The sequence below is a fragment of the Canis lupus genome, chromosome X, assembly GCF_048164855.1.
Source record: "Canis lupus baileyi chromosome X, mCanLup2.hap1, whole genome shotgun sequence".
Taxonomy (NCBI): Eukaryota; Metazoa; Chordata; class Mammalia; order Carnivora; family Canidae; genus Canis; species Canis lupus.
In genome coordinates this window covers 54980968-56134400 of record NC_132876.1, presented here as the reverse complement: position 1 = coordinate 56134400, position 1153433 = coordinate 54980968, and the positions used below count along the sequence as shown (strand labels likewise).

At 37.2% G+C, this 1153433-nt stretch overlaps 5 protein-coding genes, 3 long non-coding RNA genes, 1 other non-coding gene and 1 pseudogene across 16 annotated transcripts; 5 read left to right on the top strand and 5 right to left on the bottom strand.

Annotated features, from left to right (window-relative positions):
- Positions 1–24925: 24925 nt before the first annotated feature.
- On the bottom strand, positions 24926–95037 carry LOC140627495 (uncharacterized). The gene is made up of 5 exons (XR_012026209.1): positions 94906–95037; positions 94620–94798; positions 50825–50943; positions 26634–26767; positions 24926–25376 (listed from the first exon to the last, which is right to left on the bottom strand). It is a non-coding gene; the product is annotated as an uncharacterized lncRNA (long non-coding RNA).
- Positions 95038–95512: 475 nt separating this feature from the next.
- Positions 95513–96846, top strand: TGIF2LX (TGFB induced factor homeobox 2 like X-linked). Its single transcript, XM_072815855.1, has one exon. The coding sequence runs from the start codon at positions 95679–95681 to the stop codon at positions 96390–96392; it is 714 nt and encodes a 237-aa protein (XP_072671956.1). The 5' UTR covers positions 95513–95678; the 3' UTR covers positions 96393–96846.
- Positions 96847–201364: 104518 nt separating this feature from the next.
- Positions 201365–201467, top strand: LOC140628904 (U6 spliceosomal RNA). Its single transcript, XR_012026830.1, has one exon. It is a non-coding gene; the product is annotated as a U6 spliceosomal RNA (small nuclear RNA).
- A 63962-nt stretch (positions 201468–265429) lies between these two features.
- PABPC5 (poly(A) binding protein cytoplasmic 5) lies at positions 265430–285687 on the top strand. 3 transcript variants are annotated; one of them, XR_012026671.1, is made up of 3 exons: positions 265430–265657; positions 282954–283111; positions 285552–285687. XR_012026671.1 is itself a non-coding variant. In XM_072818014.1 (2 exons), the coding sequence occupies exon 2, from the start codon at positions 266299–266301 to the stop codon at positions 267445–267447; it is 1149 nt and encodes a 382-aa protein (XP_072674115.1). In that variant the 5' UTR covers positions 265442–265657; positions 266273–266298; the 3' UTR covers positions 267448–275076. The 3 variants fall into 3 exon arrangements, 2 of the variants coding, with proteins under 2 accessions (XP_072674115.1, XP_072674114.1); XM_072818014.1 differs by lacking the exons at positions 282954–283111; positions 285552–285687 and adding an exon at positions 266273–275076 and having other exon boundaries at positions 265442–265657; XM_072818013.1 differs by lacking the exons at positions 282954–283111; positions 285552–285687 and adding an exon at positions 266188–271113 and having other exon boundaries at positions 265443–265657.
- Positions 268851–415826, bottom strand: LOC140628640 (uncharacterized). 2 transcript variants are annotated; one of them, XR_012026673.1, is made up of 4 exons: positions 414331–415826; positions 407914–408052; positions 345323–350103; positions 342645–344535 (listed from the first exon to the last, which is right to left on the bottom strand). It is a non-coding gene; the product is annotated as an uncharacterized lncRNA (long non-coding RNA). The 2 variants fall into 2 exon arrangements; XR_012026672.1 differs by lacking the exons at positions 342645–344535; positions 345323–350103 and adding an exon at positions 268851–270399 and having other exon boundaries at positions 414331–414709.
- PCDH11X (protocadherin 11 X-linked) lies at positions 414313–916198 on the top strand. 4 transcript variants are annotated; one of them, XM_072818012.1, is made up of 7 exons: positions 414313–414658; positions 473656–474239; positions 544408–546924; positions 555871–555951; positions 609307–609336; positions 729072–729267; positions 916068–916198. In XM_072818012.1, the coding sequence occupies exons 2-7, from the start codon at positions 473700–473702 to the stop codon at positions 916094–916096; spliced, it is 3393 nt and encodes a 1130-aa protein (XP_072674113.1). In that variant the 5' UTR covers positions 414313–414658; positions 473656–473699; the 3' UTR covers positions 916097–916198. The 4 variants fall into 4 exon arrangements, with proteins under 4 accessions (XP_072674113.1, XP_072674109.1, XP_072674112.1 ...); XM_072818008.1 differs by lacking the exon at positions 916068–916198 and adding an exon at positions 885624–886199; XM_072818011.1 differs by lacking the exon at positions 916068–916198 and adding an exon at positions 797689–797802.
- On the bottom strand, positions 672105–726104 carry LOC140627807 (importin subunit alpha-1 pseudogene; annotated as a pseudogene).
- Positions 916199–931257: 15059 nt separating the features above from the next.
- Positions 931258–1032332, bottom strand: LOC140628714 (uncharacterized). Its single transcript, XR_012026721.1, has 4 exons — positions 1030470–1032332; positions 957109–957160; positions 932755–932832; positions 931258–932355 (listed from the first exon to the last, which is right to left on the bottom strand). It is a non-coding gene; the product is annotated as an uncharacterized lncRNA (long non-coding RNA).
- Positions 1032333–1033594: 1262 nt separating this feature from the next.
- On the bottom strand, positions 1033595–1035472 carry NAP1L3 (nucleosome assembly protein 1 like 3). The gene has a single exon (XM_072818173.1). It carries the CDS (start codon positions 1035103–1035105, stop codon positions 1033684–1033686), a length of 1422 nt encoding a protein of 473 aa, XP_072674274.1. The 5' UTR covers positions 1035106–1035472; the 3' UTR covers positions 1033595–1033683.
- A 71-nt stretch (positions 1035473–1035543) lies between these two features.
- Positions 1035544–1125877, top strand: FAM133A (family with sequence similarity 133 member A). 2 transcript variants are annotated; one of them, XM_072818174.1, is made up of 3 exons: positions 1035544–1035673; positions 1036455–1036523; positions 1122922–1125877. In XM_072818174.1, exon 3 carries the CDS (start codon positions 1123022–1123024, stop codon positions 1123772–1123774), a length of 753 nt encoding a protein of 250 aa, XP_072674275.1. In that variant the 5' UTR covers positions 1035544–1035673; positions 1036455–1036523; positions 1122922–1123021; the 3' UTR covers positions 1123775–1125877. The 2 variants fall into 2 exon arrangements, with proteins under 2 accessions (XP_072674275.1, XP_072674276.1); XM_072818175.1 differs by lacking the exons at positions 1035544–1035673; positions 1036455–1036523 and adding an exon at positions 1085676–1085810.
- The last annotated feature ends 27556 nt before the right edge of the window (positions 1125878–1153433 follow it).

Here is a 1153433-nt window from a genome sequence, read left to right as displayed (position 1 = left end):
ACTCCTGGTTTTCTTGATCTGTTCTACAGTTCTTCTGGTCTCTATTTCGTTGAGTTCTGCTCAAATCTTTATTAATTCTCTTCTTCTGCTGGGTGTAGGATCTATTTGCTGTTTTATTCTCCAGCTCCTTTAGGTGTAAGCTTAGCTTTGTATTTGAGTTCTTTCCAGTTTTTTGGATCGACGCTTCTATTGCAATGTATTTCCCCCTCAGGACTGCTTTTGCTGTATCCCAAAGATTTTGAACGGTTGTATCTTTATTCTCCTTAGTTTCCATGAATCTTTTTAATTCTTCTCCAATTTCCTGGTTGACCCTTTCATCTTTTAGCAGGATGGTCCTTAACCTCCATGTGTTTTAAATCCTTCCAAACTTCCTCTTGTGGTTTAGTTCTAGTTTCAAAGCATTATGGTCTGAAAATATGTAGGTGACAATCTCAATCTTTTGGTATGGTTAAGACCTGATTTCTGACCCACTACGTGTTCTATTCTGGAGAAAGTCCATATGCACTTGAGAAGAAGGTGTATTCAGTTACGTTTGGATGTAAAATTCTGTAAATATCTGTGAAATCCATCTGGTCCAGTGTATCAATTAAAGCTCTTGTTTCAGGTAGCCTGGGTGGCTCAGCAGTTTAGCACTGCCTTCAGTCCAGGGCATGATCCTGGAGACCCGGGATTGAGTCCCACGTCGGACTCCCTGCGTGGAGCCTGCTCCCCTTCCACCTGTGTCTCTGCCTCTCTCTCTCTCTCTTTCTCTCTCTGTGTGTGTCTCTCATGAATAAATAAAATATTTAAAAAATAATAAAGCTCTTGTTTCTTTGGAGATGTTGTACTTAACAGACCTATTGATATTAGAAAGCACTACATTCAAGTGACCAAGTATAAGTGTATTATTTTCTAAGCTTGTCTTAACTGGTTATTAATTGATTGATATACTTGGCAGCTCCAACATTCGGCGCATAAATATTGATGATTGTTAAGTCCTCTTGTTGGATAGATCCTTTAAGAATGTTAGAGTGTCTCTGTTCATCCCTCACCACAGTCTTTGGGATAAACTTTAGTTTATCTGATATAAGAATGGCTACCCCTGCTTTCTTTTGAGGACCATTTGGATGGTAAATGGTTCTCCAACCTTTTATTTTCAGGCTGTAGGTGTCCTTCTGTCTAAAATGAGTCTCTTGTAGACAGCAAATAGATGGGTCCTGCTTTTTTATCCAGTCTGAAACCCTGCGCCTTTTGATGGGGTCATTAAGCTCATTCACGTTCAGAGGTACTATTGAAAGATATGAATTCAGTGTCATCATGATACCTATTCAGTTCCTGTTTTTGTGGATTGTTCCCTTGGACTTCCTCTATTACAGATTCCCCCTTAGTATTTCTTGCAGAGCTGGCTTCGTGGTCACATATTCTTTCAGTTTCTGCTTGTCTTGGAAGCTCTTTATCTCTCCTTCTATTCTGAATGAGAGCCTTGCTGGATAAAGTATTCTTGGATGCATGTTCTTCTCATTTACCACCCTGAATATATCCTGCCAGCCCTTTCTGGCCTACCAGGTCTCTTTGGAAAGGTTTGCGGTTAATCTCATATTTTTCCCCATAAAATTTAGAGATTTCTTGTCTCTTGCTGCTTTAAGGATCTTCTCTTTATCTTTGGAATTTGCAAGCTTCACTATTCAATGTCGAGGTGTTGAGCGGTTTTTATTGATTTTAGGGGGGGGGTCTCTATTTCCTGGATCTGAATGCCTGTTTCCTTTCCCAGATTAGGAAAGTTTTCAGCTATGATTTGTTCAAATACATATTCTGGACCTCTGTCCATTTTGGCATCCTCGGGAACCCCAATTAAACATAGATTTTTCTTTCTGAGGCTTTCATTTATTTCCCTAAATCTATCCTCATGCTCTTTTAATTGTTTTTCTTTTTTCCTCAGTTTCCTTCTTTGCTATCAACTTGTCTTCTATGTCACCCACTCGTTCTTCTACCTAGTTAACCTTCGTCGTTAGCACCTCTAGTTTGGATTGCATCTCATTTAATTGATTTTTAACTTCAGCCTCATTAGATCTAAATTCTGCAGTCATGAAGTCTCTTGAGTCTTTTATGCTTTTTTCTAGAGCCATCAGTTGTTTTATAACTGTGCTTCTGAATTGGCTTTCTAACATTGAATTGTAATCCAAATTTTGTAACTCTGTGGGAGAGAGGACTGTTTCTGATTCTTTCTTTTGTTTTTTTTTTTTAACTATTTATTTATTTATTTTTATTTTTATTTATTTACTTATGATAGTCACAGAGAGAGAGAGAGGCAGAGACACAGGCAGAGGGAGAAGCAGGCTCCATGCACCGGGAGCCCGACGTGGGATTCGATCCTGGGTCTCCAGGATCACGCCCTGGGCCAAAGGCAGGCGCTAAACCGCTGCGCCACCCAGGGATCCCTGATTCTTTCTTTTGAAGTGAGTTTCCTTCTAGGCATTTTGCTCAGTGCAGAGTGGCCAAAAACAAGTTGTTCTGAGAAAAGGAGAAAAAGAGAGAAGAGAAAAAAGAAAAGAAAAAGAAAAAAAAGAGAAAAGAATTAAAGAAGGAAAAAGGGGGGGAAGCAAACAGAAAACAAAAAACTAGAGGGAGTAATCTCTGATTCTATATATTGTAAATCCCTCGACTTCCCCTGGCACTTTCCACTGCTGCTTGGTCAATAACTTGCTTTTCCCCAGTCAGTCTAGCTGGTCTTCTGGGGGAAGGGCCTTCTGTGCTAATTCTCAGGTGTGAGCACCTGGGGGAGCTGCTCAGCCCCCTGCCTGGTGCCCGGCTCAGTTGGAGTTGTTTTTCCTGTTTATCCTGTGAGGCCTCTGTGAGGCTCAGTGGGGGTTGTTTATCCTGTGAGGCCCCAGGAGGAACAACAGCAGTGGGGTGGGCAGCTCTCCAGCTCTAGAGTCAGCTCCCGCAGTTACTACCGCAGCTCCTAATCTGCAGGGGCCTCCATGCTCCCGGGGCAGGGGCCATCAATCCGCACAGGGCAGGAGTGTCCTTGCTGTCCTGTGCCCTCTCAACCTCTGCCTGTCCTGGGGTAGCCCCGAATCCTGGGCTGTGTCCCCCGGTGCCCTGGGCTCTGGGGCCTATGCTGCTGGAATTGAGCTCCTGGTGCTGCGCAGCCCCCTCCCCACAGAGCTGCCTCCGAGTTGCTCCCTGCCCTACTGGCGCCGCTGCAGCCCTTTAGGGAGCTCGGCTGTGGGGTGTGGAGCGCTCTCCCCCGGGGTGCAGGTCCTCTATTAGTGACCCTGGGAGCCTGAAGCCATCCCCGCCCTTCCTGGAATCCTGGTCCAATTCCCTGCGAGTGCCTTTGGGTCTGGGAAGATTGGTGAAGCTCCCGCTTCTCCGGGACAGGACTTTCCTGTCCTGGGGCCACTCATCCCGGCCTTAGCCCGGCTCCTCACGGGCCCCTCCCCCTTTTATTTCTTTATTTTTTTCCCCGTCTTCCTACCTTGATAGAAGCGTGAACTCTTCTCACTGTAGCATTCCAGCAGTTCTCTCTTTAAATCTCAAGCCACATTCCTAGGTTTTCAGGATGATTTGAAAGTTATCTAGGTAATTTGGTAGGGACAGGTGACTTGGGGACCCTACTCTTCCGCCACCTTGCCCCCTCTTCCTGGAGTTCCACACACACATTTAAAAAATATTTCAAATTTTTACATACGAGGTATAAGAAAATTTGCAGAATGAATATTAATGAACTGGGAAAAAATAAAAGAAACTTCTGTTTCTTTATTCACGCTAATGCTTATGTTTTGAATTATAATTAACATACAGTAGAGGAGAGGGAGGCAAGATGGCAGGATAGAGGACTTCGTTTCCTCTGGTCCTCTAAACTTAGCTAGATAACTATCAAATCATTCTGAACACCTATGAATTCAATCTGAGATGCAAGAAAAGAATTGCTGTAATTCTACAAAGAGAAAAGCTATGACTTTTTGCAAGGTAGGAGTGCAGAAAAGTTAAACTGAGGGGATATATCAGAAGATAAACAATAAGGGGAAAGGAGCTTCTAAAAGCTAGCTACTGGAGGGGTATTCCTGGGTGGCTCAATGTTTTAGCGCCTGCCTTTGGGCCAGGACATGGTCCTGGGGTCTCAGGATCAAGTCCTACATTGGGCTCCCTGCATAGAGCCTGCTTCTCCCTCTGCCTGTGTCTCTGCCTCTTTCTCTCTCTGTGTCTCTCATGAATAAATAAATAAAATCTTTACAAATAATAATAAAAACTAGCTACTGGAAAGTGATATAACATCACAGTGTAAAATTGGAATCTTTAGGGAAGCCTGGGTGGCTCAGAAATTTAGCACCTGCCTTTGGCTCAGGGCGTGATTTCGGAGTCTCACATCGGGCTCCCTGCATGGAGCCTGCTTCTCTCTCTGCCTGTGTCTCTGCCTCTCTCTCTCTCTCTCTGTATGTGTCTCTCATGAATAAATAAATAAAATCTTAAAACAGGAACTTTTAAAAACTGCTCCAAGGAGAGATGTCCCTGCCTGAAAGGTCCCCAGTCGTGGAGGGGAGCAGAATCCTAAGTGGGACAGTGTGGTCTCAAGATCCCCAGAATAACAGAAAGAACAGAGGTGCCTGAGCCAGCAGAGTTCTCAAGCATTGGATCAGGGAAACAGGTTATGACCAGTAGGCCCAGAAGTGGGTTCTCAGCTTGGGTTGTCATAAACTGAGAACTGCATCATGATTGAGTAACAACTGTTTGGGGGGGCCGCAAAGGGCAATATTGTGACAACTCTCTGCATTCCCCCTGGAGAGGTGGAGCAGGTGTGCACACAACTAGACAACAGTTCTCAGTGCCAGGGCCCTGAGAAGGACAGGAACATTGTTACCCTCCATCTTCCCCAAGGATGGTCGGAACAATGTGCACAATTCGGTGACAGTTCTCAGTGCTGGGGCCCTGTAAAGAATTGAAAAGGGGAAATCCTCTCCATTTCTCCAGAAGGGGTGGGGCAGATGCATGCATTATCGAGCTAACACTCTTTTTGCCCAGGTTCTGCAAAATGCAGAAATGCACTGACCTTCTGCCTTCTGCCAGAAGGATCAGTGGGTGCACACTGCAGGAGTCTGCTATGTTTGCCACACATCTCAAACTTTCAGCTCTGGGCTGAGATTCTGCATTGCCATTTTTATTTTCACCCTCTAAAAAGGCACAGGAATCCTTGGGAACAAAAGCCACACAGAGTAACCAGCTTACACTGAGTCTGGCCTGTTTGCAAGAGGCAGTGCAACTACACCCAGACAAAGACACCTGAGAATAAGCACAGCAGGTACCTCCCCCAGAAGACCAGCTGGAAGAACAGGTGAACATCAAGTTTACTGACCAAACAGGAGTGCAAGACTTCAGTGCCAGTGGAAAAGAGTATACAGAATACAAGGATTTATATCATGATTCATGCATCTTTCGTTTTATTTATTTTTTTTTACTTTATGATAGTCAGAGAGAGAGAGAGAGGCAGAGACACAGGCAGAGGGAGAAGCAGGCTCCATGCACTGGGAGCCCGATGTGGGATTCGATCTCGGGTCTCCAGAATTGCGCCCTGGGCCAAAGGCAGGCGCCAAACGGCTGCGCAACCCAGGGATCCCCGTATCTTTCATTTTAAAATGTTCAATTTCCCCCTTTAGAACCAGTATCTTATTTTATCAACGCTTCATTTTTAAGCCGTTTTTAACTTAAAATTTTTATGTGTTTGCATTTTTTAGATGTATTCTTCATTTTTGGCTTCTTTTCACTCTATTCAATTTTATTTTTGTATGTATATACGTTTTGCTTTCTTTACAATTAAGGGATTTAGTGCCTTCTAACACATGGACCAAAATACACACATGATGAAGTGGATCAGTCTGTCTTGTCCATCCTGGGAGCTTATATTATCCCTCCCCCGCCCATTTTTTGGTTATTGTTCTTTTCTCTTTTGGTTTCTGAACTCTTTTCATTTCTCTAGTGTGTATTCCACTTGGGCCATGGTTGACATTTTTTATTTTGTTCTTTGTTCATCCATTATTCTCTGGGAAAAATGACTAGAAGGAGAAATTCACAACAAAAGAAAGAATCAAAGGCAATACTCTCTGCTACAGATCTAAACCATATGTATATAAGTAAAATGTCAGAGCTGGAATTCAGGATAACAATTATAAAGTTACCTTACCAGCTGGACTGAAAAAATAAAGAAGAAGACATTGGAAAATCACTTAGTGCAGAAATGAAATCCAATCAGTCTGAAATGAAAAATTCTTTAACTTAGATGTAGTCAAAATTGGATGCTCTAACAAGTAGAATAAATAAGGTGGGAGAGAGACATAGGAGGCAAGTTGATGGGAAGGAAGGAAGCTGAAGAAAAGAGGAAAGAAATTAAGGGACCAAGAGAGGAGGCTTCAAGAAATCAGTGATGACACAAAATAAAACAATACTAGAATTATTGGGATCACTGAGAGAGAAGAAAGAGAGAGAGGCAGAATAGATTTTTGAGAATATCATAGCTAAGAAAATCTCTAATCTGGGGAGGGAAAAAGCCATCAAAGTCAAGAGATAGAGAGGACCCCTCCCCAAAGCAGTGAAAATATATCAATACCTCAACATGTAATAATGAATCTTGCAAATTTCAGAGATAAAGACAAAATCCTGAGAGAAGCTGAAGCAAAAAAGCCCTTAGTATAATGGGGTAGGAATATTAGACTGGCAGAATGTCTATCCACAGAGACCTGGCAGGACAGAAAGGGATGGCATGATATACTCAGGGTATTAAGTGAGAAAAACATACAGACAAGAACTTTATCCAGGAAGGCTGTCATTCCAAATGGAAGAAGAGATAAAGAGCTTCCAGGACAAACAGAAAATTAATGAATTTGTAACCACTACACCAGCCCCACAATGAATATTGAGGGGGACCCTGTAAGCAAAGAGAGAGCCCGAAGTAACATAGACCAGAGAGAAACAGACAATCCACAATAACAAGCACTTTACAAGTAATAAAATGGCACTAAATTCATATCTTTCAATACTTACTCTGCTATTTTGAAATGAGCAAAATGCTCTAAGAAAAAGACACAAGATATCAGATTGGCTAGAAAAGCAAGATTCATCCGTATGCTGTCTACAAGACTCATTTTATTCCTAAAGGCTACTACAGATTAAAAGTTATGGGGTGGAGGGGCACCCGAATGGCTCAGTGGTTGAGCATCAGCCATTAGCTCAGGTCATGATCCTGAAGTTCTGTGATCAAGTCCCTCATCAAGCTCCCCATGGGGAGCCTGCTTCTCCCTCTGCCTATGTCTTTTCCTCTCCCTCTGTGTCTCTCATGAATTAATAAATAAAATCTTTAAAAAAAATTAAAAGTGATGAGGTGGAGAACTATTTATCATGCTAATGTACCTCAAAAGAAAGCTGGGGTAGCAACCTCATATAAGACAAATTAGATTTTAAACCAAAGACTGTAGTATGGGATGAAGAGCGACACTATATCCTACTAAAAGGGTCTATCAAACAAGAATTTCTAACAATTACAAACATTTATGCTCCTAACTTGAAGCAGCCAATTATACCAACAATTAACCAAATTTAAGAAACACACAGATGATAATACAATAATAGTAGGGGACCTCAACACCCCACTCATAGCAATGGATATATCATCTATGCAAAAGATCAACAAGGAAACAAGGGCTTTGAATGCACACTGGACCAGGTGGAATTCACAGATATATTCAGAGCATTCCACTTTAAAACAACAGAATAATCATTCTTCTCAAGCACACATGGATTATTCTCCAGAATAGAAAACATACTAGGTCACAAATCAATACCAGAAGATTAGGAATATTCCCTACATATTTTCAGACCACAGTGCTTTGAATCTTGGACCCAATCACAAGATTTGGAAGGAACTCAAACACTTGTTGGTTAAAGAGCATCCTGCTAAAGAATGAAGAGGTCAACCCAGAAATTAAAAAAAAAAAAAACTTTTTAAAATCATGAAAACTAGTGAATATGAAAACATAAATGTTCAAAGTCTTTTGGATAAAGCAAAAGTGGTCCTAAGAGGGAAGTAAATTTTAATACAAGACTTTCTCAAAAAATTAGAAAAGTCTCAAAGACATAAGCTAACTTTACACCTAAAAAACTGGAGAAAGAACAGCAAATAAAGCCTCAACCAAGCAGGAGAAGAGAAATAAAGTTTAGAGCATAAATCAATGAAATAGAACCCAGAAGTACTTGAGAGAAGAACAATGAAAGTAGAAGCTGGTTAGCTGAAAGAATTAATAAGATCTACAAATCCCTAGCCAGAGTATTCATGAAGAAAAGAGAAAGGACCCAGATAAATAACATCATGAATGAAAAAGGAGAAATCATGACCAACACCAAAGAAATATAAATGATTTTATTTATTTATTCGTGAGACACACACACACACACACAGAGAGAGAGGCAGAGACACAGGTAGAGGGAGAAGCAGGCTCCATGCAGGGAGCCTGATGCGGGACTCAATCCCAGGTCTCTGGGATCACGCCCTGGACTGAAGGTGGCGCTAAACCACTGAGCCACCCGGGCTGCCCAAAAATGATTTTAGAACATATTATAAACAATGATATGCCAAAATTAGGCAACCTGGAAGAAACGGATGCATTCCTGGAAACTTATAAACTACCACAACTGAAACAGGAAGAAATAGCAAGCCTGAACACCCCATAACCAACAAGGAGATAAAATTAATAATAAAAAATCTCCCAATGAATAAGAGTCCAGGGCTGGATAGCTTCCCAGCATAACTGTACCAATATTTAAAGAAGAAATAGTACTTTTCTTCTGAAGCTCTTTCAAAAAATAGAAATGGAAGAAAATCTACCAAACTCATTCTATGAGGCTAAAATTACCTTGACCCCAAAACCAAAGACCCCATCAAAAAGGGCAATCACAGATCAGTATTCCTGATGAACATGGATGCCAAAATTCTCACCAAGATACTAGCCAGTAGGATCCAACAGTACATTAAAAGGATTATTTACCATGACCAACTAGGTTTACTCCTGCAGTACAGGGGTGGTTTAATATGCACAAATTAATCAATGTGATACATACATCAATGAAAGAAAGGACAATAGCTATATATGATCTTCTCAATTGATGCAGAAAAAGCCTTTGACAAAATATAGTATTCTTTCTTGATTAAAAGTCTCCACAGTATAGGGATAGAGGGAACATATCTCAACATCAAAAAAGCCATCTACCAAAAGCCCAGAGTGAATATGATCATCAATCAGGAAAACTTGAGATCTTTTCTAAAATGTTAGGAATACAACAGGGATACCCACCCTCACCACTGTTGTTCAACATAGTACTAGAAGTCCTAGCATCAGCAATCAGACAACAAAAAAGAAATAAAAGACGTTCAAATTAACAAAGGAGTATTCTAGCTATACATATGTATATAGTATATATATATATCATATATATCAATACATATTAGAATATTACTCAGCCATCAGAAAGGACTAATACCACTTACATCAATATGGATGGAACTGGAAGGTATTATGCTGAGTGAAATCAATTGGAGAAAGACAATTATCATATGATTTCACTTATATGTGGAATATAGGAAACAGCACAGAGGATAATAGAGTAAGGGAGGAAAAACTGAATGGGAATGTATCAGAGAGAAAAACCATGAGAAACTCTTAGCTATAGGAAACAAACTGAGGGTTGCTGGAGGGGAGGTGGTTGGGAGGAGGAGTTAATTGAATGATTGGCATTAATAGGGCACATGATGTGATGAGCACTTGGTGTCTTAGGCAACTGATGAATTATTGAACACTACATCTGAAAATAAATATGTAATATATGTTGGCTAATTCATTTTAAATAAAATAAATAAATAAAATACCACCTATATTGCTGAAATAATATTTTTAAATAAAATGTAAGTCACAATTTCCCTGCAAATTTTAACTTACAAATAAAAACATTAAAACTTGTGCTTTGCATAATACAAATGTATAAAAATTATTTTAAAATAACTTTTAAGTATTATGTCTGAACCATGGAATATCTCTATATAGAAGTTCTTATTTATGCCTGAGGCTGAACTATGTGGATATTTGTTGATTCTGATAACAGTTGACTTCCCATTACTTTAACTTTTCTTATAACGTCTAAAGATCTTTAAGTTTCAAGCACTTAATTATATTCCATAGCTAAGGAAGTCCTTGATAATATAACATAATTACAGGTCATAGTTATATTAACATCTTAATAAGACAATGATTTGCTTAATGAGAGGAAAAATATTGTAATCAAAATCAGTCTTATCTCTAGGAGGGGCAGAATATATTGTAAATTTTGAAGCATACTAGGATACCTGTCTGATGAAATAGATTTTACAACTACATTGACCATGACATTTAGTTGGTGGTCATAAAATTTACTTAGGTTAGTAAATATCCCTGTTAAAATTCATTGTTATCAGGAATAGTTGAAACTTTGAAATAAGACTGTTGTATAACCACTTATTGTCAGTTAATTTCTACATTATCTTTATTCATCCAAGTTGAATGATATTGTAGTTATTCTTGTGTTCTTATATACAGAAATAATGACTCAAGTGTAGGGAGGGTGGAACTATTGTTGCTTGAAATGTTGGCAATATAGGTTCAAAAATTTCCATAGTTGAGGGGCCCCTGGGTGTCTCATTAATTCTCCAACTCTTGGTTTAAGCTCAGCTCATGATCTCAGGGTTGTGAGACAAGCCATGCATTGGGCTCCATGCTCAGAGTGGAGTCTGCTTGAGATTCTTTTCTGACTTTCTCCTTTTTTCTCTGCTCCTCACTCTGCTTTCACGTTCTCTCATTCTCTAAAATAAATACATAAAAACATAAATAAAACTTTAATTTATTAAAGGGGAACACTCTTCCAGAGTTGTTGGGAATGCAAACTTGTACAGCCACTCTGGAAACAGGTTGGAGGTTCCTTAAAAATTAAAAAAAAATAGAACTACTCTATGACCCAGTAATTGAACAAGTATATATTTACCCAAAGGATTCAAAACTACAGATCTGGGGGAGTCCACCCACCCCACCATTTATAGCAGTACAATCAATAATAGCCAAACTATGGAGAGAGCCCAAATGTCCATTGACTGATGAATAGATAAAGAAGAGTTATATATACCACACACAATGGAATATTAGTTAGGCATCAAAAGGAATGAAATCTGTACATTTGCAACATTGTAAATGGAGCTAGAGTGTATTATTCTAACTGAAACAAGTCAGTCAGAGAAAGACAAATATCATATGATCTCACTCATATGTGGAATTTAAGAAAGAAAATAGGTGGCCATATGGGAAGGGGGAAAAGAAAAATTGGAAGGTAAATAAGGCAAAAGAGACTCTTAAATGTAGAGAATAAAGTGAGTTTTGTTGGAGGAAGGTGGGGGGATAGGCTAGATGGGGGATGGGCATTAAAGAGGACACTTGGTGTTTTTTTTTTTTTAATTTTTTATTTATTTATGATAGTCACAGAGAGAGAGAGAGAGAGAGAGAGAGAGAGGCAGAGACACAGGCAGAGGGAGAAGCAGGCTCCATGCACTGGGAGCCTGATGTGGGATTCGATCCTGGGTCTCCAGGATCGCTCCCTGGGCCAAAGGCAGGCGCTAAACCGCTGCGCCACCCAGGGATCCCACACTTGGTGTTTTTATGTAAGTGATGGATCATTGAATTCTACTGTATTTTAACTAACTCTAAATTTAAAAATTAAATTTAAAAAAGTAAGCAAAAAAAAAGAGAAGAGGTTAGAGTAGTGGGAAGGAGTTAGATTGTGAGGGCTTTTGTTGGTCATATTATAGTAGCATTGTTTACCTTTGTCATAAGACCTAGATTGTTATTTTTTCTAAAGATTGGTGGCTTGAGGAATAGCATGACACATGATCCAATATGTTTTTAAAGATTTATTTATTTATTTACTCATGAGACACACACAGAGAGAGGCAGAGACATAGTTGGAGAAGCAGGCCCCTCACAGGGAGCCTGATGTGGGACTCAATTCCCCCACCCAGGATCAAGCCCTGAGCGGAAGGCAGACACTCAACCCCTGAGCCACCCAGGCATCCCATGGTCCAGGATTCTTAATAATTAAATAATAGCATATTATGAATAAAATTTTTAAAAAATAGCTTATACGCTTAAAAAATGATAATATGAAATTTTCATTGGAAAGTGTAAGAGTTCAGATACTGTACTTGTTTAATCCATCTTTGTAATTGTAGTCTACCATGGAGTCTGGTAGCATAGAGGGCCTCCAAAAACATTCATTGCATGTATGCATGGGTTGATGTAGAATTTTTTTATGTTCATAATGAATATTTTGCGTGCTGTCTTCTACACACATTCTGCACCTAATAAACATTTTTGAATGATGATCTTTCTGCCTACTTTACTCATCTTTCACAGTCCAATAACTTTCATTAGAATATTAAGCTACTAAAACTAAAAATCTCATCTCTATAATGACCATGCATAAAATAAAATTCCACACTGGACTTGATTTTCTATATTTTTCTGTTTTCAAATCCTGTGACTCAAAATATATTTTATTTTTTTAAAGATTTTAATTAATTAATTTATTTATTTATTTGAGAGGGAGAGTGTGTACATGAGTGGAGGAGGGGCAGGAGGAGAGGGAGAAGCAGATTTGTTACTGAGCAGTTGAACACAGTTTGGGCCTGAATCACACATATTGGGCCTGAATCCCAGGACCCTGAGATCATGACCTGAGCTGAAAGAAGGCAGATGCTTAACCAATTGAGCCACACAGGAACCCCTCAAAATTGATTTTTATACATATATAATAAGACTGAGGGGATCCCTGGGTGGCGCAGCAGTTTAGCGCCTGCCTTTGGCCCAGGGCGCGATCCTGGAGACCCGGGATCGAATCCCACGTCGTGCTCCCGGTGCATGGAGCCTGCTTCTCCCTCTGCCTATGCCTCTGCCTCTCTCTCTCTCTGTGTGTGTGTGACTATCATAAATAAATAAAAATTTAAAAAAAAGACTGAGGTTAAGTTTTTGGCTTCTCTCATATTTTTAAAATAGTGAAGGAAAATGTGTTCTTACTAGAGTTATTATGTGACTCCAAAAATGAATTTTCATTGTTTGGTGTCTGTTAAAATTCTCAATCTATTTCTGAAATATTATGTTGTCCCCCTTTATAGAGATATATTGAAACAATTATCCAGAGGCTACTCTTAAATGTGACATGTGTCCCACACTCCAATCCATAGTATAAAGTGCTCATTTGCTCTTCCGGTCCAAATTGCTGAAACATTCAATGAATTCAACCATCTTTTTCTGTGCATAAAGCAGGAAGTAGCCATTATGGAAAGATTTGAAGAAATACCAAATATCTACTAACCAATAAATTCTTTCCCTTTTCAAATTATGTGTTTTGTACAAAATTCAAACCAATAAAACTAGTTTTGGTTAGTGTCAGAAAGTAATGCTACTTGAATAACTATTATGTGTTACAAACTTCCAAGTATTTTAAAAATTATCTTTATTGAGATATATACATTTTATTGTATTTAACTATGTTTTAAGCATGCAGTTTGATGAGTTTTGACAAATGGGTACACATATGTGACCATGATACCAAACAAGATACAGAAAACTTCTATCACTCTAATAACTTCATTCCTGCTTCTGTTTAATCTCTACATTCCCACTACACATAAACACTCATGTGATTTCCATGTCTATAGATTAGTTTTTCTTCTTCTAAAACTTCATATAAACGGAATGTGTGTTGGTAAATTGTTTGTATTTATTTATTTATTTATTTATTTATTTACTTACTTTGCTGAGTGGCATTACTTTGAAGATACCATTAATTTCTCACCTATTTGCTTATTAATGGACATATCAATTTTTTAGTTGTGGCTTTTTTTCTTTTTTCTTTCTTATTTTACAATTGCTATTATAATTTTTGCCCAGGTGACAAGTGTTTCTATGGACACATTTTCAATTCTTTTGATTAAATACCAAACAGTTGATTTCCTGGCTTTAGAGCAAATTATCATTAGCTTTATAATAAAATGCCGATTTTCCCCAGATTTGTTATAATATTACTATACACTCACCACTATATAGGAATGAATCGTTTACTACATTTATTCATGTTAATATTTGATATTGTCAGTCTTTCTATTCTGATGGTCTGTGAAGTAATATAAGATTCACATTGTGATTTAAATTACATTTTCTCTAATGTTAGTAATATTGAGTACCTACTCATGGGTCCAATGTTGTTGAGTATATCTCTTGAGTTTATTAAAATCTTTCAAATTTTTTTCAAGTACTTTTATAACTGCTTTATTGAGATATAATTTTCCCTAGGAATCTTCCAATCTACTTTCTGTCTGTACATATGATTTCCTTATTTTTAATATTTCATATAAATGGAATTATAGAATTTTTAAATATTTTCTGACTGACTTCTTAGACATAGAAAAACATTTTAGGTGTTTTTTCACATGTTAGCATATCTTAGTGCTCCATTTTTTATGGCTGACTTGCATTATATATATATATATATATATATATATATATATATACCACATCTTCCTTATACATTTCTCACTTAATGAAAATTTGAATTGTTTTCATTTCTTAGCTACTATGAATAACATGCTATGAACATTTGCGTACAGATTTTTTTTAATATATGCTTTAATTCCCTAGATTATATATTTGGGAGTAGAACTTCTGGGTTGTATGGTAGCTTCATATTTGAATTTTGAAGAAATGCCAAATATTTCTAAATGCATTACACAATTTTACACTGTAACCAATAGTGTACAAGGTTAAAATATATTCACTTTGTTGTCAAAAATTATTATTATTTGTATTTTTATCTTACCCATTTCAGTGGGTATGAAGGGTTACCTCACTATGGTTTTGATCTGCATTTTTCAGATAGCTAACAATATAGGATATTTTTAACTGTCTTATTGGCAGTTTGTATGTATAGCTTAGATGATTGTTTAATCATTTTTAATTGGGATATATATCTTTTTCTTATTGAGATATAACTATTTATGTATTTTAGAAATAAATTCTTTTTCAGGTGTATGATTTTCAAATATTTATTTTATTCTGTGAGTTGTATTTTTACTAATTTGATGTTATATTTTGTACCAATAAAACTTCTTTATGAAGTTCAATTACTGATATGTTGCAAAAATTCAATGTTGTTGGAGCAATAATTTATATAAAATAAGATACATATATTTTTTCTTCCAAAGTTTTCATATAAATCCCAGTTAGTTAAAATACAGTGTAATATTAGTTTCAGGTATAGGATCTAGTGACTTATCACTTACATAAAACATCCATTGATCATCACAAGTGCTTCCTTAATACTCATTACTCATTTTACCCATCCCCTCATTCACCTCCCACCAGCAACCCTGAATTTGTTCCTATTGTTAAGAGGCTGCTTTACGTTTGGCCTTTCTCTCTTCCTCCACAATGTTCATCTGTTTTGTTTCTTAAATTTCACATATGAATGAAATAATATGGTATTTGTCTTTTCCTGACTTATTTTTCTTATTGTTATATTATCTAGTTCCATCCATGTCATTGGAAATAGCAAGATTTCATTCCTTTTTATGGCTACGATTCCATTATGTATACTACAACTTCTTTATCCATTCATCAGCCAGCGGATGATTGGGCTTTTCCATGATTTGACTATTGATAATTCTGCTATAAATATAAGGGTACATCGACCACTACAAATAAGTATTTTTGTATCATTTGGATAAATACCCAGTATTGTGGTTATTGGATCGTAGACAAGTCTTATTTTTAACTTTTTGAGAAGCCTCCATAGTGTTTTCCAGAGTGGCTCTGCTATTTTGCATTCCCATCAACATTTTTAGAGGGTTCTTCTTTCTCCACATCTTCACCAACATCTGTTGGTATTGTTAATTTTACACATTCTAACAGGTGTGAGGTGATATCTCATTGTAGTTTTTATTTGTATTTCTCTGATAATAAGTGACGTTGAACATCTTTTCATGTGTCTGATAGCCATTTGAATGTCTTCTTTAGAAAAATGTGCATTTATGACATCTTCCTATTTTTTAAGTGGATTATTTGTTTTTTGGATATTGAGTTTACAACCTTTTATATAATTTGGATACTAACCCTTTATCAGATATGTCATTTGTAAATATCTTCTCCCATTCTGAAGGTTACCTTTTAGTTTTGTTGATTGCTTCTTTCACCATGCAGAAGATTTTTTATCTTGATTAAGTCTTAATAGTTTATTTTTTTCTTTTTTTTCTTTTGCCTCAGGAGACATTTTTAGCAAGAATATGCTATAGCTGAGGTCAAAGAGGTTGCTACATGTGTTGTCCTCTAGAATTTTGATGGTTTATTGTCTCACACTTAGTTATTTCACCTTTGAATTTATTTTTGTGTATGTTGATACAGGTTCATTATTTTTCATGTTGCTGTCCAGTTTTCCCAGTACCATTTGAAGATACTGTCTTTTCCATTGGATAGTTCTTCCTGATTTGTTAAAAATTAGTTGACCGTATAGGTGTTGGTCCATTTCTGGATTTTATCTTCTGTTCCATTGATCTACATCTGCTTTTATGTCAGCATTATATAATAGCTTTGTAATATAGCTTGAAGTCTGGAATTGTGATGCACCTAGCTTTGCTTTGCTTTTTCAAGATTGTTTTGACTTTTGGGATTCCATATAAATTTTAATATTGTTAGTTCTAGCTCTGTGAAAAATGCTGGTGGTATTTTGATAGGGATTACATTAAATGTATAGATAACATTGGGTATTAGAGATATTTTATTTTTTAAGATTTAAAAAAATATTTGATAGGGAGTGAGAGAGCACAAGCAAGGGGAGCTGCAGAGGGAGAGGGAGAATCAGGCCCTCCACTGGAAAGAAAGCCCAATGTGGGGCTCAATCCCAGGAATCTGGGATCATGACCTGAGCCAGATAGACACTTAACAAGTGGAGCCACACAGGCTCCCTATTATAGACATTTTAACACTATTTATTCTTGCAATCCATGAGCATGGAGTGTTTTTCCATTTAATTTTGTCATCTCCAATTTCTTTCATTGGTGTTTTATAGTTTTCAGAATAGAGATCTTTTACCTCTTTAACCCAATTAAAGTTGGGTTATTCCTAGGTTTCTTATGGTTTGGACCCAATTGTAAATGGGATCGGTTCCTTGATTTCCATTTTTGCTTCTTCATTATTGGTGGTATACAAATGCAACAGATTTCTGTATGTTGATTTTATATTCTGCAACTTTGCTGAATTTGTGTATCACATCTAGCATTTTTTGTGGAGTCTTTCAGAATATCATGTCTTCCACAAATAGTGAAAGTTTGACTTCTTTCTTGCTGATTTGATGATTTTTGTTTATCTTTTTTTCTGATTCCTGAGGCTAGGACTTCCAGTACCATGTTAAATAACAGTGGTGCAAGTATACATGCCTGTCTTGTTCCTAACTATAGAAGAAAAGGTCTCTGTTTTTCCTCATTGAGAATAATATTAGCTGTGGGTTGTTCTATATGTCCTTTATGATGTTGAGGTATGTTCCCTCTGTCCCTGCTCTGTCCCTTTTTATCAAGAAAAGATGCTGTACTTTGCTAAATGCTTTTATCTGCATCTATTGAGAGGATCATATAGCTCTTAACCTTTATTTTATTAATGTGATGTATCACACTGATTGATTTGTGAATAGTGAACCATTCTTGCAGCCCTGAAATAAGTTGCTCTTGATTGTGGTGAATGATTCTTTTAAGGTACTATTGGATTAGATTTGCTAGCACTTTCTTAGTATTTTTGCATCCATGTTCATAGGGATATTGGTCTGTAGTTTCATCTTATAGTGGAATCTTTGGTTTCAAATCAGAGTAAAGCCAGCTTGGTAGAATGAGTTTAGAGATCTTTGTTCCATTTCTTTTTTTTTTTTTGGAATATTTTGAGAATAGGTTTTAACTCTTCCTTATGTATTTAATAACATTCACCTGTGAAGCCATCTGGCCATGGACTTATGTTTCTTGGCAGATTATTGATTACTGATTCAGTTTCTTTGCTTCTTTTTGGTCTGTACAAGTTTTTTATTTCTTTCTATTTATTTTGGAGTCTATATGTTTCTAAGAATGCATCCATTTCTTCTAGATTGCCCAATTTATTGGCACATATTTTTCATAATATTCTCTTATTGTTTTTCTGTGGTGTTGGTTGTGATATCTCTCAGTCATGATTTTATTTATTTGGTTCTTATCTGTTTTCTTTTTGATAAATCTGACTAGGGGTTTGTCATTTTTATTAATTCTTTCAGAGAAGTAGCACCTGGTTTTATTGATCTGTTCTACTGTTTGTTTGTTTCTATTTTGTTCTGGTTCCATTCTAGTCATTTAATTCTGTTCTAATTTTTGCTGTTTCCCTTCTTTGCTGCCCTTAGGCTTAATTTGTTGTTCTTTTTCTAGCTTTTTTAGGTGTAAATTAATGTATTTGTAATTTTTCTTGCTTCTTGAGGTAGGCTTGTATATAATTCCCTCTTATCACTGCTATTGCTGCATCCCAAAGTTTTAGACCCGTTCACTGCCATTTATTTATTTATTTATTTATTTATTTATTTATTTATTTATTTCTATCTTATTTAATTTCCTGGTTGACCCATTCATTACTTAGTCCCACTTTGTTGCTTCTTTTGTCATTGTTTTTGGAGATTTTCTCTGTTTCTTTGTAGTCTTTTTCACTATTGGTCTTTCCCACTCAAAGTACCCCCTTTACTATTTCTTGCAGGGCTGGTTTAGTGGTCACAAACTCCTTTAATTTTTGTTTATCTGGGAATCTCTTTATCTCTCCTTCTATTCTGAATGGTAGCCTTGCTGAGTAGAGTATCCTTGGCTGCAGATTTTTTTTTCCATTTAACACATCAAATATATCATACCACTCTCTTCTGGCCTGCAGGTTTCTGTGGGTAGTTCTTCTGCTAATCTTATTTGTCTGCCTTTGGAAGTTAGGGACTTCTTTTGTCTTTCTGCTTTTAGTATTTTTTCATCTATGTATTTTTAAAATTTGTGTATAATATATCTTGGTGTTGGTCTGCTCTTGTTGATTTTGATGGGAGTCTCTGTGCTTCCTAGTTTTGAAAGTTCATTTCAAGTTCTTAACTTCCTTAAGTTTTCAGCTATAATTTCCTCAAATAAACCTTATGCCCCTTTTTCTTTCTCTTCTTCTTCTATGATATAAATACTATTATGTCTCATGGAATCACTCAGTTCTCTAAGTATACTTTCATGGTCCAAGTTTTTCTTTCCCTCTTTTGTTCAGCTATATTATCTTCCATAATTCTATGTTCTCTATCACTTATTTATATTCCTCTGTTTCTTACATACTTGTCATTTCATCCACTTGGTTTTGAATCTTGATAATTGCATTTTTCATTTAAGCCTATTTGGTTTCAACTCTTTTATCTCTGCACTAAGCATATCCCTGATATTTTCTATGCTTTTCTCAAGTTCAGCTACTACCCTTACGATTGTTTCTTTAAATTCTGGATCAAGCATATTACTTTAACTGGTTTTGATTAGATCCCTGGCCATGACTTTTGTTGTTCTTTTTTGGGGGATGGATTCTTCACTCTTGGCATTTTGTCTAGGTCTCTGTCTTTTCTGTGTTAGGAAAACCTTTTATGTTTCCTGCTCTTGAGAGTAATTGCTTTCTGAAGAAGAGGTCATATAATGCCCATGGCCTGGTGTCAGCTACATGCATTCTGGTGCTGTTTTATGGCTGTTCTTTCCCTCAGCTCAGTATTCTGCAGATTTTTTTCCTTCCCTGCAGTGGGGATTCTTTTTTTAAAGATTTTATTTATTCATGAGCGACACAGAGAAAGAGAGGCAGAGACACAGGCAGAGGGAAAAGCAGGCTCCATGCAGGGAGCCCAATATAGGACTCAATCCCAGGACTCCAGGATCATCAGGATCATGCCCTGAGCTGAAGGCAGATGCTCAACCACTGAGCCACCCAGGTGTCCCTGCAGTGGGATTAGAACTTGATCAGAGTGTGGTGAGTTTTTACTAAGTGTGCTCTGGTTTGCTTGTTAAGGAACCTGATGCTATTTCCAGGAGAGCTGAAGCTTTGTAGAACTCTATAGTCAGTAGATGTGGTAAGTATGGGGTTTGTTCTGTCTTCTGGGGGAGGGGCCTGCTATGTTATTTCTCAGACACACTTGCCTGAGAAAAGCAGTACCAGTAAAGATCATAGGGGCAGGGCTTGGTGTAAACAGTTTAGGCAGCCACTGTTGGTGCTGTACTGTTTACTGAAGTTAGTTTATGCTGACAGATGAGGAACGTAAATGGTACTAGTCAGCTTCTTTGCCCTGGAGAGGAATTTATGCTTGCTGCTGTCAGGGAAGCCCTCTCAGAAAAACCTAGCCCAAATGAATATTAGGTATTTTTCAGATCACTGTTTTCACACTGTGTCCAGGTTGCTTGCCTGCCTGGAGAAGTGCAGTGCACTTTGGGCTCCCTACCCCATCTAGGTTGGCTCACTTAAAACTCCCAACTTTAAGGACCTGATTTGGCCTGAGCCTTCACTAGTCTTCTGGGGCAGTGTCTCGCCACACTGGGATTGATTCAAGTTAGATGCAGAAGGGCAGTTACACTAGAGTACAATAACATGGGGTTTGGAACAAAGCATACTAAAGAGCCAGTGTCCAGGTTGGCCACCTTTGGGAGGTGTCTCTGTACCTATGCTGAAAGGTGGAGGGGAAGAAAAGGTGTCCACACACTCTTTTGTCCCAGAATAGGAAATGGCACCCCTCTCCGATGTGCTTCAAGAAGAAGGAGCCATCTCTTCCAGTGTGTCTTAGGTGAGCCTCAGATATTTCCATCTGTCTGAGGTTACCTGCTTGCCTTCTCTACTAGAACACTGAAATGCTTTCTGGGGTCTATACCAGCCAAGACATAGACGTCTAAAACTCCAGCCTTTGAGCCTTACTGGTGGCAAAATCTCATGAAAATCATCCCCTCTCATTTCCTCAATGTCTTTGGGAAAGTGTTTTCCTTGTGTGATCCCCCTGTGTGCTCCTCTCTCCCTAATCGGTGCTCCTTCCCCTCTGTAGCACCCTTGACCCATTTCTTCCCCACACCATTTCTCTGCACCTCCTACCTTCCATGATGTGGTCTCTTCTCTCCCTTTAGTTGTGTAGTTTGTTATGTCAATCCTCAGAATGATTTCCTGTGTATTCAGAATATTTTGATATTTATCTAGTTGTGCTCAAGGGATGATAAACGCCTACGATCCTCCTACTAATCCATAATTGTAGCTACTCTCCCTAAGTTACATATATTTTAAATATATATTAAAATGAGTTTGGGGGGCATGTTGGTGGATCAGTCAGTTAAGCATCTATCTCTAGCTCAGGTTGTGATCCCAGGGTCCTGGGATCAAACCCAGAATTGGGCTCTCCGTTCAGCGGGAAGCCTGTTTATCCTTCTCTTCCTCACTCATACACTCTCTCTCTCAAATAAAGAAACAAAATCTTTAAATAAAAATAACATGAGTTTTGGCACTTATATTTATTTCCTACATACCTAATGCAGTTAACCACTAATGAGGTTTCTATCAATATAAATCATTTTGTCACTTCTAGATCTTTATGTAAATGGAATAATGCAAAATGGAGTAATGCAAAAGGCATTGCTTTTTAACTGGTTTCTTTAAACATGTTGTTTCTGAGATTTATTCATGTTGTTATATGTATCAGTGTTTATTCATTTTTATTGCAATGTAGTTATGGCTATACTAGTGTCTTTATCCAGTCATCATTTGATAGAAATTTAGTTTCTAGTTTTTTGTTATTATGAGTAAATTAGCTGCAAACATTTGTTCATAAGTCCTTTGTGTTTACCCATTTTTTATTGAGGGAAGTATAAAAGTTTTTGTTCCATATACAAGACTTTTGTCATATATATTTTTTTATATGTATTCACTTTCATGAAGCAATTGTAACCTTGGAAAACATTAACAAACTGGTCTTGTTGAGGGTAAGAGCTAGTGTAACAGATATTTATACCAAAGAAAACCACAAGGCAACATGACATTTTCTACATAATGAAAGTGGAAGCTTTGCTCAAGGTTGCAGGAAAAGGGGACTGGAGGGAATAAAGAAGTCATAATAAGGTAGATAATGAACTAAAAAAAGAAAAAAAACAAATTCTCACTATTTTACCATATTGCCTGTGTTTTTTATTCCACCAAAATAAATTAATACTCATTTATCTGAATAAAACTTCTATTTATTTCATGTTTTATACTGTCCCTTCCTTTTTTTTTAATTTTTATTTATTTATGATAGTCACAGAGAGAGAGAGAGAGAGAGAGAGAGAGAGAGGGAGAGACACAGGCAGAGGGAGAAGCAGGCTCCATGCACCGGGAGCCCGACGTGGGATTCAACCCCGGGTCTCCAGGATCGGGCCCTGGGCCAAAGGCAGGCGCCAAACCACTGCGCCACCCAGGGATCCCTATACTGTCCTTTCCTTTTGACTCCTTTTACAGAAGGAACAAAATGGTAGGTGCTTCTCCTACCACAAATATATATTTATGGCATAACTTTTGCCAGTGAGAAAGGATGACAATACATTGTAGAGTCAAAGACACAGACTTTACACTCAGAAATATTGCAATTTTAATTATATTTCTGCTATCTTAGATGTGTGACTTTGTATAAGATACTCAGTATCTCTAAGCATCTAGGATTTCATATGTTTTATGATACATATAATGATTACATATAAAGCAGGGTAGTTTCAGGATTTAAAAATGTGTATTTATAATTTGCTTAGCTATTATGATACATGATGATTATTTGTCAGTTCCTTAATTATGGGGGTTATTTCATAATAAATAATATAGCTTTACATGCTCATAATTAAAAAGGTTTAGGATAGGCCAGATATTGCCTCTGATGCTATACTTCTGGCAAGGCCTCTAATATATCATCATCTTCAATTTAGAAACTGAAAGAGTTACATGATCTATAGAATTTATTCCTTTTAGTCTACTATTCACTTATTGTCAGGTTTCTTACAGTTTGAAGCTCCTTGAGGAATAGGATTTATCTTCACAGCAATATCATTGATTAATCAGCAGCAGAAGTAAGAAATATGGCCATTTTACTCATTATTTGTTCTTTAATAATGAGACTCAATAGATATCTTTCCCTAGTTTTATTTAATTCTTATTATTTTGATATTTGCTTTTTTATTTGTTTATTTTCCATCTTTTACCACTGGAATATAAGCTCCATACTGCCAAGATAATTTCTGTTGTATTCACTTTTGTTTATCCAGAATAAACAGTGTCTGATGCATAGTATCAGCATAGTACATATTTTTGATAAGAATAAATGATTTAATGCCATCTTCTAGAGTTTATAATAGAAAAGTCTATTAGGTAGTTTTTACAATGCCTTATGAAGTTTATGAATAAGAAAATAATCCAGTGAAGTAGAAACATCAGTTTATTTTGCATAAATAATGTGCTACTTTAAAATTCTCCTTTTAAAACTTGCTTCTGAGGGCAATCTGAAAAAGTACACCAAGAAAGATAGCTAATGATTTTTTAAAATTTGTATTTATTTGAGGAGAGAGAGTGAGCAAGAGAGAAAGAGAGCATGAATGGGAGGAGAGGAAGAAGCAGACTCCCTGCTGAGCAGGAAGCCCAGTGCTGGGCTTGATCCTGGCCCTCCAGGATCATGATCTGAACCAAATGCATTTTAAAGTAATCACACTCAACAAAGGGCTGAAACTCACAGCCCTGTAATCAAGAGTTGCTCACTAAACCAACTGAGCCAGCCAGGTGCCCCACCCCCTAAGAAGGGTAACTTCAGAATATTTCCACTTTGTCTTCAATAAATATTTAATGCCAAGGGAATAATTTTATTATTTCCTATTGAGTTTTTTCCAGTGAAATTAATACTGAATTGTTTCTTTCCTCAGAAAGAAAAGGTAGCAACAATAAAAATATAGATTTATATCCCTTTCCAGTAAAAATCGTCTAAAGTTCCAAAGTGTTGGAAGAGAAGCTGGGAGTGGTGGTGTTGACTAAAATGTTCAGTGAGTACAAGAACTGTGAAACAATATCAAACTCCACTTAACCTGTGTTCTAAAGAAAAGACTTCTGGATATGCAGTTTGAAAATCAGCTGTAGTATTGTCTGTGTGACCAAACCTTGAGTCACTTACTTAATTTTCCTAATTCACAATTATTTGTATTACAGACTCTTAAAATGAGTGAGAAAACTCATGGCTCTCTGTCTCTTTTAATTTAGTTAAGGAATGTTTATTTCATATACAATGTTCTTTTTAAGGAATATGACAAGCTCAGGCACCTGTGTGGCACAGTCAGTTAAGCATCTGACTCTTGGTCGTGGCTCAGGTCATGATCTCAGTGTCATGAGATACAGCCCCATGTCAGGCTACATGTTTAGCATGGATTCTGCTTCAGATTCTCTTCTTCTGCACTTCCCTGCTGTTCTCTCTCTCTCTCTCATAAATAAATAAATAAATAAATAAATAAATAAATACATAAATACATAAATAAATAAATATTTAAAAATATGATGAGCATAATACAAAGTATTATCTATCATTTAAAGTATTGATTTTGCTCATTAAAAACTCTTACTAAATCTTCCAACTCTGAATTGAGCTTCCTGTTTAATTCCTTAACTATGTCAAACCTTACTGCTTGTGAGCAGCTAGCAGCTTTTATACCTCACTCTTCAAATAGCATTTCATTATTGTTGCCCTATGAGTTAATCAGTGACACCAATAAAGATATGTCATTATCAATACATTTTATTCTCTACAGGTGATATGTACATAGCATAGTTGAAGCTGACAAGTGATGGCTCTGTTAAGAGGGTGTGAGGAAAGAAAAGTAGTATAAATTACTAAAATTCCCTTGGTTTCAAGGATAAGTAGAGTGTCATAGAGTGAACATTTGCATCATTAAATATACTGAAAGTACTTATCAGTGATTTTGAAGATGAAGGATTTTTTTAGCTTTTCATCTGTTTCAAACATAAGGATAAGAATATCAAATACTTTTCTGAAAACTTGCAAAATTCCTAAATTCCCTTTTTAAAATCTTTAAGCCATGTTCATCTTCTGTTTTTTTAATGTTATTTAAGAGGACATGTTCATTTGAAAAATAACCCTGCTATTTGGTTAATTTTATATTTCCTTGATTCTTCACTCATCTTCAGTCATTTTTCATCTCTAAACTCTCTTCATTCCTTTCTACCATCAAATATATAGTGGGCCTATGAAAACAAACAAACAAACAACAACGACCAAAACAAAGCAAAACAGAAAACATTGCTGTCATCATTCTTAATACCTAAATTTACATTTTTAAATCTATCTTCTTCCTTTTATCAACAAACATATGAAAAGAATAAGTTATGCATTTATTTTACTTTAAGATAAGATTTCCATCTATGTGATTTTGAATTCTGCCTTTATCACACTTACAGAAATTGTTGTCTCAGAAGTCAGCTAGAAAACCCTAAATAAAAATTCAAAAGCCTATTCTCAGTACTTCACATAATCTAAATCTGGAATATACCACTCTAATGACAAGCCACTTTTTGAAAATTTCTTTCTCTTTACTTTCATTGACTGTGCACTCTTCTATTTCTTATTCCACCTCTAACTTGTTTTTCATTCTTCACTGACTCTTCTTTGTTCATTTTCCCCTTATGTCAAAGTTGTCTTAAAACTACTCCCACAAGGTCTTTTCTTGGCCTCTGGCCCCTGCCCAACCTAAGCAAATTAAACCACTCTTAAAATTTCAATTGTCACATTTCTATGAATACGAATCCACATTTCTAATTCTGTTGTAAGATTTTGTCATGTATTTTCAATTGCCTTGAATACTGCCATATTGATATTTAGATATCAGCATGTCCAAATCCAAATATATATCATTATTCTCCCACATGTATAATTTTTATTATGTGTGTTTGTAGAACCATTTTTTTATTTTTAAAAAATATTTAATTTTTGTCTGTAACCTGTATACCCAATGTGGTGTCAAATTTACAACTCCAAGATCAAGAGTCACATGTTTTATCAAATTAGTCAGCCAGGTGCCCCAGATCAGAAATTTTCAAAGTTACAACAATATATTAATTATCTACTATTGCATCAATGGTATTTCATCTTTCCTCATAAGTTTATGAGGCAGATAATACTCTCCTTTTATATATAGGGATGTGAATAGTATTTTATCACTTGTTTATATTCATATGACATTAGGTGTTAGATTCAGAATTTGAATGAATTTGTCTCAAGTACATTGCATTATGACATGTTAACTCCCAGTCATATTCAAAAATGTGGAGTTGGTTTTAGTTTTTTATTTCTTTTCTCTGTTAGCCTCAATCCCTTAACTACACACTTAAGAGACCCCAGGAAATTTTAATCTGAAATGTTTCATGTCTATACCTCTTTTCAATTTTTTAAAAATTTTCCTTGTCACTGCTAATGCCCTAATACAGGCCTTCATCATTTCTTACCTTGATTGCAGAAATTATGATAACTGCTGTCCCTTTTTCAGTCTAATTACATACTCAATTATATTCTATATGGTCATGGAGATGATCCTTAAAAAATACTTCGCTGTTTGTGTCAATACATTGTTACAAGTTGCCTGAAAAGGAAAATCAGAAGAGAACATCATATTCAAGGTAATCCAAAACCTTATATCAATCTAACAATCCAATTACTATACTTTTATTTGTGTTTCCACTAAACCCATATCAGGTTATTTTTACTATTCCAAAAGGGTGGGACTTTACTTTTATCCCCCTATACCTTTGCTCATACATTTTCCTATATATTTAATGCATTTCTCTTTGTTAAAAAATGATGCAAATCAAGAAACAGATTTACATATAAATAGGCAGTTCATTTAAAACAAAAGTTCAAAGCAAATTGATGAAGAATCAATAGTCTTTTCATTAATGGTGCTGGAAGAATTGGATATCTCTATCCAAAATAAATAAAATAACATAACATAAGGTAAACTTGATTGAAAACTAATATTATATACACACACACTGTCTCAAAATGTTTCAGCAACCAACAATCATAAAACTAATAGAAGAAAGCAAAGAGAAAATTATGTGGCTGGATTAGGAAAATATTTATAAATATTTAACAAAATTATATTCACAGGAGAATAAAAATAAATAATGGACATTATAAAAAAAAAAAACTTTTCTCCAAAAGACATTGCCAAGGTAATGAAAAGACAAGCTACAGGTACGCCTGGGTGGCTCAGCAGTTGAGTGTCTGCCTTCAGCTTCACGTGATCCTGGAGTTCTGGGATCAAGTCCCACATCAGGATCCCTACATGGAGCCTGCTTCTCTATTTGCTTATGTTTCTGCCTCTCTCTCATAAATAAATAAATAAATAAATAAATAAATAAATAAATAAATTCTTTTAATAAAAAAGAAAAGACATGATACATATTAGGAGAAAATATTTACAAAACATATGTCTGATAAAGGACTCATAACCAAAATATAAAAAGAACATTCAGATATCAATAACATACAAACAATAAACTTACAAACAGGAGGAAATATATTAATAAACACTTAACAAAATATATGGATGGCAAATGAGCACACAAAATAATCATTTTCAGTTTTCATGGAAAAGCAGGTGAGAAACACAATGAGATATCTCTATACACCTAAATGGTTTAAATAATTTTTAATGATATACTAAGGGCTTATGAATTTATGGAACCAATCGGAGCTCTTATACACTGCATATAAAAATGCAAAATAATACAGTCACTTGAGAAAAAAAAATGGTTGTTTCTTAAAAACTTGAACATGTACTTACCATGCGATCTGGTAATCCCATTGACATGTATTTTCCCATGTAGAATAAATATTCTACTTCACACAAAAACCAATACAATGATGTTTATAGCTAATTTATTCATAATTATGAGACACCAGGAACAACACAAATACCTCTGGAAACCCATGAATAAATGAGTAAACACAGTGTAGTACATGCAGAGTTGAATATGACTCAGAAATTTAAAAAGAATAAACTATGAAAAAACTAAAAAGAAAAGACTATGAATCCATTCAATAACATTGTCAAAACGCTACATTCTAGGGAGGGGCAAGATGGTGAAGTAGCTGTCTCAACTCATCTGGCCCCACAAACTTACCTAGATAACTTTCAAAATATTCCGAACACTTACTTATGAATTCGACCTGAGATTTCTTTCTCTGTTTTTTTAATATTTTATTTATTTATTCATGAGAGATGCAGAGAGAGACAGAGACACAAGCAGAGGGAGTAGCAGGCTCCACGCAGGGAGCCCGATGTGGGACTCAATCCCAGGTCCTCAGTATCACACCCTGGCCAAAGGCAGCACTAAACCGCTGAGCCACCGACTGCTCGTTGACCTGAGATTTTAAGAGAGAACAGCTGGAGTGCTACAGAGAGAAAATTTTTCGCTTCTAACAAGGTAGGAAGGTGAAAAAAAAAAATGAAAAAGAATAAATTGTGGGGGAGGGGAACCGTGAGTAGCCCTGCTAAAGCAGATCAGGAAAGCCTCCAGGGCAGGAAAGTCCATCCCTGGAGAAGGGAGAACTTTAAAAATCCATGCCAGAGTTTTCCCTGATGGAAAAGTGCTAAGCAGGGAAATCGGGCAGAATTGCAGGAGGGACAGTGAAGCCCGAAGATTCCCGAAGTCACTATAAGGGGAGGGTAGACCAGGGGAAATCTCAACGCAAACCTTGGTCAGATATAGGTAAAGGGTTGGAGCGCTGCAGCCCTCTGGGGCATTTGGGAGAAGCCAGTCAGTTAGGCGAGGCTGCTCTGTTTGGAGGTGGCTGTGCCCCATTCCCTTTCGGAGAGGCGGTCCCCTGGAGCACAGTCCAATGGCACAAGAAGCCCAAACACACAAAGCCCATGATGCATTCCCCCTGGGACAGGCAGAAGCGAGGAGGGCACAGGACAGTGAGAACTCTCCTGTCGCTGGGTGCCCTGTGAGCTGTGCCAATCAGTGCACTGGAATCGGCCCCGGGAGCATCTAGGCCAGTGCGGACTGGGAGACTGCAATTACCCGCAGAGAGCTGGACTCCAGAGCTGGAAATCTGTTTGTCGCCATTGTTGTTTTCCCCCTTTGATTCACCTTGTGCCTGGAAGAGGCAGGGCCTCTAGGGAACAAAGGCCTCACAGGATAAACAGCTCATACTGAGTCCAGCACCTGGCAAGGGGTGGGGCATCTCTGCCTAGGCACAGAAACTTGAGAATTAGCACAGCATAACTTTCCCCCAGAAGACTAGCTGGAAGAACAAGGGAAGACCAATTTATTGACCAAGCAGCACTGGAAAACTCCAGAACTGAGGGAAAATACTATATAAAACTAGAGGGTCCTTTTTTTTTTTTTCTTAGTTTTTTTTTTCTTCTTCCATTATGACTTTTTTTTTTTTTTATGATAGTCACACACAGAGAGAGCGAGAGAGGCAGAGACACAGGCAGAGGGAGAAGCAGGCTCCATACACCGGGAGCCTGACGTGGGACTCGATCCCAGGTCTCCAGGATCGCACCCTGGGCCAAAGGCAGGCGCTAAACCGCTGCGCCACCCAGGAATCCCCATTATGACTCATTTTTATAGCAAACTAGAAATTGCCAATTTCACTTCAACTATAATATTTTACCAGCTCTTCATTTTTAAGGTTTTTTTTTTCCTTTTTGACTTTCACATTTCTACAATTACATATCTTAGATATATTTTTCACTTCTGGATTCTGTTCAATGTATTCAATTTAATTTTGGGAGATATATGACATATGAGTATTTGCTTTGTTTTTTTGCTTTTTCTGCCTCATTTTGTTTCACAATAGTGGAAATTAGTATCTCCTAAAACATGACCAACATACACCCAGAACCAAGTGGTTCTGTTTTGGTTCATTATGTGAAATTATATTATCTCCCATTCTGCCCCCCCCTTTTTATCTTGTTTATGTTTTGGTGGTCAGTGTTGGGTCTTTATATAAGTATGGCTGGTTTATATAAATTTTGGATTGAGCATCTTCTAACATAAGGAACAAAACACTCAGAACCAATAGGATCACCCTCTAGAACCCCCTCAGGGAGTCTAGATTTTCTCTCCGCTACCACTTACTCACCACCACCATCCTCCCTTTTTCTATTTCTCTTTTTCCTCTTTTCTTTACTTTTTTTTCTTTTTCTTTTTTCTTCTTCTTTCTTTTTGGTTTTTAGCTTTTTATTTTTACTACTATGATTTGAAAATTGGTTTTCACTTTAGTGGTCATTTTGTTTTTCTTTGTTCTGTTCTTTTTATTCTTTTATGTTCCAGTCTGACCTCTTTGGAGTCATCTAGGGTGTATTTTACTTAGGTTGTGGTTGATAATTTTGACTCAGACCACTCATACAGTCACTCTCTAATAGACAAAAAGACTAGAAGGAAGATTTCACCACAAAATAAAGTACGGGAAACAGTATTCTCTGCCACAGAGTTTCAGAATTTGGATTTCAATATGATGTTAGTAATTCAATTCAGAAGTATGATTATAAAGCTACTGGTGGCTCTGGGAAAAAAAAAGCATAAAGGACTCTAGAGACTTCCTTACTGCAGAATTAGGATCTAATCAGGGCGAAATTAAAAATAAATTGAATGAGGGCAGGGCAAGAGGGCAGAGGAGTTGGGTCCCCAAGTCAACTGTCTCCACCACCTTACCTAGATAAGGTTCAAATCATCCTGAAAACCTACGAATTCGGCCTGAGATTGAAAGAGAGAATAGCTGGAATGCCACAGTGAGAAGAGTTCATGCATCCATCAAGGTAGGGAGATAGAAAATAAATAAATAAAAAAACATCCAGTAGGGGAGGGGCCCCCGGGAGGAGACCAGCTAAGGTCGGGCAGCGAGAGCCTCCAGGACAGGAAAGCCAGACCCGGAGAAGCATGAACTTTACAAATCTTCCCAGACAGAAAGGCGCTCCCAGGGAACTCAGGCAGGACCACAGGAGGGGCAGTGGAGCCCCCAGTTTCCCAGGGTCACTAACAGAGGAAGTGCGCCCCGCGGGAGAGCGAGCCACCCACCACCCGCCGAGCTCCCTAAAGGGCTGGAACACGTGCCGGGTGAGGCCTCGGGAGTGGCTCAGGTGAGGGCTCAGGCGGGGGCTCCGCATGGAAGGGGATGAGTGGCCCCATGAGTACGATTCCAGCCGCCCAGGCCCCGGAGCCCCGGCCGCAGGGGGACAGAGTCCAGGATCCTGCACTCTCCCCCGGGATACGGGGAGGCCTGGAGGGCACAGGACAGTGAGGACACTCCTGCTACCACCAGCCCTGAGCTGTAAAGATCAGAGACCCCGCCCCTGGAGCATCCAGGCCAGTATGGACTGGGAGACTGCAGTAGCTACTGCCGGAGGTGAATCCAGGGCTGGAGATCTGGCCGCCACAGCTGTGGTTGTTCCTCCCTGTGTGACCTTGTGCATGGGATGGAGCAGAGCTTCCAGGGAACAGGGGCCTCACAGGATAAACAGCTCCCACTGAGCCGTGCACCTGGCAGGGAGCAGGGCAGCTCCCCCAGGTGCACACACCTGAGAATCAGCACAGCAGGCCCCACCCCAGAAGACCAGCTGGAAGGACAGGGGAAGAGCAAGTTCTTGGCTGAGCAGTGCTGGAAAGGTCCAGGGGAAGTCGAGGGACTTGTAGTATATAGAATCAGAGGATAACCCTTCTTGTTTTTCCTTTTTCTTTATCTTTCTTGTATTGTTTTGTGTTTTTGTTTTTGTTCTTTGTTTCCCCCCTGTTTTTCTCTTTTTTTCCCTTCCTTTTCCTAATACAACTTGTTTTTAGCCACTCTGAATTGAGCAAAATGACTAGAAATAAGAACTCACCACAAAAGAAAGAATCAGAAATAGTACTCTCTCCCACAGAGTTAAAGAATTTGGATTACAATTCGAAGTCAGAAAGCTAATTCAGAAGCACAATTATGAAGTTACTGGTGGCTCTGTAAAATGCAAAAAGAACTCAAGAGACTTCATGACTGCAGAATTTAGACTTAATCAGGCCAAAATTCAAAATCAATTAAAGGAGATGCAATCCAAACTGGAGGTCCTAAAGACGAGGGTTAATGAGGAACAAGAATGAGTGAATGACATAGAAGGCAAGTTTATGGCAAGGAAGGAAGCTGAGGAAAAAAGAGAAAAGCAATTAAAAGATCATGAGGATGGGTTAAGGGAAATAAATGACAGCCTCAGAAGGAAAAATCTACATGTAATTGGGGTTCCAGTGGGCGCCAAAAGGCACAGAGGTCCAGAATGTGTATTTGAAAAAATCATAGTTGAGAACTTCCCTAAATTGGGAAGGGAAACAGGCATTCAGATCCAGGAGATAGAGAGATCCCGCCTAAAATTAATAAAAACCTCTCAACACGTCAACATTTAATAGTGAAACTTGCAAATTCCAAAGATAAAGAGAAAATCCTTAAAGCAGCAAGAGAAAAGAAATCCCTAACTTTTATGGGGAGAAGCATTAGGATAACAGCAGACCTCTCCACAGAGACCTGGCCGGCCAGAAAGGGAAGGCAACATATATTCAGGGTCATAAAGGAGAAGAACCTGCAGCCAAGAATACTTTATCCAGCAAGGCTCTCATTCAAAATAGAAGGAGAGATAAAGAGCTTCCAAGATAGACAGAAACTGAAACAATATGTGACCACCAAACTGGCTCTGCAAGAAATATTAAGGGGGACTCTGTAAAAGAATGAGGAAGTCCAAGGAAACAATCCACAACAACAGGGACTGAACAGGTATCATGATGACACTGAATTCATATCTTTCAATAGTACCTCTGAACGTGAATGGGCTTAATGACCCCATCAAAGGTGCAGGGTCTTAGACTGGATAAAAAAGCAAGATTCATCTATTTGCTGTCTACAAGAAACTCATTTGAGACCTAAAGACACCTCCAGCCTGAAAATGAAAGGTTGGAGAACCATATAACTTTCAAATCGTCCTCAAAAGAAAGCAGGGGTAGCCATCGTTATATAAGATAAATTAAAGTTTATCCCGAAGACTGTAGTAACAGATGAAGAGGGACACTATATCATACTTAAAGGATCTCGCCAACAATAAGACCTAACAATCATGTATTTTTATGCCCCGAATGTGGGAGCTGCCAAGTATATCGATCAATTAATAACCAAAGTTAAGACATACTTAGATAATAATACACTTATACTTGGTGACTTGAATGCAGCACTTTCTACAATCGACAGATTTCTAAGCACAACATCTCCAAAGAAACGAGAGCTTTAAATGATACACTGGACCAGAGGATTTCACAGATATTTTCAGAACTTTACATCCAAATGCAACTGAATACACATTCTTCTCAAGTGCACATGGAACTTTCTCCAGAATAGACCACATAGTGGGTCACAAAACAGGGCTTAACCAATACCAAAAGATTGGGATTGTTCCATGCATATTTCCAGATCATAATACTTTATACATAGAACTAAATCGCAAGAAGAAGTTTGGAAGGATTTCAAACACGTGGAGGTTAAGGACCATCCTGCTAAAAGATGAAAGGGTCAACCAGGCAATTAGGAAAGAATTAAAAAGATTCATGGAAACTAATGAGAACGAAGATACAACTGTTCAAAATCTTTTGGGATACAGCAAAAGCAGTCTTGAGGGGGAAATACATCGCAATACAAGCATCCCGCAAAAAACTGGAAAAAACTCAAATACACCAGGCAACCTTGCACCTAATGGAACTGGAGTAAGAATAGCAAATAAAACCTATACCCAGCAGAGAAGAGAGTCAATGAAGACTGGAGCATAACTCAATGAAATAGAGACCAGAAGAACTGTGGAACAGATCAAAAAAACCAGGAGTTGGTTCTTTGAAAGAATTAATAAGATAGATAAGTCATTAGCCGGCATTATGAAAAACAAAAGAGAAAAAATTTTAATTAATCAAATCATGAATGAGAAAGGAGAGATCACCACCAATACCAAGGAAATACAAATGATTTTAAAAACATATAATGAGCAACTGTATGCCAATAAATTAGGTAATCTAAAGAAATAGACGCATTTTTGGAAAGCCACAAACTACCAAAACTGGAACAGGAAGAAATAGAAAAAGGGAACAGATGAATAACCAGGGAGGAATTTGAAGCAGTCATCAAAAACCTCGCAAAACACAAAAGTCCAGGGTCAAATGGCTTCCCAGGGGAATTCTATAAAACATTTAAAGAAGAAACCATACCTATTCTACTAAAGCTGTTCTGAAAGATAGAAAGAGATGGAATACTTACAAACTCGTTTTATGTGGCCAGTATCATCTTAATTCCAAAACCAGACAAAGACCTCAGCAAAAAGGAGAATTAGATACCAATATCCCTGATGAACACAGATGCAAAAATTCTCAACAAGATACCAGCCAATAGGATCCAACAGTACATTAAGAAGATTCTTCACCATTACCAAGTGGGATTTATCCCCGTGATGCAAGGCTAGTTCAACACTGGTAAAGCAATCAATGTGATAGATCATATCAGCAAGAGAAAAAACAAGAACCATATGATCCTCTCCATAAAAGCAAAGAAAGCATTTGACAACACACATAATCCATTCCTGATCAAAACTCTTCAGAGTGTAGGGATAGAGGGAACATTCCTCAGCATCTTAAAAGCCATCTACCAAAAGCCCACGGCAAATATCATTCTCAATGGGGAAACACTGGGAGCCTTTCCCCTAAGATAAAGAACAAGACAGGGATGTCCACTCTCACCCCTGCTATTCAACATAGTACTAGAAGTCCTAGCCTCAGCAATCAGGCCCCCCAAAAAACTAAAAGGCATTCAAATTGGCAAAGAAGAAGTTAAACTCTCTCTCTTTGCAGATGACATGATACTGTATGTAGGAAACCCGAAAGACTTCCCCATAAAATTTCTAAGACTCATACAGCAATTCAGCAGTATGGCAGGATACAAAATCAATGCTCAGGAGTCAATGGCATTTCTACACACTAACAATGAGACTGAGGAAAGAGAAATTTATGAGTCAATCCCATTTACAATTGCACCCAAAAGCATAAGATCCCTGGGAATAAACCTAACGAAAGAGGTAAAGTATCTATAACCTAAAAACTACAGAACATTTCTGAAAGAACTTAGGAAGACACAAAGAGATGGAAAAATATTCCATGCTCATGGATTGAAAGAATTAATATTGTGAAAATGTCAGTGTTACCCAGGGCAGTGTACACATTTAATGCAATTCTTATCAGAATACCATGGAATTCCTTCACAGAGTTGGAACAAAATCATCTTAAGATTTGTGTGGAATCAGAAAAGACCCTTAATAGCCAGGGGTACATTGAAAAAGACAACCGGAGTTAGGGGCATCACAATGCCACATTTCAGGTTGTACTACAAATCTGTGATCATCAAGGCAGTGTGGTAATGCCACAGAAACAAACACATAGATCAGTGAAAAAGAATAGAGCATCCAGAAATGCCCCCTCAACTTTATGGTCAACTAACATTCAACAAAGCAGGAAAGACTATCCAGTGGAAAAAAGAGTCTCTTCAATAAATGGTGCTGGGAAAATTGGACAGCCACATGCAGAAGACTGAAACTAGACCATTCTCTTACACCATACACAAAGATAAACTCAAAATGGATGAAAGATGTAAATGCAAGACAAGCATCCATTAAATTCCTAGAGGAGAACACAGGCAACACCATTTTTGAACTTGGGCACAGCAATTTCTTGCAAGATACATCCATGAAGTCAAGGGAAACAAAAGCAAAAATGAATTATTGGGACTTCATCAAGATAAGAAGCTTCTGCACAGCAAAAGAAACAGTCAACAAAACTAAAAGACAACCTACAGAATGAGACAAGATATTGGCAAAAGACGTATAAGAGAAAGGCTAGTATCCAAGATATATAAAGTATTTATTAAACTCAACAGCAAGGAAACAAAGAATCCAATCATGAAATGGGCAAAGACATGAACAGAAATTTCACAGAGGTAGACATAGACATGGCCAATATGCACATGAGAAAATGCTCCGCATCACTGGCCATCAGGGAAATACAAATCAAAACCACAATGAGATACCACCTCACACCAGTGAGAATGGGGATAATTAACAAGGCAGGAAACAACAAATGTTGGAGAGGATGTGGAGAAAGGGGAACCTTCTTGCACTGTTGGGATTGTGAACCGGTACAGCTTTCTGAAAAACTGTGTGGAAGTTCCTCAAAGAGATAAAAATAGAACTTCCCTATAATCCAGTAATTACAGTGCTGGTGATTTGCCCCAAAGATACAGTTGCAGTGAAACGTTGGCACTCCTGCTCCCTAATGCTTATAGCAGCAATGTCCACAATATCCAAACTGTGGAGGAAACCTCTGTGCCCATCCTAAGATACATGGATAAAGAAGATGTGGTAGATATATATATAATGGAATATTACTCAGCCATTAGAAACGACAAATACCTACCATTTTCTTCGACATGGATGTAACTGGAGGGTATTATGCTAATTGAAGTAAGTCATTCGGAGAAGGACAAACATTATATGGTCTCATTCATTTCGGGAATATAAAAAATAGTGAAAGGGAATAAAGGGGAAAATAGAGAAAATGAGTGAAAATATCAGTGATAGTGACAGAACATGGGAGATTCCTCCCTCTGGATAATGAACAAGGGGTAGTGGAAAGGGAGGTATGTGAGGGATTGGGTTACTGTGTGATGGGAACTGGTGATATGCTATATATTGGCAAATTGAACTCCAATAAAAAATAAATTTAAAAAAATTAAATGAGATAAAATCCAAACTGGATATTCTGTTAGGGTTAATGAGGTGGAAGAAACAGTAAGTAGCACAGAAGCTGATGATAGGAAGGTAGCTGAGGATAAAAGGAATAAAAAACAATTAAAAGCCCTTGAGCAAAGGCTTAGGGAAATTAATTATTGCTTGAGAAGGAAGAATATACATATACTGGGGATTCCAGAAGAGGTTAAGAGAGAGAGAGAGAGGACCACAAATACTTGAGCAAATCATAGCTTAGAACTTTCCAAATCTGTGGAAGGAATTAGGCATTCAGACCCAAGAGATAGGGAGGACACCCCCACAAAATCAATAAAAACCGTTCAGCACCTTAGCATTTAATAGTGAAACTTGCAAATTTTAAAGATAAAGAAAAGTTTCTTAAAGCAGTGTGAGTCAAGAGATTCTTAAATTATATGGGGAGAAATATCAGATTAACATAAGACCACTCCACACAGACCTGGCAGGCCAGAAGGGCCTGGCATGATATATAAAGGGTACTAAATGAGAAGAACATGCACCCAAAGATACATGATCCAGCAAGGCTGTCATTCAGAATAGAAGGAGAGATAAAGAGCTTCCAGGATAGACATAACTGAAAGAATATGTGAGGACCAACCTGGCTCTGCAAGAAATATTAAGGGGGACCCTATAAAAGAAAGAGGAAGCCCAAAGAAATAATCCACAAAACAGGGACTGAATAGGTATTACAATGCACTAAATTCATATCTTTCAATACTTACTCTGAACATGAATTGGTTAAATGATTCTATCAAAAAATGCAGGGTATTGGACTGGATAAAAAAAGCAAGACCCATCTATATGCTGTCTATAAGAGACTCAATGTAGACCTAAGGACAGTTCCAGCCTGAAAATGAAGGGGTGGAGAACCATTTACCTTTCAAATGGTCCTCACAATAAAGCTGGGGTATGATCCTCATATCAGATAACTTAAAGTTTACATCAAAGATTATAGTAAGAGATGAAGAGGGACACTATATCATACTTAAAGGGCCTACCCAACAAGAAGACCTAATAATCATGAATATTTATGCTCCTAATGTGGCAGATGCCAAATCAATCAATCAATTAATAACCCAAAATAAAGAGATATTTAGAAAATAATATACTAATAGTAGAAGATTCAACATGGCCATTCTGCAAATGACAGATCTTCTAAGTAGAACATCACCAAAGAAACAAGGCCTGGAATGATACAGTGGATGAAACAGATTTCACAAATATATACAGAACATTACTTCCTAATGCAAATGAATGCACATTCTTCTCATGTGCACAAGGAACTTTCTCCAGAATGGACCACATACTGGTCACAAAGTAGGTGTCAACCAATACCAAAAGATTGGGATTGTCCCCTGCATATTTTCAGACCATAAAGCTTTGAAACTTGAATTCAATTACAAGAAGAAATTTGGAAGAAATTCAAACACGTGGAGGTTAAAGATCATCCTACCAAAAGATGAGTGGGTCAACCAGGTAATTAGAGAAGAATTCAAAAGACTCATGGAAGCTAAGAAAAATGAAGATAAAACCAAAATATTTGGGATGCAGTAAAAGCAGTCATAAAAGGGAAACACCTGTCAATACAAGCCTCCCTCAAAAACTGGGAAAAAACTCAAATACACAAGCTAACCTTGTACATAAAGAACTGGAGAAAGAACACCAAGTAAAACTTACAGCAAACAGAAAAAGAGAAATAATAAATATTTGAGCAGAACTCAATGAAATAGAGACAAGAACTGTAGAACCATTCAACAAAACCAGGAGTTGGTTTTTAAAAGAATTAATAAGATAGATAAACCATTAGCCAGCCTTATTAACAAAAGAGGACTCAAATTTATAAAATCACAAATGAAAGAGGAAAGATCGCAACCATTACCAAAGAAATACAAACAATTTTAATAATGTGTTATGAGCAGCTATATGCCAACAAATTAGGCAATCTAGAAGAAATGGATGCATTTCTGGAAAACCACAAACTACAAAAACAGGAACAGGAAGAAACAGAAAACATGAACATGCCAATAACCAGGAAGGAAATTGAAGCAGTCATCAAAAAACCTCCCAAGACACAAAAATCCAGGGCCAGATGGCTTCCCAGGGGAATTCTACCAAACTTTTAAAGAAGAATACCCATTCTACTAAAGCTGTTTCAAAGGATAGAAAGGAACAGAATACTTCCAAACTTGTTTTATGAGGCCAGCTTTACCTTGATTTCAAAACCAGACAAAGATGTCACCAAAAGGAGAATTCGAGATCAATATCCCTGATGAACACATATGCAAATATTCTTAAAAACATATTAACCAATAGGATCCAACAGTACATTAAGAAGATTATTCACCATGACCAAATGGGATTTATCCCTGGGATTGAAGAGTGGTTCAGTATTAGTAAAACAATCAACATGATAGGTCACATCAATAAGAGAAAAAACAAGAACAATATGACCCTCTCATTAGATGCAGAGAAAGCATTTGACAAAATACAGCATGCATTCCTGATTAAAATTTTTCAAAGTGTAGGGATAGAGGGGCATTCCTCAATATCTTAAAAGCCATTTATGAAAAGCCCACAGTGAATATCATTCTCAAAGTGGAAAAGCTGAGGGCCTTTCCCTTAAGATCAGGAACATGACAGGGATGTCCACTCTCACCACTACTGTTCAACATAGTACTTGATGTCCTAGCCTCAGCAATCAGGCAATAAAAAGAAATAAAAGGCATTCAAATTGGCAAAGAAGAAGTCAAACTCTCCCTCTTTGCAAAGGGCATGATACTGTATATGGAGAACCCAAAAGACTCCATCCCAAAATTGCTAGAACTCATATAGCAATTCAACAATGTGGCAGGATACAAAATGAGTGCGCAGAAATCAGTGGTATTTCTATACAGGAACAATGAGACCAAAGAAAGAAATTAAGGAATAAATCTCATGTATAATTACACCCCAAATCATAAGATACCTAGGAATAAACCTAACCAAAGAGGTAAAGGACTTATACCCTAAAAACTACAGAACACTTCTGAAAGTAATTGAGGAAGACAAAAATAGATGGAAAAACATTCCATGCTCATGGATTGGAAGAATTAATATTGTGAAAATGTCTATGCTACCCAGAGCAATTTAGATGTTCAATGCAATCCTTATCATAATTTCTTGGACTTTCTTCACAGCGTTAGAACAAAGGACCTTAAGATTTAGACCCTGAAGAGTCAGACAAATATTGAAAAAGAAAAAGAATGCTGAAGCATCACATTGCCTGATTTCATGCTGTAGTACAAAGCTGTGATCATCAAGACAGCATGGTACTGGCACAAAAACAGACACCTAGATCAACAGAACAGAATAGAGAACCCAGAAATGGGCCCTTAACTCTATGGTTAATTAATTTTCAACAAAGCAGGAAAGAATATCCCCTGGAAAAAATACAATCTATTAAATAAATGGTGTTGGAAAAATAGGACAGCCATGTGCAAAATAATGAAACTAGACTATTCCCTTACACCACACACAACGATAAACTCAAAATGGATGAAATATCTAAATGTGAGACAAGAATCCATCAATATCCTAGGGGAGAACCCAGGCAACAACCTTTTTGAACTTAACCACAGTAACTTCTTTCAAGATATATCTATAAAGGCAAAGGAAACAAAAACAAAAATGAACTATGACTTAATCAGGATAAAAATCTTGTGCACAGCAAAAGAAACATACAGCAACACTAAAATACAACCTACAGAATGGGAGAAGATATTTGCAAGTGACATTTCAGATAAAGGGCTAGTATCCAATATCTATAGAGAACTAATGAAACACCCAAGAAACAAACAATCCAATCATGAACTGGGCAGATGACCTGAACAGAAATTTCACCAAAGAAGATAAAGACATGGCCAACAAGCACATGAGAAAATGCTCTGCATCACTTGCCATCAAGGAACTACAAATCATAACTACAATGAGATACCACCTCACAACAGTGAGAATGGCTAAAATTAACACAGGAAACAACAAATGTAGGAGAGGATGTGGAGAAGGGGGAACCTTCTTGCACTGTTGGCAGGAATGGAAACTGGTGCAGCCCCTCTGGAAAACAGTTTGTAGGTTCCTCAAAAAGTTAAAAATAGAGCTACCCTATGACTCAGCAATTGGACTAGTGGGGATTTAGCCCAAAGATACAAATGTAGTGAAACGTTGGTCCACCTGCACCCCAACATTCATAGCAGCAATGTTCACAATAGCCAAACTGTGGAAGGAGTCCTGATGTCATTCGACTGTTGAATGGATAAAGAAGATGTGGTATATGTATACACTCCAATATTACTCAACCATCAGAAAGGACTAATACCCACCATTTGCTTTGATGTGGATGGAACTGGAGGGTATTACGCTGAGTGAAGTAAGTCAATCAGAGAAGGATAATCATTATATACACTCACTCATACAGGGAATATAAAAAATAGTGAAAGGGATTATTAGGGGATGGGGAACATTAGAGAGGGACACAAATCATGAGAGTCTCTTAACTCTGGGAAACAAACAACGGGCTGCAGAAGGGGAGGTGCATGGGGTGTTGGGGTAACTGGGTGATGGGCATTAAGGAGAACATTTGATGGGATGAGCACTGGTTGTTATAGTATATGTTGACAAATCAAACTTCAGTAAATAAAATTTTAAAAAAACCCTAAAGGCTACATTCTCTATAATTCTACTAATATGATATTCTTAAATAAACCAAACAATAGGAGAGGAGGCTAGAAAGATGTCAGAGTGAAGTAAGTATCCTAAGCTTGCCTTGTCTTATGGATGAAACTAGATACATACATAGCAGGGTAAATAACTAGAAAAATGTCTGGAACACCAGTAGAACAAATTCCACTACTGAAGTAGAGAACATGCCACATACAAAAAAGGTAGGGAAGGTGAGAATGTGGTTTCAGAGCAAAAGGGAACATGGCTGTTCATTGTTGGAAGGGAGCCGGGGTTACAGAGAAAAGAAAAATACAGATTATCTTAGCAAGGAGGCTGTGCAAAGAAGGCAAATCCCCATAACATGTGGCTTTAAAAGTGAGAGGGATTGAATTTTGTTATTTATTGCAACCAGTTGGTCTTAGAGCTTGAAATTTTAAGAATCAGTGGGCTCTTCTCTGACATACTACAGAGGAGGGCATTAGGAAGCTGAGTTCTTGCCCTTAAAGAGACAGCATGACAAACAGCTAGTAGAGATACAGCCTGGAAGCAGCAGTTTGAAAAATGCAGGGAGCAGATGAAAGGGAGAGTTATTTACACATTTTAATGTGTCCAAGAGAAGCAGGGGTCACTGAGACTTTCTCTAGGAATAACGAAGCTACCACATATTATTTCCCTCTACAGCTCCTAAGCATAAACTCATGGTCACCTGTTGAAACTAGCATGGTGCCAACACTCACTATCTAACTTGCTTACACCAAGCCATATCACCATGCACTTTGGCAGATCCACACGTTCCAGCCATATTTGCCTCACTTCTGGCACTGAGAAGTCCCTCCCACAGAAGACCTGTGCAAATCTCCCCAGCACCATTTTTCCCAACTACTGCCTTTTACAGGGCTTCAATTCCAGCAGCAGTGGTGGCAGGTGGCAGTTTGAAATCAGACTAGTTTATAACTTGTTAAAATGTGACTCCCCTAGCTGGTGACCAAACAATGCCTGCAACAGGCAAAGAGAGTCTCTGTAGACAACTTGACTCAAGGAGAAAGAAGCCAGAACTGAACAACAGGACACATGAAATACACATAGGAGACTCCCACTGAGGCACCAGATCCTGAAGGACAGGAGACGCTGCATTGCAGGACACTACAGGACCTTTTCTTCATAAGACCATTACCTTCAAGAGCAGGAGACATAGGTAACATTCCTAATACAGAAAAAAAGATACAGAGATTTAGAGAAAATGAAGAAACATAGGAATATGCCCTAAATGAAAAAGCAGGGCAAAATCACAGCAATAGACCTAAGTGAAATGGATATAAATAATATGGCAGAAAGACTATTTAAAGTAACAATCATAAAGATACTCAATGGACTTGAGAAAAGAGTGGAGGACATCATGAGATCCTTAACAGAGAGATACAATGATCAGAGATGAAGAACTCAATACCCAAATTTTAAAATATACTTGATGGAATAAATAAAAGACTAGAGGAAGCAGAGGAACAAAGTCATGATGTGAAAGACAGATTAATGGAAAGCAATCAAGCTGAGCAAATGAGAGGTACAACAAAATATGCAAATTGAGAATAGTCTTAGGAAACTCAGGGATTACATCAAGCATAACATTCCCCTTATAAGGATCCCACAAAAACAGAAAGAAAAAGCACAGAAAAATTATTTGAAGAAACAATAACTGAAAACATCCTTATTCTGAATAGAGAAACCAATATCCAGATTCAGCAGTCACAGAGATCGCCCACCCCAAAATCAACTCAAGGATGCCTGCATTAAGACACATAATTAAAATGGCAACAAGTAGGGATAAAGAAAAAAATAAAAACAGCAAGAGAAAACAAGACAAATGCATACAAGGGAATATGCATAAGGCTCTCAACAGATTTTTCAGCAGAATTTCTGCAAGCAAGAAGATAGGGGTATTATATACTCAAAGTACCGAAAGGGAAAAATCTCTAGCCAAGAATACTTTATCCAGTAAGGCTATCATTCAGAATAGAAGAAGAAATAAAAAGTATCTCAGATAAGGAAAACTGAAGGAGTTTATGACGATTAACCCAGCCACACAAGGAATATTAAAAGTAATATTGTGCATGGAAAGGAAAGACAATAAGTGAAATAATGAAAAGTAAAAAAAAAAAAAAGTAAAAAAAAATCACAAAAGCAGTAAAAATAAATATTTTTGTAAAAATCAGTCAAGAAACTCACAAAATAAAATTATGTAAAATATGACACCATATACATAAAATATGTATGTTGGGAGTAAAAATGGTTTCAAATTTAAGCAAAAAACTCCAATATAATAAAAACTACTATTTACATAAGAAGTTATATACAAGCCTAATGGTAACCACAATTCAAAAGAAAGTAACAGATCTCGAAGAATAAAAAGAATGTAATACAAGTTTTATCACAAAAGAAAGACAATAAACCATGAGAGTAAGAGAAGAAAAGAACAGAGAAAAACTGCAAAAATGCAGAGAACAAGTAACAAAATGGCAAGAAAATACATATCCATCAATAAATATTTTGAATGTGAATGGACTGATTCCATCAAATAAAGAAGTGAGGTGACAGAGTGGATAAAAAACCAAGACCCATCTATATGCTGCCTAAAAGAGATTCATTTTAGACTTAAAGACATTTGGAGATGAAAGTGAGAGGATGAGAAACATTTATCATGCAAATTAATGTCCAAAAGTGCCAGAGTAGCAATATTTATATAGGACAAAACAAAATTTAAAATACAGACTATAATAACAGACAAAAAAAGGGCACTATATAATTATAAAGGGGATAATTGAACAAGAAGATATAACAATTGTAAATACTTATGCAACCAAGGGAAGCACCTAGATACATAACACAGTAAATAACAAACATAAAGGAGCCAGTCAATAGCAATAAAACAATAGTAGGGGACTTTAAGAATGCACTTAAATTGATGGACACATCATCCAAACAGAAAAGAAACAAAGAATGTTATTCAGCAACACACTCAAATGTTGGGGGGGGGGAGTGGGAGACATCACAATTCTAGACTCAAGCTGTAATACACAGCTGTAATCATCAAGATAGTGTGGTACTGGCATAGAAACAGACAGATAGATCAATGGAACACCATACAGAAACCATAAATTGACGCTCAACTTTATGGTCAAATACTCTTTTGCAAAGCAGGAAGGAATATCCAATGGAAAAGACAGTCTCTTCAATAAATGGTGCTGGGAAAATTGGATAGCCACATGCAGAAGAATGAACCTGGAGCACTTTCCTAAACCATACAAAAAAAATCAACCCAAAATTGATGGAAGACCTAAATGTGAGACGGAAATCCATTAAAATCCTAGAGAAGAACACAGCAGCAACCTCTTTGACTTCAGCTGCAGAAACTTCTTGCCTTACACGTCTTCAAATCAAAGGGCAACAAGAGCAAAAATGAACTATTGGGATAGCATCAAAATTAAAAGCTTTTGCACAGAAAAGGAAACTGTCAACAATGGAATAGGAGAAGATATTTATAAATGTCTTATCATATAAAGGGCTAGTATCCAAAATCTATAAATACTTATCAAACTCAACACCTACAAAATAAAAAGTCCAGTCAAGAAATGAGCAGAAGACATGAACAGACATATCTCCAAAGAAGACATACAAATAGCCAACAAATACATGAAAAAATGCCCCAGATCACTTAGACATTGGGGAAATACAAATGAAAACTACAATGAGATTAATACCTCACACCAGTTAAATTTTGTGAGTTCTTGTGACCACCATGGCTTAAAGTTTGGAGTTTTAAAACTCAGCAGTCTTGGCACAAGGAGAGTCCAAAAGACAATGTGCTGCTCTTAGAAAAGAAGGTGGGGTAAACAACCCGCAGCTGTACCGTGTGGGAGCACTGGAACACAGTGGAGAAGTTGTTTGTTCATCTTGGAGTGTATCCCAGAAAAGTAGCATTCATGGAGAGATCCTTCTAGGAACAAAAGAACTGGCAGATGCTATTCCTTTCACCCACCCCTCAACATAAGCACATGGCCACCTGTGTAAAATAGTGCAACCTGGACCTAACTTGCTTACACCAAGCCCCTCCCCCCCCCGGCTCTGGTGAATATACCTTTCCCTGTCATATGTGCCTCAGTCCCAGTGTGGGGGATATCCCCAAAAGACTTGCCCAAAGTGCTGCCTATACAGGAGTATTACAGTCTCAGTTCCAGTGGTGGTAGTAACAGATCTCATTTCTCAAAAAAATCAGAGCACACATTTAAAATTCAACACATTCAGACCAGAGAATAAACACCATGCACAACATGCAAAGAGGGCCTCTGCAGGTGACTGGCCTGAAGGATAAAGTGGCTAGGACACAAACAGCAAAGTGCAAATAATGCACATGGAGACACTCTTGAATTTTCAGGCCTTGGGGAACAGGAAACTCTATACTGCAAGACCCCATTTCTTCTTAAGGCTACTACCTTCAAGAACAAAAGATATATCTGACTTTTCTAACACAGAGAAGCAGGAACAGAGATGTTTAGTTTACAAAATGAGGAAACAGATGAAATTGGCCCAAATGAAAGAAAAAGACAAGGCTGGAGATCTTAGTGTAGCAGATATAAGTAAGATGACTGATAGAAAATTTAAAATAATGATCATAAATATACTTGCTGGACTTGAGAAAAGAGTGAAAGGCATCAGTAAGATCATTAACACAGACATAGGAATAACATAGCATACATATACAGGTCTCAATGAATGAATTCAGAAGCATATTTGATAGAATGACTAGCAGCCTGGAAGAATCAGAGCAATGAATCAATGATCTCAGAGACAAAATAGTAGAAATTAATCAAGCTGAACAAAAGACAGAAAAATAATTATGCAAAAGAATAATAGGCTTATTGCACTGAAAGACTCCATCAAATATAATAATATTCATATTATAGGAGACCCAGAAGAAGAGAGAAAAGGAGGCAGAAAATTTATTTGAAGAAATCATAATTGAAAACTTCCCTCATCTGGGAAACAGATATCCAGATCCAAGAGGCATAGAGAATCCCCAACAAAATCAACAAAAGTCGATTCACACCAAGACATATTGCAAGAGAAATGACAAAATATATTGATAAAGAAAAATCTTAAAAGCTGAAAGGGGTGCCTGAGTGGCTTAGTTGATTAAGCATTCAACTCTTGGTTTCAGCTCAGGGTTGTGAGATTGAGCCTTGCTTGCATCAGGCTCTGTGCTGGCATGGATCCTGCTTAAGATTCTCTCTCTTTCTCTTTCTCTCTCTCTCTCATTCTGCCCTGCCTCTTCTCTGAAAGAAAGAAAGAAAGAAAGAAAGAAAGAAAGAAAGAAAGAAAGAAAGAATTAAAAATTAAAAAAAAACAGCAAGAGAAAAGTAAACAGTTACATACAAAGGAAACTGCATAATGCTATCAGAAGATTTTTCAGTAGAATTTATCCTAGCCACAAGGGAGTGAGAGGATATATTTGAATTGCCAAAAGGAAAAAAAGAAAAAAAAACCTACAACCAAGAATATTCCAACCAACAAAGTTATTACTCAGAATAGAAGGAGAGATAGTTTCCCAGACAAACAAAAATTAAGCAGTTCATGATGACAAAGTAGCCCTGCAGGTGGGGATTTTGTGAGTGGGAAGGAAAGACCAAAAGTGAGAGTTTGAAGGTAGGAAAAAACAGAAACACAAAAGCAGTAAAAAGTGAATTTTTCTATAAAAAATCAGCAAAGGAACTCATAAAATAAAAGGATGTAAAATTCGACATGTCTAAAATGGCGAGGAGAGGAGTAAAGAATATGTTCAAACACAAATGAGCATTGATTTAACATAGACTGCTAAATGCAGAAGGTGTTATATAGAAACCAAATGGTACTTACCAATTAATAACCAGTAATAAATATGCAAAGTATAAAGAGAAAGAAATCCAAATATATCACTTAAGAAAACCAGTAAATCATGAAACAGAGGAAGACAAGAAAAGATCAGAGAAAAATCTTCAGAAATATCCACAAAACAAGAAATAAAATGGTAATAAATATATACCTATTAATAAATACTTTGAATATAAGTGGATTAAATGCTTCAATTAAAAGACATAAGGTATTAGAACAGATTAAAAAAACAAGACACATCTATATGCTGCCTATGAGACTCATTTTATATTTAAAGACATCTGCAGTTTGAAAGTTAGGAGATAAAAAAATATTGATCCTGTAAATGAATGTCAAAAGAAAGCCAAAGTAGCAATATTTATATCAAACAAAATAGGTTTTAAAACAAAGACTGCAACAAGAGATAAAGAGGGACACTATATAATAATAAAGGGGACAGTCCAATAAGAAGATATAATTGTGAATATTTACGCACCCAACATAAGAGCACCAAAATACGTTAAATAGTTAATAACAAATGTAAAGGAACTAATTGGTAATAATGCAAGGGACTTTAACACTTCACTTATATTGCTGGACAGATCATCTAAACAGAAAATCAACAAGGAAACAATGGCTTTGAATGACACGTTGGATCAGATGGTTTTAATACAAAAAGAAATAAAAGGCATTCAAATTGGCAAAGAAGCAGTCAAACTCTCCCTCTTTGCAGATGACATGAGACTGTACCTAGAAAACCCAAAAGACTCCACCCCAAGACACATAGATTAATGGAACAGAATAGAGAATTCAGAAGTGGATCTTCAGCTTTATGGTCAACTAATATCGACAAAGGAGGAAAGAGTATCCACTGGAAAAAAAGACAGTCTCTTCAATAAATGGTGCTGGGAAAATTGTACATCCACATGCAGAAGAATGATACTAGACCACTCTCTTATACCATACACAAAGATAAACTCAAAATTGATGAAAGATCTAAAAGTGAGATAAGATTCCATCAAAATCCTAGAGGATAACACAGGCAACACCCTTTGTGAACTTGGCCACAGCAACTTCTTGCAAGATACATCCAAGAAGGCAGGAGAAACAAAAGCAAAAAATGAATTATTGGGACTTCATCATGATAAGAAGCTTCTGCACAGCAAAAGAAACAGTCAACAAAACTAAAAGACAACCTACAGAATGGGAGAAGATAGTTGAAAATGATGTATCAGATCAAGGGCTAGTATCCAAGATCTATAAAGAACTTATGAAACTCAACAGCAAAGAAACAAACAATACAACCATGAAATGGGCAAAAGACATGAAGAGAAATCTCACAGAGGAAGACATAGACATGGTCAACAAGCACATGAGAAATGGTCTGCATCACTAGCCATCAGGGAAATACAAATCAAAACCACAATGAGATACCACCTCACACCAGTGAGGATGGGGAAAATTAACAAGGCAGGAAACAGCAAATATTGGAGAGGATGTAGAGAAAGGGGAACCCTCTTGCACTGTTTGTGGGAAAGTGAAGTGGTGCAGCCACTCTGGAAAACTGTGGAGGTTACTCAAAGAGTTAAAAATAGATCTGCCCTGCGAGCCAGCAATGGCACTGCTGGGGATTTACCCCAAAGATACAGATGCGGTGAAACGCTGGGACACCTGCACCCCGATGTTTATAGCAGCAATATCCACAATAGCCAAACTGTGGAAGGAGCCTCAGTGTCCATAGAAAGATGAATGGATAAAGAAGATGTGGTTTATGTATACAATGGAATATTACTCAGCCATTAGAAACAACAAATACCCCCTATTTGCTTCGACGTGGAGGGACCAGGAGGATATTTTGCTGAGTGAAATAAGTCAATCGGAGAAGGACAAACATTATATGTTCTCATTCATTTGGGGAATATAAATAATAGTGAAAGGGAATAAAGGGAAATGAGTGAAAATATCAGTGAGGGTGACAAAACATGAGAGACACTTAACTCTGGGAAATGAATAGGGGCTAGTGGACCGGGAAATGTGCAGGGGGTTGGCTGACTGGGTGATGGGCCCTGAGGGGGGCCCTTGGTGGGATGAGCACTGGGTGTTATGCTATATGTTGGCAAATTGAACTCCAATAAAAAAAGAGAGAAGGAAAAAAAACCCATTCTGATTATTTAATTAATTAATGTATTTATTTATTTTTCTTTGCTAACAGGGGACTTTGTGCTAATGTATCCTAGTCTGCTGTGAGGAAATAAACTGAAAAGGGTTCATTTCATAGAGCCCATCTGCATTACTTTGGAATTCCATAACATAATACCATTGACTGGGTGACTTAAAGCAGTATAAATTTATTTTCTTACAGTTTTGAAACCTGGAGGTCCAATATCAGAGTGCCAGCATGGTCAGTTTATGGTGAAGGCTTTCTTCCTGGCTTGCAGAATTCGAACTCAATGACTCCCACTTGCTCATTTTATTAAAGATTATTTATTTATTCCTGAGAGACACGGAGAGAAGCAGAGACATAGAGAGAGAAGCAGGCTCCTCACAGGGAGCCCGATGTGGGACTCAATCCCCAGACTGGGATCACGCCCTGAGCCAAAGGCAGACACTCAACCACTGAGCCACCCAGGCGTCCTGTAATGCAAAATTATTTTTCTGAACTTTTAGAAACATTTCTTCAGGATGGTCCTTTGAAGTTTATGGTTTTAAATAGTTCAAAGTTATTTAGTTGTTTTCTGAGATTCCTCTGCCTCTTTTCTCTTGTTCTATCTAGATTTTCTTCTCTCTTTTGCCTTTGTTTCCTAGTATTTCTGTTCGAAATTTATTTCCAAGAATTTCTTCTAAGTGTAAGCCTTTGTTATATGTGAGAGTTTTGGACCTGGAAAAGGGTGGCTTAACAAGAGAAAATATTTCTGGGGTGACTGAGGGGCTCAATTGGTTAAGTGTCTGCCCCAGCTAAGTCATGATCACAGGTTACTGGGATTGAGTCGCAAGTTGGGTTTTCTGCTCAGTGGGGAGTTTGCTTCTCCCTCTGCTCCTTCCCATTGTTTGTGCTCTGTCTCTCTCTTAAATAAATAAATAAATAAATAAATAAATAAATAATCTTTTTTTTAAGAGAAAATATTCCTATCAATCTCCACCCTACTTCAGGAAAATACCAAATAAAATAATTTCCCTTGTGATTTCAGAGGGGCTAAGCCAGAGGAAAATATCCCAACCTACCCTCACACCACTCAAGAAAGCTTCAGTAGTTCCAATGGTATTGCTGTGCAGAACAGGGAGTAAATCTTCTGCCTGCCCATTTATATCGTGGGATGATCAGGGAGTTGATGGTATATCCCCTGTCCAGAAAAATGAAAAAATATTTGTTTATAGGAGACTCAGAGAAGGCAGAACATAGGCAGAGGGAGAAGCAAGATCCCCACAGGAAGCCCAGTGCAGGACTTGATCCCTGGACCCTGGGATCATGCCCTGAGCCAAAGGCTGATGCTCAACCGCTGAGCCACCCAGAGGCATCCTGTGTTTTTGTATTCTTTAGGTAAATATCCAGTAGTGGAATTAGAGCATCATATGGTAATTCTATTTTTATTTTTTTTAAGAATGTCCATACAGTTTTCCACAGTGGTTGCACCAGTTTGCATTTCACCAAAATTGTAGGATGGTTGCCTTTTCTCCACATCCTTGCCAACACTTATTGTTTCATATATATATATAATCATATATAAATATCATATATAATATTATATATAAAATATAAAATTATTATTTATATAATTATATTATTTATATTATTATATAAAATTATATAATATTTTATATATAATATTTATATATAATTTTAGCCACACTGATAGATGTGAGGTATCTTAATGCAGTTTTGATTTACATATTCCTAATAATGAGGGATTTTGAGCATCTTTTCACATGTTTATTTGCCATCTGTGTCTTTTTTCAAAAAATATCTGTAGCTTCTCTCCATTTTAATTGGATTGTTTTACCTATTTTTAAAGTTGAGTTCTATAAGTGCTTTATAATATTATGAATATTAACACTTTATCAAATATATCTTCTGCAAATATCTTCTCTCATTCATTGAATGCCTGTTTGCTTTGTTGGTTGTTTCCTTTGTTGTGCAGAAGATTTTTATTTTGATGCAGTCCCAATAGTTTATTTTTGCTTTTGTTTCTCTTGCCTGAGGAAACATATCTCAAAATGTTACACTGACTATGTCAGAGAAATTACTGTCTGTGCTCTCTTCCAGCATTTTTACGGTTTCACATCTCACATTTAGGTCTTTAATACATTTTGAATTTATTTTTGTGTATGGTATGAGACAATGTTCTGTTTCATTTCTGCATGTAGCTGTCCAGCTTTTCCAATGGGATTTGTGGGAGACATTGTCTTTTTCTCATTGCATATTCTTTCCTATATTGTCAAAGATTAATTGGCCATATAATTCTGGGTTTATTTCTGAGGTCTCTATTCTGTTATACTCATCTATTAGTCTCTTTTTGTGCCAGTACCATACAGTTTTGTCTGCTACAGTTTTTATTATATTTTGATATCTAGGATTGTGATACCTCTGGTTCTGTGCACCTTTTACAAGATTGTTTCAGCTATTTGGGGTCTTTTTTATTACTTTATACAAATTTTAAGATTATTTCCTCAGTTCTATAAAAATTCTGTTGGTATTATGGTAAGGATTGCAATAAATCTGTAGATAGCTTTGGGTAGTATAGACATTTTAACAATAATTGGTCTTCAAAACCATGGACATGGAATATAATTTGATTTATTTTCATCATCTTCCATTTCTTTCATCAATATTTATAGTTTTCAGAGCATAGGTTATCTCTTGGGCTAAGTTTATACCTAGGTGTGTATACATATAAATTTTTTTGTGCATCTGAAGTATTTTTCATTTAAAAAGATCCAATTTTATTCAATGATGCATAATTAAATCATGAATTAATGTACTTTGACAAGTGCTTTTTCTACATCTGTTGAAATGATCATGTGGTTTTCAGTCATTTTCTTGTTGATATGATGTATCATGTAGATTGATTTGTGACTATTGAAACATTCTTCCATCATAGGAATAAATCTCACTTGATCGTGGTGAAAGATTTTTTAATGTGTTGTTGGATTTTGTTTGCAAATATTTCATTGATGATTTTCCATCTGTGTTTATCAGAGATATGGGCCTGTTGTCCTCTTTTTTCCTACTGTCTTTATCTGGATTTATTTTTAGGGTAATGCCAGCCTTATAGAATAAAATTGGGGATTTATTATCAGGGGAATGCTGGCCTCCTAAAATAAATTTGGAGGCTTTCCTTCTTTTTCTACTTTTTTGGAATAGTTTGAGAATAATATGTATTAACTGTTCTTTAAATATTTGGTAATATTCACCTAATCAGCTCTCTGGTACTGGATTTTTGCTTTTGGGAGTTTTTTTTATTACAGATTGAATCAATGCTGGTAATTGGTCTGTTTAAATATTATATTTTTTTTTCCTGATTCAGTTTTGGGAGTCTATGTTTCCAGGAATTTATTAATGTTATCTAGATTGTCTAATTTTTGCATATAATTTTTCATAATACCTCATTACCCTATGTATTTCTGTGATTTCAGTTGTTATTTCTCTTCCTTCTTTTCTGAATTTGTATATTTGAATCTTCTCTGTCTGTCTGTTTCTCTCTTTCTGATGATTCTGGCTAAAAGTTTCCCAATTTTATTGATCTTTTCAAAGAACCAGCTCATAATATCATTAATCTGTTATGGTTTGTTTTTTTTACTTTCTATTTTTTAGTTACTACTGTAATTGTTATTATTTCCTTACTTCTATTGGTTTTTGGTTTAATTTATTCCTTTTCTAACTTCTTTAAGTGAAAGATTAGGTTGTTTATTTGAAATTTTTCTTGGTTTTTGAGGTAGGCCTATTTTGCTATAAACTTACATTATAGACTGGTTTGATCCCAAAGATTTTGGACTACTATGTTTCATTTTTTCCTCTAATTTTTAGGTTGACTCGTTTATTTTCTACTAGCATGTTATATAATGTCAATATATTTGTGTCTTTTCCAAATTTATTAATTGTAGTTGATTTCTTGTTTCATAGAGTTGTTGTTGAAGAAAATGCACAGTATGACTTCACTCCTTTTTAATTTGTTGAGATTCATTTTGTGGCCTAATATGTGATCTGTTCTAGAAAATATTTCATTTACCTCTGAGGAGAATGTATATTCTGTTGTTTTATGATGGAATATTTAGAATATATCTGTTAGATTAATTTGGTCCCATGTGTCATTCAAAGCCACCTTTTCTCTGTTGATTTTCTGTTTGGATGGTTTACCTATTAATGTAAGTGGGCTATTAAAGTTTCCTACCATTATTATTACTACATATTTATGTTTCTTATTTTTCTTATATGTTTCCTTTATGTTTTTTATTAACTTCCTTTATGTATCTTATTAAATATTTCATATATTTGGAAGAATCCATGTTGGCTGCATAAATATTTATAGTGCTATGTCTCCTTGTTGTGTTGTTCCCTTTATAATTATATAGTGCCCTTATTTATCTCCTATCATAGTCTTCATTTTAAAGTCCATTTTGTCTATGTATTTATTGCTAGCCCTACATTCTTTTCACTCCATTCCCCTGATAAATACTTTTCTGACTCTCCACATTCAATCTGCACCTGTCTTAAGGTCTAAAATGAGACTCTTGTAGGCAGCATATAGAAGGGCCTTACACTTTTGCTCTTTGCCCTGTCTTTTGATTGGAGAATTGAGTTCATTTACATTCAAAGTGATTACTGATAGATATGTACTTATTGCCATTTTGTTACTTGCTTTATGGTGGTTATTTACTTCGCTGTTAATTTTTTTCTCTTAAGCTTCTCTCTAATGGTTTCCTGGCTTTCTTTAGTGATGCACTTCATTCCTTTCTCATTATTATTATTTTTTTGCTTCTATCACTGGTTTTTCATCTCTGGTTATGATTAAGTTTGCACATAACATCTTATGTGTTTATTAGTCTATATTACATTGATGGTCACTTATATTTGAACCCATTATTTACTCCCTTTTCCCCTCAACATTTTAGGTATATAGATATATTTCTTTTTATTTTGTGAATCCTTTTACTAATTTTTATATTTAATTTTACTGCTTTTCTGTTTGTACTTTTCTTATCCATATTTATGGTCTTTCTTTTCCCCTTTAACATTTCTTGTAAGGCTGGTATATGGGTTATGAATTCTTTAAACTTTTCTTTGGGGAACTCAATGTCTCTCTCTCTCTCTTTAAATTTTGAATAATAGCCTGCTGGATAGAGTACTCTTGGCTGCAGTTTTTTTCTAACAGTGTCTTTTACATATTATACCACTCCCTTCTGTCTTGCATTGTTTATGCTAAAAATTCAGTTGATCTCATTATGGGTTTCCCTTGTATATAACTCTTCTTTTGCTGATTTTAAAATTATATTTATCACTACTTTTTGCCATTTTAATGACTACATATCTTAGTGTGGATCTCCATAGTTTGACTTTCTTGGGGGAATCTTTGTACTTCTTGAATTGGGATTTCTGTTTTCTTCCACACTTTCAGGAAGTTTTTAGTATTATTCTTGAAATAAATTTCTGCATCTTTTTCTCTGTCCTGGGATTCCTCAAAAGCAAATAGTATTACACTTGAAGGTGTGACTGGGTTCCCTAAATATACTTTCATTTATTGTTATTTTTTCTCTTTCCTATTAATCTTGGTTGTTTTCCATTTCTCTCTTCTTCATGTTGGCAATTCATCCTGCTTCTTCTAGTCTACCATTTATTCCATATAATGCATTTTTAATTTTGATTATTGAATTCTTCCTCAATAATTGATTCTTTTTATTTTTTAATCTCTTTGTTAAGGGTTTCATGTAGTTTCATGTTTTTTTTCTTAAGGCAAGTGTTTTTAAGACCGTTATATTAAACGCTATCAGGCTTATTACTTATTTCTATTTCAATTAGCTGTCTTGCTATTATTTTGTCCTGTTATTTCTTTTTTTACAGTAAACAATTTATTTTTTAAAGAGTTTATTTATTTAATGCATGAGAGACACACAGAGAGAGGCAGAGACACAGGAAGAGGGAGAAGCAGGCTCCGTGTAGGAAGCCTGATGTGGGACCCAATTCCAAGATTCAGGGATCATGCGCTGAACCAGAGGCAGATGCTCAACCGCTGAGCCACTCAGGTGTCGCTATGGTGAAAAAATTTATATTTAGATTTATAGCCAGCTGAACTCAGTTTAGATGATCCCAACTTTGTTGGCAACATCCAAAGCATCATAGTCAGGAGCCAGTTGAACATATGCTTTCTTCTCTCTATCAAGCCTTATCAAGGTGTTGACCTTGGCCACACCAATATCATAGAGCTTCTTCACAGCCTGTTTGATCTGGTGCTTATTGGTCTTGACATCCACAATGAACACAAGTGTGCCGTTGTTTTCTATTTTCTTCATGGCTGACTCAGTAGTCAGGGGGAACTTGTTGATGGCATAGTGATCAAGTTTGTTTCTCTTGGGGATACTCTTTTGAGGATATTTGGGCTGCCTTTGGAGATGCAAGGTCTTGGGTCATTGGAATGTAGGTGATGTGCGGATCTTCTTTTTTTTTTCTGACTGTGCATGCCTTTCAGCACCGTTTTTTTATTTTTTTATTTTTATTATTATTATTATTATTATTAGCTTTCAAAGCTTTTGCTTTGGCTTCAGCTTTGGGAGGGGCAGGGCTTTCTTCTTTGCCTTCAGCACCATCTTCGTAAAAGGCTGTCCTATTCTTTCATTTGGCTAGTAGAGCTCTGTATCTTCATATTTTCTGCCTGTCTGTGTACTTTACTATGTGAGTCAACTACCTTTACAGCTTTTGAAAGCAGTGACAACTGACCTGAGATTTGGAGCAGCCAAAACACAACAGCAGAGTGCAGGCAGACACACAAAAAACAACTCCTGAAGCACCAGGCCCTGGAGATTCTGAGACCTCTTCTTCACAAAGCCAATACTCTCAGAATCAGGAAACATGACAGGCTTCTTACACAGAGAAGATGGAAATTTAGAAAAAAATGAAAAGACAGAGGAACACATCCCAAATGAAGCAACAAAATAAGGTCACAGCCAGAGATCTAAGGAAAACAGATATACATTACATGCCGAATGGATAAACTAAAGCTACCATCATAATGATACTCACTGGGTTTGAGAAAAGAATGAAAGACTTTAGAGAGGTCTTTGCCACAAAGTAAGAGTTAAAAAACTGTCACAAGGAAAAGTGCAATAACCGATATTTGAAATAAGCTTGATGCAATGAACACAAAGGCTTGAAGAAGCAAAGGAAATAATAAGTGGTATATAAGTTAAAATAATGGAAAATAATTTAGTTGAACATAGAGAGAAATAATTATTGAACATGAGAATAGATGTTGAGAACTCATTGACTCCATCAAACACCTAACATTCATATTATAGGACTCCCATAAGAAGAAGAGAATGAAAAGGGGACAGAAAATTTATTTGAGTAAATAATAACAGAAAACTTCCCTCATCTAGGGAAATAAACAGACATCCATTTCCAGGGGATACAGTGAACTCCTATCAAAGTAAAAAAAAAAAAAAGGCAGGCCAACATAAAGACACATTGTAATTAAATTTGCAAAATATAAGAAGATATGGTATATGTATACAATGGAATATTACTCAGCCATCGGAAATGACAAATACCCACCATTTGCTTCGAGGTGGATGGAACTGGAGGGTATTATGCTGAGTGAAGTAAGTCAATCGGAGAAAGACAAACATTATATGGTCTCATTCATTTGGGGAATATAAAAAAAGTGAAAGGGCATAAAGGGGAAAGGAGACAAAATTAGTGGGAAATATCAGTGAAGGTGACAGAACATGAGAGACACCTAACTCTGGGAAATGAACAAGGGGTGGTGGAAAGGGAGGTGGGTGGGGGGTTGGGGTGATAGGGTAACAGGCACTGAGGGGGGCACTTGATGGGATGAGCACTGGATATTATGATATATGTTGGCAAATTGAACTCCAATAAAAAAATAGAGAGGCAAAGAAAAAAATCTTAAAAGAAGCAAGACATAACAAGCCTCTAACCTAGAAAGGAAGACCCATAAAGCTAGTTGTAGATCCCTCAGAAATTTTACAAGCCAGAAGAGAGTAGCATGATTTATTCAATGTGATGAATGGGAAAAATTTGCAGCAAAGAATACTCTTTCCAGTAAGACTACCATTCAGAATAGAAGGAGGGATAAATAGTTTCCCAGACAAACAGAATCTAAAAAAAGTTCATGACCACTAATTAAAACCTAGAAGAAATATTAAAAGGGACTTTTTGAGTGGAAAGGACAGAATAAAAGTGACAAAGACAAGAAAAACAAAATCTTCAGTAACAACAGCAAAAAAAGTACTAAAATGGAACTAAATGCATATCTGTCAATGAATCCTCTGAATGAAAATGGACTAGATGCCTTAATCAAAAGACATGGGGCTTAAGAATGGATAAAAAAGAATATAAAGGTACTCATTCAAGACCTATATACACTTGCAGATTGAGTGAGGGGATGGAGATTTATCTTACAAGTGGATGTAAAAAAAAAAAGCTAGAGTAGCAATACATATATCAGATAAACTAGACATTAAATCCAAGACAATATCAAGAGATGAAAAGGGCACTCTATCCTAATAAAAGGGACAATCCAAAAGAAGAGTTAACAATTGTAACTATTTAAGTCCCCAAGAAAATCCAAATATATTAAACAATTAATAAGAAACTTAAAGAAACAAATTGATAATGATAAAATTATGGTAGGGGATTTCAACACCCCACTTACAGTAGTAGACAGATCATCAAAGCATAAACTCAACAAGCAAATACTGGCTTTGAATGACACACTGGACCAAATGGACTTAACAAATATATTCAGAAAATGCCATTCTAAAGTGGCAGAAAACACATGATTTTCAAGTGTACACATAACATCCTCCAGAATAGATCACATACTAGGTCATAGATCAGGCTTCAAAAATACAAAAATATTGAGATCATACCCTGCATTGCTTCTCAGCACAATATAAAACTTGAAGTAAATCACTAGAAAACATTTGGAAGTCCACAAATACATAGAGGTTAAAACATATCCTAGTAAAGAAATTACAAACGAAGGAAAATTGCATGGAAATAAATGAAAAGAAAACAAGACAGAAAAAAAACTTTGGGATTCAGCAAAAGCAATCATAAGAGGGAAATATATAGCAATATAGACCTACTTTAAGAAGAAAGAAAAACCTCAATCTACTTTGAAAATAAAGAAGGTAGAAAATGAATAATAAATGAAGCCTAAAGACATCAGAAGACTGGAAGTAATAAGGACTAGAGAAGAAATAAATGATATGGAGACTAAAAATAACAATAGAAATGATCAATGAATCCACGAGCTGGTTCTTTGAAAAAATAGTAAAATTGATAACCCCCTAGCCAGGCTAATGACAAAGAAAAGAGAAAGAAATCAAATAAATAAAATAAAAAATGACAGAGGAGATAAAAACCAATACCACACAAATACAAACAACTATAAGAGAGCATTATGGAGGAGGGGCAAGATGGCGGAAGAGTAGGGTCTCCAAATCACCTGTCCCCACCAAATTACCTAGAAAACCTTCAAATTATCCTGAAAATCTATGAAATCGGCCTGAGAATTAAAGAGAGAACACCTGGAATGCTACAGTGAGAAGAATTCGCGCTTCTATCAAGGTAGGAAGACGGGGAAAAAGAAATAAAGAAACAAAAGGCATCCAATGGGGAGGGGCCACGGGAGGAGCCGGGCTGAGGCCGGGGCGAGTGTCCCCAGGACAGGAGAGCCCCGTCCCAGAGAAGCAGGAGCTGCACCGACCTTCCCGGGCGGAAAGGGGCTCGCAGGGAGTTGGAGCAGGACCCAGGAGGGCGGGGATGTCCTCGGGTTCCCTGGGACACTAACAGGTACCTGCACCCCGGGGAGAGTGCGGCGAGCTCCCTAAAGGGCTGCAGTGCATGCAGGGCTGGACTGGGGAGCAGCTCTGAGGGGGTCGGGCGGAGGCTCTGCGGAAGGGGCTGCGTGCCCAGGGAGCAGCTCGGAGGAGGCTCCGGCAGAGGAAGCTCCGGCAGAGGAAGAGGCTCCGTGCGGAGGGGGCTGCGCGGCCGGGAGCAGCTGGGAGGGGCTCGGGTGGCGGCTCCACAGAGAGGCGGCTGCGCTACCCCGAGCGCGAATCCAACAGTGCAGGCGCGGGATCACTGGGCGCCTGGGACAAGCCCAGGATCCGGCCTCCCCCCGGGAAAGGCAGAGGCCAGGAGGGCCCAGGACAGCAAGGACGCTCCTGCCCCAAGCTAAGCAGATCAGCGGCCCCGCCCCGGAGCCTCCAGGCCCTGCAGACCGAGAGCTCCGTAGTTCCTGCGGGAGCTGAATCCAGGGAGCCAGAGCTGGCCGCCGCCACTGTGGTTGTTCCTCCTGGGGCCTCAAGGGGTAAACCACCCCCACTGAGCCCCGCACCAGGCAGGGGGCAGAGCAGCTCCCCCAAGTGCTAACACCTGAAAATCAGCACAGCAGGGCCCTCCCCCAGAAGACCAGCTAGATAGACAAGTTCCAGGGGAAGTCAAGGGACTTAAAGTATACAGATTCAGAAGACACTCCCCGATGGTTTGTTTTTGTTTTTTTTCTTTTTTCTTTATTTCTGTTTGATTCCCCCACCCTTTTTTTCCCTTTCTTTCTTTTTCTTCCTCTTTTTCTTTTTTCTTCCTTTTCCCTTTTCTCCTTTTCTCTTTTCTTTACTTCTTTCTCTCCTCTCTTTTTCTCCTTTTACCAATACAACTTGCTTTTGTCCACTCTGCACTGAGCAAAATGACTAGAAGGAAAACCTCACCTCAAAAGAAAGAATCAGAAACAGTCCTCTCTCCCACAGAGTTACAAAATCTGCATTACAATTCAATGTCAGAAAGCCAATTCAGAAGCACTATTATAGAGCTACTGATGGCTCTAGAAAAAAGCATAAAGGACTCAAGAGACTTCGAGACTACAGAATTTAGAGCTAATCAGGCAGAAATTAAAAATCAATTGAATGAGATGCAATCGAAACTAGAACTCCTAATGACGAGGGTTAACGAGGTGGAAGAACAGGTGAGGGACATAGAAGACAAGTGGATAGCAAAGAGGAAAACTGAGGAAAAAAGAGACAAACAATTAAAAGACCATGAAGATAGATTAAGGGAAATAAACGACAGCCTGACGAAGAAAAACTTACGTTTAATTGGAGTTCCCGAGGGTGCCGAAAGGGCCAGAGGGCCAGAATATGTATTTGAACAAATTCTAGCTGAAAACTTTCCTAATCTGGGAAGGGAAACAGGCATTCAGATCCAGGAAATAGAGAGATACCCCCCTAAAATCAATAAAACTGTTCAACACCTCGACATTTAATAGTGAAGCTTGCAAATTCCAAAGAGAACATCCTTAAAGCAGCAAGAGACAAGAAATCCCTGACTTTTATGGGGAGGAGTATTAGGGTAACAGCAGACCTGTCCACAGAGACCTGGCAGGCCAGAAAGGGCTGGCAGGATATATTCAGGGTCCTAAATGAGAAGAACATGCAACCAAGAATACTTTAGACAGCAAGGCTCTCATTCAAAATGGAAACAGAGATAAAGAGCTTCCAAGACAGGCAGCAACTGAAAGAATATGTGACCTCCAAACCAGCTCTGCAAGAAATTTTAAAGGGGGACTCTTAAAATTCCCCTTTAAGAAGAAGTCCAGTGGAACAATTCACAAAAACAAGGACTGAATAGATATCACGATGACACTAAACTCATATCTCTCAATAGTAACTCTGAATGTGAACGGGCTTAATGACCCCATCAAAAGGCGCAGGGTTTCAGAATGGACAAAAAAGCAGGACCCATCTATTTGCTGTCTACAAGAGACTCATTTTAGACAGAAGGACACCTAAAGCCTGAAAATAAAAGGTTGGAGAACCATTTACCATTCGAATGGTCCTCAAAAGAAAGAAGGGGTAGCCATCCTTATATCAGATAAACTAAAATTTACCCCGAAGACTGTAGTGAGAGATGAAGAGGGACACTATCTCATACTGAAAGGATCTATTCAACAAGAGGACTTAGCAATCCTCAATATATTGCACCGAATGTGGGAGCTGCCAAATATATAAATCAATTATTAACCAAAGTGAAGAAATACTTAGATAACAATACACTTATACTTGGTGACTTCAATCTAGCTCTTTCTACACTCGATAGGTCTTCTAAGCACAACATCTCCAAAGAAACGAGAGCTTTAAATGATACACTGGACCAGATGGATTTCACAGATATCTACAGAACTTTACATCCAAACTCAACTGAATACACATTCTTCTCAAGTGCACATGGTACTTTCTCCAGAATAGACCACATATTGGGTCACAAATCGGGTCTGAATTGATACCAAAAGATTGGGATCGTCCCCTGCAATTTCTCAGACCATAATGCCTTGAAATTAGAACTAAGTCACAACAAGAAGTTTGGAAGGACCTCAAACGCGTGGAGGTTAAGGACCATCGTGCTAAAAGATGAAAGGGTCAACCATGAAATTAAGGAAGAATTAAAAAGATTCATGGAAACTAATGAGAATGAAGATACAACCGTTCAAAATCATTGGGATGCAGCAAAAGAAGTCCTAAGGGGGAAATATATCGCAATACAAGCATCTATTCAAAAACTGGAAAGAACTCAAATACAAAAGCTAATCTTACACATAAAGGAGCTAGAGAAAAAACAGCAAATAGATCCTACACCCAGGAGAAGAAGGGAGTTAATAAAGATTTGAGCAGAACTCAAGGAAATCGAGTCCAGAAGTACTGTGGAACAGATCAACAGAACCAGGAGTTGGTTCTTTGAAAGAATTAATAAAATAGATAAATTAGCCAGCCTTATTAAAAAGAAGAGACAGAAGACTCAAATTAATAAAATCATGAATGAGAAAGAAGAGATCACTACCAACACCAAGGAAATACAAATGATTTAAAAAAAAATATTATGAACATCTATATGCCAAAAAATTAGGCAATCTAGAAGAAATGGACACATTTCTGGAAAGCCACAAAGAACCAAAACTAAAACAGGAAGAAATAGAAAACCTGAACAGGCCAAAAACCAGGGAGGAAATTGAAGCAGTCATCCAAAACCTCCCAAGACACAAGATTCCAGGGCCAGATGGCTTCCCAGGGGAATTCTATCAAACTTTTAAAGTAGAAATCATACCTATTCTCCTAAAGCTGTTTGGAAAGATAGAAAGAGATGGAGTACTTCCAAATTCGTTCTATGAGGCCAGCATCACCTTAATTCCAAAACCAGACAAAGACCCCACCAAAAAGGAGAATTACAGACCAATATCCCTGATGAACATGGATGCAAAAATTCTCAACAAGATACTGGCCAATAGGATCCAACAGTACATTAAGAAAATTATTCACCATGACCAAGTAGGATTTATCCCTGGGACACAAGGCTGGTTCAACACCCGTAAAACAATCAATGTGATTCATCATATCAGCAAGAAAAAAACCAAGAACTATATGATCCTCTCATTAGATGCAGAGAAAATATTTGACAAAATACAGCATCCATTTCTGATCAAAACTCTTCAGAGTGTAGGGATAGAGGGAACATTCCTCGACATCTTAAAAGCCATCTACGAAAAGCCCACAGCAAATAATCATTATCAATGGGGAAGCACTGGGAGCCTTTCCCCTAAGATCAGGAACAACACAGGGATGTCCACTCTCACCACTGCTATTCAACATAGTACTGGAAGTCCTAGCCTCAGCAATCAGACAACAAAAAGACATTAAAGGCATTCAAATTGGCAAAGAAGAAGTCAAACTCTCCCTCTTCGCCGATGACATGATACTCTACATAGAAAACCCAAAAGTCTCCACCCCAAGATTGCTAGAACTCATACAGCAATTCGGTAGCGTGGCAGGATACAAAATCAATGCCCAGAAGTCAGTGGCATTTCTATACACTAACAATGAGACTGAAGAAAGAGAAATTAAGGAGTCCATCCCATTTACAATTGCACCCAAAAGCATAAGATACCTAGGAATAAACCTCACCAAAGATGTAAAGGATCTATACCCTCAAAACTATAGAACACTTCTGAAAGAAATTGAGGAAGACACAAAGAGATGGAAAAATATTCCATGCTCATGGATTGGCAGAATTAATATTGTGAAAATGTCAATGTTACCCAGGGCAATATACACGTTTAATGCAATCCCTATCAAAATACCATGGACTTTCTTCAGAGAGTTAGAACAAATTATTTTAAGATTTGTGTGGAATCAGAAAAGACCCCGAATAGCCAGGGGAATTTTAAAAAAGAAAACCATATCTGGGGGCATCACAATGCCAGATTTCAGGTTGTACTACAAAGCTGTTGTCATCAAGACAGTGTGGTACTGGCACAAAAACAGACACATAGATCAGTGGAACAGAATAGAGAATCCAGAAGTGGACCCTGAACTTTATGGGCAACTAATATTCGATAAAGGAGGAAAGACTATCCATTGGAAGAAAGACAGTCTCTTCAATAAATGGTGCTGGGAAAATTGGACATCCACATGCAGAAGAATGAAACTAGACCACTCTCTTTCACCATACACAAAGCTAAACTCAAAATGGATGAAAGATCTAAATGTGAGACAAGATTCCATCAAAATCCTAGAGAAGAACACAGGCAACACCCTTTTTGAACTCGGCCATAGTAACTTCTTGCAAGATACATCCACAAAGGCAAAAGAAACAAAAGCAAAAATGAACTATTGGGACTTCATCAAGATAAGAAGCTTTTGCACAGCAAAGGATACAGTCAACAAAACTCAAAGACAACCTACAGAATGGGAGAAGATATTTGCAAATGACGTATCAGATAAAGGGCTAGTTTCCAAGATCTATAAAGAACTTATTAAACTCAACACCAAAGAAACAAATAATCCAATCATGAAATGGGCAAAAGACATGAACAGAAATCTCACAGAGGAAGACATAGACATGGCCAACATGCATATGAGAAAATGCTCTGCATCACTTGCCATCAGGGAAATACAAATCAAAACTACAATGAGATACCACCTCACACCAGTGAGAATGGGGAAAATTAACAAGGCAGGAAACAACAAATGTTGGAGAGGATGCGGAGAAAAGGGAACCCTCTTACACTGTTGGTGGGAATGTGAACTGGTGCAGCCACTCTGGAAAACTGTGTGGAGGTTCCTCAAACAGTTAAAAATATACCTGCCCTACGACCCAGCAATTGCACTGTTGGGGATTTACCCCAAAGATACAAATGCAATGAAACGCCGGGACACCTGCACCCCGATGTTTCTAGCAGCAATGGCCACTATAGCCAAACTGTGGAAGGAGCCTCGGTGTCCAACGAAAGATGAATGGATAAAGAAGATGTGGTTTATGTATACAATGGAATATTACTCAGCTATTAGAAATGACAAATACCCACCATTTGCTTCAACGTGGATGGAACTGGAGGGTATTATTCTGAGTGAAGTAAGTCAGTCGGAGAAGGACAAACATTATATGTTCTCATTCATTTGGGGAATATAAATAATAGTGAAAGGGAAAATAAGGGAAGGGAGAAGAAATGTATGGGAAATATCAGAAAGGGAGACAGAACGTAAAGACTGCTAACTCTGGGAAACAAACTAGGGGTGGTAGAAGGGGAGGAGGGTGGGGGGTGGGAGTGAATGAGTGACGGGCACTGGGTGTTATTCTGTATGTTAGTAAATTGAACACCAATAAAAAAAAATAAATGTGAAAAAATAAAAATAAAAATAAATAAATAAATAAATAAACCTAACCAAAGAGGTAAAGGATCTATACCCTAAAAACTATAGAACACTTCTGAAAGAAATTGAGGAAGACACAAAGAGATGAAAAAATATTCCATGCTCATGGATTGGCAGAATTAATATTGTGAAAATGTCAATGTTACCCAGGGCAATTTACACGTTTAATGCAATCCCTATCAAAATACCATGGACTTTCTTCAGAGAGTTAGAACAAATTATTTTAAGATTTGTGTGGAATCAGAAAAGACCCCGAATAGCCAGGGGAATTTTAAAAAAGAAAACCATATCTGGGGGCATCACAATGCCAGATTTCAGGTTGTACTACAAAGCTGTGGTCATCAAGACAGTGTGGTACTGGCACAAAAACAGACACATAGATCAATGGAACAGAATAGAGAACCTAGAAGTGGACCCTCAACTTTATGGTCAACTAATATTCAATAAAGGAGGAAAGACTATCCATTGGAAGAAAGACAGTCTCTTCAATAAATGGTGCTGGGAAAACTGGACATCCACATGCAGAAGAATGAAACTAGACCACTCTCTTTCACCATACACAAAGATAAACTCAAAATGGATGAAAGATCTAAATTTGATACAAGATTCCATCGAAATCCTAGAGAAGAATAGTGGCAACACCCTTTTTGAACTCGGCCACAGTAACTTCTTGCAAGATACATCCACGAAGGCAAAAGAAACAAAAGCAAAAATGAACTATTGGGACTTCATCAAGATAAGAAGCTTTTGCACAGCAAAGGATACAGTCAACAAAACTCAAAGACAACCTACAGAATGGGAGAAGATATTGCAAATGACATATCAGATAAAGGGCTCATTTCCAAGATCTATAAAGAACTTATTAAACTCAACACCAAAGAAACAAACAATCCAATCATGAAATGGGCAAAAGACATGAAGAGAAATCTCACAGAGGAAGACACACATGGCCAACATGCACATGAGAAAATGCTCTGCATCACTTGCCATCAGGGAAATACAAATGAAAACCACAATGAGATACCACCTCACACCAATGAGAATGGGGAAAATTAACAAGGCAGGAAACAACAAATGTTGGAGAGGATGCGGAGAAAAGGGAACCCTCTTACACTGTTGGTGGAACTGGTTCAGCCACTCGGGAAAACTGTGTGGAGGTTCCTCAAAGAGTTAAAAATAGACCTGTCTTACGATCCAGCAATTGCACTGTTGGGGATTTACCCCAAAGGTACAGATGCAATGATATGCCGGGACACCTGCTCCCCGATGTTTATAGCAGCAATGTCCACAATAGTCAAACTGTGGAAGTAGCCTCGGTGTCCATCGAAAGATGAGTGGATAAAGAACATGTGGTTTATGTATACAATGGAATATTACTCAGCTATTAGAAATGATAAATTCCCACCATTTGCTTCAATATGGATGGAACTGGCGGGTATTATGCTGAGTGAAGTAAGTCAATCGGAGAAGGACAAACATATGTTCTCATTTATTTGGGGAATATAAATAATAGTGAAAGGTAATATAAGGGAAGGGAGAAGAAATGTGTGGGAAATATCAGAAAGGGAGACAGAACGTAAAGACTGCTAACTCTGGGAAACGAACTAGGGGTGGTGGAAGGGGAGGAGGGCGGGGGGTGGGAGTGAATGAGTGATGGGCACTGTGGGTTATTCTGTATGTTAGTAAATTGAACACCAATAAAAAATAAATTAAAAAATAATAATAAAAAATAAAAAATAAATTAATAAAATAAAGGTAAAAAAAAGATAACATTATGAAAAACTGTATGCCAACAAATTGGATAACTTGAAGAAATGGATAAATTTCTAGAAATACATAAATTAAGATTACTAAAAAAGAAGACATAGAAAACTTAGACAAAAATTCTTTCAACAATCTAAAGGGCCAGATGTCTTCAAAGGGGAATTCTAGGGGGATCCCTGGGTGGCTCAGCATTTTTGCTCCTGCCTTCGGCCCTAGGCATGATCCTGGAGTCCCGGGATCGAGTCCTACGTGGGGCTCCTTGCATGGAGCCTGCCTCTCCTTATGCTTGTGTCTCTGCCTCTCTCTCTCTCTCTCTCTCTGTGTGTCTCTCATGAATAAGTAAATAAAATCTTTAAAAAAGGGGGGGGAATTCTACCAAGCATTTATTTTTATTTTATTCTATTTTATTTTTTTATTTATGATAGTCACAGAGAGAGAGAGAGAGAGAGAGAGAGAGAGGCAGAGACATAGGCAGAGGGAGAAGCAGGCTCCATGCACTGGGAGCCCGATGTGGGATTCGATCCCGGTTCTCCAGGATCGTGCCCTGGGCCAAAGGCAGTCGCCAAACTGCTGCGCCACCCAGGGATCCCTCTACCAAGCATTTAAAGAAAAGTTAATACCTATACTTCTCAAACAATTCCAGAAAAAATAAAAATGGAAGTAAAATTTCCAAATATGTTGTATGAGGCCAGCATTACTCTGGTAAATAAATAAATAAATAAATAAATAAATAAATAAATAAAATAACTACTAAGAGCTACAGGTCAATATATCCAATGAATATTAATGCAAAACTTCTCAATAAAACAATGACATATCCAATATACATTAAACATATTATTCAAAAAAATAAAGATTAAGAAAAAAAACATTACTCACCCCAATCATGTGGGATTTACTCCTGAGTTGCAAGGGTGTTTCAGTATTCACAAGTCAAACAAGGTGATACACTACATTAATAAAAGTAAGTATCAAGGGGGATCCCTGGGTGGCGCAGTGGTTTAGCGCCTGCCTTTGGCCTGGGGCACAATCCTGGAGACCCGGGATCGAATCCCACGTCGGGCTCCCGGTGCATGGAGCCTGTTTCTCCCTCTGCCTGTGTCTCTGCCTCTCTCTCTCTCTCTCTCTCTCTCTCTGACTATCATAAATAAATAAAAAAATTAAAAAAAAGTTAAAAAAAATTAAAAAAAAATAAAAGTAAGTATCAAAATGATACAGTACTAGTTTTATACAAGAAAAATAAAAGTGAATTAAAGCTTAAAAAAATGATACAGTACTTTCAATAAATAAGGAAGAAGCATTTGACAAAGTACAACATCCATTCATGAAAAAATCCCTCAGTAAAGTAGGTTTAGAAGGAATCTGCCTCAACATCATGAAGCCATAAATGAAAATCCAACAGCTAGAGGTCAGGGCAAGCTGGCAGAGTAGGGGTCCTCAACTCACATGGAGCCACCAACTTATCTAGATAACTTTCAAACCATCCTGGAAGCCTAGGAATATGACTTGAGAATTAAATAGAGAACAGCAGGAACACTACAGAGAGAAGAGTTTTCACTTCTAACAAGGTAGGAAGGTGGAAAAAAATAAAAAAGAGTCAAGAAGGGGAAGGACACCACAAGGAGCCAGGCTAAAGCCCAATGATGAAAGCCTCCAAGACAGGAAAGCCCAACCCCAGAGAAGCAGGAACTTTAAAAAATCTGCACCAGATTATTCCTGCATAGAAAGGTACTTACCAGGGAAATCGAACAGAATTGCAGGAGGGGCAGTAAAGCCTCCAGTTTCCCAGTCACTAATAGAGGAAGTGTGCCTGGGGGGAAGCACACTGCGCACTGCAGGCCAATAGCGGCAAAGGGCTATTGATATACCCAGCGGGGCATGGGGAGAAGCCAGTCGGTCAGGAGGGAAGTTCCAGACAGAGGGGTTTGTGCCCTGCTGCCTTCAGGAGAGGCGCCCTGGAAACTTCATTCCAGTAGCAAAGGGCCCCAGATCCCAGGGTTCCAAGCAGACACAGGCCAGGATCCTGCATTCCCCCTGGGACAGGCAGGATCAGGGAAGGCATAGGACATTGAGTACTCTTCTGCCACTGGATGCCCTACAAGCCATGCAGGTCAGCACACCCATGCAGCCCGAGGAGCATCTAGGCCAGTGGGGACTGGGACATTGTGATAGTTACTACAAGAGCTGACTCCAGGGCTGGAGACCGCCACCAGTGTAGTTGTTCCTCCTAGTTTCACACTGTACTTGGGAGAGGCAGGGATGCCAGGGAACACAGGCCTCATTGGGTAAACAGCTCCCACTGAGCCCAGCACCTGGCAGGGGGAAGGGAAGCTCCCCCAGGTGCACATACCTGAGAATCAGCACAGCAGCCCCTCCCCCAGAAGACCACATTTTCCCACATTTCCCACATTTCCCACTTTTCCCACATTAACTACAATATTTTACCACATCTTCATTTTTGACATTCTTCCTTTTTGACTTTTGACTTTAGAATTTCTACAATTACAGGTCCTAGATATATTTTCCACTTCTAGATTGCCTTCAACATACTCAACTTAATTTTGGGAGATATACATGATATTTTTTTTTGCTTTGTTTTGTGTTTTTTGTTTGCCTCATTTTTTCTTCAATGGCAGAAGGTAATACCTTCTAAAACATGACCAGCATGCACCCAGAACCAAGTGGTATACCATGCAGGTTCATTCTTTGAGATTCCTCATTCCCATTCTGCCCTCTTCTTTTATCTCATTTATGTTTTGGTGGTCAGTGTTGGGGCTTTCTACAATTATTTCTGGTTTATATAAATTGTGGACTGGGCATCTTCTATCATACAGAACTTAATCTACTCAGAACCAAGAAGATCAACCTCTAGAACCCATCAGGTAGAATGCATTCTCCCTCTACTACAACTTCATCACCGCCACCATCTCCCAGTCCCCCCGTTTTTTTTTCTTCTCCTTTTATTTTTCTTTTTTTCTCTTCTTCTTGGGATTCTTGGCCCTTTATTTTTTACTACTTTGTTTTAAAATTTGTTTTTCACTTTAGTGGCCTTTTACTTAATTTCTGATATTTATTTTCAATTTCTGGTCTCTGACTTCATCAGAATCATCTAGGGTGAAATTTACTTATATCATGGTTGATATTCTTGACTCAGCATGTGCATGCATCTATTCTGCACTGAGAAAAATGACTAGAAAGAACTCACCACAAAAAAAAGGAGTCAGAAACAGTACACTCTGCCACAGAGTTACAGAAATTGTATTACAATTTGATGTCAAGAAGCCAATTCAGAAATACAATTATAAAGCTACTGGTGGTACTGGAAAAAAGCATAAAGGGTTCAAAAGACTTCATGACTGCAGAATTTAGATCTAATCAGGATGAAATTAAAAATCAATTAAATGAGATGCAATACAAGCTGGAGGTCCTAAGGACAAGGGTTAATGAGGTGAAAGAGAGTGAGTGACATAGAAGACAGATTGACAGCAAGGAAGGAAGCTGAGGACAAAAGAAAAAAAACATTAAAAGACTTGGGGAAAGGTTAAGGGAAATAAGTGATAGCCTCAGAAGGAAAGATCTACGTATGATTGGGTTTCCAGAGAGCACTGAGAGGGACAGAGGGACAGAAGCATATTTGAACAAATAATAGCTGAGAACTTCCTTAATTGGGAGAGGGAAACAGGGATTCAGATCCAGGAGATACAGGGGTACCCCCAAAATCAATAAAAACCATTCAACACCTCGAAAATAAATAGTGAAACTTGCAAATTCCAATTATAAAGAGAAAATTCTTAAAGCAGTGAGAGACAAGAGATCCCTAACCTTAATGGGGAGAAGTATTAGGTTAACAGCAGACCTCTCCACAGAGACCTGGCAGGCCAGAAGGGGCTGGCAGGATATATTCAGGTCCCAAATGAGATGAACATGCAGCCAAGAATACTTTATCCAGCAAGGCTCTCATTCAGAATAGAAGGAGGGATAAAGAGCTTCCAAGACAGGCAGAAACTGAAAGAATATGTGTCCACCAAACCAGTTTTGCAAGAATATTAAGGGGGGCATGTAAAAGAAAGAGGAAGCACAAAGACATAATCCACAGAAACAGCGAGTTAATAAATATTATGATGACACTAAATTCATATCTTTCGATGCAAACTGTGAACATGAATGGGCTAAATGATCCCATCAAACTACGCAGGGTTTCAGATGAGATAAAAAACAATCCTCATATCAGATAAATTAAAGTCCATCCCAAAGACTGTGTAAGTGATGAAGAGGAACACTCTATCATAATTAAATGGTCTAGCCAAAAACAAGACCTAAGCATCATGAATGTTTATGCCCCTAATGTGGGAGCTCCCAAGTATATCAATCAATTAATAACCAAAGTTAAGATATACTTAGATAATAATAAAACACGAAAACTGGGAGACTCCAATATGGCACTTTCTGCAAATGACAGATCTTCTAAGCACAACATCTCCAAAGAAACAAGAGCTTTAAATGATAAACTGGAGCAGACGGATTTCACAGATATATACACAACTTTGCATCCAAACGCAACTAAATACCCATTCTTCTCAAGTGCAGATGAAACTTTCTCCAAAATAGACGACATACTGGGTCACAAATCAGATCTCAACTGATACCAAAAGATTGGGATTGTCACCTGCACATTTTCAGACCATAATGCTTTAAAACTAGAACTCAATCACAAGAAGAAATTTCAAAGAAACTCAAAACGTGGAGGTTAAAGAGCATCCTGCTAAAAGATCAAAGAGCATCCTGCCAAAAGGGTCAACCAGGAAATTAGAGAAGAATTAAAAAGTTTCATGGAAACTAATGAAAATTAAGATACAACTGTTCAAAATCTTTAGGATACAGCAAAATCAGTCCTGAGAGGGAAATACATTGCAATACAAGCATCCTCAAAATTGGAAAAAAAGTCAAATACACAAGCTAACCTTGCACCTAAAGGAACTGGAGAAAGAACAGCAAATAAAACCTACACCTCGCAGAAGAGAGTTAAAAAAGATTTGAGCAGAACTCAATGAAATAGAGACCAGAACTGTAGAACAGATCAACAAAACCAGGAGTCTGTTCTTTGAAAGAATTAATAAGATAATAAAGCTTTAGCCAGCCTTATTAAAAGCAAAAGAGAAAAGACTCAAATTAAAAAATCACAAATGAAAAAATAGATAAAAAACAAAACCAAGAAAATTCAAATGATTTTAAAAGAGTATTATGAGCAGCTGTATGCCAATAAATTAGCCAATCTATAATAAATGGATGCATTTCTGAAAAAAAAACTCAAATTACCTAAACTGGAACAGGAAGAAATAGAAAAACTGAACAGGCCAATATCCAGGGAAGAGTTTGAATCAGTCATCAAAAACCTCCCAAGACACAAAAGTCGAGGGCCAGATGGCTTCCCAGGGAAATACTATCAAACTTTTAAAGAAGAAATGATACCTATTCCACTAAAGCTGTTCGGAAAGATAGAAAGGGATGGAATACTTCCAAACTCATATTATGAGGCCAGCATCACCTTAATTCCAAAACCAGACAAAGACCCCACCAAAAAGGAGAATTAGAGACCACTATCCTTGATGAACACAGATGCAAAAATGCTCAAAAAGATACTCGCCAATAGGATCCAACAGTACATTAAGAAGATTATTCACCAGGACCAAGTGGGATTTATCCCCGGGATGCAAGTTTGGTTCAACACTCCTAAAGCAATCAATGTGATATATCATATCAAGAAGAGAAAAAACAAGAACCATATGATCCTCTCAATAGATGCAGAGAAAGCATTTGACAAAATACAGCATCCATTCCTGATCAAAACTCTTCAGAGTGTAGGGATAGAGGGAACATTCCTAAGCATCTTAAAAGCCATATATGAAAAGCCCACAGCAAATATCATTCTCAATGGGGAGACACTGGGAGCCTTTCTCCTAAGATCAGGAACACGACAGGGATGTCCACTCTCAAGACAGCCATTCAACATACTACTAAAAGTGCTCGTCTTAGCAATCAGGACACAAAAAGAAATAAAAGGTATTCAAATCATCAATGAAGAAGTCAAACTCTCCCTCTTTGTAGATGACATGATACTCTACATAGAAAACCCAAAAGTCTCCACGCCAAGTTTGCTAGAACTCATACAGCAATTTGGCAGTGTGGCAGGATACAAAATCAATGCCCAGAAGTCAATGGCATTTCTATACACTAACGATGAGACTGAAGAAAGAGAAATTAAGGAGTCAATCCCATTGACAATTGCACCCAAAAGCATAAGATACCTAGGAATAAACTAACAAAAGAGTCAAAGGATCTCGACCCTAAAAACTACAGAATACCTCTGAAAGAATTTGAGGAAGATACAAAGAGTTGGAAAAATATTCCATGCTCATGGATTGGAGGAATTAATACTGTGAAAATGTCAATGCTACCCAGGGCAATGTACACATTTAATGCAATCCGTATCAAAATACCATGGACTTTCTTCAGAGAGTTGGAACAAGTCATCTTAAGATTTGTGTGGAATCAGAAAAGATCTCGAATAGCCAGGGGAATATTGATAAAGAAAATCAGAGCTGGCGGCAACACAATGCCAGATTTCAATTGTACTACAAAACTGTGATCATCAAGACACTGTTGTACTGGCACAGAAACAGTTACATAGATCAATGGAACAGAATACAGAACCCAGAAATGGGTCCTCAACTTTATGGTCAACTTTGACAAAGCAGGAAAGACTGCCCACTGGAAACAGCACAGTCTCTTCAATAAATGGTGCTGGGAAAATTGGACAGCCATGTGCAGAAGAATGAACCTAGACCTTCTCTTTCACCATACACAAAGATAAAGTCAAAGTTGATGAAAGATCTAAATGTGAGATAAGAAGCCATCAAAATCCTAGAGGAGAACACAGGCAAGACCCTTTTTGAACTCGGCCACAGCAACTTCTTGGAAGATACATCTATGAAGTTAAGGGAAACAAAAGCAAAAAAAAAATGAACTATTGGGACTTAATCAAGATAAAAAGCTTCTTCACAGCAAAAGAAACAGTCAACAAAAGTAAAAGACAACCTAGAGAATGGGAGAAGATTTTTGCAAATGACAGATAAAGGGCTAGTATCTAAAATCTATAAAGAACTTGTTAAACCCACAGCAAAGAAACAAAGAATCCAGTCATCAAATGGGCAAAAGACATGAATAGAAATTTCACCAAAGAAGACATACTTCATGGCTAACAAGCGCATGATAAAATGCTCTGCATCAATTACCATCAGGGAACTACTAATCAAATTCACAATGAGATACCACCTCACACCAGGAGAAAGGTGGAAAATAACAAGAGAAAAAACAACAAATGTTGGAGGGGATGTGGAGAAGGGGCAACCTTCTCGCATTCTTGGTGGGAATCTGAACTGAGACAACCACTCTGGAAAACTATGTGGAGGTTCCTCAAAGATTTAAAAATAGGGCTACCCTATGACCCAGCAATTGCACTACTAGGCATTTACCCCAAAGATACAAATGCAGTGAAATGGAAGGACACCTGCACCCCAATGTTTATAGCAGCAATGTCCACAATAGCCAAACTGTGGAAGGAGCCTCAGTGTCCATCGAAAGAAAAATGGATAAAGAAGATGTGGTTTATGTATACAATGGAATATTACTCAGCCATTAGAAATGACGAATTCCCACCATTAGCTTCAAGGTGGATAGAACAGGAGGTCATTATGCTGAGTAAAGTAAGTCAATCGAAGAAAGAAGCTTTATATGGTTTCAATCCTTTGGGGAATATATAAAATAGTGAAAGGGATTAAAGGGGAAAGAGAGACAATAAGTTGGAAATATCAGAGTGGGTGACAGAACATGACAGACTCCTAATTCTGGGAAACAAACAAGGGGTAGTGGATGGGAAGGTGGGAAGGGGAATAGGTTACTGGGTGATGGGCACTGAAGGGAGCACATGACAGGATGAGCACTTGGTGTTATACTATATGTTGCCACATTGAACTCCAATAAAAATATACAAATAAAATAAAATAAAATATATAATATAAGTAAGCCACAAGAATTTTAAAAATACAGCTTAGATAATAGAGTGAGTACTCTTGTAATAATTTTGTATGGGGAAAGGTGGTGATTACACTTCTCGTGGGGAAAGCTGAGTAATGTACAGAATTGTTGAATCACTAAGTTGTAGCCCTGAAATAATGTAACATTTTGTGTTGACTATACTTGAATAAATATTAAAAAAGTAAATCCCACAGCTAATATCATCCTCAATGGGGAAATATTGAGATGTTTCCCTCAATGGCAGGGAACAGGACAGTGATGTTCACTCTCAACAGTGTTATTTAACAATACTTGAAGTCCTAGCCATAGCAATCAGACAACACAAAGAAAGAAAAGGCATACATATCAATGAGATAGAAGTAAAACTGTCACTATTTGAAGATGACAGGATGCTATATATAGAACTCCCTGAAAGACTCCATCAAAGTACTGGAAACTTGATACATGGATTCAGTGAAGTTGCAGGATAGAAAATCAACTTGCAGAAATCAGTTGCATTTCTATATACCTATAATGAAGCAGCAGAGAGAAATCAAGGACTCAATCTCATTTACAATTGAACAAAAACTTAAAGATACCTGAGAAAAACCTAATCAAAGAGGTGAAATATTGGTACTCAGAAAATATGAAACATTGATGAAAGAAATTGAATAAGACACAAAGAAATGGAAAAATATTCCATGCTCATCGATTAGATCGAATATTGTTAAAATGTATACTCTACCCAAAGCTATCTCCACATTTAATTCCATTCTTTTCAAAATAACAACAGCATTTTTTGCACTTCTAAAACAAAGAATCCTAAAATCGTATAGAACCACAAAAGAACCTGGATAGCTAATGTAACTTTGAAAAAGGAAAGCAAAGCTGGAGGGATCAAAATTACAGACTTAAAGCTATTTTACACAGGTGGAGTGATCAAGACTGTATCTATGGTACTGGCACAAAAGTGAAGTGGACAGATAGGTTAATGGAACATAGTCTGAACAGTGCAGGAGACAATTAAAAAAGAAAACTAAAAGGCAACCTATGAAATGGAAGAAGAGATTTGCAAATGACATATCTGATAGGGGATTCATATCCAAAATATCTAAAGATCTTCTAAAACTCAAGACACAAAAAACAATAATCCATTCAAAGCATGACAGAAAACATGAATATACATTTTTCCAGAGAAGATTTCCAGATGGCCAACAGACAACTGAAAATATGCTCAACATCACTCAAGATCAGATAAATACAAATTAGAACCACAATGAGATGTCACCTTATACCTGTCAGAATTGCTAAAATTAGCAGGATTGCAAACAGGTGTAACCTGTTATATAACCTGCAACCAAAGTGCTTCCATACTTGAATGAATAAAGAAAATATGATATATATAATATCACATCATATCATAATATATATAACTAGTATTAACATTATAATATTAAGAAAATATTAGCTATAAAAAGAATGAGAGCTTGGATGGACCTAGAGGGTATAATGCTAAGTGAAGTAAACCAATCTGAGAAAGACAAATGCTATAAGATTTCAATCAAGTGTAGAATTTTAGAAACAAAACAAATAAAAGAATAAAGAGATACAAAAACCTGGCTCTTAAATACAGAGAAAAAACTTGTGGTTATCAAAGGGCAGATGGGTAGGTGGATGGATGAAATAATGGGATTGAGTATAATTATCTTGGTTACCACTTAGTAATTTACAGAATTGTTGAATAATTATGTTGTACACCTGAAACTAATATAAGTGTATATTAATCATATTTCAATTAATATAATATAATGTAATTAATAACATTTTAATAATATAATAATTATATCAACAAATGTAGAAAACAACATTTGAAAGAAATGGAATAACTATTCATGATAAAATCTCTCAGAAAAATAGTAATATTAGGGAATGTTATCAACTTCATAAAGAAGATGTACAAAAATCATATAGGTTACATTATTCTTAATTTTGAAAAACTTGGAGCTTTTACGATAAAGTCAAGAACAAGGAAATAATATTTATTCTCATCATTCTTTTTCAACATTATATTAGTAGTTAGCTAATGCAATTACAAGAAAATTTAAAAATATATACTAATTGGGAAGATAGACATAAAAATGGATTTGCTCACAGATAGCATGTTTGTATATATTCAAAAATGTGAAAGAATTGACAAAAAAGCTGCTGAAACTGATAAATAATTATAGCTATGTTGCCAGATACAAGTTTATTATACAAGTCAAATTCTTTCTATATGCCAGCAATGAACAATTGGAAATAAAAATTAAGAACAATAGCATTTGCATCAGTACACCCCAAAATAAAATACTTAGATATAAATCTAACAAAAATATGTACAAGATCTGTATTTAAAAAGCCTACAAGACTATGATGAAAGAAGTCACATAAAAACTAAATAAGTGGAGAGATGTTCCATGTTCATAGTTTCGATATTTTGAAACTATTAATTCTTCCTAGCTTGATTTGCAGATAAAATTCAATCTCAATCAAAATGCCCATTTTTTGGATATTAACAAACTGATTCTAATTTTAAATGGGGGATCAAAAGAACTAGAATAGACAACACAACAATTAAGACGAATAAAGTCAGAAGACTGACAGTACTCAATTTCAAGTCTTCCTATAAAGCTATAAAGATTTTAAGATAGTGTGCTGTTGGTGAAAGGAAAGGGGAATAGATTGGTGGAACAGAATAGAAGTCTGAGGTGTCAACCTATAAAATTATTGTCACCTTATCCTTGACAAAGTAGCTAAAGCTATTCAATGAAAAAAAAATAGTCTTTTCAACAAATAGTGCTGAAATAACTATATACCCACAAGCAAGCAAGGAAATCAATCAATAAATAAATATCTAGATAAATTCCTTACAATTTCACAAAAATTACCTGAAAATAGATCACAGACATAAATGTAAAATGAAAAACTTCAAAATTCTTAGAAAATAATATAGGAGAAGATCTAGATTACCCTAAATTTGGCAAATACATTTTAGATACATCATAGGTTAAATACGTGAAGGAAAGAATTGACCAGCTAGATTTGGATAATACATTTGAAAAAATCTAATATACATATTATATTTTTATATACTATATATGCATATATAATTTATATTACAGAGAGAGTTTGTGTGAACTTGGAGAATGGCTGGGGGGAGGTGGAGAGGGAGAAAGAAACTGAAGCAGACCCTGGGCTCAGTGCAGTTTGACATGGGCCTGGAACCTATGACCAGGAGATCATGACCTGAGCGGAAAACAAAAGTCAGACTCTTAACCGAATGAAACACCCATGTCCCCCCAAATCATATATCTGATCAAGGACTGATTCTTAAAGTTACAAACAACTTTTAAAATTTAACAATAAGGAAACAAATGACTTGATCAAAACTTAGGCAAAATATCTGAATAGACACTTCACCATAGATATATATGACATAATACAATTTTATGTAAATACAACGTAAAAATGGGTACTGAGTCAAATATTTTCAAAAACTATATTTATGAACATTGGGGTACAGGTGTCCCAGCATTTCACTACATCAATGAAGGGGAGGTGGGTGGGGGGGATGAGGTAACTGGATGATGGGCAATAAGGAGGGTACTTGATGGGATGAGCACTGAGTGTTATACTGTATGTTGGCAAATTGAATTCAAATAAAAATAAACAGGGCAATATGGCAGAAGAATAGGGTTCCCCAAATCACCTGTCCCCACCAAAATACCTAGATAACCTTTTTGCATCCTGAAAATCAACGAATTTGGCCTGAGATTTAAAGAGAGAACAGCTGGAATGCTACAGTGAGAAGAGTTCGTGCTTCTATCCAGGTAGGAAGACGGGGGGTGGGGGGGTGGGGAGAAATAAAGAAACAAAAGGCATCCAAGGGGGAGGGGCCCCGCGAGGAGCCAGGCTATGGTCACAGGGTGAGTGCCCCCAGGACAGGAAAGCTCCGTCCCAGAGAAACAGGAGCTTCACCAATCTTCCCGGGCGGAAAGGCGCCCACAGGGAGTTAGAGCAGGACCCCAGGAGGGTGGGGATGCCCTCAGGCTCCCTAGGACACTAACAGACACCAGCACCCCGGGGAGAGTGCTCTGAGCTCCCTAAAGGGCTGCAGCGCGAACACGCATTGACGCAGGAGCAGCTCGGAGGGGCTCAGGCAGCGGCTCTGCAGAGATGGGGCTAGGCGGCTGGGATCCCGAATCCAACAGCGCAGGCCCGGGAGCACAGGGACCCTGGGACACAGCTCAGGATCCGGCCTCCCCCCGCGACAGGCAGAGGCCGGGAGGTCCCAGGACAGCAAGGACGCTCCTGTCCCGAGCTGAGCAGATCAGCGGCCCCGCCCCCAGAGCCTCCAGGCCCTGCAGACCGAGAGCTCTGTAGTTACTGCGGGAGCTGAATCCAGGGCTCCAGAGCTGGCTGCCGCCACTGTTGTTGTTCCTCCTGGGGCCACACTGGGTAAAAAACCCCCACTGAGCCCTGCACCAGGCAGGGGGCAGAGAAGCTCCCCCAAGTGCTAACACCTGAAAATCAACACAATAGGCACCTCCCCCAGAAGACCAACTAGACGGACAACTTCCAGGGGAACTCAAGGGACGTAAAGTACACAGAATACAGAAGATACTCCCTCGTGTTGTTTTTGTTTTTTGGTTTGTTTGTTTGTTTGTTTTGCTTTTTGATTTCTGTTTGCTTCCCCCACCCTTTTTTTCCTTCCTTTCTTTCTTTTTCTTTCCTTTTTCTTCTCTTCTTTTTTCTTCCTTTTTTTTCTTTTTCTCTTTTCTTTCCTTCTTTTTCTCCTCTTTTTTTCTCCTTTTCCCAATACAACTTGCTTTTGGCCACTCTGCACTGAGCAAAATGACTAGAAGGAAAACCCACCTCAAAAGAAAGAATCAGAAACAGTCCTCTCTCCCACAGAGTTACAAAATCTGGATTACAATTCAATGTCAGAAAGCCAATTCAGAAGCACTATTATAAAGCTACTGGTGGCTCTAGAAAAAAAGCATAAAAGACTCAAGAGACTTCATAACTGCAGAATTTAGATCTACTCAGGCAGAAATTAAAAATCAATTGAATGAGATGCAATCCAAACTAGAAGTCCTAACGACGAGGGTTAACGAGGTGGAAGAACGAGTGAGTGACATAGAAGACAAGTTGATAGCAAAGAGGGAAACTGAGGAAAAAAGAGACAAACAATTAAACGACCATGAAGATAGATTAAGAGAAATAAACAACAGCCTGAGGAAGAAAAACCTACATTTAATTGGGGTTCCCGAGGGCGCCGAAAGGGACAGAGGGCCAGAATATGTATTTGAACAAATCATAGCTGAAAACTTTCCTAATCTGAGAAGGGAAACAGCCATTCATATCCAGGAAATAGAGAGATCCCCCCCTAAAATCAATAAAAACCGTTCAACACCTTGACATTTAATAGTTAAGCTTGGAAATTCCAAAGATAAAGAGAAGATCCTTAAAGCAGCAAGAGAGAAGAAATCCCTGACTTTTATGGGGAGGAGTATTAGGGTAACAGCAGACCTGTCCACAGAGACATGGCAGGCCAGAAAGGGCTGGCAGGATATATTCAGGGTCCTAAATGAGAAGAACATGCAACCAAGAATACTTTATCCAGCAAGGCTCTCATTCAAAATGGAAGGAGAGATAAAGAGCTTCCAAGACAGGCAGGAACTGAAAGAATATGTGACCTCAAACCAGCTCCGCAAGAAATTTTAAGGGGGACTCTTAAAATTCCGCTTTAAGAAGAAGTCCAGTGGAACAATCCACAAAAACAAGGGCTGAATAGATATTATGATGACACTAAACTCATATCTGTCAATAGTAACTCTGAACGTGAACGGGCTAAATGACCTCATCAAAAGGCTCAGGGTTTCAGACTGGATAAAAAAGCAGGACCCATCTATTTGCTGTCTACAAGAGACTCATTTTAGACAGAAGGACACCTACAGCCTGAAAAGAAAAGGTTGGAGAACCATTTACCATTCAAATAGTCCTCAAAAGAAAGCAGGGGTAGCCATCCTTATATCAGATAAACTAAAATTTACCCCTAAGACTGTAGTGAGAGATGAAGAGGGACACTATATCATACTTAAAGGATCTATCCAACAAGAGGACTTAACAATCCTCAATATATATGCCCTGAATGTGGGAGCTGCCAAATATATAAATCAATTAATAACCAAAGTGAAGAAATACTTACATAATAATACACTTATACCTGGTGACTTCAATATAGTCCTTTCTATACTCGATAGGTCTTCTAAGCACAACATCTCCAAAGAAACGAGAGCTTTAAATGATACCCTGAACCGATGGATTTCACAGATATCTACAGAACTTTACATCCAAACACAACTGAATACACATTCTTCTCAAGTGCACATGGAACTTTCTCCAGAATAAACCACATACTGGGTCACAAATCGGGTCTGAACTGATACCAAAAGATTGGGATTGGCCCCTGCATATTCTCAGACCATAATGCCTTGAAATTAGAACTAAATTACAAGAAGAAGTTTGGAAGGACCTCAAACACTTGGTGGTTAAGGCCCATCCTGCTAAAAGATGAAAGGGTCGGGATCCCTGGGTGGCGCAGCGGTTTGGCGCCTGCCTTTGGCCCAGGGCATGATCCTGGAGACCCGGGATCGAATCCCACATCGGGCTCCCGGTGCATGGAGCCTGCTTCTCCCTCTGCCTGTGTCTCTGCCTCTCTCTCTCTCTCTGTGACTATCATAAAAAAAATAAATAAATAAATATTAAAAAAAAAAGATGAAAGGGTCAACCAGGAAATTAAGGAAGAATTAAAAAGATTCATGGAAACTAATGAAAATGAAGATGCAACCATTCAAAATCTTTGGGATGCAGCAAAAGCAGTCCTGAGGGGGAAATACATTACAATACAAACATCCATTCAAAAACTGGGAAGAACTCAAATACAAAAGCTAACATTACACCTAAAGGATCTAGAGACAAAACAGCAAATAGATCCTACACCCAGCAGAAGACGAGAGTTCATTAAAATTCGAGCAGAACTCAAGGAAATCGAGTCCAGAAGAAATGTGGAACAGATCAACAGAACCAGGAGTTGGTTCTTTGAAAGAATTAATAAGATAGATAAACCATTAGCCAGCCTTATTATAAAGAAGAGAGAGAAGACTCAAATTAATAAAATCATGAATGAGAAAGTTGAGATCACTACCAACATCAAGGAAATACAAACGATTTTAAAAACATATTGTGAACAGCTATACGCCAATAAATTTGGCAATCTAGAAGAAATGGACGCATTTCTGGAAAGCCACAAACTACCAAAACTGGAACAGGAAGAAATAAAAAACCTGAACAGGCCAATAACTAGGGAGGAAATTGAAGCAGTCATCAAAAACCTCCCAGGACACAAAAGTCCAGGACCAGATGGCTTCCCAGGGAAATTCTATCAGACATTTAAAGAAGAAAACATACCTATTCTACTAAAGCTGTTTGATAAGATAGAAAGAGATGGAGTACTTCCAAATTCGTTCTATGAGGCCAGCATCCCCTTAATTCCAAAACCAGACAAAGACCCCACCAAAAAGGAGAACTACAGACCAATATCCCTGATGAACATGGATGCAAAAATTCTCAACAAGATACTGGCCAATAGGATCCAACAATACATTAAGAAAATTATTCACCATGACCAAGTAGGATTTATCCCCTCGACACAAGGCTGGTTCAACACTTGTAAAACAGTCAATGTGATTCATCATATCAGCAAGAGAAAAACAAGAAACATATTATCCTCTTAATAGATGCAGCGAAAGCCTTTGACAAAATACAGCATCCATTCCTGATCAAAACTCTTCAGAGGGTAGAGATAGAGGGACCATTCCTCGACATCTGAAAAGTCATCTACGAAAAGCCCACAGCAAATATCATTCTCAATGGGGAAACACTGGGACCTTTCCCCTAAGATCAGTAACAAGACAGGGATGTCCACTCTCACCACCGCTATTCAAAATAATACTGGAAGTCCTAGCCTCAGCAATCAGACAACAAAAAGACATTAAAGGCATTCAAATTGGCAAAGAAGTCAAACTCTCCCTCTTTGTAGATGACATGATACTCTACATAGAAAACCCAAAAGCCTCCACCCCAAGATTGCTAGAACTCATACAGCAATTTGGTAGCATGGCAGGATAAAAATAAATGCCCAGAAATCAGTGGCATTTCTATACACTAACACTGACCATGAGGAAAGAGAAATTAAGAAGTCGATCCCATTGACAATTGCACCGAAAAGCATAAGATACCTAGGAATAAACCTAACCAAAGAGGTAAAGGATCTATACCCTAAAAACTAGAGGACACTTCTGAAGAAATTGAGGAAGACACAAAGAGATGGAAAAATATTCCATGCTCATGGATTGGCAGAATTAATATTGTGAAAATGTCAATGTTACCCAGGGCAATTTACACGTTTAATGTTATCCCTATTAAAATACCATGGACTTTCTTCAGAGAGTTATAACAAATTATTTTAAGATTTGTGTCGAATCAGAAAAGACCTGGAATAGCCAAGTGAATTTTAAAAAAGAAAACCATACCTGGGGGCATCACAATGCCAGATTTCAGGTTGTACTACAAAGCTGTGGTCATCGAGACAGTGTGGTACTGGCACAAAAACAGACACATAGATCAATGGAACAGAATAAAGAACCCAGAAGTGGATCCTGAATTTTATGGCCAACTAATATTCGATAATGGAGGAAAGACTATCCATTGGAAGAAAGACAGTCTCTTCAATAAATGGTGCTGGGAAAATTGGACATCCACATGCAGAAGAATGAAACTAGACCACTCTCTTGCACCATACACAAAGATAAACTCAAAAGGGATGAAATATCTAAATGTGAGACAAGATTCCATCAAAATCCTAGAGGAGAACACAGGCAACACCCTTTTTGAACTCAGCCACAGCAACTTCTTGCAAGATACATCCACGAAGGCAAAAGAAACAAAAGCAAAAATGAACTATTGGGACTTCATCAAGATAAGAAGCTTTTGCACAGCAAAGGATACAGTCAACAAAACTCAAAGACAATCTAGAATGGGAGAAGATATTTGCAAATGACATATCAGATAAAGGGCTAATTTCAAAGATCTATAAAGAAATTATTAAACTCAACACCAAAGAAACAAACAACCCAATCTTGAAATGGGCAAAAGACATGAACAGAAATCTCACAGAGGAAGACAGACATGGCCAGCAAGCACATGAGAAAATGCTCTGCATCACTTGCCATCAGGGAAATACAAATCAATACCACAATGAGATCCCACCTCACACCAGTCAGAATGGGGAAAATTAACACGGCAGGAAACCACAAATTTTGGAGAGGATGTGGAGAAAAGGGAACCCTCTTACACTGTTGGTGGGAATGTGAACTGGTGCAGCCACTCTGGAAAACTGTGTGGAGGTTCCTCAAAGTGTTAAAAATAGACCTGCCCCGGGATCCTTGGGTGGCGCAGTGGTTTAGCGCCTGCCTTTCGCCCAGGGCGCGATCCTGGAGACCCGGGATCGAATCCCACGTCGGGCTCCCGGTGCATGGAGCCTGCTTCTCCCTCTGCCTGTGTCTCTGCCTCTCTCTCTCTCTGTGACTATCATAAATAAATAAAAATTAAAAAAAAAATTAAAAAAAAAAATAGACCTGCCCTACGACCCAGCTATTGCACTGTTGGGGATTTACCCCAAAGATACAGATGCAATGAAACGCCAGGACACCTGCACCCCGATGTTTATAGCAGCAATGGCCACAATAGCCAAACTGTGGAAGGAGCCTCGGTGTCTGTCGAAATGTGAATGGATAAAGAAGATGTGGTTTATGTATACAATGGAATATTACTCAGCCATTAGAATCGACAAATACCCACCATTTGCTTCAACGTGGATGGAACTGGAGGGTATTATGCTGAGTGAAATAAGTCAATCGGTGAAGGACAAACATATGGTCTCAGTCATTTGGGGAATATAAATAATAGTGAAAGGGAATATAAGGGAAGGGAGAAGAAATGTGTGGGAAATATGAGAAAGGGAGACAGCACATAAAAACTCCTAACTCTGGGAAACGAACTAGGGGTGGTGGAAGGGGAGGAGGGTGGGGGATGGGGTGAATGGGTGACAGGCACTGAGGGGGGCACTTGATGGGATGTGCACTGGGTTTTATTCTGTTATGTTGGTAAATTGAACACCAATAAAAATAAATTTATTATAAAAAATAAAAAATCCAAAAATTAAATATAAATATTTAACAAATGATTTGCAAATCAGATATCTACTAAGCTACTTGCATTTCAATTAAATAAAAATACTTTATAACTCAATAGTAATACAGACATAATTTCTTTTAGTATATGAAACTTGTACAAAACATTAAAAAATGTATAGATGATAGCCAAGGACAAGAAACAATGCTTTATTTCTAAGGACAGCAAACTATGGCTTTTTTAACCAAATAAAGCTTATTTTTACAAATAAGGTTATATTGTACATAGCATTGCTCAATTTTTTACTATTCATGATGGCTGTTTTGCAGTACAATTACAGAATCGAGTAGTGCCTAAGAGGCTTTATGACTTTCAATGCCAAAAATATCTACTATTTGGGTATTTAAAGAAAATATTTGGCAACCCTTGTTTACATCATTACTCAGAAAATAAATACATATTTTTTAAAAAGTTAGATATACTTCATACCCCATCAAATAATGAAAGTTAAAGAAACTGTCAATTGCATGTGATGGCAAGTATATAGATCAAATGGAGCTATCAAAAACTGCTGATGGAAATGTAAAGTGGTACAATTATTTTGGAAAACAGCCCACTTTTCCTTTTTTTAAAATTATTTATGGCTTAAATTTGAAAAATTGTACAGAGTTCCTGTGTGCTTTTAAGTCAGTTTACCATAATAATACCTTTAAAATAATAGCACTTTATCAAAATGACTTTGACTTTTGTATAATGCTAGTAACTGAAGTACAGATTTTATTCATATTTTAACATTTTATTGTAGTTGCTTGTGAATACAGAGATAGATGGCATAAGAAAATTAATTTCAAAACTTCAAAGGCATTAATAACAGTAAGAGTGTGTTGAATATTTGAGAGAGGTAGTTTTCTTAGTGTTTTCTCTTTACCCTGATGACTGGAGCAGAATCCTAGGACAGAAGTATTAGCCACCTTTCACTAGCCAACTTTTGAACAATATTGAAAAATAGGCAATTTTACTCCACATGTGCAGGTTCTTATTGAGGCACTTGAAGATTCCTGAATAAGTCAAGAGTCACAGTAACTTCCCAAGTGCCTTTTCCACCTTTGTTGATAGTAGTAAAATGTTTCAGATTCCCACTGTGCAGACCTCTCTTCCTACTGCTAAGTGTTGGGAGACTAAGGGATTTCAGGCTCTTAGGCTCTGTAATTCTTCATTCTTCATACCTATTTGTGAATATAACATTTAATTCTGAGGAGTCTTTCCTGACCCCCGATCATATATATAAGGATTTCCCAAAAATGTTAATTTTATATAAAATGTGTGGTCTTCTTAACTCTCAATATAATGAGGATTTATTTTTTATGTATATCTTTTTTTATTGGAGTTTGATTTGCCAACATATAGTATGACACCCAGTGGTCATCCTATCAAGTGCCCTTCTCAGGGCCCATTGCCCAGTCACCCCATCCCCCCACCCGCCTCCCCTTCCACTACCCCTTGTTCATTTCCCAGAGTTAGGAGTTTCTCATGGTTTGTCACCCTCTCTCATTTTTCCCACTCATTTTCTCTCCTTTCCCCTATAACCCCTTTCGCTATTTTTATATTCCCCATATGAATGAAACCATATAATGTCTGTCCCTCTCTGATTGACTTACTTCACTCAGCATAATACCTTCCCATTCCATCCACGTTTGAAGCAAATGTTGGGTATTCATAATTTCTAAAGGCTGAGTAATATTCATATATATATATATATATATATATATAATTATAGATATCTTTCAATGGACACAGAATTTCCTTCTACAGTTTGGCTATTATGGACATTGTTGCTATAAACATTGGGGTGCAGGTGTCCCGGTGTTTCATTGCATCTGTATCTTTAGGGTAAATCCCTAGTTGTTCAATTGCTGGGTCATAGGGTAGCTCTATTTTTAACTCTTTGAGGAACGTTCACACAGTTTTCCAGAGCGGCTGTCCCAGTTCACATTCCCAGCAACAATGCAAGAGGGTTCCCCTTTCTCCACATCCTCTCCAACATTCGTTTCCTTCTTGTTAATTTTCCCCATTCTCATTGGTGTGAGGTGGTATCTCATTGTGGTTTTGATTTGGATTTCCCTGATGGCAAGTGATGCGGAGCATTTTCTAATATGCTTGTTGGCCATGTCTATGTCTCCTTTGGTGAAATTTCTGAGGATTTAATTTTGTATTTTTTTTTTGTATCCACAAGAACACACAGACACAGACAAAAGCACACTGCATGTTTATATGTATATATGTACTTTGTTTTCTTTATCTTTCCTTTTTCCTAAACAATGATAATTTGCATGCCATTTTTAATTGTTCTTTTCATATTCCACACTCACCCACCTTGATGTATGTCTATGCCATCAAAATTAATTGCTAGCTTCTCATCAATTGTAAAGAAGTATCTCTTTATTTAACCAATCCCATTATGCTGGAAATCTGTTTTTAATTTTTACAAGTATATTTAATTCTTTAAAAACGGTTTTGTATATTTAATCTCTATAATATTATCAAATATTTTCCTTGTGTTCAATTTCTTGAATAATCCTGGGTTAAACAGGGACGCCTGGGTGGCTCAGTGGTTGGGCACCCCCACTTGGGGGTGCCCAGAGGGAGCAAGCTTCTCTCTCTGCCTGTGTCTCTGTCTCTCAGTGTGTCTCTCATGAATGAACAAATAAAATCTTTAAAAAAACAGCTCTAAAAAGGCTGCCCTTTTGTACTACTACCAGAAGTATATCAATATATTTATTACAACATATAGCTCTCAAAAATATGTTCTTTAGAATCTACTTGGTCTTTGGTAATTTGATAGGAGAAAACCATACCAAATGTTTTATATGCTTCTTTTGATTACTATGAAAGCTAATCAAATTTTAATTTATTTATTGTCCATTTGTATTTATTCTTTGTTAAATTGCCCATATTTTTTGTTCACTTTTCCTATTTGAGTGACCTACTCTGTATTGATTTGTAGGGGACATGAAAATGATAAATAGACTAAAAACTTGCCTGCCATATACATTGTCAATATATATATTTTACCATTTGTCATTTTTAAAAATGTATGCTTTTAAAAGTTTTTGTTTGGCTACAGGTTGGGATCTTTCATACAACAGTTTCTAATTAATATTTATATATTCACATTTAACAATCTTTACACTTGTGATGCCTTTATCTCAATTGTGCATGAAAATGTGTGTGTGTGTATGCACATGCACAATAGATAAAATTCCTAATACCCAACTTCATACTTAATGATAAAGCAAAATTATTCCTTTTTTCACAGGCCAGTCACTTATCCCAACTTTTCCTTTCTTCTACGGTCTGCTCACTCTCACCTTAATTCCTCATAATTAAAGGGATTTGCCAGGATTCTTCATACTTTCTACCTATACCACTCTATCAATATAATGACTTTAAAGATGGCTTCCTGGGTGGTTCTTCAATTTATTTAAAACTAAAGTATCTGGCAGAAAGTATCCAAAGTTTGTGGTACATTTTTGGCAACACCCATTATTTTCAGTATGAATAGGCATCTTCATCAATAATATGAAAAGCCATACCAATTATATACACAGTACCATTAAGTCCTTGAGCCTATTGCCATATTCTGTTTGTTTCATTGATCTGTTTATGCCTGTATATCACACTGTTTTAATTACTTTCTATTTTAAAATATAGTATACTGTCTAGTTGGAGAAATGTTTCCACATTATTTCATTCTTTCTCAAAAAATGCCACAATATATCACACATTTATCCCACCATATTAATTTTAGAATTATTTTTCCACAAGTATAAGGTAAGTGGTTAAAGGAGGTTGACAGTACTTGTATTTTGATTGAAAAAAGACACAAAGAAATATTTAAAGAAAATTGACATAATTACAATATTGAGATTTCCTACCCAAGAAATAAATGATTTTGCAATTTATTAACATCTCATTTTATGTTCTTAAATAGAATTTAAATTTTGTTTCAGTACGATCCCTGAATAATACTTTCTAATTTTATTCCTAGACATTTTATATCTTTATTCTTGTTATGATTATGAAGTAGATAATTTCCCCAATATATTTTCTAAATGATAATTATTGGTGTATGTTAAAGTTTATAGTGTGTTTTTTTGTAACTGGCTACATCACCTAACTCTTATTATTTGTAATAGTTTCTCAATCGATTTTTAAATATTTCCTAAATGGCTCATCATACCATCAACTAATCATTCTATTTTATTTCCTTTTCTTACATATATTACAAATTTTTTATTAATTCCATTGGCTTCAATGTCTAAACAATGATACAGTCGTGAAAATAGATACTTTTTCCTTGCTCATGAAATAAAAAGAATAATTTTTACTACTAAGTATGAATTGGGGTATTGGTGATTTTATCTCCTTACAAATCTGAGTTAGGCTAAGAAAGTGTTAGTTGAATTTACCAGAACGTTCTACATTTTCTCTTCCTAACTTGTCAACACTCCTTCAATTTGGGGAGGTTTTTTTTTAAGATTCTTGTTATTATTCAGTAGAGAGAGAGAGAGAGAGAGATGCAGAGACACAGGCAGAGGTAGAAGTAGGCTCCATGCAGGTAGCCTGACGTGGGACTCGATCCAGGGTCTCCAGGATCACGCCCTGGGCTGAAGGTGGAGCTAAACCACTAAGCCACCAGAGCTGCCCTATTTGGGAAGTTTTTTGATGGCTTCCTGAATATTCCTTCAATCCATTTCAAAGTGTAAAGTATCTGGCAGAAATTATCCAGATACTTTACAGTATGATAAAGTCTATGCACTTAACATACTCTATTTTCAGACTTGGCAAAGTCCCATTACCACAGCATCAATTTTTGCTTCTTTTATATCACTGTGTTTTGTTTGAGGAAATGTTTTTTTTTGTTTGTTTGTTTTAGGTTTAGTTTTTGGCTTTTTGTTGCTTTTCTCAATTTTCCTTTGCATTATTTCATTTCCTGGAAGTAAAAATTTAAGCTATTCTTTTTTTAACTCTACAGATAGACTAACGTAATTTAGAAAGTAGAACACTCAAACTGATATTGAATTATAAGTAGATTACCAGAAATGATAAGCAGCAAGGTATAAAAGACTTCAGTCTTGCCGTGCTTTACATAATTTGAAAATTAAGCTGCATATTACAGCATAATACCATGTTCACTTATTATACAATCATGAGAAGACACTTTTTCAGAGTTATATGCAAATAAATCATTGCTTATAGATATACAACATTATTTTCAATAAGATCCCATGATATTCTATGTTGGAGGAACCAATGAAGGAAGAAAAAATCTCATAGAAATCATTTAAATAATTTGAGCTCCTTAGAGATTTTAAAGAATTGGATGAAAAGAATACCTCACTGTCTTAAATATCTTTTTAATTCATATTTTGCATCCTCAAAAACTTAAAGAAAGGCAACCAGATTCTATACAGTGTTTCTATGGTTACATCATGAAACAAAATCATGTTTTTTTAGATTGTTATTAAAGGGTTTCTTACTAATTTTTATCACCTTACTTTCCAGATTTTTCTATATACCTATAGGTAGTTTTAAAGGAAAAAAATCTCCCAATTGCTAGGGGATAATTTTGAACCACCATGATATTCCTTTTCAAGGAGATTAATAAAGGAGTCATTAAAAATCAGGAATGTAGGATTCGCGCTCCCGGGCCGCGCAACCCCCTCCGCGCAGCTGCCGCCCGAGCCCCTCCGAGCTGCTCCTGGAACCGCGCAGCCCCCTCTGCACGGAGCCTCTTCCTCTGCCCGAGCCCCTCCGAGCTGCTCCCGGGGCCGCGCAGCCCCCTCCGCGGAGCCGCCGCCCGAGCCCCTCCGAGCTGCTCCGTGTCCCGCCGGGTCCCGCCGTGCGCTGCAGCCCTTAGGGAGCTCGGCGCACTCTCCTGGGCTCGCAGTTGCTCCAAAAAGGAGAATTACAGACCAATATCCCTGATGAACATGGATGCAAAAATTCTCAACAAGATACTGGCCAATAGGATCCAACAGTACATTAAGAAAATTATTCACCATGACCAAGTAGGATTTATCCCTGGGACACAAGGCTGGTTCAACACCCGTAAAACAATCAATGTGATTCATCATATCAGCAAGAGAAAAACCAAGAACCATATGATCCTCTCATTGGATGCAGAGAAAGCATTTGACAAAATACAGCATCCATTCCTGATCAAAACTCTTCAGAGTGTAGGGATAGAGGGAACATTCCTCGACATCTTAAAAGCCATCTATGAAAAGCCCACAGCAAATATCATTCTCAATGGGGAAGCACTGGGAGCCTTTCCCCTAAGATCAGGAACAAAACAGGGATGTCCACTCTCACCACTGCTGTTCAACATAGTACTGGAAGTCCTAGCCTCAGCAATCAGACAACAAAAAGACATTAAAGGCATTCACATTGGCAAAGAAGAAGTCAAACTCTCCCTCTTCGCCGATGACATGATACTCTACATAGAAAACCCAAAAGTCGCCACCCCAAGATTGCTAGAACTCATACAGCAATTTGGTAGCGTGGCAGGATACAAAATCAATGCCCAGAAGTCAGTGGCATTTCTATACACTAACAATGAGACTGAAGAAAGAGAAATTAAGGAGTCAATCCCATTTACAATTGCACCCAAAAGCATAAGATACCTAGGAATAAACCTAACCAAAGATGTAAAGGATCTATACCCTCAAAACTATAGAACACTTCTGAAAGAAATTGAGGAAGACACAAAGAGATGGAAAAATATTCCATGCTCATGGATTGGCAGAATTAATATTGTGAAAATGTCAATGTTACCCAGGGCAATATACACGTTTAATGCAATCCCTATCAAAATATCATGGACTTTCTTCAGAGAGTTAGAACAAATTATTTTAAGATTTGTGTGGAATCAGAAAAGACCCCAAATAGCCAGGGGAATTTTAAAAAAGAAAACCATATCTGGGGGCATCACAATGCCAGATTTCAGGTTGTACTACAAAGCTGTGGTCATCAAGACAGTGTGGTACTGGCACAAAAACAGACACATAGATCAGTGGAACAGAATAGAGAATCCAGAAGTGGACCCTGAACTTTATGGGCAACTAATATTCGATAAAGGAGGAAAGACTATCCATTGGAAGAAAGACAGTCTCTTCAATAAATGGTGCTGGGAAAATTGGACATCCACATGCAGAAGAATGAAACTAGACCACTCTCTTTCACCATACACAAAGATAAACTCAAAATGGATGAAAGATCTAAATGTGAGACAAGATTCCATCAAAATCCTAGAGAAGAACACAGGCAACACCCTTTTTGAACTCGGCCATAGTAACTTCTTGCAAGATACATCCACGAAGGCAAAAGAAACAAAAGCAAAAATGAACTATTGGGACTTCATCAAGATAAGAAGCTTTTGCACAGCAAAGGATACAGTCAACAAAACTCAAAGACAACCTACAGAATGGGAGAAGATATTTGCAAATGACATATCAGATAAAGGGCTAGTTTCCAAGATCTATAAAGAACTTATGAAACTCAACAGGAAAGAAACAAACAATCCAATCATGAAATGGGCAAAAGACATGAACAGAAATCTCACAGAGGAAGACATAGACATGGCCAACATGCATATGAGAAAATGCTCTGCATCACTTGCCATCAGGGAAATACAAATCAAAACCACAATGAGATACCACCTCACACCGGTGAGAATGGGGCAAATTTACAAGGCAGGAAACAACAAATGTTGGAGGGGATGCGGAGAAAAGGGAACCCTCTTACACTGTTGGTGGGAATGTGAACTGGTGCAGCCACTCTGGAAAACTGTGTGGAGGTTCCTCAAACAGTTAAAAATATACCTGCCCTACGACCCAGCAATTGCACTGTTGGGGATTTACCCCAAGATACAAATGCAATGAAACGCCGGGACACCTGCACCCCGATGTTTATAGCAGCAATGGCCACGATAGCCAAACTGTGGAAGGAGCCTCGGTGTCCAACGAAAGATGAATGGATAAAGAAGATGTGGTTTATGTATACAATGGAATATTACTCAGCTATTAGAAATGACAAATACCCACCATTTGCTTCAGCGTGGATGGAACTTGAGGGTATTATGCTGAGTGAAGTAAGTCAGTCGGAGAAGGGCAAACATTATATGTTCTCATTTATTTGGGGAATATAAATAATAGTGAAAGGGAATATAAGGGAAGGGAGAAGAAATGTGTGGGGAATATCAGAAAGGGAGACAGAACGTAAAGACTGCTAACTCTGGGAAACGAACTAGGGGTGGTGGAAGGGGAGGAGGGCGGGGGGTGGGAGTGAATGGGTGACGGGCACTGGGGGTTATTCTGTATGTTAGTAAATTGAACACCAATAAAAAATAAATTAAATAAAAATCAGGAATGTAGATCTTGTCATTTAGAATAAATCAGTGATTTTAAATATGTGCAATTCTGTCAATCCTTCAGCAGACACCTGAATCACAGAAATACAAAAATATTATACAAGCAACAAGTGATGGAGGATATGTTACTAGAAATCATAATGGCAGACAAGAGTAGTTTCAGAGAGCATGGGCTGGGCATGTATTGGTAGGAAATAACTATAGGAAATTAGTTTTCATTCTGAATAGAAAACATTCTATTAACCCAAAAGACCAATGGAAATAGTAGCACTCACAGAGTATTGCAACGAAGACCTCCAATTTAGCCAACATATGCATTCTCTGTTTGTTGGGAGCTTTGCTAAAATGACTATTAGATTTGATTGTGTATTTCAATTGGTTCCCCTTTCAATAAGTTTTAAACAATGAAAGTGCACTGGTAAGATTACTAACAGCCAAAGGATTAGTAGATAATATTCTGATGCCCAGCCCAGTGACACCAAATAAGAACTCTTAAGGGTGAAATGATATTGTCCTTACCAAATAGAAACTGTAGATTATATGTAATTCTTAAGTTGATGACCTGGAGTTTTCTTTTGAGAAACCTCTGAAATTAGCAATCAGTAATACCATAGAATATCCTTAAGAAGTCAGAGATTATGATTGTCTTCTAAGTGAATCATAGTGTTCTGAAAGAACCAGCACTTGTCTTCAGCTCTCTGAAATTAAAATGTATGATTTATAAACTATTTTCATCTGCTTCAGAGGTAATTTCTATATATTTAAACTATCAATAGAGATTTAAATAATCTAAATCTGTAATCACCATTATTTCTTGAGTCCTATCTTGCTCCATGTTTTTAAGAACTTCTGACTGAAGCTTCAAAGAGAATTATCAAACTGGATGTCATAGCCCAAAGTATAGACATAAAGATCCTGATGGCATAGTGAAGTCATATCAAAGCTGAACATTTCAAGGCCATAAAGAAAAATTGAAGGGACAGGGTGTCAAATATATATATCTAGGTAAAATTACTCTTAAATCAGCTTTAAATATGGAAGGAAGGGGTCAGAATATACCACTTAAACTCTCCTTTTATTGTGGTTAATTTTTAATAGATAAGTTACTTTTGATATATGTATATGAGCCAATACGCAAGTATAAGGAAAAAGAAGGAAGAACAATAATCAAAGTAAAGTCAAAAAGGAATGAGGAACCTATGTATCTATGTATAAGCTAGATTTAACCAATAGAATTAGAACTCATTAATTAGCAGAAACTAGTGATAACAGCAGAGAAAAATCTGGAGAGCTTTAAATTGATGAGATAAGAATAAATACATTTGAATCTATGAAAAAAGAACAGGTAAAAGAAGAACTAGGAAATGGGGGGGGAGGGGCAGCATACAGGGCACAAAGGATATGACATCACAAAGCCCACTAGCTCAAAGCAGTTACTAGCACTGTTTATCTGCTTGGGAAGCAGAAGGTGAGACTTCCCCTTAGAGAACGGCCCATGTCTTCCTCACTGGTTCTTCCAGATCCACGTTAGTCCTAACTCAGCCATTCCTAATTCCCAAAATAGTGAAGACCAGCCTCATGAGTATGGAAGACACTGAAGAAACCCCAGCAGGTAACCAAAGCCTGACTGAAGGCACCTCAGTCACATTGAATAGGGACACTGGTCCAGATAAAGTTCTTGCTTCACTAGAGGGCAAGAGGAAGAGAAAAGGGTACTTGCCAACTGAGTCAGTGAAGATCCTCCGAGACTGGCTGTATGAACACCGGTTTAAGGCCTACCCTTCAGAAGCAGAGAAGCGAATGCTGTCTGAGCAGACTAATTTGTCTTTCCTGCAGATCTCTAACTGGTTTATCAATGCCCGCAGACGTGTTCTTCCAGAAATGCTTCAACAGGATGGAAATGACCTCAACCAGACCATCATATACCACCAAAAAGGCAAGGCTGCTGATGTGACCCATGAGCAGAGCACAGATTTATCTCCACAGTCCAGGTCAGGGCCTCGAGGTCCAGACAAGATGCAGTGCCTGCCCTTGAGCCTCCTTCCAGTGGGCCAGAAGACAGAGGAGAAGCTGCTAGATTCAGAGTTGTCTCCAGGCCAGAAGCTGACCCCAAAGGCCCAGCCAAATAAAATGGTCAAGTTTTCCACTAGTGAATCCTTGCTTATGACATCTCCCAAGCCTGAGTTAACAGAGGAGTACAAGGACTTCAGTAGCTTCCAGCTGCTGGTTGATGCAGCTGTGCAAAAAGCTGCAGAACTGGAGCTACAGAAGAAACAAGAGCCCAATCCATGATGTCCAATGTCCCTGAAAAGCTCAAGTTGCCAGTCCCTTGTCTACAGTGGTAGATCCATTTATGTTCCCCCAGCTAACTCATAGTTTTACCTTTTATAGAGACATTATTCTTCCTAGGAATTTTATGAGAGCCATCACTGGCTATTAGGACTCAATTCTCTAGCTATTTCAGCGTTTCCAAATGGACTTGTCATGATTGACACTAAAGTAAAGATATCTTCTCTACTTCTACTTCTTCCTACGTTTAAAGGCTTCAGACAATCACACACCTGAGACTAGACACGGTGCTAATGAATCTTCAGAACCCTTGCTTTGTTTTTTCTAGCCAGACTTTATTGTCCTAGGACTGCTGCAGATACTGAATCACCAATCTTTCTCCCTCTCTCTAACTTTCCTTGTCAATTAGCATGAATAATGGAAAAGAAAGGCTCTATAAAAGATGACTATAACAGCACTGGCATAATTTTAATGTTGAGCTTTTTGTGAAAATATCAACTTTATGTTTTCTTTTGTAAGTTTATTGACAATCTTAAAGAGTAGCTAAATTTATGCAAGAAGTAAGCATGAGCATCAAAATACAGTGAATTCATAAACATGTTACAGATAAGGATGCACTCTTATTTGGTGTACTAGAGAAAAGTATGCAGTAAATATAGGAGAATTCTATGTGGTAATCTCCTGCTGTTGCAGTATAGTGTTAGAGAATACTTCTTTGTTTCTTTTCATTTTGTTTTGTTTTGTTTTTTGAAGGGCTTAAACAACAAATTTATTTTCCACAGTTCTGGGGCCTGGAAGTCCAACCTCAAGATGCCAACTTGATCACATTATTATGAGGGCTCATCTCTTGGTTCGTACCCAGCATCTTGTATCTTGTATGATGAAAGAAACTGGCTCTCCCGGGAGCATCTTTTATAAAGGCATTCACCCCATTCATGAAAGGTCTACCATTATGACCTAAGCCCCTCCCAAAGCCTTAGCTCAAATATAATCATTTTTGGGATGTTTTCAACACATGAATTTTAACATATGAATTGGGGGGGACACAAACATAACAGGAAATAGTAGTAATGTGTACGTGCTAAATATAAAAATATATTACCATTTAAATATGTTAAGTGTTAAATATCTATATATGTATTTAACATTTCAGTTGCTGCTTATTGTCCTTAGGATAAAATATAATTTATTTTTAAACACTTTTTTAAAATTTGAATGCAATTGACACACAATGTTGCATTACTTTCAGGGTAAGCACAATACAGTGCTTCAATTTCTCTTTATGTTATGTTCACCACAAGCATGGTTACCAACTATCACAATGCAATACTATTACAACATAATTGATTACATTCCCTATATGGTGCATTTTATTTCATGACTTATTTATTTCATAACCGGAATTCTGTACTTCCACCTTCCCTCATTCCTTTTGCCCACTGCCCCTTCTACGTCTGGTAGCCATCATTTTGTTTTCTGTATTTATAGGCTTGATTCTGCTTTTTGTTTATTCATTTGTTTTGTTTTTTAGAGTCCATATATGACTGAATCATGTGGTACCTATCTTTCTCAGTTTTACTTTACTTAACACAATACCATCTATGTTCATCAATGTTACAAGTCACAAGATCTTATTCTTTTTTACAGTGTCAATTTGCCTATTGAAGGACACTTAGGTTGCTGCCATATCTTGGCTATTATAAATAATGCTGAAATAAACATAGATGCACACAGATCTTTTTGAATTAGTGTTCTCATGTTGGGTACATAAACAGTAGTGAAATACTGGATTGCATGGTATTTGTATTCATAATTTTTTGAGGAAACTCCATAATGTTTTTTACAGTGGTTGTACTCATTTACACTCCCACCAATAGTGCAAGAGGATTCCTTTTTCTTTATATCCTCACCAACACTTGTTATTTGTTTTTTGCTTTTTCTTTTTTGCCATTCTGACAGATGTAATGTGATGTTTCATGTAGTTTTCATCTGCATTTCCATGATAATTAGCAATATTGAGCATCTTTTCATGTTTTTGTTAGCCATCTATTGGTATTCTTTAGAAAAATGTCTATTCAGGTCCTCTGCCCATCTTTTAATCAGGTAGTTTGTTTTTGAGTTGTGTATGTTCTTGATATATTTTGGATAGTAATTCTTTACTAAATATATCATTCACAAATATCTTCTCTCAGTAGATTGCTTTTTTGTTTTGTTGATGGTTTCCTCCACAGTACAGAATACTTTTATTTTTATGTAGTCTCTATACTTTATTTTTGCTTTTGCTTCTCTTGCCTTAGGAGACACACCTAAAAAAAAGAAAAAAAATGTTGCTATGGCTAATGTCAAATTAAATCACTACTTGTGTTCTTTTCTAGGATTTTCATGGTTTAAGGTCCCAAATTTAGGTCTTTATTCCATTTGGAGAGTCTATGGTGTTACAATGTGTTCCAGTTTCATTATTTTGCATGTAGCACTCCAATCTCCCCAGCACCATTTGTTGAAGAGAGTATCTTTTCCATATTGTTTGATCTTATGTCTTTTATCATAGATTAATTAAACATATATGTGTGGGTTTATTTATGGACTCTCTATTCTGTTATATTGATCTTTCTATTTTTGTGCCAGTACCATACTGTTTTGATTACTACAGTTTTGTGGTATATCTTGAAAGCTGGAACTATGATACCTTCAGCTTTGTCCTACTTCTCCACAATTATTCCGGTGATTTAAGGTCTTTTGTGTTCCCATACAAATTTTAGTATTACTTGAGCTAGTTCTGTGAAAACTGCTCTTGGTATTTAATAGGGATCACTTAGAATCTGTAGATTTCTTTAAGTAGTGTATGGACATTTTAACATTATTCTTCCAATCCATAAGCACTGAATATCTTTCATTTGGTTGTGCTGTCTTCAGTTCCTTTCATTAATGTTTTATAGTTTTAAGAATACAAGTCTTTCACCTTCCTGATAAAGTTTATTCCTAGGTATTCTATTTCTTTTGGTGCAATTGTAAAAAAAATGTTTTCTTAAATTCATTTTCTTCTTCTTTATTATTAATGTATAGAAACACTACCAATATATTCCCTATCTCTTTATTGAATATCTCACTGAATTCCTGTCTTTTCTCCAGCCTGGTGGGCATAATTACAATCATTAATTCAAATTCTTTACCAGGCATATTGTTTATCTCTATTTCATTTAGGTTTTATGGAGGTTTTGTCCCTTTTTTGGTATGTATTCTTTTGTCTCTCCATTTTACTTGACTTTCTGTGTTTGTTTCTATGGATTAGGTGGAACAGCTACTTCACCTAAGCTTGAATGAATGATTTTCTGTATGGTCATCCCCTAGGATGTGTGCTTGATAAATTTTGCTGGCTTGCTGGAGCTGTGGCTGGCATGAGCTGGTTATCCTGTGGCTAATCCACACAGTGGGTACCCTGGAAATAGTGCTAAAACTTAAATGATCATGGGTTGATGTAGTCCCTGGGCTCTTCACACATTAGGTGGCCTGATGGGACATTTAAAGCTGAAGTGGGTATAAGCTGGGTTATCCAGAGGCTATAATTAGATTGCCCTGGCAGAGCAGCCAGAGCTGAGGCAGCAAGTAGGTTGGGAAGTCTCAGTGTTTTCCATGCAGAAGGCATTCTGACAAGACATTTAAAGTGGGTGAAGTCTAGAAGGTCCTGTGGTTCTTCATTCTGAGGGTACCCTGACAGGATAGCTGAATCTGAACTTAGTGAAAACTGGGGGATCTTTGGGATACTCCCTGATAGGGATGTTCTAGCAGAGTAGTTGAAGCTAAGATGGTCTGCAGATTGGGAGGTTCTGGGGCTCTCCACGTAGAATGCACCCTAGCAGGACAGCTGAAGCTAACATGGATATAAGTGGGAGGATCCTGTGGCTTTTAGCAAACTGAACATCGTGGTAGGACAGCTAAAGCTGAAGTGGATGCAGGCTTGGGTGTCCTGGGCTTCTATGTGCTGAGGCCACCCTGACAGGACAGCTGAAGCTGAGGTAGGTACAAGGCAGGGGACTCCAGAACATTCTATGGAGGGATGCTCCCTGTAGGGTAGCTGGAACTGAGCTAGTGCATCAGCCAGGAGGTCCCTGGGCACTCTAAGCAGAGAGTGCCCTAGCAGGATAACTGAAACTGAAATGAGTGTAAGCTGAAGTGTCCCAGAGGTCTACACACAGAAGGCATCTGAGCAGAATAGCTGGAACTGAAGTGGGTATAAACTGGGGTGTTTGAAGAGTCTCCACACAGAAGATACTCTAAAGGAATGGCTATAGCCAAGGTGGGGTCTAGACCAGGAGGTGATGAGGCACTCTGTGCTAGGGGCATCCTGGCAAGACATCTAAATATAAAGTGGGCATGGGCCACTGTGATCTCTGGGCTCTCTGTGCAAATGTGTCTTGGCAAGACAGCTGAAGCTGAACTGGGTTCAAACCAGGGTCTCCCAGGGTGTTCAGTTTTGTGGGTGCCCTGGCTGGGTAACTGAAGCTATTGTTCTGTGATTTTGGGGTGTTCTACATAGAGAGAACCCTGGTGGGGTAGTTGGATCTGAAGCAAACATCAACTTGGAATGTACAAGGCCATTTAGTACTAGGATACTCTAGTAACCTGCCTGAAGCCAAAGGGGTACAGGCAAGGAATGTTTTGTGGTACTTTTTACATGTGTCAGATATAAAGTTTGGAAATAAACTGAATGCTAACCAGGGGTGTCTGAGTGTGTACCACACTATGGCTACCCTGGTGAGATCATGGGGGCTGGTGTGGGCTAGAGGCCCAGGGGTCACTGAGGTGGTATGCCAGTTAGGGCACCAGGACTGTTCCCCAGTCTGTGCTTTTAAGTTAAAAGGAATTGGAATTTTTTTTTTTTATTCATGAGAGGCACAGACAGAGAGAGAGAGAGGCAGAGACACAGGCAGAGGGAGAAGCAGGCTCCATGCAGGGAGCCCGATGTGGGACTCGATCCCGCGTCTCCGGGATCACGCCCTGGACCGAAGGCAAGCGCTAAACCGCTGAGCCACCCAGGGATCCCGAATTGGAATTTTTTAAAAAGATTTTTATTTATTTATTCATGGGAGACACAGAATGAGAGAGAGAAGCAGAGGGAGAAACAGGCCCCATGCAGGAAGCCTCATGTGGGATTCAATCCTGGGACTCCAGGATCACTCCCTGGGCCGAAGGCAGGCACTAAACCACTGAGCCACCTGGGGATCCCATGGAATTGGAAATTTGAAGCTAATAAATCTATTTAATATGACTGGCTTTCTTTTTAGACATATACTTAGGTATAAAATAAAGTCTACACATACAAATCATAAGCTCAAATCTAGATTTGAATTTTCACATATTACGTGTATGAAAATATTTTAGAACAACAGAAAAAGAGGCTAGAAGGTGGCAGAGTAAGAGGATTATAAGATCACCTCATCACACAAATAAAACTAGATAGTACTAACATCAGTGTAAATAAACCAGAAAACGACCCAAATCATGGCAGAAGAAAATACACAACTAAAAGTGGAGAAAATGCCACATAGAAGGAAGGAAAGGGTAAAGAAGTTCTATAGATAGGGTTGGAGATGCTATTGGGAATTAAACAGACCATAGCCATCCACTGGAGGAAGGGAGCTTCTTTCTGGTGCTGGGAAGGGAGAGAATCAGACAAAAAGATAAGAGAGCCTGCACCGGGAAGACTAACCCTTGTAATATTTGGCTTTGAAAGCCAGAGAGGCCAATTTTATGAGTTCTTACAACCAGCAGGACTTTTAGTCTAGAATTTTAAAAATCAGCACGCTTGCTTCTGAGAGAACCTGAAGAATGATAGGAAGCTGAGTCCCCAACCTTAAAGAGACAGCACAGCAAATAGTTGGCAGAGAAACAACTTAGAAGAAGCAAATTGAAAAATTCCAGGGGGCACACTTCTTGTGGCTTTTGCCCTTCCTGCTCTATGGCCATGCTCCTGATCATCACTTTAGAAGAAATCACTGGATCCTAAACTCAGGGTTGGGTCCGACAGCCTCAGGTTCTCCCAGCCCAGCACGGATCATCTGGAAAAATGGACCATGACACAGATACAGAATGAATGAATGCACATGTTTGTTGCCTGAGAGCATTGGCCTTCAGCCAGCATTCAACTTTTTTCTTATTAAAGCACATTAATGAAGTAAATAGAGCAGGCAAGATGGCTGAAGAGTAGGGTCCTCAAGTCACCTGTCCCCACCAACTTACCGAGATAACTTTCAAATCATCCTGAAAACCTACAATTTAGGTCTGAGATTTATTTTTTAATGAATTTATTTTTTTATTGGTGTTCAATTTGTCAACATATAGAATATCACCCAGTGCTCATCCCGTCAAGTGCCCACCTCAGCGGCCATCACCCAGTCACCCCCACCCCCTGCCCACCTCCCCTTCGACCACCCCTAGTTCGTTTCCCAGAATTAGTAGTCTTTCATGTTCTGTCCCCCTTTCTGATAATTCCCACTCATTTTTTCTCCTTTCCCCGTTATTCTCTTTCAATATACTTTATATTCCCCAAATGAATGAGACTATATAATGTTTGTCCTTCTCCGATTGACTTATTTCAATCAGCATAATACCCTACATTTCCATCCACGTCAAAGTAAATGGTGGGTATTTGTCGTTTCTAATGGCAGAGTAATATTCCATTGTATACATAAACCACATCTTCTTTATCCATTCATCTTTCAATGGACATTGAGGCTCCCTCCACAGTTTGGCTATTGTGGACATTGCTGCTATAAACATCGGGGTGCAGGTGTCCCGGCATATCACTGCATCTGTATCTTTGGGGTAAATCCCCAGCAGTGCAAATGCTAGGCCGAAGGGCACATCTAATTTAACTCTTTGAGGAAACTCCACAGTTTTCCAGAGTGGCTGCACCAGTTCACATTCCCACCAACAGTGCAAGAGGGTTTCCCTTTCTCCACATCCTCTCCAAAATTTGTGGTTTCCTGCCTTGTTAATTTTCCCTATTCTCACTGGTGTGAGGTGGTATCTCATTGTGGTTTTGATTTGTATGTCCCTGATGGCTAGTGATGCGGAGCATTTTCTCATGTGCTTGCTGGCCATGTCTATGTCTTCCTCTGTGAGATTTCTGTTCATGTCTTTTGCCCATTTCAGGATTGGATTGTTTGTTTCTTTGCTGTTGAGTTTAATAAGTTTTTTATACATCTTGGAAAATAGCCCTTTATCTGATACCTCATTTGCAAATATCTTCTCCCATTCTGTAGGTTGTCTTTTAGTTTTGTTGACTGTATCCTTTGTTGTGCAAAGGCCTCTTATCTTGATGAAGTCCCAATAGTTCATTTTTTCTTTTGTTTCTTTTGCCTTCATGGATGTATCTTGCAAGAAGTTACTATGGCCGAGTTCAAAAAGGGTATTGCCTGTGTTGTCCTCTAGGATTTTGATGGAATCTTGTCTCACATTTAGATCTTTCATCCATTTTGAGTTTATCTTTGTGTATGGTGAAAGAGAGTAGTCTAGTTTCATTCTTCTGCATGTGGATGTCCAATTTTCCCAGCACCATTTATTGAAGAGACAGTCTTTTTTCCAGTGGATAGTCGTTCCTGCTTTGTCGAATATTAGTTGACCATAAAGTTGAGGGTCCACTTCTAGATTCTCTCTTCTGTTCCATTGATCTATGTGTCTGTTTTTGTGCCAGTACCACACTGTCTTGATGACCACAGCTTTGTAGTACAACCTGAAATCTGGCATTGTGATGCCCCCAGATATGGTTTTCTTTTTTAATATTCAACTGGCTATTTGGGTTCTCTTCTGATTCCACACAAATATTAAAATAATTTGTTCCAACTTTCTGAGGAAAGTCCATGGTATTTTGATAGGGATTGCATTAAACATGTAAATTGCCCTGGGTAACATTGAGATTTTCACAATATTAATTCTGCCAATCCATGAGCATGGAATATTTTTCCATCTCTTTGTGTCTTCTTCAATTTCTTTCAGAAGTTTTCTGTAGTTTTTAGGGTATAGATCCTTTACGTCTTTGGTTAGATTTATTCCTAGGTATCTTATGCTTTTGGGTGCAATTGTCAATGGGATTGACCCCTTAATTTCACTTTCTTCAGTCTCATTGTTAGTGTATAGATATGCCACTGATTTCTGGGCATTGATTTTGTATCCTACCACACTCCTGAATTGCTGTATGAGTTCTAGCAATCTTGGAATGGAGTCTTTTGGTATTCTACATACAGTATCATGTCATCTGCAAAGAGGGAGAGTTTGACTTCTTCTTTACACATTGAATGCCTTTTATTTCTTTTTTGTTACCTTATTGCTGAGGCTACGATTTCTAGTACTATGTTGAATAGCAGTGGTGAGAGTGGACATCCCTGTCGTGTTCCTGATCTTAGGGGAAAGGCTCCTAGTGTTTCCTTGTGAAGGATATTTGGTGTGAGCTTTTCGTAGATGGCTTTTTAGATGCTGAGGAATGGTCCCTCTATCCCTACACTCTCTGAAGAGTTTTGGTCAGGAATGAATGCTGTGTTTTATTTATTTCTGGGTTGCAAGGTTGGTTCAACACTTGTAAAACAATCATCGTGATGGATCATATCAACAAGAGAAAAACCAAGAACCATATGATCCTCTCATTAGATGCAGAGAAAGCATTTGACAAAATACAGCATCCATTCCTGATTAAAACTCTTCAGAGTGTAGGGATAGAGGGAACATTCCTCGACATCTTAAAAGCCATCTATGAAAAGCCCACACCAAATATCATTCTCAATGGGAAACACTGGGAGCCTTTCCCCCCCTAAGATGAGGAACGAGGCAGGAATATCCACTCTCACCACTGCTATTCAACATAGTACTAGGGGTCCTAGCCTCAGCAATCAGGCAACAAAAAGTAATAAAAGGCATTCAAAACGGCAAATAAGAAGTAAAACTCTCCCTCTTCGCAGATGACATGATACTATACATAGAAAACCCAAAAGACTCCACCCCAAGAATGCTAGACCTCATACAGCAATTCAGCAGAGTGGCAGGATACAAAATTAATGCCCCTAAGTCAGTGGCATTTCTATACACTAACAATGTGACTGAAGAAAGAGAAATTAAGGAGTCAATCCCATTTACAATTGCACCCAAAAGCATAAGATACCTAGGAATAAAACTAAGCAAAGTGGTAAAGGATCTATACCCTAAAAACTAGAGAACACTTCTAAAATAAATTGAGGAAGACACAAAGAGATGGAAAAATATTCCATGCTCATGGATTAGAAGAATTAATATTGTGAAAATGTCAATGCTACCCAGGGTAATTTACACATTTAATGCAATTACTATCTAAATATCCTGGACTTTCTTCAGAGAGTTGGAACAAATCATCTTAAGATTTGTGTGGAATCAGAAAACGCCCCGAATAGCCAGGAGAATATTAAAAAAGAAATCCATAGCTGGGGGTATCACAATGCCAGATTTCAAGTTGTACTACAAAGCTGTGGTCATCAAGACAGTGTTGTACTGGCACCAAAACAGACACATAGATCAATGGAACAGAATGGAGAATCCAGAAGTGGACCCTCAACTTTACGGTCAACTAATATTTGACAAAGGAGGACATACTATCCACCAGAAAAAAGACAGATAGAAAGAGATGGAGTCCTTCCGTAAATGGTGCTGGGAAAGTTGGACATCCACATGCAGAAAAATGAATCTGGACCATAATCTTACACCATACACAAAGATAAACTCAAAATGGATGAAAGATCTAAATGTGAGACAAGAGTCCATCAAAATCCTAGGGGAGAACACAGGCAACACCCTTTTTGAACTTGGCCACAGTAACTTCTTGCAAGATACATCCCTGAAGGCAAGAGAAACAAAAGCAAAAATGAACTATTGGAACTTCATCAAGATAAAAGCTTTTGCACAGCAAAAGTTTGTCAACAAAACTAAAAGACAACCTACAGAATGGGAGAAGACATTTGCAAATGACCTTTCAGACGAAGGGCTAGTATGCAAGATCTATAAAGAACTTATTAAACTCAACAGCAAAGAAAAACAAACAATTTAATCATGAAATGGGTGAAAGACATGAACAGAAATTTCACAGAGGAAGACAGACATGGCCAGCAAGCACATGAGAAAATGCTCTGCATCACTTTCCATCAGGGAAATACAAATCAAAACCACAATGAGATACCACCTCACACCAGTGAGAATGGGGAAAATTAACAAGGCAGGAAACAACAAATGTTGGAGAGGATGTGGAGAAAGGGGAACCCTCTTGCACTGTTGGTGGGAATGTGAACTGGTGCAGCCACTCTGGAAAACTGTGTGGAAGTTCCTCCAAAAGTTAAAAATAGACCTGCCCTACGACCCAGCAATTGCACTGCTGGGGATTTACACCAAAGATACAGATTCAATGAAACGCCAGGACACCTTCACCCCAATGATTATAGCAACAATGTCCACAATAGCTAAACCTTGGATGGAGCCTTGGTGTCCATCATAAGATGAATGGATAAAGAAGTTGTGATCTATGTATACCATGGAATATTACTCAGCCATTAGAGATGACAAATACCCACCATTTGCTTCAACCTGGACGGAATTGGAGGTTTATATGCTGAGTGAAATAAGTCAATCAGAGGGGAAATATTATTGGTCTCATTCATTGGGGGAATATAAAATATAGTGAAAGGGAATAAAGGGGAAAGGAGAGAAAATGAGTGGGAAATATCAGAGAGGGTGACAGAACATGTGAGACTCCTGTCTCTGGGAAATAAACAAGGCGTGGTGGAAAAGAAGGAGGTCTGGGGTGGGGTGACTGGGTGACAGGCACTGAGGGGGGAACTTGATGGGATGAGCACTGGGTGTGATGCTATATGTTGGTAAGTTGAACTCCAATAGTATGAAATTTTAAAAAAATAAATTAAAATAAAAATTTAAAAAATGCCAGGGGCAGTTATTTACTCATCTCAAAGCATATCCTGGATGGGCAGGATTCCCAGTACATCCCCTTTAGGAACAATGAGCTAGAAAATTCTTTTTCCCTTTCACATCCTTCAGCTAAACAGTCATTGGTGGGAACCAGCACAGTGTTCATATTAACTATCTACTTAGCTTACACCAAGCACTACCCCCAGCTTTGGTGAATCAGCTCTTTCAAGTCATGCTTACCTCACTCCTGGCCCTGTGATTCCCCTCCCATGGAAAACCAATGCAAACATTGCCAATGCATCATCCTCTTACTCCTGTGTTTTGTGGGGCCTTGCATGTGGGTGTGGTGGCTGCAGTGGTCCCTGCGAAATTCCAGTCGGCAGGTGGTTAAAATTGTACATTCCATCTGCATGCTTTGTGAATCCTCTTAGGCCAGCCCAGTCCCAACAGCAATAATAGCATGTCTCATTTCACAAGGAGATCCCTTTGCACCTTGGTAAAACTGTGTACCACAGCACAGCTAGGGACCTAATACTGCCTATTACAGGCAGACTAAGATACTTAAGATGAATAAACTGAAGGAAATAGTGGTCAGAATAAAACATCAGTGTGCACACAACGAACATAGGAGACACACTTCAAGTGCCAGATTTTGATGAACAGGGACTCAGCAGTGTAGGGCAATAGGATCTCTTCTTTATAAGGTCATCAACTTCAAGAACAGGATATATAGCTGACATTTTTAACACAGAGAAACAGACCCAGAGAATTAGCCAGAATAAGAAAACAGAAGAATATGTCCTAAATGAAGGAACAGAACAAAAAAAAAATAGACCTGAATGAAACAGATATAATATGCCTAATAGAGAAATTAAATTAATGATCATAAAGATGCTCACCTGACATAGAAAAGAGTGGAGGGCATCAGTGAGATCCTTAACAAGAAGATAAGAAAGAATAAATCACAGATGAGGAACATATACCTGAAATTAAAACTACACTAGATGGAATAAGTAACCCGCAAAGGAAGCAGAGGAACAAATTATTGACCTGAAAAATGAGTATTAGAAAATCAAGTTTAGAATGTGAGAGAAAAATAATAATCGAAAATGAGGTTAGATTTAGGGAACTTAGCAAGTCTATCAAGCTTAATAATATTTGCATAATATGTATCCCAGAAAAAGAAGAGAGTGAAAAGTGGGCAGAAAATTTATTTCAAGAAACAATTGCTTAAAATTTCCCTGATTGGGATGCCTGGGTGGCTTAGCAGTTGACTGTCTGCCTTTGGCTCAGAGTGTGATCCCAGGGTCCTGGAATTGAGTTCTGCATCAGGCTTCCTGCATGGGACCTGCTTCTCCCTCTGCCTATGTCTCTGCCTCTCTCTGTCTTTCATGAATAAATAAATAAAATCTCAAAAAAATAAAAATAAAATTTCCCTGATCTAAATAAGGAAACAAATATCCAGGTCCAGGAAGCATAGAGATCCCCCAACAAAATCAACTAAAGGAGGTCACACAAAGACACATTGTAATTAAAATGACGCAAACTAGTGATAAAGAGAGAATGTTAAAATTACCAAGAGAAAAGAAGACAGTTACATACAAGGAGAGCCCCATAAGGCTTTCAGCAGATGTTTCAACAGAAACTCTGCAAGCTGGAAATGAGTGATATGATATATTAATAGTGCTTAAAAGAATAAAAAAAGTATTGTAGCCAATAATATATCCAGGAAGGCTATCTTCACAATACAAGGAGAGATATTTTCCCAAACAAAAGCTAAACAAGTTCATAACTATAAAATAAGCCCTATAAGAAATGTTAAAGGAGGAATTTCTGAGTGGAAAAGAAAGATCATAATTAACAATAAAAAAGAAGAAAGCACAAAAGCTGAAAAATATGTATATTTCTAGAATCAGTAAAGAGACATTAAAAAAGGATGTAAAATATGACATCATGTCCTTAAAACAGGGGTGGATGGTGGGGGATGGGGAAGAGGATTAAAGAATGTGTTAAAATGTAAGCAACCATCAACTATATGTGGGATGCTATATGAAGAATATATTATATACAAACTTAATGGTTACCATAAATCACAAATGCAAAAAAAAGAGACATAAATCTAAGCATATCACTAAAGAAAGCCAGCAAACCATGAGAGAAGACTAAAAGAGAATAAAGGATCAGATAGGAACTACAAAAACAAACACCAAACAAGTAACAAAATGGCAATAAGTATACATCTATCAACAATTATTTTGAATGTAAATGTACTACACACTCAAATAAAAAGACATAGGATGACTAATTGGATAAAAAAATACAAAACAAAACCAAGAATCATCTATAAGCTGCTTAGAAGAGATTCATTTCATAATTAAAGACACCTGCAGGTTGAAAGTGAAGGGATGGAGAGATATTTATCATACCAATGGATGTCAAAAGAAAGAGACATATATCAGGCAAAATAAACTTTAAAACAGACATTATATGGTCTCATTCATTTGGGGAATATAAATAATAGTGAAAGGGAATAGAAGGGAAGGGAGAAGAAATGGGTAGGAAATATCAGAAAGGGAGACAGAACATGAAGACTCCTAACTCTGGGAAACGAACTAGGGGTGGTGGAAGGGGAGGAGGAGGAGGGCGGGGGGTGGGGGTGAATGGGTGACGGGCACTGAGGGGGGCACTTGACAGGATGAGCACTGGGTGTTATTCTGTATGTTGGCAAATTGAACACCAATAAAAAATAAATTTATTATTAAAAAAATAAAAAGTTAAAAAAAAATAAAACAGACATTATGCCAAGAGAGAAAGAGGGAAATCATATAAAGGAGACACTATAAACAGGAAGATATAACAATTATAAATATTTATGCATCCAGCATAGTAAACCCCAAATACATAAAGCAACTCTTAAGACATTAAAGAAATTGATAGTAATACAGTGATAGTAGGGGAATTTAATACCCTGCTTATATGAATGGAGAGATTAAACAGAAAGTCTACAAGGAAACAAAAGTTTTGAAGGACAAACTGGAGCAGAGGAATTTAACAAATATATTCAGAATACTCCACCCCATCCTAAAAGAGCAGAATACATATTCTTTTCAAGTACATATGGATCAATTTACAAATAGATCACATATTAGGCCACAAAATAAATCTCAATGAATTAAAAAAAGATTGAATACCATGTATCTTTTCTGACCACAATGTTATAAAATAGAAATCAACCACAAGAAAAAAATCTGGGAAGAGCACAAATACATGGGAGTTAAATGACATGCTAATAAAAAATGAATCCTCAACCAAGGAATCAAAGAAGAAATAAAAAGTACACAGAGAAAAATGAAAATTAATGCATAATGTCCCAATATCTATGTTATACAGCAAAAGTGGTGCATAGAGAGAAGTTTGTAGCAATGTGGATCTAATTCAAGAAGCAAGAGAAACCTCAAATAAACAACTTAACCTTATATCTAAAGAGCTAGAAAAAAACACCAACAACCAAAGCACAAAGAATAGCAGAAGGAACTAAAAAATACAAATTATATCAGAAATAAATGATATGGAAACTAATACAACAGTACAACAGATCAATTAAATTATGAGCTGGTTCTTTGAAAAGATCAATAAAATTGATAAACCAATATCCAGACTCATCAAGGAAAACAAAAAGAGAGACAGGACTCAAATAAATGAAATCACAAATGAAAGAGGATAAAGAACTGAAACCACAGAGAGGAGGCAAGATGGTGGAAGAGTAGGGGTCTTCGTTTAATCTGGTCCCCTTCATTTTATATAGATAACTATCAAACCATCCTGAACATGTATGAATTCAACCTGAGATGTAAGGAAAGAATGGCTAGAACCCTACTAATAGAAAAGTGACCACTTTTTGCAAGACAGGAGTTCAGAAATGAGGATTGGAAGGGATAAGTCAGAAAATGAGTAGCAAGGGGATGTAGTCTTTGTAAACTGGATACAGGAAAGTGAAATGGCCTTGGACCTCGAAATCGGGACCTTTAGAAATCTGTTTTTGCAACAGAGTTCCCTGCCTGAAGGGTGCTCAGTGGCCAAACAGGGCAGAATCACAAGTGGGACAGTGGAATCTCAATATTCCTGGAGGACAGAAAGAACATGAATGCCTGAGCTGACAGAGTTCCCAAGCACTGGAGCAGGGTAATGGGTTTAGGTTAGTGAGCCTGGGAGGAGGCTCAGCTTGTTGTGCCATAAACTACAAACTGTGGCTGTAACTGCAGCTGGATCAGGTGACTGTACACCATGTTGGGTCCCTTCAAAGGACTGGAACACAATAACTATCTGCCTTCCTCTGGGAGAGGAGGAGGGGGTGTAAACTCCACCTGGTGAACACTCTCTGTGCCAGGGCCCTGCAAAAGACAGAAACAGGGCAACCCTCAGCTTCCTCCGAGAAGGGCAAAGGGAGTGCATGCATGAACAGGCAAAAGCTCTCCCTGCTAAATCCCTAAAAATTGCACAAATGAGTGACCCGCTGCCTGCTCCCAGGGAAGATTAGAGTTGGCAGGCACCATGGAAGTCTGCAGAGTTTGGCAGATGCTGGGGTTTCTCAGATCCAGGGTTGGAGATTAGGGCATGGCCATTTTTATTTTCACCCTCTAAAGAGGCACCTAATGTTTCAGGCAAAAATGCATCACACAGAAAAAGCTTAAACTGAGCCCAGCCCCCTGGCTAGAGGCAGTGAAACTCTGCCCAGACACAACAGCTGAGAATCAGCACAAGATGACCCTCCCCAAGAAGACTAGCTGGAAGAACAGGTGAACAACAAGTTTACTGGCCAAACAGAACTGGAACACTTCAGACCTAGGAGAAAATAGTGTATAGAACTCAAGGTTTTTTCTTATGATTCATTTGTTTTTTAGTTAAAAATTTTCCAATTATTTTTATCTTTCTAACCTTTTAAACTAGTTTCTAATTTTACCATTTGTTTTTAGGTCTTTAATGTTTTAACTTTCATATTTTACAATTAGATGTTATAGATGTATTTTTCATTTTTGCTTTCATTTCACTGCATTCAATTTTATTTTATCTATATATGAATGTTTTTCTTTCATTATAATTTTGGAATTTAGTATCTTCAAACACACAAACCAAAATATACTCAGGACCCAGTGGATCATTCTGTTTTGTCCAGTCTGTGAGATTATGTTCTCTCCCCTTCCCCCATCCACTCTTTTTCCTTCTCTCTCTCTCCCTTTTTCGTTTTTGCCTTTCTTTTTTGTTGTCTTTTTTCTTTTCTTTTTTGTTTCTTGAGCTCTTTGGAATTGTCTAGTGTGTATTTTGTTTAGGTCATGGTTGATATTTTTGACTCTGCTCATTCAAACAACCATTCTTCACTGAACAAAATGACTAGAATGAACAATTAACAACAAAAGAAAGAACTAGAGGTAATACTCTCTGCCATTTATATGGATGTAAGTAAAATATCAGAGATGGAATTCAGGAAAACAATTATAAATTTACTATTTGGGCTTGAAAAATGCATAAAAGACTAGAGAATCCCTTAGTGCAGAATGAGATATAATCAGGCCGAAGCTAAAAATACTCTAACTGAGATACACTAAAAACTGGATACTCTAAGAGCTAGGGTAAATGAGGCAGAAGAGGGAATAAGTGACATAGAAAATGAGCTGATGGCAAGGAAAGAAACAGAGGAAAAGAAGGAAAAACAGCTAAGAGCCTATGAAGAGTGGCTTCATGAGTTAAGTGATAATTGAAAAAAAAATATAACATCTATATTATTGGAATTCCTGAGGGGCGGGGGTGGGGGGAGAAGGTATATTTGAGCAAATCATAGCTGAGAACTTCCCTAATCTGGGGAAGGAAACAGGCATTCATATCCAAGGAGTAGAGAGAACCCCTCCCAAAGTCAATAAAAATACACCAACAACCTGATATATAATAGTGAAGCTTGCAAATTTCAGAAATAAAGACAAAATGCAGAAAAGAGCTTGAGACAAGAGATTCCTAACATGTAGAGAGAGAAATATTAGATTAACAGCAGACATTCACGGAGACCTGGCAGGCCAGAAAGAGCTGGCATGAAATATTCAGGTTACTAAATAAAAATAATTTAAAAAAAAAGCATGCGGTCAAGGTTATTTTATTAAAAAATGCTGTCATTCAGAATGGCAGGAGAGATAAAGAGGTTTTAGGACAGACAGAAACTGAAAGAATATGTTAATATCTTTAATATACCTGCAAGAAATATTAAAGGGTATCCTATAAGCAAAAAGGGAACCCAAAGAAACAAAGACAATCTGCAGAAACAGTAACGGTACAAGTAATATAATGGCACTAGATACATATCTATCAATAGTTACTGTGAACATGAATAGGATAAATGCCCCAGTCAAAAGACAAAGGGTATCATGTTGGATTAAAAAAAAAAAGACCCATCCATATGCTGTCTACAAGACACTCAGTTTTTTTTTTTTTTGACACTCAGTTGAGACCTAAAAATACTTCAGACTGAAAATGAGGGGGTACAGAAATATTTACCACCAAATTGAGCTCAAGGAAAGAAGAGGTAGCAATATTTGTATCAGGCAAATTATTTTTTAAACCAAATACAGTAGTAAGAGATGAAGAGGAACACTATATCATAATTAAGGGTCTATCCAACAAGAAGATATAACTATTACACAACTTGGTAGCATTCAATTATATCAACCAATTAATAACCAAAGTAAAGAAAAATGTAGATAATAATAAGTTAATAGTAGGAGACTTCAACACCCTACTCACAGCAATGGACAGATTATCTAAACAGAAGATCAACAAGTAACAAGGGCTTTGAATGACACACTGGCCCAGCTGGGCTTTCCATCCTAATGCAACAGAATACACATTATTATGAACTGCATATAGAACTTTCTCCAGAATAGACCATATACTGGGTCACAATTCAGGTCTCAACTGATATGAAAAGATGTAGATTATCCCCTGCATATTTTCAGACCACAGTGTTTTGAAACTGGAGCTCAATCACAAGAGGAAATTTGAAAGGAGCCCAAACACTAGGAAGATAATGAACATTTTATTAAAAAATTAATGGGTCAACCACAAAATTAGAGAATAATTTAAAAGTTTCTTGCAAACTAATGAAAATGAAATCACATCTGTTCAAAACTTTTGGGATACAGCAAAGGTGGTCCCAAAAAGGAAGTATATTTCAAAATAAGCTTCTAAAAATTAGGTAAATCTCAGATACACCATTGTAACCTTACATCTAAAGTATCTGGAGAAAGAACAGCAATTAAAACTTAAACTACTCAGGAGGAGAAAAATAATAAAGATTAGAGCAGAAATGAATGAAATAGAAAACAGAAGAACGGTAGAACAGATCAATGAATCTAAGACCTAGTTCTTTAAAATAATTAAAAAGATAGATAAAACCCTAGCCAGACTCAATTAAAATAAAAGGGAAAAGATCCAAATTAGTAAAATCACAGATGAAAGAGGAGTGATCACGACCAACACCAAGGAAATATCGGTTCTGAGTGTATTTTGGTCCATCTGTTAGAAGGTATGCAACTCCAAAATTATAAAACAAACTAAAACAAAACAAAACAAAAAACAACAAAAATCTGTCACAACTTATATAGCTACTAAAATTAAATTGAATATGTTTAAAGGAAGTAAAAAATAATGAATATATCTATGAGCTATAATTATAAAGATATGAAAGTCAAAAAGGAAAAAAAACTTAAAAATGATTAGTTGATAAAATATTGTAGTTAAGACAGGAAAAAAAAGAATATTGGAAATTTTCAACCTGAAAGATAAATGAATCATAAAGAAAACACCTCAGTTCTATATAATATTTTCTCTCAGTCCTCGAGTTTTCCAGTGCTGCTTGGTCAGTAAACTTGTTCTTCTGGGAGAGGGGCCTGCTGCTCTGATTCTCAGGTGTCTGTGCCTGGATGGGGATGTTCAGCCCCTCACCAGGTGGCTGTGCTCAATGTAAGATGTTTGCTCTGTGAGGCCTTTGTTCCCTGCAGGCTTTGCTTCTCCAGGGTGAAAGTAGAAAAAAAACAAAACAACAGAAAAATGGCAGCAATCAGATCTCCAGCCACGGAGCCAAGAGCTCCAAGTGTGTACTGAACTGCAGTCTCTTAGCGGGCACTGCCTCATATCCTCCAAGGTGCAGGAGCTAGGGCACTGACTCATATAATATGAAGAGTGCTGATTTGTGGGAGGGCTCACAGTCTTTTGAGCTCACCAGATTTGCCTCTCCTAGAGGGAGGGGAGGATAGCCCCCTTCTCTCTGCAGCCAGGTCCTGGGGCGTTCACCTGCTGGATGTGTTCACACCTGATCTGCCTCTCCCAGATGCTCACTGAAGGGTTGCTGCATTCCAGTCCTTTACTGGAACATAGGAAAGCAGTGGTCCCCTGATCCCACCTTGGCTTGCAGTTTATGGCAGAAGCTGAGCTCTCTCTCGGACACCCCTATTCTTTCTGTTTCTTCGGGAATACTGAGACTTCACTGCCCTTCTGTGATTTTGCCCTATTTCACCACTGAGTACTTTTCAGGCAGGGAAGACTGTCTCAGGAACAGATTTCTAAATGATCCAATTGTATCCCCTAGTGCTGTACTATTTTCCTGGTGCCAGCTTCCAAAGAATTCCTCCCCTTGCCTTTTATCTTCCAATATACCCCTTCCGTTTCTCTTCTCTGCACTCCTACCTTGTAAGAAGCAATCATTTTTCTCTCTAGTATTCTAGCTGTTCTCTCTTTACATCTCAGGTTTAATTCATAGATATTAAGGATGGTTTGAAAGTTATATAGCTAAATGGGGGACCAGATGAAATGAGGACCCCCTACTCTTCCATCATCTTGCTTCCTCCCTCAAGGCCATCATTTAAAAGAGCAACTAGTTTATAAAATAGCCAGCCTTAGAACTTTACCAAATGGTGGAAAAGCTGCTGGAACTCTCTCTGGGTCAGAGGGAATGGGAAGCCATATGATTTATACTTCCCTTCAACCTTGAAAGTGCAGACCAGAGAAAGGTCCAGTGTCATATCCACCTTGCCATTTCAGCAAGCCCCAGGTCTCCTAACCCACACAGGCCCAGACATGCTCCAGCACAGGATAAAAAGCCCCCATTTAAAAGAACAACTAGCATATAGAAGATCTAGTTTTAGAACTCCACAAAATGGCAAGGGAGCTATTGGAATGCTCTCTGGGAAGGAAGGAGTGAGGACATGATCTATGCTCCTCTTCCAACTAAAAATCGGCAAACAAAATTCTTCTTTAGTAATAATTCTTGAGATGATTATAAATGCAATTGAGGCAAATCGTCATAATCTCCACATACTCCTCTCAGCAAATCACAGAATAAGGACAACTATATTTGCTGGCAAATTAGTTGATTATTTAGAAAAAAGAAACTAGTTATTTTTGTTTGTTTCAATTTTAAGTAATTACCTTCTTTCAGTATTTTATTTTGTCTATATAGTGAACTAAATATTTTAGTTCAGGAAAAGATATTCCTATAGAAATAAAAGGCAAAAACAAAATTTCATTAGATTATTTTAGATCTGATAATTTCCTTAACCCCACACATGACCCAGTGTCATTATAATACAGAGATCTTATCCTGTTTGTTAATAATCATTTTCACCTGACATTGTTTCTACTCATTATTTACATAAAATTAATACAAGAGTATTTAAATGCAGATTGTAGAAACTACAACTGGTCAATTTAATACAATTCAAATATAAATGCTTTTTTAGAAAAAAGACTCAGTAGATATACATTAAAATATATGCATATTATTTTTAATTGAATAAACTTGGTTGACAATTTTAATCCTGTGACACTATATTGACTTAAGAATATTTCATGAAGGGCAGCCCAGGTGGCTCAGCGGTTTAGTGCCACCTTCAGCCCAGGGCCTGATCCTGGAGACCCAGGATTGAGTCCCAAGTCGGGCTCCCTGCACAGAGCCTGCCCTCTCCCTCTCCCTCTGTCTCTGCCTCTCTCTCTCTCTCTCAATCTGTGTGTGTGTGTCTCATGAATAAATAAATAAAATCTAAAAAAAGAATATTTCATCAAGATGAATTAAAATTATGTCATTTGTGACAATATGAGTGGACCTTAAGGGTATTATGCTAAATAAAATAAGTCAGACTGAGAATGACAAATACCATATAATTTCACTCATATGTAAAATCTTAAAAAAGAAAACAAAGCAAAACAAATAATAAGCAAACAAAAAGTGGAATCAGATCTATAAATACAGAGAACAAACAGTCCCCAGGAAGGAAATGGGTGGGAGGATGAGCAAAATAGGTGAAGAGGAGTGGAAGATACAAGTTTCCAATTTTGTAATGAATAAGTCACAGGAATAAAAGGCACAGAATAAGCAATATAGTCAATGATATTATAATATTATACATATATAATATTATAATAGCATTATATGATGACATATGGTAGTTATGGTGAGCATTGCATAAGCTATAGAGAACTTCAATCTCTATGTTGTACTCCTGAAATTAATGTAACATTGTGTGTGTATTTATTTATCTATTTATTTATTTATCTATTTATGAAATAATGTCTAATTTCTGCAGTTGAGTTATATTGTAATTATTTTTTCCTAATTTATGTGAAGCTTTATTTTCCTTTAATTTTTAATATTACTAACAGTTCACATTGATGCTTAGCCTTTTTAAAATCTATGCTCATTTTTTTTCCTTTTAGTTTTTTTTATTGGAGTTCAATTTGCCAACATAGAGCATAACACCCAGTGCTCATCCTGCCTACTACCCCCTCAGTGCCCATCACCCAGTCACTCCAGCTCCCTCCCACTTCCCCTTCCACTACTCCTTGTTCATTTCCCAGAGTTAGGTGTCTCTCATGTTTTGTCACCCTCACTGATGTTTTCGCTCATTTTCTCTCCTTTCCCTTTATTCCCTTTCACTAATTTTTATATTCCCCAAATGAATGAGACCATATAATGTTTGTCCTTTTCCTATTGACTTATTTTACTCAGCACAATACCCTCCAGGTCCCTCCACGTCGAAGCAAATGGTGAGTATTTGTTGTTTCTATGCTCATTTTTCAAAAGATTTTACTTATTTATTCATGAGAGATAGAGAGACAAGCAGAGACATAGGCAAAGGGAGAAGCAGGCTCCCTGTAGGGAGCCCAATGCGGGACTCAATCCTGGAACTCGGGGATCACCCCCCAGGTGGAAGGCAAATGCTCAACCACTGAGCCACCCAGGCATCCCCATGCTCATGTTTTTACTATGATTAATGCAAGTGAGTGGATCTCTCTCTCTATCCATAGTCCTGTTTTAAATGTGTTTATTTTATTCCCCTGTATATCCCTAACTATACTTCTTAAGCCTGCAAGGTAAAACTTTGAGATATACATATAATATATATCATATAGTTATATTATTGATACATATATATCATATATATACTTTGATACATATATATTTATATTATATTAATTTATTCATAAATATAGAAATATATAAATCAATATATATGTATTGATACATAAATGTATATAATAAATATAACATATAAATATAAATCAATAACTTTAGTAAATCATTAAATGTGTTTATTGTGTAAAGGTGTTTAATGATTTTTACCCCTCCATATCTGTATCTATACTTCTTAAGCCTGCATGGTAAAACTTTGAAATAAATAAATAAATAAATAAATAAATAAATAAATAAATAAGATATGACATATTTATTTCATTTATTCATAAATATTTGAAACATATATAGAAATAAATATATACAAATCAATAACCTTAGGAAATGTAATAGTGATACAGGTATATGCTGCTAAATTTTGACAACTTGGTAATGATTGAATTTTACAGTTGGTAAATTAGTTTTATTCTGATGTTTCATCAGCATTCATAACTGCAGCAATTTGGAAGTTTTATTTTTCTTTTACATATCCCAGCACATCTTTAGACTAGTCTTAATTATTACATTAACAGTTCTTGTTAAAATAAACCCACCAGCTTTATATGTTTTGGTTTTTGGTTTTTGCAGTGCTATGAATTGAAATAATAATAATGGTTGTAAAATAGTAATTGCTTAACATATGGATCTGGTTTAATCAAAAGATGGAAATAGTCTTGTGACTGCTTAGTAAACATTGTATGTTCTTCCTCTGAAAATTATATTTGTGTATGATACAGCTTTCAGAGATGAAATTCTCAGGTTAAACATGAGCCTTTGATATTGTCAAAAAAATGATTTTCTTCATTTCTCTAAAATGTCACAGAATGATAAAAAGATTTATCTTTTCTTATACTTTCTGTATATCACATAATTGCTCTTTTCTACCTTTTCAAATATTTGGTGGGTTTTTTTATTTGATTTCTTTCAATTTCAATGAAATCCACTTTTTTATAATATTACAAATTTGAACTCTTTATCTAATGTGCACATGAAAAATAAACCATTTTGTCCAGTGTTAAGTCTGGTCTACTCAGGTGGTAAAATGAATACATTAATTAAATTTTTAAAAGGATAGCTAAAAAAAAGGATAACTGTTTAGAAGTTGTGGACTTTATGATATGAATACTTGAATTCTAAAACCAGAAAACTTGTCTTTAGTTCTATTGAATAAGCATATATACAGCCCCCTCTTCTTTTGTTTCTAAGAGAGACTCATTTAGTTGCAAGAATGAGATATATTCAAGCTAGTTCAGATAAGGATAATCTCTCGAATAGCTTGAAGAACAAAAATATTGACAAAATATCATACATATGCAAGAATTCAAAAAAGACAATCTGGTTTTAAGGTTTTCTTAAGAGACTTCTATAAACAGCACTGTTGTTACAAATAAAGGTTCATGATCAAAACTGCTTAGAGCTAATTCTAAACTCTGTCAGGAGTTTGATTTTAGGCAAATTATTTAAAGCCTCAATTTTATTTTTTGTTTCGTTTTCAAAAATCCAAAAATGATAAGAACCAACTCATAGAGATAGTATGAAGATTAAATGAAATTATTTGTGCTGGTAAATTATTTTCATGATTGAGTTACTACTTGGTAAGTTCTTTATTACTGAAATTATGTATATTTGCTTCCTTCAGCTCTACTATAGAATACTAAAACTTCCTGTTCTTCTAGTTCTAATCCTAAGGGACTTATTTTTTTTTTATAAATATCATGTCTCTATAGCAGCAGCACCTTGTACAAGGTATGTCGTCACTTTCTGGTCAACCTATACGTGATCCAACCTTGAGTACTTTTAGCTGCTGCTGAAATAACAATTTCAAATGATAATGAAAATTGTTGTCTAGTCATCAGGGATTTGAGATGGTAAAATCTGTAAGATTAAGATATAGGTAAAATAGGCAATAAATGCTGTCATAACCTAATTAATCACTTTTTACAAATGATGGAAATTATCCAAATATACTTTTTCAACATCAAAAACAACAATTAAAAAAAAAACCGCTAACTTGAGAAAAGAGAGGTGAACAAAATATGTGACCATCTAGGGGATCTGTGAATAGATTAAAAAGTTGTATGAAACACAGAGATTTGCTATTGCTGTTCTCATAAAGGGATATAGTAGGGCCTGAGAATGTATTGCATATCACAAAACATTTTGCATGTCAAATAAAAATATCTGAAAAAAAGGCTGCCCATTAGTGATTCAGTTTAATTCTAAATGTTAATGAATAGTTTTCTCCATTTTTATAGTTGTTACTCATCAGTAAGTAAACGATTGATATTTAATTATATAATAGCCAACATTAACAAAGATTTTTTTGACAGAATAGCCAGTTAACTATTTCAATTCTTACTTCATTTCCATGGCATTATCAGATATTTTTACTCTATATTTGTATTTCATACACATTTCTGTAATTCAATATTCATGAACACACTAAATGCTGTACATGAGAAATCTGATATTCATTGGAAATGGAGTAAAACTAAATTGGTGGATATTTGAAGAAAATTGGCAAATAAATAAAAAACAGATAGAATTTAAAAAATAATAATATAATTTTCTATAGTTTTTACCTGGGAAATATAAGCAGTAGGTCATATTGTTTTATTTATTCTTTTAATAAATTAATTTAATAAATTAATTCTTTAATTGGTGTTCAATTTACCAACATACAGGATAAGACCCAGTGCACATCCCATCAAGTGCTCCCCTCAGTGCCCATCACCCAGTCACCCCCACCCTTTGCGCCTCTCCCCTTCCACCACCCCTAGTTCATTTCCCAGAGTTAGGAGTCTTTATGTTCTGTATCCCTTTATGATATTTCCCACACATTTCTTCTCCCTTCCCTTATATTCCCTTTCACTATTATTTATATTCCCCAAATGAATGAGAACATATAATGCTTGTCCTTCTCCGATTGACTTACTTCACTCACCATAATACCCTCCAGTTCCATCCACGTTGAAGCAAATGGTGGGTATTTGTCGTATCTAAGGCGGAGTAAAATTCCATTATATACATAAACCACATCTTCTTTATCCATTCATCTTTTGATGGACACCGAGGCTCCTTCCTCAGTTTGGCTATTGTGGACATTGCTGCTGTAAACATCGGGGTGCAGGTGTCCCGGCGTTTCATTGCATCTGAATCTTTGGGGTAAATCCCCAACAGTGCAATTGCTGGGTCGTAGGGCAGGTCTATTTTTAACTCTTTGAGGAACCTCCACATAGTTTTCCAGAGTGGCTGCACCAGTTTACATTCCCACCAACAGTGTAAAAGGCTTCCCTTTTCTCCACATCCTCTCCAATATGTGTGGTAATCTGCCTTGTTAATTTTCCCCATTCTCACTGGTGTGAGGTGGTATCTCATTGTGGTTTTGATTTGTATTTCCCTGATGGCAAGTGATGCAGAACATTTTCTCATGTGCATGGTGGCCATGTCTATGTCTTCCTCTGCGAGATTTCTGTTCATATCTTTTGCCCAATTCATGATTGGATTGTTTGTTTCTTTAGTGTTGAGTTTAAGAAGTTCTTTATAGATCTTGGAAACTAGCCCTTTATCTGATACGTCATTTGCAAATATCTTCTCCCATTCTGTAAGTTGTCTTTTAGTTTTGTTGACTGTATCCTTTGCTGTGCAAAAGCTTCTTATCTTGATGAAGTCCCAATAGTTCATTTTTGCTTTTGTTTCTTTTGCCTTCGTGGATGTATCTTGCAAGAAGTTACTGTGGCCAAGTTCAAAAAGGGAGTTGCCTGTGTTGCCCTCTAGGATTTTGATGGAATCTTGTCTCACATTTAGATCTTTCATCCATTTTGAGTTTATCTTTGTGTATGGTGAAAGAGAGTGGTCTAGTTTCATTCTTCTGCATGTGGATGTACAGTTTTCCTAGCACCATTTATTAAAGAGACTGTCTTTCTTTCAATGGATAGTCTTTCCTCCTTTATCGAATATTAGTTGACCAAAACGTTCAGAGTCCACTTCTGGGTTCTCTAGTCTGTTCCATTGATCTATGTGTCTGTTTTTGTGCCAGTACCACACTGTCTTGATGACCACAGCTTTGTAGTACAACCTGAAATCTGGCATTGTGATGCCCCCAACTATGGTTTTCTTTTTTAAAATACCCCTGGCTATTCGGGGTCTTTTCTGATTCCACACAAATCTTAAGATGATTGAATTTCCTCCCTGGTTATTGGCCTGTTCAGGTTTTCTATTTCTTCCTGTTCCAGTTTTGGTAGTTTGTGGCTTTCCAGGAATGCATCCATTTCTTCTAGATGGCCTAATTTATTGGCATATAGCTGTTCATAATATGTTTTTTAAATTGTTGGTATTTCCTTGGTGTTGGTGGTGATCTCTCCTTTCTCATTCATGATTTTATTAATTTGAGTCTTCTCTCTCTTCTTTTTAATAAGGTTAGCTAATGGTTTATCTATATTATTAATTCTTTCAAAGAACCATCTCCTGGTTCTGTTCATCTGTTCCACAGTTCTTCTGGTCTCGATTTCGTTGAGTTCTGCTCGAATCTTATTAACTCTCTTCTTCTGCTGAGTGTAGGATCTATCTGCTGTTTTTTCTCTAGCTCCTTTATGTGTAAGATTAGCTTTTGTATTGGAGTTCTTTCCAGTTTTTGAATGGATGCTTGTATTGCGATGTATTTCCCCCTTAGGACTGCTTTTGCTGCATCCCAAAGACTTTGAACGGTTGTATCTTCATTCTCATTAGTTTCCATGAATCTTTTTAATTCTTCCTTAATTTCCTGGTTGACTCTTTCATTTTTAGCAGGATGGTCCTTAACCTCCACGGGTTTGAAGTCCTTCCAAACTTCTTGTTGTGATTTAGTTCTAATTTCAAGGCATTATGGTCTGAGAATATGCAGGGGACGATCCCAATCTTTTGGTATGGTTCAGACCCGATTTGTGACCCAGTATGTGGTCTATTCTGGAGAAAGTTCCATGTGCACTTAAGAAGAATGTGTATTCAGTTGAGTTTGGATGTAAAGTTCTGTAGATATCTGTGAAATCCATCTGGTCCAGTGTATCATTTAAAGCTCTTGTTTCTTTGGAGATGTTGTGCTTAGAAGACCTATCGAGTATAGAAAGAGCTAGAATGAAGTCACAAAGCATAACTGTATTATTATCTAAGTATTTCTTCACTTTGGTTATTAATTGATTTAAATATTTGGCAGCTCCCACATTCAGGACATATATATTGAGGATTGTTAAGTCCTCTTGTTGGATAGATCATTTAAGTACGATATAGTGTCCCTCTTCACCTCTCACTATAGTCTTCGGGGTAAATTTTAGTTTATCTGATATACGGATGGCTACCCCTGCTTTCTTTTGAGGATCATTTGAATGGTAAATGGTTCTCCAACCTTTTATTTTCAGCCTGTAGGTGTCCTTCTGTCTAAAATCAGTCTCTTGTAGACAGCAAATAGATGGGTCCTGCTTTTTTATCCAGTCTGAAACCCTGTGCCTCTTGATGGGGTCATTAAGCCGTTCACGTTCAGAGTTACTATTGAAAGGTATGAGTTTAACATTATCACGATATCTATTCAGTCATTGTTTTTGTGGATTGTTCCACTGGACTTCTTCTTAAAGGGGTATTTTAAGAGTCCCCCTTAAAATCTCTTGCAGAGCTGGTTTGGAGGTCACATATTCTTTCAGTTCCTGCCTGTCTTGGAAGCTCTTTATCTCTCCTTCCATTTTGAATGAGAGCCTAGCTGGATAAAGTATTCTTGGTTGCATGTTCTTCTCATTTAGGACCCTGAATATATCCTGCCAGCCCTTTCTGGCCTGCCAGGTCTCTGTGGAGAGGTCTGATGTTACCCTAATACTCCTCCCCATAAGAGTCAGGGCTTTCTTGTCTCTTGCTGCTTTAAGGATCTTCTCTTTATCTTTGGAATTTGCAAGCTTCACTACTAAATGTCAAGGTGTTGAATGGTTTTTATTGATTTTAGGGGGGATCTCTCTATTTCCTGGATATGAATGGCTGTTTCCCTCCCAGATTAGGAAAGTTTTCAGGTATGATTTGTTCACATACATATTCTGGCCTCTGTCCCTTTTGGCGCCCTCGGGAACCCCAATTAAAAGCAGGTTTTTCTTCCTCAGGCTGTCGTTTATTTCCCTTAATCTATCTTCATGGTCTTTTAATTGTTTGTCTCTTTTTTCCTCTGTTTCCCTCTTTGCCATCAACTTCTCTTCTATGTCCCTCACTCGTTCTTCCACCTCGTTAACCCTGGTCGTTAGGACTTCTATTTTGGATTGCATCTCATTCAATTGTTTTTTAACTTCTGTCTGATTTGATGTAAATTCTGCAGTCATGAAGTCTCTTGAGTCCTTTATGGTTTTTTCGAGAGCCACCAGTAGCTTTATAATAGTGCTTTTGAATTGGCTTTCTGACATTGAATTGGTATCCAAATTTTGTAACTCTGTGAGAGAGAGGACCGTTTCTGATTATTTCTTTTGAGTTGAGGTTTTCCTTCTAGTCATTTTGCTCAGTGCAGAGTGGCCAAAAACAAGTTGTTTTGGGAAAAGGAGAAAAAGAGAGGAGAGAAAGAAGGAAAGAAAAGAGAAAAGGAACAAAGAAAAAAGAAGGAAAAAAGAAAAAAGAGAAGAAAAAGAGAAAGAGAAAGTAAGGAAAAAAAGGGGTGGGGGAAGCAAACAAATCAAAAAGCAAAAAAAAAAAAAAAAAAAAAACACGGGGGAGTATCTTCTGATTCTGTATACTTTAAGTCCCTTGACTTCCCCTGGAACTTGTCCGTCTAGTTGGTCTTCTTGGGGAAGAGCCTTTTGTGCTGATTTTCAGGCGTTAGCACTTGGGGGAGCTGCTCAGCCCCTGCCTGGTGCTGGGTTCAATGGGGGTTGTTTACCCCGTGCGGCCCCAGGAGGAACAACCACAGTGGAGGCGGCCAGCTCTGGAGCCCTGGATTCAGCCCCTGCAGTAACTACAGAGCTCTGGGTTTGCAGGGGCCTGTATGCTCCGGGGCGGGGCCGCTGATCTGCTCAGCTCAGGGCAGGAGCGTCCTTGTTTTCCTGGGCCCTCCTGGCCTCTGCCTGTCCCAGGGGGAGGCTGGATTCTGGGCTGTTTCCCGGTGCCCAGTGCTCCCGGGCCTGTGCTGTTGGATTCGCACTCCTGGCCGTGCAGCCCCCTCTCCGCAGAGCTGCAGCCCGAGCCCCTCCGAGCTGCTCCGGGGGCCAGCCACGCGGGCTGCAGCCCTTCATGGAGCTCGGCGCACTCTCCCCAGGGCGCAGTTGCTCTGTTACTGTCCCAGGGAGCCTGAGGGCATCCCCGCCCTCCTGGGGTCCTGCTCCAAATCCCTGCGAGCCCCTTTCCACCCGGGAAGATTGGTGAAGCTCCTGCTTCTCCTGGACGGAGCTCTCCTGTCCTGGGGCACTCGCCCCAGCCTCAGCCCTGCTCCTTGCGGGGCCCCTCCCCCTTGGATGCCTTTTGTTTCTTTATTTTTCCCGTCTTCCTACCTTGATGGAAGCGTGAACTCTTCTCACTGTAGCATTCCAGCTGCTCTCTCTTTAAATCTCAGGCTGAATTCGTAGATTTTCAGGATAATTTGAAGGTTATCTAGGTAATTTGGTGGGGACAGGTGATTTGGGGACCCTACTCTTCCGCCATCTTTCCCTTCCTCCCCCGGTCATATTGTTTTAGAAGAAATGGGAATTATTTTTGTTCTCACCAAAACATCTAAATCAGGAGATAACGGGAAACAACACTCTCCCTTTAATTTATCTATAGCTCAGAGAAGAAATACAGAAATCTTCCTTTCTGATTTACTCAGAATGTGAAAATTAAAGGATGCAAAATACACAGTACAAGATAGTACTTCTAGCATATTCCAGAGAGTATCTAATCTGTGATTTCAATTAAGTTTCTTCTTTATTTTTTTTCCTATGGGTAAAAAGTGATAGAAGAAGAAAAAATAGGGGATCCCCGGGTGGCTCAGCGGTTTAGCGCCTGCCTTTGGCCCAGGGCATGATCCTGGAGACCTGGGATTTAGTCCCACATCAGGTTCCCTGCATGGACCCTGCTTCTCCCTCTGCCTGTGTCTCTGCCACCTCTCTCTCTGTGTCTCTCATGAATAATTAGATGAAATCTTTTTTAAAAAAGAAGAAAAAAATAACATTTCCCAAATACATTGTGTTTAGATAAGGATGACTCTATCTGTATCTCTCTATATTAATCTATGTATTGCTTATTTATAAAGTCTACTGACAATCTTTAAAATATGGATAGTAAAGCATTGAGTACTTCTAAAACATTTTTATCTGTCACACACATGATACATAGATATTCATATCACCAGATTATGGAATCAAGGTCTGTACTCTATTTTTTATTTTAGTATTCTGTTGTTTTTCTCTGTATTATTAGTTAAATAATAGGGGGTCCCTGGGTGGCTAAGTGGCTTAGTGCCTGCCTTCGGCCCAGGGTGTGATCCTGGAGACCCAGGATCAAGTCCCGCGTCAGGCTCCCTGCATGGAGCTTGCTTCTCTCTCTGCCTCTCTCTCTCTCTCTCTGTCTCTCTCTCTCTCTCTCAGTGTGTGTGTGTGTGTGTCTCTCTCCTGAATACATAAAATATTTAAAAAATAATTTGGTCTCTTTACTTAGATCTATATAATAAATTTTGAAATACTTTGCACTTGCAAAATAATTCCATGTAAATTCAGGAGGAATAGACTTTTGCTTAAAGTAAAGTGTAAAGTTGAATCCCAGCAGGTTAAAATAATGAGTTATTTTCCCCTTTGAGCTATAGTGATTTATTATCACCACAATGATTATTAGGACATCAACACTCCATTAATTAGGATTTTAGTAACCTAAATTCTTGCCTAGTTGCTCTTATTTTTATCTCATTAAAACCACTTTTATAAAAATATATTTTCCTGTTGTAATCAAAAAGGTAATGGGATATCAAAAGCATTTCTGTTATTTTTATTAAATTAGGTTAACAAGGTGAATATTTCATAGTACAACAAAGACTTGTAATATATCATTTGTCAGTGTCATTCTTAATAATTTACTCTCTCATGTTTGTTTTATGAATTATGTTTGAACTATTTCTATAGTTTTATTTTTAATTGATATGGCTTCATTCAATCATTACTAGAAGTCTTCTCAATGTTGTTCACCTTTTACAATCATTTCATTATTTGAACAAGCTGATATTCAAAATTCTGCTCTCTAGTGCCCCTTTTTAACTAGTTTAGTCTACTCATACTATTCCCTTGCCTTGCTTCCATTGGCTTTTTGCTCTGACCTTGTACTCTGTCCTTTCATGTGAAAAACAGCCTGTATCAATTCACTTTTTTTTTACTTTGCAATTTCTACAATTTAAAAAGTGTCATTTTCTTTCTGAGAAAGAAAATAAAAACATGAGTCACTGAATAGTAGTAATTATAAGTGTATGTCTTTCCAATAAAAGATTTCTATGTATAAGGAAGGGGAGAAAGAAGGAGTATTCCCATATTGTACATTTTTAAAACAGCATATTTCTCAATAAATTAGAAATAAGAGTAGATCATCATGCTGTAAAAAATACTAGTAGGGTGATATCATAAAGTTTCCATGGAAATTTTGTATCATGATTAGCTATCAAATTAAATGATGAAGTCATAAGTAGGTTAAAAATGGACCCCCCAAAAATGCTGTCATATAACTTCAAGCAACAAAATGTTTATTTCGACCAGCAAATTTGTTGACAGTTAACTGCTTAACATAACCAGATTCATTACTTGAGCCAACCTACACATAATTGTTCTGAATATGTAAATGTACTCTGTCAAAGTCTTAATTAAGGCCTTTCATACAGATTTTTAAAGGATACAACATAGAGATTTCTGATCATCTTTTCATTGTTCAAGATATGTACAAGTATGCATATATACACAGAGCTTGTGACACAGTGTCAGAATTCCAATCAATTATATATCTTTATATATAAATAAATCTCTATATTAAAAGTGCAAAGTATGAAGCTGAAACTGTGACCTTTAGAGATTAAAAGGCAATATAAAATTTAGAGCAATAATTAAAGAAATTGAAAGACCTCTTTACTATATGATATTTTGGCTATTAATCCTTAACTGTGTGATACAACTCTTTTTATTGATAGAGAGATAAGGAGGAGAGGGAGAGGGACAAGCAGACTGTACTTAGCATAGAGCCTGATGCAGGGCTCAATCTCATGACCCTGAGATCATGAACTGAGCTGAAATCAAGAGTCAGACATTTAACTAACTGAGCCATCCAGACACCTCTGTGTGATAGAATTCTTATTTAGTCCAGTTGAAGTGTCAAAACTCATCATGATTTTTTTTAATTTTTCGAGTGCCTGGTTATAAGGAACCTAGAAACTTTTCTCAGTTAAAAATTCTGCATAGACATTAACAAAGAAGCTAAATAAAATGTTCCCTGTTAGTCATTTCCATGACCAGTTTGAAATCCTTCCATGGACAGAATATCTATGTGGGAGCTTGTGAATCCAGTTAAGAGTTTATTAAATTCGGAGATCCCTGAATGGCTCAGTGGTTTAGTGCCTGCCTTCAGCCCAGGGCATGATCATGGAGTCCCAGGATCGAGTCCCACATCGGGATCCCTGCATGGAGCATGCCTCTCTCCCTCTTCCTGTGTCTCTGCCTCTCTCTCTGTGTGTGTCTCTCCTGAATAAATAAATAAAATATTTTTTAAAAAGAGTTTATTAAATCTTGGAGCAGTCCAAGATTAAGCAAAGTTGATTAAGAAGGTAGTCTTACATCCAGGTACAGTGGTTATTCCTTCAGTATGTCTTCCTCTTATCAGTAGCACCACAGACCAAGGACGCAGAAAAATCATGTCCACCTGTGGCTTGAGTGATAAGCATCTATAGACCTAAATACTGGCTCTAGACCTTGATGTGGCCCACGAACTAGCTGTATTCCCTACACAGAGTGGGAGTCCTTGGAAGTCTGCCCAATAAATTTAATCAGGCTATGTATTCTGAAATTAGCCTAACTTGTATTTAGCCTAACACAGAAACAGACCATGGACAGTCCCAATGGCAAAGGGACCAGAAGTAGATACAATCATTTTTGCCACTGGAGATCCACAAGATTTCATTCTTTTTGATGGCTGAGTAATATTCTATTCTATATTAGACATGTTCCCAGAGGTAAGGGAAAAAAGAAAAAATGAACTATTGGGACTTCATCAAGATATAAAGCTCCTGAATAATGAAGGAAACAATCAATAAAACTAAATGACAGACTATTGAATGGGAGAAGATATTTGCAAATGAAATATCTAATAAAAGGTTAGTATCCAGTATAGATTTAGTATCCAAAATCTATAAATAGTTTATCAAACTCAACACCCCAAAAACAAATAATCCAGTTAAGAAATGGGCTGAAGACATGGATAGACACTTTTCCAAAGAAGACATCCAAATGGCTAACAGACAAATGAAAAGATGCTCCATATCACTCATCACCAGGGAAATATTAAATCCAAAGCATTATGAGATACCACATGATGCCTGTCAGAATAGATAAAATTAACAACTCAGAAACAGTAGGTATTAGTGAAGATGTAGTGAAAGGGGAGTCCTCTTCTATTATTGGTAGGAATGCAAACTTGTGTAGCCACTCTGGAGAAAAGTTTGGAGGTTCTTCATCAAGTTAAAAATAGAATTACCCTATGATCCTGCAATTGAACTATTAGGCATTTACCCAAAGGATACAAAAATATAGATTTGAAGGGGTACATGCAACCCAATGTTTATATAATATATATATATTAGATACATATATATGTATTCATATAATGGAATATTATTCAGCCATTAAAATGAATGAAATGTTGCCATTTGCAATGATGTGGATGGAGGTAGAGTGTATTATGCGAACTGAAATAAGTCACTCAGAGATAGACAAATACCATATGATCTCACTCATATGTGGAATTTAAGAAAGCAAACAGATGAACATACGGGATGGAGGAAAAGAAAAAAGAGAGAGACAGAAATAAGACATAAGTGACTCTTAATGATAGAAAATAAACTGGGAATTCATGGAGGGATAAAGGTGAAGGATGGGCTAAATTGGTGATATGTATTAAGGTGGGCACTTCTTGTGATGAGCACTGGGTGTTATATGTAAGTGATGAATCAATTAATTTTACTCCAGAAACCCATATTGCACTATATGTTATCTGAGAGAATACAAATTTAAAAAAAGTAAGTAAAATCAATGGATTTTGGGATTTATAACATGTGTGGAAGTAGCACATATGATAAATATAGGAAATGAGTGGAAATGGTAAATGGAATTGATAAACTTACTTGAAATTTTATATGGAAATCCAAGAGACAAAAATTATTGAACAATAATATAGTTGGAGTATTTATAGTACTGATTTTAATATTTACTATAAAGCTACAGTATTTTATTTGGCAACTGCAATGGGACAGAACACTGTCCAAATATAAATTCATAGATATTTGGTCTTTGATTTTTAATAGTGGTGCCTAGGTAATTAAATGGTCAATAAATGGTTTTAGAATAATTTCCTGGGGGAAAGAATATCTTTTTATAAATGTTTTGAAATATCTGGTTGTTGATATACAAAACTATGCACATGAAGATGAACTCATGCTATATAGAAAAGCTAATTTGAGATATATCATAACTGAAAGTGTAAAACTCCTAGAAAATTTTTAAAAATATTTTGCTAATTTCAAGTTATCAAAGAATAAACAAGAGGAAAAATGTTAACAATTAAATAAAAATATAATAACAAATTATGCTTCATTAAAATTAAAAAAGTATAACCTTCAAATAGCAAGTTACAGCAAAATTTACACTTTAATAAATATTTGTAATACAAAATCTGACAAAATACTTCTAAACTAGAATATATAATGAACTCATGAATCACACTAAAAATCAATTAGAGGTGGAGATATATGTATGTATGTATATATATATATGTATATATATATATATGACAAACAACTAGAATTCATAAGAGAGGATTCAAATAAATGTAATTATAAATGAAAGAACACATACTAATACCATAGATATACAATCATCATAAGAGAATACTATGAGCAATTATATGCTCAAAATGTACTATCTACAAGAAATGGATATATTCTTAGAAACATACAACATACCAGAGATGAATCATGAAGAAATAGAAAATATAAACAGATCAATTACTGCAAAAGGGATTGAATCAGTAGTTTAAAATCTATAAGCAAAGAAAAGCACAGGTCCAGATGACTTTACTAGTGAATTCTACCAAATATTTAAAGAATAACTAAAATTATTCCTTCTCAGAGTCTTAAAAAATAGATAAAAGAAATTTTCAAATTTATTTTACAGGTCCAGCATTATCTCAATATCAAATCAGAGAAAGAAAATACAATAAAAGAAAATTATAGGTCAATATTCCTAAAGAACACAGATGCAAAAATATCCACAACAAAAATATTTGCAAATCAAATTCAATAATAATTTAAAAGGATCATATACCATGATGAAGTAAGATTTATCCCAGGGATGAAAGGATGGGAAAAAATGGCTAAAACAATAAATGTAATAACTACATTAGAAGAATAAAGGGTAAAAAATCTTATTATCACAATAGATGTAGAAAGAGTATCTGAAAATTTCAACATTCTTTCTTTATTTTTTATTTTTTTTATTTTTATTATTATTATTTTTAATAAATTTATTTTGTATTGGTGTTCAATTTACCAACATACAGAATAACACCCAGTGCTCATCCCATCTAGTGCCCCCCCAGTGCCTGTCACCCATTCACCCCCACCCCCTGCCTTCTTCCCCTTCCACCACCCCTAGTTCGTTTCCCAGAGTTAGGATTCTCAACAAACTGGGTATAGAGGGAATGTATCTCAATATATTAAAGATAATATATAACAAGCCCACAGCTAACATGATTCAAAGTAGTGAAACACTGAAAGCTTTTTCTTTAAGATCAGGAGCAAGACAAGGATACCCAATCTCACCATTTTTATTCAACATATCACAAGAAGTCCTATTGAAAGGAAGTACAAATTGGAAAGGAAGAAGGAAAATTATCTCTATTTGAAGAAGACATGATATTATAAATAGAAAACCCTAAAGATTCCAGAAAAAAATCCTGTTAAAACTAACAATTTTAGTAAAGTCAACATCAAATCCCTATCAGCATTCCATTGACATTTTTCAAAGAAATAGAGAAAATAGTCCTAAAATTCATATACAACCACAAAATATCCCAAATTGCTAAAGAAATCTTGAGAAAGATCAAAGCTGGAAGCAACACATTTACTGATTTCAAACTATATTACAAAGCTATAGTAATCGAAACAGCATGGTATTAGAACAAAAACAGACATAGATGAATGGGACAAGATTGAAAGGTAGAAATAAACCCTAGCCAAGAATATCCACTAAAGTAATGCAGTATCTTTAATAAACGGTGGATAGCCACATGCAAAAGAATGAAAATAAACAAAAATCAATCCAAAATGAATCAAAGATTTAAGCATCAGACCTAAAACTATAAAACTCCTAGGAGAAAATATAGGGGTAATCTCTCCTCGACATTAGTTTTGGCAATATTTTTTTTAATATTTTTTAATTTATTCATTCAGAGAGAGAGAGAGAATTTTTTGGTTTTGATACCAAAAGTATAGACAGTAAAAGCAAAAATAAACAAGTGGGATTACATCAAAATAAAATGTTTCTAGACAATAAGGAAAGCCATTAATAAAATGAAAAAGGAACATATGGAATGGGAGAAAATATGTTCAAACCACAAATCCAATAGAGTAAATACCCAATATACAAGGACCTTATACAACTCAATACCATGAAAATGAATAACTCAATTTAAAATGGGCAAAAGACCTGAATTTACATTGTTCTGAAGAATCCATGTAATTGGCCAACAGGTGTATGAAAAGGTGTTCAATATCACTAATCATCATGGAAATAAAATCAAAAGCACAAAAGCTTTCACCTGATCCCTATTAGAATTTGTATTATCAAAAAGACAAAAGGTGATAAATGTTGGTGAAAATGTGAAGAGAATGAAACTATTATATGCTGTAGGTGGGAAAGTAAGCTATTACATCCACTAGGGAACAAAGTATAGAAGCCCCTCAAAAAATTTAAAATAGAACTACCATATGATCTATCAATCCCACTTCCAGGAATGTATCCAAAGGAAATTAAATCATTATCTTGAAAAGATAACTGTGCTATCATATTCATAACAGCATCATTCACAATAACCAAGGTAAGGAATCAACTCAACTCAAGTGTCCATCAATGGATGAATGGATAAAAATAATCACATACACACACACACACACACACACACACACACATTAAAATATTATCCAGCCTGGGGGCAGGGCAAGATTGCGAGGAGTAGGGTCCCCAAGTCACCTGGCCCCACCAACTTACCTAGATAATTTTCAAATCAACCTGAAAACCTAAGAATTTGACCTGAGATTTAAAGAAAGAACAGCTGGAACCCTACAGAGAGAAGGGTTTTCACGTCTAACAAGATAGGAAGGTGGAAAAAAAATAAAAAAGAATCAAGTCGGGGAGGAGCCCCACAAAGAGCCTGGCTAAGGATGGGCGGTGAAAGCCTCCAGGACAGGAAAGCCCAGCCCCAGAGAAGAGGAACTTTAAAAATCCGCACCAGATTCTTCCCAGATGGAAAGGCACTGAGCAAGGAAATTGGGCAGGATCCCAGGAAGGGCAGTGGAACCTCCAGTTTCCTGGAGTCACTAATAGAGGAAGAGTGCCTGGGGGAAAGTGCGCCACAGACTCCTGGCTGATCTTGGTAAAGGGATGGAGCACACGCGGCGATCACAGGAGAAACTCAGGCGGGGTCTCCGAGTGGAGGGGGCTATGCCATGATGCTCTCCAGAGCCCTAAGGAGGGAGCCCTGGGAGTATGATTCCAGGAGCACAAGGCCCAGATCCCAGGGCACCAAGCAGACACAGCCCCCAATCCTGCACTTCTGCCTAGACAAGCAGAGGGCACAGGACAGTGAGGACTCTCCACCGCCGGGCGCCCCCAAGCTGTGCAAGTCAGCATCCCCCACCACCCCAGGAGCATCCAGAACAGTGCAAACTGGGAGACTGTGGTAGTTACTGCAGGAACTGACTCCAGAGCTGAATAGCTGACTGCCACCAGTGTGGTTGTTCCTCCTGTTCCTCCTTGTATCCCTGTGTGCATGGGAGGGGAGGGGCCACCAGGGAACAGGGGCCTCATTGGGTAAACAGCTCCCACTGAGACCAGCACGCAGCTGGGGGTGGGGCAGCTCCCCTAATTGCACACACCTGAGAATCAGCACAGCAGGCCCCTCCCCCAGAAGACCAGCTGGAAGGGCAGGGGAAGAGCAAGTTCTTGACTGAGCAGCACCAGGGAAAGAAAGGGATTTGCAATATATAGAACCAGAGGGTACCCCTCCTTTGTCCTTTCTTCCTTTTTCCAATGCAACTCGTTTTTATATCAGACTATAAATTTCCATTTTTTTCTCTTATCCCACCTTAAATACAATATTTTAGCATCTCTTCATTTTTAAGTTTCTTCCTTTTTGACTTTCATATTTCTACAATTAGAGGCCCTAAATATATTTTCCACTTCTAGATTCCCTTCAATATACTCGAATTAATTTGAGGAGACACTATATATATATATATATATATATATATATATATATATATATATATTGTGTTTTGTGTTTTTTGTTTTTGCTGCCTCATTTTGTTCTACAATGGCAGAAATTAATACCTTCTAAAACATGACTAGCATGCACCCAGAACCAAGTGATATTCCGTGCTGGTTCATTCTGTGAGATTCCTCATTCCCATTCTGCCACCCTCTTTTATCTCATTCATGTTTTGGTGGTCAATGTTGGGGTCCTCCACAAGTATTTCTGGTTTATATAAATTTGGGACTGAGCATCTTCTAACATACAAAACTTAATACACACATAAACAAGAGGATCACCCTCTAGAACCCCTCAGGTAGACTACATACTCCCTTCACTACAACTTCTTCACCACCACCATCTCCCAGTACCCGCTTTCTTTTTCTTCCCCTTTTTGTCTTTTTTCTTAATTTTTCCTATTCTTTTTTTTTAATTTTTATTTTTATTTATGATAGGCACACAGTGAGAGAGAGAGAGGCAGAGACACAGGCAGAGGGAGAAGCAGGCTCCATGCACTGGGAGCCCGACATGGGATTCAATCCCGGGTCTCCAGGATTGCGCCCTGGGCCAAAGGCAGGCGCTAAACCACTGCACCACCCAGGGATCCCTAATTTTTCCTATTCTTCATCAGGTTTCTTGACCTTTTATTTTTTACTACTTTGTTTTAAAATTTGCTTTTCAATATACTGTTCCTTCTGTTTTCTTTCATTCTGATCTTTGATCTCAATTTCTGGTCTCTGACCTCAGCAGAATCATCTGGGGTGAAATTTACTTAGGACATAGTTGATATTCCTGATGCAGGCCACTCATACAGCCACTCTGCCCTGAGCAAAATGACTAGAAAGAAGAACTCACCAGAAAAGAAAGAATCAGAAACAGTACTCTCTGCCAGAGAGTTACAGAATTAGGATTACAATTTGATGTCAGAAAGCGAATTCAGAAGCACAATTATAAAGCTACTGGTGGCTCTGGAAAAAAAAGCATAATGGAATCAAGAGACTTCATGACTGCAGAATTTAGATCTACTCAGGCTGAAATTAAAAACGATTAAATGAGATGCAATCCAAACTGGAAGTCCTAATGACGAGGATTAATGATGTAGAAGAATGAGTGAGTGATTTAGAAGACAAGTAGATGGCAAGGAAGGAAAATGAGAAAAACGAAAAACAATTAAAAGACCATGAGGAAAGGTTAAGGAAAATAAATTACAGCCTCAGAAAGAAAAATCTATGTTTAATTGGGGTTCCAGAGGGCGCAGAGAGGGACAAAGGGCCAGAAAATATATTTGAACAAATCATAGCTGAGAACATCCCTAATTTGGGAAGTGAAATGGCATTCAGATAAAAGAGATGGAGAGGTCCCCCTCAAAATCAATAAAAAACATTCAACACTCCAGCATTTAATAGTAAACTTGCAAATTCAAAGATAAAGAGAAGATTTTTAAAGCAGTGAGAGACAAGAGAGCCCTAACTTATATGGGGAAAAATATTAGATTAACAGAAGACCTCTCCACAGAGACCTGGCAGGCCAGAAAAGGCTTGCAGGATATATTCAGGGTCACAAATGAGAAGAACTTGCAGCCAAGAATACTATATCCGGCAAGGATCATTAAGAATAGAAAGAGAAATAAAGACTTTCCAAGATAGGCAGAAACTGAAAGAATATGTGACCAACAAACGAGCTCTGCAAGAAATATTATGAGGGACCATATATAAGAAAGAGGAAGCCCAAATAAATAATCCACAAAAAGAGGGACTGACAGGTATTATGATGACACTAAATTCATATCTTTCAACAGTAACTCTGAAAGTGAATGGGCTTAATGATCCCATCAAAAGGCGCAGGGTTTCAGACTGGATAAAAAATCAAGAACCATCTATTTGCTGTCTGAAAGAGACTCATTTGAGACATAAGGACACCTCCAGCCTGAAAATGAAAGGTTGGAGAACCATTTACCATTCAAATGATCCTCAAAAGAAAACAGGGGTAGCAATCCTCATATCAGATAAATTAAAATGTATTCCAAAGACTGTAGTAAAAGATAAAGAGAGACACTAGATCACATTTAAATGGTTTATCCAACAAGAAGACGTAACCAACATGAATATTTATGCCCCTAATGTGGGAGCTGCCAAGTATATGAATAAATTAATAACCAAAGTAATGACATACTTAGGTAATAATACACTAATTCTAGACTTCAATATGGCACTTTCTACAAATGACAGAGTTTCTAAGCACAATATCACCAAAGAAACAAGAGCATTTAAAGCTCTTGGACCACAAGATACACCGGACCACATGGATTTCAAAGATATTTACAAAACTTTACACCCAAACGCAACTGAATACACATTCTTCTCAAGTGCACATGGAACTTTCTCCAGAATAGACCACATACTGAGTCACAAATCAGGTATTAACTAAGATCAAAAGACTTGGATTGTCCCTGACCATAATGCTTTGAAACTAGAAGTAAATCACAAGAAGAAATTTGGAAGAAACTCAAACACGTGGAGTTTAAAAAGCATCCTGCTAAAAGATAAAAGGGTCAACTAGGAAATTAAAGAAAAATTAAAAATATTCATTGAAACTAATGAATATGAAGATACAACTGTTCAAAATCTTTGGGATATAGCAAAAGCAAACAAGGAGGGAAATACATTGAATTACAAGACTCCCTCAAAAAAATAGAAAAAACTCAAGTACAGAAGCTAACCTTACACCTAAAGGAAGTGAAGAAAGAACAGCAAATAAAAACTACACCAAGCAGAGAAGAGTTAATAAAGATTCAAGCAGAACTCAATGAAAAAGGGACCAGAAGAACTGTAGAACAGATCAACAAATCCTGGATTTGGTTCTTTGAAAGAATTAATAAGATAGATAAACCATTAGCCAGCCTTATTAAAAACAAAAGAAAAAAGACTCAAATTAATAAAATCACAAATGGAAAAGGAGAGATCACAACCAATACCAAGAATATAAACATAGTTTTCAAAGTGTCTTATAAGCAGATATACGCCAACAAATTAAGCAATCTAGAAGAAATAGATGCATTTCTGGAAAACCACAAAACACCAAACTGGAACAGGAAGAAATAGAAAACCTGAATGGGCTGAAAACCAGAGAGAAAATTGAAGCAGTCATCAAAAACCTCCCAAGACACAGAAGTCCAGGGCCAGATGGCTTCCCAGGGGAATTTTACAAAGCGCTTAAAGAAGAAACAATATCTATTCTATTAAAGCTGCTCCAAAACGTAGAAAGGGATGAAATACTTCTGAACTCATTTAATGAGGCCAGCCTCACCTTAATTCCAAAACCAGACAAAGACCCCACCAAAAAGGAGAAGTCTAAACCAGTATCCCTGATGAACACAGATGCAAAAATTCTCAACAAGATACTAGCCAATGGGATCGAACAGAACATTAAGAAGATTATCCACCATGACCAAGTGGGATTAATCACCGGGATGCAAGGCTGGTTCAACACTCGTAAAGCAGTCAATGTGATAGATCATATAAACAAAAGAAAAAACAAGAACCCTATGATCCTCTCATTAAATGCAGAGAAAGCATTTGACAAAATACAGCATCCATTCCTGAACAAAACTCTTCAGAGTGTATGGATAGAGGGAACATTCTTCAGCATCTTAAAAGCCATCTATGAAAAGCCCACAGCAAATATCTTATTTTATTTTTAAAGATTTTATTTGGGATCCCTGGGTGGCGCAGTGGTTTGGTGCCTGCCTTTGGCCCAGGGCACGATCCTGGAGACACGGGATCAAATCCCACGTCGGGCTCCCGGTGCATGGAGCCTGCTTCTCCCTCTGCCTGCGTCTCTGCCTCTCTCTCTCTCCTCTCTGTGCATTCTCATGAATAAATAAATAAAATCTTAAAAAAAAAGATTTTATTTATCTATTCATAGAGACAGAGAGAGAGAGGCAGAGACACAGGCAGAGGAGAAGCAGGCATCATACAGAGAGAGCCTGATGTGGGACTTGATCCAGGGTCTCCAGGATCACGCCTTGGGCTGCAGGCAGCGCTAAACCGCTGTGCCACCAGGGCTGCCCACCCACAGCAAATATCATTCTCAATGGGAAAACACTGGAAGCCTTTACCCTAAGATGCGGAACACAACGGAGATATCCACTCTCACCTCTGCTATTCAACATAGTACTAGAAGTCCTAGCCTCAGCAATCAGGCAACAAAAAGAAATGAAAGGCATTCAAATTGGCAAAGAAGAAGTCAAACTCTCCCTTCACAGATGACATGATACTGTACATAGAAAACCCAAAAAACTCCTTCTCAAGATTGTGAGAACTCATACAGCAATTCGTGAATGTGGCAGGATACAAAATGAAGGCCCAGAAATCAGTGGTATTTCTATACACTAACAATGAGACTGAAGAAAGAGAAATTAAGGAGTCAATCCCATTTACAATTGCACCCAAAAGCATAAGATACCTAGGAATAAACCTAACCAGAGAGGTAAAGGATGTATACCCTTAAAACCACAAAACACTTCTGAAAGAAATTGAGGAAGACACAAAGAGATGGAAAAATATTCCATTCTCATGAATTGGAATAATTAATATTGTGAAAATGTCAATGCTACCCAGGGCAATATACACGTTTAATGCAATCCCTATCAAAATACCATGGAGTTTCTTCAGAGAGTTGGAACAAATCATCTTAAGATTTCTATAGAATCAGAAAATAACCTGAATAGCCAGGATAATTTTAAAAAAGAAAACCATAGCTGGGGGCATCACAATGCCAGATTTCAGGTTGTACTACAAAGCTGTGGTCATCAAGACAGTGTGGTACTGGCACAGAAACAGACACATAGATCAATGGAGCAGAATGGAGAATCCAGAAGTGGACCCTCAACTTTATGGTCAACTAATATTCGACAAAGGAGGAAACAATCCACTGGAAAAAAGACAGTCTCTTCAGTAAATGGTGATGGGAAAATTGGACATCCACCTGCAGAAGAATAAAACTAGACCACTCTCTTGCACCATACACAAAGATAAACTCAAAATGGATGAAAGATCTAAATGTGAAACAAGATTACATCAATATCCTAGTGGAGAACACAGGCAACTCCCTTTTTGAACTTGGCCACAGTAACTTCTTGCAAGATACATCCATGAAGGCAAGAGAAACAAAAGCAAAAATGAACTATTGGGACTTCATCAAGATAAGAAGTTTTGCACAGCAAAACAAACAGTCCACAAAACTAAAAGACAACCTACAGAATGGGAGAAGATATTTGCAAATGACATTTCAGATAAAGGGCTAGTATCCAAGATCTATAAAGAACTTATGAAACTCAACAGCAAAGAAACAAACAATCCAATCAGGAAATGGGCAAAAGACATGAACAGAAATCTCACAGAGGAAGACATCGACATAGCTAACAAGCACATGAGAAAATGTTCTGCATCACTTGCCATTAGGGAAATACAAATCAATACCACAATGAGATACCACCGCACACCAGTGAGAATGGGGAAAATTAAGAAGACAGGAAACAATACATGTTAAAGAAGATGTGGAGAAAGGGGAACCCTCTTGCACTGTTGGTGGGAATGTGAACTGCTGCAGCCACTCTGGAAAGCTGTGTGGAGGTTCCTCAAAGAGTTAAAAATAGACCTGCCCTATGACCCAGCAATTGCACTGCTGGGGATTTACCCCAAAGATATAGATGCTGTGAAACTCCGGGACACCTGCACCCCAATGTTTATAGCAGCCATGTCCACATAGCCACACTGTGGATGGAGCCTCAGTGTCTGTCGAAAGATGAATGGGTGACGAATATGTGGTCTATGTATACAATGGAATATTTTTCAGCCATTAGAAATGACAAATACGCACCATTTACTTCCACGTGGATTGAACTGGAGGGTATTCTGAGTGAAGTAAGTCAATCGGAGAAGGACAGACATTATATGGTGTCATTCATTTGGAGAATATAAAAAATAGTGAAAGGGAATAAAGGGGAAAGGAGAAAAAATGAGTGGGAAATATCAGAAAGGGAGACAGAACATGAGAGACTCCTAACTCTTGGAAACGAACTAGGGGTGGTAGAAAGGAGGTGGGCGGTGGGTGGGGGTGACTGGGTGATGGGCACTGAGGGGGGCACTTGATGGGATGAGCACTGGGTGTTATTCTATATGTTGGTAAATTGAACACCAATAAAAATAAATTTATAAAAAATAAATAAATCATTTTAATTTGTTAATTTTGACAACAGAGAATTATTTGTTTAGTCTCCTTTGAACTTAAGTATAAAGAAAATAAATTACTAAGTTATTATATAGGAAAAAAAGAAATAAATGAGAACAGTAATTTAAAAAGTGGTTTTGTTAGAAAAAATATAGATATTAAATGAGGTTTCACAAAATTTATTTAAATGTTCTCTTGATGGCTTTTACACCAAAAGTCTTTCTTTCTGATTTGTAATCAGCCAACTGGGGACCTATCAAACTTCAGACTGATTAAATACCTATTCTCCAAGTTTTATTTTATTTGTTTTAATCTATGCAATAATAGTTAACTACTGACACTTTGCTAGAGTGATGTAAGGATTAACTCAATTAAAATACAGCATGTAAGAAAGCTGATGGCAGAACCTACCAATAAACTCTACTGAAATAATTGTTCCTGGATTCTGCTACTGATTGTGTAATTATCAGAGAAAAATATTACATATTATTTACAGAGATTTTCAGCAGTAAGAGATAAGTTTAAAAATGACTGAAGCTTGTGTGTCACTTAACCAAAAACTTAATCAACCAGAGATTAGCTTTAATCATCTTTAAAAGTAACTGAGATTTTATTAACTCTTGAATTTTATTTTCACCTGGGTTTCCCAAGTAACTGTATAAAAGAATCATGCACTAATCAATGTTATTTTACTATACCGATTTTCCAAATAAGGGCAAAATTTAAAAACTTAACAATATTAAATAGATATAGTTTAAATAACTCAGGCAGATTATAACATCTATCAGATGATCCCGTTTTTATTTGAAATTTATTTAAATCAAAAACATCAGGGCAGCCCAGGTGGCTCAGTGGTTTAGCGCCTCCTTCAGTCCAGGGCATGATCCTGGAGACCCGGGATCGAGTCCCACGTCGGGCTCCCTGCATAGAGCCTGCTTCTCCCTCTGCCTGTGTCTCTGCCTCTCTCTCTGTCTCTCTCTGTCTCTCTCTCTGCGTGTGTGTCTCTCATGAATAAATGAATAAAATCTATTTTAAAAAATCAGAAAATATCAAAGAAAATCAACCAATTGCCCAAACCACTAACTCAATAGATGCACACAAAAAGTAATTTTATTATGTAGTACTGCACTTCTCTCTTCTCTACCTACCACAAATAATTACTACATAATTAATGGATATCAAATACAGTGTTGAACAAGGAGGGAAAAGATAAAAGACATTAAAACAATTGGGCAGAGAAATATACAATTATGTTTTCACAGAAATGGAATGCATTTTGATCTTTCATATTCTTGTGACCTTTTGGAATGGTAAGACATTGAGAAAATACTTTTATCATTTTCCTGTTTCAAAATTACACTATTAAATATTACACAAATTTGTCCAATGATAAAACTATAATGAAAAGTTATATTTTCTTTGTAGACATTCAATCAATAACTGGTAAACTAGGAGTATCCCTTTAAATATTTTTTTAGGACTTAAAGTTTCACATTTTTAGAGAAAATGTAGTACAAATTGGTTTTGTTTGGTTAGATGGCCTTCCAAATGACACAATGAGACTATTCTGTTTAGGAAAAGATCTCTCTTTCTCTCTTTCTCTCTGTATCTTTTTTTTTTCTTTGGATCTGATCATTTCCACCCTTGCCCCCTTTTTTTGCCTCTGGCTTTAAAACAAAAATAAACTGTAAAACAGTATTGGAAATATCAAATTACAGCATTTGGCATTCATCAGAATAGAAGAAATTGATACATTTTCCAGTAAAGTTTTTTTTAAAGATTTATTTATTTACTTATTCATGATAGACACACACAGAGAGAGAGGTGCAGAGACACAGGAGGAGGGAGAAGCAGGCTCCATGCCGGGAGCTGACACGGACCTCGATCCCAGGACTCCAGGATCATGCCCTGGGCCAAAGGCAGGCGCTAAACCACTGAGCCACCCAGGGATTCCCTTCCAGTAAAGTTTTAAATTAATGTCCTTGAGTTCATACAAGAAAACACTGCTTCCTTAAAATAAATGCCATAAAAAATCTGAATTTTGTACCAAAACAGGAGTTTATGAAAGAGAAAATTATTATATTTATTCACAATTGTTCTATAAAATAAAAATATGCTAGAGTAGTTTAGTGATGCTAACATATCAGAAACTTGACTAGAACTAAGCACTAAACACTGAAATGCCATAGTAATTTTGGTTAACCTAAAAGAAAATTTATTAATTTTTGTGTTGAAACAGTTGAAATCAAAGAAGAATCCCAGTGGATCAAATTTGTCTATAACTGACCCTAGTTTCCCTAAAACTATTAATCTAAGAAAGTAGCATGTTTAACAAAACTAAGGTGATATTCAATTATATTTCCAATTCCTAATACATTTCCTTATGTATACATACTGCAAATAAAGAATACACTTGGTGGATAACATACTGTTATGTGTCCCCCATGATATATGCTAAATGATGTTCAAGTCATAGTGTGATCCACTCTTCTTTAAGTGTGGGTAGGACCTGTGATTTCTTTCTAACCAAAAGGATATGGCAAAAGTGATGGGTTGTCACTTCTTAGACTACATTTTATACTCTATCTTGCTTGCACACTTGCTGGCTTATTGAATAAAATCGTCAAATTGGGAAAGCCCATCTGCCAAGGAATTGTGGGCAGCTTCTGGTTAATGACAAGGAGAATGCAGGGTCATCAGTCCTACAAAAGCAAGACAATAAATTCTGATAAGAATTTTTTTAAGATTTTATTTATATATTCACAAGAGACACAGGGAGAGGCAGAGACATATATATAGGGAGAAGCAGGCTCCTTTCAAGGACCCTGATGCAGGACTTGATCCCAGGACCCTGGGATCACACCCAGAGCCAAAGTCAGATGCTCAACCACTGAGCTACCCAGGTGTCCCTGACAAGAATCTGAATAAAATGGAAGTGGATATCTCTGTCTATTCAGGCCTCCAGATACAAACAAAACTGTACTTATACCTTGATTGTACCCTTGTGAGACCCTAAGAAGAGAGCCTACTAATCCGTGCTCAGATTTCTGATCTACAAGAAATTATGAGTTTAATAAATATGCATTGTTTTTTTGCTCCTAAATATGTGGTTATTTGTTCTGAAACAATATAAAACTAAAATAAGATAAATAAATAATTCAATAATGTTGGCTTTTGGAAAACTACTGAGCAGCTCCATGCTGCTATTTTATAAAGAGTTAAACATTTTCCTCATTTGCTAAAATAGCATCTATGGATTTAAGACCAATGTTGATTTACAAAAATATCTATATTACACCACCACAAGCAAAACAAAACAAAGCAAATGTTACATACTCATTCCTAACCAAGCACTTCTGTTACAATATACCTTTTATTTATCACTTAATTTAATTCGTGGGAGAAAAGATTGAAAGACCTTATAAAATCTTAAGCTGCATTAGAAAAACAGTATAAGCTGTGCTTTTAATATTATGGTATCTTTTTCTCCATTAACTTAGGCTTTAGCTGGTTATTTCTCAAATGCACTATGTAGTTTTGCTAACATCTTTAATTCTTATTAAAGAGAAGAATAAATCTTTATGATATCAATGCTTTAATTTTTAAAGACAGTGTTTAATAAAGATGTAGCTTTACAAGTAAAGATGTTTAAATTACTCTTGCATAATTCTTTCCTCTATGTCATTTGCTTATTGTAATGAGCATAAATGAAAATCCAGAAGTACTGCCAGATTTTCAGAATGTAACATATTGGATTGACTTTCTAAAATAATTCTTCCACTGGGGATATATTTTATGAAAATTGAACAATTTTTCCTTACTAAAAGTTCAAAGTTTTAAAAAGAAAAAAATTGACTGAAAACAGAAAAATCAGGGATGCCTGGGTGGCTCAGTGGTTGAGCATCTGCTTTCCGCTTAGGCCATAGTCCTTGAATCCTGGGATCAAGTCTCACACCGGGCTCCCTGCAGGTAGCCTGCTTCTCTCTCTGCCTATGTCTCTGCCTCTCTCTGTGTTCTCTCATGAATAAATAAATAAAATCCTTTAAAAAAAAAAGAAAACAGAAAAATCAGTTCTGCTAATAAAACTTTCTCAAAATATCAGAGACCTGTGAGACTGCTTGTTTTTTAAAATTTATTTTTTATTTAAATTCTAGTTAGTTAACATATTGTGTAATATTAATTTCAGGTTTAGAATTTGGTGATTCAAGACTTCTATACAACAGCCACTGCTCATCACAGTAAGTGCCCTCCTTTACCTATTTAGCCCATTTCCCAACCTCCTCTCCTCTGGTAACCATCAGTCTACTCTCTATAGTTAAGTCTGTTTCTAGGTTTGCCTCTATTTCTCCCATGTTTGTTTCTTTTATTTCTTAAATTCCATATTTGAGTAAAATTATATGGTATTCCTCTTTCTCCAACTGACTTATTACACATAACACAATACTTTCGAATTCCATCCTTATCATTGCAAATATCAAGATTTCATTCTTTTGGTCTGAGTATATATATTATATATATATATAATAAAATAACATCTATCTTCTGTATCCACTCATCAGCTGATGCACATTTGGGCTCTTCCTGTAATTTGGCTGATATTGATAATGCTGCGATAAATATTTATCTCTTTGAATTACGATTTTTCATTCATTGGGTAAATACCTAGCAGTGCAATTGCTGGCTTAAACGTCTATTTTTAACTATTTCAGTAATCTCCATAGTGTTAAGAAATGAATAAATCTTATTAGAACTTATTACATATGTATGGAATAAAATATCAATATATATTAATATTAAATATTTATATAAATATAAATATATATAATTTACTCCCAGAGTTGGAATGCTAATCATTATTTAAATATTCTCTGCACTTTTTCTTTTTTATTTTTTTGGTAATTATATTTTTATTAAAGGAATATTTAAATGAAGTTGTGAGTTTCTGTTATTTATTTATTTATTTATTTATTTATTTATTTATGTATTTATTTTTTATAGGAGTTCAATTTGCCAACAAATAGCATAACACCCAGTGCTCATACCATCAAGTGCCCCCCTCAGTGCCCATCACCCAGTCACCCCCACGCCTCGTCCACCTCCCTTTCTACCAGCCATTGTTCGTTTCCCAGAGTTAGGAGTCTCTCATGTTCTGTCTCCCTTTCTGATATTTCCCACTTTTTTTTTCTCCTTTCCCCTTTATTCCCTTTCACTGTTTTTTATATTCCCCAAATGAATGAGACTATATAATGTTTGTCCTTTTCTGATTGACTTATTTCACTCAGCATAATACCCTCCAGTTCCATCCACCTCGAAGCAAATGGTGGGTATTTGTCGCTTCTAATGGCTGAGTAATATTCCATTGTATACATAAACCACATCTTCTTTATCCATTCATCTTTTGACGGACACTGAGGCTCCTTCCACAGTGTGGTTATTGTGGACATTGCTGCTATAAACATCGGGGTGCAGGTGTCCTGGCATTTCACTGCATCTATATCTTTGGGGTAAATCCCCAGCAGTGCAATTGCTGGGTCATGGGGCAGATCTATTTGACTCTGAGGAACCTCCACACAGTTTTCCAGAGTGGCTGTAGCAGTTCACATTCCACCAACAGTGCAAGAGGGTTCCCCATTCTCCACATCCTCTCCAACATGCCCATTTCATGACTGGATTGTTTGTTTCTTTGCTGTTGAGTTTCATAAGTTCTTTATAGATCTTGGATACTAGCCCTTTATCTGAAATGTCATTTGCAAATATCTTCTCCCATTCTGTAGGTTGTCTTTGAGTTTTGTTGACTGTTTCCTTTGCTGTGCAGAAGCTTCTTATCTTGATGTAGTCCAAATAGTTCAATTTTGCTTTTGTTTCTCTTGCCTTCAAGATGTATCTTGCAAGAAGTTACTGTGGCCAAGTTCAAAAAGGGTGTTGCCCGTGTTCTCTAGAATATTGATGGAATCTTGTCTCACATTTAGTTATTTCATCAATTTTGAGTTTATCTTTGTGTATGCTGTAAGACAATGGTCCAGTTTCATTCTTCTGCACGTGGATGTCCAATTTTCCCATCACAAATTATGGAAGAGACTGTCTTTTTTTTCCAGTGGATAGTGTTTCCTACTTTGTTGAATATCAGTTGAACATAAAGTTGAGGGTACATTTCTGGAATCTCTATTCTGTTCCATTGATCTATGTGTCTGTTTTTGTGCCAGTACCACACTGTCTTGATGAGCACAGCTTTGTAGTACAACCTGAAATATGGCATTGTGATGCCCCCACCTATGGTTTCCTTTTTAAAATTCCCCTGGCTATTCGGGGTCTTTTCTGATTCCACACAAATCTTAAAATAATTTGTTCTAACTCTCTGAAGAAAGTCCATGGTATTTTGATAGGGATCGCATTAAACGTGTAAATTTCCCTGTGTACAATTGACATTTTTACAATATTAATTCTTCCAATCTATGAGCATGGAATATTTTTCCATCTCTTTGTGTCTTCCTCAATTTCTTTCAGAAGTGTTCTATAGTTTTTAGGGTATAGATCCTTTACCTCTTTGGTTAGGTTTATTCTTAGCTATCTTATGCTTTTGGGTGCAATTGTCAATGGGACTGACTCCTTAATTTCTCTTTCTTCAGTCTCATTGTTAGTGTATAAAAATGCCACTGATTTTGGGCATTGATTTTGTATCCTGCCACACTGCCAAATTGCTGTATGAGTTCTAGTCATCTTGGGGTGGAGGCTTTTGGGTTTTCTATGTAGAGTATCATGTCATCGGCGAAGAGGGAGAGTTTGACTTCTTCTTTGCCAATTTGAATGCCTTCAATGTCTTTTTGTTGCCTGATTGCTGAGGCTAGGACTTGTAGTCCTATGTTGAATAGCAGTGGTGAGAGTGGACATCCCTTTCTTGTTCCCGATCTTAGGGAAAAGGCTCCCAGTGTTTCCCCATTGAGAATGATATTTGCTGTGGGCTTTTCATCAATGGCTTTTAAGATGCTGAGGAATGGTCCCTCTAACCCTACACTCTGAGGACTTTTGATCAGGAATGGATGCTGTATTTTGTCAAATGCTTTCTCTGCATCTATTGAGAGGATCCTATGTTTCTTGTTTTTTCTCTTGCTGATGTGATGAACCACATTGATTGTTTTACGAGTGTTGAACCAGCTTTGCACCATGGTGATAAATCCCACTTGGTTATGGTGAATAATCTTCTTAATGTATTGCTGGATCCTATCGGCTAGTATCTTGTTGAGAATTTTTGCATCCATGTTCATCAGGGATATTGGTCTGTAGTTCTCCTTTTTGGTGGGTTCTTTGTCCGATTTTGGAATTAAGGTGATGCTGGCTTCATAGGACAAGTTTGTTTGGACTCCATCTCTTTCTATCTTTCCAAACAGCTTTAGTAGAATAGGTATGGTTTCTTCCTTAAACGTTTGATAGAATTCCCCTGGGAAGCCATATAGCTCTGGACTTTTGTGTCTTGGGAGGTTTTTGATGACTGCTTCAATTTCCTCCCTGGTTATCACCCTGTTCAGGTTTTCTATTTCTTCCTGTTCCATTTTTGGTAGTTTGTGGTTTTCAGATGTGTCTAATTCTTTTAGATTTCCTAATTTATTGGCATATAGTTGCTCATAAGAAGTTTTTAAAATCATTTGTATTTCCTTGGTATTGGTGGTGATCTCTCCTTTCTCATCATAATTTTATTCATTTGAGTGTTTTCAATCTACTTTTTAATAATGCTGGCTAATGATTTATCTATCATATTAATTCTTTCAAAGGACCAACTCTTGGTTTTGTTGATCTGTTCCACGGTTCTTCTGGTCTCTCTTTCATTGAGTTCTGCTTGAATGTTTAATAATTCTCTTCTTCTGCTGGGTGTAGGATGTATTCGCTGTTTTTTCTCCAGCTCCTTTAGGTGCAAGGTTAGCTTTTGTATTTTATTTTTTTTCAGCTTTTGGATGGAAGCTTGTTTTGCAATGTATTTCCCCCTTAGGACTGCTTTTGCTGTATCCCAAAGATTTTGAACAGTTGTATCTTCATTCTCATTAGTTTCCATGAATCTTTTTAATTCTTCTCTAATTTCCTGGTTGACACTTTCATCTTTTATCAGGACAGTTCTTAACCTCCACTTGGTTGAAATCCTTTCAACTTCTTCTTGTGATTTAGTTCTAATTTCAAAGCATTATGGTCTGAAAATATGCAGTGGAGGATCCCAATCTTTTCGTATCTGTTAAAACCTGATTTGTGACCCACTATTTAGTCTATTCTGGGGAAAGTTCCATGCGCACTTGAGAAGAATGTGTATTCAGTTGCATTTGCATGTAAAGTTCTGTAAATATCTGTGAAATCCATCTGGTCCGATGTATCATTTAAAGCTCTTGTTTCTTTGGAGATTTTGTGCTTAGAAGACCTGTCGATTATAGAATGCGCTGTGTTGAAGTCACCAAGTATAAGTGTATTGTTGTCTAAGTATGTCTTAACTTTGGTTATTAACTGATATACTTGGAGCTCCCACATTCGGGGCATATATACTGATGATTGTTAAGTCCTTTGGTTGGATAGATCCTTTAAGTATGATATAGTGTCCCTCTTCATTTCTTACTACAGTCTTTGGGTAAACTTTAATTTATCTGATATAAGGATGCCTACCCCTGCTTTCTTTTGAGGACCATTTGAATGGTAAATGGTTCTCCAACCTTTTATATTCAGGCTGTAGGTGTCCTAGGTGTCCTTGTGTCTCAAATGAGTATTTTGTAGACAGCAAATAGATGGGTCCTGCTTTTTTATCCAGTCTGAAATCCTGCACCTTTTTTGGGGGATCATTAAGTCCATTCACGTTCAGAGTTACTATCAAAAGATGAATTTTTGTCATCATGATACCTATTCAGTCCCTGTTTTTGTGGATTGTTTCCTTGGACTTCCTCTTTCTTTTAGAGAGTCCCATCAATATTTCTGGCAGAGCTGGTTTGGTGGACACATATTCTTTTAGCTTCTGCCTATCTTGGAAGCTCTTTATCTCTCCTGCTATTCTGAATGAGAGCCTTGCTGGATAAAGTATTCTTGGCTGCAGATTTTTCTCATTTAGGACCCTGACTATATCCTGCCAGCCCTTTCTGGCCTGCCAGGGGTCTGTGGAGAGGTCTGCTTTTACCCTAATACTTCTCTCCGTAAATGTTCGGGATCTCTTGTCTCTTGCTGCTTTAAGGATCTTCTCTTTATCTTTGGAATTTGCAAGTTTCACTATTAAGTGTCAAGGTGCTGAGCGGTTTTTATTGATTTTAGGGGGGTATCTGTCTATCTCCTGGATCTTAATGCTTGTTTCTCTTCTGAAGTTAGGAAAGTTCTCAGCTATGATTTGTTCAAACACATATTCTGCACCTCTGTCCTTTTCGGTGCCCTGGGTAATCCCAATTAAAGGTAGATTTTTCCCTCTGATGCTGTCATTTATTTCCCTGAACCTATCCTCATGATCATGTAATTGTTTTTCTCTTTTTTCCTCATCTTCCTTCCTTGCCATCAACTTGTCTTCTATGTCACTCAGTCGTTCTTTTACCTCGTTAACCCTCTTCCTTAGAACCTCCAGTTTGGATTGCATCTCATTTAATTTAATTTAATTTCAGCCTGATTAGATCTAAATTCTGCAGTCATAAACTCCCTTGAATCCTTTATGCTTTTTTCTAGAGCCACCAGTAGCTTTATAATTGTGCTTCTGAAATGGCTTTCTGACATTGAATTATAATCCGAATTTTGTAACTCTGTGGGAGAGAAGACTATTCCTGGTTCTTTCTTTTGTGGTGAGATTTTCCTTCTAGTCATATTGTTCAGTGCAGAGTCCAAAAACAAGTTGTACAGGAAAAAGGAGAAAAAGAGAGAAAAGAAAAAAGGGGGGGGGGACAAACAGAAAGCAAAAAACAAGGGAGAGTATCCTCTGATTCTATACACTGTAAATCCCTCTACTTCCCCTAGAACTCTCCAGCGCTGCTTGTCAATAACTTGCTTTTCCCCTGTCCTTCCAGCTGGTCTTCTGGGAGAGAGCCTGCTGTGCTGATTCTCAGGTTTGTGCACCTTGGTGAGCTGCCCAGCCCCCTGCCAGGTGCATGGCTCAGTGGGAGCTGTTTACCCTTTGAGGCCTCTGCTCAGTTCCAGGTACAAGGTGACACCAGGAGGAACACAACAGTGGTGGCGGTCAGCTCTCCAGCTCTGGAGTCAGCTGCCACTGTAACTACCACAGCTCCTAGTCAGCAGGGTCCTGAATGCTCTGGGGTCCGGGGCTCCAATCTGCACAGCTCGGGGCCACCTGGTGGCAGGAGCGTCCTTGCTGTCCCGGGCCCTCCCGGCCTCTGCCTGTCCCAGGGCGAAGGCCAGATCTTGGGTTGTGTCCCCCCGGCGCCCTTGGCTGTGGGGCCTGCACCCGCTGGAATGGAGCTCCTGGAGCCGAGCAGCCCCATCCACAGGGAGCCGCCACTGCCACTTGAGCTGCTCCAGGGGCCCTGGGGGGAGTGTGCTCCAGCCCTTTAGGGAGCTCAGCCTGCGGTGTGTGGCACACTCTCCCTCACGGCACTGTTCCTCTGTTAGCGCCCCTGGGAGCCTTAGGGCATCCTTGTGGCTCCTGGGATCCTGCCCGAGCTCCCTGCGAGCACCTTTCCATTTGGAAGATTGGTAAAGTTTCTGCTTCTCTGGGACTGGGCTTTCCTGTCCTGGGGGCAGTCGCCGCCTGGCCTTAGCCTGGCCCCTCCCCCTTGGATGCTTTTTTATTTATTTATTTGTTTCCATCTTCCTACCTTGATAGAAAGGCGAAATCTTCTCAGTGTATCATTCAAGCTGTTCTCTCTTTAAATCTCAGGCTGAGGGATCCCTGGGTGGTGCAGCGGTTTGGCACCTGCTTTTGGCCCAGAGCGCGATCCTGGAGACCTGGGATCGAATCCCATGTCGGGCTCCTGGTGCATTGAGCCTGCTTCTCCCTCTGCCTGTGTCTCTGCCTCTCTCTCTCTGTGTGACTATCATAAATAAATAAAAATTTTAAAAATAAATAAATAAATCTCAGGCTGAATTCATAGGTTTTCAGGATGATTTGAAAGTTATCTAGGTAAGTTGGTGGGGACAGGTGACTTGGGAATCCTACTCTTCCTCCATCTTGCCCCACCTCTCCCCTGTCTTGTTCCTGGCCATGGCAGAAAAATTATTTATGTGTGGCTTTTGTTATATTGATGTAGCTTCCCTCTAGCCATACTTGTTAAGATTTTTTTTTTATCATGAGTGGATGTTGTACTCTGTCATATTCTTTTTCTGCATCAGTTGAAATGACCATATTGTTCTTACCTTTTCTTTTATTAATGTGGTAATTGATTTGCAAATATTGAACTACCTTGCAAACCAGAAATAAATCCAATTGGGTCATAGTGAATGATGTTTTTAATGTATCATTAAATCAACTGTGTCAGTATTTTGTTTGACTCTGTATTCATCAGGGACATTGACCTGTAGTTCCTTTTTTTTTTTCTTCTGTAGTGTCTTTATCTGATTTTGGTATCAAGATAATGCTCTTCTGAAAGAATGAATTTGGAATTTTCCTTCCTTGTGTATTTTGCAATAATTTAAAACAATAGGTATCAACTTTTCTTTAAATATTTAGTAGAACTTGTCTCTGAAGCCATCTGCCTCTGGACTTTTGTTTGTTGGTTTTTTTGTTTTGTTTTGTTTTGTTTTGTTTGTTTTAGTTAATCATTTAATTTCCTTTCTGGTTATTGGTCTATTCAGATTTTCTATTACTTCCTGTTACAGTTTTGGTATTTTATATGTTCCTAGGAATTTATCTTCTTCCAGGTTGTCCAATTTGTTGGCATATAGTCTTTCATAATATTCTACTATAATTGTATTTTTATGGTGTTGGTTTTGATTTTTCCTGGCATTTTGTGGTTTCATTTATTTGTGTCCTTTTTCTTTTCTTTTTTATAAGTCTTGATAGAGGTTCATCAATTTTTTATTAATTTTTTCAAGAAATCAGTTCCTAGTTTTATGGATCTATTCTAATGTTTTTTATTTGTTTTATTTCTATATAATTTATTTATGCTCTAATGTTTATTATATGCTTTCTTCTGCTAGTTTTCAGTTTCATTTGTTGTTATTTTTCTAGCTCCTTTAGGTGTATGGTTAGGTTGTTTATTTGAGAATTTTCTTGCTTCTTAATGTAGGCATGTGTTGCTATATATTTCCCTCTTAAAACCAATTTGCTGCATCTCAAGGGTTATACACTAGTGTGCTTTCATCTTTTTGTTACTGTGTATGTTTTTATTTCTTTTGAATTTCCCCGTTGGCTCATTCATTATTTAGTTGCATGTCATTTAGCCTTCATGCATTTCTCATCTTTCCAAAGTCTTTCTAACAGTTGACTTCAAGTTTCATAGTGTTGTGGTCACAAAATATGCATGGTATGATCTCCAACTTTCTGTAGCTGTTGATGCTTGATTTGTGACTTAGTACATGATCAATTTTAGAGAACATGCTATGTGTACTGAAAACAATGTGTAATCTGCTACTTTGTGGTAGAATGTTCTGAATATATCTTCTAAGTCCATTTGATCCATTGTGTCATTCAAAGACATCGTTTCTTTTTTGGTTATCTACTTATATGATCTGACCGTTGATGTAAATGGGTTGTTAAAGTCCCTGACTATTAATGTATTATTATCAATGAGTTACTTTGTGTTTGTTATTAATTGTGTTATATATTTGGCCCATGTTTGGGGCATAAATATTTACAATTGTTCTATCTTTTTGTTGTATTGTCCCCTTCATTATGATATATTGACTTTCTTCATGTCTTGTTACAGACTTTGGTTCAAAATGTAGTGTCTAATATAAGTATTGCTACTCCAACTTTCTTTTGTCATCCTTTTGCATGATACCTAGACCTCCATCCTCTTAATTTCAATCTGCATGTGTCTTTAAATCTGAAATGAGTCTCTTGTAGGCAGCACATTGATGGGTCTTCTTTTATTATCTATTCTTACACCCTCTGTCTTTCATGGAGTATTTAGTCCATTTATATTCAGAGTGATTATTTAATGCTTTGTAATTTTTTTAGTTATTGGAGATAGAGGGAGGGAGAGAGAGAGAGAAGAGAGAATGAGTGCGAGGAAGGAGCAGAAAGAGAGGGAGAAGCAGAATCCCTGCTGAATAGGGAGCCTGATGTAGGGCTAAATCCCAGGACATTGAGATCATGACCTGAGCCAGAGGCAGATGCTTAACCAACTGAGCCACCAAGGCACCCCCAGACTGATTATTGATAGTTATGTATTTAGTTTCATTTGATTACTTGTTTTGTCATTGTTTCTGAGATTTTCTCTCTTCCTTTCTTGCCTTTGACACTTTTGGTTGGTCCTTTGCACTCAGAGTCCCCTTTCATATTTCTTGTAGGGCTGGTTTTGTGGTAAAAAATTCCTTTAGTTTTTGTCTGGGAAACTCCTTATTTCTTCCATTCTGAATGACAGCCTTGCTAGATTTCATAATCTTGACTGGAGATTCCCATTAATCACATGAAATATATCATAACACTAACTTCTGGCTAGCCACCTTTCTGTTGAGAGGTTATAGCTAGCCTTATGGGTCTTCTCTTGTAAGTTAGGAATTTATTTTGTCTTGCTCCTTTAAGATTTTTTTCTTTATAAGTATATTTTGCAAATTTAATTATAGTATGTCATGATGTTAGCCTGCTTTTGTTAATTTTTAATGGGCATTCTTTGTGCCACTGGGATATTGTTTCCTTCCCCAGTTTAAAGATGCATTCAGCTATTATTTCCTCAAAGAAAACTTCTCCTCCCTTTTCTTTCTTCATTTTCTTGGACTCCTATAATACAGATATGACATGTGATGGAGTCGGTGATTTTCCTGAGTCTATTTTCATGTTCGATAATTCTTTCCCTCTTTTGTTCAGTTTCATTATTTTACATTATTTTATCTTCTATATCATTATGTATTTCTCTGCTTCTTCCATTCTTGGGTTCATTGCATCAAGCCTCTTTAGAATCTCAGTTATTGGGATCCCTGGGTGGCGCAGCGGTTTGGCGCCTGCCTTTGGCCCAGGGCGCGATCCTGGAGACCCAGGATCGAATCCCACGTCAGGCTCCCGGTGCATGGAGCCTGCTTCTCCCTCTGCCTGTGTCTCTGCCTCTCTCTCTCTCTCACTGTGTGCCTATCATAAAAAAAAAAAAAGAATCTCAGTTATTGCATTTTTCATTTCTGATGAATTATTTTAAACAATTTTTATCTTTGTGATAAGGGTCTCCTTGAAGTCTTCCATTCTTTTCCCAAGCACAGTGGTTATCTTTATACTTGTTGCTTTAAATTTCCCATCAGGCATGTTACTTATATCTGCTTTGCCTAGAACTCTGGCCATGAACTTACCTTGTTCTTTCATTTGAGATGGATTTGTCCATTTTCACATGTTGTCTAAGTATCTGTCTTCTCTGTGTTATAAAAGCCCATTATATTTCCTGCTCCTGAGAAGAATGGCTTTATAAAGAGCAGATCATTTATGTAGTGTTCAGAGCCTGACACTTCAGAGAAAGCTTCTGGTTTGTGCTTTGTGTACACTGCCATTGTGTTTTGGCTGCTGTATTCTTCAGGTCAGTATTCTGCATAGACTTTACTTGCATACAATGGGCAAGGGCCTTCACTGGTCTTCTGGGGGAGGGTTTCCCCATGCTGGGACTGAGGAAGGACAGCACAGAGGTATAAGATTTAGTGTAAGCAAGTTAAACAACCAGTGTAGGGATTGAGCTGTTTATGCAGGTGGATATTTGTTTATACTGAGGGGCAGGGAGGCAAAAGGCACCAACCATTTGTCCTTTGTCCCAGGAGAGGTGTATCTGTGAATGTTACCTCTCAGGGGTGTCTTCCAAGAAGAGTAAGTAATCTCCCCTCTGTGTACCCGAGATACTTCAGATTGCTGTTTCCATGCTCTCTGTCCTTGAGTTGTTTGTTTGCCTTGTCTCCAGGAGTACAGCAGCACCCTCAGAGCTCTATCACAGCTAAACTTGTTGATTTTACAACTCTAGGCTTTAAGCCCCATGATTGCAAGAGCTCATGAAAATCAGCCCCTTTGATTTTTCCAGCCAATGCTTTTGGAGAAACGTTCTTCTTATCTATTCCAATATGTGCTCCTCTCTCTCTTACCTTTCTCTGCAACCATGGATCTCTCCCCTCCACAACACCCACAATCTGTTTCTCTACCAAATCACATCTCCACATTTTTACTTTCTTTCATGTAGATTATTCTCTCCCTCTAGTTGTGGAATTTTTCTGTTAATCTTCAGATGGATTTCTAGTATATTTATAATGATTTGAGGGACACTTGGGTGGTTCCTTCAGTTAAGTATGTGGCTCATGATTTCAGCTCAGGTTGTGATCTCAGGGTTGTGGGATTGAGCCTTGTGTGGGGCTCTGTGCTCAATGAGAATCTATTTGCCCATCTTGCCCTGCTCCTCACCTGACTTTCTCTATCTGAAATAAAAGAATAGAATATTTTTAATTAAAAATTTAAAATGTAATGATTTGATCAGTTATCTAATTTTGTTGGAAAGATATGTCAAACCTAAGTTCTTCATACTATGCTGCCATCTTCAAGAATGCATTTATAAAATCACCTTCCAAAACCAAATTTCCAGAATTAGTAGCTAAGTTTTTTTCCCATATTACATTATGAATTTTGTTTCCAAGATATCAAACATATTTTAATCTTCTCACTGTGCCCTCCTTCCTTTTTAAAAATTACCTTATTTATTATAAAACTGATCCATTTATTAGAATATTTGGGATAACAAAAGTATAAATCTGAATATTAGCCTACTACTTTATTTCACCATTTGATTATTTTCAGTATGATTGACCTATGATTTAGACACCACACCAAGATTTACTACCATACACAAATGGGCTTGTCTAACCAAGTAGTTGCACCCAAAAATATTTTTAAAAGTATAAAATATTATCCACTGTATCTTATGAACCCAGAAAGAATTATAAGAAAAAAACTTTATTTAAACTCAGATGGACACAGTTTTGAATCATGCCTCAAAATAATACTAATTGAGGAAATAATAGCTGAAAATGTCCCTAATCTGGGTAAGAAAAAAGATATCCAGGGCTAGAAGGCACAGAGATCCCAAAAAAACAAAAGGAGATCCACAACAAAACATAGTTATTAAAATGCCAAAAAGTAATGATAAGTGGGACTTTTGAAAGCAGCAAGAGAAAGAAGATAGTTGCATGCAAAGGAAACCCCTTATGAATATCAGCTGTTTTTTGAGCAGAAACTTTGCAGGCTAAAAGGGATTGTCATGATATATTCCAAGTACTGAAAGAAAAAAAGATTTGCATCATGAATACACTATCCAACAAGGATATAATTCAAAATGGAAGGAGAGATAAAGAGTTTACCAGAGAAACAAAAGTTAAAGGAATTCATGACCACTAAACCACCCCTACAAAAAATGTTAAAGGGAACTCTGAGTGGAAATAAAGGATCATAACTAGGATAAAAAAATGTAGAAAACAAAAGGAATAAAAAGTCTTTAAAATTAATCAAGGGTTTTAGAAAGAAAGAAAAAAAAAGGGATGGTACATATACCTAAAATGTGTGTCGGGGGAAAGGAGTAAAAATGGATCAAACTTACGTAACCATGAACTTTTTTTAAGATTTTACTTATTTGTTCATGAGAGACACAGAGAGAGACAGAAACACAGGCAGAGGGAGGAGAAGCAGGCTACATGCAGAAGCCTCATGCAGGACTCAATCCTGAAACTCCGGGATCACGTCCTGAACCGAAGGTAGATGCTCAACCACTGAGCGACCCCAGGAATCCTGATGATGAACTTAATATAGACCACTAAATGCATAAGAAGTTATATAGAAACCTAATTAGAATAACAATTAAAAAGCCAATAATTATATATATACAAAAAATAAAGAAAAATTAACCCAAGTATGTCACCAAAGAAAACCAACAAGCCATGAGAGAAGAGAATGAAAGAAGAGGGGAACAGAGAACTACAAAAACAACCATAATAAAGTAACAAAATGGTGATAAGCACATACCTATCAATAATTACTTTTAAAGCAATTGGTCTACATTCTCCAATCAAAAGACATAAGGTGACAGAATGGATAAAAAAGCAATACTCATCTCTGTGCTGCTTACAAGAGACTCAATTCAGACTTAAAGACAGATGCAGATTGAAAGTGAATGGATGGAAAAGCAATTATCTTGAAAAAGAAAGTGAAAATAAAGTCAGGGTAGTAATACCTATATTGGACAAAAGACATTTTAAAACAAAATCTGTAAAAAGAGACAAAGGACACTATATAATCATAAGCAGAACAATCTAACAAGACAATACAACAAACAAATACAACACTTGTAAATGTTTATGTACCCCAAATGGGGGCATCCAAATTCATAAATCAACTAATAACAAACATAAAGGAAGTAATCAGTAGTAATACAATAATAGTAAGGAAATTTAATACCTCACTTACAAGAATGGATAGGTCATACAAAGAAAAAATCAAAAAGGAAACAGTGGTACTGAATCATAAGTTGAACCTGATGGATCTAACAGATATATAAAGAATATTCCATTCTAAAATAGCAGAAAACACATTCTTTTCAAGTGCACATGGAACATTTTCAGAATATATCACATATTAGACCATAAAACCAGTCTCAACAAATCCAAAAATACTGAAGTCATACACACATCTCTTCTGACCACAATACTATGCCATGTAACTAGAAATCAGCCACAAAAATCTTGTATAAAAAATTCCATATACATGTGGAGGTTAAATAACATGCTACCAAGCACAGAATGGGTCAACCAAAAAATCAAAGAAGAACTTTAAAAAATCCATGGAGACAAATGAAAATGAAAACACAACCAAAAATCTTTGGAATGTAGCAAAAGCTGTTTTAAGAGGGATGTTTAAAATGATACAGGCCTATCTCAAGAAGCAAGAAAAATCTGAAATAAACAACATAGCCTTCAATTCAAGGAGATAGGAAAAGAACAAAAAACCCAAAACCAGTAAAAAAAGGAAACAACAAGGATTAGACCAGAAATAGGTGAAATAGTAACTAAGAAAAAAAGGTAAAACAGATCAATGAAACCAGGAATTGTTCCTTTAAAAAAATATTTTCTTTATTAATTCATGAGAGACACACACACACACACAGAGAAGAGAGAGAGAGAGAGAGAGAGAAGCAGAGACACAGGCAGAGGGAGAAGTGGGCTCCATGCAGGGAGCCCAACACGGGACTCGATCCTGGGTCTCCAGGATCAGGCCCTGGGCTGAAGGTGGCACTAAACCGTTGAGCCACTTGGGCTGCCCGTAATTGTTCCTTTTAAAAGATCAAATGAATGATAAAATTTTATACAGACGCATAAAAAAAGGAAAGAAATCAAATAAACAAAATCAGAATTAAAGAGGAGAATAATCAATAACACGGAAGTACAAAGGATGATAAGAGAATATTGTGGAAGATTATGTGCCAATAAACTGGACAACCTAGAAAAATTGGGTGAATTCTTAGAAACATATAACCTCACAAAACTGAATCAGGAAGAATTAGAAAATTTGAATAACCTAATTATCAGCAATGAAACTGAATCAACCAAAAAAAAACTCCCAGGAAACAAAAGTCCAAAACCAGATGGCTTCCTAGGTGAATTCTACCAATTAAAGAAAAGTTAATATTGGGGTGCCTAGGTGGCTCAGTTGGTTGAGCCAACCAAGAGGGTCCAACTCTTGATTTTGGCTCAGGTGTTGGTCTCAGGCTCAAGGGATTGGCCCCTGCATCACGCTCCACACTTAGTGGGAAGTCTGCTTCTCTCTCTCTCTCTCTCTTTCTGCCCTTCCCCTGCTTGTGCCTTCTCTCTTTCATTTAAATAAAGAAATCCTTTTTTTTTTTAATAAGGAAGAGTGACTACGTATTCTTATCAAACTACTTCCAAAAATAGAAGAGAAGGAAAAGCTTCCAAATTCATTCTATGAGGACAGCCAACAAAACCAAATGAAGACACTACAAAAAAAATTACAGGGATGCCTGGGTGGCTCAGTGGTTGAGTGCCTCCCTTCAGCCCAGGGCGTGGTCCTGGAGTCTCAGAATCTAGTCCCACATTGGGCTCCCTGAATGGAGCCTGCCTCTGTCTCTGCCTGTATCTCTGCCTCTCTCTCTCTCTCTCTCTCTCTCTCTGTTTGTGTCTCTCATTAATAATTTTTTTAAAAAGATAATTACAGGCCAATATTTCTGATGAACATAGATAGAAATGTTTTAAAAAATATTAGATAACTAAATCCAACAAAACATTTAAAACATACAAAACTAAAAGACAACCTACAGAATGGGAGAAGATATTTGCAAATGACATACCAGATAAAGGGCTAGTATCCAAGATCTATAAATAACTTGTTAAACTCAGCAGAAAAGAAACAAACAATCCAGTCATGAAATGGGCCAAAAACATGAACAGAAATTTCACTGAAGAAGACATACACATGGCCAACAAACACATGAGACAATGATCCACATCCCTTGCCATCAGGGAAACCCAAATCAAAGCCACAATGAGACACCACCTCACACCAGTGAGAATGATGAAAATTGACAAGACAGGAAACAACAAATGTTGGAGAGGATGTGGAGAAAGGAGAACCGTCTTGCACTGTTGGTGGGAATGTGAACTGGTATAGCCAATCTGGAAAACCGTGTGGAGGTTCCTCAAGGAGTTAAAAATAGATCTGCCTTATGACCCAGCAATAGCACTGCTGGGGATTTACTTCAAAGATACAGAAGCAGTGAAAGACCGAGACACCTGCACCCCAATGTTTATAGCAGCAATGTCCACAATAGCCAAACTGTGGAAGGAGCCTCGGTGTCCATCGAAAGATAAATGGATACAGAAGATGTGGTATATGTTTACAGCGGAATATTATTCAGCCATTAGAAATGACGAGTACCCACCATTTGCTTCAACATGGATGGAACTGAAAGGTATTATGCTGAGTGAAGTAAGTCAATCGGAGAGGGACAGACATTATGCGGTTTCATTCATATGGGGAATATAAAAAATAATGAAAGGGCTGAAAGGGGAAAGGATAGAAAATGAGTGGGAAATATCAGTGAATGTTACAGAACATGAGAGACACCTAACTCTGGGAAACGAACAAGGGGTGGTGGAAGGGGAGGTGGGCAATGAGACGGGGGGACTGGGTGACAGGCACTGAGGGGGCACTTGATAGGATGAGGACTGAGTGTTATACTATATGTTAGCAAATTGAACCCCAATTAAAATAAATAAATAAATAAAACCTTTTTTTAAGTGTACATTCCAGTGACTCAACAATTCCATACATCACCCAGTGTTCTTCCCAACCCAATGCATTCCCTAATTCCCATCATCTATTTCACCCATCCTCCTCATTTCCTCTATAGTAACCATCAGTTTGTTTTCTATAGTTAAGAGTCTGTTTTTTGGTTTGTATCTCCCTCTTTTTTCCTTTGCTTATGTGTGTTGTTGCTTAAATTCCACATGAGTGAAATCATATGTTATTTGTCTTTCTGTAACCAATTTATTTTGCTTAGCGTTGTACTCTCTAGTTCCATCATAATCCATTGCAAGTGACAATATTGTAATCTTTTTTATGGATAAATATATCCATATATTTATATCCATCAATCGATGGACACTTTGGCTGCTTCCATATTTCAAATACTATTATAAATAATGCTGCTCTAAATATAGGGGTGAATGTATCCTTTTGAATTAATGTTTTTGTATTCTTTGGTTAAATACCCAGTAGTACAATTGATGGATTGTAGGGTAGTTCTATTTTTAAATTTTGAGGAACCTCCATACTGTTTTCCATGGTGAATGCACCAGTTTACATTCCCACCAACAATGCATGAGAGTTCCTTCTTCTCCACATTCTTGAAAACACTTGATTCATTTTTTTATTTTAGTCAATCTGAGATATAAGTTGGTATTCATTATAGTTTTGGTTTGCATTTACCTGATGATGAGTGGTGTTGAGCATCTTTTAATGTGTCTGTTAGCCATCTGGATGTCTTCTTTGGATAAATGTTTATTCATGTTTTCTACCCATTTTTAATCACATTATTTATTTTTTGAATGTTGAGTTATAGAAGTTATTTATGTATTTTGTATAGTAACACTTTTTTGGGGGGAGATATTATTTGTAAAAGTCTCTCATTTGGTATGTTGCCTTTTAGTTTTGTTAATCATTTCTTTCTGGCAGTTAGACCTAAGGGGTTTAGTTTCCTAGTGAGTCCTTGCCCTTCCTACCATTTTTTATGTGGCTTCTCTACACTTAGTTGTGGAGTTTGTTGAATCAGTCTTTTGTTCCTTTTCTAGGTTGTTCTCTCTGGTGTGAGTGTTATCTAGTTGTATCTGGAGGAAGGAAGTGAGTCTAGGGTCCTACCACTCTGCCATCTTCCCTGGAGGCCCTACCATTAATTTTCAATTGATAAATGGATGAGACTGAGGCACACAGATTTTTTTGTTTAGTTTGATTGATTGACAAATGCAAAGCCTGATATTTGAATATTTTTCAATTCTCCAGGTAAATTTAGCCATGATAAAAATGATTTTTTGATTAACGATCTAATCTTCTCACAAACAGGGAAGAGAAAAATACAAATATTAATAAACATCAAGTACGTGCTAAACACTTATGTAAATGATATAACATAGGCTTGAAAACAAATTTATTGTGTGATATTTATTTCCTGTTTTTTTTATATACAGGGAATGGGAGGGGCACAGTGATTAAGTAGCATGACTATAATGGTACAAATGACTCCACAATCACTTTTCTTCATTACACATCTCATTGTCTCTCATGACCTAGATCACCATAGGCAGGACCACTATGACTTTTAAATGCTTCTTAATAAAGTTAAGCCTAGGTGTAATTTTCATTTGTTTTTATTAGATTTCTTAGAGAAAAAATAATCGGACACTACATCAGTCATATATTTTTGTGGTCCATGTATATTTTCCAGAAATTATTTACTTCTATCAAATTAGTCTTTTCTTTCTCTTGAATGTTTATATTTCCTTAAAGATATTAAGGTGTTTAATATATAGGATAATTAAACATGTTGAAACATTTAATATGTTGACAATCAAAAGGGACTCAAATTTTGTCATGTTTATCTTTATTATGATAAATTTCTACATATGAGGTTTCTTTTTTTAAAAGATTTTATTAGAGAGGGAGAGATAATTCCAAGCAGACTTCTCACTGAGCATGGAGCCTGATGAGAGGCTCAATCTCATGATCCTTATAGTGTAACCTAAGCCAAAATAAAAATTCGGATGCTTAACCAACTGTGATATTCAGGTGCTCATCCATATAAGGTTTCTAATGGGATTTTATATTTTCCGTTTTCCCAATGGCCCTAAATTTATCTAAATTAAACCTATCATATTTTAAATGTGTACTTCAGTGTGTAAAATAATATAATTTTGATAGGGTTGATACAATAATTTCAACACTATAAAACAATTTGACCAAAATATCCAGAATCCACATTATGTTCATTTGGCCATTATACCATCTTATTAAAAGAAAAATAGAGAAAGGATATGCATTACATAGTATTCCAAGATGCAGAAGCTTATTCAATATCAAAAAGGAATATAATACTAAATTTCGTAATCCTATACTTTGTGATCTAATTAAAACAATTAAAATTAAAATCTGTAAAAGTTCTTTATTTCATATTTTTGTGCAGGAGAAAGAGCACATGGAGGAGATAGCTCTTTAACAGAAGACCAAGTTCATATCAAAATAAAATTTGGAGATAAAATAAATTTTCCATAATTAGTCTGAAAATTTTTGAGCGCCAGAGCAAAATCCAGGTGCACTAGGACTAGGATGTTTTCATCTAATGTAGGCATCTTTCCCATATCCACTACTCACACAATGACAATAGACTTGAACCATGAACTATAACTGCTGCTACCAGCCATTACTGCCACAGGTTTCCACACTCATATCTTGGCTTGTTCCTTTAAAGCTTTGTTCTCCTATTCTATACTTGTCTGGGATAACAGAGTTCCTGCCCTGGTCCCGAACAGAAGTACTGTTCTCCTACTATCTCACTCTTTTGTAGGCCCTAATAGACTTTTTGTAGTCTTATTCTAAAACTATACCTCACATAAAGCATGCAATAGAATAAGCTATAGAACATTCATACCATTGGTAATCATAGCTACCGATTTTTTTAAATTCAGTATGCCAACATACAGTATAACATCCAGTGCTCATCACATCAAGTGCCTACCTTATTGCCCAACACTCAGTTACCCCACATCCCCTACAGCAACCCTCAGTTTGTTTCCCAGAGTTAAGAGCCTCCCATGGTTTGTCTTCCTCTCTGACTTTTCCCCATTCAGTTCCTCCTCCCTTCCCTTATGGTCCCTTGCACTATTTCTTATATTCCACATATGAATGAAACCATATGACAATTGTATTTCTTCAATTGACTTATTGCACTCAGCATAATACCCTCAAGTTCCATACACGTTGATGTAAATGGTATATATTCGTCCTTTCTGATGGCTGAGCAATATACCATTTTATAGATATATATAAAATCACATCTTCCTTATCCATTTATCTGTCAAAAGACATCTTGGCTTCTTCCACAGTTTGGCTATTGTTCACTTTGTTGTTATGAGCACTGGGGTGCAGGTACTCCCTTTGTTTCACTACATCTGTATCTTTGAGGTAAATACCCAGTATTGTTGACAGCTAGGTCATAAGGTAGCTTTATTTTTAACATCTTGAAGAATATCCAGTGTTTTCCAGAGTGGCTGTACCAGCTTGCATTTCCACCAACAGTGTAAGAGGGTTCCCCTTTCTCCACACCCTTGCCAACATATGTCATTTCCTGTCTTGTTAAATGTAACCACTCTGACAGTGTGAAGTGATATCTTGTTGTGGTTTTGATTTGTCTTTTCCTGAAGACAAATGATGTAGAGCATTTTTTCATGTATCTGATGGCCATTGGTCCATCTTCTTTGGAGAAATGTCTGCCCATGTCTTCTCTCCATTTCTTGACTGGATTTTGTGTGTGTGTATTTTGGGTGTTGAGTTTGATAAGTTTTTTTTATAGATCTTTGATACTAGTCCCTTATCTGATATGTCACTTGAAAATATCTTCGCCCATTCTGCAAGTTGACTTTTAGTTTTGTTGACTGTTTCTTTTGCAGTGCAGAAGCTTTTTATCTTGATGAAGTTCCAATAGTTCATTTTTGCTTTTGTTTCCCTTGCATTTTGAAGATGTGTCTAGCAAGAAATTGCTGCAGCATAGCTACCATTTTTAAATGTTTATTTTGTGTAAGGCTCTATTAAGTGCCTCATAAAAATACTGCATTCAATCCTGACAACAATTCCATGAGATATTATTTCCTTATTTTACAGATGAAAATCTAAGACTTGAAAATTTTAAGTAAATTCTCTAATATTAAATACCTAGTAGTGGTAGAACCTATATTTCAATCTGTGTCTTTTTACTGCAAGCTTCAGCTTTTAGTTATTTCACTACACTGCCTCCTTTCTAAGTTATTTCATTATAGAATAGGACACCCCATATTTATAACATGCTCACTGTTAAGTAAATCAAGTTTTCCAGAGCACTGGTTTTCAAAATATTTCCTTGAACTTAGTAAAAATTCTGGCATTAGTTGAGAAAAAAACAAGTTATTAACCAAAACATTATTGGAAGCTATATTGCATTTACTTGACAGAATCTTTTACATTGAATGCCAGGAATACCAATTTAAAGGAAAAGTATACAAATCAAAATTGCTCCTTTGGGGTGCCTGGCTGACTCAGTTGGTAGACCATGTAACCCTTGATCTTGGAATTGTAAGTTTCAACACGATGTTGTGTGTAGAGCATAATTTAAATATCAAATCTTTGAAGAAAAAAATAGCTCTTTTGGTATAGCAGTGCAATTTCAGCTGCCTTTCCTTTTAAAGATTTCAGCTGACCTATATATATCTATATCTATGTATATACATATAGATATAAAATATATGTACACTTGTACATATAGAGCACTCATTTTATTTATTTATTCATGAGAGACACAGAGAAAAGGCAGAGACATAGACAGAGGGAGAAGCAGACTCCCCGCAGGGAGCCTGATGTGGGACTTGATCCTGGAACTCTAGGATCATGCCCTGAGCCGAAGGCAGATGCTCAACAGCTGAGTTACCCAGGCATCCCATCTATTTTTAGTTCTTAAGGAGCTTCTGTACTGTTGTCCAGAGTGGCCATACCAGTCTGCATTCCCATCAATAGTGTAAGAGGGCTCCCCTTTCTTTACATCTTTACCAACATCTGTTGTTTCCTGAGTTAGTATTATCTATTATGACTGGTATGAGGTGGCATCTCATTGTGGCTTTGTATTTCAGTGACGTTGTGTGATGTTAAACATATTTTAAAAAATATTTTATTAATTTATTCATGAGAGACACACAGAGAGAACGAGAGAGTGGCAGAGACATAGGCAGAGGGAGACGCAGGCTCCATGCAGGGAGCCCAATGTGGGACTCGATCCCTGGACCCCAAGATCATGCCCTGGGCAGAAGTCATGCGCCAAACCTCTGAGCCACCCAGGAGGCCCAATGTTGAGCATTTTTTTTCATGTGTCTGTTGGCCATTTGTATGTCTTCTTTGGTGAAATGTCTGTTCATTTCTTCTGCCCATTGCTTGACTGGATTTTTTGTGTCTTGAGAGTTGAGTTTGATAAGTTCTTAATAGATTTTGGATGCTAGCCCTTTATCTGATAAAACATTTGCAAATAAGTTCTCCCATTCTGTTTCAGTTTTGTCAGCTGTTTCCTTTCCTTTGTTGTGCAAAAGTTTTTTATTTTGATGAAGTTTCAATAGTTTATTTTTTGCCTTTTTTCCCCTTGCCTTTGAAGATGTGTATAGAAAGAAGGTGCTATAGCTAAGGTCAAAGAGACTGCTGTCTGTGTTCTCCTCTAGGATTCTGATGGATTCCTATTTCACATTTAGGTCTTTCATCCATTTTGATTTTATTTTTGTGTATGGTTTAAGAAAGTGATCCAGTTTCATTCTTCTGCATGTGCCTGTCCAGTTTTCCCAGCACCATTTATTGAAGAGACTATCTTTATCCATTGGGTAATCTGTCCTACTTTGTTGAAGTTTAGTTGACCATAGATTTGAGGTCCATTCTATTTGTTTTTTATTAACCTTTTAATCTTGAAAATAATATGAAAATATGAAGCATCAAAAAAAAGAAAATATGAAGTGTCAATCCTTTAAATGACATCAATATTTCAATACTGGAATTAACATTAAAAATTCAATTATCTTTAACTATAAAAATTTTAAACACTGAAATCTTCATGATGGATATGCCCTATGACTTATACCTTTTATTCTACTACTTTTAAAGACTTTGTAAATTATTTGAAATTTGTGGTTTTCCACACAAGCATAATAATTGTTTCTCTAATTGTGCTCCATGTCTTGTGGGCAAGACCAAAACATATTACAAACAGATAGAAAACATTAATAGAAATACCAAAGAGGATCCCTAGCAGCATTGATCTTGAGGAACAAATCATTCAATAGTACTCTCCCTTAAAAGAAAAGAGAATGACACTTTTAAAACTACTTCCCCAACCCTAACAAAGCCAAGTATGAAACTGATGTGTACAGCATATGAATGAAACAAATTACGCAAATATTTCTTCAGATATGAGATTCCAATTTAGGGTGCACTATTATTTTTGAATGGTTGTTCCATTTATTTTTAAAATTCAAGACCATTAGAAGTTGTTTCTAAAAGGAGAAGAAAGCCATAGAGATTCAAATAATGGAAAGGGAGAAAACCTTTGCAATTTACAAAAATTTAAGAAAAAGAATATTTGAATTGATACAAAAAAAGAAAGAAAATCAGATTTGGAAGATATTGTGAGTGTAATATTCAAGATGTGTTCAACTTGTTGCATAGATCTCCTATAATTCATTGCCCTACACATTGTGAATTATGAGGGTGCAGGTCCTTCTACATTCTTCCTAAATGTCAGTCTATGAACATATCCATATGTATGTATGCTCTTTCCATTGTTTTGCTATTGTTTATAATGCTGTTATAAACATCAGGGTGCATGTACCCCTTCAAATCAGTATGTTTGTATCCTTTCAGAAAATACCTAGTAATGCACTTGCTAGATCCTAGTGTAGTTCTATTTCAAACTTTTTTTAGCAACATCCATATTGCTTTCCAGAGTGAGTTCACAGGTTTGCATTCCCACCAACAGAATAAGAAGGGTCTTCTTTCACCACAAACTCCTAACATCTGTGGTTTCCATTATTGTCAATTTTAGTCATTCTGATAAGTATGAGGAGGCATTTCATTGTGGTTTTGATTTATTTTTCCCTCATGATGAGTGATGTTGAGCATCTTTTCATGTGTCTATTCACCCTCTGAATGTGTTTCTTAGAAACATGTCTATCCATGTCTTCTGCCCATTTTTTTAACTGGATTATTTGTTTTGGGGTGTGGAGTTTATTAAGTTCTATGTAGATAATTCATATTAACCCTTTATCAGATATTGCATTTGCAAATATCTTTTTCCATTCCATAGGTTGCCTTTTAGTTCTGTTGATTGTTTCCATCTTTGTGCAGAAGGATTTTATCTTGATAAACTCCCAATAGTTCATTTTTGCTTTTGCTTCCCTTGCCTCCAGAGATGTATCTAGGAAGAAGCTGCTACAGCAGATGTCAAAGAGGTTGATGCTTGTGTTCTCATCTAAGATTTTAATGCATTACTATCTCATATTAGGTCTTTCATCCATTTTGAGTTTATCTTTGTGTATGGTGTAAGAGAGTTGTCCAGTTTCATTCTTCTGTATGTTGCTGTCCAGTTTTGCCAGCACCATTTGTTGAAGAGATGGTTCCCCCACACACCCTGGATATGCTTTCCTCCTTTGCCTTAGATTAGGATTAGGTGACCATACAGTTGTGGATCCATTTCTAGGTTCTCTACTTTGTTCCACTGGTCTATGCATCTTTTTTTGTGTGCCAATACTATACTGTTTTGCTTATAGCTTTGTAATTCACCCTGAAGTCCAGAAATGTGATCCCTCCAACTTTGCTTCTCTTTTGAAAATTGCTTTGGCTATTTGGGGTTTATCATGGTTCCATACAGATTTTAGGATTATTTGTTCCAGCTTTGTGAAAATACAGGTAGTGTTTTTATAGGAATTACATTAAATGTGTAGATTGGTTTGGGTAGGTTAGAGATTTTAACAACATTTCTTCTTCCAGTCCATGAGCATAGAATGTCTTTTCATTTGTCTTAATTACTTTCATAAATTTTTTATAGTTTTCAAAGTACAGATCTTTCACCTCTTTGGTTAGGTTTATTCCTTGGAATCTTATTATTTTTGGTACATTTGTAAATGGGATTGTTTTCTTAATTTCTCTTTCTGCTGTCTCACCACTGTTGGAGAGAAATGCATCAGATTTCTCTGCATTTATGTTGTATTCTGTGATTTTACTGAATCTGTTTATCAGTTCTAGCAATTTTTATTGGAGTCCTTAGGATTTTCTTTTCATTTTTAAGGGTTTTCTGTATATAGTATCATGTCATTTGAAAATAGTGGGATATTTTCTTCTTCCTATGGATTCAAACTCTTTTTTATTTATTTTTGTTGTTTGATTGCTGTGTCTTGGATTTACAGTATTAAGTTGAATAAAAGTGATGGGGGACTATCCTTGTACTATTCTCTTTTTTAAAGATTTTTTTAAATTTATTCATGAAAGACACACAGAGAGAGGCAGAGACATAGGCAGAGGGAGAAGCAGGATCCCTGTAGGGAGCCTGATGTGGGACTCGATCCCAGGACTCCAGGATCACGACCCGAGCCGAAGGCAGATACTCAACCACTGAGCCACCCAGGTGCCCCATCCTTGAACTATTCTTGACCTTGGCATAAAAATTGTTTTTCTCCATTCAGGATAATGTTAGCTGTGGGATTTCTATAGATGGTCTTTATTATATTTATTTTGTTGAGGTACGTTCCCTCTAAACTTATTTTGTAAAGGGCTTTTATCATAACTGGTGCAGCTTCTATGAAAATCAGTGTGGAGTTTCTGCAAAAAGTTAAAAATAAGACTACCTTAAGATCCAGAAACTGCACTACTGGTAGTTTAGCCAAAGAATACAAAAGCACTAATTCAAAGGGATACATGCAACTCTGTGTTTATAACATTATTTACAGTAGCCAAAATATTGAATCAACCCGTTTCCATCAGGTGGAGAAAGACAAATAACATGTTTTCACACATGTGTGGAATTTCATATCAAAACAAATAAGCAAAAAAAAAGAGATAGTGTATCAAAGCAAGAAACATTATTTAATAATAGAGACTAATCTGACAGTTACAAGAAGGGAGAGGTGTGGGGGAATGTGTTCAGTAGGTGATGGAAATGAAGGAGTTCACTTGTGATGAGCACAGGGTGACATATGGAAATATTGAATTCCTATATTGTGCACATAAAACTAATGTATCATTTTACATCAGTTTCAATTGGGGGAAAATGGAGATTATAAAAATGGTTCCCAAGTGTTAGGGATGGGCAAAAAAATGAGTGTGGCTATAAGGGGAGTACAAAGAAATCTTGTGGTTATGGCACAAGTATGTTTCTGGTGATTGCTTCATGAAGCTGCATATGTGTAATTTTAAACATATAAACACACAAATGGATTCAGGTATACATTGTTAAATCTAAATAAGTTCTATGAATTGTACCAATTTATGTTTCCAGCTTTTGTATTAAATTATAATTATGTAAGTTATTAACATTAGGACAGATTGTGTGATGGATGCACAGGAATTCTGTGTACTTGTTTTGAAACTTCCAATTAATCTACAATTATTTAAAATAGAGAAAAAGATATTTAGTGATGTGGACTGATTTCTAATATATATTTTTAAGCAGAAAAGCAAGGTGCTAAGGATATTTTAAATAGTGCTATCCTTGGTATAAAAACAATAGACGTATAAAAAAGAAAAACAAGTTTTCTTTCAGATTTGGAAAATCTATACAGAAAAGCTTAACTAGAAATCAGTGAGATTGGGAACAGAGTGGAGAGAATGGAGAATAGGAATAGATTTTAGGGATAAATAATAGTGACATTACTCTCTCTCATTTATCTCTTGGATTATTTAAATCATGGTCATGTTTTATGAAGTCTCCAAAAATTAATAACAGAAAAACAAATTTCAGGGAAGCAATAAAAAATGGAATGTACAATAGCAAATAAACCTAACTGTATTAAAACAAATAACATAACCACACTAGACAGGGTAGAGAAGAACTAATTTAAACAGTTTTTAAACTATATATTGTGATAGTAAAGGCAAGAAGAACTATATGCAATTATTGAATTCTACATAGTAAATGAGTTTATGAAAAATATATATTACCAATTAAAAGTTATGTTTATACTAAAATTGGATTTTGAATATATAAATGTATATATATACATATATACACACATATAATGAATGAGAGCCAAATTTCTCACTGTCACAAAAATAATTTACAAATAAGAACAGAGAGAAGCTAGAATAAACCCTATAGTATTAGACTGGCATCAGAAATATAAGGATTAATTCATGGTTTTTAATATAGATTTATATGCGCACATCAAAGTGATTATAATGCACTTTATGTTAGGATATGCAAGTGTTTTTACCAGCAATATGCTTATGTAGCCCAGAAGCAAATACACTCACATAGCAGTGAACACATATAGCACTCAGAACTTGATTTCTAAATACCATTATCCAATAAAAGAAACCAGTGTATGGGGCGGGGCAAGATGGCGGAGGAGTAGTGTCCCTAACTCATCTGGCCCCACCAACTTACCTAGATAACTTTCAAATCATCCTGAAAACCTATGAATTCGACCTGAGATTTAAAGAGAGAACACATGGAACACTACAGAGAAAAGGGTTTTTGCTTCTAACAAGGTAGGAAGATGGAAAAAAAAATAAAAAACAATCAAGTCGGGTAGGGGCCCCCGTGAGGAGCTGGGCTAAGGCCAGGCAGCGAAAGCCTCCCGGGACAGGAAAGCCCAGTCCTGGAGAAGCAGGAAATTTAAAAATCCGCACCTGATTCTTCCCCTCTTCCCAGATGGAAAGGCGCTCACAGGGAACTCAGACAGGATCCCAGGAGGAGCAGTGGAGCCTCCAGTCTCCCAGAGTCACTAACAGAGGAAGTGTGCCCTGGGGGAGAGCGTGCCACATACCGCCGGCCGAGTGCGGTAAAGGGCTCGAGCGCGCGCCCGGCGGGGCCTCGGAGCAGCTCAGGCAGCAGCTCCAGACAGAGAGGGCTTCGCCCCGCTGCCTTCGGGAGCTGCTGCCCCAGGAGCACGATTCCAGTAGCACAGGCCCCGATACCAGGAAGCTGGGTGACACAGCCCAGGATCCTGCATTCCCCCCAGGGACAGGCTGGAACAGGGAGAGCAAGGACAGCGAGGACTATCCTGATGTGAGGTGCCCCCAAGCTGTGCAGACCAGCCACCCCCCACCCCCGGAGCATCAAAGCCACTGTCACTGGGAGATGGTGGTAGTTACTACAGGGAGCTGACTCCAGAGTTGGAGAGCTGGCCACTGCCAGTGTTGTTGTTCCTCCTTGTGTCACCCTGTGCCTAGGATGGAACGGGTCTTCCAGGGAACAGAGGCCTCACAGGATAAACAGCTCCCGCTGAGCCCGGCACCCAGTGGGGTGCAGGGCAGCTCCCCCAGGTGCACACACCTGAGAATCAGCACAGCAGGCCCCTCCCCCAGAAGACCACCTGGAAGGACAGGGGAAGAGCAAGTTCTTGAGCAAGCAGCGCTAGAAAGCTCCAGGGGAAGTCAAGGGATTTACAGTATATAGAACCAGAGGATACCCCTCATTTTTTCTTCCTTTTTCTAGTACAAATCGTTTTCATATCAAACTGAAAATTTTCCTTTTTTTCTCTTTTCTCTCCTTAACTACAATATTTTACCACCTTTTCATTTTTAAGATTCTTCCTTTTTGACTTTCATATTTATATAATTACAAGTCCTAGATCTATTTTCCACTCTTAAATTCCCTTCAACATACTCAACTTAATTTTGGGAGATATACAAGATATTTTTGTTTGTTTGCTTTGTTTGGTTTGTGTTTTTTGTTTACTCTGCCTCATTTTTTTCTAAAATTGTGGAAGTTAATACCTTCTAAAACATTACCAGTATGCACCCAGAACCAAGTGGTATACCATGCTGGTTTATTCTTTGAGATTCTTTTTCCCATTCTGCACCCCTCTTTTATCTCATTTATGTTTTGGTGGTCAATGTTGGGGCTGTCTACAAGTATTTCTGATTTATATAATTTGGGACTGAGCATCTTCTAATATACAGAACTTAATATACTTAGAAACAAGAGGATCACCCTGTAGAACCCCTAAGATAGAATACATTCTCCCTCCACTACAACTTCTTCACCAACACCATCTCCCAGCCCCCCCTTTTTTCTTCTTTTAATTTCTTGTTCTTTTAGTTTCTGTTTTTTTTCTCTCTCTCTCTTCTTCTTTAGGACTCCTAGCGTTCTAATTTTTACTACTTTGTTTTAAAATTTGTTTTTAACATTAGTGGTCCTTTTTTTTCTTTTGTTCTGATCTTTGTTTTCAATTTCTGGTCTCTTACCTTGGCTGAATAATCTATGGTGAAATTTACGTAGGTTGCGGTTGATATTCCTGATGCAGACCACTCTTACAGCCACTTTGCACTGAGCAAAATAACTAGATGAAGAACTCACCACAAAGGAAAGAATGAGAAACTGTACTCTCTGCTGCAGAGTTACAGAATTTGGATTACAATTCAATGTCAGAAAGCTAATTCAGAAGCACAATTATAAAGCTACTGGTGGCTCTGAAAAAAAGCATAAAGGAATCAAAAGACTTCATGACTAAAGAATTTATATCAGACCAAATAAAAATCAATTCAATGAGATGCAATCCAAATTGGAGGCCGTAATTAGGTAGAAGAAAGAGTGAGTGACATAAAAGACAAGTTGATGGCAAGGAAGCAAGCTGAGAAAAAAATAGAAAAACAAAAGACCATGAAGAAAATATTAAGGGAAATAAATGACAGCCTCAGAAGGAAAAAAATCTACGTTTACCTGGGGTTCCAAAGGGCGCTGAAAGGGACAGAGGTCCAGAAAGTGTATTTGAACAAATCATAGGTGAGAACTTCCATAACTTGGAGAGGGAAACAGGCTTTCATATCCAGGAGATAGAGAGCTCACCCCCTTAAATCAATTAAAAGTGGTCAACACCCCGGCATTTAATAGTGAAACGTGTAAATTCCAAAGATAAAGAGAAGATACTTAAAGCAACAAGAGAAAATATATCCCTAAATTACATGTGGAGAAGTATAAGGTTAACAACAGACCTCTCCACAGAGACCTGGCAGGCCAGAAAGGGCTGGCTGGATATAGTCAGGGTCCTAAATGAGAAGAACTTGCAGCCAAGAATACTTTATCCAGCACGGCTCTCATTCAGAATAGAAGGAGAGATAAAGAGCTTCCAAGACAGGCAGGAACTGAAAGAATATGTGACCTCCAAACCAGCTCTGCAAGAAATTTTAAGGGGGACTCTCAAAATTCCCCTTTAAGGAGAAGTCCAGTGGAACAATCCACAAAAACAAGGACTGAATAGATATCATGATGACACTAAACTCATATCTTTCAATAGTAACTCTGAACGTGAACGGGCTTAATGACTGCATCAAAAGGCACAGGGTTTCAGACTGGGCAAAAAAGCAAGACCCAACTATTTGCTGTCTATAAGAGACTCATTTTAGATGTAAGGACACCAACAGCCTGAAAATGAAAGGTGAAAGGTAGAAGAACAATTTATCATTCAAAAGATCCTCAAAGAAAGCAAAAGTAGCAATCCTCATATCAGATAATTAAATTTTATCCCAAAGACTGTAGTAAGAGAAGAAGAGGGACACTATATCATACTTAAAGGATCTATCCAACAAGAGGGCTTAACAGTCATGAATATGTATTCCCCTAATGTGGGAGCTGCCAAGTATATCAATCAATTAATAACCAAAGTTAATACATATTTAGATAATAATACACTAATACTGGGAAACTTCAACAAGGCATTTTCTGCAAATGACAGAGTTTCTAAGCACAACATCACCAAAGAAAGAAGAGCTTCAAATGATACACTGAACCAGATGGATTTCCCAGATATTTACAGAACTTTACATCTAAACGCCACTGAATACACATCCGTTTCAAGTGTATATGGAACTTTCTCCAGAATAGACCATGTACGGTGTCCCAAATCAGGTCTCAACAGATACCAAAAGATTGGGATTGTCCCATGCATGTTTTCAGACCATAACCTGCACCTAAAGGAACTGGAGAAAGAACAGCAAATAAATCCCACACCAAGCAGACGAAGAGAGTTAATAAGGATTGCAGTAAAACTCAATGAAATAGAGACCAGTAGAACTGTAGAACAGATCAACAAAACCAGGAGTTGGTTCTTTGAAAGAATTAATAACATAGATAAACCATTAGCCAGCTTTATTCAAAAGAAAGGAGAAAAGACTCAATAAAATCAGGAATGAAAAAGGAGAGATCACAACCAATACCAAGGAAATACAAACGATTTTAAAAACATAATCTTAGAATCTATATGCCAATAAATTAGGCAATCTAGAAGAAATGGAGGCATTCCTGGAAAACCACAAACTTCCAAAATTGGAACGGAAAGAAATAGAAAACCTGAACAGGTCAATAATCAGGGAGGAAATTGAAACAGTCATAAATACCTCCCAAGACACAAAAGTCCAGGGCCAGATGGCTTCCCAGGGGAATTCTATCAAACCTTTAAAGAAGAAACAATACTATTCTTCTAAAGCTGTTCTGAATGATAGAAAGAGATGGAATACTTCTAAACTCATTTTATGAGGACAGCATCACCTTAATTCCAAAGCCAAAGACCCCACCAAAATAAAGAATTATAGACCAATATCCCTGATGAACGCAGATGCAAAAATTCTCAATAAGATAATAGCCAATAGAATCCAACAGTATGTTAAGATTTTTCACCATGACCAAGTGGGATTTATCCCCGGGATGCAAGACTGATTCAACACTCTTAAAGCAATCAACGCGATTGATCATATCAACAAGAGAAAAAACAGGAATCATATGATCCTCTCAAATGATGCAGAGAAAGCATCAAAATACAGCATTCATTCCCAATAAAAACTCTTCAGACTGTAGGGATAGAGGGGACATTCCTCAGCCTCTTAAAAGCCATCTATGAAAAGCCCACAGCAAATATTATTCTGAATAGGAAAACACTGGGAGACTTTCCTCTAAGATGAGGAACATGAAAGGGATGTCCACTCTCCCACTGCTATTCAACATAGTACTAGAAGACCTAGCCTCAGCAATAACACAACAAAAAGAAATAAAAGGCATTCAAATTGACAAAGAAGAAATCAAACACTTCCTCTTTGCAGAAGACAGGATACTGTACTTAGAAAACCCAAAAGACTCCACCCCAAGATTGCTAGAACTCATACAGCAATTCGGAAGTGTGGCAGTATATAAAATCAATGCCCAGAAATCAGTGGTATTTTGATACACTAACAATGAAACAGGAGAAAGATAAATTAAGGAGTCAATGCCATTTACGATTGCACCCAAAATCATAAGATACCTAGGAATAAGCCTAACCAAAGAGGTAAAGGATCTATACCCTAAAAACTACAGAACACTTCTGAAAGAAATTGAGGAAGACACAAATAGATGGAAAAATATTGCATGCTCATAGTTTGGAAGCATTAATATTGTGAAAATGCCAATGTTACCCAGGGCAATGTACACATTTAATGCAATCCCTATCAAAATACCATGGACTTTCTTCAGAGAGTTGGAACAAATCATCTTAAGATTTGTGTGGAATCAGAAAAGATCCCAAATATCCAGGGGAGTATTAAAAAGAAAACCATATCTGGGGGCATCACCATGCTGGATTTTAAGTTGTACTACAAAGCTGTGATCATCAAGACAGTATGGTATTGGCACAAAAACAGACACATAGATCAATGGAACAGAATACAAGACGCAGAAATTGGCTTGCAAATCTGTGGTCAACTAATATTTGACAAATCAGGAAAAGACTATCCACTGGAAAAAAGACAGTCTCTTCAGTAAATGGTGCTGGGAAAAGTAGACAGCCACATGCAGAAGATTGAAATTAGACCATTCTCTTACACCATACCCAAAGATAAACTCAAAATAGATGAAAGATCTAAATATGATACAAGGATGCATCAAAATCCTAGAGGAGAAGAGAGGCAGCACCCTTTTTGATCTTCGCCACAGTAACTTCTTGCAAGATACATCTATGAAGGAAAAGGATACAAATGCATAAGTGAATTATTGTGAGTTGATCAAGATAAAGAACTTCTACATAGCAAAAGAAACAGTCAACAAAACTAGAAGACAACCTACAGAATGGGAGATGATATTTGCAAATGACCTATCCGATAAAGGGCTAATATCCAAGATCTATAAAGATCTTATGAAACTCAACACCCAATAAACAATCTAATCATGAAATTGGCAAAAGACATGAACAGAAGTTTCACCAAAGAAGACAGAGACATGTCCAACAAGCACATGAGAAAATGCCCCGCATCACTTGCCATCAGGGAAATACAAATCAAAACCACACCAGTGAGAATGAGGAAAATTAACAAGGCAGGAAACAACAAATGTTGGAGATGATGTGGAGAAAGGGGAACCCTCTTGTACTGTTGGTGGGAATATGACCTGTTACAGTCTGGAAACCTGTGTGGAGGTTCCTCAAAGAGTTAAATATAAAACTACCCTATGACCCAGCAATTGCACTGCTGGGGATTTACCCCAAAGATACAGATGCAATGAAATGGCAGGATCCCTGCATCCCTATGTTAATAACAGCAATGTACACAACAGCCAAACTGTGGAAGGAGCCTCGGTGTCCATCGAAAGATGAATGGATAAAGAAGATGTAGTATATGTATATAATGGAATATTACTCAGCCATTAGAAATGACAATTACCCACCATTTGCTTCAACGTGGACAGAACAGGAGGGCATCATGCTGAGTGAAGTAAGTCAATTGGAGAAGGATAAACATTATATGGTCTCATTCATTTGGGGAAAATAAAAATTAGTGAAAGGGAATAAGGGGGAAAAGAGAGAAAATGAGTGGGAAATATCAACATGAGAGACTACTAACTCTGGGAAACAAACAAGGGTAGTGGAAAGGCAGGTGGATAGGGGAATGGGTGACAGGCACTGAGGGGGCCACTTGATGGGAGGAGCCCTGGATGTTATGCTATATGTTGTCAAATTGAACTTCAATAAAAATAGAAAACAAATAAATAAATAAACAAACAAATAAATAAATAAATAATAAATAATAAAAAATAAAAAATAAAAAAATAAAAGAAACCAGTGTATTTTATTGAACTATTTCATTCAAGAGCTGGGGATAAATATATATATATATATATATATATATATATATATATATATATAATAGTTTATAGTATTAAAATATATATTAATACATATTATTATAATATTATATATGTGTGTGTATATGTGTGTATGTGTGTGTGTGTGTATATATATATATATATATATATATATATATGTAAAATCTAGTGGTGCCAGAGAATATGGAAGAACTCAGAAAATGATGAAAGCTAATTGAAACAATATAAGAGTCAACAAAAAAAAATTTAAAAAAAATGCAAGAGTCAACCTGAAGGGCAGCCTTGGTGGCTCAGCAGTTTAGTACCGCCTTTAGTCCAGGGTGTGATCCTGGAGACCCAGGATCGAGTTCCACGTTGGGCTCCCTGCATGGAATGGAGCCTGCTTCTCCCTCTGCCTGTGTTTCTGCCTCTCTCTCTCTCTCTCTCTCTCTCTTTCTCTTTCTCTTTCTCTGTGTCTCTTATGAATAAATAATTAAAATCTTTAAAAAAAAGAAGAGTCAACCTGAAGAGTCCCCATGGCCAAAGCTGTAAAAATTCAAGTAACAAAATATATAATGATAGCCTTGAATTTCAATCTTTTGAATAGAATAGAAATTCATGAGTCCATACTGATATAAATAATAAATTAAATAATAATTAAATAGAGGAAATAGGCAACTTTCCTTTATAGTAGAATTCCAATAAATAAATATGGAATGACCAAGACTCACTTATATGCTATCTACAAGAGGGACATTTTTTACTTAAAGACACCTTCAGATTGAAAGTGAGGGAATGCAGAACATGCTAATGGACATCAAAAGAAAGCTTGAGTAGCCATACTTATATCAGACAAGCTAGATTTTAAACTAAAGATGAACAAGAGATGAAGAAGGGCACTGTATCATAATGAAGAGGTCTATCCAACAAGAAGATCCAACAATTGTAAATATTTATGCCCCCAGCTGTGGCAAACCAAATATATAAATCAATTAATAAAAAATATTAAAAGAACATTAAAAACAATGCAATAATAGGGTTCTTTAACACTTCACTCACAGCAATAGACATATCATATAAGCAAAACATCAACAGGTAAAAAAATGGCTTTGAATGACACATTTGACCATATACTTGTATATTCAGAAAATTTCATCCTAATGCAGCAGAATACACATTCTTTCCAATGCACAATGAACATTCTCCAGAATAGATCACACACTAGGTCACATACCAGGCCTCAACAAGTACAAAAAGACTGAGATTATGTAATGCATAAGTTCAGACCCAACACTGTGAAACTTGAATTCAACCACAAGAAATAATTTGGGAAAAAAAGAAAGAATTTGGAAGGACCACAAATACATGGAGCTTAAAGGACATGCTACTAAAGAATGAATGAGTTAACCAGAAAATTAGAGAAATAAACATACACATAGAAGCAAATGAAAATGAAAACCTGACGTTCAAAACCTTTGAGATACAGCAAAGGTGATTCTAAGACAGAATACATAAGCAATATGAGCCTACATGAAGAAGCAAGCAAAGTCACAAATACACAACCTAACCTTAAAACTAAAGGAGCTATAGGGATTCCAGGGTGGCTCAGTGGTTGAGCGTCTGCCTTTGGGTCAGGTCGTGATCCCGGGGTCCTGGGACCGAGTCCCACATTGGGCTCCCAGCACCTGCTTCTCCCTCTGCCTATGACTCTGCCTCTCACTTTGTGTCTCATGAATAAATAAATAAAATCTTAAAAAAAAACCTAGAGAAGCTATAAAAGGAACATTAAGTCAAGCCTAACACCAGCAGAAGAAGGGAAGTGATAAAGATTAGAGCAGAAATAAATGATAGAGAAACAAAATAAAATAGTAGAACAGGTCAATGAAACTAGGAGATGGTTCTTTGAAAGAATTAATAAAATTGATAAGCCTCTAGACAGATTTATTTTTAAAAAAGAGAGAGAGAAAGGGTCCAGATAAATAAAATCTAGAATGAAAGAGGACAGATAACAGACAAAACCACAGAAACACAAAAAATACTAAAAGCATATTATGAAAAATTATATGCCAAAAACTGAGCAATCTGGAAAAATGGATAAATTTCTAGAAACATCCAGACAAACAAAACTGAAACAAGAAGAATTAGAAAATTTGAACAGACCCATAACCAGCAAAAAAATCCAGTCAATAAATATCTGCCAGCAAAGAAAAGTTCATGGCCAGATGGCTTCTGAAGAGAGCTCTACCAGTCATTTAAAGAAGGGTTAATACTTATTCTTTTCAAACTGTTCCAAAAAATAGAAAGATAAGGACAAACTCAAAACTCATTGTACAAGGGCAGCATTACCTTGGTTCCAAAACCAGGCAGAGATCCCATTTAAAAAAAAGGAGGATTACAGGCTAATATCCCTAATGCATGTGGATTCAAAATTCTCAACAAGATACTAGCAAACCAAATTCAATTGTGTATTAAAAGAATAATTCACCATGATCAAGTGTGAGTTATTCCTGGGCTATGGGGATGGTTCCATATTAGTAAATCAATCAGCATGACATACCACATTAATAAAACAAAGGATAACCTTATGATCCTCTTAATACATGCAGAAAAATCATTTGATAAAGTATACCTTCCATTCTTGAAAAAACCCTCAACAAAGAAGGGATACAGGGAACATACCTCAACACCATAAAGGACATATATAAAAGACCCACACCTAATAACATTCTTAATGGGGAACACCTGAGAAATTTTCCTCTATGGTCAGGAATAACTCAGGGATGTCCACTCTCACTGTTGTTATTTAACATAGTTTTGGAAGTCTTAGCCTTAACAACCAGACAACAAAAAGAAATAAAAGGCATCCAAATCAGCAAGGAAGAAGTCAAGCTTTCACAAGTCACAGACATGATACCTTATGAAGAAAACCCAAAAGACTTCACCAAAGAATTGATACAACTGATACATAAATTCAGCAATTAATGTACAGATATCTGTGCATTTATATACACCAAAAAAAAAATGAAGCAGAAGAAAGAGAAATCAGGGAATCAATCTCATTTACAATTGCACCAAAAACCATAAAATACCTCGGACTGAACTTAATGAAAAAGGAAAAAAAAATCTATATTCTGAAAATTTTCAAAAACCAATGAAAGAAATTGAAGAGGACACAAACGACTGGAAAAATGTACCATGCTCACAGATTGAAAGAACAAATATTGTTAAAATCTTTATACTATGCAAACCAATCTAAACATTTAATGAAATCTCTATCAAATTACCACCTGCATTTTTCACAGAGCTAGAACAGATCCTAAAATCTGTATGGAATTAAAAAAGCCAAAACAAACTTGGAAAAGAAAAGCAATGCTGGAGGCATCACAATTCTAGACTTCGAACTGAATTACAAAGCTATAATCATGAAGACAAAAAGACACATAAATCAGTGGAACAGAATACAGTCTATTCTGGTAATAGAAATATATCCACAACCATATGATCCAGAAATAGATCCACAACCATATGATCAACTAATCTTTGACAAAGAAGGAAAGCATATTCAGTGGAAGAAAAAAATTCTCTTCAACAAATGGTATTGGGAAAACTGGACATTAATATGCAGAAGAATGAAACTGGACCACTTTCTTACACCATACACAAAGATGAACTCAAAATGGATGAAAGACCTAAATGTGAGACAGGAAACCATAAAAATCCTAGAGAAGAACATAAGCAGCAACCTCTTTGTCATCCGCTGTAGCAAATTCTTCCTAGACACATCTCTGGAGGCAAAAGAAACAAAAGCAAAAATGAACTATTGGGACTTTATCAAGATAAAATCCTTCTGCACAAATGGAAGAAGATATTTGCAAATGCAATATCTGATAAAGGGTTAATATGCATTATCTACATAGAACTTAATAAATTCCACACCCCAAAACAAATAATCCAGTTAAAAATGAGCAGAACACATGGATAGACATTTTCCCAAGGAACACATTCAGAGGGTGAATAGACACATGAAAAGATGCGCAACATCACTCATTATCATGGAAAAACAAGTCAAAACTACAATGAGATACTACTTCACATCTGTCAGAAAGGCTAAAATTAACACAGGAAACACTAGATGTTGGCAAGGATGCAGAGAAAGAAAGTCCCTCTTACAGTATTGGAGAGAATGAACGGTCGTACACCCACTCTGGAAAAGAGTATGAATGTTCCTCAAAATGTTTGAAATAGAACTACCCTATGATCCAGCAAATGCATTACTAGGTATTTACCCAAAGGATACAAAAATACTGATTTGAAGGGGAACGTGCACCTGGATGTTTCTGGTAATATTATCAACAATAGCTAAATTATGACCCCAAATGTCCACGGACTGATGAAGAGAACAGAAGATGTGAATTTTATATATGTGTGAATTTTACTCAGCCATCAAAAATAATGTTGCCATTTCAACAATGTGAATGGAATTAGAATATATTATGCTAAACAAAATAAATCATTGAGAGAAAGACAAATACTACATGATTTTACTCATGCAGACTTTAAGAAACAAAACATAGGAACATAGGGGAAGGGGAGAAAAAGAGAGGGAACAAACCATATGATATTCTTAACTATAGAGAACAAACTGAGGGATGCTGGAAGGAAGGGTGGGGTATGGGCTAAATGAGTGACATGTATTAAGGAGGGTACTTGCTGTGATGAGCACTGGGTGTTACAAGCAAATAATGAATAACTAAATTCTGTATCTGAAACCAATTTTACCAGATATACTAACTAGAATTTATATAAAAACTTGAAATAAAAATACAGAATAAAATTATATATACACATATATAAATTATATATGTATATACATTATGTATTATATATAATGTAATATATTATATTATTAATATATATTTATATTATTAATATATGTTAATATTATATTATTATATATTATATATATATTCACAGTAAAGTAAGAGAATTTTTGGGATGCAGACATGAGTGTACCAGAGTACATCATGCTTAGGTGCTGAAGCTGATGGTAAAGTTTTCAAAAACTTTATGAGACACTTGTTAAATACAGCCAAAATTTAAATTATACTTGCAAAATTTAAATTATACTTGCAAAAATTAAATATATACTTACAATTAACTAAACTATGATATTTAAAGCACAGTTACTCAAAACTCATCGCTTCATAATTATTTTGCTACATTTTATTATGATTCTCTGATCTCAATATTATTTATATGTATTGCATTTGACTGATAGAAATGGCAAATGTCAGTCTGCTAGTGGGACAAAGGAAGAAAGGGAAGGAAAACAAGAAAGCGAGAAAGCAAGCAAGCAAGAAAGAAAGAAAAGGAAATGGAAGAAAGAAAGGAAGGAAAGGAAGCAATAAAAGAGAAAAATAAAGAAAAAAGAAAAATAAAATTTCACCATTAGAACACCAAAGTCATAAATATTGCATGCAAGAATTATCAATAGATGCTGTAATTGGTGAAATTATGATAACAGCATATGTGCATACTCTCAAAGGTCTCTCCTTACGAAAGGATATCTGACATTTTCTTTACCAAATGATTAAAATCAATATGGATAGTAATAAGGCATATTAACATCAAGTATCCCCTGACCGGATTCACTAAGAAAGAAACATCACCTCTGTAGTGTTCTTGCAAAAACTAACGTTAGTCTAATCATGAGTGAATATTGAGGAAGCCTAAATTAAAGAAATGTATACAAAAATTTAAAGAAAACACCGGATCATAATTCTTCAAAAATGTCAAGATCATAAAAGTCAAGGAATGACTGAATAACTCTCATAAACCAGAGGAAATTAAGGAGACATGACAACTAAATACAATGTGGAATAATGGATTGGATCCTAGAACCATTACAACAAAAAGATATTTTTTGAAAGAAAATTCATGTGAAAAATAGTGGAATTTGAATAAGGTTCATAGATTTGTTAATAGTGTGTTTCAATATTAATTTTCTGGTTTCCTTATTGTATCATCATTATATAAGATGTTAACAGTAGCAGAAACTAGGTGAAGAGTGTATGAAAATTCTCTGTCCTATTTTGATAGCTTTTACATATCTAAAAATATTTTAAAATAAAAAGTTTCAAAAAGCCAAAAGTTAATTAGTTAATGGGAGTAATATTTCACAACATATGTAAAAGAATCAACTCTATATAGAGATCACTTACAACATATGAAGGAAAATATGTATTGCCTAAAGAAAAATGAGCAAAGCTTTACAAGGACAATTCAGAGTGGAGTAAATGCAAATGGCTAGTAAACATGACAAGGTCCTCAATCTCACTAGTTATTCAAGACTGCATATCAAAATGACATGATGACACTTTTCATTATTAGGAAGACCAAAAATTTATAAATAAAGAATAATCAGCATTACTGAGTATGTGAATAAAAGGGCACTTCCATGTACTTTTTATGGGAGCATTTAATTTGTCATCTTTGTTAGAGTGTCATTTAATAATGCAAATTGACATTTTAAATGTACATAACCTGACCTAGCAATCACAATTTTGACAATTAATTTTATACAATGTGCTCATTAGTGCACATTAGTTGGTTAAAGGTAAAAAAGGGTTCTACAGTTTATTTGTTCAAGTATATATTAATAAACAATAAATAACTTCCTGTCAAAAATGAAAAAAATCCATATATTTGAGTACAGAAATATACATGATATTGCTTGTAATAGAAAAGTTTAGTATTTAAAATATATAAAAAATATTTCTGTTAAATCATTGTGTGTATATGTATGTATTTGTAGAGAACAGGATTTGGAAGGATATATATTTAAAAATATTAAGTTTTCATCTCTGTGTAATAGGATAGAGATGAACGAGTTTCAATCATTAGATTTCTATATGTTTTGAAATGCTTGGATTTTCAACAAGAATCATACATTACTTTTTTAAAATTTAAATTTCCGTTAGTTAATATACACTGTAATATTAGTTTCAGGTATACAATTTAGCGATTCAACACACATACAACACTCAGTGCTCATCACAGCTGCAATTTGTAATCATCTATTTAACCCATCCCCCCACCCAACTCCCCTCTGTAACCATCAGTTTGTTGTCCATAGTTGAGTTGTTTATTACTTTTAAAATAACAATAAAAATGTATCCATCTTGTCTCTTTGAATCCTGATCTTTATAGCTCCTCAAACTGACACATCCATTGTGAAATCTGTAATATTGACTGATGTTAATGGGTCATTATATTTACCTATGCCAGGATAAGAGTCTGTGTTCTTTTACACACTGACTAGATTATAACATTGAGGGTTTCAGTATATATAGCAGGTTGTAATGGAAAATTTTTTTTGGAGTACGTAAAAGCTGATTATACAAGTAGACATTTACTCTGTATTTGTAGACTTCCTCTATACTATCTTAGAGTCATGTTTCTCACTTCCCATATATTTCTGCAACTCTTTCTCCCCATTTCCCCTTCCAATGCATTAACTATATTACCAAGAAAAACCTGGAGTCAAATAAAAAAAACACCAGCAAATTTTTATTTGCATTCTGGTTTATAAATTCTAATGGTGTGTGCAGTGAAGACCCAGAAGCTTACACTAACAGTAATTAAAGCCTTTGGCAAATAGATAATGAATAAGCTATAATTTTAATGAAGCTAAGTACCTATTTATAAACACTAAAACATTTGTAACTTGAACATTTGTTACATTTACGAAATTTTAAAATGTAATTTGGATTCTATTAATCATTAATTCCAAACAATAAGCTATAAACTCTAAACATTTAGATCTCCAGCAACTTTTGGTGTTCTGATTAACTATGCTATATCAATTCACACTGTTATTGGGACATTTTTATTAGTAATGCCATTACAATTTTTTAAAGTTATTCAAATGGTAAAACAACTTATTTTCAGTGCTACCATTATATCGGTGGTAACTGGAAGATGGTACATAGAGGATTTCCAGGGTTCTAGTAGTGTTCTACATTTTTTTAAGATTTATTAATTTTTTCATGAGAGAGATTGAGAGAGAGAGAGAGAGAGAGAGGCAGAAGAATAGCAGGCTCCCTGCAGGGAGCCTGATGTGGGACTCGATTCTGGATCCCAGGATCATGACTTGAGCCAAAGGCAGACACTCAACCACTGAGCCACCCAGGCATCCCATTGTTCTACATTTTGAAATGAGTACCTGATTGCAAAGGTATGTTAACTTCGTAAAAATTAATTGAATTTTATGCTCATGATTATTTTAACATTATAAGGATGGTTTTAATGAACTTATATGGAAATATGCCCATTATACTATTATGTGAAAAAGAAAGATGCAGAATAGTGTGCATAAGACACTATAATTTATGTACGAGTACAGAAAGCAACATAAAGAATTTAATAACAAAGAGGGAAACTGAGGAAAATAAAGAGACAAAAAATTAAAAGACCATGAAGATAGATTAAGGGAAACAAACGACAGCCTGAGGAAGAAAAACCTACATTTAATTGGGGTTCCCAAAAACACCGAAAGGGACAGAGGGCCAGAATATGTATTTGAACAAATCATAGCTGAAAACTTTCCTAATCTGGGAAGGGAAACAGGCACTCAGATCCAGGAAATAGAGAGATCCCGCCTAAAATTAAAAAAAAAAAACATTCAATACTTCGACATTTAATAGCTAAGCTTGCAAATTCCAAAGATAGAAGATCCTTAAAGCAGCGAGAGACAAGAAATCCCTGACTTTTATGGGGAGGAGTATTAGGGTAACAGCAGACCTCTCCACAGAGACCTGGCAGGCCAGAAAGGGCTGGCAGGATATATTCAGGGTCCTAAATGAGAAGAACATGCAACCAAGAATACTTTAGACAGCAAGGCTCTCATTCAAAATGGAAAGAGAGATAAAGAGCTTCCAAGACAGGCAGCAACTGAAAGAATATGTGACCTCCAAACCAGCTCTGCAAGAAATTTTAAATGGGACTCTTAAAATTCCCCTTTAAGAAGAAGTTCAGTGGAACAATCCACCAAAACAAGGACTGAATAGATATCATGATGACACTAAACTCATATCTTTCAATAGTAACTCTGACCGTGAAAGGGCTTAATGACCCCATCAAAAGGCTCAGGGTTTCAGACTGGATAAAAAAGCAGGACCCATCTATTTGCTGTCTACAAGAGACTCATTTTAGACAGAAGGACACCTACAGCCTGAAAATAAAAGGTTGGAGAACCATTTACCATTCAAATGGTCCTGAAAAGAAAGCAGGGGTAGCTACCCTTATATCAGATAAACTAAAATTTACCCTGAAGACTGTAGTGAGAGATGAAGAGGGACACTATCTCATACTTAAAGGATCTATCCGACAAGAGGACTTAACAATCCTCAATATATATGCCCTGAATGTGGGAGCTGCCAAATATATCAATCAATTAATAACCAAAGTGAAGAAATACTTAGACAATAATATACTTATACTTGGTGACTTCAATCTAGCTCTTTCTATACTCAATAGGTCTTCTAAGCACAACATCTCCAAATAAACGAGAGCTTTAAATGATACACTGAACCAGATGGATTTCACAGATATCTACAGAACTTTACATCCAAACTCAACTGAATACACATTCTTCTTAAGTGTACATGGAACTTTCTCCAGAATAGACCACATATTGGGTCACAAATTGGGTCTGAACCTACACCAAAAGATTGGGATTGTCCCCTGCATATTCTCAGACCATAATGCCTTGAAATTAGAACTAAATTACAACAAGAAGTTTGGAAGGACTTCAAACCCGTGGAGGTTAAGGACCATCGTGCTAAAGATGAAAGGGTCAACCAGGAAATTAAGGAAGAATTAAAAAGATTCATGGAAACTAATGAGAATGAAGATACAACCGTTAGATATCTTTAGGATGCAGCAAAAGCAGTCCTGAGGGGGAAATACATCGCAATACAAGCATCCATTCAAAAACTGGAAAGAACTCAAATACAAAAGCTAACCTTAAACTTAAAGGAGCTAGAGAAAAAACAGCAGATAGATCCTACACCCAGCAGAAGAAAAGAGTTAATAAAAATTCGAGCAGAACTCAACGAAATCGAGACCAGAAGAACTGTGGAACAGATCAACAAAACCAGGAGTTGGTTCTTTGAACGAATTAATAAGATACATAAACCATTAGCAGCCTTATTAAAAAGAAGAGGGAGAAAACTTAAATTAATAAAATAATGCATGAGAAAGGAGAGATCACTACCAACACCAAGGAAATACAAACGATTTTAAAAACATATTATGAACAGCTATACGACAGTAAATTAAGTGATCTACAAGAAATGGACTTATTTCTGGAAAGCCACAAACTACCAAAACTGGAACAGGAAGAAAGAGAAAACCCGAACAGGCCAATAACCAGGGAGGAAATTGAAGCAGTCATCAAAAAACTCCCAAGGCACAAGGGTCCAGGGCCAGATGGCTTCCCAGGGGAATTTTATCAAACGTTTAAAGAAGAAACCATACCTATTCTCCTAAAGCTGTTTGGAAAGATAGAAAGAAATGGAGTACTTCCAAACTCGTTCTATGAGGCCAGCAACACCTTAATTCCAAAACCAGACAAAGACCCCACCAAAAAGGAGAATTACAGACCAATATCCCTGATGAACATGGATGCAAAAATTCTCAACAAGATACTAGCCAATAGGATCCAACAGTACATTAAGAAAATTATTCACCATGACCAAGTAGGATTTATTCCCGGGACACAAGGCTGGTTCAACACTGGTAAAACAATCAATGTGATTCATCATGTCTGCAAGAGAAAAAACAAGAACCATATGATCCTCTCATTAGATGCAGATAAAGCATTTGACAAAATACAGCATCCATTCCTGATCAAAACTCTTCAGAGTGGAGGGATAGAGGGAACATTCCTCAACATCTTAAAAGCCATCTATGAAAAGCCCACAGCAACTATCATTCTCATTGGGGAAGCACTGGGAGCCTTTCCCCTAAGATCAGGAACAAGACAAGGATGTCTACTCTCACTACTGCTATTCAACATAGTACTGGAAGTCCTAGCCTCAGCAATCAGACAACAAAAAGACATTAAAGGCATTCAAAATGGCAAAGAAGAAGTCAAACTCTCCCTCTTCACCAATTACATGATACTCTACATAGAAAACCCAAAAGACTCCACCCCAAGATTGCTAGAACTTATACAGCAATTCAACAGTGTGGCGGGATACAAAATCAATGCCCAGAAGTCAGTGGCATTTCTATACACTAACAATGAGACTGAAGAAAGATAAATTAAGGAGTCCATCCCATTGACAATTGCACCCAGAAGCACAAGATACCTAGGAATAAACCTAACCAAAGAGGTAAAGGATCTATACCCTAAAAAACTATATAACACTTCTGAAAGAAATTGAGGAAGACACAAAGAGATGGAAAAATATTCCATGCTCATGGATTGGAAGAATTAATATTGTGAAAATGTCAATGTTACCCAGGGAAATTTCCACGTTTAATGCAATCCCTTTCAGAATACCATGGCCTTTTTCAGAGAGTTAGAACAAATTATTTTAAGACTTGTGTGGAATCAGAAAAGACCCCGAATAGCCAGAGGAATTTTAAAAAAGAAAACCATAGCTGGCAGCATCACAATGTGAGATTTCAGGTTGTACTACAAAGCTGTGGTCATCAAGACACTGTGGTACTGGCACAAAAACAGACACATAGATCAATGGAACAGAATAGAGGATCCAGAAGTGTACCCTCAACTTTATGCTCAACTAATATTCGATAAAGGAGGAAAGACTATCCACTGGAAGAAAGACAGTCTCCTCAATAAATGGTGCTGGAAAATTTGATATCCACATGCAGAAGAATGAAACTAGACCACTCTCTTGCACCATACACAAAGATAAACTCAAAATGGATGAAAGATCTAAATGTGAGACAAGATTCCATCAAAATCCTAGAGGAGAACACAGGCAACACCCTGTTTGAACTCGGCCACAGTAACTGCTTGCAAGATACATCCATGAAGACAAAAGAAACAAAAGCAAAAATGCACTATTGGGACTTCATCAAGATAAGAAGCTTTTGCACAGCAAAGGATACAGTCAACAAAACTAAAAGACAACTTACAGAATGGGAGAAGATATTTGCAAATGACATATCAGATACAGGGCTAGTTTCCAAGATCTATAAAGAACTTATTAAACTCAACAGCAAAGAAACAAACAATCCAATCATGAAATGGGCAAAAGACATAAACAGAAATCTCACAGAGGAAGACATAGAAATGGCCATCATGCACATGAGAAAATGCTCTGCATCACTTGCCATCAGAGAAATACAAATCAAAACCACAATGAGTTACCACCTCACACCAGTGAGAATGGGGAAAATTAACAAGGCAGGAAACCACAAATGTTGGAGAGGATGCGGAGAAAAGGGACCCCTCTTACACTGTTGGTGGGAATGTGAACTGGTGCAGTCACTCTGGAAAACTGTGTGGAGATCCCTAAAGAGTTAAAAATAGATCTGCCCTACGACCCAGCAATTGCAGTGTTGGGGATATACCCCAAAGATACAGATGCAGTGATATGCCGGGACACCTGCACCCCGATGTTTCTAGCAGCAATGTCCACAATAGCCAAACTGTGGAAGGAGCCTCGGTGTCCATGGAAAGATGAATGGATAAAGAAGATGTGGTTTATGCATACCATGGAATATTACTCAGCCATTAGAAATGACAAATACCCACCATTTGTTTCAACGTAGATGGAACTGGAGGGTATTATGGTGAGTGAAGTAAGTCAATTGGAGAAGGACAAACATTATATGTTCTCATTCATTTGGGGAAGATAAATAATGGTGAAAGGGAATAGAAGGGAAAGGCGAAGAATTGGGTAGGAAATAACAGAAATGGAGACAGAACCTAAAGACTCCTAACTCTGGGTAACGAACTAGGGGTGGTGGAAGTGGAGGAGGGCGAAGGGTGGGGGTGAATGGTTGATGGGCACTGAATGGGGCCCTTGATGGGATGAGCACTTGGTGTTATTCTGTGTGTTGTCAAATTGAACACCAATAAAAAATAAATTTATTATTAAAAAAAGATGAGTAATTTTTTGGAAAAATTGAATATTCAAGAAGCTTTGAGCATCTTGAAATATATTGTCTTTTTATTGATTTTCTGTTTTGATGATCTACTCATTGATACAAGTGGGTTGTTAAAGTCTCCTACTGTTATTGTATTATCATCCAATTCTCTATCCATGTCCATTAATATTTGCCTTATTTATTTAGGTGCTCCAATATTGAGTGCATATACAATTATAATTGGTATATTCTCATGTAAGATTGATCTCTATCATTATGAAATGTCTCCCCTGTCTCTTTTTATAGTCTTTGTTTTAACGTCTATTGTGTCTAAATATTGCTAACCTGTGTTTTGGTTTTGGTTTTGCATTTTTCTGCTTCCTTTTGAATGGTAAATATTTTTTCATCTTGTCACTTTCAGTCTGTTTGTGTCCTTAGAATTGAAGTGAATCTTTTGTTGGGAGCATATTTATTGGTCCTGTTTTGTCTTTTTTTCTCTTTTCCACCACTCTATGTTTTTTTATTAGAGCATTCAGGCCATTTATATTTAAAGAAATTATAGATAGGTATGGGGGTGTCTGGGTGGCTCACTTGGTTAAGCGTCTGACTTTGGCTCAGGTTTTCTTATGTCTAATTATGGCCATTTATTTTTCAGTTAAAAAAATCCCTTTAGCATTTCTTGTAAGGCCATTTAGTGGTGATGAACCCCTTTAAATTTTATTTCTCTGGGAAAATTTTTAACTCTCCTTCAAAGCTGAATGACAACTTTGTCAGATAGGTTATACTTCTTTTTTGTTTGTTTGTTTTGTTTTTGTTTTTGTTTTTCCTCTAGGCACATTAAATATATCATTCCTTTCTATTCTCACCTGCAAAGTGTCTACTGAAAAATTAGTTGATATCCTTATAGCTTTCCCTTATAGGTAAATTTTTACTTCTCTCTTGCTGCTTTTAAATTTTTCTTTTTTTTTCTTTAACTTTTGATCTATAAATAGTTATGTGCTATGGTGTGGATCTCCTTGGCTCATCTTTTTTGAAATTCTCTGTGATTATTGAACCTGGATGTCTATTTCCTTTCCTAGGTTAGGGAAGTTTTAGCTATTATTTCATCAAATAAATTTTCTACTCCTTTCTCTATCTCTTCTTCTTCTGGAACTCCTAAAATGTGAGTGTTTGTTCTCTTGATGTTGTCCAAGAAATCCCCTAATGTATTCTCACTTAAAAAGCACATTCTTTTCTTTTTGCTATTCAGCTTGGGTGGAGAATGAACTAAAAAGAGAAGATAAAGAGAAAAAAGAAAAAAAAGTTCATAAAACTATTTATTTATTCATTTAGAATGTATTTTGAACTTAAAAGACTATGAGATTAATATAAACTGCTACTTACTTAGGATGGTATGTATGAACATCTGGGTAACAATGAACCCAAAACCCTTGAGAGATACACAAAAAATAGAGAAACCATGCCAAAAATGTGTAAATGTTTTAACTACAAAGAAAGGGAACAAGAGGAGAAGAAATGAACAGAGACTATCTACAAAGCAACCAGAAAATAATTAACAAAAATGACAATAAGTACTTAGCTATTTATAATTATTTTAAATATAAATGCTCGAATTCCCCAATAAAAATATGATGGTAGAATAGATTAAAAGAGAAAAAAAAACACCTATATGCTCCTTATCCATCTGAATTCACCTCAACTCTAAAGAAACGTACAGATTGAAATGAAGGGATAGAAAAACATTCACCATGCAAATGAAGCAGAATATAATCCCAAAAGCTAGGTGAGAACCACATATATTGGACACAATCGACTGTAAAAGAAAGACAAGAGACATTGAAGGGCACTACATAATGATTTAGGAATCAATCCAACAAATGATGTAATAATCATAAATATCTATTCAACCAACACTGGAACACCTAAATACAAAAATCAAATATTAATGGACATAAATAGAGAAACTGATGGTAATATAATAATGATAGGGGACTTTAACATGCCATATGCATCAATAGATAGATAATCTAGACAGAAATTCAATAAGGGAACAATGTCTTTGAGTTACACATTGGACCAAAAGGACATAACAGATATACATAGAATATTCCATCATAGAAAACCCAATAGAATACACATTCTTTTCAAGTTCACATGGAGCATTCTCCAGAATAGATCACATATTAGGCCTTAAAACAAGTCTCAATAAGCTTAAGAAAACTGAAATCATACCATGCATCTTTTCCAACCAGAATGGTATTAAACTAGGTATAAATCACAAAAAAGATGGGAAAAATACAAACATGTAAAGACAAAACAACATGATACTAAACAACCAATGGGTCAATGAAGCAAAGAGGAATATTTTAAAAATGGAGAAAATATAATAACACAAAGGTTGAAAATCTATAGAAATAAGCAAAGGCAGTTTTAAGAGGAAAGCATATAGCTATACAGGCCTGACCCTTAAAATAAGAAAAAACTCAAATGAAAAATCTAACCTAATACCTAAAGGAACTAGAAAAAGGAGAAAAAAATCACAATAAAGATCAGAGTGGAAATAAATGATGCAGAGACTAAAAAAAAAAAAAAATGGGGTGGGGAGAATTAAACTTAGAGTTTTTTTCCTTGAAAAGACAAACAAAATTGACTAACCATCAGCTAGACTCATTAAGGAAAAAATAGAAAGGGCCCAAATATATAAAATCAGAAATGACAGGGAAGTAACAATTGATATCACAGAAATAAACACAAAGTATTATAAGTGAATAGATATGAGAAATTATATGCCAAAATTCTGAACAATTTAGAAAAGAAATGATAAATTCCAAGAAATATAAAATCTTACAAATCTGAACCAAAAAAAAGTAGAAAATCTGAACACACCAATTATAAGTAACAAAATTGAATAGGTAATCAAAAAATTACCAAAAAATAGAAGTCTAAGACCAGATGGATTCACAGATGAATTCTGCCAGATATTTAGAGAATTAAAACCTATTTTTTCAAACTATTCCAAAAAATAAAGGAAGAAGAGCTTCCAAATACTATGAAGCTAGAATTAACCTACTACCAGAAAGACACTACAGAAAAGAAAATTACAGGCTAATACCCCTGATGATCATAGATGCAAAAAATCCTTAACAAAAGATTAGCAAATGATATAAAACAATACGTTAAAAAGATCATTCACTATGATCAGGTGTGATTCATTGCCCACATGAAGGATGGTTCAATATCTGTGAATCAAGCAATATCATAAGCCACTCAAAAAATGAAAGATAAAAATCGTGATTACCTCAATAGAAGAAGAAAACACATTTGAAGAAATTAACCATCTATTCATGATAAAAACTCAACAAAACAGGTTGTGGTGGGACATACTTCACAATAATAAAGGTCATATGTGAAAAACATACACCTAACATCATACTAAGTGGTGAAAAATTTAAAACATTCCTTCTAAGGTCAAAAATAAGAGAAGGATGCCCACTCACTATTTTTGAAAAATTAGTTTCAGAGGTAGAATTTAGCGATTCATCAGTTGCATATAATACCCAGTACTCAGTACATCAAGTGCCCTCTTTAATGCACATCAGCCAATTATCAATTCTCCCCACTCACCTGACCTCTAGCAAACCTCAGTTTGTTTCTTAGAGTTCAGGGTCTCTTATGATTTGCCTCCCTCTCAATTGTCATCTTATTTTATTTTTTTTTCCTTCCCTTCTCCTATGTTCTCTGTTCTATTTCTTAAATTCCACATATGAGTGAAATAAAATAGTATTTGTGATTCTCTGACTGACTTATTTCACTCAGCATAATACATTCTAGATCCATCCATGTCATTGCAAATGGCAAGATTTCATTCTTTTTGATGGTTGAGTAATATTCAATTATATATATATATAATCTCACATCTTCTTTATCCATTCATCTGTCAATGGACATCTGAGCTCCTTCCATATTTTGGCTGTTGTGGATATTGCTGCTATAAACAATGGGGGTGCATGTGCCCTTTGAATCACTATGCTTGTATCCTTTGGATAAATACATGCAAGTGCAATAGCTGTGTCATAGGGTAGCTCTATTTTTAACTTTTTGAGGAACTTTCAGACAGTTTTCCAGTTGCTGCACCAATTTGCATTCCCACAAACAGTGTAAGAAGGTGCTCCTTTCTCTTCATCCTCACCAACAATTGTTGTTCTTTGAGTTGTTCATTTGAGCCATTCTGAGCTGTGTGAGGTAGTATCTCATTGTGCTTTTGATTTGTATTTCCTGATGCTGAGATGTTGAGAACTTCACCTTTTAATATGTCTGTTGGCCATTGATATGTCTACTTTGGAGATATGTTTGTTAATGTCTTGTGCCCATTTCTTGACTGGATTGCTTACTTTTTGGGTGTTGAGTTTGATAAGTTCTTTATAGATCTTGAATACTAGCCCTTTATCTGTTATGTCATATGCAAATATATTCTCCCATTCCATAGGTTGCCTTTTGGTTTTGTTGACTGTTTTCTTTACTGTGCAAAAGCTTTTTATCTGGAGGAAATCCCAATAGTTCACTTTTGCTTTTGTTTCCCCTGCCTTTAGAAATGTGTCTTACAAGCAGTTGCTGTAACTGAGATAAAAAAGGATACTGCCTGTGTTCTCCTCTAGGATTTTGATGGATTCCTGTTTCACATTTAGGTCTTTCATCTATTTTGAGTTTATTTTTGTGTATGGTGTAAGAAAACAGTCTAGCTTCATTCTTCAGCATTTGGCTCTCCAATTTTCCCAACAGCATCTATTGAAGAGACTATATTTTTTTCCAACGGATATGCTTTCCGGGTTTGTCAAAGATTAGTTGACCATAGAATTGAGAGTATATGTCTGGGTTCTCTATTCTGTTACACTGATCTATGTGTCTATTTTTGTGCCAGTACCATACTTTCTTGATGATTATAGCCTTGTAATACAGCTTGAAGTCTGGAATTGTGAAGCCTCCAGGCTCACTTTTATTTTTCAATACTACTTTAACTATTCCTGGTTTCCTGGTTCCACACACATTGTAGGATTGTTGTTCCAGCTCTATGAAAAATGGTGATGGTATTTTGATCAGGATGACATTGAATGTATAGATTGCTTCGGGTAGCAAAATGCAGCATCAACTCACCACTTTTATTCAACATAGCACTGGAAGTCTTAGTCACAGAAATGAGAGAAGAAAAAGAAATAAGAAGCATCCATGGGACACCTGGGTAACTCAGAGGTTGAGGGGCTGCCTTTGCTCAGGGTGTGATCCCAGGATCTGAGATCAAGTCCCGCATCAGGATCCCTGCGGGGAGCCCGCTTCTCCCTCTGCCTATGTCTCTGTGTCTCTCTCTATGTCTTTCATGAATAAATAAATAAATAAATAAATAAATAAATAAATAAATCTCTTTTTTTAAAAGAAGAATCCATATTGGTGAAGAAGAATTAAACTGTCACTATTTAGAGATTACGTACTATACACAGAAAATCCTGAAGACTCCAACAAAAAACTACTATAAATTTTTAAAAATGCAGTGATGTGACAGGATGCAAAATTATTTTTTTTTCTCTTTCCATACTTTTATTAACTCAGGATAGATTTACATATGTGGGGCTACAGAGTCAAGGGATTCCAATATTTTGTAATTCATACTAAGCCATCAAATACAGCTGTTTGTCTTTTTTATGTTACATGTGGTTTATCTCAACCCAGTGTTCCAGTTTTCCATGGCCTTTCTGAATTCTGATTCTGTCCCTAGATACTTTAGCTACCCCCTATCCCTCTGAGTTACACTCACCAATCTCTCACTGCAAGCCCTAGTATCAGATAAAGGGCTAGTATCCAAGATCTATAAAGAACTTATTAAACTCAACAGCAAAGAAACAATCCAATCATGAAATGGGCAAAAGACAGTAACAGAAATTTCACATAGGAAAACATAGATATGGCCAATAATCACATGAGAAAATGCTCCACATCACTGGTCATCAGGGAAACACAAATCAAAACCACAATGAGATACCACCTCACACCAGTGAGAATGGGGAAAATTAACAAGGCAGTAAAGAACAAATGTTGGAGAGGATGTCTAGAGAAAGAGGAACCCTCTTGCACTATTGGTGGGAGTGTGAACTGGTGCAGCCACTCTGGAAAACTGTGTGGAGGTTCCTCAAAGAGTTAAAAATAGATCTTCCCTATGACCCAGCAATTACACTGCTGGGGATTTACCCCAAAGATACAGATGCAGTGAAACACTGGGACACCTGCACCCCGATGTTTATAGCAGGATGCAAAATTAATACCCAGAAACTGGTAACATTTCTATACACATCGAAGTCACATAAAGAGAAATTTAAATTCAACAACATTTACAATGACAGCAAAAAGAATAAGATTCATAGAAATTAACCAAAGAAGTAGAAGATCTGTTCTCTGAACACTATAAAACACTGATTAAGGAAATTGAAGATGACAAAAAGAAATGGATAAGTTCCCCATGCTCATGAATTAGAAGAATTAACATTGTTAAAATATCCATATTACCTCAAAAAATCTTACTGAAATATCTGATTTTGTGGGATTTTTATGGTCTGCTTTAAAGTTGTTCTATACAAAGTTATGATAATTAAAATAGTATACTGGCATTAAAATAAACACAAAGAACAATAGAATAGAATTAATAATGCAGATATAAATTGTTGTATATATGGTGAGCCAATATTTCATAAAAAATTCAAAACTATTGAATTGAGAAATGATAGTCCCCTCAGTAAACAGTGCTGGGAAAAGTGGATAAACACAAGAAGAAAAAATAAAATCAGAACTCTATGTTAGTAACTTGAAGTTAATTAAAGACTTCAACATAAGTCCTTAAATTATAAAACCCCTAAAAAATATAGGGAAGAGCTCCTTGACATTGACTTTGGCAATATATTTTTTGATGTGACACTAAAAGTACAAACAAACAAACAAAATAAGTAACTTGGATTACATCAAACTAAAAAGCAAATCAAACCCACAGAGACATGAACACATTTTAGAATGACTAACATTATTAATTTTTAATTACATCTTTAAAATTTTGACTATAGTTGACAAAAATCCAGAAGACACAGAGAACATTTATCAAAATCTAAAAAAGCAGGCCAACACCACAGCATATCATAATAAATTTGCAAAACCCTAACCTACAAGGGAAGACAAAGTTAGCAGCAGATACATCCACAGAAACGTGATAGGCCAGAAGTAAGTGGCAAGATATGTTCAAAATGATGAATGGGAGTAAGATGCAGCCAAGAGGGATCCCTGGGTGGCGCAGCGGTTTGGCGCCTGCCTTTGGACCAGGGTGCGATCCTGGAGACCCGGGATCGAGTCCCACATTGGGCTCCCAGTGCATGGAGCCTGCTTCTCCCTCTGCCTGTGTCTCTGCCTCTCTCTCTCTCTCTCTCTGTGACTATCATAAAAAAAAGATGCAGCCAAGAATACTCTATCCATCAGGGATATATCATTCAAAATTGAAGGAGGATAAAGAGTTTCCCAGACAAATAAAAACAAAAAGAATGTGTGATCACTAAATGACCCTTGTAATAAATATTAAGGCGAACTCTTTGAGGAGGAAGAAAGACCAAAAGCAACAAAGAATAGAAAGAAACAGAGAAAATCTCCAGAAACACAGACTTTGTATGTAACAAAATGGCACTAAATTCATATCGATCAATAATCACTTTGAATGTCAAAGGATTAATGCCCAATCAAAGGACATGGAGTATCAGAATGGATTAAAAAAAACACTTTTATAGGCTACATACAAGTGACTCATGTTAGACCTAAAGACACATGCAGGTTGAAAAATGACGGAATAGAGAACCTTTTATCTTGCTACCTGATGTGAAAAGAAAGCCATACTTATATCAGACAAACTAGATTTTAAACCAAAGACTACATGTAACAAGAGTTGAAGAAAGACATGCTATCCTAATTAAGGGGTCTATCAAACAAGAAGTTCTGAAAATTTTAAATATTCAGTCCCCCAAATTGGGAGTACCCAAACATATAAATAATAACAAACATAAGAAAATTGATAACAGTATCAGTAGGGGATTTTAACATCCTGCTCATATCAATGGACAGACCATCTAAGCAGAAAATCAATAAGAAAATAATGACTTTGAATGAAACACTGGACCTGGCGGGTATTATGCTGACTGCAGTAAGTTAATTGAAGAAGGACAATCATTATATGGTTTCATTCATATGGGGAATATAAAAAATAGTGAAAGAGATTATAAGGAAAAGGAGAAAAAATGAGTGGGAAAAATCAGAGAGGGTGACAGAACATGAGAGACTCCTAACTCTGGGAAACAAGAGGTAGTGGAAGGGGAGGTGGGCAGGGGGATGGGGTGACTGGGTGACAGGCACTGAGGGGGGCACTTGATGGGATGAGCACTGGATGTTATACTATATGTTTGCAAATCGAACTCCAATAAAAAAATATACAAAAAAACACATTGGACCAGATGGACTTAGAAGATATATTCAGAACTTTCTCTCCTAAAGCAGCAAGAAAAAAAAAAAAATAAAGAAAGCAGCAAGAATACAAATTCTTTTCAGTTGGACATGAACATTCTCCAGATTAGATCACATATTGGGTCACAAATCAGACCTCACTAACTACTGAGGTAATATCATGCATATTTTTCTACCACAATGCTATGAAATGTAATGTCAACCACGAGAAAAAAAATGGAAAGACTACAAAAAACGGAGGTTAAAGAACATCCTGCTATGTGCTCACTTCAGCAGCACATAAACTAAAATTGGAATGAAGCAAAGAAGATTAGCATGGCACCTGCATAAGGATGGCATGCAAAGAACATCCTGCTAATAAATGAGTGGGCTAACCAGGAAATTAAAAAAAAAATACAAAAAATACATGGGGCAAAGAAAAATGTAAACACTACGGTTCAATCATTTTGGATGCAGCAAAAGTGGTCATAAGAAGGAAGCACAAAGCAAAACAGGCCTACCTCAAGAAGCAAAAAAAGTCTCAAATACACAACCTAACCTTACACCTAAAGGAGATAGAAAAGGAATAGCAAATAAAGCCTAAATCCAGCAGAAGGGAAATAATAAATATTAGAGAAAATAAATGATATAGAAACAAACAAGGAAGCAAAAACCAGTAGACGAGATCAATGAAACTAAGAGCTGGTTCTTTGAAAGAATTAACAAAATTGGCAAACCCCTAGCCAGACTTATCAAAAAGAAAAGAGAAGAATCAAAATAAATAAAATCACCAATTAAAGAGAAGCGTTAATAACCAATACTACAGGAATACAAATAATTTTAAGGGAATATTATGAAAAATTATATGCCAACAAATTGGGCAATTTGGAAGAAAAGATAAATTCCTGGAAACATATAAACTACAAAAACTGAAACAAGAAGAAATAGAAAGTTTAAACAGACCTTAGCCAGCAAAGAAATGGAATCAATAGTAAAATATATATATATATATATATATATATCCCAAGAAACAAAAGTCCAGGGCCAGATGGCTTCCCAGGGGATTCTACCAGATATTTAAGGAAAAGTTAATACATATTCTCAAAATTTTCCAAAAATTAAAATGGAAGGGAAACTCCCAAACTCATTCAATGAAGCCACCATTACCTTGATTCCAAAACCAGACAAAGACCCCACTAGAAAAGAGAATTACAGGCCAATACCCCTGATGAACATGGATGCAAAAATTCTCACAAAATACTAGCAAATTGAATCCAACAGTACATTGAAAAAATTCTTCACCACAATCAATTGGTATTTAATCCTGGGCTGCAAGGGCTGTTCCATATTTACAAATCAGTGTCACACACCACATTAATAAAAGAAAGGATAAGAACCATATGATTATCTCAATAGGTGCAGAAGAAGCATTTGACAAAGTACAGCATCTATTCTTAATTAAAACTCTCAAGAACATAGGTAGAGATGGAACATACCTCAATGTCATAAAGGCCATATATGAAAGACCCACAGCGAATATCATCCTCAATAGTGAACTGAGAGCTTTTCCTCTAAGGTCAGGACAAGACAGAGATGTTCACTCTCACCGTTATGATTTAAGATACTACTGGAATTCCTAGCCTCAGCAATTAGACAAACGGAAAGAAATAAAAGATATCTAAATCAGGAAGGAAGTAGTCCAATTTTCACTTGTCATAGAGGACATGATGTAGAAGAGCTGAAAGACTCTATCAAAAAATTACTAGAGCTGAACTGATACACAATTTCAGCAGTCACAGGATACAATATCAATGAACAGATATGTTATATTTCTATACACCAATAATGAAGCAGCAAAAAGAGAAGTCATGTAAACCATCCCATTTACAATTGTAACAAAAACCATAAGATACCTAGGAATCAGCATAACCAAAGAAGGATATGATCTATAATCTTAAAAGTATAGAACATTTATGAAGGAAATTGAAGATGACACAAAGATATGGAAAAATATCCCATGTTCATGGATTGGAAGAATAAATATTGTTAAAATGTTTATACTCTCAAAGCAATATATGCATTTAAATGTATTTAAATGATATTAAATCCCTATCAAAATACCACCAGCATTTTTCAGTGAGCTAGAATAAATGTTATATTAGCTTCAGATGTACAACATAGTGATTCAACTTCTGTATAACTCATGGTATGCTCATCTTGAGTGTAGCTACTATCTGTTAATCATGCAATGCTATTACAATATTATTCACTCTATTCCCTATGCTGTGCCTATTACTCTGATGACTTATTCTCCATAACTGGAAGCTTGCATCTCCCACTTCCCTTCACCCATTTTTTCCTTCTGCCAACCATCCTTTCCTCTGATAACCATCAATTTGTTCTCTGTATTTATAGATCTGACTCAGGTTTTCTTTATTATTATTATTTTTAGATTCCAAATATGAGCAAAATCTTATGATATTTGTCTTTTTCAGTCTTATTACACTGACTTATTTCACTTCGCATAATATCCCCTAGGTCCATCCATTAGATCAGAGTAAATATCCTTTTAATGAATGAATTATATATATATATATAATTATAATTCTATAATGAATGAATTATATATATAATTACAATTCTATAATGAATTGATGGACACAGGTTGTTTCCATATCTTGGCTATTGTAAATAATGGTGCAATAAATATAGGGTTCCATATACCTTTTAAGATTAGTGTTTTTTTTATTTGGGTAAATACTGAGAAGTGGAATTATTGAATCATATGGAATTGCCATTTTTAACTTTTTGAGGAACTTCTATACTGTTTTACACAGTGGCTGTACCAATATAAACTTTCACCAACAGTGCACAACTGTTTCTTTTCTCTACATCCTGAGGAACACTTGTTTCTTCCTGTCTTTTTTATTTTAGCCATAGCATGATTGCCTTTAAATATATACAAATATACATATTTTTAATATTTGTAAATACTATAAATAATTTTATAAGTTTATTTATATATAAATTTATATATACACATTTACTATAATTCATATAGTTATATAAACATTTTTTTTATGATAGTCACACAGCGAGAGAGAGAGAGAGGCAGAGACACAGGCAGAGGGAGAAGCAGGCTCCATGCACCGGGAGCCCGATGTGGGATTCGATCCCGGGTCTCCAAGATTGCGCCCTGGGCCAAAGGCAGGTGCTAAACCGCTGTGCACCCAGGGATCCTTCATATAGTTATATAATTATTCATTATAAGAAAGAAGGAATTTCTCTTATTTGCAACAACATAGACTTTGAAAGCATTATACAATGTGAAATAAGATAGAGAAGGAAAAATATTACTTATATATGAAATCTAAAAATGCTCAAGTCATGGTAACAGAGAGTACAATGGTAGTTGGCAGGGGCTTGAGAGTGGGGGAAATGTGGAGATGCTGGCCAAAGGGTAAAAATTTCCACTGACAAGATGTAAGCTCTGTGGATTTAATGTGTATTATGGTGATTAGATTTATCAGTACTGACTTACAAAGTTGAGAGTTCCTAAAAAAGTAGATCGTAAATGTTATCACCACAAAAAAAAAGAAATGGTAATTATGTGACATGACTGTGGTATTAACTACCACTACTGTGGTAATCATTTACAATATATAATTATAAAAATATTTTAAGCTCTTATTTAAATCCACTTAGGTAACATACAGTGTAATATTAATTTTAAGGTGTACAATCTAGTGATTCAACACTCCTATACATCACCCAGTATAAGTGCACTCATCACAAGTGCACTCTTTAATCCCCATCACCAATTTAACTCCATCCACCCCCCACCTTAACTCTGGTAACCATCATTTTGTTCTCTATAATTAAGAGTCTGTTTTTTAGTTTGCATCTCTCTTTTTTCCCCTTTGCTTGTTTTTTTATTTCTTAAATTCCACATATAATTGAAAGCATAAGGTATTTGTGTTTCCCTGACTGTATTATTTCACTTAGCATAATACCCTTTAGCTTCATTCAGGCTGTTGCAAATGGCAAGGTTTCATTCTTCTTTGCTGATATATATGTCTTTTATCCATTCATCAATCAATGGACACTTGGGCTCTTTTTTTTTTTTTTTGATATGGTGTAAGAAGATGTTCCAATTTCATCCTTTTTGTAGGTTGCTATCCAGTTTTCCCAACACTTTTCGTTGAAGACTGTCTTTTTGCCATTGGATATTCTTTTCTGCTTTGTCAAAGATTAATTGACCATATAATTTTGGGTTCATTTCTGGATTTTCTCTTCTTTTCCATTGATCTGTGTGTCCATTTTTGTGTCAATAGCAAAATATATCAGTATTTTATACACTTTAAGTTTACACAATGTTATATATCAATTATTTCTACAAAAAGCTGGGAAAATTGTTGTTTTATACTTTTTAAAAAAGATTTTATTTATTTATTCATGAGAGACACATACAGAGAGAGAGAGAGAGAGAGACAGGCAGAGGGAGAAGCAGGCTCCATGCAGGGAGCCCAACATGGGACTTGATCCCAGGAATCCAGGATCACGCCCTGGGCCGAAGGCGGCGCCAAACCGCTGAGCCACCCAGGGATCCCCCATTGTTTTATACTTTTTGAGACACAGTCTTATTCTATATTTATTGATTTCTACATTGATTCAAGTTTTATCCTTATTTTCAATACTATTAGTGAATTGGTGATGATTTACAGAATCTGTAGCTCAAGAAACACGACAGGATATGAAATAAGTGAGTAGACATGGCTTGTAGTAAACTTACTGTTATTTTTAGCTTTTATTATCCATCCATATCAGTCAATGTGTTAAGTAATATTTCTTTTTTTGTTGTTTTTTTTTGTTTTTTAAGTAATATTTCTATTCAAGTTTGCTTCATATAAAGATGACTTACTCAAGACTATGTCCAGATTTACATGCCAAATTGAACTGTTAAAATATTGCTTTCCCTTTTTCTCAATGTTTTCCAAGGTGGAATCATTTTTACTGTGGAAACATAAACTTTTAAACCATAATCCCATTTATATTGGCATAGGCTATTATAGTAAATATATGCTGTATTTTTTAAAACAAAAATCCCCAATGCAAAATTATCCTTTTGTCAAGTTTTATTGCACTCACCAATATTTGTTTTCTATTTTAATTATATATATAATTACATATTATATATATTACATATTATATACATATCATATATAATTACATATTATATATGTAAATACATATAATTACATATTATATATTTTGCATATTTTATGTACTATACATGAATATTACAGTGTATGTATATATATACACTGTAATCTCAAGCAGTCAGGTAAATGATACAAAAACAAAAATTACTTTTAGTGATTATTTTAGTTTTTCAACTAGAAGAAATAAACTGTTCTTTGTTTTCTAAGATTTAGTTAGTTTGAAATAGGTTTTACATTTGGGTAACTTGACTAGGTTATTAATTTTTCCAAAAAGTTGAGAAAAAACCCATTAGTTGTCATGATAAATATATAGGTTCTTTTTTGTTTGAATTTTGAACATTTTTCTACATCATATTGAGGCCTTCCTTTTTTTCTCTCTTTTAAACTACCTACTTTCTTTTTTCTGTTGGGAAGTAGCATGATGCACAAGGTGATTTAACTAGTGAAGGAAATTTTAATACAATGGAAACTAAAAGTAGCACCATTTAAAGTGAGGGGAACTCCATTCTTTTTTAAAGATTTTATTTATTTTTTCATGGGAGACACTTAGAGAGAGATGCAGAGACATAGGCAGAGGGAGAAAGAAGTAGGCTCCTCACAGGAAGCCCGAAGCAGGACTTGATCCTGGACCCCGGGATCACGCCCTGAGCTGAAGGTAGATGCTCAACCTCTGAGCCACTCAGGCTTCCCTAAGGAGAAACTCATTTCAGTTTTAAATATATTAATATTATGATTCACGTGGGGGCTAAATTTACTTTATTCTTTCAAGAAGTCATATCTCCTACAATTTCTGAAATATCTTTCTGATTTTTCTCCTAGCTTACTTTTTTTTTCTTGCTTTTCACATTACCTTGATATACTCAGAATTTCTTTATGTAGTTTACACTGTAGGTTGGCTTGGATAGTTATTCTGGCTCAGTCTTCTGGCCTTCAAACATTAGAATATGTACAAAATTGGTTACATATTTTGTGGGGTCCAGTACAAAATGGGAAATGTAGAGCTTATCTTCAAAACTTATTAAAAATTTGAGGATGGTAACAACAGAGCATTGAACCAAGTACAGGATTGCTCTTACCCTCCTGGATGTGATGCCCATCAAGCCAGTCCAGAACGTTTAAATGATAGTGAGTTTTCCCTTTATTAATTTAACAACTTGAGTTCTGCCTCATGTGTCCAGTATGAATCTTTCAATTTGTTGCACATCTTTAATAGCCCATTTATAAAGATGCCTTAATAACCTGTGGAGAGGGATGCCTGGGTGGCTCAGTGGTTGAGTGTCTGCCTACAGCTCAGGATGTGTGATTGCGGAGTTCCAGGATGGAGTCCTGCATTGGGTTCCCTGCATGGAGCCTGCTTCTCCCTCTGTCTATGTCTCTGCCTCTCTGTTTCTCTCATGAAAAAATAAATAAAATTTTAAAAAAAAGCTGTGGAGGGTTAAAGCAATTTGTGGTAGCACCATATTCTTCAGCATGTATTTACACAAATAACATTAATGTTTTATTTTTCTCATAAGTATTGCTATATGGATCTCAGTAAGTTACAACCAAAGCCTTCCTTTAAGTTTGAAGTAACATTGTATGGTTTCTTTCATACAGGGAATATAAAAAATAGTGAAAGGGGTTAAAGGGGAAAGGAGAGAAAATGAGTGGGAAATATCCGAGAGGGTGACAGAACATGAGAAACTCCTAACTCTGGGAAATGAACAAGGAGTAGTGGAAGGGGAGGTGGGTGGAGGGATGGGGTGACTTGGTGAGAGGCACTGAGGGGGGCACTTGACGGAATGAGCACTGAGTGTTATACTATATGTTGGCAAATCGAACTCCAATAAAAAATATACAAAAAAATAATAATTTTAAATGGTATTACTATAAATAGATCAATTTTAAACCTTAAACAAGCTTTCATAAATACTAATGATCATATAAAGAAAACCATCCCTGTATATAAAAGAAAATAGAAGAAACTCCAAGCTATAACAGAATTAATAAAAATATTTATATTTACCATAAATTAGCACAGTCTAATTAGCTTTTTTGAACCTGTTTCTTCAGATTAAAATGGGAAGACATTTATAATTAATGTGTGTATATATATATATATATATGTGTGTGTGTGTGTGTGTGTGTGCATGTGTATACACACACATATGTATAGCAACTAATTACATACATAAAGGAACTCATTGAAGTGTATATATATAGCAACTAATTATATACATAAAAGAACTCATTGAAAATAATATAATAAAACAAGGGTACTTTAACACTTCTCCTGCATAAATGGACAGTACATCTTAGCAAAATCTCAACAAGGAAACAATGGCTTTGTATGATGTAGTGGACCAGATGGAATAACAGGTATAATGAGAACATTTCATACTAAAGCAGCAAAATACACATTCTTTTCAAGTGTATATGGGACACTCTCCAGAATAAATCACATACTAGGTCACAGATCAGACCTGAAGAAGTACAAAAAAAATTGAGATCATGCCACGCATCTTTTTTTTTAATATTCTACAGAGAAGGGAAGGATAAGGGGAGAGGGAAAGGGAGTCTTAAGCAGACTCAGGATGGAGCCTGACAAGGGGCTCAATCTCACAACTCTGAGATCACCATTTGAGCTGAAACTAAGATTCAAATCTTTAACCAGCTGTGTTACCCAGGCATATTTTCTAATTACAATGCTTTGAAACTTGAAGTTAACCACAAGAGAAAAAAAATAGAAACCACAAATCCATGGAAGTTAAAGAACAGCCTACCAAAGAATGAATAGGAAATCAAGGAAGGTAAAAAAAAAAAAAAAAAAAAAAAAAAACACATGGAAAGAAACAGCCAACTAAAGAATGAATAGGAAATCAATGAAGGTTTAAAAAAAAACACATGGAAAAAAATGAAAACCAAAACGTGATGGTCAGAACTTTTGGGATGTAACAAAAGCTGTTATAAGAGGGAAGTATGTAACAATATAGGCCTACATCAAGAAACAAGAAAAATCTCAAATAAACAAGCTCACCCTACACCTAAAGAAATTATATAAAGAACAAAAAGTGAAACCTAAACACAGCAGAAGAAAGGGAATAATAAAGATGAGAGCAGAAATAAATTATAGAGAAACTAAAAACAAAACAATAACAAACACATATACACAAATACAAAAAAACAAACAAAAGAAAAAACGCCCCCCCCCCCCAAAAAAAAGAACACATCAATTAAACCAGGAGCTGGTTCTTTGGACAAGTTAACAAAATTGATAGACCCCTAGCCAGACTTATCAAAAGAAAAAGGACCAAATTAAAATCTCAAATGAAAGGAGGAATAATAAACACTACAGAAATACAAACAACTGTAACAGAATATTATGGGGGCACTTGGGTGGATCAGTCATTTACGTTTCTGACTCAGTGGTTGAGCCTTTAGCTCAGGTGGTGATCCTGGGGTCCTGGGATCAACTCCCACATCAGGCTCCCTGCAGGAAGCCTGCATCTCCCTCTGCCTATGTCTCTGACTCTCCCTCTGTGTCTCTCATGAATAAATGAATTTTAGAAAAGTGTCTGACTTCGTCTCAGGTCATGATCTCAGTGTCCTAGCATCAAGCCCCCATGTCAGGCTCCAGGCTTGTCAGGAAGTTTGCTTGTCCTCCTCTCTCTCACTCTGCCCCTTCACCTGCTGGTGCTCTCTCTCTTTCTCTAAAATAAATGAAATATGTTTTTAAAAAGAGAATATTATGAAAAACTATATGCCAAAAAAGGGGTGTCTTCAAAGAAATGGATAAATTCCTAGAAACATATAAACTACCAAAACTGAAAAAAGAAGAAATAGAAAACTTGAACAGACTGATAACCAGCTAAGACACTGAATTTGTTGTCAAAAATCAAGCAACAAACAAAAGTCCAGGACCAGATGTCTTCCCAGGGGAATTCTACCAAACATTGAAAGAAGACTCAATACATATTCTTCTCAAACTATTAAAAAAATGATCCTCAACAGGGTAAAAACTGAGAGATTTTCTTCTATAGTTGGGAACAAGACAGGGATGTCCAGTCTCTCTATTAATGTTTAACATGGTACTGAGAGTCATAGCCTCAGCAATAAGACAATAAAAAGAAATAAAAGGCATCCAATTGGCCAGGGAGAAGTCAAACATTCGCTGTTTGCAAATGACATGATACTTTCTATATATATAGAACACAAAAGATGCCACAAAAATTGCTAGAATTGATACGCGAATTTAGTAAAGTATCCAGATACAAAATCAATATACAGAAATCTATTCTGTACTCCATTTTTACATCAATATTGAAGCAGCAGAAATATGAATCAAGGAATCAATTCCATTCTCAATTGTACTAAAACACATAAGATACCTAAAAATACACCTAACCAAAGAGGTAAAAGATCTGTATCATGAAAACTATAAAGCACTTATGAAAGAAGTTGAAGAAGACATAAAGAAATGGACGAACATCCCATGCTCATGAATTGGAAGAATAAAAATTGTTATAATATCTATACAACTGGGATGCCTGGGTGGCTCAGAGGTTGAGCGTCTGCCTTCAGCTCAGGGCATGGTCCCAGAGTCCCAGGATCGAGTGCCACATTGGGCTCCCTGCATGGAGTCTGCTTCTCCCTCTGCCTGTGTTTCTGCCTCTCTCTCTGTATGTATCCCATGAATAAATAAATAAAATCATTAAAAAATATATCTATACAACCAAAAGCAACCTAGACATTTAATACAATCCCTATTAAAATACCAACAGCATTTTTCAGGAAGCTAGAACAAACAATCCCAAAATTTGTATGGAAACACAAAAGATCTTGAAAAGCCAAAGCAATCTTGAAAAAGAAAAGCAAAGTTGGCTTATTTCACTCAGCATAAGTCAATCGGAGAAGGACAAACATTATATGGTCTCATTCATTTGGGGAATATAAAAAATAGTGAAAGGGAATAAAGAGGAAAGGAGAAAAATGAGTGGGAAATATCAGAAAGGGATCCAGAACATGAGCGACTCCTAACTCTGGGAAACGAACAAGGGCTGGTAGAAAGGGAGGTGGGCGGGGGGTGGGGGTGACTGGGTGATGGACACTGAGGGGGGAACTTGATGGGATGAGCATTGGGCGTTATTCTATATGTTGGCAAATTGAACACCAATAAAAAATAAATTAAAAAAAAAGAAAAGAAAACTTGGGAGCAACACATTTCCAGACTTCAAATTATATTACAAAGTTGCAGTCATCAAGACAGTATGGTAGTGGCACAAAAACAAACACATAGATCAATGGAATATAATAGAAAACTCAGAAATAGACACACAACTATATGGTCAATTAATCTTCAATGAAAGCAGAAAAGAGTATCCAGTGGGGAGGGAGGGAGGGACAAGCTCTTCAACAAATGGTGTTGAGAAAACCAGCCAGCAACATGCAAAAGACTGAAACTGGACTATTTTCTTAAATTATACACACACAAAAATTAGAAATGAATGAAAGATCTAAATATGAGACAGGAAATCATCAAAATCCCGGGTTCCTGTGTGGCTCAGTTGGTTAAACTTCTCATGATCTGGCCATGATCCCGGGGTCCAGGAATCAAGCCCTGAATATGTCTCCCTGCTCAGTGGAGAGCCTGCTTCTCCTTCTCCCCATGCTACTCCCCCTGCTTGAGCTCTCTTTCTATCACATAAATAAATAAAATCTTAAAAAAGAAGTCATCAAAATCCTAGAAGGAGAGCACAAACAGTAATTTCTTGGGGACTTTGGCAGTAGCAGCTTTCAGTTAGATATGTCTCCTAGGGCAAGGGAAACAAAAGCAAAGATAAACTATTGAGACTTTATTAAAATCAAAAGCTTCTGTTCAGCAAAGAAAAAAAATCAACAAAACTAAAAGGCAACCTATGAAATGGGAGAACATATTTGCAAATGTCATATCTGATAAAGGGTTAGAATCCAAAATATATAAAAAGGGGCAACCCAGGTGGCTCAGCGGTTTAGCGCCTGCCTTCCTCCCAGGGCCTGATCCTGGAGACCCAGGATCGAGTCCCACATCAGGCTCCCTGCATGGATCCTGCTTCTCCCTCTGCCTGTGTCTCTGCCTCTCTCTGTCTGTGTGTGTCTTTCATGAATAAATAAATAAAATCCTTAAATATATATATATATATATATATATATATATATGAAGAACATGTTTTTTAAATTATTTTTATTTAAATTCAATTTGCCAACGTATAGTATAACATCCAGTGCTCATCCCATCAAGTGCCCTCCTTAGTGTCCATCACCCAGTTACCCCATTCCCCCACCCACTTCCCCTTCTGCAACTTTTTGTTTCCCAGAGTTAGGAGTCTCTCATGGTTTGTCTCTGTCTCTAATTTTTCCCACTCAGTTTCTCTCCTTGTAAAACTAAACACCTCAAAATCAAACAATCCATTAAACGAGGGTAGAAGACATGAATAGACGCTTTTTTTCTCAAGGAAGACCTACAGATGTCTAACAGACAAATGAAAAGATGCTCAACATCACTTATTATTAGGGAAATACAAATCAAAACTGCAATATCACCTCACATCTGTCAAAATGGCTACAATTAGCAACATAAGAAACAACAGGTGTTGGCAAGAATGTGGAGAAAGGAAAACCCTCTTACCCTCTTGGTGGGAATGCAAACTGGTTTATTCACTCTGGAAAACATTATAGAGATTCCTTAAAAATTGAAAAAAAAAAAGAACTACCCTATGACCCAGAAATTGCACTACTAGGTTTTAACCTAATGGATACAAAGATACTGATTTGAAGGGATACATGCACATCGATGTTTATAGCATCATTATCAACAATAGCCAAACTATGGAGAGAACCCAAATTTAGATCAACTGATGAATGGATAAAGAAGATGTATATATAAATGTGTGTATATATATATATATGTATATATATGATATATATCATATATATCATACCATATATCATATATATGATGGAATATGAGTCATAAAAATAAATGAGATCTTGTCATCTGTAGCAGCATGGATGGAGCTAGAGGTTATTATGTTAGGTGAAATAAATAAGTCAGAGGAAGTCAAACACTCATATGTAGGATTTAAGAAACAAAACAGATGAACACAGGGAGGGAAAGGAAAGGAAAACCAAGAAACAGACTCTTAACTATAGAGAACAAAATGATGTAGGCAAGGTGGGTGGGTAGGGGGATTGTAGCGACAAATTAAATAGGTGATGGGTATTGAGAAGGACACTTGTGATGAGCACAGTGTGTTGTATCTAAGTGATGAATCACTAAATCCTACAACTGAAACATACTGCACTGAAATTTAACTTGGTAGAACTTAAAAAAATGGAAAAGGAAAAACAGATAAATCCATTTCTCAATGGAGAAAAAATGTATAACTAAAATATATTTTCTAGGGCAGCCCCGGTGGCCCAGTGGTTTAGCGCTGCCCTCAGCCTGGAGTGTGATCCTGGAGACCAGGGATTGAGTCCCATGTCAGGCTCCCTACATGGAGCCTGCTTTTCTCTCTGCCTCTCTCTCTCTCTCTCTGTTATGAATAAATAAATAAAATCTTTAAAAAATAAAATAAAATATATTTTCTATTACTAAATATATATATATATATATTATTTATCAGATATTGTCCTAGTATGGAGTCTTTAAAATATTTTTTTACTGTGGTGCATATAATTGTTCTTTTTATTGACCCAAGTCAACCAACTTCCTTAACATCATCTCGATAATTTAACTTATTACATACAAATATATTGCTATATTTAGTTAAGAAGTTTGACTCTGTCTACAAAAACTTTCAAAATTAATTTAAAACGTAAGATAACGAACTGATTTTGTAAACTTTATGTTGTACCTCTAAATATACAGTTAAATTGTCTGCATGGCTGTATTAGCAACAAGGAAGAATAGTTGACCTATCATTTTAACATGGAAGGATTTTGGATACTTTGTTTCAGAAAATACAGTAGACAGAGCTAATGTGGACACTGATGCATGTTAGAAAAACTGTGTATAAATGTTACATTCAATATGAGAAAAATGTTTAAATAGGTATCTGTGCTAAAATGAAAGGCTATCAGAAGAGTTTCCAGAAAAATCTGTAAGCTAGACAGCCAATTAGTTTTACAATTAGTTTTCTAATTGTATTATATAATTGCCTGGCTTTGGTATTGGAATAATGCTGGCTTCATACAATGAGTTAAGAAGTGTTCCTCCTCTTCAACTTTTTGAGAGACTTTGAGAATAAAGTCTATCAGAAGTTTCCAGAAAAATCTGGTGGACTAGTGATACTTTACAGAAATTAGTTATAGACCTAGGTGATGAGAGGAAATATCCATATGGAGATGAAAAACCTGGTCTTGGATCAAGGTAAAGCAGAGAATTATATTCAAAATAGTATAAAATTGGGACCTTGGAAATACTGGCCCTTCAAGGAAAGGAAATTGGAAAAATTCTGCCCACTGGCTCAAGGAAGCTATAATGAATTGGTTCCTCTACCTAAAATTTCTAGGTGAAAAAAATCATCAATAAAAAGTGATTTTTAAGACTCCAAATGAGCATGTATATTCAATTTTACACTACTTATCTGGTATCTGAATCCTGAGGCCAATAAATGTACATGAAAGGCACACCCATCAGGAATGAAATGGTGAGAATGTGCATCCTGGTCTTTTTCCTGATCTTAGAGGAAAAACTTTCGTTTTTTCACCATTATAAAGTTATCTGTTTATGAAATATATAGCCTTTATTATATTGCAGTTTCATTCAGTTTTTTTTTTTCTGTTGGGTGTTTTTATCCTTAAAGGATTTTTTCAAATGTTTTTTCAGCATCAATTGAGATGATAACTTTTTTCCCTTCATTCTGTTAATATGGTATATTAAGTTGAATGATTTTTGGATATTCAACCATTATTGCATTCCAAAAGATAATTATATTTTGCCACGGTGCACAACCTGTTTAATATACTGTTGAATTCAGTTTACTGGTATTTTATTCAAGATTTTTGCATTGGGATGCTGGGTGGCTCAGCTGTTGAGTATCTGCCTGCAGCTCAGGGCATGATCCTGGGATCCAGGATCAAGTCCCATATTGGGTTCCTCGCAGGAAGCCTGCTTCTCCCTCTGCCTGTGTCTCTGCCTCTGTGTGTGTGTGTGTGTCATGTGTGGTATTTGGTATTAAAATAATGCTGGCATCATACAATGAGTTAAGAAGTGTTCCCTCCTCTTCAATTTTTTGAGAGACTTTGAGAATAATTTATTTTAATTCTTTAATGTTTGGTCAAAGTCATCAGTGAAGGTTCCTACCGGAGTGTTTTTGTGGGGGAGGTTTTTTATTCAAATTCCTTAAAAGTTATATAAATTTTTAAATTTTCATTTTTCATAATGATTCAGTCTTGGTAAGTTGTGTATTTCTAGGAATTTGTAAACTTCATGTACATTATCTATTTGATTGACATGTTTATTGATATTTTTCATTGAACTCTCATAATCGCTTTCATTTTTGTGACACTGAAGTAATGTTCTCTTTTCACTTCAGATTTTAGAAATTTGATTCTTCTTTTTCCCTAGTCAAAATAACTGATATAGCTAAAGCCTTATTAAATATGTTACCCTTTTAGAAGAACCATCTTTTGATTTTGCTGACTTTTATATTGATTTTTAAAATTTTTGTATTTTGTTTATCTCTGTTATAATCTTTATTTCCTTCCCTTGCTAGTTACTTAAGGTGTAAAGTTAAGTTGTTGAGTTGCATCTTATCCTTTCCTTTTTTTAAATATAAGTATTTACAAGGTATAAATATCCTTCATAGGATTATTTCTGCTGCATCCCATAAGTTTTGGTACTTTGTGCACTAATTTTCATTTATGCTTCATTTTATGCTTAGATAAATATCTAAGCATAAATCTCCTTTGTGATTCTTTTTTGACACATTGTTATTTAAGAGTGCTTTTTAATTTCCACATAATTGTGAATTTTCCAGGGTATTTCTGCTTTTGATTTAAAGTTTTATTCCATTATGATCAGAAAATATACTTTGTATGATTTCAATATCTTAAGTTCATAAATACTTGTTTTGTGATCTCATATATGGTCTATCCTTGGTTATGTTATTTGTGTGCTTGAGATGATCTATATGAGTCTTTCAGGTACAATTAGTCTGTACTGATGTATATGCCTTTTATTTCCTTATTGGTCATCTGTATGGTTGTTAGATCCACTGTTAAGAGCAGTATTGAAGTTTCCTATTATTAATGTAAAGCTATTAATTTCCCCCTTCATTTCTTTCAATGTCTGTTTTATATATATATATATATATATATATATATATATATATCTGATGTTTGGTGCATATGTTTATAATGGCTATTCTGGTGAATTGGTCTTATATATTGTCTTGCTTCTCATAACAGTTTTGGACAAAGCATATTTTGTCTGATATTGATATAGCCAGTTCTTTTGGTTTTTATTTGCATGGAATATCTTTTGATATAGATAGATAGATAGATAGATAGATAGATAGATAGATAGATGATAGATAGATTATAGATTTGATTCTCTATAGAGAAAGAGAGCTCTCCTTAGATCTATAGTGCCTCTTGTAGACAGAATATAGTTTGATCCTGTTTTTTATCCATTCTTTCAGTTTATGCATTTTGATTGGAGAGTTTGATTCATTCACATTTAAAATAGTGATAGGAAAACACTTATTCCATTTTGTTATTTGTTTTCTGTACATCTTATAGTTTTTTTTTCTTTTTACTTACTGTCTTCCATTCAGTTTAGCTGTTTTTTTCTGTTTTACTATATTTTGATATCTTTCTTGTTTCCTTTTGTGTGTATTCCTTTGGCATTTTCTTTGCAGTTTTCAGAGGGATTATATATAAAATCTTAATGTTATGAAAACCTATCTTTAATTTATAACAAATTAACCTCTATCACATAAAAATGTGTTCTTATATAGTTCCACCCCAAATCATATTTCTTATTTATACCAAAAATTATATCTTTACAAAATGTTTACCTAATAACATATATTTATTCTAAGTGTTTATGCTTTTATCTTTTAAATCAAATAGAAAATAAACAGTGGAGTTACAAATTAAAATGATAACAATAGTGATTTTATGTTTTTAATGTACCCATTTTTACCAGAGAGATCTAGGGTTTTGTATGGCTTTGTCTTATTGTCTAGCATCATTTTATTTCAACCTGAAGGACATCCTTTATCATGTCTTGTAGGGCAGATCTGGTATTAACTACCTCTCTTAGCTTCTGTGTAGAAATATCTTAATTTCACTCTCACTTTTGAAGAATAGTTTTGATGAATAATATGTTTTTGGTTGATAAGCTGTTTCTGTTGTTTTTCTAATTTTTCTTTCAGCATGTCAAAAATATCATCCTACTGCATCTGATCTGCAAGGGTTCTGCTGAGAAATCCAACGTTAATATTTTTTAGACTCCTTATATAAGATGAGTCACTATTTTTCTTGTTGCTTTCAAGATTCTGCATGTATTTGGCTTTTAATGGTTTAATTATAATGTGCCACTCTGTGGGTCTCTTTGGGATATAGTTAAATGAGCTTGTACTGTAGTGGACAGCTAAGATAGTGGCCTAGTATGAGAACCCTAGGCTTGTTTCATCCCTCAAACAGAGCTAGATAATTAAATCATTCTGAGTACTCAAGAAATAGACCTAGGGACTGACAGAACATACTGCACAACTGTTAGAGGAAGAGAAGAGGCCACAGTGAGGAAGGTAGGAAGTGCTGAGACATGGCCTAGGGGAGAAACATATTTCAGGTGCTGTGGAGGGGAGGGAGCCCTGGTCATGGAGAGAGAGAGAGAGAGAGAGAGAGAGAGAGAGAACTGAACAGGGGATTACACAAGAACATTTCCCCAAAAGACATTGACTGGGAAAATGAGATGGCTGATTTTCATGGGTTTTTGGAAGGGCAGGGCTCGAAGACTGGAGTTTTAGAGATCTTTGGCATGGCTGGGATAGAACTCTGAGGGCACTGCCCTACTGCTGGAAAGAAGGCTGGCAGGTAACCTGAGGGAGAAGGTGACATAATCTGAGGATCACCTAAAATGCATGGGAAGAAACTGTTCCCTCTTCTCAGAGTGCATCTGTGAGGGGTGGCATTGTCTCTCCGGGGATGAAAGAGCTAGAAAGAGCCTCTTCAATCATTTGCTCCCCAACATAGGTGCAGAGACATCTGATGAGAGCAGCTAACCTGGACACTGGCAGTTCAACCTGCTTTGCTCCAAATCCCAAGCCCCTGAATCTGATGTGACTGCCTTTCTGGGTCAAAGCTGCATAAGTCTTAGCATTGCTAGACCCTCCCACAGAAGACCAGTGTAGGTCCCTGAGACACCATGTCCTTAAAACTTAGAGTTTTAAAATCATCCAGCTTGTCTTGGATAGAGGCCAAATTGCACTGCACTTCTCCAGGCAGGCAAGCAACCTGGAGATAGTGTGATAACAACTAACTGAAAAAGGCCTAGAAAAGACTAAGCAAATTACTCAATCTTCTGGGAGGGTTTCTCATAGAACACCAGACAATGACTCCCATCTCCTGGGACAAAGGAGCTGGCTGGTACTATTTCCCTCCCCCACCTCTCAGCATAAATCAACTTCAGTAAACAGCAGAGTGCCAACACTGGCTGCCTGAACTATTTACACCAAGCTCTGCCCCCTGCACTCTGTTGGTGCTGCTCTCCTTGAGAAAGTGTGCCTAAGGCCTGGCACACCTGGCCCCAAACCAGATGACAAGCACAAACACCTGCACATATGACATCTACTGGCCATGGATTTCTGCAAAACTTCAGTTCTCGTGGAAATAGCACCAGGTCTCATTTAACAAGCAGACCAGAATGCACCTAGTTAAAATTTGCCACACACTGGTCAAGGTCCAATTCAGGCAAGAACCTCTATAGATGACTGACTTGAGGCATATAGCAGGCAAAAACACAGCAGCAGAGTGCATTGGACACTATATGACCTCTTCTTCATAAAGCCACTACTCTCAGGAACACGAAATATAATAGGATTCTTTATCACAGAGAACAAAACAGAGACCTAGAAAAAAAATGCCAAGACAGAGGAATTCATCTCAAAAGAAAGAACAAGAAAAAGTCACATCTAATTGAAACAGATGTAAATAATATGCCTGATGTAAAATTTAAAGCAACAGTCATAAGGATATTCAATATGCTTCAGAAAAGCATGAAAGGTATCAGGGAGACCCTTGACAACAGACATAGAAGAACTAAAAAACAATCAGACAGAAATGAAAAAAGCAGTATCTGAGACTTGAAACCAACTGGATGTAATGGCCACAAGGATGGAAAAAGCAGAAGAATGAATAAGTGATATAAAAAATAAAATTATTGAAAATAATGAAACTGAACAAAATAGAGAAAGAACAATTATGGATCATGAGGGTAGACATAGGGAACTCAATGAGGCCATCAAACATAATAGATTTCATATAATAGGAGTCCCAGAAGAAGAGAGAGGAAAAAGGGCAGATAATTTATTTCAGGAAATAATAGTGAAAACTCCTCTAATCTGGGGAAGGAAATAGATATCCAGATTCAGGAGTCACCTAGAACTTCCTTCAAAATCAACAAAAGGCCAACACCAAGCATATTGTAATTAAATGTGTAAAATAAAATGATATTTGAGTACTCATGGGACATTCTCCAGAACAGATCACATAGTAAGTCATGAGTCAAGTATATAGCAAAAGAAGCCTACCTTAAGAAGCAAGAAAAATCTCAAGCAATCGAACCTTACACTTAAGAGAGCTAGAAAAGGTAAAACAAAGAAAGCCTAAACACAGCAGAATAAGATAAATAATAAAGATTAGAGAAGAAATACATGCAATAGAAACTAGAAGATGGTAGAACAAGGCAATGAAATCTGGAGCTGGTTCTTTGCAAAATTAATGGAATTAATAACCCCCTAACCAAATTTATCTCACCTAATCTTTGCTAAATCAGGAAAGAGTATCCAATGGAAAAAAGACAGTCTTTTCAAAAAATGGTGTTGGAAAAACTGGACAGCGATCTGGAAAAGAATGAAACTGGGCCATTTTCTTACACCATGCACAAAAATGAATTCAAAATTGATGAAAGACCTAAATGTAAGACAGGAAACCATCAAACTCCTAGAGAACTACACATGCAGTAACCTCTTTGACATTGGTCATAGCACTTTTTACTAGATAGTTCACCTGAAGAAAGGGAAATAAAAAAGGAAAACTAAACATTTGGGAATTTATCATAATAAAAACCTTCTGCATAAGTGAAGGAAACAACAACAGTAAAAGGCAAACTTCAGATTCGGAGAAGGTATTTACAAATAACATATCTGATAAAGGGTTAGTACCCAAAAACTATAAAGCACTTATCAAACTCACCCAAAAAACAAAATAATCCAGTTATACAATAGGCAGAAAAAGTTGAATAGGCATTTTTCCAAAGAAGACATACAAATGTCTAACAGACACATGAAAAGATGCTCAACAACACTCTATCATCAGGGAAATACAAATAAAAACTACAATGAGATATCACCCATACAACTACTCTGGAAAACAGTATGGAGGTTCCTCAAGAAGTTAGGAAGGGAACTAACCTATGATCCAATAATTGCACTACTAGGTATTTACCCAAAGGATACAAAAATACTGATTTGAAGGGATATATGCACCTCAATGCTTATAGCAGCATTATCAACAATAGTCAAATTATAAAAAGAGCCCAAATTCCCACTGACTGATGAGTGGATAAAGAAGAGGTGAATATGAATATATATGAATATATATATAATGGAATATTACTCAGCCATAAAAATAAATGAAATCTTGCCATTTGTAACAGCATGGGTAGAGTTAGTATTATTAGGCTAAGCAAAATAAGTCATAGAAATACAAATAGCATATGATTTCACTTATATGGAATTTAAGAAACAAAACAATGTTCATAGAGGAAACAAAAAAGAGAGAGGCAAACCAAGAAACAGGCTCTTAACTACAGAGAACAAACTGAAGGTTGCTGGAGGGAGATGTGCAAGGGAATGGGTTAAATGGATGATGGGTATTAAGAAGGCACTTTTGATGAGCACTGAGTGTTGTGTGTAAAGGATAAGTTACAAAATTCTACACCTGAAACTAAAAATTATAAACACTTAAGAAGAGGGGTATTGTTTTTAAATCCATATCTTTACTCACTTTCTGGAAATATTCAGGTATTATTACTTCAATTACACTCTGAAACCTTTATACTCTCAATAAAGAGTGTATTTGTCCAATTGCTGCTTTTCTTTATCCCCTTAATCTATTAACTTTTCTTTATTCTCATTTTTCTTTATTGCTTTTCAGACTCTATCATTCAAATGACCTGTCTCCAAGTTTGTTGTTTCTCTTTTGTATCTGTTTGAGCTGGATGTTGAATGTTTCTAGTGAATTTTTCAATTCAGTTCTTATTTATTTCAGCACCAGAATTTTTGAGGTTTTTTTGGGGGGGTTCTGTGTTGATATTCTTTTGTTCATATGTTATTTTCCCAATATCCTTTATTTACTTTTCTGTATTTTCCTAATGTTCTTTGAGCATATGTTAGACAGCTTTTATGAAGTCTTTATCTATCAAATCTTAGAGTATATTTCTTCAGGAACAATTTCTGGAGATTTAATTTTTTCATCTTTTGAATTGGCCATGTTTTCCTCTTGTTTTTTGTATGCTTGTAAACTTTAATTGAAATTTTGGTATTTGAAGAAAGAGCCACTTCTTTCTGTTTTTTCAGATTGGTTCAGAAGATCTTTACAAATTAATGAACCCCATGATGTCACCATTAACAACACATTCTCAGCTCTGTTCGGGACATCCATTTTTAACTGGGCCTGTTTGTTTCCTTTGTTCCACATTTATATATATAAATGTATATGTATATGTATGCTTATGTATACCTGAGGAAAGGGAAATAAAAATATATATAATAAATATAAATTAATTAACAATTTAATTAATAATTAATTGAATTGAATTGGGTTGAATTAATTTAATTTTAATTTATTTAATTAATTAAAATTAATTAATTATATAAATTAATATATATTTAATTTCCCAAGTGGTCTCACCCCAATTTTTCTGGAGGACTTTATGTGTTGTGCTATATTTCTTTGCTGTTAATTCATTTTCTTTTAATGGTAGTAAGAACACAACATAATTTCTACCTTCTTAAATTCTAAGTGCACAATAGAGTATTTGATAACAGCAGGCACAATAATCTATTGCAGATTTCTAGAATTTGTCTTGTATAACTGAAACTTTATACTCATTGAACACCAATTTTCCATTTTCTCCTTTCCCCAGTTCGTAGAAACCACTATTTTCCTCTTATTTCTATGAGTTTAATTACTTGACTCATGCAGTATTTGTCTTCTGCGCTGATTTATTTCATGTAACATAATGTCCTCCAGGTCCATCCATCTTGTCACAAATGGAAGCATTCCTTTATTTTTTAAAAAGCTGAATAATTTTTCTTTGTGTATGTAACATCCTTATCCTTTCCTCCATTGTATTTCCTTGACTAACTGGTCAAAGATCAGTTGACCATATATATGTGGGTTTATTTTGAGGCTTTCTATTTTGTTTCATTTATCTATATTTCTCTCTTTATGCCAGTACCATAATCTTTTATTTACCATAACTTAGTAATATATTTTTATATCAGGAAGTATTATGGCTCCTGTTTTGTTCTTCTTTCTGAAGATTACTTTGGTTATTCAGGATTTTTTGTGGTTCCATATACATTTTAGAATTTTTTTCTATCTCTGTAAAATACTGTCATTGGAATTTTGATGATATAGAGAATGTGTAGATCACTTTGAGTAGTATGAACACTTTAACAATATTACATATTTCAATCCATAACATGGGATGTCCTTCCACTTATTTATGTCCTGTTTACTATCTTTCATCAATGTTTTGTAGTTGTCAGGGTACAAGTCTTTCATCTCCTTGGTTATTTTTATTCCTAAGTATTTTATTCCTTTTGATATTACTGTAAATAGCATTGTTCACTTAATTTACTTTTTGAGTAGTTTGTTATTCGTGTATAAAAACATAAATAATTTTTATATTCTGTTTTTTTATGTTGCAACTTCACTGATATTGCTTATTGGTCTAAGCAGTTCTTTTTGTGTAAAGACTTTAAGACTTTCCATATGTAGGGAAAGGAGAGCAGATGAGTGGGAAAAAATAGAGAGGGAGACAAACTATGGAGACTCCTAACTCTGGGAAATGAACAAAGGGTTGCAGAAGGGGAGATGGGCAAGGGGTTGGGGTAACTGGGTGATGGGAACTGAGGAGGGCACTTGATGGGTTGAGCACTGGGTGTTATACTATATATTGGCAAATCGAACTGCAATCAAAACAAAACAAACAAAACAAAACAAACAAAAAAGACTTTCCATATGCAAGATGATGTCATCTGCAAACAGATAATTTACTTCTTTCTTTCTGATTCAGATGCAAGTTCTTTCTTTCTTTCTTTCTTTCTTTCTTTCTTTCTTTCTTTCTTTCTTCTTCTTCTTTCTTTCTTTTTTTGTCAAATAACTCTAGCAAATTTCTAGTACTATCTTGAATAGAAGTGTCAACACTGGGCATTTTTGTATCTTTTTCCGATCTTAGAGGAAAATCTTTCAATTGTTCACAATTATGACATTATCTGTAGAATTTCATATATGGATTGACTGTATTATAAAAGGATGGGGAATTCTGTCAAATGCACTTTTTAAATCTGTTGAGATGATCATGTGATTTTCATCCTTTATTCTGTTTATTCATCTGTCACATTATTTGATTTGAATATATTGAAAGACCCTTGCTTCCCAGCGATGAATCATACTCAGTCATGTATAATGCTTTTAAGTGTTGTATTCTGTTAGTATTTTGTAAGGATTTTTCACATTTATGTTCTTCAGGGTATTGGCCTATTGCTTTCTTTTCTTGTGTCCTTTTCAGTCTTTGGTAGCAAGGTAATGCTTGTCTCATGAAATGAGTTTAGAAATATTACCTTTTCATTGTTTTTTAGGAGCATATGAGAAGGATGAGTGTTAATTCCTTTCTATGACTTTAGTAGAATTTACCAGTGAAACCCTCTGGTCCTGTGTATTCCTCTGTTTGGAGACTTTGACTACTGATTCAATCTCTATTCTAGTTATAGGTATAGCTGACAATAACTTAACTGTTTCTAAAAAAACTTATTCATTTAATTGAGAGAGAGAGAGAGAGAAGAGGAGAGACAAGCAGACTCTGGACTGAGTGCAGAGCTGGGCAAGACACTCAATCTCATGACCCTGAGATCATGCCCTGAGCCAAAAGCAAGAACTGGACACCCAACCAACTGAACCACCCAGGAATAACTTTAATCATAACTTTAATCACATTAAAAAATTCGACAATTATCTCCCTAACACATTTTTATGTTGTTTATGTCACAATTTATCAATTTTTTTATATTATGTTTTTATTAACAACTTACAGCTGTTATTCTTTATACTTATGTATTTTAAATTTTATACTAGAATTAAAAAGTGGGGGTGCCTGGGTGGCTCAGTCAGTTAAATATCTTCCTTAGGCTTAGGTCCTGATCTCAAGGTCCTGGGATCTAGCCCCGCATTGGGCTTCCTGCTGTTTTTCCCTCTCCCTCTGCCCCTTTCTCCTATTTATGTTCTCTCTCTCTGACTCTGCTCTCTCTCTCAAATAAATAAACAAAATCATTTTTTATTTTTATTTTTTATTTTAGATTTTATTTATTTATTCATGAGAGAGAGACAGGCAGAGGGAGAAGCAGGCTCCATGCAGGAAGCCCGATGTGGGACTCAATCCCGGGACTCCAGGATCACACCCTGGGTCGAAGGCAGGCGCCAAACCACTGAGCCACTCAGGGATCCCCCAAAATCATTTTTTAAAGTGATTTACACTTCACCATTACAGTATTACAGTATTATGTATTAGTCTATAATTTTACATTTACTAGTAGCATTATACTTTAATATGCTTGTCACATACTAACTGTTGTACCATGGGCCAGGATGTTGGAGATACCCTTCATTCAGGTTCCTCATTCTCTGTGGAGAAATCTTGAATTCTGTATCTTCTCTCAAACTCAGAGAGCTGTTCTGGCTGCAGCAGTCCCCTAGCCTTTTCTTTTCTTTTCTTTTTTTTTTCTCCTAACTGCCACTAGGTGTCTGAACTATGGTAGTTCCATCATTATTATGTGAGAGGAGACAGAAAGTAGCCCCTCAGGCAACACCCTGAAAGCTAGAGGAGCACTTCACCCATCTCCCTCCTTTCTGAAAGAGATGACTCAGATTCTCTGAATCATGCAGAGCTGTGCCAGTGGCAGTAAGCTGTTTACACCCTCTCTGTTTTCAACTGCCCCCAGGTATCTAAATATATTGTTTCTACTAGCATTCCTTGTAAGGTAAAACTGAAACTAACCCCCTCTGGAAGTGGACTGAAAGGCCAGGAATGAAGTCATGCTCCATTCTCTCTTTTACTTGAAAGAAAAGTAATGGTGAGGGGTGATATCTGTTGGTGCTCGGCTATGCCAGTTTGGAGGGAAGCATTGATGTGGGTAAAGTGAAATTATTCTTCCTTTCTCAATCCTTTATTCATCTGGAGTACTGCAAATTCCTAACTGGGTGCTGAACTTCTCATAAAGGTTATTTTGGTCTATCTATCATTGTTAAATTGGTGGTTCTGTGGGAGAATGAGAATTGGGACTTCCTATTCCTCTATCTTCATCAATGCTTTTCTTACCTGTTGTATTTTGCCCCAGAAATCTACAGGTTTGCAGTGCCCCTGCAGTTTTCATTCATCACAGAAACTGCCACTGCCTCTGAAGCTTCCATCCTGAGATCTAAAGTGTCTGGAAATTTATATCTGAGCTCCAACTCAAGCAAAACAGATACCAGTTAGCCTATTAATCCACACATATAGCAGAACATTGCAAACAATGTTGTGGTTGTTTTAATTTCTGGCCCAAGAAAGGGAACCAGAAACTGGATCACTTCCTCTAGATCTCTGCCATCTCACATTGAGGAGAGAGTGGAGTAAGAATGAATAAAAATGCCATGAAATCTCCTACCACTTTGAATGTGGCTTTTGTTTGACATTCATGTGGTTGCTGTAAATCTTTGGCTTCATTCTAGAGTTCCTATAAAGTTAGTCTATAGTTGTTTATTTGATGTTTCCATGGGGAAACAAGGTCCAGCAACTTTGTTGCTTGACATCCTATTGACATTACTTTCTAATCATTATTTACATTATTATTATTTTAATAATTATTTACATTATTTTTATTTTTCATTTTTATAAGATATATTTTGTACTTTACATTATTTTACATTATTTTTATTATTTATATTATTTATATTTTTCATTTTTATAGGATATATTTTGTACTTTTTCACATCTGTTATATCATTTTTATGGTTTCCATTTCTTTGTAAATATTTTCATGCTTGTCATAGATTTCCTAAGATTATAAATCCAGCTACTTAAAATTTGAATCTAATAATTTAAGTATATGAAATCTTTGTAGATCTATTTTTGCAGTCTGATTTCTCGATATTTCTCATAAATGGTAACCTGTTTTGCTTTTTATTTTCTGTGAATTTTATTTTGACTGCTTACTTCTTGGAAAAAAATAACTGCTGGGATTATTTAAGACATGGAATGAAGGTAAAATTCTCCAGATAAAGTTTGCGTTTCATCTACCAGATGCTTTGGGGCAGCAGTAACATGAGATTACTATGTTCTAATGGAAGGTTTGAATTTTAAAATGTTATCTGAATAGTATGGTTTTGGGGTGAAAAATACTATGAGAACTAGTTTGTATTGATGATTTTTAGGTATCCTTTATTTTAGTCCTGAAATGTCTGTTATTTCATCAAATTTCCCTGTAGTTTGTGGGGCCAAAGTGATAGAAAGACATGTATACAGTTTATTTCTATGTGAAATTTACCCTGATGGTATAGGTTTTGGGGGTCCCAGTATTGTGGGGAAGGTATCTCCTTCTTGACAACCCATCTTAGGGATACCCAGATTTCTGTTTGCAGTTCTTCAAACCGTTCAAGACTATCAAAATCTATTAAATTTTGCTAGACTGGAGGGGGGGGACTTAGGACTAATATAGTCAGTGTTTTCCTATCTTTGTTTCTTTATTCACTTGATAACTCTTTGCCATTTTGCCCATTCTTCCATTTTTTTAATTGAAGAGTAGTTAAGATAAAATATTAGTTTCAGGTGTAAAACTAAGTGATTTAATATTTATATACATTATGATATGGTCATCACAATAATTCTAGCTTACCATCTGTCACCATATAAAGTTGTTACTTACTATTAACTATATTCTCTATGCTGTACATTGTATCCCAGTGTCTTATCTTTTTATAACTGGAAGTTTCCCATCTTTTAATCCTTTGTCCTATTTTGCCCATGCCCCACCCCTTCTCCTTTGAGAGCCACCAGATTATTCTTATATCCATGATCCTGTTTCTGTTTTGTTTTGCTTATTCATTTGTTTTGTCTTGTTTTTAGATTCCACATATAAGTGAAATCATATGATATGTATCTTTCATTTGGATCTATTTAATTTAGAATAATACCCTCAAGGACCATCCATGATGTCACAAATGACAATATTTCATTACTTTTATGGCTAAACAATATTCCATTGTGTATATATGTAGACTGTTAGTAATTAAGTTTTTTGGGAGTCAAAGTTATACACAACTTATTGACTGGTGGGGGGTGATTCAATGTCCTTAACCCCTGCATTGTTCAAGGCTTAACTATAATTGTCCAGTTTCCTCAATACTATTTATTGAAGTTTTTTTTTTTCTCTTGTATGTCCTTTCATCCTTCAATTAAAATCAATTGACCATATTAGTATGGGTTTATTTCTGGGATTTCTATTCTGTTCCCTTGATCTATATGTCCATTTTTGTGCCAGTACCATAGTATTGTTATTATTTTGGCTTTATAATATAGTTTGAAATCAGGGAGCATGATACCTCCAGCTTTTCTCTGTTTCTCAAGATTGCTTTGGCTGAGGTCTTTTATGGCTGCATATAAATTTTAGTATTATTTGTTCTAGTTCTGTGAATGCCTTTGATATTTTGAAAAGGATCGCATTAAATCTGCAGATTGCATTGGTAATACAGACATTTTAAAAATACTAATTTCTCCAATATATGAGCAAAGTGAATCTTTCCATTTATTTCCATTTATTTCAATTCCTTTAATATCTCTAATTTTCAGAGTACAGTCATTCACCTCATTGATTAAATTTACTCCTCAGTATTTTATTCTTTTTGCTGCAATTGTACATAGGATTATTTTCTTAATTTGGTATGTGAAAAAACAAACATCTTTAAACTCTATAAAGAGCCTGTCAGGAAATCTGACAAGGAAAACCTCAAGGTATAGTTTTTCACCCTGCTAATAAATGGTTTCTGCTGTGTTGTCCATTCGTGTTCCTTCCACCTCAAAGTTTCTGTGACTGATATTGCACTATTTTATGAGGAAGGTTATCTTATAAACCAAATACTTTCTATATTTCAGAGTAGTTTACACTTCTCTTTCCTGTTGCTTAAAGCTAAATGACTATTATGGATCAAAACTCCTTATTTTACATGATAGTAGGTGATAGGAATATGCATGAGAGAAAATATTTTTTGAGTTGAAAGCAGATAATGAAAGATAGCTATAATCAAATTGATGTCTATGAATTTAGTTTACTGTTTCACAGATAATTAATAAGAATCTTAGTCCTACAACCATGAGGGACAGCTAGGTGGGTTTGGAAGATGATGACAAACTCCAGAAAGAAATACAGCTTAGCCAACACCTTGATGGCAGTCTTGAGAGACTCTAAGCCAAGAACCCAGCTAAGCCCTGTTCAGACTCCTGAACCATGGATGGAACCTGTGAGATAATAATAAAGTGATGTTTCTATCTTTGAAATTTATTTTCTAACTGTGGGAATGATAGAGTCAACCAGTCGTGTTTGCAGCAACAATTTTAAGACTGATGAAATCCATAGTTATAAAGCAATTTGGTAGTAAAGGTCTGTAAACTTTTTATGGAAATTTGTAAACAATTATTACACATTTATATTTCCCTGAGCCTAGATACCATTCATTATAACCATCAGTTTTATTTCTTCAGATCTAGTTCAAGTCAGCTTTAAAATCTAGGTTAACAATATAGCCACATTAATGTATGCATACCTACGTTTTTAGTGTTATTTATATTTTTATTCAAAGATATTGGTTATTTATTCATGACAGACATACAGAGAGAGAGGCAGACATAGGCAGAGGGAGAAGCAGGCTCCTCACAGAGAGGCCAAAGTGGATTGAGGTCAAACACCCTAGAAATTGTTATATATTTCATGGTAATGTTAATTACATTGAAAAATTGTCTTATAAAAATGCTTTAAAGTGAACACATAATATAAAAATTATCAGCCACATAAGTCATAAAAACTAGATTCCTGCGGTGCTTTAGAATAATTTTTTAATAAATTTATTTTTTATTGGTGTTCAATTTGTCAACATACAAAATAAACCCAGTGCTCATCCCGTCAAGTGCCATTTCAGTGCCCGCCACCCAGTCACCGCCATCCCCCACCCACTTACCCTTCCACCACCCCAGGTTCATTTCCCAGAGTTAGGAGTCTTCCATGTTCGGTCTCCCTTTCTGATATTTCCCACTTATGTTCTCCTTTCCCCTTTATTCCCTTTCACCTTTTTTTAATTTCCCCAAATGAATGAGACCATATAATGTTTGTCTTTCTCTGAGTGACTTATTTCACTCAGCATAATACCCTCCAGTTCCATCCACATCGAAGCAAATGGAGGGTATTTATCGTTTTTAATGGCTGAGTAATATTCCATTGTATACATAGACCACATCTTCTTTATTCATTCATCTTTTGATGGACACTGAGGCTCCATCCACAGTTCGACTATTGTGGACATTGCTGCTATAAACATCGGGGTGCAGGTGTCCCGGAGATTCACTGCATCTGTATCTTTGGGGTAAATCCCCAGCAGTGCAATTGCCAGGTCGTAGGGCAGATCTATTTTTAACTCTTTGAGGAACCTCCACACAGTTTTCCAGAGTGGCTGCACCAGTTCACATTCCCACCAACAGTGCAAGAGGGTACCCTTTTCTCCACATCCTCTCCAACACTTGTGATTTCCTGCCTTGTTACTTTTCCCCATTCTCACTGGTGTGAGGTGGTAACTCATTGTGGTTTTGATTTGGATTTCCCTGATGGCAAGTGATGCAGAGCATTTTCTCATGTGCTTGCTGTCCATGTCTATGTCTTCCTCTGTGAGATTTCTGTCCATGTCTTCGGCCCATTTCATGATTAGATTGTTTCTTTGCCATTGAGTTTAATAAGTTCTTTATAGATCTTGGTACTAGCCATTTATCTGATACATCATTTGCAAATATCTTCCCCCATTCTGTGGGTTGTCTTTTAGTTTTGGACTGTTTCTTTTGCTGTGCAGAAGCTTCTTATCTTGATGAAGTCCCAATAGTTCCTTTTTGCTTTTGTTTCTCTTGCCATTGTGGATGTATCTTGCAAGAAGTCACTGTGGCCAAGTTCAAAAAGGGTGTTGCCTGTGTTCTCCTCTAGGATTTTGATGGAGTCTTGTCTCACATTTAGATCATCCATTTTCAGTTTATTTTGTGGATGGTGCAAAACAGTAGTCTAGATTCAATCTTCTGTATGTGGATGGCCAATTCTCCCAGCACCATTGATTGAAGAGACTGTCTTTTTTCCAGTGGAAAGTCTTTCCTCCTTTGTTGAATATTAGTTCACCATAAAGTTGAGGGTCCACTTCTGGATTCTCTATTCTGTTCCATTGATCTATGGGTCTGTTTTTGTGCCAGTACCACACTGTCTTGATGACCACAGCTTTGTAGTACAACCTGAAATCTGGCATTGTGATACCCCCAGCTATGGATTTCTTTTTTAAAATTACCTTGTCTCTTCGGGGTCTTTTCCGATTCCACACAAATCTTAAAATAATTTGTTCAAACTCTCTGAAGAAAGTCCATGGCATTGTGATAGGGATTGCATTAAACGTGTAAATTGCCCTGGGTAACATTGACATTTTCACAATATTAATTCTTCCAATCCAAGAGCATGGAATATTTTTCCATCTCTTTGTGTCTTCCTCAATTTCACAATAAAAACTACAGAACAATTGTGTTCTGTAGTTTTTAGGGTATAGATCCTTCACCTCTTTGGTTAGGTTTATTCCTAGGTATCTTATGCTTTAGGGTGCAGTTGTAAATGGGATGGACTCATTAATTTCTCTTTCTTCAGTCTCATTGTTAGTGTATAGAAACGCCACTGACTTCTGGGCATAAATTTTGTATCCTGCCACACTGCCAAATTGCTATATGAGTTCTAGCAATCTTGGGGTGGAGTCTTTTGGGTTTTCTAAGTAGAGTATCATGTCATTGGCGAAGAGGGAGAGTTTGACTTCATTGCCAATTTGAATGCCTTTTATTTCTTTTTGTTGTCTGATTGCTGAGGCTAGGACTTCTAGTAGTATGTTGAATAGCAGTGGTGAACAATAGCCAAACTGTGAAAGGAGCATTGGTGTCCATCGAAAGATGAATGGATAAAGAAGATGTGGTTTATGTATACAATGGAATATTTCTCAGCCATTAGAAATGACAAATACCCACCATTTGCTTCAACGTGGATGGAACTGGAGGGTATTATGCTGAGTGAAATAAGTCAATCGGAGAAGGACAAACATTATATGTTCTCGTTCATTTGGGGAATATAAATAATAGTGAAAGGGAATAGAAGGGAAGGGAGAAGAAATGGGTAGGAAATATCAGAAAGGGAGACAGAACGTAAAGACTCCGAACTCGGGGAAACAAACTAGGGGTGGTGGAAAGGGAGGAGGGTGGAGGGTGGGGGTGAATGGGTGACGAGCACTGAAGGGGGCACTTGATGAGAAGAGCACTGGGTGTTATTCTGTATGTTGGCAAATTAACACCAATGAAAAATAAATTTATTATTTAAAAAAATGAATAGCAGTGGTGAGAGTGGACATCCCTGTCTTGTTCATGATCTTAGGGGAAAGGCTCCCAGTGCTTCTCCATTGAGAATTATATTTGCTGTGGGCTTTTCTTAGATGGCTTTTAACATGCTGAGGAATGTTCCCTCTATGCCTACATTCTGAAGAGTTTTGATCAGGAATGGATTCTGTATTTTGTTAAATGCTTTCTCGGCATCTATTGAGAGGATCCTATGGTACTTGTTTTTTCTCTTGCTGATATAATGAATCATATTGACTGTTTTATGAGTGTTGAACCAGCTTTGCACCACGGGGATAAATCCCACTTGGTCATGGTGAATAATCTTCTTAATGTATTGTTGTATCCTATTGGCTAGTATCTTGTTGAGAGTTTTTGCATCCATGTTCATCAGGGATATTGATCTGTAATTCTCCTTTTTGGAGGGGTCTTTGTCCGGTTTTGGAACTAAGGTGATGCTGGCCTCATAGAACGAATTTGGAAGTACTCCATCTCTTTCTATCTTTCCAAACAGCTTTCGTAGAATAGGTATGCTTTCTTCTTTAAAAGTTTGATAGGATTCCCCTGGGAAGCCATCTGGCCCTGGACTTTCGTGTCTTGGGAGGTTTCTGATGACTGCTTCAATTTCCTCCCTGGTTACTGGCCTGTTAAGATTTCTATTTCTTCCAGTACAAGTTTTGGTAGTTTGTGGTTTTCCATAAATGCATCCATTTCTTCTAGATTGCCTAATTTGCTGGCGTATAGCTGGTCATATGTTTTTAAAATCGTTTGTATTTCCTTGGTGTTGGTAGTGATCTCTCCTTTCTCATTCATGATTTTATTAATTTGAGTCCTCTCTCTCCTCTTTTTAATAAGGCTGGCTAATGGTTTATCTATCTTATTAATTCTTTCAAAGAACCAACTCCTGGTTTTCTTGATCTATTCCACTGTTCTTCTGGTCTTGATGTCATGGAGTTCTGCACGAATCTTTATTAACTCTCTTCTTCTGCTGGGTATAGGATCTATTTGCTGTTTTTTCTCTAGCTCCTTTAGATGTATGGTTAGCTTTTGTATTTGAGTTCTTTCCAGTTTTTGGATGGATGCTTGTATTGCGATGTATTTCCCCCCCAGGACTGCTTTTGCTGTATCCCAAAGGTTTTGAATGGTTGTATCTTCATTCTAATTAGTTTCCATGAATCTTTTTAATTCTTCTTTAATTTCCTGGTTGACCTTTTCATCTTTTAGCAGGATGGTCCTTAACCTCCATGTGTTTGAGGTCCTTCCAAACTTCTTCTTGTGATTTAGTTATAATTTCAAGGCATTATGGTCTGAGAATACACAAGGGATTATCCCAATCTTTTGGTATCAGTTCAGACCCGATCTGTGACCCAGTATGTGGTCATTTCTGGAGAAAGTTACATGTGCACTTGAGAAGAATGTGTATTCAGTTGCGTTTCGAAGTAAAGTTCTGTATATATCTGTGAAATCCATCTGGTCCAGTGTCTCATTTAAAGCTCTTGTTTCTTTGGAGATGTGCTTAGAAGACCTATCAAGTATAGAAAGTGCTAGATTGAAGTCACCAAGTATAAGTGTATTATTATCTAAGTATATCTTAACTTTGCTTATTAAATGATTGATATTTTTGGCAGTTCCCACATTCGGGGCATATATATTGAGGATTGTTAAGTCCTCTTGTTGGATAGATCCTTTAAGTATGATATAGTGTTCCTCTTCATCTCTCACTATAGTCTTCGGGATAAACTTTAGTTTATCTGATATAAGGATGGCAACCCCTGCTTTCTTTTGAGAACCATTTGAGTGGTAAATGGTCCTCCAAGCTTTTATTTTCAGGCTGCAGGGGTCCCTATGTCTAAAATGAGTCTCTTGTAAGCAGCAAATAGATGGGTCCTCCTTTTTTACCTAGTCTGAAACCCTGCGCCTTTTGATGGGGTCATTAAGCCCATTCACATTCAGAGTTACTATTGAAAGATATGACTTAGTAGTGTCATCATGACACCTATTCAGTCCCTGTTTTTTTGGATTGTTCCATTGGACTTCTTCTTAAAGAAGAATTTTAAGAGACCCCCTTAAAATTTTTTGCAGAGCTGGTTTGGAGGTCACATATTCTTTCAGTTCCTGCCTGTCTTGGAAGCTCTTTATCTCTCCTTCTATTCTAAATGAGAGCCTTGCTGGATAAAGTATTCTTGGCTGCATGTTCTTCTCATTTAGGACCCTGAATATATCCTGACAGCCCTTTCTGGCCTGCCAGGTCTCTGTGGAGAGGTCTGCTGTTAATCTGATATTTCTCCCCATATAAATTAGGGATCTCTTGTCTCTTGGTGCTTTAAGGATCTTCTATTTATCTTTGGAATTTGCAAGCTTCACTCTTAAATGTCGATGTGTTGAGTGGTTTTTATTGATTTTAGGGGGGTATCTCTATATTTCCTGGATCTTAATGCCTGTTTCCTTTCCCAGATTAGGAAAGTTTTCAGATATGATTTGTTGAAATACACATTCTGGCCCTCTGGCCCTTTCGGTGCCCTTGGAAACCCCAATTAAATGTAGATTTTTTCTTCCTCAGGCTGTCATTGAATTCCCTTAATGTATCCTCATGGTCTTTTAATTGTTTGTCTCTTTTTTTCTCAGTTTCCCTCTTTGCCATCAACTTGTCTTCTATGTCACTCACTGGTTCTTCCACTTCGTTAACCCTCATTGTTAGGGCCTCTAGTTTGGATTGCATCTCCTTTAATTGGTTTTTAATTTTTGCCTGATTGCATCTAAATTCTGCAGTCATGAAGTCTCGAGTCCTTTCTGCTTTTTTCTAGAGCCAACAGTAGCTTTATAATAGTGTTTCTGAATTGGCTTTCTGACATTGAATTGTAATCCAAATTTTGTAACCCTGTGGGAGAGAGGACTGTTTCTGATTCTTTCTTTTGAGGTGAGGTTTTCCTTCTAGTCATTTTGCTCAGTGCTGAGTGGCCAAAAACAAGTTGTATTGGGAAAAGAAGAAAAAGAGAGAAGAGAAAGAAGGAAAAAAAAGAAAAAAAAGAAGAAAACAAAGAAAAAAAGAGAAGAAAAGAAAAAAAACGGCGGGGAGGGGCGGAAGCAAACAGAAATCAAAAAACAAAAAAAAAAAACAAGGGCTGAATATCCTCTGATTCTGTATACTGTAAGTCCCTCGACTTCCCCTGGAACTTTCCAGTGCTGCTTGGTCAATAATTTGTTTTTCCCATGTCCGTCTAATGGTCTTCTGGGGGAGGGGCCTTCTGTGCTGATTTTCAGGTGTTAGCACTTGGGGACGCTGCTCAGCCCCCTGCCTGGTGCAGGGCTCAGTGAAAGATGTTTAAGCTGTTTATCCAGTGAGGCCACTGTAAGGCTCAGTGGGGGTTATTTATCCTGTGAGGCCCCAGGAGGAACAAGAACAGTGGCAACGGCCAGGTCTGGAGGCCTGGATTAAGCTCCTGCAGTAACTACCAGTAACTACGGGGCTCTTAGTCTGCAGGTGTTTGGATGCTCCGGGGCGGGGCCGCTGATCTGCTCAGCTCTGGGCAGGAGTGTCCTTGCTGTCCTGGGCCCTCCTGGCTTCCGCCTGTCCCGGGGGGAGCACCGGATCTTGGGCTGTGTCCCCGGCGCCTTGTCCTCCCGGGCCAGCACTGTTGGATTCTGCTCCCGGGTGCGCAGCCCCCTCCACGCAGAGCCTCTGTCAGAGCCGCCTCCAAGCTGCTCCCGGTTCCATCCGGGCGTCTACTTCAGCCCTTTAGGGAGCTCGGCTTCCGGGGTGTGGCACGCTCTCCCCAGGGCACAGGTGCTCTGTTAGAGTCCCTGAGAGCTGAGTGCATCCCCACCGCTCCTGGGATCATGCTCCATCACCCTGTGAGCGCCTTTCTATCCGGGAAGATTGGTGAATCTCTTGCTTCTCCGGGAGGGAGTTGCTTTCCTGTCCTGGGGACACTGGCCCCAGCCTTAGCCTGGCTCCTCGCAGAGCCCCTCCCGCTTGGATGCCTTTTGTTTCTTTATTTCTTTTTTCCCTGTCTTCCTACCTTGATAGAAGCGTGAACTCTTCCTACTCCAGCATTCCAGCTGTTCTCTCTTTAAATCTCAGGCCGAATTCGTAGATTTTCAGGATTTTTTGAAGGTTATCTAGGTAATTTCGTGGGGACAGGTGACTTGGGGAACCTACTCTTCCACAATCTTGCCCCGTCAGCGTCAGAATAAATTTTTACTAGCTATATTATAATTCAAAAATTCCAGCATGCAGAGGTTATTTGTATAATAAGTGGGCCATTAGGGAAATACAAATCAAAACCACAATAAGATACCACCTCACCAGTGAGAATGGGGAAAATTAACAAGGCAGGAAACCACAAATATCGGAGAGGATGTGGAGAAAAGGGAACCCTCCTGCACTGTTGGTGGCAATGTGAACTGGTGCAGCCACTCTGGAAAACTGTGTGGAGGTTCTTGAAAGAGTTAAAAATAGATCTGCCGTACCATCCAGCAATTGCACTGCTGGGGATTTACCCCAATAATACAGATGCAGTGAAACGCCGGGACACCTGCACCCCAATGTTTATAGCAGCAATGTCCACAATAGCCAAACTGTGGAAGGAGCCTCAGTGTCCACCGAAAGATGAATGGATAAAGAAGATGTGGTCCATGTATACAATGGAATATTACTCAGCCATAAGAAACGACAAATACCCACCATTTGCTTCGATATTTGGAACTGGAGGGTATTATGCTGAGTGAAATAAGTAAATCGGAGAAGGACAAACATTATATGGTCTCATTCATTTGGGGAATATAGATAATAGTGAAAGGGAATAGAAGGGAAGGGAGAAGAAATGGGTGGAAATATCACAAAGGGAGACAGAACATAAAGACTCCTAACGAGGAGGAAGGGGAGGAGGGCGGGGGGTGGGGGTGAATGGGTGACAGGCACTGAGGGAGCACTTGACGGTATGAGCACTGGGTGTTATTCTGTATGTTGGCAATTTGTTGGCAAATTAAACACCAATAAAAATATTTATTATTAAAAAAATAAAAAACAAATCTCTAGAGAAAATGATCCCTTCATAATATTATTACTGTTGGAGAAATCTGAAACTTTTCTCACTAACATTGTTATTATTTTTATAAATTTATTTTTTATTGGTGTGCAATTTGCCAACATATAGAATAACACCCAGTGCAGCATCCATTCCTGATCAAAACTCTTCAGAATGTAGGCATAGAGGGAACATTCCTCAACATCTTAAAAGCCATCTATGAAAAGCCCACAGCAACTATCATTCTCAACGGGGAAACACTGGGAGCCTTTCCCCTAAGATCAGGAACAAGATAGGGATGTCCACTCTCACCACTGCCAGTCAACATAGTACTGGAAGTCCTAGCCTTAGCATTCAGGCAACAAAAAGAAATAAAAGGCATTCAAATTGGCAAAGAAGAAGTCAAACTCTCCCTCTTCACCGATTACATGATACTCTACTTAGAAAACCCAATAGCCTCCACCCCAAGATTGCTAGAACTTATACAGCAATTTGGCAGTGTGGCAGGATATAAAATCAATACCCAGAAGTCAGTGGCATTTCTATACACTAACAATGAGACTGAAGAAAGAGAAATTAAGATGTCCATCCCATTTACAACTGCACCCAAAAGCATAAGATACCTAGGAATAAACCTAACCAAAGAAGTAAAGAATCTATACCCTAAAAACTACAGAACACTTCTGAAAGAAATTGAGGAATCTCCACAAAGAGATGGAAAAATATTCCATGCTCATGGATTGGAAGAATTAATATTGTGGAAATGTCAAAGTCACCCAGGGCAATTTACACGTTTAATGCAATCCCTATCACAATACCATGGACTTTCTTCAGAGAGTTGGAACAAATCATCTTAAGATTTGTGTGGAAGCAGAAAAGACCCTGAATAGCCAGGGGAATATTAAAAAAGAAAACCATAGCTGGGGGCATCACAATGCCAGATTTCAAGTTGTACTACAAAGCTGTGGTCATCAAGACAGTGTGGTACTGGCACAAAAACAGACCCATAGATCAATGGAACATAAAAGTGGATCCAGTAGTGGACCCTCAACTTTATGGTGAACTAATATTCAACAAAGGAGGAAAGACTATTCCCTGGAAAAAAGACAGTCTCTTCAAAAAATGGTGCTGGGAAAATTGGACATCCACATGCAGAAGAATGAAACTAGACTGCTCTCTTGCACCATACACAAAGATAAACTCAAAATGGATGAAAGATCTCAATGTGAGTCAAGATTCCATCAAAATCCTAGAGGAAAACACAGGCAACACCCTTTTTGAACTTGGCCACAGTAACTTCTTGCAAGATTCATCCATGAAGACATGAGAAACAAAAGCAAAAATGAACTATTGGGACTTCATCAAGATAAGTAGCTTTTGCAAAGCAAAAGATACCATCAACAAAACTCAAAGACAACCTACAGAATGGGAGAAGATATTTGCAAATGACCTATCAGATAAAGGGCTAGTTTCCAAGATCTATAAAGAACTCATTAAACTCAACAGCAAAGAAACAAACAATCCAATCATGAAATGAGCAAAAGACATGAACAGAAATCTCACAGAGGAAGACAGAGACATGGCCAACAATACATGAGGAAGTGCTCCGCATCACTTGCCATCAGGGAAATCCAAATCAAAACCACAATGAGATCCCACCTCACACCAGTGAGAATGGGGCAAATTAACAAGGCAGGAAACCACAAATTTTTGAGAGGATGTGGAGAAAGGGGAATCCTCTTGCACTCTTGTTGGCAATGTGAACTGGTGCAGCCACTCTTGAAAACCGTGTGGAGGTTCCTCAAAGAGTTAAACATCGATCTGCCCTAAGACCCAGCAATTGCACTGCTGGGGATTTTCCCCAAAGATACAGATGCAGTGAATCGCCGGGACACCTGCACCCTGATGTTTATAGCAGCAATGGCCACGATAGCCAAACTGTGGAAGGAGCCTCGGTGTCCAACGAAAGATGAATGGATAAAGAAGATGTGGTTTATGTATACAATGGAATATTACTCAGCCATTAGAAACGACAGATACCCACCCTTTGCTTCCACGTGGATGGAACTGGAGGGTAATTTGCTGAGTAAAATAAGTCAATCGGTGAAGGACTAACATTATATGGTCTCTATCATTTGGGGAATATAAAAAATAGTGAAAGGGAATAAAGGGGAAAGGAGAAAAATGAGTGGAAATATCAGAAATGGGGACAGAACATGAAAGACTCCTAACTCTGGGAAATGAACTAGGAGTGGTGGAAGGGGAGGTGGGCGGGTGGCGGGTGTGACTGTGTGTAGGGTACCAGTGTTATTTTACAAAGAGTAGAGTTAAATACAACTTCAGTGAGAGGAACAGTGCATGGGATTTCCATTAATTAAAATCTTAATTTTGAAATTTAAAAAAAAAGAATCATTCTAAATAGAAGAAAATCTAGAAACAGAAGAAAATCTAGAAACAGGAAATATAGAATAAATTAAGGCTATCTGTTAAGTGATGTCTAAAATCCATTTTATAGCATATTTCAACATTTTGAACATTAGTTTTTATTGCTACCTATTCACTTAGCAGCAAAATGTTCCTAAACTACAATGGAGAATCAACATGTGGTTTAAATTTTACCAGTAGACAGGGGATTCCTGGGTGCCTCAGTGGTTTAGCACCTGCCTTCAGCCCAGGGTGTGATCCTGGAGGCCTGGGATTGAGTCCCACATCAGGCTCCCTGCATGGAGCCTGCTTCTCCCTCTGCCTGTGTCTCTGCCTCTCTCTCTCTCTCTCTCTCTCTCTCTCTTTCTCTGTCTCTCATGAATAAATAAATAAAATCTTTAAAAAATTAAATAAGTTTTATCAGTAGACGTTTAATAAATATCTGTTGATTTGATATTAAAAATATTTCTTAAAAATTTGTATACTTCAAACTAAACAAATAAATAGGATCAGAATTAGAATTTATAAAAGATTGTCTTTTTCCTCTGTGATTTTTAATTATGTGTGTCAATTTGACTAGCCCACAGTACTTACAATTAGGTCAAATACCAGTCTAGGGGGCACCCCGGGGGCGCAGTGGTTTGGCGCCGCCTGCAGCCTGGGGTGTGATCCTGGAGACCGGGTATCGGGTCCCACATCGGGGTCCCTGCATGGAGCCTGCTTCTCCCTCTGCCTCTCTCTCTCTCTGTCTCTATGAATAAATAAATAAAATCTTAAAAAAAAAATACCAGTCTAGGTATCTTGAGGGCATTTCTAGATGAGGACCAATGTAGATATTGTGAGGGCATTTTCTAGATGAGATTAATATTTAAATCATAGAATTATATTAAGCAGATTTCCCTCCATAAAGTAGGTACACTTCATTTAATCAGTTAAGGCCTTATGGGGAAATAAATTGAATCTCCTAAGGAAAAGAGAATTCTCCCTCCACACTGTCTTTGGACTTGAGATGAAAAATCAACAACTCTTCTCTGGGTTTCCAGTCTGCCATCGCATCTTGTAGATTTCAGAATTTAAGCTTCCAGAATTGTATGAACCAAATCCTTAAATCTCTCTCTCTCCCTCTCTCTGTACACACACACACACACACACACACGCACGCACACACACACTCACAGACACATCCTATTTGTTCTGTTTCCTTAGAGAACACTGATTAATACAGATTTTGGTACCACGAGTGGTTCTGGAGGAACAGAATCTTAAGGATGAATCTTTTGAATTGATTCTTGGGTTTCTGGAAGTGGTTTTGTATGTGATTTGATTTAAAAGCACTAATGATTCTATTTCCAGTAGGAAAGAGAGCACTGATAATTTGGTGTGATATCGCAATAGAGATTCAATTGAATCTATATTGAGAGTCGAATATCTATTGAGAATTCAAAATACCATCTTAGATTATTCCTAATAAAATAACTATAAGACACAAGGTTCTAAGTGACCTCATATATGATACTTTTGGATATACATTTACAAAATAATTTGTATAATGAAATTTCTTGGTTGCTTCTAATAGAGATGGACCAAGTAGACAAAGAATAGGATGAGCTCAAGGATTATAAATTCCAACTCAAATTCTGCACAAATGATCTGGAAGTTTTAATGTCTGCCTGAAAGAAACCATACCCAGAATCCTCCTGTGTGTGGACAAATTATGATACAAATCAAATTCCCAAATTTCAGGGTATCTGCTGCTTTAAGGGTATTGATTAAAAAGAAATGAGATCTTGAAAATTAAAATGAGTATATATAGGAAGGTATTGATGATGCTGAGGATGTCGAACCTCTAAATTCTGATTAGTCTTTTTTGCCAGAACAAGCACTTTCTCTAACTCTATCTGAGCAGATTAACCTTGCTGTGACTGAGGATATGGTAATGACTTCCCCTGAGGTAGTTGCCTTGGAAGACACCACTGATTCTCCTCAGGACCTACCCTCAAATCCCCCTTCTTTGTTTCTAAACCTATAACTCACCCCAAGTCCAAGCACAGTCTCTAAACTTGAGATACAATATGTGACCCACGAAGAGGTGTACACAATTATTTTAGACATAAATACTATATGGAAAAATGTTTCTCATTAATAGTATGTCTTACATAGTAATATTATATTATGCAAATATATGAATTATAAAGAGTATATAGAGTAGCAGTTTTCAGTTTCAATCACCCTGAATAGATTGAGTTCCTACCATATTATAGGTATCCTTTCACAGATTTATCCTATTTATCTATAATCATTTCTAATAAATTTTATGCTCAGGTTCAAGAAATAAAGGAAGAATATTATAAACAATTGTATGCTAACAAATTAGTCAATCTGGAAGAAATAGATAAATTACTACAAACACATAAATTACCAAAATGGAAACAGGAAGAAATATAAAATCTGAACAGACCCATAACCAGCAATCAAACAGAATCTGTAATCAAAAATCTCCCAACAAACAAGAGTCCAGGGCCAAATGGCTTCCCAGTAGAATTCTACCAAACCCATTATATGAGGTCAGCATTAACCTGATCTGACAACCGAGCAAAGAACCCACTGAAAAGGACAATTACAGACCAACATCCCTGATGTAAATGGATGCAAAAATTCTTAACAAGATACTAGATAATTGAATCCAACAGTACATTACAAGGATTATTTACCACTACGAAGTGGGATTTATTCCTGGGCTGTAAGGGTGGTTCAATATCCACAAATCAATCAACATTATACACCACATTAATAAAAAGAAAGGATAAGAACTATATGATCCTTTCAATAGATGTAGAAAAATCATTTGACAAAATACAGCATGATTTCTTGGTAAAAACTCTGCATACTGTAGGGATAGATACCTCAATAACATAAACACCACATCTGAAAGACCCACAGCTAATAATACTATCCTCAAAACTATCAGTTTTTCCCCTAAGGTCAGGAATGTAATAGGGATGTCCACTCTCTTCACTGTTGTTCAACATAGTACTGGAAATCTTATCCTCAGCAATCAGACAACAAAAAGAAATAAAGGGTATCCAAATCATCAAAGAGGAAGTCAAACTTTTACTCTTCACAGAGGACATGATACTGTATGTAAAAAAAAAAAAACCCAAAAGACTCCATCAAAAAATTAAAACTTATACAGGAATTCAGCAAAGTAGCAGGATATAAAATCAATGCACAGATGTCTGTTGAATTTCTATATACTAACAATGAAGCAGCAGAAAGAGAAATCAAGAAATCAACCCCATTTACAATTATACCAAAAAGCATATGATACCTAGAAATGAACTTAACCAAAGACATAAAAGACCTGTATACTGAGAAATATAGAACAGTTATGAAAGAAATTATAGACAATACAAAGAAATAGAAACACTTCATGCTTATGGATTGGAAGAAAAATTTTGTTAAAAAATGTCTATAGTACCAAAAGCAATCTACACATTTAATGAAGTCCTTATCACAATACCACCATCGTTTTTCATGGAGTTAGAACAAAGTAGCCTAAAATTTGTATGGAAACACAATAGACCCTGAATAGCCAAACCAATTCTGAAAAAGAAAAGCAAAGCTGGAGGCATCACAATTCTGGACATTATGACATTATGACATTACAGTGCCATAGTCATCAAGATAGTATGGTACTGGCACAAAAACAGATATATGGATCAATTAGGGAGAATAGAAAAACCAGAAATGGTCAACTAATATTTGACAAAGCAGGAAAGAATATTCAATGGAAAAATGAGTCTCTTCAACAAATGGTGTTGGGGAAACTGGATAGAAACATGTAGAGGAATGAAACCAGAGCACTTTTTTACACCATACACAAAAATAAATTCAAAATAGATTAAAGACCTAAATATGAGACAGGAAACCATCAAAATCCTAGAGGATATCACATTGGCTGTAGTATCTTCTTACTAGAAATGTCTCCCAAGGTAAGGGAAACAAAAGCAAGAATGAATCATTGGGACTTCATCAAGATAAAAAGCTTCTGCACAGTGAAAAAAAAACTAAACTAAAAGGCAACCTATAGAATGGGAGAAAATATTTGCAAATAGCATATCTGATAAAAGGTTATTATACAACATCTATAAAGAACTTATCAATCTTAACACCCAAAAACCAAATAATCCAGTTAAATAATATCCAGAAGCCATGAATAGACATTTTTCCAACGAAGACATCTAAATGGCTAACAGACATATGAAAAGATGCTCAACTTCAGTCATCATCTGGGAAATACAAATCAAATATACCTTAAGATATTATCTCACCCCTGTCAGAGTGGCTAAAATTAACAACAAAGGAAACAATAGATATTGGTGAGGGTACAGAGAAAAGGGAAGCTTGCTACACCATTGGTGGGAACGCAAACTGGTACAGATTGTCTGGAGAACAAGCATAGATTTCCTCAAAAGGTTAAAAATAAAACTACCCTATGATGCATCAATTTTACTACTAGTTATATACACAAGGGATACAAAAATACTGATTCAATGGAACATATATACCCCAATGTTTATAGAAGCATTATGAACCATAGTCAAATTATTGAAAGAGCACACAAGACCATCAACTCATTAATAGGTAAAGAAGAGGTGGTAATTATATACAATGTAATATTACTCAGCCATAAAAAATGAAATCTTGCCATTTGTAATGATGTGGATGGAGCTAGAATGTATTATGTATGCTAAGTAAAAGAAGTCAGAGAATGATAAATATCATGATTTCACTCATGTGGAATTTAAGAAACAAAACAGATGAATATAAGGGAAGAGGGTAAAAATAGAGGGAGTCAAGCCATAAGAGGCTTTTAACTAGAAAGAACAAACAGTGCTGATAGATGGTTGGTGGGCAAGGGATAGTATAAATGTATGATAGGTATTAAGGAAGGCACTTATGATGAACACTGGGTATTATATGTAAGTGATCGATAACTAAATTCTACTCATGAAATCAATATTGCAGTATATATTAATCAACTAGAATTTAAAATAAAAATTAGGAAAAGAAAAAATTAAAAACTAAAAATAAATAAAAATAAAGGAGGAATCACACACACACACACACACACACACACACACAAAATCAATACTCTAATATGACCAACAAAGTGAGAGAGAGGGAAAGGAGAAGAGAAAGGAGAGAGGGGGGGGGGGCAGTGAGAGCAACAGGGGTCCTATACATAATATATAGAAAATATTTTACAAAAAGAGCATCTATAAATATAAGTAGACATGATAAAATTATTTTTAACATTTTTTCATATTTTTTTCAGCAATAATTCACAATATTTTCTCTATGACATTTTGAAGGACTCAGTTTGTGGAGAAGCCTAGTATAAATACTATTTTTAGGGTTTGACTTATATTTCCCAAGGCTGGTAAACTACACCAACATAAAAAATTCTGAACATGCTTTCAATATGACCATATTCTTTGTCACTCAACTGATATTCTGATAAGTGGAAATGACTTCTTTTCTGGGACATATAGATGTCAGTGTAATATTTTTATTATATCAATCAATATAAATTTCATTTAATCTTTTATAAGTTTGTAAAATATATGTCATTGGAAAATGTTTATAATTATCCATATTATTTTAAGATAGACCATTCTATCTGCACTATTAACTGCTATTAGATTGCCCAATTGGTTTCCTATGTGGATCTTGTCACAAATTAAGGTTTTTTTTTAAGTTTTTTATTCATTATATTTATTTATTTATGATATTTCCCCCCTTAGAATGTGAGAACAATTATGTATAGTAGGGGCCATGTCTGTCTTGTTTAACATTCTATCTCCAGTGCCAAGCAAAGTGCCTGATATGTAAGGGATTCTTGATAAATGCATCTTATGTAAGTAAATGGATGAACCACAAATAGACCTTAAAATATATCTTCAATACCATCATTTGTCAAATGTCACAAAAATTAAATAACTTCTTAAAACATGTGAAGAAAAATGAAAGTCGTAATGGGGAAAGAGTATAGTTGAAGCAAACATAAAGTGTCTAGCACTCAAAATGAAGCAGAGATATCACTTAAGTTGATAAATAATGTATCTAAGCATTCTGAAGCCCATTTCAATATAATGGAAGCCAGAAATAGATAAATTCACCAAGAGAAATGTCCCTTCATTATTAATTATTGTTTTTCAGTTTTAGTAGTAAATCAATTTCAAGAATGTTTCAGCAATACAAATATAAGTAGATTAATCATTTATAACACTAGCACAGGGGTCAAAACACAAACACATTCAAACCAATTATATTTTTAAAAACCAGTCAAGGCATTCACAAAATAAAACAATGTAAAATACGACATCATATATATAAATAAATACATAAATATGGTGGAAAGGTAAAAACTACTGCTTTTAGAATGTGTTCAAACTTAAGTGACCATTAACTCAATATAGACTGCTATATGTATGTTATATGTAAACCTAATGGTAACCACAAGTAAAACGTGTAATAGATACAGAAAAAAATATGGAGAAGGTAATCTGCACATATCACTAAAGAAAGCCAGCAAACCACAAGGAAAGAGAGCAAGAGAAGAAAAGAACAGAGAAAAATTAAAAACAAACAAACAAAAAACAAACAAAACCATAAAATAGGTAACAAAATGTCAATAAGCCCATGCCTATCAATAATTATTTCAAATAAAAATAGACTAAGTGATCTAATCAAAAGACATAGGGTGACTGAATGGATAAAACATGCAAGACACATCTACAGGCTACCTGCAGGAGATTCACTTCAGACCTAATTTTACATCCAGATTGAAAGTGAAGAGATGGAAAAATATTCACCATGCAAATGGAAGCAAAAAGAAAGCTGGAGTAACAGTACTTATATCAGACAAAATGGACTTTAAAATAAAGACTGAGATGGGATGCCTGGGTGGCTCAGCATTTGAGCGGCTGCCTAATGCTCATGATGTGATCCTGGAGTTCCAGGATGGAGTCCCAAATTGGGCTCCCTGCGAGGAACCTGCTTCTCCCTCTTCCTGTGTCTCTGCCTTCTCTCTGTGTCTCTCATGAATGAATAAAAACTTAAAAAAAAAAGACTGAGATAAGAGACAAAACAGCAACAACAAAAGCACTACATAATGATAAAGGGAAAAATCCAACAAGAGGATATAGCAATTGTAAATATTTATGCACCCAACATGAGACTCCTAAATATATAAAGCACCTATTAACAGATATAAGGGAAAAAGAAAATGACAGTGGTATAATAATAGTAGGGAACTTTAACACCCCATTTAAATCAATAGATAGATTACCCAGACAGAAAATCAACAAGGGAACAGTGCCTTTGAATGACACATTGGACCAGTTAGACCTAACAGATATATTAACAATGTTTCACCCAGGGACACCTGGGTGGTTCAGTGGTTGGGTGTCTACCTTGGACTCAGGGCGTGACCCTGGTATCAGGGATTGAGTACCACATGGGGTTCCCTGCAGGGAGCCTGCTTCTTCTTCTGCTTATATCTCTGCTTCTCTCGCTCTCTCTCATAAATAAATCCAAAAAAGAGTGTTTCATCCAAAATAAGCAGAATACACATTAGTTTCAATAACATATGAAACATTTTCCAAAAGAGGTCATGTCAGAAAACAAGCCTCAATAAATTAAAAAAAAAAAAAGACTGGTCATATCATGCATCTTTTCCCTACCACAAAAGTGTGAAACTAGAAATTAGTAATGAGAAAAGATCCAGAAAGGACACAAATACACGGAGGCTAAATAACATGCTTACTAAATAATTTGATCAACCAAGAAATAAAAAATAAATTAATTAAAAAATACATGGAGACAAATTAAAGTACAATGGTTCAAAGTTTTTGGGATACATCAAATGCTATTTTAAGAGGGGAGATTATAGCAATATAGACCTACCTCAAGAAACAAGAAAAATCTCAAACAGCTTAACCTTACACCTAAAGAACTTAGAAAAAAGAGAACAAAGTCTAAAGCCAGTAGAAAGGAGAAAATAATAAAGATTAAAGCAAAAATAAATAAAATAGAGACTAAAATACCAGAACAGATAAATGAAAACATAAGGCAGTTCTTTGAAAAGATATCAAAATTGATCAAAGTTTAGCCAGGGTCATGAAACAGAGAGAAAGAGGACTCAAATAAATGAAATCAGAAATTAAGGAGGGGAAAAAAACAACACCAGAGAAATATAAAGGATTATGAAAGAATATTATGAAAAGTTGTATCACAATAAATTGGATGACCTAGAAGAAATTGATACATTTCTAGAAACATATAGCCTTCAAAAACTGAATCAGAAAGAAATAGAAAATTTGAACAGACCAATTACTAGCAATGATATTGAATCAGTAATCAAAAAATTTTCAACAAATAAAATTGTAGCACCACATGTCATAACAGGTGAATTATACAAAATATTTAAAGAAAAGTTAATGTCTGTTTTACATAAAGTATTCCCCCAAAAAAATAGAAGAGGAAGAAAAGCTTCCAAATTTATTCTACCAGATGGGCATTACCGTATACCATACCAGATGACACAACATCATGATGATGATGCTCAACAACAAGAACAACAACAACAAAAAGAAAACTATGGCCAATATCTCTGATGAGCATACATGCAAAAATATTTATTTTTATTTATTTTTATTTATTTTTATTTTTTTATTTATTATTTATGATAGTCACACAGAGAGAGAGAGGCAGAGACACAGGCAGAGGGAGAAGCAGGCTCCATGCACCGGGAGCCCGATGTGGGATTCGATCAGGGGTCTCCAGGATTGCGCCCTGGGCCAAAGGCAGGTGCCAAACCGCTGCACCACCCAGGGATCCCCCATGCAAAAATCTTCAACAAAATTTTAACAAACCAACTCAACATTACATACAAGAAAAAATTATTTGCTACTATCAAATGAGGTTTAGTCCAGGAGTGAAAATATTTGCAAATCAGTAAACGTGATATATCATATAAACTAGAGAAAGGATACAAAACATGATCATCTCAATAGATGCAGAAAAAGGATTAGACAAAGTGCAAGTTCTATTTATTATAAAAACTCTTGACAAAGTAAATTTAGGGAAACTTACCTCAATATAATAAAGGCCTTGTAATAAGGCCTTGGAAAAATCCACAACAAACATACTCAATGGTGAAAATTTGAGAGCTTTTCCTCTAAGGTGAGGAACAAGAAGACAGGTATGTCCACTCTTACTTTTATTAAACATAATACTAATGTCTTAGTAACAGCAATTAGACAAGAAAAAATGAAATGAAAGCTATCTATATTGGTTTAAAAAAAGAAGTCAAACTGTCACTATTTGCAGATGACATAATACTTACATAGAAAAACCTAAAGAATCCACAAAAAACTACTATAATTGATAAGTGAAAGTTGGAGGATACAAAATTAATATACAGGAGCCTGTTCCATCTCTATACACTACTAATGAAGTAGGAGAAAGAGAAATTAAGAAAGCAACCTCAGGGATCCCTGGGTGGCACAGCGGTTTGGCGCCTGCCTTTGGCCTAGGGCGCGATCCTGGAGACCCAGGATCGATTCCCACATCGGGCTCCCGGTGCATGGAGCCTGCTTCTCCCTCTGCCTGTGTCTCTGCCTCTCCTTCTCTCTCTGTGACTATCATAAATAAATAAAAATTAAAAAATATATATATATTTAAAAAAAAGAAAGCAACCTCATTTACAATTTCCCCCCAAACAAGAAGATACCTAAGAATAAACTTAAGCAAGGAGGTAAAAGATCTGTACTTGAAAAACTCTAAAATACTGATGAAAGAAATTGAAGAAGCCACAAACAAATGTATATCCCATTCTCATGGATTTGAGGAACCAATATTGTTAAAATGCCTATGCTATCCAAAGTGCTCTATACATTTAATGTCATCCCTATCAAAATACCAACAATGTTTTTTAAAAGATTTTATTTATTTATTTATGAGACACAGAGAGAGAGAGAGATACAGAGAGAGAGGCAGAGACACAGACAGAGGGAGAAGCAGGCTCCATGCAGAGAGCCCGATGAGGGACTCGATCCCGGGTCTCCGGGGATCAGGCCCTGGGCCGAAGGCAGCGCTAAACCACTGAGCTTCCAGGCTGCCCCCCAACAACATTTTTTAAAGAACTAGAATAATACTAAAATTTGTATGGAGCCAAAAAAGACCCTGAATATTCAAGGCAATCTTGAAAAAGAAGAGTAAAGTTGGAGGTATCACCATCCCAGATTTCAAGATACAGTAAAAATCTGTAGTAATCCAAACAGTATGGCGCTGCCACAAAAATAGACTAGATCAAAAGAACAGAGTGGAAAAGAGAGAAATAAGTCCATATTTTCACAAGCTTTTAATCTTTAACAAAAGAGGCAAGAATATACAATCGGGGAAAGACATTCTATTTAACGGTGTTCAAAAACGGGGCAAATATGTACAAGAAGAATGAAACTGGACCACCTTATTATACCATATACAAAAATAAACCCAAACTGGATTAAATACTGAAATATGAAACATGAAACCATAAAATGCATAGAAAACATAGGCAGTGATTTCTGTGGCATCAAATGTAAAAACATTTTTTCTAGATATGTCTTTTCTGGCAAGGGAAACAAATGCAAAAATAAACTACTGGGACTACACCAAAATAAAAAGGTTTTGCAGAGTGAGTGAAACCATTATCAAAAATATGAAACCTTGATTACCACAGCTTTGTAGTACAACCTGAAATCTGGCATTGTGATGCCCCCAGATATGGTTTTCTTTTTTTAAAATTCCCCTGGCTATTCGGGGTCTTTTCTGATTCCACACAAATCTTAAAATAATTTGTTCTAACTCTCTGAAGAGAGCACGATGGTATTTTGATAGGGATTGCATTAAATGTGTATATTGCCCTGGGTAACATTGACATTTTCACAATATTAATTCTGCCAATCCATGAGCATGGAATATTTTGCCATCTCTTTGTGTCTTCCTCAATTTCTTTCAGAAGTGTTCTATAGTTTTGAGGGTATAAATCCTTTACCTCTTTGGTTAGGTTTATTCCTAGGTATCTTATGCTTTTGGGTGCAATTGTAAATGGGATTGACTCCTTAATTTCTCTTTCTTCAGTCTCATTGTTAGTGTATAGAAATGCCACTGACTTCTGGGCATTGATTTCGTATCCTGCCACGCTACCGAACAGCTGTATGAGTTCTAGCAATCTTGGGGTGGAGACTTTTGGGTTTTCTATGTAGGGTATCATGTCATTGGCGAAGAGGGAGAGTTTGATTCTTTTTTGCCAATTTGAATGCCTTTAATGTCTTTTTGTTGTCTGATTGCTGAGGCTAGGACTTCCAGTACTATGTTGAATAGCAGTGGTGAGAGTGGACATCCCTGTCTTGTTCCTGATCTTAGGGGAAAGGCTCCCAGTGCTTCCCTATTGAGAATGATATTTGCTGTGGGCTTTTCATAGATGGCTTTTAAGATGTTGAGGAATGTTCCCTCTATCCCTACACTCTGAAGAGTTTTGATCAGGAATGGATGCTGTATTTTGTCAAATGCTTTCTCTGCATCTAATGAGAGGATCATATGGTTCTTGGTTTTTCTCTTGTGGTACTGGCACAAAAACAGACACATAGATCAATGGAACAGAATAGAGAACCCAGAAGTGGACCCTGAACTTTATGGTCAACTAATATTCGATAAAGGAGGAAAGACTATCCATTGGAAGAAAGTCTCTTCAATAAATGGTGCTGGGAAATTTGGACATCCACATGCAGAAGAATGAAACTAGACCACTCTCTTTCACCATACACAAAGATAAACTCAAAATGGATGAAAGATCTAAATGTGAGACAAGATTCCATCAAAATCCTAGAGAAGAACACAGGCAACACCCTTTTTGAACTCGGCCACAGTAACTTCTTGCAAGATACATCCACGAAGGCAAAAGAAACAAAAGCAAAAATGAACTATTGGGACTTCATCAAGATAAGAAGCTTTTGCACCGCAAAGGACACAGTCAACAAAACTAAAAGACAACCTACAGAATGGGAGAAGATATTTGCAAATGACGTATCAGATAAAGGGCTAGTTTCCAAGATCTATAAAGAACTTATTAAACTCAACATCAAAGACACAAACAATCCAATCATGAAATGGGCAAAAGACATGAAGAGAAATCTCACAGAGGAAGACATAAACATGGCCAACATACATATGAGAAAATGCTCTGCATCACTTGCCATCAGGGAAATACAAATCAAAACCACAATGAGATACCACCTCACACCAGTGAGAATGGGGAACATTAACAAGGCAGGAAACCACAAATGTTGGAGAGGATGCAGAGAAAAGGGAACCCTCTTACACTGTTGGTGGGAATGTGAACTGGTGCAGCCACTCTGGAAAACTGTGTGGAGGTTCCTCAAAGAGTTAAAAATAGATCTGCCCTACGACCCAGCAATTGCACTGATGGGGATTTACCCCAAAGATACAAATGCAATGAAACGCCGGGACACCTGCACCCCGATGTTTATAGCAGCAATGGCCACGATAGCCAAACTGTGGAAGGAGCCTCGCTGTCCAACGAAAGATGAATGGATAAAGAAGATGTGGTTTATGTATACAATGGAATATTACTCAGCTATTAGAAATGACAAATGCCCACCATTTGCTTCAACGTGGATGGAACTGGAGGGTATTATGCTGAGTGAAGTAAGTCAGTCGGAGAAGGACAAACATTATATGTTCTCATTCATTTGGGGAATATAAATAATAGTGAAAGGGAATATAAGGGAAGGGAGAAGAAATGTGTGGGAAATATCAGAAAGGGAGACAGAACGTAAAGACTGCTAACTCTGGGAAACGAACTAGGGGTGGTAGAAGGGGAGGAGGGCGGGGGGTGGGAGTGAATGGGTGACGGGCACTGGGGGTTATTCTGTATGTTAGTAAATTGAACACCAATAAAAAAATAAATTTAAAAAAATAAATAAAGCCATAAAGAAAAAAAAATATGAAACCTATAGAATGGAGCAAGATATTTGGAAACGATATATATGATAAGAGGTTAACGTCTAAAATGTATAAAGAACTTACACAACTCAATAGGAAAAAATATCCAATTAAAAATGAGCAAAGGACCCAAATAGACATTTTTCCAAAGAAGACATACAGATAGTCAATAGACACATGAAAAGATGCTCAACATCCTTATAATCATAAGGAGAATCATTTTACATCTGTTAGAAAGGTTAAAATAAAATACAAGAAGTAACAAATGTTGGCAAGATTGTGGAGAAAAAGGAACTCTCATGCACTGTTGGTGGGAATGAAAATTAATGCATCCACTATGGAAAATAGTTGGAGGTTCCTTAAATAATTAAAACAATTACCATAGGATCCATCCATTCCACTACTGGGTATTTACCAAAAGAAAACAAAAACACTAATTCTGAAATGTTATGCACCTTATTTTTATTGCAGCATTATTTACAATAGCCAAATATGGAAACAACCCAAGTGTCCATTGATAGATGAATGGATAAAGAAGAGATATATATATTTTTGGAATATCACTTAACCATAAAAAGAATGAAGTCTTGCCATTTGCAACAACATGAATGGACATAGAGGGTATAATGCTAAGTTAAATAAGTTAGAGAAAAAAAAACACCATATAACTTCACTCATATGTGTAATTTATGAAGCAAAACAAATGAGCAAAAATTTAAAAAAAAAGATACAACCAGGAAAACAGACTCTTTAAATACAGTGAACAAACTGGTGGTTACCAGAGGGGAAGTTCTTGAGGCAATGGGTAAAATAGAGGGGATTAAGAGTACATTTATCTTGATATTTTAATGGGCACTGAAATGTGTAGAATTGCTAAATCATTACATTGTACACCTGACACTAATATGTCACTGTTAATTATACTTGAAGTAAACAAACAAAAAGAATGTTTCAGCAGTCAAAACCTAGTAGTAAATCTTAAATGTTATGAAAAAATAAGATTAAATACTTATGCACAAGCAGAATATATTAATTAATAGTAACAATCTCAGTACTCCTTATAGCTTTTGAAATCTTGTGGTAGATTTACCCCTTCTACCTATATTTATTTAAATATTTACAAGAGGACTGCATTTCTGGGGTTTTTAAAGATTTTATTTATTTATTCAAGAGAGACACAGAAAGAGGCAGAGACATGCGCAGAGGGAGAAGCAGGCTTCCTGTAGGGATGCTGATGTGAGACTGGATCCCAGGACCTCATGATCATGACCTGAGCAAAAGGCAGATCCTCAACCACTGAGCCACCCAGGCGCCTCAAGATGACTGCATTTCTAATGGAAATGTGCTAAAGCTTAGGTATTGCTTCAAGTCAATAAATAATTATTTTGATTATACTGTAAATCAAAAATAAGCATTACTGATGACTCTTTATTGAGGAACATCTAAGTAATCAGAATTTGTATCTCCTTTACAGATTAGATAAATTAGTTAACTTTAAACTTTTCAGTTTCTTCAAGTTTTTATGTTGTCAAAATCTTTTTTAAAAAGATTTTATTTATTGATGAGAGACATAGAGAGGCACAGGGAGAAGCAGGCTCCCTTTGGGGAGCCTGATGCAGGACTCAAACCCAGAATCCCAGATCACCACCTGAGCCAAAGGCAGATGCTCAACCACTAAGCCACCCAGTTGCCCTTCTGTTGTCAAAATCTAGTTTGCCATTTAGGGCTCTCTGATATAGCACAGAAACTAAATCTTTAAGTAATAAATTAAATTATAATTTTAACAAAATAATTGTAGAAGTTATCATAACTCTTTATATTTCTATTAATATTAATAAATATTAATACGGTATTAATATTTCTATTGTGCCAATCCACCCCAAAAAAGTATTTTATGGAAAAATACAGATAATCAAGATTTTTTTAAGTGTATTTAGAATCATGGCAAAGGAAAATTACTAAGGAATTCAGAAGCCAATAAAAAATGTAGGATTTTCACCCTGTGATCTAATGTCCACTTAATATAACTACTGCTGTATGTATGAAAGCATGAAGATAATTATTACAATATTATTTCAGAACAAAATGGGCATACAATTCCTGTCATCTGTTATGAGGATTAATATAGATGACCAAGGAGTATACAAAAAGAGTCCCGACAGCTTTCACAGGAATTTTCTGAGTACTTAGTGTTCTTATAGTCATGAGATATGGATGTCTTAATAGGAAGAATGATCCTCTCATTGATAAACAATAATGTATTGTGTTACACCTTAACTTTTGTGTCAGAAAAGACAAGCAGAGAATTTTTCTTAATCACATACTTATTTAAATGTTCAATTTTCCTTATCTTTGGAGAGCTGTTTCCCATGTTTTACATTCTGAACAGATAGTCCTGAAGGAAGGGGAAAAGTGTAAGATTTGATGGTCAATATGTGGAATGTTTTATTTTGTTTTGACATTTTAAACTAGAAGTCTTTAATTACCTTCCCATCACATATACCTGTCTAAATCCTTATTATGTAATGCAACCCTGCTCCAGCAATCTCCCTATTAACATATTCACGCATAATGCACAACCAAGTCAATATGCATCCAAGTTCTGTCAGTAAATATGCCTGACCATCAGTCTATAACTTTATTCTGGTTTGAAAAGAGGATCTGGGTTTACAATATACCATGTAATTGTACAATCTCCGCTTCTGAAAATCTAGCTAATAGAAATAGGAACAATAATATATTCCTATGTGAATATATTGTATGTGATGTGAATAAGGATGTTTATTAAAGCATTGTGTATCATAATAATAAAATAATTAAAAGCTTTAACAACCAATAAAGACATGGCTTAACATATGTTAGGTGTCATTTAAAGCATAGATTAATAGAGAATTTCAGTTCATCAAGATTAAAACTGTTCTGGAGATAGATCGTGGTGTTGGTAACACAACAATGTGAATATAGTTACTGCCACTGAATGTACACTTAAAATCATTAAGATGATTAAGATCATTAAGATGGTAAGCTTTGTGCATTTTAACCACAATTTAAAAATATAGCACAAAGTTTACATTTAAAATTATTTCTTACACCATACACAAAGATAAACTCAAAATGGATGAAAGATCTAAATGTGAGACAAGATTCCATCAAAATCCCAGAGGAGAACACAGGCAACACCCTTTTTGAACTTGGCCAGAGCAACTTGTTGCAAGATACATCCATGAAGGCAAGAGAAACAAAATCAAAAATGAACTATTGGGACTTCATCAAGATAAGAAGTTTTGCACAGCAAAATAAACAGTCAACAAAACTAAAAGACAACCTACAGAATGGGAGAAGATATTTGCAAATGACGTATCAGATAAAGGGCTAGTTTCCAAGATCTATAAAGAACGTATTAAACTCAACACCAAAGACACAAACAATCCAATCATGAAATGGGCAAAAGACATGAAGAGAAATCTCACAGAGGAAGACATAAACATGGCCAACATGAACATGAGAAAATGCTCTGCTTCACTGGCCATCAGGGAAATACAAATCAAAACCACAATAAGATACCACCTCACACCAGTGAGAATGGGGAAAATTAACAAGGCAGGAAACCACAAATGTTGGAGAGGATGCGGAGAAAAGGGAACCCTCTTACACTGTTGGTGGGAATGTGAACTGGTGCAGCCACTCTGGAAAACTGTGTGGAGGTTCCTCAAAGAGTTAAAAATAGATCTGCCCTACGACCCAGCAATTGCACTGTTGGGGATTTATCCCAAAGATTCAGATGCAATGAAACGCCGGGACACCTGCACCCCAATGTTTATAGCAGCAATGTCCACAATAGCCAAACTGTGGAAGGAGCCTCGGTGTCTATCGAAAGATGAATGGATAAAAAAGATGTGGTTTATGTATACAATGGAATATTACTCAGCCATTAGAAAAGACTAATACCCACCTTTTGCTTCAACGTGGATGGAACTGGAGGGTATTATGCTGAGTGAAGTAAGTCAATCAGAGAAGTACAAACATCAAACATTGTATGTTCTCATTCATTTGGGGAATATAAATAATAGTGAAAGGGAATATAAGGGAAGGGAGAAGAAATGTGTGGGAAATATCAGAAAGGGAGACAGAACATAAAGTCTCCTAACTCTGGGAAACGAACTAGGGGTGATGGAAGGGGAGGAGGTCGGGGGGTGGGGGTGAATGGGTGACGGGCACTGAGGGGGGCACTTGACGGGATGAGCACTGGGTGTTATTCTGTATGTTGGCAAATTGAACACCAATAAAAAATAAATTTAAAAATAAAAAATAAAAATAAAAAATAGAAATAAAATTATTTCGTGTTTTAAGTCAAGTAAAATAACTCAAGATTTTTAATCAGGGTATGTGGTGTGTGTGTGTGTGTGTGTGTGTGTGTGTGTGTGTTTTCCTGTATGAGACACATTTTTAGTAAACAGACCCTAGTGAGGAGAAAGATATTTGTTTGAGACTATGTGCCAACTGGGTGATACTCCTGCCCTATTTTAATGCATCATAACAGAAAATATTTTGATTCTTTTTTAAAAAGATTTTATTTATTTATTAATGAGAGAGAGGCAGAGACACAGGCAGAGAGAGAGAGAAGCAGGCTCCATGCAGGGAACCCAACGTGGGACTCGATCCCGGGTCTCCAGGATCACGTCCTGAGCCGAAAGCAGGCGCCAAACCGCTGAGCCACCCAGGTGTCCCAAATATTTTTATTCTACATCGTATACACTTTATAAGCTTTTAGACGGGCTAGATTGTTGACTACATAGCAATTGCATAAATTCATAAGCAGTATTCTATACATTTATCTAAAAATTAGAGGATCTAATTAAAAGAGCACCCGAAGGAGACACCTAATAAAACCTAAATATATATAAAGTTGTTACATTATGTTTTATTCTGTTTATTAATACTCAGATTTCTTCACAGTAGAATGCATGACTTTTTGCAGCAGTTTTTTGTCTTTTCAATTGAATTTTTATTATTTTACTTAAGTATAATACACATACTTTATATTAGTTTCAAGTGTACAATGTATTGATTAAACAATTCTATATATTATACAGTGCTCACCACAATAACTGTAGTCGCCATCTGTCAACAAATGCTATTATAAAAAATATTATTGACTATATTCCCTATGATATGCTTTTCACCTACATGGCTTGTTTATTTTATAACTGGAAGTTTGTACTTCTTAATCTCCCTTATCTATTTCACCCATACATCCACTCACCTCTCTTTTGTTCTCTGTATTGTAAAGTGTTTGCTTGTTTTGTTTTTTAGACTGTACATATAAGTGAAATCATATGGTATCTGCCTCTGTCTGATTTATTTCACTTATCAGTGTAACCTCTAAGTCCATTTATATTACTGCAAGTGGCAAGATCTCATTCACTTTTATGACTGAGAAATATTCCTTGGGTATAAATACCACAACTTCTTTATTCATTCTACTGATGGACATTTGGGTTCCTTCCATATCTCGGCTATTGTAAATCATGCTGCCAAAAAACAGGGCACATATGTCTTTTGGAATTAGTGTTTTTGTTTCCTTTGGGCAAATACTCAGGAGAAGAATTATTGGATCATATGCTATTTCTATTTTTAATTGTTTTTGAGGAACCCCCATACAGTATTCTACATTGGCTGCGCCAATTTACATTCCCATCAACAGTGTACAAGGGCTCCTTTTCCTCCATATTTTTGTCAACACTTGTTATTTCAATCCCATATTTCCAGATATAATGCAGAGCTATAGTAATCTAAACAGTATGGTACTGGTACAAAAATAGACACATAGATCAATGGAACAGAATAGAAGTCTCATAAATAAATCCACACTTATATGGTCAAAATAATCTTTAACAAAGATAATAATATACAGTAGGGAAAACAGTCTCCTCAATAAATATTTTTGGAAAAACTGGATAGCATGCAAAAGAAAGAAACTGGACACGTTCTTACACCAAACACAAAAATAAAGTCAAAATAGATTAAAAACGTAAATGTGACATGTAAACCATAAAAGTCTTAGAAGAAAACATGAGCAGTAATTTCTTTAATGTTGGCCTTAGCAACATTATTCTTTATATGTTTCTTCAGGCAAAGGAAACAAAAGCAAAAATAAACTAATGGGACTACACCAAAACAAAAAGCTTTTGCACTATAAAGGAAATCATCAACAAAATAAAAGGGCAACCTACTAAATAGGAGAAGATATTTGAAAATGATATATCTGCTAAGAGATTAATATTCAAAATACATAAAAAACACAACTCAATACTAAAAAATACAAATAATACAGTTAGAAATGGGTAGTTCCTTTTAGTTTTGTTGACTGTTCCTTTTGCTGTGCAGAAGCTTTTTATCTTGATGAAATCCCAATGGTTCATTTTTGCTTTTGTTTCCCTTGCCTTCATAGATGTATCTTGCAAGAAGTTGCTGTGGCCAAGTTCAAAAAGGGTGTTGCCTGTGTTCTCCTCTAGGATTTTGATGGATTCTTGTCTCACATGTAGATCTTTCATCCATTTTGAGTTGATTTACCCCAAAGATACAGATGCAGTGAAACGGCAGGACACCTGCACCCCAATGTTTATAGAAGCAATGTCCACAATAGCCAAACTGTGGAAGGAGCCTCGGTGTCCATCGAAAGATGAATGAATAAAGAAAATGTGGTATATATATATATATATATATATATATATATATATATATACAATAGGATATTACTCAGCTATTAGAAATGACAAATACCCACCATTTGCTTCAACATGGATGGAACTGGAGGGTATTATGTGGAGTGAAGTCAATTGGAGAAGGACAAACATTATATGGTCTCATTCATTTGGGGAAATATAAAAAATAGTGAAAGGGAATAAAGGGGAAAGAGAGAAAATGAGTGGGAAATATCAGTGAGGGTGACAGAAGATGACAGACTTCTAACTCTGGGAAATGAACAAGGGGTGGTGGAAAGGGAGGTGGGAGGGGGTTTGCGGTGACTGGGTGATGGGCACTGAGGGAGGCACTTGACAGGATGAGCACTGGGTGTTATGATATATGTTGGCAAATTGAACTCCAATAAAAATATACAAAAAAATGGGTAGCTCCCTGAATAGACATTTTTCCCAAGAATACTATAGATAGCCAACAGGCACATGCAAAAATGCTTAGCTTCACTGATCATTAGGAAAATGCAAAGCAAAAGCACAATGAGATATTATCTCACACTCTTCAAAATGTCTAGAATCACAGGGACATGACTGACTTTTTATTCAACAGAGATTTAATTCATGATAAAAAAGAAAATATATTAAACTAGCATATTTGCCTTAATTTTAAATAAATTCCCTAGGGTTATAAATGTATGAATTATAGTTACTGCCTTGAATATCTAAAATGCAGTTCTACAATTTAAAAATACTGAACTGTTGGTTCAATGTTGAAGAATAAGTTATTCTGATTTATTAAAAATTTAGCATTAATTCTTTTTTCCAGTACGTTGCATTTTTTATTAAATAAAATATTCAAGAAAACTTTCTATTCAGCACATACAAATATTTCTCATTCTTTTTTTTTGAATTTTTATTTAATTTCCAGTTAGTTAAGATACAGTGCAATATTGGTTTGAGGAGTAGAATTCAGTGATTCGTTACTTAAGTACAACCCCCAGTGCTCATCATAACAGGTGCCCTCCTTAATACCCATCATCCATCTAGTCCATTCTCCATCCACTTCCCTTCATCAACCCTGAATTTGTTCTCTATCTTTAAGAGTCTTTTACGGTTTGCTAAACTCTCTTTTTCCTCCCTCTCATATGTTCATCTGCTTTGATTCTTAAATTCCACATATGAGTGAAATCACATAGTATTTGTCTTTCTCTGACATATTTCAATTAACACAATATATTCTAGCTCCATCCACATCATTGCAAAGGCCAAAATTTCATTATTTTTGATGACTGCATAATTAATTCTGTTCCATTGTAAACTCTCTTGAAACATTTCTAGTTTGGGCCACTTTTTCACTTTAGTAAGTATATTCTAATAAACACAAATTAATAATTATTTAATAATTAATTCTATCAAGTTGCCTTCAAGATTATCATTCACAGCATAAGTACTCATGGTTCAGGATAAAATTTTTGGAAATAGAAAAAAAGAATCGTTACTGGTTCCAAAACCTAGTATAAAAATGTCTGTTTATACCGACATATATAAATACATATTTGTATGTGCTGAATAGAAAGTTTTCTTGAATATTTTATTTAATAAAAAATGCAACGTACTGGAAAAAGGAATTAATGCTAAATTTTTAATAAATCAGAATATCTTATTCTGTGTTATACCACATTCTCAACATCAAATTGTTTTTTTGCAACTTTCCTGTATCTAAAAAAAAAAAAAAAGATATGAGTTGGGTACTAGGTAATGGAGTTTTAACTTTATAATATTTTGTTTAGTTAACCCAGACTTCACTCAAGAAAGCAGAAAATTTAGTTTCATTGTGAAGTCTCAGCAATTTGTACTGCTGATACTTTTAATTGGAAACAGGATCAAGTGCCTAAGACAAAGCTGAAAAATAAATTCCCAACTCTTCCTCCTCTTCCACTCATGCTGATTCATTGCTATTAACTGTAAATAACAACATGTGATGGGATGCAAGTAGAATGCCAGTTGTTCATGACTGTTTCCTCATGCAAAACATTTCTCAAATTTAGAAAGACTCAGATGTGCTTCAACCAATTGCCTCAGGAATCTGGGTGGGGATTTTTAATGGATTTAATACATGAGTCATATTTACATTGGCTATAAACTTGCCTTTAATATGTAATAATGACAGAGAAATGTTCTAAATCTGATTTTTGTTCTATAGATTCCTCTCAATTCAAATTTTAAAAGGATTAAACAGATTATAGGTAAAAATGCTTTTTTCCCCATAAACTTCAGCATAGCAGAGTGAACTCTACTAAAATTCACTTATTTCAAAGACGTTCTAAATATCTGATTTTTGATCCGATCAAAAGTTCACTATAATTAGAATGTTCATACTTCAATGACCCCAAAATAGCAAATAAGTGTAGAAAGGAGTTGTTGAAATAATTGTTTTGAATAACACAGTAATAGCTATAATCTTAGAGAAAATATGCAAAATGAATTGGAATATGGAAAATATTTAGATAGCTACATAAAAAATAAAATATCCACTTGACTCAGTGATAATATTGTGGGAATTCTTCTCTTGGATTTGTGTTATTATAATATTTTCAGTAAAGTAATATTTTTAAATAAGAAAAATAAAAACAACCCAAAATTCTAGCTCATTGTTAATTAAAGTTATAAGGAAAGATGCTTAATTTTTTTCAAGATACAATAAGCTAAGTGGGTGTTCATGAGTGTTCTTACGTATTGGTCATTGTGTGTTATATTGTAACACTAGCTTTTATTAGTCTATCTCTATGATGTTTTTGTTATTATTTGCCTTTTCTCACATGGTCTCCATGTCCTAAGCAAGAATCCTATAAAGCAAACACAAGAGCACAATAAAGAAAATTACTAAATATTTGAGTAAATAATAAGGGTAAATTGTTATCTTTAGTCAACTATACAGCCTAATAGAAAATGTAAGATGTAAAAAGGTAAGCACCATGAGAACTGAGCCTGTTATTCTAATAAACTCTTCTTAACATCTTTTGGGATGATGTCCTTCACTTGAATTCTTTGTTATTGCTAGGATCTTTTCCAGCATAAAATTACTGATGTGTTTTGTTTGGATTTTCTTTTAGAGGGGAAGGGTTGTGGAAGGGACTGAAGCTGTGTGTTATAGAAATTGTTGATTTTCCAAAGAGATGGAGACACTCCTCTTCAAAACAGTTTCTCACAAATCTTAAGGAGAGAAATAATGGGAAACCTGAGTTGAATCTAAACTTATAACAGTTTTTTGCCATGGTTTAAAGTTGAAAACTCATGTTTAAATTCATAATTAAAGACATTCCATGCTCATGGATTTAAAGCACAAATATTGTTAAAATGTCTATACCAGCAAAAGCAATCTACATATTTAATGAAATCCTATCAATATACCATCAGCATTTTTCACAGTGCTAGAATAAGCAATCCCCAATTTTGTATGGAACCACAAAGACTCCAAATAGCCAAAGCAATCTTGCAAAAGAAAAGCAAGTCTGGAGGCATCACAATTCTGGACTTCTAGTCATGTTACAAAGCTATAGTGATCAAAACAGTATGGTACTGGCACAAAAAGAGGCACATAGATCAATGGAACAGAATAGAAAACCCAGAAATGAACTACAACTCTATAGTCAGTTAATCTTCAACAAAGCAGGAAAGAATAGCCAATAGAAAAAAGTCTATTCAACAAATGTCAGTGGGAAAACTGGACAGCAACACCCAAAAGAGTGAAACTGAAGCACTTTCTTATACCATACACAAAAATAAATTCAAATTGATTAAAGACTAAATGTGAGACATGAAATCATAAAAATCCTAAAGGAGAAAACAGGCAGTAACCTCTCTTTAGATATGTCTCTTAAGGAAAATAAAGCAAAATAAACTATTGGGACTTCATCAAGATAAAAAGATCCTGTACAGTGAAGGAAACAATCAACAAAACTAAAAGACAACCTTTAGAATAGGAGAAGATATTTGCAAATGACATATCTGATAAAGAGTCAGTATCAAAAATATGTAAAGACCTTATACTACTCAATACCCCAAAAATGAATAATCCAATTTAAAAATGAGCAGAATACATGAATAGAAATTTTTCCAAAGAAGACATACAGTCTTCTAGTAATTCAAATGGTTACATGCACCCCAATATGTATAGCAGCATTATCTACAACAGTCAAATTATGGAGAAGGTCCAAGTGTCCATTGATTGATGAATGGAAAAAGAAGAGGTGGTGTGTGTGTGTGTGTATATGTGTGTGTGTGTACATACACATATATATGTGTGTACATATACATATGCACACATATATATACAATAAGCTAAGCAGGTGTTCACAAATGTGAACTTGTGAACTTGCATATATATATACATATATGTGTATATATATGCAAAGACATGGATTGTGCTAGAGAATATTATGCTAAGGGAAATAAGTCAGAAAAAGACAAATACCATATGATTTCACTCATGTGGGATATAAGAAATAAAACAAATAAGCAAATGGGGAATAAAAAAAGTGTGGGAGGCAAACCAAGAAACAGATTCTTAACTATAGGGAGCAAACTGATGGTTACCAGAGGCAGAGTGGGGGATGGGTTGAATTGGTAACGGGAATTAAGGCATGCATTTGTGATGAGCACCAAGTGTTGTATGGAAGTATTGAATCACTATATTATACACCTGAAACTCATATTACACTGTGCTAACCAACTGGAATTTAAATAAAAACTTAAAGAATAAAATAAAATAATGAGTAATTAAAGCACAAAGTGCCTATATCTTTACATGTTTATTTCATCTGTGAATATTAATCATATATTTTGTATTGATTCTGCGGCTTTTATCACTTCCAGTAAGATTCTGTAATTTGTGATTATGGAGACAGCACATTTTCAATGTTTTGTGGCACAACGTATCACAAAAAGCCGTTTTATGACTCCCTGGTCATTAAAATCTTAATTATTACTGGAGCAATGAAAAGAATTCTGCCTACTACCTGGAGATAATGTGATCTTTATGTTGGAGTTTAATGGAGTAAGGATAGAGGCCAAACACAACATAGTCCTGCGTTTTATTCGACTCTGTGATCATTTAGTACTGTAATGGGAATCCAGTACAGCTGTCAATTCTCACTTTTTATAATTAACTCAGGAAAGTATGCAACCCTATATCTTATTTCCTAAGCAGAAATGGTATAGCGAATTATTTTTTATATTAAAAAAAGTATGAGAGTTCTTTCTGCCTTTCTGATTACCTCCTGCTTTGATTTTGGGATCAGCAGTCTAAAATTAATATTTTTTATAATAAATTTATTTTTTATTGGTGTTCAATTTGCCAACATACAGAATAACACCCAGTGCTCATCCCGTCAAGTGCCCCCCTCAGTGCCCGTCACCCAGTCACCCCCACCCCCCGCCCTCCTCCCCTCCCACCACCCCTAGTTCGTTTCCCAGAGTTAGGAGTCTTTATGTTCTGACTCCCTTTCTGATATTTCCCACACATTTCTTCTCCCTTCCCTTATATTCCCTTTCACTATTATTTATATTCCCCAAATGTATGAGAACATATAATGTTAAGATAATGAAACAAAATTTTAAAATAAAAATATGAAAAACATTTTTTTAAAAGAATCTTGGCACAGAGGGAGCGGGAAGTGGGAAGTTACTTATCAGGGTTCCGGGTTTCCTCACGCCCCGCCCGCCCAACCACAGGCTAAATGGTTTTCGTCCTTGGGTCGGTTTGTCCTGCGGAGAGCAATCCACGTCCACGGTCCCCGCTCTGCCCGCCCGCTGCGCATCTGCCCTTCTCCTCTGACTCCGCCCCGCATCTGTCCGGAACCGCCTCCCGCCGGAGCTGACCCAGTGCGTGTCTGCCAGTCAGTCCCTCCGGACCTGCCGCGAGTCTCAGACTGCCGAAATTACCGCGCGTCTCTCGGTCCGTACCCGGTGGGCATCTGGGGTATCTGGGCGGTCTCCCGTCCCCAGCGCGTGTGTCTGTCTGTCTGTTTCTCTGTCTGATCCGCCGTCTGCAGCCTGCCTTCCGGCCCCAGCGCACCAAGTGTTTAGTCTGCCCTTTCGCTGACGCTGAGTGTGTTTAGTGGCCTTAGTTAGCTGCGAGCCCGCCTGAGACCGGCCGAGCAGCCGGCGGAGGAATACACGGTTGGCCCCTGCCCATGTTAATAGAATTTTAAGCCAACAGGAGGTCGAGGCCTATGTTAATGCAGAAAACAGGTCTCCAGGCCTCTGTCGGCAATGCTGGATGTGGGGTGCCAGCCAGCTGCTTGATGATTTCCTACAATTAAATGGGGAACAGGAAATTGCTTTACTACTGGCTTTTGAAACAGATTTTAAATCTTAAATTAGAAGTTCCCTTAGGTAGAACAGATTTGTTATTGGGATGCATTTTTGTCTGATGTGTTTGTTCTGAGCCTGCTGACCAGCTGTTTCTGAACTTCATTTTCTCAGAGCTTCCTTCTCCTTGGCTTTCTTCTGTTTGTGAACAGCTGCTTGGCCCATAGCTTAGAGAAATCGGCCTTTTTTCTCTCCCAAGAGAGCCACCTCCCTGTACTCAGAAAGATGGGAAGTGGAGAGCCTAACCCTGCTGGCAAGAAAAAGAAGTACCTAAAGGCTGCCCTGTACGTGGGTGACTTGGACCCAGATGTCACGGAGGACATGCTATATAAAAAGTTCAGGCCTGCTGGCCCTCTGCGCTTCACCCGAATCTGCCGTGACCCAGTGACCCGCAGTCCCCTGGGCTATGGCTATGTTAACTTTCGCTTTCCTGCAGATGCTGAGTGGGCCCTGAATACCATGAATTTTGATTTGATTAATGGCAAACCTTTCCGCCTCATGTGGTCTCAGCCAGATGACCGCTTAAGAAAGTCTGGAGTTGGAAATATATTCATTAAAAACCTGGACAAATCCATAGACAATAGGGCCCTTTTTTATTTATTTTCTGCTTTTGGGAACATTCTCTCCTGCAAAGTCGTATGCGATGACAATGGCTCTAAGGGTTATGCCTATGTGCACTTTGACAGCCTGGCTGCTGCCAATAGAGCCATCTGGCACATGAATGGAGTGCGGCTTAACAACCGCCAGGTGTATGTTGGCAGATTCAAATTCCCAGAAGAGCGAGCAGCTGAAGTCAGAACCAGGGATAGAGCAACTTTCACCAATGTTTTTGTTAAAAACTTTGGAGATGACATGGATGATGAAAAACTGAAGGAAATATTTAGTGGATATGGGCCAACTGAGAGTGTTAAGGTAATAAGAGATGCCAGTGGGAAATCTAAGGGCTTTGGCTTTGTGAGGTATGAGACACACGAGGCTGCCCAAAAGGCTGTGTTAGACCTGCATGGAAAGTCCATCAATGGGAAAGTTCTATATGTAGGGCGAGCACAGAAGAAAATTGAACGATTGGCTGAGTTAAGACGAAGATTTGAACGGCTGAGATTAAAAGAAAAAAGTCGGCCTCCTGGGGTGCCTATTTATATTAAGAACCTGGATGAGACCATCGATGATGAAAAACTGAAGGAGGAATTTTCTTCCTTTGGATCAATTAGCCGGGCCAAAGTGATGGTGGAAGTAGGGCAAGGCAAAGGGTTTGGTGTTGTCTGCTTCTCCTCTTTTGAAGATGCTACAAAAGCAGTGGATGAGATGAATGGTCGCACAGTGGGCTCCAAGCCCCTGCACGTCACCCTGGGTCAGGCCAGGTGCAGGTGGTGAGAATAAGAATGCTCAATTTGTTTCATCCTTAAGCTGGTGCCTACTTAGTTTGGGCTATTTTGTGATAAGAGGTTATTTTATGCCAGGTTTTTTTTTTTTAAGTGAATAATTTCTTTTGAGAAAACAAACTAGAAAACTTTGTTCATTTTAGTGAAGAACATAATTTCTAATTGTGAAACTGTCATTTTGTACTATTTTTTGATAAAATATCCTTAGGAATATGTAGATTAAAATTCATCCCTCCACATACCCCCCCCCTTCAAATCAGTCCAGGTAAGGTAATTGAGTAGAGTTCCTTATTTCAATTATAATACTAAATGTAATTGCTTCAGTGAAAATATTCTCAAAATGGACCTGATTTCTGAATGTATCACGCAGAAAACTAATTTGCTTTGTGAGAAATCAATATAGCAGGGGAAAATGTATGCGATCCAATTAACATTTGTGCATAATTTTACTTTATTATTTAAAATGAATGTTATTTTAAGGAAATGTGAGTTTCTTTATTTATACATTTTTCCCCTTTACTAACATATTGTGGGCATACCACAGAGTTGACAGTGGCTTTGACTAAGTGTTGGAAGTTTTCTTAACTTCATGCCCAGAGAAATAAACATATTGGTGTTTTCTCAATCAGTACCTTAGGAAATTAACACTTTAAGCATTATTAAAAATATGAGTTTCATCTTAAAGATATTTCCTGAGAGATTTAATATATTAGGACAGTCCAAGGAGCATTCTTGCCACTCATTTTTCTAACTCCTTAGTAGTAGAGATGGGTCATGTTAAATTAATGAAAAAGATGAATAACTGCAGTGAATTGTCTTTACTTATAGATAATTTTAAAATCTTACCTCAGTCTCCATAAACTGTCAATATAAAGGATAAATCATCCATATAGTGATGTTGGAAAACTAATTTGAAGAATATCTTCTACTAAGCTTGTCATTATCTCTTGTAAATTTTTAATACATCCATGTGATAATATTCACATCTGTATCAAAATTAAGGAAAAGCTTGTCTCTCTTGATTAAATCACATGCTTCCATCTATTATATGAAAGCTATTAATTCAGTATGGTTCTCTTTATGTCTGGCTGCTTGGAAGTTGTGACAAAATGTTCTGTTCTATATTGCAGTTACATTATTTAGCCTGTAATTTCTAGATTACAGATTTTCCATATTTTACTTCTAGTCCCCTCTTTTCCCCACCATCTACCTTCCATCCGTACTATACTTAGTTTTGTTTTCTTTAGGTTGCCTCTCATTTAATATGTGTTTGTTCAAATCCTTTTTGGAAGTAGAGAAATAATTATTTAATTTATGTAAAATGTCAATAATTACTTTTTAAAATAGGATTTATTCATATCACAGATCCAACCATAGAAAATGTATTGTCTCTATTCTTAATTGGCTTTTATTATGTTATATAGAAATTTTAGATTACACACATAATTCAATATAAATAAATAATTTTGTTAATGCTTTTGTTAGCTATTTGCCCATAAAATAATGAGAAAAAGCTGTTTTGGTGTAATTGTGTACCTACAAATTACACTTATATTCATTATAAAATATTTTCAAATGGAAATCACTGTTTTTATTGATCATATACATAATACATGCTCATTGCTTTAAAAAAATGTACACAATGCAGACATTTATAAAAAAGCAAAATTCCCACAGTTCAGAGATCATCACTATTAATGTTTTCTGTGTGTACATATACTCCCATGCCTTTTCTCCTATGTATACACACACTATTTTACAAACAAATAAAACATTTATGTACTGTGTTTTGTTAAATTTTAAACTAAAACATAATAATGTTTTGTATTTATGTCAATAAATATCAATCTGTATCATTTTAGTGACTGCACAGTATTCTATTGTGTGGATGTACTATAGATTATATAAGTAATGCATTATTGAATAAGACTTATATGATTTACAATGTTTTCTACATCTGTAAACAATGCTGTGATGGCTTAAAACAGTATGAGTTATAGGAGCTTGAGAAAAAGTATCTACAGCATGTAAAAGCTTAAGTCTACTAGAAAAATTAAAATGCACATTATATTGATATATGTGTCAAAATTCTGAAAAAATCATTCAAGATATATCCTTTACTTAAACTCACAAAAGTAAAAGTAAAAACTATTTTTTCGTATTTTCTGATCTCACTTGTTTTATATCATTATCATTAAAATATATGAAAACAATGCAAACTGAAATCAATGTGAAATAGTTACTTTGGTAACTATTTACTATATGTACTTTCTATTCCTTTTTACACATTACCAGTTTTTATTTAAATTTATAAACTTGAAGTGTTAGTGTTAAACCATTTACAAATGTTTTGATTCAGTATAAATCATGAAAAATTACTAGAAGGTAAAATCTTCAAGTATAATCATTCAATATATTTTGGGAAATTATTTAAGTATTTAAATAATTACTATTTTCAAAAAGTTAGCCAGTATAAATAAGTAATTAAAATATGCCCAGGTACAGATAAAACATACATGTTAGGACACTGAAAAATAGTTTAAAAACTCTAAATTTAGTTGGTAAAAAGGAGAAAAAGATAAAGGAAAGATAATCTCTATTTGAACACAAACACTTAGGCAGTTTTCCAATCTCATTCTTTTTGTTTTTAACTACATTTAATAGACTAAATTAAAGCTTCCAAGGGTGAACAAGACAACTAAACAGCTTAAATTGGTGAAAAGGCATTAAAAATAGGATATTGCTCATTTCCTAGCACAAGATAATAATTTTTTTTAGATTTTATTTATTTATTCATGAGACACACAGAAAGAGAGAGGCAGACATAGGCAGAGAGAGAAGCAGGCTCCATGCAGGGAGCCCGATGTGGGACTCGATCTCGGGACTCCAGGATCACACCGTGGGCCAAAGGCAGGTGCTCTACTGCTGAGCTACCCAGGCGTCCCTAGAACAAAATAATTAGTAAAAATTAATAAAACAATACTATCAATGGTTATGGTAAACTTAAGAATGGACTGTTTAACACAAGTTTTGTTTGTTTTTCTTCCTTTTTTTTTCTAGCTTTTCAAAAAAAGTCACTGTACAAACTTCAAATATGCCCAGGGAGAAGAAAATTAAGGATATTGCTTTGTGGGTTGCCTGGGTGGAGCAGTAGGTTGAATATCCAACTCCTGGTTTTGGCTCAGGTCATGATCTCAGGATCCTGGGATAGAGCCCTGCCCTGGGCTCTGTGCTCAGGGCAGAGTCTGCTTAACTTTCTCTCTCCCTCTTCATTTCCCCCCTGCTCTCTCTCTTTCTTTCTCCTTTAAAATAAATACATCTTAAAAAAAAAGAATGTTTCTTTGCTATTGTAAACCATCATATTAAAGGTTGTTTTGGTGAGACTTTTCTGTACAGAAAACTTCATACATACTGATGCCTTTTGGGTTGTATCTGTGGTTAAGGGGGAAAGTAAAATGTTACATGTGCAAGATATTTTCAGAACAAGAGAAAAATAACTAATAATAACTATGTCTTTAAGGGAATATTCAAGAATGGTGTGAATACCATCCTACCTATAAAGAGATGGATGAACTTAAGGGAATATTTAGAAATGTATGAATAAATGACTGAGTATAGATGATACATGCATTCCCAGCACCTACAGTAATAACAAAAATACAATTGGCATCCCATGATTACCTGTTGAATTATCCTTCCATTTGTTTGGGTTTCAATTCTCTTCTCAGAATTTCACAAGAGAAATGAGTTATTATAGAATAAACTGTTTTTATTGAATTTCATCCCATGAAGAAACAATTGAGATCTGATTCGTTACATAGATTGGGACTTCTAATATAGTGTTACTGGTGACATAGACTAGTGTTTATACCATTAAGTTGTTATCAATACTTTTTTACTTATCATTTCTTTTTCATTATTGTCAACAATTGATTGATGAGTTTATCTTATAGCTTCCAGTAATCGGCATAACTCAAATGAAAATCTATTGGTAGAGAAACAGTTTTTGAATAAATTAATGGGATGTTGCTTCAAGACCAAAACTATTCCACAAAGCCTTGCTCCTATATTAAATCAATTGATCACAATAATCCCTGAAAGACTAATGCATATGTATGTGAAATTAATTCTTTCTTATATATTTTAGGATGTTACTTTCCATGAAGTATGACTTAACAAACGGTTCCTTGGAGCTTCAAGAGAGTTAATGTATTCCACTTGGCTCCAAAGGATCAGGGTCAGTAGTTAGAAACAATCTAGCTACCATTGGAAATCTGAGAAAGACCTAACTCAATGTACAAATGTTGAAAATATAATTACTATGAAACTTAAAAAAAAAAGCTAACCTCAAGTACTTTCACCCTCAAAAGTCAGTCTAATTTAAAAGATTTCCCATTTACCACGATAGCCAAACTGTGGAAGGAGCCTCGGTGTCCAACGAAAGATGAATGGATAAAGAAGATGTGGTATATGTATACAATGGAATATTACTCAGCTATTAGAAATGACAAATACCCACCATTTGCTTCAACATGGATGGAACTGGAGGGTATTATGCTGAGTGAAGTAAGTCAGTCGGAGAAGGACAAACATTATATGTTCTCATTCATTTGGGGAATATAAATAATAGTGAAAGGGAATATAAGGGAAGGGAGAAGAAATGTGTGGGAAATATCAGAAAGGGAGACAGAACGTAAAGACTGCTAACTCTGGGAAACGAACTAGGGGTGGTAGAAGGGGAGGAGGGCGGGGGGTGGGAGTGAATGGGTGACGGGCACTGGGGGTTATTCTGTATGTTAGTAAATTGAACACCAATAAAAAATAAATTTAAAAAAAAAGATTTCCCATTTGGCAATCAAAAATGATCAGTGCTCTCATTCAATTTTTCAACAAAAGTTTGCAGTCTTTTTATTTTATTTAATTTTAAAAAATAGTTCTTTAGAGAGACTTGCAAGAAAAGAGATGAGTGATGATATTATATGTCACGGCTGTCTCAGAGTAAATTAGTTTCTTTGTTTTAGAACCAGTAAGAGGAATATCAGATGCTGGCATCTTTTGCATAAAAATAAGCCTTCTATAATGTAAAATAAATAATTTTACAAGTTTTGAGATTGATTTAAAACGTCCAAAAGTGTAAATTACATTTTTGGAAAATCAAGAACTTTTTAAATCAATATTTAGGATCATTTAAAAATTAATTTTAAGCAAATTTAAACAAGATGGCAAATGACTCCTTTTTTAAGTAAAATTGACATACTAATTATATTAGTTTCAGGTGCACAACATTGATTCAACAATTTTGTACATTACTCAGTGCTCACCATGGTAAGTGCAGTCACCATCTGTCATGGAACAATGTTATTACAATATTATTGACTATATTCCCTATGCTGTAGTTTTCATCTCCAGGACTTACTTTATAACTGGCAGTTTGTAGCTCTTAATCCCCTTCATCTATTTACCCATATCCCCTCTAGCAACCACCAGTTAGTTCTCTGTATTTAATAGTGCACTTGTTTATTTATTTGTTTGGGTTTTTTTTTTTTATAGATTCCACAGATAAGTGAAATCATATGGTATTTGTCTGATTTACTTCACTTAGTGTAATACACTCTAGGTCCATGCCTTTTGTTGCAAAAGGCAAGGTCTCATTATTTTTATGACTAATATTCTGTTGTGTATATATACCACATCTTTATCCATTCATATATTGATGGACACCTGGGTTGCTTCCGTATCTTGGGTATTATAAATAATGCTGAAATAAATATAGAGTGCATTTATCTTTTGGAACTAGCATTTTCATTTTCTTTGGGTGCAAATAACTCTTATTTTTTTGTTTCAAGTTTTTATTTAAATTCCAGTTAGTTAACATATAGTGTAATTTTAGTTTCAGAGAGAATTTAGTTATTCATCACACACATATAATACCCAGTGCTCATCAAAACAAGTGCTCTCCTTAATACCCAACACCCATTTAACGCATCTCACTGCTCACCTCCCTTCCAGCTACCCGCAGTTTGTTCTCTATAGTTAAGAGTCTGTTGTGTGGTTTGCTTCTCTTTTTTCCCTTTATGTTCATCTGTTTTGTTTCTTAAGTTCCACATGTGAGTTAAATCATATGGTATTTGTCTTTCTCTGGCTTATTTCACTTAGCATAATACTTTCTAGCACCACCTACATCATTGAAAATGGCAAGACTTCATTGATTTTGATGGCTGAGTAATATTCCATTGTATGTATATATAACACTTCTTCTTTATCCATTCATTACTTGATGGACATTTGGGCTCTTTCCATAACTTGGTTATTGTTGATAATGCTGCTATAAACATTACACATTACGTACATGTATCCCTTCAAATCAGTATTTTTGTATCCTTGGGTAAATACCTACTAGTGCAATTGCTAGATCATAGAGTAGTTCCATTTTTAACTTTTTGAGGAAACTCCATACTGTTTTCTAGTGTCTGCACAAGTTTGCATTCCTACTAAAGTGTAAGAGGGTTCCCCTTCACATTCTTGCCAACATCTGTTATTTCCTTTGTTTTAAATCACCTTTCTGAGGATTTGGGGCAGACTACGTCCCTGAATAGGACAAACAGAATTTGCAAGCTTTCTTCTCCAGTGCTTTAGGAAATAGAAAATATATCCCTAATTGATTTTATTGCAGAGAAATATCATATGTTAGTTTCCCTAAATAAAGGAGTAAATAGATACTTTTTGTGATGAAGGAAAGATTTATTACATTATGGTAGGAATCATGACAAAGTAATGAAAGTCAAGATGATGAATACATTTCTCTATTCATTAAAGATTTTTTAATATATGAGGCTTGTAAATTTAACAAAGAACAATTTAAATAGGGACATACATAAATAAAGAGTAATTTAAATGTTATAAACATTTAAGAGTAAAGGTAGGAAATATCTGCCTAGCTTGATATCTATTTTAAGGTAAAGCATCATGAATAGTTTTCATTTAGTTTCTATGGTTCCTTTTTTTAAAGATTTGTTTATTTGTTTATTTTAGAGAGAGAGACAGAGAGAACACAATTGGGAAGGGCAGAAGGAGAGGAAGAGAATCTCAATCAGACTCTGAGCTGAGTATGGAGCCCCATGGGGACTCAGTCTCATGACCCTGAGATCATGACCTGAGTCAAAACCAAGAGTTAGATGCTTAATCAACAGTGCCACCCAAGTGTCCCTGTATGATTATTCTTAACATTGATTGACTACTAAAGTAATAATAACCCTTAGGAACCTTTCATTTGTAAGTGAATATCTTTAAAAAAAATCATCAGTGCTAATCGGCTTCTCTCTATTCTCTCACCTCCATCACCTACTCTTAACTTCATCCTTTACGGAACACAGAAGATTTTATAAGGCATTTTTAGTTTACATACTTTGTCTAAACATTACCTCAAAAATGTCTAATAGATGTGTGTGCATGTGATATTGTACCACTTGATTGAAACAAAATTTCAGGACTTGAATGTAAGCCACAGTAGATGGTAGGACATGTACTGTTTATATATGGATTAATGTATCTAGCTGAAGATATTCTTTTTTAAAGAAATGTAAATATCAAAATGATCCTAATTAAACCAACATCAAAGCTATGGGCTCTGTTTGGAATTGTCATTTCATAATGTATACATGCTCTAGATCATCTGAGTACCAAAGACTGGGTAATACAACTAGAACTATACATTGCTAATGTGGTAAAAATTTTGAGATGTGAAAGCAAAATTCCAAGCATAACAAGAAATAATGCTAAGGGACACAAACCAACTTTTCTGAAGTGGCAGTTTAGGAAATGAACATGAACTATATGAAGCCCTTAGTTGTTTTATGGAGACATATGACAATAACGTAAACTCTCAAAGAGCAAAAAGTATATAGGAAGATAAAGTTTTCTGAAACTTCTATTATATTTTAATATAAGTGAAATAAACTGTGATGATTGAAAAACAAGTATGGACTAACTATTTCTCCTACTTTAGTCTCAAAAAAAAAAAAAACACAGTTTTAGGGATCCCTGGGTGGCACAGCGGTTTGGCACCTGCCTTTGGCCCAGGGCGCGATCCTGGAGACCCGGCATCGAATCCCACGTCGGGTTCCCAGTGCATGGAGCCTGCTTCTCCTTCTGCCTATGTCTCTGCCTCTCTCTCTCTCTCTCTCTCTCTGTGTGACTATAATAAATAAATAAAATAAAAAATTCTTAAAAAAAACAGTTTTATTCAGACAAAATCATTTTCTTAGGCCATTGGCTCATTTGCACTATTTTTTTAATTTTTAGGATATGAGAGATGCATATTATGTAATCTATTTTAATGCTCAAGGATAAATATGTCTCCTAAAATATTCTGAGGTGAAATATAAACTGGAAAACAGTATCACAACTTTTCCTTAACAGCAAGTTTCATCATAGAAATCATTTAGGCTGCATTTTCCTATAAGTAATTGCGTGTTTCAAATTGTATCTCTAATCTGGGGCCAAGAATTTAGGGCTATAAGAATTGTGTTTTAATTCACTGGGATCATAATTTTTCTTTTCCTTTTTTAATTTTTTTTTAGATTTTTTCCCCCCAACTATGGGGCTTGAACTCACAACCTTGAGATCAAGAGTCTCACACTCCACCAACTGAGGCAGCCAGGCACCCCATGGGATCATACATTTTTAGAATATTATCTGGTAGAACTGTTTATCTTGCTTAATGTGTAAAGGCAATCTATCAGGTTTCTGAATGAAGTTGAAAATGTTAAGTACTTGGAACAATATAGAATTTGTCCTTAAAAAACAAATTTAAAGCTCATTGAATAACTAAGAACACTATATTAAATAATTTTAGTCAGTATTAGGAATTCGTGAATTAAAAGAGAATAATTTCAGATAAATTGAATACACATATTTTGATACACAAGCAATAAATTAATACTAATTAATACATTGTCTCCAGAGAGAGAATTTCGTAAAAAAATATGCAAAAATATTGGACTCAAAAAGGCAAAAAAGACATGAAAATCCTTCACATCTACTCAGAGAGATGAGTAGATGAGTAGATCATTTCTCTGATGCACCATTAGTATAAACAAGAAAAAGCAATGAAAATATTGAGAATGTAGAGAAAAGAGGAAAGGTTTGGTTCTTAGAAATGGGAACTTGAGGCAAACTGCATAAATGTCATTAAGAGGAGTCAAGGCTTAATGCTTAAATTTGTCTCAGAAGATAAATTATTTCTTCCTTTCTGATTTTCACATGTACTACCTAAAAGCTTCAGGACTTCTCAGAATTCGTATTAAGATATTCCAGCAATAAATTCTAACAATGACTCCGGAATGTTCTGTACTGTTTTGATTTTTTTAAAGATCTTTATATTTTGTTGTTTGTACTCAAATGTCACAACATTTGGTCTTTCCCAGGTGCATTGATAGATTTCTAAATTTACTATGAAACAAATTGTATGTCATTCTTTTTTTTTTTTTTGTATGTCATTCTTATCAAAAATTCAAGGTTTGCATGGTTTTGGGGTGGGAAGTGCCACTAATTCCAGCAAAATTAAAATCTTGTGTTTATTTTTAATTCTTTTTAAAATCTTGTGTTTATAGGAAAATTGGATGGATGGATTTATGAATACATACATACGTAAACAATAATAAAGAGGGAATAAAAAAGGAGATAATAACAGTTGTATGGAACCCAGGAATAATGACGCATCTATCTATCCCTATCATAGGGGTTCAAATTAAAAGTTACAGACCTCCTAGACCACAAACAATGTTTTGATTCCCTAGCAGTGCTGTATTCCAAGGAAAGATGACTGCACAAATGATGATAGGTGGAGAGAATTATAGGCAGATGTAGTTCCTGTGGCAAGCCATTCCAATGAGATCTTTACAATGGACTGATTTTTACCAGCATGACAGTGGTGAAGTATAGGCCGAAATGTAGCTCAAAGGCATATTGAAATTTGCTCAGTGCAAATTGGAATTCTGTGTTTTTAAAAATTTGTTTCAGAGTGTATAAGAATTACCTGGGATGTTTGTTAAAATTTAGATTCCTAGCACTCACCTTTGGCTTACTGAATTAAAATAGTTGTAGCAGTGTGGTGAAAGGTAGGGTGAAGATAGGGTGAAAAACAAAAATCTGCATTTTTCTCATAGCCTCTGGTTTATTCTTATGCACTCTTATTAAAAATCTAGAGCAGGAGCCAGCAAACATTTTTTTCTGTTAAGGCCAGATGGATAGTAATTATTCGAGCCTTTGGGGGACAAAAAGAAGTAACATCAAGGATATCATGTGCATACTTATATAAAAAGAAAAAAAACAAATTCCCACACATTTTAAAATGGACACAATTCAAAATATAATGACGAAAATATTCAAAGAGCATTTTTTTGGTAATATAATTCTAATGAAAAGAATTTAGGGGATTATATTGAGCCTAATTAAGGTTCAAAGTTGTGTTTTTCAATCATCAAATCAATTGTAAGTATGTTCATCTATTAAAAGCCTTTTTTAGCTTGCAGGCCATATAAAAAAAGGTAGCATCCCAGATTTGTCCTGTGAGTTATAGTTTTTCAATTCTTGAACTAGAAACACTCATCTAGATAATTTGGCTTAGAAAGTATTTCCCAAGGTTAGCTACTTGGAATAAGCAAGATATAGAAACTTATTAATTGATATAATTCAGTAAAATAAGTTACAAATTAACTTAAAGAAGTAAACAGTAATGACAATAGTCAAATCAAACAAGTGCTAGAACATAGAACAAGTGGCTCATCTTTTCCCCAAATGTCTGGATAGGAAAAAAAAAATCTAAACAAATGCTAGATGTTAAGTATCTGAAATGATCAGCCCATGAAAAGCATCCCATTTTAGTAAGAAAAATGTTATATACATAAACAATGTGTGAATGTATATATTGTATTTATATTTGTGTGTGTGTATGTGTGTGTGCGTGTGTGTGGGTGGGTAAAGACTATACAGTTACATCAAAACATTTTCTGGGACACCTGGGTTGCTCAGTGTTTGAGTGTCTGCCTTTGGCTCAGGGCGTGATCCCTGTGTCTTAGGGTCTAGTCCTGCATCAGGCTCCCTACAGGGAGCCTGCTTCTCCCTCTGCCTATGTCCTTGCCTCTCTTTCTGCTCCCCTCATGAATAAATAAATAAAATCTTAAAAAAAAAGAAAAGAAGCAATTTTCTTGGTTAATAAAATTAGAAGTGATTTTTGTGGAACTTTTCATTATTTATATTTTCTAAATAGTTTATAACTAAAGTAGAATATCTTTAGTAAAGGAAAACTATTTAAACTATTATTACAAAAATTTTATAATAACTAAACTCTTAATCTCCTTACCCTCTAACTCTGCTCCTCCTTGTATCTTCTTCATCTCAGTAAGTAGCAGCTCCTTCCTTGGTGTTTTTTGGCCAAATACCTTGGAGTAATTCTTAACTCTCTTCTTTTTCTCACATCCCACATTCAATATGTCAGGAAATTATGATGGCTAAGTCTTGAAAATATACTCAAAATCTTATGCCTTAACACTTTTTATTGCCAATGGCTTAGTCTGAATAACCATCATCTCTCACATAGATTATTTCATCAATCTCCTAACAGATCTTCCTGCTCTTATCCATTTCTTACTATATTCTCCACAAAACTGATTGAGTGAGGGATGCCTGGGTGGCTCAGTGATTGAGCATCTGCCTTTGGCTCAGGGCATGATTCTGGGGTCCTGGAATCGAGTCCCACATCGACCTCCCTGCATGGAGCCAGCTTCTCCCTCTGCCTGTGCCTCTGCCTCTCTCTCTGTATGTCTTTCATGAATAAATAAATAAAATATTAAAAAAAACTGATTGAGTGATTCCTTATAAATATAAGTTGGATTGTGTAACTTCCTTGCTCTCAATGTCCAATGGCCATCCCTCTTACACTCAGTGAAGTTCAAACTTCTTACCAAGACCTTACCTTGCTATTGAAATGTCTTATTCTTCTTCCCCTCTCTCACATCTCTACCACTCACCGTCACTTCAGTATTCTTAGAAATATCAAGCTCATTCCTATGTCAGTTCATTTGTTCTTGCTCTGTCCCTTCACCTGGAGCTCTCTATCCAGATATTTGCAAAGCTTATTCTATCAATTTATTCAAGTATCAATTAAAATAGCACAAATAAAAAGCACTATAAGAAAGGCCTTTTCTCACCCCTCTGTATATAATTGTGAAATCCACCTCCTTCCTTAAGTCTTTATTCCTCTTGCTTAACCTACTTTATTTTTTCTTCACAGCATGGAAAAATATGTAATATGTTTATTCCATTGTTGTTTCTCACCCTACTTCCACTAAAGCCATTACAATGCCTAAAAGAGTGACTGATATGTAATGACAGTAAACAAATATTTGTTTAATAAATGAACTGCATGACTTGATAGAATGCAACATGACAAGAAATAGTGATGATTATATCATAAAGAAGAATGCATTTTGCTAATAACCAAGCAACAGCAACATGAAAACCTTTCCCCAGAGTTCAAAAAAGTAATGGAAAGAAATTCAACAAAGTATTTATAGTACACTTGAGGCTATCTGAAAATTGGAACAATGTGGTCTTTTTTTAACTTTTTTATTTTTTTGGATATTACAAATTTTATTTAATGAGTAGATATGGTTCTATAGTGGATAAAATTGGTGAACTTTAAAAATTCTTTAAATATAATGGAATAAATAAAAAAGCTCAATAACTTTGTCTAGATTAATATTTTATTCTTATATTTCTTTTAACCAAGTGAAAATTGAAAAGCAACTAGAAATGGAAATATCCACACCAATTATGATAGATCAACGGTCATAATTTTTGATTCTGTGTAAGGAAATCACACAAATCAATACAAAAGCACGTGGGCAAAAGTAGTTTTGGAGAAAATATACAGATCATTTTAAAAGAAAAAGGCAACTAACAATTGTACAGCAAAGATGACAATATACAAGGTAACTATCAAGAAATGCAAATTTACCGAGATAACATTTTCACATATCAAATTAGTAACACTGAAAAAAATAAGTCAATGTTAGTGAGGTTACAGTTAAAGCAAGCATTCTCAATTATTGCTAATCAAGGTTCAATTTTATCAAGCTTTTTAAAAACTATTTTGGAAATTTGCTTTTGAGCAAGTGATTACCATTCTAAAACTCCTATATGTACAGTTCCCCCTTTAGGCTGGAAAATTTCATTTTCAATCCCTCATTAAAGATCTCTGGCGTAATTTCCATGTCTCATCATTCTCCTAGGGCAATGAGAACACCTCAATTTTATACCACAACAAAATTTCCAAGAAAAAAATTTCCTTTATGTTAGCAAGTTTAACTATTGTATGCTAGAAAAGCTCACTTTTCTTCGAATATGGCCTTCTCTTATTTGCTTTTCTCACATAGCTACATCTACTACAGAGGTGAGATCATAGAAGGTGTGCAGTACCTATTTGTTAACTGAGCTATTGAAAACACACATACTGTTTCTATTATTATTATTATTATTATTATTATTATTATTATTATTGTTAGAAATGGAGGGGGCAGCCCCTGTGGCCCAGCGGTTTAGTTTAGTGCCACCTTCAGCCCGGGGTGTGATCTTAGGGACCCGGGATCGAGTCCCACGTCGGGCTTCCTGCATGGAGCCTGCTTCTCTCTCTGCCTGTCTCTGCCTCTCTCTCTCTCTCTCTCTTTGTGTGTGTCTGTCATGAATAAATAAATAAAATCTAAAAAAAAAAGAATGGAGGATAATATCCAGAAAAGAGGGAGAGACTCAAATGAAATTATCATCCACCAACCTAGAATTCATAGCTTTACTTTGATCTTAAACTTTCTTCTATGTTGGCAACCAAATTATACCAAATATCTATTAGTTTATTTAGGCCAAATAATCATGTTTGTGCACACATGCAGTGGGTGTGTGTATGGCTGTGTGGGTGTGTGTATATTTATATGTGTTTGTGTTTGGGAAGAGGGAGGATTATCACAGTTGTCTAGTGAAAGTTAGTGCAACACTTGAACCAGTTATAGGAATAGGGATAATCACCAATATTTTCTGACTTCCTTATATAGCTTCAGCATTTACCAACTTATATCCACAAGTGAAAAGAAGTGAAAAATTAAAGGCTTTACCAAATTAAATGTATTTGGAACAGAATAGAAGTGTCACAGAAAAACCATTATTGAAAGAAATAGTTTGTTTTCACACAATATGAAAGGAAACATATTTTATATAATCTGTCTCAAAAGTCAAATAGCATAAAGACACTTGAGAATAATGCTAATGTAGATGTTAGTCTCAATAGGTATCTACAGTTACTTCTAAAATGAATTGTTTAACCAACAGAGCATCTACTCATAGTACAAGCATGTACTGAATCTATTTATAGGAATGGCAAAAACTGAGACAAAAGTTATATTTGCTTCAAATTAAGTGAAATACTTTGGCAATTACTTTTAATATATCTAAAGGAAAGTTTAGTAGTTAAGTAACAGGACACATCATTTTTCTTTTCTTTCATCTGTAGATGTCTATTTCTAAACTATATTCTACTCTCAAAATTTTTAAAGATTTTATTTATGTATTCCCTATTCTCAAATTTTTATTAGTGATAGGTAAAATCACTTCAGTAAATGTAAACTACTGGCAATCTTTTTCCCCTTTAATTTTGAAAAGCATTAGGATGCTTTCAGCTCAGGGCATGATCCCAGAGTCCTGGGATGGAGTCCCACATCGGGTTCCCTGCATAGAGCCTACTTCTCCTGCCTCTGTCTATGTCTCTGCCTCTCTCTCTCTGTATCTCTTGTGAATAAAGTCTTAATTTTTTTTTGAAAAGCACATCTCCAAGTTTCCTCTTATATTTAAAAAAATTTAAATATAATGCATTTTTTTATCACTAACCATGATAGCATGTATGTAGTCTTGCCCTGTAGATCATTCATTCTCTCTTGATAGTGTGTTTGACAACAAACACAGTGTATAATTAAATTCAGATTTTTTTGTTGAGTTGTAGCCTAGGGTAAATCAATCACAGTGCTTTTAGCTCCTTGAACCATTTAAAGCTACGATATAGTTTCTCTTATCTATTAGCAAAAACCTTGGGTCATTTAGAGGATGGAGATAATTATCCTTTAGCAACTGAGGAATAGTATTCACAAAAATGTGAGTATGACCAATAATGCATGTATATTTTTTTCTCAAGTTTAAACCTACACCAGTAAACTTGAATCTATGTATTTTTGTCTTTGGTACATGCCAAATCATCTTCACTGTCCCAATATTAAGTATGGGCTAGAAAGTCCCACTATAAAATTACTCTCATAGAAAGATAAGGAACTATCTAAATAATTTGCATATGTACTCAAATCAAATGCTAAGTCTATATGCCCTTCTCAAAATTGTCATACTTTCAGAAATTAAAACTTTATACAGTGAGGTTTTTCTTTTCTTTCCCCTATCTTACAGTATTAGTGTTGGACAGATGATCAGAACAGAAATGCACCTGTGACTACAATTTCAGCCTGAAGGAATTTCCAAGCCCTGCTCTTCTGAATACTTATATATATCCCTGCCTTCCTCCAGAACATTAAATCATTCTTGATGACTAAGGAAGCCTACCTAAGGTAGCCTGTTGTTACTATGTTGCTATATACCTATGTACATCCAAGAATATCTACATAGACCACATTAGTGTATTCTATGAAAATGCACCAATATAAAGGACAAACATTATATGGTCTCATTCGTTTGGGGAATATAAAAGACAGTGAAAGGGAATAAAGGGGAAAGGAGAAAAAATGAGTGGGAAATATCAGGGAGGGAGACAGAACATGAGAGACTCCTAACTCTGGGAAACGAACTAAGGGTGGTGGAAGGGGAGGTGGGCAGGGGGTGGGGGTGACTGGGTGACGGGCACTGAGGGGGGCACTTGATGGGATGAGCACTGGGTGTTATTCTATATGTTGGCAAATTGAACACCAATAAAAAATAAATTCATATAAAAAAAGAAGCCAAATTCTTTTTGAAAAGATTCAGTACTATATAAAATTAAGAAAATTTAACATACACAAGTAAAACTGAGGCTAATTCAAATCAGTAAAAATAAAGTTAGTAGTAAAAATACTTCAGAGTTAGTAAAGAGTCCATCAATAATGAAACAAGTCATGGGAACGTCTGGGTGGCTCAGTGGTTGAGCGTCTGGCTTTGGCTCAGGGTGTGATCCCTGGGTCCTGGGTTCCAGTCCCACATCGGGCTCCCCTCGAGGAGCTTGCTTCTGCCTTTGCCTATGTCTTTGCCCCTCTCTCTCTGTGTCTCTCATGAATAAATAAAATCTTTTCTTAAAAAAAGTAATGAAACAAGCCATGGACTTGATGCTATCACACAAACTATTTCCATAACCTAATTATTTTGGAACTCACTGTTTTCCCAGTTAATATTAATCTTTTTAAAGATGTCTTTAATTGTTTTTAGTTGTTTAGTTGTTGTTTTAGTTGTTTTTAGTTTTTTAATTCTAAGTCAATTTTCTCAGAAGTCAAGAATGCTATTATAACCATTTATATCTGACAGTGTACCATTTGTTTTAGATAGTTTAGTAAAGCATAAATCAATACATATATTATTATATATAATAAATAATAGCTAAAATGACTAGAAATAAATAAAACTACTATTATGTACAGAAGATATAATTTTGCGGACTCTAAATTCAAGTAAATCTTCAAATAAACTATTAAGATAAGGGTACCTGTGTGGCTCAGTCAGTTAAGTGCAGAATTCCTCATTTTGGCTCAGGTCATGATCTCAGGGTCTGAGATTGAGCCCCTCATGGGGCTTGCACTCATTGGGGAGACTGCTTGAGATTCTCTCTCCCTCTCCCACTGCCCCTCACTCCTGCTTATTCTCTCTTTCTCAAATAAATAAAATCTTAAAAAAAAACTTAGTAAGGGGCACCTGGGTGGTTCAGTTGGGTCCATATCTGCCTTCTCCTTGGGTCATGATCCCAGGTTCCTGGGATGAGTCCAACTTCTGGCTCCCTGATCAGTGGAGTGTCTGCTTCTCCTTCTCTTCCATCTCCCCCTACCCCTTCTTGTGCTTTTTCTCTCTCAAATAAATAAAATCTGAAAACTATTAGGATAAAAACTAGATTTCTGATATGTACTGGATACAAGTTTAATATAAAATTATTGTCTTTTCTATATGCAAACAAAAATATGAACTTAAAAGTGTATCATTTTATATAGTCCAAAAACATCTAAGTAGAAAACAACCAACAGAAAATTAGAAAAATTAGAATAATTCAACATGCATTATTAAAGAAGATATAAATAAATGAGAGATGTACAATATTCACAGATTAGAAGGCCTAATATTCAAAGAAATTATTTATACAAATTTGATTTATAGGTTAAATATGATCACAGTCAAATTCCCAATATATTTCTTTTAGATTTTGTTTCTTTACTCATGAGAGACACACAGAGAGAGGCAGAGACATAGGCACAGGGAGGAGAAGCAGGGTCTCCTGCAGGGAGCTGGGTGGGGACCTGATCCCATGGCCCTAGGATCAGGACCTGAGCCAGAGGCAGGCACTCAACCACTGAGCTACCCAGGTGACCTCCACAATTTTTTCTTAAGTAGAACTGGGTGTGAGAGGATTTTAAAATTTGTATGGGAAAAGTGGTCATGCAAGGGCTGCTGCACAGCTAGCAGAGCTGTGGTCCTGAAGGCAGCACAACATGCTCCGAGCTCTCTCCCTTACCTTGCCCATCAGTCTGAGGCCCCCAGCCCAGCCTGTGTCAGCCTCAGAAATAACACTGAGAGCAGCCTCAGTATCAGTGCCATGGCTGGTAGAAAGCCTACACGGCCAACCTTACAGCAGTCAGGACCTGTCAGAACATGGCCATTGTGAGCTATAAGAACTGGACCTCGATCTGGGCCATAGTCCCTGAGAAAACCTTCACCAACATCACACCAGCAGCGGTTGGTGTCCTGGTTGGCAAAGACCAGGCAAGTTTTTTAATGAATAGGCTAACACTTAGAGCCTAAAAGTGTTTTGTTATCCAGGTCTCACTACTACAGGATGGTGTATTTACCATAGATCTTCATATCAAGAGTACCGGTAGAGCTTCCACCATCAGCATCGCTGTCACCATGACTATCAAGATGCTAGTCCTGCTAATGGGCAAAGAAAGTGTCCCTGGTGGTATGTACAATGAGAAATGTTATGGAATGTCTTTCCACCTGCAACATTCCCAGTACTGACGTCATCACTTCCTTCCCCCCACCCCTCCCCACTGCTTTTGCACCCCTCTCCTTCCTATACACACACACACACACCATTTTTAGGGGGTCATTCCCCACACCCCTTATAAATGCCCAAACCACATGGACTAGGGGTTGGGACTGGCTGGCTGGACACATGCCCCTACCCATACCACTCATGTGTGTGGCTGGAAATTTTTTTTTGTTTTGGGGGTTCTTTCTTAGAATAATAATAAAAAAATTCTAACAAGAACAACAACAAAAATTTGTATAGAAATTCAAAGGGTCAAGGATAGTCATGATAAAGTTGAAAAAAGAATATGGTGGGAGAAATAGCTTTGTCAGATGCCAAAACATCATAAAGTGGAAATCAAGACTAAAATAAATTTGTAATAATTAAAAACACTGAGTTAATTCATGGAAACTAATGAGAATGAAGATACAACCATTCAAAATCTTTGGAATACAGCAAAAGCAGTCATGAGAGGGAAAGACATCATACTACAAGCAGCCATCCAAAAACTGGAAAGAACTCAAATACAAAAGCTAACCTTACACCTAAAGGAACTAGAGAAAAAACAGCAAATAAATCCTAACCCAGCAGAAGAAGAGAGTTAATAAAGATTCGAGCAGAACTCAATGAAATAGAGACCAGAAGAAATGTGGAATGGATCAACAAAACCAGGAGTTGGTTCTTTGAAAGAATTAATAACATAGATAAACCATTAGCCAGCCTTATTAAAAGAAGAGAGAGAAGACTCACATTAATAAAATTGTGAATGAGAAAGGAGAGATCACTACCAACACCAAGGAAATATAAACCATTTTAAAAACATATTATGAGCAGTTATATGCCAATAAATTAGGCAATCTAGAAGAAATGGACTCATTTCTGGAAAACCACAAACTACCAAAACTTGAACTGGAAGAAATATAAAACCTGAACAGGCCAATAACCAGGGAGGAAATTGAAGCAGTCATCAAAAACCTCCCAAGACACAAAAGTCCAGGGCCAGATGGCTTCCCTGGGGAGTTCTATCAAAAGTTTAAAGAAAAAACCATACCTATTCTACTAAAGCTGCTCGGAAAGACAAAAAGAGATGGAATACTTCCAAACTCGTTCTATGAGGCCAGCATCACCTTAATTCCAAAACCAGACAAAGACCCCACCAAAAAGAAGAATTACAGACCAATATCCCTGATGAACATGGATGCAAAAATTCTCAACAAGATACTAGCCAATAGGATACAACAGTACTTTAAGAAGATTATTCACCATGACCAAGTAGGATTTATTCCCGGGATGCAAGGCTGGTTCACCACTCGTAAAACAATCAATGTGATTGATCATATCAGCAAGAGAAAAAACAAGAAACATAGGATCCTTTCAATAGATGCAGAGAAAGCATTTGACAAAATACAGCATCCATTCCTGATCAAAACCCTTCAGAGTGTAGGGATAGAGGGAACATTCCTCAACATATTAAAAGCCATCTATGAAAAGCCCACAGCAAGTATCATTTTCAATGGGGAAGCACTGGGAGCCATTCATCTAAGTTCAGGAACAAGACAGGGATGTCCACACTCACCACTGCTATTCAACATAATACTGGAAGTCCTAGCCTCAGCAATCAGACAACAAAAAGAAATCAAAGGCATTCAAATTGGCAAAGAAGTCAAACTCTCCCTCTTCGCAGATTACATGATACTCTACATAGAAAACCCCAAAACTCCACCCCAAGATTGCTAGAACTCATACAGCAATTTGGCAGTGTGGCAGGATACAAAATCAATGCCCAGAAGTCAGTGGAATTTCTATACACTAACAATGAGACTGAAGAAAGAGAATTTAAGGAGTCAATCCCATTGACAATTGCAACCAGAAGCATAAGATACCTAGGAATAAACCTAACCAAAGAGGTAAAGGATCTATACCTAAAAACTATAGAACACTTCTGAAAGAAATTGAGGAAGACACAAAGAGATGGAAAAATAGTCTATGCTCATGGATTAGAAGAATTAATATTGTGAAAATGTCAATTGTACCCAGGGAAATTTACACGTTTAATGCAATCCCTATCAAAATACCATGGACTTTCTTCAGAGAGTTAGAACAAATTATCTGAAGATTTGTTTGGAATCATAAAAGACCCTGAATAGCCAGGTGAATTTTAAAAAAGAAAACCATATCTGGGGGCATCACAATGCCAGATTTCAGGTTGTCGTACAAAGCTGTGGTCATCAAGACAGCGTGGTACTGGCACAAAAACAGACACATAGATCAATGGAACAGAATAGAGAATCCAGAAGTGGACCCTCAACTTTATGGTCAACTAATATTCGATAAAGGAGGAAAGACTATCCACTGGAAAAAAGACAGTCTCTTCAATAAATGGTGCTGGGAAAATTGGACATCCACCTGCAGAAGAATGAAACTAGACCACTCTCTTGCACCATACACAAAGATAAACTCAAAATGTATGAAAGATCTAAGTGTGAGACAATATTCCATCAAAATCCTAGAGGAGATCACAGGCAACACCCTTTTTGAACTTGGCCACAGTAACTTCTTGCAAGATACATCCCTGAAAGCAAGAGAAACAAAAGCAAAAATGAACTATTGGGACTTCATCAAGATAAGCTTTAAGTTTTTGCACAGCAAAAGAAACAGTCAACAAAACTCAAAGACAACCTACAGAACGGGAGAAGATATTTGCAAATCACGTATCAGATAAAGGGCTAGTATCGAAGATCTATAAAGAACTCATTAAACTCAACAGCAAAGAAACAAACAATCCAATCCTGAAATGTGCAAAAGACATGAAGAAAAATTTCACAGAGGAAGACCTAGCAATGGCCAAGAAGCACATGAGAAAATGCTTCGTATCACTTGCAATCAGAGAAATACAAATCAACACCACAATGAGATACCACCTCACACCAGTGAGAATGGGGAAAATTAACAAGGCAGGAAACTACAAATGTTGGAGAGGATGTGGAGAAAGGGGAACCCTCCTGCACTGTTGGTGGGAATATGAACTGGTGCAGCCACTCTGGAAAACTGTGTGGAGGTTCCTCAGAATTAAAATAGATCTGCCCTACGACCCAGCAATTGCACAGCTGGGGATTTACCCCAAAGATACAGATGCAATGAAACACCGGGACACCGGTGTTTGTAGCAGCAATGTCCACAATAGCCAAACTGTGGAAGGAGCCTCAATGTCCATCGAAAGATGAATGGATAAAGAAGATGTGGTTTATGTATACAATGGAATATTACTCAGCCATTTGAAACGACAAATACCCACCATTTGCTTCGACGTGGATGGAACTGTAGGGTATTATGCTGAGTGAAATAAGTCAATCGGAGAAGGACAAACATTATATGGTCTCATTCATTTGAGGAAAATAAAAATAGTGAAAGGGAATAATGGGATAAGGAGAAAAATGAATGAGAAATGTCAGAAAGGGAAACAGAACATGAGAGACTCCTAACTCTGGTAAACGAACTAGGGGTGGTAGAAGGGGAAGTGGTCGGTGGGTGGGAGTGACTGGTTGACGGGCACTGAGGGGGGAACTTGATGGGATGAGCACTGGGTGTTATTCTGTATGTTGGCAAATTGAACACCAATAAAAAATAAATGTATAAAAAATACAGTGAGTTAAGTATTGAGCCTAATAGATTAATAGAACAGAAATTCAGACTATTACTTTCACATAGTTACAGAATGACACTTGATTTATGAACAGAGGTTGCACTGATGATAATATATAAGACCTCTTTTCTTATTTATCATTTATGTTTATTAAACAAGTGTTGCTGGAAAAGTATACATGTGAAAAAATAATTAGCCACCATACAGCATACCCAAACATCAATTCCACGTAAATGAAATACCTATTTGTAAGGCAAAACAGCAAGGCCTTTTATTTTTTAATTTATTTTTAAATATTTATTTAGTTGACAGAGAGAAAGAGAGAGCATACAAGCAGGAAGAGTGGGAGAAGAAGTAGGCTCCCTGCTGAGCAGGGGCTAGATTCTAGGACCTTGGAATCAAGACCTAACCTGAAGGTGGACACTTAACTAACTGAGCCACCCAGGCACCCCCAGAAAAGCCTTTTAAAAGAAAATATCAGGGGCTCCTGAGTGGCTCAGGCGGTTAAGAATCCCATTCTTGGTTTCTGCTCAGATCATGATCTCAGGTCATGATCTTAGGGTTGTGAGATTGAGCCCCATGTTGTGGTCTGTGCTGGGTGTGGAGCCTGCTTAAGATTTTCTTAACTCATCCTTCTTCCCCTCCCCCCATACTTGTGCTCTCTCTCTCATTCTCAAAAAAAAAAAAAGTCAGAGGATATCTTTATAGAATAAAGGAAAATCAGATGCCTAGCACTCAGAGAACATTGCTTCACTTTTTTTATTTCCTAATGAAGTAATCTGAATTTCCCATAGTAATATGGAAGCCAATAGTTTATATTTATGTTCAAATTAAAAGCAATTAGATAAGGGTAACATTAAAAAATTTGAATGTATGTAGCACATTTTAACCTCTATGCTTTAGCTTAAATTATTAGCATATATTTTCCTTAAACTCACACAGGCCTTGAATAACTGGCAATATATCTTTGTCTAGTCATCAGTTTTTATTTTTATTCATTTTTATTTTTTTATTGGTGTTCAATTTGCCAACATATAGAATAACACCCAGTGCTCATCCCATCAAGTGCCCCCCTCAGTGCCCATCACCCAGTTACCCCCACCCACCACCCACCTCCTCTTCCACCACCCCTTGTTCATTTCCCATAGTTAGGAGTCTCTCATGTTCTGTCTCCCTTTCTGGTATTTCCCACTCATTTTTCTCCTTTCCCCTTTATTCCCTTTCACTGTTTTTTATATTCCCCAAATGAATGAGACCATATAATGTTTGTCCTTCTCCGATTGTCTAGTCATCAGTTTTAAAAAACAGATGCTTATTGTTAGAAAGGTAGCATCAGTGTCAGAAAAAATCTATTCAGATTAAGGTTTTAAGATACCTTTGAAAAATTTACATGGCAGAATTCATGATATCTGGAACGGCACAGTGAATTTTCAATTTCTGCTAACGTCAACAGAGTGCCTAATTCACTTAAAAATAGATAAAAAAGGATCATATCTAGAATTCTGCAAAGTACACTGTACTGTTAAGGAGGCTGAGCATTTAGCTGTAATTTCTTATGCTCGTGATAGTAATCTTAATGTTACTATCAGATTAGATTTTTCCTCTATTGGACCTGAGTAAAATAAAGACAGGATATGTTTTTAATGTCATTTTATTATTTTTTAATAAATTTATTTTTTTGGTGTTCAATTTGTCAACATATAGAATAACACCCAGTGCTCATCCCGTCAAGTGCCCACCTCAGTGCCCGCCACCCAGTCACCACCACCCCCCGCCCACCTCCCCTTCCACCACCCTTAGTTCGTTTCCCAGAGTTAGGAGTCTTTCATGTTCTGTCTCCCTTTCTGATATTTCCCACTTATTTTTTCTTCTTTCTCCTTTATTCCCTTTCACTATTTTTTATATTCCCCAAATTAATGAGACCATATAATGTTTGTCCTTTTCCAATTGACTTATTTCACTCAGCATAATACCCTACAGTTCCATCCACGTCGAAGCAAATGGTGGGTATTTGTCATTTCTAATGGCTGAGTAATATTCCATTGTATACATAGACCACATCTTCTTTACCCATTCATCTTTCTTTTTTTTAATAAATTAATTTTTTATTGGTGTTCAATTTACCAACATACAAAAAAAATTTACCAACATACAGAATAACACCCAGTGCTCATCCCGTCAAGTGCCCCCCTCAATGCCCCTCACCCATTCACCCCCACCCCCCACCCTCCTCCCCTTCCACCACCCCTAGTTCATTTCCCAGAGTTAGGAGTCTTTATGTTTTGTCTCCCTTTCTGATATTTCCCACACATTTCTTCTCCCTTCCCTTATATTCCCTTTCACTATTATTTATATTCCCCAAATGAATGAGAACATACAATGTTTGTCCTTCTCCGATTGACTTACTTCACTCAGCATAATACCCTCCAGTTCCATCCACGTTGAAGCAAATGGTGGGTATTTGTCATTTCTAATGGCTGAGTAATATTCCATTGTATACATAGACCACATCTTCCCTATCCATTCACCTTTAGATGGACACCGAGGCTCCTTCCACAGTTTGGCTATTGTGGACATTGCTGCTACAAACATCGGGGTGCAGGTGTCCTGGTGTTTCATTGCATCTGTATCTTTGGGGTAAATCCCCAGCTGTGCAATTGCTGGGTCGTAGGGCAGATCTATTTTTAACTCTTTGAGGAACCTCCACACAGTTTTCCAGAGTGGCTGCACCAGTTCACATTCCCACCAACAGTGCAAGAGGGTTCCCCTTTTTCCACATCCTTTCCAACATTTGTAGTTTCCTGCCTTGTTAATTTTTCCCATTCTCAGTGGTGTGAGGTGGTATCTCATTGTGGTTTTGATTTGTATTTCCCTGATGGCAAGTGATACGAAGCATTTTCTCATGTGCTTGTTGGCCAAGTCTATGTCTTCCTCTGTGAGATTTATGTTCATGCCTTTTGCCCATTTCACGATTGGATTGTTTGTTTCTTTGCTGTTGAGTTTAATAAGTTCTTTATAGATCTTGGATACTAGGCCGTTATCTGAAAGGTCATTTGCATATATCTTCTCCCATTCTGTAGGTTGTCTTTGACAACAGTCTTTGACTGTTTCCTTTGCTGTGCAAAAGCTTCTTATCTTGATGAAGTCCTAATAGTTCATTTTTGCTTTTGTTTCTCTTGCCTTCATGGATGTATTTTGCAAGAAGTTACCATGGCCAAGTTCAAAAAAGGTGTTGCCTGTGTTCTCCTCTAGAATTTTGAAATATTCTTTTTTAATTTTTATTTATTTATGAAAGTCACAGAGAGAGAAAGAGAGGCAGAGACACAGGCAGAGAGAAGCAGGGTCCATGCACAGGGAGCCCGACGTGGGAATCGATCCTGGGTCTCCAGGATCGTGCCCTAGGCCAAAGGCAGGCGCCAAACCGCTGCGCCACCCAGGGATCCCTCCTCTAGAATTTTGATGGAATCTTGTCTCACATGTAGATCTTTCATCCATTTTGAGTTTATTTTTGTGTATGGTGCAAGAGAGCGGTCTAGTTTCATTCTTCTGTATGTGGATGTACAATATTCCCAGCACCATTTATTGAAGAGACTGTCTTTATTCCAGTGGATAGTCTTTCCTCCTTTGTCGAATGTTAGTTGACCATAAAGTTGAGGGTCCACTTCTGGGTTCTCTATTCTGTTCCATTGATCTATGTGTCTGTTTTTGTGCCAGTACCACACTGTCTTGATGACCACAGCTTTGTAGTACAACCTGAAATCTGGCATTGTGATGCCCCCAGATATGGTTTTCTTTTTTAAAATTCACCTGGCTATTCAAGATCTTTTCTGATTCCAAAAAAATCTTCAGATGATTTGTTCCAACTTTCTGAGGAAAGTCCATGGTATTGTGATAGGGATTGCATTAAACATGTAAATTGCCCTGGGTAACATTGACATTTTCACAATATTAATTCTGCCAACCCATGAGCATGGAATATTTTTCCGTCTCTTTGTGTCTTCCTCAATTTCTTTCAGAAGTGTTCTGTAGTTTTTATGGGATACATCATTTACCTCTTTGGTTAGGTTTATTCCTAGGTATCATATGCTTTTGGGTCCAAATATAAATGGGATTGACTCCTTCATTTCTATTTTTTTCAGGCTCATTGTTAGTGTATAGAAATGCCACTGATTTCTGGGCATTGATTTTGTGTCCTGCCACACTGCCGAATTGCTGTATGAGTTCTAGCAATCTTGGGGTGGAGTTTTGGGGTTTTCCATGTACAGTATCATGTCATCTGCAAAGAGGGAGAGTTTGACTTCTTCTTTGCCAATTTAAACGCCTTTTATTTCTTTTTGTTGTCTGATTGCTGAGGCTAGGACTTCCAGTATTATGTTGAATAGCAGTGGTGAGTGTGGACATCCCTGTCTTGTTCCTGAACTTAGAAGAATGGCTCCCAGTGCTTCCCCATTGAAAATGATACTTGCTGTGGGCTTTTTGTAGATGGCTTTTAAGATGTTGCGGAATGTTCCCTCTATCCCTACACTCTCAACAGTTTTGATCTGGGTTGTATGCTGTACTTTGTCAAATGCTTTCTCTGCATCTATTGAGAGGATCCTATGTTTCTTGTTTTTTCTCTTGCTGATATGATCAATCACATTGATTGTTTTACGAGTGGTGAACCAGCCTTGCATCCCGGGAATAAATCCTACTTGGTCATGGTGAATAATCTTCTTAAAGTACTGTTGTATCCTATTGGCTAGTATCTTGTTGAGAATTTTTGCATCCATGTTCATCAGGGATATTGGTCTGTAATTCTCCTTTTTGGTGGGGGTCTTTGTCTGGTTTTGGAATTAAGGTGATGCTGGCCTCATAGAACGAGTTTGGAAGTATTCCATCTCTTTTTGTCTTTCCGAGCAACTTTAGTAGAATAGGTATGGTTTTTTCTTTAAACTTTTGATAGAACTCCCCAGGGAAGCCATCTGGCCCTGGACTTTTGTGTCTTGGGAGGTTTTTGATGACTGCTTCAATTTCCTCCCTGGTTATTGGCCTGTTCAGGTTTTATATTTCTTCCAGTTCAAGTTTTGGTAGTTTGTGGTTTTCCAGAAATGAGTCCATTTCTTCTAGATTGCCTAATTTATTAGCATATAGCTGCTCATAATATGTTTTTAAAATGGTTTATATTTCCTTGATGTTGGTAGCAATCTCTCTTTTCTCATTCATGATTTTATTAATTTGAGTCTTCTCACTCTTCTTTTTATTAATGCTGGCTAATGGTTTATCTATGTTATTAATTCTTTCAAAGAACCAACTCCTGGTTTTGTTGATCCGTTCCACATTTCTTCTGGTCTCTATTTCACTGAGTTCTGCTTGAATCTTTATTGACTCTCTTCTTCTGCTGCGTGTAGGATCTATTTGCTGTTTTTTCTCTAGTTCCTTTAGGTGTAAGGTTAGCTTTTGTATTTGAGTTCTTTCCAGTGTTTCGATGGATGCTTGTATTAGGATGTATTTCCCCCTCAGGACTGCTTTGCTGTATCCCAAAAATTCTGAAAGGTTGAATCTTCATTCTTATTAGTTTCCATGAGTCTTTAATTCTTCTCTAATTTCCTTGTTGACCCTTTCACCTTTTAGCAGGATGTTCCTTAACCTGCATGTGTTTTAAGTCCTTCCAAACTTCTTGTTGTGATTTAGTTCTAATTTCAAAGCATTATGGTTGGAAAATATGCAGGGGATGATTCCAATCTTTGGTATCGGTTAAGACCTGATTTGTGACCAAGTATGTGGTCTATTCTGAAGAAAGTTCCATGTGCCCTTGAGAAGAATATGTATTGAGTTTAGCTTGGATGTAAAATTCTGTTGATGTCTGTGAAATCCATCTGGTCCAGTGTATCATTTAAAGGTCTTGTTTCTTTGGAGATGTTGTGCTTAAAAAACCTATCGATTGTAGAGAGTGCTAGAGTGAAGTCACCAAGTATAAGTATATTATTATCTAATTATGTCTTAACTTAGGTTATTAATAGTTATTAATTGATATGTTTGGCAGCTGCCACATTCGGTGCATATATATTGATGATTGTTAAGTCCTCTTGTTGGATAGATCCTTTAAGTATGATATAGTGTCCCTCTTCATCTCTCACTACAGTCCTTGGGATAAACCATAGTTTAACTGATATAAGGATGGCGACCCCTGCTTTCTTTTGAGGACCATTTGAATGGTATATGGTTCTCCAACCTTTCATTTTCAGGCTGGAGGTGTCCTTCTGTCTAAAATAAGTCTCCTGTAGACAGCAAATAGATGGGTCCTGCTTTTTTATCTTGTCTGAAGCCCTGCGCCTTTAATGGGGTCATGAAGCCCATTCACTTTCAGAATTAGTATTGAAAGATATGAGTTTTGTGTCATCTTGATACCTATTCAGTCCCTGTTTTTGTGGATTGTTCCATTGGACTTCCTCTTTCTTTTACATATTTCCCCTTAAAATTTCTTGCAGAGCTGGTTTGGTGGTCATATATTCTTTCAGTCCCTGTCTATCTTGGAAGCTCTTTATCTCTCCTTCTATTCTGAGTGAGAGCCTTGCTGGATAAAGTATTCTTGGCTGCAGTTTCTTCTCATTTAGGACCCGAGTATATCCTGCCAGCCCTTTCTGGCCTGCCAGGTCTCTGTGGAGAGGTCTGATGTTACTCTAATATTTCTCCCCATAAATTTAGAGATTTCTTGTCTCCTGCTGCTTTAAGTATATTCTCTTTGTCTTTTGAATTTGCAAGCTTCACTATTAAATGTCGATGTGTTGAGCGATTTTAGGGGGGATCTCTCTATTTCCTGGATCTGAATGCCTGTTTCCCTTCCCAGACTAGGAAGGTTTTCAGCTATGATTTGATCAAATACATATTCTGGACCTCTAGCCCTTTCGGCGCCCTCAGGAACCCCAATTAAACGTATGTTTTTCTTCCTCAGGCTGTCATTTATTTCCCTTAATGTATCCTCATGGTCTTTTAATTGTTTGTCTCTTTTTTCCTCAGTTTCCCTCTTTGCCATCAACTTGTCTTCTATGTCACTCACTCGTTCTTCCACCTCGTGAACCCTCGTCATTAGGACTTCTAGTTTGGATTGCATCTCATTCAATTGATTTTTAATTTCTGCCTGAGTAGATCTAAATTCTGCAGTCATGAAGTCTCTTGAGTCCTTTATGCTTTTTTCTAGAGCCACCAGTATCTTTATAATAGTGCTTCTGAATTGGCTTTCTGACATTGAATTGTAATCCAAATTTTGTAACTCTGTGGGAGAGAGGACTGTTTCTGATTCTGTCTGTTGGGATGAGTTTTTCCTTCTAGTCATTTTGCTCAGTGCAGAGTGGCCAAAAACAATTTGTATTGAGAAATGGAGAAAAAGAGAGAAGAGAAAGAAGAAAGGATAAAGAAAAAAAAGAAGGAAAAAAAAGAGAAGAGAAGGAAAGAAAAAAAAAGTGTGTGGGGGGGAAGCAAAAAGAAAACAAAAAACAAACAACCAGGGGGCGTATCCTCTGATTCTCTATACTGTAAATCCCTCAACTTCCCCTGGAACTTTCCAGTGCTGCTTGGTCAATAATTTGTTGTTCCCCTATCCGTCTAGCTGGTCTTCTGGGGAGGGTCCTGCTGTGCTGATTCTCAGGTGTTAGCACTTGGGGGAGCTGCTCAGTCCCCTGCCTGGTGCAGAGCTCAGTGAAAGTTGTTTAACCTGTTTATCCTGTGAGGCTACTGTGAATCTTGGTGGGGGTTATTTATCCTGTGAGGCCCCAGGAGGAACAACATCAGTAGCAGGGGCCAGCTCTCTAGCCCTGGAGTCATCTCCTGCAGTAACTATGGAGCTCTCAATCTGCAGGGGCCTGGAAGCTCAGTTGGCGGGACCGCTGATCTTCTCAGCTCAGGGCCATCTGGAGGCTGGAGCGTCCTTGTTGTCTTGTGCCCTCCTGTCTTCTGCCTGTCCCTGGAGGAGCGTCGGATCTTGGGCTGTGTCCCTGGTGCCCTTTGCTCCCAGGCTTGTGCTGTTGGAATCGCCCTCCCAGCTGCGCAGCTCCGTCTGCATGGAGCCTCTCCCTAAGCTGCCCCCGAGCTGCTCCGGGTCCGGCCGTGCGCCGTGCTGCAGTCCTTTAGCGAGCTCAGCTGCGGGGTGTGGTGCACTCTCCCTGGGGCGCAGGTGCTCTGTTAGTGTCCCAGGGAGCCTGAGGGCATCCCCGCCACTCCTGGGATCCTGCTCCAACTTCCTGTGAGCGCCTTTCCATCCGGGAAGATTGGTGCAGCTTCTGCTTCTCTGGGTCGGGGCTTTTCTGTCCTGGGGGCACTCGCTCTGGCCTTATTCTGGCTCCTCGTGGGGTCCCTCCCCCTTGGATGCCTTTTGTTTCTTTATTTCTCCCCCACTCCGTCTTCCTACCTTGATAGAATCGTGAACTCTTCTCACTGTAGCATTCCAGCTGTTCTCTTTTTAACTCTCAAGCCAAATTCATACGTTTTCAGGATGATTTGAAGGTTATTTAGGTAATTTGTTGTGGACAGGTGACTTGGGGACCCTACTCTTCCCCCATCTTGCCCTGCCTCCTTAACAGTTCATTTTCTGTATTTATGGGTGGGTCTGTTTCTGCTCTTTGGTTGTTTGTTCATTTATTCATGTTTTTTTTTTACATGAGCACTTATTTGAAAAGTCTTTATGTTATAAAATGCTTATCACAAGTATACTACACTCTGCCACTATACAATGCTATTACAATAACATTGACTATATTCCCTATACTGTACTTTTTATCCCCATGACTTCTTAATTCCATACCTGGAAGCCTGTATGTATCTCTCATTCTTCTCTACCCATCTTGCTCACGCTCCCTTTCCTTTGGGAGCCAACAGTTCAATTTCTGTATTTATGGGTGGGTCTGTTTCTGCTCTTTGGTTGTTTGTTCATCTTTTCATGTTTTTTTTACATTCCACATATAAGTGAAATCATATGGCATTTGTCATTCACTATCTGCTTTATTAGCATAATACACTCTAGGTTGATTCATGTTGTTGCAAGTGGCAACATCTCATTCTTTTATATAGCTTAGTAAAATCCCAGTGTGTGTGTGTGTGTGTGTGTGTGTGTGTGTGTGTGTGTGTATCATGTCTTCTTTATCCATTCATCTATTGATGGACACATGGGTTGTTTCCATATCTTGGCTATTCTAAAAAACGATGCAATAAACATAGGAGAATATATATCTTTTTTATTTTTATAAATTTATTTTTTATTGGTGGTCAATTTGCCAACATATAGAATAACACCCAGTGCTCATCCTGTCAAGTGCCCACCTCAGTGCCCATCACCCAGTCACAGAGAGTATATATGTTTTGAATTAGTGTTTTTGTTTTCTTTTTTTTACTTTGTATTTTTTTAATTGAAGTTCCATTTGCCAACATATAGTATAACACCCAGTGCTCATCCCATCAAGTGCCCTCCTTAGTGCCCATAACCCAGTTACCCCATACCCCTGCCCTCCTCCCCTTCCACTACCCTTTGTTCTTTTCCCAAAGTTAAAAGTTTGTGTTTTGTTACCTCCTCTAATTTTTTCCATAAACACCCAGTAGTGGAATTACTGGATCATAATATAATATATATATGTATATATATATATGTTATATATATATATTTATTATATATATTTTAGAAGCCTCAGAGCTGTTTTCTACAGTAACTTCACTGGTATACATTTCCACCAACAGTGCATGAATGTTCCCTTTTATCCACATCCTCTCTAACACTTAATATTTCCTGTCTTTTTTATTCTAGCCATTCTGACAGCTAGCTGTAAGGTAATGTATTTTTTTGTGGTTTTGATTTACATTTCCCTGATGATTACTGATGTTGATCATCTTCTTATGTGCCTGTTAACAATCTCTATATCTCTTTTAGAAAAAAATGTCTATTCAGGTTCTCTGCCATTTTTTAATCATCATCATAATAATTTTGGTGTTGAGTTTTATAAGTTCTTTATCTACTTTGAATATTAACCCCTTACCAGATATATCATCTGTGAATATCTTCTTCCATTCAGTAGGTTGACTCTTTGTTTTGTTGATGGTAAGTTTTGTTGTAGAATAGTTTATTTCTGCTTTGTTTTGCTGGATTAAGGAGACATCCAGAAAAATATTTGTAAGCCATTATAAAATAAAGTATTGCCTATGTTTTCTTCTAGGAGTTTTATGGTTTCAGGCCTCACATTTAGGTCTTTAATCCATTTTGGATCTATTTTTGTGTATGGTGTAAGAATGTGGTCTAGTTTCATTTATTTCCCTGTAAAATTCTAGTTTTCCCAGAATGATTTACTGAAGAGACTGTCTTTCCCCCATTGTATATCCTTGCCTGCTTTGCCATAGATTAATTGGCCATATAAGCATTGGTTTATTTCTGGGCTTTTCATTCTGTTCCATTAATCTATTTTTGTGACAATACTATCCTGTTTTCATTATTATAGCTTTGTAGTATATTTTGAAATCTGAGATTGTGCTACCTCCATCTTTTTAAAAATTAGTTTCAGAGATAGAATTTAGTGATTTATTAGTTGCATATAGCACTCAGTGTCCATTAGATACAATATCTGCCTTAATCCCCATCACCCAACTATCCCTCCCCCCACCTACCTCCCTTCCAGGAACCCTCAGTTTGTTTTCTAGAGTTCCGTGTCTCTCACGGTTTGCCTCCTTCTCAATTTTCATCTTATTTTATTTTCCTTCCCTTCCTCTATGTTCATCTGTTTTATTAAGTTCCACATATAAGTGAAATTGTATGGTATTTGTCTTCTCTTTCTGACTTACTGCACTTAGCATAATACCCTCTAGTTCTATCCGCATAGTCACAAATGGCAATATTTCATTCTTTTTGATGGCTGAATAATATTCCATTGCATATAAATACCACATCTTTATCCAATTATCTCTTGATGGACATCTGGGGTCTCTCCATATTTTGGCTAATGTTTTCATTGCTGCTATAAACATTGGGGTGTATGTGCCCCTTCAAATCACTATGTTTGTATCCTTTGGATAATTGTCTGGTAATGCAATTACTGTGCCTTAAGTTAGCTCTAGTTTTGACTTTTTGAAGAACCTCCACACTGGTTCAGAGTGGCTGCATCAGTTTGCATTCACACCAACAGTGTAAGAGGATTCCCCCTTCTCTGCATCCTCACCAACATCTGTTGTTTCCTGAGTTGTTAATTTTAGCCATTCTGAATGCTGTGAGGTGGTATCTCATTGTGGTTTGGATTTGTATTTCCCTGATACTCAGTGATTTTGAATACTTTTTCATGTGTCTGTTGGCCTTCTGTACCATTTGTATGTATTCTTTGGAGAAATTTCTGTTTATGTCTTCTGCCCATTTCTTGACTGGACTTTTTGCTTTTGGGGTTGAATTTGATAAATTCTTTAGAGGTTTTGGATATTAGACATTTATCTGATATAACTTTTATAAATATCTTCTCCCATTCCATAAGTTACCTTCTAGTTTTGTTGACTGTTTCCTTTGCCATAGAAAAACTTTTTATCTTGATCAGGTTCTAATAGTTGACTTGGCCTTTAGTTTCTCTTGCCTTTAGAGATGTGTCTAGCAAGCAGTTGCTGTGGCCAAGGTCAAAAAACGTGGTGTGTTCTCTAGGATTTTGATGTATTCCTATTTAGATCTTTCATCCATTTTGAGTTTATTTTTGTGTATGTTGTAAGAAGACTGTTCCCTTTCGTTCTTCTGCATGTGGCTGTCCCATTATCCCAACACCATTTGTTGAAGAGACTTTTTTTTTTTTTTTTGGATTGCTTATTCTTTCCAGGTTTGTCAAAGATTAGTTGGCCATAGAATTGAGAGCCCATTTCTGGGTTCTCTATTTTGTTCCATTGATCTATGTGTCTGTTTGTGTGCCAGTATCATGCTATCTTGATGATTAGAGCCTTGTAATACAGCTTGAAATCCAGAATTGTGATGCCACCATCTCTGGTTTTATTTTTCAGTGTTACTCTGGCTATTTGGGTTCCTTTCTGATTCCATAGAAATTTTAGGATTGCTTGTTCCAGCTCTATGGAAAGTGCTGATGGTGTTTTGTTAAGGATTCATTGAATGTGTAGATTGCTTTGGGTAACATAGACATTTTTACAATATTTGTTCTTCCAATCCATGAGCATGATTTTTTCCCATTTCTTTGTGTCTTCTTCAATTTATTTAATATATATTCTACAGTTTTTAGAGTACAGATCCTTTACATATTTGGTTAGATTTATTCCTAGGTATCTTATGATTTTGGGTGCAATTGCAAATGGCTTAGATTCCTTGATTTATCTTTCTTCTGCCTCATTGTTAGTGTATAAAATGCAAATTATTTCTGTGCATTGATTTTGTATCCTGCCACACTGGTGAATTGCTGTATGAATTCTAGCAATTTTAGGATGGAGTCCTTTAGGTTCTCTATATATAATATTATGCCATCTATAAAGATGGAGTTTGACTTCTTCTTTGCCAATATGATTGTTTATTTTTTTAATTTCTTTTTGCTGTATGATTGCTGAGGCTAGAGAAACAAAAGTGGTGAGAGTAAGCATCCCAGTCACATTCCTGATCTTTGGGGAAGGGCTCTCAGTTTTTCCCCATTGAGAATGGTATTTGATGTGGGTTTTTCATAGATGACTTTTATAATATTGAGATATGTTCCTGCTATCCCTACACTTTGAAGAGTTTTAATCAGGAATGGATGCTGTATTTTGTCAAATGCTTTCTCTGCATCTTTTCTTATTGCTCTGGTAGGACTTGCCATGCTATATTGAATAAAAGTGGCGAGAGTGGACATCCCTTTCTTATTCCTAACCATAGAAGAGAAGTTCTCAGTTTCTCATCACTATGTTCTTAGTTATGGGTTTTTCATATATATGGCCTTTATTATGTTTACCTGGCCTTTATTATTTTTAAAAAGTTTTATTTATTTATGAGAGACAGAGAGAGAAAACAAGCATGAATTTTGGAAAGGGGAGAGGGAAAGACTTTTCAAGCAGAATCCCCAATGTGTGCAGAGCCTGACATTGCATTGAGCTTGATTTCATGACCCAAGAGATCATGACCTGACCTGAAACCAAAAGTCAGATACTTAACTCATTGAGGCACCCAGGCCCCCGTGGTCCCTATTATGTTGAAGTATGTTCTCTCTAAACTCATTTTGTTAAGAGTTTTAATCATGAAAAGATGTTTAATTTTGTTTAATGCTTTTTCTGCATCTACTGAAATGATCATATTATCTTTATCCTTCATTTTATTCATTTAGAAACATGTATATGTCTTTATATTTAATTTTTTTTTTTGCAGCCAGTTTATAGTTAGGTCTTGCCTTATGATCCACTCTGACATCTTTGGTGCTTTAATTGATGTATTTAGATCTTTTATTATTGATATATTTAGACTAGTATCTACCATATGTGTCACTGTTTTCTACTTGATGCCCTTTTTCTTGTCCCTCTTTTTGTCATCCACACTTTTGTGGTTTTAATTGGGCATTTCCTATGATTTTGTTTTTTCTCCTTTCTTGGCTTTTGAGCCATACTAATTTTATTTTTTAGTAATTTCTCTTAAAATTTACAATGTATATTTACAACTAATCCATGTCCACTTTCAAATAACACTATAGCACTTTACAGGTAGTGCAAGTACTTTATAGCAGTAAAATATTCTTAATTCTTCTTTACTGTTCCTTTTACTGCTGTTATCATTTATATACTTGATATAATTGAATACATTGTTGCTGTCATTATTTTGGATAAACTGTTTCCTGTTAGATTAAGAAAAATATTGTATTTCAATTATTCACTGCCCAATGATTTTTCTGTTTTTTTTTAATCTAGATTCAAGTTTCTAACATATCATTTTACTTCTCTGAAGACCTTCTTTTAATTTTTCCTGCAATGCATGTATATCACAACATATTTTCTCAATTTTTATTTGTCTCATTATTTATTTCTTTATGTATTCATTCATTCATTCATTCATTCATTCAGCTCTTAAACCTGTTAATCATATATATTTTTAAAAATCCTGGTCTGACAATTCTTACATTTCTGTTATATTTGATTCTGGTTCTGGTGCTTTTTCAGTCACTTCAGTCTTTGTTTTTTATAATTCAATATACGTTGCTTTTTTCCCTTTTCTTAAAAAGATTTGATTTATTTATTCATGAGAGACATAGAGAGAGAGGCAGAGACACAGGCAGAGGGAGAAGCAGACTCCCCACAAGGAGCCTAATGTGGAACTTGGTCCTGGATCCCGGGATCACACCCTGAGCCAAAGGCAGACACTCAACCACAGAGCCAACCAGGTGTCCATTTTTTTTTTCTTTTAAAGGGAAACACGATGTATTGGATTAATAGCCTTCATTAATGTAGTGGAAAGGTTTTTATCTCTTAGGATCATCCACACTGAGCCTACAGCAATTTATCAATTTTAATTTAGGTCTTCTTATCTTGGTACTGGTTCCTGCAGGTATTTTTGCTTGTGGATCTCTGTTCAGATAAGTTGTGATTCCCTTTATTTACTTGTCTGTCTACAATTTGGGGGCAGTAGTTTGCCCTATAACTTCACTTTTCTGACAGACCTAAGAAAAGCTGTTGATTTTTCAGTTTGTTCAGGTTTTTACTTGTTAGGATACAGTGAATACTTTTCTTAAGATTTTATGTATTTATTCATGAGTGACACAGAGACAGAGGCAGAGACTGAGGCAGACGGAGAGTAGGCTCCATGAAGGGAGCCCGATGTGGGACTAGTTCCCGGGACTCCAGGATCACGCCCTGATCCAAAGGCAGATGCTCAACCGCTGAGCCACTCAGACATCCCCAGAGTAAATAGTTTTAAGATCCTTATAAAGAAAAAATGGAAACCAGTTTTACTTTCTCTGAATGCTATTTTTAGTTGATAGTAGTACTATTAATATTCTAAAAGTAATCCATAAGTATTATATTTAAGAAACTGGAGGAATACAAATGAATTCAACGTTAATTCTTATTTTTTTTCTGTTTTCTATAATTGAAGCTCTATGCTTAGCATTAAATACTGAAGTAATTAAACAGGAAATTTTTGTTAATATATTTCAATTTTTTACCATAACAGTAATAAGATATAAATTTATTAGCAACAAACAGTTTAAACATACAGAATACTTAGAGTTAAATATTTCTACACTGTGTTTTTATAATAGCATACAAATCATGCACTAAAATGACAATGACATTGTTTTCTAACACACTATACATGTACTTTCTATTCTCTAGATTTTATATGTCTAAATAGACAAATATATAGAAATATGAAGTCTGAAGTATAGATATTCATTTAGAAGATGGTGATTCAGAAAGCACAAAAGAGAGTGGAAAATGTGAGAGAGGGAAGAAAGAAAAATCAATTAATGGTGTGTTGATGTGAAGGATGCTAATGTGAGCAACTGTTGCTTAGTCCTGTTGGTAATTCTCAGACATTGTGCAGAATATCCTTCTGAAATATCCCGCTGAGGGACAGAAAAATGGGGGCATTTATTTACCTATTCCTATCCCTCATTGTTGAGGATTATTTTGTGAGAATTAAATTCCCTGCCCTTGGTTTTGCTCTCCCCTCCTGCTGAGCAAGCTTCTGACCTATAGGAGACAGCTCTCAGGCAGAGAAGCAGACAGAGTCTTGTATTTGAGGAAAAAAGAATTACCACCACCATTGCCAGTAAGCTTAGTGATGAATAGAGTGGATATCAGATGGGGCTAGAATTTTTACTATTTTATGTAAAAAATGTAAGATAATCTATCACATGATAGATATTACATAAATGTAGCTATTATTTGCTTTTATTGTTAATTAACTTAGAAAACTACTGAGAAGGTGTAATACATATAATAGCAAAGGTCATTTATGAATGAATGTTATGGAATCTTTTAAACAGTATTATTTTTCCTCTAAGCTCGATAAATTTATCTGCTGATTCCTTTGTAAAAGATAAGATGGGAGCTATACACGTAGGGAAAAGTAAAAAAAAAAAAAAAAAAAAAAGGAATTTTACTCCATTCTTGTGTAATCAGATTAGACTGTCCTGACTTTGCAAATATTGGCTCCCTTTTTTCATTTTACCAGCAATACTCACTGTACATTTTTGGTAGATTTAGAATTTAAAATGACATTAAACCCCAAAGATACGGATGCAATGAAAGGCCAGACACTTGCACCCAAGGGGGGAGGGGCGAGATGGCGGAAGAGTAGGGTCTCCAAATCACCTGTCTCCACCAAATTACCTAGAAAACCTTCAAATTATCCTGAAAATCTATGAATTCGGCCTGAGAATTAAAGAAAGAATACCTGGAATGCTACAGTGAGAAGAGTTTGCCGCTTCTATCAAGGTGGGGGGGGGGGGGAGAAGGCATCCAAGGGGGAGGGGCCCCACGAAGAGCCGGGCTGAGGCCGGGGCGAGCGTCCCCAGGACAGGAGAGCCCCGTCCCGGAGACGCAGGAGCTGCGCCAACCTTCCCGGGGGAAAGGGGCTCCCAGGGAGTTAGAGCAGGACCCTGGAGGGCGGGGATGCCCTCGGGCTCCCTGGGACAGTAACAGAGCAACTGCGCGCCCAGGAGAGTGCGCCGAGCTCCCTAAGGGCTGCAGCGCGCACGGCGGGACCCGGTGGGACCCAGAGCAGCTCCGAGGGGCTCGGGCGGCGGCTCCGCGGAGGGGGCTGCGCGGTTCCAGGAGCAGCTCGGGGTGGGGCTCGGGCGGTGGCTCTGCGGAGGGGGTTGCGCGGCCCGGGAGCGCGAATCCAACAGCGCAGGCCCCGGAGCACAGGGCGCCGGGACACAGCCCAGGATCCGCCCCCCCCCCCTGGGACAGGCAGAGGCCGGGAGGGCCCAGGACAGCAAGGACGCTCCTGCCCCGAGCTGAGCAGATCAGCGGCCCCGCCCCGGAGCCTCCAGGCCCTGCAGATGGAGAGCTCCGGAGTTCCTGCGGGGGCTGAATCCAGGGCTCCAGAGCTGGCCCCGCCACTAGGGCTGTTGCTCCTGGGGCCTCAAGGGGTAAACAACCCCCACTGAGCCCTGCACCAGGCAGGGGCACAGCAGCTCCCCCAACTGCTAACACCTGAAAATCAGCACAGCAGGCCCCTCCCCCAGAAGACCAGCTAGACTGACTGACAACTTCCAGGGGAAGCCAAGGGACTTAAAGTACACAGAATCAGAAGATACTCCCCCGTGGTTCTTTTTTTGTTTGTTTTGCTTTTTGATTTGTTTCCTTCCCCCACCCCCCTTTTTTCTCCTTTCTTTCTTTTTCTTTCTTTTTCTTCTTTTTTTTCGTTTTTTTTTCCCTTTTTTTCTTTCTCTTTTCTTTCCTTCTTTCTCCTCTCTTTTTCTCCTTTTCCCCATACAACTTGCTTTTAGCCACTCTGCACTGAGCAAAATGACTACAAGGAAAACCTCACCTCAAAAGAAAGAATCAGAAACAGTCCTCTCTCCCACAGAGTTACAAAATCTGGATTACAATTCAATGTCAGAAAGCCAATTCAGAAGCACTATTATACAGCTACTGGTGGCTCTAGAAAAAAGCATAAAGGACTCAAGAGACTTCATGACTGCAGAATTTAGATCTACTCAGGCAGAAATTAAAAATCAATTGAATGAGATGCAATCCAAACTAGAAGTCCTAACGACGAGGGTTAACGAGGTGGAAGAACGAGTGACATAGAAGACAAGTTGATAGCAAAGAGGGAAACTGAGGAAAAAAGAGACAAACAATTAAAAGACCATGAAGATAGATTAAGGGAAATAAATGACAGCCTGACGAAGAAAAACCTACGTTTAATTGGTTTTCCCGAGGGTGCCGAAAGGGCCAGAGGGCCAGAATATGTATTTGAACAAATTCTAGCTGAAAACTTTCCTAATCTGGAAAGGGAAACAGGCATTCAGATCCAGGAAATAGAGATCCCCCCCTAAAATCAATAAAAACCGTTCAACACCTCGACATTTAATAGTGAAGCTTGCAAATTCCAAAGATAAAGAGAAGATCCCTAAAGCAGCAAGAGACAAGAAATCCCTGACTTTTATGGGGAGGAGTATTAGGGTAACAGCAGACCTGTCCACAGAGACCTGGCAGGCCAGAAAGGGCTGGCAGGATATATTCAGGGTCCTAAATGAGAAGAACATGCAACCAAGAATACTTTATCCAGCAAGGCTCTCATTCAAAATGGAAGGAGAGATGAAAAGGTATATAGATTGGGAAGTAAGAAATCAAACTGGCCCTGTTTGCAGAAGGTTGTTTATATAGAAAATTTGAAAGAATTGATATATATATTTTTTTCAAATTTCAAATATAAGTAAGCATAGGAATAGATGTTAAATGTCATATATCATATATATATGAATAAACATATATATCATATATATGATAAAACAATTCTAACAAGGTTGCAGGATGCAAAATTAGAATACTAAAGTAAATTACTTTTCTATATGCTAGCAATTAACAAGCATTTTAAATCAAAATCACACTATCATTTATATTAGCACTACAAATATAAATTAGTTATATAGATATAAACCTAACAAAATATGAATCAGATCTATATGATAACTGCAAAACTCTGGTAAAAGAAATCAAAAAGTAAACGAATGGTGAGACATTTCATGGTCATGGATAGGAAGACTCAATATTATCAAGATGTAATTTCTTCACAATTTGACATAGATTAAATACAATTCCAATAAAAATAAAAATCTCAGCAAGATATTTTGTAGATTTTGACAAATTAATAATAAAATTTATAAGTGAAATTACGCAGAATAGCCAACTAGATATTGAAGGATAAGAACAAAGTTTGAGGACTGATACTACATGATTTCAATACTTCAATATGAAGTTATAATAATCAGGACAGTATGATACAGGTCAAAGAATAGATAGATCAATAGAACAGAATAGATAGCGTAGAAATAGCACCACATAAATACAGTCAACTGACCTTAAAGAACGAAGTAAAGGCAATACAAAGGAGCACAGATAGTCTTTTCAACAAATGTGCTAAAACAACTGGACATTCACAAGCAAAAAAATAAATCTAGACACAAGCTATACACACTTCACAAAAATTAAATCAAAGTGGATCATAGACCTAAATGTAAAACATGAAACTATAAAACTCCTAGAACATAACAGAAAATCTAGATGACCTTGGGTATGACGATGGTTTTAGTCTTCACTAAAATTAAAATTTTTCTACTCTGCAAAACAATACCAAGAGAATCAGAAGAAAAGTCAAAGACCAGAAGAAAATATTTGCAAAGGACATATCTGATAAAGGACTTGTGTCCAAAATATACAAAGAAATCTTAAAACTTAATAATAAGAAAATAAATATGATCAAAATGTGGGCAAAAAACTGAACAGTCACCTCACCAAAGAAGATATTCAGGAAGCAAGTGAACATATGAAAAGATGTTCAATGTCGTGTGTCAAAAGGGAATTGCAAATTGAAATAACAATGTGATACCAGGGATCCCTGGGTGGCGCGGCGGTTTAGCGTCTGCCTTTGGCCCAGGGCGCGATCCTGGAGACCCGGGATCGAATCCCACGTCGTGCTCCCGGTGCATGGAGCCTGCTTCTCCCTCTGCCTATGCCTCTGCCTCTCTCTCTCTCTGTGTGTGACTATCATAAATAAAAAAAAACAAATTAAAAAAAAAAACAAAAAACAATGTGATACCACTACATACTTATTATAATTGCAAAAATCCAAAACACTAACACCACCATTACTGGCCACAGAGGAAACAGATTTCCTCATCCATTCCTGGTAGGAATAAAAACAAGTAAAGCCACTTTTAGAAGACATTTTGGCAGTTTCTTATAAAACTAAGTACACCCTTACCAAATGATCAAGCAATTGCACTCTTCTGCATTTATTCAAATGAAGTGAAAACTAATGTCCAAAAAAGATATGGATGTTTATAGCAGTTGTATTCAAAAGTGCCAAAACATGGAGGTAAACAATATGTCCAGTAGATGAATAGACAAATTATACATTCAGATAATGGGATATTATTCAATGCTACAGAGAAATGAGCTGTCAAGATATGCAAAGACAAGGAGAAACCTTAAATTCATATTAGTAAGTGAAATAAGAGTGTGACAAAGCCCTATATTATATGATTCCAAATATATGACAATATAGAAAAAGCAAAAATATGGAGACAACAAGATCAGTAAAATAGGGAAGATACAGCGATGAATAGGTGAAACGCACAGAATTTTTAGGGCAGTAAAATTATTCTGTATGATACTCTTATAGTGGATAGCTGTCATTATACATTTGTAAAAATATATAGGCTGTATAAAGCCATGAGTGAACCCTGATGTACACTTTGGACCATTGGTGCTGATGTGTTAATGTAGTCTCATCAATTTAAATAAATGTACTACTGTGCTGTGAGATGTTGACAGTGGGGAGGTTTATTAGGGGAGGAGAAGTATATTGATACACTGTACATTCTGCTCAGTTTTCTTTTTTTTTAATTTATTTATGATAGTCACAGAGAGAGAGAGAGAGAGGCAGAGATATAGGCAGAGGGAGAAGCAGGCTCCATGCACCGGGAGCCTGATGTGGGATTCGATCCCGGGTCTCCAGGATCGCGCCCTGGGCCAAAGGCAGGCGCCAAAGCGCTGCGCCACCCAGGGATCCCTCTGCTCAGTTTTCCTGTGAACCTAGACATACTCTAAAAACAAAGTTTACTAATTAAAACATTACATATTTTAGGGCAGCCCTGGTGGCGCAGCGGTTTAGCGCCGCCTGCAGCCCGGGGTGTGATCCTGGAGACCCCGGATCAAGTCCCACATCAGGCTCCTTGCATGGTGCCTGCTTCTCCCTCTGCCTGTGTCTCTGCCTCTCTCTCTTTAGCTGTGTCTCTACGAATAAATAAATAAATAAATAAATAAATAAATAAATAAATCAAATCTTAAAAAGCATTACATATTTTAAAAGTATTTATATCAAATACTCTAAATACTCTTAAAAGAGTGCTTTGCCATTCTGAATGAATTTTACGTAGCTATAAGAAATGCTTTAGGAGTATGGGAGATGGTAAAACAAAGTGGTTAAGAACACAGATTCTGAAGCCTGATTCTGGCATAAATCCCAGTTCTATTATTTACTAGCTACATAGATTTGAACAAATTATTTATTCCTTTTATGTCACAGGTTTTTCATATATAAAATGTGAAAATAGCATCTTCATAAATTTGTTGGAAATATTGAATTAATGTATTTAAAGTCTTAAAACTAGAACCTTGCACACAGTGTAAGCATTCAAATAATATGACCGATTATTTTATATATATATATATATATATATATATATATATATATCCAAACACCGTATTGGATTTGTATAAAACAATTTAGCAAAATTAGAAAATTCTTATAAAAATTGTTGGAAATCTTTCTAATCTTTCATCCATTTTGAATTTATTTTTGTATATGGTATAAGGAATTGGTCCACTTTCATCCTCCCCCATGTTGCTGTCCAGTTTTCTCAAAACTATTTGTTGACAGGACTTTTTCTATTGGATATTCTTTCCTACGATGTTAAAGAATAATTGACCATATAGTTGTGTGCCCATTTATGGGACTTCCAATTTGTTTCACTGATCTATTTGTCTCTTTTTGTGCCAGCACCATACTATATTGATAGCTACACATTTGTAATATAGCCTGAAGAGTGGAATTGTGATGCCTCTAGACCTGCTTTTTTTTTCAAGATTCCTTTAGCTGTTTGGGGTATTTTGTAGTTGCATACATATTTTAGGATTGTTCCAGCTCTGTGAAAAATTCTGATGGTATTTTGATAGAGATCACATTACAAGTGTACACTACTTTGGGCAGTATAGACATTTTAACAATATTTTTTCTTCCAATCCGTGAGCATGGAATATTTTTCCATTTATTTGTGTCATTTTCAATTTCTTTCTTAAGTGTTCTATAGTTTCAGAGTACAGATCTTTTACTACTTTGGTTATGTTTATTCCTAGGTATTTTATGGATTTTGGTATAATTGTAAATGGGATCAATTCCTCTATTGCTCTTTCTGCTGCTTCATTATTGGTGTATAGAAACTCAAATGATTTTTATATGCTGATTTTCTATCCTATGACTTTACTGAATTCATGTATAAGTTATAGCAATAACTATAACTGAGTCTTTTGGATTTTCTACATAGAATATTATGCCATATGTGAATAAAATTTGACTTCTTCCTTGTCAATTTGGATATCCTTTACTTCTTTTTGCTGATTATTGAGGCTAGAACTTCAAGTACTATGTTAAATAACAATGGTGAGAGTGGTCACCCCTGTCTTGTTCCTCAGTTTTTCCCTATTTGAGATTATATTATCTCTGGGTCTTTTGTGTATGGCCTTTTATTTTTTTTATTTTTTTTAAATATTTTTTTATTTTTATTTATTTATGATAGTTACAGAGAGAGAGAGAGGCAGAGACACAGGCAGAGGGAGAAGCAGGCTCCATGCACCGGGAGCCCGATGTGGGATTCGATCCTGGGTCTCCGGGATCGCGCCCTGGGCCAAAGGCAGGCGCCAAACTGCTGTGCCACCCAGGGATCCCTGTGTATGGCCTTTTATGAGGTTGAGATATGTTTCCTCTATCACTACTTTGTTGAGGCTTGCTATCATGAATGGATACATAACTTTGTCAAATGCTTTTTTTTTGCATCTATTCAGAGGATCATATGTTTCTTATCCTTTCTTTTATTAAATGATTGATTTGCAAATATTGAAACATTATTGCAGCCCAGGAAAGTATCCTACTTGATTGTGTTAAATAATTATTTTAATATACTCTGGGATTCAATTTGCTAGTATTTTACTGAAAATTTCTGCATCCATCTTCTTCAGGGATATTGCCCTGTAATACTACATTTTGGTGGCGTCTTTGGTTTTGGAGTCAAGGTAATGCTGGCCTCACAGAATGACCTTAGGAGTTTTTCTTCCATTTCTATTTTTTTGGAACAGTTGGAGAAGAGTAGGTATTTACTCTTCTTTTTTAAAAAAAGATTTTATTTGTTTATTTGGCAGAGAGAGAGAGACAGAGAGAGAGAGAGAGCACAAGTAGGGAGAGGGAGAGGAAGAAACAGGCTCCCCACTAAACAAGAAGGCCGATGTGAGACTCCATCCCAGGACCCTGGGATCACGACTCAAGCTAACGGCAGTTGCTTAACCAACTGAGCCCCCAGGGACCCCATTTACTCTTCTTTAAATGTGTGGTAGAAATCCTATCAAGGAAAAGTCCTCAACCATATGGATTCACAGGCAAACTCTATGAAACATTTAAAGAAGAGTTAAGAGTAACACCTTGATACGAAAACCAGATATACACACCACGCACACACAGAAAAGAAAACAAAACAAAACAAAACAACGAGAAAAACAGAACTAGAGGCCAATATTTCTCATAAACATAGAGGTAACTCTCCTCAAAAAAGTATTGACAAACTGGGATTTTTTTATCACTGATTCAATTTTATTGCTGGTAATCAATCTACCCAATTCTATCCTTTTCTTCCTGATTCAATATTAATAGTTTATATCTTTGTAAGAATTTATCCATTTGTACTAAGTTGTCCAAATTGGTCGCATATAATTTTTATAATATTCTCTTATAATCCTTTGTATTTCTGTGGCATTGGTTTTTATTTATTTTTTAATTATTTTTTTAAAAATTTTTATTGGCATTCAATTTGCAAACATATAGCATAACACCAGTGCTCATCCCATCAAGTGCCCCCCTCAGGGCCCATTACGCACTCACGCCCACTCACCAGCCCACCTCCCCTTACACGACCCCTTCTTCATTTCCCAGAGTTAGGTGTCTCTCATGTTTTGTCACCCTCACTGATATTTTCACTCATTTTCTCTCCTTTCCCGTTATTTCCTTTCACTGATTTTTATATTCCCCAAATGAATGAGACCATATAATGTTTGTCCTATACCGATTGACTTACTTCATTCAGCATAATACCATCTAGTTCCATCCATGTCAAAGCAAATGGTGGGTATTTGTTGTCTCTAATGGCTGAGTAATATTCTTTTTTTTTTCTTTTCTTTTCTATTCTTTTCTTTTCTTTTTTTTATAAATTTATTTTTTATTTGTGTTCAATTTGCCAACATATAGAATAACACCCAGTGCTCATCCCATCAGTGCCCACCACAGTGCCCATCACACAGTGACCACCACCACCCACCCACCTCCCCTTCCACCAACCCTAGTTCGTTTCCCAGAGTTAGCAGTCTTTCATATTCTGTCTCCTTTTCTGATATTTCCCACTTTTTTTAAATCTCCTTTCCCCTTTATTCCCTTTCACTATTATTTATATTCCCCAAATGAATGAGACCATATGTTTGTCCTTCTCGGATTGACTTATTTCACTCAGCATAATACTCTCCAGTTCCAGCCACGTCGAAGCAAATGGTGGGTATTTGTCGTTTCTAATGGCTGAGTAATATTGCATTGTATACATAAACCACATCATTATCCATTCATCTTTCGATGGACACCAAGGCCCCTACCACAGTTTGGCTATTGTAGACATTGCTGCTATAAACATCAGGGTGCAGGTGTCCTGGCGTTTCACTGCATCTGTATCTTTGGGGTAAATCCCCAGAGGTGTAATTGCTGGGTCATAGGGCAGATCTATTTTTAACCCTTGGAGGAACTTACAGGTGGTTTTCCAGAGTAGCTGTACCAGTTCACATTACCACGAACAGCGCAAGAGGGTTCCCCTTTCTCCACATCCTCTCCAACATTTGTTGTTTCCTGTCTTGTTAATTTTCACCATTCTCATTGGTGTGAGGTGGTACCTCATTGTGGCTTTGATCTGTATTTCCCTGATGGACAGTGATGTGGAGGATTTTCTCATGTGCTGGGGCCATGTATATGTCTTCCTCTGTGAAATTTCTGTTCATGTCTTTTGCTCATCTCATGATTGGATTGTTTGTTTCATTGCTGTTGAGTTGAATAAGTTCTTTATAGGTCCTGGATACTAGCCCTTTATCTGATAGGTCGTGCAAATATCCTCTCTCATTCTGTAGATTGTCTTTTAGTTTTGTTGACTGTTTCTTTTGCTGTGCAAAGGCTTCTTATCTTAATGAAGTCCCAAATATTCATTTTTGCTATTCTTTCTCTTGCCTTCAAGGAAGTATTTCGCTAATAGTGAAAGGGAATATAAGGGAAGGGAGAAGAATTGTGTGGGAAATATCAGAAAGGGAGACAGAACATAAAGACTCCTAACTCTGGGAAACGAACTAGGGGTGGTGGAAGGGGAGGAGGGCGGGGGGTGGGGGTGAATGGGTGACGGGCACTGAGGGGGGCACTTGAAGGGATGAGCACTGGGTGTTATTCTGTATGTTGGCAAATTGAACACCAATAAAAAATTAATTTATTAAAAAAAGGATGTATTTCGCAAGAAGTTACTGTGGCCAAGTTCAAGTAGAGTGTTGCCTGTGTTCTCCTATAGGATTTTGATGGAATCTTGTCTAACATTAAGACTTTTCATTCATTTTGAGTTTACCTTTGTGTATGGTGCAAAAGAGTGGTCTAGTTTCATTCTTCTGCAGGTGGATGCATGTGGATGCATGTGGATGTCCAATTTTCCCACCACCATTTACTGAAGAGACTGCCTTTTTTCCAGTGGATAGTCTTTCCTCCTTTGTTGAATATTAGTTGACCATAAAGTTGAGGGTCCACTTCTGGATTCTCTATTCTGTTCCATTGATCTTTGTGTCTGTTTCTGAGCGAGTATCACACTGTCTTTCTTGATGACCACAGCTTTGTAGTACAACCTGAAATCTGGCATTGTGATGCCCCAGCTGTGGTTTTCTTTTTTAATATTCCCCTGGCTATTCGAGTCTTTTCTGATTCCACACAAATCTTAAAATAATTTGTTCTAACTCTCTGAAGAAAGTCCATGGTATTTTGATAGGCATTGCATTAAACATGTAAATTGCCCTGGGTAACATTGACATTTTCACAATATTAATTCTGCTGATCCATGTACATGGAATATTTTTCCATCTCTTTTTGTCCTCCTCAATTTCTGTCAGAGGTGTTCTGTAGTTTTTAGGGTATAGGTCATTTACCTCTTTGGTTAGGTTTATTCCTAGGTGTCTTATGCTTTTGGGTGCAATTGTAAATGGGATTGATTCCTTCATTTCTCTTTCTTCAGTCTCATTGTTAGCATATAGAAATGCCACTGACTACTGGGCATTGATTTTGCATCCTGCCACACTGCCGAATTGCTGTATGAGTTCTAGCAATCTTCAGGTGGAGTCTTTTGGGTTTTCTAAGTAGAGTATCATGTCATCTGCTAAGAGGGAGAGTTTGACTTCTTCTTTGCCAATTTGAATGTCTTTCATTTCTTTCTGTTGCCTAATTGCTGGGGCTAGCACTTCTAGTACTATGGTGAATAGCAGTGGTGAGAGTGGACATCCCTGTCTTGTTCCTGATCTTAGGGGAAAGGCTCCCAGTGCTTCCCCATTGAGAATGATATTTGCTGTGGGCTTTTTGTGGATGGCTTTTAAGATGTTGAGGAATGGTCCCTCTATCCCTACACTCTGAAGAGTTTTGATCAGGAATGGATGCTGTATTTTGTCAAATGCTTTCTCTGCATCTAATGAGAGGATCATATGGTTCTTGGTTTTTCTCTTGCTGATATGATGAATCACATTGATTGTTTTATGAGTGTTGAACCAGCCTTGCATCCCGGGGATAAATCCTACTTGGTCATGGTAAATAATCTTCTTAATGTATTGTTGGATCCTCTGGAGAGTATCTTGTTGAGAATTGTTCCATCCATGTTCATCAGGGATATTGGTGTTTAATTCTCCTTTTTGGTGGGGTCTTTGGCTTTGGAATTAAGGGGATGCAGGCCTCATAAAACGAGTTTGGAAGTATTCCATCTCTTTCTATCTTTCCAAACATCTTTAGTAGAATAAGTATGGTTTCTTCTTTAAACGTTTGATAGAAATTCACTGGCAAGCCATCTAGCCCTGGACTTTTGTGTCGTGGGAGGTTTTTGATGACTTCTTCAATTTCCTCCCTGGTTATCAGCCTGTTCAGGTTTTCTATTTCTTCCAGTTCCTGTTTTGGTAGTTTGTGGTTTTCCAGATGCGTCCATTTCTTCTAGATTGCCTAATTTATTGGCATATAGCTGTTCATAATATGTTTTTAAAATCGTTTGTATTTCCTTGGTGTTGGTAGTGATCTCTCCTTTCTCATTCATGATTTTATTAATTTGAGTTTTCTCTCTCTTCTTTTTAATAAGGCTGGTTAATGGTTTATCTATCTTATTAATTCTTTCAAAGAACCAAGTCCTGGTTTTGTTAATCTGTTCCACAGTTCTTCTGGTCTCTAGTTCATTGAGTTCTACTCGAATCTTTATTAACTCTCTTCTTCTGTTGGGTGTAGTATGTATTTGCTGTTTTTTTCTCCAGCTCCTTTAGGTGCAAGTTTGGCTTTTGTGTTTGAGTTCTTTCCAGTGTTTGGATGGATGCTTGTATTACGATGTATTTCCCCCTCAGCACTGCTTTTGCTGTATCCCAAAGATACTGAATGTTTGAGTCTTCATACTCATTAGTTTCTATGAATCTTTTTAATTCTTCTCTAATTTTTGGTTGACTATTTCATCTTTTAGCAGGACAGTACTTAACCTCCATGTGCTTTAAATCCTTCCAAAATTCTTCTTGTGATTTAGTTCTAATTTCATAGCATTATTGTCTGAAAATATGCAGGGGACGACCCCAATATTTTGGTATTGGTTAACACCTAATTTGTGACAGATTATGTGGTCTATTTTGGAGAAAGTTCCATGTGCACTTGAGAAGAATGTGTAGTCAGCTGCGTATGGATGTAAAGCTCTGTAAATATCTGTGAAATCCATCTAGTCCAGTGTCTCATTTAAAGCTCTTGTTTCTTTGGAGATGTTGTGCTTAGAAGAACTATCGATTGTAGAAAGCTCTATGTTCAAGTCACCAAGTATAAGTGTATTATTATCTAAGTATGTCTTAATTTTGGTTATTGATTGATATATTTGGCATCTCCCACATTGGGGGCATATATATTGATTATTATTAAGTCCTCTTCTTGGATACATCATTTAAGTATGATATAGTGTCCTTCTTCATCTCTCACTACAGTCTTCGGGATAAACTTTAGTTTATCTGATATAAGGATGGCTACCCCTGCTTTCTTTTGAGGACCATTTGAATGGTACATGGTTCTCCAACCTTTCATTTTCAGGCTAGAGGTGTCCTTATGTCTAAAATGAGTCTCTTGTAGACAGCAAATAGGTGTGGGTCCTGCTTTTTTATACAGGCTTAAACCCTGTGCCTTTTGATGGGATCGTTAAACCCATTCATGTTCAGAGTTACTATTTGAAAGATATGAGTTTAGTGTCATCATGATATCTATTCAGTCCCTGTTTTTGTGGATTGTTCCATTCGACTTCTTCTTTCTTTTACAGAGTCCCCCTTAAAATTTCTTGCAGAGCTGGTTTGGTGGTCACATATTTTCAGTTCCTGCCTATTTTGGAAGCTCTTTATCTCTCCTTCTATTCTGAATGAGAGTCTTTCTGGATAAAATATTCTTGGCTGCATTTTCTTCTGATTTAGCACCCTGAGTATATCCTGCCAGCCCTTTCTGGAGTGCCAGGTCTCTGTGGAGAGGTCTGCTGTTACCCTAATACTCCTCCCCATAAAAGATAGAGATCTCTTGTCTCTTGCTGCTTTAAGGATCCTCTGTTTATCTTTGGAATTTGCAAGCTTCACTAGTAAATGTCGAGTTGTTTAGCGGTTTTTATTGATTTTAGAGGGGGATCTCTCTATGTCCTGGATCTGAATGCCTGTTTCCCTTCCCAAGTTAGGAATGTTTTCAGCTATGATTTGTTCAAACACATATTCTGGACCTCTGTCCCTTTGGGAGCCCTCAGGAACCCCAATTAAACGTAGGTTTTTCTTCCTCAGGCTGTCGTTTATTTCCCTTAATCTATCTTCATGGTCTTTTAATTGTTTGTCTCTTTTTTCCTCAGTTTCCCTCTTTGCCATCAACTTGTCTTCTGTGTCACTCACTCGTTCTATCTCGTTAACCCTCGTCATTAGGACCTCTATTTTGGATTGTATCTTGATTGTATCAATTGATTCAATTGATTTTTCATTTCTGCCTGATTAGACCTAAATTCTGCAGTCATGAAGTCTCTTGAGTCCTTTATGCTTTTTTCTAGAGCCACCAGTAGCTGTATAATAGTGCTTCTGAATTGGCTTTCTGACATTGAATTATAATCCAAATTTTGTAACTGTGTGGGAGAGAGGATTGTTTCTGATTCTTTCTTTTGAGGTGACTTTTTCCTTCTAATCATTTTGCTCAGTGCAGAGTGGTCAAAATAAGTTGTACTGGTAAAAGGAGAAAAAGAGAAAAGAGAAAAAAAAGAAGAAAAAAATAAAGGGGGGGAGCAAATAGAAAACAAAAAACAATGGTGAGTATCCTCTAATTCTATATACTGTAAATCCTCGACTTCCCCTGGAACTTTCAGTGCAGCTTGCTCAATAAATTGCTTTTCCCCTGTGTTTCTAGCAGGTCTTCTGGGGGAGGGCCCAGCTGTGCTGATTCTCTGGTGTGTGTCCCTGGGGAAGCTGCTCAGCCCCCTGCCTGGTGCAGGGCTCAGTGGGAGTTGTTTATCCTGTTTATCCTCTGGGCACTGTGAGGCTCAGTCGGAGTTGTTTATCCTGTGAGGCCCCAGGAGGAACAACAACAGTGGCGGTGGCCAGCTCCCCATCCCTGGGTCAGCTCCCTAGTACCTACCACAGCTCCCAGTCCGCAGGAGCCTGGATGCTCCGGGGGCAGGGCTGCGGATCTGCACAGGTTGAGGCCGCCCTGCGGCAAGAGTGTCCTTGCTGTCCTGTGTCCTCCCGGCCTCTGCCTGTCCTGTGGGGAGCACCGGTTCTTGGGCTGTGTCTCCAGCGCTCTGGCCTCCAAGGCCTGCACCATTGTACTCCCCGGGCGCCCTTTGCCAGAGCCACTGCTGAGTCGCTGCTGGAGCTGCTCCCGGGCCCTTTAGGGAGTTTGGCTGGGGTGTGTGGTGTGCTCTCCCCTGGGGCGCAGGTCCTCTGTTAGTGCCCCTGGGAGAATGAGGGAATCCCTGCCCCTCCTGGGAGGATCTCCAACTCCCTGAGAGCACCTTTCTGTCTGGGAAGATTGGTGAAGCTCCTGCTTCTCGGGGCGGAGCTTTCCTGTCCTGGGGCACTCGCCCTGACCTTAGCCCAACTCCTCGTGGGGCCCCTCCCCCTTGGATGCCTTTTGTTTCTTTATTTCTTTTTCCCTGTCTTCCTACCTTGATAGAAGCGTGAACTCTTCTCACTGTAGCATTCCAGCTGTTCTCTCCTTAAATTTCAGGCCGAATTCGTAGATTTTCAGGATGATTTGAAGGTTATCTAGGTAATTTGGTGGGGACAGGTGACTTGAGGACCCTACTCTTCCACCATCTTGCCCCTCTTCCCCTATTTCAACCTTTTAAATTAGCAATTCCAACATTAATTATACTTGTACATTTCAATTTTTTGTTTCCATAACTATTACAATTTTTCATTTTTTAGTTGTAGAAAATGTAAATTAACAATCTTCCATTTGCAAATGAAGGATATATCTATAAAGGGGGGAAGCAAACAGAAAACAAAAAACAAAGGGGAGTATCCTCTGATTCTATATACTATAAATCACTCGACTTCCCCTGGAACTTTCCAGTGCTGCTTGGTCAATAATTTGTTTTTCCCCTGTCCCTCTAGCTGGTCTTCTGGGGGATGGGCCTGATTTGCTGATTTTCAGGTGTTAGCACTTGGGGGAGCTGCTCAGCCCCCTGCCTGGTGCAGGGCTCAGTGAAAGTTGTTAACCTGTTTATCTTATGAGGCCACTGTGAGCTCAGTGGGGGTTGTTTACCCTGTGAGGCCCCAGGAGGAACAACAACAGTAGCAGCGGCCAGCTCTCCAGCCCTGGATTCAGCTCCTGCAGTAACTACAGAGCTCTCAGTCTGCAGAGAGCTGGATAGCTCCCCGCAGCGGAGCTCCCTAAAGGGCTGCAGCGCGCACAGGACTGGACCCAGGAGCAGTTCGGTGGCGGATCCCGCGGAGGCTACGCAGAAGGGGCTGAATGGTCCGGAGCGCGATTCCAACAGCAAAGGCCCGAGAGCCCAGGGCGCCAGGGACACAGCCCAAGATCCCGCGCTCCCCTTGGGACAGGCAGAAGCCAGGAGGCCCCAGGACAGCAAGGACGATCCAGCCTACGGGTGGCCCCGAGCTGAGCAGATCAGCGGCCCCGCCCCCGGAGTATCCAGGCCTGGATCCAGCCTGGATCCAGAGCTGGATCCAGCCGAATTCGTAGGTTTTCAGGATGATTTGAAGATTATCTAGGTAATTTGGTGGGGACAGGTGACTTGGGGATCCTACTCTTCCGCCATCTTGCCCCGCCTCCCATTGCTGAATTTCTGTCTCATTTCTAGAAACTCTCAGCTGGAATCTTTTGGGTTTTCTACATAAAGTATCATGTTGTCTCCAAAGAGTGACATTTTAATTTTTTCTTTGCCAATTTGATTGCTTTTTATTTATTTTTGTTGTCTCATTGAGACTAGGTCTTCTAGTACTATGTTAAATAACAGTGGTGAGACTGGATGCCCCTGTTAAGTTCCTGACTTTAGGAGGAAAACTCTCAGTTTTTCCCTCTTGAGGATATTTGCCGTGGGGTTTTTGAGTACGGCTTTTATGATATTGATGTATGTTCCTTCTATCCTCATACTACAGAGTTTTTATCAAAAAAAGAATACTGTATCTTGGGGCACCTGGGTGGCTCAGTTGGTTTAGTGTCTGCCTTTGGCTCAGGTCATAATCCCAGAGTTCTGGGATCCAGTCCCACTTTGGGCTTCCTGCTCAGTTGGGAGCCTACTTCTCCCTCTCTCTTTGCCCTCTGCTCATGCTATCTCAAATACATATATAAAATATTTTTCTAACGTGGAAGGACCTAGAGGGTATTGTGCTGAGTGAAATAAGGCAATCAGAAAAGAACAAACATTATATAGTCTCATTCATTTGGGGAATATAAAAATTAGTGAAAGGGAATAAAGGGAAAGGAGAGAAAATTAGTGAAAATGTCAGTGAGGGTGACAAATCATGAGAGACACCTAACTCTGGGAAATGAACAGGGGGTGGTGGAAGGGGAGGTGGGCGGGGGGTTGGGGTGACTGGGTGACGGGTACTGAGGGGGGCATTTGATGGGATGAGCACTGGGTGTTATGCTATATGTTGGCAAATTGAACTCCAATAAAAAAATTTAAACAATTTTGGTTTATTACAAAAAAATATTTTTAAAAAATAAAGGAACCTGAATTTTATAAAATGCTTTTTCTATACCTATTGAGAGTGTCATATGGTGTCATATTTCCTATCTTTTATTAATATGGTGTATCACATTGATTGATTTGCAGATGTTGAACCACCCCTACAAACTAGGAAGAAATCTTAGTTGGTCATGTTGAGTAATCCTTTTAATATACTATTGGATATTATTAGGTAGTATCTTGGTGAGAATTTTTCATCCATATTCATTGGGGATATTAATCTATAATTTTCCTTTTTGGTGGGGTGTTTGGTTTTGATATCAAGGTACTGCTGGCCTCATACAATGAGTTTGGAATTTTTCCTTCCATTTCTATTTTTTAAAACTGTTTCAGAAGAATAGGTATTAATTCTTTTTTTTTTTTTTTTGGTATTAATTCTTTAAGTGCCCAATAGAATTCTGCTGAGAGGCCACCCAGCCCCGGACTCTTGTATTTTGGGAGGTTTCTGATTATTGCTTCAATTTCCTTGGTGACCATATGTCTGTTCAGGTTTTCTATTACTTCATCTTTCAGTTTTGGTAATTTATATATTTCTAAGAATGTATCTATTTCTTCCAGACTGCCTAATTTGTTGGCATATAATTGTTCATAGTATTCTCTTATAATTGTTTTTCTTCAGTGTTGCTTATGACCTCTCATCTTTCATTGAGGATTTTATTTATTTGAGTCTTTTTTTCCTGAAGTCTGGCTAGGGGTTTGTCAATCTTATTAATTATTTCAAACAACCAGTTCCTAGTTTCATCGGTCTGTTCTACCATTTTTTAAAAAATTTCTATGCCATCGATTTCTGCTCTAATCTTTATGATTTCTCTTCTCCTGCTTGATATATGCTTTATTTGCTGTTTTTTTCCAGGTCCTTTCAGTGAAATGTTTTACTATGCATATTTTCATATCACAGCACTTTAAAACTTGAATTTAATGGCAAGAAAAATTTTGGAATCACAACAAATACATGGAGATTAAAGGCATCCTACTAAAGAATGAATGGGTCAACCAGGAAATTAAGAAAAGAATTATAAAATATATGGAAGCAAATTAAAATGAAAACAGAAGAGTTCAAAACTTTTGGGATGAAGCAAAGATCGTCTTAAGAGGTAAATATATTGCAATACAGGCTTTTCTCAAGAAACAAAAGTCTCAAATATACATTTATTTTTCAATGACTTAAATGTGAAGCTATGTCCATTTGCTTCTACCACCACATTTACAAAAACTTATATTACAACAGAAGAATATGTTACTTGAAAGAAGGTTTATATACAGTCTAAGTTCAAAGAGTTAAGCACAGGACCAAACACATATGCTTCTACGCATTCCTGACAAACACTTCTCATTTTTTTTCCCAAGTTTTTGTTTAAATTCAGTTAGTTAAGACACAGTGTAATATTTGTTTTGGGTTTAGAGGTTAGTGATTCATCACTTAAATACAAGTGCTCATCACAACTGCATGCCTTAATACCCATCAACTATTTAACACATCCCCCAGCCCACTTCCCCTCCAGTTTGTTCTTTATTTAAGAGTGTGTTTACTGGTTTGCCTTTCTGTTTTCTTTTCCCCATGTTCATCTGCTTAATTTATTTAAATGTCACATATGAGTGAAATCATGTGAGATTTGTCTTTCTCTAACTTATTTCACTTAGCATAATGTTCTCTAGCTCCAACCATATCCTTGCAAATGACACATTTTCATTCCTTTTATGGCTGAGTAATATCCCATTGTAAATATATCATTTCTTTATCCATTCATCAGTTGATGGACATTGGGCTCTTTCCATAATTTGACTGTTGTTGATAATGGGGCTATAAACTTTGGGTTGCATGTATCACTTCAAATCACTAGTTTTTGTATCCTTTGATGAAAACCTAGTATTGCATGGCTGGATCATAGAGCAATTCCTATTTTTAACTCTTTGAAGAACCTCCATACTATTTTACAGAGTGGTTGCACCAGTTTGCATTCCCACCAACAATGTAAGATGCTTCCTCTGTCTCTGCATCCTTGCCAATATGTGTTGTTTCTTGTGTTCATTTTAACCATTCTGACTGGTATAAAGTGATATGTCATTGTAGTTTTGAATTTTATTTCCCTGATGAAGAGTCATGTTGAGCACGCTTTCATGTATTTGTTAGCCAGCTGTATGTCATCTTTGGAAAAATGACTATTTATGTCTTCTGCTTACATTCTATCTGGATTATTTCTTTTCAGGGGTGTTAGGTTTTATAAGATTTTTATATAATTATGATACTATTCTCTATTTTATATGTTATTTACAAATATTTTCCATTATTCCAAAGGTTACCTTTTAGTTTTGTTGATTGTTTCCTTCACTGTGCAGAATATTTTTATTTTGATAAAGTCCCAATAGTTTATTTTTGTTTTAGTTACCTTGCCTCCACAGATGTATGTAGTAAGATGTTGCTACAGGTGATGTCAAAGAGGTTACAGCCTGTGTTGTCCTTTCAGATTTTGATGGTTTCCTGTCTTACATTTAGAACTTTTATACATTTTGAATTTATTTTTTGTATGGAGTAAGAAAGTGGTCCAGTTTCATTCTTTTGCATGTTGTTGTTCAGTGTTCCCAGCACCATGTGTTGACAGACTTTCTTTTTTTGTTGGATATTCTTTCCTGTTTTGTCAAAGATTAATTGACCATATAGTTGTGCGTCCATTTCTAGATTTTCTGTTCTGTTTCATTGATCAATGTTTCTGTTTTTCTGCCAGCACAATACTGTATTGATCACTACAGCTTTGTAATATAACTTGAAGTGTAAATTGTGATGCCTCCAGCTTTGATTTGCTTTTTCATGACTGATTTGGCTATTTGAGGTCTTTTGTGCTTTCATATAAATTTTGGGACTGTTTGTTTTAGCTCTGTGAAAACTGCTGTGGGCATTATGTTTTGTGGTCTGAAATATGATATGATCTCAATCTCTATACTTGTTGAGACTTGATTTGTGGCCTACTATATGATCTATTTTGGAGAATGTCCAATGTGCAGTTGAGAATAAGTTGTATTCTTCTGCTTTAGGATGAAACATTCTGAATATATTTATTAAGTCCATCTAGTCTATTGTGTCATTGTTTCTCTGTTGATTTTATGTTTAGATGATCTTTCTATTGATATAGGTGGGGTGTTTTAAAGTCCCCTATTATTTTTGTATTATAATCAATGAATTCATTTATGTTTTTTATTAACTATGTTCCCATGTTGGAGGCATACATATTTACAATTGTTAGTATCTTCTTGTTCAATAATCCTCCTTATTATGATATTAGTACCCTTTTTTCATCTCTTGTTACAGTCTTTGGTTTAAAATCTAGTTTGATATAATTATGGCTACTCTGGCTTTCTTTTTATGTCCATTAGCATGATAGATGATTCTTCATCCCCTCACTTTCAATCTGGAGGTGTCTTCAAGTCTAAAATGATTTTCTTGTAGGTAGCATATAGATGAATCTTGTTTTATTATCCACTTTGACACTCTGTCTTCTGATTGAAGCATTTAGTCCATTTACATTCACAGTTGATAGATATGTTACTAGTGCCATTGCATTACTTGTTTTTGCCATGGTTTCTGGAGACTTTCTGTTCTTTTCTAGTCTTTGTCACTTTTGGTCAGTCCTTCTCACTCAAAGGGTCTTCTTTAATATTTCTTGCAGGACTGGTTCAGTGGTCATGAATTGCATTAGTTTTTGTTTGGGAAAATATTTATCTTTCCTTCTGTTTCGAATGATAGCCTTGGTGGGTAAAGTAATCTTGCTGCAGATTTTTCCCATGCAGCACATTGAATATATCATGCCACTATCTCCTGACTTGCCCACTTTCTGTGGAGAGATCTGCTGCTAACTTTATGGGTCTTTCATTGTAAATTGGTGACTACTTTTGTCTGGCTGCTTTTACCATTTTTTTCTTTATCACTGTATTTTGCAAATTTAACTAGAATAGGCCTTCAAATTGGCCTGCTTTTGTTGATATTGACGGGACTTCTCTATGCCTCCTAGATTTGGATTTCTGTTTCCTTCCTCAGATTAGGGAAGTTTTCAGCTATTATTTTCTCAAATAAACCTCCATTATTTTCTCTCTCTTCTTCTTATGGGACTCCTGTGATACAAACATTATTATGCTTGATGGAATCACTGATTATCCCTACATCTACTCTCATGATTCATCACTTTTCTTTCTCTCTTTTGTTCAGCTTCATTATTTTCCATAATTCTATCTTCTATATCACTTATTCTTCTAATTCTTGCATCATTGTGGTCATTAGATCCAGATGGTTTCTAATCTGTTACTGCATTTTAAAATTTCTGAATGTTTGGTTTTAAACTCTTTTATCTCTGCATTAAGGGTTCCTTGGTTCCTTGATGTCTCCCATGCTTTTTTCAAGCCCAGCTAGTATCATTAAATTGTTCACCAGGCATGTTACTTATATCTGTTTTGATTAGATCTCTGGTCATGACTTTTTCTTGTTCTATTTTGGGGGGATTGAATTCCTTTCTCTTGGCACTTTATCTATGTCTCTGCCTTCTACTCTGTGTTAGAAAAGCCAAAACTCCTGAAAGTAATGGCTTTGTGAAGAAGAGGTCAAATAGTATCCAGAGACTGTGGCTTCAGGGGATATCTCTAGTGTGTGCTGTGTGCACTCTGTTGCTGTGTTTTGGCTGCTCTATCCTTCAGATCAGTTGTCTGCAGAAGCTTTCATTACCTGAAGTGGGCAGTGTTTGGACTTTAGCCAGAGTATAGTGAATTTTAACTTGGTGCGCTCTTTACTGCTTTTTAAATGAGACCTGATGCTACTTCCACTAAAACTGATGCCTTGCTTAACTCTGGTTGGTGGATGTGATGCATATGGGCTTTCTGCTGGTCTTCTGGGGAAAGGGTCTGCTATCCTGGTCCTTAGGCACACTTACCCAAGTAAAGACCTAACAACAGAACACAAGGAGGTGAGAATTGATGTAAGTGGATTAGGCAGCCAGTATTGTGCTGGTTACTGAAGTTGGTTGTTGCTGAGGGATGGGGGAGGGAAATGGTGCCAGCCAACTCCTTTGTCCCAGGAGAGGGTTCTTCATTCTTGCTGTTCTCAGGGAAGCACTCCCAGAAGAATAAATAATTTCCCCTTTTGTGTCCCAGACAGTTTTCAGATCACTGTTTTCATGCTGTCTATCACTGGGTTGCTTGTCTGCCTGGAGCAGCACAGTGTACTTCATGCCCTATCTCAGCCAAGCCTGCTGATATTTAAAACTCCAAAGTTTAAGGCTATGCTGTGGCTGGGGTCTGCACTTTTCTAGGGAAGGGTGTTGCTGCACTGGAACAAATGCATGTTTGACAAGGAAGGGCAGTTTTGTCAGAGCATAAAGGCATGGAATTCACAGTAAAGCAGGCTAGGCAGCCAGTAGGTCCTGGTTAGCCACCCTTAGCAGGTTTCTCTGTGCCTATGCTGAAGGGCAGGAGAGGGAAATGGTGCCCACCATTTTTTTTTTTTTTTTGTCCCCTGAAAGGTGTTTCTGCAAATGTCACTTTTCACTGATGTGCTCCAAGAAGAGCAAACATTCTGACATTCTCTCCCTGTGCACCTTAGGCAATCCTCAAATCATTATCCCTGCCCTAGGGTTGCTTGCTGCCTTCTTTCTAGGAGTAGAGCAACACCCTTAGGGCTCTATCCCAGACAAGTCTGGCACCTTTAAAACCCCACACTTTGAGCCCCACTCATTGCAAAAACTCAGGAATTTCAGCCCCTCTCTTTTTCCTAGCCAATGACTTTGGGGAAGTGTTCTCCTTGCACATGTCCCTGTACAATCCACTCTCTTTTGCTCTTCTCTGCAACGAGGATTCCCTCCTCTCTGCAGCTTCTATGATCCATTTCTCCTCCAAATCATTTCTCGGCACTTCTTACCTTCCTTGATATGGCCTCTTCTCTCCTTCTATTTGTCCTGGTTGTTCTGTCAGTTCTCAGGTTGATTTCCTGGGAATTCAGAATGCTTTGATAGTTATCTCACTGTGTTTAAATAAATAAGGCAAACCTAGGGTCCTCTTACTACACTGCCATTTTAGGTCCCCTCAAATTTGACATTTTTAAGTGATAAAAAACAATTCTCCCAATGTAACAGATTCTGATATATGCTGACCAAACTCATTACCTTCTATCACACATCTCAACTAAATTTCTTAGCATTAATGGCTTTTGCTAAATGTTATCATATCTGATTTCTGTGTAGTAGAATAGGAGTAGGAGTGTTGAACACTAATTCCAACCCTATCGTATAAAAACCTTCTACTGTGATCACCCATGCTGTTTACTGCAGTGATTTCAGATGTTGTGTGTTGAAGGCAGAGAAACCACAAGATTCAAGGAACATTATGCCTGCATCAACACTTAGATGAAAGCTGTCAGCTCATCTAAAATATTTTTCACTTTATGTAGCTCTTAAGCCACATAGTTGATGGTTTATCTGTTACCACAGCTATCTTAGTCTTATTTAGCAAAAAATTATTTATTTGAAGTTGGGAACTGCCACAACAAATCCAAAACTACATTGTTTAAGAGTTAGACAGTGAGCAATAATGTAACTGATTTGAAGAATGAAAAGATGAAGAATACTGTTATGCAGTGAGATAAAATTTGCTGAATCTGTTGCCTGCTATAACTTGGAAAGCAAACCATCTGCCACTGAGTCTTTGTTCTAAAGAGTTTGAATCAGAATCATTGTATACCTTTTTAAAATTTTCTTCTTTAAAGAATTATTAAACGTGATAAGCTTAATAAAGAATTTTCCAATTTGCAAGCAAAAATAACTTCAAGATCTTCATAAGGCAGAACTCTCGGAGTTCTTTCCATACCATGAAGGTATACAAAGAAGACTTTGTCTCTGCATCAATCCAAAGAAGTAAAAAAAATAATAATCTTAAACTCTATTTTTTAAATCAAAATAATTAAAATCTAGAACCATGTATTATAGTGGATTCCAAAGAAACAGATGGCTTAGTCCTTAAGCTTAGGAAAGTTAAAATCCAGTATTAGAAAAAAAAATTGAGAGGAATTACAAATAAGTTTAGCTTAATCTAGATGATTATACATTTCATTGCGTGTGGGGTCTCCTAAATGATGGTTAGTGATGAGTAAATTTTTAGATTCTGTGGTCTTAAGGGTAGTATGAAACAAAAAAGAACAAATCAATAATCTTACAAATGATTTCTCTTTGATACTACAATATTGAGAAATGCAAGGTAAAGAACATCCAAAAGAAAAGATAAATTTATCCCAGAATGGGATCTTAAGCTAATGTTTAACAAGGTGATGTGCGGGATCCCTGGGTGGCGCAGCGGTTTGGCGCCTGCCTTTGGCCCAGGGCGCGATCCTGGGGACCCGGAATCGAATCCCACGTCGGGCTCCCGGTGCATGGAGCCTGCTTCTCCCTCGGCCTGTGTCTCTGCCTCTCTCTCTCTCTCTCTCTGTGACTATCATAAATAAATAAAAAAAAATTGAAAAAAAAATATTAAAAACAAAAACAAAAAAACAAGGTGATGTGCATGAATTGGTAGAAAAGAAAGATATGAAAGGAATATTTCATGTTTATATTTGTAAACAAGTTTAAAATATTTGACATCATAATGGAGTTAAGCAGGAACAGCAAATGAATTTACTTAATATTAGTCCATTGTCCTAGCGACAGTAATGGAAAAAAATATTTAACATTTGCAACCATACTGATATACTGGCATTGGTTGGCAGTAAGAGACAGCTGTAAAACAGGAATGTGAACAAGTACCTATCACTTGAAATTCTAGAATTCCTATCAAAAGATACGTTTAGGGCACTTGGGTGGTTCAATCAGTTAAGTATCTGCCTTTTCCTCAGGTTGTGATCCCAGAGTCCTGGGATTGAACCCTGTATCAGGCTCCCTGCTCAGTAGGTTGTCTGCTTTTCCCTCTCTTATGCCCCTGCTCCTGCTCTCTTTCTCTCGCTAATAAATAAAATCTTTTTTAACAAGATATTTTTGAATCACCTTAGGCCAGACTCTATCATGCAAAATAAATAAAAAATAGGTTAATGATAATCATAATTTAATTATATTTAATTTAATACTGATAATTTTCAGTTTTGTCTTCTTTTTAATCCAGCGCCTCTGCACTGATATGTATCTACTGAATACTGTCAACAGCATCCTAAACCAGTTTTACTGCCTTCCTATACATCCCTCCAACACTCACCTCCCCATGCATCTACCCTGCTCATTGCCAACAAAAAACTTTTTAAAATTCAGATGCTTATGTCAATTCTCTGTTTAAAATTATTCAACTTTGATAGATTCCTTTCTTCTTCTCTAGGATTTTGACTACTTAGTAATTAAACAAAATGAAATCTTGCCATTTGCAACAACATGGTTGGAACTAGAGGGTATTATGCTAAGTGAAATAAGTCAATCAGAGAAAGACATCATATGATCTCATTCACACGTGGAATTCAAGAAACAAAACAGAGGATCATAGGAGAAGAGAGGAAAAGGTAAAACAAGATGAAACCAGATGGGGAGATAAACCATAAGAGACTCTTAGTCAGGCAGCCCCAGTGGCTCAGCGGTTTAGTGCCGCCTTCGGGCCAGGGTGTGATCCTGGAGACCTGAGATAGAGTCCTACGTCGGGTTCCCTGCATGGAGCCTGCTTCTCCCTCTGCCTCTCTCTCTCTCTCTCTCTGTGTGTGTGTCTGTCATGAATAAATAAATAAAATCTTAAAAAAGAGAGAGAGACTCTTAATCATAGGAAACAAACGGAGTGTTGCTGGAGGGGAGAGAAAGTGCCAGGATGGGGTAACGGGGTGATGGACATTAAGGAGGGCATGCAATATAATGAACACTGGGTATTATATAAGACTGATGAATCATGACTTCTACCTCTGAAAGTAATATTACATTATATGTTAATTAATTGAATTTAAATTAAAAGAATATTGGTCATAGCTAGTACAATAAAAACAAAAACAAAAACAAGAATTTATATTACAAACTGAGGCTGGTGCTACAAATTAGATGAAAATCTACTACTGACCAGTATTTCTTCTTGTTTAAGGATGGTTACATTCAGAAACAGCTAGGCAATTTAGAGGACTATGGAATGAATCAATGTGCTGTGGCAAGTAGAACATAGTAGTTGCTATTTCCAAGTTTAGTTCATACTGATTAGATGCTGTCAACTCATCCACTTTGAGAAACAGTATGTTTTAACGGAGTATGGCATTTGGAAACGTCAGAATAAATGAAACAAAAACTTTAAAAAATAAATAAAATTATTCAACATATCGCCTATAGGATAAATAGTAAGAGTGGTATACAAAGTCACTTAGAAAAACAGACAAGACGCTGACTAATTTTTAATGTCCTTTTATACCACATCTCATGAATCCTGTACTGAAATGTTAGCTGTTGTCTGAAACCATATTTTATATCTCTGTGTGCTCATGTACACTATTATCCCTACCAAGAATGATTTTCCCTTTATTCTCATGACTACTAATTGTCCTTTATTTCAAGGCTTAAGCATTGACTTCTATATAGACGTTATCCAGGTACTGCTTTTACTCAAGTATATATACAGATTTTATCTTCTGTGCTATCTAAGCATTTTGTATATCAACTTTATTGCAATGTATTTCAATTTTTTTTATAAATTTATTTTTTATTGGTGTTCAATTTGCCAACATATACAATAACACCCAGTGTTCATCACATCAAGTACCCCCCTTAGTGCCAATCACCCCATCACCCCCACCCCCTGCCCACCTCCCCTTCCACCACCCCAAGTTCGTTTTCCAGAGTTAGGAGACTCACATTTTCTGTCTCCATCCCTAATATATTCCACTCATTTTTTCTCCTTTCCCCTTTATTCCCCTTACTATTTTTCTCTCTCCAAATGAATGAGACCATAGAATGTTTTTCCTTCTCCAATTGACTTATTTCACTCAGCATAATACCCTCCAGTTCCATCCACGTCGAAGCAAATGGAGCAAAAGCATTTGTCGTTTCTAATGGCTGAGTAATATTCCATTGTATACATAAACCACATCTTCTTTATCCATTCATCTTTCGATGGACACCAAGGCTCCTTCAACAGTTTGGCAATTGTGGACATTGCTGTTATGAACATTGGGGTGGAGGTGCCCGGGATTCATTGCATCTGTATCTTTGGGGTAAATCCTCAGCAGTGCAATTGCTGGGTCATAGGGCAGGTCTATTTTTAACTCTTTGAGGAACCTCCACACAGTTTTCCAGAGTGGCTGCACCAGTTCACATTCCCACCAACAGTGCAAGAGGGTTCCCCTTTTTCCACATCGTCTCCACATTTGTGGTTTCCTGCCTTGTTAATCTTCCCCATTCTCACTGGTGTGAGGTGGTATCTCATTGTGGTTTTGATTTGTATTTCCCTGATGGCAAGTGATGTGGAGCATTTTCTCATGTGCTTGTTGGCCATGTCTATGTCTTCCTCTGTGAGATTTCTCTTCATGTCTTTTGCCCATTTCATGATTGGATTGTTTGTTTCTTTGCTGTTGAGTTTCATAAAATCTTTATAGATCTTGGATACTAGCACTTTATCTGATATGTCATTTGCAAATATCTACTCCCATTCTGTAGGTTGTCTTTGAGTTTTTTTGACTGTATCCTTTGCTGTGCAAAAGCTTCTTATCTTGATGAAGTCCCAATAGTTCATTTTTGCTTTTGTTTCTTTTGCCTTTGTGGATCTATCTTGCAAGAAGTTACTGTGGCCGAGTTCAAAAAGGGTGTTGCCTGTGTTCTCCTCTAGGATTTTAATGGAATCTTGTCTCACATTTAGATCTTTCATCCATTTTGAGTTTATCTTTGTGTATGGTGCAAGAGAGTGGTCTAGTTTCATTCTTCTGCATGTGGATGTCCAATTTTCCCAGCACCATTTATTTTATTTTATTTTTTTATCTTCCTTATGATTTTTTATATTTTTTTAATAAAATAATTTTTTATTGGTTTTCAATTTACCAACATCCAGAATAACACCCAGTGCTCATCCCATCAAGTGCCCCCTTCAGTGGTGTCACCCACTAATGCCCACCCCCCGCCCTCCTCCCCGTCCACCACCCCTACTTTGTTTCCTAGAGTTCGTTCCCACACATTTCTTCTCCCTTCTCTTATATTCCCTTTCACTATTATTTATATTCCCCAAATGAATGAGTACATACACTGTTTGTCCTTCTCCGATTTACTTACTTTACTCAGCATAATACCCTCCAGTTCCATCCACGTTGAAGCAAATGGTGGGTATTTGTCGTTTCTAATGGCTGAGTAATATTCTATTGTATACATAAACCACATCTTCTTTATCCATTCATCTTTCGATGGACACCGAGGCTCCTTCCACAGTTTGGCTATTGTGGACATTGCTGCTGTAAACATCGGGGTGCAGGTGTCCCGGCATTTCCTTGCATCTGAATCTTTAGGATAAATCCCCAACAGCCAGCACCATTTATTGAAGAGACTGTCTTTTATCCAGTGGAAAGTCTTTCCTGCTTTGTTGAATATTAGTTGATCATTACATTGAGGGTCCGCTTCTGGATTCTCTATTCTGTTCCACTGACCTATGTGTCTGTTTTTGTGCCAGTACCACACTGTCTTGATGACCACAGCTTTGTAGTACAACATGAAATCTGGCAGTGTGATGCCCCCAGCTATGGTTTTCTGTTTTAAAATTCTTCTCACTATTTGGGGTCTTTTCTGATTTCACACAAATCTTAAGATAATTTGTTCCAAGTCTCTGAAGAAAGTCCATGGTATTTTGATAGGGATTGCATTAAATGTGTAAACTGCCCTGTGTAACATTGACATTTTCACAATATTAATTCTTCCAATCTATGAGCATGGAATCTTTTTCCATCTCTTTGTGTCTTCCTCAATTTCTTTCAGAAGTGTTCTATAGTTTTTAGGGTAGAGATCCTTTACCTCTTTGGTTAGGTTTATTCCTAGGTATCTTATGCTTTTGGGTGCCATTGTAAATGGGATTGACTCTTTAATTTCTCTTTCTTCAGTCTCATTGTTAGTGTATAGTAATGCCACTGATTTCTGGGCATTAATTTCATATCCTGCCACGCTACCAAATTGCTGTATGAGTTCTAGCAATCTTGGGGTGGAGGCTTTTGGGTTTTCTATGTAGAGTATCATGTCATCGGCGAAGAGGGAGAGTTTGACTTCTTCTTTGCCAATTTGAATGCCTTTTATTTCTTTTTGTTGTCTGATTGCTGAGGCTAGGAATTCCAGTACTATGCTGAATAGCAGTGGTGAGAGTGGACATCCCTGTCTTGTTCCTATCTTAGGGGAAAGTCTCCCAGTGCTTCCCCATTGAGAATGATATTTGCGTGGGCTTTTTGTAGATGTCTTTTAAGATGTTGAGGCATTTTCCCTCTATCCCTACGCTCTGAAGAGTTTTGATCAAGAATGGATGCTGTATTTTGTCAAATGCTTTCTCTGGATTTATTGAGAGGATCCCATGGTTCTTGTTTTTTCTCTTGCCGATATGATGAAACACATTGATTGCTTTACGAGTGTTGAACCAGGCTTGCATCCTGGGGATAAATCCTACTTGGTCATGGTGAATAATCTTCTTAATGTATTGTTGTATCCTATCGGCTAGTATCTTGTTGAGAATTTTTGCATCCATGTTCATCAGGGATATTGGTCTATAATCCTCCTTTTGATGGGATCTTTGTCCAATTTTGGAATTAAGGTGATACGGGTCTCATAGAGTCAGTTTGGAGTATTCCATCTCTATCTTTCCAAACAGCTTTAGTAGAATAGGTATGCTTTCTTCTTTAAAAGTTTGATAGAATTCCCCAGGGAAGCCATCTGGCCCTGGACTTCTGTGTCTTGGGATGTTTTTGATGACTGCTTCAATTTCCTCCCTGATTATTGGCCTGTTCAGGTTTTCTATTTCTTCCAGTTCCAGTTTTGGTAGTTTGTGGTTTTCCTGAAATGTGTCCATTTCTTCTAGATTGCCTAATTTATTAGTGTATAGCTTTTCATAATATGTTTTTAAAATCGTTTGTATTTCCTTGATGTTGGTAGTGATCTCTCCTTTCTCATTCATGATTTTATTAATTTGAGTCTTTTCTTTCTTCTTTTAAATAAGGCTGGCTAATGGTTTATCTATCTTATTAATTCCTTCAAAGAACCAACTCCTGGTTTTGTTAATCTGTTCCCCAGTTCTTCTCGTCTCTATTTCATTGAGTTCTGCTGGAATCTTTACCTCTCTTCTTCTGCTGGGTCTAAGATCTAGTTGCTGTTTTTTCTCTAGCTCCTTTAGGTGTAAGGTTAGCTTTTGTATTTGAGTTCTTTCCAGTTTTTGGATGGATGCTTGTATTACGATGTATTTCTCCCTCAGGACTGCTTTTGCTGCATCCCAAAGATTTTGAACGGTTGTGTCTTCATTCTCATTAGTTTCCATGAATCTTCTTAATTCTTCCTTAATTTCCTGGTTGACCCTTTCATCTTTTAGCAAGATGGTCCTTAACCTCCACGTGTTGGAAATCCTTACAAACTTCTTCTTGTGATTTAGCTCTAATTTCAAGGCATTATGGTCTGAGAATATGCAAGGGATGATCCCAATCTTTTGGTATTGTTTGACCCAATTTGTGACCCAGTATGTGGTCTATTCTGGAGAAAGTTCCATATGCACTTGAGAAGAATGTGTATTCAGTTGCGTTTGGATGTAAAGTTCTGTAGATATCTGTGAAATTCATCTGGTCCAGTGTGTAATTTAAAGCTCTTCTTTTTGGAGATGTTATGGTTAGAAGACCTATCGATTGTAGGAAGCGCTACATTGAAATCACGAAGTATCAGTGCACTATAATCTAAGTATGTCTTAACTCTGGTTATTAATTGATATATTTGGAAGCTCCCACATTCGGGGCATGTATATTGAAGAGTGTTAAGTCCTCTTCTTGGATAGATCCCTTAAGTATGATATAGTGTCCCTTTTCATCTCTGACTACAGTCTTAGGGATAAACTTTAGTTTATCTGATATAAGGATGGCGACTCCTGCTTTCTTTTGAGTACCATTTGAATGGTAAATGGTTCTCCAACCTTTTATTTTCAGGCTGTAAATGTCTTTCTGTCTAAAATGAGTGTCTTGTAGACAGCAAATAGATGGGTCCTGCTTTTTTATCCAGTCTGAAACCCTGTGCCTTTTGATGGGGTCATTAAGCCCATTCACATTCAGAGTTACTATCAAAAGACATGAGGTTAGTGTCATCATGATACCTATTCAGTCCCTGTTTTTGTGGATTGTTACATTAGACTTCCTCTTTAAGAGGAATTTCAAGAGACCCCCTTAAAATTTCTTGCAGAGCTGGTTTGGTGGTCACATATTCTTTCAGTTCCTGCCTATCTTGGAAGCTCTTTATCTCTCCTTCCATTCTGAATGAGAGCCTTGCTGGATAAAGTATTCTTGGCTGCATGTTCTTCTCATTTAGGACCCTGAATATATCCTGCCAGCACTTTCTGGCCTGCCAGGTCTCTGTGGAGATGTCTGCTGTTAATCTGATACTTCTCCCCATATAATTTAAGGATCTCTTGTCTCTTGCTGCTTTAAGGATCTTCTCTTTATCTTTGGAATTTGCAAGCTTCACTATTAAATGTCGAGGTGTTGAATGGTTTTTATTGATTTTAGGGGGGGTCTCTCTATTTCCTGGATCTGAATGCCTGTTTGCCTTCCCAGATTAGGAAAGTTTTCAGCTATGATTTGTTCAAATACATATTCTAGACCTCTGTCTCTTTCAGTGGCCTCGATTACCCCAATTAAATGTAGATTTTTCTTCCTTAGGCTGTCACTTATTTCCCTTCATCTATCCTCATGATCTTTTAATTGTTTGTCTCTTTTTTCCTCAGTTTCCCTCTTTGCCACATATAGATATAATATAGATATAATATTATCTAATATTTTTTTATTAAATATTTTTTCAGTGTTTCTGAATTGGCTTTCTGACATTGACTTGTAATCCAAATTTTGTAACTCTGTGGTAGAAAGGCTGTTTCTGAGTTTTTCTTTTGAGGTGAGTTTTTTCTTCTAGTCATTTTGCTCAGTGCAGACTGGACAAAAACAAGTTGTATTGGGAAAAGGAGAAAAAGAGAGAAGAGAAAGAAGAAAAGAAAAAGACAAAAAAAAGGAAAGGAAGGAAACAAAAAAGAGAAGAGGATAAAAAGGGGGGGAAGCAAACAAATCAAAAAATAGAAAACAAGTATCCTTTGATTCTGTATACTGTAAATCCCTTGACTTCCCCTGGAACTTTCCAGTACTGCTTGGTCAATAATTTGTTTTTCCCCTGTCGGTCTAGCTGGTATTCCGGGGGAGTGGCTTGCTGTGTTGATTTTCAGGTGTTAGCACTTGGGGGAGCTGCTCAGCCCCCAACCTGGTGCATGGCTCGGTGAAGGTTGTTTAACCTGTTTATCCAATGAGGCCACTGTGAAGCTCAGTGGGGGTTGTTTATCCTGTGAGTCTCCAGGAGGAACAACAACAGTAGCAGTGGCCGGCCAGCTCTCCAGCCCTGGATTCAGCTCCTGCAGTAGCTATGGAGCTCTCAGTCTGCAGGGGCCTGGATGCCCCGGGGGCGGGGCCGCTGATATGCTCAGCTCGGGGCCACCCGGAGGCTGGAGCGTCCTTGCTGTCCTGCACCCTCCTGGCCTCTGCCTGTCCCGGGGGGAGTGCCGGATCTTGGGCTGTGTCCCCGGCACCCTGTGCTCCCAGCCTGTTCTGTCGGAATTGCCCTCCCGGCCGCGCAGCCCCCTCCATGCAGAGCGCAGCCGGAGCTGCCTCCGAGCTTCTCCGGGGTCCAGCAGTGCGCGACCTGCAGCCCTTTAGCTAGCTCTGCTGCGGGGTGTGGCACGCTCTCTCCCGGGGCGCAGGTGTCTGTTAGTGTCCCAGGGAGCCTGAGGGCATCCCCGCCCTCCTGGGATCCTGCTCCAACTCACTGTGAGCGCCTTTCCATCTGGGAATATTGGTGAAGCTCCTGCTTCACCGGGACGGGCTTTCGTGTCCTGAGGGTGCTCGCCGTGGCCTTAGCCTGGCTCCTTGCGGGGCCCCTCCCCCTTGGATGCCTTTTGTTTCTTTATTTCTTTTTCCCTGTCTTCCTACCTTGATAGAAGCGCGAACTCTTCTCACTGTAGCATTCCAGCTGTTCTCTCTTTATTTATTTATTTTTTTGTTCTCTCTTTAAATCTCACGCCAAATTCGTAGGTTTTCAGCATGATTTGAAAGTTATCTAGGTAATGTGGTGGGGACAGGTGACTTGGAGACCCTACTCTTCCACCATCTTGCCCCGCCCCTGTATTTAAATTTTCTATGTGTTTTGCTCCTATTAGACTTTGAGAATTTTGAAAGCAATGATTATACCTGATTCCGCCTAAGAACTGCAGTTCATAGTAGAGTGGCCATGTGTATGTGCATATTAAATTTTTGTAAAGTAAAATTATGATTATTCATATAATTACAAGTAAGCAGGTAACAACAAAAATGAACATGAGCTCAAGGCAGAGTACTACTTTCTTACTACTTACTCGGATAAGATTAAGATTCAGATCTTGGGAACATGGCTATGATTAGTTAACAAAAGGTTGCCAAAGAACAGTGTAGCCTATAACAATACAGAAGCATACAATTAAGCAATCCAAAAGCCTATTTCTTTCCATTAAAAAATTTATTATTTTGTAGTTTGACCTTTAGTATCTTTAAAATATAGGGATCCCTGGGTGGCGCAGCGGTTTGGCGCCTGCCTTTGGCCCAGGGCGCGATCCTGGAGACGCGGGATCGAATCCCACGTCGGGCTCCCAGTGCATGGAGCCTGCTTCTCCCTCTGCCTATGTCTCTGCCTCTCTCTCTCTCTCTCTGTGACTATCATAAATAAATAAAAAATATATATTTAAAAAAATATAAACCACTAATGGCTTTATCAAAAACTTAAAAATAGGGATGCCTGAGTGGCTCAGCTGGTTATGCATATGCCTTCAGCTCAGGTCATAATCCCAAGGTCCTGGGCTCAAGCCCCACATGAGGGTTTCTGCTCAGTGGGGAGCCTACTTCTCTCTCTCCCTCTGCCTATTGCTCCCCTTGTTTGTGCTCTCTTTCTCTATCAAGTGGATAAATATAATATTAAAAAAACTTAGAATTGAAGAAAAAAAACTTAGAATTGAAGAAAAATAATTTGTAAAATGAATGAGTTAATATAGGTCAAGAATGACTCCGTTTCCTCCACTCTTTAAAAGTATTCCTTGCTTGTGCATAAGCTTTTTATGGCCTTTCCCCCATATTAATCAAATATTAAGCTATAGGAGATTTCAAGGGAACAGAATGCCTAAGTACTAAATGCCATTACATGCTACTCACCTTTTGATTCCAGAGAATGAAAGGTGTCCTGTTGAGCAGTCTTGTATGAATAGAACAAGGTTTTTAATAAATTGCTCACAATATCCACACTCAACTATTCCCCCAATGGCTCTTAGTGGTCACATATGTCTTTTACATAAATTTCTGCCATGCTTTACCAACTTCATGGGCCTCCCACACCTCAGTAAATGGGTCAGTGAGGAAATTTGCCTTTTTTTTTTTTTAAGGAAAAGCACTTTCTGAACTTAGGCTAAATGCCATATAATTTCTGTCATGCATATAAATGTAATAATCTTACAGCTGGGCTTATGAGATACTTCTTGGAAAAAGATTATTCACTTTTAAGATTTCTAAAAACCTAAGGCTTCTAGATTGTTCATGTTGCCATTATTATCAGTCATTCACTATTAATCCTGCCAAAAAAGAAATACTTTCAATGTTATATTTTCAATTATGTAAAATAAAGATAATATCTGTACATCTTAAGATATTGATGTGCAACAATCTTATACATTCTAAGCTTTTAACAGTGCATCCCATAAATGCAAGTGAGAATCACATGTGTTAGTAATTAGTAATTAGTACAGCAGTTGTTAATCATTTATCAATCATCTTACTACTGTTTATATTTTATCTGAAAAAAATATGTATATACTGAAGTCAGAACAAGCTATTTCAGAAAATAAGAATAGACAATAGCTCTTCAAATGCGAATTCACAACATTATCATTTAAGTTTTCTCAATTTAATGTTTTAAATTACCATGCATTTATGCACTTTCTGATCTATTCACTTTCTGTGTTTTTGCTCCCTTAAATACCTGAGTCAGAAATGACATTTAATATTGTTTTTATCGTACTTAATTCTTTTACTATCATTTATCCTGATCTCTATTCAAGAAAATAAAAAAATTGGAGGCTTAAATGACAGAATAAATATTCTAAAGTTTGAGTCATACTTTCTGATAGTAAATAAAGTGAGGAGATAGCATCAATTAATGGGCTAGAAGTTGAGATTAAGAGTTTTTGTTTTGTTTCTCCTTTGCCACTAACTAGTTCTGTGACCACAGGCACATAATCAAACCTTTGTGTTTCAATAGTCTCATCAGTAAAAATAGCATTATTGGCTTCTCATTTCCCTGGGATGTGGTACAGCTCAAAGTGTTGATGGCTAGTCTATGGGGTTAATAATTTGTACTAGGCAAAGGAAAAGAGCCAATATCTGTACAGATAAGATAAAAATATCTGAATTATTATTTTAAAACATTATTTAATTATTATTTATTTATTTTGATCAGAGTAAATGATAAGAAAGAACAGGCAATAAATGAGCAGAAAGTATTAGTAAATTAAACATCTAAATTTATATGACAGTCACTGCAATTATTTTAGTCTACTTATTTAGGAAGCTTTTCTTCATGGTCTTTAATGTTGCTTCAGGATATTATGAGACAGTTGAGAATGTTTGTAAATATGTAGTTGATATTGTAAGATAGGACTGTGAATGGCTTACTACATAATCAGGGAAGGAGTCTATAAGATTATAAAGACTTTCACTGATCTTAAACATCTTGAAATATTATTATGTTTCTCCAGTAACTACAAGGCTTTAATTAGTCACAGAGAGGGGACTTTGATAACAACACTAATGTGATAGATAAAATATTTTGGTAAAAAACTACAAAAGCACCAACACATGTAAAATGATATGCAATCTTTCTTCCTTTGTTGTCTTTAAAATAAATTATACTCTGATATAATAAAATAATTCTACTTTCTTGAAACAAAGATCAGTTTCAGTTCTGGGATTCCATATTATTATTTTGGAATTTAGCAATGTATTTTCCCAAAGGATTCAAGCTATTTGTCTCTACTTTTCTGAAAGTCTTGAGGAAATATTTTTAAAAAGACCTTCACAAACTTTAACGCCCACAGGAAGAAAAAGAATCACATAGTTGGGGTCCTTCTCTATGTCTTATCTTTTTTTGCAAGGATGCATTGTAGTTGAACAAGAAATCCTATTATGCCTGAATAAGTTAGCAGTCATACAACTATTTGACCAGTTATTTTTTAATTTTATATTTTTCAGCCTTTGCTTCCTTAGTGCTCTCCACTTCACTTGGTGTAAGATTTATAAGAGAAGGAAAAAAGGCAGGAGTTATACTTTAATAATTTTTAAAACTTTCCTAAATGCTTATTGTGTATGTATCAGAAAGAAATTCAAGTTACTTCTTTATCCCATACTCTAGTGGGAAGAAATAAATTTTTATAAGCAATTTCTCCTGTGAAAAGGAGAAGAAAGTATACTACAGGCTGTACTTACAATCTAAATCATTCAAGATTACTTATTAATAACAAAATCAGATATCAGTCCTCAGTTTAGTAAGTAGAATGTTCCCATTATTACAACATTAAAGATATGGGACACCTGGGTGGCTCAGTTGTTAAGCATCTGCCTTCAGCTCAGGGTGTGATCCCAGGATCCAGGATAGAGTCCCACATCGGGCTCCCTGTAGGGAGCCTGCTTCTCCCTCTGCCTATGTCTCTGCCTCTGTCTTTCTGTGTCTCCCATGAATAAATAAATAAATAAATCTTTAAAAAAAGGAACATCATAGATATAGGCTTTAAAAATTAGAGTGAAATTTCTGTAGTAATTAATGGTTTACAAATTTAGAAAAGCAATACTACAGTTAATAAAGTGTTATTCAATATGCTTGTGTTAAAATATTTCTCTATTAGATTTTTGGAGAATATACATGATTTTAAAATGTGGCAAAATAACATCTATATTGCATTAAAGTGAATTATAGTGAATTTGATTTCATTGTAACACTCTTTCCAACCAAGTCATATTTTACATGACCTAACATAAATTTTGTGGTTTTAAAAAATGTTGATATATAAAGATTCAAGAAAATACAGATGATAATTTTTGTTCTGGAGAAGGATAAATTCATAAATTATGTTAATTTCAGATTTTAGTGTTTAAGATATATAAAACAATTGAACTTTTAACTCTGATAGTTACAGACTGTCTGTGATCATGCCACTGGGCTGTTTTTATAGTCAAATAAATAGATTTCATTCTGGGGTGAGGTAAAATATGATTACAGAATAATCAGCAATTAAATAATACATGAAAGCACTTATAAACAAGAAAAATATCAATGAAATAAGATATGCAAATCTTTTTAAACAGTTGATAATGTTCCTATTTTCCAGGTTTTTAAAAAATAACTCTCTACTTAATAAGCTGTTTTTCCAAATGTTATAGTCACTGATAAAGTAAAAAAAGAGTGATTATTTGGGGCTTACTTGTACCAGAATTTTATCCCTAAATATTTTTATGAGAAAATGAGATAAATAAAACTATTCAACACACACCAAAACACTGCCTGATATATTATTTAAGATTCTTTATTATGATATACATTGTCTACTATGTTAAAATTCTCAACTCAATAGAAAATACCATCTTAACCAACATAACCATGTTTGTAGGGCAGACTAGAGAAAAACAAAACCATATGGAATCTAATCTATGGAGCTATTCAGTACATTTAAGGTATAAAAAAAGGAATAATTTTTTTCTCATTATCAATTTTTTGATAAGCAAAGTATTTAGCAAAAAGTTAATAAAGGAGACCAGTAGACCTAGACAGTCTAAGTCATTTATAAAAGAAAATACACTCTTATATGGGTGACAGCAATCAGTACAGAACTGTGCAAAATTTAAACCAACACATGTATGAGAGCACATTTGGAAAAGGAAAAACTCACAGTATCATAAATACCATGTGTTCAGAAAATATGCATCTCAGACTTAGGCCTGTCTCTGCTAAAATAAGCAAGCTTCCAACACAAGCATTTACTGCCAAGACAAGGTTAACACAACACAAATCTTGCTACATATATATTCCCCATGGTTTACAATAAAGACATGATAGAGTCTGAATTACTAGGGCAAGCAGTAAATTCAAATTAATATAGGGACTGTGTACTTGTTTTCCAACCTAAGATTATGCTCAAATTATTGGGTGACCATGCATAGAGGAAATAACTGTTAAACAATAGGGACTTTCATTCTTTTTCATTTCTCCAAAGTTATATACTATAGTAAAAATCAAATCAAGGATTGTTACTCCAGATTCTCACCTTCACTAAGTCTCATAACATGAGTAATGAACCCCAAGATTTCTTGATATTGTTATTTAAGTCCATAGTATTATGTTCTTCTATAGGGATTTGTTGTTCTCAGCAAAATAATCATTTTAATCCTATATTTAAAATTTCCTCAAAACATTTGTATATGATTACAGTGAAAGATTCTGCCTTCTATAGAGAGAACTTCTAGAATATTTTATTGTTGATTTTGAAGATGGAACACTGTTCCCATCAGGGAAACAATGGACAATATATTTGTCAGTTTGGCATTCAGTGAAACTAACCAAAATATTACAGGGATAAATTACTCTAAACATTCCTTTACAACAATCTATCTCCAAATCTGGGCCCTTTTTACTGTATATTAATAACAGCTTGAAAATGATTGGCAATGTTAAAGTTTACAAGAGTACTATGCTCCTAGAAAACAAGAAAGAAATTACCCCCAGCCTTTTGTGTTCTAGAAAATGGTTTATCACAAAGAATTTCCCCTCCCCATATTATTTAGATAAAGACTAGTAGATGAATTCTTTGGGTTTATATGACAAGGCCAGATACAGATACTCCAAATTCCCATTATCTGTCTCATAAATGATTAGCTGAACTGTTTGTCTCCCAAGAATAGACTAACCTTGGGGAAAAAAATAACCTGAAGAACCAATTGAACAAGCCATATGTCTGTTCTACTCCTTCACACCAAATTTCCTCTAGCCTTGTTTTCTCCTGCCTATAAAAAATAACAGTGATAAAGATGCAGCATATTGCCCCCAGAGCTGGAGCTGAACTTTGCCCCCACCTCCTCTGGGGTTGGAGATAATATCCACTTCCAAGACTATTCCTGTGCCTGTCCCAGCTCCATGACCCTCACACCTTATATTCCAATGCTACTGCTGCTGCAAGTGCTCATGTGCCTCAGATCCCACTACTGCTGCTATGTATGTGCCTACATGCATTTCAGCGATAAATTCTCTTCACAGGAAAAAAGAGCAGAAAGACCACAGTAGCTATCACTAACAAGGACTCCAACAGCCCTTGCTATCACTATGGACACCTGTAGACTTGACTGTTGAAGACATCTGCAGCATTCACCAACACTGATCTTACAATATTTCTCCTTAAGTAGTATACCTGAAGAAAAAAAAAAAAGGTTTCTATTTCAGGATCTTGTGAAGAGGACCTTTCTCAACACATGTATGTACAACAGAAATATTTCCAATAGTAATATAAATGTTACTACTAGAAAGATTAGATGATACCACACAAAAAGGAATATTCTAGATTCCAGGTTAGAAATGTATACTTGGTTATATGCTTTTTGTTTGTGATTTTTTCTATGTGATAAAAATTCTTATTTTTCTACTGTAATGCTGCCTATATTATGAAGAAACATTCCTATAAAGAAATGAACTACTTGAACAGAAATATTGTGATACCTGAAAGTCTCCAACTCTTCTAATAATTAAATAATCCTAATAATTAAAATCATGTAAATTATTCTAATAATTAAATTCATGTAAAAATCATTTTTTAGAACAATTGATTGTTTTTACATTGTTTATCAAGCTTGCATTTTTTTTTCTTTTTTTTAGGGGTAGCAATTATTTTCTTTTTCTTTTTTTAATAATAAATTTATTTTTTATTGGTGTTCAATTTACCAACATACAGAATAACACCCAGTGCTCATCCCGTCAAGTGCCCCCCTCAGTGCCTGTCACCCATTCACCCCCAACCCCTGCCCTCCTCCCCTTCCATCACCCCTAGTTCGTTTCCCAGAATTAGGAGTCTTTATGTTCTGTCCCCTTTCTGATATTTACCACACATTTCTTCTCCCTTCCCTTATATTCCCTTTCACTATTATTTATATTCCCCAAATGAATGAGAAAAGACAATGTTTGTCCTACTCCGATTGACTTACTTCACTCAGCGTAATACCCTCCAGTTCCATCCACGTCGAAGCAAATGGTGGGTATCTGTCGTTTCTAATGGCTGAGTAATATTCCATTGTATACATAAACCACATCTTTATCCATTCATCTTTCGATGGACACCGAGGCTCCTTCCCCAGTTTGGCTATTATGGACATTGCTGCTAGAAACATCAGGGTGCAGGTGTCCCGGCGTTTCATTACATCTGAATCATTGGGGTAAATCCCCAACAGTACATTGCTGGGTCGTAGGGTAGATCTATTTTTAACTCTTTGAGGAACCTCCACACAGTTCTCCAGAGTGGCTGCACCAGTTCACATTCCCACCAACACTGTAAGAGGGTTCCCTTTTCTCTGCATCCTCTCCAACATTTGTGGTTTCCTGCCTTGTTAATGTTCCCCATTCTCACTGGTGTGAGGTGGTATCTCATTGTGGTTTTGATTTGTATTTCCCTGATGGCAAGTGATGCAGAGCATTTTCTCATGTGCATGTTGGCCATGTCTATGTCTTCCTCTGTGAGATTTCTCTTCATGTCTTTTGCCCATTTCATGATTGGATTGTTTATTTCTTTGGTGTTGAGTTTAAGAAGTTCTTTATAAATCTTGGAAACTAGCCCTTTATTTGATAGGTCATGTGCAAATATCTTCTCCCATTCTGTAGGTTGTCTTTGAGTTTTGTTGACTGTATCCTTTGCTGTGCAAAAGCTTCTTATCTTGGTGAAGTCCCAATAGTTCATTTTTGCTTTTGTTTATTTTGCCTTCGTGGATGTATCTTGCAAGAAGTTACTGTGGCTGAGTTCAAAAAGGGTGTTGCCTGTGTTCTCCTCTAGGATTTTGATGGAATCTTGTCTCACATTTAGATCTTTCATCCATTTTGAGTTTATCTTTGTGTATGGTGAAAGAGAGTGGTCTAGTTTCATTCTTCTGCATGTGGATGTCCAATTTTCCCAGCACCATTTATTGAAGAGGCTGTCTTTCTTCCAGTGGATAGTCTTTCCCCCTTTATGAAATATTAGTTGACCATAAAGTTCAGGGTCCACTTCTGGGTTATCTATTCTGTTCTATTGATCTATGTGTCTGTTTTTGTGCCAGTACCACACTGTCTTGATGACCACAGCTTTGTAGTACAACCTGAAATCAGGCATTGTGATGCCCCGAGATATGGTTTTCTTTTATAAAATTCCCCTGGCTATTCGGGGTCTTTTCTGATTCCACACAAATCTTAAAATAATTTGTTCCAACTCTCTGAAGAAAGTCCATGGTATTTTGATAGGGATTGCATTAAACGTGCAAATTGCCCTGGGTAACATTGACATCTTCACAATATTAATTCTGCCAATCCATGAGCATGGAATATTTTTCCATCTCTTTGTGTCTTCCTCAATTTCATTCAGAAGTGTTCTATAGTTTTTAGGGTATAGATCCTTTACCTCTTTAGTTAGGTTTATTCCTAGGTATGTTATGCTTTTGGGTGCAATTGGAAATGGGATGGACTCCTTAATTTCTTTTTCTTCAGTCTCATTGTTAGTGTATAGAAATGCCACTGACTTCTGGGCATTGATTTTGCATCCTGCCACACTGCCAAATTGCTATATGAGTTCTAGGAATCTAGGGGTGGAGTCTTTGGGTTTTCTATGTATAGTATCATGTCATCTGCAAAGAGGGGGAGTTTGACTTATTTTTTGCCAATTTGAATGCCTTTTATTTCTTTTTGTTGTCTGATTGCTGAGACTAGGATTTCTAGTAGTATGTGAAATAGCAGTGATGAGAGTGGACATCCCTATCTTGTTCCTGATCTTAGGGGAAAGGCTCTCAGTGTTTCCCCAATGAGAATGATATTTGCTGTGGGCTTTTCATAGATTGCTTTTAAGATGCTTAGGAATGTTCCCTCTATCCGTACACTCTGAAGAGTTTTGATCAGGAATGGATGCTGTATTTTGTCAAATGCTTTCTTTGCATCTAATGAGATGATCTTATGGTTCTTGTTTTTTCTCTTGATGATATGATCAATCATATTGTTTTATGAGTGTTGAGCCAGCCTTGCATCCCAGGGATAAATCCCACTTTGTCATGGTGAATAATCTTAATGTATTGTTGGATGCTATTGGCTAGTATCTTGTTGAGAATTTTTGCATCCATGTTCATCAGGGATATTGGTCTATATTTCTCCTTTTTGGTGGGGTCTTTGTCTGGTATTGGAATTAAGGTGATGCGGGCCTCATAGAACGAGTTTGGAAGTACTCCATCTCTTTCTATGTTTCCAAACAGCTTTAGTAGAATAGGCATGGTTTCTTCTTTAAACGTTTGATAGAATTCCCCAGGGAAGCCATCTGGCCCTGGACTCTTGTGTCTTGGGAGGTTTTTGATGACTACTTCAATTTCCTCCCTGATTATTGGCCTGTTCAGGTTTTATATTTCTTCCAGTTCCAGTTTTGGTGGTTTGTGGCTTTCCAGAAATGCATCCATTTCTTCTAGATTGCCTAATTTATTGGCATATGGCTGCTCATAATATGTTTTTAAAATCCTTTGTATTTCCTTGATGTTGGTGATGTTTTCTCCTTTCTCATTCATGATTTTATTCGTTTGAGTCTTTTCTCTTCTTTTTCATAAGGCAAGCTAATGGGTTATCTATCTTATTAATTCTTTCAAAGAACCAACTCCTGGTTTTGTTAATCTGTTCTACAGTTCTTCTGGTCTCTATTTCATGGATTTCTGCTCGAATCTTTATTAACTCTCTTCTGCTGCGTGTAGGATCTATTTGTTGTTTTTTCTCCAGCTCCTTTAGGTGCAAGGTTAGCTTTTGTATTAGAGTTCATTTCAGTTTTTGGATGGATGCTTGTAATGCGATGTATTCCCCCCCCCCAGGACTGCTTTTGCTGTATCCCAAAGGTTTTGAAGGGGTCTATCTTCATTCTCATTAGTTTCCATGAATGTTTCTAATTCTTCTCTAATTTCCTGGCTGACCCTTTCATCTTTTAGCAGGATGGTCCTTAACCTCCATGTGTTTGAAATCCTTACAAACTTCTTCTTGTGATTTATTTATATTTATTTATTTATTTATTTTTTCTTCTTGTGATTTAGTTCTAATTTCAAAGCACTATGGTCTGAAAATATGCAGGGGACGATCCCAATGTTTTGGTATTCATTCAGACCTGATTTGTGACCCAGTATGTGGTCTATTCTGGAGAAAGTTCCATGTGTACTTGATAATAATGTGTATTCAGTTGCGTTTGGATGTAAAGTTCTGTAAATATCTGTGAAATCCATCTGGTCCAGTGTATCATTTAAAGCTCTTGTTTCTTTGGAAATGTTGTGCTTAGAAAACCTGTCGATTGTAGAAAGTGCTACATTCAATTCACCAAGTATAAGTGTTTTTTTATCTAAGTATGTCTTAATTTTGGTTATTAATTGATTGATATACTTGGCAGGTCCCACATTCAGGGCATAAATATTGATGATTGTTAGGTCCTCTTATTGGATAGATTCTTTAAGTATGATATAGTGTCCCTCTTCATCTCTTACTACAGTCTTCGGGATAAACTTTAGTTCATCTGATATAAGGATGGCTATCCCTGCTTTCTTTTGAGGACCATTTGAATGGTACAGGGTTATCCAACCTTTTATTTTCGGGCTGGAGGTGTCCTTATGTCTAAAATGAGTCTCCTGTAGACAGCAAATAGATGGATCTTGCTTTTTTATCTAGTCTGAAACCCTGCGCCTTTTGATGGGGTCATTAACCCCATTCACGTTCACAGTTACAATTGACAGATATGAATTTAGTGTCATCATGATACCTATTCATTTCCTTTTTTTGTGGATTGTTTCCTTGATCTTCCTCTTTGTATTACAGAGTCCCCCTTAGTATTTTTTGGAAAGCCGGGTTGGTGGTCACATATTCTTTCAGTTTCTGCCTATCTTGGAAGCTATTTATCTCTCCTTTTATGTGAATGAGAGCCTTTCTGGATAAAGTATTCTTGGCTTCAGGTTCTTCTCATTTAGGACCCTGAATATATCCTGCCAGCCCTTTCTGGCCTGCCAGGTCTCTGTGGAGAGGTCTGCTGTTGATCTAATATTTCCACCCGTAAAAGTTAGAGATTTCTTGTGTCTTGCTGCTTTAAGGATCTTCTCTTTATCTTTGGAATTTGCAAGTTTCACTCTTAAATGTCAAGGTGTTGAGTGGTTTTTACTGATTTTAGCGGTGGGGGGGGATCTCTCTATTTCCTGGATATGGATGCCTGTTTCCCTCACCAAATTAGGGAAGATCTCAACTATAATTTGTTCAAATACATATTCTCGACATCTGTCCCTTTTGGCCCCCTCGTGGACCCCAAATAAACATAGATTTTTCCTTTTGAGGCTGTCATTTAATTCCCTTAATCTATCCTCATTATCTTTTAATTGTTTTTCTCTTTTTTCCTCTGTTTCCCTCCTTGCCATCAACTTGTCTTCTATGTCACTCACTTGTTCTTCTACCTCATTAACCCTGTCGTTAGGACCTCTAGTTTGGATTGCATCTCATTTAATTGATTTTTAATTTCTGCCTGATTAGATCTAAATTCTGTAGTCATGATGTCTCTTGAATCCTTTATGCTTTTTTTCTACAGCCACCAGTAGCTTTATAATTGTGCTTCTGATTTGGCTTTCTGACATTGAATTGTAATCCAAATTTTGTAACTCTGTGGGAGAGAGGACTGTTTCTGATTCTTTCTTTTGAGGTGAGTTTTTCCTTCTAGTCATTTTGCTCAGTGCAGAGTGGCCAAAAACAAGTTGTCCTGGGAAAAGGAGAAAAATACAGAAGAGAAAAAAGAAATAAAAAAAATGAAGAAAAAAGTGGGGGGAGCAAACAGAAAACAAAAAACAAGAGGGAGTATCTTCTTTTTTTAAAATTTTTTAAAATTTATTTATGATTGTCACACACAGAGAGAGAGAGAGAGGCAGAGACACAGTCAGAGGGAGAAGCAGGCTCCATGCACCGGGAGCCCGATGTGGGATTTGATCCCGAGTATCTAGGTTCGCACCCTGGGCCAAAGGCAGGCGCAAAACAGCTGCGCCACCCAGGGATCCCGAGAGAGTATCATCTGATTCTATATACTGTAAATCCCTCGACCTCCCCTGGAACCTTCCAGTGCTGCTTGGTCAATAACTTGCTTTTCCCTTGTTCATCTAGCTGGTCTTCTAGGGGAAGGGCCTGCTGTGCTGATTCTCAGGTGTGAGCACCTGGGAGAGCTGCTCAGCCCCCCCTGCCTGGTGCACTGCTCAGTGGGAGTATTTTATCCTGTTTATCCTGTGAGGCCCCAGCAGGAACAACAACAGTGGCAGTGGTCAGCTCTCCAGCCCTAGAGTCAGCTCCCACAGTAAGTACTGCAGCTCCCAGTCTGCAGGGGCCTGCATGCTTGGGGGCGTGGGCTCTGCACAGCTCGGGCTGCCCAGCAGCAGGAGCGTCCTGGCTGTCCTGTGTCCTCCTGCTTCCCCATGTCGGGGTGCGGGTGTCCCGGATCCAGGGCTGTGTACCCCAGTGCCCTGGGCTCCAGGCCTGCGCAGATGGAATCCTGCTCCCAGGCCCTGCAGCCCCCTCTGCATGGAGCCTCTATCCGATCCCCCTCGAGCACCTCCTGGGCCCAGCCAGGCGTGCACTGCAGACCTTTAGGGAGCTTGGCTGTGGGGTGTCGCACACTCTCCCCCGGGGCGCAGGACCTCTGTTAGTGTCCCAGGGAGCCTGAGGGCATTCCCGCCCTCCTGAAATCCTGCTCTAACTCCCTGTGAGCGCCTTTCCATCCGGGAAGGTTGGTGCAGCTCCTGCTTCTCACGGACGGGGCTTTCCTGTCCTGGGGGCTCTCGCCTGTGTCGTCTGAGCCCGGCTCCTCGCATGGTCCCTCCCCCTTGGATGCTTTTTATTTATTTATTTTTTTCCTTCTTCCTACCTTGATAGAAGCACAAACTCTTTTCACTGTAGCATTCCAGCTGTTCTCTCTTTACATCTCATGCCGAATTCCTAGGGTTTCAGGATGATTTGAAAGTTATCTAGGTAATTTGGTGGGGACAGGTGACTTGGGGACCCTACTCTTCTGCCATCTGGCCCCTCCCTCTAACCTGTTTTCTAAAAAAAGTAGTCTCCTTTGCAACAGAACTGGGAGATGTTTATGCTTAAAGGTATTCTCAAGAACGGTAGAGGTTTTAGGGAAAGGCACTGGGGGGAGATTCATATAGTTAATAAAGATAAAGACTAGAATGTAGACCTATAGAGAACAAGGGAATAAATGACTGAGAGGAGCACTCTTGTGCTGAGGACAAATAGCAGACATAGACCTCAAAATGTAATCTATCCTAGAAGCCACTTTTTGATTAGGTTGGTTTGTAGATTTATTTTTCCCTCAGGAACCTATTGCAGAGAGTAGAGCAGTCAGAAATTAATGCAGTATAACAAGCAATGTGTGGTGAGGAATCTTATAAGAGAGCCCTATCACATGTCACCGTCATCACAGTGTAACTGTGAGAATACCCAGAAATGTACTTTCCTGAGAAGCACCATAAGGGAATTAACACTGTGCGTTTGTGTGTGTGTGTAGGTAGGGGCAGAGGGTGAGGGAGAACCTTCACTAAAACAATCCAAAATATTCCAGATAGTCATTAAACAAACAAATAAAAATAGTAAGCTCAGAGGTAGAGGGTGATACCAGTACCCATAGTTGCTACAATATATCATATATAATGTCTATATTCTGAATGCACACACACCCTGGATTAGGCAAAGAACTAAGAGTGTCTACCCATACCCTAGAAAAGAAGCAGGCAACAGAATCTGCCTGTGAGTGACCAGCTGTCAGATTTAACAGAAGCAGATTTCAAAGTAGCCGTTACAGATATGTTCACAGAACCAAAGAAATAAAGGAAGATATGATGATAATATTGCATCAAATAGAGAATATCAGTAAAGAGATATAAATTTGGAAAAATATATATTCATGTCTTCTGCTCATTTTTAAATTGTATTATTTGGTTTTGAGGTGTTGAGTTTTATAAGATCTTTATATATTTTTTATACCAACCCTTTATCAGATATATGATATTTGCATCTTCTCTCATTCTGTGTGTTACCTTTTAGTTTTATTGTTTCCTATACTTTTTGTTTGGGATCAAGTCCCAATAGTTTATTTTTGTTTTTGTTTCCTTTCTTCAGGAGACATATCTAGGAAGACGTTGCTATGGCCAATGTCAAAGAGGTTACTGTCTGTGTTTTCCTCTAGGATTTTTTTGTTTCCTGTCTCATATTTAGATATTTAATCCATTTTGAATTTATTTTTGTCTATGTTGTAAGAAAGTGTTCCACTTTTTCATTCTTTCCCATGTTGTCCAGTTTTCCCAACACCATTTGTTGAAGAGACCATCCTTTTTTCTACTGGATATTATTTCTTGCTTTGTGGAAATTGATCATATTGTGGGTTTATTTCTGCACATTCTAATCTGTTCTATTTTCCTATGTGTCTATTTTTGTGTCAGAACCATACTGTCTTGATCACTATAGCTTTGCAATATGACTTGAAGTCCAGAATTGTGATGCCTTCAGCTTTGTTTCTGTATTTCAAGGTTGCTTTGGCTATTAGGGTTCTTTTGTGGTTTCATACAAATTTTGGGATTATATGTTCTAGTTCTGTGAAAAATGCTGGTGGTATATAGGGATTTCATTAACTTCCTTTGGGAAGTAGAGACATTTTAACAATATTTGTTTTTATGATCCATGCCATGGAATGTCTTTCCATTTCTTTGTTTTTATCTTCAATTCATTTTGTAAATGTTCTTTATAGTTTTCAGAGTACAAGTTTTTCATCTTGTTGTTAGGTTTATTCCTAGGTATCTTATGATTTTTGGTGCAATTGTAAATGGGACGGATTCTTCAATTTCCCTTTCTGCTGCTTTTTTGGTGTATAGAAATGCAACAGATTTCTGTAGGTTGATTTTGTATCCTGTGACTTTACTGAATTCATATATCAGTTCTAGCAATTTTTTGTTTTTGGTTTTTCTGTATAGATTATTCTGTCATCTGCAAATAGTGAAAGTTTGACTTCTTCCTTGCAAATTTGGATGCCTTTTAATTATTTTTGTTTTCTGATCTCTGTGGCTAAGACTTTGAATACCATTTTAGAAGACAGTGGTGAGAGTGGACATCCCTGTCTTGTTCCTGACTATAGAGGAAAAGCTGTCTTGCTCTATTGGTGGAAATGTAAACTGGTGCAATGACTGGAAAATACCATGGAGGTTCCTCAAAAAGTTAAAAAGAGAAGTATCTTATGATCCACCAATTGCACTACTTGGTATTTACCCAAAGAATACAAAAATATTAATTGAAAGGGATACATGCATTTTGATGTTTATAAAAGCATTATCTACAATACCAAAACTATGGAATATTTTAGTGTCCATAATAAATATTACTCAACCATAAGAAAGAATGAAATATTGCCATTTGCAATGGCATAGATGGAGCTAGAGAGTATTATGGTAAGTAAGTCAGAAAAAGACAAACCATATGATTCCACTCATGTATATAAGAAGAAAACAAAGGAACCTAGGGGGGAAAAAAGAGATGGAGAGTCAAACCAATAAACAGACTCTTAACTTTAGAGAACAAACTGATGGCTATCACAGAAAAGGTAGTTGGGGGATGGATTAAATAAGTTGTGGGGACTAGGGAGTGAACTTGTGATGAACACTAGGTGTGTGGAAGTGTTGAATGACTACATTTCTATACCTGACATCAATATTACATTTTATGTTGACTAATTGGAATTTAAATAAAAACTTTAAACAATAAAAATTTAAAATTAAAAAGAGATTACCAAAAAAACCCCAACAACAAAAATGTGAATCCTGGAGTAGAAAATTCAGTAAATAATCAATCAGTGAAAAGGAATTCAAGAAAGGAGAAATAGGGGAGCAAAAAGAACCATGAATCACATAGTAAACAATAAGTAAAATAACAGTTGTAAATCCAACTGTATCAATAATAACATTACATCTGAATATGATAAACAATTCAACAAAAGAAGAGACTCTAAAATAAATAAAAATATGTACTAGCCATATAGGAGACACATTTCATATTCAATGATAAAATTAACTGAAAGTAAAAAGATGAAAAAAGCTATCATGCAAATTGCTAACACAAGAAAGCTGTAATGGTAGTACTGATATGAGACAAAATAGAACTTAAAGCACAAAATGTTACTAAAGGTATAGAGGAACATTTATAATGACAAAAGAGTCAACACATCAAGATGATGTAACAACTATAAACATGCATACCTAGTAGCAGAGCTCCAAAGTGCGTAAACAAAATGACAAAAATGAAGGTAGAAATTGGCAATTTAATAAGAGTTGAAGTCATCTCTATTTCATCTTCAATAATGGATAGAACTAGACAGAATATCAACAAGGATATATAAGACTTGGACAACACTAAAAATCAATGAGCCTTAACAGATATCTTTAGAACACTCTACCAAACAAAAACAACATAAATTTACCCCCTGTGTTTTCTTTTCTTTTTTTTTTTATGATAGGCACACAGTGAGAGAGAGAGAGGCAGAGACACAGGCAGAGGGAGAAGCAGGCTCCATGCACCGGGAGCCGGACGTGGGATTCGATCCCAGGTCTCCAGGATCGCGCCCTGGGCCAAAGGCAGGCGCCAAACCGCTGCGCCACCCAGGGATCCCTACCCCCTGTGTTTTCTGCTAAGAATTTTATGTTTTCTCTTCCATTTGTGGCTTGATAAATTTTGAGTTTATTTTCTGTGTGTGTGGTGTAAGGTAAGGGTCTAGTTTTATTCTTCTGCATGTGGCTATTCAGTCTTACCACCGCTGTTAGTTGAAAAGGTTATTCTTTACCTATTGAGTGATCTTGACCCTCATTAAAAATCACAGATGTATGGGTTTATTCTTGGATGCTAAATCTTATTCCATTAATCTCCATGTTTTTCTTTATGCCATTGTGACACTCTCTTGATTACCATTGACTTATGGCATGTTTAGAAATAAGATGAGTGAGTCCTCCTACTTTGTTTTTCTTCTTCACGATTGGTTTGGCCATTCCAAGTCCCTTGCAACTACATGTGAATTTTAGAAGCAGGTTGTCAGTTTCTACAAAAAAAGCCAGCTGGGGGATCCTTGGGTGGCGCAGCGGTTTGGCGCCTGCCTTTGGCCCAGGGCGCGATCCTGGAGACCCAGGATTGAATCCCACGTCGGGCTCCTGGCGCATGGAGCCTGCTTCTCCCTCTGCCTGTGTCTCTGCCTCTCTCTCTCTCTCTGTGACTATCAAAAATTAAAAAAAAAAAGCCAGCTGGGATATAGATTGCTTTGAATATGTAAGTTATTTTGGTGAGTATTGCCCCCTTAATAATGTTGAGTGTTCTGATCAATGAACATAAGATGTTTTCCATTTATTTAGATCTCCTTTAATATCTTTCAACAATGTTTTACAGTTTTAGAGTATGAGTTTTACATTTATTTTGTTATATTTATTGCTAAGCATTTTATTCTTTTTGATGTTAATAATTTTTTTGTGTGTGTGAGTACATTTTTATTTAATTGAATCAAATATTTCTGGAGAGGGTCCCAACAAATTGGCTTCTAGTTCTTGGAACCATCACCTCCCAGTGCTGAATTTCTTGACCACCTTATACAACTTAGGGCCCTAATTTTCCAAGGAGACAAACATTCAATTTCTGGTTTAGATTTGCATGAGAAAGAGACCTTAATTACTCTGATCTCTAACACCTCTGAGGAGCTGATTTGAGCTTTTCAGATGCAAAGAGTGTTAATTGGCTAAGGGGCCCAGGTGAGCTTACCCCTCCACCTCCAAGTGGGTAGGGGTTGGGGATGGGAATGAGGATGGGGCTGGGAGATGGGGAAGGGGGTTGAAGAGGAGGGGGCACTTCACATTGTCAGTTTCTTGGAGGTCTGCAAAGGGCAATGGAGAGATCAACACACAGCAGTTTTGCCTACTTTCCTCCCTTCAAGATCCTGCTCACCCCCATTTATCCTAGAAGCTTCCTCCAGCTCCACTCCCACCCCAGGATCTCCCCAGCTGATTCTTGGGCTCTCAGTGCCTCTCTGGGATCCTGGTTTATATATATATATATATATATATATATATATATATATATAGCCATTAGAAACGACAAATACCCACCATTTGCTTCAATGTGGAGGGACCTGGAGGGTATTATGCTGAGTGGAATAAGTCAATAGGAGAAGGACAAACATTATATGGCCTCATTCATTTGGGGAATATAAAAATTAGTGAAAGGTAATAAAGGGAAAGGAGAGAAAATGAGTGGGAAATATCAGTGAGGGTGACAAAACATGAAAGATACCTAACTCTCGGAAATAAACAAGGGGCAGTGGAAGGGGAAGTGGGCGGGGGGTGTAACTGGGTGATGGGCACTGAGGGGGGCACTTGGCGGGATGAGCACTGGGTGTTATGCTCTATGTTAGCAAATTGAACTCCCATAAAAAATTTTTTTAAAGAGAATTATAAAAATATTACCCACTCTTCAAGCTCTCCTAATTCTTTTCTCAAAGTATCTTTTGTGTTTTTTTTTCATTGTTATTCCACAAGTATTGCTTTAGATCAGATCTTTCTTTATTACATTTTCTTAACAGCCCAACTATTTTTTCCTTATCCTAACTTCCTTCTACCCTATTTTCTATAGAATACCAACATAAATAAAATTTCATTTGCCACTTGCATTTAAACCCATCTGTTACTTCCTGTTGTCTTTTAGAAAACATGTAAGCTCTCTAGTCCCTTATTCCAGTTCCTCCATAATTTGTCCCAATTTATCCTCTGCTTTTACTTTCCCTCACCCTTCATTATTCAGCATCTTCACGTTCCTCTTTCTCCAAATCATACCCACCCTTAAAGAATATGTATCTTGTATGTTTCTCAGATAAATCCATGAGTATTGAGCATATCTATTTGTTAATGAGGTGGTACAATTTTGGAGTTTACCTGAGCTGACAAAAGACAAATGAGTGATATAGAAGGAACATGCATTTGGAGTCAGGGAGATTTGGACACTTTCACTTACTAGCTGTTTGGCTTTTGGTAAATGATCTAATCTCTCAGACTCTCAGCTTCATCAACTACAAAATTGGGATGGTAATAATACCTGCCTTCACATTAAATTTGTGAGGATTAAATGAAATAACATAGGTAAATGTGCATAGTACAGACCTTAATATATAATAACCATCTAGTAAATGTCTATAGCTGCTATTATTATTAGAATTAGCATTAAAAAGAATAAAAGAGGGCAGCCCGGGTGGCTCAGCGGTTTGGTGCTGCCTTCGGCCCAGGGCGTGATCCTGGAGACCCAGGATCGAGTCCCATGTCGGGCTCCCTGCATGGAGCCTGTTTCTCCCTCTGCCTGTGTCTCTGTCTCTCATGAGTAAATAAATAAAATCTTAAAAAAAAGAATGAAAGAGTTTTAAATTAATAGGACTTCAGCTAAAAATTGATGCTGAAAATTTTGAAACCGAGACACTAAGATCAGGGCTCTTGACGATAGAGGACCTAGATAAATACTAAAAGTATTAACAGAAATAAAACAATGAATAAGTGTCAATGTTGGGTGTGGATTACATATTTCTGAGGTAACTACTTCAAGCAGAGTCTATTATGTTTTGAAGTTTGGACCAGAATTTTAAAAACTAGACTGCCCATAATGATATTTTTCTTATTTCAGGGAATTCTTCTTTTCCAGATGATTGCTATAAAAACTGAAATGTATAATTGACCAGGTATTGGCAGTCTTATGAATTAATGGTTTGCACTGTTATCTGACTTGCCATATGTTATCAAGTCAACTATATCAAAATTTCCTGTGCACAAGAACAATATCCTTCAGGTATTGGCATGATTCAATATCTCATATGATTATGGTCTTTGCTCTATATTCACCTTATTTATTTAACATTATCCCTTGCCTCATTTTATGTATTTTCTTGAAAGAATTTATAACTAAAATTATTGTGATTATTTTTATAATGGTTTATGTTTATAATGGTTATGTTTCCTTCTCCCTAATAGTTAAAATTTATTATTCTTTTTTTTTATTATTCTTTATGCTTGATGGTATCTTTGAGAATGTTACATGCATTTTATTTAAACATATCAATTTTATTGTGACATAAATATATAAGAAATATATAGAGAAAACAAACTTTTTACATAAACCTTTCAATACAGGTAGTTTTCTTTCACAGTTATTTAAACTTGGTAACATATTATTCATAATTTTAAATAAAAACTATTGGTTTGGTAATTAATTGATTAAGTTATTTATTTCACATTCTCATCTTCTAAAATCCCACCAGCCTATAATAGAGAATATGAGGAAGCTGGATTTCTACATTATATATGAACCATATTTCTTTTATACAATTCATATTCTCTTTTATTCATTTTTCAGTAATAAAGAAATAAAGTTTTAAAATTGAGTGTTTGCTATCTGAAGGTGCTTGAAAGTTCAAGTTTTATACTGAAAAGCCTCTAAAAGCAACATTATTCTCAGTCCTTCTATTTTATAAATATATTAAAAGATATTCATAAAATAGCAATTTTTAAAAATACATGATGCCTTATACTATCTTTTTCTGGGATGCTCAGAATGGTGTCTTCGAGTAGATTGGAATTTATGCAACAGTTTTAAAACCACCTATAAAAAGTGTCTGCAATGATACTTTTTTCCTCTTTGGAAAAAAAAAAGTTTTCTTCCCTGACTATATTGGCCATGGTTTCAGAGACCTCACATCATTATTTATGTTCAGTTAATGAAAAAGGGTTGGTAATGGCTGACAAACAGAAAAAAAAAATATGACCCTCGGGCTTTCTTTTTTTTAAGATTTTATTTATTTATTAGAGACACACACAGAAGGGTGGGGGGCAGAGACACAGGCAGAGGGAGAAGCAGGCCCCATGCAGGGAGCCCGACAAGAGTCTCGATCCGGGGTCTCCAGGATCACACCCTGGGCCAAAGGCAATGCTAAACCGCTGAGCCACCCGGGCTGCCCAAAATATTTTATTTATTTATTCATGAGAGACACACAGAGAGAGAGAAGCACAGACACAGGCAGAGGGAGAAACAGGCTCCATGCAGGGAGCCTGATGTGGGACTCGATCCCGGGTCTCCAGGATCACACCCTGGGCTGAACGCGGTGCTAAACCGCTGAGCCACCCGGGCTGCCCCCTCGGGCTTTCTATCACACTAATTTTCTATTACTACAGTTCATTCTCAACCATTTTTTTGTATAGTAAAGTCAGTGGTGTCACCATTCTCTCCCTTTATTAAGTATAATCACAGATTCAAGGTAGGAAAGAGCAAGAGGAAATCACATGGATAACAAACTGGATTGTAATCACAAGCTTTGCCTTTTTGATACAGATTTTTTAAGGCTTACATGTGTAAGTTCCAGTCTACTATAAATTCCATGTGTTTGTCTTATTCACTACTGTATCCCCAGCTCCTGGAATAGTTCCTAGCATACAGTAGATATTATGTATCCATCTGATGAATTAAAAAATTGATATTAGCTAACTAACCCTGAATTTTATTCATCCCTTGGCAAACACTGAAAAGACAAGTGAGCACTCACTAAGATTCTTTAAGAATTAGAGGATTTGAAAATAGTTCAGAGGACAGTCACATATCTGAGGAGAAAAAGTGGAAAAATCAGGAAAATACAGCATTTTTAAAATTTGCAATTATTCAGATTGGAGATGAAAAAGAAACCATAATATTGATCATCATGAACAAATTAAAGATGATTACCAGAAAAAAATGGTAAACTATTATTAATTTATATGAAAATAGAAAGAAAAAGGTTTCAAACTCCAATTATAGCATGAAATCTAAGCTGGTTAGCATTTTCTTTGAAATGTATGCATCTCTAGTGCTTTTGAAAACAGATTATTGGAGGGCCCTGTGGTGCTGGGCCTCTGCTGTGTCCTGCAGACCTTTGGGTCAGTCTGAGCTGATGATGAAGTTGATGAGGATGGTCAGTGGAAGAGGATCTGGGTAAAAGCAGAGAAAGCTCAAGGACAGATGATGAAGTAGTACAGAGAGCAGAAGAAGCTATTCAGTTGGATGGATAAAAAAGATCCCAAATGAAAAAAACTTAGAAATAAAAAAGTTTACCTTATAAGCTGAAGTGAAGAGAATGATGAAACTTATCATCAATTAATTGTATAAAAAGTAAGAAATTTTCTTGAAAGAACTGATTTTAAATGCTTCTGAAGCTTTACATAGGTAAGGTTAATATCACTGACTGATGAAAATGCTCTTTCTGGAAATGAAGAAAACTGTCAAAATTAAGTGTGACAAGTATAAGAACTGGCTACATAGAACAGACACTGGTGTAGGAATAACACAGAAAGAGCTCATTAAAAGCCTTGGCACCATAGGGGCACCTGGGTAGCTCCGTTTGTTAAGAATACAACTCTTGGTTTCAGCTCAAGTCATGATCTTGGGATCCTGGGATAAAGCCCTGAATCAGGTTCCCTGATCAGTGGTGAATCTGCTTGTCTCCCTCTCCCTCTGCCCTTCCCCCCATTTATGTCCTCTCTCTCTCTCTCTCTCTCAAATAAATACATAACCAAATCTTGAACAAGTGAATTTTTAAACAAAATGACTGAGGCCCAATAAGATGGCCAGTCAATTTCTGGATTGTTTGGCCGGTTTGGTGCCAGTTTCTATTCAAACTTCATTGTAGCAGATAAGGTTATTATCATGTCGAAACACAAAAACAGGGAAACACATCTAGAGGAGGAGGCAAGATGGTGGAAGAGTAGGGGTCCTCGTTTCATCTGGTCTTCTTAATTTAGCTAGACAACTATCAAACTTTCTTAAACACCTATGAATTCAACCTAATATATAAGGAAAGAACAGCTGGAACTGTACAGATAGAAAAGAGACCCCCCCCCTTTTTCTTGCAAGGTAGGAGTGCAGAGAAGAGACATATAGGGAATAAATCAGAAGATAAACAGTGGGGGGAAGGAACCTTTGTCAGCTGGCTAAGGGAAAGTGATACAGCCCTGGAGTTCAAAATCAGGACCTTTAGAAATCTCGTCCTTGGAACATGTGGGTAGTTCAGCAGTTGAGGGTCTGCCTTCAGCTCAGAGCATGATCCCAGGTCTATGGATCCAGTCCCACATTGGATTCCCTGTGAGGAGCCTGCTTCTCCCTCTGCCTATGTCTCTGCCTCTGTGTTTGTGTCTCATGAATAAATAAATAAAATCTTTTTTAAAAAAAGAAATCTGCTCCTGTGAGAGACTTCCTTGTCTGGAAGGTGCTGAGTGCTGAAGCAAGGCAGAATTCCTGGTGGGACAGTGGGGTCTCAATATTTCTAGAAGCACAGAAAGAACAGGGGTAACTGAGCCAACAGAGCTCCCAAACATTGGAGCAGAGAATAGCGTTTAGGTCAGCTAGCCTGGGAGGGTGCTCTCACCTTCTTTTGCCATAAACCTCAAACTGCTGCCAGATTAGCTGACTGCTTTCTGTGTTGGGTCCCTGCAAAGGACTGGAACCCAGCAATCCTCTACCTTTCTCCAAGAGAGTTGAAGTGGCTACACACTCATTGGGGAAAACAGTCCCTGTGCCAGGGCCCTGCGATGGACAGAAACCGCGTGACTTCCATTCATAGGAGAAAGGCAGAGAGGGTGCATGCATGAGTGGGAAGAGGCTCTCTCAGGCAGAACCATATAAAGTGCACAAATCAGTGTCCCTCTGCCTGCCTTCAGGGAAGATCTGAGAGGGAGGGCACTATAGGGTATATATCTATATATATTCAATGTAAGAGGGTTCCCCTTTCTGAGCATACTAGGCAACATTTGCTGTTTCTTCTTATTTTAGCCATTCTGACCAGTGTGATGTGGTATCTCATTGTGGTTTTAGTTTGTAGTTCCCTGATGACAAGTGAGGTGGAACATTTTTTCTTGTGCCTGTTGGCCATGTGTATGTCTTCTTTAAAGAAATGTCTATTCATATCTTCTGCACATTTCAGTGTCTGTTTTTATTTTTTTCAGATTTTGTTTATTATTTAGAGAAAGGGAGAGAGAGAGAGAGAGAGAGAGAGAGAGACCATGAGCAGGGTCAGAGGGAAAAGGAGGGGCAGAGGGAAAGGGAGATGCAGACTCTCTGCTGAGTGGGAAGCCTCATACAGGGCTTGATTTCAGGACCCTGAGATCATGACCTGAACCAAAGGGAGATGCTTAACCAACTGAGCCACCCAGGCATCCATCCTGTGTCTGATTTAAGGTAATATAATGTGGCATATATAGATAATTGGATAATTTTGAGATAATCCAGAATACACAAGTTGATTAAAGCAATAAAAATAAGTTCTCTGATTGCACCTCAAATCTATTTAAGCCAGAAGAGCCAACACTGTTATGGATATTTTGCAGGGCAATTTGTTGAATTACTTGTTAATAATTGCCTAAATAAATAAGTTTACTAAAATCAATGAATTTAAAAAAAATAGTTCAGAGATATAGCACTTGAAGTAGTCCCACTGGTAGTGAAACTTGCTTCACTTAACAAAGCAGCACTAATAATTTCATTAATGGCTCTAGCGGTTAGGGAGCTTAGGAATATGGCAGAGTAGGTGGGCCCTGAGTTCAACCCACTCCATGTTTACTAGATATCATCAACATCCAAGTAAATAAACCAAAGAGTGATCCGAAAAATGGCAAAACAAGCTGTACACCTAATTAGAGAGAAGAAGCCTCATATGTGAAGTTAGGAAGGTCAGAAAGGTGGAGTGATGCTGTCCACAGGTTAAAGGGAGCTACATACACAGAGAGGGTAGGGAAAAGCACCTTCACACCTGGGAACTCACATGGAAAAGACTAATCCACATATTTGGCTTTGAAAACTACAGGGGCTGAATTCTGTGACAGTGTATAACCAGTGAGACTTGGAACCTGGAGTTTTAAAAGTCACCTGACTCAGCACTGGGTCAGCTGAGTGGGTGAGTAATAGCTGAGTCATTGCCCTTAAATGAGATAGTAGCTTACAGGGAAATGCAACATTAAAATGGCCATGTACATAACACTGGGGAAAATTGGAGATAGAGATATTCATGCTGACTTCTAAAGGGACTTCTCCAAACACAAGGGAGCTGAAAAGTGCCACTTTTCTCCCCTGCCATGCAGCATAAAAATAAGACTATCTGCACAGAGACATCATATATAACCTGCCAACAGGGCACCATGCCCACGAGTTCTTCTGAGCAATCACCCACTCCAAGCTTGCTAGCCTCCACTTTAGACTCAGGGCAAATTTTCTTAGAGCCACACACAAGCCCTGCCAAGCTGCCATGTGCACAGCTGTTGCCGCATGCAGCATCCAATCACCATTCAGCACTGAATGTGCACAATCAGCCACCCTCAAATGCAGGGCCCAGCCATGCCTAGTCATAACCAGGTGCCAAACCTAGCCACATACCCTGCCCTCTGCTGACTCAGTGTACAGCCTCCAATAGATGAGGTGCTTTGGGGGATCTGGCATAGGATTAGTGGTCCAGCAAAAATTTTTCTAACACTGTTGTCCCATTCCCAAGTTCCATGGCTGGCATGCCTTATCAGAGCTGGCTTGCCTGAGTCCCATTAACACCACAGACAGAAATCACAGCTCACAACAGGAAGAAAGTTGGTGCAGACAATGAACTGAAAGAAAAAGTGATTCAGACACAACAGCAGAGTGGAAATGACACACTTGGGATACTCTCCAGGAGTGCCAGGTTATAGCAAAGAGGGGACAATGCACTGTGGGGGCATTTCAAGATGTCTTCCATAAAGTCACTACTTTTAAAACTAAAAGATATAGTTGATTTTATTGACACACAGAAACACACACACAGAGGAAGACACAATAAGGAGCCAGAAAAATTTATCCTAAATGAAAGATCAAGAAAAGACCATGTCCAGATACCTCAGCAAAACTAATATAAGTTGCATGCCTAATAAAGAATTTAAAGTAATGATCATAAGGATAATCACTACACTTGAGAAAAGAGTGGAAGATGTAAGTGAGACCCTAAAACACAAGTAAGGAATAAAAAAGCAGAAATAAAGGGATAAATAAATGAAACAGGAAATACAGTTGATGGGATGAACAGCAGGATGAAAGAGTCAGAGGAACAAATTTGTGACCTAGAATACAGAGTAATAGAAAGCAATCAAGCTGAAAAAAAGAGAAAAAAAGAATTATGGAAAATGAGATAGACTTTGAGAACTCAGTGACTCCAACAAATGTAATAACATTGGTATTATAGTAGTATCAGAGGAAGAAGAGAATAAAAGGGAATAAGAAATAATAGTTAAAAACTTTCCTAAACTAGGGAAACAGGAACCAGATATCCAGATCCAGGAAGCACAGAGAATTCTCATCAAAATCAACAAAAGGAGGTCAGTACTAACACATATTATAATTAAGTTGGCAAAAAATAATGATAAAGAGGCAAGACAAAATAAGATAGTAACTTACAAGGGAAAATCCATAAGGCTAGCTAGTGATTTTACAACAGAAACATTGCAAGCAAGAAGAAAGTGGGATGATACATTCAAAGTGCTGAATGGGAAAAATCAGGAGCCAAGAATACTCTATCCAGCAATGCTATCATTCAGTATAGAAGGAAACACAAAAAGTTTCCCAAACAAACAAAAACTAATGTAAAGGGACTAAATGTTCTATTAACAAAACATAGAATGACAGAATAGATTTTTTTAAAAAAGGACTCATCTTTATACTCCCTTCGAGAGACTCATTTGAGACTTAAAGACACCTGCAGAATGAAAGTGAGGGAATTGTAAATATTGATGCGAATAACAAAAAGCTCTCAAATACATAAAACATTTGATAACAGACATAAAGGAACTAATTGACAATAATACAACAATAGTAGGGGATATTAACACCCCACTTATATCAAAATACATATCATCTACAAAGAAAATAAACAAACAATGGCTTTGAATGACACACTAGAGAGACAGATTTAACAAATATATTCAGAAGACTCCATCCTAAAACATCAGAACACACATTCTTTTCAAGTGCAGATGGAACATTCTCCAGAATAGAATACTTTTTAGACACAAATCAATATTGAAAGCATATCATGCATCATTTCTGACTACAACACTATGAAACTGGAAGACATGAAAGAAAAAGAAAAAGAAAGAAAGAAAGAAAGAAAGAAAGAAAGAAAGAAAGAAAGAAGAAAAAAGAAGAAAGAAAGAAAGAAAGAAAGAAGAAAGAAAGAAAGAAAGAAAGAAAGAAAGAAAGAAAGAAAGAAAGAAAATGAAAACAAAATATTCCACAACCTCTGGGATGTAGCAAAAGCAGTTCTAAGAGGGAAGTTTAGAGTAAGACAAGCATACCTCAAGAAGCAAGATAAATATCAATTGAACAACCTAACCTTGCATGTAAAGGAGCTAGAAAAAAGAAAAACAATCAAAACCAAAACCATCAGAAGGAAGCGAATAACAAATATTAGAGCAGAAATATTTCACTGGTAACCAGTGAAAAAATTGAGTCAGTGATCAAAAACGTCCCAACAGCAACAACAACAAAATTCCAGGACCAGATTTCACAGGTGAATTCTACCTAACATTTAAAGAAAGCTAATACCTATTCTCAAACTTTTCCAAGAAATAAAAAGAAGAGATAACTTCCAAATTATTTCTGTGAAGCATGCACTATCTTGATACCAAAACCAGATTAAAGACATCACTAAAAAAGAGAAGGATAGGCCAATATCCCTGATGAACATAGATGCAAAAATCCTCAACAAAATGCTGGCAAACTGATTTTAGCAATACATTAAATATACAAAAAAGAAAAAAACATTAAAAAAACATTCAGCACGATCAAGTGTGATTTCTTCCTGGGTTGCAAGTGTGGTTCAATATCCACAAATCAACATCACATCAATAAGACAAAGGATAGGAACCATATGCTTATTTCAATATATGAAGAAAAATCATTTGACAAAATGCAATATCCACTCATGATAAAATAAAAAAAACTCAATAAAGCAGGTTTAGAGGGAACATACCTCAGTATACTAAAGGCCTTATGTGAAAAGCCCACAGAAAACATAATCTTCAATTGGAAAATCTGAGAACTTTTCCTCTAAGTTCAGGAAAGAGACAAGGATGTCTATTCTCCCCACTTTTATTCAGCATAGTACTAGAAATCCTAGCCACAATACTTGGAAAACAGAAATATATAAAATGCATTTAAATTGTTAATGAAGTATAATTTTCACTATTTGTAGATGATATGATATTTTATAGAAAACCATAAAGACTCCACCAAAAAAACTGCTAAATCTAATAAATGAATTTAGTAAAGTCAAAGTATACAAAATCAGTGTTCAGAAATCTTTAGCATTTCTATACACTAATAATGAAGCAGCATAAAGAGTAATTGAGAAAACAAAGTCATTCACAATTGTATCAAATTTAATAAGATACATAGGAATAAACCTAACCAAAGAGGTGAAAGACCTATATTTTGAAAACTATAAAGGACGAATGAAAGAATTGAAGAGGACACAATGAAATGGAAAAACATCTCATGCTTGTAGATTAGAAGAATAAATACTGTTAAAATGTCTAAATTACCCAAAGCAATCTACACATTTAATGCAATTCCTATCAAAATACCAACACATTTTTCACAAAATTAGAAAAACAATCTTAAAATTTGTATGGAACCACAAAAGACTCTGAATAGCCAATGCAATCTAGGGTAGCAGTGCTTATATTGGACAAAATAGACTTTAAAATAAAGAGTGTATTGATGACCACAGCTTTGTAGTACAACCTGAAATCTGGCATTGTGATGCCCCCAGCTATGGTTTTCTTTTTTAATATTCCCCTGGCTATTCACAGTCTTTTCTGATTCCACACAAATCTTAAGATGATTTGTTCCAATTCTCTGAAGAAAGTCCATGTATTTTGATAGGGATGGCATTAAATGTGTAAATTGCCCTGGGTAACATTGACGTTTTCACAATATTAATTCTTCCAATCCATGAGCGTGGAATATTTTTCCATCGCTTTGTGTCTTCCTCAATTTTTTCAGAAAATTAACAAGACAGGAAACAACAAATGTTGGAGAGGATGTGGAGAAAAGGGAACCCTCTTGCACTGTTGGTGGGAATGTGAACTAGTAGAGCCACTCTGGAAAACCGTGTGGAGGTTCCTCAAAGAGTTAAAAATAGATCTGTCCTACGACCCAGCAATCGCACTGCTGGGGATTTACCCCAAAGATACAGATGCAGTGAAACGCTGGGACACCTGCACCCGGATGTTTCTAGCAGCAATGTCCACAATAGCCAAACTGTGGAAGGAGCCTCCGTGTCCATCGAAAGATGAATGGATAAAGAAGATGTGGTATATGTATACAATGGAATATTACTCAGCCATTAGAAACGACAAATACCCACCATTTGCTTCAACGTGGATGGACCTGGAGGGTATTATGCTGAGTAAAATAAGTCAATCGAAAAGGGACAAACATTATATGGTCCCATTCATTTGGGGAATATAAAAATTAGCGAAAGGGAATAAAGGGAAAGGAGAGAAAATGAGTGAAAATATCAGTGAGGGTGACAGAACATGAGAGACTCCTAACTCTGGGAAATGAACAAGGGGTAGTGGAAGGGGAGGTGGGCGGGACTTGGGGTGACTGGGTTATGGGCACTGAGGGGGGCACTTGATGGGATGAGCACTGGGTGTTATCCTATATGTTGGCAAATTGAACTCCAATAAATAAAAATTAAAAATAAAATAAAATAAAATAAAATATAAAATAAAATAAGATAATAAAATAAATAAAAAAAAATAATAAAATAAAAAAAGAGTGTACCAGGAGACAAAGAAGGGCACTCCGTAATGATAAAGTTAGTATAACAATTATAATGTTATAACTAAATGATAATGTTAGTATTAAAAAAGATATAACCATTGTAATGACCCACATGCCCAACATGGGAACACGTACAAATACCAACTATTAACAGATGGGAGGAAGAAATTGACAGTGATACAATAATAGTAGGGAACATTAACACCTCATTTACATTAATGGATAGATAATCTAGACAGGAAAGCAACAAGGAAACTACCTTTCAATGGCACATGGTGTCTGATGGATCTAACGGAATAACTGCACATAGAACATTCTTCTGAATAGATCCCATGTTAGGCCATAAGATAAGTCTCAATAAGCAAAAAGATTGAAATCATATCATACACATTTTATGGCCAGAACAGTTTGAAACTAGAAAGCAATCACAAGAAAAACAACTGACACTATAAATATACAAAGAATCAGAAGAAAATACTACGAAAAATGATGTGCAAAAAATTGGACAACCTAGAAGGAATGGATAAATTCCTAGAAACATATTAGCTTCTAAAACTAAATAAAAAAGAAATTGAAAAATTGAACAGGTTGAGTACTAAAAATGAAATTGAATCAGAAATCAAAAACATCTGACAAACAAAAGTCTAGGACCAGTGACTTCACAAGGTGAATTCTGCCAAACGTCTAAAGAAGGGTTAATAATTATTCTGAAACTATTCCAAAAAATAGGAGAGAAAGGAAAACTTCTAAAAAATAATTCTATGAGGTCAGCAATATATTGATACAAAAAACAAAGTCATTACAGAGGGAGAAAACTACAGACCATATCTCTGATGTACATACATGTAAAAATCCTAAAAAATTATCAGTATACTGAATCGAACAGTACATTAAAAAAGATCACTCATTGGGATCAATTGGGATATATCTTAGGGATCCAAAGGTGTTTCGATATTTACAAATCAATCAACATGACACACATCCCATTAATAAGAGAAGGGATAAAACCTTAGTAACCTGAAGAGGTAAAGAGAATTTATTTGGTAAAATACACTTGTTTAGGAGAAAATCTCTCAATAAAATAAATTTAGAGGGAACGCATCTCAACATAGTGAAGTCCATAAGTGAAAAGCTCACAGGTAACATCATGCTCGATGGTAAAATACTTAGAGTTTTTCCGCTAAGGTCAGGAACGAGACAAGGATGTGCAATCTCCACATTGATTTGACATAGTACTGGAAGATGTAGCTGCAGCAATCATAAAAGGAAAGAAAGAAAGAAAAAAACATTTCTATACACTAATAATGAAGTAGCAGAAAGAGAAATTATGAAGACAATCCCATTTTCAATTTCTGCAAAACAATAAAATACCTAAAAGTAAACTTAACAAAGGAGAGGAAAGACCTGTAATCTGAAAACTATAAAACATTCATGCAAAAAATTGAAGAAGACACAAACAAATGGAAAGAAAGATATTCCTTGATCATGGATTGGAAGAAACAGTAATTTTTAAATGTTCATACTATCTGAAGCAATCTACAGATTCAATGTAATGCTCATCAAAATGCCAACATTTCTCACAGAATTAAAACAAACAGTACTAAAATGTGTATGGAAATACAAAAGCCCCTAATAGCCAAAGCAATCTTAAAAAGGACAAAGCTTGAAGGTATCACTACCCAAATTTTAAGATACACCACAAAGCTGTATTAATCAGAACAATACAGCCTTGGCTGTATAAATAGACACCTAGAACATTGAAACAGATTAAAGAGTCCAGATATTAATCTGTGTTTACACGTTCAATGAATGTACAACAAAGTAGGTACAATTATACAATCGTTAAAAGATGGTGTCTCCAACAAATGGTTTTGGAAAAACTGAACAGCTATAAGCAAAAAAATGAATCTGAGCCACTTTCTTACACCATGCACGAAAATAAAGTCAAAATGAATTAAAGACCTAAATATGAGACTTGCAACCACGAAGTTCCTATTACAAAACATATGTAGTAATTTCTTTGACATAAGCCTAGAAGTATTTTTTTAGATATGTCTCCTTTGGCCAAGGAAATAAAAACAAAATTAAAGTATTGATACTACACAAAATAAAATGCTTTTGCACAGTAAAGGAAATCTCAACAAAACAAAAAGGCAACCTACTAAGTGGGAAAAGATATTTGTAAATGATATATATGATAATGGGTTTGCTATCTAAAATATATACTCACACAATTCAACACCAAAGAAAGCAAATGATACAATTAAAGCATGAACAGAAAACCATAATAGACATTTTTCCAAACATATACAGAGGGCTAATTGGCACATGAAAAGACACATTCTCAACATTACTAATCATCAAAAAAATGGAATTTAAAACCTTAAAGTGATATCACCATACACATGTCAAAATGGATATAATCAAGAACACAAGAAATACCTAGGAAATGTGGATAAAAGGAACCTTTATAAATGTTGCTCAGAAGGCAAATTGGTGAAGCCACTGGGGAAAACAGTATGTGGATGTCCCCAAAAATTAAAAATAGAACTACCATATGATTCAACAGTTTCACTACTAGGTATTTACTCAAAGAAAACAACAACACTAATTTGAAAAGATCTATGCACCCCTTATGTTTACTGCAGCATTATTTAACACCAAACCAAGTGGTCATCCATAGATAAATAGATTTTAAAAATGCCATACACACACACACACACACACACACACACACGAATACTACTTAGCCATAAGTAAAGGATGAGATCTTGCCATCTGTGACAACATAAATGGACCTAGAGGGTACAATGCTAAGTCAAATAAATTAGAGAAAGACAAATACCATATTATTTCACTAATATGTGGAATTTAAGGAACAAAACAAACAAAGAAAAAAAGAAACAAACAAAAAAAACAGACTTTTAAATACAGAGAACAAAATGTTGGTTGCCGGATGAGAGTTGGGTGGAGGGATGGATGAAATACATAAAGGGAATTAGAAGTATACTTTTCACAAAGACCAGTAAGTAATGTATAGAATTGTTTAATCATTACATTGAACACCTAAAACTAACATAACACTGCATGTTATTTTCTTTTAAAGAAAATTAGAATTTAAAAAATTTTATTTCCTCAATCTTTTCTTGAGTGTATTCAACTGGAAATTTTTATTTTTAAAAATTTGTAAATATGCCTTGGCTGAGGTGGCAATGAAACAGTTTTTTCTTTAATGAAAATAAAGATGCACACACATATAGGTACATGCACACATATAATAGTTCTTAATGAACATGCCTTTGGAAAAAAACATTCTTCTCGAATCAAATTAAAAAATAGGAATCCTTATCAAGCTGTTGTCACAACTGGTTGTACCATCCTGTATTCGCAATGAACAGTGTGAGATATTTCCATTTCCCACTTTCCCCAACATTTATTTTAATTTTAGCCATTCTAGTGGGTATGCAGTAATTTTGATTTGAATTTCCCTGGTTTCTGATGATGTTGGGCATTTTTCATGTGCTTGTTCACCATTTTTGGATCTTCTTTGATGAAGTATCTGTTCAAATGTTTTAGATCATTTTTGTGGCCTGTTTTGTACTATTAAGTTTTGAAAATTCATGTATATTCTGTCTACACATCATTTATCCAATATGTTAAATTTGCAAATATTTTCTATCCAGTTCATACCTGGTCTTTCATTTTCCAAGCAATGTCTCTTGCAGGGCAAAATGGGTTAATTTTGATGAAGTCTAGTTTTCCAATTTGTTAATAGATGGTGCTTTTGATGTCATATCAAGAAAGTATCAGGTAACCTAAAGTTTTATTCTACGGCTTTCTGCATCTTTTGAGATAATCACATGGTTTTTCTTGTTTAGTTTTTTTTTTAATCTGCTGAATTATATTGATTGATTTTAAAGTGTCAAATCAATTTTATATTTCTGGAATGAACTCCATTTGATCATGATGTATAATCCTTTTAACACATTTTTTATTATATTCACAAAAATTTGTTTAAAGCTTTTTATCTACATTTATAAGCACTAGTTATCTTTAGTTTTCTTCTTTCTTTCTTTCTTCTTTCTTTCTTTCTTTCTTTCTTTCTTTCTTTCTTTCTTTCTTTCTTTCTTTCTTTCTTTCTTTCTTTCTTGTTTTTCTTTTTTTTTTGTAATGTCTTGGTATTGGAGTTACTTTTGCCTTGTAGAGTGAGTTGGGAAGCTATCCTTTCCTTTTAGATTTCTGAAGGTGTTTGCAGAGGATTGATGTTTCTTCCTTGAACACTTAAAGGAGTTTCAGTGAGGCTGTCTGAGATGGAGTTTTCATTGTAGGATGGTTGCTAACTCTAAATTCATTATTTTATGGATAAAAATCCAATTCTATTTATTACTTCCTTACTGAGTTTGGTAGTTTGTGTCTTTGAAGGAATTTGTTCATTTCACCTAATTTTTCTGATTTTTTTGGCATAATGTTGTTCTTACTTGTACAATCAAAGACTGTCAAAGTTCAGAGAGCTTACCCTACTCACAGGTTAACAAGCTAACAAGTTAACAACACTGCAACAATGTTGATAGCTAGAGATTAGATAGTGATATAGATATGCATCTTGATTTTTAGGACAAGAAACCATTCATTGCTTACAGCAAAACAGCAAGATCAGTATTTTAGTACCAGTTCCCCCAGACTCTATATCAATGTAGCAACAGGAATGAGAAATTATGAAACTTGGAGTTTATATAGGTGCTGCTGGCATATATGACCATTCTCTCCTTTGGAGAGAAAAGGAGAGCTTTTATTCTGAAATGCAAATAAATCCCATCCAAAGAAGAGAGGGAGGCTCTTTATCTTTATTATTGTAGCATATAAGCAAATGTCTCCAGAGGAGACAAGTTTCTAAATCTCTGGCTTCCAAGGTCTTGGTTATTCAAACTTGTCCCCTTGGTTACAAGACCTGAATGATGCAGACACATGAAAATATTTATAGAGAACTGTCTATACCATATATGTCACATACATACACTGTTTGCAGAAGGCAGCCATCCCCAAATCCATTCAGTGATTATATCAAAATTCATGAGACCACTGTTACCTAGGGGATGTCCAAGCCTCCTCTTCTAATTTGATTAGAGGGATCTAATTCAGGGATACATAATCATTCCATATTTTGGCTCTGAAATTCATGGGGCATTGCACCATCTTTATGTTCTAGAATGGAGCTTCCTATCTAGTTTTCAGTCAAAAGAAGAAAATATGGGAAAGGTCTACCTACTCTCTCTCTCAAAAGCATGTGGTGGCCAGCCTCCAAAATGACCCCCAATGAGTTCCATCTCTTAGTTTTCATGCCCTGTTATAGTACTCTTCCACACTGAATACAAATGATCTGTGTAACCAATATGATATTATGACAATAATGGAATATGACTTTTGAGGTCAGATCACAGAAGATATTGGAGCTTCTGCCTTGCTCTCTTAGATTTTGCTATGGGGAGATCCAGCTGTCATGTTATAGGGCTATTCAGTGGCCTTTTGAGGCGTTCCATGTGGTGAGGAGATAAGGTATCCTATGAGTGGGTCATCTTGGAGGTAGAATATTTGGCACCAGCCATCCCTTCAGATGACTACAGCCCCCATCTGCAATCTTGACTGCAACCTCATGAAAGGTCCTGATGTAGAACCATACAATGAAATCAATCCTGAATTCAAACCTCAGAAACCATATGTGAGATAAGAAATGTGTGATATTATGATTTATAATATGAAATATATGTATATATTTGAAATATATATGAATATATATATGAATATATATATATATATATATATATATATGTTCTTCATCCACCTTTCATGGCACAGAGCTACTAAAATCCTTGTAATTTCCTATGAAAGAGCCATAAAAAGCATCTTTTGCTATAACATTTGGTCTTTTGTCCTCAGGTTCTGAAACAGAGTCAAAGCAATAAAAGTGGACAAAATAGTTCTTTCTCTTTCCATATTAAGATATGTTGGACAAATGGATTGTTTCTTCCATTTACATACAGTAACAGGTTTTCTTAATGTGCAAATTCCAAAAAATATTTATTTATTCATTTATTTTAAAGAGGCACTCAGTTTTTCCTTAAATCTCATATTTAGACATGTCCTTCTTACAACTTTCCTTTACACATCAATTTTAAAGTTTTTTTCAAATGCATTTTTTTTTCTTTTCCTCCATCTCTTGACAAGAGATAAATTAACATAGGTTACTTGAATCCAACTTTGGTTTACTTTGAAACTTCCATTTTAATTATAGCTAAAATGGAAATAATTTCCATGTAGAGCATTATAGTATATTTAATAATTAGAAATACAAGGAATTGGAGGGAAAATATTACTCTGTTCCAAATGTGAATTTCCAGTTTGTAAGAGCAAATTCATTAACATTCATTGGGAGGGATACTACTTACTGGATTGAAGAGTCTGAACAACTGGAATCCAATGAGAAAACTGGTCCCCAAATCCCAAAATGATATGGCAACATCACTCTTGTTTTTAAAAATCTCAATGTACATTGAATATCAGAAAAAAATGTGGGTTATTTAAATTCATGCCTGGTCTGGTAGACATTCTTAACCACTGTAGATATAATAGACTTTGTTATTTTTCTCCAGTTTCTATCCTAGAAGTTAATCTTTTTCATACACAAAAATGAATCCCTTTAGTTGGTGGGAAAAGTGAAGAATATTATAATGTTTCCTAAAGCAGCTTGTAAACTTTGTATTTTTAATTATTATAACATCACAGTCCAGCCATAACTCTAAAAACAAGTTTGATGGTTACTCAGCACTGGTGGTATCCTTAGCCTAGTTCTTAAACATAAATAGGAATAAAATTATCAGATTCATCTGTAAACTCCAAAAATTATAGGTAAAAAAAACCCAGAATGTTTCAATTAAATTCAAATCTACAAATGCTACCAACTATAGGGTAAAAAGAAAGCAAGATATTCACTTTGCAAGATGGCTGTAAGAATTCCGAGTTCTTAGTTTTGGTTCAAGATGGCAATATAGGAAGTTTCTGAACTCACCTCCTCTATGGAACACAGTAAATTACATACATTAATAGAACAATTTCTCCTGAAGAACTGAGGACTGATTGAACATATACTGAACAAAGATAGTTAATGGCAAGAGAACTACAAGAGAGATTGAGACATGGTAATGACAGGAAACCTACCCCCAATTCTGTGAGTGCTACTGGGGAGGGATAATACAAATGGACCAAGAATAAATCTCTTTGCCCTTGGTCACAGAAAAAAAAAACTGCAGTTTAAAAAAGACAACACTAGAACTCTTCCAAGAGGCAGAAGAATGCAGGAAAGTTTTCTATGTCAGAGGGACTGGAAAACTACACAGTTATGTTCTTAACCTACCTTAGAAGCCTAAGTAGGAGCAGAGTCTGGAAAAGTTGCATGGATCTGGTTGTCTTAGTGAGCTTGCCACTTTAGCAAGCCCAGGTTCCATAAGCCCATACCAGCACTAGTTCCACAGGGACACAAAAAGAAGCTTGGGTTTAAAAGGGACAAGGGAGTTCCGAGGTGGCACAGTTGGTTGAGTGTCAGAATCTTGATTTTGGCTCATGTCCTGATCTCGGGGGTCATGAGATCAAGCCCCACATCAGACTCCATGCTCAGTGGGAGTTGTTTGTCCCTCTTCCCCCCTTTCTGTCTTCCCTATTCTATCCATCTCTCTCAAAAAAATACATAAGTAAAATCTTTAAAAGGGCCAAGGACCCCTTTCCACCAAAAAAGTACATACATCAGCAGTGTCTGAACACCATAAAGGGTGGATTTGGATGCCATAATTAGCGTGAAACGATGTCATAACTGGCAGGTCAGATCATCACAGAAAGCTTACAACCTCAGCAACTCCAGGGTCCACAAGCCCATACCAGACAGCCTGTGGTGCTGGGCACAGAAAAGATGCCATGGTTTCATAGTTATTTTTTTAATTCAAATTTTCAATTTTTTTTTTTTTTTACTCTTTAAAATTTTTCTTATTTTTTCTCTCTTTATCTTTTTGGTTTTGTACTTCCTTGTTCTCTTTTTTTCTTTCCTCATTTATTATTTTTTTATTCTTTCTGTAAAAAGCCATGGGATTTTTTGTACATTTTTTTATTGGAGTTCGCTTTGCCAACATATAGCATAACACCCAGTGCTCATCCTGTCAAGTGCCCCCCTCAGTACCCGTCACACAGTCATCCCATCCCCCTGCCCACCTCCCCTTCCATTACCCCTTGCTCAATTCCAAGAGTTAGGAGTCTCTCATGTTCTGTCACCCTCTCCAATATTTCCCATTCATTTTCTCTCTTTTCTGGTATAATGTCTTTTACTATTTTTTATATTCCCCGAATGAATGAGACCATATAATGTTTGTCCTTCTCTGATTGACTTACTTCACTCAGCATAATAACGTCCAGTTCCATCCATGTTGAAGCAAATGGTGGGTATTCGTCATTTCTAATGGCTGAGTAAAATTCATATATATCTATATGTAAAATTATCATATATGTGAATATATATATGTACCATTAAAAGCCATGTTTTAAAAGAATATCTAGCATATGCAGCCACAGCTCCAGCCAGCCAACAAAATTCATCAAGCACATACCGTGTCCATATGGGACACCATACATAAGGATATTTCTTGAAGTTTACAACCAGTAACTATTTTGCCTAACACACACACAAAAAAAAAAAACACAAAGTCAAGCAAAAGAGATGTTTCAAAAGAAAAAAAAGGAAAACTCTCAAAAAAAGAGAACTAAGCAAAACAGACATAACCAATATACCTGATAAAGAATTTGAAGTAGTGATTGTAAAAATACCAGACTGGAGAAAAGTACAAAATAACTCAGGTGGCTTTTCCATAAAGAGATAGAAAATAGACAGGAAAAGAGCAAGTTCTTGACCAAGCAGCACTGGAAAACTCCAGGAGAAGTCGAGGGATATACAGTACATAGAACGAGAGGATACCCTTCCTTGTTTTATTTATTTCTTTGTTTGTTTTTGTTTTTTGTCCTTTGTATTCTGTTTGTTTTTTTCCTTTTTTCTCTTTTTTTTCCTACTTTTCTCCAGTACATCTTGTTTTTAGCCACTCTACACTGAGCAAAATGACTAGAAATAAGAACTCACCACAAAAGAAAGAATCAGAAATACTACTCTCTGCCACAGAGTTACAGAATTTGGAGTACAATTCGTTGTCAGAAATCCAATTCAGAAGCACAATTATAAAGCTACTGGTAGCTCTGAAAAAGAGCATAAAAGATTCAAGAACTTCATGACTGCAGAATTATTCTCAAAAAGCCAAAATTAAAAATCAATTAAATGACATGCAATCCAAACTGCAGGTCCTAACGACGAGGGTTAATGAGGTAGAAGAATGAGTGAGGGACATACAAGACAATTTGATGGCAAGCAAGGAAGCTGAGGAAAAAAGAGAAAAACAATTAAAAGACTATGAGGAAATGTTAAGGAAAATAAATGACAGCATCAGAAGGGAGAATCTATGTTTAATTGAGGTTCCAGAGGGCACCAAAAAGGACAGAGGACCAGAAAGCGTATTTGAATAAAACAGCAGAGACCTTACCTACCTTGGGAGGGAAACATGGATACAGATCCAGGAGATAGAGATATTCCCCCCGCTAAAATCAATAAAAACTGTTCAACTCCCCGACTTTTCATACTGAAACTTGCAAATTCCAAAGATAAAGAAAAAATCTTTAAAGCAGCAAGAAACAAGAGATCCCAAACTTATATGGGGAGAAATATTAGATTAACAGCAGACCTCTCCTCAGAGACCTGGCAGGCCAGAAAGGGCTGGTAGGATATATTCAAGGTCGTAAATGAGAAGAACAGGCAGCCAAGAATACTTTATCCAGCAAGGCTCCCCTTCAGAATAGAAGGAGAGATAGAGACCTTCCAAGATAGGCAGAAACTGAAAGAATATGTGACCACCAAAAGAGCTCTGCAAGAAATATTAAGGGGGACTCTGTAAAAGAGGAAGTCCAAAGAAACAATCTCCCAAAACAGGGAATGAAGAGGTATTAGGATGACACTAAATTCACAGCTTTCAATAGTAACTATGAACGTGAATGGGCTTAATGATCCCATCAAAAGGCAAAGGGTTTCAGACTGGATAAAAAAGCAAGACCCATCTATTTGCTGTCTACAAGAGAGGCATTTTAGACCTAAGGACACCTCCAGCCTGAAAATAAAAGGATGGAGAACCATTTGCCATTCGAATAGTCCTCAAAAGAAAGGAGGGGAGCGGGAGGGGACAAGATGGCGGAAGAGTAGGGTCTCCAAGTCACCTATCCCCACCAAATTACCTAGATAACATTCAAATCATCCTGAAAACCTATGAATTTGGCTTGAGATTTAAAGAGAAAACAGCTGGAATGCTAAAGTGAGAAGAGTTCATGCTTCTATCAAGGTAGGAAGAGGGGACGACCCAGCAATTGCACTGCTGGGGATTTACTCCAAAGATACAGATGCAATGAAATGCCGGGACACTTGCACCCTGATGTTTATAGCAGCAATGTCCACAATAGCCAAACTGTAGAAGGAGCCTGGTGTCCATCGAAAGATGAATGGATAAAGAAGATGTGGTTTATGTATACAATGGAATATTACTCAGCCATTAGAAACGACAAATACCCACCATTTGCATGGACGTGGATGGAACTGGAGGTTATTATGCTGAGTGAAAGAAGTCAACCAGAGAAGGACAAACATTATATGGTCTCATTCATTTGGGGAATATAAAAAATAGTGAAAGGGAATAAAGGGGAAAGGAGAAAAATGTGTGGGAAATATCAGAAAGGGAGACAGAACATGAGAGACCCCTAATTCTGGGAAACGAACTAAGGGTGGTGGAAGGGGAGGTGGGCGGGGCACTGAGGTGGGCACTTGATGGGATGAGCACTGGGTGTTATTCTGTATGTTGACAAATTGAACACCAATAAAAATGAATTTATTAAAAACAAGAAAAATTAAAAAAGGTAAGAAGAGGGGAAAAAAGAAATAAAGAAATAAAAGGCATCCAAGGCGGGGGGAGCCCTGTGAAAAGCCGGGTTAAGACCGCACGTTCAGGGCCCCCAGGGCCCCCAGGACAGGAAAGCTCCATCCCGGAGAAGCAGGAGATTCACCAATCTTCCCAGATGGAAAGGCGCTCCTAGGGAGTTGGAGCAAGATCCCAGGAGGGGCAGGAATGACTTCAGGCTCCCAGGAGCACTAACAAAGGACCTGTGCCCAGGGGAGAGTGCCACACACTGCTCCTAAGCTCCCTAGACGGCTGCAGCATGTACTCACACAGGGCCCGGGAACAGCTTCTGGGAAGCATGGGCAGAGGCACCGGCGGGGGGAGCTGCGCGCCCGGGAGCTGGATTCCAACAGCGCAGGCCCGGGAGCCCAGGGCGCAGGGGGAAAAATCCAGGATCTGGCGCTCCACCTGGGACATGCAGAGGCCGGGAGGGCACAGGAGAGCAAGGACACTCCTGCTGCTGGGCGGCCCCAGCTGTCCAGATCAGCGGCCCATGCCCTGGAGCATCCAGGCCCCTATGGACTGGGAGCTGAGGTAGTTACTGCAGGAGCTGACTCCAGGGCTGGAGAGCCAGCCCCCCACTGTTGTTGTTCCTCCTGGGGCCTCACAGGATAAACAACACCCACAGGGCTTCACAGTGGCCTAACAGGCCTATCCTGTTTAGGATCCTATCCTATCCTGTTTAGGATAAAAAACTTCCACTGAGCTCTGCACCAGGCAGGGGGCTGAGCAGCTCCCCCACGTGCTCACACCTGAGAATTTGCAGAGCAGGCCCCTCTCCCAGAAGACCAGCTAGACAGGGGAAAAGCAAGTTATTGACCAAGCAGCACTCCAAAGTTCCAGGGGAAGTCGAGGGATTTACAGTATATAGAATCAGAGGATACTCCCCCTTCTTTTTGTTTTCTGTTTGCTTCCCCCTTTTTTTCTTTTCTTCTCTTTTTTTTATCTTCTTTTTTTTTCTTTTCTTCTTTGTCTTCTCTTTTTTTCTCCTATTCCCAATACAACTTGTTTTTGGCAACTCTGCACTGAGCAAAGTGACTAGGAGGAAAAACTCACCTCAAAAGAAAGAATCAGGGGATCCCTGGGTGGCGCAGTGGTTTGGCGCCTGCCTTTGGCCCAGGGCGCGATCCTGGAGACCCGGGATCGAATCCCACGTCGGGCTCCCGGTGCATGGAGCCTGCTTCTCTCTCTGCCTATGTCTCTGCCTCTCTCTCTCTCTCTCTGTGACTATCATGAATAAATAAATAAAATCTTAAAAAAAAAAGAAAGAATCAGAAACAGTCCTCTCTCTCAAAAAGTTACAATATATGGATGACAAATCAATATCAGAAAGCCAATTCAGAAGCACAATTTTAATGCTACTGGTGGCTCTAGAAAAAAGCATAAAGGACTCAAGAGACTTCATCACTGCAAATTTAGATCTAACTAGGCAGAAATTAAAAATCAATTAAATGAGATGCAATCCAAACTAGAGGTCCTAATGACAAAGGTTAACGAGGTAGAAGAACGAGTTGGTGACATAGAAGACAAGTTGATGGCAAAGAGGGAAACTGAGGAAAAAAGAGAAAAAACAAAAGATCATGAGGATAGATTAAGGGAAATAAATGACAGCCTGAGGAAGAAAAACCTACATTTAATTGGGGATCTAGAGGGCGCCGAAAGGGACAGAAGTCCAGAATATCTATTGGAACAAATCATAGGGGAAAAAAATCCTAATCTGGGAAGGGAAACAGGCATTCGGATCCAGGAAATAGAGAGATCCCCTCCTAAAATCAGTAAAAACCGCTCAACACCTCGACATTTAATAGTGAAGCTTCCAAATTCCAAAGATAAAGAGAAGATCCTTAAGGCAGAAAGAGACAAGAAATCTCTAACTTTTATGGGGAGAAACATTAGATTAACAGCAGACCTCTCCACAGAGACCTGGCAGGACAGGAAGGGCTGGCAGGATATATTCAGGGTTCTAAATGAGAAGAACATACAGCCAAGAATACTTTATCCAGCAAGGCTCTCATTCAGAAAAGAAGGAGAGAAAAAGAGCTTCCAAGATAGGCAGAAACTGAAAGAATATATGACCACGAAGCCAGCTCTGCAAGAAATGTTAAGGCGACTCTGTAAAAGGAAGAGGATGCCCAATGAAATAATCTGCAAAAACAGGGACTGAATAGGTATCATGGTGACACTAAACTCATATCTTTCAATAGTAACTCTGAACGTGAATGGGCTCAATGATCCCATCAAAAGGCGCAGGGATTCAGACTGGAAAAAAGGATGATCCATCTATTTGCTGTCTACAAGAGACTCATTTTAGACACAAGGATACCTACAGCCTGAGAATAAAAGGTTGGAGAAACCTGTACCATTCAAATGGTCCTGAAAAGAAAGCAGGGGTCGCCATCCTTATATCAGATTAACTAAATTTTATCCCGAAGACTGTAGTGAAGGATGAAGAGGGACTCTATATCATACTTCAAGGATCTATCCAACAAGAGGACTTAACAATCATCAATATTTATGCCCCGAATGTGGTAGCTGCCAAGTATATCAATCAATTAATAACCAAAGTTAAGACATACTTAGATAATAATACACTTATATTTGGTGATTTGAATGTAGCACTTTCTACAATCGAGAGTTGTTCTAAGAACAACATCTCCAAAGAAAAAAGAGCTTTAAATGATACACTGTACCAGATGGATTTCACAGATATTTACAGAACTTTACATCCAAACGCACCTGAATACACATTCTTCTCAAGTGCACATGGAACGTTCTCCAGAATAGACCACATACTGGGTCACAAATCAGGTCTCAACTGATACCAAAACATTGGGATCGTCCCCTGCATATTTTCAGACCATAATGCTTTGAAATTAGAACTAAATCACAAGAAGAAGTTTGGAAGGATTTCAAACACGTGGAGGTTAAGGACTATCCTGCTAAAAGATGAAAGGGTAAGCCAGGAAATTAGGGAAGAATTAAAAAGATTCATGGAATCTAGTGAGAATGAAGATAGAACCCTTTAAAAACTTTTGGACAGCAAAAGCAGTCCTGGGAGGCAATACATCGCAATACAAGCATCCATACAAAAACTGGAAAGAACTCAAATACAAAAGCTAATCTTGCACCTATAGGAGCTGGAGAAAAAACAGCAGATAGATCCTACACCCAGCAGAAGAAGGGAGTTAATAAAGATTCAAGCAGAACTCAAGGAAATCGAGAGCAGAACTGTGAAACAGATCAAGGAAACCAGGAGTTGGATCTCTGAAAGAATTAAAAAGATAGATAAACTATTAGCCAGCCTTATTAAAAAGAAGAGAGAAAAGACTCAAATTAATAAAATCATGAATGAAAAGGGGAAAACAACACCAACACCAAGGAAATACAAAAGATTTTAAAAGCATATTATGAACAGCTATATGCCAATAAATTAGGCAATCTAAAAGAAATGGGCGCATTTCTGGGAAACCAAAATCTACCAAAACTGGAACAGGAAGAAATAGAAAACCTGAACCAGCCAATAACCAGGGAGTAAATGGAAGCAGTCATCAAAAACTTCCCAAGACACAAAATTCCAGGGCCAGATGGCTTCCAAGGGGATTTCTATCAAACGTTTAAAGAAGAAACCATACCTATTCTAGTAAAGCTGTTTGGAAAGGTAGAAAGAGATGGAATACTTCCAAACTGATTCTTTGAGTCCAGCATCCTCTTAATTCCAAAACCAGACAAAGACCCCACCAAAAAGGAGAATTATATACCAATATCCCTGATGAACATGGATGCAAAAATTCTCAACAAGATACTAGCCAATAGGATCCACCAATACATTAAGAAGATTATTCAGCATGACCCAGTGGGATTTATCCCCGGGATGCAAGGCTGGTTCAACACTTGTAAATCAATCAATGTGATAGATCATATCAGCAAGAGAAAAAACAAGAACCATATGATACTCAATAGATGCAAAGAAAGCATTTGACAAAATACAGCATCCATTCCTGCTCAAAACTCTTGAGCGTATAGGAATACAGGGATCATTCCTCAACATCTTAAAAGCCATCTACGAAAAGCCCACAGCAAATATCATTCTCAATGGAAAAACACTGGGAGCCTTTTCACTAAGATCAAGAACTAGACAGGGATGTCCACTCCACCACTGCTATTCAACATGGTACTAGAAGTCCTAGCCTCAGCAATCAGGCAATAAAAAGAGATAAAAGGCATTCAAATTGGCAAAAAAGAAGTCAAACTCCCCGTCTTCACAGATGACATGGTACTATATGTAGAAAACCCAAAGACTCCACCTCAATATTGCCAGAACTCATACAGCATTTCGGCAGTGCGGCAGGATACAAAATGAATGCCCAGAAGTCAGTGGCATTTCTATACACTAACAATGAAACTGAAGAAACAGAAATTAAGGAATAAATCCCAGTTGCAATTGCACTCAAAAGCATAAGATACCTAGGAATAAACCTAATCAAAGTGGTAAAGGATCTATACCCTAAAAACTACAGAACACTTCTGAAAGAAATTGCCGAAGACACAAAGAGATGGAAAAATAGTCCATGCTCATGGATTGGAAGAATTAATATGGTGAAATTGTCAATGTTACCCAGGGCAATTTACACATTTAATGCAATCCCTATCAAAATACCATGGACTTTCTACAGAGAGTTGGAACAAATCATCTTAAGATTTATGTGGAATCAGAAAAGACCCTGAATAGCCAGGGGAATATTGAAAAAGAAATCCAGAGCCGGGAGCATCACAATGCCAGACTTCAAATTGTGATTATCAAGACAGTGTGGTACCGGTTCAAAACAGACACATGGTTCAATGGAACCGAATAGAGAACTCAGAAATGGGTCCTCAACTTTATGGTCAACTAATATTCGACAAAGCAAGAAAGACTATCCATTGGAAAAAGGACAGTCTATCAGTAAATGATGTTTCGAAAATTGGATAGCCACGTGTAGAAGAATGAAACTAGACCATTCTCTTACACCATACACAAAGATAAACTCAAAATGGATGAAAGATCTAAATGTGACACAAGATTCCATCAAAATCCTAGAGGAGAACACAGGCCACACCCTTTTTGAACTTGGCCACAGTAACTTCTTGCAAGACACATCTATGAAGGCAAGGGAAACAAAAGCAAAAATGAATTACTGTGACTTAAGATAAAAACCTTATGAACAGCAAAAGAAACACTCAATAAAGCTCAAAGACAACCTACATAATGGGAGAAGGTATTTGCAAATGACATATCAGATAAAGGGCTAGTATCCAAGATCTTAAAGAACTTATGAAACTCAACAGCAAAGAAGCAAACTATCCAATCATGAAATGGGTCAAAGTTATGAACAGAAATTTCACAGAGGAAGACATAGACATGGCCAACAAGCACATGAGAAAATGCTCCACATCTCTTGCCATCAGGGAAATACAAATCAAGACTACAATGAGATACCACCTCACACCAGTGAGAATGGGGAAATTAACAACAAACGTTGGAGAGGATGTGGTGAAAGGGGAACCCTCTTCACTGTTGATGGGAATGTGAACTTGTGCAGCCACTCTGGAAAATTGTGTTGAGGTTCCTCAAAGAGTTATAATAGAACTGACCTATGACTCAGCAACTGCACTGCTGGCGATTTACCCCGAAGATACAGACAGATGCAGTGAAACACCAGGACACCTACTTCAATGTTTCTAGCAACAATGTCCACAATAGCCAAACTGTGGAAGGAGCCTCGGTGTCCATCCACAGATGAACGGATAAAGAAGATGTGGTTTATGTATACAATGGAATATTACTCAGCCACTAGAAATGACAAATACCCACCATTTGCTTCAACATGGATGGAAGTGGAAGGTATTATGCCGAGTGAAGTAAGTCAATCGGAGAAGGACAAACAGTATAAGGTCTCATTCTTTTGGGGAATATAAAAAATAATGAAAGGGAATAAAGGGGAAATGAGAAAAATGTGTGGGATGTATCAGTGAGGGTGGAAGGACATGAGAGACTCTTAACTCTGAGAAACAAACAGCGGTCTGTGGAAATGGCTGTTGGCAGGGAGTTGGGCTGATGGGCAGTGAGGGGGGCACTTGACGGGATGAGCACTGGGTGTTATGCTATTTGTTGGCAAATTGAACTGCAATAAAAAATTATACAACAACAAACAACAAAAAGGAGAAATATAAACTACCAAAGCTGATACATGAAGAAATACAAAATCTGAACAGTCTCATAACCAGCAAGGAAATTAAATCAATAATCAACAAACTCCCAACAAATAAGAGTTCAGGTTGGGACGGCTTTCCTGATGAATTCTACCAAACCCTGAAAGAATGAGTACCCATTCTTCTCAAACTGTGCTAAAAAATAGAAATGGAAGGAATTCTTCAAAACTCATTCTATGAGGCCAGCGTTACCTTGAACCTGAAATTAAGCAAAGACTCCACTTAAAAGGAGAACTACAGACCAATATTCCTGATGAAACTGGATGCAAAAATTCTCAACATGATCCTAGCTAATCAGATGCAAAAATACATTAAAAGGTTCAATGATTTACCATGATTTACCATCATTTACCATGATTAAGTGGGAATTCTTTCTGGGCTGCAGAGCTGCTTCCATATCCATAAATCAATCAACATGATACATCACATTAATAAAGGATATGATTTTATCAATAGATGCAGAAAAAGTTTTGACAAAATATAGCTTTCTTTCTAGATAAAATTCATTCACAATGTAGGGATAGTAGGAACATATCTCAGTATCATAAAGGCCATATACAAAACCCCCACAGCTATATCACCCTTAATGGGGAAAAACTGAGAGCTTTTCTCCTAAGGTCAAGAGCACAATAGGGATAGCCACACTCACCACTGTTGTTCAATATTCCCAGAGTCTTAACCTTAGCAATCAGAGAGTGAAAAGCAATCAAAGACATCCAAATTGGTAAAGAAGTCAAACTTTCATTCTTCGACAAGGTGGCATGATGTCCTATATAGAACATCTGACAAACTCCACCAAAAAATTGCTAGAACTGACAGAGGAAGTCAGCAAAGCTGCAAAATAGAAATACAACTTGCAGAAGTCTGTCATATTTCTATACACCAACAGTCAAGCAGCAGAAAGAGAAATAAAAAAAATCAATCCCATTTACAATTGCACCAAAACCGTAAGATACTTAGGAATAGATCTAACCAAAGAGGTAAAAAATATATACTCTGAAAACTATACAACACCTATGAAAAAAGTTGAGGGAAACACAACGAAATCGAAAAACATTCCATGATAATATAGGTATATTATCCAAAGCTATCTACAGAGTCAATGCAATCCCTATCAAAATGCCGCCAACATTTTTTTTCAGAGAGCTGGAACAAACAATACTAAAATTTGTATGGCACCAGAAAAGATGCCAGATAGCCAAAGGTATGTTGAAAAAAAAACAAACCTGGAGGCATCAAAATTCTCAACTTCAAGCTGTATTACAAAGCTGTAATCCTCAAGACAGTATACAACTGGCACAAAAACATACACACATATCAATGGAACAGAATAGAGAACCCAGAAATGGGCTCTCAACTCTATGGTCAACTAATCTTTGACAAAGCAGGAAAGACTATCTGATGGAAAAAGGACAGTCTCTTTAATAAATGGTGTTGGGAAAACTGGACAGCCACATGTAAAAGAATGAAACTAGACCACTTTTCTACACTATACACAAGAATAAACTCAAAATGGATGAAAGACCTAAATTTGATGGATAGAAATCTTAGTATATGCGTTGCCGAAGCGAGCACTGATGGACAGAAATCTATCAAAATCCTAGGAAAGAACAGACAGCAACCTCTTTGACCTCAGTCATGGCAACTTCTTGCTAGACACCTCCCCAAAGGCAAGGGAAGCAAAAGCAAAAATGTACTATTGGGACTTCCTCAGGATAAAAAGCTTTAGCATAGCAAAGGAAACAGTCAACAAATCCAAAAGACAACCTACAGAATGGGAGAAGATATTTGCAAATTTCTTATCAGATAAAGGGCTAGTATCCAAAATCTATAGAAAACTTATCCAATTCAACACCCCCAAAACAAATAATCCAGTCAATAAATGAGAAGAAGACATGAACAAATATTTCCTCAAAGATATACAAATGGCTAATATGAAAAAATGCTCAACATCTCTGGGCGTCAGGGAAATTCAAATCAAAACCACAATAGGGATATCACCTCACACCATTCAGAATGGCTAAAATTAACAGCTCAGGAAACACCGTTGTGGAAGGATGTTGGGGAGGATGTGGAGAAAGGTGAAATCTCTTACATTGTTGGTGGGAATGCAAACTGGTGCTGCCACTCTAGATAACAGCATGGAGGTTCCTCAAAAAGTTAAAATTAGAACTACTCTATGACCCAATAATTGTTCTCTTAGGTATTTATCCAAAGGATACAAAAGTTTTGATTCAAAAGGGCATGTGCACTCCAAGGTTTATAGCAGAAATGTCCCCAATTGCAAAATATGGAAAGTTCCCTGATCTCCATCAACAGATGAATGGATAAAGAAGAACTAGTTATAACAAACAAGCAAAAGGAAATATGAAAGAGAGAGACAGAGAGACGAGAGAGAGAGAGAGAAGCAAATCAAGATACAGACTTTTAATTATAAAGAACAAACTGATGCTTACAAGACGGTAGAGGTTTTGGGGAGATGAAAATTAGGGAGTGCACTTGTGATGAGCACAGGGTGAAGTATGGAACTGTAGAATTACTATATTACACTGCTGAAACTAATATGGCACTCTATGTTAACTAATTGGAATTAAAATAAAACTTAAATAAAATAAAATATCAGGCTAAATGTATTTTGTATTCTTTGACAACCAAGTAACTTTTAAACTGATTTGAGTTTTAGAATGCTTTTCCCCAGTATTCTTCAATTTAGAAGAATATACTCTTATAAAAAGACTCAAGGACATAACCCTTCATCATGGCTGAGTGATGTCCTAGTCATCTAGGTTTTGAAGGAACATCTTTTTTTTTCTAAGTGTAAAAAAAATGTCCATCATTTCCGAAGTGAATGTATTGTTGTTGCTGAGAAGTACTTGACTACCTTCTGCAGATTAAGTAGTGCTAGCTTTGGCAGCACATATACTGAAATTTTTGCCTTCCTTATGTCATTAGATGGTACAACCACCTGTCCAGTTGCCCAAACCAATAATTTGAGTCATCTCTAACTCTGCTTAATCCCAAATCCAATCTTATTTCTTCTTTTTATAGGCTATCATCACCTCTCACCTTAACTACAACAACTGCATTATAAGTGCATCTCCAGCCTTACTCGAGTTAATTATATTTTATACGTTGAAAAGTGATAAATTAAAAATATAAACCCTATCATTTCACTCTTCTCCTTAAAACAGTTAACTTTCTAATCTCTCCCCTCAAAAATTATCATTGTTTTGGGGGCCTTGTTGTCATCTGATCCCATCTTTATCTAGTACTCCAGTCTCATTCATCTTCAATTTTCACCACACACTCTGTCCTAGCCATTCTGAAAATATTTCATTTATTTTTATTTTACTTTGCTTTTCCTAGACTCTCTTTACTCTTGAATTCTCTCTTCCTACCATCCATCTCACCCCATCCTCTTATTCATACTTTCTTCTTTTCAAACCAAAAAAATTTTATCTGAGAAACCTTCTTTGAGTCATTATCTTATATTCATTATGCTTAACCAATCCCACATTTCAATCCTCTTCTCACCCATATGCATACATCCACAGGATAGGTGGCTTTTAATGTGCTTCCTGGACACATTCCATTCTCCACAGTGTATCATTTTCCCCCCACAGTATATCATCCAGTATATCATTAGTGACACATTGAAATGCCTATTTATTTGCCTACTTCCCATGCTAGGCTGTATCCTCATCTTGTGTAGAATATAGTAGAGGTGCACATGATATTTTAGGATGAAAGAATACATTCATATGTAAATAACATTGAAAATGTTACTGTAATGGAATAAAGGTCAGGGATACTGCTAAATATCCTACTCTGCCCAGGACAGTCCCCTACAACATCAACAAAAAATTATCCAGTCCAAAATTTCAATAGTACCAAGGTTTCTCAAGGTTTCTTGTCTAGACCCATTTAACCTGAAATTTAGTCCTTTATTCCTAAACCTTTATCTGTCGTTTTTCTTCCTCAGATTCAGCTATTTGCATTCTACTTGCTGGATTACCTGTACCCTAGTTATTTTTTAAAGATTCTATTTATTCATTCCTGAGGGATACGCAGAGAGAGGCAGAGACATAGGCAGAGGGAGAAGCAGGCTCCCTGTGAAGAGCCCAATGTGGACTCAATCCCAGGATCCTGGGATCAGGGCCTGAGCCAAAGGCAAATCCTCAGCCACTGAGCTACTCAGGTGCCCCACCTGTACCCTAGTTACTAAATAAATCTCATATTTAACTAGGAGGGATTCAATGCTTGACTTGATGCCCTGATAAGTGAGTTTTTACTTTATTTTGAAAATTGAAGCTAACATGATTTTGATAAATGGCTCTATATTTTGTCTTGTATTCATGAATACTCCAGTAATTTAAGGGCTAGAGCTTATGTTACTTTTGCTAGTTTGTCTTCCTAATAAAAAGTCTTACTACCTAATATTCCATGACTGGACTCTATATAAGCTATAAAACTTCCCTTACTATTGCCTGCTTCTGGATTTTCCAATTATTCTCCACTTTTCTGTAGAGTTATCTGCTTACCCTGGGTTTGAGGTGGTAATTGTATTGGAAAATCCATTCAAAGTAAGCATTCATCATAAAAATTCTGCCACCTCTACTCCTGGGAATAATTGTCTGACATAAATACTGTGGTAACATAATATTACAAATCCTCTTTAGCCCATATATATATTTGATGACAATAATGGTAGCATCTTTTTTAACATCTCAGCTTCTTTCTTAAATGATGCAGAAGAAAGTAAATACAGCACTTAGAAAATGTAGATTGGTTTCCATTTACTATCTGAAATTTTCAGGACCACCATTTCAGTTTAAAAAAGAAAAAAAAAGCATACTTTGGCTTTTAAATTCAGTTGTGTAACTGAAGGATGATTTTAGAAGAAGAAATTATAAACAAAATAAAAAAATAACCCAAAGGGTAGTAAATCAATCCCCTAAAAATCCATCAGCTAGAAGAGCTATAAAACAATCTCAAAAACAAAAACAAAAACAAAAAAAAACCTCACAATCTCAGAAAAAATTATATATAGATTTTCTTTAAATTCAGGCATGTATGGCTCTGTTTGGAAGTCACAAATAGCTTGTTTAAAGCAGTTTACTATTTTAGCTGTTGTGACTGTCCATCAGTGGTATATCCAAACATAAAAGAATAAGACTTCAGAATTTTTCATTATTTTTGTTCATAGAGACAAAGAAGAATTATTATTATTTTCTTAACCATGGCATATATATTAAAAATCAATATTTAAAGACGAACCATAATTCAAAATCCATTTTAGAGCTCTTATTAAAAAGATAAAGCATCTTCTCATAAACATTGTTACATTTCCATGTCTAAACAGTAGTTTAGATTAAATGAATGAAATGCAATGGAGACATGTAGTAGATAAATGAGACTGATTCAGAAAATGGCTAGTCATAAGGAATGACGTTTAAACAGGAATTCATAAATGGTAGGAGTTTCAGGGCAAGCCCTTTACATGCCAGTATATATGAATGTGTTATTTTAAACCCTGCTTGACTCCATCCAGCTCGAGTACAATATTTAATGTATCGTCACTACTATTTTAGGATAAATTATATTTTAGATAGAGTGACTGGTGATCACTACATAACGGAACTACTGTTGCTTTTTCAATAATAATACTTTATGATAAAATTTATCTTCTTCAAGTTGTAGCATATGAAACTTTCATTTCCATCCATTTCATTAGAGATTATAGCCTTATGTGACAAAATTGTTTTTTTTTCTCTTTAGCGTGCCTTAGGTTATAAAACTCTGCAGACTACTGCTAGACCTCCACTCTATTTTATTCTTTTTTTATAATAAATTTATTTTTTATTGGTGTTCAATTTGCTAACATACAGAATAACACCCAGTGCTCATCCCGTCAAGTGCCCCCCTCAGTGCCCGTCACCCATTCACCCCAACCAAACCCTCCTCCCCTTCCACCACCCCTAGTTCGTTTCCCAGAATTAGGAGTCTTTATATTATGTCTCCCTTTCTGATATTTCCCACACATTTCTTCTCCCTTCCCTTATATTCCCTTTAAATATTATTTATATTCCCCAAATGAATGAGAACATATAATGTTTGTCCTTCTCCGATTCACTTCTTTCACTCAGCATAATACCCTCCAGTTCCATCCACGTTGAAGCAAATGGTGTGTATTTGTCGTTTCTAATGGCTGAGTAATATTCCATTGTATATATAGACCACATCTTCTTTATCCGTCTTTCGATGGACACCGAGGCTCCTTCCACAGTTTGGCTATTGTGGACATTGCTGCTAGAAACATCGGGGTGCAGGTGTCCCGGCGTTTCATTGCATCTGTATCTTTGGGGTAAATCCCCAACAGTGCAATTGCTGGGTCGTAGGGCAGGTCTATTTTTAACTCTTTGAGGAACCTCCACACAGTTCTCCAGAGTGGCTGCACCAGTTCACATTCCCACAAACAGTGTAAGAGGGTTCCCTTTTCTGCGCATCCTCTCCAACATTTGTGGTTTCCGGCCTTGTTAATTTTCCCCATTGTCACTGGTGTGAGGTGGTATCTCATTGTGGTTTTGATTTGTATTTCCCTGATGGCAAGTGATGCAGAGCATTTTCTCATGTGCGTGTTGGCCATGTCTATGTCTTCCTCTGTGAGATTTCTCTTCATGTCTTTTGCCCAATTCATGATTGGATTGTTTGTTTCTTTGGTGTTGAGTTTAAGACGTTCTTTATAGATCTTGGAAACTAGCCCTTTATCCGATACGTCATTTGCAAATATCTTCTCCCATTCTGTAGGTTGTCTTTTAGTTTTGTTGACTGTATCCTTTGCTGTGCAAAAGCTTCTTAGCTTGATGAAGTCCCAATAGTTCATTTTTGCTTTTGTTTCTTTTGCCTTCGTGGATGTATCTTGCAAGAAGTTACTGTGGCTGAGTTCAAAAAGGGTGTTGCCTGTGTTCTCCTCTAGGATTTTGACGGACTCTTGTCTCACATTTAGATCTTTCATCCATTTTGAGTTTATTTTTGTGTATGGTGCAAGAGAGTGGTCTAGTTTCATTCTTCTGCATGTGGATGTCCAATTTTCCCAGCACCATTTATTGAAGAGACTGTATTTTTTCCAGTGGATAGTCTTTCCTCCTTTATTGAATATTAGTTGACCATAAAGTTAAGGGTCTACTTCTGGGTTCTCTATTCTGTTCCATTGATCTATGTGTCTGTTTTTGTGCCAGGACCACACTGTCTTGATGACCACAGCTTTGTAGTACAACCTGAAATCTGGCATTGTGATGCCCCCAGATATGGTTTTCTTTTTTAAAATTCCCCTGGCTATTCGGGGTCTTTTCTGATTCCACACAAATCTTAAAATAATTTGTTCTCACTCTCTGAAGAAAGTCCATGGTATTTTGATAGGGATTGCATTAAATGTGTAAATTGCCCTGGGTAACATTGACATTTTCACACTATTAATTCTGCCAATCCATGAGCATGGAATATTTTTTCATCTCTCTGTGCCTTCCTCAATTTCTTTCAGAAGTGTTCTATAGTTTTTAGGGCATAGATCCTTTACCTCTTTGGTTAGGTTTATTCCTATGTATCTTATGCTTTTGGGTGCAATTATAAATGGGATTGACTCCTTAATTTCTCTTTCTTCAGTCTCATTGTTAGTGTATAGAAATGCCACTGACTTCTGGGCATTGATTTTGTATCCTGCCACGCTACCAAATTACTGTATGAGTTCTAGCAATCTTGGGGTGGAGGCTTTTGGGTTTTCTATGTAGAGTATCATGTCATCGGCGAAGAGGGAGAGTTTGACTTCTTCTTTGCCAATTTGAATGCCTTTAATGTCTTTTTGTTGTCTGATTGCTGAGGCTAGGACTTCCAGTACCATGTTGAATAGCAGTGGTGAGAGTGGACATCCCTGTCTTGTTCCTGATCTTAGGGGAAAGGCTCCCAGTGCTTCCCCAATGAGAATGATAGTTGCTATGGGCTTTTCATAGATGGCTTTTAAGATGTTGAGGAATGATCCCTCTATCGCTACACTCTGAAGAGTTTTGATCAGGAATGGATGCTGTATTTTGTCAAATGCTTTCTCTGCATCTAATGAGAGGATCATATGGTTCTTGGTTTTTCTCTTGCTGATATGATGAATCACACTGAGTGTTTTACGAGTGTTGAACCAGCCTTGTGTCCTGGGAATAAATCCTACTTGCTCATGGTGAATAATTTTCTTAATGTACTGTTGAATCCTATTGGATAGTATCTTGTTGAGAATTTTTGCATCCATGTTCATCAGGGATATTGGTCTGTAATTCTTCTTTTTCAAAGGATCTTTTTCTGGTTTTGGGATCACGATAATTCTCGCTGCCCGCGTCCCTCCAGCTGCTCCCAGGTCCAGCCGTGCACGCGCTGCAGCCCTTAGGGAGCTCGGCGCATTCTCCTGGGCACGCAGGTGTCTGTTATTGTCCCAGGGAGCCTGAGGGCATCCCCGCCCTCCTGGGGTCCTGCTCTAACTCCCTGAGGGCGCCTGTTTGCCCGGGAAGGTTGGTGCAGCTCCTGCTTCTCCAGGACGGGTCTTTCCTGTCCTGGGGCACTGGCTCCGGCCTTAGCCCGGCTCCTCGCGGGGCCCCCTCCCCCTTGGATGCCTTTTGTTTCTTTATTTCTTTTTTTCTCTCGTCTTCCTACCTTGATAGAAGCGCGAACTCTTCTCACTGTAGCATTCCAGCTGTTCTCTCTTTAAATCTCAGCCAGAATTCATAGATTTTTCAGGATGATTTAAAGGTTATCTAGGTAATTTGGTGGGGACAGGTGATTTGGGGACCCTACTCTTCCGCCATCTTGCCCCTCCCCCACTCTATTTTATTCTAAAATAATAAACAGATTGTTCATAAGTTTAACATATTTACAGTCACAGAAATTCATATTTTAGTGGCTTATATTGTAGTGGCATTTTAAAAAATATTTTCTTCATGTATTTGAAAGAATACATGAATGAGGGAGGGGCAAAGGGAAGGGCAGAGTAAGAGAGGGACAGACACCTCACCAAGGACAGATCCTGATTTGGGCTTCATCCAAGCACCCTGAGATCAGGACCTGAGCCTAAGTCAGACACTTACCTGACTGCACCACCCAGGTGCCCCTGTGGTGGCATTTTTCTCAGAAAATTTGAAATCTCTTAATCTGATAAATTATAAATACAATAAAGTATACTAAAGAAACAAATCCTGTTTTTATTACTGCTTCTTATAAATACAATAAAGTATACTAAAGAAACAAATCCTGTTTTTATTACTGCTTTTTATTTAGTTTGATTTTTGTTTTGCATCCAAAATGATGCTAAGAGATAACTAGAACTTTTAGTTAATTTTACAATTCATAAAGTTAATTGAAACTCTAAAATTTCTTCTTACATTTTGAACTACTGTGTCACTTTGATTAGGAAAACTGGAAAGCGTTGCCCATTAATTAAGTCTATAGTAGGATGAAAAGTTGCATTTTTATTATAATTGAAAACATTTCAGCCATGTTCTCTCATTCTCTCTGCCATGTTTTCTTTCTTTCTTTCTTTCTTTCTTTCTTTCTTTCTTTCTTTCTTTCTTCTTTCTTTCTTTCTTTCTTTCTTCTTTCTTTTTCTCTTTTTAGAAACATCTGTTGGATGAGTCACAAAAGTTCTGCCCTCTCTTCTTTCAAAGGGGTTATTTAGTTACAAAGCTTGGACTTTTAGTTTATAGGGATAGGTATCAAATCTTACTCCCTCTGAACACTTTAAGCACACTGCACTGCCCAACCAAAACCTTAATAAATTACCACCTCTTTTTGATAAACAGGATGCTAGTTCTAAGAAGCACTTAATGGTATTCACAATTAAGTCTTACTTAAAATTCTGTTTATGGAAAAATTAGCCTCATCACAGGTTTGCCACAAAGTGACTCTAAAAAATTTTCTGTGGGAAGAGAAGGATGCCTGGTTGGCTCAGTCAGGAAAGTGTATGACTCTTGATCTCAGGATTATGAGTTGAAGCCCCACATCGGGTGTAGAGATTACTTAAAAATAAAATCAGAAATTAAAACTGAAAAACAGAAGTATAACTGAAAAAGAAGGGGCACCTGATGGCTCAGTGGTTGAGTGTCTGCCTTTGGTTCAGGTGGTGATCCCAGGGTCCTGGGATTGAGTCCTGCATTGGGCTCTCTGCAGGGAGCCTGCTTCTCCCTCTGCCTATGTCTTTGCCTCTCTGTGTGTCTCTCATGAATAAATAGATAAAATATTTAAAAATAAAAAAAGGAAAAGAAAATAAGCATAAGAACAACCTTCTACCTTTGATTTTTTTCAGGTATTTGCACTGACAGTTGTCACAATTGCCCTTGAAAACAATGATACTTTGAAAATCAAAAGGGAAAACATATGTTTGGTCACCCCTAAAACTTTCCTCTGTTTTCCTGAAGAACTTGGGCATAGAAAATTATAGGGGGAGCTGACATTAGCCCATAGACAATCTTCCTATGACTTTTTAAAGGTGCTTGTATAGATTTTCCATGCTATCACAATAAATTGCCACAAATGTAGAGGCTGAAAACAAAACCCATTTCTATCTCATAGTTCTATAAGTCAGAAGTCCAGGTAAACTTCACTAGATTCTCTACTCAGGGTGTCACAAGACTGAAATCAAAGTGTTGGCAGATCTGTGTTCCTTTAATGTAGGTTTTAGAGAATAATCTGCTTCCAAGCTCATTTATGTTGTTGGCAGAATCCAGTTCCTTATGTTGTAAGACTGAAGTTTCTGCTCCTTTGCTGGCTAATGTCTGGTGGCTGCTCTTAGCTCCAAATGGCTATCCACATCCCTTCTCACATGATCCCCTACATATTCAAATTCAGCAAAGGCATGTTGAATCCCTCATGTTCTTTTTGCCACTTTCCCTTCTGTGACCTGCAGGAAAAGACCTTTCATTCTTAAAGGAGTCATATGATTAAGTCAGGCCCACTTAGATAATACCTGAATGTTATGGCAAGCTAACATGAGGTGTTAATTACAACTGCAAAGTCCTTTCATAATAGTGCCTAGATAAATGTTTGAGGAACTAGGGCATGAAAATCTTAAGTGGAGTTCAGGGATGGAGGCATCTTTAAAATTCTCTTTAAAATTCTCTTTAAAATTCGGCCCTTCCTCTAAGAGAAAAACTTCCAGGATGCACAGCTTGGATCTAAACCACCACTTGTCCCACATGCATATCCCTTGTGTTGTGAACAATTGCACTACCACACATAACAGTCCTGAGCTATAGCTTCTAGAGGTCAGATTTTCTTGTCCTTATCTTTTGACTTCTTTCTAGTCTTAGAACCTTTCCTATTGTTTCAAGATATTTTATCTTCATAATATATCTCCTTCTCACCTTCTCCTGAACTCTGATCTTTGTTTTCCTGTATTTGAAATTTTTGTGTATTTGATAATAACTTATACATATTTGTTGATCTGGCATACATTTCTATGCCTAATTTATTTCTATCACTGGGGACATATTTTTCCCAATGAACTCATTCAAATGGATCTCCTTCAATAATTTTTTTTAAAGTAGGCTCCATGCCCAGTATGGAGCCCAACACAGGGCTTGAACTCATGACCCTGAGATCAAGACTTGAGCTGAAATCAAGAGTCAGATGCTTAACTGATTGAGCCACCTAGGCACCCCAATAATTATTTTAATTTCACTAAATGGAAGTTACTCTTTTTCATCTTCAATTTTTACTGGCAAAATGGTAGTTGCTAAAATATAATATAGACAATGGTCAATTGGGAAGTATATAATTGTGCTGCTAAGTTTATTACCTGAGATACACTAAATCACATTTCATTAAGCAAGTGTTATTTAGGAAAGAAGTTCTACCATTGAGAAGGCATCTGAGGTGACAATAGTAGAAGTGAAATGCATACAGAAAAGTAACTATGAAAAAATGCTTTTTAATAGATGTAGTAGATATTTAGAAAAATAATAAGCATAGACTTTGAGTCTCAATTGTCTGGCAACTAAAAAGAATTCTATTTATCTTTCAAGGGGTGTTAAACTTTTAGTAGATTGAGACCCTATTCAGGAAATAGAGATTGAATCTCTTCTCTACTCTACAGAAAAGTGAGTATGAACTTCTCCACTTGCAAACTCTCACAGTAATCCACAAAAAAACCCTTCTATTTCCATCAAAATGTGAGGTGTCCATAATCTCTCCTAATATATGAACATGCCTTTATTCCTTAGGGTCATTGCAAATCACAAAAGAGTTTATCATAGCCATCTTAAGCAGTTTGTAAGTCTACCTCAGCAAGGTTTGTTGGCATTCTAAGACAGAATCTCTAGATGAGTAAAAGCAGTGCTGGAACTCTAGCAGGAATGTGTATTTTTTTGGATGCCTGGGTGGCTCAGCAGTTTAGCTCCGCCTTTGGCCTGGGGCATGATCCTGGAGTCCCGGGATCGAGTCCCACATTGGGCTCCCTGCATGGAGCCTGCTTCTCCCTCTGCCTGTGTCTCTGCCTCACTTTGTGTCTCTCCTGAATAAATAAATAAAATCTTAAAAAAAGGAATGTGTATTTTCACGAGTTAGCATATATTTGCAAATTAAAATGAAATGCTGTTAGGAAAAATACTGACTTAAATTTAGGATATGTAGATTTTAATTTGAGTCCTCCCTCTATAAGTCCTTTTATTTAGCCTGAATTTCAGTTTCTTCATCAACAAAATGGAAATGCAGGCCTTAATGTTTCTTAAAATTTCACTGGGTTCTGAGAGTCTTCAGTGACAGCATCACAGACTTCTGAAAAGCATTTTGAGGGCAGCCCAGGTGGCTTAGCGGTTTAGCGCTGCCTTCAGCCTAGGGTGTGATCCTGGAGACCTGGGATTGAGTCCCATGTCGGGCTCCCTGCATGGAGCCTGCTTCTCCCTCTGCCTGTGTCCCTGTGTCTGTTTCTCTCTCTCTCTCTTTCTCTCTCTCCCTCATAAATAAATAAAATCTTTTTAAAAAATGAAAAGCATTTTGACAAGTGCATGTGAAGCATATGTGTAAACTGCTACTTTCTAGACTAGCTGTTATTAGAACAAATTATGATCCAGAGCAAGCTGTTGAGAGCCAAGAGAACTTCGGTTTTATCCAGACTCTAACAATAATGTGGAATAACCCTGGTGGCTTTATCTCTTTCAACTTCATCTCTTCATCTCTAAAATTGAGCTAAGACTTTCTATAACCACTTAATAGTGCTATTTTCCTGAGGACCAAATCAAATAACAGATACGAAGCTGCTTTGAAAAGGTCAAAATCATATATAAATATAAGGAATAATAAATATATCCTGGCAAGTTATTTTGATGAACAATTCATTCTCCCACTCAGTAAATGGGTACACTCATGAATAAGTTATTTAAATCTACAGGGGACTCATTTTTTTCAACATTAAAATGAGGATGATGGCCTACATCAATGATTTTTTTAAAGGTATTTTTCATTATTTTAGCAAAATAACTCTAACTTCATACAAAATGTTAAGTGGAACCTCACGTATATAGCAGGAAAAACAAAGCAGCAATCCTGAGAATGACCCAGGGACTTGCCCACCCTGCTCCTTTTCATTGCACCCTATACCTTAGCTTCTAAGGCATCTCCATGAAACCCTAGGACTCTGAGGAATAAAATGTGAAAACATCTGGACCAGATGGTCTTTAGTATGTCTTCCAGTTATAAATATATGTTTAAAAATTATGACAACTGAGGGGTGCCTGTGTGCCTCAGTCAATTAAGTGTCTGCCTTCAATTCAGGTCATGATCTCAGGATTCTGAGATAGAGCACCATATTGAGTTCTCTGCTCAGCTGGGAGTCTGTTTCTACCTCTCATTTTCCCTCTGTGCTCTCTCTCTCACTCAATTTATTTATAAAGAATATGTTTTATATATAAATATATATTTATAATATATAAATATATGTATTTAAAATGTATAAATATATATAAATAAAATATATAAATATATATTTACAAATAAATAAAATATTTTTTAAAAATATGACAACTGAAAATATCTATTCACTGGTTTTTATATAGAAAAATTTTTATTATCTAAGAAAAGAATAGGAAATATGTATAATCCTTCTATGGCAGATTTTTTGTGTTATTTGTCCTTTGATTTTCATTCTTTAAAAGTCCACAATGTCTTCCCAATTATGAAATGAAGCTTGCTGTCATAAAATGTATTTACTATTTCTACTTCATTGGTTAGAGATTAAAGATTAATTTTTCATTTAAAACATCATTAAAAACATCATTAAGTGTGCTGTTTAGCAACAAAATCACATAAGATAATATAACAGAGATTTGAGGCAGGAAGTGAAAGAAAACTACATGTAATGGATGCTATAAGGAGACTTTTAATTAAGCGGATGTAATGTAGCAGAAATTGTACTTTGGCCAAATAACTGATATTGCTTCTCTTGTATTCATGCTTTGATGTATAGTAAAGCCATTCTAGTCCAAATGTATAGAACTGTAAGAATTGCTACTTAAATCTATTAATTTTATTTTAACAATTTCAAATGTAATACTGTATAATTTTATACATTAAAATATAAAAATGTAATATTTAGAGACATAAAGAAGTAATTCTAAACTTGGGCTTTAGTTTCTCTCGTAATATTTCTTCAATATACAAGTAATTTTCATTTGTTCTTTCATATGCTTTCTCAGTAAAAATATAAGTACCTTATAAGTCACCATTTCTCAAAGTAGGCTCAACTGAACAATAATAGATGTCACTGATAGAAAAGAAAAAAGACTCCACACGGAATTAATTTGAGAAAATTCTGGTTATAATACATTGAATATATTTTTTTTGCTGCAATACATCTCAGAGCCTTGAAACTAATATTAATTACAAATCCAAGGAACAAAATTTAGAAAATATCATCGGAAGTAAAAGTATCAGTTAGCTATTAAGTATATGACAAGGGTCATACAGTTGTCTGAATGAATCTTTAAGGCAGCTTAATAAGTAAACTGATGGATCTTCTTAGTCCTCTTTCACTGGGTCTTAAGATCATTGAAATGATAAATGACCCAAATTAATTCCCCAGTTTAGAGTTGTTGATTCCCCAATACCAGATTTGGTGGTGCATGGCCTCTGATTCAGCACCAAATGTTTCAGAATAGAAAACATTAGACTTCTTATGTTTTCATTTTTGTGTGTGTATGAACATGTATACATAGTATTTTAGCAATATCCAGCATTTCTGATTTGTCTTCTTTATTTTTTTGAGTTCCTTCTATCATGTTTTACACTTATTAGTATTATCAACACTTGGCCATTAGACTATCAAATGATAATTATGGCATTCGCTACATCTATGAACAAATACCAGGATGAAAAGAAAGAAAAACTATCTTTCCTCTCTGTTGTCATTGGGATTCCAGGAAGTGTTAGTACATTTTTGACAACCTTGTGTAATAGCCTGCATCTATTTTAACAAGTGAAGTTGAAGAAGAACCTTATTCTTTTAAACTTAAGATTTGTCATTATTTTGAGATTCATTAGTATAATTAGTTAGAGCATTGTCAATTTAGAAAACACCTAATGAGTCCAAGGCCATGGATTTGAGTCACATATAGGCCAGTTAATTTTGTACAGAAAGTATATTTTGTTTCCACCCATGCTTCACGCTTTGTCATTAACCAACGAATGTTTATTTTTTTGCCATTTTTTTAAAAAAAGAAGCAAGCAGGATCATATGCATATGTGGGCAGCATGCTCATTCATCATTATTAACTAACATCTTTAGCCATACTTCTAAGCACATAATTTACTTGAAAGATCCTCCCCAGAGGGAAAACTCAATATATAATAACATTTTATCTAACAAATGCTCCATTTTAACAAAGTGATTTCAAGTTGCTCTTTCTCTTATACAAGTATCAACATTTTTTAATTGAAAATTACTAGGCGAAATATTACAACAAACAAAAACAATTCAGAGATTCACACATTATTATCTACTAAAATCTAATTACTCTTTATTGCATAAAATCTCTTCACTTTAATTAAGTGAATTTAAATTATGATTCAATTTTTCTTCTCAGAGCAGACTGTACATAACAGCACAAAATTTCAATTGGAGAAGATAAAATTGTGGCATTTCTTCCTATCTTCTGCCATTTAAAAATAACAAAATGACAACTTTTCTGAGAAAAGTTTTAAAGTTTGACTAATGCTCCTTTTGTGTGAAATATACTTATCAGTTCAAAGTGGAAAAAAATCTAATCCTAGGGAGGATTGTCATCATAGAACTTCAAAGAAAGATTTATTTGATAGTTTCCTATTTTATGTTCAGTACAAAATTCCATTTCATTTGATTTCTCAGGAATTTCATACATCCTTAAACATGAAAGATGATTATGTGAGAAGAAAGATGCTTTATATGACCAAAAACCTGAAACTTGAAAAACTTCTATAATTTCCAAGATAAGGGCCACTCCTACTTTACTGAGCTCCGTATTGTACAGTTTGCATGCTTTTTGTCCCTTAAAAGATTAAAATCTCCTCCTCGTGTGTATAAATGTTTTAATTTTTCACTGATTTGCATATGTGGTCAAGAATAATATTCTAGGGTAGCCCGGGTGGCTCAGCGGTTTAGCGCCGCTGTCAGCCCAGGGCCTGATCCTGGAGACCTGGGATTGAGTCCCACATCGGGGTCCCTGTATGGAGCCTGCTTCTCCCTCTGCCTGTATCTCTGCCTCTCTCTCTCTCTCTGTATCTCTCATGAATAAATAAATAAAATCTTAAAAAAAAGAATAATATTCTAGAAGGCAACAGAAATGATTATTTTTTTTTCAAAATTAAAATTTGAAGTTATTTTGTAAACCTATATTAATGCACTCAGGAAAGACTCAAGCTTATAACTTATATTCCACTTTTAAGGATATTTTTAATTTGCTCTGGAAAAATAAAAGGGAAGTCTTTTGACATGGATAAACAGGAGGTGAATCATGGTATTGAAGAGTCTGAAGCTTAAATGCACAGGCTCTCTTTAACAAAAGGATACAAAAAAACCCAAAAGGATACAAAATTACTAGTATAAGATTTGATTTAAACAAAATATTAATTTATAGAGAAAAAGCAATCACAACAAAGGACAAATTTATGAAAGCTGACATCACAAACATTGAAAAATCCAAGAAAATAGCATATGTGTGTCAACAAACTGCTTCACATATGTCTAGAATGATTTTTGCCAACATTTTTGGCTGCATGTCATTTGATTATCCCTTCATATGACAATGATTTTCTAAATATCAGTCCCCTTCTGAGGTCTATACAAGTGAGGGGCCTTAAGCTAAAACGTCATCAGCTTCATAGTAAATCTGCCTCTATTTGTATCAGTCATTTGATCACTGTGGCTGTTCAAATGATCTAAACTAGTAATAACATGCTGTTTCAAAACTCCATATCTAAGTACATCAATATCTAAAAATCTAGGGGCAGCCCCAGTGGCTCAGCGGTTTAGCGCCACCTTCGGCCCGGGGCATGATCCTGGAGTCCCCGGACGGAGTCCCACGCAGGGAGCCTGCTTCTCCCTCTGCCTGTGTCTCTGCTTCTCTCTCTGTGTGTGTCTCTCATGAATAAATAAATAAAATCTTAAAAAAAAATTTTTTTTAAATAAAAATAAAATATCTATAAATCTATCATTTTATCAATGTATGTATATATACTCACACATATTATATATATACATATAAATATGACATTCATTTTAATTTTGGAATATATGTGAGGGCAAATGGTTCCTCAGGGAAAGTGTAAGTTATGTGGTAGGAGGTGGGTTTTATTTATATTCTGCAAATAAATTGAGATTACAAATATAATGCTGAGTACATTATATAATTCACTATCTAAATCTATAAAATACAGGTGAGATGGAAAAGCTATTTAAGGAATGAATTTACCTAAAATGTGCCTTGAATATATAGTTCTTCATTAAATATGTGTTTATTAGTGAGTAAACGAACTAACAAATATGTGGATAAATAATACAGCTAATGCTACCTCCAATCTTTTTCCCTCAATGACTGTTTGTCTTTCATTCTTATATCCATAAACTGCTCTTCCTATCTACAGTTTTGAAGTGGAGTCTAGTTCGCTTTGGGCAGCAGCACATCAAAAGTAACATGAATGCTAATAGCATAACATAGCTATATGCAGTAGGATTAACCTCATCATTCATTATGAACAGAGAGGTTTGAAGAGTCCAAAGAGGTGCTCTTAAAAGTGCTTAACATAATTTTTTATACTATATAAAAAAGGTTGGTTGAGTAAACTCTCCATGAGCCGCTGCTGGAGACTAACCATACATATGACATATTGAAAACACAGGTGGTCCTTCTCTAAATCAACCGGTTTTCCCTCTGACAGCACTCCTACTTCCCCCAACTCCACCATGTTCCTCTACTACCCCCTAGAGTGCCTCAGTCTCAGCACACACACTATCTCTGTCCTCTCCCCTCCAAGTTGATTTTCTACAGTACTGCCTTTGCTCCCTCAGGATCCTCAGGTTGCCCCTTCTTCATACCCCTTCACCTTCTCCTCCTAGAGGCCCAATCCAGGTTACTAGTTCCCATGAATGCCTTGGAGACAAAAGACTTATCTTCTAGTTTTTGGATTTCTTTTAATTTATTATTAGTCGAGTATGCCAAGTTAATTTTTAAGAGTTAATTGAGCTATAATTTAGAGCTTTGTGGTAAAACAAATCTAGTGTAAGAATAAAGGTATTGTTTATCTGACGATTTTACCAGTCTAGACTGCATGTCATGCCATTGTTGTTCTGTAAAGCATAAAAAGTAGGCATTACACCTCAGAGAAAATTTTAATTTATATAATTTCTATGCATTGTTAACCCAGAAAGACTTTTGAAGAAAAAGAGACTAGAATGACACAGAGTTAAAAATGAGTTTAGTACAAACTATAGTAGCATTTAATTCTCCATAAATGTTAGTTTATAAAAATAACTGACAAATACAGTTTAATACTTTTAATATAAGTATAAAATTCTTGAGGTCCTTGACTTACTTTGAAGATATATATTTCATTGTTTATGTCACTAATTGATATACATTTTGAATACCACACAACATTTTTTTAAAATATTTTATTTATTTATTCATGACAGAGAGAGAGAGAGAGAGAGAGAGAGAGGCAGAGGGAAAAGCAGGCCCCATGCAGGAAGCCCGACGCAGGACTCGATCCCAAGTCTCCAGGATCACACCCCAGGCGGAAGGCAGCACTAAACCGCTGGGCCACCGGGGCTGCCCTCACACAACATTTCATATCAATGCATTTTTAAAGACTTTGTTTAATCATGAGACACACAGAGAGAGGCAAAGACATAGGTAGAGGGAGATGCAGGTTCCCTGCGAGGAGACTGATGTGGGACTCGATCCCAAGACTCCAGGGTTATGCCCTGAACTGAAGGCAGACACTCCACCACTGAGCCACCCAGGCATCCCCTTATAAATGCATTTTTAAAATATTACTGCCTTTTCAGAAATCCATTTAAGCTCCCCACCCCAAGTGATCCTAATTAAAAAGGGGCAATTTTAATAATTTATAGAACATTTGGAAACCTCTGTCATTTAACAAGTTTATGATAAAGTTAATTTCACATTTTTTGATATTTTATTGAAATTCTTCTATGATTGTTACATCCCTACATTTACTTTTGGAGAATAATTAATAATTTATGGGAGAGGAAGTATGGGTTTTAAGTAATTCAGTTGCACTGTCCAAAAAATATAAACATTTTGAATAACATATCATCACTTGTTATGATGAATTACAAAAGCCTTACCAACAAACCCTACCCACTTCAGCATTTTCCATAGAATAAATGGTCCAAGAATGTAATACATAAAATGTGAAGGTAGAATCATAAGTTATTTTGGTATTTATAGGACAGTTCTAAAAAGGCTGTCCTGTTGGGATCATGATGCTCAGCAAATCAGGTAATATTTCATTGACAATGAACCTAGGGCACCAGAGAAATGGACCATTGTAAACAAGTCAATGCTCCAATTAAGTATCAGAGCCTTTACACTGGTACTTGTAGTGAGTACTAGAGTGCCACTCAGAATAATGAGGTAGGGACGCCTGGGTGGCTCAGCAGTTGAGCGTCTGGCTTCAGTCCAGGGCGTGATTCTGGAGTCCCAAGATCGAATCCCACATCAGGCTCCCTGCCTGGAGTCTGCTTCTCTCTCTGCCTGTGTCTCTGCCTCTCTCTCTCTGTGTCTCTCATGAAAAAATAAATAAAATCTTAAAAAAAAGAATAAGGAGGTAGATGGCTAACTGTATAAATCAGATCAGTAGAATTGGAATTTCAGTAAAACTTGTATTTGCTCTATTCTTCTCAAAACACTGAATACTCGGTCTGAAAAGACATTGACTTTGAAAATTCATTAGACTTTTATTTTTTTAAGATTTTGTTCTTTTATTCATGAGAGGCATAGAGAGAGAGGCAAAGACATAGGCAGAGGGAGAAGTAGGTTCCCTGCAGGAAGCCCAACGCAGGACTTGGTCCCAGGACCCTGAGATCACCACCTGAGCCAAAGGCAGATGCTCAACTACTGAGCCACCCAGGTGCCCCTTCCTTTAGGTTAATAAAGGATTCTTTGATATGACAGGATTAGGATCAGTCTGAAGGTAAAGTTCCTTTAGTGTTTTGAACTTCAGTAACAGTACTAGAGAAGATGTAGCCTACCTATAATAACAACATTCACAGTAGAAGGAATCCAGAAAAATCCAGGAATAATATTTTATTTTCACTGCCAATGTTGTTACACTGTTTTTCCTTAAAATGGAAACACTCTATGCTCCAAACACTTTTCCTCTGCTATGTAGCCTCTCAAAAAAGACAAGCATAATACAACAGTAGTGTGCCAGATTGCATCTGTGGTTTCCCTTTCTTTAGAACTTAGTCAACAAAAAACAATTAATTGAAAAATTTAAGACTTTTTTTTTGCATGAAAGTAAAATGAATCACTGGTCTTCACCTTGTGTAAAAGAAAATCTAGGGATCCCTGGGTGGCGGAGTGGTTTGGCGCCTGCCTTTGACCCAGGGCGCGATCCTGGAGACCCGGGATCGAATCCCACGTCGGGCTCCCGGTGCATGGAGCCTGCTTCTCCCTCTGCCTGTGTCTCTGCCTCTCTCTCTCTCTGTGTGTGACTATCATAAAAAAAAAAAAAAATTAAATTTCTAAAAAAAAAAAAAAAAAAAGAAAATCTAAAAGAAATAGTGGAGATCAGCTGTGTTTTGACAAATGAGAAGAAGCCTTGGTTTTTACATTTTATCCAAAGACAGAAACTGACATTCAGCTAAGTTTCAGTAATGATAAAATGAAAATGTCCGATCTTAAAAGAAAACAGAAACTCTACGGTGATTATCTAAACACATGTCTAATCATTTAAAATGGGATATCTGCAGCCCCCTACTCAATAAAAACTGGCACAAATTAGCCATCTACTAAACACTATGTTGATTAAACCACAGTCACAGTTGTTAAAAAAAAAGTAAAGCAGTTTTCTACATTATTCAATGAAATACACAGTATATTTATTATCATGCATCCAAAAATATAATTGATTTCACAAACTATACAAAATTTCGATCTACTTAGCTGGTAGTCATACCTTACAACAGAAATAAAGAAGCTTAAAAATAAAGAAGGCTCAGAGTGGTATGATATTAGCCCAGGACTCTTTAAAAAAATATATTTTTATCAATCCCAGTATAGTGCTTTGGAGAAATTACATGGTTAGTTTCTTACGTGTGTGTATTTCATAAATTTAGAGCAGTAGCTGACAACTATTTCCTGAGGAGATGACCACATAGGAGTTTTGGTAGAATAGGAAAAAAAATAAACCCAATCTCCATGTTAAAAGAAACAACAACAACAACAACAACAACAACAACAAATCTGCTTTCTTCAGCAACCAAAACCTCTTTGACTCTTTTATCTCACAAGCAACAACTGAATAACTGAAGCTAAAGCCTGTCCTAGGGAAACAAGGACAAAGACCATTAATAGCATTATGATCCTTCTGTGCTTTAAAAGACACATTTAAAAAATTAAAGAAGGCACATTTTTCCCTGATCCTGTGCTTCCATCACAACATAGGCAAATAACACAGAGATGAAAAGCCACATCCAGTACAGTTTGCAACTACTCATCTGTTGAGAAATGAAAGTATGGTAGAAGAAATGGGTTCTTCACTAGGAACAGCAACTTGAGGACAGCACCACATACCTTTACTCATTTAATTGCATTAATCACAGCTCAGTGCTTCAGCCAAAGTTCAGCTATACACATGAGGCCAAATTCCAAGGCTCCTATGAGAGAAATCAGCTGCAGTTCGTCCACAGCATGTGTGTATAGCTATTCAAGCCTAGAGAGAGAAAAAAAATTCATATGGCATGATTATTACCAAGCAATTGCCCCACCTGCGTTTAATTACAGAGGTTGTTGTAGTAGTTAGGAATTCCTATTGAAATCTTTCCTTCATTGAAAGCCGTTACTTGGGTACTTTTATTTCTTATCATCCCCTCTTTGGGCTTTGATAATTTTTTCTCAGAGTAGGGAATCATTTCAAACTTTTCCCAATTACTTGCCCAAACATTATAGCAAGCTTCTAATATTTTACTATTCTGGCAATGTTGTAAAGCTAGTCCCAGAACTTAAAAAAAAAAAAAAAAAAAAAAAACCCTTCCAAATCATGTCCAGGAGGGAATGGAGAAATGTTAGTTTCATTTCACAGGTATGACCTTTACAAATTCTTATCATCTATATTGATGGAGAGACTTTATTCATCCTCTTTTTTTTAAGATTTTATTTATTTATTCATGAGAGACACAGAGAGAGAGAGAGAGAGAGAGAGAGAGAGGCAGAGACATGCAGAGGGAGAAGCTGGCTTCCTGCAGGTAGGAACTGATGCGGAACTCGATTCCAGGACCTCGGATCCGGACCTGAGCCAAAGGCAGATGCTCAACCACTGAGCCACCCAGGTGCCCTATTCATCCTCTTAAATTCTCAGTAACACCACCCTCTAGTGTCTCTAAGTTGAGCAATGCTTTTTGTAATCAGCTAGGTGTACCTAGTGTACATTAGAGTTCTAGAACTATCAGGTTTTCTCCCATTCCTGTATCTTTAGCTTTGGCAGAAATTCATTCACCCTCTGTATACCTGCACCAGTTTCAGCCTTATTTTCATTTGTGACTTGAAGGCCTCAACACTAGAAGTATACACCAATTAAATATAAAAGTGTGTAAATTATGATAGTAAAAAGGCTTGGAATTGAGAAAGTACTTTTAACTCTTCAAAGCACTTTTCATACACATTATCATTTTTATATGTCACAATATTGTTCCTCCTCCCAGCAGCACACATGTATGTTTGTTGCTTTTAGAGAGAGATAAGTGGAATGATTCACTTGGGATAAAAATAAATAAAAATACTTGCTGTGATGAATATCAGGTCTTGTATGGGAGTGTATAATCACTATATTTTACACCAGAAACTAATATAATAACACTATATGTTAACTAACTGAAATTCAAATAATAACTTTAAAATAAATTAATAAAAAATTAATTCTTAACTAAATTTTCTCCTTAGGTAGTGTCTAATCCACTAGAGTTTAAGTTTCTTTTATTTTTTAAATATTTATTTATTTATTTTAGAAGGAGAAATGGAAAGGAGCAAAGAGAGAGAGAGTCTTAAGCAGACTCCACACTGAGCAGGGAGCCCAACACGGGGCTCAGTCTCATAATCCTGAGATCACAACATTGAGATCACAACCTGAGCCAATACCAAGGGTCAGAGGCTTAACCAACTGCACCACCCAGGAGCCCCTAAGTTTCTTTTTTTTTTAAAGTACTTAACATCTTTATTTCCAAACATTTAGAGAGTGACAACTTTTTAACTTAATGTGAGGCACTGTGCTATGAATTTTAGGTGCATTATCTTATTTAGATATCACTATAATAATTTGAGGTAAATAAGGTCATTATCTACATCTTTTAGGTAATAAAACTGAATTGTTTTAGGATGGCTCATTCAGAAATATGTATAGGGACACCGAGGTGGCACAATCGGGTAAGCATCCAACTTTTGGTTTCCACTCAGATCCTGATCTCAGGGTCTTAAGACTGCACCCTGTGTTGGGCTCTGCACTCAGCATGGAGTCTGCTTAAGTTTCATTCTCTTTCTCCCTCTGTCTCTCTCCCATGTGCACACTCTCTCCCTGTCTCTCAAAAAAAAAAAAAAATAAGTCTTAAAAAAAGGAAAACGTGTAATTCAAGCTACATATGTAATTTAAAATTTTCTAGCAGCTACATTAAAAATATTAAAAGCAAACAGGTGAAATTATTTTAATAACACAATTAACCAATTAGTCAAACTACTATTTCATCTTACAATTTATATAAAATATTAGTGATGTATTTCACATATATATGTGTGTATGCACATACACTAAATCTTCAAAATAGAGTGTGTATTTTATTACTTACAGTGCATCCCAATATGGATAGTCACATTGCAAGTTCCCAATAGTCTCATGGCTAGTCTCTATCTTTTATACAATATAGGTCCAGATATTAATTTGCCCACAGTCACAGAGCTAAAAATTTCCAGAGCCAGAACTCCAAATTTGGTCTAAAACCACAGTTCTTTTCTGAATCACTGGGCATCACTGCCTCCTACTAATTGCAATTGTTGAAGATCATTAATATTAAATATGAAAAATATACAGAATGTAATTTATCCAGTATTACAGTTTGATGGCCACAAGCCCACCTACTTTCTCAATAACAATGATTATTTGTTTATTGTAACATTTATGTAAAACGTACAATGCAAGTTGTTATGGACAACACAAAGATGACTGGGATTTTATGCAAAATAACTATTACATGAAACAAAATACCCATTCTCATATATCTGCGTGACCTGTGCATTCTTTCTGAAGACAGAGTACATGAGAATTCAAATTACAGTCACATTGCTTGGTAAGAGATATTTCAATGCAGGGTGACTGAAATCTCAGAATATTTTCATCAATATTCATATCAATATCGTCAATTAATATCAAATATTATCAATTTCATATCAATGGTGGTTTTGTTAGGAGATGAAAATGAACATGAGTAGGGGCTACCACAATGCTCACCTCTTTGACTCTTTTTAAACTAGGTCTCCATGGCTGATCAACCCCTTTTTCACATTAACACCTTATTTCTCAGTTTTACTCAATTCTTACCAGCCTGAGAAACATCCTTATTCATTGAAGTATTTTAAAACTCTTCTCTGATCATTCTATAATTATATAATGGCTTCATAGTTTAATCTTCACAAATTATACAGATTTCCATGTTTATAGAGTACACATTGCCATAATTTCCCTTTTCTGATTTTAGCAGAACTCCAGATCAAGTTCCAAATTGGAACACTGAACGAACAAAATGCAATAAATGTCACCACTCTTTCATGGCATTTGCTCCAAAATCGAAATTTCTACAGTATCTTTTTAGCTTTTGAGGGCTTTTGTTAATTACATAGTTTTTAATGTAAAACAAATTCTGAAAATGTGTAGCCACACAATTGGAGGACCATATGCTGAAGGTCAGCATTGAACTGAAAATGACATGGGTTTGAATTTCCCAACTTTCCATACTTTATACTTATAGTACCTTGGACATTTTATCTGGTCTCTGTGAGTCTCTGTTTCCTCATTTGTTAATAAAAAAAGAAAATGAAACTAATAATAGCTATTTCACAGAATGTTTTGAGGATTAATAGGACAATGTATGTAATACTGATGGTGCAAAAAAGACATTCATTCACAATCAAGGAGTCCTTTTCTTTGTACTACAGAGTTGAGTCCCCATCAATCCTTTTAGAGTTAAAGCACCAAGAGGAAAACTTTGGCCACGTGCCCTGGCTTTTGGCTATTTCATCTGATGCCATCATCTGATAGAACACAGGAGAAGAGAAAATGGGAAACATTTTCATTATTTTCAGGTGTGGATTTCAGTCTAAACAACAAACTGCATTTCTCAGACCATTTTCTGATTCACTTAGTTCAACTGGTAGTCTCCTTGGTCTGTAAGTAATATTTCTCCTCTACAGAGATAATTTTCTATTGGACTGACATTTAAAACTAAATATTGTGCTATATATTATAGCATAGTATAGATTAACTGTAAAGCAATCATGTAGCTGAATTTAGGAATTAATATACTCTCAGTGGACATCCAGAGTCTGTTACTCTTCAGCTCCATGGTCTTGCACAAAGTATCTGCCCTCTATGAATTTCAGTTTCAGGAACTGTAAAATGTGTATAACTATTAATCTCTTGATTCTGTCAGGATGATAACCAAATGCTTTGTAACAATCTGAATAGTTCTCTCCTCCTGCATTGAATTTAGATGGAAATTTTAAGAAATCAATTAGTTGGTACCAAAAGTGGATGTTATATTTTATATCTAAGGTCTCAGTATTCCATGTTCATAACTGCTATTAATTTATTTTTCTAAATAAGGGACTGTAATAAAAAATAAAAATGAGTTGAGTTGTAAAATATAAAAATAAAGTGGATGTTATAAATGATTATTAGTGCTCCCAGAGTGCCTCCATGGCATTGTCTCCACACTGTCCTGAATCAGTAAGCAATTTTATTTTCATTGAGTTCCTGCCATCCTCTAAGGCAGAGTATTATCCAGAAATGCAAACCCCAAGGGGTCAGAACTGCAACCATTTAACAGCTTCTGATTTAACCTTCAAGACATTTTCCTAATTACCAAGAAGAGGACAATGTATGTACTGGATACTGTGAATAATGAAGTCAGAGTGACAGGAGGAGTAAAATGTAATAGTAAATACTTCAGTATGTCCTCTTTCATGAAGATCACACTGAACTACGGTGCTCATGACACTCTCAGTTGTGGCGTCACAAGTAAAAATAAAAAGATAAATAAAAAGCAAAAGGAAAGTGATGTGAGGATTATTTGAACCAAGGTTTTTACCTTTAAATAATATCAGAAATTGGAAATAAGGCAGTTATGAAGATGGAAATGGACATACTAGGGAAAAAAAGTAATAAAGATCTGCCCTTCAATTGAAAAAAAAAAAAAAAAGCAAAACAAAAACAACCACCAAAAACTTTTCATGAAGAAGCTATTAGAGAAAATCAACTCATGATAATTAGCATTTTTCCCTTTCTTGATGTTCTACCCTATGCGGATGCACTCCTTCGTTCATTCAGTAGACAAAAATTAAAACGAATACTGTGCTCTTGGCATCCAAAAACATTATCTACTTTTTCTCTTTTTATTTCAGGAAAGAGTCTCCGCTTCAAAACAAAACAGAGCACTAGAAAGATAATTTTTCTCTCTTGGTTAGGTATGGAAAATGGATTTTTTTCCCTAAAAACCTATACCTTTCTGAGGAGGAACTTAGAAAATTCACCTGGTTCATTGATTCTCTGGCCTCTGGGTAAATTTAAGGACTCACACTTTGAAGTAAAAATCAGAGTAGACCGGCTGGGAAGGTTTTAATTGTTGCTCTGCTTTTAATCCCATGACTGGGACGGGGAAATTAGCTCTGTTTGGAGATACCCACGACCCCAGAGCCCTTAGCCAGCCATATTGCCCCTCCTTGCTTTAGCGTTTTTGAGAGAACTGCTACACCTTAGCCTGTCCTGGCGTCACTGACTAGGTAGCGGGAGCGCGCCTGCAAGCGTCAGTCTTGCGGGCTCAGGGCTGGGTTCCTCCCTCTCTTGCATCTTTCCTACCTTAGAAATGGTGCTGTCCACGCCCACAATGCTGCATAGTTCCAAGCATCAAAGCGCTGGACCTCACTAAAGCCACTCGGAGCCACCGACCTGCTAACTCTCCCATGTACTTATTGTCTGGGGTAGCCAAATGCTAGATCTCCCTCCCATCCCCCTCTCTGCCACCCTCAGGACATCAATCTGAAAGGCAAGCGAGGTACCAGAACTGGCTCACCATTGAGTGTGGTATGTGCAGACAGTCTCTTGGTTACAACTACGGTTTTACCTGGCTCATGTTCCTACTTCCACTAATTTGCCTTTAAGTACCCTTTGTATGAGAAACGGTGCTTCTGAATGCTTGTCCTCTAGCTGCAATCAGGGCCCTCATGGGGATCAGGAGAAAAGCACACAGAACAAAAATGAAATAAAACTTCTGTAAGATAATATAAATGAATTAAACTTAAAAGGAAGTTAAGACAGCAGCGAGTGGAGGACCGAGAGGAGCAACGAGTGCCCTAGTTTTTATCCTGCAAAACCCGCAGCCTGAAAGCAGGGCATTTTCCCCAGCAGCGGGTCCGACCTGGGAGCTAGCAGCCAGCACACATTCTGCAGCCTTCGCGAAGCAGCAAACAGTACTTCCTAAGCTTACCTCCTTCTCGCTCTCGCCCTTCTCTCCCAATTCCCGGTCAGCCGGGAGGGTCTGCTCCCGGAGTGGTAGGAGATGTGGGGTGCAGGAAGTGGGGACGTGAGGGGGGTACCCAGCAGTAGGTGCTGCGCCATCCCCTCCCAGCAGGCGGCCCGGGCCTTCGTTTACTTTTCCCCTCACCCTCGCCCTCCACTCATTCAACCCCCCTCTTTTCCCCCTTCTTCCCCACTCTTTAATCCCTCCCCCTTGCCTTTGAAAAGGGCTGGCTGGCCACTGGATCCTTGCAGTCGGCGAACCGTCCGGGAGGGAGGTGCAGTGAGCCTGAGCTACTTGCGGCCGCCCTCGTGGCAAAGCGGAAAGCAAGCTGAACTGAATGCGCCGAGTGACATTAGCAGCGGCGACACAGGCAGATCAGGAAGTCCCGGCATTCTGAACAGCCCCAGAGGCAGCCTCCACAACTCCAGCTGCTACAGGAACTGTGAGCTGTGGCGGTAGAGCTAGCTACAGCAATCGCAGTCTTGGTGGAGCTGGCGGAAGCCTTTTCTCTTTTTTACTACTGTAGAGGCTTCATTCACTGGGTAAGTATCGGGTCCAGGTGCCAGAACAAAGCGCGGCCCGTGAGGCGTGAGTACCGTACTTAGTACGCTGAGGCTTCCTGCTGCACATTCCTGGGGGCTTGACTACAACAAGAATGGTTTTGGAGACGCTTCTGGAGTCCTCCCAACCCCCTGGCCCCATCTGTTCCCTGGAGGTAAGATAAAGCAAACCCCAGGGGTGAGAGCAGGTAGAATATCTTTTGGCTTGACTTGGTTACTTTGCGAAAACTCTCACTTCTGTCAGAAAAGTGTCTACTTGTGAATTTCCCCGACATTGGCCCTGCAGAAAAAGGTCTTTCACTTTAACAGATATAGCCAGCTTCAGTGAGGCTGAGGGAAACTCTAATATCTGAGCAGGTGCTGAGAAAAGATCACACCCCGGACTCTGGCTAGCCCAGCGGAGCTGAGGGAGCTGTGCGTTTGTAATCTCTGAGGGCTTTGGGTTTGGATCCCAGCCAGACTGACTCTAACTCTTGGGGGCTCGACCTTTGGCGCAGAGTGAAGGAGAGTGCAGGGCGACACAGAGTGCGCAGAGTCCCCCAGGCCATTCTGCCTGGTGCTGGCCTCCCCGCCTTTCCTTCCCGCCCTACTTAAGGAGCTGTGGTCAGCCAGCAGCACTTGCTGAATATGGAGGTGGTAGGTGTGGAAAATTCTGCCTAGCTTTAAAAAAGAAATTTCTTATAATCGCGTAGCTGAAAAACAACATACATTCCTCACTTTAAAAAATATATATTTTTTTCTAAGAGCGTAGCTGAACCTAAAATTGTCCCTCTTTCACTAAAGAAATGACTTTTAATCTTTTAGCCAAAAAAACCCCGTAAAACAAAAAACCCACAAAATAACAACAGCGACAAAAACAAAACCGCTTACCTAGCCCATAAATGAATGGCATTTATTAAGATAGAACCTAAAAACAGTTCATCTCTCCACAAAGGAATTATTTAAGCGGCGTAGCCATAAACAGCCCCATTTCTCGAAAATGAATGCCTAAATAAAGACATCATCAGAAAAGGTGACTTTTTAAAAGCATGTAACCGCAAATGGGTGCTTTTCCTTAGAGACTTTAGAAGAGCAGAGGCAGTCTGCCTTCGGTTGGAGACACACGATTTACATGAGTGCTTAGCCACAAATTAACTTCCTTTGGGAAAAAAAAAAAAAGCGGCGAGGTCCCTTTTCTAGAGTGTACGACGGGAACCACTTCCTTTCTTCCCCCAAAGAAATACTTAGAGTTCAACTGAAAATGGCCTCATCGTTTCCATATGAATTAATTCCAGGTTTTGCCACTTTGGCCGCCTTTGCGATTTTGGGTGCGAGGCGCCCGGCTGCATGTATAGAATGAGTGTTCCCAGGCTTCTGTAGGAGGGGTCTCCCATCTCCGAGTGGGCTGCCCTTCCAAAATATTGGCTGGGGGCGGGGAATCGAAACTTGCGCCACTGCGGCGCACACCCACAAAACAAAGACCTAAGAAGAAGAGAGGGGCTAGCACAAAAGAATAAATTAAATAGCAAGAACAAAACGAAAGCAAGTCCTTGTGTGCAAATATCTCATAATGACATTTATTTATTTATTTTGTATATTTTTTTATTGGAGTTTGATTTGCCAACATATAGCGAAACACCCGGTGCTCATCCTGTCAAGTGCCCCCCTCAGTGCCCATCACCCAATCACCCCAACCCCGGCCCACCTCCCTTTCCACCCCCTCTTGTTCGTTTCCCAGAGTTAGGGGTCTCTCATGTTCGAAGTAAGTCAATCGGAAAATGACAATCATGATGGCATTTAAACCTAGCACAGGAACTGTTTTTGTACCAAGGAAGGTATGGGGAAGAAAGTGATTAAAAACCGGGATAGGCTGGGAAGGGGGCCAAAAATATCGGAAGGAGGCGATGGTGTTGGAGGGGCTGCTTGCGTGCTGTTAAGCGCTGCAACAGGGAAACAGCCTAACACCTGAGAAGGTAGTGGAGCCTTAGGACCAAAGCGACTCTTCCTCCTCCCATAAAAGGTAAAAAAAAAAAAAAAAAAAAAAAAGGTTACTTGCGGGGCACCCTTTTGAACTTGGTAAAGACTAAATGGAATTCCACTCTTAATCTTATTTGAAACAAACTCGCACAATCACAGCTGGAAATCTAAGCCTCAGGGCTGTCCTTCAGCCTGTGTATGTTGCAGGAGGTGGGGGTTTGACAGCAAGTAGAAGTGACATTATGTGTAGATCCCCTCCCCTTTCTCCCTTTGTCTGGTTCATCCGAGGAAGTGAGGACGCTGTGCGGGCGGTTTTGACGAATGAGCCAAGAGATAGAAGCGCTAAGGTCTAAAGATATCTTTCTCCCTCTACTAAATTAAGAATTGCCTCGCGCAGCTCGCACGGGCTAAGTCCAGCCACCGCTGCCATCGCGCTGCTTCTGCCAAGCGGCAAGGGAGCGTCTCCGTCGGCGAAGCCCGAGAACCTTTTTCTCCAGTCGTCTTCTGGGCAGCCCCTCCTTCTGGCAATGATGTCAGCCCTGGAGAGGCAAGGCCAAGAAGAAGCCAGGCGCGTGGTGGGTTCACCAGTGCTAGCAGCCCTGCTCCGCGCGCTCCCCGTGCGCAGCCGCATTGCTTCCTTTCGGCCTCCATCCCTACTCTAGCTCTCAGCCCCTCCTTCCAGTTTACCAGCTCCTCCGAGGCGCGCAGAGACCTGGGAGGCGGGAGAGACTACTGCGGGCTGGGCTGCAGCCAGCGCGTTGAACCTCGGGATCAAACACAAATTTAAGATCTCCTCTCACTCCTTTTCTCCTTTGCCTTCCCCTCCCCCCGGCCTCTCCCCCTTTCAGTTTACACCTTCACTATTAACTGTGAATTTACTTATTTAGGCATTGTAGAGGGCAAGTTCTTCGGATAAAATAATAATAGTTACCACTGTTAAATTTCCGCTGTTTTCTCTCCTTCCTGAATGATAAGGGGGGTGTGAAGACTGGTGTCTCTAAAATCCCGTGGACAGGCCTCTTTTCTCTAGCAACAGAGCAAGCTCTCTAGAAAGCCAAGAGCATCTTCCTGGCAAAGAAACGGTGCGGTGGGGGAGGGGGTCAACTGAAGGCGGTGGCGCCTTGTGAGGAGTCCCCTTCACTGAAAGAGGGGCCTGGAAATTGGGAGTTGTGAAAAGAAAAGTTCTAGTTGCTGCTGCTGCAGAGGAGAGGCCACCGTGCTCTTTGTGATAAGGATGCACAGTCGCTTTTTGGAGAACAGCGCGCCAAATTGGGAAGATTCAGGAATGGGATTTTTCAAGTCACAAGCCTCTATAGGCTTCCTCTGTGTTTACTTTTCTCCTTTTAAGGACAACCCAGCTGCTTTCCCGTATTTGAGGCTAATCCTTTTCCCAAAAGGATTGCTGACAATCTTTTCTTTACTTTGGGAGAAGGACCCCAGCAGGCAGCTGAGAAGGTTGCATAGGGCAAGAGGGAGGGGAACTAGGCAAGATGTAGGCAACTGGATCTCAGAACTGTTAACCTTCCCAAGGGAATTACATTCAGAGAGGATCACAACAAACTACTTACTGACTGTATGTTGGTTTGGAGGCAGGTGGGAAATTTTGAGGGAAGGGAGCAGGAGGAAATAATTGTTACGTTTTGTAAATCTAGGATTTTTTGTTTTCTTCTAACCTTTGCTAGAAGGCTTCCCTTATGTGGTATATTAGAAAAGGCAGCAAATTTAAACTTGATTTGCGTTTGAAATACAGAAATGGGAAGGAAACACAGACCAAGCATAAAAACACTCGTTTTCTAGAGTTCAATTATTTGCTGAAGGTTGAAAGGAGTCCTTTTTGTTTTTTGTTTGTTTGTTTTTGTTTTAATCTCTGGATTGCAATTCTGATGGACCTGCAAGTAGTGCTGGTTTTGGCAGATGGAATTCCTGGCAGAATGGATTCCAAGTTTCACACTATTTATTCTCCTGGTATCCAAATTTTTATGGTTTTTCCAAGAGAGAAATTCCTGATAGCTTCCAGAATGTTGGTGGCAGGAAAAAATCTGGTAAGAGCCTTAGAAAGCAGAAATTTCCCCTTTTCTCTATGCAATCAGTCCACAACAGCCTTTAGCCAATTTATAAGGTTCCTTTTTTTAATATAATAAATTTATTTTTTATTGGTGTTCGATTTGCCAACATACAAAATAACACCCAGTGCTCATCCCCTCAAGTGCTCCCCTCAGTGCCTGTCATCCATTCACCCAACCCCCGCCCTCCTCCCCTTCCACCACCCCTAGTTCTAGTTCCTTTCCCAGAGTTAGGAGTCTCTGATGTTCTGTCTCCCTTTCTGATATTTCCTACCCATTTCTTCTCCCTTCCCTTCTATTCCCTTTCACTATTATTTATATTCCCCAAATGAATGAGACCATATAATGTTTGTCCTTCTCCGATTGACTTATTTCACTCAGCATAATACCCTCCAATTCCATCCACATTGAAGCAAATGGTGGGTATTTGTCATTTCTAATGGCTGAGTAATATTCCATTGTATACATAAACCACATCTTCTTTATCCATTCATCTTTCAAAGGACACCAAGGTACCTTCCACAGTTTGGCTATTGTGGACATTGCTGCTAGAAACATCGGGGTGCAGGTGTCCCGGTGTTTCATTGCATCTGCATCTTTGGGGTAAATCCGCAGCAATGCAATTGCTAGGCCATAGGGCAGTTCTATTTTTAACTCTTTGAGGAACCTCCACACAGTTCTCTAGCGTGGCTGCACCAGTTCACATTCCCACCAACAGTGTAAGAGGGTTCCCTTTTCTCTGCATCTTCTCCAACATTTGTGGTTTCCTGCCTTGTTAATTTGCCCCATTCTCACTGGTGTGAGGTGGTATCTCATTGTGGTTTTGATTTGGATTTCCCTGATGACAAGTGATGCAGAGCATTTTCTCATGTGCTTATTGGCCATGTCTAGGTCTTCCACTGTGAGATTTCTCTTCATGTCTTTTGCCCATTTCATGATTGGATTGTTTGTTTCTTTGGTGTTGAGTTTAATAAGATCTTTATAGATCTTGGAAACTAGCCCTTTATCTGATATGTCATTTGCAAATATCTTCTCCCATTCTGTAGGTTGTCTTTTAGTTTTGTTGACTGTTTCCGTTGCTGTGCAAAAGCTTCTTATCTTGATGAAGTCCCAATAGTTCATTTTTGCTTTTGCTTCTTTTGCCTTCGTGGATGTATCTTGCAAGAAGTTACTGTGGCCGAGTTCAAAAAACGGTGTTGCCTGTGTTCTCCTCTAGGATTTTGATGGACTCTTGTCTCACATTTAGATCTTTCATCCATTTTGAGTTTATTTTTGTGTATGGTGAAAGAGAGTGGTCTAGTTTCATTCTTCTGCATGTGGATGTCCAGTTTTCCCAGCACCATTTATTGAAGAGGCTGTCGTTCTTCCAGTGGATAGTCTTTCCTTCTTTATCGAATATTAGTTGACCATAAAGTTTGAGGGTCCACTTCTGGATTCTCTATTCTGTTCCTTGATCTATGTGTCTGTTTTTGTGCCAGAACCACACTGTCCTGATGACCACAGCTTTGTATTACACCCTGAAATCTGGCATTGTGATGCCCCCAGCTATGGTTTTCTTTTTTAAAATTCCCCTGGCTATTCGGGGTCCTTTCTGATTTCACACAAATCTTAAAATAATTTGTTCTAACTCTCTGAAAAAAGTCCATGGTATTTTGATAGGGATTGCATTAAACGTGTAAATTGCCCTGGGTAACATTGACATCTTCACAATATTAATTCTGCTAATCCATGAGCATGGAATATTTTTCCATCTCTTTGTGTCTTCCTCAATTTCTTTCAGAAGTGTTCTATAGTTTTTAGGGTATAGATCCTTTACCTCTTTACTTAGGTTTATTCCTAGGTATCTTATCCTTTCGGGTGCAATTGTCAATGGGATTGACTCCTTAATTTCTCTTTCTTCAGTCTCATTGTTAGTGTATAGAAATGCCATTGATTTCTGGGCATTGATTTTGTATCCTGCCACGCTACCAAATTGCTGTATGAGTTCTACCAATCTTGGGGTGGAGGCTTTTGGGTTTTCTATGTAGAGTATCATGTCATCAGCGAAGAGGGAGAGTTTGACTTCTTTGCCAATTTGAATGCGTTTAATGTCTTTTTGTTAACTGATTGCTGAGGCTAGGACTTCCAGCACTATGTTGAATAGCAGTGGTGAGAGTGGACATCCCTGTCTTGTTCCTGATCTTTGGGGAAAGGCTCCCAGTGCTTCCGCATTGAGAATGATATTTGCTGTGGGCTTTTCGTAGATGGCTTTTAAGATGTTGAGGAATGTTCCATCTATCCAACACTCTGAAGAGTTTTGATCAGGAATGGATGCTGTAGTTTGTCAAATGCTTTCTCTACATCTAATGAGAGGATCCTATGGTTCTTGGTTTTTCTCTTGCTGATATGATGAGTCACATTGATTGTTTTATGAGTGTTGAACCAGCCTTGTGTCCCGGGAATAAATCCTACTTGGTCATGGTGAATAATCTTCTTAAAGTACTGTTGTATCCTATTGGCTAGTATCTTGTTGAGAATTTTTGCATCCATGTTCATCAGGGATATTGGTCTATAATTCTCCTTTCTGGTGGGATCTTTGTCTGGTTTTGGAATTAAGGGGATGCTGGCCTCATAGAATGAATTTGGATGTACTCCATCTCTTTCTATCTTTCAAAACAGCTTTAGTAGAATAGGTATGGTTTCTTCTTTAAATCATAGAATTCCCCAGGGAAGCCATCTGGCCCTGGACTTTTATGTCCTGGGAGGTTTTGGATGACTGGTTCAATTTCCTCCCTGGTTATTGGCCTGTTCAGGTTTTCTATTTCTTCCTGATCCAGTTTTGGTAATTTGTGGCTTTCCAGAAATGCGTCCATTTCTTCTAGATTGCCTAATTTATTGGGGTATAGCTGCTCATAATATGTTTTTAAAATCATTTGTATTTCCCTGGTGCTGGTAGTGATCTCTCCTTTCTCATTCATGATTTTATTAATTTGAGTCTTCTCTCTCTTCTTTTTAATAAGGCTGGGTAATGGATTATCTATCTTATTAGTTCTTTCAAAGAACCAACTCCTGGTTTTGTTGATCTGTTCCACAGTTCTTCTGGTCTCGATTTCGGTGAGCTCTCCTCGAATCTTTATTAACTCTTCTGCTGGGTGTGGGATCTATTTGCTGTTTTTTCTCTAGCTCCTTTATGTGTAAGGTTAGCTTTTGTATTTGAGTTCTTTACAGTTTTTGGATGGATGCTTGTGTTGCGATGTATTTCCCCTTCAGGACTGCTTTTGCTGCATCCCAAAGATTTTGAACGATTGTGTCTTCATTCTCATTAGTTTCCATGAATCTTTTTAATTCTTCCTTAATTTCCTGGTTGACCCTTTCATCTTTTAGCAAGATGGTCCTTAACCTCCACGTGTTTGAAGTCCTTCCAAACTTCTTGTTGTGATTTAGTTCTAATTTCAAGGCATTATGGTCTGAGAATATACAGGGGACGATCCCAATCTTTTGGTATTGGTTCAGACCTGATTTGTGACCCAGTATGTGGTCTATTCTGGAGAAAGTTCCATGTGCACTTGAGAAGAATGTGAATTCAGTTGAGTTTGGATGTAAAGTTCTGTAGATATCTGTGAAATCCATCTGGTCCATTGTATCATTTAAAGCTCTCGTTTCTTTGGAGATCTTGTGCTTAGAAGACCTATCGAGTGTAGAAAGCGCTAGATTGAAGTCACCAAGTATAAGTTTATTATTATTCAAGTATGTCTTAATTTTGGTTATTAATTGATTGATATATTTGGCAGCTCCCACATTCTGGGCATATATATTGATGATTGTTAAGTCCTCTTGTTGTATAGATCCTTTAAGTATGATATAGTGTCCCTCTTCATCTCTCACTACAGTCCTTGGGGTAAATTTTAGTTTATCTGATATAAGGATGGCTACCCCTGCTTTCTTTTGAGGGCCATTTGAATGGTACATGGTTCTCCAACCTTTTATTTTCAGGCTGTAGGTGTCCTTATGTCTCAAATGTGTCTCCTGTAGACAGCAAATAGATGGTTCCTGCTTTTCTATCCAGTCTAAAACCCTGCGCCTTTTGATGGGTCATTAAGCCCGTTCACATTCAGTTAGTATTGAGAGATATGAGTTTAGTGTCATCATGATATCTATTCAGTCCTTGTTTTTGTGGATTGTTCCACTGAACTTCTTCTTAAAGGGAAATTTTAAGAGTCCCCCTTAAAATTTCTTGCAGAGCTGGTTTGGAGGTCACATATTCTTTCAGTTCTTGCCTGTCTTGGAAGCTCTTTATTTCTCCTTCTATTCTGAATGAGAGCCTTGCTGGATAAAGTATTCTTGGTTGCATGTTTTTCTCATTTAGGATCCTGAATATATCCTGCCAGCACTTTCTGGCCTGCCAGGTCTCTGTATGAGGTCTGCTGTTACCCTAATACTCCTCCCCATATAAGTTAGGGATTTCTTGTCTCTTTGTTCTTTAAGGATCTTCTCTTTGTCTTTGGAATTTGCAAGCTTCCCTATTAAATGTGGAGGTGTTGAATGGTTTTTATTGAATTTGGGGGGGATCTCTCTATGTCCTGGATCAGAATGCCTGTTTCCCTTCCCAGATTAGGAAAGGTTTCAGCTATGATTTGTTCAAATACATATTCTGGACGTCTGTCCCTTTGGGCGCTCTCGGGAACCCCAATTAAACGTAGATTTTTTTCCTCAGGCTGTCACTTATTTCCCTTAATCTATCCTCATGTTCTTTTAATTGTGTCTTTTTTCGTCAGTTTCCCTCTTTGCCATCAACTTGTCTTTTATGTCACTTACTCGTTTTTCCACCTCGTTAATCCTCGTCGTTAGGACCTCTATTTTGGGTTGCATCTCATTCAATTGATTTTTAATTTCTGCCTGATTAGATCTAAATTCTGCAGTAATTTTTGAGTCCTTTATGCTTTTTTCTAGAGCTACCAGTAGCTTTATAATAGTGCTTCTGAATTGGCTTTCTGACATTGAGTTGTAATCCAGATTTTGTAACTCTGTGGGAGAGAGGACTGTTTCTGATTCTTTCTTTTGAGGTGAGGTTTTCCTTCTAGTCATTTTACTCAGTGCAGAGTGGCCAAAAACAAGTTGTTTGGGAAAAGGAGAAAAAGAGAGAAGAGAAAGAAGGAAAGAAAAAGAAAAAAAGAAAGAAGAAAAAAGGAGGAAAAAAGGGGGGGACTGCTGAAGCAAACTGAAATCAAAAAACAAACAAACAAAAAAAAAACAAGGGGGTGTATCCTCTGATTCTGTATTCTGTAAGTCCCTTTACTTCCGCTGGAACTTTCCAGTGCTGTTTGGTCAATAATTTGTTTCTCCCCTGTCCCTCTAGCTGGTCTTTGGGGAGGGGCCTGCTATGCTGATTTTCACGTGTTAGCACTTGGGGGAGCTGCTCAGCCCTGTGCCTGCTTGCATAAGGATGGAATGTTCAGTATATATATCTGTGAAATCTATTTGGTACAATGTATCATTTAAGGCCCTTGTTTCTTTGTAATGTTGTGCTTAGAATATCTGTCATTTGCAGAAAGTGTGGTGTTGAATTCTTCTACTTTCAGTAAGTTATTATCTAAGTATCTCTTTACTTTGGTTATTAATTGATTGATATACTTGGATCTCCCACATTTAGGAAAAATAAATAATGATGGCTATAATTGTCATTTCCAGCCCAGATCTGAAAGGATAATTCTTTTTCCTACCACTCTTCTCAACTCAAATGTGTAGATTTAGGAAAATAAGAAAAGGAAAGGAAAAAGAAAGAATAGACTAAATCCTCAGATAATTTTTCTCTCTTTAATAAAACTAATTTAATTAATATATCTTTTAGCCTGAAAATAATAAAAGCAATTTGTTGATGAATTTAATTAAACTATATAAAATTAATTTATTTTTAAAAAATTTAAGTGATTAGAATACAAGTTGAGATTTGTACTGATTTTAGAATTTATTTACTGTTATATGAAATGAAAATAAAACATTAAGTTTTCTACCACACTTTGTTTTAATCCATTCTCCTAGCTAATACCATTAATTTTATAGTATCCTATGTTTAAATCATTTTTATATTTATATCATATCATTTTGAAAGTATATATATTAATGTAGTCTCAAAAGATTTTGAATAGAAAAAGAAAGAATGGTTATACCTATTTTTTTTCCAGTGGGAAAACTGAAGGTTTTCAACTGAAGTGAAATCAAATAGGCTTTCCAGATGGTAAGAGGGGAATCTTATACAGGATTGGTGGTTTTCAGTCTCTAGACTTGGGCTTTATCCAGCATCCCACATTGCTTATCATTTCTTTGAGTATATTTTTTGGAAGTTTTGAATGTAAAAAACAACAAAAAAAATTCAGTTTTTAGAACATCTATATTGTTATATAGTATCTATTTTAGGGAATATTCTTCAATGATTTTTAAGTAGTGGTTTTCTTCTGACATGCCATCTGTGAAGCAACATGTGTTTGGGAATTAACTTTGTATAGGTTTGGATCACATCAAGCAAAAGGACATTAAGCTTCCAATATGCAAATCATTGTTATCTTCAGGCTTCTAATCTTTATCCTATGGTTTTTGGTATGGAAAATGAGAGCAGTTTTATTTAAATTGTGTGAACTAAATATATTTTGTGATTTATTGATTTATATATCTTTAGTACCTATAGAGTGACCTTGGGCAAATAACTTAATCTCCCTGGAGTACAATTTTCCCAAAAGTAAAATGAAAAGTAAAAAAAGAAAATGTAAATTATTTCAAGTCCTTTTTCAATGAAAAAAGTATGTTTTACAAAAATCAATAGTCATATAAAGCATTCTTTCTTTGTCCCATGGTACTGCAGGGATTACCAGTTTTACTGCGTTGATCCATTAACAACTAAAAAAGTATTGCTTGCCAAACATTATACTACTTTAGATGTGGGGTTTGGACTGGGTTGTGAAGGATGACCATTAAAGAGTTTAAAGTAGTACCTGCTTACATTCTGATTGGGCAAAACCAGTGAACAACAAAAATAGCAAAGTAATATGTAGTCACATCAAATTAAATTCAACATACATTGAGTGCCAGGTGGTATATTACAGTATGCCAAATATGGTCCAGGTTTTATAAACTCTGGAAGTAGAGGAGACCAGAAAGATCATTTGGTCCAACTCCTTCATTTTACAGTAAGTAAACTCAGGGTATAGGAGTTCATGTAAGGCATTGGGTGATAGCATTAATACTCCACAACCTTACCTGTTCCCTGCTTTGCTTGAATGCAATAATAGTTTTGTACCTTATCAGAAAGTTAAATATATCCAAGACTTGTTTAATTCTTTGGCTTTATTAGGCTCAATAAGTTCCCAATTTGACTCAGAGAAGGAAAATACTATGTTTTCCATATTTTCTTTTGAATTAGATTTAAAATGTCTTTGTTGTTCATGTTATAAAACATGGAAAATGAGGTTTTGACATGAAGGCTAAATAAATAAAGTATCAATGTATTAAAGTTTATAAATATTTTAACTGTTTAAAAAACTTGAAAACCCATTTACTTAAAATGGCAAGCAATATACATTCCTCAAAGGATGGTTTTATTTTTATAAATGTGTATTTACCTAAATACTTAGAAGTACATTTTCTGAAGTTTTAAATATAATTTGGGAATGATTTTAACTTTGGTCTGTTTTCTACATGATCTTATTTTCCATGCTGGGGTATATGTCTGTTAGGGAATACAATTCAGGTAAAGGTAGTCTGGCAAAATATGGCAAAGCAAAGCTTTGATTTCTTCCCTGAATAAACTTAGACTTATTTTTTTTACTTTGTGGCACACAGAAGGCTAGGGACTGTTTTTCAGTTTAGTGTGAAACATGCAACCTCTTTGAAACTGCCTAGGCTGGCTTCTCTCTCCCACTTCTAATATTATATATGTAGAATACCTTAACTGTTATTTACCAGGTTTTTTTTTTTTTTTTTTGCTACTTTTACTTGTGTCATGTCTTGTAATCCACTTCAAGTTTGATAGCATTGTGATCTGAAAATATTCATGGTATATCTGTTTGTACTGATTGAGACTTGAATTGTTTTTGTTGTTGTTTTAAGATTTTATTTATTTATTTGAGACAAACAGAGAAGAGTGAAAATGAGAGCAAGAGCGAGAGAGAGGCAGAGATACAGGCAGAGGAAGAAGCAGGCTCCATGCAGGGATCCTGATGTGGGACTTGATCCTGGGACTCCAGGATCACGCCGTGAGCCAATGGCAGGCAGTAGGGGATAGGGAGGGGGTACAGGGAGAGAGAAGCAAGCTCCTCGCTGGGCAGAGAGTCTGCTGTGAGACTCAAACCCAGGACCCTGGGATCATGACCTGAGCTGAAGGCAGACAGTTAGCCAGACACTTAACTAACTGAGCCATCTAGTTGCTCCAGTTGAGGCCTGACTTGTGAACTAATATGTGATCTATTCTGGAGATTGTCCCATGTGCACTCGAAAATGATGTGTATTCAACTGCTTTAGGATGAAATTCTCTGAATATATCTGTTAAAACTATCTGGTCCAATGTACCATTCAAAGCCCATGTTTCCTTGTTGGTCTTCTGCTTAGATGATCTGTCCATTGCTGTGAGTGGGATGTGGAAATCCCCTACTATTATTGTATTATCAATGCATTTCTTTAAGTTTGTTATTAGTTTTTTTATATATGTAGCTAATCCCAAGTGGGGGGCATAAGTATTTACAATTTTTAGATCTTCTTGTTGGATAGACCCCTTTATTATGTATAGTATACTTCTTCATCTCTTATTACAATCTATGTTTTAAAATCTAGTTTGTCTGATATAAGGATGGTCACTCCAGCCTTTTTTTTTATGTCCATTAGCATGATAAATTGTTCTCCATCCTCTCATTTTCAATCTGGAGGTGTCTATGGGTCTAACATGAGTTTCTTGTAGGCAACATATTAATTGGTCTTGGTTTTTTAATCCATTCTAATACGTTATGTCTTTTGACTGGAGCATTGAGTCTATTTTTATTCAGAGTAATTATTGAAAGATATGAATTTAGTGCTATTGTGTTATCTGTAATGTCTTTGTTCTTATAGATTGTCTCTCATTTTTCCTAGACCTCATTATCTTTGGTCTCTCTTTGGGCTCAGAGGGTTCCCTTTAATATTTCTTGCTGAGCTAATTTATTGTTCCTTTAGTTTGTGCTTGTCTTAAAAACTCCTTATCTCTCTTATTTTGAAGGACATCCTTACTGGATATAGTATTCTTGTCTGTAAATTTTTCCCATTCAGCACTTTCAGTGCATCATGTCACTTTCTTCTGAGCTGTCATGTTTCTATAGATAGTGCTGATGCTAACCGCACGTGTCTACACTTGTAAGTTAAGGACCTTTTTTTACCTAGCTGCTTTCAAGATTCTCTTTTTCTTTATATTTTGCAAAATTCCCTATAATATGTCTTTATAGTGACTGTTTTTGTTGATTTTGAGGACAGTTCTTTGTGCCTCTTGGACACGAATGCCTGTTTCCTAGCCAGATTAGGGAAGTTCTCAGGTATAATTTGTTTAAATAAACATTCTGCCCCTATTCCCTGCTCTTCTTCTGGGACTCCTGTGATATGGATATTATTATGTTTTCTAGAATCATCGAGTTCCCTGAGTCTATATTCGTGATCTAATCATTTTCTTTCCCTCTTATTTCCAGATTCATTATTTTCCATTATTTTATCTTATATTTCACTTATTCATTCCTCTGCTTCTTCAATTCTCATTGTGATTACATCCAGTGATTTTGCATCTCAGTTATAGAATTTTTTATTTCAGCCTGAAAAGTTTTAAGGTCTTTTATCTCTGTAGCAAGGGTTCTTTTGTTGTCTTCTATGCTTCTTTGAAGTGCAGCTAGTATTATAACTATTGTTCTAAATTTTTGTTCAGATATATTACTTTTATCTTTTTTGAGCAAATCCCTTGTGGTGATCTTTTCTTGATCTTTCTTTTGGGGAGAATTCTTCCATCTTGTCATTATGTCTAGGTTCCTGTATTTTGCATATAAGAAAGCTTGTTATATTTCCTACTCCTGGGAGTAATACTTTATTAAGAAGCAGTCCTACACTGTCCAGGGCCTGGGGCTTTGGGAAGTGTTACTGTTATATGCTGTTTGCACTCTGCTGTTGTGTTTTGGCTGTTCTTTCCTACAGGTCAGTCCTCTGCAAAGTACCTCCTTGCTTGTAGTTAGTAGTGTTTGGAACTTTAACTAAAGTTTGGAACTTTAACTTTGTTTGTTAAGATAAGCCTGATTTAAAAAAAAATGCCTGATCTGAGAAAGAGAAAAGGAAAATGAACAAGAAAGCAAACAAACAAATACAAGACTGTTTCTAAAGAAAAAGAAAGAAAAAATAAAGGGAAAAAAAGTCTGATTCAAAAAATGAGAAAAGGAAACAAGTAAGCCAACCAATGAACAAAAAGTATAAAACTGATGCCAAAGAAAAAAGAAAAAGTTCATTAAAAATATAATAAATAAAATAAAAAATATGTTAAAAATTTCTGAATAAACTATAATGACTTATTTTTAAAGAGAAAAATAAAACCCGGTCTTATTTCCATTGGAATTGAAGCTGATACTTTGGAGCACGTCATGATCAGTAGCTCTGATGCATGTGCAGGGCCCATGTTGGTCCTTAGGGAGAGGCTTGCTGTGCTGGCTTTCAGTCAGACCTACCCTAATAAAGATGTTCTTTCCTGAGTGCAGGGAGGCAGAGTTTGGTGTATGTGACTCCAACCTCACCTTGGAAGCTGGTGAGACTGCTGGAAGGGTGGAAGATGATGTCACCCAGCCCTCTTGTCCCCCAGGGAGGGGGCATTCCAGGCATCTGCTGTTCAGAAGGCCTTCACAGAGGAGTGAACAATCTTCTCTTCTATGTCCCAGACTTTTGTGATATTCTTGCCCTCAACTTGTCTGTGCTTGGCCTTCAGCACACTCAGTGCCACAGTTTTGTGTTTTATCTCTGGTTGGCAGCTATAATTCAAAACAACAAATCATAAGGGGAGGAAGATTAAGGGACTTCAATTAATCTGGTCCCTTAAATTCAGCTAGATATCTACCCAATTATTCTGAACACCTATGAATTCAACTGTAAATCTAAGAAAAGAATTGTGGGAATTCTATAAATAGAAAGGCAACCACATTTTGCAAGGTAGGAGGTGCAGAGTAGTGCATCTGAGGGGATATATTGGAAGAAAATATATTATATATAGTGTATAGTATACATATATACATATGAAAATATACATATATATTATGTATAGTATACTTCTTCATCTCTTATTACAATCTATGTTTTAAAATCTAGTTTGTCTGATATAAGGATGGCCACTCCAGCCTTTTTTTAATGTCCATTAGCATGATAAATTGTTCTCCATCCTCTCATTTTCAATCTGGAGGTGTCTATGGGTCAAACATGAGTTTGGAAGTGCCTCAGTGTGATCTGTAAAGTTGTTATTAGCCTGCTATTTCTCCTGGTCCTCTGGGGGAGGAAGCCTCCATAAGCTGGCTACCAGACATGGAACACAAAATCAGAACTTTTAGAAGTCTATTCATGTGAGGGATGTCCCTGCCTGAAAGGTGCCCAGGTGGCAAAGAAGGGCAGAATCCTAGTTAGGATACTGTAGTCTCAAGATCCCCAGAGTCACAGAAAGAACAGTGGTGCCTGAGTCAGCAGAATTCCTAAGCATTGGAGTGGGGAAACTGACTACAATCAGTGAGCCTAGGAGTCAGATCAAAGCTATGCTTGTCATAAACCACTAACCATGACATGATCAGGTGAACACTTTCTGAGCAGAGGCCCTGCAAGCTGAAGAAACATGATGACCCTCATCCTCACCCCAGGAGGAGTGGTGCCGGTGCACACCATAGTAGTCTGCAGAGTTTGGCGCAAACAAAAGTGATTGACTACTTTTCCCTGAGGGTTCACAGAAGAGTGGGGACCATGACCTTTCAGCTATACAGCTGGAGATTGGAGCACTGCCATTTTTATTTTCATAAACTAAAGCCACAAGGAAAGCATTCAGGGAACAAAAGCCACATAGAGCAGCCCAAGCAGCTTACACCAAACTAGGCATCCTGGCCAGGGAGGCGCATTTCCACTCAGGCAAAGATACCTGGGAATCAGTGCAAAAGGCTCCTCCCCCAGAGGACCAGGAGAAATAGCAGGCTAATAACAACTTTACAGATCACACAGAAATGAAAAACTTCACTTCTAGGTGAAAGTAGTATGTAGAAATTGACATTTTTCTCAGGATTCTATAATCTTCCAGTTAAAATTTTTATTTTTTTCCTTTTCAACTAGTTTATTATTTTATAAACTTTAAAAAAATTCTCCTTTAATTTTCACTTTTACATTTACATTTTATACATACATTCTTCACTTTTGGCTTCCTTTCACTGTATTCAAATTTATTTTTATATACACATAAGTTTTTTTTTTCTTTTTAAATTGAAGTCCAATTTGCCAGCATATATTATAACACCCAAGTTCATCCTATCAAGTGCCCTCCTCAGTGCCCATCACCCAGCTACCCCATCCCCCTGCCCACTTCCCTTTCCACAACCCTTTGTTCCTTTCCCAGAGTTAAGAGTCTCTCATAGTTTGTCTCCCTCTCTAATTTTTTCCCACTCATTTTCCTTCCTCTCCCTTATAATCCCTTTAACTATTTCTTATATCCCATGTATGAGTGAAACCATATGATGATTGTCCTTCTCCAAATGACTTACTTCACTCAGCATAATACCCTCCAGTTCCATCTATGTCGAAGCAGATGGCGGGTATTGGTCCTTTCTAATGGCTGGATAATATTCCATTGTGTGTGTGTATATATATATATTCTATATATATCTTATCTTTATCCATTCATCTGTCGAAGGACATCAATGCTCCTACCACAGTTTGTCTATTGTGGACATTACTGCTATAAACATTGGGGTGTAGTCGTCCTGGCGTTTCACTACATATGTACCTTTGGGGTAAATACCTAGTAGTGCAATTGCTGGATTGTAGGGTAGCTCTATTTTTAACTTCTTGAGGAACCTCCACATTGTTTTCCAGAGTGGCTATACCAGTTCACATTCCCACCAACAGTGCAAGAGGGTTCCCCTTTCTCCACATCCTCTCCAACATTTGTTGTTTCCTGTCTTGTTAATGTTTGCCATTCTCAGTGGTGTGAGGAGGTATCTCATTGTGGTTTTGATATGTATTTCCCTGAGAGCAAGTGATGTGGAGCATTTTCTCATGTGCTTGTTGGCCATATGTATGTCTTTTTTGAGAGATGTCTGTTCATGTCTTCTGCCCATTTCATGATTTTATTTTTGTCTCTTGGATGTTGAGTTTGATTTGATCTCTATAAATCTGGGGTACTAGCCCTTTATCTGGTATGTCATTAGCAAATATCTTCTGCCATTCTGTAGGTTGTCTTTGAGTTTTGTTGACCTCCCTAATCTGGGGAAGGAAACACACATTCAGATAAAAGAAAAAAACAAAAACCATGTGATGCTTTCAATTGATGCAAAAAAAGCATTTGAACAAAATAGAGCATCATTTTTTGATAAAACCCTCCACACTGTAGGGATAGAGGTAACATACTTCAATATCATAAAAGCCATTTATGAAAAGCCAACAGCGGATATCATTCTCAATGGGGAAAAACTGAGAACTTTTCCCCTAAGATAAAGTATATGACCAGATGTCCACTCACCACTGTTGATCAACCTAGTACTCAAAGTCCTAGCCTCAGCAATCAGAGAAAAAAGAAATAAAAGGCCTCTGAAATGGCAAGGAAGAAGTCAAACTCTCACTCTTTGCAGATGGCATAATACCTTATATGGAAAACCCAAAAGACTCCACCCTGAAATTGCTAGAACTCATACACCAGTTCAGCAACATGGCAGGATCCAAAATCAATGCCCAGAAATCATTTGCATTTCTATACACTAACAATGAGACAGAAGAAAGAAATTAAGGATTTCATACTTTTTACGATTGCACCAAAAATCATAAGATACCTAGGAATAAACCTAACCAAAAAGGTAAACGATCTGTACTCTAAAAAGAGCAGAACACTAATGAAAGAAATTGAGGAAGACATGAAGAGTTGGAAAAGCATTCCATACTCATGGAATGGAAGAATAAATATTTTTAAAATGTCTATGCTGACCAAAGCAATCTACACATTCAATGCAATGTGGATTAAAATACTATTGACAGTTTTCACATAGCTGGAACAAATATTCCTAAAATTTGTATGGAACTAGAATAAACCTCAAAGAACTAGAGGAATGTTGAAAAAGAAACTCAAAGCTGGTGGCATCACAAAGCCAAACCTCAAAGTTATACGCAAAGCTGTAATCATCAAGACAGGATGGTACTGGTACAAAAACATACATTGATCAGTAGAACATAACAGAGAACTAGAAATGGACTCTCAACTCTATAATCAACCAATCCTTGACAAAACAGAAGAGTTCAATGGATAAAAGACAGTCTCTTCAGCAAATGGTTTTGTGAAAATTGGACTGCCACATGTAGAAAAATGTAACTAGACCATTTTCTTACACCATACACAAAGATAAAATCAAATGGATGAGAGACCTATATGTGAAATACGAATCTATCAATATCCTAGAGAAGAACAAAGATAGCAACCTTTCTGACCTTGGCTTAAGCAAGTTCTTACTAGACAGGTCTCTGGAGCCAGAGGAAACTAAAATAAAAATGAATTATTGGGACTTCATCAAGATAAAACCTCCTACACAGCAAAGGAAATGGTCAACTAAACTAAAAGGCAGCATACAAAATGGGAGAAGATACTTGCAAATGACATATCAGATAAAAGGCTAATATCCAAGATCTATAAAGAACTTACAAACTCAATGCCCAAAGAACAAATCATCCAGTCAAGAAATGGGCAGAAGATATGAACAGACATTTCTGTAAAGAAGACATACACATGGCCAGCAGGCACATGAAAAAAATGTTCCACCTCACTTGTTATCAGGGAAATACAAATTATTTTTTTTTAAGATTTTTATTTATTTATTCATGAGATACACAGAGAATGAGAGTGGCAGGGACACAGGCAGAGGGAGAAGCAGGCTTCCTGCAAGGAGCCTGATGTGGGACTTGACCATGGATCCCGGGATCACACTCTGAGCAAAAAGCAGACGCTCAACCACTCAGTCACCCAGGTGTCCCTTGAAGTACAAATTAAAAGCACAATGACATACCACATGACACCAGTCAGAATGGCTAAAATAACAAGAAACAGCAAATGTTTCTGAGGATGCTAAGATAGCGGAACCCTCTCACATTGTTGGTGGGAAAGCACCATTCTGGGAAACAGTAGAGAGGTTCCTCAAGAAGTTTAAAATAGATCTACCCTATGACCCAGCAATTGCACTACTATGTCATTACCCCAAAGATTCTATAAAGATCCAAAGAGGAACATGCATACCAGTGTTTATAGCAGCAATGTTGACAATAACCAAATTATGGAATGTGCTGATATGCCCATAAACAGATGAATGAATAAAGAAGATAGATCATAAATATATAATGGAGTATTATTCAGCCATCAGAAATGATGAATACTTACCATTTACATCATTGTGGATGGATCTAGATGGTATTATACTGAGTGAAATAAGCAATCAGAAAATGAAAATTATCATATGGTTTCACTCATATGTACAATATAAGAAACAGTATAGAGGATTGTAGGGGAAGAGATAGAAAATGAAATAGAGGGATCCCTGGGTGGCCCAGCGGTTTGGCGCCTGCCTTTGGCCCAGGGCGCGATCCTGGAGACCCGGGATCGAATCCCACGTCGGGCTCCCGGTGCATGGAGCCTGCTTCTCCCTCTGCCTGTGTCTCTGCCTCTCTCTCTCTCTCTCTCTCTCTCTGTGACTATCATAAGTAAAAAAATAAAAAATAAAATAAATTAAAAAAAAAGAAAATGAAATAGAAAGAATTCACAGAGGAAGACAAAGCATGAGAGATTCTTAACTATAGGAAACAAACTGAGGGTTCCTGGAGGGGAAGTGGGTGGGGTGATTGGGTAAGGGTGATGGGCATTAAGTAGCACACATGATGTGATGAGCACTGGGTTTTACATGCAATTGATGAATTATTGAACTCTATATATATGAAACTAAAGATGTATTATATGTTTGCTAATTGAATTTAAATTAAAAAAAGAAAAAGAAAGCAAACAACAAATATTAAAGTACATAGCAGCCAGCAATCCTACTTGTTTCCCCTGGAGTGAGCCTCACAGCGCTGTGCCTGACACCTTTCTGTCCCAGAAAAGTTTACATACCTGTGTGAGTGCCTGGAGTCTAAGTTGAGACACAGCAAAAAACTGGGACCATTTCCACCTTCTGTGCACGCCTCTGTCCCCTGCTGTTTGAAGGTTTGCTCAATTTCTCCTGATGGCACTTCTGTCCTTGGAGAGGCAAAATATCCTCTTCCAAATGCACTCCAGGAAGGGGAATGTTCTCTTCCCATGAGACCCAGGAGATCACCACACCAAGGCACCTTGCATGAACTCCATGTGCCACCCTCTCTCTGACTCTATCCATCTATTCCTGACTTCATTCCATAGAAAGGGCTCCCACCCCTCCACAGCACTGCTGCTTTCTCTCTCCCAGTTCATGCCTCAGAACCTCACATATGCCACATTCACTCCCTCAATTGTGCAGATTGTTTTCTTAATCTTCAGATTGATTTCCTATTGTTTAAAATGCTTTGATGTTGACCTAGCTGTATTCCAGGGAGAAGGCAAGCCCAGGGCTCCCATAGACTCTGCCATCTTAATTCCTCCCTTCCTAGAACTTCGTTTTGAAGAAATACTCTAAGAACAGTGTTATACTCATTTTTACTTTAATAGCTTGCCCCTGTAACTTAGGACTCCAAGATACGTTAATGAAAAGATTTAATATTTCATGAACACTATAAATGATTCAATTTATGAAATTTATGTTTTGCTTACTTCCAGAAAATTAAATATCTTCCCTTTTATTTTATACTTTTTAAAAATTTTAATTTATTTATGATAGTCACAGAGAGAGAGAGAGAGAGAGAGAGAGACAAAGACACAAGCAGAGGGAGAAGCAGGCTCCATGCACCAGGAGCCCGATGTGGGACTCGATCCCGAGTCTCCAGGATCACGCCCTGGACCAAAGGCAGGCGCTAAACTGCTGTGCCACCCAGGGATCCCTTCCCTTTTATTTTAAAGATGTTTTCTCTCCTGCTAAAAATGTCTAACACATTAGGCTTTTTATAGATTAATAGAATGGAGTTGCCAACTTCTGCTTAGCTTCACATCCTCAAATGTTCTGCTGTTTTTCAAAATATAAATCAACAACTTTTGGTTAAATGCAAGGAAATAGTGTAAAAGTCAGTGACATCAGTTATATTTTGCTCTGATTGTATTTTTCTGAATGAAAATTTATTTTACTTAAGGTTATATCTTTTTATTTAATTTAAAGAGTTTTCCTTATGAACAGCATTTTGTCTTCCATAGTTATTGGTCTGCAATTTCTCTTCTTTTTTTACCAGAACCATACATCCCTTCTGCATTGCATGAATTCTTAAATCTTTTTTTTTTCTTAAATCTTTTTAAGAAATAATTTGAATGTCTTTAATTTGGTTTACAGAGAAAATTTCGATGTGTAAGGGTTTTTTTTTGTTTGTTTCTTTTAGTTTTATAACATTAGTATTTTGGAACTATTATACAGATAAATTTTGAAATGTTAGCTATGTGGTGAAAAAGTCAACATAGAATCTCCTCTATTCAGAAGGTACTGAAGACAAACAGGTAAAACTGGAAGCTGATAAATGACTAAAATGGGACAATTGTCAAAAGCATTTTCTTAGATATTTTTCTGGAAAAGACTTTATTTTAATCTAAGATATCCAGAGTCAATTATTTAACCAAAGATAAAATATATGAAATTAAAATGCACATTTACCCACAATAAATGTGTTAGAGCTGTAGAACACTATGCCTTGAGGAAAAAAAAAACAAAACATCAGTTAAACTAAATATTAAGGATTTTTTTCCTTGTAGACATCTTAACTGTACGAGAAATATTAAAGCTATAAAATCATCTGTTATTAATAATTCAGTTACAGCCAGAAAAATGTGAACACATAGACTTTGCAGTTCTAATTTAAAACCTAGACTTTCTTCTTGGATAATCTCATTTTTCATTATATTTTATATAATAAGTTTGAGCAAACTAAAGTTATAGATGGCTTATGAACCTTCTCATCAAAGATTGTTACATTATTTCATTTGTATTCAAAATTTGATAAGTTTTGTCTGGAGGCATGTAGAAATTTTGATTTTTAATGGATTTTCTTGGACAGTCTCCATTAAAAATAATAATTCTCAATTCTAGTCTCTGTTTAGAAATCCTGATACCTAATGCTGGGATAAATACTAGAGGATAAAATGTCTCACAGTATTAAGCACCTAAATCATTAACATTCTCTTGAACTACAAAGGGAATTGAATTTAAATATTTACCCCAAAGATACAAATCCAATGAAACGCCGGGACACCTGCACCCCGATGTTTATAGCAGCAATGGCCACGATAGCCAAACTGTGGAAGGAGCCTCGGTGTCCAACGAAAGATGAATGGATAAAGAAGATGTGGTTTATGTATACAATGGAATATTACTCAGCTATTAGAAATGACAAATACCCACCATTTGCTTCAACGTGGATGGAACTGGAGGGTATTATGCTGAGTGAAGTAAGTCAGTCGGAGAAGGACAAACATTATATGTTCTCATTCATGTGGGGAATATAAATAATAGTGAAAGGGAATATAAGGGAAGGGAGAGGAAATGTGTGGGAAATATCAGAAAGGGAGACAGAACGTAAAGACTGCTAACTCTGGGAAACGAACTAGGGGTGGTAGAAGGGGAGAAGGGCGGGGGGTGGGAGTGAATGGGTGACGGGCACTGGGGGTTATTCTGTATGTTAGTAAATTGAACACCAATAAAAAATAAATTAAAAAAATATTAAATAGAATTCATCTACATAATATCACAGGTACTTTAATCAATAATTATTTTAACTGATTCTTTAAATTAACTTCTGGTTTATTTTTATGTGGACGTTATTCATAGTGTCCAAATAACTGTTTGCATTTCTACTTCAAACAAATAAAATTTGGTAATTCCTTATTCTTTCATCATATCTTTAGGGCTTATCAGCCCGGATAGAAAACTGTGAGACCAGGATATTGATCAAGGTTCATTCAAAACTTTAAATATGGGCAGCCCGGGTGGCTCAGCGGTTTAGCGCTGCCTTCAGCCCAAGGTGTGAACCTGGAGACCCGGGGTCGAGTCCCATGTCAGGCTCCCTACTTGGAGCCTGCTTCTCCCTCTGCCTTGTGTGTCTGCCTCTCTTTCTGTGTGTGTGTGTGTGTGTGTGTGTGTGTGTCTCATGAATAAATAAATAAAATCTTTTAAAAAACCCAAAACTTTAAACATCTTCTCTTGAATTCTTTAATTAAAATTATCATTCAATAATCATGCAAATACAGTACAAATATAGAACACAGATGAACATAGATGCCACTGCTTGATAAGTACAAACAGGGAAGCTTAGCATGATAGAATTTTGCCCCAGTAGACTCTCATTCTAGTAAGTAAATGGTATGCATTTTTAAAAAAATTATAGTGATAACTTAAAATCTTGAGAAAATATAACTACTTTTCTAAAATACAAGTGTACACACACATGGTAGAATTTATGGTATATCCTAGCCTTCAAATTAGACGTAGACAAATATAAATTTATATTTTATAACACTTAAGAATTGTATTTCTCTTGCTAAAATGCAATGCCACTTTGTTACTGGAGAATTCTAGTGTTCAGAGAAAAGAACCTATTTTATAAAACTATTTTAAAAGCTTAGTTTTTCCTAAAAACTCTGTTTTTAGGATATATTACAACCAGATAGCAATGGTACTGTAAGAATTCAATTCTGTTGGTGTGTGTTTTACTCAGACATGGATTATTTCTTCTTTTAGTAAATATTTAATATCTGAAATTGTATAATGAATCATAATTATTTATGTATTAAAAGCATTTTTTAAAATATTTCAGGCAAACATTATATTTTACTTTCCTTATCATATATATCTAATTAATACTAAATCAAACATTACTCTTTTTCCAGAGAGTTTGATTAACTTATTTATGACTTGCTCCATATTTGTAATTTTTTTCCTGAACTCTTTTCTTTTGAAAAAAGTCTTGCATCCATGAGAACCTAAAATAGAAGTTTTAGAAGGATGTTCCACAGAGTTGAACAGAGGTTTAAACTACATTCATGACCTATTAAACACAACTTATTATATCTTCTGACTGATTTTAAAAGGGCATATCTGCAACATAAATTTCTATTATCCTTCAGTTAAGCAGTCATGAATATAGATAATTCTGTTGAGTAAGTGACTCCATTTCTACAGAAGCATTGTTCTAGGCTGACAAAAGTGAGTGTAAAATAGGTGCTAAGAGACTATGTGTTATCAGGAATTAAACACTTATGATTTACTATGAATTTTTGCATAATTATCCAAACAATTTCCTGATTGTAAAATAATAATGGCCATTATTTTTTTCTGAGACACTAAGCAAATAAAACATGAGACATGAAGAAGATATTACTCAGAAGAATAGAATTGAAAAATAGAAAGCCTTAAATATTTTAAATGTTATACATTTAGATTCATAAATGATTACAAATGCTGAGAAGTAATATGTTCATAAACAAGTTTTTAAAAAAATTTCATAAAAATAAGTTTTTAAAATTAGATGTTACATGTAACATTATAAAGCCTGGTGAAATGGTACTTAACTAAGTTGTGTATTTTTCTAAACATTATTTCAAGTGTATTTGTAGAAGTATGATATAAGTATATTCATATATTAGACCTTAGTATTTATGGAGAGGTATATGTGAATACATATGCCCATATACTCCTGCATAGATAAATGGCAGTATAATGATTAGACACATGTTCCTAAATAAAAACTTGAAATTATCATTTATACTAGTCATGAAAAATCAAACTAGTTCTTTTATGTTTTCATTTATAAGCAATTCCAAGTATCTTATTGCCCACACACTAGCAGCACGTTGACCCTTTAGTAACAGGTACCACCACATTCCAGGTCAGAGAAAATTGCCAAATTCACACAATAGGGGTTTGACCTGATATCTCATTAGCATTTTTGCCCAACATTTTTCCACTTTCCATCCCTTATCCTTCTTTCTTCTGTACTTTTTCTTCTTTCATTGAATTTTAACCCTTCTTTCTTCAAAAAGTGAATTGTTGAAAAATTAAACATATTACTACAAGTCACTCAGTTTTCTATTTCAGTTCCACATATATGTGTAATATACAAAAAAATGCTTGAACTTCCCTTTTATTATTGTTTTTAAATTATCTATTTTTTCCTAAAAATAAAAGCAAAATATACAATTAGGAATATATTCTTGGTCTCTTGAAGGCAATTGTTTGCCCTGTACTATGATTTTGACCCCTTGCTTCCTTTTGGTTGTCTTGACACTAAGACAGTATATGCTCAGGCTTTTATTTATATATCTAAGTATTGCCTGATAAAACAAACAAATTAACATAGGGTTTTTGACCAGCATTTTGTATAAATGTGATAAGAGATATATAATTTTATTGTAATTAAAATGATTCTCTGTGTAACATTGTGTTTCTGTCCTCATTTGTTTTTCATCTTGCATATGAGTGAGCAATACCTTTTAAAAAAATTCTAAGACCAGGGATGCCTGGGTGGTTCAATTTGTTGATCATCTGACTCTTGATTTTGGTTCAGGTCATGACCTCAGGACCCTGAGATCAAGTCCCAAATTGGGCACCTGGCTCAGCTCAGTAAGGAATCTGTTTGTCTCTCTCCCTCTGCCTCTCTCCCACTTGCCTATCTCTCTGTTCACGACACTTTCTATCTAAAATAAATAAATAGAATCTTAAAAAAAATCATTGATTTGAAAAATGCAAAACCATCTATTTATGTGATTTAGGATCATTAAATTGATTATTAAATTGAAATCATGTGATAGCATATATTTAACTTTTAGAAATATTCAGTTTAAACTTAAATTTTTATTTAAAAAACAGAAGTTCTCTTTTAAAAGTTTATTATCAGATCGCCTGGGTGGCTCAGCAGTTGAGCTTCTGCTTTTGGCTCAGGGTGTGATCTTGGGGTTGGGATCCACTCCCACATCTGGCTCCTTGCTGGGAGCCTGCTTCTGCCTCTGTATGTTTCTCTGCCTCTCTCTCTCTCTCTCTCTCTCTCTCTCTGTCTATCGTGAATAAATAAATAAAATCTTTTTTAAAAAGTTTATTATCTTGTCTGGGTTTCAATTAAAGTGGATTTAATAAGTAGGGTGCTTACTTATTCAACTCAAAATTTAACATAGAAACATGTATTTTTGCCTTCGTGGATGTGTCTTGTAAGAAGTTACTGTGGCCAAGTTCAAAAAGGGTGTTGCCTGTGTTCTCCTCTAGGATTTTGATGGAATCTTGTCTCACATTTAGATATTTCATCCATTTTGAGTTTATCTTTGTGTATGGTGAAAGCAAAAATGAACTATTGGGACTTCATCAAGATAAGAAGCTTTTGCACAGCAAAGGATACAGTCAACAAAACTAAAAGACAACCTACAGAATGGGAGAAGATATTTGCAAAAGACGTATCAGATAAAGGGCTAGTTTCCAAGATCTATAAAGAACTTCTTAAACTCAACACCAAAGAAACAAACCATCCAATCATGAAATGGGCAAAAGACATGAAGAGAAATCTCACAGAGGAAGACATAGACATGGCCAACATGCACATGAGAAAATGCTCTGCATCACTTGCCATCAGGGAAATCTAAATCAAAAGCACAATGAGATACCACCTCACACCAGTGAGAATGGGGAAAATTAACAAGGCCGGAAACCACAAATGTTGGAGAGGATGCGCAGAAAAGGGAACCCTCTTACACTGTTGGTGGGAATGTGAACTGGTGCAGCCATTCTGGAAAACTGTGTGAAGGTTCCTCAAAGAGTTAAAAATAGACCTGCCCTAGGACCCAGCAATTGCACTGTTGGGGATTTACCCCAAAGATTCAGATGCAATGAAACGTCCGGACACCTGCACCCCGATGTTTCTAGCAGCAATGTCCACAATAGCCAAACTGTGGAAGGAGCCTCGGTGTCCATCGAAACATGAATGGATAAAGAAGATGTGGTTTATGTATACAATGGAATATTAGCCATTAGAAACGACAAATACCCACCATTTGCTTCAACGTGGATAGAACTGGAGGGTATTATGCGGAGTGAAGTAAGTCAGTCGGAGAAGGACAAACAGTGTATGTTCTCATTCATTTGGGGAATATAAATAATAGTGAAAGGGAATATAAGGGAAGGGAGAAGAAATGTGTGGGAAATATCAGAAAGGGAGATAGAACGTAAAGACTCCTAACTCTGGGAAACGAACTAGGGGTGGTGGAAGGGGAGGAGGGCAGGGTGGGGGTGAATGGGTGAGGGGCACTGAGGGGGGCACTTTACGGGATGAGCACTGGGTGTTATTCTGTATGTTGGCAAATTGAACACCAATAAAAAATTAATTTCTTAAAAAAAAGAAACGTATTTTATATTAGTCTATAGAAGCGGCTCTTGGATTGCAATGACAGCTTCTTCATTTTTAAATTATTAAGAAAAGGTAAGATGGGCTGCATATTGTAACAAAATAACAGAAATTTCTTCAATATAAACAGATTAAAAACATTTGCATGGAAATGGTAGATTTATCTTAATTATTTTCAAAGGGAAGGAACTAGCCAGGCATGATTGTGCAGAGTAGAATTAATGAACTTCCCTTTCACTAGTGGAAATCACATTTTATTTTTATTTGAGGTGACATAAATACATTAAAACTTTATATACAAAGTAAATTCATACAGAAAAAGGTATATATTTAAAAACTAGAAATGTGGGGATCCCTGGAATGGCTCAGTGGTTTAGTGCCTGCCTTTGGCCCAGGGCATGGTCCTGGGGACCCAGGGTTGAGTCCCACGTTGGGCTCCCTGCATGGAGCCTGCTTCTCTCTCTGCCTGTGTCTCTGCCTCTCTCTCTGTGTGTCTCTCATGAATAAATAAATAAAATCTTAAAAAAAAACTAGAACTGTTTTGGGATGCCTGGATGGCTCAGCGGTTGAGCATCTGCCTTTGGCTCAGGGAGTGATCCCGGGATCCGGGATTGAGTCTGTGCATCAGGCTCCCTGCATGGAGCCTGCTTCTCCCTCTGCCTGTGTCTCTGCCTCTCTCTCTCTGTGTCTCTCAAGAATAAGTGAATAAAATCCTAAAAATAAACAAATAAGAATAAAAACTAGAAATGTTTTGACATTAAAGAAGGCTAAGGGATCCCTGGGTGGTGCAGCGCTTTGGTGCCTGCCTTTGGACCAGGGCGCGATCCTGGAGACCCGGGATCGAATCCCACATCGGGCTCCTGGTGCATGGAGCCTGCTTCTCCCTCTGCCTATGTCTCTGCCTCTCTCTCTCTCTCTCTGACTATCATAAATAAATAAAAATTTTTAAAAAAGAAGGCTAAAAGGCTAAAATTATACATGATATTAACATAATTGTTTAGAAAAAATATGTTCATTATGTAAATAGATTTATTGAAGACTCTTTAAGTATCAACTTCAGACCATGACAATCGTTACCAGTTCTCCAGGTGTCACATATGATTTACAGTTAAGTTTAGAATGGAATATAAAAAATAGTGAAAGGAATTATAGGGGAAAGAAGGGGAACTGAATGAGAAAAATTAGAAAGGGAGACAAACTATGAGAGACTCCTAACTACAGGATACAAACAAAAGGCTGTGGAAGGGGTGGAGAGTGTGGGAATGGGGTTACTGGGTGATGGACACTTATAGGAGTGCAGTTGATGAGATGAGCACTGTGTGTTATACTATATGTTGGCAAATTGGATTTAAATTTAAAAAATGAAAAAAATAAGTACAGTTATGCTTAGACTGCAATATTTATGAAAGATTTTTAGCAGATTCAATAATCTGGGAGGCCAAAATATGTAAAGAATTCTACTTAAGTGAAACAATAAGATTCTGACTAATCTGAAAACATTGACACATTAATAGTGTGCTTTCTTGAAGAAGTGGTTACTAGAGAAAATATTTAACTGAGGGGATCTGGTCTTCATTCAAGGGGAGAAAGATACTCTTTCTGTCCTTTATATTGTTCTAATGATTAAAGACAATCATACAAATGCAATGTTATACATGTATGAATTAGAAGAAATGGGACTGGCATGTCTATCCAAGTTGTTATTGACAGTCTGTATTCCCCCTCAGATTAAATAGAAGTGATTTTCTTTATTTTCTTTCAGCTTGCCTTTGTATTGCTTTAGTTGTTCTTTCCTTACAGTTACCTATATTAGTACAAGTACAGTGTACTGCACATAGTTAAGATACAGTTAATTCTGTTGACTAAAGCTCATCTATTTTCATCACCTTTATTTCCTGCTTTTCTCTACAACACCTTTTATATTGTCTGCTGTGCCTTTATCATCTCTCAAATAAGTACTTTCTCTTTACTTATTTAAGCATCTTGCTGCTCATTTCACATCAAAGTCACATTAAGAACCCCATAAATTTTGATAATTTCCACTTATTTAATAATGCCGACCTGCATGAAATAAGTTCTTCTGCAACCTAGTTTACAAATTCCCCAGATATTTGGAGTTAGTTTTTTCTTATTGGTATAGTAATCTATATATAAAAATGAATATTAGTGGAAAATCTAACTAAATACCTAGGCAGAATATATAAAGTAGAATCATATGAAATTGCTACTTTTCAAGTCAAAATTTGTTGAGTATCAGCAACTTCATTTGGTTCAAGTTAATAATCAAAAGTCTAGGATGAGAAGATTTACTGAAAGGGAGATGACATAGCTTTATTGTTAATAACTTCCAAATTATAATGTTATTCATGGAGATATTACCTAAATATACTCCTCACCTATGCAGTTTGTCAAGATCATTACATAGGCTTAAGTAAAAATTAATATTGGAGAAACCTTTATGAAGAATGCATATTTTCAAGAGAAAGTGAGATTTGTAAAGTAGAGACTTCTGATCTAATTTTCACATGACTTCCTGAAAATGAAACATAATTCTAGTTCCATTAAATGTTCTTAGTGCAAATTACCTAATTGTGCAACATCAATTTCAATAAGATGTAGCATCAAGCAAATCTATTTTTCAATTGAATTGATTATTGAATTAGAAGACATTTTCTAATAAGAAGATAGACATTTGGATCAAAATGTAGTATTTATTTCTTTCTACAGAATATATATAGTTTGTATTTAATACAAGTTATAGAAACATATGGAATGAGCCTCCATATAATGTTTGTCTCATTATCAGGAAATTGAGAAAATTTGACTCCTAAGTAAAAGTTAAATTAACAGATTTGCCATCAAGTACCTTGCCCATTTTTCCTATAGATCGACTTTTTACTGGATGATCCCCTTGATAATAATCTTGATCTATGTTTTAATTCCAAGGCATTCCTAGGTTTTGTCTTATTGTAAATGAACACATAAATATATTTTGTCTTATATAAAGTCTGTGCAGTGCTTAAGAGCTTAAGCTTTGGAGCCAGATAAATCTGCTTTCAAAATTCTAGCTGCATACTTTAATAGCTCTGAGACCTTGAGCAAATTTCTTAAACTCTTAGAGCCTCATGTCCTCATATTTAAATGGAAGTGACAATAATAGTACATATAGGGCTGTAGTATTAAATATACTTAGTACAGTGTTTGGCATATAATAAGAACTCAATAGGGATGCTTGGGTGGCTCAGAGGTTAAGCACATCTGCTTTTGGCTCAGGGTGTGATCCTGGAGTACTGGGATTGAGTCCTACATTGGGCTTCCTGCATGGAGCCTGCTTCTCCCTCTGCCTATGTCTCTGCCTCTCTCTTTCTGTGTCTCTCATGAATAAATAAATAAAATCTTAAAAAAATAAGAACTCAATAAAGTGGTAACTACTATTATTTTAGTAATTGATTATATATTTTAAAAGTTGTATTAGGATGAATCTAAGTGCTGATTGTCTCAAGGTATTTGTTACCATAGTAATTTGCAGAATTGTGGATCTTTATTTCTTTTATATTTTAATAGGATTATGACTTGCAGGAATTTAACAAGGCATAGATAATCTTGGAAGCAGGAATTCAAATAGCCTGAGTGCAGAACTATCCAATTTCCTAGATTTCCTTCAATCACATATTGATAGTGAGGTTACTGTAAAGCCTACTGTTTGCTAAATAGTGAAAATTATACACTTCGTCAATTGGCAGCAATGCTGGTAATATAGTTAGCACAAAAATATTATTTTTTGACAGCTTAAGACATTGTTTAGTATGTTCTCAGAGTTTTATGGACAAAAATCATGGAGTTTCATTATCTGAACTGGTGAAAATCTGTTGGCTAAACAGAAAAAAGTAGCTTATGAAAGTTACATATTGCTCTCTATTAACCTTTCAAACATTCTACTGCAGTCTGTTTTATTTTCTACACCTGGACATTTGAATAATCTCTTGCCATTTTGTATAATGCACACTAAGGTTAGTATTTCTAGTCCCAAAACTTGGCAGATAGTTCATCATATTAATGCTATACCTGAAATTTGGTATTTTACCCGGTATCAATTTTCCTATAATAAATGTGATTAGGCTTTCAAATAGTTTTTTAAAGATTTTATTATTTAAGAGAGAGAAAGAGTGAGAGCATGAGCGGGAGGGGCAGAGGGAGCAGGAGAGAGAAAATCTCAAGCAGACACCACACTGAATGTGGACCTGTGGGGCTCAATCCCGGGTCCCTGAGATCACGACCTGAGTTGAAACCGAGAGTCAGCCACTTAACCAACTGTACCATTCAGGCATCGCAAGCTTTAAAATAATTTTTGTCTCACTTTGCAATTATATGAATTACTAATAAGTCATCCAGCAGCAGGGTTAGACTAGAAGAACCCAAAGCATTAAATATTGGCCATCTCAGCTTTACTGCAAGAGTATTATCAAGGAGGAAGTGATTATCTGGAATGATTGTAATTATAGTTAGCTATATTTTGGCTTCCATGGTGTAGAGCAACTTCACTTTGCATTTCAGAGCAACTACCTTTAAAATACACATATCCTAAATTCACCATCAAGCTTATTACTAATTAAAGTTATTATTTTAGACAATTATATCTTCAGCATTTTGATTGGCAAAGCACATTGACATGTTGCATTGCCAAGAACCAAAAGTAATTTTTAGGAGATAAATGTGATTTAATCTTCTGATATTTGCCATTTATGCTCTTAATAATAAAAACTATTTGAGGGCACTTGGCTGGCTCAGTAGAGCATGCGATTCTTGATCTTGATATCTTGAGTTTGAGCTCCATATTTGGGGTAGAGTTTACTTATTTTTGTAAATGTGTGTGTGCATGTGTTTGTGTATGTGTGTGTGTGTGTGAGAGAGAGAGGGGGGGAGAGATGAGAAAAGAGGTATTCTAATTCAGCCACTAACATGATCAGTTAGACAGCTAATAGAGACATTTTTTATTATGGGGCAGGAATTACAGAAGTTAAGAATACATGTGTTGTCAAACTGTAGAGTCACAAACTCTTGATTCTTTTTTTTTTTTTTAAGATTTTCATTTACTTATTCACGAGAGACAGAGAGAGAGACAGAGACACAAGCAGAGGGAGAAGCAGTCTCCATGCAGGGAGCCCGACGTGGGACTCGATCCCGGGTCTCCAGGATCACGCCCTGGGCCAAAGGCGGCACTGAGCAATCCGGGCTGCCCCACATCCTGATTCTTATATATCTTTCTATAGAAAGAAAATTACCTAGGCAGGCATAGCCCTTAAGTCAGAAAGTGCACCAGACAAATTCAAAAAAATATTAAGCATAAAGGGCTACAACTTCTCAACTTCCAAATTTATTAATGGAAAATATGAACACTCATGTTAATTAGATTCCTAGAAATCATATTGGCCTCAAAAGAAATAACACCTATATCTGTAGCACTATGAATCCAGATATGAAATTCAGCTATGAAAATAACTTAAGCCTGTTATAGGCCTGGTCTTTATTAAAGGCAAGGATACAACCCTGAAGTGAATATCTGCCACACTTCCACATACATTCAACCTAATTGGGTATTTATATTAAATAATTTATTATTTAAAATCATACTAAACTATGGAAATCATCAATTCTCTATTTGCAAAGAAAGCAAATGTATTTTCGGTCAAAACAAAAAGAACAATAATCTCCATAGATAAATGTTAACTTTATTCAAATTTAATATACGTTAAATTTGTGTTCAAAAGGAACATGTGATGAATGTCAGCATCAGTAAATCCATCACTCAGGTTCTATATTTATGGAGCTTGATTTGCTACCTATATTGCATTATAAGGATGTCTACTTCCCCAAAATGTTTTGATTTATGTTTTTAGATTAATATAGAATGCAATATTTGCTTGGGAATTTAAGGCAATCTCCTAGGACATGAAAAGTATTTGATATATCTTAAGTTATCTGGCATTATTCAACAAGAATTCTATATGGGAATTATGAGACAATACACATATGTTTATGTTTAGCTACTCTTATGGTAGCTATTCAAATCTTTAGTCTTTAAATATAGAGGCCAAATTGGAAGCTTAGATAGATGATTGATGGTCACACTACACTAGAGGTCTCTTTAAGAATATCTGATCTTAAATTGAAGCAATCTTCAAAAACATCTCAAGACACAAAAGTCCAGGGCCAGATGGCTTCCCAGGGGAATTCCATCAAACGTTTAAAGAAGAAACCATACCTATTCTACTAAAGCTGTTTGGAAAGATAGAAAGAGATGGAGTACTTCCAAATTTGTTCTATGAGGCCAGAATCACCATAATTCCAAAACCAGACAAAGAACCCACCAAAAAGAAGAATTATAGACCAATATCCCTGATGAACATGGATGCAAAAATTCTCAACAAGATACTAGCCAATAGGATCCAACAACACATTAAGAAAATTATTCACCATGACCAAGTAGGATTTATTCCCGGGACACAAGGCTGGTTCAACACTGGTAAACCAATCAATGTGATTCATCATATCAGCAAGAGAAAAACCAAGAACCATAGGATCCTCTCATTAGATGCAGAGAAAGCATTTGACAAAATACAGCATCCATTCCTGATCAAAACTCTTCAGAGTATAAGGATAGAGGGAGCATTCCTCAACATCTTAAAAGCCATCTACGAAAAGCCCACAGCAAATATCATTCTCAATGGGGAAGCACTGGGAGCCTTTCCCCTAAGATCAGGAACAAGACAGGGATGTCCACTCTCACCACTGCTATTCAACATAGTACTAGATGTCCTAGCCTCAGCAATCAGACAACAAAAAGACATTAAAGGCATTCACATTGGCAAAGAAGTCAAACTCTCCCTCTTCTCCGATGACATGATACTCTACTTAGAAAACCCAAAAGCCACCACCCCAAGATTGCTAGAAGTCATACAGCAATTTGGCAGCATGGCAGGATACAAAATCAATGCCCAGAAGTCAGTGGCATTTCTATACGCTAACAATGAGACTGAAGAAAGAGAAATTAAGGAGTCAATCCCATTTACAATTGCACCCAAAAGCATGATACCTAGGAATAAACCTAAGCAAAGAGGTAAAGGATCTATACCCTAAAAACTATAGAACACTTCTGAATGAATTTGAGGAAGACACGAAGAGATGGAAAAATATTCCATGTTCATGGATTGGCAGAATTAATATTGTGAAGATGTCAATGTTACCCAGGGCAATTTACACGTTTAATGCAATCCCTATCAAAATACCATGGACTTTCTTCAGAGAGTTAGAACAAATTATTTTAAGATTTGTGTGGAATCAGAAAAGACTCCGAATAGCCAGGGGAATTTTAAAAAAGAAAACCATAGCTGGGTGTATCACAATGCCAGATTTCAGGTTGTACTACAAAGCTGTGGTCATAAAGACAGTGTGGTTCTGGCACAAACACAGACACATAGATCAATTGAACAGAATAGAGAACCCAGAAGTGGACCCTCAAACTTTATGGTCAACTAATATTCGATAAAGGAGGAAAGACTATCCACTGGAAGAAAGACAGCCTCTTCAATAAATGGTGCTGGGAAAATTGGACATCCACATGCAGAAGAATGAAACTAGACCACTCTCTTGCACCATGCACAAAGATAAACTCAAAATGGATGAAAGATCTAAATGTGAGACAAGATTCCATGAAAATCCTAGAGGAGAAAACAGGCAACACCGTTTTTTGAACTCGGCCACAGTAACTTCTTGCAAGATACATCCACGAAGGCAAAAGAAACAAAAGCAAAAATGAACTATTGGGACTTCATCAAGATAAGAAGCTTTTGCACAGCAAAGGATACAGTCAACAAAACTAAAAGACAACCTACAGAATGGGAGAAGATATTTGCAAATGACATATCAGATAAAGGGCTAGTTTCCAAGATCTATAAAGAACTTCTTAAACTCAACACCAAAGAAACAAACAATCCAATCATGAAATGGGCAAAAGACATGAAGAGAAATCTCACAGAGGAAGACATAGACATGGCCTACATGCACATGAGAAAATGCTCTGCATCACTTGCCATCAGGGAAATCTATTTTTTTTTTAAAGTTTTTTTTCACAAATTTTCTTTCTTTTTTTTTTTTTAAGATTTTATTTATTTATTCATGAGGGACACGAGAGAGAGAGAGAGAGAGAGAGAGAGAGAGAGAGGCAGAGACACAGGCAGAGGGAGAGGCAGGCTCCATGCAAGAAGCCTGATATGGGACTCGATCCCCAGTCTCCAGGATCACAACCTGGCTGCAGGCGGCGCTAAACCGCTGCGCCACTGGGGCTGCCCGCCATCAGGGAAATCTAAATCAAAAGCACAATGAGATACCACCTCACACCAGTGAGGATGGGGAAAATTAACAAGGCAGGAAACCACAAATGTTGGAGAGGATGTGCAGAAAAGGGAACCCTCTTACACTGTTGGTGGGAATGTGAACTGGTGGAGCCACTCTGGAGAACTGTGTGGAGGTTCCTCAAAGAGTTAAAAATAGACCTGCCCTAGGACCCAGCAATTGCACTGTTGGGGATTTACCCCAAAGATACAGATGGAATGAAACGCCGGGACACCTGCACCTCGATGTTTCTAGCAGCAATGGCCACAATAGCCAAACTGTGGAAGGAGCCTCGGTGTCCATCGAAAGATGAATGGATAAAGAAGATGTGGTTTATGTATACAATGGAATATTACTCACCCATTAGAAATACAAATGCCCACCATTTGCTTCAACGTGGATGGAACTGGAGGGTATTATGCTGAGTGAAATGAGTCAGTCGGAGAAGGACAAACATTATATGTTCTCATTCATTTGGGGAGTATAAATAATAGTGAAAGGGAGTAGAAAGGAAGGGAGAAGAAATGGGTAGGAAATATCAGAATGGGGGACAGAACATAAAGACTCCTAACTCTGGGAAACGAACTAGGGGTGGTGGAAGGGGAGGAGGGTGAGGGTTGGGGGTCAATGTGTGATGGGCACTGAAGAGGGCACTTGACGGGATGAGCACTGGATGTTATTCTGTATGTTGGCAAATTGAACACCAATAAAAAATAAATTTATTATTAAAAAAAGGAATATCTGATATTTACATTTATTTTGTTTATTATTAGTAAAATTAACATAAAAATTTTGTTTGATGGCTAAAATTTTAACTCCTTTTAATTACGTTTTATAGCAAGTAACTTTTTTTATAATCAAGGAACTGTTATGGAGACCTTAGGTTAAAATATGTTCCCTGATTTACCCTTAACCTTTTCTTACAAAACTTGCTCATTTTCCTGACATTACCTTATCTGTTCTTGGTAACCTTTTTAGTCATTCTGACAAAAAAGCCTTGGAGTATTCCTTCTTCCCTATCTGCAAATTCCAGTCTACACTTCAGACTTTTCTATCTTGCAAACTCTTTCCCTATAGTCTATCTTCTTTCACTTTGCCACTATTAACCAAAAACTTTTAAAGAACTGCTACATTCATGAGCCTTTTCCTAATTCCATACAAAAGTGTTCTTATTCTTTGGCACTCCCATAGTACTTTCCTCTTTCCTCTGTCAGTTAGCCTATTCAATTGTTATCTATCTTATACAAGTTTCTATTATATAAACTGAACATAGTGCTTTATACACATAGGCTGCTTAAAAGTTAAAGATCAACTGGATGGATAGATGGATGGATGGAAGAAGATATAGTATCCTAACAAAACACATTTTCCTTAAGTAAATTCATGCATACTTTAATAAATGTAGAATATGAAGTACCTCTGAACTGTGCTGTCCAGTATCGTAGCTACTAGCTACATGTGGCTATTTAAATGAAAATCAGTTATAATTAAATAAAATTAAGAATTATTTTCTCAGATACAGTAGACACATTTCAAGTAGCTAATAGCCACACAAGGCTGGCATAGTGGACTGTTCAGATATAGATTATTTCTGCCATCACAGAAAGCTCTGTTGGATAGCACCGCTCTAGAAAGTTATGTTGGAGAAATGCTGTGAGAAACACATCTCTGGAATTCTAAGGAAGTCATAATCATAAAGTAATAAAGCATAGGATTTTCATTTCCCATATTAAAAATCTAACTTACAGCCATTTACAAAGTAAATGACTTTTCCCCAAAGAGGAACACTTCTATAAGTATCATTTTAATCACATTTTCATTTAATCTATAGTTTTTGCAACAGCAATATGAAACTAAAATATAATATAAATAGGCACTAAGTTGCTGTAGTTTCTACATAAATATGAATTAGATGTTTTAAGAGATCTGACTTAATTAGAATTAAGATTGCAACACTGTAGGTTGGCTTTTCAAAATTTTAAAACTTCTTCTGTTGTAAAGTCTAGAAATACCTTTCCAACATACCCTGCCTCTAAAAGTATTGTGGACTTTTGTCCTTTAATCCAAAAGAAAGGGGCACCTGGGTGGCTCAGCGGTTGAGCATCTGCCTTAGGCCCAGCGCGTGATCCTGGAGAGCTTGCTTCTCCCTCTGCCTGAGTCTCTGCCTTTCTCTCTGTGTCTCATGAATAAATAAATAAAATATTTTAAAAATAATAGGAATGATAATACAAGAGAAATCCATAAGATCATACTGGAAACACAAAGTTTATATGCCTTACTTCCCCTTTCCAAAATCTAAATTTATACAAAAAATAACTTTTTCCTTGAACTGTAGCCATTACAGCAAATTGTGGGATCTTCCATAAAGTGATAGACCTTTGTCGTCTATTGTCTAATTGTTGAAATGGAACTCAAAGTGTTCCATTTCCTATAGTTGACCTACCATAGGAAAACTCATGAGTTAGAAAGATTCCACACATCACATGCCAGAGATGTCTTGCCTTGGCTGCTCTCAACTTGGTAGTCTTGTGAATAAGCTGACAAGCTTAGGTGACACAACATTTTGCTATCCTTCTTACAGAATTAGAAATTCCCCTTAGGGAACCGTCTTTCACTGTTGATGGGAATATGAACTGATACAGCCACTCTGGAAAACTTTGTGGAGTTCCTCAAAGAGTCACAAATTTCCTTTCTCAGCCTCTCTCTTCTCCGTGACAAAAGAGTGAAATATGCTCCCCAGCTCTGGCATTGCTAAAAGAGGAAATATCTTAAAAGTTCTAGTTATTGGAGGGGTGCTTGGGTGGTTCAGTTGTTTAAGCTCTGCCTTCAGTTCAGGTCTTGATCCCAAAGTCCTGGTATCTAGCCCTCATTTGGGGTTCTTGCTCAGTGGAGAGTCTGTTTGTTCTTCTCCCTCTGCCCCTCTCTCTAGCTCATACTCTCTCTCTCACTCTCTCTCTCTCAAATAAATAAACAAAATCTTTAAAAGAATTCTAGTCATTGCAAAAGTTCTCAGGCATTTTAATCTTAGTGAAGAAAAGATTTAAGAAACTTGTTTTACTTGTTTTTACTTTTTAAGTCATTATTTTCATTGTTCCTTTTTATCATCACCATTACTCTTCTACCTCTTCCCATCATTTTCTTCAGATACTCAAATCTGCTGCCAATGCTACCCAAGACCTCCCAGACCCATCAAATCTCCCCATGTCTTCCCTGTACTTTTCAGTCCTCCTATTCATTGAAGTCTTCCTCAGTTCCATTGCAGTTTTGTCAAATTTTTCACTCTACTTTTGAGTTTCTACAATTCTTCCAAGTCTCTCCCCACTCCTTAAGTTTCTCATCTTAATCACCTTTCTCCAAGTTAGTTTTCTTCTATTTTTGTCCTGGTAAGATTCTATGGGATGCTTCTTATTCCCCTAGCCCATCCCAATAGTCAAAATCATTCCTTTACTCTCTTTACTACTCTCATTCTTTTCAAGTTTATTCTGAAACCCCATCAAAATCCTGTGATCCTCCCAGTTTCCCTACTGCCTAACAGTTCTTCCAAATTATTCAAATCCTTTACACACAGTCGGAGCATAACCCATCACAATAATATGACACTAACAAACAGCTTGAGTTTACACATTGTCATAAATAAGACAGTTTGTAGTTTAATCATTGGAAGGTTTGTAGTTTAATCATTGGAAGGTTAATTTCATCTTATTCTTTTTTGTATTTTAATCATTGGAAGGTTAATTTCATCTTATTCTTTTTTGCACCTTAACATGCACACAGTATTTTAAGGACCTGATATTTGTACCAAGCTAGGTTTCAAAAGAACTTGAGATAGTAGAGCAAAATTAAATTAAATTAAATTAAATTAAATTAAATTAAATTAAATTAAAAAGGAGGCACAATCCCTGTTTTCTTAGTGGTATTTGCCATTAAAGTAGCAAATAAAAATTAAATCAAGGTAAACAATTTTATTAAACAAAAATATGCAGTTCAAAGCAATACTCTGTACACCCTTTAAGGAGTAAAGGAGAAAAAATAAATGAATAAGGAAATGGGCTATATGCATATGACACATTACTACTGATGATATTGTTTTCCAAATTAAAGTTAAAAATCAAAACTTTTTGCTTCATGACTCTGCTGCCTTTTCCATAGTTGTCATACTTTAACTGAGTCCCTTAAGCATTTACATTTAACATTATTCTTACTGTTATCCCATGTGATGTTAATCTGTGAAAGTTTCTTAGAGGAAATGAGTTGTGAGGGATCCCTGGGTGGTGCAGCGGTTTGGCGCCTGCCTTTGGCCCAGGGCGCGATCCTGGAAATCCGGGATCGAATCCCACGTCCGGCTCCCGCTGCATGGAGCTTGCTTCTCCCTCTGCCTATGTCTCTGCCTTTCTCTCTCTCACTGTGTGCCTATCATGAATAAATAAAAATTAAAAAAAAAAAAAAAAAGAAATGAGTTGTGAAATAACTTAAAGCAGATGATGACCTTGGATGACCAGAGAACATGTTGAAAATTTTGTGGCTAGAGAGTGGGTGTTGGCTTGGCTGAAGAAGGGAGATCATGAGTTATAAATTAATGAAAAAGAACTATGTTGTAAGTAACTAGTTAAGGAACTTGAATGCTAGGTTTCAGAGTTTAGATGTAGGTGACACATCTATTTTTGTTTTCAGTTTTTGTTATTGTTGTATATAATGTGCTTATATAATAATTTATATTTATTTTATAAAATAAAAAAGCAAAAGTCCATAAGATGTCCGATTAAATAGACAACATATTTGGAAATTATTTTTTATTAAAAAACATTTCTTCTGAATAAAGAGGTGGAAAAGCTGTCCTTATGTCAAATATGGACAGATTTTCCTTTAGAAAATTAGCAGCTATAATTAGTGGAAAATTTTGAAGGTGTAATTTGTAGTTGTCAGCTATCATAGGTTTTAATTATCTTGTTAATTTTAAAATGATAAACTTTACAGAAATTAATTTTTTATTTTCAGTACAAAATTTTGATGATGTATTTTAGTTGGAGACACTATTTTCAAAACTGCTTGATTTTGTAAGATGTGTTTGCTTCAATAATTTTAACACAGTCCTGGATTACAGGACTTAAAGATGTATTATAGTGATCCATTTAATTCCATCTTTTTTCTAATTTAATGGTTCTTAAAAATTCAAATATCAATTAAAATAAACCAATGAGTCAATATGTTTCCTACTTCATCAAAGGAATAAATTGATCAAGTTAAACATTTTATTTTTTTAAGTTAAACATTTTAAAATTAATCATAATAATATCTAAAGATGAGGAATGCCTGCATAGCTCAGTGGTAGAGCGTCTGTCTTCGGCTCAGGTCATGATTCTGGGGTCCTGGGATCAAGTCCTGAATCAGGATCCCTGAGGGACCCTGCTTCTCCCTCTGCCTATGTTTCTGCATTTCTCTGTGTCTCTCATGAATAAACAAAATCTTTTTAAAAATCTAGAGATGAATGTCATTGGAATATATCTTTCTTGAAAATGTTATGAAGAGTTATAAAATGTTGAGAAATTTATTATTAAATAAAACCTTGAAATTGGAAGTAATCATTAAAATACTCTCTTAAAACAAAGTTTCCATTCTAAGTTACATGGAAAAAATATTTGTTGCCAAACTAGAGACAACCGTGAAATCCCTTTCCACCAAAAACAGTAAGTGATGAGGAGGAAGGAGTGCATTTGTGATAAGCCCTGTGTTGTATGAAAGTGTTGGATCACTAAATTCAGGATCACCTGAAATTAATATTATACTGTATGTTAACTAACTAGAATTTAAATAAAAATTTTAAAAAGCATACAATCTTTAAACATAATTTTAACTCAATTAAAATTATATAAAATACACAGTTGACAATAGTTTGCCTTTACATATGGAGTTGTGATGTAAAATTCCTTAAAGCTGTAGCATTGCACATAATTGAGATCCATTATACAAATGATTATAAATTTATGATTAAAGCTTATTATTAGAATCATAGAATGCTGGAACAAGAAAGGATCTTAGAGAAAAACTCCAACCATACTCACCTGAAAGAGGAAAATAAAACACAGAATGATTAACATACTTATCCAGAGTCATTTCTATTTAAAGACAGTTAATACTACAGTTCAAGTCCAAGTTTATTCTCTTACAAGATTAGACTTACTTGTCTTTGTGATTGCAGGATATATAGGCACTTTTGTTTATTTTCTTTAGTTTAATAGTAACAACAGCAACAACTACAAACACATAGGACACTTATTGTGGGTCCAGGAACTGTTCCAAGTGATTTACATGTGTTAATTCATTTAATCTTCACAATAACACTATGAGGTAGATACTATTATTATCTCTATACTGAGACAGAGAATTTTGAAAACTTGGAAAAAGTTACACAGCTAATAAGTGGTGGATCATGGATTCAAAACCAAGCAATGTCTCCATAGCTCATGCTACAAAATCTTGAATAAATATCAGAGAGGGTGACAGAACATGAAAGACTCCTAACTCTGGGAAATGAACGAGGAGTAGTGGAAGGAGAGGTGGGGGGGGGGAATGGGGTGACTGGATGATGGGCACTGAGGGGAGCAATTGACAGGATGAGCATGGGTGTTATACTATATGTTGGCAAATCGAACTCCAATAAAAAATGTACCAAAAAATAAATAAATAAAAAATAAAAGCTTATGCACCAGTAAAAAATAAAAAAAAAATGTTTTTTCTTTTTTTTTTGAGTATAGTCTACACACAATGTTACTTTACTTTTTTATTTTTTATTTTTTTACAATGTTACTTTAGTTTCAGGTATACAACTTAGTGATTCAACAACTTTATAGATTATGCTATGTTCACCACAAGTATAACTACCATCTGTCCCATTACATTGCTATTAAACTATTACTGACTATATTCCTTATGTTGTGCCTTTTATTCTCCTGATTTGTTCATTCCACAATGGAAAACTTTAATCCATTTTGCCGACCAATCCTCCAGGACATAATCATCTTTGCTTCTAAATTTTTGTTCTTATGCCATCTTAATATTAACTCCTGATACAAAGTAATTTTTATCATGAATAGTACTTTATTTTTTAGGGCTTAAGTTTTCAGGGTTTTCAATTTATAAGAAGAATTAATGCAGCATGTGAGCATAATTTCTTAGAGTGCCAGTTATAACAAATGTGAAATAGTTCTAGTTGTGACAGCTTATTCTATGATCTCCATTAAATGATATCTTTGAAAAGGAAAAAAAATAGAATCTTTCAGTATTTCTGATATTTCTTGGGATAACAAGAACATTTGAGGACAATGTTACACATTCATCACCCATATAGAAAATGTAAGTTGCCTAAAATGAGACAATGACAATTTTTCACCTATTTCATATCCTATTTCAAGTTGAAATCATCACAATTTGGTATTCTGAAAACCAAAAACATTTTGGGAGGTAAAGTAAGAATGTAATTTGTGCTTCTAGTAGTGGGTAGGAAGAATGCCTATTCTTTTTCTTTAACAAACTATTTTTCAAAACCAGTGTGAAATCTAATTTTCAGAAGATAAATTTAAGGGTTTTTTTTTTTGCAAACTTTCATAAATTAAAAAAATCAAGTTATATTTTCTATAAGCAGTGAAATAACCAAATTACCAAAAATAACTTGACAATAAATGCCTAAATAAAAATATCTATTTGGTCTCCATATGCATTACTGTGGGGACATAGTGAAAGTAGTGCCTTTTGGTACTATCTTAATATGAGAGTAACCCTGACCACATCACTTCCATTTCAATCATTGTTTGATGTAATGGAATTTTAGCTGGCAACACTCATTGAAATTATCTGTCTGCATGTGCACACACACATGCACACACACCAAGATATACACTCACAGTGAAACAAAGACTATTATTTAAAACACAAAATAGGGGCACCTAGGTGGCTCAGGTCATGATCCCAGCATTCTGGGATGGAGCCTCATATCAGGCTCTCTGCTCAGACAGAAGCCTGCTTCTCCCTCTCCCAATGCCTGCTACTTTTTCTACTTGTGCTCTCTCTCTGTGTGTGTCAAATAAATAAATAAATAAATAAATAAATAAATAAATAAATCTCATGAATATTCCACAATTAAGATTGTCTAGTGCTTTGGCTAGTGTTTGCTAGTCCAAAAAACAAAATTGTATCCAACCCTGTCTAGATGGAGCTTGTATATTCTTGATTTTTCATCTGACAGTTACTGAAAGTCATTTTGAGGTAAATATACTGCTTGATTTGTGAAATAGTACCATACATTTCTTCTTCTAATATGCTTGTTTATTATTGTGTAGAGAGAAGACTCTGCTTGTGGTGAGAAAGCACAGAATATAGTGGATCAAGGCTAATAATGAAAAGAATCATTTTTAATTCTTTTATGATACTGAGTAGGATTTGTGGTAATAAAATATGGGAAATACAATAAAAAGAAAAAATCAATTTCAAATAAGAGGGATCTACAAAAAAATTGTAAAGGTACAAGATTAGTTAATTAATGTAAATTTTGTGTTTATACTTGGGAAAAATGTTTGCCTAAGAACAACTTACTGCAATTTGTAATGAAAATACCTGTAGCAAGACTGTGCCTACAAAATACTCTTATCAGGGCATGTGGGTGACTCAGTCAGTAAAGTTAAATACTCTTGATTTCAGCTCAGGTCATGATCTCAGGTTTGTGGGATCAAGCTCTGCATCTGGCTCCACATTCATCCAGGAGTCTGCTTGAGATTTTTCTCTCTCCCTCTGCCCCTCCTCCCTGCTTGCACATGTGTTCTCTCTCTTCCCCAAGTAAATAAATGAATCTTTTAAAAAATAAAGAAGTAGAATATATCCTTAATCAGAAAAATGTAGATTTTTTAGTAAACAGAATGCATGAAATAATGAACACTCCAAGTTGTTTTATAGCACTTCTACTGTTTCTTGGAGCCTTTGCCAGTCTTTACAGTAATATGATCTTTGAAAGAACACTGTTGAAAGAGGCTGACATAGGGCTCCATGAGGGCTTCAGCAGGGCTTGACCTCATGATCCTGAGATCATAAACCTGTGCCAAAATCAAGTGTCAGATGCTCAACCAATTGAGCCACTCAGGTGTCCCAGGAAGATTGATTTTTAAAAAGCTGTATGTCATTTTTGCTTGGTGGTCTATAATATGTAGCTACTATTTGTGGATTCAAATTACCCTAAAGTCATCTTACCAGAACTTCTTTTTCTCCTTGGGTGAATGAATGAAGCTATTAAGAATGAATGTCATAAAAAAAAGAATGAATGTTATATCCCTGTTCTATGGAACATATAGATTGATAGTTACTATTCATTTTTTTGATAACTAATATCTTACCTTGATTCATTTTACAAACTATAATCATGATCTTTTTTTTTCAACCACCATTTCAAAAATTCTGGTGGTATAGTTCATTTGCTTTGAATAGTTGATTTTATAGCATCTTGATTTTGATATATTAATAGCTGACACAAAAAATATACTAAGCCATCACTTATTTTTCTTTCTGGTTAGACCTATACTGTTTTATTAATTCATAAGAACAATTAATAAAAATAATCACTTATCCTTACATATCTAAAAATCAAAATAGGCAATTCAACAAATTCCCTGTGAAGTTACAGATTTATCCTATTTGCCATCTTAAGACGTGGTCCTCTAGAATATTTAACGAGTGTGAAATTAACACCTTTTTATTTTTTAATTTTTAAATTTTTTATAATTTTTTATTGAAGTTCGATTTGCCAACATATAGCATATCACCCAGTGCTTATTCCATCAAGTGCCCCCTTCAATGTCCATTACCCAGTCACCCTAATCCCCCTCCCCACCTCCCTTTCCATTACCCCTTGTTCATTTCCCAGAGTTAGTCTCTCATGTTTTGTCAACCTCTCTAATTTTTCCCACTCATTTTCTCTCCTTTCCCCTTTATTCCCTTTCACTATTTCTTATATTCCCTGTATGAGTGAAACCATATGATGATTGTCCTTCTCCGATTGACTTACTTCACTCAGCATGATACCCTCCAGTTCCATCCACGTTGAAGCAAATGGTGGGTATTTGTTGTTTCTAATAGCTGAATAATATTCCATTGTATACATATATCACATCTTCTTTATCCATTCATCTTTCGATGGACACCAAGGCTTCTTCCACAGTTTGGCTATTGTGGACATTGCTGTTATAAACATTGGGGTGCAGGTGTCTCAGTTTTTCACTGCATCTGCATCTTTGGGGTAAATGCCCAGCAGTGCAATTGCTGGGTTGTAGGGCAGTTCTATTAGGGCAGTTCTATTTTAAACTCTTTGAGGAACCTCCACACAGTTTTCCAGAGTGGCTGTACCAGTTCACATTCCCACCAACACTGCAAGAGGGTTCCCCTTTTAAACATTTAACTTATAAATTATTTTTTAAAGATTGTATTTATTCATGAGAGAGAGAGAGAGAGAGAGGCAAAGACACAGGCAGAGGGAGAAGCAGACTCCGTGCAGGAGGCCCGATGTGGGACTCGATCCCCTGACTCCAGGATCATACCCTGAGCCAAAGGCAGATGATCAACGGCTGAGTCACCCAGGTATCCCTAACATAAATGGATGCTTATAAATATTTATATATACCACTTAGTTGTTATGAAAATTGAATAAAATAGCTGATTTGAAATCAGAGCAATTAAAATGTTACAATACATGTAAATTGTCCTCTTAACCTTGGTGAATCTAAGATTTATTTATTATGATTAAATGATACTTACAGACAAAATATATTAAAATAATAGGTATTGAAATATTTATGATTAAATTCACCCAAGGTGATAAAAGGATATGTGATGATGGATGAGTATTATTTGAGTATATGCCTTATAGAATGTGTCTTTTACTTGATTAATCTGTAAAGTCATTTTCTGAATGCTCCCTGTTAAGGTGGCCAGTTACACAGATGGCAAAGAATTGCACATAGTAGAGCAACAATCAAGATAGAGTTTATTCACTCTCCAAGGGAAGAGAGAGGCCAGACTAAGAGAAATATTGCCCCAAGTTTCTGTTAAGCTGGGTCTTTTAAGGGGTTTAAAAGATGTAAGAGGGTTGTAGCTGTGCTCATGAGGGCGGGTGTGTAAGGAAGGAGTCGACTCTTGGCCAGTTAGGGCAGGAGGTGTCAGTTTCTTGCGGGGCTCTGTTCAGAATTCCTCTGAGATGTGGGTTGTGGTCCAGCTAGAGAAGCATATGTTTTGTAGTTGTGGTCTATTTTCTGAGAATGAGAGACACCATGACCTGGAAAAACAAAAAGTTAGGGCAAAGTACAGACACCTGTAAATTTTGTCTGTAAGCTTGGTTGGGGTGGGGAGGCTTTGAATTTAACCCTTTCACTCCTTAAATCATGTATCAAAAATACAGACAGATTAATATGGAAAAGCAACCATCAAATTTTCTTATAAGTAATGTTTAAGCATTGAGTATTAACAGATTTGAAACCCTGAAAGAGAATACTGCAACAACTGCTGTGAAGAGTTAGAATGAATCAACAAAACATAAACATTGTAAAGAAGAAAGCAATATTGATGGAATCCACTCCTTGGAGAAGATCAGACACAAATGTGAAAATTAGACCAGTACAAAAAGAAATAAAATAAATGAGTCCTTTCTGGAATATAATTTAATAAAAATATTAATTTCATATATTTACTATACCTTATTAAATCTTTTTTTTTGGCATTTCAAGTTTCAGAATACATAGAAAATAATCATATCTAGCAGGACAACCAATGTACCTATTCCACTCTACTTGTGGTCAGTCCCTTTGAAAGTGCTGAGTGTATCAGTTTCTCCAGTTTCTTTTTTTTTCTTTTTTATTATTTTATTTTATTTATTTTTTATTTTATTTCTTTTTTAATTTTTTATTGGAGTTTGATTTGCCAACATATAGCATAACACCCAGTACTCATCCCATCAAGTGCCCTCTTCAGTGCCCATCACCCAGTCACCCCAACCCCCTGCCCACCTCCTTTTCTACTACCCCTTGTTCATTTCCCAGAGTTGGGAGTCTCTCATGTTCTGTCACCCTCTCTGGTATTTCCGACTCATTTTCTCTCCTTTTGCCTTTATTCCCTTTCACTATTCTTATATTTCTCAGTGAATGAAACCATATAATATTTGTCCTTCTCCGATTGATTTACTTCACTCAACATAATACCCTCCAGTTCCATCCACGTTGAAGCAAATGGTGGGTATTTGTCGTTTCTAATGGCTGAATAATATTCCATTGTATACATATACCACGTTGCTCCAGTTTCTTTCTCCAGATGTGGTTACTTCTTTTGCAATGTCTTAGCTTGCTTCCTGTAATCTTTAAAAACCACATTATTATTTCCCCAGTCTGTGAAAGAAGCTTTGACTGCATGAAAGCAAAAACCTATAAGTGACTGTATAATACCTCATGGTTGTTCAAAGGTGTATTTTTTACTTCATGAGACATTAAAGTAATTAGAGTGACAGGAGCCAAATAAAGTTAAGATCACAGGCAAAATTTCATATTTTCATGTAATACCTAAATTTGTACTATTTAAAGCAATTTGCTATTGTAGACTGTAAGCCACTCATTCATTTAGAATTAGTTTTTCATAGGGTGCCTGGGTGGCTCAGTTGGTTAAACATCTGACTTCAGCTCAGGTCATGATCTCAAGGTCTTGGAATGGAGCCCCACAGTGGGCTCCCTGTTCAGCAAGGAGTCTGCTTTTCCTTCTGTCCCCCCACCCCACTTGAGCACATGCTCTTTCTCTTTCTCTCTCAAAAAGAAAAAAAGAAATTTTCACAAATTAAACATAGCAGTATAATAAAGGAAAATGTAATAAATATGTGAGAGAAATTATGTCTTGGAATTCTTCTGACAAACCAGTTGAACATTGCTTCTCTAGTTTGAAACCTCTAGAATTGAGTAGAGACTTAGTTCCTCTACCTACTTACCTTTTGAGAATGAAATTCCATAGACTATAAAATGAGTTTGCATTTTTGTTTTTCATCTAAAATTTCAGAGTTGGTTATTTTGTTTCTGTTTTTGCTTTCTTCGATTGTCATGGTTCTATCCCTCTATGCTTGTTGCCTATGCAACCATTAGGTATTCCCTACAAAAAACATCACTTAAATAGCATTGGCACTGGCACTGATGAAAGTTTTAGAAAAATGTAAATCTCTGTATCTGTTTTCATTGTGGTTCACCAGTAAGTTTCCAAACTGACCTTAGACTGTGGTAGGAGTGGGATGTGGAAGAATGGTAAAGAAATTTAAGGTTATCTTATCATTTGTTCATGAAAGAGAAAATTAGACCCAGGTAAAAGTATGTGTATAGGAATATCTTCCCTAAATATCTGAGTTAAATTCATGCTTCCATAGAACTAAGCAGTGATTTTTTTTTTATATCCATTTTTGGCAACTAAATTTTTGGATTGGTCAGACAAAGAAGCAAACAGCATTTTAAAGGAAAACCTTTTAAATTGTAAAGATTATAATACATCTTCAAGTGAAAAATGTAAGGGGTTGGAATCAAAATCTGGAGATGGACGTTGTTTACACTCTGATAGAGGCAAAGTTAAGTTTGTTATTCGTTGATTGAACCCTGAGTTAAAGACATTCTGGAATATTTATATTATGAAATATAAACTCTGTGAGGACAGTGATTTTTGTCTATTTTGTTCCTAATTTATTCTCAGTCCCCAGAACAATGTCTGGCATATTTTTAAAAAGATTAATAAATATTTGTTGACTAAGTGACTAAATCTTTATGAAACTAATTACTAACTAGAGGTTAAATATTCCTTCTAGGTTTGCAATATGGATACTTGCTTAAGTTTTAGAAATGTCATTGTCCTTTTTTTCCAATACTTTCTAGTTTTTAAAACCTCTGAAAAAATTTTAAATGATAAAATACATTTTAAAATGTTTTATTTGATGGTGTTATGAAAGAAAGAGTAGAACAGATTTAGAATGGGTTGGCAGAGGGGGACTACTTGGAATCAGGTCACTTTCTTAATTCTTCCTCTTGTGTAGAGATATTGCAACATTCATGTACTATTCAAAAAGTGGTCTGTAGTATTCTTCTGCCAGTTGTAATAATGTGTATAAGCTCAATGGTAAGATAAGAAAAAGAGTAGTAGTTTTAATTCCAGTTGTCATTATCCCATTTTTATTTATGCTTATGTTTGCATGCTACTTACAAAATCACACAGTAAATTATTTTGGATATACTAGATTCATATTGTATAAGACACAAGTATATTTGTACATATTAAAGTATAAAGGGTATTTTTTAATAATAAATTTATTTTTTATTGGTGTTCAATTTGCCAACATACAGAATAACACCCAGTGCTCACCCCTCAGTGCCCGCCACCCAGTCACCCCCACCCCCCGCCCTCCTCCACTTCAATCACCCCAAGTTCGTTTCCCAGAGTTAGGAGTCTTCCATGTTCTGTCTCCCTTTCTGATATTTCCTACCCATTTCTTCTCCCTTCCCCGTTATTCCCTTTCACTATTTAAATGGGTATTTTTATATAGAGCAAATAATATGTTAGAGAATAAATCTTGAGAAAAGTTTCATATTATGTAATTCCAATGTTCATCATTGAACAAATGGGCTAAAAATACCATAGGCAATAGTATTTTTTGTGTTGATTACTAGAAGGGAGAATGTCTTCAGTATTAGAATCACTATTAAAATGTTTCATAAATGGCATGCAATGATCAACACAGGAAAATGGACTAATAATAAATATATTTTTATTCTTTTTTAAAAATAATAAATTTATTTTTTATTGCTTTTCAATTTGCCAACATGTAGAATAACACCCAGTGCTCAGCCCATCAAGTGCTCCCCTCAGTGCCCGTCACCGATTCACCCACACCCCCCGCCCTCCTCCCCTTCCACCACCCTTAGTTTGTTTCGGAGAGTTAGGAGTCTTTACGTTCTGTCTCCCTCTCTGATATTTCCTACCCATTTCTACTCCCTTCCCTTCTATTCCCTTTCACTATTATTTATATTCCCCAAAAGAATGAGAGCATATGATGTTTGTCCTTCTCCAATTGACAAATTTCACTCAGCATAATACCCTCCAGTTCCATCCACGTTGAAGCAAATGGTGGGTATTTGTCATTTCTAATGGCTGAGTAATATTCCATTGTATACATATACCACATCTTCTTTATCCATTCATCTTTTGATGGACACCGAGGATCCTGCCACAGTTTGGCTATTGTGGACATTGCTGCTAGAAACATCGGGGTGCAGGTGTCCCAGCGTTTTATTGCATCTGCATATTTGGGGTAAATGCCCAGCAGTGCAATTGCTGGATCGTAGGGCAGGTCTATTTTTAACTCTTTGAGGAACCTCCACAGAGTTTTCCAGAGTGGCTGCACCGTTCACATTCCCACCAACAGTGTAAGAGGGTTCCCTTTTCTGCGCATCCTCTCCAACATTTGTGGTTTCCGGCATTCTTAATTTTCCCCATTCTCAATGGTGTGAGGTGGTATCTCATTGTGGTTTTGATTTGTATTTCCCTGATGGCAAGTGAAGCAGAGCATTTTCTCAGTGCGATTTGGCCATGTTTATGTCTTCCTCTGTGAGATTTCTGCTCATGTATTTTGCCCATTTCATGATTGGATTGTTTGTTTCTTTGGTGTTGAGTTTAAGAAGTTCTTTATAGATCTTGGAAACTAGTCCTTTATCTGACACGTCATTTGCAAATATCTTCTCCCATTCTGTAGGTTGTGTTTCAGTTTTGTTGACTATATCCTTTGCTGTGCAAAAGCTTCGTATCTTGATGAAGTCCCAATAGTTCAATATCGCTTTTGTTTCTTTTGCCTTAGTGGATGTATCTTGCAAGAAGTTACTATGCCAAGTTCAAAAAGGGTGTTGCCTGTGTTCTCCTCTAGGATTTTGATGGAATCTTGTCTCACATTTAGATCTTTCATCCATGTTGAGTTTATCTTTGTGTATGGTGCAAGGGAGTGGTCTAGTTTCATTTTTCTGCATGTGGATGTCCAATTTTCCCAGCACCATTTATTGAAGAGACTGTCTTTCTTCCAGTGGATAGTCTTTCCTCCTTTATCAAATATTAGTTGACCATAAAGTTGAGGGACCACTTCAGGGTTCTCTATTCTGTTCCATTGATCTATATGTCTGTTTTTGTGCCAGTACCACACTGTCTTGATGACCACAGCTTTGTAGTACAACCTGAAATCTGGCATTGTGATGCCCCCAGCTATGGTTTTCTTTTATAAAATTCCCCTGGCTATTCGGGGTCTTTTCTGATTCCACACAAATCTTAAAATAATTTGTTCTAACTCTCTGAAGAAAGTCCATGGTATTTTGATAGGGATTGCATTAAACGTGTAAATTGCCCTGGGTCACATTGACATCTTCACAATATTAATTCTGCCAATCCATGAACATGGAATATTTTGCCATCTGTTTGTGTCTTCCTCAATTTCTTTCAGAAGTGTTCTATAGTTTTTAGGGTAGAGATCCTTTACCTCTTTGCTTAGGTTTATTCCAAGGTATCTTATGCTTTTGGGTGCAATTGTCAATGGGATTGACTCCTTAATTTCTCTTTCTTCAGTCTCATTGTTAGTGTATAGAAATGCTATTGATTTCTGGGCATTGATTTTGTATCCTGCCATGCTACCAAATTGCTGTATGAGTTCTAGCAATCTTGGGGTGGAGTCTTTTGGGTTTTCTATGTAGAGTAACATGTCATCTGTGAAGAGGGAGAGTTTGACTTCCTCTTTGCCAGTTTGAATGCCTTTAATGTCTTTTTGTTGTCCGACTGCTGAGGCTAGGTCATCTAGTACTATGTTGAATAGCAGTGGTGAGAGTGGACATCCCTGTCTTGTTCCTGATGTTAGGGGAAAGGCTCCCAGTGCTTCCCCATTGAGAATAAATTTGCTGTGGGCTTTTTGTAAATGGCTTTTAAGATGTTGAGGAATGTTTCCTCTATCCCTACACTCTGAAGAGTTTTGATCAGGAACGGATGCTGTATTTTGTCAAATGCTTTCTCTGCATACAATGAGAGGATCATATGGTTCTTGGTTTTTCCTTGCTGATATGATGAATCACATTGATTGGTTTAAGAGTGTTGAACCAGCCTTGCGTCCCAGGGATAAATCCTACTTGGTCATGGTGAATAATTTTCTTAATGTACTGTGGATCCGATTGGCTAGTATCTTCTTCAGAATTCTTGCATCCATGTTCATCAGGGATATTGACATATAATTCTCCTTTTTGGTAGGGTCTTTGGTTTTGGAATTAAGGGGATGCTGGCCTCATAAAATGAGTTTGGAAGTACTCCATCTCTTTCTATGTTTCCAAACAGCTTTAGTAGAATAGGTATGGTTTATTCTTTAAACGTTTGATAGAATTCCCCTGGGAAGCCATCCGGCCCTGGACTTTTGTGTCTTGGTAGGTTTTTGATGACTGCTTCAACTTCCTCCCTGGTTATTGGTCTGTTCAGTTTTTCTATTTCTTCCTGTTCCAGTTTTGGTAAGTTTTGGTTTTCCAGAAATGTGTCCATTTCTTCTAGATTGCCTAATTTGTTGGCGTATAGCTGTTCTTAATATGTTTTTAAAATCGTTTGTATTTCCTTGGTGTTGGTGGTGATCTCTCCTTTCTCATTTGTGATTTTATTAATTTGAGTCTTCTCTCTCTTCTTTCTAATAAGGCTGGCTAATGATTTATCTATCTTATTAATTCTTTCAAAGAACCAACTCCTGGTTTTGTTGATCTGTTCCACAGTTTTCTGGTCTCAATTTCGTTGAGTTCTGCTTGAATCTTTATTAACTCTCTTCTTCGGCTGGGTGTAGGATCTATTTTCTGTTTGTATTTCTTGTATTGCAATGTATTTCCCCCTCAGGACTGCTTTTGCTGCATCCCAAAGATTTTGAACGGTTGTATCTTCATTCTCATTAGTTTCCATGAATCTTTTTAATTCTTCCTTAATTTCCTGGTTGACCCTTTCATCTTTTTGCAGGATGGTCCTTAAACTCCACGTGTTTGAAGTCCTTCCAAACTTCTTGTTGTGATTTTGTTCTAATTTCAAGGCATTATGATCTGAGAATATGCAGGGGACGATCCCAATCTTTTGGTATTGGTTCAGACCCGAATTGTGACCCAGTATGTGGTCTATTCTGGAGAAAGTTCCATGTGCACTTGAGAAGAATGTGTATTCAGTTGAGTTTGGATGTAAAGTTCTGTAGATATCTGTGAAATCCATCTGGTCCAGTGTATCATTTAAAGCTCTCGTTTCTTTGGAGATGTTGTGTTTAGAAGACCTATCGAGTGTAGAAAGCGCTAGATTGAAGTCATTAAGTATAAGTGTATTATTATCTAAATTGCCTTAACTTTGGTTATTAATTGATTCATATATTTGGCAGCTCCCACATTCGGGGCATATATATTGAGGCTTGCTAAGTCCTCTTGTTGGATAGATCCTTTAAGTATGATAGAGTGTCCCTCTTGATCTCTCACTACAGTCTTTGGGGTAAAGTTTAGTTTATCTGATATTAGGATGGCGACCCCTGCTTTCTTTTGAGGACCATTTGAATGGTAAATGGTTCTCCAACCTTATATTTTTAGGCTGTAGGTGTCCTTCTGTTTAAAATGAGTCTCCTGTAGACAGCAAATGGATGGGTGTTGCTTTTTTATCCAATCTGAAACCCTGCGCCTTTTGATGGGGTCATTAAGCCCGTTCACGTTCAGAGTTTATTGAAAGATATGAGTTTAGTGTCATCCTGATATCTATTCAGTCCTTGTTTTTGTGGATTGTTCCACTGAACTTCTTCTTAAAGGGAAATTTTAAGAGTCCCCCTTAAAATTTCTTGCAGAGCTGGTTTGGAGGTCACATATTCTTTCAGTTCCTGCCTGTCTTGGAGGCTCTTTATCTCTCCTTCCATTCTGAACGAGAGCCTTGCTGGATAAAGCATTCTTGGTTGTATGTTCTTCTCATTTAGGACCCTGACTATATCCTGCCAGCCCTTTCTGGCCTGCCAGGTCTCTGTGGAGAGGTCTGCTGTTACCCTAATACTCCTCCCCATAAAAGTCAGGGATTTCTTGTCTCTTGCTGCTTTAAGGATTTTCTCTTTATCTTTGGAATTTGCAAGCTTAACTATTAAATGTCAGGGTGTTGAACAGTTTTTATTGAATTTGGGGGGGATCTCTCTATTTCCTGGATCTGAATGCCTGTTTCACTTGCCAGATTAGGAACGTTTTCAGCTATGATGTTCAAATACATATTCTCGAACTCTGTCCCTTTCGGCGCCCTCAGGCACCCCAATTAAACGTAGGATTTTCTTCCTCAGGCTGTCATGTATTTCCCTTAATCTATCTTCATGGTCTTTTAATTGTTTGTCTCTTTTTTCCTCAGTTTCCCTCTTTGCCATCAACTTGTCTTCTATGTCACTCACTCATTCTTCCACCTCATTAACCCTGGTTGTTAGGACTTCTAGTTTGGATTGCATCTCATTCAATTGATTTTTAATTTCTGCCTGATTAGATCTAAAATCTGCAGTCATGGAGTCTCTTGAGTCCTTTATGCTTTTTTCTAGAGCTACCGGTAGCTTTATAATAATGCTTCTGAATTGGCTTTCTGGCATTGAATTGTAATCCAAATTTTGTAACTCTGTGGGAGAGAGGACTGTTTCTGTTTCTTTATTTTGAGCTGAGATTATCCTTCTAGTCATTTTGCCCAGTGCAGAGTGTCCAAATACAAGTTGTATTGGGAAAAGGAGAAAAAGAGAGGAGAGAAAGAAGGAAAGAAAAGAGAAAAAGAAAAAAGAAAAAGGGAGAAAAGAGGAAAAAAGAGAAGAAAAAGAATGAAATGAAAAAAAGGGTGGGGGAAGCAATCAGAAATCAAAAAGAAAAAAAAAAAAACATGGGGGAGTATCTTCTGATTCTGTATACTTTACTTCCCTTGACTTCCCCTGGAACTTGTCTGTCAATCTGGTCTTCTGGGGGAGGGGCCTGTTGTGCTGATTTTCAGGTGTTAGCACTTGGGGGAGCTGCTCAGCCCCCTTCCTGGTGCAGGGCTCAGTGGGGGTTGTTTACCCCGTGAGGCCCCAGGAGTAACAACCCCAGTGGCTGAGGCAGCCCTGGAGCCCTGGATTCAGCTCCCGCAGTAACTCCAGAGCTCTCCGTCTGCAGGGCCTGGAGGCTCCGGGGCGGAGCCGCTGATCTGCTCATCCCGGGGCAGGAGCGTCCTTGCTGTCCTGGGCCCTCCTGGCCTCAGCCTGTCCCGGGGAGAGGTCAGATCCTGGGCTGTGTCCAGGCGCCCTGTGCTCCGGGGCCTGCACTGTTGGATTCGGGCTCCCGGCTGGGCAGTCCCCTCTCCGCGGAGCCTCCGCCCGAGCCCCTCCGTGCTGCTCCCAGCTCCAGCCGTGGGCGCGCTGCAGCCCTTTAGTGAGCTTGGCACACTCTTCCTGGGGCGCAGGTGTCTGTTAGTGTCCCCGGGAGCCTGAGGGCATCCCCGCCCCTCCTGGGGTCCTGCTCTAACTCCCTGCGAGTGCCTTTCAGCCCGGGGATTTTGGTGCAGCTCCTGCTTCTCTGCGAAGGGTCTTTCCTATCCTGGGGCACTGGCTCCGGCCTTAGCCCGGCTCCTCGCGGGGCCCCTTCCCCTTGGATGCCTTTTGTTCTTTATTTCTTTTTTCCCTCGTCTTCCTACCTTGATAGAAGCGCGAACTTTTCTCACTGTAGCATTCCAGCTGTTCTCTCTTTAAATCTCAGGCCGAATTCGTAGATTTTCAGGATGATTTGAAGGTTATCTAGGTAATTTGGTGGGAACAGGTGACTTGGGGACCCTACTCTTTTGCCATCTTGCCCCTCCTCTCTATATTTTTACTTCTATGATAATAATTCTTTAAAGTGAGACTTTTCAAGCTTATCTGGTTCATTTCTTGGTTCTATTCATGACATAAACTATTTCAATTATTGTTACAAATAAAGTTATTCTATCACTATTGCAAATAGGAAAGTTTTTTCCTCACTTTTGTGTCTTCTGATCTGTCTGTATGCATATTTTTAAAGATTTTATTTATTTATTCATGAGAAGGACAGAGAGAGAGGCACAATATATAATTGAATATTTCTCAGCCACCAAAAAGAATGCAATCTTGCATTTGCAACAACATGGATGGAACTAGAGTGTATAGAGTAAGTGAAATATGTCAGCCAGAGAAAGACAAATACCATATTATTTCACTCATATGTGGAATTTAAGAAGCAAAACAGATTTTATATATATATATATTTACACCCCGTCTTCTTTATCCATTCATTAGTCAATGGACATTTGGGCTCTTTCCATAATTTGGCTATTGTTGATAATGCAGTTATAAACTTCAGGGTGCATGTGCTCCTTCAAATCACTATTTTTGTATCCTTTATTTTTTAAAGATTTTATTTATTTATTCATGAGAGACACAAAGAGAGAGATATAGGCAAAGGGAGAAGCTGGTTTCCTGTGGTGAGCCTGATGCAAGACTCAATCCCAGGACCTCAGGATCACAACCTGAGCCAAAGGTAGATGCTCAACCACTGAGCCACCCAGGAGTCCCTGTACCTGTTAGATAAATACCTGGTACTGCAATTTCTGGGTGATAGGATCATTATATTTTTAACATTTTGAAAAACCACCATACTGTTCTCCAGAGTGGCTATACCAGTTTGCATTTCCAGCAATAGTGCAAAAGGGTTTCCTTTTCTCTGCATCCTTGTGAACATCTATTGTTTCCTGAGTTGCAAATTCTAGCCATTCTGACTGGTGTGAGGTGGTATTTCATTCTGATTTTGATTTGTATTTCCCTGATGAGTGATGTTGAGCACCTTTCATGTGTCTGTTAGCCATCTGGATATCTTCTTTGGGAAAGTATCTATTCTTGTCTTCTGCCCATTTCTTAACTGGAGTATTTGTTTTTTGGGTGTCAGTTTGTAGATGTGAAAGCCCATTTTAATATGATCTACTTTCAATCTATAAACACAAATTGTCAAAGTTGGAATGTCTTCTACTTCTGCTTTCCCACTGAAAGTTTGGGTGTTAGCTACCAAATCATGAATATATAGATCTAAACTGGTTATCTAATTTCTTACTATCTCCTGAAAACTGTTTTTTTCCCAGAATGTGTCAATATGCAGTTGTTTATGTTGATCTGAAAGTTCCTCCCTGTAATTTTTACCTATCCTTATTCCTCTCACCCAAAGAAAGGAAACTTTAACTTCCTTTTTACATGGTAGTCCTCATGTTTAGGCGTGTGTCATATCAACCCCTGCCTTTCTCAAGGGACTTTTTTTCTTTAATCCAAACTTCCCAAATCCCTCATGTGTCATAATTCTTTGTCTCATTTGAGGTACGGAACTGAACACATGAAACATTGTATAAAACATTTATTACCAACAGAAGGATTACATTTGAAAGCTGTATTGTAATAATGAATAATAATTATATTTTTGTGATCAGTAACAAATACATCTTACCTTTCCTTAAGTATTGAATTAAGTATTTTTAATTATTTTTAAAACTTTATCTATATTGGTATATCTTTTATATATTTTATCAATGGTGACCAGTTGTATAAATACTGTAGATACATTGTATAATTTAACTTTTATCTTAATGAAAAAATGCATAATATTTTTGAGTCAATTGTACTATTATTTTAATTTACTGATTTTACAACAAAGCCTTTAGTTAACATATCTTTGATGATTGGCTTTAATAATTTCTTCTTCTTCTTCCTCTTCTCTTTCTCTCCTTCCCCCCTCCCCCGTTTTTCTTTGACAGTTTTCTGTGGGTTGATACGGAGAATCATCACAATTGTGCCTGGTATGGACTTGTTGTCTGGAACATATATATTTGCAGTTCTTCTAGCATGTGTCGTGTTTCAGTCTGGCGCCCAGGAGAAAAACTACACAGTCCGAGAAGAAATGCCAGAAAATGTTCTTATAGGCGACTTGATGAAAGACCTCAACTTGTCACTGATCCCAGACAAGTCCTTAACATCTTCCATGCAGTTTAAGCTTGTGTACAAGACAGGAGATGTGCCACTGATTCGAATTGAAGAAAGTACTGGTGAGATCTTCACTGCTGGATCTCGCATTGATCGTGAGAAATTATGTGCTGGTATCTTGGTGGAAACCCGTTGCTTTTATGAAGTGGAGGTTGCCGTTTTGCCAGATGAAATATTTAGACTTGTTAAGATACGTTTTCTGATAGAAGACATAAATGATAATGCACCATTATTTCCAGCAACAGTTATCAACATATCAATTCCGGAGAACTCAGCTATAAACTCTCGATATGCTCTCCCAGCAGCCATTGATCCTGATATAGGAATAAATGGAGTTCAAAACTACCAACTAATTAAGGTGCGTTTTAAAATCACTTTGTTTAAGATAGTTCCTTTTTAAAAGGCAAAAATATAAAAGCATCTTTGTGTACTCAAATTTTGAGTAAGCCATTACCCCAATTTTGAAAAGTTTAGATATCGTAAAGGAAAGTAATCATTGCAATTCTTGCAATTGCAGGGAGTTTATGATTTTTTATTTTATGTATATTTATTTCCAAGCAGCTGCTTATGTTTCCCTTAACAATCTATTATGGGGTCAGATAAGGAGCTCAGCCCTGACACTTACAAACAATAACCTACCCAATACCTTACTTTTAATTTGTCTAGTCATGACTCTGCCACAGAGTGGACCTAAACAAGTAAAATGTAAACATTAAGAATGAATATACATATCTATCAGTTTACTCAGTGATCATTTTAGATAGGAAGTTTTCTCTCGCCATTTGAAAAGATGTCAAATAAATTTATTTGAGGGGTGAATAGAGCATTTTTATTATTAATATTTCTACATATATAGAGAATAATATTTTTCATGGTGGTTTCAAGTCAAGGGAAGATCTTTAAGCATCTCTTGAGTCATCAGAATGAGGTTAAATTTTAGCCAATGTGCTGCTAATGTTAAATATTTTCATTTTTTTTCTAATTCTTTGAAAACACAGAACACTCATTTGTTATAAAGGGTGAGTTCTCCACCCAAAAAGTTTCAATTTATCTGAAGAGCCACTTCTGGCCTGACTTGGGTCTTGGGGTAGGGGAGGCAGAAGGAAAAATAGGTGGAATAATTGTATTTGAAATATGTGCAGAAGGATCTTGTTCATCAAGCAAATGGGTAATTCCCTTTAATAACCTATATAGTATATAGGGTAGTAAGAAACTCAGATTTGTATATGTGAAATAGTTCAATCACTGTACTTGAATGAGCCTGGTAAGTGTGTAAAAGAACATATGTGCAAACTTAATATAGATGGGTTAAGGAATTTTTAAATTTTTATAAACATTTTCTGACTATTCACTACCAGATTATGATGAACATAATGGCAATGTTACAAAATATTCTAAGAACACATAAGTATTTTGATGTTTATCATCTGAGGTTTTGGCTGGACAATGTATAATATTGGAAAACTGCTCACCTGATGCTGATATATTGTAAAGATATATTTGTTTATAAATACATTCAGGGATAGAAGGCTATAGATCTCTTGAAAGAATTCAGGTGAAATGCACACTAGCATTTGAGTATAAGAAGTAAAAACAGAAATAGAAAGGATAGAAGATTTAGAAATTAGCATTTTTAGGTAAGACCTCTGCTATGGTATTTCCTTATATGATGAAATAAGAAAATATACAGGAGTCAGAAAGATATGGATTATAATTTTGTGCTTACAGCTGACTAGATATGTCACCTGCAGCTTAATTTTTCTGACCTTTAGTTTCTTCAACCATAATATGAGGATGATGATGTATATGTCATATAGGCAGAATTGGGAGAATAAGCACACAGTAGAAAGTAGATAGACATGCAGATGATTTTTGGAGATACTCTAAAACATTTGACTGTTATAGAAATGTGAGATTTATCACTTTAAATTGTAAGTTGTATAGCAGAGTAGATACTATCTCTAAAACAACACTGTCCAATGGAACTTTCTGCAGTGACATAAATCCTATAATCTGTGATAGCCAATATGGTAGCTATTGGCAATATGTGGCTATTGAGTACTTAGGATGGGGTTAATGGTACCAAGGAATTGAATTTTTAAATTCTATTTAGTCTTAATTTTAGTAGCCACAAGTGGTTAATGACTACCATATTACAGAGTCAAAATGAAGTAAGGTCATTTGGAAAATAAAAAATAACAGATAAAATAAAAATGGGACCTTATCAAATTTAAATCAGGTATTAGTAATAAGGTCTCTCCACCAACCATCAAGACAAATGTGTTGTTTTGCAGTGCAATGCTTTATTATTTAAAGAAATTATTTCCAAGAATATTTTTTCATATCTCCCTCAGGATAGCATAACAAATTTATGATACATTTCTGATTTGTCTTGAAAGCTGCTTAAGAAATTTAAATAAAACAAACCTATTGACATTATTTTAGCTTTGTTAAAATCTGTTTTCATTTGAATTTAATTGAAATATTATCAGTAAATAATAAAAATACAGGCTCACTAGAGGTTATTAGATGAGTCTTAGAATAAACATACTCTAAAATTTCATTCCGCTGTAGAATGTGTGATAAGGCAAAAGTGAACTACATGATGTACTTAGAATATTGAGGCATTTGTTTGTTACCATGGACAAATAACACTCCTGATTGCTTGTTAAAAATAATGAGCATGACAACAAAAAATAATGAGCATGGAACATAAAACATAGCTCCAGGGCTATGACATGGATGACATTAACTAAATATACTTTGACTTACAAAAAGGTCTTGTCATGAAAGTGGCATTTATGCTGAAAGGATAGGGAGACTAAGTAAAAAGAAAGAAAAGAAACATGTTATGATTTATCCATAAACTTTAATGTGTTATAATTTGAAAGTTAAGTAAACCAACCTAAAAAATAACCTCTGTCCTGCAGAATAGGATGAAAATTTAATTAATATTAATTTTTTCTATTTCTGTTGAATAGACTAGACTAGCAAAATCACAGATTATCCCAAATAGGGATATATAAAATGTGTATGTAACGTTCAGATAGCAAAGGGAGAGAAGGGAAAGATATAGGGAAAATTTTTAGGGAAAAGTAGGTCAAATTACACATGAAGGCAATATAGACGTGCTCCTGATAATTCTATATTAATTGATTGAAAATAAAGGCAGTGGTGGAAAAGACTTATTAAATGTATCAAAAATGTATATAAGTAACATAAAACTTAGAATATTTATTTTCAAAAATTAATATATAAATATTTAATCTTAATTTTTAAATTTTGAATATTACATATGCTTTGGTATAAACAAGGAAAGCATTTTTATTCCACCTTTTGAATTCTTTGAAAATGCATTTCAGAGTAATAATTTAATTTGCTTATGATTATATGACAAGTTAGTGATAAAGCTGCAGACCAGAATAAGGTCTTCTCTTAGATTTAATTGACAGACAGATTGGTAACCTTGAAGATGGGGATCACAACAAGTTCATGATCTAAGAAGAAAGAAGAAAAAAGAGAAAAGGAAGAAAAAGGAGAAAGTGAGAAATGAAAGAATGAAGTGATTACCAAATGATTCTGCTTAGTACAAAGAAAATTATGTTAAAATAAACTTCAAGTACCCAATCTGATTCAGGACAAGGATAAAAACCTCAAAGACCTACTTCTTCCTATGGCTGGGACTCAGGGTAAATTCATTTGTGTAATGATACTACATATGTCTTCATTTTCTGCTTCAGGATTTCATCTTCCCTCATATATATTAATAATATTTCTATACTAGTCCAGTGACATATGTTGATTGGTTCCCTTGAGGCAGGCATAACAGTGTTTCAAAGGTTGTCAATTTGTGCTGACAGAGCATAATGATCACATTTTTCTCAGATTAGTGATCCTACTTGAAGCTTTCACCTGTATTGCCCATTCCATAAACCATCTTTATCTTTTAAACTACCATAAAAGAAAATTTAATCTTGGGCAGTCTTTTCACATAATCAAGACTTGGGCACTTATTTCTATTTTCTTTAAAACCAGATATAAAAATTTGGCCTTTATGTTTAAAGCTAAATGAGAACTAAATATCTTTCCTATTTAAAAAAAAATATTTTTATTTATTTATTCATGAGAGAGACAGAGAGAGAGGCAGAGACACAGGCAGAGGGAGAAGCAGGCTCCATGCAAGGAGCCTGATGTGGGACTTAAACCCGGGACTCCAGGATCATACCCTGGGCCATAGGCAGGTCCTCAACCGCTGAGACACTCAGGCGTCCCAATATCTTTCCTCTTGATCAAGAGTTCAGAATTCTGTAACTAAGGTTACAGTTAGATTTGTCTTGAAGTCTGGGACTAGAAAATCCAAATTGGGGGGCAAGATGGCATAAGAGTAGGGTCTCCAATTCACCTGTCCCCACAAATTACCTAGATAACTTTCAAATCAACCTGAAAACCGACAAATTCGACTTGAGATTTAAAGAGAGAACAGCTGGAATGCTACAGTGAGAAGAGTTTGCGCTTCTATCAAGGTAGGAAGATGGGAGAAAAAAGAAATAAAGAAACAAAAGGCATCCAAGGGGGAGGGGCCCTACAAGAAGCCGGGCTCAGGCACCATGGCGAGTGCCTCCAGGACAGGAAAGCCCCGTCCTGGAGAAGCAGGAGCTTCACCAACCTTCCCCTAGGGAGAGGCACTCGCAGGCAGTTGCAGCAGGATCCCAGGAGGACCTGACCCCCCCCCCCCCCGGGAGAGGGGGCCACACCCCGGCGGCCAGGCTCCCTAAAGGGCTGCAGCGGGGGCACGGCTAGACCCGGGAGCAGATCGGAGGCGGCTCCAGCAGAGGCTCCAGGTGGAGGCTCCGTGCTAAGGGAGCTTCCCAACAGAGAGTGGGATTCCAAAAGTGCAGGCCCAGGAGCACAGGGCGCCGGGGACACAGCCTAATATCTGGCGCTCCCCTGTGACAGGCAGAAGCCAGGAGGGCACAGTACAGCAAGGACACTCCTGCTGCTGTGCGGCCCCAAGCTGTGCAGATGAGCGGCCCCTGCCCCGGGGTATCCAGGCCCCTGCAGACTGAGAGCTCCAGTAGTCACTGGAGGAGCTGACTCCAGGGCTGGAGAGCTGGCCGCCACTGTTGTTGTTCCTCCTGGGGCCTCACAGGATAAACAACCCCACTGAACTTCACAGTTGCTTCAGAGGATGAACAGGTTACACAACTTTCACTGAGCCCTGCAGCAGGCAGGAGCGCTGAGCAGCTCCCCCAAGTGCTCACACCTGAGAATCAGCACAGCAGTCCCCTCCATCAGAAGACCAGCTAGACCGAAAGGGGAAAAACAAATTATTGACCAAGCAGCACTGGAAGGTTCCAGGAGAAGTCAAGGGATTTACAGTATACAGAATCAGAGGATACTTCCATTTGTTTTCTGTTTGCTGTTTGCTTCCACCCTTTTTTCTTTTCTTTTCTTTTCTTTTCTTTTCTTTTCTTTTCTTTTCTTTTCTTCTTTTCTTTTCTTTCTTTTCTTTTCTTTTCTTTTTTTCTTTTCTTTCTTTTCTTTTCTTTTCTTTCTTTTCTCTTCTCTTCTCTTCTCTTCTCTTTTTTTTCTTCTTCTTTTTTGTCCTTTTTTCTTTTTCTTTTCTTCTTTCTCTTCTCTCTTTTTCTCCTTTTCCCAATACAACTTGTTTTTGGCCACTCTGCACTGAGCAAAATGACTAGAAGGAAAAACTCACCTCAAAAGAAAGAATCAGAAACAGTCCTCTCAACCACAGAGTTAAAAATTTTGGATTACCATTCAATATCAGAAAGCCAATTGAAAAGCACTATTATAAAGCTACTGGTGGCTCTAGAAAAAACCATAAAGAACTCAAGGCATTTCATGACTGCAGAATTTAGAACTAATCAAGCAGAAATTAAAAATAAATTAAATGAGATGCAATCCAAATTAGAGGTCCTAATGATGAGGTTTAATGAGGTAGAAGAACACGATTCAGTGACATAGAAGACAAGGTGATGGCAAAGAGGGAAGCTGAGGAAAAAGAAAAACAATTAAAAGATCATGAGGATAGATTAAGGGAATTAAATGACAGCCTGAGGAAGAAAAACCTACGTTTAATTGGGGTTCTCGAGGGCGCTGAAAGGCACAGAGGGCCAGAATATGTATTTGAACAAATCATAGCTGAAAAATTTCCTAGTCTGGGAAGGGAAACAGGCATTCAGATCCAGGAACTAGAGAGATCCTCTCCCTAAAATCAATAAAAACCATTCAACACCTCAACATTTAATAGTGAAGCTTGCAAATTCCAAAGATAAAGAAAAGATCCTTAAAGCAGCAAGAGACAGGAAATCTCTAACTTTTATGGGGAGAAATATTAGATTAACAGCAAACCTCTCCACAGAGACCTGGCAGGCCAGAAAGGGCTGGCAGGATATATTCAGGGTCGTAAATGAGAAGAACATGCAGCCAAGAATATTTTATCCAGAAAGACTCTCCTTCAGAATAGAAGGAGAGATAAAGAGCTTCCAAGATAGGCAGGAACTGAAAGAATATGTGACCTCCAAACCAGCTCTGCAAGAAATTTTAAGGAGGACTCTGTAAAAGAAAGAGGAAGTCCAATGAAATAATCCACAAAAACAGGGACTGAATAGGTACATGATGACACTAAACTCTTATCTTTCAAAAGTAACTCTGAACGTGAATGGGCTTAATGACCCCATCAAAAAGCACAGGGTTTCAGACTGGATAAAAAAGCAAGACCCATCTATTTGATGTCTACAAGAGACTCATTTTAGATATAAGGACACCTACAGCCTGAAAATAAAAGGCTGGAGAACCATGTACCATTCAAATGGTCTTCAAAAGGAAGGAGGGGTAGCCATCCTTGTATCACATAAACTGAAGTTTATCCTGAAGACTGTAGTGAGAGACGAAGAGGGACACTACATCACACTTAAAGGATCTATCCAACAAGAGGACTTAACAATCCTCAATATATATGCCCCGAATGTGGGAGCTGCCAAGTATATCAATCAATTAATAACCAAAGTTAAGACATACTTAGATAGTAATACACTTATACTTGGTGAATGCAATCTACTGCTTTCTACACTCGATAGGTCTTCTAGGCACAACATCTCCAATGAAACAAGAGCTTTAAATGATACCCTGGACCGGATGGATTTCACAGATATGTACAGGACTTTACATCCAAATGCAACTGAACACACATTCTTCTCAAGTGCACATGGAACTTTCTCCAGAATAGACCACATACTGGGTCACAAATCGGGTCTGAACCAATACCAAAAGATTGGGATTGTGCCCTTCATATTCTCAGATCATAATGCCTTGAAATTAGAACTAAATCACAAGAAGTTGGGAAGGACTTCAAACACGTGGAGGTTAAGGATCATCCTGCTAAAAGATGAAAGGGTCACCCAGGAAATTAAGGAAGAATTAAAAAGATTCATGGAAACTAATGAGAATGAAGATACAACCATTCAAAATCCTTCGGATACAGCAAAAGCAGTCTTGAGGGGGAAATATATCGCAATACAAGCATCGATCCAAAAACTGGAAATAACTCAAATACAAAAGCTAACCTTGGAGGAGGAGGGGCAAGATGGCTGAAGAGTAGGGTCCCCAAATCACCTGTCTCCACCAAATTACCTAGATAACCTTCAAATCATCCTGAAAATCTACGAATTCGGCCTGAGGTTTAAAGAGAGACCAGCTGGAATGCTACAGTGAGAAGAGTAGGTGCTTAATCTTTTTCAAAAAATTTTTATTTATTTATGATAGTCACAGAGAGAGAGAGAGAGGCAGAGACATAGGCAGAGGGAGAAGTAGGCTCCATGCACCGGAAGCTTGACGTGGGATTTGATCTCGGGTCTCCAGGATGGCGCCCTGTGCTAAAGGCAGGCGCTAAACCACTGCGCCACCCAGGGATCCCAAGAGTTCGTGCTAATATCAAGGTAGGAGGATGGGGAAAAAGAAAAAAGGAAACAAAAGGCATCCAAGGGTGACGGCCCTGCGAAGAGCTGGGCTAAGGCCGGGGCGAGTGTCCCCAGGACAGGAGAGCCCCGTCCCGGAGAAGCAGGAGCTTCACCAATCTTCCCTGGGGTGGGGGGGAAGGCGCCCGCAGGGAGTTAGAGCAGGACCCCAGAAGGGCGGGGATGCCCTCGGGCTTCCTGGGACACTAACAGACACCTGCACGCCCAGGAGATTGCACCATACTCCACGGCCGAGCTCCCTAAAAGACTGCAGCGCGACAGCAGGACCCGGAGCAGCTCGGAGGGGCTCGGGCAGAGGAAGAGGCTCCATGCGGAGGGGGCTGCGCCACCTGGAGCCCGAATCCAACAGCGCAGACCAGAAGCACTGGGCGCCAGGACACAGCCCAGGATCCGACCTCCCCCCAGGACAGGCAGAGGCCGGGAGGGCACAGGACAGCAAGGAGACTCCTGCCCGTAGCTGAACAGATCAGCGGCCCCGCCCCGGAGCCTCCAGGCCCTGTGGATGGAGAGCTCCAGAGTTCCTGCGGGGGCTGAATCCAGGGCTCCAGAGCTGTCCTCCACCACTGCGGTTGTTCCTCCTGGGGCCTCACGGAGTGAACAACACCCCCTGAGCCCTGCACCAGGCAGGGGGCAGAGCAGCTCCCCCAAGTGCTAACACCTGAAAATCAGCACAACAGGCCCCTCCCCCAGAAGACCAGCTAGACTGACAAGTTCCAGGGGAAGTCAAGGGACTTAAAGTATACAGAATCAGAAGCTATCCCCCGTGTTTGTTTGTTTGTTTTTTTTTTTTTTTTTTTTGCTTTTTGATTTCTGTTTGCTTCCCCCACCCTTTTTTCCCTTTGTTTCTTTTTCTTTCTCTTTTTCTTCTCTTTTTTCTTTTTTTCTTCCTTTTTTCTTTTTTCTTTTTCTCTTTTCTTTCCTTCTTTTTCTCTCTTTTTCTCCTTTTTCCAATACAACTTGTTTTTGGCCATTCTGCACTGAGCAAAATGACTAGAAGGAAAACCTCACCTCAAAAGAAAGAATCAGAAACAATTCTCCCTCCCACACAGTTACAAAATCTGGATTACAATCCAATGTCAGAAAACCAATTCAGAAGCACAATTATACACCTACTGGTGGATCTAGACAAAAGCATAAAGGACTCAAGAGACTTCATCACTGCAGAATTTAGATCCAATCAGGCAGAAATTAAAAATCAATTGAATGAGATGCAATCCAAACTAGAAGTCCTAACAACAAGGGTTAACGAGGTGGAAGAACGAGTGAGTGACATAGAAGACAAGGTGATAGCAAAGAGGGAAACTGAGGAAAAAAGAGACAAACAATTTAAAACCATAGGGTTAGATCAAGAAAATAATCGACAGCCTGAGGAAGAAAAACCTACGTTTAATTGGGGTTCCCGAGGGCGCCGAAAGGGCCAGAGGGCCAGAATATGTATGTGAACAAATCATAGCTGAAAACTTTCCTAATCTGGGAAGGGAAACAGGCATTCTGATCCAGGAAATAGAGAGACCCCCCCCGAAAAAAAATCAATAAAAACTGTTCAACACCTCGACATCTAATAGTGAAGCTTGCAAATTCCAAAGATAAAGATAAAGAGAAGATCCTTAAAGCAGCAAGAGACAAGAAATCCCTGACTTTTATGGGAGGAGTATTAGGGTAACAGCAGACCTCTCCACAGAGACGTGGCAGGCCAGAAAGGGCTGGCAGGATATATTCAGGGTCCTAAATGAGAAGAACATGCAACCAAGAATACTTTATCCAGCAAGGCGCTCATTCAGAATGGAAGGAGAGATAAACAGCTTCCAAGACAGGCAGCAACTGAAAGAATATGTGACCTCCAAACCAGCTCTGCAAGAAATTTTAAGGGGGACTCTTAAAATTTCCCTTTAAGAAGAAGTTCAGTGGAACAATCCACAAAAACAAGGACTGAATAGATACCATGATGACACTAAACTCATATCTTTCAATAGTAACTCTGAACGTGAACGGGCTTAATGACCCCATCAAAAGGCACAGGGTTTCAGACTGGATAAAAAAAGCAGGACCCATCTATTTGCTGTCTACAAGAGACTCATTTTAGACAGAAGGACACCTACAGCCTGAAAATAAAAGGTTGGAGAACCATGTACCATTCAAATGGTCCTCAAAAGAAAGCAGGGGTCGCCATCGTTATATCAGATAAACTAAATTTTACCCCAAAGACTGTAGTGAGAGATGAAGAGGGACACTATATCATACTTAAAGGATCTATCCAACAAGAGGACTTAACAATCCTCAATACATATGCCCCGAATGTGGGAACTCCCAAATATTTAAATGAATTACTAACCAAAATGAAGAAATACTTAGATAATAATACACTTATACTTGGTGACTTTAATGTAGCTCTCTCTATACTCGATAGGTCTTCTAAGCACAACATCTCCAAAGAAACGAGAGCTTTAAATGATACACTGGACCAGATGGATTTCACAGATATCTACAGAACTTTACATCCAAACTCAACTGAATACACATTCTTCTCAAGTGCACATGGAACTTTCTCCAGAATAGACCACATACTGGGTCACAAATCAGGTCCGAACTGATACCAAAAGATTGGGATCGTCCCCTGCATATTCTTAGACCATAATGCCTTGAAATTAGAACTAAATCACAACAAGAAGTTGGGACGGACCTCAAACACGTGGAGGTTAAGGACCATCCTGCAAAAAGATGAAAGGGTCAACCAGGAAATTAAGGAAGAATTAAAAGGATTCATGGAAACTAATGAGAATGAAGATACAACCGTTCAAAATCCTTGGGATGCAGCAAAAGCAGTCCTGAGGGGGAAATACATTGCAATACAAGCATCCATTCAAAAACTGGAAAGAACTCAAATACAAAATGTAACCTTACACATAAAGGAGCTACAGAAAAAAACAGCAGACAGATCCTACACACAGCAGAAGAAGGGAGTTAATAAAGATTCGAGCAGAACTCAACGAAATCGAGACCAGAAGAACTGTGGAACAGATCAACAAAACCAGGAGTTGGTTCTTTGAAAGAATTAATAAGATAGACAAACCATTAGCCAACCTTATTAAAAAGAAGAGAGAGAAGACTCAAATTAATAAAATCATGAATGAGAAAGGAAAGATCACTACCAACACCAAGGAAATACAAAGGATTTTAAAAACATATTATGAACAGCTAAACGCCAATAAATTAGGCAATCAAGAAGAAATGGATGCATTTAAGGAAAGCCGCAAGCTACCAAAATGGAACAGGAAGAAATAGAAAACCTGAACAGACCAATAACCAGGGAGGAAATTGAAGCAGTCATCAAAAACCTCCCAAGGCACAGAAGTCCAGGGCAGGATGGCTTCCCAGGGGAATTCTATCAAACGTTTAAAGAAGAAACGGGGGGCAGCCTTGGTGGCGCAGCAGTTTGGCGCCGCCTGCGGCCCGGGGTGTGATCCTGGGGACCTGGGATCAAGTCCCACATCAGGCTCCTTGCATGGAGCCTGCTTCTCCCTCTGCCTCTCTCTCTCTCTCTGTGTGTGTGTGTGTGTGTTTCTCATGAATAAATAAATAAATAAAATCTTTAAAAAAAAAACCGTACCTATTCTACTAAAGCTGTTTGGAAAGATAGAAAGAGATGGAGTACTTCCAAAATCGTTCTATGAGGCTAGCATCACCTTAATTCCAAAACCAGACAAAGACCCCACCAAAAAGGAGAATTACAGACCAATATCCCTGATGAACATAGATGCAAAAATTCTCAACAAGATACCAGCCAATAGGATACAACAGTACATTAAGAAAATTATTCACCATGACCAAGTAGGATTTATCCCTGGGACACAAGGCTGGTTCAACACTCGCAAAACAATCAATGTGATTCATCATATCCGCAAGAGAAAAACCAAAAACCATATGATCCTCTCATTAGATGCAGAGAAAGCATTTGACAAAATAGAGCATCCATACCTGATCAAAACTCTTCAGAGTGGAGGGATAGAGGGAACATTCCTTAACATCTTAAAAGCCATCTACGAAAAGCCCACAGCAAATATCATTCTCAATGGGGAAGCACTGGGAGCCTTTCCCCTAAGATCAGGAGCAAGCCAGGGATGTCCACTCTCACCACTGCTATTCAACATAGTACTGGAAGTCCTAGCCTCAGCAATCAGACAACAAAAAGACATTAAAGGCATTCAAATTGGCAAAGAAAAATCAAACTCTCCCTCTTCGCTGATGACATGATACTCTACATAGAAAACCCAAAAGCCTCCACCCCAATATTGCTAGAACTCATACAGCAATTTGTCAGTGTGGCAGGATACAAAATCAATGCCCAGAAATCAATGGCATTTCTATACACTAACAATGAGACTGAAGAAAGAGAAATTAAGGAGTCAATCCCATTGACAATTGCACCCAAAAGCATAAGATACCTAGGAATAAACCTAAGCAAAGTGGTAAAGGATCTATACCCTAAAAACTAGAGAACACTTCTGAAAGAAATTGAGGAAGACACAAAGAGATGGAAAAATATTCCATGCTCATGGATTGGCAGAATTAATATTGTGAAAATGTCAATGTTACCCAGGGCAATTTACACGTTTAATGCAATGCTTATCAAAATACCATGGACTTTCTTCAGAGAGTTAGAACAAATTATCTTAAGATTTGTGTGGAATCAGAAAAGGGGAATTTTAAAAAAGAAAACCATATCTGGGGGCATCACAATGCCAGATTTCAGGTTGTACTACAAAGCTGTGGTCATCAAGACAGTGTAGTACTGGCACAGAAACAGACACATAGATCAATGGAACAGAGTAGAGAACCCAGAAGTAGACCCTGAACTTTATGGTCAACTAATATTCGATAAAGGAGGAAAGACTATCCACTGGAAGAAAGACAGTCTCTTCAATAAATGGTGCTCGGAAAATTGAACATCCACATGCAGAAGAATGAAACTAGACCACTCCCTTTCACCATGCACAAAGATAAACTCAAAGTGGATGAAAGATCTAAATGTGAGACAAGAGTCCATCAAAATCCTAGAGGAGAACACAGGCAACACCCTTTTTGAACTCAGCCACAGTAATTTCTTGCAAGATACATCCACGAAGGCAAAAGAAACAAAAGCAAAAATGAACTATTGGGACTTCATCAAGATAAGAAGCTTTTGCACAGCAAAGGATACAGTCAACAAAACTAAAAGACATCCTACAGAATGGGAGAAGATATTTGCAAATGACGTATCAGATAAAGGGCTAGTTTCCAAGATCTATAAAGAACTTCTTAAACTTAACAGCAAAGAAACAAACAATCCAATCATGAAATGGGCAAAAGACATGAAGAGAAATCTCACAGAGGAAGACATAGACATGGCCAACATGCATATGAGAAAATGCTCTGCATCACTTGCCATCAGGGAAATCCAAATCAAAAGCACAATGAGATACCCCCTCACACCAGTTACGATGGGGAATATTAACAAGGCAGGAAACCACAAATTTTGGAGTGGATGCGGAGAAAAGGGAACCCTCTTACACTGTTGGTGGGAATGTGAACTGGTGGAGCCACTCTGGAAAACTGTGTGGAGGTTCCTCAAAGAGTTAAAAATAGACCTGCCCTAGACCCAGCAATTGCACTGTTGGGGATTTACCCCAACGATTCAGATGCAATGAAAGGCTGGGACACCTGCACCCCGATGTTTATAGCAGCAACGTCCACAATAGCCAAACTGTGGAAGAAGCCTCGTTGTCCATCGAAAGATGAATGGCTAACGAATATGTGGTATATGTACGCAATGGAATACTAGCCATTAGAAACGACAAATACACACCATTTCCTTCGACATGGATGGAACTGGAGGGTATTATGCTGAGTGAAAGAAGTCAATCCGAGAAGGACAAACAATATATGGTCTCATTAATTTGGGGAATATAAAAAATAGTGAAAGGGAATAATGGGGAAAGGAGAAAAAATAAGTGGGAAATATCAGAAAGGGAGACAGAACATGAGAGACTCCTAACTCTGGGAAACGAACTAAGGGTAGTAGAAATGGAGGTGGGCGGGGGTGGGGGTGACTGGGTGACGGGCACTGTGGGGGGCACTTGATGGGATGAGCACTGGGTGTTATTCTATATGTTGGCAAATTGAACACCAATAAAAAATAAATTTATAAAAAAAGAAAGAAAATCCAAATTGTGAAAATCTCATCTACTATAGATTTAGTAATCTTGAAGTAAATCACCAATAATGAGGCACCCAAGAATATATACTGGGGATAAAGAACAAACAAACTTATTTTTCTGAAAGGAACTACTTTTTCTTTGGTAACCATAGCTCAAAGTTGTGTGCAGTAAGCTATCAGAAGTGATTCACTGATTTTATTGCAAGCACAACATGCAGACTATAACAATGTGTTTGTCTTAGCATAGTTGCTTCTAAGAGAATGAAAGGAGTTTCAATATAGTGATTCCCTCATTTTTTCAACTGTGAGATTAGTTTTAACTAGAAGTTTATCCTTTCAAAGTTAAAATAACTCAATTTTATATTCTCTGATTTATATGGTGTGCGGATTCAAATTTTTGGTATGTACTAAATAGAAAAAGAGATGACAAATCAAATGCTAATGATTATTAAGTTCCTGAAAACTGAGAGTCATTATCAAAATGCACCTCCAGGGGTGCCTGCGTGGCTCAGATGGTTAAGCGTCTACTTTCAGCTCAGTTTGTAATCTCCAGGTCCTGGGATCATCTCCTAGCTTAGTGGAGAATCTACTCCTCCTCCCTTTTCCTTTCCCCTTGCTCAAGCGCTCTCCCTCTCTCTCTCTCTCTCTCTCTCTCTCTCTCAAATGAATAAAAAAATAAAATCTTTTCTTTTTAATTGCACCTCCAGTGGGGAAAAGTGAAAACATAAAACTCTTTTCTTCATAAGTGGATCTTTATTAATGTTCTCAGTTCTAATTAAAATGAGAGTTTGGCACTAATAGGATTAAGTAACATTTACTAAATCTTCTAAAAAATTTTTTACATTTCATTTTGATTCCAGCATAGTTAACATTCAGTGGTATATTAATTTCAGGTGTACAATGTAGTGATTCAACAATTCTATATATCACTTGGTGCTCATCATGATAAGTATACTCATTAATCCCTACCACCTATTTTACTTATATTCACACCCACAACCCCTCTGGTAACCATGAGTTTGTTCTCTATAGTTAAGAGTCTGTTTCTTGGTCTCTCTCTCTCTCCTTTGCCTGTTTTTTTTTCTTAAATTACACACATGACTGAAATCATAAAGTATTTGTCTTTCTCTGGCATATTTCACCTAGCATTCTACTCTCTAGCTCCACCCATGTTGTTACAAATGGCACAATTTCATCTTTTTATGGCTGAATAGTGTTCCATCACATATATAAATGATGCGATGATCACATATATATATATGATGGAACACTATTCAGCTATAAAAGGATATATATATATCACTGTTTTCCACAGTCCCTGCACCAGTTTCCATTCCCACCAACAGTGCAAGGGAATTCCTTTTTCTCCACATCCTTGCAATACTTGTTTCTTGTGCTTTTCATTTTAGCCATACTGATAAGTGTGAAGTGATATCTTGTAATTTTCATTTAATTTCCCTATGATAAGTGATGTTTAGCTTCTTTTCATGTGTCTGTTGGCAATCTGTGTGCCTTCTGTGGATAAATGTCTGTTCATGTATTCTGCTCATTTTTTAGTTGGATTATTTGGGGGGGGGGTTGGTGTTGAGTTTTAGAAGTTCTTTGTATATTTTGGATACTAATACTTTATTGGATATGTCATTTACAAAATATCTTCTCCCACTCAGTAGATTGCCTAGTTTTTTTTTTATTGCTTCCTCTGCAGTGCAGAAGCTTTTTATTTTGATGTAGTCCCAATAGTTAATTTTTTGGGTTTCTTTCCCCTTGCCTCAGGAGATATATCTGGAAAAATGTTGCTACAGCTGATGTCAGAGACAGTACTGCCTGTGCTTTCTTCAATAATTTTTATGGTTTCAGGTCTCACATTTAGGTATCTAATCCATTTTGAATTTATTTTTGTGTATGGCATAAGAAAATGGTCCAGTTTCATTCTTTTGCATGTAGCTGACCAGTTTTCCCAAGACCATTTTTTAAACAGATTTTTCCCAATTGTATATTATTTCCAGCTTTGTCAATGATGAATTGAGCATTTAACTGTGGGTTTATTTCAGGGTTTTCTATACTGTTCTTTTGTGTCACTACCTAACAGTTTTGATTACTACAACTATGCTATGTTTTTATTTAAATTCCAGTTAGTTAACATACTGTGTAATATTGTTTCAGGTATAAAATAGAGTGATTCTACACTTACATAGAAAACCTGGTGCTCATCACAACAAATGCCCTCCTTAATCTGCATCACCTATTTAACCCATCCCCCCACTTTCCTCCCATCTGGTAACCATCAGTTTGTTCTCTGTAGTTAAGAGGTTGTTTCTTGGTTTTCCTCTCCCCACCCCATATTCCTTTGTTTTGTTTCTTAAACTCTACATAGGGACTGCATTTAATCTATAGATTGCTTTAGGTAGTATAGGCATTTCAACAACACTTGTTCTTCCAATACATGATCATGGAATATCTTTCCAATTCTTTTTGTTGTCTTGAATTTCTTTAATCAGTATCCTATAGTTTTCAGAGAACAAGTCTTTCACTTCTTTGGTTAGTTTAATTCCTAGGTGTCTTATTATTTTTTGTGCGATTGCAAATGGAGATGTCTTCTTAATTTCTCTCTCTGCTGTTTCATTATTTGTATATAGAAATCAACAGATTTCTGACGTTGATTTTATATTGTATGATTTTACCTAATTCATTTATCACTTGTAGTAGTTTTTCCGTGATCTTGGGTTTTCTACATATAGTACCATGTCATCGGCAAAAGTGAAAGTTTCAGTCCATTCTTACCGATTTCGATGCCTTTTGCTTCTTTTTGTTGTCTAATCAATGTGGCTAAGTACTTCCAGTACTATGTTGAACAAAAGTAGTGTGGGTGCACTTTCTTGTCATGTTCCTGACCTTAAGGGGAAAGCTCTGTTTTTCCCCATTAAGTATGACATTGGCTGTAGGTTTTTCATATATGGCTTTTATTATGTTGAGATATGTTTCCTCTAAAACTACTTTGTCGAAGATTTTATCCTGAACAGATGTTGTAATTTTTAAATGTTTTTGTGTCTATTGAATTATCATTTGGTTTTTATCCTTTCTTTTATTGATGTGATGTATTACATTGATTAATTTGCAAATATTGAGTCACTCTTGCATCCTGAGATAAATCCCACTTGATCATGGTGGATCGTTGTTTAAATATATTGTTGAATTTCTTTTACTAATATTTTGTTGAGGATTTTTGCATTTTTCTTCATGAGAGATATTAGCATGTGCTTCTCTTTTTGTGTGGTGTCTTTATCTGGTTTTGTTGTCCGGGTGATACTGTATTCATAAAACGAATTTGGAAGTTTTCCTTCTTCTACTTTTGGACTACTTTGAGAATAAAGGTATTTAAATGTTTTGGTAGAATTCACCTGTGAAGCAGTCTGGTCCTGGGCTTTACTTTTTAGGGTTTTATTTTTTTATTACTGATTCAATTTCCTTCCTGGTAATTAGTCTGTTCAAATTTTCTATTTCTTCCAACTTCCGTTTTGGAAGGTTATATGCTTCAAGGAATTTATCCATTTATTCTAGTTTGTCTAATTTGTTGACATATAATTTTTCATAATATTCTCTTACAACTGCTTGCATTTCTATGGTATTGCTTGTTGTTCCTCCTCTCCTGTTTGTGATTTTCTTTAATTGGGTCCTTTCTTTTTTGTTTAATTCTATTTACTTATTCATGAGAGACACAGAGAGGGAGAGAAGACAGAGACATAGGCAGAGGAAGAAGCAGGCTCCATGTTGGGGACTCAATCCCAGGACACCAGGATCACGACCTGAGCCAAAGGCAATTGATGAACCACTGGGTCATCCAGATGTCCCTCTCTTTTCTTTATGAGGAGTCTGGGTAGAATTTTATTAGTGTTTTCAGAGAACCAGCTCCTGATTTCTTTGATGTGTTCCATTGTGTTTTTTATTTTGTTTTGTTTTTAGGTTCTATCTCATTTATTTCTGCTCTCATTTTTATTATTTCCTTCCTTCTGCTGGTTTTATTTTTGTTTGTTCTTTTTCTAGTTCCTTTAGTTATTAGATTAGGTTGTTTATTTGAGATTTTTCTTACATCTTGAGATAGGCTCCTATTTCTAGTTGCATCCCTCTTAGAACCTTTTTTGCTGCATCCCAAAGGTTTTGGTCCTTTGTGTTTTCATTTTTTTATTATTTCCATGTACTTTTTTACTTCTTCTTTGATTTCTTGGTGTACCCATTTACTGTTATGTAGCATGATATTTAATCTCCATGTATTTATGGTCTTTCCAGATATTTTATTGTAGTTAACTTCAAGTTTCATAGTATTGTGGTCAGAAAAGATAGATGGTATGATTTTGATCATTTTGAATTTGTTGGGGCTGGTTTTATGGTTCAATATGTGATTTATTCTGGAGAAAGTTCCATGAGTACTTGCAAAGAATGTGTATGCTGTTTTAGGATGGAATGTTCTGAATATATCTGTTAAATACATCTGGTCCAGTGTGTAATTCAAAGTCTCTGTTGATTTTTTATTATTTGTTTGGGTGATCTGTCCTTTGCTGTAACTGGGGTATTAAAGTCCCCTACTGTTATTATATTGTTAAATATTAATTCCTTTATGTTTGTCATTAACTGTTTTATGTATGTGGGTACTCCTGTGTTGGATGCATAAATGTTTACAATTTTTATATTCTCTTGTTGTATTGCCCTCTTACTTATTATATAGTGCCCTTTTTACATTTTTGTGGGTTTTTTTAAAGATTTATTTATTTATTTATTTATTTATTTATTTATTTGAGAGGGACACACAAGTGGGGGGAAAGGAAGAGGGAGAGGGGCAGAATCTAAAACAGATTCCATGCTCAGCACATGACTGGATCTCACAACCCTGAGATATTGACTTGAGCCAACACCAAGATTTGGACACTTAACCAACTGTGCCACGCAGGTGCCCCTTTTACATTCTCTATTTTAAAGTATATTTTGCCCCGTATAAGGAATGCTACTCTGGCTTTGTTTTATTTATTATTTTTTCCAATTTTTCATTTATATGTAATTTTGTTAATAGTGCTTTTATGTTTTATTCTCTTTATAATGTCTATCGCTTTTATTTTTACTTACAGTAATTTTATTTTATTACTTCATTATATGTCCATTTATTTTTTTGAAGTTTTTTTTAAATTCTAGATAGTAAATATAGTTTAATATTGGTTTTAGAAGTGAAATTTAGTGATTCATCACTTAATTATACCAGCCAATACTTAACACAAGTGCCTTCCTTAATATCTATCACCCATTTATCCCATCCGCTTCCCACCTCCCTTCCATCGATACTCAGTTTGTTCTGTATAGTTAAGATTCTTTTATGGTTTACTTTCTTTTTTCCCCTTTTCCCTGTTAATCTGTTTTGTTTCTCAAAGTCCACATATGTATGAAATCACACAGCATTTGACTTTCTCCTACTTACTTGTTTCGCTCAGGACAATACAGTATAGCTACATCCATATCATTCAAATGACAAGATTTCATTCTTTTTGATGGCTGAGTAATATTATACACGCATGCACACCACATCTTTATCCATTGATCACTGAGTGGATATATTTGGGCTCTTTTCATAATTTGACTATTGTTGATAATGCTACCATAAACATTGGGGTGCATGTGCCCCTTGAAATCAGTATTTTTGTATCCTTTAAATCCTAGTAATGCATTGCTGGGTCACAGGGGGGCTTTATTTTTAAATTTCTGAGGATACTCCATATTGTTTTCCAGAGTGGCTATACCACTTTGCATTCACACCAACAGTGTAAGGTTTCCTTTTCTCCACATCCTCACCAACTTCTGTGGTTTCCTATGTTGTTAATTTTAGTCATACTGACAGGTTTCAAGTGGTGTCTCATCATGGTTTTGATTTGTACTTCCCTGATGATGAGTGATGCTGAGCATCTTTTCATGTGTCTAGTAGGATCGGGATATCTTTTTTGGAAAAGTGTCTATTCATATCTTCTGCCCATTTTGTTAACTGGGTTATCTGTTTTGGGGGTGTTGAGTTGGATAAGTTCTTTATAGATTTCAATACTAACCCTTTATTAGATATATCATTTGCAAATATCTATTCCCATTCCATACACTTCCTTTTAGTTTTGTTGATTGTTTCCTTTGCTGCACAGAAGCTTTTTATCTTGATCAGGTCTCAATAGTTCATTTTTGGTTTGGACTCCCTAACCTCAAGCAATGTGTCTAATAAGAAATTGCTATGGCTGAGGTAAAAGAAGTTGCTGCCTGTCTTCTCCTCTAGGATTTTGACAGATTCCTGTCTCACATTGAGATCTTTTATCCATTTTTAATTTATATTTACATCTGGTGTAAGTAAGTGGTCCATTTCCTTTTTTCTTCATCTAGCTGTCCAGTTTTTCCAAGACCACTTGTTGAAGAGATGGTCTTTTTTTCATTTGATTTTCTTTCTTGTTTATTGAAGATTAGTTGACCATATAGTAGTGGTTCCATTTCTGAGTTTTCACTTCTGTTCCATTGATCTTTGTGTCTCTTTTCATGACACTACCATATTTGATGACTACAGCTTTTGTAATAGATCTTGAAGTCCAGAATTGTGATGATTTCAGCTTTATTTTACTTTTTCAAGATTGCTTTGGCTGTTTGTGGTATTCTGTTACTCCATAATAATTTTAGAATTGTTTTTTCTAGTTCTGTGAAAAATGCTGATGGTATTTTAATGGTATTGTATTAAACATGTAGATTGCTTTGGGTAGTGTAGACATTTTAGCAATATTTGTTCTTCCACTCCATGAACATGAAATGTGTTTCCATTTCTTTGTGTCTTCTTCAATCTTTTCATAACTATTCTACACTTTCCAGAGCCAGATCTTTCACTTTATTTTGTTAGGTTTGTTCCTATGTATCTTATTGTTGTTGGTACAATTATAAAATGGGATTGAATCTTTGATTTCTCTTTCTCCTCCTTCTTTACTGTCTTATAGAAATGAAACAGATTTCTGTACATTGTTTTTTATCTTGCAACTTTAAATCATGTTTTCATGTATCAGTTATACCAATTTTTTGGTGGAATCTATCAGGTTTTCTACCTAAAGTATCATGTCATCTGCAAAAACTGAAAGTTTAATTTCTTCTTTGCTAATTTGGATACTTTCTATTTCTTTTTGTTGTCTTATTGCTCAGGCTATGACTTCCACTACTATTGTAAATAACAATGATGAGAGTGGACATCCCTGTCTTGTTCCTGACCTCAGAGGAAAAGCTCTCAATTATTCTCCATTGAGGATGGATGACATTATCTATGAATCACATTAAAATATAGATTGTAAAACTCAATGCAGCAGAAAAGTAAGGTCGTGATGAATGTTTTCTACTTTTCTGAGTCTCTGCCAAAAATTTGATTTAGTTATTTTCTTAATATTCAAACTTAATAAATACTGATTTTTTTTTCATTTTTTAACCCTTTATTTTTTAATTATTTTTTTAAATAATAAATTTATTTTTTATTGGTGTTCCATTTACCAACATACAGAATAACACCCAGTGCTCATCCCATCAAGTGCACCCCTCAATGCCCGTCACCCATTCACCCCCACCCCCCGCCCTCCTCCCCTTCTATCACCCCTAGTTCGTTTCCCAGAGTTAGGAGTCTTTATGTTCTGTCTCCCTTTCTGATATTTCCCACACATTTCTTCTCCCTTCCCTTATATTCCCTTTCACTATTATTTATATTCCCCAAATGAATGAGAACATACACTGTTTGTACTTCTCCGATTGACTTACTTCACTCAGCATAATACCCTCCAGGTCCATCCACGTTGAAGCAAATGGTGGGTATATGTCGTTTCTAATGGCTGAGTAATATTCCATTGTATACATAAGCCACATCTTCTTTATCCATTCATCTTTCGATGGACACCGAGGCTCCTTCCACAGTTTGGCTATTGTGGACATTGCTGCTATAAACATCGGGGTGCAGGTGTCCCAGAGTTTCATTGCATCTGAATCTTTGGGGTAAATCCCCAACAGTGCAATTGCAAAACTACAGGATCTTCCCACTGCAGTGAGACTAAGAAATAGTAAATTCCTGCAGGTTTCATTTGTTGTTATTTTTCTGGCTCCTTTAGATGTATGATTATCTTGTGTATTTGAGATTTTTCTTGCTTCCTGAGGTAGATTTGTATTGCTGTATACTTCCCTCGTATGTCCGCTTTTACTGCATCCCAAGGGTTTGGGACTTTTGTGTTTTTATCTTAATATGTTTCCCTGTAGTTTTTAATTTCTTCTTTAATTTCCTCATTGATCCATTCATTCTTTAGTTGGATATTGTTTTATGCTCCGTGTATTTGGGGACTTTCCATTTTTTTTCCTTGTAATTGACCTCAAGTTTCATACCATTGTGGTCAGAAAAGAAGCAAAACAAACAAACAAAAATCTTTTTGTTCTTGTTGAGGCATGATTTGTGACCTAGTACGTGATCTATTCTGAAGAATGTCAATGTGCACTCAAAATGGAAGTGTATCCTACTGTTTTAGGATGAGATGTTCTGAATCTATCTGTGAAGTCCATTTAGTTCAATATGTCATTCAAAGCCATTGTTTCCTTGTTGATTTTCTGCTTAGATAATCTGCCCATTGATGTAAGTGGAGTGTTAAAAGTATCATATTAGTGTATTGTTATCAGTGAGTTTCTTTATGTTTGTTATGAAATGTTTTATATATGGAGTGCTGCCACGTGGGGGCACAAGTATTTGCAATTGTTAGATCTTCTTGTTGGATAGACCCCTTTATTATGATATAGTGTCTTTCTTCATCTCTTGTTACAGTATTTGGTTACAATTTAGTTTGATATAAGTATAGCTATTCCAACTTTATTTTGATGTCTTTTAGCATGATCTATGGTTCTCCATACCCTCACTTTCAATCTGCAAGTGTCTATAGGTCTAAAATGAGTCCCTTGTAGGCAGCATACAGATACTTCTTGTTCTTTTTTTTTCTCCATTCCGATACCATCTGTCTTTTGATTGGAGTATTTACATTCAGAGTGTTTATTGACAGATATCAATTTAGTGCCATTGTGTTACCTGTAAAATTGCTATTTCTGGAGATTTTCTCTATTCTTTTATAGTCTTTGTTGATTTTAGTTCTACTTTACCACTCAAATAGTCCCCTTTATTATTTCCTGTAGGGCTAGTTTAGTGGTCATAAACTCCTTTAGCTTTGTCTGGAGAACTCTTTATCTCTTCTTCTCTTCTGAATGACAGCTTTGCTGGATGAAATATTCTTGGCTGCCTATTTTTCCCATACGGGACTTTGAATTTATCATGTCACTCTATTCTGGCTTGCCAGGTAATTGTGGACAGATCTGCTGTTAACTTTATTTGTCTTCTCTTGTAGATTAGGGTTTTATTTTCCCTTGCTTCTTCCAGGATTATTTCCTTATGTCTGCATTTTCCAAATTTTACTATAATACGTCTTGATGTTGGCCTGCTTTTGTTGATTTTGATGGGAATTCTTTATGCCTCCTGTATTTAGATGTCTGTTTCTTTCCCCAGATTAGGGAAGTGTTCAGCTATAATTGCCTCAAATAAACCTTCTGTCCCCTTCCCCCTCTTTTCTACTTCTGGAACTCCTATGATATTAGTGTTATTATTACACTTTGTGGGGTTGCTGAGTTTCCTAATTCTACTTTCATGATCCAATATTTTTTCTTTCTTCTTCTTTTGTTTCATTATTTTCCATAATTTTATTCTCTATATCACTTATTTATTCCCCTGCTGCTTCCATCCTTGTGATCATTACATCCAGTCAGTTTTGCATTTTGGTTATAGCATTTTTAAATTTTGGCCTGATTGGTTTTTAGGTCTTTTATCTCTGTGGTAGGATGTCTCTGGTTCTTCTATGCTTTTCTTAAGCCCAGCTAGTATCCTTATGGTTGTTGTTTTAAATTCTAGTTCAGGGATATTACTTATATGTATTTTAATTAGCTCCCTGACCATGACCCTTTCTTGTTCTTTCTTTTGGGATGAATTCCTCCATCTTGACATTTTATCTAGGACTCTACCTTTTGTAATCTATGAAAGCCTGTGTCTGGTCTTATTTCTTTAGAGCTGAAGTTTTGCAACACTCTTATCAGCAAACCTTTTGTATGTGGGGGTTTGTTCTGGTCTTCTGGGTGAGGTGCCTGCTGCTCTGGCTCTTAATCACACTTCTCCTAGTAAAAAAGTCACTTGCTGAGCACAATGGGACAGGGCCGGAGAACCGCTTCCTGGAGCTTTGGCCTCACAGGCGGCCCCGCCGAGCAGCTGGTGACGGGCCCAGGCATAGTCTGGCTGGATGGAAAATATTCCTAGCTGCATTATTTTCTGTTTCACCAAGGATTTAGTAACTTTGGACTTATTTACTGTTATCAGAGTCCTGGTTAATATTCATAGTCCACTAATGTCTTTCATTAAATACTCTTGTTATTGATAGTACAGAATGAAACACATACATGTAGGATATTTGAGATAGTTCAATTCTATAATTTATAAATTGAGACTAAAGAGCAAATATGTTTCCAAGTCTGATTAATTTACTCGCGTCATGGCCCTTCACTTTTTAATACCAACTAACTGTAAGAAATACTGCTAAATTTTATGTTGATTATTATTAGGTACCTATATATTGATCAGTTATTTAATTTTTTGGTATATCTAAATAAAATCCAACTTGATAGTTAATTCTATTCCTTCCAAAGGTAATGACTTGAAAAGTAACATAAATATATATTTATACAAGCTAAAATGTTGTGATATATAACTCTTTAATGGAAACACAAGCTTTGGCTACACAGATATGCTTGGCTTGTATTCTTCTTTTTTTTTAAATAAAATAATTTTTTATTGGTGTTCAATTTACCAACACACAGAATAACACCCTGTGCTCATCCCCTCAAGTGTCCCCCTCAGTGCCCGTCACCCACTCACCCCCACCCCCTGCCCACCTCCCCTTCCACCACCCCTAGTTTGTTTCCCAGAGTTAGGAGTCTTTATGTTCTGTCTCCCTTTCTGATATTTCCCACACATTTCTTCTCCCTTCCCTTATATTCCCTTTCACTATTATTTATATTCCCCAAATGAATGAGAACATACACTGTTTGTACTTCTCCGATTGACTTACTTCACTCAGCATAATACCCTCCAGGTCCATCCACGTTGAAGCAAATGGTGGGTATATGTCGTTTCTAATGGCTGAGTAATATTCCATTGTATACATAAACCACATCTTCTTTATTCATTCATCTTTCGATGGACACCGAGGCTCCTTCCACAGTTTGGCTATTGTGGACATTGCTGCTATAAACATCGGGGTGCAGGTGTCCCAGCCTTTCATTGCATCTGAATCTTTGGGGTAAATCCCCAAGAGTGCAATTGCTGGGTCGTAGGGCAGGTCTATTTTTAACTCTTTTTTTTTTTTTTTTTAAATGTTTTATTTATTTATTTAATTTTTATTTATTTGTGATACTCACACAGAGAGAGAGAGGGGGGCAGAGACACAGGCAGAGGGAGAAGCAGGCTCCATGCACCGGGAGCCCGATGTGGGATTCGATCCCAGGTCCCCAGGATCGCGCCCTGGGCCAAAGGCAGGAGCCAAACCGCTGCACCACCCAGGGATCCCTATTTTTAACTCTTTGAGGAACCTCCACACAGTTCTCCAGAGTGGCTGCACCAGTTCACATTCCCACCAACAGTGTAAGAGGGTTCCTTTTTCTCCGCATCCTCTCCAAAACTTGTGGTTTCCTGCCTTGTTAATGTTTCCCATTCTGACTGGTGTGAGGTGGTATCTCATTGTGGTTTTGATTTGTATTTCCCTGATGGCAAGTGATGCAGAGCATTTTCTCATGTGCATGTTGGCCATGTCTATGTCTTCCTCTGTGAGATTTCTCTTCATGTCTTTTGCCCATTTCATGATTGGATTGTTTGTTTCTTTGGTGTTGAGTTTAAGAAGTTCTTTATAGATCTTGGAAACTAGCCCTTTATCTGATATGTCATTTGCAAATATCTTCTCCCATTCTGTAGGTTGTCTTTTAGTTTTGTTGACTGTTTATTTTGCTGTGCAAAAGCTTCTTATCTTGATGAAGTCCCAATAGTTCATTTTTGCTTTTGTTTCTTTTGCCTTCGTGGATGTATCTTGCAAGAAGTTACTGTGGCCGAGTTCAAAAAGGGTGTTGTCTGTGTTCTCCTCTAGGATTTTGATGGAATCTTGTCTCACATTTAGATCTTTCATCCATTTTGAGTTTATCTTTGTGTATGGTGTAAGAGAATGGTCTAGTTTCATTCTTCTGCATGTGGATGTCCAATTTTCCCAGCACCATTTATTGAAGAGGCTGTCTTTCTTCCAGTGGATAATCTTTCCTCCTTTGTTGAATATTAGTTGAACATAAAGCTCAGGGTCCACTTCTGGGTTCTCTATTCTGTTCCATTGATCTATGTGTCTGTTTTTGTACCACACTGTCTTGATGACCACAGCTTTGTAGTACAACCTGAAATCTGGCATTGTGATGCCCCCAGATATGTTTTTTTTTTTAAATTCCCCTGGCTATTAGGGGTCTTTTCTGATTCCACACAAATCTTAAAATAATTTGTTCTAACTCTCTGAAGAAAGTCCATGGTATTTTGATAGGGATTGCATTAAACATGGAAATTGTCCTGGGTAACATTGACATTTTCACAATATTAATTCTGCCAATCCATGAACATGGAATTTTTTTCCATCTCTTTGTGTCTTCCTCAATTTCTTTCAGAAGTGTTCTATAGTTTTTAGGGTATAGATCCTTTACCTCTTTGCTTAGGTTTATTCCTAGGTATCTTATGCTTTTGGGTGCAATTGTCAATGGGATTGACTCCTTAATTTCTCTTTCTTCAGTCTCATTGTTAGTGTATAGAAATGCTATTGATTTCTGGGCATTGATTTTGTATCCTGCCACGCTACCAAATTGCTGTATGAGTTCTAGCAATCTTGGGGTGGAGTCTTTTGGGTTTTCTATGTAGAGTATCATGTCATCTGTGAAGAGGGAGAGTTTGACTTCTTCTTTGCCAATTTGAATGCCTTTAATGTCTTTTTGTTGTCTGATTGCTGAGGCTAGGACTTCCAATACTATGTTGAATAGCAGTGGTGATAGTGGACATCCCTGTCTTGTTCCTGATCGGCTTGTATTCTTCTAATTAGTACTAATATTCTAAGATAATAAATATACCAGTGTGGGTAGTTTCTTTGGCATAAATTATTATTTTTTTTCTATACTGCTGTATATTGACTTTATAACAACTTTTTGTGATATGAGGTCTTTATCTTTGTGAACTGTAGTATGAGCTTTCATTCAATCTTAGACCAAAAAAAAAGAAAAATGATGGATTGATGAAGTTTTTGTATTAGAAATGATGATAAAAGGAATAAGGTCATTTTGTGGGAAAATTCCTGTTTTTAGTTTTATGATTTTATAATAGTTTATTATAGTTTTATGCTTCTATTAACCTTTATTCTTTTAAGTGAATTTTGACCAGTTATTGAGGAAATTATTCTTTAGCAAAAAATATAAAAGGCATTTGCAAAATTTCTCACTTCAAAAATCAAATAGTACTCTGGGAAACGAACAAGGGGTGGTAGAAAGGGAGGTGGGCGGGGGGTGGGGGTGACTGTGTGATGGGCACTGAGGGTGGTACTTGATGGGATGATCACTGGGTGTTATTCTATATGTTGGCAAATTGAACACCAATAATAAATAAATTTACAAATAAATCAAATAGTAAAGAAATTAATTTTCCCTTTGCATTCATCAGTTTATAGTTATCTTCATAAAATTAATTAAAAACTGTGAATAATTAAATTATACAGTAGCATAATGGATTAAATACTTTGCTTTGATCACAAAATAAATTTTAGTATATCTTTATTGAAGAATCTTTTAGTTTTTGAATGCAGGTAGAAGTCACCACAGGAAGGAAAATATTAACTTCAATTTAGTTATAAATTACAGAAGCCTAATTTTCTTAACTATTTTTGAAATGTTCTTTGTACATTGTTCCTTTCTTTGCAGAAATTATTACACCTCCACCAATATTATATATGTTAATGTGTTTATCTATAAAATGTTAAATATTCATTAACAGAAAGCTCAGTGCATCACAGTAGAATATCCACATGTGTTCACATACAAATATGTGCCCTTTAGAAACTAAAACTATAGCCACCCATATATTTTTTATTTGCTGTGAAATATAAGATGTAATTCTAGGTCACAAATTATAAGAAATCTATTGCTTTTTTTCAGTACATTGAAATAATTTTTAGTGGTATATTTTAAATGCTACATGTAGACATCTATACTTGCAGGTAAACTAGAAAAATAGTAAAAAGTAATATAATAGGAAACACAAGGGAGGAGTTAAGATGGCAGAGAGTAGGAAGACCTTAAGCTTGTCTCATCTTTTGAACAGAACTAGATAGTTATCAAATCACACTGAATAGTCAAAAAATTAATCAGAGGTCTGAGACAACAAAAACTGCAAGTGTACAAGTACAAAAGCAACCACCTTTTAGAAAGTAGGAGGTGCAGAGTTATTGACATGGGGGAGATATAGCTGTGAATAGAGTGGCAGGGAGGGAGCTTGTTTATGGAAAGTACTGAGAAGTATTAATAAGCAGCAGAGTACACAGTCTGAACTTTCTAAAGTCTGCTAGGATGGGGGATGTGGCTGGTTTAAAGGTGCTCAAGTAGTGGAGCAGGGTAGAAACCCAGGAGTGACAGTGTGGTCTGGTCTGAGAATCCCCTGGGTCACAAGAAGAATGGATGGTGCTAATTCATTCAGTGTTCCCAGACATAGGAGCGAGGAAGCTGGATGAGAATAGCGGGTCTTGGTGCTGGCTTTATGCTCTATTTTGCCATAAACTGAAAACTGCTGTATGGTTGTGCAACTGCTTTCCTGTGACTGGCCAGGAAATTGCAAAAGTATGGTAAGACGCTCCCCTGGAAGAACAATGCAGATCTTTGGCATAGGAGTCCCTGAAATTTGGAGTTTTGAAACTCAATCATGCACCTGAGATAGAAACAAAGAAACCAAAAATCCTCAGACACAGTCAGGGTGAATATAGTTTTCAGATGGAAATCAGGGACAAAAGAGGGTGATTAATTACTCTTCTGTGAGGGTTCACTGAAGAGTGGGGAGTGCAGACTTTCAGTTCCAGGACTAGAGAGAGAACAAGGTACCACCATATTCTTTTGGCACATCAGTGCTGAGGCTTCAGAGAGCAAAACAGCACCACTTAGTGGAGGCCAAAGCTGTTTACACCAAGCCCCCCGACCCCGCGCCCCCTGAAGCACATTCCCACCCAAACGAGTTTGCCAGAGAATTTGCACAATAGGCCCTTCCCCCAGAAGACCAGCACAAAAACTGCCTTGTACCAAGTCTATTGATCAGACTGTGCTACAAAGCTACAATGGGGAAATAGGATCTACCTTCCTTTTTACTTTCTTTATATTGTATTATTATTTTTCATTTATTTTCTTATTTTTTCAATTTCTTTGTAAAAAAATTATTTTAGGGCAACCCGGGTGGCTCAGCAGTTTAGCACCACCTTCAGCCCAGGGCGGGATCCTGGAGACCCGAGATCAAGTCCCTCTTCGGGCTCCCTGCATGGAACCTGCTTCCCTCTGCCTGTGTCTCTGCTTCTCTCTCTCTCTCTCTCTCTCTCTCTCTCTGTCTCTCATGAATAAATTAATAAAATCTTTTTAAAAAATAAAAATACAAATTTTATTTTATATATACGATATTTTAGTTTATTTTTATTTTATTTATTTTTCATTTTATTTTGGATCTAGATTCTTTTAACAGGCAGACCAAAACAAACCCAGAATCTAGGTTTTTGTGTTGTTATTTTTCTTGCTTTTCTTTTTTTTTTTCTTTTTTTTCCTTTTCTTTTCTGGGCAAAATGGTGAGATGGAGAATTTTACCCCGAAAGAAAAATGGGAAGTAAAATTCACTTCTAGGGATATAATCAATACAGATAAAAATAAGATGTGAGAACTAGATTTTAAACAATGATTATAAGGATACTAGGTGTGCTTGAAATAAAAGCATAGAGGACACTAGCAAATCCCTTACTGTAGAGATAAAGAACTAAAATCTAGTGAGGCTGAAATTAAAAATGCTATCACCTACATGCAATCACAAATGGAGGCCATAAAAACAAGGATAGATGGAGCAGAGGAGTGAATCAGTGATAGGACACATAAAATTATGGAAAATAATGTAGCTGAAAAGAAGAGAAATAGGTCATGAATCAGGAAGGTAGACTTATGGAATTCAGTGATTTATTAAAACATAATAACATTTGTATCATAGGAGTCTCAGAAGTTGAAAAGAGACAAGGGGGCAGAAGGTTTATTTGCACTAATTAGAGATGAAAAATTCCTTAATCTAAGGAAGGAAATAGACACCAAACCCCAAGAAGCACAAAGGACTTCCATTAAATTCAACAAAAGCTGACCATTCCCAAGGCATATGGTAGTCAAATACACAAAATGCAGAGACGGAAAAAATCCTGAAGACAGCAAGAGGAAAAAAAAACAAACAAATAAAAAGCCTTGACCTACAAGGGAAGACCTATCATGTTTGCAGCAGATGTGTCCATAGAAAAATGGCAGGCCAGAAGAGGGTGGCAAAAAAATATCCAATGTATTGATTTGGAAAAATATACAGCCAAGAAATCTTTATTCAGCAAGTCTGTCATTCAGAAGAGAAGGAGAGATTAAGAGTTTCCCAGACAGACAGAAACTGAAGGACTTCATGACCACTAAACCAGCCCTGCAAGAAATTTTAAGGGAGACTTGTTGAGTGGAGAAAAAAGACCAAAAGAAGAAAAACTAGAAAGGACTAGAGAATACCACCAGAAACACCAACTCTACAGGTAACACAATGATACTAAATTCATATCTTTTAATAATCATTCCAAATGTAAATGGACTAAGTACTCTAATCAAAAAGTATAGAGTATAAAATGAATAACAATAATAATGAATAAGAAACATCTGTATGCTGACTACAAGAGACATTTTATTTATTTACTTATTTTTTTTCATTCTATATAAAAATCTCTGGGTTTATTTTTTTTGGTATTTTTATTTATTTATTTAATTTTATTTATTTTTATTTATTTTTTATTGGTGTTCAATTTGCCAACATATAGAATAACACCCAGTGCCCATCCCATCAAGTGCCCCCCTCAGTGCCCATCACCCAGTCACCCCCACCCCCTGCTCACCTCCCTTTCTACCACCCCTTGTTCGTTTCCCAGAGTTAGGAGTAAGAGACTTATTTTAGACCTAAAGTCCCATGCAGATTGAAAGTGACGAGATTAAGAACCATTTACTATTATGCTGATGGATGTCAAAAGAAAGCTGGAGTAGCCATACTTAGAAGAATTAGATTTTATTTTTTTTTAAGATTTTATTTATTTATGCATGAGAAACAGAGAGAGAGAGAGAAAGGCAGAGACACAGGCAGAGGGAGAAGCAGGCTCCACGCAGGGAGCCCAACGTGGGACTTGATCCTGGGTCTCCAGGATGATGCCCTGGAGTGAAGGTGGCACTAAACTGCTAAGCCACCCGGGGTGCCCAACAAATTAGATTTTAAACCAAAGACTATAACAAGAAATGAAAAGGGGTACTATATCATAATGAAGGAGTCTATTCATCAAGGACATATAAAATTATAAATATGCCTCCAACTTGGAAGCACCCACACATATAAATCAATTAATAAAAAAATATGAAGTAACTCATTGATAAAAATGCAATAATAGTAGGGGACGTTAACACCCAAATCACGGCAATTGACAGATCATTTAAACAGAAGATCAACAAGGAAATGATGGCTTTGAATGACACACTGGACCAGATGGATTTCAAAGATATATTCAGAACATTTCATCCTAAAGCAGGATAATACACATTCTTTTCAAGTGCACATGGGACATTCTCCAGAAAGTATCACATATTGGGTCACAAATTAGCACTCAACAAGTATGAAAAGATTAAAATCACACCATGCATATTTTCAGACTACAATGCAATGAAACTTGAAGTCAACCACAGGAGAAATTTTGGAAACAACACAAATACATGGAAGGTAAAGAACATTCTACTAAATAATGAATAAGCTAACTTGAAAATGAAAGAAGGAATAAAGGGAAATTTATGGAAGCTAATGAAAATGAAAACACACAGTCCAAAAGCTTCAGGATGCATTAAAGGCAATCCTAAGAGGGAAGTATATTGCAATACAGGCTGACCTCAAGAAGCAAAGAATAAATAAATCTCAAATACACAATGTAACCTTTACTTAAAGGAGCTATAAAAGGAACAGCAAATAAAGCCTAAAGCCAGAAGAAGAAGGAAATTATTGAAGATTAGAGCAGAAATAAACCATATAGAAACAAACAAACAAAAAACTCCCAGGAGGGATGCCTGGGTGGCTCAGTGGTTGAGCATCTGCCTTTGGCTCAGGGCATGATCCCAGGGTCCTGGGATAAAGTCCCGCATTGGGCTTCCTGCATGGAGCCTGCTTCTCCCTTTGCCTGTGTCTCTGCCTCTCTCTCTCTCTCTCTCTCTCTCTCTGTGTGTGTGTGTGTCTGATGAATAAATAAATAACATCTTTTAAAAAAAACACAAAAACTCCCAGGAGAGCAGATTAGTGAAAGTAACTGCTGGTTCATAGGAAGAATTAATAAAATTTATGAACCCCTAGCCTGATTTATCAAAAAGAAAAAAGAAAAAACCCAAATAGATAAAATCAAGAATGAAGAGGAGGGATCACAAACAACACCACAATTATTAAGAATTATTGATTTAGAGATACAAACAATTATAAGATAATACTGTGAAAAATTGTATGCCAATAAGCTGGGCAACATGGAAGAAATGGAAAAATTCCCAGACACATATAAACTACTAAAACTGAAATAGGAAGAGAGAGAAAATTTAAACAGACCAATAGCCACCCACAAAGTTGAATCAGTGATCGAAAATCTCCCAACAAAGAAAAGTCCAGAACCACACGGCTTAACAGGGGAATTCTACTATACACTTAAAGGAAAATTAATATCTATTCTCAACATGTTCTGAAAAAGAGAAATGGAAGGAGAACTTCCAATTTCATTCTATGAGGCCAGCATTATCTTGATTCCAAAACCAGACAAAGGCCACACTTAAAAGGAGAATTACAAGCCAATACCCCTGGTTAACATGGATGTAAAAGTTCTCAAATACTAGAAAATCTAATTCACGGTATATTAAAAGAATTATTCACTGCAGTCAAGTAGGATTCATTCTAGAACTACAAGAGTGGTTCAATATTTGCTAATGGATGAAAGTAAAAAAACACATTAATAAAAGAAAGGTTAAGGATCATACAATTTCTTAATAGATGCTGAAAAAGCATTTGCAAAATATACCATCCTTTTTTGATAAAAGCCTCTGACAAAGTAGGGCTATATAGGACATACCTCAACGCCATAAAAGCCATGTTGAAGGATGCACAGTTAATGTCATCTTCAACGGGGAAAAACTGAAAGCCTTTGCCTTTCAATCAGGAACAAGACAAGGATGTTTACTCTCACCATTACTATTTAACATATATTGGAAGTCTTATCCTCAGCAATCAGTAAGCAAAACAAATAAATAAATAAAAAGCATCTAAGTAGGGAAAGAAATCAAACTTTCCCTGTTTGCAAATGACATGATATTCTATGTAGAAAACCTGAAAGATTTCACCAAAAAAAAAAATTGGTAGAATACATGTATTCAAAAAAGTTGCAGGATATAAAAACAATGTGCAGAATTCTGTTGCATTTCTCTTCACCAATAATGAAGCAGCAAAAAAACAAACAAAGCACTCAATCCATTTGCAATTGCAACAAAAACAATAAGATACCTAGGAATAAACTTAACTAAAGAGATAAAATATCTGTACTTTGAAAACTGCAGAACAGTTATGAAAAGACTGAAGAGGACACAAAGAAAGGAAAAGCATCCCATGCTCATGGTTTGAAGAACAAACATTGTTAAAATGTCTATACTACCCAAAGCAATCTACATAATTAATGCTGTCCCTGTCAAAATATTAACAGCATTTTTCACAGAGCAGGACAAACAATTCTAAAAATAGTATGGAACCACAAAAGGCCCTGAATACCCAAAACAATTCTGAAAAAGAAAAACAAAACTAGAGGTATCAGGATTCTGGATTTCAAGTTATATTACAAAGCGGTAATCATCAAGACACTATGATATTGGCACAAAAACAGACACATCGAACAATAGAAAACAATAGAGAACCCAGAAATGGATGCACAACTATGTGGTCAACTAATCTTCGGCAAAGCAGGAAAGTATATCCAATGGGGAAAAAAAGACAGTCTCCTCAACTAATGATGTTGGGAAAACTGGACAGTAATATGCAGAAGAATGAAATTGGACCATACAAGAAAATAAATTCAAAATGGATGAAATACCTAAACATGAGGCAGGAAATCATCAATCTCCTAGAGAAGACAGGCAGCAACCTCTTTGATCTTGGCCATAGCAACTTCTTAAGAAACATGTCACTGGAGGCAAGGGAAACAAAAGCAAAATGAATTATTTGGACTTCATTAAGATTAAAAGATTCTGCACAATGAAAGAAACAATCAAAACTAAAAGACAACCTACAGAATGGGAGAAGATATTTGCAAATGATATATCTGATAAAGGATTAGTATCCAAGATCTATAAAAACTTATGAAACTCAACACCCCCAAAACCCCAAATAATCCATTAAGAAATTGGCAGAAGACATGAATAAACACTTTTCCAAAGAAGACATTCAGGTGGCTGACAGACACATGAAATGATGCTCAACATTGCTCATCACCAGAAAATTACAAATCAAAACCACAATGAGTTATCACCTCACACCTGTCAGAATGGCTAAAACTAAGAATTTAAGAAACAACAGATGTTGGTAAGGGTGCTGAGAAAGGAGTACCCTCTTGCACTATTGTGAGAATGCAAATTGGTTCAGCCACTCTGGAAAACAGTATGGAGGTTCCTCAAGAAGTTAAAAATAGGACTACCCAATGATCATCAATTACACTACTAGGTATTTACCCAAAGGACACAAAAATATATATTTGAGAGATACATATACCTTGATGTTTATAGCAGCATTATCAACAATAGCCTAAATGTCCATGGACTGATGAATGGATAAAGAAGATGTGGTATATATACAATGTAATATTACTCAACTATCACAAAATGAAATCGTAGGACACCTGGATGGCTCAGTTGGTTGAGTGTCTGCCTTTGGCTTAAGTAATGATTTCGGAGTCCTAGGATCAAGCCCCACATTGGGATCCCTGCAGAGTGGGGGAGTCTGCTTTTCCTTCTCCCTCTGCCCTTCCCTCCACTTGTGCATGCTTTCTCACTCACATGCTATCTTTCTCTCAAATAAATAAAATCTAAGGAAAAAGAAACCTTGCCATTTGTAATGACATGGATGCAACCAGAATGTAGCATGTTAAGTGAAATAAGTCAGTCAGTGAAACACAAATACCGTATGGTCTCACTCACCTGTGGAATTTAAGAAAGAAAACAGATGAACATAAGGGAAGGGAAAAAAGAAAAAAGAGAGAGAGAGGAAAACAAACCATAAAGAGATTCTTAACAAAAGAGAACAAATTGAGGGTTGATGGAGTGATGTGAAGGTTTGATGGGTATTAAAAAGGGTACTTGTGATGAGGACTGTGTGTTGTATGTAAGTGATGAACCACTGAATTATACTCCAGAAAATAATATTGTACTGTATTTTAACTGAAATTTAAATAAAGAAATAAAAGACCTTTTTTTTTTGGAGAGAGAGAATAGGAATAGGAATAGGAATAGGAATAGGAATAGGAATAGGAATAGGAACAGGGGGGACATGGCAGAAGCAGAGGGAGAGAGAGAATCCCAAGCATGCTCCAAACTCAGCACAGTGCCTGATGCAGGTTTCAGTATCACGATAGTGGGATCATGAAGCTAAAATCTAGAGTTGGATGCTAAAACTTACTGAGCCATCCAGGCTCCCTGCAAAAAAAGTAATTTTAAACTTTGTTTCATTAAAAGAAGGAGTTTTAAAATTTGAATACAATAAAATGTTTTGGATTATTTTAACCTATTTACTTTTGTCTTTGACATCTCTTTAATCAGGAACTTTATTTTATGGAGGATATTCTCCTGAACATTTCTCATCCTTCTTCTCACTTTGAATACAAAAATCCATTATTTCAAGCTTCTCCAATGGAATAAAGTAAAATTCTGTGGAACAGAAAGCTGTTCTACTGAATATTGTCTTAGTTATAACAGTAACTGACTACTAATAACTTAGTCTAATTGCAGACATCTAAGTTTAACATACACTTAATGACTTCCTGTGCACAAAGTCTGCAGAGATTAAATATGTTTGAAAAATAGACAAAATGCCCAAAGAGCTTAATAACAGGCATTTAGGGAATATATTTTTACACTAATGATAGTAAGGAGGAAAAAAAAAACATTATCTTATAAATATTTTATCTTGAATTGGTCATTCTGTTATTTACATGGAATTATTTTAAGTCTTCATAGTTTCAAAATAATTAAAATTTCCAAATCCACTTTCAGTAGATTTCCACTCAGTACTTTTATTAATTTATGATATTTTATTTTTTAGTATTTCTGCAATTATGACAGTAATACTTTTGGACATCATTTATCTGCAAAACAGTTGTGAGACTGGAACTAAAATTTGTGGTTAAATGGTAATTCCTGTGCTAGTGGTAATAATTACACAAGTCTGTTGCCTTGGTTCTCAAACTTATCTATTCCTTCAGTTCCTCTCCTATATAAAGGAGAAAATTAAAATTATCCTTTTCAAACAAGCAGAAATATTATAAAAGTAATGAAATAAGAAAAATATATAAAATTTGTTGAGTGCCTTAAAAAGTATTCCATAAACAGTAGTTATTGTTTTTACTCTATAGTTTAATTGTAGTCTTCCCCAATTTTTCTGAAATTATGGCTCATTTTTAAAAAGCTTATTTTATAATCTGAAGTTATTTTTAATACATATATTTTATAAATTTATACAGATAAAAACATGATAGCATCATTCTCCTCAATCAATGCCATTGGCTTCACATTTATAGTTGGATCTAGCTCAATTTAAAACAAACTTCCACTTACCTTCTTTAGCTCATCTCTTGAATCAAATGTCTCTTTCTTTCTTCACTTATCTTGGACTCCTCCTGGCTCTCCAGATGGCTATTATATTGCTAATGTGAATATTTTCTTATATATGGCTTCTATCATCTGGAATTGGTTTATTTACATCGCATTCATATGCCATAAAAAAGTCCTGTCCTTTGTTTTTTTATAGTGAAAGTTTTTGTATTTTCTTATTTATTTTTTGTTAAAGATTTTATTTTATTTTTTAAAGATTTTATTTATATTTATTCTTGACAGACATAGAGAGAGAGAGAGAGAGAGAGAGAGACAGGCAGAGACACAAGGAGAGGGAGAAGCAGGCTCCATGCAGGTAGCCCGACATGGGACTTGATCCCAGGTCTCCAGGATCACACCCTGGGCCAAAGGCAGCACTAAGCTGCTGAGCCACCCCGGCTGCCCTGGACTTTCTTATTTCTGTTCTTGTAAGCCAATCATGATTCTTTTTACAATGGATTCTATTGGAGAGATAAGCAGTAACAAATTTGAATTTTTTTATTTTTAATTTTTCTAAATTAAATCGGTTTTAAATATCATTTTTCAAACAGAATATTTGCTAGAACAAGCCTTTCATGGATGTTAGTACGCTTTTCTAGCTTATGAGGAGGCCAACATATTCTCTGAGTATAAGAGGTTGTTAGAAGCATCCATTTAAAATAACTTGGTCAGAGAAAGGGAGAACTTTGCTGTCAGTAATGAAAATAATTAAGTAAATGATTAACTGAGGAATAAATTGATGCTTTAAACAATTCAGGGATGCAAAAATTTTTTAAAATGAAAGCAATTTAATAGATCATATATAAATTAGAAGTGTAGAACTGTATAAATCACTTTTATTTGAACATAGTACTTTAATCACTAAATGATTATACAGATGAATATGAGACTGCATATAGCTATCAAAAAGTTGGAAAAATACAATCATTGTTACAAACTACTAAATATTCAATATCCATCACCATCATTATTAACTCATTCAAATAAGTTTAAATATCATTCAATAAATAAATATAAAATGAAGGCTACTTATGTTGATTGAATATACAGAAAATAAAAAAATTCTGATGATGATTATTACACTCTCTACCTCATTTAGTGGTGTCACACTGCTTTTTCTCTGAAGATTTAAGTGTTTAAGATGTTTTGCTTGTTTCAGTAGGCATTTGAACCTTTTCATTTTACTGTGAAATAAGTGATTCCTAATGTATCATCTACTGATAGTCATACCATTTCCTTCACTTCTCAAATACATCATTATTCTAAATTCCAAACCCAGTATAGAATTCTCTAAATTGAAACAGTAGTGATGACCATTCTATCATTTTTAAGCTTTTCTTTTAAAAATTATAATGGTATAGATATGGATTTTTAAACTAGTTGTATTTATATACTGGGAAAAATGAGAATTTCCTCAATGGAGATAATATATATATATATGGCACTTAGTTGGAACATTGTTGGCTGACTTATACATAAGCTGACTTAGCTTATCCATCTGCAGGTTTTATGATTCTAACCATTTCTCCAAAGACAATTTTTTCCAGAAATAACACCATAAATTTTCAGGCATATTCAGGTGCCCAGAGTTTTGCTTTAGTCCTTGAAACAATGTTTATGGTCAAATATCTAAGTGATATAATGTATGGATTTTTATTAAGCTGGAGATCGCATGTAGAAAACCAGTTCACATGCAAAATAACCAGATTAATAAAACTGAGGATTTAATTACTCTCTTATTAATTTGATTTATTATAATTTACCTAATATATATGATTTTTGGAGCTATGTTAGTCTACACATATATAATTATACTATGGCCAATTTAAGTAAATTAGAATGATTTATAATTTTTCTCCACTTGTTTTTGTGGATGTTTTATAAATAGTAATATCATTTCAACTATGTTTGGTCTTCTATAATCTAAATTAGTAAAGGTTTGAGGCAGAAAACAGACTCCTATCTGAGATAATGTTCTATATACCCACAAAATAGTGGCTGGGGTATATAGAGCATTTACCCATCATTTGGGTACTGATGGCTATAAAAATAGCATTTTACCAAAAAACCTACTTATATTGCCAGAAAACTGGATTTAGTGAATAAATTACTTGTATATGTATTTTTTCCCATCTTAAGGCATCATGTCTTAGATTAGATAAAGCTGTAAATAAACATAAACTGTTTCTCTGTTTAACCTCAGGAGTTATTCCAAAGTATCTCCATGTTTTGCTACACAGTTCATTGACAATTGTTTCATCTGATGCAATTGTTAGGTTTTTTTAAAGTTATAAGTGCTTCAATGGGTTAGTGATAGCTGATTCACTCATATTTGCAGTGAATTGGCACAGTGAGTTATTAGCGATTCTTTTTACTGACAACAGCTTTTGTGTGCTACTGGGATGTTGAAAGATTTTTTAATTTTTTTATTACAAATAAACTGAATGCATGACTCTATGCTTTCACACATACTTAGAAATTTCTGTTTCACAAGTAACTGGATTTGCTTTCCTAGTTTCAGTTGTCGTTGTTACTTTAAAAGATAACTGCTTAAGAAAATAAAAGATAACTGCTTAAACCGAGAAACAGAATCTTAAGTATAGAAAACAAAGTGATGATTACCAGAGGAGAGGTGAGAGATGAGATGGGTTTTATCAGGGATGGAGATTAAGGAGTGCACTGGTGATGAGCACTGGGTGTTGTATGGGACTGTTAAATCACTATATTTTACACCTGAAACTAATATTACACAGTATGTTAACTAATTGGAATTTAAATACAAACTGTAAAAAGTGATAACCATGGGGTTCCTGAATAGCTCACTCAGTAAGCGTCTGCCTTAAGCTCAGGTCAGGCTCTCAGGGTCCTGGGATAGAGCCCTGTATTGGACTCCCTGCTCAATGGGGAGTCTGTTTCTCCCTCTACCACTCTCTCCCCCTCATGCCTCCTTGCTCTCCCTCTCTCTCTCTCTCAAATAAATAAATAAATAAATTCTTTAAAAAATAACTGCTTATTTTAAAGGTTACTTAGCCAGTATTTGTAGTTATTTTAAATGTTGCTTTCTGTAATGATTTCCACAGGAGCAGTGGGCAAATGATTTGACCTGAAGAATTAAATTTGTAGATTAAAGAAAGAATTATCTTTGTGTGCCTTATATTAACTGTGTGTATATTTTTACCTCTACTTTATCTTCATGTGGTTTTCTACTTATATTGTATTAAATAAGTGTGACCACATAATTTGTCCTCCAAATAAGGACAACTTTGAAAGTGAAAAATACCCCTTTAAATAATTAAGCAGGGGCAATTAAAAACATACAGTCACAAGTATATATATATATATATATATATATATATATATATATATAAAATAAAATATATAGTCACGATTTATAAAATCTAAAATATCTAAACTTGTTCTCTCTTTGCCTTTTTACATTTTCTCTTCCTCCTAAAGGTCTGGACTATCTTGAGCCACAGAGTTTGCAGAAACTCAAGCTGCATTCTCTGTTTGTTTTAGCTGAACCACTCTAAGGTTGAGTTAGCTCAACTGGCAAAAGATTAATTTGTGAAGAATTATCTAACAGCAGACATGCTAACATCAAATTCACATAGGGTGAATCATTTTCTGAGCTCCCACTGCTTATCTCATGCAGTGTCAATTAAGGATAAATGTGCAAGATAATGCCATGGAAAAGAGATCTAATGTCATTAAAATTATTTTATTTTGGATGTAACATTTCCTTAATTGTTATTCAAATATGTGAAGACCAACTATCCATTGCTTCCATGCACTGACTCACAAAAAATAGGAGGGATTAGACTTCTGGCTAAGGTTCTAAACAACAACAGTTTCAAGAAGCTAAATGTGTTACCCAGTTTCTCCTTTTCTATAGTTTTCTTTAAATAGCTATTTATCTATCTGGAAGTCACTTGAGTATAGCCTAAAGGGAGGATGAACTATAGAACCTATTAAGCTTCTGTCCAAAAAAAGAATTAGGTTGTATCAAGAGATTTCAGTAGTTTCTATAGAAGAATACTAACTCAATCTGTATAGAAATATTCTTCAAAAATACTTTTAACAGAATGGTTTATATTTTCCTTCATTATACTGGTTTAAGAATAATTGATACCATCAATACATTATCAAATTTGTACTCTGTTGTTTCTCCATTGCTAACATTAAAAAATTATGATGTTTCTAATAATCAATTAATTGTTTTGCCATCATATGTTTTAACTTTCTTAATGGATTTTCCTCAATTTTTCACTCAGTTTTGTAGGCTATATATACATATATATTTTTAAAGTATAAATATGGACACTTAAGTCTACATATATATATCTACATCTCTAATATGCATACAAATATTGTATATTCTAATGGTGACGTAAGTGCCTATGTCTTATTCTAGAGGAGCTGATCATTTTTCTAAAGATTCTCCCCAAAATGTTCTATATGGATTGATTCATTGAACCAGATATGATGCCGAATTCTATTTTAAAAGTCAATTGTGAAAAAAAAAACTCAATTGTGCATATCAGGATGTCTTATTTTTATGTCACATTATTCATGAAAAGCAAAGCAGAGGCATCTGGCTGGTTCAGTTGAAAAAGCATGCAACTCTTGATCTCAGGGTTGTGTGTTTGAGCCCCAAACTGTGTATAGAGATTACTTAAAACTTAATAAATAAATAATTTTTTAAAAGGGAAGCAATTCAATAAATCAGTAAACAAATCCTAGGAATGTTTATTTTGAAATTTGCCTTGAATTCATAGAGATAGATTGAATACTTTAACATAATTCATAATAAAAATAATTGAATTAGATTGAGGTATCTAAATAATAGCATTAATAGCAATTGCTGCTACAATTCCTAAATAATTCTGGTGATAATACAAATCAAATTAATCACAAAATGTGGTAGAACATTCAGTTAGTTTAATAATCCATTGATTGATTTTAGAATAATGATGTTATGATATAAAGCTTGCTTATTATTAGGATCCTTAACTATAATATTAGTTATGTTCTTCCAATTCCTGGCAGATTGCCAAAATCACAAACCATTTGGATCAGAGAAAAAAGTCTTTTTCATCTTTTTCAGAAGTTAAAATCAGTACTTACTGGATGTTTACCAGTCTACTATCATTGATAGGGTTTTACTATATTTCAAAAATATAAAAATTGTACAATTTTTGAGAAATTGTGATTTTATTACAATTATAATTCAATCAAAATATAACTTCAAAGTATAGGTTCTTAGAATTGAGACTGGTGGAGTAGTAGGAGTACCCCATGTTTGCTGTGTTCCTTGATCACAACTAAAAATATATTAAATAATTCTTAACACCAGGAACTTTAAAAATCCACACCAGATGCACTGGATTCTTCCCGGACAGAAAGGCACTTAGCAAGGAAACCGGGCAGAACCCCAGGAGGGGCAGTGGAGCCTCCAGTTTCCTGGAGTCACTAATAAAGGAAGGGCGCCTCAGGGGAGAGTGTGAAACAGACTGTGGGCCGATCTTGGTGAAGAGCTGGAGCCCAAGCGCAGCTGGTCCTGAGGGAAGCTCAGGCAAAGGCTCCCTCCTGGCGGAGGGGGCTACGCCCTGCTGCCTTCAGGAGCCATGGCCCTAGGAGCATGATTACGGCAGCACAGGCTCCAGATCTCAGGGCGCCAGGGGACACAGCCCAGTATCCTGTGCTCCCCCCGGGACAGGTGAAGGTGGGGAGGGGACAGGACAGCGAGGACTCTTCTGCCGCCAGGCACCCCTGAGCTTTGCATATCAGCACTGCACACCCCAGAGCTTCCAGGCCTGTGTGGACTGGGAGACTGTGGTAGTTAGAGCAGGAGCTGACTCCAGAGATGAAAGGATGGCCACCGCCAGTGTTGTTGTTCCTCCTGGTGTCACCCTGTGCCTTGGACAGAGGGTCCCGCCAGGGAACAGGGGCCTCACAGGATAAAACAGCTCCCGCTAAGCCATGCACACACCTGAGAATCAGCATAGCAGGCCCCTCCCGCAGAAGACCAGCTAGAAAGGGGAAAAACAAGTTCTTGACCAAGCAGCACTAGAAAACTCCAGGGGAAGTCGAGGGATTTACAATATATAGAACCAGAGGATACCCCTCCTTGGTTTTTTTTGTTTCTTTGTTTTTGCCTTTTCTTCTTCCTTTTTCCAGTACAACTTGTTTTTAGCCACTATGCACTGAGCAAAATGACTAGAAAGAAGAACTCACCACAATAGAATGAATCAGAAACAGTACTCTTTGCCACAAAGTTACAGAATTTCGATTACAATTCAATGGAAGAATGCCAATTCAGAAGCACTGGTGACTCTGGAAAAAAGCATAAAAGATTCTAGAGACTTCATGACTACAGAATTTAGATCGAAACAGGCCAAAATTAAAAGTCAAATGAGATGCAATCCAAACTGGAGGTCCTAACCATGACAGTTAATGAAGTAGAAGAAGGAGTGAGTGCCATAGAAGACAAGTTGATGGCAAGGAAGGAAGCTAAGGAAAAAAAGAGAAAAACTATTAAAAGACCACGAGGAAAGGTTAAGGGAAGTAAATGACAGCCTGAGAAGGAAAAATCCACATGTAATTGGGGTTCCAGGAGGCGCTGAAAGGGACAGAAGACCAGGAAACATCTTTGAACCAATCATAGCTGAGAAATTCCCTAACTTTGGAAGGGAAAAAGGCATTCAGATCCAGGAGATAGAGAGATCTCCTCCTAAAATCAATAAAAACCATTGAACACCTTGAAAATTAATAGGGAAACTTACAAATTCCAAAGATAAAGAGAAAACCCTTAAAGAAGCAAGATACAAGAAATCCCTAACTTATATGGGGAGAAATATTAGATTAACAGCAGACTTCTCCACAGAGAACTGGCAGGCCAGAAAGGGCTGGCAGGACATACTCAGGGTCGCAAATGAGAAGAATATTCAGTCAAGAATACACTATCCAGCAAAGCCCTCATTCAGAATAGAAGGAGCAATAAAAAAGCTTCCAAGATAGGCAGAAACTGAAAGAATATGTGACCACCAAACCAGCTCTGCAAGAAATATTAAGGGGGACTCTGTAAAAGAAAGAGGAAGTCCGAGGAAACAATCTCCCAAAACAGGGACTGAATAAGTATTATGACGACACTAAATTCCTATCTTTCAACAGTAACTCTGAACATAATTAGGCTAAATGATCTCATCAAAAGATGCAGGGTTTCAGATTTGACAAAAAGGCAAAACTCATCTATTTGCTGTCTACAAAAGACTCATTTTAGACCTAAGGACACCTACAGCCTGAAAATAAAAGGTTGGAAAACAATTTATCATTGAAATCCATCCTCATATCAGATAAACTGAAGTTTATCCCAAAGACTGTAGTAAGAGATGAAGAGGGACACTATATCATACTTCAAGGATCTATCCAACAAAGGATTTAACAACCATGAATATTTATGCCCTTAATGTGGGAGTTGCAAGAACATCAATCAATTAATAAACAAAGTTAAGACATACTTAGATAATATGTACTTAACTTAGATACACTCAAAGTGGGAGAATTCAACTGGGCACTTTCTAAAATGACAGGTCTTCTAAGCTCAACATGCTTAGAAGCATGTTTCCAAAGAAACAAGAGCTTTAAATGATACCCTGGACCTGATGGATTTCACAGATATTTACAGAACTTTACATCCAAACGCAACTGAATACACAATCCTCTCAAGTGCACATGAAACTTCCTCCAGAATAGACCACATACTGGGTCACAAATCAGGTCTCAATGGATACCAAAAGATTTGGATTGTCCCCTGCATATTTTCAGACCAAATGCTTTGAAATTTGAACTCAAACACAAGAAGAAATTTGGAAGAAATTCAAACGTAGAAGTTAAAGACCATCCTGGTAAAAGATGAAAGGGTCAACCAGGAAATTAGAGAAGAATTAAAAAGATTAATAGAAACTAATGAGAATGAAGATACAAATGTTCAAAATCTTTTGGATACAGCAAAAGCAGTCCTGAGGGGGAAATACATTGCAATACAAGCAACCCTCAAAAAACTGGAAAAAAAACTCACATACAAAAGCTAACCTTGCACCTAAAGGAACTGGAGAAAGAACAGCAAATAAAACCTACACCCAGAAGAAGAAGAGATTTAATAAAGATTTGAGCAGAACTCAATGAAACAGAGACCAGAAGAACTGTAGAAGGGATCAACAAAACCAGGAGTTGGTTCTTTGAAAGAATTAATAAGATAGATAAACAATTAGTGAGCCTTATTAAAAAGAAAAGAGAAAAGACTCAAATCAAAAAATCATGAATGAAAGAGTGGATCACAATCAATACCAAGGAAATAAAAAAGATTTCAAAAACATTATGAGCAGTTATATGCCAATAAAATAGACAATCAAGAAAAAATGAACGCATTTCTGGAAAGCCACAAATTACCAAAACTGGAACAGAAAAAAATAGAAACCCTGAACAGGCTGAAAACCAGGGAGGAAAAGGAAGCAGTCATCAAAAACCTCCCAAGACACAAAAGTCCAGGGCCAGATGGTTTCCCTGGGGAATTCTATCAAACATTTAAAGAAAAAAAAAAAACCTATTCTACTAAAGCTGTTCTGAAAGATAGAAAGGGATGGAGTACTTCCAAACTCGTTCTATGAGACCAGCATCACCTATATTCCAAAACCAGACAAGGACCCCCCCAAAAAGGAGAATTATAGACCGATAGCCCTGATGAACACAGATACAAAAATTCTCAACAAGATACTAGCCAATAGGATTCAACAGTACATTAAGAAGATTATTCACCGTGACCAAGTGGGATTTATCCCCGGGATTCAAGGCTGGTTCAACACTCTTAAAGCAATCAACATGATAGATCCTATCAATAAGAGCAAAAACAAGAACCATATGATCCTCTCAACAGATGCAGAGAAAGCATTTACAAAATACAGCATCCATTCCTGATCAAAACTCTTCAGAGTGTAGGGATAGAGGCAACACTCCTCAATATCTTCAAAGCCATTTATGAACTGCCCACAGCAAATATTATTCTCAATGGGGAAAAACTGAGAGCCTTTCCCCTAAGATCAGGAACACGTCAGGGATGCCCACTCTCACCACTGTTACTCAGCTTAGTACTAGAAGTCCTAGCCTCATCAATGAGGCAACAAAATAAATAAGAGGCATTTAAATTGGCAAAGAAGTGAAACTCTCCCTCTTTGCAGATGACATGATACTTTACATAGAAAACCCAAAAGACTCCACCCCAAGACTGCTAGAACTCATAAAGCAATTTGGCAGTGTGGCAGGATACAAAATCAATGCCCAGAAATCAGTGGCATTTCTATACACTAACAATGAGACTGAAAAAAGAGAAATTAAGGAGTCCATCCCATTTACAATGGCACCCAAAAGCATAAGATACCTAGGAATAAACCTAACCAAAGAGGTAAAGATCTATACACTAAAAACTACAGACCACTTCGGAAAGAAATTTAGGAAGACACAAAGAGATGGAAAATTATTCCATGCTCATGGATTGGAAGAATTAATATTGTGAAAATGTCAATGCAACTCAGGCCAATGTACATATTGAATGCAATCTCTATCAAAATACCATGGACTTTCTTCAGAGAGTTGGAACATATTATCTTAAGATTTGTGTGGGATCAGAAAAGACTCCGAATAGCCAGGGGAATATTGAATACGAAAACCAGAGCCGGGGGCTTCACAATGCCAGATTTCAAGTTGTACTACAAAGCTGTGGTCATCAAGACAGTGTGGTACTGGCACAAAAACAGATCCATATGTCAAAGGAACAGAATAGAGAATCCAGAAATGGGCCCTCAACTCTATGGTCAACTAATATTTGACACAGTAGGAAAGAATATCCAGAAATGACAGTCTATTCAATAAATCGTGCTGGGAGAATTGGACAGCCACGTGCAGAAGAATGAAGCTAGACCATTCTCTTACACCATACAGAAAGGTAAACTCAAAATGGATGAAAGATCTAAATGTGAGACAAGCATTCATCAAAATCCTAGAGGAGAACACAGGCAACACCCTTTTTGAACTTGGCCAAAGCAGCTCCTTGCAAGATACATCTATGAAGGCAAGGGAAACAAAAGCAAAAATGAATTATTGGGACTTCATCAAGATAAGAAGCTTCTGCACAGCAAAAGAAACATTCAACAAAACTGAAGGACACCCTGCAAAATGGGAGAAGATATTTGCAAATGACGTATCAGATAAAGGGCTAGTTTCCAAGATCTATAAAGAACTTCTTAAACTCAACACCAAAGAAACAAACAATCCAATCATGAAATGGGCAAAAGACATGAAGAGAAATCTCACAGAGGAAGACATAGACATGGCCAACATGCACATGAGAAAATGCTCTGCATCACTTGCCATCAGGGAAATCCAAATCAAAAGCACAATGAGATACCACCTCACACCAGTGATGATGGGGAATATTAACAAGGCAGGAAACCACAAATTTTGGAGAGGATGCGGAGAAAAGGGAACCCTCTTACACTGTTGGTGGGAATGTGAACTGGTGCAGCCACTCTGGAAAACTGTGTGGAGGTTCCTCAAAGAGTTAAAAATAGACCTGCCCTAGACCCAGCAATTGCACTCTTGGGGATTTACCCCAAATATGCAGATGCAATGAAAGGCTGGGACACCTGCACCCCGATGTTTATAGCAGCAACGTCCACAATAGCCAAACCGTGGAAGAAGCCTCGTTGTCCATCGAAAGATGAATGGCTAACGAATATGTGGTATATGTACGCAATGGAATATTAGCCATTAGAAACGACAAATACACACCATTTGCTTCGACATTGATGGAACTGGAGAGTATTATGCTGAGTCAAGTAAATCAATCAGAGAAGGACAAACAATATATGGTCTCATTCATTTGGGGAATATAAAAAATAGTGAAAGAAAAAAGGGAAAAGGAGAAAAATTCAGTGGGAAATATCAGTGAGGGTGACAGTACATGAGAGACACCTAACTCTTGGAAACGAACAAGGAAGGGGTGGTGGAAAGGAAGGTGGGTGGGGGGTTGGAGTGACTGTGTGATAGGTACTGAGGGGGGCACTTGACGGGTTGAGCATTGGGTTTTATGCTATATGTTGGCATATCAAACTCCAATAAAAAATATATACAAAAAATAATAATTTTTAACACCCAGAAATTGATCTTCAACTGAGGGAACAAATGCAACAAGTAGAGGGAGATAAAAGGGCACATCATGTTATGTAGGAGGTACAGAGACATGATTTAGGGGATAAAATGATCATGGGTACTTCAAATGGCAGGAGCCCATGATTATAGAGAGTGGAGGGTAGCATTACACATGGATTACAAGTAAAATTCTTTCTTAAAACCATTAGCTTGAAAAAGAGGGGCTGATTATCATGCATTTTCATAATCAGTGGTGCTCAAACATGAGTTTTAGAACTCTGCACCATAGTTAGTTTAGAGAATGGTGGGTGCAGTGATGTTCCTGTGGAGAAGGAGGGCAGAAGCCAGGGAATCAATAGCAACATCTGAGGATCCCCTGGGAAGCAATTGGGGACATTTTCCTCATCTTGGACTATATTTGGGGGAGGTGGCATGCCTCTCAGGGGACAAAAGAACTGAAGAGCTAGTGAGTGGCATAGTGTTGCTCCACTCTTTAGCATGGGGCAGAGGGCAACTAACCAAATGCTGGTTTGTTGTTGTCCATTTGTCTAAATTCTCAACCTCCTGTGCAATTGATGGGAAAAAACAGCACCAGCACCAGCATGGTGACCTCCTCCCCCCAGAGGACCAGCATGGGTCTGTGCTGCCCTCAATCCCTAAAGTTGGGAGGTTTGAAACTCAGCCAGTGTGTCTGAGATAAAACTCAGGTGCACTGCACTGCTGGTTGGGTAGACAGCTGGTCACAGATGGGGTAAAGTCAGGGATCTGAGGGATGCCTGGGACACATGAAGGGATATTGTTCAGGCTTCAGTGAGGGCTCTCAGAACAACATCAGTCACAAACTCCCCTCTTTGGGGATGAGGGAGAGGGCTGGCACCATTTTTCTCTCCTGTACATTAGCATGTACCACCTTCAATAGGCAGAATAGTGGCAACAGTAGGGACCTCAGTAGCTTATATCAACCTCACACCCCTGTAATCTGTAGGCACTTCTTCCCTAGGGCAAGTGTGCCGTAGACCCAGAGGAATGGGCCCCTCCCTAAGATGACCAACACAAACCCCCACACACACCAAGTTTACTGACCATAGAGTGCTGCAAAGCTTCAGCTCTAGTGGCAATAGGATCTAGCCTCTTTTAACAAACAGACCAGAACACACCTCTTTAAAATTTGTCACACTATGGCCAAGATCCAAACACTCCCCACTGCAGGCAAGGAGAACCTCTGCAGAGGACTGAACTGAGGAAAGAGCAGCCAAAACACAGCAGTAGAGGGCATACGTCATACACCAGAAATACTTCCTGAAATTCCAGGCCCTGAACAGTAGAGAACCTCTTCTCAATAAACCCATTACTCTCAGAAGCAGGAAACATAATAAGTTTTCCTAGCAAAGAGAAGAATACAAAGACCTAGACAAAATACCAAGATGGGATAATTCATCCCAAAGGAAAGAACAAGGCCACAGCCAGGAATCTAATCAAAGCAGATATAAGTAATATGCTGATCCAGAATATAAAACAACAACCATAAGTATCCTAGTTGGGCTTGAGAAGCACATAGAAGGTACTAGGGAGTCAGTTCCTTAACAAAGAGATAAATGACTTAAAAACTAGTCAGGCTGAAATGAAAATTTCTAAAACTGAGTGCGGAACTAACTGGAAGTTATGACCACAAGGATGGAAGAATCAGATGAATGAATAAGTGATACAGAAGATAAAATTTTGAAAAATAACGAATCTGAAAAGATGAGGAAAAGAAAAATATGAGATTTCAAATGTAAACTTAGGGAATTCATCAACTCCATAAAGCATAATAACATTCATATCATAGAAGTCCCAGATGAAAAAAAGAGGGAATAAGGAGCAGGTGGTTTATTAGAGTGATTATAGTCGAAAACTTCCCTAATCTGGGGAAGAAAACAAACATCCAAATCCAGAAACCATAGAGAATTTGCATCAAAATCAATAGACATTATAGACAATATAGACATTGTGAAAATGTCTATATTACCCAAAGCAATCTATTCACTTAATTCAATCTCTATCAAAATTTTTCACAGAGCTGGAACAAACAATCCAAGAATTTGTATGGAATACAAAAGATCCCAAATAGCCAAAGCAATCTTGAAAAAGAAAAGCAAAGTTGGAGGCATCACAATTCTGTCCTTCAAGCTATATTACAATAAATCAAGACAAGTATGGGGTTGGCACATAGACACAGATCAGTGGAAAAGAATAGAAAACCCAGAAATGAACCCACAACTATATGGTCACCTAATCTTCAACAAAGCAAGAAAGAAGATCCAATTGCAAAATGACAGTCTCTTCAATGAATGATATTGGGAAAACTATACAGTAAGAAGTGGAAGAATGAAATTGGACCACTTTCTTACACCATGCAGAAAAACAAACTCGAAATGGATGAAAGACCTAAATGTGAGACAAGAAATCATCAAAATTCTAGAGAAGAACATAGGCAGCATCCTCTTTTTTTAACTTAAAAAGAAGGATTTGTTTATTTTAGAAAGAGAAAGAAAAAAAGAGACAGAGAGAGTGCAAACAGAGGGAGGGGCAGGGGTACCTCAAGCAGATTCCCCTCTGAGTGGAGAACTATTCATGTCTTATGCCCATTTCTTAAATGGATTATTAGGGGAGTGGGTATTGAGTTTAATAAGTTTTTTAGAGATCTTGGATACTAACCCTTTATCAGATATGTCATTTGCAAATATCTTCTCCCATTCTGGAGGTTGTCTTTTAGTTTTGTTGATTGTTTCCTTCATTGTGTAGAAGCTTTTAATCTTGATGAAGTCCAAATAGTTCATTTTGCTTTTGTTTCCCTTGTCTGTGGTGAGATTTCTAGTAGGAACTAGCTAGGGCTGAGGTGAAGGAGGTTGCTGGCTGCATTCTCTAGGATTCTGATGAAGTCCTGTCTCACATTCAGGTCTTTCATCCATTTGGAATTTATTTTTATGAATGGTTTAAGAAGTGGTCCAGTTTCATTCTTCTGCATATTGCTGTCCATCCCAACACAATTTGTTGAAGAGACTGTCTTTTTTCTATTGGATATTTTTCCTACTTTGTTGAAGATTAGTTGACCACATAGTTGTCAACTAATCCATTTCTGGGTTTTCTTTTCTGTTTTTTGATCTGTGTTTGTTTTTCTGCCAGTACCAGAGGTAATCTTGAGCAATACAGCTTTGTAATGTCCAGAATTGTGATGCCTCCAACTTTTATTTTTCAAGATTGCTTTGGCTTTTGGGGGTAAAATAAATAGTCATCCAAATCAGCAATGAAGAAGTCAAACTTTCACTATTCACAGATGACATGCTACTCTACATAGAATACCTGAAAGACTCCATTGAAAGAGCAGTCTTGATAGGGATTGTTTTGGATGTGTAGATTACTTTGAGTAGTATAGACATTTTAACAATATTTGTTCTTGCAGTCCATGAGTATGGAATGTTTTGTTTTTCAATTCTTTATGTCATCTTCAATTTTCTTTTCATAACTATTCTATAGTTTTCAGAATATAGGTCTCTTACTTCTTTGGTTAGGTTTATTTCTAGGCATCTTATGGTTTGGGTGCAATTGTAAATGGGATAAATTCCTTCATTTTTCATTCTGCCACTTCATTATTGGTGTATAGAAATTCAACAGATTTCTAGGGGCACCTGTGTGGCTAAGTCAGTTGAGCATCCAACTCTTGTTGGTTTTGGCTCAGATCATGATCTCACAGGACATGGGATAGAGACCTGGTTGGGGGGGTCTGTGCTCAGTGGGGAGTCTGCTTTGTTTCTCTCCGTCTGCCCCCCTCTGGATGCACACACACACTCTTTCTCTCTCTGCCTCTAAAATAAAAATAAATAAATAAATAAATAAATAAATAAATAAATAAATAAATAAATAAAAATAAATCTTAAAGAGAAAGAAATGCAATGGATTTCTGCATGTTGATTTTGTATCCTTCAACTTTATTGAAATCCTCTATTGGTTCTATCAATTTTTTTTGGTGGAGTCTTCTGTGTGTTCTACATAGAATATTGTGTCATCTGCAAGTACTGAAAGTTTGACTTCTTCATTGCTGACTTGAGTGCCTTTTATTTATTTTTGTTGTCTGACTGCTGAAGCTAGGACTTCCAGTACCTTGTTAACAATGGTGAGAGTGGGCATCCCTGTTGTGTTCTTAACCTTAGAGAAAGAGGTCTCAGTTTTTCCCCACTGAGGATGATATTAACTGTGAGTCATTCAAATATGTCCTTTATGATGTTGAGGTATGTTCCCTCTATCTCTACTCTATTGACGATTTTTTTCAAGAATGGATGCATTACTTCATCAAATGCTATTTCTGCATCTATTGAGATGATCATATGGTTCTTATACTTTCATTTTTTAATGTGGTGTATGGAATTGATTTATGAATATTGAACCACCCTTACAGCCCATGAATAAATCCAACTTGATCATGATTAATAATTATTTTAATGTACTATTGGATTTGATTTGCTAGTAATTTGTTGAGAATATTTGCATCCACATTCATCAGGGATATTGTCCTATTTCTCCTTTTTATTGGAGTCTTTGGTTTTGGAAACAAAGTAATGCTGGCCTCACAGAATGAGTTTGGAAGTTTTCCTTCCATTTTTATATTTCGGAACAGTTTCAGAAGGATAGGTATTAGCTATTTTTTAATACTTCACTTTATTTATTTATTTTATTTTTATTTATTTTTATTTTTATTTATTTATTTTTATTTTTATTTTTTTGAGAGAGAGAGAGAGAGAGAAACAGAGAGAGATAGTGCAAGCATGAGGCTGGGGGGAGGAGACAAGCAGACTTCCTGCTGAGCATGGAGCCTGACATGGGGGGGGGGTGATTCCAAGACCCTGAGATCATGACCTGACCAAAGTCAGACGTTTAGTTGCCTGAGCCATCCAGGCATTTCAGGTATTAACTCTTTTTCCAATATTTGGTAGAATTCCCCTGGGAAGCCATCTAGCTCTTGAGTTTTATTTGTTGGGAGATCACTGATTAGTGATTCAATTTCTTTGCTGGTTATGGTTCTGTTAAAATGTTCTATTTCTTCCTGTTGCAGTTTTGATAGTTTGTATGTTTTGGGGAATGTATCCATTTCTTCCAGATTGCCCAATTTGTTGGCATATAAGTATTCAAAATATTCTCTTATAAGTGTTTGTATTTCTGTGTTGTTGGTTGCAATCTCTCCTCTTTAATTCATGATTTTATTGATTTGGGTCCTTTTTCTTTTTATTTTCATATGTCTGACTAGGGGTTTACTGGGTTTTGGGGGTGTTTTTGTTTTTTGTTTTAAAGTGGGAGACTCAGCTTTAGACCTCGCCTTTCAGACTTTTTTTTTTTTAAGATTTTATTCATTCATTCATGAGAGACACAGAGAAAGAGGCAGAGGCATTCATGAAAGACACAGAGAAAGAGGCAGAGGCAGAGGCATAGAGCAGGATCCATGCAGGAAGCCTGATGTGGGACTCAATCCCAAGACACTGGGATAACGACCTGAGCTGAAGGCAGACACTCAATTACTGAGCCACCCAGGTGCCCCCAGTATTATTCTTTCAAAGAACCAGCTCCTAGTTTCATTGATCTGTACTACCGTTTATTTTTGTTTCTTTTGTTTGTTTCTATATCATTCATTGCTACTCTAATCTTTATTACATACCTTCTTCTACTGGATTTAGGCTTTATTTGCTCGTCCTTTTCTAGCTCCTTTAGGTGTAAGAATAGATTGTGTATTTAAGACATTTCTTGTTTCCTGAGGAAGGACTATATTGCTATATATTTCCCTCTTATGACTTTTCTTGCTGTATCTCAAAGGTTTTGGACTGTCATGTTTTTACTTGCATTTGCTTCCATTAATTTTTTTTCTTCTTTAATTTCCTGATTGACCCATTTATTCCGTCAGTTCTTTACCCTTCATGTATTTGTGGTCTCCTATCTTTTTCTTGTTATCGGTTCAAGTTTCATTATGTTGTTGTTGGAAAACATGCATGGTATGATTTGAATCTTTTTATACTTGTTGAGGCCTGATTTGTGACCCATATGTAATCGATTCTGGAGAAGGTTCCATTTGCATTTATTTCACTCATATGTGGAGTTTAATAAACAATCAAAGAGAAAAAGAGAGAGGGAGAGAAAGAGCCAAACCACGAAACAGACCCTTAACTAAAAAGAACAAACTGATGGTTCCCGAAGAAGAGTGGGTAGGGAAATGGGTGAAATAGGATATGAGGATTAAGGAGTGCACTTGTGATGAGCACTGGCTGTTGTATGGAAATATTGAATCAGCATATTGTACACTTGAAACAAATATTACAGTGTATGTTAACTGACTGGAATTTTTTTTTTCAGGGATCAATTAACATTTATTCAGAATGGGCTCACCCCAATTACATGTAACTCTTTACCTAATTTTTTAATAAATTCATTTTTTATTGGTGTTCAATTTACCAACATACAAAATAACACCCAGTGCTCAACCCATCAGTTGCCCCCCTCAGTGTCCATCACTCAGTCACCCCCAACCCCCGCCCACCACCCCTTCAACCACCCTAGTTCGTTTCCCAGACTTAGGAGTCTCTTATGTTCTGTCTCCCTTTCTAATATTTCCCACTCATTTTTTCTCCTTTCCCCCTTTATTTCCTTTCACTATTATTTATATTCCCCAAATGAATGAGAACATATAATATTTGTCCTTCTCCGATTGACTTATTTCACTCAGCATAATATCCTCCAGTTCTGGGAGTCCCTGGGTGGCGCAGCGGTTTAGCGCCGGCCTTTGGCCCGGGGTGCGATCCTGGAGACCCGGGATTGAATCCCACGTCGGGGTCCTGGTGCATGGAGCCTGCTTCTCCCTCTGCCTATGTCTCTGCCTCTCTCTCTCTGTGTGACTATCATAAATAAATAAAAATTAAAAAAATATATCCTCCAGTTCCATCCACGTCGAAGCACGTGGTGGCTATTTGTCGTTTCTAATGGCTGAGTAATATTCCCTTGTATACATAGACCACATCTTCCTTATCCATTCATCTTTCAATGGACACCGAGGCTCCTTCCACACTTTGGCTATTGTGGACATTGCTGCTATAAACATCGGGGTGCAGGTGTCCCGGCATTTCATTGCCTCCGTATCATTGGGGTAAATCTCCAGCAGTGCAATTGCTGGGTCATAGGGCACATCTATTTTTAACTCTTTGAGGAACCTCCACACAGTTTTCCAGAGTGGCTGCACCAGTTCACATTGCCACCAACAGTGCAAGAGGGTTCCCCTTTCTCCACATCTTCTCCAACATTTGTTCTTTCCTGCCTTCTAATTTTCCCCATTCTCACTGGTGTGAGGTGGTACCTCACTGTGGTTTTGATTTGTATTTGCCTGATGGCAAGTGATGCAGAGCATTTTCTCATGTGCATGTTGGCCATGTCTATGTCTAACTGTGAGATTTCTGTTCATGTCTTTTGCCCATTTCAGGATTGGATTGTTTGTTTCTTTGCTGTTGAGTTTAATAAGTTCTTTGTAAATCTTGGACACTAGTACTATATCTGATACGTCATTTGCAAATATCTTCTCCCATTCTGTAGGTTGTCTTTTAGTTTTGTTGACTGTTTCTTTTGCTGTGCAAAAGCTTCCTATCTTGATGAAGTCCCAATAGTTCACTTTTGCTTTTGTTTCTCTTGCCTTCATGGATGTATCTGGCAAGAAGTTACTGTGGCCAAGTTCAAAACGGGTGTTGCCTGTGTTCGCCTCCAGCATTTTGATGGAATCTTACTCACATTTAGATCTTTAATCAATTTTGAGTTTATCTTTGTGTATGATGCAAGAGAGTGGTCTAGTTCCATTCTTCTGCAGGTAGATGTCCAATTTTCCCAGCACCATTTATTGAAGAGACTGCCTTTTTTCCAGTGGATAGTCTTTCCTCCTTTGTCGAATATTAGTTGACCATAAAGCTTGAGGGTCCACTTCTGGATTCTCTATTCTGTTCCATTGATCTATTTGTCTGTTTTTGTGCCAGTACCACAGTCTTGATGACCACAGCTTTGTAGTACAACCTGAAATCTGGCATTGTGAAGCCCCAGCTCTAGTTTTCTTTTTTAATATTCCCCTGGCTATTCGGGGTCTTTTCTGATTCCACACAAATTTTAAGATAATTTGTTCCAGCTCTCTGAAGAAAGTCCATGGTATTTTGATAGGGATTGCATTAAACGTCTAAATTGCCCTGGGTAACATTGACATTTTCACACTATTAATTCTACCAATCCATGAGCATGGAATATTTTTCCATCTCTTTGTGTCTTCCTCAATTTCTTTCAGAAGTGTTCTCTAGTTTTTAGGGCATAAATCCTTTACCTCTTTGGTTAGGTTTATTCCTAGGTATCTTATGCTTTTGGGTGCAATTATAAATGGGATGGACTCCCTAATTTCTCTTTCTTCAGTCTCATTGTTAGTGTATAGACATGCCACTGACTTCTGGGCATTGATTTTGTATCCTGCCACACTGCCAAATTGTTGTAGGAGTTCTCACAGACTTAGGGTGGAGGATTTTGGGTTTTCTAAGTAGAGTATCATGTGATTTGCGAAGAAGGAGAGGATGACTTCTTTGCCAATTTGAATGCCTTTTATTTCTTTTAGTTCTCTGATTGCAGAGGCTAGGACTTCTAGTACTATGTTGACTGGCAGTGGTGAGAGTGGACATCCCTGTCTTGTTCCTGATCTTAGGGGAAAGGCTCCCAGTGCTTCCCCATTGAGAATGATATTTCTGTGGGCTTTTCATAGATGGCTTTTAAGATGTAGAGGAATGTTCCCTCTATCCCTGCATTCTGAAGAGTTTTGATCAGGAATGGATGCTGTATTTTGTCAAATGCTTTCTCTCCATCTATTGAGAGGATCATATGGTTCTTGTTTTTTCTCTTCCTGATATGACCAAACACTCTGATTGCTTTACAGGTGTTGAACCAGCCTTGCATCCTGGGGATAAATCCCACTTGATCATGATGAATCATCTTAATGTATTGTTGGATCCTATTGGCTAGTATCTTTTGAGAATTTTGGCATCCATGATCATCAAGGATATTGGTCTATAATTCTCCTTTTTGGTGGGGTCTTTGTCTGGTTTTGGAATTAAGGTGATGCTGGCCTCACAAAACTAGTTTGGAAATATTCCATTTCTTTCTATCTTTCTGAACAGCTTTAGTAGAATATGTATGTTTTCTTCTTTAAACGTTTGATAGAATTCCCCAGGGAAGCCCTCTGGCCCTGGACTTTTGTATCTTGGGAGGTTTTTGATGACTGCTTCAATTTCCTCCCTGGTTATTGGCCTGTTCAGGTTTTCTATTTCTTCCTGTTCCCGTTTTGGTAGTTTATGGTTTTCCAGAATTGCGTCCATTTATTCTAGATTGCCTAATTTATTGGTGTATAGCTGCTTGTAATATATTTTTTAAATTGTTTGTATTTCCTTGGTGTTGGTAGTGATCTCTCCTTTCTCATTCATTATTTCATTAATTTGGGTCTTTTCTCTCTTCTTTTTAATAAGGCTGGGTGATGGTTTATCTATCTTATTAATTCTTTCAAAGAACCAACTCCTGGTTTTGTTGATCTGTTCCACAGTTCTTCTCATATCCATTTCATTGAGTTATGCTTGAATCTTTATTAACTCTCTTCTTCTGTTACGTGTAGGATCTATTTGCTATTTTTTCTCCAGCTCCTTTAGGTGCCAGGTTAGCTTTTGTGTTTGAGTTCTTTCCAGTTTTTGGATGCATGCGTATATTGCGATGTATTTCCCCCTCAGGACTGCTTTTGCTGCATCCCAAAGATTTTGAATGGTTGTATCTTCATTCTAATTAGTTTCCATGAATCTTTTTAATTCTTCTCTAATTTCCTGGTTGACCCTTTCATCTTTTAGCAGGATGGTCCTTAACCCCCACTTGTTTGAAATCCTTCCTAACTTCTTCTTCTGATTTAGTTCTAATTTCAAAGCATTATAGTCTGAGAATACGCAGGGGACAATCCCAATCTTTTGGTATTGATTAAGACCTGATTTGTGACCCAGTATGTGGTCTATTCTGGAGAAAGTTCCATGTGAACTTGAGAAGAATGTGTATTCAGTTTCATTTGGATGTAAAATTTTGTAAATATCTCTGAAATCCATCTGGTTCAGTGTATCATTTAAAGCTTTTATATCTTTGGAGATGTTGTGCTTAACAGATCTATGGATTGTAGAAAGTGCTACATTGAAGTCACCAAGTATAAGTGTATTATTATCTAAGTATGTCTTAACTTTGGTTATTAATTGATTGATATACTACTTGGCAGCTCCCACATTTGGGGCATATATATTGATGATTGTTAAGTCCTCTTGTTGGATAGATCCTTTAAGTGTGATATAGTGTCCCTCTTCATCTCTCACTACAGTCTTCGGGATAAACTTTAGTTTATGTGGTATAAGGATGGCTCCCCCTCCTTCCTTTTTAAGACCATTTGAATGGTACATGGTTCTCAAAACTTTTATTTTCAGGCTGTACGTGTCCATATGTCTAAAATGAGTCTCTTATAGACAGCAAATAGATGGGTCCTCCTTTTATCCAGTCTTAAACCCTGCGCCTTTTTTTTTTATAAAGATTACCAGTTTTTTTTATTTTATTTAAATTTTTTTTATTATTATTATTTATTTATGATAGTCACAGAGAGAGAGAGAGAGAGGCAGAGACATAGGCAGAGGGAGAAGCAGGCTCCATGCACCGGGAGCCCGATGTGGGATTCGATCCCGGGTCTCCAGGATCGCGCCCTGGGCCAAAGGCAGGTGCTAAACCGCTGCGCCACCCAGGGATCCCAACCCTGCGCCTTTTGATGGGGTCATTAAGCCCATTCACGTTCAGAGTTACTATTGAAAGATATGAGTTTAGTGTCATCATGATACCTATTCAGTCCCTGTTTTTGTGGATTATTCCATTGGACTTCCTCTTTCTTTTACAGAGTACCCCCTTACAATTTCTTGCAGAGCTGGCTTCCTGGTCACATATTCTTTCAGTTCCTGCCTATCTTGGAAACTCTTTATCTCTCCTTCTATTCTCAATGAGAGCCATGCTGGATAAAGGATTTTGGCTGCATGTTCTTCTCATTTAGGACCCTGAATATATCCTGCCAGCCCTTTATGGCCTGGCAAGCCTCTGTGGAGAGGTCTGCTGTTAGTCTAATATTTCTCCCCATAAAAGTTAGAGATTTCTTGTCTCTTGCTGCTTTAAGGATCTTCTCTTTATCTTTGGAATTTGCAAGCTTCACTATTAAATGTCGAGGTGTTGAATAGTTTTTATTGATTTTAGGGGGGTGATTGCTCTATTTCCTGGATCTGAATGCCTGTTCCCTTCCCAGATTAGGAAAGTTTTCAGCTATGATTTGTTCAAATACATATTCTGGACCTCTGTCCCTTTTGGTGCCCTCGGGAACCCCAATTAAACGTAGGTTTTTCTTCCTCAGGCTGTCATTTAATTCCCGTAATCATTCCTCATAATCTTTTAATTGTTTGTCTCTTTTTTCCTCAGTTTCCCTCTTTGCCATCTACTTGTCTTCTATGTCACTCACCCGTTCTTCTACCTCATTAACCCTTGTCGTTAGTACCTCTAGTTTGAATTGGCTCTCATTTAATTGATTTTTAATTTCTGCCTGATTAGATCTAATTTCTGCAGTCATGAAGTCTCTTGAGTCCTTTATGCTTTTTTCTAGAGCCACCAGTAGCTTCATAATAGTACTTCTGAATTGGCTTTCTGACATTGAATTGTAATCCAAATTTTGTAACTGTGGGCGGGGGACTGTTTCTGATTCTTTCTTTTGAGGTGAGTTTTTCCTTCTAGTCATTTTGCTCAGTGCAGAGTGGCCAAAAACAAGTTGTATTGGGAAAAGGAGAAAAAGAGAGAAGAGAAAGAAGAAAAGAAAAAGAAAGAAAAAAGGAAAAAAAGGAAGAAGAAAAAAAGAAGAAAAGAAAAAAACGGTGGGGGAAGCAAACAAAACAAAAAACAAAAAATAAGGAGGAGTATCCTCTGATTCTGTATACTGTAAATCCCTCGACTTCCCCTGGAACTTTCCAGTGCTGCTTGGTCAGTAATTTGTTTTTCCCCTGTCCATCTAGCTGGTCTTGTGGGGGAGGGGCCTGCTGTGCTGATTCTCAGGTTTCAGCACTTGGGGGAGCTGCTCAGCCTCCTGCCTAGTGCAAGGCTTAGTGAAAGTTGTTTAACCTGTTTTTCCTGTGAGGCCACTGTGAAGTTCAGTGGAGGTTGTTTATCCTGTGAGGTCCCAGGAGGAACAACAACAGTGGCAGTGGCCAGCTCTCCAGCCCTTGAGTCAGCTCCTGCAGTAACTACTGGAGCTTTCAGTGCAGGTGCCTGGATGCTCCGGGGGCGGGGGCCGCTGATCCGCTCAGTTCTTGCCACCTGGCAGCTGGTGCGTCCTTGCTGTCCTGTGCCTTCCCGGCCTCTGCCTGTCCCGGGGGGGAGCGCCGGATCTTGGGCTCTGTCCCTGGCACCCTGGGCACTCGGGCCTGTGCTGTTGGAATTGCGCTCCCGGTCGCACAGCCCCCTCTGTTCAGAGCCTCCGCTGGGAGCTGCCCCCGAGGTGTTCCCGGTACAGCCGGGCGTGCTTCAGACCTTTAGGGAGCTTGGCCGTGGGGTGTGGCGCGCTCTCCTCGGAGTGCAGTTCCTCTGTTAGTGTCCCAGGGAGCCTGAGGGCTTCCCTGCCTCTACTGGGATCCTGCTCCCATTCCCTGTGATCGCCTTTCCTTCCGGGAATATTGGTGAAACCCCTGCTTCTCCAAGTCTGGGCTTTCCTGTCCTAGGGTCAATCACAGGTCTTAGCCCAGCTCCTCGTGGTGCCCCTCCCCCTTGGATGCCTTTGATTTCTTTATTTCTTTTTTCCTCGTCTTCCTACCGTGATAGAAGCGTGAACTCTTCTCACTATAGCGTTCCAGCTGTTCTCTCTTTAAATCTCAGGCCGAATTTGTAGATTTTCAGGATTATTTAAAGGTTATCTAGGTAATTTGGTGGGAACAGGTGACTTGGGGACTGTACTCTTCTGCCATCTTGCCCTGCCTCACTCCATTTGCATTTGAAAAGAATGTATATTCTGTTGCTTTAGGAAGAAATGTTCTGAATATATCTATGAAATTCATCTGGTCCAGGGTTCATTCAAAGCCACTGTTTTCTTGTTGATTTTCTACTTAGATGATCTATCCATTTATGTAAGTGAGAGTTAAAGGCCCCTACTGCTATTGTATTTTTATCAGTGATTTTCTCTATGTTAGCTATTAACTGATTTATATATTTGATTGCTCCCAAATTGGAGGTATAAATATATTCAATTATTAGATCTTCTTGTTGGATGTACCTCTTTGTTATGATACAGTGTCCTTCTTCATCTCTTGTTACAGTCAGGTTCAAATTCTAGTTTTTCTGATAAGTATGGCTAATCTGGCTTTCTTTTAATGTCCATTAACATATTAGATGATTCTCCAGCCTCTCCCTTTCAATCTGCAGGTAACTTTATGTCTAAAATAAGTCTTTATATGCAGTATACAGATTCTTCTTTTTTTATCCAGTCTGATACCCTATATCTTTTGATTGGAACACTTAGTTCATTTACATTCAGGGTGATTTTTGATAGATATTAATTTAGTGCCATTGTATTGCCTATAGAGTTGGTGTTACTGGTGATGTTCTCTGGTCCCTTCTATTCTTTGTTACTTTTGGTCTTTTCTTCCTTACTCAAGAGTCTCCCTTAAAATTTCTTGCAGGGCTGGTTTAGTGATCATGAAGTCATTTAGTTTTTGTTTAGGAAATGTGTTCTCTTCCCTTCTATTCTTAATGACAGCCTTTCTCTATAAAGTATTCTCTGCTGCATTTTTCCCCCATTCAGCATGTTGAATATATCTTGCTACTTTCTTCTGGCCTACAAAGTTTCCTTGGAGATATCTGCTGCTAACATTATTTGTCTTCCTTTGTAGGTTGGGGATTTATTTTCCTTTGCTCTATTCAATATTCTTTACTTATCTCTGTATTTTGCAAATTTTACTAAGATATGTGTTGGTGTTGGTCTGCTGTTGTTGATTTTGATGGAAGTTCTCTGTGCCTCCTGGATTTGAATGGTTGTTTCCCTTCCCTGATTAGGGAAGTTTTCAGCTACAATTTCCTCAACTAAACCTTCTGCCCCCTTTTTCCTGCCTTATAATTCTGGGACTCCTATGATATGAATATTATTACACTTTATGTAGTCACTGATTTCCCTAATTCTATATTCTATTCCAATATTGTCCTTTCCCTCTTCTTTTTATTATTTTCCATATCACTTATTTGTTCCTCTGTTTTTTCCATCCTTTTGATCATTACAACCAGTTTTGCATCTTGGTTATAGCCTTTTTTATTTTGGCTGGCCTAGTTTTAAGCGTTTTGTCTTTGTGGTAAGGAACTCCCTGGTGTCTCCTATGCTTTTCTCAAGCCCAAGCACTATCCTTATGATTATTGTGTTAAATTCTAATCCAGGCATCGTACTTATATGGATCCCTAGCTGTGACCTTTCCTTGTTCTTTCTTTTGGGATTAATTACTCCTTGTTGGTATTTTGTCTAGGTGTCTGTCTTCTCTTAAGAAAGTCTGTTATGAAAAAAAAAGTCTGTTATGTTCCTGCTCTTGAGTGTAATGGCTATTATTTTAAGACATAACAGCCTGGAACTTCAGGAAGTGTTTCTGGTATATGTTGTGTGCACTCTGGTGTTGTGTGGCTGCTCTTTCCCTCAGGTCAGTCCTCAGCAGAGGTTCTCTTTGCCTACACTGGGAAGTGTTTGGACCTTGTCCACTGTGTCATGAGTTTTAACTGGGTGTGCTCTGGTTTGCTTGGTAAAAGAGTCTAGATCTTATTTCCCCTAGAGTTGAAGCTTTGCAGTACTCTATGGTGAGTAGACATAAAAGTGCAGGTGGATTCTGCTGGTCTTGGGGGAGCAGCCAACTGCTGCTCTGACTCTCAGGCACACTTGCCCTTGTGAAACAGAACCTGCTGAGCACTGGGGTAGGGTTTGCTGTAAGTAGCTCAAGCTTCCATTGTGGGTGCTCTCCTGCTCACTGAAGTATGTCTGTGCTGATGGGCAGGAGTAAAAATGGTGTCAGCCTGTTGTCTTATACCTGGAGAGGCAAGTTGGAAGCTGCTGCTGTATAGAAAGCTCTCCCAAAAGATTGTACAATCTCTTGTCATTTATTCCAGGCTTTCCTCAGATCCCTGCCTTCATCCTGTCTGTCTCTGGACCATCTGCCCATCTGCCTGAGCAGTGCACCTGTGTTTTATCTCAGGCTTGCTGGCTGGGTTTCAAAACTCCAAATTTTATGGAAGCAGTATGGCAAGGATGCATGCTAATCCTCTGGGGGAAGGTCTTGCCATGCTGTGTTTGGTACTGATTTGTCCCAGAAGGACAGCTGCACATACATATAGGGGCTTGAAGTTTATGGTAAAGTGCAGCAACGAGCTGGCATCCAGGTTAGGTGCCCTATGCAGCTGCCTCTCGTCCTATGTTAGCAAACAGGGCAGCTCAATGGTGACTGCTGTCTCTTTTGTACCCTGACAGGCAGTGCCACCTTTCCCAAATTCACTCCAAGAAAGAAAACTGTCTCACCCAGTCTATGCCCACCAGGCTCCACCCTGGTGTTGGTGCAGACTTCTTTTTTTAAAGATTTTATTTATTTATTCATCAGAAACACAGAGAGAGAGAGAGGCAGAGACACAGGCAGAGCGAGAAGCAGGCCCCATGCAGGGAGCCTGACGTGGGACTCGATCCTGGGTCTCTAGGGCCACACCCTGGGCCAAAGGCAGCGCTAAACTGCTGAGCCAGCTAGGGATCTCCTTGGTGCAGACTTCTAAAACTTCTTTACTTTGAGCTCTGCTGCTTGTAAAATCTTGCAATTACCAGCCTCTTTGATTTTCTCATCAATGGTTTTGGGGAGTGCTTTTCTTGCGCAATTCCCTGTGCCTTGCACTCTCTCTTCTTTCCCTCATGTTCCCCCACCAGCACTGGTGATTCTTTCCTCCCCCAAATCACATCTCTGCACCTCCTATTTTAAATAATGTGGCCTCTTTCTCCCTTTAGTTTGGCTTTTTGTTCTCTCAGTCCTCAGATCAATTTCCTGAATGTTCAGAATGATTTTATATGTGTCTAGCTGTGTTCAAGGGAAGAGGCAAGCATAGGGTCCTCCTACTACTCTGCCATCACAACTCCTCTCCCCTCTATTTTTGCTTTAACCTTTGTTATTTCCTTCCTTCTGCTGGATTTGTGTTTTGTTCATTGTTATTTTTCTAGCTCCTTTAAGTGTAAAGTTAGGTTGTTTATATGAGATTTTTCTTGATTCTGGAGATAGGCTTGTATTACCATAAACTACACTCTTAGAACTGCTTTTGTTATGACCCAGAGGTCTTAGATGGTTGTGTTTTTATTTTTAGTTGTTTCCATGTACTATTTTATTTCTTGTTTCATTTCTCATTGACACATTCAGTGTTTAGTAACATGGTATTTAGTTCTCATATATTTGTTTTCTTCATATTTTTTCTTGAGGTTGATTTCTAGTTTCATAGCATTGTGGTTACTAAAGATGCATAGTATGACTTCGGTCTCTTTTAATTCATTCAGACTTGTTTTGTGGCCTAAGGTGTGATCGCTTAAGTTTGAACTCATTCTTTACTCCTCTCCTCCCCATGTTTTAGGTATATAGTGTCATGTTCTACATCCTTTTATTTTGTGAAACCCTTGAGTGATTTTTATAGATATTCTTATTTTTCATACTGTCAATTATTATTTTTTTCCTTTCACTGACTGCCTGCATTTTATCAAAGAGGAAAAAGAAACAAATTGTTCCTAGTGTTGTAATTCAATGAAGTAGAGAAAAAGAAATTTAAATAAGAAGAAGAACCTTATGGTACAGCTATCACTATTCTAATAAGGAGACTTTGCTAAATTTCAATAGATAATATTAAAAGTGTGTGATATCTTAAACCCTGTGCATGGCTTTGCCAAAATTAATAACACTGCTATTAATATTTTAATGTAAGTTTATTTCTTTCAAAGATAGCTGATATTTTCTTAAATACATGACTCTCCTTTCCCTAATATAACTTCAAAGTAAGGAAGAACATGGTGATTTCAAGATTATTTTGAAATATATGACTAACAGCTCAGGCCACTTTACATGGAATTCATTTTTTATCATCTTTCCCTTGACAGTGCTACAAATGAAACCTGAAAGAAATGTTCTAGAAATAGTACATAAAATCTAAATGGTACTGCAATATTGAATATTTAGGAAATAGTTACTATTCTCTCCAGTAGTTCTTGGAAGCCTATAGCAAACTAAGACATGCATAATGAAATTAAAATACATTTATTATAATTTCCATTATATTTATATTGAGAATATTACATTTATTTCCCTAATATTAAATCACATCTCTGTGATTTTATCCATTGGAAACCATGTCTTTGCATTTATCTTGCTCAAAGATGTATCAGTAGGAGTAAGAAAAGCTGATTAAAGAAATAGATTGGTTTGAATAAGTCTAGTAGGAGTAAAGCTCAGAAGTAAAATTTTAGTCTTTCCCCAACATTCTTAGATCTACAGAGTAAACAGCTTTGTTAGTCAGTTTTAGAATCTCTTTGGAAATTTATTTATTTATTCTTTAAATTTTCATTTAAATTCCAGTTAGTTAACATAACAGTGTAATATTAGTTTTAGATGTAGAATTTAGTGTTTCAATGCATACAACACCCAGTGCTCATCACAAGTGCACTCCCTAATCCCCATCACCTATTTAACCCCTCCCCCCACTCACCTCCCCTCTGGTAACCACTAATATGTTTTCTACATTTAAGTCTTTTCTTGATTTGCTCCTGTCTCCCTCTCTTTTTCCCTATAATGTTTGTTTTGTGTCTTAAATTCCACATATGAGTGAAATTATATGGTATTTGTCTTTCTCTGATTTATTTATTTATTTTAGAGAGAAAGAGGCAGTGAAGGAGATGGGCAAGGGGAGAAGAAGAAGAGAGAGAATCTTAAGCAGACTCCCCACTAAGCGGGGAGGCTGGCTCAGGGCTTGATCTCATTATCATGATATGAGCCAAAACGACATCTAGCTGCTTAATCAACTGAGCCACCCAGGTGCCCCCACAATTTATTTTAACTTGTACTTGAGATCAATGTCATTTAAGATATCAGAATCCAAAATCAACATATAATGCATTTCATCCAATTCATATAATATGTTGTATTCTTCTGTGAGATTTTGTTTTCTATTTTCATTATTTGTACATATGTATGTTTAAAGATGTAGAGTTTTGTATTTTATAAATAATGTACTGGCCACTTACCACATTGGCTTACTTACACAAAAAATTATTTTTCATCATTTTTTTCTGAAGTTGTAAATTTTTACCAGAGATTGACACTTTAGCTTATTATATCACTAACAGGAAAAAAGAGTTGTTTTAGGGGTGCCCATGTAGCTCAGTTGGTTAATCATCCAACTCTGTATTTTGCATCAGGTCATGATCTCAGGGTCTTGGTAAAAGCCTTTTAAAATATCTTTACAGGGCAGCCTGGGTGGCTCAGTGGTTTAGCGCCACATTCAGCCAGGGCCTGATCTCACATCGGGCTCCCTGCATGGAGCCTGCTTCTCCCTCTGCCTGTGTCTCTGCCTCTCTCTATCTGTGTGTCTCTCATGAATAAATAAATAAAATCTTTAAAATATATATAAAATAAAATATCTTTACAAAAAGGGGCACCTGGGTGGCTCAGTGGTTGAGCGTCTGTCATTGGCTCAGATAGGGATCTCAGGGTCCTGGTATTGAGCACCACATCAGGCTCCCCACAGGGAGCCTACTTCTCCCTCTGCCTATATCTCTGCCTCTCTCTCTGTGTGTCTCTCATAAATAAAATCTTTAAAAAAAAAGTTACAAAAATAAAATTATCATTAATATCTGAGTTTAGGGGATCCCTGGGTGGCTCAGCAGTTTGGTGTCTGCCTTCAGCCCAGGGCGTGATGCTGGAGTCCTGGGATCGAGTACCGTGTCCGGCTCCCTGCCTTGAGCCTGCTTCTCCCGCTGCCTGTGTCTCTGCCTCTCTCTCTGTGTCTATCATGAATAAATAAATAAAATCTTTAAAAAATATATCTGAGTTTATTTAGATAAATTTTTTAAACAGCTCTTTAAAAAAAAGATTTTATTTATTCATTCATGAGACACACACACACAGAGAGAGAGACAGAGAGAGAGAGAGAGAGGCAGAGACACAGGCAGAGGGAGAAGCAGGCTCCATGCACGGAGCCTGACATGGGACTCATTCCCAGGTCTCCAGGATCACGTCCTGGACTAAAGGTGGCGCCAAACCACTGAGCCACCAGGGCTGCCCTTTAGATCAAATTTTAAATAACTTTTGCACTTTTAAATAGTTCTGACTTGAAAAATGTTTCCCTTGCTAAGCACTTTATTCAAAGGAAAGGCAAATTTTAATTGGTATATATGAATTAAATATTAATAAAATATTCATTCTATTGTATGGATTTAAAATAAGATACCCAACACACATTGATTACATCATATGATTTTTTAAAATTCACATTGAAGCAGATCAAGGAGAGAGGAAGATGGCAGCAGAGTAGGAGAACCCAAACTCTTACTATTTCTGAAATGCCACCTTAAATTTAATAATAAACATCTAATTCTTCTACCAAGGTATATTATGGTTCTAGATTTGAATAAAAATGTAAGTGAATATCAGCACAAAAAAAAAATCCTGAAATTTGCAGAAATACACTCAAGTGGTTCAAGAGGTACCAGATAGATGTATTTGAATATTGTACAAGATCATATATACACAATTATAACATTTTGGTAAATAAAACTATAATATAACCATATAATCTCACCATATAGTTTAGTGACCCCTATTAACTGAATATCAGTTATTTGTTTCTAACATTTAGGATCATGTTTTAGAAATTGCTATGATAAAACTGTGAAAAAAAATACTCCCTCAGATGTTAACTTGTTTTTAAATGCAGAGCACATAAATGAGAGACCAATAACTGATCCCTGCCACATGCCAGTAACTTTTGTGTTAAACAAATCTATGAATAATTTAAAAATATAGCAGGTTAGGGCACCTGCGTGGCTCAGTCAGTTAAGTGTCCACCTTAGGCTCAGGTCACAATCTCAGGGTCCTGGGAGAGAGCCCCACATTCGACTCTGCTCAGCAGGTAGTCTGCTTCTCCTCACTCTCCATCTGTGCTATCCCTCTCAAATAAATAAACCTTTAATATAAATAAATAAATAAATAAATAAATAAATAAATAAATAAATAAAGTGGGGGTGTGTGTGTAAAGATTTATAAATCACCCATGTAATAGGAATCTTAAGGTACTCTTCTGATAATTTTTTCACATCCTCCAGTACCTTTTAATCTCATTCATTTCTGTCAAAAGGTTACAGATAACTGGATAAGACTGCCTGTGAGAGGCAATCAGCAATACTAATCAGTCAGCAAAACAACTATCTTTGTAAGTTTCATCCTATTGTACTTCAAGGAAGAGATTTAATTTTTTTGATAAATTGGACTTTATCAAAATTAGGATATATGACTATTTAAAAGACTTGTTAAAATTATGAGACCCTTGGGGTGTCTAGGTGGCTCAGTCAACTAAGCATGAGACTCTTGATCTTGGCTCAGGTCATGATCTCAGAGTCATGAGATTGAGTCCCATTTTGGGTTCCATGCTCAGCATGGAGTCTGCTTGAGATCTTCTCCCTTTGCCTCTGCCACTTTCCCTGCTCTCTTTTTCTCTCTTTCTGTCAAAATAAATAAGTAAAATCTTTAAAAAGTAATATGAGACCCTTTGTGTGCTGATAAGCAGCACTTAAGATAGCCCATGCATGTTAAATATTTTACAATTTTATATGAATTGCACTTCCTCCTTGGAGATTTAAATGGAAGCTAGAACCAAAGAAGACTTTTTTAAAGATCCCCACAATCTGACTCCATGGACATGAAAAGAAAATTGGTACTTTTCCAAGCTATATTTTCCGATTTGACATTTTAACATGTGATTTTCAGTCTATTGTGTTTGCTCATTTTTAAAAAATAACAATAAAGTTAAATAATATTGCATTGTTAATTTCCAAGAAAATTTCATTTTTAACACCTGTTTCTATATAAAAAATAGAAATTCTGTGTATTTTACACAAAGTTTTATTCTTATCAGAGTTTGTGTATTTTCTCCCACCATCAGAGGCTTTACTCATATTTTCAGATGTATGTTCTTGTCTTGGATGGATATCTTTATACTTGATTGTTACTTCTGGTGGTGAAAAAGCATCCTAGGCAACTGAAATCTACAGTAAAATATTTCCATTCATTTGGAGTAACCATGGTTAATTCACATATAATTTCATTCACTATGTGAAATACCAATAACTTTTTATACTTTTTCCTTTTGTAGACTTCAATACTTTACATAACTGACTTACATTTATTACCATAAAATGCTATGAACTGAAAAGCTCTCAGAACATCTTATAGCACAAGTCTCTAATTTTACAAATGCTTGGAGATGTTAAGCAACTTGCTTGTGGTCACAATACTACAGACAGAATTGAGACTTAGAACTTAAGTCTTCTGGCACCTATTTCTGAGCTGATCCTATGTTACATGACTTCAATAAATTGAAAATTGGTCTTATTACATAGGTTAAAATATGTTTCATTGTATGTTTTCTAGGGTCAAAGTACTTTTGGGCTTGATGTCATTGAAACACCAGAAGGAGACAAGATGCCACAGCTGATTGTTCAAAAGGAGTTAGACAGGGAAGAAAAGGATACATATGTAATGAAAGTAAAGGTTGAAGATGGTGGTTTTCCTCAAAGATCCAGTACTGCTATTTTGCAAATAAGTGTTGCTGACACAAATGACAACTGTCCAGTCTTCAAAGAGGATGAGATTGAAGTCAATATACCAGAAAATGCTCCTGTAGGTACTTCAGTGACACAGCTTCATGCCACAGATGCCGACATAGGTGAAAATGCCAAGATTCAATTCTATTTCAGCAACCTAGTCTCCAACATCGCTAAGAGGCTATTTCACCTCAACACCACCACTGGACTTATCACAATCCAAGAACCACTGGATAGGGAGGCATCACCAAACCACAAGTTACTGATTTTGGCAAGTGATGGTGGATTGATACCAGCAAAAGCAATGGTTCTAGTAAATGTTACAGATATCAATGATAATGCTCCGTCAATTGACATAAGATACATCATTAATCCAATCAATGGCACTGTGGTTCTTTCAGAAAATGCTCCACTCAACACCAAAATTGCTCTCATAACCGTGACAGATAAAGATGCTGACCATAATGGCATGGTGACATGCTTCACAGATCATGAAGTCCCTTTCAGATTAAGGCCAGTATTCAGTAATCAGTTTCTCCTGGAGACTGCTGCATATCTTGACTATGAGTCCACAAGAGAATATGCAATTAAATTACTAGCTGCAGATGTTGGCAAACCTCCTCTGAATCAATCATCCGTGCTCCTTGTTAAAGTGAAAGATGAAAATGACAATGCTCCTGTTTTCACCCAGCCTCTCATAAGTCTTTCTCTTCTTGAGAATAACTCTCCTGGCACCAAGTTGACAGAAATAAGTGCAATGGATGCAGACAGTGGACATAATGCGGAGATAAATTATCTGCTAGGTGTTGATGCTCCATCTGAATTCAACCTGGATCATCATACAGGCATTCTGACTGTAGTGAAGAAACTGGATAGAGAGAAACAGGAAAAGTATTCCTTCACAGTTCTGGCAAAAGATAAGGGGATGCCATCCTTAATAACCAATGCCACAGTCTCAGTAACCATTCTTGATCAGAATGACAACAGTCCAATTTTTACTCACAATGAGTACAACTTCTATGTCCCAGAAAACCTTCCAAGACATGGCACAGTAGGACTAATCACTGTAACTGATCCAGATTATGGAGAAAATTCTGTAGTCACTCTCTCCATTTTAGATTTGAATGATGAATTCACCATTGATCCACAGACTGGTGTCATCCAACCAAATATCTCATTTGACAGAGAAAAACAAGAACGTTATACTTTCTATGTAAAGGCTGAAGATGGTGGTAAGATATCACATTCTTCAACTGCCAAAGTGACCATAAATGTGGTTGATGTCAATGACAACAAACCAGTTTTCATTGTCCCTTCTTCCAACAACTCCTATGAATTGGTTCTACCATCCACTAATCCAGGCACTGTGGTCTTTACAGTATTTGCTGTTGACAACGACACTGGAATGAATGCAGAGCTTCATTACAGCATTGTAGGGGGAAACACAAAAAGTCTGTTTATAATTGACCAAACAACAGGCAACATTACACTGAAGGAGAAATGTGTTGTTACAGACCTTGGATTACACAGACTGATAATTAAAGCTAAGGACTTAGGACAACCTGAATCTCTCTTCAATGTTGTAACTGTTAATCTATTTGTGAATGAGTCAGTGACCAATGCTACATGGATTCATGAATTGGTGTACAAAAACATCGAAGCACCAGTGGCCCCAAAGATTGGGACAACTGATGCATCCTCATCAACCAGTGACTATGTCAAGATCATGGTTGCTATTATTGCTGGCACCATAACTGTCATCCTTGTTATTTTCATTACTGCTATAGTAAGATGCCGCCAATCACCGCACCTTAAGGCTGCTCAGAAAAACAAGCAAAGTTCTGAATGGGTTACTCCAAACCCAGAAAACAGGCAGATGATAATGATGGTGATGAAGAAGAAGAAAAAGAAGACGAAAAAGAAGAAGAAGAAAAAGCATACCCCTAAGAACTTATTGCTTAACTTTGTCACTATTGAAGAAACTAAGGCAAATGATGCTGACAATGATGGAAACACTGTCACACTAGACATTCCCATTGAGCTGGAAGAACAAACCATGTGCAAGTACAACTGGGGCACTATACCTACTACCTTCAAGCCTGACAGCCCTGATTTGGCCAGGCACTATAAGTCAGCCTCTCCACAGCCTGCCTTCCAGATCCAGCCTGAAACTCCCCTGAATTCAAAACACCACATCATCCAGGAACTGCCTCTTGATAACACCTTTGTGGCCTGTGATTCCATCTCCAAGTGTTCCTCCAGCAGTTCTGATCCTTACAGTGTTTCTGACTGCAGCTATTCAGTGACAACTTTCAAAACTCCTGTGTCTGTACACACAAGACTGGTAGGTAATTCAAGTTCCTAACTAATCTTTGTAACTTTAATTTATTTTTAAAAATTACTTTCAGTTGAAGTAGAAATTTACAGAATCTATTGTATTTACTCCAACAATCAAAATGATTATATTCTGCAGAAGTATCCAAATAGGTGTATGGTTTCATTTTGAGTTTGGTAGAAAATCAGAGTAAGGCAACTCCTGATGGTAGGAAGATTGGGTGCAAAGTTATGATTATAATAAGGGAAATATTGTCTGCAGATGGAAGTATGACACTTCTTGCTAGAGAATATACTAGAAAAACACTAAAATAAATGTCCAGGCACTGTCCTTAGTATCACCAGGTGCATGAAGATCAGAACAGTCAGGGCTAGATACATCACAGTAAAGCTTTTTAGAATCTGAAAGAAGGTCCTGATGCTTAAGGGTGTTGAGATTCCCAGTTTCACTTGGGAAAAATCTATGTTTGGTCAACAAAATAAAATAGCATCAGTATGTCCTCCCTACCCACTATGCTCCCAAACTCCCACAATGAAAAGAGAATGTTATTTTTAGATTAGGAACCCACCATTATTCTTTTTTCATAAAATCCTTATTTACACAATGTAACAAGGATTAGAAAAATAAAGGTATGCTACTCATTCTCATCTTCAAGCCAGAACATGAAATATATATGAGATCTCTATTTTGGACATCCATATAAGTATTTGCATATTTGTGCAAGGTATTGAAAGCCCTCCAGGAGACATTCTTAAAAGATAATGAGTTTTGGAAAATGAAATATGTTTATTTTCTTTAATGGGCCTGAAGGAAATTATGGGCATATTAAGCCCAAGAAATCTATGTATAATAATTTAAAACCCAACAAACTTATGAAAAGAAGAGCTTATACAGTGATTTTTATCTGTATTCTGTGGAGAAATTATCACAAATTTCTCTAGAAATTCGTAAGTAAATTGAATGAGTTAAGTAAGATCACTCCTTAAATAAAATCAGGCAATAAAATTTATCTACATCTTGTCTCTGGAAATCATATTACATGTTGATTTTATTATTTTGTCTATGTTACTTTTTAAAAAGGTCTTCATCTCAATTTCAGTGAATAAAAACTTTTGAAAACCTACTTGGGGGATCCCTGGGTGGCGCAGCGGTTTGGCGCCTGTCTTTGGTGCAGGGCGCGATCCTGGAGACCCGGGATCGAATCCCATGTCAGGCTCCCGGTGCATGGAGCCTGCTTCTCCCTCTGCTTGTGTCTCTGCCTCTCTCTCTCTCTCTCTGTGACTATCATAAATAAAAAAAAAAAAAAAAAAGAAAACCTACTTGGGCTTGATAAAATGGTTGTAATATGAAAGTCAAAATGAGTATCTTTTCACCAAAGTTAGTGATATTAAAGAAGTGTGTCAGAATTCAAAATAACAATGAAATTTTACCATAATTTAGGAAATGATTTTAAGAATTGAGGTCATAAAAAAAAAGAATTGAGGTCATTTGAGAATATGCATAGTTAATTTATACAATAACATTAACCTTTCTGAGATCCCTGGGTGGCGCAGCGGTTTGGCACCTGCCTTTGGCCCAGGGCGCGATCCTGGAGACCCGGGATCGAATCCCACGTCGGGCTCCCGGTGCATGGAGCCTGCTTCTCCCTCTGCCTGTGTCTCTGCCTCTCTCTCTCTGTGTGTGTGTGTGTGACTATCATAAATAAATAAAAATTAAAAAAAAAACTTATTTAAACATTAACCTTTCTTAATCACACAGTGAAGGTAAGATACTACTCCTATTGTGGGTGCACTTTTGTTACAATAGGTCCTTAATTATGCTATTGCAGACAGTAAAAATAGAACCCTATCCTCTGTACAGAGTCCTGTTATGCTTCGAATGAGTTTACAACATAGTATTTACTTCTATAGTTCAAGTGAGTCCCATCTGGGTGGATTTCAGATGAGTGACAAACAAAATAGATGCCTAACATTTCCTCAAGTTTTGTTTTTGTTTATATTTAATAATTCATAAAGGTGCTATCATTTTCTAATTTTTTTCCTTCTGAGGCTGTCATTTATTTCCCTTAACCTATCCTCATGGTCTTTTAATTGTTTCTCTTTTTTTTTCTCAGCTTCCTTCCTTGCCATCAACTTGTCTTCTATGTCATTCACTTGTTCTTCTACCTTGTTAATCCTCATTGTTAGGACCTCCAGTTTGGATTGCATCTCATTTAATTGATTTTTAAGTTTGTCCTGATTAGATTTAAGTTCTGCAGTAATGAAGTTTCATGAATCCTTTATGCTTTTTTCTAGAGCCACAATTTTTTTAACTTTTTCTTTATTTTTATTTTTTCTTCATAATTGTGCTTCTGAATTGGTTTTCTGACATAGAATTGTAATCCAAATTTTGTAACTCTGTGGGAAAGAGTACTGTTTCTGATTCTTTCTTTTGTCGTGAGTTTTTCCTTCTAGTCATTTTGCTCAGTGCAGAGTGGCCAAAAACAAGTACTGGAAAAAGGAGAAAAAGAGAAAAAATGGGGGGCCAGGTAACAAACAGAAAACAAAAAAAAGGAGGGGTGTCCTCTGATTCTATATACTGTAAATCCCTTGACTTCCCCTGGAACTTTCCAGTGCTGCTTGGTCAATAACTTGCTTTTCCCCTCTCCTTCAAGCTGGTCTTTAGGGGAGGGGCCTGCTGTGTTGATTCTCAGGTGTGTGCACCTGGGGGAGTTGCCCAGCCCCCTGCCAGTTGCACGGCTCAGTGGGAGTTGTTTATCCTGTGAGGCCCCTGCTCAGTCCCAGGTACAAGGTGACACCAGAAGGAACAACAGCAGTCGTGGCAGCCAGCTCTCCAGCTCTTGAGTCAGCCCCTGCAGTAACTACTGAGGCTCCCAGTCTGCAGGGGTCTAGATGCTGGGGGGGAGGGGTGCTGATCTGAAGACCTCGGGTCCCGCGGTAGGAGCCTCCTTGCTTCACTGTGTCCTCCTGGCCTCCCTCTGTCCAGGGGGAAGCACCAGATCTTGGGCTGTGTCCCCTGGTGCGCTGGGATCTGGGGCCTGCATGCCTGGAATCACGCTCCAGGTGCCGCTAGCCCCCTCCACCCGGAGCCGCTGGCCGAGCCGCTGCCTGAGCTGCTCCAGAAGCCCCAAAGGGGGCTCCCTACAGCCCTTTAGGGACCTCGACCCAGGTGTGTGGTGCTCTCTACCCCAGGGCACAGGTCCTCTGTTAGTGTCCCTGGGAGCCTGAGGACATCCCTGCCCCTCTTGGGTTCCTGCCCGAGTTCCTTGTGAGCGCCTTTCCGTGGGGAAGATTGGTAAAGTTTCTGCTTCTCTGGGACTGCGCTTTCCTGTCCACGGGGCACTCTCCGTGGGGTCTTCTTCCAGCTCCTCACGGCCCCTCCCCCTTGGTTGCGTTTTTATTTCTTTATTTTCTTCTGTCTACCTACCTTAATAGAAGCACAAACTCTTCTCACTTTAGCATTCCAGCTGTTCTCTCTTTAAATCTCAGACCGAATTCGTAGGTTTTCGGGATGATTTGAAAGTTATCTAGGTAAATTGGTGGGAACATGTGACTTGGGGACCTACTCTTCCTCCATCTTGCCCCACCTCCTAGATCATTGCTTTTGTAACCTGAATTTCCCATTATAAAGGCAAGCAACAAAACAAAAACAAAGAAACACGATAAAAATGATGTTGCAATAAACCTTATGCTTCTTTTAGCTATAATTTTGCCATAAAAATTTATAATTTGTGGAAGAAACAGTGCAGTGTAATAAAAGAGTTTCATCATGCTTTTTATCCATTTACTTACGCTAAATGCCAACAATTGCAATATAATGCAATGCCGTCTTGTACAAACTTATAGTTAATATATCAATCATCCAGCATAGAATTACTTGCCATCTCAGATTGCTGAAGAATTTAAACATCATCTCTGGGAGTTTGAAAATGAAGCTGAAGTACCCTAGCTACCCTCTGAAAGGTATCCAGGGTAAGAGATTTTTTTTTAAGACCATAAACAAAGAACAACCACAAAGAAACACTTTAGTAATTTTTTTTCTGAAAAGATTTACTAATATGGCATTGTTGGGAAAGTAATTATAAGTACCTGCCAGTATGCTTAAAAGTTGGATAATATAAAATGTTCTTATTGGTTTTTATGTAGATGGCAATCATGTTCTTCTGCTATAATTATTAAAAAATTATTTTTGTTGTAATCATATTTACTTATCCTAAAAATACTGAAAATGAAGTTCTTTCTATTTTTATCTATTAAAAGGAGAATTTAAAGTTCTTTATACTCCCTGATATAGCTTGAATCATATGAGAGGAGAAACAAGGATTTATTTATTTATATTTTTTAAAGGAGCAGTCTGAATTCATTTTATTTTTTTTCCAATTATTTTTTTTATAATAAATTTATTTTTTATTGGTGTTCAATTTACCAACATACAGAATAACACCCAATGCTCATCCCGTCAAGTGCCCCCCTCAGTGCCCATCACCCATTCACCCCCCCTCCCCGCCCTCCTCCCCTTCCACCACTGCTAGTTTGTTTCCCGAGTTAGGAGTCTTTATGTTCTGTCTCCCTTTCTGATATTTCCCACACATTTCTTCCCTTATATGCCCTTTCACTATTATTTATATTCCCCAAATGAATGAGAAAAGACACTGTTTGTCCTACTCCCATTGACTTACTTCACTCAGCGTAATACCCTCCACTTCCATCCCGTTGAAGCAAATGGTGGGTATTTGTCGTTTCTAATGGCTGAGTAATATTCCACTGTATACATAAATCACATCTTCTTTATCCATTCATCTTTCGATGGACACCGAGGCTCCATCCACAGTTTGGCTATTGTGGACATTGCTGCTATAAACATTGGGGTGCAGGTGTCCCGGTGTTTCATTGCATCTGTATCTTTGGGGTAAATCCCCAACAGTGCAATTGCTGGGTGTAGGGCAGATATATTTTTAACTCTTTGAGGAACCTCCACACAGTTTTCCAGAGTGGCTGCACCAGTTCACATTCCTACCAACAGTGTAAGAGGGTTCCCTTTTCTCCGCATCCTCTCCATCATTTGTGGTTTCCTGCCTTGTTAATTTTCCCCATTCTCACTGGTGTGAGGTGGTATCTCATTGTGGCTTTGTTTTGTATTTCCCTGATGGCAAGTGATGCAGAGCATTTTCTCATGTGCATGTTGGCCGTGTCTATGTCTTCCTCTGTGAGATTTCTGTTCATGTCTTTTGCCCACTTCATGATTGGATTGTTTGTTTCTTTGGTGTTGAGTTGAATAAGTTCTTTATAGATCTTGGATACTAGTCCTATATCTGGCATGTCATTTGCAAAGATCTTCTCCCATTCTGTAATTTGTCTTTTAGTTTTGTTGACTGTATCCTTTGCTGTGCAAAAGCTTTTTATCTTGATGAAGCCCCAATAGTTCATTCTTGGTATTGTTTCTTTTGCCTTAGTGGATGTATCTTGCAAGAAGTTATATAAAGCTATAGAGTCATATCTAAATAGTGACACATCTATTTTATTTCTCTAGCATTAAATTACCGAATTTGTTGCTTTGAATAATTTGCTCCTTAAAATTAACTCGTGGAGGGGATCCCTGGGTAGCGGAATGGTTTAGCGCCTGCCTTTGGCCCAGGGCGCGATCCTGAAGACCTGGGATCGAATCCCACGTCGGGCTCCTGGTGCATGGAGGCTGCTTCTCCCTCTGCCTGTGTCTCTGCCTCTCTCTCTCTCTCTCTCTCTCTCTCTGTGACTATCATAAATAAATAAAAATTTAAAAAAAATTAACTCGTGGAGGAGGGGCAAGATGGCAGAAGAGTAGGATCCCCAAATCACCTGTCCCCAACAAACTACCTAGATAACCTTCAAATCATCCTGAAAATCTATGAATTCGGCATGAGATTTAAAGAGAGAACAGCTGGAATACTACAGTGAGAAGAGTTCGCACTGCTATCAAGGTAGGAAGACGGGGGAAAAAATAATTAAAGAATCAACAGGCATCCAAGGGGGAGGGGCCCCGCGAGGAGCCGGGCTAAGGCCGGGGTGAGTGTCCCCAGGACAGGAGAGCCCTGCCTGGAGAAGCAAGAGCTTCACCAATCTTCCCGTACAGAAAGGCGCTTGCAGGGAGTTAGAGCAGGACCCCAGGAGGGCAGGGATGCCCTCAGGCTCCCTGAGACACTAACAGACACCTGCGCACCAGGGAGAGTGTGCCGAGCTCCCTAAAGGACTGCAGTGCGCGCAGGCATTGACCTGGGAGCAGCTGGAGGGGCTCGGGCAGCAGCTCCACGGAGAGGCGGCTGAGCCACCCGGAGGTCAAATCCAACAGCCAGGCCCGGGAGCAGTGGGCGCCGGGGACACAGCCCAGGATCCAGCCTTCCCCCGGGACACGCACAAGCTTGGAGGGCCCAGGACAGCAAGGACACTCCTGCCCGGAGCTGAGCAGATCAGCGGCCCCTCCCCGGAGCATCCAGGCCCTGCAGATGGAGAGCTCAGTAGTTACTGCGGGAGCTGAATCCAGGGCTCCAGAGCTGGCTGCCGCCTCTGGAGTTGTTCCTTCTGGGACAACACAGGGTAAACCACCCCCATTGATTCCTGTACCAGGCAGGGGGCAGAGCAGCTCCCCCAAGTGCTAACACCTGAAAATCACCACAACAGACCCCTCCCCTAGAAGACCAACTAGACAGACATGTTCTAGGGAAAGTCAAGAGATTAAAGTATACAGAATCAGAAGATACTCCCCCGTGTTTTATTTTTTCTTTGCTTTTTGTTTCTCTTTGCCTCACCCACCCTTTTTTCCCCTTTTTTTCTTTTTCTTTCTTTCTTCTTTTTTCTTTGTTTCTTCCTTTTTTCTTCTTCTCTTTTCTTTCCTTCTTTCTCTCCTCTCTTTTTCTCCTTTTCCCAATACAACTTGTTTTTCACCACTCTGCACTGAGCAAAATGACTAGAAGGAAAACCTCACCTCAAAAGAAAGAATCAGAAATAGTCCTCTCTCCCACAGAGTTACAAAATCTGGATTACAATTCAATGTCAGAAAGCCAGTTCAGAAGCACTATTATACAGCTACTGGTGGCTCTAGAAAAAAGCATAAAGGACTCAAGAGACTTCATGACTCCAGAGTTTAGATCTTATCAGGCAGAAATTAAAAATCAATTGAATGAGATGCAATCAAAACTAGAAGTGCTAACGACCAGGGTTAATGAGGTGGAAGAATGAGTGAGTGATATAGAAGACAAGTTGATGGCAATGAGGGAAACTGAGGAAAAAAGAGACACAATTTAAAGACCATGAGGTTAGATTAAGAGAAATAAACGACAGCCAGAGTAAGAAAAACCTACTTTTAATTGGGGTTCCCAAGGGCGACAAAAGGGACAGAGGTCCAGAATATGTATTTGAACAAATCCTAGCTGAAAACTTTCCTAATCTGGGAAGGGAAACAGCCATTCAGATCCAGTAAATAGAAAGATCCCCCCCTAAGATCAATAAAAACCGTTCAACACCTCGACATTTAATAGTGAAGCTTGCAAATTCCAAAGATAAAGAGAAGATCCTTAAAGCAGCAAGAGACAAGAAATCCCTGACTTTTAGGCGGAGGAGTATTAGGGTAACAGGAGACCTCTCCACAGAGACCTGGCAGGCCAGAAAGGGCTGACAGGATATATTCAGGGTCGTAAATGAGAAGAACATGCAACCAAGAAGACTTTATCCAGCAGGCTCTCATTCAGAATGGAAGGAGAGATAAAGAGCTTGCAAGATAGGCAGGAACTGAAAGAATATGTGACCTCCAAACCAGCTCTGCAAGAAATTTTAAGGGGGAATCTTAAAATACCCCTTTAAGAAGAAGTCCAGTGGAACAATCCACAAAAAAAAAAAAAAAAAAGACTGAATAGATATCAGGATGACACTAAACTCCTATCTGTCAATAGTAACTCTGAACGTGAACGGGCTTAATGACCCCATCAAAAGGCACAGGGTTTCAGACTGGATAAAAAAGCATGACCCATCTATTTGCTGTCTACAAGAGACTCATTATAGATAGAAGGACACCTACAGCCTGAAAAGAAAAGGTTGGAGAACCATTTACCATTCGAATGGTCCTCAAAAGAAAGCAGGGGTAGCCATCCTTATATCAGATAAACTAAAATTTACTCCGAAGACTGTAGTGAGAGATGAAGAAGGACACTATATCATACTTAAAGGATCTATCCAACAAGAGGACTTAAAAATCCTTAATATATATGCCCCAAATGTGGGAGCTCCCAAATATTTAAATCAATTAATAACCAAAGTGAAGAAATACTTTGATTTTCCTAGTATAACACCCAGTGCTCATCCTGTCAAGTGTCCCCCTCAGTCACCTGTCACCCAGTCACCCCCCCCCCCCACCTGCTTCCCCTTCCACTACCTCTTCTTCGTTTCCCAGATTTAGGAGTCTCTCATGTTTTGTGGGGTTGGTAGATTAGTATCTGTGTACTGGTTCAGAAATTTCTTGGCACTTAATAAATATATTTTTATGGTAGGCAGCAAATTTGTGATATGCTGGCAAATACAGGACAGGTTTTCATTTCAGATCATTCATAAATACAAGCTGTTGAAGTCAATGAGTTATAATAGCATTGGAATGAAAATATATCCACCTTAAATTTCATCTATTTGAATATTATAAATTGTCCTCCACATTTCCATTCATATGTTAAATGGAACACTTAAGTAACAGTGAAATTTAAGCTCCATGAGAAAATTTCCTGTTTCTATTCCTAGTACCTACAGTTTTTCCTGTCATATTCCAACTCTTCAATTATTCTGATATGTAGAAAGAGAGATTTATACAGGCACTATCTTATTTACCCATATTTCAGGCATGTGTGCAATCCACTACATTTTTCATTTTTAACAAACCAATGAAAAAATACTTATATATATATATATATATATATATATAAATTTTTTTCCTTCTAAGGCAATGAAGGAGGCTGTAGGATCTCACACTCCCATGAAAGAATCAACAACTGTGGAGATCTGGATTCATCCCCAACCACAGGTATGAAAAAAAACACTTCATATTTCCTTTCTATTCCCTTTAATTGGTTTTATGAATGTAAGAGATATTCTTAAGTTCTGTTTCTTAATGTGTGTTCTATGAAGTTTCTTTAATGGTTTTGTACCAGACTCTAGTGTAAAAATATGACAGTGAATACATGTTTCTCCCTAGTGTTGTTTGCTAATATTAGTGGAGTTAGTTTATTTGTTGAATAAGATATAAGCATTCCTTAAAAGTATCTTCTAAATGACTATTCCACTCATTGTTAAGTCTACTTCTGAAATTATGAATTGAAAAAAAAGACAACTACTGTTTTATAATATGATATAATATAGGGAAATTTGTTTTTATGCTCATTAAGCAAATTTTAGTAAAATCTCACTAAAATCAGTTCAGGTGGAAACCAGTTTGATTTTTTAAAATTAAGTTATAAAATACTTTGAAAACAAAACAAAACAAAACACTTTTACTCATTTCGATCATGACAGCTCAAAATTTGACTAACAAATCCAATCACACTTTTTTCCTAAGTAGAGACCCTGAAGGGAACTGCAAAAATGGAGTAAGCAGACCAATATCTAAATATTTTTACACTATTTGTTATTTTGTGACCGGTTAACTTACTACTTTTAATAAAGTAAGGATTCTGAATATGACCCTTTGGGTGCCAAATTAATAACCATAAATTGATCTCTAGCAAGTTATTTTCATATGTTTTCATTTTTACAAAGCATATAAATTTAGAAGATGTAGAAAAATAATGCTTAAGTACAATGTTTAAAAAAACCAATGGAATTGTTGCAGGACCATTGACTATGACAGTCAAGAAAGAATTCTTGAGATCTTTTACAGTGCAACTTAGTAAGTTTATTCAAGGAACACAGGGACAGGTCTCATGGGCAAAAGAGCTGACCTTATTCTGTACGAAACTGGTGGTTGTATGTTTAGTGCTTGACTGGGAGGTGACACACAAAGAGCATTAGATCATAAATGTCCTCTTCAGATTTCTACACATAAAACTACTTTTCCAAGATTTTTCTGGTGCTTATCATTCAGTTCAATATTCACTATCAGTGAGATATACAGGCCATCATGAAACCCTTTAAGAATATAGCAACTAGCACTTATTTGATACTTATCAAAACTATGCAAGCTATAGATCAGCCTTCCGGGCTAAAGGTGAACATTTTTCTGCTTCTACCCCTCATCATAATGAAAAGAAAGTAACATTTGTTTATTATTTATTGTCATGTGTGTTTCTGAAATACATGAAAATCATGTGTTCTGTAAAATAACATTCTACAATATTTTACAGAGTTAATTTATGTTCTTGGGGAAGACTTACAAAGTTAACATATTAAATGTGGGGGAAAATGATTAATGAAATAAAGGAACATTACAACTGGGAGCTGTCCAAATTGTTGTAAGTTTTAAATTACTCAATTCTGAATTAGTGAAGTTTTCCCAATTTTCAAACTGATTTTCAAACCTTGTACCTATGATTAAGTCTAAAGAAAATGGATAAGGATGTGAAATATAGGTAATATGATCTATATTTGTACCCTCAATTAAGAATCTATTGAAGTCTCTTAAATTTTGAAGGTATTTGCTATATATAATTGTTCTGCTTTATTTGAAAGTGTTTTCAGGAAGGTAAAAAAAAAGTATCTACTACAGTCTTCAGAATACCTGGAGATTTTTGAAGATTTTATTTATTTATTCATGAGAGACACAGAGAAAAAGGCAAAGACATAGGCAGAGGGAGAAGCAGGCTCCCTGCAGGGAGCCTGACACAGGACTCAATCCCAGGACTCTGGGATCATGACCCCAGCCAAAGCACTGAGCCACCCAGATGCCCCTAGAATAGCTATTTTGAGGAAAAAGACAACATTTTTTAAAAATACTTTAAGTTTCAAAAAACTAAATAACCAGCGTGACACAGAGTATGACAGGGATGAATAGAAGTCAGATGGAATTGGATATTATGTAACACTCTTTCTCTATGAATAAGAAGATGCTCTGTTAGCAATATATATGTATTTTTATCAATCAATTATGTTTTATTGCATTCTACTAAATGGAGTGCAATGTAACTAACTGTACTAATTTCTGGCCAATTGCTGATGTTTTCATTTGGAACTTAAAATCTTGTTAGAGACACAATTATTCTTTATATAGTACATGCTTTTTGCTTGAGGCTGTTTAAGTTAGGTAAGGTTTTTAAGTATTTGTTTTGCCCTTAACTGATTGTAATGTGCTACAAGGGATTTCAGTGGACTGTGGACGCATGACCTTCCTGGCTGTTGTGTTTTCATGTCCCAACCTCAAAACCCCTGTTCTTTCCGGAGTTCCCCTTCACGCCTTTCCAGTGGGATCACGTCCCTGCCCAAAGCCAGTCCCATCTTTTCTGCCGTGCACCACATGAAAATACGCTTCTCCTCCTCCCTTCCCTTTTTCTCTCTTCTTTAGAAAGACATACACATATTTAAGGACTTCCCCCTGAAACCAGCCTTCTCATTTTGGGAAACCTCTGGAGAGGGAACCCAACCACACAAACAAGCGTGGTTTTCCAAGAACGGGCATTCGTGTGTTGTTGGTTGTGGTGGAAGATGTGGAAACCTCCTGTTCTCTACCGTTGGCAAATATATACGTACCTACATGGTTCTCTAAAAAAAAAAAAAGTGTCCTTATACTCTTATATAATAAAATTAAAATATGTCATACACTGGTAGATTAGAATGTATAGTATTACTATGCATTTGATACAGATAGGGACTTTTCAACGCTATTTTTTATAAACTTTGTGCTTGCCTTGGAAAATATGAAGGAATGTTATTTTATAAATAATCATTTATGACTCATTCTAAAGTATTTCATTTGGCAAGATATTTATTTGCAAGACTTAAAAAGCAATAGTCAAGGGAAAAATAGCTAATGGTAAAAAAGACAGGCTTTTCAACAAATGATGTTGGGAAAACTGCACAGCAACCTGCAAAAGAATGAAACTAGACCACTTTCTTAAACCATACACAAAAAAATAAATTCAAAATGGATGAAATCCCTAAATGGGAGACCTGAATACCTCAAAATCTTAGAGGAAAACACAGGCAATAACCTCTTTAACATCAGACTTAGCAACTTCTTACTAAATATGTCTCTTGAGGCAAGAAATCCTAAAGCAAAATTAAACTATTGGGACTTCATCAAGATAAAAATTATCTGCACAGCGAATGAAACAGTCAACAAAACAAAAAGGCAACCTTTAGAATGGGAAAGTATATTTTCAAATAACATATCTAATGCAGGATTAGTATCCAAAATCTGTAAAGAACTTATCAAACTCAAGACACAGAAAACAATAGTGGTTAAAAAATGGGCAGAATATATGAATAGACATTATTCCAAAGGAAACATACAGATGTCTAATAAACACATGGAAAGATGATCAACATGAATTATAATCAGGAAAATACAAATCAAAACCATGATGAGATACCATCTCACACCTGTCAGAATGGCTAAAATTAGCAACACAGGAAACATTAGGAGTTGGGAAGGATGTAGAAAGAACCAAAACACCCATCTACTGATGATAAAGTAAGGTATAATACTTACATTTACTGATGATAAAGTGAGTATCTTTATCTGATGATAAAGAAGAAGGGGTATATATATTTATATGGAGGAGGGGCAAGATGGCAGAAGAGTAGGGGGTCCTCAACTCACCTGGTCCCACCAACTTACCTAGGTAACTTTCAGAAAATCTTGAACACCTACGAATTCGACCTGAGATTTAAAGAGAGAACAGCTGGAATGCTACAGACAAAAAAGTTTTCATTACTAACAAGGTAGGAAGGAAAAAAATAAATAAATAAAAAAGGATAAAGTGGGGGAGGGGCACCCCAAATAGCCCAGCTAAAGCAGGGCAGAGAAAGCCTCTGGGACAGGAAAGCCCAGCCCTAGAGAAGCAGGAACTTTATAAATATGTGCCAGATTTTCCTAGGTGGAAAAGTGCTTAGCAGGGAAATTGGGCAGAATTGCAGAAGGGGCAGTGATTCCCAGAGTCACTATTAGAGGAGGGGAGCCCAGGGGAAAGCTCACCACAAACCGCAGTCTGATATTGGTAAAGGGCTGGAGTACCACAACCCTCCAGAGCATTTGGAATAAGCCACTAAGTTAGGTGGGCCAGCTCCAGACAGAGGTGGCCGTACCCCTTTCCCTTCTGGAGAGATGGCATTGGGGAGTGCGGGTCCAGGGGTACAGAGCCCAGGGCGTCCAAGTGGAGATCCTGTGTTCCTCCTGGGACAGGCAGAAGTGGGGAGGGAACAGGAAAGCAAGAACTCTCCTGTCGCTGGGCGCCCCCGGAAGTACAAGCTGTGCACTTTAGTTCACCAGTATGGGCCGCTGAAGCACCTAGGCCAGAGCGGACAGGGAGACTGCATTGGTTACTTATGGGGAGCTCGAGTCCAGAGCTAGAATACTGGCTGCACCATTGATGGTTTTCCTCCTTGTTTCACGATGTGCCAGAAAAAGGCGGGGAATCTACAGAGCAAATGCCTCCCAGGACAAACAGCTCCCATTGAGCCCAGCACCCGGCAGGGGGCGGGACATCTCCCTCAGGTACTCATACCTCAGAATCAGCACAGCAGGCCCCTCCCCCAGAAGACCAGCTGGAAGGACAGGGGAAGAGTAAATTCTTGACCAAGCAGGGCTGGAAAGATCCAGGACCAAGGGAAAATAGTATATACAACTAGAGGGTCCCCCGTTTTTTTCCTTTTTCCATTAAAACTCATTTTTTTATTTTTTATTTTTATTTATTGGAGTTCAATTTACCAACATATAGCATAACACCCAGTGCTCATCCCACCAAGTGCCCCCTCAAAGCCCGTCACCCAGTCAACCCCACCCCCGCCCACCTCCCTTTCCACCACCCCTTATTCGTTTCCCACAGTTAGGAGTCTTTCATGTTCTGTCTCCCTGCTGATAATTGCCACTCATGTTCTCTCCTTTCCCCTTTATTCCCTATCACTATCTTTTATATCACCAAATGAATGAGAACATATAATGTTTGTCCTATGATTGACTTATTTCACTCAGCATAATACCCTCCAGTTCCATCCACATTGAAGCAAATGGTGGGTATTTGTCATTTCTAATGGCTGAGTAATATTCCATTGTATACATATACCACATCTTCTTTATCCATTTCTCTTTCGATGGACTCCGAGGCTCCTTCCACAGTTTGGATATTGTGGACATTGCTGCTAGAAACATTCGGGTGTAGGTGTCCCGGGGTCTCATTGCATCTGTACATTTGGGGTAAATCCCCAGCAGTGCTATGGTTGGGTCGTAGGGCACATCTATTTTTAACTCTTTGAGGAACCTCCACACAGTTTTCCAGAGTGGCTGCACCAGTTCACTTTCCCACCAACAGTGCAAGAGGGTTCCCCTTTCTCTACATCCTCTCCAACATTTGTGGTTTCCCGCCTTGTTAATTTTCCCCATTCTCACTGGTGTGAGGTGGTATCTCATTGTGGTTTTGATTTGTATTTCCCTGATGGCAAGTGATGCAGAGCACTTTCTCATGTGCTTCTTGGACATGACTACGTCATCCTCTGTGAGATTTCTGTTCATGTCTTTTGCCCATTTCGTGTTTAGACTGTTTGTTTCCTTGCTGTTGAGTTTAAGAAGATCTTTATAGATCTTGGATACTAGCCCTTTATCTGATATGTCATTTGCAAATATGTACTCCCATTCTGTAGGTTGACTTTTAGTTTTGTTGACGGTTTCTTTAGCTGTGCAGAAGCTTCTTATCTTGATGAAGTCTCAATAATTCATTTTTGCTTTTGTTTCTCTTGCCTTCATGTATCTGGCAAGAAGCTACTGTGGCCAAGTTCAAAGAAGGTGTTGCCTGTGTTCTTCTCTAGGATTTTGATGGACTCTTGTCTCACATTTATATCTTTCATCCATTTTGAGTTTATTTTTGTGTATGGTGAAAGAGAGTTCTAGTTTCATTCTTCTGCATGTGGATGACCAATTTTCCCAGCACCATTTATTGAAGAGACTGTCTTTTTTCCAGTGGATAGTCTTTCCTCCTTTGTCGAATATTAGTTGACCATAAAGTTGAGGGTCCACTTCTGGATTCTCTATTCTCTTCCATTGATCTATGAGTCTGTTTTTGTGCCAGAACCACACTGTCTTGATGACCACAGCGTTGTAGTACCAGCTGAAATCTGGCATTGTGATGCCCCCAGCTATGGTTTTCTTTTTTAATATTTCCCTGGCTATTCCGGGGCTTCTCTGATTCCACACAAATATTAAGATGATTTCTTCCAACTCTCTGAAGAAAGTGCATGGTATTTTGATAGGGATTGCATGAAATGTGTAAATTGCCCTAGGTGGCATAGACATTTTCACAATATTAATTCTTCCAGGCCATGAGCATGGAATATTTTCCCATCTCTTTTTGTCTTCCTAAATTTCTTTCAGAAGCGTTCTATGGTTTTTAGGATATAGATCCTTTACCTCTTTGCTTAGGTTTATTCCTAGGTATCTTATGCTTTTGCGTGCAATTATAAATGGGATGGACTCCTTAATTTCTCTTTCTTCAGTCTCATTTTTAGTGTATAGAAATGCCACTGACTTCTGGGCATTGATTTTGTATCCTGCCACACTGCCAAATTGCTGTATGAGTTCTAGCAATCTTGGGGTGGAGTCTTCGGGTTTTCTATGGACAGTATCATGTCATCTGCCAAGAGGGAGAGTTTGACGTCTTCTTTGCCAATTTGAATGCCTTTTATTTATTTCTGTTACCTGATTGCTGAGACTAGGACTTCTAGTACTATGTTGAACACCAGTGGTGAGAGTGGAAATCCCTGTCTTGTTCCTGATCTTAGGGGAAAGGCTCCCAGTGCTTCCCCATTGAGAATGATATTTGCTGTGGGCTTTTCGTAGATGGCTTTTAAGATGCAGAGAAATGTTCCCTCTATCCCTGCATTCTGAAGAGGTTTGATCAAGAATGGATGCTGTATTTTGTCAAATGCTTTCTCTGCATCTATTGAGAGGATCCTATGGTTCTTGGTTTTTCTCTTGCTGATATGATCAATCACATTGATTGCTTTATGAGTGTTGAACCAGCCTTGCATCCCGGGGATAAATCCCACTTGGTCATGGTGAATAATCTTCTTGTTGTATCCTATTTGCTAGTATCTTATTGAGAATTTTTGCATCCATGTTCATCGGGGATATTGGTCTATAATTCTCCTTTTTAGTGGGGTCTTTGTCTGGTTTTGGAATGAAGGTGATGCTGCCTCATAGAATGAGTTTGGAAGTATTCCATCACTTTCTATCTTTCCTAACAGCTTTAGTAGAATAGGTATGGTTTCTTCTTTAAACCTTTGATAGAATTCCCCTGGGAAGCCATCTGGCCCTGGACTTTTGTGTCTTAGGAGGTTTTTGATAACTGCCTCAATTTCCTCCCTGGTTATCAGCCTGTTCCAGTTTTCTATTTATTCTTGTTCCAGTTTTGGTAGTTCGTGGTTTTCCAGAAATGCGTGCATTTCTTCCAGATTGCCTAAACTTTTGGCGTAAAGCTGCTCATAATAAGTTTTTAAGATCATTTGTATTTCCTTGGTATTGGTGGTGATCTCTCCTTTCTTATTCATGATTTTATAAATTTGAGTTTTTTTCTTTTCTTTTTAATAAAACTGACTAATGGTTTATCTATCTTATTAATTCTTTCAAACAACCAAGTCCGGGATTTGGTAATCTGTTCCACAGTTCTTCTGGTCTCTATTTAATTGATTTCTCCTCGAATCTTTATTAATTCTCTTCTTCTGCTGGGTGTCGGATCCATTTGCTGTTTTTTTTTTTTTTTCCATCTTCTTTAGGTGCAAGTTTAGCTTTTGTATTTGAGTTCTTTCCAGTTTTTGGATGGATGCTTGTATTGTGATGTATGTCCCCCTCAGGACTGCTTTTGCTGTATTCCAAAGATTTTGAACGGTTGTATCTTCATTCTCATTAGTTTCCATGAATCTTTTTAATTCTTCCCTAATTTCCTGCTTGACCCTTTCATCTTTTAGCAGGATGGTCCTTTACCTCCACGTGTTTGAAATCCTTCCAAACTCCTCTTGTGATTTGGTTCTAATTTCAAAGCATTATGGTCTAAAAATATGCAGGGGATGATCCCAGTCTTTGGTATCGGTTAAGACCTGATTTATGATCCGTTATGTGGTCTATTCTGGAGAAGGTTCCATGTGCACTTGAGAAGAATGTGTATTCAGTTGTGTTTGGATGTAAAGTTCTGTAAATATCTGTGAAATCCATCTGGTCCAGTGTATCATTTAAAGTTCTTCTTTCTTTGGAGATGTTGTGCTTAGAAGACCTGTCCATTGTAGAAAGCACTACATTCAAGTCACCACGTATAAATGTATTATTATCTAAGTATGTGTTAACTTTGGTTGTTAATTGATTGATATACTTGGCAGCTCCCACATCGGGGCATAAATATACATTATTGTCTGCTAAAGAGGGGGTGGAATGAGATAACTGGGTGTTATGTACTAAGGAGGGCATGTGGGTGTTATATGTTGGCAATTTGAATTGAAATAAAAAATACATGAATGGATAAGGAAAATTTTTATAGAAGACACTAAAGAATCCTTAACTATAGAAATAAAATAACTAAAATCTACCCAAACTAAAATTAAAAATGCTATTACTGAGATGCAATCCCAAATGGAGGCTCTAAAAGAGAGTATAAACAAGGCAGAAGAGAGTGTCAGGCTCTGTGCTCAATGGGGAGTCTGAAGACTTTCTTCATCTCCCTTTGATCCTTCCCCCTTCTAAAATAAATAAATATTTAAAATAAGATAAAGTAAAATAAAATAAAATCACCATATCATCCAGCAATTCCACTTTATGTATATACTCAAAAGAATTGGGAGCAGGATTCACTCAAAATGTTACTTGTATACTCATGTTTATAGTAGCACTATCCAAAATAGGTAACTCATGTAAATAACCCACATATCCATTGGATAAATAGATCAGCAATATGTGATATGCATATTCAATAGGATATTATTCAATTTTGAGATGGGAGAAAATTCTGACATATGCTACAACACAGATTAAACTTAAGGATATTACTTTATGTAAATTAGAATAGTTACATAAAGACAAATATTGTATGATTCTACTTTTATAATTAATAGTTCTCAAATTTAGAGACAGAAAGTAGAATGATACCTGACAGGCACTGAGGAAAAGGGAAGAATATAGATTTATTTTTTAAATGAGTATAGAGCTGAGATTTGTAAGATAAAAAGATTGTTTTTTTCAAGATAAAGAGTTTGGATTGTGGTGATGTTTCATAGCAATATGAAGATACTTATTACTATAAGCTGTACATTTAAAACAATTAAATACTAAACTTCAGGCTGTGTGTTTTTTTTGCCACAGTTAAAAATATTTTACTAAAAAGTGTAAATTTTAAAAATGAGGGAAAACACTAATTTAACTGGAAATGGAAATCAGGAAAGATTTCTGGTTGGTCATGGCATTAGAGGTGAAATTCAAATATTAGAATGATGAGAGTGAGAGAGTGAGGTTATGATCAATGGTTTCTTTGTTAAAATTGAAATATCAAAAAAAAAAAGAAGAAAAAAGAAAAGCACAGGGCTTTGGAGTGATTGTGTGGCTCAGTCAGTTAAGCAGCTGCCTTCAGTTCAGGTCATGATCTCAGGGTCCTGGGATTGAGCCCTCCATCAGGCTCCCTGCTCAGCGAGGAGTGAGCTTCACCCTCCCTCTCTTCTTGTGTGCATGGTCTCTCTCTCTATCAAATAAATAAAATTGTTTTTTTAAAAAAAAGCACAGGGGGGCAAAATGGCGGAAGACTAGGGTCCCCAAGTCACCTGTCCCCACCAAATGACCTAGATAACTTTCAAATCATCCTGAAAACCTACGAATTCGGCTTGAGATTTAAAGAGAGAACAGCTGGAATGCTACAGTGAGACGAGTTCGCACTGCTATCAAGGTAAGAAGACTGGGGAAAAAAGAAATAAAGAAACAAAAGGCATACAAGAGGGAGAGGCCCCAGCAAGGAGTCGGGCTAAGGCTGTGCGGCAAGAGCCACCAGGACAGGAAAGCCTCTTCCAGAGAAGTAGGAGCTTCATCAATTTTCTCAGACAGAAAGGTGCTTGTAGGGAGTTGGAGCGGGATCCCAGGAGAAGCAGGGATGCCCCCAGGCTCCCAGGGGCACTAACAGAGGACCTGTGCCCTGGGGGAGAGTGCACTGCACACACCAGACAAGCTCCCTAAAGGCCTGGAGCGGGCACCCAGTGGGGCCGAGTAGCAGCTTGGGCGGCACCTCCAGCGGCTGCTCCGCAGAGGGGACTGCGCAGCCGCCGGGAATACGATTCCAGCAGTGCAGGCCCCGGAGCCCAGGGTGCTGGGGGACACATCCCAAGATCCAGCGCTCCCCTGGTACAGGCAGAGGCTGGGAGAACACAGGACAGCAAGGATGCTCCTGCCGCAGGGTGCCTGGAGCTATGCAGATCAGCACTCCCGCCCCCGGAGCAACCAGGCCCCTGCAGACTGGGAGCTGACTAGTGACTATGGGAGCTGACTCCAGAACTGGAGAGCTGGCTGCTGCCACTGTTCTTCTTCCTAGGGCCTCACAGGATAAACAAATCCCACTGAACAGATCACCAGGCAGGGGGCTGAGAAGCTCCCCCAGGTGCACACACCTGAGAATCAGCACAGCAGGCCCCTCCCCCAGAAGACCAGCTAGAGGGACGGGAAAAGCAAGGTATTGACCAAGCACCACTGGAAAAGGAAAGTCGAGGGATTTATAGTACACAGAATCAAAGGATGCTCCCCCATGTTTTTTGTTTTCTGTTTTCTTCCCACCCCTTTTTTTCTTCTTTTTTTTTCTTCTTCTTCTGTTTTTCTTTTTTCTCTTCTCTCTTTTCCTCCTTTTTCCAGTACAACTTGTTTTGGCCACTATGCACTGAGCAAAATGACTAGAAGGAAAAACTCACTTCAAAAGAAAGAATCAGAAACAGTCTTCTCTCCACAGAGTTACAAAATTTGGATTACAATTCAATGTCAGAAAGCCAATTTAGAAGCACAATTATAAAGCTACGAGTGTCTCTATAAAACACAAAGGATTCAAGAGACTTCATGACTGCAGAATTTAGATCTAATCAAGCCAAAATTAAAAATCAATTAAATGAGATGCAATCCAAACTGGAGGTCCTAGAGACGAGGGTTAATGAGGTAGAAGAACGAGTGAGTGACATAGAAGACAAGTTGATGGCAAGGAGGGAAACTGAGGAAAAAATAGGAAAAACAATGAAAAGATCATAAGGTTAGGTTAAGGGAAATAAATGACAGCCTCAGATGGAAAAATCTACGTTTAATTGGGGTTCCCGAGGAGGCTGAAAGGCACAGAGGTCCAGAATATGTATTTGGACAAATCATAGCTGAGAACTTTCCTAGTCTGGGAAGGGAAATAGGCATTCAGATCCAGGAGATAGAGAGATCTGCCCCTAAAATCACTAAAAACCGCTCAACACCTCGACATTTAATAGTGAAACTTGCAAATTCCGAAAATGAATAGAAGATGCCTAAAGTAGCAAGAGACAAGAAATCTCTAACTTTTATGGGGAGAAATATTAGATTAACAGCAGACCTCTCCACAGAGACCTGGCAGGCCAGAAAGGGCTGGCAGAATATATTCCGGGACCTAAATGAGAAGAACATGCAGCCAAGAATACTTTATCCAGCAAGGCTCTCATTCAGAATGGAAGGAGAGATAAAGAGCTTCCAAGATAGGCAGAAACTGGATGAATAAGTGACACCAAACCAGCTCGGCAAGAGATTTTAAGGGGGATTCTGTAATAGAAAGATGAATTCCAAGGGAACAATCCACAAAACCAGGGACTGAATAGGTATCATGATGACACTAAACTCATATATTTCAATAGTGACTCTGAACGTGAATGGGCTCAATGACCCCATCAAAAGGCACAGGGTTTCAGACTGGATAAAAAAGCAAGACCCATCTATTTCCTGTCTACAAGAGACTCATTTTAGACAGAAGGACACCTACAGCCTGAAAATAAAAGGTATGAGAACCGTATACCATTCAAATGGTCCTCACAAAAAGCAGGGGTAGCAATCCTTATATCAGATAAACTAAAGTTTATCCCGAAGACTGTAGTGATTGATGAAGAGGGACACTATATCATACTTAAAGGATCTATCCAACAAGAGGACTTAACAATCATCAATATTCTTGTCCCAAATGTGGGAGCTGCCAAGGATATCAATCAATTAATAACCAAAGTTATGACACACTTAGATAATAATACACTTATACTTGTTGACTTGAATGTAGCGCATTCTAAAATGGACATGTCTTCATCTCCAAAGAAACAAGAACTTTAAATGATACATTGGACCAGATGGATTTCACAGATATTTACAGAACTTTACATCCAAATGCAACTGAATACACATTCTTCTCAACTGCACGTGGAACTTTCTCCAGAATAGAACACATACTGGGTCATAAATCAGGTCTTAACCCATACCAAAAGATTGGGATCGACCCCTGCATATTTTCAGACCAAAATACTTTTAAATTAGAACTAAATCACAAGAAAAAGTATGGAAGGATTTCAAACACGTGGAGGTTAAGGACCATCCTGATAAAAGATGAAAAGGTCAAAAAAATAAAAAGATGAAAGGGTCAACTGGGAAATTAAGGAAGAATTAAAAAGATTCATGGAAACTAATGAGAATGAAGATACAACCATTCAAAATCTTTGGGATGCAGCAAAAGCAGTCCTGATGGGGAAATACATCACAATGCAAGCATCCATCCAAAAACTGGAGAGAACTCAAATACAAAAGCTAACCTTGCACCTAAAGGAGCTGGAGAAAAAACAGCAAATAGATCCTACACCCAGAAGTAGAAGAGAGTTAATAAAGATTCGAAAAGAACTCAATGAAATAGAGACCAGAAGAACTGTGGAACAGATCAACAAAATCAGGAGCTCGTTCTTTGAAAGAATTAATAAGAACGATAAACCATTAGCCAGCCTTATTAAAAACAAGAGAGAGAAGATTCAAATTAATAAAATCATGAATAAGAAAGGAGAGATCACCACCAAAACCAAAAAAATACAAATGATTTTAAAAACTTATTACGAGCACCTATACGCCAATAAATTAGGCAATCTAGAAGAAATGGACATATTTCTGGAAAACCACAAACTACCAAAACTGGAACAAGAAGAAATAGAGAGCCTGAACAGGGAGATCACCAGGGAGGAAATCGAAGCAATCATCAAAAACCTCCCAAGACACAAAAGTCCAGGGCCAGATGGCTTCCCCGGGGAATTCCATCAAACGTTTAAAGAAGAAAACATACCTACTCTACTAAAGCTGTTTGGAAAGATAGAAAGAGATGGAGTACTTCCAAACTCGTTCCATGAGGCCAGCATCACCTTAATTCCAAAACCAGACAAAGACCCCACCAAAAAGGAGAATTATACACCAATATCCCTGATGAACATGGATGCAAAAACTCTCAAAAAGATACTAGCCAATAGGATCCAACAATACATTAAGAAGTGTATTCACCATGACCATGTGGGATTTATCCCCGGGATGCAAGGCTGGTTCAACACTCATAAAGCAATCAATGTAATTGATCATATCAGCAAGAGAAAAAAACGAGAACCATAGGATCCTCTCAATAGATTCAAAGAAAGCATTTGATAAAATACAGCATCCATTCCTGATCAAAACTCTTCAGAGTGTAGGGATGGAGGGAATAGTCCTCAACATCTTAAAAACCATCTATGAAAAGCCCACAGCAAATGTCATTCTCAAGGGGGAAGCACTGTGAGCCTTTCCCCTAAGATCAGGAACAAGACAGGAATGTCCAATCTCACCATTGCTATTCAACATAGTACTAGAAGTCCTAACCTCAGCAATCAGGTAACAAAAAGAAATAAAAGGCATTCAATTGGCAAAGAAGAAATCAAACTCTCCCTCTTTGCTGATGACATGATATTGTTCATAGAAAACCCAAAGGACTCAACCCCAAGATTTCTAGAACTCCTACAGGAATTTGGCAGTGTGGCAGGATACAAAATCAGTGACCAGAAATCAGTGGCATGTGTATACACTTACACTGAGACTAAAGAAAGAGAAATGAAGGAGTCAATTCCATTTACAATTGGACCCAAAAGCATAAGATACCTAGGAATAAACCTAACAAAGGAGGTAAAGAATCTGTACCCTAATTACTACAGAACACTTCTGAAAGAGACTGAGAGACAAAGAGATGGAAAAAATATTACAGGCTCATGGATTGGAAAAATTAATATTGTGAAAATGTCAATGTTACCCAGGGCAATGTACACATTTAATGCAATCCTTATCAAAATACCATGGACTTTCTTCAGAGAGTTGGAACAAATTATCCTAAGATTTGTGTGGAATCAGAAAAGACCTTGAATAGCCAGGGGAATATTAAAAATGAAAACCATAGCTGGGGGCATCACAATGCCAGATTTCAGGTAGTACTACAAAGCTATGGTCATCAAGACTGTGTGGTACTGACACAAAAACAGACACTTAGATCAATGGAACAGAACAGAGAATCCAGAAGTGGACCCTCAACTTTATGTTCAACTAATATTCGACACAGGAGGAAAGACTATCTACTAGAAAAAAGACAGTCTCTTCAATAAATGGTGCTGGGAAAACTGGGAATCCACATGCAGAATAATAAAATTAGAATATTCTCTTATACTGTACACAAAGATAAACTCAAAATGGATGAAACATCAAAATGTGAGACAAGAATCCCTCAAAATCCCAGGGGAGAACACAAAGAACACTCTTTTTGAACTTGGCCACACTAACTTTTTGCAAGATTCATCCATGAAGGCAAGAGAAACAAAAGCAAAAATGAACTATTGGGACTTCTTCAAGATAAGAACTTTCTGCACAGCAAAAGAAACCATCAACAAAATTAAAAGACAACCTACAGAATGGGAGAAGATATTTGCAAATGATGTATCAGATAAAGGACTAGTATCCAAGATCTCTAAAGTACTTATTAAACTCAACAGCAAAGAAACAAACAATCCAAACATGAAATGGTCAAAAGCCATGAACGGAAGTCTCACAGAGGAAGATATAGACATGGCCAACACGCACATGAGTAAATGCTCCGCATCACTTGCCATCAGAGAAATACAAATCAAAACTACCATGAGATACCACCTCACACCTATGAGAATGGGGAAAATTAACAAGGCAGGAAACCACAAATGTTGGAGAAGATGTGGAGAAAGGGGAACCCTCTTGCACTGTTGGTGGGATGTGAACTGGTGCAACTAGTCTGGAAATCTGTGTGGAGGTTCCTCAAAGAGTTAAAAATAGATCTGCCGTAGGACCCTACAATTTGCACTACTGGGGATTTACCCCAAAGATACAGATGCAGTGAAATGCTGGGACACCTGCACCCCGATGTTTATAGCAGCAATGTTCACAGTAGCCAAACTGTGGAAGGAGCCTCAGTGTCCATAGAAAGATGAATGGATAAAGAAGATGTGGTTTATGTATACAAGGGAATATTACTCAGCCATTAGAAACGACAAATACCCACCATTTGCTTCGACGTGGATGGAACTGGAGGGTATTATGCTGAGTGAAATAAGTCAATCGGAGAAGGACAAACATTATATGGTCTCATTCATTTGGGGAATATAAAAAATAGTGAAAGGGAATACAAGGGAAAGGAGAAAAAATGAATGGGAAATATCAGAAAGGGTGACAGAGCATGAAAGACTCCTAACTCTGGGAACGAACTAGGGGTGGTGGAAGGGGCGGTGGCCAGGGGTGTGGGGTGACTGGGTGACGGGCCCTGAGGGGGGCACTTAATGGGATGAGCATGGGGCATTAAGCTATACGTTGGCAAATTGAACTCCAATAAAAAATTTAAAAAATTAAGTATATAAGAATAAAAAAAATAAAATAAATTAAAATAAAAAATAGCACAGACTTTTGTATCCAGCAGATCTTCAGTCAGCAGTAATAGTTATTATTTCCTAATCTCATACAGGTAGTAGGTGGTAGAGTTGGAAACCATATTGCCTGTTTTTTTAAATATTTATTTATTTATTAATGAGAGACACACAGAGAGGCAGAGACACAGGCAGAGGGAGAAGCATGATCCCCACAGGGAGCCTGACATGGGACTCAAACCTGGGACTTCGGGACCACGCCTTGGACCTAAGGCAGATGCTCAACTACTGAGCCACTCAGGCATACCTGGATTGCCTGTTTTACATAGCAGTTTTTTTCTTCATTTTTCTCTCCCTAAGCTAATAAGGCCCCATTTTACAGAGTTGTCTCAATATCAACAGAAAAAAAATTATATTGAACTAGACTACCTTGAGAATTTCCATTTGAGTGAATAAGTACATAAGAAACACAGATGGAAGTTCAAGAACCATTCTCGATTTTCAGGTGCCAAAAATAGTTGAACCCCAAGCTCAAAATTCAAAATAACCTTTTGAGAATATAACATACACACACACACTCACACACACACACACACACACACACACACTTTACTGCTAGAGGCACAGAGCTTCAAAGGACAATATAAAAACAAGAGAAGTAGACATAGAATCTAAAATTTATAACATAAATCCAAACCTTTTATATCTAGAACATGTATGAAAACATCCATAACTGATACTACTTTTCATTCCTTTGGCATCTTACGCAATGCCCAAGAAGTATGAGGACCTACTTGTTTCTTTGGGGCTTCTTCAGCCTCAATAGAGTTTGCTAACCTTTTGCATAACTAAGCCTGAGAACAAGTAATTTTGAAGATTATTTTAAGTATGGGACAAGGATTTAGCAGAAAGGATTTCCCTCAGTTCCTTTTTCCTCCTTTTTAAATATTTCAAAATGAGAAGCCAATGTTTTAAGTCATACTCAGTTAGGAGATTCAGAGACTGATTTTGAACTACAAAAAAAAAAAAAAAAAAAAAAATGAGATTGAGTCAGGAAGACCACACTACAGGGTATCTCTAAAATTTGGCCATCTAATACAATCTATATGCATATTTGATAGAATTAATTCTTCATTTGCTCCCTCTCTATTGAATTCAGCTTCACTTTCAGGAAGCAGTAAACCTGCTCAGTGCTTAAAAAACATGGGCTTTGTAAATGTGCACATCCAAGTTTGAATCTTAGTTCACTTTTTATTATTCTATAATAATGCACAAACTTTTTAATTTCTCTATGTTTTGGTTTTCTTATGAGTAAAATGGAGATACTACTGTACCTACTACTTATGGCTGTTAGAAGGATTAAATTCAATAATGTATGTCAAACAATTGGGTCAATATTAGGATATTAGCAAAGCTCCAAAACAGCACCTACTATTATTCCTTGAATCTTCTTTTTTTTTTTTTTTTTTTTTTTTGACATGTAAGAAGAGCATTATCTGGATTTGTTTGCACTCTGAGAACTGACAAGAGCCCATTTTTTTGGCCCACTGAAAAAATGGAGGTGCCTGAGTGGCTCAGTCAGTTAAGCATCTGACCCTTAATATCAGCCCAGGTCTTTCTTGAACTCAGGTTGTGAGTTCAAGTTCTTAGTTGGGCTCCATGCTGGGCATACAGCCTACCTAAAAGACAAACAAACAAAACAGGGGCACTTGGGTGGCTCAGTCAGTTAAACATCTGACTCTTGATTTTTGGCTCAGGTCCAGATCTCAGGGTTGTGAGATGGAGCTCCCCTTTGGGGTCTGCACTCAGCAGGGAGTTTGCTTCAGATTTTCTTTCTCCCTCTCTTTCTGCTCCTCCCCAATCCATGCTCACACTCAGCTGTCTTTCTAAAATAAATAAATAAATATTTTTTTTTAAATGGTGATTAACTCCTTCACTATGTGAGACCTTATCAATCCTTATAGACATCCCAAGCATGGAAATTAATATAATTTTTAGATATGCATTGCATAGGTTAAGGCATGTATCAATATTCAAAGACCACTTTCAAAAAACATTTAAGTATAGAGATGCCTGGGTAGCTCAGCAGTTGAGTGTCTGCCTTTGGCTCAGGGCGTAATCCTGGGGTCCAGGATCAAGTCCGGCATCAGGTTCCTTGCAGGGAACTTACTTCTCCCTCTTCCTGTGTCTCTGCCTCTCTCTGTGTCTCTCATGAATGAATGAATAAAATCTTTAAAAAATAAATAAATAAAATAAAAATATTTAAGTGTAATTGACAGAATATTAGTTTTAGTGGTACAACATATTGATTCAATAATTCTATACATTATTCAATGCTCATCATAAATATAGTCATCATCTTTCACCATATACAATTTCACCATATACAATATTGTTATTACAATATTATTGACTATGTTCCCCATGCTGTATTTTTCACCTTAGTGACTTATTCTTTCTTCCAACAAACCTATGTTTTGGATGGGGAGAAAAGAGTAACTTAAAAATAACAAATCTGGGGAGCCTGGATAGCTCAGTCAGTTAAACATCTGACTTCAGCTCAGGTTATGATCTCAGGGTCCTGGAATTGGGCCTCTCATTGGGCTCTCCACTCAGTGGGGAGTCTGCGTGTCCCTTTTCCCCTCATTCATCCTCAATCTCATCCTCAATCTCTCTCTCTCCCTCCCTCTTTCTCTCTCAAAAAAATGAATACAATCTTTTTAAAAAATCACAAATTTGCTTTAAATAAATGCTGAAGTTTGCTTTGCAGACTTAATTACTATATGAGTTAAAGACTACAACTGATGGTGGAACTGATGTTTGCTGTAGTACTCAGTAAACTACTAGAGTATTAGAATCTTTAGAAAAGATGAGATTTGAGCTGTGCCTTCAGAGATGAGTACAATTTGGATAGAAGAAAAAGAATAAGGAAAATATGTTATAAGGCTGTAACTGGAGGAATTGTCAATAATGTTATCAGTCATAGCAGGAGCAACAAAAATGATACTTGTAGGCATGGAAGTAACAATCAAATAATAAGGGCAAAATGAGGCTACTTCATGAAGTAAGTAAGGTCTCATTTTTCTTTTCAGACAATTCCCAAAGATGACTGAGTGATAGGATTGCTTGGCACAGAAGAGTTAATTAAATTTGTTTTTTTTTTTCTGCTAAGTGATTCTGAAATATAAATACTAATGCCTAGAGAGTTATGTTTTCAAATTACTGTGTGATTTCATGAGGGATCCATTATAATGTCAGAATGCATTAACAGCCTAGAAAGGAGAAAAATTCTAGACTTGAAACTTTCGTGACAGAACCTGAAATCAATTGTTAATATCAGAGAAGTAGCAGAGTTAACATGAGTTTTTTCTGGGTATAATTATAGCATAACTTTTCCAATTTTATTAAGCTGGTCATTGATGTCTAAAATAAAATTTTAATATTTATTCTGAATAAATTGGAATTTAAAAAGAAGGACATTTTTAAGTAAGCTTATTTATTTATTATACCATGGCCTCTGTTACTATGTAGTCTAGGACCTGATACAGTCACTGAGTGAAATTATGCTTTAGGTTTACAATCTCACTTTGTTGAAAAATAGTTTTTTGGCCACCCTAAGGACACTTTAAAAAAATACCTAATTAGATACAATTTATCATACTTTATAAAATGCACTGAAACAACTTTAAAGTTCACCCACATGGGTGGTGCAGTCGGTTAAGTAACAAACTCTTGGTTTTGGCTCAGGTTGTAATCTCAGGGTCATGTGTTCAAGTCCTGCATTGGTGTCTGTTTGAGACTCTCTCTCTCTCTGCCCCTATGCCCCCTCTCTCAAATAAATAAAAAAATATGTATTTAAAAAAACCCAACAACTTTCAAATTTAAAAATCCAGAAATGTGGGCAGCCCGGGTGGCTCAGTGGTTTAGTGCCGCCTTCAGTCCAGAGCATGATCCTAGAGACCCAGGATCAAGTCCCATGTCGGGGTCCCTGCATGGAGCCTGCTTCTCCCTCTGCCTGTGTCTCTGCCTCTCTTTCTCTCTGTGTCTCTCATGAGTAAATAAATAAATAAAATACTTTTGAAAACTCCAGAAATGTTGATGACTTTATTGCTTTGAACCAATGTACTGTGGAGTATACTGGGTAATTAAAGCCAATGCAGGACAATCACTAGAGATTTGAATAATTTTATTTTATTTTTTATTTTTATTTTATTTTTATTTTTTGGATAATTTTAAATGAGACAATATCCCACCTTTGCATGGCAAAAATCCTGGCCATATTCTGAAATATACTAAAAATATTTGAAAACCACTTTTAAGTATAAGGATAGATATTGTTTTAGAAAATTATCTATGTGCAGAAAACATGAGCTCTTTTTTTCTTGTAATTTTATACCAGATGAAGTAAAAACATAACCTTAAAACTGTTTGAATTCAAGTTGTTCTCTCATTGTCTTATTATTGTTTTGTATATCTTAATTTTGTTCTAAAGAATTTCATTCTATGCATATGGAGATATATATATATATATATATATATATATATATATATATGTATATGTTATGTTGTAATGAAAATGCATTTCTCTGCCCTCAAATCCTCTTGATTTGGAAAATATGGATGTTGCTAGAGTGACCAATTGAGTTCATGTCCAAGGAACTTGTTCCTTTGCTTTTCAGTAATGAAAAGACAACAAGAAATTGCTGTAAAATTTACTTGAGATATTTAGAAATGTTCTGCCTCTGTCAGCAAATATTCCAGAGAAGCCATACACTGCAGGGACATTCCAATGTGATTCTTTTTTGTTAGTTTTATCACTAAAGAGTATGGCTATGTAGAAAGGTCTGAAATACATTAGTTACTCTTTCAGAGATTTATTTTCAATCTGCCACAACTATAGAATATACTTTGGAGGTTCAGAAGGTGGCAACAAGGAATAAGCAGTAAAATAACTCCAATTCTTCATGGACATCTGGAAGTATGAAGAGCAAAGATAGCTTTTTTTTAGCAGTTTTCAAAAAATACTTCTAGTAGAGAATGTGTATGTATCACAGACAACTTCATCCCAAGTAGAAATAAAAAGAGGATTCTAATTGTCTTCATTATGTCCTAATAAAAAATTGCCTTTTAGTTTTTAATTTTTTTCCAAAACGTTCACATTTTTAGGTACCAGAAGAGAATTAAAAATAAGATCTTTTTCATTGATTAGTAACTGAAAAATAAACTACTGGAAGAAATCTTCAGTCATTTTAAAAATTATGATTATTGTATATAATATTTGTACGTTATACCAGAAGATCTAAGGAATAATTGCCCCTGTCTGTGAGACTTTAAAATATCTTCACTGAATCATGCAGTTCTTTTTATTTTAATAAGTTTTTGAAAAGATTATTTAATTTATTTGATAGAACACAAGTAGACAGAGTGACAGGCAGAGGGAGAGGGAGAAGCAGACCCTTTGAGGAGTAGTGAGCCCAATGAAGGGCTTGATCTAAGGACCTTAAGATCATGACCTGAGCTTAAAGCAGACATTTAACTGACTGAGCCACCCAGGTGTCCCCATGCAGTTCTGAATTACCGAAAGTATACATTACTCTCTTTCCAGAAAACTAGGGAGATTGATGTGCCCCCCCTTTAGCTTATATCTTCACTGACCCAACTGTCTGATTGAACATTGTAACTTAACTCAGAGCACTTTTTTCTACTTCATTATGTACCATAACTGTAGTTATTTATTATACCTTATTACCCATTTCTGCACCCTCTGGCATATGCCCAACTGAATTATACCTAAGACTAGTAAGTAGTATACTTTATTTCTTCACTGAGGCCAAAGCTTATTGTGGAAATATTAAGACCCCACTTCTCCAGTATTGCTCACCCTTAGATTTTTTTTGGATATTTTTTGTTGGAGTTCAATTTGCCAACACCCAGTACTCATCCTATCAAGTGACCCCCTCAGTGCCTGTCACCCAGTCACCCCATCCCCCCCAGCCCTTTTAGATTTTTTTATCTCAACATTTAATTAATAGAATGCCCATATATACAACAAAATTGAAATAACTTTACAATGAATACTTCTGTAAGTATTTATTAGTTTTCTACTGCTAGCTAACACATTATTTAATGGCATAAAAATAAACACAAATTTATTATCTGACAGTTTCTTTAGGTCATTAGTCAAGGTACAGTATGACTAGATTTTCTGCTTAAGCTCTCACCGGGTTGAAACATATCGACCAGGGTTACAATTTCCATACAGGGCTCAAAGTCCTCCTACAAACACTGGTTATTTTCGAAATTCCTTGCTTTCAGTTGTAGGATTGAGGCTCCTGTTTACCTCTAGCTGTTGGCTGGGGACAACTCTAGAAATCACTCAAATTCCTTGATATGTGGTCTTCAACATAGGCAGTTCACAATATGAATGCTTGTTTTCATCCAGAACATCTGCTCTGTATCTCTCTGACCTCTTTTCTTTGACCATCTGGAGAAAAATTATCTGCTTTTAAAGGGCTCATATGATTAGGATACCCCACCAGGTTAATCCCCTTTTTTGTCATATAATTTAACATAATAATGAGTGTAATATATCATCATATTCATAGGTTCTACCCACAAAATACAAAAAGTTATAAAAAGTTGAGTATCATTGGAGGTTACCTTCAGATTTTGCCTACTACAACCCATCACCTGTAAGTAACATTTTTTACAGCTTCATTGAAGTAAATTCATTGAAGTGAATAAAATTCACCCATTCTATCTTAAATTGAAAGTTTACATTTTAAATTAAACTTTTACATTTTTAATAATAACTTTTCTGATCATAGTGTTGATATAATATGTGAATCTACTAATGGAAAATTTTACAAGTCTGATTTTAGAAGTTGCTATAGAATTAATCACTGTTTTTTACAGTCAAATTTTTTCATTCACTTAAAGTTTGCCATTTGACTAGAATAGAAGCATACTAAAACTGTTTCCATGTCAGCTAACCAATTGAATACTGGACTAGGGCTTATCATTTTTTATTAATATCAGCAAAAAGTCTTGAAAGTATGAATAAAAAGTTTGTGTGTACATTTTTTAGATTGAAATTGTCATATTTTTAAGATTCTGTTTTTCAATGAGAGAGAGGAGAGACAATCTTAAGTAGGCTCCATGGCCAACACAGAGCCAGAAATGGGGCTCAATCTCACCATTCTAAGATCATGACCTGAGCTTAAATCAAGAGTTGGACACTCAACAAACAGCCACCCAGGTGCCCCTGTGTGTACATTTTTAATATAGATTTCTCTATGTAGGAAGAATGTTCTTTGTATATATTCATGTGATGATACACAGGAGCTGATACTGAAATATTAATGATAAACTTGCACTGATTTTAATGGTATGCATTTAAATATAAATGAAAATACTAAGTCAAACAAATTCCATATTTTGAACAGTTATAAATTAGGGTCACTTTGCAAAAAGTAATAAAGATGTGTTGGCTCTGATGTTTACTGAGGCACAACACAAATGAGTATAGCTCTAAAAAACAATTGGAGAGTCATATTATATTTTAAACAAAGTACTAAATAAAATTAGAATAGAACAAATGCATCAACAAAGAAATTATATACAATGATTTATGAAAGACAATATATTCTTCTACCATCTTCCCACGATGAGATCTTCCTAGTTTCTTAGTGAGATCTTATTTCATGTTCCGCTTATTTTCTTTTATCACTTCTCTAAAACAATTAGGCATTAAAAAAATCCTGTTAGTAAGAACTAAAAATTTGTTAAAACTCTAAAAAGTGGACATATTTGTTGGTGAAAGTCTGTTGCACCAGGGAAAATGTTTATAGCCAATATATTGGTCCCAGACATGGCAACTCATTGGCTCCCAAAATATTTGTTTTTCCTTTGTTACTTTCTTTTAAACTTAAGAAGGCTTTGCTTTTTCAATTGCAATTTTTACTGAGATAATTCTAGATTTGTATGAAGTTCTCAGGAATAATACAGAGATATTTCTTATATCCTTTATTGTTTTCTCCTAATCTTGCAACACTATAATATAATATTAAAACCAGGATATCAACATTGATACAATCCCCCAACTTCATTTAGATTCTACAAGATTTAAATAACACTCATTAGGGCATGTTTTTAGGTCTGTATAACCTTATCATGTGCATGTTTATGTAACCACCAACAGTCAAGATACCGAACAGTTTCATCAGCAAAATCTACCCTCTTGCTTTTTAATAAACACACTCATCTCTCTCACACCACTCCTCCCCATGCTTAATGAGTGGTAACCACTAATCTATCTCAACTTTTATAATTTTGTGATTTTTAAGAATATATATAAATCAAGTCTTACAGTTTGTAACCTTTAGAAATTGGCTATTCACTCAGCAGGATTTGCTGTAGGTTCACCCAAGTTATCACATGTATCAATTGATTATTCATTATTATTATTACCAAATAGTATTCCATTGTATTTAATACCACTTTTTTTTTAACTATTCACCTGTTGAAGGTGCATCTGAGTTATTTCCAGTTTGAGGGTATTACAGTTTCTATGAACATTAATGTTCAAGTTTTGACATGGAAGAATTTTAACTTCTCTAAGATAAATATCCAAAAATGTCCACAAGTGCAAGTTCACATGTTTAGTTTTAGGAAAAAACTGCCATAGTGTTTTCCACAGTGTCTATATTATTTTTATTCTTATCAGGATGAATGAATGAATGATTTGCTTTCCTGTAATTTCTCCTATATTTGGTGTCATGCTTATTTTTTTTAATTTTAACCATTCTGACAGATGAATATTGATATCTCATTGTGGTTTAAATTTGTATTTCCCTAGTTATCAGATACAGAGAAAAATTATGAGAGACTGTTAACTATGGGAAATAAACTGAGGGTTGATGGAGGGGAGGTGGGGGGATGGAGCAATTTGCTGATGGGCTTTAAGGAGGGCACATGATGTGATGAGTACTGGGTGTTATATACAACTAATAAATCATTGCACACTACATCTGAAATTAAGTATGTACTTTATCTTAGCTAATTGAATTAAAAAAAATAAAATAAATTTCTATTTCCCTGAATGTTAATTGCTATCATCTGAATAATGGTGTCCCCCCAAAAATCATATACTAAAATCTTACCCCTCAAGGTGATGGTATTAGAAGGTGAGACCTTCAGGAGGTGAGAAGTCACAAGGGTAGAGTGCTCATAAATGGAATTAGTGTCCTTATAAAAGAGTCCTAAGAAAGCACAATTTTCCTTTTCATCATGTGAGGACACAGCAAAAGGGCACCTTCCGTGGACAAAGGAGTAGTCCTTCACCACTTACTGAATCAGCCAGGCCTCAATTTTGGACTCCCCAGCTTCCAGAACTGTGAGAAATGAATGTTTGTTAAGCTTTCCTCTCACAAGATGGAGGAAGAGTAGGGGTCCTCAACTTATCTGGTCCCACAAAGTTACCTAGATAGCTTTCAAAACATCCTCAACATCTGAGAATTTGACCTGAGAGGTAAAGAAAGAAGATCTGGAATGCTCAGAGAGAAAAGTTTTCGCTTCTAACAAGGTAGGAAAGTGGAAAATAAATGCATAAATAAAGTGTGGGAGAGGAACTGCAACAAGCCGGGCAAAAGCACAGCTGCAAAAGCCTCTGGGGCATGAAAACCTAAGCCATGGACAAGTGGGAACTTTAAAAATCTGCACCTGAGTTTTCCCTGACTGAAAAGTGCTTAGCAGGGAAATACGGCAGAATTGCAGGAGGGGCAGTGAAGCATCAAGGTTCCCAGAGACACTAAGAGGAGGGTCACCCAGGAGAAAGCTCACCACAAATCAAGGTCTCATCTCAGCAAAGGGCTGGAGTGTTGCAACTCTCCAGGGCATTTGAGAGAAGCCAGCTGGTTAGGCAAGCCGGCTCTGGAGCTTTCTTGACCCTAGAACACAGCAATGTACAGAGGTGGCTGTCCTCCATCCAGTTCAGGAGGGACGGCCCCCAAGAGTGAGAGTCCAGCAGTGCAGGGCCCTCAATCTGAGGGCAGTGGAGTGGACAAAGCCGGGTATCCTCAGTTCACCCTGGGGAGGCAGAAGTAGGGAGAACACAGGAAATTGAGAACTCTCCTGTTGCTGGGAGCCCTGAAAGCTGTGCAGATCAATGCATCTGAGCCTGCTCCCAGCAAAATTAAGGCCAGTGTGGACTAGGAGACTGCTGTTCGGTACTCCGAGGAGCTCTTGGCTCCTGAACTGGAAATATGGCTACCACCATTTTTTTTTTCCTCTTCTCTTCTCACTTCACCTGGCAGAGGTGAAGCATCTAGGGAACAAAGAACTCATAAACAGCTCATACTAAGCCCAGCACCTGGCAAGGGGTGGGGCATCTCTGCCATGGCCCAGATATCGGGGAATCAGCACAGCACACCCCTCCCACAGAAGAATTGCTGTAAGAAAAAGGGAAAAGCAAGTATACTGAACAAGCAGCACTAGAAAGCTCCAGGAATGAGGGAAAATAGTATATAGAACTAGAGGGGTTGCTTTGTTTCATTATGACTCATTTTTATATCAGGTCAAAAATCTCCAAGATTTTTTCTCTTTTACTGCCATAACTACAATATATTACCAACTCCTTATTCTTAATCTTTTTCCTTTTTGACTTTCATATTTCTACAATTACATGTCTTAGATATATTTTTCACTTCTGGATTCCCTTCAGTGTATTCAGTTTAATTTTGGTAGATAAATGAGATACAGGTTTTTGTTTTTTGTTTTTTCTTCCTCGTTTTGTTTTACACTGGAGGAAGCTAGTACCTTCTAACACATGGAGCAAAATACAACCAGATCCAAGTGGAAACACTGTGTTGGTTCTCTCTATAAGACTATATACTCTCTTTGTTCCCATTCTCCCCCACTGTCTTGTTTATGTTTTTGAGGTTGATGTCGGGTCTTTATATAACTTTGCTTGTTAATACAAATTTGGAATTGAGCATGTTCTAACATACAGACAAAATAAACTCAGAAACAAGAGGATCACCCTCTCTGTCCCATCAGGGAGACTATATTCTCTCTCCACCACCACTTCCTCACCACCAAGCCCCCTCCTATATACTTTTTCATCATTGTTTTCTGGTTTTGGTTTTTTATTTTTACTATTTTATTTATTTTACTATTTTGTTTTATTTTTGTTTATTTTATTTTGTTTTTTATTTTTTTTATTTTATTTATTTTACTATTTTGTTTTAAAATTTATTTTTCACTTTAGTGATCCTTTGGTTTTATATTGATCTGTTCTTCTTTTTCATTTATTTTCTGATCTCTGACCTCTTCAGAATTGTCTAGGGTGTCTTTACTTAGGTCGTGGTTGATATTTTTGACTCAACTCGCTCATACAACCACTCTGCATTTGACAAAATGACTAGAAGGAATAATTCACAACAAAAGAAAGAACCTGATGCAATATTCTCTGCCACAATGATACTGAATGTGTATTTAAATATGATGTCAGAAATTCAATTCAGAAATACAATTATAAAGTTACTGGTGGCTCTGGAAAAAAGCATAAAGGACTCTAGAGATCCTGTTACTGCAGAATTAGATCTAATCAGGCCAAAATTAAAAGTATTTTAACTGAGATGCAATCCAAACTGGATCTCCTAACTGCTAGGTTTAATGAGGTGGAAGAAAGAGTGAATGACATAGAAAACAAATTGATGCTAAGAAAGGAAGCTGAGGATACAGGAGAAAAACAATTAAGAATGCATGAGGACAGGCTTAGGGAAATAAACGATAGCTTGCGAAGGAAGACTATACATCTATTGGGATTCCAGAAGAGGCTGAGACAGAGGACGACAAAGTATATTTGAACAAATCCTGGCTGAAAACTTCCCTAATCAGGGGAAGGAAACAGGCATTCAGATCCAAGAGATAGAGAGGACCTCTTCAAACAAACAAACAAACAAACAACAACAAAAATAACTGTTCATCACATCAACATGTAGTAGTAAAAATCGCAAATTTCAAGGATAAAGAGAAAATTCTTAAAGCAGCTCGAGACAAGATATTCTTAACCTATATGTGGAAAAATATCAGATTAACAGCAAACATCTCCACAGAGACTCAGCAAGCCAGAAAGGGCTGGCATGATATATACGGGTTACTAAATGAGAAAAACATGCAGCAAGAATACTTTATCCAGCAAGGCTGTCATTCAGAAAGAAGGAGCAATAAAGAGCTTCCAGGACAGATAGCAGCTCAAAGAATATGTGACCACCAAACCGGTTCTGCAAGAAATATTAAGGGGAATCCTCTAAAGAAAGAGAGCCCAAAGAAACAATGTACAAAAACAGGACTGAATAGGTAATACGAAGACAGTAAATTTGTATCTTTCAATACTTACTCTGAAATGAATGGGCTCAATGATCCCATCAAAATATGCAGGGTATCAGACTGGATAAAAAAGCAAGACTCCTCTATGTCTACAAGAGACTCATTTTAGACCTGAGGACACCTCCAGCTTGAAAATGAGGGGGTGGAGAAATATTTACCTTCATATAGTCCTCAAAAGAAATCTGGAGTAGGTAAAACTTGAATGAAACCTTTAAAAAAAAAAAAGAAAAAGAAATCTGGGGTAGCAATCCTTGTATCAGGTAAAATAGATTTTAAAACAGACTGTAGTAAGAGATGAAGCAGGACACTATATGATACTTTAAGCTTCTATGCAACAAGAAGACCTAACAATCATGATTAAGCTAATTGCTTGTCCATCTTATTAATTCTTTCAAAGAACCAACTACTGTTTTTGTTTATCTGTTCTGCAGTTCTTCTGGTTTCTATTTCATTGAGTTCTGCTTTATTAACTCTCTTCTTCTGCTTGGTGTAGGTTTTATTTGCTGTTCTTTCTCCAGTTCCTTTAGGTGCAAGGTTAGCTTGTGTATTTGATTTTTTTTCCCAATTTTCTGAGAGGCTTGTATTGTGATGTATTTCCCCCTCAGGACTGCTTTTGCTGTATCCCAAAGATTTTGAACAGTTGTATCTTCATTCTCATTAGTTTCCATGAATATTTTTAATTCTTCTCTAATTTCCTGGTTGACCCTTTCATCTTTTAGCAGGATAGTCTTTAACTTCCACGTGTTTCAATATCCTTCCAAACTACTTCTTGTGATTTAGTTCTAGTTTCAAAGTATTATGGTCTGAAAATATGCAGGGGACAATCCCAATATTTTGGTATCGGTTTCGACCTGATTTGTGACCCAGTATGTGGTCTATTCTGGAGAAAGTTCCTTGTGCACTTGAGATGAATGTGTATTCAGTTGAGTTTGGATGTAAAGTTCTGTAAATATCCGTGAAATCCATCTGGTCCAGTGTGTCATTTAAAGCTCTTGTTTCTTTGGAGATGCTATGCTTAGAAGATATGTCATTTGCACAAAGTGCCATGTTGAAGTCTCCTAGTATTATTGTATAATTAAATATCTCTTTGTTTATCAATTGACTGATATACTTGGAATCTTCCACATTAGGGGGCATAAAGATTCATGATTATTAGGTCTTCTTATTGCATAGAAACTTAAAGTATCATATAGTGTCCCTCTTCATCTCTTACTACAGTCTGTTTTAAAATCTATTTTACCTCATATAAAGATTGTTTCCCCTGCTTTCATTTGAGGACCATTTGAATGATAAATGGTTCTCAAACCTTTCATTTTCAGGTTGTAGGTGTCCTTAGATCTCAAATGACTCAATTGCAGACAGCAAATAGATGAGTCTTGCTTTTTTATCTACTCTGAAACCCTGCGCCTTTTAATGGGGTCATTAAGCCTATTCACGTTCAGAGTTACTATTGACAGATACAAATTTAGTGTCATCATGATACCTATTCATTACCTTTTTTTGTGGATTGTTTCCTTGGACTTCCTCTTTGTTTTTGTTTTTAAAGATGGACCATTTTTTTTTTAATTTTTATTTATTTATGATAGTCACACACAGAGAAAGAGAGAGAGAGAGAGAGAGGCAGAGAGACAGGCAGAGGGAGAAGCAGGCTCCATGCACCAGGAGCCCAACATGGGACTCGATCCCAGGTCTGCAGAATCGCTCCCTGGGCCAAAGGCAGGCGCCAAACCGCTGCGCCACCCGGGGATCCCGGACTTCCTCTTTGTATTACAGAGTCCCCCTTAGTATTTCTTGGAGAGCCGGGTTGGTGGTCACATATTCTTTCAGTTTCTGCCTATCTTGGAAGCTCTTTATTTCTCCTTCCATTCTGAATGAGAGCCTTGCTGGATAAAGTATTCTTTATCCTTTGGTTCTATATACTGTAAATCCCTCGACTTCCCCTCGAGCTTTCTAGAGCTGTTCAGCCAAGACCTTGCTCTTCCCCTGTCCTTCCAGCTAGTCTTCTGGAGGAGGGGACTGCTGTGCTGATTCTCAGGTGTGTACAAGGCTCAATGGGAGCTGTTCATCCTGTGAAGCCGCCATTCCCTGGCTTCCCTGCTCCGTTCTAGGCACAGGGTGACACTAGAAGGAACAACATTGGTGATGGCCAGCCTTCCAGCTCTGGATTCAGCTCCCACAGTAACTACCACAGTCTCCTAGTCCATGGTTGCTACCGGGGTGGGAGGTTCTGGCCTGGTTGCTACCGGGGTGGGAGGTGCTGATCTGAACAGCTTAGGGGCGCCCGGGGGGGCAGGAGAGTCCATGCTGTCCTGATCCTCCCTGCCTCCGCCTGTCCCAGGGGGAGCATAGGATCATGGGCTATGTCTGCTCGGTGCCCTGGGATCTGGTGCCTGCGCTGCTGAAATTGCGCTTCCGGGGCCATGGCTCCTGAAGACAGCAGGGTGCAGCCCCCTCCACGTGGAGCCACAGCCTGAGCTTTTCCTGAGGCCCCACTGGGTGTGCACTCCAGCCATTTACCACACTCAGCCCACATTCTGTGGCACGCTCTCCCCAGGGCGCACTTCCTGTTAGTGACCCCGGAAACCTGGAGGCTCCAGTGCCCCTCCTACGGTTCTGCTCTGTTTCCCTGCTAAGCACCTTTCCATCCTGGAAGAATCTGGTGTGGATTTTTTAAAGTTCCTGCTTCTCAGGGACTGGGCTTTCGTGTCCTAGAGGTTTTTGCTGCCTGTCTTAGCCTGGCTCCTCGCAGGGGCCCCTCCCTCACTTGATCCTTCCCCCCCCCCACCCTCCTACCTTGTTAGAAGTGCAAACTCTTCTCTTTGTAGCATTCCAGCTGTTCTCTCTTTAAATCTCATGTTGAATTTGTAGGTTTCAGGGTGATTTGAAAGTTATCTAGGTAAGTTGGTGGGTAAATTGGTGGGGACAGGTGACTTGGGGACCATACACCTCTACCTTCTTGCCCCGCTCCCCGTTTTTAAATTTTGATGACATCCAATTCCTCAAGTTTGCCCTTAAGGATTGTGTTTTTGGTGTGAAGTTTAAGAGTACTTTGCCTATACTTAAATCTTGATTTTTTTTTTAATTTTAAAGATTTTATTTATTTATTTATGAGAGACACAGAGAGAGAGAGCAAGAGAGGCAGAGACACAGGCAGAGGGAGAAGCAGGCTCCATGCAGCGACCCCGACATGGGACTTGATCCTGGGTCTCCAGGATCAGCCCTGGGCTGAAGGCAGTGCTAAACCACTGAGCCACCCAGGCTGCCCCTAAATCTTGAATTTTTAAAAGGAATTTTTTGTATAAGTTTTATAATTTTATATCTGACATTTATATTCATGATATATTTTGAATTAACTTTTGTATAAGATGTGAAATTTAGGTAAATATTTTTTAATATTTTATTTATTTATTTGGGGGGGGCTGTATGAGTGGGGGAAGGGGCAGAGGGAGAGGGATAAGAAGACTCCCTGCTGAGCAGGGAGCCTGAAGCAGGGTTGGATCCAATATCCTTGGATCATGACCTTAGTTGAAGGCAGATGCTTAACCACCTGAGCCACCCAGGCTCACTGAGCCACCTCAGTGTTTATTATTTTAACAATAGATGTCCAACTGCTCCAGGAATATTTATCAAAAAAGTTACTCTGCCTTCATTGAATTACTTTTTTATCTTATTCGTGTGAATCTATTTCTATGCTATCTACTCTGTTCCAGTGATCTGTTTCTAATCCTTTGTCAATGCATCACTATCTTGATTACCACAGCTATATGGTAATCCTTATATCAGGTAGAATTATTCTTCCCATTTAATTCCATTTTATCTATGTCTCCAAAATCCTTTCTGGGAATTTCATTAAACCTTCAGATCAGTTTAGGGGAGAGTTCACAGATTTACTATGCTGAGTCTGCTAATTGATGAGCAGAATATGCATCTCCACTTAGGTCTTTGATTTATTTCACAAATCATTTGTATTTTTAATCATATAGATGTTGTGTTTTGGCTGGTGTATATATTATTATTTCATTATCTTTGGATGAACTATGATATTTTATTTTTAATATTGGTTTACACATGTTCATTTGGGTATACAGAAATGTAATTGATTTTCTGTACTCACCTTATAACTGATAATATTGCTAAATTCACTTATTTGTTCTGGGAGTTTACTTTTTTTAACATATTCCTTGGGAATTTCTAGGTAGACAATCATATGATCTACAAATAAGGTAATTTTATTCCTTTATTTCTAATCAGTATGCTTTTATTTTATATTCTTGCTTTATTACAGAGTTAGAACTTCCAGTACTATTGAATGAGAACACTGAGAGTGGTCATCTTTATTTTATTCCCTGTTATTGGAGAATAGCATTCAGTTTTTCATAATGAAATATATTAAGTTTTTTTTTTTTGGTAGATGCTCTTTAACTTGTACAGATAGTACTCTCCCATTCTTACTTTACTGTGAGTTTTTTTTATTATGATTGAATGTCGATTTTTCTGTCAAATGCTTTTTCTGTATCATGTGACAGGACCACATGATCTCACTCTTTAGCCTGTTTATATGGTAGATTACATTGTTTCTCCAATGTTGAACTAGTCCCGCATACATGGAATGCTTTTGGTCATGATTTATAATTATTTTTACACATTGCTAAATTTAATTTGCTAATATTTTCTTTACAATTTTTGCTTCTACATTCAGAGGAGATAAAAGTCACCATTTTTCTTTTTTATATTGTCTTTGCCTAGTGCTAGTATCTGGGTAATAATAACTTTATTTTTTTATTTTTTTTTAAAGGTTTATTTTTTTTATTTATTTTTTTATGATAGTCTCACACACACAGAGAGAGAGAGAGAGAGGCAGAGACATAGGCAGAGGGAGAAGCAGGCTCCATGCACCGGGAGCCTGATGTGGGATTCGATCCCGGGTCTCCAGGATCGCGCCCTGGGCCAAAGACAGGCGCTAAACCGCTGCGCCACCCAGGGATCCCTAATAATAACTTTATAAATAAATTGGGAAGCATCAGTCTTCTTTTTCTTGACATATAATTGAAACCAACTCTTTTTTGTTTGGCAGAATTCTCTAGAATTCTAATAATTTTACTGTAACTTTCAACAACCAGAGCTTTCCCCCTTCTCTTGTCTCTTGTTTTGATATATTCACTCATTCAAACATTAGATTCTGCTTATTTTAGCCATTACCTTATTTAGAAAAAACAGTGGGATAGCTCTGATCTTTCAATATTGATATGTTACCACTTGGAAATATATCTTTGTGGTGAACAAAAAGCTCAGAATGATGACTCACCTAGGAACAGCAAGTCATTAAGATGAAACTTTTAGGATTAGCAGAGAGGACTGACTGAAATTCATTTTTTGCCCTTTCTTGAAGTAAAAGGAAATGACTATAATTACTATAACAGTGGAGGGGGGAAGGAGTCTTGCTGCCTCCAATGGTAAATTTGACCTTCATGTGAATTTAAAACAGATTTTATTTAAGCATTTTTAAAAAGATTTATTCATGAGAGACACACAGAGAGAAGCAGAGACATAGGCAGAGGGAGCAGCAGGCTCCCTGTGGGGAGCTTGATGTGGGACTTGATCCCAGGATCCTAGGATCATGCCCTGAGCTGAAGGCAGGCACTCCACTACTGAGCCACCCAGTGACCCTTATTTGAGTATTTCTAATGATTTATTTTTGTTGCAGTTTATTGTATCAAGCTTTGTTCTTGTAGCCCACCTTTAAATTTTGCTATTTATCTATACAGTATACTAGTTACAAAATATTTTAAATATTTTACTTTCTGTTCTTTGCTTTTAATTATTAATTCCTAACTAGATGATGAATGTGAATAAAAGATGGCAATTATGGGCAGCCCTGGTATCTCAGTAGTTTAGTGCCGCCTTCGGCCCAGGGTGTGATCCTGGAGACCTAGGATCGAGTCCCATGTCAGGCTCCCTGCATGGAGCCTGCTTCTCCCTCTGCCTGTGTCTCTGCCTCTCTCTCTCTCTCTGTGTCTTTCATAAATAAATAAATAAAATCTTAAAAAAAATAAAAAGATGGAAATTACAATTTTTTAATCACTCAATATGAGTCCATGGCCCAATTGAGACTTTAGACAGATCTAAAAGAATTATACCAAATTTTCTATTAATCACTGCATCCTTATTGCTTATAAATTCTAACAATAGATCTAAATAATTTTTAAGATGAGCCACAAGCTGATTAATATGATTAAGAGCTCAACATTTAAAAAGATAATAATAATAATAAAAAGCTCATCATTTAGGCCAAGATTCTGACCCTATGAGCCCAAGTTACAAACCTGTTTCACTACTGATTTAACATAAATTGTCACACATTAAATCATGTGGCTCTGGAGATTTATAAATGTGTAAAGCCCTTAATAAAATTAAGCTTTTTACTTTTGGACCTTACTCATTAGCGGATTAAATTGTTGGATTTATTTTATAAAATCATATTTTCATATGATTCAGGCAAATTAGATCAGAATTACACAGTTTCTTTCAATTCATTTTCTTTTTTTTTAAGAGCAAGTAATTTATTTTTTTTAATTTTTTATTTTTTTATTTTTTTATAGGTGTTCAATTTACCAACATACAGAATAACCCCCAGTGCCCGTCACCCATTCACTCCCACCCCCTGCCCTCCTCCCCTTCTACCACCCCTAGTTCATTTCCCAGAGTTAGCAGTCTTTACGTTCTGTCTCCCTTTCTGATATTTCCCACACATTTCTTCTCCCTTCCCTTATATTCTCTTTCACTATTATTTATATTCCCCAGATGAATGAGAACATATAATGTTTGTCCTTCTCCGATTGATGTACTTCACTCACCATAATACCCTCCAGTTCCATCCACGTTGAAGCAAATGGTGGGTATTTGTCATTTCTAATAGCTGAGTACTATTCCATTGTATATATAAACCACATCTTCTTTATCCATTCATCTTTCAATGGACACCGAGGCTCCTTCCACAGTTTGGCTATTGTGGCCATTGCTGCTATAAACATCGGGGTGCAGGTGTCCCGGCGTTTCATTGCATCTGTATCTTTGGGGTAAATCCCCAGCAGAGCAATTGCTGGGTCGTAGGGCAGGTCTATTTGTAACTCTTTGAAGAACTTCCACACAGTTTTCCAGAGTGGCTGCACCAGTTCACATTCCCACCAACAGTGTAAGAGGGTTCCCTTTTCTCCGCATCCTCTCCAACATCTGTGGTTTCCTGCCTTGTTAATTTGCCCCATTCTCACTGGCGTGAGGTGGTATCTCATAGTGGTTTTGATTTGTATTTCCCTGATGGCAAATGATGCAGAGCATTTTCTCATATGCATGTTGGCCATGTCTATGTCTTCCTCTGTGAGATTTCTGTTCATGTCTTTTGCCCATTTCATGATTGGATGGTTTGTTTCTTCGGTGTTGAGTTTAATAAGTTCTTAATAGATCTTGGAAACTAGCCCTTTATCTGATATGTCATTTGCAAATATCTTCTCCCATTCTGTAGGTTGTCTTTGAGTTTTGTTGACTGTATCCTTTGCTGTGCAAAAGCTTCTTATCTTGATGAAGTCCCAATAGTTCATTTTTGCTTTTGTTTCTTTTGTCTTCGTGGATGGATCTTGCGAGAAGTTACTGTGGCCGAGTTCAAAAAGGGTGTTCCCCGTGTTCTTCTCTAGGATTTTGATGGAATCTTGTCTCACATTTAGATCTTTCATCCATTTTGAGTTTATCTTTGTGTATGGTGCAAGAGAGTGGTCTAGTTTCATTCTTCTGCCTGCGGATGTCCAGTTTTCCCAGCACCATTTATTGAAGAGACTGTCTTTCTTCCAATGGATAGTCTTTCCTCCTTTATCGAATATTAGTTGACCATAAAGTTGACGGTCCACTTCTGGGTTCTCTATTCTGTTCCATTGATCTATGTGTCTGTTTTTGTGCCAGACCACACTGTCTTGATGACCACAGCTTTGTAGTACAACCTGAAATCTGGCATTGTGATGCCCCCAGATATGGTTTTCTTTTTTAAAATTCCCCTGGCTATTTGGGGTCTTTTCTGATTCCACACAAATCTTAAAATAATTTATGCTAACTCTCTGAAGAAAGTCCATGGTATTTTGATAGTGATTGCATTAAACGTGTATATTGCCCTGGGTAACATTGACATCTTCACAATATTAATTCTGCCAATCCATGAGCATGGAATATTTTTCCATCTCTTTGTGTTTTCCTCAATTTCTTTCAGAAGTGTTCTCTAGTTTTGAGGATCCTTTACATCTTTGGTTAGGTTTATTCCTAGGTATCTTATGCTTTTGGGTGGAATTGTAAATGGGATTGAGTCCTTAATTTCTCTTTCTTCAGTCTCATTGTTAGTGTATAGAAATGCCACTGATTTCTGGGCATTGATTTTGTATCCTGCCATGCTACTGAATGGCTGTATGAGTTCTAGCAATCTTGGGTTGGAGACTTTTGGGTTTTCTATGTAGAGTATCATGTCATCAGCAAAGAGGGAGAGTTTCACTTCTTCTTTGCCAATTTGAATGCCTTTAATGTCTTTTTGTTGTCTGATTGCTGAGGCTAGGACTTCCAGTACTATGTTGAATAGCAGTGGTGAGAGTGGACATCCCTGTCTTGTTCCTGATCTTAGGGGAAAGGCTCCCAGTGCTTCCCCATTGAGAATGATATTTGCTGTGGGATTTTCGTAGATGGCTTTTAAGATGTTGAGGAATGTTCCCTCTATCCCTACACTCTGAAGAGTTTTGATCAGGAATGGATGCTGTATTTTATAAAATGCTTTCTCTGCATGTAATGAGAGGATCATACGGTTCTTGGTTTTTCTCATGCTGATATGATCTATCTCATTGATTGTTTTACCAGTGTTGAACCAGCCTTGCATCCCAGGGATAAATTCCACTTGGTCATGGTGAATAATCTTAATGTACTGTTTGGTCCTATTGGCTAGTATCTTGTTGAGAATTCTTGCATCTGTGTTAATGAGAGATATTGGTCTATAATTCTCCTTTTTGGTGGGGTCTTTGTCTGGTTTTGGAATTAAGGTGATGCTGGTCTCATAGAACGAATTTGGAAGTACTCCATCTCTTTCTATCTTTCCAAACAGCTTTAGGAGAATAGGTATGATTTCTTCTTTAAACGTTTGATAGAATTCCCCTGGGAAGCCATCTGGCCCTGGACTCTTGTGTCTTGGGAGGTTTTGGATGACTGCTTCAATTTCCTCCCTGGTTATTGGCCTGTTCAGGTTTTCTATTTCTTCCTGTTCCAGTTTTGGTAGTTTGTGGCTTTCCAGGAATGCGTCCATTTCTTCTAGGATGCCTAATTTATTGGCGTATGTTAAAACATAATATGTTTTTAAAATCATTTGTATTTCCTTGGTGTTGGTAGTGATCTCTCCTTTCTCATTCATGATTTTATTAATTTGAGTCTTCTCTCTCTTCTTTTGAATAAGGCTGGCTAATGGTTTATGTATCTTATTAATTCTTTCAAAGAACCAACTCCTGGTTCTGTTGATCTGTTCCACAGTTTTTCTGGTCTCGATTCATTGAGTTCTGCTCGAATCTTTATTAACTCTCATCTTCTCCTGGATGTAGGATCTATCTGCTGTTTTTTTCTCTAGCTCCTTTATGTGTATGGTTAGCTTTTGTATTTGAGTCCTTTCCAGTTTTTGAATGGATGCTTGTATTGCGATGTATTTCCCCCTCAGGACTGCTTTTGTTGTGTCCCAAAGATTGTGAATGCTTGTATCTCCATTCTCATTAGTTTCCATGAATCCTTTTAATTCTTCCTTAATTTCCTGGTTGACCCTTTCATCTTTTAGCAGGATGGTCCTTAACCTCCACGTGTTTGAGGTCCTTCCCAACTTCTTGTTGTGATTTAGTTCTAATTTCAAGGCATTATGGTCTGAGAATATGCAGGGGACGATCCCAATCTTTTGGTATCGGTTCAGACCCGATTTGTGACCCAGTATGTGCTCTATTCTGGAGAAAGTTCCATGTGCACTTGAGAAGAATGTGTATTCAGTTGCATTTGGATGTAAAGTTCTGTAGATATCTGTGAAATCCATCTGGTCCAGTGTATCATTTAAAGCTCTTCTTTCTTTGGAGATGTTGTGCTTAGAAGACCTATCAAGTATAGAAAGAGCTAGATTGAAGTCACCAAGTATAAGTGTATTATTATCTAAGTATTTCTTCACTTTGGTTAATAATTGATTTATATATTTGGCAGCTCCCACATTTGGGGCATATATATTGAGGATTGTTAAGTCCTCTTGTTGGATAGATCCTTTAAGTATGATATAGTGTCCCTCTTCATCTCTCACTACAGTCTTTGGGGTAAATTTTAATTTATCTGATATAAGGATGGCTATCCCTGCTTTCTTTTGCGGACCATTTGAATGGTAAATGGTTCTCCAACCTTTTATTTTCAGGCTGTAGGTGTCCTTCTGTCTAAAATGAGTCTCTTGTAGACAGCAAATAGATGGGTCCTGCTTTTTTATCCAGTCTGAAACCTTGCACCTTTTGATGGCGTCATTTAAGCCCGTTCACATTCAGAGTTACTATTGACAGATATGAGTTTAGTGTCATCATGATATCTATTCAGTCCTTGTTTTTGTGGATTGTTCCACTGAACTTCTTCTTAAAGGGGAATTTTAAGAGTCCCCTTTAAAATTTCTTGCAGAGCTGGTTTGGAGGTCACATATTCTTTTAGTTCCTGCCTCTCTTGGAAGCTCTTTATCTCTCCTTCCATTTTGAATGAGAGCCTTGCTGGATAAAGTATTCTTGGTTGCATGTTCTTCTCATTTAGACCCTGAATATATCCTGCCAGCCCTTTCTGGCCTGCCAGGTCTCTGTGGAGAGGTCTTCTGTTACCCTAATACTCCTCCCCATAAAAGTCAGGGATTTCTTGTCTCTTGCTGCTTTAAGGATCTTCTCTTTATCTTTGGAATTTGCAAGCTTCACTATTAAATATCAAGTTGTTGAACGGTTTTTGTTGATTTTAGGGGGGGGGGGATCTCTCTATTTCCTGGATCTGAATGCCTGTTTCCCTTCCCAGATTAGGAATGTTTTCAGCTAGAATTTGTTCAAATACATATTCTGGCCCTCTGTCCCTTTTGGCGACCTCGGGAACCCCAATTAAACGTAGGTTTTTCTTCCTCAGGCTGTCGTTTATTTCCCTTAATCTATCTTCATGGTCTTTTAATTGTTTGTCTCTTTTTTCCTCAATTTACCTCTTTGCTATCAACTTGTCTTCTAGGTCACTCACTCGTTCTTCCACCTCGTTAACCCTCGTCGTTAGGACTTCTAGTTTGGATTGCATCTCATTCAATTGATTTTTAATTTCTGCCTGATTAGCTCTAAATTCTGCAGTCATGAAGTCTCTTGAGTCCTTTATGCTTTTTTCTAGAGCCATCAGTAGCTGTATAATAGTGCTTCTGAATTGGCTTTCTGACATTGAATTGTAATCCAGATTTTATAACTCTGTGGGAGAGAGGACTGTTTCTGATTCTTTCTTTTGAGGTGAGGTTTTCCTTCTAGTCATTTTGCTCAGTTCAGAGTGGCCAAAAGCAAGTTGTATTGGGAAAAGGAGAAAAAGAGAGGAGAGAAGGAAAGAATAGAGAAAGACAAAAAAAAAGAGAAAGAAAAGAAGAAAAAGAGAAAGAAAAAAGAAAGAAAGGGAAAAAAGGGGTGTGTTAAGTTTTTTAGTAACTAGTTGGAAATGAGACCGCCAAGGCAAGCGAGGGTCCAAGAACAGATTTTATTGCAGGCACCCTTGGGCGAGGTTCCACGATTCACAGGGGAAAGAGAGTGAGTCGAGGAAGTCGCGCCAAGACAAGGTGATAGGGGGTTTACATAACGTTGTAAGGCAGAACGGTTTCCTATTGGTTGGCTCATATGCAAAGGAAGGATTGCAATCCAACCAGTCAGAGTGACCCTCACTATGCAAAGGAAGGATTGCAATTCGACCAGTCAAAGGTGACTTCCTCCTCTGGGGTTTGAAGGGCATTGGGTTCGGTTGGGGAATTCCAAAGGAGAGGTGTAAGGGTCTGCTTAAGCTGTCGTCCCAAGTGGAGGTGGTGACAGGAACCTCAGCCATTTTGGCGTATCCGCCATCTTGAGGAGTTTCCCTTCCCGCCTGGCCCCAACAGGGTGGGGGAAGAAAACAAATCAAAAAGCAAAACAAAACAAAACAAAACAACAACAACAAAAAAGAAAAGCAAAAAAGAACCACGGGGGAGTATCTTCTGATTCTGTATACTTTAAGTCCCTTGATTTCCCCTGAAACTTGTCCGTCTAGCTGGTCTTCTGGGGGAGGGGCCTGTTGTGTTGATTTTCAGGTGTTAGCACTTGGGGGAGCTGCTCTGCCCCCTGCCTGGTGCAGGCCTCAGTGGGGGTTGTTTACCCCGTGAGGCCCCAGGAGCAACAGCCCCAGTGGCGGGGCCAGCTCTGGAAACCTGGATTCAGCCCCCGCAGGAACTCCGGAGCTCTCCGTCTGCAGGGCCTGGAGGCTCCGGGGTGGGGCCGCTGATCTGCTCAGCTGGGGCAGGAGCGTCCTTGCTGTCCTGGGCCCTCCCGGCCTCTGCCTGTCCCGGGGGGAGGCCGGATCCTGGGCTGTGTCCTGGCACCCTGTTGGATTCGCGATCCGGCCGCGCAGCCCCCTCCGCGGAGCCGCCGCTGGAGCCCCTCCGAGCTGCTGTTACTGTCCCAGGGAGCCCGAGGGCATCCTCGCCCTCCTGGGGTCCTGCTCCAACTCCCTGGAACCCCTTTCCGCCGAGTCACCGCCGAGCTGCTCCTGGGTCCAGCGGCGCGCACTGCAGCCCTTTAGGAAGCTCGGCCGTGGGGTGTGGCATGCTCTCCCCTGGGCACAGGTGCTCTGTTAGTGTCCCTGGGAGCCTGAGGGCATCCCCGCCCTCCTGGTATCCTGCTCCAACTCCCTGCGAGGCCTTTCCGTCCGGGAAGATTGGTGCAGCTCCTGCTTCTCTGGGACAGGGCTCTCCTGTCCTGGGGACACTCGCCCCAGCCTTAGCCTGGCTCCTCGCGGGGCCCCTCCCCCTTGGAGGCCTTTGTTTCTTTATTTCTTTTTCCCCGTCTTCCTACCTTGATAGAAGCGCGAACTCTTCTCACTGTTGCATTCCAGCTGGTCTCTCTTTAATTTTCAGGCCGATTTCGTAGATTTTCAGGATAATTTGAAGGTTTTCTAGGTAATTTGGTGGAGACAGATGATTTGGAGACCCTACGCTTCCACCATCTTGCCCCTCCCCTCCTCAATTCATTTTCATGAGGTAGTAATTCACATGGAACCCCAAAGCAAAAGCTTTCCCTTTCACAATCTTTTACTACCACTCAAAGCACTCTTGTTATATACTGGCAATTAATTCATTCATTATCTCTAAATTTTTTTTAAGATTTTATTTATTTATTCATGAGAGACAGAGAGAGAGAGAGGCAGAGACACAGGCAGAGGGAGAAGCAGGCTCCATGCAGGTCGCCCGATGTGGGACTTGATCCCAGGTCTCCAGGATCACGCCCTGAACCAAAGGCAGGTGCTAAACCCCTGATCCACCCAGGGATCCCTCTAAATATTTTTTAGTAACTGACTTTCTCAATAGATAGGAAGATTCTTCCTGGTTATCGTAGTGTTCTCAATGTTTCACACAGTGTGTGATTAAAATAATGATAATAATAGTGTATGTTGACAGCTTACTATATGACCATCTATTAAGTGCTTTAGTATGAACTCAATTAGCTCACAGACACCTTATCATATAGCTGTTGTTTTAATAATCAGTATTCTACAAATAGACAGAATAGTTAGAATAGTTAAGCAATCCTTTTAACATTACCTACTTGTATCACCATTGAGTAAGTACTAGTGATAACATGTTTAATAGTTTACTTCTTTGGGATCTGGTTATTTGTTGGTCACAGATCACTGATATAAAGAAGACACCCTCCCTGTCCACACCTAGGGCAGGATGGTCTGGTTTGTTCTCTTATCTCTGGTTTTCTTACATCTCAGCATTTTTGGGATTTTTGTGAGCCTGCTTCCTTGGCCCCCTACCTAGCTCTGCCTAGCCCCATTGTCCCTAACTCAAAGCAGTCTATTTTCAGAGCCCATGATTTTAAACACTATGCCTGCCACACAATAGATATTCAATGAGTATTTGTTGATGGATAGAATTCCATAGTTAAAGCTCCCAAAGAAATACAACTCCCTCATTCTTCTAAAAATACTAATGATAAATAGCCAATAATAAAAATAAAAATGCCATGAATACAGAGCTCTGCTAAGAATAAAGTCAGTTGGGGTTAAATGGAATCATCTGCTGTTTTATGTTGAATTAGAAGCTGAAAATAACATTAATGTGGGAAATTGGGGCAAAAATGAAAATCTACATGCCAGATTCACAAAGTAGTAAAAAAAAAATGTACACACTTAAAATATTTTAGAGACTTTAAGAGCTAAATACTGGGAAGATTCCTGAGGTGAATGAGCCTCTGGGGAATGATAGACCTTTTAAAATAAAACTCACATCCTATCTTATGCAGTTTTAATGTGAGTATTTGATAATTCAAGGCTCCATGGATCACTCAAGAGGAGTGTTTTTATTTCTGTTATAGAAACCCAGCAGCATCATAGATATTGGAATTGAACTATGGTAAATAATAAATTGTGCTTTTAATTAGTGTTCACTATTTATCTGCTATACCTCTAACTAAATGATTTGAAATTATTCTCAGAGATAAAATTCTACAAGGATACTTCTTTTTTTATTTATTATTTTTTTAGTTTTTTAGTTTTTTACTTCTTAGGAAGCACTAAAGCAGGGTAAAGAGGTAGAGTGAGAGGGAGAAGCAGGTTCCTAGCTGAGCAGGGAGCCCCACATAGTGCTTAATTCCAGGACTCTGGGATCATGACCTGAGCAGAAGGCAGTTGCTTAACTGACTGAGCCACCCAGGCACCCCTAAGGATATTTCTGATGTAGTTTTGGAGCAGTGTTATTGTTAGAGTTTAGAGCTGATGGCCAAGAAGGAATTCTTGAGATGTCTTTGGTGCAAAAAGGTGGTTTTATTAAAGCATGGGGACAGGACCTGTGGGCAGAAATAGCTGCTGCACTGGGGTTGTGAGGAATGACTGAGGGAGAGGTTCACAAGGACTTTCATATGCTAAAGATTCACAGGATACTGGAGGCATTGCTATTGTCAAGCTAAGGTTGTTTTTCCCTCTAACAAAGAGCATTAACAGTAAGATAGTTGGAAGTTTCCTGGAGGAAACTTTATACTCTGCTTATTTCTAGTATTTGTCAATGGACTGCGAGGACATTTAATTTAATTTACATTCCCTTCTGCTTTTGTTGCCCATATTACTTCTATTAATGAAGAAAAACTTCCAAACTATTCTGTTATCAAAAGTACTGTAATTATCTATACTCTTGTTCTTTATGAAGAGCAAAGATAGCTATTTCTATCTTGGCAATCAATTTATCTTTAGTAACTAGCCTGGTGAATTAATTCATGTAAAGTTAGAAATGTTCATATTGAATACTCCTTCTTACCCTGAAGAGGAGATAGATTGTGAATCCTTGGTCTTTTCTCCACACATAAAATGCTTTCCTTACATACAATGCATCTGAATTAACCAGATGGAAACTGGGCTAGGAACTAAAATGGTTGAATTGGAAAATTGCTCAATATTTAAATTTAGTAGTTGCTTACATTAAAGAAATCATGTAGTTGCTTACATTAATAAACTAATACTAAAGGCTCCAGATTCTGGAGCTGGTCGTGTTACTTGCATATGTGAAAACAATGAATATTCTAATAGTTAATATACATGTAGTTGGAAATTTTTTAAAGAAACTTAACTTAGATCTAGTTAGTAAATATCAATGTAATTACCTAATAGTAAAATTGATGCAAATGGTTACTTTGTAGAAACATAACTGAATGCTTTTTCTCTAGCATATGATGAAGTTTTCTGAATATAGGTGAGGCCTGGAGCTGACAACCAAGAAATAATTCTTGAGACATCTTTGGTGCAAAATGGTGGTTTTATTAAAACACAGGGACAGGACCCATGGGCAGGAAGAGCTGCTGTCCTGAGCCTGTGAGTGATGGATGATTATATACCTGGAAGTTGGGAGGGGTTTGAGAATAGCATACTCTCTAAGGACTTTTAGAAACAAGGTTTCCAGGTTCTTGAGGGAGCTAGCTATTGTTGGGAAAAGGTCACTTATTACCGTCTAATAGAACCTGAGTCATAAGACCCTTCAGATGTTTATCAGTGGGCCATGTGCTTGGGAAATGATCACCAACATGTACCTTGGGGGTTTAGAGATAAAGGAAATTTAAAGGAATTTTTATATGTTAAAATAGACTTACAGATTCCTGGAGGACAGGCTAAGATTGCCTTCTGCCCTTAGCAAAGTATGAACAGTGAGACATTTGAGTCTGTAGAAGAAAGTCACTCTCTCTGTTTCAAGAACTTGTCAATGTGCTTTGTCCTCAGCTAGTCCTCTGTTCCCCCATCAGCATAGATAATCATTAGGAAATGAGTACTATAAGGGATATATAATATTTATTCAGAATTATTCATGCATATTGAAATATTATTCATTATCTAGTTTATTATTGCTAGATATTAGGGTACATAGTCATTAATTCATAATAGTATATTTACTTTTTGTGTATTTATATCTAAGATATACAGCAATCCCTGGTGAAAAGAATATTTACATCCTGATTTACAATCTTATGCAATTTTGAAACATAGTATAAGTCTTTATACCTAAATTTCTATACATGTAAAATTAGAATAATTGTATTAGAATTATGGACTATTTCAAGGATTAATTCAGAAAATATATGTTAAATACTTGAAAGTTTCTGATATTTTTTAAGATTTTATTTATTTATTCATGAGAGACAGAGAGAGAGAGAGAGAGAGAGGCAGAGACACAGACAGAGGGAGAATCAGGCTCCATGCAAGGAGCCTGATGTGGGACTTGATCCCAGGACTCCAGGATCACACCCTGGACCAAAGGCAGGCGCTAAACCACTGAGCCACCCAGGGATCCCCGGTGTCTGATTTACAGAACTCTTACAAATAGTAACTGTTAAAAATACTTGGGAGATGAGAAAAAAGTCCAAAAGAATAATCAAGAAAAAAGATTTTATTTGACTTTCAAAATAATATCTACAAATAGAAAGGATATGATTTGTTACTGTTATTTCCATTTTAAGAATTAACAAACTGAGATTTAGAAGTCAAAGGACTTGCTCATTGTCACACAGTTCTTTGCTCCCTTGTGGTATGATAGCATTTTATTCATCTGGCCATTATAACATCTAAAATATTATAATTATCACTTGCTACATCTGACTTCCCTGTTAAATTGTGAAGTCCTGTAGGGCAAGGGTCTTATTCCATTCATTTTTCTACCACTTAGAAAATTTGAATGTAGTACCAAATAAGCTTTTGCTAAATGTCTTAAAGTTGAATGAATAATCTGGGACTGGAACCTATATCTGGTTATTCAAAATCGGATAATCTTTCCATTGTACTAAATTTACTTATAATCATTCCAGTCCTCCAGAAACTTAAATATACAAAATGCATTGATTTGTGGTTAATAATCTTCGAAAGTATTTTGGTTTGAGAAATTATAGAATAAAACAATCCATTTTATATTTTAGTGCTTTTTTTCCTGAAATGAAAGTATATACTTTTGATTAATTGGATTTTTAATAGCACTTCAATAACAAATTACCACAAACATCAGTTGCTTAAAATAACAGAAACTTAGTCTTTTGTCCTTCTGCAGTCCAGAACTCTGAAATCAAAGTGTCCTTAGTGCCATGCTCCCTCTAAAAGCTGTAGGGAAGATTAATTCCTAGCTTCTTCCAGCTTCTGCTGGCATTTAGCAATTCTAATTCCTTCCCTCTTCCAGCTTCTGCTGCATTCTTTAACTTGTAGCTGCCATCACTCCAATCTCTGCCTTCAAAATCACATGACCTTCTTCCTGTTTGTGCATGTCTTTTTCCTATATACACACTGGACATTGAATTTAAGGAATCCCTAAATCCAGGATGATTTCATTCCAAGATCCTTAACTAATTATAGCTGCAAAGATATTACTTCCAAATAAGATACAATTTTGAGATTCCAATGGACATAAATTTTTGGAGAATGCTCTCTACTCACTATATGCATTATACTTCATTTGATTTGATAGTGTCAAGACAGGCTTAATGAAACCTCACAAACCTAAAAACAATGAGTTCAACTGGGGAAAAACAAAGAGGTTTCAGTTTCAGTTTTCTTAAATGATTTGAAATAAAGTTGAAAATTCTACCCAAAAAATGCAGTGAAAGTAGAACTTCAGCTTGGAATTACTAGAGGAGTTTGAAATAGAGATTATATATCAATGCATAAGGGAGTGGCAGGACTAGGTAGGGAGAGATATGTAGGGGGCCAGGGAATCAGACTCACAAAAATCCCAAAAATGTGGAGAGGAAAGGAAACCTGAGATACAAACCAGGGCATCCTGTCCTAGGTATCAAAGGTGGGGTCTATAACAGCTACTTGTGACTTGCAAAGAATTACCAGACCCTAAAAAGGAAGTAAGCCATTGAAGGTGTTAACACTATTCCTTATTCAATCATGATATCAATAGAGATGTTAAAAGGCTTTAGGTTCCCTTGTTGGCTTTCAACCAACACTACAAGCCAGCCCTGTCAGGATCCCTCTGCCTCCTAAGAACCTTCTCTGTCTCCTTGCTTAATAAATTTCTATTGCTTTACTCACTCTCCTTTGTCTGTGACATTCATTCTTTGACTCTGTGAGACAAGAACCTAGTTCTCACACTTTATCAGTAATCAAGAGCTCAAGAAGACTATGATAATACCAGAAAAGAATATCACTTTCCACCTAGAAAACAAGCAAATGATAACAACGGATACCAGATAATTATTATAACTTTGTTGTAAAGTAGGTATTATTAGATTAAAACTAAAACTTAAGGATAAATTAAAAATAATGCAACTAAGTCCAAGGTTTAAATCTCTATCAGAAAGCTACATGCTAGGGGATCCCTGGGTGGTGCAGCGGTTTGGCGCCTGCCTTTGGCCCAGGGCGTGATCCTGGAGACCTGAGATCAAGTCCCACATCAGGCTCCCTGCGTGGAGCCTGCTTCTCCCTTGCCTGTGTCTCTGCCTCTCTCTCTCTATCATGAATAAATAAATAAAATCTTAAAAAAAAAAAGAAAGCTACATGCTTAAGTACTATTTATGTAAAATGACTATAGTAGCATTAAACTTTCATTTGAGGTCCATCCAAATAACTAGTAACAGTATTTTAAAATACCCTTTGTCCATCTGTAAGTATGATATAAAGGATAGTATATAAGGAGCTTTAAAATTCTTATTTTTATGATAGATCTATTTTGTTATGCTTCATCTAATATGAAAACCAGTATTCACAGATTAAGCAGTCTGGTAGCTATTGCACTGAAAAAAAAAAGTCTTCATCTATAAGCTTTAATAGACTCAATGCAACAATTTGTTTTCACATTTCACACGAATGACATGTTAAGATCATCTGTAACTATTTTATTTATTTTATGTTCAAGTTTTTTATTTAAATCTAGTTAGTTAACATATAGTGTAGTATTAGTTCCAAGAGTAGCATCTAGTGATTCATCACTTACCATCTGTAATTTAAAATTGTATTAGAGTCGTTACATATGTCTTTAGCAGCAAAGATATTTTCATGCAAAATTCAAACAATTAAAAATGAAACATAGTTTCAACTGATATGCCATATTTTTATCAAGCAGCTTCAAAATGGGAATGATTATTTTCCCACATCAAAGTGCCTCTGTAAGAATAAAATAAAATGATAGTTGTAAAGCATTTACTAAATTTGATTCATACTCAATAAATTATAGGCAATTATAATAGTGGCAGTGATAGTTGTAGCAATAGTGTTCCTGTCATTGTCACAATCATTATCAGCATTATTATCATCAATGTAGTTAATGCCCTGGGGTTAGTGTAGGAGGAAGATACAGTTTTCTAAATTTTGGTTGAATAAGATCATTCAGCTACTTGTAGACCAAAGACTGAAACATATGTCTTCTCATTTCAAATTTCATGTTTTATTTACTGATGCATCAATATTATCTATACAACATTTATGCTAGTCTTAAGTTTAGGAGCATAATAAGGACACAAAAATACCTAGATACATTCTCGTAAGTGTGTTCTTTTGAAATAGTTATTTATATCCTAGAAAGGAGATAAGTAGTAAACAAATATGTTGAGGAAGACATTTAAGCTTATTATTATTATTATTATTATTATTATTATTATTATTACATTCACTAATGTCTTCCCTTTAAAATCAATAGCATTCTAGGTCACATGTGTCAATTTACTAAAACAAAACAAAACAAAAGACAAAAAACAACTTGGCCATGATATTTGTATGGAGAATTAGTCAAGTAAAAATTATACTTAAAGTTGTAATATTCTTAAAATGCAGATTGGGGGGCATTCCAACTGGTGGAGTATTAGTAGATACAGTCTCCATAGCCTTTCAGTTTGTTATGCTATAAACACACATGAATATACTCACACACATGCACAAGGATAAAAAAAAATCTTCTGCAGTTTCATTCATCTTTTAGGCAAATATTTATTCAGGATGTAATATGTGTTCATAGTGGGAAGTATTTTCATTTTGCTCATACCCTGCCCCCAGTTTTTTTTTAAGATTTTATTTATTTATTCATAGACACAGAGAGAGAGGGAGGCAGAGACACAGGTAGAGGAAGAAGCAGGCTCCATGCAGGGAGCCCGATGTGGGACTCGATCCGAGGTCTCCAGGATCACACCCCAGGCTGTGGGTGGCGCCAAACTGCTGCGCCACCAGGGCTGCCCTTGCCCATGCCCTTTAGAAAAGGTACTATCATAATACCACCACTGTCATTCTGATAAGTGCTTTTTGTTAAATCTTGACCATTACTGGACATCTCAAGTTGATTTTGCACTTAATCCAGCTGAAAAAAATTTAGTGGTAGCTAGTGCTGTTTTGAGTGAGAATTGAGATCAACTTTTAAAATAAATCTGTGTTCACCAAGTGCATTGTCTCTTATACATGTTTTGTTCTATTTCTTTCATAATCAGCAGGCAAGGTAGTGTTTTAGGATAAGCTCTAATGTTTGATCCTCTAGTAGGCCTCTGCCTCTTTGTTACCTGTGCATAAGGATGTGACTTCCTTGACTTCTGATTCTAGTCTTGCTCCCTTTTATTATTAATCTAAGTGATGAGAAATTCCTAATGGTTTTATTTAAGAGGACAGTTACTCTGTTAGTGGTAACAATACAGAGGAAACCCTACATGAAATAAGTGAAGATAACAGCTATACTTTACACAAGAAAGAAAAAGAAGAGAAAAGAGAAGAGAAGGGAAGGGAAGGGAAGGGAAGGGAAGGGAAGGGAAGGGAAGGGAAGGGAAGGGAAGGGAAGAGAAGGGAAAGGAAGGGAAGGGAAAAGAGAAGTAGTAAACCTGGAGATGGGAAAAAAAAGTAGAATTTTCCAGAGAAACTGACTGTATGTAGTAATACCCTTTTGGGCCATAGATCTCTTCTTGTATTAACCTCAACCTTTGTGCTCATTGTGTTCACTCTGAATGCACATGCCTAAAAGGGACACAATTATAATATCTGGTTTCCACTAGTCACAAAAGCACATAGATTTGAAGAATACCCAAATAATTTGACTTTCTTTCAACAGTACTGATACTGCTACCACCTCAGTGTATACATGGATCACTCTTCATTGTAATTTATCTCCCACCATTTTCCATTTTGTCCACTAATACTGTGTTACATAAAAGAGAATGGACTAAAAAAATGGAACGTTTTCCTAGTTGGATCATATTCTTGACATTAACAAATTTTGTTACTTCTCTTGTATAATATATCTTCTTCCTACTTTTCATCAGTTATACTCAATCATCTCTAACAATCTAGAAAATCTGATATAATATGAGAAATATTCATTTATTAGTAGGGAAAGGGCCAAGGGCAGGCTGCTTCAAGATGGGCCACTTTGGCATAAAGATTATTTTGAATTAAAAGTAATCAAAATGCATCAGATGCAGGAAAAGTTCTCTGTCTCCTCTCAGCTGCCTAAATTTACTTTGGAAAGGAAAGCCTGCACCAAGAAGAGAACTATTAACAGAGATTCCCTTTTATGTAAGAAATGTACCTACATTATAGGGAAACATTTGTGTTTTTGAAATATGTCCTTTCCTTTTCCTGCTAATGGCTCTCTCCCCTTTGTATATCCAGACCCTACCCCTCTCCTTAGTTCATATAAACTTCATGTTGCCTCATTGTCTTTAGAATTTCATTGTCTATGTGGGTTGTCCTTATCCCTACTACATTTTATTTTCTTCCATTAATCTGTCTCTTGTCAATTCGATTTTATGTCCAGCTAGAAGGACCATAAAGCAGAGGAAGGTCTCCCTCCACAACAGTAGTAAGAACTTGTTCACATCAGGAGGTTAATAAGAACATATGAAACTACATGACAAATATATACTATTGGAAAATTCTGAGCTTATAACATTCAGACCTCTTATTTTTTTTTCCCTCCCTCACTATATATAATTTAGTTTGGACAACGATTTTGTTGATTTAGTGTTGATTATTTTGGGGTCAATTTTTAAATAAGGGGATTAAAAATCCATGTCTCTGTCAAAGTAGGAATTGCTTTTCGGCATGTTTTTTTTTTTCTTCCAGCATTTATTATTTTTTTAATATTTCTATCATCAAAACTGGTATCAATTTGTCATCCTATTTACATGCCTGCCAATATATTTCTATGCTTACTTTTAATTCTAATGCTCATCTAGATGTTACCAAATAGGACCCACTTATGGTGGCAGATTGTGTTGTATCTGTGGTGTGGATTAATGCAAAGACGATCCTTTTTGATATTTCCCACTTGATCTATTTTAACCTTTTCACGATAACAATTTTCAAATAAAAGCAAAAGTAGCACGGCACAGGAAATGCTTTTAGTTAAAATATAAAATTTAGGGAAACAAACACATTCTGAACTTGTCTTTTTTCATTACTGTGGTGAGGAGGAGCACTGAGTGTTATGCTATATTTTGGCAAATTGAACTCCAATAAAAAAAATTAAAAGAGAAAAATAAAATCTGTTGTTATTGCAAGTAAATCTTAATGAAACAACCATAAAAAGATCTATTGTGCTGCTGCAAAATAGAGAATAGTATTTTAATATTATATCCTTAAAGACTTTTTTGTTTATGACTTTATTTCTATTAGAAAGTTGAAAATTTTAGCCTATTTTTTAAGTTTTTTTTAATTTATTTAGTAATGAGACACACACACACACACACACACACACAGGCAGAGAGAGAAGCAGGCTCCATGCAGGGAACCCATTGTGGGACTGGATCCCGGGTCTCTGGGATCATACCCTTGGCTGAAGGTGGCACTAAACTGCTGAGCCACCCAGCTGCCCTTAACCTACTATTTAAGAATTATTATTCATAATGATAAGAGATGTAGATATCTATTATTTAAAGGCATTGAAACCATGGATATTTTCTTGAAAGAGATTATGGAAGTCATCATTCTAAGGGTATCCCTTCCTGAATATAATTCTAATACTGAGCCATTGAAGGCTGAATTTGTTCAACACAAGAAAAGTGTGAATATCTTAGGGTAAACATCAATACCCAAAATGGAACGGGTGAAAAAAAGTACACTTTGATTTCTTGAATAAATGATTTTTGCCCATGTCTAGATACTTGTTTAAATGTCCATGTTGTGAACACAAGTTACGTTAAAATGACAGGAAAAAATGCATACTTTCTGAGAATAAGTTATTAAAAATATAGAGCAATCTCTGGCTATGTTAATTGTATCTGTCTTTGTATTTACCCTTATTTCAAAATCAACCCAGCTCTACCCCCCTTTTTTTCTTGTGATTCATTGTAATCAAGGAGGCTCTCAGAGAACATTTTGTGTAGCTGTTAAAATGACAAGAAATGGAGATAAAATTTTAGGAGAAAAGACTTTTGGGAGCAAAAGTATCTAGAAATGTAGAAATTTGATCATTTATGATATGGTATATTCATCGTCTACAAAGAAGAATGAAGAAGGGACTAATGGCCTAAATGTTTTTGGAGTCTTGAAAATTAATTTAACCTGTCTCCTGAGGTTGAAAGGGAATTTTAAAAAAGAAGTTTTAAGTAAAAAGGAACAAAATAACCAAACACCACAGCTACAATGAGAAAAAAAAAAAAAAAAAAAGAACATAATTCAGTTGAACAGAATCTAATTAAGGTGTTCCTAAGAACTACCAAAATTAACACTTAGAGATAATACTTAATGTCTTTTAGATGTTTCTTATGTTTATTCCTAATTCATGTATTCCAACCAGCCTAGTTCTTTTTTTAAGAAATGCATTCATGCTTGAGGTAAAGGCTTATTCATTAAAAATTAATGAAAAATAAGTAATATAAGTAAGAGAATATCTAATTGGAGGCATGTCTTTTCTTCACAAAAGCCTATGTGGGCTAAATATATAACTGAGTTTTGTAATGCTGATCCAAGATTTCTTATATGGCTCTCATACTGGTACATGAGATTTATAATGTCGTGATATCCCCTTATGAAATGACTGAAGAAAGCAGAAGTTGAAGACAGTTTCAGAAGAACAGAATTTTTTACTATTGGACATAGAATATTGGCATTAAGAAATATATTTGCAATAACAAATTAGAGCTGATTTTCAATTTTGTTTTGTTTTGTTTTCCTTTGCTTCCTTTGCCTCCATTTTATCCTAAATCAGTGGAAGTCTGAGGGGAAAACAGCAGGGAAGGTAAGATTATAAATTTAAAAGAAAATTGATTTCAAAATATATTGTACTATTTTTTCTTAATATTTTGAAACCACAGTATTTACTCCATGGCCTTAAAACTATAAGTATTTAAGATGATATATGTTGTGATTCTACCTTAAAAGATCTTCAAACTGAACTGTATCCACATTTTGTATCATTTACACAGTCCTGGATGCAATTTTCAAACTAATTTAATTTAATTTAATTTAATTAATTTTATTTTTGACCAACACTTTTCTTTTCCCACTGTGCCAAAACAACATTCTGCTTAAAGCATTACTTTGTGAATATTCTGTGAATAGTTATTTTATTATTAATTTTAGCAATAAAAGGGACCATTTCGTTGTCAATTCACAATTTGGCTTTCACAGCAAAAATCCGTGAATATGAAGCATGATGATATCTGATAGGATCACAAGGAAAGTAGGATAACTAAACTAAACAAACATAGTTAATCAGTAAATTGATATTCAAAGTTTTAGGATGTCATGTTTCAAGGTGAAAATTTTAAGTTCTGCTTATATATATGGATAGTCTAGTTGTCTAGAAAAAATTGGTTTTCTCAGTTTAAAAAATAAACTATCTCAAACATATTGTTAAATTTTAGTTACCTCATTAGTTAAACTACAACACCACTAAAATAAACAGTTTTTGAACTGTTCACTGGCATTTAATCTTTCCTAGAATTATGAATTGGTTTCCTCACCATGTTGTGGGGTTGAAAGAAATTTTCCCTTGAGCTTCTGATGGAAGATATTTTGGAAACTAAATTCAACAAGTGTTAAAAGCTGTGATATTAGAACCAAAATGTTACCATAACTTTATGCTAGGTTAAATGGGAGCATAATCTTTAAGATGGATGTATCCTAGTCTAGTTTAAGAGACCAAATTTTGTGTTTGAAAAGGAACTTGCCAAAGGGTGGTCTCGGTTATGTCAGAAATGTTAGTCTTGAATGTCTTTATCAAGGGTGAGAACTACCTGAAAATAAATCCTGTCTAGAATGTCAAAATAAATCTTATTAATATTTGAGAAATAAACTAAAATAATGTACTAGAGAATTTTCAATGAATATATATATCTGACAGTTTTCAAATGCCTGTCTAAATTATCACTGTGGCTTTTGAGTGATGTCTTTTTGAGAGTCAGCTACTCCAAGGAAGCAAAAGATCATAAAAGAGATTTCAAATTAAAAGGAGGGAAAAAAGGGTAGTAAAATATTACTAGCTATATAAAGTGAATAAGAGAGAGGGAGAGAGAGGGAGAGAAGTTCTAGAGATTTTAGTATTCTAACATTCTCAACCATTCTATAACTTTAGAAGTGGGCCTGTTCAGTTATTTAAAAGCCGAGAATTTTGAACAACAGAAATATTGGCAACTTTTATCTAATGTAGCTATCCTACAAATAGGAAAATGTATTGGTTTCAAAAAAAAATAGGATTCTATTTACAGAACTCTGGGGGTGAACTCATTTTCCTGTTCAGAAAACACTGGGTCATTAAATTTTAAAACAAAACACAGCAATAGTAGATATAAAAACATAATCACAATATAATTAGCAATGGAATGTATTATTTCTATTAAAAGATATATATATATACATATATAAATGTCAAATGAAAATTTTATATATATATATATATATATATATATATATATATGTCAAATGAAAGCAAATCTGGACTTAGGGAGAGACTTTACTCAGAATAGGGAGAAGACTCTGATCTAAGAAATCTACAAGGTTCTTAAAACTCAACAGATAAATGAATGTTTTTGTTGTTGTTGTTAAGGGAAAACAGAATATTTTAAGAAACTGGACAAGCAAGATAAATGAACAGTGAGGTCCAAAAAAAAGTGTCTCACTGCAGACAGATGATTCCCAGGAGACCTTGAAAAGGAGACATGTTCTACTTTATTAGTGCTTGCTTATAGCTTAGGGGCAAACAGGACTCAGGGGCTTGTAAGAAACAGAGATACCTGTCTAAAGTTTGGTCAAAGCAAAGCAGAAAGTAGGAAAGGGACAACTATGAAAACTTGGTTATTTTTTCCATTACCTTTCTATTTTCTTTCTATACCACGGTAAGTACATTACCTTTCTATACCACGGTAAGTACAATAAAAATAAGTCACTAATATTGTGCTTACTCTGTTTCAAGCACTTGTGTGTATATGCATTATGTGTGTATATGTACATACACACATATATATGTATATATGTATATCTATGCACATATTTAGTCTTAAAAATAATGCTATAAGCTCTTTTACAGTTAAAAAACAAAAACAAAAAAACATAGTACAGAGCTTACATGACTTGCCTAGGCTTACATAGCTCATGAGAAGAAGACCCATGGTTTGACCCAAGCAACCATGTTCAGGAAACCTCTTTTAAAAAAGAAAAAAGATATCAAAAAAAAGAAAAAAGAAAAAAGAAGAAGGGAAAAGATAAATGTTAAATCACAGAACAAATACTTATTTTATCTCAAAATACTTGTCTTATTCTATTTTAATACTTACATTGAACATTCTTAATGTCATAAGATGTGTCTAGAAGAATAAAAAAATACTTCTGTCAAATATGATGGTGCTTCAGACCTATCATCAAGCAGTTTCACTAGCATATATATATATTGTATACCTAGCCCGATATAATATGGTTCACATATACCATGGAGATTAGGTCTGTCCTCTGAGGCCCTTTATTTTTGGTTCATAGCATTATGTAAATGTTTGAAGGTTATTTTGAATACAAAATACAAGAAGATTTAAACCTTAAATATATTAAGTGTCAGAATATTTGTCAACTTTGGATTTATTGCAAATGTTTACATAAGAGTTAAATTTACCTCTTGAACTCCTGAACCTTACCTGTTTAAGTTTTTCTTTAATACAAATTATAAAATATGGCATTCATATTCAACTTAATTCAGAGTAAGTGAAAAATATAAGGATACTGCATTTCTAAAAAAAAAAGAAAAGAAAAAACATACATAAAATATTATCTTAACTAAGAATGAATATCATCTTTGCTAAATGAATGCTTTAATGTCTTTTAGATTCTAAACCTTTTAAGGACCTAGAATTTCTCAGTGACATCCCCATCTATTTAATTTTCACTCATTTTCTCTCCTTTCCCTTTATTCCCTTTCGATAATTTGTATATTCCCCAAATGAATGAGACCATATAATGTTTGTCCTTCTCCGATTGACTTATTTCACTCAGCATAATACCCTCCAGTTTCATCCACGTCAAAACAAATGGTGGGTATTTGTTTTTTCTAATGGCTGAGTATTATTCCATTGTATACATAAACCACATCTTCTTTATCCATTCATCTTTCGATGGACACTGAGGCTCCATCCAAAGTTTGGCTACTGTTGATATGGCTGCTATAAACATTGGGGTGCAGGTGTCCCGGCGTTTCAGTGCATCTGTATCTTTGGGGTAAATCCCCAGCAGTGCAATTGCAGGGTCGAAGGGCAGATCTATTTTTAACTCTTTGAGGAAACTCCACACAGTTTTCCAGAGTGGTTGTACCAGTTCACAATCCCACGAACAGTGCAAGAGGGTTCCCCTTTCTCCACATCCTCTCCAACAATTGTGTTTCTTGTCTTGTTAATTATCACCATTCTCACTGGTGTGAGGTGGTATCTCATTGTGGTTTTGATTTGTATTTCCCTGATGCCAAGTGATGCAGAGCATTTTCTCATGTGCATGTTGGCCATGTCTATGTCTTCCTCTGAAATTTCTGTTCATGTCTTTTGCCCATTTCACGATTGGATTCTTTGTTCCTTTGCTGTTGAGTTTAATAAGTTCTTTATAGATCTTGAAAACTAGCCTTTTATCTGATAGGTCCTTTGCAAATATCTTCTCCCATTCTGTCGGTTGTCTTTTAGTTTTGCTGACTGTTTCTTTTGCTGTGCAGAAGCTTCTTATCTTGATGAAGTCCCAATAGCTCATTTTTGCTTTTGTTTCTCTTGTTTTCATGCATATGTCTTGCAAGATGTTGCTGTGGCCAAGTTCAGAAAGGGTGTTGCCTGTGTCCTCCTCTAGGATTTTGATGGAATCTTGTCTCACATTTAGATGTTTCATCCATTTTGAGTTTATCTTTGTGTATGGTGTAAGAGAATGGTCTAGTATCATTCTTCTGCATGTGGATGTCCACTTTTCCCAGCATCATTTATTGAAGAGACTGTCTTTTATCCAGAGGATAGTCTTTCCAGCTTTGTGGAATATTAGTTGGCCATAAAGTTGAGGGTCCACTTCTGGGTTCTCTAGTCTGTTCCATTGATCTATGTGTCTGTTTTTGTGCCAGTACCACACTGTCTTGATGACCACAGCTTTGTAGTACATTCTGAAATCTGGCATTGATGCCCCAGATATGGTTTCTTTTATTATTCCCTTGGCTATTCAGGGTCTTTTCTGATTCCACACAAATCTTAGGATGATTTATTCCAACTCTCTGAAGAAAGTCCATGGTATTTTGATAGGGATTGCATTAAACGTCTAAATTGCTCTGGGTAACATTGACATTTTCACAATATTAATTCTTCCAATCCATGAACATGGAACATTATTCCATCTCTTTGTGTCTTCCTCAATTTCTTTCAGAAGTGTTCTGTAGTTTTTAGGGTATAGATCCTTTACCTCTTTGGTTAGGTTTCTTCCTAGGTATCTAATGCTTTTGGGTGCAATTGTAAATGGGATTGACTCCTTAATTTCTCTTTCTTCAGTCTCACTCTTAGTGTAGACATGCCACTGATTTATGGACATTGATTTTCTATCCTGTCACTCTGCCGAATTGCTGTAGGAGTTCTAGAAATCTTGGGCTGGAGTCTTTTGGGTTTTCTACGTACAGTACCATCTCATCTGTGAAGAGGGAGAGTTTGACTTCTTTGCCAATTTGAATGCCTTTTATTTATTTCTGTTGTCTGATTGCTGAGGCTAGGATTTCTAATACTATGTTGAATAGCAGTGGGGAGAGTGGACATCCCTGTCTTGTTCCTTATCTTATGGGAAAGGCTCCCAGTGTTTCCCCATTGAGAATGATATTTGCTGTGGGCTTTTCGTAGATGGCTTTTAAGATGCTGAGGAATATTCCCTCTATCCCTATACTCTGAAGAGTTTTGATCAAGAATGGATGCTGTGTTTTGTCAAATGCTTTCTCTGCATCCATTGAGAGGATCATATGGTTCTTGTTTTTTCTCTTGCTGATACGATGAATCACATTGATTGCTTTACAAGTGTTGAACCAGCTTTGCATCCCGGGGATACATCCCACTTGGTCATGGTGAATACACTTCTTAATGTATTGTTGGATCCTATTGGCTAGTATCTTGTTGAGATTTTTTCATCCATGTTCATCAGTGATATTGGTCTATAGTTCTCCTTTTTGGTGGGGTCTTTGTCTGGTTTTGGAGTTAAGGTGATGCTGGCCTCATAGAATCATTTTGTTGTTATTCATTTCTTTCTATCTTTCCAAACAGCTTAGTAGAATAAGTGTGGTTTCTTCTTTAAACGTTTCCTAGATTCCCCCTGGGAAGCCATCTGGCCCTGGACATTTGGGTCTTGGGAGGTTTTTGATGACTGCTTCATTTTCCTCCCAGGTGATCAGCATGTTCCAGTTTTCTATTTCTTCCAGTTCCAGTTTTGGTAGTTTGTGGTTTTCCAGAAATGCATTCATTTCTTCTAGGTTGCCTAAATTATTGGCGTAAAGGTGCTCATAAGTTTTTAAGATCATTTGTATTTCCTTGGTATTGGTGGTGATCTCTCCTTTTTCATTCATGACTTTATTAATTTGAGTCTTCTTTCTCTTCTTTTTAATAAGGTTGGCTAATGGTTTATCTATCTTATTAATTCTTTCAAAGAACCAACTCCTGGTTTTGTTGATCTGTTCCACAATTCTTCTGGTCTCTATTTCATTGAGTTCTGCTCAAATCTTTATTAACTCTCTTCCTCTGCTGGGTGAAGGCTTTATTTGCTGTTCCTTCCGCAGCTCCATTAGGTGCAAGGTTGACGTTGTATTTGCGTTTTTCTAGTTTTTTGATGGATGATTGTATTGCGATGTATTTCCCCTCAGGACTGCTTTTGCTGTATCCTCAAAATTTTGCACAGCTGTATCTTCATTCTAATTAGTATCCAGGAACATTTTTAATTCTTCTCTAATTTCCTGGTTGACCCTTTCATCTTTTAGCAGGATGGTCTTTAACCTCCACGTTTTTGAAATACTTCTATACTTCTTGTGATTTAGTTTTATTTTCAGAGCAGTATGATCTGAAAACATGCAGGGGACAATCCCAGTATTTTGGTATCAGTTGAGACCTGATTTGTGACCCAGTATGTGGTCTATTCTGGAGAAAGTTCCATGTCCACTTGAGAAGAATGTGTTTTCAGTTGTGTTTGGATGTAAAGTTCTGTAAATATCAGAGAAATCCATCTGGTCCAACGTGTCATTTAAAGCTCTTGTCGGGATCCCTGGGTGGTGCAGCGGTTTAGCGCCTGCCTTTGGCCCAGGGCGCGATCCTGGAGACCCGGGATCGAATCCCACGTCGGGCTCCTGGTGCATGGAGCCTGCTTCTCCCTCTGCCTGTGTCTCTGCCTCTCTCTCTCTCTCTCTCTCTCTGACTATCATAAATAAATTATTAAAAAAAAAGCTCTTGTTTCTTTTGAGATGTTGTGCTTAGAAGATCTATCAATTACAGAAGTCCCTGTGTTCACGTCTCCACGTATAAGTGTATTATTATCTAAGTATGTCTTAACTTTGCTTATTAATTGATTGATATGCTTGGCAGCTTTCGCATTCAGGGCATAAATATTCGTGGTTGTTAGGTCCTCTTTTTGGATAGATCCTTTAAGTATGATATAGTGTCTCTCTTCATCTCTTACTACAGTCTTTGGGATAAACTTTAATTTATCTCATATGAGGATTGCTACCCCTGCTTTCTTTTGAGGACAATTTGAATGGTTAAAGGTTCTTCAACCTTTTATTTTCAGGCTGTAGGTGTCCTTATGTCTAACATGAGTCTCTTGTAAACAGCAAATAGATCGGTCTTGCTTTTTTATCCAGTCTGAAACCTTGCATCTTTTGATGGGATCATTAAGCCCATTCACATTCAGACTTACTCTTGATAGATAAGAATTTAGTGTCATCCTTATACCTTTTCAATCCCCGTTTTTGTGGATTGTTTCCTCCGACTTCCTCTTTCTTTTACAGATCCCCCTTAATATTTCTTGCAGAGCTGGTTTAGTGGTCACATATTCTTTCAGTTTCCGCCTATCTTGGAAGCTCTTTATCTCTCCTTCTATTGTGAATGAGAGCCTTGCTGGATAAAGTATTCTTGGCTGCATGTTCTTCTCATTTACGACCCTGAATATATCCTCCTAGCCGTTTATGGCCTGCTAGGTCCCTGTGGAGAGGTCTCCTGTTAACCTGATACTTCTCCCCATAAAGTTTTGGGATTTCTTGTCTCTTGCTGCTTTAAGGATCTTCTCTTTATCTTTGGAATTTGCAAGTTTCACTCTTAAATGTCAGGGTGTTGATCGGCTTTTATTGATTTTAGCGGGGGATCTCTCTATCTCCTGGATCAGAATACCTGTTTCCCTTTCCAAGTTAAGGACAGTCTCAGCTATGATTTGTTCAAATACATTTTCTGGTCTTCTGTCTCTTTCACCGCCCCCTGGAACCCATTTAAATGTAGATTTTTTCCTTCTGAGGCTGTCATTTATTTCCCTTAACCTTTCCTCAGGATCTTTTAATTGTTTTTCTCTTTTTATCTCAGCTTCCTTCCTTGCCATCTACTTGTCTTCTATGTCACTCACTTGTTCTTCTACCTCATTAACCCTCATCATTAGGACCTCCAGTTTGGATTGCATCTCATTCAATTGATTTTTAATTTCTGCCTCAGTAGATCTAAATTCTGCAGTCATGATGTCTCTTGAATCATTTTTGTTTTTTTCTAGAGCCACCAGCAGCTTTATAATTGTGCTTCTGAATTGGCTTTCTGACATCGAATTGTAATCCAAATTCTGTAACTCTGTGGGAGAGAGTACTCTTTCTGATTCTTTCTTTTGTGGTGAGTTCTTTCTTCAAGTCATTTTGCTCAGTGAAAAGTGGCTAAAAACAAGTTGTTCTGGAAAAAGGAAGGAAAAAGAGAGAGAAAAAAAAGGAGGGGAACAAATTAAATACAAAAAAAAAGAGGGTTATCCTCTGATTCTATATAGTTTAAGTCCCTAGTCTTTCCCTGGTACTTTCCAGGGCTGCTTGGTCAATACCTTGGTCTTTCCCTGTCCTTCCAGCTAGTCTTCTGGGGAAGCAGCCTGCTTGTGCTGATTCTCAAGTGTGTGCACCTGGGACATCTGCCCTGCCCCTTAGTGCATGGCTCAGTGGGAGACGTTTATTCTGTGAGGCCCCTGCTCTCTGGTGGCCCTGCTGAGTCCCAGGCACAAGGTAACACCAGGGAGAACAACAACAGTGGCAGCAGCTAGTTCTCCAGCCCTGGAGTCAACTCTAGCAGTAACTACTGCAGTCTCCCAGTCTGCAGGGGCCTGGAATCTCCGGGGGTAGGGGGCACTGATCTGTACAGCTCAGGGCCTCCCAGTGGCAGAAGCGTCCTCACTGTCCTGTGCTCTCCCAGCCTCCATCTGTTCTGGGGTAGCGCTGGATCCTGGCCTTGTCCCCAGGTGCCCTGGGCTCCGGGGCCTGCGCTGCTGGAATTGGGTTCCTGGTGCTGTGCAGGCCCCTCCACATGGAGCCGCTGCCTGAGCTGCTCCCGAGGCCCCACTGGGCGGGCACTCCAGCCCTTTAGGGAGCTCGGCCTGCAGTGTGTGGTGTACTTTCCCCCTTGGCACACTTCCTCTATTAATGACCCTGGGAGCCTGGGGACATCACTGTCCCTCCTGGGATCCTGCCCTAGTTCCCTGTGAGCGCCTTTCTCTTCAGGAAGATTGGTAATGTTCCTGCTTCTCTGGGACTTGGCTTTCCTTTCCTGAAAGCTCTCACTGCCTGGCCTTAGCCCAGCTCCTTTTCGGGGTCCTTCCCCCTTGGATGATTTTTTTATTGATTTATTTTTTTTCCCTTCTTCCCACCTTGATAGAAGCACGACTCATCTCCCTGTAGCATTCCAGCTGTTCTCTCTTTAAATCTCAGGCCGAAATCGTAGGTTTTCAGGATGATATGAAAGTTATCTAGGTACATTTGCGGGGAAAGGTGACTTGGGTGCCCTACTCTTCTGCCATCTTGCCCTGCCTCCGATTTATAAGCAAATTACCATATGTTTTACTTTCTAAAATAGAAATCATCTTTGCAACTACAATACATTTCCATATTACTTTATAGTCTCCCGTTTATTTCCTCTTAATTACAGAAATATCCAGCTCTTTTTTTTTTTTTTTTTGGAAGCCTTGAAAAATGTATCAGTATTTATGGAGAGTAAAATTTTCCCTCCTCATCTTGTCAAACATTTCAGTCAGACATTTCTGAGTAGCCCATCTCAGGGCAGGAAAAAAAAATTCTGTCTTTGGTGGATATCAACAGAACTTTAGATTATGGATATGTGTTTATATAGACTAAGGGATAATGTATGCATTGGACAAGGGTTTGAATCAGCAATGCTAAATGAAGTTCTACTGTCTAGAAGAAACAGCCTTAAATGTCTGGAATTTTGAGGATAAGAGGCTTCCAGGGACCCTTGAATGTATTAAAACTACTTCAGGGTAGCTTTTTAAACCATAGTTGGATTTTGATTGAAGTGATGTCTTACTTCCATTTCCAGAGCCTACCTGCCTGACTGCTTGCCTGGAACTTTTTATTTTTGACTTTGAGTACCCCAAAGGATAACTGCCCACCATGGCTCCTATCACACTGTCAGTTGGCTACCATTAGTCCTTACAGTCAGTTTCCTGGTCCAATTGGATAGACTTTACCTCACCTGATCTCAACAACCATCTTGTTCTTTAGCAGACCCTGAGGCATATGCACACAGCATCTGTAATCCAGTTTCTGCATTGAGTCCCTTACCAATACCAATGAACTATGGTAGCTACAAAGAAAACATAATATGCATCCATCCATACACATTCACAAACGTGCTTCCATGTAAACAACATACACATGTATGCAGTTTAACACTCAAAGCTAATTATCATATTGTTGTAAAGTTAATTCTAAGAAAGTAGAGATAATAACTTTGAATGTAAATGGGCGAAATACAACAGTCAAAAGACAGTGGCAGAGTGGACTTAAAAGACAAAACAAAAAAACAACAATAAAAACAAGACCCATCTATATGTTGCCTACAAAAGACTCATGTCAGACCTAAAGACACCTGCAGATTTAAAGTGAGGTGGGTGGAGAAATCTATACGATACGTAACGATGAGAAAAGACAACCAGGATAGCAATACTTATATTGGACAAATTAGACTTTAAAACAAAGACTGATTCCAAAACCAGACAAAGACCCCACCAAAAAGGAGAATTGCAGACCAATATCCCTGATGAACATGGATGCAAAAATTCTCAACAAGATACTAGCCAATAGGATCCAAGAGTACATTAAGAAAATTATTCACCATGACCAAGTAGGACTTATTCCTGGGACACAAGGCAGGTTCAACACTCGTAAAACAATCAATGTGATTCATCATATCAGCAAGAGAAAAACCAAGAACCATATGATCCCCTCATTAGATGGAGAGAAAGCATTTGACAAACTACAGCATCCATTCCTGATCAAAACTCTTCAGAGTGTAGGGATAGAGGGAACTTTCCTCGACATCTTAAAAGCCTTCTACGAAAAGCCCACAGCAAATATCATTCTCAATGGGGAAGCACTGGGAGCCTTTCCCCTAAGATCAGGAACAAGACAGGGATGTCCACTCTCACCACTGCTATTCAACATAGTACTGGAAGTCCTAGCCTCAGCAATCAGACAACAAAAAGACATTAAAGGCATTCAAATTGGCAAAGAAGAAGTCAAACTCTCCCTCTTCACCAATGACATGATACTCTACATAGAAAACCCAAAAGCCTCCACCCCAAGATTGCTAGAACTCATACAGCAATTTGGCAGCGTGGCAGGATACAAAATCAATGCCCAGAAATCAATGGCATTTCTATACACTGACAGTGAGACTGAAGAAAGAGAAATTACAGAGTCAATCCCATTAAAATTACACCCAAAAGCATAAGATACCTAGGAATAAACCTAACCAAAGAGGTAAAGGATCTATACCTTAAAAACTATAGAACATTTCATACCCTAAAAAGTTTAAAATGCTTCTGAAAGAAATTGAGGAAGACACAAAGAGATGGAAAAATATTCCATGCTCATGGATTGGAAGAATTAATATTGTGAAAATGTCAATGTTACCCCGGGCAATTTAGACGTTTAATGCAATCCCTATCAAAATACCATTGACTTTCTTCAGAGAGTGAGAACAAATTATTTTAAGATTTGAGTGGAATCAGAAAAGACCCCGAATAGCAAGGGGAATTTTAAAAAAGAAAACCATATCTGGGGGCATCACAATGCCAGATTTCAGGTTGTACTACAAAGTTGTGGTCCTCAAGACAGTGTGGTACTGGCACAAAAACAGACACATAGATCAATGGAACACAATAGAGAATCCAGAAATGGACCCTCAACTTTATGATCAACTAATATTTGATAAAGGAGGAAAGACTACCGATTGGAAGAAAGACAGTCTCTTCAATAAATGGTGCTGGGAAAATTGGACATCCACATGCAGAAGAATGAAACTAGACCACTCCCTTTCACCATACACAAAGATAAACTCAAAATGGATGAAAGATCTAAATGTGAGAAAAGTTTCCATCAAAATCCTAGAGGAGAACACAGGCAACACCCTTTTAGAACTTGGCCACAGTAACTTCTTGCAAGATACATCCATGAAGGCAAAAGGAACAAAAGCAAAAATGAGCTATTGGGACTTCATCAAGATAAGAAGCTTTTGCACAGCAAAGGATACAGTCAACAAAACTCAAAGACAACCTACAGAATGGGAGAAGATATTTGCAAATGACATATCAGATAAAGGGCTAGTTTCCAAGATCTATAAAGAACTTATTAAACTCAACACCAAAGAAACAAACAATCCAATCATGAAATGGGCAAAAGACATGAACAGAAATCTCACAGAGGAAGACATAGACATGGCCAACATGCACATGAGAAAATGCTCTGCATCACTGGCCATCAGGGAAATACAAATCAAAACCACAATGAGATACCACCTCACACCAGTGAGAATGGGGAAAATTAAGAAGGCAGGAAGCCACAAATGTTGGAGAGGATGCAGAGAAAAGGGAACCCTCTTACACTGTTGGTGGGAATGTGAAGTGGTGCAGCCACTCTGGAAAACTGTGTGGAGGTTCCTCAAAGTGTTAAAAATAGACCTGCCCTACGACCTAGCAATTGCAGTGTTGGGGATTTACCCCAAAGATTCAGATGCAATGAAACGCCAAGACACCTGCACCCCGATGTTTATAGCAGCAATGTCCACAATAGCCAAACTGTGGAAGGAGCCCTGGTGTCCATCGAAAGATGAATGGATAAAGAAGATGTGGTCTATGTATACAATGGAATATTACTTAGCCATTAGAAATGACAAATACCCACCATTTGCTTCAACGTGGATGGAACTGGAGGGTATTATGCTGAGTGAAGTGAGTAAATCGGAGAAGGACAAACATTATATGTTCTCATTCATTTGGGGAATATAAATAATAGTGAAAAGGAATAAGGGAAGGGAGAAGAAATGTGTGGGAAATATCAGAAAGGGAGACAGAACATAAAGACTCCTAACTCTGGGAAACGAACTAGGGGTGGTGGAAGGGGAGGAGGGCGGGGGGTGGGGGTGAATGGGTGACAGGCACTGAGGGGGGCACTTGACAGGATGAGCACTGTTTGTTATTCTGTATGTTGGTAAATTGAACACCAATAAAAAAATAAATGTATTATAAAAAAAACCATGCAGTCTGGAGAAAAAAAAATAAAAAAAAATTAAACAAAGACTGTAACAAGACACAAAGAAGGATATTAAACAATAATAAAGGGGACAATCCAAGAACAGAATATAACAATTATAAGTATTTATTCACCCAATATGGAAACACGTTAGTACATAACACAGTTAATAACAAATATAAAACATGTAATTGACAGCAATACAATGATGGTAGGGGACTTTAACAGCTCACTTACATCAATGGGTAGACTATCAAACCAAAAAAAGTAACAAGGAAATAATGTTTTTAAATAACATACTGGATCAGGTGGATTTAACTGATATACTCAAACATTCTATTCTTTTTTTAAAAAAGATTTTATTTATTTATTCATGAGAGACACACACACAGAGAGAGAGAGAGAGAGAGAGAGAGAGAGCCAGAGACACAGGCAGAGGGAGAAGCAGGCCCCATGCAGGCAGCCCGATGTGGGACTTGATCCCGGGACTCCAGGATCATGCCCTGGGCTGAAGGCGTCGCTAAACCAGGCTATCCTCAAACCTTCTATCTTAAAACATCAGAATACATTTTTTTTTCAAATGCACAGGACCATTCTCCATGACTGATCAAATATTAGGTCATAAAACAAATCTTAACAAATTTAAAAAAAAGATGAAGTCATACCAAGTATCTTTTCTGACCATAACAGTATAAACTAGATATCAAAAGAAAAAATCTGGAACAACCATTGTCAAATGGAGGTTAAATAACATACTAAAAAACAATCCATTACTCAGTCAAGAAATCAAAGAAAATAATTAAAAATTACATGGAAATAAATGAAAATGAAGACACAGCAGTCCAAAATCTTTGGGATAGCACAAGGACTTCAGAGGAAAGTTTAGAGAATAGAAGCCTAACTCAAGAAACAAGAAAAATCTCAAAGAAACAAACTAATCTTGCACATAAAGGAGTGAGAAAAAGAAGAACAAATAAAACCCAAACCCACAAAAAGGAAGGAAATAGACTTGAATAGAAATAAATGATATATAAACAAAATAAAATGAAAATGAAACAAAAAAAACAAAAACCCAACCAGAAAAAAACCACAAACAATAGATCCAGAAATGTAGAAGTAGGATCTTGAAAATAATAATAATAATAATAATAATAATAAAAATCTCTACCCATATTCATCAAAAGAGATAGAGACAGAGAAATAGAGAAGACATAAACAAAATCATTAAATAAATAGGAGAAATGACCAACACCACAGAAATACAAACACTCGTATCAGAATATTAAGAAAATTTATATGTCAAAAATGAGGATAACCACATTTATATTTATAAATGGATAAATTCTGAGAAATATATAACCTACCAAAACTGAAGCAGGAAGAAATAGAAAATAACAGACTGATTACGAACAATGAAAATGAATCAGTCCTGCCACATTGTCAAGTTGCTGTATGAGTTCTAGCAATCTTGGGGTGGAGTCTTTTGGGTTTTCTCTGTTCAGTATCATGTCATCTTCAAAGAGGGAAAGTTTGGCTTCTTCTTTGCCAATTTGAATGCCTTTTATTTATTCCTGTTGCCTGATTGCTGAGGCTAGGACTTCTAATACTATGTTGAATAGCAGTGGGGAGAGTGGATATCCTTGTTGTGTTGTTGATCTTAGGGGAAAGGCTCCTAGTGTTTCCGCATTGAGAATGATATTTGCTGTGGGCTTATCGTAGTGGCTTTTAAGATGTCGAGGAAAGTTCCCTCTATCCCTACACTCTGAAGAATTTTGATCAGGAATGGATGCTGTATTTTGTCAAATGCTTTCTCTGCATCTATTGAGAGGATCATATGGTTCTTGGTTTTTCTCTTGCTGATATGATCTATCACATTGATTGTTTTACGAGTGTTGAACTAGCCTTGCATCCTGGGGATAAACCCACTTGGTCATGGTGAATACATTTCTTAATGTATTGCTGGATCCTATGGATAGTATCTTGTTGAGAATTTTTGCATCTGTGTTCATCGGGGATATTGGTCTATAGTTCTCCTTTTTGGTGGGGTCTTTGTCTGGTTTTGGAATCAAGGTAATGCTGGCCTCTTAAAACGAGTTTGGAAGTACTCCAACCCTATCTTTTGGAATAGCTTTCACAGAATGGGTGTTATTTCTTCTTTAAATGTTTGATGGATTTATACAGAAATGGGCCTTCAACTCTATTGTCAACTCATATTCGACAAAACTGGAAAAGTATCCACTGGAAAAAGGACAGTGTCTTCAATAAACGGTGCTGGGAAAACTGGACGGCCACGTGCAGAAATATGAAACTAGACCATTCTCTTACACCATACACAAAGATAAACTCAAAATGGATGAAACATCTAAATGTGAGACAAGAATCCTTCAAAATCCTAGAGGAGAACACAAATAACACTCTTTTTGAACTTGGCCACAGCAACTTCTTGCAAGATACATGGAAGCAAGGGAAACAAAAGCAAAAATAAACTATTGAGAGTTTATCAAGATAAGAAGCTTCTGCACAGCAAAAGATAGAGTCAGCAAAACTAAAAGACACCCTGCAGATTGGGAGATGATATTTGCAAATGACCTATCAGATAAAGGGCTAGTATCTAAGATCTATAAAACTTATTAAACTCAACAGCAAAGAAACAAACAATCCAATCACAAAATGGGAAAAAGACATGAACAGAAATCTCACAGAGGAAGACACAGGCATGGCCAACAAGGACATGAGAAAATGCTTCGCATCACTTGCCATCAGGGAAATACAAATCAAAACCACAATGAGATACCACCTCACACCAGTGAGAATGGGGAAAATTAACAAGACAGGAAACAAAAAATGTTGGAGAGGATGTGGAGAAAAGGGAACCCTATTGCACTTTTGGTCAGAATGTGCACTAGTACAGCCACCCTGGAAAACTGTGTGGAGGTTCCTCAAAGAGTTAAGAATAGAGCTACCCTATGACCCAGCAATTGCACTGCTGGGGGTTTACTCCAAAGATACAGATGCAGTTAAAAACCGAGATACCTACACCCCAATGTCCACAATATCCAAACTGTGAAAGGAGCTTCGAATGGATAAAGAAGATGTGGTATATATATAAATATTACTCAGCCATTAGAAATGATGAAGACCCACCATTTGCTTTGATGTGGATGGAACTGGAGGGTATTATGCTGAGTTCAGTAGGTCAATCCAAGATGGACAAACATTATATGGTTTCACTCATACGGGGAATATAATAAATAGTGAAAGGGAATAAAGAGGAAAGGAGAGAAAATCAGTGGGAAAAATCAGAGAGGGTGACAGAACATGAGAGACTCCTAACTCTGGGAAATGAACAAGGGCAGTGGAAGGGAAGTTAAGTGGGCAGATGGGTGACTGTGTGACGGGCATTGAGTGTGCACTATCGGGATGAGCACTGGGTGTTATACTATATGTTGGCAAATCTAACTCCAATAAAAAATATACAAAAAAAAAAAGAAAATGAATCAGTAATATAAAAACTCCCAACAAACATAAGTCCAGTGCCTTACAGATGTAGAGGCAAATTCTACCAAACATTTAAGGAAGAGTTAAAACCCATTCTTCTAAAAATATTCCAAAAAAATGGAAGAGGAAGAAAAAATTTCCAAATTTATTCTGTGGGACCAGTATCACTCTAATACAAAAATGATAAAGACACCAGATAAAAAGAAATACAGGGCAATATTTCACATGAATATAGATGCAAAAGTCCATAACATAATATTAACAAAGCAAGTACAACAATACATTAAAAATTTTTGAGGGGAACCAGGAAAGTGGTGGCAGAGTAGGCGAAGTCTATTTTTGCTTCATCCCTCAAACTCAACTAGATAACTGTCAAATTATCCTGAATACCCCAGAAATTTACCTGAAGTCTGATAGAATAAATTCCACAAATAAAAGAAGAGAAGAAGTCACAGTGAAGAGGGTAGGTAGTACAAAGACATGGTTTAGGAGAGAAACAGATCAAGGCTGCTGTAGAGAGAAGGGAGCCCTGCTTGCAGAGAAAGACAAATTAAAGAAAGAGAGAGAGAGAGAGAGAGAGAGAGAAAGAAAGCATAAGAAAGAGAGAAGAGAAAGAGAAAGAAAGAGAAAGAGAAAGAAAGAGAAAGAGGAGAGAGAGCAACACACAGGGGAATGCAGAAGAACATCTCCCAAGAGCCATTGGTTCTAAAAATGAGAGGGATGCATTTCTGAGTTCATGCAATCCAGGGCTTAACACCTGGAGTGAGTGAGTGAGTTATTTATTTATATTAATTTATTTATAACTATATTTATTGATTTTTTTCTTTATTATTATTTTTTTTAAGTAAGCTCTATACCCAACATGGGGCTTGAACTCAGGAACTGGAGATCAAGAGTCACTTGCTCCACTGAGCCAGCCAGGTATTCTGAAGACTGTAGTTTTATAGGTCAGTGGACTTGCTGAGATATATCCCAGGGGGCATTGTGCTGCTCCTGGAGAAAAGGCAGGCAAAGAACCTGGGGGAAGATAGCGTGTAAACAGCAATCTGAAATAGTGCCTTGGGCACAGAGTGGAGACAGTATTTGCTCTTTTAGGAGCATGACCCTAAGAGGCAGTATTCACAGAATGTCTCCCTGGGAACAAAGAAGCTGGATGGCATCATTTTTCCCTTTCCCACCCTTCCATTGGTCCACCTGCAGTAGACAGCACAGTGCCAACACTGGCTGCTGAACTTGTTTACACTAAGCCCCTCACTCCTGCACTCACTTGGAATTGTCCTTCTCAGTCAAGCTTACCTCTGTCCCAGTGTAGCAGGCCCCTTACCCAGACCAGCACAAACCACCAAACACAGCCCTTCTTCTACCCAGAGTGTTTTGCAAGACTTCAGCTCGGGTGCAGGGGTGACAGTTCTTATTTCACAAGCAGACAAGAGCACACCTAGCTAAAACTTGCTTGAGATCTTTTATGGTTCCAGGTTTAGGATCACTATTTTATGGTTATGGTTTAGGATCACTTACTTGTTCCAGTTCTGTGAACAACAGTATTGTTATTTTCATAGGAATTGCACTGTCTCTTTAGGTTCCTTTGAACCCTATTGACATTTTGAAAATATTAATTCTTCCAATCCATGAACATGGTGTAACTTTCCTTTTTATTTTATTTTTTTAAGATTTCATTATTTATTCATGAGAGACACAGAGAGAGGTAGAGACATAGGCAGAGGGAGAAGCAGGCTTCCCCTGCAGGGAGCCTGATGCAGTACTCAATCCCAGGACCCCAGGATCATGACCTGAGCCAAAGGCAGCTGCTCAACCACTGAGCCACTCAGGTGCTCCTGGTGTATCTTTCCATTTGTTTGTGTCATTTTTAATTTCTTTCATCAATGTTTTGTACTTCAGAGCACAGGTCTTTCACTTCCTTTTTTTTTTATTTTTTTGTTCTTTGTTCACTTCCTTGATTAAAATTATTCCTAGTTATTTTATTCCTTTTAATGCAATTGTAAATTGGATTGTTTTCTTAATTTTTCTTTCTGCCACTTCATTATTAGTCTATACAAACACAAGAGAATTCTGTATATTAATTTTATATCTTGCAACTTTAGTGAAGATAAGATAGAAACCATCTTTGTAACCCCAGTATATTTCTCAGTTCCTTTCTAGTCTTTTGTTTATTCCCTTTCAGTTATTGAAATACTTGGCTCTTCAATCTCTTTCTGCATGCAACTTCCCTTTTTCCTCTAAAAATATAGAAGTACCATTTGTCAAAGAGAATAAATATGAAATAAAAAGTCCCCTCCTTTTAAGTAGGCTATCCTCTTTAGATGTTGCTGTAATTCACTTCTAAATTGAGGGAGTTATCTCCTTGTATTGACTACATCTTCTCCCTATACATTTCTTGCCATAATCTATTATCTGTACCTGCCAACTAAACTAGAACCCTTTTGTCATTTGTCCAAGATCTTCTACCTACCACCTCCAGAAGTTTCTGTAACATTTGACATGTTAACCATTGCTCCTCTTAGTCTTTCTGGAAGACTTTGTTCCACAAAGCTTTTTGTGATCTCTTCATCTATTTCTACACATAAGCATGTTGACACCAGGATTGTGAATTTGTGTTAGTCAAGTGCATATTTCTTCTGTATCTCCTCAATTCCTAGCGGGATATCATATATCATCTTTTATAAATGCTTAGTATATTTTTCTTATTTTTAATTTCCAAATTTTTTTAAAGATTATTTATTTATTCATTCATAGAGACACAGAGAGAGAATGAGAGGCAGAGACACAGGCAGAGGGAGAAGCAGGCTCTATGCAGAGAGCCCGACGTGGGACTCAATCCAGGGTCTCCAGGATCACGCCCTGAGCTGCAGGCGGTGCTAAACCGCTGCGCCACCCGGGCTGCCCTTAATTTCCAATTTTTTTTAAATTTTTATTTATTTATGATAGTCACAGAGAGAGAGAGAGAGAGAGAGAGAGAGGCAGAGACATAGACAGAGGGAGAAGCAGGCTCCATGCACCGGGAGCCCGACGTGGGATTCGATCCCGAGTCTCCAGGATCGCGCCCTGGGCCAAAGGCAGGCGCCAAACCCCTGTGCCACCCAGGGATCCCCCAAATTTTGATAACAGTTTAACAGAACTGAATTAATCTAAAGGAAACCGATTTCTAATTTTCCAGAATAAAATGTTAAATATTATACCAAATTAATAGCATATAAGTATTGTACAGGCATTTTAAAATCTTTTATTTAAGATCCTCTGGCTTCATGTGAAGCAGAAATATCTGTCATGAATGGTGAAACTCTCCTTAGTCTTAATTCAGTCAGTTGTAATTCTGTTTTATTGATGTGTCTTGAAGTATTCTGGGAAAAGTAATGCTGACAGGTAACTTCTATTTAAAACTCTGGGGGTACCTGGGTGGCTCAGTGGTTGAGCATCTGCCTTTGACTCAGGTAAAGATCCTGGGGTCCTGGGATTGTGTCCCACATCAGCCTTCCCGCAGGGAGCTTGCTTCTTCCTCTGCCTATGTTTCTGCCTCTCTCTGTGTTTCTCTCATGAATGAATAAATAAAATCTTTTAAAAAATGAAACTCTGATGTTCTGAATATTTTTTCAAGGAGTTTTGTAAGGTCTTTATTGACTGAACTGTCTAATTCCAACTTCTTATTTCTTAAAGTTATTTTTTTCTGCATATATGCATAAAAAGAAGAGGAGAGCTAAGTGATCACACTGCGTATTTTTTTATCCTTTAATAAAAATGAATCATGTCATGAAAATGTTCTAAATCTTCATACTTACCATTGATTCACCTTGTAGCATCAAAATTCACCCATTATATCTCTGAGGGACAAATGTTTTCACGCTGTGTGTAGCATAGTATTGGATATTCTGAAATGAAATCATACATATTCTTTTCAACTCTATGCCCTATTCCGAATGTGTGCAAAACAATACGACAGTGACAAAAATAATTCAACATTTTAAAAGGTTTTGAAGTATATTTGATTTGAAGCAGTTAAAAGAAGAAATCCTTTTTACAGTTTTTATTTGAAAAGCACTCTTTTGTGTATTAAATCCACTATTTCTAGGTCTTTATAATAGTGCTAAGTATAGTTATAAAATCAACTTTTTGTATATGTACTCTTTGCATTTTCACAGATTGAGTAGTTTTCCATTCCATTCCTTTTTTTTTTTCCTCTGGGAACTGTTGAAAGTTATTGCTTCAGTTCCCCCCCCCCCCTTTTTTTTTTTTTTGCTTCAGTTCCCTTAATTCCACTTGAGCTATTACATAATTTAGAAGCTCTGACTGGTACTGTCTATGACTAACTCAACAACTGATACAATGAAATTGATACTCCAAGCTATAGAGCTCTGATTAGAATTTATATCTCTGATCTCAACCAAAAAATTGTAATTATTACAATTCTTTTTTTTAGATTTTAAAATTTATTTGAGAGTAAGAGAGGATGTACATAAGTAGGGGGAAGGGCAGAGGGAGAAATTGGCTCCACACTGAATAAGGGTACATATATCTTTTTGAACTAATGTTTTCATTTTCTTTGGGTAAATACTAGTATAATTACTGAATTATATAGTAAATTCTATTTTTAATTTTTTGTTTGTTTTTTTCTTTATCTTCCTTCTTTTTTAAAAAAAGATTTTATTGATTAGAGAGAGAAAGAGAAAGAACAAGCAATGGGGAGGAGCAGTAGGAGAGGGAGAAGTAGGCTGCCCATTGAGTGGGGCAACCTGATGTGGGACTCAATCCCAGGACCCTGGGATCATGACCTGAACCAAAGGCAGATACTTAACTGACTGAGCCACCCAGGCACCGTTCGTTCTTTAGGTTAATTTACTGTAATTAATTCAAATGTAGTTACCATACAGTGGTATATTAGTTTCAGTTATAGAATATAGTGATTCAATAGTTCCGTATAATCCCGCGCCAGGTTCTACTCCCACCAACAGGGCACAAAGGTTCCTTTTTCTCTATATCCTTGCTAATACCTGGTTTTTTATTTTTACTTTTTTATTTTTATTTTTTTAAAAAATTAATTTTTTATTGGTGTTCAATTTGCCAACATACAGAATAACACCCAGTGCTCATCCCATCAAGTGTCCCCATCAGTGCCCATCACCCATTCACCCCCACCCCCTGCCCTCCTCCCCTCCCACCACCCCTAGTTCCTTTCCCAGAGTTAGGAGTCTTTATGTTCTGTCTCCCTTTCTGATATTTCCCATACATTTCTTCTCCCTTCCCTTATATTCCCTTTCACTATTATTTATTTTCCCCAAATGAATGAGAACATACAATGTTTGTCCTTCTCAAATTGACTTACTTCACTCAGCATAATACCCTCCAGTTCCATCCACGTTGAAGCAAATGGTGGGTATTTGTCATTTCTAATGGCTGAGTAATATTCCATTGTATACATAAACCACATCTTCTTTATCCATTCATCTTTCGACGGACACCAAGGCTCCTTCCACAGTTTGGCTATTGTGGACATTGCTGCTAGAAACATCGGGGTGCAGGTGTCTCGGCGTTTCATTGCATCTGAATCTTTGGGAGTAAATCCCCAACAGTGCAATTGCTGGGTCGTAGGGCAGGTCTATTTTTAACTGTTTGAGGAACCTCCACACAGTTTTCCAGAGTGGCTGCACCAGTTCACATTCCCACCAACAGTGGAAGAGGGTTCCCTTTTCTCCACATCCTCTCCAAAATTTGTGGTTTCCTGCCTTGTTAATGTTCCCCATTCTGACTGGTGTGAGGTAGGATCTCATTGTGGTTTTGATTTGTATTTCCCTGATGGCAAGTGATGCAGAGCATTTTCTCATGTGCATGTTGGCCATGTCTATGTCTTCCTCTGTGAGATTTCTCTTCATGTCTTTTGCCCATTTCATGATTGGATTGTTTGTTTCTTTGGTGTTGAGTTTAATAAGTTCTTTATAGATTTTAGAAACTAGCCCTTTATCTGATAGGTCATTTGCAAATATCTTCTCCCATTCTGTAGGTTGACTTTTACTTTTGTTGACTGTATCCCCTGCTGTGCAAAAGCTTCTTATCTTGATGAAGTCCCAATAGCTCATTTTTGCTTTTGTTTCTTTTGCCTTCCTGGATGTATCTTGCAAGAAGTTACTGTGGCCATGTTCAAAAAGGGAGTTGCCTGTGTTCTCCTCTAGGATTTTGATGGAATCTTGTCTCACATTTAGATCTTTCACCCATTTTGAGTTTATCTTTGTGTATGGTGCAAGAGAGTGGTCTAGTTTCATTCTTCTGCATATGGATGTCGAATTTTCCCAGCACCATTTATTGAGGAGACTGTCTTTCTTCCAGTGGAGAGTCTTTCCTCCTTTGTCGAATATTAGTTGATCATAAAGTTGAGGGTCCACTTCTGGGTTCTCTATTCTGTTCCATTGATCTATGTGTCTGTTTTTGTGCCAGTACCACACTGTCTTGATGACCACAGCTTTGTAGTACAACCTGAAATCTGGCATTGTGATGCCCCCAGCTATGGTTTTCTTTTTTAAAATTCCCCTGGCTATTCAGGGTCTTTTCTGATTCCACACAAATCTTAAAATAATTTGTTATAACTCTCTGAAGAAAGTCCATGGTATTTTGATAGGGATTGCATTAAACGTCTAAATTGCTCTGGGTAACATTGACATTTTCACAATATTAATTCTGCCAATCCATGAGCATGGAATATTTTTCCATCTCTTTGTGTGTTCCTCAATTTCTTTCAGAAGTGTTCTATAGTTTTTAGGGTATAGATCCTTTACCTCTTTGCTTAGGTTTATTCCTAGGTATCTTATGCTTTTGGGTGTAATTGTAAATGGGATTGACTCCTTAATTTATCTTTCTTCAGTCTCATTGTTAGTGTATAGAAATACCATTGATTTCTGGGCATTGATTTTGTATCCTGCCACGCTGACAAATTGCTGTATGAGTTCTAGCAATCTTGGGGTGGCAGCTTTTGGGTTTTCTATGTAGAGTATCATGTCATCAGTGAAGAGGGAGAGTTTGACTTCTTCTTTGCCAATTTGAATGCCTTTAATGTCTTTTTGTTGCCTGATTGCTGAGGCTAGGACTTCCAATACTATGTTGAATAGCAGTGGTGAGAGTGGATATCCCTGTCTTGTTCCTGATCTTAGGGGAAAGGCTCCCAGTGCTTCCCCATTGAGAATGATATTTTCTGTGGGCTTTTCATAGAAGGCTTTTAAGATGTCGTTGAAAGTTCCCTCTATCCCTACACTCTGAAGAGTTTTGATCAGGAACGGATGCTGTATTTTGTCAAATGCTTTCTCTGCATCTAATGAGAGGATCATATGGTTCTTGGTTTTTCTCTTGCTGATATGATGAATCACATTGATTGTTTTACGGGTGTTGAACCAGCCTTGTGTCCCGGGGATAAGTCCTATTTGGTCTTGGTGAATAATTTTCTTAATATACTGTTGGATCTTATTGGCTAGTATCTTGTTGAGAATTTTTGCATCCATGTTCATCAGGGATATTGGTCTATAGTTCTGCTTTTTGGTGGGGTCTTTGTCTGGTTTTGGAATTAAGGTGATGCTGGCCTTATAGAACGAATTTGGAAGTACTCCATCTCTTTCTATCTTTCCAAACAGCTTTAGTAGAATATGTATGATTTCTTCTTTAAACATTTGATAGAATTCCCCTGGGAAGCCATCTGGCCCTGGACTCTTGTGTCTTGGAAGGTTTTTGATGATTGCTTCAATTTCCTCCCTGGTTATTGGCCTGTTCAGGTGTTCTATTTCTTCCTGTTCCAGTTTTGGTAGTTTGTGGCTTTCCAGGAATGCTTCCATTTCTTCTAGATTGCCTAATTTATTGGCGTATAGCTGTTCATAATATGTTTTTAAAATCGTTTGTATTTCCTTGGTGTTGGTAGTGATCTTTCCTTTCTCACTCATGATTTTATTAATTTGAGTCTTCTCTCTCTTCTTTTTAATAAGGTTGGATAATGGTTTATCTATCTTACTAATTCTTTCAAAGAACCAACTCCTGGTTCTGTTGATCTGTTCCACACTTCTTCTGGTCTCGATTTAGTTGAGTTCTGCTCGAATTTTAATTAACTCTCTTCTTCTGCTGAGTGTAGGGTCCATCTGCTCTTTTGTCACTAGCTCCTTTATGTGTAAGGTTAGCTTTTGTATTTGAGTTCTTTCCAGTTTTTGAATGGATGCTTGTATTGCGATGTATTTCCCCCTCAGGACTGCTTTTTCTGCATCCCAAAGATTTTGAATGGTTGTATCTTCATTCTCACTAGTTTACATGAATCTTTTTAATTCTTCCTTAATTTCCTGGTTGACCCTTTCATCTTTTAGCAGGATGGTCCTTAACCTCCACGTGTTTGAGGTCCTTCCAAACTTCTTGTGATTTAGTTCTAATTTCAAGGCATTATGGTCTGAGAATATGCAGGGGACGATCCCAATCTTTTGGTATCTGTTCAGACCCGATTTGTGACCCAGTATGTGCTCTATTCTGGAGAAAGTTCCATGTGCACTTGAGAAGAATGTGTATTCAGTTGAGTTTGGATGTAAAGTTCTGTAGATATCTGTGAAATCCATCTGGTCCAGTGTATCATTTAAAGCTCTCGGTTCTTTGGAGATGTTGTGCTTAGAAGACCTATCGAGGGTAGAAGTCATTGAAGTCACCAAGTATAAGTGTATTATTATCTAAGTATTTCTTCACTTTGGTTAATAATTGGTTTAAATATTTGGCAGCTCCCACATTCGGGGCATATATATTGAGGATTGTTAAGTCCTCTTGTTGGATAGATCCTTTAAGTATGAGATAGTGTCCCTCTTCATCTCTCACTACAGTCTTCAGGGTAAATTTTAGTTTATCTGATATAAGGATGGCTACCCCTGGTTTCTTTTGAGGACCATTTGAATGGTAAATGGTTCTCCAACCTTTTATTTTCAGGCTGTAGGTGTCCTTCTGTCTAAAATGAGTCTCTTGTAGACAGCAAATAGATGGGTCCTGCTTTTTTATCCAGTCTGAAACCCTGCGCCTTTCATGGGGTCATTAAGCCCGTTCACGTTCAGAGTTACTATTGACAGATAGGAGTTTAGTGTCATCCTGATATCTATTCAGTCCTTGTTTTTGTGAATTGTTCCCCTGTACTTCTTCTTAAAGGGGAATTTTAAGAGTCCCCCTTAAAATTTCTTGCAGAGCTGGTTTGGAGGTCACATATTCTTTCAGTTCCTGCCTATCTTGGAAGCTCTTTATCTCTCCTTCCATTCTGAATGAGAGCCTTGCTGGAAAGTATTTTTGGTTGCATGTTCTTCTCATTTAGGACCCTGAATATATCCTGCCAGCCCTTTCTGGCCTGCCAGGTCTCTGTGGAGAGGTCTTCTGTCACCCTAATACTCCTCCCCATAAAAGTCAGGGATTTCTTGTCTCTTGCTGCTTTAAGGATCTTCTCTTTATCTTTGGAATTTGCAAGCTTCACTATTAGATGTCGAGGTGTTGAACGGTTTTTATTGATTTTAGGGGGGGATCTCTGTAACAGATCAGATTCCCTGATGTGGGACTCGATCCTGGGATTTCAGTATCATGCCCTGGACTGAAAGCAGGCACCAAATGGCTGAGCCACCCAGAGATGCCCTCTTCTGCCATTTTTAAATTGTGTTGTTTTTGTGGTGTTGATTTGTATAAATTCTTTATGTATTTTGTGTATTAACCCTTTATTACATATATCCTTTGCAAATATCTTCTCCCATTTAATGGTTTTTTTTTCTTTGTTGATGTTTTCTTTTGCTATGCAAAAGCTTTTTATTTTGACGTAGTCTGAATAATATAATATTGCTTTTGTTTCCCTTGCCTTAAGAAACATATCTAGACAAAAATGTTTCTACAACTGATTCAAAAAGATTACTACCTGCTTTCTTCTTGGAATTTTATGGTTTCAGGTCTCATATTTACGTCTTTAATACATTTTGAGTTTAATCTTGTGTACAGTTTAAGAAGTAGTCCAGGGCAGCCTGGGCGGCTCAGCGGTTTAAGTGTCTGCCTTCGGCCCAGGGCATGATGCTGGGGTCCCGAGATCGAGTCCCATGTCGGGCTCCCTGCATGGAGCCTGCTTCTCCCTCTGCCTGTGTCTCTGCCTCTCTCTCTCTCTCTCTCTCTCTCTGGTGTGTCTATCATGAATAAATAAATAAAATCTTTAAAAAAAAGTAGTCCAGCTTTATTTTTTGCATGTCACTGTGCAGTTTTCCCAACATCATTTGCTGAAGAGTCTGTCGTTTCCCATTGCATATTCTTATTATTACCATATCTTTTCTATTAAGCAACATCTATATTAGAAAGTTAAGATGTTTTCTTCTGAATACACACAATCTCCAATAGAGATTTATGCTGACTCAGATATTTAAAAATGAGAGTTGAGATTTTAACGTCTCATATCTTGTGACCATTTGCTTAGATTCATTATCTTTGGCATACTTTCATACTAATTTTGAGATTGGAGAATTAATCATTCAAAATGTCTTATAAGTTGCTTTAGCCTATGACTAATATATAACTTGAAACCTAGTAAATATTTAATGAAAAATTGTCATCTATTCCATAATAATTTCATATGTGGAATTGTTATATGTATCAGACTCTGCTTGCTGACGAAAATACCTAAAAGAATGAGAGAGGCTGTCTCAAGGACTCCATTATGTAATAATAATAACAGATATACAGACCAAAAATTCAATTATATCGAATTTATTTATTTTTTTTACAATAACCTATTGTGGAATATTTGTCTTGAGTACAGCTAACCACAGACATGTATTTACGTTTTCTTTTTAAGCTTTTTAAAGATTTTTATTTATTAATTCATGAGAGGCAGAGAGAGAGAGAGAAAGAGAGAGAGAGAGGCAGAGACACAGGAAGAGGGAGAAGCAGGCTCCATGCATGGAGCCTGACGTGGGACTCAATCCTGGGTCTCCAGGATCATACCCTGGGCTGAAGGTGGCACTAAACCACTGAGCCACCCAGGCTGCCCCTGTATTTAGGTTTTCAATCAGGCTTATTCAGGTAAGAACATCAATAAATTCACCTTTCTTTAAAATACAACAAATTCTTATCTTCAAGTTTTGAAGACCTACATTTTAGTCTTCTTTTGGCTTATGTCAGTGATATAAGTTATTTTTATTTTGTTCAAATTGCATCTCCCTTCCCATTATATCTGACTCATCTTGGCCTAAAGTATTTATTTGATACCCTTTAACAGCTTGTTTTGTTATTTATGAACGAGAGCTATTGTTATCCAAAAACATTTTAAACATTGATTTAAGAGTTGGATTTTTCTCCTTGAGGTACATAATGCTTCAAATAGTGCATCTCTTTGTTAACATGACAGACTGACATCCTTATTTTCATGAAAGCAAGATATGTAGCATAGTAAATCTCAAATACTGACCTTCAGTCTTTTCCATAGTAAGCAGTTGTGAATGCAGTGCTGTAAATCTCTAGTATTAATGGAACTGTCTCTGAGATATCTGTTGCATATTCTGTGATAAAAGTGATTGGTAGGAATTATTTGTTATGTATTTCTGGGACAAATTGTGTATCGTTTTTATTGATGATAAGATAACATTTCTGTAATGCCTGTGTAAAGTTGTCTGGGTGTAAATTAATTTAAAGTACTATGTTTTGGATTAACCATAAAAATTGCAATGCTATTGAAAACAGGAAATTCCATTAGAAAACCAGATAAATAAGCCACCTGCAATAAGAAAAAAATCATAATTCATGGCAGGAACCGAGAAATTTAGTAAACAAAAATTCCTAGCAGGTAAGTTTTCTGGCTTTTGTTAGGTTTCATGAAAACAAGTAGATGGCAAACATCCAGTCACATTTCCTGTTTCCTTATACTTGTCAGTTAATGTGGTTCACTGCACAGTGATTCTCAAGTTTTTGTAGAGTATTTCAACTCTGGTTGAATGTTAGAATCACCTAGGGACCTTTGAAAACGTGCAGTACCCAGTATGCATCCCAGACCAATTACATCAGCATCTTTGGGATGGAACCCAGACATTGGTAGCTTTTTAATCTCTCTAAATATTTCAAATTCATAGCCAAATTTGAGAATTACTTTTTTTTTTTGAGAATTACTTTTTAAATTCTTACTGGCTTTCATTTAGATAAGGTAAATTTTATTTGTGTCTGTGGCAAAGCCGCTATATAAAGTCCAAAATTTCATTGGAAAAAATGGATTGGTTGGTCTTTTTATGAATTTTATTAAGATAATGCCATAATTTTATTGTGATGATGTAAATACAGGTCACATGCCAATATAAGACCAGTAGACCCCGAAAAGGCAAGCAATGATCAGTAACACATTTGCCAATGAGGTTGATCAGTCCTATTGAAAATATGCATATGTGACTGTGAATGATATAAAACTTTCCAAAAACGCTTTAAATATGTTTATACAATTCCTGATTAATATAGCCTATTTAGATTATTTTCCCAATCTTACAATTCAGAAATCTTTGAAAGATTCTATGATAATTTTGACAGATTTGATTTCAAGTCTAGGTATTAAGTAAGAATAATAATATGCCCATTCACATTGATTCAAATAACAACCATATCTAAAATTTTCCATATTTTGATTTTATTGAATGAAGTATTGAGGTAATATTGCTTTATGATACTCTCTCAGTTCAAGGTAATAGTGTATTAAAAATATTACCTTGAAATTTATAAACACATAATAGCTGAATAAAGTTTTCATCCTTTCCATGACTATATTATAGTACTGCTAGATAAAAGTTTTGTCAGACAGGAAAGTTTACAGGAAAACTATGAGTAAGAGGTAGCCAGCTAAAAAGTGATATTGGGGGTGAATTAAAGGTAATGATAGCAAGAGAAGGATGTAGGAAATGGATTTCAAGGTAATGCTGGGCATTTAAGAGATAAATCTGTATAGACTGATGATATATGTGAGTACTCTGATACACTTACAAAATATGGAAAAAGCCAAGGTTATATAGCTCTTACTAATGAGTGTGAACTGTGAATCCTTGATCTTTTACTTTTCACCCATTATGCAAGTGGCTGTTACCAAGTAATCTGTTTAAATATGAACAACACCTCAGAAATCCTTGATGTGTTTTTTTTTGCAGTATATTTGAGGATTTAAGAAATTTCTTATAGAACTTTTTTAAATGAGTGTCATTATCTGACTAGCACATACACTTTAATATATAATACCCCTTTGCATGATACATAACAATATCCTAAAATATTTAGTTTTTAAGTAAAATATTTAATATTTTCATATATTCATTATAAATTGAGTTCTTACAGTATTGTATTATTAATACTTTTTCTGACAGAGAATATTACTGCTATTTCAAGATCACTGTTGACATTTTAATACAAAACACCAGAAATTCAACTTCACCTGGGACACATTATACCAACCACTAACCAACCATGTTTAAGTTAATATTTAGTGCAGCTTCTTCTCATCAGCACAGTAGAGAGAAAGCAGTCATTTTCTTTTATAGCTTAATGTGCTCTTGGTTAAGTTTATTTTATCATATCATTTCACTATACATAAGAATACTAAATAGATTGAATCTATAGTTTTCATAAGTTATTTCATGTCAAACAATGTGTCAATAAAAGACTGAAATAATTCATAATTAAAGGGAAACAAAATACTTTTTCCAGGAAAAAGAATGAAAATGTTATTTAGTTTTCAGGGAAATACAAAGTGTATGTAAACAAAATACAAAACAAAACAACCTAAATCTTTAGTCTAAAAGCATCCCAAGACAGAGTATTTTCTGCAGACCAAAGAGTAACAGTGAACATGACAAAGGACATCTGGAAAGTGGTAGGCTAAGGGATGGGGTCATTTCCCCGAGGACACCGTAATTTCTAAAAGATATACCAAATTCCAAATTTAGATGACTTGACATGGCCAAATTAATTTCAGATAGATCTTTATCTATCTCTATATCTATAACTATCTATCTATCTAGATACTTCTCAATAGTTAGCTAAATAGATGTGTGTGTGTGTTACATATGTTACTTTTAGGCTAATAATAGCCTAGATTTTCACATTTGTCTGGCAAAGCATATCTAAACTAAAAGCAAAAATGATTTGAATGCAATGGAGACTTATTTTAAAATTTTTTATTTAAATTCAATTTAGTTATATATTATTATTAGATTGAGGGATAGAATTTTGAGATTCATTGGTTGCATATAATACCCAGCGCTCATTACATCAAGTGCCCTCCTTAATGCCCATCACCCAGTTACCTCATCCCCCCTCCCCTCCAGCACCCTTCAGTTTCTTTCTTGGAGTTAAGAGTCTCTTATGTTTTGCCTCTCTCTCTGTTTCAACTTACTTTATTTTTTCTTCCCTTCCCCTATGTTCATCTGTTTTGTTTCTTAAATACCACATATGAGTGAAATTATATACTATTCTTCTTTCTCTGATATATTTTGCTTAGCATACCATCTAGTTCCATTCAAGTTATTGCCAATGGCAAGACTTCACTCTTTTTGATGACTCAGTAGTATTCCATTATGTATGCATACACATGTGTAAATATATACATACAGATGTATTATGTATATATACATATATGTATAATGTATGTACACATATATGTATATGCATGCATATACATATGTGTATATACATATAGGTGGTAGGTGTATGTATATATGTATATACTTAAATATAGTATACATATATATTTATATGTCTACATATAGTATACATATGTGCATATATATACATACGTATAGTATATATGTACATATATATATACACACACTTACCACCTATTCTTTACGACTCATCTATTTATGGATCTCTTCCCATATTGTGGCTATTATGGACATTGTTGCTATAAACATTGGAGTGCAGGTGCTTCTTGGAATCACAATGTTTGTGTCCTGTGAATAAATATCTAGTAGTATAATTGTGGGTCATAGGATAGTTCCATTTTTAACTTTTGGAGGAACCACCATAATGCTTTTCAGAATGATTGTACCACTTTACATTCCCACCAACAGTGTAAGAGTATTCTCCTTTCTCTGCATCCTGGCCAACATCTCCTATTTCCTGACTTGTTAATTTTAGCCATTCTGACTGGTATGAAGTAGTATCACATTATGGGTTTGATTTGCATTTCCCTAAAACAGAGATGTTTAGCATATTTTCGTGTGGCCATTGGCCATTTGTATGAATTCTCTTTTAAAAAAGATTGTATTTAAAAAAATAAATAAATAAAATAAAAAAGATTGTATTTATATATTTGGCACAGAGAAAGAGAGCACAAACAGGAGGAGCAGCAGAAGGAGAGGGAGAAGGAGGCTCCCCACTGAGCATGGAGGCCAACATAGGATCAATCCCAGGGCCCTGGGATCATGACCTGAGCTGAAGAAAGATGCTTAACCGACTGAGTCACCCAAGCACCCTTTTTGCATGAATTCTTTAGAGAAATATCTGTTCATGTCTTCTGCCCATTTGTTAACTGGATTTTGGGGGGAGGGTGTTGAGTTTGATAAGTTCTTTATAGGTTTTCCTACTAGCCCTTTATCTGATAAGACATTTGCAAATGTCTTCTCCCATCCTATAGATTGCCTTTAAGTTTTGCTGACTGCTTCCTTTACCTCACAAAAGCTTTTTATCCTGATGAAATCCCAATAGTTCATTTTTACTTTAGTTTCCCTTGCCTTTGGAGATATGTCTAGAAAGATGTTGCTGTGGCCAAGATCAAAGAGATTGCTGCCTGGTTTCTCCTCTAGGATTTTGATTAATTCCTTTCTCACATTTAGTTATTTCATCCATTTTGAATATATCTTTGTGTATGGTGTAAGAAAGTGGTCCAGGTTAATTCTTCTGCATGTAGCTGTCCAATTTTTCAGACACCATTTGTTGAAGAGAAGTGTTTTTTCCCAGTGGATATTCTCTCCTGTTTTGTAAAAAATTAGTTGACCATACAGTTGAGGGTGCATTTCTGGGTTCTCTATTCTGTTCATGGATCTATATGTCTGTTTTTATGCCAGTAACATACAGTGTTGATGATTACAGCTTTGCAAAACAGCTTGAAGTCTCAAAATGTGATGCCTCCAGTTTGGTTTACATTTTCAGCATTCCTTTGGGTATTTGAGGTCTTTTCTGGTGCCATACAAATTTTTTAAAATTATTTTTTAATAAATGTATTTTTCATTGGTGTTCAATTTGCCAACATACAGAATAACACCCAGTGCTCATCCCATCAAGTGCCCTCCTCAGTGCCCGTCACCCATTCACCCCCACCCCCCGCCCTCCTTCTCTTCCACCACCCCTAGTTCGTTTCCCAGAGTTAGGAGTCTTTATGTTCTGTCTCCCTTTCTGATATTTCCCACACATTTCTTCTCCCTTCCCTTATATTCCCTTTCACTATTATTTATATTCCCCAAATGAATGAGAACATACACTGTCCTTCTCCGATTGACTTACTTCACTCAGCATAATACCCTCCAGTTCCATCCACGTTGAAGCAAATGGTGGGTATTTGTCGTTTCTAATGGCTGAGTAATATTCCACTGTATACATAAACCACATCTTCTTTATCCATTCATCTTTCGATGGACACCGAGGCTCCTTCCACAGTTTGGCTATTGTGGACATTGCTGCTAGAAACATCGGGGTGCAGGTGTCCCAGCGTTTCATTGCATCTGTATCTTTGGGGTAAATCCCCAACAGTGCAATTGCTGGGTCACAGGGCAGGTCTATTTTTAACTCTTTGAGGAACCTCCACACAGTTCTCCAGAGTGGCTGCACCAGTTCACATTCCCACCAACAGTGTGAGAGGGTTCCCTTTTCTCCGCATCCTCTCCAACATTTGTGGCTTCCTACCTTGTTAATTTTCCCCATTCTGAACTGCTGTGAGGTGGTATCTCATTGTGGTTTTGATTTGTATTTCCCTGATGGCAAGTGATGCAGAGCATTTTCTCATGTGCTTGTTGGCCATGTCTATGTCTTCCTCTGTGAGATTTCTCTTCATGTATTTTGCCCGTTTCATGATTGGATTGTTTGTTTCTTTGGTGTTGAGTTTAATAAGTTCTTTATAGATCTTGGAAACTAGTCCTTTATCTGATACGTCATTTGCAAATATCTTCTCCCATTCTGTAGGTTGCCTTTTAGATTTGTTGACTGTATCCTTTGCTGTGCAAAAGCTTCTTATCTTGATGAAGTCCCAGTAGCTCATTTTTGCTTTTGTTTCTTTTGCCTTCGTGGATGTATCTTGCAAGAAGTTACTGTGGCTGAGTTCAAAAAGGGTGTTGCCTGTGTTCCCCTCTAGGATTTTGATGGACTCTTGTCTCTCATTTTGATCTTTCATCCATTTTGAGTTTATCTTTGTGTATGGTGCAAGAGAGTGGTCTAGTTTCATTCTTCTGCATGTGGATGTCCAATTTCCCAGCACCATTATTTAAGAGACTGTCTTTCTTCCAGTGGAGAGTCTTTCCTCCTTTATCGAATATTAGTTGACCATAAAGTTCAGGGTCCACTTCTGGGTTCTTTGTTCTGTTCCATTGATCTCTGTGTCTGTTTTTGTGCCAGAACCACACTGTCTTGATGACCACAGCTTTGTAGTACAACCTGAAATCTGGCATTGTGATGCCCCCAGCTATGGTTTTCTTTTTTAAAATTCCCCTTACTATTTGGGGTCTTTTCTGATTCCACACAAATCTTAAAATAATTTGTTCTAACTCTCTGAAAGTCCATGGTATTTTGATAGGGATTGCATTAAACGTGTATATTGCCCTGGGTAACATTGACATTTTCACAATATTAATTCTTCCAATCCGTGAGCATGGAATATTTTTCCATCTCTTTGTGTCTTCCTCAATTTCATTCAGTACTGTACTATAGTTATTAGGGTATAGATCCTTTACCTCTTTGCTTAGGTTTATTTCTAGGTATCTTATGCTTTTGGGTGCAATTGTAAATGGGATTGACTTCTTAATTTCTCTTTCTTCAGTCTCATTCTTACTGTATAGAAATGCCACTGATTTCTGGGCAAAATTTTGTATCCTGCCACGCTACCAAATTGCTGTATGAGTTCTAGCAATCTTGGGGTGGAGGCTTTTGGGTTTTCTATGTAGAGTATCATGTCATCAGCGAAGAGGGAGAGTTTGACTTCTTCTTTGCCAATTTGAATGCCTTTAATGTCTTTTTGTTGCCTGATTGCTGAGGTTAGGACTTCCAAACTATGTTGAATAGCAGTGGTGAGAGTGGACTTCCCTGTCTTGTTGCTGATCTTAGGGAAAGGGCTCTCAGTGCTTCCCCATTGAGCATGATATTTGCTGTGGGCTTTCGTAGATGGCTTTTAAGATGTTGAGGAATGTTCCCTGGATCCTTACACTCTGAAGAGTTTTGATCAGGAATGGATGCTGTATTTTCTCAAATGCTTTCTCTGCATCTAATGAGAGGGTCATATGGTTCTTGGTTTTTCTCTTGCTGATATGATGAATCACATTGATTGTTTTACGAGTGTTGAACCAGCCTTGTGTCCCGGGGATAAATTCTACTTGGTCATGGTGAATAATTTTCTTAATATACTGTTGGATCCTATTGACTAGTATCTTGTTGAGAATTTTTGCATCCATGTTCATCAGGGATATTGGTCTGTAATTCTCCTTTTTGGTGGGGTCTTTGTCTGGTTTTGGAATTATGGTGATGCTGGCCTCATAGAACGAATTTGGAAGTACTCCATCTCTTTCTATCTTTCCAAACAGCTTTAGTAGAATAAGTATGGTTTCTTCTTTAAACGTTTGATAGAATTCCCTTGGGAAGCCATCTGGCCCTGGACTTTTGTGTCTTGGGAGGTTTTTGGTGACTGCTTCAATTTCCTCCCTGGTTATTGGCCTGTTCAGGTTTTCTATTTCTTCCTGATCCAGTTTTGGTAATTTGTGGCTTCCCAGGAATGCGTCCATTTCTTCCAGATTGCCTAATTTATTGGCGTATGTTAAAACATAATATGTTTTTAAAATCGTTTGTATTTCCTTGGTGTTGGTAGTGATCTCTCCTTTCTCATTCATGATTTTATTAATTTGAGTCTTCTCTCTCTTCTATTTAATGAGGCTGGCTAATGGTTTATCTATCTTATTAATTCTTTCAAAGAACCGACTCCTGGTTTTGTTGATCTGTTCCACAGTTCTTCTGGTCTCGAGTTCGTTGAGTTCTGCTCAAATTTTAATTAACTCTCTTCTTCTGCTGGGTGTAGGGTCTATCTGCTGTTTTTTCTCTAGCTCCTTTCTGTGTAAGGTTAGCTTTTGTATTTGAGTTCTTTCCAGTTTTTGAATGGATGCTTGTATTGCGATGTATTTCCCCCTTAGGACTGCTTTTGCTGCATCCCAAAGATTTTGAATGGTTGTATCTTCATTCTATTTAGTTTCCATTAATCTTCAATTCTTCTCTAATTTCCTGGTTGACCCTTTCATCTTTTAGCAGGATGGTCCTTAACCTCCACGTGTTTGAGGTCCTTCCAAACTTCTTGTTGTGATTTAGTTCTAATTTCAAGGCATTATGATCTGAGAATATGCAGCGGATGATCCCAATCTTTTGGTATCGGTTCGGACCCAATTTGTGACCGAGTATGTGGTCTCTTTTGGAGAAAGTTCCATGTGCACTTGAGAAGAATGTGTATTCAGTTGAGTCTGGATGTAAAGTTCTGTAGATATCTGTGAAATCCATCTGCTCCAGGGTAGTTCATTTAAAGCTCTCGGTTCTTTGGAGATGTTGTGCTTAGAAGACCTATCCAGGGTAGAAAGAGCTAGATTGAAGTCACCAAGTATAAGTGTATTATTATCTAACTATTTCTTCACTTTGGTTATTAATTGATTTAAATATTTGGGAGCTCCCACATTCGGGGCATATATATTGAGGATTGTTAAGTCCTCTTGTTGGATAGATCCTTTAAGTATGAGATAGTGTCCCTCTTCATCTCTCACTACAGTCTTCGGGGTAAATTTTAGTTTATCTGATATAAGGATGGCTATCCCTGCTTTCTTTTGAGGACCATTTGAATGGTAAATGGTTCTCCAATCTTTCATTTTCAGGCTGTAAGTGTCCTTCTGTCTAAAACGAGTCTCTTGTAGACAGCAAATAGATGGGTCTTGCTTTTTTATCCAGTCTGAAACCCTGCGCCTTTTGATGGGGTCATTAAGCCCATTCATGTTCAGAGTTACTATTGAAAGATATGAGTTTATTGTCATCCTGATATCTATTCAGTCCTTGTTTTTGTGGATTGTTCCACTGAACTTCTTCTTAAATTGGAATTTTCAGAGTCCCCCTTAAAATTTCTTGCAGAGCTGGATTGGAGGTCACATATTCTTTCAGTTCCTGCCTGTCTTGGAAGCTCTTTATCTCTCCTTCCATTCTGAATGAGAGCCTTGCTGGATAAAGTCTTCTTGGTTGCATGTTCTTCTCATTTAGGACCCTGAATATATCCTGCCAGCCCTTTCTGGCCTGCCAGGTCTCTGTGGAGAAGTCTGCTGTTACCCTAATACTCCTCCCCATAAAGGTCAGGGATTTCTGGTCTCTTGCTGCTTTAAGGATCTTCTCTTTATCTTTGGAATTTGCAAGCTTCACTATTAGATGTCGAGGTGTTGAACGGTTTTTATCGATTTTAGGGGGGTATCTCTCTATTTCCTGGATCTGAATGCCTGTTTCCCTTCCCAGATTAGGAAAGTTTTCAGCTATGATTTGTTCAAATACATATTCTTGCCCTCTGTCCCTTTCGGCGCCCTCGGGAATCCCAATTAAATGTAGGGTTTTCTTCCTCAGGCTGTGGTTTATTTCCCTTAATCTAGCTTCATGGTCTTTTAATTGTCTCTTTTTTCTGCAGTTTCCCTCTTTGCCATCAACTTGTCCTCTATGTCACTCACTCGTTCTTCCGCCTCGTTAAGCCTCGTCATTAAGACTTCTAGTCTCATTCAATTGATTTTTAATTTCTCCCTGATTCGATCTAAATTCTGCAGTCCTGAAGTCTCTTGAGTCCTTTATGCTTTTTTCTAGAGCCACCAGTAGCTATATAATAGTGCTTCTGAATTGGCTTTCTGACATTGAATTGTAATCCAGATTTTGTAACTCTGTGGGAGAGAGGGCTGTTTCTGATTCTTTCTTTTGAGGTGAGGTTTTCCTTCTAGTCATTTTGCTCAGTGCAGAGTGGCCAAAAACAAGTTGTACTGGGAAAAGGAGAAAAAGAGAGGAGAGAAAGAAGAAAGAAAAGAGAAAAAGAAAAAAAAGGAAGAAAAAAATGAAAAAATAGAAGAAAAAGAGAAAGAAAAAGGAAGAAAGGGGGAAAAAAGGGTGGGGGAAGCAATCAAAAATCAAAAAAAAAAAAACCAAAAAAAACAAAAAAAAAAAACAAAAAAACACGGGGGAGTATCTTCTGATTCTTTGTACTTTAAGTCCCTTGACTTCCCCTGGATCTTGTCCGTCTGGCTGGTCTTCTGGGGGTGGGGCCTGTTTTGCTGATTTTCAGGTGTTAGCACTTGGGGGAGCTGCTCTGCCCCCTCCCTGGTTTAGGGCTCAGTGGGGGTTGTTTACCCCGTGAGGCCACAGGAGGAACAACCCCAGTGGTTGCTGCAGCTCTGGAAACCTGGATTCAGCTCCCGCAGGAACTACTCCGTCTGCAGGTCCTGGAGGCTCCATGCGGGACCGCTGATCTGCTCAGCTTGGGGCAGGAGCGTCCTTGCTGTCCTGGGCCCCTCGGCCTCTGCGTCTCCCTGGGGGTTGGCCGGATCCTTGCCTGTGTCCCCAGCGCCCTGTGCTCCGGGGCCTGCACTGTTGGATTCGTGCTCCCGGCCGCGCAGCCCCCTCCGCGGAACTGCCACTCGAACCCCTCCGAGCTCGAACCCCTCCAAGCTGCTCCCGGAGCTGCGCAGCCCCCTCCACAAGGAGCCTCTTCCTCTGCCGGAGCCGCTTCGGAGCTGCTTCCAGAGCAGCGCTGCCCCCTCCGAGGAGCCTCCGCCGAGCCCCTCCGAGCTGCTCTGGGTACCGTCGTGCGTGCTGTAGACCTTTAGGGAGCTCAGCGCACTCTGCTTGGGCGCAGTTGCTCTGTTAGTGTCCCTGGGAGCCCGAGGGCATCCCCGCCCTCCTGGGGTCCTGCTCCAAATCCCTGTGAGCCCCTTTCCGCCCGAGAAGATTGGTGAAGCTCCTGCTTCTCTGGGACAGGGCTTTCCTGTCCTGGGGGCACTCGTCCCGGCCTTAGCCTGGTTCCTCGTGTGGCCCCTCCCCCTTGGATGCCTTTTGTTTCTTTATTTCTTTTTTCCCCCGTCTTCCTTCCTATCTTGATAGAAGCGCAAACTCTTCTCACTGTAGTGTTCCAGCTGGTCTCTCTTTAAATCTCAGGCCGAATTTGTAGATTTTCAGGATGATTTGAAGGTTATCTAGGTAATTTGGTGGGGACAGGTGATTTGGGGACCCTACTCTTCCGCCGTCTTGTCCCTCCCCTCTGGGAGATTTTTTTTAAGGTTGTATTTATTTATTCATAGAGACACGGAGAGAGAGAGAGGCAGAGACACAGGCAGAGGGAGAAGCAGACTCCCTGCCGGGAGCCTGATGCGGTACTTGATCCCAGGACTCCAGGATCACGCCCTGGGCCAAAGATAGGCGCCGAACTGCTGAGCCACCCAGGCATCCCTTTTGGGAGATTTTTGATTACTGATTCAATTTCTTTGATGGTTATGGATCTGTCCAGCTTTTCTATTTCTTCCTATTTCATTTTTGGTAGTTTATAGGTTCTTAGGAATTAATTAATTTCTTTTAGATTTCTAATTTGTTGGCATATAATTGCTCATCATCTTCTCTTATAATTGTATGTATTCCTTCAATGTTGGTTGTGATCTCTCTTTTTCATTCATTGTTTTATTAATTTGGTGCCTTCCTCTTTTCTTTTTGATAAGTTTCACTAGGATCTTATCAATCATTAATTCTCTTAAAGAACCAGCTCCGAGTTTCATTCATCTGCTTTACTTTTTTTTTCTTTATAATTGATTTCTACTCCCATTATTATTATTTTTCTTCTCCTGCTGGATTTATGCTACTTTGCCTAGTTTTAGGTGCTTTTAGTTCTCTTTGCAGATGAAGAAACAGAGCCTCAGAGTGATGGAGAAACTTGGCTAAGATCAGTCACACAGTCAGTGACTGATGGAGAAGACACACTTATATCTATCTGGCAAAAGCTATGTGTTTCCCATCAGTACACACTGCTTTTACCTTAAAGAAAGATATGACTAATTTCTTGTGGTCTTTATATTTGAATACCTGCTAAGTAATTTTTTCTTGAACAAATTATAATTGTATAAGTTCCATTTAAATGATACTGATTCACACATGCTCAATTCTGTTCTTTGCACAATCTTTTTAAATACAACTCAACACTTGATTGTTTATTTGTTTGTTTTTTATAATACCTAAAACATTGAAATACACAATAAAGATTAATTACATAAATATGGAACAAGACCATTTTCTAGTCTATGAAAAATGAAAAGTACAGTGCTTGGAGACCAGGGAAAATTAACCCTTCTATGTAAACCAAACCTCTGTAAGTTCAGGTTCTAATACCTTCAAAAATGTTTAAAGATTGCAATAATTTATTCATGATAGACACAAAGAGAGAGGCAGAGACATAGGCAGAGGGAGAAGCATGCTCCCTGCGGTTAACCTGATGTGGGACTTGATACCAGGACCTCAGGATCACGACCTGAGCTGAAGGCAGACACTCAACCACTGAGCCACCCAGGTGTCCACAATATGTTTAAATTTGAATGCTTTATAACATGCCATGATTTGGGTTTATGTTTAGTTTATTTTCCATTCAAGTACCAGCATGAATCTTGTGAATTTCTATACATGCTCTTGGGAAATGTATGCCACAGAAAGGATACAATCAATATATACACCTTCCAGAAATCACTGAGCATATTGAATTGCTGCATACATTCAAATCTTTGAACTTTTATATATGCACATTGATGTACAGTGATATTATGCATATAATCTTTGCAATAAATATTCTACAGCATGTACCGTTTACTCATGTCAGATCTATATAGCATGAAGTGCAGTGCAGGATTGGCATCTGTATGACAAATTTTAATCAACAAGAAGCATCTTGGGTATTTCAGACTCTTATCAGTTGTTTTTTGGTTTGTTTTGTTTGCTAGCTAGATTGTTTGTTTAATTATTGACTGTAGTCACTAAATAATTTTAGTTCCATAGAACTTGTCTCAGAGAAGAGACCTTGAGCCATAATATCCATGTTGGATATAATAGAATCCTTTAATTTGGGGGCATTATTTTTCACTTATTGTTGTTATATGTTCTAAAACAAAAACAAATGGAGAGTTGAGAAAACAACCCAATTAATGAAAGTATATCAACTAGAATAAGATTGCAGTTCTACTTTTTTAATTCAGATGTACTTGGCAAATGAAAGTAATGCAAATTTTGCTTTTATTAGTCGAACACATTTTTACTATCCTGGGGAGTATTAATGGCCAAATATTAGTACCCAATGGAATTCATGAACCCTGTATGATTTTTTTTAAGATTTTATTTATTTATTCATGAGAGACTCAAAGAGGCAGAGACATAGGTAGAGGGAGAAATAGGCTCCTTGCAAGGAGCCTGATGTGGAACTCCATCCCAAGACCCAAGGATCATGACCTGAGCCAAAGGTAGATGCTCAACCACTGAGCCACCCAGGCATCCCAACCCTATATGATTTAATCATCAAAATTTCTGAGTATCTTTTGTGACTGGAACTATGCTAGATGCTGAAGATCATAGGGCTTCCTTTAGACAAACCACAGTAGTATAGGAGGAAGACAAACTATAAATCATAAAATAATATATTTAAATGTTTTATATAAAATTTGCAAAATGTTAGGTAAATAATACTGTGAGAATGACTAAAAAGTCATGGAAGAATGCATATTTGAGTTGAGTTTGAAGAACGATTAGGCATTTTCTAGGGAAAGAAGCAGAGGAAAGGACATTACAAGCAAAAGTAACAGAGATATAAGAGTGTATGGCATACTCTGTAATTAACTAGAATTTTGCCTTGTTATCAGTTGAGGTCAATATAGTTATGTGCATGAGGGGGTATGAGGGAGGTAAGGAACAGGGTAATAGTCTCTCTTTGTGACATTGTAGATGAAACCAGGGTAAGTAAAAGTAAAGATATTTGAATAGATAGAGGAAAGAAAAAAATAAAGGTATTAATATATAATAATCTTTAATTATACTATATGGAATAGCATAGGTTATCAATTGATGAACAGTGATGATAGAGGTTATGTCTAGTACTAAAAGCTCTTCAAGAGAGTTAATGCTTTACATTTGCCAAATAATCATTAAATAAAAGTGAATCAATTTGCTCATTGGATGCATATTGAGGTAAATAGAAAGAATAGATGGAAACAAAATCTTTGTCACTGTCCTCTTCCTCTCTCTCTCTTTCTCCCTACAAACACACACACACACACACACACACACACACACACACACACACATACAAACACAGAGGAATGATCTTTTGAATTATTCTTTAATTATTACATTTTTTTTCTATGCCATCTTTATAGAATTATAATTTGAATATTGTGCACCTAGGTCTCATCTTTTTTTAAATTTTTATTAAAATTTATTTATGATAGTCACACAGAGAGAAAGAGAGAGGCAGAGACATAGACAGAGGGAGAAGCAGGCTCCATGCACCGGGAGCCCGACGTGGGATTTGATCCCAGGTCTCCAGGATCGCGCCCTGGGCCAAAGGCAGGCGCTTAACCGCTGCGCCACCCAGGGATCCCACCTAGGTCTCATCTTGAAAGACTTCTACTCACTTGTAGCGGTGTCTTCCGATTTTTAACTTAAAGAAATATCATATAAATCAAAGAAATGATATGTTTATTATATATCATCCTTTTTCTATGCTGACACATTGAATGAAACTAGTTTCTATAATCCCATCAGAAAATTGCTTAGGATGCAGAGAAATTAGACATCTCTTGAAAAAGAATAGTAAATGCTGAATTTGATTAGTCAGCCAAAACTTATTTTCCAAAAGAAGTTTCCAGATTATCTTCTTCTTTATATCCAAAACAATTTGAACTATGATGTAATATTTTTCCTAAAATCATGTGAAACATATTTACATAAAAAATTATTTTTGGGGATCCCTGAGTGGCGCAGCGGTTTGGCGCCTGCCTTTGGCCCAGGGCGCCATCCTGGAGACCCGGGATCGAATCCCACGTCGGGCTCCCGGTGCATGGAGCCTGCTTCTCCCTCTGCCTGTGTCTCTGCCTCTCTCTCTCTCTGTGACTATCATAAATAAAAAAAAAAATAGTTTAAAAAAAATTATTTGTGATGGGCAGCTCCGGTGGCGCAGCGGTTTAGCGCCACCTGCAGCCCAGGGTGTGATCCTGGAGACTGTGGATTGAGTCCCACCTCAGGCTCTCTGCATGGAGCCTGCTTCTCCCTCTGCCTGTGTCTCTGCCTCTCTCTCTCTGCCTGTGTCTCTGCCTCTCTCTCTCTCTCTGTGTCTCTATGAATAAATAAATAAAAATCTTTAAAAAATTATCTGTGATTATGTACCCAATAGTTAATTTCTAAATTTAGCTAAACATTATTAAGGGTTTTTATTGTCATTGCCAAGAACAAAATTACGAAATCATGAAAACAGAGATTTTTCTGTTAGTGACCAGATATTATTAGTTTGTTTAATTTGGGACACTTTACAAAACATTTACTGGGTTCAAAAATGCTCTGAGACCAATATCTGAAAGAATTTTGAGAAAAGTGAGCTTACTTTGTACTTCAAGTTTTAAGGGATTTAGAAGTGATAAATTTTATAAACTTATTTTGGTTCTGCTGAATCATGGAAACTTCATTCTGAATTTTTAATCTCATAAAGTCTCTATAGTCACCAAAGAACCAACTCTGATAGATGTTTGTTCAGTGTTCTCCTGCATTGAAAAGCTCAATTCAGGTCTTCAGTGCAAAAACAGAATTAAAATGTTAAAGCTTCAAAGATAAGCAAATATATACTATCAGAGGAAATGGCACTCAGGGACAGAAGAGGAGAAAGTCATCTGTAAAACTCTATGTTTTATTTTATTTATTATTTATTTTTTTATTTTTTTCTTACAAATTTATTTATTTTTTTTATTGGTGTTCAATTTGCTAACATATAGAATAACACCCAGTGCTCATCCCGTCAAGTGCCCACCTCGGTGCCCGTCATCCAGTCACCCCCACCCCCTGCCCACCTCCCTTTCCACCACCACTAGTTTGTTTCCCAGAGTTCGGAGTCTTTCATGTTCTGTCTCCCTTTCTGATATTTCCCACTCATTTTTTCTCCTTTCCCCTTTATTCCCTTTCACTATTTTTTATATTCCCCAAATGAATGAGACCATATAATGTAAAACTGCTATGTTTTAAACATTGGAATTGGAGAGTGGAAATATGATAAAGACAAGAGTGAGGAAATGTTAATTGGAAAAAATGTTATTATCACTTATTCTGAAATTATCCCCCAACCCTGTCCTCTCGGAGTAGCATTTGGTTGAAGACATACTGATAGACCAAAGTAGTTTTATGTATCTTTAAAGATTCCTTATTCATCCTATTTTAATCTACAAAGGATATTTCCATATTCTTGCCTCAAATAACTTTAAAATTCTACTAATTTCTCTAAAGAGCCTAAACTCTAGGGTCTACAAATATAAACACTTTTGTTCCCCAAAAAATAGTTATTTTTTTAATCTTTTTTATTTTTTGTATCTTTTTTATTAGAGTTCGATTTGCCAACATATAGCATAACACCCAGTGATCATACCATCAAGTACAAGTACCCCCTCAGTGTTTGTCACCCAGTCACCCCATACCCCCGCTCACCTCCCCTTCCACTACCCCTTATTCATTGCCCAGAGTTAGGAGTCTCTCATGATCTGTCACCCTCTTTGATATTTCACACTCATTTTCTCTCCTCTCCCATTTAATCCCTTTCACTATTTTTTATGTTCCCAAATGAATGAAACCATATGTTTGTCTTTCTCCGATTGACTTACTTCACTCAGCATAATACCATCCAGTTCTATTCACATTGAAGCAAATGGTGGGTATTAGTCTCTTCTGATGGCTGAGTAATATTACATTGTATACATAGACCACATCTTCTTTATCCATGCACCTTTCAATGGACACCAAGGCTCCTTCCACAATTTGGCTATTATGGATATTGATGCTATAAACACTGGGATGCAGGTGTCCTGCCATTTCACTGCATCTGTATCTTTGGGGTAAATCCCCAGTACTGTAATTGCTGGGTCATGGGGTAGCTCTATTTTGAACTCTTTGAGGAACCTCCACACAGTTTGCCAGTTTGGCTGCACCTGTTCACATTCCAACCAACAGTGCAAGAGGGTTCCCCTTTCTCCACATTCTCTCCAACATTTGTTTCCTGTCTTGTTAATTTTCACCATTCTCACTGGTGTGAGGTGGTATCTCATTGTGGTTTTGATTTGTATTTTCCTGATGGCCAGTGATGCGGAGCATTTTCTCATGTGCTTGTTGGCCATGTCTATGTCTTCCTCTGTGAGATTTCTGTTCATGTCTTTTGCCCATTTCATGATTGGATTGTTTGTTTCTTTGGTGTTGAGTTTAAGAAGTTCTTTATAGATCTTGGAAACTAGCCCTTTATCTGATACGTCATTTGCAAATATCTTCTCCCATTCTGTAGGGTGTCTTAATTTTTTTGACATTTCTTTTGCTGTGCAGAAGCTTTTTATCTTGATGAAGTCCCAATAGTTCAGTTTTGCTTTTGTTTCCCTTGCCTTCATGGATGTATCTTACAAGAAGTTGCTGTGGCCAAGTTCAAAAAGAGTGTTCTTTGTGTTCTCCCCTATGATTTTGATGGATTCTTGTCTCACATTTAGACGTTTCATCCATTTTGAGTTTATCTTTGTGTATGGTGTAAGAGAATGTTCTAGTTTTATATTTCTGCACGTTGGCTGTCCAATTTTCCCAGCACCATTTATTGAAGAGACCGTCCTTTTTCCAGTGCATAGTCTTTCCTGCTTTGTCGAATATTATTTGACCATAGAGTTAAGGGCCCATTTCTGGGTTCTCTTTTCTGTTCCATTGATCTATGTGTCTGTTTTTGTGCCAGTACCACACTGTCTTGATCATCACAGCTTTGTAGTACTACCTGAAATATGGCATTGTGATGCCTCCAGCTCTGTTTTTTTTTTTTTTTTTCAGTATTCCCCTGGCTATTCAGGGTCTTTTCTGATTCCACACATATCTTAGGATTATTTTGTCCAACCCTTTGAAGAAAGTTCATGGTATTTTGATAGGGATTGCATTTAATGTGTAAATTGCCCTGGGTAGCATTGACATTTTCACAATATTAATTCTTCCAACCCATGAGCATGGAATATTTTTCCATGTCTTTGTGTCTTCCTCAATTTATTTCAGAAGCATTTTAAACTTTTTAGGGTATAGATCCTTTACCTCTTTGGTTAGGTTTATTCCTTTATTCCTAGGTATCTTATGCTTTTGGGTGAATTGTAAATGGGATCGGCTCCTTAATTTCTATTTTATCAGTTTCATTGTTAGTGCAGAGCTGGTTTGGTGGTCACATATTCTTTCAGTTTTTGGGTATCTTGGAAGCTCTTTATATCCCCTTCTCTTCTGAATAAGAGCCTTGCTGGATAACGTATTCTTGCTGCATGTTATTCTCATTTAGGACCCTGAATATATCCTGCCAGCACTTTTTGTCCTGCCAGGTGTCTGTGGAGATGTCTGCTGTTAATCTAATATTTCTCCCTGTATAAGTTAGGAATCTCTGGTCTCTCAATGCTTTAAGGATTTTCTCTTTATCTTTTGAATTTGCAAATTTCACTATTAAATGTGGAGGTGTTGAACGGTTTTTATTTATTTTGGAGGGGAACCTCTCTATCTCCTGGATCTGAATGCAAAGTTTCCCTTCCCAAAGTAGGGAAGTTCTCAGCTATGATTTGTTCAAATATGCTTTTTGGCCCTCTGTTCCTCTCAGCGTTCTCTGGAACCCCAATTAAATGTAGATTTTTCCTTCTGAGGCTGCCATTTATTTCCCTTGACCTTTCCTCATGGTCTTTTAATTGTTTTTATCTTTTTCCTCACCTACCTCCTTGCCATCAACCTGTCTTCTATGTCGCTCATTCTTCCACCTCATTAACTCTCGTCCTTAGGACCTCCAGTTTGGATTGCATCTCATTTAATTGATTTTTAACTTTGGCTTGATTAGATCTAAATTCTGCAGTCATGAAGTCTCTTGAAACCTTTATGCTTTTTTCCAGAGCCACCAGTAGCTTTATAATTGTGCTTCTGTATTGGCTTTCAGACATCAAATGGTAATCCAAATTCTGTAACTGTGGGAGAGAGTACTGTTCCTGTTTCTTTCTTTTGTGGTGAGTTCTTCTTTCTAGTCATTTTGCTCAGTGCAGAGTGGCTGTATGAGCGGGCTGAGTCAAGAATATCAACTACAACCTAAGTACAATTCACCCTAGATGGTTCTGACGAGGTCAGAGACCAGAAATTGAAAATAAAGATCAGAAAAAATAAAACAAAATGACCACTAAAGTGCAAAACAAATTTTAAAACAAAGTAGTCAATAATAAAAGGCCAGGAATCCCAAGGAAGCAGAAAAAAAGACCAAAAAAAAAGGGGGGGGAGAAAAAAAGAAGAACAAGAAAAAATTTAAAAATAGAAAAAAAGGGGGGTACTGGCAGATCGTGGTGGTGACAAAGTTGTAGTGGCAGGAGAATGTAGTCTACCTGAGCGGTCTTAGAGGGTGATCCTCTTGGTTCTGTGTATATTGAGTTCTGTATGTTAGAAGATGCTCAGTCCCAAATTTATATAAACCAAAAATGCTTGTAGAGTGCCCCAATTTTGGCCACCAAAACATAAATGATATAAAAGAGGGGGGCAGAATGGGATTGAAGCAAGAGTATTATCTCACTGAATGAACCAGCCTGGTATATCACTTGGTTCTGGGTGCATGCTGGTTATTTTTTAGATGGTAGTAACTTCTGCCGTTATAGAACAAAATGAGGCAGAGAGATAAAAATAAACGAAAACAAACAAACAAAAAAACATATCTCGTGTATCTCCCAAAATTAAGTTGAGCATGTTGAAGGGAGCCTAGAAATGGAAAATATATCTAAGACATGTAATTGTAGGAAAATGAAAGTCAAAAAGGAAGAAACTTAAAAATGAAGAGGTAGTAAAATATTGTAGTTAGTGAGGGAAAAGAGAGAAATATTGGAAATTTTTAGTCTGATACTGGAAAAAGTGGGAAAAAGGGGTATCTTCTAGTTGTATATACTGTAAATCCTTCGACTTCCCCTGGAGCTTTCCAGCGCTGCTTGGTCAAGAACTTGCTCTTCCCCTGTTCTTCCAGCTGGTCTTCTGGGGGAGGGGTCTGTTGTGCCGTTTCTCAGGTGTGTGTACCTGGCAGAGATGCCCCGCCCCCTGCTGGGTGCCAGGCTCAGTGGGAGCTGTTTCTCCTGTTAGGCCTCTGTTCCCTGGAGGCCCACCTCTCCCAGGCACATGGTGAATCAAGGAGGAACAACAATGGTGGCAGCCAGGTTTTCATCCCTGGAGTCAGTTCCCCACTAGTAACTACCACAGTCTTCCAGTCCGCACTGGCCTTAATGCTCCCAGGCCGGTGTAGGTGCGCTGATCTGCACAGCTTTGGGGCGCCCGGTGGCAGGAAAGTCCTCGCTGTCCTGTGCCCTCCCTGCTTTTGCCTGTCCCAGGGGGAGTGCAGGATTGTGGGCTTTTCTGCTCAGCGCCTTGGGATCCGGGGCCCTGTGTTTCTGGAATGGCACGCCGGGGGTGTGCGGCTCCTGAAGGCAACAGGGCACAGACCCTTCTGTCTGGAGCCGCCTGCCTAACCAACTGGCTTTTCCCAGATTCCCCGCCGGGTGTGCTCCAGCCCTTCACCGAGACCGGTTCACGTTTCGTGTTGTGCTTTCCCCTGGGTGCACTTCCACTGTTAGTGACTCCGAGAAACTGGAGGCTTCACTGCTCTCCTGTGATTCTGCCTGATTTCCTTGCTAAGCACTTTTTTGTCCGGGAAGAATCTTGTCCAGATTTTTAAATTTTCCACTTCTCTTGGGCTAGGCTTTCCTGTCTCTGAGGCGTGCGTCACCTGGTTTAGCCTGGCTCCTTGCGGTGCCCTCCCCCACTTGATTCTTTTTTGTTTTATTTTTGTCCACCTTCCTTCCTACCTTGCTAGAAGTGAAAATCCCTCTCTCTAGCATTCTGCCTTATCTCTCTTTAAATCTCAGGTCGGATTCGTAAGTGTTCAGAATAATTTGAATGTTATCCACCTAAGTTGGTGGGGCCAGGTGAGTTGAGGTCCCCCTACTCCTCCACCATCTTGCCCCGCCTCCAAGTTATTTGCTTTCATAAACATTCAAGTTACCATCATTACTGAAAATTGGATTTGAAATCCATTTTAACTTTGTGCTTTTGAGAGTCAATTGCATTGTAAAGCTTCAGTGAGCATTTCAGATTCTTTTTTTAAGATTTTATTTATTTATTCATGAGAGACACAGGCAGAGGGAGAAGCAGGCTCCACACAGGGAACCCAACATGGGACTCGATCCTGAGTCTCCAGGATCATGCCCTGGGCTGAAGGCGGCGCTAAACCACTGGGCCACTGGGGCTGCCCCAGCATTTCAGATTCTACAAATAGCATTTGCTTTCAGACTATTTTGTACTGTCTTTCAGGGTTAGGGGTTAGGGTCAATTTCAGTGAAGAAAAAAAAAATCACTGTCTATTCCTAGCATCCTATAACCCCCTCCTATTTTTCATTTTGAAGCCAAAATATTATTTTCCCATCATTGGATATATGTAACCACTTTGATTCTCTGTAAAATGAATATTTTGCAGAGTCCAAAACATAAAAACAACTACTTTCAATTCCAGATGAGCACTGAAATCCATAATTTTAGACCTGGAGTGAATATTCATACAACATACGAGATTGCTTTTCTATTGGGTTCACTTGTAAATAGCCTCTTATACTTAAATCATACTTGCACCTATAATAAGTAATCTAAATATAATGTGCTCTAGGCTTTAATTCCTAAACGTTGTCTCAAAATAAGTGAAAATCAAGGCATTTGTGGAAAATAAAAATGTATTCATCTTTTTTTAAATGTATTCATCTTAAACAGGCTTTGCTTACATAGGCATTTTTTTTCCAATCCATTGTTGGACTAGAAGCAACCAAATGACAGCAAGTCTTAAGAGTGACAATAAGGTTCTCTCTAAGTATTGGATCAAAAACATTCCATCTATTATTGAAATAAGCCAAACTTGTGTTTTCCAAACTGTGAAAATCACACTTAAAAATGAGTAACAGAAACCATTTACTAGGGACATTGTGTTGAAAAGTTTCTTTAAATGTACCTTTGCTGATTATTCTGAAGCTTCACAATGAGATCATTTATTTCTCACTAGTATCTTATAAATGTTTAGATGGGTAGATAGATAAAACACTGAGTGTAAGAGTGTGTTTATTAAACATTCAAATAAATGTTTATTATTTGATAGTTAATATCTAATTTCTTTTTTTTTAATATCTAATTTCTATATTTAATATCATTATGTTTCATTTTAATAGACCTATCCTTGTACAGTGAGTAGCATAAAAATAAGACTAGAATCTTCATATAAGCCAATATTGGTGATATTAGCAAAGCTATGTTGTGATTAGGAAATTAACTAATGAGCTATATTTCAAATGCTTGTAGGTGACACTTGTCATAAGACTACAACCACAGAATTTATCTTAGTGATTTTTCTGTGTTCATTATATTACAATTATAATGAAACTGTCATCTAAATATTTCACAATTATACGATTGATTATTATAAGAAAAATAATTTAATTTACCCTTATTTTATCTATCACATGCAAGGAAAGCCCATTTTCTAATTAAATCTGTCAAAAACATGCACACACAAAATTATTTGGAAACAAAGTTGTCTTCAAGGTCATATTAAGATTGAATCTTGAGATATTTGGAATATTTAGTTGTAATGCTAAAATAGTTAACATTTATTAAAACAAACCATAAGTACCTCATAATTCTTAAAATAAAAATGTAAAAAAGTTATTTATTAAGATTGATTTATTTATTTTAGAGAAAGAGAGAGAGAGCATGGGGACAGGCAGGGAGGATAGAGAATCCCAAGTAGATTCCCCACTCAGCATGGAGTCTGATGGGAGCCTTGATTCCAGGATCCTGAGATCATGACCTGAGCTAACAAAGAGTCAGACGCTTAACTGATTGAGCCACCAAGGTGCACCAAAAAGATTATTTATATACAAGAAAAATATATCCAATCCCTTTAATTTATAAATGATTAATTGTACACATTATCTCAAACTTGTAAATATCAAAACCTAATTGTTGACAATATATGAAAACTTTTCATTTGAACTCAGGAATATATTTCCAATATGTTTTTCATTAGGATCTTTCTTGGTTCAGCTATAAATTCATTGACTTTTACCATGTGTACTATAGTTAAAACTATCTGCTGTATATTAAATTCATTCAAACTTTTCAAATTTTACAAACATTAGTATACTTATGAGATACATGATGCATGAACAATTTCATTAATGTACTTATCTTTTTACAGCTGTCTCTTCTAATAAAATTACAAGCCAATTCATTTTTGGCAGTGTTCATTGTAAGTTGTTTTAAGAAAATAGAGAGTTTGAGACCTCAGTGCAACTCTACCAAATAATTCACTCTTGTGGATTCATTTCCTACAATGCTATCTTTTAGGTTTTTTTTTTTTTTTTTTTTTTTTACAAGGGAGGCTGATGGGCTCAAAATATTTGATATCTTGCCCCAGGTGACTGTAGTTTTCTCCAAAAATAAATGAGATGTGAAGATATTCTTTAGCCCTTGCACAAATAATGAGTTTGCTCTTATTTAAACTGTCCATATTTCGCAGTGCATAGAACCATCTGTGATTATCTTTAAATGGCTGAAAAAAAAGGCTAGGTATATGTGGAACGCTGAAGTTGCGTCTGTGGGCAGGATGATGCAATTTCTACATTTTGTCTTTTAAGGTAAGAAATTTGCCTTTGTTCACCAGGAAGGTCTCACTGTGCTCTTCAAGATCCCAATGCCTTACATGATTTTCTGAACTCCTGATGAATTCCTTAAGTTCTTTATGAAGGACTTTACCCTGTGCCTTGCTCATAGTAAATAATATATAAACTTGAGTTCTTTTTCCCTTTGGAAAATTAATAGACTTCTTATGGCTTCAGTCATTAGATTTTCAGAGAAATACTACCTTGTTCTTGTTACATCACTGAAAGAAATACTGACATCTATAGGTTGTTCATTCAACAAACTATTGGATGTTCTTCTTGCATTCATTGTTCTCAGTCCTGGAGATACAGAACTGAATAAGACAAATTTCCAGTTAGAGTGAAGTTTGTAATCATTCCAGTGAGAAAGACGTGAAAACTTGAAGATCTAACACCATGTGAGTTAATTGTGTAATAGAGATATTGATTGCTATAAGAGCCTACCCCATAATAGAGCAAGAAGTAAGTAAATCTGTCTGAGTGGTTGGATTCCTAGAGATTAATTGATGTAACCGATCTTGATTCCAGAGAGATCATCTTAAAGTTTTCTTAAGGTGTCAAGTATGGTTAAATGTAAAAAGCGTAGTTTACTATGGGAAATAATTAATGAATGTATCTATATCCATCATTTATGGTATTTATTGGGTTCTAGGCACTATACTAAAGAATGTAGGTATAATGAAGTTTGCATAAAAACTGTTCTTAATTGAAAAGCCTATATTCACACAAAGAAGGCATGATTTAAATTTCTCAGACCTTTATTCAAATTACATCACTTTTTCAAATAAAAGAATAAACCAGGTTGCCAATATTTTCACATTGAAGCTTTTTATTCAAGTAACTATCATAATTAAACTTATATGAATTTCTCACTTCTGAATTAGATAAAGTTAGTAAATTACCTTCTACTGTTTTAAGGGATTTAGACTCTATAGTTAAACCAAGTTGGGATGACAGAGTGGAATATGAAGCTATGGAGTACTTCCACAATATTACTTTAAAAAATGGAAATTTAGGCATGGAAACAAAAATATGTGTATTAAAAAAAATAACTACAAGCACTTTCAAGTTGAGAATCTGTTGTTAATTTTCTCTACCATAACCAAATTCATGAGATTTCACATAAATAAAATTAGGTTTTTTAACCAAATATTGGAAGCATACCACCACATATACTATTATTCTTTCTTCTTCCTTGAATTATTGTTCAAGACCCCATTGTACTGGTCTTCAAGTAGTTTAGAAGTATAGAAACACAAAAGCATGTGAAATGCTCATAAATAACTCACAGTGAATCAGGTCAAATTGTTAAGTTTGTATTACTACCAGTTTCTCTGCAATATAAATGGCTGGGCCATATTGGTTGATGTCCTGTAGCCCAGGTTTTACTGCTGACTTTTAGTGTCTGGTTTTCCTTCTCTCTACTCATAATCACTAGTGGGATGATAAAAGCTACAAATTTGAATTTCTTTATCTTGATAAGAAATTAAACTGAATAAAAATATTTGAAGACAATTAATCTCTTTATCTTATCTCATTATTGAATTATTTCTATCTCACACTCTTTAGTAGCTAATCTTAAACATTTTCCAAGATAAAAAAACTGGCTAATTGTAAGAGTCAGTGTTTCATTTAATAAAAATCAGGATGAAGATTTTGTTTGCTAAAGCTGGTTTGCCTCCCCAAATTAGGGAAGTTCTCAACTATGATTTATTCAAATACACTTGCTGGTCCTCTGTCCGTTTCAGCGTCCTCTGGAACCCCAGTTAAATGCAGATTTTTCCTTCTGAGGCTGTCATTTATTTCCCTTAACCTTTCCTCATTTAATTGTTTTTCTTTTTTTTCCTAAGTTTCCTTCCTTTCCATCATCTTGTCTTCTATGTCACTCACTTGTTCTTCTACCTTGTTAACCCTCGTCGTTAGGACCTCCAGTTTGGATTACATCTCATTTAATTGATTTTGAATTTCGGCCTGAGTAGATCTAAATTCTGCAGTCATGAAGTCTCTTGATTCCTTTATGCTTTTTTCCAGAGCCATCAGTAGCTTTATAATTGTGCTTCTGAATTGGCTTTCTGACATTGAATTGTAATCCAAATTCTGTAACTCTGTGGGAGAGAGTACAGGTTTCCCTATAGGGAAACCTGTAGGTTTCCAGGATGATTTGAAATTTGAAAGATTCTTTCTTTTGTGGTGAGTACTTCCTTGTAGTCATTTTGCTCAATGCAGAGTGGCTAAAAACAAGTTGTAACATAAAAAGGAAGGAAAAAGGGGGAAAAGGGGGGGGGGGAACAAACAAAAACCAAAAAAAACAAGGAGAGGTATCCTCTGATTCTATATACTATAAGTCCCTTGACTTCCCCTGGAGCTTTCCAGCACTGCTTGGTCAACTACTTGCTCTTCCCCTGTCCTTCTAGCTGGTCTTCTGGGGGAGAGGCCTGCTGTGCTGATTCTCAGGTGTGTGCACCTGGGGGTGCTGTGCTGCCCCCTGCCAGGTGCATAGTTCAGTGGGAGCTGTTTATCCTGTGAGTCCCCTGCTCCCTGGTGGCCCTGCTCAGTCCCAGGCACAAGGTGACACCAGGAGGGACAACAACAGTGGGGGTGGCCAGCTCTCTATCCCTGGAGTCAGTTCCAGCAGTAACTACTGCAGCTCCCAGTCTGCAGCGGCCTGGATGCTCCGGGGGCGGGGGATGCTGATCTGCACAGCTTGGGGCCGCCCGGTGGCAGGAGCGTCCTTGCTGTCCTGTGTCCTCCTGTCCTCCGCCTGTCCCAAGGGGAGCGCCGCATCCTGGACTGTGTCCCTAGGCACCCTGGGTTCCGGGGCCAGCGCCGCTGAAATCCCACTTCCAGGCCGCACAGCCCCCTCCACATGGAGCCGCCACCTGAGCCGCCGACTGAGATTCTCCCGGACTGCGGGAGGTTCCAGCTCTTTAGGGAGCTCGGCCTTCGGTGTGTGGTGTGCTCTCCCCCGGGGCACAGTTCCTCTGTTAGTGTCCCCGGGAACCGGAGGGCATCCCTGCCCCTCCTGGGATCCTGCCCCAGTTCTCTGTGAGCGCCTTTCCATCCAGGAAGATTGGTAAAGTTACTGCTTCTCAGGGGCTGGGCTCTCCTGTCCTGGGGGCACTTGCGGCCCCACCTTAGCCCAGTTCTTCCCAGGGCCCCTCCCCCTTGGATGCTTTTTTATTTATTTATTTATTTATTTATTTATTTATTTATTTATTTATTTTTCAGGCTTCCTACCTTGATAGCACAAACTCTTCTCACTGTAGCATTCCAGCTGTTCTCTCTTTAAATCTCAGGCCAAATTTGTAGGTTTCCAGGATGATTTGAAATTTATCTAGGTAAGTTGGTGGGGACAGGTGACTTGGGGATCCTGCTCTTCTGCCATCTTGCCCCACCTCCACTGAAGCTGGTTTGGAGCTAAAAACTTTTGTTTGAAATTCAATAACTGAGGGAGGGAAGATGGCGACCGTGGCGGCTGGCGGCCTGGTGGGGGAGGGGCATGACATCAGCCTGGCAGCCCTGCAGTGCCACGACCCCTATATCAACCGCATTGTGTACTGGCCAGCCAGGTGGCTCTGTACACTTTTGGCCATTGGGCAAAAGAGTGGGAAAAGACTGATGTAGAAGGAACCTTATTTATCTACACAAGGTCAGCTTCTCCAAAGCATGGATTCACCATTATGAATAGGTTGAGCATGGAAAACAGGACAGAACCCATTACTAAAGCCCTAGATTTCCAGCTCCAAGACTCTTTCCTTCTCTACAGAAATGCCAGATTGTCCATTTATGGGATTTGGTTTTATGATAAAGAAGAATGCCAAAGAATTGCAGAGCTTATGAAAAACCTAACTCAATATGAACAGTTGAAAGCCTATCAGGGAGCTGGAGCAGGAAACTCCCCAATGATCCTCAATTCAGGAGAGGGCAAGGAAGTAGATATCTTATGAATGCTCACCAAGGCCAAAGATGAATACACCAAGCAGGCTAAAGAAGACCATTTGTTTTAAGTGGGTGAAAAGGTAGCCTAAGAAATCAGCAGCCTTCCTATATGCAAAGAGTATCCAATCAGAAAGTTTCCTAGAAGACGCCATTTATAGTAGCAGCTATTAATATAACATTCTTTGGAATAAAATGAACAAGAAATGAGCAAAACCTCTAGACTTGAACAAATGGAAAAGTATGTATGTCCTGATTTTCCTTCCCTTCCCCAGTGTTCATCTGTTTTCTTAAATTTCACATATGAGTAGAAATCATAGGGTATTTGTCTTTCTCTGACTGACTTATTTCACTTAGCATGATACACTCTAGTTCCATCCACTTTGTAAGTTTTCTTAAACTTACTAATTTTCAGACAATAAAAGGGAAGAGGGGAGAAAGGCAGGCATAAAACAAATGGCACCAAGGAAGCAATCAGAAAACTCCTGAATGAAGTGGAACATGCTAAAGGACAACTGGCCAAGTTTCTCCAGGATGCCTTTGACTTAATGGTTGACTTACCCTTGATTGGTAGACTGTGAGCAACTTGGGCACAGAGAACACCCTGTATTCATCTTCATAAGCCTAGTTGTCTTCTATGTTCCTGGCACATATGTGCTGAATAAATGGTTGTTGATTGAAAAAAAAAAAAGAAATCCAATAACTGTCCCATTATAAATATGTAAAAGAGTTCAGACAGTCCATTTTGAGATGGTTTTGCATCAAAGCCAGTTGGAAGACCAAGATGTAAGATTGGATTCATTTTGGAAATTTGTTCTGCCTTATTGAAGGCTATGTAGAATAGAATTTAACACAAATAAGTTGAACATTAATGATATAAATCTATAATGTTCTACTACTTTAAAAATCAACTGAAAGCATTTAAAAATTCAGACTTCCTTTCAGATTTTTTTTTTGAGAGAGAGAGAGAGAGAGAGTGCAAGTGGTGGAGGGATTGTGTGGGGAGGGATAGGGAAAGAAAGAGAGGAAGAGAGAGAGTATTAAACAGGCTACACCCTCAGCACAGAGCCTGATACAGGGCTTGATCTCAGAAACCTGAGATCATGTCCTGAGTCAAAAACAAGAGTCAGATGGTAAATTGACTGAGCTACGCAGGTGTCCCAAAGAATATAGTTCTACCTCACTATTTAGGAGCATAGGTAAAATTATAGAGAAGAGTGGGGAAAAAGAAATATTTTTTAAACCTGTGGTGACACTTTAAATTCTGTTTCAGAATCACTTGTATTGAATTTGAAATTATGAAACATATGTGAAATATTTTATATAAGGCTATATCTCTAGGTAAAATCCTTCATGTAATAATATACTTTGTCTTTAGGGGAAAAAAGGAATCACATTAAATACTATTTTTAATGCTATCAAAATAGTTTTGAGTTATCTGCTGGATCTTGTAAATCTATGATTTTAAAAATCCATTGTTTATGCCTTTAACAGTCTCACTTTTATTTTTTATTTTATTTGACTCTTAAAACAGTTTTATTGTCTCTTATATTTTGTCATTTTTTAAATTTGTTTTTAGTGAAGTTCAATTTGCAAAAATATAGTATACCATGCAGTCTCATCCCAACAAGTACCCTCCTCATTGCTGGTCACCCAGTTACATCAACACCCCGCCCACCTGCCATTCCACTACCCTTTGTTCATTTCCTAGAGTTAGGACTCTCTTGTGGTTTATCCCCCTCTCTAATTTTTCTCACTCATTTTCCCTCCTTTCTATTATAATCCCTTTTACCATTTTTTATAGTCCCCATATGAGTGAAACCATATGATATTGTCCTTCTCCAAATGACTTACTTCACTCAGTATAATACCCTTCAGTTCTATCCACGTCAAAGCAAATGGTGGGTATTCATCCTTTCTGAGGGCTGAGTAATATTTCGTGATATATATATATATAATCTCACATCTTCTTTATACATTCATCTGTTGAAGGACATCATGGCTCCTTCCACAGTTTGGCTATTGTGGACATTGCTGCTATGAACATTGGGGTGCAGGTGTCCTACCATTTCACTACATCTATATCTTTGGGGGTAAATATCCAGCAGTGCAATTGCTGGGTCATACGGTAGCTCTATTTTTTAAGTCCTTGAGAAACCTCCACATTGTTTTCCATAGTGGCTGCACCAGTTTGCATTCCCACCAACAGTGCAAGAGGGTTCCCCTTTCTCCACATCCTCTGTGACATTTGTTTTTTCCTGTCTTGTTAATTTTCACCATTCTCACTGGTGTGAGGTGGCATCTCATTATGGTTTTAATTTGTATTTCCCTAATGGCAAGTGGTGCAGAATATTTTTTCATGGACTTGTTGGTCATGTGTATGTCTTTGGTGAAATTTCTGTTCATGTCTTCTGCCCCTTTCATGATAGGATTTTTGGTTTATTGGGTGTTGAGTTTAATAAGTTCTTTATAGATCTTGGATACTAGCACTGTATCTGATATGTCATTTAAAATATCTTCTCCCATTCTGTAGGTTGTCTTTGAGTTTTGTTGACTGTTTCTTTTGCTGTACAAAAGCTGTATATCTTGATGAAGTCCCAATAGTTCAGTTTTGATTTGTTTCCCTTGCCTTCATAGATGTATCTTACAAGAAGTTACTGTGGCCAAGTTCAAAAAGGTTGCTGCTTGTGTTCTCTAGGATTTTGATGGATTCTTGTCTCACATTTAAATCTTTCAACCATTTTTTAAAATTTTGTGTATAGTGTAAGAGAATGATGTAGTTTCATTCTTCTGTATATAGTTGTCCATTTTTCCCAACACCATTTATTAGAGAGACGGTCTTTTTTCCAGTGAATATTCTTTCCTGCTTTGTCAATTATTAGTTGACCATGTTTAACCTGGAGATAAATCCTACTTGGTCATGGTGAATAATCTTCTTAATGTATTATTGGATCACACTGGCTAGTATCTTGTTGAGAATTTTTCCATCTGCATTCATCAGGGATATTAGTCTATAGTTCTCCTTTTTGGTGGGGTCTTTGGTTTTGGAATCAAGGTAATGCTGGCCTCATAAAATGAGTTTGGAAGTATTCCCTCCCTTTCTATCCATTGAAACAGTTTAGTAGAATAAGTATTATTTCTTCTTTATATGTCTGATAGAATGAATTCCACTGGGAAGCCATTTGGACCTGGACTTTTGTGTTTTGGGAGGTGTTTGATGACAGCTTCAATTTCCTTGCTGGTTATTGGCCTGTTCAGGCTTTCTATTTCTTCCTGTTCCAGTTTTGGTAATTTGTGTTTTTCCAGAAATGCATCTATTTCTTCTAGATTATCTAACCTATTGACTTATAGCTATTCATAATACATTTTTAAAAATCATTTGTATTTCCCTGGTATTGTTTGTGATCTCTCCTCTTTCATTAATTATTTTGTTAATTTGATTCCTTTTTCTTTTTCATAAGGCTGGCTAGGGGTTTATCTATCTTATTAATTCTTTCAAGGAACCATCTCCTGGTTTTGTTGATCTGTTCTACAGTTCTTCTAGTGCATATTTCATTGAGTTCTGCTTGAATCTCTTATCTCTCCTTTTCTATTTGGTGTAGGTTTTACTTGCTGTTCTTTCTCCAATTCCTTTAGGTGCAAGGTCATCTTGTGTATTTGAGATTTTCTCAATTTTTTGAGGGAGGTTTGTATTGTGATGTACTTCCTTCTTAGCACGGCTTTTGCTGTATCCCAAAGATTTTGAATGGTTGTATCTTCATTGTCATTAGTTTCCATGAATCTGTTTAATTCTTCTCTAATTTCCTGGTTGACCCATTCATCTTTTAGTAGGATGCTCTTTAAACCCCACGTGTTTGAGTTTCTTCCAAATTTCTTCTTGTGATTGAGTTCTAGTTTCAAAGCCTTGTGGTCTGAAAATATGCAGGGGACAATCCTAATCTTTGGTAGTGGTTGAGACCTGATTTGTGATCCAGTATATGGTCTATTCTAGAAAAAGAATTCTATGCGCTCTTGAGAAGAATGTGTATTCAATTGTGTTCAGATGGAATCTTCTGTATATATCTCTGAAATCTATTTGGTCCAGTGTATCATTTAAGGACCTTGTTTCTTTGGTGACATTCTGCCTGGATCTGTCATTTGCTGGAAGTACCATGTTGAAGTCTCCTACTATTAGTGTATTATTATCAAAGTATGTCTTTACTTTGGTTATTAATTGATTGATATACTTGGCATCTCCCACACTGAGGGCATAACATTCATAATTGTTAGGTCTTGTTGGATAGGGCCTTTAAGTATGATATAGTGTCCCTCTTTATCTCTTAGTACAATCTTTGTTATGAATTTTAATTTATATGATGTGAGGATTGTTACCACAGTTTTCTTTTTGAGGACCATTTGAATGGTAACTGGTTCTCTAACCTTTCATTTTCAGGCTGGAGGTTTCCTTAGGTCTAAAATGAGTCTCTTGTAGACAGCAGATAGATGGGTCTTGCTTTTTTATCCAGTCTAAAACCCTGCATCTTTTGATTGGATCATTTAACCCATTCACGTTCAGAGTAACTATTGAAAGGTATGAATTTAGTGTCATCCTTGTACCTATTCAGTCCCTGTTTTTGTGGATTGTTTCCTCAGACTTCCTCTTTCTTTTACAGAGTCCCCCTTAATATTTCTTACAGAGCTGGTTTGGTGGTCACATATTCTTTCAGTTTCTGCCTATCTTGGAAGCTCCTTATCTCTCCTTCTATTCTGAGTAAGAGCCTTGCTGGATAAAGTATTCTTGGCTGCATGTTCTTCTCATTTTGTACCCTGAATATATCATTGCAGCCCTTTCTGGCCTGCCAGATCTCTGGGAATAGGTTTGCTGTTAATTTGATATTTCTCCCCATATAGTTTAGGCATCTCTTGTTTCACCCAGCTTTAAGAATTTTCTCTTTATCTTTGAAATTTGGAATTTTCTCTATTAAATGCTGAGGTGTTCAATAGTTTTTCTTAATTTTGGGGTGGTGGCCCTTTCTATCTCTTGGATCAGATTAGGGAAGTACTCAGCTATATTTTGTACAAATATACTTTGTGGTCCTCTCTCTTTCAGTCTCTTCTGGGATCCCAATTAGACATATACTCTTCCTTCTCAAGCTATCATTTATTTCCCTAAACCTTTCTTCATGGGCTCTTAATTGTTTTTGTCCTTTTTCCTCAGCTTCCTTCCCTACCATCAACATGTCTTCTATGTCACTCACTCTTCTCTTTCACTTCATTATCCTATCATTTAGAGCATCCAGTTTGGATTGTATCTCATTTAATTGATGATTAATTAACTCTGTGGCAGAGAGTACACTCCCTCTGGTTCTTTCTTTTGAGGCGAATTCTTTCTTCTAGTCATTTTGTCCAGTGCAGAGTGGGTATATGACTGGACTGAGTCAAAAATACCAACTACGACCTATGTAAAATATACCATAGATGATTTCAAAATGGTTAGCAATCAGAAAATAAAGAAAAAGAAGAACAGAACAAAATAAAACAAAAGGACCACTAAAGTAAAAAACAAAATTTAAACCAAAGTAGTAGAAATAAAACACCAAGAACCAAAGACAAAGAAGAAAAGGAAAAAGAGAAAAAAAAAATAAAACAAAGTGGAGAAAGAAGGGAAAAACAAGGGGGGGGGTGATGGAGGTGATGAAGAAGTGGCAGTGGAGAGAGAATGTAGTCTACCTGAGGGGTCCTAGAGGTTGATCTTCTTGGTTCTGAGTATATTTTTTTTTTGTATGTTAGAAGAAGCCCAATCCCAAATTTATATAAACCAGCAATACTTAATAGGAAGCCACAACATTGACCATGAAAGCATAAACAAGACCAAAGAGGGGGACAGAATGGGAAGGAAGAGAGAATATAATCTCACAGAATGAACCAACATGGTGTTCTACTTTCTTCTGGGTGTATGTTGGTCATGTTTTAGAAGGTACTGACTTCCACCATTGTAAAACAAAACAAGGCACAAAAAACAAAAATCTGTACCTCATATATCTACCAAAACTAAATTGAATATGCTGAAGGGAATCCATAAGTGAAAAATATATCTAAGTCATGCATTTGTAGAAATATAAAAGTCAAAAAGTAGAAAAAAAAACCCTTAATAATGAGGAGCTGGTAATATATTGTAGTTAAGGTAGGAAAAAAGAAAAAATATTGAAAATATTTAGTTGATACAAAAATGAGTCATAATGGAAAAAGAAAAAGAAAAAAAAAGAAAAGAGAAGAAAAGAAAAATGAAAACAAAAGAAAACAAAAAAGGACCCTCTAGTTCTATATTTTCTCTCAGTCCTGGAGCTTTCTTGCACTTCTTGATCACTAAATTTGCTCTTCCCTTGTTCTTCCAGCTGGTCTTCTGAGGGAGGAGTCTTCTGTGCTGATTCTCAGGTTTCTTTTCTGGGGTGGAGATACCCACCCCTTGCCAGGTGCAGGGCTCAGTGTGAGCTTTTTATCTTGTGAGGCCTTTGTTCCCTAGAGTCCCTGCCTCTTCCAACACAAGGTAAAACTAAGAGGAAAAACAACAATGGCGGTGGCCAGATTTCCAGCTGTGGAGTCCAGCTCTCTGTGAGTAACTAACCACTGTCTCCCGGTCTACACTGGCCTAGATGCTCCCAGGGGTGGGCGAGGCTGTGCTGATCTGCACAGTTTGCAGGATGCCCAGCAGCAGGAGAGTTCTCACTGTTCTGTTCCCTCCCTGTTTATGCCTGTTCCATGGGGCATGGAGGATTATTGCCTTTGTCTGTGCCACTGGACCTGCACTCCTGGGGAACACCTCTCCTGAAGGGAATCGGGCACAGCCACCTCCATCTGAAGCCAGGCTCTAGGGTAAAGGGAGTTCCAGAGCCAACCCGCCTAACTGATTGGCTTCTCCCACATGCCTTGGAGGGCTGTGGCTCTGGAGCCCTTTACTGAGATTGAACTGCGGTTTGTGGTGGGCTTTCCCCCAGGTATCCCTCTTCTTATAGTGACTCCAGGAATGTTGAAGCTTCACTGACCCTCATGTGAATCTGTCTGATTTCCCTGCTAAGCACTTTTCTGTCAGTGAAAACTCTGGCATGGATTTTTTTTTTTTAAAGAAAAAGGTGGAATTTAATCTTTATTTACAGGACACTGTAAGATGGAAGATTCCACATAGAAATAAGCAACCCACTGAGAGGAGGAGCTTCATACAGTTTGTACAGTTCAGAACTGGTCAAGTATAGTTTCGTTGTAAAAAGTGCTACAATAACAAAACACATTTAAAAAGAGTTCTTAGTAGAGAAACAGTAAGACAAACTTCTACCAAACAGTACACAACAAACAACTTTCTGTCTCAGCTGTACAATCTAAAAGTTAAAGGTCCCAGGAGTGCCATCCTGAACTTGGAATGTATAGCCTTCAGAGGTAGTTTCGGGCACAACATTCTGATCTTCCTCTTCCTCTACAGAGAAATACTTCTCAATCAAGTTTAATGAAGCTTTGTACACACTCATTTTCATAGTTTTGTAGAGCTTCAATTTTGTCCAAACCCCCACATTCTTCAATCATTATACTAAGTTTCTCAGTTTCACCTAGTTTCTCAGCAGCCTGAAAGATGTTTGAAATGGCATCTAGAATAACCAGAATAATTTTAGTATCTTTTGCAGTTAAGAGGTTCATCAATGGTTCTATTATGCCACAATGAACGAGGTATACAATCTGTTCAACTGTTCCACCACTTGTATAGTTGGTCACAGCCCATACAGCTTCCTTTTGTGTCTTAAAGTCTGCCTTAGAGAGAACACCAACGAGGAATGGGACTAATCCATGATTCACAACTTGCCGTATCTGGTCCTGGCGACCAGCTGTGATGTTTGACATTGTCCATGTAGCTTCCTTCTGAATATTAGTTTTGGGGTTCGTTAGCAGGCTGGGAAAGACAGCAAGTGTTCCTGCATCTATTACAACCTGAGTCTGTTCATCTGTCCCAGTGGCAATATTTCCTATGGCTCTTAGTGCAGGAGTCACAATGGGTAATTCAGTAGCTCCTAAAAGCTTCACAAGTTGGGGCACAACTCCTGTTTTCACAACCATTTCAATCCGTTCATTTGGACCATCAGTAAGGTAGGAAATGGCCCAGCAGGTATCTGCTAATACTTCTGGATCATCATGATGCAGGAGACGAACTAAGGTAGGAAGAATCTGCTCAACAGCATTTAACGGGGGTGCTGGATTCTTGTCGCGACAAAGGTTTGAGAGTGTCCAAGTAAGGTTACATAAGTAACCACATGCTAAAGATGACATATCAGGAACTGCAAGGAGAGCCAACAGTGGGTCAACTGCACCATACTTGATAACCAAGTCTCGAAAAACTGAACCATCACCTGCAATGTTTCCTAGAGCCCATACAGCTTGTTCACTGATGTGGGCATGGGAAGATGCCAACAGAGAAATGAATGCTGGGATAGCACCTCCATCGACCACAGCCTTGGTCTGTTCTGATGTCCCAGAAGCAATGTTAGTGAGGCCCCAAGCAGATTCAAACTGAATAGGACTACAATCAGTTCTGCCCAAGAAGGACACAAATTTTGGAATCAAACCAGCCCGGATTATGTTGTCCATGCGGGGCTGTTTTTCCCTAGAAAGTAGTTTCCTAGCAGCTTGAGTAGCTTGGAGCTGGCTTTCCAAATTGTTGCTATTTATGCCTTTGACAATGTCACCAACAGACCAATTTACAGTGCCCTGGTTGTTGCGGTTTTCCTGCAGTGGAGAGGTAGTGTCATCAGGAAATGAGCTTACATTTCTCCTTTTCAGCATCTGGTCATCCTTCTTCGCTTTCCTCAGCTCCACATTAACTTCTATTCGGCGCCGCCTCATTTCCGTACTGCCTTTCCCCTTGTTCTTGAATCTGTTAAGGCGGGCAGCTGGTGAATTAGCATTCTCGTTGGCGGACGTGGTTATGAGACAAAGGGAGAAAGCTCCACGGCCGGCTCAGGCTTCCACGGGAGGCGGTGCGGGGCGCGCAGGCTGCGGGTCAGCTGCCCTCAAAACGTCCACCGCGGATCAGCCGAGAGACGGTGTTGGCATGGATTTTTAAAGTTCAAGTTTCTCCAGGGCTGGGCTTTCCTGCCCGGGAGGAGGCTCTTGCCACTCTGCTTTAACCTGGCTACTCATGGTTCTCCTCCACTTTATTCTTTTTTATTTTTACTTTTCTCCTTCCTACCATGTTAGAAGCAAAAACTTTTCTCTCTGTAACATTCCAGCTGCTCTATCTTTAAATCTCAAGTTGAATTCTTAGATGTTCAGGGTGTTTTGAAATATTTCTAGGTAAGTTTGTGGGGCCAGGTGAGTTGAGGACTCCTACTCTTCCACCATTTTGCCTCTCCCTCTCAGCAATTGCATTTTTAAATGTTTTTTTAATCAAGAAAAATAATGAATGTTTTTTAAGATAGAATTTTTAATGAAGAAACTAATGCCTCCAAATATAATATCTAACTAAATAGTATTCAATACGTTTTATTTTTCGGACATTCAATTATGCATTATGTATAAAGTAAGTTGGATCTTGTTGAGTCAGAACAATGTAGATATAATTGACTGTTTAAGGACTTAGTTACATGAGAAAGGTTTACATTGTGTATTCTACCTCTACATCAGATCATAAATTCCTTGAATGCTAGTTACATGACTGTTTTTTTTTTTTTTTTGTCCCTAACCTACAAGTTGTTTGGGTCCACACATTTTAGCACAATATTCTTGTGCATAGAGGATACTCAGTAAATGAATAATTTCTTAGTTGCAGAATGAAGTTAAGAAATGTCTGGTGATCATATCCATATGGCCTTTTGCTCCTGACTTTAGAAACAAATTGAAGGTGGGAGAACCTGGGTGACTCAGTTGGTCAAGCATTCAACTCTTGATTTTGGTTTAGGTCACTCTCTCAGGGTCCTAAGATTGAGCCTTGTGTTGGTCTCTGCACTGAGCATGGAGTCTACTTAAGATTCTCTCTCTCCCTCTGCCCTTTCACCCCTGTGCTCGATCTCTCTTTAAAATAAATAAACACATAATAAGTAAAAAATAAAAATTAGAAAAGAAGCAAATTGAAGTTATATAATTAAAGATGAGACAGTAAGAAGCAAGACAGCACTATAATTTCTATTTTTATAAACCAATTAACAACATGGCTATTATATTATTTTGTCAAGGACATATAACATGTCAAGGCATATAGAGAAGCATAATTTGTATCTTTTTTTCTCAGTCTCAGTTCTCTCTTATAATAGGTTGCCATTCTCTTCCACCTTATGTGTGGAGTATAGATTATATCAAAAGAAATTTATTTGTAGTGCTAACTACTTACAAAATAAAATCATATTCTTTACATTTTCTACAATTGTACTATATAATTGTATTGTGGTAATGTTATTGATCATAACTTCTATATATTTTATAAATATGTCACCAGGGCAAAGAAAACTAATGACACTTGATGTGGAAATAAAATGAATGTATTTGTCAAGAACATTGAAATTTTAAGAATCTCTTGTATTATCTCTCAACATCAAAGTTTATATAATATACTCAATTTTGAATAAGAAATGAAAAAGAGCATTAATGACAGAAGTAATAACGGCAAAGAATACTGAAATTAATAATGTTAAATGGAAATAAAAGAATAAAATAATGGGTATAAATCTGGGAAGAGAATCCAGGAACATAACAGAGTGCTATCTACTATTCTCTTCAGGAAGTAGGAGTAGGACAAATTCTGCCCACATATTGTTCTCAATGTATATAATGTAGGGATAAAAATGAGTGACCTTTATCTTCTCTTTTATGTTGTTATTCCTTTTCCACTCTCTTTCCTTTGATTTTTCCATATGTCTCTGCATATTTAGTAGTCTGTTCCACTTAGTTTGATTTTTGAGCTCTTTCAAGGACAAGGAGTTTATACATCTTATTAACCAAACAGTAGGAAATATGAAGGTAAACTTACATAATTTTATTGGTAAAAAACCTAAAACAGAAATAAACAGATCTGTTCAGTTTGGTGCATGATTTTCCTATTGTATTTAGCTACTTGCTTTTTAGTAACATGACCAAAATCAACTATAGACACTATCACATATGGACAAAGCACATGGACATAATACCAGAATTCACTTTGAGTTGGATCCAGGGAAACTAACTATGTAGTCCTTTCACAAACAACTTCTTACCGGCTTGAAAGCAATAGATTTGGAGGGATTACAAAGAGAAAAACACAGAAAAAATCACTTGGGATATGAAGCTTTATACCCTTTCTTCCAGTATCCCCAACTATGCAATGCAAATATCTCAATACACACGATCAGAATATTGGATGTCTTAATATTTTTACACAATTGAATGTCTATTTAAAGAATATTTAAAGCCCCAAATCTTCTCTTTGCCTCAGCTCAGTGGATTTCTACCATGTCTATTTTTATGCCAGCAGAAGTCTGGGATTTCATTTTCAGGAGAGGTCTCAGAACTGTAGGGTATCAGGCACATATCTTTACCCTAACTCTAAACCTAGCTTTACCCCTAACCCATAAAACCTAGCCTGTAACCGTAACCCTAACACTAACCCTAAACATAACCTTCTGGAGAGGTCTTTGAAATGCAGGATACCACACACATACTCTCAGCCTCAGCCTCCTCCTAACACCAATTTTAATCGTAAATAAATGTTTTAATTGATGCCTCAAAGAGATTTTATTAAACTCAGGATTTTGTCAGTTTATTATTTTTAATTTGAAGTATAGTAATCTCTGAAGAAGAAATATAAAAATAGAATTGCTTTATAAAATAAGTTCATAGTCAATAAATATTTATCTTCTTCCTCACATTATAGAAATTCAACAAGTAATTTCTGTCGTCTGCATCTGTTCTTTGGAGTTATTCTGCAACTCATAAAAATAAATTCATTCATTATTTTTCCCACAATAAGTGGGCACAGTAGATGTGGTATTGAGAGTTAATTAATCATTCCTGAGCATATGTCAGAATAACATCAAAGGTTCAGTATCTGTATTTTTTTCCTGATAAAATGACTAACTTATCATGTGTGAATAACATGTCAAAAATTCCTAAAATATGAAACTCAAGAACAAAATACAAAAAACCCCTTCTTCAAAATAAAATAATATTTGAAAAGCAAATATTAATGAGCTTCTTCCATGTATGTTAAAAACTACCAGTGCTTTATTGGCACTGAATCTATCAACTGATATGACAGATTCAAGATTAAGTTCTTTTTTTTAAGATTTTATTTATTCATGAGAGACACACAGAGAGAGGCAGGGACATAGGCAGAGGGAGAAGCAGGCTCCCTGCAGTGAGCCTGATGTAGGACTTGATCCCAGGACCCAAGGTTCATGACCTGAGCCAAAGGCAGAGGCTCAAACACTGAGTGACCCAGGCATCTCCAAGATTAAGTTCTTATACCTTCTATTGACATTTTGAAGCAGGCCATTTTTGTTGTGAGAGAGGAAAAGAAAAGGTCATAGATATCTTATCAGTCATATTTTCATATAAGACAGAAATGTCTGTTTAATGTCAGTGAACAACTCAGGTGGGGATTCATGGGTTATCTGTTGGAGCAAAGCATCTCTATCTCATTTTACATGTAAAGGTTTATTACCCTTTAAAATTTGCAATAATAAAATAGTTTATTAGATGGATTCTCCATAAAAGATACATTATGTAACTTTCCAATCTTCCTCCTCCTCCCATAATGTCAATATGATCTTCAAAGATCCAAGAAGCAATAGTTTATCTGACTGTCTTCTGAAAAAGTAAAACTTTGAATTAAAAATTTTATGACTTACACATAGAATTATATGTTAAAGTGAAAACATAAGCATATATGGTAGACTACAATCAACATTTAATAATAAATGCTTATGTATCTTGACTTCTTACAAAACAAGAACAATGATCCAAACAAATTCAATGGGATTTACTTACTTGATGTTCAAAAATTCATTTTAGTCAAGGGGCCCTTAGTAGTCCACCCTTATGGTGGCAGTCATAGATATTTAGTTATTATATGCGTAGACAATGGTTTTAATTCACTGCTGTTTCCGTTTTTAAGATGTCTGTTTCTATATGTATTCAAACCATAGAGAAGATGATCTAGAGCATATTCTTCCCCTGTAAAATGTTTTTTATAGCATCCATTAAGATATTATTCTTCCTAATTGGATTCGTGCTAGTTTTATGTTAATGAGGGATAAAAAGGAATGTTTTATTAAATCACTTTGAAAGTATTAACTTGAAATATTTACTTCTAATACATGTCTTTTGTGCTAAAATCTTTTTTATCTTTAGATATTTTAAAAATTCTCTTTTACATTTTTAATATAAGTATATATTGAATTACAGCCAAACTGCGTTATAAAAGATACATATATATATATATATATTTTTTTTTTTTTTTTAGTTATTTGGATATGTGACTATATGTGTGTGTGTGTGTGTGTGTGCTCAAGCTCAGCCATCAACCCTTTTACTGCTAGTGATAAATGTCAAATTAATCAATGATCATATAAATCACTTATTCATAGACAAGTAATCCATTCAGTAATTTAATTGTAGAACATTAGATGTCATTATACATTCACATAGTTTTACTTAATGAAATGTTTCATGTTAAACATGACATTAATAGTTAATAAATAGTTAATAATAAAGAAGAGGTTCTTTTTCCCCTTCAGATGCCTTTACAGTCTTCTAATGCAATAAAAAATTTTGATAGAGTGAAAATAAAATGGTATGGAAAAAATAAAGAGCATTTGAAATCAGTCTAAAATATGAGAGGCATCTTGTTAGAAATGGATTCCCTATGTACATCTGTATTAAGGAAAGCAGCTGACCCTCAGGAACACTCTTAAACCATTTACACTTATGTTTTATACCCAGGTTTATAATACCTGGTTTGTGTCACAATATATTTTCTATTGCTTGCAACTGAGGATGCTGGACTTCTAGATATCATGAGATCAAATCCACATCCTCCTTTATGAATTCATAGATCCTTATTTATTTTATAATCTGCTTTTGTGCAATGTGTATATTCTTATATAAGTAAAGTCCTTTATAATTTATGTTCATTATCTATATTGTAGTAGATGTGTAGCAGTTTTCACATAAATACTTGAATCTTTAATCTATTTGCAAATCCAAGATTATATTTTTTCTTATTTTCTTCAAGAGACATCATTTTGGGGCTTAATGCTATCCTTGAAGCCAAATATTATATTAGGTTGTAGTCATAGAGATCACATGAAACAGAAAAAGACATTATACATCTGAGCAAGAGAGAGATTTAAAAAGAGAACAATGGCTGAGGTCAGTCAGAGCCATGAGCTTTCTTGTTAGGGTAATTTATAGCATCCATTCTCTTCCACCACATTTTTATATTTGTTCATTTGCGCAATACTCTCACCTGGATTTCTCAACTCAAAGAGGTTGTATAAATAATTGGAAACGTCCTGTCTTTTTACCTCTGACAACCTCTGCTGGCAAAGCTGTTGGCTACCAGTGATTCAGCTCTGGCTTGTTCACAAATTCAAAAGGAAACTAAAACAATATACAACACTAAATATGAAATATTTTGAGCCAAGGTTTGTGCTAAACTGGTACATAGCAGAAGTATGATTCTAATTCTGACCTATTTGACTTCACAAATCCAGGAACTCAATCAATATTTTGTATTACTTTTCAGTAACTTTCAAAAATATGAGTTTAGGGATTAAGACTATTCATCTATGAGGTGTTTTAATTCAGAGAAATCAAGTACACCAAATGATAATGGACAAATAAAGTATGAGACACTAATCATAGACAGCATTATTGACTTCTTGACAATACTCAAAATTTCCTGTAGAGTTGCTTTCCTAAAGTGAATCATTCATTCTGAAAAGATCTCTAAGCATCTGACATATGGGGATTAATGAATGCATAATTGCAGGTCAGTGCATGTGGGTATAGGTGGTAAAATCTCACAGATATAGCTCATAGAATTTTAAATATGGTAACATTTCGCCTAAACTTTTATGGAATGAAGATTAATATATACATTTAGATGATTTTTTAAGATTTTATTTATTTATTCATGAGAGAGAGAGAGAGAGAGAGAGAGGCAGAGACACAGGCAGAGGAAGAAGCAGGCTCCATGCAGGGAACCCAATGCGAGACTTGATCCTGGATCCCCAGGATCAGGCCCTGGGCCAAAGGCAGCGCTAAACTGCTGAGCCACCCGGGCTGCCTTTTTTTTTTTAAAGATTTTATTCATTTAGATGATTAAAGCCATTGTGTACTTATGTATTAGTCTTTAGCTAAAATATATAGCCTAAATAATGACAGTTTCTTGTTTGTATATTTAAAATTTTAAATTGTGATAAAAGATATAATTCTTTTTGTTGTTTTATATATCTAACAAGTCATGCTTAACTTTGGGGAATATAATAGGAAATCTAAGGCAAATTTAAAAAAAATTCGAAATGGTCATTTAAAAAAATGTACCTCCTGCTTGAAGTTCATGTATTTACCTAAAAGTAAAAAATTTTGGAATATATATATACTGATCTCAGGGATTCTAGACTTGCCCTCTTTAGTTATTTCTCAATAAACCCTCCAAAACCATCTTATAAAGACAAAGTCAAATTACATCACTCTTCTGCTCACAAACCACCAATTGTTTCCCATTCTTCTCCAAGAAAGTTAGAATATTTGATCAGGACCTACAAGGCCCTCTACAATTTGCCCCTCTCTCTTTCCATTTTTTTTAACCTGCTTTTCTACTACTTTCTACTGATCTCTTTCAGGTCCAGCTACACTAAGTCACTTACTATTCTTAAAACAAGCACACCACAGGACACCTGGGTGGCTCAGTGGTTGAGTGCCTGCCTTTGGCTAAGGAAGTGATCCTGGGGTCCTGGGATTGAGTCCCACATTGGGGTCCCTGCAAGGAGTCTGCTTCTCCCTCTGCCTATATCTTTGCCTCTCTTTCTGTGTCTCTCATGAATATATAAATAAAATCTTTAAAAAAATAAGCACACCACAATTTCAGGGTTTTTCTTCATTGTATTCACTCTCCCCAGAATGTTTTGCACCAGATAAATGCATAGCTATATCTGTGGTAGTTAAATTAATAGAACTCCAAAAATGTCTTTGTCCTAATCTCTGCAACCTGTAAATATGTTATTATTGTACATGGCCAAATGAACTTTGCAGATGTGAATAAGGCAATGAAGCTTAAAATGGGAAATTACCCTGGATTAACTGGACAAGCTCAATAACATTGCAGGAATTCTTAAAAACAGAGAGCCTTTTCTTGCTGCCCTCAGGAGATGCAAAGGTGAAAGTTCAGAAATATTATTGGGTTTGAAGATGGGAAGAGAAGCCATGAGCGAAGGAATTCAGGAAGCCTCTAAGCAAAGGAAAAACAGAGAGAGAGAGAGAGAGAGATAAACCAAGAAACACTCTTTTTTTTTTAAATTATAGAGAACAAACTGATGATTATCAGAAGATGGTGTGTGGGGGGGATGTGTTAAATAGGTGATGGGGCCTTTCTGCCCCTGGACGCCACGAGTAAGCATCGTTAAAGTCTCCCGTCCCACTGCCATCATGTCTAACTAAGTCAGAGTCTCCCAAAGAGCCCGAGCAGCTGCGGAGGCTCTTCATAGGAGGTTTGAGCTTCGAAACAACCGATGAGAGTCTGAGGAGCCATTTTGAGCAATGGGGGACGCTTACGGACTGTGTGGTAATGAGAGACCCCAACACCAAGCGCTCCAGAGGCTTTGGGTTCCACCGTGGAGGAGGTGGACGCGGCCATGAACGCTCGTTGCACAAGGTGGACGGAAGAGTCGTGGAACCAGAGGGCTGTCTCCCGAGAAGATTCTCAAAGACCCGGTGCCCACTTAACTGTGAAAAAGATTTTTGTTGGTGGCATTAAAGAAGACTGAAGAACATCATCTAAGATTATTTTGAACAGTATGGGAAAATTGAAGTGATTGAGATCATGACTGACCGAGGCAAAAAAAGAGGTTTTGCTTTTGTGACCTTTGATGACCATGACTCTGTAGGCAAGATTGTCATTCAAAAACACCATACTGTGAATGGCCACAACTGTGAAGTAAGGAAAGCCCTATCGAAGCAAGACATGGCTAGTGCTTCATCCAGCCAAAGAGGCCGAAGTGGTTCTGGAAACTTTGGTGGTGGTCGTGGAGGTGGTTTTGGTGGGAATGACAACTTTGGTCGTGAGGGAACTTCAGTGGTCGAGGTGGCTTCTGTGGCAGTCGAGGTGGTGGTGGATACCGTGGCAGTGGGGATGGTTATAACGGATTTGGTAATGACGGAAGCAACTTTGGAGGTGGCGGAAGCTATAACGATTTTGGCAATTACAACAATCAATCCTCAAATTTTGGATCCATGAAAGGAGGAAATTTTGGAGGCAGAAGCTCTGGCCCCTATGGTGGTGGAGGCCAATACTTTGCCAAACCACGAAACCAAGGTGGCTATGGTGGTTCCAGCAGCAGCAGCAGCTATGGCAGTGGCAGAAGGTTTTAATTACTGCCAGAAAACAAAGCTTAGCAGGAGAGGAGAGCCAGAAAAGTGACAGGGAAGTTCCAGGTTACAACAGATTTGTGAACTCAGCCAAGCACAGTGGTGGCAGGGCCTAGCTGCTACAAAGAAGACATGATTTAGACAATACTCATGTGTATGGGCAAAAACACGAGGACTGTATTTGTGACTAATTGTATAACAGGTTATTTTAGTTTCCGTTCTGTGGAAAGTGTAAAGCATTCCAACAAAAGGTTTTAAAGTAGATTTTTTTTTTTGCACCCATGCTGTTGATTGCTAAATGTAATAGTCTGATCATGACGCTGAATAAATGTGTCTTTTTTTTAAATGTGCTGTGTAAAGTTAGTCTACTCTGAAGCCATCTTGGTAAACTACCCCAACAGTGTGAAGTTAGAATTCCTTCAGGGTGACGCCAGGTTCCATTCGAAATTTATTTGCAACCTGCTTGGGCACAGAAGCCATTGTCTCCACAAACCTTGGTGTGGTTGAACTAACAGTTAATGTGTTGCGACCTGGAGTTCACCGTTAAAAGGGTCACCCAAGCAGAGTTCTGGAGTTTATTTAGTTATTATGATTGTTGGCACATCCTATGCAATGTATCTAAATTGAATTATGGTATCAGATAAAATTATAGATGGGATTAAAGCTTGTGTATTGTCCATTATCATGTGTAATCAATAAACGATGTAATATTCTCTTGGAAAAAAAATAAATAGGTGATGGGGATTAAAGAGTGTATTTGTTATGATGAGCACTGGGTGTTATATGTAAGTGATAAATCACTAAATTCTACTCCTGAAACCAATATTACACTATAAGTAAATTAAATTTAAATTAAAATTTGGGGAAAAAAGGAAAGAAGAAAAGATTAAAATACAAAGCCCATTTAGTTTATCCATACTTATTTAAAAAGACGAAATTTTGAATAAAAAATAATAGTATATCACTGTATGTTAACAAACTGGAATTAAAATAAAAACTTTTAAAAAGTAAAAGATGGAAAAGGATTTTCCCACAGAGCTTCCAGAAAGGAACACAGCCCTACCGCTGATACCTTGATTTTAGCCCACTGATCACCCTGTTAAAATTATGACCTATAGAACTATAATGTAATACATTTGTGTTGTTTTAAGGCATTTTTTTGGTGGTCACTTTTTTACAGAAGCCATGGGAAATGGATATATTATCTTTAGCTCTTTCCAGTCTTTATTCAAAAATACCACACATTTTCACTAAGATCTATCCTATAGATCCTATTTTAAATTTTTATTTCCTGATGTTCCTTACATGGTTCTCCTCTCTAGTTTTTCTTTTTTAAGATTTTATTTATTTATTCATGAAAGATACAGAGAGATAGGAAAAGCCATAGGCAGAGTGAGAAGCAGGCTCCCAGTGGGGGGACTGTATCCCAGGACACCAGGATCACACCTTGAGCTAAAGGCAGACACTCAACCACTGAGCCACCCAGACATCCCTCTAGTTTTTCCATAGAACATGCCACTATCTATTGTATATCTACATCTATTTTGATACTTATATTGATATGAAGTTATATGTCCATGTTCATTATTTGTCTTCCTCCACCAGAATATTATTTCTATCAGATCAGGAATACTTGCTCTATTTTTTTAAAGATTTTATTGATTTATTCATGAGAGACAGAGAGAGATAGAGAGAGAGGCAGAGACACAGGCGGAGGGAGAAGTAGGCTCCACGCAGGGAGCCCGAGGCGGGACTCGATCCCGGGACTCCAGGATCACTCCATGGGCCAAAGGCAGGCGCTAAACCTCTGAGCCACCCAGCATTTCCTGTTTTGTTTTGCTTTTAACTGATGTCTCCTCACTATATACAAAAGTTTCTAACACACAGATGTTGAATATTTATTGAATGTATATGAATTATTTTTAAAAGAATTTTAGTTGATTAATTGTATAAAGAAATCTGAAAATTGACTCAAAAATAGATTATATAGCAATCAAAAATAGATTATATAGCAATGACCTATCTTGCTTGACAAGTATAATTTATGTCTATATAATGATTTTGTTAATCTTTAAAAACATTTGATAGTTTTTCCTAAATTCATAAAAAATTGTACTTCATACATTTCTTTAGATCTACATTTATAACCTAAATACAAATGAAGCAGAATAGCTTATAAGTATGTGCATAAAAATTGTAGACCTGTGAACATTTATTTTGTTGTTAGTTATTTTTATGCTAGTGTACTCCAAAAGATATACATTCTACTCATATTTTCATTATTCTCTTTTGTCATGAAATGTTTGTGTACTGATAGACAATAAAAATTGGTATATTTCACTGCTGGTAACGTTTAAACTTATATGCAATTCAAAGGGGAAAAAGAATTTGCAAATAGATTTCAAACTTCTGAATAGCCTCTGTTCAGTATGATGGTAACGTACTGTAATCACAGGCCCATTCTTTTTCATTCCTAAGAGACAATAATTCCTAGTCAGGTACATCTGTTTTAAGAACGAAAATTTTCTCTATTTTACAAGACTCGCTTTCTTTCAACCATCTTTTCAACTGAATTCTACTCCTGCAAAACTTTTTCATGTTAGCTCACAAATAATTTCAAATTTCCTTGTCTTCAGAAAAAGTTGCCCAAGAATAAAATTCAGATTACGTTCAACTCCAGGATGACCTAATTTAACTTAATGTGAATAATGATACTCAATTTCATTAAAAACAATTTCTTTCACTTTAATCTAAAATGTACATTTAACAGTAACTTCTATTTCTTTTGCTATCTTTAAAATTCTACTTGAGTAATTTCTAAGATCTATAACTGCTATACACAATTTCATCTTAGGTGTTATCAGTGTTATTTATAGTGTAATACAACTATATTTTTTACGTAGAAAGACTAGCTCCTGTTGTCTCTCTCTCTCTTTTTTTTTTTTTTTTTTGCTCCTGTTGTCTCTTGATTAGACCATCAGGAAGTCCTTCTATATCAGTGCTTTTGGTAAATGATTCACATTTAAAAAAATTTTTCATTTTAATTTTCCAATATACTTAACATACAGCGTAATATTAGTTTCAAATGTACAATATAGTGATTCAACAATTCCATACATCACCCATTGCACATCATGACAAGCACCCTCCTTTTTTAAAAAAAATTTTAATTTTTATTTATTTATGATAGTCAGAGAGAGAGAGAGAGAGAGGCAGAGACACAAGCAGGCTCCATGCACCGGGAGCCCGATGTGGGATTCGATCCTGGGTCTCTAGGATCGCGCCCTGGGCCAAAGGCAGGTGCTAAACCGCTGCGCCACCCGGGCACCCTCCTTTATACCCATTGCTTATCTCACCCATCCCCTACCCACCTCCCCTCTGGTAACCATCACATTTTTCTCTATAGTTAAGAGTCTATTTCTTGATCTCTCTTTCTCTCTCTTTCCTTTGCTTATTTGTTTTGTTTTGTTAAATTCTGTATATGAATGAGATCATATGGTATTTTTCTTTCTCTGACTGACTTATTTTGCTTAGTATTATACATTCTAGCTCCACCTACATCATTGCAAATGGCAAGATTTCATTCCTGTTTATGGATGAATAATATTCCATTGTGTATGAATACCAAATCTTCTTTATCAACTCTTCAGTTGATGGATGCATGAGCTGTTTCCATTATATGGCTCTTGTAGATTATATATTATAATGCCCTGATAATAAACATCAGGGTGCATGTATCCCTTTAAATTGTTTTTTTTCTTTTTGTATTTTTGGTGTACATACCCAGTAGTGCAATTACTGGATCATAGTGTACTTCTATTTTTAACTTTCTGAGGAACCTCCATATAGTTTTATAGAGTGGCTGCACCAGTTTGTATTACCACCAACAGTGAAAGAGGGTTTCTTTTTCTACACATCTTCACCAACACTTGTTTCTTGTGTTTTTGATTTTAGCCATTCTGACAAATGTGAGGTGATATCTCATTGTAGTTTGATTTGCATTTACCTAATGAGGAGTGATGTTGACCATTTTTTCATATATTTTCTGGCCATCTAAATGTCTTTTTTGATAAAATATCTATTAGTGTCTTCTGTCCAGTTTTTAATTGGATTATTTGTTTTTTGGGGATGTTGAGTTGTATTTTTTTTTGTATACTTTGGACAGTAACCCTTTATTGAATGTGTCATTTGCAAGTATCACCCTCCATTCAGTGGGTTGTCTTTTAGTTTTGTTATTTCTTTTGATGTTCAGAAACTTTTTATTCTGATGTAGTCCCGATAGTTTATTTCTACTTTTGTTTCTCTTGCCTCAGTAGACTAATCTAGAAAATTGTTGCTACAACTGATGTCAGAGAAGTTACTTCCTGTACTCTCTTCTAGGATATTTATGGCTTCAGGTCTCACATTTAGGTTTTTAATCCAATTTTAATTTTTTTTGTATGGTGAAATAAAGTTGTCCAGTTTCATTCTTTTTTAGATAGCTGTCTGGTTTTCCCAAAAATATATGTTCAAGGAACTTTTTCCCATTGAATATTCTTTCCTGCTTTGTTAAAGATTAATTGACCATATAATTGTGCGTTTATTCCTGGGTTTCCTATTCTGTTCCATTGAGAAATGATTCAATTTTTATTCTCCAGAGGAAACCCTAGGAGATAATTTAGCAAGCAAAGCAAAGGTTGTAGCATTTTTTTCTGCTTTGTTGATGCACTAAGAATTTATTTACTTTATTCACAGACTGGCCTTGCTTTGCCAGCAAAGAAGCTACAATTTTTTAAAAGATTTTATTTATTTATTCATGAGAGACAGAGAGAGAGAGAGAAGCAGAGACTTATGCAGAAGGAAAAGCAGGCTACATGCAAGGGGCCTGATGTGGGACTCAATCCCAGGACTCCAGGATCACACGCTGGGCTGAAGGCAGGTGCTCAACTGCTGAGCCACCCAGGTATCCCAAGAAGCTACAATTTATATTGCTTTATAAAAAAAGATCCATTAGCAACATTAAAAAGGTTCATGTCTTAGGGGTGCCTGAGTGGCTCAATTGGTTAAACATCTGCCTTCAGCTCAGGTCATGATCCTGGGGTCCTGGAATTGAGCCCCACATTGGACTACTTGCTCAATGAGGAGTCTGCTTCTCCCTCTCCCTTTGCTCCTCCACTCCCCTACTTGTGCACACGCACACTCTCTCTCAAAATAAATAATAGATAAAATATTTTTAAAATATTCATGTCTCTAAAAACATGATATGTAATTACCTAATAATTATTTAGAGAATATGAATAATTTTAAAAATTAGCTCTAATATGCTTGGTTCTATGTTATGTGTATTCCACCAAGTTAACTATCCCAGGCTTGCAATTATTAAGTGATTCATTCTTCAAAGATTTTTCCCTATAGCTACAATATAATTTAGGCCAAAATCACCTTGTAATAATAAAATTAAAAATCAATGTACCCACTTCTTGATATTGTAAACAGCAAATGTGGCAAGAATATAATAGGATAATGAAAGTAAAAAACAAGCTTGTTTTGGGGGGCTGCCTTTTATAAATTAGGTAATTACATTTGTTTTGTTTTTTGTATTGCCATTTTGGTAATGTTTTCATAATTACTGAGGAAGAAAAAAAAAGTAGCTTAAGCAACATATCTTTCAACCCTAAGAGAATAAATGTAGCCAAACTATTAAAGAATGTGGCCAAGGGTATCTTAAAAGGGAATTTCTGTGATCTTTAGAATGGGGAAGTCGCCCTTGCCAGTTCCCCTAATTATCTACTTAAAGTGAATTCCAGCGATATAGCTATTATTCAAAGATGGTCTACATAAAAATGCCCACTCCAGATGATATAGGGACCATAATGGAGATTGCCACTGTGAGAGACAACAGAAAATGCTTCCCTTTGCATGAAAGAGTGAAAATGCAGTAAGTACTGAGTGCCAAAAGTAGGTGACTCAGGATGGAGCAGAGTTTGAAAAACTCATTTTGATTCTCAGTGAAGAATACTCTTTTTTTTTTACTGAATTAATCACCAAAAACATCATTTGTTAGATTTTTCTAAAAACAGAAAATGTAAGCCATTAATTAGAATTCCTAGTGTTTCCTTCATTCTAAAAATGCAGTCTAATGTAATTACCAAAATTGAAAATCAGGAAGTACTGAAAAAAAGCTTATTGATGTCTTATCTTTTCCTTTGTCATTAACTCTTACAACTGAGGATGTAATTCTTTATCTAAGCTACCGAATTTGGGGAAAAAAATCTTATTTTTCTCATGTTTCTGTTACCGGTGTTACCTGTATTAATCTCATGAACTATAGATATCTTTTAATTTTATTTTGTAGCTTTTCAGTCTTCTGCTTGTTTTTTAGTACATTCTTTTTTTGAATATATTGATTTTGAAATGTCTATGAAGAGTCAGTTGGAGATCTTTAGGATGTAGTTGAAAAAAATAGCTGTAAATCTCAGATGAGACATTTGACTTGGCTAAATATTTGAAAATTATTGGATAGAGATGATAACTGAAGTTGTGCAGTGGAAAAGGATACCAGAGGCTCAGTATACATATTCATTCATTTATTTAGCAAATAAGTTTAAATTTTTTTAAAATTTTTATTTATTTATGATAGTCACAGAGAGAGAGAGAGAGGCAGAGACACAGGCAGAGGGAGAAGCAGGCTCCATGCACCAGAAGCCCGACGTGGGATTCCATCCCTGGTCTCCAGGATTGCGCCCTCGGCCAAAGGCAGGCGCTAAACCGCTGCACCACCCAGGGATCCCAGCAAATAAGTTTAAGTGCCTATTATATGCCACACAAAAAATGATGAGAAGGAAATAATTCATTTTATTAAAAACAAAAAAAATAATGACACTGTGAAACACAGGCAGGGGGATAAGCAGGTTCCATGCAGGGAGCCTGACATGGGACTCAATTCCAGATCTCCAGGATCAGGCCCTGGGCTGAAGGCAGCACTAAGCTGCTGAGCCACCTGGGCTGTCCTGCCAGATACTTTTAGATCCTAGATTTATACTTTTCAGGCTTTTATGAAAAAAACATTTCTGTTAAATTATATATATATATATTTATATTTATATATATTATATATTAATATATATATATATATTTGTTTGCTGAACACTAACACCAGAATTTAATTATTTGGATATTTCTTTGTTTCTCCATAATAATTCATGATTTATATTATGAATTCAAGAAACTCCGTATTCTTCCTAGATCTAAAGTTGTCAATGACAATCTAGGGACTGACAGACATGAAAAAATCTTTTATCTAGTACACTCACAGATAAGAGGCAAAAGTGTGATCTTGAGAAAACAATAACATTTTATCCCACCTCCACTAGTTCTTCCTTTTTTCTTTTAGCATCTAGAATATGAGATCTACAGGTTCTTATATTTGTTTATTTCAAATTCTAGTCATAAAAAACTTCTTACAGGAAGTTTTTATTTCAGTCTGTAGAGTTGTTTTTGTTTGTTTGATTGTTGGTTGGTTGGTTGTTTTTTTAGAGAAGGGAAGTGCAGAGAGAGCATCCCAAGCAGGCTCCAAACCCAGCATGGAACCTGACACAGGGTTTGATCCACAACTCTGAGATCCTGACCTGAGCCAAAATCAAGAGTTGGACCCTTAATCGACTAAGCCACCCAGGCACTGCTACTTCATGCTCTATGGTCTTTAAAAGGAGTCTTTTAAAAAGCAAGAACATTTATGGTTTCATCAATTCTCACTAACCTGCAATCTTTCAACCTTATAGTCTGATTCCTATGAAAAGCTACCATCAGAAGGTAATAACTAAAGTATACACTTTCCCTGGAAGTTAATTGTCACATATTGCTCAGTAGTGGTGCTTCATGTCTGGAGCAGGGATAGCTATTTTCTCATTTAATTTCATTTGTATTATTTGATACTAACTGCCCTTGTTAGAAAAGAAATATATATATATATTTCTATATATTGATATCTATCTATCTATCTATCTATCATCTATCTATTTATCTACCTATCTATATATGCTTGGGTGGTGCAGTGATTTAGCACCTGCCTTCAGCCCAGGGCATGATCCTGGAGTCCTGGGATCAAGTCCCACATCGGGCTCCCTGCATGGAGCCTGCTTCTCCTTCTGCCTGTTTCTGCCTCTCTCTCTCTCTCTGTATCTCTTATGAATAAATAAATAAAATATTTTTAAAAAGAAAAAATATATTCAATTGATTAGTTTGGGAATGAAGGATGATAAACATACATTGTGTGTGTGTGTGTGTGTGTGTGTGTGTGTGTGTGTGTGTGTAAATTATCTTGACCTTTTGGGTTGTTCAGAAGGGATTGGGTATTTGTAATCACAAAAATAAAGTCAAATTTGGTATTTCATTATTTAAGCTTGTTGATCATCAAAGAAGAAATAATACTGTGAAAACAAATTATAATTAAAATTCTAGAGGGGGAGGAGCTAAGATGGCAAAGTAGTATGAGGATCCTAGGCTTGCCTCATCTCTTGAACACAGCTAAATAAATACCAAATAATTCTGAATACCCAAGAAATTGATCTGAGGACTGACAGAAAAAAACAAACAACTGCCCAACTAGAAGGAGAGAGAAGGCCACATTGTGGAAGATAAGAGGTACAGAGACATGATTTGGAAGAGAAATGGATCTTGTGTGCTATGGAAGAGCGAGAGCCCTGGTAATTGAGGGAAGCAAGAGAGAAAGATTTCCTTTTAACAGGAAATCACATGAGGAAAACAATTCCCTAAAGCCACTGACTGAGCTGATTTTCTGAGTTTTTACAGCCAGCAGGGCTCAAAGACTGTTTTAGAGTTCCATGGCATTGTTGGTATAGAACCATGAGGGCACTGCAGTGATCCTGCAGAGAAGGTGAGAAAGTAACCCTGGAGTAGAGAGTGCCATTGAGGATAGCCTGAGATTCATGGGAGAGATAGTTCCCCCTTCTTGGAGCACATTTGAGAGGTGGCATTGCCTCCCTAGGGATGAAGGAGCTGACTGGAGTAATCTCCCTACCCTAACCCTCAACATAAACTAAATTCAGTAAATAGCACAGAGCCAACATTGGCTGCCTAAACACTTACACCAAGCCCTATCCCCCTGAGCTCTGCTGCTACTGCTTTTTGTGGGAAAATGTACATGAGAACCAGTGCAGAGGGCCCCTCCCTGACAAGCACCAAGTCTACTGACCACAGAGTTCTGCAAAGCTTCAGTACTAGTGGAAATACTATCAGGTGTCTTTGAACAAGCAGACCATAGCACACCCAGTTAAAATTCATCTCATTAGCCAAGGTCAAAACACACCTCACAACAGTCAAGGAGAGATTCTGCAGAGGACTGACTATAGAGCAGCCATAACACAGTATCAGAATGCACACAACATACATTAGAGACACTTCCTGAAAAACCAGGGTCTGGACATTATACTATTTCTTCTTCAGAAAGCGATTAATTTCAGGAGCAGGAAATATAATAGGCTTTCCTAGTACACAAAAGCAGGCAGAGACTGAGGAAAATGCCAAAATGGAGGGATTCATCCCAAAAGAAAGAACAGGAAAGGGTCATGGCCAGGGAACAATTTAGAACAGACATAAATAATATGCCTGATCCAGAATTTAAAACAACAATCATAAGGATACTAGCTGGGCTTCATAAAAGCATAGAAGACACTAGAGAGTTACTTACTACTTTAGAGATAGGAGACCTAAAAACTAGTGAGGCTAAAATGAAAAAAAATGCAATAACTGAGATTTGAAACTGGCTGGATTTAATGACTATAAGGGTGGAAGGAACAGAAGAATGAATAAGTGATATAGAAGATAGAATGATGGAAAATAATGAAGCTGATCAAAAGATGGGAAGAAAGATTTGTCCTCATTAAAGTAAACTTACGGAACCCAGTAGATTCATAAAATGTAATAACATCCATACCATAGGAGTTCCAGAAGAAGAGAGAAGAGAAAAGGGGGTAGAAAGTTTATTTGAGCTGAAAACTTTCCTAATTTGGGAAAGCTGAAAAATTCCCTAATTTTGGGAAGGAAAAAGGTATCCAAATCTAAGTGTCACAGAGAACTTCATAAAAATCAACAAAATTCAGCCAACACCAAAACATATAGTTAAATTTAAAAAATATAGAGAGATAAAGAAAAATCCTAAAATCAGCAAGACAAAAGAAGTCCCTAACTTACAAGGGAAGACAAATAAGGTTAGTAGCAGATCTCTTCACAGAATCTTGTCAGGCAAGGAGAAAGTGACATGATATATTCAACATACTGAACTGAAAAAATATGCAGCCAAGAATACTCTGTCCAACAAGGTATAATTCAGAAAAGAGGAGAGATAAAGAGTTTCCCAGACAAACAAAAACTAAAGCAGTTCCTGACCACTAAACAACTCTGTAAGAAATATTGAAGGGAATTCTTCAACTGGAAAAGAAAGAACAAAAGTGACAAAGACTAGAACTCCAGAAACAGCAGCCAGATAATAATGGCACTGAATCCATATCTATCAATTATTATAGTGAATGTAAATAGACTAAATGAGCCAATCAAAAGCCATAGGATTTCAGAAGGGATAAAAACAAAACAAATAAGATTTCTCTACATGCTGCCTATAGGAGAATCATTTTAGACCTAATGACACTTGCAGATAGAGAGTAAGGGGGTGGAGAATCAACCATGCAAATGGACATCAAAAGAAAATAACAATACTTATATCAAATAAACCAGATTTTTAAAACAAAGACTGTAACAAGACATAGAAAAGGCACTATAACATAAGTAAGGGGTCTATCCCACAAGAAGATCTAAATTGCAAACAATTACCTCCAACTTGGGAGCATCCAAATATATAGAACAATTTATAACAAGCTTGAAGCAACTTGTTGATAATAATAACATAACTGTAGTATACTTTAATACCACATTTATAGCAATGGACAGATCATTGAAGCAGAAAGTCCACAAGGAAACAATGATTTTGAATGACATACTGGGCCACATGGACTTAAAAGATATTCAGAATGTTTCATCCTAAAGTAACAGACTACACATTCTTCTCAAGTGCACATAGGGCATCCTCCAGAACAGATCACATATTAAGTCACAAATTAGGCCTCAACAGGTATAAAAAGTCTTAGATCACACCATGCATATTTTCTAACTACAACATTATGAAACTTGAAATCAACCACAAGAAACAATTAGGAAAAATCACAAATACATGGAGGTTATTTAGCATCCTAATAAAGAATGAATGGGACAGCTAGGAAACGAAAGAAGAAATTTTAAAAATACATGAAAATATTCATGGAAATAAATGAAAATAACATGACAGTTCAAAACCATTGGGATGAAGGAAAGATGGTTACCAGAGGGGAGAATATAGCAATACAGGCCAACCTCAAGACGTAAAAAAATCTCAAATATGCAACCTAACCTTACAACTAAAAGTGCTAGAAAAAGAACATCAAATGAAGCCTAAAGCCATCAGAGAAGGGAAATAGTAAAGATCAGAGCACAAGTAAATGAAACAGAAACAAAAATATCAATGAAACAAGGAGATGGTTCTTTGACAAAATTTAAAAAGTTGATAACCTCCTAACCAGATGTATCAAAAAGAAGAGAAAAAGGACCCAAGTAAATGAAATCACAAATGAGAGAAGATAAATCACAACCAATGCCACATAAATACAAACAATTATGAGAATATTATTAAAATTATATGCCAGAATTTGAGTAATCTGGAAGAAATGGATAAATTCCTAGAAATATATAAACCACCAAAACTGAAACTGGAAAAAATAGAAAACTCAAACAGATAATAACCAGCAAAGAAAGTGCAACAGTCATCAAAATCTCCCAACAAGAAAACGTTTAGGGCCAAATGGCTTCTGAGGGGAATTCTACAAACATTGAAAGAAGAGTTAATAATTATTCTTCTCAAACTATTCCAAAAACAGAAATGGAAGAAAGACTTCCAGATTCATTCTTCTAGGCCAGCATTGCCCTGATTTTGAAACCAGACATGGAGTCCACTAAAAAAGAGAACTACAGGCCAATATCCCTGAGGAATATGGATACAAAAAATCTCAACAAAATTCTAGCAAGTTGACTTCAGTGGTACATTAAAATCATTCACAGTGATAAGTGATATTTAATCATGGTTTTGCAAGGGTGGTTCAATATTCACAAATCAAGCAGCATGATAGAGCACATTAATAAAAGGAATGATATGAACCACATGATCTTCTCAATAGATATAGAAAAAGTATTTGACAGTGTACAACATTCATTCTTGTTAAAACCCTCAACTAAAGTAGAGATAGGCCATATACAGGCCTATCAGGCCATATACAAAAGACCCAGAGTGAATATCATTCTATTTGGGGAAAAACTGAGAGCTTTTGCTCTATGGTCAGGACCAAGACAGGGATGTCCATTCTCACCACTGTTATTTAGCATAGTATTAGAAGTCCTAGATTCAGCAGTCAGACTACAACATCAACAAAGCTAAAAGGCACCTAAATTGGCAAGGAAGTAGTAAAACTTTCACTATTTGCAGATGACATGATACTCTCTGTACAAACCTGAAATGGTCCACCAAAAATCACTAAAACTGTTAGACAAATTCAATGAAGTTTCAGGATACAAAATCAATATACAGTAATCTGTTGTATTTCTATATACCAATAATGAAGCACCAAAAAGATAAATCAAGAAATCAACCCCATTTAAAAATGTACCAAAACAATAAGGTACTTAGAAATAAACCTAACCAAAGAGGTAAAAGATCTCTACTCTAAAAACTGTAAAACACTGATGGAAGATGTTGAAGTTGAGACCAAAAAAATGGAAAAACATTCCATGCTCATGGATTATAAGATCAAATATTATTAACATGTCTATATTTGCCAAAGCAATATGCACATTTAATGCAATCCATATCAAAATACCAAAGGCATTTTACTAGAACAAAGAATCTTAATATTTGTATGAAGCCACACAAGATCACAAGTAGTCAAAGCTTCCTTGAAAAAGAAAAGGAAAGCTGGAGGCATCACAATTCTGGGTTTCAGGTTATTTTACAAAGCTGTAGTGATCAAGACAGTATGGTACTGGCAGAAAAACAAATACACAGATCAATGGAATAGAATAGAAAACCCAGAGATAGCTGGGTTGCTCAGTGGTTGAGCATCTCCCATTGGCTTAGGTCATAGTCCTGGGGTCCTGGGCCCGAGTCCCATATCGGGGTCCCCACAGGGAGTTTACTTCTCCCTCTGCCTTTGTCTCTGCCTCTCTCTGTGTCTCTCATGAATAAATAAATAAACCTTAAAAAGAATACAAAACCCAAAAATGGATTCACAACTTTATGTTTAACTAATCTTTGACAAAAGAGGAAGAGTATCCAATGGAAATAGTCTCTTCAACAAATGGTGTTGGGAAAACTGGACAGCAACATTCAAAACAATGAAACTGGACCACTTTTTTATACCACACATAAAAATAAATTCAAAATAGATAAAAGGCCTAAATGTGAGACAAGAGCCATCAGAATCCTAGAGGAGAACACAGGCAACGACCTCTCTGACATTGGCTATAGCAACTTCTGAATAGATATGTCTCCTGATACAAGGGAAACAAAAGCAAAAATGAACTATTGGAATTTCATCAAGATAGAAACCTGCACAGTTAAGGAAACAATCAACAAAACTAAAAGGCCACTTAATGAAAGGGAGAAGATATTTGCAAATAACATCTGATAATGGGTTAGTATCCAAAGTATATAAATAACTTACACAATTCACACCCAAAAAACAACCCAGTTAAGAAATGGGATAAGACATGAATATACATTTTTTCCAAAGAAGACATCCAGACAACTAATGGACACATGAAAAGGGGCTCAATATCACTCATTATCAGGGAAATCCAAATCAAAACTATAAGCAAGTATCCCTTCCCTCCTGCCAGAATGGCTAAAATTAACAACACAGGAAACAGCAGATATTGGTGAGGATGTGGAGGGAGGGGTATACTCTTACACTGTGGATGGGAATGCAAACTGGTGTAACCATTCTGGAAAACAGAATGGAGTTTCCTCAAAAAGTTAAAAATTGAACTATCATATTATCCAGGAATTGAACTACAAGGTATTTACCCAAAGGATACAAAAATACAGATTTAAAGGGATACATACACCCCACTGTTTATAAGCAGTTTTACCAACAATAGCCAACTTATGGAAAGAGACCAAATATCTATCGACTAAGAAATGGTTAAAGAAGTGGTATGTATATACAATGGAGTATTCCTTAGACAAAAAAGGAAGCAAATATTGCCACTTGCAATGACATGTTTAGAGCTAAAGAATATGCTATGGAAAATATGTCAGAAAAAGATAAATACCATATGATTTCATTCATATGTGTAAGTTACAAAACTAAACAGATGAATATAGGGGAGGAAAAAGGAGAGAGGCAAACCATAAAACAGATGCCTAAATATAGAGAACCAACTGAAGATTGTTAGATGGGAGGTGGGCAGGGAGCTCTGTTAAATAGGTGATGGGTATTAGGGAAGTCACATGTGATGAGCATTGGATGTTTGTATGTAAGTGATGAGTCACTAAATTCTACATCTGAACCTACGAAGAAAACAAATAAAATAAAATTAGGATGTCATAAAACATTACCTTGGTTAAATATTTTATAATAATCATATTATGTAGTAAAAATAAACAATTTATTCTCTTAAAAAGAAGATTTATTTATTTATTTTAGTGACAGGGACAGAGATAGCAACAGAGATAGTGAGAGAGATCATGAGTGGGGAGGAGAGGGAGAAGCAGGCTCCTGGCTGAGCAGGGAGCCTGAAACTGGGCTTAACCAACTGAGCCACTCAGGTACCCTGAAAAAGTATTTATTCTTTTATATATATATATTAACATATATAAATATATCTATATATTTTATTGAATATATAATATATATCATGCATGCAATGTTAAATATAACATATATATGTTAACATATGTTAATATATATAAATATAAATATATATATATTATTGAAGTTTGATTTGACACATAGTGTAACACCCAGTGCTCATCCCATCAAGTGCCCTCCTCAGTGCCAGGCACCCAGTTACCATCCTTTCTGATGGCTGAGTAATATTCTTATATATGTGTGTATATATATATATATATATATATATATATATATATATTCATATATATGTATATAATATACCACATCTTTATCTATTCATCTGTCAAAAGAAATCATGGCTAATTCCACAGTTTGGCTATTGTGGACATGCTGCTATGAACATTGGGGTGCAGGTGTCCTGATTTTTCACTGCATTTGTATCTTTCGGATAAATTCCCAGTAGTGCAATTGCTGGGTTGTTGGGCAGATCTATTTTTAACTCTTTGAGGAACATCCACATTGTTTTCCAGAGTGGTTATACCAGCAACATTCTCACCAAGAATGCAAGAGGGGGGCAGCCCCGGTGGTGCAGCGGTTTAGCGCCGCTTGCAGCCCAGTGTGTGATCCTGGAGACCCTGGATGGAGTCCCACGTCAGGCTCTCTGCATGGAGCCTGCTTCTCCCTCTGCCTGTGTCTCTGCATCTCTCTCTCTCTCTGTCTCTATGAATAAATAAATAGATAAAAAAAAACAGAATGCAAGAGGGTTCCCCCTTCTCCACATCCTTGCCAACATTTGTTGTTTCATGTCTTGTTAATTTTCGCCATTCTCAAAGGTGTTAGGTGGTATCTCATTGTGGTTTTGATTTGGATTTCCCTGCTGGCAAGTGATGCAGAGCATTTTTTCATGTGCTTGTTGGCCATGTCTATGTCTTCTTTGGAGAAATATCTGTTCATATCTTCTGCCCATTTCATGATTGAATTTTTTGTTATGTGGGTGTTTAAGTTCTTTATACATTTTGGATATTAACCTTTTATCTGATGTGTCTTTTGCAAATATTTTCTCCCATTCTTTACATTGCCTTTTAGTTTTGTTGACTGTTTCATTTGCTGTCCAGAGCTCTTTAGCCTAATTTAGTCTCAATAGTTCATTTTTGCTTTTGTTTCCCCTAGCTTCATAGAGGTATCTTGAAAGAAGTTGCTGTGGCCAAGTTAAAAAAAGTTGTTGCTTGTGTACTCCTACATGATTTTGATGGGTTCTTGTCTCACATTTAGATCTTTCAAGCATTCTGAGTTTATCTTTGTGAATGGTGTAAGACAATGGCCTACTTTCAATCTTCTGCATGTGGCTGTCCAATTTTCTCAGCACCATTTATTGAAGAGACTGTCCTTTTTCCAATGGATAGTCTTTCCTGCTTTGTCAAATATTAGTTGAGCATAGAGCTGAGGTCCCATTTATGGGTCCTCTATTCTGTTCCACTGATCTATGTGTCTCTTTTTGTGCTAGTACCATATTGTCTTGTTGATCACAGCTTTGTAATACAGCTTGAAATCTGGCATTGTGATGCCTACAGCTCTGGTTTTCTCTTACAATATTCTCCTGGCTATTCGGGGTATTTTCAGAATCCACACAAATCTTAAGATTATTTGTGACAACTCTCTGAAGACAGTCCATGGTATTTTTAGAGGGATTGCATTGAAGGTGTAAATTGTCCTGAGTAGCACAGACATTTTCAAATATTTATTCTTCCAATCCATGATCATGGAATGCTTTTCCATCTCTCTGTGTCTTCCTCAATTTCTTTCAGAAGTGTTCTGCTACTAGTTTTTAGGGTATAGATTCTTTACCTATTTGGTTAGATTTATTCCTAGGTATCTTATGCTTTTAGGTGCAATTGTAAATGTGATTGATTACTTAATTTCTTTCTTCAGTATCATTGTTAGCGTATCAAAATTCCACTGATTTCTAGGCACTGATTTTGTATCCTCCCACATTGCCGAATTCCTGTATAAATTTTAGCAATCTTGGGTTGGAGCCTTTTGGGTTTTCTATTTTTTTTAAAGGAAAGCCTAGATAATTTTAATATCAGAAAAAAGGTAATCAAGTTTTTAAAACATAAGAAAAAATAAAATATTTTAAAAATGAAGAAATATTAATATGGAACAAGAAACACAAAAAACATCCAAAGTATAAATCTAAAATATATAATTATAAAAAATATGTAGAATATATAAATCAATAATTAGAGTTAGATTGTAAAAGTTGGAGGCAGAAAAGCAATAAGTCAAACTTAAAATGAAGAATTTAACAAATATGAATTAAGAAATAAGAGCTAATATGTTTATAATTTCTTTTGTTTTTTAATTATTTTTTATTGGAGTTCAATTTGCCAACATGTAGCATAAAACCCAGTACTCATTCTGCCAAGTGCCCCCCTCAATGCCCATCACCCAGTCACCCCAAGCCCCACCCACCACCCCTTCCACTACTCCTTGTTCATTTCCCAGACTTAGGTGTCTCTCATATTTTGTCACCCTAACTGATATTTTCACTCATTTTCTCTCCTTTCCCTTTATTCCCTTTTACTAATTTTTATATTCCCCAAATGAATGAAACCATATAATGTTTGTCCTTTTCCGATTGAGTTATTTCACTCAGCATAATACCCTCCAGGTCCCTCCACGTCGAAGCAAATGGTGGGTAATTGTCGTTTCTAATGGCTGAGCAAAATTCCATTGTATACATAGAACACATTTTCTTTATCCATTCATCTTTCAATGGACACCGAGGCTCCTTCCACAGTTTGGCTATTGTGGACATTGCTGCTAGAAACATCGGGATGCAGGTATCCCAGCATTTCACTGCAACTTTATCTTTGGGGTAAATCCGCAGAAGTGCAATTGCTGGGTCATAGGGCACATATATTTTTAACATTTGAGGAACATCCACACTGTTTTCCAGAGTGGCTGTAGCAGTCCACATTCCCACCAACAGTGCAAGAGGGTTCCCTTTACTTCACATCCTCTCCAGCATTTGTTGTTTTCTGTCTTCTTAATTTTCCCCATTCTCACTGATATGAGGTGCTTTCTCATTGTGCATTTGATTTGTATTTCCCTGATGGTCAGTGATGCAGAGCATTTTCTCATGTGCTTGTTGGCCATGACTATGTCTTTTCTGTGAAATTTCTGTTAATGTCTTTTGCCCATCTCATCATTAGACTGTTTCCTTGCTGTTGAGTTGAATAAATTCTTTATAGATCTTCGAAACTAGCCCTTTATCTGATATGTTATTTGCAAATATCTTCTCCCATTCTGTAGGTTGTCTTTTAGTTTTGTTGACTGTTTCTTTTGCTGTGCAAGAGCTTCTTATCTTGATGAAGTCCCCAATAATTCATTTTTGCTTTTGTTTCTCTTGCCTTCATGGATGTATCTTGCAAGATGTTACTGTGGCTGAGTTCAAAAAGGGTGTTGCCTGTGTTCTCCTCTAGGATTTTGATGGACTCTTGACTCACCTTTAGATCTTTCATCCATTTTGAGTTTATCTTCGTGTACGGTGTAAGAGAACGAACAAGATTCATTCTTCTGCATATAGATGTCCAATTTTCCCAGCACCATTTATTGAGGAGACTGTCTTTTTTCCAGTGGATAGTCTTTCCTCCATATCGAATATTAGTTGACCATAAAGTTGAGGGTCCACTTCTGGATTCTCTATACTGTTCCATTGATCTATGTGTCTGTTTTTGTGCCAGTACCACACTGTCTTGATGACCACAGCTTTGTAGTACAACCTGAAATCTGGCATTCTGATGCTCCCAGATATGGTCTTCTTTTTCAATATTCCACTGGCTATTTGTTTTTTTATATGATTCCAGACAAATCTTAAGATGATTTGTTCCAACTCTCTGAAGAAAGTCCATGGTATTTTGATAGGGATTGCATTAAACGTCTAAATTGCCCTGGATAACATTGACATTTTCACAATATTAATTCTTCCAATCCATGAGCATGGGATATTTTTCCATCTCTCTGTGTCTTCCTCCATTTCTTTCAGAAGTGTTCTGTAGTTTTTAGGGTATAGATCTTTAACCTCTTTGGCTAGGTTTATTCCTAGGTATCTTATGCTTTTGGGTGCAATTGTAAATGGGATGGACTCCTTAAATTATCTTTCTTCAGTCTCATTCTTCGTGTATAGAAATACCACTGATTTCTGGGCATTGATTTTGTATCCTGCCACACTGCCAAATTGCTGTATGAGTTCTAGCAATCTCTGAGTAGTCTTTTGGGTTTTCTATGTAGAGTATCATGTTATCTGTGAAGAGGGAGAGTTCGACTTCTTCTTTGCCAATTTGAATGCCTTTTATTTCTTTTTGTTGTCTGATTGCTGAGGCTAGGACTTCTAGTACTATGTTGAATAGCAGTGGTGAGAGTGGACATCCCTGTCTTGTTCCTGGTCTTAGGGGAAAGGCTCCCAGTGTTTCCCCATTTAGAATGATATTTGCTGTGGCCTTTTCATAGATGGCTTTTAAGATGTTGAGGAATGTTCCCTTTATCGCTACACTCTGAAGAGTTTTGATAAGGAATGGATGCTGTATTTTGCCCAACGCTTTCTCTGCATCTATTGAGAGTATCATATGGTTCTTGTTTTTCTCTTGCTGATATGATCAATCACATAGATTGCTTTACGAGTGTTGAACCAGCCTTGTATCTCAGGGATAAATCCCACTTGGTCATGGTGAATAATCTTCTTAATATATTGTTGGATCCTATTGGCTAGTATCTTTTTGAGAATTTTTGCATCTATGATAATCAGGGATATTAGACTCCAATTCTCCTTTTTGGTGGGGTCTTTGTCAGGTTTTGGAATTAAGGTGAGGCTGGCCTCATAGAACGAGTTGGAAGTACTCCATCTCTTTATATCTTTCTTAACAGTTTTAATAGAATAGGTATGGTTTCTTTTTTAAACATTTGATAGAATTCCTCTGGGAAGCTATCTGGCCTTGGACTTTTGTGTCCTGGGAGGTTTTTGATGACTGCTTCCATTTCCCCCCTGGTTATCGGCCTGTTCAAGTTTTCTATTTCTTCCTGTTCTAGTTTTGGTAGTTTGTGGTTTTCCAGAAATGCGTCCATTTCTTCTAGATTGCCTAATTTATTGGCGTATACCTACTCACAATAAGTGTTTTTATATACATTTATTTTTTATTGGTGTTCAATTTGCCAACATATAGAATAACACCCAGTGCTCATCCCATCAAGTGCCCCCCTCAGTGCCCATCACCCCATCACCCCCTCACCCACCTCCCCTTACAACACCCCTAGCTCGTTTCCCAGAGTTAGGAGTCTCTCATGTTCTGTCTCCCTTTCAGAATAAGTTTTTAAAATCGTTTGTATTTCCTTGGTTTTGTTGGTGATCTCTCCTTCCTCGTTCATGATTTTATTAATTTGAGTCTTTTCTCTCTTCTTTTTAATAAAGCTGGCTGATGGTTTATCTATCTTATTAATTCTTTTAAAGGACCAACTCCTGGTTTTGTTGATCTGTTCCACAGTTCTTCTGGTCTCTATTTCATTGAGTTCTGCTCGAATCTTTATTACCTCCTTTCTGCTGGGTGTATGATCTCTTTGCTGTTTTTTTCTCCAGCTCCTTTAGCTGCAAAGTTAGATTTCCTATTGAATTCTTTCCAGTTTTTGGATGCATCCTTGTGTTGCGATGTATTTCCCCCTCAGGAATGCTTTTGCTGTATCACAAAGATTTTGAACGGTTGTATCTTCATTCTCATTAGTTTCCATGAATCTTTTTAATTCTTCCCTGATTTCCTGGTTGACACTTTTATCTTTTAGCAGGATCGTCCTTAACCTCTACGTATTTGAAATCCTTCCAAACTTCTTCTTGTAATTTAGTTCTAGTTTCAAAGCATTATGGTCTAAAAACATGCAGGGGACGATCCCAATCTTTTGGTATCGGTTTAGACCTGATTTGTGATCCAGTTTGTGGTGTATTCTGGAGAAAGTTCCATGTACATTTGAGAAGAATGTGTATTCTATTGTGTTTGGGTGTAAAGCTCTGTAAATATCTGTGAAATCCATCTGGTCTAGTGTATCATTTAAAGCTCTTGTTTCTTTGGAGAAGTTTTGCTTAGAAGATCTGTTGATTATAGAAAGTGCTGTGTTCAAGCCACTAAGTATAAGTGTATTATTATCTAAGTATGTTTTAACTTTGGTTATTAATTGATTGATATACTTGGCAGCTCCCACATTCGGGGCATAAACATTTATGATTCTTAGGTCCTCTTGTTGGATAGATCCTTTATATATGATATAGTGTCCCTCTTCATCACTTACTACTGTCTTTGGGATAAACTTTAATTTATCTGATATAAGGATGGCTACTCCTGCTTTCTTATGAGGACCATTTGAATGGTAAATGCTTTTCCAACCATTTATTTTCAGGCTGTAGGTGTCTTTATGTCTAAAATGAGTGTCTTGTAGACAGCAAATGGATGAGTTCTGCTTTTTTATCCAGTCTGAAACCCTGCACTTTTTGATGAGGTCATTAAGCCTGTCACGTTCAGAGTTACTATTGAAAGATATGAATTTAGTGTGTGTCATCATGATACCTATTCAGTCCCTGTTTTTGTGGATTGTTTCCTTGGACTTCTTTCTTTTACAGCGACCCCCTTAATATCTCTTGCAGAGCTGGTTTGGTGGTCACATATTCTTTCAGTTTCTGCGTATCTTGGAAACTCTCTATCTCTCCTTTCATTCCGAATGAGAGCCTTGTTGGATAATGTATTCTTGGCTGCATGTTCTTCTCATTTAGGACCGTGAATATATCTTGCCAGAACTTTCTGGCCTGCCAGGTCTCTTTGGAGAGGTTTGCTCTTAACGTAATAGTTCTCCCCATAAAGTTTAGGGATTTCTTGTCTCTTGCTAATTTAAGGATCTTCTCTTTATCTTTGGAATTTGCAAGTTTCACTACCAAATGCCGAGGTGTTGAGTGGTTTTTATTGATTTTAGGGGGGGATCTCTCTATCTCCTGCATCTGAACACCTGTTTTCCTTCCCAAGTTAGGAAAGTTCTCAGCTATGATTTGTTCAAATACACTTTATGGACATTTGTCCCTTTTGTAACCCTCTGCAACCCCCATTAAATGTAGATTTTTCCTTTAGAGGCTGTCATTTATTTCCCTTAACCTATCCTCGTGATCTTTTACTTGTTTTTTCCAAAGGAGCATGAGTCCAGAGGTACATGGCCTTAGATCTCAGGGTGCACAAGCAGAAAAAGCCAGTGATCCTGTATTCCCCCTGGGACAGGTGGAAGCAGCGAGGGCATAAGAAAGCAAGAATTATCCTGTCACTGGGCACCCCACAATATGTGCTTCTCAGTACACCTGTGCCAGCCCACTAGAGCATCTAGGCTAGTGCAGACTAGGAGACTGCAGTTGCTCACTTATGGGGTGCTAGACTCCAGAGCAAGAAATCTGGCCACTGCCATTGTTGTGTTTCCTCTTTATTTACCTTGTGCCTGGGAGAAGCAGGGCCTCTAGGGGAAAAAGACCTCACAGGATAAACAGCTTACACTGAACCCTCCACCTGACAAAGAGCAGGGCATCTCTGCTCAGGCACATTCACCTGAGAATCAACATAACAGACCCTTCCCCAAGAAGAACTGCTGGAAAAACAAGGGAAGAGCAAGTTTATTGACCAAGCAACGCTGGAAAGCTCCAGGACTCAGGGAAAATAGTATATAGAACTAGAGGGTCCTGTTTTTTTTTTCCTTTTTCATTTTATATTTCTATTAATACTGGATTTTCTATCAGAATAAAAACTTTCAATCTTTTTTCTCTTTTCTCACCTTAACTACCATATTTTACCAGTTCTATATTTTTAAGTTATTTTCTTTTTGACTTTCATATTTCTACAACTACATGTCTTAGATATATTTTTCCACTTCCAGATTCCCTTTAACATATTCAACTTAATTTTGGTAGATATATGACATATGGGTTTTTATTTTCTTTTTTGTTTGTTTGTTTCTTTTTCCTGCCTCATATTGTTTTACAATTGTGGAAATTAGTACTTTCTAAAATACGGCAAACATACAACTAATACCAAGTAGAACACCATGTTGGTTCATTCTTTGATATTATATTCTCTTCCTTCCCATTCTGCCCCCCACTTTTATCTTGTTTATGATTTGGTAGTCAATGCTGGGGCTTTCTAAAAGTATTGTGGGTTTAAAGTTCCTGTTTCTCCATGGCTGAGCTTTCCTGCCCTAAAGTCTTTCACTGCTCTGCTTTAGCCCGGCTATTTGTGGCTTTCCTCCCCCACTTTATTCTTCTTTTTAAATTTTTTTTCACCTTCCTACCTTGCTAGAAAAAAAAAAAAAACTTTCTCTCTGTAGCATTGAAGCTGTTCTCTCTTTAAATCTCAGGTCGAATTTGTAGGAGTTCAGGATGTTTTGAAAGTTGTCTAAGTAAGTTTGTGGGGTCAGGTGAGTTATGGACCCCTCCCTACTCTTCTGCTATCTTGCCCCCTACAGTGGTTGCTATTTTGATGTAATCACAAAACAACCTGGCAATAAAACCTTTTTCTAATTAGGGACTCCTGGGTAGCTTAGTCAGTTAAGTGTCCAACTCTTGATTTCAGTTCAGGTCATTATCTCAGGGTCATGGGATTGATCCCCATTTCATTTTCTGGATGTGCTTAGTGTGGAGCCTGTTCTAGATTCAGTCTCTCTCTCTCTCTCTCTCTCTTTCTCTCTCTCTCACTTAAAAAAAGAAAGGAAACCTTTTGCTATTTATTTAAAGAAAGCACTTTAAGATATATAAGATACTATAAGATATAAGATATACTATAAGATACTACATTACCTTAAAATATCTAAATAGATTACTTGCTACAGTTAAGGATAAATATATCCCTTGGTACATATGCACAGTGAATCGTGGATTGTTGTGTTTGATTTCTTACATGATACAATAAAAGGAAAGTAGTTGAAGCAAAACTTTAGTTTAAAGGAAACAATTTCTCTATCATAATGTTCAGTGGATCAGGAACTTAACATCAGATTCATTTCCTGAAACAATAGATTTGATTGGCTCTGTCATTTAGGATAAATAGAGCCAGAAAATGAACTAGAATATGTATAATTCAGTGGCCTCAAGTATAAAACATCTATCTCTCCATGATTGCATTTTGGGCTATGTGCATGGTAACTATGTCTTACTGGCAAAACCAAGGAAAACAACTACGTAGTAACATCATGTAAACAGAATTATTCTAGAATAGACAGAATACTATAGATTGACTGTTCTATTGTAGAATCATTTAAAGCTTCTGTTCATTTTATAATGTTTCTTAAAACATCATTGATCCATTTAAAAAGGCCACTGTTACCCTTCTCAGTGCCTTGCACCCAACACACACTTAATACATTTTTTATTTTTTAAGTTTTTTCAAAATATTTTATTTTTTTATTGAAGACAGAGATAAAGAGAAAGAGAGACAGAGAGAGAAGCAAGCTCCATGCAGGGAGCCTGATGTGGGACTCGATCCTGGGACTCCAGGATTACAACGTGGGCTGAAGGCAGACACCAAACCACTGAGCCACCCAGGGATCCCCATAATACATCTTTTTAAATGAATTGTTTGTAAGAGCAAACAATCCTATGTGTCTAAGCATGAAAAATAAAACCCTCAGTCAAAAGTCATTGCTAGCACACTGATTTTTCTCACTCCTTTAGGATTTGGGTTTTTTTTTTTTTTTTTTTTTTTTTTTTTTTTACAAATTACCTGAATTTATAAGATCTATAGTTTAAGTTTATAAAGCTTAAAATATATCTCATTAAAAATATATTGATTCTAATTGTTTCTTGTGTTTAGAATTGCTTGTACAGTGCTTTAATCATTTTGTGGAAGTGAAATTAAGACAATAGCATCATTTCTACTTCTACAACATTTGAAAGGCTGGAACATTTTAATGATCAAAATATTTTTAATTTATGGGGCATATTACACATGAGATAAATGAATATAATAGATTTTTTTCTAGAAATTGAATTTATCTAAATTTGACATTCATAAATCACATAGAGTTCTAAGATAGAAATTATTCAAAAACATTGCTGACAAAAAATTGGACATCATTCAATTCAAAATACTATTTTAGGTATTTCTTTTTTTTAATAATAAATTTATTTTTTATTGGTGTTCAATTTGCCAACATACAGAATAACACCCAGTGCTCATCCCATCAAGTGCCCCCCTCAGTGTCCAGCACCCATTCAGCCCCACCCCCCGCCCTCCTCCCCTTCCACCACCCCTAGTTCATTTCCCAGAGTTAGGAGTCTTCATGTTCTGTCTCCCTTTCTGATATTTCCTACCCATTTCTTCTCCCATCCCTTCTATTCCCTTTCACTGTTATTTATATTACCCAAATGAATGAGACCATATAATGTTTGTCCTTCTCCGATTGACTTACTTCACTCAGCATAATACCCTCCAGTTCCATCCACATTGAAGGAAACCGTGGGTATTTGTCATTTCTAATGGCTGAGTAATATTCCATTGTATACTTAAACCAGATCTTTATCCATTCATCTTTCAATGGACACCAAGGCTCCATCCACAGTTTGGCTATTGTGGACATTGCTGCTATAAACATTGGGGTGCAGGTGTCCCGGTGTTTCATTGCATCTGTATATTTGGGGTAAATCCCCACAGTGCAATTGTTGGGTCGTAGGGCAGGTCTATTTTTAACTCTTTGAGGAACCTCCACACAGTTTTCCAAAGTGGCTGCACCGTTTCACATTCCCACCAACAGTGCAAGAGGGTTCCCTTTTCTCCACATCCTCTCCAACATTTGTGGTTTCCTGCCTTGTTAATTTTCCCCATTCTCACTGGTGTGAGGTGGTATCTCATTGTGGTTTTGATTTGTATTTCCCTGATGGCAAATGATGCAGAGCATTTTCTCATGTGCATGTTGGCCATGTCTATGTCTTCCTCTGTGAGATTTCTGTTCATGTCTTTTGCCCATTTCATGATTGGATTGTTTGTTTCTTTGCTGTTGAGTTTAAGAAGTTCTTTATAGATCTTGGAAACTAGCCCTTTATCTGATATGTCATTGCAACTATCTTCTCCCATTCTGTAGGTTGTCTTTTAGTTTTGTTGACTGTATCCTTTGCTGTGCAAAAGCTTCTTATCTTGATGAAGTCCCAATAGTGCATTTTTGCTTTTGTTTCTTTTGCCGTCGTGGATGTATCTTGCAAGAAGTTACTGTGGCTGAGTTCAAAAAGGGTGTTGCCTGTGTTCTCCTCTAGGATTTTGATGGACTCTTGACTCACCTTTAGATCTTTCATCCATTTTGAGTTTATCTTTGTGTATGGTGAAAGAGAGTGGTCTAGTTTCATTCTTCTGCATGTGGATGTCCAAATTTCCCAGCACCATTTATTGAAGAGACTGTCTTTCTTCCAATGGATAGTCTTTCCTCCTTTGTCAAATATTAGTTGACCATAAAGTTCAGGGTCCACTTCTGGATTCTCTGTTCTGTTCCAATGATCTATGTGTCTGTTTTAGTGCCAGTACCACACTGTCTTGATGACCACAGCTTTGTAGTACAACCTGAAATCTGGCATTCTGATGCTCCCAGATATGGTTTTCCTTTTCATATTACCCTGGCTATTCAGGGTCTTTTCTGATTCCAGACAAATCTTAAGATGATTTGTTCCAACTCTCTGAAGAAAGTCTATGGTATTTTGATAGGGATTGCATTAAACATGTAAATTGCCCTGGGTAACATTGATATTTTCTCACTATTAATTCTGCCAATCCATGAGCATGGAATATTTTTCCATCTCTCTGTGTCTTCCTCAATTTCTTTAAGAAGTGTTCTGTAGTTTTTAGGGTATAGATCCTTTACCTCTTTGGTTAGGTTTATTCTTAGGTATCTTTTTCTTTTGGGTGCAATTGTAAGTGGGATTGACTCCTTAATTTCTCTTTCTTCAGTCTCACTGTTAGTGCATAGAAATGCCACTGATTTCAGGGCATTGATTTTGTATCCCTCCACACTGCTGAATTGCTGTAGGAGTTCTAGCAATCTTGGGGTGGAGTCTTTTGGGTTTTCTATGTACTGTATCATATCATCCAAGATGATTTGTTGAAAAAGTTGTCCATTCCCCGTTAAATTGTCCTGATGCCCTTGTTGAAAATCATTTGTCCCATATATGTGGAGGTTTATTTATTTTTTTAATTTTTTTTAATTTTTATTTGTTTATGATAGTCACACACACAGAGAGAGAGAGGCAGAGACATAGGCAGAGGGAGAAGCAGGCCCCATGCACCGGGAGCCCGACGTGGGATTCGGTTCCAGGTCTCCAGGATCGCGCCCTGGGCCAAAGACAGGCACCAAACCGCTCTGCCACCCAGGGATCCCTGGAGGTTTATTTCTGATCTTATTGATTTGATTCCTGGTCTTATACCTTTCTTTATTTTAATAGCATTTTTATTACTAGTTTTGTAATAAGTTTTGTGATCAGAAAGTGCTAAACTTCCAACTTTGTTCATTTTTGAGATTGTTTTGACTGCGTGGTGTCATGAGATTCCCTATAACTTTTCGGATGGATTTCCCTATTTTGACAAAAAACACCATGAAGATTTTGATAGGGATTGCATTAAATCTGTAGGTCACATTGCTATTATTGACATCTAAACGATATTAAACCTTCTAATCCATGAGTACAGGAGGTCTTTTCATTATTTTATGTCTTTAGTTTCGTATAGTTATGTAGTTTTTAGTGTATGTTTTCACCTCCTTGGTTAACTTGATATAGAAGTATTTTATTGTTTTTGATACTATTGGAAATGGAATCGTTTTCTGAATTTCCTTTTTGGATTGTTCATTGTTAGTGTATAAAAACTAAACTGATTTTCATGTGTTGGTTTTATATCCTGAAACCTTGCTGGATTAATTTATTATTTTAACATTGTGTGTTTGTGTGTGTGTGTGTGTGTGTGTGTGTGTGTGTGTGTGAAATTTTTATGGCTTTTCAGTCTAAGTTCATGTCATCTACAGAGACAGTCTTATCTTTTATTTCTAATTTGGATGCACTTATTTTTTTCCTAATTGCTCTAATTGGGGCTTTCCAATAATATTGAATAGAAGTGGTGAAAACAGGCATACTTGTCTTATTCCTGTTTTTAAAGGGAGAACTTACAGACATTCACCATTGAATATGATGTCAGTTGCTGGATTTTCATATATGGTCTTTATAACACTGATATTGTTTCCTTCCATTCTTAGTTTGTTGAGTAGTTTTATCGGACATTGATGTTTAGTTTTTCTAAATGCTTTTTTTGAATCAATTGAGATAATCATATATTTGTTTTCCTTTCATTTTGTTTATGTGGTATATCACATTGACTTATTTTTGTATGCTGAATGATTGTTACATCCGACCTATAAAACCCACTTGTTCATAGTGTATAATCCTTTTAATGTATTCTTGAATGTAATATTCTGATATCTTGTTAAGAATTTTTGCATCTATATTCATGAAGGATATTGGTCTATAGTTTTTTTTCTTTTGGTATGGTTACCTGGTTTTGGCTTCAAAATAATCCTGCCTTTGTAGAATGACTTTAGAAGTGTCCCATTTTCTTCACTATTATGGAAGAATTTGAAGATATTAATTCTTTAAATGTTTGGTAGAATTCTCCAGTCAGGCCCCGAAGATGCTGACATTACTCTCATGATATATGTCTTTTGATTAGGGAGTTTAATATGTTTAAATTTAAAAAAATTACTGATAGGGACTTACTATTACCATTATATTGTGAGTTTTCTGTCTGCCTTATTAATTTTATCTCTTCTCTTACCTACCTTTGTGTTCATTTCATATTTTTTTTGTAGTGGCATGCCTTTATTTGCTTTTCAAATATTTTTCTATATATTCTATAGAAATTTTCTTTGTGATTATCATGGGGATTACATATAACAGCCTAATGATATAACAATTTATTTTAAGTTGGTAACAAATTAACTTTAAGGGTATACAAATGCTCTACACCTTTACAGCTCTACTTCCTACTTTATGGCACTGATGTCAAAGCTACATCATTATATGTTGTGTATCATTGATCTATATTTATAATTATTTTTATACTTTTCTTTGTTAAATTCTATGAAAGAGTTAAAAGTAGAATCATGAACTGAAGATACAATAATGCAGATTTTTATATTTGCCCATTAATTATCTTTACTTGAGAACTTTACATTTTCATATGGCTTCAGGTTACTCTCTAACATCCTTTTGTTCCAATTTGATGCACTCTATTTAGTAGGCTTGCAGGGTGTATCTATCAATGATTAACCTCTTACCTTTTGTTTTTCTAGGAATGTCTAAATTTCTTCATCATTTTTGAAGGACAGTTTTGCCAGATAGAGAATTCTTAATTGACAGTTTTTTTTTCTTTCCATACTTAAAATATATCATCTCATTTATTTCTGGCCTCCAAGGTTTTTCCTGAAAAATCTGCTTATAATCTTATTAAGGATCCTGTGTAGGTAAGAACTAACTTTTGCTGTTTTCAATATTTCATCTTTACCTTTGACTTTCTAGAGTTTGATGATAAGGTTTCTCTGGGTCACTTTTGATTTTCCAGCTTGTAGTTTGGTAAGCTTCCTGCATATTTTATCCCATGTTTTCTCTCAAACTTAGGATATTTTAAGCCATTATTTCTTAAATGAAGCTTTCTTCCTTTTTCTTTCTCTCCTTTTGTGACTCCAATAATGCATGTATTTATCTGTGTGAGGGTACATTACAAGCCACTTAGGCTCCTTTTACTTTTCTCACTAATGTTTTGCTTCTCAATCTAAAAAATTCTTTTTTCTCATCAATTGAATATTTGTTTAAAAAATTATTTTTAATTTAAATTCAATTCATTTAACATAGACTGTATTATTAGTTTCAGACATATAATTTAGTGATTGATCAGAGACATGCAACACCCAGTGCTCATTACTTAAAGTGTCATTCTTTTTAAAAAATATTTATTTATTTATTTATTTATTAATGAGAGACACACACAGAGAGAGGCAGAGACACAGGCAGAGGGAGAAGCAATCTCCATGCAGGGAGCCTGATGCGGAACTTGATCCCAGAACCAAAGGCAGATGCTCAACCGCTGAACTACTCAGGGTCCCTGAAGTGCCATCCTTGATGCTAGTCACCCAATTACCCCATCTTACCACTCACCTCCCATCCATCAAACCTCAGTTGTTTTCTTAGATTTAGGACTCTCTTATGATTTTCCTGTCTCTCTATTTTCATCTCATTTTATTTACCTTCCTTCCCCTATGGTAATCTGTTTTATTTCTTAAATTCCACATATCAGTAAAATCCTATGATATTTGTCTTTCTCTGACTGACTTAGTTTGCTTAGCATAATACCTTCAGGCTATATCCACATCCATGCAAATGGCAAGATTTCATTCCTCTTGATGGCTGAGTAATATTCTATTATATATAAAAATAGATATAGGTATATAGTATGTCTATATATCGATATTTAGATATATATCTCTATTATATATATATATATAGAAAGAGTAGTATATGTATATACATAGGGAGAAATGTTCTTTATTATTTCTATATATAGATATATCGATAGAGAAATACATATATCTATCTATATCTATTCCTTATCCATTCATCTGTCAAAGGACATCTGAGCTCATAGTATATTTGACTATTGTGGATATTGCTGCTATAATTATTGGGATGCATGTGTCCCTTCGAATCACTATGTTTATATCGATAAACATAGTAGTGTAATTGCTGGGTCATAGATTAGGTCTACTTCTAACTTTTTGAGGAAACTCCATACTGGTTTCCAGAGTGGCTGGACCCATTTTCATTCCCAAGAGCAGAAGGCATTCCCCAATCTCTGCATCATCACCAATATCTGTTCTTTCTAGAGTTGGTCATTTTAGCCATTCTGACAATTGTGAGTGGTTATCTTTATAGTTTTGATTTGTATTTCCCTGATGTTGAGTGATTGTGAGCATTTTTTCATGTGTCTGTTGGTCACATGTATGTCTTCTTTGGAAAAATGTCTGTTCAGGGCTTTTGCCCATTTATTTACTGGATTGTTTCTTTTTTGGGTGTTGAGTTTGATAAGTTCTTTAGATAAATTGCATACCAACCCTTTATTAGATATGTCATTTGAAAATATCTTCATCCATTCTGTAGGTTGCCTTTTAGTTTTGTGGACTGTTTCTTTTGCTGTGCAAAAAGTGTTTTACCTTGATGAAGTCCAAATAGTTCACTTTTACTTGTTTCCCTTGCCTGTGAAGACATGTCCAGGAAGAAGTTGATGCAACCTTGGTCAGAGTGTTGGCTGCCTATTTTCTCTTCTATGATTTTGATGTATTCTTCTCTAACATTTAGGTCTTTCCTTCATTTTGAGTTTATTTTTGTGTATAGTATAAGAAAATAGTCCAGTTTCATTCTTCTGCATATAACTATCCCATTGTCCCAGACCATTTCTTGAAGAGACTGTTATTTTTAAATTGAATATTCTTTCCTGCTTTTATTGAGGATTCGGTTTCCATAGAGGTAAGGGTTAATTTCTGGGCTTTCTATTCTGTTTCATTGATCTATATGCCTGTTCTTGTCACAGTACCATACAACCCTGATGATTATTGCTTTGTAATACAGCTTGAAGTCTGGAATTGTGATGCCTCCATGTTTGATATTCTTTTTCAAGAGTCCTTTGGCTATTCAAGGATTGTGTATTTGGTTCCATACAAATTTTATGATTATTTGTTCCAACGCTGTGAAAAATGCTGATTGTTTTCATAGAGATAACATTGAACATGTATATGGCTTTGCATAACATATACATTTTAACAATATTTCACTTCCAATCCATGTGCATGGGAAGTTTATCCATTACTTTGTCTTTCTCTATTTCTTTCATGAGTGTTCTATAGTTTTCTTTTCTTTATTTTTACATCTTTTAAATTAAATTTAATTTGCAAACATATAGTATAACACCCAGTACTCATCCCATCAAGTGCCCTCCTCAGTGCCCGTCAACCAATTACCCCCCCCCCACCAAACTCCCCTTCTGCAACCCTTTGTTTCCTAGAGTTAGAAGGCTCTCATGGTTTGTCTCCCTCTCTAATTTTTCCCACTCATCTCACCTCCTTTCCCTTATAATCTCTTTCACCATTTCCTATATTCCATGTATGAGTGAAACTATATCATGATTGTCCTTCTCTAATGGATTTATTTCACTCGGCATAATACCGTCTAGTTCCATCCACATTGAAGCACATGGTGGGTATTTGTCTCTTCTGATGGCCGAGTAATATATCATTTTGTATATATACCACATCTTCTTTATCCATTCGTCTGTTGAAGGACATTGTGGCTCCTTCCACAGTTTGGCTATTGTGGGCATTGCTGTTATGAACATTGTGGGGTGCAGGTGTCCTGGGTTTTTTTATTGCATCTGTATCAGTGGGGTAAATACATAGTAGTGCAATTGCTGAGTTGTAGGGTAGCTCTATTTTTAACCTCTTGAGGAACCTCCATGCTATTATCCAGTGTGGCTCCACCAGTTTTCATTCCCACCAACAGTGCAAGAGGGTTCCCCTGTCTTCACATCCTCTCCAACAGTTGTTGTTTTCTGTATTGTTAATTTTCCCCATTCTCACTGGTGTGAGGTGGTATATCATTGTGGTTTTGATTTGTATTTCCCTGATGGCAAGTGATGCGGAGCATTTCACGGTATGCTTGTTGGCCATTGTATATCTTCTTTGGAGAAGTTTCTGTTCCTGTATTCTGCTCATTTCATGATTAGATTTTTGGTTTATTGGGTGTTTAAATTCACATGTTCTTTATAGATCATGGATACTATCCCTTTATCTGATATGATATTTGTAAATATCTTCTCCCATTATGTAGGTTGATTTTAGTTTTGTTGAATGTTTCTTTTGCTGTGCAGAGCCTTTATCTTGATGAATTACCAATGGCTTATTTTTGCTTTTGTTTCCCTTGTCTTCATAGATGTATCTTGAAAGAAGTTGCTGTGGCCAAGTTCAAAAAGGGTGTTGCCTGTGTTCTCCTCTAGGATTTTGATGGAATCTTGTCTCACATTTAGATCTTTCAAGCATTCTGAGTTTATCTTTGTGTGTGGTGTAAGAGAATGGTTTAGTTTCATTCTTCTGCATGTGGCTGTCCTATTTTCCCATCACCATTTATTGAAGAGACTGTTCTCTTTTTCTAGTGGATACTGTTTCCTGCTTTGTTGAATATTAGTTGACCATAGAGTTTAGTGCCCATTTCTGGGTTCTCTATTCTGTTCCATTGATCTATGTGTCTGTTTTTGTGCCAGTACTGTACTGTCTTGATAATCACAGCTTTGCAATACAGCTTGAAATCTGGCATTGTGATGTCCCCAACATTGGTTTTCTTTTTCAATATTTCCCTGGCTATTTGGGGTCTTTTATGATTCCATACAAATCTTAAGATGATTTGTTCCAACTCTGTGAAGAACATTGATATTTTGATAGGGATTGCCTGAATTAGTAAATTGCCCTGGGTAGCATAGACATTTTCAAATTATTAATTCATCCAATCCATGAGCATGGAATATTTTTCCATCTCTTTGTGTCTTCCTCCATTTCTTTCAGAAGTGTTCGGTAGTTTTTAGGGTATAGGTACTTTACCTTATTGGTAAGGTTTTTCCCTAGGTATCTTATGCTTTGGGGTCCAATTGTAATTGGAATTTATTGCTTAATTTCACTTTCTTCAGTCTCATTGTTAGCGGATATAAATGACGCTGATTTATGGGCATTGATTTTGTATCCTGCCACATTGCTGAATTGCTGCATGAGTTCTAGCAATCTTGGGGTAGTGTCTTTTGGGTTTTCTATGTACAGTATCATGTCATCTGCGAAGAGAGTTTGACTTCTTCTTTGCCCATTTGAATGCCCTTTATTTCTTTTTGTTGCCTGATTGTTGAGGCTAGGACTTCTAGTACATTGTTGAGTAACAGTGGTCAGAGTGAACTTCTCTTTCATGTTCCTAATCATAGGGAAAAGCTCTCAGTTTTTCATCATCAAGAATGATATTCGTTGTGGGCTTTTCATAGATGGGTTTTAAGATAATGAGGAATGTTCCCTCTATCTCCACACTTGGAAGAGTTTTAATTAGGAATGGATGCTGTATTTCGTCAAAAGCTTTCTCTGCATCTATTGAGAGGATCATATATGGTTCTTGTTTTTTCTTTTAGTGATGTGATCTATCACGTTGATTTTTTAATGAATGTTGAATCACCCTTGCATCCTGGGGCTAAATCTCATTTTGTCATGATGAATAATCCTCTTAATGTATTGGCTAGTATCTTGGTGAGATTTTTTGCAACAATGTTCATCACGGATTTTGGTCTAAAATTCTCCTTTTTGGTCTTTGTCTGGTTTTGGAATCAAGGTCATGCTGACATCATAAGACAAGTTTGGAATTATTCCCTGCATTTCTATCTTTTGAAATAGGTTTACTAGAATACATTTTATTTCTTCTTTAAACGTTTGGTAGAATTCTCTTGGGAAGCCATCTGGCTCTGGACTTTTGTGTTTTAGAAGGATTTTGATGCCTGCTTCAACTTCCTCCCTGGTTATTGGCCTATTCAGGCTTTGTATTTCTTTCTGTTCCACTTTTGTTAATTTGTGGTTTTCCAGAAGTTCATCCATTTCTTCTAGATTGCCTAATTTGTTGGCATATAGCAGCTCATAATACATTTTTAAAATCGTTTGTATTTCCTTGGTATTGGTTGTGATCTCTCTTTTGTTTGTGATTTTATCAATTTGAGTCTTTTTTCTTTTTGATAAGGCTGGCTAACAGTTTATCTATTTTATTAAATCTTTCAAAGAACCAGCTCCTGTTTTTGTTGATCTGTTCTACAGTTCTTCTAGTCTCTATTTCATTGAGTTATATTGGAATCTTTATTATCTCTCTTCTTCTGCTTGGTGTAAGCTTTATTTGCTGCTCTTTCTCCAATTACTTTAGGTGTGAGATTAGCTTGTGTATTTGAGTTTTTTCTAATTTTCTGAGAGATGTTTGTATTGCAATGTATTTCCCTCTTAGGACCACTTTTGTTATATCCCAAAGATTTGTATTTTCATTTTCGTTAGTTTCCATGAATCTTTTTAATTCTTCTCTAATTTCCTGATTGACCCATTCATCTTTTAATAGGATGATCTTTAACCTCCATGTTATTGAGTTTCTTCCAAATTTCTTCTTGTGATTGATTTCTAGTTTCAAAGTTTTATGGTCTGAAAATATGCAGGGGACAATCCCAATCTTTCACTATCTGTTGAGATCTAATTTGTGACCCAGTATGTGGTCTATTCTGGAGAAAGCTCCATGTGCTCTTGAGACGAATGTGTATTCAGTTGTGTTCAGATAGAATCTTCTGTATATATCTCTAAAATCTATTTCATCCAGTGTATCATTTAAAGCTCTTGTTTCTTTGGTGAATTTCACCTTAGAAGATCTCTCATTTGCTGAATGTGCCATGTTGAAGTCTTCTATTGTTCTTGTATTATTATCTAAGCATCTCTTTTCTTTGATTATTAATTGATTGATATAATTGGCAGCTCCCACATGAGGAACATAAATATTCATGATTCTTGCTGTTTAGACCCTTTCCATATGATATAGTGTCCCTCTTCATATCTTACTACTTTATTTTTGTAAACTTTAATTTATGGCATGAAAGCTATGTTTAACCACTTCTAAAAGGTTAACTACTGCAATTTCATCATTTTGTAATAAGCCTTGGGTAAAATAACTCCAATCACAGAATTAGAAGAAGAGTTATAAGCTATGTTTTCTGAAACAGTCTAAAGAATCCTGGATATTTTGCCATTTTTACAAGCTGCTGTAAATATGCTTGATGGCATTGGCTTCTTCTTTATCAAGGATGCCTTTCTCCACATAAGCATCAGCTTGTTGGTTGATGAAGTCCCTCACCTTTGAGAGGTCATAACCTTCTTTATTTCCTTTTTTGTTATGTTTCTTCAACCATTCAATATTTTTTTTCTGATGGCTTCCAAATAGTCTTCGGTTTCCCTGGGAAAAGTTTGCTTTTATTGTCAGTAACGTTTTTTTCTAGCTTGTTCTTAGTCTGAAGAGCAATAGTTTCATCCAAGTTTTCAAGGTAGGAAACACGGTCTTCTGGAGATATTGCTTTCCATGCCAAAAAAATTGAAAAATAAAGTCGTATGTAAGCTAAGATTTTGTATATAGAATCCTTATTTCCTTATAGATTTACATTTTATAACCAGAGATATATTGCTTTGGAAAACCTGTAATAGACAGAACTTGAAACTGTCGCTTCTTCCTACTGTCTCACACCCATAGGCACCTCCTGAAGAATTAGGAGGTTCTGTTTTCAAGGCATGCTGGGTACCAAAGCACCTCATAGAATATGTCTGTTACAAGATGTTTCCACTACCAATTCCCCTTGGGAGTTAAAATAAATTAACATTTCCTCAATAAAAAAAAAAACTTTAATTTATCTGATATGAGGATTGCTACTCCAGCTTTCTTTCGAGGACCATTTGAACAATAAATTGTTCTCTGCCCTTTCATTTTCAGGCTGGAAGTGTCCTTAGATATAAAATGAGTCTCTTGTAGACAGCATATATATCGGTCTTGCATTTTTTTTTAAGATTTTATTTATTTATTCATGAGAGACACACACACAGAGAGGCAGAGTCACAGGCAGAGGGAGAAGTAGGCTCCATGCAGGGAGCCTAATGTGGGACTTGATCCTGGGTCTCCAGGATTGCACCCTGAGCTAAAGGTGGCACTAAACCGCTGAGCCACCCGGGCTGCCCAGATCTTGCTCTTTTTTTTTATCTAGTCCAAACCCTGCATCTTTTGATGGGATCATTTCTTGCAGAGTCAGTTTGGCAGTCACATATTCTGTGAACTTCTGGCCATCCTGGATGTTCTTTATGTCTTCATCTATTGTGAATGATAGTCTTGCTAGATCAAGTATTCTTGGCTGCATGTTCTTCTCATTTAGTACACTGAATATATCATGCCAGCCCTTTCTGCCCTGCCAGGTCTCTGTGGAGGGGTCTGCTGTTAATCTGATATTTCTCCCCATATAAGTTAAGAATCTCTTGTGCCACACTGCTTTACGAATTTTCTCTTTATCTTTGAAATTTTCAATTTCTACTATGAAATGTTGAGGGGTTGAACAGATTTTATTAATTTTTTGGGCAAGTCCCCTCTATCTCTTGAATCTTAGTGTCTGTTTCCTTCCCCAGGTTAAGGAAGCTATCAGCTATTTTTTGTTCAAATATACTTTGTGGTCCTCTCTCTCTCTCTCTCTCTCTGACTCTTCTGGGATCCCAATAGTTGTATATTCTTCCTTCTCAAGCTATCATTTATTTCCCTAAGCCTTTCCTCATTGGTTCTTAATTGTTTTTCTCAGCTTCCTTCCATACCATCAAGTTGTCTTCTATTTCACTCACTCTCTCTTTCACCTCATTAACTCTAGCAGTTAGAGCATCCAGTTTGGATTGCATCTTATTTAATCTATTTTTAATTTTGTCCTGATTAGTCCTCAATTATGCAGTAGCAAAGTCTCTAGAGTCATTTATACTTTTTTTTCCAGAGCCACCAGTAGCTTTATAATTCTCCTTCTGAATTGAATTTCTGACCTTATATTGAAATCCAAATTCTGTAACTCTGTGGCAGAGAATATTGCTTCTAGTTCTTCCTTTTGTATTAATTCTTCCTTCTAGTCATTTTGTTCATTTTGTTTTGTGGCTGTATCAGTGGGCTGAGTCAAAAATATCAACACGACCTAAGTAAAATATACCCTAGATGATTCTGAAGAGGTCAGAAACCAGAAAATAAAAGAAAAGGAACAGAACAAAAGAAAACAAAAAGACTGCTGAAGTGAAAAACAAATTTATAATGAACTAGTAACAAAAACAAAGAAGAATGAAAAAAGAAAAGAAAGGAAAAAAAAGGAGCGGTATGGTGGTGGTGAGGAAGTGGTAGTGGAGAGAGAATGTAGTCTCCTTGAGGGATCCTAGAGGGTTATCCTGTTGGTTCTGAGTTATTTTTTTTCTGTATGTTAGAAAATGCCCAATTCTAAATTTATATAAACCAACAATACTTATAGAAAGCCCCTACATGGACCACAAAAACATAAACAAGATAAAAGAGGGGGGCAGAATGGGAAGGAAGAGAGAATATAATCTCACAGAATGAAGCGACCTGGTGTTACCCTTGGTTCTTGGTGTATTTTGGTTATGTGTTAGAAGGTACTAACTTCCACCATTGTAAAACAAAATGAGACAGAAAAAAACAGAAAACATATGCAAAAACCCATATCTTGTATATTTACCAAAATTAAATTGAATATGTTGAAGGGAATCCAGAAGTGAAAAATACATCTAAGACATGTAATTTTAGAAACATGAAAGTCAAAAGGAAAAAAAAATAAATTAAAATGAGAAGTTGTTAAAATATTATAGTTAAGGTAGGAAAAGATAAAAGATATCGGAAATCTTTAGTCAAATATAAAAATGATTCATAATGAAAAAAGAAAAGGACACTCTAGTTCTATATACTGTTTTCCCTCAATCCTGGAGCTTTCCACTGCTGCTTGTTCTATAAACTTGCTTTTGCCTTGTTCTTCCAGCGTTTCTGGGTGAGGGGTCTGCTGTATGGATTCTCAGGGGTCTGTGCTTTCTTGGAGATGCCCTGCCCCTTTCCAGGTGCTGGGCTCAGTATAAGATGTTTATTCTGTGACGCCTTTGCTCCCTAGGGGCCCCACCTCTCCCAGGCACAAGTTGAAACAAAGAGGAAAAAAATTGGCACCAGCCAGATGTCCAGCTCTGGAGTCAAGCTCCCTGCCAATAACTAACCACATTCTCCCAGTCCATCCTGGCCTAGATGATATTGGGTACAGGTGTGGGTGCACTGATCTTCACAGCTTGCTGGTCCCCCAGTGGCAGGAGAGTTCTTGCTTTCCTGTGCCCTCCCTTCTTCCACCTGTCCAGGGGGAAGGGGGGATAGCTGACTCTGTCTGCTTTGGTGCCCTTGGATCTAGGACCCTGCTCAACTGTACCCACACTCCTGAGAACTGCCTCTCCCAAAGGTAATTGATGACAGCTACCTCTATCTGCTGCCAGGCTCTAGGGTAAAGGCAGCTCTGGAACCAGCCCACATAACCAGTGGGCTTCTCTCAAATGCCCTGAAGGGCTGTGGCACTCCAGTCCTTTACTGAGATCCTACCAAAGTTTTCATTGAGCTTTCCCCTGGGTGCCTCTCCTCTTATTGTGACCCCAGGAATTGAAGATTCACTGCTCCTCATGCGATTCTCCCCAATATACCTGCTAAGCATTTTCTGTCAGGGGAAACTCAGGCGGAGTTTTAAAGTTCCAGCTTCTCCAGGTCAGGGCTGTCCTGTCCTGGAGGCTGTTGCAGATCCTCTTTATCCCTGCTAGTCACAGTTCTCCTCTCCCCTTTCTTTCTTTCTTTCTTTCTTTCTTTCTTTCTTTCTTTCTTTCTTTCTTTCTTTCTTCTTTCTTTCTTTCTTTCTTTCTCTCTCTCTCTTTCTTTCTTTTTCTTTCTTTCCTCCTTCCTTTCTTCCTTCCTTCCTTCCTTCCTTCCTTCCTTCCTTCCTTCCTTCCTTCCTTCCTTCCTTTTTCTTTCTTTCTTTTCTTTCTTTTTTCTTTCTTTCTTTTTCTTTCTTTTTTTTTGCCTTCTTACCTTGTTAGAAGTGAAAACTTCTCTCTCTGTAGCATTCCAGCTGCTCTCTCTTTAAATCTCAGGTTGCATTTGTAGGTGTTCAGGATGTTTTTAAAGTTATCTAGTTAAGTTTGTGGGACCAGATGAGTTTAGGTCCCCTACTGTTCCAATTGTCCACAATTCTTTATTTCTATAGTCTTCTCAGTAGGGATTATTTGCCTCTTTGGTTAGGTTTATTTTTAGGTATCTTATGGTTTTTTTGTGTGTGTGTAATTGTAAATAGGATTGATTCCTTAATTTTCTTTTCTTCCTTCTCACTGTTGGTGTTTAGAAATGCAATTGACTTCTGTGCACGGATTTTATATCCTTCCACTTTACTGAATTCCTGTATTAGCAAATTTTGATGGAATCTTTTGGGTTTTCTATATAGAGGATCATGTCTTCTGCAAAGAGTGAGAGTTTGAATTCTTTGCTAATTCGAATGCCTTTTTTTAAATTGTCTGAATACTGCATCTAAGACTTTCAGGTATATGTTGAACAGCAGTGGTAAGAATAGACATTCTGCATGTCATGTTCCTGATCTTAGGAGAATAGCTATTTTTGCACATTGAGGATGATATTCACTGTGTGTTTTTTAATGCCTTTTATAAATTTGAGGTATGTTCCCTCTATCCCTACATGGCGGAGAGGTTTTATCAAAAAAGGATGCTTTATTTTGTCAAATTTTTTTTCTGCATCAATTGAGGATCATATTGTTCTCATCCTTTCTTTTATTAATGTAGTGTATCACATTGATTGATTTGCAGAGTTTGAACCACTTGCAGCCCAGGAATAAATCCCACTTGGTCATGGTGAATAATTTATTTAATGTCCTGTTGGATACTGTTAGCTAGTATCTTGTTAAGAATTTTGGCGTTCACACCCATCAAGGATATTGGTCTGTAATTTCCCCCTTTTTAAAGATTTTATTTATTTATTCATGAGAGACACACAGAGAGAGGCAGAGACACAGGCAGAGGGAGAAGCAGGCTCCCTGTAGGGAACCTGATGCAGGACTTGATCCTAGGACCCTGGGATCATGCTCTGAGCTAAAAACCGACACTAAACCACTGAGATACCCAGGTGTCCCTATAATTTTCCTTTTCAGCGAGGTCTTTATCTGGTTCTGTGATCAAGGTAATGCTGGCCTGATAGAATGGGTTTGGAAGTTTTCCCTCCATTACTAATTTTGAAACACTTCCAGAAATACAGATATTAATTCTTCTTGTAATGTTTGGTAGAATTCCATTGGGAGGCTATCCAGCTCTGGATTTGTGTTTGTTGGGAGATTTTTGATTACTGCTTCAATTCTTTGCTGCTTCTGTGCCTGTTAAGATTTTCTCTTTCCTCTTGTTTCAGTTTTGGTATTTTACATGTTTCTAGAGATGCATCTATTTCTTCTAGATTGCTGAATTTGTTGGTATATAATTGCTAATAATATTCTCATAATTGTATTTCTTTGGTGTTCCTTATGATCTCTCCAATTTTTTAGTGATTTTATTTACTTAGGTCCTTTCTTTTTTCTTTTTATATAACTGGCTAGGGGCTTATAGATCTCATTAATTCTTTCAAAGAACCAGTTGCTAGTTTTGTCAATCTGCTCTACTATTGTTGTTTTTTAAATTTCTATATCAATGATTTTTGTTCTCATCTTTACTATTTGTCTTTTACTTGATTCAGGCTTTATTTGCTGTTTTTTCTCCAGTTTATTTAAGTATTAGGTTAGGTTGTGTATTTGAGATATTTCTTGTTTCTTGAGAAAGGTCTGTATTGATATATGCTTCCCTCTTAGGACTACCTTTGCTGCATCCTAAATGTTCTGAGCTGTCACATTTTTATTTTTATTCACTTCCATGTATTTTTTAATTCTTCTTTAATTTCCTGGTTGACTTATTCATTCGTTAATAGAATGTTCTTTAACCATCACGTATTTGTGATCCTTCCCAATTTTTTCTTATAAAGTTTTAACGCATTGTGGTCTGGGAATGCCTGGGTGGCTCAGTCATATAAGAGTCTCCCTTCAGTCCAGGTCATGATTTGAGGGTCTTGGGATTGAGTCCTGCATTGGGTTCCTTGATCAACGTGGAGTCTGCTTCTCCCTCTGTCTGCCCCTCCCTCTGCTTGTGCTCATGTGCTCTCTCTGACAAATAAATAAAATGCTTTAAAGAAAAAACATTGTGGCCTGAAAATATTCATGAAATAATATCAATCTTTTTGTACTGGTTTTGACCTGGTTAGTGACCCAGTATATGATCTATTCTGGAGAATGTTCAATGTGCACTCAAGAAGAATGTGTATTCTGTTGTTTTGGATGAAATGCTCTGAATACATCTGTGAAGTCCGTGTGATCCAGTATGTCTTTTAAAGCCCTTGCTTCCTTGTTGATCTTCTGCTTAGATGATCTGTCCATTGATTTGAGTGGAGCGTTAGAGTTCCCTACTCTTATTTTATTATTATCAATTAATTTCTTTAACTTTGAAATGAATTGGTTTATATATTTGGCTGCTCCTAAGTTAGTTGTGTAAATATTTGCAATGGTTATATCTTCTTGTTGAATAGGCCCTTATGATATACTGCCTTTTCTCATCTCTTATTACAGTATTTGGTTTAAATCTTAATTCACCTGAGATAAGGATGACTACTCCAACCTTTTTTTTATGTTAATTAGCATGATAAATGGCTCTCCACCCCCTCACCTTCAATCTTGACATGTCTTTGAATCTAAAATGAGCCTCTTATAAACAGCATTTAGGTGGGTTCTTTTTTCCCTATAACTTCTCATACCCTATTTCCTCTTATTGGAACATTTAGTCCATTTACATTCACAGTAATTATTTGAAGATATGAATTTAGTGCCCTTGTATTACTTATAAAGTCATGTTTCTGTAGATTGTTTCTGTTCCTTTCTGATCTTTATTACTTTTCAGCTCTCTTTTTGTTCAAAGGATTCCTTTTAATATTTTTTGCAGGGCTGGTTTAGTGTTCACAAATTAATTTAGTTTTTGTTTGTCTTGGAAACTCATTATCTCTCTTTGTATCCTGAATGACAGTCTTGCTGGATATAGTATTCTTGGCTGCATATTTTTCTCATTTAGCACATTGAATATATCATTCCATTCTTCTCTGAGCTGCCAGGTCTCTGTGGACAGGTTGGCTTTCAGCCTTATATTTCTACACTTGTAAGTTAATGACGTCTTGTCCTGAGTTACTTTCATGATTTACTCTTTGTCTCTGAAGTTTGCAAACTTCACTATTATATGTCCTGTTGTTGACCTATGTTTATTGTTTTTAGTGGGTTTCTTTGTGCTTCCTGGATTTGAATTCTTGTTTTCTTCCCCAGATTAGGGAAATTCTCAGCTATAATTTGTTCAAATACACCTACCTGCTACCCCTCTCTATTTTCTTCATCTTCTGAAACTCATTATTCAAACATTGTGGCACTTTACGGTATCACTGATTTCTTGATGCCTTCCTTCATGAGCCAGTTGTTTTTCTCTTATTCTCAGCTTCCTTACTTTCCATCATTTTGTCTTCTATAACACTGACTCTTTCTACTGCCTCATTTATCCTAGCAATTAGAACCTCATCAGTTCCCTGCCCCAACCTGTCTGTTCCCAGGTCATTCACATGCCAAGAGCCACAGATCTCCCATATTTTATCTCTGGCCAGTGGCTGGGATTCAAAACCCAAAATTTTAAAGAACCTGGTAATGTGTGCACCTACCCCATCCCCTGGCAGAGAGGCTTGGGGCATGCCAAGAACCATCCTATCCCAAAAAGCCATTGTGCATTGCTAGCTGAGAGACTAGAGTTTGTTGTAACACTCAGTGAAAAACTGGAGCTAGGTTATTAGCCATCTGCACTCAACTCTGTACCCTACTGCCCTTTGTCCCAGTAAAGCATCACAGAGGCTTGAATCTACTGTGGCAGATGGCAAAAAGCAGTGGACAGATCATCTGCATTCTTCTCTAGTCTCTGTGCCCTGCTCAGTTAACTCCAGAAAAGCAGCTGATGAGCAAGTACACAGAGGTCTAAGTTTATTCTAGCTCTCACTGAAAAGTTAAAAGGTTTTCTGTCCTCTGCAGACCTCTCTGGTCCTGCTGCTGAGTTCCCCAGCTGTCCTTTTGTCTTTGAGGAGGATGAATATGTTTCTCCAAATGCCCTTTAGGGAGAGGATCAATCTCTCCCTGAGTGACTCAGCAGATCTCACCATGCCTTATTGTGTGGTCACAACCCGCTGTACTCTTTCTAATATTCTCCCTCTTCCTGACTTTGCTCTGGGAACCAGGGTTCCTTCCCTTCCCTGCTGAGCAGCTTCCCAATCCCCCAGTTCAGGGCTCCCAACCTCACCTCTGCAAAATTCTCTCATTCTAGCTGTGCAGATTGTTTCTGTTCTCCAATCTTTTTCCTAGTTTTTCAAAAGAGTTGAAAGTTGATCTAGTTGTATTTAAAGGAAGAGGCAAGTTCAGGGTTGCCCTACCACTCCACCATCTCTGAACTCCCCTGGGGCTGCTTTTTTAAGGACACTAACCTCATTTATGAGGGCCCCACTCTCATGTTCTAATCATCTCCTAAAAGCCCAACTTCCAAATACCATCGTGTTGGGTATTGGATTTCAACATACAAGTATTGAAGGTACATAAACAATAAACATTCATTCTATAGTAATGGTTTTCAAATGTTTCCATATCTCCATCTGAAAAAAGTAACTGATGGCCAATACTAAATTTATGAAAGTAAACTCATCTACAATGAAATTCTTAGTATCTAAGTACATGTAATTTTTGGTATGTAGAAATTTATTTTTTAAAACATTTACTTTATTTATTTGACAGAGAGCACAAGCAGGGGGAGGGCATAAGGAGAGGGAGAAGTGGGGTCCCCACTGAGCAGGGATCTTGATGTGGGGCTTTATCCCAGGGCCCTGAGATCATGGCCTGAGCCAAAGGCAAAGAATTAACAGACTGAGCCACCCAGGTGCCCTGGTATGTATACATTTCTTAACTAATTATCTCTAAATTGTATCTTCCACACTGCTAGTAGTAGTTATTTGGGTTGATCTATTTTTATATAGCAAACTACCCCTAATCTTTGGAGCATAAAACAATTATGTTTTACCTTTTTTTAGGTCAGGAATTTGGATCGTTCACACCAGAGATTATCTCTGCTCCACAATGACTGGTGCCTCTGGGGTGGCTCAATGTCTGGAGATGGCTGGGATGGCTCAAATAAGGCCATAAGCTGTGGTGTCTGGAATGAATTCTTCACATACATATCTGGCACCTGAACTAGAGTGGTTGGAACAATTAGGCCTCCATGGGTTGTATTTTTTCTATACAGTCTTCCCACATTGCCAGCTTGAGCTTCCTCACAGTATGGGAGTCTCCCAGTAGTCATACATCTTTCAAACGCATTATATTTTCTCCAGAGTGAGTGTTCCAATTGAACAAGGTAGAAGCTACAAGATTTGGTTACCTAGGGTCTACTCATAGTCAGTGTAGTAGAGAAATACATAAGAGATGAGGTCCATTAAGATGGCTATCTTTGGAGAGTAGCTACCTCATATAGCAATGTTGCAAACAAAAATACTACATCTGGTAGGGTAGATTTAACACCCTCACTGGATATCATGAATCTCTTGTTTTAGAAACAAATGCTTCATCTTCATATTTTGGCATGTATATATATTTTTTGTATTCTGCTATAATTACTATTTAAAATACTTACAGTTTGCTTTTATAATTTCCATCAACTGTTATCCATACAACCATTTTATTTTGTAGAGTGTAGAATATATTTAAATTAATTCCAATACAGGGGTACATGGGTGGCAGAGTCAGTTAAGCATCCAACTCTTGTAACTTTTTAAAAGATTATTTATTTATTTATTCATGAGAGAGAGAGAGAGAGAGAGGCAGAGACATAGGCAGAGGGAGAAGCAGGTTTCTTGTAGGGAGCCTGATGTGGGACTCGATCCTGGAACTTCAGGATCATGCTCTGAGCTGAAAGCAGACACTCAACCACTGAGCCACCCAGGCATCCCTCTGCTCTTGGTTTTGGCTCAGGCAATGATCTCAGGGTCCTGTAATTGTACCCCATGTTGAGCTTCATGATCAGTACTGAGTCAGCTTGAGATTCTCTCTCCTTCTGACCCTCTAGTTCATGCTCATTCTCTCTCTGAAATAAAATAAATAAATATTCAAAATTAATTATCCCAATACAGAATTTTTCCTTTAAAATTTTTGAAAAATATGATTTATATTTTTAGTTATCTAAACTTACATGATTGAATACATTTGTGGTATTATTACTGTTTCAGACCACCAGATTATTATAGCAATATAATATATAGCAATACAATTTTGTTATGTTTATCCATACTTCTTTTTTAAAAATGAATTACTATCAAATTATAGCTAAATAAGTCAATATTTGAATGATGATCAGAATTTCCAATGTGCTTAAATGTCTAAAAAACCTGACAACTTATTACTTTATAACAAGTTAACTTTTATTTTGCATCTAGTTGTACTCTTTTTAAAAATAATAATAATAGAAGCAACTCTAATGCCAGGTGAAGCAGGTTTGAACACAAAGACGACTGTTCATAAAAGCCTGACAGTTTTCACAACTCAGGATCATATTAATGTGATTTCACTAGATAGCGGAAATAATACATTTTCTAAATTGGATGAATAAGACAATTATTCAGATCATGACTGAAACCCTGTAATTTTCTTCTTCATTTCAGTCTCAGCGGCATGTGACATTTAACTTACCAGAAGGCTCTCAGGAAAGTAGCAGTGATGGTGCACTGGGAAACCATGATGTGGGGATACCCAGCACATCCTATGCCCCGCACCTTGACTATTTCCAGGAGCAGCACTTTGATCATACTGCACCTAATAACCGCACTGAAGGGGATGGCAACTCTGATCCTGAATTCTGTAAGTGATACCTGTCTAGTATAGCAGGATAAATGGGCTTATTGTGTTTGTTAGTAAAATAATTTTAGCTATAATAACACTGGACATCTAATGTTAATATTACTAGTAATACATTTTAAAAGGTAAAAATAAAGAATTAGGTGGAAGGCATATATGCAGCAGTTTATAATATATGAAATATGTAATCATATCTACTTTAAAAGTTATGAAATTTAAAATAGTCATTTTCTTTAGGCATAGACAGGGTTTATGATTTTTATATACTTATAGATATGTATATATGTGTATATAACCAGCCACATTATTTTATTTATTTGAGTACATGTAAATTATTTTGGTAATTCATATGAATTATTTTCTAGATTTTATTTTTCATTTTTAACAGAGATAATAACCATAGGCATTTAAAAAATTGTACTAATTTTTTGACCATTAAGGATGATAATATCTGTGGGTTTTTCATATATGGCCTTTATTATGTTATATAGCAAAGAAACTTATTAAAGTGCAAGAAGCATACTATTTCATTTTTTTGCATTCTTTTATTTTAAATGAATCTTTATTACCTTAATATTGTCATACTAATGGCATTTTTAACCTAGCACATGTGTGTGCTTTCACTAAACAAAAATAGTAGATATAAATTTGCTATAGCAAAATAATCTCTTTTGACTAACACAGATGGTAAGGCACATTGATTGTTCAAGAAAAAACTCACAGCTCTGAAGAGGGTTTGATGATATGGAGTAGATGCCAATAAACTATGCAGTTTTAGTCAATAACATCACAAATAGGAATGTAAGAAGTTAGTGGAAATAACTGCTTTCCTTAAGCAATCAAATTATTTTACACAGTTCCCATTTCATATTTTGAAATGCATTGCATCCTGAATATGCTTTCTTTTCTGCTAATGAATTGCCCCAAAGAGTATAGTTCTGAAAATTCCTTGTAAGTTCACCAAAAAAGATAGAGATACAACATCTATGTATAAGATTACACAAAATTCATTAGAGGTATTTATTAATACTCCTTTAAAATGTAATTCGTAGGTTGATAAAAATTTGCTGATTGGAGAATAAAATTACGATATGTATACTCTTGAGTATTTTGCCAAGAATACTAAATTTCTTTTCTAAGTTAAAGAAGAAACAAGCAAACCGAATCCATTTATTTCTCTTTCAGAAAAGAAGTTTAATAAAACATCTTGTCTCATTCCATTTGATAGCATTTTGAATTTTTAAATTTCACAATTGCAATCTCCTGACTTTAGCTTTTGGTATGAGAGCCAAAGCCTATGTCCCAGAGCTTTACTTAATCATAACCCCAACAAATTATGTGTACCATTTCCAATGGACCCTGGTCTTTGAAGCTAGCTAATTTAGTAAAAGCATAAACAGAAATCTGAATCATAAACAGCAATATTCTTTGCTGCTGAGTTTCTGTGGATAATGTACAGGTAAATCTTTGACTTCTCAAAGGATTTTGTGGAGATGCACAAGAGTGTAGACCTAGTAGTGAACAGAATGTGACTTCATACTGCTTGGGATTTTATATATCAAGATACAATATTAACTGAGATGTCTGGAGATGGTGTGTGATCCCCTTGGGACTATTCTAAGTACAGTAAACTATATATGACCCTATGTTCATATCTACTTATTTACAAGTAGCATCAGGTAAAACATAACTTGTGGAGAGTTAAAATTATTTTCAACTTCCTATTGTAAAATGTTGCTCTGATATTATAATTCAGCCTATGTTCTGAAACACATGGAAATATTATCAAAGTTTTACCATATTAAACTTCAGAGATTTATGAATAGTTCAAACTTATAAAGTTAGAAAGTCTCTGTGTTTTTTTCCCTTAAAGAGAAGAAAGCATCACTATTTTTACACTATGTATAAGCTGGAGAGAAAAGAGTAACTATGAAATCTCCAGCAATCTGCTGGCATATTATAATTCGACAGATCATAGATAACATCCATGTTTCTTTATAATAGAAATGGTGAAATAGAATATTTCTAAAGAGATTCAAATCAATCTTCAGTTTACCAGCCATAAATCAATTCATTTTCAAAGAAAACTCTAACAAAGGGGGAAATGAACTTAGTTTAATCAGTGTTATAATTGTATTCAACTGAAATAGTTATGTCTTCTGCATTCTTTAAAACCTCTTTATTGGATATAGTCACTTCACGTATGTAGTCAATCTATCTGAAAATGTTACAGCTGGTTTAGGTTCTAAAATTTGAGCTTAGGGGTTGCCTGGCTGGCTTAGTCAGTAGTACAACATGGAACTCATGATACTGAGGTTGTGAGTTCAAGATCCACATTGGATGTAGAGATTATTTAAGAAGATAAATAAATACTTCTAAATTTGAGCTTAAAATAACAAAATTTGTCTAAAATTTCATCAAATTTTAAAGTGTTAAAATTTATCTTTTACTTTACTCATTTCTGTTATACTAAGGAAAAAATAGAGTTCAAAGAGCATTTAGAGCTAAAAAAGTTAAACATTTAAAATAGAAATAAATATGCTGCCACATGCCACACCCAGCTACCGGGTGTACTTCTGCTGCCATGCACTATACCCAACCATTGTAAGGCACCCATCTGCTGCACTATGCCCAGCCATATGCTCATAGCCACTATTGTGTGTCTGTCCTTGTCCAGCCATTGCCAACTGCTGCATCCAGCCTTGTGACTCTGGCTTCCCTGGCACACAGCCCACAGCTGCCTCAATGCCTCAGGGGATCTAGCATAGGACTGGTGGCTTAGCACAAATTTAGCTAATACTGCTGCACTGCTGCCAAACTCCTCAGTGAACACAACCCCTCAGAGCTAGCCTGACTTATTCCTACTAACAGCACAGAAAGCAAATACAGCCCACAATAAGCAGATAGAGAGTGCAGATGAATACACTGAAAGGAAAACTGACTCATGCAAAACAGTAGAGCAGAAGCAATACATTTAGGAAACTCTCCTAAAGGACCATTCTGGTGGACAGGGGATACTGTACTGTAGGGAAGTCCAGGACCTCTTCTTCATGATGTCCTTGCTTTTAAGAGCAGAAGACATAGCTGACTTTCCTAACATATAGGAACAGACACAGAGAGGAAGACAAAATGAGGACATACAAAAAATATATCCCAAATGAAAGAATAGGACAAAGGCATTGACAGAGATATAACTGAAACGGATATTAGTCACATGCCTGATAGAGAATCTAAAGCAATAATCATGAGGATACTTTCTGGACTTGAGGAAAGAGTGGAAGACATGGGTGAGAATTTTAACAGACATAAGGAGCAAAGTAGCAGAGATAAAGGGCTCAATAAACTAAATGAAAAATCTGTTTGATGGACTGAACAATAGGCTAAAAGAAGTAGAGGAACAAATTAGTGACCTAAAAGACAAAGCAATGCAAAGTGACTAAGTTGAACAAAAAAGAGAACTATACAGAAAGAGAATAGACTTAGGGAACTCAGTGATTCCATCAAACATAATAACAATTGCATTAAAGGAGTCCCAGAAGAAATGACAGAAAGAGGTAGAGAATTTATTTGAAGAGATAATAGCTGAAAACTTCCCTAATGTGAGGAAGGAAATGTGTATACACAGGAAGAACAGAGAACCTCCAACAAAATCAGTAAGAGCAGGCACACACCAAAATATATTGCAATTAAATTAACAAACTAGAATGATAAAGACACAATTTTTAAAGCAGCTGTCAAAAGAACATGGTAACATACAAGAGAAAATCCATATAGCTAGCAGAGGATTTTTCAGCAGAAATTTTCTAAGCCAGAGAAAAGTGGCATGATATAGTCAAAGTACTGAATGAGAAAAATCTCCTGCCAAGAATATTCTATCCAAAATGGCTATCATTCAGAATACAAGGAGAGATTAATTGTTTATCAGATAAACAAAAGTTAAAAGAGCTTTTTTTTTTTTTTTTTTTTTTTTTTTTTAAAGATTTTATTTGTTTATTCATGAGAAACACAGAGAGGGTAGAGAGAGAGGCAGAGACACAGGCAGAGGGAGAAGCAGGCTCCATGCAGGGAACCCCATGTGGGACTTGATCCTGGGTCCCCAGGATCACGCCCTGGGCTGAAGGCGGTGCTAAACCGCCAAGCCACCTGGGCTGCCCTAAAAGAGCTTTATACCACTAAACTGGCCAATCATCCAAACAGAAAATTAATAAGAAAATAATGGCTTTCCATTCTGCAAAACAGTATGAAGAAACCTCAAAAAGTTAAAAATAGAACTACCTTATAACCCGGCAATTGTACTCCCAGATATTTATACATGTACCTCAATGTTCATAGCAGCATGATCAACAATAGTCAAATTATGGATAGAACCCAAATGTCCATCAACTGATGAATGGATAAAGAAGATGTGGTATATGTATACACTGGAATATTACTCAGCAATCAAAAAGAATGAAATCTTGCCATTGGCAATGATGTGTATGGAATTAAAGTGTATTATGCTAAGTGAAATAAGTCAGAGAAAGACCAACCATATGCTTCAGTCATATGTGGAATTTAAGAAGGAAAACAGATGAACAAGAGGAAAGGAAAAAAAGAGAGGGAAGCAAACCATAACAAACACTTAAATACAGAGAACAAACTGAGGGTTGATGGAGGAGAGGTGGGTTGGAGATGGACTAAATGTATGATGGGTATTAAGGAGAGCACTTGTGTTAAGCACTGAGTATTATATGTAAGTGATGAATCACTAAATTTTTCTCCTGGAAAAACCATCACGTATATGTTAACTAACTATAATTTAAATTAAAATCTCTTTAAAAAGAAAATAATGATTTTGAATGACATTTTGGATCACATGTATCTAACCAATATATTCAGAACATTCCATCCTAAAACAGCAAAATACACATTCTTTTTCATCTGTACATGGAATATTCTCCAGAATGGATCACATATTAGGCCACAAAATTATCCTCAACAAATTAATGAAGATCAGTGTTAAACCATGCATCTTCTGTGACCACAATGTTATGGAACTAGGAGTTGACCCCAAGAAAAAGCTGGAAAGACCACAGATACATGAAAGTTAAATAACATGCTAATACACAATATTTGATTCAACCAGGAAATAAAAGGAAAAATTTAAAAAGTATATAGAAACAAATAAAAATGAAAACACAATAGTTGAAAACTTTGGGATACAGTAAAAGCAATTCTAAGAGGAAGTTTTTTTTTTTTTTTTTTTTTTTTTACAATAGAGGCTCATATCAATAAGCAAGAAAAGTTTCAAATCAACAACCTAACCTTACAAGTAACAGCTAGAATAAGATCCACAGAGAAAACCTAACCCAGAAGATGGAAGGATATAATAAAGATTCGAGCAAAAATAAATAATATGGAATCTAAAAAAATAATAGAACAGAAAAATCAAACAAGGAGCTGGTTCTTTGAAAAGATTAATAAAGTTGATAAACCTCTAGATAGAATTATCAAGAGAAAAAGAGAAAATATGGAAATAAATCAAATAACAAATTAGGATAAATAACAACCAACACCACAGATATGTAATTACAAAAGAATATTAATAAAAATATATGCCAATAAATTAGACAACCTAGAAGAAATTGATAAATTTCTAGAAACATATAAACTACCATAAATGAAACAGGAAGAAATAGAAAATTTGAACAGACTGATAACCATAAAGAAATTGAATCCATAATTTTAAAACTCCCAACAAACAAAAGTACAGGACCAGACGGATTCACAGGGAAATTCCACCAAAAATTTAAACAAAAGTTAATACTATTCTTCTCAAACTATTACAAAAAATAGAAAAAGAATGAAAACTATCAAATTCTTTCTTTGAGGCCAGGATTACCTTGATACCAAAAGCAAATAAAGACACCATTAAAAGGAGAACTACAGGCTGATATCTCTGATGAACAAACCGAATCCAAAAATACATTTAAAAAATTATTCACCGGGATCCCTGGGTGGCGCAGCGGTTTGGCGCCTGCCTTTGGCCCAGGGCGCGATCCTGGAGACCCAGGATCGAATCCCACATCAGGCTCCCGGTGCATGGAGCCTGCTTCTCCCTCTGCCTGTGTCTCTGCCTCTCTCTCTCTCTCTCTGTGACTATCATAAAAAAAAAAAAATTATTCACCATGATTGAGTGGGGATTTTTCCTGGTTTTCAAGAGTAGATCAATATTCACAAATCAATCAACATGATACATCTCATAATTAAGAGAGAGGATGAGAATCATATCATTATTTCAACAGATACAAAAAAAGTGACAAATTTCAACATCTATTCATGATTAGTGATAGAGTGAACATACCTCAACATAATAAAGGTCATATATGAAAAATCCACAACTAACATTATCCTTAATGGGGAAAAATGAGAGTTTTCCCTGTAAGGTTATGACAAGAGAGGGATGACCACCCTCATACCTTTTATTCATCATAGTAGTGGAAGGGCTAGACTCAGCAATCAGATAACACAAAGAAATAAAAGGCATCCAAAGGTAAGGAAAGAGTACTGCAGATGATAGACTACTATACATAGAAAACCCAAGAGATTCCACTAAAAAACTGCTTAGAATTCATAAATTCAGTGAAGTTGCAGGATACAAAATCAACATACAGAAAGTTGATGCATTTCTATATACTAGTAATGAAGCAGTAGAAAAGAAATTAAGAAAACAATCCCATTTCCAATTGCACCAAAAATAGTAAGATATCTAGGAGGAAACCTAACTGAAGATGTGAAAGAACTATCCTCTGAAAACTATAAAACATTGATGAAAGAAATTGAAGATGACACAAAGAAATGGAAAGATATTCCATGCCCTTGGATTGGAAGGACAATTATTAAAATGTCTATACTATTCAAAGCAATCTACACATTTTATGCAATCTCTATCAAAGTACCAACAACATTTTTCACAGAATTAGAACAAAAAAATCCTTAAATTTGTATTGTACCACAATGGACCCAGAAATACCCAAAGCAATCTCTGGAAAAAAAAAAAAAAAAAAAGCAAAGCTGGAGGCATCACAAGTCTGGATTTCAAGTTATATTGCAAAGGTATAGTAATCAAAATAATATGATACTGGCACAAAAAAGATACATAGATTAATAGAACAGAATAGAAAACCTAGAAGAAAACCCACAATTCTTTGAATATATATATATTCATATATATAATGGAATATATATATATTCATATATATAATGGAATATATATATATAATGGAATATTAGGCATCCATAAGAAAGAATGAAACCTTACCATTTGAAATAATATGGATGGTGCTAGTGAATAATATATTGTTAAGTAAAGGAGTCATTTGGAGAAAGATAAATACCATATGATTTCACTTATATGTGGAATTTAAGAAACAAAGCAAATAAACAAAAGGATTAAAAAGAGAAATAAATCAAGAAAGAGACTCTTTATAATCAGAAAAAACTGATGGCTATCAAAGGGGAGTGGGTGGATAGATTAAATAGATAATGGGAATTAAGGAGTGTACTTGTCATGATGAGCACTGGGTAATGTATGCAATTGTTGAATCAATATATTGGACACCTAAAACTAATATAACACTGCATGTTAACTAACAAGTTAAAGTAAGAACCTTAAGAATAAATAAATAAAATATAAAGGAGACAAAATAGCCATTACTCTTCCACAGGATGTCACAGAAGAGAGGAGTTAAGGTGGCAGAGTAAGGAGACCCTAGGCTTGCCTTATCCCTTGAATATACCTAGATAAAAATCAAATCATTTTGAACACCCAATAAAGTTCTGAGGACTGAGAGAACAAAAAACTCACAACTACAGTTGAAAAAAACTGTCACATTGTGGAAGGTACAAGCTGTGGAGAGTTGATTTGAGGGAGAAAAGGGCTGCAGGTGCTCTTATGGGAAGGGAGCCCTAACTGGAGAGAGTAGTGAGAGAGAAAGGAGTGAAAATGAGTGCAGGGAGTTGCAAAAGGAAAACTCTTCCCCAAAACCAATGACTTCAAAAAGGAAAGGGGCTAAATACTGCAAGGTTTTATAAACAGTGGAGAGCAGAGTCTAAAATTTAAGAGATCTGTGCCATCACTAGTGTTGTAGTGGATGGACTTAGCAGTGTTCTAATGGGGAAGGAGGGAAGAGACCCAGGAGCAGACAGTGTTGTCTGAGGATCCCCTGGGTTGCACAGGGAGAAGCAGTTCCCCTTTTTGGAGTGAATATGGGACAGGTAGCATGACCTCTCTGGGGGCAAAATGCATGGTGGGTACATTGAGCTGCCTGTTTGGCTAACTTAGGAAAAAGGATGCTGGCTGAAAGCAGCAAGTCTTGGTGTTGTCTTTCTGCTATGTTTTACCATAAATTCTGAATCACTGTGCAGTCATGCAAACAATTTCTGGGACAAGCTGACAGGCCACAGGGCAGTAAGACCCTCTGTCAGAGGATCAGTTTGGGTGCACACCACTCAGGGTTTCTAATATTTGAAGATATGAAACTCAGCCACATGCGTGAGAAAAAAACAAAGGAATGCTGTGCTGCCTGGCAGGTGCACAGTTGAGACACAGGCAGGAGGAAGGTGGGGATGTGACAGAAGCCAGTGACACAGGAGAGGTGATAGTCTGCAATTCAGTGAGGGCTTTCTGAAGAGGAACAGGTATGAACTCTCTATTCCAGGGACTAGAGAACTGGGCGAGAACATTTCCACACCACCCATTAGCACTGACAGACTTCAATGAGCAAAAGAGCACCACCAAGTGGGGAACAGAGCTGCTTACACCAAGTAGTGCCCCCCTGTGCCCTGCAGTTGAATCTCCACTAAGGTATGTCAGTCTGAGAATCAGCTCAGCAGGTCCCGCTCCCAGAAGACCAGCACAAACCACTTCCATGCACCAAGTCTACTGATCATAGAGTGCTACAAAGCTTCAGCTTTAGAGGAAATAGGATCTGGTTACTTTTGAGATTTTTTTTCCTTAAAACACAGAAAAAGCAATTTTTAATCTTTAAAATTATGTGTGTGTTGGTGTATGTTTGTGTATATATATATATATATATATATAATCCTCATGACAATGAGGATTGAAGATGCAGAGGAAGGAATCAGTGATATAGAAGATAAAATTATGGATAACAATGAAGCAGAGAAGAGAGAAAGAAAGTTATTGGATCACAAATGCAGACTTAGGGAACTCAATGACTTTTTAAGCATAATAACATTCGTAGCATAGGAGTCCCAGAATATAGAGACAGAAAATGTGGCAGAAGTTTTATTTAAGCAAATTATAGATGCAAACTTCCCTAAATGGCAGAAGGAAACAGACATCAAAATGAGTCTTGTTTTGATGCACAGAGAGCTCCCATTAAATTCAACAAAAGGCAGCCATCACCAAGATATATCATAGTAAAATTCACAAAATACATAGACAAGGAACTCCAATAAAAAATATACAAAAAAATACACAGACAAGGAAAGAGTCCTGAAAGCAGCAAATAAACCCTTAACCTACAATAAAGACAGTTAAGGTTTGTAGCAGATCTGTCTATAGAAACTCAACAGGCGAGAGAGTGTGGTATGATATATTCATGTGCTGAATAGGGAAAAAAATATGCAGTAAAGAATAATTTATCCAGCAAAACTGTCTTTCACAGAAGGAGAGATAAAAAGTTTCCCAGAAACAAAAACTGAAAGACTTCATGATCACTAAACCAGCCCTGCAAGAATTATTAAAGGGAACTCTGAGTGGGGAAAAAAGGACCAAGCAAGAAAGACTAGAAAGGGAAAGAACATCACCAAATATAAAACCAAATTTAAAGGTAACACAAAGGCACTAAATTTGTATCTATCAATAATCACTCTAAATGTAAATAGACTAAATGCTCCAATCTAAAGCCATAGGGTATCAGAATAAATAATAATAATAAAGAAAAAACAAGACTCATCTATATACTGCCTACAGGAGACTCATTTTACACATAAAGACACCTGTAGATTGAAAGTGAGGGGATGGAGAATAATTTACTATGTTAATGGACAACAAAAGAAAGCCAGAGTAGCCATATTCATATCAGATAAGGTAGATTTTATATCAAAGATTGTAAGAAGAGATGAAGAAGGGCATTAATTCATACTTAAGAGGTCTAATCATCAAGAAGATCTAACAACTGTAAATATTTATTCTCCCAACATGAGAGAGCCTACATATACAAATCAATTAATAACAAACATAAGAAACTCATTGATAACAATACAATAATAGTAGGGGACTTTAATACCCCAATTGCAGCAACAGACAGGGAATATAAGCAGAAAATTAACAAGGAAATGACTGAATGACACACCGAAGCAGATGGATATAAAAGACATATTCAGAAAATTTCATCCTAAAGCAATGGAATACACAATCTTCTTGAGTACATATTGAACATTCAAAATAGATCACATATTGTGTCACAAATCAGCCCTCAACAGGTAAAAAGATTGAGATCATACCATGCATATGTTCAGATCACAATGCTATGAAACTTGAAGTCACCCACAACAAAAAAATTAGGAAACACCACAAACATATGGAGAAGAAGGAACATTCTACTAAATAATGACTGGGTTAACCAAGAAATTAAAGAAGAAATTAAAAAGTACACAGAAACAAGTGAAAATGAAAGTATGAAAGTTCAAAACCTTTTGGATGCAGCAAAGGCAGTTCTACGAATGAAGTATATTGCAATACAGTGCTACCTAAAGAATCAGGAAAAATTTTAAATATACAACTTAACATTATAGCTAAAGAAGGTAGAAAAGGAAGAGAAAATAAAACCTAAATTCAGCAGAAGGGAAATAATAAAGATTAGAGAAGATAAATGATACACCCCCCCCCCTCTCTCTCTCTCTCTCACACACACACACACACACACACACACAACCCAGTAGGAAAAAAGTCAACAAAAGAGCTGGTTGTTTGAAAGAATTTATAAAATTGATAATCTTCTAGCCAGACTTATTGAAGAAAAAAGAGAAAGGACTCAAATAAATAAAATCAGAAATGAAAGAGGAGAGAGCACAAGCATCATTACAGAAATACAACCAATTATATGAGAATATTATGAAAAATTATAAACCAAAACACTGGGCAATCTGGATGAAATAAAAAAATTCCTAGAAACCTACAAACCATCCAAACTAAAACAGGAAAAAATAGATAATTTGAACAAAACAATACCCAGCAAGGAAAAGGATTTGTAATCAAAAATCTCCAAACAAACAAAAGTCTAGTGCCATATAGCTTCCCAGGGGAATTCTACAAAACATTCAAAGAAGATTTAGTACCCCTATTCTTCTCAAACTGTTCCAAAAAATAAAATGGAAGGACAACTTCTACAACTCATTCTATGAGGCCAGTATTACCCTGATTCTAAAACCACTCTGAACATGAGTGCAGAAAATCTCAAGGGGATAGTAGCAAATTGAATCCAAGAGTATACTAAAAGAATTATTCATCACAAGTGAGATTTATTTCTGGACTGCAGATGTTAATATTTGCAAATCAAACAATGTGATACACCACATTAAAGAAAGGATGAGAAATACAAGATCCTCTCAAAAAATGTAGAAAAAAACATTTGACCAAGTACCGCATCCATTATTGATAAAAAAAATCTCAACAAAGAACAGATAGATGGAGTATACCTTAAAATCATAAAAGTCTTTTATGAAAGACCTACAGCTAGTATCTTCAATGGGAAAAAACAGATTTTCCTCTACAACCAGGAACAACAGGGATGTCCACCCTCACCATTACTATTTAATGTAGTACTGAATGTCTTTTTTTTTTAATTTTTTTAAAATTTTTATTTACTTATGATAGTCACACACAGAGAGAGAGAGAGAGAGAGAGGCAGAGACACAGGCAGAGAGAGAAGCAGGCTCCATGCACCGGGAGCCCGACACGGGATTCGATTGCGGGACTCCAGGATCGCGCCCTGGGCCAAAGGCAGGCGCCAAACCGCTGCGCCACCCAGGGATCCCAGTATTGAATGTCTTAACCTAAGCAATCAGACAATAAAAAAGACACAAATGGTATTTAAATCTGCAAAGAATAAGTCAAACGTTCACTATTTGCAGACATGATACTCAATATATAAAACCCAACAAACTCCACCAAAAAAAATTCTAGAGCTAATACATGAATTCAATAAAGTTACAACTTTATAAAAATATATATATATATAAATGTACAAAAATCTGCTGCATCTCTCTACACCAGTAATGTATTTCCTTGGTTTTGGTTGTGATCTCTCCTCTTTCATTCATGATTTTATTAATTTAAATCTTCTCTCTTTTCTTTTTAATAAGGCTGGCTAATGGTTTATCTATCTTTTTAATTCTTTCAGAGAACCAGCTCCTGGTTTTGTTGATATGTTCTACAGTTCTTCAGGTCTCTAATTCATTAAAATATTCTCTAATTTTATTATTTCTCTTCTCTTGCTTGGGTTAGGCTTTATTTGCTGTTCTTTATCCAGTTCCTTTAGGTGTAATGTTGGCTTGTGTATTTGAGCCCTTTCCAATTTTTTGAGAGAGCTTATATTGAAATGTACATCCCTCTTAGGACTGTCTTTGGTGTATTTCAAATATTTTGATCAGATGTATGTTCATTTTTTTTTTTTTAGTTTGCATGACTCTTTAATTCTTCTCTAATTACCTGGTTGATCTATTAATTATTTAGTAGGATAGTTTTAACCTCCACGTTTTTGAGCTCCTTCCAAATTTCTTCTGTGTTTGAGTTCAAGTTTCAAAGCATTGTGATCTAAAAATATGCAGGGGGTAATCCCAATCTTTTGGTATCAGTTGAGACCTGATTTGTGACTTGTTATATTGTCTACTATGGAGAAAGTTCCACGTGCACTTGAGAAGAATGTGTATTCACTTGCATTAGGATGGAATGTTCTGTGTATAACTGTGAAATCCATAGGGTTCAGTCTGTCATTCAAAGCCCTTATTTATTAGCTAATCTTCTTCTTACTAGATCTGTCCTTGACTGAGAGTGGAGTGTTGAATTCTTCTACTATTACTGTATTATTACCTATGTGTTTCTTTACTTTGATTATTAATTGGTTGACATAATTGACTGCTCTTATATTAGAGGCATAAATATTCATAATGGTTTGATCTTGTTGGATAGAACCTTTAAATATGAGATAGTGTTCCACTTCATCTCTTACCACCATCTTTAGTGTAAAATAAAATTCATCTAATATGAAGATTGCTGCCTCAGCTTTCTTTTGAGGTCTATTTGCATGGTAAACAGTTCTTCACCCCCTCATTTTCAGTCTGAAGGTGTCCTTTGGTCCAAAATGAGACTCTAATAGACAGCATATAGATGGGTCTTGCTTTTATATCCAGTCTGATACCCTGTGTCTTTTGATTTGATCATTTAGCTGATTCATGGTCAGAGTAACTAGTGAAAACATGAATTTAGTGTCATAGTATTACCTGTACAGTCCCTGTTTCTGCGAATTGTTTCTTTGGACTCCCTCTTCACTTACAGGATCCCCCTTTATATTTCTTGAAGGGCTGATTTGGTGGCCACATATTATTTCAGTTTCTATCTATCCTGGAAGCTCTTTATTCCTCTTTCTATTATGAATGACAGCATTGCTCGATATAGCTTACAAAGCTATAAACAAAAGGTCTAAAACAAAGACCTTGCAAGGAAAACAGCTTACACTGAGCCTGGCCACCTGGCAAGGGGTGGGACATCTCCACCCAACCAAAGACACCTGAGAATCAGTGCAGCAGTCCTCTCCCCCAGAACAGTAGCTGGAAGAAAATGAGAACAGTAGGTTTACTGACCAAACAGTACTGGAAAACTACAGGACTGAAAGAAAATAGTTTATAGAACTCAAGGTTTTCCCCTTATGATTAATTTATCTTTCAGGTTAAAAATTTCCAATACTCTTTCTTTATTCCTGTCTTAAAAATAATTTTTATCAACTCTTCATGTTTAAGTATTATTTTCTTTTTTGACGTTCATATTTTTACAATTACATGTTAGATAAACTGTTCATTTTTGGATTCCTTTCACCGGACCAAAAAAAAAATTGACTGACAACTCTATAGTCAACTAATCTTTGACAAAGCAAGAAAAAGCATTGAATGGAAAAAAGTCTCTTCAACAAATGGTGTTGGGAAACTGGACAGCAACATGCAGAAGAATGAAACTGGACCAATTTCCTACAACATACATAAAAATGAATTCAAAATGTATGAAAAACCTAAAGATCCCTTTCGGGATTCAGGAAACCATCAAAATCCTAGAGTACACAGGCAGCAACCACTTTGATCTCAGCCATAGATACTTCTTAGTAGACACATCACCAGGGGTGAAGGAAACAAAAACAAAAAGGATCTGCTGGGATTTCATCAAGTTAAAGGCTTCTGTACAGCAAAGGAAACAATCAACAAAACTAAAAGGCAACCTACAGATGGGAGAAGATATTTGAAAATGACATATCTGATAAGGGCTGTGTCCAAAACCAACAAAAAACTTATCCAACTAAACACCCAAGGAACAAATAATCCATAAACATTTTTCTAAGGAGTACATGCAGATGGTTAATAGACACATAAAAAGATGCTTAACATCAGGAAAGTACAAATCAAAACCATAATGAGATACCACCTCACACCTACGAGAATGGCTAAAATTAACAACACAAGAAATAACAGTTGTTGGCAAGGATGTGGAGAAACAGACCCTCTTGCACTGTTGGTGGGACTGCAAACTGGTGCATCAACTCTGGAAAACAGTATCTGGATTCCCCAAACATTAAAAAAAGACCTACTATATGATCCAGCAATTGCACTAGTAGGTATTTACTGAGAGATTTCAAAATTGCAGATTCAAGGAGGTACATGAACCCATGTTTATTTCTTTAATTTTTTTATTGAATTTCAATTTGCCAACATATAGCATAATACCCAGTGCTCATCAAGTGCCCCCCTCAGTGCCCATCACCCAGTCACCCCCACCCACACCCATCTCCTCTTCCACCACCCTTAGTTCATTTCCCAGAGTTAGGAGTCTTTCATGTTCTGTCTCCCATTCAGATATTTCCCACTCATATTTTCTCCTTTCCCCTTTATTCCCTTTCACTATTTTTTATATTCCCCAAATGAATGAGAACACATAATGTTTGTCCTTCTCCGATTGACTTATTTCACTCAGCATAATACCCACCAGTTCCATCCACATTGAAGCAAATGGTGGGTATTTGTCATTTCTAATGGCTGAGAAATATTCCATTGTATACATAAACCACATCTTCTTTATCCATTCATCTTTCGATGGACACTGAGTCTCCTTCCACAGTTCGGATATTATGGACATTGCTGCTAGAAACATCGGGGTGCAGGTGTCCCGGCGTTTCATTGCATCTGTATCTTTGGGGTAAATCCCCAGGAGTGGAATTGTGGAATTGCTGGCTATAGGGCAGTTCTATTTTTAACTCTTTGAGGAACCTCCACACAGTTTTCCAGAGTGGCTGCACCAGTTCACATTCCCAACAACACTGCAAGAGGGTTCCCTTTTCTCCGCATTCTCTCCAACATTTGTGGTTTCCTGCCTTGTTAGTTTTCCCTATTCCCACTGGTGTGAGGTGGTATCTCATTGTGGTTTTGATTTGTATTTCCCTGATGGCAAGTGATGCAAAGCATTTTTTCATGTGCATCTTGGCCATGTCTATGTTTTCCTCTGTGAGATTTCTCTTCATGTCTTTTGCCCATTTCATGATTGGATTGTTTGTTTCTTTGCTGTTGAGTTTTATAAGTTCTACATAGATCTTGCATACTAACCCTTTATCTGATACATCATTTGCAAATATCTTGTCCCATTCTGTAGGTTGTCTTTTAGTTTTGTTGACTGTATCCTTTGCTGTGCAATAACTTCTTAACTTGATGAAGACCCAATAGTTCATTTTTGCTTTTGTTTCTTTTGCCTTCAGGGATGTATCTTGCAAGAAGTTACTGTGGCCGAGTTCAAAAAGGGTGTTGCCTGTGTTCTCCTCTAGGATTTTGACGGAATCTTGTCGCACATTTAGATCTTTCATCCATTTTGAGTTTATCTTTATGTATGTTGAAAAAACGTGGTCTAGTTTCATTCTTCTGCATGTGGATGTCCAATTTTCCCAGCACCATTTATTGAGGAGACTATCTTTCTTCCAGTGTATAGACTTTCCTCCTTTATCGAATTTTAGTTGAACATAAAGCTGAGGGTCCCCTTATGGATTCTCTATTCTGTTCCATTGATCTATGTGTCTGTTTTTGTGCCAGTACCACACTGTTTTGAAGACCACAGCTTTGTAGTACAACTGAAGTCTGGCATTGTGATGACCCCAGCTATGGTTTTCTTTTTTAAAATTCCCCTGGCTATTCGGAGTCTTTTCTTATTCCACACACATCTTAAAATAATTTGTTCCAACTCTTTGAAGAAACTCCATGGTATTTGGATAGGGATTGCATTAAACGTGTAAATGGCCCTGGTTAACATTGACATTTTCACAATATTAATTATGCCAATCCATGAGCATGGAATATTTTTCCATCTCTTTGTATCCTCCTCAATTTCTTTCAGAAGTGTTCTATACCTTTAGGGTGTAGATCCTTTACGTCTTTGGTTAGTTTTATTCCTAGGTATCTAATGCTTTTGGGTGCAATTGTAAATGGGATTGGCTCCTAATTTCTCCTTTTTCAGTCTCATTGTTAGTGTATAGAAATGCCACTGACTTCTGGGCATTGATTTTGTATACTGCCACACTGCCAAATTGCTGTATGAGTTCTAGCAATCTTGGGGTGGAGGCTTTTGGGTTTTCTATGTGGAGTATCATGTCATCGGCGAAGAGGGAGAGTTTGGCTGCTTCTTTGCCAATTTGAATGCCTTTTATTTCTTTTTGTTGTCTGATTGCTGAGGCTAGGACTTCTAGTACTATGTTGACTGGCAGTGGTGAGAGTAGACATCCCTGTCATGTCACTGATTTTAGGGGAAAGACTCCCAGTGCTTCCCCATTGAGAATTATATTTGCTGTGAGCTTTTCGTAGATGGCTTTTAAGATGTTGTGGAATGTTCCCTCGATCCCTACACTCTGAAGAGTTTTGATCAGGAATGGATGCTGTATTTTGTCAAATGCTTTCTCTGCATCTATTGAGAGGATCATATGGCTCTTGATTTTTCTCTTGCTGATATGATGAAGCACACTGATTGTTTTACGAGTGTTGAACCAGCCTTGTGTCCCAGGGATAAATCCTACTTGGTCATGGTGAATAATTTTCTTAATGTACTCTTGGATCCTATTGGCTAGTATCTTGTTGAGAATTTTTGCATCCATGTTCATCAGGGATATTGGTCTATAATTCTCCTTTTTGGTGGGGTCTTTGTCTGGTTTTGGAATTAAGGTGATGCTGGCCTCATAGAATGAGTTTGGAAGCGTTCCATCTCTTTCTATCTTTCCAAACAGCTTTAGTAGAATTGGTATGGTTTCTTTAAACGTTTGATAGAATTCCCCTGGGAAGCCATCTGGCCCTGGACTTTTGTGTCTTGGTGGGTTTTCGATGACTGCTTCAATTTCCTTGACTAGGCCAGGTTATTGGCCTGTTCAGGTTTTCTATTTCTTCCTGTTCCAGTTTTGGTAGTTTGTGGCTTTCCAGAAATGCGTCCATTTCTTCTAGATTGCCTAATTTATTGGCGTATAGCTGTTCAGAATATGTTTTTAAAATAATTTGTATTAAAAAAAAATAAAATAAAATCGTTTGTATTTCCTTGGTGTTGGTAGTGATCTCAACTTTCTCATTCATGATTTTATTAATTTGAGTCTTCTCTCTCTTCTTTTTAATAAGGCTGGCTAATGGTTTATCTATCTTATTAATTCTTTCAAAGAACCAACTCCTGGTTCTGTTGATCTGTTCCACAGTTCTTCTGGTCTCGATTTCATTGAGTTCTGCTCAAATCTTTATTAACTCTCTTCTTCTGCTGGGTGAACGAATTATTTGCTGTTTTTTCTCTAGCTCCTTTAGGTGTAAGGTTAGCTTTTGTATTTGAGTACTTTCCAGTTTTTGGATGGATGATTGTATTGCGATGTATTTCCCCCTCAGGACTGCTTTTGCTGTATCCCAAAGATTTTGAACGGTTGTATCTTCATTCTCATTAGTTTCCATGAATCTTTTTAATTCTTCCTTAATTTCCTGGTTGACCCTTTCATCTTTTAGCAGGATGGTCCTTAACCTCCACGTGTTTGAGGTCCTTCCAAACTTCTTGTTGTGATTCAGTTCTAATTTCAAGGCATTATGGTCTGAGAATATGCAGGGGACAATCCCAATCTTTTGGTATCGGTTCAGACCCAATTTGTGACCCGGTATGTGGTCTATTCTGGAGAACGTTCCATGTGCTCTTGAGAAGAATGTGTATTCAGTTTAGTTTGGATGTAAAGTTCTGTAGATATCTGTGAAATCCATCTGGTCCAGCGTATCATTTAAAGCTCTCGTTTCTTTGGAGATGTTGTGTTTAAAAGACCTATCGAGTGTAGAAAGTGCTAGATTGAAGTCACCAAGTATAAGTGTATTATTAGCTAAATATGTCTTAACTTTGGCTATTAATTGATTGATATATTTGGCAGCTCCCACATTCGGGGCATATATATTGAGGCTTGTTAAGTCCTCTTGTTGGATAGGTCCTTTAAGTATGATATAGTGTCCCTCTTCATCTCTCACTACAGTCTTTGGGGTAAATTTTAGTTTATCTGATATAAGAATGGCGACCCCTGCTCTCTTTTGAGGACCATTTGAATGGTAAATGGTTCTCCAACCTTTTATTTTCAGGCTGTAGGTGTCCTTCTGTCTAAAATGAGTCTCTTGTAGACAGCAAATAGATGGGTCTTGCTTTTTTATCCAGTCTGACACCCTGTGCCTTTTGATGGGGTCATTAAGCCCGTTCACGTTCAGAGTTAATATTGAAAGATATGAGTTTAGTGTCATCATGGTATCTATTAAGTCCTTGTTTTTGTGGATTGTTCCACTGGACTTCTTAAAGGGGAATTTTAAGAGTCCCCCTTAAAATTTCTTGCAGAGCTGGTTTGGAGGTCACATATTCTTTCAGTTCTTGCCTGTCTTGGAAGCTCTTAATCTCTCCTTCCATTCTGAATGAGAGCCTTGCTGGATAAAGTCTTCTTGGTTGCATGTTCTTCTCATTTAGGACCCTGAATATATCCTGCCAGCCCTTTCTGGCCTGCCAGGTCTCTGTGGAGAGGTCTGCTGTTACCCTAATACTCCTCCCCATAATAGTCAGGGATTTCTTGTCTCTTGCTGCTTTAAGGATCTTCTCTTTATCTTTGGAATTTGCAAGCTTCACTATTAGATGTCGAGGTGTTGAAGGGTTTTTATTGATTTTAGGGGGGGATCTCTCTATTTCCTGGATCTGAATGCCTGTTTCCCTTCCCAGATTAGGAAGGTTTTCAGCTATGATTTGTTCAAATACATATTCTGGACCTCTGTCCCTTTCGGCTCCCTAAGGAACCCCAATTAAACGTAGGTTTTTCTTCCTCAGGCTGTCATTTTTTTTCCCTTAATCTATCCTTATGGTCTTTTAATTGTTTGTCTCTTTTTTCCTCAGTTTCCCTCTTTGCCATCAACTTGTCTTCTATGTCACTCACTCATTCTTCCACCTTGTTAACCCTTGTCGTTAGGACTTCTAGTTTGGATTGCATCTCATTCAATTGATCTTTAATTTCTGCTTGATTAGATCTAAATTCTGCAGTCATGAAGTCTCTTGAGTCCTTTATGCTTTTTTCTAGAGCCATCAGTATCTTTATAATAGTGCTTCTGAATTGGCTTTCTGACATTGAATTGTAATCCAGATTTTGTAACTCTGTGGGAGAGAGGACTGTTTCTGATTCTTTATTTTGAGCTGAGGCTTTCCTTCTAGTCATTTTGCTCAGTGCAGAGTGGCCAAAAACAAGTTGTATTGGGAAAAGGAGAAAAAGAGAGGAGACAAAGAAGGAAAGAAAAGAGAAAAAGAAAAAAGAAAAAAGGATGAAAAAAAGAGATGAAAAAGAGAAAGAAAAAAAGGGCAGGGGAAGCAAACAGAAATCAGAAAGCAAAAAAAAAAAAAAAAAAAAAAAAACAACAACAACAAAACAAAAGAAAGAAAAAGAAAAAGAAAAAAGGAAAAAGAAAAAAAACCACAGGTGAGTATCTTCTGATTCTGTATACTTTAAGTCCTTTGAGTTCCCTGGAACTTGTCTAGCTGGTCTTCTGGGAGAGTGGCCTGTCTTGCTGATTTTCAGGTGTTAGCATTTGGGGTAGCTGCTCTGCCCCCTGCCTGGTGCAGGACTCAGTGGGGGTTGTTCACTCCGTGAGGCCCCAGCAGGAACAACCACAGTGGCGGTGGCCATCTCTGGAGCCCTGGTTTCAGCTCCCGCAGTAACTATGGAGCTCTCCGTCTGCAGGGGCCTGGATGCTCCGGGGGCGGGGCCGCTGGTCTGCTCAGCTTGGGGCAGGAGCGTCCTTGCTGTCCTGGGCCCCTCGGCCTCTGCCTGTCCCAGGGGCGGTGGGATCCTGGGCTGTGTCCCCAGCGCCCTGTGCTCTGGGGCCTGCTCTGTTGGATTCGCGCTCCTGCCCGGCAGCCCCCTCTCCGCTTAGACGCCGCCCGAGCCCCTCCAAGCTGCTCCCGGGTCAAGCAGTGTGCACGCTGCAGCCCTTTAGGGAGCTCGGCGCACTCTCCCCGAGGCGCGGGTGTCTGGATAACTTTTAATTTTTATGATATGAGGATAGCTTCCCCAGCTTTCTTTGCAGGACCATTTATATGGTAAATGGTTCTCCCAACTTTCACTCTCAGGCTAGAAGTGTCCTTAGGTCTAAAATGTGTCTCTTGTAGAGAGCAAATAAATGGGGTTGCTTTTTTTTTTTTTATCCAGTCTAAAACCCTGTGTCTTTTGATGGAACTTTAAGCCCATTCATGTTCAGAGTAACTACTGAAATGTGTGAACTTAGTGTCATCATAATACATATTCAGCCCCCCTTTTTTCATCCCTTTTTTGTGGATTATTTTTTGAGCTCCCTCTTTCTTTCACAGGGTCCCCCTTAATATCTTGCAGAGCTGGTCTGGTGGTCACATAATCTTTCAGTTTCTGCTTATCTTGGAAACTCTTTATCTCTCCTTCTGTTCTGAATGAGAGCCTTGCTGGATAAAGTATTCTTGGCTGCATGTTCTTCTCATTGAGTACCCTGAATATATCTTGCCATCCCTTTCTGGACTGCTGTGTCTCTGTGGAGAGGTCTACTGTTAATCTCATATTTCTCCCCTTATAATCTTAGAGTCTCTTGTCTTTCACTGTAATAGGATTTTCTCGTTATGTTTGGAATTTGCAAGTTTCACTATTAAATGTTCAGGTGTTGAATGGTGTTTATTGATTTTGGCGGATACCTCTCCACCTCCTGAATCTGAATGTCTGCTTCTCTCCTCAAAATCAGGAAGTTCTCAGCTATAATTTGTTCTTATAGTCTTTGTGGCCCTCTCCCTTTTGGCGCCTTCTGGAACCCCAATTATAACTAGACTCGTCCTTCTCAGCTTATCTTTTATTTCACTTAGACTGTCCTCATGGTCTCTTAATCGTTTTTCTCTTTTTCCTCAGCTTCCTTCGTTACTTGTCTTCTATGTCATTCACTCTTTTTTTCCACCTCATTAACCCTAGCAGTCAGGACATCCAGTTTGGATTACATCCCATTTCATTCATTTTAAAATTTCATCCTGATTAGATCTAAATTCTCCAATAATGAATTCTTTAGAGTCCTTTATGCTTTTTTCCAGAGCCATCAATAGCTTTATAATTGTGCTTTTGAATTGGTTTTCTGACATGCAATTGAAATCCATATTCTGTAACTCTGTTGCAGAGAGTACTGTTTCTGATTCGTTCTTTTGAGGTGAGTCCTTCCTTCTAGTCATTTTGTTCAGTACAGAGTGGCTGTATGAGTGGGCTGAGTCAAAAATATCAACCATGACCTAAGTAAATTCCACCCTATATGATTCTGATGAGGTCAGAGACCAAAAAATGAAAAAAAATTAGGACAAAATAAAACAAAAGAACCACTAAAGTGGAAAACAATTTTTTTAAAAAAGCATTAAAAAAACAAAAGGCCAAAAAACCCAAAGAAGGGAATATAAATTTAGTGAAAGGGAACAAAGGGAAAGGAGAGAAAATGAGTGAAAATATCTGTGAGGGTGACAAAACATGAGAGACACCTAACTCTGGGAAATGAAAAGGGGTAGTGGAAGGGGAAGTAGGTAGGGGGTTAGGGTGACTGGGTGATGGGCACTGAGGGGGGCACTTGGTGGGATGAGCACTGGGTGGTTTGCTATATGTTGGCAAATTGAACTCCAATAAAAAAAAGAGGAAAGAAGAAAAAGAAAAAAAGAAGAAAAAAATGTAAAGTGGACCAAGAGAAAAAAGAAAAAAAGGGGCAGCTGGGGCACAGTGGTGGAAAGGAAGTGGTAGTGGAGAGAGAATGTGGTCTACTTGAGGGTTCCTAGAGGGTGATCCTATTGTTTCTTAGTGTACTAAGTTCTGTATGTTAGAAGATAACCCAAAATTTATATAAACCTGCAATAGTTGTAGAAAGCCCCATCACTGACCACCAAAACATAAAAAAGCAAAAAACAGAACAAAAACCCATATATCATATATCTCCCAAAATTAAACTGTATATGTTGAAGGGAATCCAGAAGTGAAAAATATATCTAAGACATGTAATTATAGAAATATGAAAGTCAAAAAGGAAGAAACTTAAAAATGATGAGCTGGTAAAATATTGTATTCAAGGTGGGAAGAGAGAAAAAATATTGGAAATTTGTAGTCTGATATAAAAATGAGTTGTAATGCAAAAAGGAAAAAAATTAAAAAGGGGGGGCTTTTACATTAAAAATTTAATTAAAAAATTAAAAAAGAACCCTTAGTTCTATGTGCTATATTCCTTTGATTTTCCCTTGGTCATGGAGCTTTCCAGCGCTGCTTTTTCAAAAACTTGCTCTTCCCCTGTTCTTCCAGCTGGTCTTCTGGGGGTGGGGCCTGCAGTTCTGATCCTCAGGTATGTGTGCCTGGGCAGTGATGTCCCGCCCCTGCCAGGTGCCCAGCTCAGTGTGAGCTCTTTATTCTATGAGGCCTTTGTTCCCTGGTGGCCTCGCCTCTCCTAGGCACAAGGTAAAACAAGGAGGAAAAACAACACTGGCAGCTGCCAGATTTCCAGCTCTGGAGTCAGCTCCCTGCAGTAACTAATGCAGTCTCCATTCCACACCTGGCCTAGATTCTCCCGGGGGCTGGGGCTGGTGCGCTGATCTGCACAGCTTAGGGGCACCTAGTAGCCGGACAGTTCTTGCTCTCCTGTGCCCTCCCCACTTCTGCCTGTCCCAGGGGGAACACAGTATTGCCAGCTTTGTCTGCTGTGGTGCCTTGGGATCCAGGGCACTGTGTTGCTGGAATTGTGCTGCCCAGAGCTGAGACTCCTGAAGGGAATGGAGCACAGCCACTTCTTTCTGGAGCCAGTCCCTCTGGCTGGCTTTTTCCAAATGCTCTGAGGGTTGTGGCGCTCCAGGCCTATACCTATAGAGGACCGAGGTCCTCTCACCAGGCGCCCAGCTTTCCCCCAGGCGCCCCTCCTCTTATAGTGACTCCAGGAATCTGGAGGCTTCACTGCCCCTCCTGCAATTCTGCCCCATTTCCCTGCTAAGCACTTTTCCATCTTGGAAAACTCCAGAGCGAATTTTTAAAGTTCCCACTTCTCCAGGGCTGGACTTTCCTGTCCCAGAGGCTTTTGCTGCTTCGCTTTAGCCAGGCTACTTGTGGTACCACTCCCCCACTTCTTTCTTTCTTTTCTTTCTTTCTTTCTTTCTTTCTTTCTTTCTTTCTTTCTCTTTCTTCTTTCTTTCTTTCTTCTTTCTTTTTCTTCTCTTTCTTCTTTCTTTCTTTCTTTCTTTCTTTCTTTCTTTCTTTCTTTCTTTCTTTTTTCTTTCTTTTTCTTTCTTTTCCCATTCTCCTATCTTGTTGGAAGCGAAAACTTTTCTCTCTGTAGTGTTCTGGCCAATCTCTCTTTAAATCTTAGGTCAAATTCGTAGGTGTTCAGGATGTTTTGAAATTTATCTAGGTAAGTTGGTGGGACCAGGTGAGTTGATGACACCTACACTTCTGCAATCTTGCCCTGCCTCTCCACAAGTTACTTTCCTAAAACTATTTTATAAATGTGACTGGTAATGATTCATCTTATGCAATATCAAATGTTAATTAGGGATTATACATTAATGATACAGACCATTGACTTCTTTGATTCCTATTTTAATGAAAACTGGCAAAATGACTTAGTTTTCTTGCTGTGTGATAAGCATTTCATTTGTGTACCTGCATCCCACGGAGCTAGAGTATGGAGAAATGATAGTAAAAATTACATTCATGAATACTTATTCTGAATTTGATCTTAATCAATATACCTATGAAATTAAGAATTAATTGTTTGAAGTATAAACATGTATTGACCTTGTAAAGTACATTGCTAGTGGAGGTTATATACCAAGTAAGCAACATAATGGCAGATATTTGAAAAAAGGGTTTTATTTCTGCTCAGTAGTCAAATTTAGACACTTAAAAACTGCTATCAGGGGCACCTGGGTGTCTAAGTGGTTGAGCATCTGCCTTTGGCTCAGGTAGTGATCCTAGAGTCCTGGGATTGAGTCCTGCATCAGGCTCCTCACGGGGAGCCTGCTTCTCCCTCTGCCTATGTCTCTGCTGCTTTCTCTGTGTCTCTCATGAATTACAAAAAAAGTCTTTAAAAAATGCTCTCAATTTTAAGTCATAAAAATGGAATCGACCCCATGTATTTAGTCCACAGGATACATTTATTTTTCTATTTTGTGGCATTACATATAACATCATTAGACATTTCTCTGTTGTCTAAGTAACTTATTTTTGAATAATTGTTTCTAATGAAGGAATCTATGATTTAAATGTTTCTTGAAAACCAAAAAAGACATTGCTTTTATTTAAAATACTGTTTAAAATATTTACGTCTTAAAGTTAAAGCTTGTAAAGTGACTCCAAGTAGCTGAGTATCAGATGAAACTTGTACGGACTATTGTCTTTGACCTCTGTAATAATTACTTTCTTAATAATAATTTTACCACTTGTAGCATATACATGGAGAAAGAATAAGAGAGAGAGTTATTAGCTATTGTATCATGTTCTAAAATTTAAAGTGTCATTGGGAGTTCCACTGAACTGATGTTCTATGATCTGTATCTAAATTTATATAAAGCTAACCTGGATTAATCACCTGTAGGAAATGTCACTTCATCTGCCCATTTTAAAGAGATTCACTGAGGTTAAATAATTTAGCATAGCAATTACAAAATGACAAAACTAATAATAAATGTTAAACAGATGCCTGCACATTAGCATGTCTTCCATACACACACACACTATATATATATATATATATATATATATATATATATATATATATATATATAGTGGTCATGTGGTCTTGGACCATGTTCTTTTATTTTCCAAAGTATACTGAATACATAGCAAGGCCTAAAGTGTCATACAATACATAATAAATGTGTTTTTGTTCTATTTTGTTTTGTTTTGCTGTTCAATGAATGTCAGAGATGTTTTATTTGGTATTTTAGATTTAGATATTCTGTCCCAACAAAGTAGAGTTGTCAAAAAGTACTTTTTCTTAAGATTAAAGATCATAAAGAATGCAGGGTTTCAGAAGCTCTTATTGGTGGAAAATTCATGACTTGGGAAACCAAGGTACTGATACAGAAGGATATTCATTATAACAGAAATTGGTTATTCAAAAGTCTAAGAAAAAGACCGATTAGAAAATTTGCCTAAAAAGACTGATAAATGGGTTAAGTATGGAAAAGCAATGAAGACTTTTTTTCTTTCATTCTTAGTTCTGTTCTTTTTTACTAAGCTGGAATGATAGACACAAAGTAATTGTGGCATAATGACAAGCATTCAACATGCTTTTGTTCTTTTAATAATTATTCATCAAGATGTTAAATAGTGCCAGATTATTTCAGTTTATTCTTTGTGTGATCTTTTCCTAAATACACCACACTACATTCTCCTTAAAAAAATTTAGACCAAAAGTATTATGATAATATATTAGCAAATTATTAAATACTCCTGCATGTAGTGTTTATTTTCTTCCCCAGATCTGAGGATTTTTATTATATATGAGCTGATAATAGTTTCACCTGTGTAAAAGATTTGCTAGAGAGATTTTTGTCAAGAACTCATACATACTTATTAATATTATTATCTTTAGTGGCAATATTTATTGGTATCAGTGCTACATTCTACATATTTTTATAACTTCAAAATTATTAGGATTATATAATTAATTATGAATTATATGTTCTTTCTAATGTAGCTCATTTAAATTATTTGAAACAAAGAGCAAAGTGATAGGTAAAGAATGTTGTGTGTACATTTCTGAAAGAGCCCATTTTTCAAAATGAGTGGGTTTTGTGATAGATATTCAAAGTTTCTTAATACTTGTATATGGCTTTATGTTGAAAAAAATACAGTGCTGCTCTCACTTTGGCTATTTTTGATGTTATTAAATTAGCTATTTATAGGAAATTTTAAAGTTTTAAAGAAAAATTTTAGAAACTTATGTATATTTAATTTAAAACCACATATGAAATTCTATTTTTAACTTAGTCAATTTATGGGATAATCTATATTCTTTGAAAAATCCCATTATCCTTAAATCTTATTTAAATCAAGTAATATTCACCATTTAAAATGTGAGTATGGGACTTTCAGGGAAGATGGGGAGGAGAGTATCCTAAGCTTACCTTGTCCTGAAGATACAGCTGGATAGCTCCTACATCCGTGTAAATAAACTAGAGAGTAACCTTAAGACTAGCAGAGAAGACTCTCCATAGCTAAATATAAAGGGTCCACATCCAAGTGGGTAGGAGGGTGGAGACATGGTCAGGAGCCAAAATTAACCCATCGAATTATCTACAGAAAGACACCAAGAGCATTGAGAAAGGAGAATAGCAATTACCACACTAGGCACCCCAGGGGCCCACAGTGAGAGGGTGAATCTCTATAACATTTGACTTTGAAAACCAAGAGGCCAAACTTCTCTAGTTCTTGCAGTTAGTGAGTCTTAACACCTGCACCTTTAAAATCACTTCCAGCTTAGCTTTGGAAGGATGAGAGGAAACTAAGTTCCCATCCTTAATGAGACAGCACAAAAATAGCCCCATTAAGATATAGCAAAGAAGCAGCCGTTGGGGATATTCCTGGGGTATACAAGAGGAAAGTGTGCTTAGTAATCTCATAGCTTGTGCTGGAAGAACAGGGATCTTTGGACACTTCTCCAACAACAAAATTGCTTGTGGCCACCATTTCCCTACCTGCTTAGATGCACAGACACCTTCAGGAACCAGCAAAACAAAAACATTCTCTACTTAGCTTGCTGATAGTGTGCCTTGCCCCTGCACTCTTCTGTGGACTCGCTCCCTCCATACTGGCCTGGGCAGGGATTTTCCAAGGCATCTACATGTCCCCTCCCATAGCAGATCAGGGAATACACTGCTAACACTGCAAGCCCTCCCCCCACCATGTTCTCCTATTGACATGCCTGGGGACAGGATTGTATCTAAAGTTGAATCACAAGCATAGCAGTGTGCAAGAAGCCTCCACAGGGGACAACACTACTTCAAAGTGACTTATGCCCTGGGAAAAATGTAAAAGAATCATACATACCAGTCCAACTGTGGCCCCAACAGTGGATTGGAGGTAAACATCTGGTTTTACTACAGGCCTCACCCACCAACAAAAACTTTTCAGGGAAAAACACAGGAGGAGCACTCTGAAGTTTAGTGCTACTGCAGCTATGGTAAATGTCTTATATTACTTGATTTAAGCCCAAGGTGGCTCCAGAGTGTCTCACTAACAACACAAAGAACAAAACCTGCCCACAACAGGCAAAGACAGTCACTGAAGATGACTGGATTGAAGGCAAATGTGGCCCAACAATAACAGTAGGGGACATGGAACACACCAATAAGATATCCCTGAATCACAAGATTCTGATTAACAGAGGGCATAGGCAGTGCAAGACACTATAGAACATCTTCTTCATAAGGCCACTACATTCAAGAGCAGAAGATGTAGCTGACTTTCCTAACACAAAAAATAGACATAGAGATTGCGTCAAAATGAAAAGACAGAGGGATACATCTCAAACTAAAGAACAGGACAAAATCACAGCAAGACAGATAAATGAAAAGGAGATAAGCAATATACCTGATAGAAAGTTTAATGTAATGGCCATATGATAGTCACTGGACTTGAGAAAAGAGTGGAGAACTTCAGTGAGTCCCTCAACAAAGAGATAGAGCATATGAAAAAAAAAACAATCAGAGATGAAGAATTCAATAACTGAAATTAAAAGTACACTAGATGAAATAAATAACAGACTAGAAGAAGGAGGAGGATCAGAGACGCGGAGGACAGAGTAATGGAAAGCAATCAAACTCACTAAGAGAGAGAAAAACAAATTTAAAAAATGGGAAAAATTATTAATAGAACTCAATGATACTAACAAACAGTAACATTTGCAATATAGGGGTCTCAGGAGGAGAAGAGAGAGAAAGGGAAGATAAAATGTATTTGAAGACATAACATCTGAAAACTTCCTAAATCTGGTGAAAAAAGAAAACAAAACAGAAATTCAGATCCAGGCAGCACAATTGATTTCCAAAAAATAAATCCAAGGATCTCCACACCAGGGCACATAATAATAAAATGACAAAAATAGTAATAAAGAGAGAATTTTAAATACAGCAAAATAAAAAAAATACAAAGGAAACCCCATAAGGCTATCAGCTGATTGTTCAGCACAAATTTGCAGGCCAGAAAAGAGTGGCATGATATATTCAAAGAGCAGTAAGGCAAGGGGGAAGCATGAAGTCAAATATACTCTACACAGCAATGCTTTAAGTCAGAATAGAAGATGAGATAGTTTCCCAGATAAACAAAAGTTAAAGGAATTCATGATCACTAAACCATTCTGCATATATTAAAGGAGACTCTGTAACTGGAAAGGAAAGACCATAAAAAAAAAAAAAGAAAAGAAAGACCATAAGCAGGAGTAACAAAAATAAGAAACAAAAAAAGCAGCAAAATTAAGTATATCTATAAAAATCAATCAAGGGATTCACGCACACAAAAAAAAAGGACGTAAAGTATGACACGATATACCTAAAACTAAGGGGAGTAAAACTTCATGCTTTTAGAATGGTTTCAAACTAAAGCAACCATCAACTTAAGATAGACTGCAATATGCATAAGATGTCATATATAAACCTAATGTTAACCCCAAATCAAAAACCAGTAATATATATGAATAATAATAAATATGGAAAATCAAAGAAAAATAAATTCAAGTATATCATTAAAAGAGCCAATTAATAACTAGAGAAGAGAGTGAGAGAAGACAGGAACTGGAAAAATTAAAAGAAAATAAAGGTGGGCGGGGCAAGATGGCAGAAAACTAGGATCCCCAAGTCACCTGTCCCCACCAACTTATCTAGATAGCTTTCAAATCATCCTGAAAACCGACGAATTTGGCCTGAGATTTAAAGAGAGAACAGCTGGAATGCTACAGTGAGAAGAGTTCACGCTTCTATCAAGGTTGGAAGACGGAAAAAAATAAATCAATAAAAAAGCAACCAAGGGGGAGGGGCCCCTGTGAGGAGCCAGGCTAAGGCCTCGGGGCAAGTGCCCTCAGGACAGGAAAGCCCCGTCCTGGAGAAGCAGGAACTTTACCAATCATCCAAATAGAAAGGTGCTTGCAGGGAGCTCGGGCAGGATCCCAGGAGCCGCAGGGATGCCCTCAGGCTCCCAGGGGCACTAACAGAGGAACAGCGCCCTGAGGGAGAGCGCCCCACAGACTGCAGGCTGAGCTCCCTAAAGGGCTACAGCGCACTCCAGGGCCCCTGGAGCAGCTCAGGCAGCTGATTAGGCGGCATCGGCTCCCTTCGGATGGGGCTGCTCGTCTCCAGGAGCTCCATTCCAGCAGCGCAGGCCCCGGAGCCCAGGACGACGGGGGACACAGCCCAGGATCCGGTGCTGCCCCCAGGACAAGCAGAGGCTGGAAGGACACAAGACAGCGAGGACTCTCCTGCCACTGAGCAGCCCCGAGCTGTGTAGATCAGCACCACCCGCTTCCAGAACATCCAGGCCCCTGCAGACTGGCAGACGGTGGTAGTTACTGCTGGAGCTGACTCCAGGGCTGGAGAGGTGGCCGCCACCAGTGTTGTCCTTCCTTGTGTCACCCTGTGCCTGGGACAGAGCGGGGCCACCTGGGAGCAGGGGCCTCACAGGATAAACACCTCCCACTGAACCATGCACCAGGCAGGGGTCGGGGCAGCGCCACCAGGTGCACACACCTGAGAATCAGCACAGCAGGCCCCTCCCCCAGACCAGCTGGAAGGACAGGAAATAGCAAGTTCTTAACCAAGCAGCACTGGATAGCTCCAGGGGAAGTCGGGGGATTTACAGTATATAGAATCAGAGGATACCTCTCCTTGTTTTTTTGGTTTTTGTTTATTCCCCCCCCCCTTTTTTCTGCTATTCCTTCCTTTTTATGGTACAACTTGTTTTTACCACTCTGCACTGAGCAAAATGACTTGAAGAAAGAACTCACCACAAAACAAAGTATCAGAAACAGTACTCCCTCCCACAGAGTTACAGAATTTCGATCGCAATTCAATGTCAGAAAGCCAATTCAGAAGCACAATTATAAAGCTACTGGTGGCTCTACAAAAAAGCATAAAAGGAATCAAAAGACTTCATGAATGAAGAATTTAGATCTAATCAGGCCAAAATTAAAAATGAATTAAATGAGATGCAATCTAAACTGGAGGTGCTAATGACGAGGGTTAATGTGGTAGCAGAACAAGTGAATGACATAGAAGACAAGTTGATGGCAAGGAAGGAAACTGAGGAAAAAAGAAAAAACAATTGAAAGACCATGAGGAAAGGTAAAGGGAAATAAATGACAGCCTCAGAAGGAAAAATCTACATTTAATTGGGGTTCCAGAAAGCGCTGAAAGGGACAGAGGACCAGAAAGTGTAGTTGAACAAATCATAGCTAAGAACTTCCCTAACCAAAAAAAAAAAAAAGAACTTCCCTAACCTGGGAAGGGAAACAGGCATTCACACATTCACATCCAAGAGATAGAGAGATTCCCCCCCCCCAAAAAAAAATCAAGAAAAACCACTCAACATCTCGACATTTAATAGTGAATCTTGCAAATTCCAAAGATAAAGAGAAGATCCTTAAAGCAGCAAGAGACAAGAAATCCCTAACCATTATGGGGAGAAGTATTAGGTTAACAGCAGACCTCTCCACAGAGACCTGGCAGGCCAAAAAGGGCTGGCAGGATATATTCAGGTCCTAAATGAGAAGAACCTGCAGCCAAGAATACTCTATCCAGCAGGGCTCTCAGTCAGAATAAAAGGAGAGATAAAGAGCTTCCAAGATAGGGAGAAACTGAAAGAATATGTGACCACCAAACCAGCTCTGCAAGAAATATCAAGGGGGACTCTGTAAAAGAAAGAAGAAGTCCGAGGAAACAATCCACAAAAGCAGGGACTGAATAGGTATTATGATGACACTAAATTCATAACTTTCAATAGTAACTCTGAAGGTGAATGGGCTTAATGATCCCAACAAAAGGCACAGGGTTTCAGACTGGATGAAAAAGCAAGACCCATGTATTTACTGTCTACAAGAGATGCATTTTAGACCTAAGGACTTCCACCCTGAAAATAAAAGGTTGGAGAACCATTCACCATTCAAATGGTCCTCAAAAGGAAGCAGGGGTAGGAATTCTCATATGAGATAAATTAAAGTTTATCCCAAAGACTGTAGTAAGAGATGAAGAGGGACACTATATCATGCTTCAAAGATCTATCCAACAAGAGGACCTTACAAACATGAATACTTTTATCCCTAATGTGGGAGCTGCCAAGTATATCAATCAATTTATAACGAAAGTAAAGACATCCTTAGATAATAACATGCTTATGCTGGGAGACTTGAACACGACACTTTTTGTAACTGACTGATCTTTTAAGCACAACATCTCCAAAGAAACCAGAGCTTTAAATGATACATTGGACCAGAGGATTTCACAGATATTTACATACACAGAACTTTACATCCAAACACAACTGAATACACATTCTTCTCAAGTGCACATGGAACTTTCTCCAGAACACACCACATACTGGGTCACATATCAGGTCTCAACCAATACCACAAGATTGGGATTTCCCCCTGCATATTTTCAAACCATAGTGCTTTGAAAATAGAACTAAATCACAAGAAGAAATTTGGAAGGTTTTCAAACACGTGGAAGTTAATGACCATCCTGCTAAAAGATGAAAGGGTCAACCAGGAAATTAAGGAAGAATTAAAAGATTCATGGAAACTAAAGAGAATGAAGATACAACCATTCAAAATCTTTGGGATACAGCAAAAGCAGTCCTGAGGGGGGGGGGTACATCACAATACCAGCATCCATCAAAAAACTGAAAAGAATTCTAATACAAAATCTGACCTTGCATCTAAAGGAGCTGGAGAAAGAACAGAAAATAGCTCCTACACTCAGCAGAAGAAGAGTTAATAAACATTTGAGCAGAACTCAATGAAATAGAGATCAGAAAAACTGTGGAACAGATCAACAAAACCAGGAGTTGGTTCTTTGAAAGAATTAATAAGATAGATAAACCATTAGCCAGCCTTATTAAAAAGAAGAGAGAAAAGACTCAAATTAATAAAATCATGAATGAAAAAAGGAGAGATCACCACTAATACCAAAGAAATACAAACGATTTTAAAAACTTATTATGAGCAGCTATATGCCAATAAATTAGGCAATCTAGAAGAAATGGACGCATTTCTGGAAAACCACAAACTACCAAAATTGGAACAGGAAGAAATGGAAAACCTGAACAGGCCAATAGCCAGGGAGGAAATTGAAGCAGTCATCAGAAACCTCCCAAGACACAAAAGTCCAGGGCCTGATGGCTTCCCAGGGGAATCTATCAAACGTTTAAGGAAGAAACAATACCTATTCTACAAAAGCTGTTCCGAAAGATAGAAGACATGGAACACTTCCAAACTCATTCTATGAGGCCAGCATCACCTTAATTCCAGAACCAGACAAAGATCTCACCTAAAAGGAGAATTATAGACCAATAACCCTGATGAACACAGATGCAAAAATTCTCAACAAGATACTAGCCAATAGGATCCAATAATACATTAAGAAGATTATTCACCATGACCAAGTGGCATCCCCGGGATGCAAGGCTGGTTCAACACTTGTAAAGCAATCAATGTGATAGAACATATCAACAAGAGAAAAAACAAGAACCATATAATCCGCTAAATAGATGCAGAGAAAGCATTTGGCAAAATACAGCACCCATTCCTGATCAAAACTCTTCAGAGTATAGGGATAGAGGGAACATTCCTCAGCATCTTAAAAGCCATTTATGAAAAGCCCACAGCAAATATCATTCTCAATGGGGAAGTACTGGGAGTCTTTCCCCTAAGATCAGGAACACGACAGGGATGTCCACTCTCACCACTGCTATTCTGCAAAGTACTAGGAGGCCTACCCTCAGCAATCACACAACAAAAAAGAAATTAAAGGCATTCAAATTGGCAAAGAAGTCAAACTCTCCCTGTTTGCAGATGATATGATACTGTACATAGAAAACTCAGGAGACTCCTTCCCAAGATTGCTAGAACTCATACAGCAATTCGGTAGTGTACCAGGGTACAAAATCAATGCTCAGAAATCAGTGGCATTTCTGTAGACTAACAAGGAGACTGGAGAAAGAGAAATGAAGGAGTCAATCCCATTTACAATTGCACCCAAAAGCATAAGATACCTAGGAATAAACCTAACCAAAGAGGTAAAGGATCTATATCCTAAAAACTATAGAACACTTCTGAAAGAAATGGAGGAAGACACAAAGAGATGGAAAAATATTCCATGCTCATGGATTGGAAGAATTAATATTGTGTAAATGTCAATGGTACCCAGGGCAAGTTACACGTTCAATGCAATCCCTATCAAAATACCATAGACTTTCTTTAGAGAGTTGGAACAAATCATCTTAAGATTTGTGTGGACTCATAAAAGACCCTGAATAGCCAGGGGGATAGTGAAAAAGAAAACCAGAGCTGAGGGGCATCACAACGCCGTTTTTCAGGTTGTACTAGAAAGCTGTGATCATCAACACAGTGTGGTACTGGCACAAAAACCGACACCTAGATCAACGGAACAGAATACAGAATCCAGAAATGGGCTCTCAGCTCTATGGTCAACTAATAATATTTGGCAAAGGGGAAAGACTATCCACGGGAAAAAGGACAGTCTGTTCAATAAATGGTGGTGGGAATATTGGACAGCCATGTGCAGAAGAATGAAACTAGTCCATTCTCTTACACCATACACAAAGATAAACTCAAAATGGATGAAAGTTCAAAATGTGAGACAAGAGTCCCTCAGAATCATAGAGGAGAACACAGGCAACACCCTTTTTGAACTTGCCCACAGCAACTTCTTGCAAAATACATCTATGAAGGCAAGGGAAACAAATGCAAAAATGAATTATTGGGACTTCATCCAGATAAGAACGCTCTGCACAGCAAAAGAAACAGTCAAGAAAACTCAAAGACAACCTACAGAATGGCAGAGGATATTTGCAAATGACCTGTCAGATAAAGGACTAGTATCCAAGATCTAAAAAGAAGTTGTTAAACTCAACAGCAAGGAAATCCAATCATTCAACAGGCCAAATACATGAATAGAAATTTCACCAATAAAGACAAACACATGGCCAACAAGCACATGAGAAAATGGTCCGCATCACTGGATATCAGGGAAATACAAATCAAAACCACAATGAGATACCACCTCACACCAGTGAGAATGGAGAAAATTATCAAGGCAGGAAACAACAAATGTTGGAGAGGATGTGGAAAAAGGGGAACCCTCTTGCACTGCTGGTGGGAATGTGAATTGGTACAGCCACTCTGGAAAACTGTGTGGAGGTTCCTCAAATAGTTAAAAATAGATCTGGTCTCTGAACCCAGCAATTGCACTGCTGGGGATTTACCTCAAATATACAGATGCAGTGAAACACTGGAACACCTGCACCCCAATTTTTATAGCAGCAATGTCTACAATAGGCAAACTGTTGAAGGAGCCTCAGTGTCCATCGAAAGAATAAGGAAGGATAAGGAAGGATAAGGAAGATGTGGAATATGTATACAAAGGAATTTTACTCAGTCATTAGAAATGACAAATCCCCATCTTTTGCTTTGACGTGGAGGGAACTGGGGGGGGGTATTATGCTGAGTGAAATAAGTTAGTCAGAGAAGGACAAACATTATGTCATCTCATTCATTTGGGGAATATAAAAATTAGTGAAAGGGAATAAAGGGGAAAAGGAGATAACATGAGTGAAAATATCAGTGAGGGTTACAAAACATGTGAGACACCTAACTCTGGGAAACGAACAAGAGGTAGTGGAAAGGGAGTTGGACAGGGAGTTGGGGTGACTTGGTGATGGACGCTGAGGGGGGCACTTGGCTGGATGAGCACTGGGTGTTATGTTATATGTTGGCACATTGAACTCCAATAAAAAGAAACATAAAACAAATAACAAAGTGGCAGTAAGTACATACCTATCAAAATTATATTAAATGTAAATGAACTGAAAACTTCAATCAAAAGACATTAGGTGACAGAATGTGTAAAAAATGACTAATATTATTTTTTTAAAAATTTATTTATTTATTCATGAGAGACACAGAAAGAGAGAGACAGAGACATAGGCAGAGGGAGCAGCTCCCTCCATGCAATGATCTCAATGTGGGACTCGATTTTGGAACTCTATGATCACGCCCTGAGCCAAACACAGGTGCTCAAAGGCTGAGCCACTCAGGTCCCATAAGTGACTCATATCAGACTTAAGACACATGCATATTGAAAGTGAAGAGATTGAAAAGCATTTTTTATGCAAATAGAAGTGAAAAGGAAGTATCAGACAAAAAACTATAAGAAATACTGTAATAAGAATGCAGGACACTATATAATCATAAGAGAGCAATTCAGCAAGATATAAAAACTGCAATTATTTATGTACCCAACAAGAGAGCACCCTGATACATAAAGCTATAATAACAAACAGAAAGGAGCTCTAATTGATAGTAATACGATAATGGTAAGGGAGTTTATCACCATACTTATATCAATGGATAGGTCATTCAGACAGAAAATCAACAAAGGAACAATGGTTTTTAATAACACATTGGATTGGATGGTTCTAACAAATACATTCAGAACATTCCATCCTAAAACAGCTGCATGCACATTCTCAACTATACATGGAAATTTCTACAAAGTAAGTTGCATGCTAGAGAAAGAGTTAAGATACTGGAGGAATAGGGGGAACCTAAATTTGTCTCATACTTCAAAAATAGCTAGATAGTTACCAAATCATTCTGAACACCTGAGAAATCAATTCAGGGACTGAGAGAACAGAAACTTCAAGTCTACAAGTAGAAAAGCAACCACGTTTTGGAAGGTAGGAAGTAAGGAGACATGAATCTAGGTGATATAACTGTGGATACGGTGGGGGGAAGGACTGCTTATGGGGGTTACTGCCAAGTATTATAAGCAGCTGAGCACAAAATTAGAACTTTTAGAAGTCTGCTACAATGAGGGATATACCTGGCTTACAGGTGCTTCAGGTGGAGAAGTGGGCCAGAATCCCAGGTGTGACACTGTGGTCTGAAGATCCCCTGGGTTCAAAGAATAGGTGGTATCTAAGTGCTACAGTGTACCTAAGCATAGGAGTGTGGAGACCAGCTGAGAGTAGTGAATCTAGGTGTGGCTTTTTTACTCTGTATTGCCATAAACCACTAATTTGCTGTATGGTCGTGAAACTGCTTCCCTGGGACCGGTTCAGCAACTGGCAGAAGTGTGGTGAAACCCTCCCAGGGAGTAGGGCACCTGGGTGGCTCAGTGGTTGAGTGTCTGTTTGACTCAGGTAGTGATTCCACAGTCCTGGGATTGAATCAGGCATCAGGCTCCCTGCAGAGAACCAGCTTCTCCCTTTGCTTGTCTCTGCCTCTGTCTGTGTGTCTCTCATGAATAAATAAAGAAAATCTTAAAAAAAAACTTCTTTTGGAGGAACAGCATGACTTGGCACAATGGCACCCCAAAATTTGGAATTTGGAACCTAGTCACACATCTGAGATAAAAAGCTTGGACACAGGCAGGGTGAACACATGGTTCTGATAGAAATCAGGGCCACAAGAGTTTGATTTCTCTTCTGTGAGGGCTCACTGAAGAGCTTGGTGGGTGGTAGGGGGGTGGAGGGTTGTGAATTTTGAGCTCTGGGACTACATCGCTGGGGGCCATCATATTCATCACACCTATCAGCTCCGAAAGACTTCGGGGAGTAAAACAGTGCCACCTCGTGGAGGCTAGAGCTACTTACACTGAGCCCTGCAGCTCCACATCCTGGAGGCACATTTCCACTAGAGAAGTCCACATGATAATCAGCACAACAGGAATTCTTTCTTATTCTGGGATCTAGTTTCTATTAACAAGCAAACCAAAGCATAACCAGGATCTACTCCTGTTTTGTTGTTGTTATTGTGGTTTTTCATTTTGAACTTTCTTTTCTTTTCCTTTCTTATTTTCTTTTCTGAACAAAATGATGAGACAAGGAAATTCACCCCTAAAATAGAACAGGAGGTATTACTCATAGCCAGAGATTTTAATCAATACAAATTTAAGTAAAATGTCTGAACTAGAGTTCAAAACAACAATTATAAGGATACTAACTGGGCTTGAAAAAAGCATAGAAGAGACTAAAGAATGCCTTGCTTCAGAGATAAAAGAACTAAAATGTTGTCAGGCTGAAATTAAAAATGTTATAACTGACATGCAGTTCCAAGTGGAAGCTATAAAAATGAGGATGGACAAAACAGAGGGATGAATCAGGAGTGATACAGAAGATAAAATTATGGAAAATGGTGAACCTGAAAAGAAGGAAATAAAACTATTAGATCATGAAAATAGACATAGGGAACTCGGTGATTCCAAAAATTGAAGTAATATTTATATCATAGGAGTCTCAGAAGAAAATAAAGACCAGGATAAGGGGGCAGAGGATTTTTGAATAAACTATAGCTGAGAATTTCCCTGATCAGAGGAAGGAAACAGATATTCCAGTACAAGAGGCATGAAGAAATCCCCTCATAATCAATGAAAGTGCCACAATATTTCATACTGAATCTTACAAAATACAAAGACAAGGAGAGAATTCTGAAGGCACAAAAGGAAAAAAAAAAAAAAGGTCCTAAATCTACAAGAGTAGATACATAAGGCTAGTAGCAGACCTGTCCACAGAGACCTGGCAGGCCAGAAAGGAGTGGCATGATATATTCAATGTGCTAAATGGGAAAAATATGCATCCAGGAATACTATCCCAGCAAGGCTATCATTCAGATCATAAGGACAGATAAAGAATTTCCTAGACTAGCAAAAACTGAAGGAGTTTGTGAACACTAAACCAGCCTTACAAAAATATTGAAGGGTACCTTTTGAGAGGGAGAGACTAAAAGTAGCAAAGACTAGAAAAAGAACAGGCCATCTCCAGGAACAGTGACTTTATTGGTAATAAAATGGCACTAAATAATATCGTTCAATAATTACTCTGAATGTAAATAGACTAAAAGATCCAATCAAAAGACATAGGGTATCTGAATGCATAAAAACAAGGTCCATAGATATGTTCCCTACAAGAGACTCATTTTAGACACAAAGCCATGCTAGACCTAAAAACACCTCCAGACTGAAAGTGAGGGGGTAAAGAACCATTTATCATGCTAATGAACATAAAAGAAAGCTGGAATAGACATACTTATAGCAGACAAATTAGATTTTAAACCAAAGACTAGAATAAGAGATGAAGAAGGACACTTTATCATAATAGAGGGGTCTATCCAACAAGACAATCTAACAATTGTAAATATTTATGTCCCTAACTTGGGAACAGCCAAATATATAAACCAATTATTAAAAAATTAAAGAAATTCATTTGTAATAATAATATAATAATAGGGGACTTTAACACCCCACTTACAGCAATGAACAGATCATCTAAATAGAAGATAAAAAGAAACAAGGGCTTTGAAAGACACACTGGAACAGATGGACTTAACATATAGTCAGAGCATTTCATTCTAAAACAGCAGAATATGAATTATTTTTGAGTTCACATGCAAAATTCTTCAGAATTAATCATATACTGGGTCACAAATCAAGACTCAAGAAGTACAAAAAAGATTAAGATCAAACCATGCATATTTTCAGATTATAAAGCTAGGAAGCCTGAAGCCAACTACAAGAAAATATTGGAAGGACCACAAATACATGGAGTTTGAAGATTACACTACTAAAGAATGAATAATGAATAGGTCAACCAGGAAATCAAAAAAGAAATATATATATATATTTATATTTATGTAAATATATATATATAAAATTTATATATAGATCACAATTACACCACAGAAATGCAATTATAAGAGAATAGTATGAGCAATTATATGTAAACAAATTAGGCTATCTGGAAGAAATGGAAAAGTTCCTAGAAACGTGCAAACTATCAAAACTGAATCAGGAGAATTAGAAAATCTGGACAGACTCACAACCAACAATAAAACAGAATCCACAATCCAAAATCTCCCAATAAACAAGAGTCCAGGGTCACATGGCTTCCCAGGGAGAATTCTACCAATCATTTAAAGAAGAATACCTATTCTGAACTGTTCCAAAAACTAGAAATGGAAGAAAAACTTCCAAACTCATTCTCTGAAGCCAACATTACTTTGATCCCAAAACCAGACAAAGGTCCACTAAGAAGGAGAATTACAGATCAATATCCCTGATGAACATGGATGTAAAAATTCTCAACAAGATACTAGCTAATGCGATCCAATAGTGCATGAAATGGATTATTCACCATGACCAAGTGGGAATTATTTCCGGGCTGTAAGCATGGTTCAAAGTCCACAAATAAATCAATGTCATACAGAGCATTAATAAAAGAGGATAATAACCATGTGATCCTCTAAATAGATGCAAAAACAATTTAACAAGATACAGCATCCTTTCTTGTTAAAACACTAAAAAATGTAGGGATAGAAGAAGCATATCTCAACATCATAAGGCCAATTATGAAAGGCACGCAACTAATATTATCCAGAAAAACAGAGCTTTCCTGCTAAGATCAGGAACATGACAGGAATATAGACTTTCACCACTGTTGTTCAATGTAGTACTGAAAATCCTAGCCTCAGCAATCAGACAACAAAAAGAAATAAAAGGCATTCACATTGGCAAAGAAGAAGTCAAACTCTCACTCTTCACAGATGATGTGATACTATATGTGGAAAACCCAAAAGACCCCTCCAAAATATTACTAGAACTGATACAGGAATTCAGCAAAGCACACAGGTGTCTGTTGCACATCTATACACCAAAAACGAAGCAGCAGAAGGAGAAATAAAGGAATTAATCAATTACAATTGCACATTACAATTAGCTAGGAATTAGTTAATGAAAGAAGTAGACGATTTGTACTCTAAAAACCAAGGAACACTTATGAAAGAAATTGAGGCAGATAAAAAGAGATGGAAAAATATTCCATGCTTATAGATTGTAAAAATAAACTTTATGAAAATATCTATGCTACACACTCAATGCAATCCCTATCAAAATAACAACAGCATTTTTACAGAGCTGGAATAAATAATTTTAAAATTTGTATGGAACCAGAAAAGACCTCAAATGGCCAAAGTAATGTTGAAAATGAATACAAAAGCTGGAGTCATCACAATTGAGATTTTCTAGCTGTATTACAAAGCTGTAATCATCAAGACAGTATAGTACTGGTATAAAAACAGACACATAGATCAATGGAACATATAAGAGAACCCAGAAATGGACCCCGAAATCTACAGTCAACTAATCTTCAACAAAGCAGGAAAGAATATCCAATGTAAAAAGACAGTCTCTTCAACAAATAGTGTTGGGAAAACTGGACAGCAACATAAAGAAGAATGAAACTGGGCCGCTCTCTTATACCATACACAAAAGTAAATTCAAAATGGAGGAAGTCCTAAATGGGAGGTAGGAATTAATCAAAATGCTAGAGGAGAACACTCACAACCTCTTTGATGTCAGCTGTAGCAACTCCTTAACTAGACATTTTTCCAGAAGCAAGGGAAAGGCAAAAATGGACTTTTGGCACTTCATCAAATTAAAAAGCTTTTGAACAGGTAAGGAAATAGTCAACAAATCTAAAAGTCAGCCTACAGAATAGGAGAATGTATTAGCAAATGACTTACCAGATAAACTGCTGGTATCTAAAATATATAAAGAACTTACAAAAATTGGGCAGTCCACGTGGCTCAGTGGTTTAGCGCCACCTTCAGCCCAGGGCTTGATCCTGGGGCCCCGGGATCAAGTCCCACATCAGGCTCCCTGCATGGAGCCTGCTTCTCCCTCTGCCTATGTCTCTACCTCTCTCTCTCAATCTCTCTGTCTCTCTCTCACTCTCTGTGTCTCTCATGAATAAATAAATAAAAAATCTTAAAAAAAGAACTTATAAAAAATCAACACCCCTAAAGCCCAAAAAATCCGGTCAAGAAATGAGCTAAAGACATTATCAGACATTTTTCCAAGAAGACATAGTAATGGCTAGTAGACACATGAAAAAATGCTCAAAACCACTCATCATCAGGGAAATACAAACAAAAACCAGAGTGAGATACCACCTCACACTGGTCAGAATGGCTAAAATTAATAACTCAGGAATCAATAGATGTTGGCAAGGACGTGGAGAAAGAACATTCCTCTTCCACTGTTGATGGGAATGCAAATTGGTGCAGCCATTCTGGAAAACAGTATAGAGTTTCCTCAAAAAGCTAAAAATAGAACTACCTTACAACTCAAAAATTGTCCTACTAGGTATTTATCCAAATGATGCAAATATAGTTATTCAAAGGGGCTCATATACCCCAGTATTTATAGAAGCAACGTCCACAATAGGCAAAGTATGGATAGAGAGCAGGTATCCTTACATGCACGAATGGATAAAGAAGATGTATATATACTGAAAAAATAAAACAGAAAAAAATAAAAATAAAAGAAGGCTCTTTTACCTTGAATAACTAAAGAAACCGGGAGGATTCAAAATTAACATTTGTGCTGTTTAGGACATTTTTACAATGTGACTAGTGAAGCCAAATAATCTGGGAGAAAATAGGTGAAAACATAATGTGTTCATATTGGATCTTTTTCTTTAGGGTATCCAGTCCTATACATAATGTTTCTTCTGAGTTATGAGTTTTTATGATTTACTTGATTCACTCCATATGTTTTTGAAGGATTTGAAACGTTAAGATCAGATTTTGAGGTAAAACTTTCTGCCTTAAATCTTTAGGGAAAGGGAGGAATCACATTTAATTTCTTTTCAGGCACAAGCTAAATTATAAATTACTGTTTTAATACACATTATTTTTTTTATTTTCCAAGTAAACATTTCATTCTTAAGATATACTTTTCTCTTGTTCTGCCTTTGTCGACTGGTATATACATGTAAACTACAATTTATGTTTATCTAAGTTGGAATTTCCCCCAAAATATATATATTCTAAAAGCACTGATGTTTTGATACTCCTTGCAATAAATGTTTGCTTTGGGCAAATAATTCTGGATACACATAGTTTCCATCTATTGGAAATGATCAATAAACAGTAGTATTTGATAGTGTGAGTTCTTTGGTAGAGAAAAAACATGAGCTTTAATACTACTTGTTTTTCTAATTAGTTGTGTGGTTCTTAGAGAAGTAATTTCCTTTTATTTTTTAAAGTTTATTTTATTTATTACTGACATACAATAGAACACTATGTAAGTTTATTGTGTACAATGTGTTGATTTGATACATTTATATATTGCAATATGATTACTACCATAGCTTTAGTTAATATCTGTATCATCTCACATAATTATTTCTTTCTTGAGGTAAGAACAATAAGATCTAGCCTCATAGCAGTTTTAAAGTACAAAATGCAATATTGTTAACTCTAATCACATGCTGTGCCTCAGATCTCCATCTTCTAGTTGCAAATTCCTATACCTTTTGAGTCATTTTATCTCTCTTGACCTCATTTCCTCATATGTATATGGAATATGTTGAATCAGCTGACTTTTTAAGGGCTCTGTTTTTTAGCCTGTGAATTTATTTTGTTCTAGGTAAATAAGTTGTATATTCATGCCCTTTATTTTTTTATTTTTTTTTAAGATTTTTTTTTATTTATTTATGATAGACAGAGAGAGAGAGAGAGAGAGAGAGAGAGGCAGAGACACAGGAGGAGGGAGAAGCAGGCTCCATGCAGGGAGCCCGACGTGGGATTCGATCCCAGGTCTCCAGGATCGCGCCCTGGGCCAAAGGCAGGCGCTAAACCGCTGCGCCACCCAGGGATCCCCTCATGCCCTTTAAAGTGCTTAGATACTGTCAACATTTTTTTAAAAAAGTGAATTTGAAGTACCATAGTACTATGTGTTATAGTGGCCCCAAAGATATCACCCAAATAAAAGAGCAAAGAATGTAGCCAATAGCTTATGGATTAGAAAGATTTTGTGATGAATAAGAAAAATGAGTTCAGAAATTTAAAAAGACATACATAAAGGCTTTCAGCTATGGGATGAATAAGTCACAGGATTAAAGGACGGAACATAGGAAATATGGTCAGTGACATCATAATCATGTATGGTGACAGATGGTAGCTTCATTTGTGATGAGCATAGTATAATATATAGAACTGTCAAATCACTGTGCTATACACCAGGGAGCCTGCTTCTCTGCCTATGTCTCTGCCTCTCTCTCTGTGTCTCTCATGAATAAATAAATAAAATCTTTTTAAAAAGAAAGCATAATAAACATTATGATGCACTGGGTTAAGAAGGAGACATAGATGAATGTTATACAAAGAGTTATACTTCAATTGACTCTAGTGGCAAAGATGTTTATTTTCAATGTAATATCTTTAAAACTGTTTTCAAATCTTATTTATCCTCCAAATAATGACCTTTTATAATTTTATTAAAGAAACTAATGTGAATTTAAAAATTATACATAAGGAGAGCCTGGGTGGCTCAGTTGGTTAAGCATCTGCTTTTGGCTCAAGTCATGATCCCAGGGTCCTGGAATCTAGCTCCACCACGAGCTCCCTGCTCAGTACGGAGCCTGCTTTTCCCTCTCCCTCTACAGCTCCCCCTGCTTATGCTCTCTCTCTGACAAATAAATCAAATCTTTAAAAATTGAGAGGGGGAGCAAGATGGCGGAAGAGTAGGGTCCCAAATCACCTGTCTCCACCAAACTACCTAGAAAACCTTCAAATTATCCTGAAAATCTATGAATTCGGCCTGAGATTTAAAGAGAGACCAGCTGGAATGCAACAGTGAGAAGAGTTCGCGCTTCTATCAAGGTAGGAAGACGGGGAAAAAGAAATAAAGAAACAAAGGCCTCCAAGGGGGAGGGGCCCCGCGAGGAGCCGGGCTGAGGCCGGGGCGAGTGTCCCCAGGACAGGAGAGCCCCGTCCCGGAGGAGCAGGAGCTGCACCGACCTTCCCGGGCGGAAAGGGGCTCGCGGGGAGTTGGAGCAGGACCCAGGAGGGAGGGGATGCCCTCGGGCTCCCCGGGACAGTAACAGCAACTGCGCGCCCAGGAGAGTGCGCCGAGCTCCCTAAGGGCTGCAGCGCGCACGGCGGGACCCGGAGCAGCTCGAGGGGGCTCGGGCGGCGGCTCCGCGGAGGGGGCTGCACGGCCCCGGGAGCAGCTCGGCCGGGCTCGGGCAGAGGAAGAGGCTCCGTGCAGAGGGGCCTGCGCGGTTCCAGGAGCAGCTCGGAGGGGCTCGGGCGGCGGCTCCGTGGAGGGGGCTGCGCGGCCCCGGGAGCGCGAATCCACCAGCGCAGGCTCCGGAGCACAGGGCGCCGGGACACAGCCCAGGATCCGGCCTCCCCCGGGACAGGCAGAGGCCGGGAGGGCCCAGGACAGCGAGGACGCTCCTGCCCCAGCTGAGCAGATCAGCGGCCCCGCCCCGGAGCCTCCAGGCCCTGCAGACGGAGTTCCTGCCGGAGCTGAATCCAGGTTTCCAGAGCTGCCCCGCCACTGGGGCTGTTCCTCCTGCGGCCTCACGGGGTAAACAACCCCCACTGAGCCCTGCACCAGGCAGGGGCACAGCAGCTCCCCCAACTGCTAACACCTGAAAATCAGCACAACAGGCCCCTCCCCCAGAACACCAGCTAGACTGACAACTTCCAGGAGAAGCCAAGGGACTTAAAGTACACAGAATCAGAAGATACTCCCCTGTGGTTCTTTTGTTTGTTTGTTTGTTTTTGTTGTTGTTGTGTTTTTGTTTTTTTTTTTGTTTTGTTTTGTTTTGCTTTTTGATTTGTTTCCTCCCCCACCCCCCTTTTTTTTTCTCCTTTCTTTTTCTTTCTCTTTTTCTTCTTTTTTTTTTCTTTCGTTTTTTTTTTTTTCTCTTCCCTTTTTTTTTCTCTTTCTCTTTTCTTTCCTTCTTTCTCTCCTCTCTTTTTCTCTTTTTCCCAATACAACTTGCTTTTGGCCACTCTGCACTGAGCAAAATGACTAGAAGGAAAACCTCACCTCAAAAGAAAGAATCAGAAACAGTCCTCTCTCCCACAGAGTTACAAAATCTGGATTACAATTCAATGTCAGAAAGCCAATTCAGAAGCACTATTATACAGCTACTGGTGGCTCTAGAAAAAAGTATAAAGGACTCAAGAGACTTCATGAATGCAGAATTTAGAGCTAATCAGGCAGAAATTAAAAATCAATTGAATGAGATGCAATCCAAACTAGAAGTCCTAACGACGAGGGTTAACGAGGTGGAAGAACGAGTGAGTGACATAGAAGACAAGTTGATAGCAAAGAGGGAAACTGAGGAAAAAAGAGACAAACAATTAAAAGACCATGAAGATAGATTAAGGGAAATAAACGACAGCCTGAGGAAGAAAAACCTACGTTTAATTGGGGTTCCCGAGGGCGCCGAAAGGGCCAGAGGGCCAGAATATGTATTTGAACAAATTCTAGCTGAAAACTTTCCTAATCTGGGAAGGGAAACAGGCATTCAGATCCAGGAAATAGAGAGATCCCCCCCTAAAATCAATAAAAACCGTTCAACACCTCGACATTTAATTGTGAAGCTTGCAAATTCCAAAGATAAGGAGAAGATCCTTAAAGCAGCAAGAGACAAGAAATCCCTGACTTTTATGGGGAGGAGCATTAGGGTAACAGCAGACCTCTCCACAGAGACCTGGCAGGCCAGAAAGGGCTGGCAGGATATATTCAGGGTCCTAAAGGAGAAGAACATGCAACCAAGAATACTTTATCCAGCAAGGCTCTCATTCAAAATGGAAGGAGAGATTAAGAGCTTCCAAGACAGGCAGCAACTAAAAGAATATGTGACCTCCAAACCAGCTCTGCAAGAAATTTTAAGGGGGACTCTTAAAATTCCCCTTTAAGAAGAAGTTCAGTGGAACAGTCCACAAAAACAAAGACTGAATAGATATCATGATGACACTAAACTCATATCTCTCAATAGTAACTCTGAATGTGAACGGGCTTAACGACCCCATCAAAAGGCGCAGGGTTTCAGACTGGATAAAAAAGCAGGACCCATCTATTTGCTGTCTACAAGAGACTCATTTTAGACAGAAGGACACCTACAGCCTGAAAATAAAAGGTTGGAGAACCATTTACCATTCGAATGGTCCTCAAAAGAAAGCAGGGGTAGCCATCCTTATATCAGATAAACTAAAATTTACCCCAAAGACTGTAGTGAGAGATGAAGAGGGACACTATATCATACTTAAAGGATCTATTCAACAAGAGGACTTAACAATCCTCAATATATATGCTCCGAATGTGGGAGCTGCCAAATATATAAATCAATTATTAACCAAAGTGAAGAAATACTTAGATAATAATACACTTATACTTGGTGACTTCAATCTAGCTCTTTCTATACTCAATAGGTCTTCTAAGCACAAGATCTCCAAAGAAACGAGAGCTTTAAATGATACACTGGACCAGATGGATTTCACAGATATCTACAGAACTTTACATCCAAACTCAACTGAATACACATTCTTCTCAAGCGCACATGGAACTTTCTCCAGAATAGACCACATATTGGGTCACAAATCGGGTCTGAACCGATACCAAAAGATTGGGATTGTCCCCTGCATATTCTCAGACCATAATGCCTTGAAATTAGAACTAAATCACAACAAGAAGTTTGGAAGGACCTCAAACACGTGGAGGTTAAGGACCATCCTGCTAAAAGATAAAAGGGTCAACCAGGAAATTAAGGAAGAATTAAAAAGATTCATGGAAACTAATGAGAATGAAGATACAACCATTCAAAATCTTTGGGATGCAGCAAAAGCAGTCCTAAGGGGGAAATACATCGCAATACAAGCATCCATTCAAAAACTGGAAAGAACTCAAATACAAAAGCTAACCTTACACATAAAGGAGCTAGAGAAAAAACAGCAAATAGATCCTACACCCAAGAGAAGAAGGGAGTTAATAAAGATTCGAGCAGAACTCAACGAAATCGAGACCAGAAGAACTGTGGAACAGATCAACAGAACCAGGAGTTGGTTCTTTGAAAGAATTAATAAGATAGATAAACCATTAGCCAGCCTTATTAAAAAGAAGAGAGAGAAGACTCAAATTAATAAAATCATGAATGAGAAAGGAGAGATCACTACCAACACCAAGGAAATACAAACGATTTTAAAAACATATTATGAACAGCTATACGCCAATAAATTAGGCAATCTAGAAGAAATGGACGCATTCCTGGAAAGCCACAAACTACCAAAACTGGAACAGGAAGAAATAGAAAACCTGAACAGGCCAATAACCAGGGAGGAAATTGAAGCAGTCATCAAAAACCTCCCAAGACACAAGAGTCCAGGGCCAGATGGCTTCCCAGGGGAATTTTATCAAACGTTTAAAGAAGAAATCGTACCTATTCTCCTAAAGCTGTTTGGAAAGATAGAAAGAGATGGAGTACTTCCAAATTCGTTCTATGAAGCCAGCATCACCTTAATTCCAAAGCCAGACAAAGACCCCACCAAAAAGGAGAATTACAGACCAATATCCCTGATGAACATGGATGCAAAAATTCTCAACAAGATACTGGCCAATAGGATCCAACAGTACATTAAGAAAATTATTCACCATGACCAAGTAGGATTTATCCCTGGGACACAAGGCTGGTTCAACACCCGTAAAACAATCAATGTGATTCATCATATCAGCAAGAGAAAAACCAAGAACCATATGATCCTCTCATTGGATGCAGAGAAAGCATTTGACAAAATACAGCATCCATTCCTGATCAAAACTCTTCAAAGTGTAGGGATAGAGGGAACATTCCTCGACATCTTAAAAGCCATCTATGAAAAGCCCACAGCAAATATCATTCTCAATGGGGAAGCACTAGGAGCCTTTCCCCTAAGATCAGGAACAAGACAGGGATGTCCACTCTCACCACTGCTGTTCAACATAGTACTGGAAGTCCTAGCCTCAGCAATCAGACAACAAAAAGACATTAAAGGCATTCAAATTGGCAAAGAAGAAGTCAAACTCTCCCTCTTCGCCGATGACATGATACTCTACATAGAAAACCCAAAAGTCTCCACCCCAAGATTGCTAGAACTCATACAGCAATTCGGTAGCGTGGCAGGATACAAAATCAATGCCCAGAAGTCAGTGGCATTTCTATACACTAACAATGAGACTGAAGAAAGAGAAATTAAGGAGTCAATCCCATTTACAATTGCACCCAAAAGCATAAGATACCTAGGAATAAACCTAACCAAAGATGTAAAGGATCTATACCCTCAAAACTATAGAACACTTCTGAAAGAAATTGAGGAGGACACAAAGAGATGGAAAAATATTCCATGCTCATGGATTGGCAGAATTAATATTGTGAAAATGTCAATGTTACCCAGGGCAATATACACGTTTAATGCAATCCCTATCAAAATACCATGGACTTTCTTCAGAGAGTTAGAACAAATTATTTTAAGATTTGTGTGGAATCAGAAAAGACCCCGAATAGCCAGGGGAATTTTAAAAAAGAAAACCATATCTGGGGGCATCACAATGCCAGATTTCAGGTTGTACTACAAAGCTGTGGTCATCAAGACAGTGTGGTACTGGCACAAAAACAGACACATAGATCAGTGGAACAGAATAGAGAATCCAGAAGTGGACCCTGAACTTTATGGGCAACTAATATTCGATAAAGGAGGAAAGACTATCCATTGGAAGAAAGACAGTCTCTTCAATAAATGGTGCTGGGAAAATTGGACATCCACATGCAGAAGAATGAAACTAGACCACTCTCTTTCACCATACCCAAAGATAAACTCAAAATGGATGAAAGATCTAAATGTGAGACAAGATTCCATCAAAATCCTAGAGAAGAACACAGGCAACACCCTTTTTGAACTCGGCCATAGTAACTTCTTGCAAGATACATCCACAAAAGCAAAAGAAACAAAAGCAAAAATGAACTATTGGGACTTCATCAAGATAAGAAGCTTTTGCACAGCAAAGGATACAGTCAACAAAACTCAAAGACAACCTACAGAATGGGAGAAGATATTTGCAAATGACATATCAGATAAAGGGCTAGTTTCCAAGATCTATAAAGAACTTATTAAACTCAACACCAAAGAAACAAACAATCCAATCATGAAATGGGCAAAAGACATGAACAGAAATCTCACAGAGGAAGACATAAACATGGCCAACATGCATATGAGAAAATGTTCTGCATCACTTGCCATCAGGGAAATACAAATCAAAACTACAATGAGATACCACCTCACACCAGTGAGAATGGGGAAAATTAACAAGGCAGGAAACAACAAATGTTGGAGAGGATGCGGAGAAAAGGGAACCCTCTTACACTGTTGGTGGGAATGTGAACTGGTGCAGCCACTCTGGAAAACTGTATGGAGGTTCCTCAAACAGTTAAAAATATACCTGCCCTACGACCCAGCAATTGCACTGTTGGGGATTTACCCCAAAGATACAAATGCAATGAAACGCCGGGACACCTGCACCCCGATGTTTATAGCAGCAATGGCCACGATAGCCAAACTGTGGAAGGAGCCTCGGTGTCCAACGAAAGATGAATGGATAAAGAAGATGTGGTTTATGTATACAATGGAATATTACTCAGCTATTAGAAATGACAAATACCCACCATTTGCTTCAACGTGGATGGAACTGGAGGGTATTATGCTGAGTGAAGTAAGTCAGTCAGAGAAGGACAAACATTATATGTTCTCATTCATTTGGGGAATATAAATAATAGTGAAAGGGAATATAAGGGAAGGGAGAAGAAATGTGTGGGAAATATCAGAAAGGGAGACAGAGCGTAAAGACTGCTAACTCTGGGAAACGAACTAGGGGTGGTAGAAGGGGAGGAGGGCGGGGGGTGGGAGTGAATGGGTGACGGGCACTGGGTGTTATTCTGTATGTTAGTAAATTGAACACCAATAAAAAATAAATTAAAAAAAAAAGGAAAAAAAAAAAGCAAATGGAAGGTTATATAATCTAGTAAAAAAAAATCTTTAAAAATTTTAATAAAAATTATGTGAGAAAACTACTGCAATTTTTACTACTTTATAGAAGTAAATGGCAATTCTAGGTCTATGCATGATACTTGATAAACAAACATTACCCCAACACCATCAATTTTGTAGTGAGCTCTGTTGACATTTAAGTTATTTGAACACTATCTATTTATTCTTTCACATGTAGCCAATGTTTCTAGAGAATGTTGAGTTCTTGAATATTTGTTGAGGATTACAAAGGAAATATTAAAGTGTGCCTGTATAAAATAATATGGCGTATTTTGATATTGTTTTTATGGAAAACTTTAGTAATTTTTATGTGATTTAAATAGGAGTTCCTTTTTTTGCTATAAGATACATGTCCTTAATTTAAACTTTATAGTATAAAAATCACAGTAATTTCTTATTTATTTATATTTTTAGAGAGAGAAAGAGCATGCATGCATGAGCAGGTGAAGCAGGGGGTAAGGGCATAGACAGAGGGAGAGAATCCCAAGCAGGCTCTACACCCAGCACAGAGCCCAATGTGGGCCCAATCTCATGACTCTAAGATCATGACCTGAGCTGAAATCAATAGTCAGATGATTAACTGACTGAGCCATGCAAGTGCCTCAAGAATCCCTGTAATTTCTATTGTTCTAAATTACTAATTAAGATTTGTTTGGGTCATAAACATAATAAATATATTTAAATACTCAATTATAGTTCAAAGTAAGCACTTATGTAAATTTAGATTTTTATATCATTATTGAATTTGTGTAAATACAAATGACATTTAAATCATTGTATTTAAATATATTAACTAATACATTTAATGTCAGAATATTTAATGTGAAGCCAATTTTCTTGGTAAAAGCAAATTTTAATTATATACTCACGTTATATATTAGTAAAATACATTATGTTACATATAAATGATATATGTAGTCATCTATAAAACAATATTTGATTGTATTAGTAATCATACCGATTAACATCCACTATAGGATCTCAAGGGAAAAGTAATGGGCTTATCTCCTTATTGCAAAAATCTAAAGCATTGTGCATGCTTAAAATATATCAATGATAAAAACCTTTAAATTTTAAGAAGCAATTGAAATTTAGGGACATATTTGGAGATGGACCTTATTTTGTGCCCTCCTCAAAACCTTTGTAATTATAATGAATGTATCTATTAAATTCAGAATTAGTATATAATAGTACATATAATACTTTATTTTTTTTTCAAACATTTATTTAAGTTCTAGTTAGTTAACATATAATATTGATTTCAGGAGAGAATATAGTGATTCATCACTTACATATATTATCCAGTGCTCAACAAAACAAATGCTATCCTTAATATCCATCACCCATTTAGCCCATCCTCCCACCCACCTCCCCTCCACTAACCCTCAGTTTGTTCTCTATGGTTAAAATCCTCTTATGACTTGCTTCCCTCTTTTTTTCCCTTCCTCTATGTTCATCTGTATTGTTTCTAAATTCCACATGAGTGAAATCATATGGCATCTGTCTTTTACTGACTGACTTGTTTCATTTAGTATAATACACTAGCTCTGTCCATGTCCTTGCAAATGGCAAGATTTCATTCTTTTTGATAGCTGAGTAATAATCCATTGTATAAATATCTCAACGTCTTTATCCATTCATCAGTATGTGGGTGTTTGGGCTCTATCCATAATTTGTTTATTATTAATAATGCTGCTATAAACATTGGGGTGCATGTGCCCCTTCAAATCAGTATGTTTGTAACCTTTGGGTAAATACGTAGTAGTGCAATTGCTTTGAGTCAATATTTTTGTATTCTTTAGGTAAATACCTTGTAGTGCAATCGATAGGTCATAGGGTATTTCTATTTTTAACTTTTTGAGGAAATTCCACACTCTTTTCCAGAGTAGCTGCACCAGTTTGTATTCCCAAACACAGCATAAGAGGGTTCCCCTTTCTCCACATCGTCACTAATATTTGTTGCTTCCTGTGTTGTTAATTTTAACCATTCTGACCAGTGTGAGGTGGTATCTTATTGTGCTTTGGATTTATATGTCCCTGATGATGAGTGCTTTTGAGTATCTTGTCATGTGCCTGGTGGCCATCTGGATATCTTCTTAGGAAAAATGCCTACTTATGTACTCTGCCAATTTATTGACCAGATTATTTGGTGAGTGTTGAGTTTGATAATTTCTTTTTAAGAAAGGATTTTATTTATTTACTCATAGAGACACAGAGACAGAAGCAGAAACACAGGCAGAGGGAGCAGCAGGCTCCTGATGGGGAGCCCCATACGGGACTTGATCCCAGGATCCTGGGATCACACCCTGAGCCAAAGGCAGATGCTCAACCCCTGAGCCACCAAGGTATCCCTAATAATTTCTTTATTAATTTGGATACTAACACTTTATCATATATGTCATTTGCAAATATCATCTCCCACTTCATAGGATGACTTTTAGTTTTGTTGTTTCCTGTGCAGAAGGTTTTTATCTTGAAAAAGTCACAATAGTTCATTTTTGTTTTTGTTTCCATTGCCTACAGAGACATTTCTAGTAAGAAGTTGCGATAGCTGAGGATGAAGAGGTTGCTGCCTGAGTTCTCCTCTAGGATTTTGATAGTTTTCTTTTTTAAATGATTTTATTTATTTATTTGAAAGAGAGACAGTGAGCAAGAGAGAAAACATGAGCAGGGGCAGAGGGAAATGGAGAAGCAGATTCCCCTGTTGAGCAGGTTGGCTGACATAAGGTTCAATCCCAGGACCCTGGGATCATGACCCAAGCCAAAGTCAGAGCTTAACTGACTGAGACCCAGGCACCCCAATTTTGAGGTTTTCTGTTTGACATTTAGGTCTTTCATCCATTTTGAATTTATTTTTGTGTATAGGGTAGGAATCTGGTCGTTTCATTCTTCTGCTTGTGGCTGCTTCATTCTTCAGTTTTCCCAACAACATTTATTGAAGAGGCTGTCTTTTCTCCATTGGGTATTCTTTCATGCTTTGTCAAAGATTAGTTGATCATATAGTTGTGGGTCCATTTCTGGGTTCTCTATTCAATCCCATTGATATATGTGTCTATTTTTGTGCCAGTACCATAGTATCTTCAAGACTACAGCTTTGTATTTAGGTTCAAGTCCAGAGTGATGATTCATATTTGTGTTTCAAGTTTGCTTTGGCTATCTGGGGTCTCTAGTGGTGCTACACAAATTTTAGGATGGTTTGTTCTAACTCTGTGAAAAATTTTCATGGTCTTTTCTTAGGGATTACATTAAACGTGTAGATTGCTTGGGTAGTATACACATTTTAACATTATTTGTTCTTCCAATCCATGATTATGTAATGCTTTTCCATTTCTTTGTGTCCTCTTCAATTTATTTCATGAGAATTCCATCATCTAATCTTTTACCTCTTTGGTTTGGCTTATTTCTAAGTATCTAATGGTTTTTGGTGCAATTGCAAATGGGATCAATTCCTTGTTTTCTCTTTCCTTCTTCATTATTTGTGTATAGAAATGCAACAGATTTTTGTACATTGATTTTGTATCTTGTGGCTGCTAAATTCATTTATAAATTTTAGCAATATTTTAGTGGACTCTTTCAAGTTTTCTTTATAGAGTATCTTGTTGCCTGTAAATACTGACAGTTTGACTTCTTTCTTACTGATTTGGATGCCTTTTATTTCTATTTGTTTTCTGTTACTGTGACTAAGTCTTCCAGTACTATGTTAAATAATAACGGTGAGGGAGGACATCCCTATCTTTTCCTGAATGTAGAGGAAGAAATCTCAGTTTTTCCCCCATTGGGGATAACGTTAGCAGTGAGTTTTTCATATATGACCCGTATAATGTTGAGATATGTTATCCCTTTCCTACTTTGTTGGAAGTTTTTATCAAGAATGCTTGCTGTATTTCATCAAATGCTTTTTCTGCTTCAATTGAGGGGATCATACAATTCTTACACTTTTGTTTATTAATGTTGTATATCATATTGATTGATTTGCAAATATATAACCACCCCTGCAGCCCAGGAATAAATCCCACTTGATCATGTTGAATGGTTTGTTTAATGTACTGCTGGATTTGATTTGCTTTGTATCTTGTTGAGAATTTTTGCATCCATGTTCATCCATGATGTTGGCCAGTAATTCTTCTTTTTAGTGGGGTCTTTGTATGGGTTTGGAATCAAGGCAATACTGGCCTTATATGATGAGTTTGGAAATTTTCCTTCAATTTCTAATTTTTGCAACAGTTTGAGAAGAAGAAGTGTTACCTCTTCTTTAAATGTCTGGTAGAATTCCACTGGGAGGCCATATGACCTTGAACTTTTGTTTTTTGGGGGACATTTTTGATTATTGATTCAATTTCTTTGCTGGTTATTCATCTGTTCAAATTTTCTATTTTTTCCTGTTTCAATTTTGGTAGTTTGTATGTTCTAGGAATTTATCCATTTCTTCCAGATAGCCCAATTTGTTGGCATATAATTTTTTATACTATTTTCTTACAATTATTTGTATTTCTTTGTTGTGAGTTGCAATCTCTCTCCTTTCATTCTTGATTTTAATTATTTGAGTCTTTGTCTTTTCATTTTGATATGTCTGGCTAGAAATTTATAAATTTTATTCTTTCAAAGAATCAGCTCTTAGTTGCCTGATCTGTTCTACTGGGTTTTTTGTTTGTTTCTATATAATTTGTTTCTGCTCTGATCTTTATCATTTCCTTTCTTCTGCTTGCTTTAGGCTTTATTTGCTGTTCCTTTTCTAAGTCATTTAGGAGTATGTTTAGGTTGTGCATTTGAGACTTTTCTTGCTTCTTGAGGTAGTCCTACAGCTATATATTTCCCTCTAATGACTGCCTTTGACACATCCCAGAAATTCTGGACTATCATGTCTTCATTTTCATTTGCTTCCATATATTTTTAATCTCTTCTTTAATTTCCTGGTTAACCTATTCAGTAGTCATTAGGATATTCTTTTTAAAGATTTTATTTATTTATTCATGAGAAACACGGAGAGAAGCAGAGACATAGGCAGAGGGAGAAGCAGACTCCATGTAGGGAGGCTGATGTGGGATTTGATCCCAGGACCCTGGGATCATGGCCTGAGCCAAAGGCAGATGCTCAACCACTGAGCCACCCAGATGCCTCTAGGATATTCTTTAACCTCCATGTATTTGTGGTCTTTCCAAATGTTTTCTTGTGGTTGAATTCAAGTATCATAGCATTGTGCTCTGAAAGTATGCGTGGTATGATCACAAACTTTTTGTACTTGTTGAGGCCTGATTTGTGAACCAGCATGTGATCTATTCTGGAGAATATTCCATGTGCATTCAGAACATTGTGTATTCTGCTGATTTAGTATGAAACATTCTGAACATACCTGTTAAGTCCATGTGGTCCAATGTGTCATTCAAAGCCATTGTTTCCTTGTTCATTTTCTACTTAGATGATCTGTCCATTGCTGTGAGTTGTTAAGTCCCCTACCATGATTTTATCATTAGCAATGAGTTTGTTTCTGTTTGTAATTAATTAATTCATATTTTCCCATGCTCCCGCATTGAGGGTACAAAGATTTACAATTGTTAGTTGTTGTTGTTGGATAGACCCCTTAATTATGATATAGTACCCTTCTTCATCTCTTTTTACAGTCTTTGGTTTAAAAATCTAATTTGTTTGAAATATGTATGGCTTCTCTGGCTTTCTTTTCATGTCCATTAATATGATAAAAGGTTCTCCATCCACTCACTTTCAATCTGGAGGTGTCTTTAGGTCTAAAATGTGTCTCTTGAGGACAGCATGTAGATGGATCTTTTTTTTATTATCAATTCTGATAGCCTATGTCTTTTGATTAGTGCACTCAGTCCATTTTCATACAGAGTGGTTATTGATAGATATGAATTTAGTGCATTGTATTACCTGTAAAATCATTTCTGGAGATTTTTCTCTTCGTTTTTAGTCTTGTTTTGCTCCTTTTTTCCCTCTGAAAGAGTCCCCTTTAATATTTCTTTTAGAGGTAGTTTAGTGGTGATGAATTCCCTTATCTTTCCTTTTCTGGGAAACTGTCTCTCCTTTTTTTTCTGAGTGGCAGCCTTGATGGATAAAATGTTCTTATTTGCATATATTTCCCAGTCAATATGTTGAACATATCATTGCCAATCTCTTCTGCCCTTACAGATTTCTGTGGAGACAACTGCTATAACCTTTCTTTGCTTTCCCTTGTAGGTTGATGATTTTTTCCCTTACTGATTTCAGGATTATCTCTGTATTTTGCAAATTTATGATATGTCTTGGTGTTGGGTGACATTTGTTAATTTTTATGGGAGTACTCCATGCCTTATGAATTTGGATGTTTGTTTCCTTCTGCAGACTAGGGAAGTTTTCAGCTATGATTTCATCCTATAAACTATCTGCTGCTTTTCCCTGTCTTTTCTTGGATTTCTTTGATACTAACGTTATTATATTTTATGGAGTCACTGAGTTCCCTATGTTTACATTCATGGTCTAATATTTTTCTTTCCCTCTTCTTTTCAGCTTCATTATGTTCCCTAATTTTATCTTCTACACCACTTACTCATTCTCTGCTTCTTCCATACTGTACAAATTATATCCATTTGGTTTTGCATCTTGATTTATAGCTTTTTTATTTCAACCTTACTAGGTTTTAGGTCTTTTATTTCTGTAGTAAAAAGTATCTCTGGATTCTTCTATGCTTTTCTCAAACCCAGCTATTATCCTTATAATTCTTGTTTTAAGTTCTAGTCAAGCATATTATATCTATTTTGATTTGATCCCTGACCATGACCTCTTCTTATTCTCTCTTTTGGGATGAATTCCTCCATCTTGTCATTTTATTTTGGTTTCTGTCTTTTGTGTGTTAAGAAAGCCTGTGCCTGGTCCTATATGCACTAAAGCTGAAGCTCTGTAGCACTCTATGATCAGTAGACCTGTGTGTGCAAGGTTTGTGCTCGTCCTCTGATGGAGGGGCCTGCAGCTGATCTGGCTCTCAGTCACACTTACCTCAGTAAAAAAGGCACGTGCAGAGTGCATGCGAGCATCTAGAGCTTCCACTGTGTTCTGTGCTACTCACTAAAGCCCATTCATTCTGATAGGAGGGGTGAAAATGGCTTCATCCCCCTCTCTTCCCTGGAGATGGGAGTCTTCACCCACTGCTATTCAAGAAGCCTTCAAAAAAGAGCAAAATCCCTCCTCTCTTATGTCTCAGGCTTCTGTCAGATCCCTGCCTTCACCCTTTCTGTGTCAACACTATCCACCTTCTGGCAGTGGTACCATGCTCCTGTGTTGTATCTCATGCCTGGGTTTTACAACTCCAAATTTTAAGGACCCAGCATGACATGGACCTACACTGATCCTCTGGGGTAGGGCCTCCTCAGGCTGTGGCTGATACTGGTTTGTCCCAAAAAAGCAATTGCATGACTGCACAGGGGTTTGGAGTTTATGGCAAAGCACAGGAAAAAAACATTATCCAGGATAGCTGTCCTCAGCAGGTGTCTCTACTTGTATGATAATGAATGGGGGAGCTTAATAGTGCCTGCTGGCTCTTTTGTCCCTGAAAGGCAGTGTTCCCTCTCCCAAATACACTTCAAGAAGGGGAACTGTATCTCTCCCAGCATGTTCCTCTGCCTCTTCCCTTCTTCTCCACAGAAGCAATACTATACTTGTCAGGCTTGACACTGGTGATGGTGCTGACTTTTAAAGCTTCAGATTTTCAGCTCTGCTGTTTGTAAAATTTTGCAATAATCATCCTTTCTTCTTTTCCCAGTCAGTGGTTTTGGTGAAGTATTTTTCTTGTGCAATACCTTGTATGATGCTTTATCTCCCCCCATCTCTCTCTGTCTCTCTCTGTCTCTCTGTCTCTCTCTCTCTTTCTCCCTACCTATCTCTCCTCTCTCCCTGATCAGGGCTCTCTCCCCTCTGCAGCACGTGGGATTCTTTTCTCCCCCAAATCACATCACTGCACCTTCTACCTTTAATGATGCTGCCTCTTTTCTCCCTTTAGTTGTGCAGTTTGGTCTCTCAGTCTTCAGGTCAATTTCATGGGTGTTTAGAATGATTTGGTAGATATCTAGTTATGTTCTAGAGAAACAAAAGCATAAGGTCCTCTTAGATCTCTGCCATCTTAACTCATCCTCTGTATATTAGAGAGGGAAATGGTTTCAGTTTTTCATCATTTCATGTCATGAGTGTGTGTCTCTTCAGAATTAGTATTGAAAATTTTATGCAGAGTCTGCTTATGGCCCTGAATTTTAAACAAAATTTTATCAATATTTGATTGTAATGGTTTGTAAATCAATTTTTATTTTTCAGCTTAAGAGCTAAACAACTCCCAGGATATGTTTTTAAAATGTGTTTGTTTTCTTTTTCATTGTTGTCATCTCATCTGTTTTGCTTCCTTCATTCATACCTCTTGACCCTTAGAAATAAGTCAAGATCCATTTTATTTTTTTTCTGATTTTTTAATTACCAAATTAGAAAATATTTTGAGAACTAATATTTAGACCACATTAAAATTGCAGTCTTAAAAATGAAAGCAAGCACATTACCTCTCTGCCTAAAGCTGCCTTTCTTTTTCACACTATTTTATTTGAACATTCTATGTTTATGTATTACCAGAGTTGATTATTAATTCCAACAATAAATTAGAATATTGTGTCTGTGTGATAATTATCACTGAAGTATAATCATTTTTTGAAGAGCGGAGTGTTATAGAATTTTATTTCAAAGACTGATTCTACCCAAAGTGTCTTGTGAAAGCACTGTTTTTTTTAAATATACATATACTTCAGCTAGTGTTATCATTCAGTTGCACTTCTTATGGATGAAATGTTTTATATTAAAAAAATTAATGTGCTATGTATATGCCAATAGCACTTAAAGTAGGCAATGCTCTTCATTAATCATTATATTTGTATAGAGATATTGCTTTCACCTTCACTTTTTCTATCTCTGACCTATTCCTTCTCTCTAAGCATTTCATCTTGGGTTTCATAATATTACAGAATTGCAGGGATCTTGTCTCATGGTGTCAAAGAACGAATTTCATGAACAACAAAGGGTGAAGTGAAGTGAAAGTTTATTAAGCAAAAGTGAGAACAGAAAGGAGAGAAAAGAGCTCTTTAGAGTGAGGGATCCTAAATGGGTTGCCACTGTAGGCTTTTAGTGGCAGTCTTTTGTTGAGAACTGACTAGGAAGCTTGTGACCTTGAGATTCTTGTGCCATCTTGATTTGGATAGGACTATTGATAATATCCTTATTGGCTTACTTCTTCTTTGAGGTCTGGTCATTTTCTGTGATTACAATGTAGCTGACAAAAAAAAAAAATACTCCTTAACGTTCAGGGCCAGGTGATCTGGTTTGTTCCCTTAACTCTAGTTTTGCACACCTCAGCATTTCCCTACAATAGGGAATTCTGTGAACCTGGTCATGTAGCCTTCTCTGTGCTTATTCAGGACAGTCAGGGGCCTCCTATCTCTCCCTGCCTATAACCTAAGCTTTTCCTTACTCAATAATATTCTAATTTTATTCAAAACCAATTTTTAAAGAGGTTCAAAATATTGATCTTTAAAGTTTTTATATTTATTTATTTATTTTAAAGATTTTATTTATTCATGAAAAAAGAGAGAGATAGGCACAGACACAGGCAGAGGGAGAAGCAGGCTCCATGCAGGGAGCCTGACATGGGACTCAATTCCGGGTCTCCAGGATCACCCAGAGGCGGCGCTAAACCGCTGAGCCACCCGGGCTGCCCACAACTTTTTCATATTTATATACATATTATTAAATACATCAAGAAATCATTTTTACTGTTGATCTTAAAATTTTAACAAGAATAATTTTGATAATTGTCCAGGTCAACATATATCCAAGTGTCTATAAACATATAATTATTTTATTTAAAAATTGACTTTTGGGGGGAGGAGCAAGATGGCGGAAGAGTAGGGTCTCCAAATCACCTGTCTCCACCAAATTACCTAGAAAACCTTCCAATCATCCTGAAAATCTATGAATTCGGCCTGAGAATTAAAGAGAGAACAGCTGGAATGCTACAGTGAGAAGAGTTCGCGCATCTATCAAGGTAGGAAGACGGGGAAAAAGAAGTAAAGGAACAAAGGCCTCCAAGGGGGAGGGGCCCCGCGAGAAGCCGGGCTGGGGCCGGGGCGAGTGTCCCCAGGACAGGAGAGCCCCGTCCCGGAGGAGCAGGAGCTGCACCAACCTTCCCGGGCGGAAAGGGGCTCGCAGGGAGTTGGAGCAGGACCCAGAAGGGCGAGGATGCCCTCGGGCTCCCCGGGACAGTAACAGCAACTGCGCACCAGGAGAGTGCGCCGATCTCCCTAAGGGCTGCAGCGCGCACCGCGGGACCCGGCGGGACCCGGAGCAGCTCGGAGGGGCTCGGGCGGCGGCTCCGCGGAGGGGGCTGCGCGGCCCCGGGAGCAGCTCGGCCGGGCTCGGGCGGAGGAAGAGGCTCCGTGCGGAGGGGCCTGCGCGGTTCCAGGAGCAGCTCGGAGGGGCTCGGGCGGCGGCTCCGCGGAGGGGGTTGCGCGGCCCGGGAGCGCGAATCCACCAGCGCAGGCTCCGGAGCACAGGGCGCCGGGACACAGCCCAGGATCCGGCCTCCCCCGGGACAGGCAGAGGCCGGGAGGGCCCAGGACAGCAAGGACGCTCCTGCCCCAGCTGAGCAGATCAGCGGCCCGGCCCGGAGCCTCCAGGCCCTGCAGACGGAATTCCTGCCGGAGCTGAATCCAGGTTTCCAGAGCTGCCCCGCCACTGGGGCTGTTCCTCCTGCGGCCTCACGGGGTAAACAACCCCCACTGAGCCCTGCACCAGGCAGGGGCACAGCAGCTCCCCCAACTGCTAACACCTGAAAATCAGCACAACAGGCCCCTCCCCCAGAACACCAGCTAGACTGACAACTTCCAGGAGAAGCCAAGGGACTTAAAAGTACACAGAATCAGAAGATACTCCCCGGTGGTTCTCTTTTTTTTGTTTTGTTTTGTTTTGTTTTGTTTTGCTTTTTGATTTGTTTCCTTCCCCCACCCCCCTTTTTTCTCCTTTCTTTTTCTTTCTCTTTTTCTTCTTTTTTTTCCTTTTTTTTTCTTCCCTTTTTTTTCTCTTTCTCTTTTCTTTCCTTCTTTCTCTCCTCTCTTTTTCTCTTTTTCCCAATACAACTTGCTTTTGGCCACTCTGCACTGAGCAAAATGACTAGAAGGAAAACCTCACCTCAAAAGAAAGAATCAGAAACAGTCCTCTCTCCCACAGAGTTACAAAAGCTGGATTACAATTCAATGTCAGAAAGCCAATTCAGAAGCACTATCATACAGCTACTGGTGGCTCTAGAAAAAAGTATAAAGGACTCAAGAGACTTCATGACTGCAGAATTTAGAGCTAATCAGGCAGAAATTAAAAATCAATTGAATGAGATGCAATCCAAACTAGAAGTCCTAACGACGAGGGTTAATGAGGTGGAAGAACGAGTGAGTGACATAGAAGACAAGTTGATAGCAAAGAGGGAAACTGAGGAAAAAAGAGACAAACAATTAAAAGACCATGAGGATAGATTAAGGGAAATAAACGACAGCCTGAGAAAGAAAAACCTACGTTTAATTGGGGTTCCCGAGGGCGCCGAAAGGGCCAGAGGGCCAGAATATGTATTTGAACAAATTCTAGCTGAAAACTTTCCTAATCTGGGAAGGGAAACAGGCATTCAGATCCAGGAAATAGAGAGATCCCCCCCTAAAATCAATAAAAACCGTTCAACACCTCGACATTTAATAGTGAAGCTTGCAAATTCCAAAGATAAAGAGAAGATCCTTAAAGCAGCAAGAGACAAGAAATCCCTGACTTTTATGGGGAGGAGTATTAGGGTAACAGAAGACCTCTCCACAGAGACCTGGCAGGCCAGAAAGGGCTGGCAGGATATATTCAGGGTCCTAAATGAGAAGAACATGCAACCAAGAATACTTTATCCAGCAAGGCTCTCATTCAAAATGGAAGGAGAGATTAAGAGCTTCCAAGACAGGCAGCAACTAAAAGAATATGTGACCTCCAAACCAGCTCTGCAAGAAATTTTAAGGGGGACTCTTAAAATTCCCCTTTAAGAAGAAGTTCAGTGGAACAGTCCACAAAAACAAGGACTGAATAGATATCATGATGACACTAAACTCATATCTCTCAATACTAACTGAATGTGAACGGGCTTAATGACCCCATCAAAAGGCGCAGGGTTTCAGACTGGATAAAAAAGCAGGACCCATCTATTTGCTGTCTACAAGAGACTCATTTTAGACAGAAGGACACCTAAAGCCTGAAAATAAAAGGTTGGAGAACCATTTACCATCCAAATGGTCCTCAAAAGAAAGCAGGGGTAGCCATCCTTATATCAGATAAACTAAAATTTACCCCAAAGATTGTAGTGAGAGATGAAGAGGGACACTATATCATACTTAAAGGATCTATTCAACAAGAGGACTTAACAATCCTCAATGTATATGCCCCGAATGTGGGAGCTGCCAAATATATCAATCAATTATTAACCAAAGTGAAGAAATACTTAGATAATAATACACTTATACTTGGTGCCTTCAATCTAGCTCTTTCTATACTCGATAGGTCTTCTAAGCACAAGATCTCCAAAGAAACGAGAGCTTTAAATGATACACTGGACCAGATGGATTTCACAGATATCTACAGAACTTTACATCCAAACTCAACTGAATACACATTCTTCTCAAGTGCACATGGAACTTTCTCCAGAATAGACCACATATTGGGTCACAAATCGGGTCTGAACCGATACCAAAAGATTGGGATTGTCCCCTGCATATTCTCAGACCATAATGCATTGAAATTAGAACTAAATCACAACAAGAAGTTTGGAAGGACCTCAAACACGTGGAGGTTAAGGACCATCCTGCTAAAAGATAAAAGGGCCAACCAGGAAATTAAGGAAGAATTAAAAGATTCCTGGAAACTAATGAGAATGAAGATACAACCGTTCAAAATCTTTGGGATGCAGCAAAAGCAGTCCTAAGGGGGAAATACATCGCAATACAAGCATCCATTCAAAAACTGGAAAGAACTCAAATACAAAAGCTAACCTTACACATAAAGGAGCTAGAGAAAAAACAGCAAATAGATCCTACACCCAAGAGAAGAAGGGAGTTAATAAAGATTCGAGCAGAACTCAACGAAATCGAGACCAGAAGAACTGTGGAACAGATCAACAAAACCAGGAGTTGGTTCTTTGAAAGAATTAACAAGATAGATAAACCATTAGCCAGCCTTATTAAAAAGAAAAGAGAGAAGACTCAAATTAATAAAATCATGAATGAGAAAGGAGAGATCACTACCAACACCAAGGAAATACAAACGATTTTAAAAACATATTATGAACAGCTATACGCCAATAAATTAGGAATTCTAGAAGAAATGGACGCATTCCTGGAAAGCCACAAACTACCAAAACTGGAACAGGAAGAAATAGAAAACCTGAACAGGCCAATAACCAGGGAGGAAATTGAAGCAGTCATCAAAAACCTCCCAAGACACAAGAGTGTCTTCCCAGGGGAATTTTATCAAACGTTTAAAGAAGAAACCATACCTATTCTCCTAAAGCTGTTTGGAAAGACAGAAAGAGATGGAGTACTTCCAAATTCGTTCTATGAGGCCAGCATCACCTTAATTCCAAAACCAGACAAAGACCCCACCAAAAAGGAGAATTACAGACCAATATCCCTGATGAACATGGATGCAAAAATTCTCAACAAGATACTGGCCAATAGGATCCAACAGTACATTAAAAAAATTATTTACCATGACCAAGTAGGATTTATCCCTGGGACACAAGGCTGGTTCAACACCCATAAAACAATCAATGTGATTCATCATATCAGCAAGAGAAAAACCAAGAACCATATGATCCTCTCATTGGATGCAGAGAAAGCATTTGACAAAATACAGCATCCATTCCTGATCAAAACTCTTCAGAGTGTAGGGATAGAGGGAACATTCCTCGACATCTTAAAAGCCATCTATGAAAAGGCCACAGCAAATATCATTCTCAATGGGGAAGCACTGGGAGCCTTCCCCTAAGATCAGGAACAAGACAGGGATGTCCACTCTCACCACTGCTGTTCAACATAGTACTGGAAGTCCTAGCCTCAGCAATCAGACAACAAAAAGACATTAAAGGCATTCAAATTGGCAAAGAAAAAGTCAAACTCTCCCTCTTCGCCGATGACATGATACTCTACATAGAAAACCCAAAAGTCTCCACCCCAAGATTGCTGGAACTCATACAGCAATTCGGTAGCGTGGCAGGATACAAAATCAATGCCCAGAAGTCAGTGGCATTTCTATACACTAACAATGAGACTGAAGAAAGAGAAATTAAGGAGTCAATCCCATTTACAATTGCACCCAAAAGCATAAGATACCTAGGAATAAACCTAACCAAAGATGTAAAGGATCTATACCCTCAAAACTATAGAACACTTCTGAAAGAAATTGAAGAAGACACAAAGAGATGGAAAAATATTCCATGCTCATGGATTGGCAGAATTAATATTGTGAAAATGTCAATGTTACCCAGGGCAATATACACGTTTAATGCAATCCCTATCAAAATACCATGGACTTTCTTCAGAGAGTTAGAACAAATAATTTTAAGATTTGTGTGGAATCAGAAAAGACCTCGAATAGCCAGGGGAATTTTAAAAAAGAAAACCATATCTGGGGGCATCACTATGCCAGATTTCAGGTTGTACTACAAAGCTGTGGTCATCAAGACAGTGTGGTACTGGCACAAAAACAGACACATAGATCAGTGGAACAGAATAGAGAATCCAGAAGTGGACCCTGAACTTTATGGGCAACTAATATTCTATAAAGGAGGAAAGACTATCCATTGGAAGAAAGACAGTCTCTTCAATAAATGGTGCTGGGAAAATTGGACATCCACATGCAGAAGAATGAAACTAGACCACTCTCTTGCACCATACACAAAGATAAACTCAAAATGGATGAAAGATCTAAATGTGAGACAAGATTCCATCAAAATCCTAGAGAAGAACACAGGCAACACCCTTTTTGAACTCGGCCATAGTAACTTCTTGCAAGATACATCCACGAAGGCAAAAGAAACAAAAGCAAAAATGAACTATTGGGACTTCATCAAGATAAGAAGCTTTTGCACAGCAAAGGATACAGTCAACAAAACTCAAAGACAACCTACAGAATGGGAGAAGATATTCGCAAATGACATATCAGATAAAGGGCTAGTTTCCAAGATCTATAAAGAACTTATCAAACTCAACACCAAAGAAACAAACAATCCAATCATGAAATGGGCAAAAGACATGAACAGAAATCTCACAGAGGAAGACATAGACATGGCCAACATGCACATGAGAAAATGCTCTGCATCACTTGCCATCAGGGAAATACAAATCAAAACCACAATGAGATACCACCTCACACCAGTGAGAATGTGGAAAATTAACAAGACAGGAAACAACCAATGTTGGAGAGGATGCGGAGAAAAGGGAACCCTCATACACTGTTGGTGGGAATGTGAACTGGTGCAGCCACTCTGGAAAACTGTGTGGAGGTTCCTCAAACAGTTAAAAATATACCTGCCCTACGACCCAGCAATTGCACTGTTGGGGATTTACCCCAAAGAGACAAATGCAATGAAACGCCGGGACACCTGCACCCCGATGTTTATAGCAGCAATGGCCACGATAGCCAAACTGTGGAAGGAGCCTCGGTGTCCAACGAAAGATGAATGGATAAAGAAGATGTGGTTTATGTATACAATGGAATATTACTCAGCTATTAGAAATGACAAATACCCACCATTTGCTTCAACGTGGATGGAACTGGAGGGTATTATGCTGAGTGAAGTAAGCCAGTCGGAGAAGGACAAACATTATATGTTCTCATTCATTTGGGGAATATAAATAATAGTGAAAGGGAATATAAGGGAAGGGGGAAGAAATGTGTGGGAAATATCAGAAAGGGAGACAGAACGTAAAGACTGCTAACTCTGGGAAACGAACTAGGGGTGGTAGAAGGGGAGGAGGGTGGGGGGTGGGAGTGAATGGGTGACAGGCACTGGGGGTTATTCTGTATGTTGGTAAATTGAACACCAATAAAAAATAAATTAAAAAAATAAATAAAAAATGACTTTTGAATCGGAGAAGGACAAACAGTGTATGTTCTCATTCATTTGGGGAATATAAATAATAGTGGAAGGGAATATAAGGGAAGGGAGAAGAAATGTGTGGGAAATATCAGAAAGAGAGACAGAACATAAAGACTCCTAACTCTGGGAAACGAATTAGGGGTGGTGGAAGGGGAGGAGGGCGGGGGTTGGGGGTGAATGGGTGACGGGCACTGAGGGGGACACTTGGGATGAGCACTGGGTGTTATTCTATATGTTGGTAAATTGAACACCAATAAAAATTATTTTATTAAAAAATAAATAAATAAATAAATAAATAAATAAATAAATAAATAAATAATAAATAAAAATTGACTTTTGGGCAGCTCTGGTGGCTCAGCGGTTTAGCAGCGTCTTTGGCCTAGGGCGTGATCCTGGAGACCCAGGATAGAGTCCCACGTCAGGCTCCCTGTGTAGAGCCTGCTTCTCACTCTGCTTGTGCCTCTGTGTGTGTGTATCATGAATAAATAAAGTCTTTTAAAATTTAAATAGATAAAAATTAAAAAAAATAAAAATCGACTTTTTAAAATTATCCCCAGATCAAGCATGATCTTAACGTTTTCAAGGAAGTCCATAATGCAAAGCCTAAATTTATTTTCCTGGGAAATAATGATAATGATCTCTAATCCCTAGCACTCTAATTGTGAGAAATAAATTGTAGTTGTGAAAATAGCTGTATTATAGATAAAGTGTCTTAATCAAGTTAAGAATACATCTATTGGGTCATCCTCATATTAGTGTCTGTTGATTTTTGTTTCTTCCTATTACTTTTTTTTTCTGCATTGGAGCACATTTGGAGGCAGAGCAATCTGTTAAGTCAAAACCAATGTTCTTCTTTATATTCCATTTCCTGTAGGAGGTTCCATGAGAAAATTTCAATAGAGAACTCTACTTTGCTATCACTGGCAATAAAACTAGAAAATCCACTGAGTTCTTACAAAATTTTGAGTTCAAAAATATATTCCCTTTAGAGAATGGACTAATCACTACTGAAGAGGCCAGCAAATAGCATAGGCTTGGTCTGATTTTAAGGAAAAGAAAACATTATAAGAGACAGATTTTATGAGTTATCCGTTTTCTACCTTATCTATCTCAGTTGTCACATTCTTTACCAAGTGAAGTTGAAAGTACATTGCAATACATTACAATTTATATTTGTTTAGTTAAATTAATATAACATATTGTGAATAAGACAAATAAATAAATAAGACAAATAAATAAATAAATTTATTGTTTTTAACTTTATTAAACTCTTTTTCTAGCTTTCATTCCTGGACTAAAGAAAGGTACAGTATAAAACAATATAAACCATAATCATGTATATTTCATTTTAAAAACAAATTGCTGATTTGTGTTTGTTTTAAGAAGTCTTAGCCTTTTCATTTCTCATAAACATTGCGATTTCAACTGTTTCAAACACATTTTTAGTATGTTTAACATGAACTGATATTTTTTTTTTTTTTTTTTTTTTGAACTGATATTTTAAAAAGGTATTCAGTCAGTTTGGTATCTTGTATAACTGAAACTGGATGTTTTTTCCAAGTTATATGTAATTAATATTTAGATAGAAAACTTAACATGACCTTATAGTCATTTTTGACTTAATGTAATTACTTTTAAATTACCTCCAGATTTAATTATTTATTTTTATTCTTTTACAGTTTAAGCATATTCAATATTTTGTCTGAGGAGGCATTCAAGATACAATTCTACTTTTCTATATTTTTTATTCAAATTAGATTATAAATTGCATATATTGTTTACATACCTAACAAAATAATCCATTTACATGCTTTGTGAACTTGTAAATAATATGCATTTTCTTTGCCAAATTATAATGTCTGATTACATGTGAATCTGTATAAGTTAAGGTTAACAGAAAACAAATTTCTTTAATTATGGAGCTTATACAATTAGTTCAAATGCATATTGTTTTATTGTGCCAATAAAGTTTTCAAATGCCCCAGAATATTTTGAATGCTCCAAAACTATTTGCAGTCTGTGTATACACACCTATATCTTTATTATCTACATATTTGAGGATGGACCTGACATGTTGTTCTATTGTTATTTAAAACAATAATTTATTTCACTTCATATGCTTTTATCTCAAAATGTAATTTACAGTCCTTTGATATTTTGGCCAAGTAGAAATTATATTCAAAAAATAAATTTTCCTTAAATCAGTCAGAAAAATCTCAATTGTTATGTAAAGAACCTCACCACTGATCTTTAATTTTGACACACCATCTATACTAGCAGCATGCTCTTTGTGTGTGTGTGTGTGTGTGTGTGTGTGTGTGTTTTAAATGTTATTAATGCTTTAGCCTTTTTATATTGTGGTCAACATTTCTTGTGTGAGTTTGAGTACGTAATGTTTATAGGGTCATTCAGGTGAAAGTGCATGAATTGCATGTGTTTTCATTTTGTATCTTTCCTTCCCATTAGTTTTTAGGAATCTTCTGATAAATGCTATTGAGGAATAATAACTATCTAATAGTTGTGGGAACTTGTTTGTGGTTGTGAAAAAAGTGAAGGTGTTATTAGTATGAAAGTATAATTAGGATACAATGCTATATTATTTTGAGGCATATAAGAGAGTGATTCAATAATTATATATAATACTCAGTGCTTACCATGGTAAGTATAGTCACTACCTTTTCCTATACAATGGCATTACAATATTATTGACTATATTCTCTATGTTGTACTTTTCATCTCTGTGACATATTAATTTTACAAATGGAAGTTTGTATATCTTAATCCCATTTATCTACTATTCCCATCCTCCCATTCACCTTCCCTCTGGCAACTACCAGTTTGTCTTCTGTATTTAAGAGTATGTTTTTGTGATTTTTTTTTGTTTTGTTTTTAGATTTAACATATAAGTGAAATCATATAGTATTTCTCATTCTCTGACTTAGTTCCCTTGGCATAATACTTTCTAGGTCCATCCATGTTGTTGCAGATTGCAACATCTCATTCTTTTTCATGGCTAAGTAATATTTGGTTGTATACATATACCACATCTTCCTTATCTCTTTATTTATTGAGAGACACGTAGGTTGATAACATATCATGCCTATTATAAATAATGCTAAAATAAAGAGGGGTGCATATATCTTTTCAAATTAGTGTTTTTGTTTTCTTTGGTTAAATACCCGGTAGTGGGATGACTGGATCATATGGCATTTCTACATTTAATTTTTTGAAGAACATACATAGTGTTTTCCACAGTGGCTGCACCAGTTTGCATTTTCACCAACAGTGCACAAGTGTTTCTTTTTATCTACATCCTCACCTGCACTAGTTGTTTCTTGTGTTTTCTTATTTTATCCACTGTGACAAGGTGCAAAGCGGTATCTTACTGTGTACCAATTTTCATTCCCACCAACAGTGCACAAGGGTTCACTTTTCCCTGCATCCTCATCAACATTTATCATTTTTTTTGGTCTTTTTAATACTAGTCATTCTGACTGGCATGAGGTAATATCTCATTGTGATTTTGATTGGGATTTTCCTGATCATTAGCAATGTGGAGCATCTTTTCATGTGTCTGTTGGCAAACTGTATGTCTTCTTTGAAAATATATCTATTCAGGTCCTCTGCTCATTTTTTAATCTGGTTGTTTTTGGTGTTGAATTGTATAGATTCTTTATATATTTTGGATGTTAACCCTTTATTAGATACATCATTTACAAATATCTTCTCCCATTCAGTGGATTGCCTTTTCATTTGGTTGACAGTTTCCTTCACTCTGCAAGACCTTTTTGTTTTGGTGTTGTGCTAATACTTTAATTTGCTTTTGTTTTCTTAACCTGAGGAGATACCTCCACAAAAATGTTGCTGGGGTCTATTTCTGAGAGATTGTTGCCTACATTTTCTTTTAGGACTTTCATGGTATCAAGTCTCATATTTAGGTTTTTAATCTAGTTTGCATTTTTTTTGTATATGGTGTAATAAGTGCTCCAGTTTCATTCTTTTGCATGTAGTTGTCCCGTTTTCCCAGAGCAATTTATTGACAAGACTGTCTTTTCCCCCATTGAATCTTCTTCCCTGTTTTGTCATAGATTGAATGGTCATATATATGTGGGTTTATTTCTAGGATTTCTATCCTATTTTATTGATCTGTGTGCCTATTTTTGTACTAGTGTTTTGATTACTGTAGCTTTGAAGTGTGTCTTGAAATATGGGATTGTGATAACTCCAGCCTTGTTCTTTGTCAAGATTGTTTTTGGTGTTTTATACAAATTTTAGGATTTTTTTTTAAAGTAAGTTGGGGATCTTTTTTTTAAAGATTTTATTTATTTATTCATGAGAGACACAGAAGAGAGAGAGGCAGAGACACAGGCAGAGAGAGAAGCAGGCTCCATGCAGGGAGCCCAACATGGGACTCAATCCTGGGTCTCCAGGACCACACCCTGGGCTGAAGGTGGTGCTAAACCGCTGAGCCACCTGGGCTGCCCAAATTTTAGGATTATTTGTACTAGTTTTGTGAAAAATGTTATCGGTAATATGATAATGATTACAATGAATCTGTAGATTGCTCTGGGTAGTATGGCCATTTTGACAATACTGATTTTTCTAACCCATGAGTATGGTGTGAATTTTCATTTCTTTGTGTTGTCTTCAATTACTTTCATCAATATCTTAACAGTTTTCAGAGCATAAGTCTTTAACTTCCTTGGTTAAATTTGTTCCTAGCTATTTTTTGGTGCAATTTCAAATGTGATTATATTCTTAATTTCTCATTGTGCTACTTCATTATTAGTGTATGGAAATGCAAAATATTTCTGCATGTAAATTTTATATCCTATAACTTTACTGAATTCATTAATCAGTTCGAATAGTTTTTTTTTTTTTTGGTGGAATCTGGGCTTATATATATAAAATCCTATATCATGTATCATGTCATCTGCAAATAGCAGTGGTTTTACTTTTTCCTTGCCAATTTGGATGCTTTTTAATTTCTTGTTCTTGTCTGATCACTATAGCTATGACTTCCAGTACTATATTGAATAGAGTGCTGAGAGTGGCATCTTTGTCTTGTTCCAGATCTTAGAATAAAAGCTTTCAGTATTTCACCATTGAGCATGATGTTACCTGTGGGTTTTTAAAATATGACCTTTTTAATATTCATATGTACTCCCTCTGAATCTACTTTGTTGAACAAATGTATTTTGTTATGTGTGTTTTCCACAACTATTGAGATGATCATATGGTTTTTATCCCCTTTTAATGTAATATATCCTATTAACTGATGTGTCAATATTGAATTACTTTTCATCTCTGGAATCAATTCCACTTGATTATGGTAAAAGGGCCTTTTCATGCATGTTAAATGTGATTTCCTAATATTTGGTAAGAGCTTTTTGCATCTATGTTCATCAGAGATATTGGCCCATAGTTCTCTTTTTCTATTGTGTCTTTATCTGCGTTTGGTATCCAGATAATGGCCTCGTAGAATAATTTGGAAGTTTTCCTTCCTCTTCTAATTTCTGGAATAGTTTGAGAAGAAAAAAAATATTAACTCTTCTTTAAATGTTGTGTAGAATTTATCTGTGAGGCCATCTCATCCTGAACTCTTATTTGTTGGGAGTTTTTTTTGATTAATCATTCAATTTCATTACTCATGATCAGTCTGTCCAAATTTTCAATTTCTTCCTGATTCAGTTTTGGAAGATTTTATGTTTCTAGGAATTTATCCATGGCTTCTAGGTTGCCCAATTTATTCTCTTATATCCTTCATATTTCTGTGATCTCACTTGTTATTTATCCTCCTTGATTTCTGATTGATTTATTTGAGCCTTCTCTCCTTTTCCTGATGAGTCTGACTAAAGATTTATCAGTTCATTTATCTTTTCAAAGAGCCAGCTCTTGGTTTCATTGATCTTTTCTATTGTTTTTTAGTCTTTCTTTCATTTATTTTCACTATAATTTTTATTATTTTCTCACTTTTAGTAGCTTTGGGATTTGTTCTTTTTCTAGCACTTTTAGGTGTAAAATTGTTTATTTGATATTTTTTCCTGTTTCTTGAGTTAGGTATGTATTGCTATAAACTTCCTTCCTAGAACTGTATTTGCTGCATTCCAAAGATCTTGAACTGTTGTGCTTCCCTTTTCACTTGTCCATGTATTTTTTTATTTCCTCTGATTTTTTCATTGACCCATTGTTTGTTTAGCCTTCATGTGTATACTTTTTTCTTGTTTTTTTTTTTTTGTAATTCATTTCTAGTTTCATACTGTTGTGGTCAGAAAAAATGCTTGATATAATTTTAATCTTAAATGTGGGGCAGCCCGGGTGGCTCAGCAGTTTAGCACGCCTTCAGCCCAGGGTGTGATCCTGGAGTCCCAGGATCGAGTTCTGCGTTGGGCTCCCTGCATGGAGCCCGCTTCTCCCTCTGCCTGTGTCTCTACATCTCTCTCTCTCTCTCTCTCTCTCTCTCTCTCTCTGTGTGTGTCTCTCATTAATAAATAAATGAAATCTTTAAAAAAAATCTTAAGTGTGAAGACTTGTTTTGTGATCTAACATGTAACCTATCCTGAAGAATGTTCCATAAGAACTTGAATAGAATGTCTGCTGGTTTTGCACAGAATGTTCTGTATATATATCTATTAGGCTGATCTAGTCTAATGTGTCATTCAAAGCTAATTTACTTGTTGACTTTGTATCTGGATAATCTATCCATTGATGTAAGTAGGGTGTTAAAGTTTCCTACTATGATTGTATTACTGTCAATTTCCTTCTTTATGTCTACTAATATTTACTTTATGTGTTCAGGTGCTCCAATTTTGGTTGTATAGATATTTATAATTGTATCCTCTTGCTAGATTGATTTTTTTTTTACTATTATGTACTACTTTTCTTTATCTCTTGCTATAGTCTTGGTTTTAACATCTGTTTTGTTTAATATAAGTATTGCTACCACAGCTTTGTTCTTGTTTTTATTTGTTTGTTTTGCTTCCATTTGCATGGTACATATTTTTCTATCCCTTCACTTTCAGTATATATGGATTAGGGTTGAAGTTAGTCTTTTGTAGGCAACATTTAGATAAGTCTTTTTTTAATAAAAATTCATTAATTAATATTTTATCCATTCGGTCACCTTATGTCTCTTGATTAGAGATTTTAGTCCGTTTACATTTAAATTAATTATTGATAGGTATGTACTCATTGCCATTTTGTTGTTTTCTATTTGTTTTTCATAGTTCTGTTGTTTCCTCTCTTGCTGTCTTTGATGTGGTTTGATGATTTTCTTTAGTGTTATGCTTGGTTTCCTTTTTCTTTATTGATTTTGGTTCTATTAAAAGTTTTTGATTTGTGGTTATCATCATGTTCATATATAATATCTTAAGCATATAGCAGTCCATATTAAGTATGTTCACTTAAGTTCAAACCCATCTAAAAGCATTCAACTTTTATTTCCCTCTATATTTTATGTATGTGATATCTTATTTTACATTTTTTAAAAAAGTTTATGTATCCCTTGCCTAATTTTGGTAGATGTAATTTATTTTAACTACTTTTTTGTGTTAACCTCTATACTGGCTTTACAAGTGATTAACCTACTATATTTTCTATATATTTGCTTTTACCTCTGATTTTTTCCCTTTTATAACTTATTTCTAGTTATGGCCTTTTCTTTACACTTAAAGAATCCACTTTAAAATTTCTTCTGAGGCTTGTTTAAAGGTGAAAAGTAACTTTTGCTCGGGAAACTTTTTTGCTTCTTCTATTCTAAATGTTAACATTGCTGGGTGGAGCATTCTTGGTTGCATTTTTTTTTCTTACATGCCACTATATTCTGGCCGGCAGTTTCTTCTGAAAAATTAGCTGATAGCCTCATGGGGTTTTTCTTTTAAGATATTTTTTTCTTTTCCTGCTTTTAAAATTCTCCTTGTCTTTACTTTTTGCTATTTGAATTACTATATGTTTTGGTGTGGTCTTCCTTCAGTTTATATTGCTAAGGTAAATCTTTGCTTCCTAGACTTGGATGTCTGTTTTCTTACTCAATTTAAAGAGATTTTCAGGGATTCCTGGGTGGCACAGCGGTTTAGCGCCTGCTTTTGGCCGAGGGCACGATCCTGGAGACCCAGGATCGAGTACCACGTCGGGCTCCAGGTGCATGGAGCCTGCTTCTCCCTCTCTGCCTATGCCTCTGCCTCTCTCTCTCACTCTCTCTCTGACTATCATAAAAAAGAGGTTTTCAGTTATTATTATTATTATTTTTTAAAATAAATTTATTTTTTATTGGTGTTCAATTTACCAACATACAGAATAACACCCAGTGCTCATCCCGTCAAGTGCCCCCCTCAGTGCCCATCACCCATTCACCGCCACTCTCCGCCCTCCTTCCCTTTCACCACCCCTAGTTTGTTTCCCACAGTTAGGAGTCTTTATGTTCTGCCTCCCTTTCTGATATTTCCCACACATTTCTTCCCTTCCCTTATATTCCCTTTCATTATTATTTATTTTCCCCAAATGAATGAGAACATACAATGTTTGTCCTTCTAAGATTGACTTACTTCACTCAGCATAATACCCTCCAGTTCCATCCACGTTGAAGCAAATGGTGGGTATTTGTCGTTTCTAATGGCTGAGTAATATTCCATTGTATACATAAACCACATCTTCTTTATCCACTCATCTTTCGATGGACACTGAGGCTCCTTATATAATTTGGCTATTGTGGCCATTGCTGCTAGAAACATCGGGATGCAGGTGTCCCGACGTTTCATTGCATCTGAATCTTGGGGGTAAATCCCCAAGAGTGCAATTGCTGGGTCTAGGGCAGGTCTATTTTTAACTCTTTGAGGAACCTCCACACAGTTTTCCAGAGTGGCTGCACCAGTTCACATTCCCACCAAAAGTGTAAGAGGGTTCCCTTTTCTCCGCATCCTCTCCAACATTTGTGGTTTCCTGCCTTGTTAATGTTCCCCATTCTCACTGGTGTGAGGTGGTATCTCATTGTGGTTTTGATTTGTATTTCCCTGATGGCAAGTGATGCAGAGCATTTTCTCATGTGCATGTTGGCCATGTCTATGTCTTCCTCTGTGAGATTTCTCTTCATGTCTTTTGCCCATTTCAAGATTGGATTGTTTGTTTCTCTGCTGTTGAGTTTAAGAAGTTCTTTATAGATCTTGGAAACTAGCCCTTTATCTGATACATCATTTGCAAAATCTTCTCCCATTCTGTAGGTTGTCTTTTAGTTTTGCTGACTGTATCCTTTGCTGTGCAAAAGCTTCTTATCTTGATTAAGTCCCAACAGTTCATTTTTGCTTTTGTTTCTTTTACCTTCATGGATGTATCTTGCAGCAAGTTACTGTGGCTGAGTTCAAAAAGGGTTTTGCCTCTGTTCTTCTCTAGGATTTTGATGGAATCTTGTCTCACCTTTAGATCTTTCATCCATTTTGAGTTTATCTTTGTGTATGGTGAAAGAGAGTGATCTAGTTTCATTCTTCTGCATGTGGATGTCCAATTTTCCCAGCACCATTTATTGAAGAGACTGTCTTTCTTCCAATGGATAGTCTTTCCTCCTTTATCGAATATTAGTTGACCATAAAGCTCAGGGTCCACTTCTGGGTTCTCTATTCTGTTCCATTGATCTATGTGTCTGTTTTTGTGCCAGACCACACTGTCTTGATGACCACAACTTTGTAGTACAACCTGAAATCTGGCATTGTGATTCCCCCAGATATGGTTTTCTTTTATAAAATTCCCCTGGCAATTCGGGGTCTTTTCTGATTCCACACAAATCTTAAAATAATTTGTTCTAACTCTCTGAAGAAAGTCCATGGTATTTGGATAGGGATTGCAGTAAACGTGTATATTGCCCTGGGTAACATTGACATTTTCACACTATTAATTCTGCCAATCCATGAGCATGGAATATTTTTCCATCTCTTTGTGTCTTTCTCAGTTTCTTTTAGAAGTGTTCCATAGTTTTTAGGGTATAGATCCTTTACCTCTTCGGTTAGGTTTATTCCTAGGTATCTTATGCTTTTGGGTGCAATTGTCAATGGGATTGACTCCTTAATTTCTTTCTTCAGTCTCATTGTTAGTGTATAGAAATGCCACTGACTTCTGGGCATTGATTTTGTATCCTGCCACGCTACCAAATTGCTGTATGAGTTCTAGCAATCTTGGGGTGGATGCTTTTGGGTTTTCTATGTAGAGTAACATGTCATCGGCGAAGAGGGAGAGTTTGACTTTTTCTTTGCCAATTTGAATGCCTTTAATGTCTTTTTGTTGTCTGATTGCTGAGGCTAGGACTTCCAGTACTATGTCGAATAGCAGTGGTGAGAGGGGACATCCCTGTCTTATTCCTGATCTTAGGGGAAAGGCTCCCAGTGCTTCCCCATTGAGAATGATATTTATTGTGGGCTTTTCATAGATGGCTTTTAAGATGTCGAGGAATGTTCCCTCTATCCCTACACTCTGAAGAGTTTTGATCAGGAATGGATGCTGTAGTTTGTCAAATGCTTTCTCTGCATCTAATGAGAGGATCATATGGTTCTTGGTTTTTTTCTTGCGGATATGATGAATCACATTGATTGTTTTTTTTTTTTTTTTTTTGATTTTTTTTTTTATGTTTTTTTTTTTAATTGGTGTTCAATTTACTAACATACAGAATAATACCCAGTGCCCGTCACCCACTCACTCCCACCCCCCGCCCTCCTCCCCTTCTTCCACCCCTAGTTCGTTTCCCAGAGTTAGCAGTCTTTACGTTCTGTCTCCCTTTCTGATATTTCCCACACATTTCTTCTCCCTTCCCTTATTTTCCCTTTCACTATTATTTATATTCCCCAAATGAATGAGAACATATAATGTTTGTCCTTCTCCGACTGACTTACTTCACTCAGCATAATACCCTCCAGTTCCATCCACGTTGAAGCAAATGGTGGGTATTTGTCATTTCTAATGGCTGAGTAATATTCCATTGTATACATAAACCACATCTTCTTTATCCATTCATCTTTCGTTGGACACCGAGGCTCCTTCCACAGTTTGGCTATAGTGGCCATTGCTGCTAGAAACATCGGGGTGCAGGTGTCCCGGCGTTTCATTGCATTTGTATCTTTGGGGTAAATCCCCAACAGTGCAATTGCTGGGTCGTAGGGCAGGTATATTTTTAACTGTTTGAGGAACCTCCACACAGTTTTCCAGAGTGGCTGCACCAGTTCACATTCCCACCAACAGTGTAAGAGGGTTCCCTTTTCTCCGCATCCTCTCCAACATTTGTTGTTTCCTGCCTTGTTAATTTTCCCCATTCTCACTGGTGTGAGGTGGTATCTCATTGTGGTTTTGATTTGTATTTCCCTGATGGCAAGTGATGCAGAGCATTTTCTCATATGCATGTTGGCCATGTCTATGTCTTCCTCTGTGAGATTTCTGTTCATGTCTTTTGCCCATTTCATGATTGGATTGTTTGTTTCTTTGCTGTTGAGTTTAATAAGTTCTTTATAGATCTTGGAAACTAGCCCTTTATCTGATATGTCATTTGCAAATATCTTCTCCCATTCTGTAGGTTGTCTTTGAGTTTTGTTGACTGTATCCTTTGCTGTGCAAAAGCTTCTTATCTTGATGAAGTCCCAATAGTTCATTTTTGCTTTTGTTTCTTTTGCCTTTGTGGATGTATCTTGCAAGAAGTTACTATGGCCGAGTTCAAAAAGGGTGTTGCCTGTGTTCTTCTCTAGGATTTTGATGGAATCTTGTCTCACATTTAGATCTTTCATCCATTTTGAGTTTATCTTTGTGTATGGTGAAAGAGAGTGGTCTAGTTTCATTCTTCTGCATGTGGATGTCCAATTTTCCCAGCACCATTTATTGAAGAGACTGTCTTTCTTCCAATGGATAGTCTTTCCTCCTTTATCGAATATTAGTTGCCCATAAAGTTCAGGGTCCACTTCTGGATTCTCTATTCTGTTCCACTGATCTATGTGTCTGTTTTTGTGCCAGTACCACACTGTCTTGATGACCACAGCTTTGTAGTACAACCTGAAATCTGGCATTGTGATGCCCCCAGATATGGTTTTCTTTTTTAAAATTCCCCTGGCTATTCGAGGTCTTTTCTGATTCCACACAAATCTTAAAATAATTTGTTCTAACTCTCTGAAGAAAGTCCATGGTATTTTGATAGGGATTGCATTAAACGTGTATATTGCCCTGGGTAACATTGACATTTTCACAATATTAATTCTGCCAATCCATGAGCATGGAATATTTTTCCATCTCTTTGTGTCTTCCTCAATTTCTTTCAGAAGTGTTCTATAGTTTTGAGGGTATAGATCCTTTACATCTTTGGTGAGGTTTATTCCTAGGTATCTTATGCTTTTGGGTGCAATTGTAAATGGGATTGACTCCTTAATTTCTCTTTCTTCAGTCTCATTGTTTGTGTATAGAAATGCCACTGACTTCTGGGCATTGATTTTGTATCCTGCCACGCTACCGAATTGCTGTATGAGTTCTAGCAATCTTGGGGTGGAGACTTTTGGGTTTTCTATGTAGAGTATCATGTCATCGGCGAAGAGGGAGAGTTTGACTTCTTCTTTGCCAATTTGAATGCCTTTAATGTCTTTTTGTTGTCTGATTGCTGAGGCTAGGACTTCCAGTACTATGTTGAATAGCAGTGGTGAGAGTGGACATCCCTGTCTTGTTCCTGATCTTAGGGGAAAGGCTCCCAGTGCTTCCCCATTGAGAATGATATTTGCTGTGGGCTTTTCATAGATGGCTTTTAAGATGTCGAGGAATGTTCCCTCTATCCCTACACTCTGAAGAGTTTTGATCAGGAATGGATGCTGTATTTTGTCAAATGCTTTCTCTGCATCCAATGAGAGGATCATATGGTTCTTGGTTTTTCTCTTGCTGATATGATGAATCACATTGATTGTTTTACGGGTGTTGAACCAGCCTTGTGTCCCAGGGATAAATCCTACTTGGTCATGGTGAATAATTTTCTTAATGTATTGTTGGATCCTATTGGCCAGTATCTTGTTGAGAATTTTTGCATCCATGTTCATCAGGGATATTGGTCTGTAATTCTCCTTTTTGGTGGGGTCTTTGTCTGGTTTTGGAATTAAGGGGATGCTGGCCTCATAGAACGAATTAGGAAGTACTCCATCTCTTTCTATCTTTCCAAACAGCTTTAGTAGAATAGGTATGATTTCTTCTTTAAACATTTGATAGAATTCCCCTGGGAAGCCATCTGGCCCTGGACTATTGTGTCTTGGGAGGTTTTTGATGACTGCTTCAATTTCCTCCCTGGTTATTGGCCTGTTCAGGTTTTCTATTTCTTCCAGTTCTAGTTTTTGTAGTTTGTGGCTTTCCAGGAATGAGTCCATTTCTTCTAGATTGCCTAATTTTTTGGTGTATAGCTTTCATTATATGTTTTTAAAATCGTTTGTATTTCCTTGGTTTTTGTAGTGATCTCTCCTTTCTCATTCATGATTTTATTAATTTGAGTCTTCTCTCTCTTCTTTTTAATAAGGCTGGCTAATGGTTTATCTATCTTAATTCTTCAAAGAACCAACTCCTGGTTTTGTTGATCTGTTTCACAATTCTTCTAGACTCGATTTCGTTGAGTTCTGCTCGAATTTTAATTAACTCTCTTCTTCTGCTGGGTGTAGCGTCTATCTGCTGTTTTTTCTCTAGCTCCTTTATGTGTAAGGTTAGCTTTTGTATTTGAGTTCTTTCCAGTTTTTGAATGGATGCTTGTATTGCAATGTATTTCCCCCTCAGGACTGCTTTTGCTGCATCCCAAAGATTTTGAATGGAGAGGTCAGCTGTTACACTAATACTCCTCCCCATAAAAGTCAGGGATTTTGTGTCTCTTGCTGCTTTAAGGATCTTCTCTTTATCTTTGGAATTTGCAAGCTTAACTATTAAATGTCGAGGTGTTGAATGTTTTTTATTGATTTTAGGGGGGCATCTCTCTATTTCCTGGATCTGAATGCCTGTTTCCCTTCCCAGATTAGGAATGTTTTCAGCTAGAATTTGTTCAAATACATATTCTGGTCCTCTGTCCCTTTTGGCGACCTCGGGAACCCCAATTAAACGTAGGTTTTTCTTCCTCAGGCTGTCGTTTATTTCCCTTAATCTATCTTCATGGTCTTTTAATTGTTTGTCTCTTTTTTCCTCAGTTTCCCTCTTTGCTATCAACTTGTCTTCTATGTCACTCACTCGTTCTTCCACCTCGTTAACCCTCGTCGTTAGGACTTCTAGTTTGGATTGCATCTCATTCAATTGATTTTTAATTTCTGCCTGATTAGCTCTAAATTCTGCAGTCATGAAGTCTCTTGAGTCCTTTATGCTTTTTTCTAGAGCCATCAGTAGCTGTATAATAGTGCTTCTGAATTGGCTTTCTGACATTGAATTGTAATCCAGATTTTGTAACTCTGTGGGAGAGAGGACTGTTTCTGATTCTTTATTTTGAGCTGAGGCTTTCCTTCTAGTCATTTTGCTCAGTGCAGAGTGGCCAAAAACAAGTTGTATTGGGCAAAGTAGAAAAAGAGAGGAGAGAAAGAAGGAAAGAAAAGAGAAAAAGAAAAAAGAAAAAAGGAAGAAAAAAAGGAAAAAAGAAGAAAAAGAGAAAGAAAAAGAAAGAATTGGAAAACAAAAGGGTGGGGGAAGCAATCAGATATCAAAAAGAAAAAACAACAACAAGAAAAACACACGGGGGAGTATCTTCTGATTCTGTATACTTTAAGTCCCTTGACTTCCCCTGGAACTTGTCCTTCTAGCTGGTCTTCTGGGGGAGGGGCCTGTTGTCCTGATTTTCAGGTGTTAGCACTTGGGGGAGCTGCTCTGCCCCCTGCCTGTGCAGGGCTCATTTGGGTTTTTTTTTTTTTTTTTACCCCGTGAGGCCCCAGGAGGAACAACCACAGTGGCGGCGGCGATCTCTGGAGCCCTGGATTCAGCTCCCGCAGTAACTACGGAGCTCTCTGCAGGGCCTGGAGGCTCCGGGGCGGGGCCGCTGATCTGCTCAGCTCGGGGCAGGATCGTCCTTACTGTCCTGGGCTCTCCCGGCCTCTACCTGTCCGGGGGGAGGCCGGATCCTGGGCTGTGTCCAGGCGCCCTGTGCTCTGGGGCTGCGCTGTTGGATTCGCGCTCCGGCCGAGCAGCCCCCTCCGCGGAGCCGCCGCCCGAGCCCCTCCGAGCTGCTCCAGGTCCCGCCGTGCGCGCTGCAGCCCTTAGGGAGCTCGGCGCACTCTCCCGGGCACGCAGGTGTCTGTTAGAGTCCCAGGGAGCCTGAGGGCATCCCCGCCCTCCTGGGGTCCTGCTCTAACTTCCTGCGGGCGCCTTTCCGCCCGGGAAGGTTGGTGCAGCTCCTGCTTCTCCGGGACGGGTCTTTCCTGTCCTGGGGCACTGGCTCCGGCCTTAGCCCGGCTCCTCGCGGGGCCCCTCCCCCTTGGATGCCTTTTGTTTCTTTATTTTTTCCCCGTCTTCCTACCTTGATAGAAGCACGAACTCTTCTCACTGTAGCGTTTCAGCTGTTCTCTCTTTAAATCTCAGGCCGAATTCGTAGATTTTCAGGATGATTTGAAGGTTATCTAGGTAGTTTGGTGGGGACAGGTGATTTGGGGACCCTACTCTTCCGCCATGTTGCTCCTCCTCCAGTTATTATTTTTTGAAATAAATTTTCTGCCCCCTTCTCTCTCTTCTCATTGATGTGCCCTTGGGATGCTGTGAGCTCAGGAACCTCTTAGTTTGTCATCTTCCTTCCTCTCAAGTCCAGATGTTTTTTATCATAACATTCAGAGGAATGGTGGAAAGAGCATTTGAATTTAAGCCAGATCATCTTGAGTTCTAATGACAGTCCTACCTGACTAGATATGTATATCTGACCAAGTTACTTAAACTTGAGTCTATATTTTATTTTTTCTCATGTTTAAAAAATTGTAGTAATCATGTTTATACTTAACCCTCACAGAGTGAACTTTCATTAGTACACCAATGAGCCCTGATCATTGCAAAGAAACTTATTTTAAATTTTGCTCTAATTGTGTATTTATTTAGTATATTCATAAGGCAGTTGGGTTCTTACTCCAAGCTGCACTGAAACACCATAGTACTTTTTGTGGTTATATTTTATAATTTTCATATCATAATTTATATATCCACTTTCCATTATCAGCTTATTTGAATAGACTTGATATTATTTATATCACTTAATACAATTTCTTAAGCATGTTTTGTGTAACTAAATGCTAGCACATAATAGGAAGAAGCCTTCTATGGCTCTAATCATAAATTTATGAGACTAAGATTATTTTATTCATTCAACTGGTCTACTGTAGGCTGACTGTTTACCAGAGATGAAATTGAGTTATTTCCTTAAATAAAAAAAATATGTAGGCTTTTTCCCTCATAGTAAATTATATATATATTTAAGTATTTTTTCATATATATATATATCAAGTTCTTTTTTTTTAATTTTTATTTATGATAGTCACAGAGAGAGAGAGGCAGAGACACAGGCAGAGGGAGAAGCAGGCTCCATGCACCAGGAGCCCGACGTGGGATTCGATCCCAGGTCTCCAGGATCATGCCCTGGGCCAAAGGCAAGCACCAAACCCCTGCGCCACCCAGGGATCCCTATATATCAAGTTCTTAGTAGCAAAAGAAAACCTTCTACTCCTGAGAAGGCTTTACTTGTCTTCAAGAAGGAAATTGCAAATATATACTTGTCATTTCATTTGTTCTATTATATTTGTTTGCAAGTATCTTCCTTTTTCTTGGACATGTTTTAATTCAAGATTGAGTTTCAGGGATGCCTAGGTGGCTCAGTGATTTAATGCCTGCCTTCAGCCCGGGGAGTGATTCCTGGAGTCCCAGGATCTAGTCCTGCATGGGGCTCCCTGCATGAAGTATGCTTCTCCCTCTGTCTGTGTCTCTGCCTCTCTCTCTGTGTCTCTCATGAATAAATAAATAAAATCTTTAAAAAAAGACAGAGTTTCAGATATAATTTATTAATTACATTTTGTATGTTCATTGAGGTTTATCGCTTGAGAAATAGAATGTAAACTGGTTTGTTTACCTTCAGTCATTTGTCTGCTTTCCACAATAATGCTCAGCTATCTAAGCTGATTTTTTATGTACCATTACAGTGTTTTATTACACAATCCTTGCCTTTCTGGCTCTCATATAACTCTCAAGGATCTGTTCTTCAGCTAGCTTTCCATATCTATTGTTAATATTCGATAATCAATTGTACTTAAAAATCCATTACTTTAGACTTGAAATGCTGAATTTGATTCAGGAACTGTTTAGGGATGAATGTGGGAATGGGGAAGCTGGGTGAAGTAGAAGTTCCTAAGAGAAACTAGAAAAACGGATTATCTCTCAAGGAGAATTAATCACATCACCTATGTTTATCTGAGTACTTATTTAATAAGAGTTTGTGTACATGAAACATAATTCATTCTTATGCATGATAGATATGGAGCTTTTCATATGTCAAATAGTAGGAAAAATAATGTCTTTTTGCACTTTTTTTTTTCATGGGCAGGAGATAATGAAAATACACGTATAACTTCCCAAATGACAAATTCATTATATATGTGATAATATTTATCCCTTTATGTTAATATAACAGCTCCTTAAATTCTCAAGACAAAGGACAAAATCAAATTCAGTTTTGTTATTTCTGTTTTATATTACTGACAGTATACTCTAGAATGACATAGAACAATATTTGTGAAACGAATTAAGTTTTGTTAGAGCATTTGAATATTTTAGCATTGAAAATTGCCTACTTAGGTAATGTAACAATTCCATGTCACAATATTCATTATGTATTATACACTGAAACATGGAACTAGAAAAATGTGCTTTATTATCAGATTGTATTGTTTCCTTCATAATGTAGAGAAAAATAAACAAATTTTATATTTTTTATCACAATAAAACTAGATTAGGAAAGAAAAATCTTTCTGTTTCCCTCTGAGGCTATGCAGTATTATTAAAGTTAGAAAATGGTTATGGCACTGCAGTTTTCTCATTGTGATAAAAACCATTGGCATAGATTTGAAACGGCATAAAATCCGTGAATTAAAAAGAAAACGTTCTTTTCAGTTTATATTCTGGTTTTATACTACTTGCCTTTTTAAAAACCCATGTAGGTGAAACAAATGGCATTACTAAGTTATATATTAGTCAGATGCTTGTTGGTAAAATATGGCTTACATGTTTAAATGAGTCATAGACATTGAAAAGTTCTGAATACTTATTTCTGTTATAATTAATTAGAATAGTAATCTTTATTTCATAAGTATGTTAATATGATTAATAATATATTTGTCTTGAAATTGATTCTATTTGAATGACATGACAAAAATAAAATATTATATTTCTTTACTTCCATTTATAGATACCACATCAAAATTTTTGGCTGAAATATACTTTGAAAATATGCTATTGAAAATATTTTAGGATATGCAGAAAAAGTGATTATTGAAACAGTAATTTTCTCATTAAGTAAATTTTTAATCTGAGAATATAGCCTAGAAGTCTTACATTTCAAGTGATTTATTATAATTGATTTTCATCAGCACTGTCAAATGGAAAAATAATAAAATATGTGATTATAAGTTGTCTAATGGACATATTTAAAATGCAAAACAGAATAGGTGAGATTAAGTTTATTGATATATTTTATGCAGTGTATCCAAAATATCATCATTCCAACATGTAATCAATATAAAATTTTAAGTAATATATTTTTCATTTCTTATCATATAAAACCTTGAAATTTGATATCTATTTTATGGGTATTGTACTTCTTAATTCTAACTAGCCATATTTCATATGTTCAATTCCTATGTGTGGCTAGTAGCTATTGTACCAGGACAGCTTTAGATCCCTCTCAAAGAAGGATTAACTACTGGGTTTGGGCTTCACAGAAAAAAAGTTTTGGTGTTACATTGGTTTGATATTATAACCCTGAAGGAAAACAAACGAACAAAAATCCCCTGAAGCCCTTGAATTTATATACTTGCTCATCTAAGAATATTTTTTTTTCTCTGGATGGTCAAACTTCAAAGAAAAAAGGAAACATTTGGGAAAAATTCCCTGGTTTATTTTTACTGCCATTGGCAATGAAAATTGTCAAATGTGAAACAGAAAAGGGCTGTATAGTTCAAAGTCAACATTTTTTATTGAAGACTGTGTTCTATATTTGAGGCTTTTAAGAACCACAACTCATTGCAGTTTTATCTCTTTGAAATTCTTAAGTAGCTTTAAAAGTGCCCACCAATAAAGAACGTTCACTGACACAGGTTAATCTAGAGGCTATTATAGAATTAGATTATTTGAGAGAGTGTATTGTACAGTGTTTTATTCTAGTCAATATGTAATACTATCAGAGTTGGAGACAGTAGGCTGAAAAGTTCCTGTCTTTCAGCTCATATAAAATATAGTACTTCAGGAAAAAAAAATATGGTACTTCACGCAACCCGGGAGGCTTAGCGGTTTAGCACCACCTTCAGCTCAGGGTGTGATCCTGGAGACTTGGGATCAAGTCCCAAGTTGGGTTCCCTGCATGGAGCCTGCTTCTTCCTCTGCCTGAGTCTCTGCCTCTCTCTCTCTGTGTCTCTCATGAATAAATAAATAAAATCTTAAAAAAAGAAAACAGAAGGTACTTTCCTCCTTTTGAAAAACTATAGTACTTCAATTAAAAATTATTAATACAATTTATTATGTTAATGTAAACGTAAGAGTGTGATGTTTCAAAAGCATATAATATCTTGAATCTAAAATATTTTTATAAAGGTGTGAATATGTGGTATTCATGGTGTTAATTCTTAAAAGATGTATTTCTTAGACTTATCAAGTATAACAAATAATTTTAAATACTATTGTGTATAACAGACAGTTCAAAGCATTGATTTCTTCACCTGATAGTCACTTATTAGTGATGCACAATATTTCCAAACTAAAAATAGAAACCATCTTACAGAGTGATGTACAATGTTCATTTAAGAGGACAACATTCAACTAAATTGATAAATGTTTTATATTTTTTTATTGGAGTTCAATTTCCCAACATATAGCATGACATCCAGAGCTCATTCCTGCCAAGTGGCCCCCTCGGTTCCATCACCAAGCAACCCAACCCACTACAGACCTCCCTTTCCACTACCCCATGTTTGTTTCCTAGAGTTAGGTGTCTCTATATTTTGTCACCCTCACTGATATTTTCACTCATTTTCTCTCCTTTCTCCTTTATTCCTTTTCACTAATTTTTATATTCCTCAAATGAATGAGACATATAATATTTGTATTTCTCTGATAGACGTATTTCACTCAGCATAATACCCTCCAGTTCCATCCACGTTGAAGCAAATGGTGGGTATTTGTCGTTTCTAATTGCTGAGTAATATTCCATTGTATACATAGACCACATCTTCTTTATTCATCCTTCGATGGACACCGAGGCTCCTTCCACAGTTTGGCTATTGTGGACATTGCTGCTAGAAACATTGGGATGCAGGTGTCCCGGTGTATCATTGCATCTATATCTTAGGGGTAAATCCTCAGCATAGCAATTGCTGGGTCGTAAGGCAGATCTATTTCTAACTCTTTGAGGAACCTCCACACAGTTTTCCAGAGTGGCTGCACCACTTCACATTCCCACCAAAACTGCAAGAGGGTTCCCCTTTCTCCACATCCTCTCCAACATTTGTGGCTTCCTGCCTTGTTAATTTTCCCCATTCTCACTGGTGTGAGGTGGTATCTCATTGTGGTTTTGATTTGTATTTCTCTGATGGCCAGTGTTGTGGTGCATTCTCTCGTGTGCTTGTTGGCCATGTCTATGTCTTCCTCTGTGAGACTTCTCTTCATGTCTTTTGCCCATTTCATGATTGGATTGTTTGTTTCTCTGCTGTTGAGTTTAATAAGTTATTTATATATCTTGGAAACTAGCCCTTTATCTGGTAGGTCATTTGCAATTAACTTCTCTCATTCTGTAGGTTGCTTTTAGTTTTGTTGATTGATTCATTTGCTGTGCAGAAACTTTTTAACTTGATAAGTCCCAATAATCCATTTTTGCTTTTATGGATGTATTTTGCAAGAAGTTGCTGTGGCCAAGTCCAAAAAGGGTGTTGCCTGTGTTCTCCTCCCGGATTCTGAGGGATTCTTGTCTCACATTTAGATCTGTCATCCATTTTGAGTTTATCTTTGTGTATGGTGTAAGAGAATGGTCTAGTTTCATTCTTTTGCACGAGGATGCCCAATTTTCCCAGCACCATTTATTGAAGAGACTGTCTTTTTTCCAGTGGATAGTCTTTCCTGCTTTGTCAAATATTAGTTGACCATAGAGTTGAGGGTCCACTTCTGGATTCTCTATACTGTTCCATTGATCTATGTGTCTGTTTTTGTGCCAGGACCACACTGTCTTGAGGACCACAGCTTTGTAGTACAACCTGAAATCTGGCATTGTGATGCCCCCAGCTATGGTTTTCTTCTTTAATATTCCCCTGGCTATTCGGGGTCTTTTCTGATTCGACACAAATCTTAAAATAATTTGTTCTAACTCTCTGAAGAAAGTCCACTGTATTTTGATAGGGATTTCATTAAACGTGTAAATTGCCTTGGGTAGCATCGATATTTTCACAATATTAATTCTTCTAATCCATGAGCATGGAATATTTTTCAATCTGTTTGTGTCTTCCTCAATTTCTTTCAGAAGTGTTATGTAGTTCTTAGGGTATAGATCCTTTACCTCTTTGGTTAGGTTTATTCCTAGGTATCTTATGTGTTTAGGTGCAATTGTCAATGGGACTGACTCTTTTATTTCTCTTTCTTCAGTCTCATTGTTAGTGTATAGAAATGCCACTAATTTCTGGGCATTGATTTTGTATCCTGTCACACTTCCAAATTGCTGTATGAGTTCTAGCCATCTTGGGATGGAGTCTTTTGGGTTTTCTATGGACGGTATCATGTAATCTGCAAAGAGGGAGGGTGTGACTTCTATTTGCCAATTTGAATGCCTTTTATTTCTTTTTGTTGCCTGCTTGCTGAGGCAAGGACTTCTAGTACTATGTTGAATAGAAGTGGTGAGAGTAAAAAAAAAAAAAAAGAAAAAAAGAAAAAAAAAAAAGAAGTGAGAGTGAACATCCCTGTCATGTTCCTGATCTTAGGAGAAAGGCTCCCGGTGTTTCTCCATTGAGAATTATATTTGCTGTGGGCTTTTCATAGATGGCTTTTAAGATGCAGAGGAATGGTCCCTCTATTCCTACATCTGAAGAGTTTTGATCAAGAATGGATGCTGTATTTTGTCAAATGCTTTCTCTGCATCAATTGAGAGGATCATATGGTTCTTCTTTTTTCTCTTGTTGATATGATCTATCACGTTGATTGCTTTATGAATAATGAACCAGCCTTGGAGCCCGGGGATAAATCCCACTTGGTCACAGTGAACAATCTTTGTAATGTACTGTTGGATCCTATTGGCTAGTATCTTGTTGAGGATTTTGCATCTGTTTTCATCAGGGGTATTGGTCTATAATTCTCCTTTTTGGTGGGGTCTTTGTCTGGTTTTGGAATTAAGGTGATGCTGGCCTCATTGAATGAGTTTGGAAGTATTCTGTCCCTTTCTATCCTTCGGAACAGCTTTAGTAGAATAGGTATTGCTTCTTCTTTAAACGTTTGATAGAATTCCCCTGGGAAGCCATCTGGCCCTGGACTTTTGTGTTTGGGAGGTTTTTGATGACTGCTTCAAATTCCTCCCTTTTTATTGGCCTCTTCAAGTTTTCTATTTCTTCCTGTTCCACTTTTGGTAGTTTGTAGTTTTCCAGAAATGTGTCCATTTCTTCCATGTTGCCTAATTTATTTGCATATATCTGATCATAATAACTTTTTAAAATCATTTGTATTTCCTTGGTATTGGTAGTGATTTCTCCTTTCTCATTCGTGATGTTATTGAGTCTTTTCTCTCTTCTCTTTTATAAGGATGGCTAATTGTTTTATCTATCTCATTAATTCTTTCAAAGAACCAACTCATGGTTTTGTTGAGCTGTCCTACAATTCTTCTGGTCTCTATTTCATTGAGTTCTGCTCGAATCTTTAATAACTCTCTTTTTCTCCTTGGTGTAGGATCTATTTGCCATTTTTTGTCCAGTTCCTTTAGTTGCAAGGTTAGGTATTGTATTTGAGTTCTTTCCAGTTTTGATGGGTGCTTGTATTGCAATGTATTCCCCCTCAGGACTGCATTTGCTGTATCCCAGGGCTTTTGTATTGTTGTGTCTTCATTCTCATTAGTTTCCATGAATCTTTTTAGTTCTTATCTAATTTCCTGATTTACCCTTTCGTCTTTTAGCAGGATGGTCTTTAACCTCCACATGTTTGAATTTCTTCCAAACTTCTTATTGTGATTTAGTTGTAGTTTCAAAGCATTATGGCCTGAAAATATGCAGGGGACGATCCCAATCTTTTGGTATCGGTTGAGACCTGATATGTGACCCAGTATGTGGTCTACTCTGGAGAAAGCTCCATGTGCACTTGAGAAGAATGTGTATTCGGTTGCGTTTGGATGTAAAGTTCTGTAAATATCTGTGAAATCCATCTGCTCCAGTATATCTTTTAAAGCTCTTGTTTCTTTGTAGATGTTGTGCTTAGAATATCTGTCAATTACAGAAAGTGCTGTGTTCAAGTCTCCCAGCATAGATTTATTATTATCTAGGTATGTCTTAACTTTGGTTATTAATTGATATGCTTGGCAGCTCCCACATTAGGGGCATAAATATTCATGATTATTAGGTCTTCTTGTTGGATAGATCCTTGAAGTGTGATATAGTGTCCCTCTTCATGTCTTAATACAATCTTTGGGATAAACTTTTATTTATCTGATATGAGGATGGCTACCCCTGCTTTCTTTTGAGGACCATTTGAATGTAAATGCTTCTCCAACCTTTTATTTTCAGGCTGTAGGTGTCCTTAGGTCTAAAATGAGTCTTTTGTAGATAGCAAATAGATGGGTCTTCCTTTTATATCCAGTCTGAAAACCTGTGTCTTTTGATGGGATCATTAAGCCCATTCACCTTCAGAGTTACTATTGAAAGATATGAATTTAGTGTCATCATGATACCTATTCAGTCCCTGTTTTTGTGGATTGTTTCCTTGGACTTCTTCTTTCTTTTACAGAGTCCCCGTGTATATATTTTGGAGAGCTGGTTTGGTGGTCACATGTTCTTTCAGTTCCTGCCGTTCCTGGAAGCTCTTTATCTCTCCTTCTATTCTGAATGAGAGCTTTGCTAGATAGAATTTTCTTGACTGCATGTTCTTCTCATTTAGGACCCTGAATATATCCTGCCAGCCCTTTCTGGCCTGCCAGGTTTCTGTAGGGAGGTCTGCTGTTAACCTATTACTTCTCCCCATAAAGTTTAGGGATCTCTGGTCTCTTGCTGCTTTAAAGATCTTCTATTTATCTTTGGAATTTGCAAGTTTCACTATGAATGTTGAGGTATTGAATGCCTTTGTTGATTTTAGGGGGAATCTCTCTGTCTCCTAGATCTGAATGCTCATTTCCTTCCCCAAGTTAGAGAAGTTCTTGGCTATGATTTGTTCAAATACACTTTCTGATCCTCTGTCCCTTTTGGCGCCCTCTGGAACCCCAATTAAATGTAGATTTTTCCTTCTGATGCTGTCATGTATTTCCCTTAACTTTTCTTCACGATCTTTTAGTTGTTTTTCTCTTTTTTCCTCAGTTTCCTCCCTTGCTCTCAACTTGTCTTCTATGTCCCTCACTCCTTCTATCTCATTAACCCTCGTCGTTAGGACCTCCAGTTTGGATTGCATCTCATTTAATTGATTTTTAATTTCGGCCTGATTAGACCTAAATTCTGCATTCAGGAAGTCTTTTGACTCCTTTATGCTTTTTGACAGAGCCACCAGTGGCTTTATAATTGTGCTTCTGAATTTGCTTTCTGACATCGAATTGTAATCCAAATTATGTAACTCTGGGAGAGAGTACTGTTTCTGATTGTTTTTTAGTGAGTTCTTCCTTTTAGTCATCTTGTTCAGTGCAGAGTGCTAAAAATGAGTTTTCCTGGAAAAAGGAAGGGTAAGGGGTCGAGAGGAATGGGCCAGGGGTTACAAACAAAAAACATGGAGGGATATCCTCTGATTCTGTATACTGTAAGTCCCTTGACTTCCCCTGGAACTTTCCAGTGCTGCTTGGTTAAGAACTTGCTCTTTCCCTGTCTTTCCAGCTGGTTTTCTGGGGGAGGGGCCTGCTGTGTTGATTCTCAGTTGTGTGCACCTGCGGGTGCTTCCCCACCCCCCTGCTAGGTGCAGTTCAATGGGAGCTGTTTATCCTGTGAGGCCCCTGCTCCCTGAAGGCCCTGCTCAGTCCTATGCACAAGGTGACACCAGGAGGAACAACAGTGGCCGTGGCCAGCTCTCCAGCCCTAGAGTCAGCTCCCGCAGTAACTACCACAGTCTACCAGTCTGCAGGGGTCTGGATGCTGCAGGGGCAGGGGGCACTGATTTGCACAGCTCGTGTCACCCGGCGACAGGAGCATCCTTGCTGTCCTGTGTCCTCCTGGCATCCGCCTGTCCCAAGGGAAGCACTGGATCCTGGGCTGTGTCCCCTGGCACCTTGGGATCCGGGGCCTGTGCCCCTGGAATCATGCTCCCGGACTGCATAGCCCCCTCCGCTTGGAGCCACCGCGGGAGCCGCTGCCTGAGCTGCTCCTGGGCCCCCGCGGGCTGTGCCCTCTAGCCTTTTACGGATCTCATCCCACGGTGTGTGGAGCACTCTACCCTGGGGCGCACTTCCTCTGTTAGTGACCCCAGGAACCTGGAGGCTCCCCTGCCCCTCCTGGTATCCTGTGGAGTTCCCTGCAAGCGTCTTTCCTTCTGGGAAGATTGGTAAAGTTCCTGCTTCTCCAGGACTGGGCTTTCCCGTCTTGGAGGGTCTCGTTGCCCGGCCTCAGCCCGACTCCTCGTGGGGGTCCCTTCCCCGCTAGAGGCTTATTTATTTAATTTTTCCATCTTCCTACCTTGATAGAAGTGCGAACTCTTCTCAGTGTAGCATTCCAGCTGTTCTCTCTTTAAATCTCAGGCCAAATTCGTAGATTTTCAGGATGATTTGAAGGTTATCTAGGTAAGTTTGTGGGGAGAATTGGTTTGCGGATCCTACTCTTCCACCATCTTGACCAGCCTCCAGTGTTTTATATTCTTAAATAAAATCACATAGAATTATATCATTGGTTACTGGTAAATATATGGAATGCAGTAGTTAGCTATTATTCAGAATCAAAATGAGATTTTGAAAATATATTTTAACAGTTTGCAGCTTGGGGAAAGTGACTATTAGATGCTTTATTTAGTTTGAATTTATACCAGGTTAACAAAGTTATATTTTCTTTGCTGTGACTATTTATTGCTATTCCCCAAAAGTAATAATATCCTTAAAAGATAAGTGAAGAAATTAGGGAACTTTAGAGAACCGACATTAAACAGTAAAATATATTTTCCGGGATCATCTTTAGCTTTTTCTAATGTATTTGAAATATAAAGGGGATGCCTGAGTAGCTTAGTTGGTTAAGCATATAACTCTTGGTTTTAGCTTAGGTCTGATTTCATTGTTCATGAGATCAAGCCCTGTGTTGATCTCCGCAGTCCGTAGAAGTCTGCTTGGATATTCCCTCCCTCTGCTTCTTCCCCCATTCTCTCTCTCCCTTTCTCTCAAATAAATAAAATTTTAAAAATAAACTATAATATAAAAAATAAGTATTTTGGAAAGTAACGAAAGGAGAGAAATTCTTGTCAGCAAATGTCAGACTATGTAAAGCTTAAATAATAAAAAATAAGGTAGTTGTGTATAAATTGATAGATTAATGTAGTAAAATAGCATTGAAGCTGAACATAATGCATATCTGAAGGTAATACATAGTTCAAAAAACATCAAAACCAGAAATGAAGATATGGTGCTGGAAATGTTGCAAAGTACCGGGAAAAAGATATTCCTCCAAACTACAGATCCAAGAAAATTATAGTAGAACAAATATATGACTATAAACCTGAGATCATACAATTTAGAAGAAGATACAAGTGAATATTAACCAATTGGAGAAATATGCCTCATTTACATTTTTACTCTTAAATATCTGTATAATTAGTTGCAAAGCTAGCCCCAAACAGTTCTAGTAAAAATATTTATTTGGATTGAATTACTGAAATTAATCTTTATAGTACACTATGGAAATAATTGTTAATTCTAGTTAGTTTTGCCCAAAGCTTTAACTCTAGAATGGTTCTATTGTCATTAATTTATACAGCTCTTGAAATGAAGGATGAGGGGAGCCCGCGTGGCCTAGCAGTTTAGCGCCATCTTCAGCATAGGGCATGATCCTGGAGACCCCAGATCGAGTCCCACCTCAGGCTCCCTGCATGGAGCCTGTTTCTCCCTCTGCCTGTGTCTCTGCCCCTCTCTCTCTTTCTCTGTGTGTCTCTCATGAATAAGTAAAAAAATCTAAGAAAAAAAAAGGAAGGATCATTTTAGAAGGCAGAGTATATAGAATTAAATAATATTTTATTTTTTAGTATTGATATTGATGATAATGATAACAATAATCATGAATAATTGGTGAGTAGGTGTAAAACATTACTCATTATTTATATTTCAAAACAACAACAAATGAAGCGAATCACCTTCAAATGATGGGCAATTTTTATTTTTATTTTTTTAATAATAAATATATTTTTTATTGGTGTTCAATTTGCCAACATACAGAATAACACCCAGTGCTCATCCCGTCAAGTGCCCCCCTCAGTGCCCATCACCCATTCACCACCACACCCCCACCCTCCTCCCCTTCCACCACCCCTAGTTCATTTCCCAGAGTTAGGAGTCTTCATGTTCTGTCTCCCTTTCTGATATTTCCTACCCATTTCTTCTCCCTTCCCTTCTATTCCCTTTCACTATTATTTATATTCGATGGGCAACTTTTAAATAGTGGTTGCATAATTTCTTCTAATAATATTTGTTCAAGTAGGCTTGCATTTGTACATGTAGCCCTATTGTTTCTTTAAAACTAATATACCTTGAGTGTAGTTTCCTGTCTTTTTGACCCTAACACTTTCTTATAAAGACCTTTTGACAACTCTCCTTACCTTTAGTTTCATTTTATTCAACAATGTTTGTTTGTTATATGGAACATGCCAGCCAGTATACTAAGGTCTCTTTCTTAATGCTCTAATCGCTGTCCAATAAACAAGTGATAGCAGGAAGGAAAATTAGTAGTATATGTATAGTTATAGGTGGAAATATGATAGAGGTAGAAGTAAGTTATTTATTCATAAATAGCTGAAAATAATATTTTTACTATTAATGTTTCATGATATATTATGTAAAAAGATTTGATATACTCTAACCTTGTTTCAGGAAAACAGAGGTACGTTTATCCCTTAATTGGGATTTCTAGGAGAAAAAAACTACAATAACTTTTAACATTTTCCCAAAATAATCAGAAGTAGAAAATATAAGCCAAGAAGTCTGCCTGAGTGGATCACTTGAGAATGTATTCTTGCATGCTGGCTACAAAATTGCATTTCAGGTTTTTAAAAAAATATTTATTGATTTATTTGAGAGAGAGAGAGATGGCATGAGAGGGAGGGGCAGAGGGAGAGGGTGAGAAAATCACAGACTCTGCACTGATCATGGAGTCCCACGTGGGGCTTGATCTCAGGACCCTGAGATTATGACCTGAGCCAAAACCAACAGTCAGACACACAACCAACTATGCCACCCAGGCGCCCCAGATTGCATTTCAGTTTTAAAATCAAAATGGTATATGAGGAGCTCCAACACCTGTTGTAATGAATACCAGGTGTTGTATGTAAGTGTTGAATCACTAAATTTATACACCTGAAACTAATAGTGCACTGTATGTTAACTGTCATTTAAATAAAAACTTTAAAAATAGATAAATAAAAATTTTAAAAAATTAAAAATAATATTGGAATTTCATTTAAAACTGTATATGGGCACCTAGGTGGCTCAGTCGGTTGAGAATCAAGATGACTCTTGATCTCAGCTTGGGTCATGATCTCTGTGTCCTGGGATTGAGCCCCAAGTCAGGTGTTGTGCTCAGCTTAGAGTCTACTTGTCCCTCTTACTCTTCTCCTCCCCCTACTCATGCTCTTTCTCTCTCTCAAATAAGTAAATGATAAATATATAAAAAAATTAAAACTGTATAAACAAAACTACTTTTTAAATTATATATACTCTCACATATTCTTCCACATTTTTAAAGCCCCTGAAAGCATCAGGATTGTTTGAGTCATATAATAGAACTATGTAGTTTGACAATCTAATCACTCAAGTATAAAATCATTTACTTCTTTTGGCTATCAGTAATTTATCTAATTTAGTTTTTGAGGTTAGTGGTATAACCTACACTTAATATCTTACTGTAATTATTTGATGCTCAACAAAACAACATTTCTATGAGGAAAAAATTGTAGGGTCTTATTTATTCCATCTGTTCTCCTAGGTTTTCAAGTCTGAAATCTGAATTTCCCTTTTTTTCTACAATAATATTATAATAATGATTTTTATTTACAGTCTAATGGCAATTCAAAATCAACATTATATGATACAATATTTGCTTACTTTTAGGACTTAACAAATATCTATTTGATTTAAGTGATACTTTCTTTAAAAGACTCTACTAGAAATTATGAAATATTTTCTACTAAATAATTTATAAATCCAATTTTTCCAGGATTTGTTGCATTGTTATGGAATTTAATTATAGTGTGAATTGCAATTTCTTCAATTTTCTGTTTTCCCTTGAATACAACTGTTGTAAAATGTTTACTTTGAAAGCTTATATAGCAGAAAAATGATCTAGTGATTTAGTGCTTTTATTGAGATATAATTCACATAAATATATAATTTACTATTTTAGAGTGAAATTCACTAGTTTTAATTATATTTATACATTTGTACAACCTTCATTACTATTGAAATTCACAATATTTTAACCACCCACAAAAACAAACATATCCCTTACCAGTCACTCCCTAATCTTCCATATTCCCATTCTGTCAACCAATATTCTCCCTTCTGTCTTCATAGATTTGCCTATATAAGAAATTTCATAAAGTTTTACTATGTGGTCCTTTGTATCTGGCTTCTTTTACATGGCATAATGTTTTCAAGATTCATCCATATTATAGAATATATCAACACTTCATTCAATTTTATGTTTGAATAATATGGCATGGTACGTTATGACACATTTTGTTCATCAGTTGATAGACATAAGTTTTGTTTATCAGTTGACAGACATTGGGTGTTTCCAACTTTTAGCTCTTATAAAAAATGCTGCAATAAACATTGGTGTATATATTTTTGTGTGTCCATAAGTTTTCAATTCTCTTGGGTGTACACTCAAGAGTATAATTGCTAGTCCATAAGGTAACAATATGTTTAATATTTTAAGAAAGTGTCACACTGTTTTCTAAGTAACTATACCATTTAGGAATCCCATCAGTGCTATATGAGGGTGCTGGTGATGACAGTAGCATTCATTTTCTTATTTGTTTTAGCTTCAAGGTTTCATATAAATTCCAGTTAGTTAACGTACAATGTAATATTGGTTAGAGGTGTAGAATTTGGTGATTCATTATTTACATACAAAGCCCACTGCTAATCACAACCAATGACCTCCTTAATGCCCGTTACCCATTTAAACCAACCCTGTACCTTCCTCCCAACCAGCCTCCCAACCAGCCAACCAGTTAAGAGTCTGTTTTGTGGTTTGCCTCCTCTCTGACTCTCTTTTAATAACTATGTTTATTTGTTTTGATTTGTAATTCCACATATGAGTGAAATCATATGGTATTTGTCTTTCTCTGAATGACTTATTTCACTTAGCAAAATACTCTCTAGTTTTATCCATGTCATTGCAAATGGCAAGATTTCATTCTTTTTTATGGCTGAATAATATTCCATTGTAAATATATAGCACCTCTTCTTTATCTATGCATTAGCCAATGGACATATCAGATAATTCCATAACTTGGCCATTGTTGATAACACTGTTGTAAACATTGGGGTAAATGTATCCCATTGAATCAGGACTTTTGTATCCTTCAGGTAAATATTTAGTAGTACAATTGCTGAGTTGTAGGGTAGATCTATTTTTAACTCTTTGAGGAACCCCCATACTGTTTTCCAGAGTGGCTGCACCAGCTTTCACTCCCACAGTGTAATAGGGTTCCCTTATTTCTGCATCCTTGCCAACATCTGTTGTTTGCTCTTTGTTAGTTTTAGCCATTCTGACGGTGCGAGGTGATATTTCATTGTAGTTTTGATTTCTATTTCTCTGATGATGAGTAATGTTGAGCAACTTTCATGGGTCTGATAGCCACCTGTATTTCCTCTTCAGAAAAATATCTATTCATTGTATTGTCCATATTTTAACTGGGTTATTTGGTTTTTGGGTGTTATAGTTAATAAATTCTTTATATATTTTGCATATAAACCCTTTATCAGATAAGTCATTTGAAAATACAGTATCCCATTTTGAAGACTGCCTTATAGTTTTGTTGATAGTTTCCTTCACTCTGCAGAAGGATTTTATCCTAATGAGTCCAATAGTTCATTGTTTGCTTTGTTTTCCCCTGCTTCCAAAGACATGTCTAGTAAGAAGTTATTATGGCTGAGGACAGAGGTTTCTGCCTGTATTCTCCTCTAAGATTTTGATTATTTCCTGCCTCATATTTAGTTCTTTCATCCATTTTGAATTTATTTTTGTGTATGGTGTAAGAAACTGGTCCAGGTTCATTGTTTTCATGTTGCTATTCATTTTTCCCAATACCATTTGTTAGAGACTTTCTTTTTTCCATTGGATATTCTTTCCTGCTTTGTTGAAGATTAGTTGACCATATAGTTGTGCATCTATTTCTAGTTTTTCAATTCTGTTGTAATGATCTATATGTCTATTTTTGTGCCACTATTATGCTGTCTTGATCACTACAGCTTTGTAATATAACTAGAAATCCAGAACTGTGAGACCTTCAACTTTATTTTTCTTTTTCACAATTGCTTTGGCAATTCAGGGTCTTTTTTGGTTCCATAGAAATTTTAGGATTGTTTGTTCCAGCTCTGTGAAAAATGCTGGTGATATTTTGATAGACATTGCATTAAAAGTGTATATTGCTTTAGGTAGTGTAAAAATTTGAACAATATTTGTTCTTCCCACGAACATGGCATGTTTATCCATTTCCTTATCTTATATTCAATTTCTTTCATCAGTCTTCTATAACTTTCAGAGTATAGAACTTTTACCTCTTTGGTTAAGTTTATTCTTAGTATCTCCTGGGTTTTGGTGCAAATGTAAATGAGATCAAGCCCTTGATTTCTCTTCCTAGTATTTCATTATTGGAGTATAGAAATGTAACAGATTTCTGAACATTGATCTTGTAATTTGAAAGTTTACTACATTCATGGATCAGTTCTAGAAATTGTTTTGGTGTACTCTCACAGGTTTTGTACATAGAGTCTCATGTCATCTGTAAATAGTAACTGTTTGATTTCTTCCTTTCCAATTTGGATGTCTTTTATATCTTTTTGTTGTCTGATTGCTGAGGATAGGACTTCCAGTACTGTGTCAAATAACAGTGGTGAGACTGGAAATCTCTCTTGTTCCTGACCATAGAGGAGAAGCTCCCAATTGTTTTTCCCCACTGAGGATGATATTAGCTGTGGGTCTTTCATAGATGACCTTTATGATGTTGAGGAATATTCCATCTCTCCATACTTTGTTGAGGGTTTTTATCAAGAATGGATGTGGGATCCCTGGGTGGCTCAGCAGTTTAGCGTCTGCCTTCAGCCCAGGGCATGATCCTGGGGTCCCAGGATTGAGTCCCACATCAGGCTCCCTGCATGGAGCCTGCTTCTCCCTCTGCCTATGTCTCTGCCTGTCTCTCTGTGTCTCTCATAAATAAATAAACAAAATCTTAAAAAAAGAATAGATGCTATACTTTGCCAAATGCTTTCTCTGCATCTATTGAGAGAATCATATAGTTCCTATTCTTTGTTTAATTAATATGTTGTGTCACATTGATTGATTTGTGAATATTAAACTACTATTCGAATCAAAGAAAAAAAATCCCACTTGATTGTGGTAAATAATTCTTTTAATGTACTGTTCTATTTGATTTGCTGATATTTTGCTGAAAATTTTTGCATCCATGTTCATCAGGGATACTGGCCTATAGTCTTTTTTTTTTTTTTTTTTGGTGGGGTCCTTTTCTAGTTTTAGAATCAAGGTAATGTTGGCCCCGTGGAATGAGTTTGGAGGTTTTCCTTCCATTTTGATTTTTTGGAATATATTGAGAAAAATAGATTTTTCAATGTCTGCCAGAATTCCCCTGTGAAGCCACCTGGATCTGAACTTTTGTTTTTCAGAAAATTTTTGATTACTGACTGATGCAATTTCTTTTCTGGTTGTTGATCTGTTCATATTTTCTTTTTTTTTAAGATTGTATTTATTTATTCATGAGAGACACAGAGAGAGAGAGAAAGAGGCAGAGACACAGGCAGAGGGAGAAGCAGGCTCCATGCAGGGAGCCTGATGTGGACTCCATCCTGGGTCTCCAGGATCATGCCCTAGGCTGAAGGCAGCGTTAAACCACTGAGCCACCCGGGCTGCCCATGTTTCCTGTTTCTTTTTCACTTTTGGTAGTTTATGTGATTCTAGGAATTTGTCCATTTCTTCCAGATTGCCCAGTTTATTGGCATGTAATTTTTCATAATCTCTTGTGACTGTTTGTATTTCTGTGGTGTTGGTTGTGATTTCTCCTCTCTCCGTGATTTTATTTGGGGCCTCTGTCTGTCTGTCTGTCTGTCTCTTAAATAGAGTTTTTTTTTTTAAATTTATTTATTTATGAGAGACAGAGAGAGAGAGAGATAAGAGAGAGAGAGAGAGAGAGAGAGAGAGGTGGAGACACAGGCAGAGACACAGGCAGAGGGAGAAGCAGGCTCCATGCGGGGAGCCCGATGTGGGACTCCATCTGGGTCTCCAGGATCACACTCTGGGCTGATGGCGGTGCTAAACCACTGAGCCACCCGGGCTGCCCTCTCTCTCTTTTGGATGAGTTTGGCTAGGCATTTATTAATTTATTTAGTTCTTTCAAAGAAGAAGCTCGTTGTTTCATTGTTCTATTCTAGTGGGGGTTTCTTTGTGGTTCATAATTTATTTCTACTCTAATCCTTATTATTTCCCTTATTCTGCTGGCTTTAGACTTCATTTGTTATACTTATTTTAGCTTCTTTAGGTATAAGGTAAGTTTATGTATTGAGAATTTTTTTGCTTCTTGAGATAGGCTTGTATTGCTATATACTTCTCTCTTAGGATCATTTTTATTGCATCCCAAAGGTTTTGAATAATTTGGCTTTCATTTTTATTTGTTTCCATGTATTTTTTTGTTTTTCTTTGACCTCCTGTTTGACCATTCTTTCATTACTAGAAATTGCTTTTTAAAGATTTTATTTATTTATTTATTTGAGAGAGGGAAAGAGAGTGAGCATGAGCAGGGAAAAGGCACAGAGGGAGAGGGAGAAGATTAACCTCTGAGCAGGGAGCTTGATCTCAGGATTCTGGGTCAAAGAAAGATGCTTAACCAACAAAGCCACCCAGGGGCTTCTAGTGGGATCTTCTTTAAACTCTATTTATTTGTGGTCTTCTGCAAATTTTTTTTTTTTTTTTTTGCGTGGGATTGACTTAAAATTGCATAGCATTGTGACTAGAAAATATGCATGGTATAATCATCATTTTGTACTTTTGGGACCTGATTTGTGACCTACTATGTTATGTATCCTGGAGAATGGCCCATGTACACTTGAAAAGAATGTGTATTCTGCTGATTTAGGATGAAATGTTCTGAATATATCTGTTAAGTCTATCTGGCCCAGTGTTTCATTTAAAGTCTTTGCCTCCTGATGATTTTCTGCTTAGATGATCTCTCCATTGATGTAAATGGATTGTTAAAGTATCCTCCTATTGGGATCCCTGGGTGGTGCAGCGGTTTAGCGCCTGCCTTTGGCCCAGGGCGCGATCCTGGAGACCCGGGATTGAATCCCATGTCGGGCTCCTGGTGCATGGAGCTTGCTTCTCCCTCTGCCTGTGTCTCTGCCTCTCTCTCTCTCTCTCTCTCTCTCTCTCTATGTGACTATCATAAATAAACAAAAATTTTTTAAAAAAGTATCCTCCTATTATTGTATTATTATCAATGAGTTTATTTATGTTTGATATTAATTGTTTTATATAGTGGGGTGCTCCCATGTTGGGGACATATTTTTAATTGTTATATCTTCCTAATGGATAGACCCATTTACTATGATGTATTACAATATTTGGTTTGAAATCGAGTTTCTCTGGTTTATGTATTGCTACTCCAGGTTTCTTTGGACCTCCATTTGCATGATAAATGTTTTTCCATCCCCTCTCTTTCAATCTGCAGGTGTCTTGAAGTCTAAAATGAGTCTCTTGTAGACAGCATATAGATAGGTCTGGTTTTGTTTTGTTTTGTTTTAAACATTCTGATACCCTATATATTTTGATTGGGCATTTAGTCCATTTACATTCAGAATAATTATTGGTAGATATGAATTTATTGTCATTTTATTATTTGTTTTTATGTTGTTTCTGGAGACTTTCTCTGTTCCTTTCTTGTGTTTGTTGCTTTGGTTCTTTTTTTTTTCCATGCAATAAGTCCCCCTTAATATTTCTTGCAGGGCTGGTTTAGGGAATCATGAACTCCTTTAGTTTGTGTTTTTCTGGAAAACATTTCATCTCTCCTTATATTCTGAATGATAGTCTTGCTAGATTGAATATTCTTGACATCATATTTTCCCCCATGAAGGACATTGGATAAACATGCCACTGCCATCTTGCCTGCCAAATTTTTGTGAAGAAATATGCTGCTTCTCTTATTGGCTTTCCCTTGTAAGTTAGGGATTTCTTTACTTTTTGTCTTTTAAGGATGTTTTTTCTTTATCTCTACATTTTGTAAATTTAACTGTATTATATCTTAGTGTTGACCTTTTGTTGAGTTTGATGGGTGTTCTCTGTGCCTCCTGGATTTTCATGTTTGTTTCTTTCCCCAGATTAGAGAAGTTTTCAGCTATAATTTTCTCAAATAAACTTTCTACCCCTTTTCACCTTTCTTCTTCTTCTGAGACTTCTATGATATGAATGCTATTATGTTTTATGGAATCATTGAGTTCCCTAAGTCTATCTTCATAATTCGTAATCTCTCTTCTTTTCAGCTTCATTATTTTCCATAATTTTCTCTTCTGTGTCACTGATTCATTACTCTCCATCTTCCATCCTTGTGGTCATTACATGTAGTCAGTTTCACATCCTGGTTGTTGCATTTTTCATTTTGACCTGATTCGTTTTTAAGTCTTTTATCTCTGTGGCAAGGAACTTCCTGGTGTTTTCTCTGATTTTTTTTTTGCAAGCCCACTAGTGTCCTCATTATTGTTGCTTTAAATTCTGGATCAGGCTTATTACTTAAATCTTTTTTTAAATCTTTTTTAATTAGATCCTTAGATGTGGCATTTTCTCACACTTTCTTTTTGGAGGAATTACTCCATCTTGGTATTTTGTCTAGGTCTGTTTTCTTCTCTGTGTTGTGAAACCCTGTTATACTTCCTGATCCTGAGAGTAATGGCTTTATGAAGAAGAGATCATATAATATGCAGAATCTCATGTTTCAGGAAGTGTTTCGTGTTATGTTGTGTGCACTCTGATGCTGTGTTTTGCCTGATCTTTTCCTCAGGTCAGTCGTCTCCAGAGTTTCTCCTTGCCTGTAGTGGTAGTTGTTTGGATTGTGGCCAAAGTGATGTGAGTTTTAATTACATGTGCTCTAGTCTAATTGTTAAATTTGTCAGATCCTATTTACATTAAAGCTGAAGTTTTGCAGAACTCTATGGTCAGTGGACATGGTGTCTGCAGAGATTTGTGCTGGTCTTCTGTGGTAGGGGGGACATTGTACTGGTTCTCAGGCACACTTGCCTGAGGAAACCAGCACCAGCAGAACGCAGGGGGTTAGGGCTTTGTGTAAGTGGTTTATGCCTCTAGTTTTGGTGCTGTGCTGCTTACTAAAAAGTTAGTCTGCACTGAGGGACAGGGAAGGGAAATGGCACCAGCCTGCTCCTTAGTCCTTGGATAGGAGAGTTTGAGCCTGCCACTGTCCAGGAAGCCCTTCCAGAAGAGTGAAAAATCTTCCCTTTTGCATCCCAGGCATCCCTCAGATTGCTGCCGTTGCCCTGTCCATGTTCTTTTTTTCTTTCCTGTCCATGTTCTGATCACCTGCCTGTATACCAGTGCAATGGACCTTGGGCTCTATCCCAGGCAGGATGTCTGAGTTTTAAAACTATAAACTTCAGAGATTTGGTGTAGAGCGTACGCATTCTGGTCTTCTGGGTGAGGATCTTGCCACACTGGAATGGTGCAGGTTTGTCCCAGAAGGGTAGTCACACAAAAGAATCAGAGTGTGGCGTTCGGAGTAAAGCACAGCAGAAGGCCAGTTTCCAGGTTAGCCACCCTCAGCAGGTATCCCTGAAGCTATCGTGTGGAATCAGGGAAGGAAAAGGTGCCAACTGGCTCTTTTGCCCCAAGAGAGCAAAGCAAAAGCCACTTCTCCCAGATACATTTTAAGAAGCAGGAACTGTCTCCCCCGCTGTGTCCCAATGGATCCTCAGATCACTTGCCCACTGCCCCTAATCTATCTGCCCTCTTTATAGGAGAAAGCACCTTTAGGGCTCCACACCACTCACACCGTGGACCTCTAAAACTCCAGTCTTTGAGCCTCACTGGTTGTGAAATCTCACAAAATTCAGCCCCTCTTATTTTCCCAGTCAATAGCTTTAGGGAAGTGTTTTCCTTATGGGATCCCCTGTGCACCTCTTATTCTGTCTTTCCTCTCTCTATGACCAGGGCTCTCTCCCCCTGGCAGCAACTGAGATCTGTTTCTACCCCAAACTATATCTCTGCACTTCCTGCTTTCCACAATGTGGCTTCTCTCTCATTAGATTGTTCTGTCTGTCTTCAGATCGATTTCTTGGGTATTCAGAATTATTTGATATTTATCTAGTTGTTTTCTAAGGAGGGGTCAAGCCTAGGGTCTTCCTCCTGCTCCACCATCTTAGGTCCTCTCTGATCGAGTGTTCCAGTTTTTCAAATTTTCAGCGACATTTGATAATATCTTTTTAATTGTAACCATAATAGTGGGCATGAAGCATTATCTAATTGCATCTTTGATTTATATTTCTCTAATGATTAATGATGCTGAAAAGCTTTACTTGTGTCTATTGGCCATTTTTTATTTTCTTTGGAGAAAATTTTGAATACTTTGCTCATTTTTCATTGTTGTTTTTGTCTTTTTATTATTGAGTTTTAAGGGTTGTTTTTTTTTCTGGATACTAGTTATATATGAAATGTTTGATCTGCAAATAATTCCTTTCATTTCATAGGCTGTCTTTTCATGTTCTTGATAGTAACCTTTGAAGCATACAATCTTTAATGTTGATGAAGTCTTATTTATGTATTTTTAATCTTGTTGTCTATGCTTTATGCCTTTTATCAGGAAATAACTGTCCAACACATGGGCTTTAGGATTTGCGTCCACATTTTCTTTTTTTTTTAAGATTTTATTTATTTATTCATGAGAGACAGAGAGAGAGACAGAGAGGGAGAGAGAGGCAGAGACACAGGCAGAGGAAGAAGCAGGATCCATGCAGGGAGCCCGATGTGGGACTTGATCCTGGGACTCCAGGATCAGACGCTAATCCAAAGGCAGATGCTCAACCGCTGAACCACCCAGGGGTCCAATATCCACGTCTTCTTGTACAAATTTTATAGTTTTAGTTTTAGATTTAGGTCTTGGAATAATTTTGAGCTAATGTTTGTAGAGGGTGTAACACGAAGAGACAACCATACTTTTCTGCATGTGAAAAAGAAATTGTTTGAACAGAATTTGTTTAAAGACTATCTATTGAGCTATCTTGGTATGCATGTCAAAAGTTGAGCAAAATGAACAGGTTTTTTTCTGGACTATCAGTTGTGGTCTACTAATTTGTGTCTATCCTCATTATTGTACTACAGTCTTGGTTACTATAAATTTGCTCTAAGTTTTGATATCCAAAATCCTGATTCCTCCAAATTTCTGTCTCATTTTCAAGATAGTTTTGGCTAATCTGTATCTCTTAAATTTTCATAAGAATATTAGGAGCAATTAGTCAATTTCTTAAAAGAATGAGCTCAGATTTTAATCACAATTATCTTTGAACTGTAGAACAATTTGGAAAGTATTGTCATCTTGATAATAACAGTTCCAATCCATGAACATGAATGTCTTTAAATTTATTTAGATTTTTCTTGAATTTCTTGATTTACATAGTCTTTTTTTCTAGTTTCAGTGAAAAAATTCTGCATTTTTTGTTAAATATATTACAAAATATTTTATTTTTAAAATATGAATTATATTGTTTTAACACGCATTTTCAAAATATCCATGGCTAATGAATTAAAAATTCACTTTTCTTTTTTTAATAATAAATTTATTTTTTATTGGTGTTCAATTTGACAACATATAGAAAAACACCAAGCGCTCATCCATAAAGTGCCCACCTCAGTGACCATCACCCAGTCACCCCCACCCCCCGCCCTCCTCACCTTCCACCAACCCTAGTTTGTTTTCCAGAGTTAGAGGAGTCTTCCATGTTCTGTCTCCGTTTCTGATATTTCCCACTTATTTTTTTCCTTTTCCCTTTATTCCCTTTCGCTATATTTTATATTCCCCAAATGAATGAGACCATATAATGTTTGTCCTTCTCCGATTGACTTATTTCTATCAGCATAATACCCCCAGTTCCATCCACGTCCAAGAAAATGGTGGGTATTTGTCGTTTCTAATGGATGATGAATATTCCATTGTATACATAAACCACATCTTCTTTATCCATTCATCTTTTGATGGACACTGAGGCTCCTTCCAAAGTTTGGCTATTGTGGACATTGCTGCTAGAAACATGGGGGTGCTTGTGTCCCGGCATTTCATTGCATTGTATCTTTCAGATAAATCCCCAGCAGTGCAATTGCTGGATCGTAAGGCAGGTCTATTTTTAACTCTTTCAGGAACCTCCACACAGTTTTCCAGAGGGCTTGCACCAGTTCACATTCCCACCAACAGTGTAGGAGGGTTCCCCTTTCACTGCATCCTCTCCAAAATTGTGGTTTCCTGCCTTCTTAATTTTCCCCATTCTCACTGGTGTGAGGTGGTATCTCATTGTGGTTTTGATTTCTATTTCCCTGATGGCAAGTGATGCAGAGCATTTTGTCAGGTGCGTGTTGGCCATGTCTATGTCTTCCTCTGTGAGATTTATCTTCATGTCTTTTGCCCATTTCATGATTGGATTGTTTGTTTCTTTGCTGTTGAGTTTAAGAAGTTCTTTACAGATCTTGGAAACTAGCCCTTTATCTGATACGTCATTTGCAAATATCTTCTCCCATTCTGTAGGTTGTCTTTTAGTTTTGTTGACTGTTTCTTTTGCTGTGCAGAAGCTTCTTATCTTGATGAAGTCCCAATAGTTCATTTTTGCTTTTGTGTCTCTTGACTTCGTGGATGTATCTTGCAAGAAGTTACTGTGGCCAAGTTCAAAAAGGGTGTAAGGATTTTGATGTAATCTCGTCTCAAATTTAGATATTTCATCCATTTTGCATTTATCTTTGTGTATGGTGCAAGACAGTGGTCTAGTTTCATTCTTCTGCAGGTGGACGTCCAATTTTCCCAGCACCATTTATTGAAGAGACTGTCTTTCTTCCAATGGTAAGTCTTTCCTCCTGTGTCGAATATTAGTTGAACATCAAGTTCAGGGTCCACTTCTGGATTCTCTATTCTGTTCCATTGATCTATGTGTCTGTTTTTGTGCCAGTACCACACTGTCTTGATGACCACAGCTTTGTAGTGCAACCTGAAATCTGGCATTGTGATGCCCCCAGCTATGGTATTCTTCTCTAATATTCTCCTGGCTATTCGGGGTCTCTTCTGATTCCACACAAATCTTAAAATAATTTGTTCCAACTCTCTGAAGAAAGTCCATGGTATTTTGATAGGGATTGCAGTAAACGTGTAAATTGCCGTGGGTAACATTGACATTTTCACAATATTAATTCTGCCATTCCATGAGCATGGAATATTTTTCCATCTCTTTGTGTCTACCTCAATTTCTTTCAGAAGTGTTCTATAGTTTTTAGGGTATAGATCCTTTACCTCTTTGGTTAGGTTTATTCCTAGGTATCTTACGCTTTTGGATGCAATTGTAAATGGGATTGACTCCTTAATTTCTCTTTCTTCAGACTCATTGATAGTGTATAGAAATGCCACTGATTTCTGGGCAATGATTTTGTATCCTGCCATGCTAACAAATTGCTGTATGAGTTCTAGCAATCTTGGAGTGGAGGCTTTTGGGTTTACTAAGTAGATTATCATGTCATCGGCTAAGAGGGAGAATTTGACTTCCTCTTTGCCAATTTGAATGCCTTTTATGTCTTTTTTTTTGTCTGATTGCTTAAGCTAGGACTTCTAGTACTATATTGAATCGCAGTGGTGACAGTGGACATCGCTGTCTTGCTCCTGATCTTAGGGGAAAGGCTCCCAGTGCTTCCCCATTGAGAATGATATTTGTTGTGGGCTTTTTTTAGATGGCTTTTATGATATTGTGGAATGATCCCTCTATCCCTACACTCTGAAGAGTTTTGACCAGGAATGGATGCTGTATTTTGTCAAATGCTTTCTCAACATCTAATGAGAGGGTCATATGGTTCTTGGTTTTTCTCTTGCTGATATGATGAATCACATTGATTGTTTTACGAGTGTTGAACCAGCCTTGTGTCCCGGGGATAAATCCTACTTGGTCATGGTGAATAATTTTCTTAATGTATTGTTGGATCCTATTGGCTAGTAGCTTGTTGAGAATTTTTGCATCCATGTTCATCAGGGATATTGGTCTGTAATTCTCCTTTTTGGTGGGGTCTTTGTCTGGTTTTGGAATTAAGGTGAGGCTGGCCTCATAGAACGAATTTGGAAGTACTCCATCTCTTTCTATCTTTCCAAACAGCTTTAGTAGAATAGGTATGGTTTGTTCTTTAAACGTTTGATAGAATTCCCCTGGGAAGCCATCTGGCCCTGGACTTTGGTGTCTTGGGAGATTTTTGATGACTGCTTCAATTTCCTCCCTGGTTATTGGCCTGTTCAGGTTTTCTATTTCTTCCTGTTCCAGTTTTGGTATTTTGTGGCTTTCCAGAAATACGTCCATTTCTTCTAGATTGCCTAATTTATTGGCGTATAGCTGTTCATAATATGTTTTTTAAATCGTTTGTATTTCCTTGGTGTTGGTGGTGATCTCTCCTTTCTCATTCATGATTTTATTAATTTGAGTCTTCTCTCTCTTCTTTTTAATAAGGCTGGCTAATGGTTTATCTATCTTATTAATTCAAAGAACCAACTCCTGGTTTTGTTGATCTGTTCCACAGTTCTTCTGGTCTCGATTTCGTGAGTTCTGATCGAATCTTTATTAACTCTCTTCTTCTGCTGGGTGTAGGATCTATTTGCTGTTTTTTCTCTAGCTCCTTTAGGTGTAAGGTTAGCTTTTGTATTTGAGTTCTTTACAGTTTTTGAATGGATGCTTGTATTGCGATATATTACCCCCTCAGGATTGCTTTTGCTGCATCCCAAAGATTTTGAATGGTTGTATCTTCATTCTCATTAGTTTCCATGAATCTTTTTAATTCTTCCTTAATTTCCTTGTTGACCCTTTCATCTTTTAGCAGGATGGTCCTTAACCTCCACATGTTTGAAGTCCTTCCAAACTTCTTGTTGTGATTTAGTTCTAATGTCAAGGCATTATGGTCTGAGAATATGCAGGGGATGATCCCAATCTTTTGGTATCAATTCAGACCCGATTTGTGACCCAGTATGTGGTCTGTTCTGGAGAAAGTTCAATGTGCACTTGAGAAGAATGTGTATTAATTTGAGTTTGGACGTTATGTTCTGTAGATATCTGTGAAATCCATCTGGTCTAGTGTATCATTTAATACTCTTGTTTCTTTGGATATGTTGTGCTTAGAAGACCTATCGAGTGTAGAAAGCACTAGATTGAAGTCACCAAGTATAAGTTTATTATTATTCAAGTATGTCTTAACTTTGGTTATTAATTGATTGATATATTTGGCAGCTCCCACATTCGGGGCATATATATTGAAGATTGTTAAGTCCTCTTGTTTTATAGATCCTTTAAGTATGATATAGTGTCCCTCTTCATCTCTCCCTACAGTCTTTGGGGTAAATTTTAGTTTATCAGATATAAGTGTGGCTAGCCCCGCTGTCTTTTGAGGACCATTTGAATGGTAAATGGTTCTCCAACCTTTTATTTTAAGGCTGTAGGTGTTCTTCTATCTAAAATGAGTTTCTTGAGGAGGGGCAAGGTGGCGGAAGAGTAGGGACCCCATTCACCTGTCCCCACCAAATTTCCTAGATAACCTTCAAATCATCCCAAAAATCTACGAATTCGGCCTGAGATTTAAAGAGAAAACATCTGGAATGCTACTGTGAGAAGAGTTCGCGCTTCTACCAAGGTTGGAAGCGGGGGGAAAAAAGAATTAAACAAAAGGCATCCAAGGGGGAAGGGCCCCGCGAGGGGCCGGGCAAAGGCCGTGGCAAGTGCCCCCAGGACAGGAAAGCCCCTTCCCAGAGAAACAGGAGCTTCACCAATCTTCGCAGGCGGAAAGGCGCTCGCACGAGTTAGAGCAGGACCCCAGGAAGGGCGGGGATTCCCTCAGGCGCCCTGGGACACTAACAGAGCATCTGCGCACCGGGTAGAGTGCACCGAGCTCTGTAAAGGACTGCAGCGTGCGCAGGCATTGACCCGGGAGCAGCTCAAAGGGGCTCGGACAGCAGCTTCACGGTTGTGGGGCTGCGCAGCCGGTATCGCAAATCCAACAGCGCAGGCCCGGGAGCACAGGGTGTGGGGGACACAGCCCAGGATCCGGCCTCCCCCTGGGACAGGCAGAGGCCAGGAGGGCCCAGGACAGCAAGGGCGCTCCTGCCCGGAGCTGAGCAAATTAGCGGCCCCACCCCTGGAGCATCCAGGCCCCTGCACCTGAGAGCTCCGTAGTTAATGCGGGAGCTGAATCCAGGGCTCCAGAGCTGGCCGCTGCCACTATGGATGTTCTTCCTGGGGCCTCACAGGTTAACCAACCCCCACTGAGCCCTGCACCAGGCAGGGGGCTGAGCAGTTCCAAGTGCTAACACCTGAAAATCAGCACAACAGGTCCCTCCCTCAGAAAACCAGCTAGACGGACAAGTTCCAGGGGAAGTCAAGGGACTTAAAGTATACAGAATCAAAAGATACTCCCCCATGTGTTTTTTTCTTTTATTTCTCTTTTCTTCCCCCACCCTTTTTTCCTTTCTTTCTTTACCTTTCTTTTTCCTTCTCTTTTTTCTTCCTTTTTTCTTTTTTCATTTTCTTTTTTCTTTCCTTCTTTCACTCCTCTCTTTTTCTCCTTTTCCCAATACAACTTGTTTTTGGCCACTCTGCACTGAGCAAAATGACTAGAAGGAAAAACTTACCTCGAAAGAATCAGAAACAGTCCTCTCTCCCACAAAGTTACAAAATGTGGGTTACAATTCAGTGTCAGAAAGCCAATTCAGAAGCTCTGTTATAAAGCTACTGGTGGCTCTAGAAAAAAAGCATAAAGGACTCAAGAGACTTCATGACTGCAGAATTTAGATCTAATCAGGCAGAAATGAAAAATCAATTGAATGAGATGGAATCCAATCTAGAAGTCCTAATGATTAGGGTTAACGAGGTGGAAGAACGAGTGAGTGACATAGAAGACAAGTTGATGCCAAAGAGGGAAGCTGAGGAAACAAGAGACATACAAAAAAAGACCATGAGGATAGATTAAGGGAAATAAACGACAGCCTGAGGAAGAAAAACCTACATTTAATTGGGGTTCCCGAGGGCGCCGAAAGAGACAGAGGGCCAGAATAAGTATTTGAACAAATCATAGCTGAAAAATGTCCTAATCTGGGAAGGGAAACAGGCATTCAGATCCAGGAAATAGAGAGATCCCCCCCCTAAAATCAATAAAAACCATTCAACACCTCGACATTTAATAGTGAAGCTTGCAAATTCCAAAGATAAAGAGAAGATCCTTAAAGCAGCAAGAGACAAGAAATCCCTGACTTTTATGGGAGGAGTATTAGGGTAACAGCAGACCTCTCCACAGAGACCTCGCAGGCCAGAAAAGGCTGGCAGGATATATTCAGGGTCCTAAATGAGAAGAACATGCAGCCAAAAATACTTTATCCTGCAAGGCTCTCATTCAGAATGGAAGGAGAGATAAAGAGCTTCCAAGACAGGCAAGAACTGAAAGAATATGTGACCTCCAAACCAGCTCTGCAAGAAATTTTAAGGGGGACTCTTAAAATTCCTTTTAAGAAGAAGTCCAGTGGAAAATCCACAAAAACAAGGACTGAATAGAAATCATGATGTCACTAAACTCATATCTTTCAATAGTAACTCTGAATGTGAACAGGCTTAATGACCCCATCAAAAGGCGCAAGGTTTCAGACTGGATAAAAAAGCAGGACCCATCTATTTGCTGTCTACAAGAGACTCATTTTAGACAGAAGGACACCTACAGCCTGAAAATAAAAGTTTGGAGAACGATTTACCATTCAAATCATCCTCAAAAGAAATCAGGGGTCGCCATTCTTATATCAGATAAAATAAAATTTACCCCAAAGACTGTAGTGAGAGATGAAGAGGGACACTATATCATACTTAACGATCTATACAACAAGAGGATTAAGAAACCTCAATATATATGCCCCGAATGTGGGAGCTGCCAAAAATATCAATCAATTAATAACCTTACACATAAAGGAGCTAGAGAAAAAACAGCAGATAGATCCTACACCCAGCAGAAGAAGAGAGTTAATTAAGTTTCAAGCAGAACTCAACGAAATCGAGACCAGAAGAACTGTGGAACAGATCAACAAAACCAGGAGTCGGTTCTTTGAAAGAATTAATAAGATAGATAACCATTAGACAGCCTTATTAAGACGAAGAGAGAGAAGACTCAAATTAATAAAATCATGAATGAGAAAGGAGAGATCACCACCAACACCAAGGAAATACCAACGATTTAAAAAAACATATTATGAACAGCTATATGCCAATAAATTAGGCAATCTAGAAGAAATGGACGTATTTCTGGAAAGCCACAAAATACCAAAACTGGAACAGGAAGAAATAGGAGACCTGAACAGGCCAATAACCAGGGAGGAAATTGAAGCAGTCATCAAAAACCTCCCAAGACACAAAAGTCCAGGGCCAGATGGCTTCCCAGGGGAATCCTATCAAACGTTTAAAGAACAAACCATACCTATTCTACTAAAGCTGTTTGGAAAGATAGAAAGAGATGGAGTACTTCCAAATTCATTCTATGAGGCCAGCCTCACCTTAATTCCAAAACCAGACAAAGACCCCACCAAAAAGGAGAATTACAGACCAATATCCCTGATGAACATGGATGCAAAAATTCTCAACAAGATACTAGCCAATAGGATCCAACAGTGCATTAAGAAAATTATTCACCATGACCAAGTAGGATTTATCCCCGGGACACAAGGCAGGTTCAACACTCATAAAACAATCAATGTGATTCATCATATCAGCAAGAGAAAAACCAAGAACCATATGACCCTCTCATTAGATGCAGAGAAAGCATTTGACAAAATACAGCATCCATTCCTCGTCAAAACTCTTCAGAGTGTAGGGATAGAGGGAACATTCCTCAACATCTTAACAGCCATCTACTAATAGCCCACAGCAAATATAATTCTCAAAGGGGAAGCGCTGGGAGCCTTTCCCTTAACATCAGGAAGTAGACAGGGATGTCCACTCTCACCACTGCTATTCAACATAGTACTGGAAGTCCTAGCCTTAGCAATCAGATAACAAATGAGATTAAAGGCATTCAAATTGGCAAAGAATTGTCAAACTCTCCCTCTTTGCCGATGACATGATACTATATATAGAAAACACAAAAGTCTGCACCCCAACATTGCTAGAACTCATCCAGCACTTTGGTAGTGTGGCAGGATACAAATCAATGACCAAAAGTCAGTGGCATATCTATACACTAACAATGAGACTGAAGAAAGAGAAATTAAGGAGTCAAACCCATTTACAATTGCACCCAGACGCATAAGGTACCTAGGAATAAGCCTAACCATTGAGGTAAAGGATGTATACCCTAAAAACTATAGAACACTTCTGAAAGAAATTGAGGAAGACACAAAGAGATGGAAAAAATATTCCATGCTCATGTATTGGCAGAATTAATATTGTGAAAATGTCAATGTTACCCAGGGCCATTTACACGTTTAATGCAATCCCTATCAAAATACCATGGACTTTCTTCAGAGAGTTAGCATAAATTATTTTAAGATTTGTGTGGAATCAGAAAAGACCCCGAATAGCCAGGGGAAATTTAAAAAAGAAAACCATACCTGGGGGCATCACAATGCCAGATTTCAGGTTGTACTACAAAGCTGTGGTCATCAAGACAGTGTGGTCCTGGCATGAAAACAGACACATAGATCAATGGAACCGAATAGAGGACCCAGAAGTGGACCCTGAACTTTATGGTCAGCTAATATTCTATAACGGAGGAAAGACTATCCATTGGATGAAAGACAGTCTCTTCAATAACTGTTGCTGGGAAAATTGGACATCCACATGCAGAAGAAGGAAACTAGACCACTCTCTTTCACCATACACAAAGATAAACTCAAAATGGATGAAAGATCTAAATTTGATACAAGATTCCATCAAAATCCTAGAGGAGAACACAGGCAACATCCTTTTTGAACTCAGACACAGTAACTTCTTGCAAGATACATCCATGAAAGCATGAGAAACAAAAGCAAAAATGAACTATTGGGACTTCATGAAGATAAGAATCTTTTGCACAGCAAAGGATACAGTCAACAAAACTCAAAGACATACTACAGAATGGGAGAAGATATTTGCAAATGACATATCAGATAAAGGGCTAGTTTCCAAGATGTATAAAGAACTTATTCAACTCAACACCAAAGAAACAAACAATCCAATCATGAAATGGGCAAAAGACATGAACAGAAATCTCACAGAGGAAGACATAGACATGGCCAATAAGCACATGAGAAAATGCTCCACATCACTTGCCATCAGGGAAATAGAAATCAAAACCACAATGAGATACCACCTCACACCAGTGAATGGGGAAAATTAACAAGGCAGGACACCATGAATGTTGGAGATGATTGGAGAAAGGAGAACCCTCCTGCACTGTTGGTTGGAATGTGAACTGGTACAGTCACTCTGGAAAACTGTGTGGAGGTTACTGAACTAATTAAAAATAGACCTGCCCTATGACCCTGCAATTGTCCTGCTGGGGATTTACCCCAAAATGCAGATGCAATGAAATGCCGGGTACCTGCATTCCGATGTTTCTAGCAGCAATGTCCACAATAGCCAAACTGTTGAAGGAGCCTCTGTGTCCATTGAAAGATGAATGGATAAAGTAGATGTGGTCTATGTATACAATGGAATATTACTCAGCCATTAGAAATGACAAATACCCACCATTTGCTTCGATGTGCATGGAAGTGGGGGTATTATGCTGAGTGAAATAAGGTAATCAGAGAAGGACAAACATGATATGGTCTCATTCATTTGGGGAATATAAAAAATAGTGGAAGGGAATAAAGGGGAATGGGGGAAAAATGACTGGGAACTATCAGAAAGTGAGACAGAGCATGAAAGACTCCTAAGTCTGGGAAACCAAATAGGAGTGGTGGAATGGGAGGTGGGCAGGGGTGGGGGTGACTGGGTGATGGACACTGAGGTGGGCATATGATGGGATGAGCGGTGGGTGCTATTCTATGTGTTGTCAAATTGAACACCAATAAAAAATAAATTGATAAATAAAATAAAAAAGTAAAAAATAATCCCTCCTTTAATCAGAGAGTGCAATATACTTCTTTGTGTACCCAAATTCCTACCACGATAGCAGATGTAGCATACTCAGAATTACTAACTGAACTATTACCGAAAAAACATCAAACTCTTTAATAATGAAGATCTTAAAATACCAGTTATAGCTACAGATATTTGAAAATATTACCTTTGCCCGAATATTTTTCTCTGTATGCTGATATGATGCATAAATGAGTATTGAAATAGTTAATATTTTATAAAAGTATTGAAATTTGCATTCTAAATTGTATTTCCTCAACTAAAAGATGAAAAGGGCATTTAATCCGTGATCTCAACAGAAAGTAACTTCTCCCCTAAAGAGACATGCGGGTCTCTATCTAATATCTAGATACATTTTTGGTTGTCAAAACTAAGGATGTGGGAGTGGTTACTTCTGTCATCACTTGATAGAGAATATAGCCTGGGGATGCTGCTTAACATCCTACAATGTACAGGACAGCATAACAAAACAAATAATTATGCAGCGCAGATTATTAATTATGTCAAAGAAGGAAACAAGCACTAGATACATGCAGCTTTAAATTAATGAAAATGAAATTTTAACAGGCCTTGTAGATAGCTGCATAACAATGGTACCTAAATATTGCAGTGAATATCACTGGTGAAAAAGTGTTCAATATGGTAAAATATTTTTATTTCTTTTATGAAGTATTTCTGTTTTTCAAGTATTTATTTATTTATTTATTTATTTATTTTTTAAATAATATGTTTATTTTTTATTGGTGTTCAATTTACCAACATACAGAATAACACCCAGTGCTCATCCCGACAAGTGCCCCCCTCAGTGCCCGTCACCCACTCACCCCCACCCCCACCCTCCTCCCCCTCCACCACCCCCAGTTCGTTTCCCAGAGTTAGGAGTCTTCATGTTATGTTTCCCTTTCTGATATTTCCCACACATTTTTTCTCCCTTCCCTTATATTCCCTTTCACTATTATTTATATTCCCCAAATGAATGAGAACATACAATGTTTGTCCTTCTCTGATTGACTTACTTCACTCAGCATAATACCCTCCAGTTCCATCCACGTTGAAGCAAATGGTGGGTATTTGTTGTTTCTAATGGCTGAGTAATATTCCATTGTATATATAAACCACATCTTCTTTATCCACTCATATTTCGATGGACAATGAGGCTCCTTCCACAGTTTGGCTATTGTGGACATTGCTGCTATAAACATTGGGGTGCAGGTGTCCCGGCGTTTCATTGCATCTGAATCTTTGGGGTAAATCCCCAACAGTGTAATTGCTGGGTCGTAGGGCAGGTCTGTTTTTAACTCTTTGAGGAACCTCCACACAGTTTTCCAGAGTGGCTGCACCAGTTCACATTCCCACCAACAGTGTAAGAGGGTTCCCTTTTCTCCACATCCTCTCCAACATTTGTGGTTTCCTGCCTTGTTAATGTTCCCCATTCTTACTGGTGTGAGGTGGTATCTCATTGTGGTTTTGATTTGTATTTCCCTGATGGCAAGTGATGCAGAGCATTTTCTCATGTGCATGTTGGCCATGTCTATGTCTTCCTCTGTGAGATTTATCTTCATGTCTTTTGCCTATTTCATGATTGGATTGTTTGTTTCATTGCTGTTGAGTTTAATAAGTTCTTTATAGATCTTGGAAACTAGCCCTTTATCTGATACATCATTTGCAAATATCTTCTCCCATTCTGTAGGTTGTCTTTGAGTTTTGTTGACTGTGTCCTTTTCTGTGCAAAAGCTTCTTATTTTGATGAAATCCTAATAGTTCATTTTTGCTTTTGTTTCTTTTGCCTTCGTGGATGTATCTTGCAAGAAGTTACTGTGGCTGAGTTCTAAAAGGGTGTTGCCTGTGTTCTCCTCTAGGATTTTGATGGAATCTTGTCTCACATTTAGATCTTTCATCCATTTTGAGTTTATCTTTGTGTATGGTGAAAGAGAGTGGTCTAGTTTCATTCTTCTGCATGTGGATGTCCAATTTTCCCAGCAACAGTTATTGAAGAGACTGTCTTTCTTCCAGTGGATAGTCTTTCCTCCTTTATCGAATATTAGTTGACCATAAAGTTCAGGGTCTACTTCTGGGTTCTCTATTCTGTTCCATTGATCTATGTGTCTGTTTTTGTGTTAGGACCACACTGTCTTGATGACCACAGCTTTGTAGTACAACCTGAAATCTGGCATTGTGATGCCCCCAGCTATGGTTTTCTTTTTTAAAATTCCCCTGGCTATTCGGGGTCTTTTCTGATTCCATACAAATCTTAAAATAATTTGTTCTAACTCTCTGAAGAAAGTCCATGGTATTTTGATAGGGATTGCATTAACACGTGTAAATTGCCCTGGGTAACATTGACATTTTCACAATATTAATTCTGCCAATCCATGAGCATGGAATATATCATTCTCAATGGGGAAGCACTGGGAGTTTTTCCCCTAACATCCGGAACAATACAGGGATGTCCCCTCTCACCACTGGTATTCAACATATTACTGGAAGTCGTAGTCTCAGCAATCAGACAACAAAAAGAGATTAAAGGCATTCAAATTGGCAAAGAAGAAGTCAAACTCTCCCTCTTCGCGGATGACATGATACTCTACATAGAAAACCCAAAAGCCTCCACCCCAAGATTGCTAGAACTCATACAGCAATTCGGTAGCGTGGCAGGATACAAAATCAATGCCCAGAAATCAATGGCATTTCTATACACTAACAATGAGCCTGAAGAAAGAGAAATTAAGGAGTCAATCCCATTTACAATTGCACCCAAAAGCATAAGATACCTAGGGATAAACCTAACCAAAGAGGTAAAGCATCTATACCCTAAAAACTATAGAACACTTCTGAAAGAAATCGAGGAAGACACAAAGAGATCAAGTTTTTATTTAAATTCTAGTTAGTGGGCAGCCCTGGTGGCTTAGCGGTTTAGCCCTACCTTCAGCCCAGGCCCGGATCCTGGAGACCCGGGATCAAGTCCCACGTCAGGCTCCCTGCATGGAGCCTGCTTCACCCTCTGCCCTCGTGTCTGCCTCTCTCTCTCTCTCTCTCTCTCTCTCTCTGTGTCTCTCCTGAATAAATAAATAAAATCTTTAAAAAATAAAAAATAAAGAATAGATTTTAGTTATTAACATGTAGAATAATAATGGTTTCAGGTTTAGAATTTAGAAGTTAGTTATTTATCTCTTACATACAACAACCAGTGCTTATTTAAATTCCAGTTTTATATTAGTCTCAGGTGAATAACTTTGTGACTCAATACTTATATACAACACCCTGTGCTCATCACAATTGTACTCCTTAATCTCCATCACTTTCTTACCCATTTTCCACCTACCTCCCCTGTAATAGTTTCTTCTCCATAGTTAAGGGTCTGTTTCTTTTTTTTGCCTCCCTCTTTTTTCCCCTATGATCATTTTTGTTTCTTAAATTCCATATATGAGTGAAATCATATGGTATTTGACTTTCTCTGACTCTAGATTCATCCATGTCATTGAAAATGAGGAAATTACATTCTTTTTTATGATTGAATAATATTCCATGCCATACACACTATACACATGACACACACACACACACAAACACATACACATATGTCACATCTTCTTTATCCATTTATAAGTTGAATGAATATTTGGGCCTTTCCTGTAATTTGACTATTGTACATAATGATGCTATAAACATTGGGGTGAATATATCCCTTTGAATCAGTGTTTTTGTATGCTTGGATAAACATCTAGTAGTTCAATTGCTGGATTGTAAGGTAGTATTTTAACTTTTTGAGAAATCTTCATATTGTTTTTCCAGAGTGGCTTGATTCCCACCAACAGTGTAAGAGAATTCCTCTTTCTCCACATCCTTGCCAATACTTATTGTTTCTTGTATTGCTAATTGTAGCCATTCTGACAGGTGTGAGGGTATATCTCGTTGTTTTGATTTGTATTTCACTGATGATGAGTGATATTGAACATCTATTTCTGCCACTATTGGCCATCTGTATGTCTTTTTGTAAAAAATATCTATTCATGCCTTCCATCCATTTGCAATTGGATTATTGTGTTCTGAAGGTGTTGAATTTGAGAAGTTCTTTATAGATTTTGAATAGTAACCCTTTATCAGATATGTCATTTGCAAATATCTTCTCCCATTCTGTAGATTGCCTGTTACTTTTGTTGATTGGTTCCTTTGATGTGCAGACACTTTTTATTTTAATGAATTACCAATAGTATATTTTTGCTACAGTTTCCTTTGCTTCAGGAGACATATCAGGAAAGAAGTTGCTATGGCGAATGTCAAAGAGTTTACCGCCTGTGTTCTTCTGTAGTACTTTAATGACTTTCTGTCTCACATTTAGAACTTTCATCCATTTTCAATTTATTTTTGAGGGTTTTTTATATGTATATTTTTTATTGGTGTTCAATTTGCCAACATATAGAATAACACCCAGTGCTCATCCCATCAAGTGCCCCCCTCAGTGCCCGTCACCCAGTCACCCCCACCCCCCGCCCACCTCCCCTTCCAACATCCCTAGTTCGTTTCCCAGAGTTAGGAGTCTCTCATGTTCTGTCTCCCTCTCTGATATTTCCCACTCATTTTTTCTCCTTTCCCCTTTATTTCCTTTCACTATTTTTTATATTCGCCAAATGAATGAGACCATATAATGTTTGTTTTAGACATTTTTCTTATTCTTTTTCTAACTCCTTTAGGTGTATGTTTAAGTTGTTTATTTGAGATTTTTCTTCCTTCCTAAAGTAGGCATGTATTGCTATATACTTCCTTTATGACTGCTTTTGCTGCATCCCAAAGGTTTTGTACCATTGTGTTTTCATTTTCCGTTGCTTCCACATATTTTTTTTTAAATTTTTTCTTTGATTTCCTGGTTGATCCATTCATTTTTAGTACCATGTGTTTGTAGTCTTTCCAAATTTTTTCTTGTGGTTGACTTCAAGTTTTGTAGTTTTGTGATGAGAAAATATGCATAGCATTATTTAAGCCTTTTTTTACTTGTTGAGGCCTGATTTGTGGCCTAGTACTGTATCTATCCTGAAGACTGTTCCATGTACACTTGAAAAGAATGTGTATTCTGATACCTAAGATGTATTTTTTCTGAATACATCTGTTAAGTTCATCTGGTCCAGTGTGCCATTCAAAGTCATTGTTTCCTTTTTAATGTCTTTTTAGATGATCTGTACATTGATGTAATTCATGTGTCAGTCCCCTACTATTATTGTATTTTCATTAAAAATTACTGTTTATTTGTCATTAATTGTTTTTGTATATTTGGGTGCTCCCACTTTGAGTGCATAAATATTGAGAATTGCTAGATCTTCTTGTTAGATTGTCCCTTTCTAATTTTTTATTATATTTTTGATTTAAAGTCTAGTTTTTCTCATATGAGTATTGCCACTCTCTTTCTTTTGACATTCATTTACTTTATAAATGTTTCTCCCTCCCTTCACTTTCAATCTCCTGGTGGCTTTAGGTCTAAAATGAGTCTCCTGTAAGCAGTGTATAGATGGCTCTTGTTTTGTTTTGTTTGTTTGTTTTTTATCCATGGTGACACTCTATGTCTTGATTGGAGCACCTTGTCCATTTATATTCAGAAAAATTATTGATAGATATGTGTTCTTTGCCATTTTATTACTTGTTTTTTTGTTGTTTCTGGAGATTTTCTCTTTACCTTCCATATCTTTATCACTTTTTGGTCTTTCCTTTCCACTCAAAGACTTCCCTTTATTAATTCTTGCAGGACTGGTTTATTGGCCTCTAACTCTCTTAGTATTTGGGAAACTCTTATTTCTCCTATTCTGGATGACAGCATTCCTGAATAGAGTATTCATTCCTGAAGAATTTTCTCATTCTGTATTTTGAATATATCATGCCTCTCTCTTGTGGCCCGCCAAGTTTCTGTTGGGAAATCTGCAGTTAGCCTTATGAGTCTTCCCTTGTAATTTAAGGACTTCTTTTGTCTTGTTTTTCAGACGTTTTTCTTCATCACTGAATTTTATAAATTTAATTACAATATATCTAGATGTTGGCCTGGTTTTGTTGATTTTGATGGGAGTTCTTCATGCCTCCTGGATCTGAATGTCTGTTTCCTTCCCCAAATTAGGGAAGTTTTCAGCTATTATGTCCTCAAATATCTGTATTTTCTAACATTTTCCTCTGTCCTTTTATTCTGGGAGTCTTATAATATGAATGTTATTAGATTTGATGGAATCACTGAGTTCCAGAAATTTATTCTTTTTTTTAAGATTGTGAGAGACACAAGATTCATGAGAGACACAAAGAGAGAGAGGCAGAGACATAGGCGGAGGGAGAAGCAGGCTCCCTGCGGGGAAGCGGATGTGAAATTGATCCCAAGACCCCAGGATCACGATCTGAACTATAGGCAGATGCCCTACCACTGAGCTACCCAGGCATCCCCCCTAAATTTACTCTTGTGTTCCATAATTCTTTCTCTCTTTTGTTCAGTTGCATTCTTTTCCATTACTTTATTTTCTACAGCACTTATTTGATCCTCTTCTTCCAACCTTGTGTTCATTTCATAAAGCCTGTTTTCAATCTCAGCTATTCCATTTTTCATTTCTGACTTTTCAAACTCTTTTGTCTCTACAGTAAGGATATCTCTGCAGTCTCCATCTTATTCTTATCAAGCCCATCAAGTGTCCCTTATGATTATTACTTTATCTATCAAGCATATTATTTTTAACTGTTTTTCTTAGAATTCTGGCTTTCTCTTGTTCTTCCATGTGGGCTGGATTCCTCTGTATTTACATTTTGTCTAATTCTCTGCCTTCTCTGTGTTAGAAAATACAGTTATGCCTTCTGCTCCTGAAAGTAATAGCCTTATGAAAAAGAGGTCACAGAGAACCCAAGGCCTGGTTCTTCAGAGTGTGTCTGCAGTATGTACTGCATGCTTTTTCCTGTTGTGTTTTGGCTTATTTTTCTTCAAGCCAGGCCTCTGCAGAGGTCTTCATTGCCTGAGGTGGACAGTGTTTGGTTTTGACTAGAATGTGGTGAGTTTTAACTAGGTGTGTTCTGGCCTGCTTGTTAAATGCAACCTGATACTCTTTCTATTAGAACTGAAGCCCTGCAGAACTCTCTATTTGGAAGACATGGTTTGTGCAGGGTTTTCTGCTATTTCTTCTGGGGAAGGGGCCAACCACACTAGAACTAATGCAAGTTTGACTGTGAGGGGCAATCCTACCAGAGTGCAGTGTAGTGGGAGTTGGTTTAAGCAGGTTGGAGAGCCAGTGTTGGCACTGTGCTGCTTACTGCAAGTGGTTTTGTGTTTATTTTGAGGGGCAGGGGGTGGAAATGGCACCAGCAGGTCCCTTTGTCCCCAAAGAAGCCTCTGTGTGAAAACTACCCTTCAGGGATGCACTTGAAGAGTGAATAACTCCCCTGTATGTGCCCCAGGCATTCTTTTTTAATTTTTTTAAAAAAATTTTTAGAGGGGGGAGCAAGATGGAGGAAGAGTAGGATCCTCAAGTCACCTGTCCCCACCAACTTACCTAGATAACTTTCAAATCAGCCTGAAAACCTACAAATTTGTCCTGAGATTTAAAGAGAGAACAGCTGAATGCTACAGTGAGAAGAGTTCACGCTTCTAACAAGGTAGGAAGATGGAAAAAAATAAATGAATAAAAAAGCATCCAAGGGGGAGGGGCCCTGTGAGGAGCCAGCCTAAGGCTGGGTGGCGAGTGTCCCCAGGACAGGAAAGCCCAGTCCCAGAGAAGCAGGACTTTACCAATCTTCCTGGATGGAAAGGCACTAGTAGGGAACTTGGGCAGGATCCCAGGAAGGGCAGTGGAGCCCCCAGGTTCCCGGTGTCACTAACAGAGGAACTGCGCCCTGCGGGGGAGCGCACCACACACCGCGGGCGGAGCTCCCTAAAGGGCTGGAGCACCCGCCCGGTGGGGCCTCGGAAGCAGATCAGGCGGCAGCTCCGGCGGTGGCTCTATGCGGAGGGGGCTACGCAGCCCCGGGAGTGTGATTCCAGTGGCACAGGCCCCAGACGCCAAGGCACTGGGGACACAGTGCAGGATGCAGCGCTCCCCTTGGGACAGGCGGAAGCCAGGAGGAGACAGGACAGCAAGCATGCTCTTGCCCCTGGGCGGCCCATAGCTGTGCAGATCAGCGCCCCAGCCCCTGGAGCATCCAGGCCCCTGCAGACTGAGAGCTGTGGTAGTTACTGCTGGAGCTGACTCCAGGGCTGGAGAGCTGGCCACTGACACTATTGCTGTTCCTCCTGGTGTCACATTGTACCTGGGACTGAGCAGGGCCACCAGGGAGCAGAGACCTCAGAGGATGAACAGCTCCCACTGAACTGTGCACCTGGAAGGGGGCGGGGCAGCTCCCCCAGGTGCACACACCTGAGAATCAGCATAGCAGGCCCCTTCCCCAGACCAGCTGGAAGGACAGAGGAATAGCAAGGTCTTAACCAAGCAGTTCTGGATAGCTCCAGGGGAAGTCAGGAGACTTACAGTATATAGAATCAGAGGATACCCCTCCTTGTTTTTGTTTTTGTTTTTTGTTTCTTTGCTTTCCCCTTCCCCCCCTTTTCCTTCCTTTTTCCAGTACAACTTGTTTTTAGCCACTCTGCACTGAGCAAAATCACTTAACTGAAGAACTCACCACAAAAGAAAGAATCAGAAACAGTACTCTCTCCCACAGAGTTACAAAATTTGGATTACAATTCGATGTCAGAAAGCTAATTCAGAAGCACTATTATAAAGCTACTGGTGGCTCTGGAAAAAAGCATGAAGGATTCAAGAGACTTCATGACTGCAGAATTTAGATCTAATCAGGCAGAAATTAAAAATCAATTAAATGAGATGCAATCCAAACTGGAGGTCCTAACGACGAGGGTTAATGAGGTAGAAGAATGAGGGAGTGACATAGAAGACAAGTTGATGGCAAGGAAGGAAGCTGAGGAAAAAAGAGAAAAACAAAAGATCATGAGGAAAGGTTAAGGGAAATAAATGACAGGCTCAGAAGGAAAAAAATCTACGTTTAATTTGGGCTCCCTCCCAGAGGGAGCCGAAAGGAACAGAAGACCAGAAAGTGTATTTGAACAAATCACACCTGAGAACTTCCCTAACTTGGGGGAGGGAAAAAGGCATTCAGATCCAGGAGATAGAGAGATCCCCTCCCCCAAATCAATAAAAACCGCTCAACACCTCGACATTTAATAGTGAAATTTGCAAATTCGAAAGATAAAGAGAAGATTCTTAAAGCAGCAAGAGACAAGAAACCCCTAACTTTATGTGAAGAAGTATTAGGTTAACAGCAGACCTCTCCACAGGGACCTGGCAGGACAGAAAGGGCTGGCAGGATATATTCAGGGTCCTAAATGAGAAGGACATGCAGCCAAGAATACTTTATCCAGCAAGGCTCTCATTCAGAATAGGAGGAGATACAGAGCTTCCAAGATAGGCAGAAACTGAAAGAATATGTGACCACCAAGCCAGCTTTGCAAGAAATACTAAGGGGGATTCTGTAATAGAAAGTGGAAGTCTAAGGGAACAATCTGCAAAAACAGGGACTGAATAGGTATCATGATGACACTAAATTCATATGTTTCAATAGCACTGTTGGTGGGAATGTGAACTGGTGCAGCCACTCTGGAAAACTGTGTGGAGGTTCCTCAAAGAGTTAAAAATAGAACTGTCCTACGACCCAGCAATTGCACTGTTGGGGATTTACCCCAAAGATACAGATGCAGTGAAACACCAGAACACCTGCACCCTGATGTTTACAGCAGCAATGTCCACAATAGCCAAATTGTGGAAGGAGCCTCGGTGTCCATCGAAAGATGAATGGATAAATAAGCTGTGGCATATATACAATGAAATATTACTCAGCTATTAGAAACGACAAATACCCACCATTTGCTTCGACGTGGATGGACCTGGAGGGTATTTTGCTGAGTGAAATAAGTGAATTGGAGAAGGACAAACATTATATGGTCTCATTCATTTGGGGAATATAAAAATTCCTGAAAGGGAATAAAAGGAAAGGAGAGAAAATGAGTGAAAATATCAGTGAGGGTGACAAAACATGAGAGACACCTAACTCTGGGAAATGAACAAGGGGTCGTGGAAGAGGAGGTGGGCGGGGGGTTGGGGTGACTGGGTGATGGGCACTGAGGGGGGCCCTTGGCGGGATGAGCACTGGGTGTTATGATATATGTTGACAAATTGAACTCCAACAAAAAAAACTTTAATTGATGAGGATTTGCTTTTTATGGATTAGAAAAGCAAATGGCTTCTTGGGTTGGAGCTTACTCCTGGTGAAAATGCTGTGAATATTGTTGAAACGGTATCAAACCATTTAGAATATTACATTAATATTAATAAAGTTGATAAAGCAAAAGCAGAGTTTGAGATGATTGACTTCCATTTTGAAAGAAGTTTTATTTTGGGTAAAATGCTATCAAAAAGCGTTGCATGTTACAGATAAATGGCTTATGAAAGGGAAAAAATCCATCAATGTGGCAAAGTTCACTGTTGTCTGCTTTTAAGAAATTGCCACAGCCACCCTAATCTTCAGCAACTACTATCCTGACCAGTTAGCAGCCATAAACATTGAGGAAAAGCACCCAGCAGAAAAGATTATATAGCTCACTGAATGCTGAGATAATGTTTAACATTTTTTTAGAAATAAAGTATTTTTAAATTCAGGTATGTACATTGTTTTTAGACATAATGTTATTGAATAGTTAATAAACTACAATATAGTATACACACTACATTTATATGTAGTAGGAAAGCAAATAAATTCAAATAGTGTCTATAGCTGTAATATTCACTTTATTGCAGTTGGGACCAAACCACAAAATCTAAAACAATGAACAAATTGTGATCTGGTGTTTGGCAATGTTTTCATAGAAATGCTAACAAAAGTACAAACAACAAATTTAGGTTTTATCAAATTTAATTTTTTTTGCTTTGAGTAAAGCTCTATTCAAAGAATGACAAAAATAAGTAAAATACTGGGTAAAAATATTTTCAAATCATAAATATGATAAGGCAATGTACCCATAAGGTATAGAAAACTCCTACAACTCAACAATAAAAAACAAGCAACCCACAAATATGGGTAAAGAATTTCATTAGACATTTATAAAGTGAAAAAAATATACAAATGACCAATAGAAAGATAAAAGGATGCTCAGCAGAGGCAGCTGAATGGCTCAGCCAGTTGAGCATCTGACTCTCGATTTCAGCACAGGTCATTACCTCGGTGTTGTGAGATTGAGCCCCATGCCAGGCTCTGCGCTCAGCAGAATCTACTTATCCCTCTCCCTCTGCCATTCCCCCTGCTCATTCTCTCTCTCCCTCAAATAAATGAAATCTTTAAAGAAAGATTCTCAACATTATCAGTCATTAAAAACTGCAAATTAAAAACACAGAATATCACCTCACACCTGCTTGACTGCTATACAAAAAAGACAGATAATAACAAGTATTGGGCAGATGTGGAGCAGCTGGAAACTTCATACTGTTTGATGGGAATGTAAAATAATGCAGCTACTTTGGAAAACAGTTTGGCCATTCCTCAGAAGTCAAACACATAATCTAGCAATTGTAATTCTAGGCATACACCAAAGAGAATTGAAAATGTGTTCCAACAATGTGTGTAACAGCATTATTCATAATAGCCAAAAGTTGGGAATATAAAAAATAGCCATTGAGCAATGAATGGCTAAACAGTAAGTGGTTTGCCCATACAATGATCTATAAAACACTACTAAACTGAACTGTAACTTTAAACACGGTTAAGATGGTACGTTTTATGTCATTTTTTAAATCACAACTGGAAAAAAAACAGAGACTGAAGTACAGATACACATGCTATAATAGGAATAAACCTTGAAAGTATGCTACGTGAAAAGTGACAATTGCAGAAGACTCTAAATAAATCATTCCATTTATAATAACTGTCCAGAATAGGCAAACCAGTAGGGACAGATATTCAATTGAAGGTTGCCTATAGCAAGGGGAGGTGGAGTAATCAGAGGTGACTGCTAATGGATATAAGGTTTCTAGGGTGACAAAAATATTCCAAAGTTGTATTGTGGTGATGGTTGCATCAACTCTATGAATACACTGAAACCTACCAAATTGTAATTTAAACTGCTATATTTTATGGTATGTAAATTATGTCCCAATAAAGTGGATAAAATCTATTATCTGTCTATTTATCTATCTATCATCTATCTATCTATCATCTATCTATTTATCTATCATCTCTATCAAATAAATCAGACTTAGAGACTAGACTCTAAAAGATAGAATATGAAAAGAGAAAAAGAGGAATTTTACAGTGAAGAAACCTGGTATAAATTACCTTAAGGAAGTGTTCAAGGATAATATCCCTGGTGATGTCATATGGATATTATGTACCCTCTGATACAATGTAACAAGAAAAGCACTTCACCCTTCCATTACTCTTTCACAAAAACAATAACCACAGTCTATTCACTAGACAAACCCAGACAAACACAAATTAAAGGACATTCTAGAAAATACCTCTGACTAGTACTCTTCAAAAGTGTCAAATTCATGAGACATTGCCATAGATTAAAAAACACAAAGAAGATATGACAACTAAATGCAATGCAGTATCCTTAATTGGGTTCTGGTTTTGAGAAAGAAAATTATTGCAAAAGCTGGTTTAATTTGAATAGCATCTATAGTTGTGTTTTAGTAGTGTTGATGTCTCAGTTTTCATAAATGTACCAGTTATGTAAAGTGTTAACATTAGGGTAACTTTGGTGACACTGACACAGGAATTCTCTGTTTTAACTTCACAGATTTTCTTTAAATAAAAAAACTCAAAATAATAAAAATTCACAATAGTATTAGATACGTATTATGTGTAACTATTGCACTTCCAATTTAAAAATCATTTAATTAAACAAAAACAAATACAAAATGATGATTTCAGTGGCAAAATTATGGATAGTAAAATGTAACACTTGATATTAAAATAAAATTATATATGACATAAATGCTTTCTTCTTATATTTCTCCCCCTTCCATGATGAAACATAATCATGTTAAATGAGTAGCATTATCAAGGTACAGAATCTAAAGGAGACAATATCACTGTATGTTATAATTGGGGATGATAAATTTTATCATTTTATGTTGGATATGTACTTATGAATAAAATAAACTGTATAATGTACAACATTAAAATATATTTTACATAAATTAAATGGGAAATTTATGTAACTGAAAAAATATAAGGCTTATTCAGAGTGCATTATTGGTGCCTTAGTGTTTTAAGCCTTCATATTCTTACTGTAGATCCAAGTTATTATGATTTTACTATCCTATTTAGGTACTCTCGTTCTGCCCTCAATGCAAAACTGTTCATATGTATTCTGATCATTAAAAAGCAATACCTGTATCATATTATAAAAGGGCTGAGACATTTTTTTATGCCAATGTGTAATCTGTTGGTAAAGTGACAACACAGTCACATTCTCCACTGTAGGAACTGTGTCTTTGAGGAATAAACTACAAAACTTTGAGGAAATGTCATTTTTTCATTAACATTCATTACTTCTGACTTGTCTATGTAAAATATAATAAATTGTTCAGCTTCAGGAAATATCAAACAAGCCATGTGCCAAAATTGTATTCTCTTTGTCTTTATGAAAAGCATCTGTATTAATTTATGAGTTCACCTTGTCCTTTTTAAGGAATAGAAGATGGATTATCATAATGTCATATGTAAAGCCTACAAGACTCAGAGAATTTAGTTTGAAATTAGCTACATGTGTATGACTTCAAGGAATTTAATAAATGCCCTAATTTGGATATTTAGTAAATACTCTAATTGTTAGGGCAAAATAATAAATTTAAATGTTTCACATCTTTCTTTGAAATATCTCATACACCAAAAATTATCAAAGGATGAGATAAGAAAGGAAATGCTATATTTAATACTTAGTAGCAGATACTTAATTCAGACACAATAAAACACACTCATGGATTTTAAAATGCAAATGTTGCCGCCTGATTTTTAAAACGATATCACTTCTTATAACTAACTGTAAGTTGAGATTATTTATAAGTAGCCAACACATAAAAACTTGAAGATTAACAATAAAACAAAAGAGTAAAAGAATGCCCCTATAATTTTAATGAAGCATATGTGCGAATGAGATAAACTATAAACATAGATTTATATGCATATATCTATTAATGTCCATCAAGATATTGTTTATATTTTAAAATATGCAGAAATATGAAAATTAAATAATCCTATCTGGCATATCATATTTTTTTGGTATATTTTTTAATGGAGTTGGATCTGCCAACATAAACTATAACACCCAGTGCTCATCCCATCGAGTGCCCCCCTCAGTGCCAGTCACCTAGTAACCCCATCCACCGCCCACCTCCCCCTTCCACTACCCCTTGTTTGTTTCCCAGAATTAGGAGTCTCTCATGTTCTGTCACCCATTCTGATATTTCCCACTCATTTTCCCTCCTTTCACCTATAATCCCTTTCACTATTTTTTATATTCCCTGAATGAATGAAACCATATACTGTATGTCCTTCTCCCATTGACTTATTTCACTCAGCATAATACCCTCCAGTTCTATCTACGTTGAAGCAAATGGTGGGTATTCATCTCTTCTGATAGCTGAGTAATATTCCTTTGTATATGTAGACCACATCTTCATTGTCCATTCAACTTTCTATGGACACCGTGCCTCCTTCCACAGTTTGGGTATTCTGGACATTGCTGCTATAAACATTGGGGGTAGAGGTGTCTTGGTTTTTCACTACATCTGTATCTTTGGGGTAAATCCCCAACAGTGCAATTGCTGGGTCATAGGGTAGCTCTATATTTAACTCTTGGAGGAACCTCCATATAGTTTACCACAGTAGCTGTACCAGTTCACATGTCCACCAACAGTGCAAGAGGGTTCCCCTTTCTCCACATCCTCTCCAACATTTGTTGTTTCCTGCCTTGTTAGTTTTCACCATTCTCACTCGTGTGAGGTGGTATCTCATTGTGGTTTTGATTTGTATTTCCCTGATGGCCAGTGATGCGGAACATTTTCACATGTGCTTGTGGTCCATGTCTATGTCTTCTTTGGTGAAATTTCTGTTCGTGTCTTTTGCCCATTTAAGGATTGGATTGTTTGTTTCTTTGATGTTGGGTTGAATAAATTCTTTATAGATCTTGGATACTAGCCCTTTATCTGATATGTCATTTGCAAATACCTTCTTCCATTCTGTAGGTTGTCTTTTAGTTTTGTTGACTGTTTCTTTTGCTGTGCAGAGCTTTTTATCTTGATGAAGTCCCAATAGCTCATTTCTGCTTTTGTTTCCCTTGGCTTCATAGCTGTATTTTGCAAGAAGTTGCTGTGGCCAAGTTCAAAAATGGTGCTGCCTAGGTTCTCCTCTAGGACTTTGATGGATTCTTGCCTCACATTTAGATCTTTCATCCATTTTGAGTTTATCTTTGTGTATGGAGTAAGGTAATGGTCTAGTTTCCTTCTTCTGCATGTGGATGTCCAATTTTCCCAGCACCATTTATTGAAGAGACTGTCCTTTTTCCAGTGGCTAGTCTTTCCTGCTTTGTTGAAGATTAGATGACCATAGAGTTGAAGGCCCATTTCTGGGTTCTCTTTCTGTTCCATTGATCTAAGTGTCTATGTTTGTGCCAGTACCACACTGTTGGGATGATCACAGCTTTGTAGTTCAACTTGAAATCTGGCCTTGTGATAGATACTCTGTCTCAGGTTTCCTTTTTCACTATCCTCCTGGGTATTCAGGGTCTTTTCTGATTCCACACAAATCTTAAAATGATTTGTTCCAGGGGATCCCTGGGTGGCTCAGTGGTATAGCGCCTGCCTTTGGCCCAGGGCGTGATCCTGGAGTCCCGGGATCGAGTCCCGCATGGGGCTCCTGGCATGGAGCCTGCTTCTCCCTCCTCCTGTGTCTCTGCCTCTCTCTCTCTCTCTCTCTCTCTCTATGTCTACCATACATAAATAAATCTTTAAAAAATGATTTGTTCCAGCTCTCTGAAGAAAGTCCATGGTATTTTGATAGGGGTTGCATTAAATGTGTAAATTGTCCTGGGTAGCATTGACATTTTAACAATATTAATTCTTCCCATCCATGATCAAGGAATATTTTTCCATCTCTTTGTGTCTTCCTTAATTTCTTTAAAAAGTGTTCTGTAGTTTTTAGGGTATAGATCCTTTAACTCTTTGGTTAGGTTTATTCCTAGGTATCTTATGCTTTTGGGTGCAATTGTCAATGGGATGGACTCCTTAATTTCTCTTTCTTCAGTCTCATTGTTAGTTTATAGAAATGCCACTGACTTCTGGGCCTTGATTTTGTATCCTGCCACAATGCCAAATTGCTGTATGACTTCTAGCAATCATGGGGTGGACTCTTTTAGGCTTTCTATGTACAGTATCATGTCATCTGTGAAGAGGGAGAGTTTGACTGCTTCTTTGCCAACTTGAATGCCTTTTATTTCTTTTTGTTGCCTTATTGCTGAGGTTAGGACTTCCAGTATTATGTTGAATAGCAGCGGTAAGAGTGGACATCCCTGTCTCATTCATGATCTTAGGGGAAAGGCTCCCAGTGTTTCCCCATTGAGAATGATATTTGCAGCAGGCTTTTTGTATATGGCTTCTAAGATGCTGAGGAATGGTCCCTCAACCCCTACACTTTGAAAAGTTTTGATCAGGAATGGATGCTGTATTTTGTCAAATGCTTGCTCTGCATCTTTTGAGAGGATCATATGGTTCTTATTTTTTCTCTTGCTGATATGATCAATCACATTGATTGCTTTATGAGTGTTGAACCAGCCTTGTATCCCAGGGATAAATCCCACTTGGTCATGGTGAATAATCATCTTAATGTATTGTTGGATCCTATTGGCTAGTATCTTTTGAGGGTTTGCATCTGTTTTCATCAGGGATATTGGTCTATAATTCTCTGTTTTGGTGGGGTCTTTGTCTGCTTTAGGAATTAAGGTGATGCTGGCTTCATTGAATGAGTTTGGAAGTATTCTGTCCCTTTCTATCCGTCAGAACAGCTTTAGTAGAATAGGTATTGCTTCTTTAAACGTTTGATAGAATTCCCCTGTGAGGCCAACTGGCCCTGGATTTTCGTGTCTTGGGAAGTTTTTGATGACTGCTTAAATTTCCTCCCTGGTTATTGGCCTGTTCAGGTTTTCTATTTCTTCCTGTTCCCGTTTTGGTTGTTTGTGGTTTTCCAGAAATTTGTCCTTTTCTTCTAGATTGCCTAATTTTTTTTGGCGTAAAGCAGCTCATAATAAGTTTTTAAGATCATTTGTATTTCCTTGATATTGGTGGTGATTTATCCTTTGTAAGTCATGATATTATTAATTTGAGTCTTTTCTCTCTTCTCTTTAATAAGCCTGGCTAATGGTTTTTCTATCTTATTAATTCTTTCAAAGAATCAAAACCTGGTTTTGTTAATCTGTTCCACAGTTCCTCTGGTCTCTATTTCATTGAGTTCTGCTCGAATCTTTATTAACTCTCTTCTTCTAATGGGTATAGGATCTATTTGCTGTTTTTCTTTCTCCAGCTCTTTTAGGTGCAAGGTGACCTTTTGCATTTGAGTTATTTCCAGTTTTTGGATGGATGCTTGTATTGCAGTGTATTTCCCCCTCAGGACTGCTTTTGATGTATCCCAAAGATTTTGAATGGTTGTATCTTCATTCTCATTAGTTTCCATGAATCTTTTTAATTTTTCTCTAATTTCCTGGTTGACCCTTTCATATTTTAGGAGGATGGTCCTTAACCTCTACGTGTTTGAAATCCTTCCAAACTTCTTCTTGTGAATTAGTTCTAATTTCAAAGCATTATGGTCTGAAAATATGCAGGGGACAATCCCAATCTTTTGGTATCGGTTAAGACCTGATTTGTGACCCAGTATGTCGTCTCTTCTGTAGAAAGTTCCATGTACACTTGAGAAGAATGTGTATTCAGATGCGTTTGGATGTAAAGTTCTGTAAATATCTGTGAAATCCATATGGTCCAGTGTATCATTTAAAGCTCTTTATCTAAAAAAAAAAAATAAAGCTCTTTATCTTTGGAGATGTTGTGCTTAGCATATCTGTAATTTGGAGAAAGTGCTGTGTTGAAGTCTCTGGGTATTAGTGTATTATTATCTAAGTATTTCTTTATTTTGTTTTTTAATTAATTGATATATGATATACATGGCAGCTCCCACATTAGGGGCATAAATATTCATGAATGTTAGGTCCTCTTGTTGGATATATCATTGAAGTATGATATAGTGTCTCTCTACTTCTCTTACAAAAGTCTTTGGGATAAACTTTAATTTATCTGATATGAGGATTGCTACCCCTGCTTTCTTTGGAGGACCCTTTGAATGGTTAATGTTTCCTCAACCTTTCCTTTTTAGGCTGGAGGTATCCTTAGGTCTCAAGTGAGCCTCTTGTAGACAGCAAATAGATGGGTCTTGCTCTTTTATCCAGTCTAAACCATGCACCTTTTGATGGGATCATTAAGCCCATTCATGTTCAGAGTTATTTATTATTGAAAGATATGAATTTAATGTCATCATAATACCTATTCAGCCTCTGTTTTTGTGGATTATTTCTTTGGGATTCCTCTTTCTTTCACAGAGTCTCCCTTAATATTTCTTGCAGAGCTGGTTTGGTGGTCACATATTCTTTCAGTTTCTGCCTATCTTGGAAGCTCTTTACCTCTCCTATTCTGAATGAGAGCCTTGCTGGATAAAGTATTCTTAGCTGCATGATCTTCTCATTTTGGACCCTGAATATGTCCTGCCAGCCTTTTTTGGCCTGCCAGGTGTCTGTGGAGAAGTCTGCTGTTAATCTAATATTTCTCCCCATAAAAGTTAGGGATCTCTTGTCTCTTGCTGCTTTAAGGATTTTCTCTTCATCTTGGAATTTGAAAATTTCACCATTAAATGTCGAGGTGTTGAACAGTTTTTATTGATTTTAGGGGGGGATCTGTCTATCTTCTGGATCTGAATGCCTGTTTCTCTCCGCAAATTAGGAAATTTCTCAGCTATGATTTGTTCAAATATGCTTTCTGGCCCTCTGTTACTCTTCATGCCCTGTGGATCCCCAATTAAACATAGATTTTTCCTTCTAAGCCTGTCATTTATTTCCCTTAACCTTTCCTCGTGGTCTTTTAATTGTTTTTCTCTTTTTTTCCTCAGCTTCCTTCTTTGCCATCAACTGGTGTTCTATATCACTCACTCTTTCTTCTACCTCATTAACCCACATCATTAGAACCTGCACGTTGGATTGAATCTCATTTAATTGATTTTTAATTTCAGCCGGATTAGATTTCAATTCTGCAGTCATGAAGTTTCTTGAATCCTTTATGCTTTTTTCTAGAGCTACCAGTAGCTTTATAATTGTGCTTCTGAATTGGATTTTTGACATCAAATTTTAATCCAAATCTGTAACTCTATGCAGAGAGTACTGTATCTGATTCATTCTTTTGTGGAGACTTCTTTCTAGTCATTTTGCTCAGTGTAGAGTGTCTGTATTAGCAGGCTGCATCAAAAATAACAACCTGGACTTAAGTAAATTTCAACTTAGATGATTCTGCCGAATTCACAGACCAGAAATCGAAAACAAAATCAGAACAAAATAAAAGTACCACTAAAGTGAAAAACATTAAAACAAAGTAGTAAAAAATTAAAGTGGAGGAATCCTAAAGAGGAAGAGATAATTTAAAAATGGAAGAAAAAAGAAAAGAAAGGAGAAGAAAAAAAGAGGGTGCTGGGAGATGGTTGTGGAAAGATGTTGTAGTGGAGGGAGAATGTAGTCTACCTGAGGGGTTCTAGAGGGTGAAACTCTTGTTTCCGAGGGTATTAAGTTCTGTATGTTAGAAGATGCTCAGTCCCAAATTTATATAAACCAGAAATACTAGTAGAGATCCCCCAACATTGACCACCAAAACATAAATGAAATAAAAGAGTGGGGTAGAATGGGAATGAGGAATCTCACAAAATGAACCAGCACAGTATACCACTTGGTTCTGGATGCATGCTGGTTATGTTTTAGAAGGTATTAACTTCTGCCATTGTAGAACAAAACAAGGCAAAGAAAACTAAAAGCACAAAACAAACAAACAAACAAAAACATATTTTGTATATTTCCCCCAATTAAGTTGAGTATGTTGAAGGGAATCTAGAAGTGGAAAATATATCTAGGACCTCTAATTGTAGAAATATGAAAGTAAAAAGGAAGAATCTTAAAAATGAAGAGGTGGCAAAATATTGTAATTAAGGAGGGAAAAGAGAAAAATGGAAATTTACAATCTGATATTAAAACGAGTTGTACTGGAAAAAGGGGGGGAAAGGAGGGATATCCTCTTGTTCTATATAGTGTAAATCCCTCCACTTCCCCTGGAGCTTTCTACCAGTGCTTGGTCAAGAACTTGCTCTTCCCCTGTTTTTCCAGCTGGTCTTCTGGGGGAGGGGCCTGTTGTGCTGATTCTCAGGTGTGTGCACCTGGGGGAGCTGCCCCTTCCCCTGCCAGGTGCTGGGCTCAGTGGGAGCTGTTTATCCTGTGAGGCTCCTGTTCCCTGGCGACCCTGCTCATCCCAGGCACATGGTGACACAAGGAGGAGTAACACTGGCAGTGGCCATGTCCCCAGCTCTGGAGACAGCAACCACTGTAACTACCGCAGCTCCCAGTCCTCACTGGCCTAGATGCTCCGGGGCAGGGAGTGCTTGTCTGCTCAGCTTGGGGCGACTGGCAGCAGGAGAGTCCTCGCTGTCCTGTGCCCTCCCTGCCTCTGCCTGTCCGGGGGTGGTTTGGGGAACACAGGATTCTGGGCTGTGTGCAATCGGCGCTCTGGAATCTAGGGCCTGTACTGCTGGAATCAAGCTCCCATGGTGGGGGCTCCAGAAGGCAGCAGGACGCAGCCCCCTCTTCCTGGAGCCACCCCTGAGCTTCCTAGGAGGTCCTGCCAGGCGCGCGCTTGATCCCTTTACCACGCTTGGCCCAAAGTCTGTGGTGCACTCTCCCCGGGGGTGCACTTTATTTATTAGTGACTCCAGAAAACTGGAGGCTCCACTGCCCCTCCTGCCATTCTACCCGAGTTCTCTGCTAAATGCCTTAATGTCTCTGGGAAGAATCCAGTGCAGATTTTTAAAGCTCCTGCTTCTCTGGGGCTGGGCTTTCCTATCCCGGGAGGCTTTCACTGCCAGGTATTAGCCCGGCTCCTCACAGGGGCCCCTCCCCTACTTGGTTCTTTTTCATTTTTTTTCCCACCTTTACACCTTGTTAGAAGTGAAAACCCTTCTCTCTGTAGCGTTCCAGCTGTTCTCTCTTTTTTTATGTAATAAATTTATTTTTTATTGGTGTTCAATTTGACAACATACAGAATAACACCAGGTGCTCATCCCGTCAAGTGCCCCCCTCAGTGACCGTCACCCATTCACCCCCACCCCCCGCCCTCCTCCCCTTCCACCTCCCCTAGTTTGTTTTCCAGAGTTAGGAGTCCTTATGTTCTGTCTCCCTTTCTGATATTTCCCACACACTTTTTCTCCCTTCCCTTATATTCCTTTTCACTATTATTTATATTCCCCAAATGAATGAGAACATATAATGTTTCTCGTTCTCCAATTGACTTATCTCACTCAGCATAACACCCTCCGGTTCCATCCACGTTGAAGCAAATGGTGGGTATTTGTCGTTTCTAATGGCTGAGTAATATTCCATTGTATACATAAACCACATCTTCTTTATCCATTCATCTTTTGATGGACACCGAGGCTCCTTCCACAGTTTGGCTATTGTGGATTTAACTGCTAGAAACATCGGGGTGCAGGTGTCCCGGCGTTTCATTGCATCTGTATCTTTGGGGTAAATCGCCAACAGTGCAATTGCTGGGTTGTAGGGCAGGTCTATTTTTAACTCTTTGAGGAACCTCCACAGTTTTACAGAGTGGCTGCACCAGTTCACATTCCCACCAACAGTGTAAGAGGGTTCCCTTTTCTCCGCATCCTCTCCAACATTTGTGGTTTCCTGCCTTGTTAATTTTACCCATTCTCACTGGTGTGAGGTGGTATCTCATTGTGGTTTTGTATATCCCTGATGGCAAGTGATGCAGAGCATTTTCCCATGTGCATGTTGGCCATGTGTCTTCCTCTGTGAGATTTCTCTTCATTACTTTTGCCCATTTCATGACTGGATTGTTTGTTTCTTTGGTGTTGAGTTTAATAAGTTCTTTATAAATCTTGGAAACTAGCCCTTTATCTGAAATGTCATTTGCAAATATCTTCTCCCATTCTGTAGGTTGTCTTTTAGTTTTGTTGACTGTTTCCTTTGCTGTGCAAAAGCTTCTTATCTTGAGTAAATCCCAATAGTTCATTTTTACTTTTGTTTCTTTTGCCTTCGTGGATGCATCTTGCAAGAAGTTACTGTGTCTGAGTTCAAAAAGGATGTTGCCTGTGTTCTCCTCTAGGATTTTGATGGAATCTTGTCTCACATTTAGATCTTTCATCCATTTTTAGTTTATCTTTATGTATGGTGCAAGAGAGTGGTCTAGTTTTCTTCTGCTGCAGGTGGATGTCCAATTTTCCCAGCACCATTTATTGAAGAGACTGTCTTTCTTCCAATGGATAGTCTTTCCTCGTTTATTGAATATTAGTTGACCATAAAGTTCAGGGTCCACTTCTGGGTTCTCTATTCTGTTCCATTGATCTATGTATCTTTTTTTGTGCCAGCACCACACTGTCTTGATGACCACAGCTTTGTAGTACAACCTGGAATCTGGCATTGTGATGTCCCCAGATATGGTTTTCATTTATAAAATTCCCCTGGCTATTCGGGGTCTTTTCTGATTCCACACAAATCTTAAAATAATTTGTTCTAACTCTCTGAAGAAAGTCCATGGTATTTTGATAGGGATTGCATTAAACGTGTAAATTGCCCTGGATAACATTGACATTTTCACAATATTAATTCTGCCAATCCTTGAGCATGGAATATTTTTCCATCTCTTTGTGTCTTCCTCAATTTCTTTCAGAAGTGTTCTCTAGTTTTTAGGGCATATATCCTTTACCTGTTTGGTTAGGTTTATTCCTAGGTATCTTATGCTTTTGGGTGTAATTGAAAATAGCATGGACTCCTTAATTTCTCTTTCTTCAGTCTCATTGCTAGTGTATAGCAATGCTACTGATTTCTCTGCCTTGCTTTTGTATCTTGCCACGCTACCAAATTGCTGTATGAGTTCTAGCAATCTTGGGTTGGATGCTTTTGGGTTTTCTATGTAAAGTATCATGTCATCGGCAAAGAGGGAGAGTTTGACAATTCTTTGCCAATTTGAATGCCTTTAATGTCTTTTTGTTGTCTGATTGCTGAGGCGAGGACTTCCAGTACTATGTTGAATAGCAGTGGTGTGAGGGGACATCCCTGTCGTGTTCCTGCTCTTAGGGGAAAGGCTCCCAGTGCTTCCCCATTGAGAATTATATTTGCTGTGGGCTTTTCGTAGATGACTGTTAAGATGTTGAGGAATGTTCCCTGTATCCCCACACTCTGAAGAGTTTTGATCAGGAATGGATGCTGTAGTTTGTCAAATGCTTTCTCTGCATCTAATGAGAGGATCATATGGTTCTTGGTTTTTCTCTTGCTGATATGATGAATCACATTGATTGTTTTACAAGTGTTAAACCAGCCTTGTGTCCCGGGGATAAATCCTACTTGGTCATGGTGAATAATCTTCTTAATGTATTGTTGGATCCTATTGGCTAGTATCTTGTTGAGAATTTTTGCATCCATGTTCATCAGGGATATTGGTCTGTAATTCTCCTTTTTGGTGGGGTCTTTGTCTGGTTTTGGAATTAAGATGTTGCTGGCCTCATAGAACGAATTTGGAAGTACTCCATCTCTTTCTATAATTCCAAACAGCTTTAGTAGAATAGGTATGGTTTCTTCTTTAAACGTTTGAGAAAATTCCCCAGGGAAGCCATCTGGCCCTGGACTCTTGTGTCTTGGGAGGTTTTTGATGACTGCTTCAATTTCCTCCCTTGTTATTGGCCTGTTCAGGTTTTCTATTTCTTCCTGTTCCAGTTTTGGTAGTTTGTGGCTTTCCAGAAATACGTCCATTTCTTCTAGATTGCCTAATTTATTGGCATATAGCTGTTCATAATATGTTTTTTAAATCGATGGTATTTCCTTGGTGTTGGTGGTGATCTCTCCTTTCTCATTCATGATTTTATTAATTTGAGTTCTCTCTCTCTTCTTTTTAATAAGGCTGGCTAATGTTTTATGTTCTTATTAATTCTTTCAAAGAACCAACTCCTGGTTTTATTGATCTATTCCACAGTTCTTCTGGTCTCGATTTCGTTGAGTTCTCCACAAATCTTTATTAACTCTCTTCTTCTGCTGGGTGTAGGATCTATTTGCTGTTTTTTTCTCTAGCTCCTTTAGGTGTAAGGTTAGCTTTTATATTTGAGTTCTTTCCAGTTTTTGAATGGATGCTTTCATCATGATGTACTTCCCCCTCAGGCCTGCTTTTGCTGTATCCCAAAGGTTTTGAACAGTTGTATCTTCAATCTCATTAGTTTCCATAAATCTTTTCAAATTTTCCTTAATTTCCTGGTTGAACCATTCATCTTTTAGCAGGATGGTCCTTAACCTCCACGTGTTTGAGGTCCTTCCCAACTTCTTGTTGTGATTTAGCTCTAATTTCAAGGCATTATGGTCTGCGAATATGTAGGGGACGATCCCAATTTTTGGTATCGATTCAGACCTGATTTGTGACCCAGTATGTGGTCTATTCTGGAGAAAGTTCCATGTACACTTGAGAAGAATGTGTATTCAGTTTGGTTTGGATGTAAAGTTCTGTAAGTATCTGTGAAATCCATCTGGTCTAGTGTATCATTTAAAGTTCTCGTTTCTTTGGAGATGTTGTGTTTAGAAGACCTATCGAGTATAGAAAGCGCTATATTGAAGTTCACCAAGTATAAGTTTATTATTATCTAAGTATTTCTTCACTTTGGTTATTAATTGATTGATATATTTGGCAGCTCTCACATTCAGGCATTTATATTGAGGATTGTTAAGTCCTCTTGTTGGATAGATCCTTTAAGTATCATATAGTGTCCCTCTTCATCTCTCACTACAGTCTTCGGGGTAAATTTTAGTTTTTCTGATATAAGGATGGCTACCCCTGCTTTCTTTTGAGGACCATTTGAATGGTAAATAGTTCTCCAACCTTTTATTTTCAGGTTGTAGGTGTCCTTCTGTCTAAAATGAGTCTCTTGTAGACAGCAAATAGATGGGTCCTGCTTTTTTATCCAGTCTGAAACCCTGCGCCTTTTCATGGGGTCATTAAGCCAGTTCACGTTCAGAGTTACTATTGTAAGATATGAGTTTTGTGTCATCATGATATCTATTCAGTCCTTGTTTTTGTGGATTGTTCCACTGGACTTCTTCTTAAAGGGGAATTTTAAGAGTCCCCCTTAAAATTTCTTGCAGAGCTGGTTTGGAGGTCACATATTCTTTCAGTTGCTGCCTCTCTTGGAAGCTCTTTATCTCTCCCTCCATTCTGAATGAAAGCCTTGCTGGATAAAGTATTCTTGGTTGCATGTTCTTCTCATTTAGGACCCTGAATATATCATGCCAGCCCTTTATGGCCTGCCAGGTCTCTGTGGAGAGGTTTGCTGTTACCCTAATACTCCTCCCCATAAAAGTCAGGGATTTCGTGTCTCTTGCTGCTTTAAGGATCTTCTCTTTATCTTTGGAATTTGCAAGCTTCACTATTAAATGTCGAGGTGTTGAACGGTTTTTTATTGATTTTGGGGGGGGAATCTCTCTATTTCCTGGATCTGAATGCCTGTTTCCCTTCCCCGATTAGGAAAGTTTTCAGCTATGATTTGTTCAAATACATATTCTGGCCCTCTGGCCCTTTCGGCGCCCTCGGGAACCCCAATTAAATGTAGGTTTTTCTTCCTCAGGCTGTCGTTTATTTCTCTTAATCTATCCTCATGGTCTGTTAATTGTTTGTCTCTTTTTTCCTCAGTTTCCCTCTTTGCCATCAACTTGTCTTCTATGTCACTCACTCGTTCTTCCACCTCGTTAACCCTCCTCGTTAGGACTTCTAGTTTGGACTGCATCTCATTCAATTGATTTTTAATTTCTGCCTGATTAGATCTAAATTCTGCAGTCATGAAGTCTCTTGAGTCTTTTATGCTTTTTGCTAGAGCCACCAGTAGCTTTACAATAGAGCTTCTGAATTGGCTTTCTAACGTTGAATTGTAATCCAGATTTTGTGACTCTGTGGGAGAGAGGAGTGTTTCTGATTCTTTCTTTTGAGGTGAGGTTTTCCTTCTAGTCATTTTGCTCAGTGCAGAATGGCCAAAAACAAGTTGTATTGGGAAAAGGAGAAAAAGAGAGGAGAGAAAGAAGGAAAGAAAAGAGAAAAAGAAAAAAGAAGAAATGAAGAAAAAAAGAAAAAAATAGAGATGAAAAAGAGAATGAAAAAAAGGGTGGGGGAAGCAAACAGTAATCAAAAACAAAAGAAACAAACAAACAAAAAAACATAGGGGAGTCTCTTCTGATTCTGTATACTTTAAGTCCCTTGACTTCCCCTGGAACTTGTCCGTCTAGCTGGTCTTCTGGGGGAGGTGCATGTTGTGCTGATTTTCGGGTGTTAGCACTTGGGGGAGCTGCTCTGGCCCCTGCCTGGGTCAGGGCTCAGTGGGGGTTGTTTACCCCGTGAGGCCCCAGGAGGAACAGCCACAGTGGCGGCAGTCAGCTCCGGAGCCCTGGATTCAGCCCCTGCAGTAACTACAGAGCTTTCGGGGATCCCTGGGTGGCGCAGCAGTTTAGCGCCTGCCTTTGGCCCAGGGCGCGATCATGGGGACTCCGGATCGAATCCCACGTCGGGCTCCCGGTGCATAGAGCCTGCTTCTCCCTCTGCCTGTGTCTCTGCCTCTCTCTCTCTCTCTGTGTGTGTGACTGTCATAAAAAAAAGAAAACTAAGGAGCTCTCCGTCCACAGGGCCTGGATGCTCAGGGGCAGGGCCGCTGATCTGCTCAGCTTGGGGGAGGAGCGTCCTTGCGGTCCTGGGCCCTCCTGGCCTTTGCCTGTCCCGAAGGGGTCCGCATCCTGGGCTGTGTCCCTGGCGCCCAGTACTCCCCGCCCGGCGCTGTTGGATTCGTGCTCCCGGCCGCCCAGCCCCCTCCACGGAGCCGCCCCCCGAGCCCCTCGGAGCTGCTCCTGGGTCAATGCCTGTGTGCGCTGCAGCCCTTAGGGAGCTCGGCGCACTCTCCTGGGCGCACAGGTGTCTGTTAGTGTCCCAGGGAGCCCGAGGGCATCCCCGCCCTCCTGGGGTCCTGCTCTAACTCCCTGCGAGCGCCTTTCCGCCCGGGAAGATTGGTGAAGCTCCTGCTTCTCCGGGACGGAGCTTTCCTGTCCTGGGGTCACTCACCCCGGCCTTAGCCCGGCTCCTCGCGGGGCCAGTCTCCCTTGGATGCCTTTTGTTTCTTTATTTCTTTTTTCCCCGTCTTCCTTCCTTGGTAGAAGCGCGAACTCTTCTCACTGTAGCATTCCAGCTGTTCTCTCTTTAAATCTCAGGCCAAATTCGTAAATTTTCAGGATGATTTGAAGGTTATCTAGGTAGTTTGATGGGGACAGGTGATTTGGGGACCCTACTCTTCCGCCATCTTGCCCCTCCTCCCCAGCTGTTCCCTCTTTAAATCTCAGTTCGAATTCATTAGTTTTCAGGATGATTTCAAAGTTATCTATGTAAGTTGGTGGGGACAGGTGACTTGGGGATCCTATTCCTTTGCCAACTTGCCCCACCCCCCAAGAGACTGATTTTAGACTTTAAGTCACCTGCAGAATGAAAGTGACAAGATGTGGACATAATCATGCTATTGGACCTCAAAACAAAGCCAAAGTAGCCATACTTATATCAGACAAACTAGATTTTAAACCAAAGACTTTAACGAGAGATGAAGAAGGGTACTATATCATAATAAAGTGATCTATCCATCACGAAGATTTAAATATTTTATGTATTTATGCTGCCAACTTGGGAGCACCCAGATACATAAATCAATTAATAACAAACACAATAAAACTCATTGATAATAATATAATAATAGTAGTGTCTTTAACACCCACTTACATCAATGGGACAAATCATCTAAACAGAATATGAACAAGGAAACAAAGGCGTTTTTTTTTTTTTTTTAAAACAAAGGCATTGAATGAGACAGTGGACCAGATAGACTTAACATACATATTCAGAGCATTTCATCCTAAATCAGAAAAAACAACAACATTCTTTTTGAATGCATATTGAACATTCTCTAGAATAGATCACATACTGCATCACAAGTCAAGCCTCAACAAACACAAAAAGTTTGAGATCAAACTATGCATATTTTCTGACCAAAATGCCATGAAAATTGAGTTCAACCATAAGCAAAAATTTGGAAAGATCACAAATACATGGGGGTTAAAGTACATCCTTCTAAAGAATGAATTGGTTAAACAGGAAATTTAAGAAGAAATAAAAACATGCATGTAAGCCAATGAAAATGATCACACAGCAGTAAAAAAACAACAAATAAACCAAACCAAACCAAAACAAAACAAAAACTTTTGGGATGCAGCAAAAGAGATCAAAGAGGAAGTATATAGCAATACAGGACTGCTGCATGAACCAAGAGCAGTCTCAAATACAGACCCTAACCATACCTAAAGGAGCTACAAAAAGAATAGCAAGTTAAATGTAAAGCCAGAAGAAGGGAAATAATAAATATTAGAGCAAAAATAAATTAAAAAAACAACAACAAACAGTAGGATGGATTAAAAATTTTTTTTTTTTATTTTTTATTTATTTATGATAGTCACACAGAGAGAGAGAGAGAGAGAGGCAGAGACACAGGCAGAGGGAGAAGCAGGCTCCATGCACCGGGAGCCCGACGTGGGATTCGATCCTGGATCTCCAGGATCGCGCCCTGGGCCAAAGGCAGGCGCCAAACCGCTGCGCCACCCAGGGATCCCAGTAGGATGGATTAAAAAACAAACTAGGAGTTGGTTCTTTGAAAGATTTAATAAAACTGAAGAACCCTTAACCCACACTTATCAAAAGGAAAACAGAAAGGACCCAAATAAATGAAATAAGAGAGAAAATGAGAGAGAAAGAAATCACAATCAATATTACAGATATACAAAAAATTATAAGAGAATATTATGAAAAATTATATGCAAAGAAATTGGGCAATCTGGAAGCAATTGATACATTCCTAGAAACATACAATCTACCAAAACTAGAACAGGAAGAATTAGAAAAATTGAACAGACTGATAGCCAGTAAAGAAATCGAATCAGTAATCAGAAATCTCAGCTCCCAACAACATAAAAAGTCTAGGGCTAGTAAGCTTCCCAGTGGAATTCTATAAAATATTTAAAGAAAAATTAATGCCTATTATTCTCAAACTGTTCCAAAAAGTAGAAATGGAAGGGAAACTCCCAAACTTATTATCTGAGGTCAGAATTACCTTGATTCCAAAACCTTACAAAAATCCCACTAAAAAGAAGAATTACAGGCCAAAATCCCTCGTTAACATGGATACAAAAAAATTTCAAGATACTAGCCAATTGAATCCAACAGTACATTAAATGAATTATTCAACATGATCAATTGAGACTTATTTATGGGCTGTAATTTTGGTGCAGTATTCACAAATCAATCATTGTGATACACCACAATAATAAAAGAAAAGAACTATATGGCCCTGTCAATAGATGCAGACAAAATCTTTTCACAAAGTATAACATCCATTCTTGATAAATATCCTAAACAAAGTAGGGATAGAGGGAACATAACTCAACATCAAAAAGTCCATGGATGAAAGACCCACAGAGAATATCATCTTCAGTGGGGAAAAACTGAGAGATTTTCCTCTAAGATCAGAAACAAGACAGGGTTGTCCATTCACACCACTGTCATTTAACAATGCACTGGAAGTCTTAGCCTCAGCAATCAGACAACAAAGAGAAATAAAATGCATAGAAATTGGCATGGAAAAAGTCACATTTCTCTATTCTCAGAAATGTGATGTTGCATGCTGAAAACTCAAAAGACTACCACAAAAAAAATGTTAGAACTAATATATGAATTCAGTAAATTCTGTGGCATTTCTATACACCAATAATGAAACACCAGAAAAAGAAATCAAGGAATTGATCCCATTTACAATTGCACTAAAAATTATCATAAGATATCTAGGTATAAACCTAACCAAAGAGATAAAAGATCTGTACTTTGAAATATATTTAAGAACTTTGAAAGAAATTCAAGATGAAAAAAAATTGGAAAAATATTCCATGGCCATTGATTGGATGAACAAATATTGTTAAAATGTGTATCCTACCCAAAGCAATTGACTATAATGCAATTAATATCAAAACACCAACAGGATGTTTCACATAGTTAGAAGAAACAATCCTGAAATTTTTATGGAACCAGAAAAGACCCTGAATAGCAAAAGCAATCTTAAAAAGGAAAAGCAAAGCTGGATATATCACAATTCTGGACTTCATGCTATATCACAAAGCTTTATTAATCAAGATGGGATGGTACTGGCACAAAACAGACACATAGATCAATGGAATGGAAGGAAAAATCCAGAAATGAACCCACAACTATGGTCAATTATCTCCAAAAAAGCAGGAAAGAATATCCAATGGAAAATAGACAGTCTCTTTAACAAATGGTGTTGGGAAATCTGTACAGCTAGATGAAAAAGAACTAAAGTGGAACATTTTTTACACTATACACCAAAATAAACTAAAAATGAATGAAAAGTAAGACACAAAGCCATCAAAATCCTAAAGGAAAACACAGGCAACCTCTCTGACATCAGCCAATGGAAGTTCTTACTAGACACATCTAAGGCAAGAGAAACAAAAGTGGAAACACACTATTGGGACTTCATCAAGATAAAACTTTCTGCACAGTGAAGGAAACAATCAACAACACAAAAAGATAACCTATGGAATGGGAAAATATATTTTCAAATGGCATACCTGATAAAGGGTTAGTATTCAAGATCTATAAAGAACTCATCAAACTCAACACCTAAAAACCTATAATCCAGTTAAGATATGAGCAGAATTTTGTCAAATGCTTTCTCTGCATCTAATGAGAGGATCATATGGTTCTTGGTTTTTCTCTTGCTGATATGATGAATCACATGATTGTTTTACGGGTGTTGAACCACCATTGTGTCCCAGGGATAAATCCTACTTGGTCATGGTGAATAATTTTCTTAATGTATTGTTGGATCCTATTGGCCAGTATCTTGTTGAGAATTTTTGCATCCATGTTCATCAGGGATATTGGTCTGTAATTCTCCTTTTTGGTGGGGTCTTTGTCTGGTTTTGGAATTAAGGTGATGCTGGCCTCATAGAACGAATTTGGAAGTACTCCATCTCTTTCTATCTTTCCAAACAGCTTTAGGAGAATAGGTATGGTTTCTTCTTTAAACGTTTGATAAAATTCCCCAGGGAAGCCATCTGGCCCTGGACTCTTGTGTCTTGGGAGGTTTTTGATGACTGCTTCAATTTCCTCCCTGGTTATTGGCCTGTTCAGGTTTTCTATTTCTTCCTGTTCCAGTTTTGGTAGTTTGTGGCTTTCCAGGAATGCGTCCATTTCTCCTAGATTGCCTAATTTATTGGCATATATAACCACAATGAGATACCACCTCACACCAGTGAGAATGGGGAAAATTAACAAGGCAGGAAACAACAAATGTTGGAGAGGATGCGGAGAAAAGGGAACCCTCTTACACTGTTGGTGGGAATGTGAACTGGTGCAGCCACTCTGGAAAACTGTGTGGAGGTTCCTCAAACAGTTAAAAATATACCTGCCCTACGACCCAGCAATTGCACTGTTGGGGATTTACCCCAAAGATACAAATGCAATGAAACTCCGGGACACCTGCACCCTGATGTTTATAGCAGCAATGGCCACGATAGCCAAACTGTGGAAGGAGCCTCGGTGTCCAACGAAAGATGAATGGATAAAGAAGATGTGGTTTATGTATACAATGGAATATTACTCAGCAATTAGAAATGACAAATACCCACCATTTGCTTCAACGTGGATGGAACTGGAGGGTATTATGCTGAGTGAAGTAAGTCAGTCGGTGAAGGACAAACATTATATGTTCTCATTCATTTGGGGAATATAAATAATAGTGAAAGGGAATATAAGGGAAGGGAGAAGAAATGTGTGGGAAATATCAGAAAGGGAGACAGAACGTAAAGACTGCTAACTCTGGGAAACGAACTAGGGGTGGTGGAAGGGGAGAAGGGCGGGGGGTGGGAGTGAATGGGTGACGGGCACTGGGGGTTATTCTGTATGTTAGTAAATTGAACACCAATAAAAAATAAATAAAAAAAAAGATATGAGCAGAAGATATGAAAAGACATTTTCCCAAAGACCTACAGATGTCTCACCAACATAGGAAAAGATGCTCAATATTACTTATCATCAGGGAAATGCAAATCAAAATTACAATGTGATATCACTTCACATCTGTCAGAATGGCTAAAATTAACAACACAGGAAACAACAGGTATAGGTGAGGATGTGGAGAAAGGGGAATCATCTTACACTTTGGTGGAAATGCAAACTGGTGCAGTCCCTTTGTAAAATAGTATGAAGTTTCCTCAAGAATTTAAAAATAGAAATACCCTATGACTGAGCAATTGCACTACCAGATATTTACCCAAAGGATACAAAAATAGTGATTTGAGGGGACATGTGTACCCTGATGTTTAAATAGCATTATCTACAATTGAAAAATTATGGAAATACTATGACAAGAGCTGAGATGTCCATGGACAGATGAATGGATAAAGAAGTGATATATTCATATCACTCCATTATGTAAAATGGAGTATATTACTCAGCCATCACAAAGTGAAATCTTGTGATTTGCAATGACCTGGATGGAGCTAGAGTGTATTATGCTAAGTGAAATAAGTAAGTCAGAGAGAGACAAATACCATATGATTTCACTCATGTGTGAAATTTAGAAAGAAAACAGATAAACATAGTGGAAGGGAGAAAAAAGAGAGAAACACCATAAGAGACTTTTAACTATAGAGAACAAACTGAGAGTTGCTGGAGGGGAGGTGGGCAAGTGTGGAGCTAAATGGGTGATGGGTTTTAAGGAGGGCACTTGTTTTGCCGAGCACTGGGTATTATATGTAAGTGTTGAATTACTAAAACCTATTCCTGAAGCCAATGCTACAATATATGTTAACTAACTAGAATTTAAATAAAAACTTAAAAATGAATTCTCCAGGCATGTTAGTTATATCTGTTTCTTGTACATCACTGGCTGTGTTCTTATCCTGTTCTTTCATTTAGGATACATAACTCTGTTTTGGCATTTTTTTCTGTCACTGCTTTATCCTGCATATTAGAAAATCCACACTTTAAAACAAACACTTTAAAAGAGACAAAGAAGGGTATTATATAAACATGAAGGGGACAACTCAAGAAAAAGATACAACAATTGTAAATGTTATGAACTCACGCTGGACAACCTAAATATATGGAACAATAACAAACATAAAGGAATTAATTGATAATAAAACAATAATAGTAGTGGGCTTTAACAACCTATGTACGTCAAGGGACAAATCAGCTAAACAGAAAATCAACAAGGAAACAATGGCTTTCAATGACATATTGGACCAGATGGACTTAACAGATATATTCAGAACATTCAATTCTAACACAGAAGAATACATATTCTTTTCAATTGAAAATGGGACATCCCCAGAAGGGGTCACATATAAGGTCACAAAACAAGCTTCAACAAATACAAAAAGATTGAAATTGTATCATACACCTTCTCAGGGTTCTGGGAGCGAGCCCCACATCAGGCTCCCTGTTCCCTCTCCCTCTGCCCCTCCCTGCTGCTTGTGTTCTTTCTCTCACTCTCTCTCTCAAATAAATAAATAATTTTTAAAAAGATTTTATTTATTTATTCATGAGAGACACAAAGAGAGAGAGACAGAGACACAGGCAGAAGGAGAAGCAGGCTTCCCGTGGAGCCCGATGTGGGACTCCATCCTGGACCCCGGGATCATGCCCCAAGCTGAAGGCAGGCGCTCAACCGCTGAGCCACCCAGGCATTTTCCTAAATAAATAAATAAATATTTTTTAAATGAAAATGGACAAATGACAGTGCAAAACCTTTGGGATGTAGCAAGATCAGTCCGAAGATGGCAGTATATAGCAGTATAGGCCGTCCTCAAGAAGCAAGAAAGATTTCAAATAAACATCCTATCCTTACTCTTAAAAGAGCCTTAAAAAAGGACAGACTAAACCAAAAATGCAGAATGAAGGAAATAATAAAAAGTACAGCAGAAATAAATGATATAGAAACAAAACAAAATACACTAGAAAAGATAAATGAAACCAGGAGTTGATTTTTTTAAAACTAATAAATTTGATAGCATTGAAATATGAAAACATAACTCTAGCCAGACCTATAAAAAAGAAAATGGGAAGGACTCAAGTAAATAAAATTTTAAAATGAGAGAAAAGAAATAACAATCAAGAAATACATTCAGGGGGATCCCTGGGTGGCGCAGCGGTTGAGTGCCTGCCTTTGGCCCAGGGCGCGATCCTGGAGACCCAGGATCGAATCCCACATCGGGCTCCCGGTGCATGGAGCCTGCTTCTCCCTCTGCCTGTGTCTCTGCCTCTCTCTCTCTCTCACTGTGTCACAACCTATCATAAATAAATAAAAAATTAAAAAAAGAAAAAAAAAGAAATATATTCAGGGATGCCTGAGTGGCTCAGCAGTTAAAGCATCTGCCTTTGGCTCAGGGCATGATCCCGGGGTCCTGGGATGGAGTCCCACATCGGGTTCCCTGCATGGAGCCTGATTCTCCCTCTGCCTATCTCTCTGTGTCTCTCCTGAATAAATAAATAAAATCTTTTTTTAAAAAAATACATTCACTAATTATGAAAAACTATATGCCAACAACTTGGACAATGTAGAAGTGCATAGATTTCTAGAAACATATAAACTACCAAAATTGAAGCAGAAAGAAATAGAAATTTGAACAGACTAATAACCAGCAAAAAAATGGAATCAGTAATCAAAAAAATCACAACAAACACAAGTGCGGGGCCATATGGCTTCACAGGTGAATTCTACCTGTGGAAGTAGGCATTCCAAAAACATAGAAGAGGTTGTAAATCTACCAAATTCATTCTATGAGACCAGCATTACCCTGACACAAAAACCAGATAATGACTCCACTAAAAAAGTGAACTACAGGCCAATATCTCTGATAAGCATGGATGAAAAATTCTCAAAAAAAAAAAAAACAAAAACACTAGCAAATGAATTCAAAAAATGCATTAAAAATTCCATTCACCACATCAAGTGGTATTTATTTCTGGGCTGCAAGTGTGGTTCAGTATTTGCAAATCGATCAATGTGATACACCACATTAATAAATAAGAACCATGTAATCATTTCAATAGATGCAGAAAAGCATTGGAGAAAGTATAGCATCCATTCATTATAAAAGTCCTCAACAAGTAGTTTTAGAAGGAACATGCATGTCTCAATAAAGTCCATATATGAACAACTCAGAACTAATATTATTTATCCACCATGGGGAAAAACTATGATATTTTTTCCTCAGTAAGGAACAAGACAGGGAAGTATGCTCTCACCACAGTTATTTGAACATAGTCCTAGACTCAGCAATCAGAAAACAAAAAGAAATAAAAGGCATCCAAATCAGCAAAGAAGAGGTCAAATTTTTACCATTTGCAGATGACATCTTACTGATGACATGTTACTCTATATGAATAACCTGCAGTACCTGGATGTCTCAGTCAATTAAACATCTGGCTTTAGCTCAGGTCATGATCCTGGGGTCCTGAGATCAAGCCCCGCATTGGGCCCCCTGCTCAATGGGGAGCCTGATTCTCCTTCTCCTCCCTGTTCACATTCTCTTGCTATCTCTGTTGTTATATCTGTCTCTCTCAAATAAATAAAATCTTTAAAAAAGAGGAAAACCTGAAAGATTCCACCAAAAACTGCTAGAAGTGATATACGATTTCAGTAATGTTGCAGGATACAAAATCAATGTATAGAAATCCATTGCATTACTATACAGCAATAATTGAGAAGGAGGAATGCAAATATCAATCCCATTTACAATTATATAAAAAAATAATATCCTAAGAATAAACCTAACCAAGAGGTGAAAGACCTATACTCTGAAAACTATAAAACTCAGATGAAGGAATTTGAAAATTATACAAAGAAATGGAAAAAAATATTCCATGCTTATGGATTGGAAGGATAGATATTATTAAAATGTCTATACTACCCAAAATTTAAAAGTCTATGCTACCCAACACAATCTATATATTTAATTCAATCTCTATGAAAATGCCAACAGAATTTTTCATGGAGCTATAAAAAAAAATCCTAAGATTTGTATGGAACCACAAAAGTCCCCATTTAGCCAAACCATCTTGAAAAAGAAAAGCAGGGATCCCTGGGTGGCGCAGCGGTTTGGCGCCTGCCTTTGGCCCAGGGCGCGATCCTGAAGACCCGGGATCGAGTCCCACGTCGGGCTCCCGGTGCATGGAGCCTGCTTCTCCCTCCGCCTGTGTCTCTGCCTCTCTCTCTCTCTCTCCGTGTGACTATCATGAATAAATAAATTTAAAAAGAAAAAAATTAAAAAAAAAAAAGAAAAAGAAAAGCATAGTTGGAGCCATCACAATTCCAGACTTCAAGTTATAGTACAAAGCTGTAGTGATCAAGAGACTATGGTACTGCCCCAAATATAGACACAGAGATCCATGGAACAGAATAGAAAACCTTGAAAGGAGCCCACAATTACATGATCAATTCATCTTCAACCATGCAGGAAATAATATACTATGGGGAAAAAAGACAGTCTTTTCAACAAATGGTGTTAAGAAAACTGAACAGCAACATGCAAAAAATAAAACTGGACCACTTTCTTATACCATATGCAAAAATAAATTCACAATGGGTTAAAGGAAATGAGACAAGAAGCCATCAAAATCCTAAAGGAGAACACAGGAAGTAACCTCTTTGACATTGGCCATAACAACTTCTTTTAGGTATGTCTTCAGAAGCAAGGGAAATGAAAGCAAAAACAAACTATTAGGACTTCATCAAAACAAAAACGTCTTGAATGCCTGGGTGGCTCATTGGGTTAAGTGCCTGACTCTTGATTTTGACTCAGGTCATGATTTCAGTGTTGTGAGATAGAGAGTCCTGAATCAGGCTCCACAATCATGGGGAGTCTGCTTGAGATTCTTTACCTCTACCCTCCCCCATACTCTCACTCCCTAAAATAAATAAATAAATCTTTAAAAAAATACAATAAAATACAAATCAAAAACTTCTGCATAGCAAAGGAAAAAAATCAACAAAACTAAAAGGCAATCTATGGAATAAGAAAACAAAATCGGTAGAAGATATAAGTAGATATTTTTCCAAAGAAGACATCCCAATGACCAACAGACACATGCCAATATGCTCAACATCATTCATCATCAAATAAATACAAATCAGAACTACAATTAGATATGACATCACACCTGTCAGAATGGTGAAAATCAACAACACAGGAAACAACAGGTGTTGACAAGGATGTGGAGTAAAGGGAACGCTTTTTCACTATTGGTGAAAATGCAAACTGGTGCATCCATTGTGGAAAACAGTTTGGAAGTTTCTTTAAAAAGTAAGTACAGAAGTACCCTATGATCTAGCAATTTCACAATTACGTATTTACCCAAAGAATACAAAAACACTAATTCAAAGTGATACATACATCCTCATGTTTATGGCAGCATTATCTACAATCCCCAAATGATCAAAACAGCCCAAATGTGAATCAACTTATGAATGAATAAGAAACAGTGGTGTATATATACAATTGAATAGTACTCAGTCATAAAAAATAAATCATGCTTTTTGAAAGTATGTGGATGGAGCTAAAGTGTTATGCTAAGTGAAATAAGTCAGCTTGAGAAAAGTAAAAAACCATATATTTTCACCAGTATGTAGAATTTAATAAAGAAAACAAATGAGCAAAGTGAATAAAAAAGAGAGAGGCAGTCTAAGAAACAGACACTTAACTACAGAGAACAAACTAATGGCTACCAGAGGAGAGGTTGGTGAGTGGATGGGTGAAATAGGTAATAAGGATGAAGGATTTCACTTATGGTGAACATTAGGTGTTGTATATAATTGTTGAATTACTATGTTGTACACCTGAAAGTAATATTACTTTGTATATTAACTAACTGGAGTTTAAATAAAAACTTCAAAAGGAAATGAACTCATTAAATATTTTTACACTAATATTAGGCAACCCTGATAAGTAATGATTCATGAGGAGATATGTAAGCTCTTTGTGGTGCTTGTGATTCTGCTATAAATAAGTCTTAATTCAAATTATTCCCAAGGTACTTGTCTTTAAAAATATTCTGTACTACCATAGTCTATATTTCATTGTTTGATAAAAAGAAATTTTAAGCATGTTTGAAAGTATCCAATGAATTATAAAATTACAGTAAAGACACTGTTTTTATATATTTTAAGAACTCATCAGAGCCAAAATTGTGTCTCCACATACGTTTTATTAAAAAAATTATCTATAAGAAATGATTTTGGGGGATCCCTGGGTGGCTCAGTGGTTTAACGCCTGCCTTTGGCCCAGGGCGTGATCTTGGAGTCCCAGGATCAAGTCCCACATCAGGCTCCTTCATGGAGCCTGCCTCTACCTCTGCCTGTGTCTCTGCCTCTCTCTCTCTGTGTCTTTCATGAATAAATTAATAAAATATTTTTTTAAAAAAGAAAAAAAGAAATGATTTGAAGACAACCTATACATGTACACTTTACTAGTGTTATCCATGGGTTAAAACAGTGGTTCTTTATGGCACAGCACAGCACAACATGGTACTTTGTTCCATTCACTGGTACCCATTCATAGTCTAGAATGCAAAGGGGAAGCTGGGGGAGACTGGCATCCCTCCTACAGGGAAGGGTGATGATCATAGAGATTTTGTTTGAGGGACACCTCCTGTTGTTTTGACACCGGGAACCTCTGGCATATCCTGTGTGGGATGCCACTTCAAAGCTTGGGTGGGGTCGAGGGTGGATTTTCTTGGAAATGGAGTTTCTCTAAGGCTTCTTCTTTGGTTCCTAATGACTCTCCCTTGAGATGACTTTTAACCCACTGGAAACAATTCAGATTGCAAGATTTAAAAAGACAACTGATCTTCTATAACACTGCATGGCCTCAGTAATCCTTATAAGATGGGGGGAAATGTCTCATTAATGCAACATTAAATTGCAATATGATATATCAGATCACTTCTGCAGTAAACTTGACAAATGGACAGAAGTACCCCATGTCCAGCTCTGCATGGCCCTAAATCAGGGCCCCAACCTAAGTGCTTGTTGCAGAATGTGTTTGCCTGCTAACCAGGCTAGTAAATCCCCTCCTGGTATACTGGATGATAACAGCCTAAATAGCCCTCCTTCTAATAAACCTAGGTTGCCAGAGGAAACACAGACTATCCCTAACAAAGGAGATGCTGACTTTCACTGCTCCTCCTCCTAATAAACCCAGGTTATTTTTGTTGTATGTGAGGACTTCTCCCTCATAGATATAATTCCTCATGTTCAGTAGCTGTGATAATTGAAGTTAACTGTCCCTGGTTAGTCTCCCTTGGGGCAGGGACTTAAGGGAATATTTCCAAGCAGCTGTCAAAATTCCTTTTGTTTTGAGAAAGTTCCCTGTCTTCGCTGTCTCAACATGGACTGCCTATTTTCATTTGTTGGTGGGAAACAAACAAACAAACGTGTGTCTGCTCATCTGAGATGACAACCTTTAGGACTGGGAATCCTCTTTCTCTGCCCTCTAGGCTTTTGTCTACTTCTAGCCTTGCTGGCAGCACCTCACCTCTTCTGCCTCCCCCTCCTCTTGTTTCTGCACAACCTTAGGTGTGGCCTGCATAACTGGCTCCTGTACCATCCTGGGTGCTCCTCCATTGGCTCCTCCTACCCTTGCTGTCACGAAGTGACGAGCACTCCCTTGGACTTATACTACTCACTTCAGATTTCCCCATCAGTTCTCCAGGTAAAAATTAACAATGGGGAACAAATTGAATGACTTTTAAGTGGACCCAGGTGAAACATATTCTATATTTAAATTGATATAAGTTCTTTGGCTTCTTTTAGATACACATGTCTTTAGAGTTATCAGCATTAAATATGAAACTTTATTCTACCAAGGTTTACTAAATGGTCAAATAAGCTCCTGTTATCTCTATTACAATACGATAGCAAAATGACTTAAAATGATGGTTAATTTTGTCTGTCTCCTTGAACTCCAATAAAAAAATATGAAACTGGAGGGCATTATGCTGAGTGAAATAAGTCAATCGGAGAAGGACAAACATTATATGGTCTCATTCATTTGGAGAATATAAAAAAATAGTGGAAGGGAATAAAGGAGAGAAAATGAGTGGAAAATATCAGAGAGGGAGACAGAACATGAGAGACTCCTAACTCTGGGAAATGAACAAGGGGTGGTGGAAAGGGAGGTGGGCAGGGGGTGGGAGTGACTGGGTGATGGGCACTGAGGGGGGCACTTGATGGGATGAGCACTGGGTGTTACACTATATGTTGGCAAATTGAACTCCAATAAAAAAATAATAAAAAATAATAAAAATATTAAAAAACCCTAAAAAACAAAAAAAAATTGTCTCAAAGTTATCATGTGTAGTTTTTAAGATAGCTTTCAAAGACTTTGGTAACCTGAAACTTTAAATTTTTGCTTGGATAATAAATTGAGTTTAATTGATTGGATATCTAAGTCTTTTCTAAATTAGATGAGATACTGGAACATTGGTTTCTGAATGTAGGTTTGTGCTTTGGGCTTCATATTGCAGAGAAGCTGAGGATACTTGGCTCTGTTGGTAAACATGCTCTGTGCTTTATTGCAAGATTGTACTACAGGAAAAAATTTTTCCTTAAATTATGAAATGTATTTATAAATTTCAAATCTAAAGAATTCTGGTATAACAGTTCACAATTGGTTAATACTTAGTTTTCACTGGAGACTAAGGTTTCTAAGAGTTAAAATTCATCTGTTAGATGTAATTAAGACTGATGGAAATAACTGAAATGAAAAAGTTGTAGAAGGTTTATAAATGGAGATCTTTGGAACAGAATTTTCTATATGTGGTCAGGACTAATATTGAAATGAATGGATTCTGGAAGTACACTGGTATAAGATGCTAATTCTGCTTTTTCTCTCTGTTAAAAAAAAAGACAAAATTTTCTTGGATTGTTCGTCTGCTCTTGTTAATATAATGTAAACAGAGTTATCTTTTTTCTCTCTTTTGTCTGCCTGGAAACCAAAACTTATGTTTTGTCTTTATTGGGTTTTTGATTACTTAAGATAGGTAAAACTCAATTTTAAAGGAACTAAATTTTGCTAACAACTGTATAACCCTACCTGTTTACCTTTGGAAACTCTTACTGCCACCTTGGTTAAATAAATTATTAACTTTTAAGTTTTGTAATGATCTGTAATACTATTTAGACATGTCCTTTCTAAGGTGTTTTGAGGTTTTTAACAAGCCTCTCCGAGATTTTAATTATAAATGAAGTCTCTTTGACTTATTAGGCCTGTTTACTTGGTATGCTATGTTTTGTTATAAGGCCATCACTTGATATTCTGATTATTGAAGTATTACATGTCACAGAAATAACCAGATTTCCTTGCTAGGTATATTATAATGAACTCTCATATCAAATCTTTAACCATGTCCATTTTTGAGTGTTTTGTCCTTTATAGTTATTGTTCTTATTGTCTTACAAAACATATTTCATCTTCAAGGAGATTTATAAAAAAGGGCTTTTGAAAAATACAGGTTTTTGATATCTCTAAAATAAAAAAAACTAAATTGGTAAGAATTTCCAGAAATAACTAAAAACATCTGCATTTAAACTAAACAAGAATTAGTAATATAAAACTAAGTGAACTAAGGAAGATGATTATAGTTTTGGGGAGTCATGTTTGAAACATTGCTGTTTCTCTAATATTTGCTCTTCTAGATTAAGGAAATTTGCCCTTAAGATATCCATGATTTACAAAAATATGATAAAATATTCCTTTGTGAACAAATGGAAGCATTTAATTTTTCTCTCTACCTGAATCCTCTGAAATTCAAAAACTCAGTGTTCTTTCTTCCATGTCAATTACAATTGTTTGCTTGAGTTTAGTAAGAATCTGTTTTTCTTGTAGCAGGACACCATTGAAAACATTGGTTATTTTACCAAGGCTTTTGACTTGTCATATTTGACAGACATGCATAGACTCTGATATTACCAGACAGCTTTAAGGAACTAAGGTTGACTTTATGAAGCATGAAGCCAATAGAGTCCCTTGGAAATATTTGCCTGATGCCTTGCTTACAGAGTTCCCAGCAGTCTTACCAGATGAATGAAGAATTTCACTTCCTGGAAGGTGAAAGAACCTCAAAATATTTTAGGGACCTCAAGAAGAGGAATTCACCAAAATCTACAGGTATTGCAGGAATGTCTAATGGAAAGTATTTGGCTTAGCTTCTGGCCTAGAGAGGCTACTAAAAGTTCAATCTAGATATTCCTTATAAAAAGTTCCAGCAAAGTAGATTTTGAAAGATCTGTATGATCAACCACTATTCTTGCTGAACTTACATAAACCCAGGAGATATGGTTTATTTAAAGGATTGGAAGTCTAACACAGCAGAGGATTCAACTCCAAAATGGAAGGGCCAGTACCATGTTCTATTATGTACTCCCACTGCCACAAAATTAGGACATTGCGCATCATTCATATATCAAGAATTAAACCTGTACTTTCCCCACAAGAATCTATTATAGAAGCTAATGTGACTTCCTATTTCTGTGAACCTGTGGAAGACCTCAAACTTATCTTCAAATGACAAAAAGGGTCTGGAAGAAAATTTTAGTCATCAAAGGCCTTTTTTATTGGGCTTATTTTTCTCATAATAATAACTTTTAGATTTTTTTTTTGTATCTCCCTGCCTGGTGCCAAGACTCCTTTCCTGCCATAACTTCAAACTGATGGATGATCTTTTCTCCTCAAATAAGTTAATTTATATCGCCTATCTTGGATTCAGCTGCCTCTGCCTTTGTTAATTCCTCTATATAAGTTCCCAAACTGACCAATGTTGACCCTCTAAAGGAGAGACATCTCTATGCCCCTATTCAGCAGGAAGAAATTACAAGATAAGAACTTCCACCCTCAACAACCTTAAAGATTTAAGGGTCAAAATTGTTCAGGAGGGAATGACCTGCAGAATAAAGGCAAAAACAAATGTAGATAAAATTAAATTTCCTTACAACTTGCAGCCTAATAACAAATACTGAGACAGGCAGAGTATGTCATTCCTCCAAGAACTCCCACTGTCTTCATGTTAACAGAAAATTGAATAAAAGAGGAAAATAAATAAGGAAAATTAAAAAGAAACAGTCTTCTGATAATTTTATTTATTTCTTGGATAAAGCTAGTAGGTTTGGAGGGCCACCTTCTTCACTATGGCCTCCATAAGTAATTGGAATAAAACCTTGATTTTCAAGCAGGTATAAATTCCTTTTTTGGCATGATTCCATAAATTTCATTTTTTCCTATAAACTGGTTAGTTAAGATAGCAAAATGTCTTAAAGGAGTGTATTAATTTAAGATATTAGCTTTTTTTAGGTGCATAATTTACTCTTGGAGAAAATAAAACTATATTTCCTCCAAAATGAGTTCTATGAAGAACACAGGTCTTGGAGAACAGAAGAAAAATGATTGGCTATGTTTAACAAAAAGTACGGAAAAATACTTTGCCTAGATTTATTTTCTCTAAATAGTGGTCTAGAAAAACTGTTTAAGCTATGTTGTATTTAGTTAGCTAAAAAGTACACTGAAATTTCAGCACTATGTGGATTTTGCTTTGATTTTTTCCTTTGTTTTATGTTTTCTTCCCCATTTTGCAATTGTCTTATGTGAACAGTTACCATTGGAGAAATCTTAACGTTTAATCCAGTCATATAATTTTATTTTATTTCAAAGGGTTGGGTACATTCAGTTAAAAAGAATAGATTTTCAGAAACTCATTTTAAAGGCCTTAGTCAAATCTTTCCTGAATATCAAGTTCCACAAATACCTTTAATGAGGAAAATTTGTTGGTGTGAGTTAATAATGCTAACAATTTTTAAAAGTAAGGAAAATGTGTATTAAAGACATTTTTAGAATCAATTTAAATTATGTGTCTTTACTGATAGCCCAGACTACTATAATGTCCATATCCAGACTCATACTCCTCAAAGCCCAGACAGAGTATACTGTCACCTCTTTCTACTAACTGTACCCATATTTCATGACTCCTAGAAGTGGATAGAAAGTTTAGTGCATACTATAAAGTGTGTATCAGCATACTTTGCCATTCTGTTATCTAAAAGCATGCTTTGTTGTGGTAGCCTAGAATAAAAAGGCCATTAACCTTCTGATATACTCCAAGGAAGAGAGTGGAAAGAAAAGTCATAATGATATGAATATTGATATGTATATTGTTTCACTTTTATCAGAACCAATTATTGGTTACAAAGATAACTAATATCTTACCACATAAGATATATTTACTCTAACAGATAAGGAGATTTGTAAAACTGCATTTCTTCATTTCTTTCACTGACATTAAGAGTTAAATTCTTCCATTTTATATATATATATATATATATATATATATATATATATATATATATATATATCTTCCTTATCCATTCATCAGTTGATGACTACTTGGATTATTTCCATAATTTGGCTATTGTTGATTATGCTGCTAAAACGTCAGAATGTATATATGACTTTGAATTGGTGTTTTTGTATTCTTTGGGTAAGTACAATAGTGCAATCATTGGATTGTAGGGTAGGTCTATTTTTAACTTTTTGAGGAAATTCCATACTGTTTTCCACAGTGGCAGCACCAGTTTGCATTTTCACCAACAGTGCAAGAGGGTTTCGCTTTCTGTACATCCTTGCCAAAACCCGTTGTTTATTGTGTTGATTTTAGCCTTTCTGACAGGTGTGAGATGATATTCCATTATAGTATTGATTTGCAATTTCTGTGGTGTTGATAGTTATTTTCACGGTTTCATTTTTTTATTTTATTTATTCTCTTATACTCGTCTGTATTTCTGTGATATTGATTGTTATTTCCACTCTTTCATTTTTTATTTTATTTATTTGAGTCTTTTCACTTTTTCTCTTGAGACATCTGGCTAGAAGTTTATCTTATTGATTCTTTCAAAGAAGCAGCTCATGGCTTCATTGATTTATTCTATTGGTTGTTGGTTGGGTTTTTTTCTTGTTTTGTTTTGTTTTTAGTTTCTATATCATTTATTTCTGTTATCATATTTATTATTTCTTTCCTTCTGCTGGTTTTAGGTTTTTGTTGCTGTTTTTGTTCCAACACGTTTGGGGTAAGTTTAGGTTGTTTATTTGAGCCTCATCTTGCTTCTTGTTATACAGATGTATTGGTATAAACTTCCTTAGAATTGCCTTTGCTGCATTTCAAAGATTTTGAACATTGTGTTTTCATTTTCATTTGTTTCCATGTACTTTTTAATTTCTTCTTTTATTTCCTTTTGATCTTTTCAATGTTTAATAGCAATAGCATGTTAATTAACCTCTATGTATTTGTGGTCCTTGTAGAATTTTTCTTCTTGTTGATTTCTAGTTTCCTAGCATTGTGGTCAGAAAAGATGCATGGTGTGACTTCTGTTTGTTTTCTGCTTAGATGACTTGTTCACTTATGGAAGTGTGGTGTTAAAGTCCTCTACCATTGGTGTATTTTTATTGATTAGTTCCTTTATATTTTTTATTTACTGTTTCATGTATTTGGGTGCTCCTATGTTGGATGCATAAATCTTTACAATTGTTATGTATTCTTGTGAGCTTGTACCCCGTATGATTTATAGAGGGTCCTACTTTGACTCTTGTTACCATCTTTGTTTTAATGTCAATTTTTTCTGATATAGGTATTGCTACTTTGGCTTTCTTTTGACATCCATTTGCATGATAGATATTTATCTTCTCACTTTCAGTCTGCAGGTGTATTTAGAGCTAAAATGATTCTTTTGTAAGTAGAATATACATAGGGCTTGTTTTTAATCCATTCTTTCACTCTATGTTTTTTAATGGAAGCATTTAATCCATTTACATTTACAGTAATTAGTGACAAATATGGATTTATTGCCATTTTATTATGTTTTGTGGTTACTTCTGAATATTTTCACTGATCCTTTCTTGTCTTTCTCTTTCTTTAATTTATTTATTCTTGAGACATAGAGACAGAGAGAGACAGAGGCAGAGACACAGGCAGAGGAAGGAGCAGGCTCCATGCAGGGAGCCCGATGTGGGACTCTATCCTGGGACTCCAGGATCACGCCCCAGGCTGAAGGCAGGTGCTAAACCGCTGAGCCACCCGGGCTGCCCCGTCTTTCTCTTTCTTATGGTTTGTTGGTTTTCTGTAGTGATATATTTTATTTCTTTCTCTTTATATTTTGTATACTTTTTTTTGGTGGTTTGTGATTTGTGGTTACAGTTAGCCTTGTATATAACATATTATACATACAGTAGTCTATATTATATTAAGTTGATGGTTGTTTAAGCTTGAAATTATTCTTCATTCCTCTCTTCCCCACTCTTTAGATATATGCTGTAATATTTTACATTCCCTTATTTTATGAGTTTCTTAGCTGATTTTTTTGCAAAAACATTCATTTTTACTGTTTTTATTTTCTTACCTACACACTGTCACTTTTGTTCTCTCCTTTCCACTCAAACATTGCCCTTAATATTTCTTGATGGGCTGCTTTAGTGTCATGAACTACTTTATTTTTTTGTTTTTCTGGGAAATTCTTTATTTCTCCTTTTGTTCTGAATGATAGCCTTGCTATGTAGGATATTCGTGGCAGTAGGTTTATATAATGCCACTCCTTTCTGGCTTGCAAAGTATGTGCTGAAAAATCTCCTTTTAGCTTTATGGGATTTCCCGTGTATGCTACTCTCATATTTTGTCTTGTTGCCTTTAATTTTTCTTTATCACTGTATTTTGCCAATTTAATTACAATATGTTTTGTGGCTATGCTTTTGTTGATTTTATTGGGGATTCTCTGTGCTTCTGGATATGCATATCTGTTTCTTTCCCCAGATCAGGGAAGTTTTCAACTATTATCTCATCAAATAAATTTTCTGCCTCCATTTCTCTCTCTCCTTCTTCTGGGACTCCTATAATATGAATGTTTTTACATATGATGTTGTCACTGATTTAACTATGTCTCTTCTGATTTTGCATACTTGTCTCTCTTTTGTTCAGCTTGATTACTTTCCATTACTCTGTCTTCTGGGTAGTTAGTTCATTCCTCTGAATCTTCCAGGCTGATGTTTATTGTACCAGTATGTATATGTTTATTGATGTTTATTGTATCACTATTTCACTCTTCATCTCTGATTTTTTTTATTGTTGTTTCTATGCTTTATCTCACTGATGTTTTCCTCTCTTTTCTGAAGACTAGTGAATACCCTTATGATCACTGCTTTAAATACTTCATCAGGCATCTACTTATAGTTGTTTCACTTCAACCTCTGGCTGTGGCTTTGTTCTGTTAATTCATTTGGGGAAAATTCCTTTTTCTTCTCATTTCCTCTAAGTTTCTATATCTGTTCATGTGTGTTAAGTCAGCTACATTTCCTGTTCTTGAGGGTAATGGTCTTAAGAAGAAGAGGACCTATACTGCCCTGGTGTGTAATATTCCCTATTCCCCAGGTTCTGGCACTTCCAAGAGTGTCTCCAATGTGTGTTGTATGTGCTATGATGTTTTTTCCTGGCTACTTTAACCTTTATGGCAATCACTTGAATAAGCTCTCTTTGTCTGTCATGGGAAGTGGTTGGTCCCTGAATGTGACCTGTGGTAACTATGTGTGCTCTGGTCTACTTCTGAAATGGGTGCTGTTGCCACCACTGGAACCAAAGCCCTGCAAAGCTCCCCTTTGGAAGGTAAAGTGTGGGCATGGTTTTGGGCTGATCTTCTGGGGGAGAGGGCCTAGTGCACTGGGGCTAAGGCAAGTGTGACTTGGAAAGGCAGTTTAAGTGGACCATGAGGGGGTGAGTCAAGTTTGGTATAGAGTGTTGGTGCTGTCCTGATGCCCACAGGTAGCTCTGTGTCTATGCTGAGGTGCTGGGGAGGGAAATGGCATCTGTCAGTCCCTGTGTTCCCAAAAGGATCTCTCCATTAATGATATGTCTCTGGGACAGGTTCCTAGATAAGCAAATAACCTCCCCACTGTGTGCCCCAGATGCTCTTCAGATTGCTATTTCTTTGCTGTATATTTGTGGGCTGTTTGCCTGTCTTCTCTCCAAGAGCAGCACAATGCCTCTGGGCTCCATCCCTGCCGAGTCTGCTGACTGTAAAACCCCAGACTTTAAGCCCTGCTGATTGCCAGAACTCATGAAATTCAGCCCCTTTTACTTTCCACGCCAGTTATCATGGGGATTTTTTTCCCCTGTGCATTCCTCTGTGTTAGTCAGTCTCTCACCCATCTCTGTGACTGCAGCTTCCTCGAACTTCAGTGGCCATGATTCATTTCTCTCCCAAATAATGTCTCTGCACTTACTACCTTCTTTGACATGCCATCTTTTCTACCGCTGATTGTGGCATTTGTTATGTCTGTCTTCAGGTCTACTTTTGGGTATTTCGGATTATTTGATAGGTATCTAGTTGTGTTTATGGTACAAAGTGGGGCTTGAATCCTCCTTTGCCATCTTCCCCAAACTCCATAATCCATATCTTTAATGTGTAGGGAAAGAATGTAATTGATTAAATTAATTAAAATGTTAAAATGTACCACTCAATATTTTAAAACACATACCACGTATATTTGACAACAATAGAACTAAATATTTAAAAATACTCGTGTGTCCTTACAAAGTACAAAGACATAGACATCTACAATACTGCCCTCAGTACTTAATGAGGAATGCAAAGCTGTAATTAGTAAATCTCACAGTAATATTCAATTCAGAAATCATATATACACACACAGACAAATACACACATGTATTTGACTTTATTTTTCTAATTCAAATTTCGTTTGATGACTGACATTGCCTTACTTAGAGTGGTCATTTATAGTTTATATAGATGTTCATATGCATTATCTTATTTTATCTTGAGCATGAAGTGGATTTTTATTTCATTTAATTTGCTTCTTCTTACTAAGACAGTATTAGGAAGGAAGAAATTTTCTTTACCTTCAAGATGCATTTGGCTGGTTAAGAATTAAATTGACATGAGTTGAATTAATAGGAGAAAATCTAATTTAACCATGTATGCATGGAGGACCCATAAAAATATGAGGCCAACATGCAGTCAGGTAATTGAGACTTATATGCCATCTGAAGGAGAAGGGAGTAGGGGCCTGGGACTCCAAAGGGAAGGAAAAAAATTCATAGGAAGATGAATAAAATTAAATATTTGGTAAAAAAAAAAACATCTGCTGGATTATATAGAAACAATGAGACACAAAGAGGGATTTCAATAAACAGACTTTGCTAGATTCCTCCCTGTCTACCATACCTAGTTCATATTATACTGTAGTTATCTACGATGATAGCTACCCTCCTGGAACCAGTCTTCTATCTCAATTTTTTGGCAGTTAAGGGACAGGTCAAAGTCTCTTCCTGAGGTTTCTGGGCCTTCATGGTTTTCAGCTCACAATAATCTGCATGCTAAGCTAGCATATCTTGGGACAATATATTTTTTTAAGATTTTATTTATTCATTTGAGAGAAAGAGAGTGAGAGAGGGAGAGAGAGAGAGAGAGCATGAGCAGGGGGAGGAACAGGCTCCCTACTGTGCAGGGAGCCCAATGCGGGCTCGATCCCAGTACTCTGGGTTTGTGACCTGAGTCAAAGGAAGACACTCAACCGACCAAGCCCCCCAGGCACCCCAGACAATATGTTTTGAATCCTTACAACATCTTTGCTTTGGAACAAATGAAACAAAATCATGTCATTAAAATATCAATGAAAAGAGAAGCAAGCATAGCACTAACAATGCAGCATATAGTTTTTAAAAGAATTAAATGTGCTAAGTATAGGTTTAACATATTGTCTGTTGTTATACATTAAATATTTTCTTCAAATATCTAGATTCCTTTTCAAACACATCATTACCTAAAAAGTATGATCGATTTAGTATAATTATCTAGATTTATAGGTTAATAGCCAAAGCCACCTTTTACATTACTCAGAATTGAGAGTATGTATGAGTTGCAGAAGTAACAAAAAATGAAGAATAAGAGTTTGATAAATTCAATATCTCTATCATTATTAGAAATATTTCTTTTTTGTTCCAGAGTCAATTTTATCCCAGTGTGTTCAAGCACTAGGTCCTCACTGTTAGACAACCAAGAAAGAGTCCTGCAACCAGAGAACTGATACAGGCATAATAGGTCAAAGGACCTGGTGGAGGAGGAGGGGGGATGCTGCAGGATCAGCCAAGAAGGTTTTTGGTTACATACACTATAGAAAATAAAGACAAGCTGGAGAAAGTGAAAGTAGAGTTTATTGAATACTGTAAGAAATAGGTACTGAATAGCAGACAGAATGTTTGGGAGACTCAGAAGGGAAAGGAGAATGGGTCTTGCCATAGCTTAGGTTTATGGATTTATTTTTATTTTTTATTTTTATTTTTTATAATAAATTTATTTTTTATTGGTGTTCAATTTACCGACATACAGAATAATACCCAGTGCTCATCCCGTCAAGTGCCCCCCTCAGTGCCCATCACCCATTTACCCCCACCCCCCAGCCTCCTCCCCTTCCACCGCCCCTAGTTCGTTTCCCAGAGTTAGGAGTCTTTATGTTCTGTCTCCCTTTCTGATATTTTCCACACATTTCTTCTCCCTTCCCTTATATTCCCTTTCACTATCATTCATTTGGGGAATATAAATAATAGTGAAAGGTTTATGGGTTTATATTGGAAAATGGTCCAAGGTACATGTTGCTTCAGAAGTCCAGGATAGGGTCTGATCAGAGGCAAGTGACAGGTGAATAATAGATTTTACTTTATATATCATTGAAGATAAGAGTATTGATGTCAGGGTCAGCCAAGGTTTGTTCAAAGTTAATGTCCTGGGACATGTTTTGGATCTGGTTCTTTTTAGATGTTATCAGGAGGGCCTAGGACAAAACTCAGAGAAAGATTAATTTTCTTGTTTCCCCTTGGTGTGGGAACATAGATTATTTGGTTTTTATTTGGATGCAAAATGATATAACATGATTAAATGGGTCCTAGCAGAAATGGAGTTTTTCTAAAATGGAGTCCCTTCAGCTTCCCTACCTCAGAACAATTTATTTTAAAGGTGGAATATACCTTAGAGATCAGCTATCCTAATTCTTCTCAACATTTTCAACCAAAGTTCCCCCAGCAGCAAAAGAAATTAAATTTAGTTAAACTTAAATGGCCTGGGAATTCATCAAAATATAGTATTACTTTTAAGTATTGCACTTTAATTATTAAAAAACAAGGGCATTTTGAATTCAACTTTTCACTGTTTTGTATATATTAAGAAAAATAAAAATATTTTTATGTCATGATTTTATTTATGTTACTGCCCTTGAATTAGAATCAGCTAAAGTCCTTGTATTACCTATATCTAAATACTCAAATTTAGCTTAGCATTCAATATGCTCTAGAATCTGGATTCAGTCTAGCTTAAAAACTATAAAATTTAGAATCAGAAGTGTCTATATCAGTTACACAGTTCAAACATGAATATACAACTACCGCCCGTTCAATAATCCTCCATTTCAGATAAACTAGCTACTCTTTATCCTAAAGCACTTCTCTGTTATTAGTTTTTCAATAATTCCTTAATGCCAACAAAGAATGATAGAACTACCTTCATATGTCTTATAATATGCCCCTGCATACATTCTATGAGAGTCATCTCTCTATTCTTGTGTGTCTTAGTCTCCAAGTATAAACTACAGATAGTCCTGCAAAGGATACTTACTTTCCTGCCTTAGCACTTTTCTGTAGGATAGCCCTTCTTACTGTCAATATCCCACTTTCAACCAAACTTCCTATACTGTATAAGACTTTCTTTCATTTCTTTGGCCCTCAAAAATACATCTATTCTTGAATTAGCACATTCTAGTAGAAGTTATTTTTTTACATATGTGTATTCTCCATTTGAATATCAGAGCCTTAATGGCAGGGTGCTTGTGACATTTTTCTTTGTTTCTGCAATGCTTAGCATAATACCTGACACAAGGTAGAAGCCTTATTTTTTTAAAAAGCCATGCTATTAGTGTCAGAGAGGAATTTAGAGACTATCTAGTTTTACAACTAGTTAGTGAACATGCAGTGCAACATTGTTTTCTGGAGTAGAATTCAGTGACTCATCACTTACATACAACACCCAGTGCTCATTATAACATATGCCCTCTTTCATACCCATCATCCGTCAATCCCACCCCCCATCCACCTTCCTCCATCAAGCCTCAGTTTGTTCTCTATGGTTAAGAGTCTCTTTTGGTTTGTTTCCCTCTCTCCCTTTTTTTCTTTACCCATTCCCATATGTTGATCTGCTTTCTTTCTTAAATTCCACATAAGAGTGAGATCATATGCTACTTGGCTTTCTCTAACTGACTTATTTCACTTAGCATGATACACTGTAGCCCCATCCATGTCATTGCAAATAGCAAGATTTCATTTTTTTTATGGTCAACTACATTTTTAAAGAAATGTATAAGGCTGAGACGAGACATTGAGGTGGAAAGGATTCTTTAATTCATGCATAAAGTATAAAAAAGTAGAATAAATGTTTGACCATTAGCATCTGTTTTAGATATTTATGTAGGATCTATCATGATGATCCTTAAGCATTCAGATAAAAACATTAGGTTTATTATGAAGAGAAAGAGTTTTTTTTAACCTTACTTATTTCCAAATTGACTTGAAATTTTGGCAGTGGAATGCCCAATATTTTCTTGCATGTGATGGTACTATGATTCTGATATAACCAAAGGAATGTAAATCATGAAGACTAGACACTTCAACAGAATATTTTAAAATTTACTCTAGGCAGTGCTTGATGTTTGGACAAGTCTGAATTCTTAAACTAGAATGCTTAATACTTTGGATATATAGCAGTACTGCATTTCCATAGCCATAATTTTACTTCCAAAATAGCCATTTACTATTTGTATAACATTTGCATCACTGTAGCTTTTAATCAGTTTTAGCAAGGTTCTATCCTAGTCACAGTTAAAATAATTGTTAGTAAGGAGTCTTAATTCATAAACTATTATGATAAAGGTCCTAGAAAGCCCCTTTGACAAATACCTATATGGCTTCCAGGTGACTCAGTATTTGAATATACACCATTCAAAATATCACACTTTGATCTTGTGAACATGTTTTCCTTATACATATATTTCTATCACAACATTCATTTTGTCTTTTCTTACTTACCTATTTTCTCATGAACTCGGTGTTCTGTTCCTCAGACATTTTGTAGAAAATAAATCAACTTGCTGAATGAAAAGGTTAATAAATATCTTTTAAAAATATTTAAGTAAGTCTTAGATGAATCGGTACACTGTTACTAATATCATAATATAAGAGAATATGGCAATATTTTTTTTAATATTTTTTAAACTATCTGAAAATAGAGAGTTCATGGGAAAGGGGCTAGTTACGGAGAAATTGAATCAAAGCCTAAGTAAGCAAATGAGTAATATAGGGAAATAAGAAAACAAAGACATCTACCAGTGCACTCAACTTATACGTGACTTTTCATGCTTTACTGGACTTGAGGGAATAAAATAAATCACGTTTAAATTATCAGAAACCATACTAACACTTATGAAGTATTGTTTTAAATGCAATGTGGAAAAGATGAGAACTGATTTGAAATAATTAACTTCCTATCAAAATATGTTTACCATCCTATAGATCTGTGTTTTTTTAAGATTTTTTTTAATTTATTCATGAGAGTAGAGAGAGAGAGAGAGAGAGAGGCAAAGACACAGGCAGAGGGAGAAGCAGGTTCCGTGCAGGGAGACTGATGTGGGACTGGAACCTGGGTCTCCAGGATCAGGCCCTGGACTGAAGGTGGCGCTAAACTGCTGAGACACCTGGGCTGCCCCTAGATCTGTTTTAAATGTACTTGTTTCATGATTAAAGTATAGGTAGCCTCAGGAAAAGTCAGTGGTATCATAACTTGATGAATTAATGCTTAGTCATCCAGACACACTTTTCACTTTTAGTTAATTGACATGTCAAATACTGTTCAAATATACTTATCCTTTTTAGGTTTACAAGCTTATTTCTAGCATTAAATTTTTAAGAAATTGAGTCATATTTTTAAAAAAATATGTATATGCTATGTAAACACATTGTCATTGGTAACACTAAGATCTAAATTGAATAGTCCTCGGGAAGCCTGGGTGGCTCAGTGGTTGATAATCTGCTTTTAGCTCGGGGCATGATCCCAGGGCCCTAGGATCAAGTCCTGTATCAGGCTCCCCACAAGGAGATTGCTTCTCCCTCTGCCTGTGTCTCTGCCTCTTTCTCTGTTTCTCTCATGAATCAATCAATCAATAAACAAACAAATAAATGCATACATTGAATAGTCCTTTCTGAATTTTCCAGTTGGCATGCAGTTAATTTTACTTGTCAGTAACCCAAGGTAACCAGCAAGCACTTAGAGATGTGTGTGAAGATATTGGATATTTTGCAAATACTTCAGAGGTTTTGCATGAAAAAGAGATGTCAGTAAAACCTCCAAAAATTATACTCATATTTGTTATAAGTGGTTTGCAAAATCTATAAGAATAGAATCATTTTCAGGATTAAATAAAAAATAATTGAAATAATACATTATGATATATGTTCTTAAATGTTTATGGCTAACCAATATTGCTATTTGTTAAATGTGCCATTTTTAAAAATACAAATAATATGGCTAGTTCATATTAACCAAGGATGTATTTACATTTAAGATGTACTAAAAATCTTTGGAAAAGTTATTTTGGTGAATGTGACTTTGTATACAACATCTATAGTCAAATGATATCAACAGGAAATATTCAATCAAAATAAGTTAGCTTTTGTTGTTTTGATCTAAGTATTACCAAGTAATTAGTTATACAAAATACAAACTAATCCAACAAGTCACATTAATTCGACAAAATTCTCTGGGCAGCCTGGGTGGCTCAGCAGTTTGGCGCCTGCTTTGGGCCCAGGGCATTATCCTGGAGTCCTGGGAACGAGTCCCACATCAGGCTCCCTGCATGGAGCCTGCTTCTCCATCTGCCTCTGTCTCTGCCTCTCTCACTCTGTGTCTCTCATGAATAAATAAATAAAATCTAAAAAAATTTTCCACAAAATTCTCAAAACTCTAGGAGATAAAACAAAGTAGAACATAGAGTTATTTACTGTATCTTCATATCATTTAAGCATTAGAGAGTGAAGTGAAATATATTGGAGAATGTGCAAGGGCCAAAATTCAATATTAAAACACAACAAATGAATTTGTTCTATGAATATTTCATTAAAAAGTGTGAGCTAACTTGACCTTTTTGAGTATTTTAATTGATATAGAAAGAAATGTAAAATACAGGTGGAAATGAGCGGAGGGGGCAAGATGGCAGAAGAGTAGGGTCCCCAAGTCACCTGTACCCAACAAATTACCTAGATAACTTTCAAATCATCCTGAAAATCTATGGATTCAGCCTGAGATTTAAAGAGAGAACAGCTGGAATGCTACAGTGAGAAGAGTTCCAGCCTCTATCAAGGTAGAAAGACGGGGGGAAAAGAAATAAAGGAACAAAAGGCATCCAAAGGTGAGGGGCCCCGCGAGGAGCCGGGCTAAGGCTGCGGGGACTGCCCCCAGGACAGGAAAGCTCTGTTCCAGAGAAGCAGGAGCTGCACCAATCTTCCCGGTCGGAAAGGCGCTCCCAGGGAGTTGGAGCAGGATCCCAGGAGAGGTGGGGATGCCCTCAGACTCCCTGGGACACTAACAGAGGACCTGCACCCCGTCGCACCCTGGCGGAGAGTGCGCCACATCCCATGGCCAAGCTCCCTAAAGAGCTGCCGCTCCCGCCAGGTGGGGCAGGGAACAGCTCCAGCAGCGACTCTGCACAGAGGGGGCTGCGCGGCTCCAGGAGCTCGAATCCAGCAGAGCAGGCCCCAGACCCCAGGGCGCCGGGGGACACAGCACAGGATCCAGCACTCCCCACAGGACAGGCAGAGTCCGGGGGGGGCGGCAAAGGACAGCAAGGACACTCCTGCCGCGCAGCGAGCACCAAGCTGTGCAGATCAGCGGCCCCCGCCCCTGGAGCATCCACACCACTGCAGACAGACAGCTCTGTAGTTACTGCGGGAGCTGAATCCAGGGCTCCAGAGCTGGCCGCTGCTACTGTGGTTGTTCGTCCTGGGGCCTCAGGAGGTAAACAACCCCCAGTGAGCCCAGCGCCAGGCAGGGGGCAGAGCAGCTCCCCCAGGGGCTAACACCTGAAAATCAGCACAACAGGCCCCTCCCCCAGAAGACAAGCTAGACAGACCACTTCCAGGGGAAGTCAGGGGACTTAAAGTATACAGAATCAGAAGATACTCCCCCGTGTTTTTTGTTTGTTTGTTTGTTTTCTTTTGTTTTTTTTTTTTTTTTTTTGTGTTTTGTTTTTGTTTTTGTTTTTGTTTTTGCTTTTTGATTTGTTTGCTTCCCCACCCTTTTTTTTCTTTCTTTCTTTTCCTTTTCTCTTTTTTCTTTTTTTTCTTCCTTTTTTCCTTTTTCTTTTTCTCTTTTCTTTCCTTCTTTCTCTCCTCTCTTTTTCTCCTTTTCCCAATACAACTTGTTTTTGGCCACTCTGCACTGAGCGAAATGACTAGAAGGAACACCTCACCTCAAAAGAAAGAAACAAAAACAGTCCTCTCCCACAGAGTTACAAAATTTGATTACTATTTAATGTCAGAAAGCCAATTCAGAAGCACTATTATAAAGCTACTGGTGGCTCTAGAAAAAAGCATAAAGGACTCAAGAGACTTCATGACTGCAGAATTTAGATCTAATCAGGCAGAAATTAAAAATTAAAAATCAATTGAATGAGATGCAATCCAAACTAGATATCCTAACAACCAGGGTTAACGAGATGGCATAGAAAACAAGTTGATGGCAAAGAGGGAAACTGTGGAAAAAAGAGACAAACAATTAAAAGACCATGAGGATAGATTAAGGGAAATAAATAACAGCCTGAGGAAGAAAAGCTACGTTTAATTGGGTTCCTGAGGGTGCCTAAAGGGACAGAGGGCCAGAATATGTATTTGAACAAATCATAGCTGAAAACTTTCCTAATCGGGGAAGGGAAACAGGCATTCAGATCCAGGAAATAGAGAGATCCCCCCTAAAATCAATAAAAACCGTTCAACACCTCGACATCTAATAGTGAAGCTTGCAAATTCCAAAGATAAAGAGAAGATCCTTAAAGCAGCAAGAGACACGAAATCCCTGACTTTTATGGGGAGGAGTATTAGGGTAACAGCAGACCTCTCCACAGAGACCTGGCAGGCCAGAAAGGGCTGGCAGGATATATTCAGGGTCCTAAATGAGAAGAACATGCAGCCAACAATACTTTACCCAGCAAGGCTCTCATTCAGAATGGAAGGAGAGATAAAGAGCTTCCAAAATAGGCAGGAACTGAAAGAATATGTGACCTCCAAACCAGCTCTGCAAGAAATTTTAAGGGGGACTCTTAAAATTCCCTTTTAAGAAGAAGTCCAGTGGAATAATCCACAAAAACAAGGACTGAATAGATATCATGGTGACACTAAACTCATATCTGTCAATAGTAACTCTGAACGTGAACGGGCTTAATGACCCCATCAAAAGGCGCAGGGTGTCAAACTGGATTAAAAAGCAGGACCCATCTATTTACTGTCTACAAGAAACTCATTTTAGACAGAAGGACACCGACAGCCTGAAAATAAAAGGTTGGAGAACCATTTACCATTCAAATGGTCCTCGAAAGAAAGCAGGGGTAGCCATCCTTATATCAGATAAATTAAAATTTATCCCGAAGACTGTAGTGAGAGATGAAGAGGGACACTATATCATACTTAAAGGATCTATCCAACAAGAGGACTTAACAATCCTCAATATATATGCCTGGATGTGGGAGCTGGCAAATATATCAATCAATTGATAACCAAAGTCAAGACATACTTACATAATAACACACTTATACTTGGTGACTTCAATCTAGCACTTTCTACACTCGATAGGTCTTCTAAACACAACATCACCAAAGAAATGAGAGCTTTAAATGATACACTGGACCAGATGGATTTCACAGATATCTACAGAACTTTACATCCAAACTCAACTGAATACACATTCTTCTCAAGTGCACATGGAACTTTCTCCAAATAGACCACATAATGGGTGACAAATCGGGTCTGAACCGACACCAAAAGATTGGGATTGTCCCCTCCATATTCTCAGACCATAATGCCTTGAAATTAGAACTAAATCACAACAAGAAGTTTGGAAGGACTTCAAAAACGTGGAGTTTAAGGACCATCCTGCTAAAAGATGAAAGGGTTAACCAGGAAATTAAGGAAGAATTAAAAAGATTCATAGACACTAATGAGAATGAAGATACAACCGTTCAAATCTTTGGGATGTAGCAAAAGCAGTCCTGAGGGGGAAATACATCACAATACAAGCATCCATTCAAAAACTGGAAAGGGCTCAAATACAAAAGCTAACCTTACACATAAAGTAGCTAGAGAAAAAAACAGCAAATAGATCCTACACCCAGCAAAAGAAGAGAGTTAATAAAGATTTGAGCAGAACTCAATGAAATCGAGACCAGAAGAACTGTGGAACAGATCAACAGAACCAGGAGTTGGTTCTTTGAAAGAATTAATAAGATAGATGAACCATTAGCCAGCCTTATTAAAAAGAAGAGAGAGAAGACTCAAATTAATAAAATCATGAATGAGAAAGGAGAGATCACCACCAACACCAAGGAAATACAAATGATTTAAAAAACATATTATGAACAGCTATACGCCAATAAATTAGGCAATCTAGAAGAAATGGACATATTTCTGGAAAGTCACAAACTACCAAAACTGGAACAGGAAGAAATAGAAAACCTGAGCAGGCCAATAACCAGGGAGGAAATTGAAGCAGTCATCCAAAACCTCCCAAGACACAAAAGTCCAGACCAGAAGGCTTCCCTGGGGAATTCTATCAAACATTTAAAGAAGAAACCATACCTATTCTACTAAAGCTGTTTGGAAAGATAGAAAGAGTTGGAATACTTCCAAATTCGTTCTATGAGGCCAGCATCACCTTAATCCCAAAACCACTGGTGCAAACACTCTGGAAAACTGTGTGGAGGTTCCTCAAAGAGTTAAAAATAGACCTGCCCTACGACCCAGCTATTGCACTGTTGGTGATTTATCCCAAAGATACAGATGCAATGAAATGCCGGGACACCTGCACCCCAATGTTTATAGCAGCAATGTCCACAATAGCCAAACTGTGGAAGGAGCCTCGGTGTCCATCAAAACATGAATGGATAAAGAAGATGTGGTTTAACTATACAATGGAATATTACTCAGCCATTAGAAATGACAAATACCCATGGTTTCCTTCAACGTGGATGGAACTGGAGGGTATTATGCTCAGTGAAGTAAGTCAATCGGAGAAGGACAAACATTGTATGTTCTCATTCAGTTGGGGAATATAAATAATAGTGAAAGGGAATAGAAGGGAAGGGAGAAGAAATGAGTAGGAAATATCAGAAAGGGAGACAGAACATAAAGACTCCAAACTCTGGGAAACGAACTATGGATGGTAGAAGGGGAGGAGGTTGGGGGGGGTATGAATGGGTGACGGGCACTGAGGGGGGCACTTGATGGGATGAGCATTGGGTGTTATTCTGTATGTTGGCAAATTGAACACCAATAAAAATAAATTTATTATTTAAAAAAAAGGATAACTGGACATCCACATGCAGTACAATATAACTAGACCATTCTCCTACACCATACACAAAGGTAAACTCAAAATGTATGAAAGATCTAAATGTGAGACAAGATTCCATCAAAATCCCAGAGGAGAACACAGGCAACACCCTTTTTGAACTTGGCCACAGTAACTTCTTGCTAGATACATCTTTGAAGGCAAGAGAAACAAAAGCAAAAATGAACTATTGGGACTTCTTCAAGATAAGAAGCTTTTGCAAAGGAAAAGAAACAGTCAACAAAACTGAAAGACAACCTACAGAATGGCAGAAGATATTTGCCAATGACACATCAGATAAAGGATTAGTATCCAAGATCTATAAAGAACTTATTAAACTCAACAGCAAAAAAACAAACAATCCAATCATGAAATGAGCAAAAGATATGAACATAAATCTCACAGAGGAAGACATAGACATGGCCAACAAGCACATGAGAAAAGGCTCCACATCACTTGCCATCAGGAAAATACAAATCGAAACCACAATGAGATACCACCTCACACCAGTGAGAATGGGGAAAATTAACAAGGCAGGAAACAACAAATGTTGGAGGGGATGTGGAGAAAGGGGAACACTCTTGCACTGTTGGTGCGAATGTGAAGTGGTGCAGCCACTCTGGAAAACTGTGTGGAGGTTCCTCAAAGAGTTAAAGATAGATCTGCCCTACGACCCATCAGTTGCACTGCTGGGGATTTACCCCAAAGATACAGATGCAGTGAAAAGCTGGGACACCTGCACCCCGATGTTTATAGCAGCAATGTCCACAATAGCTAAATTGTGGAAGGAGCGTCGGTGTCCATCAAAAATGAATGGAATAAGATGTGGTTTATGTATACAATGGAACATTACTCAGCCATTAGAAATGACAAATACCCACTATTTGCTTTGACATGGATGGGCCTGGAGGGTATTATGCTGAGTGAAGTAAGTCAATTGGAGAAGGACAAACATTATATCATCTCATTTATTTGGGGAATATAACAAATAGTGAAAAGGAATAAAGGGGAAAGGAGAGAAAATGAGGGGGAAATATCAGAGAGGGAGACAGAACATGCGAGACTCCTAACTCTGGGAACGAATAAGAGGTGGTAGAAAGAGACGTGGGCGGGGGTTGGTGGTGACTGGGTGATGGGCACTGAGGGGTGCACTTGATGGGATGAGCACTGGGTGTTATGCTATATGTTGGCAAATTGAACACCAATAAAAAAATAAATATGAAATACAGTTACAAATAAATGTTGTTATTAAGCAAACATATACATATGCATCTGTTTAAGCATATTTAGAATAATGAATATCAAATTTGGAAATACAGACTTTAAAGAACAATGTGTTTTGTTTTTTTTCAATGATTTTATTTATTTATTCATGAGAGACACAGAAACAACGAGACAGAGACATAGGCAGAGGGAGAAGCAGGCTCCGTTCAGGGAGCCCAATGTGGGATTCGATTCCAGGGCTCCATTTTCATGACCTGAGCTGAAGGCAGACTCTTAACCGCTGAGCCACCCAGGCATCTCTCTGAAGAACAATCTGATTGAATATTTCCCTACACTTTAAAATATATATTCTTACTGAGAGGAATGGGGTAACACTAATCCTTGATGATACCTATTTACTTCTTTCAAACTGTACCTATATTTCAACTGTATAAAAATTTAAAACAATGAAATTCACTTTATTGTTACATATTTTTAGGTAACTGAGCATTAAATACATTTTACTTTAAACATCTATTTTATTTTACCATTTTAAAAATGAGTTCAACTTTTTGTTGAGTTGCTATACTTCATTGATATTGGGTTTCATGGTGTTTCTCAAAATAGCATGTATTTTGTATATTTAAATGATGTTTCAAAAATTATTGGAATTATTCTATATTTAAGCTAGACTTAGAAATCAACCTTAACCAGAACCAAGAAATAGCCACAAGTATTATTAAAACATAGGTCAGATCCAAGAACTGTGTCTTTCTTCAATGATATATTAATGCTTTTAAATCTCTGCAACTCTGTTTCTTTCTTTGAATTCACTTTCATTTATTTATTTTACATTTAAATTCAATTTAGGGGGATGCCTGGGTGGCTCAGCAGTTGAGTGCCTGCCTTCATCTCAGGGCATGAACCTCAAGTCCTGGGATTGAGCCCCACATCGTGTTCTCTGGATGGAGCCTGCTTCTCCTTCTGTTTATGTCTCTTCCTCTCTCTCTCTGTGTGCCTTCCATGAAGAAATAAATAAAATCTTTAAAAAATAAATAAATAAAATAAATTCAATTTAGATAACATATACTGTATTATTAGTATTGGAGGTAGAATTTAGTGTTTCATCAGTTGCATATAATATCCAGTACTCATTACATCAAGTGCCGTCCTTAATACTCCTCAACTAAATACCCCACCCAGCCTCCCACCTCGTTTCCAGCAACCCTCAATTTGTTCTCTATAGTTAAGAGTCTCTTATGGTTTACCTCCCTCTCTGTTTTTATCTTATTTTAATTTTCCTTCCCTACCCCTATGTATCAGTTTTGTTTCTTAAATTTCATATATGTGTGAAATCATGGTATTTGTTTTTCTCTGACTTATTTCACTTAGCATAATACCCTCTAGTTCTATCCACATCTTTGCAAATGGCAAGATTTCACACTTTTTGATGGTTGATTAATATTCCATTGCATAAATACCACATCCTCTTTATCCATGTATCTGTTGATGGACATCTGGGCTTTTTTTTTTAATGTTTTTATTTCAAAGTAAAGTTGTTTCCTGCTAACCATTTATTCCTGATCTAATCACATTATATATATTTTGAAACATATTATACCCATTTTCCCTTTAACATCATTATCATCATCATCATCATCATTATAATGGCTAACACATTTTGGCCAGGTGCTATGCTCTGTTCCTCTATGTTCATCTGTTTTGTTTCCTATATTCTATATATGAGTGAAATCATATGGTATTTGTTTTTCTCTAATTTTGCTTAGCATGATACCTACTACTTCCAACCACTTCATTGCAAATGACAAGATTTCATTCTTTTGTTGGTTGAGTAATAGTCCAATATAAATATATATCACATCTTCTTATCCATTCATCCATTGATGTACATCTGAGTTCTTCTCATATTTGAGCTATTGTGGATACTGTTGCTATAAACATTGGAGTTCATGAGATGCTTCAAATCACTATTTTTGTATCCTTTGGATAAATACCTAGCAGTGCAATTGCTGGCTTGTAAGGTATTTTTACCTTTTTGCGGATCCTCCATATTATTTTCCACAGTGGCTGAACCAGTTTGCATTCCCAACAGCAGTGTAATAGGGTTCCCCTTTCTCTGCATTTTCACCAACAACTTTTGTTTCCTGAGTTGTTAATTTTAGCCATTCTGACTGGTGTGAGGTGGTTTTGATTTGTATTTCCCTGATGCCAAGTGATATTGAGCACTTTTTCATGTATCTGTTGGCTATATGTATGTCTTCTTTGGAGGAATGTCTGTTCCAAGTCTTCTGCCCATTTATTGACTGGATTATCTGGGGTCTTTTGGGGGGGGGTGTTCAGTCTGATAAGTTTTTTATATATTTCGGATACTAACCCTTTATTTGGTACGTCATTTATGAATACCTTCATGTATTGCATAGGGTTGCCTTTTAGTTTTGTTGATTGTTTCCATTGCTGTGCAAAATCATTTTATCCTGATGAAGCTCCAATAGTTCATTTTTGCTGTTGTTTCACCTGTCTCTGGAGATGTGTCTACAAAAAGTAGCTGTGGCTGACGTCAAAGAGATTGCTGCTGGATTTCTTCTCTAGTATTTTGATGGATTCCTATCTCACATTTAGGTCTTTCATCCATTTTTTAGTTTATTTTTGTGTATGGTGTAAGAAAATGGTCCAGTTTCATTCTTCTACAAGTGACTGTCCAATAGTCCCAATACATTTGTTGAATAAACTGTCTTTTTTTCATTGGATATTCTTTCCTGCTCTGTCAAATATTAGTTGACCATAGAGTTGAGGGTCAATTTCTGGGTTCTCTATTCTGTTACACTGATATATGTATCTGTTTTTGTACCGGTACTATACTGTCTAGTAATTACAGCTTTGTAATACAGCTTTAAATTTGGGATTGTGATGCATTCAACTTTACTCTTCTTTTTCAACAGTCCTTCGGCTATTCTGGGTCTTTTCTGGTTCCACACTAATTTTAAAATTGTTCATCTGCTGTGAAAAATGCTGTTATTTTGATTGAGATGGCATTGAATGTGTAGATTGTTTTGGGTAGTATGGACATTATAACAATATTTGTTGTTCCAATCCCTGACCATGGGATATTTTTCCATTTCTTTGTGTCTTCTTCAATTTCTTTTATAGTTTTCTGTAGTTTTTAGCATACAGATCTTTTATCTCATTGCTTAGGTTTAATCTTAGGTATGTAATGGTTTTAGGTGCAAATGTAAATGGTTTTAGGATCAATTCCTTGATTTTTCTCTCTGCTGCTTCATTATTTATGTAGAGAAATGCAAAATATTTTTGTACCCTGATTTTATAAACTGTAACTTTGCTGAATTCATGAAACAGTTCTGGCAAATTTTTTGTGTAGCCCTTTGAGTTTTCATGTCATATGTGAAGAGTGAAGGTTTGTCTTCTTGCTTAAGGATTTGAATGTCATCTATTTCTTTTTGTGTCTAATTGATGAGGCCAGAACTTCTAGTACTATATCAAACAACAGTGATGAGAATGGACATCCTTATCATGTTCCTGACCTTAGAGGGAAATCTCTCATTTTTTTACCCATTGAGGATATTAGCTGTGTGTCTTTAATATACTGCCTTTATGATGTTAAGTTATGTTCTATCTATCCCTACATGGTGGAGCATTTTTTATCAAGGAAACATGTATTTTTCAAATGTTTTTTTTCTGCATCTATTGAGAGGATGATTTGGTCCTTATACATTATTTTACTAATGTGATGTATCACATGAATAGTTTTGCAGATATTGTACCACCTCTGAAACCCAGGGAAAAAAAAATGCACTTTGTTTTTATGCACTGTTGGAGTCAATTAGCTAGTATCTTGTTGAGAATTTTTGCATCCATGTTCATCAGGGATATTGGTCTGTAATTTTCCTTTTAGAGAGGTCTTTGCCTGCTTTTGGAATAAAGGTAATGCTGGCCTCATAGTATGAGTTTGTAAGCTCTGCTTCCATTTCTGCTTTTTGCAATAGCTTCAGAAGAATAGGTATTAATTCTTTAAATGTTTGGTAGAATACCCCTGGGAAGCCATCTGGCCCTGGACTCTTGTTTGCTAGAGATTTTGTATTACTGATTCAATTTCTTTGCTAGTTATAGGTCTGTTTAGGTTTTATATTTCTTTCTGTTTCTGTTGTCATAGGTTATATATTTCTAGAAATTTATCCATTTCTTCTAGATTGCTAAATTTTTGGGCTCATGATTGCTTATAATATTCTCTTATATTTGTTTGTATTTATTTTGTTTTGGCCATGATCTACTTTCATTCATGATTTCACTAATTTGAGTTCTCTCTCTTTTCTTTTTGATAATTCTAAGAACTTATTAATGTTATTAATTCTTTCAGGGAAACAGCTCCTACTTTTGTCAATCTGTTCTACTGTTTTTTAAATTTCTACATCATTTATTTATGCTGTAATCATTATTATTTCTCTTCTCTTGCTGTATTTAGGCTTTATTTACTATTCTTTTTCCAACTACTTTAGATGTAAGGTTAGGTTGTATATTTGAGACTTTTCTTGCTTCTTGAAGAAGGTCTATATGGCTTTATACTTCCCTCTTAGGACTGCCTTTGCTGTATCACAAAGGTTTTGCATTGTATTTTTATTTTCATTTCCTTCCATGTACTCTTTAAAATCCTTTTGTAATTTCCTCTTTGACCCATTCATTATTTAGTAGGATGGTCTTTAACCTCCAAGCATTTGCTGTCCTTCCAAATTTCTTCTTGTGATTCAAGTTTCATAGCATTGTGTTTTGAAAATACATATTGTGTGATCTCAATCTTTTTGTACTTAGGTAAGACTTAATTTTTGACCTAGTATGTGGTCTATTTTGGAGAATATTTCATGTGAACTCAAGAAGAATATATATTCTGCTGCTTTAGGATGAAATGCTTTGGACATATCTGAAATTCATCTGATTCTTGGGTCATGAAAAGTTGATCTGCCTTTATGATCTGTGCATTGTTGTGAGTGGGGTGCTAATATCCCCTACTATTATTGTATTATTACCAAAGACTTTCTTTAAGTTTGTATTAATTGATTTATATATTTGGCATCTCCCAAGTTAGGGGCATAAATACTTACAATTTTTAGATCTTCTTCTTTTTGGATAGACCCCTTTAATATGATACAGTTTCCTTCTTAACCTTCTACCATAATTTCTGTTTTCAAATCTTGTTTTTGTGGTATAAGAATGGCTACTCCAGCTTCTTTTTGATGTCTATTAACATGAAAAATGGTTCTCTACTACATCACTTTTAATCTGGAGGTCACTTTGTGTCTAAAATGTATCTCTTATAAGCAGCATATTGATGGGTTTTGCTTTTTATCCATTCTGATACCTTATGTCTTTTTAAAAAATATTTTATTTATTTATTTATTTATTTATTTATTTATTTATTTATTTATTTATGAGAGACACACACAGAAAGAGGCAGAGACACAGGCAGAGGGAGAAGCTCCATGCAGGGAGCCCAATATGGGACTTGATCCCGGGTCTCCAGGGTCAGGCCCTGGACTGAAGGCAGGTGCTAAACCACTGAGCCTCCCAGGGATCCCCACCTTATGTCTTTTTATTTGAACATTTACATCATTTACATTCAGAGTAATTATTGAATGATATGAATTTAGTGCCATTGTATTACCTGTAAAGTCACTCTTCCTGTGGATTGTCTCTATTTCTTTCTGATCTTTGTTTCTTTTGGTCTTTCTCTCTCTCCACTCAGAGGGTCCCCTTTAAAACAAAACAAAACAAAACAAAAAAACAAAGGGTCCTCTTTAATATTTCTTGCAGGGCTGGTTTAATGTTAACAAATTCCTTTAGTTTTTGTTTGTCTTGGAAACTCTTTATGGCTCCTTCTATTCTGAATGATAGCCTTGCTGAATAAAGTATGCTTGACTGCATATTTTTTCCCATTTATCACGTTGAATATATCATGCATCTCCTTTCTGCCCTGCCATGTTTCTGTGGACACATATGCTGCCAGTCTTATGTGTCTACCCCTGTAGTTTAAGGACCTGTTGTCAGAATCTTAAAATGAAATTTCATCATGGATAGCACCATTTTATTATGAATTCTGGAAGAGAGATACAACCTAAAGCATTATAACAGTACAAAATACTTTATAATGAAAGTGAGAAAGGATAAAAATGATTCATTCAAAGAAGCCTAGAGTGTTATAAGACTGGTTATTTACTTGTCTTTTAAATATATTGCTGGCTGATTACCAATTTCTAAATTCCCAATATGAAGCTAAGTAAAATTTATAAATCATTTTATCAATTTAAATGACTACATAAGATTATTGAAAAGTTTTAAAATTGCATTCAATTTTCAGTGATTTGCTTACGCTTTTTCTCATATTAGAAGATAATGAAGATAGAGCGTGTAAGCCTTTCTTCAACTTTTTGTTTATGGATTATTCACTAGTTAAAGTTCTCTTCCTGGTTTATTATTGATCTTTAGTTTAAAGGAAAGAAGTGATGAAATGTTACATAGTCCTAAAACAATTTATTCAGTAGTTATTGGGGATGCATTGTACTGAAACAGAAATAGTACAAGACTCTTAAGAGCAATGCTCTTTAAGTCAAGAGCAAGACTCTTAAGTCAAGAGCAATGTGCTTTAAATGCTGTTTAATTCACCAATTCATAAAGCTGGCCAGTTTTCTTTGAATATTTTTTTATCCTTCCTCACTTTTACTATAAAATATTTTGTATAGTTATAATGCTTCAGATTTTATGCTTCTCCCAGAATTTATTTATTTAACCTCTTCACTTTCATTTTCCTCATCCATTTCATTAGAAAAAAATACATACTTTCCAGGATTTCTGTAATAATTAAATAAAATATCACATAAAATATATCAGATACTGAGGTTTGGTATGTAGTAAATTCTTAATAAATATTATTAATCTTTTACTGAAAGATAAGACTGTATTTTGAGTAGCATGTCTCAAAGCACACACACTCACACACACAAAGTATATGTGTATATTTAAATTATATTTATTTTGTCCATGCATTAGTGTATATTTAAATTTGTAAGGAATATTAAAAATGTAGAAAACATTAAAACATTAAGAGAAAAATCTTAGGCATAACTACTGTTAAAATATTGGTTAAAAATATTGGTATAATACTATGATTTATTTCAAATATTTCTTTGTTGGGACTTACTTGTGTTTTCTGTGAGGCATTTGGGTAAAACTAGGCAGCTAAATTTTTCAATCCCATGTGCTTCCTAAATAAAAGAAACAATTATGCTATAAATTGACTTGAGACCATAAAGCAGGAATTATCCTCCATATTTATTTTTAGGAAGTTGTGTGTGTGTGTGTATGTATGTCTTTATAAACAGGTGAAATTTACCAACCAGACACATGCCATTGAATTTTCTCTCAATCACAGTTGTATAAAGCAGCAAAACTGAAGGGGGAATGATTGTTGTGTACATTATAAATTGCTTTGCATGGTGTCACATGAGATAATTGGTGTAAGACTCTTGAATTTTTTATTTTTGGAGACCAAATAAAATGGAAATAAATTATCTTTCTTAACAGAAAAAATGAACATATGCTTTCATGGTTTGGTTTTACAACATTGTGATCATAAACATTTTTTTTCATTTTTTAAGCAGCATTATTCCATTAGCTTTTCCAATGTCATTAATTATGGTGTAAAATTTCATTTTTAGTGGTGCATTTTATTTTATTACTTTTGAGTTAATTAACATTTAAAATTATATATTCATTGAAGTATATCACAATATATTATGCTATTTTTACATGTTCAACATCAATTTAACCCTAGTAGTAATCATGTAAGTTTTGAAAGAACTATAGTATAACAGTGAAATCGTATTACATACCTGCTATTCTTAAATAATGCAGTTTAAGTTTTACCATATTCAATAAAAATGTTTTCTTTATTGAGGTGCACAGGTTCATTCTTATCTGCATACCTTGCTAAAACATCTTAGGTAATAGTATTGTCATATTTTAGAACTGTATTAATTCATATTTTATGAAATGCAATTATAGATAGTATATCAAAAGTAAAAATGTATTGTCTAACTTGAATCACTTGACTGCATTAGTCTATGGATTAGTGGCTTGTAATTCTCTGTGAATCAATGTATTTCTGAAAACCTAAATGACTCATTGTCAATCAAGCTAATCTTTTGAGATGTTACTACAAAACTACAATTCTCGGGCAGCCCAGGTGGCTCAGTGGTTTAGCACCGCCTTCAGGCCAGGGCCTGATCCTGGAGACCAGGGATCGAGTTCCACGTCAGGCTCCCTGCATGGAGCCTGCTTCTCCCTCTGCCGGTGTCTCTGCCTCTCTCTCTCTCCCTCTTTCTCTGTGTCTCTCATGGATACATAAATAAAATTTTTAGAAAAAAAGAACTACAATTCTTCCCTGTGTGTGAAAGTAATTCAGTGGCCTTACTGATCATTATAGCCTTGTGGTAGCAGGGAAAAGGGGGAGATTTTAAAAATGTAATCAAATTCAATATTAGGAAACCTGCATAATTTAACTTCCTTTCCCCCCATTTTCTAATCACCCCTACCACAGAGTCCTCCAACATTACATTCCTTTTTCCCAACTCTCAAACATCTCAGTTGGTAAGATGCTTATTCATAGCCAAAATATATGGTTTTCTTTCAGAATCTACATTTAAATTGTTTTAGAGTCTTATCATTTTTGATGAATATATTCTGTTAACATGAGCTTCAATAAAAGAAATGAGCTATAATAAATTAACTATAGAAATATAAATGGCATTTTCTTGGGATGGCAGATTAGAAAATAAACAAGAGTACAGAACAAATAATAAGCAAGTAGATATTTAACACTCTGTATAAGGCCTCTTAATTTGCATATATCAACTGAATAGTTGAGAGTAAATAATATTTTTTGGCAAATTTGCATAAAGTAAATAGATGACTTTATATATTTTTTCAAATTAATATCAGAGTTAATATACAGGTTCTGTAAAACCAGAACTCATCTTTAATCTTTATTCACAGGTACATATGGTGAGTGGCACACAGAATAAGTGCATCAGCTTCACTACTCCCATGACTGTTCTTTCTGGGAAGAGATTGATCTTTCTGGGAAAAGATTGAACAATATGTGGCTGGTCTGTTTAGTATTCTGGTTAGAATATAAAAAGTTATTATTTTTGATTAAATATTTAATTACTGTTTAATATTTTAGTAAATTAAAATTCAATTCATGAATTAAAAATAAATGAAAATTAAAAAATAAGATGAGCAACTGGTAAATTATTGAAATTTACATATGAAACTAATGATGATTGAATTTAAATTTAAAAATGGGAAAAAGGGGAAAACCGGCAAGATGGTGGAAGAGTTGTGTCCCCAAGTCACCTGTCCCAACCAACTTACATAGATAACTTTCAAATCATCTTAAAAACATAAGAATTCGGTCTGAGATTTAAAGAGAGGACAGCTGGAATGCTACAATGAGAAGTGTTTGCACTTTCAAGGTAGGAAGACAGAAAAATAAATAAATAAAAAGACATCCAAGACGGAGGGGCCATGCGAGGAGCCGGGTTAAGGCTGCTTGGCGAGTGCCCCCAGGACACGAAAGCCCTGAACCCGAGAAGCAGGAGGTTTACCAAAGTTCCCTGATGGAAAGGCTCTGGCAGGGAGTTGGAGCAGGATCCCAGGAGGGGCGGGGATGCCCTCAGGCTCCCAGAGGCACTAACAGAGGACCTGCGCCCCTGGGGAGAGCGCGCCACACACTGCTGGCCGAACTCCCTAAAGGGCTGCAGCCCATACCCAGCGGGCCCCAGGAGCAGCTCTGGCAGAGACTCAGGCAGCAGTTCCATGCAGAGAGGGCTGCGTGGCCCGGGAGAGTGATTCCAGTGGCTCAGGCCCCGGAGTCAAGGGCACTGGGGGACACAGCCCAAGATCCGGCACTCCCCTGGGACAGGCAGAGGCCGGGAGGACATAGAACAGCAGGGACGCTAGTGCCGACAGGCGGCCCGGAGCTGTGCAGATCAGCGCCCCCACCCCTGGCACAACCAGGCCCCTGCAGACTAGGAGCTGTGGTAGTTACTGCGGGAGCTGACTCTAGAGATGGAGAGCTGGCCACCGCCACTGTTGTTGTTCCTCCTGATGTCACCTTGTACCTGGGACTGAGCAGGGGCCTCACAGGATAAACAGCTCCCACTAAGCCCTGCACCTGGCAGGGGGCTGGGCAGCTCCCCCAGGTGCACACACCTGAGAATCAGCACAGAAGGACCCTCCCCCAGAAGACCAGCTAGAAGGACAGGGGAAAAGCAATTTATTGACCAAGCAGTGCTGGAAAGATCCAGGGGGAAATGAAGGGATTTATAGTATATAGAATCAGAGGATACTCCCCCTTGTTTTTGGCTTTCTGTTTGTCCCCCCCCCCCGTTTTTTTCTCTCTCTTTCTCCTTTTTCCAGTACAACTTGTTTTTGGCCACTCTGCACTGAGCAAAATGACTAGAAGGAAAAACTCACCACAAAAGAAAGAATCAGAAACAGTCCTTTCTCACACAGAGTTACAAAATTTGGATTACAATTCAATGTCAGAAAACTAATCCAGAAGCAAAAGTATAAAGCGACTAAAGGCTCTAGAAAAAAGCATAAAGGATTCAAGAGACTTCATGACTGTAGAATTTAGGTTTAATCAGGCAGAAATTAAAAATCAATTAAATGGGATGCAATCCAAAATGGAGGTCCTAACTACAAGGGTTAATGAGATAGAAGAAGGAGTGAGGGACACAGAACACAAGTTGATGGCAAGGGAGGAAATGGAGGAAAAAAGGGAAAAACAATAAAAAAATCATGAGGAAAGGTTAAAGGAAACAAATGACAGCCTCAGAAGGAAAGATCTACATTTAACTGGGGTTCCTGAGGGCGCTGAAAGGGACAGAGGTCCAGAAAGTGTATTTGAACAAATCATACCTGAGAACTTCCCTAACTTGGGGGAGGGAAATAGGAATTCAGATCGAAGAGATAGAGAGATCCCCCCCCTAAAAAAATGCTCAACACCTCAACATTTAATAGTGAAACTTGCATATTCCAAAGATAAAGAGAAGATCGTTAAAGAAGCAAGAGGCAAGAAATCCCTAAACTTTATGGGGGGAAGTATTAACATAACAGCAGACCGCTCCACAGAGACCTGACAGGCCAGAAAGGGCTGGCAAGATATATTCAGGGTCCTAAATGAGAATAACATGCAGCCAAGAATACTTTATCCAGCAAGGCTCACATTCAGAATAGAAGAAGAGATAAAGAGCTTCCAAGATAGGCAGAAACTGAGAGAATATGTGATCACCAAATCGGATCTGCAAGAAATATTAAGGGGGACTCTGTAAAAGAAAGAGGAAGTCCAAGGAAACAATCCACAAAAACAGGGACTGAATAGGTATCATGATAACACTAAATTCATATCTTTCAATAGTACTTCAGAACGTGAATGGGCTTAATGACCCCATCAAAAGGCGCGGAGTTTCAGACTGGATAAAAAACAAGACCCATCTATTTGCTGTCTACAAGAGACTCATTTTAGACCTAAGGACACCTCCAGCCTGAAAATAAGAGGTTGGAGAACCATTTACCATTCAAATGGTCCTCAAAAGAAAGCAGGGGTAGCCATCCTTATATCAGATGAATTAAAGTTTATCACAAACACTGTAGTTAGAGATGAAGAGGGAAACTATATCATACTTAAAGAATCTATCCAACAAGAGGACATATCAGTCATGAATATTTATGCCCCTAATGTGGGAGCTGCCAAGTAAAGCAATTAATTAATAACCAAAGTTAAGACATACTTAGATAATAATACACTTATACTTGGCGACATGAACATAGCGCTTTCTATAATCCTCAACATCTCCAAAAAACAAGAGCTTTAAATGATACACTGGACCAGATAGATTTCACAGATATTTACAGAACTTTACATCCAAACGCAACTGAATACACATTCTTATCAAGTGCACATGGAACTTTCTCCAGAATAGACCACATACTGGGTCACAAATCAGGTCTTAACCAATACCAAAAGATTGGAATCCTCACCTGCATATTTTAAGACCATAATGCTTTGAAACTAGAACAGAAGAAGTTTGAAAGGATTTCAAACCCGTGGAGGTTAAGGACCATCCTGCTAAAAGATGAAAGGGTCAACCAGGAAATTAAGGAAGAATTAAAAAGATTCATGGATAGTAATAAGAATGAAGATACAACCATTCAAAATCTGTGCGATACAGCAAAAGCAGTCCTGAGAGGGAAATACATGACAATTCAAGCATGCATCCAAAAACTGGAAAGAACTCAAATTCAAAAGCTAACCTTGCACAGAAGGGAGCTGGAGAAAAAACAGCAAATAGATCCTACACCCAACAGAAGAAGAGAGTTAATAAAGATTCAAGCAGAACTCAATGAAATAGAGACCAGAAGAACTGTGGAACAGATCAACAAAACCAGGAGTTGGTTCTTTCAAAAAAAATTAATAAGATAGATAAACCATTAGCCAGCCTTATTAAAAACAAGAGAGAAAAGGCTCAAATTACTAAAATCATGAATGAGAAAGGAGAGATCACAACCAATATCAGGAAAATACAAAGGATTTTAAAAACATACTATGAGCAGCTATACGGCAATAAATTAGACAATCTAGAAGAAATGGATGCATTTCTGGAAAATCACAAACTACCAAAACTGGAATAGGAAGAAATAGAAAACCTGAACAGGCTGATAACTAGGGAGGAATTTGAAGCAGTCATCAAAAAACTCCCAAGATACAAAAGTCCAGGGCCAGATGGCTTCCCAGGGGAATTCTATGAAAGGTTTAAAGAAGAAACCATACCTATTCTACTAAAGCTGTTCCGAAAGATAGAAAGAGACGGAATCCTTCCAAACTCATTCTATGAGGAGAGCATCACCTTAATTCCAAAAGCAGACAAAGACCCCACCAAAAAGGTGAATTAGAGACCAATATCCCTGATGAAGATGGATGCAAAAATTCTCAACAAGATACTATACATAGGATCCAGCAATACATTAAGATTATTCACCATGACCAAGTAGGATTTATTCCTGATGCAAGGCTGGGTCAACACTCATAAAGCAATCAATGTGATTGAATATATCAGCAAGAGAAGAAACAACAACAATATTATTCACTCAATAGATGAAGAGAAAGCATTTGACAAAATACAGCATCCATTCCTGATCAAAACTCTTCAGAGTGCAGGGATAGAGGGAACATTCCTCAGCATCTTAAGAGCCATCTACAAAAAGCCCACAGCAAATATCATTCTCAATGGGGAAGCACTAGGAGCCTTTCCCCTAAGATCAGAACAAGACAGGGATGTCCACTCTCCCCACTGCTATTCAACATAGTACTGGAAGTCCTAGCCTCAGCAATCAGACAACAAAAAGAAATAAAAGGCATTCAAATTGGCAAAGAAGAAGTCAAACTCTCCCTCTTCGCAGATGACATGATACTCTACATAGAAAACCCAAAAGACTCCACCCCAAGATTGCTAGAACTCATACAGCAATTCAGCAGTGTGGCAGGATACAAAATCAATGCCCAGAAATCAGTGGCATTTCTATACACTAACAATGAGACTGAAAAAAGAGAAATTAAGGACTCCATCCCATTTACAATTGAACCTAAAAGAATAAGATACCTAGAAATAAACCTCACCAAAGAGGTAAAGGATCTCTACCCTAAAAACTACAGAACACTTGTTTTTTTATATAAATTTTTATTTATTTATGATAGTCACACAGAGAGAGAGAGAGAGAGAGAGAGAGAGAGAGGCAGAGACACAGGCAGAGGGAGAAGCAGGCTCCATGCACCGGGAGCCCCACGTGGGATTTGATCCCGGGTCTCCAGGATCGCGCCCTGGGCCAAAGGCAGGCGCCAAACCGCTGCGCCACCCAGGGATTCCTACAGAACACTTCTGAAAGAAATTGAGGAAGACACAAAGAGATGGAAAAATATTCCATGCTCATGGGTTGGAAGAATTAATATTGTGAAAATGTCAATGTTACCCAGGGCAATTTACACATTTAATGCAATCCCTATCAAAATACCATGGACTTTCTTCAGCGACTTGGAAGAAATCACCTGAAGATTTGTGTGGAATCAGAAAAGACCCCGAATAGCCAGGGGAATATTAAAAAGAAAACCAGAGCTAGCGGCATCACAATGCCAGATTTCAGGTTGTACTACAAAGCTGTGGTCATTAAGACAGCATGGTACTGGCACAACAACAGACACATAGATCATTGGAACAGAATAGAGAATCCAGAAGTAGACCCTCAACTTTATGGTCAACTAATATTTACAAAGCAGGAAAGACTATCCTCTGGAAAAAAGACAGTCTCTTCAATAAATGGTGCTGGGAAAATTGGACATCCACATGCAGAAGAATGAAACGGGACCCTTCTCTTACACCATACACAAAGATAAACTTAAAATGGATGAAAGATCTAAATGTGAGACTAGATTCCATCAAAATCCTAGAGAAGAACACAGGCAACACCCTTTTTGAACTTGGCCACGGCAACTTCTTGCAAGATTCATCCATGAAGGCAAGAGAAACAAAAGGAAAAATGCACTATTGGGACTTCATCAAGATAAGAAGCTTCAACAGTCAACAAAACTAAAACACAACCTACAGAATGGGATTAGATATTTGTAAATGACCTAACAAAGAAAGGGCTAGTATCCAAGATCTATAAAGAACTTATTAAACTCAACAGCAAAGAAACGAACAATCCAATCATGTAATGGGAAAAGACATGAACAGAAATTTCACAGAGAAAGACATAGACATGGTCAACAAGCACATGAGAAAATGCTCCGCACCACTTGCCATCAGGGAAATACAAATCAAAACCACAATGAGATACCACTTCACACCAGTGAGAATGGGGAAAATTAACAAGAGAGCAAACAACATATTTTGGAGAGGATGTGGAGAAAGGGGAGCCCTCTTGCACTGTTGGTGGGAATGTGAACTGGTACAGGCACTCTGGAAAATTGTGTGGGGGTTCCTCAAAGAGTTAAAAATAGATCTGTCCTACGACCCAGCAATTGCACTGTTGGGGATTTACCCCAAAGTTACAGATGCAATGAAACGCCGGGATACCTACTCCCTGATGTTTATAGCAGCAATGTCCACAATAGCCAAACTGAGGAAGCAGCCTTGGTATCCATCGAAAGATGAATGGATAAAGAAAATGTATATGCATACAATGGAATATACTCAACCATTAGAAACGACAAACACTCACTATTTGCTTAGATATGAAGGGACCTAGAGGGTATTATGCTGAGTGAAATAAGTTAATCGAAGAAGGAGAAACTTTATATGGTCTCATTCATTTGGGGAATATAAAAATTAGTGAAAGGGAATAAAGGAAAAGGAGAGAAAATGAGTGAGAATATCAGTGAGGGTGACAAAACAGAGACCCCTATCTCTGGGAAATGAACAAGGTGTAGTGGAAGGGGAGGCTGCCGGGGGGTTGGGGTGACTGGGTGATGGGCACTGAGGGGGGCCCTTGGCAGGATGAGCACTGGGAGTTATGCTATATGTTGGCAAATTGAACACCAATAAAAAAATAAAAAAAAAACAGCTCAAAAAAATAAATAAAAAGCGGAAAATGTAGTCACTAAATATTAAATTAGTGCTAAAGCAAAGTATTTGATGGAAACCCATGGAACTGATATTTGGTATTATAATAAGATGCAATACAATTGCCTAGAATCCTCTGGAGTATAAGTCAAAATCTTATGTAAATAAAGTAAATTGTGTTCTTAATTTATTACTTGGCATTAGAAATATTGTTTGTTTACAAAAGTATCAAGATGTAATAATTGTGATGATAGATCACAACAATGGCTATATATATATATAGCAAGTTTTAAGCAGAATTCCTACTGAGAGATTATCTGTATTCATTGCAGGCTTAAATTTTCATTCACCACCACCACCTACTTTATGTTTTAAATCTTTATCACTAGGCTAAGCAGAAAGAAAGGAGAAAATATGGGATGGGATCAAGGTTAATTGATTAAGAATATTTAAAAACTACTATATCATCCAAATGAATATCTGAAATAATAAAATCCTCAGTTAAATGGAATTTGATATCTTGTATAAGATAAACTAAATTACAACTTCAAATTAAAACTATGCAATTTTTGCAGCCCCCCCAGGTGGCTCAGTGGTTTAGCTCCACCTTCAGTCCAGGGTGTGATCTCGGGGACAGGGGATCGGGTCCCAGTCGGGCTCCCTGCATGGAGCCTGCTTCTCCCTCTGCCTGTGTCTCTGCCTCTCTCTCTCTCTCTCTCTCTCTCTGTGTGTGTGTGTGTGTGTGTCTATGAATAAATCAATAAAATCTTTATGAAAATAAATAAATAAAACTATGCAATTGTATATAAATTTTAGAATTGATATATAAATATATCTTTGAAATTTGATTTAAAAGTCATCTTCATCATTCTCTTGGAAATAAGTAGATTATATTCACTGAGTATTGGTAGCAGAGACAAAACGTGAAAATGAATTCTACTCATGATTAAACGCCCTATTGCAAATTATAAATCAGAAGTATAGTTAGATTTTGTTTGCTTTTTTTGGTTAAGAGCAGTTCTCATGTTGGTGGGAATGTGAAATGTGCAGCCACTCTGGAAAACTGTGTGGAGGTTCCTCAAAGAGTTAAAAATAGAACTGCCCTAGACCCAGCAATTTCACTGTTGGGGATTTACCCCAAAGATACAGATGCAATGAAATGCTGGGACCCCTGCGCCCCGATGTTTATAGCAGCAATGTCCACAATAGCCAAACTGTGGAAGGAGCCTCGGTGTCCATCGAAAGATGAATGGATAAAGAAGATGTGGTTTATGTATACAATGGAATATTACTCAGCCATTAGAAATGACAAATGCCCACCATTTGCTTCAAGGTGGATTGAACTGGAGGGTATTATGCTGAATGAAATGAGTCAATCGGAGAAGGACAAACATTATATGTTCTCATTCATTTGGGGAATATAAATAATAATGAAAGGGAATAGAAGGGAAGGGAGAAGAAATGGGTAGGAAATATCAGAAAGGGAGACAGAACATAAAGACTCCTAACTCTGGGAAATGAACTAGGGGTGGTGGAAGGGGAGGAGGGCAGGGGGTGGGGGTGAATGGGTGATGGGCACTGAGGGGGGCACTTGACAGGATGAGCACTGGGTGTTATTCTGTATGTTGGCAAATTGAACACCAATAAAAAATAAATTTATTATTAAAAAAAGAGCAGTTCTCACTAGGCACTTATTATATCATAAATTTGATCAGCAGAGAACTATCAAGGTCAATTGAAAATTCACTGCATTTTATAAAGAGAAGAAAGAGAAGTGATGAACTACTTCTCTATTTGAATGCTGATTACGAACTTCAAGACTACTTAAATTTTCTGAATTTATGTCTGAAATATAGTAATGCTTTTATTCAGCAGCTTAAATATTATTACTATTTTATTTGTACCTTATTACATAATCTCTTATCAGAGTGACAGGTCAATTAGGAAAGTAGAACATAATATTTTTTATCCAAAAGATTTTGAGAACCTGGAGAAGATGGCAGAGGAGTAGGGTCCTCAACTCACCTGGCCCCACCAACTTACCTAGATTACCTTCAAATCATCCTGGAAACCTACGAATTTGACCTGAGATTTAAAGAGAGAAATGCCGGAACGCTACAGAAGAAGGGTTTTTGCTTCTAACAAGGTAGGAAGGCAGAAAAAAATAAAAAAGAATCAAGTGGTGGTGGGGGGGGGGCCTGCAGGAGCCAGGCTAAGGCTGGTGGCAAAAGCCTCAGAGACAGGAAAGCCTAGCCCCAGAGAAGCAGGAGCTTTAAAAAATCCGCACCAGGGATACCTGGGTGGCGCAGCGGTTTGGCGCCTGCCTTTGGCCCAGGGCGCGATCCTGGAGACCCGGGATCGAATCCCATATCGGGCTCCCGGTGCATGGAGCCTGCTTCTCCCTCTGCCTGTGTCTCTGCCTCTCTCTCTCTCTGTGACTATCATAAGTAAATAAATAAAAATTAAAAAAAAAAATCCGCACCAGATTATTCTCGGATGGAAAGGAGTTTAGCAGGGAAATCAAGCAGAATCTCAGGAGGGGCAGTGGAGCCTCCAGTTTCCCGGAGTCACTAAATGCACCCCGGGGAGAGCATGCCACAGACTGTTGGCCCAGCTCGGTAACGGGGCTCAAGGGAGCACCTCGCGGGGATCGGGGAGAAGTCAGTCGGTTAGGTGGGGGCTCCGGAGGGAGGGGTCTGCGCCCTGTTGCCTTCAGGAGCTGTGCCAGTGGAGCACGATTCCAGAAGCACAGGCCCCAGATGCCACGGTGCTGAGTGGATACAGCCCACAATCCTGCACTACCCCTGGGATAGGCAGAGGCCGGGAGGGCACAGGACAGCGAGGACTCTCCTGCTGCTGGGCGTCCCCAAGCTGTGCAGATCAGCAGCCACCCCCCAACCCCACACACACCTTGGGAGCATCTAGGCCAGTGCAGACTGGGAGACCGCAGTAGTAACTGCGGGAAGCTGACTCCAGGGCTGGAGACCTGGCCACCGCCATTGATGTTGTTCCTCCTTGTTTCACCTTGTACCTGGAAGAGGTGGGCTGCCAGGGAAGGAGGGCCTGATGGGATAAACAGCTCCCACTGAGCCTAGCACCTGGCAGTGGGCGGGGCAGCTCTCCCAGGTGCACACACCTAAGAATCAGCACAGCAGGCCCCTCCCCCAGAAGACCAGCTAGAAGGACAGGAGAAGAGCAAGTTCTTGATCAAGCAGCGCTGGAAAGCTCCAGGGGAAGTCAAGGGATTTACAGTATATAGAACCAGAGGACACCCCTCCTCTTTTCCTTTTTCTAGTACAACTCGTTTTAACATCAGACTGTAAATTTCCATTTTTTTTAATTTTCCCACCTTTATTACAATATTTTACCACCTGTTCATTTTTAAGGTTCCTCCTTGTTGACTTTCATATTTCTACAATTACAGGCCCTAGATATATTTTCCACTTCTAGATTCCCTTCAACATACTCAACTTAATTTTGCGAGATATACAAGATATATATATTTTTTTATTTTGTGCTTTTTGTTTTCTCTGCCTCATTTTATTCTACAATGGTGGAAGTTAACATGACCAGCATGCACCCAGAACCAAGTGTTATACTGTGCCGGTTCATTCTGTGAGATTCCTCAATCCCATTCTGCCCCCCTCTTTTATCTCATTTATGTTTTCGTGGTCAATATTGGGGCCTTCTACAAGTATTTCTGGTTTATATAAATTTGGGACTGAACATCTAATCTGCAGAACTTAATATATTCAGAACCGAAAGGATCACCCTCTAGAACCCCTCGGGTAGACTACATTCTCCCTCCACTACAACTTCATCACCACCACCATCTCCCAGTTATCCCCCTTTTTTTCTTCTCCTTTTTTTTCTTTTCCCTTTATTTTTTTTTCTCTTCTTTGGATTCTTGGCCTTTTATTTTTTTACTACTTTGTTCTAAAATTTGTTTTTCACTTTATTGGTCCCATTGTTTATATCGTTCTAATCTTTGTTTTCAATTTCTGGTCACTGACCTCAGCAGAATCATCTAGGGTGAAATTTATTTGGGTTGTGATTGATATTCTTGACTCAGCCCACTCATACAGCCAGGCTGCACTGAGCAAACTGACTAGAAAGAAGAACCCACCACAAAAGAAAGAATCAGAAACAGTACTCTCTGCCACAGAGTTACAGAATTTGGATTACAATTCGATGTCAGAAAGCCAATTCAGAAACACAATTATAAAGCTACTGGTGGTTCTGGAAAAAAGCATAAAAGATTCAAGAGACTTCATGACTGCAGATTTTAAGTCTAATCAGGCCAAATTTGAAAATCAATTAAATGAGATGCAATCCAAACTGGAGGCCCTAACAATGAGGGTTAATGAGGTAGAAAAGATTTTGAACAGTTGAATTTTCATTTTCATTAGTTTTTGTGAATTTTTAATTCTTCTCTCATTCCCTGGTTGGCAAATTCATCTTTTAGTAGGATGCATTTTACCCTCCAAGGGTTTGAGTTCCTTCCAAATTTCTTCTTGTGATTGAGTTGCAGTTTCAAAGCATTGTGGTCTGAAAATATACAGGGGATAATCCTAATCTTTTGGTATCCATTGAGAACTGATATGTGGTCTGTTCTGGGGAATTTTCCATGTGGATTTGAGAGAAATGTGGATTCAATTGCATTAGGATGGCATGTTCTGTATATATCTGTGAAATTCATTTGGTCCAGTGTGTCATTCAAGGCCCTTGTTTCTTTGGTGATGTTCTGCTTAGAATATATTTCTTTTGCTGAGAGTCCCATCTTGAAGTCTCCTTCTATGAATGTATTATTACATATCTATCTCTTAGTTTGGTTATTAATTGATTAATATATTTGGCTGCTCCCACATTAGGGGATAAATATTCATAATTATTAGGTCTTCTTGTTGGATAGACCCTTTAAGTATGATATAGTGTCCCTCTTGATCTCTTGTACAGATTTTGATCTGATATGAGGATTACAAACCCAGGTTTGTTTTGAGGATCATTTGAATGGTAAATGTTTCTCCATCCTCCCATTTTCAGTCGGATGGTGTCCCTAGGTCTAAAATGAGTCTCTTGTAGACAGTATATAGATGGGTCTTGCTTTTTTATTCAATCTGATACCCTGCGTCTTTTTAAAAATATTTTATTTGTTTATTCATGAGATACACACACATACACACACACACAGAGAGAGAGAGAGAGAGAGAGGCAGAGACATAGGCAGAGGGAGAAGCAGGCTCCATGCAGGGAGCCTGACATGGACTCCAGGATCATGCCCTGGGCCAAAGACAGGCGCTAAACCGCTGAGCCACCCAGGGACCCCCTACCCTGTGTCTTTTGATTGGATCATTTAGCCCATTAAGGCTCAGAGTAACTGTTGAAAGATATGAATTTAGTGGCATAGTATTATCTATACATTCCCTGTTTCTGTGAATTGTTTCGTTGGGCTCCCTCCTTCACTTATAGGGTCCCAATTAATATTTCTTGCAGAGCTGGTTTGGTGGTCACATATTCTTTCAGTTTATGTCTATCCTGGAAGCTCTGAATCTCCCCTTCTATTCTGAATGACAGCCTTGCTAGTTAAAGTATTCTTGGCTGCATGTTTTTCTCATTTAGTACCCTGAATATACCATGCTAGCCCTTTCTGTCCTGCCTGGTCTCTGAGAATAGGTCTCCTGTTAATCTGATATCTCCCCATATGAATTAGGAATCTCTTGTCTTGAGCTGCCTTTAGGATTTTCTCTTTATTTCTGAAATTTGAAATTTTCACTATTATGTCAGGGTCTTCATCGACTTTTTGTTCTTTTTGGTGGGGGTCCTCTATATCTCTAGGATATTAATACCTGTTTCCTTCCCCAGATTAGGGAAGTTCTCAGCTAGGATTTGTTCAAATATACTTTGTGGTTCTCTCTCTCTCTCTCTCTCTCTCTCTCTCTCTACACACACACATCTTCTGGAATCCCAATAAGATGAATATTATTCCCTCTCAATCTATCACTTATTCCCTGGAGCCTCTCCTTTTGGGTTCTTAATTGTGTTCTCTTTTTGCCACACCTTCGTTCCTTTCCATCAACTTGTCTTCTATGTCATTCTCTCTTTGACCTCATTAACTCCAGCAGTTAGAGCATCCCGTTTAGACTGTATCTCAGTTAAAGTGTTTTTAACTTTGGGCTGATTAGATCTAAATTCTGCCATAAGAGAATCTCTAGAGTCCTTTATAATTTTTTCAACCAGTAATTTTTATAACCAGTAATGTTATAATTGTACCCCTGAATTTTATCTCTGACATGTTACTTAAATCCATATCCATTAGATCTGTGGCAGAGAGTATTACTTTTGGTTCTTTTTTGTGTGTGGAGAATTCTTCCTTATTCATTTTGTCCAGTGCATAATGGATGTATGAGTGAGCAGAGTCAAAAGTGTCAACAATGACCTAAGTAAAATATACCCTAGACAATTCTGAAGAGGTCAAAGACCAGAAAATTTAAAAAAAAAAAACGCAAAAAAGTGAAAAACAAATTTTTTAAAAAGTAAAAAAAAATTAAAGGGGAGGGGGGGAAATGACTGGGGAGACAGAATATAGTCTTGCAGAGTGGACCATAAAGGTGATCCTGGGTTCTTTGTGTATTTTGTTCTCTGTGTTAGAAGATGCTAAATTTCAGTTTTACATAAATCAACAACTTATATAGACACACAAATGCAACCACAGAAACCAAAACAAGGTAAAAGAGGGGGCAGAATGAGAAGGAATAGAGAATATAATTTCAGAGTGGACCAACATGATGCTCCACCTGGTTCTGAATGTATTTTGGTCCTCATGTTAGAAGGTACAAAACTCCAAAATTATGAACCAAAATAAGACAAAAATCCCCCATAACTTATATATTTAGAAAATTTAAATTGTATACATTGAAAAGAATCAAAAATGAAGAATATATTTATGGCAAGTCATTTTAAAAAGATGAAAGTCAAAGGTAAAAAAACTAAAAATGAAGTTGATAATATATTGTAGTTAGGGCAGGAAAAAAGAAAAATTATTGGAAAAGTTTAACGTGAAAGATAAACGCATCATAAGGGAAAAACCTCAAGTACTATATACTATTTTCCCTCACTCCTGGAGCTTTCCAGGGCTGCTTGGTCAGCAAACTTGCTTTCCCCCTATTCTTCCAGCTGGTCTTCTGGGGGAAGGGCCTGCTATGCTGATTCTCAGTTGTCTGTGCCTGTATGGAGATGCCCCACCCCTTGCCAGGTGGTGGGGGCTCTGTATAAAGCTCTTTGTCCAGTGAGGCTTTTGTTCTCTAGGGCTGTGCCTCTCCCAGGTGAAGTGAGGGGGAAAAAAAAAGGTCGTGGCCTGATCTCCAGCCTTGGGGCCAAGTGCTCCCCTTGTGTATGGACCTGCAGTCTCTCAGTGCACAATGATTTAGATGTTCCTGGGGGCAGACAAGGGGGCACTGATTTTTAAAAATTGGAAGGCACCTAGTGACTGGAGAGTTTTCACTGCCTTGTGTGCTCCCTGGTTCCACCTCTCTCCAGAGGGAATGAAGGAAAGCCCGCTTCTGTCTGCTGCAGGGCCCTGGGACAGAGAGTGCTGAGCCGCTGGACTGCAAATCTGGTCTGCCTCTCCTAGATGCCCCGGAGTGTACCTGTGTTCTAGTCCTCCTTAACTGGGACCTAGGGTGGATGGCATCAGTTCTGCGATCCGACCATGGTTTGTGGTTTATGGCATAAGTTGAGCTTTCTCCTGGGTGCCCCTATTCTTACCGAATCTCAGGGAATATTTAGACTTCACTGTCCCTCTTGTGATTCTGCCCTATTTCCCCAATGAGCACTTTTCAGACAGGGAAGACTCTCTCAGGAGCAGATTTCTAAAGTCCCTAATTGTGCACTGTACCACTTTGCTGATGCAACTTACCAAGTCTCCTTCCCCCTTTTGCTTTTCTTCTGATATGTCCCATCCATTCCTCTTATCCATAATCACATTTCTCTCTGTAGCATTCCAGTTGTTCTCTCTTTACATCTTAGGTTGAATTCATAGGTATTCAGGATGTTTTGAAAGTTAGCTAGGTATGTTTGGGGGACCAGATGAAAGAAGGACCGCTACTCTTCTGCCATCTTGCCTCCTATCTTAGAATGTAATATCTTTAAAAAAATAACTAAAGGAATTAAAAGACTGAGTCTTATTTATGAGAAGAATCATAACACAAACTTTGATGCACTTCTGTAACATTGTATACTAATATGAGTCCTAAAAATCATTCTATCTTTTCAGATGTGAATCTAATGCTTTTGAATGGAGAACACAGCACATTGCAGGTTTTGCTCTTTACCTCACAAGAGCAAAGAGTAATTAAAAACAAACAAGTGATTGAGAGGAAGAAGAATTGAATTATAGGCTTGCCTCTCTTGCTAACTAGTTCTGTGGCTTTGGGCACTTCACTTAGATTCTTTTCCCTTGGTTTCTTATTCTTCAATAGGACTACATGATCTTTAAGATTGTTGCCAAGCTAACATGAGTTTGGTAGTTGGTGAGTTATAGATAGAGACTATACCAGGTGGAGTTGTCACACAAAACAAACTTTATTTACAGCAAATAAGGAGATCATGGGGTACAATTTCCAAAGCCACGACTCTCCAAGCAGGGGTAAGCAGATTCTTATTATTTTAGATTTAGGACAAATATTCAGAAAGTGGAGCTTTGTCATTGCAGGGAAAGGTGAACATAAGTTGCACAGGCCTACTTAGAAAACATGCCTGTATGTGTATTTTATGTTAATAAAGCTTGTGCTCCTCTTACAGCAGAGATTTTAAAATTATAATGAAGCAATCAGTAATGGCCAGACCGAAGGAAGGGGCTATGGACAAACTCCAAGAATCAGTATAAATTAGATGGGGTCTTTGTCGTTTCTAATGGCTGAGTAATATTCCATTGTATACATATACCACATCTTCTTTATCCATTCATCTTTCGATGGACACCGAGGCTCCTTCCACAGTTTGGCTATTGTGGACATTGCTGCTAGAAACATCGGGGTGCAGGTGTCCCGGCGTTTCATTGCATCTGTATCTGTGGGGTAAATCCCAGTGCAATTGCTGGATCTTAGGGCAGGTCTATTTTTAACTCTCTGAGGAACCTCCACACTGTTCTCCAGAGTGGCTCCACCAGTTCACATTCCCACCAACAGTGCAAGAGGGTTCCCCTTTCTCCACATTTGTGGTTTCCTACCTTGGTAATTTTCCCCATTCTCACTGGTGTGAGGTGGTATCTCATTGTGGTTTTGATTTGTATTTCCCTGATGGCCAGTGATGCAGAGCATTTTCTCATGTGCATGTTGGCCATGTCTATGTCTTCCTCGGTGAGATTTCTGTTCATGTCTTTTGCCCATTTCATGATTGGATTGTTTGTTTCTTTGCTGTTGAATTTACTAAGTTATTTATAGATTGTGGATACTAGCCCTTTATCTTATATGTCATTTGCAAATATCTTTTCCCATTCTGTATGTTGTCTTTTAGTTTTGTTGACTGTATCTTTTGCTGTGCAAAAGCTTCTTATCTTGATGAAATCCCAATAGTTCACTTTTGCTTTTGTTTCTTTTGCCTTCGTGAATGTATCTTGCAAGAAGTTCCTGTGGCTGAGTTCAAAAAGGGTGTTGCCTGTGCTGAGTGAAATAAGTCAATCGGAGAAAGACAAACATTATATGGTCTCATTCATTTGGAGAATATAAAAAATAGTGAAAGGGAATAAAGGGGAAAGGAGAAAAAATAAGTGGGAAATATCAGAAAGGGAGACAGAACATGAAAGACTCCTAACTCTGGGAAACAAACTAGGGGTGGTGGAAGGGGAGGGGGCAGAGGTGGGGGTGACTGGGTGATGGGCACTGAGGGGGGCACTTGACGGGATGAGCACTGGGTGTTATTCTGTTTGTTGACAAATTGAATACCAATAAAAAATTATTAAAAAAAAAGAAAAAGAAAAACTAAATAAAGTGACAACTAAGAAAAAAAAATTAGATGGGGTCTTGAGCTCCTTAAGTCAGGTAGGAAATGCGGAGACTTACTTGTTCATGGGCTAAAACCATATTAGTTGTTCTGAGTCGAGACTTATGGAGAGAAAGCCATGTATTTATTAGTGGGATCTGAAAAGAAACAATAACTGAATAGAAACAGTTCTCTGAAAAACAAGTTTTACATTTTCTGCTAGTTTTGACCTCATTAACCCTTATGGAACGTGGTTTAAATCTTGCAAAAGTAACTTAAGAATGTGCACTAGGTCAACCTTTACTTTTGAAACAGCACTGTGAATTTTACCATTGATTTATCCTCTTTGGCATGGTTAGGTTGTTTCTTGGCCTGGTAGAGACTTAGTTTTTGCATTCCCTTTGTTCCCTTGAAATCTTTAATTACTGAGGTTTTTGCCTTTCTTTGTAATGTGTGCTAAGGAAAGTAGAGCTGATAGGCATAGATCACTGAAAATAGCTGGGGGCTTAAAATGACTTAGGTCTCCAAAGCTCTGTCTAGTCTTTCTTTTTCTAGAAACTCTTAACTATTTCTCTTTTCAAGGTATCTTCTTTTACAAAAAAGGGGGAAAAAACAACCTTTCCATTTAAGGGAATTGGATTGGAGTAAGAGAATTGTCCTGGCATTTATTGAACAATCCATAATAAAATAAAACAATACCAACAAAGAGTTATTATTCAGTTTTTTCTCCCTGGCTAGGGTCTACTAAAAAATGGCAAGCTTATCCTTGAGCTGTGTAATGGCATTCAATTCAACATGCACTGAATCTCGTGCAGCATTTATGATATACTGGTGATACAAATTTTTACCACAATCCAATTGAAATGGAAGTGAGGTTTTTATTAATGTTTGTGAAGAAGTCAAGATATTTGCATCAAAATCATTTAAATAAGTTCAGTTACATACAATACAACATATTTTTCCATTCATATCCATTATATCTTTAAATTTTGTCAATTTTTATTTTAAAAGATTTTTAAAATTTAATTTAGAGAGACAGAGTGAGTAGAGAGAGGGTCAAAAGAAGAGAATTTTCAAGCATGCTCCCTCCTGTATGTAGAGCCTCATGGGCTTGACTCCAGGACCCATGAGATCATGACCTGAGCTTAAACCAAGAGCTGTGTGCTTAACCAACTAAGCCACCCAGGGACCCTTGTCATTTTCCTGAAAATAGTAACAATTGATGTAATAAGGGAATAAGGTATAATTTTGTATGATTCTAATACAAAGAAAACTGGGTAGGCTTTCCATGATTATGAATATGTGCTAACAAGAGAATAATTAAAATTGTCACAAGGATACAAATTAGTCTTCTTATATACAGATTATCTTAGTTAAAATCGAGCATTTCATTTCCAAAGGGGGAAAAAAAACTATAATTTAAGCCATGTTCATGAAAAGTAAGGTAGCTTTTAATGCTGGTAGGTATAATTCGAGTGTTTCATTTAAGACTTAGACTGATTCCTTCCAAAATAATGATAGTATTTAGAATGCATAAATACAATCATACTAATTTTGTAGGTCAGGAAAAACATCTGAATTATTTGTATCATAGTATGAAGAGTTAAGGTAGTTAGCTCCCCTCTTTGGAAAAAAGGTTCACTTTTGAGTGCAAAGCACTCTTGCCATTTCCTAGAAGAAAATTTTCTATGCTATTAACTGTTCTGTTATACTCAAAATAGAGAGGGTGTTTTATCTTAAATTCAGTACTGAAAGTTTAAGTGAAATTAGTAAGTAGTGATATAATTAACCTCCAACTTATTTTGGAGAGCAATAGTTACATATTATTTATGAAAGAGTAGAAGCTGTTCATTATGATGATTTATATACAATTTATCAAGACTAATAAGTGTGAAATGCCTTCAGCATGATGCATTAACTCAGCCTGATAATAACCAAATGTTGAGATAATTAAGGACATAATAGGGTTTCATGAAAATCCTTAACCAAAATTCAAAGTATGCTTTTAGGATGTTTTTATTTTATTTTTTAAAGGTTTTATTTATTTATTCATAAGAGACACAGAGAGAAAAGCAGAGACATAGGCAGAGGGAGAAGCAGGCTTCCTCTTGGGAGCCTGATGAGGGACTCTATCCCCAAATCCCAGGATCATGAGCTGAGCCAAAGGCAGATGCTCAACCCCTGAGCCACCCAGGTGCCCTTAGGTGCTTTTATATTCTTCTCAACTCATGAATAGAGTATATAGAAGATAGGAGGTCATTAATTCATTCTCTTAAACTAATATTGTAAACCCTGCAGTTAGCTTTCAATTATTAAAATACCGAAATCTTTTAATATCATCACCTGATAGAAATAATCATCTTAGGTGTTCTTCCCCCAGTCCTGGTGCATAGGCATGAAGTAATTACATCTACTAATTCCTGAACTAAATAGTTGCTTATAGGATTTCAGAGACTAATTATACATTTACAAAAGTTTACACTTTGGAAATTTGTATTTAAATATTAGGTACACTGATAAGTAGATTTTCTGTACATAATATTATTATAATGTTATCCAGTATTTAGTTGATAGTTATTTCTCTTTTTAAAAATGTTTTTATTTAAATTCCAGGTAGTTCACACATAGTGTAATATTAGTTTCCTCTGTACAATACAGTGATTCAGCAGTTCCATACATCACTCGGTTGGTGCTCAACACAAGTGCCATCCCTATTCCCCATAACATAAAACAATAATCCCACCCACATGTCTTCTGGTAACCATCAGTTCTCTATAGTTAACAGTCTGTTTCTTGGTTTGCCTCTCACTCTCTCTCTTTTTCCCTCTTTGCTGATTGGTTTTGTAGTTTAAATTCCACACATGGGTGAAATCATATGGCATTTGTCCTTCTATGATTGACTTATTTCATTTAGCATAATACTAACCCCATCAACGTCACTGCAAATGGCAAGATTTCATTCTTTTTTAATGGTAATATTCCTATATATATAATATATATAAATATATATTTATCATATATATCATAATATATATACTTATCATATATATCATTATATATATTATATATAAAATGTCTTTTTTATCAATTCATCAGTGGATAGATACTTGGGCTGTTTCCATAACTTGGCTATTGTAGATAATGCTACTATAAACACTGAGGTGCATGTACCCCTTTGAAGTATTATTTTTATATTCTTTGTGTAAATAACAAGTAGTGAACTTGCTGGATCATAGGGTAGTTCTATTTTTTAACACCTTAAGGAATCTCCATACTGTTTTCCAGAGTGGCTGCAACAGTTTCCATTCCTACCAACAGTGTAAGAGTGTTACCCTTTCTCCGTATCCATGCTTGTGTTGGTGTTTCTTGTGTTGTTGATTTGGGCATTCTGGCAAGGGTGAGATGATATCGCATTATAGTATTGATTCGCATTTCCCTGATGATCAGTGAGAGTGAGCATGCTGTCATGTGCCTGTTGGCCATTTGTATATCTTCTTCGGAAAAATGTCTATTCATGTCTTCTACCCGTCTGGAATTTGATAATTTGTTTTATGGTTGTTGAGTTGTATAAGTTTTTCAATATATTTTGGATGCCAATCCATTATCAGATATATCATTTGCAAATGTCTTCTCCCATTCTGCATGTTACCTTTTAGTTTTGTTGATTGTTTCCTTTGATATGCAGAAGCTTTTTATTTTAATGAAGTACTAATAGTTTAATTTTGCTTCGCTTTCCCTTGTCTCAAAAGACATATCTAGAAAGAAGTTGCCAAAACCGATATCAAAGAGATTCCTGCCTGTGTTCTTGTCTAGGATTTTATTTCTTTCAGGTCTCACATTTATGTTTTTAATACATTTGGAATATATTTTTTTGTATGTTGTGGGAAAATGGTCCAGTTTCATTCTTTTGCATGTTGTTTTCCAGTTTTCCCAACACTATTTGTTGAAAAGATGGTCCCCCACCCCCATATTGGACATTCTTTTCTGGTATTTCAAGCATTAATTGACCATGTAGTTGTTGGTTCCATTCTAGGGTTTCTGTTATGTTCCATTGATATATGTTTGTTTTTGTGCCAAAACCATACTGTTCTGATACTAAAGTTTTGTAGTATAACTTGAAGCCCAGAATTGTGATACCTCCAGCTTTGACTTTATTTTCAAGATTGCTTTGGTTATTCAGGGTCTCTTGTGGTTCCATACAAATTTTAGAATTGTTTGTTCTATGTCTGTGAAAAATGATGGTGGTATTTTGATAGTTCATTAAATATGTAGATTGCTTTGGGTTGCATAGACATTTTAGCAATATTTGTTTTTCTAATCCATTAGCATGGAATATCTTTTCCATTTCTTTGTCTTCTTCAATTTCTTTCATCAATGTTTTATAGTTTTCAGAGTATTGGCCTTTCACATATTTGGTTAGATTTATTTCTAGGTACATTATGATTTGGTACATAATGTATAGAAATTTTTACAATGTCCAATCCATGCTCTAATCCATGAGCATGTGATGTCTTTCCATTTCTGTGTGTCATCTTCAATTTCTTTCATCAGTGTTTTATAGCTTTCAGAGTACAGGCTTTTCACCTCTTTGGTCAGGTTTATTCCTAAATATTTTATTGTTTTGACTGCAATTATAGAGATTGATTTCTTAATTTCTCTTTCCTCTGCTTCATTATTGGTGTAAAGAAATTCAACTAACTTTTGTATGTTGATTTTATATCCTGTGACATTACTGAATTCCTTTATCAGTTCTACAAAATTTTGGTGGAATCTTTCAGGTTTTCTGTATAGAGTATCATGTTATCTGAAAACAGTGAAAGTTTTACTTCTTCTTTGCTTAATTTGTATGACTTTTATTTCTTTTTGTTTTGTCATTGCTGTGGCTAGGACTATGTTAAGTGACTACTATGTTAAATAACAGTGGTGAAAGTGGACATCTCTGTCTTGTTCCTGACCATAGGGGAGAAGCTCTCATTTTTCCCCCATGGAGGATTATATGAGCTGTGGATTTTTAGTATATGGCCTTTATTATGTTGAGATTTTTTCCCTCTATCCCTACATTGTTGAGAGTCATCATCATGGATGGATGTTGTACTTTGTCAAATGATTTTTCTGAATCTATTGAAAGGATCATATGCTTCTTAAACTTTCTTTTATTAATGAAGTGTATCACATTGAGTGATTTGCAAATATTGTAACACACTTGCAGCCCAGCCATCTGCCACTGGAATATTTTTAATGGGAATTTTTTAATAACTAATTCAATTTTTTTGCTGGTTATTGGTCTGTTCAAATCTTCTATTTCTTTCTGTTTCAGTTTTGGTAGTTTATATGTTTCTAGGAATTTATCCATTTCTCCTGGGTGATCCAATCTCTTGGCCTATAGTATTCATATATTCTCTTAGAACTGTTTGTATTTCTATAGTGTTGGTTGTTATTTCTCCTCTCTCATTTGTGATTTCATTTATTTGGGTCCTTTATTTTTTCTTTCGCTAAGTTTGGCCAGAGATTTATCAGTTTTCATTATTTTTTTTTTCAAAGAACCAGCTCCTGGTTTCAGTGATCTATTTTTCTTTTTATTTTCTATATAATTTATTTCTGCTCTAATCTTTATTATTTCCTTCATTCTGTTGGATTTAAGCTTTGTTTGTTGCTCTTTTTCTAATTCCTTTGGGTGCAATGTTAGGTAGTCATTTTGAGATTTTCTTGCCTCTTGAGTTAGGCCTGTATTGCAATATACTTCCCTCATTTGTCGTATCCCAAAGGTTTTGGATCATTGTGTTTTAATTTTCATTTGTCTCCATGTATTTTTTTTAATTTTTGTCTTTGATTTCCTGGTTGACCCATTCATTGTTCTGTAGCATGTTACTTAATTTCCATGTAATTGTGGTCTTTCTAGATTTTTTTCTTTGGTTTACTCCTTTATTTTGTCAGAAAATATGCACGGTATGATTTTCATTCTTTTGTATTTGTTGAGCCCTGTTTTGTGACCTATTATGTGATCTCTTCTAGAGAATGATCCATGTTATTTAGAAAAAGAATGTGTATTCTGCTACTTTAGAATGAAATGTTCTGAATATATCTATCAAGTCCATCTTGTCCAGTGTCTCATTCAAAGCCATTGTTTCCTTGTTGACTTTCTGTTTAGATAATATGCCTATTGATATAAGTGGGGTCTTGAAATACTCTACTATTATTGCATTGTTATAAATGAGTTCTTTTATGTTGTTATTAATTGTTTTATATGTTTTGGTGCTCCCAATTTGGGTGCATAATTATTTATATTATTAAATCCTTTTGTTGAACTGTCCCCTTTATTATGATATGATGCCCTTCTTTTTCTCATATTACAGTCTTTGCTTTAAAGTCTGGTTTGTTTGACATAATATTTATACTCAAGCTTTGTTTTGAATCAATCTGTGTGATGTTTCTCCATCTTCTCACTTTCAGTTGGTACATGTCTTTAGAAGTAAAATGAGTCTCTTATAGGCAGCATATAGAAGACTCAGTTTTTTTTTTTTAATTTGTTGTGGCACCCTATGTCTTTTGACTGCAGTGTTTAGTCCATTTTCAAAGTAATCATTGATAAACATGCCTTTATTAGCATTTTATTACTTGATTTGTTGTTGTTTCTGGAGATTTTCTCTTTTCCTTTCTAGTCCTTGTATCTTTCTGTCTTTCTTTCCCACTCAAAGTGTACCCTTTAATATTCCTTGCAGGTTGCTTTTGTGGTCATGAACTCCTTTAGTTTTTGTTTGTCTGGGAGTCTCTTTTTCTTTCCTTATATTCTGAGTGAAAGCCCTGCTGGATAGAGTATTCTTGGTTCCAGATTTTTCCCATTCAGCACTTTGAATATATCATTCTCACTTCTGGCTTGCCAAGTTTCTGTTGAGAAAACTTCAGGCAGCCTTATGGTTCTTACCTTGTAAGTTAAGGACTTATTTTGTCTTGCTGTTTTTAAGATTTTTTTCTTCATCACTATATTTTGGAAATTTAATTACAGTATGTCTTCTTGTTGAACTGCTTTTGTTGGTTTTCATGGGAGTTTTCTGTGCCTTCTGGATCTGGATGTCTGTTTTCTTCTCCAGATTTGGGACGTTTTCAGCTATAATTTCCTCAAATACATTTTCTGCCTCCCTTTTTTCTCTCTTCTTATTTCTGTGATTCCTGTATGATTTTTTATTACATTTGATGGAGTCATTGATTTCCCTAATTATATTCTCATATTCTGTAATTATTCTCTTTTATTTAGCTTCATTTTCCCCATTATTTTGTTTTCACTTATTCATTCCTCTACTTCGTTCTGCCTTCTGCTCAGTTCATGAAGCCTGATTCTGATCTCATTTATTGTATTCTTCATTTAGTTCTTTGTTCTTTTTTTTATTTTTTGCATTTTTCATTTCTGACTTTTTTAACTCTTTAATGTCTACAGTAAGGGTCTCCCTGATGTTTTCCATTATTTTCTCAAGCCCAGTGAGTATCTTTATGATTCAAATTTAAATTCTCCATCAGGTGTGTTACTTAAATCTGTTTTGCTCAGGTCTCTGTCCATGAACTTATCTTATTCTTTCATTTAATATAGATTCTTCTGTCTTAGCATTTTGTCTAATTCTCTGCCTTCTCTGTGTTAGAAAAGCCAGTTACTCTTCTTGCTCCTGAGAATAATGGTTTTATGAAGAAGAGGTCTTATAATGTCCAGGGCTTGGTGCTTCAGGGAGTGTCTCTGGCATATGCTGCATGAACTCTACTATTGTGCTTGTGCTGCTCTATCTCCCAAGTCAGTTGTGTGTAGAGACTCTCCTTGCCTGCAGTGGGCAATGTTTGGTCCTTGGCCACGATGTGGGAGTTTTAACTAGGTGTGCTCTTGTGTGTTACCTGGTACTATTTCCACTGGAACTGAAAGCCCTGCCAGACTCTGATTGGGAGATATTGTGTGGGCATGGGTATGTGTTGGTCTTCTAGGGAAGGAATCTGTTGCACTGGGACTGAGGCAAGCATGACTGAGAAGGGCAATCCCACCAGCATGCAAGTTTGTGGGACTTAGTGTAAGTAAGTTCGGTAGGCTGTGTGAGTGCTGTGCTGTTTCCAGCAGGTGGTTCTCTGTTTATGTGCGGGGGGCGAGGGGAGGGAAATGGATCAGGCTGGCTCCTTTGTCAATGAATGCTACTTCTCATGGAAACAATCCGAGAAGAATGAATAATCTCCCTGTTTATCCTAGACATTTTTCAGATCACTATTTCCATACTGTATGCCTCTGGGTTGTTTGCCTGCCTTCCCGTCAGGAGCAGGGCAGTGGCCTCAGGGCTTTATCCCAGCCAAGACTACTTACATTTAAAACATCAGGAAGTAAGCCGCCCACTCTTGGAAGCACTCACAAAAATCAGTCCCTCTTATTTTCCCAGCCAATGGCTTTGGGGGAAATATTCTCTTTATGCATTCCACTGTTTGCTGTACTCTTGCTTGCCTTTTTCTGTGACCAGAGCTCCCTCACCTCCACAGCATCTGTGATGTGTTTCTCCCCTAAACCATATCTCTGTATTTCCTACCTTTTTTGATGTGGTCTATTCTCTCCCTTTAGTTTTGGTGTTTGTACTATCAGAGTTCAGGTTGATTTTTGAGATATTTAGAACAATTAGATAGTTATCTAGTTGTGTTCATGGAAGTAGTTGAGCCTAAGGTCCTACTATACTGCCACCATCTTTCCCATTTGGGACCATAGCAAATATTAATATAATTAAAATAATGAAAGCACATAGAATATTTTTGCTGATGTTAATGGAATTAAAATATAAATAGCATTAAGAGATGTAGAAAAATCACAATATGGAGAAAATAAGTGGAAATTTAAAAAAGTAAATCAGCAAGTATTTTAAACTGAATTGTAGTAAAAATACAATATATCAAAGTTAAGAAAATTCAACTAACTAAAACTGTACTCAGAGGAAATGGCGTAACTTTAAATTATTGTATTAGAAAAGAAGAGAGGACTACACTTAATGATCTTAAAGATACTACTCTAAGAAGCTAATAAAATAAGTGCAAATTACACCTGAAGCATGTAGAAGGAAATAAGAAAGAAATAAAGCTCAACAAACTGGTAAACAAACAATAAAGAAAATGAACAAGCCCAAAACTTGTTCCTTGAAATCACTAATAAAATTGATATACCCTTAGGTGGACCTATCAAGAAAAATATAGGGAACAAAAAATCATCAGTATCAGGAACAAAAGAGCATCCATTTCCTCAGATCCTACAGACAGTAAAAAATAATTAGAATAATTATACACAACTTTTTTCCAACAAATTGGACAATTTAGAAGAAATATACAAATTCTTTGAAAGACACAAGCTGTCAAAGCTCTATCGAGAAGATAATACACAATCTGAATAGTTTTGTAACTATTATAGAAATTAACATTTTTGTTACAAATCTTCCCACAAGGAAAACATAAAGCCCATATGGTATTGAGGTAAATGTTAGCAAATGTTTTAATAAAAAAGGGTAATAATTTAATAAATAAATAAATAAATAAATAGTAATAATCCTACATAAACTTTTTCAAGAAATATGAGTGAGGAATGCTTTGCAACTCATTTAAGGAACCAGCATTATTTTGACACTAAAAAACAGGAAATATATTATAAAAGAAAAAAAGGAATCAAAAGACCTACAGGCACTATCCCTCATGAAAACAAAAATCCCTTTTAAAATATTATCAAATCAAATCTAACAATCTAAAATGGTGAGATTATATATTAGGAAATAAGGTATATCCCAGTAATCTATGGTTTGTTTAATATTCAGAAATTTGACCAGGTAATTCACCCAAGTAGCATAGTAAATATAGTACTTAACTTATGGTGGTAAGAGTAAAAGCAGTGTCATGGGCTTGGCTCCTACATAATTATTTTGAAACCAAAGTTTTGCTGCAATATTTTGTAAAATGCAAGTTCATTCTTATAGCCTACATTTAACTGAGTCACTAGGAAACTTAATGAATTAATGAGAGAATAAAACGTTAAGATTACTCCTATGTCCCTTTCTTAGTAAAAGAAAGTACATGCATATGTACTGAATTGCACTTAAGATATGTACGTATGCATATACAATAAAATCCATTTTGAGTAGGAGGATACATGTTAATAGTGAGGAAAAATAATTTCAAGGGAAAAGCATTGAGGTAAGTGTTCCGGTTAATTTAGGGGATATTTCCTTATATTTTATCTTAATCTGCCAGCCTACATACATACAATTCATAAATTTGTTTATTTCTTTTGTTTGTTGCATCTATTTCAGTGTTCATTTATCAGGGAACATTTTTGGTTTATTTACCTCATTTGAATAATGTACTACTTTTTGAAAAAGACTTTCTCTGCACTTAAGGTCACAATTAACTGCCCAAAGGACTATTCCCACTAGCTTACTGAATATCTCTCCATACCTATTTATTTTATGTGTTTCTGTCATCCCTACTCCTCTATGGATGCTGTATTTGCTTCATCATGCCTACTATAATTACGTCCTATCTTTACATGTACACACAGAGAGATAAGACCTTTTATTTTGTTAACACATCCCATATTTTATTTACTATCTTTCTCTTAAGTGGAATAATTGGCTGTCATTTAAAAATTGCATAAAGGAGGAGGAGTCAAGATGGTGGAGTAGTAAGGTGACCCTGGGTTTGCCTTATCCTTCGGATACAGCTACATCAATATCAAATCATTGTTTAAATTTTATTTATTTATTCACTAGAGACACACAGAGAGAGGCAGAGGTAGAGGGAGAAGCAGGATCCCTGCAGGAAGCCTGATATAGGACTCAATCCCAGGGCACTGTGACCATGACCTGAGCCAATGGCAGGTGCTCAACCACTGAGCCACTCAGGTGTCCAAATATCAAATAATTTTGAACAACTAGGAAATTGATCTGAGGATTAACAGAACAATCTGCACAATTAGAGGGAAAGAATTTGGCAGATATGAGGTTTGGAGACAGGTATTGGGAGATATAGAAGCAGGAGTGCTGCAGAAGGGTGGGAACCCTTTTCACAGAGCAAAGTCAGGGATAGAGGGAGAGAGTGGGACAGACAGCAGTGCATAGGGTTCACCACAGTGCTTTCATGTGGGGATCTCCTGGGTTGCAAGAGAAGACAACATTCCCTTTCCTGAAGAGCATTTGCAAGAGCATATTTTGTCTCTGCAAGGACAAAAAAACCACCAGGCTGTATTGAGAGGCCATTCAACAGCAGGGGATAGAGGAGTGAGCAGGGGGACAGATAAACTAGTAGCAGCTTTTTGCTGTGTTTCGCTGTAGACTCCAGGCACTTGCGCAGGCATGCAACTGGTTTTCCGGAACAGAAAAATGCCTAATGCAGTACTGTGAGGCTCCCCTCCAGGGTAAGGGGGGCAGGTCCTTGTGCTGCCAGGTACTTTGAAATTTGTTGTTTTGAATCCATATTGCCAGCCAGAGATCAAACACAGGAGAACTGTGGCATAGGGTGTACTGAAGGCTCAGCACAGACAGGTTGAGGGCAGGAATCTGATGAAAGACTGCGACCCAGGGGAAAATATTGTTAACTTTTCTGTGAGGTTCTCTTGAAGAGCTGATGCCATGAGCTCCCCTCCCTGGAGATGAGAGGGTGGAGTGATGCCATCTTCCATTGTTCCTTACACCCCCCAACACAGTCAGACTTCAGAGAGAAACACAGCAGGGGAGGCTAGAGTTATACACACCAAACCCTGCCCAACTGCACCTGGAAGGGAATTCTTTGTTAGGGCAAGTCTGACTGTGAGCCAGCCTCAGAAAACCAACACAAAGGCTTTGCATGCATCAAGACTACTGATCATAGGGCAGCCCAGGTGGCTCAGGGGTTTGGCGCTGCCTTCAGCCCAGGGTGTAATTCTGGAGACCCGGAATCAAGGCCCTCGTGGGGCTCTCTGCATGGAGCTTGCTTCTCCCTCTGCCTGTGTCTCAGCCCCGCCCTCCCCCGTGTCTCTCATAAATAAATAAATAAAATCTTTAAAAAAATAGGTTTAAGGGCAGCCCAGGTGGCTCAGGGGTTTAGCGCCGCCTGCAGCCCGGGGTGTGATCCTGGAGACCCGGAATCGAGTCCCACATCGGGCTTCCTGCGGGGAGCCTGCTTCTCCCTCTGCCTGTGTCTCTGCCTCTCTCTTCGCTCTCTCTGAATGCATAAATAAATAAATCTTTTAGAAAAATAGGTTTAAAAAAAAGAAAAAAAGACTACTGATCATAGAGTGCTTCAAAGCACCAGCATTAGTTCTGGTGGAAATAAGACCAGGCTTCTCTTTTCTTTCTTTCTTTCTTTCTTTCTTTCTTTCTTTCTTTCTTTCTTTCTTTCTTTCTTTCTTTCTTTCTTTTTTTCTTTAAAAAAAACCGTTTTAGATTTATTTTATTTTATCTTTTAATTTTGTTAAAACTCTTTATTTAATAAATAAGAATTTCTTTAAACTTTTTTTTAATTTTTTTTAATTTTTAATTTTTTTTTTTACTGGAGTTCAATTTGCCAAGATATAGCATAACACCCAGTGCTCATCCCGTCAAGTGCCCCCCTCAGTGCCCATCACCCAGTCACCCCAAACCCGCCCACCTCCCTTTCCACTACCCCTTGTTCGTTTTATTTACTTATTTTTAAATATTTCATTTCTTTCATGAGAGACACACACAGAGAAAGAGGCAGAGACAGGAAGAGGGAGAAGCAGGCTCCCTCTGGGAGCCCTATGCAGGATTCAATCCCAGGACCCCAGGATCATGCCCTGAGCCGAAGGCAGACACTCAACCACTGAGCTACCCAGGCATCCTTATTTTACTTTTAATTTTCAAATCGTTTTTAGTTTTTTTTTTTTTTTTTTTTTTTTTTTGTATCAGATTTATAGGGCAGTCCGGGTGGCTCAGCGGTTTAGCGCTGCCTTCAGCCCAGAGCGTGATCCTGGAGACCAGGGATCAAGTTCCAAATTGGGCTCCCTGCATGGAGCCTGCTTCTCTCTCTCCCTGTGTCTCTGCCTCTCTCTTTCTCTGTGTGTCTCTCATGAATAAATAAATAAAATCTTTTAAAATGATTTATAGTAGTTTTATGTTCATTTATTGACTTATTTCCTATTTTCAATTTTAGGATCAGGCTTTTTTTTCCCTCTTTCTCTTTTGCTCTTTCTTTTTCTTTGGGATTAGGCTTATACTTCTTTGTTTACTTTCTTGTTCATTTTATTTTCTCTTTTCTTGGATCAGGCTTTCTTTCTCTAAATAAAACTTAGCATAGCAAACAAATCCAAGCACATCTGGTTAAAAGTCAAAACACTCCCCACTACATGGAAGGAGGAACTCTGAAGAGGACTAACCTGTGTGAAGAGCAGCCAAAACACAACAGCAGAGTGCACATGGAATACACCATCAATATTCTTGAAGCACCAGGCCCTGGACAGTGTAGGACCCCTTCATATACTATAACTTTCAGGAGGAGAAAACAAGTTTCATAACATGCAAAAGACAGAAATGTAGACATAATGACAGATGGAGAAATTCTCCTATAAAGGAAAGTGAAAAAGAAATCATAGCCAGGGATTTGCTCAAAACAGATATAAGTAACATATCTGTAGAAGAATTTAAAACAATAGTCATAAGAATACTAGCTGGGCTTGAAAGAAGCAAAGGAAACAGCAGAGAAACCCTGGCTGGAGAGATAATACATGTAAAAACTAGTCAGATTGAAATGAAGAATGAGAGGACTGTAATCACAATGAGAATAAAAGAAGCAGAGGAATGAATAGATGATACATAAGATAAAGTTATAGAAAATAATGAAGCTGAAAGAAGAGGGAAGAAAAAACATTAAATCATGAATATAGACCTAGGGAACTCAGCAATTCCATAAGGCAAAGTAATAGCTGTATCATAGGAATCCTGGAAGAAAAAAAAGAGATGGGGAAAAAAGGGCAGAAGGTCTATTTGAATAAATTATAGCTGAGAACTTCCCTAATCTGTGAACAGAAACAGGAATTCAAGTCCAGGAAGCACAGAGAAGCCCCTTCAATATCAACAGAAACAGGTCAATACCAAGACATATCATTGTGAAACTTGGAAAATACAAAGATAAAGAGAGAATTCTGAAGGCAGCTGTGGGGGAGGGAGTCCTTAACCTACAAAGGTAGACACAAAAAGCTAGTAGCAGACCTGTGCACAGAAACTAGACAGGTCAGACAAAAAATGTTATAATATATTCAACATGCTAAAAGGGAAAAATATGCAGCCAAGAATACTTTATCCAGCAAGACTGTCATTCAGAATAGAAAGGGAGAGAGAGTTTCAAAGAAAAGCAAAAATTAAAGGACTTCTTGAACACTAAACCAGCTCTGAAAGAAATATTAAAGGGGACCCTTTGAATGGGAAAGAGAGACCAAAGCAAGAAAGACTAGAAAGGAAAAGAGACAGTATACAGGAAGAGCAACTTTACAGGTAATACAATGGCACTAAATTCATATTATTCAGTAATTACTCTGAATGTACATGGACTAAATGCTCCAATCAAAAGACATACAGTATTAGAATGAATTTTTAAAATACCTATTGATATGCTGCTCACAAGAGACTAATTTTAGAAATAAAGACACATCTAGATAGAAAGGGAGGGGGTAGAGAATGATCTACCATCATGTTAATGGACATCAAAAGAAAACTGGAGGACCATACTTGTATCACAAAAACTAGATTTTAAATCAAAGACTCTAATAAGAGATGAAGAAAGGCACTTTTTCATCATTAAGATGTTTTCCAACAAGATCTAACAATTGTAGGCTGCTTCAATTTCCTTGATGGTTATTGGTCTACTCGGGTTTTCTATTTATTCCTGTTTCAGTTTTGGTAATTTATAGGTTTCCAGGAATGCATCCATTTCTTCCAGATTGCCCAATTTGTTGGCATATAGTTGCTCATAATACATTCTTCAAATCTACCATTGTAAATATTTATGCCACCAACTCAGGAGCAACTAAACATGTAAATCAATTAAGAAACCTAAAGAAACTCATTAATTACAATAGAAAAATAGTAGGAGACTTTAACACACCAGTCATAGCAGTGCACAGATTATTGAAGCAGAAGATCAATGAGGAAACATGTGCATTGAATGACACATGGGATCAGATGGGCTTAAAAGATATATTCAGAACATTTCATCGTAAAGCAGCAGAATACATATTCTTCTTGAGTGCACATAAAACATTCTCCAGAGTAGATCACGTACTGGGTCAGAAATCAGGTCTCAACCAGTACGAAAAGACAGAAATCAAAACATGCATATTTTCAGATCACAATGACATGAAACAAGAAGTCAATCACAAGAAGAAATTTGGAAAGACTGCAAATACAGGGAGGCAAAAGAAGACCCAACAAAAGAATGATTTGAGTTAACCAGGAAATTAAAGAAGAAATTTAAAAATACAAGGAAGCTAATGAAAATGAAAACATGTTAGCCCCAAACCTTTGGGATGCAGCGAAAGCAGTCCAAAGAGAGAAGTATATAGCAATATAGGGCTTCCTCAAGAAGCAGGAAAAGTCTAAAGTTAACAACTTAAGCTGATACCTAAAGGAACTGGAAAAAGAAAAGCAAATAAAGCCTAAATATAGCAGAGGGAAAATAATTAAGATCAAAGAAGAAATAAATGATAGGGAAATTTTTAAAAATGGAGGAACAGATAAATGAATTTAGGAACTGGTTCTTTGGAAAAATTAAGATTTATATCCCTTAGCCAAACTTATCAAAAGGAAAAGAAAAAACACCCAAATTAATAAAATCATTAATGAAAGAGGATACATCACAAGCAACAGTTTTTTGAAGAAATACAAATATAAGCGAATTTTATGAGCAATTGTATGTCAGAAAATTGGACAATCTGGAAGAAATGGATGAAATTCTAGAAACATATAAACCACCAAAACTGAAACAGGAAGAAATGCAAAACCTGAACAGACCCCTAACCAGGAAAGAAAATGAATTAACAACCAAAAATCTCCCAGCAAACAAGAATCTGGGGCCAGATGGCTTCCCAGGGGAATTCTACCAAATATTTAAAGAAGAATTAATACCTATTCTGCTGAAGCTATTGGAAAAAAAAAACAGAAATAGGAAAACTTTCAACATTACCTTAATTCCAAAAGCAGAAAAAGACCTCACTAAAAGGAAAACTAAGACCAATATCCCTGATGAACACAGATGAAAAAATTCTCAACAAGATATTAGCTAATGGAATCCAACGAACAGTATATAAAAACCAAGTGGGATTTATTCCTGGGCTTCAGGGATGGTTCATTATCCACAAAACAATCAATGTGATACACCACATTAGTAAAATGCAGAAAAAAGCATTTGAATAAATACAGCATGTTTTCTTGATAAAAGTGCTCCACCATGTAGGGATAGATGGAACAGAACTCAATGTCATAAAGGCCATATATGAAAGACCCCCAGCTAATATCCTTAATGGGGAAAAACTGAGAGATTTTCCCCTAAGGTCAGGAACGTGACAGGGATGTCCATTCTCACCACTGTTGTTCAATATAGTACTGGAAGTCCTAGCCTCATAAAAAAAAAAAAGACAACAAAAAGAAATAAATGTCAACCAAATTGGCAAGGAAGAAGTCAAACTTTCACTCTTCACAGATGACATGATATTCTAAGCAAGAAAATCTTAAAGACTCCACCAAAAATATTGCTAGAACTGATTCATGAATTCAACAAAGACAAAGATTATAGAATCAGGATACAGAAATCTTTTGCATTTCTCTACAGAAACAATGTGTCAAATAGAGAAATCAAGGAATTGATCCTATTTACAACTGCACCTAAAACCATTAGATTCCTAGGAATAAACCTAACCAAAGAGACAAAAGATCTGTGTGCTGAAAACTATAAAAAACTTATGAAAGAAATTGAAGAAGACACATGGAATAATAAATAAATATTGTCTACAAAGGCAGAATCTCAACCACTGAGCCACACAAGGTGCCCCAAAGTTTGTTTTTTAATTAGCATGAAATTGTCCTTTTTCAGGATCTTTGAATATATTTTATTATTATATTTTGTATTCTGTATGTCAAAGCCAAGGATATCTACAATGTAGAAAGTGTTGTAAGACTTATTAAAAGAGCATATTTTTAAAATTACATTATACTTAATTGATTATAAATCTCTTTATTCACCAATGATAACTTGTTTGGGCCAAATACAATTATTCAATAAGTAATTGATAGTGATTTGTGAACTAATGTTTTCCAAAAAGAATCACTAGAATATCATGAATGATTTTGTGTCAATTGACACGTTTATGTTTCTGAAATAACATGTGTTAACATATTTAACTAAAATGGCCTTTACTAATAAATAAAATTGATAATCATTATTAATCATTCAGGATTCTAAAACAACTTATTATTTGGAGGGTCTAACATGCTGGCAAGAAATTCAGAACTTATAAAAGGGGAAGTTTATAATGGCAGCATTATTTTTAAATGGAGAGAACATTTTTATATTTCTTGTGAGGTACAGTCAAAAGAGCAGGATATGGTAAAATTAATGTCTAAAAATTTAGCCCAATGAGTTCTAGCACATGGCATCCATGTTCCAGTTTTCCTAATTTAAATAAATACAGGTCTCCCGCTTTATATAATAGCTATCTATAGTTATTATCAAGCCCACTTCATTAGCACAAATGGGCCAAAATCATTAGATGAATAGCATTGGTGACATTTATTTGTTTTTCATAGTGTCTATGGCCATAGACCAAAAAGCACTTTATCCATGTTGCAAAAGGAGAATCTGTACCCTGAAAGATATTCCATTAAACTAAAAAAAAGTCGAAAGTCAGACTAAAGGCAGTGACCTTGTTTTGCTGTGAACTTTGGTAAATGCTAAGTTCAGTCTCTCAAACTTTCAAACGGTAATAAAAAATGCTCCCCGAATATACAACAAAATATTGACTTTCTAATTTCAAAAGCCAAATACAAATAATGCTTTTGGAGTATACTTTCTATCCCAGCATTCCTAGCATGATAATGTTTTGCACCAAATTGCCATCATATCTTCATCAAAGGTGTGTCCTTTATCTCAGCCATGCCCATAAAATTATAAAATATAAAAGGATAGTATAAGTAAAAGTATGTCCATTCTTTAATTTTGGATAGATTTGGTTATTTAAATATATTTTACAATTACACAGTGCAGAATAATATGTCATGGAATTTTGAAATTAAAGCTATCATAATTCATTTTATTAAAGCATATCAATTCATATTAACACACCAGTTTTAATTATTTCAAATAGATATAAAACAAAATTTATTTGATAATATTATCCATTGCATTATCTTTAGCTTGTGAGGTAATTCAGAGGATTATTTTTTCTTTTACCATGCCTGAATTGCTATTTTCATAAATAGTACTTTTAAAGGGTAAAGACAGATTTTTCTTAGTGGAGATTGTTAACTGAACCAGTGTAAAGTTGTGTCACTGTAGTTCCCTGAGGTTCTAAAGACTTGATAACATAGAAAGTGCTACACTTATTGATTAATCAGAAATGATACAGTAAACAAAAGTTGCTTTTCATTATTTGATGCTTGTTGATATCATGAGCTATGTGTTCATGTATATGCAGTGTCTTAAAATATGAAAAACTATGGAAAGTTTATTTCATTGTATGAGAACTTGCTTCTCCCATCATTTTATTCTAAATGCAATCCTAGGTTGTTAATATTAAGAATTTGCCAAATTTGAATCCTGTTTTTTTGTTAAGCAAGGTAAGTAATTTAGTTATTTTTGCTATATATAGCAGAACAAAACTTTGAAAAGCTAAAAATTAAAACTGAAATATGATTATGGAACCATGAATTAAAGGTCTGGTGTAGAATAAATAAGATTTATTAACAAAAAGTACAGCTATATTTGTAGCTATAAAAGAGCCAACTCTAATGATATTTTCACAGTAAGCTCTACCACCCCACCAAACTCCAGATATTAGCCTACCCATTTATGCCCCAAATTCATATTTGGGGAATGATTAGTTCACTCAATTTATTCTCAAAAACTTCCAATAGAAATTGAAGAGATGTTGACTATAAATAGGATCATTCATGACATCTGTTTCTAGTATATCGTTTTGCTGCCCTAGCTAGATTGCCTAGAGTGATTAAATTGAAGCTATCAATTTACAACAGATTAGATTTAACAATATTAGTAGAACTTTAAGTCACACAAAACACTAAATAAAAAGTTAAGATCTAGAGTAAACATTTCAAATTATTTTACTGTTCATTTGGACTACATTAAACCAAACTTTAAAATGTCAACCCATTATGCAAGTTGTATATTTCTCAGTTATTGGCTTGGAGAAACTAAATGATAAATTATTCAAAACAATAAAACTTCTGAAATGAATGCATCAGTTACAACCTGATATTTCCATTAAAATGAAACATTGCATATCTTCAATGGTGCAATTAGCCCCAATGTTTATAGCAGCAATGTCCACAAGAGCCAAACTGTGGAAGGAGCCTCGGTGTCCATCGAAAGATAATGGATAAAGAAGACGTGATCTATGTATACAACGGAATATTACTCAGTCATTAGAAATGACAAATACCCACCATTTGCTTCAACGTGGATGGAACTGGAGGGTATTATGCTGAGTGAAGTGAGTCAATCGAAGAAGGACAAAAATTATATGGTCTCATTCATTTGGGGAATATAAAAAATTGTGAAAGGGAATAAAGGGGAAAGGAGAAAAAATGAGTGGGAAATATCAGAAAGGGAGACAGAACATGAGAGACATCTAACTCTGGGAAATGAACTAGGGGTGGTGGAAAGGGAGATGGGTGGGGGGTTGGGGTGACTGGGTGATGGGCACTGAGGGGGGCACTTGATGGGATGAGCATTGGGTGTTATGCTATATCTTGGCAAATTGAACTTCAATAAAAAAATTAAACAACAACAACAAGAACAACAAAGAAAGCTACTGAAGGGGCAAAAAAAAAAAAAAGAAAAAATGAAAAAGAAATACCGAAACAAATTGACAGTAATATCTCATTTTTTCCATCAAAGTTCCTCTTTAAATACTAATCAAAAATCTATATAAGATCTCTATATATGAATTTGCTGTTAGAGATTAACAGATATATTAAAAGGAGTAGTTTGCTGATTTTTGTATAACGAACAATTCAGCTTTGGGAGGCCACTAAGGGGAATGTCTATGAAATACGCATTTGTCTTCAAATTGAGAAAGGTTAAAGAATGATAGGGAGCATCACCAAAGCACACTTAATCACATCTGTGAATTTGACATCTGAATTTTAAATGACTGGAATTTGCTCCTTAATTTCTTGAAACACATATTCTATATCAGTCAATTTAATAAATAGTTTAATAGTTATTAGAAGCAACTTAAAGGTCAAAAACTGTAAGCATTTGGAATGGAGGAATAGAAGCTTAAATGAACTCGTTTAACCTCATAAGAGCACATTTTCTCTCTGAGAAAAAAATAGATAAATTGCACTCTAACTTCATTGACTTAAAATAGGTCTCAATATTCTGTTGTTTTTCCTCACTCCCCAACAACTTCAGATAGCAACAGTTTTCTTGTAAGTGATTTCCAAAGAAAGATATGGAGGGAATTGTCTCAGCAATATTTTATTTGTGGGTAGGTAATTTTATTTCCTTGCTATATATTCCATTTTCCCAGCATACTTGATTGATGGTGCATATTTACAACATTTTTGGCCATCATTTAAATAATAACTTTGATTTGCTTTTTAACTTGATAAATTAATCAACACTATGACTACATAACATTTTTCCTATGGTAGACTACTGTGATGTCAACAGCATTATTTGGTGCTATGCAAAAATAATATACTTCCCAAGAAGAATATTGATTTCTTCAAAGTTGAATGTCATTAATGCCTTATAGAAGCCTTCAGAGAACGTTATCTAACTGTAATTAATTTGGGCTCCAGTAGTTCATAACACGTTATTATGAACTTTCACTGAGTTAATCTGCTTATTTCATACTATTTCTTTGGAAAATAGTTGTTTAAGCTAATTAAATGGCATTGATACTATTAAGGGATACTGTATAGTCCATTAAAGAAAACATGATTAAAGCAATATTTGACCAACTTTTAAATAGAAGCACTTAGAATATTAATGGCAATTCAGTTTCCTGTGAAATTATTAACTATTCACTAGTAGTCTGTAGATTTTTATGTACCTAGATATAGAACAATGAAGTTTATGAAAAAATTATTTTAATTAAAACTAGGATTAAAAAACCAGGATTTTAACCAAATTATTTTGAATTACTAACTTTAGAAACATTTAGCTAGGGATGCCTAAGTGGCTCAGCGGTTGAGCGTCTGCCTTTGGTTCAGGGCCTGATCCCAGAGTCCTGGAAACGAGTCCCGCATCAGGCTTCTTGCATGGAGCCTGTTTCTTCCTCTGCCCGTGTCTCTGCCTCTCTCTCTCTCTGTCATGAATAAATAAATAAAACCTTTTTTTAAAAGATTTTAAAGTGCTAAACTGCTGAACCACCCAGGCATCCCAATAAAACCTTTTTTAAAAAAGAAACATTTAGCTAAAAAAAATAATAAATAATAAAAAAGAAACATTTAGCTAAACACATTGTTTATTCATAAATTGTACACAAACACACATATTGTGGACACTCTGCTGTCTACCAAATTGGGTAAAATAATCACATTTAGTAGCTCTGAATATATGATTTCATCTTACTGTAGCTGGTAAGTAGTTGTTGTTTTTGTAAATCATAACTGTTACTAACTATAGCAATAATCCTTACTTAAAAAAGTTATTTTAGGGCAAATAATATTAATGAATTTCTGGTTATTTATTGTCAAAACTTTGGACCAATTTGATAAAGGCTGTATTCAATTAGTATTAATGTTGTCTTTTATTCATCACAAATCAATTAGTTAAGTGATAAAATGCAAAATAAATTGTGGGCTATTGTCTAGGTGAATTTTTGAGAGAAGCTCTAAAGTTGTATTGAATTACCTATATTTTATAGTAAAATATCATTAAAGTAACAATATTACATTGCTTTATCAGATTTTGGGGGAAGTATTTTATGTGAAATATTATCTGTCCATCTAAATGATTATGTCATGATACTATACATAGAAATTTCTAAAGACTCCATACTGAAAACCTAATAGAAGTAATAAATGGACTAAATTTGCAGGAAACAAAATCAGTAGTGTTTCTAAATGCTAATGACATTAGCAGAGAGCGAAATTAAGAAAACTATTTCATTTACAAGCACACCAAAAAGATGAAATACCTAGGAATAATTTTTAAAGATACTCTTTTATTATTTATTTGAGAGAGAGCACAAGAAAGGGGAGCTACAGAGGTAGAGGGAGAAACAGGCTCCCCACTGAACAGGGAGCCCAACGCATGGCTAAATCTCAGGACCCTGAAATCACGACCTGAGCTGAAGGTAGACACTTAACCAATGGAGCCACGCATTTGCCCCTACCTAGGAATAAACTTAGCCAAAGAGGTGGAAGACATGTACTCTGAACACTATAAAACATCGATGAAATTATCTGAAGGCAATGCAAATACAAAGATATCCCATGCTCATGAATTAGAAGAATTAATATTGTTAAAATGTCCATATTCTCCAAAGTCATGTACAAATTCACTGTAACTCTTATCAAAATAACGACATCATTTTTCATATAACTAAAACAAAGAATCCTAAAAATCGTATGGAACCACAAAAGAACCCAAAGAGGCAAAGCAATCTGGAAAAAGGAAAATCAAAGCCAGAGATATCACAATTTGAAGTTTCAGGATAAACCACAAATCTGTAGTAATCAAAATAGTATGGTACTAGCAGAAACATAGATCAATGGAACATAATAGAGAGCACAGAAGTAAACCCACATTTATATGGTCAATTAAACTATGAAAAAAAGGGGCAAACATACAATGAAGAAAAGATAGTCTCTTCAATAAATGGTACTGGGAAAACGGCACCTACACATGAAAGAATGGAAGAGAACCACTTAGTAATACCATACATAAAAATATATTCAAAAGTGGTTAAAGACCTAAATGCAAGACCTAAAACCATAAAAACCCTAGAAAAGGACAGAGGCAGTAATTTCTCTGACATCAACCTTAGTGACATTTTTTCTACATATGTCTCCTAAGGCAAAGGAAAGAAAATCAAAAATAAACTTTTGGGACTATGTGTAAAATACACAGCTTTTGTGCCACAAAGGAAACTATCAACAAAACCAAAGGGCAACCTACTAAAATGGGGAAGGTATTTGTAAATGGTATATCCCACAAGGGGTTAATATCCAAAATACATAAAGAACTTAAACAAATCAACAGCAAATAACGATCTGATTTGAAAACGAGCAGAGGACCTGAACAGACATTTTTTCCAAAGAAGACATACAGATGGTCAACATCACTCACCATCAGGGAAATGCAAATCAAAAAGACAGTGAAATACCACTTCCAACCCATCAGAATGGCTAAAATAAAAAACAAAAGAAACAACATATGTTGGTGAGGATGTGGACTTGTGCACTGTTGGTATAAATGCACATTTGCAGCCACATTGGAAAACAGTATGGAGTTTCCTCAAAAAAGTAAAAATACAACTACCTATGACCCAGTAATCACACTACTGGATATTTAACCAAAGAAAACAAAAACACTAATTTGATAGGATCTTATTGTATAAACCCTAATGAAGGGTTTGAGAGAAGCATTATTTACAATAGCCAAACTATGGAAGCAGGTCACGTGTCCATTGGATAAGGAAGATGTGATTTTATATGTATAATGTGATTTTCATATATATAATGGAATATTATTCAGACATAATACAGAAAGAAATCCTGGAGTGCCTGGGTGGCTTAGTTGGTTGAATGTCTATTGATTTTGGCTCAGGTCATGATCTCAGGGCCATGAGATTGAGCCCTGTGTCAGTCTCCATGCTCAATGTGGAGTCTGCTTCTTTCTTTCTCCCTTTCCCTGTGCCCCTCACTCTGTTCTCTCTCTCTCTCTCTCTCTCTCTCTCTCAAATAAATAAATCTTTTCTAAAAAAGAATGAAGTCTTGTCATTTACAACAACATGGACAGAGGTAGAGAGTAAAATGCTAAGTGAAAAATGTCAGAGGAAGACAAATACCATATGATTTCACTCATGTGTAATTTAAGAAACAAAACAAATGAGCAAAGGAGGAACAAGAGAGAGAAGCAAAGCAAGAAACAGACGCTTAGCTATAGAGAACAAATTGATGATTACCAGAGGGGAGGTGTATGAGTGGATGGGTGAAGTAGGTGATGGAGATATGTTTGATTACATTTGATGATAGGAGTACACTTACCATGATGAGCACTGAGTAATGTATGGAATCGTTGAATCACTATATTGTACACCTGAAATGAATACAACACTAATGTTAAGTATACTGATAAGACAATTTTAAAAATTAATAAAATTCTTTAAAAATTAAAATATAAATAAGTTGAAAAACATCCCATGTTCAGAGATTGGAAGACTTAATATTATTAAAGTACAGTCATTCACAAATTGATTTTCAAATTAGACACAATCCCTATTGAAATCCATGCTGAAATTTTGAAGAAAGTAGAGAAATTGCAATATTCATATATCGCTGGTGGTAATGAAAATTGTGCAGCCTATTTTTAAAAAAGTTTGACAGTTCCTCAGAAGTTAAACATAGAGTTGTCATATGATCCAGCAACTCCAATTGTGTATGTACGGCCCCCAGACAAATAAGGCAAAAATGTTTACATAGATGTTCATAATAGCATTTAACCAAAATGTGGAAACAACTCAAATGTCCATTGACCAATGAATGAATAAAGAAATAAAATGTGTTATAGACCTACAAAGTATCATCTTTAGCAATAAAAAATAAGTATTAATAGATGCTACCACCTAGATAAGACTCAAAAACCTTATGCTAAATGGAAAATGTCAGTCACAAAATACTTCATTTAAAGAATTCCATTTATACTACATGTCCAGAATAGGCAAATTTATAGAAGAAAAACATAGATTAATGGTTGCTTAGGAATGTAAATTTGGGGTGACAAATGGGCAGTGACTGCTAATATATATCAGGTTTTTCATTTAGTGTGATAAGGATGTCTCAAAATTGGCTGTGGTGATAGTTGCAAAATTCTGCGAATATACTAAAAACTATTGAACTGTTCACTTTTGGTGAATTTTAGGGTATGTGAATTATGGAAGAAATAAAGCTATTTAAAATAAAATGAATGACATAGGAGAGAGGAAGATGATGGTGGAGTAGGAGGACCCCAGGCTCATTTCGTCCCATTGAACACAACTAGATAAATAGCAAATCATCTAAATACTCCAGTTATTGACTGGAAGAACAAACTCCACAACTAAAGGGAGAGAAGGTCATGATGCCCAAGTGGCCTAGTGGTTGAGCATCTGCCTTCAGCTCAGGTCGTGATCCCAGGTATCGAGTCCTGCTTCAGGGAGTCTGCTCTCCCTCTGTCTATGACTGCCTCTCCTTCTGTGTCTCTCATGAATAAATAAACACAATCTTAAAAAATAATAAAAATAAAGGGAGAGAAGTTCTCATTAAAGAAGGTTTGGAAGTGTGGAGACCTGGTTTAGGGGAGAAATGGATTATAGGTGCTGTATAGGGTAGGGAGCCATTGTCATGGAGAAATACCAGAAAAAGGGAATCACACAGTAGAACATACAAGAGGAATGCTACCCCAGAGCCATTGGCTTGGGAAATGAGGGGACCTGAATTTGTTGAGTTCTTGCAATAAGTGGAGTTGAAGTCTTAAATTCCGGAGCCTTGGCTGGAATAGAGTCCAGAGGCCATTGCCCTTCTCCTGAAGAGAAGGCAAGCAAACAACCCCAGTTCACACAGCATGAAAATAAAAATCTTTACAGTGTTGGGGGGCACAGAAAGCAGAGATTATTTGCTCTTCTCATATATTCACCATGAGAGATAGTGTCCAAGGAAATACCTCTCCTGCAACAGAGGAGCTGGGTGACGCCATTTCCATCCCCCCCAACACACACACATGCACTCATCTCAGTATAAATACAGATGAACATGCAGGAAGTAACTCCGTATGAACACTGGCTGCCTAACTTGTTTACACCAAGCCCTACCTCCCATGCTTTGGCAGGACTGCCCTTCTTAGTCAATCTTTCCTCGGTCCCAGAACTGCAGGTCCATACCAAATAGATAAGTGCAAAACCTTCTCCAAGTCACATCTCCCAACCAGAGTTTTGTAGGGCCTCAGTTCTGGTAGAAGTGGCATGAGGTCTAATTTCAGAAACAGACCAGAGCACATATACTTAATACCACTTCTAATTTTTTTGGCATATAATTGTTTATAATATTCTCTTATAATTGTTCATATTTCCTTACTGTTACTTGTGATCTCTCCTCTTTCATTCATGATTTTATTAATTTGGTCCTTTCTCCTTTCTTTTTAATAAGTCTAGCTAGGGGTTTATCAGTCTTTTTTAATTTTTTGAGACAATCAGCTCCTAGTTTTTTTTTTCCAGCTCCTAGTTTCATTGATCTGTTCTACTTTTTTCTCTATTTCTATATCGTTGATTTCTGTTTTTATCTTTATTATTTTTCTTCTGCTGGATTTTAGGTTTATTTGCTGTTCTTTCCCCAACTCCTTTAGATGTAAGTTTAAGTTGTATTTTGAGATTTTTCTTCTTGAGGAAGGCTTCTATTGCTATAAGCTTCCTTCTTAGGACTGCCATTGCCACATTCCAAAGATTTTGAACTGTTATCGCTTCATTTTCATTTGCTTCCATGTATTTTCTTTATTTCTTCTCTAATTTCCTGGTTGACCCATTCATTCTTTAGTAAGATGTTATTTAACCTCCATGTATTTGTGGTCCTTCCAAATTTATTTCTTGTGATTGACTTCAAGTTTCATAGCATTGTGGTCTAAAAATATCCATGGTATGATTTCAATTTTCTTGTATATTTTGAGTCCTGATATGTTACCCTGTATGTGATCTATTGTGGAGAATGTTCCTTGAGCAGTCAAAAAACATGTGTATTCTACAGCTATAGGATAAAATTCTTTGAATATATCTGTGAAGTTCATCTGATTTAGTGCATCATTCAATGCACATGTTTGCTTGTTGATCTTCTGCTTCAATGATCTGTACATTAGTGTGAGTGGAGTATTAATATATTATATTATAATATTATAAATATTTTATAATTATATTATAATATATTAATAATTAATTATATTATAATATATTATAATATTATAAATGATTTTCTTTAATTTTATTTTTAATTGATTTATATATTTGGCTGCTCCCATAAATATTTACCATTGTAGGGGATCCCTAGGTGGCTCATCAGTTTGGCGCCTGCCTTCAGTCCAGGCATGATCCTGGAGTCCCGGGATCGAGTCCCACATCAGGCTCCCTGCATAGAGCCTGCTTCTCCCTCTGCCTCTCTCTGTGTGTGTCTATCATGAATAAATAAATAAAATCTTTTTAAAAATATTTCCATTGTTAAATATTCTTGTTGGATAGATTCCTTTATTATGGTATAGTGTCCTTCATCTCTTATTACAGTCTTTGATTTCATATATACTTTGTCTGATATAAGATTCAGATTTCTCTATGTCCTTTAGAATGATAGGTGTTTGTCCACCTCCTCACTTTCAATGTAAATGTGTCTTTGGGTTTGAAATCAGTCTCTTGTAAGCAGCATACCGATGAGATTTTTTTTATACATTCTGATATTGTATGTCTTTTGATTGGAGCTTTTAGTCCCTTTATAATCAGAGATCATTGAAAGATATGAATTTAGTGCCATTGTATTACCTGTGAACTTTCTGTTCCTATAGAATGCCTCTTTTCCTTTCTGGTCTTTGTTACTTTTGGTCCCTCTTTCCATGCAAAGAGTCCCCTTTAATATTCTTTGTAGGCCTGGTTTAGTGTTATAAACTCCTATAGTTTTTGTGTTTTTGAAACTCTTTATCTCCTTCTATTCTGAATGATGGTCTTAATGGATAAAGTATTCTTGCCTGTATATTTTTTCCATTTAGCACATTGAATATATCATGTCACTCCTTTCTGGACTGCCATATTTCTGTGGACAGATCTTTTGTCATAACTATGTGTATCTACCCCTGTTGTTAGCTAAGGACCACGTGTCCTGAGCAGCTTTGAGGATTTTTGTCTTTATTCTTCTAAATTCCAGTTTCATTATAATATGTCATGGTGTTGAGGGGAGTTCTCTGTGCCTCTTGGTCTTGTTTTCTTCCCCATATTAGAGAGGTTATCAATAATTTGCTCCAATAAACCTTCTGACCCTGGTTTCCACTCTTCTTCTTAAGGTACTCCAATAATATGGATATTATTTCATTTTATGGAATCACTCTACTCCCTAGGTCTACCTTCCTGACATAATAGTTTTCTTTACCTTTCTTTTAGCTTCATTGTTTTCCATAATTTTATTTTCTATATCACTGATTTGCTATTCTACTTAACTCATCCTTGTTCTTATGGCCTTCACTTGGGACTGCATCTTGGTAACGGCATTTTTAATTTTGACCTAACTACATTTTAGTTCTATTTTTTAAGGTTTTATTTTTTTGATTAATGAGAGAGGCAGAGACACCCAAGAGGGAGAATCAGGCTCCATGCAGGAGAGCCTGATGCAGGATTCCATCCCAGGACATTGGGATCAGGACCTGAGCCAAAGGCAGATGCTCAATCACTGAAATACCCAGGGACCTCTCAACTGTTTTTCTTTTCCTTATTGAATTTATTTTTTTTTAATTTTTATATTGGAGTTCAATTTGCCAGCATTTAGCATAACACTCATTGTTCATCCCACCAAGTGCCTCCCTCAGTGCCCATCACGCAGTCACCCAAATCCCGCACTCACATCCCGTTCCACTAATCTTTTTTTGTTGCCCAAGGTTAGGGGTCTCTCATGTTTTGTTACCCTCACTGAAACTTTCACTCATCCTCTCTTCTTTCCCTGTAATCCCTTTCACTAATTTTCATATTCCCAAAATGAATGAGACCATATAATATTTATCCTTTTCCGATTGACTTATTTCACTTAGGATAATACCCACCGGTTCCATCCACATTGAAGCAAATGGTGGGCATTTGTCATTTCAAATGGCTGAGTAATATTCCCTTGTATACATAAACCACATCTTTATCCATTCATCTTTCGATGGACACCGAGGCTCCTTCCACAGTTTGGCTATTGTGGACATTGCTGCTATAAACATCGGGGTGCAGGTGTCCCAGCGATTCACTGCATCTGTATCTTTGGGGTAAATCCCCAGCAGTGCAATTGCTGGGTCATAGGGAGATCCATTTTTAACTCTTTAAGGAACCTCCACACAATTTTCCAGAGTGGCTACACCAGTTCACATTCCCACCAACAGTGTAAGAGGGTTCCCTTTTCTCCGCATCCTCTCCAACATTTGTTGTTTCCTGCCTTGTTAATTTTCCCCATTCTCGTTGGTGTGAGGTGGTATCTCATTGTGGTTTTGATTTGTATTTCCCTGATGGCAAGTGATGCAGAGCATTTTCTCATGTGCTTGCCATGATTATGTCTTCCTCGGTGAAATTTCTGTTCATGTCTTTTGCCCATTTCAGAATTGGATTGTTTGTTTCATTTTGTTGAGTTTAATAAGTTCTTTATAGATCGTGGATACTAGCCCTTTATCTGATACATCATTTGCAAATATCTTCTCCCATTCTGTAGGTTGATTTTCAGATTTGATGACTATTTCTTTTGCTTAGCAGAAGCTTCTTATCTTGATGAAGTCCCAATAATTCATTTTTGCTTTTTTTTCTTTTGCCTTCATGAATGTATATTGCAAGAAGATGCTGTGGCCAAGTTCAAAAAGGGTGTTGCCTGTGTTCTTCTCTAGAATTTTGATGGAATCTTGTCTCACATTTAGATCTTTCATCCATTTTGAGTTTATCTTTGTGTATGGTGAAAGACAGTGGTCTAGTTTCATTCTTCTGCATGTGGATGTCCAATTTTCCCAGCACCATTTATTGAACAGACTGTCTTTTTTCCAGTGGATAGTCTTTCCTCCTTTGTCGAATATTAGTTGACCATAAAGTTGAGGGTCCACTTCTGGATTCTCTATTCTGTTCCACTGATCTATGTGTCTGTTTTTGTGCCAGTACCACACTGTCTTGATGACCACGGCTTTGTAGTACAACCTGAAGTCTGGCATTGTGATGCCCCCAGCTATGGTTTTCTTTTTCAATTCCCCCTGGCTTTTTGGGGCCTTTTCTGATTCCACACAAATCTTAAGATGATTTCTTCCAATTCTCTGACAAAAGTTCATAGTATTTTTATAGGGATTACATTAAATGTGTAAATTGCTCTGGGTAACACTGGCATTTTCACAATATTAATTCTTCCAATTCATGAGCATGGACTATTTTTCCATCTCTTTGTGTCTTCCTCATTTTCTTTCAGAAGTGTTCTGTAGTTTTTAGGGTAGAGATCCTTTACCTCTTTGGTTAGGTTTATTCCTATGTATCTTATGCTTTTGGGTGCAATTGTAAATGGGATTGACTCCTTAATTTCTCTTTCTTCAGTCTCATTCTTAGTGTATAGAAATGCCACTGATTTCTGGGCATTGATTTTGTATCCTGCCACACTGCCGAATTGCTGTATGAGTTCTAGCAATCTTGGGGTGGAGGCTTTTGGGTTTTCTATGTAAAGTATCATGTCATCAGCGAAGAGGGAGAGTTTGACTTTTTCTTTGCCAATTTGAATGGCTTTTATAACTTTTTGTTGCCTGAATGCTGAAGCTAGGACTTCTAGTACTTTGATGAAAAGCAATGATGAGAGTGGACATCCCTGTCTTGTTCCTGATCTTAGGGGAAAGGCTCCCAGTGCTTCACCATTGAGAATGATATTTGCTGTGGGATTTTTGTAGATGGCTTTTAGGATGCTGAGGAATGTTTCCTCTATCCCTACACTCTGAAGAGTTTTGATCAGGAATGGATGCTGTATTTTGTCAAATGCTTTCTCTGCATCTATTGAGAGGATCATATGGTTCTTGATTTTTCTCTTGCTGATATGATCGATCACATTGCTTTATGATGTTGAACCAGCCTTGCATCCCAGGGATAAATCACACTTGGTCAGGGTGAATAATCTTAATCTACTGTTGGATCCTATTGGCTACTACCTTGTTGAGAATTTTTGCATCCATGTTCATCAGGGATATTGGTCTATAATTCTCCTTTTTGATGGGGTGTTTGGTTTTGGAATTAAGGTGATGCTGGCCTCATAGAATGAGTTTGGAAGTATTCCATCTCTTTCTATCTTTCCTAATAGCTTTAGTAGAATAGGTATGGTTTCGTCTTTAAACATTTGATAGAATTCCCCTGGGAAGCCATCTGGCCCTGGACTTTTGTGTCTTGGGAATTTTTTGATGACTGCTTCAATTTCCCCCTGGTTATAGGCCTGTTCAGGTTTTCTATTTCTTCCTTTTCCAGTTTTGATAGTTTGTGGTTTTCCAGAAATGAGTCCATTTTTTTTAGATTGCCTAATTTATTGGCGTATAGCTGCTCATGATGACTTTTTAAAATCGTTTGTATTTCCCTGGTATGGGTGGTGATCTCTTCTTTTTCATTCATGATTTTATGAATTTGAGTCTTTTTTCTTTTTGTAAGACTAACTAATGGTTTACCTCTCATTATTTTTTTTCACAGAAACAACTCCTGGTTTTGTTGATCTGTTCCACAGTTCTTCTGGTCTCTATTGCATTGAGTTTTGCTCAAATCTTTATTAACTGTCTTATCCTTCTGGGTGAGGGTTTCATTTGCTGTTCCTTCTCCAGATTCTTTAGGTGCAAGGTTAGCTTTTATATTCGAGTTATTTCAAGTTTTTGGATGGATGCTTGTATTACGATGTATTTCCCCATCAAGACTGCTTTTGATGTATCCCAAAGATTTTGAATGTTTGCATCTTTATTCTAATTAGTTTCCATGAATCTTTTTAATTGTTCTCTAATTTCCTGGTTGACTCTTGCATCTTTTAGCAGGATGGTCCTTAACCTCCACGTGTTTGAAATCCTTCCAAACTTCTTCTTCTGATTTAGTTCTAGTTTCGAAGCATTATGGTCTGAGAATATGCCAGGGACGATCCTAATCTTTTGGTATCGGTTAAGACCTGATTTGTGATCCAGTATGTGGTGTATTCTGGAGAAAGTTCCATGTGCACTGGAGAAGAATGTGTATTCAGTTGCGTTTGGATGTAAAGGTCTGTAAATATCTGTGAAATCCATCTGGTCCAGTGTATCATTTAGTGCTCTTGTTTCTTTGGAGTTGTTGTGTTTAGAATATCTGTCTATTGTAGAAAGCACCGTATTCAAGTCTTCGAGTACAAATGTATTATTAACTAAGTGTGTCTTAACTTTGGTTATTAATTGATTGATATACTTGGCAGCTCCCACATTTGGGGCATAAATATTCATGATTGTTAGGTCCTCTTGTTGGATACGTCTGTTGGATCCTATTGGCTAGTATGTTAAGTATGATATAGTGTCCCTGTTCATCTCTTAATACATTCTTTGGGATAAAGTTTAATTTATCTGACATGAGGATGGCTACACCTGCTTTCTTTTCAGGACCATTTGAATGGTAAATGGTTCTCCAACCTTTTATTTTCAGGCTGTAGGTGTCCTTATGTCTAAAATGAGTCTCTTGTAGACAGCAAAGATATGGGTCTTGCTTTTTTATCCAGTCTGAAACCCTGTGCCTTTTGATGGGATCATTAAGCCCATTCACATTCAGAGTTACTATTGAATGATATGAATTTAGTGTCATGATGATATCTATTCTGTCCCTGTCTTTGTGGATTGTTTACTTGGACTTCCTCTTTCTTTTACAGAGTCCCCCTTAATATTTCTTGCAGAGCTGGTTTGGTGATCACATAATCTTTTAGTTTCTGCCTATCTTGGAAGCTCTTTATCTCTCCTTCTATTCTGAATGGGAGCTTTGCGGGATAAAGTATTCTTGGCTACAGGGTCTTCTCATTTAGGACCCTAAATATATCCCACCAGCCCTTTTTGGCCTGCCAGGTCTCTGTGGAGATGTCTGATGTTTACCTCATACTTTGCCCCATAAGGGTTGGGGATTTGTTGTCTCTTACTGCTTTAATGATCTTCTCTTTATCTGTGGAATTTGCAAGTTTCGCTATTAAATTTTGAGGTGTTGATGTTTCTTATTGATTTTAGTGGGGATCTCTGTATATCCTGGATCTGAATGCCTTTTTCTCTTCCCAAGTTAGGGAAGTTCTCAGCTATGATTTGTTCAAATACACTTTCTAGTTCTCTGTCCCTTTCAGCGCCCTCTGGAACCCCAATTAAAAGTAGATTTTTCCTTCTGAGGCTGTCATTTATTTCCCTTAATCTTTCCTCGTGATCTTTTAATTTTTTCCCCTTTTTTTCCTCAGCTTCCTTCCTTGCCATCAAGTTGTCTTCTATGTCAGTCACTCATTCTTCTACCTTGTTATCCCTCGTCATTTGGACCTCCAGTTTGGATTGCATCTCATTCAATTGATTTTTAATTTAGGCCTGATTAGATCTAAATTCTGCTGTTATGAAGTCTCCTGAATCCTTTATGCTTTTTCCTAGAGCCACCAGTATCTTTATCATTATCTGAATTGGCTTTCTGACATTGAACTGTAATCTAAATTCTGTAACTCTGTGGGAGAGAGTCCTGTTTCTGATTCTTTATTTTGTGGTGAGTTTTTCCTTCCAGTCTTTTTGTTCGGTGCAGAGTGGCCAAAAACAAGTGTACTGGAACAAGGAGAAAAAGAGGAAAAAAAGGGGGGGGACAAACAATACAAAAAACAAGAGCGGTATCCTCTGATTCTATATACTGTAATTCCCTCGACTTCCCCTAGAACGTTCCAGCACTGCTTGGTCAAGAACTTGCTTTTCCCCTGTCCTTCCACCTGGTCTTCTGGGGGAGGGGCCTGATGTGCTGATTCTCAGGCATGTGCACCTGGGGGAGCTTCCCAGACCCCTGCTAGGTGTACGGCTCAGTGGGAGCTCTTTATCCTGTGAGGCCCCTGCTCCCTTTTGGCCCCCCTCAGTCTCAGGTACAAGGTGACACCAGGAGGAACAGCAACAGTGGCAGCGGCTAGCTCTCCAGCTCTATAGTCAGCTCCCACAGTGACTATGGCAGCTTCCAGTCTGCAGGAGCTTGGATGCTCCGGGGGCGCAGGGCACCGATCTGCACAGCTCGGGCCACCTGGTGGTAGGAGTATCCTTGTGCCCTGTGTCCTCCCAGCCTCCGCCTATCCAGGAAGGCAAGAGAAACAAAAGCAAAAATGAACTATTGGGACTTCATCAAGATAAGCTTCTGCTAAGCAAAAGAAATAGTCAACAAAACTAAAAGCACCCAGAGAATGGGGGAAGATATCTGCAAATGACGTATCAGATAAAGGGCTAGTTTCCAAGATCTATAAAGAACTTATTAAACTCAATAGAAAAGAAACAAACAATCCAATCCTGAAATGGGCAAAAGTCATGAACAAAAATCTCACAGACGAAGACATAGACCTGGCCAGCAAGCACATGAGAAAATGATCCACATCACTGGCCATCAGGGAAATACAAATCAAAACCACAATGAGATACCACCTCACACCAGTGAGAATGGGGAAAATTAACAAGGCAGGAAGCAACCAATGTTGGAGAAGATACGGAGAAAAGGGAACCCTCTTGCACTGTTGGTGGGAGTGTGAACTGGTGTAGCCACTCTGGAAAACTGTGTGGGGGTTCCTCAAAGAGTTAAAAATAGATCTGCCCTACGACCCAGCAATGGCACTGCTGGGGACTTACTCCAAGATACCGATGCAGTGATACGCCGGACACCTGCATCCGGATGTTTATAGCTGCAATGTCCACAATAGCCAAACTGTGGAAGGAGCCTGGTGTCCATTGAAAGATGAATGGGTAATGAAGATGTGGTCTATGTATACAATGGAATATTGCTCAGCCATTTGAAATGACAAATACCCACCATTTTCTTCGACGTGGATGGAGCTGGAGGGTATTATGCTGAGTAAAATATGTCAATCGGAGAAGGACAAACATTAGATGGTCTCATTCATTTGGGGAATATAAAAAATAGTGAAAGGGAATAAAGGGGAAAGGAGAAAAAATGAGTGGGAAATATCAGAAAGTTATCCAGAACATGAGATACTCCTAACTCTGGGAAACGAACTAGGGGTGGTAGAAAGGGAGTTGGGCGGGAGGTGGGGTTTACTGGATGACAGGCACTGAGGGGGTACTTGATGGGATGAGCACTAGGTGTTATTCTATATGTTGGCAAATTGAACACCAATAAAAATAAATTAAAAAAAAAGATCTCCCAAGAAACAAAACTCCAGGGTCTGATGGCTTTACAGGTGGTTTCTACCCAGCATTTAAGGAAAAGTGAATATCTATACTTTTTAAATGTTAAAAAAATACAAACCTAAGGAAAACCTTCAAATTCATTCTATGAGGTCAATATTATCCAAAATCAGACAAAACCCTCCCAGAAAAAGAACTAGAGGCCATAATATCTAATGGACATTGATGAAAAAATTCTCAATAAAATACTAGCAAATGGAATCCAACTGTACATTGAAAAAATCATTCACATGATCAAGTGAGATTTATTCCTGGGTTGCATGTTGGTTCAATATTCAGACTCAATCAACATGATATATGACATTAATAAAAGAACAGTGAAGAACCATATGATTGTTTCAATAGATTCAGAAAAATAATTTGACAAAGTACAATATTCATTTATGATAAAAAGCTCTCAACAAAGTAGATTAGAGGGAACATATCTCAACCTAATAAAGGCCATATATGAAAACCTCACAGCTAATATCATCCCCAGTGGGGAAAACCTGAGAGATTTTCCTCTATGGTCAGGAAAAAAGATAGGGATATCTACTTTTACCAGTGTTAACATACTCATGGAAGTCCTAGCAAGGAGGAATTCAAACTATCAGTATTTGCACATGACATAGTAAAGCCCATATACTCCACCAAGAAGCTGCTAGATTGATAAAGGAATTCAGTAAAATCATGGGATACAAAATCAGCATGCAGAAATCTGGTGCATTTTATACACCCATAATGAAGTATCAGAAAGAGAAATCAAACAGTGAATCTCATTTACAATTGCACCAAAACCATAAGATATCTAGGAATAAACCTAACAAAAGATGTGAAAGATCTATTCATTGAAAAGTATAAAACACTGATGAAAGAAACTGAAGATGAATCAAATAAATGGAAAAAATCCCATGTTTATGGATTGGAATAAGAAATATTAAAAAAAAAGAAATATTGTTGAAATGCCTATAGTACCCAAAGCAGTCTGCACATGTAGTGCCATCTCTATCAAAAAACTAACAGCATTTTTCACATAGCTAGAACAAGCTATCCTGAAATTTGAGGATCAAGTCGTTTGCAAATAGTGATAGTTTTACCTCCTTACCAATTTGGATGATATTTATTTCTTTTTGTTGTCTTATTGCTAAGGCTAGGAATTCCAGTACTGTGTAATACCCAAAGAAACCTTGAAAAAGAAAAGCAAAGCTGGAGACATACCAATTTTACAGTTTAAGTTGTATTTCAATGCTGTAGTACAAACCAAATAATATGGTATGGCAGAAAAATATACACATAGATCAGTGGAACAGGAGAGAAATCCCAGAAATGAACCCACAATTGTATGATCAATTAATATACAAATCAGAAAAGAATATCCAAGGGGGGAAAGACAGCCTCTTCAACAAATGGTGTTGGGAAAACTTGTTAGCTACATTCCAAACAATGAAACTGCACCAGTTTTTTACACCATATACAAAAGTAAATTACAAATGGATTAAAGAACTAAATGTGAGATCTGAAACCATAAAATTCTAAAGGAAGAAAGAGACAGTAAGTAACCTCTTTGACATCAGCTGTAGCAACTTCTTTCTATATATGTCTCTTAAGGCAAGGGAAACTAAAGCAACATTAAAGTATTGGACGTCATCATGATAAAAAAAAAAAACTTCAGTGAAGTAAACAATCAAAACTAAAAGGCAACCTGCAAAATGGGAGAAGATATTTGCAAATTACATATCTGATAAAGGGTTAACCAAAATATATAAAAAACTTAAAATTCAACACCCCCAAATCAAATAATCTAATTGTAAAAATGGGCAGAAGACATGAGTATACATTTTTCCTAAGAAGATAAAAAGATGGCCAAAAGACACATGAGATGTTAAACATCACTGATCATCAGGAAAATGCAAATCAAAACTACAAGCTATCAATTCACATCTGTTAGTGGCTAAAATCAACAATACAGGAAACAAGTGTTGGTGAGGATGTAGAGAAAGGGGAACACTCTTGTACCTTTGGTGGGAATTCAAACTGGCATAGCCACTGTGGAAAACAGTATGAAGGTTCCTCAAAAAGTTAAAAATTGAGTTACATCACAATTCAGCAATTGAAATACTAGGTAATTACCCAAAGAATTCAAAAATACTAATTCAAAGTTACACATGCATCCCGATGTTTATAGCAGCATTATCTACAATAGCCAAATTATGGAAACAGCTCCAATGTTCATGGACTGATGAATGGATAAAAATGAGGTTATATATATATATATATATATGTATATATATATATATAATGGAATATTACTCAGCCATTATACAGAATGAAATCTTGCCTTTTATAATGACATGTATTGAGATAGAGAGTATTATGCTAAATGAAATAAGTCAGGCAGAGTAAGAAAAATACCATATGATTTCACTCATATGTGGAATTTAAGAAAGTGAAGCAAAGAGAGAGGCAGGCAAACCAAGAAAGATACTCTTTATTGTAGATTACAAACTGTTACCATAGGGGAAGTGGGTAGGGTGTCGGTTAAATAAGTGATGGGAATTAAGGAGTGCCCTTGTGATGTGCAACAGGTGTTGAATGAAAGTGTTAAAACACTATAAAATACACCTGAAATTAACATTGCACTGTATGTCAACTAACTGGAATATAAATTGAAACTTAAAAAAAGAATGTCCATAAATCATAGCTTCTTCCTGTGAAAATGACTTTGTATCGATTTCCTAATCGTATATAGGCAAATATTACTGGAACTATGATGTCTTATTCTGTTGTAAAATTTAAGGCTACCGGATGAGTAGATTTCTGATGACTAGGACTTTAAATTTTGTTTTACTATATAGTTATGTGTGTTCAAATACTCTATGCTTGCTTTCACTATTGAATATCACCCAAAATACATAAAACTCTATCTTTCCAACTACTTCTCAAAAATAATTGTGCAAAAATGCAAGGTATTTTAAATGTCAATATGATAGTGACAGTTTTTAAGTTTCTATAAATAAAGTCCGTGATTATCTAATGGAGTAAATTGTAATGATTCTGCTATTTCATGCTATATTCTTTGATTTTAAATGTGATGGGAAAATGACAGTATCTGGATTCTATCCTGTTGAGGATTCGTAGGAGATTGGATTTCTATTTCTAACTTTTAGGATTTCTATTTCTTAGAAAATTGACCTTTCGTCATGATGTAATTTCCTTCATTATACCTGATGGTATTCCTCACTCCAAAGTCAAATTTTATGTTTATATAGCTATTCTAGCTTTATTTTGCTAGTCTTTCTGTGGTATGCTTATTGATATTTCTTACCTATTGGTATCTGAAAACTTTACAGAAACCTTATAAAAGAGTTTTAGAAAGTAGTATAGTTTAAGTACTATGGATCTGTAGTTTATCATGATTTCAGAAAATGAGAAATACAGAAATCAATTATCTTTGAGATAATTATAGCTATATATCCTTCTTGAAACTAAAATATATATCTTACAGTTAAATAAACTATGTTTTCAAATTATTCTTAGGTTTGCTCTCATGTTAATTATATTCTTAACCAAATGGTTAACTATAATTGGTTAATTTATTATGTATTTCTATGACTGTTTTTCTCATTCATTTTATTTTTATGTCATCTCTTCATGTTAGTTAGGAACCACATTTCAACTGATTTGTATATAGATCAATGTCCGTGGATTCATTCAAACACAATGAAAAATACCTACATTTGGGAGACTAGATCAAAGTCTATAGTTCTAATTATAAAAATGAGACCCCATCTACCCCATTTCTGGTTATTCATGTTTCCCTAGGAATTATCTTGGCAAATCAAGTACCAACTTTGAGAATATTGAAAGTCTTTGATGTATTTATATATAATTTACTATCCTATAACAATATGATTTAAGTAGCCAATAAAAATATGCCTTGGAAATATAAATTTTATCATTTATTTTCCATTCCAACAGCTACAGAGATAACTGTTCAACCAACTATGGAAGAAGCCTCTGACAACTGCACTCAAGAATGTCTCATCTTGGGCCATTCTGATACCTGCTGGATGCCAGCTTCTCTGATCCTTTCCAGCCCTTCACAGGCAGAAATCTCTGCTCTATGCCACAGCCCATCCCTGTCAAAGACCTCTGCTTGCTGCTGTAGCCCTCCTGTGGCACAGACCATTGCTCTCTGCCAAAGCCCTTCAGTGACTCAGGTTATTACACTGTTCCACAGCCCTCCACCAGTTCAGGCCTGTCCTCCAATACAGCCCTCTCCCAGCACAGGCTGCTGCAATCCACTTCAGCCTTCCTTTGCCACAGGCTGCTGCCTTCCATCACAGCCCTATGAAGCCTCCAATGACTTTGCAGCAAGACTGGGGGCAAGGAGCTGGACCTGATAGACTGCTTTCTATTGATCAGGGAGTGCAAGGTAGTGTACAATCTGCTTTACACCATATCTGAAGGACTTCATACTAGTGATTAGTCAAGTAAACCCATTCCCTTGACAATATTCACATCATGCCAATAGGCCAGACTCTAGGGGTGATTGTCCCATTATGGAAGAACATCCTTTGTAAAGCTAAATGGCTACTTCACATTTTCCAATAGGATGTATATAATCAAAGTTTAAGATCCAATTTCAACGAATATTTCAAATTGTTAGGTTTGTAAATAGCTATGTAAATAGATACCAGAATAAAGTCTAGAGCTAGTCCCTTAGTCAGAAGTTAAAAATAAATTTATAGTTTTCTTCATTTAGAATGTGTATTACAAAAGAAATTGAAAAATTCACACACACTTGCACAGAAAGGCTTATCATGACAGATATTAACATGTAGTGTATATTATTACTGATGCACTGTAAATTTTATTTTTACCATGTGCAATATTATTGAGTTTTTTCCATTTTTATTTTTGTGGACTAAGTACATAGCAAGTAGAAAAATAGCAAATATCCTATTTTCCAAGAGTACACTTAGTTTATCTAAACTTTTGTTCAGGGGTGCCTGGGTGGCTCAGTTTGAGCATTTGCCTTTGACTTCAACTCAGGTCATGATCCCTGGATCCTGGGATCCAGCCCCACATTGGACTCTCTGCTTAGTGGGGAGTCTGCTTCTTGCTCTCTCTGTGATCCCTCTTGCTCTTACTCTCTCTCTCAAATAAATAAGTAAAATCTTTAAAAAAAACTTTATTCAGATAACATTAGGAAGTATTAGCATGGTAGAATTCTTGTCTTTTTGTTTGATATTTGTTATTTGTCTCCAGTTTTGTTGTTGTTGTTGTTGTTGTTGTTGTTACCAGTGTTTTTACAGAAATTCATAGTAGGGAGTGTAAATATTTCTTAGATATTTTTGTTTCTGTTTTTTATATTTTCTACTTTAAGAAAATATGTACATTTTAATAAAATGTATATACATTTTCAATAAGGAACATATGAACTATGCAGATTTATGTCTATAACATACTTCTCTACTCTTTAGTAGAGTTCGAGACAATGAAGTGCAATAACTGTGCCTGAAATGGCAACTATTCACTAAAAAGGACCTCTTATTTTAACTTACTTTTCTTTTTATTCTTTTTTTAATTTAAATTCAATTTCCAACATATATTACATCATTAGTTTCAGATGTAGTTTTCAATAATTCACCAGTTGTTCATAACACCCAGTGCTCATCACATCACATGCCCTCCTTAATGCCCATCACCCAGTTACCCCATCCTCCCCCAACTCTCCCTTAGCAACCCTCAGGTTGTTTACCAGAGTTGAGTCTCTCATGGCTTGTCTTCCTCTCTGATTTTTCCCCATTCAGTTTCCCCTCCTTCCCCACTATTTCTTATATTCCATGTATGAGTTTTAATTTGCTTTTGTAGTTTAGGATAAAGTGCATCACAAACCATATTATATCTGCCATTTTAAGCCTAGATTCCATTATTAATTGGATCTTTATCTTCTGGAGTTTGTATATAACAGCCTAGAAAGTCACAAGGAATATAGATGCATTCAATGCATGATTATTTTACAGCTATGATCATAAACTGCTATTCTTAGAGAATATCAGGAAGATTTAAATGTTGACAGAGGAATAAGCTGATACAGAAATATTTTTAGTAAAAAAAAATAAACAAAAAAATAATAACTGTAGATAAAACTATATACTAAGCCTGTAAAACTAAGGGATGTTTTTCATTCTAGTTCAACTTACTGAAGAAAACCACTGATAAGAAGATGGAAGTTAGGAAGGAATTTTAAATTCCCTATAAAGTTAGGGAAGTAATTATAAATCTACATCAAATGTTTTACAGTATAGAATTTTCAGGAGATGTGTAGAGGAAGAAATGAGATTCATGACTGCTTTTTGGGGTGGATAAGAAATGCCTCAATAACACACTCAAGAAAAGAAAACACAACAAAATCTCATATGTGAAACAAAATATATCCTTCTAAATGAAAGATATAGTAGCATTCCTAGAGAACATCTGTTTGCTTCTATTCTCTGTACTCTATTTTCATCTTCTTACATGGCCATGATGTGCATATTTCATCAATGTACAGAAACAACACCAGTTTAATTTTTTGCCATAGCAAAATCAGGAAAATGTTTAATTTCAGTATTACAGTAAGCCAAGAAACAATTAATGGCTCAGTTGGGGGAGTGAATATTTCTTCTTGGTTAAATTAGATGGTGAGTTTGTAATGTGTAACTTGAAGATATTTAATTTATGCTTAAACTGTGTTTAAATGTTGTAGCATAAACTGTAGTAAATGTGTAATTTAATTCGTGAAGATTTCCAATGAATGTTGAGAATGCTTCTTTTCATGTGCCCAGCAGGTTATGTAGTACTTTGGGTATATTGTTCCCATTGTGATGCTCTTAAATAATCCTTGATTTGGTGTGTAGAATAGCTTCTTAACTTTTAACTATTAGAGTTGAATTAGTTAAATTTCATATTGATTAGTATTATAGATTTTTTTGCCCTCTGTGTTTGTTAATGTTCAAAGGAATTTGGAACATAATATATTCCAGATGCATGTGAATCCTGAAGGACTGGTGATTTTTCAAACTGTATTGAAATAAGACTGTGTATTTTTATTGATATTGTTGCTATTGATGATGGCAATTTTAAACTTGAGGAAGATAAAGAAATCCAGAACGACAAAATCAATGCTTCCAATAGTTTTGTCTAAAAACTTGTAAAAATAATACAAATGAAAATGTTGTATTCTGTTGTAGTTATTTCCACATTTTTCTCTCCATATTTTTGGGAAGATCTACCTACAGAAAAACCAATAAATAAAAAAGGAGATAAATTGTAGAAACAAAAAAATCATTAAATACCATGTCAAGAATATGAATGGTTATCATCTATGTTAATGAAAATCAGAATAAGAACATAAGTTAGATATTTGGTGATATTTTTATATAGTGTGTTTTATTGAGTTATAAAGGGTGGCCCTTAAATTATAATATCTAAAAACTTATGAAGTTATGATATGTTTCTTAGAAATATGGGAATGAACAGATATGCTTTTATTCTTTTTCTAACTCTGATTATAGTTGGACTTAGATTTTTTTAAAAGATTTTATTTATTTATTAATGGCAGACACAGAGAAAGAGAGAGAGAGAGAGAGAGAGAGAGAGAGAGAGAGAGGCAGAGACGCAGGCAGAGGGAGAAGCAGGCTCCATGCAGGGAGCCTGACGTGGGACTCGATCCCTGATCTCCAGGATCACATCCCAGGCCGAAGGCAGTGTTAAACCGTTGGGCCACCAGGGCTGCCCCAGACTTAGATTTTGTTTAGAATATTAAATGACTGGGTACCCTTCTCTGGGTTTGTACTAGAGAGGCTTTGAATTGAAGCAGGTTAGAGTAGTCAAAGAGTCAAGGGGTGTGAGCCCAGTTATTTTTTCCTATGCATTTTCTTTCTAAGCTTCCAATAGGTCTGCCTTTGGTAACCTGTAACTTGAAGCCTTCAGATCTGATGAGATCTTTTTTATCACATTGCAAATTCTTTCTTTGAATGGAGAGACAGAGCTATAGCTTGACAAAGCTCAAAGAGCATGGCTCTTTTCATGTGCAAAATGTTTAGTCTCAGAACTACAAAAAAGTCTTATCATCAGTCAAAAACATTTCCCTTGGAAAAAGAAAGATGTGGTTTAGTTTGAAATTATGGTTTCAGATTGAATGACAAGTATGATAATATGTTCAGCCAGACTGGTTTTTCTATTTTGTGGTCATGTTCAAATACATGCGATTATTAATTTAATAGCCATAGAGTTAATATACTACATTTGTAAGTATGTACTTAAACACTATGTATCCTATATGCTAGTGCATACATATTATTTTCTTGAACATTATCAAGTTTCAGCTAATACAGTGCCAGTATTTTAAAAACAAACATATATTATGCAGTGTAATAAATTTAGAGATGACATTTTGTGTAGTCTATTTAGTTTTTTAACTTTTTTGTTGTTAATGTAAATAGGTTAGAAAATGTGGTTGTTAAATGACTAGTGCTATTGTGTACTGGTGACAGTCATGAAGAGTCTCTGCTTTCCTGCACTAATATTTGTCACACACGCTTTCATGTAAATGGATAAAAAAAAAAGACTTAAAAAGTATTTAAAAATGTACCATCCTAAAAATGTATCATGTCACTGGCCAGAAAAAATCCTTTTATTTAGAGTGCTTGGGTGGCTTAGTTGGTTGAGCATCCGACTCTTGGTTCCAGCTCAGGTCCTGAGATTGAGTCTCATCTCTCTCTCTTTCTCTTTCCTCTCTCTCTTTCTCACAAATAAATAAACAAAATCTTTAAAAGTAAAAATAAGAAACCCTTTCATTCAATGGAAAACTAAGTACACTTTATTCACATGTATATTTCTTTTTTAAGCAAATATTTATTTATTTATTTATTCATTCATTCATTCATTCATTCATGAGAGACACACAGAGAGACGCCAAGAGGCAGGGACACAGGCAGAGGGAGAGGCAGAGGGAGAGGTAGGCTCCCCGTGGGAAGCCTGATATGGGACTCAATTCCAGGACCCTGGGATCACAACCTGAGCTGAAGGCAGACGTTCACTGAGCTACCCAGGTGCCCTCCACATGTATATTTCAACATTATTTTTTTGTTTATATTTAGACTGAATGTTTATATATCTCTTAATATACATTTATAAACATCTAGTTGGTTATATTCTTCTTTTACACTCTTCTGACTTACATTTTCCAGTATGGTTATCATTTTTTGTCTTTCTTCTTTTATATTTGTTCTAAACCAATTTTATAGTTATATTTGGATAAACTTACATTTAGATCAACTTTTTTTAAAGCTAATGAGATGTTTTTTTTTAATTTTCATTTTTTTATTAGTTTCAAAGGAAGAATTTAGTGACTTATCAGTTACATATAACATCCAATGCACATTACATTAAGTGTCCTCAATGCCCATCACCCAATTATCCCTTTTCCCTACCCACCTCCACTCCAGCAACCCTCAGTTCATTCTCTAAGTTAAGAGTGTCTTATGGTCCCTCAGTTCATTCTCTAAGTTAAGAGTATCTTATGGTTTGCCTCCCTCTATGTTTTTACCTTATTTTATTTTTCCTTCTCTTCCCCTTTGCGCATCTGTTTTGTTTCTTAAAATATACATATACATAAAAATTATATGGTAATTGTCTTTCTCTGACTGACTTATTTCACTTAGCATTATACACTCTAGTTCCATTCACATCATTTCAAATGGCAAGATTTCATTCATTTTGACGGCTGAGTAATATTCAATTACATGTGTATACCACTTTTTCTTTATCCATTTATCAGTGGATGGACATTTTGATGGCTGAGTATATACATACCACTTTTTTATCTATTCATCTGTTGATGGATATCTGGGCCCTTCCCATATTTTGGCTACTATGTACATTGCTGCTATAAATATTGGGGTGCATGTGCCCCCTAGAATCACTATTTGTGTCCTTTGGATAAATACTTGGTAGTGGGCAGCCCGTGTGGCTCAGCGGTTTAGCACCTGCCTTCAGCCCAGGGCGTGATCCTGGAGACCCACTATCGAGTCCCATGTCAGGCTTTCTCCATGGAGCCTGCTTCACCCTCTGAGGTCTGATTGTCTCACCCCTGGGTCTCTGTCTCTCTCTCTCTGTCTCTGATAAATAAATTTTTAAAAATTAAAAAAAAATACTTGGTAGTGCAATTGCTGTGTCAGAGGGTAGCTCTATTTTTATCTTTTGAGGAATTTCCATACTGTGTTCCAGAGTGGTCACACAAGTTTACATTCCTACCAACAGTTTAAGAGTGCTTCCCTTTCTCCACATCTCAGATAAATTTTTATCACAAGCATTAGACATTGTTTTGGCTATTTACAACTTGCAAAATTGCCATGGAAAATATGAGAGCTAGAGAAATTGAACTATACTTGGATGGGAACCTTTTTTATATTATATACCAATTACCACATAGAGCATTTTTAAGCAGAAACCTTAAAATATTTATCCATAGTAGCTTTCTTATTCTAACCATTCATGTGCTTTCTATAAATGTGATTTTTAAAATCATGGTAAATTGATAATAGCAAAATTAGTGATGAAAGACCTACTCAGAAAAATGTAAGTGCAAAAATAAAAAAAAAGAAGTCAATTGTTTAGCAATTGTATGTGATACTTATAGAATAAAATGTGTGAAATTTATGCTACCCTTGCTTAAAATACTTAGAATTTTATGAAATATGTTTTTTATCTTTATATTTTGGGAAGATTTCTCCTATGTGACATCATACATGATCTGAACATGAATAGTATCCCAAAACAGCTCTAGCCCTGCTTTGGAAGTGAAAAGATTGGATATCGTGTGGCCCAGGGTGGTAGTATGTAATCCAGCAGCAAATGTATATTAATTGTTCTATTTCAGGTTCTGTATTGCATGTTTCCTTATTCATTGATATAGGTATTAATAAAATTATGAGAAATAGAGGTGAAATTTTATTGTGTGTGTTCATTCAAAATTCATGTTTTAATTTCATTTATTCTTTTTATTCACATAAAGTAAAATATACTTTTTGTTGGAATATTTATGTGAATTAGCTTACATTTTGTTGATTCTAATACTACAATACACTTCTTTGAATTAAATATCACTTTATTCACCTTTTAGAGTTGGTGATTGATATTGTAATATTTTAGAACATTTATTTTGTATCTTCCAAGATAAACAAGAGATATTTATTTACTCCTGGATAGGCTTATTGTCTCATTTAATGGAAAAAAAACTACCTAAGAATGTCTTTGTACAAGCCTTGAGCATTCAAATGAAATACATTTCTGGAGAAAGACAATAATCTTTGTGTAATTAAATAACTTCACTTCTGGGACCTCTGGTTGGCTCAGTCAGTTAAGTGTCCACCTTCAGCTCAGGTCATGATCCTACAGTCGTGGGATCAGGCCCTATATTAGGCTCCCTGATCAGTAGGGAACCTGCTTCTCATTCTCATTCTTCTCCTCCTCCTTGTGCACTGTTGCCCTTCTCTCTAATAAATAAATTAAATATTTAAAAACATAACTTCACTCTTGGCTTCACTTTTACCTTAGCTAAATGGAGAAAATCCTAGTACACTAAAATCTGTCAAGCTGCACAGGATCAGAAAGTAATTGCATTCGGCATTTTTATTAGTCTTGAAGTTTGATTAAGAATTATAGAGCACATAACCAGGTGATTTTTGTCTTTTTTTCTCACTTATCTTTCTACTATTGTAAAATTAATTTAATCTTTCTTTTTTTTGTTTATTTTTTATTTTTTTATTTTTATTTTTTTATTGGTGTTCAATTTACCAACATACAGAATAACACCCAGTGCTCATCCCGTCAAGTGCCCCACTCAGTGCCCGTCACCCATTCATCCCCACACCCTACCCTCCTCCCCTTCCACCACCACTAGTTCATTTCCCAGAGTTAGGAGTCTTTATGTTCTGTCTCCCTTTCTGATATTTCCCACACATTTCTTCTCCCTTCCCTTATATTCCCTTTCACTATTCGTTATATTCCCCAAATGAATGAGAACATATAATGTTTGTCTTTCTCTGATTGACTTATTTCACTCAGCATAATACCCTCCAGGTCCATCCACATTGAAGCAAATAGTGGGTATTTCTGGTTTCTAATGGCTGAGTAATATTCCATTGTATACATAAACCACATCTTCTTTATCCACTCATCTTTCGATGGACACCGAGGCTCCTTCCACACTTTGGCTATTGTGGATATTCCTGCTAAAAACATCGGGGTGCAGGTGTCCCGGCGCTTCATTGCATCTGAATCTTTGGGGTAAATCCCCAACAGTGCAATTGCTGGGTCGTAGGGCAGGTCTATTTTTAACTCTTTGAGGAACCTCCACAGAGTTTTTCAGAGTGGCTGCATCAGTTCACATTCCCACCAACAGTGTAAGAGGGTTCCCTTTTCTCTGCATCCTCTCCACGATTTGTGGTTTCCTGCCTTGTTAATTTTCCCCATTCTCACCGGTGTGAGGTGGTATCTCATTGTGGTTTTGATTTGTATTTCCCTGATGGCAAGTGATGCAGAGCATTTTCTCATGTGCATGTTGGTCATGTCTGTTTTCCTCTGTGAGATTTCTCTTCACCTCTTTTGCCCATTTCATGATTGGATTGTTTGTTTCTTTGGTGTTGAATTTAATAAGTTCTTTATAGATCTTGGATGCTAGTCCTTTATCTGATAAGTCATTTGCAAATATCTTCTCCCATTCTGCAGGTTGTCTTTTAGTTTTGTTGACTATATCCTTTGCTGTGCAAAAGCTTCTTATCTAGATGAAATGCCAATAGTTCATTTTTGCTTTTGTTTCTTTTGGCTTCCGGGATGTATCTTGCAAGAAGTTACTGTGGCCAAGTTCAAAAAGGGTGTTGCCTGTGTTCTCCTCTAGGATTTTGATGGAATTGTCTCACATTTAGATCGTTCATCCATTTTGAGTTTATCTTTGTGTATGGTGAAAAAACGTGGTCTAGTTTCATTCTTCTGCATGTGGATGTCCAATTTTCCCAGCACCATTTATTGAACAGACTGTCTTTGTTCCAATGGATAGTCTTTCCTGCTTTATCGAATATTAGTGGACCATAAAGTTCAGGGTCCACTTCTGGGTTCTCTATTCTGTTCCATTGATCTATGTGTCTGTTTTTGTGCTAGTACCACACTGTCTTGATGACCACAGCTTTGTAGTACAACCTGAAATCTGGCATTGTGATGCCCCCAGATATGGTTTTCTTTTTTAAAATTCCCCTGGCTATTCAGGGTCTTTTCTGATTCCACACAAATCTTAAAATAATTTGTTCTAACTCTCTGAAGAAAGTCCATGGTATTTTGATAGGGATTGCATTAAACGTGTATATTGCCCTGGGTAACATTGATATTTTCACAATATTAATTCTGCCAATCCATGAGCATGGAATATTTTTCCATCTTTTGTGTCTTCCTCAAATACATTCAGAAGTGTTCTATAGTTTTGAGGGTATAGATCCTTTACCTCTTTGGTTAGGTTTATTCCTAGGTATCTTATGCTTTTGGGTGCAATTGTCAATGGGATTGACTCCTTCATTTCTCTTTCTTCAGTCTCATTATTAGTGTAGAGAAATGCCACTGACTTCTGGTCATTGATTTTGTATCCTGCCACGCTGTCAAATTGCTGTATGAGTTCTAGCAAGCTTGGGGTGGAGGCTTTTGGGTTTTCTACATAGAGTATCATGTCATCGGCGAAGAGGGAGTGTTTGACTTCTTCTTTGCCAATTTGAATGCCTTTAATGTCTTTTTGTTGTCTGATTACTGAGGCTAGGACTTCCAGTACTATGTTGAAGAGCAGTGGTGAGAGTGGACATCCCTGTCTTGTTCCTGATCTTAGGGGAAAGGCTCCCAGTGCTACCCCATTGAGAATGATATTTGCTGTGGGCTTTTTATAGATGGCTTTTAAGAATCTGAGAAATGTTCCCTCTATCCCTACGCTCTGAAGAGTTTTGATCAGTAATGGATGCTGTATTTTGTCAAATGCTTTCTCTGCATCTAATGAGAGGATCATATCATTCTTGGTTTTTCTCTTGCTGATATGATGAATCACACTGATTGTTTTACGAGTGTTGAACCAGCCTTGTGTCCCGGGGATAAATCCTACTTGGTCATGGTGAATAATTCTCTTAATGTATTGTTGGATCCTATTGGCTAGTATCTTGTTGAGAATTTTTGCATCCATGTTAATCAGAGATATTGGTCTGTAATTCTCCTTTTTGGTGGGGTCTTTGTCTGGTTTTGGAATTAAGGTGATTCTGGCCTCATAGAACGAATTTGGAAGTACTCCATCTCTTTCTATTTTTCCAAACAGCTTTAGTAGAATAGGTATGATTTCTTCTTTAAACGTTTGATAGAATTCCCCTGGGAAGCCATCTGGCCCTGGACTCATGTGTCTTGTGAGGTCTTTGATGACTGCTTCAATTTCCTCCCTGGTTATTGGCCTGTTCAAATTTTGTATTTCTTACTGTTCCAGTTTTGGTAGTTTGTGGCTTTCCAGGAATGCGTCCATTTCTTCTAGATTGCCTAATTGATTGGTGTATAGCTGTTCATAATATGTTTTTAAAATCGTTGGTATTTCCTTGGTGTTGGTGGTGATCTCTCCTTTCTCATTCATGATTTTATTAATTTGAGTCTTCTCTCTCTTCTTTTGAATAAGGCTGGCTAATGGTTTATCTATCTTATTAATTCTTTCAAAGAACCAACTCCTGGTTCTGTTGATCTGTTCCACAGTTCTTCTGGTCTCGATTTCATTCAGTTCTGCTTGAATTTTAATTAACTCTCTTCTTCTGCTGGGTGTAGGATCTATCTTCTGTTTTTTCTCTAGCTCCTTTATGAATAAGGTTAGCTTTGTATTTGAGTTCTTTCCAGTTTTTGAATGGATGCTTGTATTGCGATATATTTCCCCCTTAGGACTGCTTTTGCTGCATCCCAAAGATTTTGAACGGTTGCATCTTCATTCTCATTAGTTTCCATGAATCTTTTTAATTCTTCCTTAATTTCCTGGTTGACCCTTTCATCTTTTAGCAGGATGGTCCTTAACCTCCACGTGTTTGAGGTCCTTCCAAACTTCTTGTTGTGATATAGTTCTAATTTCAAGGCATTATGGTCTGAGAATATGCAGGGGACGATCCCAATCTTTTGGTATTGGTTCAGACCTGATTTGTGACCCAGTATGTGGACTATTCTGGAGAAAGTTCCATGCGCACTTGAGAAGAATGTATATTCAGTTGAGATTGGATGTAAAGTTCTCTAGAGATCTGTGAAAACCATCTGGTCCAGTGTATCATTTAAAGCTCTCGGTTCTTTGGAGATGTTGTGCTTAGAAGACCTATCTAGGGTAGAAAGAGCTAGATTGAAGTCACCAAGTATAAGTGTATTATTATCTAACTATTTCTTCACTTTTGTTATTAATTGGTTTAAATATTTGGCAGCTCCCACATTCGGGGCATATATATTAAGGAATGTTAAGTCCTCTTGTTGGATACATCCTTTAAGTATGAGATAGTATCCCTCCTCTTCATCTCACACTACATTGTTCGGGGTAAATTTTAGTTTATCTGATGGCTACCCCTGCTTTCTTTTGAGGACCATTTGAATGGTAAATGGTTCTCCAACCTTTTATTTTCAGCCTGTAGGTGTCCTTCTGTCTAAAATGAGTCTCCTGTAGACAGCAAATAGATGGGTCCTGCTTTTTTATCCAGTCTGAAACCCTGCGCCTTTTGATGGGGTCATTAAGCCCGTTCACGTTCAGAGTTAATGTTGAAAGATATGAGTTTAGTGTCATCATGATATCTATTCAGTCCTTGTTTTTGTGGATTGTTCCACTGGACTTCTTCTTAAAGGGGAATTTTGAGAGTCTCCCTTAAAATTTCTTGCAGAGCTGGTTTGGAGGTCACATATTCTTTCAGTTCCTGCCTGTCTTGGAAGCTCTTTATCTCTCCTTCCATTCTGAATGAGAGCCTTGCTGGATAAAGTATTCTTGGTTGCATGTTCTTCTCATTTAGGACCCTGAATATATCCTGCCAGCCCTTTCTGGCCTGCCAGGTCTCTGTGGAGAGGTCTGCTGTTACCCTAATACTCCTCCCCATAAAAGTCAGGGATTTCTTGTCTCTTGCTGCTTTAAGGATCTTCTCTTTATCTTTGGAATTTGCAAGCTTCACTATTACATGTCGAGGTGTTGAATGGTTTTTATTGATTTTAGGGGGGGATCTCTCTGTTTCCTGGATCTGAATGCCTGTTTCCCTTCCCAGATTAGGAAAGTTTTCAGCTATGATTTGTTCAAATACATATTCTGGCCCTCTGTCCCTTTTGGTGCCCTCGGGAACCCCAATTAAACGTAAGTTTTTCTTCCACAGGCTGTCGTTTATTTCCCTTAATCTATCTTCATGGTCTTTTAATTGTCTGTCTCTTTTTTCCTCAGTTTCTCTCTTTGCCATCAACTTGTCTTCTGTGTCACTCACTCGTTCTTCCACCTCGTTAACCCTCGTCGTTAGGACTTCTAGTTTGGATTGCATCTCATTCAATTGATTTTTATTTTCTGCCTGATTGGATCTACATTCTGCAGTCATGAAGTCTCTTGAGTCCTTTATGCTTTTTTCTAGAGCCACCAGTAGCTGTATAATAGTGCTTCTGAATTGGCTTCCTGACATTGAATTGTAATCCAGATTTTGTAACTCTGTGGGAGAGAGGACTGTTTCTTATTCTTTCTTTTGAGGTGAGGTTTTCCTTCTAGTTATTTTGCTCAGTGCAGAGTGGCCAAAAACAAGTTGTATTGGGAAAAGGAGAAAAAGAGAGGAGAGAAAGAAGGAAAGAAAAGAGAAAAAGAGAAACGGAAGAAAAAAAGGAAAAAAGAGAAGAAAAAGAGAAAGAAAAAGAAAGGGAAAAAAAGGGTGGGGGAAGCAATCAGAAATCAAAAAAAAAAAAAAAAACACGGGGGAGTATCTTCTGTTTTCTATACTTTAAGTCCCTTGACTTCCCCTGGAACTTGTCCTTCTAGCTGGTCTTCTGGGGGAGGGACATGTTGTGCTGATATTCAGGTGTTAGCACTTGGGGGAGCTGCTCTGCCCCCTGCCTGGTGCAGGGCTCAGTGGGGGTTGTTTACCCCGTGAGGCCCCTGGAGGAACAACCGCACTGGCGGGGCCAGCTCTGTGGCCCTGGATTCAGCCCCCGCAGGAACTCCGGAGCTCTCCGTCTGCAGGGCCTGGAGGCTCCGGGGCGGGGCCGCTGATCTGCTCAGCTCGGGGCAGGAGCGTCCTTGCTGTCCTGGGCCCTCCGGGCCTCTGCCTGTCCCGGTGGGAGGCCGGATCCTGGGCTGTGTCCCAGCGCCCTGTATTCCCGGGCCTGCGCTGTTGAATTCTCGCTCCCAGCTGCGCAGCCCCCTCTCTGTGGAGCCGCCGCCCGAGCCCCTCCGAGCTGCTCCGGGTCCCGCCGGGTCCCGCCGTGCGCGCTGCAGCCCTTAGGGAGCTCGGCGCACTCTCCTGGGCGCGCAGTTGCTCTGTTACTGTCCCGGGGAACCCGAGGGCATCCTCACCCTCCTGGGTCCTGCTCTAACTCCCTGGGAGCCCCTTTCCCCCGGGAAGGTCGGTGCAGCTCCTGCGTCTCCGGGACGGGGCTCTCCTGTCCTGGGGACCCTCGCCCCGGCCTCAGCCCGGCTCCTCGCGGGCCCCTCCTCCTTGGAGGCCTTTTGTTTCTTTATTTCTTTTTCTCCGTCTTCCTACCCTGATAGAAGCCGGAACTCTTCTCACTGTAGCATTCCAGCTGTTCTCTCTTTAAATCTCAGGCAGAATTCGTAGATTTTCAGGATGATTTGAAGGTTATCTAGGTAATTTGGTGGGGACAGGTGATTTGGGGACCCTACTCTTCCGCCATCTTGCCCCTCCCTCTAATTTACTCATTCTCATGAAGGATTAGCTGATGAAGGAGAGAAATAAACATGATTTATTTATTTATTTATTTATTTATTTATTTATTTATTTATTTTATTTATGATAGTCACAGAGAGAGAGAGAGAGAGAGAGAGAGGCAGAGACACAGGCAGAGGGAGAAGCAGGCTCCATGCACCGGGAGACCAACATGGGATTCGATCCCGTGTCCCCATGATCAGGCCCTGGGCCAAAGGCAGGCGCCAAACCGCTGCACCACCCAGGGATCCCAATAAACATAATTTAAATTAAAAAAAATTTAACTTCTGGCAAAAAGATCAGAATTTTCAAAGTATAATATATGTGTAGTTTAATTTGTGTTATTTCTCAGCCTGACTCCAAACCTTTTGTAAATAATATATAGATTAGGAATCACCAGGTTGCATATAAACAATACCATAATAAACTTGGCAAGAACTCTAAAAACTTGAAAAAGTGAATATGATGAATATATACCTTGTGAATGGAGAAAAGGTGCCAAAGTGGAAAAAAAATGTTAAAAATTTGTTGTATTTCAAGTGGAAAAATTAGTAAGCTAATATTTAGTTTCATCAAAAACATTACCGAATGTGCTACTTTATTTTCAGAACTGGTCACACTGATTTATAAATTACAATTTTAGTCGTGTAAGGAAAGGGCTTTGACGAAATCAAAGCAAAAACAACAAGAAAAGTGAAGTAGGCAAGTTGGTTCATAGTATAATTTCTGTAATTTGGATTACAAATTCCATTGCCATTTCAAGTATTTGAGGATCTACAGCTGCATAAGAACAAATAAAGTTTAATTTGTGCACAGGTTTAATTTATTTCTTGCCTATCGAATATTCTAAAGGTAATTGAGGGAAAAGAGAAGCAAGAGAAAAAACACCCACAATGGAAGTTTAAAATTGTCAGCAACATAATTCAGAGATCTGCTTATAATACATTTTCTTCATAAACATTTTTGAAAAGTTCTGGATTTATAGAAAAATTGCAGGGATGCCTGGGTGGCTCAGTGGTTGAGCATCTGCCTTCACCTTAGGACATGATACCAGGGCCTGGGCTTGAGTTCCACATCAAGCTCCCTCTGGGGAGCCTGTTTCTCCCTCTGCCTATGTCGTTGCTTCTCTCTCTCTCTGTCTCTAATGAATAAGTAAATCAAATCTTTAAAAAAGAAAAATTGAAAATATAAATACAGTTTCTAAATACCACATTCTAAGTTTCCATATTTTTAATATGGAATATTTGTTATAATTAATGAAACCATACCACTACATTGTTATCAATAAAAATTCATAGTTTATTCAGGTTTCTTTTTTTCCCTTCTATTTTTTATTTATTTTTTACATGCTTTTTTTAATTGAAGTTCAATTTGCCAACATATAGCATAACACCCAGTGGTCATCACATCAAGTGCGTGCCTCAGTGCCCATCACCCAGTCACCACCACTCCCTGCCCACCTCCCCTTCCACCACCCATTGTTCGTTACCCAGAGTTAGGAGTCTCTCAAGTTCTGTCTCCCTTTCTGATATTTCCCACTCATTTTCTCTCCTTTCACCCCATTCCCTTTCACTATTTTTATATTCCCCAAATGAATGAGAGCATACAGTGTTTGTCCTTCTCCGATTGACTCATTTGACTCAGCATAATACATTCCAGTTCCATCCACGTTGAAGCAAATAGTGGGTATTTGTCGTTTCTAATGGCTGAGTAATTCCATTGATACATAGACCACATCTTCTTTATCCATTCATCATTCGATGGACACCGAGGCTCCTTCCACAGTTTGGCTATTGTGGACATTGCTGCTAGAAACATTGGGGAGCAGGTATCCCGCCGTTTTACTGCATCTGTATCTTTGGGGTAAATCCCCAGCAGTGCAATTGCTAAGTTGAAGGGCAGATCTATTTTTAACTGAAGGCAAGTGATGCGGAGTATTTGTCATGTGTTGCTGGCCATGTCTATAGGTTCCTCTATGAAATTTCTATTCATGTCTTTTTCCCATTTTATGATTGGATTGTTTGTTTCTTTGCTGTTGAGTTTAATAAGTTCTTTATAGATCTTGGATGCTAGTCCTTTATCTGATACGTTATTTGCAAATATCTTCTCCCATTCTGTAGGTTGTCTTTGAGTTTTGTTGACTGTTTCTTTTGCTGTGAAAAAGCTTCTTATCTTGATGAAGTCCCAATAGTTCATTTTTGCCTTTGTTTCTCTTGCTTTCATGAATGTACCTTGCAAGAAGATGCTGTGGCCAAGTTCAAAAAAGGTGTCGCCTGTGTTCTCCTCTAGGATTTTGATGGAATTTTGTCTCACATCCATTTTGAGTTTATCTTTGGGTATGGTGTAAGAGAATGGTCCAGTTTCATTCTTCTCCATGTGGAGGTCCAGTTTTCCCAGCACTATATATTAAAGAGACTGACTTTTTTCCAGTGGATAGTCTTTCCTCCTTTATCGAATTTTAGTTGACCATAAAATTGAGGGTCCACTTCTGGATTCTCTGTTCAGTTCCATTGATCTACATGTCTGTTTTTGTGCCAGTACGACAAGTCTTGATGACCACAGCTTTGTAGTACAACCTGAAATCTGGCATTGTGATGCCTCAGGTATGGTTTTCTATTTTAATATTCCCCTGCCTAATCAGGGAAATGCAAATCAAAACCCCAATGAGATACCACCTCACACCAGTGAGAATGGGGAAAATTAACAAGGCAGGAAATCACAAATGTTGGAGAGGATGTGGAGAAAGGGGAACCCTCTTGCACTGTTGGTGGGAATGTGAACTGGTTCAGTCACTCTGGAAAACTGTGTGGATGTTTTTCAAAGAGTTAAAAATAGATCTGCCCTACTACCCAGCAATTTCACTGCTGGGGATTTACCCCAAAGAAACAGACGCAGTGAAACGCAGGGACACCTGCACCCCGATGTTTATAGCAGCAATGTCTACAATAGCCAAACTGTGGAAGGAGCCTCGGTGTCCATCGAAAGATGAATGGATAAGAAGATGTGGTCTATTCATACAATGGAATATTACTCAGGCATTAGAAACGACAAATACCCACCATTTGCTTCGACGTGGATGGAACTGGAGGGTATTATGCTGAGTGAAATAAGTCAATCGGAGAAACAAAAACATATGGTCTCCTTCATTTGCAGAATATAAAAAATAGTGAAAGGGAATAAAGAAAGGAGAGAAAATGTGTGGGAAATATCAGAAAGGGAGACAGAACATGAGAGACTCCTAACTCTGGGAAACGAACAAGGGTGGTAGAAAAGGAGGTTGGTGGGGGGTGGGGTGACTGGGTGAAGGGAACTGAGGAGGGCACTTGATGGGAGGAGCACTGGGTGTTATCTTCTATGTTGGCAAATTGAACACCAATAAAAAATAAATAAAATAAATAAAATAAAAATAAGAGTAAAAAAAAGAAAAAATATTCCCCTGCATATTTGGGGTCTTTTTTGATTCCACACAAATCTTAATATAATTTGTTCCAACTCTCTGAAGAAAGTCCGTGGTATTTTGATAGGGATTGCATTAAATGTGTAAATTGCCCTGGGTATCATGACATTTTCACAATATTAATTCTTCCAACCCATGAGCATGGAATATTTTTCCATCTCTTTGTGTCTTCCTCAATTTCTTTCAGAAGTGTTATGTAGTTCTTAGGTATAGATCCTTTACCTCTTTGGTTAGGTTTATTCCTAGGTATCTTATGCTTTTGGGTGCAATTATAAATGGGTTTGACTCCTTCATTTCTCTTTCTTCAGTCTCATTGTTAGTGTATAGAAATGCCACTGACTTCTGGGCATTGATATTGTATCCTGCCACAAGTCCAAATTGCTGTATGAGTTCTAGCCATCTTGGAGTAGAATCTTTTGTTTTCCGTGTACAGTATCACGTCATCAGCGAAGGGGGAGAGTTTGACTTCTTCTTTCCAATTTGAATGCCTTTTATTTCTTTTTTGTTGCCTGATTGCTGAGGCTAGGATTTCTAGTACTATGTGGAATAGCAGTGGTGAGAGTGGACATCCCTATATTGTTCCTGATCTTAGGGGAAAGGCTCCCAGTGTTTCCCCATTGAGAATGATATTTGCTGTGGGCTTTTCATAGATGGCTTTTAAGATGCTGAGGAAAGTTCCCTCTATCCCTACACTTCGAAGAGTTTTGATCAAAAATGGATGCTGTACTTTGTCAAATGCTTTCTCTGCATCTATTGAGAGGATCATTTGGTTCTTGTTTTCTCTCTTGCTGATATATTCAATCACATTGATTGTTTTACGAATGTTGAAACCAGCCTTGCATCCCGGGGATACATCCTACTTGGCCATGGTAAATAATCTTCTAAATGTATTGTTGGATCCTATTGGATAGTATCTTCTTGAGAATTTTTGCATCCATGTTCATCATGGATATTGGTCTATAATTCTCCTTTTTGGGGATCCCTTGGTGGCTCAGCAGTTTGGCGCCTGCCTTTGGCCCAGGGCGCGATCCTGGAGTCCTGGGATCGAGTCCCAAGTCAGGCTCCTTGCATGGAGCCTGCTCCTGAGTCTCTGCCCCTCTCTCTCTCTCTCTCTCTCTCTCTCTATCATAAATAAATAAATAAATCTTTAAAATAAAAGAATTATAATTCTCCTTTTTGGTGCGGTCTTTGTCTGGTTTTGGAATTAAGGTGATGTTGGCCTCATAGAATGAGTTTGGAAGTACTGCATCTCTTTCTATATTTCTGAACAGCTTCAGTAGAATAGGTATGGTTTCTTCTTTAAACGTTTGATAAAATCCCCCAGGGAAGCCATCTGGCCCTGGATTTTGTGTCTGGGAGGTTTTGGATGACTGCTTCAATTTCTTCCCTTGTTATTGGCCTGTTCAGGTTTTCTATTTCTTCCTGTTCCAGTTTTGGTAGTATGTGGCTTTCCAGAAATATGTCCATTTATTCTAGATTGCCTAGTTTATTGGCGTATAGCTGTTCAAAATATGTTTTTAAAATTGTTTCTATTTCCTTGGTGTTGGTAGTGGTTTGTCCTTTCTCATTCATGATTTTATTAATTTGAGTCTTCTCTCTCTTCTTTTTAATAAGGCTGGCTAATGGTTTATCTATCTTATTAATTCTTTCAAAGAACCAACTCCTGGTTTTGTTGATCTGTTGCACAGTTCTTGTGGTCTCTATTTCATTGAGTTCTGCTCGAATCTTTATTAAATCCTTTCTTCTGCTTGTAGGATCTATTTGCTGTTTTTTCTCTAGCTCCTTAAGTGCATGGTTAGCTTTTGTGTTTGAGTTCTTTCCAGTTTTTGGATGACTTCTTGGATTGCGATGTATTTCCCCCTCAGGACTGGTTTTGCTGTATTCCAAAGATTTTGAACAGATGTATCTTCATTCTCATCAGTTTCTATGAATCTTTTTAATTCTTCCTTAATTTCCGGGTTAACCTTCTCATCTTTCAGGAGGGTGGTCCTTAACCTCCATGTGTTTGAAATCCTTCCAAACTTCCTCTTGTCATTTAGTTCTAATTTCAAGGCTTTATGGTCTGAAAAATATGCAGGGGACGATCCCAATCTTTTGGTATCAGTTAAGACCTGATTTGTGACCCTGTATGTGGTCTATTCTGGAGAAAGTTCCATGTGCACTTGAGAAGAATGTGTATTCACTTGAGTTTGGACGTAAAGTTCTGTAGATATCTGTGAAATCCATCTGGTCCAGTGTATCATTTAAAGCTCTTGTTTTTTTAGAGATGTTGTGCTTATAAGGCATACCAAATGTAGAAAGCTCTACATTGAAGTCACCAAGTATAAGTGTATTATTATCTAAGTATGTCTTAACTCTGGTTAACTGATTGACATATTTGGCATCTCCCGCATTCGGAGCATAAATATTGATGATTATTAATTCCTCTTCTTGGATAGATCCTTTAAGTATGATATCGTGCCCTTCTTCATCTCTCACTACAGTCTTCAGGATAAACTGTACTTTATCTGATATAAGGATGGCTACCCCTGCTTTCTTTTGAGGACCATTTGAATGGTACATGTTTCTCCATCCTTTTATTTTCAGGCTGTAGGTGTCCTTATGTCTAAAATGTGTCTCTTGTAGACAGCAAAAAGATGGGTTCTGCTTTTTTTTTGCAATCTGAAACCCTGCGCTTTTTGATGGGGTCATCAAATCCATTCACGTTCAGGGTTACTTTTGAAACATATGAATTTTGTGTCATCATGATACTTATTCAGTTCCTGTTTTTGTGGATTTTTCCCTTGGACTTCCTCTTTCTTTTACAGAGTCCCCCTTAATATTTCTTGGATAACTGGCTTCGTGGTCACATATTCAGTTTCTGCCCTTCTTGGAAGCTCTTTATCTCTCCTTCTATTCTGAATGAGAGCCTTGCTGGATAAAGTATTCTTGGCTCCTTGTTCTTGTCATTTAGGACCCTGAATATATCCTGCCAGCCCTTTCTGGCCTGCCATGTCTCTGTGGAGAGGTCTGCTGTCAATCTGATATTTCTCCTCATATAAGTTAGGGATCTCTTGTCTCTTGCTTGTTTAAGGATCTTCTCTTTATATTTGGAATTTGCAAGCTTCACTATTAAATGTCGAGGTGTTGAGCGGTTTTTATTGATTTTAGCGTGGGATCAGGATCTGAATGCCTGTTTCCCTTCCCACATTGGGAAAGTTTTCGGCTATGAATTTTTCAAATACATATTCTGGAACTCTGTCCCTTTTGGCGCCCTCAGGAACCCCAATTAAAATGGATGTTATACTATATGTTGGCAAATTGAACTCCAATAAAAATATACAAAAAATAAAATAAGTAAAGAAAACATAATCTAAAAATGATTCATTGATTTGAACATATGAAATTAAATGTTTGAACATTAAAAGCCTGAAAAAATGTGCCACAGAAACATGAAAAAATGTCCCACATCACTTGGCATCAGGAAAATAGAAATCAAAACCACAATGATATAGGATATCACACCAGTCAGAATGACTAAAATTAACAGGTCAGGAATGCCTATGTGGCTCAACGGTTGAGCATCTGCCTTCCGCTTTGGTAGTGGTCCTGTGGCCCAGGATCAAATTCCGGATCAGGCTCCCTGTATGGAGCCTGCTTCTCCCTCTGCCTCTGTCTCTGCCTGTTTCTCTTTACTTCTCATGAATAAATAAATATAATATAAAAATAAAAAATTAAAAAATTAACAGGTCAGGAAAAAATGTTGGAAGGATGCAGAGAAAGGGGAACTCTTACACTGTTGGTGGGAATGCAAACTGGTACAAATACTCTGGAAAACAGTATGGAGGTTTCTCAAGAAGATAAAAATAGAGCTACCTTATAACCCAGTAGACCTAGAAATTGCACTACTAGGCATTTATCACAAAGATACAAATGTTGTAAACTGAAGGGTGAAGGGATACCTACACCCCAATATTTGTAGCAGCAATGTCCACAAGAGCCAAAATGTGGAAAGACCTGAGAGACCCAATGACAGATGAATGAATTAAGAACATGCAATATATATATATATATATAATATATATATATCACACACACACACACCATGGAATATTATTCAGACATCAAAAAGATGAATAAGGGAAATAAGTCAATCAGAGGAAGATAATTATCATATGATTTCACTAAAATATGGAATATAAAATATAAGAATCACCACAGAGGATCATAGGGGAAGGGAGGGAAAACTGAATTTGAATTCACCAGAGAGGGAGAACAACCATGAGAGGTTCTTTTTTTTAAGATTTTGTTTATTTATTCATGAGAGACACACACAGAGAGAGGCAGAGACATAGGCAGAGGGAGAAGCAGGATCCCTGTGGGAAGGAAGCCTGATGTGGGACTCGATCCCGATCTGAGCCAAAGGCAGATGTCCAACTACTGATTCACCCAAGCATCCCTATCACAAGAGGCTCTTAACTATAGGTCATAAACTGAGAGTTCTTGGAAGGAGATAGGTGAAGGGATGGAATAATTGAATGATGGGCATTAATGAGGGCATGTGATGTGATGAGCACTGGGTTTTACACCCAACTGAATAATTATTAAACTTTATATCATAAACTAATGAGTTATTATATGTTGGCTAATTGAATTTAAATAAAAAGAAATGCAAAAAAAAAGAAAAGTATTCCTCAAGATAATATCCTACAGGATAATGCCTGTATTTTTTTCTACATATATTTTTGGTTGTTTTTACTTTGGAGGCTTTAATCCAATTTGAATTTACTTTTTGCCTTTTTTAAATTTTTACTTCATTGCATAGATATCTGAAATTTTCTTTCTACTTCTAGTAAAATGAAGTTAGTCTGTAATTTATAATCTTTGTTTTTATTTATAAGTAGCTATAGCCAGAATATAATTTTAAAAAGAAATAGAATTAAATAAAATGATATATACACTATTTTAAAATTTCACCTTAAAATTAAAAACAAATATTTTCTTTGAGTATAGTTGATAAACAATGTTACATTGGTTTTAGATGTGCAAGAATGATTCAACATCTTTATACATTATTCTATGCTCACCACCAGTGTAGCTAACATCTCTCAGCATACAAGGCTATTGCAATAAAAGTGACTCATTTCCAATGCTGTGTCTTTTGTTCTCATGACTTGTTCTATAAATGGAAGCCTGCATTTTCCACTCCTTTTTACCTTTTTTCTTTACCTTTTATATGAGAGAGAGACAGGGAGAGAGTGCAAGTTGGGGGAGGAATGGAGAGAGAGGGAGAAGCAGAGGAGCAGACTCCCCAGTGAGTGTGGAATCCAACATCGGGCTTGATCCCATGATGCTGAGATCATGACCTGAGCTGAAACCAAGAGTCAGGTGCTTAACCAACTGAGCCACACAGGAGCTCCATTACCTTTACTCTTTGCCCAACCTCCACCCCTCTCCATAAGTTTGTTCTCTGTAAATTTATTATTGCATTTTGTGTAAAAAAAAAGTCCAGTTTCAGCCTTTGCATGTAGCTATCCAGATTTCCCAGCACTGTTTACTTCACAGTCTTTCCCATTGTGCAATTTTGCCTCCTTTAATATAGGTTAATTGGTCACATACATGTGAGTTTGTCTCCTGTTACAAAGTCTATTGTGTTGGATATAAGTATTATAACCCTAGCCTTTTTTTTACTTTCATTTTCATGGAATGTTTTTTCCCATTTCTTCACTTTCAGTGTATATATGTCTTTAGGTCTGAAGTGGCTCTCTTGCATGCAACATATAGATGGGTCTTGTTTTTCATCCATTCTGTCACTTTATATCTTTTAATTGGAGCACTTAGACCATTTACATTTAAAGGGAATATCAATAGGTGTATACTTATTGTCATTTTGTTCATTATTTTCTTGTTCTTTTTTATTTCTACTCTGTTACTTTCTGTCTTATTCTCTGTTGTGATTGATGGCTTTCTTCTAGTTTCTGTTTTTTTTTCTTTTTGTTTTTTCTTTGTGTATTTATTATAAGTGTTTTGTTTGCATTTAGCATGTAGTCCATATATAACATACTAAGTATACAGAAGTCTTTATTCAATTGATGGTGACTTAAGTTGAGATATATTCTCAAAGCTCTACATTTTTACTTGCCCCCCTCCATATTTCATGTATATGATGTGATAATTTATATTATTTTGTTTTGAGAATCACATAATTTTTTAGATGTAATTGATTTTACTACTTTTATCTTTAACCATTATACTAGCCTTTACACATGCATATTTTTTCCTTTTTTAATTTTCTTATCTCTATTTATAGCCTTTTCTCTTACACTTAAGAAAGTCCCTTTAACATGTCTTATTAGGCTGGTTTAATAGTGATGAAATCCTTTAACTTTTGTTTGGGAAACTATGTTTCCTTCAATTGTAAATTGCTGAGTAGAAGTATTCAAACTTATGTGCTCAATTTTGATTAAGAAATTTTACAGAATACATTTAAGCATTTAAAAATGGGTGACATGTTTACAAAAATCCAAAGTGTCAAAATAAACACTGAATAGATTAATAGTAGTTTTAAGGCAATGATTACTAGAGTATATTACCTCATTAAGTCTACAGTATCATTTATTGCTCTATTTACTTTTCTGTATGCTTCATTTCAATCATTAAAGTTCTTACTTACTTGACATTTCTTTCTTATATACTCACGAGGCAAATTTCACTAGTGTTTCATTGAATAAAAAATTATTTCACCTCGGTGTCCATTGAAAGATGAATGGATAAAGAAAGGGAATATAAGGGAAGGGAGAAGAAATGTGTGGGAAATATCAGAAAGGGAGACAAAACATAGACTCCTAACTCTGGGAAACGAACTAGGGGTGGTGAAAGGGGAGAAGAGCGGAGGGGGGGGTGAATGGGTGACGGGCACTGAGGGGGGCACTTGACGGGATGAGCACTGGGTGTTATTCTGTATGTTGGCAAATTGAACACCAATAAGAAATAAATTTATTATTTAAAAAAAAGATGTGGTTTATTATATGGAATGGAATATTACTCAGCCATTAGAAAAGACAAATACCCACCATTTGCTTCAACGTGGATGGAGCTGGAGGGTATTACTCTGAGAGAAATAAGTCAATAGGAGAAGGACAAACATTATATGGTCTCATTCATTTGGGGGAAAATAAATAATAGTGAAAGGGAATAGAAAGGAAGGGAGAAGAAATGGGTAGGAAATATCAGAAAGGGAGACAGAACATAAAGACTCCTAACTCTGGGAAAGGAACTAGGGGTGGTGGAAGGGGAGGAGGGCGGGGGTGGGGGTGAATGGGTGACGAGCACTGAGGGGGGCACTTGACAGGATGAGCACTGGGTGTTATTCTGTATGTTGGCAAATTGAACACCAATAAAAAATAAATTTATTATTAAAAAATTATTTCACCAAATTTATTTGATGTTCTGCTATAGCACTTTCCTTTCATGTTACATCTCACAACTGTCAGCTCAGTATATCTTGTGACAGAGTTTACCATGAAGTATATATTGTTAATTATAACAAAAATGAAAGCTCCTCATTGATGAATATTTAGCAACACATTAGGAAGGGTTTATGTTACACATGACTGGTTGAGAGTCATATCCTCATGGTGGAATTCAACATAATTTGTTTATTGTAGATGTCCTGTGGTTGTTTACTAAGATGCCTAACAATACAAAATTGACTGTTTATTTTTAATTTAGTGTACCTGGTGAGTCATAAAATGAAAACTGTGTAAAATTATTAGAAAAGCATAGTAACATTGAATTGAATCTGAGAGTACTATAAGGGTAAAGCATAATCTAGAAAATAATTATACCCAAATAAAGTTTCCTAGATAACCCCAGAATTGAACCCCAAATTCATAGGAAAAGTGATTGTCAGAACATTAAATTCTCTTATTAAATACATACAGATTGATTTTCATACCATGCTGAGGCTACCTGGAATTTGTTCATCTATAATTTTGAGAATTACTTTCTCTGAATGTTTCCTATTGATTTCCCAAAAGAAAAACTGGTGAGTGAAGTAATAAATTATTCATGGCACATATCATAAAGTAAAATATACTCTTTTTCAGATCTTGATTCACAATAATCAAGAGTAAATTAATGCATCTGAATTATTCAGAGAATCTGAAAATATACAAATTTTACTCAAATATTTTGAATATTTTTTTCCAGAATTAAAAAAAATAGATCATTCTTTATATTAACCTATAGTTTTACTAAGTACTAGTCAGGGTCTTACATGAAACATTTAAAATACTTTCTTTATAAATTAAAATGAAAACAATGCCATAAAAATTGGAAAGTTTGCATCTAATGAATACTAAAATGGTAGCTATCTTTATATTTAAAAAGTTAGTTTGCATTCATTTGGGGAATATAAATAATAGTGAAAGGGAATATAAGGGAAGGGAGAAGAAATGTGTGGGAAATATCAGAAAGGGAGACAGAACGTAAAGACTGCTAACTCTGGGAAACGAACTAGGGATGGTAGAAGGGGAGGAGGGCGGGGGGTGGGAGTGAATGGGTGATGGGCACTGGGGGTTATTCTGTATGTTAGTAAATTTAACACCAATAAAAAATAAATTAAAAAAAATAAAGAGAAAAAAAATAAAAAGTTATACTACTAGGATGTATCTCAAAGTGTCAGAGCCATAATTTCAGATGAACTGTTATCAAGGTATTGTTAAAGTGTCTATGCTGCCCAGACCAAGCTCCACATACAATGCCATCTCTAATAAAATAACATGGATATTTTTCACAGACTTGGAATAAATAATCCTAAGATTTTTGTGGAACCAGAAAAGGCCCCAAATAGCCAGAAGAACATTGAAAAAAAACAAAAATAAAAACAAAAATGGGAGCATCACAATGCCTGACTTCAAGCCATAATACAAAGTTGTGATAATCAAGAGAGCATGGTACTAGTACAAAAACAGATACATAGATCAATGGAGCAGAATAGAGAACCCAGAAATTGACCCTCAACTCTGGACACTTTCTCTTTGACAAAGCAGGAGAGGATATCCACTGGAAAAAAGACAATCTCATCAATAACTGGTATTGGGAAAATTGGATAGTCACATTTAGATTAATGAAATTAGACCATTTTCTTATACCATACAAAAAGTAAACTCAAAATGGATGAAAGACCCATGTGAGACAGGAATCCATTAAAATTCTAGAGGAAGACACAGTCAACAGTTATTTGACCTCTGCCATGGTAACTTCTTGCAAGACACATCTCTAAAGGCAAGGGAAACAAAAGCAAAAATGAACTATTGGGACTTCATCAAGATAAAAATCTTCTACACAGTAAATGAAACAGTCAATAAAACTAAAAGACAACCTGCAGAATGGGAGAAATTATTTGTAAATGACACGTCACAGAAAGGGTTAGTATCCAAGATATATAAAGAACTTATCAATCTCAACACCCAAGAAACAAACAATCCAGTCAAAAAATGGGTAGAAGACATGAATAGACATTTTTTCCCAAAGAAGACCTATATATGGCCAAAAAGCACATGAAAAAATGCTCCACATCACTTAACATCAGGGAAAATCAAACCACAACGAGATACCACTTTACACCCATAAGAATACCTAAACTTAACAAGACAGGAAACAACAAATGTTGGTGAGGATATGGAAAAGGGGGAACCCTCTTGCAATATGATGGGAATGCATGCTTTTTCAGCCACTCATGATAACAGTGTAGACATTCCTCAAGAAGTGAAAAGTAGAGCTACCTTTTGACCCAGCAACTGCACACTGGCTATTTACCCCAAAGATACAGATGTAGTGAAATGCTGGGACACTTGCACCCCAGTGTTCATAGCAGCAATGTCCAAATTGTGGAAGGAGCCATAGTGTCCTTCAACAGATAACAGATGCATGGATAAAGAAGATTTTATATATATATATATATATATATATATATATATATATATATATATATCTTATATATATGTATCATATATATATCTTCTTTATATATATATATATAAAATATATATGATATATGTATCGTATATATAATCTTCTTTATATATATAAAATATATATATTAGGTATATATGAATATTACTCAGCCATCAGAAAGGATCAATATGTACCATTTACATTGACATGAATTGAACTGGAGGGTATTATGCTGAGTGAAAGCAGTCATGCATATGTGGAATATAAGAAATAGTGAAAAGGATCATAAGGGAAGCAGGGAAACTTAGTGACAAAAAAATTAGAGAGGAAGACAAACCATGAGAGACTCCTAACTCTGAGAAAGAAACAATCATTGTAAAAGGGGAGGTTTGGGAGGATAGGGTAACTGGGTGTCAGGCATTAAGCAGGGCATATGATGAGACGAACATTAGGTGTTATACTATATGCTGGCAAATTGAATTTAAATAAAAAATTAAAAACTCTAGTGCTAGCAAGAACATATTCATATAATGTTGTTACAAGCATAAATTTGTGGTGAATATTCAGAAGACCAATGGAATTATTAAAATATAAATTCTGAAAAACCATTAAACGATTAATTTTATTTCTCAACATTTTTATGAAAAAGCATTTGTACAAATGTGAAAAATATTCAGAAACAACACCTTAATCAAATATTACAAGCACTTAAAATGCCTATCAATTTCCATGCCTAAATTATGCAATATCCACTCTACAACTTTAAGTCAGAATGTCATTATAATTTGTCCAGTTTATATTTGTAAGTATAAAATCAAATAACAAAAAATAACCGTATGTCTTTATAAACATATCTATAATATTTGCATTATTGTTATTTATGTTATTTAACCTATGAAATATTTTCAAAATGCAGATAAAAATAAAATAATTTTTTAAATAAAAAGACAGCACTCCAGTTACCTGCAATGTAGATTTAATAAGTTACCTTCTAAAACACTTTCTAAGAAATAAAATGTTTATGGGACACCTGAGTGGCTCAGTGGTTGAGCATCTGCCTTTGGCTCAGGGCGTGATCCCAGGATCTGGGATTGAGTCCCACATAGGGTTCCTTGCACGGAGCCTATTTCTCCCTCTGTCTCTGTCTCTGTCTCTCTCTCTGTGTATCTCCATGAATAAATAAATAAAATCTTAAAAAAATAAAATGTTTCCAAAAAAGAAAGAAAAGTTACAGGTAGATTTGAAACTCACTATATATTGTCATTAACAACTCCCTCATCACTTTCCCTTCCTCTATTCCAAGAAATATGCATTATTTATAAGTTGGTGTTATTGTTCCTATTCATGTGCTTTTACATATCACACATAAGTATATGCTTCTCAAATGTAATTTAATGTGCTTTAAAATTTTACATAAATGCTATGTTAGTTTTCTATTGTATATCAGGTTACCTCAAAACCTAGTTACTTAAAAGAACAAATATTTGTCATTTCATGGTTTCTGTGGGTCATGAATCTGGGCATGGAAGGACCAGTGCTTCTGCCTTCTTATATGGCTGTAATCAAGATATTGGTCATGGTTGCAGTGTCATCTGAAGGCTCAACAGAGGGAAAAGACGCTTCTAAGCTCATTCACATAGTTGTTAGTAGGATCTTATTCCTTGTGAGTTGTTGAACTAAGGGCTTCAGTTCCTCATTGCTGGTTGCCCAGAAGCCTACTGTTTTAAGGTTATCTAGAAAAACAGAAAAACAAAGAGATATCACATGTGATATAGATATATATATAGATATAGATAGATATGGATATAGATATAGATATAGATATATAGATATAAATATAGATAGATATATATCTCACATGATCATGAATCATGAAGTCTATGATTTGCTGTCACAAGGTAGAGAACAAGCAAACCCAGTGGTGTTTTTCAGTCCAAGTCCAAAGGCCTGATTTCCAGAAGTACAGATGTCTGAAGGCCAGAGAAAAAAAATGTTCTAGCTGAGGCAAAGAGAGAAAATTGGATTTTCCTCTTCTTTTTTTGTTCTATTTAGGCCCTCAACAAATTAGATAATGCCCACCTACATTGGTTAGGGCAATCTAATTTACTGATTCTACTAATTCAAATGCTTAACTCTTCTGAAAACATCCTCACAAACACATCTGGAAATAACATTTTACCAGCTATCAGGACCTCCTTTAGCCCACTCATAAAACTAACCATCACACCTCCCTAGGTTTCTTGCCACATGGGCCTCCCAAAGGGCAGCTCACAACATAAAAGCTGACATCAGAGATGCCAAGTGAAAAAGCTAGAGAGGACAAGAAAGACCAAAACCAGGGTCTTTTTGTAATCTACTCTAGAAGTAACAATTCATTAATTTTGCCATTTTTCTATTTATTATAAAGAATTTACGAGGTATATTCCACACTCATAGGGAGAGGATTATACAAGGATATAAATACCAGGAGGTGGGAATCATTAGAGGCAATCTCAATGGCTGATGCCACCATAGTTCTTATAAGCCATATTTTTCTGCAACATATTTTGGTTATCAAGTTTTATAGATTTATCAATGTCAATACATTATTTAATCACTTCAAATATTGTATAATACAATTTATGTAACCATTTTCATCATTCTGGGAAGTTTTACTAATATAGTTTTAACATTTTATATTGCTACCATAATTGTATGGGTATATATATACTTCCTTTAACTTTGACTTTCTAAATTCTGTATTATTTTCATGTAGTGCAATGTTCAGGTGTGACTTAATTCTTAGAAAAAAGATTTTAAAATAATAATAAATTAAAATATTTATAATTAAAATATGTCTAAGTCACTGGGGTCAGCCCTATAATGTAACATTTAACAGAAACCCAATGTCAACCACTGCAAAGTTCTGAGAAACAATTTAAATCATCATATATATCATCAGAGGAATGCATGAGCATCACACATCTAATTGTGCTAAAATTACTCATCTCTCATCTCAAAGTCTTACTCTGCACAATGCTATTTCTCAAACTCTATGATCACTATCATCTCAACTTTTCTAAGAACTACAGTAGACTTTTAAATTCCAGTCTACTCCTCTTTTGCTCAATTGTACCTCAGCCTATTATTTTATCGGCACCTGTAGTACTTGGTGGGCTTTACTCATTTGTTTACTTCACTCATTATCTTGTTTGGGCAAGCTGTTCCAAAACTTAGCAATATAGGCAAACAAATTTTCCTGGAGGAGGTATGGGTTGGTGTGGATATGGGAGAGGGTAAGGAAAAAACTGCAATAGCATTAATAATTCTCTAACTGCCACACAAAAACAACTCTATATTAGGAGAAAGGGAAGAATATATAAAGAATTAACTTAGTTTAGAAGAGTTTGAGAATTAGCAATGTTTATGGTAGCACTGTCCACAATAGCCAAGGAGAACTGTGTGGATGTTTCTCAAAGAGTTAAAAATAGACCTGCCCTACGACCCAGCAATTGCACTGTTGGGGATTTACCCCCAAAGATACAAATGCAATGAAACGCCGGGACACCTGCACCCCGATGTTTCTAGCAGCAATGGCCACAATAGCCAAACTGTGGAAGGAGCCTCGGTGTCCATCGAAAGATGAATGGATAAAGAAGATGTCGTCTATGTATACAATGGAATATTACTCAGCCATTAGAAATGACAAATACCCACCATTTGCTTCAACGTGGATGGAACTGGAGGGTATTATGCTGAGTGAAGTAAGTCAATCGGAGAAGGACAAACATTGTATGGTCTCATTCATTTGGGGAATATAAATAATAGAGAAAGGGAATAGAAGGGAAGGGAGAAGAAATGTATGGGAAATATCAGAAAGGGAGACAGAACATAAAGACTCCTAACTCTGGGAAACGAACTAGAGGTGGTGGAAGGGGAGGAGGGCCGGGTGTGGGGGTGAATGGGTGACGGGCACTGAGGGGGGCACTTGACAGGATGAGCACTATGTGTTATTCTGTATGTTGGCAAATTGAACACCAATAAAAAATAAATTTATTATTTAAAAAAATAATAAAAAAATAAAGAGCTTAAAAAAGGGGGGGATAGAAGTTTATTAAGTGAGGATAAGGAGAAAGCCCTCAGAAGTGAGAGGGGTCCCGAGTGGGTTGCCACCAAGAGTTTGTAGGGTTGGTCTTTTATTGAAAGCCAGCCAGGGAACCTAAATCTTTCAACATATCTATTGATATCACTATTGAGTAAGGACTAGTGATAAAATCTTTAATGGCTTATTTATTCTTTGGGATCTGGTTATTCTTTGTTGGTCACAGATGACCTATTTTATGGCTGAGTACTATATCATTTTATATATATATCTAGATTGATATATAGATATACCACCTCTTCTTTTTCCATTCATTGGTCAATGGACATTTGGGCTTTCTCCATAAATTGGCTTTGTTAATAGTGCTATTATAAACAAGGGAGTACATGTGCCCATTTGAATGAGAATTTTTTTTATCCTTTGGATAAGTAACTAGTAGTGCAATTACTGAGTCATAAGGTAGTTCTATTTTTTTTTTAGGTAGTTCTATTTTTAACTTTTTGAGGAACCTCTATAATGTTTTCCAGAGTGGCTGCACCAGTTTACTTTCTCATCAACAGTTTAAGATGGTTCCCATTTTTCCACATCCTTGCCAAACACGTGTCATTTTCTATGTTGTTGTTGTTGTTTTTTTTTTTTTTATTTATGATAGTCACAGAGAGAGAGAGAGAGGCAGAGACACAGGCAGAGGGAGAAGCAGGCTCCATGCACCGGGAGCCCGATGTGGGATTCGATCCCGGGTCTCCAGGATCGCGCCCTGGGCCAAAGGCAGGCGCTAAACCGCTGCGCCACCCAGGGATCCCATTTTCTATGTTGTTAATGTCAGCCATTCTGACAGATGTGAAGTGATATCTCATTGTAGTCCTTGATTTGTATCTCACGGAAAATTAGTGATGTTGAGCATATTTTCATTTGTCTGTTAGCCATCTGAATGTGTTATTTGGAAAAATGTCTATTCATTTCTTCTGCTCGTTTTTAACTGGATTATTTCTTTTGGGGTGTTGAGTTTGACAAGTTCCTTATTTATTTTGGATAGCAACCCTTTATCAGATATGTCATTTGCCAATATCTTGACCCATTCTGTAGGTTGCCTTTTAGTTTTATTCATTGTCTCCTTCACTGAGCAGAAGCTTTATATTTCGATGAATAGTTTTTCTTTTGTTTCCCTTGCCTCTGGCAACGTGTCTAGTAAGAAGTTGCTATGGCTGATGTCAAAGAAGTTACTGCCTGTGTCCTCCTCCAGGATTTTGATGGTTTCCTATATCAAATTTAGGTCTTTCATCTGTATTGAATTAATTTTTGTGTATGCTGTCAGAAAATGGTACCACTTTATTCTTCTGTGTGTTGCTGTCCATTTTTCCCAACACCAATTTTGAAGAAGTTTTTTTTCCATTGGATATTCTTTCCTGCCTTGTCAAAAATTAGTTGACCATATAGTTGTGGGTCCATTTCAGGGTTCTATTCTGTTCCATTGATCTATGTGACTATTTTTATGCCAGTCTCATACTATCTTGATGACTACAGCTTTGTAATATAGCTTGAAGACTGGCATTGTGATTCTTACAGTATGGCTTTTCATTTTAATGATTGCATTGGCTATTCCAGGTCTTTGTCGTTCTACACAAATTCTGGGATTATTTGTTCTAGATCTGTAACAAATTCTTTTTTTTTTAAAGGATTTCATTCATTTATTTATTTAAGAGAGTGAGCACAAGCTGAGTGAGGAGCAGAGGGAGAAGTATGCTTCCTGCTTAGCAGGGAGCCCAATGTGAGGCTCAATCTCAGGACCCTGAAACCATGACCTGACTGACTGGAAGGCGACCCTTAACTGACTGAGCCACCCAGGTGCCTCTGCTTGTGGTATTTTGATAACCATATTATTAAGTATGTAGATTCCTTTGGGTAGTGTAGACATTTTAACAATATTTGTTGTTCCAATCCATGAGCATGGAATGCTTTCCCACTTCTTTGTGTCATCTTCAATTTCATTCTTAGATGTTCCAGTTTTCAGAGTACAGATATTTTACCTTTTTGGTTAGGTTTATTTCTAGGTATCTTATGGTTTTTGCTTCAATTGTAAATGGAATTGATTCCTTGATTTCTCTTTCTGCTGCTTTATTATTGGTTTATAATAATGCAGGAGATTTCTGTATGTTGATTGAGTACCCTGCAACTTTACTGAATTTGTGTATCAGTTCTAGCAATTTTTGGTGCAGACCTCTGGGTTTTCTACATACAGTATCATATCATCTGCAAATAGTGAAAGTTTGATTTCTTCCTTGCTGATTTGGAGGTCTTTTATTTATTTTTGTTGTTTGATTGCTGAGGCTAGGACTTGGAGTACTAGTCAAGCAAGTGGTGAAGGTGGACATCCTTGTCTTCTTCCTAAACTTAGAGGAAAATATCTCAGATTTTCCCTATTGAAGATTGTATTAGCTGTCAGGTTTTCATATTTGACCTTTACTATGTTGAGGTGTGTTCCCTCTATCCCTACTTTGTTGAGGGTTTATATACAGAATGGATGCTGTACCTTGTCAAATGCTTCTTTTGCATCTATTGAGAAGATTATATATTTCTTATTCTTTCTTTTATTAATGTGCTGTATCACATTGCTTGATTTGCAAGTATTGAACCACTCTTGCAGCCCAGAAATATATCCCACTTGATTGTGTTGAATGATTCATTTAATATATTGTTGGATTTGATTTGCTAGTTTTTGTTGAGAATATTTTCCAATATTCTCATCCATGTTCATCAGTGATATTTTGGCCTGTAGTCTTCTTTTTTTGTAGTCTTTTTTAGTGAAGTCTTTATATGGTTTTGGTATCAATGTAATGCTACCCTCCTAGAATGAGTTGGGAAGTTTCTTCCATTTCTCTCTCTCTCTCTCTCTCTCTCTCTCTCTCTGTGTGTGTGTGTGTGTGTGTGTGTATGTGTGTGTGTGTTTTGAGAAGAGCAGATATTAATTCTTTTTTAAATGTTTGGTATAATTCCCCTGGGAAGACATCTGGTCCTGGACTTTTGTTTGTTGGGAAATTTTTGATTACTGATTGAATTTCTTTGATCATTATTAGTCTGTTCAAGTTTTCTATTTCTTCCTGATTCATTTTTGGTAATTGATATATTTCTAGCAATTTATCCATTTCTTCCAGATTGTCTGATATGCTGGTATATAGGTTTTCATAATATGTTCTTCTAATAGCATTTCTGTGGTGTTGGTTGCTATTTCTTCTCTCTCATTTGTGATTTTATTTCTTTATTTCCTTTCTCTTTTCTTTTTGATAAGTCTGTCAAGGGTTTGTTGATTTTATTATTTTTTTTCCAAAAAGCAAGCTCCTGCCTTCATTGATCTGTTCTATGGGTTTTTTGTTTCTAATTTTTATTATTTTGTTTTACTGCTAGCTTTAGGCTTCATTTGTTGTTACTTTTCTATTGCCTTGAGGTTAGGTTATTTGAGATTTTTCTTGTTTCTTGACATAGGCCTATATTGCCAGAAATGCCCCTCTTATGAGCACTTTTGCTACATTTCAAAGGTTTCAGACCCTCTTGTTTTCATTTTCATTTGTCCATGCATTTTTGAATTTCTTCTTTTGTTTCCTGGTTTACTCATTCATTCTTTAGTAGAATGTATGGTAACCTCCATGTATTTGTGGTCTTTCCTAACTTTTTCTTGTGGTTGACTTCAAATTTCATAGTTTTGTGGTCAGAAATGATGCGTGGTAGGATCTCTATCTTTTTGTTCTTGTTGAGGCCTGGTTTGTGACTTACTATGTGTTCTATTCTGGAGAATGTCCCATGTACACATGAAAAGAAAGTTTATTTGGCTGCCTCAGAATGAGATGTTCTAAACATATCTGTTAAGCCATCTGGACCAGTGTGCCATTCAAAGCCACTGTTTCCTTCTTGATTTTCTGCTTAGATGATCTGTCCATCAATGTAAATGGGTTGTAAATGTCCCTTACTATTATTGTATTATCAATTAGTTCTTTTATGTTTGTTATTATTGAATTATATATTTGGGTGTTTCCTAGTTGGGGATATAAATATTTACAATCATTAGATCTTATATAATCCATTTATTATCATATGATTCCCTTCGTCATCTCTTATTACAATCTTCAGTATGTCTACTATAAATATAGGGATTTTGGCTTTGTTTTCATGTCCATTAGCATCTGCAAATGTCTTCAGATCTAAAATGAGTCTCTTGTAGGCAGCATATAGATAGGTCTGTGTGTGTGTGTGTGTGTGTGTGTGTGTGCGTTCTGATATCCTATGTCTTTTGATTAAAGCATTTAGTCCATCTACATTCAGACTAATGATTGACATGTATATGTTTATTGCCATTTTATTGCTTGTTTTGTTGTTTCTGCAGATTTTCTCTATTCCCTTCTAGTCTTTGTTGGTTTTGGTCTTTCCCACTCAAAGAATCCCCTTTAGTATTTCTTGCAGGGCTGGTATAGTGGTCACAAACTTCTTATTTTATGTTTCTCTGGGAAACATTCTTTCCTTCCATTCTAAATGATAGACTTGATGAATTGAATACTCTTGGCTGCAGATTTTTCACATTCATCATGTTGAGTATATCATGCCACTCTTTCTGCCTTTCCAATTTTCTATGAAGAAATATGATGCTAACCTTATTGATCTTTTTTATTTTAGTGACTTATTTTGTCTTTTGGGCATTAGAATTTTTTCTTTTCTATGTATTTTGCAAATTTAAGTATAATATGTCTTGGTGTTGATCTGATTTTATTGATTTTTATTGGAGTTCTTTGTGCCTCCTGGATTTGGAAGTCTGGTTTCTTTCCTAGATTAAGGTTTTCAGCTGTAATTTCTTCAAATAAACCTTCTGACCCTTTTCTCCTCTCTTCTTCTCTTGGGACTCCTATGCTACAAATGCTATTATCTTTGGTGGAGTAACTAAGTTCCCTAAGTCTATTCTTTGTGATCCAAGATTTTTCTTTCTCTCTTTCATTCAGCTTCATTATTTTCTGTAATTCTGTCTTCTATATCACTTATTTGTTCCTCTGCTTCTTCTTTCCTTGTCATTACATCCACTTGATTTTGAAACTTGGTGATTATATTTTTCATTTTGGCCTGATTGGTTTTTAGCTCTTTAATCTCTGCAATAAGGGTCTCCCTAATGTCTTCTGTGCTTTTCTAAAGCCCAGCTAGTATCTTTATGATTGTTGTTTTAAATTCTGGAGGAAGCATATTATTACTCTGCCAATTAGATCTGTGGTCATAACTTTTTCTTATGCTTTCTTTTGGGATGAATTTTCCATATTGGCATTTTGTCTATGTCTCTGTCTTCTTTTGTATGTTAGGAAAGACTTTTGTTTCCTGCTCCTGGGATTAACGGCATTATGAAGAAGAGGTCATAGAATGTCCATATCTGGCACTTCAGGAAGGGTCTCTGTTTTGTGCTGTGTGCCCTCTGCTGCTGTTTTGGCTGCTTTATCCCTCAGATCAGTTGTCCTTGTCCTTTCAGAGTTACTCCTTGTCTGTCATGGGGAGTGCTTGGACCTTGACCAGAGTGTGGTAAATTTTAACTTGGTGTGCTTTGGCCTATTTGTTAAAAAACCTGAAGATATTTCCACTATAGCTGAAGCTTTGCAGAACTCTATGGCTAGTATATGTGGTGTGTACAGGGTTTGTGCTGGTCTTCTGGAAGACAAGTCTACTTTGCTGGCTCTAAGTCACACTTGAGGGAGAAAAACAGTACCAGAGGAGCACAGAGGGTTTGGACTTGGTGTAAGCAGGTTAAGCAGCCAGTGTTGGTGGTGTGCTATTTACAGAAGTTGGCTTATGCTGAGGAGTGGGGAAAGGAAATGGTGTCAGTATGCTCTTTTGTCCCTGGAGAGGGGATTCTGTGCTTGCTGCTCTTAGGGAAGCACTTACATAAGAATGAAATTTTCCTCTTGCATGTCACAGGTGTTTTACAGGTTACTGATTTCACATTGTTTCTGGGTTGTTTGCCTGCCTGGGGAGAAACAGCACAGTTTGGACTCTACCATAGCTAGGCCTGCTGACTTAAAATTTCAATCTTCAGGAACCTAGTGTGGCAGAGATCTGCAGTAGTCCTCTGGGAAATGATCTCACTACACTGGGACTGATACAGATTTGACCCAGAAGGGCAGTCATTCCAGAGAGCAGGAGTGTGGGATTTGGAGCCAGTAGGCTAAACAGCCACTGTCCCAGTTAGCCTCAACAGGTGTCTCTGTGCCTAGGCTGTGGGGATGGGGAGGGAGTTAGTGCCCACCAGTTCTTTTGTCCCTAGAGAGGCATGCCACCTCTAGATGGACTCCAAAATTATGAACAGTCTCTCCACATGTACCTTAGGTGATCCTCAGATCACGTGGTCTGTCCTGGGGTTGATTGCCTGCCTCTGCTCTAGGAGTAGGGCAATGTCCTCAGGGACAGCCAAGCCCTGGGACCTCTAAAACTCCAGTCTTTGAGCTCTGCTGGTTGCAAAACCACAAAATTCAGCCCCTCTCATCTTCCCAGCAATGGCTTTGGGAAAATGTTCTCTCCTTGTGCTTATCCTTGTGCGCTCCACTCTCCCTCATCCTTTTCTGTGATCAGAGCTCCCTCTCCTCTGCAGTACCTGAGATCCATTTCTCTCCAAAAACATGGCTCTGTACTTCCTACCTTCCTCAAAGTGACCTCTTTTCTCTTCTAGTTGGGCAATGTGTTCTATCAGTCATCAGGTCGATTCCTTGAGTATTCGGAATAATTTGATAGCTATCCAGCTATGTTCCAGTGTCAAGGCAAGCCTATGGTCCACCTACGATGCTGCCCTCTTAGCTCCCCCTAAGGGAGTTCCTGAGATTAAAAAGCACAGTCTGAGGTAATCAAATAACAAAAGTTGGAAAAAAATATTTTAAGGGAGGCGGGGCAAGAGCGTGGAAGAGTAGGGTCCCCAAGTCACCTGTTCCCACCAAATTACCTAGATAACCTTCAAATAATCCTGAAAATCTACGAATTCGGCCTGAGATTTAAAGAGAGAACAGCTGGAATGCTACAGTGAGAAGCGTTCACGCTTCTATCAAGGTAGGAAGACAGGGGAAAAAGAAATAAACAAAAGGCATCCAAGGGGGAGGAGCCCCGTGAGGACCCGGGCTAAGGCCGGGGCAAGTGCCCCCAGGACAGGAAAGCCCCGCCTGGAGAAGCAGGAGTTTCACCAATCTTCCCGGACAGAAAGGCACTCACAGGGAGTTGGAGCAGGATCCCAGGAGGGGCGGGGATGCCCTCAGGCTTCCAGGGACACTAACAGAGCACCTGTGCCCAGGGGAGAGCATGCCACACCCCACGGCCGAGCTTCCTAAAGGGCTGCAGTGCGCGCCGCTGGACCCAGGAGCAGCTCGGCGGTGACTTGGGCGGAGGCTACGCACTGAGGGAGCTGCGCGGCCGGAGAGCAGCTCCGCCGGGGCTCCGGCAGAGGCTCCGCAAAGAAGGAGCTTCCCGGGGAGCACGACTCCAACAGCGCAGGCCGGAGAGCACAGGGCGCCGGGGACACAGCCCAAGATCCAGCGCTCCCCCCGGGACAGGCAGAAGCCAGGAGGGCACAGGACAGCAAGGACACTCCTGCTCTAAGCAGATCAGCGGCCCCGCCCCCGGAGCATCGAGGCCCCTGCAGACTGAGAGCTCCCTAGTTACTGCAGGAGCTGAATGCAGGGCTCCAGAGCTGGCCCTGCCACTGTTGTTGTTCCTCCTGGGGCCCTACAGGATAAACAACCCCCACTGAACCTCACAGTGGCCTCACAGGATAAACAGGTTAAACAACTTTCACTGAGCTCTGCACCAGGCAAGGAGCTGACCAGCTCCCCCAAGTGCTAACACCTGAAAATCAGCACAGCAGGCCCCTCCCCCAGAAGACCAGTTGGACCATGAGGGGAAAAACAAATTATTGACCAAGCAACACTGAAAAGTTCCAGGGGAAGTCGAGGGATTTACAGTATACAGAATCAGAGGATGTTCCCACTTGTTTTTTTTATTTTTTGATTTCTGTTTGTTTCCCATACCCTTTTTTCTTTTTTCTTTTCTTCTCTTTTTTTTCTTTTCTTCTATTTTCTTATTTTCTTTTTTTTCTTCTTTCTCTCCTCCTTTTTTCTCCTTTTCCGAATACAACTTGATTTTGGCCACTCTGCACATAGCAAAATAACTAGAAGGAAAACCTCACCTCAAAAGAAAGAATCAGAAACAGTCCTCTCTCCCACAGAGTTACAAAATTTGGATTACAATTCAATGTCAGGAAGCCAATTCAGAATCACTATTATAAGGCTACTGGTGGCTCTAGTAAAAAGCATAAAGGACTCAAGAGACTTCATGACTGCAGAATTTAGATCCAATCAGGCAGAAATTAAAAATCAATTGAATGAGATGCAATCCAAACTAGAGGTCCTAACGATGAGGGTTAACTAGGTGGAAGAACGAGTGAGTGACATAGAAGACAAGTTGATGGCAAAGAGGGAAGCTGAGGAAAAAAGAGACAAACAATTAAAAGACCATGAGGATAGATCAAGGGAAATAAACGACAGCCTGAGGAAGAAAAACCTACTTTTAACTGGGGATCCTGAGGGCACCAAAAGGGACAGAGGTCCAGAATATGCATTTCAAAAAATCAGACCTGAAAACTTTCCTAATCTGGGAAGGGAAACAGGCATTCAGATCCAGTAAATAGAGAGATCCTGCCCTAAAATCAATAAAAACTATTCAACACCCCAACATTTAATAGTGAAGCTTGCAAATTCCAAAGATAAAGAGAAGATCCTTAAAGCAGCAAGAGACAAGAGTTCCAAACTTATATGGGGAGAAATATCAGATTGACAGCAGACCTCTCCACAGAGACAAGGCAGGCCAGAAAAGGCTGGCAGGATATATTCAGGGTCCTAAATGAGAAGAACAAGGAGCCAAGAATACTTTATCCAGCAAGGCTGTCATTCAAAACAGAAGGAGAGATAAAGAGCTTCCAAGACAGGCAGGAACTGAAAGAATATGTGACCTGCAAACCATCTCTGCAAGAAATTTTAAGGGGGACTCTTAAAATTCCTCATTAAGAGGAAGTCCAATGGAACAATCCACAAAAACAGGGACTGAATAGGTATCAAGATGACACTAAACTCGTATCATTCACTAGTAACTCTGAATGTGAATGAGCTTAATGACCCCATCAAAAGGCGCAGGGTGTCAGACTGGATAAAAAAGCAGAACCCATGTATTTGCTGTCTACAAGAGACTCATTTTAGACAGAAGGACACCTACAGCCTGAAAATAAGAGGTTGGAGAACCATTTGCCACTCAAATGGTCCTCAAAAGAAAGCAGGGGTAGCCATCCTTCTATCAGATAAACTAAAATTTACCCCAAAGACTGTAGTGAGATGAAGAGGGACACTATATCATATTTAAAGGATCTAGCCAACAAGAGGACTTAACAACCATCAATATATATGCCCCGAATGTGGGAGCTGCCAAATATATCCATCAATTAATAACCAAAGTTAAGACATACTTAGATAATAATATACTCATACTTGGTGACTTCAACCTAGCGCTTTCAACCTAGCGCTTTCTACACTCGATAGGTCTTCTAAGCACAACATCTCCAAAGAAACAAGAGCATTAAATGATACACTGGACCAGATATTTTCACAGATATCTACAAAACTTTACATCCAAACTCAACTGAATGCACATTCTTCTCAGGTGCACATGGAACTTTCTCCAGAAAAGACCACATACTGGGTCAAAAATGAGGTCTGAACTGATAACAAAAGATTGGGATCCTCCTCTGTGTATTCTCAGACGATAATGCCTTGAAATTAGAACTAAATCAAAACAAGAAGTTTGGAAGGACTTCAAACACGTGGAGGTTAAGGACCATCGTGCTAAAAGATGAAAGGGTCAACCAGGAAATTAAGGAAGAATTAAAAAGATTCATGGAAACTAATGAGAATGAAGATACAACCGTTCAAAATCTTAGGGATACAGCAAAAGCAGTCCTGACGGGGAAATACATCGCAATACAAGCATCCATCCAAAAACTGGAAGGAACTCAAATACAAAAGCTAATCTTATACATAAAGGAGCTAGAGAAAAAAAAGCAAATAGATCCTACACCCAGCAGAAGAGGAGAGTTAATAAAGATTCGAGCAGAACTCAACGAAATCCAGACCAGAAAAACTGTGGAACAGATCAACAAAACCAGGAGTTGGTTCTTTGAAAGAACTAATAAGATAGATAAATCATGAGCCAGCCTTATTAAAAAGAAGAGAGAAAAGATTCAAATTAATAAAATCATGAATGAGAAACAAGAGATCACCACCAACACCAAGGAAATACATACGATTTTAAAAACTTATTATGAGCAGCTATACACCAGTAAATTAGGCAATCTAGAAGAAATGGACGCATTTCTGGATAACCACAAACTACAAAACTGGAACAGGAAGAAATAGAAAACCTAAACAGGCCAATAACATCAGAGGAAATTGTAGCAGTCATCCCAGATGGCTTCCCAGGGGAATTCTATCAAACGTTTAAAGAAGAAACCATATGTATTCTACTAAAGCTGTTTTGGAAAGATAGAAAGAGATGGAGTACTTCCAAACTCATTCTACGAGGCCAGCATCACCGTAATTCCAAAACTAGACAAAAACCCCACCAAAATGGAGAAATATAGACAAATATCCCTGATGAACATGGATGCAAAAAGTCTCAACAAGATACTACCCAATAGGATCCAACAGTACATTAAGAAGATTATTCAACATGACCAAGTAGGATTTATCCCCGGGATGCAAGGCTGGTTCAACAGTTGTAAAACAATCAATGTGATTCATCATATCAGCAAGAGTAAAACAAGAACCATATGATCCTTTCAATAGATGCAGAGAAAGCATTTGAGAAAATACAGCATCCATTCCTGATCAAAACTCTTCAGAGTGTAGGGATAGAGGGATCATTCCTCGACATCTTAAAAGCCATCTACGAAAAGCCCACAGCATATATCATTCTCAATGGGGAAGCACTGGGAGCCTTTCCCCTAAGACAGGAACAAGACAGAGATGTCCACTCTCACCACTGCTATTCAACATAGTACTAGAAATACTAGTACTAGCCTCAACACAGTACTAGCCTCAGCAATCAGACAGCAAAAAGAAATAAAAGGCATTCAAATTGGCAAAGAAGAAGTCAAACTCTCCCTCTTCGCCAATGACATGATTCTCTACTTAGAAAACCCAAAAGCCTCCACCCCAAGATTGCTAGAATTCAAACAGCAAGTGGGCAGTGTGGCAGGATACAAAATCAATGCCCAGAAGTCAGTGGCATTTCTATACACTAACAATGAAACTGAAGAAAGGGAAATGAAGAGTCAATCCCATTGACAATTGCACCCAAAAGCATAAGATACCTAGGAATAAACCTAACCAAAGAGGTAAAGGATCTCTACCCTAAAAACTATAGAACACTTCTGAAAGAAATTGAGGAAGACACAAAGAGATGGAAAATAATCTATGCTCATGGATTGGAAGAATTAATATTGTGAAAATGTCAGTGTTACCCAGGGCAATGTACACGTTTAATGCAATCCCTATCAAAATACCATGGACTTTCTTCAGAGTTAGAACAAATTATTTTAAGATTTGTGTGGCATCAGAAAAGACCCCGAATAGCCAGGGGAATTTTAAAAAAGAAAACCATATCTGGGGGCATCACAATGCCAGATTTCAGGTTGTACTACAAAGCTGTGGTCCTCAAGACAGTGTGGTACTGGCACAAAAACAGACACATAGATCAATGGAACAGAATAGAGAATCCAGAAGTGGACCCTCAACTTTATGGTCAACTAATATTTGACAAAGGATGAAAGACTATCTACTGGAAGAAAGTCTCTTCAATAAATGGTGCTGGGAAAATTGGACATCCACATGCAGAAGAATGAAACTAGACCACTCTCTTTCACCATACACAAAGATAAACTGAAAATGGATGAAAGATCTAAATGTGAGACACGATTCCATCAAAATTCTAGAGGAGAACATAGGCAACACCCATTTTGAACTTGGCCACAGTAACTTCTTGCAAGATACATCTACGAAGGCAAAAGAAACAAAAGCAAAAATGAACTATTGGGACTTCATCAAGATAAGAAGCTTTTGTATAGCAAAGGATACAGTCAACAAAACTAAAAGACAACCTACAGAATGGAAGAAGATATTTGCAAATGACATATCAGATAAAGGGCTAGTTTCCAAGATCTATAAAGAACTTATTAAACTCAACACCAAAGAAACAAACAATCCAATCATGAAATGGGCAAAAGACATGAAGAGAAATCTCACAGAGGAAGACATAGAGATGGCCAACAAGCACATGAGAAAATGCTCTGCATCACTTATCATCAGGGAAATACAAATCAAAACCACAATGAGATACCAGCTCACACCAGTGAGAATGGGGGACATTAACAAGGCAAGAAACCATAAATGTTGGAGAGGATGTGGAGAAAGGGGAACCCTCTTGCACTGTTGGTGGGAATGTGAACTGGTGCAGCCACTCTGGGAAACTGTGTGGAGGTTCCTCGAAGAGTTAAAAATAGATCTGCCCTAAGACCCACCAATTGCACTGCTGGGGATTTACCCCAAAGATACAGATGCAATGAATCGCCGAGACAGGTGCGCCCCATTGTTTATAGCATCAATGTCCACAATAGCCAAACTGTGGAAGGAGCCTCGGTGTCCATCGAAAGATGAATGGATAAAGAAGATGTGGTTTATGTATACAATGGAATATTAGTCAGCCATTAGAAATGACAAATACCCACCTTTTGCTTCGACGTGGATGGAACTGGAGGGTGTTATGCTGAGTGAAAAAAGTCACTCGGAGAAGGACAAACATTATATGTTCTCATTCATTTGGGGAATATAAAAAATAGTGAAAGGGCATAAAGGGGAAAGGAGAAAAAAAGAGTGGGTAATATCAGAAAGGGAGACAGAACATGGAAGACTCGTAACTCTGGGAAACGACCTAGGTGTGGTGGAATGTGAGGAGGGCGGGGGGTTGAGGTGACTGGGTGGGGGGCACTGAGGTGGGCACTTGATGGGATGAGCACTGGGTGTTATTCTGTGTGTTGACAAATTGAACACCAGTAAAAAATAAATTTATTATTTAAAAAAAACGAAAAAAAAAAGAAATTGCATTCTATGTATCTTAAATCTGTGGCACACTGGGATATTAAATAAAATGAATAAATTCTTAGCTAGGACATATTTTTTCCTTTTTATTGGAGTTTAATTTGCCAACATATAGCATAACACCCAGTGCTCATCCCATCAAGTGCTCCCCTCAGTGCCCATCACACAGTCATCCCCACCCCCCGCCCACCTCTTTTATCATAACAATATTTCTGTTGTAACAGCTATCAAAGTAGTTACTCAGTACATGAGATAAACCCAATTTCTCTCCCTGGAATTTATACTATTTATGTTTTTCATCCTCCCCAGAGGCTAATCAACTGATAGTAGGGACTTTGGGGAGAGTCAGCTATAGGACTTAGATGAAAATGCTCTGGTGATCAGGTGAGCAGGTCAATTGAAAGACAGAAACAACTAGCTCAACACAAAACATTCTGGGCATATTAGAACTGGAGTATTATTTTTTAAGACAAATAATGACATAGGCTACGTAAGGCAGGGTGACATATGTTTTGTTTGCTTATGCAGGCTTTCCAAGCTACATCAAAGATTTTGCACTGTTTTTCTCTAATGGAAGAGGAAAAGTCTCTTTATTCAGAACAGAGCCCAGCACAGAATTTTTTAATTTTTTTTAAATAATTAATTTATTTTTTATTTTTGTTCAATTTGCCAACATACAGAATAACACCCAGTGCTCATCCCGTCAAGTGCCCCCCTCAGTCCCCGTCACCCATTCACCCCCACCCCCTGCCCTCCTTCCCTTCCACCACCCCTAGTTGTCTATATATAGAGAGAGTAAAACCTTCCTTAGAAGGGTGGGGGATATTGGACCTCCAAGAGTCACTGAAATTTGCCTCTATCAGAAGGGTGGTTACAGGTTGCATAAGAGTCATAAAAGGGAAAAAAAATTTTTTTCCCAAGGTGGAGGTGGGGAGAGGAGTTACTGTAGAGAAAAATGAGTATACTGGCTGCAGTAGTCAGTGCTCTCCAGAGAAATAGAACCAATAGGAGATTTTATATTTGTGTATGCATGTATATGTGCATGTGTGTATTATAAACACATATATATACAAAAAATTCATTATAAGGAATTGCCTTATACAATTTAGAGGCTGACAAGACCCAAGGCCTACAGTCAGCAAGATGAAGACCCAGAAGAGCCAATGGCATAGTTTCAGTCCAAGTCCAATGGTCTGAGAACTTGAAGAACTGATATATACCATCATAGAGTCCAAAGGCCAGCAGTCTTGAGACCTAGGTAGAGTCAATATTTTAGTTTGAGCCCAAAGGCAAGAAAAAAATGATGTCCCAGCTTCAAGGCAGTAAGACAGAAAGAGCTCCCTCTTACTTGCACAGTTGGCCTTTTTGTTTTATTATCATCCTTTAACTAATTGGGTGAGGCCCACCCACATTAGAAAAGATAATCTATTTTGCTCAATCTACCAATTAAAATGTGAATCTCATCCCCTAACACTCTCACTGGCACAGCCAGAATAATGTTTGACCAAATATATGGGCACTTGATGATCCAGTAAAGTTGATACATAAAATTAACCATCACACTGGTTTTAAGTCATTAAAGTGGTGGCTGCTACAACTAATCCTCCTAACATAACACTCCTAGGCCAGGTAGGAAATGGTTATGTGGAAAAATTGCAACTGCTAATTGATAGAACAGTAATATAATGGCTGCAAGGCCTCACTGCATATTTTCCCATAAAGAACTGCTGAAGCAGAGCTCCTTATAGTAACCAACTGAGTAGTAGACTCAGTAGAATTGTATGAGTAAATACTTCTTAAACATTGCTTCTAAGAATGAGTCTTACCCTCACACTGTATATTAGAAAGATACTAACCAAAAAATAGTAAATGTCTGACCTCCCTCTACTATAGTCCAGAACTACTTAAGCAACTGACAGGGAAAAAAGTCATCTAAAGCAGCATAGAAGTCAGAAATTTCTGTGATTCCCCTAAATTAAAGGCCTGTATAGAAATGGGAATTCTCATTGAAAGAATTATCGCTAACCACAATACAAACACTTAGCCCATTCTCCTCTCTACCACTGTCCAAGAGGAAGTAAGTGTCCAATTAACTTTTTAAGGGAAAAATACAGATCCTTAAATAAGACATAAAGCCTACAGAATAATAGAAGGTAGAGAAACAAAAGATAGATTTAAATAGAGGACCTATACAAAAAGAGAAAAAAACAATTTCAAGAAAAATGAAAAGTGTTGATAACACTGTATTATAGAATTGAAATTCGCTAAGAGAGTAGAGAACCTAAATATTTTCCCCAAACAATAAATAAGTAAATAATTATGTGAGGTAATGGATATATAAATTACTAGAAGTGGGAATCCTTTCATAATATATACATATATCAAGTTACGATGATGTACGTTTTAAACATTTGAATATTTTGTCAATTATATTTCAATAAAGCTAAAAAAATAAAATAAAAGTAAAAAACCATGAGGGATGCCTAACTCTGGGAAACAAACAAAGGGTTGTGGAAGGGAATATGGGGAGATGGGGTGACTGGGTGATGGGCACTAAGGAGGGCATTGATGGGATGAGCACTGGGTGTTATACTATATGTTGGCAAATTGAATTTAAAAACAATTTTATTTTATTATTATTTTTTTAAAACAATTTTAAAAAATAAAGGCTATTCTAAGGTTTAAAATAAATAAAAACAAAAGTGAAAAAGGAAGGCAGAAGAATTGCTAGCTTTGAAGAAGGGGTTCATGAACCAAGGTATGTGAGTGGCTCTAGGAGCTGGAACAGCCCTCAGCTGACAGCCAGCCAAGGAAATGGAGACATCACCCTGCAACTTCAATGGGCAAGGAAACAATGTTCTCCTAGCACTTCCAGAAGGGAACCCAGCTGTGCTAACGCCTAATGAGACCCATACTGGACTTCTGACCTACAGAAATGTAAGATAATAAATTTGTGATATATTAAGCTGCTAAATGTATAGTGATTTGTTACCACAGCAAGAAAAACCTATTGCACACCAGTGGTGTGTAGAAAGTAGAGGAAGAAAGAGAAGGAACATGGTGCAGAGGAAAATAAAACAAATGTTATTTGACTTGTCCTGAGTGCAGACTCTTGATTATACCCAACTTTTAATTATATAAAATCACAATCTCTAGAATGGCTAGAATCAGGAAGACAGACAATAAGTACTCACAAATATATAGAGAAATGGAGCCCTCCTATTTTGCTGGTGGGAATATAAAACGGTTCAGCAGCCACTTTAGAAAACAATCTGGCACTTTCTAAAGAGACCAAACAGTTATCAGGGCAGCCCGGCGGGGGCGGGGGCGGGGGCGGGGGCGGGGGGGGGGGAGTGCTCAGCAGTTTAGCACCACCTTCAACCCAGGGCCTGATGGCTCGGCTTGGCTCGAGACCCGGGATCCAGTCCCACCTCGGGCTCCCTGCATGGGGCCTGCTTCTCCCTCTGCCTGTGTCTCTGCCTCTCTCTCTGTGTGTCTCATGAATAAATAAATAAAATCTTTAAAAAAAAACAGTGGAAATCTAAATCACACAAAATTTTCCTTTTCTATTACCTTTTTTTTTTTTTTGTCGTTGCATAGTCAAGTGTGCTGTAATCTGTAAAGACATATTGGATCTTGTGGAGGGCAATGAGAGAGAGTAGACAGGAGAAATGCTGGGTTCCTTTTATTTCAGTATTATTTAAAATAGAATGTTATAGACTTGTCTGAAGGATTTAACAACTACAGAAAACGTATCTTGCTGATTACTAACATGAGAACTTGAAATCTTGAAGATTGTAAAAAAGGCATTAAGTATGTTCAACATTAAAATGGGCACTTGACGGGATGAGCACTGGGTGTTATTCTATATGTTGGCAAATTGAACACCAATAAAAAATAAATTTATAAAAAATAATAATAAAATTTATTCTGATGTCTATATTTGGTATGTTTGAATTTTTTCAGGCATCGTCTGCCACTGTGGGTGCTACTCTTAATGTATTTTGTATCTCTATAAAAACAGTAATCTCTGTGGGATAGTCATTTCTCAGCAGGGATTTTTAGAACTAGGTTGATTGGTAAACTTATCTTACCCAATTTAAAATTAAAAATAATCCTTCTGAGACTTCCAATAGGCCTTTGACAGGAAGAGAAGATACTCTTTTTTTCTTTAATCTCCAAGAAAAATGGGAAACTCTAGTCACCCATAAAGAAGGGAAGAGTCAAGGGGACTCTCCAAATGGGAAATAAGTTGACACAACATATGTGGCATCAGGAAGGACTGTCATTAAGGTATCCCTGTGCAGAGACATAGACAATGGATCTCTGATAGCTAGTTTCAAAATTTCCTTTTTCTATCTGATAATTTCCTTCTCCTATTCCCAAATCATCAGTAAAATTTTGTTAAGCATGAGTCAGATCTTAGCTGTGTTTTAGGGGCTTACTTTTTGGTGTGATATGTTAATTTTTAATGTAATGTGGATTTGTGTAAGTAGCAGCAACAAAGAGAAGTGGTTTTGAGACAGCACAATATGACCAGAGGAAAGGTCTGAAGCACTTGCCCTAAGAAAGCACTGATAAGTGACAAGCAGGCACACTTTTGGAACAAATAACAGAGCACTCTTTAGTTTTCTCAGTAATACTTAGGAAAGGAAACTAGCAGAGACTAGTGAAGTTACTTGAGGGAATGAAGGCTGAGGTTAGGTTATTTGGGTATTAAAGGGAAAGGTGACCACTGAAGGTAAGAGAGGTTAGAAAATCCTGTTTTATAGTAATTGCTAATTACCCAAAAAATCGAAAGGGAAAGCAGCATGGTTTTGTGAACTTTCCACTATGACCTATCGTGTGACCTTGGATAGTGCTTACATACAATGAGCCCAAGATTTCTTATCTATGAAATGAGAAAGTATTAATCTTGACTTAATATTTTGCTAGTGTCAACATTACTGGAATTCAGGTTTGTTCTTAAGGAGACCACTGTGAAGAGCCAAACACTGCACAAATGATCTTAATATTAATACATTATTTTAAAGATTAGCCTCCAATAGTGTGTAGTTCAAATATGCGCCCATACAGCACCTTCATAATTCTTTATGTTTTCTGACTCCACAGCTGCACATAATTGTCTATAATTATTCCTGTTTCCCCCACTATACTTTTTCTGATCACAACAGTTAAGTTTCGGTCATTATATAAAATTTAGAATCCCAAAATGACTATAAATTACTGAAAAACGGGCAGCCCGGGCTCAGCGGTTTAGTGCCGCCTTCAGCCCAGGACGTGTTCCTGGAGACCCGGGACTGAGTCCCACGTCGGGCTCCCTGCATGGAGCCTGCTTCTCCCTCTGCCTCGATCTCTCATTCTCTCTCTCTCTCATGAATAAATAAATAAAATTTTAAAAAATTATAAAAGAAATTACTGAAAAACCCATTAGAGATAACTAGTATCAACATTTTTGTACTATATATAATTTACATATATATGCATAAATTTCCATATTTCTGGGACCATTTTCATTAAACAGTTTACCTTGGCTATCTTTCAATGTCAGTATAGATCTACATTATTACCTTAAATACCTTTATATTATTCAACTATATAAATAAATAATAACATAAATTGAATCCCATCTTTTTGGATATTTCACCTGTTTCTGACATTTCAGTATTATAAGCAATACTGAATTGAACATTCTTATAATTGGTTTTGCGATTATTTTCAAATTAAGATAAATTCCTTGAAGATTTTCTGGGTCAAGGAGTAGGTACATTTTAAAGGTTTTGATTAAGTACTGCCAAATGATACTCCAGAAAATATGTACTAACTTCTTCGCTTGCAGCATGTGACAAGGAATTTTCTTCACATTATAGAACAACGATGGGAAATTTTAAATTTTGTCAACAAAATAGGCAAATAGCAGTGTCTCACTGTTATTTTAATTGTCATCTTTTTTATTAGTAGTACAGGTAAGATTTTTCATATTTATTAGCCCAAAGGCTAATATACGTATAAAATATTTTTCTGAATTGACTCTTTTACAAGTAGTTTTCTCCTAAATTTGTTCATTTATTTTATATATTGTTTTATAAATGTGTTTGGTTTTAAATTGAGAATATCAAGACAGATCCCAACATTAGATGAGGAATGTCACCCAGTATTCTCTCTTCTACCTTCTCTTAGATGCAAGGTGTCCATAAAACAACTATCACAGAACAGGTTGCTGGACAGAGAAGACAGGCCAATTAAAGGATCTTAAACATCAACAAATTCTGGCATTTTAAAAAATATCACATAATACATTTTTGGTAGATGGAGATTTTGTTAATCTACTCTAACAAAACTTTAACTGCATTTTACTATACACACCTTTTATTTACTAAAAATTTTAAGAAAATACAGAACTTTAAGCATATTTAACATCAAATAAATTTCTGCATCAAATAAAACAACTAAATATTCTCTTTTCACATATAAATATTATGGTAATTGAGGCATGCCAATACCATTTGTGATCTCTTGCTTCCTCATAAAATTATCTTAAAATGAAAATCAAATTACTGAGATGATACTTCTTTGAAAGTGTTGTTTAAGACATTGCATTTGTTTTGTTGGGTCTTGTAAAGTTGTTTTTCCCCACTATTAGAATTGTGAGAATATTTAACAACACAACTTAAATCTAAATACATTTGAAAAGACCTAACTTAATTCTAAAACCATTGTCTAGAAATCAACCAGGGATTTTCCCAAACTAGAGAAATTTCTAATATATTACTATGTGCTGCTTAGGGATTCTTGCTTTAGTATAGAGTCAGTTACAAAAAGTCAGGATTCATCTTCCTAAAGCCTCATCATCTATACAGATTTTTAAAAATAGCTACGTTCTTTCTCTAACCCTTCAGCTTAATTAAATACAGCTGCAGGCTTTGCATAAAGTAATTTCAAACAACTAATTGGCAACCTGCTGACATGGTAATTAGGCTATGAAACTCCAATTCTTCCAATATTTGAAAGTATATTACATTTGTTGAAATGTTTTCCTTGCACCATGAACCCAGCCAAAAATAACAACAAAAATTTTAAGTGACTCATTTGTCCTAGTGCTTTTCCGTTTTGTTTTTCAACCCCAAAACTGAAGAAGTCTATTAAAACTTGAATTCTACTAAAATAATTATAAGCATTGCATCTTATTCCCATAATCCTTTGTTACTGGATTTAAGGAAACATTTTTCCCTAAAGCAAGATAGGCTGGTGTAAGTTAATACCAATTTCAGCCTTAGGATCTAACATCATGATATTTACCTGAAGTTGTAAATAGTGGTTATAGTTAAAGGAAAATATTACATGAAGTATATTTACTTTCCTCAAATTTCATTCTTTATGGGGTGTGGTGCAGATATTTTAAGTAGATGCCATCTGATATGATGTTCACTGCCTTTCACTTCTCACCTCTTATGTTCTCTTAAACTTTTGCAAGCAATTTTTAAAAATAAACTTCCTGACCAAAAGAACATTTTTAGAAACCATGGCAAAACTAGAAGAGATTATATAGAAAGCATCTCACCTGGAAATAGTTTGTAAATCCATATTTTACATAGAAATAGGCAACTGGGGTCTGGAAATGATCCATTTGCATTCAATATTACTAAAGAAAGAGTTTATGTCATAGACTTTTCAAAAGGAAACAATTGGGTAGAGGACTGGCTCTAAAGAAATGGATACAAATTAAAAATGATCTTGAAAGACTGAAAACATAGTAATGATGCAGGCAGGTAATTATTTACCAGGAACTTATTTAGGGAGGAAAAATCTAAGAACAGGAGTAGTTACATGATATCCATGAAAAACGATTTTTTTTCCTTGAAGATGGACACACTTGGAGAGTGAATACCGATTGTAAAATCTTTAATATCGTGATACGTTACCTGGAATTCCAACTAAAACTCACTTATCCTAATTATAACAATAACAATAATATTATTTAAATAGTAACTACATGCCAATTGGTATGCTAAGTATTTGATAAACAATATCTCATTGAAGCCTTACAATAATTCCATGAAATAGGAAGATAACAGCCTCATTTTATAGATATGAAAAACAAAAAGGAGAGGGGTTATGCAATCCATATAAGGTCACAGAGCCAATAAGTGATAAAAGTGGAAGTCAAGGGGATCCCTGGGTGGCTCAGCGGTTTAGCCCCTGCCTTCGGCCCAGGGCGTGATCCTGGAGTCCCGGGATCAAGTCCCACATCGGGCTTCCTGCATGGAGCCTGCTTCTCCCTCTGTCAGTGTTTCTGCCTCTCTCTCACACATCTCTGTGTTTCTCATGAATAAATAAAATCTTTAAAAAAATGTGGAAGTCAAAACAAGGCCTAATACAAACTTCCTTTTTTTTTTTTTTATTGGAGTTCAATTTGCCAACATATAGCATAACACCCAGTGCTCATCCCATCAAGTGCCCCCCTCAGTGCCCGTCACCCAGTCACCCTCCCATTACAGACTTCTAATCCCTACTTTCATCCTCTACAATGCCAGATCCTATAAATATCCCTTTGGGTTCTGCTCAAGGATGCTGAGGAGTAAATCACTTTACACCTTCTTTTCCCTTTTTACATCTACTGACTTAAAAGAATCTTTATTGTTGTTGACTACAGGAAAACAGACAGGGAATGATGAAGATATAAGAAGTTGGAAAGGTAAAAGAAATCTTTAATAGATCATTCTGCATTTAATTAAAATATACATTTACTAAGCCAGTTTTCATCATACCCCTGAATACGATGGATACCACCCAGATCCTAAACCCTATCCAGTGGTCTAATTAAGCAAGAAACATTGAAAAAGCTATTCAGACATGATCTACAAGTGAATTGAGGGCACACCACTGTTAGATAAGATGAAATTCTTAGTCTTCCTCTATAGATGGACAACCCCTTTGCCTCCAGGTTGTACTTATTATTTCTTTACAGCTTTCCTTGGGCCCTTGTGTAGTCCTGAGAATGGACAAGGAAGATGCTTTCCTAATTGGCATAGCATGGTAGAAAGTGGTACAGTAGAGCAGTTAAGAACATAAACTCAAGCCACAGCCAAGTTTTTTTTTTTTTTTGTATTTTTTAATTTTTATTTATTTTATTTTATTTTTTTTATTGGAGTTCAATTTGCCAACATATAGCATAACACCCAGTGCTCATCCCATCAAGTGCCCCCCTCAGTGCCCATCACCCAGTTACCCCCACCCCCCGCCCGCCTTCCTTTCTACCACCCCTTGTTAGTTTCTCAGAGTTAGGAGTCTCTCATGTTCTGTCTCCCTTTCTGATATTTCCCACTCATTTTTTCTCCTTTCCCCTTTATTCCCTTTCACTATTTTTTATATTCCCCAAATGAACGAGACCATATAATGTTTGTCCTTCTCCGATGGACTTATTTCACTCAGCATAATACCCTCCAGTTCCATCCACGTCAAAGCAAATGGTGGGTATAAGACAGCCAAGTTTAAAGCCTGGCATTGTCATTTAACCATTTGTGTGAGCTTGGAAAAACTACTTAACCTCTCTGTACCTCAGTTTCTCCATTTGTTAAATAGAGATAATAATTGTACCTAATTAAGACTGTAGCAAGAATTACATAAATAATAATTTATATATTCCTGGTACATAGTAAGCATCACATAAGCATTTTCTACTGATACTATTAAACTTTCAAATTTTATGAAGACCTTGTAATTCCTTCTTTCATCCCTATGGGAGGTTCTGTCCACTGGCAGTCCTGTTTGCTTTTCTCCCAGTTTTATTCTTCTATAGCATAGTCACAGATCAGTTGTTAACATACTGGAATAGTAGTCAGCAATAAAAAGAACAATTTATTGATACAGGTACAACTTGAATGGATGTTAAAATAATTTTGCTGAATGAAAACAGGTCAATCTCAAAAAGTTACATACTGTAAAATTCCATTTACATAACCATCTATATAACTTTTTCATTTCAATACTGAAAACAAATTAATGATTGCCAGACATTAGGGACAAGAGGGAAGACGTTAGTCTGAGGGAGTTAGTTTGTGATCATGGAACAGTTCTGAATCTTGATTGCAGTAGTATGAATCTGTACATGAATCTGTACATGTGGTAAAACTTCATAGAACTACACACATACACACATCCATGCATGCCCACAGAGGAATGCACATAAAATGTGGCAGAATCTGAATAAGGTCTGTAGATTTTACCAATGAAAATTTCCTGGTTTGGGTATTGTACTATAGTCATATAAGGTATTACCATTTGGGACAGCTGAGGGTAGGGTACACAAGACTTTCCTGTACTATATTTGCAACTTTCTATGAGTTCTTTAATTGTCTTAAAAAAGTTTTTTTAACAAGTTTCTTTTTTAATGTAAGGGGATGCTTTTACTAATGAAGATGGGCTAATTTACATATTTAGCCAAAGCCAAATTCACCAAACTGATATTTTAGGAACAATAATTAGGGGAGTTGTTAATAGCTGTGTTGCAGAAAAAGTTTTCTGAGGTCAATACATTTAGAGAACATTATATATGCCCCTCTTAGAGATCCTTTTCTACATTGCTCTATGGTTCTCAATCCTGCATGTGCAACAGAATCATCAGAATAAAAGATAAAGGCAGAAATCATCTTCAGATCAAAGAAACAGTCACAATCACAAGCAACGCACACGGGAAAGAATATCTTTTAGTTTGAGGAAATTTTAACACAAAAAAAATGCTGGACTATGAGTTAATGCTTGCTTTAACAGGTCTTGGGCAGTGTACAGATTTCCTTAAAGAGTTCAAGCCCTGAATATTTGATTTAGGCCTGTGGCAGATAATGAAAGTAGCAAAAACACCCTTTTTAGAAACATCTCCATACTACAGAACAAAAGGGGAGCTGAAGTAAAGAAGAAAAGTATACCATCGTATCATCTTTATATTCTGGAGATTGCTTCAATATGAGAAAGACAAGCAACAAATAAATACAGATGCTGGCCAGTAAGTTGAGCAGAAATTAACTACTACATCACTACAGAACACCTCTAACTCAAGACATTTCACTTAGTCATACTGATCTACATTCATTCCAAAGCTGGCAATGAACAGAACAACATAAATTGAGAAAAATGGCCTCAGGCAGAGGATATAGCAATTTAGAGAAGAATAGGAGACAAACCTGAATTGAAGCTTCTGAGATGCTCAAGCTCATTTCTTCTTACCTTTTCACACATCACACTTTAGGAAACAGTTGCCTCCATTCAAAGCTTAAAGATAGGGACAACACTTAAGCATAGATGATTTAAAAATAAGCAAAAAAGCATACGCAAAAGGCAGACTAAGGAAGGAGAAACTAAGGAACAAGTTCGGAATATTTTCGAGAAGCCTATTTTAACAGGGAAACTTTAAAATTCTACTGAAGGATATAAGAAGACTTGATTAAATGGAAAGACACATCTTGTCACTAGATAAAAGGACTGAATAAGATGCAATTCTTGATTCCCTATAAATTTATCTATAAATTCAAACAAACTCCAATCAAAATATCCGTAGACTTTGGGGAGGGAGCCTGAAAAAAAAAAATACTGCAGCACATCTGGAAAAATAAATAGGTGAAAATATCCAAAAAAATCTGAAAAATAAATTTTTTAAGGTTCTTTTCTTACCAGATAATAAAATGTATATCAGAGATTTGTTTGAAAAGATTTATGCTGGCACAAGAATAACCATTTTGAACAAAACAGGCAAGGAGTAGGCCCAAAGACATGAGGCAATGAATTATATAATAAAAGTGAAAAAAAAATAAAAGTGGCAAATAATTACATTGGATATTTAATATCCAATTAATGGTGTTTTTTTTAAAAAAAATTATTTATTTGAGAGAGAGAGAGAGAGGTGCACAAGCAAGCAGGGAGAGGGGCAAAGGGAAAGACCTCTTTCAAGCACACCAGGCCCTGGGCTCAGGGCCTGAGGCTGGGCTTAATCCCAATACCCATGAGCTCATGACCTGAGCAGAAACCAAGAGTCAGACACTTAACTGATTTGAGCCACCCAGACATCCCTCAATAAATGGTGTTGAAACAACTGGTGAGTTGTGTTGAGAGAAAAAAAAAGTGGTAGAGCTACCTCAATATTTTCATCAAAATTATTCCAGAAGGGTTAAAGCATTAAATGAAACTATAAGAGTCCTGTAAGAAAATATGAGCAATTTTCAAAAATGATCTTGATGTGGACAGGTCTTTGTAAGCCAAATACCCAAAATCTATTATGGGAGAAAAAAAGGATAAATGTGACTGTATTAACATAAAAATTCTGCAGGGACAAAGAATGAAAAAAAATCAAAAGAGAAAATGTTTCAACATACACAACATTTTTCTTTAATTCAAAGACAGTGATTATCATTACTAATCAATTAGAAAAAGATGTTCCTAACCTAAATGCCCATGATAAGAAGCTGATGCAAAAATTATGGTATATCCATTTCATATATGTTAAAACAAAGTATACTAAATGAAAAGTGATAGTGATAGAATAGTAGTTACATTAATAAAGCTATAGACATTTTCAGGTAAAGTGTGGTTATCTTTGAAGGCAGAATTGTTTTAAAATAATTTTTAGGCTTTTCAGTATATTTTCCAAATTTTCTATAATGAATATATTTTATAATCAGAATATATAATAAAACAGTGATAAAGTGACAATTTTCAGTGAAGCATAGTGCAAAGAAAATATACTTCATCACCTTAGCTTACATAACTCATGAGCACAAGTGAGTAAACCACTTGCAAACAGTAACTTTTATCAGCACTACAAGAGAAAAACAGCTTCATTATGTTTAATTTTTTCTTTATAAATCCATGTGTCACGCAAAAATTTTAAAAAGTAATCCAGGAGACTTCATATTAATGTGTTTTTGAAAATTCTTAACTCTAGGCTACTTTATTCAAATGATAAAATTTTGTAAGGTACCATACCACAACAAATCACATTTTTACAGCACCATAATGAAGGCACATCTGGTACAAGTTGATGTAAACTCTCCTACTTCTGAGCTGGAGGCAAAACACACACTTGGATTGGTTCTCCAAGGATGTTTTTCCCCCAAGTAAATATTAGCTTCAGTGAAGAGTTCTAGTAATTTTTCCACTCTCTAAAAGCTATCTCTCACACACACACAAATCATAAGGACTAAACTACATAGCAATAAGCAAAGATGCTTTAGAGAATTTTTGTTCTGCATCTCTTGAAGAAAAATATACTTCTAAATGCTATGTATTTTAATACTTAAATATTTCATTTTAATTTAAAAAAATACTCTTCAAAAACCACAAAACAACATGTGAAGTAATCCACAAGTGTACTGAAATTATTTACTGCTGGTTGTCCTAATACATGCACTAGTGGGCACAAACACCTACATCAAAGGAGGGTTTACACTTTTTCTCAAGAGCCTGCAATTCCTTTTCAAATTTGGCTCCTATCTTATCACATTATCCCTTAAGTTTTTTGAGGACAAGGGCACCAGTACCTCTAGACTCCGACATAACGGATAATTGGCATCATTTGACGATCTGTATTGTCACTTTGTCCACTTAGATCGAGCTTCTTCCTTACCTTTTCCGCGGTTCCAGCTAATGCTTAGGAGGAGAAGGAAAGAGAGTGGAGGGAGAGCGGGTCCTCCTTAGTCCGGTTAGGAGCAGGAATGGAGGCAGCTGGCTTCAGCCTTGAATTACAGCAAAGGAAAAGAGCTTGCCAGAAGTAGAAGACTGAGCAAAACTCTTCTCTTGCCTCAGCCTCCTGCTCCTGAGTTCCAAGCCCAGTCGGCTCCTCCTTCTGGCACTAGTCATTGGCTGGCTAAGTATGATGGACAAAACAGCAGCCAACGAATGTGCCAGAGGTTTCTCTGCTCTAGCCACCTTCACAAGCCAAGGCGGTAGAAGCACCTACCACAAACAGCCTGCATTTCCGGAATTCCTGCTTTACTGAAGGAAAAATCTTTGACACCCTCTTTGCCCCTCCCTTTCTCCCACCCTCCCACCTACGCCTTAAACAGGAAAGGTAAAAATACCTAAACACTGTCTTTCCGCTTTGCTTCTTACACCCACCCAGCTCTAATTAACCTTTAGATTTAAGCCAAGAAGTTGTGATAAAACCTATTCAAGAGACTACTGGGAGGAAATAAACCAATCTACAAACAGGATATCTTCCTGTAGTGTGCTTCTTAATGATTTTTATATTTTGCATTTCTGCTTCTTTTTTGCAAATATTCTGAGATGCGTTCCTTTAATATTGGAAAATACAGAATGGGAAGGGGGTAAATTACTTCACTAAGTGTTCTAAGATGCGATAAAGGTTTGGCACTCCACGTAGAAGTTTTACAGGCTCTGCTGTGTTGTCTGGCAAGCACAGTATATATTTGATTTGGGAATGTCTGCAGCAGTGATCCATGTACACCATATTTACTGTAGTCTTCACTTTGGTCCTGCTACATAATTAAATCTGCTCCCATACCCTTTCTTGATGAATACAAATATCTCAGGAATAAAACAAAGGCACTGTCAAAATTGCAGTGGTGTTGCTAAAAGCAGTAATTTGCTTCCTGGTTTTGTATAAATCCTAACAACCTAAATATGCAAACATACATCATTGGTTATAGTGTCATGGATTGTAATATTTTGACACATAGATATGGGGCTGGGCTATCACTAAACAGGGATAAAAGCAAGATATCAAACCATGTATCATGGTATTTGGAAAGACTATTAGATTAATTTTATGCCTAGAAACCCAGAAATCCCCAAATCCTCCTGCCACACCTTTTTCCTTCAGGTTTTGAAGGAAAATATATGTGGATGGAGAAATGGCAAATGTAAAATAAAATACTACTTACTATTTATTGTGCCTCTGCGCCCTGTGCAAAGCTATCTGGTAAGCTGAGTTTTTTTTTTAAATTTTTTTATTTATTTATGATAGTCAGAGAGAGAGAGAGAGAGAGAGAGAGAGAGGCAGAGACATAGGCAGACGGAGAAGCAGGCTCCATGCACCGAGAGCCCGACGTGGGATTCAATCCCGGGTCTCCAGGATCGCGCCCTGGGCCAAAGGCAGGCGCCAAACCGCTGCGCCACCCAGGGATCCCTGGTAAGCTGAGTTTTAAGGGGCCTCCTCTTCACACAAATTTCAACCCAAAAATCTAAGGATCACCCTGTAACCAGCTGCATGGTGCTGAAGAGGTGAAAGTCTGATGCCACTTATTAAAAAAATGCCACATCTGGGAGTGTGACCTCCTCCCAAGTCAGAGCCTGAGTCACTTGCTCATCCTAGGTCATTTACCCCTCCTACTCTTGGAAGTGAAAGCAACGGCTTATATAGATGTCCTTTTTGGTAAGGCATTCCTTCTCTCTTACCCCTTCTGCCCCATCCCCACTCCTCCCCACATCCATTCTACTCCTCCCCACCCTCCTCCCTTTTCCCTCCTGCCCTTTCCCTTCCTCCCCTACCTTTCCCTTCCTTCCCCCTCCCACCCTCCTTCTTTCCCTCTTCCTTCTCCTTTTCCCTCCCTCTCTCTCCTCCCTTTGCCTTCCTGCCCTGTTCCATTTCTCTCTAACCACTTGAATGTGTATCCTCCAAAGAAGAACTAATATCTGGGAAACAGGGACACCTGGGTGGCTCAGTGGTTGAGCGGCTGCCTTCAGCTCAGAGTGTGATCCGGGATCTGGGATTGAGTCCCATATTAGGCTCCTTGCAGGAAGCCTGCCTCTCTCTCTCTGTGTGTGTCTCTCATGAATAAATAAATAAAATCTTTAAAGAAAAAGATCTGGGAAACATATCAGAATGTTAATAATAGTTCTAAATTCCTTTTAAATTTTCATTTTCCTCAGTATTTTTTACTTTTTCTAGAAGACCCACTTTTTTTATAATTAGGAAAAAATGTTAGATTTTTATAGCATGATACACTTTGACATTTATTTTAGAATGCAACAGAACATGAAAAAATATCAAATGATATAAAGTGATCATCTCAGTGAAAGACAAAATAGAACATATTATAAAGAAAATGTGGTTAGTAACTTTAGTTTACAATTACACAGTATAAGATGAGGAAACTTAAAAAATACTATGTCATATTAACACTTCAGTGGTAAACAATAATTTCATTATTATTAATTTATAGATCACTATGTCACATAAATAAGTTCAGTCATATCATATGTGGTCTTGATGGACATTCTTAAATTTATGCTAATCTTTTTTCAAGCAGTCATATTTCACTATTTAGCTGTTCTAATTAATCTAAGTACTGTATTTCTATGGCAAAGTAATGAAGGCACAGCTAGTACAAGCAAATTTAAACCTTTAGTTTTCTGGGCTGGAAAAGAAAAACCACTTGCATTGGTACTTCAGAAACTTTTTTTCAAGCAAATATTTGTCTCTATTGACAATTATGAGTTTTCACAGCTACATTCTAATAGGAACATGACAAAAGGACTTCACAAAAATCAAAACTCTGTAGCACCAAACTAGCATGCTTTAGATAACTGGCAGAATTTACATATTTGAAGAATATTACACTACAATAAGCTAAACTGATACTTAGACTCTGTTAAGACATTTTTTAGAATACCAAGAAAATATGAAAACACAAGACTGTAAGGAATGCTTGTGTTGAGTTTATAAAGAAGCCACCCTGCCCTCCCACCACCAAGGCCCCCCCCCCGCCCCCCCCCCCCCCCCCCCCCCCCCCCGCATCTCACATGAGCCTATATAAACCTGCTTTACTTCTGCTTGAGGTTTTGAGATGCTTGAAAATTTCTTCAGGCTGCCTCTTTTTTTATTTTCGATACTTCCTGTTTCCATAATCTTTACCATCATCATAGGTACCTTTGACTTCTCCTGTATAGTAATAGATTGATTTCAGGATGACGTTATCATGTAAAATTTGACCAATTTCAAAATCTTCATCCAGGATGGCATCTTCTCGTGGTTCTAGCTTTCCAATCTTAGGAATCTCAGGAGGGCTAAAGAAATTGAAGAATGATGCATTAGCAACCACTCTTGGCTGAATTTCAATTTCTCCACTAGCAGTTGTACGGCTCTGGGTGGTTGTCACGGTAACATCCTTTCCTCTTCTCCAATCGATTTTACAGCCTTTGCAATCTTGGATTTCCCATCCCCAAGAGAAGAAGGGATCGTTGTGATCTGGTTTTGACTTTATTATATATGTCTTGGTCAGCATCTCATTTCTGAAGTATGGATTAGGTAGAAAATAAAATTCAAACGTGTAGCTTATAGGCTGGCCAGGTTTTGAGAACTTTAGGCTAATATCTGACAAGAACTTCAAAATGGGGGCATCATACTTCTGAATCATGGGCCCAAGCTTGTCGACATTCTTTAAAACAGTCAGCCAATAGTCAGGAATGCCTTTAGGATCTTCTTTTTTAGGCTTTCCCTTACGAGCTCTTTTAAGATTTACTCTTTCTTTAGGCCTGACCTCAGAAATTCTTTTAGGAGCCTCTATTACAGCAGCCTTTGCCTTAGCCTCTGCTGCTTTAGGCTGTTTTTGATCTTCTGCATTTTGCTGGGGGACTACTTCAGGCTCTTCTTTCACTTCAGGCTTTATACCCAGAAAATCTTTAGATTCTGCGTTTTCTTCAGTCTTTGCCTCAGGAATTTCTTTTGGAACCTCGTTTTCTTCAGCCTTTACCTGAGGTTTTTCCTTAGGGTTATCATCTTCCTGCTCACTTTCTAAGGCAGGCATTTCAATAGGGCTGTCTTCCTGCACCTCCTCATCACTGCTGAACACCTCATCCTCTGAATTCCATTCATATTCTTCTTCTGTAGGTTCATATTCTGCATTGATTATTTGAAATCGCCGATCGTATAGAGGCTTATTGAGTTCGGCATATTTTCTTTCGAGATCGTGAATTGCCTTTAAGAACAGGATGTCAACCTTGTCACATTCATCTTGAATATTTCTGAGAGCCTGCACACGATTTCTAACTGCCTGAGGCAGCCGATCCACAAAACTTTTACCCAGCGGAGCCCCCCGTGCTCCTCTGGAAGGCCCAGATACCCTCTTCTTTCTATATAAGCGGCTGCGGCCACTGCCGCTGCTGCTGCTGCAACTAGTGCTGCTGCTAGAGCTATTGCTGTCCGATTCTTCCCCAGAATCACTAGACGAGCTAGCCATCTTCTCTTCAGTAACCCTTTGGGCGGCAGGTTCCGAGACCATGTTAAGATCCTCTTCTGCCATTTTGCAAACCTGCAAACCCCTTAATGTGGTGACTACCACTGAGACCGCGCGCTCAGAGATGGGCAGAAAATGACTCACGTATGCTTGGGTAGCGGCAGAGGCTGGGGCTGAGGAGGTTGCAGCAGCGAAGGTAACAGCGCAGGGCGGGGCTGGGTTGGGCTGCGGTGATCGCGCAGACGTGGAAGCCACAATAGAGGCCTGGGCGAGAGTGGAGGTGGCAAGGCCTCTCACTGCAGCTGCGACGGACAGAGGCGTGCTGCACCTAATGGCACAGTGTAAGACTTCAAGATCTCTTCAGCGTTTAGATCGCCAGCCCCCACCCTTGCAGTCAGAACTGCCGTTAATTTAGTTCCCAGTGTGCCCTTAGATCGCGCCTCATTTGCTGGGCAAGTTTGATTGACAGGCTCTAAGCCTAATGAATGGCCGAACGCACCCGCCGCCCTCCAGGCTCCACCCACCTTCCCAGACGCTCCTTGGTAGCTGAGGCACACACCGTTGGAAAACGTTTATTTCCCCTGAAAATTCTATCTTTATAGTTATATAAATCAAAAACAAGCTTAAATATGAGGTAAAAATATTAGTCATGGTTTCTAACAAGGGAAGAGGAGTATTTTTCTCCCATCATCTCATCCTGAATTCCCGTTTGGTTTGTCAGGAGCCTCTTGACAAAAATCTGTTTCTAAAAAATTGGATGAAAATACTCCAAATGGCATCATTGGGTAGATTATGGGTGATTTTAAAAAAAATCTCTTTATCTAAATATCCTTGAGCTTTATTTTTATACTAGCGAAAAAAGGGGAGTCGTTTATTGGCAAAGGGGGAAGGTGCTAGAAAGCAGGCAGAATGCATTCACGTGTCAGTTTTAATAAGTACTAGCTATCGTGTTTGGCAAGCCTGGTTTATATCCATCGACAGGGGTTGTGAACTCATGTTTCCGTGAGTCAGTTACACCATTTTTGCTATATTTCTCTTTTTAAACTGGCATATAATATATACCTAAATCTTGCTGCTGACTTGCCACTAGCTTTTCTCAATGCTTGCAACAAACTTGTAGGTGAAGTACAAGGGCATTCAAAAGTTAGGTAGTATTATTTAAAAGCAGACGGCTTGCTCTGTACTTCTGTGCTGCAGTTTTCAATTCCATGAACAGCAGGCTGGGAGGGGGTATTTGTGCTGATGAAAGTGCACCCTCTGTCAGGTTATACTTTACAATGTCATCTGCCACCAATTTCCTTCTAACATTGTAATATTCCAGCCACACTAAAGTATGATTTGCAAGTCCAGGAATATGTCAATAAACTTTTGTAAAACGAAGTTTAAAAACAGGTATCTGTTATTTTTATTTACAGGATTCTTTTCTGCTACGGAACACCTCCCTTGGTACAACCCAAAAGACCAGTGTTTACTTTTCATTAAAGGTAAGAAACATATTTAGACCATTTTTATGAATGACAAGAATTACCTATCTTTATTTGAATAAAAATTCACAGGTTCTATTACAGTCTTTTAAAAATTTAGTTAGGAGATATCTTGATATTTCTGTGGAAGCAAAAAGACCCATAGAGATGATTTGATATATTAATGTATAAAATAGCCTGATTAATTACATTCAGTGTCTAAACCGACTCATAGAATACAAGCAATAAATTAAAATATAAAATACGATGAATTATCACTTCAAATGAAGAAAAATATTAAAGTTTGATTAACATTTGTGTTACTTCTTATAGAATTTGTGCTTTGTCATTTAGTCATATATTTTTAAAAAGTTAGAGAACACTTTTCTATTTTGTAAATAAATTTACTTTTATTGTTTATTTCTAATTTTCAAGATATATTAGCATTGTAAAGAAAAAATATAGAAAATTACAATGATGGTAAAAAACATAATCTTAACAACCAAATGATAACCATTGTTAGCATTTTGATACATTTCCATCAAGAAATTTCTTTGTGCATCTACACACTGGCTTGTTTATATAAACTGTTCTCTAAATAAAACATATGTTTTGTAATCTGCTCACTTATCAGTTGTAGCTATATTTTCATGGTAAATGATCAACATCTAATTTTAAAATAGATACATATTCCATGGAAATATTTGGCGTAACTTATTTAACCAGATTTCTGTTGTAGAGCAGCTCCTTTCCACACCATTTCTCCACTAGCATATACTTTTTTTCCATTATAAAAAAATTATCCCTGGATAGCTACTATATGCATTTGTGAAAATTAGACCTAAGATGAATTCCTAGAAATGGGAGTGTTGGAAAAAAATGTGTGTTCATTTTATTCTTTGACACATATTGCCAAACTTCTCCCCAGAAAAGTTATCACAATTTACAGTCCTACCAACAATGCCTAAGAGTCATTTATTTAGTCATTCAACTGGTTATTTTTTTGTGCCAGGCACATGTGGTAGAGGATGATAATATAATGGTGAATAAAACTTAACTATGTGTGTATTCTTTCATTTCATAATTTTAATCAAAACGTATACTATGGAAACAAGAATTTAAATCAGTGAGGTTATGCCATAAATATTGTTCTGCAACTTTATTATTTTCATTTAAAATTATAGATAAACTTTTTTGTAATGAATGCTCTTATATTTTGATAGTACTATAGTGGTTTCATTTTGTACCATCAGTAAATAGTATTTTGAAGTAAGCAATGACTTACTGATTCAGATATTTTTTAAAATATATTTTTATTAGCTAGCTGCTTTTTGTACTGTTTATTTGATAGTCTCTCTGTCTCACACTTATTTGAAATACCACTTTATCATATTAATTAAACTGCTTGGTTCTGTTCTGAATTCTTTTTTTTTTAAGATTCTATTCATTTATTCATGAGAGACACCCACAGAGAGAGGGAGAGAGGAGAGAGAGAGAGAGAGGCAGAGATACAGGCAGAGGGAGAAGCAGGCTCCATGCAGAGAGCCTGATGTGAGACTCGATTCCGGGTCTCCAGGATCACGCCCTGGGCTGAAGGCAGCGCTAAACCGCTAAGCCACCTGGGCTGCCCTCTGTTCTGAATTCTGTTTTCTGATCAGTTGGTCTTAATTTTTCTGCAAACAACAAATGGGGTAATGGCAGTTTTTAAATAACGTTTTATTTTGTGAAAATGATATGCATTGAAAAAAGGTTAGATAATACATTGAAATCCAAACAAGAAAATAACTAAAAACTCAGTGAGAGGTAATGTCACAATATTCACATCTTTAATGAACATCCCCAAATTAATTTCCTATCATTATATATTTGTATTTCTTATCTTAGCAGTAAGAGTGAATGTCTTTTCATATTTTTATTGTTCATTTGAGAATTGCCTATTTATACCTTTTGCTTACTTTTCCACTGAATTAGAAAGAAATTAATTGGTATTGCAATCCTACAGGTAAAATAATTTTGGCTTTAAGACAACTGTGACTCCTTTAAAAAATACATCTGTTGTGATTTATAATACTGGCGAAAGGCAACTTAACTACATCTTTTATTTTAAGTTACCTAATTTCATTTTAAATTGTCATCAAAACAATGCTTTTCAAGGATTAGTACTTAATCACACTGATACAAAAAGTTTGAAATGAAACAGGGAGAATAAAAAGAAGATTTTTTTTAAAAAAAAACCCTCATGCAGAGACATTAATGACTTATTTTGATTTTTCAATTCATATTTTTTCCCAGCCAAAGATTATAGGTGACTTTGGGGGATCCCTGGATAGCTCAGTGGTTTAGCACCTGCCTTGGGCCCAGGGTGTGATCCTGGGGTCTTGGGATCGATCGAGTCCCACATCAGGCTCCTTACATGGAGCCTGCTTCTCTCTCTGCCCGTGTCTCTGCCTCTCTCTCTTTCTCTGTGTGTGTGTGTTTCTCATGAATAAATAAATAAAATCTTTAAAAAAAAGATTATAGGTGACTTCTAACTACAGTGCTCTACTTTTGATGTGTATATACTACCTTAGGTATCTTGTAACATACTTTTATTTTTGTAGCTTTTCTTGGTCTATTAGTTAACTTAATTTTATTATGGCAGTTTTCTAAAAGAAAATAATTATTTTCTTTATATAATTAATTTAATTTATGCACTATATTATATTTTCTACGGTGAATATTTTTATAAGTATTATTTCTGGCATATAATATGCTTATTTTTCTTCAAAGGCTGTCTTCAAATTACTTGCATAGTGATATGTTCTCTGTTTTATTATTTTATAATATTCTTTTTTGGGGTCAAATGTTCGTACTTCTACATGAGATGATGCTAAACACAGAATCTATTGATAGATTCTGGCTGACCATGGCTATTTGACATCTGTTTATACCTTTCCTGTTATGAACCTATATACAATCCCAACTACCACCAGGTCACACAAACACATGTACATAAAACTCAATAATTGCTACAGTATTATCTTTGTTGTAGATATTTAAGCCAAGCACTGCAATTTCATTTATTTGTGGTGTTTTTCTTTTTTTGTTGTTATTCACCTAGATGGGATTTATCTGAATACACAAGATAATTTTTTTAAAAAAAAATTTGTTTATTTGAGAGAGAGAGAGTGCACATGAGCAGGGGGAGGGGCAGAGGGAGAAGCAGGCTTCCTGCTGAGCAGGAAGCCAGACTCTGGACTCTGGGGTTCAATTCCAGGATCCCAGGATCATGACCTGAGCTGAATGCAGACACTTAACCAACTGAGCCACCCAAGTGCCCCAATTTAACAATTTTATTAAAGTACAATATATACAACTGTACATAAAGTACACATTATGATGTTTTAATAAATCTATATATCTGCAGAGTTATCACCCATAGACAAGATAATGAAAATTCGTATCACCCCCAAAAGTTTCATTATGCTTTTCTTTGTTACTACCTTGGCAACTACTGATGTGCTGTTTCTCCAGACTAGTTTGCATTTTCTGGAATGTTATATAAATAAACTGAGGAATCACATGTTATGTGTATATTTAACTTTTTCAGAATTAGCTGTTCCAAAGTAGTTGTACAATTTTGCATTCTTACCAGGAGTGCCAACACTTGGGTCATTTCTTTTAAATTTAGCCATTTGATAGATATGCAGTAGTATCTCATTGTGGTTTTACTTTGCATTTCCCTAATGACTAAGGATGTTAAACATCTTTTTTGTAGTGATTTACCATCCACAAATCCATGGATTTTTTTTAATCTTCTTCACAGTTCTTTCATAGTTTTTCAGAGAACAGAAATTTGTAATTTTGATGCAGTCCAATTTATTATCTTTATTCCTTTTATGAACTATGTTTTTGGTGTCATCTCTAAGAAATCTTTGACTAGCGCAAGATCACAAAGATATTCTTCTATGCTTTTTTAGAAGTTTTATACCTTGAGAGTTCACATTTAGATATGACCAATTTTTGTATGTGGTACCAAATATAGATTGAAGTTTTCTTTCTTTCTTTCTTTCTTTCTTTCTTTCTTTCTTTCTTTCTTTCTTTCTTTCTTTCTTTCTTTCTTTTTCTTTCTTTCTTCTCTTTCTTTTCTTTTCTTTTTCTTTCTTTCTTCCTTTCCTTTCCTTTCCTTTCCTTTCCTTTCCTTTCCTTTCCTTTCCTTTCCTTTCCTTTCCTTTCCTTCTTTTTCTTTTTTTCTTTCTTTCTTTCTTTCTTTCTTTCTTTCTTTCTTTCTTTCTCTCTCTCTCTCTCTCTCTCTCTCTCTCTCTCTCTCTCTCTCGCTTTCTTTCATATGGGTATCTAATTGTCCCAGCATCATTTTTGAAAAACTATCCTTTCTCTGCTGAATTGCCTTTGTAACTTCATCAAGAATCAGTTGTCCATATATGTGTGGGTGTGTTGGCCTCTCTATTCTGTTCCATTGTGTACTTATTTTAATTGCCTGATTTGTAAACATTTCTTAGATATATTTGGGGAGGAATGAGAAACAAATTGTCGGAAAACAGAATTTCATTACAGTGGAGACAGTTACAATAGCTGGATCTTCATCCTTGGCCTTTCATTTCTGCTCTCAAGTATCTGAGAGGAAAGCAAAGTAACAGCACTGGTAACCTAGAAAACAAATCAAAGCAAGAAACACAAATGCTTTTCTATTTTGTGGAATTTCCAATGTGTGGCAGTCTACAGCCCAGCCACAGGAACAGTAGCTAGCTTTATTCAGGAGCACAAAAAATGCTTTTGTTTTTCTCACCTTTGATAAGAGAGACCAGTTTCCTAAAATCTAAATAGAAAGTATTTTCAAGCTGCTAATAAATTATGATTAAAATACATAGTTTTTATAAGTAATTTATTATTTCATACTACGGGTTTCTTTTTTTATTTTTTAAAGATTTTATTTATTCATGACACAGAGAGAGAGAGAGAGAGAGAGAGAGAGGCAGAGACACAGGTAGAGGGAGAAGCAGGCTCCATGCAGGGAGCCCAACATGGGACTCGATCCTGGGTCTCCAAAATTAGGCCCTGGATCGAAAGTGGCGCTAAACCACTGAGCCACCAGGGCTGCCCATATTATGGGTTTCTTTTTTTTTAATTTTTATTTATTTATGATAGTCACACAGAGAGAGAGAGAGAGAGAGAGAGAGGCAAAGACACAGGCAGAGGGAGAAGCAGGCTCCATGCACGGGGAGCCCGATGTGGGATTAGATCCCGGGTTTCCAGGATCGCGCCCTGGGCCAAAGGCAGGCGTCAAACCGCTGCGCCACCCAGGGATCCCCATACTATGGGTTTCAAAGCAAAAATTATCTCATTCCATGCTCATTCCTAAAATAAGGGTACACATAAATGATAGAATATAGTATGTAGCTATAATATTTGATTTTTAAAGGAAATATTTGTGAATTATATTTCTGACATTATAGCCTTTACTTCATAGAGTTTCAAAGGGCAGTTACAATTAATGCAGTGGCAGAGTGGGAAAATCAGTTACTAATTTGAATATTTGTTCTAATGCTAGTTTTCAATTTCAAAATAGAATACATGTTCAAAAATGTAAATCCACATTGCAGAGGAACACTTTAATGAGAGGATTCAAAAATCTTTTGCCCGTAGTACTCATTTGAAGAATTTTTACATTAAAACTCAAATAAAGCAAATATTTTATATTGCAAGTGTGGAAGCATTCTATTTAATTCTCCTAAAAAGGGAGGAAAATTTTGAAGGATTTAAATGGTGAGCAATGTCCATGCATTTTTATATTACTGCAATAACTATTTATAAATTTTGCATTACATTTGGACAATACAGAACAAGCCCAAATTAACATTCTCTGCAAAACTTTATCCACAATACCCAGGTATGTTTAATTAATTTGATTTATGCATTCTCTGGTGAAAAAAATAATCTTGTGGTACTGCAAATACTCCTCCTGGTGGGAACAAATACATGTTCCACAGCTCTTCAGAGATGATGGCCATTTTTGTATCAAACAACATATATACTATTCACAAAACCCTTTCTTAGAGTATAAAAGAGGAGAATCCCAATAATTATCAAGTGTGTTAGCATTTGATTTTCTATTTTTAATATTAAATTTATTTTTTATTGATGTTCAATTTGCCAACATACAGAATAACACCCAGTGCTCATACCGTCAAGTGCCCCCGTCAGTGCCCATCACCCATTCACCCCCAACCCCCGCCCTCCTCCCATTCCACCACCGCTAGTTCATTTCCCAGAGTTAGGAGTCTTTATGTTCTGTCTCCCTTTCTGATATTTCCTACCCATTTCTTCTCCCTTCCCTTATATTCCCTTTCACTATTATTTATATTCCCCAAATGATGAGAACATATAATGTTTGTCCGTCTCCGATTGACTCATTTCACTCAGGGTAATACCCTCCAGTTCCATCTACGTTGAAGCAAATGGTGGGTATTGGCCATTTCTAATAGCTGAGTAATATTCCATTGTATACATAAACCACATCTTCTTTATCCATTCATTTTTTGATGGACACCGAGGCTCCTTCCACAGTTTGGCTATTGTGGACATTGCTGCTATAAACATCGGGGTGCAGGTGTCCCGGCGTTTCATTGCATCTGTGTCTTTGGGGTAAATCCCCAACAGTGAAATTGCTGGGTCCTAGGGCAGGTCTATTTTTAACTCTTTCAGGAACCTCCACACAGTTTTCCAGAGTGCCTGCACCATTTCACATTCCCACCAACAGTGTAAGAGGGTTCCCTTTTCTCCGCATCCTCTCCAACATTTGTGGTTGCCTGCCTTGTTAATTTTCCCCATTCTGACTGGTGTGAGGTGGTATCTCATTGTGGTTTTGATTTGGATTTCCCTGATGGCAAGTGATGCAGAGCATTTTCTCATGTGCGTGTTGTCCATGTCTATGTCTTCCTCTGTGAGATTTCTCTTCATGTCTTTTGCCCATTTCATGATTGGATTGTTTGTTTCTTTGCTGTTGAGTTTAAGAAGTTCTTTATAGATCTTGGAAACTAGCCCTTTATCTGATACGTCATTTGCAAATATCTTCTCCCATTCTGCAGGTTGTCTTTTAGTTTTGTTGACTGTATCCTTTGCTGTGCAAAAGCTTCTTATCTTGATGGAGTCCCAATAGCTCATTTTTGCTTTTGTTTCTTTTGCCTTCGTGGATGTATCTTGCAAGAAGTTACTGTGGCCGAGTTCAAAAAGGGTGTTGCCTGTGTTCTCCTCTAGGATTTTGATGGAATCTTGTCTCACATTTAGATCTTTCATCCATTTTGAGTTTATCTTTGTGTATGGTGAAAGAGAGTGGTCTAGTTTCATTCTTCTGCATGTGGATGTCCAATTTTCCCAGCACCATTTATTGAAGAGGCTGTCTTTCTTCCAATGGATAGTCTTTCCTCCTTTATCGAATATTAGTTGACCATAAAGTTGAGGGTCCACTTCTGGGTTCTCTATTCTGTTCCATTGATCTATGTGTCTGTTTTTGTGCCAGTACCACACTGCCTTGAGGACCACAGCTTTGTAGTACAACCTGAAATCTGGCATTGTGATGCCCCCAGATATGGTTTTCTTTTTTAAATTTCCCCTGGCTATTCGGGGTCTTTTCTGATTCCACACAAATCTTAAAATAATTTGTTCCAACTCTCTGAAGAAAGTCCATGGTATTTTGATAGGGATTGCATTGAACGTGTAAATTGCCCTGGGTAACATTGACATTTTCACAATATTAATTCTGCCAATCCATGAGCATGGAATATTTTTCCATCTCTTTGTGTCTTCCTCAATTTCTTTCAGAAGTGTTCTATAATTTTTAGGGTATAGATGCTTTACCTCTTTGGTTAGGTTTATTCCTAGGTATCTTATGCTTTTAGGTTCAATTGAAAATGGGATGTCCTCAATGAGAACACTAAGATTTTAAGGGAATAACTTCCCCAACGTCACGAAGCTTATAATCAGAAGAGCCCAGATGTGAAACCAGATGGTTTGATTCCAGGTTTTAAATTCTTATTCTACCATCTTTAGTGAGAAAAAATTAATGAATTCTTGAACAGAGGTGCTGGATCTGGATTTATTTAAGTGATAGCTATGGCTACTCTTCCATTCCTCTGATAGTAGTTATGTTTTTATGATGTGATACCTTTAGGGGCAGTAGTCCTCAAGTTCCTCTGATTTATGCAAGACTGTTGGCTTGAGCTTACAAAGTATGCTAGAACAAGCTAATTTAACGAACAAGGTGGTTTTCATTAATTCTAACATGCCTAACAGCTTTACTGATTAACAACTAAACACTAAGAGGTTAGAGCTTAAAGTAAATGCCAATCTATTCAATCTATAATTAAATGAAAAGCACCCTAGGAATTTTTCCATTTAGTATCCCTTTTGGCAAAGGAACCTGTACTTTGAGGACCTGAAAGTATCACCTGAAGCTACCCTTAAGCAGGAAACTCTCTTGAAATCTATACATTTTAAATATAAATTTATTTTCAATATTTGATCTGTATTCTATAATTTATTGACATTAGTTTTATGTGAGATAAGATTTCCTGTCCCTGAGTAAAATTGACACCCAGGATGATGTGTTATGATGATCCAATCCATTTTCCTGTGAGTTTCAGGCAACAGCACAGGGTCTGGGGCCTCACTGTCTAGGTTTAAATTCCACTTACTGATTGTATGACCCTGGACAAACAGAATCTCCAATTCTGTTTCATTATCTATAAAAAGAAGATAATGATAGGAACTGTACCATTGATTGTTATATAAGAATTAAGAAATTTATCTATATAAACTGTTTAGTGGATGCATAAAGGCTCCGTAAGTGTTTCTATTACTATTATACCATTCACAGAGCCCCATAGGGATTTCTATCCCAGTTAAATAAGTATGATCCATGTACAAGGCTAATGAATTTTATCAGCTTGAGTTGCTGTGCTTTATATGTACACCATTCCTTTCGACTTAGAAAATAAGTTAAATCTGCCTTGTGACATAAAGTTTCATTTTATTGTTAAGGTGAAAATTAATATCCTTAGTTTAGTTATTTTCCACTTTGGCAGTTTTCAAAATTATATGCTAAGCATGTAGTAAAGCCTAATGCTTCACTTTCAAGGTGATGATAACTAACACTTCACTGTTCTTTATCTCAGCAATGAAAGAGAAGCAAGAAAATTACATTATGACTGACTACAAGTGAGGAAACAAACAGGATATCTAATTAAATTCTTGTTGCTTGTAGTTATCATCCAAAAATCTGTTTCATACAGAGTAAGGAAAAAATGGAGTAAATTATCCAGATTTATTATTTTGTCTTAGTGACTCTCTTAAAACAGATGTAACCAAAAATTCAAAATCATAATATTGAGCAGGTTTGTGAGTTTTCTTTTATAACCAGTGTTTATCTATCTAAAACACTGAGTATTCTCTTAGTTATCCTAATGCTCTAATTAACACAATCTCCTTATCTGACGTCATTAAAATGTGTCTAGCCTTCCCTGGAAGAAAGGTTAAAAATGACATAAAGACAGAATTATATAAATTATTAGACTAAATGCTCAGGCTGCTTGCAGCAACTTCCAAGCTGTTCCCAGCTTCTAATATAGCTTTACATAGTTCTTTGAAAAATCTTCTTGAAAACACTTACCATATCCTTTCTATAATCCAAATTTTAGTGATATTTCAGTATTTTGAATCAGAACTATGCATATAATTATAAGCTGTATCTTTTCCCTTCTGGTGACCTTGGACAAAGTTCTGAACTTCATTTGCCTGAGGTTCCTCATCTATAAAATAAAGATAATAGTACCGACCTCCTAGAGCCATGGTTAGCTTTAAATAGTATAATACAGCTATACCATGGTGAGTCTCAGTGAATTCTAACTTTCTTACTAAACTTATCTTCTCCAGGAGTGCTTACACAATGGAATATAGTTCGTTAACTCTTCATTTCCTTTAGGGCTATTTACTCAGCCTACCGTACATTTCATATGTTTTTTGAACTAATGAATTGGCATCCTAATAGTAGAACTGTTTCCACTTGCTGCTGAAATAAAAATAATTTTTAACCTTTAATTGCATCCTTCTTTTATTTAACAATTGTCCCCTAAATGTGCCTCATATACTAGCATAACTGCCATATAGCAAATCACATTAGTTTACTAAATTTTCAGGATTTGAAGAATTTTTGTTTTCGCAATCCACTTTTAAATAGGAGTTATATCACATATGCTATTAATAGCTAGGAGACTGCGAATCTTCAGAAGAAACGTTCTAGGGGCACCTAGATGGCTCAATTGTTGAGCGTCTGCCTTTGGCTCAGGTCTTGATCCTGGAGTCCTGGGATTGAGTCCCACATCAGGCTCCCCATGGGGAGCCTGCTTCTCTCTCTGCCTAGGTCTCTGCCTCTCTCTCTGTGTGTGTCTCTCATGAATAAATAAATAAAATCTTGAAAAAGGAAAAAAAATTCTAGAAGCTAATGAAGATCTATATTTAATATTAAATTGCTTATTTAACCCTTTAATTAACATTTTATTTCATAAAACAAGATTTCTAGAAAATCATTGTCTGAAAATTGCTTTACAAATAATAGGCATTTAAAAGTGAATATATATCAAAGTATCAATAAATTGTATAGTGAGTATCATAAAAATGGCTATTCAAAAATTTCAATTAAGATGAATAAGCTCTAACAATCCATTGTACGTTGTACCTATAGTCAACAATAATGTATTGTGCACTTAAAATTTAAAAGGCTATATCTCATGTTGAGTTTTTACCAGAGTAAAATAAAAGAATTCTTAAAAAGGCTACTCAGAGAACTAGATTAGTTTTTTGTTATTGTTGTTATCAAGTATTTATTATCTGAAATGAGTATCATCTACATGTCACATTGAATTTATCTTTCATGTAGTATATTAAAAAATAAATTCCTTAATTTCTTTATTATTTGAAAGACACTTTTCTTTAGGAAGTAAAGTTTTTTATTTTGTTTTATTTTGGGTTTCTCTTTGTTTTGTTTTTGTTTTATTTGTTTGGGCTTTTTAACATAAAAAACAGTTATTGAAAAAAAAAACAGTTATTGAGGCATTTAACGGTTGGGACAATGCCAGAAATCAGAGCTTGAGAACAAATCTGCCAAAATAGCTCCTTCTGAATATGTACAAAAGATGTCTACAGTAGAGAGTCAAAAAAGGCAAACTGCAAAACAACATCTTCAGTATGATCTCATCTATATAAAAAGTACACATAAAAAGATGTATATATGGGATGTGCATGTGTCTGTGATTTTATATTCATAGAAAAATGTCTGAAAATATATACAACAAATAAATGCAATTTGGTGGGAGGGAAACTTTACCTTCTATTTTTTATTTTTAAGCACTTTTTGAATTTTTAAACAATGAGAATATATTATTTTTGTAACTAAAAAGGAAAAGTTTAAGGCAACAAGGTTTTACAAAATTTTAAAGGTTTATTTATTTATTTTAGAGGTGGGGAAGGGCAGAAAGCAGGGGGAAAGAGAATTTCAAGTAGACACCCCGCTGAGCGCAAAGCCAAACCTGGGGCTCTAGCTCACGACCCTGAAATTATGACATGAGCTGAAATCAAGAGTCAGACACTTAACTGATTGAGGCACCCAGGCACCCCAAGGCTTAGCATATTTTGAAAATAAATTGGGTTGCTATTTACTCAAGTGGGATTTATTTAGAGAGCTAGTACTGTCTTAATTACCACTTTTGCAAACTTTGCAAAAGTTGCTTGAACAGCACTTGCACTTATAAAGCCTGATCTGAAGTATCATCATAAGCAGATGCCTTACAAGATGCACAATTTGTCAGCTAGTTCGTGCTTCATTCTGATTGGCATTTGAAGCTTTTGTACATAGTTGTTTTTCTTCCTAAACATGGTATTTTTTAGGACAACTATAACAGTATCAGAGAGAGAATTACCCTCCTCTCCATTATGCTCAAAATCTAAACAGCTTATTTTACCGTATTTTATTTACTTAAGTATAGTTGGCCCACAACATTACATTAGTTTTAGTTGTACAACAGTGATTCAACTAGTTTATGTATTATTTTATGCTCACGTCAAGTGTAGCTACAATTAGTCACCATAAAATGCTATTACAATATCATTAACTGTATTCCTTACACTATGCTTTTTATTGCCATGACTAATTCATTACATAACTAGAAGCATGTATGTATCTTCTATTCCCTTTTATCCATCTGAAAAACATCAGTTGTCTATAAGTCTGATTCTGATTTTTGTTTACTAGTTTGTTTCTTTAGATTTCACAAATGAATAAATCATATGTTATTTGTCATTCTCAGTCTAATTTCACTTAGCATACTATCCTCCAGGTCCATCCCTGTTGTCACAAATGGCAGGATTTTATCATTTTATGGCTGTTGTGTTGTATATCCCATTGTGTGTGTGTGTTGTATACATATAACATTTTTCTTATCCATGTGTCTGTTGATGGGCGTATATATAGGTTGATTCTATATTTTGGCTATTATAAATAATGCTGCCATAAACATAGGGGTTCATATATCTTTTCAATTTAGTGCTTTTGTACTCTTTGGGTAAATACCCAGTAGTAGAATTATTTGATTATATAGTATTTCTCTTTTTAGTTTTTTGAGGAACCTCCATACTGTTTTCCACAATGACTGTACCAATTTGCTTTCCTACCACCAGTGTATGAAGGTTCCTTTTGCTCCACAGCCTTGTCAATACTTGTTATTTCTTGTCTTTCTTATTTTAGCAATTCTGACAGATGTGAGGTGATATCTCATTTTGGCTTTGATTTTCAATTCCCTGATGATTAGTTATGTTGAGCATCATTTCATGTGTCTGTCGGCCATATGTATGTCTTCTTTGGAAAAAAATTATTCAGGTTTTCTGTCCATTCTTTTAATGGAATTGCTCGATGTTTTTGGTTTTGAGTTGTGTAAGTTCTTTATATATTTTGCATATCAGATATATTATTTGAAAAAAAATGTTCTCCATTCAGTAGGTTACTTCTCGTTTTGGGTATGATTTAATTTGCTGTGCAAAAGCTTTATTTGTTTTTAAAGATATTATTTATTTGAGAGAGAGAGAGAGAGAACGCACAAGTGAGTGGGAGGGGTAGATGGAGAGGGAGAAACAGACTCCCTGCTGAACAGGGAGCTTGACATGGGACTTGATCCCAGGAACCTGAGATCAAGACCTGAGCCAAGGACAGATACTTAACTGACTGAGCTACCCAGGTGCCCTTGTGCAAAAGCTTTTTATTTTGTTGTAGCCCAAATAGTTTATTTTTGCTTTTGTTTCCCTTGCCTGAGGAGACATATCCATAAATATGTTGCTAAGGCTGACATTCAAGAGATTCCTTCTGATGTTTTCTCTTCAGTGTTTTATGGTTTCAGGTCTCAAATTTAAGTCTCTAATCCATGTTGAGTTTATTTTTGTATGTGGTATAAGAAAGTAATCCAGTTTCAATCGTTCACATGTAGCTGTCCAGTTTTCCCAACACAATTTATGGAAGATACAGTCTTTTCCTCATTGTATATTCTTGACTCCTTTGTCATACATTAATTGGCCATATAAGTGTGGGTTTATTTCTGGGCTCTCCATACTGTTCCATTGATCTATGTGTCTAGTTTTGTACCGATGTCATATTGTTTTGATTATTAGAGCTTTGTAGCTTTTCTTGAAGTTGAAATTGTGTTGTCTCAAGCTTTGTTTTTATTTCTCAAGATTTCTTTGTCAATTTAGGTCTTTTGGAGTTCCATACAAATTTTAGTGTTATTTGTTCTGGTTTTGTGAAAGATGTTGTTTGTATTTTGATAGCAATTGCATTGAGACTGTAGATTCTTTTGGTAGTAGGAACATTTTAACATTATTAATGTTTCCAAACCATGAACATGGGATATCTTTCCATTTGTTTGTATGGTACTTTTTTTTGTATGTATGGTACTTAATGTCTTTCATTGATAATTTATAATTTTCAGAGTATAGCTCTTTTATCTCCTCAAGTTTATTCCTAGGGATTTTATTTTTGGCACAGTTGAAAATGGAATTGTTTCCTTAATTTCTCTTTCTGCTATTTCATTATTAGTGTATAAATCCCTGCTGATTTCTGAGTATTAACTTTGTATACTGCAACTTTACTTCATGCATTCATTCTATTAGTGTTTCAGTGGCGTCTGTAGGATGTTCTATGTACAGTGTGATATCATTCACAAATCGTGACACCGTAATTTCTTCTTTCCTGATATGAATGCTTCTTATTTCTTTAACTTGTATGATTGCTGTGACTAAAACTTCCAGTACTAGGGTGAATTAAAGTGGCAAAAGTGGACATCCTTCTCTTGTTCCGATCTTAAAGGAAAAGCTCTCAGTTTCATCATAAGTATTAGCTGTGAATTTTTCATATACAGCTTTATTATGGTGAGGTATATTCCCTCAGAATGCACTTTGATGAGAGTTTTTATCATGAATGGCTGTGATATTTTGTTAAATGCTTTTTCTGCATCTATTTTTTAATTTTTTATAAATTTATTTTTTATTGGTGTTCAATTTGCCAACATATAGAACAACACCCAGTGCTCATCCCGTCAAGTGCCCACCTCAGTGCTCGTCACCCAGTCACCCCCACCCCCTGCCCACCTCCCCTTCAACCACCCCTAGTTCGTTTCGCAGAGTTAGGAGTCTTTCATGTTCCATCTCCCTTTCTGATATTTCCCACTTATTTTTTCTCCTTTCCCCTTTATTTAGATGATCATATGATTTTATCCTTCGTTTTGTTGAGGTGGTATATCATGTTGTTTGATTTATGAATATTGAACCATTCTTGGTATTCCCAGAATAAATCTCGCTTAATCATGTTGAACAATCCTTTTGATGTATTGTTGGATTTGATTTGCTAGTATTTTTTGAGGATTTTTGCATGTATGTTTATCAGACATATTGACCTTTAGTTTTCTTTTTTGTGTTATATGCCTGGTTTTGATATCTTTTGATATCAGAGTAATGCTGGCCTTATAGAATGTATTTGGAAGCTTTCCTTCCTCTTCCATTTTCTGGAATAGTTTAAGGAGAATAGGTATTAACTCTTTAAATGTTTGTTAGAATTAACCTGTGAAGCCATATGGTCCTGGACTTTTGTTTGTTGGGAGATTTTTGATTAGTGATTTAATTTCTTTGCTGGTTATCAATATGTTCAAGTTTTCTATTTCTTCCTGTTTCAGTTTTGATAATTTATGTTACTAGGAATTTATACATTTCTTCCAGGTATTCCAATTTGTTGGCATAAAATATTTTGTAGTATTTCCTTATATCCTTTGTATGTTTGTGATGTCATTTGTTACTTCTTTTCTCTCATTTCTGATTTCATTTATTTGGGTTCTTTCTCTTTTTTGTTGATGAGTCTGGCTAAGGGTTTATTGATTTTTCAATTTTGTTTATCTTTTCAAAGAACTAGTTCTTGGTTTCATTAATTTTATTCTGGTTTTTTTTTATTTCTTTTCTTTTTTTATTTTTTTTTAATTTATTTTTTATTGGTGTTCAATTTACTAACATATTTCTTTTCTTATATTCACCTTGGACTTTGTTCTTCTGTTTCTAGTTCCTATGGGCCTAAGTTTAGATTATTTGAGCTTTATCTTACTTATTGAGGTATGGCTGTATCCCTAATTATTTCCCTCCTAGAACTACTTTTGCTATGTCCCACAGTTTTCAGAACATTGTGTTTTCATTTGTTTTATTTTTTCCTCCCTTCCTCTATGCTCCTTTGTTTTGTTTCTTAATTTCCACCTATGAGTAAAATCATATGGCAATTTTCTTTCTCTTATTGACTTATTTCACTTAGCATAATACCCTCTAGTTCCATACATGTAACTGAAAATGGCAAGATTTCATTTTTTGATGGCTGAGTATTATGCTGTAATATATATATATTAATATATACACACACATATATATATATGTTAATGGTATATGTTAAAGGTAATGTGGTAATGGTAATGGTATATACACATACATCTTCTTTATCCATTCATCTGTCTATGGGCAGTTGGGCTGTTTCCGTAGTTTGGCTATTGTGAGTATTGTTGCTATAAACATTGGAAAGCACATGCCCTTTCAGATCTCTATGTTGTATCTTTAGGGTAAATACCTAGGTGTCTTGGATGGGTCTACTTTTAAATTTTTGAGGAGCCTCCATACTATTTTCCAGAGTGGGTGTACCAGCTTGTATTCCCATCAGTAGTGTAAGAGGGTCCTCCTTTTTCTGCATCCTAGCAAACATGTCATTTCCTGACTTGATAATTTTAGCCATTCTGAATAGTGTGAGGTGGTATCTCATTGTGGTTTTCATTTGTATTTTCCTGATGCCTGGTAATGTTGAGCATTTTTTCATGTGTCTGTTGGTCATTTGTATGTCTTCTTTAAGAGAAATGTCCGTTCATGTCTTCTGCCCATTTCTTTTTTTTAAATTTTTATTTATTTATGATAGTCACACACAGATAGAGAGAGAGAGGCAGAGACACAGGCAGAGGGAGAAGCAGGCTCCATGCACCGGGAGCCCGACGTGGGATTCGATCCCGGGTCTCCAGGATCGCGCCCAGGGCCAAAGGCAGGCGCCAAACCGCTGCGCCACCCAGGATCCCTTCTGCCCATTTCTTGATTGGATTATTTGTTGTTTGGGTGTTGAATTTAATAAGTTCGTTATAGATTTCTAAACACTAACCCTTTGTCTGATAAAACATATGCAAATATCTTCTCTCATTCTGTAGGTTGCCTTTTGGTTTTGTCAACTGTTGTCCTTTGCAAAAGGTTTTTCTTTTGGTAAAGTCCCAATAGCTCATTTTCCCCTCTGTTTCCCTTGTCTTTGGAAATGTGTCAAGCCAGAAGTTGCTATGGCCAAGGTCAAAGAGGTTGATGCCTGTGTTCTCCTCTAGGATTTTGATGGATTCTTGTCTCACATTCAGGTCTTTAATCCATTTTGGGTGTATTTTTGTATATAGTATAAGAAAATGGACCAATTCTGCGTGTGGCTGTCCAATTTTCCCAGCACCAATAGTTGAAGAGATTGTCTTTTTCCCATTTGATATTCTTTCCTGCTTTGTTGAAGACTAGTTGACCATATATTTGAGGGTCAATTTCTGGGTTCTCATTATTTTCCATTGATCTATGTGTCTGTTTTTGTGCCAGTACCATAGTGTCTTGATGTATAGCTTTGTAATATGGCTTAAAGTCCAACATTGTGATGCCACCAGCTTTAGCTTTCTTTTTCAATTTTCCTGTGGTTATTTGTAGTCTTTTCTGTTTCCATATAGATTTTAGGATTGTTTGTTCCAGCTCTGTGAAAAATGTTAATGGTATTTTGATTGGGATTGCACAGAATGTATAGATTGCTCTGGAATGCATAGACATTTTAACCATATTTGTTCTTCCAATCCATCAACATGGAACGTTTTTCGATTTCTTTGTGTCTTCTTCAATTTCATAAGTGTATTATAGTTTTCAGAGTTCATATCATTTACCTCTTTGGTTAGGTTTATTCCTAGGTATTTTATGGTTTTTGGTGCAATTGTAAATGGGAATGATTCCTTAATTTCTGTTTTTCTTGTGTCATTGTTAGTGTATAGAAATGGAAATGATCTCTGTGCATTGATTTTATATCCTGCCACATTGCTGAATTGCTGTATGGGTTCTAGCAATTTTGGGATGGAGTCTTTTGGACTATCTACATAGAGTATTATGGCATCTGCAAAGAGTGAAAGTTTCACCTCTTTGTCTATTTGGATACCTTTTATTTCTTTTTGTTGTCTGATTGCTGAGGCTAGGGCTTCTAGTACTATGTTGAACAACAGTGTTCATGAAAGTGGGCATCCCTGTCGTGTTCCCGGCCTTAGGGGAAAAGCTCTCAGTTTTTCACCACTGAGAATGATATTTGCTGTGGGCTTTTCTATATAACTTGATATTGATATAGCTATGATATTGAAGTATGTTTCCTATCCCACACTGCAGAGAGTTTTTATCAGAAAAGGATGCTGTGTTTGGTAAAATTCTTTTTCTGCACCTATCGAGAGGGGTATATGGTTCTTGTCCTTTCTTTTATTAATTGCATTAATTGATTTGTGGATGTTGAATCACCTTTGTAGCCCAGAAATCTATCCCACTTTTTCATAGTGAATAAATCTTTTAATGTCCTTTTTGATCCTATTGGCTAATATCTTGGTGAGAATTTTGGCATCCATGTTCATCGGGGATATTGGTCTGTAATTCTCCTTTTTGGTGGGATCTTCGTCTGGTTTTGGGATCAAGGTAATGCTCACCTCATAGAATGAGTTTGGAAGTTTTCCTTACATTTCTATTTTTTGAAACAGTTTCAGAAGAATAGGTATTAATTCTTTAACTGGTAGCATTCATCTGAAAAGCCATCTAGCCCTGTTTTTTAGAAGGTTTTTTATTACTGCTTCTGTGCCCTTGATGGTGATGGGTTTGTTCATGTTTTCTATTTTTTCCTGTTTCAGATTTGATACTTTATATGTTTCTAGGAATGCATCCATTTCTTCCAGATTGTCTAATTTTTGGCATATATTTGCTCATAATATGTTCTTATAATTGTATTGCTTAGGTGTTGGTTCTGATCTCTCCTCTTTCATTCATTATTTTATTAATTTAGATGGTTTTTCTTTTTTTCTTGATAAATCTGGCTGGGGCTTTATCAAGCTTATTAATCTTTTAAAGAACCAGCTCCTAGTTTCATGGATCTGTTCTTTTTGTTTCTATTTCATTGTTTTCTACTCTAATATTTATTAAGTCTTTTTTTAAGATTTTATTTACGAGAGAGAGAGAGAGAGAGAGAGAGAGAGAGAGGGGGGCAGGCAGAGACTCAGGCAGAGGGAGAAGCAGGCTCCATGCAGGGAGCCTGACTTGGGACTCAACCCCAGGTCCCCAGGATCAGCTCCGGGGCTGAAGGTGGTGTTAAACTGCTGAGCCACCGAGGCTGCCCTATTAAGTCTTATCTCCTGCTGGGTTTAGGCTTTCTTTGCTCTTCTTTCTGCAGCTCCTTTAGGTATAACCTTATGTTGTATATTTTAGACTTTTCCTGTTTCTTGAGACAGGCTTGTAAGCTATGTATTTCCCTCTTAGGACTGCCTTTGCAAGAAGTTGCTGTGGCCAAGTTCAAAAAGGGTGTTGCCTGTGTTCTCCTCTAGGATTTTGATGGATTCTTATCTCACATTTAGATATTTCATCCATTTTGATTATCTTTCTGTATGCTGTAAGAGAATGGTATAGTTTCATTCTTCTGCATGTTGCTGTCCAATTTTTTTCCAGTACCATTTATTGAAAAGACTATCCTTTTTCCAGTGGATAGTCTTTCCTGCTGTCGAATATTAGTTGACCACAGAGTTGAGGGCCCATTTCTGGGTTCTCTATTCTGTTCCATTGATCTAAGTGTCTGTTTTTGTGCCTACCACACTGTCTTGATGACCACAGCTTTGTAGTACAACATGAAATTTGGCATTGTGATGCCCCCGGCTCTGGTTTTCTTTTTCAATATTCCCCTGGCTATTTGGGGTCTTTTCTGATTCCACACAAATCTTAAGATGATTTGTTCCAAGTCTCTGAAGAAATTCCATGGTATTTTGATAGGGATTGCATTAAATGTGTAAATTGCCCTGGGTAGCATAGACATTTTCTCAATATTAATTTTTCCAATCCATGAGCATGGAATATTTTTCCATCTCTTTGTGTCTTCCTCAATTTCTTTCAGAAGTGTTCATAGTTTTTAGGGTATAGATCCTTTACCTCTTTGGTTAGGTTTATTCCTAGGTATCTAATGCTTTTGGGTGCAATTATAAATGGGATTGATTCCTTAATTTCTCGTTCTTCAGTCTCGTTGTTAGTGTATAGAAATGCCATTAATTTCTGGGCATTTATTTTGTATCCTGCCACCTTTCCAAATTGCTGTATAGTTCTAGCAATCTTGGGGTGGAGTCTTTTGGGTTTTCTAGGTACAGAATCATGGCATCTGTGAAGAGGGAGAGTTTGACTTCTTCTTTGCCAATTTGAATGCCTTTTATTTCTTTTTGTTGCCTGATTGCTGAGACTAGGACTTCTAGTACTATGTTGAATAGCAGTGGTGAGAGTGGACATCCCTGTCTTGTTCCTGATCTTAGAGGAAAGGCTCCCAGTGTTTCCCCATTGAGAATGATATTTGCTCTGGGCTTTTCGTAGATGGCTTTTAAGATGCTGAGGAATGTTACAAGTCAAGGGAAACAATAGCAAAAATGAACTATTGGTACTTCATTGAGATAAGAAGCTTTTGCACAGGAAAAGAAACAGTCAACAAAACTAAAAGACAACCTACAGAATGGGGGAAGATATTTGCAAATGATGTATCAGATAAAGGGCTAGTATCCCAGATCTATAAAGAACTTATTAAATTCAACAGTAAAGAAACAAACAATCCAATCATGAAATGGGCAAAAGACATGAACAGAAATCTCACAGAGGAAGACATAGACATGGCCAACATGCACATGAGAAAATTCTCTGCATCCCTTGCCATCAGGGAAATACAAATCAATACCACAATGAGATGCCACCTCACACCATTGAGAATGGGGGTAATTAACAAGACAAGAAACCACAAATGTTGGAGAGAATGTGGAGAAAGGGGAACTCTCTTGCACTGTTGGTGGGAATGTGAACTGTCACAGGCACTCTGGAAAACTGTGTGTAGTTTCCTTAAAGAGTTAAAAATAGAACTACCCTACGACCCAGCAATTGCACTACTGGGGATTTGCCCCAACGATGCAGATGCAGTGAAAAGCCGAGACACCTGCACTCCAATGTTTATAGCAGCAATGTTCACAATAGCCAAACTGTGGAAGGAGCCTCGGTGTACATCGAAAGATGAATGGATAAAGAAGATGTGGTCTATGTATACAATGGAATATTACTCAGCCATTAGAAATGACAAATACTCACCATTTTCTTCGATGTGGATAGAACTGGAGGGTATTTTGCTGGGTGAAGTAAGTCAGTCGGAGAAGGACAAACATATGGTTTAATTCATTCGGGGAATATAAAAAATAGTGAAGGGGATTAAAGGGAAAGGAGAGAAAATGAGTGGCAAATATCAGAGAAGGTGACAGAACATGAGAGACTCCTATATCTGGGAAAGGAACAATGAGTAGTGGAAGGGGAGATGGGCGGGGGGATGGGGTGACTGAGTGACGGGCACTGAGGGGGGCACTTGACGGGATGAGCACTTGGTGTTATACTCTATGTTGACAAATAGAACTCCAATAAAAAATATACAAAAAAAAAGGATTGCCTTTGCTGCATCCCAAAATTTTTGAACAGTTATGTTTTCATTTTCATTTGTTTCCATGAATTTTTAAATTCTTCTTTAAGATCTTGGTTGACTCATTCATTCTTTAATAGGATAGTCTAACTACCATGCATTTGTTTTTCTTCCAAATTTCCTCTTGTGTTTGAATTCAAGTCTTAAATCATTGTGATCTGAAAATACGTAGGGAATAATTCAATCCTTTTAGTACTGGTTAAAACTTGATTTGTGACCCAGTATGTGATATATTCTGGGGAATGTTCCATATATACTGGATAATAATGTGTATTCTGTTGCTTTACAGTGGAATGCTCTGAATTTATCTGTAAGTCCTTCTGGTCCAGTGTGTCATACAAAGCCCTTGTTTCCTTGTTGATCTTCTGCTTAGATGATCTATCCATTGCTGTTTGGGTGGTGTTAAAATCCTCTACTATTATTGTTCTATTATCAATATGTTCCTTTAATTTTGTTATTAGTTGCTTTATATAATTGGCTTCTCCCAAGTTAAGGCCACAATTATTTATAATTGTTAGATCTTCTTTTGGATAGACTCTTTATGTATGATATAGTGTCTTTCTTCATCTTTTATTACAGCCTTTGGTCTAAAGTACAATTTATCTATTATAAGGATCCCTGCTCCAGCTTTCTCTTGATGTCCGTTAGGAAGATAAATTGTTCCCCATCCCCTCACTTTCAATCTTGAGATGTTTTGAGGTCTAAAATGAGCCTCTTGTACAAATATATCAATGTTTTTGCTTTTTTACCCAGTCTGATACCCTTTGTCTTTGGCTTGGAGCATTTATCCTGTCTACATTCACACTAACTATAGAAAGATATGAATTTAATGTCATTATATTACTTGTAAAGTCACTGTTCCTGTATATTCTCTCTGTTCCTTTCTAGTCTATTTTACTTTTAGGTTCTCTGTTCCTTTAAAGGATCCCCTTTAATATTTCTTGTAGGGCTGGCTTAGTTATCACAGATTCTTTTAATTTCTGATTGTCCTGGAAAGTCTTTCTTTCTCCTATTCTGAATGACAGCCTTGCTGGATAAAATATTCTTGGCTGCATATTTTTCTCATTTAGCACCCTAAGTATAGTATGCCAGTCCTTTTTGGCCTGCCAGATCTCTGTGGATAGGTCAGCTGCTAGCATAATGTTCCTACCTCTGTAGGTTAAGGACCTCTTGTCCTGAGCTGCTTTCACCCTTTTCTCTTTGTTTCCAAAATTTGGGAGTTTTACTATTATATGTTGAGGTGTTGACCTATTTTTATTGATTTTAACGGGGGTTCTCTGTGCCTCCTGGACTTGATTGCCTGTTTCCTTCCCCAGATTTGGGAAGTTCTAAGCTATGATTTGATGAGATATACCTTCTGTCCCTGTCTTTCCTAGTCCTCTGGAACCCCAATCATTCTAATATTATTTTGCTTTATGTTATTGCTGATCCTCCTGTCATGATCCCTTAGTTGTTTATCTCTCTTTTTATCATTTTCTTTATTCTCCATCATTTTGTCTTCAATATCACTGATTCAATATCTGTCCTGTTTTTCCTAGCAGTTAGAGCCTCCATTTTTTTTATCACATATCATTAATACTCACTTTTATTTTGAACTGATTTGAATTTAATTCTTTTACTTCTCTAGCAAGGATTTCTCTAGTGTATTCTATGCTTTTTTCAAGCCCAGCTTGTATCTTTATAATTGTTACTCTGAATTCTAGCTCTGACATCTTACTTACATGCATATTGATTTGGTCCCTGATAGTAAGTACTGCCTCATGTTGTTCTTTTGTGGGGGTGAGTTTTCCCATCTTGCTATTTTGTTCAGAGTTGATTAGATGAATGAGAGAACAAAATACAAATATATCAGCCCTAACTCCTCCAAAATATATACCAGACACATCAGAAGCTGTCAGAAACCAAAAAGGAAACAAAGAATATAATCAAAGAGGTGGACAGAACAGAATAAAGCACTAGGTCCTCTGTGTATTTTTGTCTGTTAGAATAAATCAGATTCTATAATTGTAAAGAGGAACGCCTGGGTGGCTCAGAGGTTGAGCGTTTGCCTTCGGCTCAGAGAGTGATCCCAGAGTCCCGGTATCGAGTCCCACATCGGGCTCCCTGCATGGAGCCTGCTTCTCCTTCTGACTGTGTCTCTGCCCCTCTCTCTCTCTCTCTCTCTCTCTCTCTCTCTCTCTCATGAATAAATAAATAAAATCTTTAAAAAATAAAATTGTAAAGAAAGAAAAACATATATTCAAAAATAAAATTGAATTCAAAGAAAGGAAGCCAAAAATGAACAATATATTTATTTTTATTATTTTTAAAGCTTTTATTTATTTGACAGAGAGAGAGAACACGTTCAGGGTGAGCAGCAGATAGAGGATGAGGGAGAAGCTTGCACCCTGCTGAGCAAGGAACCCGATGCAGGGCTCGATCCCAGGACCCTGGGTTCATGACTTGGGCTAAAGGCAGCAGCTTAACCAACTGAGCCGCCCAGATGCCCCATGAATATATTTATAAAGTATAAATGTGAAAATGAAAATTAAAAAGGACTGAAAAAAGAAATTGATAAAATAAGAAACTAGTTGAAAGGGAAAAAGAAAATTGAATGAAAGACTAAAGAATTGTGAGGAAACCCCCCTGAATTCTATATATTATTTTCCCCTAGCACTGGAATTTGCAGTTTTGTGTGATTGGTAAAGTTGGTATTAGCTGGTTGTTCCTGCTGTTCTTCTGGGGGAGGAGCATGTTGCACTAATTCTCAGGTTTCATTGCCTGGGTGGAATTGCCCAAACCACTTTCCAGTGGGCCAATCTCAGTGTAAGCATCTTCAGATTGCTCTATGTGGCTTTTCTTCCCTGAATGCTTTCCATACTGCTTTCGAGGATGAAAATGTCTGTGCCAAGATCTCAAGCCCAAGATCTGAAAATTTACACTGCTTACTCTTCAGTGAGCCCTCACAGCCAATAATTCTTGTCTTCCTGGTTTCTGTCTGCACCCTGTGTTCACCCAGCCTGTGACTTAGCATTTTTATGTCAGGCACATGGCTCCTTTTTGTGTCTCTAAACTTTATAGGGTTCTGGGTCATGTGCCTACACTGCTCCTACCTGGAGAGGGAGGGAGGTCTCATTTCTGTTCTGCTACTTCCTGGGCCCCTGATCAGAGAGAGCTCAGTTGCCCCACCATATTGCAGTTTGCAGTTGGGCAACACAGTAGAAATCCCAATCCTGAGTTCACTGCAGCTAGCTACCCTGCTCTGACACTTGAGAACAGTGCTGCATTCAGGCATCCCTGTTCTTTCTTTAACCCTGCAGATCCTGACACCATGCTGTCCCACCTAGGATTTCACCCTGTTTCACCACCTAAGCACCTTTCAGGCAGGAACATCTCCCACCAGAGCAGATTTCTAAAAGTTCCAATTTTGTGCTCTACTGCTATATCGCTTTCTGGTAGCCAGCTTATGGAGGCTCCCTCTGCCAAGGGTTAATCTTGCTATATATCACCTCTGATTCACTTCTCTGAACCTCCTACCTTCCAAAAAGTAGTCAATTTTCTACCTGTGGAATTGCAGCAATTCTTTTCTTTGCACTTCAGTTGAGTTCTCAAGGTGTTCCAAATGATTTGATGGCTATCTAGCTGAATTCCAGGGACCAGACGAAACTAGGGTCACCTATTCCTCCACCACCTTCCTCCAATCCCGTCTTATTTTATATATTTTTATTCATTATGTTCTTGCATCTAACTGTTAATTATGGTTATTTCTTTTCCATTTAAAATAGTCCCTTTAAAAGCTGTTGTAAGGCTGGTTTAGTGGTGATAAACTCCTTTATCATTTGTTTGGGAAACTCTATTTGTCCTACAAATCTGAATGATAACATTGCTGAGCAGAGTATTCTTGGTTGTAGATTTTCTTTCCTTTTGGCACATTGAATATATCATGCTACTCCCTGATGACATGCAAACATTCTACTGAAAAATCAGCTTATAGATTTATAGCATTTTTCTTGTAGGTAACGCTATGCTTCTCTTTTGCTGCTTTTAAAATTCTCTGTTTATCTTTAACCTTGGATATTTTAATTATTATGTGTCATAGTGTGGACCTGCTTGAGTTCATCTTTTTGGAACTCCCTGTGTTTCTTGAACTGGGAGGTTTATGTTCTTTCTCAGGTTAGGGAAGTTTTAAGCTAACATTTCTTCAAATGAATTTTCTACCCCTTTCTCCTCTTCTTCTCTTCTGATCCATATAATGCAAGTGTTTATTTGCTTGATGTTATCCTAGAGATCTCTTCACCTATCCTCATTTTTTTATCCTGTTTCCTTTTTGCTGTTTAGGTTGGCTGCTTTCCATTACCCTGTGTTCCAGATTGCGGATTCATTCTTGTGCATCTGCTAATCTACAATTAATACCCTCTAGTGTGCTTTGTATTTCTGCTATTGTGTTCTTTAACTTGCATTGGTTCCTTTTTATATTTTTTACCTCTTTTTTGGTAATCTCACTATGTTGTTCTGCTCTTCTATCCAGCCTGGTGAACATCTTTATAATCATTATTTTAAATTCTTTATCAGGCATATTGCTTATTTCCATTTCATTTAGTTCTTTTTCTGAGGTTTTGTCTTGTTCTTTCTTTTGGAGAATGCTCCTCTGTTTCCCCATTTTTACTTGACTTTCTGTGTTTGTTTCAATGGATTCTGTGGTGCAGCTACTTCTCCTAAACTTGAGGGAATGGCCTATTGTATGGTTATCCCCAATGTAGGCTATGTATGCTTGGTTACTTTTTCTGGCTGGCTGGTTCTGTGGCTGGCACAGACTGAAGGGTTCCAGGTCTCTCCACATACTGAGCATACTGGAAGCATATTTAAGGCTGATGTATACATAGTTTGGTACACTCCTTTGGCTCTCCATGCAGCATGTGCCCCAGCAAAATACCTAAAGCTAAAGTGAGTGTAAGTTGGGATGTCTTGAAGCTCTACAGGCAGAGGGTACCTTGGTAGTATAGCTGAGGCTAAAGTGCTATTATCTGGGGAATCCTGGGACTTTCCACATAGAGGGTGCCCTGGTGAGGTGGCTGGTGCTAAGGCATGTTGTGGCCCATCACATCCTAGGGAATTCCATGCAGCAGACACCCTTCCTGAACAGCTAAAGCTGAAGTGGATGCAAATTGAGGGATTCTGGGTCACTCCATTTTGGGAGTACCCTGGTGAAGCAGCTGGAACTGAGGTGGCATGCAGGCTGTGAGGATATGGAGCTCTTCATGCAGAGGATACCCTGGCAAGACAGCTGATGCTGAAGTGAGTGTAAGCTAGGGGATCCTGTGGCTCTACATCTCGTGTGCATCTTGTCAGGATAGATAAATCTGAAGTGGATGTAGCTCAGAGTTTTCTGGGATTCTTGGTGCTGGGGATGCCCTGGAATGTTAACTAGAGCTGAAAGGGGTGCAAACTGGAGTGTCCCATATATTCTGTGCAAGGGGTACCCTGGCAGCATAGCTTGAACGGAAGTAGTATGTGCATTGCAGGCCCCTGAGCTCTCTATGCAAAGGATGATGCCCTAGCAGGATAGTTGAAACTAAAATAGGTGCATGCGGTGGGGGGTGGGGGGGACCTGGGATTCTATGCCCAGATACTTTGGCAGGATAGCTGACACTGAAGTGAGTATGAACTGGGATGTTTCAGGATTCTCTGCATAGAAGGTGCCCTTAAGTATTATCTAGAACCAAGGCAGTGTATCAGCCAGTAAGGTCAGGAGTACTCTGTGCAGGGTGCACCCTGGCAGGATAGCTAAATCTAAAGTGGGCATGGGTTGGTGTGGCTCCTAGGCTCTTTTTACAAAATGTGTCCTGGCAGGACAAGTGAAGCTGAAATGGTTTCAAGCTGTATTTTCCCATGGCTCTCCAAACTGAAGGCAAACTCACAGGACAGCTGAAGCTGAATTGGGTACAGGCCAAGGTGTCCCAGGGTGTTCATTGCAGGGAGTTCCCTGGTCTGGAAACTAGAGCTGAGACTGGTATGGGCAGGAGTATTCTAGGGCACTTTGTGTAGGGGATAGATAACCTGGTGGAGTTGGTGGAACTGATACCAGCAAGGACCATGGATTCCTAGGGCATTCCACACAGAGTCATCCTGGCAGGGCAGCTGGGTCTGAAACAGACATAAAACAGGTGGTTCTGGAGCACTCTGCACTGGGGGTGCCCTAGTAAGCCTTCTGAAGAAGAAGTGGTATGGGCCTGGAGTGTTCCAGGATGCTTGGTACCTATGTCAACTTGGCATGAAATCTGAAGCTATGGTGAGTCCTAACCAGGGTGTCCCTGGTGTACACTGCCTTGTGGCCACCTTGGTGGGATAGCTGAGGCTGGTTTGGGCTAGGGACTCAGGGCTCACTGAGGTGGAAAGCCAGTTTGGGTGCCTGGACTGTGTACCTATTTGTGCTTTCAAGGTGGGGGCAGAAGCATAGACCATGTCCATCAGCTTCTCCCACCTGGAGAGAGGTCCAGCAGCTTTACTCATCATTTGATAGAGTTCTAGGACTGGCCCTTTTATATGCTAGTTGCTCTATTAAACCATGGCTTTTTTTTTTCTCTGCCTCAGCATGACCAGGGCTGGTATGGGCTTGTAGACCTAGGGTTTGCTGAGGTGGCAAGCCAGCTGTGGTGATCAGTCACTGTTCCAGTATTCATTTTTATGGTGAAGAGGTAGCATAAACCCATGTCACTGCTCAGTCCCTCTGACCTGGAGTGCATTCCTGCAGCTCCTCTGCTGTTTGGCAAAGTTCCAGGGCTCTTTTTTTTAAAGATTTATTTATTTATTTATTTTAGAGAAAGAAAGAGCAAGAGAGTGGGGGGAGGAGGAGAGAGGGAGAGAGAATCTCAAGCAGACTTCCAATTGAATGCAGTGCCCTATGTGGGACTCCATCTCAGGACCCCAAGAACATGATCTGATCTTTTAAACTCGAGGCTTTTTTTCTGTTCCCAGCCCCTCAGTACTGTCCCACCCCAATGCAGTTCACAGAATAGAGGGTGGGGATTCCCTTTGTTACCGTGTCTCCTCATTGCTCTTTTTTGCCATTCTATCTTTTGTTGTGTAGAAGCTGTTCAGATGGCCCTCAGTTCTTCTTCAGGAGGAATTGTTCTATAAATAGATAAAATTTGATGTGTTCCATGTAGGAGATGGGTTCAGGGTCTTCCCATGTTGCTACCTTGGACTGGAACCTCCCCCCCCTTAGTATTATTTTTCACCCAAACTGTTTTCTGTCCTCTTATTTTGAAGCTAATATCATTTTTCCTATTGATTTGTAAAGCCATTTTTTCCTCAAAATTTTATTTAAATTCTAGTTAACATATGGTACAATATTGATTTCAGGAGTAGAGTTCAGTGTGTAAAGCTACTTTTAATGGTGAAAATGTCTCCTACTTCTATAGACTTATGTTGCCTTGAAAAATGAAGATCACAAGTGGATCAGCCATTGTATGACAACTTTATTTTTATCTTTATGGGGAAAACTTAAGCTATTTCCTACAAATATCTATTTGGATTTTTGATATTTTTCCCTGTTGTTTTGTGATAACTTGAAATTTCAATCAATAAAATATTGCTTGATCATAAAATCACTAGGCAAATTGTATTTTTTTCTGCTAAAGATGTTTATATATTTTAGCTGCAAATGTTTACATTTGCTTATAAGTTTATGTTTACTAAGAGGTTCTGTTTAGTTCATTAAAAGATATATGCTTATTGGACTAAAATTTGAAATTACTTCACTGAAGGTATTTTAAAAGTGATGGAATGCACATTTCAGAGAGATAGCTGTGACAACTGATAAAGTTGTTCTAGTAACTATTTCCTTCTCTACTCTCTTGCATCCCAACTGTTATTTCCTTTTTCAGACTGCTGTCATTTCCCATCTGAATTATGTACCTCTTGTCATTTATCTTACTACTTCAAGCTCTCTTGCTTCCCTTCTATCTTATATTCTGCTGTGAAATTAACCTTTCTAAAATGTCATCGTATCATATCTTTCTTAAAAATCTATAGTGAATCCTCATTGAAAGGCAAAATAGTATAGGGAAAAGAATGCCAGCTTTGAGGTCAGATAGATTAGATTTTGAGTCTTGGCTATACCATGTACTCTCTAGTAGATAATTTTGTAGAATGTAGATTACAGAGTCAAACATACCTACATTTGCTATATGCTAGCTGTGTGGCCTTAGGATGTTACTTAATCTCACTAACCCACAGACTCCTTATCAGTGAGATGTGGAAAATAATGTATATCAATTAGGACTTTCTTTTTTTAAGATTTATTTATTTATTCATGAGAGACAGAGAGAGAGAGAGAGAGAGAGAGAGAGAGAGAAAGAGAGGCAGAGATACAGGCAGAGGGAGAAGCAGGCTCCATGCAGGGAGCCCGACATGGGACTCGATACCGGGACTCCAGGGTCATGCCCTGGGCTCAAGTCAAGTGCTAAACCGCTGAGCCACCCAGGCATCCCCCAATTAGGACTTTCTAGTTGTAAGCAACGTAAATCAGTGCTGACTGTCTTTCCCAGAATTTAATTCATTGGAAAAAATAACATGGTCTTATAGATTCTATGGAAGGCTAGTGGATCAGGTTTGGAAACAGGCAGGAACTGAAATAGCTTTGGAAACCTCGGAAGCAGAAAACACAAGACTTTCAAACCAGAATAATCTAATCATGATGTTGAGGAAAAGATAAATTAGAACACCATTTTCAGTTTAATTGCTTGTCCCTTCATTATGGAGTGTTGAGTTTCTAGTGCTAGGAGACTGACAAAATGGTTGCCTGATATCTAGCATATAACAAATACCCAGTATGCATGTAATCCACAAGTCATATAGGTGCTCAGTAAGTGGCAATTTTTTAAAAAAGATTTTATTTATTTATGACAGACAGAGAGAGAAGCAGGTTCCATACAGGGAGTCCGACGTGGGACTGGATCCCTGGTCTCCAGGATCTGGCCCCGGGTGAAGGCGGCGCTAAACCGCTGAGCCACCGGGGCTACCCCAAATGGCTATTTTAATAAGACAAAGTCTAGACAACTTAATCAGTCATTCATGACCATTCACTTTCTGGTCTCAGCTTGCCTTTTCCAACTTAATTTTCTCCTGAATCCTCTGCAAACCCTGAATACTCAGCTTTGCCCTTCTTAGCCCAGTTTCCCTGACGGTAATGCTCTCAATGTTTTCCACTTTTTAAAATCCAACTTATCTCTTCTAAGGCCTAGATTAGCTCTTTTTCTCATCCACGAGTCACTGATTTTCTTTTTTCTCATTTTCTCTTAATCATGTATTGCTTCTTGATAACTTTTTTGAATGGTGGTCTTTTATTGTCTAACCCTTCTTTTTTTAATAAAGATTTTATTTATTCATGAGAGGAGAGAGAGAGAGAGAGAGAGAGAGAGAGAAGCAGAGACATAGGCAGAGGGAGAAGCAGACTCCATGCAGGGAGCCCAAGTAGGACTTGATCCCCGGTCTCCAGGATCACACCCTGGGCTGAAGGCAGCGCTAAACCGCTGAGCCACCAAGACTGTCCTGTCTAACCCTTCTTATGCCTTATGTCTCGCATCTAGATTATGAACTCCTTGAGAAGAGAGATCATGTATCATATTTTCTTTGTTTTTTGATGGCATTTAACCAAGTGTAATGCACATAGTAACTGAATGCAAGAATGTGAATTATTAGTTTAAATCAGTGTTCATTTAATGATCACATACTATATACTCAGCAATGTGATTGTTTTGAGGGTGCAGAAAAAAGATAAAAAAAAACTTTATAGTTGCCTTTGATGTAGCTCACAGTTTAATTTAGAAGAGAAAAAATATGAAGCATCTTAGGATCAAATATATATATTTTTAAAGATTTTATTTATTTATTCATGAGAGACACAGGGACAGAGAGAGAGAGACAGAGACACAGGCAGAGGGAGAAGCAGGCTCCATGCAGGGAGCCTGACGTGGGACTCGATCCTGGGTCTCCAGGATCACGCCCTGGGCTGAAAGTGGCGCTAAACCGCTGAGCCACCCAAGCTGCCCAGGATCAAATATATTAATAAGTAAAAAATACCATGTGAAAATATTATATCCGTACTAAATATAAGAAGATATTAAAAGTGGGAATTAACTAGATATATGTGAGGTACAAGCAGATTGCCTTGAAGGGTTCATATTAGAAAATAATAAGAGAGAGGCAGCCCGGGTGACTCTGGTTTAGCGCCGCCTTCAGCCCAGGGTGTGATCCTGGAGACCCAGGATCGAGTCCCACGTCAGGCTCCCTGCATGGAGCCGGCTTCTCCCTCTGCTTGTGTCTCTCTCTCTCGCTCTTTCTCTCTCTCTCTCTCTCTCTCTGTCTCTCATGAATAAATAAATAAAATCTTAAAAAAAGAAAGAAAATAATAAGAGAGGGTATTAGAGAACACAGGATTGAGGGAGACTTTGAAAAATAATTTTATAAATTTAGATTTAATATAATAAGGAACAGCAATAGTTTCATTTATTTATACAAAAGAACATTAATCTGCTACCCACAGTGGTGAATATTTATTGACTGACAAAGATAATCAAATATAGCATTCAGCCACAAAAGCAGGTTACAAAGTATTATGTACATGAATTTATTCTTTTAAATAAAGGGCATAAATACACATTAAAATACCTGGAATCGTAATCAACAAGGTATTAACTATGCTTGGATGTAGGCAGTGCATTCCGTGGTTGCTTTTTAAAAATTATCTGGCAGATATATTTGGTTGACAGAAAAAAATATATATGTATACTTAAAAGTACTAAAAGTTTCAAGGACATAATATAAAAAGGTAATTGGGGTAGATTGCTTCAGCATCTGTATATAAGGATCTAAAACCAATGAGACATGCTAAGACGGTTGATTAGATAGTGAAAATGGCAAATTTAAGAGATGTTTTGGAGAATTAGTTTGACTACATTTCCAATTTAATTTGGGGGTTAAAGTAGTGAGACTGAAAACAGCACTGAAGTTGTGAGAAATACAGAAGAGATGTAAGTATCACTAATAGTTATGGGAAAACTGAGAAGGAAAATATCGAGGTAGAAGGTGGAAAGAGTGTTCATAAACTTTTGTAGGAAGTAGCATGTAAGGTAACTGGACATATGAGATTAGAGCTTAGAGGGGCACCTGAGTGGCTTGGTGGTTGAGTGTCTGTCTTTGACTCAGGTCTTGATTCTGGGATTCTGGGATGGAGTCCTACATTGGGCTCCCTGCAAGGAGCCTGCTTCTCCCTCTGCCTATGTCTCTGCCCACCCCACCTCTCTCTCTCATGAATAAATAAATAAAATCTTTTTAAAAAGGACTTGGAAAAGGGCTTAGCGGTCAAGGCCTAAATATAGGAGATATTGGATTGTGATTTGTTGATTTGTAAAGAGTATTAGTCTACATGGAGAAATTATGAAAATTAGTATATACAGTAGGCCTAAAGAAAGCCAAATGGAGGCTTTAAATGAAGTTCACCAAACTTTTCAATTTAATATATTCCTGTATTTTTAGAAGACATTTATTGGTTAAAAAAAAGATATTTATTGAAATGTGATATATATATATATATGATACAATTCATTCTTATTAGTTTTGAATTCAGTGATTTTAGTAAATTAATAGAGTTGTGCAACCATCACAACTATTTAGTTTTAAAAATTCTCCTTCATCCCCAAAAGTTCTATAGGACCCATTAACAGTTAATCCCTGCTTCCATGCCCAGACATAAACAAATACTGTTCTGTTTTTTGTCTGTACATTTGCGCTTTATGTACATTTCATACAAATGGAATCATATGATATTGGTCCATTGTCCCTAGTTTATTGTTCTTAAGGTATATCCATGTTGTAGCATGTATCAATAGTTTGTTCTATTTAATTAATAGTATTACATTGCATGGATAGATCATATTTCATTCATCAATTTACTAGATGATAAAAATTTTGATTTTTTTAAGTTTTTTGCTATTATTGGTAATGTTATGAATATTTACATACATCTCCTTGTGGGCATATATTTTCATTTCTCATGGTTATGTACCTAGGAGAAAAATTGCTGTTATACGCTAATATTGTGTTTAACTTCCTAAGAAACCGCCAAAATATTTTCCAAAGTGTCCATAACATTCCCATCAGCAATACACAAGTGGTCCACTTTCTTCCTATTCTCCTCAGCACTTGGTATCATTTGTCTTTTTGATTATAGTTATTTTAGTGGATATGTACCAGTTTCTTATTATAGTTTTGATTTACATTTCCCTAATGACTAATGATATTACATATTTCTTATATCCTATGTTAGCCATCCATATATTTTCTTTGATGGAATGTGTATTTGAATCATTTGCCTATTTTTAAAATTGAGCTTTTTGTCTTCCTAATAATTATTTAATTGTAAGAGTTATTCAGATATTCTGTATGTAAGTCCTTTATCTGATCTGTGATTTGCAAATATTTTCTTCTAGTCTGTGGCTTGTATTTTTTTTTCTTACTAGTGACTTTTGAGGAGCAAAAGGTGATAAAGATTAATTTATCAGCTTTTTTCTTCTATGGATCATGCTTTCAATATTGTATATAAGAATTTTCTGCCCTACCCAAGGTAATAAAGTTTTTCTTCTGTATGTCCTTCTAGAAATTTTGTAGTTTTAGCTCTTAAATTTGGGTCTGTGATTCATTTTGAATTAATTTTTATATATAGTGTGAACAGTCTAATTTTCTTCTCTACTTTTTCAATGTGGGTATCTAATTGTCCCAGCACCATATGTTGAAAGGACTGTCCTTTTTCCCATTGTCTTGGTACCTTTGTGGGAAATCAGTTGACTATAAATATAAGGGTTTATTTTTGAACTCCTAATTATGTTCCACTTATCTAAATGCCTATCTTTATACCAGTATCACACTATCTGATTAATTGTGGCTTTGTGTTAAGTTTTGAAATTGTGTGAATCCTCCAATTCTGTTCCATTTTTTCAAGCATGTTTTGGTTACTCTGATACCTTGTATTTCCATATAGATTTTAGGATCAGCTTGTCAATATCAATTTCTTCAAAGAACTGAACTGGTATTTTGATAGGCAGAACTATTGACCTGAATGAACTGGGGTTGGGAGTATTGGATCAGGTCCAGGGCCTAGTGCCACAGATTCCCACTCTTTGTCCACTAAGGTCAGCAATTTTTCAAGAATAAATGCTTCACAGATAGATGGATATATAATTTTGGTCAATTTTCAGAGTGTTGAAATGTTTGCTTTTGTTAACTTTTACCATATTTATAGTGGTTTGGGGGAAGATGATTTCCTGATTTCCTTACCCAGCCATAGCCAAAAGTATTACCATGTACTTTGAGAATCATGTATCATGTAACAAGTACCATGAACCATGCATAGTACCAGGTACCATGAGAATTTGTGTCCCAAGCATTTTCAACACCAAAAGCCCAGTGATAGGATATCTATTGAGCAATGCCAATTCAGTCAGAAAATATGTAAAACTACCACTTCTCTTGTAAAGAAAAAACATGTGAATATTTTTTGCATTGCATTGTGTGTTTAAAATTGTGATAAAAAGACTGAGATTAAGTACATAATTTAATTCAAATGAAGAGATATATAGAACAGATTCATATACGTATGTTTTTTATATACATGGTGCATTTTCAATGAGTTTAAAACAAATCTGTTCCCATATGCTTCTGAATATAAGATTCCAAAAATTTGTGTAAGTTAGTGATTCATCACTTACATGCAATACCCAGTGCTCCACACAGGTGTCCTACTTAGTACCCATTACCTATTTAACCCATCTCCTTGCCTACCTCCCCTTCAGCAACCATCAATTTCTTCTCTGTAGATTAGAGTCTATTTCTTAGTTTGCCTCTATTGCACCCCTATGTTCATTTGTTTTGTTTCTTAAATTCTGCATATGAGTGAAATCACATGGTATTTGTCTTTGACTGACTTATTTCACTTAATATAATACTCTGTAGCTCCATCTACATTGTTGTAAATGGCATAGTTTCATTGTTTTCTTTTAATGGCTGAATAATATTCCATTGTATCCATATACCATATCTTTTTCATCCATTCATCAGTCAATGGAAATTTGGGGTCTTACCATAATTTGGCTATTGTTGATAATGCTGCTATAAACATTTGGGTGCATGTATCCCTTAGAATCAGTATTTTTGTATACTTTGGGTAAATACCTTTAGTGCAATTGCTAGTAGGATAGTTCTATTTTAAAATTTTTGAGGAACCTCCATACTGTTTTCCATAGTGGCTGCACCAGTTTACATTACCAACAGTGTAAGAGGGTTCCTATTCTCCACATCCTTCCCAACAACACCTGTTGTTTCCTGTGTTGTTAATTTTAGCCTTTCAGACTTGTTTGAGGTAATATCTCATTGTAGTTTTGATTTGTATCTCCTTGATAACCAGTGATGTTGAACGTCTTTTTATTTGTCTGTTAACTATCTGTATGTCTTCTTTGGGAAAATGTCTCTTCATGTATGCTGCCCATTTCCTAACTGGATTATTTGTTTTTGGGGCATTGAGTTTGATATGTTCTTTAGGGATTTTGGATACTAATTCCTTTATCAGATGTGTCATTTGCAAATATTTTCTCCAATTTTGGAGATTTCCTTTTAGTTTTGTTTATTGTTTCCTTTGCTGTGCAGAAGCTTTATATTTTGATGAAGTCCCAATAGTTCATTTTTGCTTTTGTTTCCCTTGTGCCTAGAGACATGTCTAGAAAGAAATTGCTATGGCCAAATTCAAAGAGGTTGCTGCCTGTGTTGTCCTCTAGTATTTTGATGTTTTCCTATCTCACATTTAGGTATTTCATCCATTTTCAGTGTATTTTTGTGTATGATGTAAGAAAGTGGTCCGGTTTCATTCTTTTTCATGTTGCTGCCTAGTTTTCCCAAGAGCAATTTTTAAAGAGACTATTTTTTCCATTGGATATTCTTTCCTGCTTTGTTGAATATTAGTGGGCCAAATTGTTGTGGGTCAATTTCTGGGTTTTCTATTCTGTTCCATTACTCTATTTGACTATTTTTGTGCCAGTACTGTACTGCCTTGATGACTATAGCTTGAAGTATGGAATCATGATACCCCCACCTTTGATTTTCTTTATTTGGAATGGCTTTGGCTAATAAGAGTCTTTTATGGTTCCACACAAATTTTAGTACTGTTTGTTATAGCTCTGTGGAAAATGCTGGTGATATTTTGATAGAGATTATATTAAATGTCTAGATTGCTTTGAGTAGTATAGGTCTAGGCGTTTTAACAATGCTTGATCTTCCAGTCTGTGAGCATGGAACATTTTCCCATTTCTTTGTGTCCTCTTCAATTTCTTTCATAAGATTTCTTGGTTTTCAGAGTACAGATCTTTTATCTCTTTGGTTAGATTTATTTATAGGTATCTTACTGTTTTTGGTGCAAATGGAATTGATTTCCTTTTCTGCCGCTTCATTATTGGTGTATGGAAATGCAACAGATTTCTGTATGTTGATTTTATATTCTGCAACTTTGCTGAATTCATATATTAGTTCTAGCAAAGCAATTTTTTGGTGGAGTCTTGGGTTTTCTACATAGAGTATCACAGCATTGTAAATAGTGAAAATTTGACCTCTTCCTGGCTGATTTGGATGCATTTTATTTCTTTTTGTTGTCTGCTGAGGCTAAGACTTCCAGTACTATGTTAAATAATAATGGAAAGAGGGACACCTGGGTGGCTCAGTGGTTGAGCATCAGCCTTCAGCTCAGGATGTGATCCTGGGTCCTGGGATCCAGTCCTACAACGGGCTCCCTACAAGGAGCCTGCTTCTCCCTCTGTCTATGTTTCATCTCTGTGTCTCTCATGAATAATAAATAAAATCTTTAAAAAATAATAATGGAAAGAGTGTACATCCTTGTCTTATTCCTGGTTTCATGGGAAAGGCTCTCAGTTTTTCCTTTTTGAGGATATTAGCTATGGTCCTTTTGTATATGGACTTTATGATGTTGAGTTATGTTCCATCTATCCTTATCTTTTTGAGGGTTTTGATCATGAATGGATGCTGTATTTTGTCAAATGGTTTTTCTGCATCTATTGAGAAGATCATATGGTTCTTTTTTAAATAAATTTATTTTTTATTGGTGTTCAATTTGCCAACATATAGAATAACACCCAGTGCTCATCCCGTTAAGTGCCCACCGCAGTGCCCGTCATCCAGTCACCCCCACCCCCTGCCCACCTCCCCTTCCACCACCCCCAGTTCATTTCCCAGAGTTAAGAGTATTTCATATTCTGTCTCCCTTTCTGATATTTCCCACTCATTTTTTCTCCTTTCCCCTTTATTCCCTTTCACTATTTTTTATATTCCCCAAATGAATGAGACCATATAATGTTTGTCCTTCTCCGATTGACTTATTTCATTTCACTCAGCATAATACCCTCCAGTTCCATCCACTTCAAAGCAAATGGTGGGTATTTGTCGTTTCTAATGACTAAGTAATATTCCATTGTATACATATACCACATCTTCTTTATCCATTCATCTTTCGATGGGCACCGAGGCTCCTTCCACAGTTTGGCTATTGTGGACATTGCTGCTGTAAACATTCGGGGGGCAGGTGTCCCGGCGTTTCATTGCATCTGTATCTTTGGGGGAAATCCCCAGCAGTGCAATTGCTGGGTCAAAGGGAAGATCTAGTTTTAACTCTTTGAGGAACCTCCACACAGTTCTAATTGTTCGTTTCATTAATGTGGTGTATCACATTGATTGATTTATGAATATTGAAGCATCTCTGCAACCGAGGCATAAATTCCACTTGATTGTGGTGAATAAATCTTCTAATGTACTGTTGAATTTGATTTGCTAGTATCTTTTTGAGACTTTTTGCATCCATATTCATCAGGGATATTGGCCTGAAATTCTCCTTTCTAATGGGGTCCTTGTCTGGTTTTGGCATCAAGGTAATACTGGCCTCATAGAATGAGTTTGGATGTTTTCCTTCAATTTGCATTTTTGCAACAGTTTGAGAATAGGTATGAACTCTCCTCTAAATGTTCTTCCAGTCCGTGGAAGAACCTCCTCCTTCTAAATGTCTGATAGAATTCCCTTAGGAAGCCATCTGGCCCTGGACTTCTGTTCGTTGGGAGATTTTTGATTACTAGTTCAATTTCTTTGCTGGTTATCAGTCTATTCAAAGTTTGTATTTCTTCCTCTTTCAGTTTTGGTAGTTTATGTATTTCTAGGAACTTATCCATTTCTTCCAGGTTCTCCAATTTGTTGGCATATATTTTTTCATAATATTCTCTTATAATTGTTTGTATTTCTTTGGTGTTGGTTGTGATTTCTCCTCTCTCATCTGTGATTTTTATTAATTTGATCCTTTCTCTTTTCTTTTGGCTAAGTCTGCCTCAGGTTTTATCAATTTTATTAATTTTATTTATTTTTTTAAAGATTTATTTATTTATTCATTCAGAGAGAGTGAAGAGAGAGGCAGAGACACAGGCAGAGGGAGAAGCAGGCTCCATGCAGGAAGCCCAATGTGGGACTCGATCCCAGGTCTCCAGGATCACACCCCGGGCTGCAGGCGGCACTAAACCACTGTGCCACGGGGGCTGCCCAATTTTATTAATTTTATTTTTAAGATCCAGGTCCTGGTCTCATTAATATGTTACTCTTTGTTTTAGTTTCTATATCATTTATTCTTCCTCTAATTTTATTATTTCCCTTTTTTTATGCTGGCTTTAGGCTTCACTTGTTCTTTTTCTAGCTCCTTCAGATGTAAATTTAGGTTGTTTATATGGGATTTTTCTCACTTCTTGAAAGGTGCCTGTTTTGCTATTTACTTCCCTTTTATGACCACTTTTGCTGAATCACAAAGGTCTTGGACCATCATGTTTTAATTTTCACTTGCTTCCATGTATTTTTTTAATTCTTTATTTTCCTGGATGACCTATTCAATTTTTGGTAGCAAGTTGTTAGCCTCTGTGTATTTGTGGTCATTCCAAATTTTTTTCGTGGGATTGAATTCAAGTTTGATAGTATTGTGGTCAGAAAATATGTGGTCAGGAAATATGCATGGTATGATCTCAATTGTTGTACTTGTTGAGACCTGATATGTGACCTAGTATGTGATCTATTCTGGAAAATGCCCCATGTGCACTTGAAACAAATATACATTCTTCTGCTTTAAGATGCAGTGTTCTGAATAGATCTGTGAAATCCATCTGGTCCAGTGTGTCATTCAAAGCCATTCTTTCCTTGTTGATTTTCTGATTAGATTATCTGTCCATTGATATAAATATGATGTTGTAGTCCACTACTATTATTGTACTCTTATGAATGAGTTCCTTTATGCTTGCTATTGTTTATATATTTGGGTGCTCCCAAGCTGGAGGCATAAATATTTTCAGTTGTTAGATCTTCTTGTTGTATATACCCTATTATTATTATATAATGTCCTTCTTTGTCTCTTGTTACAGTTTTTGGTTGAAAATCTAGTTTGTCAGATATAAGTATTGCTACTACAGCTTTCTTTTGACATCGATTTGCATGGTAAATAGTTCTCCTTCCTTTCACTCTCAGGCTGCAGGTATATTTGGGTCTAAAATGAATGTCTTGTAGGCTTCATATAGATGGGCTTTGTTTTTTATCTATTTTGACACCCTATGTCTGTTGATTGGAGTTTTTAGTCCATTTACATACAGAGTAATTATTGATGGATATGTATCTTGTGCCATGTCATTGCTTGTTTTGTCATTGTTTCTGGAGGTTTTCTTTGTTCCTTTCTAGTGTTTATTACTTTTCATCTTCCCACTCAAAGAATCCCCTTTAATATTCCTTGCATAGCTGGTTTAGTGATCACAACCTCCTTTAGTTTTTGTTTAACTCGGAAAATTTTTCTCTTTTTGTATTATCAAAGATAGCCTTGCTGGATAGAGTATTCCTGACTGCAGATTTTTTCCATTCAGCAGATTTGATATATCATGGCATTCTCTTCTGTCTTACCAAGTTTCTGTGGAGAGATCTGTAGCTAGCCTTTTATGGGTTTTCCCTTGCAGTTTAGGGACTTCTTTTGTCCTACTATCTTTAGGATTTTTTCTTTATCATTATATGTTGCCAATAACTACAATATGTCTTGGCATTGGCCTCTTTTTGTTGATTTTGATGGGCGTCTATATGCCTCCTGGATTTGGATGTCTGTTTCCTTCCCCCAATTAGGGAAGTTTTTAGCTATTATATCCTCAAATAAATCTTTTGCCCCCTTTTCTTTCTCTTCTTCTAGGACTCCCATGATAGGAATGTTATTGTGTTTGATTGAAGCACTGAGTTCCCTATATCTATTCTCATGTTGCATAATTCTTCTTTCTCTCTTTTGTTCAGCTTCATTATTTTCCAATTTTCTATCTTCTGTATCACTACTTTGTTCCTCTGCTTCTTAAATCCTTGTGGTCACATTGCTGCTGTGTTTGGCTACTCTGTTCCTGGGGTCATTTGTCTGCAGAGTTTCTCCTTGCCTGCAGTGGGTAGTATTTGGACCTTAGCCAGAGTTTGGCAAGTTTTAACTAGGTGTACTCTGGTCTGCTTGTTAAGTGAGATCTGATGCTACTTTCACTAGAACTGATGTCCCGCAGAACTCTCTCTCTGGGAGATATAGTGCATGCTACAGTTTCTCCTGTTCTTCTGGGAAAGGGACCCACTGCCCTGAGACTTAGGCATACTTGCCTGAAAACAGCAGTATCAGCAAAGTGTAGGGGTGCAGACTTGATGTAAGCAGGTTAGGCTGCCAGTGTAGGCTCTGTGCCATTTACTGAACCTGGTTCATGCTGAGGGGCAGGGGATGAAAATGGTGCCAGCAAGCTCCTTTGTCCCCAGAGAGTGATCTCTGTGGCTACTGCTCTCAGATACACACTTCCAGAGGAGCAAATAATCTGCCCTTATATGACCCAATCATTTTGTAGATATCTGTTTTTAAGCTGTCTCCCAAGTTGCTTGTCTGCCTGGAGCAGTGCAGTGTACTTTGGGCTCTATCCCAGCCAAGGCTGCTGCCGTTTAAAACTCCAAACTTCAGGGACATGCTGTGGCAGAGGCCTGCACTGACCTTCTAGGGGAGGGTCTTGCTGTACTGAGATGAATGCGGGTTTGACAGAGAAAGGCAGTTTCATCAGAATGCAGGGGCATAGGATTTGAAGCAATCAGACTAAACAACCAGTGTCAGGGTGAGAAGCCTTCAGCAGGTGTCTCTGTTGCCTATGCTGAGTGGCAGGGGAATGAAGTAACTCCCCCTGGCTCTTTTGTCCCTGGAGAGGCATCTCAGGGAACACCACCTTTCACAGACATTCTCCAAGTGGAGGGAACAGTCTCTCCCCAGTGCACCTTAGGATCCTCCTTTCACACCATGTGCCACAGGGTTTTTTGCCTACCTTCTCTCCAGTGCCCTCAGTTCTATCTCCCAGCCAAGGCCATAGACCTTTAAAACTCCAGTATTTGAGCCCTGCTGGTTGCAAAAACTTAGAAAAATCGGACCCTCTTATTTTCCCAGTGAATGGCTTTAGAGAAGCCTTCCCCTTGTGTGTTTTCCTTTGTGCTCCTCTCTTTCTCTCTTGCCTTTCTCTGCAACCAGGGCTCCCTCCCCTCCACAGCAGCTGCAATTCCATTTCTCCTCCAAACCACATCTTTGCACATCTTGCCTTCTTTGATATGGCCTCTTCTCTCCCTCTAGTTGTGGAGTTTGTTCTGTTAGTCCTCAGGTCAATTTCTTGGGTATTTAGAGTGATTTGATAGTTACCTACTTGTATTCAAGGGATAAGATGAGCCTAGGTTCCTCCTACTATGCTGCTATCTTAGCTCTTCTGTATATGTTTGATCCCACAGGAAATAGTAGATGAATAAATCATTGCTACCCTACTGAAATTCTCTATGTAGTGTCAGGGTCTAAACTAATTGAAGTATAAAGCAGACATCTAAATGTGCATCTCTTTTAAGCCCTGGGTGCATATAGTCAACTGTCTATTCAAAATCTCTACTTGATGGGATGAGCACTGGGTGTTATTCTATATGTTGGCAAATTGAACACCAATAAAAAATAAAATAAAAGAAAACTCTACTTGGATATCTAGCAGAAATCTCAAAATTAACGTTCAAAAACAAATTTGCTCACCCACCCTTTGCACTTATTTTCTTTAGTGAGCCCCATCTTAATAAATGGTACTTCTCTCTGCCAAATTTTAGATACTTGGTAGTTACCTTTGATTCCTTTTCCTCCCTTACCTCATCTCCAATCACTCTCTGAGTGCTCTTAGTTCTACCTCCAAAATAGTATCTTCCCATTTGTCTCCTACTCTAGTTCCAGCAGCCTAGCCCAGACCATTATCATCTACTGCCACTACTGTATTCTAAATTCTCATAATTGGACACTGCCTAACTCAGCACCCTGCATTCCTTCTTAGCCCACTAATATGATTTCTCTATACAAGGGCACAATGATCTTTTAAAGATGAAAGTATGATCACATCAATTCCCTGCTTAAAATTTTCAGTGGCTTCCCACTTGGCAAACAGTGTGCTCAATTAAGGGTATAATTTAAGAGCTATGGCACTCTAGCCCCAACTTAGTCCAAGTAAACATCATCTCTCTCACCTAGATTAACATTTCTTTTGCATATAACCTTACTTACCTCCTATTTATTATCCATATGATAGAATTATTTTTCTAAAATACAAATTTGAATATATATCTCTTTCTCCTTTATTCTAAACTCTTCCCATGGCCTTTTGGAAAAAGTTCAAAATCTTTAATATTGACCACAAGGTCCTTTATGATCATGCTCCTGCCCATTTCTCCAGCATCATTCCATGCCACCATAATCATTGATCATTATCCTTCAGTTATATTGTCCTAATGTTTCTTGAAGCCAAGCTAACTCCTATTTCAGTACCTTCATATATATTTTTCTCTCTGTCTTGAACAGGACCCCATCCACTTTACCTGGCTAAAGACTATTCATCTTTTGGGTCTTATTTTAAGTCCTACTTTCAAAGAGAGATCTTCCCTGATCCTGTAGACTAAGTATTAGTTATATGCATCAAACTCTATACATTTTCTTTATAGAACTATTACAGTTTTAATTATGTAGCTCTTTGTGGATTATTTATTTAATATGAGCATTTCTAAAATCTATGAGTTTAGAGACCATAGGCATATTGTAAGGTCACCAGCACTATCTAGGACGATGCTGGGCAATAGTAAGCACTCAATAAATATAGGATGAATAAACATGCCACAAGAATAAAAGAGAAAAATAAATTATTTCCATCTAGGAGGATCTGGAAAATCAGGAATTAAAGGAAATATGTGTTTAAAGCCAAAGAGTTAGGAAAGTTCTTGTAATATTTGAAGAATAGTAAGCTACCTTTTGTAACTAAAGCATAAGGATTTCAGTGATATATGGAGTGACTGAATCAGAATATTTTTTAGGGAAGGTAACTAGAATTGGCAGTGTGTAAGATATACAAGACATAGAAAAGAGTACGAATATGTATACAAGTAGGACATACTTGGTGCATAGCATTTGCATAACAAGCTATATTATGCATAGGGCCCTCCTAAAAGGTTACAATTATGTGTGTGTAATGTCACTCTGATACATATTATTTCATTTCAAATTTTTCATTGAAATTTTTGTTAAATATGGTTGTAGGTCCTCCCATTATGCCCTCATGATATTATAATTCTTAATACTAACAATTCTAACAATATGAAATTACATTAGCCTGACATATTTACCTTTTTGAAGTATGTTCACATATATTACCTTATTTGATTTTGACCAAAACTCATAAACTAGAGACAGCTTTTCTCATTTTATCAAAGTGAAAACTGGACTCACAGAGGCTAAAAGACCATCCTAAGTTTATATAACTAGTATATGCAAGATGGAGCATTAGATCTTTTTTCCTAAGTCCAAGGTCATTCTCAATTCAGCACATATCCATGCATTTCAGCACTAATTTAACTGTAATTACTTTTTATAACTAATGCTTTTTATAAGGACTTCTTTAACAAGTTCTTATAACTTTGAAGTAACAACAAGGTTAGCATTTGCTACTTTCCAGTTGCTCTTTTGAAATATTTCCACAATTTATAAGGCCTGAAAAAAGGTTGAACAAATGATTATATAGATAAATGGATTACAAATGTAATATTCATTAAAGTTCAATGTTAGTTATTTATTAAAAATAACACCTATAGGGACGCCTGGGTGGCTAAGTGGTTGAGCATCTGCCTTCGGCTCAGGGTATGATCACCGGGGTCCTGGGATTGAGTCCCATTTTGGGCTCCCCACAGGGAGCCTGCTTCTCCCTCTGCCTATGTCTCTGTTTCTCTCTGTGTGTCTCTCATGAATAAATAAGTAAAATATTTTAAAAACCCTATTATTTTAGACCTTTTAAAAAATCTAGGGGCTATTTTAAAAGAGAAAGAATGAGTATCTATGTAAAAGAATTGCATTGGGTTGGTAGAACAGGGATCATCTCATTATCTTTAGAAGCTGAAGAAAGGATGGAAACGAGTAGAGATGCAAAAAGATGGAAATGCAAATATGATTCAACATCTTTTGAGAAAGATGATACAGCATGTGTATTGTTTAGAGTAATTTTGTTCAGAATGTCTTTTTAAGACTCATTTTTAGAGCAATTTTAGTTTTACAACAAAATTGAGAGGGAGGTACAGAGATTTCACATATACTCTCTGCCTTCCATACCTGCATAGCCTCCCCCATTATCCACATCACTCACCAGGATGTTTTTTAATTTTTTCTGGAGGATGAGCCTATACTGACACATCATAATTATCCAAAGTCTATAGTTTACCATAGAGTTTTCTTCAGATGTTTATGGGTTTGGACAAATGTATAATGACATATCCACTATTATAGTATCATACAGAGTATTTTCACTGCCTTAAAAATCATCTGTGCTCTGCCCTTTCATCTCCCCACCACTAGAAACCACTGATATTTCTATTGCCTCCATAGTTTTACCTTTTTCAGAATGTCATATAGTTACAGTTATACAGTATATAGCCTCTTCAGATTGGCTTATTTTCCTTAGTACTATGCATTTAAGTGTCCTTCATGTCTTTTCATGCCTTGATAGCTTATTTCTTTTTAGTGCTGAGTAGTATTCCAATGTCTCAATGTACCACACTTTATTTATCCATTCACATACTGAAGGACATCTTTGTTGCTTCCAAGTTTTGCCAGTTATAAATAAAGCTGTTATAAACATCTGTGTGCAGTTATCTGTGCAGACATAAGTTTTCAACTTTTTAAATATATATGCCAAGGAGCACAGTTGTTAAATCATATAGTAATAGTATATTTAGTTTTGTAAGAAACTGCCAAACTGTCTTCCTAACTGGCTATACCATTTTACTGTTCCACCAGCATTGTATGTGAGTTCTTGTTGCTCCATATCCTTGCCAATGTTTGGTGTTGGTGTTTTAGATTTGGGCATTCTAATAGATGTGTAATGTTATCTCATCGCTGTTTTAATTTACATTTCTCTGATGGCATATGTTGTTGAACATCTTTTTGTAAGCTTATTTGGCTTTTTTTTATATAGTGTCTTTTTAACACAGAAGGAAGTCTTAAAAATATTTTCCAATTACCATAATATAAGGGTTATAATGTAAAACTTCTGCTCTGATACTTTTAACATTAGAGTATAGTATAGATAGCATATTGAATATTCTTTTTTTAATAATAAATTTATTTTTATTGGTGTTCAATTTGCCAACATACAGAATAACACCCAGTGCTCATCCCGTCAAGTGCCCCCCTCAGTGCCCGTCACCCATTCACCCCCACCCCCCGCCCTCCTCCCCTTCCACCACCCCTAGTGCGTTTCCCAGAGTTAGGAGTCTTTATGTTCTGTCTCCTTTTCTGATATTTCCTACCCATTTCTTCTCCCTTCCCTTCTATTCCCTCTCACTATTATTTATATTCCCCAAATGAATGAGAACATATGATGTTTGTCCTTTTCCGATTGACTTATTTCACTCAGCATAATACCCTCCAGTTCTATCCACGTTGAAGCAAATGGTGGGTATTTGTCATTTCTAATGTCTGAGTAATATTCCATTGTATACATAAACCACATCTTCTTTATCCATTCATCTTTCGATGGACACCGAGGCTCCTTCCACAGTTTGGCTATTGTGGACATTGCTGCTATAAACATCAGGGTGCAGGTGTCCCGGCGTTTCATTGCATCTGTATCTTTGGGATAAATCCCCAACAGTGCAATTGCTGGGTTGTAGGGCAGGTCTATTTTTAACTCTTTGAGGAACCTCCACATAGTTTTCCAGAGTGGCTGCACCAGTTCACATTCCCACCAACAGTGTAAGAGGGTTCCCTTTTCTCCGCATCCTCTCCAACATTTGTGGTTTCCTGCCTTGTTAATTTTCCCCATTCTGACTGGTGTGAGGTGGTATCTCATTGTGGTTTTGATTTGTATTTCCCTGATGGCAAGTGATGCAGAGCATTTTCTCATGTGCGTGTTGGCCATGTCTATGTCTTCCTCTGTGAGATGAAACAGAATAGAGAATCCAGAAGTGGACCCTGAACTTTATGGGCAACTAATATTCAATAAAGGATGAAAGACTATCCACTGGAAGAAAGACAGCCTCTTCAATAAATGGTACTGGGAAAATTGGACATCCACATGCAGAAGAATGAAACTAGACCACTCTCTTTCACCATACACAAAGATAAACTCAAAATGGATGAAAGAGCTAAATGTGGGGATCCCTGGGTGGCCCAGTGGTTTAGCGCCTGCCTTTGGCCCAGGGCGCGATCCTGGAGACCCGGGATCGAGTCCCACGTCGGGCTCCCAGTGCATGGAGCCTGCTTCTCCCTCTGCCTGTATCTCTGCCTCTCTCTCTCTCTCTCTCTCTCTCTTTCTCTGTGTGACTATCATAAATAAATAAAAAAATTAAAAAAAAAGAAAAGAAAGAGCTAAATGTGAGACAAGATTCCATCAAAATCCTAGAGGAGAACACAGGCAACACCCTTTTTGAACTTGGCCACAGTAACTTCTTGCAAGATACATCCACGAAGGCAAAAGAAACAAAAGCAAAAATGAACTATTGGGACTTTATTGAGATAAGAAGCTTTTGCACAGCAAAGGAAACAGTCAACAAAACTAAAAGACAACCTACAGAATGGGAGAAGATATTTGCAAATGACGTATCAGATAAAGGGCTAGTTTCCAAGATCTATAAAGAACTTATTAAACTCAACAGCAAAGAAATAAACAGTCCTGAAATGGGCAAAAGACATGAGCATATTGAATATTCTTAAGCATTCTTTACAAATTTATTGTTTATATTTTCAAAATTCCAAGTTTCTTATTGTTTTAAAGATTTTATTTATTTATGAGAGACATGGAGAGAGAGGCAGAGATATAGGCAAAGGGAGAAGCATGCTCCCCACAGGAGCCTGATGTGGGACTCCATCCCTGGACCCGAGATCATGCCCTGAGCTGAGGACAGACACTCAACTGCTGAGCCACCCAGGCATCCCCCAAGTGTCTTATAAAATCAGTAAAGTGGTGTTAGAATTTCCAGGTGACATTAAGAAAAATGAAAAGCCACAGTAAGATAAGCCACTTGCAGAATTAACCAGTGAGATTGCTTGTTAGTAGGTAATTTGATTCAGAAACACCAGAAGCTTTGGTTGAGTTTCAGGGAAGCATGCATAGAATGTGATGATAAATTAGAAAGGTAAAATCTAATCATTTAACAGAAGACTGAATTACCAGAAAAAATTACTATATTAGGAAAAATTGGAGAGCTAGCTGTGAGTTTCCAGCAATGTCTAGGAAAGGAAATTTCCTAATTATCAAATTGGAATAGTCTAGTCCCTGACCCAATGGTGGAGATGGGTAGGCAGATCAAATTAAATCTTGAAGCAGTAGTCATTGAGAATATCTACTGACTACTTTTCTAATGATTCCTGGCTCACCGTGGTAATTTATTATTATAATTTTTATATGTGTATTATCTGATAAATTCAGAATATGCTGGTTATCAAACTGAATATCCCTGTGTTTACAGTATTTCCCATTATAAACTAATAGTTGGGCATTCTGTTTTATATGTTGTCTTGTAACTGCAGTTTGAATTAACCTCCCCAATCCAGTACTGCTAGAACACTGATCAAGTACTAAATAGTATCTACACAAAAGGAAGCAAATATTATGTCTGTGTGGAAGGACACATGGGTGACATCCATTTGTAATCAATAAAACAACTAGGTAGTGATACAGAATATGCCTATTTTTCCTATTTCTACTCTTTATTAAAATTTCCCTTATGGCAATGGTTTTTAGACTTTAATTTATAACATAATAACCTAAGGAAATTGTTAAAATTACAAATTCCTAAATTTCATCCACTGCCAGAGATTTTTGATACACGTAATCCAGGATGGAACATAGGAATCTGCATTAAAAAAAAATCCTATATGATTCTGATCTTGAAGGTTAGTAGACTATACCTTAGCACCACTGTTCTACAGAGAATTTTACTCTCTCTAAATAAGCCTGTGGTGCTTAAAGCATTCTTCACTACTGGGCAAAATTTCATTGGTTTCTATTAGGTTTATGTTAATTGGCTAAATCAATAACATCGGAGCTAGTTCCAGGCTTCTGATTGGTCAGAACTGTGTATGCAAATTACAGCAAGCATTGAGGAAGTAGAAGATAACAGCTTTATGGGGATAACTGATTTGGGGTGGGGCTACGTGAAGACAAAATGGCTGCCAGCTTCACGGTGCCATATGCTCCAAGGTGCAAAACAGAAAATAAAATCCGTTGAGGAGGCCTTTGCTGTTCAGGAACAGAATCAAATAAGTAAGTGTTTATGCCAATGAGTAGCCTAGGGGATATTTTCCCACTACCAGATCTCTCCATTAGTCACCTCAAGTAAAACAACCAATGTAAAAGCGACGTGGTTCCTGTGGAACTCAACATTAGGCCCGTGTCTTTCTCTAAGATCCAGATGATTGCTGCTTCTAAACTCCTATTAGGTAGAAATTTTTGAGTTCCCTCTGGAAATGAGGAACTATTTAATTGAAGATGTGCAGTTGGAAAAATGATTCAGGAGATGGAGGGAGGGGAAAGTTCTTACTTAGGTAATCAGTGAAGAGTGGTATAGGCTAGTGTTGTAACAAGGAAGCAACACAACTAGGGTTTAAATCCATCAGATTCCAAAGTCATTTTACCTCTTTATTAGAATTTTCTAATATTATTATGCATAAGAGTCACCTGAAGTTTGTGTTAAAAATATAAGTCCATGACCCCTGGAATTCTGAAGTCCAGAAATCTATATTGTTAACAAGTATCCTAGATGGCTGTGATACAAATGGTCAGTGTACACTCTGAGAAACATTTTCTCAGAGCAATGGTTCTTGAAGCTTTTAGTTTCAGGATTCCTTTACTTCATTACAAATTACTGAGGACCCCAAAGAGCATTTGCTTATGTGGTAAACAGTAAATAATATCGGATAAATAATAGCTATTGATACTTATGGTATTAAAAATGAAAACTGAGAAGTGTTTAAAATATTTATTAACTCATTGAAAATACCAGTTAATAAGACCATTGCATTTTAACTGGATAACATTTTAGGAAAAGTAATTGTATCTTCCAAATTAAAAATATGTAATGAACAGAGTGTATTATTTTATATTTTTAAATCTCTTTAATGCTGACTTAATAATTCTCATATATGTTTCTACATTTAATCTATTGTGACATGATGTTTTGGTTGAAGTATATTAAAGGCCTCATATAAATAACATAGTTGGAAAAATGAGAACCTTGCAGACACCCTGAGAGCATGTTGGAGAACCCCATGGGTCCTGACACCACATTTTGAGTTACAATTTTAGAGTAATATCTGTTTGTTGCTGTCAGGAAGGTTTATGTTGGGCAGTCCATTTTGGTTATAAATGTTGAGAAATATCAAGGAAGGTAGAAAGTTAATGTATTCCAAAGATTATTTTAATTTTGTTAAATTATTTCATAAAATTTACTCATATTTCTTTTATTAATTTACTCTGTCAATTTGAAAGCACTATAGAAATATAAAGTTAGGAGTCCAGATGTTGGAGCAGAATTTTCTTTAAAGAAATTGAGTTTCAGAACAATGATTCCATTGAAGGTAGAGAAATTTCAACAATAGGGAAGAATACATTAGGTGACCAGTTATAAGTAGGAAAAGTGTGATAACAAGGAGCAATCTATAGTTATTTACAGTAGTTATTTACAGTTGATTAAATAATTATAATGGTGAGAAAGTGCTAATAATAACCTTTTATGGAGGATGATTACTTTCCCTGAATAAAAGAACATTTTGTTCTGGTTAGCATACATTTTCAAATTAGATTATTACATTTTTTGTTACTTTTAAGTTTTAGTTCTTTAACCTAAAACTTACCACCAGTTTGGTGCAAGAACTTTTACAAATATTATTTCTTATTTCCTTTTGGTCAATGTGAAAGAACCTGAAAAGGAAACTGGAAAGGAGCAGCTGGAAAAGTGAGAGGAAAATCAAGAGTGTGTGTAATCCTGGAAGCCAATTGAGGTTAAAATGTTTCAAGGAAAAGGGAGAAATCCACTGTCAATTGATGTTGATTGATGAAATTAAGATAAAGAATGAAAATTGATCATTAGATTTCATGACATGGAGGTTATTAGTGACCTGGACAACAAAAGTCCTCATGGAGTGGTTGAAGTAAAACCCCAGATTGGTGTGTATTCAAGAGAGAATAGTAGAAGAGTTGAAAATAATGCATAAACAGTCCTTTCCAGAGGTTTTGATAAAAAAAAAGGCAATAGAGAAAAGAAACAAGATAATGGGAGAAATGGGGTTGAAAAAGGTGATTTTTCCGTTAGTTTTTAAATGAAACACTTAGCATGTTATACACTAATGTCTTCTTGAAAGCTTCACTAGTAAAAAAAAAAAAAAAAAAGAAAGCTTCACTAGTGATCACAATACACATGGAATCCTTTCCTTATAGAACTCATAATCTAGTGGAGAAAAATGGTATTAAATTATTGCATAAATAATTAGATAATTATCATTGCAATTAGTATTAAACAGTACAAAGTTTTATCAGAGTATAATTGCCAGACCTAGCTTCTTCAAGAAAATCAAGACAAGCTTCTCTAAATAAATGATATTCAAGTTGCACTTAGGGAGAGGAAATAGTAAATGGAAAGGCCCTGGGTAGAGGGAATGTGGCATATCTGAGATATTTAAAAAGGCCATTGATTTTGAGGTACAGAGAGAAGATGAGTGAGACAGAAGGTAAAGAGGAAGAGATAAGCAGTGAGGAGGTTATTTAGATTGGAGGCTATATTCTTACTTAAGGTCTTTGGTTTTTATGCCAAGGGTATTAAGGATCCTTGACTTTATGTGTTGGCCACAACAAAAGTGAACCAGCCAAAATTGAAAAGTTAAAGGTGGAAGAGATAGGAAGCAAAATAGAAAGGTGAAATGCATGTTCACTATTTATACTGCTATAGACAGGACATTAGGCTGAGTCTATTTGTAGTTTCATAATCAGTTATATCTCAATATATTCAATTTATTTGGTTTTCAGCAACTGAAGGATTTTTATCTAACTTATCAAATCATACAGTAAGAAGGTCCAATTTGTTAAGATGCCCAAAATGACCGATCATATCATTCCTTATTTATTATATTCCAATTGTTCTTTTTTCTTTTCTCTTAAAAATTAATATAAAACTTATTGTGAAATTTTCAAAAATGTAGAAAACTCGAAAGACTTTTGCAGTGAATATCGATGTACCCACAACCTAGAGTAAAGAACTTTTGTCATTTTGTTGTATTTGCTTTCTCTGTTTTGCTGTTCAATTTGAATTACAGACCTCATGATGCTTCAGATGCAAATTTTTCAGCATGCATCACCTAAAAATAAGGATATTTTCTTCTATATTATCAATGTTATAATATTTAAGATAACTAAAAATAATTTTCTCATATTTTCTAATATTCACCACTTTTAGATATCCTTCAGTGTCCCCTCAAAATCTTTTTTTAACTGTTTTCCTGGGGAATAATTAAATTATTCATTTTAAGTGTAAGAGTTAATTATTTACTGCAGATTTCTTTAATATCACAATCTAATTTTAGAACATTTCCATCACTCCAAAAAGAAACCTCTTATACCTGTTTTCTAATTGAACCAGGATAATAACAAAGTTCACACAAAATATTTAATTGTGTCTCCTTAAATCATCCTTTTTTTTTTTTTTTTAGAATATCTTCATTTTGTTCCATGTAATTTCTAGAAAAGACCAGCTGTGTGTTTTATAGACTGGCCCACATTTTGGATTTATCTGTGTGTTTCCTCATTATGTCATTTAACTTGCTCCTTTATTTATTTTTTTAATAAATTTTTATTTATTTATGATAGTCACAGAGAGAGGCAGAAACATAGGCAGAAGGAGAAGCAGGCTCCATGCACCGGGAGCCCGATGTGGGATTCGATCCCGCGTCTCCAGGATCGCGCCCTGGGCCAAAGGCAGGCGCCAAACCACTGCGCCACCCAGGGATCCCTAACTTGCTCCTTTATATTCTCATATACCTGTCAATATTTTCTGTTAGTCTCGATTAGATACCTTATGACTTATTTGGAATAAAGTTCAAATTTTTAATTATCTTCCTCTTCTAAAATGTATACCCCATGAAATCATGGACTTGACCTGTCTTGTTTAACATTAGTGCCTGTCTCATAGTAACATCTCAGTAAATGTTTGTTAAGTGAATAATTGTATTACCTACATTTAGATTATGTATTTCCACATAGAGAATAAACCTTAGTTTAAGATATTTTATTATTTTTTTAAGATTTTATTTATTTATTCATAGAGACAGAGAGAGAAAGAGACAGAGATGCAGGCAGAGAGAGAAGCAGGCACCATGCAGGGAGCCTGACATGGGACTCCATCCCGGATCTCCAGGATCACACCCCAGGCTACAGGTGGCGCTAAACTGCTGCGCCACTTGGGCTACCCAGTTTAAGATATTTTAAATTTAGTATAATCAGAATAAAGTTGTGGAAACATGATTTATGTTCTAAGCCAGTGATTCAGACTGATGAAAAGCAAGTCTCCTTCCATTTCAGCATGTGATAAATGATTTAGATGTTTCTCTGCTTTTGCTCAAATATTTTGGAATAGATTAAGCTACATAACTTACAAAGTTTTGGTAGCACTGCTTATCAGAAGATTTAAGGGACTGCATTAAATAATCTGTATGCTGGAATCCCTGGGTGGCGCAACGGTTTAGCGCCTGCCTTTGGCCCAGGGTGTGATCCTGGAGACACGGGATCGAATCCCACATCGGGCTCCCAGTGCATGGAGCCTGTTTCTCCCTCTGCCTGAGTCTCTGCCTCTCTCTCTCTCTCTGTGTGCCTATCATAAATAAAAAATTTTAAAAAATCTGTATGCTTATTATTTTTTTAATCTTCTCACCTTTTTTTAATTGGCGTTCAATTTGCCAACAGATAGCATATCACCCAGTGCTCAATCTGCCAAGTGCCCCCCTCAGTGCCCATCACCCAGTCACCCCAACCCCCCGCTCACCTCCCTTTCCACCACCCCTTGTTCATTTCCCAGACTTAGGTGTCTCTCATGTTCTGTCACCATTTCTGATATTTCCCACTCATTTTCTCTTCTTTACCCTTTATTCCCTTTCACTATTTTTTATATTCCCCAAACGTATCAGACCATATAATGTTTGTCCTTCTCCAATTGACTTATTTCACTCAGCATAATACCCTCCAGTTCCATCCACTTCGAAGCAAATGGTGGGTATTTGTTATTTCTAATGGCTGAGTAATATTCCAGTGTATACATATGCCACAGCTTCTTTAACCATTCATCTTTCAATGGGCACCGAGGCTCTTTCCAGTTTGGCTATTGTGGACATTGCCGCTATAAAAATTGGGGTGCAGGTGTCCTGGTGTTTCACTGCATCTCTAACTTGGAGTAAATCCCCAGCAGTGAAATTGCTGGGTCATGCGGCAGTTCTATTTTTAACTCTTTGAGGAACCTCCACACAGTTTTTCAGAGTGGCTGAACCAGTTCATATTCCCACCAACAGTGCAAGAGGGTTCCCCTTTCTCCACATCCTCTACAACATTTGTTGTTTTCTGTCTTGTTAATTATTATCATTCTCACTGGTGTGAGGTGGTATCTCATTGTGGTTTTGATTTGCATTTCCCTGATGGCCAGTGATGCGGAGCATTTTCTCGTGTGCTTGTTGGCCATGGGTATGTCTTCCTCTGTGAAATTTCTATTCATGTCTTCTGCCCATTTCATGATTGGATTGTTTGTTTCTTTGCAGTTGAGTTTAATAAGTTCTTTATAAATCTTGGATACTAGCCCTTTACCTAATGTGTCATTTGCAAATATCTTCTCCCATTCTGAAGGTTGTCTTTGAATTTTGTTGACTGTTACTTTTGCTGTGCAGAAGCTTTTTATCTTGATGAAGATACTATGTCCCAATAGTTCATTTTTGCTTTTTTTTTAATCCCTGGCCTTCATAGATGTATCTTGCAAAAAGTTGCTATGAGGAAGTTCGAAAACGGGGTTGCGCGTGTTCTATTCTAGGATTTTGATGGAATCTTGTCTCACATTTAGACTTTCATACATTTTGAGTTTATCTTTGTGTATGGTCTAGTTTATCTATGTGTATGGTCTAGTTTCCTTCTTCTGTATGTGGCTGCCCAATTTTCCCTGCACCATTTATTGAAGAGACTGTCTTTTTTCCAGGGGATAGTCTTTATTGTTTTGTCAAATATTACTTGATCATAAAGTTGAGGGCCAATTTCTGGATTTTCTATTCTGTTCCATTGATCTATGTGTCTGTTTCTGTGCTAGTACCACACGGTCTTGATGACCACAGCTTTGTAGTACAACCTTCAATCTGGCAATGTGATGCCCCTGGCTCAGGTTTTCTTTTTTAATATTCCCCTGGCTATTCGGGGTCTTTCTGATTCCACACACGTTTTTTAATTAATTAATTTATTTTTTATTGGTGTTCAGTTTGCCAACATATAGAATAACACCCAGTGCTCATCCCATCAAGTGCCCCCCTCAGTGCCCGTCACCCAGTCACCTCCACCCCCCGCCCACCTCCCTTTCTACCACCCCTTGTTCGTTTCCCAGAGTTAGGAGTCTCTGATGTTCTGTCTCCCTTTCTGATATTTCCCACTCATTTTTCTCCTTTCTCCTTTATTCTTTTTTACTATTTTTTATATTCCCCAAATGAATGAGACCATATAATGTTTGTCCTTCTCCATTGACTTATTTCACTCAGCATAATACCCTCCAGTTCCACCACATCGAAGCAAATGGTGGGTATTTGTCGTTTCTAAAAGCTGAGTAATATTCCATTCTATACATATACCACATCTTTATCCATTCATCTTTTGATGTGCACCGAGGCTCCTTCCACAGTTTGGCTATTGTGGACATTGCCACTATAAACATTGGGGTGCAGGTGTCCCGGCGTTTCACTGCATCTGTATCTTTGGGGTAAATCCCCAGCAGTGCAATTGCTGGGTCATAGGGCAGATCTATTTTTAACCCCTTGAGGAACCTCCACACAATTTTCCAGAGTGGCTGCACCAGTTCACATTCCCACCAACAGTACAAGAAGGTTCTCCTTTCTCCACATCCTCTCCAACATTTGTGGTTTCCTGTCTTGTTAATTTTCCCCATTCTCACTGGTGTGAGGTGGGATCTCATTGTGGTTTTGATTTGTATTTCCCTGATGGCCAGTGATGTGGAGCATTTTCTCATGTTTTTGTTGAGCATGTCTATGTCTTCCTCTGTGAGATTTCTGTTCATGTCTTTTGCCCATTTCATGTTTGGATTGTTTGTTTCTTTGCTGTTGAGTTTAATAAGTCCTTTATAGATCTTGGATACTAGTCCTTTTTCTGATAGGTCATTTGCAAATATCTTCTCCCATTATGTAGGTTGTCTTTTAGTTTTGTTGACTGTTTCTTTTGCTGTGCAAAGCTTCTTATCTTGATGAAGTCCCAATAGTTCATTTTTGCTTTTGTTTTTCTTGCCTTCATGGATGTATCTTGCAAGAAGTTACTGTGGCCCAGTTCAAAAAGGGTGTTGCCTGTGTTCTCCTCTAGAATTTTGATGGAATCATGTCTCACATTAAGATCTTTCATCCATTTTGAGTTTATCTTTGTGTATGGTATAAGAGAATGATTCAGTTTCATTCTTCTGCATGTAGATGTCCAATTTTCCCAGCAACATTTATTGAAGCGACTGTCTTTTTTTCCAGTGGATGGTCTTTCCTGCTTTGTCGCAAATTAGTTGACCATAAATTTGAGGGTCCACTTCTGGATTATCTATTCTGTTCCATTGATCTATGTGTCTGTTTTTGTGCCAGTACCACACTGTCTTGATGACCACAGCTTTGTAGTACAACCTGAAATCTGGCATTGTGATGCCCCCAGCTATGGTTTTCTTTTTCAATATTTCCCTGGCTATTCAGGGTCTTTTCTGATTCCATACAAATCTTAAGATAATTTGTTCCAACTCTGTGAAGAAAGTCATGTTATTTTGATAGGGATTGCATTAAACGTGTATATTGCCCTGGGTAACATTGACATTTTCACGATATTAATTCTTCCAGTCCATGAACGTGGAATATTTTTCCATCTCTTTGTGTCTTCCTCAGTTTCTTTCAGAAGTGTTCTGTAGTTTTTAGGGTATAGATCCTTTACCTCTTTGGTTAGGTTTATTCCTAGGTATCTTATGCTTTTCAGTGCAATTGTAAATGGGATTAACTCCTTCGTTTCTCTTTCTTCAGTTTCATTGTTAGTATGTAGAAATGCCACTGATTTCTGGGCATGTATTTGTATCCTGCCACACTGCCGAATTGCCGTATGAGTTCTAGCAATCTTGGGGTGGAGTCTTTTGGGTGTTCTATGTACAGTATCATGTCACCTGCAGAGAGGGGGAGTTTGACTTCTTCTTTGCCAATTTGAATGCCTTGTATTTCTTTTTTTTTTTTTTTTTGCTTGATTGCTGAGGCTAGGTCTTCTAGTACTATGTCAAATAGTATTGGTGAGAGTAGACATCCCTGTCGTGTTCCTGATCTTAGGGGAAAGGCTCCCAGTGTTTCCCCTTTGAGAATAATATTTGCTGTGGGGTTTTGTTAGATGGCTTTTAAGATGTTGAGGAATGTTCCCTCTATCCCTGCACTCTGAAGAGTTTTGATCAGGAATGGTTGCTCTATTTTGTCAAACGCTTTCTCTGCATCTATTGAGATGATCATATGGTTCTTGTTTTTTCTCTTGTTGATAGGATCAGTCACGTTGATGGCTTTACGAGTGTTGAGCCAACCTTGCATCTCAGGGATAAATCCCACTTCGTCATGGTGAATAATCTTAATGTACTGTTGGATCCTATGGGCTAGTATCTCATTGAGAATTTTTACATCTGTGTTCATCAGGGATATTGGCCTATAATTCTCCTTTTTGGTGGGATCTTGGTCTGGTTTTGGAATTAAGATCATGCTGGCCTCATAGAACGAGTTTGAAAGTATTTCATCCTATCTTTCGGAACAGCTTTAATAGTATATGTATTGTTTCTTCTTTAAACGTTTGATAGAATTCCCCTGGGAAGCCATCTGGCCCTGGACTTTTGTGTCTTGGGAGGTTTTTGACGACTGCTTCAATTTCCTCCCTGGTTATTGCTCTGTTCAAGTTTTCAGTTTCTTCCTGTTCCAGTTTTGGTAGTTTGATGTTTTCCAGAACTGTTTCCATTTCTTCTAGATTGCCTAATTTATTGGCGTATACCTACCTGCTCATAATGCGTTTTTAAAATCATTTGTATTTCCTTGGTATTGGTGTTGATCTCTCCTTTTTCATTCATGATTTTATTAATTTGGGGTTTCTCTCTCTTTTTTTTTAATAATGCTGGCCAATGATTTATCTATGTTATTAATTCTTTCAAAAACCAAATCCTGGTTTTGTTTATCTGTTCCACAGTTCTTCTGGTCTCTATTTCATTGAGTTCTGCTCGACACTTTATTAACTCTCTTCTTCTGCTAGGAGTAGGTTTTATTTGCTGTTCTTTCTCCAATTCCTTTAGGTGCCCGGTTAGCTTGTGTTTTGAGTTCTTTCTAGTTATTTTGAGAGATGCTTGTATTGTGATGTATTTCCTTCTCAGGACTGCTTTTGCTGGATCCCAAAGATTTTGAACGGTTCTATCTTCATTCTCTTTAGTTTCCATGAGTATTTTTAATTCTCTAATTTCCTGGTTGATCCTTTCATCTTTTAGCAGGATGCTCTTTATCCTCCACGTTTTTGAAATTCTTTCAAATTTATTCTTGTGATTGAGTTCTAGTTTATGCATTATGGTCTGAAAATATGCAGGGTACAACCCCAGTCTTTTGGTATCAGTTGAGACCTGATTTTTGACCCAGTATGTTGTCTATTCTGGAGAAAGTTCCATATGTACTTGAGAAGAATGTGTATTCAGTTGCATTTCAATGTAAAGTTCTGTAAATATCTGTGAAATCCATCTGGTCCAGTGTATCATTTCAAGCTCTTGTTTCTTTGGAGATGTTGTGCTTAGAATATCTGTCTTTTACAGAAAGCGCTGTGTTGAAGTCTCTCAGTATAAGTGTATTATTGTCCAAGTATGTGTTAACTTTGGTTATTAATTGATAAATTTGGCAGCTCCCACATTAGGGGCATAAATATTGAAGATTGTTAGGTCCTCTTGTTGGATAGATCCTTGAAGTATGATAGAATGTTCCTCTTCATCTCTTACTACAGTCTTTGGGATCAACTTTAATTTATCTGATATGAGAATTGCTACCCCTGCTTTCTTTATAGAACCATTTGAATGGTAAATGGTTCTCCAACCTTTCATTTTCAGGCTGTTGGTGTCCTTAGGTCAAAAATGAGTCTCTTGTAGATAGCAAATAGTTAAGTCTTGCCTTTTTATCCAGTCTTAACCCCTGAACCTTGATGTGATCATAAAGCCCATTCACGTTCAGAGTTACTATTGAAAGATATGAATTTTGGGGATCCCTGAGTAGCTCAGCAGTTTAGCGCCTGCCTTTGGCCCAGGGTATGATCCTGTAGTCCCTGGATCAAGTCTTACATCGGGCTCCCTGCATGGAGCCTGCTCGTCCCTTTACCTGTGTCTCTGCCTCTCTCTCTCTCTCTCTCTCTCTCTGTCTCTCTCTCTGTGTGTGTGTCATGAATAAATAAACAAAATCTTAAAACAAAGAAAGAAAGATATGAATTTAGTGTCATCATAATACCTATTCAGTCCCTGTTTTTTGGATTGTTTCTTTGGACTTCCTCTTTCTTTTACAGAGTCCCCCTTAATGTTTCTTGTAGAGCTGGTTTGATGGTCACATATTCTTTCAGTTTCTGCCTATCTTGGAAGCTCTTTATCTCTCCTATTCTGAATGAGAGCCTTCCCAGATAAAGTATTCTTGGCTGCAGGTTCTTCTCATCTAGGACCGTGAATATATCCTGCCAGCCCTTTCTGGCCTGCCAGGTCTCTGTGGAGAGGTTTCCTGTTAATCTAATATTTCTCCCCGTATAAGTTAGGGATCTCTTGTCTCTTGCTGCTTTAGAGTTTTCTCTTTATCTTTGGAATTTGCAAATTTCACTATTAAATGTCAAGGTGTTGAACTTTTTCTTTCTTTCATTTTAGGGAGGGATCTCTCTGTCTCCTGGATCTGAATGCCTGTTTCCCTCCCCAACTTAGGGAAGTTCTCAGCTATGGTTTGTTCAAATATGCTTTCTGTTCCTCTTTCCCTTTTGGTGCTCTCTGGAACCCCAATTAGATGTAGATTTTTTTCCTTCTGAGGTTGTCATTTATTTCTCTTAACCTTTCCTCATGATCTTTTAATTTTTTTTCTCTTTTTGTCCTCAGCTTCTTTCCTTGCTATCAACTGGTCTTCTATGTCACTCACTCTTTCTTCTACCTCATTAACCCTCGTCATTAGGACCTCCAGGTTGAATTGCATCTCATTTAATTTATTTTTAATTTCGGCCTGATTAGATCTAAATTCTGCAGTCATGACATCTCTTGAATCCTTTATGCTTTTTTCCAGAGCCACCAATAAATTTATAATTGTGCTTCTGTATTCACTTTCTGACATCGAATTTTAATCCAAATTCTCTAACTCTGTGGGACAGAGTACTATTTCTGATTCTTTCTTTTGTGTTTAGTTCTTCTTTCTAGTTATTTTGCTCAGTGCAGAGTGGTTAAAAACAAGTTGTACTTGAAAAGGAAGGAAAAAAAAGAAAATACAGGGAAAAAAAACAAGAACAAAAACAAAGAAACAAAAAGAATGAAAACCAAAACCAAAAACAAGCTAAAAAAACAAGGAGGGGTATCCTCTGGTTCTGTATAATGTAAGTTCCTCAACTTCCCCTGGAGCTTTCCATCTCTGCTTGGTCAAGAACTTGGGAAGATCTTCCCCTGTCCTTCTAGCTGGTCTTCTGGGGGAGGGGCCTGCTGTGCTGATTGTCAGGTGTGTGCACCTGGGGGAGCTGCCCAGCCCCCTGCCGGGTGCATGGCTCAGTGGGAGCTGTTTATCCTGGTGAAGCCTCCATTCCCTGGCATCCCGACCCTCCCAGGGACAGGGTGACACCAGGAGGAACAACAACACTGGCGGCATCCAGCTCTCCAGCCCTGGAGTCCAGCTCCCTCAGTAACCACCGCTGCTTCCAGTCCGCCGTGGCCTGGATGCTCCGGGGGGCAGGGGGTGCTGATCTGCATGGCTTGGGGGCACCCGGCGGCAGGAGCGTCCTCACTGTCTTGTGGCCTCCCGGCCTCCACCTGTCCCAAGGGGAGCACAGAATCTCTGTCTTCCAGCGCCCTGGGATCCAGGGCCTGTGCTGCTGGAATTGCTCTCCATGGGCCGCACAGGCCCCTTCGCTTGTGGCCGCCTCTTGAGCTGTTCCCAAGGCCCTTCTGGGTGTGCGCCCCAGCCCTTTATGGAGCTCGCCCCACCGGGTGTGGTGCGCTGTCCCCTGAGGCGCACTTCCTCTCTTGGTGAGATTGGAACCTGGGTGTTCCAGTGCCCCTCCTGGGATCCTGCACGAGTTCCCTGTGAGCGCCTTTCAGTCCGGGAAGAATCCAGTGCAGATTTTTGAAGTTCCTGCTTCTCCGGGGCTGGGCTTTCCTGTCCTGGAGGCTTTCGCAGCCTGGCCTTAGCCTAGCCCCTTGCGGGGGCCCGTCCCCCACTGGGTTCTTTTTAATTTTTTTTCCCATCTTCCTACCTTGTTAGAAGCCCGAACTCTTCTCTCTGTAGCGTTCCAGCTGTTCTCTCTTTAAATCTCAGGCCAAATTCGTAGGTTTTCAAGATGATTTGAAAATTATCTAGGTAACTTGGTCGGGACAGGTGACTTGGGGACCCTACTCTTTTGCCATCTTGCCCCCAATCTGTATTCTTATATTCAAGGCTGTTGAAAGAATTTCAGGTTAGAATTGACTTCTTCCATAGAGAACAAATTATCTGGAACTATTAAGTTTGGAGTGAGTGAAGCAGTTACTTGAATCTTTAGATTTCTAATTTAGGCAATTATATAGGCATATTATTTCAGTGTCAGTCAAATGGTGAAAAGATTTAGGGGAGTCTAGGTAAAAACAGCTGACTTCCTAGTATCAACTTTACTATGTTTCTGAATACTGTATGACAACTGGCAACAATATAATAAATAGGTAAAAATAAATGATATGAAATGTTAAGTGTCAAGTTAGCAAATCCTGTGGCTCAGAATATATGCCAAAGCAGTAAATATAGCATGGTAGTCTAGGCAATGCTATGCCTTTATCCTTTAGGGATCTGCAGTTCAGGGAGGGAAAAGGAAATTAGAAAAGACAATCTACAAATATAAATGGCAGAAACATATACCTATGTGCAAAGAAATAGAGATAAGTGTTAAGTAACCTGTACTATAAAGAAAGAAACTCTTAGTAGTTTACAGATTATCCATGCTCATTTGGATAGTTTCCATTTCCTTTTTTTACTGCTTATAGTTAATACTGTTCCTTAAGCATCCCCACATTTGCAAGTGAAAAGAGAAGGGAAAACTTGAATTAGTCCATTTTAACTGTTCTGGTAATCATCAGGTTGGGTAAGGAAAGAAGTTTAAAATAATAACTCACATGGTGAGTTTTTTACATGGTTGAGTTTTCTTTACATTCCCGTTTTCTCAAGGTATCATTGCTATCACAAAATTTAGTTGTATCCAGCCACATGGTAATACAGAAAAGAAACATTGACTGGCTTAGGCTAGACTCCTACCCCCACCCCAAGAAAGATTTATGTTTCATGTATCTGAAAATTTTAGATTGCTTTGACAAACTAATGGAACTCCTGCTTCAAGTTGTCCCAATTTAGAGAAACTGATAATATCAACCAATTTAAATTTTATTAACATTAGACTCTCTTCTGCCCTTTCAAGTAAGTAGTTGTCCTATGACCTTCTGAACTTGAGGGATAGAGGTACAGCTACAAATAACCATCATATTTTCATTAGAGTTCTAAGTGAGAATTTGCAGGCACTTTTCATGCTATAATATTCTTTAATAATGCAGGTTTTAAATCAGGCTGCTACAAGTCTAATCTTGGTTCTAGCACTTACTAGCTATGAGACCTTGGATATTTTACTTAACCTTCCTGAGACTGAGTTTCTTCTTCTATCAAATGGGGAAATTAGTAGTATCTACTTCATGGAGTAGTGAGAATTAAATGAAATAAACCATGTAAACTACTTGGAACAGTACCTGTTTATGGTGAATACTCAATTTACTGTTCAATACTCACCATGAACAGTGAATGATAGCCAGAGTATTCCATTTGAACCTGGAGGCAAGGAATGAGATTATAAGAGAATGATCATATATAAACTCAACTTTCAGAAATGAGAACTGAGATACAGAGATGTCATATTATTTGTTGAGAGAATTCAGCAAGTAAATGGATGGGCCAGGCCTTCAACTCTAATGATAATGAATTCCAATGATGATTTGCTGCATGTATGAAGTTAATATAGTCTGCCTATTGAATTTTTCTGAGATATTTTACCTGCCTTCATTAAGCCATATCTTTTTCAGTGTTCTTCCTGGAATTGGAATCTGTTTTGTTTTTCCCTGAGGATGAATACTGAGTCATTTTTTTCACATGGTGGTTCAAATTAGGCCAGTCATGGAAATGTAGTCCCCTTTGATTCTGGCATAATAAAGTAATGCTAATACAAATTTTTAATCTGTGATGCTTCTGAGCACAGCTTACTATTGTTTGCAATAAGCATCATAATTTAGTTATTGTAACAAGTCTATATGCTCTGGTATTTGATTTTTTAGGAAATATATGTATATAGTCGTTTCTAATGTGAAAAGAGATGTGACCCATGTAAATGAACCCAGCTTTAGTAAATAACTGTGATGCTTTTAGCTATTTCATAGCCAGTATATTCATACATACACATTACATCGAATTATCTGTTCTGTTTTTTTGAAATACATTTTAAAAATTATGTTAGGGTGACAGGGTACAGAAGGTAGTGATTGAACCATTCATTCATTTAAAACCATTTAAGGCTATTTAAAGCCATGCATAAATAGATGTTGTTTTTTTAACTGTGTTCTCTGGCAAAAAACAAAAAACAAAAAACAAAAAACAAAAAAACAAGGAATTCCTGCTGGTATTTTGCTTCCTATGTTTAGGGCCTTATCTTTTATAAGTTGTTAGATAGATGACACGTTTTAGACTACAAATGGATACACAGTGCATTGCTTTAAGAAGCATCTTATGATTCTCTAATATAAAATATATCACTTTAACACTGAAATATAGCTAAAATTATAAGGAATATGTGAAAGGTGCAGTCCAATCTCACTTTGAAAGTCTAATATATGAATGACATTCCATTTACACTCTGGTCAGGTATGAACAATATTGATTTTAGATGTTTAGTGCTGAAAAACACTGACTTAAGAGATCTTGTCAAAGGTTTCTACAAAATTCATATTGTGAGACATTTGTTAAAGAGAAACTAGGTCTGTAGCGAGAAGATATGTGACAAACCTTATTTTGGGGGTATATTTTCATAGGAGTCATATCACACAGATAGAAATAAACTATTATCCAAATTAGCTTTGGTTTATGTAAGAGGACTCCTTGAATAGAAGAACTGGAATTTTCAGTGCTCCTAGGACATTTTGGTTACATCACGTACAGCCACATCTTATCACATAATTATAGGGCAAAATTTATTGTTAAGGATGACTCAAGGAAGTTGCTAGTGAGTATCCAAAACTTACCAAATGTATTTTCCTAGAAAATGCTTAGTTGAATATAATGGTTTTCTACATAGGGTTTCTCAAAACATTAACACTGGCACTATAAACAATAGCATTATTTTGTTCATGGCTTCTTCAGTAGGGCAAAGTGCTAAAGGGGCAGAACTAGTTCTTCTTATGGCCTTTGCTCTTTTCTTTAGACTATTAGACTTTTCAAGCAACTTCAGAAATAATGCAGTAGAGCTCCTTCCTATTAATCAAGAAATAATCATAACATGGACTCTTGATTAGGACTCAGTCATATCACCTAAATGCCCCATTATAGTCAACAAACTGGTCTGTGTACCATCTATAAATAACTTGTATTCGTTGTACAAGTGCCAGATATTTATTTCAAACCTCATACGTGATTGAATAAATTAACCACTTCATATATTTCCTAGCCCTGTCTACTAAGAGAGCCTAGTGCAGTGATACCTTGATAGGATTCTAGGGCTAATGCAGGGGATATACAAAATGATTCTTGAGAATCTTAGTCAGAAATTAGGGACTGCTTAAGAAACAATGTGATGAGTAGGGGATGGGACAAATCGATGATGGATATTAAGAAGGACACTTGTGTTGAGCACTGGATATTATATGTAAGTGATGAATAACTAAATACCACTCCTAAAACCAATATTATACTATATTAACTAACTAGAATTTAAATAAAAATTTGAAACAAACAAAAAAGAAACAAAATGATGAGGGTATGTCAAAAGGACACTGGAGAAAACTAAAAGAGCTCGCAAAGGCCAAAACTAGAACTATTTCAGCAACAAAATAAAGTGGCACTGAAATACTACCTAAACTGTAAAATCAATACTCTTGATCCATACTGATACAAATAAGTGAAAAAACAAACCCGTGGTTATGAATGGACAAATCTCCTACACACATAAATTTCAAATAACTTATGTAGATAGATACTTCTCCATCAAGGAGGTAGAGCATCTCTATTCCTTTTGTGTGGACTGCACAAAGTGACTTCCTTCCAAAGAGTACAGTGTGTAAAAGGAGGGTAATCTTAAAGTGGAGAAATATGACAAACACTACCTCAGTCGGGTGATCAATGTATGTACCCTTGATATATGATGTAATAAGAATGGTACCTTACCTGTGTTCTTTCTTCTAAGAACTTAAACCTAACTACAACATGAGAAAAACATCAGAGAAACACAAATTGAAGTGGATTTCAATAAATTTCTGATCAGTACTCTTCAAAACATTCAAGGTCATCAAAACCAAGGAAATTCTGAGAAACTTTCATAATCATGTGGCACCTGGGAGACATGAATTTCTAAATGTAGCATGATATCCTGGTTGGATTCCTGGGATAGAAAAAAGACATTAGTTTAAAACTAAGGAAATTTGAATAAATAATAGACTTTAGTTGATATGAATATGTCAGTATTGGCTCATCAATTATGACAAGTGTTCCATATTAATGTAAGATGTTAAATAAGGGAAACTGGGTACAGAGGACACAGGGATTGCAACTTTTCTGTGAATATAAAAGTATTCTAAGATACAAATTTTGTTTTAATAAACCATTTCACTCAAAATTGATTATTAAAGACCTAAATGTAAGACCTGTAAACATAAAACTCCTAAAGGAAAACATGAGCAGTAATCCTTTGAATATTGGCCTTAGCAACATTTCTCTGAAGATGTCTTCTCAGGCAAGGGAAACAAAAGCAAAAATATACTATTGTAATTATATAAAAAATAATTTTTCAAAGTGAAGAAAACCATCTACAAAATGAAAAGGCAACCTACTGAATGGGAGAAGACATTTGAAAATGATATATCCAATAAGGGGTTTATTTGCAAAATATATAAAGAATTTATACAACTCAACTCACACACACAAAAATAAAAACAAATAATCTGATTTAAAATAGGCAGAACTGCATAGACATTTTTTCCAAAGAAAATGTACAGATGACCAAATGACACATGAAAGGATGCATGGCATCACTAGTCATCAGGAAAATGTAAATCAAAGCCATAATAAGATATCACTTCATACCAGTCAGAATGGCTACTATTAAAAAAACAAAGAAATAACAAGTGTTGGCAAGGACGTAGAGAAAAAGGAACCCTTGTGCACTGTTGATGGGAATGTAGATTATTGCAGCCACTATGGAAAACAGTATGGAGGTTCCACAAAAAATTAAAAATAAAAATACCCTATGATCCTATAATTACACTGTTGGGTGTTTCACCCAGAGAAGAAGACAAAAATACTAATTTGAAAAGATACATGCACCCCTGTTTATTGTAGCATTATTTACAAAAACCAACATATGAAAGCAACATAAGAGTCCATTGATATATTAATGGATTAACAAGGTGTGTATATCTGTAAAATGAAGTATTACTCAGCCATAAAACTGAAACCTTGTCATTCATGACAACATACATAGATGGACTTAGAGGCTATTAATCTTAAGTTAATTAAGTGAGACATAGAAAGACAAATACTGTATGATTTCACTTACATGTGGAATCCAAAAAAAAAAAAAAAAGAAACAAATTAGTGAAAAACCAAACCGATTCATAAATACAGAGAACAAGCTGATGGTTGCCAGAGAAGAGAGTATAGGGGGATGGGCAAAAGGGGGACTAAGAGGTACAAACTTCCACTTGTAAAATGAAAAGTCATGGAGATGAAAAGTACAGCATAGGAAAATAGTCAATAAAATTGGAATAACTTTGTATAATTATAAATGGTATCTACACTTATTGTGGTGAGCATTGCATAATGTATAGAATTGTTGAATCACTGAAACTAATTGTTGAATCATCTGAAACTAATATAATATTGTATGTCAACTATACTTCAATAAAAAAATCCTTTCCGGGATCCCTGGGTGGCACAGCGGTTTGGCGCCTGCCTTTGGCTCAGGGCGCGATCCTGGAGACCCGGGATCGAGTCCCACGTCGGGCTCCCGGTGCACGGAGCCTGCTTCTCCCTCTGCCTCTGCCTGTATCTCTGCCTCTCTCTCTCTCTCTCTCTCTCTCTCTCTCTCTCTCTGTGTGTGTGTGTGTGTGTGTCTCATGGATAAATAAATAAAATCTTAAAAAAAAAAATCCTTTCCAAACCAGAATTCATAAAGTATATAACTATATTATGGTATGTTATATTACATTGAATTTTTAAATTAAAGTATTAAAAAGCATTTACTTCATTGGTGTAAATGCTAAACAGTAATGATGATTTGTTTTTCTAAATATAAAATACAAAATATGTTTCTATATTAAGATAAATAAGAGGGTAAAATTCATTTTTTAAACAGCTAAAATTTATGCTTAGAAATTCTACCCTCTCATAACCATTCTTTTCTATTTTATCTCTTGCAATATTTTGTTGCTGCTGTAAGTTTTTTGGTATAGTCCTTAACATGGTAGAGACCAATATTTTATTATTTGGCAGTTCTATAAAGGGAATAAAGAGGCAGTATTTCAAATACTGCACCTTTTCTTTAGAATAAAAAATGTTTCATGATACAAGTATGCTAGAGGGAATTCACAACAGGAGAATGGTTTCAACAGAGCTTTCTATCAGATTGATCCCAGTTAAAATAAGGCAATAATTCCTCTCTCAAAATAGTCATATTAATAATTAAAATATAATGCATTCATGCTTGAGTTTTATTGAGAAGAAAGACTATCATGTTGCATACACTTGCTAGAGTTAGATGTTTTCAAGAAATTGTGAAGCATCATTAAATTGCTCCATAAACCCTCTGAGTCTTATTTGCCTGTGAATTAGATTGTTGGGTGGTTGTTCTGTGTATCATTCAGTGTGAAATGGCAAAACATACTGTGATAATTTAAGGTATTGTTAGAATATACGTGCAGACTTACTATTTTTTTATAATTTAGTAAATTGATTACTATCTTAATTCCTTTAGGTAGCTTTATAAAAAGCATGTTATTTGAACTCAGTTTAACTAGTGTGAGCAAAGAACAATAAGCTTGTTTTTATAGAAACCTCATCCAAATGTCCGGACCTTTGCAGAAGAGTTGGTTGCTTCAGATTAAGTCTCAGATTGATTACCAACTAACTTAAAAAGGTTTTTCAACTGAAGTGCATTTGTCTGTGAGAATTCTTCTGCAGTTAGACATATCACTGAAAATTCAATGAAACGAATTTTAAAATACAGTAAGTCTCTAAAATAACTAGCATTGGTGATATTTACAATATAGACTACATTGTGAAAAATTAAAATATGCCTTTAATTAACTAAAATTCATACTGACTTTTACCAGAATATGTTAAGTGAAAAATAGTACAGATCCAATCACTTTTAAGAAGGAGAAAATTATATGATGACTGATCTTCAATAATGTAATAATGCCAATATTTTGCATTGTATTTGGCTTTTTCTTTTTACCTAAGGGCCGTAGCATCTGCTGTTCCTTCTGCTATTCAGTCAGTTTGGCTTATTATTCATATCCTGTTCAACTCTTTCATCTGGCTAGCTCTGATTTATCCATCATGTCTCAGATTATATGTTAGGATTCCAGAATTGACCTTTCTTTTTTTTTAATTTATTTTTTATTGGTGTTAAATTTACTAACATACAGAATAACCCCCAGTGCCCGTCACCCATTCACTCCCACCCCCCGCCCTCCTCCCCTTCTACCACCCCTAGTTCGTTTCCCAGAGTTAGCAGTCTTTACGTTCTGTCTCCCTTTCTGATATTTCCCACACATTTCTTCTCCCTTCCCTTATACTCCCTTTCACTATTATTTATATTCCCCAAATGAATGAGAACATATAATGTTTGTCCTTCCATTCTGAATTATGTCCCTCATTATAGCTTTCATTAGCATCCTGTACTTTTCTTTTATCATTCTAATCATGGTTATAATTATATACTCTTTTTTTATATTTCTGTAATGGTTATTACTTTACTAGACCGTAATCTCCATGTCATATAACATAGTGTCTGGTACATAATAGAACATCAAAAGAGAATTGTTTATGTTGCAAAATAATTGATTGATGGTTATTTTTATTTCATTATTTTACTTTTTATTTTTTTATTTCAAGTTTTTATTTAAACTCTAGTTAGTTACTATATATGGCAAAATTGAATTCAGATGTAGAATTTAATGATTCTTCCCTTACATATAATACCACTGCTCATCCCAAGTGCGTTCTTTAATACCTGTCACCCATTTAACCCATCCCCGACTCACTCCCCTCCACCAACCCTGTTTGTTTTCTACAGTTGAATCTCTTATGATTTGCTTCTCTCTCTCTTTTTCCCTTCCCTGTGTTTATGTTTCTTAAATTCCACATAAGTGAAATTATATGGCATTTCCTTTCTCTAACTACCTATTTCACTTAGCATAATATACTATAGCTCCTTCCATGTCATTGTAAATTTCAGATTTCATTTTTTTAAAGATTTTATTTATTCATGAGAGACACACACAGAGAGAGAGAGAGAGGCAGAGACACAGGCAGAGGGAGAAGTAGGCTCCATGCAGGGAGCCTGACGTGGGACTCTATCCTGGGTCTCCAGAATCAGGCCCTGGGCTGAAAGTGGCGCTAAACTGCTGAGCCACCTGGGCTGCCCTCAGACTTCATTCCTCAGTTAATGGAAATTTGGGGTCTTTCCATAATTTGACTATTGTTGATAATGCTGCTATAAACATCCTGGTGCATGTGCCCTTTCTAATCATCATGTTTGTATCATTTGGGTAAATACCTAGTAGTGCAATTATCAGAATGTAGGATAGTTCTATTTTTACCTTCTTGAGGAACCTACATACTGTTTTCCAGAGTGGCTGCACCAATTTACATTCCCACCAACAGTGTAAGAGGTTTCCCCTTTCTCTGTATCCTTGCCAACATGTGTGGTTCCCTGAGTTGTTAATTTTAGCGTTCTGATAAGTGTGAGTTGGTAATTCATTGTAGTTTTGATTTCTATTTCCCTGAGGATCAGTGATGTTGAGCATCTTTTCATTGTCTGTTAGCCATTTGGATGTCTTCTTTGGAAAAACGTCTATTCATGTCTTCTGCCCATTTCCTAACTTGATTATTTGATTTTTGGGTATTGTGTTTGATAAGTTCTTATACATTTTGGCTACTAACCTTTAATCAGATATGTAATGTGCAAATATCTTCTCCTATTCTGAAAGCTGCCTTTTAATTTTGTCAATTTTTTTTCTTTGCTGTGCAGAAGCTTTTTATCTTGATGAAGTGCCAATAGTTCATTTTTTTTTCTTTTCTTTCCCTTGCCTCTGGAGACCTGACCAGTAAGAAATTTCTATAGGCAATGTCAAAAATGTTGCTGGCTGAATTCTCCTCTAGGATTTTTATTGTTTCCTGTCTCATATTTGGGTCTTAAAATCCATTTTGAATGTATTTTAGTGTATGGTGTAAGAAAGTGTTTCAGGTTCATTCTTTTTCATGTTGCTGTCTAGTTTTTCCAACACCATTTGTTGAAGAGACTGTCTTTTCTCCATTGGTATTCTTTCCTGCTTTTTGAAGTTCAGTTGACCATATAGTTGTGGGTCCATTTATGGGTTTTCTGTTCAGTTATATTTATCTATGTGTCTGGTTTTCTGCCAGTACTGTACTGTCATAACTACAGCTTTGTAATATAGATTGAAATCTGGATTCTTGATGCCTCCAACTTTGCTTTTCTTTTGCAAGATTGCTTTGGGTGTTTGGGGTCTGTTGTGCTTCCATACAAACTTTTAGGATTGTTTGTTCTAGGTCTGTGAAAAATGCTAGTGGTATTTTGATAGAGATTGCATTAAATATGTAGATTTCTTTGGATAGTATAGTTATTTTAATAATGTTTGTTCTTCTAATACATTAGCATGGAATGTTTCCAGTTTTTGTGTCCTCTTAAATTTCTTTCATAAGTGTTCTATAGTTTTCAGAACACAGATCCTTCATCTCCTTGGTTTAGTTAGGTTTATTATTAGTGGTCTTATGTTTTTCATGCAGTTGGAAGTGGTATCAATTCCTTGAGCTCTCTTTCTGCTGCTTTATTATTGGCATATAGAAAGGCAACAGATTTCTGTACATTGATTTTGTATCCTGCAACTTTGCTGAATTGGTATGCTCTAGCAATTTTTGGGAGAAGTCTTTCAAGTTTTCCACATAGAGTATCATGTCATCTGAAAATTGTGAAAGTTGACTTCTTCCTTGCTCATTTGGATGTCTTTTGCTTCTTTTTGTTGTCTGATTACTGAAATTGTGACTTCTAGTACTATGTTAAATAGTGATGATGGGAGTGAACATCCTTGTTTTGTTCCTGATGTTAGAGGAAAAGCTCTCAGTTTTACCCTATTGAAGATGGTATTAGTTGTGGGTCTTTTTTATATGGCCTTTATGATGTTGAGGTATGTTCACTCTGTCCCTACTTTGTTGAGGTTTTTATCCAGAAAGGAAGCTGTATTTTGTCATATGCTTTTTCTGCAACTATTGAGAGTATCATGTGTTTCGTATCCTTTCTTATATCAATGTGGTGTATCATGTTGTTTTGTGAATCTTGAACCAATGCTGCAGCCCAGGAGTAAATCCCACTTGATCTTGTTGAATAAATCTTATAATGTACTGTTGAGTTCGATTTGCTAGTATCTTGTTGAGACTTTTTGTATCCATGTTCATCATGGTTATTGCCCTGTAATTCTCTTTTTTAGGAGGTTTTTGCCTGGTTTTGGAATCAAGGTAATGCTAGACTCATAGAAGGAGTCTGGAAGTTTTCCTTCCATTTCTATTTTTGGGGGGGCAGTTTCAGAAGAATAGGTATTAATTCTTCTTTAAATGTTTGGTAAAATTCCCCTGGAAAGCCATCTGGCCCTGGACTTTTATTTATTAGGAGATTCAGATGTGTATGTGGTGTGCACTATGCTCTTATGTTTTGGCTGCTGTTTTCCTCATGTTTGTCCTCTGCAGAGTTTTTCCTTGCTTGCAGTGGGCAGTGTTTGAACCTTGTCCACTGCGTGACAAGTTTTAACTAGGTATGTTTTAGTCGGCTTGTTAAAATTGGCTAGATCATACTTCCCCTAAAGCTGAAGTTTTGCAGCACTCTGGTCAGTAGACTTGATGAGTGCAGAGGCTTATGCTGTTCTTCTGGGGGAGAATCCTGCTGCTACTCTGACTCTCAGGCACATTTGCCCTAGTAAAAAAGAACCTGAAGAATGCAGTGAGGTGGAGTTTGGTGTAAGCAGCTCAAGCCTCCACTGTGGGAACTGTTCTGTTCACTGAAGTCCTGTGCTGATGGGGAGGGGAAAAAATATTATCAGCCATGTCTGTCATTCCCAGATTGGGGAGTAGTTCATGCCTGCCACTGTTCAGGAAGCCCTTTCAGAAAAGTGAAAAATTTCCCCTTGTGTGTCCCAACATCCCTCAGATCCCTGCTTTCACCCTATGTGTGTCCAAGCCATCTGTCCACATGGTACCACAGTACTCCTGTATTTTTATGTGATGCATACTAGCTGTGTTTCAAAACTCCAAACTTTAGGGACCTTGTGTGTCACTGCCTGTACTGATCCTTTTGGGAAGGATCCTGCTGCATTGTGGCTGGTGCTGATTTGTCCCAAAAGGGCAGTTGCATGAACATGTAGGACCTTGGAGTTTATGTTAAAGTGTAGCAAAAATCTGGTGCCTAGAATACCTGCCCTCATCAGCTGCCTCTGCGCCTATGCTAATACATAGAGCAGCTCAGTGGTGTCCATCAGTGCTTTTGTCGCCAGAGAAGCAGTGCCACCTATCCCAAATGCATTCCAAGAAGGGGAACCGTCTGTCCCAGTGGGTCCCAGTGGGGGTCCTCAGACCATGCTGTCCACTACTAGCTTTCTGTTCTCCTCCACTGGAGCACCTCTATACCTGCCAGGCTCTACTCTGGCAATGGCAAGGACTTCTAAAACTTCAGACTTTGAGCTCTGCTGCTTGTAAAAACTTATGATTATCAGTACCTCATCCTTTTTTCCCCATCAGTAGTTTTGGGGAAATGTTTTTCTTGTGCAATGCCCTGTGTGCACACCTGACTCCCCCTCCCCTTCTTTCTTCCTCATCAGGGCTCACACCCCTCTATAGCACCAGCAATTCTTTTCTACCCCAAATCCCATCTCCACACCACCTATCTTCCACGATGTGGCCTTTTTCCTCCCTCTAGTTGTGAATTTTGCTCTTTCACCCCCAGGTTGATTCCCTAGGTATTCAGAATGATTTGATTTTTGTCTCTCTGTGTTCCAGGGATGAGGCAAGTGTATGGTCCTCCTGCTACTCTGCCATCTTAACTCCTATCCAAGTCAAAAGGGAATTATTTTGAGGATGACTGAACATTTAATTATTATAATAACTCAGATTATCAGCAGGACTGTCACAACTTGTATCTAATCTCTATACAAAATTAGCATACTTTTCATAGAGATACAGAGAATCAAGTTTTTTCCTGGAATAGAAACAAAATATTTTAAATTCAAAAGCAAAGATTGCATAAGAGACTGTGTTGGTGTTGCTTCTTCTTTTTACTCAGTGTGCAGTTTTGAAGGCTTCCTGAACTTGTCTGGTGTCAGCACCCTCTCCTATTCCCTTCTGCAGTTTTCAAAACTTTAGCTATTGGTCTCAAAACTTACCTGGACCTGCCTTACTTTTAACAGATGACCTTGGCACCTACCACTGAGTAAAAATGAAGGCCAGTATGTGAGAACTACTTCAACTTTTTCTCTTTCATTTCTCCCTCCACAAAAAAAGCCCTGTACTCATACCATTTATTTATTCTTTGCTTTTGTTCTTGCAAAAAGAGACATCTCCTACCTGTGACTTTGAGTCCTCTCTGCTTTCTCAATGGTTTTGTCACATTAGTTATTCCCCTCTTTTATATCTTCTTAAAACTCTTTCATTATCCTCCATTCTTCTTGTTCCCTATGAATATGTTTAAATTCCTTCAGTAACAAAAACAAAAAAATCATTTCTTTAATTCTGTATCCTTCATGATAGTTAACATCTTATCCCTTTACTTTTCTTCTCAAATGAATCTGTACACATATACCCTGTATCTCTATCTTCTCACCTCCCATTTAGCTTTTAAAGTCTTTAACTTGTGGTGGTCTGGCCTCTACCCTCACTACTTAATTAGCAAAGGTTACTTGCATTAGCAAAGTTTACTAATGATTTCCTCATAGCCAGATGTAATGGATATTTTAAGATTTTATCTTACTTGATCCATCTGCTGTATTTTTTTAAAGATTTCATTTATTTATTTATTATAAGATACACACAGAGAGAGGCAGAGACATAGGTAGAGGGAGAAGCAGGCTCCCTACAGGGAACCTGATGCAGAACTCGATCCCAGGACCCCAGCATCATGACCTGAGCCAAAGGCAGATGGTCAACTATTGAGCCACCCAGGCGCCTCCCATTTGCTGTATTTAATATTGTTGTCCATGATATCTTCTTTTTTTCTGGATTATTTAAAGGTAAAGATGACACCTACTCATTGTAGAAAATGTAAACATTATAGAAAAACATACAAAAGGAAATAATACCTCCCCAATATGCAGAGTTAACTAAAACTAATATTTACATTTGATGAACTATTCACTTAACAACATGTTATGGATATCTATTCCATTATATATGTATAGTATAATTCATATAACCTATTTGTTATGTTTTTTGAATTTTTATTTTTATATTTTAAAGACTTTATTCATTCATGAGAGACAGAGAGAGAGGCAGAGACATAGGCAGAGGGAAAAGCAGGCTCCCCACAAGGAGCCTGACATGGGACTTGATCCCGGACCCCAGGATCAAGACCTGAGCCCAAGGCAGGTGCTCAACCCCTGAGCCACCCAGGCATCCCTGTTTTTTGAATTTTTAAAAAGATTTTATGTATTCATTTACATAAGTTTTTAATGTAAAAAGTGCATGTGAGCAGAAGGAGGGGCTGAGGGAGAGGGAGAAAGAATCTCAAGCAGACTCCACATTCAATGTAGAGCTCGACATGGGACTCAGTCCCTTGATCCTGAGATCATGACCTCAGCCAAATTCAAGAGTTAGATGCTTAAATGACTGAGCCACCCAGCTCCCCAAACTTATTCGTTATTGATGGACATTTAGTTTTCTTCGCAAACTTTCGATATATAAAAATTGCTCAAATTAAATTCATGAACATAAACCTTTGAGAATTGTTGTCCTCACTCTGAAGCTTTATTCTCCTTTCTTGTGTTTCTGTAACTCTTACTTTTTTTCTGATAACAATCTAACTCTTACCATGCTAGCTAATTTTCCGAAGTATTATTTATAGGTTTCCCTCTCTCTGGCAATCTCTTGAATATTGTTAAATTGGATCCAATGCTCAAGCATTTTTTCATTTGAAATCCTCCCCAAGGTAGTTTAATTTTCTCTCATGGCTTTATCCTTCACTCAGTGACTGCCAATTCTATATATCTAACTCAGGTTACATTCCAGAGCACCAACACCCATACATATAATTTACATACGTGCAGCTACATCCAGAATTCTCATAGTCACTTCAAACTATATGAACCCAATACTGAATGTAGATATTTCCATAACCTGTGGCATTTCCTATATTATCTAGTCATTGGCATTGCCTATTTCTTACATATAGTCCCCTCTTTTATCCAAAATGCTGCTGATTTTAGTTTAGACCCTTTCATTTGTTGTCTGCATTAATACTTAAGTGATCTCATTGCCTTCATTCTTACTTACATGTAATCTAACTTCCATGGTGTAAAAGATTTTTTTCTTAAACGTTCAAACATGAGCATATCATTCTCCTGTATAAAATAGTTATTATCTCCCAATTAACTTTAAGTCTCATAGAATTAATTTCAGCGTTCTCAGCATCACATCCAAAGTTTTTATGAACTGGTCATTGCCTATCTCTCTAGATGATGTCAGGACTAGGTCTCAAGGAACTGAAGTTAGAATGGATTATGCTATTCTAAAGTGTCCAGTAGCAGAAATAACCAGCAAGTTGAATATGAACTAAAGTTTTTAAGGACTTTTGATGATAAGGTCAAAGAAACAATAATATCTGATAGATCTTTAGATTATTAGTCAGAATGAAAATGACAGAAAGACCTAAGAGGAGCTGGATAGATCTAAAAGAGTAGGATAATAATAATCAAGAACACAACAAATCAAAATGCAGGAAACTATCACCAAGATTCACTGTAACATCTATGACATTGAGCTTATGATAAACAGATATGTTAGGTTGATTTAATGGGTCATAGTCAGGATGGAGACTCACAGGAAAATCTGTGATATACCTGATCATCTTTTTATTTTTTTAAAGGACTTTGGTAACTTCCTAACAACTATATATTTTAGAGGGGCTCTGTGATCAGGCTGTTTCCTGTCTTTGCAGCCTCACCTCCAGCCACTGCATTCTTGACATTTAGGGTCCATCAGAAATAAATACATTGTGCTCTTTCATATCTTTGTGTTTATTTTCACATTTTTTTCCTCTTCCTGGAATGTTCTTCATGTCTTCATTTCCAGGGTGTGCTTTTATTCTTTAAAATCCTGTACAGGACCGACAAAAAGGTGGTGGAAGAGTAGGGTCCCCAAGTCACCTGTCCCCACCAACTTACCTAGATAACTTTCAAATCATCCTGAAAACTTACAAATTTGACCTGAGATTTAAAGAGAGAACAGATGGAATGCTACAGTGAGAAGAGTTCGCGCTTCTATCAAGGTAGGAAGATGGAAAACAATAAATAAATAAAGCATCCAAGAGGGAAGGGCCCGCACGAGGAGCCAGGCTAAGGCTGAGTGGCAAGTGCCCCCAGGACAGGAAAGCCCAGTCCTGGAGAAGCAGAAACTATACCAAGCTTCCCAGACAGAAAGACACTCCCAGGGAATTCAGGCAGGATCCCAGGAGGGGCAGGGATGCCCTCAGGCTCCCAGGGGCACTAATAGAAGAACTCCACCCTGGAGGAGAGCATGCCACACAGCAGGGCCCGAGCTCCCTTAAGGGGCTGGAGCTCGGGATCCCTGGGTGGCGCAGCGGTTTGGCGCCTGCCTTTGGTCCAGGGCGCGATCCTGGAGACCCGGGATCGAATCCCGCGTCGGGCTCCCGGTGCATGGAGCCTGCTTCTCCCTCTGCCTGTGTCTCTGCCTCTCTCTCTCTCTCTGTGACTATCATAAATAAATTTTTAAAAATTTAAAAAAATATGTTAAAAAAAAAGGGGGCTGGAGCTCACACCCAGCTGGGCCCCAGGAGCAGCTCCAGCTGCGGCTCAGGCAGCGGCTCCACGCGGAGGGGGCTGCGCAGTCCTGGGAACGCAGTCCCAGTGGCGCAGGCCCTGGAGGCAAGGGCGCCAGGGGACACAGCCCAAGATCCGGCACTCCCCCTGGGACAGGCAGAGGCCAGGAGGGCCCAATACAGTGAGGAAGCTCCTGCCGCTGGGAGGCCCCGAGCTGTGCAGATCGGTATCCCCACACCCCAGGAGCATCCAGGCCCCTGCGGACTGGAAGCTGCGGTAGTAACTACGGGAGCTGACTCCAGAGCTGGAGAGCTGGCCGCCACCACTGTTAATCTTCCTCCTGGTGTCACCTTGTACCTGGGACTGAGCAGGGGCCTCACAGGATAAATAGTTCCCACTGAGCCGCGCACCTGGCAGGGGACTGGGCAGCTCGCCAAGGTGCACACACCTGAGAATCAGCACAGAGGCCCCCTCCACCAGAAGACCAGCTCGAAGGACAGGGGAAAAGCAAGTTATTGACCAAGCAGAGCTGAAAAGTTCCAGGGGAAGTCGAGGGATTTACAGTATATAGAATCAGAGGATACTCCCCCTTGTTTTTTGTTTTCTGTTTGTTCCCCCTCTTTTTTCCTCTCCTTTTCTCATTTTTTCCAGTACAACTTGTTTTTGGCCACACTGCACTGAGCAAAAGACTGGAAGGAAAAACTCACCACAAAAGAAAGAATCAGAAACAGTACTTTCTCCCACAGAGGTACAAAATTTGGATTACAACTCAATGTCAGAAAACCAATTCAAAAGCACAATTATAAAGCTACTGGTGGCTCTAGAAAAAAGCATAAAAGATTCAAGAGACTTCATGACTGCAGAATTTAGACCTCATCAGGCCGAAATTCAAAATCAATTAAATGAGATGCAATCCAAACTGAAGGTCTTAATGACCAGGGTTAATGAGGTAGAAGACCAAGGGAGTAACATAGAAGACAAGTTGATGGCAAGGAAGGAAGCCTAAGAAAAAAGGGAAAAACAATTAAAAGATCATGAGGAAAGATTAAGGGAAATAAATGACAGCCTCAGAAGGAAAAAATCTACATTTAATTGGAGTTCCAGAGGGTGCCGAAAAACAAAGGACCAGAAAGTGTATTTGAACAAATCATGGCTGAGAACTTCCCTAAGTTGGTAAGGGAAACAGGCATTCAGATCCAGAAGATAGAGAGATCCCCCCTCCTAAAATCAATAAAAAAAGCTCAACACCTTAACATTTAAGAGTGAAACGTAAAATTCCAAAGATAAAGAGAAGATCCTTAAAGCAGCAAGAGACAAGAGATCCCTATCTTTTATGGAGAGAAGTATTAGGGTAATAGGAGACCTCTCCACAGAGACCTGGCAGGCCAGAAAGGGTTAGCAGGATATATTCAGGGTCCTAAATGACAAGAACCTGCAACCAAGAATACTTTTCCCAGCAAGGCTCTCATTCAGAATAATAGAGATAAAGAGCTTCCAAGATAGGCAGGAACTGAAAGAATCTGTGACTACCAAACCAGCTCTGCAAGAAATATTAAGAGGGACTCTGTAAAAGAAAGGGGAAGTCCAAGGAAACAATCCACAAAAACAGGGACTGAATAGGTATCATGATGACACTAATTTCGTATCTTTCAATAGTAACTCTGAAGGTGAATGGGCTTAATTACCCCATCAAAGGGTGCAGGGTTTCAGACTGATTAAAAAAGCAAGACCATCTATTTGCTGTCTACAAGAGACTCATTTGAGACCTAAGGACACGTTGGGCCTGAAAATGAAAGGTTGGAGAACCATTTACCATTCAATGGTCCTCAAAAGAAAGCAGGGTAGCTATCCTTATATTAGATAAATTAAAGTTTATCCCAAAGTCTGTAGTGAGAGATGAAGAGGGACACTATATCATACTTCAGGGATCTATCCAATAAGAGGACCTAATAATCATGAATATTTATGCCCCGAATGTGGGAGCTGCCAAATATATCAATCAATTAATAACCAAAGCTAAGATATACTTAGATAATAATACACTTATACTTGGTGACTTGAACACAGGGCTTTCTATAATCGACACATCTTCTAAGCACAACATCTCCAAAGAAACAAGAGCTTTAATGATACACTGAACCACATGGATTTCACAGATATTTACAGAACTTTACATCCAAACACACTGAATACACATTCTAAAGCACATGGAACTTTCTCCAGAATAGACCACATACTGGGTCACAAATCAGGTCTTAACTGATACCAAAAATTGGGATCATCCCCTGCATATTTTCAGACCATAATGCTTTGAAACTAGAACTAAATCACAAGAAGAAGTTTGGAAGGATTTCAAATATGTGGAGGTTAAAGAGGATCCTGATAAAAGATGAAAGGGTCAACCAGGAAATTAGAGAAGACTTAGAAAGATTCATGTAAGCCAGTGAGAATGAAGACAAAACTGTTCAAAATCTTTGAGATACAGCAAAAGCATTCCTGAGGGGGAAATACATCGCAATACAAGCATCCATCCAAAAACTGGAAAGAACTCAAATACAAAAGCTAACCTTGCACCAAAAGGAACTGGAGAAAAACAGCAAAGAGATCCTACACCCAGCAGAAGAAGATAATTAATAAAGATTCTAGCAGAACTCCATGAAATCGAGACCAGAAGAACTGTGGAACAGATCAACAAAACCAGGAGTTGGTTCTTTGAAACAATGAATAAGATAGATAAACCATTAGCCAACCTTATTAAAAAGAAGAGAGAGAAGACTCAAATTAATAAAATCATGAATGAGAATGGACAGATCGCTACCAATACCAAGGAGATAAAAGTGATTTTAACAACTTATTATGAGCAGCTATATGCCAATAAATTAAGCAATCTGGAAGAAATGGGGGCATTTCTGGAAAACCACAAACTACCAAAACTGTAACAAGAAGAAATAGAAAACCTGAACAGGCCAAAAACCAGGGAGGAAATTGAAGCAGTCATCCAAAACCTCCCAAGACACAAAAGTCTAGGGCCAGAAGGCTTCCCTGGGGAATTCTATCAAACGTTTAAAGAAGAAACCATACCTATTCTACTAAAGCTGTTCGGAAAGATAGAAAGAGATGGAGTGTTTCCAAACTCGTTATAAGAGGCCAGCATCACCTTAATTCCAAAACCAGACAACTACTCCACCAAAAAGAAGAATTATAGGCCAATATCCCTGATGAACACAGATGCAAAAATTCTCAATAAGATACTAGCCCATAGGATCTAACAGTACATTAAGAAGATTATTCGGGCAGCCCTGGTGGCGCAACGATTTGGCGACACCTGCAGCCTGGGGAGTGATCCAGGAGACCTGGGATCGAGTCCGGCATTGGGCTCCCTGCATGGAGCCTGCTTCTCCCTCTCACTCTGCCTCTCTCTCTCTCTCTCTGTGTGTGTGTGTGTCTATGAATAAATAAATAAATAAAGGAGATTATTCACCACAACCAAGTGAGATTTATCCCTGAGATGCAAGGTTGGCTCAACACTTGTAAGCCATAAATGTGATAGATCATATCAACAAGAGAAAAAACAAGAACCATATGATCCTATCATTAGATGTAGAGAAAGGATTTGACAAAATACAGCATCCATTCCTGATCAAAACTCTTCAGAGTGCAGGGATAGAGGGAACATTCATCAGCATCTTAAAAGCCATCTATGAAAAGCCCACAGCAAATATCATTCTCAATGGGGAAACACTGGGAGCCTTTCCCCTAAGATCAGGAACAAGACATGGATGTCCACTCTCACCACTGCTATTCAACATAGTACTGGAAGTTCTAGCCTCGGCAATCAGGCAACAAAAAGAAATACAAGGCATTCAAATGGGATAAGAAGAAATCAAACTCTCCCTCTTTGCAGATGACATCATACTGTATATAGAAAATCCAAAAGACTCCACCCCAAGATTGCTACAACTCATATGGCAATTCGGCAGTGTGGCAGGATACAAAATCAATGCCCACAAATCAGTGGCATTTCTACATGCTAACAATGAGACTGAAGAAAGAGAAAGAGTCAATCCCACTTACAATTGCACCCAAAAGCAGAAGATACCTAGGAATAAACCTAACCAAAGAGGTAAAGGATCTATACCCTGAAAACTACAGAACACTTCTGAAAGAAATTGAGGAAGACACAAAGAGATGGAAAATATTCCATGCTCATGGATTGGCAGAATTAATATTGTGAAAATGTCAATGCTACCTAGGGCAATATACACGTTTAATGCAATCCCTATCAAAATAACATGGACTTTCTTCAGAGCGTTGGAACAAATTATCTTAAGATTTGTGTGTAATCAGAAAAGACCCCAAATAGCCAGGTGAATATTAAAAAAGAAAACCATAGCTGGGAGCATTACAATGCTAGATTTCAGGTTGTACTACAAAGCTGTGGTCATCAAGACAGTGTTGTACTGGCACAAAGACAGATATATCAATGGAACTGAACAGAGAATCCAGACATGGACCCTCAACTTTATGATCAACTAATATTCAACAAAGCAAGAAAGACTATCCACTGGAAAAAAGACAGTCACCAAAACCATTTCTTTTTTTTTTTAATTTTTATTTATTTATGATAGAGAGAGAGAGAGAGAGAGAGGCAGAGACACAGACAGAGGGAGAAGCAGGCCCCATGCACCGGGAGCCCGACATGGGACTCGATCCCGGGTCTCCAGGATCGCGCCCTGGGCCAAAGGCAGGCGCTAAACAACTGCGCCACCCAGGGATCCCCCAAAACCATTTCAATAAATGGTGCCGGGAAAATTGGACATCTGTGTGCAGAAGAATGAAATTAGACCATTCTCTTACATCATACACAAAGATCAACTCAAAATGTATGAAAGATCTAAATGTGAGACAAAATTCCATCAAAATACTAGAGGAGAACACAGGCAACACCCTTTTTGAACTTGGCCACAGCAACTTCTTGCAAGGTATATCCATGAAGGCAAGAGAAACAAAAGCAAAAATGAACTATTGGGACTTCATCAAGATAAGAAGCTTTTGCACAGCAAAAGAAACAGTCAACAAGACTAAAAGACAACCTTCAGAATGGGAAAGATATTTGCAAATATCATATCAGATAAAGGGCTAGTATCCAAGATCTATAAAGAACTTCTTAAATTCAACAGCAAAGAAAAAAACAATCCAATCATGAAATGGGAAAAAGACATGAACAGAAATTGCACAGAGGAAGACATAGACATGGCCCAGAAGCACATGAGAAAATGCTCCGTATCACTTGCCATCAGGGAAATACAAATCAAAACCACAATGAGATATACCACCTCACACCAGTGAGAATGGGGAAAATTAACAAGGCAGGAAACCACAAATGTTGGAGAGGATGTGGAGAAAGGGGAACCCTCTTGCACTGTTGGTGGGAATGTGAGTTGGTTACAGCCATGCTGGAAAACTTTGTGGAGGTTCCTCAAAGAGTTAAAAATAGAACTGCCCTATGACCCACTAATTGCACTTCTGGGGATTTACCTACCCCAAGTTACAGATGCAGTGAAACGCCAGGACACCTGCATCCCAATGTTTATAGCAAAAATGTCCACAATAGCCAAACTGTGGAAGGAGCCTTGGTGTCCATGTGTCCATCGAAAGATGAATGGGTAAAGAAGATGTGTGTGTGTGTATATATATATATATATATATATACACACACACACACACACACACACACACACAATGGAATATTACTCAGCCTTTAGGAACAACAAATACCCACCATTTGCTTCGATGTGGATGGAACTGGAGAGTATTATGCTGAGTGAAGTAAGTCAGTCGGAGAAAGACAAACATTATATGGTCTCATTCATTTGGGAAATATAAAAGTTAGTGAAAGGGAATAAAGGGAAAGGAGAGCAAACGAGTGAAAATATCAGTGAGGGTGACAAAACATGAGAGACAGCTAACTCTGAAATGAACAAGGGGTAGTGGAAGAGCAGGTGCGTTGGGGGTTTTGGTGACTGGGTGATGGACACTGAGGGCAGCACTTCACAGGATGAGCACTTGGCGGGATGAGATTATGCTATCTGCTGGCAAATTGAACTCCAATAAAAAATTTTAAAAAATAAAATAAAATCCTGTGCAGACATCACCATCTCTAGGAAGCTGCCCTGAATCCTCCTTTCTCTCAGAGCCATACACCCATCTATCCATTCATTTGTTTGTTACTACTGAACCAATACTTATTGACTATTTAATATGAGCCGCAGAGCATCCATTCATTTGTTTGTTACTACTGAACCAATACTTATTGACTATTTAATATGAGCCGCAGGGCATGCTAGATACTAGAAACACCATGGTGAATAAGACAGATTAAACATGACCTTTATTTTTCTCAGCCTTGTCATTAGTAATGGATACACACACACACACACACACACACACACAATCAAATAAAATAATCACCAGTTTTCTAAGTGATGTGAATAAAAGACACAAGGCTCTGTGATACAGAATAATATATATGAAGGGTAGATTCAAAGGCAACATACTTTAATATAAGGTGGATACATATGAAGTTGCTGGTATATGACTGTGTCTGTCCATATAATTGGCAATTTTATGTAGTCTAAACTAATAGTTTCCTTTCAGAGGAATTGACCATTAAGCTAAGACCTGGGCACCTGGGTGGCTCAGTTGGTTAAGTATCCAACTCTTAATTTTAGTTAAGTCATGATCTCAGTGTTGGGACCTCAAGCCCCACGTTGGACTCTGCTGGCATGGAGCCTGCTTAAGATTCTCCCTCTCTCTCTTCCTCTGACCTTCCCCCCTTTCTAATAATAAATATATAAATAAAAATAAATATATAAATAAATTGAGACCTGAAGTATGGGGTAGCACTAGACATGATGACTAAGCTTGGAGCTTCTCATATTCCATAAACCAAGGAAATATATGAGAACATAGAATTGAGAAAAGGAGTGATTAAAGTAAGAGAGAGAAGCAGGACAGATCTTATAGGACTTTTATAGGAGTTTGAATTTGATTTTCATTAAAATATAAGGCCACTGTAGTGTTTTAAGACCTACTGATGGTAGTGTGGGGCTGGAATGAAAGAGAGTAAGGGTAGAAACAAGGTTATCATTAGAAATGACAAATACCCGCCATTTGCTTCAATGTGGATGGAACTGGAGGGTATTATGCTAAGTGAAATAAGTCAATCGGAGAAGGAGAAACATTATATGTTCTCATTCGTTTGGGGAATATAAATAATAGTGAAAGGGAATAGAAGGGAAGGGAGAAGAAATGGGTAGGAAATATCAGAAAGGGAGACAGAACATAAAGACTCCTAACTCTGGGAAACGACCTAGGGGTGGTGGAAGGGGAGGAGGGCGGGGAGTGGGGGTGAGTCGGTGATGGGCACTGAGAGGGGGCACTTGACGGGATGAGCACTGGGTGTTATTCTGTATGTTGGCAAATTGAACACCAATAAAAAGTAAATTTATTATTAATAAAAAAAATTTTTAAAAAGAAGGTTATCAATTAAGAGGCTGATGTAAAGAGATAATAGAGTGTTAGGTGTTCAGGGCTTGGAGTCCGGCTGCTTTGGTTTAAATCCTAATTTGGACATTTATTAACTGCTACTTTATGCAAATTAGTCAAATTCTCTAAGACCAGTTTATTCAACTGTGAAATAGAAATAATAATAGAATCAACCTTATAGGATTAGTCTAGAGATTGAATAAGATAATCCACTGCAAAACACTAAGCAGTCCCTGGCAGATAATAACATTTAATCAATACTAGAGATTAATAATCCAAGTGAGAGATGATAGTACCTGGACTAAATTGATGACAATATATTTGGAGAGAAGTGAATGTGTATGGAACCTATTGTGAAGTCTTAAAAAGCAGTTATACTAATGGATTAGATGTGAGATTGAGGGAGAGAATTTTTCAGGTATGATTCCTAGGTTTCTGTCAGAGCGGACTTTTTTAAATTGGAGGAGATCTGCCTCACATAGAATTTAGCTATAGAAATTTATCTTTTTATACTGTATAAGGCCAAATGAAGGAAAGAAAAATATCATATAATATAAAAGGAAGTATTTATTTAAAATTTAGATAAGTCAGAACCTTATATGGGGTATATAAAATCCATTGTTATATTCATACCACAATATCTAAAGTATGCAAAAGTCTTAAATGTCTATATTCTTTGTTCCCAAGGTCTAAAATTTTAAAAATTTCTACTGTACTATATGATAGTGAACAATTAAACCAATGTGTTTTGCTGTATATATATTAAAGGTGTTTTATAACCATTTCCTTCTGCTTCCCTAACAGAATGGGGCCTGCTTGATATATCAGCAGGTGAAGAACCAAAGAAGGGTTTATCTTTATTCTTCTTAGCATTGAGAGTCTTCTCTTGGAACCAGTAGGCACAATGGGGAAGCGGGATAATCGAGTGGCCTATATGAATCCTATAGCAATGGCCAGATGGAGGGGCCCAACTCAGTCTACAGGCCCAACAATACAAGATTATCTGAATCGGCCAAGGCCTACCTGGGAAGAAGTGAAGAAACAATTAGAAAATAAAAAGAAAGGCTCCAAGGCATTAGCTGAATTTGAAGAAAAAATGAATGAGAATTGGAAAAAAGAATTAGAAAAAAGCAGAGAGAAATTATTGAGTGGAAATGAGAGGTCTTCTAAGAAAAGGGGAAAAAAGAAAAAGAAAAAGAAGAAATCTTGTCGATCTTCATCGTCTTCATCAAGCTCTGATTCTTCAAGCAGTTCAGATTCTGAGAATGAGGAAAAGAAACAAGGAAAAAAGAGAAAGAAAAAGAAGAACCATTCATACAAATCATCAGAAAGTTCTACATATGAATCTGGATCAGAGAGTAAGGAATCTGTAAAAAAGAAAAAGAAGTCAAAAGATGAAACAGAGAAAGAAAAGTATATTAGAAGTCTCAGCAAAAAAAGAAAGAAGACTTATCCTGAAGATAAACCTTTGTCTTCAGAATCCTCATCAGAATCAGATTATGAAGAGGAAGTGCAAGCAAAAAAGAAGAGAAGACATGAAGAGCGAGAAAAAGCAACAGAAAAAGCAAAGAAGAAGAAGAAGAGGAAGAAGAAACAGCACAAGAAACATAGTAAGAAGAAGAAAAAGAAGTCGGGTTCAAGTCACAAGTCAGGATAACAAGAAAAAAGTTAAGATTTTCCTATTTTAAAAAGCAAGGATTTAAGAAAAACTTCAACTGTGAATGTTAAGTCATATTTACCAAAATGCATGTATTTCCCTGTGCTAGTAGAATTATACCTGGACTGAGTGCCAGTCATATGCCACTGTGCCAGAAAGGGCCATAATCGTTGCCTGCAGCATAAATATATAATTTTGTTTGTTTTTGTGTTTTTCCTTCCAATTGTTGATTCTTCTGAGAGCTAAAATCCTGTTGTTCATATTAGTGGTTAAAACATTTGGAATTGACTTAAATGTTTTAGATAATTTTGACCCCCAAAATATATCTAATTTAAAAGTATATAATTCAGATAAATCTTTAAAATATAATCAGAAATATCTAGATGACTATAGTTGACATTTTTGAAACATGTATTAATATCAGAATCCTTACTCTTGAAGATTATTTTACTTCTTAATAAATTTTAGTTTACATGGGGAAAGGGCTTGTGGGGGGGAAAGTTTGATATCACTCTGGCTAGCTGAATAGTGTGCCTTTGATCTTTACACATCCTATTTTTGCCAGTGCAGCAACCATTCTTTTCTTATTGAGTGAAATTCTGGGATGTTGTATGCTGTTTCAAGTGAACAAGAAGACAGGAAGTGTAAGTAAGCCCCCAGTTCTATGAAATTTACCTCCACTTCAACAGTACTGAATAATGTTTAGCATTAGAGTGTTACATTATTTGAATTAACTTTGATACCCTTTGAGGGGAATCATTTTAAATAAACCCTGATATTTTTTGATTAATAAAGATTCTGAAATATTTTGCATGTTTTATACTATTGATTTTTGATTATACAAGGATATTCTATACAACCAGTAATCCTTTTTATATGATTTGTGCTTAGGATACAAGTTTGTAATTTCTTAATCTAACTATATTTCATTACTAGTTTTAATTGCACACTTGATAAAATAGCATGTAAAAAGAAGGTTTTTTAAAAAAATTAATGCCTTCATATTGAAGCTTGTTCACTGTAAGCAAGTTAAATGCCAGACCTCTAGTATGCTATGTGTCTTGTTACATAAAACTACTGCCAAAATCTTAGTAAGTATGCTGTTTAAAAGTTCCATGTGTTAAACATTAGTATTGAATTAAAATAGGAGTTCAATTTAGGAGATAATGACATCTTTGATCTTCCTGTGTCATATTTTACTAAGTTTTGGTGCCTCGTGTTTGTTGCTGGTTCATGTTTACCAGTAATGCTGAAATAAGTTGAGAATTATTTTTATTTTATATATATATATTGGAGTAATACAAGTTATCAATTGATGTCTCAAAAAAAAAACCCACCTGTTACAGAGGATGTGCTATAGTAATGTCATATTTACAGAGTATTTTGGCATGATGGGAGAATTGATAGCTATTTTTAATAGCTGATTTCATATCAGCTCTGTTGAATTACAGGTAAAGTCGTTACAAAGATAGAAAACATCAAGTTAATAAATATTGGCTCCCCAAATTTTTGCATTTGAAATATCAGAATCTCTCAGTAAGGCTCTTGAAACATTATAAATGTAATGTCTTGTTAGATCACCTTAAAACTTCATAAAGTTGTTTTCTAAAAAAAAACAAAACAAAACAAAAAAACTATATATGCTGATAAAAATATTGTATTTAAGGGATATTTTATATCCATATAGTTTTCCAAAATTGTTTTTCATTAAAATATAAAAATAATCGTATATTATTTGTACAATATAGCAATGACATTAACAGTTTACCAAATATCTGTGTGCTCCTATTCACTTCCTAGCCCTTTCTAGTTAGGCAATGCCATTTTAATACTTCTAGCAGAGAGATTTTTTAGAGAAGTTGTAAACAGAAATGAGGTGTCATTTCAATACTGGAGCAGCAAAATATCCTGCATGACCATGAAGCTCTCTCTTTACCTACCATGGTGACCTGAAAGCAATGTATTCTAAATGACGTACTTATAAGATGGATGCAGCCTGTATCTCTAAGTTACTGTTTATAAGGGACCTGCCCTGGAGAGCTTATGGACTTGCAGTGTACGTTTTGAGAGTAAGAAATAAACTGTTATATGTTAATCCACTGAGATTTTGGGTCTTTTTTTATTACCACAGCATCACTTAACCTAATCTAATATCATAACATTATAGAATGTCTGTTTTGTTATTTACATAAAATAATTCATGTGTCTTCTATCATATATTTCTTCAGATTGTTTCAGAGGTGATCATTTTTGCCATAGTAGAAGGAAGTGTCATTTTATTTGCACTAGCTTTTATGTAATGACTGAGGAAGTGGGTGGTCTAGGATAACATTTTATGTTTATCAGCAATGCTGACTATCTGGAAAGTAAAACTATTTCATTATTCCTCTGATTATAGCCAAAATAATATTCCAGTAAAGAGTTCAGGAAGGAAATTTTAAAAGCATTCTTGGGGATTTGATAAGGAAGAGGAATTCTTTTTTTCTTACATATAAGTATAGATGATATGATAAAGTGATATGGAACTATGTAGAGGACAATAGATTAAATAGATTTAGGTGAACATTTAACATGTAGGCTCCAGATTGAAAACAAAATAATTTATCCCTTATGTGAAAAGCACTTGAGTTATTAGTGACTTGCTTTATATGATTCATAAGGAAGTTAAAAATAGAACTACCCTATGATCCAGCAATTGCTCTACTAGGTATTTACCCAAAGGATACAAAAATAATTCAAAGGGACATGTGCACTCAAATAGCATTATCTGCCACCATATTTCAAGTACTGCCTATTTGCCAGACCTGAACTAAATGTTTACACATGTTATTTAATTTAACCCTCAAACCCTCTTGCACTGTTGGTGGGAATGTGAACTGGTGCAGCCACTCTGGAAAACCGTATGGAGGTTCCTCAAAGAGTTAAAAATAGATTTGCCCTATGACCCAGCAATTGCACTGCTGGGGATTTACCCCAAAGATACAGATGCAGTAAAACGCCAGGACACCTGCACCCCAATGTCTATAGCAGCAATGTCCACAATAGCCAAGCTGTGGAAGAAGCCTTAGTGTCCATCGAAAGATAAATGGATAAAGAAGATATGGTTTATGTATACAATGGAATATTACTCAGCCATTAGAAACGACAAATACCCACCATTTGCTTCGACGTGGATGGAACTGGAGGGTATTATGCTGAGTGAAAAAAGTCAATCGGAGAAGGACAAACATTATATGGTCTCACTCATTTGGGGAATATAAAAAATAGTGAAAGGGAATAAAGGAGAAAGGAGAAAAAATGAGTGGGAAATAACAGAAAGGGAGACAGAACATGAGAGACTCCTAACTCTGGGAAATAAACAAAGGGTGGTAGAAAGGGAAGTGGGCGGGGGGTGGGGGTGACTGGGTGATGGGCACTGAGGGGGGCACTTGATGGGATGAGCACTGGGTGTTATGCCATACGTTGGCAAATTGAACTCCAATAAAATAAATAAATAAATAAATAAATAAATAAATAAATAAATAAATAAATAAATAATTTAACCCTCATAATGACTATTTGAAGAAATTGGCAATTGCTTATATCATATAAATAAGGAAGCCATAGTTATTTTTCTATAAAATCACACTATCAGGGTCACCTGGGTGGCTCAGTTGGTTAAGCATCAGACTCTCGAGTTTGGCTTAGGTCATAATTTTAGGGTTGTGAGATCTAGCCCTGCTTTGGGCTCCACGCTGGGTATGGAGCCCTCTTAAGGTTCTCTCTCCACTTTGCCCTTCCCTCCACTCTCTCCCTCCCTCCCTCTCTCTCTCTCTCAAAAAAAAAAAAAAAAAAGCAGCTACTCAGTGGCACACTCAGGCTGTGAATGCAGCTGTAATCATCTGGGGCCTGCATGCTTTTACTATATTACAGTGTCACTCTTGGCATAACATATGTGCAAAAGAAGACTAACATTTTCACAATCTTCTGAAAAAATTCAAGTAAAGATAAGAATAAAATTCAGAAACATATAGATTGAACTCAAAATACCTAGAAATGTAATAAAAACAGTAAAAATAAATCAGAGAACAAAAGACTCTACTTTGAAATGTAGATAAATGATATATTTTTCATTCAGTTTTTTATGAAAAAAATTAGGTTCCAAGAAAAAGATGATACAATACTTTTAATGTTTGATTCTGATTATTCAACTGATAAAAATATACTATAGAAAAATGTGTTGCTACCAAAAAAACGGATATTATATCAAAATTAGCCTTAAAAGGTCTAAAATAATTGTTTTGTCCTGTGATAAGAGCTTTATCTTTAAGCTTTCTCAAATATCATTTTCTAAAATTCCCAGAATATAAATAAAAAATGGAGGAGTAAATTTGTGAAAAGCTGGAGATAGAAAGCAAATAAATTTCCCTAATATGTCATTCAGGAAACATTTCTAATTCTAATATGTTAGCCTCTTTGTTGAATTATCTTTAATTTGGGGATATACTTTAAATAATGCTGTTAAAAAATGTCTAGTACAATGCTATCACCAACTATACCAGCTTGTTACTCCTAACAGATATCCTCATCTATTTATAAAGAAATGACCCTAATGCCACACCAGTCTGTATTAATATTAAGATGGACTCAAAACTAGGATTATTAATTTTTTCGCCAATGATTTCCTTTAAAATAATCCTTCATTTGTGCCTGTGGGCATGGGCATCTATGTGTGTATGTGTGTATAAAAAGCTTTAGTCCAAACCTGAAGATTGCAGCAAAAACTGGATTAAGATGAAGTTTCTTCAGTGAAATACAGAACACACAGAAATGTCAGGAGAGGCTAGTTTTAGAAGCTTGAGACAGTACATTAAAATCCCTGAACGGGGACTCAGAAGTCTCTTAAGACATCAACTACCAACATCTAATGTCTTTAGAGAATACCTTCGCCTACAAAATGTGCTAAGATAGAAGGGAGGAAGTCCTTGAAGAAAAAAAGGAATTTGTTGAAGTTGAAATTCCTGCCACTGAGTCACCTTGGAAATAATGAATGAAGTATATAGAGGAAAAACAACATATTTGTGTGTATCCTACATGAAATGATATATGGCAGAGGATAGAAAGATATATGTTTTTATATATATATATATATATATATATATATATATATATGTTATACAAACACAAATTTTCCTAAAGAAATTCTGAAATCTTAAGAGCCTGCAAGTAATTTGTATGATATAAAAAACTCATATTCTTCGAAATTAACTGCAAAGGGTAATTTACTTTTAATCCACTAATAATGCACTATATCCAAAGTCAATATCCTGTATAGATTTTTGAAGTTATAAGAAAATAATTATCTGTTTCTGTTGCCTTAGACTATCATGGGAGAAACAAGCCAAGGAAATTCAAATGGGAAATGAGAATCAGAACGTGTTTTGTATTAAAGAAACGATATTGCAATAGAAGGAGCATCAGACTCAATAGAGTAGTAAAAGAAATTGAAACCAAACTTAGCTATGTGACTTTTTATATACAATATAAACAAAATTAGTGCTTGAGATTTTAGTGAAATGTGCATGATTAATTACATACTAGAGTTTGGGTGCCTAATGAAGATAGCCTTTGAAGTATACTTTATTAACAGTATCTTAAACAATTATCACAAAGATCCATATTAAACTTCCAATATTTTATTTGGTAGTGACTACAGTGATCCACAGAGGGCAACCACATGATATCTATGGCTTGAAGCTACAAATGTCATTGTCAGCATCCTCAAGACCTTTGGTCATTTATTCAGTCTTTAGTAAGTGATAAACAGAGCTCTGGATTAGGAGAGAGAGGGGGGAGAGAGAGAGAGAGAGAGAGAGAGAGAGAGAGAGAGAGAAGGAAGAAAGAAATTTAATAGGAATAAAACAGAAGCACGGTACAGCTCCCACTGTTGGGAAGATTACAGCTTAGCTGCAGAGAAAACACAACCACACAGGCATCCCAAAAATATGTCCAAAATGAATTCATTGTTGGTTTACAAAACATTGAAGATATAAATATCCATTATACTATTAATAAATACATAAATAAATACATAAAAACAGTTGAAGAGTAGGATAATCTCTGATAAAGTTGTAGAGATTCCTGCAGTTATAAAAATCATCATCTGAAGCCATCAGAATTAAAATTAATAGAGGCAAAAATTATCAACAGACACTAATTCTAGAATGTCCAGTTTGATCAGGCAGGAGGATATTTTCATGGTCTTAAAATGAATGATTTCTCATGGTCTTCCCACAAATTACTTCATACTTACAAGAGAAAAACAGTAAGTATGCCATTGAGAAATTAGCAACAGCATGTATAAATTATAAAATTTACATCACCACAAGGTACAGATATACATTGTGTGTCTCCATCATTATGTAGCATTCCATCCCAGGTTGCAAAACTTAACTCTAATCGACAGAAAACAAGAGACAAACCCAAATGAAGAGCATTATTATTTTTAATGCATTCTTTAAAGCTGTAAACATTTTACATGTTTTATATATATATATGTATTATATGGTGTGTATATATATATATATATATATATACATATATATATATTTAGCATATATTCCCTGATGCAGGACTTGATCCCATGACCCCGGAATCATGGCCTGAGCTGAAGGCAGACACTTAACCACCTGAGCCACCCAGGTGCACCGATATTTCTTATTATAAATCACATCACAGCTTTTATTCCTCCAGGAATGAACACAGCCTGGGCAACATCTACAGTGAGAGATCTTGAGATCTCTGAACCTTTGACTAAGATCAGAGTATTCCTGACTCAGTTAGGGCCATATCAAGATTCCTGGATAATTAAAACTGTGAAAGAATAAATACATGCTGTTTTTAAGCCACTAGATTTGTAGTAATTTGTTAAGCAGTGATAGAAAACTAATGCAGTCACTTAATTCTCACTTCTAAGAAACTCATTTTTTAAATTAGTGAAATCTCATGTCTAAAAACCTTTTCTTAAACAACAGGAAGACAGGTAGAAAAATTCCCAATGTTTATAAATGGTCTTGAAGGAGGGGCAAGATGGCGGAAGAGTAGGGTCCCCAAGTCACCTCTCCCCACCAAATTACCTAGATAACCTTCAAATCATCCTGAAAATCTACGAATTTAGCCTGAGATTTAAAGAGAGAACAGCTGGAATGCTACAGTGAGAAGAGTTCACGCTTCTATCAAGGTAGGAAGACGGGAAAAAAGAAATAAAGAAACAAAAGGCATCCGAGGGGGAGGGGCCCAGCGAGGAGCCGGGGTAAGGCTGCAGTGAGAGCCCCCAGGAGAGGAGAGCCCCATCCCGGAGAAGCAGGAGCTGCACCAATCTTCCTGGGTGGAAAGGCGCTCGCAGGGAGTTAGAGCAGGACCCCAGGAGGGCGGGGATGCCCTCAGGTTCCCTGGGACACTAACAGACACCTGCGCCCCGGGGAGAGTGCGCCACACCCCGCGTCTGAGCTCCCTAAAGGGCTGCAGCACGCACACGGCTGGACCTGGAGCAGTTCGGAGGGGCTCAGGCGGCGGCTCCGCGGAGAGGGGGCTGAGCCGCTAAGGGAGCACGAATCCAACAGCGCAGGTGCAGTAGCACAGGGCACCGGGGACACAGCCCAGGATCCGACCTCCCCCTGGGACAGGCAGAGGCCAGGAGGGCACAGGACAGCAAGGACGCTCCTCCCCAAGCTGAGCAGATCAGCGGCCCCGCCCCCGGAGCATCCAGGCCCCTGCAGACTGAGAGCTCCATAGTTACTGCGGGAGCTGACTCCAGGGCTGGAGAGCTGGCCGGCCACTGCTACTGTTGTTGTTCCTCCTGGAGACTCACAGGGTAAACAACCCCCACTGAGCTCACAGTGGCCTCATAAGATAAACAGGTTAAATATCTTTCGCTGAGCAGCAACCCCAAGTGCTAACACCTGAAAATCAGCACAGCAGGCCCCTCCCCCAGAAGCCCAGCTAGAGGGACAGGGGAAAAACAAATTATTGACCAAGCAGCACTGGAAAGTTCCAAGGGAAGTCAAGGGATTTACAGTATACAGAATCAGAGGATACTCCCTCACCCTTTTTTTTTTTTTTTTTGCTTTTTGATTTCCGTTTGCTTCCCCCCCCCCTTTTTTCTTTTTCTTTTTCTTTTATTTTCTCTTTTTTTCTCTTCTTTTTTCTTTTTTTCTCTTTTTTTCTTCTGTTTTTTTTTTCTTTCCTTCTTCCTCTTCTTTCTTTTTCTCCTTTTCCTAATACAACGTGTTTTTGGCCACTCTGCACTGAGCAAAATGACTAGAAGGAAAACCTCACCTCAAAAGAAAGAATCAGGAACAGTCCTCTCTCCCACAGAGTTACAAAATTTGGATTAAAATTCAATGTCAGAAAGCCAATTCAGAAGCACTATTATAAACTACTGGTGGCTCTAGAAAAAAACATAAAGGACTCAAGAGACTTCATGACTACAGAATTTAGATCTAATCAGGCAGAAATTAAAAATCAATTGAATGAGATGCAATCCAAACTAGAAGCCCTAACGACGAGGGTTAACGAGGTGGAAGAACGAGTGAGTGACATAGAAGGCAAGTTAATGGCAAAGAAGGAAACCAAGGAAAAAAGAGACAAACAATTAAAAGATCATGAGGACAGATTAAGGGAAATAAATGACAGCCTGAGGAAGAAAAATCTACGTTTAATTGGGGTTCCCGAGGGCACCGAAAGGGACAATGTCCAGAATATGTATTTGAACAAATCATAGCTGAAAACTTTTTAATCTAGGAAGGGAAACAGGCATTCAGATCCAGGAAATAGAGAGATCCCCCTCTAAAATCAATAAAAACCATTCAACACCTCGACATTTAATACTTAAGCTTGCAAATTCCAAAGATAAAGAGAAGATCCTTAAAGCAGCAAGAGACAAGAAATCCCTGACTTTTATGGGGAGGAGTATTAGGGTAACAGCAGACCTCTCCACAGAGACCTGGCAGGCCAGAAAGGGCTGGCAGGATATATTCAGGGTCCTAAATGAGAACATGCAACCAAGAATACTTTATCCTGCAAGGCTCTCATTCAGAATGGAAGGAGAGATAAAGAGCTTCCAAGACAGGTAGGAACTGAAAGAATATGTGACCTCCAAACCAGCTCTGCAAGAAATTTTAAGGGGGACTCTCAAAATTCCCCTTTAAGAAGTCCAATGGAACAATCCACAAAACAGGGACTGAATAGATATCATGATGACACTAAACTCGTATCTTTCAAAAGTAACTCTGAACGTGAACGGGCTTAATGACCCCATCAAAAGGCACAGGGTGTCAGACTGGATAAAAAAGCAGGACCCATCTATTTGCTGTCTACAAGAGACTGATTTGAGACAGAAGGACACCTACAGCCTTAAAATAAAAGGTTGGAGAGCCATGTACCATTCAAATGGTTCTCAAAAGAAAGCAGGGGTAGCCATCCTTATATCAGATAAACTAAAATTTACCCCGAAGACTGTAGTGAGAGATGAAGAGGGACACTATATCATACTTAAAGGATGTATCCAACAAGAGGACTTAACAATCCTCAATATATATGCCCCGAATGTGGGAGCTGCGAAATATATCAATTAATAACCAAAGTTAAGACATACTTAGATAATAATACACTTATAGTTGGTGACTTCAATCTAGCGCTTTCTACACTCGATAGGTCTTCTAAACACAACATCTCCAAAGAAACAAGAGCTTTAAGCGATACACTGGACCAGATGGATTTCACAGATATTACAGAACTTTACGTCCAAACGCAACTGAATACACATTCTTCTCAAGTGCACATGGAACTTTCTCCAGAATAGACCACATACTGGGTCACTGAGGGGGACACTTGATGGGATGAGCACTGGGTGTTATTCTATATGTTGGCAAATTGAACACCAATAAAAGTAAATTTGTAAAAAATAAAATCTATGTAAATATAAAATTGTATATAATATTCGATGTTTTTTTCTTTTTTAAATTTTATTTTAAATTAAACTTTACCTGGTGTATCATGCCTTTCTTTCTCCTAAAAAGTTTACTTCTAAATAACAGGACTCATTTTATTCTCTTTTTTTCATATTTTTACTTATTCTCATGATCTGCAACTACTAATTGCACTAGGCCAAAAGGAAACTGACATTTAAGTAACTGGTTAGGTATGTACTCCACATAGCTGCATAGCTTGTCCTCAAATTCCCAATCTTTTCATTACAGTTTGCTGCTGCTAAAGTGTCAATCATGCCTGTCACTGTTTTCAAATAATTTGTTCCTAATCTTTGCTTGAAAAAAAAAAAAACTCACCTAAGCAAACTAACTCCTTACTGTAATTGAGGCAAGGCTTTGTAAGTTTCATAAATTTCTTTAGCTTTTTATTCTAGTCTAGTCTCCTGCACTTGAACTGCCGTGTTTGCTTTATAGCAACATTCTAATTCCACACTTGATATGACTAACTTGTTTAAGGTCAAACACTATCTCTGTCCTAGTCTGGATCCAACGTTCTTTGTAACTTCCTGGAGATGATTCCTGACAGTTACCACTGGGGAAAGTAGATGACACATTAAGTAAGATCTAAGATTTGTGAAGTATGAGTATCTATCATGCAAATTCTCCATCAGTAAACATGGCATAGCCCATGAGAAATATATATTCTACCTTTTTTCTTATGTTTAATGGAAGTCTTGTCATACTTCCAATTACTACTGCATTCTGTTTACCTTAGTTTATATTGGCTAAAAATTAGTCTCAGTATATGCATAACTATTTTGTTGCTTTTTACCCAAACTTAATTTGTAGTCCTAGTTTGTCTAAATGTAATGCTTTAATGCCTTTTATGTACAGATGTTAAAATGGGCAGGCTTCATTTTCACTGTTTCTCTGAAAACCATCTATGAAAATTTGATGTGATGGCAGTAAAACAAAACTCTATGCCTTACTTCAGCTAATTCCCTTATGTGAAAAAAATAATTCCCTTATGTGATTTAACATTATTATTTTTGTTTTCTTGCACATTGGAATTAGTGTACTGGCAAGGCAAATCTTCTGATGTTAGTAATATTTACCTTCCTTACATCCTATAAGATAGAGTTTGAGGGTCTTCCCATACTCTAATGGGGTTAGAAACTGCATCTCTGTTCCAAATGAGTACTTATTTTAACATGAGCTAGTGATATAAGTAGTATATCAAAAAGGGTATCTCCATCTGGAATCTTCCCTTAAGGAAATAAATATCTTATCCTTAATAACATAAATACAAGTTGTTATATAAGTGTGTTCCAACAGCTTGGTGCCCTCATATGATTAGGGAAAAAGGATGAACAAGCTCTACACTTTCAATAAGCACATTTGTACACAATTTACATATGCCAAGCCTGAACATTATTGTCAGTTGTTAAATGCAATTAACTACAGCTTGTCTGTCCTGAAAGCTCAGCTGCCTAAATTTAAGGGCATCTTCCCCTTAATTAAGACAGAATAAAGGATCAAGCCCAGTGTGTGTAAAATGGACAAATGGTGTTGCATTTCAATTGTCACAATTAAGATTTTGTGTGTGGAATTCAGAAGACTAGGATTTGATGGAGATAATTTTAAAGACTTTTTAATTTTTATTTATTCATGAGAGACACACAGAGAGGAAGAGACATAGGCAGAGGGAGAAGCAGGCTCCACACAGGGAGCCTGATATGGGACACGATCCCGGAACTCCAGGATCATTCCCTGAGCCCAGATGCTCAACCACTGACCTACCCAGGCATCCTGCTGGTGGAAATTTTAAATCAAGGTGACAATCATGTGTCTGAGAAATTATAGGAGAAGATCATCATGATAACAGGATAATTGCTTAGATAATATTTTGAAGCTCTACTTGACAGTGATTAAATGATATTTGGACCTCCTCCAGGGGTCATATGGCACATTTCTTGTCCATAAAATATGCTCATATACTATTTAATCATTGTGCACTTATAGCAAAGAAGTCTTAGTCATATAGAAAGTAAAAAGAAATAAAGCATACAGAAATGGGAGCACATTTTAGGGAATTTATTTTGAGCCCATGGAAAAATAGGTAATAAGTAAATTGCTTGGTACTTCAATATTATAGCTGATGCTGGATGCCTTTACTCTCATGCAGAAGACAAACATACACACCTTTAGTTCTTCTTTTCCATTAGTTATTTATTCTTTAATTCTCCTGAAACAAGGTGAAAACAGTTTTATAGTTAGAGAACCTATTCTCTCCTATGTGATATTTATCATCTGTAGAACCAACTACATGTAGCATAATGAATTGGTGACTCATATTTAAAAATGCATTGTGACTGATAAAACAAGATCAGTGAAATGTGGTTTACTGCTACTCCCAAAAATCATAAAATGCACTTCAATATGGTATAAATAGCAAAACATTTTATGATAACTTAAACCCCTTCCTTCTTATTTTAAGAGCAAAAATTCATCTGGCAAGGTATCAGAGAAAAGTTTAAAAATCTGAAGGCCAGGGCAGCCCGGGTGGTTCAGTGGTGTAGCGCCGCTTTCAGCCCAGGGTGTGATCCTAGGGTCCCGGGATCGAGTCCCACGTTAGGCTCCCTGCATGGAGCCTGCTTCTCCCTCTGCCTGTGTCTCTGCCTCTCTCTCTCTCTCTCTGTCTGTCTCTCAATGAATTAATAAATAAAATCTTTTAAAAAAATCTGAAGGCCAGAGTTCAAATTTATATTTCTGCTTTATTCACAGAAAGATATTTTCATTGTGATAGTTATTATACACATTATTTATTCATATCCACAGGCAATGAAACTCCACAGAAAATAGAATAGAATGCTGCTAAAAACAAACAACTTAACATTCACTCGAATGATGTTATTTGGAGGAAAACAAAAACCAAAAACAGAAAGTGAAAAAGCATAAATTTAAACCATACATATGGACTATGATTAAATGATTTTGTTTGTGGCATAGTGGATGGGTCCTTTCAATGTCTTTAACAAATGAAGGTACATCAATAGATTCTAGCAACTCTGAAGGAATTTAGTAAATGAGAAGATTGAGGATACTAGAGTCACAGACTCAGTCCAATTTAATCTTGGACAATATAACCCCTTTCCACTAAAAAATAAAAATAAAAAAGACAAAACAAAAAATCTTTTTTCCTTGACTGTTTAAATTAACTTTTATAATTCAAAGGCAATTTCATTACTTCCTATTAATTTATAGAGCTGAGGAAACCAATGCATTATGCCCAGTCCGTTTTGGAAGATACATATAAATTTGCTATTTGATTTCTAGTTGAAGCCTCTATTTTGGGGATCCTAATTCTGTTTTAAAGATGGCTTCCCCATCCTTGATTAAAGTTTACTAAGCCAACCAGCCCAGTGTTGATTCCCTGATGTCTAAAAATATCCCTAATAGTTTGAACTTATAGGTAAGAAGTTTTGGGGGCACCTGGGTGGCTCAGTTAGTTGAGTGTCATATGCTTGGTTTCTGTTTAGTTTGTGATTTCATGGATTATGAGATGTAACTCCAGGTTCAGCACAGAGTCTGCTTGAGATTCTTTTTATCTTCCTCTTGCTTTCCCTCTGCCCATCCCCATGCTCATGCACTCTCTCTCTCTCTAAAATAAATAAATTAATGTTTAAACTTTTTTTTTTTTTGCTGTACTCATTGTTACCCTAAGCTCTCTATAGCAAAACTGCTTTGTGATCTTTGCTGCCCTCTATAGGTCACATGAATTTTTGCCTAATGGGACTGTGTCCTAATAAGCAAATTTTTATTTGCTATTATTATTTTCACTGCACATATCTCTACTGTTATATAAGGCTGGAAGAATAAACATTTATTTCACCTTTTCCTATCAGTAGTTATCAGGAAGTGTAAGATACTATATGAAAAATTAGTACCACTCTTTCCACAGCAATTGAATTGCATGTCTCAAGAAGAGAGCACCTATATCAGATACTCTGTAGTTTTGAGGCAGGTTTATGTTGTCCTTTGGACCAGTTCAAGGCAAAATAAGGAAGTAGAAAGTGGAAAGTTTTTATGTGTTCTCACCTATACACCTTCCAAAATGCTTCCCCTACCTTTCATTCCCTCTCCCTGACAACCACACTTTATCCTTTTAATGGTCTCTATCCCTCAGCATCATCCCTGTATGAGAACCAACTCATATCCCATGAATTTTAATAGTTCCTATTCTCTTCAAAACATAGAGAACAATATGTTCTCTTAATAAAGGCCTTACTTTTTATAAAGTTGAGATTATCTGGGTAGGCCTATTGTAATCACAGGAATTCTTAAAAGCCAAAAACTTTCTCCAACTGATATCAGGAAAGTAAGAGTAAAGCAAATGAGAGATTCAAATCACAAGAAGGACTTGGCCGTTGTCAGCTTCAAGATGGTGGGGACTATGGAGAAGGAATACAAGATGCATTCAAGAACTAAAATAAGATCTTAACAAACAACCACAAAGAGAATGGTACCTCAGTCTTAAAATCACAAAGAAATGAATATGACCACCAATCTGAATGAAGCAGGTTTCCCAGAACCTCCAGATAAGAACTCAACCCAGAAGACACCTGGATATCAGTCCCATAAGACCCTGAGAAGATAATTGAGATTTCCCAGACCTTTGGCCTATAGAACTATGAGCTAATAAATTTGTACTGCTTTAATCTACTATATTTCTAGAGGAGGGGCAAGACGGCAGAAGAGTAGGGTCTCCAAATCACCTGTCTCCACCAAATTACCTAGAAAACCTTTAAATTATCCTGAAAATCTATTAATTCGGCCTGAGAATTAAAGAGAGAACACCTGGAATGCTCCAGTGAGAAGAGTTTGCGCTTCTATCAAGGGAGGAAGACGGGAAAAAAGAAATAAAGAAACAAAAGGCATCCGAGGGGGAGGGGCCCCGCGAAGAGCCGGGCTGAGGCCGGGGCGAGTGTCCCCAGGACAGGAGAGCCCCGTCCCGGAGACGCAGGAGCTGCACCGACCTTCCCGGGCAGAAAGGGCCACGCAGGGAGTTAGAGCAGGACCCCAGGAGGGCGGGGATGTCCTCGGGTTCCCTGGGACACTAACAGACACCTGCGCCCCGGGAGAGTGCACCGAGCTCCCTAAGGGCTGCAGCGCGCACGGCGGGACCCGGAGCAGCTCGGAGGGGCTCGGGCGGCGGCTCCGCGGAGGGGGCTGCGGCCCGGGAGCGCGAATCCAACAGCGCAGGCCGGGAGCACAGGGCGCAGGGACACAGCCCAGGATCCGGCCTCCCCCGGGACAGGCAGAGGCCGGGAGGGCCCAGGACAGCGAGGACGCTCCTGCCCCAGCTGAGCAGATCAGCGGCCCCGCCCCGGAGCCTCCAGGCCCCGCAGAAGGAGAGCTCCGGAGTTCCTGCCAGAGCTGAATCCAGGTTTCCAGAGCTGCCCCGCCACTGGGGCTGTTCCCCCTGCGGCCTCACGGGGTAAACAACCCCCACTGAGCCCTGCACCAGGCAGGGGCACAGCAGCTCCCCCAACTGCTAACACCTGAAAATAAGCACTGTAGGCCCCTCCCCCAGAAGACCAGCTAGACGGACAACTTCCAGGAGAAGCCAAGGGACTTAAAGTACACAGAATCAGAAGATACTCCCGCGTGGTTCTTTTTTTTTTGTTTTGTTTTGTTTTGTTTTGTTTTGTTTTGTTTTGCTTTGCTTTTTGATTTGTTTCCTTCCCCAACTCCCTTTCTTTCTCCTTTCCTTTCCTTTCTCTTTTTCTTCTTTTTTTTCTTCGTTTTTTTTTTCTCTTTCTCTTTTCTTTCCTTCTTTCCCTCCTCTCTTTTTCTCCTTTTCCCAATACAACTTGCTTTTGGCCACTCTGCAGGGAGCAAAATGACTAGAAGGAAAACCTCACCTCAAAAGAAAGAATCAGAAACAGTCCTCTCTCCCACAGAGTTACAAAATCTGGATTACAATTCAATGTCAGAAAGCCAATTCAGAAGCACTATTATAGAGCTACTGGTGGCTCTAGAAAAAAGCATAAAGGACTCAAGAGACTTCATGACTACAGAATTTAGAGCTAATCAGGCAGAAATTAAAAATCAATTGAATGAGATGCAATCCAAACTAGAAGTCCTAACGATGAGGGTTAACAAGGTGGAAGAACGAGTGAGTGACATAGAAGACAAGTTGATAGCAAAGAGGGAAACTGAGGAAAAAAGAGACAAACAATTAAAAGACCATGAAGATAGATTAAGGGAAATAAACGACAGCCTGAGGAAGAAAAACCTACGTTTAATTTGGGTTCCTGAGGGCGCTGAAAGGGACAATGTCCAGAATATGTATTTGAACAAATTCTAGCTGAAAACTTTCCTAATCTGGGAAGGGAAACAGGCATTCAGATCCAGGAAATAGAGAGATCCCCCCCTAAAATCAATAAAAACCGTTCAACACCTCGACATTTAATAGTTAAGCTTGCAAATTCCAAAGATAAAGAGAAGATCCTTAAAGCAGCAAGAGACAAGAAATCCCTGACTTTTATGGGGAGGAGTATTAGGGTAAAAGCAGACCTCTCCACAGAGACCTGGCAGGCCAGAAAGGGCTGGCAGGATATATTCAGGGTCCTAAATGAGAAGAACATGCAACCAAGAATACTTTATCCAGCAAGGCTCTCATTCAAAATGGAAGGAGAGATAAAGAGCTTCCAAGACAGGCAGCAACTAAAAGAATATGTGACCTCCAAACCAGCTCTGCAAGAAATTTTAAGGGGGACTCTTAAAATTCCCCTTTAAGAAGAAGTTCAGTGGAACATTCCACAAAAACAAGGACTGAATAGATATCATGATGACACTAAACTCCTATCTCTCAATAGTAACTCTGAACGTGAACGGGCTTAATGACCCCATCAAAAGGCGCAGGGTTTCAGACTGGATAAAAAAGCAGGACCCATCTATTTGCTGTCTACAAGAGACTCATTTTAGACAGAAGGACACCTACAGCCTGAAAATAAAAGGTTGGAGAACCATTTACCATTCGAATGGTCCTCAAAAGAAAGCAGGGGTAGCCATCCTTATATCAGATAAACTAAAATTTACCCCAAAGACTGTAGTGAGAGATGAAGAGGGACACTATATCATACTTAAAGGATCTATTCAACAAGAGGACTTAACAATCCTCAATAGATATGCCCCGAATGTGGGAGCTGCCAAATATATAAATCAATTATTAACCAAAGTGAAGAAATACTTAGATAATAATACACTTATACTTGGTGACTTCAATCTAGCTCTTTCTATACTCAATAGGTCTTCTAAGCACAACATCTCCAAAGAAACGAGAGCTTTAAATGATACACTGGACCAGATGGATTTCACAGATATCTACAGAACTTTACATCCAAACTCAACTGAATACACATTCTTCTCAAGCGCACATGGAACTTTCTCCAGAATAGACCACATATTGGGTCACAAATCGGGTCTGAACTGATACCAAAAGATAGGGATTGTCCCCTGCATATTCTCAGACCATAATGCCTTGAAATTAGAACTAAATCACAACAAGTTTGGAAGGACCTCAAACACGTGGAGGTTAAGGACCATCCTGCTAAAAGATAAAAGGGTCAACCAGGAAATTAAGGAAGAATTAAAAAGATTCATGGAAACTAATGAGAATGAAGATACAACCCTTCAACATCTTTGGGATGCAGCAAAAGCAGTCCTAAGGGGGAAATACATTGCAATACAAGCATCCATCCAAAAACTGGAAAGAACTCAAACACAAAAGCTAACCTTACACCTAAAGGAGCTAGAGAAAAAACAGCAAATAGATCCTACACCCAAGAGAAGAAGGGAGTTAATAAAGATTCGAGCAGAACTCAACGAAATTGAGACCAGAAGAACTGTGGAACCGATCAACAGAACCAGGAGTTGGTTCTTTGAAAGAATTAATAAGATAGATAAACCATTAGCCAGCCTTATTCAAAAGAAGAGAGAGAAGACTCAAATTAATAAAATCATGAATGAGAAAGGAGAGATCACTACCAACACCAAGGAAATACAAACTATTTTAAAAACATATTATGAACAGCCATACGCCAATAAATTAGGCAATCTAGAAGAAATGGACGCATTCCTGGAAAGCCACAAACTACCAAAACTGGAACAGGAAGAAATAGAAAACCTGAACAGGCCAATAACCAGGGAGGAAATTGAAGCAGTCATCAAAAACCTCCCAAGACACAAGAGTCCAGGGCCAGATGGCTTCCCAGGGGAATTTTATCAAACGTTTAAAGAAGAAACCATACCTATTCTGTTTGGAAAGATAGAAAGAGATGAGTACTTCCAAACTCGTTCTATGAGGCCAGCATCACCTTAATTCCAAAACCAGACAAAGACCCCACCAAAAAGGAGAATTACAGACCAATATCCCTGATGAACATGGATACAAAAATTCTCAACAAGATACTGGCCAATAGGATCCAACGGTACATTAAGAAAATTATTCACCATGACCAAGTAGGATTTATCCCTGGGACACAAGGCTGGTTCAACACCCGTAAAACAATCAATGTGGTTCATCATATCAGCAAGAGAAAAACCAAGAACCATATCATCCTCTCATTAGATGCAGAGAAAGCATTTAACAAAATACAGCATCCATTTCGGATCAAAACTCTTCAGAGTGTAGGGATAGAGGGAACATTCCTCGACATCTTAAAAGCCATCTATGAAAAGCCCACAGCAAATATCATTCTCAATGGGGAAGCACTGGGAGCCTTTCCCCTAAGATCAGGAACAAGACAGGGATGTCCACTCTCACCACTGCTATTCAACATAGTACTGGAAGTCCTAGCCTCAGCAGTCAGACAACAAAAAGATATTAAAGGCATTCAAATTGGCAAAGAAGAAGTCAGACTCTCCCTCTTCGCCGATGACATGATACTCTACATAGAAAACCCAAAAGTCTCCACCCCAAGATTGCTAGAACTCATACAGCAATTCGGTAGCATGGCAGGATACAAAATCAAAGCCCAGAAATCAGTGGCATTTCTATACACTATCAATGAGACTGAAGAAAGAGAAGTTAAGGAGTCAATCCCATTTATAATTGCACCCAAAAGCATAAGATACCTAGGAATAAACCTAACCAAAGAGGTAAAGGATCTATACCCTCAAAACTATAGAACACTTTTGAAAGAAATTGAGCAAGACACAAAGAGATGGAAAAATATTCCATGCTCCTGGATTGGCAGAATTAATATTGTGAAAATGTCAATGTTACCCAGGGCAATTTACACGTTTAATGCAATCCCTATCAAAATTCCATGGACCTTCTTCAGAGAGTTAGAACAAATTATTTTAAGATTTGTGTGGAATCAGAAAAGACCCCGAATAGCCAGGGGAATTTTAAAAAAGAAAACCATAGCTGGGGGCATCACAATGCCAGATTTCAGGTTGTACTACAAAGCTGTGGTCATCAAGACAGTGTGGTACTGGCACAAAAACAGACACATAGATCAGTGGAACAGAATAGAGAACCCAGAAGTGGACCCTCAACTTTATGGTGAACTAATATTCGATAAAGGAGGAAAGACTATCCATTGGAAGAAAGACAGTCTCTTCAATAAATGGTGCTGGGAAAATTGGACATCCACATGCAGAAGAATGAAACTAGACCACTCTCTTTCACCATACACAAAGATAAACTCAAAATGGAAGAAAGATCTCAATGTGAGACAAGATTCCATCAAAATCCTAGAGAAGAACACAGGCAACACCCTTTTTGAACTTAGCCACAGTAACTTCTTGCAAGATACATCCACGAAGGCAAAAGAAACAAAAGCAAAAATGAACTATTGGGACTTCATCAAGATAAGAAGCTTTTGCACAGCAAAGGATACAGTCAACAAAACTAAAAGACAACCTACAGAATGGGAGAAGATATTTGCAAATGACATATCAGATAAAGGGCTAGTTTCCAAGATCTATAAAGAACTTATTCAACTCAACACCAAAGAAACAAACAATCCAATCATGAAATGGGCAAAAGACATGAAGAGAAATCTCACAGAGGAAGACATAGACATGGCCAACATGCATATGAGAAAATGCTCTGCATCGCTTGCCATCAGGGTAATACAAATCAAAACCACAATGAGATACCACCTCACACCGGTGAGAATGGGGCAAATTAACAAGGCAGGAAACAACAAATGTTGGAGAGGATGCGGAGAAAAGGGAACCCTCTTACACTGTTGGTGGGACTGTGAACTGGTGCAGCCACTCTGGAAAACTGTGTGGAGGTTCCTCAAAGAGTTAAAAATAGACCTGCCCTACGACCCAGCAATTACACTGTTGGGGATTTACCCCAAAGATACAGATGCAGTGAAACGCCGGGATACCTGCACCCCGATGTTTATAGCAGCAATGGCCACGATAGCCAAACTGTGGAAGGAGCCTCGGTGTCCAACGAAAGATGAATGGATAAAGAAGATGTGGTTTATGTATACAATGGAATATTACTCAGCTATTAGAAATGACAAATACCCACCATTTGCTTCAACGTGGATGGAACTGGAGGGTATTATGCTGAGTGAAGTAAGTCAGTCGGAGAAGGACAAACATTATATGTTCTCATTCATTTGGGGAATATAAATAATAGTGAAAGGGAATATAAGGGAAGGGAGAAGAAATGTGTGGGAAATATCAGAAAGGGAGACAGAACGTAAAGACTGCCAACTCTGGGAAACGAACTAGGGGTGGTAGAAGGGGAGGAGGGCGGGGGGTGGGGGTGAATGGGTGACGGGCACTGGGGGTTATTCGGTATGTTAGTAAATTGAACACCAATAAAAAATAAATTAAAAAAAACACAGTTGTATTTCTATATATTAGCAACACATAATCAGAATTAAATTCACATTATTTCTAATAGCATCAAAAAATGAAATAGGGATAAATATGATAAATATTTGTAAACCTTCTATATTGAAAAATTTGAAACATTGCTGGGAGCTTTGTATTTTGTTCATAGTAAGAGGAGTAAATATATACAGAATGGGGATCCCTGGGTGGCGCAGCGGTTTAGCGCCTGCCTTTGGCTCAGGGCGCGATCCTGGAGACCCGGGATTGAATCCCACATCGGGCTCCCAGTGAATGGAGCCTGCTTATCCCTCTGCCTATGTCTCTGCCTCTCTCTCTCTCTCTGTGTGTGACTATCATAAATAAATAAAAATTAAAAATTAAAAAAATATATATACAGAATGTAAAATCTCCTGAAACTGATGTATGTGTTCAACACAATCCCAATAAAAATCCCAGCAGGATTTTGGGGTATGTGTATGTGTATGTGTGTGTAATTGGCAATCTGGTTTCAAATTTACATGTAAATGCACTGGATCTGGAATAGCCAAAAGTTTTGAAAATGGAGAACAGCATAGGAGGTGTAACATATGCTTGTATTGAAGACTTATTATGAATATTAATTAAACCCATGTGCTATTGATGGAACAACAAAAAATACATCAATTGAACATAATAATAATTTCATCGGTAGACATATAAACACATTAAAAACTGATTTTTGACAAAAATTCAAAGACAATATAATGGAGAGAAAATGGTTGTTTCAACAAATACAACTGAAATGATTTGATATCCACATGAAAAAGCAAAACAAGAGAAAAAGCCTTCACTTTGCAACTCAAACAAAATGTCAAAATAAACTCGAAAATATATCATAGACCTAAATGTAAAACCTAAAACTATAGTACTTATAGAAAAAGCATAGAGAAACTATGTGTCATTGAATTTTGTAAACATTTTGTAGATATGATAATGATGTATACAAAATAGATAAATTGAGCTTCATTAAAATTAAGACTTCTCAGGGTGCCTAGGTGGCTTAGCTGGTTAACTATCTGCCTTCAGCTCAGGTCAGGATCTCAGAGTCTTGGATTATGCCCCACATTGTGTTCCCTGCGGGGTGGGGAGACTGCCTCTCCCTCTTCTCCTGACCCTCCTCCTGCCCCTTTTCTCTCACTCAATCCCCCTCTTAAATAAATTATATACATATATAATAAAAATATTAATCTTGGGAGAGGAGTTAAGGCAGTAGAGTAATAAGGCGACCCTGTGATTGCCTTATCACTTGAACACAGCTAGATCAACATCAAATCCTTTTGACATCTAGGAAGTCAATCTGAGGATTAAGAAAACAATCTGCACAAATGGAGGGAGAGAATGTGATAGATGCAAGGCTTAGAGGTAAGATTGGGGGAGAGAAAAGTCATGGTACTGTGTAGGAAGGGAGCCCTTTTTGTAGAGAGAAGTCAGGAAGAGAGACAGACAGCAGGAGAGAGAGCAGCACATAGGGTTTGTGCAAGATGCCATGGTGTGGGGATCCTCTGGCTGTGAAAGAATGTGCTTAGAGTACTTCTTAGAGAACTTCTGGGAGAGGATATATTGCCATTCCAAGGACAAAAGGCCCACAGGGTGCCATTTAGTAGCCATTCAACAGCAGGGAACAGAAAGACAGGTAGAGGGCAGATAACCTAAATGCAGTTGCTGTGCTTCACCATAGCCTCTAGGCACTCATGCAGGCATGGAATGTTTTTCTGAGACAGAATGGTACCAGGCAAAGTACTGTGAAGCTCTCTTCCAGGGTTGAGGAGTGGGACTAAGCCTTGCTTGGTGCTTTATGATGTGGAGTTTTTAATCCTAGCTGTTGCCAAGAGATAAAACAGAATAACTTTGGCACGATGTGTGCCAACAACCTGAGCATAGACAGGATGAGGACAAGGATCTGACAAAAGAGTAGGACACTGGAGGGGAGATTGTTTGCTTTTCTGTGAGGGCCTCCTGAATAGCAGAGTCATGAGTTCCTGTACCCAGGGACGAGAGGGTGGGGTGATACCATTCTCCCCACTCTCCCAGTCCAACAACACAGTCAGACTTCAGAGAGAAACACAGTGCCTCAAGAAGAGGCTGGAGTCTCTTACAGCAAATCCCATACCCCTACTCATGGCAGGGTCATCTTTACTACAGCAGGGGTCAGTGTGAGCCAGTGCAGTCGGCCTCTCCCTGAGAAGCATAACACAAGCCCCCAACACATACCAAGTCTGCTAATCATAGAGTGCTCCAAAGCATCAGCTTCAGTTCTGGTGGAAATAGGACCATGAGTTCCTTTTTATTATTTTAATTCATTTTATTTTTATTCTATTTATTTTAATTATTTTAATTTTTTCATTTACTTTGGAATGAGATTTACAGATTTTTGTTCATTTGTTGTTCTATTTGTTTCCTTTTCTCAGGTTTTGGCAAACTCTTCTTTTTTCCTTCTTTCTTTTCCTTTAGGATGAAACTTATAGTTTTTTTTTTTGTTTGCTTGTCTCTTTGCTTTTTGTTTTTTCATTTTCCTTTTCTATTTTCTTGGATTGGGCTTTTTATCAGGCTTATCTTAATCAGATCAAAGCACACCTAGTTAAAGGTCCAAACATTCACTGCTGTAAGAAAAGAGGAAATCTGCAGAGGACTTATCTGTGGGGAAAGAGCAGCCAAAACACAACACAGTGCACATAGAATACATCAGAATGCTCCCTGAATCATTAGGCTCTGAACAGGGTATGACCACTGCTTAATAAAGTACTACGGTCAGGAGTGGGAAACATAAGAAGCTTTCATAATACACAAAATGCAGAAACTTAGGCAAGACAAGACTGAAGAATTCTCCCCAAAAGAAAGATCAAGAAGAAATCATATCCAGTGATTTCTCAAAAGAGATAAAAGCAATATATCTGAAAAATAATTTAGAACAACAGTCATACATTAGAGTTTGAAAGAAACAGAGAAGACAACAGAGAAACCCTGGTTGCAGAGATAAAAGACCAAAAAAACAGTCAAGGTTGAAATTAAAAAATGCTAAAACTTATATGCATAACTCATTGGGTGTGATTACACCAAGGGTGGAAGAACCAGGGGAATGAACAGGTGATATAGAAGTTAAAAATATAGAAAATAATGAAGCTGAAAAGCAGAGGGAAGGAAACTATTAGATCACCAATATAGACTTAGAGAACCCAGCTATTCAATAAAATGCAATAATATCCATATCATATCAGTCCCAGAAAAAGAGCAGTAAAAAGGGGCAAGTTTATCTGAACAAAGCTGAGAATTTCCCTAATCTGGGGAATAAATAAGGAATTCAAGTCCAAGAGGCACAGAGAATTCCTACCAAAATAAACAAAACCAGGTCAACATGATGATATATCAATAGTGAAAATTGCAAAATACGAAGAAAAAGAGATACTTCTGAAAGCACCTAGAGACAAAAGGTCCTTAACCTACAAGGGTTCACACATAAGGTTAGCAGCAGACTTGTCCATAGAAATCTGGAGGACCAGAAAGTACTGGCATAATATACGCAACATGCTAAATGGGAAAAATATGCAGTCAGAATATATCCAGCAAAACTGTTAATCAGAATAGAAGGGGAGATAAAGAGTTTCCAAGACAACCAAAACTAAAAGAGTTCATGATCACTAAACCAGCTCTGCAAGAAACATTAAAGGGGACCCTTTGAGTGAGAATTAGAGACCAAAGGCAACAAAGAATACAGAGGAATGGAGATGTTATAAGCAATACAATGGCACAGAATTCATATTTTTAATTTTTTAAATTTTTCCCAGAGTTAGGAGTCTCTCATGTTGTCATCCTCACACATATTTCCCACTCATTTTCTCTCCTTTCCCCTTTATTCACTTTCACTATTCTTTATATTCCCCAAACAAATGAGAACATAAAATGTTTGCCCTTTTCTGATTGGCTTACTTCACTTCAGCATAATACCCTCCAGTTCCATTCGGGTCGAAGCAAATGGTGGGTATCTGCCATTTCTAATGGCTGAGAAATATTCCATTGTATACATAAACCACATCTTCTTTATCCATTCATCTTTTGATGGACACCGAGGCTCCTTCCACAGTTTAGCTATTGTGGTCATTGCTGCTATAAACATCCGGGTGCAGGTGTCCTGGCATGTCACTGCATCTGAATCTTTGGGGTAAATCCCCAGCAGTGCAATTGCTGGGTTGTAGGGAATATCTATTTTTAACTCTTTGAGGAACCTCCACACAGTTTTCCAGAGCGGCTGCACCAGTTCACATTCCCACCAACAGTGTAAGAGGGTTCCCTTTCCTCCGCATCCTCTCCAACATTTGTGGTTTCCTGCTTTGCTAATTTTCCCCATTCTCACTGGTGTGAGGTGGTATCTCATTGTGGTTTTGATTTGTATTTCCCTGATGGCCAGTGATGTGGAGCATTTTCTCATGTGCATGTTGGCCATGTCTATGTCTTCCTCTGTGAGATTTCTCTTCATGTCTTTTGCCCACTTCATGATTGGATTGTTTGTTTCTTTGCTGTTGAATTTAAGAAGTTCTTTATAGATCTTGGAAACTAGCCCTTTATCTGATATGACATTTGCAAATATCTTCTCCCATTCTATAGGTTGTCTTTTAGTTTTGTTGACTGTTTCTCTTGCTGTGCAGAAGCTTTTTATCTTGAAGAAATCCCAATAGTTCATTTTTGTTTGTGTTTCCCTTGCCTTCATAGATATATCTTGCAAGAAGTTGCTGTGGCCAAGTTCAAAAACGGTGCTACCTGTGTTCTTCTCTAAGATTTTGATGGATTATTGTCTCACATTTAGATCTTTTATCCATTTTAATTTCTCTTTGTGTATGCAGTAAGAGAATGGTCTAGGTACATTCTTCTGCACATGGCTTTCCAATTTTCCCAGGACCAATTATTGAAGAGACTGTCTTTTTCCAGTGGATAGTCATTCCTGCTTTGTTGAATATTAGTTGAACATAGAGTTGAGGGACCATTTCTTGATTCTCTATTCTGTTCCATTGATCTATGTGTCTGTTTTTGTGCCACTACCACACTATCTTGATGATCACAGATTTGTACTACAGACATGAAATCTGGCATAGTGATACCCCAGCTCTTTTTTTTTTCAATATTCCCCTGGCTATTCGGGGTCTTTTCTGATTCCACACAAATCTTAAGATGATTTGTTCCAACTCTCTGAAGAAAGTCCATGGTGTTTTGATAGGGATTGCATTAAATGCGTACATTGCCCTGGATAGCATTGACATTTCCACAATATTAATGCCTCCAATCCATGAGCATGGAACATTTTTCCATCTCTTTGTATCTTCTTCAGTTTCTTTCAAAGGTGTTCTGTAGTTTTTAGGGTATAGATCCTTTACCACATTCATTAGGTTTATTCCAAGGTATCTTCTGCTTTTAGGTGCAATTGTAAATGGGATTGACTCCTTAATTTCTCTTTCTTCAGTCTCAGTGTAGAGAAATGCCACTGATTTCTGGGCATTGATTTTGTATCCTGCCACATTGCTGAATTGCTGTATGAGTTCTAGCAATCTTTGGATGGAGTCTTTTGGGTTTTCTATGTAGAGTATAATGTCATCTGCGAAGAGGGAGAGTTTGACTACTTCTTTGACAATTTGAATGCCTTTTCTTTCTTTTTGTTTCCTGATGGCTGAGGCTAGGACTCCTTGTACTATGTTGAATAGCAGTGATGAGAGTGGACATCCCTGTCATGTTCCAAATCTTAGGGGACAGGCTCCAAGTGTTTCTCGATTGAGAATGATATTTGCTCTTGTCTTTTTGTAGATGGCTTTTAAGATGCTGAGGAGTGTTCCCTCTGATCCAAAGAGTTTTGATCAGGAATGGATGCTCTATTTTGTCAAATGCTCTCTCTGCATCTATTCGGAGGATCATATGGTTCTTCTTTTTCTCTTGTTGATATGATCTATCATGTTGATTGCTTTATGAGTGTTGAACCAGCCTTGCATCCCAGGGATAAATCCCACTTGGTCATGGTGAATAATCTTCTTTATGTACTGTGGATCCTACTGATAGTATCTTTTTGAGAAAGTTTGCATCTGTGTTCATCAGAGATTGGTCTATAATTCTCCTTTGTGGTGGGGTCTTTGGTTTGGGAATTAAGGTGATGCTGGCCTCATAGAATTAGTTTGGAAGTGTTCCACCTCTTTCTATCTTTCGGAACAGCTTTAGTAGAATAGGTATTGTTTCTTCTTTAAACATTGGATAGAATTCCCCAGGGAAGCCATCTGGCACTGGACTTTTGTGTCTTGGGATGTTTTTTATGACTATTTCAATTTCCTCCCTGGTTATTGCCCTGTTCAGGTTTTCTATTTCTTCTTGATCCAGTTTTGGTAGTTTGTGGTTTTCCAGAAATGCATCAATTTCTTCTACATTGCCTAATTTATTGGCGTATAGCTGTTCATAATATGTTTTTAAAATTGTTTGTATTTCGTTGGCATTGGAGGTGATATCTCCTTTTTCATTCGTGATTTTATTATTTTGAGTCTTTTCTCTCTTCTATTTAATAAGGCTGGCTAATGGCTTATCTATCTTATTAATTCTTTCAAAGAACCAACTCCTGATTTTGTTGATCTGTTCCACAGTTCTTCTGGTCTTTATTTGATTGAGTTCTGCTAGAATCTTTATTAACTCTCTTCTTCTGGTGGGTGTAGGTTTTTTTTTAATTTTTATTTATTTATGATAGTCACAGAGAGAGAGAGAGGGGGGCAGAGACATATGCAGAGGGAGAAGCAGGCTCCATGCACCAGGAGCCCGACGTGGGATTCGATCCCAGGTCTCCAGGATCGTGCCCTGGGCCAAAGGCAGGCGCCAAACTGCTGCGCCACCCAGGGATCCCAAAGATTTTATTTATTTATTCGTGAGAGACACAAAGAGAGAGAGAGAGGCAGAGACACCGGCAGAGGGAGAAGCAGGCTCCATGCACTGGGAGCCCAAGGCGGGACTCGATCCCGGGTCTCCAGGATCCCGCCCTGGGCCAAAGGCAGGCGGCAAACCGCTGCGCCACCCAGGGATTCCTGGGTGTAGGTTTTATTTGCTGTTGTTTCTCTAGTTCCTTTAGGAGCAATGTTAGCTTTTGTTTTCACTTTTTCCAATTTTTTGAGGGAGGTTTATATTGCAATGGATTTTCCTCTCAGGACTGCTTTTGCTGTATTCCAAAGACTTTGAATGGTTGTATCTTCATTCCCATTAGCTTCCATGAATCTTTTTAATTCTTCTCTAATTTCCTGGTTGACTCTTTCATCTTTTAGCATGATGGTCTTTAACCTCGACGTGTTTGAATTTCTTCCAAATTTTTAATTGTGATTTAGTTCAGGTTTCAAAGCATTATGGTCTGAAAATATGCAGGGAACAATTCCAATCTTTTGGTATCAGTTGAGACCTGATTTGTGACACAGTATGTGGTCTATTCTGGAGAAAGTCCCATGTGCACTTGAGAAGAATGTGTATTCAGTTGCGTTTGGACGTAAAGTTCTGTAAATGTCTGTGAAATCCTTCTGGTCCTGTGTATCATTTAATGCTCTTGTTTTTTTAGTGATGTTGTGCTTAGATATCTGTCATTTGTAGAAAGTGCGATGTTGAAGTCTCCCAGTATGTGTATTATTATCTAAGTATGTCTTAACTTTGGTTATTACTTGATTGATATACTTGGCAGCTCCCACGTGAGGGCCATAAATATTCATAATTGTTAGGTCCTCTTGTTGGATAGATCCTTTAAGTATGATAGAGTGTCGCTCTTCATCTCTTATTACAATCTTTGAGATGAACTTTAATTTATCTGATATGAGGATTGGTATCCCTGCTTTCTTTTGAGGACCATTTGAATGGTAAATGGTTCTCTATCCTTTAATTTTCAGGCTGGAGGTGTCCTTAGGTCTAAAATAAATCTCATGTAGACAGCAAATAGATGGGTCTTGCTTTTTTATCTAGTCTGAAACCATGTGTCTTTTGATGGGATCATTAAGTCCATTCACATTCAGAGTTCCTTTTGAAAGATATGAATTTAGTGTCCTCATAATACCTATTCAGTCCCCGTTTTGTTTTGGTTTTGTTTTTTGTTTTGATTGTTTTTTAAAAGATTTTTATTTATTTATTTATTCATTAAAGACCAGAGAGAGAGAGTGGGAGGAAGAGACACAGGTGGAGAGAGAAACAGGCTCCATTCAGGGAGCCCATGTTGGACTCGATCCCGAATCTCCAGGATCAGGCCCTGGGCTAACTGCTGAGCCACCCAGGCTGCCCAGTCCCTGTTTTTTGGATTGTTTCTTTGGACTTCCTCTTTCTTTTACAGAGTCCCCCTTAATATTTTTTGCAGAGCTGGTTTGGTGGTCACATATTCTTTCAGGTTCTGCTGAAGCTCTATTGGAAGCTCTTTATCTCTCCTTCTATTCTGAATGAGAGCTTTGCTGGATAGAGTATTTTTGGCTGCATTTTCTTCTCATTTAGGACCCTGAATATAACCTGCCAGCCTTTTCTGGCCTGCCAGGTCTCTGTGAAGAGGTCTGCTCTTAATCTGATATTTCTCCCCATATGAGTTAGGGATGTCTTGTCTCTTGCTGCTTTAAGGATCTTCTCTTTATCTTTGGAATTTCCAAGTTTCACTGTTACATGTCGAGGTGTTGAATGGTTTTTATTGATTTCGGGGGTTGGGGGCAGATTTTTCTATTTCCTGGATCTGAATGTCTGTTTCTCTTCCCAAGTTAGGGAAGTTCTCAGCTATGATTTGTTCAAATATGCTTCCTGGTCCTCTGTCCCTCTCA

Coding starts and splice junctions, on each gene's coding strand:
- TGIF2LX (XM_072815855.1), top strand. CDS start 95,679: ATGAGTATGGAAGACACTGAAGAAACCCCAGCAGGTAACCAAAGCCTG.
- PABPC5 (XM_072818014.1), top strand. CDS start 266,299: ATGGGAAGTGGAGAGCCTAACCCTGCTGGCAAGAAAAAGAAGTACCTA.
- PCDH11X (XM_072818008.1), top strand. CDS start 473,700: ATGGACTTGTTGTCTGGAACATATATATTTGCAGTTCTTCTAGCATGT. Junction 555,952..609,306: donor GGATTCATCCCCAACCACAG/GTATGAAAAAAA, acceptor ATCCTAAATCAG/TGGAAGTCTGAGGGGAAAAC. Junction 729,268..885,623: donor CAACTCTGATCCTGAATTCT/GTAAGTGATACC, acceptor GCACAACCTTAG/GTGTGGCCTGCATAACTGGC.
- NAP1L3 (XM_072818173.1), bottom strand. CDS start 1,035,105: ATGGCAGAAGAGGATCTTAACATGGTCTCGGAACCTGCCGCCCAAAGG.
- FAM133A (XM_072818174.1), top strand. CDS start 1,123,022: ATGGGGAAGCGGGATAATCGAGTGGCCTATATGAATCCTATAGCAATG.